Source organism: Miniopterus schreibersii, assembly GCF_964146895.1.
Source record: "Miniopterus schreibersii genome assembly, chromosome: 15".
In the NCBI taxonomy this organism is placed as follows: domain Eukaryota; kingdom Metazoa; phylum Chordata; class Mammalia; order Chiroptera; family Miniopteridae; genus Miniopterus; species Miniopterus schreibersii.
Window position 1 is genome coordinate 14,294,235 of NC_138115.1, and position 1,153,433 is coordinate 15,447,667.

The 1,153,433-nt window shown below is 42.8% G+C and overlaps 4 protein-coding genes and 2 long non-coding RNA genes across 20 annotated transcripts; 3 read left to right on the plus strand and 3 right to left on the minus strand.

Moving 5' to 3' along the window:
- Positions 1–593: 593 nt before the first annotated feature.
- TASOR (transcription activation suppressor) lies at positions 594–50,319 on the plus strand. Of its 4 annotated transcripts, none has more exons than XM_081159524.1 (24): positions 594–1,562; positions 9,736–9,881; positions 11,832–11,924; positions 12,554–12,626; positions 13,051–13,142; positions 13,626–13,787; positions 15,416–15,540; positions 17,491–17,522; positions 18,199–18,304; positions 20,334–20,437; positions 20,519–20,622; positions 29,222–29,294; positions 29,381–29,452; positions 30,351–31,049; positions 34,364–34,770; positions 36,002–36,143; positions 37,372–37,431; positions 40,841–41,772; positions 44,946–45,068; positions 45,831–45,990; positions 46,440–46,548; positions 48,204–48,382; positions 48,587–48,751; positions 49,344–50,319. In XM_081159524.1, the coding sequence occupies exons 1-24, from the start codon at positions 1,205–1,207 to the stop codon at positions 49,397–49,399; spliced, it is 4,572 nt and encodes a 1,523-aa protein (XP_081015650.1). In that variant the 5' UTR covers positions 594–1,204; the 3' UTR covers positions 49,400–50,319. The 4 variants fall into 4 exon arrangements, with proteins under 4 accessions (XP_081015650.1, XP_081015648.1, XP_081015651.1 ...); XM_081159522.1 differs by having other exon boundaries at positions 49,621–50,319; XM_081159525.1 differs by having other exon boundaries at positions 40,964–41,772.
- A 1,024-nt stretch (positions 50,320–51,343) lies between these two features.
- On the minus strand, positions 51,344–95,145 carry CCDC66 (coiled-coil domain containing 66). 9 transcript variants are annotated; one of them, XM_081159532.1, is made up of 18 exons: positions 95,064–95,145; positions 93,180–93,244; positions 92,506–92,531; positions 83,962–84,367; positions 82,103–82,268; positions 81,832–81,935; positions 79,820–79,978; positions 79,047–79,148; positions 75,643–75,893; positions 75,341–75,425; positions 74,528–74,689; positions 69,914–70,058; positions 69,299–69,436; positions 55,035–55,522; positions 54,381–54,421; positions 53,397–53,638; positions 53,025–53,149; positions 51,357–51,613 (listed from the first exon to the last, which is right to left on the minus strand). In XM_081159532.1, exons 6-18 carry the CDS (start codon positions 81,928–81,930, stop codon positions 51,527–51,529), a joined length of 2,124 nt encoding a protein of 707 aa, XP_081015658.1. In that variant the 5' UTR covers positions 81,931–81,935; positions 82,103–82,268; positions 83,962–84,367; positions 92,506–92,531; positions 93,180–93,244; positions 95,064–95,145; the 3' UTR covers positions 51,357–51,526. The 9 variants fall into 9 exon arrangements, 8 of the variants coding, with proteins under 8 accessions (XP_081015656.1, XP_081015654.1, XP_081015658.1 ...); XM_081159527.1 differs by having other exon boundaries at positions 75,643–75,830; positions 79,820–79,941; positions 95,064–95,139; XM_081159526.1 differs by having other exon boundaries at positions 79,820–79,941; positions 95,064–95,139.
- Positions 95,146–159,199: 64,054 nt separating this feature from the next.
- ERC2 (ELKS/RAB6-interacting/CAST family member 2) lies at positions 159,200–969,019 on the plus strand. The gene is made up of 20 exons (XM_081160189.1): positions 159,200–159,272; positions 192,603–193,399; positions 296,555–296,971; positions 379,366–379,440; positions 401,186–401,341; positions 412,705–412,872; positions 473,284–473,451; positions 515,953–516,090; positions 521,607–521,747; positions 524,665–524,805; positions 528,846–528,881; positions 539,518–539,711; positions 575,208–575,343; positions 631,483–631,643; positions 759,008–759,155; positions 760,601–760,729; positions 765,132–765,209; positions 793,060–793,194; positions 808,087–808,152; positions 967,787–969,019. The coding sequence occupies exons 2-19, from the start codon at positions 192,743–192,745 to the stop codon at positions 808,111–808,113; spliced, it is 3,105 nt and encodes a 1,034-aa protein (XP_081016315.1). The 5' UTR covers positions 159,200–159,272; positions 192,603–192,742; the 3' UTR covers positions 808,114–808,152; positions 967,787–969,019.
- On the minus strand, positions 915,600–959,793 carry LOC308567955. The gene is made up of 3 exons (XR_014000413.1): positions 959,331–959,793; positions 950,830–950,920; positions 915,600–915,835 (listed from the first exon to the last, which is right to left on the minus strand). It is a non-coding gene; the product is annotated as an uncharacterized lncRNA (long non-coding RNA).
- A 14,721-nt stretch (positions 969,020–983,740) lies between the features above and the next one.
- Positions 983,741–990,205, minus strand: LOC308567954. Its single transcript, XR_014000412.1, has 4 exons — positions 989,549–990,205; positions 985,834–985,895; positions 985,074–985,206; positions 983,741–984,000 (listed from the first exon to the last, which is right to left on the minus strand). It is a non-coding gene; the product is annotated as an uncharacterized lncRNA (long non-coding RNA).
- Positions 990,206–990,245: 40 nt separating this feature from the next.
- WNT5A (Wnt family member 5A) lies at positions 990,246–1,012,338 on the plus strand. Of its 4 annotated transcripts, none has more exons than XM_081160190.1 (5): positions 990,246–991,572; positions 997,581–997,714; positions 998,931–999,181; positions 1,003,727–1,004,019; positions 1,007,736–1,012,338. In XM_081160190.1, exons 1-5 carry the CDS (start codon positions 991,567–991,569, stop codon positions 1,008,192–1,008,194), a joined length of 1,143 nt encoding a protein of 380 aa, XP_081016316.1. In that variant the 5' UTR covers positions 990,246–991,566; the 3' UTR covers positions 1,008,195–1,012,338. The 4 variants fall into 4 exon arrangements, with proteins under 4 accessions (XP_081016316.1, XP_081016317.1, XP_081016319.1 ...); XM_081160191.1 differs by lacking the exon at positions 990,246–991,572 and adding an exon at positions 992,281–993,037; XM_081160193.1 differs by lacking the exon at positions 990,246–991,572 and adding an exon at positions 995,587–995,604.
- Positions 1,012,339–1,153,433: the final 141,095 nt, after the last annotated feature.

The window sequence follows — 1,153,433 nt, forward strand, 5'->3', positions numbered from 1 at the left end:
GCGAAGCACAATAAAACAAGGTATACCTGTGGTATCTCCCTGATAGTAGTTGTGACGATTAAATGGAGAGGATGCATGTAACTCATGTTGTCCAGGGCCTGGCATATAGAAAGCACCCAGCAAATACTGTCTGTGCTCATGATAACCGTGATAGTGGTTTCAACCTAGTCAGCATACACTAGGCAAAAGGCCTTCCATTTGACTATTTTCAAGTACCAATTGCTGTATATTTTTTAATGTGGCTGCAAACGAATTTCTTTTTCTTCAGTATCCACTCACTCTAGGGAACCAAAGAGAAAAAATTGCAGTCAGCAGCCCCCTCCCCTCAAGCTCACCAGAACCAAGTCCTGTAAACACCAGGCTGTCGAGTCATATCGAAGGACCCCAGATACCGACTGCTTGCGGGGCAGCGCACCACCGGCTCTAACTCTTGAACGTAAAAGAGGGGGGGCGGTGGGAGTCATCTATTGTAAAGATGCACGATCCAGTGGGAATGGCACCTGGAGGAAGTCCAGGGAGGCTTTGCGGGAGGCTTTCAGGCTCTTCCGCTGCAGCGCCTTCTCTTATCTCCTCTCCAGGCGAGTACTCCACCCGGCCGGGATCATCCCGCACCCGCTGCTCCAGTCCTGGTCTGGCCGGGGTAAGTCGTGCGCACACAGGGAAGGTAACCTTGCTCCGAATTAGGGGACGCCTGCTCTTTCCGGCCCTGGCCCGCAGAGCTGGCGGGCGTGATCTCGGAACTGGCAGCTCGCCTTGAGACCCAGGCGACCGGACCGGGCCGCGGCGTCGAGGTACTCGCGGGGCGTTGCCTTCGCCCCTTTTGGCGGGCTCGAGCACCCCGAGGCTCCGCCCCCCGGCGCCGTCGTATCCGCACCCGCGGAGGTGGGCGCCAAGCCCCCATTGGCGGAGCGGTCCCTGATGGCCCCGCCTCCTCCCGGCTCAGACGCGAGCACGTTGAGTGGCGGGGGGCCGGCCGAAGAACTGCACGAAAGAGGAGCGGCTCTTGGGGCCGGGTGCCACGGTTGGGGTGCCCGCTTTGGGGCCCTCGAGAGGCTCCTGGGTCGGGAGCGCGGCCCACGGCCACGGGGGGGAGGGTGTGGGTGGGCTGAGAGCAGCTAGGCAGCGAGGCTGGCCCGCCGCCCCTTCCCCCCACCCCCATCGACCTTGTTGGCAGAAGCTTCCCGGGGCTCCTCACGCCGGCGCGATGGCTACTGCTACGGAGACGGAAGCCTCTCCGCCGACGGACTCGAGCTGCGAAAGTGGCGGCGGCGGCGGCGGCGGCGAGATGAAGCAGGCGCTTCCGGAGCTTGAATCTTCCACACAAAATGGCGGCGGCGGCGGCGGCGGCGGCGGCGGTGGCGGCGGCCTCAGCATCGCGGAGCCCGGCGGCGGCGCCGCGCCTGAGGAGACCGCGGCTGCCGAGGCCACCGCGAGCGTCAGCCAAGAGCAGCCTCAGGACTCCACTGAGGCGGGCACGGCCGCTCTCCTCAAAGGCCCCGAAGAGCCCGAAAGACCCGTTAGGAGGATTTTTCAGATCCCCAGGAAGAGCAGAGAAAAGAAAGGTGGTGCTTCCCCCTCTTCCCCAACCCCTCTTTCTCTCTCCCCTTCCATCTTTTCATTAGAATCTCTCTGTCTCCTCTTCCCACACCCATCCGAGACACGTAAACACGCATGCAGCGCCAGCCGCCTCTCCCCTCACTGCCACGGCCGCCCAGCTGCTGCGCTTGGTGCGAGAGGAAAGCGGTGGAACCACGCTCCCCTGCTCCCCCTCTCCCCGTGGAAGTTGGAAGTAGCTCAGGTTTGAAGCTTGTCCGTAAGGCTGCAGCTCCCAGAGAGGAAAGATGGTGCTCGGCGCCCCTCCCTCCCAACCCCCGAAGGCAGAGAAGCTGATGTGTCCTCCTAAGGATGCTTCTGAGAAGTCTCACTGTGGAAATAGCCCGTGGCCATGGATTCTGGAGCTTTCTCCAAGGCCATTGTCCAGAGGATCACAAGTGCTTCTCCCTGTGGAAATTCTTCAGCTATATGTGTCTACTTGAAATTTGCTGGATGTCAGCGTCTTCCCCTGTCTAGAAATCTCCATTAGATGTGATCCATGCACACTGCTATTTTCCATCACACTTCATTTCCATGTAGATTTTTTTCTTGTTTTTGAAGCCTTTACTTAAATAGGTCTCTCTCTTTTTAAATCCAAACTTTAGTGTATTTTAAAATTGTATTTGAGAAGAATGGGAAGGTAGGTTCTTGGTGCAGTAACTTCCCTCTGGAAAAAAATAGGGAGAGGTTAGCTTATGCCCAAGAGTCACCAGTTTGATACTGCCTATGAGAACTTCAGATTTAAAAAAAAACCTAGTCTGATTTTTGGAGGCAATATGGGAACAGTTACGTGAACTACGTTTACCTTTTTTAAAAATGCCATATTTGTGACACCTTTTGATGGAGAGCAGAAGTATTACTGTTTTCTATTATAGCACTATTTTTGACTATCCAGTGATTTGGGATGTTCTGGATTTAGTCAATTTAAAGCATCTTTTTGATTTATTGCGTGGTTCAATTTGTCATGATTTACTTTGGAAAATAATGGACATTTTTTTTATTTACAGAAAACTTACTTGTAATTTGAATCTTAGTAAAGATTTAGGATCTGGAATGAAGCATGTGCTTCTTTCTGTGAATAACCAGCTCTATTTGCACAACTGAAATTGTTAGAGCCTTTTATCAGTTAGATACACATAAAGTCAAACCGTTAATTTGTTTGGATAACAAAGCCAAGGAGATCCTTGTGAGAAACAATCGTGACAAAGGTGAAGTTACCTTTTGTCCACCAGCATGAGAAATGTTTCTAGAAATATCTTTTAAATGAGAATATATATTGTAGGTTTCAAGAGGATGCTTGTAAAGGTCAAGGTTGTCAATTCTTTTGGTTTAGATGTATAGTATAGTCCATATGTGGAAAGTTAGATGCCCAGCCTAAATTATCAGTTAGTAGTAGGTTGGAAGTAAATTCAGATGGGCCCTGGTTAATATGGTTTATGGTACATCATAAACCATGATGTTCCTACCACCTTTTTACCTTTTGAGAAGGTCAGAAAATTGGCCTAGAGACTCACAGTTTGGTTTGAAATGAGGGAAGGCACTAGAATATGTGAGAGGGACTGTTTTAATAAGATAAATTGTGAGGCTGCTGTATTTCAACACACAAAAGGGGAATTACTGAGAAATTAGGAAATATGAAACTTGTTTTCTCTCCTGAGTCTGATGCCCCTTGGGGAAAATTTATATTTACCATTTTCACTTAGAGGCAAAAGGTGGTTACCTTTTTCTTGTCAGGGAGGTTGTGGATGAAGAAAACAACACAATGGACTTTTTTCATGTGTAGTGGAAATGAGTAATTTTTAACTTGTCTAAATATTTATACACTGAGCAGCCGCTATTCAAATAGTGCAATAACGATTTAAATAGAGCCTTTAAAAATTAAATAAACAGCTATTTTACCACCATGGACTTTATCCTGTCCAAGCTGAGAGCAGTTCTTGGTGATAGAATTTAGTAGAAAAATTCAACTTTTCATTATTTTTTTAAAAAATGCTTTATCAGAAACAGTTCAGCAGGTACAGCCAGTTTCACAATTCATTTCAAAATCATCTCTTGGAAGTCTTGAAAGATAGAAGATTTGGCTAGGTCTTAGTTGTGGACATCTAAGTCTACTAATCATGAATGGTAGATACCTCTGCTTGAACTTTTTAATATTAAAGGTTCTGTTGTATTCGTATTTTAATAGGGAAAACATTTTCTTGTGGCTATGCTTTTCCAGTGAAATTTGAGATTAGGACTTAAATGTTTTTGGTACCTTAAAGGTAAATACTATGTGAGTATAATACTATGTGACTTGGTTCTTTGTCTTGGCAATAAGGTAACATCCAAAATACTGCCATTCTTATTAAGTAATAGTGGCAAGTACTTTATAATGTTTAATAAATTGTAGGCATTATTCTAAGCAGTTTATATGTGTTAACTAAATCTCAACAGTACTTTGTGGTAGGTACTATTCCCATTTTATAGATGAGGAAAGAGAAGTACTGAGAGGTTAAATAACTTGCCCAAGGTCACACAGCAAGTAAATGGTGGAGTTGGAATTTTAACCTAGGTTTAGAGTACCTGTCACTGCTCAAACTGTAGCAAGACTTTTTTTTTTTTTTTTTATAAGAGGTTTATTTAGTTTTTGCTCTATTTAAAAAAGTGTTTTGGGTTTTTTTTTTTTTTTAATATATCTTTATTGATTTCAGAGAGAGGAAAGGAGGGAGAGAGAGAGATAGAAACATCAATGATGAGAGAGTCATTGATCGATCCCACAACCAGGCATGTGCCCTGACCGGGAATCGAACCCTGATCGCCTGGATCCTAGGTCGATGCTCAACCGCTGAGCCACGCCCGGCCGGGCTAAAAAAGTGTTTTTTAACCTAAATTTAGAAATGTTTAGCATGTCTTCATCCCTGGGGAATTGAGATTACATTCATTATAAAATTAGTACATTTAGTACTGACAGACTAAGTGTCCTACTTTTTTTTTAAATATATTTTTATTGATTTCAGAGAGAGGAAGGGAGAGAGATAGAAACATCAATGATGAGAGCGAGTCATTGATCGGCCGCCTCCATCACACCTCCTGCTGGGGATCAAGTTCCCAACCTGGCAGGCATGTTCCCTGACCAGGGATTGAACTGCTATCTCCTGGATCATAGGATGATGCTCAACTGCTGAGCCACTCCAGCCGGACTAAGTGACCTAAATATTGACTGGAAGAGTAAAATTTTACTCCAATGTTTGCTGTGTTCTTTATTGGCTGGGCTATTTTCTATAGTAATGTAAAGAGGCACTGGTCTACATTTAACTAAATTGTAGAATTGCTTTTTCAGTAGATGTTTTACTGTTGCCTTTCTAACATCTAATACTGTAAGTCATCAAAAGTAAGTTAAAATGGTAATTGTATTTGATATAGTTTTTCCCTCCAAAGTTCTTGGGAAGTCACTTTCTGTAAAATGTGTTTTGGGTAATCTTTTCTATAGGGCACAAGATTAACTGTTCATAGACCTGTTTCTCATACATGTGTGTCATCATGCACCTTCATCCATACTGGTCTAGTCTATGGCTAATTCTCCCCAACTCTTATCTTTCCCACAAACTTTGTAGTTGTCTTTTTGAAGACTTTGGAGCAAAGTCTCCTTCTTAAGGAAATGTGCATGGTGTTTCAGTGGTTACATGTGAATAGCTGGGTTCTAAGTACCGTAGATTTCCCTACATAGGAGTAAACCTGAGAACGAAGGTGTAGGCAAAATCTGGTCATCCACATAAAGTGTTTGATAGGTGCATGTAAATAGTGGAAGATAATGGAAGTAAAATTTTCTTTGACCTAGTCCCTCGTCCAAAAAAAAGTCAAATGTCATATTTGTACTTGTCTTTGTAGATCTCTGCCAGCATATTCATTGCTAATTCTGCAGTATGTTCAGCCTTGAGTTAGAGATGAAACACCATTCCTAAAGTATTACATCCGTAGCAATTTTATTAGACTGAAGAAAAGTGATTTTTAAAGCAACAGTTATTATAAGGAACAAAGTAATATTTATTGTGTTTTAATTATTAATACTAGTAGACTTCAGAGAGGTGGATTCAGAGAGAATTGCAGACCACATGTGATCCCCAGCCTCTTTATTTCCTTTCCTTCCATGAATTAATCACTTTAAATTGGAATGTATATTTCATATTATCCACTTACGTGTTTTGATAAGTGGTCCATCTTTTAAAAGTTTAGCTTGTTTTTATGTATATGTATATAATAATTTTTTTTTACATATATACAATCTTAATACACAGAGATCAGCATTGACACTAAATAAATTGGTAAAGGTAATTGAGGAAAAATGTTCCTTTGACTAACGAACTATTTGATGACCTAAATTTTATGTCTTTTTCCAACAGCTTAAATATAACATTAAATTCTTGAGTATGTTTTATATGCTACCAGTAATGAAAAATACTTAGTGATAATATGGACCAGGAGTCAGGAGACCTGGATTCTAATTCTGATTCTGAGATACAATGTTTCCTCATCTGGATTATAAATTTCCTAGTGCCTTTGCAAATCTGTCCTTCAATCCTATGAAACACATTTATAATCAGTTTTGTCAATAGGGAAACCTTGTGAATTATGATCAGAAATCCATTAGTCATCATTCTGACATGCATTTGATGAAAAGTCATGTAAATAAGTAAAATTGTATGTTTCTTAATGTGTGGAATAACTGTTGCTGCTGTTAACCTTTATAAACCAAAAAAGGGTGCATCGGTTTTGGCCCTGATAATTGCATTAAAATGAGAAAGATTTCAGAGAAAAAACATGAGAGGGTAGAAATAGCATAATCATAGGCATTGAATTCTTTTTATTTTACAGCTAATTTCCTATGTCTTAAGTGTTCTACATGATTTCCTGTTCTAAAATGGGGGGGGGGGGATACATATATATATATCTTGGAACTATCAGTTTGAGCTGTTATACACACTTTTTAAGATTTGGAGTTTGAATCCCAGCTGCCCTATTCATTAACTGTGTAACCTTGGACAAGTTAACTTTAGCTGTCTCAGTTTCATTTGTGAAATGGGCATAATGAACTAAATAGGGTGGTTTTGATAATTAGATGAGATAATGCATGTAAAGCTCTTAGTAAAGTCTGAGAAGTAGTAGTGACCCACTAATTATTAGACTCAATAATTGTCAGAATGCAGAGAACGATATATTGGATACTGACTTCTTAAGTGAAACGAATGATTAATACATAAAATTTTCTGTTCCCCTTTAGTCACAGGGTTTTTATTATTGCCTCAAAAAGTGGCCCATAATTAAGATTACAATGTATATATGTTTTTTGTAAAAGAAGTGACAGGATATGTTGATGAGGGTGTGTCTAGTATTGAGAGTATTATTAAGGACAAAATACAGACCACCAGGGAATGCACATTCACAACAGAACGGTTACATTTCTAAACTACCATTACCAGCACATTGACCTAAATCCTTAAAAGTAGATACAGCATAATTTTATTTTGGTAGTAGTTATAACTGGGAAGGAAATGTAGAAATTACACCTCTAGTTGAACTGAGGCATTTGAAATGTAAAATACCCAGGACATGGTTTACTCTTAGATTTAAAATCTTGCACCTTTTTCTGTATTTTCATTCACAATATTTTTTTTTCATTGGCAGTCTACTTAAATACATTTGAATCTTTAGGGATGAAACAGAAACAATACTTTGGGATGAAACAGAAATGTTAAATACTTTTTTGAGAATAACTTGAATGTTAATTACTATATAAATTGACATGATTTAACTCTTAATTTTTCACTTGTGATTAGATTGATGGTGGAAGTAGTGTGGGGGCAGCTTAACTAAGAAAATAATTTCATGTAGACTTACAAAATTTCCTAGAAATTTGAAGCCATATGATACTTTTTGGCATACTTTAGATATCAGAAGTCATTTTGTTGGTTTAGAAACATACAAACCAATCATGCCTAAACCCAAGGTTGGTGTTTTTTTTTTAATTTTTATTGAATTTATTGGGGTGACATTGGTTAATAAAATTACATAGACGTCTGGTGGTACAATTCTATAATATATCATCAGTATATTGTGTTGTGTGTTTACTACCCCAAGTCAAGTCTCCTTCAATCACCATTTATTCCCCCTTTCTCTCTGGTAATCACCATACTGTTTGTTGTCTATGTCTAGGAGTTTTGTCTTTTGCTTAATCCCTTCACTTTTTCACCCAGCTCCCCAACACCTCTCCTTTCTGACAACTGACAGTCTGTTCTCAATATCTGTAGTCTGTTTTTATTTTGTTTTATTTTTTTGTTTTGTTCATTAGATTCCTCATACAAATGAAATCATATGGTAGTTTTAAGTCATGCTTCGTCCATTTGGGATGTGAAAGCCTGTAAAGACTAGTCCACATGCTGTTTTCCTTGCCAAGTTTTTCTCTCTAGTTGGGACAGTCACAAAGAAAGACTTTTTTTCTACCATATTCTATAGTACAGATTTGAATTTAGAGAATGTATTTCTCCCTCTCTTTTGAGCTTTTTGTTTTGTATATTAGTGAATTGTTGAATTTGTGAGACCTAGTTTAAAATGACAGTCATTTTTTATGTTAAAAAATAGACAAAGTTCTCATTTCCTTTAGTCACTTAGTCATTCAACTTACTTAGGGCCAGTGCTTACAGTTCTGACTACTGCCATGGTACAGATAGAGTAATGAACAAGGTAGATACAGTTACTTCTCTCACGGAGCTTATAATCAATAGATTATTCATGTAGTACCAATTAGGGTGGTTTTCTTTTTTTACCCCTACTACTACTAGTCAGTGTCTTTATTGCATTATAACTATGTTGGTGTCACTCCTTTAAAAAAATTTTTTAGTGTGTGGTCCCACAGTAGTGGTAACTGTTTGATACTCATTCTGTAATTGAAAGCTACATTTTTCCAAACTTTTGTAAAAATATATATGGCTTGGTAAATGAATAGATGAATGGATATATCATTTGACATGTCCTTAATAACTATGTATAGAAAATACAGTAAAAATAGCTTATTAGCTGCTACTGTCTAGTACCTTTAAGAATATGTATATAAGAAAACACTGTTTTCGTAAGTATTTGTGATATTTATGGACTCTTTATAAGTAGTATATTGAAAGAATGGTAATAAAGTATAACAAATTATCTACAGTGAAAAATAAATGGTTCCTTTTTGGTTTGGGGAAAATTTATATGTATATATACTTGATATTTGAAATTTATGAGTAAAAGAAATTTGAGGTTATTAAACCAGTAATCCACTGATCGAAAAATGATATTTGACTTAAGTATTTTAGAAATTAAATGGCGTGTGGAATAGTTGGAGGAGTGGGGAATGAAAATCTTTATTTTCTTTGCGCCAAATGCTGTGCTTAGAGCTTTTTCCGTGTGTCGTCTCGTGTGGCATGTGGCATATAGTGGTTATACTAGGATAGCTAAATGTCTCTTCTACAGGTGAGAGAATTGAGCTTATGTTTGGTTTAGTAATTGATTTACCCAGGGTCTCCATAAAGCCAGAAAATGCTAAGTAGGATATTTGTGTTCAGGTTTGACTCTAAAACTTCACATCTTTTCACTAATTTTTTATAATAAATGTCCTGTCACTTATTGGTAATACAAGGTGCCAGTGGTTGCAGCGTATCTAACTTGAGTACTAAACACCAAATAGAATCATTTTATTTTATCGACACCTAAGAGTCTTCAGTGTTTTTATGCTATATCATTTAAGGTGTCAGCAGTTAGTTTAAGGTGAAATAAACGGTCCACTATTTCAGTATAACATAAAGTAGGAGTTGAAAAAGGTTAAGTATATGGGCAAGTTCTTATGATAGTCTTTAAGCAACTTAGGTTGCCTAATGTAGCATCCCTAAGGTTTGCAAAGTTGTAACATTGGTTGCATGTTTATTGTGAGGTGATCCTTGCTGAGGGAACTAGTCAATTTGGGCAACCGGTTTTAATTTTTCTCCAGTGAAATCAATAAGTATCTCTTCTGCATATCACAAAGTAAGATAATCTTGAAACCTTCTAAAAATTTATTTAAAAGCCCACAAAATATAAGAAACTACATTTAAGGTGGAATAATTTTTAAGTTAATAATATTTTTTATTTTAGCACTTTTTCAGCCATTAACTCCAGGATCTCGTGAATTTGAAGATGTTTTAAATATTCTCCATTCATCTTACCTTGAACCAACCTCAGTAACAAATTTTAACTACAAACGTGCTTGCTTGGTACATAATGAGCTTTTGGAAAAGGAGGTATGTTTTAAATTGTAATTTTCAGATTCTACAGAATCAAATAGTAGCCTAGAATTTATTTTATTTTTCTTTAAGTATGCTGAAGTTTTTCCCCTGCCTGAGTGGCTCAGTTGGTTGAGCGTCATCCTGTGCACCAAAAGGTTGCCCCCCGTTCTATTACTGGTCAGGCACATGCTTGGGTTGCGGGTCCAGTCCCCAGTTGGGGCATGTAAGAAGGCAGCCTATTAATGTTCCTCTCTCACATCGATGTTTTTCTCTCTCTGCCTTCCTCTGTCTAAGCATGTCCTCAGGTGAAGATTTTTAAAATAAAGTTTTTAGGGAAGCCAAATTATGGAAGGGGAAAACAAGTTTTAAATGACATCTTTTTTCCCCGAACATTTTTGATATATTGCTGCGTTGATCTGTTAATACGTGATTATGTAAAGTAACTTCTTTTACAAAAAATGAATCTTAAGCATAGGGATAGCTTACTGATAAGGGTTTAATTGTAAATTCATAACAAGGCTTTTTGCTCTTTAAAGTACATGTTAATTAAATGGAAACTCTAATCATATATTATGTCTAAATTGGAACATAATAAAATCAAGTGTGTATTTTTCTTTTAGGATATGCTTAATATTTTCCCCAGTTGTTGACTGATAGCTGAATTATCTTATTAGTTGAAATTCTTAGTGAAAAAGTACAACTGGGGGAAACAGTTAAGCATGTTTGTGCAATTACATTTCATGTATGTATCAAAATATTCTTGGAGTTTTGATTTAGGAAAAGCCAATGTGTAATTCTGAAGTAATACAAATGAGGTGTTTAGAAACATTTGATGCATTTTTTGCTTTCTAATGTACATGAAATACTTTTTTTTTTTTTTTTTTAGTATCTTTATTGATTTCAGAGAAAGGAAGGGAGAGGGGGAGAGAGAGAGAGAAACTTCAATGATGAAAGTCATTGATTGGCTGCCTCCTGCACGCCCCCTACTGGAGATTGAGCTGGCAACCTGGGCATGTGCCCTGACCGGGAATCGAAATTTGATCTCCTGGATCATAGGTCAGTGCTCAATTGCTGAGCCCCCCGGTCGGGCTACATGAAATACTATTAATTTTTATAAGTTGGTTAACCCAGTGCTACCAGAATTTAACTTTGAAAGGATCCTTATGTTACTGGCTCCTGGAGAAAATGAAAACAGTAGTCTGATTTGGCTTCATTTTATGATAGAAATGATTTGTTAATTTTATATAAAAATTTAGTCTGTAGATTCCCTGATTATATTATTGAAGCTCAATAATGGCCTGCATACTACATATAAAAAATTACATATGGGCTCCATAATTTGAATGTATATCTATCTTTTTGTATCTTTAGATACAAGCAAAAGCCAACAGTTTGGGGTGACTTAGAATTCAGATGTATTTAGACCAAGTCACTCTTTTTCCCTGGAAATATGTGTGGAACACATTTTATGTACTTAGCACTGAGAATACACTTAAAAAGAAATGAAACATTTTTCTTATCCTAAATGAGTTTATAGTTTAGAAGTGGGGTCATTCAACAGATTTATTAAACCACTTACTCTGCGCAGTACACCATGTTAAATGAGAGATCAAAAGATAACTAAAACATGAACTTAATGGTGGGGGGAGGGATGGGTCATTGGGGAGAAAAAGGGACATCTGTAATATTTTAAACAAAAAATTTTTTAAAAATATGGGAGAGTTGGAGTGGTAAAATTTTAATCGAAATTAAAATTGATAGATACTAGATGCTTATTTGACTATATTGTAAAGGTAAAGAACCAATTAAAACAGGAAAAAATGGGAGCACAGAAATTATAGGGAGAGAAAAGATAATTTCTACTTTGGTAGGTTTGGAATTTTTTAGAAGTAAAATTCCTGAAACTCTTAGTTTGAAATACGCAATTACATGCTACTGAGTTGTTATAGGTTTAATTCCATTTAGTTTACAGAAAAGCGAAGAGAACTGAAGTTTGATGGCCGTTCGGATAAAGAACTTTCAGAATCCTATGCATTTCTGATGGTTGATCGTTACCAGGTGAGTGATCCAATTTTATAAAAAGCAATTTGAGGATGTTCCCACTGTGAGTTACTAATTTTGCAGTTTCAGCAGTGTACTTGATAATTATAAATAACATTTTCTTGATGTACCAGTAGAAGAAATGATTTAGTGAGGGAAAGCTATTTCATTGTTTTGTGATTTGTTTTTCAAATGTGCTCATTTTTTTCCTGATGAAACCTATTTCCTTTCCCTAGAATGTGCTTGATAATGAATAATTTTCCCTTTATTAAAATAGATTATCTTCTGTATTGTATGTGCTAGGAAATATTTTTTCCTTTTAATTGAAGATTTTTAGGAGGAATTACTTCAAACATTTTGCTAGTTCTAATTCACTCTAAAATGGGATGCTTATATATGAGTGACATGAATTCTGAGTATCTGTCACACCTAGCATAAACAAATATGGATTCCAGCTATGGTTATGTTGGAAGCGTAAGCCAGTTTTACATTGATATGTAGTCATAAACTGGCATATATATAAAATTTCTATAATGTTGAATTTACATAGTTCAGAAGCTTAGGTTTTATTTAAAACAAGTTTATAAAATATCTTTTCACACTTTTAATGTATTATGATTGCAAGATTAAGTGTTTTGTTTATTTAGGTTCAAAGCATATGTGAAAAAGGATTACAGGTGGGCCAGTCCAAAATAACAATTCTTGGCAGTCCTTCCATGGGTAATCTTTTTTTCTTTTTTTCATTTATGTACTATTAAGTTGCCACTTAAAAATATATTATCTAATTTTGCTGCAGTCCTTATAATTAAATTTATGTGTATGTTGTCATGTTCCCAGAAAAGGAGACTAATTTTAGGTTCTGTGATATAAAGCCAGTTTTATTCTTTGTTTCTGATCTTTGCATGCTCCAAATTGATTTAAAAATATGTTATTATTTTTGGCCTTAGTTGAGTACTAGTGATTTTGAAAAATTTTATTAGTTTCATGTTTATTTTGGTTTTATTTTTGCTTTGGCTAAATATCTTTACTGTCACTACATTTTTTTTAAAGGTGTCAATCATATTGTTTATCTCATCATTAGATTAAATATTTAGATTTTTTTGTATTCATGTCCTTAATTAAAAAAATTTTTCTTCTTTATTAGGTATCTATCTTTCTAGGTATGCTGATTTATTACAAGCTAATCCTTTGGAAACTGGAACAGTGGGTGATGTTGTTATTTTTAAAATAATGAAGGTAATTTCAACTTCTATGTTTCATATATCAAAGACAACATTTGATTTGGATTTTAGTTGACCCTATTTTTAGGAATTTAAATTAAAAAACTGCTTCCTTGTGTTGGTATATAAAGAAACTTTTGAGAGTGGTTTGCCATCTTTGATGTAAGTTTGCTGTATTTTAGAGATTTCTTTTCCTTTCAAAGAATAGAATGAAGAAAGGAGGGTAATATGTTGGTAATGTCATTTAGGCTAGTGAAGAGTGTTGTAAATAAAATTTTTTCTTTGTTATAAAACAAATTCAAACAACTTTTTTTTTTCATGGTTAACTTTTTCTTCTTCAATATTGGCAAAATGTGTTGGATGTTACTTTATTACCAGATATTAAAGGAAAAAAACTGTTGTTATAGGTGATCTGTATTCAAAGAAGTATTCTATAATATTAGTTTTATATAGTCAATAATTAGATTTGGGTGGACTTAAAAGTTTTTTTCTATTTTAGGGTAAAATAAAAAGTATATACGACCCCATGGGTGTAAAAAGTTTGGAATCTATGTTAAATAAAAGTGCTTTGGACCCAACACCAAAGCATGAATGTCACGTGTCGAAGAATGCCAATAGAATTACATCACTTTTGGCTTACCGAGCCTATGAGCTTACTCAGGTAGGTACCTGAATTCATTTTAGTGTTATGACCTGATATCTATTTGTCACCAAATTCTTTAAAATGTCTCACTTTCTGTTCCCTCTACCACCACACCCATCTAGACTCTGGTTTCTATATATTACTGCCAGACTCCAGTGTCTCTCACTGCTGTTTGTTCAGTGTTTCCAAGACAACTCAGAAACATAGACTTAAAGATAATATTCAGATTCCTTAGGCTAGCTCACCCTGCTTGTTTGTAGACTGTTACTTCCATCTTGGTTTTTTTGTATGAGCTCTGCCTTCAACAGGCCTCATTTCATTTTGAAGCCCTGACTTTTCCTGGCCTAGAAAGATCTCTTGCCTAATACTACTCATCCTTTAAGGTAGAGTTGAAGCCCCTTGAAATACCTTAATTCATTTTATTTTGTACTATTGATTTGATAGATATTTTCTACTTTTATTAACATTTTTTAAGATGCAAATTTAGAATTTTTAAGCATTATTCAGATGTAACTGATACACAGTAAACTACACATACTTAAAAGTGTTGTATTTGATGAACTTTAGTCACTGTATTTTATATGATGTTGACTACAAAGTAATGTTACTGTTTTTAACAAATGTATAAAAAAATATATGTATCCAAATGGATTATATGTGAAAAGTGGTAATGCTAACTCCCTGGAAATGTCTTTTTTTTTTTAAATTTCTTTCTTTAGTTACATAAAATACAATTTATTGTTCTTTCTTTTTGAAGAATCTCAGTGGGCAAGATCTGTTGTTGGGGGCTTTTAGCAAAAATTATGTTAAACGAAGTCATCGGGACTGACTCATTTGATTACCTTCTGGACAGTGTAGTATTGGTAGATATGAGATATACTTTATAGTAATTATTGGCTTTTCCAGCAGAACTTGTAAACTGGCTTGATATTTCAAAAACATTTTCAGGTATTTTCAGAGCAATAACATTATTGAAATCAATATTATCCCAAGGGAATGGACTTTTGACAGACAAATGCCTTGTCTATAAACTGGGGCACTCTTTTTTTTTTTTTTTTTTTTTTTAATGAAAACTACTAGTCTGCAAGTCACAAAACCCTGATCTAATAAAGGTTGTGAATAGGTGAAGGGGAAATGCAGATGGGTAGTAGGAAGAGGGTCAGCTACCTTTGTTACCTATGTTTGTGATCCCTCTTGCCTCCCTTTTGCTGCTTTGTCTTCAGTTAAAGCCAAGAATATTTTTCTTTTGACATGATGAACAACATGGTAGGTTTGATTGAAGTTGTGTCTTTAGTATTTTACTTTTTGTATCAAATTGGCTTTTCTAGGCTGATGTGGGAGCCCCATTTGTAACATTTTAATGAGGAAATTTGTTGACCACATTTCCAGTGGTCAACTCTTCAGAAGTAAGCTTTTGGAATACCTGTTAGCATCCTGGCATCTGATATACATATAGAAGATTTTATATCATAAAATGAATATAAAGTACAAATTATTGTAGTTAACAAGCAGTGCTTAAAGATATTTCTTGGTAGAGGCACATTTAAATGTTATTTTTCTCAAAAACCAGGCAGATAAATGCAAGAATTCCACTCTGTACTTTTTGCCTTCTTAAAGAAGTTAATTTTGCATTTTCTTATTTTTAGTATTATTTTTATGAGTATGGCTTTGATGAGCTAAGGGGAAGACCAAGACACGTGTGTCCATATGCAGTCGTATCTTTTACTTACAAAGATGATATACAGCCTCTGAAGTTTGTACCTTCATCAAGGTAAGGTTTAGGAGTTTTGGACATCATCCAGAATGATCTTAAATTACGTGTCCTAGACTGCCTCATTAGAAGAAACACTTTGTTTTGTTCCCATTTTTTTTCTTCTCTTAAAATTAATTAGATACATAAATGTTTATGGTGATTTAAAATGTAAAGGACAGATATTTAAACTATGTGGAAATACAAACTAAAGTTTACTTGAACCTCACTAGTTAACCTCTTTTTCGTTGATATTGAAAATTTTTGTAGTTGAATAAATGTAGTTTTTAAAAGTGAAATTTTGTGGGAGCTTCTACTAAAATGGGGAGCTACTAAAGATGCACCAGCCTCACCTCAAAACAGTTAAACCAAATACTTAAGTAGCTTAGGCACTGGTAGTTTTTAAAAGCCTCCAGGTGATTGTGATTTTTAGTCAGAGTTGAGTACCATTGATGATTTCTTATAAGCTCTAATATGAGGTAACCAAATACAAAGCAGTTTTCCCTTTTTTGTTCCCATGTGGTTATTCCAGAATATGTTTTGGATATAGGTGAAATGGTCAAATGTCTACTTATTTTTACTTTGAGTACCCATATTCAAAATCATGAATGATATATATTAATTTAGAAGTACTGCTGTTTTTAAAAGCCACATTCTTAAAACATACTAGACATTTTTGAGGTTGACCTCTTTATCAGTTTCCAGATCAGATCGTCTTGTCTTCATTTTAGTTGTTTGAGATCTGACACTCTTTTTGTATCAGTGGTCCTGGAAACCATCCACAGCCACAAGTACAGCTTCACATAATATCTGGATAGTTTTGTTTTTCTGTGTGTGTGTGTATTTATGATCTCCATGATATATTTATTATAGTGCCTTTCAGCAGTGATCTTCAGAAGGTACTCAGCACTTAATAATTATGAGGTCATACTCCCAGGAATAACGACTGTCCATTAATTTTCTTTGCCTCCTGTTTGATTTCATCTTTTGACCTTCATACCATTTAAAACAAGCATTGATTGAACATTCTTGTTGTACCTTGAATGCCGTCATTAGTGCTCCTGCCGCAGGGCCTCTGCATTTGCTGTTCCCTCTCTTTCCCTAGTTAGCTGCATAATTTACACCTACACTTCTTTTAGATCTCTCTTTAAAGGTGACCTTATTGATAAGGTCTTCTGTGATTTTTTTAAAAAATATGTCTGTATTGATTTCAGAGAGAGGAAGGAAGAGGGAGAGAGAAATGAGAGATAGAAACATTAATGATGAGAGTCATTGATTGGCTGCCTCCTACATGCCCCCTCACTGGGGATCAAGCCTGCAACCCAGGCATGTGCCCTCACCTGGAATCAAACCTCGATCTCCTGGATCATACATTGATTCTCAACCACTGAGCACACCGGCTGGGCTGTGATCTTTTTTTTCACCGTGTGTACTCTTAGTGTCTTTTCCTTTTTACTCCTTAGAACTTAAAACCATTATCCTCTGGTAAATTATAGACTTACCTTTCTGATTGTTGTCTGTCTGCCTCAAGAGATTATAATCTCTATGAAGGCAGGGGGGCTTGTTCATCCCTATAACCCTGTTACTTAGAATATTAGTAAATATTTGTTGAATGATGAATAAATACATTTAAATATATACTGAGGCCATTTTTTTGAATTTTATCACCCAAATAAAGTAATTGACAGAGACTTTAAAATGGACTTCATTTCCTCCTGATGGATATTTTTGGGGAAAAGAGTCCCTTAATTTTGGGCAAATATGGTAATTAAAGTCAAGTAAGTAATTATTTTCACCAAGTGGACTTGGAATTAGTAAACGTTATAGTAAGTAAGTAACTGCTCCCTCCTACCCGGAGGGAGGACTTAGTTCTCTTGTGTAGTATGCTGTTAGAAATAGCACTTATTCAAGATCGTGCGTGTTAACTTTTGTATTAACAATTAGTAATTTTTTTTTTAAATTTATTTGTAGATCTAACAGCTTTAATGCAGATAGAAACACAGGTAAGATTCTTTCCTTTCGTTTTCTAAATTGAAAGAGTAAGTGCGCATAGTAAAAAATAATGTTAAGTGCTTTGTTTTATTTTTATAATGAATTAGAGTCTACAAAGTATGAAAAGGAGGGTGAGGCCATTTTATGATGTAGCATCAACATTTGGTCATCTAAGCATAAAGTCTCCTTTGAGAAGCTAGTTCTGCTGTAAATAGACCAAAAGGTTTTAGCACTTTGATAATAGTAAAAAATAAAACAAATTTCACAATTCAGCCTTTTAAAAGTACTAAATTTATCAGAGGTTTAGGTCAGGTTTCTCCACAATGAAAAGAGATTGAGTAGAAGATATGGGACATTGTAGGGATTTATGTAGTTAACCAGATTTAACATAGTCTCCTTTGGGGGAAATAAGAGAGCGGTAACTATATTGTCTTTGCTCCTCAGCTTTCTGATATGAAGACATTTAGACAAATAAAATGGTTAATTCTTTGCAGCTGGAATAATTTTGTAGGAGAAACAGTAGCTTAAACAAAAAATCCTAGTGTTCAAACTCTCCTGTAAATAGAAATGTCAAGTATTTTGCTTTTGTTCTACAAAACCTTGTTTCTAGATGTTTTTCCCTTTTTTTCTAGGAAACATGTATTTGCTTCTGGCTGCCAAAAATTGTCTTTTTTTTTTTTCTTTCAGATAAATTTTACTATACCTTGTGGAAAGGACAGCTTTTAAATAAAGGAAAGCTTTTGTGCTATATTTCTCTGAGGTCGGCCACTCGTGCTTTTTTGCCTATCAAACTGTAAGTATGCTATATTACAAGAAAATAGCAATTTACTGTTTTGTTATTTTTTTCTTATATTTAAGTTTTAGTTTGGTGCTTCTGTTTATAAGAACTTAGATAAACATTGGTTTGTTTTTAAAAAGATTGATTTAGCCCGGCCGGGTGTGGCTCAGCGGTTAAGCATCGACCTAGGATCCAGGCGATCAGGGTTCGATTCCCGGTCAGGGCACATGCCCGGGTTGCGGGCTGCAGCCGATCAATGACTCTCTCATCATTGATGTTTCTATCTCTCTCTCTCCCTCTCCTTTCCTCTCTCTGAAATCAATAAAGATATATTTAAAAAAATAGAATAAAAATAAAAAGATTGATTTAGCCCGGCCAGACGTGGCTCAGCGGTTGAGCGTCGACCTGGGATCCAGGCGATCGGGGTTCGATTCCTGGTCAGGGCACATGCCCGGGTTGTGGGCTCGATCAATGACTCTCTCATCATTGATGTTTCTGTCTCTCTCTCTCTCCCCCTCTCCTTTCTTCTCTCTGAAATCAATAAAGATATATTAAAAAATAATAATAATAAAATAAATAAAAAGATTGATTTAATATCTTTAGAAACTTAAATGGCAAAATGAGCCTTCTGCTTTTCTGTCTTGATTTCAGGATGGGCTAAAAAGTCATACGCATTTATGGCATAAAACTTTTTCTTAGTGAATTTAAATCTTTTTTTTTTTTTTTTTTAATATTTCTTTATTGATTTCAGAGAGAGGAAAGGAGAGGGAGAGAGAGAAAGAGATAGAAACATCAATGATGAGAGAGTCATTGATCGGCTGCCTCCTGCACGTCCCCGACTGGGGATTGCGCCCGCAACCTGAGCATGTACCCTGACTGGGAATCGAATCCCTATTGCCTGGATCCTAGGTCAACGCTCAGCTGCTGAGCCATGCCTGGCTAGGCGTGAGTAAATCTTAAAAGTGATTTTTAAAAGTTTTATCCTAGCCCTGCCAGTGTGGTGCAGTTGGTTGGAGTTTCATCCCATACACCGAAAGGTGGCAGGTTAAATTTTCAGTCAGGGTACATACCCAGGTCAGGGCACATACCCAGGTTGCAAGTTTGATCCCTGGTCAGGATGTGTTCAGGAGGCAACCGATCCATGTTTCTCACATCAGTGTTTCTCTCTTTCTTTCTCTTTCTTTCTCCTTCTCCCCTTTCTTCTCTCTAAAGTCAGTAAAAAAATTTTTTATCCCAATTAGATATATTTTCCATTAGCAATTTGAACATGATAGTCTTAAAATTTATCAGTTATTTATTGGAAACAGCTTTGCTGTGGTAAGTTAAAATTTATAGGCTGTTTTCAGTCTTGTGAACATGCTGGAATAGAAAGGTCTAAAATGATCTTATGCTGCCCTGGCTGATATGGCTTAGTTGGTTGGGCTTCATCCCATGCACCAAAAGGTTGCCTGTTTCATTTCCAGTCAGGGCATATGCCAGGTTGCAGGCTCGATCCCTGGTAGGAGGGTGTGTGAGAGGCAGCCAATCGATATTTTCCTCTCACATTAATGTTTCTCTGTCTCCCTCCCCCCTCCTTCTCTCTCTCTGCCCCTCTCTTCCTCTCTTTAAAAATAAATTAAAAAAATAAAATGATCTTTTGCTACCACCACAGGAAACATTATAAGCCTTCATAAATGTTTGAAGATTACGTTAGCAGTATATACTTGAATTGTGTTTAATAAAATGACAACCTTATATCCTTTGTCATTAGTAATATTGGCATATAGAAGTAGCTTCTTCCTTAAAGTTGGAAGGTTGGTAATATTGCCAAGCTATCTATTTACCTGTACATCTGAACTCCCTATATCAAATCTTCTTTAAATACAGTATTGATAAACATGCTCTTTGTTTTCCAGTAAGCTCTGTCTGTGTGTGTGTGTGTGCACGCGTATACACGTGCATATGCACGCTTGTAAAAGAGAGAAAGATACCATTGCTGGAATTAAAAATACAGGTAAAGAAATAAATACAGGTAAAGAAATCCCTTTTTTCAATTTTCTTTCAGTCCTGAGAAGTTAGATGTTGAAACAGTTATGAGTATTGATCATCTGAAACAGAAAATACCTCCAGCACTGTTTTACAAGGAAGCATACTTCAGTTCAAATGAAGGTAAAGTAATTTTTAATTTTACTGAAATATAAGAAGCAGACTTGAATTTGAATATTTACTATGTATTTTTTCCTATGTCAGTTTTGAAGAATGGAATGTATTGCAGTCTTTATGAAGTTGTAGAAAAGACAAGAATTGGAAGTAACATGGAGAGTTTACTGCAAAAACTAGAGAAAGAAAAACTTGTGAGTTAAATTTAAAATGTTCTTTCTCCCTTAGAAACTTGCATATTAGTAAGTGATCATATTAGTATTTCAGTTTATTACCTCTGAAAGTACCACAGCTGTCTTAGTTGCTACCATTTAGTTAACAGCATTTTATTATGGCCTTTGGTACTCTCCTATATAGCTATGACACTTACACTTTCTACAGACAAGTCTTTCCAGGAAGTAGCTTTGTTGTATTTTGTGATCGTGATTCTGATATTCAAAAAATACTTCTTGAATATTACTTATTTATGTAAGGTATATAGTTCAGTAAAAAATGAGGGAAAGAGACACTGTTTTCCTGGACTACACAGAGTGATAAATGGAATTACTCAGATAGATATGGTTCCAGTAGAGACAGTTTCCATATTTGAAGATTCAAAAAGAAGGTCCTTTGTGAGGTTGAAGAAATAAACGAATACTATAGTAGTTGGGAGAAAGTGGTAGAACATGATGCTGGACAAATGTGTAGGAGGCTATGTCCTGCAGCATCATGCAGGCAATGTTCAAACGTTTGGAAGTTTGGACTTGATCCTAAGAGTAATGGTTTTTAAAGGGAGTTGGATGAGGTTTTGATTCTGTATGCAGCATGGTCAGATCTATGTTTTGCACTTAACCTTGGTTACTATGTAGAGAATGAATTGAGGCCGGGGGAGATGAGGTAGGAAACTTACATTGGAGGGTGATGAAGGGTTGGATGAAAAAGGTAAGAATGATGATGTAAGAAGAGCCTGATTTTTACCAGCTGGTGTGGCTCAGTGGTTGAACATCGACCTATGAACCAGGAGGTCGAGGTTCGATTCCCAGTCAGGGCACATGCCCAGGTTGTGGGGCGTGATCCCCAGTAGGGGGCATGCAGGAAGCAGCAGTCACTGACTCTCTCATCACTGATGTTTCTATCTCTCCCTCTCCCTCCCTCTCCCTGAAATAAATAAAAACATTTTTTTTTTTTTAATTTAGAAAAAAAGAAGAAGAAAGACTGATTTAAGAAATATTTAGTAGGTCGTATCCAGGTTAATACATATTGAATATATGGAGTTTAGGTAGAGAGATTAGTTCAGGCATCAGATTGTGATGGTTTCAGGAGTGAATGGAAAATGAATTTGTGATGTCGGTATGTATGCTTTAGCTGAAGGTAAGTAGGTGGCTACAGAGAAGGATAGTGGCTATTCCAAAGTTTCTGTTAACATGAGATACAGGGAAGCTCATATTTAAATGCTGATCAGATGTTCCAATAGAGAGGAAGAGAAGGTTTTTTGCTCAGGTATGCCATTTAATACAGGTTATTCAGCAGTTGATTTCTTTTTACTCTTCACTTTATTGAGCCCTCAAATGGAAATTTGTGTCTCTGATTTTCAGAACCCACAACTTCATTTTTATTGTTTACATAGAATTTTCATTGTATGCCTATAGATTTGCTTAACAAATCCATTGTTTATAGATGGGAATGTCAAATTATATGCAGACTTATAGGCAGAATTTGTATACTTATGAATTGATGGACACCCAGCAATAACTCCTTGACCAAAAAGGTTAGAAACCTTTGGGCTAGGCGTCTTAGAACACTTATACACATACACGTGCACATACATGCATTTTCAGTACATATCATCATACTTTTTTATTTACCTTTCTTGTTTTCCTCGGAAAGCCTGTCTATAATACAAGTGTTCCTCATGATCAAAATCTTTTCAGTTACTGAGTTCAGAAAGTGAGAGTTTAGATAGTAAGTTTGGATGTGGTAGTTATCCAAATCATATAGTTTTTACATTTCAGAGGAATGAGTATTGAGAGTCTGGATAGTGAAGAGTTTATTAGAAAATTATAGTATCTGTTCAGTTCCTAATAGTGAGAGTCAGAATAGGAAGGATACTGACATTTTGTTCTTGATCTGAGCAAGGTATGTGGAGGACTGGTTCTTTCTAGAATCAAGAAGTAAAGTAAGATCCTAGATCTTAGAGGGCTGGACATTCCATAGGGATACACTACCTGAATCTAATGGACTCCTAGGTATTTTGTGTAGCATTCCTTTTCCTGCAAACCTCATTGGGAATTATCCTAATTATAGTTACTTTCTTCGTATTTCTCATATAATGAGAGATGCATTGGGACTGTTGGGTTGTTAATAATTTTATCTTGAATAACACGAGGTGTTCTGGATCAGAGACAAATTTAGTGAATACCTTACAGTAAGTAATAAATGTATTGGCCCTCCTTTGCCCTAGTCATTACTGTTAGGGCAATGCAACAAGAGACAGGTCAGTTATCTTATGGAGTAGCTATCTCATAGATAAGGGATGAGAAAAAAATATATTTTTCTTTGCTTATTAAGAGAAGGAGGCAGCTATCTCCCTCCCCTCCTGAAAAGGCCTCTGAAAATGTTAATGAATATTACTCCAACCCTTTGGTAAGTAAATAAAATCTTTACAGGAGTCAGTTAGCTCTCTTGGTTCTAATGACATCTCCAAGTTCCTAGGGTCATTCCTGCTTAAAATGTAGACAGGAGATAGCTCTCTGTCTTCCCCGCACCTTGGGACTTAAACTAGGAACTAATCTGTGCTGTCACCTCTGCCTTCTTGTGTACCCAGTTGAGTTGGCACTCTCAGGGGAACAAGAAATTTAATTATCCTTTGGATCAGAGCAGTTAACTAGATAATTGACTATAGATCTAATTCTTAAGGTATATAAAGAGCAAAATATTTCTGGGGAAAATGAAAGCAAACGTTCCCTATCTTTAATATACATTTCAGCATATCAGAAGGCGAGGGCTTTTTGCAGGAGCACTGAGAAGTCTGGGGAAGTTTTATTTTCCCACAGAGAGATTTATAAAATAAGTAAAATTATAGTAAGCTCTCTTTTGGTTTGAATATTGTTTCTGATGTGAATATTCTTCATAGATACCTTTATCACTTTAAAATTTTTTCTTTATTTTTTTACCCATAAGTGGGTTTTGAATTTAATGCTTCTTTCTTTTTTTTGCATTTATCGTCAAGATAGTTACATGATGTATTAGTCCGGGGTTTCTAGAGAAACTGAATCAATGGGATATATAGAGAGAGAGAGAAAGAGAGCAATTTATTATAAAGAATTGTCTCACACAGTTATGGAAGCTGAACAGTCCCAAAATTTGCATTTGGCAAGTTGGAGACCCAGGAGAGTTGATGGTGTAGTTCCAATCTGAGTCTGAGTGTCAGAGATCCAGGAGAGCTGATATTTCAGTTTGAGTCCAAAGACATGGGGGAAAGAACCTGATATCCTAACTCAGAGGCAGGCTGGTAGGTAGGAGGAATTTCCCCTTACTCCAGGAAGGGTCAGTCTTTTTTACTATTTAACCTTCAGTTGATTAGATGAGACTCACCCACATTTAGGAGGGCAATCTGCTTTACTCAGTCTATTGATGTATATGTTAAACTCATCCAAAAACACCCTCAGAAACATCCAGAGCAAAGTTTGACCACATCTTGACACCCTGTGGCCCAGTCAAGTTGACACATAGAATTAACCATCACACATAGTATAGGAAAAAAGAAAAAGCCAAACATATTACTGGACTGCTAGGATGGAAAAAAAATGTGTATGTATCTAAGAAATTTTATTTCAAAGCTAAGAAACTTTCTTTCATTAAGCAACATCCCCCAAGCCCCCCCCCAATATTTCTGTGTTGTACTTTTCCAATTATAAAATCAAAGGAATGTAAAAGGACAGGCAGTCCAATTAATAGGATAAAAGCTGAGCATATTTATTTTCACACATTAGTCTAAGCTACACAATTCAGAAATCCCATGTGTTAGAGCAGGAGTTGGCAAATATTTTCTGTGAAGGACCAGGTAGTAAATATTTTAGGCTTCATGGGCCATAGAGTCTCTGTTCCAACTCTGCCTTTATGGTGTGAAAGCAGCTATCTATACACGTAAATGAATAGTCATGACTATATTCCAGTACAACTTTCTTTAGAAAAACAGAAAGCAGGCTGGATTGGTTTTCAGGTTATAATCTGCAGACCACCGTTATAGAAGAAAGGACACCATGTGGCTATTTCGTACATGCAACAACAAAAAAAAGGCATTAACTAAAATTCAAAACCCACTTATGGTTAAAAAATTAAAGAAAAAATTTTGAACTGATAAAGGTATCTATGAAAAACCTACTGCAAACTTTCTACTTAATGGGTAATGTTACAAGTGTTCATTTGAAAATCAAGAAGACAGGAATAGCCCGGCCAGACATGGCTCAGTGGTTGAGCATAGACCTAGGATCCAGGAGATCAAGGTTCGATTCCCGGTCAGGGCACATGCCCAGGTTGCGGGCTCGATCCCCAGCAGGGGGTGTGCAGGAGGCAGCCGATCAATGAAGACACTCTCATCATTGATGTTTCTCTCTCTCTCCCTCTCTCCCTTCCTCTCTTTGAAATCAGTAAAGATATATTTAAAAATAAACTAAACCAGATGTTTAAAAAAAAAAACAGGAATACCTGTAATCACCACTTTTATTCAACATCGTGCTACAGATGCTAGATTGCATAGTAACACAAGGGGGAAAAAAAGCATGAAGACTACAGAGGAAATACCAAAACACTTGTTCCTAGATAATAAAATCTATATAGCAGTCCCAAAGAATGTACAAGAATAAACAAATCATTCAAATTTCATATATACATCTGACATAAAATCAATATATAGATATCAATTACATTTCTATATACTGAAATGAAAAATACTGTTTACAATAGGATCAAAAAATATAAGATGCCTGGTGATAGATAAATCTAACAAAAAAATAAGCAAGACTTGTATCCAGAAAACCGTAAAATTATCTTCCAAGAATACCTTATAGAAGTAAAGAGATAATCTTGTTCATGAAGACAGCATGATAAAGATGTTAATTCTCTCAAAATTTGATCTACAGATTTAATGCAATTCCAATTAAAAAAAATCCCAATAGAGTGTGTGTGTTTTTGACGGGGGGAGCATTCCACGTTTTAATATGTAGTATTTTCATTATTCAGTTCTAAGTATTTCTTAGTTTTTATTATGATTTGACACGTGATATATGGGCATGTTTTTAAATTTCCAAATTACGAGGATACATAGCTGTCTTTTTGTTTTTTCCTAATATAACTCCATTGTAATCAGAACAGGTGATGATGATTAGTTGAAATTTATTGAGATTTGATTTAAAACCTGCTCTGTGGTCAATTTTTGTACATGCCCTTGTATTTGAGAAAAATGCATATTCTTTCATTGTTGGGACCTGGGTACACAATTCAGGGTTGACAGCTGTATTCTTAGGACTTTGATTATATACTACAGTATCTTCTGGCTTCTATTTTTATTGAGAAGTCAACTCTTAGTGTAAATATTTTTCCTTTGCAGAACTTTTTTTCCCAGTTGCTTTCTCTTTGCTGTTTTGCAGTTAACATTAAATATATCTAGGTGTAGATTTCTTATTTATCCAGGTTGGTGTATCGTCTTCCGTATCTGTTGACTTATCTTTATTTTTGGAATATTAGTCATTATCTCTGATTATATGTCCCCTTCATTCCTTTAGACAGTCTTTCTAAGACTCTGAACCATCATATGTCAGACCTTTTCATTCTGTTCTTCATGTCTGTTAACTTCCCGTGTTTTTCATCTACTTATTTCTCTGTGTTGCATTCTGAATAATTTCATCATAGCTGTCTTCTAGTTTACACATTCTGTCTAGCTGTGTCTAATTTGCTGTTTATCCATTCATAGTTTCTAATTTCACGGAGAATATTTTTATTTCTAAAAGTTATATTTGATTCCTTTTGGAGATCTGCCTCACTTTTTTCAACAGATTCTTGTTAATTCTTTCAGAAATACTTACTGAGTAACTATTATGTGCTAGGCACTATTCTAGGAGGTGGAGATTATATTCTGATATCTCTTGCTATTGCTTTTATTGAAATAAGATTCATCATTTTAGTCATTTTTTAAAAATTTATTGTTGAGAATATTACAGATGCCCCTCTCCGCCTCTTTGCCCCCTCCATTTTAACCATTTTAAAGTGTACAAGTCAGTGATTTTTAGTAGATTCACAGTGTTGTGCAACCATCACCACTAATTCCAGAGTATTTTCACCCCAGAAAGAAATCACATACCCATTAAGTATTTACTCTGCATTCCTTCCTCTCTCTAGTCCCTGGCAACCATTAATCTACCTCTGTCTTTATGGATTTGTCTATTCTGGACATCTTATATGAGTGGAATCATGCGTTATGTGGCCTGTAGTGTAGTGCTTGGTTGCTTTCACTTAGCACAACACTTTTAAGGGTCATCCATGTTGTAGCATGTATCAATACTTCATTGCTTTTTATGGCTGAATCATATTTCATTGTATGGATAATGCCACATTTTGTCCATTCATCAGCTATTTCCATGCTTCAGCTATTAAGAATATTGCTGCTCTGAATATTTGTATACCAGTTTTTGTGTGAACATGTTTTCTATTATGCCAGTTATTTTGTTTATTTCTTGAACATTTCATATATGTTGTTTTATATATTGCATCTGATAATTCCAGTTTGAGCCCTTGGGTGTTTGAATCTGTTGTTTCTGCTAAATCTCGCTAAGCTCATTTCCTCCTAAACTTGGTCACTTAAGGTTGTGAGCTAAAATATTTTATATTTGAATGTATTTTTGTACCATATTAATTACCTGTTTTGTTATTGAAAAGTCAAAATAGTAGAATCAAGTAATAAAAATTCACAGACTGGGTTAATACTCTCTTCTAAGGAGGAAGGAAACAGTGACATGTAATAAATAGCGGCAGGGCAGCAGGAGCACGGAGTTCACAGATGTTTGTTTCCTCTTCTGAGGACTAAAACTGCTTCTTTGAGTTAAAGCCACCAATATTACTGCTAAGGCCTCTGTTTACCTCAGTGTTTTTTGGGTGTTTATGCCCCGAGGACAGTGGTTTTTATAAAGACCACTAAGCCAGTGGAATTTTAAAAGCCTACTATTTGGAGTAGGTGAAAAATTAAAAGAATCTAATTGTTTTTCCTCAGTGACCATAAAACATGAAAATTTTATTTTTGTTTTCCAACTTTCTGTTTTGACAGCCAGGAGTTGGGCAAAATGTTAGAAAGGATATGACATATGAAACATTTTAAATAAAAGTGTTTAAGTCTGAAACAGAATTTTTCCAGTACATTGTCTACCTTTTGAGTGTTCAAACAATGTTTTTATTAAATGTAAATTGGTAGCACAGTTGCTTTTTGGCCTTTAGATTATGGGTTCTTATATAAACTTTGTTTATTGGAATTATTTAATAGGGATTTGTAGCACAAGTTTTCTTTCACAACCCAGATAGCCTTTTGTGTTCAACTGCTATTCTCAGTTCTTCCTTTATTTACCCTTCATTAATCAAAAGAAATGCTGTGAACTATTGCAATTGTGGTAGTAGCCCCTGAACTGAGTTTGAGTTCTTACTACGTTGATTTCTTTACCCCTTCTCATAGTGTTGTCAAGATTTTTTTTTTTTAAGGGAATTTTTCCAGTTCAAAAGGGTTACTCTTCAGTGCATTCCTGGCTAACCTGGCATTCTTGTCTCTCTATAATCTATCCCAAGATCTTTCTTTGTAGACTTGTCTTACACATTTATCCTAGTTTGTCCTCACTCTTTTGCCAGTCATAGGTATTCTGTTGCTTGCAAACTGTCTATCATATTAAAACTCTGCCTTTGCTCATGACGTTGCCTTTATTGAAATGTCCTTCCCACAAACTCAGGCTCTTGACACTGTTCCCGTTCTTTAAAATACACCTCCAGTACACTTTCAGTATCTTTTCTGATCATAAATGAACTGTATTTTTCCCCTTCATGTCGCCTTGTAAATATTTTTGAGAATTTATCTGTCTTAATCTAATTATTGGTATTTCCTGTGTTGCTCTGTCCACCGAATTATAAACTCCTCTATGTGAAGAATTACATTATTGCAACACATTGCATTTTAGATTAGTCCGAACTCTTAAAGGCAGCATTTGTGTCATAATTGTTTTATATTTCCAATATCCAGCACATTGCCTTCTCAATTAATGTCTTTTTTTTTTTTAATATATGTATCTTTATTGATTTCAGAGAGAAGAAAGGAGAGGGAGAGAGAGAGATAGAAACATCAATGATGAGAGAGTCACTGATCGAGCCCGCAACCCGGGCATGTGCCCTGACCTGGAATCGAACCCCAATCTCCTGGATCCCAGGTCTACGCTCAACTGCTGAGCCATGCCCAGCCGGGCAGTGTGTCTTTTGAATTGCTGAGGAAAATATTTGAAGTCTTTAGTTTGGTCCTTGTATTTTAGCTTTAAGGAAAAATCAGCAAGTTGGTTTCACAGTAAATTAGGGGAATTTTCTCATTTAAGTTATGAAAACTAAGGAATTCTGTATTTTATTGGAATTCTGTTAATTAGCAGAGTTGGAAAAGTAACAGTAAAGGATTAATATTTTTTCTAAAGATCAAAAACTTTTTATTTTCTTTATAATTAGCAGATACTTCTGTGTCTGCCTTATCGTTAGCAATAATAAAGCAGATTAAACTTTTTCCCTCTTCTAAAACTGCAGGTTCTTGTTAAACCTTTGGGAGACCGAGGATACCTTTTTCTTCTCTCTCCTTATCAAATGGTTTCTCCATATGGTAGGTAGTGTCTTTAATTTTTATAATTCTTTTTTAACTTTTTAGTTAAAACACATTGCTAATGAATTTGGCTTCTGTTTTTTTAGAACATCAAACGGCCAGGTCTCGAATTCTACATGCTTTATTTCTATTTCAAGAACCTAGAGGCATAGTTACTTGTAAGTTCTTGGACTATCTAAATCCAATCTTATAGATTCCTACATTGAAAATTTCCACATAACTCCCTAAGCATTTTGTCTTTCTTACATCATGTTTTAGGAAATACACAGGGTATTAAGAGCTATTAGTGATATAAAACACAAATTATATGACTTGATTTTGGTTTTTTTACCATGAAAAATTATTTGGGTTTTAATCAAGTGTTCTCACTAAATAATGTTGATTGTAATTGTTATAATGGTTTCATTTTTCAGGGTTTTATAAATACTGTGTTTTAGCTTAGTTCACTTCTGCATTCAGATTTTAGCAACTATCAAAGCATTATGTGCTGGTTTAAATATTGGGCCATTCAAAACTAATAAGAATTTTCACACCAATATTAGAGAAAATTTGCTTTTCACCATTTCTAAGAACTAACTTTAATGCTATATTAAGGCAGAGTTCCCACTAATGGATTTCACTGTTAGATTAAGAATGAGATTCTCAATTGAAGTTGTTATAACAGGAAGGAATGCCATTGCTATCCTTGGTAGAACTATCTTGCTAGGAGCCTTATATCTTGCCCTGCTTCTTTATTTCCCCTTTTATTTTGCTGCCACAAGGTGAAAGGCCTAGTTAGAAAAGGAAATGAGATCTTCAATAAGTGGGTGTTTTCCCTTTTAAAAGTATGTTCTATAATTTCCCTTGTTTTAGTTTCTTACTGGCTTATTTTAGTCCTCTGGACTTAGAAACATGTGTTTCATATATTTCTGTATTACACATATGTAGCAGGGTACATACTCATTTGGTTCACCATTAATGTATGAATGTTGTTAACATTTCTTTGACAATAGGTAGATCTGTATTTGATTAATTTCTTGATTGCTAACATGGTTTACTCTTTTTGTTTGTTTACAGCACAAAAAAGTTCAACCAATGTAGCACCACAGGAGAGACATGAGAGCATGCCAGATGTATTAAAAATAACTCAATTTTTACAATTTGCTTTGATTCGGTGTCGAAAGGAATTCAAAAATATAAATACTATAAATTTTCATTCTGGTGTTGAAAAGTATGTAAGTGAATTTTTTAAGCGAGGTTTTGGTTCAGGTAAACGAGAGTTTATTATGTTTCCATATGATTCACGATTAGATGATAAAAAATTCTTATACCCAGCTCCAAAAAATAAATCCCATATTGACGATTGTTTGCGTACCTATATTTTTCGGCCTGAAATGTATCAGTTACCTATTTGTAAATTAAGAGAGCTATTTGAAGACAATAGAAAACTTCAACAGTTCGGTCAACTTTCAGATTATGACGGCCATGAAGAAATGAATGGTACAAAAAAGAAATTTGGGAAACGAAATAACTCAAGGGGTGAGACTATTAAACCTGGAAAGCAGAAGTCATCTCACTCTTTGGATTATGATAAGGATAGAGTCAAAGAATTGATTAATTTGATTCAGTGTAGGAAAAAAAATGTGGGTGGGGACTCAGACACAGAAGATATGAGAAGCAAAACTGTCTTGAAGAGGAAGCTTGAGGATCTACCTGAAAATATGAGAAAGCTCGCCAAAACCAGTAATTTATCTGAAAATTGCCATCTGTATGAAGGTAAAATATCAGATTGCTCTTATATAGTATAAAAGTAATAACCAAAAATATAGTAAAGTAGTTCTGTTCTTCTCGCATGGGGACCTGCAGATTACAACCTGAAAACCAGTCCAGCCTGCTTTCTGTTTTTGTAAAGAAAGTTGTACTGGAATATAGCCATGTCTATTCACTTATGTGTCTAGGTAGCAGCTTTCACACCGTGATGGCAGAGTTGGAACAGAGACTCTATGGCCCATGAAGCCTAAAATATTTACTACCTGGTCCTTCACAGAAAATATTTGCCAACTCCTGCTCTAACACATGGGATTTCTGAATTGTGTAGCTTAGACTAATGTGAAAAAATAAAGTATGCTCAGCTTTTATTCTGTTAATTGGACCTCCTGTCCTTTTATAGTCCTTTAATTTTAGAAATGGAAAAGTACAAATAGAATATTGCGGAGTTTGGGGATGTTGTTTAATGAAAGGAATCTTAGCTTTCAAATAAAATTTCTTAGATGCATATACTTTTTTTTCACCCTAGGAGTCCAGTAATATGCTTGCCCTTTTTTTCCTCTAGTTTTCTTTGCTTTTTTTGTTTTAGTTGACATAAAAAGAAATGGGAGGCCTTTGTCTTAAGTTTGTGTTTAAATATTGCAAGTACTTAAAAATATTTTTTCATCTAGATTTTTAAGATCTTCACACTGCTGGTCCATAAGCATGAAATGTTTCTTTATGTTCAGGGACCTTTGAGGTAACAGTCTACATTTTGTGCTGCTGTTACTCTTCTTATTAATTAGGCGTATCTTAAATAACCTGTGGCTAGTTGCTGCCTGATTGGATAGCACAGGAAGTTTAAATTAATAAAATAAAACAAAAATTCACTTCCTGTGTCACCAGCTACACCACTATATTGAATAGCACAGATAGAAAACACTTGCATCATTGCAGAAAGTTTTATTTGACGGTGCTATTTTCAGTAATTTTTAGTGCTTTTTCTTTCCAACATTTCATCTTTGTGTGTGTTCTTATCACCTGGGTGGCCTTCCTGCCTCCTAGCACTCACTTCACTGTCATGTTCCTCTCAACATTGCTTTGCTAATTTGCTACCAGTCTCAGCTTCTGTATTCATCTCTCAGGGCTCTTTTATAGACTGGCCTTGTCCATCCTGAGTAGCCATGTTTCCCTTTCTTCCTTCACGTGCTCCTTGGTTAAGGCTCATCTCTCTCAGAATATGTCATGATTAGCCCTTTACTTCTCTTTCTTTTTTCTTGAAGCATCTTTAATTTCTCAGGCATCTTATCTTTGCAGTTCAGATCCCCCCAGAATAGATTTCTGGCTGTTCTGTTCCTTGATGGTCTTCATCTCCTTTAGGTTATGCTGCATTTCTGCTGTGTGCTGAACCTGTTGACTCTGTCTGATCCATACTGTCTTATACTGTTGGCATGTATCTTGAGACTTAAGTACTTCCTATGTACTAGGTGCTTTACATATATATATACTCATTTAGTTCTTGAATGCTAGACAATGTTATCCTTATTTCACAGATGAGAAAGTTATCTGTAAAATATTAGAGATATTAAATAACTGTCATCAGTAAAATCATCAGAGAAGTTAAATAAAGTTATATAGTTCACTAATCCATGATTGAACTCAGTTCTGATGGACTCTACAGCATTGCTCTTAAACTTGGCTGTATTTCCTAGCACTGAACACATAATAGGCAAGATAATTAAATTTTGGTACCATTTTAGCTGATAATTGACTAATTTTATGAAATTACATTTAAACAAGTATTAGTTGTTGAAAATCAGGCTTTATTAATAATTAAAGTGATGGGGAAGCCATGCTAATTATAATAGACCAAAGAAGAAATGGAGAAGTGGTCAATAGGTTAAACTATAAGACTTGCATTTCTAGGTGTTCCTCACTTGTGTTTCTTTGTAGTCATTTTGCACACTTTTTTTTTTTTTTTTAATTTTTTTATATATCTATATTGACTTCAGAGAGAGGGCAGCAGAGGGAGAGAGAGATAGAAACACCAGTGATGAGAGAGTCATTGGGGATCGAGCCCGCAACCTGGGCATGTGCCCTGACCAGGAATCGAACCCTGATCTCCTGGATCCTAGGTCAATGCTCAACCGCTGAGCCACGTCCGGCTGGGCCATTTTGCACACTTTTAGAAAAGTAGAGATTTAAAGATTGTATTCTGACACCTAAAATACTCTGATTTTGATTTGGTGGTGAACCCACTCGTTTTATAAGAGGTAACTTTCTTCCCTGCCTCCTTTAATATCATTTTTTTTGAGATATGATTTATATACAGTGTACCCATTTTAATTACACAGTCATGAGTTTTTATAGCTATGTTACCACCACTCCAATACATAAAACATTTTTATTACACTGCCTTGTACTCCTTTGTAGCTAATCTTACCCACCAGTGATCTGCTTTCTGTCTGCTGATTAGTGTTGTCTGCTCTATAAGTACATGTAATTAGAATCATATAGTATGTATTCCATTCTTTGATGTTTTGTTTTTGCTGTGGTACATTATACCCTAACTAAATTGGAAATCCTCACATCTACCCAGGTTTTACCTTCTTTCAGCATTAAAAGCACGTGACTTTCTGAATGCCTACGCCCTTTGCAAGTTTTTAAATATGTTATTGTGCAGATTACCCAGATTTATACCTGCTTTGAGCCATGTCTTAATGTGTTTTCTCTTACATTTCTTTCTGTTCTTAGTGCAAGGTTAGTGTAGATTTCTTTAGGTAATCTAGTCAGTTGAAATAAGGCTTAGATGATAAGAACATCAGATGGTATTTTATGGACAAAACGTAATAGCTGTAAAGGAGATAGAACTCAAATGAAATCATGAGTCCTTTTTTCTTTTTAGTAGATTTTAGTGTAATCTGCATATCTTCCTAATAGTTTGCAAAATAGCAACAAATACTTTTATCAGTTGTCAAGCACCTGGTTAACTTAGGGATTTTGGAAATAGATTTTAAGGTAACTAGAGTACAGTTACTATATATATATTATACATGTTACCAACTTGATGTTTGAGCTCATTTCTCCATAAATAGATTTTTCAAATTATGTAAATAAATTTTTACTTAATGGGCATTTTGACCTATGTGTAAAAGTTTAGAACCAGTCATATTTGTAAAGTAAGGGATAGATGTAAATGTAAAATCTAAAACAGTGGTTTGATTGAGTTCCTTCCAATAAATGTCTATGATAATTAACTTTTAGGTATATTCAATTAAAAAATTTTTATGCTATCCTTCCAAACTCAACTTTAAGGGATGACTTTTCTTTCTCTTTTCCCTCAGAGTCTCCACAGCCTGTTGGCTCACTTGCTCATGATGCTGACTTGAGACTGCAGCAGCAGGATACCTCTAACTCTGGGGTTGCTGACATCCATAGGCTGTTTAATTGGCTATCAGAAACACTAGCAAATGCACGCCATTCTGATGCATCCCTGACAGACACAGTCAACAAAGCCTTAGGATTGAGCGCTGATGGTGCCTATGAAGAGATGAGGCAAAAGCATGAATATGAGTTGAATTCTAACCCAGATAAGAAAGAATATGAGCAGCTTACTTGTGCAAAAATTGAAAATGCACATTTTAAGGATACTCAGAGCCCATTGCTAGAAGCCGATATATCACCTGTAAAGTATCCTATTGCTGTTTCTACCAGTGAAGTAGGCACTGACCATAAACTACATTTGAAAGAAGTAAGCATATATCTTTCTACTGTTTGCTTTTGTGAATGTATGTGTGAAAGAGATAATGTGCTTCAATGAGCTTTTTTCCCCTTTTAAAAAGAAATAAAATACACATTTCAATAAAAGTGCCCAGGATAGTATTTATAAGTTACTCATTTTTACAAATAGGTAAGTGCAGAAGTAGTTGTTTTCCTTCCCTGCATATAGGTTTATGTATAGTCCAAGATTTACCTATTGTGATAAAGTTAAAGCTAGACTGTTTTTCAGACATGGCTTATTAGGAGTTGATTCCATATTGTTTCATAATAAAATCGAATTCTCAAAACATTGACTTCCTGCTAGAAGTACCATAACCCATAGGTGAAGGAGATGAGCTGACTAAAGTCAGTATGCTAGTGTTACAAGCAAGGTTAGGTACTTTTTATTTCTCATACAAACAGGAATGGAAAGTGAGTGGCCTTCAGGATTACCGCTGAAGTGTGAGACTCAGCCTTGCTTAACAGGGCGTCCAGTTTATTTATGATATGTGTTTAGAGTACTGTTCTCTGAGAAGTAGCCTTATCTTCCCCCAAGAAGTGGCTGCATCACTAGGGAACAATACTAGGATGGCATCATATTCCTAAGGGCTTATTTCTAATGTACTCTTTCCTTCATTTTCTCTTCCCTGCCTTTGAGTAAAAGTCATGCTTGTCCCCAGGCTTTGTCCATATAGTTTTTGGATATTTATTTTAGGGGGCGGTGATTGCAGGAGGCTCACTTAGGGAGATGTGTAAAGTAGGCACTGAGAAACTAGCTTATGTTGTTAACATTTTCTAACATATTTAATACTCTTAATTGGGTTGATGGGGGCATAGGCCAAACCCAGCCCACTGCCTATGTTTGTAACTAAAGTTCTATTGGAACACAGCCATGCCCATTTGTTTAGGTATTGTCTGTGGCTGCTTTTGCATTATAATGGCAGAGCTGAGTATCTTGAGTATATGGCCCACAGAACCTAGAATACTTGGTGCTTTACCGAAAAAGTTTACCAACCTCAGTCCTAAATCAACATCAAATTATGTTTTGAAGGAAAATGTGTTTTAATTTGAGGCTAGAGTATTATAAACTTACCATGTTGACTTGACTAATTGTCAGTGTTCAGATTGAAGGTTGTGAATTTGCTGTGAAAAAAATGCTTGTTTATTCTTGACATTAAAATTAATTGAAAAGAAAGCTATTGAATATGTCCTCTAATTTTTAGGATCCAAATTTAATCAGCATGAATAGTTTTGAAGATTGCAGTCTGTGTCCCACCATTCCCATGGAACATGGATTCCATAAACAGTCTAAGTCAAATAATGTTGAAGAGACTGAAATACATTGGAAGCTCATTCCAATTACAGGTAAGAACAAGTATATTGGGAATTCAGTTCGTTTGGTTTTACTTAGGGACCAGTTTGCTGAAGGGTTTCATCTTTTCTAGATTGCATTCTTGGGTGCTTCATCTTACTTGGCTCTAACATCTTCAGTGTCTTATTTTGAGCAACATAATGCTCATTGAGTGTTGCTGTTCTTGGTCAGCGTCAGCAAGTATCTGCAAAAAACCCTATTGGAAATAGGGATTTAAAACATATTATTCTCCGTATGGAGTTTAGCATGCACATTGTTGGCAGAAATTGAGTTTCTAATAAGGTGAGGTAGTTACAAAGATGACATGATGGCCTTTGAACAACCAGTAAATGCTATCTGCTCAAATTATAAGCTTCACTGTAACAAGCTATCATCAAAGAAGTGGTCATATTGAGGTTCATCTATTTAAAAGAAATTTGATTTCTTAATATTGGATTATCTTAGAGTAATTGGATCATAGTGGAGAATGTCCTGAAAGGGTCAAATGCTAATGTCCTAGAAAGCTTAATGAAGTGTGGGGTAAGAATAGTTTAGCAAATGTTGAAAGATCATTTTGCAGTATTCTAATTTCTTGGTGCAAACACACACACACACACACACATATACATACTCTAATATTCTAAGTTCTTATTCATCTTTGCTAGCTGTGCATTTTTTGAAATATTTCCAGGACACATCATTTCCATTCCTAGACCTTTATTTAACCTTTAAAAAGAAAAAAACCAGCTTTTTGCTAAAAAAGTAGACTGACTTGTGACCTAGAAGCTACTGATGCCTCCAAGGAAGGATTTCTAAAACTGATGAACTTCCATGGGCTTCAACACCATTCTCTAGTACCTTACCAAAGAGGGCAGGAGGCGTAGATGTGATGGTAGAGAGGCAACTGCTTCTCACTTAGGAGCTGGAGGTATCAGCTTGAGTCGGAGAAACAGGGTAAGGAAGTAATGGGTACAAGATGATTATCCTAATCATTCCTCTTTTAGACGCCATTACAGTTAATGTTTAGAGCCATTTGAAGGCACAACACCTAGATGTTGATAATCCGTCATCACCTGAATAGAAAGGGAAGCAACTTCCCATTTCTGAGTGACCCTTCAGGATTATTTTAGGCAAAAGAAGGAATACTTGGATTTGTTAGCATCTAGGCTATCTCAAAGGTGCTTAATAGGTATCACCAATATCTGAAGAGAATCTACAAATCTAATGGATGCTTTCTGTCAGGAGGGAATGCAAGAAGCCCAGAAGACCAGCTGGGGAAACATGGTGAAAAACAAACACCAGGTGAGAAGGCTTGCTTTGCTTTTCCTCCCACTGTGCCCTTCTTCAGACTTGCTACTTGCATTTTTGGTTTTCCATCAATAGGGTGTCAATTTAAGTTCTGTTAATTACAGGAAATTTGGATATTATCATTTATACTTACATCATTAATGTGTATCAAATATTCTTATATAAAGAATGTGTTCAAAGAAGTCTCTACATATTCATAGAGATTACATTTTCTTTACTTACAGTTAGTTCTATCTGAGATGATGATCTGGGAAGACGAGAATTTTTTTTTAATCCATTTCTGTAGGATATTCTATGAGAAGTAGTCTTTAACTTAAATATAAAAAAATATCTGGAGGTGAGGCCATTTATCTTTTAGGTACATTATTCCTAATCTTGATTATTTTTTTTACCTAATTCTTCCTCTTCTAATTGTAAAGCTAACTTCTGAAGATAATTTAAATCAGAAATTAGGAAACTTTTGGATTCCAGAAACATTTACAGATAGTAATGATTAGATAGTTTCAGTGGGTGCCTAAAAGAGTCTTCTGTCTGAGCTCAGTCATTTCACCATCCCTGTGTGGTCATAAGCATTGTTTTCTTGATTAGAGTTTGGTGGTGGGTCTTTTTTAATTGTTTTCATTTTGTTGATCTTACTCTTTCTAAAACCTGAAATGGTTTAATTGGGGGAGCGGAGGAAAGCTAAATGATTTTTGAGTAGGTCTTTAAGGTTATTCCTCTCTTTTGGAAATTAAAAAGACTTTTAGTTAAAGATCATCTTGAAGAAAGGTATTAATGTTTCCTAGGAAAAGCTGATTTAAAAAACAAAACAAAACAGGAGCAGTGAATATATGACATAGAGAAAAGTGCACAAATCTTTAGTATTTTACATACATATACACTTACATGATTCCACCCAGAGCAATGTGTAGAACACTTGCAGCACCTGAGGCAGTCTTCTGCATCTTCCTAGTCAGTACTCTCCCTGCCCCTAATAGTAACCACTAAATCTGACTTCTTTCACCATAAGTTAGTTTTACCTGTTCTTGAATTTAAGATAAATGGAACCTACACATCCTCTTGTTTTTGGGTCTTTCACTCAAGATTATGTCTGGGATTCACCTGTGTTTTGTGTCTCAGTAATTCTTTCTCATTAGGAGCAGGAGGCATCTTGTTTGTACTTAAAAATGCTCCATTAGTATCTACACTGTTATTTGGCATGCCATCTTCATATTTTGTGATTGAAAGTATAATTATCTGATGCGAACTTACTCCCTTTTCACTTCAAGTATTGAAATGCTTGAATAACAGTAGAAAACATGCATTATTATGGATATTGACATGTTTCTTTTAAATCACTCATTGATGACATTTTAAAAATAATAAAGTCAACCTACTAATTAAAATCATAGGGGAAATTTGATTGTGCAAAATAAAATTAGGTCGTGATCATTTGCATTTTTAAAATGGATTTGGTTTAGAGTTTTTTAATATGGAGAGTTCCCCAAGTAGATTTAAGTTTTATTTCATCTTTTAAAAAGTCCCTTTATTGATAACCCTTCAAGAATAAGTTTATTGGTCTGAACTATAGCTATAAATTTTGGGAGCAAGTATTTCACTTAAGATAATAAGTGACGCAGAAGTTTTTAAATTACAGGTGGTCCTACTCAACCCATTTGCTTTATGCAATACAATTTAAAAATTTTTATTTAAACAAATCAGACATTTGACATGGTACATAATTCAAGAAGTACAAAAAAATACTTCAAAAAGTAAGTCGTCTACTCCTAGCCCAAACATTTTATATGGCACTAGACCCCATATTGAAATTTAAGAAGACTATTCAGTATTACTGAGTTATTTTCTGAACTTGCATTTTCTGGTTTATTAGTTCATACATTTATAATTCTTACCATGGTATTGGATATTTTGCTCCCCTTCTCTTCTTCTACCTAAAAACCTGCTATGGTCTTCTTACCCTGCTGACTGGTACTTTTGCAGCAGTTAATGGTTACAGTGGTTCATGGTAACCGCTAGAGTTGACAGAGAAGTGTCACAAGCTGACTCTGCTAAGGTTGTTTAAATCTTTAGAAAAGTGTGATTGTAGGGAAAATTAAAACTGAATTTTGTATAAAGAGGGTATGCTGCTACACCTGGGTAAGTAGGGAATTCATCAGATCTTTAACTGTAGTTTTGAAAACTAGTATCTGGACTTTCTGAAATGGACTTTCCATTTCATGTACTAGAATAATAGCAATTTGTTATGGAATGTTGGCTAAAATTTAAGAAAAATTAGTAATTTTTTAAAAAATAAAATGGTGTAATATCGATCTTCTAGGCAAAGATCACAAATTTTTTCTTTTTCTAAAATATATTAAATGGTTGTTAAAGATATTTCCCCCTTGTTTTTTAAAAAGGGATTTAGGGTACCTGTTTTGAAATATAATTTCAAAAACATACCTGTGTTTGAATTTAGAATTTGTGGGCAGGGAGGGAATTAAGACCTTATGGATTGAGCTAGTTGCCAAGAGTCAAAAGTTAAATAGCCCAGTGGCATGGCACAATGGTTGAGCGTCGACCCATGAACCAGGAGGTCATGGTTTGATTCCTGGTCAGGGCATATGCTCCGGCTTCAGGCTGAATCCCCAGTAGGGGGCGTGCTGGAGGCAAGCTGATCAGTGACTCTCATCACTGATATTTCTCTCTCCCCCTCTCCTTTCCTCTCTCTCTGAAATCAATAAAAACATATATTTTTTTAAAAAGTTAAATAGTTCTATTTGCATCAACTAGCTGAATGACCTCTTTATCTCAAATGGGGTTTTAGCTGTTGTGATTTCTCTTGAAATTATTTTGAAACAAAAATACTTAGGAAAGCGCTATCAAAAATGTTACTCTTAATGCAGCTTTGAAATATATTATCTTCCTATATTATTGAGCATTTTTCCCCGATATATTGAAGTTCCCAACATTGTAGGAAATAAGCAATCCGATATGTGAGAGTAAATCTGAAAACAAAATTAATTATCCTATATTGTGAATGCAACTCTTAATTGAAAGTTATTCCCACATCATTTCAGTTTGCCATTCTTTCAGTTGCCTTACCCTCCAATTTTCATATCAAGACTATATTACTGCAGTAGACATTACTTGGTAAAGAATATAGGGGCTGAGCAAGCTGTTGCAACTGACCATCCTGGTTAAAACATGTCTATTAAAGTCAAAAGTAGGAGAGCAGAAATAAGCAAATGACTTAACTTGTATTGATGCCAAATTGGCTTTATTCACACCATTATTTGAGATCTTTTATTCTACCTTCCAATGCTTGATTAACTCTAATGACCTGACATTTTTTCTCATTTATAAGTTTGTTTTTTCAAACGATTTTTAAAAATTGCTCTTATAATAATAAACTCTTCCTATATAGGTATGAAATCACCAGAAGAACAACTGGTGTATCTGCCACCGCAGGAGGCCTTTCCTAACGACCCCCGGGTAATAAGTAGACAGAGAAGTTCTGATTACCAGTTTCCATCCTCTCCATTTACAGACACACTAAAGGGCACCACTGAGGATGACGTGTTGACAGGTCAGGTGGTGACTATGGAGGAGCAGTGTGTGCCAGCAGCAGAGCCGCCTGCAGTGAGTGAAACCACAGAGAGGACAGTGTTAGGAGAATACAATCTCTTTTCTAGGAAGATAGAAGAGATTTTGAAGCAAAAGAATGTTTCATATGTCAGTAGAATTTCCACACCTATCTTTTCAACACAAGAGAAGATGAAACGACTTTCTGAGTTCATATATTCTAAGACTTCCGAAGCTGGCGTACAGGAGTTTGTAGATGGCTTGCATGAGAAACTAAATACTATTATTATCCAAGCATCAGCCAAGGGTGGGAATTTGCCACCAGTCAGTCTTAATGGTTCTGGTACTAAAATAGCATTGACTCCTCTAGGAAGACGTGCCATACCAATTTCCTCAAGTGACTTCAACAATAAACACCTCCTTGAGCCACTTTGTAGTGATATTTTGAAAGACACCAACTCTAATGAGCAGCATTCCTCCTCAACTTTGGGTTTAACTGAAGAAGTAAACCAGCCACACTGTGCCATGGAGCTAATGGTGACTTCCGATCATACTGTACCTGATGATATTGCTCAGGAACCAGAAGAAAAAGACACAACAAAATCACCCAGTGATGTAAACATTTCTGCCCAACCAGCTCTTTCAAATTTTATAAGCAAGTTAGAACCTGAAGTATTTAACAGTTTGGTTAAAATCATGAAAGATGTCCAGAAAAATACTGTGAAATTTTATATTCATGAAGAAGAAGAGAGCGTGCTCTGTAAAGAAATAAAGGTAACTAAAAGAGAAGTTTATAGTCATGCCATGTGAAGTTGCTGTGCTGGGTCTGACTTCTATAAAAAATTTTCTTTTGTTTTTTTAAATATATTTTCATAATTTAATGCAGAGTGGAATAAAAGACTAAGTTCAACTAAACTAAAAACCTGTGATGTAAATATCTTAGATTTTAGAATCTTGTTTTATAGTGTTATTTTAAAGACCATTGTTACATACAGCAAATACCTTTAAACTGTTCATTCAAAGATTTTAAATGTTTCATACTTGGGTTTTTAATGAAGGAGAGGGAAAGATACAGAAGGGTAAAGGAAGCTGTCAGTGTTTCCCTCATGGAGTTTATCAATCAAACAGAAAAATGAAACTGTCCAGGCATAACCTAATGGTAATATATTTTGGTGTTTCTTAGTACCTGGTCATGTCTGGGATCCCTGCAGCCTTTATTGATCAAAAAATACTATGATCCTGAAAGACTCCCCAGTCATGAAATATTCTTCACTGCAAGATATATTTTTTTCTACTGAAGCTACAGATTAGATGAGCATCTTTGGTTTAAAAAAATACATGTATTTGTGTGGATATATAGGGTTAGACCTAGATCTGTAACATTTGTAATAAAAGGTATGTAAATTGTAATACATGGGTTTAATATTAACCAGTTAGTATTCAATAAACTATAGGATTTTAATTTCTTAAGGGCCTTAGGTTTTAAAATAAATGCCCTCTCCCATTTATGGAATTTACTTTATGAGTTTCTGATTGTTTTGTGAGAGGAAACAGAAGAAGCTTTAAATAAGTGGCTCGTAGGCCTAGAGTGGCTCGGAAACCATGCTACTGACATGTCCTGAGCCTTTGTCATTTTGTGGATCTCTTACTGATGTGAACATGTTTCATGTTTTACGCCCATGAGAACAGAAGAGCATGGGAATGAAGGAGGCAAGAGTGCTCAGTGTGTCTTCTGATTCCGTTGTTTCTTGGGAAGATGGAATCAGACTTACTAGGAATTCCTTGGTTACATTTTGCCTTGTGTGATTAAACGTAGAGCTTCTCGGCTTTTTTCCACCCCCAGCAACATGTGCCCAAGCATGGTACTCTTTGAGGCATAACTGCATATTGGTATGGGGCTAAATGAGAAAATAGGTTGGGCACAGGTCGTAGTGAACTCAGCATTACTCCATCTCCTCCTACCCCATTTTAAACTGATTATAACACACAGGAAATGTACTTAGTTATGAATAGTGCTTTTAATTCATTCTGGCATAGAATAAATCACATTTCTGTTGTTTAGGAAAAAAAATAATGCTCTGTTTTACAAATCTGATAGGAAATCAGATCGGAACTTTAATTCTTTTAATCAATACCCATTGGAAAATTTCCAGCAAAAATGTTACAAAGAAAACTGTGAATAAAATTTTAAGCTTTCTAAATATTTCTGGAGTCAAACTGATTTGTTATTGTACAGTAAAACCTTGATATAACGGACTAATTCGGGCAGGAGGGTGTCCATTAAAGCCAAAAGTCCATTATATAATAAAGGTTTTCTGAATGCATATGTTAAAAAATTGACAAATTAGGTTACCTATTTTTACTTACATAAACACGTTTGTGTAATTAAAATTAAGTATGTATGAAAAGTTTAATTTCACATAAGTTTTTTATATGTATTACAGTAGTTTTAAATTTATATTGGTCTAGTGAGTACGTGCATTCACCAGTCACCAAGAGTAAACAAATGCACATGATTGTGGCATGGTTTAGTGCATGTGGGAACATCGGCCTGCGTGCATTAAAACTGCTGCAGAAGGTCACGGCATGTGACAACAGATCATTTGCTGAACATTGTTTATGAACAGTGATTCATGGATTTAAATATGTAGACCATAGTTGTAGATATGTAATATTTGTGTCAGCAAAATTACTACAGTGTGTTCTGCCAACTTACTGCAGTGTGTTCTGCCAACATATGGCCTATTTGCTAAAATCTGTTAAAAATAAAAGTGAATTAATAATAATAAAAACCTGTTAATTTAATTATGAACGAATCTTGGTTAAAAGCATTTTAAAATTAATAGGGTGTTAATTTTCACATAGGACATACAGAATGGAAATTTTGTTCATTAAATCCAAAGTCCATTAAATTAAGTTCCGTGAAATCGAGGGTTTACTGTATGCATTGAACTGTCTTATCTAAAATGAACTCTCATTTAAAGTTCTTAACGTAAAATGATAGACCAAAAATTGTAAGTAGGCCTGACAGTAATTTATCTTTTCTTTACCTGACTGTAAGCTGCACTGAGACCTGCCCAGAAGCTTTACAGGTTAGATTAAAATCAAACAATGTAGTAAATACTGCTTTAGTTTGGGGCTCCACAGAAACATCCTCTTTGGGTGTGACACAAAGATCAGTAGATGGTTGTGATGGTAAGCTGGGTTTAGATTTACGCGTATCTAACTAGCCTGCCAACCTTGAGAAAAATAATTTGCTCCTGTGTCTGTGAAATGAGGATTGTGACCTCCAGGATCCTGCAGTTTGCTTCAGAGTTCAGGATTCCACCAGCAAGCAAAGGGAACTTTGCCTGGACTACTACCTTGTGTCCTTTGATAGGTAGAACCATGTCATCAGCCTGGAAGGAGGTATTAGATGGGAGTCTCTTTTGCTTGAAGGTGTAAACTGGACAAGCGTGGCTAATTATAGTATGTGAATACCACTGAACATCCCGAAGCTCCTAATGAATGGGTCTGGGGCTGTTGTGAATTAAATGAGCTACAGTGGTTGGAAGAGTGGTTTGTAATTCTGAAGGAGTATACTAGTAACATTGCTGCAAATAACCATGAGCCTGCTTTGAAAGAAAAGGAAATTTCTTAATGACTCTGGTCTAGGTTGACGAGAATAAGCAGTGGAGCTGGGCTGAGAACCTGGGCTAATCCATTGTTCTTATGGTTCTTTTAACCCCACACTGGCATTTACTTGGCTTTGATTGCATAGCATTGTAACACTGTGACTGACCATTCAAGCTCTCAGCTTTAGATTCAGTCGGAAGAGAAGACTTGATGATCCCTGAGGTCTCTAGATCTAGTTTAAGCTAATGTTTATCAGTTTATCTTGCATTTCTAATGTTAAATGGATGTTTGCAAAAAAGCTTTTTAATGTTAGTTTGTTTTTTTTTTAACAGGAATACCTTATCAAATTAGGCAATACAGAATGTCATCCAGAACAGTTTTTGGAAAGAAGATCAAAATTAGATAAACTATTAATTATTATTCAAAATGAAGACATTGCAGGTTTCATTCACAAGGTAGACTATTAAGTCAAATTTATTACTTATTTTGGTTATAAAAACACTCTTATTTGTAAAATCTTTGTCTTTGAGACTAAAGCTGTTTGTTTTTAAAATATCCTCATAAGCTTTAAAAGCGATAAAACTTCGAGATTTGGATGTTTAGGGTTTGAGACCTAAATGACCCTACTGTGAATCAGCTTGTGAGATTCAGGTTTATACCCTGCAAAATTTAAATGGCAGCACGTCACAGATCATCCACATCACTCAAATAGTCAAGACTAAGAATACTGACTCTTTGAATGTCAATGGGTCTACTGACTCTGTTTATATTGCTGTCATCTTCATTTGAATGTCCCAGGTAAAACCAACTTTTACCCCCTTTGCCAAATCGGTCCCACTCTCCCTTGGATTTGGAGGTACCCCATCTAGTCTTAGGAGCCTCTCTCAAGTCCTATTGCCCTTTGAAGCCTTTCCTGTCTGTTCAGTACATAGGTTCTTGCCATCATTTGAATTCTGACTGTACTCACAGGGCCAGACAGGTTAGCATTTTTAATTCTGTGTTTCCAGGTCTATTGTGCCTTTATTTCCTTAGAGTGCTCTCTATTCATGGTAGGTGCCCATTACATAAATGTTGGTTTTAAAATTGGAAATATTATTTTGTGGTTGGCTCAGGTTAGCCACAGTGCATTTCGTTAGACTTTTCTTGTAGGTTACTTCACACTAGAGTCAGTTCATACCCTTATCTGTTCTTATTTCTGCTTTTATTTTGGTAAATAGGTACCTGGCTTGGTGACTTTAAAGAAGCTCCCCTGTGTTAGTTTTGCGGGTGTCGATAGTCTGGATGATGTTAAAAATCATACATACAATGAATTATTTGTATCTGGAGGTTTTATTGTGTCTGATGAATCCATTCTAAATCCAGAAGTTATCACAATTGGTAAGATTTATGCATTCTTTTGAGCATGTAATGTCTGTTCTAGGTTTTTCTCAATCTTGATTCATACTTTTTAACGTATTGTCTGTTCAGCCAATCACAGATAACTAGTACATTTCCATCATTTTCTTGAGCTTTTTACCTCAGATTTCCCATTCTTAGTCTTTACAAATAATTTCCTCTAAATTTGATATAAAGCAAGGCTCTGTACACCTACTGCTCTTAGATTACTTCTGGTTTATTGTTATCCACATGTTCTTTTTTATAATGTGTAGGTATTCTTAGATCTAAAAGAGAATATATAGAGTTGTCTCATTTGGGCAGGGAGAGAAAGAAAATACTACATAGGAATGTAGGTGTTTCTACACAATATCACAATACACTTCTCCCATAATTAAGTTTGGGTGATTGTTATTTATTGAATTTAAAATGAACTTCATTATCTCTAACAGAGAACCTTAAAAATTTTTTGACATTCCTCGAAGAACTTAGTACTCCAGAAGGAAAATGGCAATGGAAAGTCCACTGTAAATTTCAGAAAAAATTAAAGGAACTGGGCAGGTAAGAGTTCAAAAATAACTATATAATGGTTGTTAATTTAACATTTTCGTGTGTGTATGCACAAAATTTCTTTCTGGATTTCTCTGTTTCTAGATTATGGATGCTGTTCAGTTTTCACAGATGTCCTTAGCCAGCCATAAGGGAATGTGATACTGAATTATTCCAGCCTATTTGCAAGTGATATTGTTTAGGTAGAAGTTTGCTGAAGTTCTAGATAGGTATATACGTAAAATTGGTTTACTCTTTGCTACTTGGGGATTTTGAATAATAAAGTGGAATAATCAATATTCTTTATATTTTTATGAACTGTGTATGTCAGCTAGATCAGGCTCCCTCCCATTTGAGGACTGTCTTTGGCAGCTAATTGAATACCATCACACTTACTGAGACAGGATTAATCTCAGCCTTATACGGGGATTTGTGATTAGGACATTCATTTATGTAAATAGGTGATTTCTGACATGCCCAGAAGTCACTTCTCAAAGTGTGAATCTTGGAGCAGTAATCACTTTGAGAGGCTCCACAAACAGTTATGTATTCACACATTTAAGAATCTGAGAAACTCTGTAGTTAAGAATTCTGTTTTAGCCCAGCCAGAGTGGCTCAGTGGTTGAGTGTCCTGACCAAGTGGCCACGGTTGATTCCTGGTCAGGGCTTCAGGCTCAATCCCCAGTAGGGGGCGTGCAGGAAGCAGCTGATCAATGACTCTCACCATTGATGTTTCTGTCCCTCTCCCTCTCTCTTCCTCTTTCTCTAAAAATCAATAAACATATTTTTTGTTTTATATTTTGTCAACCAGCATTTCTTAAACTTAGACCAAAAATATTTCTTCTAATACTTTATTGACATTCTATAGTACACACTTAGGAAAATTCATGCTTAAATAATTTTGAAGTATTTAACTTTGGTAGTAATTCACTTTTTAATCTTATTTTTTCTTTTAATCCTCATCCGAGGATATGTTTATTGATTTTTCGAGAGAGAGGAAGGGGGGGGGGGGAGAGAGAGAAGTATGGAGCAGTTGCCTCCTGTATGTGCTCTGACCAGGGATTTGAACCCTCAACCTGGGCATGTGTCTTGAACAGAAATTCAACCCACAACCTTTTTGGTGTAGGAGACGACGCTCCAAGCAACGGAACCACCCCAGTAATTCACTGTCTTAAAACAGATAATAGCACTGAGTTCCAAAGGTCTGACTGTACAAAGTTAATACCATCGTCTTCCTGACAGATTATTTGTACCCCTTGTTGCCTAGTGCCTGGAGGTATATAGAAATAGTTTAGAGCCATGTATTATTTGAAGGAAGGGTTTATATTCTTTTGTCCATTTAAGCTCTTCATTAAAGTTCTAAATTGGAACTAGAGAGAATTGTAATTTGTTAATTAGTAAGTAAATACTAGTTGAGATTTTAGTCTACACTGAATAGCTGGCCCTCAAGCTTTGCCTCTAGAAAAGCCCCCGGCCCTTACATATGGGTTGCACAATTCCTGCTAACCCTCTCTCCTAAGAAGTACCCCTATATCAGGCAGTGGGCTAAGCATCGCAGTTGTCATTAGTTGCCTCAAGTTAGAAATTATGGTTTTAATTTGAAGCAAATACTTCCATAGTAAATTTTAGAAATGCAGATCCACATACTGAACTACTTAATTTCACAGATTGAATGCTAAAGCTCTAAGTCTGTTGACGCTTCTGAATGTCTATCAGAAGAAACATCTGGTTGAGATTTTGTCTTACCATAATTGTGATTCACAAACTCGAAATGCTCCAGAATTGGATTGCCTTATCAGGCTTCAGGCTCAGAACATACAACAACGACACATAGTCTTTTTAACAGGTAAGCAGTGGTCTTCAGCTTTCTACTTTTAACATTGGAATGTGAATGGAAGGATTTTGTGGGGCTGTAGTGGGTATTGACTGTTAAACTATGATTCTGAAAAAGTGGCGGAAAGAATTCTATGAGGGCTGGGAGCAGGCGCCATCATTTGTCCACGTATATTTTCAAGTATTTTACTCTCAAAGCATTTTCTTTTTAATTTAGAAAAGAATATCCACATGCTCTCCAGTTATACAGATAATGGAATAGTAGTTGCATCTGCTGAAGCCTTTATGCAAAACTTCAAAAATCTTGTGGGCTATCACAACTCAGTCGCAGAAGAAAACCTTCCACTGCTTGGTGCTAATGAGAATCTTGAGTCGCAGTCAGGTAATGTTTTAGTAGTTTTCATTTTCTTTAAGGCAGTCAGAAAAAGAGGAATGGTTTCACTGTTTTCATATAGTGAAATGCCTATTTCGAAACCACTCACCTCGGTGTAAACAGCTTCAGGGGAAGTGTGTTAAGGAATTTATCATTCTTATACTTAGCATACATAAAATCTGCTCATTTATTATACAGTAGTCAATAAAAGCTGCTAGTTTCTGGGAACTGCATACTATAGAGTAGGCATTTTCTCTTTGAGGGTATTACAGCTTTATTGGCTGCCGTTGTCAGCAAAGGGGTTATGTTTTTAAAAAGGACACCAGATACGGGAATTTGGCATTGGGGTACTAAATCTCCCCGGATGTACAAAGTAATTTAATACCAAGTAACAGGGATATCCATAGCTTTAGTCTTTTGTGCGATGACCTCTGCTTTGGTTCCAGGTTTTACATAAAAGATGTACTTTTGATTTTGATGAAAAGCAGAGGTCAAATATTTGATACAGCTAACCAGTTTAGTAGTAGTTCAGTGAAGCTAGATGTCAGGATTTTTATTTTGTATTTGTCTTGTCAAATACTGAATTACCGTATAACTTTAGATGCTGTTTTGACATTAACCCCTTTGGAGCTGGGAGTTGGGATTTCCCAACATTAAACGTGAACACATTTCGCAGAAGCTTTTAGCATCGGATTATCTGGACATTCACACCTAGTGTGAGTGTTGTGAATAAGTGAACTTGTGGCAGAAGACCAAGCTTTAAGGGATTGTGGACTTGCAGACCCTGACGCATTATATTGTGTGAGTAGTGTATAATTTTAAAACTTAAACAAATTGTGTATTTCAATAGAGGAGGACTTTTTGTTTTTTAAATGTAGCTCTTTTAGAAAACGATGAAAAGGATGAAGAGGATATGTCTCTGGATTCAGGGGATGAAATCTCACAAATAGAAGTATACAGCAGTTTTCATTCAGAACTATTGGCGAGAGAGACCAAAGGATCACGTGGAACAGATCAAAAAAAGAATATTCAAATTGAGTTGCAATCGTCTCTTGACGTGCAAAAAAGTTTATTAGAAGACAAGACTTATGAAATTGATTCTGAAGAGAGAGCTTTTATTGATGTAAGCTCTGAAGGACAGAACAGCAATTCCGCTGAACAAGATTCATATAGCAACTTTCAGGTTTATCAAAGTCAGTTAAATATGTCCCATCAGTGTAGTCATTTTAATGTTCTCACTCACCAGACATTTTTGGGAACACCATATGCCCTTTCATCAAGTCAGTCTCAAGAAAGTGAAAATTACTTTTTATCTGCTTATTCTGAAAGCTTGGGGGAAAAATGATTTTCCAGGCCATATTCAAAAGAGAAATAATTATAGTAACTTTTTTTTTCTTTTACATAGGTCGTTAATGGACTTTTTCTGTTTCTTAAAAGTGAAATACAATTTATATTTTGTTCTTTAAACAAGAGGCATTTGTCCTTTCTCAAATGTTTTCCCCCCTCTTATTTAAATCATGATGGCCTGTAACAGTTAAAGCATATGAAAATTGAAATAAATATATATTTTTAACATATATTGTACTTGAATTATCTCATGTTGGCACTTTTTAAGTTTTATGTTTGTATGTCACCTGTACTTCGGCTTCAAATTGAAGTCTGTTTTATATATAAAACTAGATGTTTGCAGAAGGGTAGTAAATAGCAATGGCTTTACTTTTCTTCCTCTAATGTTAGATGATACCAACTACTTTTGCTGAAATGATGTATCAACTATTGTATTTATTTTCATTTAAGCTTTTGTATAGTGTTTTTACACAGGTATAAGCCAGTGATGATAATAAACACAGGATTTTGGCTCAGTACCTCAAGATTTATCTAACAATTCAGTTTCATTTAGATAATAAACTATGTACACAGAACTTAGGCCTTAATACCAGGCAGCATTATTTTTTTATCTTCAGGCATGTCGCTAAAATTCTGGTCAAACTTTTATTTTAGAGGACTTGATAATTATAATTTTCAGTGCTTGTGTGGCCCTTGACTTAACCAACTTCAATTTCATATTTCAAAAGATAGGTTTGTTAAAGACATTGGACAATTTGGAACAAACCCTTTGCTATAAATTTTTAAACTGGTAGTCTTAGAAAAGAAGTATCTTTCTGAGATGGTAAGTACTTAAATGCTAGACTAAAATAAATTCAGACATCTATTGCCAGTAACTGCCTCTCCATTACTAATGCAAACTTGTAAATGTTTTTGAGAAGAAACTCCAGTTCCTACAAAAAAACAGGATTTGGAGAAAAGAAAAATTACCATGTAAGCCTAAACTGATTGAATCTCAGTTATTTTAGTAAACGTTGGATTGTATTAAACCAGACTTTTCCTTTGACACCTCAAAAGAACTTGGAAGAGTTTCTACCATTTTAAATCTTTTTATAGAGAAAAATACCTAAGTGGTATTTCTATTTAGTAAGCTATATATAAAAAACAGGGAACACTGTTAACAGATTAGAAACTCCAGACTGTATTAAGGTAAGTAGGAATGTGTTTTTATAGGATTTAAACACCCAGATTGTGATAGAGCAAAAAGTTTTTTTACCACTAAACTTTTACAAAAGTATGTTTTATTGTTAAAAAATTATACATATACAGCATTTTACTACATAATGTACAAGTTTTAAATAAGCATTTAAAAAATAAATTAGGCTATTTGAAAAATTACAATTAACAAGGACATTTTATAATTTGGAAGACAAATGTGAAAGATTTGATTTTCTACACTTAAAATGAAGAACTAAAATTCTCTTCTTGATTGGCAGCTAAAGGCATGAGATTAGTTTCCAACTCCCTTTGCTTCTGGAGAAGGCCCTGAAATCACATTGATACATTAGTAAGGTGTGCAGCAGACTTGCAAATTATTCCTATTTTACATTTTTATCCTGTTAATCTGGAATTGTATTTACTTTGAAAACCTATAAGCTCAGATATTTGGCTACAGTTTAAGCTTTGTCATGTTAAATTTTAATCACTCAAAAAAACCCTCCAGTAATTTTCCCACTAGACTTTCACAGTTGGATATTTGTATAGCTATTACAATATTTGTAAGATGATATTTTTAGCACAGAAACCAATAGGGATGACTTTTCTTACAACATAATTATGGGGCTGAGATTCCCCCATCCGCCAAATGCTTTACTGTTTATCTTGCCTGCATTACATTAGTAGTTAATACAAGGCCCTGCTGAAATAATACGTGGATGAATGTGTACATCATATTCCTTCCTCGACCTTGTTGCCACAAAGAAGTTTTAGGTTAAAAAAAAAATCTTTAATGTGTGAATTACACCAGGCTTGAGTAACATCATTCAATCTATATGAAACCGAACATACCATTTAAAAAAACTAAGGACACTTGTCTTCATAATCCTGTGTTAGTGAGGATGACTTTCTAGGTCTACAGAAAGAAATGGTAAGCCACACTTGCATCACCAATTTGCGATGCAAGAGGCATTGTTGGTAAATGACTGAACATGGAAAAGACATTCCTAAAATGACACTGTATTTTCCCCAAATACAAAAAGTACACTGTGAATCAAAACTGCAGAAAAAATTTTGCAAGTCACTTTTTTTTTTAAGGCAGCTGATGGAGAAAAGTTTTATTTTTAAATAGTGAATTTTATTTTTATCTAAGAAAGATGAGAATTCACAATAATTGGTCTGGGATAAAAAGTCTGGTGAGTAAGGTTATACATACAATTTCATATTCAATTATATTATTATTTGGGACTTGGGTCAACAATGTTTGGTTCCAAACACTGCCAACACATTTCTAAAACGGGTGAACTGCATCACTAAGGATCTATTACAGCATAATTGTATATTTTCTGCCTTTGGTTTTAGGGCCTTGCTGGTCATGTTTTACCATTCAAATGTATGCATTTTTCACTCAATAAAACTGTCTTAATATTTGAACTGTCTCATGACTGCATGCTGGAAATTCTTAAAGATAGCAAGGTGAAAGTCCTGTTTTATTTCCATTCAGTAACAACATACACAGGGTGGGGCTAAAGATTTACAGTTCTTATGGAAAGTAATACAAGAATAAACTCACAACTGTAAACCTACTTTTCCCCCCACCCTGTAAATACTGATTTTTTTAAATTGGGATGCAGTCAAGTTACATAAATCATGTAACCAACCAGGCATTTAGTAAAACAGCCATTCCAACACAGCCATATACAAAAAGTCACATCCACACGTCATAAAAAAAGGTTCATACCTGTCTCAGTTCTGATAATCCCTTTAGGATTGCTTGCTGTCGATCCCTGTTTTTCACCAAGTTAGGATTTAGAAGTGGGTCCCTGACATAGTCAGAGTCAAATAGCTGTCGTTCTTGGTCACAATCTAAAGCCCAAAGAAAATGGCAAAAATCAAAAACATTCCTAATGATACAGCACTATGCTACAGTATATTCTAAGGATTCATTAATAAACTTACATCCTAGGAAAGCACTGAGCAATACTGAAGTAACATTCAATTAAAAATTTAATAATGGACCTCAAAAAATGGGCAAACCTTGTTTTCTAGAACTAGGACAGGAATACCAATTTTGAATTTACAGTTAGAGGGGAGAATACCTATATTTACTTACTATGTGGATTTTGGTACTGAGGATCCTGGGTTAGAGGCCTAGACAATGGTGCATCTGGATCAAGGTAATAGATTTCATTGGTTCGAACATAGGGAATAAAATGAGATGGTTCAGAAATCCTGGGTGATAACTCTGTTTCACTGCCTCCTGAGATCAGATTCTCTCTTTCATAATTACTCTTTTTTAGTGTCTGAGTTTGTTGCGTTCTGTTTTTCACCACAGGAACTGGTGGTGACTGAGACCTGTATTTTTCAAAAAAGCACAAATAGGGACTAATGTAAAATTGTGTATTTTAATCACATTTCAGTTTATCTTAAATGTACTTGTAACACCTTTAGAACAGAATGGGATTAATTTGAGTTTTTATTAGTGTACTTGCTAAAGATACATATACTCTATTGGTGGTGGAGATTAAACTACTAGATCCTGAGGATCAATGCTAGATAGGTTATTTAATTCTAATGTTTCTCAATTCATCATCAATTCATCATAAAGTAATGTATTTACCATCTCACCTAAACTTGCTGTTAGAGCCACATTCTGAGACAACTCTGAACCAGCTACTTCTTACACAAAGACATAAATAAAAAGTTCTAAATCTAATTGGTTAATTGAATTTTTCATTATCTGTACCAGTCATGATTCTCCCCTCCCCTTACAAAATCCAAGCAGAATGCTTTGGATTGACACTGTTGACATACCTGGAAAATCAAAATTGTTTAAGTCTGGAGATAACAAAGTATCACCCACATTCCTGCCTAGACTAATACCTAAGCCCAGTTCAACTCAGCCTTCAAAATCTAGGTAATTTTAAATGCCAACCATCCCTTCCCGTAAACCTCTATTCCTCACCTGGAAATCACACACTTTCCTGATTCTGTCTTTATACACATACATGCTTCACCACCTACATTTTGAGCAAATATTTTGTTACCTCTTTTGTACCACACACAAAGCTATGGAATCAATCTATCCATAACATACCTTTCTTTGCTGAAAGAATTAATTTTCAGAGGTTCTTCTTCCTAAAAAATGGATAGATAAATGCAGAAAGGAGTAATAGTATGTGCATATGTTCCCACAACACTTTTAGTGTTTATTTGTTGGAAAAAATGTGAGGATAATGTTTGAGTAAAAGATACTAGATAATGGGATAGAGTTTGTATTTTTCCAGGGTCAGAACCAGTCCATTAATTCCTTATCTTATAAATTCTCCTCTATCTATATGAATCATAAACAAGTTCTAAGTGGGTATTTGAATAAAGAATAGCATTTATCTATACAAAGTTTAAGGGTAAACTTTTTCTATAAACGACAAGATTATTTGTAAACATTGGGCTTTGTGGGCCATGTGGTCTCTGCTGCCACGATAAACTCAGCAGCTGTTGTGTAGCCAGCCAGATCATACAAAAAGGAATGCACATAGCTGTGTACTTACAAAACTTTTACAAAAGCAAGCAGCAGGACGGATTTGTCCATGGCCATAGTTTGCCATCCCCTAGTGTAAAGCGAATTTCTAGAACTACTCTTCAAACACCGAACAGCCACCTTGTGAAAACATGCATGTGGGGAACTGTTTTCAATCTAAAAAGATCAATATATGCTTTAATATATGTATTTAAGACAGAAGAGCTTTACCTTTTTGACTAGATGCCACCTAAACTTTGGCTCCATGTCTTGATGAGGTAAATGAAAAACTGGTGAAGTGCCTCTATTTTGAGAGAGGTTTCCAGGATTATTTCTTTCTACCAAATGAAGCAGTTCCATTTGCCTTCTTACTTTTTTTTCTTCTCTCTGCTTTTGCAGCTGTTTAGGGTACTTTTCTGATGCTGGAATATATCCTTTGAGTGGCTTATTTATATTCCATTCAGGTCTTTTAGAACATTTCTTCATGTGTTTTGTTTGTTTCTCTGTTCTTGTGAACTGATTACACTGCTCATTATACCAACTGTTTTCTTCTAAGTTGGCTCCTTTGTCCTGACTTCTTAGTTGTTTGTTTCTCTTAGTGTTAAACTGTTCATTAAATTCTGCAGGAATCTCAGGAGACGAACAATTTATAATTTCCCTCTCTATTACTGATCCACAATGTGATTCTGCATTGGTGAATACTGCAGTATTTAAGTCATCTAAAAAAAAAAAAAGTTTCAGATGATTCTTAAAATTGTGGTTAAAATATACCTAACATAAAATTTACCATTTTTCAAAGATAGTCGTTTTATTAGTTACTGTGCTGTAAAACTTTTTTCCTTAAAATTTTCAAAACACATTCTATACCCTTAAATATCTCCCCATTCCTCCCTCCCCCAGAGCCCCTGGCAACCACTATTCTACTTTGTTTCTATGAATTTGACTAAGTTGCCTCATGTAAGTAGTCACACATTATTTGTCTTTTTGTGACTGGCTATTTTCACTTAGCATAATGTCCTCAAAGTTCATTCGTGTTGTAGAATGTATCAGAATTTCTTCCCTTTTTAAGGCTCACTAATACACCATTGTATGTATACACCACATCTGTTCATCCATCTGTCAGGGGACACATGGATTGCTTCATCTTTGGGCTTTGTTAATGCTATAAACATGGATGTCCAAATACCGGTTCAGGATCCTTCCAGTTCTTTAAAGTATATGCCCAGGAGAATTCCTAGAGCACATGGTGACCACTGTTTTCTGTAGTGGCTGCACCACTTACATTCCCGCCTGTAGTGCACAGGGCTCTAGTTTCTCTAAACCCTCCCTGAAACCACTTGTGTGCAGCTCAGTGGCCTCAAGCAGAACGCCACGCAATTCTCGACCCATTCAGAAACCACGCACCCACTAAGCAGCATCCCCCATTCCACACTATGCCGACCCCAGCAACCTCCACTTTACTTTCTTTCACCTCTGAAATTGTTCACCATCTGAAATTGTGTGAGCTAGATCCCTCACACAAGTGGGTCGCCCATGCCATGTAGTACATATCAGAACTTCAGATGATTCATTCGTAGCATCAAATAATATAGGCCATTTTTTAAACAAAACTTCCCACAGGATTGTCTTGGCTTTCACTTGAATATATAAGCACCATATGTAATAACCATTTTGTGTATATAAGTTTACTTGTAAGAAAGTCTAATTTACATTTTTCCTATCAATGGTAAATGACAAACTTTTCGTCATAAGCAATGTAAAAAATCTGTCAGATGTGAAGTTTTCTGTTTGAAATTAACAAAGTACATAAATATAAAAAGGATCTGATAAATGTCCTTTAGTTGTTTTCATTCCAGAGGCACTGGGAAATGTCTTTTATATCTCCTCTTTTGGACCCAAAATTTCAGGGAAATGTTGCTGCTGATATAAAGTCAGGCTGCATTTCACGTTTTTTTCTCATAGCTGACATAACCATTAAGGTTTGCCTGCAGATCACCCCTGATGAATCACATACTGCCTTTCACTTTTCTCCATTCTAAAAAACAGGAAAAGTTTCACCACTCAAGAAAAAAGATACCCGAAATTTCCTTACTACATATATAATGTTCAGTGATGTGCTCAGCTAGCACAGCTGTGTAACCAGCTGAACAATGGCTTGCAAAGACTTTCACTTGTGGTTAAAATTTTAAATTTACAACTAACGAAAGGAGGAAGTCTGGGCTGCACATTAAAAGAAACAACGAACAGCCCTGGCCAGTGTGGCTCAGTTGGTTGAGCATCATCCTGTGCACTGGAAGGTCGCTGGTTTTATTCCTGGTCAGGGCACATGCCTGAGTTTCGGGCTCCATTCCCAGTAGGGGTGCATGCCTGAGGCAATCGATCAATGTTTCTCACATCGATGTTTGTTTCTCTTCCTTTCCCTCCCCCCCCCCAAAATCAAAAATTAAAAAAAACCCAGCCTCATTACTGCTGTGTTATCTTGGATACTTATTAGGTGTGTTATTCCAAGCTAGAGCTGCCCCAGGACTCATCCCTAGCGAGGCTGCCCAGCCTGCATCCTTCTCATAACGGGTATCTTTTTCCACTCTAGTTGCACTCGACACACCTTTCTCTATCCTGCCCTCTGCCCTGGCAGGTTGACTGGTATGAACCATATCAACAGGTTCCTGGGTCCTCTGGCTTCTGCTTCTGTCAAGAGGGTTCACAGGCAGATAAAAGGGAGGGAAAAGACTGAGGTCAAAATATTTATTCCATTGGCACATTCCCTGTGACTTCATCTCAGGCTGACTCTGTCCCTTTAGTAAGGGTCCCTTTCTAAATCAACCATCTTAAATTACTCAGTTTTGGGACCCCAACTGATTAAATTCTTACTTAGAGCTGCTCAGTGTTACATACACAACTTTACAGTCTTAACGACCTAGTTTCACTTTGCTTTAACTGGTGAGAATTTATGTGAACATGGGGAAGGGACTAAACCAGATTCTTCACGTTTAGGAGCCAACTATCAAAAAACACCAAGAGCTGCCCCAGTGAGGTAGCTCAGTTGGTTGGAGCATCGTCTGTTCACCCAAAAGGTGGTGGGTTCAATTTCTGGTCAGGGCACATATGGGAGGCAACCGATCGATGTTTCTCTCTCACGTCGAAGTTTCTCTCTCTCCCCCTTGCCCCCCTTCCTCCTTCCCTGTCTAAAATCAATGAACATATACTCAGGTTGAGGATTAAAAAACAATAAAAACGAGCTCAAAGCAGAATAATTTCAAATGAGCAGGCTGCACTGGCAAACTGCTTTACCCTACTTTCCTTTTTAAAGTTCCTTTAATTTGGTGGTGTTTTAAAGGTAGGTCTAAAATTAACTGACAGAAAATAGTGCTATTTTAGGGCATAGACGTCTTTGAGACATTTTGGGGTTTGGATTCTATATTACGCAACTCCAGAGTGGCTTTTTGATATTTCTAAAGGAATATAATTTCCTAACTTACGACCAGTCAAATTGATTTTAGTACTTTTTAAGAAAAGACGAGATCCCCAAAACCACAAATACTGATAGGAAGCTGCATTGGTAATGAATTTAAAAAGTGAAGCTTGCCTGGTAGTGCTTGGCTCAGAGGTTGAGCATCAACCTAGGATCCAGGAGATCACGGTTCAATTCTCGGTCAGGGCACATGCCCGGGTTGCAGGCTCAATCCCCAGTCAGGGCGTGCAGGAGGCAGCCGATCAATGACAACTCTCTCATCATTGATGTTTCTCTCTCTCCCTCTCCCTCTGAATAAAGATATATTTTTTTATTTTTTTTTAATTGAAGCTTTCCAGTTCAAGATGGTGACCTAGTAAGATCCTAAACTCACTTCCTCTCATGGACACACTGAGTCTACAGCTACATATGGACAATTTCCTTCGGAAAAACCCTAAAAACTGGCCCACTGACTCCTACACATCAGGCAAGTGAGAAAGACCACACTGAGGCCACTAGGAGAGGCTGAGACACAATCAAGCCAAAACCCTACCTCCAGCATGGCAATCCACCAGTCAGGAGGGAACTCAAAACACAGAGCTTTGAGTTCCCTGAGGAGCAAAGGGTTTGAACCCCACATCATACTTTTAAAACCTGCACTTGAGAGATGAACACCCAAAACATCTAGCTTTGAAAATCAACAGGACTTGCAAACATGAAACCACAAGGGCTCACACATGAATTCACTTGCCCCAGGGCCCAATGCATAGGCAGCCAAATGTGTCCAGACTCTATGTGAAAGAGGATCGTTAACTTTTATTCAAACATTGGCCAGAGAGGCAGGCACCTAACAACACACATCTAGGGGCCTTCTGGGATACCCTCCAGAGGACTGTGGCTAGCAGGTGACTTTAACTAGATGGGTCCCCACCACACCAGGCACGTGCCAAAATTGAGCACCCCCTCTGCCTCGTTCCAGCTGACATGTGACATCTTCATACTCTCTGTGACCCATTCCAGAGCACCAGTATCTCCTGGAGGTAAACTGTAACACGCATCTGGGGTCCCACTTTTTGTGACTGCTGCCAGGAGAATGCCCCTTTATGTCCCGGCTCTGGAGGCCATGAGGGCTTGCATTCCTGGGTCCTGTAACAATTGGAGAGACCGTTCTTGGCAGGCTACCACCCCCAGGGAACTGCATGCACAGCAGACTAAAACATACCACCAGATTTTCTAAGATTCCTATTTGCTTGTCCAGGTTTGGCAGGCTTCTAATTTGCAAACACAAGCCATTATATGCAATCTTCATGTTCTTCCTCTGCCTTGCTAGAACTAGTTGGCTTTCTTTTTTTAGAGATCTGTAGTGATTTCACTTTTATTTCCTTCACCTTACGTCAGTCATGAAATTTCAGTGATTCTGGGGTGGGGGAAGAAGTCAGGCAATGCTAAGAATCCTCAGGGTTGTGGTCCACATGGCCCAAGGAGGTGCAGGAAGGGCAGGCCTCCCTGGGTTAGCTGGAATAGCACCATCTGCCTGGCCAGCAGGTAGGCAGTGTTCCGAGAGTGAGAGACCCGGTACACGATGTCTGCTGTGGCTTCCAGCTTGTGCAGCCCAGTGAGGCCATCGCCAGTAGTATGAAGTGAGTTGGCGATCAGCTTGATGGCTTTGGAATCACCCTCAGCAGAGATGATGACTGCTTTCTTCTGCTGCTCAGTCTTTTCCACCAGAGGGCCTTATACACTCATCTGGAGCCGATTTTTGCAATGACAATGCACGGGACACGTACAGATTACCGAGCTCTTATGGCCAATAAGGCTAATGCTTCTGGTCAAATAGCACTGTATATATCTGCATACTGTACAAGCTGTTGCTTTAGGGGGTCTGATTTCCAATCAGCCTGAATCTAGGTGCTGACTGAGAACTTCCATTCTGGGACAATGACATGTTTTTGCATACTCTCAACGACTGGGAGTTATTAAAAATAAAGTAGGCTGCTTGTACAATCACACAGGTTTGAGAGAGAACCAAGAGCAAGGGTAGGGTTGAATGATAAGGTTCATGTCCTAAGGCTACACCAATACTCAGAGAAGTGGCTGTTAAATTTAATGCACAAAAACTAACACAAAGTCCAGCAAAATGAGGAAATAGAGGAATATGTTCCAAAGGAAAGAACAAGATAAAGGAAAAGAGCCTTAATGAACTGGAAATAAGCAGTTTACCTGATAAACAGTTCAAAGTACTGGTCATAAAGATACTCCAAACTGAGAAGAAGAATGGGTGAACATAATGAGAAGTTCCATGAAGAGGAAATATAAGAAAGTACTAAACAGAAGTCACAGAACTGAAAAATGCAATAACTGAAGTAAAAAATATACTAGATGGGTTCAAGAGCAGACTATAAGAATCAGAAGGAAGGATCAGTGAACCTGAAGACAGGGCAGAGGAACTCAATCAATCAGAGCAGGAAAAAGAAAAAAGAACACACAAAAAAAGGTGAAGATAGCTTAAGAGACTTATGGAAGACATCAAGCAGACCAACACATTATAAGGGGCCCAGAGCAGAAGGAAAAAAAGGCAGAATTATTATTTAAAGAAATAATGGCTGAATATGTCCCTAACCTGGGGAAAGAAACTGACTCCAGATCCGAAAAGCCCAGAGAGTTCCAAATAAGATGAACCCAAATAGACCACACCAAGATACATTATAATTAAAATGTCAGAAGTTAAAGACTAGGAGAAAAATCTTTAAAATAGCAAGAGAAAACAACTTGTTACATACAAGGAAATGCCCATAAGACTGAGCTGATTTTTCAACAGAAACTTTGCAGGCCAGAAGGGAGGAACACAATATATTCAGTGTGATGAAAGGGAAAAAATCTACAACCAAGAACACTCTGGTTGACAAGGTAATCATTCAGAATTAAAGGAGAGATAAAGAGTTCCCCAGAAAAGCAAAAGTTAAAGGAGTACATTGCCACTAAACTGACATTATAAGAAATGTTAAAGGGAATTCTTTAAGTGGAAGAGAAAAGACCAAAACTAGAAATAAGAAAATGTTAAAAAAAAAACAAAAAAAAAACAGATCTCCCTAGTAAAAGCAAACATATAGTAACGGTAGTAGACCAACCACTTATAAAGTTGGTATGAAAACAATTAAAATGACAGTAAGTACATACCTAGCAATAATTACTTTAAGTGTAAATGGACTAACTGCTCCATTCAAAAGACATATGGTGGCAGAATGGTATGACATCATAATAAAGGGATCCATCTAACAAGAGAATATAACACTTGTAAACATCTGTGCAACCAACTTAGGACCAGCAAAACACAGCAAATATTAACAGACATAAAGGGAGCGACTGACATTAATACAATAATAGCAGGGGACTTAAATACCCCACTTAAGTAAATGGAGAGATAATCCACACAAAATCAACAAGGAAATATTGGCCTTAAGTGACAAGTGACACATCAGACTAGATAGACTTAGTAGATATGCACAGAACATGCCATCTCCAAACAGTAGACTGCACATTATTTTTAAGTGCACACAAACATTTTCCAGAATAGGTCACATGTTAAGCCACAAAATAAGTCATTAAGTTTCAGATTAAAATTATGGCAGGCATCTTTTGGAACCACATGGTGTGAAACTAGAAAATAATTATAAGAGGGAAACTGGAAAGAATACACGTGGAGGCTGAACAACATGCTACCAAGCAATCAATGAGTCAATGAAGAAATCAAAGAGGAAATGAAAAAAAATACCGAGACAAATGAAAATGGAAACAATACAAAACATATGGGACACAGCAAAAGTTATTCTAAGGGGGGAAGTTATAATAATACAGGCCTACCTCAAGAACCAAAGAAATTTCAAATAATCTACACTTACGCCTAAAAGAAGTAGAAAAATAAACAAAGCCCAAAATTAATTAGAAGGAATAAAGACCAAAGCAGAGGTAAATGAAACTGAAGTTGGAACCTCAGTCTCCCTGATTTCAAACTATACTACAAAGCTACACAGTAATCAAAATAGTATGGTACTGGTACAAAAGCAGACACATAGGACAATGGAACAGAATAAAGTGCTCAGAAATAAATATCAGACCTGAAACCATAAAACTCCTAGAAGAAAACAGAGGCAATAAACTATGTGACATTTCTCATGGCAATATTTTTTTTCTGACATATCTCCTTGGGCAAGGGCAACAAAGTAAAAATTAGCAAATGGGATCACATTGCACAGTGAAGGAAACCACCAACAGAACAGAAAGGCAACCTACTGACAAGGATTTGATACCAAAATATATAAAGAACTTATAAAACTCAATAAAAAAAACAAATAATCCAATTAAAAGATGGACAGAAAACCTGAAGACACATCTCCCCACTGAAAAAATACAGATGGCAAAACACAAAAGATGCTCAACATCACTAACCATCAGGGAAATGCAAGTAAAAATGACAATGAAACATCATCTCACACCTGTCAGAATGGCTGTTATCAAAGACAAGAAACAACAGTGTTGGTGAGGATGTGGAGGAAAGGGAACCCTTGGGCACTGGTGATGGGACTGTAAACTGGCACAGCCACTATGGAAAACAAACAGTATAGAGGTTCCACAAAAAATTAAAAGTAGAACTACTATAATTCAGCAATTCAGTTTTGGGCATTTACCTGAAGAAAACAAAAACACTAATTTGAAAAGATATACGTACCCCTATGTTCCCTGCAGCATTATTTACAATAGCAATGATATGAAAGAGACTAGGTGTCCATGCACAGATAAAGGAATAAAAAAGATGCAGTATTTATATACAATGTAATATTACTCAGCCATAGAAAAGAATGAAATCTTGACACCTGTGACAACATGGATGGGCATAGAGGGCATTATGCTAAATAAAATAAGTTAGAGAAAAACAAATATGGTATAATTTCACTGATAAGTGGAATCTAAAACACTAAACACATGAACAAACAAAACAAAACAGACTCACATGGAGTACAAATTGACAGTTGCCAGATGGTTGGGTAATGGGGGATGGGCATAAAGGTGAAGGGGATTAGAGGTAAAACTTATAGTTATAAAATAAGTCACAGGGATGGTCCTGGCTGATGTGGCTCAGCTAGTTGAGTGTATTCCCATGCAATGAAAGGTAGCCAGTTGGATTCCCAGTCAAGGTGTGTGTGGGAGGCAATTCATCGATGTTTTTCTCTCAAATCAATAAAAACATACTAAAAAAAGTTACAGGGACGTAACATACAGCATAGGGAATACAGGCAATAATCACGTAATGACTTTATATGGTGATAGATACTTATTAGATTTCTCATGATGATCACTTTGTAAGGCAGGTAAATAAATCACTATGTTGTACAACTGAAACTAATATAATAGAGTATGTCAACTATACTTTAATCAAAAAGAACTTTGTATTTCAGAATAAAATTTTATTTAAAAATAAACATAAAATGTGGGGGCCAGAGAGTAAAAATGAAGCACTTTAGAATCCATTCAAACTCAAGTTGTTACCAACTTAAAATCAACAGTTATAAATATCAGTTGTTGCCCTGCCTGGTGTGGCTCAGTTGGTTGGGCAACGTCCTGTGCACCAAAGGGTTGCTGGTTTGATTTCCAGTCAGGGCACATGCCCAGACTGTGCCGTCAATCCCTCGTAGGGGGCATGTGGGAGACAGCCAATCAATGTTTCATTCTCACATCAATGTTTCTCTGTTTCTTTCCCTCTCCCTTTCTTTCTCTTTCAAAAAAAAAAAATCAATAAATATCAGTTGTTATATATAGGTCTCATGGTAACCACAAAGCAAAAACACAAAAGAGAAAAAGATTCTAAGTACACCGCTAAAGAAAACATAAAAACACAAAGGAAGAGAGTAAGAGAAGAAAGGAATGAGATAAACTACAAAACAGCCAGAAAACAATTAATAAAATGGCAGTAAGTACATACCTACCAACAGTTTAAAATAAACAGACTAAATTCGCTAAGCAAAATACATAGAGTGGCTAAATGGATATAAAGATTAAGACCCATCTACAGTAGTCCTCCATTACCTGTGAGGGATATGTTCCAAGATCCCCAGTGGATAACTGAAACCACAGATAGTACTGAACCCTATGTATGTTTTTTCCTATACATACATGCACTTTATGGCTTCTCTATGACACATCCCAACTGTGAGCATCACTATTCTTGTGTTTTGTGGCCATTATTAAGTAAAATGAGGATTACCTGAGCACAAGCACTGTGTTGCTATGACAGTTGATCTGATAACAAAGTGACTGATGGGAAGGTAGCACATACAGAGTGGATTTTCTGGACAAAAGAATGATTCGTGTCCTAGGTGGGACAGCACAAGATTTCATCACACCACTCGGAATGGCATGTGACTTAAAATTTGTTTCTTTCCGGAATTTTCCCTTTAAAATTTTTGAACCAGTCAATTGAAGTTAACTGAAACCACATAAAGTGAATCTGTGCATAAGGGAGGGCTATAAGAGACTCACTTCAGATGTAAGGACACACACAAACTAAAAGTGAAGGGATGTTAAAGAAGGGCATTATATAATGATAAAGAGGTCAATCCAATAAGAGGATATAACATGTGTAAATATTTATGCACCCAACATAGGAATGCCTAAATATATAAAGCAAGTATTAATAGACAAAGAAATAGCAATATAATAATAGATGTTAATATCCCATTTACATCAGAAAATCAATAAGAAAACATTGACCTTAAATGAAATGTTAGACCAGATATAATTTAGATATATACAAAACATTCCATCCAAAAGCAACAGAATGCACATTTTTCTCAAGTGCACACAGAACATTATCCAGGATACATCGTGTGTAAGGCCATAAAACAAATCTTAATAAATTTATGAAGACTGAAATCATACCAAACACTTTCCAACCACAATGGTATGTAACTAAAAATAAATTACAAGAAGCACGGAGAGCATGGTTCAGTGGTTGAGCACTGACCTATCATACAGGAGATCATGGTTCGATTCCTCGTTAGGGCACATGCCCAGGGTGCAGGCTTGATCCCCAGTAGGGGGCATGCAGGAGGCAGCAGATCAATGACTCTCTCATCATTGATGTTTCTCTCTCTCTCCCCACTCTGAAATAAAATATATTATAAAAAAAAAAATTACAAGAAAACTAAAAAATTCACAAATATGTGGATATGCTACTCAATAACCAATGGGTCAAAGAAGAAATCAAAAGAATTTCAAAAAATACCCTAAGACAAATTAAAATGGAAATACAACATACTGAAACTTATCAGATGCAGTGACAGCAGTTCCAAGAGAAAAGTTCATCACAATAAATGCCTACATCAAGAAACAAGAAAAATCTCAAATAACCTAAGTACACCTCAAGGAGCTAGAAAAAGGAGAATAAATAAAAACCAAAGTTAGTAGAAGTTAAGAAATAAAAAAAGCAGTGGAAATAAACAAAATAGAGACTTAAAAAACAACAGGAAAGATCAATGAAACTAAGAGCCGGTTCTTTGAAAAGATAAACAAAATTGACTGACCAACCTTCAGCTAGATTCACCAAGGAAAAAAGAGAAAGGACTCAAATGCAGACCTATTATCAGTAAGGAGAATGAGTAATTAAAAGCCTCCCAACAAACAAAAGTCTAGAACCAGATGGCTTCACTAGTAAATTCTACCAAACATTGAAAGAATTATTACCAATCCTTTTACAAAAAAATTAGAAGAGAAGGGAATGCTTCTATACTAATTTTATGAGACCAGCATTACACTGATACCAAACCTAGATGAGTATGCCACAAGAAAGTAAAATCACAACTCAATATCCCTGATGAACACACATGTAAGAATCCACAACAAAATATTAACACAATGAATTGAACAATATGTTAAAAAAGATTACACACCATGAGCAAGTTGGATTTATTTCAGGGATGAAAGGATGGTTCAATACACACAAATCAATCAATGAGAGACACCACATTAATAAAGAATACAGATCATATGATCATCTCAATAGATGCAGAAAATCATTTGACAAAACTGAAACACCCATTTAATTTATGATAAAAACTCCCAAACAGGGGGTATAGAGGAAACAAACCTCAACATAATAAAGGCCACATACGACAAGCCCACAGCTAACATACTCAAAGGTGAAAAGTTGAAAGCTTTAGGAACAAGACAAAGGATGCCCACTCTCACCGCTTTTATTCAAAACAGTAATGGAAGTCCTAGCCAGAGCAATTAGGCAAGAAAAAGAAATAAAAAGCATCCAAATTAGCAAGGAAAAAGTGAAACTGTCACTAAGACTTCTTAGAACAAACAAATTTAGTGAAGTTGCAGGATACAAAGTTAATATACAAAACTGTTGCAGTTCTAGACACCAATAAGAAACTATCAGAAGGAGAAGAAAATAATCCCATTTACAAATGCACCAAAAAGAATATTTAGGAATAAATTTAACCAAGGAGATGAAAGACCTGTACACTGAAATCTGTAAGACATTAATGAAAGTTCAAGAAGACACAAATGAATGAAAAACTACTTCATGTTCACAGATTGAAAGAATTAATGGTGTTAAAATATCCACACTACCCAGAAAACCACAGATTCAATGAAATTCCTATTAAAATCCCAGTGGTACCCGGATGGGCATGGCTCAGCGGTTGAGCATCCACCTAGGATCCATGCGATCATGGTTCAATTCCCTGTCAGGGCACATGCCCAGGTTGCAGTCTCAATCCCCAGTTGGGGGCGTGCAGGAGGCAGTCAATCAACGACTCCCTTTCATCATTGATGTTTCTCTCTCTCTCTCTCCCTCTCTCTTCCTCTCTCGGAAATCAATAAAGATATATTTAAATAAATAAATAAAAATCCCAGTGGCATTTTTCACAGAAATAGAAGAAATAATCCTAAAATTTGTATGGAGCCACAAAAGACCCTAAAAAGCCAAGGCAATCTTGAGAAAGAATAACAAAGCTGGAGGCAACACACTCCCTGATTTCAACCTATACTTCAAAGCAATCACAATCAAACAATATTGTAATAACATAAAAACAAAAACACAGATCAATAAAACAGAATAAGAGAGCCCACAAATAAACCCACACATATATGGTCAATTGATTTATAACAAAGGAACCAAGATTATACAGTTTCTTCAATAATTGGTGCTGAAAAACCAGAGAGCCAAATGCGAAAGAATGAAATTGGACCAATATTTTATACACAAAAATTAACTCTGGATTAAAGGCTCGATTATTAAGACCTAGAAACATAAAACTCCTACAGCATAGGTAGTACACTCCTTGACATCAGTTGTGGTGATCATTTTTTGGATCTAATACCAAAAGCAAAAGCAACAAAAGTAAAGTAAACAAGTGGGATTTCATCAAACTAGAAAGTTTCTGCACAGCAAAGAAAACCATCAAGAAAATGAAAAGGCATCCTACTGAGTGGAATATTTGCAAATCATATGTGATAAGGGTTAATATCCAAAATATGTAAAGACTTCATACAACACATGGCGAAAAAAAATCCACAAAGAATCCGATGAAAAAATGGGCAGAAAATTCAAACAGACAATTTTCCAAAGATGACATACAGATAGCAAATAGGTACATAAAAAGATGTTTAACATCACTAATCATCAGGGAAGTGCAAATAAACACCACAATGAGATATCACCACAAACCTCTTAGAATATCTATTATCAAAAAGACAAGAAATAAGTGTTGAAAAGGATGTGGAAAAAAGAGAACCCTTGTTCACTGTTGGTGGGAATGTAAATTGGCATTTTAATTAAGATGTGTCTTGCTGTGGGCCTCTTTGGGTTTCTCTTGTTTGGGACCCTCTGTTTCCTGGACTTGTAAGTCTATTTCTTTCCCCAGGTAGGGGAAGTTTTCTGTCATCATTTTTTTCAAATAGGTTTTCAATTTCTTGCTCTCTTTCTTCTCCACCTGGCATCCCAGTAATACAAATGTTGGGCCTCTTGAAGTTGTTCCAGAGACTCCTTACATTATCTTCATATTTCTGGACTCTTTTCTTTTTGCTCTTCTGGTTGGGTGTTTTTTGCTTCCTCATGTTCCAAATTGCTGATTTGATTCTCAGCGTCCTCTACTTTACTGGTGATTCCATGTAAATTATTCATTTCAGTTTGTGTAGGCTTCATTTCTGATTGGTACTTTATTATGTCATCAATTGTCTCACTTGTTTTCTTAATAGTCTTACTAATATCCTGCCTGCATGCTCTGTGGGGGGAGGGCTCGCCAAAGGAGCAATGGCCTCTACCAGCTCTTCTCTCTGGGAGAAAGCTGCCCCTCCACCTCTCACCCCAATCTCAGGCAAGTCAGTTCCTCCCCGAATGTCCCAGGTTCCTTTCAAGCTGCTGCCCAGCACTGGAGCTCAGAGGGAGCACATCTGAGTCCGTGCGCGGGCCCTTTAAGAGGAGCTGCCTGGGATTCCCGCAGCCTCCAAGTCCCTCAGCCTCAATTTCTGCTGGTTTTTACAGCCTGAAGTTGTGGGGACTTCTCTTCCCGGCCCTGGAACCCTGGGCTGGGAGCCTATTGTGGGGCTGGGACCCCTCGCTCCTCCGGGAAACCTCCACCACCGAGATGTCCCTCCCGGGTTTAAACCATGGCACCAGGTGTAGGCTCTCAGGCGAATCTCCGAGATTAGCCCAGATCAGCCCACGTCTCCGCCCCTCCTACCAGTCTCGATGCTTCTTCAGATCCCTCGTTGTAGGGCTTCTGTTCAGCTAGATTTCAGGAGGTTCTGAGTGATGGTTGCTCTGTATTTTAGTTGTAATTCTGATGTAGTTGTAGGAGGTGGCAGGTACAGCAGTTACCTACGCCGCCATTTTGTTGACTCTCTCCCTTTACTTTTTAACTTACTGAAAACCTTGAATTCCTTAAATTTTAAAACTTTAAATTAATTGAACTTAATTCCAATTGTGACTTTAATTTTAAGTAAATTTTAAACCAAATAACAATTTCTAAACAAATACCTGTTTGCACACCAGTATCCTTCTTAGGAGAGTTCATAGAATTGATACAGGTGTTCATTTTACTAACTTCATCCAAGCCATGTCTTGAGTTTGAAATGTTGTTAGTAGATTCACTAAACTCCACTTGTATAGTATCAACTGGCAAGAGAAATAAATTATCTGATAAAATGATAGTTCAGGAGTATTAAATTATGAGTAGCAACAACTAAATATGCACAAGACTGTTTAATCAATATTAAAAATGCAAAATAATTTAGAAGGGCTAGCCTAACGTTTCTTACAAAAAGTTATCTGTATTCTTATCCCTTACTGAATATAGGGAGACCACTTAATAGATGTCTCCATAAAAATGGGTACAGAATATTCATTTTACCTACTGTGATATAAACAAGAAAATATATGTGAAACGGTACTGAAAAGCGTAACATTCCTTAGTTGTACTCTTAAGACATTTCCCAAAAAATCCATGTTATAAAGGTATATTATATATAATTCCTTTAAATTCCTTTAAAAATATTTAGTTAATAGGTGTGTTAAAGGTATTAAAAATAGTCAATTATTTCAAAATCAACTTCAAACAAAATATTATAAATTAAATTCTAGTTAAGTGCTTACCACCAAGATTTTTAATCAATCTAGAAGTGTCATGTCCCTTTTGAGCCAATTCTCGGATTCTCTTTTCTTGTTTTAGTCTCTGTGCCAGCTCCTGTGCTCTCTGCATCGTTTGGAACAGTTCATTTGTCTTGAGAGTTATAATTTCCTATCAATGTTAAAGTGCAAAAATTTATTAAATAAATTATCAAACACATACAAACTTGACTATTCTCTTAGTAGGTATTTCTAAGCTCCTACTAAGTGCCAGGCTGTATTCAAAATACTGGGAGTAGAAGAGTCAACAGGGCAAATTTTTTCTCTTTGGAAGCTTACATTTTTAGTATCTTTTTTTTTTTTAAAGCAGTGTCAGTCTTTTTAATTTTAGCCACTCTAGTGGATATAAAATGGCATTTCATTGTGGTTCTAATTTACATTTCACTGATAACTAATGAGATTGAACTGCTTTTTAAATACTCACTGGCTGTTGTTCTTTTGTAAAGTTGTATAGTACCTGTTCCAGTCTTTTTGCTCATTCTTTTGTTGGGTTTCTGTCCTTTTGCTGTTGATTTACAGGATTTTAATTTTTTTTTTTTTTTTTTTTTTAAATACATCTTTATTGATTTCAGAGAGAGGAAAGGAGAGAGAGAGAGAGAATGATAGATCAATGATGAGAGAGTCATTGATCTGCAGCCTCCTGCACACCCCCAACTGGGGACCGGGCCTGCAACCCGGGCATGTGCCCTGACCAGGACTCGAACCCTGATCGCCTGGATCCTAGGTCAACGCTCAACCACTGAGCCACGCCCGGCTGGGCAGGATTTTAGTTTTTTAAATAATTTTTGTATTTTTCAATTAGAGTTGACACACAATATTATATTAGTTTCAGGGGCACAACATAGTGATTAGACATTTATATCTTACAAAGTGATCATCCCAGTAAGTCTAGTACCCATCTGACACCATACATAGTTATTACAATATTATTGACTCTATTCCCTATGCTGTACTTTACATCCCATGACTCATTTTATAATTGGTAATTTGCACATCTTATTCCCTTCCCCATTTTCAATCAACCCTCCCCTCCATCTGACAAACCATCAAAATGTTCTCTGTATGTATAAGTCTATTTATGTGTTGTTCATTTATTTTGGTTTTTAGATTCCATATGTAAGTGAAATCATATGGTATTTGTCTTCTTTTGACTCACTCATTTAGCACAATTCCCTCTAGGATCTATCTACGTTGTTGCAGATGACAAGATTCCATTCTTTATTTATGGCTTAGTAATATTCCATTGCATACATGTACCACCTCCTTTTTAGTAATATTCCATTGTACACATGTACCACGTCTATCAATGAACACTTAGTTTACTTTCATATCCTGGCTGTTGTAAATAATACTGCAGTGAACTTAAGGATGCATATCTCTTTTTGAATTAGTGTTTGGGGTTTCTTCAGATAAATACCCAGAAGTGGAACTGTTGGGTCCTTTGTCTCTTGGTATAGCCTTTGTTTTATGGTCTATTTTGTTTGATATAAGTATTGCTACCCTAGCATTTTTTGCTGTTTCCAGTGCATGAAATATCTTTTTACATCCCTTTACTTTCGGTCTGTGTCTTTCTATCTGAAGTGGGTCTCTTGTAGGTAGTCAGTGCATTCTTTACATCTGACTGGTTATTTTTTATATTTTCTATCTCCATTTTTATGTTTCCTATCTCCTTCTTGAAGTTTTCACTGACATCACCTATTCTTCCTTAATTTCACTGAGCATCCTTATAACCAGTGTTTTGAACTCTGCATCTGGTAGACTGCATGCCTCCATTTTGTTTAGTTCTTTTTTCTAGAGTTTTGTTCTGTTCTTTCATTTGGGACATGTTTTCTTTTTTCTTTTTTAACTGTATATTGATTTCAGAGAGAGGAAGAGAGAGGGAGAGAAAGGAAGGGAGAGGGAGAGAAATAGAAACATCAATGATGTTGTCATCATTGATCGGCTGCCTCCTGCACGCCCCTGGCTGGGGATTGAGCCCACAACCTGGGCATGTGCCCTGACCAGGAATCGAACCTCAATCTCCTGGATCCTAGATCAATGCTTAACCGCTGAGCCATGGCTGGGCTGGGACATGTTTCTTAGTCTCTTCATTTTGCTTACCTGTTTGTTTCTATGTATTACTCAGAGCTGCTACATCTCCCAGTCTTGGTAGAGTGGCCTTGTGTAGTAAGTGTCCTATGGGTCTGTGACTCAATCTACCTGATTACCTGAACCAGGTGCTAGAGGTATGTCCCTTGTGTGGGTTTTATGTGCCCTCTTGGTGTAGTTGAGCCTTTATCGTTGGTTAGCTCATCAATTGGTGGGACTAACCCTCAGGCTGATTAGTTGTGAGGGCTGGCCTTGTCTATAGCAGAGGAACTGTTGTGCAGGGGCTGACCCTATGGAGGGTTGACTTTAGTGGGGGCTCTGGTGCCTGCAGTCTGCCCTTTGGCTGTGCCATTTTTGGAAGTGGTTAGGTGGTGCTCTGGTGTGGTCTGAAGCTGGCCACTGGGTGTGTTGGTTCTGGAGCCTCCTGGGAGGTGCTCTGGTGCAGCCAAGGTCAGCTACTGCCTATGCCCTGACCAAGGAAACTTGGTATAAGATGCAAAATGATCTGAATATGGCTGCCATTTGTGTTGGGCTTGGCGGTGTGGGGAAGAAGCTAAACTGAGAACTGAGGCATACTACCATTAGTGCCAGGCTTGGGACTGCCTAGCAAGAGATACAGAACACACTGAGGCCCAGTGCTACTTGTCTGGAGTTTGTGAACCATTGAGATTTTAGAAAGGTCTGCAGCATGAGCTAAGACAGGCCATTTATATGGAAAAGCCACTGGAAGCAACTTGGTTGAGCCCAAAAGTTGGGTGAGGCAGGGTCTCAGGGAATCACCAGGCCGGGTGAATGCTGTTAGCCAGGTGGATGGATATTCAGATCTGGTATCCACTTAAGCCTTGTAGGCTGGGTGTGGGATGGGCACAACAAAGGAACAATGGCTTCTGCCAGCACTTCTGTAGGGGAGAAAGCTGCCATTGAAGCCTTTGTCCTGAAGCCAGACAATTCAGTTGTACCCCATATGTCTCAGGCGCTTTTCAAGCTGCTGCCCCCGTGATGGAGATCAGAGCAAGTGAGTGTTAGCAAGTAAGTAGGCATGGGCCCCAGGATGCCAGCAGACCTCCATCTTGCTCCATCTCAGACCACAATCTCTGCTGGTTAAGTTATGGGGACTTCTCAGCAATGGAACCCTGGGCAAGGGAGCCTGGCATGAGAATGGGACTCCTCGTTCCTCAAGGGGAACCTCTGCAGCCAAGATATCCCTCCCAATTTTTAACTACCACACATGGTTGTGGAAGCAGCCAGTTCTACATCTCTGTACTTCCTACCAGTCTCCACCTGGCTGCTTCTGTACATCCTTAGTTATAGGACTTCTGTCCAGCTAGACTTGAGGTGGTTATCAATGATGGTTGTTCTGCTTGTTCTGCTTATTTGTAATTTGGATGTTATCGTGGGAGGAAAGGAACACAGTATTTACCTACTCCAACATCTTGACCAGAAGTCTAATCTTTTTCTCCAGCTTTGTTAGACCACAAATATAAAAACTCTTTTACATTCAAGTTTATATTAATGAAGCTTTCAAAGTTTCTAAACGAATGGTCAATTCCATCAGAATTCTATTAAGATTAAAAATAGATTACAAAGAGGTAAAATGCAAGGTTTATGGCCATTTATTGCAAATCAAGCAAATGATACTTTGATTTTTTTTCATGTATATAAGTTATTTCATAGAAGTAGTTGACTTAGCCTATTCAACATAGTGGAATCAGAACCGAGACCATGTGTCCCTTCATCAGCTAATTTGGAGTGAAGGTTACAAGTGCAAAAGGCAAGAAAATGCAGGCTCTCAACCCCACCTCTCAACTCTAAGGGAAGTGCTCTATGTTCTACTTTGTAAACCTCAAGAATCTTTGGCAACTGATGTCAATATTATGAGTTGCTCTTTGTCAGTTCAGCTTGACATTACTGATACCTATACTGTCTGTACCACTTAATATAAGGATTCTTCTAGCCAACCAGATATCTACTCTTTACATATTTATTTATTTACTTATTTGGATATCTACTTTTTAAAAGACCCTTATTTAGCACAGAAGAAACCTCTAACATAGCAACAAACTGTATTATCAGTCCCAGCCAATCACTCCACAGATATATGCTCCTATATATAAGAGGATATAGTCAGAATGGCCAATCATTTTTCTTAACATTTCTGGAACATTTATTAATATATTAATAACTGCTTAGAAACATTTCAAAATCAAGCACATGGATAATTTTTGTTTTGTGCTGTAATAACTCATCTTGACTTCCTTCTTATCAGAGAAAAAAACCCAAGCAATATAGCATTTGCGAACTAATCATTTGAAATAGAACCTTTTCCAGATTCCTCCTTAACTTTCATAACCTTCTTTATGCAAAGTTTTAGTATTTCCACATAGAGATTCACAATATCAAAATACATGAAAATGTTTAACTGTTGGTTATTTTTACTTTAAGAACACATCCATTTTTACTCTAAAATGCTACAGTTAGAATATAAATACCTACTTCCTTTTGTTTTTGCTTAAGTATGTCTTCTTCATACTGTTTCTGCATCTTTTCTCGTTCCCGTGCTAAGCGAAGCTCCTCTTCTTGCTCTTCCTTCTTTCTTTGCTGTTCTTGCAACTGCTTCTTCCTACGCTTCTCTTCTACCTGGGCAGTGATGGCTTTCTAGATATAAACAATCACATAAATCATAGTCACAAATTAAAAAAAAAAACATGATGCATTTGTTTTAGTGTTTCTAAAATAAGTTTATCAGTATACAGATAGTAATTCTCATCCTGACAGATTTCAAGAGAACTAATGAAAAAAAAACCCAATGCTAACTTAAGATTTAGTGCCATTTCACATATACAGTCTATATATTAAAAATCTCTTCTTCTGCCTGGCCACTGTGGCTCAGTTGGTTGAGCATTGTCCCATGTACCAAGAGGTCACCAGTTTGATTCCTGGTCAGGGCACATGCCCGGGTTTCAGGCTCAATCCCCAGTAGAGGGTGTACAGAAAGCAGCCAATCAATGTTTCTCTCCAGTGGATGTTTCTATCTCTCTCTCTCTTCCTTCTCTCTAAAATCAATAAAAACATTTTTTTTTTTAAAAAATCTTCTCTTCTGGAAGGCGGGTAGCTATACTATATGATACTGTCTGATTCTCAGCATTAGTATAACCCTAATATAATGCCAGTTGGAGTAGGGATTAGATTCATCAAGCAATTTGGCAAGGACGATGTTCTAAGTTTATAATGAAATTTTACTTTCCATTTACTTAGGTATCTACTGGCCATAAATAAGGCAAAGAACAATACTTTACAATGCAATACCTGATGTTCTAACTGTTTTTGTCGCCACCTTTCTCGTTCCTCAATCTGAGCTGGGTCCAAGAGAGCAGTCATAGAACGGAGAAAGCTGGCAAGATAGATACATGAGCTATTTAAAACCACCAAAATATGTGTTTAACAAGATGCTAAATCATTTTTGTTTGGGATATATCTACTAATTATTTCTACTTTAAAGAAAAATATCAAACCTGAAATCAATTAAGATACACTATAAATATAATAACAGTCCTAAAAAAGCACACAGACATTTTTAAACATCAATAAATACTAAAGTATAAACTTACTTTGTTTTTTGACTGTTTGGCATTGCCACACCTCTAATAGGTTTTGCTATATGGTCCTCTTCTAAAGGTTCAATCTGGCTTCCAGTTGTAGGCGTATAAACACTGCTGATATCAGCCAGCTCCTGAGTGTCCGGAGAGACACAGAAGTACTCTGGTTGTTTGTTTGTTGATCGAGAGGACAGCTGAGACTGAGAACCAGGACAGCTCCTTAATGAATCAAAATGCACTGCCCATCTGTCATGTTCCTCACCCTAATCATGACAAATACGAATTGCTAAGAATTTTCTAATTGTTCTCACATATAAAATTTTAAATGACAATCAAACATGATTTCTAAGTCACCATACAGCAGAATAAGCATCATAAGAATGAACAAAACTGCATCCTGTATTGATTCCATATATACATTTATGTAACGAGCTTGGAGAATAAAAGAAATTCAAAGAATTGGGAAATTTCTAAACGTTACAAGAAACTACACAGAATCACACTTATTAAATGCATTCAATGAGAGGTTCATAGGAGTAAATGTGGAATAACTGGTATTCTCTAGTCTTGTCAAATAGTTTCAGAATACCTTTAGGATTAAAAACTTTGAAATTCACACCTGTCAGAATAGCTAGCATCAATAAATCAACAAACAACAAATGTTAGTCAGGATATGGGGAAAAGAGAACCCTTGTGTACTGTTGGTGGGAATGTAAATTGGTGCAGAAACTATGGAAAAGTATGGATGTTACTCAAAAAATTAAAAACAGAACTACCTTATGACCCTGCAATTCCACTTCTGGGTATTTATCCGATGAAATCCAAACCACTAATTTGAAAAGACACATGCACCCCTATGTTCATTGCTGCATTATTTACAAAATAGGCAAGACATGCAAACAACCTAAATGTCCATCAACAGACAACTGGATAAAGATGTGGTACATATCTACAATGGGATATTACTCGGCCGTAAAAAAATGAAATCTTATCATTTGCAACAATGTAGATGAACCTAGAGGATTATGCTAAGTAAAATAAGTCAGACTCACTTATATGTGGAATCTAAAAAACAAAATAGAAATGGACTCACAGATACAGAGAATTGACCATTGCCAGATGGGAGGGGGGGTTGGGTGAAAAAGGTAAAGGGATTAATAAGCACAAACTGACAGTTACAAAATAGTCACAGGGATGTAAAGTACAGTGGGGAAGAATCACTTTGTGAGTTATATAAATGTCTGAAACTAATGTAATATTGAATGTCAACTGTAATTGAAAAAAATTTTTTTTAATTTTGAAATTATTTTTTCCTTTTATATTCATACAATTTTTAAGATACCTTTGAAGATATAATTTTTTTTTCTATTTTTCTTTGCCTATCATCTTCTATTTGTTTGTTCAACTCTTCAATCCATTTTCTCTGCTATTCTTGTTTCACAGCACTGAAAGAGTGCTCTGACAGTACTGCTTCCTAATTAAGTCATCAATACCATTTAAAGTACAGTTGTCTTTTTCTAACCACTTTACATCTACAAATCTTGCCAAAAGTTACAGATTTAATACAGTAAGATATTTATTTCTAAGAGCAGAAATAATTTTAAACAAAAAACTCTAGTATACAAGAATTAAGTAGATATGCTGATTTTCAGAATCATATTTATAACATATACTAAAAGGATATAAGATAAATACAGGGTAGAGTGAAAGTAGGTCTACAGTTGTGAGTACAGAGTTATTCTTGTATTATTAATTATTGTATTATTTTCCATATGAACTGTAAACTTACTTTTGCCCCACCCTGTATAAGGAAAGGAAATTTTCTAATGAAAAATAGAAAATTCTTTCTCCAAAACGATGATAGGATTTCCAAAATTCTATCCTAAAATAGTCTCATTTAGATTTGGAAAGGAGTTATAGTGATAATTTAAAATAGATGAATACTGTTTTACATTTGGCTTCAAAATACAAAAAATATTGCCTTTGGACTCAGAGCCAGGAAGATAAGAGACCAACTTTCTCTACTAAATAATAATGTCACTTTCTAGGATACCCTTCTTCTTTTCCATTTCTGCTACTATAGCCCTATCACAATCTATGACGTTTCAATAGGAAAAAATACATTGAGCCCTCACTGATGTGGCTCAGTTGGTTGAGTGTCATCCCATGCACTGGAAAGTCGCCAGTTCAATTCCCAGTTAGGGCACATATCCAGGTTGCGGGCTCAATCCCCAGTCGGGAGTGTGCAGGAAGCAGCCGATCAATGACGACCCTCTCTCTCATCATTGATGTTTCTACCTCTCTCTCTCCCTCTCCTTTCCTCTGAAATCAATAAAGATATATTTAAAAAAATAAATGAATAAAAATAAAATAAAAAATCTACAGTGTTGCCTGACTGGTGTGGCTCAGTGGTTGGGTGTTGACCCATGAACCAAGAGGTCCCTGGTTCGACTCCTGGTCAGGGCACATGCTCAGGTTGCTGGCTTAATCCCCAGCACGGGGCATGCAGGAGGCAGCCAACTGATGTTTCTCTCTCATAGATGTTTCCAGCTCTCTATCCCTCTCCCTTCCTCTCTCTAAAATCAATTTTAAAATCGTATTTTTTTAAAAAATAAATAAAAATCTACAGTGTGCCCGGCTGGGTGTGGCTCAGTGGTTGAGCGTCGACCTAGGATCCAGGCGATCGGGGTTCGATTCCTGGTCAGGGCACATGCCCGGGTTAAGGGCTCGATCCCCAGTCAGGGGCGTGCAGGAGGCAGCTGATCAATGACTCTCTCATCATTGATGTTTCTATCTCTTTCTCTCCCTCTCCTTTCCTCTCTCTGAAATCAATAAAAATATATTTTTTTTAAAAAAAGAAGAAAAACAAAAAACTACAGTGCTGAATGAAAATGTCTACCACCAGAATCATCCATTTAGGTTACTGTATTATTTTCAGAATACATTTGTTAAAATGTAAATGTCCACTAGGAAGAAGGGATTATATGTCTAAAAGAGAAACAGTACATTTCAAAAAAATTTTTTTTCACGGTACAAAAAAAAGTTTAATTATTAGCATGAACTTTACCATTTCCCTTATGCTATAGGATGCCATTTTATTTTATTTATTCATTTATTCATTCATTCATTTTTGTAGGCTGGGAAGTAAATGAATAGAGCAGCTTTCTATCCAATCATCTCCCCTAGCCTGTGCTTCAATGTCCCAAAGTTTAAATAACAGAACAGGGAAGCTGCCCTGAACTGAACTCAACACTTTGGAATCATTTTTTAAATTTAAGGAGCGCATGTACTCAGTAAATATTAACTGGTAGTGAAAAATAAGAATATTTAGATTCACCCCTTCAAGGAAAACAGGTTACACAGTGATCAAGTACTAAAAAGCATATATATTCAAAGGAATGACACTTAGGACTTACCTCTAAAATCTGACTAGGTCTAGATGGTGAGTGACATTCAGTTTGGACCACTGCTCCCTGACTGGGAGACTGTGGCAGAATGCTGGAAACAGTGGCAGAAGTCTAAAAACAATTAGAAAAACAAGGGTACATTTTCTTTGTCTTATATAAAACACAGGCAAAATTTAAAGATTACCAAAGCAATACGTGAGGGACACCTGGTACATACCTATGTTTGATTTCATAACCTTATAGTGGATACCCCCTGGTCAGTGGTAGAATTTTGTAGTTACACAAAAAATTGCAGAGTTCTTTTACAGAAGCCTAAAGATGGTGCCTGGGGCTGCTACCCTCACTTACTAACAGAGCAAGACAATTTACAGAATGCAAACAGAGACTAGAAGAGATCACAATTAAATTCAAAATAACACTTTTCAAATATCATGTGAAAAGTAAGTTTTTAAAAAAATATGCTTTTTAAAATATTTAATATAAATATTTATTTTAAATAAGTATGTCGGGAGGAACTGGATGAAAGGGGGCAAAGGGATTAGCCAAAGAACATATATGCATAGCTCATGGACACAGATAGTGGTATGGTGATGGCCAGAGGCAAGGGGTGCAAAATGGGGACATCTTTAATAGTGTAAACAATAAAAATAAAGTGTACCTTCAGTAAATATAAATAAATGTGCTTTAAAAATAAGCTGTATGATATGAATATGGCTTAGCATTAAAAAAACTGCAATTGAGATGTTTTATAGTCCATAAATGCTTGATTTTGATACTCTTACCTTAGACTGGTCAAAAATTTGAAGTTTTTCCCATACTATTTTATCACTTTCAGATTTTTCCCAAGTATTATTCCATTTTTTAGGAGCTTCTTTTTCTTTCTTCTTTAAAGCAACCTGTTCATCTGTAAATAATGTCCTTTTTAAAAAAATGTACAATAACTGTAAAAAAAAATCATGTAAACAAATCATGACCTTCTTAAAGAGTGCAGATTCCAACACAAATTAAAATTGTTTTGTAGGGAGGAAATTAACTCACAAGACACAGAAGAATTTTAAGGGATATGGAATAAAATATTTAATCAGAACCAAATTTAAGTATGGCACAAATGAATGTATAATGTTTGTTTTATTACAATTATCAATAAAGAGAAATTTTTTTCAGAACAACATATTTTATATTATGCTAATTATTCTGAGGTTCTACTTTCCTGTAATGTTCATTCAACTATTACTAAGAGACTTAAAAGAACTCTGGATTCAGAGAACCATGGGGGTCAAATCCAAGTTCAACTACTTTCCAGCTATGTGACTATGGGCAAACTGCTGTTCACCTCTCTAAACATGTTTGTTCTGTAAGAACAGAGTGATAATAGTGCCTATTTCAGTACAGGGCCTAGCACAGAATAAATATTTAATAAATGCCATCCATTATTATTCATAACTATGGAAAAGTAAAAAATATAAAATCTTATGTCTAACAGACCAATATAAACAAACAAGGTCCCAAATCAATAGTTCTTAAAACTTCAGATATAAAAATTTAAATTCCAACAAAATTAATGAAAGCATAGCTTTAGCAAAGATGTCCTTTTCTAACAGTATCAAGTAAAAGAAAGTAAACTGTGGTTTTTAAGATAATAATTAAAGCATAAAATGCTTCAGTTACTTCCCAGTATTACTTCACAAGTTTTGTATTGTACTTTGATAAGCTAAATTTTATTGAAAGAAAATACTTTTAAAGCTGTAATTATGCTATAAACACATATCAGATCTCCAAATCTTCTGACTCTGCTACCATACATTTAATTACTTCATTCTTCTGTTACCTTCACTTCCAATATCAATTCATTCCCTATTTGTTCTGCTTTATCTCTTTTTCTAAATCTCATGTCCTGCCCCAGCGTGACTGCCTCACAGGAGGGTGAAGCCCATCTTCATGCTCTTAGTACAGCTATTCCTAAAAAGTACAACTGTTACTTCATGTATTTTCGAAACTCTGGACTCCAAGTCTAGTCCAAGAATTAACAGGAGTTTCATAGTTATCATCAATATTTTAAGACCCTAACAGAAATTAAAATTTTTTCTGTAATATGGTATCTACAGGCTGACAAAAAGCAATAAGCTTGTTTTTGTATGGAATATACTAATTGATATCATATTAGTAATTCTTCATTAGGACATTTTAATTATTTAAAAAAGTAAACTTGCTCGGCTGGTGTGGCTCAGCAGTTGAGCAATGACCTATGATCCAAGAGATCACAGTTTGATTTCCGGTCAGGGCACATGCCCAGGTTGAGGGCTCAATCCCGATAGGGGCCGTGCAGGAGGCAGCCGATCAATGACTCTCACTCATCATTGATGTTTTTCTCTCTCCCTCTCCCTTCCTCTCTCTGAAATCAATACAAATATATTTTTAAAAACAACTAAATAATTTTTAGGTAAAACCATCTTTACACCCATAGGATTTCTGTAATGGAAAAGTATGATAATGGATTCTCAAGAAATGAGAAAAGTTTAGGAATCTTTGAGATCCAGGAGCTCCGGAATGATACTGGTGACATTAATGCTAACCTCTGGCTTTTGGTACACACCACAGAGTGCCAAAAAAAAGTTACAACCTAAGCGAGTGTTGAAACCACAATCTTCTTACACATTTACAGAGAATTACTCTAAATGGCAAATATTATAAAACAAGACTTTCAATAACATTATACTGAAAGATGTATTTCATCCTTAATATATATTCCGTAAGCCAACCAAACTACAATAAAAAGTATTTAAGAATTACCTACCAAGCTCTTTCCTCCACTGGGCTTTTTTTGCTTCCAACAAACTTCTGTCACGTTCTCTTTCCCCCAGAGTACTGAATATGTCAGCTGGTTTCCATACATTCTCTCTGAGACAAACACAAAAAATAATAGAAACCTTATTATACATTTCTATACAACATACTCCACAAATATTAAGTAATAAACTTTTAACTAGCTCTTAGTCTTCAGAGTTAATATTTCACAAAAAGTCAAGGAAAAGAAAAACCATATTCGCAAGATATGTGTTACATACGTGGCAGTTTTCTGCTCAGACTGCTTAGATGTCTCCTGATTTTTATTTAAAACAGATTTATTTTCATCCTGGACATATGAAACAGCCTCAGCTTTATGGAGTAGTCCCATAATGTTCTCATCCTTTGGTTGATTAGGAATACTGTTTAAATGTAGACTGTACTGACCTAGGAGGTAAAATGCATGCTTTAAAATTAACACTAAAATTACGTCTATAACAATACCTTATTTGGATACTGCTATACAGTTTAAAAAACAATGCCTTACACATTGCCTAATTAATCACTTCTCACAGCAATCCTTGCAGTGGGTATTATGACTCCCTTTTAGTCCAAAAAGGAAACTGAGCCCCAGAGGTTAAATGGCCCAGAGGTATGGCCATAGCCATACAAATTCCTGTATCAAATAATGAGCAACAACAACAAAAATAAGCCTACATTTACTCCCACCAACAACGCTTTTACAAATAATACAAATGAAAACACAATTCACAACTTTATTGAAAATAAAAGCAAATAGCTTTATGAAAAACTCACTATCTTGTCCTAATTTTTCTCATTTAGCTGGGAAATCAGTGAAAAACTTTACCATGAGCCACTGTCTCTATGCCCCAGCTATATCTATTCCAAATATTGTATACAGGGCTCATATGCTTGGCTCAAAAATTATTCTAATTGCTCCTTAATGTGCTAGTTCTCCTAGTGAAGAAAAAAGCATATCTAATATGGAGGTCATTATAAGACTAGGCAAATTCTGCGTTTAACTTTGTTGATATTCTCTCTCATTATCTTTAATAAGTTATTATTTTTTGTTCTCTGAGCTAGAATTCTAATCTTAAAGACAAAATCTAGCTCCCTCATTTTACAAAGAATAATCTAGACCAAGAGAAGGTAAATGACTCCATCTCAGCACCTTGGGAGTATATATAAGCTACGTAGTCTCCAAACCAGTTGTGGAGCCTCTTCCTAGTGACAGTTCATTTTATTTTTATTTTTATTTATTTCACTATTGCCTCACAAAATGTTAATGATACTGCTACTCATATTCACAACTCCTTAGCTCAAAGCTGAAACAAGAATGCCTTTAAAAACATAATACAATTACAGAAGGCATGTAACATTCTACTGCTCCTTCCAAGTCTGTGTTTTAAGAATATAGTGCTGCCCGGCCGGGTGTGGCTCAGCGGTTGAGCGTCGATCTGGGATCCAGGAGATCAGGGTTCAATTCCCGGTCAGGGCACATGCCCAGGTTGTGGGCTCGATCAATGACTCTCTCATCATTGATGTTTCTATCTCTCTCTCTCTCCCTCTCCTTTCCTCTCTCTGAAATCAATAAAGATATATTATATATATATATATATATATATATATATATATATATATATATATATATATATATAGTGCTGCCAATCCTTAGCATGGATTGAGAGTTAGGAAAAGCAAAATGTGGTGGTCAAGAAAATCAACATTTTCAGAGAGCAAGTCAAATCTTCTTAGTACGGTTTCCTCAATTTTCACTAGACGTATAGTTTTTTTAGAACATTTAATATAATTATTTTTAATAGAAGTCAAGTCTCCTACATTCTAAAATAAGTACAATAATGTTTTGTATTAACATCTTTTCTAGAGTCCACAGAAAACAGGATTTCTTAAGGCTATGGTACATGAAAGTAATATTCTGGGCATTAATCTTAAAATATAGCATACTATAAAAGTATTTCTGTATATGAATTTTTTAAAAATTCTTATGTTAAAATAGAACTTAAGAGGCACAGTTACGTAAAATCCAATGAACCTGAAATTCTAAAACACTTGATATATCAATAAAATTAATATTAATTAAAACTTTAGAAAGTCTTACTTGTTTCTTCCTCCTTTCCTTGGTTTACAGTCATCAAAATCTGTTGTAGTTGGTCTTGTGTTAGACACACCAAACTACTCTTCGTATTTTCACCTGTGATGTTTTTTTTGCCAGGCTTCTGTTTAGCTACTACAGATGGATTTCTGATGTTTCTAGTCTTCTGTATAGTAGGGGTTGCAGGTGAAATCTTTTTCTGGATATGAAGACAGTCTTTATCAGCATACTGCTTGCATAAATCCTTAGCCATACTATTTTTTTCACCTTTTGCCAGTGAAGTTTCTGAACCAATTCTCTCTTTTTCCAAAAGTTTTTCACTCCTGATACAAGTATTTTGTGTTGATTTTAGAATGTATCCAGTTTGTTTTGTTCTTAAAGGACATTTTCCAATCTTGGCCTTATTTCCCATCTGTTAAGACACCAAAAATTTATAACAGCCCATGAAAAATCAGTAATTACCTTTATATAATCTGTGATAAATCAGGCCTCTTAACTTTTTCCCATTTTGCTTATATCCAAAAGAAACTAACATTTAACCTTTGCAGATCTTCACCTGAAAGCTTTATCAACAACTGGAAATTATTTTATTCAAGATACTGAAGAATACAGAACTTTTCATCTAGTTGTTAAAGGACATCTCCATTCTACTTCAGCACTGAATCTCATGTCATGATTACATCACCCACACTACCTCTCATCTTTAAAGGCAATTAGAGACACAGAGATTACTAGCCCTTATTCCTTTAATAATTTAGCCCATGGGTCATCATCCCTCTAACATAACTCCTGCCTCAATGATCAGTGCTTTCATATCCAGAGAGAGCATTCCCCCAATATCCTGGTCTCTCATTTCCTTGAACTCTGCTCCTGTACTCTTGTCCTTCGTGCTACCTCCCTTACTCATTCCCATACTGTTATCTTATACTGACTCTGTAACCACTCATAACTGCGATCCCCCATAATCTCAACTTCAAGTACTGCGCATGACCACCACCTCCCATCTTTTCCAGCTTAACTTTTCTGCATATCCCAACAATTCTCTAACTCTGCTGGGATCTATAATCTGTTGATCCTACCACCTTCCTCTTGTCTTCTCATCCCTCCTTACCAATCTTAAATTCCACAATTAAAAAACCGTAACTGTCTTCCATTCTCAACTCCTGCTCTATGTCACATACACTTGGCAAATCCCAAATCTGGTAAAAATCTAACTCTTCACCTACTCCGTGTGTCTGCATCCAAGGAGAAAAACACATAGTCACAACATCTGGTTTCATCTTAAATACATACCCAAGAACAAATGGGCTCTTCATGCTTCCTGGCAGTCTCATATTCCCAAAGTTCATTTACTCACATCACACCCTTTTAACAACAATTTCAACTTTCTCCTAGCCCCTAACACTTTCTTTCATACTCATTCTCAGCTGAAGACCTTGATTAACATTTCACTGAAAATTTTACAAGGAAGCATTTAGAAAACAACTTCAGGTTTCTACCACCAAATCTATACCAGCATCTGTACTCATACAAACTGCTTGCCCTCCTGTTACTTGTACATATTTCCATAACCCTCTCTTTCTCAAGGATCTCTATCAATCCTTTGCTTTGTCCTGAATCATCACCATTTCTTTTCCGCTAGTTCATATATTTTTTACCATCTTAAAAAACTCTTGCCCTGGCTGGTGTGGTTCAATTGGTTGGATGTCGTTCTGTGCACCAAAAAGTTGCCAGTTCAATTCCCAATCAGGGCACATGCCCAAGTTGTGGGCTCTGTGCAGGAGGTGGCCTATCAATGTTTCACTCTCACATTGATGCTTCTCTTTCTCTCCCTCTCCCTTCCTCTCTCTCTAAAATCCAATAAAAATATATAAAGTAAAAAAAAAAATTCTTGATCCCACTTTCTCCTCTCATCTCCTATAATCCCATTCCAACCAAGCTTTCACCCAACCACCCCACCAAAACTGTTCATTGAGGTCACTAATAATTTGTACATTGCTAAATTCAATGACCAATTCTCAAACTTACACCTTACTATACCTATTAGCAGCATCTGATAATGATTCCTTCCATTTTGAAACTCTTCCTCTACTTCACTTACAGGACTCAACAATCCTGGTTCTTCTTGCTGCTCCTTCTCAGTTTTCAGTGGCTCCTCCTTTTCTCCCAGTTCTCTTAAAGTTGGAATGCCTAGGGCTCAGTCCCAAGATCTCTTCTTTAAATTCTCTTTCACTTGGTAATTTCATTTAAGTCTTGTGGCTCTACATATTATCCATATGATGGTGACTCCCAAATTTATTGTCTACAGGATGGGTCTCTCCCCTAAATTCAAGTTCCATCTGCCTATCCAATACTTCCATTGGGTTTCTAATAGACACTTCAAACTGAGCATGTCCAAAACTAAACCCCTGATCTCCCTCTTGCCTCTAAATAACTTCCTCCCCTCAGTCTTTCCCATGTCAGTTACTCATGCCAAAAATTTTGGAATTATCCTTGAATCTTCTCTCATATACCTCATGCAACTTGTCATCAAACCTTGTTCTGCTCCATCTCCAAAATATATCCTGAATCTGACACTACTCTTGAACATCGCTTGCCACCCCTCCACTCTAAGCCACTACACCTCTTGTCTAAATTACTGAAAAGCCTTCTAACTGGTGTTCCTGCTCCACAGTCTACTCTCAACACAGCAGCCAGTGATTACCTTAATATGTTCTGTCAGAGCATGTCACTTTCTTCAAAAGCCTCCAATGGCTTCCCATGTCACTTGGAAGAAAAGCTGAACTTCTCACTCTTACCAAAAAAGACATAATGATGGGGCACACTCCCATATGTCCCCATGATATCACCTCTAATGTCTTTTTCTATCTCTTAGCCTCCAGCTACCTGGGCTTCTTGGTTATTCCTTATATTCAACAAGAACCTCCAGTCTTAGTGCTTTAGCGCTAGTCAGTCCCTCTAGCTGGGACATTCTTCCTTCAGATTCTGCACACCTCAATCACTCACCTCTTTCAAATATGTGCTCCAATATCACCAGCATAGTGAGGTCTTCTCTGACCACCCTATTTAAAACTGCAGGTTTCCTGCTCTACTTTCACTCCCACCTCCCTAGCTCCCTTTTCCCAGCAGGTATTCAATAAATTTTTATTGAATGACTATCCTCAACTATGCCATTTTAAAGACTGAATTCTTTCTCTCAGCTCTCCCCCAAATTAGCTCCCCTTTCCAAAATATCCCATTTCTTTGGCTCTGGAGTTATCTCTCAGAACAGTAACCATGGAGACATCTTTTGAGTCTTTATTCTCTTTTATAGTCTTCTTTAGCTTACCAGCAAGTATTGGTCGTTTCTTCCTTCCAAATCTTATTCTCACCATTTACACAGCAACAAGCCTAAATTCATTTCATTACTAGTTCACAGAGTGCCTATCTCAAATATATCCCATTTAATCCACCGTACATTTCTGCAAACCCAACTAATCTAAGATAACTCAACAGTCATTTAATCACCATTAATTGTTGCTTTTTATGTGCTCACCACTATGGGAAAAGTGTTGGAGGTGTAAAGTTGAATAAGACAATATTCTTGCCATCAAGGAGTGAAGTGGATGCCACATGGCTTTCGTCGAGCTTATCATATCCCAACTTTCCTTGTCTTTCAATAAATTACAAAATACACAACCACACTTTGACCAATTCACCAACCCCATTTTGCCCTACTTCTCAAAACATACCTGTAGAATCACCCACAAGATTCATTTATTACCCTAATCACCTCACTTACACCCTATTTGTTTTGGGCTTTAGGCTTTTGATACCAATATCACAATCTAAAATGCCTTTTTACCCTCCCATCCCTGTGGCTATTTTACTATAACTAATTCTATAAACTCAAACTCAAATACCTACTGTATTGTAGGCTGGGTGGGAACTAGTATAAACTGAAGAGCGCTTTTCCACCTACAGGAGAAAGACACTGCTAAGAACCAAACTACGCTGCAAAAAAGAAATGAGTCCATTTATTAGATTATCCAGTATTTCAAGAGAACGAAGAATGCCAGATTTTACTTTAAATTTTCCAATTTTTAGACATTGGCAACTCATTCTAGATTTTGAAAACCACCCTGTAGATTAAGCAGATTATCAGCAGACTGCACATAGCTTACAGCTCCTACTAATCTCACCCTTCTTTGATTTATTCTGGCCTTATTTTGAGTCATTAGTAGTTGAGCATTCTACTTCTCTAATTAGTGCCTCACTCCAACTGCTAAGAAATGTGATGCATTCCCTTAACATAACTTGAAAATCTTTCACTTCTGTCCCCTTCTTTCCATTCCACTAGCCACCATACAAGTACAGGGCCTCAAAAGACTCTCCCTGGACTACTACAATGATTTCCCTGTTATGATAACCTGTCCTTCACAGAGTCGCCAGAAGCCCTACAACAAAGATTAAATCATATCTAGCTCGCTTTTCAAAAATTATTTAATGTTCCCTACACAAAAATCAAATAAATTCAAACTGAGTATTCATTTAAACTCTTCATGACTATAACCCCACCCCTTCAAGCTTTATGTTCTCCATTTCTCCGAGGTACACACTATTCCCCAAATGCAAATTATGCTTTGTATCTAGGTATTTTCCCACCATTTTCTGTGAGCTTAGAATACACCTCTCTATTTCTTTGACTATAAATATCTCCCTCATCTTTTAAGTTCTAATTAAAATGTCACCTCATTTATGAGGTACTCCTGGTCTTTTCAAACCACAAAGAGCTGCTCTTCCAAATGTTTTCTCCTTTCTATAACCCTAATATACACCCAGTTTATCCTTCTTGTATTATATAGTTGTTTACCTGACTGATACCCCCACTTCCAGGAAACACAGACTAGGTTTTACTCTTTTCTCCCCACTCCCAAGTTACAGAACACACACACATATTGGAATTTTATAGTGCAGTAAATCCTTGTTAAACAGAAACTTACTAATTGGAGCTCTAATTTAACTAGAATTATTCTGCCACATTCCAATTACATCAGAAATACTATACACTCAAAAAAAGAAAGAAGAAACAAAACAACAAATGCAAAAAAAAAAAAAAAAAAGAAATATACAGAAAAGATCTTCAAAAATACTTATTTAATAAAGGGGGTGGGGAGTGGCAAATTACCTGGCACAAGGTCACTATACGTTCAACTCAACTCTGAATACTTTTTGTAGCTTAACACCAAAGAACGGAGAAAACAGGCAGCAAAAAATTGTAAACTACCAAATAAATATTCAATTCAATTATATTCAAGTTACTTAATAAGAAAAAAAAAAAAAAAACCGAGCCGAAATCATTTCCCCAGTGTTTACAGGATAAGATGAATAGCTCAAGATGAACAGCTCAACGAGGAGGGTCTTTAGGTCATAAATATTTTATGTAGCATGTTGCTCTTTTACCTAGTTTTAAGTCTACCAGTATTTTTCCTAATATACAGACAGTGTCCAATGCAGCTGTTTAATATTGGCTGATTCCACAATTTATGAGGCCAGGATCTCAAGGCCAGAAAGAATCAGAGAAAAGTAACATTTTAAAATATAAAATGCGCTCAGCCAGGCGTGGCTCAGTGATTGAGCTTCGACCTAGGATCCAGGAGATCGGGGTTCAATTCCCAGTCAGGGCACATGCCCAGGTTGTGAGCTGCAGATGACCAATGACTCTCTCATCACTGATGTTTCCATCTCTCTCTCTCCCTCTCCCTTCCTCTCTCTGAAATCAATAAAGATACGTATTTTTTAAAATTTTTTAAAAAATAAAAAATTTTAAAAAATAAAATGTGCTGCCCTGGCCAGTATTGCTCAGTGGTTAGAGCACTGGCCTACACACTGGAGGGTCTCAGGTTCCATTCCTGATCAAGGGCCCGTACCTGGGTTACAGGTCTGATCCCCAACCCCCTTCAGGTGCTTGTGGGAGGCAACCAATCAATATGTCTCTGTCACATTGATGCTTCTCTTTCTCTCTTTCTCACTCTTGCTCTCCCCTTCTCCCTCCCTTCCACTCTCTAAAAATCAATGGAAAAAATATAAAATGCGCTACCTAGTATTAGTATTGTATATATTCTTTAGTGTGTCACTATTGATTCTCATGTGTAGAAATACCTGTAAGAAAAATTTAATGTTTTATATTTCAAATCTGTGAGATAATTTTAAGAGTTTAGAATTCATAAGTTACTCATGACATTAAATCATTAATATTTCTTTCATTTCTCATTCTATAAACTTAAGAAATAAGGCTGGTAACCATCTTCACTTCATATTCATTAACACAGATTAAAAATGCAGGAGAGATTTTGAATAGAATTAAGCAAGTACTCTGACCACATGTGTTAAACTTGATGATGAGACAGATTTCAGTTGTGTTTAAAAAGCACACCATGAAGATGACAGTAACTCAACCTGTGAGGAAGGGGCAAAACAACTGTAGATAGGTATTGTAGAAGCGAATCCCACTGGGGAAAAAGAGAAGCACTATGAAGAGAGAATTCATGAATAAGTTATATATTTTTTTAAAAAAGAAAGAATTCAACATACAGCTGCAGAATTGTGAAATTTGAGAGGTTAAAAACTGATTAAAACAAAAAAAGGAAAACAAATACTACTGTTTGGGATTTTATCTTCTTCAAAGAAATGAGGATCTCAGTAAGCTCTGTAAATAAGAGAAGCTTCCTGAAATAAAACCAATATAGCAGGAAGACTTAGGCTGCATCAGTATTTCTTTTTCCAGCTTTACTGAGCTATAATTGACAGTTTAAAAATTGTACATATTTAAGGTATACAACTTGATGACTCGGTAAGTCTATAGTGTGAAATAATCAAGTTAATTAACATACCCATCACATCACGGTTACCATTTATCAGTACTTTGAAGTCCCAAAAGCAAAAGGGATAAATCCAAACAATTTCCTTTAAGACAGTAAATAATTTAAAATCAACATCATCTGAGACATATTTACTCTGGGGGAAAAATGCTAGAATAAAATATCTCTAGACCACTGATAGAATTTTATAATGACCCTACCAAAAGTCTATGACTAGTAACTTTGTTTTATAGGCATGAAAGGGTATCTCCAGATGTTCTAAATTGGTTTAAAAGACAATTAAATGTCTTCACAAAAGTGATGTAGTTAGCAAGTCCATTAAGGGCATCAATGAAAAAGGAATATGTGAAAGAGGGGAAGGTTGAAATCAATTGTTACAAGTAGCTTTTTGTCTAGGAGCTTAAAAAGGGGCACTATCCTTGTTAAATGTGACTCAAAAATAGTTGCAATATTTTAACAGGGCAGGGCCAGGAAAGAATATATAATCTGTGGCCTATCATTAAGGAACACACAAGGTATATAACTATATACCACATACAGAGAGAAATAATTTTTATTGATAGCTTGTGAAATTAACTGATCATCACCACCCATTTATCAAGTCATTGATATTCGGGGTACTTAAGAAACCTCTCCCCCTTGATTAAATCTGGAAGAAATAGCAAAAACATCAAGGGCTCAGAGCTGAAAAGTGCCACATCATACACAATGGGCTCTATTCACAGACATGAAAGAAAATCTTTAAGATACTGCAAAGATAAAAGAAAAGGGACTACAGTAAATTAAGGAAGAGCAGAGTAGAAATTTCTGCTGATGTTAATCTAAAACTGAAAAAAAAAAAAAAGGAGGGTACAAGAAAAGTAATGGTATCAAACATTTTTTTTATAGTGGTAATGTAATTTTATAGAAAAAGGCACTACGGGTTCCTGATAAAGAAAAACAATTTAGAAGAAAAATTATCATTAAGCTCAAGTGTGACTTCTCAAAAAAGAAAGCTAAATGCATACAAGAATTTGTGAATCAAATACAACCTTTCAGTGTGGAAAAATGGCATCATTTTGGAGATATAAAGTACAGCATAGGGAACATAGTTAATAACATTGTATTAGTCAATAATATTGTATCATCTGTGTATGGTGCCAGGTGTCTACACTTTGTAAAGTTTATGACTGTCTAATCACTATGCCGTACACCTGAAACTAATATAAAATACTGAATGTCAAATGTAATTGAAAAATAAAATGGAATGAGTATGAAAAGTATTTTTGTTTTCAAGTATGAATACCTATTTTTAAACATCTTGGGAACTGTACTGTCCAGTACAGTAGCTATTAAATTTAAAATTAAATAAAATAAAAAATTCACTTCCTTTGTCACACTAGCCACATTTTTAGTGCTCAATAACTACATAAGACTAGTGGCTGGCTACCATACTGGAAACACTAATTTTAGAACATTTCCATCATTATAGAAAGCTTTGAGAGAAAAGGGTTCTAAAGACTTTTACAAGAGAAAAGTTATGATTTCATTTCTGTGAAAGGACCAGCCTGAAGGCAAGGGAATAATAACTTCTCACCATCATTACTAACCCCTTATAATATTTTGACACACTTTATTTTCAAACCACTGTAAAGAAAACTGCATTTTACATTTGAAAACAGGTCAGGTGAAAGTCATTTGTTTGGCTTACCTTTATAGAAATTTTTGATTTACATTCTACAAAAGAAAAAAACAAATTACTAAACTATCAACTAAAAACATACTAAGGCAGTTACAAAATTTTTAAAAAATTTTAGCATTAAGATATTAAGCTGAAATATTAACCCCAAAAGCATTAACTTTAGGTCCTGAGTGTTGTTTTACAGTGTGGTTCAAGCATTTCTATTTCATTTTTATTTTCCGAGGTAAAACTATAAACAGGTCAGGCAAAAAGTAAATAATGTGAATGAGAAGACTACCAAAGTATACTCTGAGTTTTAAAACTAATATGAAAAATGACTTTAGCAACTGTGGTCTTACTATAAACTTAATTTTCTCAATTACGTTCTTTACATGCACAGAACATAAGTACATTTTCACCTAGATTATTCATTAGCCAACAAGAATGTTTGCTATATGCAAACATAATGAAGAAATATATAACACATGAACTATATTGGATCATTAAATTTCATGAATACTGACAGTGGTAAGCAGTGATATAATCTGACTTGGCTAAAAATAAATCTGAGGAAGTTAAGGTAAAGATTTTTTTTCAAAGTGTCATTTAAATATCACTCTATCACAAGCAAAAAGTCTCTTAAACGTATAAATATATAGAAATTTAAAAAGTTAACATTTTCAGATTCCAGTCACACAGCATACCATATGGAGACAATATTAGCTTGGGTTTTCCATCCAATAATTCAGTTTCAAGCTTTAAACCATCTCTGCAAAATAAAAGAAAGTTGTAAGAAACAGCAACATTTTAAATAACCAGAAATGCTCATTTGAACGTAGAAAGTAAATCTGTTCTTTTGAAATGATACAGGAATCTTATAAATACTAAACCATTCTTTTAATTAAAAACATTTTTCAATCCAAGATAAAACTGAAAACTACAGGGAGATCCACATTCTTGAAACTTTCTAATAAAGAATTTATCTTTAACCTGAAACTTGAAAATGAGGTGTAACACTGCCACCAAGGTTATTCACTGAGCATAGAGTTCCATTCTATTTTGATTATTTCAACTAATACATATTCACATTTATTGACTCGTTTGTTGTTATCACAACAATAATTCTACAGCGTGGGGCAAAAGTAGGGTTACAGTTGTTCATGAGGAAAATAAGAGAACAATTAATAAATAATAATACAAAAATAAACTATTTCTCGTACTCACAACTGTAACCCTACTTTTGCCCCACCCTGTATAATGAACTGTGGCTGCTGTCCTTTTTTTTTTTTTTTTTTTTAAAAGATTATTTTTTTTTTAGCGAGAGAGGAAGGGAGAGGCACAGAGAGAAACAATGATGTGAGAGCGGCTGCCTCCAACACCGCCCCCCCCACCCCACGTGAGATGGAGGGAAATGGAGCCCGCAACCGGGGCACGTGCCCTGACCCGGAACAGAACCGGCAACCCTTCGGTGCACGAGGCTGGACGACGCCCAACCAACTGAGCCACACCGGCCAGGGCCGGCTACTATTAATTTGTGCATGTCAAATCAAAGAGCACAAAGTATCAGTAGACACTGCCAATAAACATGTACATCTGTTAAGGTCCTAATAAAAACCACTGAAAAGAAAAATAGCAATCCGCAAAGTTAATTTAGTTTTAGTTAAAAAAAAAAAAAAGTGGGACAAAAGTGACCTCCAAGAGAAAATTAAAAATCCAGCGGGCCAAAGAAGAGAGAAGTTGGGAAAGGTCTGATTAGGAACACGAAATACAAGGTATTGCTAACGTAGGAGAAATCAAATTACCTAAACGTGTTTGAGATAAAACACTGGAAAAAAAAAATTGGTTTTAATGACTTCCCTGTTGCAGGTATACGAAGAGTTCGTGTTTACGCCGATGAAACAAACAAACAAAAAGACTTTGAAACAGCAAGCATGTCTGTTTAGCAGTACAGCACGGTGCACTCCTTCAGGGGCCGACTGCCCTATTTTTCCAACCCTAAATTCTAGAGCATAAAATTTGCTAAATGATGTGCAGTAGTCTGAGTTCGATGACTTTTCATCTTCTTAAAATATTCAACTTCTCAGTAATGAAAACCAGGCAACAGTCCTTTTTATTGACTCAACCCCTACTGAAGAGGATTTCTCATGTGCCTGGCGCTGGAAACACCGGGGCTCCGAGGGGCCTCGGTTCCCCGCGCGGCGGGCGTTCAACTCCCCCGGGCGCTCGGATAATCCGCAAACCGCACGGGCAGGGTGCAGAGACCCGGGGCCTGCGCCAGGCTTTCCCCCCGGGGGACCGCTAAGCTTTGTCTCCCCACCTGCCCGCCCCGCTCATCTCCACTCCTCCACGCCTCTCCTCCTCCAGGCCGAGGTCAGTGAGGGGCCGGAGGGGAGGGCCGGACGGCGTGAACTCGCGTTAGGAAGAGAAGCTAGGGCTGTGCGGGGTCGTGAAGGCCCACCGGACCCCCGCCCACTTCACCTCAGGGAGCCGGCGCTGCCACTTCGGGCGCCGCAGCCCCGGGAGGTTCTCCGCGCCGACCCAGTCTCACGCCCTCCCCAGTGACGCCCACCTTTCTCGCCCCAGCTTACCCCAAGTTCATGGCCCGACCTCGCGCTCTCTCCACCGGACGCCCGGGACCCTTGTGTACGTCGGTTGCCGCCGCGGATCAACAAGCTCTACGCCGATTGGATACAGAGATGCCGGCGAACTGGGAGAGAGAACCAATCAGAGTTGGGTTTGCTGGTGAGTTGGGTGTCGGGGCGAGACTGCGGGATGGCAGGCTTTCTTCGCCAGGCGCGGTCCTTCTGGGGTCCGGACACGTGGATGGCAGAGGCCTTTGTTCCTCGGAATTGTACCCCCCACCCCCACACCCCCGAGTTCAATCCCTCGGAGAAGTGCCTCCTCCCAGGTGGAGTGGGCAAAAACAGAGAGATACAAAAAGCATAATCTTCTTTTAGGAAATTAACATTTTCTGTTTTATATCCGGAAAAGAGGCTTATTTTAGCATAAAATAAGTTAGCGGGGTCCTGGGAGGAAACTACTAGGGCGGTTACAGGGCTTGTCTAGTTTCTCGCTGTGATCCCAGCACGAAGCCTAGCACATTGTAGCTCTTTTTAAGTAGCGGCGACAATGACAAGTGCTCAGTACATTTAGCTCTTACGTGCCAGACTTGGGTCTAAGCGCCTTAAGCGTATGATTTAAGCTTTGCAACATTCTCCTGGAGGCACAGAGAGGTTAAGCAATTTGTCCAAGGTCACCGACTATCAGGCCACTTAACCCCAGCGCCCACGGTCCAACCCGGCGTTGTATGAGTCTGGCTCCCGCTCAGCCCCCGGATCTGTTCCAGCTGCTCGGGAGCCGCGCTCTGAGCCGCGATCGCCGCCCTGTGCATCCGGGTCCTAATACATTTCAGCTCCGGGGGGCGGGCAGCGGGTGCCCTTCACCTGCATCGCCGCCGCACCTGGCGCCGAGCAGCAGAGACGGTAAATACTTCTTAAAAGAACGAACAGCAAAAATAAAAAAATGCCAACAACCCTATGAAATTCGGCTGAATTCTATTTCCTGATGAGGATGCCCCTAGATGACAAATGCAGTTGCTAAAAGTTCACAGCTTTTCCATCTCTCTTCTCTTCCGTGATTTTTTTTACAAACTGCAGCTGTGATAAATGAGGCACATTGTATTCTCTTGTTACATTCAGTGAAAATTCAAAGAGGCCTTTTAATATTCACTGTGTACCCGGCCTGTGGAAGATATACTTAAGGGATCATTTGTTAAGTTACTTGACTGAATGAAAAGGTACCAGTGTACGTTTGATCCCATGTTGGGAGGTGGTATTTGTTTTTGTTTGGTTGGTTGTTTTTGGGTTTTTTTGAAGGAATACTTATCTATGCATAGAAAAAAGGTTAAAAGGATTTAAAGCAACATGTTAACAGGAGTATTTCTGGGAGGTAGAGTGGTGTGACTTTAATTTTTTAATTTTGTTTCTAACTCATTGTTATGAAAATGTTTAAATAAAGAGTGACAGGATAGTACAATGAACACCTGTATATCCCCTGCTTAGATTTGACAGGTGTTAATGTTTTGCTACATTTGCTTTCTCTCTCAACCCCTCTCTCTCCACAGGAGCAGCAGACACACCCATCTCCCCCCCCCACACACACACACTTTGTTTTGCATCACTATTTGCAAGTAAGTTGCAGACGTTATAACACTTCATCCTTAAACATTAAAGCAGCATGTATCTCCTAAGAATAAGACCTCCTATATTACCGTAGTATTATTATTATTACACCAAAGAAAGTTAGCAATTTCATGATAACATCCAATGTTCTGTTCCTATTTATGTTCCATCCCTAGTTAACGTTCCCACTTGTCCTAAGAATATCTTACAGCTTTTTACTTAGAAAGCAAGAGCCAATCAAGGATTACACGTGGTGTTTGACTGTTAAGGATCCTTTCTCTCTCTCTCTCCAGAAAAACATATTTAGTAATAAATGGTTAATCTTTACATCTTTTATTGTTTACTATAGAAATATCTATAACAAAATTTTCCATTTAAACCGTTTTCAAGTGTACAATTCAGTAGCACAATGTTGTGCAACCATCACCAGTATCAGTTTCCAAAACTTTTTCATCACCCCAAGCAGAAACTATATACTCAGAAAGATGTGGCCTGCCACAAATATGTCTCAGATCCCTCTTTAGCAATAGCATCTAAAGAGATGAGTTTCTCCTTCTTGTAACCTAGACACCACAGCTCCTCTTGGGTGGTGGCTTCAGTGTTCCTTCTAGGCAGCCTGATATTCATCTAAATGAACTTGTTTTTACATAGAAGTGTTGAAGGAGGCGGGGGGGGGGGGGGGGGGGGATTGCAGATGGTGTGATGTCTCAGGGTCGATATCTTTCTTCCTGGGATTGCCTCTATTCAGGTTCGTTAGAAGAAGGACATTTATAAGCCAAAAAAAAAGAGGCTTCAGTTATGGCCAGCGACAGTGGTAGGTGCTGGGAAGAATTGCAGGAGTATTTTTAGCCATATTATGGTGTCCTGCGGTATTTCCTTACTGACCCCTCCAGTTTTATTTTCTAGCTCCCGTGGCCCTGCTCCTCTCCTAGGTCCTTTGACTGTCCCCTCTCTCTCACCTTTTGCACACTCTCACCTCTGTAAGGGTGGCCCTGAAACCGCCAGTTTCTACTTCTTTCCTTGACTACAGAATCCCCGGTTGCGGCTGCCAGTTCTTTCCTGGCTGTGGGGAATCACCCTGAATGTAAAAGGGGCTGTGCTGCATGTCCCCTTTCCCCAACGTGATGCTTGGTGGCCCAGTTGCCCTTCTTTTTGGTAAGGACACGCTGGCTTTCCCAGCCCCTGGTACTTGGTGCGCCAGTGGTAGGTTAGGTCCCTTTTATTTCCCCGATCTCCTTATGCTCCAGCTGTGGCAGTATTTGTTTTCCCCAATATGCTTTTTTCCCCTCTCTTATCTCTGTCTATTCTTTAGCTCTCCCTCTACCTAGAATGCCTTTCTCCCAACATGAACTGTAATGGGATAACCGCAGTTCATAATTTATATATTATCTTAGACGTACCAAGGAAAGGGAAGCACCATGATTGTATAAGAGAGAAACGATCAAGAAGTTATTGGGACAGCTCTGAGTCGTAAATTTGGGGGAAATACTTTTGGGAACAGGAACATAAGAATAGAGCTCTCTCCACAAATTCCCCAGGACGAAGCGTTGTTGGCCCGGAGAGATCCTCACTGGTAAATCTTGATAAAGCACACAGAAGAAGCAGGTGAACACACTTACCTGTTAAGTGTACGCATATGCCTGTTAAAACCTTCCCCAGGGATAAACACGACATTGGAGACTGATTTCCTTGGGATGGACATGAGAGGGGTAGAGAGCGGGACTGGGGGACAAACAGGGAGCATCAGTGGCGTTGATAATGCAGTAGTCCCCCCTTTATCCTTAGTTTTGCTTTTCACAGTTTCTGTTACACGTGGTCATCTGCAGTCCAAAAATATAAAGTGGGAAATTCGAGATAAACCATTCACAAGTTTTAAGTTGTGCACCATTCTGAGTAACAAGATGAAATCTCGTTGCGTCCAGTTCCATTCCTCCCCAGACGTGAATCATCCCTTGGTGCAGTGTATCCACACTGAACACACACTGTATATATTCCCCTCCCCTTCCCCTCCCCCTCCCCCCTTTCTTGTTAGCTAGTTAGTAGTCACTCCAGTTATCAGATAGACTGTTCTATTTTACAGTTAGTTATTGTTGCTAATCTCTTATTGTGCCTAATTGGTAAATTAAACTTTATCATAGGTATATATGTGTAGGAAAAAAACATAATTATATGTAGTATATATAAGGTTCAATATATACCACAATATCTGTCATCCACTGAGGGTTTTGGAACAGATTCTTCAAGGATATGTTTAAAAATGTATTCATTTTTTAAAATATAGGTGGTAGGGACACAAGTTTTGTTACATTAGTCTCTTATTTTTTTCACATCATGTGAAATACACACACACACAATCCCTCCTCTCATGCTTCCAATACTATTTGAAATCTATAACTGCAAGCATATATTTTCCCCTGCATTAATGGTCCATAAAGCAAAGCTATACAGGCTTTTCATATGCATATTTTGCATTCCTCAAGCCCAGTTTATGTGGGTGATTTTTCACCTAATTTTGACACAGCAGATGGCAGTGTAGGTCCAGTTTCTTATGCAATAATAATATACAGACACGTTCACAGATAAAATTTATTTTAGCTGAAAAATTGTGATTTTTAAATGGTTAACATAGACAATATAAAATTATAGTGTCATGACTTCTTGGGGATTTAGAGACATATCTTCTAATTATATTAAACTCATTAAAAATACTTATTAATAAAGTAAAAGCTACTTCGTAAGCAGAAATGAGTATCATCACCTCCTGAGACACACTGAGCAACACTCATTCTCACAAGATTTGAGTGACTGTCTGAACTAGTACTTCCACGATGACTTTGGCAAACAACCCCGTTACGTAAAAGTACTTAAGAACCTTCATGTTTTGTTACCATGATGTAAGATTACATTTTTTGCAAGACTTTTTTTAAAAAGTTAAACACAAAGAGAGTCAGATTAAATCGATTTTTGTTTAAGAACTGCAGATATGAAATTTTGCCAGTACATTTTGTTTGCATCTCCCCCATTTCCCAGATTCTTTTGACTCTGCTGCTTTCCTCCCATCAGCAAGAACTAGAGAGGGAGGCGGTGCAGCCAGATGGAGGAGTGTGAGCTCTGACTAAACACAATCAGATGCAAATTCCTGCTTTGCTGCTCACTGCCAGCGAGGAAGTTAACTGGCCTCCCTGAGTCTCGGTTTCTTTCCTTATAGAATGTAGCATTTAGGGTTATTGTGACAATATGTACACAATATTAGCACAGACGGGTGTTCTTGAGGATTGCCAGGCTCCACCCGCGCTCACTGTTACCCTCCTGTATAGACTGTCCTTCGTCTCCCCTCCCCTTTCTACAGAATGTGTAAAACCACCGTCACCAGACAGTGTTCCTTCCCCGCCTTTGGAGCCATAAGTCTCCCATCTGCTGCCCTTCACTAGGCCCCGGCTGTTTTTCTGTCCTTCTTACCATTCTCTCTCCTATTCTGAAACTCCACTTCTCTCTCTGATTTTGCTCACCAGTGTTCATCTTCATTTGTTCCTAATTTCCAAAGAAATTGGTGACAGACCTTGTTTACTCCTTCCCTGCCGGGGACACAGACTTCTCTTAGGGTCCACCCACCCTTCTCCAGGAGCGGCTTCGGAGGACTGAGAGCTGCCCACTTCAGCTAGAAGACTAACCAGATGGGCTTTTCTCCCGATGTTACAAATATTTGAAAATGGGCCACTTCGGAAAGATACTTGGAGGTATTAAGTCATTGTAGAATTTTCATTCTGTTGAAGAGATTTTTGCCATAGTTTAATTTTGTATTTTATTTTGTATATATTTTTGAAGGCTTCATTAATTTTTTCCAGAACATAAACCATGGATCACAGCAGGAATTACAGAGAATCACTGGACATGAACTAAAGTTTTAATCATGATATTCTTCTTGAACACAGAACAACAAAATAACAAATGGACTGATTGTATCAGTAGTGATACATTGAAATAAGCTCCCATTTATTGAATACTTACTATATATTAGACATAATACTAAGTACCTTAAGAGCATTACCTCAATTTCTTCTTAAAAAAGAAAAATTCAACTGTAGATATTAGAATTACCTCCATCTTACAGATGATAAAACTGAGGCTTAGAGAAATTACACGACTCAAGTAAGTTCAGAGACGAAATAAAGATAAAGCCAAATTAGTCTGACTCTGGAGTATAACCTTAATATTATTATTCTTTTTTATTATTGAGATGTAATTGATGTATAAAATTATATTCGTTTTGGGTTTACAACATAATGGTTCTATATATGTATATATTGTAAAGTGATCAGCACAATAAATCTAGTCCATGTCCATCACCACACATAGTTATAACTTTTTTAATGAGTAACTTTAAGATCTACTCTTCTGGCAACTTCCAAATATGCAATACAGTATTGTTAACTATAATCACTATGCCACATATTGCATCCCCAGGACCTATTTATTTTGTAACTGGAAGCTTGTACATGTTGACCACCTTCACCCATTTTGCTCAGTGTTGACTATCTTCTGGTCACTAGTCTGTATAAGGCAAATGTTCCTGGTAAAATTGGCCAGTCAGCTTCTGAACCAAATCCATCGGTTCATCTTCTTAAAACTCGTTTTCAACCATCAAGGAGCTTATTCACACATGAATTTATTAGGCATCTATCATATAAAAGTCACCCTTTTCTCCTTTATCCGTCTCACACCCAAGAAATCCACGCACAACCCCACTGACCTTATCTCAGAAATGTGTCTCGGAGGACCCAGTCCCTCCCCTTCTCCCTCACCCTACTCCAAGCTGATGCCACCTCTCTCCTCGGGCGACTCTAATAGCCTTCTAACCTCTGTTCTTTAAATGGACTATACTGCCTGGCCAGGCGTGGCTCAGTGGTTAAGCATAGACCTAGGATCCAGGCGATCAGGGTTCGATTCCCGGTCAGGGCACATGTCCGGGTTGTGGGCTGCAGCCAATCAATGACTCTCTCATCATTGATGTTTCTATCTCTCTCTCTTCCTCTCCTCTCTCTGAAATCAATAAAGATGTATTTAAAAAAAAATAAAAAAATAAATGTACTATACTTGTCTACATTTATTAACTGCCTCTTCCATCCCCATGCAAAATCCATAGGACAAGGCCCTTGGCTTGTCCAATGTTGTATCTCCAGGACATAGAAGGGCGCCTGGGCATGGTGCAAGAGCCCAGTAAATAGTTATCAGTTGGATACATTTAACCCTGGGCATGTAAAGAAAGTACATGCTTTCCCCTCTTAGAACGTTCTACATATTAGTGGAAACAGACACAAGCAAATATATATAATAAAGAGTGGTAAGTGCTATAAATGGGACATACACAGCATTGAGTTCATAGTGGTACAGTAAGGCAGGGGAGCAATTCCACGTGGTGGCAAAAGTTTACACACGCTCACAAAGATCTTCTAGGTTAAAGGAGAATTCACCAGGTGGAAGGTGAGAAAGAATATTCCAGGCAGAAGAAACAGTGTGTGCAAAGCCCAGGTGGCAGGTGCTGGTAAGTGCTGAGTAGCGGGGATGGAGAAGACTATAAATACCTGGGTCTGGTGAGAGCCAAGGGAACATATGGGGAAAGGGCAGGGGTGGGGGCGTCAGAGGGCGGGAAAGGGGCTCATCACGAAGGCATGAAATATGCCATGCTAAGCAGCTCCAGCTTTATTCTTAAAACAGTTGGGGTGCTGTAAAAGGGCTTGAAGCAGGGGAATAACAAGAGATTAATATTTTAGGGAAAAAATAAGGCTCTGGTGAAGTGAGTCGAATGGATTGCAAAAGGCTGAGATGAGCTGATTCATTAGATTTCACTGCAAGCTGTCCTTTTCTGGTCAGTGTGGGATAACAAGTCTGGCTTTACCCTCCCACCTGAAACAACCACCAACAATAGGTATATAAAATAATGGCTTGCAAAACACTGGACTTCGGGCAACAAAGGACAGAGATCCCTGTGAAACAGGAAACAAATGAGATGAGCCCTATGATTGATCGCCCCAGCTTACTGTCTTCGGAAAGTTTCCAGGCTGTGCTGCAGGGAGGGGAAACCAGGTTGGGCTCGGTGGTTTCCCTGATTGAGGAGACAGAGCTGAGAGTCTAAGAGTCTGGGGAGATTGGGACAGTGGAGTTCATAGGACAGAGAGGAGAAAGCTAACAGAGAGGCAGATCCTGGAGATCTGCAGAAACTCCCCCTCCAGCATTCAGCAGAGTACTGATCAGCACATGTGTGAGGCCAGGTCCTGTAGAGAGAACTGTACATGAGGCTCTTGCAGAGCCAGGAGCAGTACCTATTCCCACCAGCGGGACTAGAAAGACCAGTAATTTACGGCATTGGGCAGATCAAACAGGAAGGCTTTGTCTCAGTACTGGGGAGTAATTATCCCTGGACTGATCACTGCTCGGGACCTGCCTAACTAATCAAAAAAGCTATACCTGAAAGAATAAAACTGTTTCCGTGTTACCTAACTGCACGCCAGAACAAAGCTCAAGAAGATTTATAGAAATATAAAAATATTCAGTATGCAACAGGTAAAATTTACAGCGTCTGGCATCCAATTAAAGATCGCCAGGCATACAAAGAAGTAGGAAGCCACGGTCCACAATAAGAGGAACAGTCCATTGAACCTGACTGGGAACCCACACAGATGTTAGCATGAGCAGAGAATGGCATTAAAACAGTTATTATAACTATTGCATATATTTAAAAAGTGAAGTAGAGATACAGAAGATATAAAAAAAAGACCCAGCCCTGGCTGATGTTCAGTTGGTCAAGAGTGGTCCTGTGCACCGAAAGGTCGCTGGTTCGATTCCCAATCGGGGCACATACCCAGGTGCAGGTTTAGTCCGGGTTGGGGTGTGTATGGGAGGCAACCAATTGGTGTTTCTCTCTCACATCAGTGTCTCTCTCTCTCTCTCTCTCTCTCTCTCTCTTCCTTCCTTCCTCTCTAAAATCAAAAACTTAAAAAAAAAAAAACTCACATTAAACTTCTACAAAGGAAAAATACTATCAAGACTTTTTGACCATTGGGTGAGCGTGTGGGGGCAGAAAGGGAGAGGGAGGTTGGTTGACATACGCAGCTTCAGTGAGAATAAGGAATATGGGCAGAAAGATGTGAATGGGATGTGGGGTGAGTTTAGGGCTCATTGACTCTGAGGTACCCCATGATAAAGTTCTGAGGAATTCCAATGTTTAAGGGGTCGATAGAAAAAGAAGGAACTTATCAGAATCATTGAGAAGATGTGGTTCTGGAAGGAGAGAAAGAGCAGGTGCAAGAGGCTTCATAGAAACCAAGACAGCCCCAAATTTTAAGGAGGAAATGGTTGGCATAACTAGTACAGCAGAGATTAGGTAGGAGGAAAGCTGAGAAGTAGCCAAAGTGGCCCCTGGACCTGGCAGGTAGGAGGTGATTTCACTGCTGTATACCCAGCGCCTATTTCACAGTTTCTGGAGCAGAGTGGGTGCTTAAAACCATCTGGATGGATGGTTGAATGAGTTCAATGAAGGGTTATGAGGTACCCTGGGCCTGATCAGAATAGCAAGGACAAGAAGGATGGAAGCTAGACTACAGTGGAGTCAGTGAAGACTGGAAAGTAAAGAAAAAAGGCCACAGGAAGATGCAGGATAAAGAAAAAATTTTGTTTGGGGTTGGGGGCTGCTAATTTGAACAATATCGAGAAATTTTAAAAATACTGAGGCAGAAAAATATAGGTGTTTCAGAGCACATGCTCAGGAGTTAAATTGTCTTGGCCAAATGTTTTTGAACTTACTCAAGTTCATTAACTCCTCGAAGCCTTATTTCCCTGATTTGCAACAATACTCCCTACCTCACGGGGCTGTTGTCAGGATTTAAAGAGGTAATTCATACCAAGTGTTTGGAACTGTCCCTGGCTCACTGAAAATGTTAGCTGTGACAACCAGAAGGATGGGACCATGAGAGAACAGACAGGTGGGAGGTGGCATGTGGCCTTGATGAAAAAGGTGTCTGTTGTTCTGAGAGACAGGAGGGTGGGAGGAAGGGTGAGGTGGAGATTGGTAAGCTCGAGAGAAACGAGGGAGTTCATGGACTGGGATTTTATATTTTAGGAATGCGAGGCTTAAAAAGCTGTTTGAATTTTGATCAAGTGTCATTGGATGCAAAAAGAACCACACATCACAGATCAGACATGGAAAATAAAGGAGGATTCGGGAAGGTGAGCTAGAGATGCACTAGGGGGTGGCTAGAAAAGGGTATGGCCTGGGTCAGTTCAAAACAGTAGGTGGAAGCAACCATTTAGTTTGAGCATTTGTGTTGGTTAAATGTAGTATATTCCTTAGCTGCTATTCTCACACTTATAGCATTAATCCCTAGTCTTGAGAAGTACTGCAACGTAGAAGCCTTTACATCTAATTATAGTAAAAGAGGTGAAAAAATGTAACAGTTGGGGTTCTTTGGCGATGGACAAAAGAAATGAACTTGGGCTAAATTAAGCAAAAATCAAAATGTTTGGAGTAGCTCACAGGATTTAAAGGAAAGTTGGAGGCACTTATCTCAGAGAGCATAGACCCAAAAGCAAATCCAGGGCCCAATGGAACAAAAGCTGAGAGCACATCCCCGCAGGGCCTTAGACCTTCCAGATGATGACGACACCTCCAAGGGATTGACCCAGTGTAATCCCTGAAGATTTAAATTCCACAGCAGGTCTGATTGACTTGCCTTGAGGCACATGATCAAAATCAGGTGGCTTTCTGAATATGTAACTTTTAATTAATTAATTTATTTATTTATTTATTTATTTATTTATTTATTTATTTATTTTTAAATTTGTAGCCTTACTTAGTGTCCAACAGAAACCACTCCATCTGTTAAGCACTATCTCGATTGCAAAGCTTCTCTTACTGTTGGTAGATAGGTAATGACATGGGACAGTCATCACCGTGGCAACAGTACCCTGGAACTATCAGAGGAAAATTGCACGTGGAACGGATGACTCTCGAGCAGCCATGCCTCAGCTTCCTCTGGAGTAGCTTTTTCTGCAAGTCTAGAGTGCCCGAGGGTACTGAATATGTGACTTTCATCACCCCCATTGGCTTTCAGTAAAGTTGGCTGGACCTGAAGAAGGACGGCTCTAGGAAAATAATCTAGTGTGTTTTCTTTTTCTTCTCTCCTTCCTCAGTGAGTACTTCATGTGCCTGCTCTGTGCCAGGCGCTTCTTAGGAGACAGGGATATAGTCAATAAAGAGCAAAACCAGACACGGGCCCTGCTTCCCTGGAGGGTAGGGCTGAGGGTAGGCTTGAGATGACCTCTGAAAATGATTTACTATTCACTTGACCCAGAAAACCAGACACAGGCTCTGCTCTCCTGGAGGGTAGGCCTGTGGTTTGCAATTGTATAATCATTTAACTTAAAGATTATACAATTGCAAACCAAAGAAATGCTCTGAAGGAAATTAATGCCTTGAGGAGAGTGTGCAACAAAGGAGTTTGATCTGACTTGGGAGCTGAGGAAAGACTTTCTACAGGAAGAGATGCCAGAACTGAGATCTGAAGGATGAATGAAAAGCATGGCTAACAGTACAAACAGTGTGTGCAAAGGGCCTGTGGCTGGAGGGAGCCTGTGTTATACCCTAATAGCAAGTCATCCTGAAAATGGGACTTCTCTCTTAGCATCTGGCAAGTTTGACATAAACACAGGTTTACAGGTGACTGACTCCACCTGTTCCTATTTGTGATATCAGTGTACCTCAATTAAAAAAAGAAAATTTTAAATGTGGATTAATGAGGTCGTCTACTTTTCTGAGCACACAAATAATTACCTTTTCATTGTATTTTAGCTGATACATACCTAGAGGCTGAATATAAATTTTGCAGTAAAAATTAAGTCAAATTTTATTAAGTTGTAGCTTTCTATGGTATCATATTAAGGATCATGTTATATAATTCACAATAAGGAAAAGACATAATTTAAAGAAGGTTTTTGTTTTTTTAAGAGAGGAAGGGTGAGAGAGAGAGAGAGATGTGTTGTTCCATTTATTTATGCATCCACTGGTTGATTCTTGTATGTGCCCTGACCAGGGATCAAACATGAAACGTTGGCGTATCAAGACAACACCCTAACCTACTGAGCTACCCGGCCAGAGTTAAAGCAAGTTTAAAAATTTTATTTTCCTGTAAGCGGCCTGGTGGTTCGCTATTCACTTAACCCAGAAAAAAACCCACAAAATTGTGCAAATCAAGAGGTTTAAATCTTCGTGTTCACTTTAAGAACACCAGTGAAACTGTCTAGTCCATCAAGGGTGTGCATATCCAAAAAGCCACCAAGTATTTGAAGGATGTCACTTTAACAGAAGCAATGTGTGCCATTCAATCATTACAACGGTGGAGTTGGTAGGTGTGCCCAAGCCAAAAATTGGGGCTGGAGGCAGGGTCAGTGGCCCAAAAAGAGTGATGATTTTTTAATGCACATGCTTAAAAATGCAGAGAGTAATGCTGAATTTAAGGGTTTAGATGTAGCATCTCTGGATATTGAGTACATAGAGTGACCAAAGCCGCCAAGATGCAGCACAGAATTTACAGAGCTCATGGGTGGATTAACTCGTGCACGAGCTCCCCTTGCAACACTGAGATGATCCCACTGAAAAAGAGCAGATGGTTCCTAAACCAGGAGAGGAGGCACAGAAGAAAAAGATATCCCTGAGAAACTGAAGGAACAAAGACTACGACCTAGGAATAAATTCAGCATAAAATCAATGCAAATAAAAGTACAAAAAAAAAGAATTTTATTTTAAATGAGCTGTTCTCTGCAGAATAATTATATAAAATTTGCGTAAACTGCAAGAGCCAAAAGAGATGTTTTCATATCTGTGCCTATAATTATTAATCAAATATGACACCTTAAAATGCATCTACTAAATAGAATTAAATGTTTATCATAGACTTCATTATTTTGCTTGAGTTTTAAAAATTCTAGCAATATATTATTAACTGTAAGATAAAATAGTCACAAAAACATAGATAAAATTTTGTAATTGTTCTTTAGAAACATTTCTCATGCATAAATACCTATTTCACATAAACGTTGTTACACAGAAGTATTTTTAATATTACCATAAAGTTTCAATATGGCATTGGGCCCTATTTTTAAATTTATAGGATTTCGGGGGAAACCTTTTAAAAAGTCATTCATTGCCACCATCCAGTTTTTAGAACACTACCATGACTCCAAAAAGTTCTCTCTTAAATTTATGTTTTTCCTTTGAAACAACCATAGCCTGAAAAGAAAGAGCAATTATATGTAAATGACTAGACGATAAAATGTTTGTTGTTGATTAGGCAAGCCCATCAATCTAAAAAATCCAATTTCAAAAATAAATGACATCCAATTCACACTCCCTCCTCTGCCCCCAGGCAACCACTGATCTACTTTTTGTCCCTTCACGGACGTTTTTGACCTAGTTAAATTCAATTGAGCCAGAGAAAAATGTGGGAGAAATTGCATATGCTGTAGTTTAATATGTAGTCCATGGCACATAATAAGAGCTCACTAAATGGAGTCCCTGGTACATACCATGTATAAATGTCTGCTGAATGTATTGTAATTATTTTTTAATATTTCTTTCCTTCTTGTACCAGTGTGCAAAATAATATATCCTCAAGAGTTACAAAGAAGAGAAATACAATCCAGTTCTATCCTTCTAGGTGCTCTGTTCAAATCTTCTTGCATGTTCCCATTGTCAACGAGAGCCCTCTGTAATTGTCACTTTATCTACTGTCCCTTTCTGGAGGTATAAATACCATCACCTTACAAAGTATGAAAGTCCTGACATTATCTCTTCAAGTTCGCATTGGCCCATTTGGGTTTACTATTGCAACAACAATCAAAAGTCATTTCCTTTCATCATATAAATGTCCTTATTTCTCTTATCTTGATAATTTTTTTCTGAGTGTAAGAATTTGATGCTCTTTATTTTTGAGATTGGATTTTCAAGAGTGATTGGGTTTCCAATTCAAAAGAAAACATTGTATCTAGTTATTTACACATAATTACTTTTTTTCCTGAGTTATGGATGCTTTGAAAGTAACAAATGTGAATATTAGAATTTGTTGTCTAATTATAGTACAGTACAAATTGAACTTGAGGACCTACTATTATTCACCATTTTCTTTTCAGATATATTGTCTGAAACGAATTAGCTATGGAAATAGGAAAACCATAGCTTTAACCTGAAAAGTTCTTTATTTATAGATTTAAAAACACTGACAAGGTATACAAATTCATCCAGGATACTAATTTACTATTTCATTGTAAAACAATCCAAATAATTTAAATATGAATGACAATTTAACAAGGAAAAGTCTTCAGGAAAACCCAGCAAATGTTGTTCTCAAACCCAAAGGAACTTCTCTTTCTGTCCATGGGAGGAAGAAAGCCTGAGAGCAGAGTGTGAGCAAGTGAGGCGTCTGATGACATTTGAGGCCTAGGATCCACCCATTTTTAAAAATTTTATTTATTTTTCTTTATTATTGAAAGTGTTACAGATGTCCCCCCCTTTACCCCCCCCATTGAACCCCTCCACCAGGCATCCCCTTGCCCCTCCCCCTGGGTCTTCTCCACACTATTGTCTTGATTTCCAATATTCTCAGGTATTGAGCCAACACATTTTCTAAGCTAATTTGGTTAGGTTCCTGTTGCATGCTCCCCAAACTGTCCTGATATAAGTACCTTCTATTTTCTTTTTTTAAAAAGAAGTTTATTATTATGAGGTTTTCAAGCACACCAAAGAACATGCGTAATGGATACAATAAATGAACATCAGGGTACTCACTTAAGTAGAGCATCGCAAAGTCCATTGGAGTCTCCTGTGTGCTCTTTCCTGGGCTCATCCCTCACCCAGCTCCCAAGAAGACCCACTATTTTGATTTTAGTCATTTTTTTAATTTTTGCTTTTAATTATAGCTTTATAGCTAAATTGTGTTCCCTCAAGATTCATCGGTTGAAGCCCTAACCCCCCGTACCTCAGAATATGATTGTATTTGTATCTACTTAAAGATAATTAAGTAGAACGAGGTCATTAGGGTGGCCCTTAAATCCAATACGACTGGTCTCCTTATTAGAAGAGGAAATGTGGGAACAGTCATGTACACGGGTAAGAACATGTAAAGACACAGGGAGAAGGCAGCCATCTGCAAGCCAAGCAGAGAAGCCTCAAAAGAACCCATCCCAGCTTATACTTTTATCTTGGACTTCTAGCTTCCAGAATTATAAGAAAATAAATTCCTGTTATTTAATCCACCCAGTCTGTGGTGCTTTTTTATAGTGGTCCTAACCAATTATTATGGTATCCTTAACAGTACATTGTTTAGTTTGATTTGTTCTTGGACTTTGTGAAAATAGATTCATACTCCAAGTAGTCTTCTGCGACTTGCTTTTTTCACTCTATTTCCTTTTTCTAAGATCCATCCATACTGATGTTCACTCTTGCATTGCTCTATAGAACATAATTATTTGAATATGCCACTTAGAATCCATTTATCTATTAATGGACAATTAGATTGTTTACCTGATTTTTTGTCAGTTTGTTAGTTTTTGGTTTTTTCTCTCATAAGCAATGCTGCTATAAGTAATTTTATACCTGTTTCTGCTCATGCAAAGTCAACTTTGCCAGAGAGGGCCTAAGTGTTTTTAAATTGTTTCCAGTTATTCTCCCACCAGCACTGCACCAGCATTCCTGCCGTTCCAAATCCTCATCAACATTTGGTATTTCAGATGTGTTAATTTTTTCCAATCTGCAAGATAGGTAATGGTATCTCGTTGGTTTTAATTGGCATTTTCCTAATTATTAATGAGGTATTTAATATATTTCTGTGTTCATTAATTATTTGCATATGCTCTTCTGTGAAAAGTCATTTATATTTTGCTCTGTTCTGTATTAGATATGCATTCTCCTCTTACTGCTACTCCTTATATTGGGGTTGTCTTTTTCTTACTGAGATATTCTTATACATATTCTGAATACTAATCCTTTGTGGCTTACATGGATTGCACGAATATGTTCTCAGTTTGTTACCTGTCTTTTCACTTTCTTCATGGTGTATTTGTTAACAAAAATTCTTAATCTTAATGTAGTAAAATATGTAAATATTTTCTTTATTATTTACATACATTGTCTCTTATGTAAGAAAGATTTTCCTACCACAGAAAGTTCCCAAGTTGTGTGTTTTTAAAATTTAAAGATAATTTTTTGTTGATGTTAATTCCCACTGGAAGATATTTCCTCCATTGCTTTTCGGAGAAAGAGTGGAAGGGAGGGAGGGAAGGAGGAGAGAGAGAGAAACATTGATATGAAAGAGACACATCGATTGGTTGCCTCCTGCATGGGACCAGACTGGGGGCAGGGAACCTGAAACACAGGTACGAGCCCTTGATTGGGAATTGAACCCAAGACCCTTCGGTGCGTGGGCTGCCACTGAGCAACACTGGCCAGGCCTAAAGATAATTTTTTAGAGTAGTTTTAGGTTTACAGCAAAATTGAGAGGAAGGTATAGAGATTTCCCACATACATCCTGTCCCCACACATGCAAAGCCTCCCCCACTATCATCATATCCCACCAGAGTGACACATTTCTCACAATGGATGAACTTACATTCACACGTCATTATCACCGAAAGTCCATCGCTTACATTAGGTTTCACTCTTGGTGTTGTACATTCTATGGGTTTAGTCAAACGTATAATGACATTTAGCTATGGTTATAGTATCATACAGAGTATTTTCACTGACCTAAAAATCCTCTGTGCTCCACCTATTAATCTCTCCTTGCCCTCCAAGTTGTGTGTTTTTGCATTAAAGTCTTTGACCCACCTGTAATTGATTCTGTGTGTGTGAGATGATTTCGAGATCCTCCCTCCACCTTTCTATAATGCCACTTCTGTCACATCAAGGTTCCAGATGTGTGCGTGCCTTTTTGGGTCCACCTCCATCAGTATATTTGCTTATCCTGTGATAATACCTCATTGTCGTAATGACTAAAGCTTTTAAAATAAATCTTGATTTGCAGTATGGCAAATATTTCCACTTTGATTTTCATCTCGGAAGGCCTTTTCTCTTACACATGTATATTTTAATATTAGCTTGTTCAGTTCCTTGCTTGGAACCTCATTGAACCTATAGGTCAGTTTAGGAAGAACTGGAATATTTATGATATAGAGGCTTCCCATCCACAAACAGGGCATATCTTTTCATTTGAGTTATATTTATTTAATTATTTATTTTTAATTTTTTCCCCATTGTTTTTTAAGAGAGAGTGGAAGGGGGAGAGAGAGAGAAACATCAATGTGACAGAGACACACCGACTGGTTGCCTCCCTCATGAGCCCTAACAGGGGATGGAATCGAACCTGGGACCCTTCAGTCCGAGAACCGATGCTCTAGCCACTGAGCCAAACTGGCCGGGGCCATTTGAGTTATTTTTAAATGTCTTTCAAAAAATTTTATAATTCTCTTCAAAGAAGTCCTAAAATTTTTTTGCTAGATTTACTTTAAAGTACCTCACAGTTTTTGGCTTTGCAAATGGTATTTTTATAGTTGCTTTTGCTTCTGTAAGTAGTGTCTTTTTAAAAACAATATTGAGTGTTTATTACTCATGTTTCTTAAACTTATAAGTTATATCTCATAACTTTATTAATTCAGTAATCTGTAGATTTTTTTTTTACTCTTCTATGTAAACAGTGATATCATTTTCAAATAAACACAATTTATTTTTTTTCCTTTCCAATTTCAGCAAAATTTATTTCTTTTCATTTCTTTTCACTCTTCCTCTTCTGGTTAGGATCTTTGGAATGATGCTAAATAGGATTGGTGCTGGTGGGTAGACTTGTCTGTTCTTGTTTTCAACAAAAATATTTAAGATTTTGCCTTTATGAAGAAATTTGCTGTAGATATTTTGTAATTATCTTTTTACAGGTTGAGGAAGCTTACTTTCATTCTGAGGCTGATGAGAACTTTTGTTGTGTGTGTTAAATTTTATCACATACTTTTTCCTGGACCTATTGAGTTGATCTTATTTATGATTTTTTCTCCTTTAATCTATAAATGTCAGTAAGTACACTAAATTTTTTTTCTAATGTTAGGCCAACCTTACATTTCTGATCCCCCCTTCCTCACCCAGGCACCAACCAATCAGTGGAGACCATGACCCTGAAAGACCGCACCTGGAATGCTGATGAATATTCTATTGAGACCCTCCCCTGATGTTTCCACCTACAAGAAAGAAATAAATATGCTCAGAACAAAGGACCTAGGGTGCACTCTCCATCAGGGGAGCACTCCAGGGCCATCTCCATTCCCCTTCTTTCCTCTAAGGGGACCCCACGAGACTTGCAACCAGGGGAACAATGGGCAGCGGCTGCTCATCCTGGGCTAACCCCCTGAACCTGTCTCCAAGGCCCTGTTTTCTCTGACTTCTCAGTGAGCCAAAGCAGCCCAGCTAGGCTCTCCTGTTGCCTCTTCTATGCTCTTCCTTGTTTCACTGTCCCAAGTATATTTTTGCTGCCATCATGGACCAAATACCCTTTGACTCAGTGCTGTATAGCCCTTCCCTTTGGATATCCCACCCTCCAGCCCACTTTCTTTAAATAAATTCAATTTTCCTTTCTTCCCTGTCTGAGATGGCTGTTTAGCCTGCCCATGCACCACCAACCTTAGCCTTTCAATAGTGTATAATTCAGTTTACCAATATTTTCAGGATTCTTGTTTTGATGTATATGAATATAATTGGCATGGAATGTTATTTTCTTGTATATTTCTTATTTTGTTTTGATATCAGAGTTATATTAAGTTTAAGTTATTCTTTGTTCTTTTTTAATTCTCTGGGAGAATTTATGCAATTTTGGAATTATTTGTTCACTGAACATTTTAATATATGTACCTTTATCTTACCTATAACTTCAGAGTTCAGTGTAGAAACAGAGATATATGAAGAATGACATTTGCAAAGCTGAATAATAAATCAGGATTGAAATAATTAGTGTTAACAACTTAGCCTTGGTACAATATTCACAACATGTAACTAACAAGGGAGAAAAGAGAAACCAATTACCAATTGTGAGAATCTTCTCTAAGCCTGATACTTCCTTGATGAGCATTTATGTAGATAGGAAAGACAAAAAAGAAAAGCTTTGAACTTCCACTGAAAGAAAGGGAATCCTTATTTACAGAAGACAAATTGAAGCTGATTGCTACCTTCCCCCAGATACACATCTAGCTCCTCACTTTGCCCCCAGGTAGCACATATTGCAGTGCACTGCCTTCCTTAGAATGATGTGTTGCCATAGACACTGGACCAATTCTCAAATCCCCTTCACTTCACACATTTCTGTCACAAAGGAAGTACTGATTGAGTTCAAACAAATTTATGCCCAAAAAATGCATACATAGAGGGAAACGAAATTAGAATCTGGCTGAGATCCTTCCCTTTCTAACCCCCCCTCCCCCAGATTCTTTTCTTAGTTAATGGAAAAAGCAGCTTGCTTAATGGCAAAAAATATCTCTCACTACTCCTTCTAAACTCATTCAGTAATTCTTGATGTAAAACTAAGATGAAAAAGGAAAGGCCAGCCCAGCCGGTGTGGCTCAGAGGTTGAGCGTCGACCTAGGATCCAGGAGATCGTGGTTTGATTCCCGGTCAGGGCACATGCCCGGGTTGCGGGCTCGATCCCCCGTCGGGGGCATGCAGGAGGCAGCTGATCAATGACGACTCTCTCACCATTGATGTTTCTATCTCTCTCTCCCTCTCCCTTCCTGTCTCTGAAATCAATTTAAAAAAAAAGTAAAGACCACATAAAAATTAATCGAGAAGTTTTGTCACAGATTTCTTATTTAATTTGGCAGAAGAGAAATTCTGAGATGTCCTAAATTAAATTATGATGAGAGATACAAGTATTTAACCAGTTAATACCTGTGGGCCAACTAACAATAGACAGCTCACGTTTCTGAATGTATGTTACAGCTTTGAATGAACTTCTGTAGCCACCACAGATGCCACCACTTCCTGCATTTGCATGAACTTGCAGGACAATTGCCTGTAACCAATCAAAAGTAGTAAATATTTCTTTACTTACAGACTGAGCATTATCATAGAATATCCCTGGCTTCACTTTTTCCCACCCTTCTTATCTATAGCCAATGCAAATTCTTTTCAAACAACTTACATCTTTCTTTCACAAAACATAGTGTGTAAAGGTGCCTGTCAACTGTGGGGGCGCGGACCTGTTGGTTTTTTCACCTAGCCCTGCTACTGGTGGTACACACTGCATGCTCCAGAACCTGGTCCTTTTTTGGCTAGCATTTGGATCAATAAACCCTTTCTTTAAGAAAAGCTTTCAGTCATGAAAGTTCTTTGTTTAACCTATCACATCACCCACCATTTGTTACGCCGGATGGCATTATGAATAATTTCACCTTGCACTGGTGTTCCATTTCATAGATTAGAACTACTGTTGTTATTTATATATTATTCCTAATTTTTCCCAATACTATCTACTGATATAGACAAGATGGGTGTCACTCCTATTTTACAAATTGGGAATCAGGCTCAGAAAAATCATATATTCCCCAATGGGAACGAGTCTCTAAGTCTTCTAGTATTTGTTTAGTTAAATCTGTAACTCACCACGTACTTTAAAGTGGTATTAAAGTTATCCAGAACTTGATTAGGATTACTTAATTGATAACGAGGCCTGGCCTAGCAAAAAATTAGGTTCTTGGAAAGTAAAAGCATCTTTATGCTATTTAAAATAATTATTTTCTTTCTTTTGGCTACAGAAGCAAAATGAAAAAAATACCATGAAATGGCCTGTCGTTGCCAATGGTAAAGTTGAATCTACTTTAATATTGCACTATTATTTGAAATTTTTGTAATCTCTTGGGTCAGTTTAGGCACTGCCTGTTATGAGCTGAACTGTATTCCTCCCAAAGTCATAGGTTGAAGCCTTAATCCCCAGTACCTCAGTTTGTGACTACTATATTTGGAGACAGGGCCTTTGGAGAGGTGAATAAGTTAATATGAGGCTGTTGGGGTGGTCCCTAATCCAGTGTGACTGGTGTCCTTATAAGAAAAGGAAATTTGGACAAACAGAGAGACACCGGGGATGTGTGAACACAGGAAAAAGATCATATGGACACAATGAGAAGGTGCCATCTGCAAGCCAAGGAGAAAGACATCAAGGGAAACCAAACCTGCTGGCACCTTGATCTTAGACTTCTAGCCTCCAGAACTGTGAGAAAATTAATTTCTGTTGTGTTCTGTTATGGTCACCCTAGCAAAGTATTACATTGGCCTAAAAACTTAGGATCTGAGGAGGAGGAAGTATCAATCATCAATGAGAAACATCCTTAGGCTCCTTTAGTTACTCAAGTCACAACTTGGGGCTTTTAAAAAGGAGTCTTCCCATAAACTAAAAAACAAAGATTAGCATTTAACTATAAATACCCAAAGAATCATTTCATAAATAGCACCCTCTATTTTGGAAAAATGGCTCCAAATGAACTGCTCATTACCAAACACTTGACTGAACCACATTATGCAGCAGCATTTGCAAGTTAACAATGAGTTATAAACAGCTCTATATTCTTTTCCTGGGCCTTTCTCCAAAAAGAATTATTTAATTTGGAATTAATTTTTGTATTCAGATAATTGCTTAATAAAGTGTTGTTTTTTTAAAACAGCACATTCACAGGAAAAATATATTTGAGAGGCTATCTTTTTAAAAGAATAATTTATTGGCCCTGGCTGGGTGGTTCAGTTGGTTAGAGCATTGTCCTCATATGCTGAGGTTGCAGGTTCGATCCCTGGTCAGGGCACATACAATAATCAACCAATGAATGCATAAATAAGTGGAACAAGTCAATGTTTCTCTCTCTCTCTCCCTTCCTTTCTGTGTCTCTAAAATCAGTCAATCAAGCCTGGCCGGGTATGGCTCAGCGGTTGAGCATCAGCCTAGGATCCAGGAGATCGTGGTTCAATTCCCTGTCAGGGAACATGCCTGGGTTACAGGTTCGATCTCCAGCTGGGGGAGTGCAGGAGGCAGCCAATCAATGACAACTATCTCATCATTGATGTTCCTATCTCTCTCTCTCCCTCTTCCTTCCTCTCTCTGAAATCAATAAAGATATATTTTTTAAAAAAATAAAATAAAATCAATCAAGAAAACAATAATATTTTTGAGATAAAATTCACATAACATAAAATTAATCAGTTTAAAGTGAACAGTCCTTGGGAGTAACTCTGGGAACTTATAGAGGTTCTCAGTGTCTAGAAATCCCATTCCTAGTGATCTATCCTACAGGGAAATTGACAAACAAAATATTTTATCTCAAGGTATTTTATTTTTTGTTCTTTTGTTCATCCTCTTAGTTTCCCAAGGCATGTTAACCTCTTCAGAGCATGCCAGAAACATATGTAACAGGATTAGTAGTGTCTTCAGAGCATGCCAGAAACATAAGTAACAGGATTAGTAGTGTTGGATTTTTTAAAGAAAATAACTGACTTGTGATGCAATTTCCAATTTTGGTTTATCTGGCAGTCTTAAGAGGGGATGTGTCAGTGCTATCTGTGTCAGAGGTGCGGGAAATGTTTTAAGATGTTGCCACTTATTAAGTACAATTGCTGGGCTTTTATCCAAACTTAGAGGCAAAGTGAAGGGGGATATTCTGATCTTGGCTCACTTCTTAAAGATTTACACCCAGTCACCTTTTATACCCAGCTGTCTTTTCCAGACATTGGCGCTGCCATTCACTTGGTGTCCATTCCTCCAGCAGATATTTATCAATTACTGCAGGGTGCTGGGTACTTAGTGGTGGACAAGAGAGGTTTTTCCTGCTCTGGGCGAACTGACAGCCAATTAAACAAGCCATACTGTAACTATAAAGTGTACTAAGAACCTCCATGGTGGAAACACATGTCAGGAACACCCTACTCCACTAGGGGAGCAGAAGCCATTTTGCTTGTCATCTAGTTCACACCCCCTATTTTACAGGCATAGACACTGAGTGCAGAGAAGGCAAGTAATTCACTTTTTACTAGTAACTAAACCAGGACTAAAAGTCTTTTTTCTTATTTCTCAAATCAGCATTTAAAAAAGTCTCTACTGTACTTTCTTTCTGACTGAGTTGGAAAACCTGATCTTTGCTTGCAATTTTTTTTCCTCTAGGTTAGTTTCATTGTTCAAAAACCAGAAAAGAATACTGGCAATTGTATAGGCTGTTTGCCATGCCAGCTTCCCATGGCCCTCCCAGGGCATGTCAGCCTCCATTGGTTTGTCCTGTGGACAGGACTCTACTCATCTGAGCCAGCCCCTGGGATGAAGCCTGGAGTGGTTGGAAGATGCACAACGTTTCTAACAGGCCCTGGGGTGACTTTAGCTCCACTCTTTTCTTCTCAGACCAACCTTAAACCTGACACCTTCAGATTCACTTATGAACTCAGCCTCTTTCTAAACCACAACTTCCTTTAAAGTCTGGCAAATTGTTATTGCTTAACTGTTGGTTATGTGATGACATAAAAAAAGCCATATTTAGTTTTCATCATGCATTGGGTCCAGACCACATAGCAATGGGTAGTCCCTTGGATTTTTATTTCATGTGACATGAGTAGGGCAAGCAGAGGCATGATTGGTTCTACATGAAAACAAAATGGGTATCCACCAGCAGGTCAGGGCTTGAGGGATCTCGAAAGATCTTCCTTGGACGTCATCTGGAACCACACAGTTTCAGGGTTGCAATGAACCTGAAAAGGATCACTCAGTTAAACAAAATACCCTTTTAACTCTTGAATTTCCTTTACCATTTGTTTGTTGTATGCATATTCAGCTAGACTGTTGTCATCTTCAATTTTTCCATTAAAACTGCTCTCAGTTAGTTCACCAATGACTTTCATTTTAATCAACACCTCTTGGGCATTTCTAGTTGTTAATTACTATGACAACTTTGGCTTCTGTGACACAATTTGCTTCCAGTTTTCCTTCTACATCTTTGATCAGTGTTAGTCTTTTCCTGCAAGGACATTTGGGAATATTTGGAGACATTTCTGACTGTCACAAGGGGATGAGGGTGCTACTGGAAGGTAGTAGGTAGAGGCCAAGGATGTTGTTAAACAAATGCATAGGACAGCCCCCTGTGACAATGAATGACTGGACCCCAAATGTCTGTTGTGCTGAAGTGCAGAGATCTTGATCCTTGACCATTCTTTCTGTCTCCTTCATGGGACCTTTTCTTCTAATCACCCCTTAAATTTTGGAATTGCTCAGGTTTCCCTCCTTAGTCTTTTTGCTTGCTCTCCTCATGCATTCTCTCCAAGGCACACCATCCATTTCCATGGATTCTACACCTCCCTATACCATGTCTTCAGCTTTAATATTCCTCTGGAACACCAACCTATTAAGCACCTTTCAAGTAGATAGCTGTCTCTACATCCTGTAGCCACTGCAGATTCAGCAGTGCACCAAACAAATGCATCATCCTCCCCTCACAACTCTCTTTCCTCTGTCTAGGATTTCTTCTCCTAATAGATCTTTAGGTCCGAGATCTTTAGTGTTGGTTCTGAGGGTTCTCCCCTCATGTGTGGAATTCAGGTGTGCCTCTTGGAGGCTTGAGGACTATCCCAAGCCACTGCCCAGGATGCTGTTTGCCCCAGAATTTGCTGTTCCTTTCAGAACTGGAGACCTGGAATCATCTCCTGATAAGATCTGTACAGTTGGAAAAGATACACCTAAGTGGCCACATACACGTGCTCTTTATGACATGCTTACTCATACTACTACCACCAAAGCCAACACTTGATAAGGCTCTCTCCAATTGGAAGAGACATGGCTTGAAAAGAGCTGCTGGCCCTATTGGGTTTGGTTGCTGCAGATCCTAACCCAGGCCTCAAAATCTCCTCAAAAGAGGACATGTTTTCCATTTCGGGAGCAGGGTTATAGCTCTATAGATTCTCTCACACTGGCATTCCACCACTAAGAGAGATCTATAATGGGGCAGATTCTGGGTGGGCTGCCTCTTAGACCTACCTACCTTAAAGGTTTCTGTCCACCTGATTCCTGGTGCAGAGGTCAGCACACATGGTTCTTCCCATCTTCATGATATTTCCTCTTTTGAGTGTTGTTGTCCCATCTTCTTATCTCTATGGCCTTGATCAGGGCTATCCCTGTCCTAGGCCAGGCCATAAAATGTGGCCTGAACTTGGATCCTGGAGAGAAGAGTGACAGGAATTTGGTTTAAAATTGTCTTCTCTTTGTTGTACCACTGAGCCAACAAGTGCTCAGTGCAAAGGACACATATGCAAGACCCAGTGAGTGGACAGAGCTTCCCAATGCTTCTTCATCTCATAGGAGGTGCCCCTTAAAGGTGGGGGTCTTAACTTTTTGCACAGAGTGAGAAGTCTGTGGTGGGAAGGACCCTAAGATCTGGGTTCACTATCTTTTATCATTGGGCTCAGAATGGGGTCATGTCAACTCTGAAACGTCCACCCTTACCATACAGAGTGGGGCAAAAGTAGTTTACAGTTGTGAGTACACAAAACACAGAATTTATTCTTGGATTATTATTTATTAATTACTGTATTATTTTCCATATGAACAACTGTAAACCTACTTTCTCCTTACCTTGTATAAGGAAATCACTTTTGTATCAATTATATACTTCTCTGTCTTATTTCTTATTGTGCCAGTGGGCCCATAGTAGGTCTAACCATGCCCTCTTTTAACCCTAGTCTATCAGATAAGTTTCAATAACTTTGAACTCAAAAGGGTAGGGGTCTTAGTGCCAGGATTTTGGGGTTCCAAGTAGCAATACAACTGATTCTGGCCAACCTAAGCAAAGTACTCAACGAAACAAACCAGGACTTAGTGGAAAGATACTAGGGGGCTTGAAGGAAAGGAAACTAGACAGGTCCCAGAATGGAATCTAGGGATTAGGAACCAGTGAACATTAGGGGGAGCTGTAGAAATGATTATGCTTCAGCTTTTTTCTGTCCTGTTTTTCAGTTTATGCTTCAGATTCTAAAAAGATCATGGAACTGCGCTTGTCTGAGTCACTTGACCATACCTGGGCGAGGTGGAGCTGTGGTTGACTGTCTACCAAGCCTGCCTTCAGTGGGTTCCGCATATTCAAAGGAAAACCAGAGTGCTGCTACCTTACAGAGCAAGAATGCTCATCAGGCAGCAACACCAGAGGTCCACATGGTTTCTTTCTTCCCAGGAGGTCCTGAGTTAAGGATGAGCAAGTCAAAGGATTTGGTCCAGTTGGGCCTCAGTAGCTTTTTGCTCTGAAGACCAGCGTGTGGGACCAGGAGTGGCCAGAATCCATCTGTCTTCATGGCTGGAGCCCATGGCTTGGCCAAAATACCCTGCTCATCACATTCTTCTAGATCATGCCACATTTTGTCTTTTATTTGCAGTAGGCCTGAAATGTAAAACCAATATATTGACATTTATTTTCACAGTTACAGCACACTCCAAAGCTGCAGCTTTATTCCTTTCTTTCTCTCTTTCTTTCTTTGTTTATTATTATTATTATCATTATTATTATTAACTTGTAGTTCAAAGCAGTAGAATATGTCAGGGAGAAAATCACCTAAGCTCAGTAGTGCCCAGAGAAACGGTTATGCACAAGATGTATTAGAGAAAGCACTGGAGCAATGTGATTTTTAAATCAGATGCAGAGGTAAAAAGGAAATGGTAAGTATAGAAAGTAGACTCTAGTAATTATAATCCACCAGTCTCCTGATTGGTTGTCTGCTTACTCATTTATTTATTCCTTAATTATTTATCAAGTCTCTACTCTGTGCCAAGTGTAGAGCTGGGTGCTGGGTGCTGAGGATGGGGACAATCCCTGTCCGTGTGAAGTGTGCACTCTAGTGCGGATCACATTCTAGTGTTAGGTTACCTTAGAGGAAAGTGTATAGCTTGACTATTCAACTATTTCAAAGGTCCAAGTCACAAAACTAACTATGCAGAAGTCCACAGGAGAGCCCAAAATTCGTATTTCACATTTGGGGATTAATATACAGTATTTAGTTCCCTTTTTTCTACCTTAAACTTGTATGCCCATTTCCCATGACTTCATTTATTTCTCTTTAAAATAAAATGGAGAAATTAGGAAAAGAGTCTTCAAACACTTGGATATGGGTCTGTTATCCTCAAGTGGCAGTGAATAATTTCTTCAAGGAATGCACTGGCATTCTCCATGAAAAAAGGCAGTTTCCCCAATACTTGAAACACCGTATTTGGGCTTAGGGTTTTGTTTTTGTTTTTCTTGAGGATATGTTGGCTGTTAAATGCTCCATGTGTTTCAAAAAGAGGTATCAGGAAGCTTCTGGAGTTACGACAAGCGAGATCGGCGACTCGTAGGCCTCCTCCCTTCCCAGTGCCCCGGCCCCCTGAACTGCCCACGGGTGTAGCTGCTGCCGGGGAGCACAACCAGGAGGGCAGCTCCCCCAGCCTCGCTCTCATTTGCATCCCAGCACTGAGCCAGGCCTCTGGCAGAGTGGGCCCTCAGGAAATATGTGATATGCGAATGAAAAAATGCACGAAAAAGGTTCTTTGAATGTGAGAAGAGGAAATTTAATCCCCTTGCATTTCTAATCAGATTATTTTTACAGCTCCTTTGATTGATTGACTCGGAATTGCATTTGAAATGCTAAGGTCCCCAAGGCCCAATAAAAGCAGTCAAGGACTTTGGGTGTCCAGAGATCTGTTTTCTGGGAAGTAGCACCAGGCGCTTCTATGATTACATTGAAAATAAACATCAATGCCTATTTGGCCAGTGCTCGGATTTACTTACAAATTCTTGATTATGAGTTACATTTTGACTTACATAAGACAATTTGAATTTCAGATGTGTATACTTGGAAGTTATTGTTTTTCGGATAATTTTTGTTACTTCAGACATTTTACTAATTAAGAAAGGTTTCTGCATCTAATAAGCTTAAAGGAGGTGGTCCTATATCGATGATGGCAAGTGAATTTCATCTCTTGCCAATTTTAATTGATTAGTTTGCCTGAAATGTCAGCTTGAGAAGGATTGAGGCCAGCCCTGAACCCTGTCGGGGAGGCTACCACATGTATTTACCAATGTCTTCCTCAGCTGACAGAGGCAGGGGGGTAGCACATGTCCCATATAATTTCCATTTTTGTTCCATAAACTATAATGCAAGATCAGAATGACCTCTTCTGTGGCTACAGACTGAATGCAGCCAAGGTCTGCCAACCAAGGGAAGGATTAGTAAATACATCAACATCATTTCATTTTGAAAGGGAGTCATTTGTTATCTTGATGGCAAATGGCCTGAAATGAAATTATCGAGGGAGTCCGGTTCCTTGCTAGAAAGATGAAGACCTAAATAAACTCAAAGTTGTGAAGTCCAAGACATCACTGATGAGGCTGCTGAACCTAGAAAAAAGGTTAATAAACTTCCTGGGGGTAAAAAGAGCCCAGGAAGTGGTGGCAAATAGCCAGTGTGGGAGCTAGTTGTCAGCTGTGTGTCTTTGGGCAAGGCAGCCTCTTTCTCTGGGACTGTGTTCTCATTACTAACAAATGGGTAATAATATTTGCTCTGCAGGTGATAGGTATGTATATAAAAAAGGGCCTGTCACAGAGAACAGCTCAGACAATAGCTTTTTTAGGGGGGTCACAGATGTGTAAATTGCTCGATTTCTTAGAAAATTGTCCTTTAAACTACTTTAACATGTTTGTTGCAAGCGTGCTTCTGGGGAAGTTTCTATTCCAAATGATCAATGAGTGTGTCAGCTATTGATTGCTTTATGAATATCTGAGTAAAGCAACACAACTCCCATGCAATAGCTGGCACACATTTTACCTGGCAACCCTATGTAGGCTGGAGTTAAGATAAATTACCAATCAATCTGAATCTGCTTATTTTTATCCTGTATACTTGACACAAGCTGCCCATTGATGCTTGCACCACCCAGTTAAATCTCAAGTTTACCACCTCTTTAGCTGCCGTAGGAGTAGAGTACACAGAGCAGAAGAAAGTACTCAGAATAGATGTATAACTCAGAATAGACGTGTAACTCTGGATTCAAGGGAAAATGATGTTTTCAGAACTCTTTCACATGACTCCTACAATTTTGGCTACTCTTAGAAACAGATCTCTCTAAGTGGGAGTTGCTTTTATAAATCCAATTTAGGCTTAGACTTATCTCCGGAGAAGTCTTAACAAGGAGAAGTGTGCAAACATTGTTTATTGAATGGAACAGTTTTCTAGCTCCCTTTTGAATTTCAAAGATGAAAATTCAGGTAGAAAATGATCATTATCAAAATGGAATGTCTGCAAAGAGATTTCATCTGTATTTACTCACCTGTAGAAAGGCAGTCACTATACCTGCCTCTGACTAACATGAAGAGAGAAGGTTGGGCAGCAGGTGAAACTTTTATCATTTGCCCATAGTTTTAAAATATAAAAAAATTCCAGCAGGACCCAAAAAGTATAAACTTCTTTTTCAAAAATCCATTTGGATACAGAAAGATCTAAAAGACAGAACAGGCCTGTTGTATTTTGAGTTATTTAGAAAAACGTAAAAAGATTTATTACGGAGAAAGTAAGAAAACACACACGCACACCGCTGATCGATGAGAAATGGCGTACATGTACATCTGGGAAAAGAAAGTTACCTACAAACGTAAGATTTAAAAACTCCAAGAATCATTTAATAGCATTAGCAGGCGTGGGAGGCAGTGGAGCTCAGTGGTTACAAAGTTGGATCCTACAGGCTAACAGACCTGGGTACAAATCCTCGCGACCTCCCAGCTGTGTGACCTTGGAGAAGGTAGTTCACGCTCCGTGTCTCAGGTTCACCAAGTGTAAATCCATGATAATGCTCCCACCACCTCACTGCTGCTGTGAGAATTAAGTGAGACACTATTTATAAAGTGCTAGGTATGGGGCTTGGTACAAAAAAAGAGGGGTGAGTTATGTGTCCCCTTGGTTATTTTTAAAATTCCGAGGCTGGAGCCATTGACAGGAGACCCAGAGCTGTCACTAGGCAGAAATATCAACAGTTCCCAGGTGGCTCCTGCATTGGAGCGGGGTGGGGTGGGGTGGGGTGGGAGGGGGTGGGGGGGACATGTCATCCTTCTGATTGAAAGTTCCTTTTTCACAGGTAACTTCAAGGTACTGTTTGAGGAATACAGGTATTCTTTTATTCTTCTTAAACTGTATAAGTTACATATGGCCTTATATGTATCTTTTATAACTTTTCAAAGGGACGTCTTTTATTCATGTACTACATTTTAATACATTAATTGCTTTAATAGTGATGCATATACTCAGACGCTGACAGTTCATATTTATCTTTTGTAAATGAAATTCATAACAAAGTCAAATAATACTTCATATGATCTGTTTGGATAGTGAAGCTGTTCTATTTTTCTTGATAGTCATAGGAGACTAGTATTTGTCCCTTGTTTTTGTCACATCTGTCTTTCTGTGTTTACATTTAACTAGGTAAATTTTGAAATATCTGTATCAGTCTAACCTAAAAGACAATGATCAGATTGGGAAACATTTCCTCTAGTATTTATGTTATAAAGGGTTATGTAATCAAGAGACATCAAAGAACTCTAGAGCAATGAATGAATACTCTTGACATATGGTGATACAACTTTATAAATTTGGTAAAAATCATTGAATTATACATTACAATGGATGAATTTTATGATATAAAATATATTTTCAGAAAACTGGAAAAAAAAATACCTGATACACAAAGAACTACAAAACAATTGGAAAAAACAACAACTCGTTAGCAAAATGTGAAAGAGATATAAGTAGAAGATTCACAGAAAAATAAGGATGGCTGGCCAATAAAGATAAAAATAAGCTCGATTTCACCAGCAGTTAGGAAATGGCACTCTAAGGTAGCAACAAGAGCATTTTTCATCTGCCATTCGGAAAATATTTTATATTTTAGTTCAAATTGTATGAATTATTTGAGTAGGTAGCACATTTTAAGGGTTCAAAGATAAAAAGGAAAACGGCTCTAAAAACATACCAGGAAAGCTCCCTTTCCCCCGTCTTTTTCAGATCTCCAGGCTCTTTTCCCCCGTGCAGCCAATGTTATCAGTACCTTCTGCAATTTTCCAGAGACACTGGGCGCACACACAGGGAATGTGCACGTTACCGCCGCCGCTTTATACACAGGCCGTGGGCGCTGGGCACCGCCTGGCTCGCTCCTACCTCCAGGAGCCTCCCCGCGAGTACGAGGGGGCCCCCTCACTGTTCTTTATAGCTACATAGAATTCCATTGTGCTGACGCATCACAGTCTATTTTAATGCTTCCCTATCAGTGGAAATATTTTTTCAGTATTTTCCCATTAACACTGCACTGTAATGCATCACTTCACGTATGTGTGGGTACGTCTGCGGAGGAGATTCCTAGATTATAGCAAAACTCCTAACGATGCACAGAGCATCGGTGAGGGTCCGAGGAAATGGGCACCTCAGACGCTGTTTTGGGGAGCGCTCTTGCTGTATATCAAAATTAGAAATCTGCATATCTTTGACTTAGAAATTATATTTCTAAGAATCTCCCTTATAGGAATCCTTACAAATGAACATAAAATTGTATGTTCCAGCACTGTTTTAAATGGAAAAACATTGGAATCAACTTAAATATAGAGCATTCTTGGTTAAAAAAAAAAAAAAAAAAAGCATGGCATATCCACACTATGACATATTATGGATAGGTAAAAAGAGGTAGATCTTTATGAATTGACGTGGAAAGATGTATTAATAAGAAAAGCATGTTAGCCCTGCTGGGCGTGGCTCAACAGTTGAGCATCGACTTAGGATCCAGGAGATCGCAGTTCGATTCCCGGTCAGGGCACATGCCCAGGTTGTGGGCTCCATCCCCAGTTGGGGGTGTACAGCCGATCAATGACTGTCTCATCATTGATGTTTCTCTCTCTCTCCCTCTCCCTTCCTCTCTCTGAAATCAATAAAGATATATTTTAAAGTAAAAAAAAAGAAAAGAAAAAGAAACGCATGTTGCATGAGTGGTGTGGTCCCACACAGGACAGATGGATAGGATAGATCTTTAGATCCAGGTACCACATATCTCCCTCCCTCCCTCCCTCCCTCCCTCCCTCCCTCCCTCCCTCCCTCCCTCCCTCCCTCCCTCCCTCCCTCCCTCCCTCCCTCCCTCCCTCCCTCCCTCCCTCTCTCTCTGTAGGTGCACAGAGGAAGATCTGGGTGTATAGGACACATTAACATTTAGTATTAATTAACTAAGGATTGCAGAAGAATAAAAGAGGAATTTCTACTTTTATTTTTTTGTACTGTTGGACAGTTTTTACAATGAGCACATGTTCACATATAACTTCTGTAATTAAAAAAACACACGGAAAACCACAGCCCTGGCAGGCGTGGCTTGGTTGGTTGGTTGGTTGGTTAGAGCATGTGCACCAAAGGGCCACGGGTCTGATTTCCTGTCAGGGCACATGCTCCGGTTGCAGGTTTGATTCCCATTGGGACACTGCCCACTAGAGGCAACTGGTCGATGTTTCTCTCTCACATTGACGTTTCTCTCCCCCTCTCTCTCCCCCTCCCTCTCCCTTCCTCTCTCTCTCTAAAATCAATGAAAACTCGTCCTACGCTAAAGATTAAAACAAGAAAAGAAAAAAAAAGACATTTGTAAATAGCAATGAAAATGCTGACGAAAGGTGTCAACTCCAAGGCTTTCTCTTTCCCACTCTGTTTTTGTATTAATCGTGAAAAATTTCAAGCATACCTAAAGAACAGAAAATAATATAGCAGGCACCCAAGGACCTACCCTCCAAAATTAACAGATGTTAACATTTTACCAAATGTGCTTCGGATTTTGCTTTAGAATAGAAATAAAACGTTACTGCTATCGTTGCAGCTCTGTGCCATACACCCTCAAGGTGGAAATTTTCTTAATGTTATACACCATTTACAATTCTTCGGAATAGAAATAAGGTGCCCTTAGGTGACTTAAAAAAAAAAAAAAAGATTAAAACGTTAAAAAGCTAGGCTTCGTTTTCTCACATTTCGTAGAAAAGCTTCCTGTAGGAGGGATTACAGCTGCAGTCCTTTGCCTTGAACTGGTGGCGAGCTCGCCGGCCCCTGCTCATGGCCCTGCCTGGCCTCAGTCTTACCCCGGGGAATGGGCGTCTTCCCTGGCCCTTTGCTTCTGTCCTCTCCCCGGTTTCCTCTCGCCAGCTACCGCCAGACTGTCTTCCTAACCCGGCCTTTCTCGGCTCCAGCGTTACTGATGTTTGGGGCTGAATATTTCTTTGTAATGGGGGAGGTTGGTGCTGTCCTTTGTATTTTAAATGTTTAGCAGCATCCTGGCCTCTACCCACTAGATGACAGCAGCAGCTTCCCCAGCTATGGCAACCAAAAATGGCTCTGGGCTTTGCCACCTACCCCCTGGGGGGCAAAATCATCCTGGTTGAGAACCCCCGTCCTAGCTGTGGTGTTTGATACCATTTCCATGCTCAAATAGCCTCCCACTTGACTGTCAAACCCTCCCCTCCCCCTTTCCCACCCCTATTCAGTTTCAAGGTCCTGCTCATTTCTCAGGTCTTCCCATCAGTCAGGAAGATTCTCTCCGCTGGGCTTTTGCACAGTCCTTGCCTGCATCTTATGGCGTCTGATCTGTTCCTTTCTGCCCGTCCAACTCCTGTTTGTGCTTCAAGGTCAAACTTTAAGTCCCATTTCTTCACATAACATTTCCTGACTTTGACCTCAACTATGTTCTTCTTTGGAGACAGTGAACTCTAGTGGTTCACCGGATGGGCTTCAGAATCACATGAATGTGGGGACAGCTGTGATGCTCCCACATAAAAGCTGTGTGACTTGAGCCAATAGTTTAGCCTCTCTGGGCCTAGTGTCCTCATTAATATAATGGGGACAACAGTCTTCACCTTGCTGGGTGGTCGAGAGGGTTAAATTACATTTTGTAGACCTCATTCGGTGTCTGAGTCTATATGCTGCTTTGTGACTTTTTAATTGTTTCATGTGTGTTTGTCTTAACTATTCAAATAAAGAAGAAAGATATTAAGTGTTAAGCTTCTCTTCTGTCCCTCCAGGGACAGATCCTTTGTAGATGCCCCGTAGATATTGGCTGCATGGGGAAAATGCTACTGTACAAGCGTGCCAATTACAGCATCGCTACTGTGCTTACAGCCTGTCCACACAACCTGTTTCCTCAACCTTCTATTCATTTCACATGAATTTCAGAAGCATTAAGCTTATCACCTCCATTACTTTTAAAATCAATGTACACCACCAGTCAGTTGCTGCTCTGTTGAAATGGTGAAATGACGGAATGCTCCAATAATCAGTGAGGATGACGCGTGTCATGGTTCTCTTGGAAATACAGATGGAAACCATGGCACTTAAAAGATCCAGTTCTACGGCCTCTCTTTGGGATCATCCTCGGTTAAGGTGCTGGATATTGTCAGTAGTTTGAATTTCTTCTCCATAAGGTCATAGAGAAGAACACAAGTTTAGGTTTCAGGCCATGATTTAATTCCAAGTTGCTGCATACTAGCCGTTTTACTCAGGCAAAAATTTAAAACCTCTCTAAGCCTCAATTTCTTTATCTGTAAAATGGCATCTTCCTTACGGGGCTGCGATGAGAGAATGTTTATATAGCTCTTAGCACAGTGTCCGGCACATGTCAGCTGCACAGTAAATATTAGCTACTCAATCATTATTTTTTTCTCTCCACAACTATTCATCAAGCATCTCTATGCTGTAGGAGCTTACAGTCTCGCTTTGATTATTTTGAGTGTGGTAGATAGTGAGGAAGGGACATTTTGATTATGTGAAGGTAAAAGTCATGTTGGAAAAATTACTGACCAAATTCAAATAAGAGACTTGAAAAATTAACAAATGGTATTCTATGGTCATTTTCAATGCTTGGAAATAAGTCTGATATGGGTGTAAAGTCTTAACCTTGTAGGAAACCTCATATCAAATATCATTTTTATTATTGTGACAATTGAATACAGTCTGTGGGTTTGGCAGTGACACCCGAGGGAACCTGTGCACAGCACCGCAGAGCCAGGGCCAGAGACTTACATTACCCCATGCCCTGCCCTATGGACTTTCTACCCCACCCTGCTGCTCACGTTACATCCTGGGCCTGGGGGACGTTCAGAGGGGACCCGTGCATATTTCATTTTCTATTTTGACTTAGAAACCAACTTACAAAAGCATGGTGATGAAGTAATGCACTCTCTCTCTGCAATTTTCAGTTTTATTTCAGAGTGATAGATGGAGATTTCCAAAACATTTGTGTTTGTTGCTCATAACTATTGGGGGAATTTTATGACCGATCTGAGTAACATGAAACCCTTTGCTTCCTGACCTTTAAAATGTACATCTTTGTACATGTTTCCCCAAATTGATTATAACGAAAAACATGGAGTGAAAGAATTAATGACAGAGCATTCACTTTCTGGGAGCGAACAGAATCCTGTGGAGCAGAGAAGTGGCTCCCTGGGCCTTCTCGGCCTTCTCTGGGCTGTTTCTGTACTTCCCTGAGAAAGGTGACTTCTGGTGACAGGACAGCTGTAAGGCCCAGGGCTTCCTGACTCAGCATTTTAGGAAAGATTAACTGGGAAATTCCATTACTAGGAATTGATCTTTAACATTCTTTAAGATTATGAAAAGTTAAAAATTATAATTACTAACAATAACTGTATTAACAATTATATTAATTATTAATAGCGACATGTAAATGTAACATAATTACTTGTAAATTGTTCATACTGTCCTTAATAATGATAGGGATGCAACACAACCTAGCAATAAAGATGTTCACTGTAGTGTTATTTATAATGAAAAGTGGAAACCCTCTAAATACATAAACAACAGCACAAGATTCAGTAAGTAAACAGTGGTAAATCCATACAGCGTAATACTCTGTAGCTGTTAATACATGGAAAGGTTTTCAAGATATGGTAAGACAGAAAAAGCACACTGCAAAGCAGTAGGCACAGCACAATGCCATTTTAATAAAAAGAAAATATCTCCATGTTAGGTGCATATGCATAATAAATTACTGGAAGAAGATATAGAGTGGGTCCCTGAGGATAGTGTGATTATGTGTAATTTGGATTTCTTTCTTTTTGATTCTCTGTATGTTCTATAAATAAATAGTGGAAGTCGTTGTTGGGACCTGTTACGAACTGAATTGTGTCCCACCCAAAATTCTGTTGAAGTTCTAATTCCCAGTGCCTCAGAATGTAATTTCATTTGGAGATAGGGGTCTTTAAAAAGATAATTAAGTTAAAACGAGGTTGGTAGGGTTGGGCTTTTATCCCACAGGACTGGTGTCCTTATAAGAAGAGGAAACGTGAACACAGACATGTACAGAGGGAAGACCGTGTGATGACATAGGGAACAGATGGCCATCTACAAGCCAAGGAGAAAGGCCTCAGAAGAAAGTGACCCTAAAGACACCCTGATCTTGGACTTATAGCTTCCAGGACTGTGAGCAAATAAATTTGTGTTGTTTAAGCCACCCAGTCTGTGGTAATTTGTTATGGCAGCCCTAACAAAATAACCTAGTACCCAACCCCCAACAATCTTCACTCCCTTCCTCTTCTCTAATAGAACCCCAATTTGGTTTAGGTGTCCACCTTTCTCATGCCCATGCAAACAGTGATAGGTCCATTCCCTCACCAGTTATTGATTTAGACAGGCACAGGTGACTCAGTTCTGGCCAATCAGAAGTGAAAAGTCTGGAGGGTTTCCAAGTTTTCCTAGATGGTGAGACACACCCCAAGACACAGTTCCCTGCTTGGCTTATACTTTGGCTGGATATTGTCATATCTGCAATGATAACTAGCACTGTGGCAGCCGTTTTGGGATTGTGAGAGAAACTAATGTGAGGAACCATTCCGCCTTGATAGAAAAATAGAAAAATAGAAAGAATATGGATCCTTAATAGTGCTTTTTAACTGCCAAATAAATCGTCCTGGAGTCAACCACCTCTAGACTTGTTTAATGAGATTACACAGTTTATTTTTAAGGCAGTCAAAGTTTGGTTTTCTCTTACTTGCAGCCAAAAGTGTCCTAACTGGCACAATGGAAACCTAGAACAAAACACATTAGAGCAAAATAGGTTCTATAAACCTTTAGATACCTTTATGTCTGTACCTAAAAGCATGAACTCCTACATCTAATAGGCTGCTCCAGCACAAAGTAGCTTTCCTTTGGCTACAGCCCAAGGTTCTAGTGAAGGACGCATTTTGTTCAGAATATCAACACCCATAGAGTATACATTTGAATGCCTTCCCTTTCATGTTCCCACGTCACTGAATAGAGTGAGTACAAACGGCCCAGGCCTGTGTTGCATAGCAACCTCAAAGGACTACTTAACTGGAACAGTAGTCCCATCCCAGCCAGCTAATAGAGTGTCCATGAAATGCACAGCCCAGGCCCCTGTTCTGGTGGGAAGCTGGGGCGGCTCTGAAGCATCAGGAAGTAGGTCCTGCCTGCAAAATGATTAAGTTCATGGAAAGTTAAGACAGAAAGTGAAAACTGCTAGAAAATAAAGGCCATATATGGGTAAGTAAGAACGGTAGGCCATATATGGGTACAGGCTTTGCTTTCATAGGAGGAGGGGAGGAAAAGACCAGAAAGTCAAGATTGTTTCCGGTCCCACATATTTACAAACCATTTGCTATGTTTAGTCTTTTACTTCATTCAGGCCCCTTTTGCTAATTTCATCCTGTTTAGAGGGAGTAGTCTTTGCTAACTACCCCATCTAAAGTAGGGTGCTCTACCTATTTTTCCCCAGTCTCTCTACGCACTCTCACTGCTTTGTTTTTTTTCATAGCACTTGTCCCTACACTGACACGAATCTCTAGAAAGGAGTCTCTCTCTCTCTCTCTCTCTCTCTCCCCCTCCCTCCCTCCCTCTCTCAGCAGCACTGTGTAAGTCTACCAATGATGTGAAGTCTAGGAAACTTTTGAATTTAACTGAAAAGTTTCTCACTCTCTTACTGGGAATGCATTTTAAAGAATTACTTTTACATAGACATAAAGACATATATACTAGAGTATTCATTATAGCATTGTTTGCAATAGAGGAAAACCAGAAATCAACAGAAATGTCCATCGATAATGGAGCCACAATACATCTATACTATGGAATTCTATGTACCAGTTACTGTGTAATTAATAGTAATAAGAACAGCTAAGAGCTATTGAATTATCTATATTTTATTATTCATTCACCCTAAAAACCCTCTGAGGTATGAAATTTTATTATCCCTACCTCTTACCTCACAGATAAGTGAACTGAGAGGCAAACAGAGGTTGAGTGATTTGGCCAAGGTCAGACAATGAGGAAGTGGCAGAGTTAGGATTCACGACCTAACTGTTGCTAGCACACACACTTTCAGCCACTCCTCCACACTGTCTTCTTGGACTTAGGATATAACTGTGCTCGGATTAAAAAAAACTCCTAAGAATTTTATTAGCTGAAAATAAAAGCAAAATGGGTCTAGAATGAATCTGTTCACAAAACAAAAGATGTTGATAAGTACATATATGTGTGCTGTGTATTATCAGCGCTTACTTTTGAGGAGTGGGAGTGGAGAAGGTAATGGAGACTTTCATATTTACCATTTATAATCTTAAAATACTTGGGTCTTTTATAACAATAATGTATTTAGGTATTGCCCAAGTGATTAAAAGACAGTTGTGCCACAACTAAAGCTACCACTAGAGGGCTCAACAGCTGCTCACCACCGTCTCCCCCTGGAGTTGGTGCCCGGGGAGCTGTCCAGTGCTGAAGTGTGCAGGGCGGGGAGCTCACTGGGGGACCCGGAAAGCCTCTTGGAGCTTCCACTGCCAAGACTTGCAGATGAATCATTTGAAGTATGAGACTGAGCTGAATTCTTTCATCCTCTCTGTTATCCCAGCATGAATCAGCTCTAGCATGTCAGGGAAGGGTAGGCAAGTGAGGGGATTTCATTAGGCTCCTTACCCAAGAACAGAGAGAGCATTTTGCCATTAGGAATCTTGGTAATACTGGCAGCTTGGAGGAAACTTGGGGTGGAGGCTTCATCTAACAACAGAGAACAGAAATTTCTACCTCATTCTTAAATAATTGGGGGAGAATATGGCCTAGGAAGATAAGATATTTAAAATATATATATTTTATTGCCTTGAATTAACTTAAAGAACCCAAACTTTAAACTCCTTTGTAACAGAGTTTGTAAACAATGGCCAGGACTCTCACTTTACTATTTTATGAGATTGTAAATGCAGATGTGGAAATAAGAACTTTGTAAAAATGAAAACTGTCTACAGTGTTCAAAGTTGGTTAAGATAAGAGAAATAAGTATGGGTGTATACTGTTCCTGAGAGTTTACTTATTTATTTATTTTAAATATATTTTTATTGATTTCAGAGAGAGGACGGGAGAGGGAGAGAGAGAGAAACATCAATGATGACAGAGTCGTCATTGATCAGCTGCCTCCTGCATGCCCCTGACTGGGGATCGAGCCCACAACTCAGGCATGTGCCCTGCCCAGGAATTGAACCTCGATTTCCTGGATCCTAGATCGATGCTCAACCACTGAACCATGCTGGCTGGGCCTGTTTCTGAGAGTTTATATGGTCACAACCCTTTAGAGGGAAATTTGGCAGAATCTACCAAAGTATCAATAAGTATTCTTTTTGGCCCAGTAATTCCACATTAAGAAGTTAACCTAGAGAAATATTAATAAGTGTGAAGTATCTTTTTTTATTGCAATCATGCAGATATATGATTGTTTGTTGTGGTGAAAAACTGGAACCCACCTAAATATTGCTGTCAGTAGATGGGTTAAATTGTGGTTCAGCAATTAATATGCAGACAGTAAGAAGGTTGATTTATATGAATAGGCAAGGAAAGAAATCCGTACCATTTTGTTGGATTAAAAAAATACAGGGTAGAAAACAGTATGCATAGTATAATCTACCAAGGTAAAGAAATTTGCATATGTTTGGGTAGAAGAATCTAGGAGGCCAAACACTAAAATATTAACAGGAGGTTTTATTCAGAGAGTAGGGTGCCATGGGAGAGGTGAGGGACTTTTTACTCGCTGTTTGATACACTTTTGTATTATTATTTATACATACAATGATCACGCGCCATTTTATGCTTTTAAAAAAGTAAAATGGAATTATGTAAACTAAAATATTGAGGTAATATGTATTACTATTCCTTGTCTGAATCCTTTAAAAAATTTTATTCTTTTCTGTTAAGTAATTAATAGCACTAATAAATTTGATTTTCTTTATTTTTTTTCCATTTGGTCTCCAGCAAGGGGCTTTATGAGAAGCCTTTTTAAAAGGTGAGATGGGTATTACCCTAGAATCAAATCACAAAAGTTCCTTGGCAACTGAATATATCAGCTCACCTGTTCTTTCTGCAAAAGTTTTGGTAAAAGACAGCTGAGGAAGTATATGCCGCTCGCTAAGGCTTTTTGGCTGTGAGGTTTCAGGTGCTGCTCTGCTGAATCCAAGGATCTGAGAAACCATGGATTGCGCCTGTGCTAATTTATGAGTCATCGTTTTAAAATTTCCTTCTGCCAAGTTCAATTAATATTGATTAAACTATTGACTTCAGGAGGAGAAGTGAAGTTTTAGGGAGCGGGAAGTCTGTTTAACATGGGAAAGAATCCTGAACCAGCCACAGAGGGGATCCTTTGTAAGGAGTTTAAATTAAAGGGTGACTATTGCAACAGATTCCTTTAAAAATCACCTAAGGTGCCAGATTTGTCAGTGTTTGCAAATTGTGAAACTATGGGATAATTCCTCTGATCTGTCAGTGTATGTGTGTGTGCGGGGGGGAGGGGGTGTGTGTGAATCTCACAAAGGCTGAAATCCTGTGATAGGCCCCATCCCCTCTACATGTGGGGAATTAGAAGCTTTCTAATAAGATGTTAATATGCTTAAATTGTCTTTCTGTAGAATCTGTTCAGAATCATGTTTGCAACATCGACATTTTTTAAAAAGTTAAAGTGAAACCCAGGACTTTCACAGCCATGGGACTGGTAGTCCAACTTTCAACATTTCTTTACCCTTAGGCTTTATACGTTAGTAAATAGAGCACATTGTTATGCAAGCCTTGTTGGCTGCATCAAATTGTTATTTAAACTGAAATGTAACAACTAATAGGGCTGGAAAACGTTCCCGAGCCAGGCAGCATTCCATCCTGGAGGCCAGTGGGGAGGGAGAAGCAGATTCTGTCATTTATCTCCGCCAACCAGCAAAATTCTGTCTGGCTCATCTCAAAACAAGAACAAATGAAAGACAAGTTATATATATTTCTTTGTCCACTAGAAAGCTGAATCTGCAGTGATTTTGTGCCTTCTGGGTGAGATTATGTCCCTTTTAGCAGATGTGGCTTCAGAACAAAATAATAATGATAAAAGTTCTCTTCTGTTGGAGCACTTACTGTGTGCCAAACAGTTTTATCTCATTTAATCCTCACTATAAACTAAAATAAATTTTATTTAGGAGATAAAATCTTTCCCCCTTTTACAGATGTGAAAACTGAGGATTAATTTATCCAAAGTTATACAACTGGTAACGCAAGAGTAGCTTATTTAAGCTGTTTAGATTTATTGAATGTCCAGCGTCTACACCTTCCTTCCAGGCACTTCAGAATAAAAGACGCTTGCATGAACTAACTTTTCCTAGTTGATACTGTGCTTTGGGAGATGTCACATATTGATGAAGCATTGTATGAAGAAGGGAGCATTAAATAGAATAGACTTAAATCTGACACAAAGACTGAGAACAACACAGTGTAAACTACCGAAGAGGCAGGCTAGGTAAGCAGAAGGCCAAAGAACTCTAGAGGGAAGTGTCTTAGTCTGCTTAGGTTGCTACAACAAAATTCAAAAGATTGGGTAACTTAAACAACAGAAATTTGTTTTCTCACAGTTCCAGAGTCTGGGAGTCCAAGATCAAGGTGCTGGCTTCTCCTGAGACCTCTCTTCTTGGCTTATAGATAGATATCTTCTCTCTGTGTCCTTACGTGGCCTTTTCTCTGTGCACCATACTCCTGGTGTTTCTTCTTCTTAAAAGGACACTGGTCCTGTTGAATTAGGGCCCCATCCTTATGATCTCATTTAACTCTGTAAAGGTCCTGTCTCCAAATACAGTCACATTAGAGGTTAGAGGGTCAACATATGAATTTTAAGGGCAACACAATTCAGTCCATTACCATGTCAGTGTGAACTGGTGCAGTTGGTAAAGTCTTTATAGCAGAAGAGGGCTATGAAAGATCAATGAGGTATGGACAGAGACAATAATGAAGAAGGCATTTAGGGAATGGGCGATGAAACAAGTAAAGAGCTAGTGAGAGTTTGAAGTGCAGAGCAGAAGACAGAAAGAACCTATCTATGATGAAATAGTAGTAGCTTCCTTTTGGGGTGAATGTAATCTCCTTCTTACCTACTTTGAGTCACACCTTCAGGGGATACAAGAGAGAAGAGAGCAATCAAGGCAACAGGTGGCATCAATAGGAAGCTCTGTTGTTTCAGCCACATCCAGGGATCTTCATGCAGAGATGCTAATGCCAAGGATACAGGAGATATACCCCAAAGTTCTTGATGGGCACATCTTCTCCCCCTTTTATTCCCAGCCCCAAATCTTTTCCACATAAAGTCAGCCCACATCCTCTGCTTGAAACTCTATTATCAGTGCCTCCTTTTTCCTGTAGTCCCAAGATTATTAAAAAAAATTCTCTTTATTCATCATGCCTCTTCCTTGGCTGGGCTGAATTCTCATATTTATCTGCTTTTATTGACTTAATGTATTCTATTTCTACCAATAAACATAAAAACATTTCTAAACATGCCTGTTTATCTAATCACACCTTTCTGCATACAGAACCTCTTTCAAGTCTGAGTTTTCATCAATATCACTTGATTAAAGAATTTTAATCTACATTAATATACTTTGTTTCCTGATTATTAGCTCCCATCAGTGTGACACTAGAGGGCCAAAGGAAGTGATCTAGAATCAGGGTTTAAGGCTTTGGAGGAGCAGAGGTACAGGGAAATGACCTACTCGGCAAGTAATGCTTATGGAGACACTGTATGTGCTGGGCACATTGGTAGAAACTGGAGATCAGAAGACGAGTGACACCATATTGGTCTTCAAGAAGTTTACTATCAATGGAGAGGAAACAAATGAGTACAGAGTAATTCCAATATGACTTGTTAGCTGCCGTATAATAGAGAGGTGACATGGAGAGGGCAGTGGGAGTATAGGCTTGAGACCCCTAATACTTGACATGACTTTGACACTTTCTAGCTTTGTGACCTTGAACAAGTTACTGAAGAGTAAGTTTATCCCATTTCCTATCTGAAATATGGGAATGATCATATCTATTATATTAGATACTACAGTGCCTGGTGCATGGTAGGTGCTCAGTAAGTTGCAATTATTATTATGTTCATTACAGTGATAGCAATTGTGAGGTATAAAGCGTTGTTGGGGTAGCAGTGAATTCTGACCAAGGTCAGGGGAGCTTGCTAGGGGAGATAGTTCTAGAGTTAGTTCTGCATCTGCAAACCATCTGTCAGGAATGTCAGGGAGGAAGCTCTGCACTAAGAAAGTGTTTAATGAGTTGACCTCAAAAAGCCTGTTCACGTGTAAGTTTTTATGAATGCTAGCTCAGAGAATTCTCCAGCTGGCAGGGACCTTTCCCAGAGAGTGCTTGATAAACACGCTGGAGAATGAGGAATGAACTGGTGAGGCTAAATTGGTCCTCAATTGGCATGAATAAGGAATTCCCTTCCCCCTTTTATTCAGATAGTGTGGTACATATGCTTCTATCACTTTCTAGGATTTCTATAACCCAGAAGGTCAAGGGTATTGTTTTCTTAGATTAGTATATTTATACCTTCTTTAGAGGGGCACCCATTTTCAATTGGATCTGATTTTAAACTTCTTGTAACATTGGAACACAAGATATATGATAGGTGCTTAGCAATCTGATATGGGCTTAGCAAATACTAAGTTATCTACACTAACAACAACCATCCCCTTTCCCAAAACATTTCTTATTTTAGTAACTATAAAGAGTAAAAATGTAATAAATACTATGCCTCCTGGATGTCAAACATCAGATTTTTTTTTTAAGTAAAAAATTCAGATGTTTCTAAGCATGTTGAGTCTCCCTAAGATAAGCCCTCCAGCTGTGCAGGGAACTGTTCAGTGATTCTCAGGCATCTGGACTCCTGGGAACAAATATGGCCCTCATACAATCTCTGCCATTTCCTAGTCAATTCTAATTCCTACAGAGGCAGGTCTGGTAGAATGTTTTTCTTTGGCCTTGAACTAATGCCGAGGTAATGTGCATTAAAGTGAAAAGTCGATATCTGTAGTTCAAGGGCAAAAGAGACCATAAGGTACCGAGAAAATTAGAGTTCTGCAACCCAAGAAGGCTGCTGTGTAGTGCTGGCATATCAGGCCACAGCAGTGGAGTAAGCCAATTCTTGAGGCGAAAGCCACAGGGAGGGAATTAAAGCATTGCCAAAGCTCTTACTCAGCACGCGCTGTTATTCATGCAGAAGCGGGGATACCAGTAAGACTCAGCGTGCTGACTTAGCACCCGCCTACAGTTCATATTATGAATAGAGAAAACCTTGAAATGGCTCACTCCTAAGGGGTGAAACACCCAGATTAGTTTGGGTGAGCACACTCAGATATGATTTTTGCTGTGGGCCATGGAAAGGTGATGTGAGCAACCGAAGGCACAACTGGGATTGAGGGAAATACTTTCACTTGCAAATTGTACACAAAGGACTGATAACTAACACACTAGTTATCTATTGCTGTATAACAAATTATTCCAAAAAGTTGTGTCTTAAAACAACAAACGTTTGTGTTGAGTGAGGTATAGGCCTTCGGTGCAAAAGTCAAAGGGGTTCCAAAAAACTCAGCAACAAAAATAAATAATATTTAAAAAATAAAAACTAATGCAAAAAAAAAATAATAATAATAATCCGTGATGAGTAAAATGCCAAGATTTAAAATAAAGACAGATCAGTATTAGTCCTTTTGCCTCAGGCTCCAGTTTGGCTCTCCATGGCATTATTTAGTGATCTTGTCTTATTTGTTTCCTTACCTTTCAAATAACCACCTATTCTCGAAGCTTTAACTCCTAATCCCAAATTCGTCTGCTTATCTCCATCCCCAAAGCCGTTATGCTGGTCTCAGCTATCTCCCTTCACTCGTGCTGCTGACATAGTCGCCCTCCCCTAGCCCTCTGACCCCACCACCCCCTAGTGTCCTTCCCCTGTGCTCAGGTTTTCCAGGAAGCTCACTCTGAGATGGAGATTTGCATGTGAGCAATTTGTTGGCATGTTCTTGGGATCCATACAGAGGGGGACTGAGGAAAGCAGGATTGGGCGTATAGAGAAGTGAAACTGTGATCAGTCACATCAGCTGATCCCACAGAAAGTTCTGGAGTTATCCCGAATCGCTGTGGCAAGGAACTGGGTCATTATACCAACACTTGCCTCTCCTCCCACATACACAGGTAGACTTTTTAATTATTATTTGATTTATTTTTTCCAATTACAGTTGACATTCAATATTATATTCATTTCAGGTATACAGCAGAGTGGTAGGCATTTATATAATTTATGAACTGATCTCCCCGTAAGTCGAGCACCCACCTGGCGCTATACATAGCTGTTACAATATTATTGACTATATTCCCTATGCTGTACTTTGCATCCCTGCCACCATTTGCAACTACCAATTCGCACTTCTTCATCCCTTTACCTTTTTTACTTAGCCCCACACCCCCCCTCCCATTTGGCATGAAGACCTGTTACTGGAAGGCAGTTGCCCCCAAGGGAGGCCCCTGACCTTAGGCTAGGCAGCTCCCTTCAGCCGAAGTGAATTCCCAGAGAGGGACTGGCTGATCCTGTCAGTCATCACTGCCAGCACAAGCCAGGGGGTTCAGTGCCTCACTCTTGGAGGGGGCAGTATCTGGATGGCTTGTCACAGCACCCACAACGAGCTCCAGTCGACCGCCTCCTGCAGGGCCCTCCCTTCAGCCGTTGGAGAAGCTGAGCATTTCCCACCCTGAGCCAGGATTATCATTTTCGGCCTGGAATTCTCTCCCTACTCTGCCCTTTGCCTTCCCAACGCCTACTCATTTATCAGCCTCAATCACCTTTCTCCCAGATCTCTTGCATGATCCCCTATTGCTTTTGCTTTGCATCAAAGCAACACAAAACTCAGTGGCTTAAAACAAGTATTTTATCATTTCTCCTAAGTCTGGGATTGGCTGAATGGTTCTAGCCTTGCCTGGGCTCACTCAGGTGGGGGCAGTCACTGCAGGTTGACTTGAGGGATAGTGGGGATAGCGGGTCTCTCTCCCCCCGCATGGTTTTCACCCCAGTTTCTTCGTAGCAGGGTGGTTTCAGGGTTCCAAGAGAGTGCGAATGGAAGCTGAAGGCCTCTTGATGCCTAGGCTCTGGAACATGCATAATACCACTTCTGCCACATTCTACTGGACAAAGCCAGGCACACGGCAGCTCAGATTCATAGGGTAGGAAAGTAGACTCTATTGTTGGGAAGAGCTACGTGACTCAGTGGCCATATTTCATCTGTCAGACCAGCCTACGCTCAGTACCCATGCTAATCTCTCCCCATCCGTGCCCTGCTTTCCCACAATGTACAATTATCTTTGTCTTTTATTTTTCTCTCCTCTATATTGTGAGCTCTGAAAGCACAGATGCCCTTGTAGTGTTGTTCCACTTATCCAGACTTCCTACCTCGGTGCCTTGCAAATAGTTAGTGCTCAATAAATACTGGTTGAGTAAATGAATGCAAGTTCTGATTTAGATCTAACATTCTATGACTGATATGGATTCTTTAAATCCTCACCAGAGGATATGTTTATTGATTTTAGAGAAAGGGAGAGGGAAAGAGAGAGAAAGAGAGAGAGAGAGAGAAACATTGATCAGTTGCCTCCCACAGCTCCCCGACTGGGGACTGAACAGCAACCTAGGTATGTGCCCTGACCAGGAATTAAACCAGCAACCTTTTGGTGATGGGAGGACACTCCAACCAGCTGAGCCACCTGGGCAGGGCTGAAGATATGGATTTTGATAGCCCAGAGTTATTACCAAAACAGCCTGAAAGTTAGTAAAAAATGAGTCTAATTCTATAGATCTCAAAGTAGTGGTTTTCAAAGTACTGTTCCCAAATCAGCAACATCAGCAGCACCAAGAACTAGTTAGAAATGCAAATTCTTGGGTCCCACTCCAGACTTACTGGATCAGAAACTCTGGCGTTCTGGCTGAGAAATCTGTCTTATCAAGCTCTCCAAGGGATTGTAATGAACATGGAAGTTTGAGAACCATTGTTCCAAAGTATATTCCTTGGAACACTAGCTTCATGAGATTTAAACAAGCGTTTAAAGGACAAGAGGATTCCTTAGACCAAAAACTGGGAAACACCTAGTTAAATCCAGGTACATTTCTATACTGCAGTACTTAATTTGCTCAGAACCTTTAATTTGCCAGTTTGTATTGGGAACCTCTGAGAGAGGTTTCTGGTGTCCAGTTCCTCTTCTGGGAGCATCACATGGGACTAGCATTCCACGGGATGCATGTTAACTCTTGGGGGAAACATTGCTCTAAATTGGAAGCAGAGTGTATAAACTGGCAAAAAATTACAATAGAGAATTATCTATTTAAAAAAGAATTTTATAGCTGATCCAGGCCCCAAAGAACTTTTAGGTCTAAGTCACAGTGTTGTGTGACATTGTGCCAATTAGTTTGTTGTAGAACCTTATTGCAGTGTTATTTCCAAAGATATGTTATTTCTAAACTAAATCTGGGTTTTCTGTTACTATAACCAACTTACAGATGAGAAAATCCAGGCTCAGAAAGGGCAAGAACTTGCCAAGGTCATGCAGATAATGGGTGTGAAAATGGGATCTCGAACCCATACAAGATATATGACTACGGGGAAGTTAACATTCAAAAAATATGGATGTTCTGGGATGTAGGCATGCAGGATTTTTCTCCCTGGCTTTTTGAAGAGTATCAGTAAGTTCCGGGGGTTCAGGACACTTCCAATGGCACTGACAAGGAGCCAGTCAGCTGGAGTTGTTGCTGTTTTCCCCACATAGTGAGTGTACTCAGACACTTGGGCTGCTGCCCATTACTGATATTCCTCACCTTAAACAAGAAAGGCCATCCCCCGCACATAACTGGATACCAGTTGGTGGATGTTCCCATATCATTTTCGTCTCCTGCATGGTCCTCACCTGGTGCATCTGCATTGCTGGTTTTGCAGCAGGAGAAGAGCTAATAAATCACATCTTTCCACCTGCTGTTGCTGCTGTTCTGGCTTTTTGTTTTCCAAGCAGAAGCAATCATCACTGTATAATGACTCCAAAACCCTTCGCACCAAAGTCACAAATATAAGCTTCCAGAAAAAAACACACCAGCAAAGCACCCATCCATGAGAAAGGGTTATTAGCAAAGAAGAAAATAAAAAGTTATGATCTGAAGTCAGAATATTTTGCTTGTTACAATTACATCTTTCTTATGTATTATTAACCATATCACTATATTACCATGATGTTACAGCAGCCGTCTTTCATTGAGTGCCCACTATTTAACAAGAGCTGTGCTAAGTGCTTTATGTATTATAATCATTGAATTCTCACAACTGCTCTATGTGGTGGTATAATATTATCCCCATTTTTCTGGTGAGGAAACTGAAGCTTAGCAAGGTTTTCCTGCTTCAAGGCCAGCCTTGAAGCAGGAAAACCTTGCTAAGCTCACCATGCTACATATAGCATCACCTCACCATGCTACATATAGCAATGACAAGTGCAGAAATGATTGCAATGTCCTTAAACACTTGCCTGACTTTTCTTTTTGGCATGCAAAATCTTAAGCTTATATCTTTTATAGTTTAAACCACTGAATTACATTTAAGAAATGCCTTTCCTTCCCCTCCCCATCCCTTAATTACAGGGGGGGGCATGGTGTTTTAGTGAGCAGTAATAGCTTTGGTGTGAGAAATGCCCAGATTTGGGGAGAGTTACTTTGTGGGATATGGTATCTCATCTTGCAAATTAGGAATACTGCATCCCATCTCCCGGGACTGTGGTGAGTGCTGAATGAGGAAATATATGTACGTAAAGCTCTTGGCCCAGTGCCTGGCACACAGCAAGTGTTCAATGAGTAGTGGCTGGATCTATTACAGTTAAGTGAGCCCTTCAAGTTTAGCTCTAGAGTTCTCCCATGTTTAATCTTTGCCATCCTGGACTCCATAGCTGCATCTTCATTTATTACTCCTACTTTCAAAGACTGTTCAAGACAGAAGCCCTAAGTCAATCTCTGTACAAGCGTGGTTGGCTATGAATTTATTGGAGAGGTCAAAGGTCATAATTCTAGTCCCAGTCATGTAAGGCAAGCCCCATGCCTCAGTCTCCTTATTTGTCAATGGGGATAAAAATCAGCTCTCTGTTCCTCGAATAGTTGTTAGGAGGATGATAAATCCAACAAATAGAAAGCTAAAATGTGCTACCAGTAGCCATTAGTGTCAACTTCTAGTGGGTTGTAAATGACACAAAGGATATGTTCTACCACAGGGAGCACCCTCAGACCATAATGAAACCCAGTGACAGAATAAAGCCTTCTTTGTTTATCTTTGGATCTTCCTCTGTGGGTGACCACTGTGAGCCAGCCAGTTATTCTGTTTTCTGATTCCTCTAATGAACTCCCTGTGGTACAATTACTTACCTAAGGTCACAGGTCAAAAGGCAAGTCTTGAAGGCGTAGATGAGCCAGAAACTTCACTGTGCCCTCTGGTTGACTCCTGACCTGGAAGTCCTTCAGTCCCTCGAGGTGAAGGTGCTGGGAAGGGTGATGTTTATGCATTTTCTCAACTCAATAGATGGAGACAAAGAAGAACCATCAAGATACTGCAAATATCAACATGTTGCAATCATTGTTGATAACCTGGGAAAAGTTTCCAGTGTCCAAGAGTAGAGGTTCATTTGTCATTTTGTGTTCTAGGAGGGGTCTCAGGGAAGAAATGTGTTTTTTAATCTTCGCGCCCACTGGAGACTATACCTGCTCCCCAACCCCTGCTTTAAGTGTTTTGCAGCGTTTGCTTTGACAGGCTGCCAGCTGCGTGTTCTCAGACAAAGTGGATTGAATGGCCAGAACTACTTGGGCACTGCTTTTGACAATTAAAATTGGAACACCCAACCACAGCCCACTTTGAGGAGGCTGGTCCAAATTTATATCCTGCGGCAGCACCCTCTGAAGAGGCAGTTGCTTATTTGAAGGCTGAGATAGACATTCTGGAGCCTTCTCAAATGTGTCAGATGAGGAGAGTCTCAGTCGTCCTGTGGTTGGTCAGGAGCTTGGGCTTGGGAGGCAGATGACTCAGGGCCTGACCTTACTAGCTCTGTGAGTTTAGGCAAGTCACCTCACCTCCCTGAGCTTCCCTTTTCTCTTATAGTGTGGCTGGAATGGTAGCTATTTCAGAGGGCTGCTCTGAAGGTTAAATTAAATTAAGCCTGCAAAGCACTTAGACTAGTGTCTGGTAGGTAGTAAGCACTCAGTGGATATCAGCTATTGTTACTGATGCATGTAAATTGCTAGGCATGAGTATGTATATTAATGGTGGCTTTTGTTAGCATTATTATTGTGAGTGTTGTCCCTTGTTATTTAGACCTTGAATCAGCTCTGCTTGTGCTCCCTGGTCTCATAGGCCCTTACCCAGTGGAAGTGGTTCCATCACTTCTGGCTTAGAGGCTCCCTCAGCATGACTTCCTGGGCCAGAGGGTGGGGACTACGCCCAGTATCTGAAAGAGACTCCAAGCTGTCCTCACCCATCTCATTTTTTTCCCAAGACTAGTGTAACCCCCTTCCTCTTCTCAACAACCACCCATCAAATACCTCCAAACTGTCATGCAAATCAGGAAGTTCCTTAGGTAAAATTCATTCTTCCTCCTTCTGAAGCATGCAATTGATTTGTTACTAGAGCTTAGTTTCACATAGCAGGTGTCCTCTCTCAATCTTGGTCAGTGTTTGGATCAAAAGTGAATTAGCCCAGCTTGCATGGCTCAGTGGTTGAGCATCAAACTATGAACCAGGAGGTCACAGTTCAATTCCCATCAGGGCACATGTCTGGGTTGTGGGCACCATCCCCAGTTGGGGAGCATGCAGGAGGCAGCTGATCAATGACTCTCATCATTTATGTTTCTAGCTCTCTCTTCCTCTCCCTTCCTCTCTCTGAAATTAATAAAAAATATTTTAAAAGCACTGAATTAGGGGTTCCCCTTGTTGACTACACATGGTGGGGGGTTTCTGGAACATATAAACACTATTGAGGATTAAATCAGCTTGTGGGGTGGTCTTGGATATATACGTAGCTAACACTTTTGAGTATTTACCCTGAGCCAGGCACTGTGCTAAGGGCTTTCTATGAATTAGTTCATGGAATTCTCATAACAACCACAAGGGGTGTTATCCCCATTCTACTGGGTGGCTAAGTAAGCCGCCCAGGGTCATCTGGCTGAGTTAGAGGTAGAATCTGCATGGAATTCGGGGGGGGTGGGGGGTGTCTCTTGGTCTCCAAAGCCAAAGTCTCCTAAATGCCATGCTACTTGTGCCCAAAATCTGTTTCAAGAATGACTCACTATCTGAGCTTCTCTAATATTCTCACACACTTGTTGGAAAGAGCCTCCAGGGCCACAGATGTTAGTGGGCGCCTGATTTCAACTGTAAGGGAAGAGGAGGAGGTGGTGTGGAGACGATACCCACCATCTTCACACCTTCACCCACACGTCATCTGCAATGATCGCAAGGTGAGGCAAGTGCTAGTCATGTTCCCAGAGACCCAGGACACACTGGACATTTATTCTAATTAGAAGCAATTAAAGAATTACTCCTTATGGTGTATTTCCTTGCTCAAAGAAGAAGGGTTTTGAGCTTTGGCAAAAAAGACAAAACATTTACCTCCTTTTCATCTCTTGTCTTATATTAAAAATTATCTATGGGCTTAGTCTATAATTAACTTTACTTTATTTAAGTGTGTTGATTTTTAATGGCTTTGAGAATTAACCACAAGGGTTATAAAAATAACCCGGAATGGTGTAAACCCATTGCCATATGTTGATGTGACAAAACACAATTATATTTACATACACACACTTACACAGACACTTACACGTGCTTGCTCACAACTTACACACAGAATGGAGAACTTACAGGTTTGCCATATTTTAAAGTAGAGCAGTAAGCCTCATTTTGGCTTCAGAATTAGTAAATATTAATTTACTCACACAACCATTCCTTCTGGTTTGGATGAGTAGAATTAGAATTAGACCTGCTTTGGTCTTAATGTGTTAGGAAGAAACTACCTAACCCTTTTAACCATTTGAAAATAGAAGGGACTGCCTTGTGGTATAAGTGAGTCCTCTCTCACAGAGAGGATCTAAGCAGAGGCTTTGCTGGCTCTGGGAAGGGGAAGCTGTCTCAGAATTTTCTTCTATTCAATGTGGTGTTAAAACCTGATGTTGCAGGTGCTTTGAGAAGGCCAGCATCACCGAACCCTCACTTTCAAGTGTGCCTGTGAGGGAGGCAAACCTCTTTTTACCTCAGTCTCTTTCAATTCCTTTATGGATCTAGCCAGTTATATATCCAACTAGTGATAATTGTTGTAATTATCACTTTCTTTCCTGAAACCAATAACCAGTTAATTTCATAGGATATAGATGATATGACATCACATGGCTTTTTTTGTTACATGAATTAAAGATATTCTTCTGACCTTCATAGGGAAAGCTGCTTATTAGCAAATTAGCTACTCTTAGAGTTTCTACTCTTTGAGTTAAAATTCATAGAATAAAACCTTTTCTCAAAATTTTAAACAGATATTTATTACATCATAACAGTGGGCCTGACAGTGGGGTCAACATAATAGAAGTGGTCTTATTCCTAATGGAACTGGAGCATACAGGTGAGTGGAAAGCACTGAGACTATGAGTCAAACAGTTATCCCATTGTAGTTATGATAACGTTAGTGTAGGTGGCTAGATATTAATAAAGGAAGGGAGAAAAGGGAATCAGACATTAAGAAGCCTAATCTACTAGGAAGCTACAGCTTCACACACTCCCCAGGGGATTGCAACATTGCCCCGTTAAGGGGATTAACACCCCTCCCTCCCCCACGTAGGAAGAAAGGACCAGCTTTCCAATCTCTTCAGACAACTGCCTCATACGGATTATGGGGAGGAGGATTCCTCTGCTGGGTGCACTAGAAACCAATATGGCACAAAGCGAGGTGCTTCTACTATGAGGCATGCTCAGTAGAAACTAAGATGGCAACCATAGGGGCCCAGAAGTCTCACCTGGAAATAGGATCAGATTGGATAAGGGACACAAAACCCTGTAAGATCTGAGAAATGGGTTGGTTAGAGAAAGAACCCATCAGAAGCCCATGAAGGACTGAGAAGTTGATTGGTTGGTTTGAAAGGGCACCTGGTCCTTCCCAAGCCCAAGATAGTAAAATAAACCAAACGAAGGGGTCCTCTCTCTCCCTCCCCTTCTCTCACCAGGTAACATGTGCTTGCTGCGTTCATTCCCGTGTCCTCTCTCCACAGCAACCATGCGGCCCTAGCAGCCCCCTTGCGTCTGTGGCAGGCTCCTAGGGCTCCAAGCATGAGCTTGGGCACAGCGCCTGCTGGAGTGCAGCTGGAAACAGAGATTAAGTTAGCGTGATGGAGACAAAGACTGGACTGGGCTAAGCTTTAATATGGACTGAACCAATGGCACAGAATTTCTGGATCTTGGCTTTTGTTCTTGGCCTGAAGAAGATAAGGTTGGGCTTTTTTCACAGCAGGACAAAGCTGAACCGGGACAGTCCTTTGATTTTGCTCCTAAACTATATCTTAACACTATTCCTTATTTTCCCATATGTGGGTCCCCAGAATGCTTTCTTTGCAACTCCATGAAAGAACCTCATTTCTAGCAGCAACATCAAGAGACATGAAGGAAATGCAGGAGGCAATGAGATTCGATAGTGTGTGCACCTAACAGAAGGCTCAGGGAGAGCTTCTGGAGGAAATGCCATCTGAGCTAAGGCTGAAGCTAAATAGAAGTTAGCTAGGTGGAGAGGTGGGGGAGCAGCAGAAACCGCAAGGAGCTCATTTCTTGGAAAGTTGCAATATTTCCCCCTGTGGATTTTCTATGAATATTAGTCTGAATTCCTGAGGCCTCAAAGGCCCTCAAATTCTATTTCACAAACTATTTGCCTTAAGGATCTAGGAAATTACCCCTTTTCTACCTGTTTGTACTTTACAGAATATGATCCAGGGCAAGCCCGAGAGCTGTGAATGGTGCATTCAAACATAGGACCCTCTTCCCTCTTCAGCCCGAAACACCTGCTAGAAAAAAAATCCAGACGTGCAGCATATGTTCAGTATGTCCCGAGAAGGGCATATGCCACTCTAAACAACATCTGACATGCATCATGCTCCAATAGCCTTTATTATTAAACAAGGTCACAAAAGAATGAATTTTTATCTTTATTCACAGTATAATTTTGCTCTTAAAGAGACATCCAACATTTGAAAAGTCATGCATCCCTTTCTTATTTTAGAACTGTTTTGCTTTCAAATGTGTCTTGGCACCCAGCTTCTTATGTGTGCTCTGAAACTTTAGAAAGAACAGTTTTTGAAAGTCACACTGGTAGTTGGGAAACTTGGGAAATGGAAACAGCATACAGCCCTGACAACTGAATTTACTGTATATCATGAAGAAGATGATATTAGTTAGCCTCCATTTATTGAGCGTTTACTATGGCCCCAGGACAGTCTGAGGAAATTTTTATTCAATTTCTTATTTAATTCTCTCAAATTATCTATGTGGCAATTACTGCTAATCACTCCCATTTTTTTTCTGATGAGGAAATAGGCTTAGAAGTGATACGAGAGGGGAGTGCTCCTCATCTCCCCTGTTGCTAGTGGAGTGGGGTTCTTGGGGCACCACTGGAATAAGCATTTCTCGAGGCCCCCCTGGGAGGATGAGATATGGTAAAAAGCTTTATTTTCATGGAATTACATCCCTGGGTTTCCAAAGTCCTATTTCCCTTAGTCCAGTCATAGAAGTGTAGCTGGGGTTTCAGTAGAACTAAAATCAGAGCCAGGGTCCGGTTTCTGTTCCGTGTTGGAGGAGGGTCCAGTACAGTGTCAGGCTAGTTGAAGTCCATTAGCCCTTTGGTCTGTTGTGTGTGGGGGTCTGCATGGCTGTGGGCCACAAGGGAGAATGTAAGGAAGCAGGAGCAAAGGGGCCTACAAGCCGGGAGTTAAGTGCAACAGTCAAGAGAGCAAACTTTGTTTAGGTGATTATATATTCCCAAATGTTAGCACCCTTGCAGTGGCCATGTCCATTCTGGTGAATGACTTCTATTCCCAGGTGTGACTGACAGCAAACACCTTTCCTATGTCATCCCAACTTTACTGGGCATGTGTCTATCTTCCCTTTGTTGGATCCCTCCCCCAGTGTTTTGTAGGGAACATGCCTATAATGTTTGGCCTTCCCGTTGCTCTTTTCCTATTATTAACTAGCTAATTACAATGGTATCAGAGGGTTAAATGAATTGCCCAAGACCACACAGCTCATAAACGGAGGGACTGGGACTTGACTCCACTGATGTGTGACCACAAAGCCCAAGTACAAACTCTTTACTATGGCTGCTTCATGTCTTGGAAACTGCATGATAGAAGCATTGGATATCAGATCTATAGACAGATTCAGACTAGTAGTAATTGTTCTTATGGTTCCAGGCCTTAACTACTATTGCAAATGTAGTGTTCCTCTTGATTTCACTCAAAATCTTCCTCTGACAAACAGAGGTTTAAAGACCCTTTGAATGAAGGGATCACCTTAAGCTTAGTACTACTACATCTGGTGCAGAAACTGGGGTACATAAAGGCATTGTCCTTAGTCATCTAGTAGGGGTGATAATATATGCCACAAATTACTCTCTCTAAGGCAGCTATGATGAGAACTGCCTGGGTGGTTGGGAATTAAGTGCTTCTGAAACTTCATCAGCTTTGGCCTCTCATTTACATGACAATTATCACCACTCCTGTGTGGCTGCAGCTCTTCAATCTGAATATAACTTCCTGTGTTTATCTCTTTAAAACCTCCTACTGTTCCTGGCTCTGGAAAATGGCATAAACATTCATGCATACAATGGACTATTATTTCATCATGGAAAAGGAGAGGGAGATGGGCATTGACATGGAAACTGTCCACAATGTACACAAGTTTAGCTGAATAAAATCAAATAGTAGAAAAGTGTGTATATTAGGGCTTTATTGGCTGCAAGGGGCAGAAAACTATGGCGAATAGCTTCATTGAAAAAGAAAACTTACTATGGGTCTCAAAGTCATCCCCACTAGAAGGATGCTGGAGTGGCTCAGAGAACTGAAGACAGTGCTGCACAAAACAGCTTTGGGAATGACGAACATCAGGGTTCTCAGCAATGGAATCAGGAACCTGAATGTTCTCAGGGCCAAGATTCTTTCCCTCTTATCTCTGTTTTTCAGTGTTTGCAACTTTTCCATGAGAGTGAGTCATGGAAATCGCCAACTCTGTTATTGCATTTTTTGGGCTCCTGGACTAGAGGAGAATCGAGCTCCAGCTGAAAATTCCAGGAAGGATTCTGATTGGCCTGGCTGTGGTCGTGTGTCTAGCCCTTGGAGCAATCACTGTGGCCAAGGAGAGAAGGCAATGTGACAATTTCTGAAGCCTGAGGGGCAGGTCTAAAGCTGGAAGGAGAAGATAAGGTATAATAAAGTCAACCACCATAATTGGTCCCTATTTTTGTTAAAAATATACATTCAAAATATCCAAGGGAATATACACACCAGGCTGTTGAAAGTGATTGTTGTCTCTGAGGGTAGATTTTCACTTTTTTTTTCTGGAATATTTGAATTTTATTTTACAACCCACTCCTCATATTTTTGTAAGCAAAATTTAAAAAAAAAAAATTTTTATTAAAAGGTGAAGTGAAAAAAGGGCCTAACCCCAATACGCTCTTTGTTTGTTCAGTTGATAATGTATCTCATTAATCAAACCCAGGAGCAATCATTGTAAAGCTGTTGCCAACTCGGTACATATTTTTTATCATTTAAAATAACTTGTTTTCTTTCATTATTCTCCTTTGAGCAAGTTAATTTCTTTTCATTTAATTGTGTAGTTAAGGCTGTGGTTTTGGGGGGGAAAAACTGTTTCTCAGATCTGATCCAAAGCCCATTTCAAGAAATGGATAAATTTTTGGCAACATAAGTTATGAAGCTTTGTACTGTCTCTAAGAATTGCTTGAAGGTGGATCCTTCATCTGAGCCACTTTTGTAAGTGGTAGGATAAATACCTAAGCTTGAAAAGAAAACCAGCACCCTCTCCTGCTTTCCCATGCCCCATTCTACCTTTATCTAGCATTGGCCCTTGTACTCGGACAGGCTGATTAATGGGCCCATCACTTATATCTTTCCAGTACAACTGCAGATTCCACTCTTCAAATTACATTAACAATTCTCCTATTATTAAAAAAATGGCTCATATTTATGGAGTACTCAGAGAGTATTCAGACATTTATCTGAGTGATTTTTCAAATATGTTGCCTAAAGCTGGTATTTTGTGGACCTTGGGTCCTTGGTTAAGTTGGGTAAGCAAGTCTATTTGGGTTCCAGGAAACGTTTCCAGGTGGCTTGTTCCCCTTTCTCTCACAACAGGAACCCACCCTATGGGCAGGTGCTCTCCTGCCCGGAGAGACTCCAGGCTGTAAAGATAATAGATGAGCGGGGCATTCTCAGCAGCTTCCAGCGCATCATCAGGAAGCTGGCTGCCAGTAAGCAGCCCTGACATACAAAGTCTTGTTTAGAACTTCAGGGTGTAAAGTCCCTGTTGAAGCTCCAGCTCTTTTTCAATTTGTTTCCTTTGTTCCTCAGGAGCTCCTATACAACTTTATTTACAAAAATAAGCAGCTATCCTATGGGCTGTGGTTTGCTGATTTGTTTTTCAAAACTATTATACTAAGATATGATTACTGAGATTTTGGTTCCTCCTTAAATTTTGCACCCAAGTTTAGTGTCTTACCTGCCTAACCCCAGTCCTGGCAATTTTGCACAGAGTTTCATTGGATTCCCTGAAAACTCCTGACAATGTTACATGTAAATTTTCCTTAGCATAATCAGCATTTTGGGCACAGAAGCCACCATTCCTTGAGTGATCTAAGGATTATACCTCCATGGTTTTATTTTATTCTTATCACAACCACATTAAGAAGAAACTGCAAACTACTCTTATTTTCTAGATAAGGAAACTGTCTGAAGACACACAATTATCAAGTGGCAAACTTTTGCCACCAGAGGAAAACTGGAAAAAGATCAGTTGTGCTATGTTAATGATATTTCAAACATTTTTCAAGTTTCGACATCTTCTTCCCAATTTAATTTTTCTCTCAGGTAATGAGTCCCATTATTAGCTCGCTGAAAAGTTTTGCTAGGTCCTTTCACCATCTGCATAGAGGGAAATGTGGATGGATTCAAAGAAAGAGCTCTTCATAGGTTTCTAGAAGAGCCTAACTCCCCAATGCCTTTAGCTTTTTAGAGGGAAAACATGGCGGTGTTAGAATGTAACTGCTTTAGTAGCAAAAAACACCAGTCTAAAGGAGGCAGGATCTGGGTGAGGCCAAAAAAATACGGGAACCTGCAAAATTTTGATGTTTTTAAAACCTGCACCTGTAGTTTTCCTCTCCACGAGGGCTTCCAAGGGGCCTTTTCTGCCTTGAAGTTGTTCTTGAAAAATTGGCCTGGTAAAAAGTCCTTTTAATTTTACAGCTTTTAGCACAATTTAAAATGTGATAATGAACTACCTTTAAACAGCCAAGCCAGGAAACTGGAAGAAAGAGGAGACCCTAGGGATGGGCAGTAACTCATGGAAAATACCACATCGACACAGCCCAGGCTCAGGGCGCAACACGGCCATCTGCCGCATCTTTCCAGGAGCAGAGTGAGGAATCCCCAGTGACTGCAACGATACCTACTGATGAAGTCCCCCCCCCAGGTTATTTTTTTCCTCTTTGGGGGATCTGGTCACTGGGCCAGATTCAGCCACTGGATTCTAGTAGACTGAAGTGAAGGGCTTTGTCCAAACATAAGGAAGTCGCTTTTCCAATTCCTGGAGTGCTTATGGCTGTAAGGAAGAGAAACTCACTCAAGCTACCCAAGGCAGAAAAAAGAAAGGTATGTATCTATTGGAAGGACACACCAGGGCCTCTCATGGAACCCAAGGACAGCAAGAGCGGCCAGATTTCATAAGTGGCCAGAATCACAGAAATAGGAAATTATTAGAAACCAAGGAACTAAAGAAATTGATGTAATTTTAGGTTGTATAAACATTTAATCAACATTTTTGCATGCCCACGAAAGACTTGCATGTCTTAAGATTACAGATTTATAGAAAACTGTAAGTGGGGAATTAATAAATGTTTAATTGTCAATGTCTGCAAAATATGATACTAAGGTTTTTCATATTTATATACATTTTATCCCATTTGAAAACAACTGAGGGTTGAATTCTCTTCTCACAATAATTCTTGAGTATGCTTAATGATTATGAACAAATCGTAGCCACAAGTGAATAAAATGAATTAAATAATTTAAAGGGAATGTTAAAAAACTCTCTAAAATTTCCACAGAAAAGAAGATATATATTTTGATGATGCTGAATTTGACGTGCTTGCTATGATGCTTAGGGATACAAAGGTCTTAAAATATTCCTGGCAAAGAGAATTGGTTTAATTAACCAAATAGGTTGGTTTCCTAAGTGTAAGGTGATTATTTCTGTGGGGGAGGGGGTGGTGGTGCCTGTGGGCCAGTTATTTGGGCCTTTTTTCTTTTGTGGCAGCCCAATGATGTTTCTCTTGAACTAAAATCTACCCTGTTAAGAGACATGTACAAATGACCTCATGCCTAAGAAGAAGAGATAATTGGGAGTTGTTTAGGGATTTTGTTTCTCATCTAAATGTATTCTTTCCATGGCTAATGGCTACTCTGGGTTACTCAGCCATGCCCATGGTTCTAATTGCCAAATGTGATGACTCCCATACACTGTCTTCATCATATCTCTCTCATCTGACCTCAAAGCACAATGAGAGAATCACCTTCTGGATATCTTCATCATGAGATTCCTGGCATCTCAAATTTATAACCATCCAACTGAACCCATAAGTCGTTTATAAATTTTCCATAAACCTTCACCTTCTGCCCCCACCTTTATTTCCAGTATTGGTGAATGGCGCATTATCCATCCAGGTGCCCAAATCCTAGGAGCATTCTTGGCTCCTCCCTCATGTCCCACATCCAAGCACTCACCATGTCCAGTTAATTTTGCCCCGCTGATTATGGAGCCAGACTGCCTGGTGTTGGAGAAGGTAAATGAGAGGACAGTGACTGCCAGTTACCCAGGAGCTAGACTTGGGAAACTGAGGGCTCTTCACTCCCTTCTCTGTCCTTGGAATGTGTGTTCTGTCCATGGACATAACATTGAGAGAATCAGGCCTCTACATAAACTTTTTAGATTCTTGCGGGCTGATGTGGAGATCTACTGGTCTTTCGGTCACCCAAGACAAGCCTCGTATGTAAGTTCCTTGCTTGTTAAACCTGCCACCTACCAATCTGGAGGGGTCTGCCTCTTTTTTCAGTCCCTCCATGGAAGCGGGCCAGTTTGCGAACCAACTCCTTACCTTGGTTTGAATCTCAGTCCTGCAACTTTCTAGCTGTGTAGCCTAGTTAAATTTCTTTACTTCCCTGTGCACCATGGTCTTCATCTGTAAAATAGAAATAATAATGGTATCTCAAAGGGTGATTGTGAGGAATAAGTGAGGTAATACATACAAAATGCTTAGAACAGGCACTGGCACTAGTATGGGCTATATAAATATTTTTCTTTGCAATTACTGGATCAGAGATGAATAAAAAATACCCATAACTAACAAAATATAAAAAAAGAAAGAGAAAAAGCAAGACAGGTTGTTGTTGCTGTCTCTTTTATGACCCTGCATCATTGTCCAACAAAAACAGTTGTTTCCAACCAGTGCTCAGTTACAAGGCCACTTGGCAATTATGTCAACCCACTGGGCAAGTTTATGAGGGTTAACAGTGGTGAGGAAATTAATTGGGCAACATGGGGCCTTATATATAGTTATTTTATATATAGTTGTGTTTTGTAGAGCTTTCACTATTTGTTCTGCTTGGTTCAAATATATATATGAGTGCACAGTTTTCCTTTTTCTCCAGGCCCTGATATAGCACTTGGTAGAGCTGACAGAACTGGCTGATGGGATGGATGTGTGATATAAGCAAAAGGAGGAATCAGAGTTGCTCCTACGTTTACACCTGAAGAACTGGATCGATAGTGGTGTCATTAGTTTGATGGGCGACCCTGGGAGAGAAGCGACATGGTATGTAAAAATCCAGAGTCCTATAGGACAGCTCAAGTTTGAGATGCCAGTTGGATGCCCACTTTGGGCATACCAAGTAAGCAGTTAGATATCCAAGTCTTTTAGACTTTTAGGAATCTCAGTTTCTATCTACACGGCTGTCTATTCTCTCTGCAGACCAGCTTCCTTGGCAGAAGTCTTAGATCACTTTGGCATCATGGTTTTGGGTGCCATAGTTCTGATTTGGGCCACCATAGTCTACAAGCTCACCTTTCAGTATCCACTGGCTGACTCATTCTCATGGCCCATTCTCAAATACTATGGAGAGAGCCTGTGATAGCCCACCTAGGGGCAGGTGTACAAGAAATATCCAATCTCCTATGGCTGGATTCACAGAGAATGCAGGGCGCTTGCTGCTCTGGGCTGAATACAGGCAGGGCAGGAAAGTTGGATGTGGCAAGCAAATTTGATGACATTTCCTCAGGAAGCATTTTCTGAACCTCAGGGAAAAGACTGGCTGTTCTTCCTGTGTGCTCCTAGCGTTCCCAGAGCTTTCTTTGTCCCTTCATAAGAGGTTATTGTAATGGCCTGTTTTCTTGTCTCTTTCTTTTCCTGTACTGTACAGTCATTGAGGGTAAGGGCTCTGAACCTGTAGGACTGGCACAGAGTAGATGCTCAGTAAGTATTTGTTGAGTGAATGAATAAATAAATATATGAGAAAAAAATATCTACCACAAAAGTGTGCTTCCTCTGACTTGCTGGAGAAGGGATTGCCATGATGGAGAAAGATGTGAAAAACAAAGTAAACAGGTTTTATAAAACATGACATGTTTTACGATTTTCTGTCCTCAGGGGTGAGATCCTGCAGTAGCTACCTGTAAGCATTTTGAGCTCTGTGCATATGTACACACACACACACACACATACTTAAAGTTAGAGAATGTTGGCTCTGGAAGAGATCTTAAGATCCTTTAGTTCAGCTTTTTAATTTTTCAGATGAGAAAACTAAGTCCTAGAGAGGGTAAAGATGACTTAACAGCACTAAATTTTCTAACCCTTGTTCTACATAAAGTTTCTTTTTGTTTAAAGCGATTATTCTTAACTTTTTCAAGAACCCAATGTGAAAGAAATCTGTTGAGAACCATAGATCTTCTCTCTGAAGGAAAATGTATATAGGCATATAAACAAGAAATTATTACCATGAAGTACAAGGATTCCTGTTTAGAATCCACAGATCAAAAAGGTTAAGAGAATGGGCGGCTAAAAATAGTGGACCTTAGGCATAGGTTTATATACATTTTCTGCTGGGTATGTTACCTGGCTTTTCTGAAAGATAGTAAGCATCTTATAGAGTTTTTGTGAGCATCGTTGAGAAATGTAAGTGCTGCACAGAAGAGGTACTCAATAAACACTGGTCACATTTCAAAAGATCTGAGATTTCAGGACTGCTCAAAGGACCCTCCACTAGGCTTTAATATATAAGAAGGCTTTTCAGCCAAGGCTGTCAAGGATGTATATGGGAAACTAAACACAACAAGTGTAGCTTGGTTTTGCCCAGGGAGCATTCAGGCCAACAGAATGAGTGCCAATTTCTTGGTGACGGAGAGAAAGAAGAGGGTGAGGGCAGAGACGTCTGGGACCACGAATCAGTGAAAAACCTTAAATACCAGGAACGTAAAAGGCAGGCTTAAGGAACAGGGTATTTGGGCTGGCACAGGAAGGCATCCTCCTCTTCCAGCACCCACTTCCTTCATTTAATATTTGAATTCCATGGGGGAGAAAAGAGGAGCCAACCCTAGTCACCGCGCCGATTCCATACCTCTGCTCGCCCAGACGCCCCAGGGCTCAATTTGCTTCATTTGTCTTGAGTTCCCAGCAGGAGATATTTCTATCTGGCCACTGAAATTGCTGGAAGCAGGCTCATCAGGAATGGAAGGAAATGACTGCCCTAGTCCTGCAAAGGGACTCTCGGGGAGAGACCAAATCTGGAGATACGACGTTCCCAATCCCCTGATACAAAACCAGTGGGGTGGAAGCTTTTTCCAATGAAAAACGTGTCCAGCGGCTCCTGCGCTTCACCTTGAGGCTGTGTGTGTGTGTGAATGAACTCAGATACCACCTTTCTACCTTAAACGGGAGAACACACACTGCAGGGCAGAGAGGAGGCAGTCAATGAACGATGGCAACGCGGGTGGGATTTTTTCTTTCTTGCTCCCTTCCCTCATCTTCCATTCTCTCCTCTCCTTGGGGGACCAAGCGAGTCCGGTCCGATAAAATCCCTGCACCGTCCTAAAGGAGATTAAGCCCAGGGGAGGGTGCCAGGGTATGGAAGCCTCGAACCCCGACTCGAAAGCTTAAGCTGAAAGATAAGTTGCATTCCCTCCACCAAGTGCCATCCGTGCCCCAGTCGCCAAAGCCCGCTAGCTAGTCCGCGAGCGCACGGCAGCTCCGGAGTGGGGTGCCCGCGGAGGGGCGTCGCGCACGGGAGACCCGGACCGGGCGCTTCCAGACGCCGGCCTCCAGGGCGAGGCTCCGCGAAGACCCCGCGGCGCGCACCACGCCCGGCGCGGCGCCCCCTGCGCCCCCGCCGCCCCCCGCGGAGGCGCCCGCGCGCCGGCCCGCCCCCCAGCGGCTCCCGGGAATGCTGGGAATGCGAGTCGGGCAGCGAGCGAGCGGCCGAGCGGCGGGCGGGCGGCCGGCGGAGCGCGGCCCGGGCGGAGTCGCGCCAGCGCGCGTCTCGGGACTGCGGAGGGTCCGCCCCTCGGCCGTCAGCCCCGCCCGGCCCCGCGCGGGCCGCGGCCCCCGGCGCGGCGCCCTCCCTCCTCCCCTCCCTCCCTCCCTCCCGGCCCGCCCGGCTCCTCCTCCCTCTCCTCCTCCTCCTCCCGCTCCCGATCGCTCGCGCTCCGGCGCCGGCTCCGGCTCCGGCTCCGGCTCCGACTCCGGCTCCGGCTCCGGCTCCTCCCGGCCGCCCGGGGCCGAGGCGACGTGAGGTTGTAAAAATCCATGTGGGACAGCTCCGGGGCGAGCATCGGAAAGGTGAGACGTCGGCGCGCGGGCCGGGGCCGCGGGGCGCCCGGCTCCCTCGGGGCGCCGGTGCTGGGCACCCGGCATCTCCCGTGCTGGGTGCCCCTCACTCGTGGGGAGCTGCAATGCGTTATCGGGGGGAGCCGAGGGGCGAACCATCCTCCTCCCCCGGGGCTTTCTGGGGCGGGGGAAAGGATGGGGCGGCCTAAAGGCGGATTTGCCGTCATGTAGAAGCCCCCGGATTGACTGGAACAAGTGCACGGCTTCCTCGGGCGCGCGGGCGCCGCTCGCTCGTCCCGGCGGCCCGGCCGCCTCCCGCAGTCCCTCCGGCAGCCGCCCTCACTGCCGTCGCCTTCCTTCCCCCCAGCTCCCACTCTTTCGCCTGCCTTTCCCCCTCTTGCTTCGAGGGGTGGGGTGTTGGCGGGGACGAGGGTCTCGGGAAACCTCCAGCAGAACAAAGTGGAGAAAGGTGGAGCCCCAGCCCAGGGGGGTGGGGTCCCAGGCTGCCTCGATGGACTCCGAGGGGAGCGTGTTCAAAAGAAAGAAAGAAAAAAAATCCGTGTCAGGGAACATAAGCTGGATTAATTGGGGAAGGGTAGGGGGTGGTGGTGTATGAAAACGGACACGATGTGAAATTAAGCAGGACGACATTCCTTCCCTCCCCCTCACCTTCTTCGAATTATACAAGAAAAGGGGTACTTAGAGGGTTGTGTCCCCCTTTTTTCCCCACCCTTTTTTTTTTAAAAAAATTACTGTCCAAGCCATTGAAAGATCATCTTAGGACAGTGAAGATTAAGGGCTGCTCTGGTGCGGGATAATACACCGGCGCTCGTAAACTCTCTGATGGCCCTGCCTTATTTATTTTGTACTTGAGGGTCTGTGTTCTCCTTGCCGGAGGGGGAGGGTCCGCTCGGTGTGAGGATCGATTTTAGGCGGCTACCTGCCTTCGCTGGATGAAAGGCAATTTACTCCCGGAGCGGTGAATTGTCAGTTCCCCGAGTGATTGACAGCCACACCTGCCATTTATGTGGGCCGAACAGGGACCGGTGGAACCCCAAGAGCCAATCAATGCTCGGGAGAGGAGGGCAGTTCCCACTTGTCATGGTTAGTTTCCTGGTTGGCTTTTTAAAATCAGTGGTTTTCCTTAACCATTGGTGTCCACCAGGTATGAGGCTCCAGCTGCGAGAGGCAGACGACAGGGAAGAAAACTCTTCCAAAATGGGCTTAGGAGCAAGTATGTCTGACTTGTGTTTGTCTCTTTCCCCCCTCCCTTTATTAGTTGTAGTAGTTGGGGATGCTCAGGCCATTGATTTAAAAATGGAAATAAAATGGATCTGTGTAAAGAATGAAACGGGGGCGGGGGAAGGGTTATGGGGGTTAGAATTTTCCACCCATGCAGAATTGTGGGCTCCTTTATACGAGGCACCGTTTACCGTTTGATCTCTCTGGAAAAGGGTGTGGCACTTTGTCTCCTATGGTCTCTCTTGTCCTTGTAAAGTCACATTGTTTCTCAGTATACAGCGTTTGGCTCTTGGCTCTGTTGGATGCATTTATAAGATATTTTTGAAGCAGATGAGCATGCTTTATTAGGATTACCACGAACAGAAGGGGTTCTTTTAGTTTTTGACAGTGTAACTCAACTTCTGGAAGTGAGGGCTGCCTTCTTCAGTTCCAGTTTGAATGTCAGTTTGGAGGTGGCAGTGGGGTCAAGCCAGATCCTTTCTGGAGGGTAGAAGAGTTTGCCTTGAGGTGAGTTTGCTTCTAAGGTGAGCCATCTTGTCAGTGTGCTCCTGTGCTTTCATAAAAGCCTTGCACAGCTTGGAGGGGTGGTGTGTGGGTAATGATGGAAACATGGCTTTCACCAGTAAGACTTTTCATGCGTGGATGGATTGTGGGCGGGAGGACCAGATCCTTCTCAATTTTCTATTAGTGAAAAGCTTATTTTGCAACATTCTTCTTCCTGAATTCAGTAGTAAAATTACTGGTTGATCCAGAGCTGTCACTTCATAGAAGCTGTACTTGGATGTGAATACAAAACTGTGCATTCAGCATTTCGTGAGTAGATTATGAGCTAGAGTACACTGATTAGGACAGTCTTCATGTAGGAGCCAGGTTTGTCAAGGTAATGTTATTACTATTACTATTATCGTTACTATTGTTATTGCATGTGTTAGCACTTTGTTGAGTACTTTACATGCATTATCTTTTAAAAATCTGGCAGAGCCTCTATGAGGTAGGTACTATTATTATCCCCAAATTATAGATAGAAGAAACTAAAGGAATTAAGTATCTTGCTACAGATTAGTGTGAGAGTGAGAACTTGAGCCCAGGTTTCTCTGACCTAAAGCCTGTGACCTTGGCCATGGCCTTGAATTCGAATTTTGGCTGTGTGATCTGCATATGTCCAGTCTGAAGTGTGAACTCTCTCAGCATACATACAGCCTATTCTGTTAAGGGTCCACTCCGATGTTGATAGTCTTTGTACTGTCCTCTTTGCCATGCCACTTTGAAGGCTGTTGCTTCCACTAATAGGAAAATTTAATAACTTTGTGATTTGTATATTTCTAGTAGGTCAGCTTTGGCCCAATGGAAATTTGGTTCCCAAGTTAATGATGACCTAAAAGAAGATAAAACAAAACAAAATCTATACTTTTCCATTTTTCTTGATACCTTAAATTTCCAATTGGAATTTTTATTTCATTTCATTTTATTTTTAAATATGTCTTTATTGATTTCAGAGAGAGGAAGGGAGAGGGAGAGAGAGAGAGATAGAATCATCAATAATGAGACAGTCATTGATCGGCTGCCTCCTGCATACTCCATATTAGGGATGGAGCCTGCAACCCCATCATGTGCCCTGACCGGGACTCAAAGCACGATCATATGTCAGTGCTCAACTGCTGAGCCACGCTGGGCCAATTGGAATTTTTAATAGGTCTTGGCCGAATACTTGCTCTTAACATCATTCAACTGGCTCTTTTTTCTCTTTCTCCTAAGGGATTGGAATTTTATTTTCTCTTTCACTTACAAAGAGACTGTTTTTTATTAGTAATTAAATAAAATTGTATTTACAATTATTCTATTAAAATTATATGGTCATCTTGTTTTACTATGTTGGAAAAGTCACAAGACTTAAGCCTTATTAGTGTCTTCCTGCTGGTGAAATTCAGTGGTTATGATTTGCCAAAACAGGTATCCTGAAAAACATGCTTAGATGAATGGTGTTGGAGTCCACAGATTTACCTCAATAGTCTTTGACTTTGGTGATGATGATTTTGTACAAACTATATTTTCTTTTGTTTGTTTTACTAGGGCATCCTTTAACCCCTTTTGTCAGCTAAGAAGTTAACATTGTGGCTTTCCATACGAGAGACCTACTTGCCAGCCAACAGTTTAGTTTTAGCAATGTTTATTTTATTCCTCAGTACTTTATTGTAATTTTCCTTTCCCTCCGAAAGCTAGTAGAACAAATGGAAAGCAAAAAAGCACCCTCTTAAATGATAATGTAGTTCTCATAAATTTAAAACATTTGATCCAAAGATAGAAATCATTGGGTATACCAAAGGCAGAGATCCTTCAGCCTCTTCTTCCTTATGTGAAGAAAAAGAACGAAATGAATGAATATGTACCAAGTACTAAAGTACATCAAATGGTAAAGGATATGTTAGTCAATGTTTGGGGACAACAAAATCCCCTGACTTACAGCAACAGGTACATTTATTCCGACACTTGTAAGTCCTTCAGTTGAATGTGACTTGGCTGATTGAGGCTGGACTCCTTGGGGTGGCTCTGCTGTAGGCTGCAGGCTGGGTTCCAGTCTGCTCCACATGTGTTCTGGGGCCCAGGCTGAAGGGGTAGCAGCCACTTGGGGCATGGTCTTCTCATGGCAGATCACTGAATTCAAGAGGCAAGCCAAATTGCACATGCAAATGTCATTTCCATTAACAACCTTCTTGGACATAGCAAGTCACATGGGGAAGCCCCAATATGGATGAGTAAAAGTAGTTTCTGCCCATAGTAGAGAGGGAATATTTGATGAACTATAATCTGAACTCCCACAGTGTGCAAAAGATATGGTGTTATTAGAGAATTTGATAATTTTTTTCTTCTCATTCTTGGGGAATGCAGTCTTTATCCCCTCAGTCCCACCCCTAGCTTTATGAACCTAGTGTTTAACTTTTGCATTTCAGCACTATACCATGCTTGATTCTAGAGGACTGACTGTAAAAGCAGGTATGAGTATGTATATGAATTACTTAAATTATCAAGGCACTATTTATTAGAACCTACTGTGTTCCAAGGGATTATGCTCAATGGAGTGGTGAACATAGGAGTTTTTGTCTGATGTGGGTCCTGTCACCACAGGACCTCTTATTAGGAGTAGGGGTCAGGAAAGACTTCTTGGATGAAATGGCATTCTCCTGGACCTTGAAGCAGGGATAGTGTTGGATATATAGATAGAGCAGCAGATATAATAGGCATGTAAGGAACACATCTGGATATAATAAGTTATTCCATTTGGCCAGAGGGTAAGATGGGTGAATGATAATAACAACAATAATAATTATAATAGTAGCAGTAATTATAGTTTAATTTTTATTGAACAGTTAACTATGTGCAAGGTTACTGTGCTTAACACTTTACATAAAATGTCTAATTTAATATTGAGGTAGACATTGCTGATTGGCTAGTCAACATTTATTCTGTTCTTTCTAGCTAAAAGAACCCCAGTTTTGTTTGAGATGGGAATATATCCATCTCACTTTTCTAGACTCCCTTATAGCCTAGAGTGGCCATGAGGCTCAGGTCTTACAGTAATGTAAGTGGATGCTATTGAATGGGAGCTTAGTGAGGACACACTTGCCTGGTGAACACCAACAGCTTTTGGCCCCTTTCTGCTTCTTGCTGCTGGGAGCATAGGTGCCATGCCTGGAGGGACAGCAGCCAACAATAACAACAAAGATGAAACCATGTATTAAAAAAGAAAGCTGGAACCTGGAAGGATCTTGGTCTTGATGACATTGTTGAGCCATAGTACCAGCCTAGACTGCCTTCCCCTGTACTTATTGCCTAAAACAAATAAATTCCTTACTTGTAAACTATTCTTTGTTACTTGTAGTCAAACATAATCCTCACTGATGCACACCTTCTCAAGAGCCTATCAAAGTAGATGCCCTTATACCGATTTTACAGGTGAGAACATAAAAACTCAGATTAAGGAACTTACACAAGATCTAGGATTCATTGCTATGTATTTTTAATCTTCATTCTAGGACATGCTTAGATAGAAAGAGAGAAACATTGATGTAAGAGAGGAACATCAATTGGATGCCTTCCGTATGTGCCCTGACCGGGGATCGAGCCACAGCCTTTTGGTGCACAGGATGACACTCAACCAATTGAGCCACTCCAGCTGGGCATTGATATATCATTTTGACTTTCAGGCCCATCGTCCTGTCTTTGGTGGGACAGGATAAGTACCACAGCAGAGCTAATGTTGCAAATGTAGGCTGGGGGAAAACTGAGGATACAACTGAATTCCAGGTTGAAAAGTTTATGTTTTATTTCATGGGCTAGCAAGTACAAGATGATTTGAAAATGACAGAGACCCGAGATTGGGAGACTGTTGAAGCTTAAGTATGTGGCACCCAGTGCTTTCGTGTGGAGAAGGGTGGAGGAAAAGCTGGGTACAAAGCAAGGCTGGGAACGTAAGGAAATGGAATTGAGTGAACACGTATCATAGTTGGCTGTTAACCTGTGATCTGAGAACAAAATGAAAGTCTCCTGAAAGTTAGTACTAACTTCTACTAATGGCTTCACATTTGCCAGGAAGTAGGGAATGAGTACTGTAGAAACTGCTAATGGCATGTGAATCATTATTTAGTGCAGTAGGATGGGGATTTGTACTTATCACCCTTTCCATATATTGAACCCCTGATGAACCTCTATGACATGATTTTGGTCTAGGTCTGGCTCTGTTGTGCCAGTTCAAAGTAGCTGAGATAAAGGGTAAGGCCAGAGGGTGGTGCAACGGTACAACAAATTCTGTCCGTGGACTTACTTCTACATCTGGTAAGCATTCTGGAGCTTTCTTGGGGGTAAGGTGGGGTCACTTGAACTTCCTGGGTTTCCCTTTTTTCCCTTCTCTACTTTTTTAATCTGTAAAATAAAGGATTTGGTTTATATTCGTGGTTTTCAAATGTTTTTCAGCTGTAGAAGCTTTTTTTGTTCCCTGAATGAAAGCTTATCTGGACCCTCAGTGTATTTATAGAAAAAAGAGAGTTGCTCTCAAAACTCAAGGTCCAGATTGATGTTGTCTGAGATGTCTTTATGTTGAGGCCACTGCTCTAAAATGATCCCAACACACCCTCCCAGGTCCGGGATTATGTGAACCTTAGAGCTGTCCAGATGTTTTATTTGAGCATTCTCTGCAACAAATCCCCTTGTTATTCCACAGATTGTTGTGTCTTAGTATCGGTGGTAGGACTGTTAATGTTCCCCATAGCCACTTTTCCTCTCTTTCCAGGCATATGTTGGACGTGACTTGTGCCACTTCTATGCCAGGACACTCAATTTTCAGAGTGAGATCATCCAGCACTCTCTTCTACTGCTGTGATGATCATGGAAGCCCTTGTTGAAAATGGAGCCTCCATCTGCCTGGGTCCTTGAATCACTAAGTGAGCAAAGCTTTCAGTCAGCTGGCATTGGACATGTAATGTGACTGAGAAATAAACTTCTGTTGTTTGAAGCCGTTGAAATTTTATGATTGTTTATGCAGCACTTTTCTTTAGCTTATCCTTACTGATAGATCATCTTTTGGCATATCTGCTAAACTGTATTTAACTTACTTTTTAAGTGTCTTTGGGATCAACCTGAAGCCAAGCCAAATGGTCCTTACTTTGTGCTTAGGAAAGAAGTAGGCAGGCATCTACAATAGCTATCCATGCAGATTTTTGTACTGATAGAGTCTCTGAATTGGAATACTTATGCTCAATAACATTTGCTTTCATGTTTAAAAAGTCTGAAGATATATTGTGTAGTGTGTCTTGCTTTTTATTTATTTATTGCTTTTAGAGAGAGTGAGGAAGGGAGGGAGGGGGAGAGAGAGATAGAAACATCAATCTGTTATTCCACTTATTTATGCATTTATTGGTTGCTTCTTGTATGTCCCTTGACTGGGGATCGAACCCACAACCTTGGCATTTGGGGATGATGCTGTAACTGAGCTACCCAGCCAAGGCACATCTTGCTTTTCTTTAAAAAAAAAAGTCTGGCCCGGCTGGGCATGGCTCAGTGGTTGAGCATCAACCTAGGATCCAGGAGATCACGGTTCCATTCCAGTTCAGGGCACATGTCTGGATTGTGGGCTCCATCCCCAGTTGGGGGCGTGCAGGAGGCAGCCAATCAATGACTCTCTCATTGATGTTTTTATCTCTTCCTCTCCCTCTCCCTTCCTCTCTCTGAAATCAATAAAGATATATTAAAAATAAAAATTGAAAAAAAAAGTCTGTAATGCCCTGTTGCCTTTTTAGGTAATAGAACCTCAGTGGCTTGGGGAGGAATAATGATGATCAGTTACCATAATAATGGCTACTATTGATTGAATACTTATTTATCGATTTGTGAAATATTTATTGAGCATCTACTATAGGCACTGGGGGTATAGAAGTGAATTATAGATAGTTCCTTACTTGTAGCTTACACTCTAGTTGGGGGTCATGGATAGGTTTGCTCTGTTCTATGAAGGACACCATTTATTGAGCATTTACTATGTGCTAGGTGCTTTATGTCCCTTATTTCATACTGTCTATAAAGGTAGGTGTATTATCCACAGTTTATAGATAAGGAAACTAAAGCTCAAAGAATTTGATAAGCTCTATGAAGGCAAGAGCTTTTGCCTTTTGCTGAATCCCCAGTGTCCAGAAGAGTGTTTGACACATAATAGATGCTCAATAAATATTTGTTGAATGACTGAACAGAAGAATGTGCTGAAACTTAATGCCATAGCAGAGCCAGAATTTGAGTCCTGACTGACTTCAACTCTGCTAAATTATCACTGGACATAGTAGAAACAGTGTATGGCCCTATGATTACAACAGAAGCAACAGCTGAGCCCTACCAGTGTCGATGACAAAGCCACTGTCTCTCTTTCACAACTAGGGCCTACTTCTCTGTGTGCTTGACTACTCAAGGCCATTACCTCACTGACTTAGTTGCCGATATAATTGGTCAGCCTCTCTTGGCCAGTTCAAATTCTGTCCTAACTGCATTTCCTAGCACTTGGGTGGCCCTGTTTTCCAGGGCTGTGCCTCAAGTTCTGCTTTTAACCTTTTGGGCATTCCTTCTCCACTTGCATCTTCTGTTTTTTTTTTTTTTTTAATCCTCACCTGAGGACATTTTTTCCATTGCTTTTCAGAGAAAGTGGAAGGCAGGGGGTGGTTGGGGGGGAGAGAGAGAAACATCAATTGGAGAGAGACACACCGATTGGTTGCCTCCCACGTGTCCCTGTGGGATCGAGCCTGTGACCCAGGTATGTGCCCTTGGCCGGAATTGAATTGAACCCGAGACCCTTCACTCTGCTGGTTGACGCTCTAACCAATAAGCCAAATCAGCTAGGGCCCCACTTGCATCTTCTTGATTTGTTGCTTTGAAGTTCCAGGAAATCTCTAGTTGCTGGCACATATCAGGCACTTAACAAAATTAAAAAAAAAAAAGAGAGAATGAGAAGGAAAGGCAGCCAGCGCTTCCAGGAATTAACTAAGTGATTACCTTTTCCTGGAAGTCAATAGTGAGATTGTTGTTCCAGCGACGAGGACTGTGGGTTGGGTGAGAGGGCAAATGTGGGATACACATGCAGGGGGAAGGCCAGCGGCAGTGTTCATAGATACCTTATAACAGAAACTTGACTTTGTCATGGTTTGTTCTTCAGATTTTACATTTTGCTCACTTAATTCTCTTGTAAGTGTGTGGTATATGTGGGAGTGTCTGATAGTTTTCCTTCTCTTTTCCTGCCTTACAGCTTTCCACCTCTAAAGGTAGTTGTCATTCTGTGATTTCAGAGTATGAATGAGTTGCTGGCAACACAGTGCATTCCCCGTAAGTGTATTAAAGGCGAACTATTAATTCAAGGCAACTTCCTAGTGGCTTAGAAAACAAGAACTTGAATGGGAATTGAGTAATGCGACTGCTCTTTCAGAATACTCTCAGATCCTTATGCAAACTGTGAGAGACTTGCCACTAGAACAGTATGGCTAATTATAGCAAGCAAGGGCGGGGATTTATATGAGAAATTGAATTTAGTTGTGCACTGTAGTTACTAGTTCTTAGGTAGTGGATTTCTCTAAAACAAGGTGGGTGTGGTTGGGGTAGGAAGTTCATCCTCTGTGGGTGAAGGTGGGTTTGGGGTCTGGGAGCTGCTCCTGGGGGTGGAGAACTCTGCTCTGAAGGTAGAAGCTTGAGAGGCTTTGAAAGATATGAAGTTGGGCTGGTACCATGATCCTTGGTTATCTTCTTGGTGACACAAAATGGCTTTCTTGTGCCTCGTTTAAGGCAGATTAGTCATACTGCCTTCCTGCTAGCCAGCTTCAAGCTAATGTCATCACTTGGTGGGAGCAAGACTGTGGTTTAGAGGTCAGGGTCCTAGGGTAGCCGAGTTTCTGACTCTCACCTTGGGCTTTCAAGAGAGGGCTCTTGATGTGTTTTCTTTCCTTCTGGTGATGTGTTTTTTCTTTAAGGTAAAATTTCCTCCTACCCCTTCTTTGTCTCACATTTTGAGTCATTAGCCATCTGATTCCTGAAATGTCTCCATGGGGAGAAGTGAGAGGAAGGGTAGGGAATGGGGTGATAGCTTGGCACTATTTGGAGCTTGTTGAAAATAGGTCCTGTGTGATGCGGGGTGGATACAAAGGCCACTGAGTTTCAGTGACTGCTGTTCATCAGGCCGTGAGCATGGAGCACTTCACCAGGATACACAAGGGAAATTTTTCCCTTTTTTGTTTAGTCTGAGAAATAACTGTTTTTCATACACAGGCTTCGAATACATTGGCAGGGGCCACCTGGAATTCAGCAACATAAATAGTTGCTTAGAATAGCTTCAGCACTGGTTCTTTTGGATATAGAGATGTGAGCACTGACCTGCGAGTCGAGACCTAAGTTCCATTTCTGGCTTTGCTACTAGCTTTCTCCTTAATCGGAGGACCTTTGTTTCCTTTTTTCTTTTTTTAAATTTATCTTTATTGTTGAGAGTATTACAGGTGTCCCATTTTTCCCTGCCAATTGACCCCCTCCTCTTCGCTCCCACCCCCTCCCCAGGCCTTCACCCCGTTATTGACTGTGTCCATGGGTTATGCATATATGCATATAACTTCTTTGGTTAATCTCTTCCTACCCTCCACTCCCCTTTCCTCTTTCCTCTGAAATATGATCGTCTGTTGCATGTGTCAATGTCTCTGGATCTATTTAGTTTGTCAGATTCTTTTGTTCATTAGCTTCTTCTTAAAGAAGACCCTTCCACATTTCCTGTAGTGCTGGCCTGGTAGTGATGAACTCCTTTAGCTTTTTCTTATCTGTGAAGCTCTTTATCTGACCTTCAATTCTAAATGATAGCTTTGCTGGGTAGAGCAATCTTGGTTGTAGTTCCATGTTTTTCATCACTTTGAATATTTCTTGCCACTCCCTTCTGGGTGCAAGGTTTCTGTTGAGAAATCAGCTGACAGTCGTATGGGTGCTCCCTTGTAGGTAACTAATTGCTTTTCTCTTGCTGCTTTTAAGATTCTCTTTGTCTTTAACCTCTGGCATTTTAATTATGATGTATCTTGCTGTGGGCCTCTTTGGGTTTCTCTTGTTTGGGACCCTCTGTGCTTCCTCAACTTGTAAGTCTATTTCTTTCCCCAAGTAGGTGAAGTTTTCTGTAATTATTTTTTCAAATAGGTTTCAATTTCTTGCTCTCTTTCTTCCCTTTCTGGCACCCCAATAATACGAATGTTGGGCCTTGAAGTTGTCCCAGAGGCTCCTTATACTATCTTCATATTTCTAGATTCTTTTTTCTTTTTGCTCTTCTGGTTGGGTGTTTTTTGTTTCCTCATGTTCCAGATTGCTGATTTGATTCTCAGGGTCCTCTACTCTACTGTTGATTCCCTGTAAATTATTCTTCATTTCAGTTCATGTAGGCTTCATTTCTGATTGGTACTTTATTATGTCATCAATTGCCTCACTTGTTTTCTTAATAGTCTTCCTAATATCCTTGAGCATCCTTATAACCATAATTCTGAACTCTGTATCTAGTAGCTTGCTTGGTTCTATTTCATTTAGTTCCTTTTCTGGAGATTTCTTCTGTTCTTTCCTTTGTGGCATGTTTCTTTGCCTCCACATTTTGGCTGCTTCCAGGTGTTTGTTTCTGTGTATTAGGTAGAGCTGCTATGTCTCTTGGAATTTGTAGAGTGGCTTTGTGTAGTAGGTGTCCTGTAGGGTCCAGTGGCTCAACCTCCCTAGTCACCTGAGCTGGGCCTTCTAGGTGCTCCCCAGTGTGGGCTGTGTGCACTGCCCTGTTGTAGTTGACCCTTGGTTGCTGTTGGTGTCACTGGGAGGAATTGACCTCCAGGCCAATCAGCTGTGAGGACCAGCTGCAACTACAGCCAAAGAGCTGCTGTGCTGGAGACACCCCTATGGAACAGGATTTACTTCAGTGGGGCTTTGGTGTTCACCAAGTGCACCCCTTGAGTGTGCCACTTGTGGATGTGGTAGGGTTGTAATCCAGCATGGTCTAATCTAACCACCAGGTTCACTGTCTCTGGGGCCTCCCGGGAGGAGCAAAGTCAGCCTGTGCCAGTGCCTTGCCCAGGGCCACCCAGCATGAGCTACACAGCAAACTGTAGTTGGCTGTTACTTGTGCTGGGCTTGGAGGTGTCCAGGAGAGGCCAAGCCATGAACCAATGCAGGCTGCTGCTAGTGCCAGGCCTGGGGCCGCTTATCAAACCCTATGGGGCAGCTGCTGCTTATTTGAGAGATTTTAGGAAAGTCCTAAGCATGAGGCTTGAGAGGCCACTTGCACAGAAAAGCCACTGGAAAGGCTTGGATGAGCTGCAGGTGGGGAGGGCGGGGCCTCCGGGAATCACGGGGCGGGGCCAAAGGTGTGAGTCAGGTACCAGAAAGGCAAATATGGCGCCCGCCTGCCGGCTGTGTGCGGGGAGGACTCGCCACAGGAGCCATGGCCTCTGCCAGCTCTTCTGCCCGGGAAGAAGCCACCCCTCCAGCTCTTGCCCCGATTTCAGGCAGGTTAGTTCCTCCCCAGTGTCCCAGGTCCTTTCCGGCTGCTGCCTGGCGCTGGGCTCAGAGGGAGCGTCCGAGTGAGTCCGTGCGCGGCCCTTTAAGAGGAAAGCCTGGGGCTCCCGCAGCCTCCGCGACCCTCAGCCACAGTCCCCGCTGGTGTCACAGGCTGAAGTTGTGGGGCCGTCTCTTCCTGGCCCTGGAGCCCTGGGCGGGGGGCCTGCTGTGGGGCTGGGACCCGTCACTCCTCTGGGAAACCTCCCCCACCGAAATGTCCCTCCCAGGTTTCAACCGCGGCACCGGGTGTGGGCCCGCGGCCGCGTCTCCCCGATTTGGCCCCGATCCGCCCGCATCTCCGCCCCTCCTACCGCTCTTGGTGTTTCTTCAGTTCCCTGGTTGTGGGGCTTCTGTTCAGCTGGATCTCAGGAGGCTCTGAGCGCTGGTGGTTCTGTATTTTAGTTGTAATTTTGATGTGGTTGCGGGAGGCGGCAGCTGCTACCTACGCTGCCATCTTTGTTCTCCCCCCTCTTTGTTTCTTGATATGTTTCAAAATCATATGGCCCTTTTCCAGATATAAAATGATATATTTTTTACAACAATATTTTTCATGCGAAGAATCAGCTAAGTGTCATGTTGTTAGCTGTTTTATCCCGGAAAACAAGAATGGCTGGTGTGCTTTCATCATGGATTTTAGTGACAAAGACTTAAGCCTTTATATCACATATTTACTGTTTGTGCATGTGCCTGCTTCACACTGGGCATAGGGGATGCAACTATAAACAGAGCAGGTGGTTCTGGAAGGCTTGGGGATTGTAGCCAGACAGATCAGAAGGCTACTGTAATGGGAGCTCTTGGGGGGCGCACCCAGGCTATCATGGAGGTCTTAGGAGGGATGAAAGGAGGCTCCTTGAGAAGATGACAGCTAAGGTGAGGTGGAACGCTAAGTGGAGTTAGCTGGGGGGTGAACTTGATTTTGATGGTGCAAATAACAGAGGGAACAGTCCAGGTCCAAAGGTGAGCAAGAGAATAGGAGTTTTGGGGTCTGGGAAGGTGAAAGGAGACCTGTGGAACTGAAGATTAGCTTGGCTGGGGACGGGGGATGGCGCGAGAGTGACAGGCATGAAGACCCTGTGATCCACTGAGGAGATGAGGTTCAAGCTTCACCATCAAAGGGCTTCGGTAGGGGACTGACACTGCCAGAGATGCTGAATTCTCTTTATTCTCCTTTCATTCCTCTTTCATGGCAATAACTACCTGCTTTTGGTGTTGGTAGAACATGGGATTTGAAACTGGGGTGAGGGAGTGGTAGGATGACATGGAAAACAATAGATTGTGAATATGGCCTTGGGGATCCTCACAGTGCCCATTCTGATTTCATTAACCAAACACAATTTATTCAGCTTTAATGACCTTAAAAGACCATTTTCCAAGTGAATATACTCCTGATAAAAGAGTAGTGGGACTGTAGTGGGACTCCACACTGCTTGTTGGTTTTGAGACTCTCTGACTGTTATCTGGACCAAGTTCTTTTTAGTGAGTTTTGAGCAGAGCACAAGGAGTGTGGATCTTGTTTTAAAATCTTTGCAAATGTTTGCAGTTAATGGATGTAATTAAACTGACTTTGTTAGACTAATAGAATTGGAAATACTTGGAGTAATTCATAGTGTATAACTTCTGAAACTGGTGTGAAAAAGTTCATGAATGGAAATGGTTTAATTATTCCCCGAAATGTGCAAGATTGGGAGTTATGTACTGGAACTGGATTCAATGCCCCAAGCATACTAGGTGCCTCTGACTTTACTTTTGTATGACTGACACTTCTTTCTGGACATTAGTTGATAACATTGCTACACTGCCTTTCATACTTTAATCTTGACTTCTGTGCATTAATTTGTTTTGAATTACTGTATCATGACCTTATCTTACAAGTAGTTTCATTTCATTAGAGTCACCATATTTATATATCAGAGTGTGTGTGATCATTTGAATATTTCTTGAATCTTGTGATTATTTTATGAAATGTAAGTGGAAAATGGAAAAATGCAGGCAGTGATATTGAGAGAAGTATGAGCCTCGTAAATGTAATGTAATTAAGGCAAAGATGGAAACCATTAGACATGCCCAATATGGGCATGCTTGGGACTTAAGTTGGCCAACTGTATATAGTTGTAGGGATAATAACAAAGTTAAAGGCTGTGGATGTATGAAATGTTGGGAAAAAGCTTTGGAGATTATGATAAAGGGCAAGATGTAATTTAGGATTTTGTCATTCATTTGTTTTGGGGAAGAGAGCTTTCCTTTTTTTTAAAAAAATATTTTTTGATTTTTGTTAATCCTTACCTGAGGATATTTCCCCCCCACTGGTTTTTAGAGAGAGTGTAAAGAAGGGAGGGAGTTGGAGAGAGAGAGCAAAAAAGAGAGAGAAAAAGAGAGAAGAAACACCGGTGTGAGACACATCGATTGGTTGCCTCCGACTGGGGCTGGGAATTGAACCTGGACCCAGGCATGTGCCCTTGACCGAGAATCAAATCTGAGACCCGTCAGTGTGTGGGCTGACACTCTAACCACTGAGCCACGCCAGCCAGGGCAGAGCTTTCTTTTTAACATCTAAGTCTAGTCAACTTTTGTTTTTTCAACTTTCGAAAAAACACATATTCAGAAAGGTCTTTTCTGTAAAAGTAGGGAATAGAAATTGGATTTCTCATCAGCCTTATCTAGGAAAGTCCACCAGAGTCAGTAACCTGTTCCTTTGGTTTGCTAATTGGCATAGGTGATCATTGTGCTAACAAAATTATCTGTGTATTTTGGCAAACAAGTAAAGAGAAACCCAAGGAAGTAAAATGGTCCTTCACAAAGGGTACACCTGAATGGATTTTTATGATTCCATGGTTTCATTTGTTGCTCTGTGGAATAGGAAAGGAAGAGGCTTGTGTACAGTCAATCCCACAGCCCTCTAATTCCCCAGGTCAGGAGGCTGTGGTGGGGATCTATCTGCCTTGGAGGATCTGGTTGATATATGGGACCTTGGCTAACATCCTTGGTGGGCTCAGCCCACTTCTAAGGAAAGGATTGAGCTTGATGCAAAATTCCAGTTCCTTTTGATGCCCCTTGTGGTTAAATGGCGAATGTTAAATCATAGGAGATGTTAATCAGGTAGAAGATGGTAAACAATAGCTCTTGGATTTCAGATCTCTTACTGAAACTGAGAGACATAGTTTAGCTTCTATCAAAAAGGCAGATAAGTATTGGACCAGAAGCTCAAGAAACTCATATTAAGTCCCTACTATGTGTCAGGCATTGTGCTAAGCACATCAAGAATTATCTCATTTAATCTTAAAAATAACTCTATGATCCATGGAGCTATTTAGAGAAGGTAAGAAACTTGTGTCTTAGGTTAGTGTCTCCCAGATGCAGACCCCAAGACAAGTATTACAGTACAAGTAATTACTTGGGACATACAGGGAACACTAGTAGGTGAACAAGGAATATGAGACAGAGAGGAGAAGGCAGCCAATAGATGGGACATTATTCAGTAAGTTACTGCAGTAGCGAGTAGAGTTTAATCTCACAAGGAAACTGTGGAGGCAGATAAAACACCTGCCTTAGGATGATCTCACATGAAGGATGAGGAAGCAGCTCCTGTTGGTTGTTTTTTTCTTTGCTTTTTTAAAATTTATTTTTTATTATGTTTATTTTTTATTATGGTAAAATATACATAACACTTTAACTATTTTCAGTGTACAATTCTGTGGTATTGAGTACATTCACAATGTGCAACCATTACCAGTCTTCATCTCCAGAATTTTTGCATCACCCAAAACTGAAACTCTGTACCCATTAAACAATGACTCCCCAATCCCTCTTGCCCCAGCCCTTGGCTACCACTATTTTACTTTCTGTCTTTATGAATTTGCTATTTTAGTTACCTCATATTAAATAGAATCATATTATATCTGACCTTTTATGCCTGGCTTACTTCATTTAGCATAATATTTTCAAGGTTCGTCCATGATGTAGCATGAATTAGAATTTCATTTCTTTTTAAGGATGAATACTATTTCATTGTATTTATATACCATACTTTGTTTATCCAATCATCTGTCAATTGACATTTGGTTTGTTTCTACCTTTTGACTGTTGTGAACTGTGCTTCTGTGATCATTGGTGTATAAATATATATCTCTTTCAGTTGTTTTTTCTTTTCTTTTTTAAAATTTATCTTTATTTTGAAAGTATTACAGATGTCCCCTTTTTTCCCCATTGACCCCCTCCACTCTGCTCCCCCCTCCCCCGCCCAAGCCTTCACTGCACTATTGTCTGTGCCCATGGGTTATGCATATAAGCACATAAGTTCTTTGGTTAATCTCTTCCCACCTCTTCTCCCTACCTTCCCTCTGAAATTCTTTCTATTCCCTGGCACTTCTATCTTGCCTCCTGCAAGAGCAGAGTAGTTTCCCAAGATTCAAAAGAAGTCCTCAGCAGAAATGCTGATATTGGCATGGGAAATTCTTTGGGGAACTCTAAAATGTACAAGTCAGAGGGACATAAGTAGGGGACTTAATAGCATCTTCTCACAAGGTCCTTACCCAAGTAAGTGGAGAAATTGATATTTGAATCTTGGACTCTTGTCTCAAAGCCCATGTTTTTTACTGTTCTACACTGAGCTGCCTTTAATTATAAGTGTAATGGTAGTGAGATGCAAATGTGAATGAGACATGGTTATATTGCCTTCAGGGACCTATCAGGGTTGGATCATCTGTCTTGCAGAAAGCTCAAGGAAATACAGTGGCATCCCTGGTGCAATCTGGAACTCATGGAGCCTCTATAAGATGGGATCATAGGTGTATGGGTCCCCTTTTCTCTTGACAACCTGTGATGAGGCATGCTTGGGCCAGGCACAACTGCATGCTTCATGGGGCTGTGCTGATCATTGGAGTCATGAGTTCCAGCCCCCACTCATTGTTGCCTCTGGTGGTTCACTTGGGCTGTTTGCACAACTATATTATCAGCAGGATTTATCCTTCTTGGAGCCTTTCCAATGACTGCCTTCATCTTGAAGTCCAAGCATCAGGAACAGCTGTTTGTTAGGAAAGAAATCAGGGCCCAGGAATAATAAAGAAAATATACATTTGGAGGCAGTTAAAATGGTTGGTTATGTGTTTCTGTGCCTGAAAAGAATCATTTATAAGTGATTTGCATTTACCTAGAGACCTAAAATGAGATATTTCGTTCCTGAAAGGATGACATTGCCTAGACTGGATTTGTGGCAAAGGAGGAAAGAAATGAGATAAATCAGTGAGAAAATTCTGCCCTATATTTTTACCTAAGTGTTAAATATTTTGTTTTAGTACTGCATCCATGCGAGCTGGGTGTATCAGTCAGATATTGCTAGGTTATGCTGAGATAACCTCCAAGTCTCAGTGGCTTTCTAACTCATGGGTTGTTCATGGTTCTGCTCTACTTTATCTTTATTCTGGACTCAGGCTGAAGGAGTAGTCCTTTTCTTGGATGGGCCATTCTCAGGATAGAGAAGAACCCCCAATGGTTTACTCATAAGATGGCTCTTATAAAATCTGTTTGAATATGGCATGTCACTTCAACTCATGTTACATTTGACAAAACAAGTCACATGGCCAAGCCTGATATCAGTGGGGCAGGAAGGGTTCTTGTCCTATGGGAGGGAGATTGTAGGGAATGAGCCAACTAGAGAGGACAGTGAATAATTTGAACAAATGATGCAATTTAATGCACTGGCTAAAATTTTACTCTCATGTGCAAATTGCTTAGCAAATTTTTTAAACCAGGTAACCTTTGCAGCATGTTTAATATTGTTATTCTGCTTTAACTCATAGGAAGAGACATATTGTACGTAAGGGCCTAGTTGTCTTCCTGGGATCCATGTAAAATCAACCACATAGCTAGTATTATTTTTCTAATAATTCAATCAATTGTACTGTCTTTCAAGAATTGATCATTGAGATTGAAGGGAACATTAGGGCTCAGAGTTGAATGGCTTTCATAGTCATGTGAAATTAGAGAACAAAGAACGAATTATTAACAACCGGTTGATCACCTGTTAAGAAAACAACACAGGTGTTTGTAGTTAATATTGATGATGTTGAGAGTTGTTGCACTGAGTTATTTATTTACTAAGCCTCAAGCACTGTACTAAACACTTAGGCTTTCTCTGATTTAATCATGACTCACCTTATTTTTGTGCAGTATCCAATGCTATTCTTGAGTCCATTGTTACTTACTGAGTTACTTACCAGCCTGGGAGAGGTTTGTTAACTTTCTCAAGGCTAAACAGAAAATAAATGTGAGATTCAGGACTCAAACCCAGTATATGTTTAATCACTTAAGCAAGGATTTTCAAAGTTGGATGAAATCCCTTTTAAAGAAAATAATTTCTTATGGAACCCCAGGGTTGACTTAAATTATTATTTTAATGAATACTTTTAATTGTATAAACATAAAGCTGGTGAAGTTTTTTTTTCTTTCTTTCTTTTTTTTTTTTTTTTTTAGCTCCTACACCTTTTAAAAATTTATTTATTTATTGAGTCTTAGAGAGAGGGAGAGGGAGAGAGAGAGAGGGAGAGAGAGAGAAACATTGACTTGCTGTTCCACTTATTTATGCATTCATTGGTTGATTTTTATATGTGCCCTGACCAGGGATTGAACCAGCAAACTTGGTGCATCAGGACTATGCTCTAACCAATTTAGCTACCCAGCCAGGGCACTCCTACAGCTTTATAAAACCTAAATCAATTTAGAAATTAAGTACACTTAATATTACTAATTCAAATTAATAACATTAATTTAGCCATATTAAGTAAATTGCTACTTATAACTGAAATATGTTGCTGACTATTCTGGGCAGGTTCTGTGGCAGTCAACTGGCCTACCCTGCTGTGTGATGACTCAATGCTCTCATCATATTCACAGTATTCTACTTCTGAAAAACTTTTATTCATGCTGAGGAACTTGATTTCCTTCCCTTTCAACTGATGAGAACACATTATTTAGATTCCCAAGTTCACATTTTTTCCTTCTCATTGACCCATGGTGATTCTTTAGGGTATGGTTTATTGCGCAAACTCAATGCACATGGCTACTGTGTTGATCAAGAGCATCCTTACATTATTTGTTTTCAGATTATTGAAATAAAAGCAACCTTAACTGCTCACAATATTTGTAAATTCTTTAATATACACAACTATGGATCTCTCCTGTCTTCTTTGGTTCTTGCCCAGGTTGAAACACTGGATTTTCTCTCTCTGGTACACAGGACTCTCTCCATCTGAGACCACACTCTACACTCCCAGAAGAGCTCTCATCTGTTTCCAGTGTGCACATTCCCAGAAGCCTTGCACAGTCACTAGAGTTGCTCATGTAAACCTGAATAAGGGGGCTACGGCTCCCTTTTGAAATGGAGGGATTTGGGCCTCTGGAAGGTCAGAAACCATATTACTGATTCATTCTTGAGAAATATTTGTTGAATAGATTTGGATCCTGTCCCATAATTTCTCTTCTAATATATTTTTGTCTTAGTTAAACTTACCCTCTTCCGTACACTGTCTAAAAGATTTAACTCAGTTACTTGATGACTTAATGCAGTTATTGACTCTCATTAACTATAATTGCAGTTTTTAGAGGGGTTACTAAGTACCATTCAGCACCCTGAACATGGCCTTTGCTAAAGGTTCATGTGATTCCTCCATGGTGATCAGTCATCTTTAAGAGACCCCAGAGTGAGGATATAGCATTTATTCTTTATGTTCTTTCCAGAATATATAGCTAAATGCTTGTCTCTGAAATTTGCACATTTAAGCCATTTCCCATTCCTTGTTATTGATTGTTTTTTCCCCCTTTTGGAATAGGTTATAATCTTTGCTAAAATTTTTTCTTGTGTATGTGGTTATGTATATATTCTTTTCTAGTAAAAGGCTATTTAGATATAATCCTTACATGTTGATTTTAAAGGAAGAAAAATTTTGTGTAATTGTATTTTAGGGATAAGAGGTTGTTTTTCTCCTACCTTTTTATAATTTTCTCTGAAACATCTGTTAGTTGACAGATTGAGGATTTTTTGTGCAAGACCCAATAATTCCTGAATTTTTTTTCTAAGTACACTATAACTAAAAGCTTTGCCAATTGACATTTTACATTTGCAGATTAAAGGAAATGCACAGTTGTTTTAAAAATGAATCTAAAAACCTTATTTATTTCTTTAGTGTAACCAGCTTAATTTATTTATGAAACCATGAGCCAATGAATAATGTTATAATCAGCGTTTTATATAAATTATAATATTTTATAAGTTAATTTAGCGTCTCAAATTATTTTTTATTTTTACTGTTTATTGTTTGGGGTTTTGCTGTATATATTTTTAACTCATGTGTACTAGATAGTGGTCTGCTCCTTTAACAAACATTTTTAGGTGTTTTAGAATTTAAATGTAATCCTTTAGTAGAAATTGTTAGAGTTTGAAATTAAAACAATGGAAGTAGCTAATGGAAGGTGCAGTTAACTAATACTTGGTATACAGAGTCCTTACCTTGTAGTGTGGAATACAGTCAGCCTCTTCACTCAAGTACCTTACTGTCAAATACAGCCAATGCAGCTGAACATGTAATCACCCGAGATTTGCACATGGAAAACAGTAATTATAAAATGAGTTTGGAGGAACTGAAGGAGAGAGTAGTGGTGTGTGGATGAGTGTGTTTAAGTTGCAGACAGCTTCTTGGAGAATGATGGGAAAGCATTAAAAAAAAAAATCTCTGCTATGTCAAGCTGGACTTCCTCCACCCGTCCCCCAAATCATATCATGGAGGCATTTAAAGAAGAAATGGCTTATTATTGGGACTTTCACTTCCTATAGCTGCATAATATTGTAACCTGCAGGTGATGGGAAGATGTTCATTTTTCTTTCCAGTTTTAAAAAATGGTGGATATATTGAGCATTTTTGAATAGTAGGCTGAGTTTGACTCAGGAGTGTTGGACAAGGCAAGTTAGTGGAGTGAGGGAATTCTAACACAATTTGCAGATTCAAAACCACTGCACCCTGTTCTGGTAGCGTTGGAATGATCAAAGTTAGCTTTTATTGAGCATTAGCTGTGTGCTGGGTGTTGTGCTAATTACTTTTCTTCTGTCATTTTATTTAATCATTCCCAATCCCTATGAAAATATTGCTATTATCCCCATTTTATAGATGAGCAAAGTGAGGATCAGAGAAATGAAGTCATTTGCTCAAGGCTACACATCAAGAAATTAGAGATATTACTCCAACCAGATCTGATTTTGAGGTCCTCTCTTTCCTTTTATAAAAATACTATGTCTCACCTCTCTGGCTACAATTACAAAATTGCTGCATTCACTGCCATGATTTCAATGTTCTGATGAAAGTGTTATAATATTAAATATGTGTTTTCAAATATTCAAAAACTCTTGTGTACCTCCTGTGTTCCCTTAGATCTGGGCAGGAGGAGCCCTTGCCCAGGGCCTCAGACTTTAGAGGGCTGAATCTAGAGGGCCTCATTTGATTGCATAGGGCCAAGTGGAGGTGCCCACCTGGAACCTGTGCCTGGCATTCCAGGGTCCACTTTGGGTACCCACAGGCTTGGGACCTCCCTATTTAAATGACCCTGAATTGTCTTCCAGGGCCTGCTTGGGTTTCTTTACCAGGTCGGTTCCCCTGAGGACAAACCATGCTGCCAGTGTGCACACCTGTAAGCCTAGAATTGCTTTGGGGTACCTATTTATGAAAGTATGGACCAGATGCCAGCAAACTACTGCCTGGGGCTGAATCCATGGCTGTTTTATTTATTTTTATTTTTATTTTAAAAAAGATATCTTTATTGATTTCAGAGAGAGGAAAGGAGAGGGAGTGAGAGATAGAAACATCAATGATGAGAGAGTCACTGATCGGCTGCTTCCTGCATGCCCCGGACTGGGGATGGAGCCCGCAACCGGGGCATGTGCCCTGACCAGGAATCTGAACCTCGATCGCCTGGATCCTAGGTCAACGCTCAACCCCTGAGCCACGCCCAGCCGGGCCATGGCTGTTTTTTAAAATAAACTTTTCTTGAAATACAGGCACACTCATTTGGTTACAAATTGTGTGTGACTGCTTTTGTGCTGAAATGGCAGAGTTGAGTAGTTGTGATAGAGACCAAATGGCTCACAAAGCCTAAAGTGTTTGCTATCTGGTCTTTGTAGAAAAAGCTTGCTGGTCCCTGGCGTAGATGGAGCTAGCCTAGTGTGCAGGTTGCAGAGTTTGCAATGTTGAGCCAGGGTGGGGAGAGAAGGATGTTGGCTGGGGCAGGCCTCCCTCTTGCTACCATGTTTTGGCCAGAACTCTGAGGAGTTCAAAAATTCAAAATTCAAAATTCAAACCTCAATATCCACATCTTTACATTTTTCAAGGTAGAAGGATAGAATGTATTTTATCTACCAGTTTGTTAGCCTGATTTATAACTTTAAAATGTATAGACAGATGTTATTGGGGCCTTCATTTGTATTCTTGCCAGGGCCCCACAAATGTTAGAATGAATGTTAAACCCTGGAGTGCAGAGTAGGAGTTAAAGTAGGAGGGAAGAGAGACCTCAAGCAATGATGACACAAATTAATATCAAATTATAACATGTGGAAGGGCTTTTGGGGCATACATGAATTACTATTAAAAAACCTGGCTCCCAGTTTTATTCATCTAAATTAAATCAAGAATGCTGGAACCTGCCTTCCCACTTAGCTGGAAGTCCAATTCTTTTCACTAGGGCTCCTTCCCACCTCTCTCCACCTCTCCCTGTCTCCTCCCCCATCCTCTACCCTCAGATTACATTGCTCCTAGTGAGGGGATCCACCAGTCTGCCACATGATTGCATCTTTCTGCCACAAGGTGTCACTGTTAAGGCTGGTCTTCCTCAGACTGGAAGATGCAGGTGCCCTTCGTAGGCACCACTGTGTGGTCCTGCAAGGGAAGGCCCACCCAGTCTGTCAGTGACCAGGCTCAGCCACAGGTGTGCCGTGGTGTAGCACATACCACAATGCCCCACTCACATCTCTTTATCGGAACATGAGGGCTTTCTCCTGGCCCTCTCCAGCACAGGCTGGAGGTGCCAGGAGCAGTCCTCTGCCGGTGATGAATGGAGGTGTAACTCTGAGGCAGGCTTTACACTGTCTCTCAGAGCTCCTCCAGCAGGACTGAGCCCAATTTCACACAGCAGAAACCTCCCTAAAATACATCCCAGTCACCAACTTAGACTTCCTCTTATGTTGAAGTCCAGGCTGGTGATTGGCGCTCACCAGTCATTGCCATGTAGGGAAGTAGGCCTGACATTGTCAGATTTTCAGGCTCTTCAGAGCCAGAATCTGGATTTTAATGTGAAATATGTGTATCTCTCTATGTTGGCAACTAGATCAAAATTCTAAAGAGCACTGGGCTAGTCATATACAACACATCTGGCAGCATCTGGCTCCTGGTCAGCCACTTCTTGTCTGAGGTCTGTGCAATACCATGTCTTCCTCTAGAAAAGTTTTAGAATTAACTGGAGTCTGTGACCCAAAATTTTTAAAAAGTGAGGGATGCCAATAAGGAGAAAAAAAAAAAGAGGATATTTTAAGTTGGGCTAAATCTTGGGAGATACTGATGATCTCAGCTCACATGGCCTGTCAGCAGGGCTCAGGTGATGGGCTGAAGCTGAGATATGTGGAAATAAACTTAACCTAATTTAGAGCAGATAGCAGGAAATGCTTTTGTCTTAAAATAGACCATTCTAGACCATGATAGTCTGAGATGTTTGAGGTAGACAGGAATCAAGTCTCTCTCTACCTTCCTTCCCCCTAAGCTTACAGTTTGAGTCCTTAAACCTTTTAGGAGAATGAGTGGATGAGTGTATATTTTATTTATGAATTCATATTCAATTAGAGAAAGTATTCTTATAGGTTCGTAGAACGATCTTTGATTTTATTTTGCATTTGAGCCTTAAATGGAACTTATTCTTGGATTTCGAATTTTATTCATGAGGTGCTTTTAAAGTGAAAGGGGCGGTGCAGTTTAATTTCTTTGGTGTCATACTCAGCAACACATTTCTGTTTCTTTTCTTTTTCTTTTTTTTAATCCTGATGATATTTTTTCCATTGCTTTTCAGAGTGGAAGGGAGAGAGAGAGAAACATTGATGTGAGAGAGATACATCTATTGGTTGCCTCTCTCATGCATCCCTAACCACTGAGCCAAACCGGCTAGAGCACATTTCATTTTCTGTGTAGAGTTTGGTCTTATAATTTATCCTTATTAGGATTGTACATCACAACTACATAAAAAAGCAGGCATTTTTAAGAGTTTACAAGAAAGCTCAATGATTGAGCTTATCTTGGCTTCATAACAATATTTAAAGCAATAAGATCTTAACTGCTACCTTATTTCCTGTAGTGCAGGTGGGAAAAGCTCAGAAATGGTTTTCTTGAAGTCAGTAAAGGGAAATAGAAGACATTATTGCATTATTGATTGCTGAATAAAGTTGATCTTTTCGATCTTTCTCAGGGATTCGTTTTACAGAACTAACAAAAAAAATCAGGGTAGAGGAGAATTAGGAGATGACAACCAAAAAAAGCCTGAGTGTCAAAACAAGTACCTAAAAATATACCAGGCGACTAAAATCAGCTGGGGGGGGGGGGCGGGGCTTGGGGAGGCTGTGTGTGACTCAGTAGAACAAGTAGGGATCCTGAGACTTGGGACATGGCATCCATGGGAACTTGCCTTTGTCTTTATCTTGTCAACTGGCCTTTACCTCATCTGTGAAAACCATATCACTCTACGTGCTTTACGGGTGAAATTGTTCCAGTAAACCATCCCTGCTCTTTGTAAATCTGGTAGAAGAGACTACCTCTAATGCATAGTGTTGGGCTCAGGTTGCTAATTAAAATTTACTGTTAAGAAGCACATGTAGAGTGGTGAAGAAATTATTTTATTGTTTTAATGTTCTCTTAAGTTCTTACTCGATTAAAAAATTCTGTGGAATTGTACATAGTACCTCTTGTCTGGTGGGATGCTGGACTAAGTGACATCAACCTGTCTCCTCATTTCCCAGACACACAGACTGCCAATGACTCACTTGTGTTCCTTATGACATTCTGGCTTCTTTATGGGATGTTCGAAAAATAAAGACAAAATTATATTTATTTCTTAGTAGGGCCAAAATTCTAACCAGTCATCATTTTGGTCTTCTCTATTTCTCTCTTAGAGCTCAATTCTGATTTTTTGGGTCAATTTTATGTCCCTGCCCTTAAAACAATGCCTAGTTCCTGTGACCACCTTCCCTTCACACCATGTTAGATCTGTGATGAAGAAAACTCTGAGAAAGTCTATTCTCATGGGTAAACTTCCCATAGGCAGAAACTGTGTCTGTCTCAATCACTGCTTTATTCTCAGCATTCAACACTGGGAATTAAGCTGATGATTAAAAAAAATATTTATTAAATAAAGAAGCCCAAATGTTTAGTGAAACGTTATTGGGTATTCTGAAGGGAAAAGCGTTCTTTTGTTAAATAAATTTGGAAAAAGCTACATTGTATACTCAATTTTGGAATAATCACAGTACACATTAGTGTCTTAAAGTCCCTGAAACATCTTGGTGTAAAGTCAAAAACCTGTTAGCCTTGTTTATCTGAACATTGGCCAAACTATTGAGGAAACACTGGCCCAAAGCAGAGCTGGTGTTGCACAGTATTGGTACTCCTCGTTAAGGTGTATTTATTGAGTATGCAGAGCTGTGATCCTGAGTTGGGTCATTCAGGGACTTTTAGTAGCTTCAGAGGAAGCTGGTGGCTTCCAGGATTTGTTGAAAGTAATGAGTAAAGGCAGTGGAGGAAAAATAGCCAATGGTAAGGGTGTGAGTGTGAATTATTTCAACATTTCTGGGGGGAATTTTGATAGTGGGTATCAAGAACCTTTAAATTTACATTTTATAATTCTACTTCTAGAACTTTACCCTAGAGAAGTAATAAGAGATGTATATAGAGTATTATCAATCAGAATATTAATTATGATATTTCCATTAAAAATAACCTAAGTGTCCCGTAATAGGTGATTTGTCAATAAATGATTAGATAACCATTTAATGAAACATTAAGTGACTATTTCAGTTCTAACAACAATAAGCAAAAAGCCCCTAACTCAGGAGGCTTTAAGCAGTAATTTATTCTTTCCCATTACTCTGTGGGTTGATTGAGCAGTCCTTCAGTTACACACAGTGGTGGCTGTCCCTCAGGCAGCTGTTTTCAGTTAGACACTCCAAGTTGGCTTGTCCCACTTCTAGAACTTTACCCTAGAGAAGTAATAAGAGATGTATATAGAGTATTATCAATCAGAATATTAATTATGATATTTCCATTAAAAATAACCTAAGTGTCCCGTAATAACCTCTGTGTCTTGGTGCTGGGTGTTGGCTGGGATACTTTGATTTTCCTGCTCATGTCCTCTCTTTTCATGTGCTGTGTCTTCTTCTCGGGCCTTTCTGTGTGGCCTCTCTTTCTAGTAGAATAGCTTGGATCTTACATTTCTGGGTTTTAAGAGGACAGAAACAGAAGCTGCTGTGCTTCCTTAGGGCTAGGCCTAGAGCGAAACAGTGTCACTTCTGCAGCACCTGTTAGGCAAGGCAGCCATGAGCCTAGCCCAGATTGAAGTAGAAGGGAAATATAATCCATTTCTTGATGGAAGGAGAGACAGTGTGTACAGGAAGGGAAGGAATTTTGATGGCTACCTTTGGAGACTCATGGTGGCTATTAAAATCATGTTGTTTAAAAATATATTAATGTTAAGTGGAAAAAGGAGGTGATGTTAAGAATAAAACCATTGAGGAAAAAGGAGAGTACATGACATATAGAATATAAGACTAATATAATATAATTTAGAATTGTATATATTGTCCCTGGCCAGGTTGCTCGGTTGGAGCGTCCTCCCGCACACAAAATGGTTGCAAGTTCGATTTCCAGTGAGGGCACATGCCTAGGCTGTAGGTTTGACCCTTTGTCTGGGGTAGCATGGGAGGCAAATGATCAATGTTTCTCTCTCACATGGGGATGTTTCTTCCTCTTCCTCTTCCTCTTCCTCTTCCTCTTCCTCTTCCTCTTCCTCTTCCTCTTCCTCTTCCTCTTCCTCTTCCTCTTTCTCTTTCTCCTCTTTCTCTTTCTCTCCCCTTTTCTCTCTCTAGAACCAATAAAAATATATCCTCAGGTTAGGGTTACAAAAAATTACATACATATGTAAATATATACATACCCACCCCCACACACACACACTTAAAAGGAATTGGAAGCAACAACATCAACTTGTTAACAGAGGTTGTCTATGAGTGACAGGATTGAGAGTGTTTTCATTTTTTTCTGTATTTATATCTGTATTTAAAATTTTTTCTATAATCATCTTTTAGGTGTTGTTTTTAAATTTTTTTTGAGAGTACGTTTATTAAAGCTGGGGACAGTGAAACAAGGAAGGGCTTAGGACAGAAGAAGCAACAGGAGAGCCTAGGCGGGGCTGTGTAGACTCACTGAGAAGTAATAGTCACAGTGAAAGAAGTGAGCCAAGGCGGGGCTGCTGTCAGCTCACTGGAAAGTCAGAGAAAAAGGGGCCTTGGAGACAGGTTCAGGGTGTTAGTCCAGGATGAGCTGCCAATGCCCATTGCTCCCCTGGTTGCAAGTCCCCTGGGGTCCCTTAGAGTTTAGGAGATGCATGCCTGAGGGAGAAGAAAAGGGGGAAGGGAAGGGTGCCGGCATGCTCCCAGGAAGGAGAACACTCTATTAGTTGTTTTAACAATTAAGAAAACTGATCATTTATTAGGTCAATTAGAAAGTCTTGATAAATTTCAAAGCTTAGAAGATATATGTTATATTCTATGATCCCAATGCCATACAATCAAAACCACAAAGTTTTAGCCAAAAACTTCTATTGACATTTAAATATATCCATCTGAATAATTCCTGTGATAGAAAAAATTTTCAAAAGAAAAATAATCATTTACAAATGGCAAGAGTTCTATATGTTGAATCCTGGGATATTCAACCAATGTGTATAGTCTTACACATATTAATCAGATAATATTATTGAAGATAAGTGAGCATTTAATGCAAAAGTAAACACAAATGAAGTACAAATTATTATCAAGGATAAAGTAATAGTGATGAGGATATAACTGGAGGTGATTTAAAAAATTTTAAGGCCCTGGGTGGTGTGGTTCAGTGGTTAGAGCAGCCTGCATACCGAAGGGTAGTGGGTTCGATTCCTGGTCAAGGGTACATACTTGGGTTGTGGGTTTGCTAGGCAACCAGTCGATGTCTCTCTCTGTCCCCCTCCCTCCTTCCCTTTCACTCTTTCTGAAAAGCAATGGAAAAAATATCCTCAGGTGAGGATTAATAACAACAAAAAATTTAAGGAAAAGTTATACAAAGCAATACTGATAACACTGAAAAATCTAGATGGAACGGACTGTTTCTGAAGAAACGTTTTTGTGATCATTAACACAAATAGGTAGCAAGCCTGACTAGATTAGTAAACAAGGTAAAAAACAAAGAGATAATCAACAACTAAGCCCATTCAGTTTATGGCTGTGTCCTACCAAACATTTCACGAACAGAGAAGTCTCGTATTATGCCCACTGTTCCAGAACATGGGAAAAATTGAAAACTTCTCAATCCATAAACCTGATATTAAACGTAGAAAAGGAGAACCCAAGGGAACTGTGGGCCATCGTCAACATGTATTGTTCTTTAAATAAAGAAATATATTTCAAACAAGCTAATGTATCTATGTGTATCATATGTCATATGTGTGTTGTATGTATGTGTGTTTCCAAAAGGAGCAAATCCACTTTTTATTTGTTGGTTGTTGCAATTCTCCAAAACGTTTGCCAGCTGGCTTCCAGTCTTCTCTGTCTTCTTAGATAAGAAGACAACTTTATAAGTGGTGGCCCAGCTGGGACCTAGATTCTTAGAGTCTAAGCACAAAACAAATTCATTTGACGGTTAGAATTATAAAAGAAAAAAAAGTAGAAATCAGTCTTTTAAAGTTCATAGTGATAATCACCTACATTAAGAAAAAAGAAAGATTTCAAATAAACAATCTAACTTTATACCTCAAGGAAGAAGGGAAAGAAGAACAAACTAAACCCAAAGTTAGTAGAAGGAAGAAAATAACAAAGTTTGGAGCAACAGTAAATGAAATAGAGGGTAAAAGACAATAGAAAAGATCTATATGTATTATAGAAAATTTAGAACACGTAAATAGACAAAAGAAAAAAATGAAAGTCACTTGGACTCCCACCACTGTTAACATTTTGCCGTGTGTTTCAGTCTTCTGGAAGTTAGTGTGTGTGCATGTGTCTTACAAAAGTGTGAGTAACCATAGAGATGTTTTGTAGTCTGTTCTCTGCCCCCACCCTCCACTACTAGTATGCCATGAACATCTTTTCATCTCATTAAGTATTCATGTAATGGTCACATTATTTCACTGTCTGTCTCTCTCATCATTTATGTAAACTGATTTCCAGTGGTTAGAACTATTGATTTACCTTTTTTTATAAAACAGGTTATTCATGCAAAAATCTTGGATATAAAATGATTTTTGTGTATTATCAAGTAAAACAAAATTAAGCTCTGAGCAATATAAACATTTGAAACTAAGTTCCTTAGTTGGGAGACAGGTATATAATTCTTTGTAGGGACTTTCTAGCAAAAGGAGAAGCCTTTATGGAAAATATTTTTTCATACTCTGTGGTAGGACTTTTTGGATACAAGTGACAGATATCCCAACTGGAATTGAATGTCAGAAAAAAGGAAATTTATGGGTGAATATATCAGTTACCTGTTGCCCAGTAATGTTGCAAAACAGACAACCACAAAACATCAGTGACTACTAAGAAGTGTGTTTAGTTCAGGAGCGTATGGAGTTCGGCGGCCCTCAGCTGGATTTGCTCATGCGTCTGCGGTCAGCTGCTGGTTGGCTTGGCACCTCTGCTGATGTTAGCTGGGCTTGCTCAGAGGTCCTGGGGTTGGCTATTGGCTAGGACACCCTGACTCTGTTTTATGTTCTTATTTTCCAGCAAGCTAGACTGGGCATGTTCTAATTCCTACGGCAGAAGAAAATGAGCAGAAGAGTAAATATACGGGTGCTATTCCTGGCCTCCGCTTGCTTCACATTTGTTGTCTCTTTATTGGCCAAATAAGTCCCATAACAGAACCCAGGGTCAGATTGTGAGGACACTGCCAAGGAGCAGAGACAGGAAGGGGTAAAGGATTGGGGCCATTAATGCAGTCATTCTACTTGGCATATGTACCTAAAATGGCCTAGGGATAGATGTAGCTTCAGTGACTGCTGGATCCAGGGTATCAAGTGATGGCACCTAGTTTGATTTCATACTGTTAAAAGTTTGGCTCTGGTTTCTTTTGCATTAGCTTCATTCTCAGGGAGGCCCTTTTTACATGGTAGTACTCAGAAGCTCCATCTTGAAAGCAAGTAATTCCAGCTGAAAAAGAGCTTATCTTTCCTAGTTGTTTCATCTAAAGTCATGATACGGAGTTTTGTGGACTGCTATGGGTCACATGTCCATCCTAAACCAGCTGCCTTGTTTGGGAGGTGGACTATGACCACTGGCCAGGCCTGGGTTATATTCTCACCCCCAACACCATCCAGGATGGAGTAGAAGGAATCAGCCTTACCTAACCTAATGGCTGTGAGTAGAGGGTTGGGTACAATTTCTCGAAGGAAAATATTGATAGTTATTAGAAACTGTGTGTGTGCGGGGTGGTGGTGGTGGTGGTGGTGGTAGTGGTGGAAATAAATGATAGGTAAAAATAAAAGGTGCTCAGTATAATGCTATTAATGTACTTATTGACATTACCAACAAAAATTATTGCTAGGCACCAAACTAGATGTTTTATAAACATCATCTTTTTCCTTAGGATAATATGAGTTAGGTGGTATTACCCACATTTTATTGATTGGAGGAGGGAAGCTCATAACAGTTAAATAGTTTGCCTAAAGTCACTCAGCTAGTGAGTTATTAGAGTGGAGAGTTGAACCTCAGTTTGGCCCTTTCCAGAATCTGTGCTCTTACTATCTTATAGCTGAAGAAAAAGAGAGTACACCAAACACACCCTAAGAGGAAGAGCAGGAGGCCATGATGTGCCCCATTTGGATACTATCATTGATAGGATAATCACAGTTCTGTAGCCCTGGCTGCATGAAATCTGTACCAATGTACTTCTGTAATCATGACAGGGAACTTCTACTACTTTTCTCTAGGGGTTATGAGAGTAGGGACTCTAACTTGGTGCACTGCTGTCCTGTGGGTTTTCTGTACACGTGTGGAGTGGTTAATATGAATTATTTAGGTGAGCAGAAATGGAGAAGAGGTCCCAAAATGCCAGCTTGAAAGATGTACATGAAAGGGAAAAGAGACAGGATTGTCATCTTCTCTGATGATGGCATTTAGTATCCGGCTACATGTAGGGAGTCTCATTGGTTGAGCCACTTCTTTTTCTTTTAGCTCCAAGATGGCCAATCCATTCTAACTCATGTGTCAATGACAGTTGACTGATGGTAAACCATCTAGAGTGCTGTGTTGAGAAGAGTTCTGAACCTACTGGAAAAGATGACTGTGATGGATTAGTGATGTCTGTGATGGATTAGTGATGTCTGTAGTGGGTACAGGAGTGGGAGGTAACATGATTGACTATTATTTGACATCTTAGGAAGCAACAGCTTCTCAGAGTTACTGTCAAGCCACTTGTGTATGGGGGTGATGCCCCCAGGATGGAGTATTTTATAACTAAGGTCTCTGTGATGAGGAATCCTAGGGTAAATTTTCTGGAGTTTCCAACTGTCACTTAACACAACCCAAAATGCAGAGCTTCATTTTCCTAAGGAAAAAGGAATGTCTTTTTGCTCTGAGAAATTTTGACCTTGCTTGGGAGCAGGGTGGGGGGAATTTACAAAATGTTTAGATGTAGTAAGTAAAGCTTTGGGGTCACTTTTTAAAAAAAAATAAACATGGGTCTATCTATCATCTATCTATCATCTATATCTATCTATCTATCTATCTATCTATCTATCTATCTATCTATCTATCTATCTATCTGTCATCTATCTATCATCTATCTATCTATCTATCTATCTATCATCTATCATCTATCATCTTTCTATCATCTATCTATCATCTATCTATCTATCTATCTATCTATCTATCTATCTATCTATCTATCTATCTATCATCTATCTATCATCATCATCTATCTATCATCTATTTATCTATTGTTCACCTGTCTATCATCACCACTGATTATCTATCATCCATCTATCTGTCAGTCTGTCTGTCATCTATCTATTATGTATCTATCATGTATCATCTATCTATTTAATAGACTATTTTTTAGAGCAGTTTAAGGTTCATAGCAAAATTGAACATAGTTCCCATTGAGCCCCTGCCTCCACATATACGCAGTCTCCCCTGTCATCAATATCTTGCACCAGAGTGGTACATTTGATCACAAACAATGAACCTACATTGATACATCATAATCATCCAAAGCCCATGTTTTACATTAGGTTTCACTCTTGGTGTTGTACATTCTATGGATTTAGACAAATGTATAAAGACATATATCCACCACGATGGTATCAAACAGAGTGGTTTCACTGCCTTAAAAATCCTGTGTTCCAGCTATTCATCCCTCTCCCAGCAGTCACTCAATCCCTAGCAACCACTGATTCTTTGACTGTCTCTATAGTTTTGCCTTTTCCAGAATGTCATTTTGGTGGAATCATACATTATGTAGGCTTTTCATATTGGCTTCTTTCACTTAGCCATATGCATTTAAATCTCCTCCATGTCTTGCCTTGATTTGATAGCTCATTTCTTTTTAGCATTGAATACTATTTTATTGTCTGAATGCACCACAGTTTATTTATCCATTCACCTACTGGAGGACATCTTAGTTGTCTATCTATATATTTAAAAATATGATGCAGTTATAGTGAGAGTTCTGAAGGAGTTTGTTTTTGATTATCCTTTTTCTCATTTTTCAGATCTCTGATTGGAGTCATTTTCTGGTACCGATTATGAGTAGAAAGCAGTGAAAATTCTGGCCAACAGTGAAAATACTGGCTGAATCTTCAGCTTAGTATAGCATTCCTTCTCTTCAGTTGCACCTCATAATAGAAGAAAAATGTATGGAAGTGCAAGAACGATCACCAATCTGGAAGGGAGCCCTTCCAGATCTCCTCGTCTGCCAAGGTCTCCTCGTTTGGGCCACCGAAGAACAAGTAGTGGGGGAGGTGGAGGGACCGGCAAGACTCTGTCCATGGAGAATATCCAGTCCCTTAATGCTGCCTATGCTACATCTGGACCCATGTATCTGAGTGACCATGAGGGGGTGGCTTCGACAACTTACCCAAAGGGCACCATGACTCTGGGAAGGGCAACAAATAGAGCCGTATATGGAGGTCGTGTCACAGCCATGGGGAGTAGTCCCAATATTGCTTCTGCTGGACTTTCCCACACAGACGTCCTTTCATACACGGATCAACATGGTGGTCTGACCAGCTCATCCCATCATCACCACCATCAGGTCCCCTCCATGTTGAGGCAGGTGAGGGATAGCACAATGTTAGACCTTCAAGCCCAGCTCAAGGAACTTCAGAGAGAGAATGACTTCCTTCGGAAAGAGCTAGACATCAAGGACAGCAAGTTAGGATCTTCCATGAACAGTATCAAGACCTTCTGGAGTCCTGAGCTCAAGAAGGAGAGAGTCTTGAGGAAAGAAGAAGCAGCTCGAATGTCTGTCCTCAAGGAGCAGATGAGGGTTTCCCATGAAGAAAATCAGGTAGGTTTTGAGTCATCCAGTGTTTTTCAACCTTGGCTTCTCATTGAGTAGTTGAAGCTTTGCAAATGGTACCATGACCTGTGCTGAAGGAAGTTTGGCATCATCCAACAAGCTCAGACTTAGTATGCATTTGACTTGGAGACTGCAAGAGGGCATAGGAAATATGGGATTATAGCCTGTGATCTCCTGATTTTCTAATGACCTTTTCACATTGTTGCAGAAGAGGGAGGATCGCTTTTCATTGCCTAACTTTTACACTTGGTTAATTTTGTTTTCTTTTTCAGCAGTCACAACAGCAACTCAGATGTACTTCCCTTTGAATAGAAGAGGAAAATGGTAATTTTTGCAAGAGTAGACATTTTAACAGCAGCATTTAGAGGGCCACATTTGACCAGTGAATGGATTTTTCCGAAGTACCAGAAGCATTATTTCTTTCTAGAATGAGTGGAGTTTGTTTTCTAAATAGCAAACTGAACAATATTAAGTGGTGTGGGATGGAATGGGCTTGATATCATGCTAGAGAAACAATACATTTCTGCCTCATCCATTCAATATTTACTACATACTATGTGCAAGACACCTTCTTACTTTTCTTTGACCCATCTTCCATGTCATAACAAGATTAGTTTTCCCAGAGTCTACCTGCAGTTATGCCTTTCCCCTGCTTTAAAGCCCTCAGTAATTACTCATTGCCTCCAGAATGATGTCTACTTCTGTGGCTGAGCCTTCTACTGGAAAGCCTGAATCAGCCTTTCCAGCATTATCTTGCACCACCTCCCTCCACATCTCCTATGCTACCAGAACCACCACTTGGTAATTCCTGTACATACTCAGGGTTTCCATCTCCATACCTTTACTCTTTCCAGGATCTTCTACTTGAGGACTTCACAGCACCTCCTCTCCCTGCCTCTTCCCTTTTAATCCCAGCCAGTCTTGATTTTTACATTCTACCTGTTCTGTGAGGCTCATTTATATGATGCTATTTTCACAGGGGCTTTGGAGTCAGACATTCCTGGGCTTAAATCCCAGCTTCACCTCTTACTCGTAGTAAGATAAGTGCTCAGAGATGGGGAGTAGAGGGTGCTATGCCATCTGGCTAAAAAAATTACCAGATATTTGAGATCATTTAAACTTGGCTAAAGCAGTGATTCTCCAATAACTGATCTTTATCTTGACCTAATGAAGTTGTCTGCCTTTCTTAGGGTCATTTGATGACCCTCTCGTCTGTTCCTCTGGCTGCCACCCCTGTGGAGTCCAAGCACCCGTGGAAGCATTTCTGGTGTGTAGGAGAATCTGCTGTTTGTTCTAAGTGTGGAAAGCACTCACCTTATCCCTCTGGTTATCTGACAGAACCTGTGCTGGTTTTCAGATGTGGAAATGTGATTTTTAGTTGGAACAGGAAGCCTTGTCCTTTACTCCTAAATCAAATTAATGCTCTTCACTGTCACTTATGGTTTTTCCTGACTTTGCTGGTTCATGAAATCCTGTGAATCTCTTACAGCTATGTGTGTTTTCCAGTCCTATACTGGTTTTCTTCCTTTGTTCGCTGTTTTGGGAAATGGTTACAGCAGTTTAGGAGTAATGCAAGTAGTGAGAAAGTTGAAAGCTATTCTCTAAACTGTCAGCTCCAAAATTAATTTTATCTTATCTTACTCTTCAATCATTAAATGTTTTTTGAGCTTAGATTTCCCACTTAAATATACACTTACACATGTATACTTGTTTATACATTACATGGTGTGCTACTGTGTCAATATATTATGTCTTCTATGACATTAAATATGGAAGAGACAAAGTAAAATAAATAGTGTATTGAGGTAAATTTTAATGATACACAAAACCATTTGACTTCTAGTAAAAACATTTAAAACCCCTTGTTCATTTCATGAGGGTTAGTTCAGTTTAAACTAGGTAACATCCATAATTCTACTTAACTGTCCCATATCTCCTTAAGCTGGAAGCAAGTGAAGAGTTGAGGGTGCTTCCATTACCCCTTCCTTGTTCTGGAACCTACTATGATTGTAGACTTCCTTGGGTAATGTGGGTGACATATGACTGTGTAACATAGGACCCAGTGAAAGCCCCAGTATTAAATATAATAGTATTCTGTATATTAAATATAAGTAAAATGTAATTTTTTTTAGGTTAAAAATATAAAAGGAGGAAAAAGCATGGAGCGTTTGAAAAGTCAATTTACTTGCAATATGAAGTAATATTACAAAGTAAAGAATATTTAGATTGACAAAAAGCAAGTTTATTTTTTTTAAAAAAGGAAGTGCCCCTTCTTCCCCTCTTGGAAGTATGTCAGAATCCCTTTTAGGGGTTTATGAATACCTCTTGGTCAAGATAGGGTAGATCCTGATGCAGTAATAAACATACCTCACATCTCAGTGGCTTAACACGTCAGAGATTTATTTTGTATTCATCTGAAGTCTGAAGCAGGTCAAGTGACTCTCTAGGCTAGCTTTCCTCCAGGCAGTAACTCAGGATCCAGGCTTTCTGCATCTTGGTACATGGCTACAAAAGAGCGAGAGTGCCTAGAGATGGCACATTGGCTCCTCAATTCCTTGGATTGGAAGAGACACAATTGCAAGGGGCTGGGAGGTGTATAGTCTTCTCCTCTTGCCAGGAAGGAGAGTAGACTTAGATGTGAGGGAGCACTAGAAATTTCTACTAGTGGGGTTTTAATTTTTGTCAAAAAGTAGAGCTAGATGAAATAAAGTGTGGGGAGCAATGCAGACTTCTGGTGTTGCTCCTGTTTCTATTATCACTGCTGCTGCTACTAGTGGACGTCTACTGGGGGCATTGTGTTAGGCATTGTGCATACAGCTTTGTGTACCTTATCTTATTTAGTATTTCCATCAATCATCTGAGGTAGTGCTAGACTTTGTCTCATTTTACAGATGAAAAATAAATGTAGAGAAAATAAGCAGTTTGCCCAAGTTCATACAGCTGGGTAACTGACATAGCTGGAATTTCAAGCTTTGGTTTCTTTTGTGTCAATGTCTAAATCTTAACTTTGTTCACTACCTTCTTATAGAATCAATGAGCTGTGCATAGAATCTTAGTATAACAGGAAGATCATGCTTTATATATGTTAGATATAAAAAAATGACTGTAGAGTATCCCTGACTTACAGTGGTTCAACTTACGTTTTTTTGACTGTATGATGGAGCAAAAGCGATACGCATTCAGTAGAAGCTGTACTTTGAATTTTGATCTTTTCTTGGGCAAGCAATGTGAGGTATTATACTCTGTCATGATTCTGGGCAGTGGCAGGGTGCCGCAGCTCCCAGTCAGCCATACAGTCACAACTGATACCTTACAGTGTGCACGTTGTGCTAGATGATTTTGCTCAACTGTAAGTGTTCTGGGCATGTTTAAGATAGCCTGGGCTAAGCTATGATATTTGGTAGGTTAGGTATATTAGATGCATTTTCAGCTTATGATATTTTCAACTTATGGTGGGTTTATTGGGATGTAACCCCATTGTAAGTTGAGGGGCATGTGTAGTTTTGATAGAATGATTAAGAATGTGATTTAGTTTACTTAGTACTTTTATTCTTAGTTAGGAATTTATTTCTTTTTCCTAGAAATGGTTTTTGTGCTGTTTAGGGTTTCTACCATTTACTGTAATTTCCTTTATAGGAAAAATCATGGAAACATTTTCTATACGGAAGAAAAGAATGTAAAAGAGATAGGGGACATTTGATAATGGCTTCTTAATCATATTGACCAGAGACTGCATCTATAAATGTAGTTCTACCAGAGGGTATTTCGTATTTGGGTAATTAGAATTTCACTAACCTAAATTCAGATGATCTAAGACAATTTGAATTGTACTATGTAAACAGAAATGGGAGGCAGGTCCATTACAGAGTGAAGGTGAGAAAGCTAGAGTGCTCATGTTTATGATATTCATACTTCTGTGAATTTAATGCTCATTAGCATAGACCTTTTACCCTTATGTGCAGTGTTGTAGAGGGCTCCCACTCATCAATTCTTTTGCAATAGATTCTGAAGTCCTAGTGGTTCTGTCCGAAGGAGCTGAACCCAACTCCAGATCTAAGGGAGGATGTTGAATACCCTTCCTGTGTTACAAGGAGTACAGAACTGTTTGTACCTTGAAGCCAGTGGGTAGCATGGCCAAATTTCTCCTGTGCCGAGGGGTGATACTACTCAGGTTCCTGGATGAATATTATACCCCAGACTGCCTCCCATCCCAGGCTCTCTCCAAGGCCCTACTTCTCACCCATACCAATCTGCATGAATAGAAATACATTTGTGACTGTTAAGAGTTACAGTACTGCCACTTGGAATCATTGGCTTGTTTGCATAAAGCAGAGCACATGGATGCAGAGTTATCCTTATGCTGCTGCTTGAGCTTTCTCCTTCATGATGTACTTTCCTGCATGGAAGAAGATGGGGTAGAGTGGAGTATTATGGCAGCTAATTCTTTGGAATGGCATGAACACATAGTTTATGCTCTCAGTGTCACTCTGGTAAGTTGATTTGGGGAGCAGTGAGAAGAAAAGATTTAAAATAGATGTGTGACTGACACTTGAGGCAGCCCCCTTATTATTTTAATGGCCTGTGTGGTGTTGGGGTGGATATCGGGGGTAGAAGAATTTAACTACATGGATGTAAAGTGACCTAATTTTCCTAAAAGGTTATGTTTTCTTGACAGCTCTATTCTGTTTACTTGTTTGATGGAGATCAGAGAGAGAAAACATGGTAGAGAATAAATTTACAGAAAGTTCATAGGGACTTATATCTTACAGCTTGCTACATATAAGTTATTGGCTTTTCATATTCCTGGATATTTTGTGCAATTATTAACTTTGTATTTTTAATGGATTATTTTTTCCAAATTAGGTGTACCTAAAACAATTTTTAAACATTTTCCTAAGTTGTACATGGCTAACCAAGGATCTGCATGAATATAAATAGCATCAAACACTGGGAGATTGTACTAGATTTAATATTTACCCATCTCATGTGTGCAGAAGTGGGACAAGGTCATTGGGAAACGTAACCTAAGAAGTGTAAGTAAACCTGTCTGGGGAATGCTACGGCTTTTAAGCAATGGTTATGTGATAATTTCTATTTCTGGCTTAACACAATAGGGAATAATCTTCTCTAAATCAATATTAATATGGGTTTTTGATGAGTTTTTGAGCTACTTGCAATATGTGATTTGATTCTCATTTTGAGCTTGTAACTTGAAAAGGTCAAGATAGATCACATTTCTGTGTTTCCTTTATTATTTTTTTCTCTTTTATTGGTATAACTGCAGGGTTATTTCAATAGGGGTGATTCCACTCTGTTTTAAAATACTTATTTCATTGTGAGTTTCCAGATATGAAGAGTTGACCCAATTGCAGGTGGTTGATAGAATCCATTCTATCTCCCCTTGAGGAGGTGGTTGACGCAGCTGTATTGTGAAGGGCCCACCGATAGTTAAATGCAGCTGCAAGTCACCTTAAGCACTGAATGTTTGTGGAATCAACCCTGGAGCTCAGCCCTGGAGTGTCAGGTCCCTTCATCTTTGTAGGTAGGACTTAAGTACATTTACTACTCAAATAGACCTGTCTCATTCCTGTGCCTTCTTCCAGGCTCCAGTTCTGCTACTCTGTCTGAGATCCATGGATCCCTCAAAGCCAGTATTTTCAAAGTGTTTCTGAGGAAATAACATTTTCCAAAGGGTATTCTCTGGCCAAATAGACTTGAGACACAACATGCTAGATACTCCTATCCTGGAAAGTCATAATGCATATGTTATGGGTTGAATTATGTCCCCCAAAAAAGAGATGTTGGAGTCTTAACCCCCAGTAACTCAGAATGTGACTTTAGTTAGAGATAGGGTCTTTACAGAAGTAACCAAGTTAAAATGAAGTCATTAAGGTGGGCCCTAATTCAATATGCCCGTTGTTCTTATTAGGGGAATTAGGACACAAACATAGACATGCGCAGAGGGAAGACTGTGTGAAGAGACAGGTTGAAGACAGTCATCTACAAGCCAAGGAGAGAGGCCTAGAACAGAACCTTCCCTCAGTCCTCAGAAGGAATCAACTCTGCTGACATCTTGATCTTGAACTTCTAGCCTCTAGAACCTAGACAGTAAATTTTTGTTGTTTAAGCCACCCAGTTTGTGGTACTTCTTTATGGCAAAATGAATATATCACATCAGCATGTGAAATGCTCTAACTCTTGCAGTTAAAAAATATTTATTAAATTTTTTTCAATTCAGTAATTTCCCAAACTTACTTAACTATGAAACTTTATCTGAAACTGAGCACCTGTGTATTAGGCAGCTATTGCTGCAGTAATGCTGTGTAACCTGCTATCCCAAAATTAGTTGGCTCAGAAAGACAAGCATTTATCTCTCCCTCACATATTTGTAAGTTGGCTGCAACATAGCTGGGTAGGTCTAGATTCCAGGCACCAGGCTCTAGTCTGCAAGTTGGGTTCAGTTATAACACATGTCATATCTCCACATTCTTCTCACAACAGCAGCTACTTAGGGTTTCATGTTCTTATGGTGGATTGCAGACATCAAGTGTCCAACCAAACCCCACAAACACATTTAAGGCCTCTGTTTGCACTATATCCACTAACATTCTATTGCCTAAAGCATGTTATGTGGCCAAGGCCAGAGTCAGTGAGGTTAGGGAAATCTACTTCCTGCTGGGAGCTGTGGCATCCCTATGATATCCGTGGAAGAAAGACCAAGACGAGCACAAATACATGTGCCCTGCCACCTCTGAGCAGTTGTGCCACCACCAGCAGTTACCTGCCTCCAGACGCCTAGTCACATGAGAAAATAACCCCTACTTAGGATATTCTATTACTTGTAGCTCAATACCTTCCTAACTGATAAAACAAAGAAAATCATCAATAACTGCTATTCATAATAATTACTGGACATGAGAACCATAAAAATAGGTGCATTTCAAGAGGTGAAATGAGATCTTAAAGGACTTTACACATTAGAATGAAGAAATCTACTTACTGATTGTATTTGGCAATCCTCCAGAGTAGTGACACAAATGCTACTCAAAGCCTGAATAAGCAATGAAAGGAATTTATTAGTTCCTGTAACTAAATTACAGGAAGGCTCAAATGTGGAGCTTGGGGTTGACTGGACCCAGGGCTATGTGTCTCCCCATTGCTTCATCCCTGGTTCTCTGTATCGGCCTCTATGTGCAAGCCTCATTTCTCCTTCATGTGGTAGACTGTGTTGGCTGTCAGTACTGCAGCCGAAGGCTTAAGAGATACCTATGTCTTCACTTCCCACTTGGAAAATTTATGGAAGGATTTGGGCCTGCCTTAATTATGTCCTGCCTCCAGATTTGGTGAGGGTATGTGGCAGTGGTGGGGACAGGTATGTGAAAACGGGTTACTGTGACTGGTGACCATATTAGAACTAGGACAGAAGTCATTGGGAGAGGAGCAGTTTTCAAAGTTACTGAAATGAAGGTTGCTCTAGGACAAAAACAGATGTCTTCTGCACTGACTTGAGCTATCCTTGATCACTCTCTTTCTCCAAATGTTTTAGGGCTTGTAAGTCCTATCAAGAGACCTGAGAAATAAGAAGTCAATCATATGTCATATCTGTATATATGGTTTTCATTTTAACTCTGACTTGAAATGTGTGTGTCTGTGTGTATTTTCCCCAGTGTTGCATAGGCACATGGGTTTAGTACTGGATAATATGTACTGGTTTAGCACCATAACATAACTTGAAATGTTGTATCTTAGATGGACCAAAAAAAAAAGTGTCCATCTTCCTCATCTTGAAATATAGCCTTCCTCAGTTTTTCTGAGAACCGTAGCTTTTGTCTGTCTTTCCAGAAAGGTGGAAAAACTTTGGTCCAGATTTAGGCAATGATCTACTTAGACCGAAACCACAATTTTAATGCCTTTCATGGGTAGGTAGAAACTTCCTTTAGTTCTGAAGATAGATGAGATGGCACTGAGCCAACAGTTGATTTCTTTGTCTGCCAGCGTGTAGGAGAATGACTTGAAGTGAACTATACATCTTTGTCACAGATGTCAGCTGGTTTTTGCTTCAGTAATCTCTTGCAGTCAGCCCTAGGATCAGCCATGTGCATTGTATTAGTAGCCTTAGAGATTTTTATTCCCAGGTTTTCTTATGAAAGACTTGGCTAATGGGAGGAAAATAAACATTCTTGTATGTTGGACCTTGGGAGAGCTAAATGACTTCCATGTTCCATTTTCTCTCTGGATCACTTTATTTTGGCTATGGAAGAGCAACAGCTCACAACCAAAGAAAACATTTTGGAATATTTCAGTGAGGTTTTAGTCTCACTTGTGCCAAAGACACTTATTGAAACTAAGCTCCGGGAGGGGAAGGCAGAGGGAGTGGTCACCCCCAAAGCATTCACTGCCTGATACAATTCCCTACAGACAGCATCCTCAGAGGATTTTAAGAAGCAAGTCTATGTTGACAGGAGAAAAAGTAACAGAGTGATTTTATCGGCCAGAGCAGATGGGGTGGGTTCTGAACTGGCCTCTTCTGGCCAGAGTGCAATTTCAGTTTCTATAATTAGTTGCAGGTGGAGCTCTTGTGTTGTTGTTTTGGAGTCCACTGACATCTGTGCACAAATTCCCACCATCCCCAGTTGGCATTTGGACTCAATAAGTGGTTTGGCTTTGCAGGAATACAGAAAATTGTAAATCTATTTCACACACACACACATAAAGCTGCTCCAAAGGTCAGGTTCTGAAAGCTGTGGAAAGCCTTTTGAAAAGTTTGGGAAGTGGGCTTTAGGCAGAATGTGGGCATGCAGCCAAGAGCTGGGGCAGCTTGACAAACAGAATTCTGGCACATGCCATTTTCCCCGTTTCTCTGAGAAGCCAGCGATACACAGCCATTTTATTTTTTATTAGGAACATTCTGGAGACAAGAAGTAACGACTGAGGCAGCTACTTCCTATGTTATAAGCCCATGGTTGCGCTTGTACTGTCTGGTTTGACTATCTGTATATTGATCAAGTTAACTTAGTGGTTCTCAACTGGGACAGTTTTGCCTCCCAAGACCCAAAAGCCATTTGGCAATGTCTGGAGACAGTTTTGGTTGTTGAAACTGGGCGGAATATGCTCCCAGCATCTAGTGGGTAGAAGCCGGGGATGCTGCGGAACAGCCCTCCACACTGTTGGACTAGGATGGTAGAAGACTGAGACATTTTGAGTTACTTGAATGATAACTATATCTTCATTTTCTTGATAATTTGCCTACACTCAGTTCTTTCACTTTGTAAAGTGATTATCAAAATTATATATATGGTGGGTTGGGGGACTGGGGTTTTGAAAGATGGGAGAGGGGTTTGGGGGCTAGGTGAAAAAGGTGAAGGGATTAAGAAGTACAAATTCGCAGTTACAAAATAGTCACGGGAATGTAAAGTACAGCATAGGAATATAGTCCATAATATTGTAATAACTATGTACGGTCAGATGGGTACTAGATTTATCAGGGTTATCACTTAGTAAATTATATAATGTCCAATCACTAGGTTATACACCTGAAATTAATATAATATTGTATGTCAACAGTAATTGAAAAATAAAAATTATTAAACATTTATTTATTTATTTAAAAATAATGACATAAAAGATAAAACTTGATTTATCGTTTTGAGGGAAAGAATTAATTGTGAATGTCTTTTAAAAAATAAATAAATCTTGGCCTGGACTATTATGCATGAATCTTCAAACACCTTGAATTCTTATAGAAGTGGACATTTGGTAAATGGAGATCAATATTATAAGGAAATGAACAACACTTTAAGGAAATGAAACCTGCTTTTAAACCTGCCATTTCTTTATACTTTCACTTACTTTTTATGGTGTTTTTTGTCCATGTCTGATGTTGATTTTGAAAGGGAGGGAGAATAAGCATTTTATTTTATCTTATTTTATTTTTATTTATTGAATTCATTGGGGTGACATTGGTTAATCAAATTATATAGGTTCCCGGGTACAATTGTATAACACATCATCTGTATATTATATTGTGTTCACCACCCCAAGTCAAGTCTCCTTCCATCACTGTTTGCCCTCCCCATACCCTCTTCTACCTCCCCACTCCCCTTTCCATCTGGTAGTTGCCATACAGTTGTCTGGTATTTTTTTTTTTCCTCGAAGAGAATTCACATTTTTGAGCTTCTGCTATGTACCAGGGATTTACGAGTTGCTTTCTGTGAGAGCTCAACAGCCATGCAAGACACATGGCATCCCTATTTATCGATGAGACACAAGGCACAGAGAGATTAAGTGGCCTGCCTGAGGTCTCACCATTAGGTGTAGTTGGCATTTGAATCTCAGGTATGCTTAGCTCCAAAATTGTGTTCTTTCCACTGTCTTGAAGGGGAACACAACACATTTGCTTGAAAACCAGAGACTTTGGTGCTGAAGTGGAAGCCTCGTATAGAGTGGAAGTAGCAGTGCTGCTGACAGTATCTTAGATGCTGTTGAAGAGGCGTACAGAAAGGGTAGAAAGCAAAAATGAGGAAGGGAGCACATGGTTGGGAGCAGCAGAGGAGAGGGCAAGCAGGAAGGGGCGAATGTGTTCTTGTCAAGTCAATGAGCAGAGAATGTCAAAGGAACACTCCTGTCTTGGATGGGAGAAGCAACTTCATGACTGGCTGGAGAATTAAAACCACGGCAGAGAAATGAGAGCGATTATTGCTCAGGATGCTTCATTAAAGATCTAGCAGATTCTTTCAGGTAGTCATGACTTTGACAGATTCACTGGATCCACAGAGCAGAGCTTTAGGGATGGGGAAGCTCTTTATTATGGATTATTAGACTCCACTGAGGGTCTCATTAATGCAGTTAGAATTCTTCCTGACCTTGCCTCCATCTACAGGAACTCCAGGGTACATAAGTTGCCTCCTGGCCTAGGAGTCCCTCAACTGCCCCTCTCAGCTTCCTCTTTATGTCACACCTATTCAGAATTTGTCTTTAGGGTTGTTCCAAATCTTGTGTCTCAAAGTCAGATCTTCCCCTCTTGGGTGCCAGGGTTCCTGATTTCTTTCTCTCCTAGCAAGTTCCCTATGAAACCTCTTTGTCCTCTTTGAGAATCCAACTCATTTATTTACTGATTCATTCAATCACTTCTTGTTTAAGAGAGAATGTAACTGCATGTAGCAAAAATCCACTCAAGCATGTTGAAGGGAAAAAAGGGGATTTATTAGGAATGTAGAGGACTTCCTCCCAGAGCATAAGGGTAGTTGGGGCAGCCAGGTGTTTTGGGGGACTGGAATAAAATTATTTGGAAAGTAATCAGTAATAATGACAAAGTCAGTTCCTCACTGTGTTTTCTCTTTTGCTATGTTTTTATATGCGGTTTGTGAAAAAATGGCCCCTAAAGGAAAGTATACATGTCTTCTCTATTCCAGTGCTCATTGGAGTCCGCCTAGAGCTGCTGTTTCAGATTCAAATTCAGAGAAGCAAGAATCCGACTGGCCAGCTTGAATCCTGACTCTATTTTAGGTCTAGTTAGCTGTGGCCAAGGGAGTCATGGAATCCATACTCCCCAACAGAGCTATGGAAAGAGACTCTGAAAAAGAGGCAGGATGGGTAGATTCTATAGCAATGGAGCTTGTAGGTAGGTGGGTAGGAGGAAAGGACAGCCATTGCTAGGAAATAGGTTTCTGTAACAAGTAATTGGGAGCTTGCCTTGTTTCAGTTATTAGGAAGACCAAGATCAATCAAAGAAAGTTATCCACTCTCATCTGTCTATACCTAACTATTTCAACAGCGACTTCAGTAGCCTTCTAGAGTCTCTTGATCTTCACACCCACCTTGTCAACTCCTACCTCTGTGCCCACTGGAGAAATTCTGAAAGTGGTATTGACTGACACCAGGATCAATTCATGCTATCTCATCTTAGTGGGCCCATGTGGCTTCTTTATATAATGTCAGATTGTATCCTCCATAAAACTCTAAAAATCTCCACTTTTTATAAACTCCCTTAGACTTGGGTCTCCAGAATGGATGATATTATGGTGCTAGTTAGGATTTGCAACTTTTAGAACTAGGCATGTTTCTGAAATATTCACATAAAATATATAAAAGACCTCAAGGAATACTGAAACCAATAGGAATAAGTAAAAATGTGAGGTGGAAAGTTGAATAATGCACATGATGACCAAGTTTAGAAATTGTTCACATTTAGAAATGCAGCAAATAATACATGAAATTTGCTTTACCAAATTTAAAAAACCTCTGTCTGTGGGAGTCATGTGGTCTTTGAGAAGCCAATGAAAACTTTGTAATTTTCCGTAGAAAAATGTGCATAGCTGAATTGTCATTTCACTTCCTTACCCCCTGCTCCGAACCCCACGGACATCTAAGAATATTTAGGTATTGCATTAATATTGCACATGTGTTAGGAATGAGTAGTTCCTAGTACTTAATGAAATGAATGAGCTTTTGGTAATGTGAGACATGTCTTCAGCTCACTGCTATTCAATTTGTGCTGAGAAGTAGGGGACATGTGCCAGGGTTTGGGGATGGTTAAAAGGTGTGTACATCAGCAGAGTAGAAACTTGTGGAAGGACCATACCACATTCACTAAATGTACTCAGGTGGAATATACTAGAGGTGGTAGATGTTAGTCCACCTCCAGAATAAGTTACCTTAAAAGAGTCTGCATAGTGTTGGGTGTCGTAGTAAAGTTCATGTTTAAATATCATCATTAAGGATTTCTAGTTCATTATGTTTGTCTTGGACCCTTAAATTCCCAATTCACCTCTGATAATTCTATTTTGCTTCTTTGTAATTGCAAATAAAATCTGATACTGCAAATTAAATTATGCTGTAGGCATTTGTGATAGAGCAAGGAACAAAATATTTTGGGGAGTTATCAAGTAAGGGTTAATTGGCTACCTACTGTGTTCCCATTTTTATGATAAGGGCTGAAGAAGATTCTAAAGAAGTGTAAGGGGCCCTTTTGGTCCCCTTACTGTCCAGTGGCAATAATTAGAGACCCATTTCTTTTATCCATACAGAATGTGAATAAGGGGCACAGCAGTGATATACCTAGTTTTTGATGGACAATTGACTCTACCTTGAAACTTTACATGAGCATGAAGTTTGAGCTTCCCAAATTTACTTACCTTTCTGAGAATAGCCCTTGATGTGAGTTTTCTCTTCTGTAGAAGCCTAGCTAGAGTCCAGGAGAGTGGATAAAGCATCCTCCCAACACCCAGCCAGGGTAGGGCTTCTGGAAGGGATTGGAGAAGGTCAGGGCTCCTGCCTTTCTCAGGTAAGCATGTGAGGCTTTCCCCACACCATGTCACTACAGTATTTCCCTTGATAAGAATAAAAATGGTCAGTATAGCTCATGAAGAACTTCCTACATATACTCTAAATAAAATAATGATCTTTCAAATACTGTGCTGAAGGGCTTGTATATGGTATCTCATTTAATCCACATGATGACCGTGCAAAGTAGATTCTGTTAGTAATATCACTGTTTTATATGCAAACAAGGCAAGGCGAGGGAAAGTCACTTGTCCAAGGTTACAGTTAGCAAGTGGCACAGCTGGGGTTGAACTCAGACAGACTAACTCCAAAGCTGGTCTTCAAAGTCAGGGTTGACTATAGTATGGAGTGTCCCTGTGTAAGCCAATTTGAGTTGAGGTTTTGTTAGCAATAACCCAGTGCATCTTGACTGATTAATAGTCAGGGCTCTCTGTTTAGAAGCTTTGCGATTACAAATATGAGTAGGTCCCAGTTCCTGCCATAAGAATCTATTTTAGCAGGGAAGATGCTGTACCCATAAAAACCCATAGAAAAACAACCCATAAAAAGGGGAAGAAAGTTGTACCCATAATTAAAGATACAATTAAAATGCTTTAGGAGCACAGAGACGGATGAGATGAAGGGAGACTTCACATAAGGAAGGTAGCATTGGATGCAGTCCCTAAGTATTTAAATGTATGGAAGGTGGGAGCAGGGGTGGGCGGTGGGGAGTACAGGTTCTCAATAAAGAGAGTGACCAAGAGAAAATAGATGCCTGAAGACTTATTTCATGAAGCATAGTTGAAGGCAGGGCAAACTTAGTGGTCCAAGTACTGTATTTATGTTTAAAGAGAAGAAAGAGAAGTTGCTCCATGGAGGTCATTCCCCTTCCTCCCTGAGTCAAGAGAAGTTACACTACGACATATCACCTCACACCTCGCAGGATGGCTGTTGTCAAAAGACAAAAGATGAGTGTTGGCGAGGCTGTGGAGAAAGGAAACCGTCCTGCACTGTTGTTGGGACTGTAAATTGGTGCAGTCACTATGGAAAACAGTATGGAGGTTCCTCAAAAAATTAAAAATAGAACTGCCATATGATCCAGAAATTCTACTTCTGAGTATTTATTTGAAGAAAATGAAAACACTAATTCAGAGAGATATATGCTCCCCTATGTTCATTGTAGCGTTATTACAATAGCCAAGATATGAAAGTGATGTAAGCGTCCATTGATAGGTGAATGGATAACAAAGAAGTGGTGTAAATATGCCCACACACATACACACTGGAATATTACTGAGCCGTAAAAAGAATGAAATGTTGCCATTTGTGACAACATGGATGGACCTAGAGGGCATTGTGCTAAGTGAAGGAAATCAGAGATAGACAAATACCATTATGATTTTACTTTCTTGTGGAGACTAAAAAAATAAACAAAACACTCACAGATAAAGGAAACAAACTGGTGGTTACAAGAGGGAGGAGGGGATTAGAAGGTCGATGAAATAGGTAAAGAGGACAGAGATAAAAAATTCCAGTATAAAATAAGTAAGTTGTGAGATATAATGTACAGCATAGGGAATACAGTCAATAATATTGGAATAATTTTGTATGATGACAAATGGTAACTGGACTTATTGTGGTGATCATTTTGTAATGTGTATTAATATCAAATCACTATGAATGTAATAGGATATTTATGCCAACTATTCTGCAATAAAAAAAGAGAAGTTAGTATAGTTCTAAATTTATATGGAGGCATCTATTGTGACAAACTGTATTTTGCTTCTATGATTTTTCCTATGTGCTCCTGGCTCTGTGAACTCCCCTGGGACTGTCATGTTAACAGCAGAAGGATGAGTTTAAAAGCTCCTCTGTCAATATGCTGAGGTCAAAGGGAAAGGTTATTGTGAACTCAATAGAAACTCTTGTTCTGTTGAGTTGAGAGCAGCCTAGTTTCCCTTGGCTTAATTCTTTGATGTGCCTTTTCTGTTATTAATGTGTGCGTGAGAGAGAGAGGGGGAGAGAGAGAGAGAGAGAGGGAGATGTCATCTCCAAATTGTCATCTTGGATACACAAGTATTTTTGTGATCTTCCAAGGGGGTGCCATATCACAATCTTGGGAACAGTTTTCCTTGTCTTTTTGTTCTCTCTCCTTTTCAGAGCCAGTGGAGTTAGAATATCCTGCTCTTGAAACCAAATTTAGATGAGTTTCTTAGGGGTGGCTAGGAGAGTTTTCTTGACTGAACTATGGACTGCCTTAGTTGAATCTAAGCCAGTTCATGTTGATTCGCAAATGGTTGCTCTGGAGAACTTTGAACCATAGCCAGACCTTTCTCATGCTAAAAAAAGGGGAAGACTCATGTTGCATTTTCAGGTAGGCAGCATTAAAACATTTTCTGTGGCATGAGGTGAAAACTGTAAATTTTTGTGTCTCTATAGGGAGTAATAGAGAAAAAAGATGAGGGTGATTTTCCAGTAAACATTATCGTCTGATCCTTCAGGAAAGGCAAAGTCTCTCGTTGCCCAAAGAAGATCACATGGCTTCCAGGTCTAAATAGACTGACCCAACCAGCTAGTATCCTGAGTACTCAGAGGAAGTGATTGATTGATTTGTGTAAACTTTGGGCTCCTTTGCTCATCTCTGTCTATGGAATTAATCTCCTGCATCATCTCTGTCTAGCTAAAACTCTTATAATGACACTTTAGTAGTTTTTACCAAAAGAATGGTCTCCCAAATCAAGTCCTCTGACTCCAGTCTCTCCACTTGCCTTTAGATGTACCTCCCACTTTCCACGGGAGACATCACTGGTGCTCCCCAAGAGATTTAAACAAGATAATGACTAAATAGCTGAAATGGATTAAGTTAACAAACATTGAACTTCTCTGCGCTGGGCTAGGTGCTGAGGGTATAGTAATAGACAAAATTCCTGGAGCTTCCATTTCAGTGTGGGAAACAAAAGGAATCAATGGATTTGGGTTTGAGCCACTGGGGAGACTTAGGAAGGGGTTGATCAGAAGTTTGGTTCTTTGACCATGTTTTGTTGCACAGCCTCATTGATCTGGGTGGTGATGCAAAGTAGGGATGTGGGTTTGGTGGAATTGGCTTTCTCATGGCCTCTGCCAAACCTTATTGTTGAGTGGTAAGGGTAGATATTAGGCTGCAGTGGATTAGAAATGGTAATGTTGACTTTTATACTCTTCCTGCAAGGAGCTTAACTTGAAAGAGTGGTAACTGGAGGAGATGTGGAGTTTGGGGAAATCTCCTGCCACCAATGTGTGATGTACTTGGTCACATTTTTAACTCATAGGGAATGGATTGGTAGAGAGAGGAGTTATTGGTGGAACAAAGTCAAAGAGGAAGGAGAAGATAAGTCAGCCTTGGGGATAGGGGGAAGATTTTCTTCCTCAGACCCAGGGAGGAGGTGGACAGAAAAGGTCCAGATAAAGACACTTTCCTAGCTGTGGAGTAAAAGAAGTAACTTTTAACCTAGGGAGACTGTTCAGTTTAATAAAAGGAAAAATCCCAGACTAGGAATTAATGTAGACCTGACTTTGATGCAAAACAGGATGTGATTTTGGCCAAATTACCTCATTTCCCTGGACCTCAATTTTCCCTGCTGCGTTGCTATACCGAATAAAATTGTCTCAAAGTCTTCTGTTGGCTGAAACATGCCACAACTCTAAGCTCCTAAAACAATTTTAGGAAATTAAGAGTGCCCTGATGGCAAAAAGTGCCAGTGCTGTGGTATGACTCGTGAGTGCGATTTGATGGGGGGGTGGGGTAGCATGAGGCTGGTGTGGCTGGAGCAGGCAGAGGTTGGCTGCTGCCGTTTTGATGTGCTGGGGTTTTATTCAGGTGCTGCAGATGGGGTGATTTGCTTGCTGTGGGGTGACACAGTAAGCCCATTATTCTGTTTGGTGGAGACAGAAATCACCAGCATATCCCGGGAGAAATTTTACAAGTAAAAGCTAATTTTACTTTTGCTGTTGATGGCATTCCTCAGATGTACTAATTACCATCCTGATAGAAATACTGCAGAAATACACTCCATGCTCCCAAGAGTGCAGAGGGGGAAGAGGTTCTTAAGTAATCCAAGAATGGGTTTTACCTGTGGGTCACAGAACTACAGTGCTTCCGTAGTCATGGCTTTCTCAGTGGAAGATGCTCTGGCTTAAGTAGAATGCCTGTGTTTGCCTTACATTTAGTTTTCAGATGGTGTAATCTATTCTCTATTCAATGTCAGTTGAAAATAAAATTATTTTAAGAAGGAAGATGATAGTTATGGATTTAATGTTGTATCTCAGTTTTTTCAAGGTATTTTGTAAATTTGGGAATTACGTCTTGCTTTCTCCCTTAGTTACTTAATATCTGGCTGTCCATCTGTCCATCCATCCATCTATCCACTTATTAAAATTATATCCCTGAGTATAGCAGTTGTTTGGTAAATACTTATCAAATGAAATGCACAAGTACGTATAAAGCCAAGGCCTCTTGGGGTTCATGAGGCCAGGAGACCTAGATCTAATTCTCGCTCTGCCACAAGTTGGCTGTATGACCTTGGAAATTAGTTACCAACATTGAAAAATTGGGGGACTTCATGTAGAAACCTGGATTTCTGAACTTTCTCAAACACCAGGCAGATCTGGTAGCCCTGAACCCAGTGATCTAGAGCTAAGCAGTTGCTGCTTGTCTTAGGTGGGACATTGTCTCTCTGGGTTGCTCTAGTCAACCCCTCAGTTGACAGATGTTCATTCTTAGTTTGAAGGTTAACAAAGGGGAACAATTTCAAATTCCAGATGGCTAGAAAAATATGTGCATTTTTTGGCCCCAAAGTCTTGGGTGAGAATTCTGACTCTACTGGTGGGAGAGGGTTTTGGTGTCATCTTAATAATCCTCTTGGCTTCAAGAAATTTATGAGCCACTCACACAGGATTGGAAATGGGAAAGGACCTCCTTTTGGGTATTTGGGGAAAGAGAAATGGGTAAGGTATATCAGGCACTGGTTAATTCTTGAAAGTCAAAAACAATTGACATGATTATGGGTGATGCTAGAAGTATGGTGCTTGGCCTGGAGTTAAAGGGATCATGTTTCACAAATGAGTGGAACAAAAGGGAAGAGAGAACTATTAAAAATCACCTTAGATTAAGGTGCGGGGCCTCTGATGCTAAGAAGGCAGATGCTGAGGTCTTTTTAGGGCATTTTGCTTTGCTGGAAAGGAGATCCTTTGTTTGAGTTTTCTGATGACTTGGATTTCTACAGCTGCTCATGGTTCTTGAACTGCCTGGGAAAAGTACTGGCAAACAGAGAAACTATGTTTGTGATGAAATCAGCATCCCAGACCCACATTTCCTAAGGACACTGTTAATTTCAATAGTATTTAGCTTAATTCCAGCAGCTGGCTTGGATTTGATATTGGGAGAGATATGACAAGGGGTGTGGTGTGTATATATGTGTGTATATGTGTAGATCCAGTGCTGTAATTAGAGCAGGATAACCATTGCAGCAGATTGATGGTTATTTGGTTTGGGGAGAAATGGCTTTCATTTCCCCAAGTGTTTCAATTTTTTGGTATCCTTCAAGCCTGTACTATCACTCAGATGACTAATAGGAAGTTCAGTACATCAGAGGACACTTTATAATGAGCATTATTTTTTGAGATAGCAACATTGCTTATTGCACACATTTACCATCAGAAAATAATATGGATCTGTTAGGAATCTGGGTGGGGTTTTGGTGTTTGAGGCTAGTATTCTTTTTGCCTGTCTCTAGGGTCTGACCAAGGGGGTTATACATCCGAAGTCCAGCAGTCCAAAGGGGACCAGAGTATGCCTTTATTAATCCCTGAGGATGAGCTCAGTATCCCTCCATGCAGGGACTCTATGATTAGGGACAGAACTTGCTGTTCCCTCCCCACCAGATCTCAAGATGGCCATGCCTGCTGCCTGCTGCCTGCTGCCTGCTGCCTGCTGACCCCATGTAGCCACCAAGCTCTGGGGAAAATCAGGATTAGCAAGAGAAGGCTCTGGTGTGTTTACCACACGACTACCCAGAGTGAAAGAGTAAAGAGGGTGAGCAGGGTCCGGTCCTGTAAGGCAGGGAAAGGCCCTGCCTACCTTACTGGTCCCCAGGGCTGGGAAGCTGGGAGGATGGCAGAGCTGCTTGAGAAAGCAGTGTTTCCAAGGATGGTCATCATGGGGAGCAAGAAAAAGATGGGAAGCTCAGGGCCAGCTTGCCCTGTTGGGGCTGTACAAGTGGGAGAGAGGATGTTGGGCATTGTGCTTCTTTTGCATTACAGTGACTGTGTCCACTAGCATGACACCTTCCATTCAGTGTCCTGGTCACTGGCCAATCATATTAAGCCTTCCTTTTTGGGGGCAGGGCCATTAAAGACTGTCAGAGAGGTGCATGTCTAGGGTAATGGGCATTACATCTTGATATCCGACCCCCTCATAGTAAAATGGGGAATAAGGTTTCTCATAGATTTCCACACATAAAGATAAATGCTCCTAATATGTCTATCAGTTTTTCCCCCTAGGCACTGTGATAAATAACACTAACTTGGTGGCTTAAAACAACCTTTTATCAATAGCTAAATACATATTGGAGTAAAATAATAGAAGAGCTAACATTTGTTGAGAGGTCATATATCAGGCTTATATGTCGATTCATTTGCTCCTTAAAATAACACTGTACAGTAGGTGTCCTTTCTGTTCCCATTTTACAGATGGGAAAATGGAAGTTCACAGCTGGCAAATGATGGAATCAGGACACCAACCTTGGTGGTCAGGTTTTAAAGTGCATGTACGATTCTGTCTCTCGAAGAGGTGGATAAGAGATACCAAACAAGAGGCTGGCCTAGGGTTGGGAGACCGTAGTATGTAGCCTGGAGTCTGGCTTGGCTTTGCCACAAACCTGTTGTGCGACTGATAGCACATTGATGAATTCCTTACCCTGAGCCTTAGTTTCCTTATCTGTAAATGAGGATGTGATTTCTGTCCAAGGTCTTGGGCCCACTGTGTGACTCACTGTAGTAGCTTCCTGGGGCTACCATCATAAATAACACTAACTTGGTGGCTTAAAACAACAGAAATTTATTCTCTCACAGTGGTGGAAGCTGGAAGTCTGAAATTAAGGTGTCTGCAGGGTTGGTTCCTTCTGGAAGCTCTGAGGGAGAGTACATGCCACGCCTTTCTCCTGGCTTCTGGTGGCTGGCTGCCAGCAACACTTGGCATCCTTGGCTCTGCCTCTGTCTTCAGATCACTTTTTCCTTCGTACGTCTCTATGTCTTAAATCTCTCTCTGCTTTTCTCTTATGGGGACATTTGTCGTCTTGAGATCTTTATTTACATATGCAAAGACTCTTTTTCCAAATATGGTCACATTTACAGGTTCAGGGAGTTAGAATTTACACGTATCTTTTTTGAGTCCACTATTCAACCCACTACACTCACCCTCCAGCTTTTTTTATGCTGTAATATGAAAATGACCACAGGTATTGGAAAATAAAGGACTAAAGCTAGGTAGTGGCTAAAACCTCTTGGGCTGTTTGGGATAATGGCTGAAAACATAGAATCTGGAGCCAGAGTCCTGGTTTCAAGCATTGACTCTGTTACCATCAGCCCTGTGACCTTGAAAAAGTCGCTGAATGCCTCTGGGCCTCAGTTTTCTCATCTGTGAAATGGAGTTGGTAATAGTAACATTGCAGGATGAGTAAATGAATGGCTGTCTAAAGTGCTTAGAACAATGTATGTTAGTGTTAGCTGTTGTTGTTACTTCACTTAGAAGTTAAATTCATGCATATGATTTTGATAGAGAAATGAATTTTGTGAAGGATACATTTAAAATATGGCAAGAAGCAGCCCACAAATATGCTATTTTTCTATCATATTTTAAATTAGGGTGTCCAAATGTGTCTGAAATGTGAGGATTATACTTTGCAGCACGCTGAAACAATTTTTGGCATAATCTTTTTAGACATCAAATAAGCTGAAAACAGTGCGAGGCTGTGCTCATGTTGGAAGAGGCGGGCAAGCAGATGGAAGGTGGCTGAGGGAGCATTTTGATGTGCTCATGGAGGAGGCGTTAATATTTCAACATCATTCTCATTATTTACAGATACTTTTTATGAGAGGTTTTTAGAGATGCTCAGTTTTCCCTTTCAAAGAACCAGCTCTTAGTTTCATCAGTCTTTTCTATTGTTTTTCTAGTTTCTATTTCATTTATTTCTGCTCTGATCTTTATCATTTCCTTTCTTCTACTTTGGGTTTTGTTTGTTCCTTTTTCTAGTTCTCTTAGCTGTAAATTTAGATTATTTAAGATTTTTCCTGCTGCTTAGGTAGGCCTATATAGCTACAAACTTTCCTCTTAAAACTGCTTTTGCTGCATCTCATAATTTTTGTAAGGTTGTGTTTTCATTTTCATTCGTGTTAAGGTAGTTTTTGCTTTTCTGTTTGATTTTCTCTGTGGTCAATTGGTTGTTTAGAAGCATGTTGTTTAATCTTTACGTATTTGTGTTTTTCTTTCCAGTGTTTTTTCCCCTGTAGTTGATTTCTAGTTTATGCCATTGTGGCCAGAAAATATGCTTGATACAATTTCATTGTTCTTGATTTATCGAGGCTTATTTTGTGGCCTAGAATGTGATCTATCCTGGAAACTGTTCCATGTGCATTTGAGAAAAGTGTGTAATCTGCAGTTTTGGGATGAAATGTTCTATAGATGTCTATTAAGTCAAACTGCTCTAATGTGGCATTTAAGGCCATTATTTCCTTTTTAATTTTCTGTCTGGATGATCTATCCATTGAGGCAAATGGAGTATTAAGGTCTCCAACTATGATAATATCACTGTTAATTTCTGCCTTTATGCCCATTTATATTTGCTTCATACACTTGGGTGCTCAATGCTGGGTGCAGTTATTTACAGCTGTTATATCCTTTTGTTAGACTGGCCCCTTTAAAGTGATGTAATGTCTTCTTTTACATTTTTTGTTTTAAAGTCTATTTTGTCTGATAGGAGTTTTGCTATGCCAGCTTTCTTTTTGTTTCTGCTTGCATAGAATATCTTTTTTTATCCCTTCATTTTTAGTGTGTGTCTTTTGATCTAAAGCCAGTCTCCTGTAAGCCACATATAGATGGGTGATTTTTTTTTTTTTTTTTTTTTTTAGTCCATTCCACCCCCTATGTCTTTTGATTGGCGCATTTAGCCTATTTACATTTGAAAAAATTTTTGATAGGTATGTGCTTATTACCATTTGGTTAATTATTTTTTGGTGGTGGTGGTGGTTCTCTGTTCCTTATTTCTCTTGATCTCTTTCTTTTTGACTTGTTGGTTTTCATTGAATTTTTTTCTCTTCAATTTTTATGTATTTTTAAAAATTAACTTTAAAGAGAGGAAGGGAGAGGGAGAGGAGAGAGAGAGAGAGAGAGACATTGATATGAGAGAGAGACATTGATCAGTTGCCTCCCTTCCTCTCTTTCTGGAAATCAAAAAAAAAAAAAATATTTGAAAAGCTCCCCATGTGACTAGTTTGTAGCTGGGGTGGGAACTACTGCTCTCATCCTGTTAGAAATGTCCACTCTTAAACCCCCACCTAAACGTAGTGACTCAGAACATGCATTCTGACAGATCCCCAGTTGATGAGTATGCACAGTGAAGTGTGAGAAACTCTGGTTTTTGCGTTGGTTCACCAAATGTTGGTCAAAAGAATAGATTTCTGAGTCCTTAGAAATTTTATCCAGAACTATTGATTCAGAGGTCCAGCATGGGGCCCAGAAATCACCATTCTTAAGAAATAGTTTATGTAGTTCTGAAGCAATTTATCCGAGACCAGATTTAAGAAAACATTCTCAACCATGTCAGTATGGAATGTGAGAAGGATATGGACTTGGACTTGACTGAAAATGATTTTGGTCTGATGAAGTCTAGGGCCTCCCCTGAGAATCCATCTGCAGAATTCTAATACTCTTTTATCTTCTAAGCTTTAACTAAAACTTGAGAAAAGAGCAATGTTCACACTAGGACTACTAATAGTCTATTAAATTTTAGGGTTGGTGAGTGGTTGGGGGTAGCAAGATTAGCGGTCTGTGTTCCTCTGGAATAGTTTTTATTGGCTTCTGAGACCAATTGTATTATGTGGCTCAGAATAATAAAAAGACACTTATCCTGTCTGTCTTAATTTTCCAGATGGCCCTCAGGAAAATTTCCAAGCAGAAATCACATTTATTCAGTTCAAGAACCCACTGGGAAGATGATATAGTCTTGGAAAAAGCCAAATTCTTATTGACTTTGAACTTAGTGTTTATCTGAATTATTGTCTTTCTAGGTTTTAAAAAACTTTGCTTTTTTCTTTGCATGACTTCTTTGAATCTTTGTGACTTTGATTTAACTTAATTGTCCCCTTGATCTGTGTAACTAACAAAATTAAGCAGTAATTTGATGATGACTTTATTGAAAAAAATGCATACTCTTTAAAATTCATTTAATGTGGATTTAGTTTGATTTTCTTCTCCCCCTTTCCTATAAGTACAATAATATTGTTCTATTTGGGGGAAGTTCTGAATGTGTTTTATGTGAATCACACTCTCCTAGTTACTGTGGGGTGTGAGCAAGACTGTCTACAGAATTTCTGGGGCTCAGTGCAAAATGAAAATGCAGGACCCTTGCTCAGAAATTATTGATGACAGACATTGAGCCAAGCATGGGGCTTTTCTTAGCCTGGGGCTCTATGAAGCTACATAGGTCACAACCATGAAGGCAACCAAGATGTGAGATACTGGGATGCCCAGCGAGGAGCCAGTTTCGTGGAGAGGGTGAAATAGACTCTCCCGTGGGCCCTTTTTGCATTTCCCTAGGGCAGTAGACTCTCTCCTCTCTGACCTGGCTCCTCACATCATTGGGAGAGGAGTTAGAGTGTTCACAAGCCCACATTCTTTTGGTGGAATGGACACAGCCACCCAAATATAATGAGCAAAACCATATACTGCTTTTGGAGGTTTAAATGGGTACCTGTTTCCAGGAATGAAATTGGTTAATATGTGTCAAGACTTAAAATATTCTTTCCTTTGATCTAATAATTCCTCTTCTAGGAATTATATGCACACAAAGTAAAAAGATGTTCAGCATAGTTATTTTATTTTAAGTATTGACAAAACATGGAAACAAACCTAAATATCCAATAGTGTAGGATATTTATATTATCATATGATGAATACCATCCAGACATTTAAAAACTGAAGAATATTTAATGACGATGAAATTACTATATCATATGTTATACATTATAAATAATCACTGATATTTTGCTTCAGTCAGCCTTGATATTAGATGTTAAACAGGCTTTTTTTTTTTTTTTTAATTGTGTGGACATTAACTTTGCTCAGGGCCATTGCCCCTGTCTGGGTCCATCCATTTTTTTCTCATTTTTTACTAAGGCAAAGATTGGAGAAAACCTTAATAGCCAATTTAAAGGATTAGCTAAGTAAATTATGGTACATTTCTGCCATGGAATTCTGCAGCCATTTGCATGATAAGGTGGGCCTTGATATGTGGAGGAATGTTGATGAGAGAAATAAATATTGATCAGGTTACAGAATAGTAATTTAGGTTGAAAAATAGTTGTGCATGTGAGCATGTATTTACATTGTGGGGATGTGTGACTATTGGGAGTAGTTGTTGGGGGACTTGAGTTCAAGTCAGCTAATCCTTGACTGTCTCATTTGACAAATCTGTTAATTCAGAGCCTCAGTTTCTTCATTTGAGCAATTTGTTCACTTCACAAGATGCCTAGACCGAACTGATGCTTTACTTGCAAAGAGTAGGGCAGCTGATCAAAATTGTTTCATAGTAGGGGTTTTTAGTTTTCTTATTAGTAGCCAGTTTTTTAAAAAAAGTTTGGAGCATAGATTTCTTTGCTTCTATTAAAATTAGACTAAATTATCCTTCTCTTTTGGTATTTGATTGATGTTTCAATTATATATCAGACTGAAAACTGGACCACAGAGTAATGAACATAGTAAAGATAGGTATTAGCAAAATCATTCATTAGGATTTTGTTTATAATTTGTTGGTGGAAAATAGTAATTGGCTTTTAAGACAGAGGTCTTGATATTGCTGGCTTGTAGGAAAATGAAATGTTTTTTAATAACCTTAGCATGTAGTGTTTTCCTCATTTTGATTCATAACCAGGAAGTAAAATCTTTCTCTCTAAAAAATTTGAGACAAAGTATTTTACCTAAATTAATGCATTGCTCATAATAGGATCAGAAATAATGGGGTTGTCTAAGTTATTTTTTTCTGATGGAATATTACCGTATTTCAGATATTTATAACTATACTATAGGCTTTATTTTATTTTTATTTTTTTGGTATGTACTAGAAATTTAAAAAATTGTGGAGAATTTCAAACACGCAGAAATGTAAACAGAAAGTAGTGTAATACCTCCCTGTCTTCCCATGATCTTTCCCAATCAATCAACCTGTGACCACTCCTACCCTATCTACACCCCACCCACCTCCTCCTCCTCTGTTATTTTGAGGCAGAGCCCAGGCAGCCTATCAGTTCATCCGTAAATATTTTAGTCTCTATCTCTAAAAGATAAGGAACTTTTCAAAAGTTCTAAATATAATAATATTATCTCATGCACTGAAAAATTAGCTATACTTTTAAAATATCATCAAATATTCAGGCAGGGCTCAAATTTCCAACTGTCTCATGAGTGCAATAGTTTTTGTTGTTGTTTTTTGTTTTATAGCCATTTGTTTGAATCAGGATTTGAATAAGGACCACACATTGTGATTGGTCAATGTTTTTAAAATCTCGTTTACTTTTTCCCCTTTACTATTTAGTTATTAAAGAGACCAGATAGTTTGTCCTATAGAACTCCCTGCAGCCTAGATTCTGTTGATTACGGTCCTGCAGAGTTTAAAATGTTATTCTGTTCTTTCTGTTTCCTGGAAATTGGTAGTTGAATCCAGAGACTGGATTATAATCAGGTTCTTTTTTTTTTTGGCTTAGTGTGCTAAATTTTAGAAAGTTAAGGCTTAATTAAGGTAGTTCTCTTTTAGGGGAATGATGTTCATTACTTAGAATGAAAAACTTGCTTAGAACTAAGGTTTTTAATTTCTTTGATAAAATGTGTGTACCTATAAAATCTTGTCATGTGAAAATTCTGCAGAGCTCTTTATTTGTAATCACAAAGAAAGGGCACGAGAAGGTCCTAATTTGTTAGGTTTCAGTTGTTTAAGCAATATGGACAGCATGCAATGAAATATATTTATTGGCATAATTGAGATTTTTTAGCTTGGTTCCTCATCCTTAGATCATCACTACGGTGAAGGGACTGAATTTCAAAGGAGTTCTGAATGCTTTATCATATCTATATTGCATCCTTGTGTTCCTCCCTGCATGTGCGATAAACCAGAACTCTGGATGGTTTGCCCACTTCCAGCTCTGGGAGTCGGCTTTGATTTAAGGCTAATTTCATTTTGAAGAGTAGCACATGAGCTCTATTGGCTTTTGACTTGTAGCATTTATTATAACCCCTGTGGAGTGGTTGGTTTGTTACCCATGCATCTATGACGTAGAAAAATTCAATTAATTTAAACATATGGTATGGAGAACATGATGTCTGGGCCCTTATAAAAAGTAATCGTTGTTGGCAAGGTATTTTCTTTGTCTGTAGATTACTGGTGTGCTTTGTTGGTGCTACCTCATTTATTAACTGAGTGTCCACTTGACATGGCCAGGTTGTATGTAGGAAACACTGTGGGATAGAAAGTCAAGGCATTCAAATTCTAAACCTAGCTCTGCTGTAGAGTTGCCAGAATTAGCAAATAAAAACACAGGATGCTTAGTTAAATTTGAATTTCAGATAAACAAGGGATAATTATTTATTATAAATATGTCCCAAATATTACAGGTGATATTCTTATAATAAAAAGTTATTTGTTTACCTGAAATTCAGATTTTATTGTATGTCCTGTACTTTATCTAGCAACCTTACTATGCTGGGAGTGAGTTTTGTGCTTTTTGGTCCGTTATTACCCTCTTTAGGTGTCAGTCCTCACCTGTAAAATGAGGGAATTGGAGAAGGATCTCTAAGACCTCTCATATTCCTTTCATAATAATTTGTCCCAAAATACTCTTGTATGAGTGTACAAATGCACATACATAAGGATATCCTTTACTGCTTTTTTTGGACTTGCAAAAGATTGGAAGAAATCTGTGCTAGAGATGGTATTATTTTCAACCCTTTGTTTCTTCCCATATATTACTGTAAAAGTATTCTTAAATTATGATGGGCACATGGCTGCCCGGAGTAAAGGCTACATTTCCCAGCCTTCCTTGTAACAAAGTATGACCAGGTCACTAAGTTGTAAGTGTAGGTAGCATGTGCACCTTCTTGGAAGTGCACTTAAAGCAAGGGGCATGCTTTTCTCCTTTTCGCCTCTTTGTTGGCTGGAATATGCACATTGTAGCCAGGGTGGGAGCAGCTGTCTTGGACCACGAAGTGAACTTGGAATGAGGACATGGGTGTCTGACATTGCAGGGGACCAGAGCAGCCCTGTACTATCTACTTACATGCTTTTGTAATAAAGAGAGACATTGTTCTGTGAGTACAGCTAGACCTTCTCCTAAATAATACACAAACTAAATATGTCAGGGAGAGAGTGGCCAAACTAGTTATGGGATGGCCATAAAATGCAATATTGGGAAGCCTTTAACAAGATAAAGAAGGTATTATTAATTAGATCTATAGGTACCAATATGAAACATTTGCATAATTATGTAAGTGAAAAATGCAAGCTACAGAACAGAGCGTACGTTACCATTTGTGTAAGGAAAAGGGGCTATAGGAACACATGCACATGTGTAGACTGTCTGAGAATAGAGAAGACCCTGGTAACAGTCATTGTCAGGCACCGGGGAATGAGAAGCCAGACTGAAAGGAAGACATTTTTACCTTTTTGTCCTATTTGAATTGAACAACCAAAACCATTTAAAAAATTTAAAAAATGAATATAATATTTTAGAAGTTCTGACCTGCTTGCTGAAGCTCTCCTGAACCCTGTGTACAAAGCATTGGTCTTAGTGCCCTGGAGGGCCTAGAGGTGAGTTGAATTGAGTCCTTTGTCTTCTAGGAACTTGTGCTCCAATGGGAGCCTAAAGGATTGATTGATTGGCTTTCAGTAGTTTGAGGTAGAAAGTGGTTAAGTTTGAAAATAGAGAAAGGAAGAAAGGAAGGGCTGTGGAGATAAGAAAAGTGGAGGAGAGTGACTTTTCACAATGGAAGGTAGAAAGTTGCCACTGTTCCTAGTGTTGGCGACAGCTGTAATTGCCACCTCTTTCAGTGACCCCTCTCCCCCATTCTTCAGTGAGCCAAAGGAAAGGGAACAATTTAAAAATCTTTTACCTGGCCGGCGTGGTTCAGTGGTTGAGCATTGACCTAGGATCCAAGAGATTGCGGTTCAGTTCCCAGTTAGGGCACATGCCTGGTTTTCAGGCTCGATCCCCAGTAGGGGGCGTGCAGGAGGCAGCCGATCAATGACTCTCATCACTGATGTTTCTCTCTCTCTCTCTCTCCCTTCTTCTCTCTGAAATTAATAAAGATGTATTTTAAAAAATTAAAAATCTTTCATTTTTTTTTTTGCTTGCAAAAGCAATGCATTTCAAACTTGAATTGTAAAAAATTCAAACATGAAAGAAATATTTAACATAAAAAATGAAAATCCCATCACTCTATGATAACTACTATTAAATACAGAGTATATTCCTTTATATTTTTCCTATGCATATATTAACAATAAATTTTTAAAATTGATTTTAGGCATTCTTTGGTTGATTCTTACATGTGCCCTGACTGGTAATTGAACCCCCAACCTTGGCGTATTGGGCTGATGCTCTGACCAAATGAGTTCCCAGGCCAGGGCAAACCACCTCACTTTTTTAAACAATTGTTAAATATTGTATTGAGTGGACAGACTATATCTAGTTTTTCAGTATTACAGATAATTGCCCACCACAGCAAGTGCTTCTGAAGAATTAACTACTAGGAGAGACTGACATGAACATGTAAAATTTCAATAGCTAATGCCAAATTGCCCTACAAATGCTTGTGCAAATTTCTACTCCCACCAGCAGTTGAGTATGAATTCCTCTTTAATGACACATTTTCCAATCCTGAGCTTTTTATCAGTAGTATAAGCGAAAAATATGAAATCTCATTTTAATTTGCATTTCTATAACTCTTTTTCAGCATCTTAGTGTAGCACCCCTTTGGAATTCCTCTTTGGTGAGCTGTCTGTTCATGTGAAAGGAGAGATCCCAACTCACTGGTGAAAAGTATTCTTTCCCAAACATCTCACTCAAAATATAGCAGTTTCCATTTTGATAATTTCTTAAGCCACAAAAAACTTGTTTCTCTTTTAACAATAAAGACCAAATCCAAAGAGCTCAAATAATTTAAAGTTTGAAATAAAGTACTTTAAGACCTCAGGGCTTTGATTTTTGTATCTTTGAGTATGAAAATTTTAAAATAACAGCTTTAATAAGATATAACTCACATACCATACAATTCACCCATTTAACGTGTACAATTCCATAATTTCTAGTGTATTCAGAGAGTTGAGTAACCATCACCACAGTCAATTTTAGAACATTTTATTACCTGAAAAAGAAACTCCAATTGATGGCTCACTAAACTTTGTACTGTGATGCTTTTGCAGTCTTTTAATTTTTTTATTTTTTAAATATGTCTTTATTGATTTCAGAGAGAGATAGAAACATCTATGATGAGACCCATTGATCAGCTGCCTCCTGCACACCCCCTACTGGGGATTGAGCCCCAAAACTGGGCATATGCCCTGACTGGGAATTGGACCATGACCTCCTGGATCATAGGTCAATGCTCAACCACTGAGCCAAGCCAGCTTTTGCAGTCTTTACAGAGGTTTACGGTAGTGTAGCTGATGGTTTGCTGATCCTGGCTTTCAGTGATCTGGCCCATGTTTGATTTGGGAAAATAATTAAAGGGGAAAGTTTTGGTTAGAGAGCTTTATAGTTCAATTCAATTCATACATTCATTTATTCCATAAATATATTGAGCTCCCACTATATGCCAGAAACTGTCTTAACTATTAGAGATATAGGGGTGAAAAAGACAGATGTAATTCATGGTTTCAGGAGCTAATAGCCTAGCATGATATATCCTAAATAGACAGTTATACAAACAATAGATTGTGTTAAGTGTCATAGAAAGAACACATCACTGGGGGTCATAACTGAGACCTCACCTGTGTAGAACAGAAAAGGCTTCCTTGATGGATTGACATTTTAGCTATGATATGAAGGATGACTGGGGGAGGGTGGAAATACAGAATATTCCAGGCTAAGGGAATGGCAGGTGTGAAGACCTTTAAGGGGGAAGTGTCAAGTGGGAACTACTACGAGAATTGTTGCCAAGGAAGAGCTGGAGGGAGAGCAGTTTCAGGTGAGATTATGGAACTGGTGGTTGCTGTGTCAGGTAGGACTTCCTAGGCTGTGGCAACTTGTTTGGACTTTGCCACAGCGAGTGGCCCATGAGGAGAATGTAGAAGAAGGTTAGAAATAGCTCAGGTTGTTCACTGAGACCCTTTGATTATAACCACCATCATCTTTACTGGAAACCACTTTCTATGTTACCTGTATAAAAGTCCTTTTTCCAAGTGACACTTTAAGATAAATATTCAAGGATTTTCCCCCCTTTTTACTGTGATGGAAAGCTAGTTAAGCTTCCCCATTCTGATGGTTTGTCCTGAAAGAGGACTTTATGCTGTGATGAACCCTACTATAATGGTCAAAGAAGGGGGATAGACAGAAGTTAATGAGTGCCAGTACCTTTGGGCAAAATGAATCTCAGTAGGGGAGTCGATGTGACTCCTTTTCATCTCCCGAGAGAAATAAGAATTTTTGAGTCACTGTGCACATGCCCACTACTTTCAGATTGTCCTAGTACAAGCCTCACGAAGATAGATAGAGGATGCTTTTGTTGGTAGCAAGTATCATGATGAAATAATCATTCCCTGAAGTTAACTTGATTCAGGATGGAGAGCCAAAGATGTGAGATATTTTTACAGCTAAGGGCCAAAAAATATTGTAAAGGAAATAAAACTGTTGTGGAGGCATTAAATGTTATATGGACATTCATCTGTACATACATATATACATACCTTTGCTTGGATAAATCCACTTGCATCTTGATGATTTTATGTTTGAAACATTTAAAGAATTTAAAAAATAGTCTGTCTCTTTGAAGTGCCTCTTCGCCTTTATCTAGCAGAGGATAGTATCTTTGCTATTATTTTCACTACAGGATTCTAATATGTTTATTGAATACATTGCACAGCATGTCATCTGCTATACCGTGATTTGTACACAGTAGGCAACTGGTAAGTATTTGATTTGACTTAAAATTGAATAGTACCCATGGAATGGAAAAATTAATCTTTCATCAGATAATGATTTGGGATATTATGATGCCCAGGGGACAGGGAAGGTTATTTTCAATATTTTTTCCTAAAGCCCATAGGCCTATTTTAATTTGGCAAATAAAAAAATAATATCTGATCGCAGGCACATTTTTCTCCTCCCTGGAGAGATGTTCTACACAAATCTCATTAGTGTACCTGGTTGCCTTATCAGTACCCTCTCCCTTATATGAAATCTTAATTTCTGCCTCTATAATTGAAGCTCATTTCCTTCGCTCCCTTCCTATGTGATAACTGAGAATCTAGGGTCGTCATTCAGCTGTCATACTTTACCTACTTACTCAAGTTGATAGTACTTACCTTAAGCCCTAGACGGGCACGGTATTTAGAATCAGTGCTGCAGCCTTCTCCCAGTTCTCCACTTCCCATCCCTTCACTTTTTCTCTTTCTCTTTCTCCTGATTCCTAAAATGGGAATGATGCTAGTACCTCTAGTTGATATGAGCATCTTCTCGTGGTCAGTAATTGACAAACTCTGAAGTTCTAGACAGAAGTTAATCACTGACATTATGTTGTTCTCTTCCCCTCTCTGGTGAGGGGGGTGTAATCAGTGGTGCACACTGAAAGCTGTGACCAGGAGACTTAGGTGGCGTGACACTGTGGCCTCAAGCCAGGTGTCAGCAGGGAACTCAGCCTCCTGGTTCTTATGGCAATCTTCAATGGAGAATGATTTGCAATGCTGGTATTTGGGAACCCAAATTAGCTTTAATTTTGGAATGTCTGCTATGTATGAGATTGAACGGTGTTCAGGTATGTTGTAGTCTGAATGCTTTACTTAGTTTCCCATTTTAACCCCTAACCATCCTTTGAGCTGAATGCAAGAGCCATTATTCCCATTTAACTGATGTTGAAAGTAAAGCCCGGGGTCAGTCTGACGTAGTGTGAATCACATTTAGAAGCTCAAGCCGGTGCTCTAATTCATTGGTTTTCCTTCACAACACTTTGTTCACAGCTCTATTAGGCTGTCAGAATCCAACCTTAAGTGGGTGGTCTTCTCTAACCTGGGAGGGGTCCTTATGAACAGTGCTTCCTGTTAATCCTGATGGAACCCTAGCCCCAAAGCAGTAGCTTACATCCAGTGGCAGAAATCAAGAATCAACCATGAGACTTTCCCGCTAAAGCTAGTTTTGGCTTTAGAATCTGTCTAAACCCAATGCACCAGGCAACCAGCCACTACTGTTTGATGTCCTGGGTTGCTTTTCACTGTTAATGTAGTTTATAACAGTATCATTACTTAATCACTTAGGGGCAGGGTGAAATGACCTAGCGTTAGTTTAGTTGGAAAGGCAAGCTGTGTGAAGAAAGTCATGAAATTCTATTTTTGTTGTAGGAATAAGAACATTGTTAGAAACCCGTTGTAGAGTTCGTTGTAATTATTTTCCTTGAAACTCAGTGGGAAGATTTCCAAGAAGTTGAGCGATAGATCTTTTGTGGAGGGTAAAATATACTTGATTGGAAAGCTGATGGAAAAGCTAATTAACAAATAGTTACTAATCAGGGCATTTTGTCCTGTTGAGAGAGGTTTTGAGAAAAGAATTATTTTTTTCATTGTAAGAATACTTTATTCCATTTCTGAGTTCAACATGGTCATTTATTTTCTTGACTGTCACTGGTTTAGAATGCAAAAGGGAATTATTAACTGAGATGATTTCTCATTGTTAAAATTTCAGGCTATTTTAGGCTCCCTTTCAGAGTCAGCTGTAGATTTAACCACTAAAATTTAGCAACTTTTGTGAAGTTGGATTTTTAGAGCTGTTGTTAGTTGTTAACTTCCTGTTCTTGGCCCCCTTGTGATGGGTCTCGGCCTTTTAGGTCAAGGAATGACAGATTCCTGCAGGTTTCTTGAATGCTCTGAGTGAGATCTGTGGGTTCTCTGTTTGGGCTTCTTGATTTCTGGGACTTCCTTCTAAGCAGCAGAATCAAAGGGTAGACGGAGTGAGGTAATGGGACCAGACAATGACATGATTTATTACTTCTGCTGACTGTAGCCGAACTCAGCTGGAGAAGCAACAGGTCAGCTCCCTTGAGAACACGGGCTCCTCTTAATGTCTGGTCTTCCTTTCTGGGACATTGTTCTTTCTTGGCACAATCCCTGAGGTGGCACTAACAAGACCCGGTGTGGACCTCACCTGCCATTGTAGGTGAGATGTTTTCATTTCATGTGGAGGTGGCTTCTCTCATTTTCATGCCATTGTCATAGACTGGAGTAACCCTGTCAGGGTAACTGAATATTCTGTAGGTAACTGTGGAGATCATGAGCACTGCTCAGTCAACTTGCTTCTGTGTGTCTTACTCTTCTGGTTAAAAGGATGTAGCTCATTCCACGGTGAGACCTGCTTTTTCTCTGCATTTTGCTCTATTTCTCCATGGTTTCTCCTACATTTATTAACTGAACTCCTTGATGTATTTCCCTTTTCCCATGTAATAGCTTTCCCCTGTGACCAGTGCTTTCCACCTAACAGCTATTACTTAACTGGCTTATATTTTTTCATTTTCCCATTTATTTCGAGTGCGGTCAGTCTAGAAAGTGGGCTAGTACCTGTTCCTCCATACAAAAAGAGTTCTATAATATGTGCACTATAATTTTTGTACTCTTTGTTTTCTAATGCTGTGAATGTTCTACTGCCCCATAATTTTCATAAATTTCTCTTCCTCCTTAGACTCTGGAAATGTAATTAGTGCTAATTTTAAAGGTCGACACATTTATTTCTCCCTTGTGTTTTTTATTCAGTTTCTAATTTTGGGGGAGTGCCACCTATAAGCAAGGTATTGGGTGAGGTGCTATTGGGATTCAAAAATGAATGGACAGGGGAGATGATATATGTACACAATTGCCATACAAAGTGGAAAGTAATGCAGACCAGAAGTACAGGGAGGGTAGAGTACTGTGAGCATGTACAATAAAGAAAGGAATCATGGAAGGCCTTCTGGAGGAGGTGGCATTAAAATAGCCATGGGAAGGCTAGACTTGCAGTTCCAGGAAGGCAAGTCTGTGGATTCTCTTGGATACCATTGAATACCCAGGGCTGAGCATAGTTCTTAGCCCACAGTATGTGCTCCATAAATATTTATTATGAAAATGATTAGTTGGGATTTGGATATGTAAATATAACATTAAAAAGTCTAAAGGAAAGGAATGATCATGTAGAGGAAAAGAATGGAAAATGAAAACAGGAATCTTCTGTGAGAATCATATCTGTCTACAAATGTGTAGGAAAATTCCAGCTTTTCCTACACACCAAATTATTCTAGATGCAGGCAGAGAGCCTATGTTGAAAATGAGAGCTAGAGATAGGAGTGTGAGACTTCTCTGTCCCCTTATCCAATCACGCCTCTTTAGCATTGATGGCTGGGTCATACACTTCTTAGGAGGACACTTTTGGAAAAGAAAGAGGTGACAGAAGGGCAATAATCTTCTTTGAAATGGAATTTGATTAGCCTCTCCTCTGTTCAGGCGGTAGAAAGAGCCCAGCTAGAGAGGTTATAAAATCTCCTTGTCATTCTCGATGGCCTGGGCGCATTAGCAGAGGCAATGGTGTTGTCATGGTGAGAGAACATTAGCCCGTGCCCGCCGACCTAATCCCAGGTTTCACAGATGCAAAATGGCAGCCTCTCAATAGCCAGATAAACACGGGAGGAGCAGCAGGGCGGTAATCTTTAGCATGGTCCACTGCCCATTTTATTGGCGTATTCATTTTAGAGGATTTAAAAATCACTTTGCATCGCGCAGGTTAAAGAGAAACCAAGAACACCCGTGGTGTGATGAGAATCCTAGAGGCTTAGGCAAAATTCGGTGAAGGTCAAACTGTTGAATTTCCTAAAGGATTTTGTGTGTGTGTATGGGGCTCTATAGTAATAATAGGAAATTGTTAAATATGTTCACAGTAATTGAAAAGGATTTCAATTCATGTCATTTTTGCATTTTCAAAGTCGATTTGCCATTCCTTAATGTCTGCATTCCATTTATAATTTAGCTAAAATTTGAACATACTTTAATTTTAATATGTTTTAAATTCTTATAGGTTAGTAATAGATGCTATAAACAGATGCTATTTCAGTACAACACATTTTTGGTATCTTTTTAATAGTGTATATTTGTACATTTTAACATGCCTCAATTCTGGTTGTCTGTAGTCAAGCCTTATCTCCTGGGTTGATATAAGTTGCAATTGGGTAGGTTCCAGACAGAGCCATTTTCTGCTCCAGTTCTAGCCCCTGATGTGACCAGTATAATGGTCGGCCCATCATAGTTCTTCAAAAATTATGGGATTAAATGAAAGCAAGTCATGTCATTTCTTTTGTTCCTGTTACATTTATAAATTGAGGCAGAAAAGTTGTGGTAGACACTATTCATATCCAACAACTATTATTCACTTTCTTTCTTGTTAACAGAAACTGATTTTATTTGGATCAGCTGTATATCGAGGCCCAGAAGATGAACCATGATTGATATAAACTGGTCTGATCAAGATAATCCTATCTCCTTTGATAGATTTTTAATTTCCTAGCAACCCTTGTAGTTAGGGGTGGTCATGTACCATGTAACCCATGGACTTGGATGGCATCATTAAGTGGTACAACTGATGCCAGAAACCACCTAACTCCAGACTTCTTATTTTACAAAGAAAAACAAAGACCTTTTGGTTTTGATCACTGCCTTTGGATTTCTGTTGCTAGTGAATTGAAGTGGAGATGGTGTAGTGAGGGGAGAATGTTTATGGCAAATCATCTCTTTGTCTAAGGGTTATCTATGACAGGAGAACACTTGAAAGCCACCTGAATCCCTCTAACAGGTGGTTATAGGCAACTCCTCACTGTCAACAAAAGGTTTAGGTTCTGTCGTAAGCACCTTTCTGTGCTATGCTATTCATGTTGGAGGAAAGTGCTTCTGTTGTACCTATTATTTTACCTGGCCAAAATCTTAAATTACATACAGTGTTATATTTGGTATTTGCTCTATAATTAGCATTATATTTTATGCATGTCTCTACATGTCTAGGTGGTCTAGCAATTCATCATCTTTAATAGCAGTAGCTGTCTCCCAGTGATAGTGGTACTTTGTTTATTGGCAGAGACAATTAAATGCTGTATCTCCCTCATGGAAACCAGTAGAGTGAGGGTCTGAACCAAAGGTCCCAAGCCCTGCTTTTCAGAATCACCTGGAGGAAAATTTCAAAATAACCACAAAAACCAGGTAACAAATCCTAACTGTAGAGATTCTGATTTATAGTGTCTCGGGTGGACCCTGTATTTTTAAAAGCTCTCCTGAGGTTTGGAGGATTTCCTGGGTTGGAAAGCTTTGGGGATAATTCCATGATCCAGTTCTTTCTATCAAAATAAACTAGGAGAAAAAGTGTAATCAGAGCTGATCCTGATAAGCACTGTATCAGGAACAAGAGTTAATAAAACCTATGGTGTTTGACCTATGGTGTTTCACTTCGACTTAACTGTTATCTTTAGTATTTAATTTCATCCAGAATATTCTGAAGTTGACGTCTTGTTTTTTGCTGCTACTGAGTTTTGAGTCTCTCTTGATTTTCTATCTTTAGGCACTCCGCTACTAAGTGATCTGGGGCTTCAGGCTATAGATATAAGCCTTTGTTTAAGTGTTTTTCTAATCATTGCCACAGGATCTCTAATTTTTATGGAGCTCTGTTCACTCCTGAGAGGTAGTTTGGAGTCATTTGTTTATTCTTAATAAATAACCTTTTAGTTCTCTCTTTGCTTGTCCAAAATTGAGACAGCTTTGAGGCCATATATCTATCATTAGTTCGTGATGGTTTCCCTTCAGTAAAGATCCAAGTTTATAGTGGATGCCCCAGGAGGCAAGTTATCATACTCTAATCTGCAGCTCAGGCCATTTAGCTGCAAATAAAGCTCTTATTTCTTTTACAGTGGTCTCCTTCGTGGCGGGTAGTTCACTGGCCTTGGCACCTTTAGAGATCCTTCTTAAAGGGACCCAACTGAATGTAACAAACATTGCTGGAGAAAGCAAACCATTTAAAAATAATATGTATGTGTATGGATTTTCCTAAGAGCCAAAGCTTTAAAAAAATGGATTATAATTCCTTGAAAGCACTGAGTTTCCCATCAATGGAGGAGGTATTCAGACATGTGGAGAGTTTTTGTAGAGAGTTCAATATTGCAGAAATGATTGTGCATGTGACCTGTGAAGCCTTCATAAAGTGCGCATTATGTTGATTTTTTTACCCACTGGTTGCTCAGATATGATACATTTAGGTACATGTGATGGCTGGGAAATTATCCTTCACTAATGCTAGGTGGACTTCGGGTGTTGTGTAGAAGAATTTAGGCTGTGTTTTGCAGTCATGGATAACTATATAGTTAAGGACCTTACATATGCTCTAGCTAGATGGTGTCAGGTTTCAACTTGTGTGCTAACTCTGACTGCCTGCTAGGGAGTGCCTAGACTTCCTTGTCAAGGAGACTGATAATGTAACTGAATTTAGGAGAAAGGGTGCTGTGATTTGTTAGTGATATCTGCCCTGGGCAAGGGTTGGGGGATTGTGGCATATGTGATACATATCTACCATCCCTACTGGTAGAATCCTGTCCTTTCACATTTTTGGTCAGATTCTGGATGTATTTGATGTTTAAACTGAGTGGATTTGCCAATAGATTGGATGGGGATGGGAGAGAAAAAGAATTAAGAATGACTTTAAGGTTTGGGGCCTGGGCAGTTGGTAGAATGGAGTTGTCATTTACTGAGGTGAATGTTTTAGGGGAGCAAGTTTGGAAGGTAATATCACGGATTTGGTTTTGGCCATCTGAAACTTGGGATATCTGTTAGATATCAAAGTGGAGATGATTACTGAGTTGGCCCTGCAAGTTTGGAATTTAGGGGAGAGACATGGAGACTAAAGATTTAAATTTGGGATTGGTCAGCAGACTGGGTCAGATCATCAAGAGGGTAAGTATACTATAAAGTATATAGTATAAGTAGAGAAGAGATACTGGCCAAGGACTGAGTCCTGGGATATTCTACCATTAAGAGGTCAAGTAGATGAGGTGGAATGAAGCCAGAGAGTATGACATCCTTGAGGTCAAGTGAAAAAAAATATTCACAGGCAGGGCATGTTCAGTTGTTTCATATGCTTCAGATCGAACAGGTAATATGAGAACTGAAAATTGACCATTGGACTATAAAGGTCACTGATGACTTCAGTATGGTTAAGAACTTTTTGGGGGAAATGGTGGGGTGGAGGAAAACTTGATTCTAATTGGAGGCCATAGACTAGACAGCTTTTCCAAGAAGTTTTGCTGAAAGGAGAGAAATGGGACAGTAGGTGGGGGAGGAAGGAGGGGTCAAGAGAAGGCGTTTCTGAGATGAGAGACCTGATAATACATTTGCCTGTTGATGGATATGATGTTGTACAGAGGGCACTGCTAGAGGGTGTCCTTGAGTGGGAGAAAGGGAATGGCACCTGGTACATAACAGGAGGGGCATCCAGAGTTACAGGAGAGATGGTAGAGAACATGGGCATAGTTGCAAGTCCATAGGGTTTTTGAGGGTGCAGTAGGTCAAGGAAGTTCTCTCTGCAGCCTCCATTTTCCAGGCGAAATGGGTAGGAAGGCCATCAGCTGCAAGAGTGGATGCCAGAGGGACTTGCTGGAATCTTGAAGAAGGAGAAGGTATGAAGTATTTGCCACATAGAATGGAAAGGTGAGCACATTAAGTCAGGATAGGGGAGTATTGCCCTGGAAGAGGCCGAGGGTGTAAGTGCTCTTTGCCCTTGAGGACCCTGGATTCCAGAATGCACCGTGAAGGAATTCTGAGAGTTTGAGAAGGGAGACATATTCAACTGAGGGAGTATATAGAGCTGTGGGGAGATCAGTCTTACATAAGCCACAAGAAAATCACTTTGGCGGGTTATTTTGTTTCCTCCTTTTCTGTACTTTTAATTTTTTCCCTTTTCTCTCCCCTCCCCTCTACTGCCCTCCTTTTTTTTTTTTTTTTTTTTACCACTTCTCTCCCTTGCCCAGCTTGGCCTTTCTGGACACTAAGAAGAATCTGCTATTCAATCTATTTTCTGTAATTGAGCAACACATAAAAAAATTAGTATGACTACAGATGCTCTTTCCTTCTTTGGAATGGGGCAGAAGGCATTAAATGGAGCATATAATTTTTAAAAGATTGACAGTGAGGTGGTTAGAGAGACCCCTCCTTTTTTCCTTTAAAAAAATACAATTTCCCATTGGAATAATGGCTTGTTTTAAGAGTGAGAGTCACGGAATTTTCCTTGGCACAGTCTAATCAAATAATGTAAAACTTTCAGTGCTTGAAAAGTGCTTCCTTATTAATCAATTGTGTTAAGCTTTTCTGACTTTCTCTCTTTTTTAGCCTTGGGGAATGATGGTTAAGCAAAAGAAAGAAATTGACACACATGGAAGTGTTTTTCTTCTGCTGCTTTCCCAGATTTCAGAGGGATTGTAGGTGTAAATTGGCCTAGTTTGATAGTCAATTATCATTTAAAATAATTTTCAGTTGTTTAACTGGAAGATTATAAGTAATTTTCACATACTGAAATAGAACAAAATAATTAGCTTCTGTTTCCCATGTGTTTAATATTTCAAGAACAAATTCACAACTTGTAGCAGTTTAAACTTTAGCTCCATTTGTGAAATTTACATTTTTAGTCACATCTCACTTGATATCAAAGGCGATACGCTGATAGATTAATTTCCTTATAAAAACATATTTGTGGCTTTTAATTGCAGTTGATTAGATGTTTGTATTAAGAACATGAGGACACACTCTCTAAGTATGTATTCATGCTTTAAACATTTACTTGTTCATTCATACAATGCTGATTTCCGGAAAGGTGATGAACCATGAAAACATGGGTACAACCAGAGCTAAAAGAGCACAAGGCTAAAGGGGAAGCTAAAGATGGTTTTGGTAGGAGGAGGATTTCTCATCAGTGAGCTCTGTAGCTGATGTTTTGTTTTGGTTCTTCTTTGGGATCAGAAGATGTGGGGAAAGCGTGCAAATTTGTGCGTGACTCTGAGATGAGAGGGAAACTCGTACTGACCAGCAGTAAAAATACACTTGCCCGGCCGGGCGTGGCTCAGCGTTTGGGTGTCGACCTGGGATCCAGGCTATTGGGGTTCGATTCCCGGTCAGGACACGTGCCCGGGTTGCAGGTTCGATCAATGACTCTCTCATCATTGATGTTTCTCTCTCTCTCTCTCCCTCTCCTTTCCTCTCTCTGAAATCAATAAAGATATATTTAAAAAAACACACAAAACGCTTTAGAATCAGACAAACCTGTATTCTGGTCCTAGCTCTTTCATTTATTAGTGGTGGGACCTCAGGTCAGCTGCCCAAGCAGGCCCTCAGTTTTCTCACCTGTAAAACGAGGGCAATACAGTTGCTTCCCTGTAGGGCTGCTGTGAAGAATACATGAGATAATGTGAGCACTTAGTACAGGGGTTCTCAATTATGAAAAATTTTCCCTCCCAGGGGAACATATTGCAATGTCTAAAGGCATTTTTGATTTACACACCTGGTGTGTCACTGTCTTCTACTGGGTAGAGGCCACGGATGCTGCTAAAGGTCCTACGATGCACAGAACAACCCCTAGAACCATTATTTGGTCCCAAATGTCAACAATACTAGGGTTGAGAAACCCTGACTTTAGTTCAATGCCTGGCCTAGAGCAAAGGCTCCAAAAATGTAAGTTCTTATCATCATCACCACCATTATTGTCATCATCAGTTGTTGACACAAAAATGTTCAGTTGGTTGACAATTCCTTTTTTCCCCTTGAGCGTGTTTCTTGCTCTCTTCCCTTACTTACTTTGTAGTTGAATTTATTCACATACTTCCCTGAATCTTTTCTGATTTGCACACTCACATCAGACTAAGATTTCTTAACTATTTATTTCCTGTTCTTACTTTGAGTAAGTGCGGTGAGCAAGAGTGTATGTTTTAGAATCAGCCTGCTTGGGTTGAAATCCAAGCACTACAACCTGCTAGAAGTGTGTATTAGGCAGGTTTATTAATTTCTGTGTCTCAGTTTTCTTATCTATAAAATGGGAATTACGTTGTATCTTCTCATAAGGTTGTTGTAAGCATTACATGAAATAAGATGTTAAAAGCTCGTCATTCAATGCCTAGTACACAGAAGGTGCTCAGAATATATTATTTCATGGTAAATAGAAGCTGCATCAGGTTGTTTTGCTTTTCATCTCTATGTGGTTGGGCTTTAGTTGAAAGTCATGAGAGATGGGCTATCTTGATAAGTAGTAAAGAGTACAAAAAGGCCTCTACTGAGTAATCAGGTAGGTACATTAATCCTGTACGTCTCCAATACAACACAGTAGCCAGGAGCCACATCTGGTTGTTGAGCATTTGAAATGTGGGCTGTCCGAATTGAGATGTGTTTAAAGTGTGACATACACATGAAATTTAAATGAGTGATTACCAAAAAAAATTGTCAAGTATCTCAGCAGTTTTTAATATTTATTACAGGTTGAAATCATCTTATTTGTACGTTGGGTTAAGTGAAATGTATTATTGAAATTAATTTTACCTGTTTGTTTTTACATTTTAAAAATGTGGCTACTGGACAATGTAAAATTACACATATAACTTACATTACATTTCCATTGGGCTGTGCAGGGCTGACCTAAGAGTCAAGGCTTCTCGACTGGAAGTGTTCTGCCAGAACCAGAGGGCTTTGTTGCAGTGGACACGCCCCATCACTATTACTGGCACACCGTGGGCATAGTCATGACTAGCAGGCATGGCAGCCTGTCTCTGAGCCCAATTCATCTGGCTTGCTTGGTGAAGTTCTAAACTTGGGACATGTGGATGATACTGAGCTTTTTGGAACTTGGAATTATATGGAAGAAATGCTTTCTGTCTCTATAAATCTAGAGTACAATTGGAGAATAGTTTCAGGTGGCTGCCCTTTTTCCCCCAAAATAGGAGGTATTGAGCTTTTGGGAGAGTTGCCGTTCTCTGCTGGTTTTGTGATGTAGTCCAGTGATTCATGATAAAAATGTGAAGTTTACACACATGCATACAAAATCTCTTTCCACTTAATTGAATGCACTTGGGGGTAATCTTCTTTTGTAGGTTGGATGCTCCAATGCATTTTAAAGACTGGTTGGAGTTAACGTACAGCACAATCCAAAGATCCTCATGTGGTTATTTTTAATGCAATATGTTCTCTTACTTGATATCTTTTTTGGGGCCTAAGGTGTGAAATGGTTTATTCTATTTAAAGATGAAAGTGAATGGTAGCTGTTTGCATAATATTGCTCTGCAGGTGTTGATCTCTTAATTTATATTTGAAAGTTTCCACATGGCGCTTAAGAATTTAGTTGTCAGGTTCAAAATTGACAAGTGAGATGATACTCTATTATAAATAAGTCTTTGAATTTGGAAAGTTATGGTAGTAATCTCAAGATTATCAAATTGTAAAAATAAGCTACACAGGGCCCAGAAGTCTGTCTTACGGTAGTCTCTGGTATTTCTGTATCAAAGACATTCTGGAAAATACAGACAAATTAATCGAATAAAAAAAGGATTATACTCTTCCATTTAGTGGTCATCATCATCGATGTTTTGATGCATTACTTTCTACTCTTCTTTCTATGCATATTCCCTGTCACAGAAGCGGGATCATGTTTTGCTCATTTGGCAAATTCTTACCATGGGTCAGGCACTGTACTAGACACTGAGCACACAGTGGTGACTGAGACCAACATCATCCTGCCACCCTAATGGGAGAAACTAGACATTTATCTGTTCATTTGCAGTTCAGCATCTTAAATGATTTGATGCGGAGGAAACAGGGTGCTGTGGAGCCCTGTATAAGGAACCCTTATAACCATGTGTGCACCTTACCCTTGAACAAGTAAACCAATGGGAAGCGAGTTGACCTACTGCCTCCTGAATGATATTTTAGAAACAGCCTCCTGTTTATGGTGACCTCTTTATTTACTGACCTTTTGTGCCATTCTGGTTCTACTAGAATCCCCCTACTCTGCCCTACTCTTATATCCAGCACAGGGAAAAAGAGGGACTTTTTTCTTTCACATCATTTCCTTCCTGGGAGCCAGTGAGATTCTCTATCAAATAGTAGGAACCAGATCAGTCTCACCCATTGGGAGGGATGGTTTCCAGTTGTTATATTAATGTTACCCTATCAGAGCTTCTGGGCTTTGGCAGTGGATACCCTATGATCTGTTTCTTTTATGGGAAATAAGACAAGCTTGAAAAAAAGAAGTAGGCAGGTATTTTCTGAACATATTGGTTTGGTTTATCAATTAGTTTATCTATTGCTACCTAACAATTTTTCCCCAAACTTAGTGGCTTTAAAGAATGATATTTATTTTCTCATAGTTTCTGTGGGTTAGGTCTGGAGGCAACTTAGCTGATTCCTCTGGCTCAGGGTCTCTAACAAGTGGTAATCAATGTGCCAACTGGAGCTGCAGTGTCATCTGAAGGCTTGACCTTGGGGAGGAGAATATGTTTCCAAGCTCATCTATGAGTTGTTGGCAGGATTCCTTTCCTTGCAGGATTGGGACTGAGGGCCTCAGTTCCTCATGGGCTGTTGTTGGAGGCTGTCCTCTGTTCCTTGCCACTTGGGCTTCGCCATAGGGCAGTTCACACATGGCAGCTGGCTTCCCTCAGAGTGAATGTGTAAGAGAGAGCAAAAAAGAGAGAGGGCGCAAACAAGGCAGAAGCTGCTGTCTAATTTCAGAAGTGACATCCTATCCCTTTTGCTATACTTTATTCAATAGAAGCAAGTGGCTAGGTCCATCTTACACTCAAGGGGTGGGGGGAAGATTACACAAGGGCATGCATATTAGGAGGTGGGGATCACTGGGAACCGTTTAGAAGGCTGCCTATCATAGCTTCCTTAATGGTTCTGTCCCAACTGGTATTCCCATAGGATTCAGGATTTCCTCGTTGTAAGTTCCTCTACCTTTATTGTCATCACTGGATTGCCTTCCTACAATAGCCTGTAAACCCAGTGAGGGCAGGAAACATGACTGTCTTATCACAGCTGTGTCCCTAAGGCTTAGATCTGTGACATAAAGTGATGTTCAGTACATACTTGTTGCCAAGTTCTTGCTCCTGCTGGGTCTCCTGGACCCACTCTGTTTGCCTGACCCCAACCAAGGACCCTTACCTTAGACCTAATTCTTGCCTCTTCCCACCCTGCTAGACCCCATACTTTGGGAGCCTCTTTGGCACCAGAGCTCACTTCCCCTTACCTCCATTCTCTTTTCTGCCCCCTCCCTCACCTCGCTCTGCCTCCAGGGTATGGCCTTCTCATTCCAGGAAGTGTTTGGAGTCTTTTTCCCAGAGGGAGAAATTTGGGTGGGAGATTACTATGTAACTCTTCTTTGTTATGGGCAGGTACAACCTGTACACCCTGGGGGCATCCTGGGTCTTCTCCCTTGATGCAGGTACCGAGGAAGAACTTACAGGGCTGGCTGGTTTCATCCATTCCAGAAAAGGTGAAATATGAAGGTGACCCTCCTGGACACTGAATAGATGATGCCCAGTTAGATTTGGGGAGATGCCAGTTTTTCACACTCAGTGGTAAATATTATTACATTGAAGCTCACAGAGCTCAGCATTCAATAAAGAAGATAACCATGACTATTCATTTTCAAAGGGAATTAGAAATGGGAACTTTTCTTACTGTGTTGGTGCTTGTGAGTTTTGCTTTGTCAAGGTTACTCTTCATATTAGACTTCCTGGGTGACTTTAACTTTTCTCTCCTGCCCCCTGCCCCACAAAAGCCTTTTGAGGAAGGCACATAATAGGGAGATACTAATGACAGGGACTGTGGACTTGGTCTGCTTAGCTCTACCACTTTCCAGTTTCATGACTTAGCCTCTCTCTCAGTTTCCTCATCTGTGAAATGGAGATAATGGTGGAACCAACTTTTAAGGTTAAGGTGAGGAATAAATGAAATGATAGAACCAAAGCACTTCATACATGGCCTGGCATACAGTAAGCACTTAGTAAGTGTTAGCTGTATTTATTGCTTGAAAACAAATACTGGATGACATCTTTGCATGGAGGTGGGAATGCAGGATGTGAACTTGACTGAGGATGTGATTATAAAAAACAAACTGGGCAACTCTGCTTTAGACCACAGGTCAGCAAACTAGGACCCCAGGGCCAAGTCCATTCCACTCCTGTTTTTAGGTAACCCACGAGCAAGAGTGCATTTTCATTTTTAAATGGTTGAAAAAAATCCAAAGAAGAATATTTCAGAGCACAGGAAAAACAGATGTTCATGTTCATAAATAAAGTTTATAAAGTAAATTAAAAGGATACAATTTATAAATGCAAAATTATTTATTTATAAATAAAATAAAGTTCATACACTAACCAAACTCATTCATTTAAGCCTTGTCTCCAGCTGCTTTTGTGCTACAGTGCTAGCATTGGGTAGTTGTGACAGAGACTATCTGGTCAGCAAATACTATCTAGCCCTTTAAAGAAATTTGCCCTTGCTTTTTACAACCCATGATTTTCAACTGGTGTGCCATGCTGCACTGGTGTGCCACAGGAATTTTTGAAACATGCAGTATCTGATTATCCAGTGAGGGGCACAGACTTCTTTTCCCTTAGATTGTCAAATAAAAAACTGACAACAGCCAACACAATAGCCATTCGATGTGAATGAGTCAAAATTATACCTATTTTTTTTTGGTCAGATCTGCAAAAAAAGTATAAAATATTTCTTGGTGTGCTGCAGAATTTTAGTAATTAGTTTATCTGTGCATGAGATGAAAAAGGTTGAAAATTGCTACTTTAGACCAATATGCAGCTGTCTATTTCCAGCATAAAGTGGGGAGGGGGGTAGTGAGATGGGAAAACCAAAAGCTCTGCAGCTAATCCCCTGTTGAGTCTTAAGTATGCTTTCATGATATGGCGATGCCCCAGATTATTTATATCCTATACTCAAATTTAGGAAGTAACACATCCTGAGGTTGAATAAACTAAATGACTTTCAAATTCCCTTCTCTTTTTAGTTTATAGAAATTGACTCTATATAAATATAGTAAGTTACTGAATTTACTGTTTTTGAAATAACACAAATATTAGTATGATCTATAAATTGGTTAATTGCCTGCCTTCCATGTAATTTTACGAGATCGTTACTCTTAAAATATATTAAATTTCCATTAAAATTAGACTGAAATGCTGATGAAATGCTGGCCTGATGTATAAAATAGACTGTTACATACATTACATGAAATTACCTCAGTGGTTATCATCTCAAATAATTTGGAAGACAATTGCTAACACGAAGTCAATTTTAAAACCACGATAAAATGAAACACTAAAAGAAATTTATATTCTATATTTGTCAGAAGTGCTATACAAATATCTAATTGGAATTGTCATACTATTAATAGCTGAATTGATATAAATTAGAATTTCATTTTTAGTTGCTGAGTAATGACAATTCTTTTTCTTCCTTGTATACATTTGTTTTTCTTCATATTAAGTTATCACGCCTGAGCTGCTAACACGTGCTCAGTCAAGGATGGGATGTATGTAGCTCCATAAATTCGAGGTTAATATCTCAGGGTGTGAAGTCTAACAGATTGTAGCTAGGCTCTAGCTCCTGTTCTGCTCTGTGACCTTGCTCCAATTTTCTTAGCCTAAGTGTCCTTATCTCTACACAATGTTCATTAGTAGAACCTCATGAGATACATCTCATGTATCACCAAGCTATTGTGAGGCCTGAGAAAAAACATGTGAGATTCCTGGTAATAGTGCCTGGAATATAATGAAAGCTTATTGAGTGTTAGATATATTGCTATGATATAATTAGCTTTAGCAATATTATTTCATGTGAATCAATATAATTTAATGTCCTGCCATCGGTGGGATGTGAGAGTATTATGGGCCCCATCTGTTTGGAGCCATGCTGCAGCTTGTAGCTTGTGTAGTTCTCAGAATTTGAAAGCATGGAACACCCCCTAGCCAGAACTCTTCAGCTCGTTTCCTTGGGGGTGCCTCTCTTACCCATCAAAAGTATCATATTCATGTTCTTCTCGTTTGGGATATCATGCCAAAGCCCCATAGGCCCATACGAATTCCTCCCCAGGGCAAAGGCTGGCACACAGCATGAGAGATCCAAGGGTCAGGTGGCATGGGAACTCCTTAGTGCCTTTCCAGTTTTCTCAAGCCACAGCACACACAGAAAATGGTAATGTTTCCATGCCACTCTAGAGTGAGCAGATGTAGTTGCCCATGGCTGGAGATGCCTGACTCATGTGGTGGTATGGGAGCCAATGACTTCTCAGCATGCTAGTGACCCATTTTTGGTTGTGCCATGGCATATAGTTAAACAGCTCCATCTCTGAGCAGAGTCTGGGTGCAGTGGCAGAATGTCAGGCTACCCAAAGAAGCCAAATTTGCCTACCTGGGAGTGGCATATTTGTAGGTGGTAGCAATTGCACCTGAGCTCTTGGTGGGTAGGGTGGAGGTGAGAATGTGCTCCTACATTGAAGAGTAACCCTCCTTATATGCCTGCTGAGATTTCTAGGTCAAACACATGGCCCTGCCGTGTGTGTGTGTGTGTGTGTGTGTGTGTGTGTGTGTGCGCAGTTATATGTGGTATGGAAATAAAGATCCTCCAAATGAGAACAAACTGATACTATTTATTCAGAGCTTGCTATATAACAAGGAAGGCAGCCGCCATCACTTGCATTTGACAGAGACTCTTAGAGGCAGTTGGTCGAGTGGGAAAACTCTACAGTGAAAAGGTGGAGCCTTCAGTTATATGTGATTTGATCGGGGGGTATTGGCATGGGGAAACTAGAGGCAGGTTAACTAGAAGCAAGGCATCTTATGTGATTGGTTTTGGGGAGATTATTTGGCTCCTCTGGTTGACCCTGAGTTAGAAGCAAGGACAAAAAATAGGGAACATTGTGTTCATTGACCAAATCCTGACTGTTGCAGGCTGGTTGAAACAGAGGTTTTGGGTCAGAGTTCTCTTAGCCATGTCTGTTGCATATTCAGTTTGTCAGTCCTGTCTCTTCATCATTCTTTCACTTGTGAGTGGTTGACCAATTCAGGAAAGGCCAGAGATCCAGACCTTCACCTGGATAATAACAGATTATCCAGTTGTCTCCATAGTCAAGTATATTACAAGATTCTCTTGATTTTTTTTTTTTTTGGTATTATCAGGTCAGTCATTTGGCCACTAGGACAAAAATGAGAAAATGAATAGTCTCTAGAAGTTATTTCAGAAGCAGGAACACCAATTGTTCAACCCAGGCCAAGAGAACAAATTCTATAGTCCATGAGGATTAACCATAGAAAAGCCAAGTAACTGTTTCTTTAGGGCAATGTTTAGCCTGTTCTGCCTTTCCTGTCTCATTGATCCAAACACAGCAAGCAGTATTAGCAATGCCACAGACACCACCATGACTAGCCAGCCAGAAATCTAGAGCAATGCAGTGGTCCATCACTGCTCCTGCTAAGAGCTGAGCCTGATCTGAATTCATCTAGGGCAGAAGTGGTATTTTTAATAACTTTTTCCACAGTTGGCCATTAATTTCTTATAGATGTTTCTCTTTGTAAGACTGGGAACATTGCTCTGATGCTTGGCATGAACAGCGAGTCAGTCATGTCCCCAAGTAGGGTGCCTGAATAATCAAGGGTGGCCTCATTTTGGAGCCCACGCCTAGGCTTGGTGATTTATGGAATTAAGAGTGTCTGTGCATGGGCAGGTCTTGGACTATTATCTGTAAAGTGCATGAGGTATTAGTCTGAGAATAACAGAATCAGGCATTTCGACCACAGAATGAGTAGTATCCAGTATGTGCTCATGGAGATACAGGACAAAAGGAGCTGTTTATAACATGAGATCAGAATCAAAGCCTCAAATTATCTGGGTTACATATTTGAATCTCTAAGTCTCTTCAGGTGGCAAATATTTAGGCCATTACTCTAGGAAATTTGTTGCATTCAAATGTGAAATTATCTAGGATATGAGCAACAGATTGTAGTAATTAGTTCTTTTTTCCTGGGAGAGAAGGTCACTAGCAAAGTCACAGATTGACTTATTTAAGATCATTTGGCCACATAGATGTAAGTGGAAATGCCATTGACTAATTCCTTATGGTCTCATTTGGTAAGACTGGAATTGCCTGGAGGACTATATCATGGATATCCAGTGATGGATGGGATATACAGCAATCAGTAAGACTGAAGTAATGGCTACTGTTTGGGATAATATAAGAATGAATATTTTCTGACCTAACCATTATAAGAGGAAAGAAAAGAGAAAAAGGATTACTGTGGATGGACAACAATCAGGGGTCTATGGAAAATGAGAATGATTATAAGGATGCAGATGAAAACCAAACAGGAATTAGATAGGAGACTTGGCCCAATGCCTTGAGTGGAAACTGTCCCTTATCTGAGGTCATCAGCTTGTTCCAAAGGTCTTGGGTCAGCTGTCTACTTCTGAAAATTGACTACTTCTAGAGGATCTCAGAGAATCCTTCATTTGAGGTCCCCATATTGGAGTAGCCTTCCAGTTCTGTGGAATTCTGCTTCTCTAAATGTGACACATGAACACTGGAACTGACTGCTTGGAGCTTCACCGTTGTTTGTTGTTAAGAGTACTTGATAATGTCTCTTACAACAAGGTTCAAGAACAGTTTTTCTCTGATGTTTCTATCAATTGACAAATATCCAGAAGATCATGAAGAGGCCTTAACTTGTTGGTGACAGGGGTGGGCATAGTACCTGAGTCCTTTGCAGTGTTATGCCATGCCTATGTGCAGCAGAACAGAATCTAGCATTTGAAGTGAAATCCCTAAACATATAGGCCTTTCAGTTACTCATTCACAGGGGAATACTAATGTGTCCCCAAGGGAGGGGACCACATGGGCACAAGGGCTAGTGGGAGTACCTTTGGCCAAGATTAAAGAGCTGCTGTTAGATATGCACCTTCTTTAACTCCTGAATGTTGTTGAAAGTTATTTTTCAGCTTATCTGTGCTTGCACCAGCTTAGGTCTCCAGCTACCTTGGATAAGAAGCCCGCTGTACCTTTCCCCTCAATGTCCCATGGTATTTGGGGCCAGAGTCAGCAGTCATGAGTACTTGATTAATTGATTTGAAAACAGGGGCTTAAATTCTAAGGTTGAAATATTGTATGTTTATTTTTTATGCTGTGGATGGCTTCTTCAAATTGAAATTCAGCAAATCTATTTTTGTTTTTAAATTATGGCCATTTTTATTCTTCAGGAGTTTATTCCTAAGGTTTGATTACACATTTAATCTTTCTTATGATAGTCTTTTCTATTCTGCTCTATTGTTAGTCTGTTCTTTAATGTCTTGCCATCCACAGATTCAATTCTTTATTTGCCTCTGTCTCATAAAAGTATCATGAAGAAATTATGTTCATTAGACTGCCATATAGATGGACTACTGTTTGTTTCTGCATCCGACTGTCCTAAAAACTAATTGTAACTATCCTGTTTACTTCTCTCAAAGGAGGCCTGGCTATGAGGAGACAACATCCTCTATTAGACAGGCCTGACAATTGCTGGGCAGATTTTCAAGACGTCTAGGAAGCTCGAAAACTTCAAGACAGGCTACGCTGTGAGCAAGGAGGAGCTTCCTCCCAGCTGGTGGACAGGGCTTCCAGAGCAGGGTCCCTCTGATCCAATGGGACAAGCATTCTCCTGGGATGAGAACGGCACCAGTCAGGAAGAGTCCACTCTCACCCCCTTGCAGATGTAAAAAACCCCCACGAATTGTCCCTTCTGAATAGGCTCATATGCCATTGTTTCTGCATTTTCATAGAAAAAAAAGTAATTTGAGGCACATTGGAGATGCTCACAATACAGGAGCAGGTTGAGTGGAACTGAAAGAGACAAGCCACCCATCACCGAAACCAGTGATTCAGAGGGCTCCAGAACCAGGGTGTGACTGGTTTACCTGTGGTCTCTCTTTTATTCCCCAAGAGGGTTTTGAGCCCACTGGTGGGGCAAGTGACTGCTTTTTTTGACCTCTTAGGTTCTGGACCCTGGGAAAAGCAGCACCTTGGAATGGAAGGTATGAGAAGCCCTGGTTTCTCTCCTCTCACCTTCTTTCTCCCTTTCTCTCCATCTCTCTCCTCTCAATGTGCTATATGAGGCTGGGGTGTCTTTCTTATTTTGGTCTTTATTTTCCAAATCTATAAAGCAGGAAGTTGGACAAGATAGTCTCCAAGGAACTTGGTATTTCTAACACTTAAAATTCCTCCTTGATTTGCTGGCAGCTTGGTCTATGGACCTTTCTTCCTGTTTTGGTCGACCAGTGTCCTTCCTTTCATTTGGCAAGACATACAGTGTCTGGTCTTTTTCTTGTCTTATTGGGAACTCTTGAATCCTCCAGGTGGAGGATTGGCTGGGCTTTAAAGTTCTGCCTGCATCGGTAGAAATATATCACCTTCCTTCTGTAGAAGTAGTGTGTGTAATTGAAACAGCTTTTTCAGGAGAACCTTTAATTCCTGAGTGTGAGTCATGAGTTGCAGCCAGCATCATGGGAGCAATATTGAGGATGAGAAGGAAGTTGTACTGTCATTTCAGCTCTCTGTGTTTCCTGGGTTGTACCCTGCACCCACACCCCTCTTCTCTATATGCTTTTCTCTTAAGGGAAAATGCAGATCCCAGCCCCTATAGCAGTCTGTACCATCTCTACCACTCAGGCCTGTTAAGCTCCGCTCTGATGGTTCTTGGTGCTGGTTCACTGTTTTCTTTTCTCCTATTTATTGAATTGATTGGGGTGATATTGGTTAATAAAATTATATAGGTTTCAGGTGTACAACCCTATAACACATCATCTGCATATTGCTTTGTGTGTTCACCACAACAAGTTAAGTCTCCCTCCATCACCATTTATTCCCCCTTTACCCTCTTCTGCTAAATCCCATCACCTTTTCCACCCTGGTTCACTTCTTGATGTCGTTGTGAGTATGCCACAGTCCAGTGGTCTCATCTCCAAATCAAACTTATTGTGTTTATTTTTATTTTTTTATAATTTGGTTGCTTTCAATTTCTTATTTCTTTTAATTAAGTTCCTCTTAAAACAGAACATTGAGTCTTACCTTCAACATTTTGAGTTCTTGTTGGTTTCTGTTGGAAACCTTGTGCTAATCTCCATCACTTTCACGTTCGGGACTTTCTTTCTTTATTTCTTACTGGTCTAAATGAAATATGCTATTGGCTTGTTCTGTTTTCAATTATTTGTCTTAAATATCAAGGATCCAATACTTCCTTTATTTCTCTTGTGGGCTGTTTTGCCTGCTTGGACCCCCTGTGAGAAGGCATCATCTTTTCTTCTTTGTGTTTAACGCCAACCTTTGATATCCATGCCTCCCAGGACATCTCTACCCCATTAATTTGCCTTCAGTTCTCACCGTTGTGTTTCATCTTCTCTACTTTGTCGTGGTGCACCAGCTGTCTTGCTGGTCTTTTTCTGCCTGCAATTTGTCAGCAGAATCCACTCCACACTCTAGAGCATGGCCGATAAGACTTTTCTCTGTCAGCCTCTAGCCTTCTTCTTCAGCCGATCTCCGTTTCTCTGATAACTCAGTCATACACCTCTCGTCTTACTACCTCCAACATGCAAGGACCTCCCTATCTCTGCGCTACCATTTGCATGATTATCCCAAGCCGTTCGCCGATTTCCCTCTGTTCTGGCTGGCAAGCTGTTACTCATCCTTGAATGCCCAGCTCTTACATTACCACTTCACTCTGGATTGAGTTCCTTCCCCCTGGAGTTCCCATAACACATTATTTTTAGCCCTGGTGAGCATGTATTTTGCATTGTATCATCATTTTTTGCTTCTGTCTTTCCTTCCCATTAAACTACATGCTCCTGAGGGCAAGAGGTAACCTAAGTTTTTTTATACAGGGCCCCACACCTGTCACAGAACTTGGAAAAGTGTCAGGGGCTATTTGGAAGAGTTTTTGTTACCAGAGAGGGTAAGGTTCAAGTCCTGACTCACCACTTACCAGCTGTGTGGCCTTGAGCAAGTCACTTCTCCTTTAGAAGCCTTGATGTCCTGATCTATGAAATGGGAATAAGAATATGTACAGTGGACTCCTGAACAACATGGTTTTGAACTGTGCAGATCCACTTACACGTGGATTTTTTTCAATAAATATGCAGTTGGCTCACCATATCCCTGAGTTTCCTATCTGTGGATTCAACCAACCACAGATTGAAAATGGTATTTTTGATGCCATGGTTGGGGATTCCTAATGAGGAGGGCTGACTGTATGCATTTTTCTATGCCATTTTATGTAAGGGACTTGAGCATCCATAGATTTTGGTATCTGCAAGGTCCTTAAATCAGTCCCCCTTAGATACTGAGGGATGACTGTAATTAAGTTTTGGGGGAGTCAAAAGTTATACACAGGCCTGGCCGGGTAGCTCAGTTGGTTAGAGTGTCATCCTGATATGCCAAGGTTGTGGGTTTGATCTTCAGTCAGGGCACATACAAGAAGCAACCAATGAATGCACAAATAAGTGGAAAACAAGTCGATATCTCTCTCCTCAAATTAATTTAAAAAAAGTTATACACAGAATTTTGACTGCACAGGGTCGTCAGTGCCCCTCACCCCCACATTGTTCAGGGGCACCTGTGCTTTGCATGTTGGTTATAAGGGTTAGAGACAACAACACAACAGTTCATAGTGTCTGTGCAGGGCACTCACAGTGCTTACTGTGTGACTGATCAAATGGTGTTGCTCTTTGATTACTTTCTCTGACTCTCCTAGGTCTTTCTCTTTTAATTTTTTTCCTGATCTCAATTCTGAGTTGTATATTCTTGGCATGGGTAAGCAGGTTCATTTGTGGGAGGGTGTCAAGAAGTAGAGAGAGAAAAAAAGAAGTTGAGAAAGTATCTTCATTTGGACAGCGATGATCCAATTTTAACTTGACAGTTGTTCTGTGATAGACTCCCCAGTCTGGTTAGATACATGAGGCATGATGATAATGTGGTGGAGTTTTTAGCAAATATGCCAGGATTTGCACATATACACATCTTTTCAAATCCATGCACACATGCACACATGTTGAAATAAATTTCTTGTCAAGGTGTCACCTTAGATCATCCGCCCTTCCCGGTAATTTTATTGCTCAGCATCCTCTCTCAGCTCTTCTTTCAGAGCTACGTTTTCCATAGAATCTCCTCAATGAGAGTAATAAGCCAGCATTAATAAAATACTAATAATCATAACCTACGGGTATTGAATCCTTACAAGGAGTGAGGCAGCATATTAATTGCTTTACACTTAGTATGGATTTAATATGCATTTACATGGATTTTCTCATTTCACTGTCATAACAAGCTCACGCGGCAGGCACGGTCATTCCATATTGTAGGTGAGGATAACAAGTCTCAGGAAGGCTAAGGATTTGCCAGTGTCTGCAGCTACTAAATGTTAGAATTGAGATGTGAACCAAGGAGCCTGGCTGTAGTTCTTATGGCCTAAGCCACCAGCCTGAGTGGGTGTCTACTGCACATTTTGGATGTAGTTGCCTTTTGTAAACCAAACTATGTTTGGCCAGTTAGGTATTAGTAGTATTCTGTTACCTGCATCGTGGGTGTAACTGGATTGAAATATGGTTTTGATCTATTAACTAATTTTTACACTTCACTGTGGACCTAAAAAAAAATCTAGGAAGACCATCACTTTAGATAATTTCAATTTAAATGTATCACAGTGTCTCTTTTACCTAATGCTAATAACTATTTGGAAGTTTAAAATAACGTGTATAGAAGTAAAACAACAGACACTATGACAGTTATTCTATTTCGTGTGGTTTAAAAATAAAATCCTCACCTAAGAGGAAAGAGCAGAGGGTAGGATTAGTGTTTAGACCAGTTGCTTTAGAAATATTACTTTATCCTAGGCCCTGGTATATACCTGTGTTGTTTCCTGATGCTGTCTGGCATGTGCTCAGGGAGCTCAGAGAAAATGTTCACATTAGCCTAGGAAAATTGTATTTGAGGGTTAGATCTGTTGTTTCAAAGGACAACCTCCAGAGAATTCCAAATGTGACTATGAGTGACTTGGGGGTTCCCCACTGCTTTGAATCTCTCATGCTCCCATTAAAAATAATCTGCGACTGATTGTACAAAGCGGCCATTGTCTTTTAGCAGCCAGCTTGGATTTGATTCTTTGAGAGGTGGGACACAGCGGGAGCTAATGGCCTTGGTTTTGCAGCCCTGCTGCCTGTGCTGGGTTTTGAGGCTGTCTGAATCATTGGGCTTCTGTGTATAGCCTCGATAATTGGGTGTAATCATGATGCTCCCAAGGACCTTTAGAAACCGCCCCGTCCTGTGCAGTCTGATTCATCAGCTTCCCTTGGAAAGGACAGTGATGGAGCAGACAGAACGATGCTGGAGGTTCTCAGCACTGCGGGCGTGGTCCCAAAGGTTTTAGGTTGTTTTGGGATTCAGTGGATTTGTTTTTTGTTTACCTGCGAGGGAATGAGGAACCAGACTGTACCCTGAGAGCTGGTCACAGGGGCACGGGAATCCACAACAGATTTTTCCCTACTTGGTAGAAAATTGGTTGGGTTAGTCATCTGACTCATTGTCTGGCACACAGTCTAGATTTCTTTATGTTGAAAAGTGGACTAATAGCTCCTTCTTCTCCCTAGAATTATAAGGTGTTCTTGTCTTAATATATACACAGTGCGTACTTGTGCTAACAAATGGTGGGGCTCATTTATCATTTCAGCATACACATCTGACGTGCTTTAGAACAATGTTCTCTTCCTTCTCTTCCCTCGCAATGATTTGTGATTACAAAAATGAAAGGATAATTCTTGGAACTTAGTCTACTTGCATGTCCTTGGCTTTCTTAAGGGGTGAGTGGTTGCGTAAGGAAATAAACACTTTCCAGTCCTTGGCATTTGATGATGTTTCTGGGTCTCTCTATTTGTCTCAGTCTTGCATATTGTTTCATTTATCTGTTTTTCTAAACTGGGATTTGTTTGCTAATTCTGCTATACAGGTGCCAGAGGCTGCCCAGGGTAGGGCTGTATTAACTCCAGAAGTAAATTAGTCTTCAGTAAATTCAATGTAGAAGTTCTTAATTTGGAGGGACTGTGTTAACCATTGAATAAATAACTCTTGTAGAAATAAAACCTACTGTATGTTTGAAATAAATTTCAATTCCAAAGTACCTCTTGGACACTCACCATGTTTGGAACTCAGGCATAGGTTAGGAAAGGTGGGGTGATGAGGAACTCAGGACGTCCCTGCTCTGACTGCAGGCAGGTTTATCTCGGAGAGTTAGGACAAATATGTATGAAACGATTAGAGAATTTTATATTCACATACAGGTGTGTTTCTCAAGATCGACACTATTGACAGTTTGGGCTGGACAATTCCTTGTTGGGGCTGCGCTTTGCATTGTAAGTGGTTTAACAGCACCCCGGGCCTTTACCTACTAGATGCCAGTAGCACCGCCTCCCTAGTCATGACAATCAAACATGTCTCCAGACATTGCCCAATGTCCCCTGGAGGGCAAAATCACCCCTGGTTGAGAACTGTGCATGCTTAGACTGTAACCTAAGTACCAAAAGAACATGACAGGGCCCCTGGTCCCCAGCTGAGGAGCCATATGGGGAGGGCTGGGAGGCTCTGCAAGTGGTTGCCAATCTTGACTGTTTGTGGAGTGTTTGCACATGTATGTGTTTGCACATGTGTTTGCACACGTATGTGTTTGCACGTGTATGGACTATATTTTGCAAATACTTGTAGATTCTGTTGTGGGGAAAAGACTATAAAAGTATATAAAACTGTTACTGAACTCAAAGTACCTTTTGGCTATTTTTGTAATTTCTCATTCAGAAGATTCTAAAAATGCAACTGATGATGTTTAAGTGCCTGAACTGGCTTCGAGTGTGGGCTCTGGAATCAGACTGCCCAGTACCCACCACTTAATTAGCTATTTGACTTTAGGTAAGTATCTTAGTCTCTCTGTGTCTCAATTTTTCGATCTGTAAAATAGGAATAATATTACATTTAACGTAGTATCAATGTGAGGACTAAATGAAATATTGCCTAGATGGTTTCCAGTGTAGTGAGTGAGATATAGTGAGCATTTAATAAATGGTATAACGATTTCTTTAGGGGGTTATGTAATTTTTTTGATCCTCAAATTCTAGAAACCATTAGTTTAGATTTTAAGTGCTATGAGACCAGAATGGGGGAGGGGGAAAGGAGAGCCTACTTGGGAAGGTTTCATGAAAGAGATTGAATTGAGAGAGATAGATAGGTTGTGGCTCTATATTTGCATACCACTCAGTATCTAGTTGCTTAGGCTATGGGGCCACAGAAGGTAAGAAAGTGGGTCTAAGGGTTTTCAACCTTTGGAGACCAAATGAACATGAGTGTGGTGGATAGACTCTAAGGTGTCCCCAGATTGCTACTTCCTGGGGTCATGCCTTTGTGTGATCCCCTGCCCTTGATTAAGGTGGGGGGTGGGAATCTGTTGCTTGCTTCTAACCATAAATACAGCAAAGGCGATGGTGTGTATATAATTGTTTGTATGTGATTATATTACGTAAGATTGTAATGCGTGTCTTGCAAAGAGATGCTCATTCTTGGTAGCTTTAAGGAAGAGCTCTGCAATTTTACCTATGGAAAGGGCTACCTGACAAGGAGCCTAGGGCGGACTCCAATCAACAGCCCGTAAGAAACCGATGCCCTCAAGCTGGCAGTCTGCAATGAACTGAATGCTGCCAATAATCACATGAGCTAAGAAAGAGAAGTGGAGTCTTTCCCAGCTGAGCTTCAGATGAGAACCCAGCTCTGGTTGACCCGTTGATTGCAGCCTTGCAGAAGAACCGGCTTAGTCATACCTGGACTCCTGACCCTCAGAAACTATAAGATAAACGTGTGTTGCTTGAAGCTGCTAAATTTGTGCTAATACTGTTTTATAGCAATTGATAACTAAAACAGTGAGTGTGATATAGAGACTCATGACTAGGAGCTCTCATGAGGCAAAGGCACTTTAAACTCAGTGTGTGCAGGTATGAACTTTCTACTGTCTCCCAGTCTTATCCTGTGTCTCTTTCTTAGGGAATGTTTCCAGTATCCCAACCCCACCACAACCAAACCACAAATTTGAGGCCATGATTGACTCACTTTTCCTCTTCATAACCCCTATCCACATTGGTCCCAAATTCCTATTGATTTTTATCATTCTCCCATCCTTACCTTTGTTTAGGTTTCAGTAGTTCTAGCCTGAACAATTGCAGTAGTCTTTTGACTTACCACCTTCTTGTCTCCAGGGTACACTTCTTTCTAATCTGTTATCCACATTGTCTCCTGATTTTTATTTTTTAATGCCAAGCAAAGTATGTAATCCCCCTGATAATGAACCATTGAATGGCTTTCCATTCCCTTCAGGATAAAATATAAAACTCTTGATTTAGCATGCAAAGCCCTATCTCTGATAACCTCTCCAACCTTCCTTCCACTTCTTTCCTTTGTCACTTTTGAACCTCTCCTCCCCCAGGCTGAGTTCCTAGAGTCCCTGGGATATGCCCCATTATGGATAGTATTGACTTATTTCTTGCCTGAAATTTTCTAGCAGATTGTGAGCTTCTTAAGGGCAGGAACTATGTCTGGTACCCCAAAGTATCACCAGCTTCTGTTGATGAGCCAGGCTCATAGTAGAGGCTTGGTAAATGTTTGGTGCTGGTGCCTGCACACATGTATGCACGCACCAATGAATGAATGAATGAATGAATGAATGAATACACGTGCTGGAGCTACGTCTCTGCACTACTTCTCCAGGCACTCTGCCACCTCCTTTAACAAACCTCACCAAAATAGTTCTCCTGCCTTCTGGGTGTGAACCTTCTTCCTCTTCACATCTGTCACTTCAAGTGTGATTCTGCAGAATTTGGAAGAGAACATGGAATGAGCTGCCTAGTTTTCTGGGTTGTTAGTTTTCTCTCTCTCTCTCTCTCTCTCTCTCTTTATTTCAAGTGATGATGCCCTGCATCATTGTCATGGGTAAACTTTTCAAGGGTATGGCCTATAAATGAAATTTTGTTGCAAAGAGAGCTGTTTTCTTTGCGGATGTTATTGCAAGTTATGTTATCTCACATATCAAAGAAAAAGGAATAGTACCAGGTGTCTTACTTTATATCCCCTAGTAGTTCTGCCTCGTTTTCCTTCCCTGTATTCTGTCACTTGTTTGACAAGGGCAGTCATTTGGCCTGTTAAAACAACCCTTGGTTTTATGTTTCACCAGGAAAGTGTTTTTTTTTGTCTTTTTTTCTCTCTTAGACTGCTTTAAAAAATTGCTCTGTTAATTCAACTGTTCAGTGGGGATATCAATACCTACATTATAGGATCGCCCTATGGAAAGAATCAGGTACTCAGTCATCAGACAGAGAGAGCACAGGCTCTGTACCAGATGCTGCGCGAGAGAGGCGTGGTCCCTGCCCTCAGAGATCTTGGATGCGAAGTACAGAGCCAGGGGCATGGTGGGTGGTACTTTGCATCATTGAGTAGCATCTTGCTCTTTCTTTTCTCCCTTTGCCTCTCCCACTTCTCCTCCCCAGGGCAGGCTTTGGAGCTAGGCAGACCTGAAATTCAATTCTGGCTGTGCCCTTTCCCGGCCAGGTGACCTTGGGCTTGAACTCTCTAAGCCTCTGTAGCTTCATTTATAAGTTGGAAATAATACCCACCTTACAGGGATGTTGAGAGGATTGAATAGGCAGAAATCTGGTGAAGCACTTGGCATTGAGTCTGCATGCCTAAGTTCATTATAAACATCAGATGCTGCTTCAACAGCTCTGAGAATCATGATATTTTTGCCCCTTTGGGTATTTCAAATGGGTTCTTTTCCTATTGATGCCTGTTTCTGTCCTACCCTTCTTTACTTGGCTTCGGTCTCTTCCCACCTTTTAACAAGTCTCTTTAAGGCCCGCTTCGAGCAACGGGCTCATACATTCCTCTTCATTCCTTTAACACATCTCCTTCTCCTCAACATGTGGTGTCTCCACCGTGGGCATTGGCATTTCACGAAATATAATGTCCTTTTCTTTTCAAAGTGTCTTTGAAATTTCCTGAGTCTGATCTGTCAACTTTGAAATCAAAAGTAAGAGTCAATGGACTGAAGATACAGTAGGTCTCTGAAGAGTCTTCAAGGCATGGCCTCTGTGCCAACTGTATAAACTCTGCAGAGGCCTTTTATGACTCCTTGCTGGCCCTTGGAGGGTGAGGTTGTGGGTTTTAGGTAGGCTGGTTCTCATTATAGTTGGACAATAAGGACTTGTGGAGGTGGCCGTGGGAAGTTGTAATTTTTTTCTTCTGTATTAATACACAGGGGCATTTTGAAAGAAGGAAGCAGAAATTAATCCCTTCTTTCCACACCTACCCCCGACTTGAGCATTACTGACCTTGCTTTGTCCCCTAGCCAGTGGATTTCACGTTGTTCTGTGTTACTAGACATTCTAGGCATCATACTGCTCTGGAGTTTGCTCTGAGGCTGATAAAGTGTGGCTGGGAAGTGTAGCTTAGCTTTTAAAAGGGATTTTAAGTTCACATCTGGTAATTATAGAGTTAGTGTGTGTCTTTCTCTTACAGATTGGGGGGTTTGGGAGGTAAGTGGGTGTGTGCCCTTATGTGTACCCAAATGGTCTACTTATTCATATGATGCCTTCTTCATTTCAGAGCCTTAGGTGTTGGTGAGATGAGCAGAGGGTAATTTACCACCGGATCAAGCCCTAATTTCATTGTCACTATTTTGGTGTGTGTATACCAGGCCTACTCTATTTGTGTCATTTAGAACTCTGGAACAAACTGTTCTGTAAATATTGCTTTAAAAATTATGGTGCACCACCACCTTCTTCTAAAATAAACTAAAAGTGTTGCTTTAGAGAGCTATTTTCTTCTGTTAATATTTTAAAAGCTGAACCCCAGATTTTCTAAAGGCTTAAATTAAGTAGTATCTTCTGTTATTCAACTCTTTCTTGCTCTCTTTCCTTTTGGTGGTACTTGGAAAAGTGGCAGGAAAAGAATCCTGGTTTTGGTTTGCTGCTATAGTTTAGAGCCCTGTAGGTACTATTGAAAAATATAAAGTTTTTTAAAAAAAAACAACTTTTATTTTGAATATTTATTGATTTTAGAGAGAGAGGAAGGGAGAGAGAAACATCGATTTGTTGTTCCACTTATTTATGCATTCATTGGTTGATTCTTGTATGTGCCCTGCCCCAACTGAGTTACCTGGTCAGGGTGAAAAATAGTTTTGATAATCAAATCTTTGTCAATAAAATGGAATACATTGAATGGATTTAGGGCATTAGTGGCAAACAAGGCATATAGGTGGGATTGGGCAAATTTCATTTAACCTGCACAGAATATTAAAGAAGATTGAGCCAATGTTTAAAAACCTGGAAATTTCACATAACAATATTGATTTTTTTTTTGGCCTTCCCTGAAAAGCTGAAGCTCTGACATCTAGATGGACACTCACTTTGCAGTCCCCACAACTCCCTATTTCTCTCTGAGGCTGAGTGTAGTTGCAACACCCCCCTTTGAGTATGGTGACATTGGAGTCCCAGAGTCTCATGCCTGGACAACTTCTCTCCTGTGTTTCTCATTTCAGTTTGGGTGGGCATTTCAGTTTATAACCTCTGGCGGGAGGAAGGGAGCCCAAGTGCCCTGGATTCTGGATTCGGCTCTGCCACTCTCTGAGGCTCATCCTTTTTGGCAGACTGATCCTGGGGATTTTGTGATGGAGAATTAGGAGAAAAGGGGTTGGGGAGGATGACAGCAACCAGAGGAGAAGCAAAGGGTAGAAGGAATTTCAGGGGAAGAGGAGACTCTTGAAGAGTCAGGCTTGGGAGCAGCTGGAGTACTTGAGAGCAGCAGATGGATTTGAAGTAAAATACAGAATTGTGTGTTCACTTCATAGTGCTCAAGAAACACAAACGAGGTTTTTTGGAAATGGCTTATTTTGAAATTGCTGGACTGTATTTGTTTCAGTCTGGGTTGAGTCAGGAGACAGAAGCTATACCAATTATTTTAACAGAGAGAACTTAATATTAAAAATTATCAACTTGATATTGAAAAACTGAAAAGGCAATAAAAGAACACTAATGTATCATGGAAGTAGCAACCACAGAAGGCATTTCCACTCCTACTATTGGGATTATTAAAATTTAGAGGGTTGGAAGACGAGCCCTGTGGGGCTGGAACTCACATTTCCAAAATGATGGCTGGTGCTGAGGCCTTTGAGCTCAGCCCAGAACTCTGAGAGGTAGTACTGCCTGGCTACTGTTGTGGTCAGTGTAGGCGTCTCTGAGCTCAAGTGAGGGCAACGAGGCTGGGACCCAGACCTGAGAAGGTAGGCAGGCTGGGACTGTGGTCTCTGAGGAGGCACAAAGAGGCTGGTCCAGAAAAACTGTAGCTTGGATTCAATAGCTGCTACAGGAAAGAAATGCTGCTATGGGTAGCAGCATGGCTGGGCCATGCCCACAGGAGCAGGAAGCCATGAGAAGAAATAGGTTCCACCTCTATTCTTGTGATCTCTACGTTTCCATCTTGTACAACACTAGTTTACAACGTGATCTCTTTATAATATTCCCCAAAGTTACTGTATTGTTATTACTTGATTTTGTTCTTTGGTGAAGAGGTTGACAAACTACAACCCCTTGTGCCAGATGTGGTTGCTTGTCCGGTTTTTATTCATTAAATTTTAGTGGAAAATAGTCATGCCCATTTGTTTACTAGAAAATATTTGCAGACTTCACTAGAGTGTAAATTTCACTTTTTCTCCAATTCTGATTTTAAAACAGAGGACTGTGCACGTAAGTTTAGAAAAGTAACCATCACACAATAAAAACCAAATACACAGGACAGATCTTTATTTGAAAAAATAAAGGCATTGTCCAAATGTGAGTGAGTACCATGAAAATTTACCTTGGCTTTCTGAGACAATGGGAAAATATGGGAAATATTTTTTACTTGCTGATAGAATAAAATTATTCCATCTTTCTTGAACAGATAATAGCTGTTTGAACAGAATCTGTCCAAATAAGACATTCCACTAGAGCAGTGATTTTAAACTGGTGTGCTGCAGGAGTTTTAAAACATGCAATACCTGACTATTTAGTCAGGAGTGCTGCCCTCTTTTAAATTTCCAGATTAAAAAGCAATGTCAATGGCCAACACAACAATAGCCATCCAGTGTGAATGAATCAAAATTATACCCATTTTTTTTGACCGATCGTCAAAAAATATATTTTTTGGTGTGCCACAGAATTTTAGTAATTATGTGCTGTGAGATGCAAAAGGTTGAAAATCGCTGCTCTAGAGGCATCTGCAGGAGAGCAGGAAGAATGCCGAGTTTGGAGTCAGACTCCCAGAGGCCTGGCCTCACCACCTTCATGCTGCTCTGTGACTGTGGACAGTCAGGGAACCTCAAATGCATTTCACATAGATGCACCGAGGACTAGAATTTTCACATTTAGCCTGGAAGCTCCTCAGTCTGTACCTTCTACCCTACCTTCCCTGAGCTCTAGGCAGCCCATAAGATGGTCTTCTCGATGGCCCACTTTGGTTTCCTACAGGAACGTCAGACCTCACATGCCTTTGATGGATGTGATTGCTGACCACTGATGTTTAGCTCTCCTCTCTGGGCTATTTTTGGGTTACTTCTAAGAGGATTGCAGCTTCCCTGCCCCCTTGCAGTTAGACACAATCATGTCTGTTTCTGGCCAGTAGATTGTGAGCAGCAGTGATGTGTGCCACTTCTGCGCTGAAGTACTGAATGGTCAGGGTGTGGCTCTTTAGCCCTCCTTTCTCCCGCTTTTGCATTCAGCAGTGTTCCAGGTGATAGGCCCTCCATCAGCCTGGGCGCCAGAGGGAGGCCTGCTGAAGCCCAATAGATACAGCACGAGTGAGAAATCAATCTTTGTTACACCACTGAGATGTGGGGATGGCTTAGAAACCATAGTTTATCCTAATCTAACCTGACCCATACACTGTCCAACCAGAACTTATTATCTCCCTCCCCACGTCTGCAGCCTCTTTACTCCTTACGTCATAGGATGGCACAACTACGAATTTACTTGCCAGGAACCTGGGAATTGTCTTTTTCTTTTATATCCTCTCTGGCTCTCAATATCCAGCCACTGATCAGATCCCTTAGCTTCAGTTTTCCTAATACCACTTGTATTATATGTCTCTTTTAATTCTCACGACTATTGTCTTATTTCAGGGTGTATATAATCTCTCACCTGGACTGTTATTTCCTTACCACTCTTTTATAATCCCATCCCAGTCTACCTCATTTTCTATAGGAAGCCTAAATTGGACCATGTCCTTCATTTCTCATAAGTCTTCATGGGTTTCATGCCGTCCCTGAGAGAAGGTCCAACTCCTCTGCGTGGTGGGCAAACCTCCCTGTGATCTGCTCAGTCTCCTGCTATGCTCTCTGTGTGTGCTGTCCTTTCTGCACCACCTTTAGTGCCCTCTGCCAAGAAGGACCTTTCTGTCTGTCTGTCTATCTCTCTATGTCTTCAAGTTTCAGCTCAAGAGTTACCTCCTTTATGAAGCCCTTCCTGAATTTCCCAAATGTACTTTGTTCTTTGCACACACATCTTTACATTTATTAACATATTAAATATAATTGCTTGCATGACTGGTTCTCTTACTAGATTGTCATCTTGAGGGCAGGTTCTGAATTTTGTTTCCCCTTTGGCCCAAGTAATTAGCAAAATATATAGCACATAGGTAATTATAATTGTTGAATGAATGATTTACTGTTACTTTAAATGAGGAATAAATGTTTTAAAAAACAAAGATATGACAAAAACAATTTAAGTTCAATAACAAAAACCACTAAAGACTATAGTTACTCTTTTTGAGGGGAGGTTGGCCTGCATCTTAAGAATCAAAAGACCTTATATATTTCAAAAAAGGTCTAGGTGACTAAAATACTCTTCAATCAGTATCAGTGAAAAGTTGTTATTTTTTTTTGGTCATGGTCTTATAAAGTAAGTGATATTATTTAAAAAATCACATTAAATTGGTAAACATCAGTTTTTAAAATGTTCCAGTTAGCAAGCAGAAGTTTAAAAAAGACTGACACAGCCCATGGAGACCACATTTTCATCTCTAAAAAAATGTTAGCAAATTCAGAAAGGGCAGCTTTTTAAATATACACAGTAAATCATTTTCACTCAAAGCGTTCCACTGAATTGTGTTCCACAGAGATTTTTAAAAATGAAATGGACAAAATGTATCAAAAGCCTCAAGAATATTCATACAACCCAGTGATTCCTTCTCTGGGATGATGTCTCTTTGGGTGGTTTTGGCCTCTCTGTACGGGGTGAGGGGTGGGTCTCCAAATAATATAGAGAAAGTTGTGTGAGGTCACTTTCTCCCCTTGGCCTGGCACAGGCACCAGACAGGGTAGGAAGGGTGTCCAGCTTCCCAGAGGCCACTCAGGGCCTCCCACACCTAATATACCCTCCACTCCATGTTATATTCTTATACATCACACGCCTGTGTTTGCTCAAATATCTTATAATACTCCTGAATGTGGGCATGCATATGGGAGCAGGGTATCTAAGACAGTGGGAGTCTTAGTACTGCTCTGAAGCCCTCTGTACCACTCTCACACATGAGCTCGCGGCAGAACCTTCCAGCTGAGCCTTGCTGCTGGTTTCTGAACAATTTTCTTTACTATTATCATTGCTCTCTTTCACTCTCCATTCCTGTCTTCCTCTTTCTGAGTCACATTGCTTTGAGACAAGCCTCTCTCACCTCTGCAGCTCTCCCGTGCCAAAATATCTAATGATATTTTTTTTCCATAAACCAGTTGTTTCCATTTTTCTGCCTTTGTTGAACCAGAGCACTTGTGTTTTACTTTGATAGCCCCTGCAACTTTTATGGGTGATATTTGGCTGGATTGGGCGATGCCTCGCTTTCTTTACTGTTGGTGTCTCTAGGGGCTGGCATAGAGTAGATGTTCAATAAAAGTTATGAATAAATGATTGGACAAAACACATTAGAGGCAAACCTGTATTCAAACTTCATTGTTTTTGGAGGATGTAAACCGGATCCTTAGTGTGACTTGGTGCTGTAAGTGGCCTTGGTGAGAATGGACATGCACATCGGGACCTGGTACCTAGCTTTTCATTCACATGTCCCATTAGGTTCCATTGACACATCCCACAAGCATTGGTTGTACATCTCGTTCCTTTTTGTGTAACAGGCACTGTGCTTAGAACTGGGATACAGAGACCTATCATTAAAATACCTAACAGGAAGGTAAAGTGTACTAACTTTCGGCACCTAGTAGGCCCTCAGTTGTTGTTGAGTGAGTGACCCATCATCACCAGGGCACGACTGAATCAACTGATGTGCCATTCGTGAAAATGCTCCAGTCTGACTTCCTTTCATTTTTAAATTAAATTTATTGGGGTGACATTGGCCAATAACATTATATAAGTTCCAGGTGTACCACTTTATAGTACAAGGTCTGTAAAGTCCACTGAGTGTTCACACCCTAAGCCTAGTCTCCTTCCCTTCATATATTTGATCTCCTTCACCCTCCTCTTCCTCCCAGCCTCCCTCCCCTCCGGCAACCACCGTACTGATGGATCTAGGAGTTTGTCTGGTTTGTTTGCTGCTTTTTGTTTTATTTTTGTTTGGTGTTAATGATGTGGTGAGGTGGCTTGATAACAGGAAAAAAAAACTACTGAGGGGATAACTTAAATCCATTTTCATAGTAAATGCACTGCATATTGCATATTTCATTAGAGGATGATATTTTTCCCTTGTCACCTCTTGAGGTTTGGTGTGGAGGGGTGAGGTGGAGAGGGCAGCGGGGAGCAGCCCGTGGCTCTCCATTCCCAGCTGTGGGGCAGGCATTTATTGGAGGCAGGCCTTAGGGCGCTTGGTTAGAGTAACTGTGAGCTTTGTGCTCAACAGATCACACAAAGGCCGGTTGCTGTCAGGCTCTCTCAGTGTGCTAATGGGGAGGGTGGAGATGATGATGATGAAGAGGGTGGGGAGGAGGCGGGAAGGGAAGGGAAGGGCTCTTGTCTGGGCAGTGGAGCCCTGATTGTGCTCCAGGGCTCAAGTGGCCAGAGTAGCCTACACTGGTTGAAAATCGCTGACCTAGGTTATTAGACATTCTGAGAGGCCCTGGGTCATTTTATTATGTTTGTTTTCTTTGCTTTTTCTTTTTGCCACTTGATCCGGGAGATATGAGCAATGAAATCATATTTATTTTACGAATGTAAAAGGATGTTTTGTTTTACGTGATATTTGAAATATCCATCTGCCTATCTCTGCCTGTTTAATCTGATAAGTCCTAGTAACACAGGCGTAGCCGGGTTAGGAGCAGGGATCTTGTAGTGTGTTCTCAGGGGGAAAAGAATGTTAAATGTGAACAGATAAGGTTATTTAAATAAGTAATTCTCTGTTGTTATTGAATTCTTTAGTCTGGCATTATATTGTGGTTCTTGAATGCAAACAACAGAATTTGCAAAGCTAACAAGGAGGACAGGTCTTTGTGAAGGAAGGAAACTTGTGATTTAAAAACCCAACTTTACAATAAGGAACAATAATTTCATTCAGAAAAGTCTCTCTTGTGGCCTAATGTTTGCTGTTTATTTATCCAGTGAACGTTTCTGGACTCCAGACACTTTTGATCTTCTATGAGCTTAAAGTCTTGCGGGGAAGAAAGTCAAGTTATCTAAAATTTAAAATTCTATAACTTGACATTTATCAAGTGCTTATTGTGTTTCAGGCATTGGGGACACAATGATTAGCAGGACAAAGTCCCTGCCTAATGGGGAAACGTTGGCTGTGGAGCTTCTAAGTAACAGCCTGGTGTGTGTGTGTGTGTGTGTGTGTGTGTGAGAGAGAGAGAGAGAGAGAGAGAGAGAGAGAGAGAGAGAGAGAAAGGGGAGATCTAAGGGCTGTGCAAAGGAGGTAGTTCTTTAAGGACAATCAGAATGAGCCTGGTGTGGGGAGAAAGAACATATAGTATGAAGGGGAGAAGATTGGCATGGCCTGGCAAGGGCTTAGCTGTGGTCAAGTTCAACAGGAGGGGGTGGAGTCAGCCCTGGGCCTGATTGGGGCAAAGACAGGCTGAGGGGCTTGAACTTCGTCAGAATGAACACTCTTTTCTTAGAGAACTTACTTTTTCCTTGGTGTGCTAATGAGAATCCTGATGAGAGAGCATTTCCTCTTCGCACAGATGAGCATTTCTCAGATTCCTCCCGACGTCTCTCTATGCCACTCTATTCAACCTTGGATTTCATTTATTCTTCTTCAGTTAAGGATTGTTCTAATAACGGTGGGGTCTAGAATCCACGGGCAAGTCCTTGCTCCATTCTTGGTGGCACCTGGTACATACCTCGAAGGTGCCCTCTATGGCTCCCCTCCCCTCCCAGGGTGTAAGTCCTCTGAGAGCAGGGACCTGGCCCCTCATCTCTGTGCCCATAATGATGCTTGTCGCTGCCTGGTGGTAAGTGTATGTTGAATGCTACAGGAGGTCACATTCATGGATTTGCCGTAGGTCCTTTGGATGTTTGCAATTATGAAATAAATTTTTAAATGGAAGCTGACACATGCTTTGCACAGTAGCTGGCACACAGAAAATGTCTAGTGCAGTGATTTTTAACTGGTGTGCCACAAGGATTTTTTAAAACATGGAGCACTTGACTATTTAGTCAGGGACACTGACCGCTTTTCCCTTAGACTGTCAAATAAAAAATGACAACGGCCAACATAACAGTAGCCTTCTGGTCTGAAAGAATCAAAATTATACCAATTTTTTTTTTGTCAGATTGGCAAAAAATATATTTTTTGGTGTGCTACAGAATTTTAGGAGTTAGTTTATGTGTGCCATGAGATGAAAAAGGCTGAAACTCACTGGCCTAGTGAATAGTAGTTTCCTACCTATTTTTATCAAAGTCTGCATCACTAGGGGTATTTATCATGGATTTCAATGCTGAAGCTCCATCCATTCCCCTGTTACTGCCTCACACTTCTTACATTGCTTAGTGAATGAAGAGAAATGATACCTGCTTTTGTGATTGCAGTATTTTATTGTATGAATTTGTTTTCAGTTCTGTGATGTCAATAAGTAGTATTTTTGGTCTACAAATCAGGGTAAGAAAGGACTTCTGTAGCATTTTTTAGATGTCTGGGACATTTGAGGTGAAGTGTCTGCTAGGCTGCCCAAGCTTAGACGTCTGGAGGAGAGTTGCATTTTGAGAAGCTGGAGTTCTGTATTCCTCACCTGGAGGGAGAGGCTGGGCGGCAGGGGCTGCACTGCAGGTTTGCAGAATGCAGAGTGACAAGTGAGTGGGCTCCAAGAGCATTGGTCATGCAACCACATCCTTGCCTCCCCAGACAGCCTGTGGGAGTGTCTGCCCTGCTGAGCAGCATGGGCTACCCGAAGCACCTTTACAAGCCTCCCAGAATGTCTTGTCCCTGAGATCACAAACCACTTGCACACGTGGTCTTGGGAGGTGTGATGCCTTGCTTAGGAAACAGAAATAAGTGAACAGGAAGTTTACCTTATATTTTTAGGAATCACAAATATATAGAAGCCAAGGGGTTGCAATTAAGGGGATGTCCTCAGTGGAGCAATGATCTGGAAGCTGAACAAGCGACTCAGGGTTGCTAATAGGATTAGGGAACCTTCTCAGAGATGTCCAGTGGGATGATGCTTGGTAATAGGTAGCTTGGTGGTCTCAGAATGGGATTCATCTACCGAAGAGGTTGATGAGCTCATGACATAAGCCCTTCACAGATGGTCACTCTTATCTCCGGTGGGTGTCGAAAATGGGAACAAATAAACTTCTCTTCTTAACAGGTAGCTAGCTATCTCTTCATGCTGACACGAAGCTGGGCCTTTTGAGAATAATCTGTTGCTCTGCACAACCTCTGCCTTTTCAAAATGGAAGGCTTGGCTCCTAGGGGCTTGGGCCGGCACACTCTGTTTTTAATTGGCAGAAATATCCCCTAACCCAACAGCGATGCTTTGTGTCTGTTCCCAGAATACCTTTCATTATCGGTTCCCAGAGCTCTATGCCAGGCTAGACCAGTTCACCTTAGAAACAGCCTTTGTAAGATGGAAGAGAGTGGAGGGTGGTAGGAAGGAGAAGGTCTCCAATAATAGATCTCTTCCTTTTAAAATAACCATGACCTGTTACATTAAGTATTAATTGCAAATCTATTTCAATTTTTAAATAACATTCAGTTCTTTAAAGATTTACATGGGCTCCTCTAAGCTCAATTAAATAAAATTTAAAACAAGGAAAGAAGGACCAACTTCTGGATGTGATTCAGTGTGTTAAATTAGTTTCGGGAGTCTTTCCCCCCAAGAAATGGGACATTTATTTTTAGGACTTACATACTTTCTTTTTTCTGTTGAAAACTTTGCACAGAAGTAGAACAGTTCTATCTTGAGAGGAGGTATGTCTACTTTAAAAGTTTTCTTGTAGGCGGCAATAGGTTTTAACTTTTGTATCATATAAGGAGAAGGGAAGCTAATATCTATAAATCTGGCTCATTGTTGAGGGTAAGCTATAAAGGAAGCTGTCTGGTGAGTATTTGGACCGCCTGCTTTAGGATTTAAAAAAATTCCCTTAGTTGTCTTCTGTTGGCATGAGTTTGGTGCCACCTTGTGGGCAGTTGTCAGACTATTATGCATGCCAGTAGGAGAAAACTTGCACAAAGGCAATTAAAATGCTCAAAAAATATGCTCTGTTAGAAAAAAAAAAAAGCTCTGTAAATTAGTTAGATTAAAAAATCCCAAAACCTCAGTGGTTCTCCCACTAGGTTTGTGTAGCCTTATCTTAGAAGCAATATTGCTACCTAATTTCAGGAAATATTTTATTCTTTCTACAGGATTTTGATACCCTGCTGAGGTACCAGTGCTTTATTACCTGCAGAAAACTTTTTCTGGGTACCTGTGTTCTTTTATTAAGTTTTGTGTTTTCAACATATTTTAGTGTTTTTCTTTCTTTCATTTTGAGCTACACATTAGGTATCTATCAATACATATCTTCTTAGTGGTAGTATTTAATATTGTCTGTATTAGAGAGAAAATAACAAATTCAAAATAGATTACCCTAAAAATACACAATGGATTATCCCAAATATAATACTGGACATGTACAGGTATGAGAAATCCTTGTTAATTTATTTGAAATAAAACTTAGATATTTACCAAATGGTAGGATTAATATGGTTTTGATTAATAAGAGAATGTATGAAGTATGCTCTGTAATGCTATTTGACATCAGGATGCTACTTTTACCAAAGTCCTTCAGCAGATTCAAAGATTCTGGAGATGTGATTTTGGACCCACATTGTCATTCTCACAACAGCCCTTTGTGGCATGGAGAGCTGATACTGTTAATCCTCACTTTGCCCAGAGAGAAGATAGCGCCAAAGACATGGGTGGCTTGTCCCAGCTCACAAGGCCTAGTAGTGGTAGGGCAGTATTAGAGCCCAGCTCCAGGGCAACTGGCCTGCTGCTCTTGTCATTAGCTGCCCCTGTTGTTTACATTATAAAGGGTGCCAAATGCAGAAAATAAACTTTTAGGCTGATTTGAGTTTTTGGAGATTTAGGCTGTTGGAGTCAGAGGAGAGGAGAGAGAGAGAATGCCTTTCTTCTGTGAGACAATGGAAACATCTCCTTGATCTTTCTAACAGGGAAATTGGATCCTGTTTTCCCTGATTAAAGCTTTTCAAAGGCGGCTTCCTTTCCCTGCATGACGAAGTCCAGACTCCATTAATTGGCTCTGAGCTCCTTTATGATCCACCTTCCTGGTTCCTTCTGCCAGCCATACCTCACAGCAGTACCAACATGCTCTTAGTGTCCTACACATTCCTTTTCTTTCCTTACTCCCCACCTTTGTTCTAGCCCTCCCAGCCCCCATTGCCTTGTCCACCCTTCCTCCTCACTTTTTCCTGATGAATTCAAAGCATTCTATAGGGCTCACCGTGAGCTTACTTCCTCAAATCTTTCCCCAGCCCTTCCCTCTCCTTCTCTAGTCTGGTCAAGATGCGCTACCTCCGTATACTCTCATAATGCTGTTTGACTATCTGTTGATATGTCTGTTTTCCTAATTAGACTGTGATATCCTTAAGAGGAAGTTCTGCATGTTATTTACCTCTTTGTTATTAGAACTGAGCACAAAATCTGACCCATATTGTCTCACCATAGCTGGAACGGATGGAATTGAGGTTAGGTTGCAGAAATCAGGGCATCAGTGGTGGGATGGGCGCTCAAGGTTTGCCAGCCTTCTCTCTGCCTCAGCTGGCCTCTGTTCCTCTTGGCATTCTCAGCTCCTTCCCTTATGTCTCTGCAATTTTCAGTTCTTTCTCCCTCTTCTGTCAGCCTTGTTTTGTCCACTTGCAGATGTGACTTACTCCACATGGCTGGGGAAGGGGGCGTCCAGAAGCTCCTGAGTAATTTCTGCAGCTTGGCAGCCTCAGGGGAAAGGGCTTCTCTCCCCCACTGTCTCTACATAGATTTTAGGGAAGGACTTTGGCCCTGCTTGGGTCATGTGTCCATCCCTGGAACAGTCGGTGTGGCCTGGCACTCTGTATGTGTTGAATGAATAGTCCATGTGGCATTTTTCTCTTTGCTCTTTATTTCTCTCTGGTGCCTCTTCTTCATTCACTTTCCCTCTTTTTCTTTTTCTTTTCTTTTCTTTTTTAAAAAATATATCTTTATTGATTTCAGAGAGAGGAAAGGAGAGGGAGAAAGAGAGAGAGAAACATCAATGATGAGAGAGTCATTGATCGGCTGCCTCCTGCACGCCCCCGACCGGGGATCGAGCCCGCAACCCGGGCATGTGCCCTGACCGGGAATCGAACCCCGATCGCCTGGATCCTAGGTCGACGCTCAACCGCTGAGCCACGCCTGGCCAGGCACTTTTCTTCTTTTTCATGTCTCAGAAGTGACATAATACAAGACAAGGGCTGACCCCTGGAGTATCCCTGGAGACTGGGATAGAAAGGTTAGACAGTTCTGTCAAGACAGTTCTAGGTGGTGAGTCTACCTCCTCTCCTCTCCTGCATCCTCTCTGCCTGTCAACCTCCTAGGATTTTAGCTCGAGCAGACAGGGGTTCAGAAAGGTGCGAGCTGCACAGACCACATTCCCCACGCCTCTGACACTCCTAAAAAGAAGCACGGATTAGCTGGAGCACGCAGAATGATTAGTTTTTCAACTCTCATAGATTATTGCATACATCCAGGAAGCATACAAAACCTAAGTGTACAGCTTAATGAATCTACACAATACACATGTGACCATCGTCTAGGTCAAGAGGAAGAAGCCCACGGTCTCCATCCCAGTCACAACCCCACTCTTCCCCCCAGGCCGATCATTACCCTGACTTCATGGTAATCTCTTTCTTTCCTTCATTCTGTTACCACCTAAATATGCATTCTTAAACATGAGAGTTAATTTGCCTGCTTTAGAACTTTATGCAAATGGAATCATCTAGTATATTCTTTTGTGTCTGGCTTCTTTCATTCAGCGTTGGGCTTGAGAGCTATCCCTTTTGTTGAGTGTAGCCATGATTTCTTCATTTTTGGCACCATGTGGTATTTTATTATATAAATATACCATCATTTTATCTTTTAGTTTTCCGTCCCACTGTTGATGGATGTTTGGGTTATTTCCAGGTTTTTGCTGTTCTGCATGATATTCCTCTGAGCTTTCCCCTTTTCTCTGGCGCACCTGGCATGCACTTCAGGTGGGTGGACACTTAGGAGTAGAAATTCTAGGGCACAGAGTTGGCGTACCTCCACTATAAGTCGATATGTCAGTTTTCCAAAACAGGTGACCAGTTTACCAGCTGTGTTTTCTTTCTCTGACTCTACTAAACCCCGGCTTTGGTGGTGTCGCAGGAATGAAAGATGGATAATACTCACAGCTGCTTATTACGTGCTTACCCTGTATGAGAACCTGTGCAAAGTGCTTTATAAATAGTATATCAGGTCATGCTCGCACCAGCCCGTGGAGACCGGTTTAGTCGCTTTGCCCCTTTTTCAGATGAGGGTGCTGAAGAGTAGAGAGAGGTTCAGTAACCTACTCGGGATCACATAACCAGCATGTGCTAGAGCCAGGACCTACACCTGGGTCTGAGCCCCTTGACTCCAAAACCTGAGCTCTTACCTCTATGCTGAGCGGCTGGGGTTTACCTGGTTGTCAATGGGGGAATGTGGTTTGGCCTGGTGATGTGGGTCAAGCCTTTTGGCAGCCATTCATTTAAAGAAAGATTCTGTTTTCCAGAAGGGAAAAAAACATGAAGAAAATGGGTTGTTTGGGAGACTGAAGCATCTCTTTTGTGTCCTTTGGTTTATGCACCGTTAAGGCCAGGCTTAGCTGGTCCTGGTGCTGAGACTTTTCCTGAAGTATTCATCCATTCGAGTTTGTTTCTTTCAAAGTGTCACAAGACTATGCCTTGACTATACTGTCTCCTACGCCTCCACCAAAATTCCGAGGTTATAGAATATCCTTCTGTTCTTCTCATAGGAATCAGAGTAATGAATGATCAATGAGTCAGTATTTGGCTTTTCTTTTTAAGTTGTTTTTATTAGTGATAAAATCGAAATTTTAAATATATAGAGTAATGATGCCAGATGAACATTTTCCGTAGCCTCAGTACTGTTTACACGGACCTTTTCTTTCAGCCACATGCCACAGAAGTTTTCTCACGAGCAGCTGGTACATCTACATTCATCACCACATCCCCAACAGTTGTCATTACTACAGCCAATGGGATCTTTTAAAAAGGCCTTTTAAAAAGGCCTGCTTGTATGTCTTCTCACCAAGGCCCTGAGTGATTTGGCCCCGGCTACCCTCGCCCAGCCTCATGCTGGTTACTCTCCTCTTATCTCTGTGTTCCAACTGCAGTACTCAATAAACACTGCCACATGCCAGGCACTATTCCTATTTTAAATAGGGAGCACAGAGAGGTTCAGTAATTTGTTCAGGGCTACACAGCTAGGAAATGTCAGGCTGGGATTCAAACCCAGTTTCACTGGCTCCAGAGCCCATGCTTCCCCCAGCATGTGCTGTCTCTCCTTCCTAGGCCTCTCCAAGTACCTGTAACACACTTTCCTCCTCTCCTCAGGGGTTTTGCACTTGTGGTTCCTTCTGTCTGGGAGGCTCTTCTCTCACTTTTCCTCATCCAATTAGCATTTCTTCCCCCTCAGAACCAGCTTCAATGCACTTCTTGAACTGCCTACCAGCTAAAGTAGATACTTCTGTTACGTTTTTAAAGAAAATTGCTTGTGGACTGTTTCACTTTCCCCTGTAGACTGGAAGCTGCATGAGGTCAGGCCCACCCACCCTGTTTATTCCCAGGTCTTCCATGCTCGGCACACAGCTGCATACTTTATGTATTTGTTCATTTGGTGAATGAATGAATGTAAGCACGGCTCACAGTGGAGTACAGTTACACAGTTGTTTTTCTGTCCCCAGATATAGCTTTCAAGTAAGCCTGAACTTAAATGAACTCAGCTTCTAATTATCATTTAAATGGCTTTTTTGGTCGGGTGCCCTATTGATCTGCATTTTTAATATGTATTTTTAGTTCTCAATCTCTTTCTGTGAGCTGCTGCCTTCTAATTTACAAGGCTCCATTAGCTTAAGGTGTCCTGCTCATGGTATTGCATTTCATCTTATGATTTATGGGCCATCAATAATGCTTAGGCAAAATGTTTCAATCTATGTTCAGGGCATGCTGGAGGGGCTGCCTATCAGAATATTTCCCCACTTTCCTTTTTTAATTACAGCTTTCTCAGTTGATTCAAGACAGTCCTTTTAGTCATGTATCTGTGAAAATCGTGACCTCTTTTAGGTGAAATCATGGGAAAATTGGGTCTGACATCTATGTGCTCCATATGGGCCCTTTATATGCTAACTTGAGAGAAGGTGGGACCCTAAGATGAAATGATCTTTGAGTTGGTTCTTTAATTGGGAGCATGCTAAATAGTCTTCTTACATTATCTAATTGAATAGAGAATCTACCACCTTTTAGAAGTCACCCTTCAATAAATATACACATTTTTTATATTACAGTCCTATAAACTTTGCCTCACTTTCAAGTTTTTTATGAAAGATTTTTTTGGTCAACTTCATCAGTATAAATCAGCTTTGCAACTTTTCAAATGCTGTCAGCTAATTCTAATAAATAAGTTTATCAGACATGTATCACATGTTTATAGTTATTAGAGACACCAAGAAGTCAGGATACTTTTAGTTACAAATATAGACACCCAAACCAAATCAGCCTAGGATAAATGGGAATTTTTTGGCTCACTATAGCTGGGACGAACAGAATGGAAGCTAAATGGCAGGAATGAAACTGGTCACCAGGGCTGGAACTGGGGTCTCAAGGCTTACAGACTCTCTCTGCCTTCATTGGTCTATGCTCCTCTTGGGCTGCGGCATCATTCTCTAGCCCTTGCCTTGTCTCTCTTCATTCACGCCCTCCTTCCCTTTTCCTGTTGGTTTCCTTTTGTCATCCTGCAGACATGGGTTCCTCTGTGTGGCTGGAGAAAATGGTCTCCAGATGCTCTGTGCACCTTCTCACACTTGGCTTCTGTGGTGCAGTCAGAGGAAGTACTTCTTCCCCCAATATCCTCAAACTGAATTTTAGGGAAGGACCTTGACCCTGCTTGGCACGTATCCCCTCTCCCTGAATAGTCCCTCTGGTCGGGGGCCTGTGCATGACCAAAGCCCCAGCTGAGCCATGAGGATGGAACATGAGATAGCCAAAGCAAAGGGGGACTGTTGCTAGAAGATGGGGGACAGGGACATTTGAGGGTGTAATGAAACCGTGGCTTCCATACTCTGCTGGACAGTTTCTCTTGAGATTAAATAAACCTGTGCTGAGTGATTCCTGTGTCAGACACCATGCTACACCCTATGGATTTAAAGACAAATACAAGATTACAAAGCAAGTTAAATGGGCATAAATTACAGTGGGAGGGAATGGGTTAAATGCAAGGAAAAGCCTCCTGAAAGCCACTGGAGTTCTATTTTGGAATGTACTTCATCTTTAGAATTTTGTTGTGTTTTAATGAATTGTCACTTCCCTGGGATGATTTAAATATTATAGATATTACAAATCAATCTCCTATAAGGTGAATATAGATTTTTAAAATTCATTCATTGAAAAAATTGCTTTTCTTCTGATGAAAAAATATATGTTCATTTGGAAGTGATAGGGCATAAAGAAGAAAACAAAAAATAATTTTAACAGCCAGAGGTAGCATCTTGGCCAGTTAGCATTTTGGGGTATATCTTTATAGTCTTTGTATGCATATACGTAAAGATAAAATAATTTCTATAATTATTATATTTAGACAAGTTGGTTTAATACTGTTCACATAGTTTTGAATCTGGCTTTTTATTTAGTGTTTTATCATGAGCATTTTTCCTTGCAAAGAAATATATGTTAGAGGTAGGATTTTTTATTATCCTCTGCTTCAGAGTCGACCATTCCTCCAGCATTGCGTATTAAAGTTGTTTGCTAAACTTTGTTAACATGGGACATGCAAAGAATGTACTGACACCTAAATCCTGGTCTACCTTTCAGATGATTTCCTTGGGTTCCATTCCTAGGAGATCAAAGGGAAGACACACATTTAAGTCTCTGGATCCAGATGGCCATTCTGCCCTTTGAGGGGTTGTTTCAGTTTACATTCTCACCAGCAATAAAGGAGACAGAGCATAAGAATTTAACGAACCGTCACTGATAATTAGCTCATGTCCAGCTAACTGATTTTTTCTTATCTGTGAGGGGCTACTATGTGTGAACCAAGTGGGACCATGTGTTGGGTACTGGAAAAAGATCTGGCAGCATGAACTAAAAATTTTAACTTTTCAGTGAGAAATGAACACAGGACTTTCTCCAAAGGATTCATTTCTTGGTTCAAAAATGCCATATTGTTACTGTTACGGTCAAGTAAATGGAAAATGCAATGACGCAATGTCCATATTGGTATTTTTAAAATTTTATTTCTTTTCCTCTTCTTACTCCCCCTAACTCCTATCTCTCAAAATAAAAGAGGCTCTTTAATTATTCTCTTGGTTATGATTCCTAGGAGTGTAATTATAGTATCAAAGGGTATCTTGGTCAGTTCAGGCTGCTATAACAGAATACCGTAGCCTGGGTCTTTATTTATAAACAATAGAAAATTATTTCTCACAGTTACGGAGGCTGGAAATCCAAGATCTGGGTGTCAGCATGGTCACGTTCTAGGGACAGCTGTCTTCCAGGTTGCAGATGGCCATTTTCCTCTTGTGGCCTCATGTCGAAGAGAGAGCTCGAGAAAGCTCTCTGGGGTCTCTTTTATCAGGGCACTAATCCCATTAGTGGTTAGTCCGCCCTCGTGGCCTAGTTGTGTCCCAAAGGCCCTACCTCCTCTTTCCTGCCTGTCCCACAGGTTGGCAGGAAGTGAGAAAATAGACATGAACATACTTGGAAAACTAGAAAGGACTCTATTTAGCACCTAATCAAAATTTGTTAAAGTTGTTTCTTAATAATCAGCCTGTTAGTGAGCCTTTGCCCCTGGGCTGAGGCCTTTACTAGTACTTCTCAGTTTTGTTTTTTCTTCCCCCTCAGGAGAGAGAGGAAGGCGAGAGGGAGGTGGAGTCGGGTATTTTCCTTTCCTCAGTCAGTTAGGTCCCTTTAAAACGGTTTCCTTTGAGGGAAGACCTGTTAAGAAGAACAGAACGCTCTGGAAGTGTTTCAGAATGACTCCTTTCCCCAGCCCCCTGAGGGAAGGAACAAGGGATTTTCCCTCATCTTGACTGTAAGCACCTGGTAGGCCTCCTGGAGGGAAAACCCATGAACGTCTTGGAGCTTGCCAGGGCTGGGCTCCCTGGGGGTTTTATGATGTTGCTTCTTTAAAAATGAAGGAGTAAAATAGCATCTTTTTCTTGCTCCATTCCCATCAGCCTATAGATTGGACATAGGAAGAGGGTTAGCAACCATTTAAGGAACTTATTTAGAATAATAATACTAATAGCTGGCAGCAAAAGTATAACTCTTTTGTGGTTACAACCAGATTCGTGTAACACACGTGTGTGGTTTGAAAGAAAAGAGTAGTAGGTGAAAAGTATAAGCCTCCCGACTTCGGTTCCTGTGGAGCAAACCAGGTGAATTGTGTCCCCTACAATATGCTGCATCTTCAGAATCAACGAGAGCTAGACAGTCATGGAAGTCATTGGCTTATTTTGCTATCAGACAGTTATTTCAGCAGTCATTGCTTTCGAAGGCCCTTTGAACTATTTTTAAAAAGTACCACTGTGCTGAGTGATTTTAATTGTTGGCCATTTTGTATAACTGGATTTCTTCTGATCTCTGTTAGGTTAAAGAGTAAAAGAAAAGTTAAATTCTTAACCTTCCCCCAAAACAGAACTTATACTTTAGTTTGTTTATAACAAAATCTATTAAATATCAGAAGTCTACTTTCCGTTTTGTAATTTGCAAAGAGATTTTGCTTTTAATTATTTTTCAGGATCCACAAGTGTCCTTTTATTAGAAATAAAAGAAGGAGACCACGGAGGTGAGGCACAGTGAGGGAAACAGGGAAACATCCACACTTCTGTGTCTGTGGACTTGCTCCTTGCTCTGCTCTCCCGCCTTGTACTTGAATTACTTTAGGATGGGCTGCATCCTTCAGGAAGCCAGCTCTGAAGAGGAGATGCTTCTATACTTTTCCAGACACCAAGGCTGAGCTTCTTTCTGTCTCCTCACAAAGTCTACTTTTCTTTTCCAAATTTGGTGGCACATGGCGATGAAGCTTAGCTTCTGAGATCAGAGTCACTAGGTTCCAGTCTCACTTGTACTCTTCAGTGTATGACCTTGGATATGTGTGACCTTGGGTATGTATGAACTTGAGTGAGTACTAGACCTGCTTCTACTCCAGTTACATTGTCTGTCTAACAGGAGTAATAGTATTTGCCTCCTTCTGTGAGTGGTTGGTGGGACTAGATGGGAGAACCCACGTACGGAGCTCACTGTAAGGAGCTGGTAGACGCTGGCTGATGCTATTATTATGTTACCGTCTATCTTTGCCACTTCTCTCTTCTGCTCTTTTCTCTCTCCTGTGCCTTTGCATAGGCTATTCTGAAAATTCCCCTTTGCGCACTCTCCTTCTCTAGCATGGGTGTAGGTATCCCACTCATTTCCAGCCCAGTTCATTTCACACACACACACACACACACACACACACACACACACACACACACACATTTACTGAGCACCTGTAGTGTGGAAAGCACTCTGGTAGACACTGAGGATGAGCTTTTATGGAATTCACACCTAATGAGAAAAATGTGGGAGATAATGGGTCAGTTATGAATGTAAAAGAAAGACCAAGGTGCTGTGTAGGTGTACAGCCCAGGCACTGACCCAGACTGTGGGGTCATGGGAGCCTCTGCGACAAGGGAGCACTCAGCGGAGACTGGGAGCATGAATAGGGCCTTCAAGGATCAGCCGAATTCCATCTTTTCCTCGGAGCTCTTCCCAGTCACATTTACTCGTTTATGACCCTGGTTTAGCTATTCGTAGCACTTTATTTCTGTCTCAAATATAGCATGTGCAAATGCCTACTTATAAGTATGTGGGTCTGTCTCTCTCCCACTGAGTTATAAACACCTTGAAAAGGGAGACTAGACCTTACTGGTCTTTTAATGGTCACAGCTTCCTGCATAACCCTGCTCACACTGATCTTCAGTTGGTTCTGATAAACCACATTGTGCTTTGAGGAGGGGAGATCCTACAGAGGAATTCTCCTTTCTTACGCTTGGCTCATTTGGGCCTGAGGTTCCTGTTTGCCTTGCTATAACTCAGTTACCATGTGCAAATCGGAAGGATTGAATTGGGGTTCCTCTGGTTAGGGTTTCTGTGACTCCCTTGAGGAAATCTGGTGGGAGGTAAGTTGCATGGATAGCAGCATGAGTGGATGCGTATAGTAGTGATATGTAAATATGGGTTCACTGGCTTTCAGTGGTCTTCTAAGGGGATATTTTGACTGGGACTGAGTTGAAACTGTTCAGCAGGTGGAGTTAGGCAGCAGCACCCACTTTGTATACTCCTATGCCTCCTAGGTATCCTGGGACATTTCTGAAAAAAGAAATAATTTGATCTCTTAACCTAAGTGGAATCTAGACATGTGTAGCCCAAGCTTGATAGACTGAGGATCCCCAAAGAAAGCAGGGATAGAGATGATAGGACCCTAGAGAAAAGAAATCATTGCGAGTAAGGAGAGTTCACACAGAGCAAGAGAGCAGAGGACTGGTGGAGCAGGTGCCTAACCAGGGCCTCATGCAGCCTCTGGCCTGCTGTTCCCAGGAATGAGAAGGCTGTGGCATAAAGATAGAGGAATGAGTGAGTCACTAGGGGTCCATCAGCTTTGCTGAGCCTCCTTTTGAACAACTTGGCCATGTGGGGCCATAGGAGCTCTCCTTCTGGCCAGAAGGGGCTAAGAGCAGCAGAAGTTGGTGACCTTGAGAAGGTCACAATGGTAGAGAGAGAAAATCTGAAATCTGAAAGTATCCCCACTCTCACTCTTGCATGTCCAGGATTAGTATGTAATTCAAGGTAGTTCTGCAGGACAGTTCCAGAGAAGGTCCTATTGGACAAGCATGTCACCTCTCATCCTATACTTTGGTTTAGTGTGACCAATGTATTGCAATATGGTTGAATAGGTGGGTTGACACTGTTAGCTACCTCAAGAAAATGGAGCCAGGGATTCACTGGAACAGAAGCTGAATCACTATCGGGATCTAAGTCTGTTGCTCTCTTGGGCATTTCTATGGCTTTCCGGCTCTGTTCTGCCCACATCACCTCTACCTTTCATAGCCTTCTCTGTGTCCATTTTGCATCCTTATAACTTGGGCTTCTCTGGGGTTTTGGTTTGCCAAGGCCCCATATCTTCCAGGGGAATTCTTTATAACTCCACTTCCTCTACTGACTGGCTCATGCTCTCAGTTTCCAATTCTAATTTTCTTAGGCATCGGATGGCCCAGTCAGGCTATGGGTGAGAGGCCCAATCCTTGGTCCATTTAGCTACTGTAATAGGAAGAGCCAGGAGCAGGGCCATGTGATATGGAGCTTGGCTGTGGATGGACAGAATTATTTGGAATAGGCCATGACTAGAGCAACTCATGATGGATATCTCTAGTTCATAACCAGTCATCCATTCATCCCATTTCCTACCTGGCAGCATAACACTGGGTAAAGAGCTTGGGTTCCAGAATCAGACTCAAATCTTGGCTGTGGCCTTAGCAAGTGACTTCCTGTCCCTGAGCCTTACTTTCCTCATCTATAAAAAGGGGATGCTAATCGTACTTACTTCATAAAGTTGTTAGAAGATGTGAGAAAATGCATATAAAAAGCTTAGCATAGGGCTCAGTGCAGAGTAAGCATTTTATACATGTTAGTTATTTTTATATACAGTCTATAAGTCATTAATACAAAGATAGCACCTGTCTTTATAGAGCATGTGGTCTAAGAAGGAAATAATTTTCATGAGCCACTCCCTTAGAGCACTAGTGGTGATGCATTTACAATGTATAGAAGCTGTCTTATAGTTAGTAAATTAATTCACTGAACAAATATTTATTTTCCATCTACTAGGTGTGTGGCACTGTTGTCAGCACTGAGTCTACAGTTTTAAGCAAATAGTTAAGTCCCTGCCCTCATGAAGCTCCCATTATACTTAGACGGTAGACACACACTACAGATGATAGATAGATAGATTAGATAGATAGATAAATAGATACTGTCGATGCTGTGTGCTATGACGAAAAAAAAGCAGGGCAAGGGAATAGAGACTGCCAGGGCGTATGTGGGGGGCCTATTTAGATGGAGTAGACCAGGATGACCTCCTTAAGGAACTGACATTTGAGCAGAAAACTAAATAGCATGTGGTGCAAGAGCATTTTAGGCAGCAGGAAGAACAAAGGCAACAGCCCTGAGGCAGGTATATGCTTGGCGTGCTCAAGATACAATAAGGAGGCTGGGATCACTGGAGCCTTAGTGAGTGAAGGTGAGAAGAGTTGGAAATGAGGTCTCAGACGTAGCCAGGGGCTGGAAGTAATTTTAATTTTTAACCTTCCTACAGATTCTGGGCTTTTCAGATTGGCATGAACTCCTAGCCTTTCAGTGACCAAGGACAGCCAACAGATGCCCATTTTAAAGCAGATGGACTTCGTGAGATGCACAGAGGTTCATTCGAGTTTTAAACTATTTGTGGACTATTGGCTATTGAGACTACTTAGTATTTCTCCCCACCAGGATAGGCTGAGTCATTGGGATTGGGGGGGTTCCTGAAAAATTTAAAGCAAGCTCCTTCCGTCATCACTATCACAGAGCTGTTTCCTTAGCCAGCCTTTAATCCTGTCTCTGTTCTGACCTCTTTCTCTAGGATTGAAATAGCCCAGCTAGCTGTATCCAGGGTGGTTATTGTTTGGGGACAGGAACTGTGCTGAGTGACTCACCACAAGTAAGAGGTGAACTACTTAGATGTACCCCGCATCAACTGCTGCTGGGGATAGGAGGCTCACAGAATATGCTGACACAGGTGCCAAGGCAGGGCTGTCCTCAAGGCTCCATGGAAACAAGAGGAAAAAGTAGGTATTTCTATCGGCAGAATCTTGGGAGTGCTTCACCGTGGATGTGACACTAGAGCTCTGATATTTCAGGTTTCTTTGATTCAAAACGTGTTTCCAGAATGGTTTTAACTTCTTGCAAGTGAACAAGGCTGTTGCTCTTGCTGCAGTGGGGCTGGCTGCCCTTAGGTATTGGTTTATGCTGATGGGTAGCAGAGATGGGCCATTTACTGGACATTTATGTCTCATTTTTTTGTATATGCAACATTGCTTTAGACATCTTGTGTATCAGTTCTCTATCGCAGTGTAATAAATCAGCCCCAAGCTTGGAGACTTAAAACAACTCTTTTATTTGTCCAAAGTTCTGAGGGTCATTAGTTTTGGCTGGGCATGGCTGGGCTCAGCTGGGTGGTTCTGTTGCTGATCTCTTCAAGGGTCCATCATTCATCAGGTTGTAGTAATCTGGTAAGTTCATAGATTCTGGCCCAGCCGGCATGGCTCAGAGTTGGAGCATCGACCTATGATCCAGGAGATCATGGTTTGATTCCTGGGCAGGGCACGTGCCTGGGTTGCAGGCTCGATCCCCAGCTGGGGGCGTGCAGGAGGCAGCCAATCAGTGACTCTCTCATCATTGATATTTCTCTTTCTCTCCCTCTCCTTTCCTCTCTCTCAAATCAATAAAGATTAAAAAAAAAAAATCATAGATTCTGTTTGGTTTAAGATGGCCTGTCACATGTCTTGTGGTTGGTGTTGGCTTTTGGCTGGGTCTCTCTTCTTGTGGTCTCTTATCCTCAAATAGGATAGGCTGGGCTTTTTCACATCAAGTAGGCTAAAGTACAAACTCCAGGTATGATTTCCTCTGCCTTTTTGTGATTCTTTTCCTGGCCTCAGGCAGTTTCTTCACACTCATGTGAAGATTAATTGCTCAAGGGGGACCCTGTGCAGCTTCTTTGGTGCAAACTCTAGTTGACTTGATATTTCCAGGTTTCTCTCAAATCAGAAAGACCATAGGTCTTTTCCTGGGTTTCTCCTTGTGGTGCTGCAGCCTGGACACTGTCTCCATGCACTAGGCTGGGCCAGTTATAGCGCTCACCTCATTTGATTCCCATCGCTCAGGGATTACTGTTCTTGAAACCATTGTTTCATACATGTTTTCCAGTTTTTGAGTTGTTTTAGGCAAGAAGGTTATTCCATCTCTGTAACTCCATCTTGGCTGGAGATAGAAGTCTCAAGAAAATGAAAGGGGAGGTTGTAAGGTGTCTTTGTAGCAGAATGGTTGTTAGATAGAGGGCTTGAAGGAAGATTCTGTCATATCCTTAAAAAAATTCTTTCCAGGAAATAAAAAAAGCCTTCTATCTGATGAAGTAAGTAAATGTTACCCTGCCTGGAGTTCATTGAATAAGTTAAGCAACATTTAAAGATATTTTCCAGCATAAGTGTGGTTTTCACTATTAATACTAATTGTGACATTAAGAGAAGTTGTTTATTCTATTCATAGACTGTACTAAGCTATGTATAGGGTGTCCCCAAAAATGTATGCACACTTTAACAGCTGAGAACTCACTTAATTTTCACTCCTTTTCATGTTTAACTGATTTGAAATAATGAGTGAAGCCAGACTAAACTTTGAACAAGGGAGATTTATCCTAAAGTGCAACTAGATATTTTTTATGGGCATATGTGAAAGATAAAGTTTATGGTACAAAACCAGCAACAGTCGACGAACTGAGGGCACACAGATAGCGAAAGAACGAAATGATTCTTGATGTTTGCGATCCCATTGCTTCACATTATCAGCAGTGCCTGGGCCAGAACGGTCATCAGTTTGAAAACAGGCATTGACAGAAACAATTATCCATTTCTGTAGATTCTTCTAAATTTTGAAAGAAAACTATATGTTAATAAACACTGACTTTATAATAATTCAAAGTGCTTATACATTTTTGGGGACACTCTGTGTTTATATATATATATATATATATAAATTTACATATAAATAAATTTGCTCATCACTACAACTGTATCATTTTCATTTTACAGTGGAAGAAATTGAGGGCAAATAACTTTGCAGAGATGAAGTAGTATAGATATAAACAATAGAACCAGCTCTTGCTTGAGTCAGGACTCAGGCTCTTAACTTATTTCCTACACTGGATTTCAGTTATTGCTATAATAATAGAGTTTTCTTTGCCCTTTCAAAAGGTGATTTCAAAGCTTATTCAAAGAAATAAGTGAGGAGTCCTTTTGCAGACACTGTAAACTGTAAACTCATTCTATGTTTTTTCCACCTTAAAAACCACAAAGCCTACAATTCTTTCCACTCGTATTCCCTTTGCATTTTTAAACTAAATAAATGAAACTTTCAGAGATGCAGCAAAAGATCAATTTGGAAGCCCTTGTCTGCACTGGTTTTATAAACTTCTCCTAGTCCACAGTCAAGGATGGATGCACATGATGACTAGAGGGATAGTCATGCATTTTAAATAGTGCGCAGGTGAATGTATTCATGCTGCCGTTGGCCTCTGTGTAGCTTGCTGAGGGCTCTGGTATGTTGAAATTTATGTAACCAGGGCTAATAGTTCATCTTAGTTAGAAAAATGGCAGTAGGACCTGGAGTTAGTAAGGTATTACATTAAGGCTTGCTTCAACTTAAATTCTTCTTCTGTTCAATACTGCTTTTGTTCCGGGCACCAGCAGTGTCTGTGCTGCTAGATACTCTCTTTATATCCCTGTTGGACTTGATTGGTTAGCTCTGTTCCAGACTCAGTTTGAAAGCCATTTTTTCCCCTCCTTTCCCAACTTTAAAAGCCTCGAATGAATTATAAAACAAAATAAATATCCAAGGATGAGAAAAGCACTTTGCAGGTCCTTGTTTAAAAATACTTTTTGCCATCCTTTTGGGGAAAATTCTATTCTCTTTCACTGGTTTAAGATTTGAAAAAGAATCCTAAAGCACATGAAATGTATTGTTTATGCTCATGAATGTGTACATGGGTTTCTGAATCTTTGCTAAGGAAAACTTTTGTTATAAATAATGCACACAGCTCTAGCCGGTTTGGCTCAGTGGTTAGAGCGTCGGCCTTCAGACTGAAGGCTCTGGGTTCAATTCCAGCCAAGGGCATGTGCCTCGGCTGCAGGCTCGATCCCCCGCCCTGGTTGGGGCTCGTTAGGGAGGCAACGAATCGATATGTCTCTCCCACATCAGTGTTTCTCTCTCTCTCCCTTCCACTTTCTCTGAAAAGCAATGGAAAAATATCCTCAGGTGAGGATTAGGAAAAAACACACACAAAATTATCCAGATAAAATAAAAATAACCTCAAATTAATATCATTTAAGAGTGGTATTGAGGGATCTTATTTCTCAATGATATAACATATTCTTTCAGTGATATGATCGGTGAAAGAACCAGTCCTTTTTTTTTTTTTTTGCTTTGCTTTGGCTTACCCAACAATAGCATGGATATCCTGTGACTCGCCATTATCTTTTCTGGGCTCCTAAGTGGTCCCTTCATTTTTGACATTTATCCCACATATTTTTGTTGGGGAAAGACCCTCTAAACCCTTTTCAAAGTCTTTAAGCTCTCAGGTGGAAAAACCTTTCAAGAGTCCTTACAGGTGCTCTTTAAGAAGTCCTCCCTGAGAGGAGTCCCTTCCTGCTGGTGGGAACTGAGCATCTGCTCTAGCTTCTGAAGCCTTGAAGCTGCTGGCGCACTGAGCGTGGTTACAGCCGCTGCACCGTCTGGGGGACATGGTGGAAGGGATGTGTCTGGGCCCTAGATGTTTGACTCTGGTGTGGAAATCTGGCTCGTGGCAGCTGTTGCACTTGCCCTGATGCTAATTAGGTGGTAACGGGATCCTTTTGCAGTCCGGTGACAAATCAGACTGGTGCATGGAGCTAGGAGGGAAAGACCAGTGCCCTGGGCTTTGTAACTAGTGGTCTTGCCATCTCTGCTGTGACTTAAGGGACTTGGGCCTCAGTGTATACCCTTCTAAAAAGAAGCAGAGATGATTATCCTCTTGATCCCTGTCTTCACTGATATTCAGTGATATTGTTGTTAAATATTTGCCATCTCTTTAAAATGCATATGCTAGCTTATAGCAAAACCCAGGACTATTCTCTCAAAGTATTTTATTTGCTATGGAAAGGTTAGCATCAGAAGTGGCTGAGCCAGAAAGTTCTTCTGGGTTAAAGGTTTTATTTGTACATGACACAGCCAAACTTAATTTTACATTTCCCCTCACTCTACTTTCATCTCTTTCCATTGCATTTTGGGAAGGTTTGTCTACTAATAATAGAGGCTTTTAAAAATGATAGGTTCCTATGGGCTGGAGTGGTGTTTGCTTAGTATCTGATATGTGTTACCTGTTGAAACTTAGAACAGTTTTGTGAGATGTTTGTACTATTAGCAGCTTTAAAAAGAGTTGAAAACTGAAATCTAGCAAATAGAAATACCTGTTAGTGTCACGACAGCCCACCTGAGCCTGTGGGACTCTGCAGCTAGTGAGTGATCAGATTGACCCATAGCTAGTGAGTCACCAAGTTGGAGCTCAACCCAAGGCTGTCTGGCGTCAAAGACAGGGTTCTAATTGGAGGTATTATTCTCAATCAAATCTGTAGGACTCTCACTGTCAAATTAATTATTCCTTTATTTCCTCCTGGAAGTCTGTAATCCTCTTTAAGTTTTCCGTGTTCTCTTAACTTAATCATGTCTGTTGCCGGATGTCAGAAGCCTGAGCTGGCAGGGTTATGTCTCTGCCATCAAGATCCCCTGAGTCTTGTGTGTATTGTCCTTTAGGCATTCCTTTTCCTGAATAAGCATAACCATAGCGCTATTTTATTATTCATATTTTAAAAAACTCTTTAATTATAACAGCAATTGTATCAGTTTCTTCTTGGGGTCTCTGCCCACCTTTAAATGAATCTCCTTCCCCTTGTATCTCCAGGTGATCAGGGTCAGCTGATTGGTTCACGGTGGATGCAGGGCCCATGCCAGGACAATTCCATCTTCTGTCCTGGGTATTTACAGTGTGGAGCAAGGAGTTGTTGAAACCAAGTCACAAGCTTCTCTCAGTGATTCCTGCTGTTTCCAGCCTCCTTCTTTCCCTGGGTTTTGTTTTCACACTTGTTGCTTTGATTCAGGGAGAAACTCTGATATTTTTCCACACATTGCCTTCTTTGGCTTAAGTTAGGCCAAGTTGATTTTTGTTGCTTGCAAAGAATCTTAATTAACTTAGCCGTGATGAGTATGTGGCAGGTGTCTCAGTGCATTTAGGCTGCTATAACAAAATACCATTTCCTGGGTGGCTTATAAACAACAAACATTTATTTCTCACAGTTCTGGAGGCTGGGAGATTCAGGTGCTGGCAGATTCAGTATCTAATGGAGGCATACTTCTTGGTTAGAGGGCCGTTTTCTCACTATGTTGTCACACGGAGCAAGGGGCGAGGGAGCCCTCTAGGGCCTCTTTTATAAGGGCACCAATCCCTTTCATGAGGTCTCCACTCTCACGATCTAATTACCCCTCAAAGGCCCAACCTCCAAACACCATCACATTAGGGATTAGGTTTTAACATATGAATTTTGGGGGGACATAAATATTCAGTCCATAGCAGTAGACATTCAAACATTATTCTTGGAAAAAATATTTGAAAGAAAATGGGAAATAGAAAGGAAGGCATCCATAATGCTCCTACCTCCCATCACGTTTAATAGCTCTATAGAGATATAACTCATGTACCGTAAAATTCAGCAATTTTTCTTATATTCACAGAGTTGTACAACCATCGTGACTATTTAATTTTCAAACATTTTCATCACTTCCTCCAAAGCCCCATACCCTTATCATTTTCCATTCCCCACTCTCCCAGTAATTATCATCTTAATGTATTTTTCTAGTTTATTTGCATTCCTTTCCTTTCCTATGGGCTGATAGCCATATTTTTGTTTGTGTGGTATGTTTTATCTCCCCCTCTGTGTGTGTGTGTGTGTGTATACACACACACACACACACACACATATATATACATATATATATGTATTTATAAATATAAAGACTGTACCCTTGTGTGGATATAGTAATAGGTATCCTCGCTTCTCAGCAGAGAAGGCCGATTCTAGTTTATGAATAAAATGCATAAGCAGAGAATTTGAATGACTGGGCACCTTAGGGACCAGTATATTCAAGTTTTCCCTATACACTATTCAAGTTATAATTTGTAAAAGAAGTTTCATCTCAGACTATCCTCATGGTTTTCTCAGTCACTTAAAATTCCACCGGGAGCACAGGCATGCTTACAGAAATGGTGCTTAACCGTAGAAATGAGTAAAACAGTTGACTATAAAGCCTAGTACTGACATTATGGATGACTTTTTAAAGGTTTCCTCAGACTGTCTTTTTTTAAAAATAATTTTTATTGAATGATGTTCTAGAGAGAGAGAGAAAAGGAGGGAGAGAGAGAGATAGAGAGAGAGAGAGGGAAACATTAGTTTGTTGTTCCACTGGTTTATACATTCATTGGATGATTCTTGTATGTGCCCTGACCGGGGACAGACCTGCAACCTTGGAGTATCAGGATGATGCTCTAACCAACTAAGCTACCTATTCAGGGCTCCCTCAGACTGTCTTTTAAATAATGGTAATATTCAATAACAGTTAGGAATTCAAATTTAGATATTATGTATCCCTTAAAAATAAATAGCATATATGATAATATATAATTTACAATATTATTTATAATAATAATATATTTTACATGTAATGAAATTTGTTTATTTATATTTAACCTGTCAAGATTTTGTTTTTGACTTGGAGAGGAAACTTGGTATACATGTCTGTCAAATAGCACATAGCTCAGTAATTGTTGAACTAATGAACAAATGACCCTCTCTCTGCTTTATCTAGTAGTGTCTTGTATTGAGAGGTACTACTCATAGTTTACCCAGATTTTCTTATCCCGTAAACCAACTTTTCAGTGTGCTCCCTAGGACTATAGGATAGTACTACTTTCATGATGTTTTCCTTCCCCAACTTTCATTGACCAAATAATCATTTCTTAAACCAATAGCAAGCCTGAGGCTTTTAAAAAACAATTTTTAATTGTATTGACATACAATATTATCCTAGTTTTAAGTGTACAACATTTATGTACCTTATGAAGTGATTACCACGATAAGCCTACTAACCATCTGCCATCATATTCAGTTGTTATGATCTTAAGTGCATTCCCTATGCTGCACATTATGTCCCCCTGACTTATTTCATAACTGGAAGTTTGTACTTCTTAATCCACTTTCCTTTTTGTGCCCCCCCCAACCATAAATTTGTTCTCTGTATATACCAGTTTGTTTCTGTTTCATTTTATTTGTTTATTTGTTATGTTTTGTTTAGATTCCGCATGTAAGTGAAACTATATAGTATTTGTCTTTCTCTGTCTGACTTATTTCACTTAACATAATATTCTCTCTAGGTCCATTCATGTCACAAATGGCAAGATTTATTCACTGTTTTTCATGGCTGAGTAATATTCCAATATTTTGTTTTGTGTATGTGTGTGTATATATATGCACATATATATACACACACATATATACATATATATGTATACATATATGTATATGTGTGTGTGTGTATATATATAGATACACACACACACACACACACACACACACACACACACACATATATCTTCTTTATCCATTCATCTATTGATAGACACCTAGGTTGCTTCCATATCTTTCTTTATTGTGAAAGTTTTGCAATGAACATAGATAGGGTGCATGAATCTTTTTAAATTAGTGTTTTTGTTTTCTTTGGGTATATACCCATAAGTGCAATTGCTTGCTTATATGGTAGTTCTATTTTTAATTTTTAAAGGAATCTTCATGCTGTTTTCCATAGTGGCTGCACTAGTTTACAATCCCACCAACAGTACACGAGGGTTCCCTTTTATACTTGCCAACACTTGTTTTCGTTTGGCTTTTTTAAAAAAATATTTTTTATATGTTTTTATTGATTTTTTTTTAGAGAGAGAGGAAGGGAAAGGAAGAGAGAGATAGAAACATTGATCAGCTGCACGCTGGGCATGCGCCCTGACCAGGAATCGAGCCAGCGACCTCTTGGTGCATGGGATGACACTCAATTAACTGAACCACACTGGTGGGGCTTGGTTGGCTTTTTGATAACAGCCCATTCTGACTGGTGTGTGGTAGTATCTCATTGTGGTTTTGATTAGCATTTTCTTGATGATTAGTGATTTTGGGCATCTTTTCATGTGTCTGTTGGCCATCTGTATTTCTTCTTTGGAGAAATGTCTGTTTAGGTCCTCTGCCCATTTTTTAAATTGAATTTTTTAAATGTTGAGTTGTATGAGTTTTTTATATGTTTTGTATATTAACCCTTTATCAGATACATCATTTACGAATATTTTCTCCCATATAGTAGGTTGCCTTTTTGTTTTGTTGATAGTTTCCTTTACTGTGCAAAAGCATTTGTGTTTGATGTAGTCCCATTTGTTTATTTTTGTTTTTGTTGCCTTTGCCTGAAGAGGCATATCCAAAAAAATATCGCTAAGACTAATGTCAAAGAGCTTACTGCCTATGTTTGCATCTAGGAGTTTTATGGTTTCAGGTCTTACACTTAAGTCTTTTATCCAGTTTGAGTTTATTTTTGTATATGGTATGAAAAAGTTATCTAGTTTCTTTTTTTTTTTTTTTTGCTTGTATCTGTCCAGTTTTCCCAACACTGTGTATTGAAGAAACCATCTTTTCCCCATTGTGTATTCTTTCCTCTTTTGTCATAGATTAATTGACCATATAAGTATGCGTTTATTTCTGGACTCTCTATTCTTTTCCGTTGATCTTTGAGTCTGTTTTTGTGCCAGTACCATGCTGTTTTGATTTCTATACTTTATAGTATAGTTTGAAATCAGGGAGCATGATACCTCCAACTTTGTTCTTTTTTCTCAAGATTTCTTTGGCTATTCAGGTGTTTCCATATAAGTTTTAGTATTATTTGTTCTAGTTCTGTGAAAAATTCCATTAGTATCTTGATAGGGATTGCATTGAATCTGTAGTGAAACTCTTTTTGATGTCTAGAAAAGTGCCTCTCAAACCTTCATGTGCCTACACTTTACCTGGTGGTCTTATTAAAATGCATTATCTGATCCTGCAGGTCTGAGGTGAGACTGGAGATTCCACCTTTCTTAGGTGGATACTGATGCTGCTGGTCCAGTGACCATGCTCTGAGTAGAATGGAGGTCAGTTATCCTCTCTTCTCAGGGGGGGAGGATGTGATCCACAAAGCAGAGAGAAACAGGAGAGTACTTGGGAAAAACTACCCTTATGAAAACTTTGAATGGCAAGGACTAGAATTTGGCTAAGGAAACCATGTATCTCAGAGCTAGGAAAAATTAGTAGTTCAATGCCTGCCACCTAGCTATTTGAAGTGATACTAGTTTAGGTAGAGCCTCATACCTGTTTTAAAAATACTTAGATTATTAGCAGTTTTGTTTAATGACCATGTTGGAGAGGGAAGAGGAAGTGACAGGGAAGGAAATTGCAGTAAAGGTTTTAAAATATCATTTAAAGATTTGACAAGCAATTCAAATAAAGGAGCTGCTTCTTAACAACTGCTTGTGATTGTTAATAATGGGAAAGTTCCTATTTTAACCATATTTTCTGTGATTAAATGTTTTGGGTTGTTTCTGTGAACACATTTTAAAATATCAATACTTCTGAATTTTTTGTCTTTACCTGTACTAGGTTTAGCAGGTCGACAGAAGGAGAGGCTGCTATCCCTTAGTTGTTTCTGCATTACTGACTAATAGCAGGGAAAGAATCCTGACTTTCCAAATGGAAATGTTTGGTGTTCTCACAGCCCCTTGTAGGGTTATTTATAGACCAGTTAATGGGAAATCAATTTATCCATCTTTGAGTTGGTCTTCAAACAACTGTTTCTTGTTTTCCCTTATTTAAAAAATGCCAAAGTGCTTACCATTCAGTTTCCCACCATTGCATTTATTTGATGATCAAAAATTTATGTTAATTTGGTTTTCATGCTCAAATAGGAGAGACATTTTAATTCTGGGCCTCTAGCCACCACTTCTGTCTCAACAGTGGTAATTATGGTGGACATTTATTGAGCACTCAGTATGTGCCAGGCCCTGTGTTTTGTGCTTTATGGGAGCTTGTTCAGTTACTTGATGAGCATCTCATGTGGTCTTTGTGTGAACCCTGTAAATTAGTTATGTTATTATTTCCTGTTTAAGGATGAATAATTTGACATTCAAAGTACTTAAGTGATTTCTCCAACGTGACGTAGACTGTCACAGGTAGATGTAAGACTCAAAACCCATCTCTTCCCCACTGTTCTTGGAATCCCAGAGAACTTCAGTGATTTTCCCCAGATCGCATAATTGGTTAGTAGCAAAGCTGGAATTAGAACTTAAGTCCTTAACTCTCAGTTCAGTGCAATATTCTGATACTGTGCCACCTTATGGTATTGGTCTGTAATGAAAACCAGAACTCCTCCTTGCTTATGAAAGCAGCTGCCAAGAGGGCTTTCCCATGTATGCTGTTCTTAGTGTTATGAATCTTGGCAAAATGTCATATATTATCAACCCAAGTAGGTTCCACAGTTATCGCTGACAGTGCGTCTGCCTGAGGAACCCAGGGTCCCTGCCTTTGGTGCTTTAAAAAATCACCTAGTGTCCTTATTCTATTCTAAAGGAGAACACCTATGGCCATATGTCTAAATATTAATCTTTTATACCTTTCTCAGTAGAGCAACTCTTCCACAGGGGCCACATGTTTTTGGCCGACATCTGCTGTTCGTCTTTTCGCACACATGAAGATTTGGAGCCATGAGGAGTCCTGAACATCCTGCACACGGGGTTATGGAAAAAGGGATCAGAAAACCTGCCCTTAAAATTTGATTAGAGACAAACTGGAAAATGACAAATAGGAAAATAAAGTCACAGAAGAAGCAGAGCCTGCCAAGTTGTCTGCAGAGAGGTTCCGTTTTCTTTGAAAGAGTTATGTTAGGCCCTTGCTTGAGAAGCCGTATGGATTTATTAAAAAAAAGTTCAAGACTTTTGGGTATAAGCCAATTCATATTTTTATATAGCTCAGAGACGATTTTCATAGCAATGAAACCCTAAACTGCTTTATAGTACAAAACTTTATCATTGTTTTTCCCCTGTAGTGTGGAAAAGAGCTTAAGGTCACAGATTTTTTAAAAAATCTGCCAGGAACTCATATTTTCCATGTTTGGGGATAAGACACAGTAGAGTCTAAACATCTGGCTAGTTCCTATTCAAATAATTGTGTGTTCCATGCACATCATATATATGTGTGTGTGTGTGTGTGTGTGTGTGTATAGATATATACATACACATATACATGTATAATTATATTTTCATTCTGTTTACCTTTTTGTGCTTTAGACATTCTGAAATCTGGATTAGATTCTGTCTCTAGTAGCAATTGGAAGTCACTCTCCCAAATGTTGGCTAAGACAGAGTATATTCTCCACACCCCCTTTTTCATATAAACTCAACTGTGGCTTAGTTTCTTGTACTTTCATTATTTTCCTTTTCTCAAAATTAAGGGACTATGGGAGCTTATAAGAATTGTGCAAAATGAAGTTCTTAGAATTGACTGGAGGAAACCTCAATTGTAGACACTGGCCCGTATCAGTGAATGATGTGATTTAGTCAAATCCCTGAAGCCAGCCCAATTCATCCTCTTGTGAAGTGGACATAGTGCTGGCAGCTTTGGGGCAGTATTGTCAGACGAGCGAGCTGGTGGATGGGAGGCATTTTGAGTTTTGGAGGAGAGAACAGGGCAGAGTAATCTGAGGCCAAGGACAAGCTCCCCCTCCCCACCATTTTCCCACCCCCAAACTAACTACAACAAAGCAGAGAGGAATGGAAGCCCATCCTCTCTCACACTGTTCCCCTGTGCCAGCTGTCTGGTGAGACAATTCCCCTTTTGGTCCTTTCATCTTTCTGCCCATATTTCACTCACTATTTATCGAATACCTATTATGTGCTAGATTTGGGGGTATAATCCAATTTTGGCCCAGAACCTGCCCTTGAGAAGCTCACTTTCTCTCTCTTTCTAGGAGATTACTTTTTTTTGGTAAGCAGAGCAATGCTTTGAAAGATATATTTGCTGTTACCTAGCTGTTGTATGCTGGGAGGGCCTACTGGAAAATGTAGCCTGCTGTAATACCAGAAAGAGAAGTGGTTATGGCCTCCTGTACCGTCTAAGACTTGGAATCAATTGGACAGACTAATCTTTCCAGCTCCCATCCTGTTTACTTATGCTTAAAGGACAGACCAATGATTTTAACCTTTTTTCCTTCTGTGGACTGGAGAGGGGCTAGTCTTTACTATCCAGGACAGAGTTGAAAGCATGTGAATAAGTGTTGGGGGAGAAAGGTTAAAAAGAGCTGGGCCGAAGGTTAGGCATCATGATAAATGTGATGCATCCTGTTTGTATTCCTAGCAGAGTGACTGTAAGGAGTAGCCTGGATGCCTCTTGTCACACCTGCTTTGCTTCCCTCTGTGGTGTCCTCAGTGGCAGGCCGTGGAGCAGGGGGCTTGCTTTCTGAGCTTTGATTCTTTGAGCGCCACTGGAGAATGTTCCCAGAATCAGGGTAGGGAGTGAAAAGCTTTCTGAATACTCATCCAAGCGCAGACCCACCTTTGTACTTGAAGAGAATTAGCTGTTTTTGCCACCTGTTTCACCTCTGCCTTGAGTGCTAAGTTGACAGTAATTTGACTGGGACCGAGGTATGAGGTCGGATCCTGTAGTGATGTCCTATCCACATGCAGGTGGACATTGAAAGGGCTTCTGTCTCTAGTGCAGTGGAATGGAAGCCACAGAAAGAGTGATTGAGGCTTTGGGAAGTTGAGACCATGGTGATGACTGGGAGATTCCCAAGAGACCCCTAGAACACAGTCTTGCAGATTGCTGGTTTGTAGGTAGGTACCTGATGTAGGTAACAAGCCGAAATGAATACTCTCAATTATTGATCCAGTGGGCTTTGGGTGACTGCCTTCAAAGAAATATGCTTTCACAGTTGAGAAGGGGGAAGTGATTCAGTCTGAAGGAATTGGATAATCTGGGAAGAGGGAATTAAAAACTGTGCATCGTTTTTTTTTTTTTTTTTTAATTTTTGACCCTTAGAAAAGGTGCTTTGGCTTTGCTTGAGATTTCACTTGTATTGTATACTGATCTTTTAGAGGCAGCTTTTATTGCGCTTGTCTTCTAATAGCTAATTCTAATTAGCTAACAGTCTAAATCCAAGGACTTAGAAAGGAGGTCTCAATAAATTGTCCCTGTTGTGTCCCATGCTATTTAACTATTGGATAGGACCCAGTGATGTGTAAGGGAAACTATTTAGGTGATTGCTCATTCTGCCTCTAACACGATGGCTATTTTCTAAGTCATTAAAGTAGAAAACCACCTCCTTTTTGTCTACTCTTAAGGTTATTGGAATACACACCAGGATGGAGTCCAGGACCCCAGAAACCGAGATTCTGGCTTTGGCAGTGTTTGTGTGCCCTTGGGCCTGACATTTAACCCATGCGATCTGATTTTCTGATTTGTAAAATGAAGTCAACATCTGAATCTTTAAGGTCTTTTTGAGCTCTACAAATTCTGATTCCATGCCCTCAGTGTGCCGGGTGGATTATGTCTTTCAGAATGCGGGTTTCTATTGCAGTTGTCACAGCAGCATGTTCTACCCTATCCTGACTGATACAGTATGCATGATTACTCTGTACTTGGCACTTTCTACAGCTTTATATGTACTGTGTTACTCATTTAACTCTCACATCAACTCTATGTGGTAGGAATTGTCACTCTTTCCCTTTCACAAATGAGGAAACTGAGACACAGACACAGAGAGGATATTCTTTTCAGTGGATTATTTATTAAAAGTGCTGTTTTTATATTTTAATATTGAAATTGTGTTAAATATCTAACTAGAGATGGCTATCTGATAAGTGAATTTTGAGACATGATTGAATTGAATCTCTTAAAAGTAGAACATTGAGGGAAGAGAGAGAGTGATGGAGGGATGGACGGAGGGAGAGAGATTGCTTCCAATTCCCTCCCCATCCTCTAGTATATGATGCAGAAAGGTGGTCAGGACTCTATAAGGTAAATGCATTTTGCTCAGGAATCCCTTTTTAAGAATAGGAAGATTCCTGCTTAATTTTAAATATCTTAAAAGAATGTGAGAACTAAATGACATGGACTTGAGAAATTTTTGAACATTAAATTTTAGTTGGTTATCAGATTGCGTTTGGTCATGCTGGAGTCATTTAGTGACTAATAAAATGGCTACCTGGAACACAGATTTTGCGTATTAACAAGTGTACAATCTGGAAACATCCTCTGAATGAGGAACAGCCTGATTAGGATGGCTAATTTTGAATTTTAAGAATTGCTGTAACTGTCATTATTGCCTGCCTGCCTGTTCTCAGCACCACTCCTGCACCACCCCCCCCCCCCCCCCCCCAGCCATCCTGAAGTATTTGTGCCAACTCAGAAGCTAGATGGTATAGTGTGGGGTGTTGGGGTCAGACTGTCTGGAGGAACATCTGGCTCTGCCCCTTATCTAGCTGGGTGGCCTGAAGCAAGTTACTTTACCGCTTTGCATCTCCATTTTCTCATCCATTAAATGGAGATGGTGCCAGTGGCTCCCTCACAGGGTGCTTGTGAGGACTGAAAGAGCTTAGAACTATGTGTGTCGTGTGGTGAGCGCTGCCGAGATTTCTGCTCCTTACCAGGCCTGGTCTGTCTTTGCCTTTGGGCTTTTTTACTTTCTCTTCTCTCTACATCGTTTTTCACAGGGCTAACTCTCATTTGCTCTGCAAGATGCAGCTCAGTGGTGGCTCTCGTTTTGGGGGTGTTTCCCCACATGTCTCTTGCCCTGGTTGCATTCTCTCTGTGCCTTCATCCACCTATGGAGGACTTCCGTCAGAACCCTCATAACATAGTGTTTCTACGATCAGTTTACTTGTCCACATGGACTCTGAGCATGGAACATTTGTTTTCCTTTCTTTTTTAATATTTTTGAGGAGTATGAGGGAGATATTGGGTAAATGTATATTGAATTGATAAATAGACCACCTTCCTCCCTCCCTCCTTCCTTTCCTTTGTTCCTCCATCTCTCCCCATCATTGTTGTTTCCTGCTTTCCTGCCTTCTTTTCTACCTTTCTACCGAACTTCCTCCCTTCCTTTGCTTTTAAGCCTGGCGCTGGATGCAGCATCTTAGTTGTTCTCCACAGGAACTCTGTGGGGTAGGCATATGATTATTCCCATCTCACAGGCATGGAAACAAAGGATCAGGGCAGCAGGCAACTTGCCCATCCAAAGGGGCAGCCCCTTTACAGACTTGTCATCCAGTGTTGCTCTCTCTGCTGAAAGAATTTTGGCATTTTTTCTTTGGAATTCCCTTCTGGCTGTCTGAACCATGTAAGAAAATCAATCTTATTTTTGGTCACTCTCAGAAAAGATGATTTCCAGCCTGAACATCCTCATTCATCATATATGAAATTCAAATAAAATTGGATCTTATTAGAAATCCAAGCCACTTCCCAAGGACAAAGACTTGCCATCTTTAAGAATATTGAAGTGACTTGAACATGCACTCTCCACTCCCTAGAGGCTTGGCAGTGGCCACATTACGGGGCTGAAAGCTACTGATACTCCTGCAGACTTTTTCTGGATGTGATTTAGGGCTGGGGGGCTGGTGGAGGAAGGTCAATTTATTTTATCAACCCATTTCGTGTTCTTTGCAACAGCTTTATTGAGATGTTATTTATGTACCATACAATTCATTCATCTAACATGTAAAATTTAGTGGTTTTTAGTATATTCAAAAAGTTGTGCAACTAACACCACCATCTAATTCCCGAGCATTTGCATCACCCCAAGAGGAAACCCTGTGCCCTTTAGTAATTACCCTCCATTCCCCTCATTTCGACACTCCTGGCAACCATCAATTTACTTTCTGCCTGTGGATTTGCTGATTCTGGATATTTTGTATCAGTGGAATCATATAACACATGGTCTTTTGTGACTGGCTCTCTTCACATGGCATAATGTTTTCAAGGTTCATCCACATTGGGGTGTGTATTAGTACTTTGCTGCTTTGTATGGCTAACTCATATTCCATTGTATGGATATACCACATTTTATTTACTCATTTATAAGTTGATTGACACATAGGCTGTTTCCACTTTTTGTTTACTAGGAATAATGCTGCTGTTAATATTTGTTACGAATCAGCTTATGGATGGATAAGTACAATGTGATATGTCCCTGTAATGGAATAATATTCATCTATAAAAGAATGTACTACTGATACGTGCTGCAACATGAGTGAAACGTGCCAAGTGAAAGAAACAGTTGATTGCATGATTCCATTGATATTAAATGTCCAGAAGAGGCAGATACATGGAGACAGAAAATAAATTAGTGGTTGCCAGGGCCTGGGGATAGGGACAGGGATGGAGAGTTACTGCTGAACTGTATAGGACTTCTGCTCTGGATGATGAAGATGCTCTAAAGTTTATTGTGTTGATGGTTGTACAACCTTGGAAATATACTAAAAAACTACTGAATTTTATACTTTATAGGGGTGCCTCTATCTATCTATCTATCTCTATCTATCTATCTATCTATCTATCTATCTATCTATCTATCTATCTATCTATCATCTATCTATCTATCTATCTATCTATCTATCTATCTATCTATCATCTATCTATCTATCTATCATCTATCATCTATCTATCTATCATGTATCTCTCCTCACCCAAGGATATGTTTACTGATTTTGAGAGAGAGAGAGAGAGAGAGAGAGAGAGAGAATGAATGACAGAGATGTGTGAGAGAAACACCACTTGATTGCCTCCTGTATGTGCCCCTGGGGATTGAACCTGCAACCTAGGTATGTACCCTGACCCAGAATTGAACACCTTTTGGTGTATGGGACAACACTCCAACTAACTGAGCCATCTGGCCAGGGAAGGGGTGCATTATATTTTTAAAAAATAATTCATAGTGACCATCATTAAATACATGTCAATTGCTAACTCCCTGTCAGAACCCTGTGAGGCATTATGGCTCATGAGTGAGAAAGAGAGCATCTGATCCCTGTGCTCTAGGAATTTCAATGGAAATGTACAGATGAAGTGGGCATCCATAGTTTTATCAAGATGATGCATCGCTCAGTGCTAATTTCTGGGTATAGGTCACACTCAGAAAGATCTCAGCATCTCTGGGCATTAGCTATAGGTCTTCAGAAAGATTTTAAAATGCTGACTGCTCCAATATTTATGTGAATTAGACACGGTATTATCCATTCCTTATAATACAGTGAGTCCCCTGTGGGCAGGAGCTATGCCTTATGTTTTTCTGGGTTCCCTTGCTTAGTGTTGTGTCTGGTCCTCTCACAGGCAGGAGAATGTGTTTGGTGATTGAATGTCTAAGTGCTGTTTTGGAGGTCTCCTGATTTGTTGCTATGACAAAAATGCCTTCAGGCTTGTGGCTGCCTCTTCTGAACAGCCTGGGGCTTGACCCTGTGGGGAACCGTTGCTGAATTCACCAACTGTCTTCATGCAAGGGGTTCTTTTCTCACAACTGGCAACTATTTTGTTTCTCTGGTGCTTTCCCTGTGATTTTGGTTAAAATGATGACCTGCAATAATAAGCGAGTGTGTCTGGAGTATTGTGCTTTTCTCCCTGCGTCAGGGAGATTTAAGAAAACAAAAGGTGGAATAAACTGCACTTAAAAAAATTACGTCTATCAAGAGTCAATACTATAGATTCTGTGCAGCTTATGGGTCTTTGCTGTAATATAAATTATGTTTTTTTTCTTTTTCTCTTCTCTGTGAAGGTATTTTATGTTGATTAAGTTCTTTCTGTTAAATATCCTTTGCTTGCACTGGACTTTTCTTTGTGTTGATTTTTTGCTTCATTTTTTTCATTTCCCATGCTGTTCAGTTACTGGATGCCAGAAGAACCAAGGTTTGTCCACTCTTTGCAGCCCGCTCGTTTTGCTCTGCACAGCCTTACCTCCTCATGTGTTTGAGTGTCTGTCTCTGCGTTTGCTCCCTTTTGCTTGCAGATGCAGTAATCCTGTTTACTAAACCTGTTCACAGCTTTATTTGTAAAAATAAAGTCCTTGTTTTTGTCTGCCTGTAGTGGATGCTATTATTTTCATTTTTAAATGGACATGCATTTATCATGGAAAATAATGGATAGCAGAGTAAAGAACTTCTTTAGGAAACAAGGAATACTGGGTCTGGAGCACTGTGGGCATAAAGAAGGTGTGTTTGTGAGTTTCCCTCCAACCCTTTCCACTTCCTAAATTAAAACCGTAGATCTGTAATTTCCCTTGTGACTGACACTAATATACTGTTTCTGTGTATGTGTACATTTCTCTTCTCCTAAGACATTGAGAAAGCATCATTGAATTAACTTCCCCTCTCCATGTGCTGTCCCACACTTCTGAAGTCACCCTGGAGGACCTCACCCTGGCCCTGTGGGCCTCATGATTAACATTCCATCTTCATGGTGTGGCACCAGCAAACAGCACTTGGCGTTTCCATTGACTTTTCTCCTCTTTTCTCCTCTCCTGCTGTCTTTCTCATCACAGCACCTGCAGCTGACAATCCAGGCTCTTCAGGATGAGCTGCGAACCCAGAGAGACCTCAACCACCTCCTGCAGCAAGAGAGCGGCAACCGAGGCGCCGAGCACTTCACCATCGAGCTGACCGAGGAGAACTTCCGGCGGCTGCAAGCCGAGCATGACCGGCAGGCCAAGGAGCTGTTCCTGTTGAGGAAGACCTTGGAGGAGATGGAGCTGAGAATCGAAACGCAGAAACAGACCCTCAATGCCCGAGACGAGTCCATTAAAAAGCTGCTCGAGATGTTACAAAGTAAAGGTTTGCCGTCCAAAAGTCTGGAGGATGACAGTGAACGGACGCGGCGGGTGGCAGAGGCTGAGTCTCAAGTCAGCCACTTGGAGGTGATTTTAGACCAGAAAGAGAAGGAAAACATACATCTGAGAGAGGTAAGGACATTCACTTTATTGCCCCAAAGACATATTTTACAAGTGAAATATGTTACCAAGTTATTTTCACAGCTTGGAAGACATCTACAGCCTTAAAATTCCCTTTGTCACCTGCTTTATAACCTTCCTGTCTGCTTATCACCTTTAACATGGAATTTTGCATTAGATTTTTTTTCTCTGCTCACCACACATATGTTCCATTATTATTCAACACGTATTCAGGATCCTGGCGTGTGTAGCACATGTCAGCTCTCAGGTGGTTTACAACTGCTTTCCCACAGATGGTCGTTGTTTCAGGGCCTTTTGAGTACGGTACTGCGTAAGTTTTAGATGTCTATCAAATATCTCTATGCAAAATGAGCAAAATGAATAGGTGATCATCAAACCAATAAACTTAAGTATTTTTTATAGTTGAATTGAGGCAGAATTTGCAGAAAGTAAATTGTATGGGTAGTTCTGGAAAGTGTGGTAAAATGTGCAGAGCACCTTTGAACATTTAGATTTAAGATAATCTTTGTTTGCATTTACATTCATGTAGGACACAGTGTTCTAGGTTTTCTATGTGTTTTGCACTTAGTGGATTAAATTATTCGAAGTCTTTCAGAGGCTGCCTCTCTGGCCTGCCACCACCATTGAATGTTGGGATGCTCATATATCTGAGACTATGTGGTTGGATAGAGCTTAGATAGAAGGTAGGTGACAGCCAAGGACTGAAGTTTTTACAGCAGTTTTTTGCCACTATGGTGGGTCTGGATCTCGAAAGTACCATGTAATCAGTGTACTATGGGAGACACAGACTTCACAGAAAATAGTAAGCAATAAAATGGCATGAAGTGTATTTTCAAAATACGCTACAGCAATACATAAAAATTCCAAAACATATTTGCTTCCAGACCAAACTAGATTTCCTGGCATTCTCTACCTGCTCAGATGGACAGCCTTTCCTGTGAATCACTCGTTTTGTTGTTCAGAAAAATGGCTTCCATGTTGGGACTTTCTAATACAGATGCTCCCAGGGGTTTTCTCTGATGTAGATTGTATTTGCTTAGAACATTTGAACAGAATTTTGTGTTTTCAGACTTCATGTCTTTGGTGCTCCCTTGTTTTGTTTTGTATTTAGTGGACTAAAGAATAAGACCTTAGTTTGCTAAGTATGAGACCTCAGAAATATGCTTGGGAAACCACATGGCTTGGTTTCATATTGAGAAGCTTAAAGGGATGTTTTGTTGGGCCTGGTCTTCCTATTCATATTCCAAGAGGGTGATTGTGGTGGGCAGACTTCTAAGACGGCCCCAATGATCCCTACCTCTTGGAATTCATGCCCTTGTATAATCCCCTCCCCTTAAGTATAAGCTGAACCTAGTCACTTGCTTTTAAACAATGAAATATGGCATAGGTAATGGGATGCCAATGACACTGCCATGATTAGGTTACATAAGACTGTTACTTCGGTCTTGTTAGCAGACTCTATTGCCTTGTCAACTTGCATGCTTTTATGAAGCAAGCTGCCATGTGGGAGATGCCCATGTGGTGAGGAACTGAGGGCAGCCTTCAGCATACACCCAGTGAGGAACCAAGACCCTCACTCACACAGCCACAAAGAACTGAAAACTGCCAACAACCACTTAATGAGCTGGAAGCAGATCCTTCTCCAGTTGAGCCTTCAGATGAGATCATAGGCCCTGGGCTGGCACCTCAATTGCAGCTTTGTGAGAAACTGTGGAACAGAGTACCCAGCTAAGCTATGCCTGGCTTCCTGATCCACAGAGACTGTGAGATAATAAATGTGTGTTGTTTTAAGCTGCTGAATTTTGGGGTAATTTGTTACATAGCAATAGATAGCTGGTACAGTGAATCAGAAACTAATCTCTTTCTGCCTTATTCCATAGACTTTCCATTTACTTTACAGAAGAGAAGCAGCAATTACTGGCATGTTATCACTTGCATGCAGAATGACTGTGGATTTTGAATTTTGGTTGTGTTATCTCAAAATTTGGGTTGGTAGATTGCTGAACTTGAAAAAAGCTGATGCTTTGCTTTGGGTGCCAAGGGGTCATGTTGCATGTACGACAAGCCTGTGGTGCCAGAGAAACCTCCATCTGCAGTATTGACTTTCACTCTACATTGGAATCTTGTGGTCAGGAAAGAGTCACTTTTATTCCATTATTAGATTCTGCTCATTGGTGGCACTTAATAGATGATGCCTGATTCTGTTGTGTGGATGCCTCCATTTAAATGATTCTAAACACAATTATGAGATTAGTTGGTCCTCACAATGGTCTGGTGTGGATACAGATCATATTTAGAGCCTTAAACTTCAGCCCGAGACCCCACAGAGAGTGGTACAGGAAATGCAGCCCAACACATCCAACTAGTTTCCTTGAGCGTTAGACCACTCCTTGGATAGCCAAGAGGGGAGAATGTGGAAAAAGTGTCTCTAGATAAAAATCTTATTTTAAACTTGAACTCAACAAACAAGACTTGGAGGCGTGAAAGGACCCTTCCCAAGAGAAGAATTGTACTGTCTTGTGAGAACCATTTGTTATATTTTCAGGAATTTCTAGAACTTGCTTTTTAATCATTGATAGCTTGAAACTGGTCATGGTGGGAGTATTTACACCATGGAAATCAGTAAAATGCTATTCTCAGGGCCTACCTGTGCTCCCCCGACCTGCCCTATTTTTGGAAGCCCATTTACCCACACACCTCCAAGTAAATGCCACGAAATGTTTGCACAATACAGCAAGAAGAGGCAAGTTACAGAGTGTCAGAATTATGAGTCCATTACCCACATCATTCACCAGAAGCTTCCAGAACAGCATCTGGACTGATGCTTATGTGTCAGACATTATAAAGAATGCTTTATGTGATTCATGTTTAATTCTCACAGCTACCTCACTCATTCATTCATGCAGCCGTTGAATGACTACTTACTGGTGATTTAGTTTGGGCTAGCCAGTGATTCCTGATAAAATTTGACTTCGTGGTGCTTGTGTTCTATTGGGGTAAACTAGAATACAGATATCTATTTAACAGTCAAACAGGGAAGTATCAGGAAGAAAAGTAGGGGATGAAGAACTAGTGACCTGGGTGGGGCCAACTTCGTATCGGCAGTCAGGGAAGACCTCTTGGAGGGGGTGACACTGTGAAGTGAGATCTGGGTGACGAAAAGGAACCAGCCACGTAAGGCTCTCAGAAGACTATTGCAGTCATATGGGAACACCCATGCCTAAGAGGTAGGTGCTATTATTTTGCCCATGTTACCTGGGGAAACTGAGGGAGAAGCGACATTAAGAAGCTTGCCCGATGCCCCACAGCTAACCAGGGGTTACGCTGGTATTCCGATCCGGCAGGCTCCAGGGTCTCAGCTGTTGGATCATTTTATTATATCCCTTTTCTAAAGGAATCTTTCTCAAAGCGTGCCCTGCAGAACAGAAGCCATTTTGTGGGATGTTGGTATGTGTTATGAGATAAAAAGGACAGCAGGGCGAAACAGACTTGGGAAAAAGCCAGCTTCATAGAGTTGACTGCAGATATGCATCTGTCGTTTCCAAGGAGGGGGCTGGGGAGGGCAGAGCTCCTCACACTCACTATCTGGCTGCTTTTCTCTTGCTGCGTTGGTGTTCTTTGTGCAGCACTTTGGAAAAATGCTGTGTTAGAAAATAAAAACTGTGCTCTTAACTTGTGACCTGCAAGATATGTAATAATATACAAACAGTTGTTTCCCATGGCCCAGTCACTGAATAATTTTCTCCATTAGTTATTCTAATAATTTTCTCCACTAGTTATTCTAAAAGGCAAAGCTTATTGCAAGCTCTTTCCATATTCTCTTCTGAGTTTTAGAACCTTCTTCTGTCAGGGATTGATTTTTTTTTTTTTTTAGTGGAAAAATGTGGCTGATTTTGATATTAAACCAGTAAGAATAACCCAGCTCGAATAAAGAAGTTTCCTGACCTCAGTTAATTTAAATGAATCTGAAACAGGATTTAAAATATACTTGCAGTTTTAATTTCAGTGTGTTCCTGATTTCTTTTTTCTTTTGCACGGTTCCACCCTGTTGGGGCTAGATGGCGTAATGCTGGGGAGTAGAGAGCTGGTGGTTTTATGGTTCATTCTTAGGTAGAGGTGTTGGCCCTCGTATAAACCCCATCTCCTGGAGTCCTGGCCTTGCTTAGTCTGTTGTTTCGGGAGATTCCAAGTTGGCAGGAGTTGCGCATGGGGAGAGTCAGATTGCTTTAGTGTCTTGCGTTTCGGTGGTCTGGAAAAAGGCTGAGGGTGAAACCACGTCTATGCCTGGCAGGAAACAACAACAGAAAGATTATGACCTCAACTTATTTGGAAGACCAGAACGGTTGCCCAAGAACTACGACGGATGTGCTAATGTGAGCTGAAGTGTTGGCCGAAACACAACATTACTCACTAGGGCTGTCTGATGCTTTTGGATACAGGTTGATTTGATAAGACATTGTTTGATGTAGTAATAGTTTACCTTGCTCTCTAGCTTTTTCTGCAAAGAACATATTGTTCCATGTAAAGGTTTTAGTAATCAAGTGCCCAAAATACTACTGATCTCATTAAAGAAAAAGTGGGTTTATATACCAGGATCCTCCTATATTCACTCTCCTTAATATATTCTTGGCTGGTCCTTAGAGGAGAGCTAGGAGTCTTTGGACTCACTGCACTGTAAAATGTTTGAAAGGAAGGGATATATGTTCTGCTGCCATGCCTGTGGATCTCCTGTGCTAATCTCCTTGGGCAGCTGGCCTTTCTTTAGTAGCAGGGGCAGAAAAGCCCTCAAGTCATCAGTGGCCACAATTGCTGTTGACCTAGCACAAGTAAAATCCCCAGGAGACTGGGCCTGGGCTTCCCTCCAGGCTGTGTGTGTGTGTGGGAGGGGGGTGGGGGGTGGGGACGGGTGGGAAGCAGGGAGGCGGAGGGCCAGGCAATATGAATTCTTGATCTTCTGCTTTATTTATCCAGATTGTCCCCAGGCCAGTGGGAGACCCACCAAGGAAAGTTTGTGACCTAGAAGTTCTTGAGCTCATAAACCTTTTAGGGATAGCTCAAAACTCACCCACAAAATCTTTGTCCAAACTTCTAAACTCCACCCTCATCTCTCCTTTCTCAAAGCCATATGGCTTCTTCTCTTTAATACACACTTGTCTCCAGTTTTGCTGGGTGAGCCATGATTTTGCCCATGCAGGCATTTCTAATTCTGACTCCACAGATTCGATATATTCTATTTCTACCAACAAAGCTTATCACGGAAAACATTCCCAAACACAAGTGACTACCTAAATGTAACATTTTACACACTTTTTTTCCCAAGAGTTGTTTCCTATAAGTACATTATAAAACCTAACAATTTCTCCGTATTTTAATAAAGGCAGTTTCTTACCTGATCAGTACATTCCATCAATATTTCTGGACCTCAGTATTGCCTGCAGGTGCTCAATAAATATTTGAAAGAGTGAAAAAATAGTTAAACAATACCTTGAGAATTGCTCTGTGGTGTATCTTGGCAGTATTGGAAAAGTTTATAATGATTGTATAAGTGCCATGTTCTTTTCTGTTTTCTCTATCATTGCTCTATGTTGGGAGTAGAACAGTAACTATGAGGGTAACCTTAATTGGAAATTTTCCTTCATTTTTTTTTGAAGTGTGTTGGACAGCATTGGGCACATGCTGAATGTCCATGTGCAGGATGTGTGGGAGCACCCTTGACAAGTTTATGGTCTTGCTTAGGGATTCAGGTGGGCAACAGAGAAACAGCTGACACTTATTGTGGCTTATTCTGTACCAGGTTACTGTACTAAGTAAATATTGCCGTAGTCATCCTCATACACAGATAAGGAAACTGAGGCACAAAGAGGTAAGTAATTGTTCCCAGTTATATACAGCAGGTGCTGGAACCAAGAGTGGGACCTCGGAAGTCTGTCTCTAGAGAATACACTTGACACACTGCACGCTACTGCTTCTCAGCGTGGGCACCCAGAGGGCCTCAGATGGCACTGAAATGCTATACAGCTTAGAATACGAGAGCTGAGATGACAGAGCTGGTCCTCAAAGGCAGAAAGAATTTCATCACACATGGGTGGTAGGGAAGTACGATTGGAGAAGCGATGGCTGAGCCACGCCTGAGATGGGGGACTGTGGTGGGTTTGGGGCACAGTGAGTTTGGAGCAGCTGCAACTCCACCTGTTAGGAGAAAAGGAAGTAAAGGTGAGCTGGTGGTTTGAGGTCAGGTCACTGAGGACTCTGACCATGGGACACAGTGGATCGGCCTTTATTAGATAGGCTCTGGACAGCTTGTGAAGGAATTTTCCTTGGAGAATGGCATGATCAGAAAAGACTCTTAGTGCTAATTGATAATGGGTTGGCTAGGAAGGGACTAAAGGCATGGAGATAAGTTAGAGGGATACTGTGGTTGTTCAGGTGACCAAGAATCCGAATCTGGTTGGTGGCCGAAAAAGTTGAAGGGAAAGGTCATCTCCACCTGCAGGCAGGACCTGAGTGCTAGGAGCTGTACTATGCAGACAACTGTGTGGGCCTGGATGTGGGCTGATGGCAGGACAGTGGGCAGGTGAGTCATCAGCAGGAGGTGCTGGGATTGGATGTGTCGAGTTTGATGAAATACTGGTGGAGCTGTCCAGTCAGGCTGAGAATATTGGCTGAGGAAATGATCATGAAGTTGTGCCCAAGTGCATAAGGCATTTCTGACTATTGGTCACCTGTCTATTGTTGTTTTCACACACACACACACACACACACACACACACACACACACACACACACACACACGAAAATTTGTGACCACCAAGCCCCAAGTTTGTGTGATCCTTCTAAAGGCTGCCTTGTCACTTACTCCAACTGTTACTTCAGACAAGACCCAAGGAACTGCCTACTTCTCCTTCGTGCCTCTTTTTGAGTAAGCATTTAATTTTGAATATGATATATCTTTTGAGATTACATGGCATTTTCATTCACTGATGCCGACTTGGTACAGATTCCCTTTGTTCTCAGAGAGTTTCATTTTCCCCAGGTGCTCTGTGCAGGGTGGATGCCAATGCATCATCTCAACAGAAGAACACTCTCTGCACCCTGATTTAACCACGCCTTCCAAAGCAGGATTTCATAACTTTTACTCTCACATTTCTGATGACATAAGGAATATATTCATTTTCATTTAGCATCACTTAAATTTTAATACATTCTTTAAAGTTTGAACACTCTATGCTAATTTGAAATGGTTCAGGTTTTACCCCTTATTGATTTTAATGAGTGTAATTGGTTGCTTTTTACTGTAACAGAGGCTGGTGGAGCCCCAGGGAGCCATTAGGCACAAGGCATTTGGGAACCTGCTGCGAAAAATAAAGTGGCAGAGCAGAAGGGGAGGGGAGAATAGCGGGAGGTTAGGCAGGGAGAGACTGATCACTGTCTTCATTGCCCTGTCCTGCTGCTCTGCCTTGGGTTTGACTTCTCTTTGAAAAATATTCTTTTGTTAGCTGACCTAATTTATTATCATCATCGTTTGCTAAAACAGTGCACCACCAACAAAAAGAAAACAAAAAACCTCAGCAGTGAGAAGTCCCGCAGCACCAGTACTGTGGATTCTTCAGTGTGTTTCATAGGCTGCAGCAACGGGAACTTGAGACAGGCTCAGTTATGTCAAGACCCTGGTGTCTTGGGTGGGAACATTCATTAATACCTTACATATGGAGGAGGCTTTGTATTTTGCAGAACACATTCCATTTAAATGATTTCCTCTGATGCTCCCCATAACCTGTGAGGGGAATTAAGCAGTAATGACATGTAACATTTATTGGGTACTGTGGAACATCATTGCTAATCATCTTCCTGGGAGTGCCATTAATTCTTCCAATGATACTCTGTGGGGGGAAGTGGTTTTCTGCCCTTTAGGTGAGGATGCTGAGGCCCAGAGGGGTGATGTTTCTGATACAGGTTCTCAGGGTAAGTAGTCATGGATCTGGGGTTCAAATTTGGGTCTGTTGGTTCCAGGCACCTGTTCCTCACCACTCCTTGATACTGCCAGTGATTTCTATTTTCTTTTTTTTTTTGTAAGAGAAAATAACCAAATTTAATACATACATATATACGAGAACCTCGCATACATGAGAAAGTCAGAGATCCCACATGCAGGAGAGGTTCAGAGATAAAATGAAACATGGTTATATTAGACATCCTGAGCTAGGGATGAGGTAAGGTGTCTGGGGGGCTTCGAAGGGTCATTGCAGAAGGATAAGAGCAGATGTTTAATAAATAGAACTTTGCCCTGCTATATTGGTGGGTCAAAAAGAGATATCTGATAATCTCCTATTATGGGCCTCTAGCCACTAGAAGCAAGTAGCACCTTTTTCCTTCCCCCACAAATGTCTCTAGACATTGCACAGTATCCCCTGGGGGACAAAATGGGCCTAGGTTGTGAGCTGCTGGTGTAGAGTGAGTGACACGTCCTTTCTGTGACTGTGGCGAATAGAGTGATTCCCAGCCCCACGTGCGTGAAGCTTTGTCCTACTGAGGAAGGGCAGCCCGGACCACAGTGCTCCCTCACCCAAGGCTGACTGCAGGCGACTGAGCTAGGAAACAGACGTGCGGAGGAGAGGTGGGGCTTTGAGCCTGAAAAGAAAACAGAAGTGGGGAGTGTGTGTGTGTACACACGAGAGGGACGGAGAGAAACGGAGAGGGGGTGGGACTGAGAGAGACAGAGAGAAGCTGCCTTCAGCTACCCCCTCCCTTCCTCCTTTCCTCTCAGAAAACGGAGGCCTGGCCAGGAGGAAAGCCCTGGAAAAGAAACCTAAGGGAGGGGCTAGGGGGTAGTGTTTTGACCTGAGATACCACTTGGGAAGGTTGAGATTCTGTGAAAATAAAAGACTTCATTCTCAGGAGTATTTATGGAGGCAATAATTATGGATCCAAGTAGACACATAAACCTCACTTTTTGACTACCGGACTCTCGCTATTAATTGGCTGTTTTATTTTACAGCAAAGGTTGTTGCCCCTGCTTTTCCAAAACGGCCTTTGAGCCTCCCTTTCTGTTTTTTTAAAAAATAAACATTTCTCTACGTGAACTGCTACACTATGCCCCACCCTGCAGCACCACCAAACTTCAGAATAATTTTGGAGTGTGGTGGTTTTATCATGTGGAAATGTGGTACAGATGTTCTGAACTGCCTTTTCTTTCTCCCCTTTAAAACATCATGACCACACATGCTTTGCTCTAAGTACTATTAAATATTTTATTATTACTATTAAAAAATCCTGCCTCAGGCAGAGTCCCACTACATCTCAAGTAAAGGCAAATATTTGTGCGTATAAATAGCAGCAAGTATTTAGCATATCACACTGAAAATCTGAACTCACCATTTGGCTTTTTATGCAACTGAAACCTTTATTTTTTGACCCACTTAACCAAGTCCTCTAGTTTTACCCTGTTTTCTAGACTCTAAAACTTTAAGTTCAGACCATAGGATTTTGTTCACTTTTCTTCCCCCTTCCCCAAATTTCCCCTGGACTTGACTTCCTCTTTCTACCCTGCATAAATCTTTGAATTCAACCTGATCACCTAATGAAATTTGATGGATCTGAACTGCCAGCATGAGTTAGTTCACATTTTTAAAAGTTACTAATAGAGGAAAGTTCTCCTCTCTCAAAGAATCCGCGTCTCTGCGTCCTCCAGCACCGCACACTGGGGCCCGTGGTCCTATACCCAGCACCCACTTTATCATCGCTCAGCATATCCCCACTCAGAAACCTACTGATGGAGATCAGCTGCCACTCTAACCTTAATTTCTTTGGGGTTTATTAGTGCTACTCTCTTTTTATGTTTCTTGGCCAGACTTAAACATATTTTTCTAAATAGTTGCTAAAAAAACCCCACCTCTTTAAACTTAATCGCTTGATCCTGGAATCAAGAGCTCCCTCGCCACCTATGTGCATGTTTCAGTGTGCTGGAAGTAATCTTGATTTAGACAAACGACCTTCTTTAAAGCGTTGCTTTTCCCATCCACATCCAGCAGGAATGCACTGCAAGGTGATTTTCTTTGAAAGGGCCGGGGAGGTCTTTGTCCTGGCAGAGTTCAGACAGGAAGGAGGAGGCAAACCTGATTGCTCCTCAGACAGTAGAAATCACGCTTCATGTAGATATTCCACAGACCTTCGTGACACCCAGCGGCGCTCCTGCCAGAGGTCTCTGTTGTACTACCTTTACGATGCGTGCCAGGATTTAGACGATTTTAACGCTCAAGCTCTAGTCGCTTTAAAAGACAGAACAGAATGCTGTGCTTGCCAGTTCCACACTGGGAACTTCATGCACCTCAAAAACCTGCCAGGTGCAAACCTCAGTGGGTATCCTGAGGATGCCGCTTGAGCAGCTGTTACAGGTGGAGAGGTCGTGGGAGTTTAGTGGGGTCTTGAGGATGCTTGTGCTGCGTGGAGACTTCTGACACGCGATGACACAGGATTCTCTGGAGGATGTGGAATCTTTTTGAAGACCTCATTATCTCGTCCCCCTTTTCTGGGCTGGGGTTATCTTTGCCTGCTGGCCCCTTGCTCTGTTGCTTTCCAGACACAAATGTGCTCCTTCTTGCCCAGAGGACTCAAGGAGAATGGTCCAAAATGACCACATTTCCTGAAACCACAGCAGCCTCCCCAGCACTCTGTGTGGCAAGGTCTGTCTGAGGGTTATCGCACGGATAGAGGAAGGTTCATGGAACCGCAGCTTGGGAGGTCCTGGCAGGGTGCTGCTTTTAGCTTAAATCATCACTGTCCTCGCCACTGCTGTTAACGTGGAAGGCTCTGGTGCGGGCTCGGAGCTGAGTGCTGTACTCAGATGCCCCTAAGAGCAACTGTGTGAGGTGTAGTGCTGACGCTGTCCCATTACTTAATCACAGCGGCTCAGGAACTTGCCTAAGACCACACAGGGGACCTGCCCTCAGTGATGAGAGCCATTGTATCATCTGCTGTTCTGTAGAAAGTCAAAATAACTTCTAGCCATTTCCCCCCACCCAGTTCCTCTCCTCCCTGATTTGTTTTCTTCGAATCTTTCCTTTTCTGTTTAGCTGTCTCATCTGGTTTATATTAGGGCTTTATTTAAAATCTTCTTCCTCCTGATACGTCGATTCTTTTCTCTTTTATTTTGAACCTCATGCATTTTCCTACCCTGGTGTTTTCATCTGCATTGTTTAATGAGGTTAATTGTGTTTGCTGCTGTGTTCCAAATGGCATTTCTGAGGTTTTGCAAGAAACGTAAGAATGCTAGTGAAATTTATAGGGGACTTCTGGCCCAGTATCATTTTAATCAGCAGTTTTCTTTGCCTCCTACAAAACCTTTTCGTTCACCTGCATGAGTTTACTCTTTGGTCTCAAATGAAACAACCTATGCATAGCACTTTGCACAGGGCCTGGCTCAGCAAATGTCACTGATGTTTCTTTTGAAGGAAGGTGAGGAAGTGGTAAACAGTGGTTACCTTCACGTCAGTGGGTCTCCTTGTAAGGCAAGTCCATGTTTCCTCTACAAACCATTGATTTCTCCCTTCAGAATCAAACCTCTCCTGGTGGCATTGCACAGGTCACTTGTTGGGGCACAGGTATTTGTACTCAGTTATGTAAACTCAAGAGTGACCTCTCCATCACCCCAGTTTCACTTTAATTTCTTCAGAAGGTTATAAAGTGGATGAATCTCCCTCTGTTACAGATGAAGAATCTGGGTCACAGGGAAGTAGATTACACTGTCCAAAGCCTTACAGGGAGTCACAGTCCGGGTGGCCTCAGGGCCTGTGTCCTAACCATCAGGCTCCATTACCTTTTTTGCATGTGGGAGAGAGCTGGGGTGGGTCTAGAGCGGCATTTGGGGTCGTGAGGGCTTCTCATGGGGTAGTTACAACATATACTCTCTCTACAACCAGCTCCCATGCTGATTTCCTTAATCCTGTACCCATCAATTAGGGGCTAATGTTGAAGCCTAGGAGACCATTCATGTGGTGGAATTGAGGTATGACAGTGGGAACAGACTGGGGAAGGAATAGAAGAGGGTGCCTTGAAACAGGAATCATGTCGTATGGCAGCCAAGAATGTAAAAGATGAGGAGGGAGATATCGGAAGAAGCTGCAGTGTTCAGCTTGGGGGACAGGGCCATTGATAGTGCCTATGATAGTTATGAGGGAGGCAGGGTTTAGGAGGGGAAGATGAATTTAACATTGGAAAATACAGGTTTGCATTTCAGGGCAGAAAACTGGGCTAGAGCTGGAGGGTTGGGAATTGTTTGTCAAGGATATGGTTTAGTCCCCCAAGGGAGAAGGGCCCGAAGTGAGAGCTGGGGTATATCTGTGTTTAGGACAAAGAGGAGGAAGGGAAGCAGTGAAAAAAATTGAGAAGGAACTATCCAGAGAGGAGGGAGACTCCAGAAAGCTTAGTGATCAAGGGCAAGAGAGTTCATTCATTCATTCATTCATTCATTCACTGTCATTTTATGGGGATCCTTCAAATCTAAACTATGTTCTGAGGGGGACACTGAGATGTCAAAGACTCTGTCATGGGTGCTGTGTTAAGGTGGGACCTTTGGGCTGGGTCTTTAGGGATGAGAAGTCCATTGATAGATAAGGTAGGAAAGACAGAAGGACATGTATAGCCTGGGGGTCTGATACATGAGCACATATTATTTTTTTTAGACCCTCCCAAAAGCTATCTAATTTTAACCAAACCTTCATTTACCACCCAAATTATATTCAAATTAGTCTTCCTAAAGCCTGTGCGACAATGAAACAATATGACACCTGAAGATTCTATTAATGCTGTAATGCATGGTTACTTCAGTGAAAAATATTACATTTGAACTAGTGTTTTTGGTCCTGTGGACACTAAAGACTCAGATGAATGACTGGTTTCTTTACTGAGTTTTAGGAACTGAGTGGATGCTGGTGCGAGCCCTGTAATTTCCCAGCATGATATATATATTTATTGATTGATTTCAGAGAGAGGAAGGGAGCGGGAGATAGAAACATCAGTGATGAGAGAGTCATTGATCGGCTGCCTCCTACACGTCCCCTACTGGGGATCGAGCCCACAACCTGGGCGTGTGCCCAGACTGGGAATTGAACAGTGATCTCCTGGACCACAGGTTGATGCTAGCTGCTGAGCCACACTGGCTGGGCCCAGCATGATATTGATGGTGGCCGGCAATAGCCAATGCTGAGTAATAAAAGATGGTTTCATGTGATCCATGTCAATGGGGTAAATGTCTGAGCTGCCAAAACAGGAAATTATAAAATTTGCATCTAAAAATAATCTCATCCTTTGCCTTTTCAATTGTGACCTCCAGTATGAAGAAACAAAGACCTTATAGAAACTCGGGCAGTTTGTGAAACCCTTCTTTGTGATCAGCTGATTTGATTTTCTCCAGTATAATGGCAGAGTATTTGTGAGGAAATTAAATTTTATCACAATCTAGCCATTGGTTGCATGGCATCACGTTTTCTATTGGACTTTTAGGAGACTAGAACTACCTTTGATCCCAGTGCAAGTTTGCAAAATTACAGCAGCTTTGGAAGTTTAAACGAACTTGGGACCTTCAAAGCCAGGTTTTTTTACTGCATCACTGTTGACATTCTGGACTGGATAATTGTTTATTCGGGTTGGGGGCCTGCCTTGTGAGTTGTAGGATGTTTAGCAACATCACTGACCTCAGCCTGCAACATCCAGTAGCATCTCCACCTGTAGTTGTGGCAATAAAAAATGTCTCCAGCCCTGGCCAGTGTGGTTCAATGGTTGAGCATTGTCCCATGCTCCAAAAGTCACCGGTTCGATTCCCAGTTAGGGCACATACCCAGGTTGTGGATTCCATCCCTAGTCAAGGTGCGTACAGGAGGCAACCACTAGATATTTCTCTTACATCGATGTTTCTCTCTCTGTCTTTCCCTCTCCCTCCCTCTCTCTCTAAAAAAATCAATAAAAAACATACTTTAAAAAAGGCTGCGGGCATTGCCAGATGCCCCTGGGGGGCAAAATTCTCCCTATTTGAGAACCACTGGTGAAAAGCCTTACTACTCAGATTGTGGTCCAACAACCAGCAGGTCACCTGTATCTTCAGGAGCTTGTTAGAAGTGCAGCACCTCAGGCTCTGCCCCGACCTCCGGAACCAGAATCTTTACTGTAACAAGACCTGCAGACAACCTGTGGGCAGATAAAAGTTAGAGAAATACTGACCTAAAGCTCTGCCCAGGGCAGTGTGCTGTGGCAGAAGGGCAAGAGCTTTGGAGCCAAACAGGGCTTACCACTAATAGCTGTGTGACCTCAGCAAGTTGTTCAACGTCTCTGAGACTCAGCTTCCTCCTCTGTAAAATGGGACCAAGTAAACCTTCTGTGTTGTGAGATTAAAAGAGAGGGGAATCCAGCTGAAGCAGCGAAAAGGACACCTGGCCCTTATTAGAATCTCAAATGGGCTGGTTTGCTTTCCTCTCTTTGGAAAGCTGTTTTACTTGGCCCCGCTGCACTCACAGTTATTTGTAGTGATGATATAAGAGGTCGAGGAAAAACAATGTGTCTGAGTCAGTGCTCCGCAAGTACAGAGGGCCATGAAAAATCTGCTTGTTTACGAATTTTTATTTTTGAATTATCTACTTTCTTTGAGCTGTGGCTATTGTGGTCTGGCCTTCCCATTGCTTGGGAAACTGGGATCCCCTTTCTGGAAAACCCATTATCCTTGTGAACTCTTAATGGTCTCATTTAGAGGCCAGATTCTGAAGGTGGGAAGGGTGAAATTGACAGCAGCTAAATATAAAACTATTTAAGGAAGTTTACACTGGTAAACTTTATTTCTGTCCTATAGCAAGTGGATTTTGAAATGGGGCAATTATATTTATGACTGTTGCTAAAATTTCTGATTATGCAAGATAAGGAAGTTTTTGCCTTGTTCCAGGACTCCAAAATGCCCCCCTTTTCTCTTTCTCCCTCCACGACATTGCCCCCGAATAAAAGCATATATTTTTAAATTTTTCATCCTGACATATCAAGAGTAGCTGCTCTCATGGCTTTATGGCTTTGTGCCAGTAATCTAACACGACATAGACAGTTCTCTTTTTTTTTTTGCAAAGTTCATTTAAAAAATACTGTATAAATGGGTATGCGCACACATGCAATCACACACTCACACAAGCAGTATATGAATCTGACTTGTGATGACAATTTTTTGGCAAATCACAAGTAGTTTATCTAAAGTGTTGTGATGCTACGGAGATGAAGGGACATTGTCCAGAACCAACATTCAGTTGTGTCGATTGGGTGCTGAGCACCCCTGGGGCCACTGTGTGCATCGTGCACATCACAGATTTACATACATGTTATGGCAGTTTGTTAGAAGGTAGCAACACTATCCCTTGTTCTAACAAAATCACTATATAGTAATAGTTTTCTGGCAGATGGAGGTAAAGTGTCTTGAGGAAGGGGCTTCCTTTTCTAATTTGCACAAGGACACCGCCTGGGCCAGTTGTAGCCCCACCATCTTTCCTTTCTTTGGGAGCTTCTACTCTGGTATGAAAACAGTACAAATCACTATCCTTGAAGTCAGAATGTGGCCAAGAGCCACGATTTGGTACAGTTTGTTTAATTTCCATTTGATGAATATGGAAAAAAAAATCCTTCGTAAAAGGGGTGCAAGGATTCTCAACTACAAGCCTAAGTTATGAGATGTGGGTGAAACAATTTGTTTTTAATAGTACAGTCATGAAATTTGCAAATAGTGTGTTAAAACTGAATTAAATGATTATAATATAATGATGATAGAAATGATGGGTGCAAAATTAGATAGCTTATATAATAGAAAGCTTAGTTTGGGTCCATGATCTCACCTAATTCTGATATAATGTCCCAAGGAAGGTTCTGTTGTTATTTTTATCTCGTAGATGTAGAAACTGAGGCTTAGAGAGCTGAACGTTATTCTGCTGGGAAGTGAGGGGAATGGGATTTGAACCCAAGTCTGACTAACAGATTTCCACTCACAGTTATGTTTCCACGAGCTAACAAGACAAGGGGCTGTGCATAACCACATCTCTGGGCACTGTCCACAAGGTGTGAATGTCACTGTTCTGCGTAGGATGTCCGACTGTCCCAGTTGTCTGGCAGTAAGGGAGTCCCAGGATATAGGGCTTTCAGTTTAAAAACTGGAAAAGTGCCGGGCAGATCGGAGGAGTTTGCCATCCAACTGCTGCATGCTGTGGTAGGGACAAGGTAAGGGAGGATAAGGTGGGAACCCCTGGATGGCTTCTTCCTCTTGTATTGTTATGCGTACCCTGGACAGTTTGAATGCGTTTTCATTAAACCCTTTTAGGATATAAAGCAAATGTGTGAAGAAAATACTAGGCAGGTCTTTGAGGCAACTCACCAGGCAGGACCCTCAGGGTCTTTCTAGAAGCAGAAGCAGGCGAAGCAGTTATCAATAAAGACATAACTAGCCGGCCATCGTGGTGGGAACACACTGGCTTGACCACATTGGTTGCATTTCAGCCAGATGCCTTAGTCCTGTCTTTCTCTAAGGGGATGCATTTTAGTAATTCGCTGCCAGTGGGGTGGGGGTTCCTACTCTCACACGACCCCACCCTGAAACGTGGACTGTTTTCATGCATTACAGGAGTTGAGAAACTAGAATTTAATACTGAACAACTGTCCACACTATTGTGCTGAAGAAAATAGCAATAAATACACTTATTTTAAAATGGAAATTTGCTACTTGGAAGCGTCTATTCCCTCGAGGAAATGCTTTCATTTTGATTATCTCATGTTGGAAGACCTGCCTGTGGGCCTGGCAGTTATACAAGGGGACATTTATTTGATTACTTTTTTTGTAAAAATGAGAATGATTTGTCTTTAAAAAAAGATTTTTTAATTTTCTTTTAGGTGGCTCTTTTGTACTCTTTGGAAACTTAGAAATTTATTTTTTCAAATCATTTGCCTATCTGGTCACACGTTTTTTTTTTGTTTTTTTTTTGTTTTTCCTTCTCAAACACTTTGGGTGTGGGGAGGAGATATCTGCGCCTTTTCAGGACATCTGCTGTTTGTTGTGATAGCTGACTTTGGAATGCTGTCCTTGGAACAGCTTCCTGTGTGGACTGTCCGTGTTCAGAGCTTCATCAGCTGATGGTGTGGGAGAAAGGAGCTTTCCTCATAAGACAACTCCCCAAGTGACCAGAGCCTTGCTCTTTACATGTCAGCACTTGCAAAATGATTAACCACTTTGAGGAAAGTCTTTATAAATTACAGCATTTTGAATACTTCCTGGCTTTCTTACACAGACTGTGTCCTGAGCAGATTGGAATCCTTTCTTCATAGCTCAGGTTCAAGATTAGAAGTGGCTGTTATTCTTTCCAGTGTAGGGGTGGGTGCCTTTGGATGGTCTCGGGAAAGCAAGCTTAGTTGCCTCTCTCAGTCCAGAGTAGTCTCAGATGGTCTCCTCTGATGTCTACCTTTGGTGGGTTTTTTTGTTTGTTTTGTTTATGGTTTGTCCTATGATGCTAGAGACCACCTATCACTGTTGACCAAAATTGGTGTCTCTAGTACTTCTCTCACATTTCAACCTTTTACTGCTAATTTGCTGTAGCCTGGGCCTCAGGTTGCCAATCTCCTTAGAATTAACTAGGTTCTGAGCAGACTCATCTGTGAGTAAACTGAGTGTGTCTTACTGTGCAGAACCTGGGTTATCTAGGGTAGGCCTTCTAGATCATTGGAGCGAGTTGAGATGTCTCCTTTGGTGAAGTAAAGCTTGTAAGGGTTTGAGATCAGGAACAGGAAGGGTCTCATGTCTCAGAATGTTATTGTCTTTGCTTCTTTTTAGTCAAGATGGTGCTGGGAACTCTCCATTCTTTTCAGATACCCTTTATTTAAGCTGTTGGGATCTTGTCTGTTTATAATGTGAGCCAAAGTACTAGTATTTATGACATTTCCTTTCTTTTTTTCCTAATGATGGATTCTGAAATTTTAAAAGTCGTTTATTATTTAGTCTCCTGTTTATGTCTTTAACCTCAGCCAAGCCCTGTGTAACTAGAAAACAGGAAAGGCGTCACATTAAGTAACCGAAGTTAGAGAAGCCACACAGCAGGTTAAATTCATATTCCTTGATACTTGAGGATGTCAGCTGAGCACAGTGGGGGAAGCCTGGGAGAAGGCAGGTGAAAAATTAGAACTGTGGAAGCAACATGTTTCCCTCAGCCTGTGTTATTAGACCGTGAGAGTAAAGTTTGCTAAAAACTGCCAGCCTGTCTTTTCTGGTCTTTCAGTGTTTGATTGAAATTCAAAAGTAATTGGACTTGCTTTTGGATTAAGTGGGAAAGTCAAGTTACTTACACTAGTTAGGATTAATATATTATGACCAGTTGAAAGTTTGTGTGTTACAAACTAAGAATTCTGTATTATTCTTGCCTACTGAAAATTTCTCAAACTTTTACTTTCTATGAGTGTGCAGGGGGCTAGAACAAATATGTATATTAGAAATCTCTTATTGTATTTGTGAGCCAATCAAAAGCTGATTGAATAGACTAAAAATAAAAATCACTTTGAACTGGTTTGGTTACAACCTTGTGAATTATGTAACCTGAGAATGAAGGGCTCTTTCTGTCCTTTCAGCCTCTTCTACCTAAAAGGGCATAAAATGAATGGAAATGGGCTAGTATTGTTGTGTCTCTCTTGTTGCTACTGTGTAGCCTCTTGTTCTGAAAATGCCTTCTCTGGTCAGTCTTCATGTGTAAGAGGATAATTCTGTTTTAGGGGACTTAGTGGCTATTAGAGCGAAGGTTATAACTTCGGGAGGACAAATGTGAGACCATAGAAGTGACAGTCTTTGCAATGTTAATTTGTTAGAGGGAATTAAACTATCATCCATGCAGGAAGCCTTCCTTAAGTGAGGGTATTCATATTGGGATCAAATTAGGACCATAATTGGGGACCAAAATTTGTGTAGAAAATGAGAGTAAAGTTAGTAAGTTTAGATTGGATGTTCATCTTGAGAATGAAATTAAATGGCATGAAATAAGTTTTCAAATCTCACATTTAACAAAATGTAGGTGAGAAGTATAACTACTTGCTAATTTTTAAAAAGAATGCAGAATGAAACTCAAATATCAATTTTCATTTGGGCAAAATGTTCCTGATAAAATTGACAGCTGGGATGCCACTCAATGTCTGACCTTTGCACTACCATTTCTTAAAAAGTGTCATTTTGCCAGAAATCTGCTGGAGAGCTTCTTCAGGTTTCCCAGCAGCCTCGTTAATCTGTTGTTATTCAGATAATTTTCTTTTGAAGTTCCTGTCCTGCCATCATCCCATCCTCGTTAATTATCCCAACTCAATAGCCGGTCACTTGTTGATGGCTCTGAGATTCAGTGCTTCTCCACCAACTCACCGTCCCTGAGTGCAAGACGTGTGCCAGACACGGGGCCAGGTGCTGGGGTGACGTGGCCCCTGCTCTTCCAGGCATACAGCAGGGGTAGGAGGAAGAGACACGTGAAGGGTGGGATTGTCAAACTAGTCTATGAAAGGTGCAAAGAATGAACAATTTACATTAAGTGTTGGAAGCCCTGGAGGAAGTGGCATTTGAAAGGGGGCAGATTTTAAGAAGTCTTATCAACCACCCACCAGGCACTGTAGATAAAGCTGTTCATAGAATAGGGCTGGTTCTTATGGGAAACAACAGATTGTATAGAGTTAAATCATTTTAATTATTAAATATACCTTGGAGTGTTTAACGGAGTTACTTAACTTAATCACAGGGGACAAAAAAGGCTTCCTGGATCAGTGGTGTGTAAGCTGAGACTTGAAGGATCAAAAGAAATTCAAGGAGAGGCCTGGGAAGGGAAGGGTGGGGACACAGTGGAGGCAGAGGCTGGAGGCAATAAAGGGCCGGGTCCATAGTAAGAACCAAGGAAGGTCTAGAGTTGTGCTGTCCCATGTGGTGGCCATAGTCACATGGGACTTTGAGAACTTAAATGTGGCTGATGCAAACAAGAGACTGAATTAAGTAGCCACACCTGGCTGATGGCTACCATACTGGACAGCACAGGTCTAGTGTAGCTGTAACAGAGTAGACAACAGGCAGAGAGGTTTTCATGAGGCCGAAGAGGAGCGTTGGAGAGATACTTTATGAGATTTGGCAGACCTTGGTGAGCAGTCAAGACTTTATTCTAGAGCTTTAGGAAGCCACTAAAGAGTTTTATGAAGGAGTGGGACATAATTAAAATGGCATTCTGCAGTTGGCCTGGGAATAGGCTGCTGCCGCTATTTGAGTAAGAAAGTGGTAGTAATAAAGCTGTCCCTAAGGAAGAGTGGCCTTGAGTGGGGTGTGGGATGGACTGGACAGGGCTGGAGGGAGGTGAAGAGATCAGAGGTAGAAGAGGTAGACTCTACCGGTTAATGATGCAGGCTCAGGAGTCTGATGGCCAAAGCGAAATTCTGGGCCTGCCATCTTCTGTTTGCCCATGGAGAGGATGCTTCGACTCTGAGCAGTGCTGGGCCCAGCTCTGGCCTGGCTCACACAGCTGCAGGGCCGTGGCAGAGTGCTGCTCGAGGTTGTAGCCAGGCCTCTGAGAGCCACTGCAGGCTGTCCTTCTGGGGTGGGGCATGGGGGCAGTGTTCCCCTGTTTATTGTTTCACTTGGTGCAGAAATTAAGGGCCATTGGTGACATCTCATTCAATCATCTTTTACCTTATTTGGTAAGCTTTTCACTAAACTTTTATGGAAAGTCTGTTATTCTCATCTGCTTCCCATAAGAAAGTGTTTGGCAGTGGCACAGAGTCCCAGGACTTATGGGAGAGGAGCGGTTTCCTGAGGGTCCCCCCCAACATTCTCATAGAACTCATTTTCCCCAGTCGCAGACCAAACAGATGGATGGAACAAATTTGCTTTCTCTCTGGAGAAGACTGAGAGCCATGGGTAGGAGGGGAAATGAGAATTGGAGCAGAGCAGTGTATGTGGAAGTTAAGACTCTGGTTGCAGGAAACACTAGCTAGCCCAATTAGAAAGGGAGTCTTTACTGAAAGGGCAGCTTGTGGAATCCAAGTGCTGGATGCTGCTGGCCTTGAGGAAGGGTTGGAGGTGGGAACCCTGGGGCTGCCAGAATGTTCCAGCTTTTCTGAGCTCAGGCTTTTCCTGTGGGGCATCTCGGTCCATGTGATAAAATCAGCCAACCCAAAGCTCTTGAATTTCCCTTTTATAGATCCATCTGGAACCTGGGAGAGGCCTAGCTTGGGTCAGCTCTCATCCTTGCTCCAGCTAGGCCTCCTTGCTGGGAATGACCTCATGGATCAAATATAGCTTTGGGGCCCCCTGTTCCATGACCCCATAGGGCAGGGGTTATGCCTGGTTGTTGCTAGAATGGTGTATCATATCATATATCATATCAATCATATGTCATCATATCAATCACAAATGCATAATGTAAATATATAAATAGAATAGAATATACTAAACAGTGTCTAGGATATTATATAAAAAGATACTCTAAACCCCAAATTTCTCCCCCATACATGTTGTATCCCCAGCTATGCTGATACAAAGCTTATTATAATGACACTCTTTTGACTCCGCCCCGTGTTTCATAGTATCAGCGATTTACACACAAGAGGGGAAGGGCAAACCTAATTTTATGTGATACTTATGAAAAACAGTTTTTTGGAAGGAGGGGTTCAATCTGTAAAATTGCAGTGAACATGCATCTACCAAGAGTTAAAAATCAGCCCAGCCGGGCGTGGCTCAGCGGTTGAGCGTCGACCTAGGATCCAAGTGATCGGGGTTCAATTCCTGGTCAGGGCACATGCCTGGGTTGAGGGCTCGATCCCCAGTCGGGGGCGTGCAGGAGGCAGCCGATCAATGACTCTCTCATCATTGATGTTTCTATCTCTCTCTCCCTCTCCTTTCCTCTCTCTGAAATCAATAAAAATATATATTAAAAAAAAAAAGAATTAAAAATCATGTGTGTGAAAGATTACGTTTGGCATAATCATGATTTATAGAGTAAAATATAGTTTTAAGGTCCTAAACAACCACCTGGTAAATGAATGAGGTGTAATTTTCATGTTTTAACAACATTGGTAAATATTATGGGTAAAATGAAAATAAATCAAAGTTCGGGATGTACAGAGTAGAGTTTCTGGAGCTTACTATGATGTTCTGTTTCCCCATCTCGAGTATTGTGAACCAAGAGACAGTAAAAGGAAATGCCACCTAGTTAATTCAGGGCCAGCGAACTACAGTCCATGGACCAAGCCTAGCTGGTTACTTGTTTTATTAGATAAAGTTTTATTGGGGGACTGGCACAAACACTCCTTTACATATTGTCTCTGGCTACTTTCATGTTGCAACAGCAGAGCTGAGTAGTTGCAGCAGAGACCATATGGCCTGCAAAGCTGAAAATGCATATTATCTGGCTCTTTATGGAAAAGGTTTGCTGACCCCTGGTTTAGATCATCCGAGGCAGTGCTGAGGGACCCTTGAGTTCTGTGCGGCAGCCATGGGATGAGAGCTGGCAGGGCGAGTCACGGCATTTGAGCCCCTAGTTCTATTTCATCCAGAGTGGTTTGGCTGCCCTATTTGCTCTGCTGGGCTTCTGGATATGACTGGAAAAGAAGAATGAAAGGATTGTGCTATTTGAAAAGTGCTGTCAGAGCTACTGATCTGAAGCTCAGGAAGGCATTCAGAATAGAGAGGATCTCTCCAAGGATGTCTAAGTTACGCATCTTCATTGTGAGCTGAAGTGAGTGTTACCTTGACACAAAGTCTCCAACTTAAAAAAAAAAATCCTCAGTGGGAATTTGAAAGCTGAGCTGGACCTCAGTGATTACTGACTTACTGGAAGTTGCTTTTAGGTCTCTGGAAGCCTATTTTTTCTTTTTGTAGGCAAAGATGCTAAATTTCTTTCTGTGGTGCAATCAGATTTAATACTATAAAAAAAAAAATCTTTATTGATTTCAGGAAGATATGACCAGAGTTGCTGAAGGGGTGAAGTTCACACTCACAAGATAATGACTGAAAAATAATATGTGGCAAATTCTCTGTTTCTCCTAATTCTTTTTGTTTTTTTTAAAATATACCTTTATTGATTTCAGAGAGAGGAAGGGAGAGGGAGAGAGAGAAATAGAAACATCAGTGATGAGAGAGTCATTGATTGGCTGCAGCCCTCAAACCAGGCATGTGCCCTGACAGGGAATCAAACTCCGATCTCCTGGATCCTAGGTCAATGCTCAACCGCTGAGCCACGCCTGGCTGGCCTGTCCTAATTCTTAAAGCGTCAACACATTCATTTGCCCTTGAACTTGATGCCATGGAAAATGGCCTCTTACCCAGTTTCCTCAATGTTTTTGATTTTTGTAACTTAAGTGAAAATCTAAACGTGAGTTGCAAAAGTAACCCAGGGTGGGAAGTAAAGCCTTGGGGTTGGGCGTTAAGTGTGAGGCTATTTAGGTTAAGTCACCTGAACTGCAGATGGTTGTCAGGCTTGCCGTGCTTGATGGAGACTTTGAACCTTGATGCATTAAGGTATATTATATGCCAAAAGAATTGTGAGGTTTTGCCAACTTTTGTGGGCAGAAACTTGGGACACCTGTTTGCAAATGAATGTCCAGGGTGTTAGATCGAGGAGGCTGGAATTTATTATTGGAACAAGCACACTTTATACATATGAATGTAGTGACTGGGTCATCGGGAAGGGTGAACTAGAAGGGGTGGGGTTGGGTAGCACTTGCTTCATTCTAGAGGTTTTACATATGTTATCTCATTTAATCCTCATAGCGTCCCTCCGAGGTGGATAATTATTATCCCTATTATGCAGATAAAGAAACTGGTTAATTAAGCGCTTTAAAAGGTCACAACCAATAAGTACTTAAGCATATTGGCCCCTTTTTTCCCCGAAGGCAATGTGGTTGGAGTTGGAAACAAGTAGGTAGGTACCTGGGAAGAGACCTTCTGCACCCTGCCCCATTTCACATGAGGGAAGAGAGAATTAGAATTAGATATGATCTTCTCAGATCCAGGAATCTCCCAAGATAATTCAGGAGGAACCTAGAGCAGCGGGGGAACTGAGCTTGCTCCCCAGAGCAGCCCAGGGAGACCAGAAGATGCACATTCAGCTGGCCTCTGCGCAGTGGTGTCAGCTGAGGACAGCCATATAGGACCCAAACTCCACTGGGGGACAGGAACGGCAGCCGAGCGGTCCTGAGTCCTCGAGGGGAGCTCCGGCGGATGCTGAGAGGGTTGGAAAACTGGGGAGATCTGGGATGGCAGCAGAAGGACTCGGTGGACCTTGTTGTAGTCCATAGTGGGGCTACTGTCATCAGTAGTTGATGCCAGAAGTCAACATCCAAATCATCAGCTCTCTGATACTACCTGTGGATGGCAAGCATGGCCCAGAGGCTGCTCTCCCAGTGTCAGGAAGTCAGGGGTAGATGAGAAGATAGGGAAAATAAGAATCTTAAAAGACTGATGTTTAACTACTAGTCACTGAGTTACGTACTTCCAATTGCCAAGGTTCAGTCACCTGTACCTCTAATCTCCACTAGGGGTCGGAATTAGGAATTTGTAGGCTACGTCGATGCTCAGTTATAGAGATATAACATTCTATATTTGTACTCAAATATAAAGTTATACTTTTCACATTCTGTATTAATAATTGCTTTGATAATTTTTAACCAGAAGCAGCTAAATTAATTGTGCTTCTAATTTTATTCATATTAGTGACTAAGCTACACTTTTAAAATATATAACAGGTGTTAGAAACCATGCTTATTATGTATATTATTTCACTTATTAATTTGAGAGGTGTGTATAATTATTTAATATTTTAAGGCAGGTATCATTATTATCCCACATGTCACAGTTGAGGAAACAGGTTCAGAGAAATGAGTGTACTTGGCCACGGTCACACAACTGGTAAATGAGTGAGGCTGGAGTTATCGATTTAACATCCATTTTGGGTTCTCAGAACCTGGCATGCAACCTGTCACATAATAAGAGCACAGTGAATATTGGAATGAGTGAATCACTGCTCAATTGTGTGGCGGCGTGAGCTGACCACTTGGTATGTTGGGAATCCTGTTCTGAGCAAGGTAAGGAAAGAAAAGTAAACCAGAGCTGAGCCTCCTCTCAGTGAATTAGCTGTCCCCAACGTGCTGTGCATCTAACTCAGAGCCAAGCCTTTGAAAACATTTGTGGGTCCTGTCAGAAAATACTCAGAAAGCAAAAGAGTTTTAGAAGTGAAAAACACACACACATTGTGTGGTTTAGGGACTCCTGAGGAAAGTTAACTCTTGGGCTGAGTATAGTGGGAGTGAGGGATGTGGGAGGGACCAAGAAAGTCTTTCAGATCAGTTCAGGCCTCTTAGAGTCACTTTGCAACATTCTGTCATGTTGCTGGAATCCATGAGCAGAACAAGTGGGCACCTTCTAGGGCAGATGTAAAGAAATCCAGCTCTCCGGTACAAAGCAGTGCCAGCTTTAAACTTGGACACCAGCCTCCTCCTACCCCGTCCAACCTCACCCACAATACTTTTGTCTGGTTTCCATTTTTACTTGGATCTCTGTTAATCTGATTAAAATACGAATCCTACATGTGTTAATTCTCTTGTTAGCACTTTTAGGTTTAGGGTCCTAATTAAGAGCTTTTCTTTTCTTTTCTTTTCTTTTCTTTTCTTTTCTTTTCTTTTCTTTTCTTTTCTTTTCTTTTCTTTTCTTTTCTTTCTCTCTCTTCTCTCTTCTCTTCTCTTCTCTTCTCTTCTCTTCTCTTCTCTTCTCTTCTCTTTCTCTTCTCTTCTTTTCTTTTCTTTTCTTTCTTTTGAAAACTTATGGTTTTAGAGTTTGGGGAATCTCTAAAATTTGCATCTCACATGTGGGAGCCAGTTCTTGACATTCAAGTCTGAATGTGGGTGTGAACACCTGAGCGTCTCGAGTCTCTCAGTTGCTGTGCATGTCTGACCTGGACCACACCAAGCCTGGTCTGCACACCTACAGGTGTCTCTGAAGCCTCCCTTTTAGACTGAGAGATAAGAAATCTTACATTTGGTGTAAATTGGGTATAAATGAGTCTTAACCTTTGATTCTGTAATACTATTAGAATCTATTCTTTGGAGATAATTCTTACTACAGAAAAAGTTTTGTGTCCAAAGATACTGAGAAGCATTTCCCCCCATTTTTAAATAAGATAAAACTTAAGTTTTTTTTTAAAATAAGGGAAACTCTTTTAAATAAGATAAAACTTAAATATTTCTAAACCAGCAGTGACAGAATATTATATAACCATCAAAACAATTAAAAAAGTAACAAGGTACTTTATTACTTGCATTTATTCTTTAATCTTCATTAAAATTATTATTATCCAATTTTTCAGTGTTAAGAGAAGGGAGTGGGCTATGGAGCCAGCTCAAAAGGTACAGCAGTGACAAACAATGAATCAGGTGCCAGGAGACTTGGCTACGGCCAGGCCGCCCCTAGAAGATGTGGAGCCTGGGGCGACTTAGCCATCACCACCCGAACTAAGTTCTCCCAAAGGAACTGTGTGGCTGGCACTTCATAGGTTCCTCGGGATGCTCGTAAACACAACCAAATGAAAGTATATTTTAGTTTTTCAGGATAACTTGTAGCAATAGCTTTGGAGGCTGCTTTTGTAATTCCACTGCTAGTATCCTATGGAATATTTTCTGTAGTTGGAGTAGGTAGGGGAGGTATGTGAGACCCGCCTTTCTTCAAGCTTATCATTTTAGTGCTTGCCTCTTTGATTTTTGACTTGTATAATCACTATTAGGTATTGTGGTTGTCCTTTTGCTAACACTCAAATGGGACATGTGTGGGAGGCATCAGGCATAACTTTCACACACTTAAATGGTGTTTCTGCAAAAATATAACTTTAAAATTAACACATTTTATAGAGGTGGACTGCCACCCATGTTGAAATGTAACATTGAGTTCAATTTGTAGCCAGTTTAAAACAATAATAATCATCAGAACATTGAAAGAGGAATATTATCTTTAGTTTAAAATCAATATTTAATCTAAGTGCAATAGGATGTCCTTCTAGTTTACAAGCACAATACAATTTTAGCGCTACAGAAGAGGGACAAAGGAGAGTGTCCTGTAGAGGACCTTCCTCAGGTCACCTCCACTCACCCTCAGGTTACAAGACAGCCCGTCAATGGGGTTTGACAGTCCTGCAAACCACGGCAAGTTACTTACACTGCTGGAGACCTCCTGGGTAAATGTGGAGGCAGGAGCTGGATTAGATCAGCATTTCCTAAACATTGTTTGGAGAAGCTCCAGTACTCTTTGAGGAGTTCAGAGGCGTCCACAAGTAAAGAGTTGCGCTGATCAAATACACATGAGAAATGCCGAATCCCCCTTTGGAGATTCCCAATGTGTGTGAGCATATTCTAGGCTGTGAGATATTCTGTAGTAAAGATGTATTTTCCGCAGTGTTTCACCCAGCATGTCTTAAGTGTATTTGATGACAGAATCCTGTTAGCAAGGAACATATTTTGGGAAACACTGAACTAAGTTTTTTCCAAGTTCCAAGATTCTGGGGTTTTAAACATACCATCCAAATGTTGCTTAGCAACATTACAGCCACCCGATTTTCCCACTAGATGGCACCCTTGAATGAGATTTACTTTTTATTTTTGATTGGTTTCTTTTGGGACATTTTTGGACATTGCATTTTCCATGCACTGGGAGAGTGCAGATCAGTTATTAAATTGATTTTAAGGCCATTCTGGTAACATTTTATACGCCATTTAAAAATAAAACAGTTGTGTCAACTATAGGGATAAATATCAACCAAGATTGAAATAGTATATTAATTTTTTCTCACAAGAGCTAACTTTAAAAAACACACTATTTGAACAATACCAGTGTATCTTTTTAGAAAATGTTTTACATGAGATGTTAGCCATACAAAATTTAATTAGACATTTGGGTTGTTCTATTGATCAACTTGAAACGTCGAACTGTGAGACTTTGAGAGAAGCTGGTGATGCTTGGGAACCTTCTTTAGTTTCTGTGATGGGTAAGGAGTATCTTTGGCCATCAGCATGTGCATAAGTTTGTTAGGGATCACTGAAATATTGTTACAGCTTCAGAAGGTCTCCCTTTCCAGCAGGCTGTGTAAAGTGGTCTCTTAAACTCTCCTTCATGTTCTAGTAAACTTCTGATTGGCTCTTTATTAAAAATAATTTGCTATTACGCATTAAGACTTTGCTGTTTTGTGGCTTAGTCAGTTAGTCTGTCCTTCACTGGGTCTCGCTGTCCTGAGCCTAAGCACTTTAGCACCCCCTCACCTCCTGCCTGGAGTTCATGGAATTTCACACATTGGTTTAAGTGTGCCCAGGAGTTTTGGAAAATAAAGGCAACTTTACTTAGGAATAGTCGTGCTTCGAGTTTGTTCAACTGAAGGATGTTTACCTATTAGGAATGTGTGCCTTTTTAATGATGGAAAGGGAGCGTTTAAAAATATAATGAGGAGGCTTCCTGAACAGCTTCCTGAATTACCTGAAGTGTGTGTGTGTGTGTGCGTGTGTGTGTGTGTGTGTGTGTGTAAACTCTGTGGCTGGTGTCTCATCTTGCTCGTTCAATGCCATCTTTTGAAGGTAAAATCATTGGAAGGCCTCTTAAGTACTATTCCAGTAAAAGATCCTTTCTGAACCTCCACTAGCAGCCCACGGACATTAAAATTCTCATACTCCTTAAAGGTAGGTTGTCTGAATTGTGATTTTCTTAGCATGACTATCAGATCTGCTGCTCTCTCTTGCTTTACTTGTGCTTGTGTGTTTTCTTTCAGCTTTCTCTCTATAACATTCAGCATGGCATGGGCCCTAGTTTTTAGTTCATCTCGGGGCATTAGAGTTTTAGCATGGTAGAGTGTAAAACAATTTGCGTTAGAATGTCTGTTTGAGAAATTTGATGTAGATTTTGTGTGTGTGGTTTATAATGGAAATGTCAGATAAAACAGAGAATAATCACCATAGTTAATATGTATTGAGCACTTAGTTTTCCAAGCATTTTACATGTATTAGCTCATTTAACCTTCACATCAGTCTGTTGGCGATAGATGCTATTTCTTTCTTTTTCTTTTCCTTTTCTTTCCCCCCTAAACTATAAGCAAAAGTTTATTTAGAAAGTCACAGAGGTAGAAAAAGTGAGCTGTAGAAGAAATGGGTTCAGGAAACAAGTTACAGAGGCAAAAGAAGGGCCCTTGGAGCTTAGGGGAGAGAGAGAGAGAGAGAGAGAGAGAGAGAGAGAAAGGCAACAGTAACTTGGGGGTGGGGGGTGGGAAAGACGTGGGCATGTTTTCAAGAGGAAGCAAGAGGAAGATGCTATTTCTATGGCATTTTCAGATGAACAAACTGAGTGTTAGAAGGATTAAAGTTAAGTAATATCACATAGAGGCCCAGCACAGACTGCAGATCCAGTCTTTCATGACTTATGTTTTATCACTACGCGAGCGATTTGAAATATTCCATCCTAGATGTTTTGTGGAACATGCATTGAATCTTTGTAAGGTTGAATCAGGCTAGGCCAAGAGGCCACAAGGTAGCAAGAAATCTCCTGATAATGAGAACTCAACTGCCAATTCTGCTCTCAGCTCTAGACACCAAGGTTTCTTGGCCTGATGGCTTCATATTCAAATCTGTTTGGCCGTATTTCTCAAAACACTGAGTTACTATACTTTGCATTAACAGTGCTTGGCTTTGTCTTTTATGCAGAAAGCCCCTCCAGGCCTCTGTAATGTGCTAAAAAAGATCTTGTCTAAAACTTATGAAAATAAATAACATAAAACTGTTCTGAATAAATTTGAGTTAAGTGAAAGGAACCCTTTTCTGTGTATGCGTATTGCATACATACAGTTGTGTGTGCCTGTGAACACATGTTCTGTCGCAGGGCCCAGGACCAATATCCTTCATAGTGAAGGACATCTCAGAATTTCCATTATAAATTATTTTAGGGGTTTATAACTAATACTGTAAAAAATTCAGCTCCGCCTGGAATTTACTTTATTGTGTTTGCAGGATTAGTTATTGCAAGGAAGCATGTAGATGAAAACATATTTTCGCTTTAGCAGTTGAGGCTGGTGCAAACGTTTGTGTAATTGTTGAAAAGGGTAGGAGGGCTGTTAGAAATAGTTCAGGGACCTCAAAGATTCAAGTGGCAAAGAATAGCACATCAATCAGTTGGATTCTGGATGCCTGACAGGCAAAGGCAGCTTGTTCTTTAAGTTGCATGTCAGTTATAAACAGGAAGTCCACACAGCGTATCATTGAATTGTGTGACTCCCCACTTTTTAAAAAAGAAATTAATTGGTAGAATGAAAAAGTATTAGACAGAGGCACATGGGTTTATTTTTGCCATCAAGACCAAGACTCAACTCAAAAGTCATCTCTTCTGGAAAGCCTGTAGTAATTACTGAAATATACAGAACACTTTTATCAGTATGCTAAGCTTTGCATGACTTTCCTCATTTACTCCACTGAATGTCTTCATTTTACAGATCAAGAAGCCAAAGAGGAGAGAGAAGTCGCCTGCCTAAGGTTATGGAGTAGGAGCTGGTAGGAGACCTGATTGATTCTGGGGTGCAGGAGCCTGTAGTGTGAATGGAGGGTGCCCAAAGGTTCTTCAGTCATTTGATAACTGGGTGCTTTGGCCCCATGAGATTTCAAATTTCTTAAAAGCAAGGATCTCATCTCTTACTTTTTTTTAGTATCCATGTCCATTTTTGGTGCTCTGTGTCTTGTAGGTGCTCTATGAATGTATGCTTTTGACCAAGGCAGTGCCTGCTTGGGCAAAACAAAACTTCAGTTGAGGAAAATGCAGATCACCTTTAGCCTGCGGCATGAAATGGCTGGGCATACTCATACGTGTTGTTTATGACCATGGTTTGGTCTGTGCCCGAGCTACACCAGTTGTTAAATAGTTGAATTTTACTCCTGGAAAGATGTAAGAGCTCCTGCTGTGCGAATGATGATATGTCCTTAAATGTGTGTTGGTTCACAAAATAGGGAAGACAGGGAGGTACTGTACCTGGTCTACTGCTGTCAATTTTATGCCTTTCCAGAAACGCAAAAGGGTGCAGTAGTTAAGAGCCAAGGTTCTGACATCAGTGGACTCAGATTCAATAAATGGTTCTGTCTCAGACAAGACACTTATTTTCTCTGAGTATTTTTTCATGTTTAAAATGGGGTATTGTGAGGATTAAATGAGTTAACTTATTAACATGATTGGAATAGTGGATGGCGAATAGTAAAACTCAATGCCTGCTACCTTTTACAATTACCATAAAGGGGAACAAATGAGTTTAGATCAGTGGTTATTAAGGGGGGATGATTCTACCTCCCAGGGGACATTTAGCAATGACTAGAGACAATTTTGGTTGCCACAGTGTGGTGTGTTGTAGGTACTATTGGCATTTAGTGGGTAAGGGGCCAGGGATGCTGCTAATCATACAAAGCACAGGACAGCCCCGCAACAAAGAATTATTTGATCTCTAATGTCAGTGTGTCAAGGTTGAGAAGCCCCGGTTTAGAGCCTTATAAGCACATGTAAGTGAAGATAAATCAGCCATGAAAATATTTTTTTTTTATTTTGTAAAATATTTAAATAATGTTTAAATATTAAATTGCTGTAGTATGTCATGGAAAGGCAAGATATGAAGATAAGTATTTCACCTGGGGAGTAGACTTACTGTGATCACTAGGAAAGAAGTATCACTGAGGAAAGGCAAAGGAAGCTGACTTCTGAAAAATAGCCCACCTAGGCCATCACCTGGTGGAACATGCTTGAGAAAGCCATGGGGCTGCTGTTTGGGAATTAAGTTGCTACAAGTCATGTTTGTCGTGCTTCTTTTGAAGCTACCTTATAAAGAAGCATTCAGGTAGTAGAGGAACTTTTGTTGCTTTTTAAATAAAACTAAAGGTGTGTTTTCATTAACACACAAATACAGGTCTGGCCAACTGTGTAGAGCATGTATAAAGTGAGAGTCATTTGGAAATAACCTCTAATCCACAGCTAGTGGCACATTGGCTGCTGTACTGATATACACTGGGTCCCTTCTGTTGCTCAAAAGATCAAGTTTATGCACTTGAGAATGAGTAGTGGTACTTTTCATAGTGAGTTGAATTCATGTTTTGCTCTGTGCTTTGCTATAAAACCAACTGGTATTAGAATGATCTCCAGTGCTCCCAAATGTGAGCAGAACTTTCAATATATTAAATATATACATATTTAATTTATCATATAGATATTTAAAAAATTACAAATATTCTTTAGAATAGAATCTAACCTCTCTGGCCTGTGTGTTGGGTTAGATCCCAACCTGTGTGTTGAGCCTTGTCTCCCACCATATTTCTCACCCACACAGTGCTCTCCTTAGACCAGTGATTACAATATGAAGTCAAGGTTAGAGGCAGTTTTTCTGTCTTTTAGGAGAACTTGTCTTACTCCCAGATATATCGCCTGGCACAGAATAGGTACCTTTGGTGAATGTATAATAATAGCTTCCCCTGTTGAGCACGTACAGATGCACCAGGCACTGTGCCTCCCCACCTTTGTGCCTTTATTGCTCCCTCACTCAGAAAGGTTTTCTTCTTCTCTTTTAAAATGCACCCCAAAACCTCAAGAAGATCTTCATGAGATCTTCTTTTTCCTTCTTAAACGTCCAGTCCTTTCAAAATTAATCCCTCCTCTTCAGGAGCCGAAAGACCTGTGTTCTTCTTTGGTTTGCCTTTTGTTAGAGCTGGTCACACCAGTACCCTTGTCCCTGAATCGTATGCAGCTCAAGGTAAGGAGCCATGACTGTACATCCTTCCATCTGCCCCAGGAACTTTGCACAGTGTAAGTACCCAATTATCCCTATTGAATAACTTAGTGTATCTTCCCCTTGTCATCAGTTTGAGGTTTTGTTTACTATCATGCTATTTACTTTAAAGTGAGTCTAAGGAGATTAAGTCTTAGTGAGGGTGGGGGCTGTGTCTAATTCTCTTTGGTAGCTCCTCATCTAGAGTAGCGCAAAGAACCTGCCTAACTAGGAAATGATTGATGCCTTCACTTACTCTCAGGTGGCTAATGCTTCTTTGTATGTATTGTTTATTGTGTGAAGGACAATTGATGATCCTCAAAGCATCTATTCAGTGAGTGATGTAAAAAATAAATGTCTGAACATATGAATTCTTTATTGATTTCGGCATTTAACTCATAAAAATCTGTTTTTTAAAATATGTATTCAGTGCACTTAATCAGGAAGATAGATGGAGTTAGTCTCTGCATTAGTCATACAGCTAGGGTGGGACGATTTACATACTAAATCTTAATATATAAAAGGAAAGGTAAAATGGAGGGCAAAGAGATTCCTCTGGAAATGGAAATTAGCCTTAATAAAGATATGTGTGAAAAGGTATGCGTGTCAGGAGACCTTTCAACTTTACTCAGAGGTGTGGTGCTCTTAGTGTACTAAAATCTACCCCCAAGCACACATTAATTTGCTTTTTACTTGGCGCCATTACTGCTGGCAGAGTGAGTCCAGTTTCTAATGCGGTCCCTGCCCTTTAGGGCCTTATGCTCTAGTGCATGGTTTGGCAAACTTTTTCTTAAAGGGCGAGATAATAAATATATCAAGCTTTCTGGCCATTTCGTCTCTTGCAGTTACTCGGTTCTGCCATTGTAGCATGATAGAAGCGGCCGTAGACAATACATAAAACATGGCTCTGTTCAAGCGAAACTTTATTTATAACATTGGCAGCGGGGTTTAGTGCTCATCGTAGTTTGTTGACCCCTGCTCTAGAATGAGGCTGAGTGTGTCTATATGTGGATATGTATTTAAAACCAGTGTTGGAGTTGCTGCTTTTTACTGCAACATCGTAGAAACTCTGATTAGGAGAGAAAGCTGGGCCAGAATAGCAAGGGAGAGGCTTGCTGATGGAGAACGATCTGTCCCTATGACCACTTACAGAAATCGTATTCAGTCCACTTTTGTACCAAGACTTTAGTTGTTTATAAAGTCGTTCATTTTTTCACTTATTCTACAAGTATTTGCTAAGTGGCCATTATACACAAAAGTTCATTCTGGCTTTTTCAAGTCTCACAGTTGGATGTGTTTTTTCTATTTTAATGACTTACTTTACACATCTCAGCATCTCTGAAATTGGGATGCACCTCACACTTGATAGTGTTATTATTACAAGATTTTTCTTTCTCTACGGATATAAGTGAAGATGTGCCTTGCAATCAATGGTGGCTTAGATTCTGAAGAGCTATGGTAGATGTTTTAGTACCGCCTTCTGTATTTTCTAGAACAGTGTCATTTACTTTAGATACTTTAGTTTTTACATTTATATTTACTCAGCAACTTGCTAGACAGAAAGATTCTGAGAACATTTTAAATAAAGATTCAAACGCTTTTTTTAAAAAACTAATACCTTAAATCCTGACAGAGATTGGTTACTTTACACGTCTCAGTTAATGTTCTGTTAAATAAACTTCTCATGTCAAGCATGGCCTTTTCTGTGCTCTTTGATGCTTTTGGCTTGTTTCACAGATTTTCTTCATAAAGGTAAATTATGGACAGAAATTGCAGAAATACCATTTTGTGGCCCAGTGAGGAACCTGGTCACAGCCCTCTGTGTCTATTACCTATAACTTTCCCTTTGTTAGAAGCACAGAATTTGAGAACAGGTGTTGGAATATGTGTGTTTTCCCCAATTTATCTCATTTTAATTTCATTGCTCTCAGATTTTCTGAAACTATGAAGTTCTTTATGCAGGACTGGCCTAATTAGGAGAGCTTGGGAAGGTTTGTAAAAAGGTTTAATGTTCCCCCTTTTTCCTGTCTATATAAATCAATTAAAATGGGCTATGGAGAAACTCACACTCAAATCGTGTATGACTCCAGATTTCATTGCTATGTGCTTGTTTTCTTCATTCAAGAAGGAGGTTCTGCTTAACTGTATTTATGATTTACAGTAGCCAGAGATACGTTCCAACCATTTCCATGATGTATGGGAATACGACATAATATAGAAGCATTATTTATGCTTCCGATTGGAAGGGGAAAACTGTTTCTTATACTGTGCTTATGGCTTAAGCATGGTGAATAGTAAGCACATCTGTCTTTGTAATTAGTATAAAAAAATTAAAAAAATGAAAATTCAGATTTCACATCTCTAGGTATTTTTTAAGTTGATGCTTCTAAGTAATAATAGTAGATTCTCCTCAATGTGTGTAGTTTTGGGCTCCTTTTGGCATGGCTTTATTTGTTCTCTTTAAAGTTATCATTTGAATGCTGAGTCTTGAAATAGTTTTTGCCTCTTGTGTATTTTAGAAGAGGTCTTCAGTGCAAGGCGGTGGTTGAATATTAATTGCCAATTGATCACTAGAGAGCGATAAACTGTGATTCTTATGCCACATGGAGAATTTTACAGTGTGGTATTTGCGGTATTTTGTGTGTGTGTCCCTAAGCATTGCAAACCATAGTTTTACTTAATGACGTTCTTTTTATAGGGCATGCAACCTGAGAGGTAGGAAAGGGCAAGCCAGAAGCTGCAATTCACTCAAAGATTTCTTCTTGGAATAACTCTGGAAAAATAAATTTTATTTTATTTATTTTTTCCCTGACATCTTGAATTGTAATTTTTACCTCTCTTTACCTTAAGGTACTTAAGCAAAAAGTATAATGACATTTTAGACAAGGAACCAGAGGCAGGATGCCCCTCCCATTTCTGGGGCCAGCGCAAGTGCTAATGGAGACCCACAGACCAAATACCTTAATATGCTAAAGGCCTGTGTGATCAAGCTTTGCCTGCCTTCTCTCCTGGGGCTGCAGCCAGTGTCTGGAGCTGCAGGAGCCTCGGTCTCTTTAGCACCGGCGTGTGGCCTGTGAGCCTGCTTGGCAGCATGGTTCTACTAGAACAGGGCAGGCTGGGAGCCAACCCAAGCCCAGATCCCTGAGCCCCCCAATCCAAAATGGGCATGACCTACCCAGCTTCCCAGAGAGATAGGTTACGTAGGTTCTCTGCCTCTAGGCCATACATGTCTGACTCAGGCTTTCCAGAGGGTTCTTAGTTCCTCTCAGATACCTCCTCTGAGCTGGGGGGGGGGGGGGCGGCAGGGTTCCCTGGGGAATCTGGACACCTACAACCGGTTTTGTCCTTGGTAAGGGCAAAGGCTGTGGTCCATCTTCTCAGGGGCTCTCAGCTCAGGATCCTCTGCCCTGGGGGCCAAGTTCAGCTAAGGAGTCCCTCCCACTGGCTCAGGAGATTATCAAATAAAAACAAAACTTCACCTTAAAGATTGAAAAGAACAATTGCATTTTGAGGTTTGTCACGTGCGTGGCCCAGGACATGGCCCCTCTGGTCCAGGTCTAAGAGAGGTCCTGGGGCTTGGACATTACACAACTAACTAGGTGTGCAAGCATGATACTATCTCCTTCAGAAACTATACACTGGTTCCATCTACATTGTAATTTACAAACATGCTTGCTACTGATAAAATGCAAAAAGAGCAAAGAAATGAAAAGACAGAACTCATTTAAGTAACGTATTATTCACATTATCATGAACCCATCTTAGGTTTTCTTTCTTTGTTGGCTAAGGAACTCTTAAACTCACACGGACGTTGTGACTTTGAAAGAAAGAAAAACTATCAAAACATTCTCCAGCGGGGAATTTTCCATTTCTTGGGGAATTCAGGTGTGTGAATCACTTCCTTCTGTCCCATCGTAGGAAAAAAGAAACGCAACGTGACTTTCTAGTTCAGCCGAGGAGGCCGGGCTGGTGTTTTCCAGGAAACACTGCTTATCAGGGAGCAGAGCTCTGTTCTTAAGTGAATTTCTGCTTAGGCCCTACAGCAACAGTTTGCAGATGTGGACAGCATTCCCGAGAAGAGATTTTTACAGTGACTGACATCCCCAAAACCTTCCCAGAAAAAGGAAAATGTGTCCTTTCTTAATTTCACTAGGTCTTTTCCCTGATCAAAAGGCTGATTTATCTGTGGTGGCACCTGAAAAATAAAATTTTTAACAAGGTTGCCTCACAGTCAAGATGAAAGTACAAGCAACTAGTAGACAGGCCAACTGGAAGGGCTCGAGTGTGGAGGATTTTATATTTCTTCTTGTAGTAAACACATGTGGAGTCCAGGAAGGGTGATGCCGTCACCTGGTGGCGTGATGGAGATCCCCACTGACGCTGGAGAAGTTCCAGGCTAATGAAGCATAACATTTAGCTTTAGGTATGGGCAGATATTTGTGGATTTGGGAGTCTGTTGTGGGAATAAAATCTTAAGTCTTGTTGGTCTCAAGGATCTGTGAGAGGAAAGTGGGCAGAAGGGCTTAGGCTGGGAAGTGACAAGTTGGGTTTGTATTTGCCTCAAATGCTGCCCCTGGATCTCCTTTGAGAGGTCAGTGGAATACCTGCCTGAGAGATGGCTCCCCTCCCTGTAGTCTGCATATGTTGACTCCCTTGATGTTTTTACCAACACGTGTGTTGGTTGTTCATTTAATACCTGTAACATATGGCTATTTTTGCATTGATTGTAGGGATTACATGTCTTGCTTTACCCCTGAGCTGTGAGCGTTTTAGGTCGTCTGTTTTCCTCTCTGTTCCCAACAGAACTAATGACGCTTTCAGAAATAGTTGTCATTTGGTTGCCTAGACCGGAAAAGCAAGGTCTCCTTAGTGGAAAGATCAGAACCGCTTCCATATTTTTACTACTGAGGGTCCAAAAAAATGCATCAAATAATAAATAGGCCTCAGCACTTGAGAAGCTGTTCGCAAAAATGTGGCTTTCAGCAGCATCAGCTCTGAAACAACCCCCAAAGCACATCATTTTCACAGAGGATGCAAATTCTTAAAAATAAAAACACAAGAAAAAGAAAATTGTCTTCCTCCACAGAGCAGCCGCTGTCCTTTAGAAAGGAAAAATATTGAGTGGAACTCACTCAAGAAGAGCATTGGCCCCCAGGAAATGGCCTGCTTGGCAGATGGCCTTCATGTTTAGGGCCCTGATAGCCTCAGGAGTGGAAACTATCCTAAATTGGGGAGGAAGAAAAGTCTGTGCCCTTTGAATGGAGATGGCTTTTCAAGTGAAACTTGGGGGGAAAAATCTGGGCAGTGTTATCTAAAGATCTGAATTTCTACGTAGCTTTCTACTGCTTGGATATGCGCTAAACAAGGATGTGTTTTAGTAAGGAGATATGAAGTGAGCTAAGATAATCAGGAAAGATTTCTATGAGTATAAATCCCCACATTAGATCTCCTTATACCTTGTTCCCTCTGCCTGGATCCCTTTTCCTCCCACTACCTTCAATCGACAAACATTGGCATGTCTTCCATATCCCAGCTCCACGGTCACTTCCACAGGGGGCCTTCCTTGAACTTCCAGACCCAATTTGGTTTTCCTCTTTAAACAATTTCATATCATCCCATAGCAGGGCTTGCAAACTGGTATGCCCATGGGAGCCAAGTGTGTGATGTAGAGAATGAAATGGACTGTTGATAGCAAAACCTTCTGTGATGATGGACATGGTCTGTCTCGGCCTGGTCCATCATGGTAGCTATTGAGCTACTGTGGCTAGTGAAACTGAGGACCTGAACTTTTCCTTAATTAAAACTTAAATTTAAATAGTCTCATGTAGCTGGCGGCTACTCTCTTCGATAGCACAGGCCTGTAGGAAAAACAGTGTCATAAATATGATGACGAGTGGTTGAACTGTGGTGGCTCAGTGTCAGGGAGACGGAGTGCTGAGGACTGTGGAATCAGAAGCCATGTGTCCTATCTGAAACGGACAGCTATTATTCAATTCTAGTCATTTTTTTAAAAAAGAGGAGCAGAAATTCCTTATTTTATTTTATTATTATTATTTTTAAATATATCTTTATTGATTTCAGAGAGAGGAAAGGAGAGGGAGAGAGAGAGATAGAAACATCAATGATGAGAGAGTCATTGATCGAGCCCACAACCCGGGCATGTGCCCTGACTGGGAATTGAACCCCGATTGCCTGGATCCTAGGTCGACGCTCAACCGCTGAGCCACCCCCGGCCGGGCCTCCTTACTTTATTGTAAAATTTCCTTATTTAAAAAATATCAGCAACTATTTAAAATTCTTGGCCAGGTTTTACCCATGTGCAGCCATTTTGTGACTTATACTACAACTTAGCATGGCCAGTATCACTGTGACACTTGCTGGTATAATTATTTATTTAGTTTTGTCTTCCCAATAGAATGCAAGCTCCATGTGGACAGGGGCCATATCTGTCTTCTTCACTAATTTTTTAATCCCCCCTTTACCCTTTTCTGCCTCCCCCCTGTCTGGTTCACTATTACAGCTCAGTATTCAGCTTGGTACTGAGCAGGTATTCAGTGATATTTGTAGAATAATTGTTGGATGTATAAGGTAAAAATAAATTAAAAGAGGGAGAAGAAAAGCCAAACCTAAGAAATAAGAGACAGAAAATGTGGTCTTTGGATAAAACCCAACTTGCTTTTCTGCATAGATAAGCAGTTACCTGGAAGGGACAAACTCTTCTGGATAGAACTCAGTATATGGTGGTGGGTTTAAGGGAAGATACCAGGTTTTAGATGAATGTAGTATGTGGCCTTGAGCACACCTTGTTCCCTGAGAAGGGAAAGAGATGACATAGACCAAAGGATTCTGGGCAGGGGAGGCTCTTTGTGAAAGGCGTAAACTAAAGGAAACCAGGGAGAATGAATCGTTTCAAGCCTATAAAGAAAAATATTGCAGCTACTTGTCACAGTGTCTTCATCCCAACTGAAACCTTTCTGTTAAAATACTCCAAACCACCTGAATATCCTAGAAATTCCATGGTCCCAAAATTGTTAAGAACTGTGAGTCAAACCTTTTTTTTAAAAAAAAAAAATCTTTATTGATTTCAGAGAGAGGAAGAGAGAGGGAGAGAGAGAGACAGAAACATCAATGATGAGAGAGTCATTGATTGTCTGCCTCCTGCACAACCCCCACTGGGGACTGAGCCCGAAACCTGGGCATATGCCCTGACCGGGAATTGAACCACGATCTCCTGGATCATAGGTCAATGCTCAACCGCTGAGCCATGCCAGCCAGGCGAGTCAAAACTTTTGACATTAGTAATAGTCTGGCTCATGGAATTGCATTTTTGGGGTGTTGGTATAAAACACAGATTTTAATGGAGTTAAATTCTTTGTTCTCCAAATACCCAGTTGAGCTTATAAAAATAAAAAGGGGTTCACTCAACGGAAAGGTATTCTCTTCAGTTGTATATGCCGTTTTTCAACGACTCCACATTGGCTATTAAAGCAGTTGCTTTGAACTGAGAAAATCATCTGAGGTGTCTGGTACCTGAGAAATTGTCCCAAGAAGAGAGTGAATTGTGTTTATTTTCATGCTGCTACTCTTTGCCTTGTCTATAAACGAGTTTTCATAGTGATTCTCTAAGAGATAGAATTATAGTAGATTCTCATCCCTGTTATTGTTGTTAGTATTTATGTAAGGGGATAGGTGCATTAAAAGCAAATTAGGTTTTTAATATGCCCCTTCCCACAAAGATGTGGATTTCCTAATCCCTGAAACCTGTGATTATGTTAAAGTACATGGCAAAAGGTTTTGCAGATGTGATTAAATTAAGGATCTTGAGATGGATGATTACCGTGGATGATCTGGGTGAGCCCAATGTAATCTAATCACAAGGATTTTTGTCAGTGAAAAGGGAAGGCAGGAGAGTCAGAGCATATGTGGTGATCGAAGATGTCCAAGTAATGCAATTGCTGGCTTTGGAGATGAATGTGCCCACAAGCCAAGGAATTTGGGCAGCCTGTAGAAGCTGGAAAAAGCAAAGGATTCTCCCTAGAGCCTTCAGAACATGGTCCTGCTGACACCTTGCTAATAATATGAGAGATTCATTTCGGACTTTTTGTCTCTAGAAGTATAAGACAGAAAATTTGTGTTATTTTAAGCCATTAAGTTTGTGGTAATTTGTAACAGCAGCAATGGGAAATTTCTACACCAGTGAATGAAATGAAGTCTTTTATCAAATGTTGACTTTATTTTTTTACACCAAAAAATTGTAACGTGATCTAAGTGAATTAATTTATTCAGTAATACTAATTGAGCACCTACCATGTGGAGGACACTGTTCTAGACACTGGGGATTCAATGGTGAATAAACCCCATCATAATCTCTGTCCTCAGAGAGCTGTGTTCCATGGACATAGACATTAAACTACGAGACACACAAGCATTTAGTCACACTTGTGGTGTTATAAATAGAAGTGCATATGCATAGTCTGAGGAGGTGCTCAAGGAGGGCTCTCCTGAGCAAGTGATTTGTGGACTGAGTTTCAAATGCTGAGTGGGAATTAGCAGGGACAGATGATGGGGAAGAGCATTCCTAGTAGCAGGAACAGCATGTGTGAGGGCCCAGGGCAGAAATCTCTGGTGTCTTTGAGGAACTAAAGAATTCTGGTATGGATAGAAGGAAAGGTGCAAGAATGGCCTAGCAGGGTAGGCCTTTGGTGCCAACACAGTGGAAGTCAAGGAAAGATTTTAAGCTGGGAAGGAATCAGGGACTGTATTAATGTAATAAGTATAATTTTCCTATGATGTGGAGAAAGTATTAAAGTGAGGTGAGAATAAATGAGAAGTAGAGTGAGTATACGTCGTCCATATTGGGGCATTTCTGAGACTGAAAGAGGGTGCTGGGACAACAGAACTGGGTCTGTCCCAAGCAAACTGGACACTTGGAGGTTATTGTAATCCTAAGGTGAGCAAGAATAGCAGTGGCCTGGGCCATGTGGTGACCATGAAGGTGCCCCTTTAGGAGAACTTCATTAGAGTACACTCCCCCCCCCTTGGCTCTTTATACTCATTTTAATACTAGAATGATATCTGTAGATAAATAATTTCAGACAGGTCCAGTTACTTTGTACATTGGCCTCTGCAAAAAGGCTTGGTGGTTTCCAGCACCCCTGTCTCCTTTGTCCTGCTGCCACGGAATCCGTGGGTCTTTCCTCTGAAGAGATACCACGGACAAGCAGGTTTCACAAGTGAGAACAAAAGCACATGTCATGGAACTCAACACCCTGGTTTGTCTGCGTTTCAGCTGCAATTTCTTCAGCCTTTGCTTAAGTTTTCATTGCCATTTCTACTGATATTAGAGAACGGTGAATACAGTTTGCTGGATTGAGAAATGATTTCCAATAGATGGCGCTGTATTAGAATCCCTTGTGGTGCCTCAACTGGGGATCATCCTGCACTCCTGCCTGGTGCCTGATTATGGGGAAAGTGAGAATGTGTGCAGTCAAACCCTTGATCTCTGCCACTTCCTTTTCTACCATTTTGTGTGGACCTCAAGAAAGTTTTCATACTTGGCATCTAGTATTGCTACTGCTATATTTATGCCTGAATTCTGCGTTCTCACAGGGATACTCTTGTTTCTGTACAGGGTGTACCTTTCTTCACTTGCTGCCTGTTAAATGTGATGCAAGGCCAAACTCGGATGGGCTGTCTTTGGGGTCTCACACAATCCCACTTTAATAGCCTGACCCTTCACTATACTTCCAAGGGCATTTTCCACTTTGGTCACATTTCATAGCCTTCCCCCAACATGCCCTGAACTGCATCTGTTTTTATTAGTTGGTATTTGCTGTGCTCCCACCTGGGATGCCCTTCCATTCTTACAGCTTTGTCTCAGGACTGATTTCCCCAGGGTAATGGTCTGTTTCCTTCTGTGTTCAGTATATTTGTTTTCCTGTTAGGACACTCATCAGCTCATGCCATGGACATTCTTGAGTAGGGGATGAGGGGAGGAGTGCATTTCATTGAACAGTGCCTTGCCCAGAGTTTGCTTTTAATAAATATTTACTTCATTGCATTAGGAATGCAAATCTAGTTGAGTAGGCGTCATAATTCTGAATTTTTATTTGCGTTTTATAATGTAGAGCAAGTTAACTGAATTTTCCTCCTTTTTCTTATTTGTCATCAATTGTGGTAAAGTTTTTTAAAGACGTACTAAGATTTATTTATTTAAAAAATTTTTTTCCCACAGTTTGGCTAGGCCATCTTGCTTTTTTTGAATTACTTAGGTTTTGCTGTGTAGCTAGTTTCTAGTATATTTCATATGGCCTTTGGTTATGTCAAAGTTTGACAGTGTTGCTATGAAGTAATTGTTGAATTTATTTTTGAGTGTCTTTACTTCATATCCTCTGGGCTTCTCATAAGCTTTCCTTTTAGGGAAGGCTTTCAAAAGTGTGTGGTTTGGTGTCCACGAATTCCTGGAAGTTCTGCATGGCTGGGAAATGATTCATACAGTAACTATCTAGGGCTGGATTTGCAAATCATATGGTAAAATCTTGCAGGCATCATTGTCCATCAATCATTACCCTGCTGGAAGTAAATAAAAGAGATTAGTGTCCAGTCAAATCTTCTTAGCTGTGGCTTTGACATATTGGGAATTTTTTAGAGCAATGGTTATCAAAGCGTGGTCCTCAGACAAGCGGCCTCAGCATCACTTGAGAACTTGTTCGAAGTCCAAAGTTTCGGGACCCATCCCAGGCCTACTGAATTAGAAACTCTGAGGTTGGGTCCAGCAACATACGTTTTAACGAGCCCTCCAGGTGATTCGGATTCACACCAAAGCTTGATAACCAGTGTGTACAAAGATAGGGGGACATACTATTTGCAATCGCCCTACTTTCTGCATTTACTTGATATGTAAGATCTGGAATAAGCCTTGATTTTCTTTTTAGCTCCTTTCCTGATCTTGCTCTAAGAAGGTCATCGTCCTGGGATTGTGTTAATTTATTGGTTGTGAATCTGAAAATTGCAAACCTCAATGCTACATCTGAGAGGATGTTATTTTTTATTAGGAAGGCAGCTGGTAGAGGTTCAGGCATTTGAACACATTGTTATAAATGGTTGCTTGTGACATTAATTAATTCTCTAACGCCTCCATCCCTGACTGGAAGAGGATTGCTTGTTAGAAGCTTCATTTTTGTTCTGTCTTGGACAACATTGCAGCAAAACTGCAGCTGGTCAAAGATTTTGGGCTGGACAGTTTAGGGCTTCAGTGCATTAGAAGGACCCTGCTGTGCTGAGAAGCAGGCAGAGGCTCATGGAGGTAAGATGCTCATTTATGGTCTTGTAGCTAATAAGTGGCTGAGCTGGGGCACGCCCAGGCCCCCTTCCAAAATCTCTGCCCTTAACCACCACCAAATACTGCCTCACCAGTGTCATTGGGCCACAAGACAGCACCAACTAATCGCTGCTCTCTGCGCCTTTCTGCAGCCTGGAGATCCAAGCTCTCAAAGCCCTTAAACTTGTACCTCTTCTTCCTCTCCAAAGTATAAGCTTCCAGTCCAAAAAAAGAATGCCTTTCAGAAAAGCCTTTGAAAAACTACTAAAGATAGCAAAGGGAGCTGTAGATATTATTTATGGTTCTCAGAACTTTGGAGTAAAAAAAAACCCACACAAAACAAGATACAGTAAAATAGTAAGTATATGTGTATTTATTTATATGCATAACACTAAACCTTCGAAGATTGCTATAGGGTTGCCAGCTTTTAATTTTTCCAAATTAGGAAGTTGGAAAAAAAATCAGAGCTATCATCAACTACCTTCATCATTTTCAATCTCAGACTTTTTCTCTTCTCAACACTTAGTCTCTGGGTGATCTCATCCATTTTATGGCCTCAGATACCATCTGTTTATTGATGATTCTTAAATTTATATCTTTGGCCTCAACCTCACCTTTGTATTTTAGTATCATCTGTTCAATTGCTATTCCACCTCTCTGCTTGTATGCCTAATAGACATTGCAAATGCAATGAATCCAACAATCCAACCTAGATTCTCAATCTCCCCCCCCCCCCCCCCCCCATTCTCTTGCTCTTTTTTCAGTGTTTCCCATCTGATGCTCAGGACCAAAATCTTACTGTTATCTTTTGGCCTCTCTTTCTCTCACATCTCATAGCCAATTCATGAGCAAATCTTGTTGGTTCTATTTTCAGCATATACCTGGAATTCAACCCCTTTTTACCACCTCAGCTGCCACTATCCTAGCCTAAGCCAGCATGACCCTCTTTCCTCTGAATCATTCAATAACCTCCTGATCGCTCTCCATGCTTCTTGCCTCCTACAGACTGTTTTCAGAGTGATCCTTTTAAAAGTTGAGGCCATGTCTCTGCTCTGCTCAAAATTCTCCCATGGCTCCCACCCCTTCAGAATAAAAGCCAGATCCCTTCAGTGGTAATAAATCACATGGATATCATATTATCACCTGGTAGAATGTGACGACAAGGGCACATCAGCTCTGTGGTATTCTCCCCCAAACCCAAAACCCTGGGCTGAACAGGAGGAAGACATCAGAGAATCCGTATTGAGGGACAGTCTGCAAAATACCTGGTCAGTACTCTTTAAAACTGTAGAAGCTTGACAGTTAAGGACTGAGAAATTGTCTCAGAGCCCAGGGTTATGGGTTTGGAAGTGTTCTACAAATCTAAAACTATTCAAAAAACACAATTTTATCTTTTAAAACAGCCAAAGTTCTTACAGTGGCCTACCAGGTATTACGTGATCTGGTTCTGATAAGTGCTCTAACCTTATCTTCTATAACTCACGTGCCTTAGCCACAGTAAACTCTTGGATGTGCCAAGCCTGTTTTTGTTTCCAGGCCTTTGTACCTGCTGTGTCTTCTGCCATGAGTGCTCTTTCTTTAGTGCAGGGCTAGCTCTTTCACTTCACCTCCTTCAGACATTTGCTCCAGTGCCACAGTATGGGAGAGGGCTTCCTTAACCCCTTCCCTTCCCCTCTATTGCCTTATCCTGATTTTTTTTTTTTGTAGATGTGTGTGTTTGTTTATTGTCTTTCTCCCTCCACTAGAATGTAAGCTCCATGAAGCAGGAAAATGGTTTAATTACTCCATATCCATAGAAGAATGCCTGGCAAAGAGAGAGGACTTATAATAGACATTTGTTGAATGAATGAATACATTTCATGAAAATTTAGATCCAATCTCAGAAGGAGCAATAGTGCTTTAAATGGAATTGGTTCAGCTTTATGAAAAATTCATAAAAGTGAACATTTTGTTTTGTTTTGCTGGGGACTAATGAAAATGTGATGGCAGATTGGCACTGGTACCAATGGATTGTAGAGCCATTGGGCTAGGTCATTCCTCCTTCAAAGGAGAGTGGTATTTTAGTTCTTTTAAACGCATGCAATCCAATATAGTAGCCACTAACCACATGTAGCTGTTTACATTTAAATTAATTAAAGTAAAAATTTTAAAAAACCAGTTCTTCCATTGGATGAGCCATATTTCTCGTGCCTGATGGCCATGTGTGGCTGGTAACTACCATAGTGGACAACGCAGCTAGAAACATTTCCATCGTCACAAAGTGTGGTATTGGCAGCACGGCTTTAGACAACAAGTCTTTGTTTAATGCCTTCAGATAATAAAAATCAAGTGATAATAGCAGCAACTATAATCTATTGGCATTTGCTATGTGGCAGGCACTGTGGTGTCTGCTTACTAAGTGTTCTCTCAATCCCCAGGCCCCTGAGGCAGGTACTGTTTTTATTTTTTAGATGTGGGATTTGAAGGCCAAGGAGAGTAAGTTTCCCAAGGTCTCATAGCTGGTAATCCAGGTTTCAAACTCGAGACTGCTGCCAATGTCAGGCCTGTAAACATTACATTTCAGAGAAGCAGCATTCACAGTCACGAGGGATTACTCCGTCGTGGTTTGTCTTTCTTTGGATAACCATCTCTCATTGTCAGGCAGGAGCGTTGCCAAGCTGTTTGTTTCTTTCCCTTCTTTCCAAGTTCATCGATAAACTCCAGTTTTACTCTGCAGGGTAAACTTTATCCCAAATGCTTCCTTCCCTTTCTGATTTTGCAGGTGTCTGTCCCACATGTTTTCTGGTTCTCCAGTGTAGATGTTGGTTGCAGGCACCACTCATTCCAGACAGGTAGGGGTTTCCCTCATGATATGTGATAGAGACAGCAGTCACCTGTGGCCCGGCCACTCCAGTTTTCTCTTTGGGTTGCTAGGTGAGCGCATTATCTCTGCTTGTGCCCACGGGGACTGTGACTGTTACACAAGGGTGAGTCACAAACATTAATACAGGCCATAATTGCCCGGGGCTCTTCTGGAATGGAGATCACTGGACATGGGAGGATGTTTTCTGAAAGATTTAGAAGGGAGGAAATTCTAGATTGTTAGGAGAAAGCCTTCTGGGACAGAGAGAGACCCTGTTTGGCTTGGGAGTCTATCCGAAAACTAGTCTTTTTAATGTTCTGTATCTAAGTCAGAGAAGATTTTTGTTTGTTGTTTTGGGTTGTTTTGCTTTACAATTAAGAAATATGTCTGGATCTTATATTTTATAAAGAAATTTCTTTTAGTGTAAATTGTGTAATGTTTATTTTGTGTGGCCAAAGGGTATTTTTAGAGCAACTGAAGAGATGATTTATTTGGAATGATTTTCTTTTCTTATTTAAACATTCTATGAGGGAAATGGTCTGATAGGCGGTAACTAGGCCATGCGTCTGTTACTGAAGTCACTGTTGACAATTTGAATGATGCTGTTCTTGACGAGAACAGCTAATGGCAGTGATTGAATGCTAAAATTCCGCCTGTCGGGCCTGACCTGTTTTGCTGTGGCTGGAGAAGATAGAGAAATATGTTTAGTGCAGATAAATGTGTCATAACTGCAACCCTTGCATAATCGAGCACTTTAATTTATAGCGCATTGACAGTTATGTCACGGACTCTCAGGGAGCTCTGATTGGAATGTTCAAGCACAAGGCAGCCAGTCGAAGATGCTGTGCCATGTGCACAGCTGCTTGGGGAATGCTCCAAAGCTGGTGGTTCTGAGCCAGGTCTCGGGTAATGGGTTGGTTTTTGACTGGAAGGGATGAATTGGTGGGAGTAGGCATACAGGTGAAGGGTCTGGGCAGTCTGTTCAGTGATTAAAGTGTAAGGGACAGGTCTTAAAAGGGCACGAACAACTTTGAACGCTGAGCGAAATAATTTTTTCTTAATACAGAAGGAGCCACTCAAGGTATTGGAGCACCATGCTTTAGGGAGCTTAATTTGAATTCAGAACAGAAGCTGAGGTTTGTATATAGAATGATGCTGAAAGGCTGGAGCCCTGGAATCAGACTGTCCTGGTTTGAATTCCAAATAACTTAAGTGTGTGTAAGCCTCAGTTTCTGCCTTTATAAAATGGGAGTAAGAATAGTTCCTTCCCCTTAGGGTTGTTGTGAGGATTAAGAGAAGATAAAGCACGAGCCACTCACTGCGCTTTGTCCTAGTCAGCACCTGACATGTTGTTATCTTAATTTTGTTATCCCTTAGCTGAAATAAAAGCTATTGCAACATCTGTGTGAGAAGCAGCGCATGACAGATGCTGGGAGAAGTGGGAAAGGACATTTGAATGCCATTGGTACTATTTTAATTTTATGACACAGTCTTTAGTTTGCCTTTTTTCCCTACTGTACAATAAAATGTTTAAAAAACACAAATATTAATTCTATTTAGTCCTATAAAGAAGGTAATATATTCCGACATACATAATTATGGCATAAATAATTTATAAAGTGGGAATAGACAGAAAGTACCTCAACAGAATAAGTGGGTTTTTATCATAAATGGATGCTGGATTTTTTCAACTGATTCTCTTTTGCATTTATTCGTATGGCCATATGATTTTTATCTTTCATTTTGTTTATGTGGTGTATCACATTAATTGATTTGTGGATATTGAACCAATCTTGTATCCAGGAATAAGTCATCCTTGGTCATGGTGCGTGATCTTTTTAAAGTATTACTGAATTTGGTTTGCTAATATTTATCTGAGGATTTTGCATCTGTGTTCATCAGGGATATTGGCCTATAATTTTCTTTTTTTTGTAATGTTGTCTGGCTTTGGAATCAAGGCAATGCTGGCCTTGTGAAGTGAGCTGGAGAGTTTTCCTTGCTCTTGAGTTTTTTGGAATGCTTTGAGAAGAACAGGTGTTATGAGCAAAGCTGCTGTGAACACTCTTGTGACTGTCTTTCGGTAGATGCCCCCATTCATTTAACTTGGGTGGAGTTCCTGGGTCACAAGGGAGCTTAGTGGATACTTCCAAACGCTTTTCCAAAGTGGTTGTGCTGATTTACACTTACACTAACATTGTATGAGTGTTCCAATTGAGCTATCTCCACATCAGCCCTTGGTGTTGTTGGTCTCAGGAAACAGTGAAAAAGCACAAAAAGGAGTGGGATGGAACGGCTAGTGTTTGGGGGCTGAGGTGGTACAGGTGGAAATAGAGTCGAGTGGGGCTTTTGTTAAAGAGGGCACCGGGAGAAGTGCACCTTGCCACACCCAAGAGCCAGGTAAGGCTGGGATGTGACTCTGGGGAGGGAGCCCCGATGCAGGAGGTTTAAAAAAATTTTTTTTTAAATGGAGCTGAAATGGCTTCAGTTAAGCTGAGAGCTATTTCCTTTCTTTCCTGTTGGAGGCTGTACATTTATTGCTGTATTCTTACTACCCATTGCCTCAGAAAAATTGCTTATGCTAGTGCTTGGGCAGGCAGATGGCTAGACCTGAGGAGGTGAGGTTCTGGCCAGGGCCCTGTGAGTTGGGGGTGAGTAGCTGTCTGCCTGGGTATTGATGGGCTGGAAGCATCAATAGGTTGACATCCCATTCTCCTTCAGAACATAGAGCTTCATTTCCCTTGACATTAGTGTCCATCAGTGACCACCAAAAATGCACTTGTTGTACATGTTGCATTTATTACTTGTTGCAGTGAGAGAGAACACACACTATGGAGAAACTTGAGGTACCTCAGTAAAGAGGGTGTTATAACAAAACCTCTTATAGGATTTGGGGTTGGGTTGGCCGATTCAGGGAAGGGGGTTTTGCTCTAAATTGGATGCCGTGAGAAAGTGGGTGCAATTCTGTGACTGAATAGCTGAGAAATCTTACCTATAGGGAGGCCAGACCAGAGCAAAGATAGAATCGTCAATGGTAAATAAGCAGCAGTCACTCATTTTAGCCAGGAGAAGGGGGTGTTTGGTGTTTTGTTGATGGCACAGTGACTCTATTATTGTCTGTGCTTAGATGAAATTATGATGTGGTCTTGTCTTGTCTCACTTTGCCGTGGTCTCAGAGTAACCATGTCTGAAGTTGGTGTCCTGTGAGGTCATTTATGTCCAGCAGGTGAACATGATCTCGCAGTGATGCCAGGCCAGCTTCTGGGTGTCAGAAAGTACCTTTCTCTCTATGATGAGTGTGCTGACAGTTTCTGCTTCCTCTTGGAGCAGTTAACAAATGGGAGAAAAGAGGAGGCGTGAAGACAGAGGAGACCAAATCTTATGCGAGAAAATTTTTAAAGAAAATTTTTGAAGAGAGAGATTTACTAAATAAAGAACCTGGGTAGAGGGTGGAAGGCGGAAGTGAGGCTAGAAGACTGTGGAAGATGCTGGTTCATGAGGAAGGGGGTCCCTGAGGGAAGAGTAACAGGATAAACAAGGGACAGGCAGTGAAAATGAAAGGAGGGGGAGCGGATCCTCTCCCACCAGAGACCAAGAAATGAAGTGATGCTCGGTGGTACCTGCTGAGCGAGAGAGTTAATTCCCTGTGCGGCCTGCCAGTCATTGCCTCATGGCCATGCAAAGCCCTCAGCATGTGCCTGGCTCCTAGTGGGTGCACAGAGCCTCTTACTTTTATTCATATCTCTGGGTGTCCCAGGGAGTGGAAGAGAAAGGCGTGTGAGTGCGTTCCCCATTGTTCATGTGTAGAATGCGTGTGCTTGTGGAGTGAAAAGCGCTTGCAGCCTTGGGTGTGCTTGCATATTAAAACCCGTGTGTGGTTGTGGGTATATGTGTCTTTTGAGAGAACTTGGACCCCCATGGTCCAGTGTTTACGTGGTGTCTCTGTCCAGCACCCACAACAATCATTTCGAAGTAGCTCAAAGGTCTGTGTTAAACTTCTCAAAGACCGTGAAGAAGGCGGAACAGACCATGGCAGTACTTCCTCATAATAATAAACTAGCGCACTCCCCGCCGCCCTGTTTCTCCCACCCCGCTGGCTGAGCCCACTGCCGTCAGGAACCCCTCGCCCCAGCCAGGCTGCGCCTCCAAGAATTTCTGATACTTTTAATCCTTCTTGTTTCCTCTTGATTCTAGATTTGGACATTTGGGTGCTTTTTTTCCCCCTCTTCCTCTTGGTCATAAATAGAGCTGCCTTAGAATCAATTCATTGGTGAATCCCAAGCAGTAGGATTGGTGGGCCAGTCAGTTAACATTTTGCCACATGACCTGATAAATGGCTGTGCTGTTCAGAATCATTGATAGCGTTTGAGAGGGCTGGTTCTCCCCAACTCTGGCCAGCCTTGGCTGTGCTGAACCTGAGCATGTCTGCTGATCTGAATCTAAAGATAAGCTTCTGCTTATGGCCAACTCTGTGTGCACATGTGTATATATTACTTAGTAAATCTAATTGACAGAGTGATCCTACAAAAACTTTAAATCTATGTAGCACTTTCTGTTCTTCATGTTCTAAGTGGCTACGGACATCTCTTTACATATTATTGATTTAAAGTTATCTAACAATACAACAGAAAGATGTGAGTGAAATAACATGTATAGTTGGCAGCTTTTAACTGTCAGAGATGATGTGCTGTAGAATACTTAAAAAAATGTATTTGGTGGAGAGGAAATTGCAAATGCATTTTAACATGGAAATGGTCACTCAAGGAGTAAAGACCCTTTGGAAAAGTGTCCACCCTCTGGTTGACCACCAGGGCTGGCACATGATTAGTTACTATGGAGAGATACCAAAGAGAGCTTCAGTAGCTAAGGTGCAGGTGCCGAGAAGCAGTGAATTGAAAAAGGGGAGAGTTACATAAATTGCAGGGCTAAAATGTCAGCAGAAATAGTGTGATTATCCTGCCAAGTCAACTGTTGGTTGTCGTTCTTCAGGTACTTTTCTTTGGTAGCCCTTGAGTCTGTTGTTCCTCTATTAATTTGTCCCCTCTCTATTTGACAAACATGGTTGCCAGTTCCTAGCATATGTTGCCTTCAATTTGTATGCCGTCTTGGTTTTTGGGAAAATGCTTTTCCAAATAAGAGGCATAATTCAGTTGGTGTTGTGTGAAATGGGCACAGTGGTTAATAGGGGTCCCACCACAGTGCTGACAAGTCTCACCCTCCCAGCAAATGAATCTCCTCCAATGGGATCGTTCATGTTGACCTACTCAGATGCTCTATTCCTGGTGTCCAAAATTTTCATTTTAGACACACAGATTTTTTTGAAAAATGAAGAGGTGAGGACAGTCCAGATCCCACAGAGCCCCGTTTGTCGATGGACACAGACGGCTGCCTTCGATGTGGGAGGGAACTGGTTAAATTCCTTTCTCTGAGCTCAGTCTGTGACGGTGCAGTGTGTGTCCTCACTCCTGGCATGGCAGAAGGCACCCAACTGGGAGATGGGTGTGCATTGGGAAGATTTAGAGAGAGGAAAAGTTCGATAGTCTCCATCAGAAGCCAGCTTGTTCTGGGAACCAATTCCCAAGACTGAGGAAAGGTCTGGGCATTGCCTGAAGCTTGGTTGGGCTTGAATGAGTCTGTATATAGGTCTGTTATTTTTCCCTCCCATTTGACATGTTATGACCGGGGGCTTTTGTATGGTTATTTGAACCATAGAAATAATGTGACTGATGCATTTTGTATCTAGCAATAGGAGCTATTCATTCATTTATTCAGTCATTCAGTCAGTCAGTCAGTCACTCAGTCATTTATCTCTTAAATATTGTTGAGTCTTTACTATGAGTTAGGTGTAGAGAATTCATTGTTGAAGAAGATTGGCATGATGCCTGTCCTCTGACCTGTTCCAAGGGACCCAAAAACTAGGTAAGTAGCTAAAAGTGTTGTGATGGTTCAGAAAAGGGAGGGAGAGAGCATATGGGGAGTGTTATAAGAAGTACGTAACCTTCTTTTAAACAGTTGTTGCAGCTGAGAATTGAGGGAGAACTGCAGTTGGCCAATGGATGGTAGAGGGATCAGGTGGTGCCGCTGCTGATAGCATATTCGTGTTGTTCCATGCAGAGTGGCATCATCTGCAAAAAGTCAGGGAAAGAGAAAAATGTGATATGGCTGGTGCTAAGAGAGCTCAGGTCCCTGGATTCAAACTATATATTGTGACCATTTCTCACACATATGAAAACAGAGAATATAATCTATGACCATAATCTGCTATGCCCTAGGATACCTTTTGTATTATCTACCATTCTCAGCATAGAATTTTTTTTCAGCACCCTTCATATCTTTTTAGCCTCTGGAGTCCCATGATGGGTTGTTAGTAACATCATCTTTGATTACTAAAAACATTTTAATATACTCTTGACAGTAAATGACAGTCAAATGGCATCTCTCCTTAAACCAGTGAGTAATTTGTCTAAACCTTCTCCATGATTCATCATAACTTCTTGTGTCAGAGCTTCTCATTGTCCTGTTGTACAGATTGTTTTAGGAATTTTGAAATGCTTCTTAGATTTTGTGCAAAAATGGCAGGATTTTTCCGTGGAAGTAGGTAGCATGCCTTGGAATTGAGTGTGGCTTTGGACAAGACTTTACCTATATGGCCCTTGGTTTTCTCTTCTGTAGGAGGTTGCAAAACAGCTGAGCAGAACTCCATGCAAAGCACTCACTGTTTTCCAGGATATGCTGCGCAGTAGGTCCTCAATAAATAAGAGTCATCATTGTTGTTTTTTGATGAGCTGATAACATTTTTGTTGGGCTCTGAAATGACATCCCTTGACTTCTGTAACCAAAGCCAGCAGTATAACATTTTTAGAATTCACTTTCCAGTTCTGCAGAAGTGGGTGGCTCTGTGTTACTGACATTTACTTGCGAATGCTTAGTCAGCACCTAATGTTAGTCTGACAAAAATTAGAGAACAGAAGAGAATCTTAGTGACAGCTGCCAAATCGTCAAATTAAATTATGAAATTTGAAGTTTCTTTCTTCACTGTGTGTCTCTAACAGATATTTATGTGGATGACTTCCAACAGGTTGCTCCATCTAGCATAGTATTAGAATATTACATGTACTTAATTTATAAATCCATGTAGATATATTAAGAGTGCATGCTCAATTACTTTTGTTGATAAGAGTCCTGATAAAAAACGTTTAGAGCATGTTGTTATAGTAGATATTCATCTTTTTTTTCCTTGCTCTTAGCATCATAATCCTTTCTATATTAAGTGGAGGGAATTCTTTACCTTAGGAGTCTTGATAGGAAGCAGAACTTGACTCCTTCAAAGAAATGGAAAATATCAGATACTTACTTTCCAAATTCCCATGCAACCATCCCTCCAGCATGCAACCTTGACTCAGCCAGTCAGATGCATTAGTCCTAGAATTTGAACAGGAGCTAGTGATGTGATCTGTGACAGTGGTGAAGTCTGAAGGTCCAGGCTCTAGGGGCAATTGCAGTGGTCAGTGTGCAGTAGTGATGGTTGGGGCAGCCATGCCAAGTGCAGTGTTGGTGCTTTGGGTTGTGATCCTAGCTTTGAGGCTTCCCAGCCTGGTTCTTCAACCCTCCCAGTGATCCTGTGATCTGACCTCTGACTTCTTAATATGTTTCCCCCTCAATCAGGCAATTTCTGGCTTGCAACCCAACTCCACTCTCCTACATTGTAGACACTGTCTCCAAACCTATTTGTCCAGGCAACCTGTTTTTCATAGCACATTTCATGGAATTACTATGTTGGAAAATACAGAATGGCATGATATAGTAAGACCTGGGGAGAGTGCCTAATTAAGGAAATGACCATGATTAGAAAGTCCCTGTGTGTGTTTGTAGCTAGTCTTCTCTGCAGAAAGTTGCATAATCACAATTAAGGTACTGCAGGAGGTAGGATGTAAGTAACCTCTAGTACCTGCACACTGAGGCCTGGCACAGTTTTGTTCTTTGTGCCCTCCAGAGGAGTCTGCCTTTATTTGTTATATTAATAATAAATAATCATAATAGACAGCCAATATTTTATGCTTTTAGCTTATGTCAGGCACTTTTCATTTTAATCCTCATGTGTGGGCAATGGTATCCTTATTTTTCAATGGCCAGAATGGAGGCAAAAATGGTAAAATGAGTTGCCCAAGATTTCCAGCAGTGAAGTTCTGATTCGAACCTGGAGCCCACACTCTTTGACACCACTGAGCTATTTAAGTGCCTCAGATCAGGAAGCACAGCCTCTTTTACCTCCCTGTTCTCAAGGCATCATGGTCTTTCTGGCTGGTTCTCTAAGCCCAGCGCTGTTTCTTGCTGTTCTTTGCTGCACTTGAGCTTTCTTGCCCTTTAGGTCCAGCCTGAAGTCACTTCTGTAAAGAGATAGTTTTTGACCTTTCATGTTCACAGCGCCCCATTTTTCTATCAGAGCACTCTCCACGGTTTGGAATGGGAGATATAAATGGTATATGTGTGGCTCCCTGGTATATGTGTGGCTCCCTGGTATATGTGTATCTCCCTTAGGGCTGTAAGTATTGGGAACCTCAGTGTCCATGTCTGTTTTGTTCACCACTGTTTACCTAGCCCCTACACAATGCCTAGCCCATAGACATCCCCTAAATATCAGTAAATAAGTAAATGGATCCATCCTGTACTAGAGGTTAGGCCAGTGTTTCTCAACCTTATTTATTATTACCTCACCTAAGAAGAAAAATTTAATTTAAGTTCCCCCTAATGGGAGAAATTAAATGCTAGGCAATACGATTTTATAGGGGTAGGGTTGGGCTTTGAAGGACTACCAACCATTGTAGTATCTAAGGTTTTCTTATCACATCAGAATCAATTTCCCCTTTGGTGATGATTCCGGCCTGTTGAGAATACATAGGTTAAACTTTTGGTGTTTCAGTTCCAACTGCTGTAAGATGGAGCTAGGAATGCCTAATTCTTAGGGCTGCTGTGAGATGAAAGTATCAGTATGTAAAGTTCTTGTATTTTAGATGCCCAAATACGGGTACAAGATGTCTTCCATTAGATGCTAATTTAATATCAAGGATGACTTAAGTTGGCCAAATAATTTGCATGTTGATGTTACAGTTTTTATAACATGCAAATCTGAAAGATTAGCTATAAACAAAACACCATTTACTGAAAAGGCACAGAGGGTTATCCAAGATTTCTTCATTAATGGAGATCTCTGGCCTTGACAGTTTATTTAGTTTAATTCAGTTTTGAGTCTTCAGATGTGAAATTTCCTAAGGAATGCCTGATAGTGTAACTGAAGCTCAAGGTAAGGCCCACACCCACAGTGTGGATGGATTCTTCATTTTAGAGCATAGAACGTGATACTTAGCACGAAGCACACCTCTGCAGCATCCCTCACGAATGTGCCATGAGGCAGTAATTAAATCATGTAAAAACCATTGAGCCTTTTTATATATGCATTTTCCAGGCTTAAAAACAGATTTTGAATCATAAATATTAAAATGTACCATTTTTGGCATGTTCCCTTCCTTTCAATTAGATAGACTCAACAAATTATTTTTCCCATGGATAATAACTTTTATTAAAGGAAACACCACAATTGCACATCTCCATGGCAACTGACTAGAATCCCTTGCCAAGCTCTCTTCTTATATGTCTGATTTATCAGGCCCCAGGCAGTTCACTCTTGCACAAAAGAAAACCATTGTCAGGTAATTAGGAGAAAGATACAAGATCAGGAACTTTATTTGCAATTTAATTTACTACAGTAGTGTTTACAGATGTCCCACTGATAATATTGGGAAAATGTCTGTTGATTGTAAAAGTACTCTTAAAGTTAGTGCTTGGGATTTATTTGTGTTTAAAGTATATATTTTTAATGCTGTAGTATGTTGTCCAGAGTGAAGTAAGAAGGGAAGTATATTCCCCTTCAGCTCAGTGCTGCTCTGTCTGAATGTACCTAATGCCGTTCCTTTATGGAAATGTCAGTTGCATTTTTCATGGTCAGCTTTCTTGAGAATTCTCTGACGTCTAGAACTGGTGGTTGTGTATAGGTTAAAAATGAGGGAGAAAATACATGGGATTATTGACACCATTCAGTTACAGTAAGAGTCAGCAGCCAAGATGGGCCTGGGCCCCCAGATAAACCCTCATTTTGTCTCTGCCTATTAGAGGACTTTGGGGCTCCTGCATCAGGCAAGACGCAGCAGTCTTCCTTCTGAGTCCCTTTGAAAGTTTATTTGTTCACCTTTTTGATGAATATTTACTGAGTGCTGATTATGTGTGGCATACTCTGCTAGGAATTGGAAATAGAGCGATGAATCGGCAGAAGTGTTCTACGCCTTCATGGAATTGACTGTCTAAAAGGCACCTCAAAGGAAATTTCCAGAGTGAGGAGTGAAAGAGAGGAGAAGTGCACTGTATATGAGGAGACCACAACCAGTCTGGGAGGTTAAGCAAGGCATCTTGGGGACGTGAATAGAGCCCAGAAGCAGGCCAGGCAGAGGGAAGTGCATAGGAGGGATGCCAAGCAGGGGTGAAGATTGGAGACAGGGAAGGGGGTGAAAGCTGATCTCCAGGAGCCGAACTCAGTTGAGTTCTGAAGCTGGTGAGGGAGGGAGGCTGGGCAGAAAGGCAGAAGGCCTGGAATGCTGCCTTAAGGTGCTTGAATTTGACCCATTAGGCAATGAGGGGTTTAAGCAGAGGAAAGGAGTGATCAGATTTTATTTATTTATGTTTTTTAAATCCTCACTCGAGGATATTTTTTCCATTGCTTTTCAGAGAGAGTATAAGGGAGAGAGAGAGAGAAACATCGATGTGAGAGAGACACACCAATTGGTTGTCTCCTGCGTGGGCCTGCAACTGAGGTACCTGCCCTTGGCCAGAATCAAATCTGGGACCTTTAGTTCGTGGGCTGACGCTCTAACCACTGAGCAAAACCAGCTGGAGCAGGAGTGATGAGATTCGACCCCATGGCTGCTCTGTGGAAACTGGATGGAGGGTGAGAGTGGACTCTGGGACTCAGATCCATCACCATGCTCCCCATTTTCTGTGCCTGAATTCCTAAGGCAGTGGCCACCCTGCAGTTTTCTTGCGTGCCTGTTCTTACCCCTGGCTTCCCTGGCAGCTTCAGTTTTGCAGAGGGGCCCATTGTGTTTTTAACATCCAAGTTCTTTGTTTTATCTGATGGATGTGCACGTTACCTGTAGAGCAGCCCCTCACTCCATACCCCTAGCCCAGCTACACTTTCCTACACCTCACACTCTCTTTCCTGCTGGTGAGCTTAGAATCTACTATTGTCTGCTCATTCTGATGAGGCACTAAGGCATCCTTTGTCACTGAGTCAAATTCTGAAAAGTTGTCTAGGCCCTGGCCACAGCCTAGGGACAAGACAGAAATTAAGTATGAAGAACACAAATGCGCCTTCCTGGGGCATTGGTTGCTGTTTCTTGTGAGCTGCTCTGAGCGTTGGGGATTTATAACATCCTAGCACAGCTTGTTGTTACATCTAAAACATGATAAACTATAGTGCAGCAGTGCTTTAAAACTACAGTTGAAGACAAGTGTGGGTAAAATGAGGAGACGTCCTGAATTCCCGACCTGTTGACTGAAACAGGACTTGGTAGAATTATCTTTGTTTAAATCATGGGCAAAAGTCTCATTTTAAAATACTTGTTCAGAATCTCTCTATGAATTTTGGAATTACTGTCTTTTCAGTCAAAAAGAATGAACTTAGTATTCCTGGCAACAATTAATGATCCATTTGTGGCAGTTCCCCTGACATCTTTATGATTTGATAGGATGAATCATGGAAATTCTACCCTGCTCAAAAGTGATGTGCCTGAAGATGCGTCAGTTTATTCCCACATAGTGGGATCGCATAAACCCTTGTGCATTTTGGGGATGAAATTACCGCAATTGACTTGGCTGTGTTGTCAGCTAGTTTGCATGCTTGCAAAATGGAAGCAGTTTACACTTGGTAAAAATGCCATCTACGAGACAATAAAATACAATTATGTGTGCAAGCCCTTCACTTCTTCATCTCCATGGCATCTGGAGGAGCCTCACAGTCACTGAGGAACTGAGTGTTCTAGAAACCCCAAACTCGAATGCCCATCCCCTCCCTTGAAATAAATACTTATTGTGTCAGGGACTCTTTTAGGCCCTGAAGATATCATGGTGTGGATAAGACAGATATGTCCCTAAGTCTCATGGTGCCTGGGTTGTGATGTATCCTTTTGTTTGCTGTTTACCAAGTAACTGAACCCCATAAAAATAATTTTTAAAAGCTTTTTTGCTTTGAAAAAATTTACCTTCTCCCAACCCTATGTTCAAATTTCTAAATGTAAGTCAAAGGTATTTGTGATCTTTAACATCCTTTTAAGCCTATGAGGTGGAATATTTTTTAATATGTTTTAATTGATTTTTTTGGAGGGAGGAAGGGAGAGGAATAGAGAAATAGAAACATTGATTGGCTGCCTCCTGCACACCCCCTACTGGGGATCGAGCCTGAAACCTGGGCATGTGCCCTCACTGGGAATTGAACTGGTGACCTCTTGGTTCATGGGTTGACACTCAACCCCTGAGCCACACTGGCCAGGCCGAGATGGAATATTCTAATGCCATTACATATAATGTTTTCAAAGAATAGTTAATGGGAGATACCTTAGGGAATAATGCTAAATGAAAAAGACAGAATATAATATTAGCTTATAATTCAGTTTTACTTTATGAATAACTACAGAAATATAAACAGACCTATAAATAGTTTGAAAATAAATAAATACATAGATAAGAGGTTGGTGGAAGTACAGAAAAATGTTAATAGTTATTATGTGTGAATAGAGATATAGTGATTACCTTTTTTCTAAACTACTATGTACTCTTTTTATTTTAAAAAATAACATATATTACTCTTATAATTAGGGAAATCTTATTAAAATAATCCCTAGTGTTGAGTGTAATATACATTTTATTGTCATAGAGATGCCCATACCAAACAATTCAAGGTTTTCTGGTAATCTGGAGAGCAGCAGCTGATGATAATCCTATTTGCTATTTCTCACCTTCTAAATGCTTTACTTCCCTCCTTGAAGCTACCCTTCATTTTGTTTATCTCCATCCAACTTTTCTGATTGTTTAATTGAGTTACTATTGGTATAGGAGAGAAATTATTATATTTAAGGCTTTATAGGCTGACTTATCTAGCTATGTTGCATCTACTTGCATCCAGCCTAGGCAAACAATAAGATATGTTAAAAGTGGTGAAATTAAGTAAAGACATCATGATATGAAAGTCCATTTAGGGAGTCTTTGGAGGTAAAGAATACCTCCATGAATGGGAGGAAGAGGAACACTAGAGGATTCAGGTATACCACTCAGTGAAAAGTTGAGACCTCAAGAGGAGTTCTGAGTCTGGTGTGTGTGTGTGTGTGTACCTGTGCATATGTACATTTTTTTATGTTACACGATCTGCATATATATACGGGGTGGGGCAAAAGTAGGTTTACATTTGTGAGTAGGTGAAACAGTTTGATCTTGTATTAGTATTTATTAATTATTGTATTATTTTCCATATAAACAGTGTAAACCTACTTTTGCCACACCCTGTATGTGCTATTAAGTATTTTCTTATACTCAGTAAATCATATCATATTTATACAGGGTGTCCCAAAAAAATGTATACATACTTTGGCTTCCATTATTAATTCCAATGAGTTAAATCTGAAAAGAAAGAACCATCAATTGAGCTATCAACTTTTAAAGAATGTATACATTTTTTGCGACACCCTGTATATATTACAGTACTTTTTTTTTCAAATGAATGTGGATGCTGTTATAATGGATAGGAAATGAATGCATTCATTAGCATCATCATTGCTGTATCCTCAAAGTATAGTTACTATCCTGAGGTTCTTCATAACAGTGCTAATGATGATAACACATCTAATATTTCTTGGGTGTTTAGTATGTATCAGACTCTGTGCTAAGTTCCTCATTATGTGTTAACTTATGAATGTTGTTTTATCTTTGGAGAGGTCTCTTAATCCTTGGAAAAGTTGAAAACTTCTAGTTGAGAACATCTGGTATAAATTCTAAGAACCAAAGCTTTGGGGGTGGTATAGTGTCCTGGTTGAAAACCTGAATCTTGGTGACAGAGAGACTTGGGTTTCAACACTGATCTCCCTCTTTCTGGCTGTGTGACTTTTAGAGAGTTATTTAGTGTTTCTTGACCCTGTTCCCCATTTGTAAAACAGAAATTATTGTTACAAGATTAAATAATATAGGCAAAATCCTTAGCAGTGCCTGACAAGTAGAGAGAGCTCAACAGTGATGCCTATTCCAGAATGAGCTTATAGTCACAGGTTAAGTTAAAAGAACAGCAGTGAGTGGCAGTTGCTTTAAGAAACTCCATATGTGATTTCTGTAGAGTTGAGTCGTATGGCTGGAAAAAAAGGAGATAAAATTTGTCTAAGATTTAAAAATTTTAAACCTTTTTCAAGATAAAATTTGACAAGAAAGGAGATGAAATTTAAGAGATCAATTATAAATAGAGTTAGGCAAAGAACTTGGGGTACCACCATCTGTATTACCAGCTATAGATTCTCCATGCCCATGGGATTTGCTGTTCTCCGTTGGGCACACCAGTGGATTTGTTTTCTTCATTGGGTGTTCCCTCGCTCTTAATTTTGTTCCTGGCATCTGATGCATCTGGCCTTGTGACCTGATGGTAGTTTTGGTGACCATGCCCACAACTGGCAAAGCTGTTGTTCTTTTAATGCCTTTAAATAGTCTGTCTAAGCCACAGCCCTTGGATACCAAGAATCAACATTATAAAAGATAATGGGCCTTGATGATGTGAATTGTTAGGTGGTTAGCTGGGTTACCAAGGGTCTTGCTACTGGTCAAGAGTTTGGACAGACATTAATCAAATGCTGGAGTAGTTGGGGTCCTGTCAGAATGCAATGTACCCCAGTGACTCAAATTATAAAAAGATACTCGCCTTTCCTAAGGGAGTATCTTGGACTTGGGGACAACAATTTGGAGATGGGCTTTATGAGGACCATTTCTGTGGCAGTCTTAGGTATTGTCACCCACAATTGCGAGTACAGACTCCTGCATGCTCTAATCAAATATGCAGTTGTCTGTGGCCTGGAAAATAAAACCGGAGGGCAGACAAAACCTGGCTGGCACGTTCTCTGCTAATTCCTTTGGTGAAGGAGATGTTGATGCATAGGTGGTAGATTCTAAGGATGGGTCTGGGCATTTTTGTGTTTCTTTCAAAGAAATGGCGATTCTACATAGGACATGCAGCTCTGTTAAGAAAGGGCAGAGTTTTATGGAGTGTTAAAAGGGTTTATGTGAAAATACTTTTGAAGAAACAGAATTCAAAGACAACCTGAATCCAGCTTTGTGGCTTCATAATGAAACACACACACACACACACACAGCATTCTTCAGAAAACCCTTTCATGCTGAGTATAAGTGACTCTGTTGGGGGCAATGTTATGTCTTTATTGATGTGAAAGGAAGATTTTTCAATGCTTTCTAAATATGTATCTAATTAAATATATATGTCACATAAAAAACTTCAGGGAAACTAATTTCAAATGTTTGTGTGTATCTTTTTTAGTTAATGTATTGATTTTAGAGAGAGAGGGAGACAGAGAGACTGCCTCATAGATTTGTTGTTCCAATTATTCATGCATTCGTTGGTTGCTTCTGGTATGTGCCCTGACTGGGGATCAAACTCAAAACCGTGGCTTATCAGGACAATGCTCTAACCACCTGAGCTACCCAGCCAGGGCCTGTGTGTGTCTCTTAAAAAAATGAGAACTTAAATAGAGATAGCAGAGCAAAAGGAAAATTAAATCATGCATTCAGTCCACAAATACGTTTTGAGTACCTACTCTCTGCCAGGCCCATGCTGGGAGGTGGGGTAAGTGGTGTGAGCAAGGCAAACCACCCCGTCCTCATGGGACTTGGAGCAATCTGATTAGCACACTCAAGGCTGTATTGTGTTTCACCGGGGCATTAAAAATATCTCCCATTGGGTCATTTACACAAGATTGTTCTTTGGGTTAGTCTATGAGCTTATTAGGAGATGGCAATTACTTAGCACTTCCCAAGCTCACTGTAAGTATTATAACTCCTGTTCCCAAGGTTTCAGTTTGTCCTCTGTGTTTTGTGGTTTTAATATACTTCTTTTAGGAAGAATAGTCAAGAAGTAATTGGGATGATTCAGGGAGTGCTCAATCCATGATCTGTCATATGCACAATATAGGTAGGGGAATGTGCCTTTTCATCAGATCTGGAACATTTGCAGTTGATACTTTATTAAGTCATTTAAAAAAGGCTTGATGCAGATTTTAAAGAAAATAATGTAAAATTATATTTAATTAGTATACTATAGCTTGATAATTGGGTGTTTCTCAAGTAAGAAATAATTTTCCCTTTTGTCATAATTAGGATGGGTAGGACTTAATTGTACTCCTTTTCAGCCAGAGGTCAAAAACTACAAAAGTGACCAGAAAAAGCTGTCTCTTTCCAGCTTCCACAGATGACTCTTAGAGTTACTTTAGGGTCAGAGGCTGGCAGGCCTCTGTCTTTCTCTCAGGTACTTAATTATAGTTTAATCAAGCCAAGAAGGAGATGCTGGATGATCCCATTCTTGATGGGCTCTGATCAGCTGGTAATGGGCAGAAATATTTCCCCTAAAAGGTTTAGGTTTCACCTGCACAAAGAAACTTCTACACTGTCTTTCAGGAAATATGAGCCCAGGTGCAATACCAATTTGTCTTTTACCCAAAATCTGTCTTAGCTTGAAGACCCAAGGTTCTTTGGACCAAGGATATGTGATTTCAATGTCAGTGGTTGTGGAATGCAATTTGTTTTTCAAAAACAATTAATAGCATAGACTTGATTGTCTCTTAAGAGCTTGAGTTTGGAGACTCAGGAGTCTGTATTTATGGTTACCAACTGTCCTTTGCTCTAGATCACTGCAATTTCATGCAAGTTCCTCAATTAGGACATTTCAGGAGGCTTTATACAGACACAAAATCATAATCTGATTTTGTATATTTAATGTGTTTTGGATAATTAAGAGAAACCAGTTTTCATCCTCAATATGAGTCATTTTTATGCCCCTAAAATTCTCTGCAATTCATGGATAAGGTAACTTGAGGCTTTCAAAGTACAAATGGGGTTTTTGCCCTAGGATGTTCTTTGTTACATGTGGTTGTTAGGAATAGTGACTGCCAACGTCGGATATTGCCAGCAGGCTAAGACCCTCTGCCCCACTCAGATGGCCTGTGGTATTCTGCCTAATGGTGGAATACAAAGCTGGCCAAACCAACGTTCTGATAACTATTTTGATCCAGGCATTGGAAGAAGTTATGTTTCTGCAATTTGACTCTGAGTTAATGGCAACATTTGTTACTCGAGGAGTCAAGCATCTTAATAAAGCATCTTTTCTGAAAGTGGTCCAGAGAACAGGCTTCTGAAGAAAGGAGGAATTCTGTAGAAACATACTAAGACTTTGTGTTCCCAGTGGTGTAAAGAAGAAATTGTTCTATGAGAACTAATATATTGTGAATAGAGCATATTCTTAACCTTATATCTTTGCTGATAGCAAAATGTATGTACTTTGGTTAAATATTGTCTTAGTGGTTTTTAAAGAGGTCACAAATAATCTGGGTTTCTGCTGAGGGTGTAGCCTGTTGTAGCCACTGAAACACGTGGCTTTGATCAGCGCCCCCTGGTGGTTGGGCTGCACGTGTGTACACAGAGGACTATGGAGTGTGGAGAATGGCTCTCCATAGTGACATTTTACTGTCTCTCATGACCATGCCTGTCTCAGGCACAGGCATAGCCAACACCTAGGGCTTTCCTCACACCTGAAGTGGTTGGAGCTCAGTTTTCAGTTTTTTTTTTTTTTTTTTTTTATTGTTTTGAATCTGTTTTTATAAACATGATCTCTATGGACACTATGAAAATACTGTTGTGAAACATGACTCCGAAGCCTTCAAAGTGTCACGTTGGGGATTAGCAGTGTTATTCCAGGGATTCTAATGGGAGTCTGGCTGCCAAAAACCCTTCCACTGTTTTGGAAAGGACAAAGCGGGGTACAGTCCCAACTCAGAGGGGAGCAAGGGTAATTTCTGACATATGGCTCATGATTTACTATCTTGAAGAAACTTTTATCTGTGGCTCAGCAGCTAGGCCTTGTCAAGCCCAGATGATGAAAGTGTTTATGAGGAATGGACTTGCCAGTTCAATTATTATTTCAAGGGAATGGCCAACAGGAAAATTATACCATTACAGTTTTCAGAAGCTGAGCTCCAATCGTATCTTTGTGGACAGCTTGATTGTTTTGAGAGCACTTTATTTAATTTCCCTTATATCTTCTTAATAACTCATCTCAAGAAATTTTGGTCTTTGATATGTTTTTTTAAAAAAAAAGAAAGAAAAGAAAAGAAAAGGAAGTCATTTGCCCTGTTACTGAGCAGTGAGTTTAGAGGGGAACCGCCCGACTATGGGTATGGTTGTCTGGACTCTATTGAAGATGGGGCTATATTTTTCAGATACTTAAAATTTACCTTTTCTGGTACTTTTCCTTTTAAGATCACAGGAGATGTGGTGGGTATTGCCTCGTATGTTTTCTCAAGATCTCTGTGAGGAGGAAGCAGGGACGGTTTTCTTATTTCTCTAACACGATCATGGTGTGAAACTTCCATTGTGTCGCCCAGCCAGTGAGCTGTCCGTGTCTCTGAGACCCGCCCCCGTCTTCTGCCCCCACCCACCCAAGCACCATTTCCCTAGTGCCATTGCTTGCCAAAGCAGGCAGGACAGTAGACGTGACATTCTCCAGGCACAGATGACAACAGTATGGATTGTTTAGAAACAATAAGCTAGACAAAAATCGGTGCACTTTTATTCACAATACTCTCCTTTTCTAAACAATTCCAGTGATAAAATTCTCCTCCCCATGGGATGGACCACTCTTACTGCTCCCCTTGGACTCCTTCACCCACCATCACCCAGCTGATCAAGTTCACATACAGGACCAGATTATTATGATTTCATGTTAAGTGCATACAGCAGTATGTATAGCATTGTCTTAATTAAAGAGAACACACATATACACATATACCCCCCCATATACGCATGTGCACAAAGACATGGAGAAAAGATCTGGAAAGCATGTTTATGCCAGATTGCTGACAGCAGTTGTCTCTGATACAGGGATTACAGATAAATTTCACTTTTTTACAAGCACTATTTAAAAAAAAGAATAAAAACCGCCTGCCATTTTTAGTGGTGTCTCCTTTGATGAGCATTTTTTAAAATGTATGACCCTTCCACCCAAAACTGCTTACCAACTACTGTCTCTGTAGCCACACCTTGCAGTGGGACACATGGGCACCCAAGTCAGGTGTCAGTTCAACTCCGGCCTCCTCTGCTCCAAGCTGGGTGGCCTCAGGTGAGCTCCTTAATCTCCAGATTCACACTGTAAAATGGGAACAATGGTTACCTTGTGAGGATTAGAAGTACAGCATAGTAATGACCTTCAGCAGATGGCGAGGGGCCTGGCTGAGCGTAGGGGTTCATTAAACAGCAGCTGTTGTTATTTTCCTGGACACGTCAGTGTGGCCTGGTCATCCTTCAAGTGGCCCCTCTCCTGCTCGTGGTCATGGCCTCCCTTCTCTGCAACCCCCATGTCCTCAGTTATTGAAATAGTGCCCGATGATCTGCCTTGCCTGAACTCCCCAGCCTCCAGGTTGCCTTCTGATTCATCTTCAATGAGTGTATTTCTGATTTTGTGATTCCTGAGGCCCAGAAACTAAGCTCAAGTGACTCAGTCCAGCATTTAAAGCTCATGAGAATTGGCCACCCTTTTACCTCCACTGTGCCCCAACATTTATCTCTGTGCCTGGGGAAATCTAGTTACTTGTTCATTGTGCTGATCTGAAAATGTGGGTCAAGTCACCTTGCATTCCCCTGAGGTCAGGTAAAGAAATGTTGAGGAAAGTGCTATAAACTGTAAAGTGCAGTCCACACTTGTGTAACTCTTAGTAGTGCTGTGTATTAGTTTCCTGGGACCGTTGTAACAAATTCTCACAAACTTGGGGGCTTAAAAGAACAGAAATTTATTCTCTCGTGGTTCTGGAGGTCAGAAGTCTGCAATTAAGGTATTGGCAGGACCGTACTCCCTCCGGGGGCCTTAGGGGAGAATTTGTTCTTTGCTTCCTTGGCTTTGGTGGCATGCCTTGCAGTCTCTGCCAGCATCTCTGCATCACCGTCTCTGTGTGTCTGTCTGCCCCTCTTCTGTCTGTCTCAAATCTCCTGTCTTTCTCTTACAAGAACACTTTACATTGGATTTAGGATCCAGCTGAATAATCCAGAATGATGTCCCCTCAAGATCCTTACTTTTATTACATCTTCAAGGACTCCTTTTCCACACAAAGTGACATTTGCAGCTCCTGAGGAGACATACCTTTTTTGGGGGGGAATAGACACCATTTCACCTACTACATGCTATATTTTTTGAAATTTATTCTTTCATTCTTCAAACAAATCCTTTTTTTTGAGTGCCTGCTCTTTGTTGAGTAGCTACATGCTACAATGACCAAAACAGATGCTTCACTTGCTCTTAGGGACCTTATGGGCCTTGTAGACCCTAGGCAATGAATAATTTTACCAGAATGGATAGCTACCTTGTTGGGTGATCTTCTCAAGCTAGTTAAGTTCCCTGAGTCTCAGTTTATTCGTTTACATAGTTGGCATAAAGGTCATGGCTCTGTCTAATTCACAAGAAAATTATGAAGGTCCAGTAAGACCATAGGTATGGAATTGTCCTTGACCCAGCTATTTTATTACCATGACTCTCTTCATGCTGTCCTTCTGAGCCCCAGAGTTTGCAGGGTTTGGCTCAAATTCTGACTGCACCATCACAAGGTTTTGAGACCTGGGGCAAGTGACTTATCCTGTCTGAGGGTCAGTTTCCTAAACTACACGATGGGGGTAATAATAGTACCTCACTGGGTTCTTGTTGCAATTAAAATGAGCTCATGCATTAGCAGTTTAAAGAAAAGACAAGTCTGTGTGCATTTTTATGATTAATGCATGCTCCCTTTAGGCAATTTAGAAAGTGTAGATTTCCAAGAAAGAAACATGAAAATTACTCATGATCTTGCCTGTAACTAATCTCTGGTAGCATTTTGACATATATTTTTTCAATCATATTTTTTCCATATAGTGTATAATTTTTAAAAATTAAAACTGCTATGTAAACACCTTTGTAATTGTAACTATTTCCCTACATTAGTGAATTTCTTCCTCGACATCATTAATCTAGAGTGCCAATTTATCACATACTAGTTTTGTAAATTAAGTAAACAGTTATCCACAGAGAAGAATCAAAATGGGGTAGTTTTATAAATAAGCAGAGGCAGCTCAAAGGATGCTCCTGCCCTTGGGGCCCCTTCTGTTGGGAGGTGGCTGCTGGCCTTGGCTGTACTGCTTAGTGGGGAGACCTTATAGAACACCATCTGACACTCAATGTCAAACCGGTGTGTTTCTTGGAGTATAAGTTTAGGGTCTTCCTGTATCACAGCCTCCAGAGCTTTCTCACTGCCCACTGGGCCATTGCTGAGGCCAATGCATCACCTTCTTCAGGCTCAGCTTTACCCCAAGTTAAGACCCCATGTCCCCTTTCATTGGAGGGAATGCACCTGATTCAGGTAACACAGTATCAAGTCCACCTTGAAGTGATCTCCACTCCTGCCTGGTCCCAAGCCTGAACCCCATGTAATAGAAAAGCATGGTCTCTTGCATTCAGAGAGGCCTTAGTTCAAATAGTCTCAGCTGCTCCCTAGCTCGTTGACTTGAGCAAAGGTTCATGAATTCCCTGATCCTAAGCTTTCTCAGTTGTTAAATGGGCATAATAATATGCCCCTCAGAGCATTAGTATAGGGTAAAACATTGCCTTAAATCTCCTGGAACAACACTGAGTAGACAGAAAGGGACAGAAGATAAGTGAGATTATGTGCAGCATCTCTCACAAGTTTGTTTGTTTGTTTATATATTTATTTAGGCATATTATTTCATACTCACCATGTGCCAGGTCCTATTACAAATATTAACCTCATTTTAAACTCAGATGGAATTTAAGGAAGTCAAGCAGGCTTAGCAAGCGGTGGAGAGTGTCAACAGTGGGCAGGCACTGTGGAATATGTTAGGGATTGGATGCCACATCCTGCCCCACCCTCCAAGGGCCCCCATGGAAAATGTACACATAGACCTGCATGAATAATATTGGAAAGAGCTGGGTAATAATCGCTAAGCACACAGGCTAGCGATTAAATCTGAACTATATTATCTTAGGCCACTTAGTTCCTCAGTTTCCTTGCCTATGAAATGGAGAGAACTGTGAAGATTGAAGGACACAGACATGTATAATTTAGCATAGTACCTGGCACATGGACACTACTCTAAAATGCTGGCGATTGTTATCAGCATTCTAATGGAAATAAAGGCAAAGAGTAGGAGGAGAAGGAAGGGTGTATGTATGTGCATGTATGCCTGTGCCTGTGTGCAGCCTTCTGCAGCAGATGGAATTTGAACTGGGCCATTGAGAGACTGCAGTGAATGAAGGGAATGTACCAGAAGGGACAGCCTTGGGACTGTTGGGGAGTGTGGATGGATGAGTATGACTGCAGTGGGGGGCATTGGGGAAGTTCTGGTGGGGGAAAGATTGGAGGGTGATATGCAGCTTCTTCTTAGGAAATGCGTTCTGCCTTCAGTTTGAGACCATGATGTCAACTTATTCCATCCATCCATCCATCCATCCATCCATCCATCCATCCATCCATTTCACATAATCATTTCACTTCACTGTACCTCAGTCTCCTCATCTGTAAAATGAGGATAACCCTAGGACCTCAGGACGTTGTGAATGAGGGCTGTGAGAGAGCCCATGAGAGGTCCTAAACTGGCTCGGGCATAGAGAGGTACTTGGCAGTGGGTATTAGGCGCTCTTGTTTCAGCCTTGTGCTGGAGGGTGTGCCGTGTGCTGCGGGGCTAATAGCAACTCAGACAGCCCCTCCAGGTCTAGTACCTGGCTTCAGATTCCACTACTCTTGCTCCTACACTGGGACCTGGAGTTTAGGTTTCTTCATGACAAGTGGAGATAAGATTTGTGCTTGCCTCCCAAGTTTGGGGTGAGGATTAGATGAGATATTTCATGTCAAGTACTTAGCACAATGTTTTTAGGACATAGCAAGGCTTCAATGAATGGCCAGTGTGAGTGTTCTTATTTAATTCTGGGTAATGAAACAGCAGACCAACTGGAGGAGAGTTAGAGGGAGCAGATTTTGAGTCAAGGGGAGAACTTTCCAACTCTCAGCGTTGCTTCGTGGAGGTGTGACCCTCCAGATCTGAACTTGTTCAAGCTTCAGCTCTGTGCCCACATCAGGGATATGGAGGAGTTTCTGCTGTGAGTGAGACGCTGCACCAGCTTGTCCCTGTGGAGCTCTCCCCTTCTCTGAACCCTCAGTATTTTACTCTCTGAGGTTTTACTGCAGATGGTAAAAGACAGCAAAAGAAAGACCGTGCCCTTTTCGGTAAAAATGTCACCACACTACCAGAGTGTTTGTTCCCTCATGGTCTAAAGTGTGGTGTGTCTTCAGCCAGGGAAGTCGTCTGCGTAGGAGCCGCCCTCTGCTGCTGTGATGTGCAGCCATCTGGCCATGGGGGTGTGCTAGGAACACGCTGCTGATTCATATGCCACCCCCTGCTGGCACCTTCAAAGTGGGCCCTCTGGCTGGAGCTGTGAGATTTCGATGCCCTTTCTTTCCCACACCTTCTCCAAGGCTTCGAGAGAGAAAGGGTCGTGAGGAAAAGTGTGTAAAGATCCAGGAACATGGAATGATGGTTGAGTGGCCCTTGAGGGCAGCTGGGGAAGAAAATCCAGTCACTTTCTTTAATCCGGCTTTAGAGTCTGTAACTCTGTATGACTCCCAGAAAGATGGTTCTCATATGGTTTTCTGAGGACCCTGGAGGTACTTCAGGGGTCTCTGCAGTGGGCTGAGTGGTTGGTCTCCAGGCCTTCCCTCCCCCTCCTCCCCCATTAATCTTACCAGATCCATGCTTTCCCACTTCTTTGTTCCGTCTCCCTGGACCCCTCTCTCTGCCGTTGTTGGTATGGCCAGCTCCGCCTCATTATTTGGACCTTGGCTTGAATGTCATACTCTCTGGGAGGCCTTCCCCAACCACTAGATTAAAGTTAAAGGGTTAAGTGAAATAAGTCAGAGAAAGACAGATACTGTCTGATTTCACTTATATGGGGAACCTAGAAAAACAAAACGAACAAATAGAACAGAAATAGAACCAGACTCATAGATACAGAGAACAAACTGAGGGCTGCCAGAGGGGAGGGGGGTGGGGATAGTGAAAGCTCCCTCCCTGTCTGAAGGGGAATGAGAGGTACAAACCTCCAGTTATAATAATAAAAAACAAGTCACTGGGACGTAATGTACAGCATAGGGAAAATAGTCAATATTTTTGTAATAACCCTTTATGGTGACAGATGGTTACTAGACTTATTGTGGTGATCACATTTTAAGGAATATAAATGTCAGATCACTATGTTTTACATCTGAAACTAATATAATATTGTATGTCAAATATACTTTAATAAAAAATAAAGTTAAGGGGATGATAACAGGAAAAAATAAAGTCCCTTAATTGATACTGCAGTTCAGAACGGGAGAATTAGGCGTTTGCCCACATGCTCAGCAGGCTGTCCTTGCCCCTCCCCATTGCCTCCACCTCAGCATTCAGCATCCATTTATTGCTGTGGTTTGTACAGCATTTATCATATGTATACACTTGAAATTTTTAATTTCTTTTTTTACATATTCCTGATCCTTTCCTACCAGATAGCCTATGATGGCAGGGACCAATCTGTCTTATTTCCTCCTGCTCTAAAGGACCTATTACACGTCTGAGACATAGTAGATGTTCAGTTAATTTTATCAAGTAAGTGTGTGTATGTGATGTAGAATTTTGTTTGGGAATGAAACAGACTTCTGCTAAAATAGAAGTTTTAAAGCCACTTATCTAGAATAAGGGAAATGGAATCCAACCCAGCCCACTCCAGGGCTGTTCAGACCAAACCAGGAGTTCTGTGTACAAACCCTGAATCGTGAACTCTAGCAGATGCTAATTTTGCCTGGCTCAGACCCCCTGGCTTCTCACTACGGGGCCGGTAAGCCCACCTTCCAGTGGCTCTAGTTGCTGTTCCCAGTGACTCACACCTGTGATCTTGATGGAGGTGTGCCTTTGGGTAGTCAAGTGGTGAAAATGGGCAGTATAGCATGGTGGTTGGGAGCAGAGACCTTGGAACCAGACTGCTTGGGATAATGCCCAGCAGTGTAATTCAGTAGATTGGGCAAGTTACTAGCTTCATTATGCTATTTATATTTAATACTTATTAAGTGTTTAGAAGAGTGCTTACCACAACCTAGCAATATATAAGTAACCCTTAGCTATTATCACCCTTCATATCAGACTCCTTTTGGTCAAAAGGTATAGAAGTTTCAGGATTATAATTACAATGTCATTTGTACTGTATCATTCAATTAGTCAATATTTATTGAGCACTTATTCTTGGCAGGTACTATGTTGGTTACTGGTAATATAACGGACATACAGAGTCCCTGTGCTCATGAAGTTTACCACTCAATGGTAAATATGGACATGAATCTGTTAATTTTATAAATCATTGTAAAATTACAGCCAGACCCAACGATAGGAAGGAGAATACACAATGCTATGAGCATATATGAGGGTGTGGCATGTAGATTAGTCTGGGGGGTCAGCATAGCCTTTCTGTGACATATTTATAACCTACTGCTTCATAACCAAGTACCACAAATACTTCATAGCTTATTATTGCATAGATTCCATGGGTAAGGAAAGAGGGAGTCACTAATCTGGATGGTTCTGGACCAGAGTCCCTCATGAGGTTGCAGGGAAGCTGCTGGGCAGGGCTGCAGGTACCTGAAGGCTTAGCTGGATCTGGAAGATCCACTTCCCCGATGGCTCATTCACATGGCCGTTCATGGGAAGCCTCCAATTGCACGCCGTTGGGCCTCTCCAGAGGGCAGCCTGAGTGTCCTCATGGTGTGGCAGCCAGCTTCCCACAAGTAATCCCCAGAGCAAGTAATCCAAGGATGTGACCAAGAAGGAAGCCATAATGTTCTTCATGGCCAAACCTCAGAGGTCACACATGTCACTTCAACCATATTCTGTTTATTAGGAGTAAGTTACTAAGTCCAGGCCGCAGTTAAGGAGAAGATATTTAGGCTTCACTTTGTAAAGGGAATGTCAAAGAATGTGTGGAGAAAGTTCTGACTACCGCATTAGGAACTGGTGCTTTCTCTGAGATAACGAGGGTGAGTATTGGAGGCAGTCTCTACCACGGCTGACGGCTTTTTCTGTAAAAGATCATATGCGAAGACATGGTCTCCATCAGATTATTCAACTCTGCCATTGTGGCAGGAAAGCAGCCATAGACAAGTAAATGAATGGGCAAGCAGTATTTCAATAAAACTGTATTTACCAAAACAGATGGTAGCTGGATCTGGCCTGTGAGCTTAGTTTACTGACCTCTGTAGACAAAAGAGGGTAAGAGGGTAGAGGGTTGTTCCTCTATTCTTCTAAAAAGAGTAGAATTCTTGTGAATTTAAAAGTATAAAGATATCTAAAGCAGAGCGTGTGTTTTTCTGTGTCTGGGAGGTTTATTGTAACATGGCTTGTAGTGGAAATACGAAGAGTAGGAAACACTTATTTACACAGATAAATTCTAAAAACATAAATGTTGTTGAGGTAAAAACCAAAATGCAAAAGCTTAGTGTAATATGGGCCCCTGGCAGTTACGTAAAGTAAAAAACAATGCACTCTATTGTTAGATTTATACCATTTACGAGGACATACATATGTAAAAAGAGCACAAAAACATGCATGAGAAATGACACCAACTTTAAGAGGATGGTTTCTCTCTAACAGAATGGTGATGAAAAAAGTTGTGGAACTTGAACACTTTCTGTTAGGTTTACAGTTTTTTAAAAAAAATTAAATTGTGGTAAAATACACACAATATAACAGTTGCCAGCTTAACCATTTTTAAATGCAGCAGCTCAGTAATGTCACATATATTCACATTGTTGTGTAACCAATCTCTAGAGCTTTTTCATCTTGCTAAATGAAACTCTGTGCCCATTAAATAACTTGCCATCTCCCCCTAAGCCCCAGTCCCTGGCAATCACCATCCTACTTTCTGTTTCTATGAGTTTGCCTACTCAATATACCTCACATAAGTGAGATTATACACTAAGTGTGTTTTGTGAAACTGCTTTATTTCACTAAGCATAATGCCCTCAAAGTGCATTCACATTGTAGCAGGTGTTTGGATTTCCTTCCTTTTTAAGGCTAATATTCTTTTGTATTTATATACCACATTTTGTTTACCCACCCATCTGTTGGTGGACATTTCAGTGGCTTCCATCTTTTGGCTATTGTGATAATGCTATGAACGTGGGTATACAAATCTTACAGAGTTTTGATAAAAGAAATAATCAGTGAAATCTTCAGAAATATGGTAGCCTGAGGCTCTTTTCTCCTCCCCTCTCCCACAGCACATTCCAGTCAGACTTTCACTCACACTGTCCATCAAAACTGTAGTCAGGGTTACTATTGAGGTTACTAATGACCTGCATGTTGCTAAGTCCTGTGGTCAATCCTTTGGCCCTGTCCTATAACCTCTCAGCAGCAATCGATCAGGTGGTCACTCGTGGATCCTGGACTCATTGTCATCACCTGATTTCCATGACGCCACAATCCTGGCTCTCCTCCTACCTCAGTGGCCATTCCTTTTCAGTCTCCTTTGCTGCTCCCTCCCCACTTTTCCTACCCCTCATGTTGGCTTGCCCGGGGCTCAGTCCTCTGACTTCTCTTTATGCTCAGTCCCTAGTTGATCTTATCTAGACCCTCTGCTTTAAGTGCTATCTATTCACTGATGTCAGATTTGTAATTGCACCTCTTCTTCCCTCAATAGAGATTCATCTATTCAACCTCCTACTCAACAGCTCCACTTGGATGTCTAATAGCCTCACAAACTTAACACAGGCAAAACCAAACTCTTGGTTTCCACAACTCCTACGTCTCCTCCCCAGTCTTTCCTGTCTTTATATTCCACCTCCATTCTTCCTGTTTATACTAGAAGCCTTGAAGTCTTTGCTTTTCTCTTTCTTTAGTCTGTAGGCAATCTGTAGGAAGGGTCCTACACTTGGAATCCATTGTAAGAACACTGGTTTCACCCTGAGAAAAATGGGAAGCCACGGGAAGGTTGTGAGCAACAAAAAACGTGATATGATACACTTTCTTAAAAGATCATTCTAGTTGCTGGATTGCAATGTGGTTTGGGGGTGGGGCAATTTGTAGGAAGTCAAGCCAGTGTCACCTTCAACACATATCCAAACTCACCTCCTTCTCATTGCCTCCACTGTCACCCTGGTCCAAGGTTCTATCATACCTTGCTGGGGCTATTCCAGTTGCTTCCTCCTAGTCCCTGTGGTTCTGCCTTTACCACCTCTCTCCTTCTCCCACCCAGCCCACCCCCACCCCAAACCACATTGTAGTCCAGCAGCTGGGAGAATCATTTAAGAAAGTGTATCCTATCATTTTTTTGTTGCTCACAACCTTCCAGTGGCTTCCCATTTTTCTCAGGGTAAAACCAGCGTTCTTACAATGGACTCCAAGTGTAGGAACCCTCCTCCCACCACTCCCCACCACTGCACTTCTCTGACTTACTCCTTTCCCACCCCTTATGCAGTTCTAGCCAGGCACTTAAGCATTTGCTGTTCCCTCATTTCCTTTAGCTCCTTGCTCACCTTCCTCTGAAGCTTTCGCTAATCACCCTATTTAAAAATTGCAAATTATCACCCCCCCCACCCCCCCAACATGTCCTGTTCCATCTTCTTGGCTTATTTTTCTTTATAATACAATGACAAACCAGTTTGGTCTCCTTTTTAAAAGTATTGTGCCTTTCTCCCATTGGAATTTGAAATAAAAACCCAGGAGGGCTGGGATATTTTTCTGGTTCACGGCTGTATTTCCTGTACCCCTGCATCAAATTATTATCTGAATATGTGAATCTGCCATATCTTAAAACCGATGTGAGTTAATGTCTGGGATTATAGTGTTCCTTTCTTGTTGGTTTCTCCAACTGGTTTTGTTCCTTAGCAGTGGCAATTTTAATATATGGCTTCAAGTTGTTTGCCACTCTTCCCTGGAATCTGAGCAGGCCGATGATGGCTGCTTCAACCCACAGAGCACTGCAGAAGCGATGTCACGGGACTTCTGAGGTTGGGTCATAAAAGGCCACGCAGTCTCTGGCTTATTTTCTGGAACACTTGCTTTTGGAGTCTGTATATCTAAATGTAAGCCGTTGGATTATCCCTAGCCTGCCATGCTGTGAGACAGCCCAGACCACCAGGAGAGCCATATTTAGATGCTCATGTTGACAATTCTAGCTAATCCAAGCCTTCAAGCCATTTTCCAGCCAAGGCACCCAACAAATGAGTGAAGAAACCATCTTGGAAGTGGATCCACAAGTCCTAGGTATTCCAGCCTCCTGACAGCATGCTGTAGAGACAAACCATTCCTGACCCCGAATTCATGAGCTTAATAAAATGGAGGTGGTTTGACACCTCTACATTTGGGGGTGGTTTGTTACATGGTAGCAGATTACCAGAAAAGTAAGAGGGAAAGGCCAGGTACAAATAGTAAATTACCTTTGGAAAGAAAGTTAAATTTTGATTTTTTTTTTTTTTTTTGGTCTACTGAAGAAAGTGTACAGGGTGGGCAAATGTAGGTTTACAGTTGAGATTACACAAAACAGTGTATTCTTGTATTATTATTTATTAATTATTGTGTTATTTATTTGTATTATAACTGTAAATCTACGTTGGCCCACCTCTGTATGGCATGCTGCGAACATTATTCTGCCAGGGCTCATCTTGGAAGTGAGCGTCCATCCACATCAACTCACTAGACTCTAGATGCCATTAACTGCCAAGAAATGTCATCCGAGGAACCACCTGAGATTTCACGCTCAAAATTCTGGGTCCTGGGTATATTTCCATGTTGATCACCTGGAGGAGCTGGCAGTTTTAGACCAGCTGAGGCCAACCTCGTCATGAAATTATAGGAAAATATATAAACTGGGGATCAGGGTTAGAGTGAGATATTAAATCTTGTGATGCTGCCAATTTTCTTCTTTTATTTTTACTTTGCTTTTAAAACTGAGAATGGGTGTGACTAAAAATACCAGCCGGAGATCAGCGTTTCAGAATCAGCTGCCTGTTAAAAATCTGGATGTTCTCAGAGCTGGAAGGACCATAGCACCCACTCATAAAGTTCCTTCTTCTGCAGATCAGAGAGGGGTGTGTGTGCCCAAAGTCTCAGTCTGGAACCGTGGAGTCCTGATTTCCAGCTCTCTGTACAGTGCTCTTTCCTCTCAGTAAGTGGTTTTTAGCCTGCAGTCTGGTTCAAAGACCAATTTCTCAAGTGCTAGACCAGGCCCTGTGGACCAGCTAAAATGGTGAACACCATTTTGTTTGTGTCTGCTTTTGTGCCCATTACCGAAGAGAATCCACACCTTCCATCTGATTCTTACAGAGACCAGTGACCCAGAAAACCATAAGTACCACCGCTCTTGATGATTTAATAGTGTCATTTAAAAACTACCAGAGTAAGTTAAATGTTGTACATACCTCATACCTCCACCAGATGCCCTGGAAAAATTATTTAGTTGTTTAAGATCAGTACATAATGGGTGCATCTTTCAGATGGTTAGGGATAGTTGGAGCACCAACTATCTTACTGTTTCTTTAGAAAAATTTGGCCAGTACTCGCATATTAAAATCAATTTGTGATTCAAAAGCAATACAAAATGGAGGGCTAATTAGGCATTATTTCCCTTTGTAGCTATTGCAGTAGTTAAGGGAGAGAAGCTGGGATCTCTGCAGATAAATTGTGTAAATGCAGAGGCAAACTTAATAGAAGTTTATTTTTCATGTACCATCATCCAATGTGGGTGCTCAGCAGCTTTTTCAGATGGCGTTTCAGGAACCCAGGCTCCTTTATCTTGGGGCTCTGCCAACTTCTTGGGTCTTGAGTCCTTTACTTCTAGCCAGCAGACAGGAAAATGGGTGAGTTGAAGACAGGCTTTGAGGTTTTATGGAAATTGGGTTTCTCATTTCTACTCATACCTTCTACTGGCCAGAGTAAGTCACATGGCCCATCTCCATACAAGGGTGGTGGTGATGAAGCTTCCTAACATCCACTCTACACCAGCGATTTTCATCCGGTGTGCTTCAGAAATATTTAAAACATGCAATACCTGACTATTTAGTCAGGGGCATGGACCTCCTTTCCCTTAGATTGTCACATAAAAAAATGACAACAGCCAACTCAACAATAGCCTTCCAGTGTGAATGAATCAGAGTTATACCAATTTTTTTTGTCAGATTGGCAACAAATATATTTTTTGGTGTGCCGCAGAATTTTATAATTAGTTTATGAGTGCCATTAGATGGAAAAGGTTGAAAATTGTTGCTCTACATTAATGAAGAGGGACGTAAATCTTCCTTGGACAGTTGGTCCTCTCAGCTACAGTCAGAGTGAGCATTTTAAGGTTTCCAAATCTCAGAGATGGGTGAGATGTCTGAGGTGGGAATTTCAGACAGCACATGAAGTCTGCATGTGGATTACAGTCTTCGTTTACCTGACATCTTCGGAATTAGGACTGACTGAAAAGTAGTGTGGTTAAGAAAGAAATTATAATTCATTGGCAATTGGAGATGTTATTTTATTTTTTTATGGAGTGGCACAGAGGCTAAGGGCCCAATCTGGATTCTGAGCTGGTTTATATTACAGCAGAACTTGTGTAATTATAGCAAAGAGAATTCTGTTTCCAGTTTTACAAAACTGTTGCTACAAGTTTAGCTTTGTTAGTGCATATTTGCCCTTAAAGATGTTTTTGTGCTTGGCAGAAATTATAACAGCACATGCTTTTACCCGATGGGCTTTATTTTCTTTGTGTTGCTTTGTTGCTTCTTGGTTATTTTTATTTGTTTTATACAAGCTTAACCTCTCCTCAAATTATCTTATGATTTTTATTTTGGAACTGGGATTGGCTAGGGTATGAAATTATCATGAATTTCATTTTCATCTTTTTTTGTTAAGATGCTTTTGGTACCACATGGTATTGTTACCATTGTAATTAGCTAATTATTAATAATAGGAAATGAGCAAAAGGGAGGCCAGACATTATAAGCATGGCCATCTGGGCATCTTCACCAGGAAGCTGCAACTTCACACTCCTCAGGGAACCACTGTTCCAGCCTCTGAAAATCATTGGGGGAAGGGGTCCGACAAAGGGGAGATGGATGCATGTGCTGTAAAGTTGGGATGATGTCGGGAGGGTGGCTGTCATTCTAACCTAGAACAGAGATCATTGTTCAAAGGGGGTGGGGCCACTGCAAGCTCATGAAAATTTGGGAACACATAATCTCCCAGATGAAGGAGCTTGCTTTCTTGGCACTCTTGTTCCTCTGGCTTTGCTTCTGCCTGTGTTCTCTCTGTAGCTATGTGGGCCTGTGGACCCCATAGGCAATGGACTGATGGACTGCAGCTGGGAATACTAAATTAGCCTGATGCTGGATTGGACCATGAAAATGTGGAACGGAAACTCTGGGCAACAGCTTTAATCCTAGCTCTGCTGAAAGCAAAATGGGACTTTTTCCTTGGTGGGATGCAGGGACATGGGACCTTGGAAACTTAGGCCAATAAATGCCACTCATTCTCCCATATGAGTCTCAGAACATTCCTTTTCTCGTGACAGTGCAAGAAGCCCACCTCCACTGGCATTCAGTGGGGGGCATGGAGAGCTCCCCACTCACAGCAGTATCAGAACTGGTGACTGGTGAAATATATTTCTTCTACCACTTTACTATGGAACAATTCTCACAAGTGATTTACTTTCTGTTTTCTCATCTATGAGATTTTATTGGTTTAGTGATCTCTTGCTATCTTGGAATTAATGTTTAGGGCTAGGTAGCTTTTTCTGGAGGTTTGAAGCACTATTGATTCACCCAGTGGTGTGCTGGAACTGGATTGTACTAGCCCATGACAGCTGAATATTAGAAACTTGTTTTAACAACCTATGCTACAAATTAAATATCTAAACTCATGAATAAAGGACTTGTATTAAGTACTCACATTTTCTTAATTTTTGTTATATTTTACTATTATTTATGCTCTTGAGTTTCTTATATCTATTGTGTCCATATGCTGGAAATACTATGCAATGGGGTGTTATAGCACCACTCCTTCAAACTCTGCATTCAATGACACCACTTGGGTCGCTTGAAGCTGGCCCTGGTGGGTGCTGTTTGTTAAATGTTTACCAGCAGCCGACAGGACTCACCACACAGACTATATTCCTAATACGGTAGTGTTGAGGCTTGAAGGAGACAAGTATTGCCAGGGACATTGTAGATGCACAATAAAGGACAGCGGCTTTTAAGGCCATTCCTTCAGAAAATCTCAGCCATCACCATGGAGCCTAAAAATGACCTGTGCTACCAGATCATTGCAGTCCAGGGACTCCAAAAGGATACAGAATCTTTCTGTTTATCTGTTCATAAAATGGATTCAGTAATACTTCATCCATCTCTTTCAGGGATATGTTAGAGGAAAAAATGTCCTAATTGATGTGAGACCATTTTGAATCATTAAGAAAGATGAATTCTATTCCAATTCTTCTCAGATTGGAGGTTGAGAAGTAGTTCTGCACAGGTTTGCTAATTTGTGCTAGTGATGACTTTGAGAAGAAAATGTGCCCCCCCTTTCCCCCCACGGCTATAGTTCAGAGCCATAACTGTGATTCCGCAGCTCTGGTCCCCGGACACGTGCACGATGGTCCATAACCAGGTCTTCTTGGGCCCCTGGCAACTAAGAACAGTGTCATAGGATATGGGCGAAAGGTCACCCGTTTTCTTATCCTGGGAACGACTATCTTTTATTGTGGAATTCGGTTCTTCTGACAATTTTTACATCAATCTATTCTATCTTTATGAAATGACAATGGTAATAGACGGTAGCGGTGCAGGTAGAGTTAATTTCAATGTTTGTACTTGTAAAAAGCTAGAAATTATGCTGATCTTCTTTCTTCAATGTCCAAGTTTTTTTGTGGTTGCTGTTTCTTTTTTTTAATGTTTGTGGTCCAATGGAATATAAAGGCCTAAAACTGCTCCATGTTGACTTTAAATGATTTTTCTGGAAGAAGATAAGTCTTATGGAATTACTCCACAGGTGACTTACAAGTCAAATAATTCTTAATGGAATTTACTTCTTAGATAACTTGTATCAGCAGCATAACCATGTGTGGGCACTTTTGGTTACTCCTGTCATTGGCTCCTTTCACAAAACTGTTGATAATTATTAAGAAAATCAAAGCACGAACTGAAAAAACCTTGCTATCTCTTCTGCCAAGACAATCTTTTAAAGTCTTAATAGAATTGTCCTTTTGAGAAGAGGTGTGCAAAAAGTGAGCCTTCAAGCTTACAATTGCAATTATATTGTTTGCTCTTTACCTAATGCAATGGTAAATTGCAATTCCGGAAGTTCTTGAGTCTACATCTGGCTTTAACCATTTCTGCCTCCCCTCTAGCACTGTTGATATTAATGCCGATTTTAATTTCTTGGCATCACGGGTGCGTAAACACATCACACACATGTGTGATTTTGAACAAGTACCGAAACTGTAAATTAGGAAGCAAGAGATTCACAGGGTTTCATCAGATCATTTCACTCCAAAAAGTGACACAGTTGTACTGAAAAGGTTTTAAATTGCTCATTTCAAACTTACCTCAGTAGCAAAATGCCATGCGCGCACCAGATTTGCAAACACGTTAGTCATTTTCTTTCCGCCGTCTCCTTGCTGTGTTTGTGTCGGGAGCGCAGAGCAATGTAATTGAGTAAATTATGATCTGATGGCTGGGCAACAGCCCCAGTGTTGAACAGTATTTGGACTATAATTACTTGCTGGCTTTGTCACAGTTGACATTAATTATTGATGGAAGTCTCAGAAATAGCGCGCGTGCCAGGAGCCTCTCCCCGGAGCTCGGGCTCCAGGCAGGAGGGATGCTGAGGGGGGGTGGCACCTGTGGCTGGCGCGGTTGTGCCTGTGCGCAGCGGCCCTGCGCCCGGTGGGTGGGGTGGCACCGTGTGACGGCCATGGTGTGGCAGGAAGATGAACCGGCGAGCTTATTTCTATCGTGTTCCTCCCCAGGAATTGCACCGGAGGAGCCAACTTCAGCCGGAGCCAGCCAAGACGAAGGCTCTCCAGACTGTCATTGAGATGAAGGTAGGGGCTGTTCACATTTGTCAGAAACAGCTTGTGTGTGACTCCGGAGTTTGTTCTAACTTGATGGTGCCTAACAGACACGTGAAATGGATGTTGTGTTTTTCTCCAGGCACCCTGGCGACTGCTTTTATTCTGGATCCTTTTGCCCTCCCGGGTGCATTTAATTTCTGGGCCCTTTAATTAGGATTCTTTCTCCGAGCAAAGGGAGAAAGGGCTCAGGTAGCCCTTGGATGAAAGGAGCTGGCTTCCCTTCGGAGCATGGCCAGTGCTTTCACCCTTAAAGAGAGGTTTTGTGTGGGCTTTAAATTTCCGAACCTGGAAAAATTCTGTTTTCCTCCCACTCACATTACCATGAAAAGACACCTCAAGAAACTAAGATTTGGCAAAGGGAAGGTGTTTTATATGCAGCGGAGTCATTAAATAATTTAAATGATGCTATTAGCAAAATTTACTTATCAAAGAGTAATACCTTCTCTCGACTCCAGTATTTTCTCCTAACGAAGCCTGGAAAGTAGTGATTTTTAAAATACTCCCCAGGTATCCTCTTTAGCTGTGGAAGCCCAGAGATATGCTATTTCAAAGAATCAAAGATCCTCCTGGATGGATTTAGGGCAGTTAAAGAATAATGAAGTAAATGATGATGCCTAAGTCATGATCTGGGATTAAGAAATAGATCTAAATGAAAACCATTTGTTCTGTCAGTATCTAGACATCCGAAGTCTTGTTACTTCCGGTTTTAGCCAGAAGGAAACAAGCAGTAGAGTATTTGTCTTAAGAATAAATAATTCTTGATTTAAATTGCTCCATGAATAAAAAGAATAATCCATAACAATGATGTTTGAAATTCAGTAATTTCACACATGAGTTTAACACTCAAGAGTTTGCTGGTCACCATCAGCCTACAGGAGAATTGTGAGGCTTGCTGATAGGATAATGGTTTTTCTTTCTGTCTTATAGCACATGATTTTGAACTGTCTGCCAAAAAATCCCCATGTCCTGGGGAAAAATAAATTAATATGAACTCTTGAGTTCTTGGCATGTATGATTCTGACTTGGGATTTTTTTTTCTAGTAAATGATAGAAATTGCTTCATCCAAGTAGATTTTTGTGGAAATAATGTAGAACATTTGCTTTCAAACTGTATGCCTCCTGAAGGTTAAGTGAATCAAGGCACTCATAATGCATTTGCAGCACATTGGTTTGAAAATTATGCTCAAAGGGACCAACTGCCAGGAAGATTAAAAAATAATTGCTAATTTTGGCTCATCAATTTGTTTTGAATTTATGTAGTTTTAGCTTATTATGAAAAGAAACTTTATTCTGCACCTGAGGGGGTGTGGTTCGTAACTGGGATTTCATCCTTACTTCACATCAGAACCAAACTTGAAACTTAGTTGAGGCTTAAAAGGAAGGAAGGAAGGAAGGAAGGAAGGAAGGAAGGAAGGAAGGAAGGAAAAGAAAAAAGAGACAAAAATATTTATTTTAAAGATTTTTAAAACAGTCATTCAGTCCCCTTTCTACCCACCTCCACACATACATCCTCACAATTAGTGATGGAAAAGAGGGTGTGTGTGTGTGTGTGTGTGTGTGTGTTAAAGAATGAGTATGTTCTAAAAACCTTTGGAGAAACCAGGAATGACATCTCTCCCAGTGCTGTGGGCATTTTCCTAGTAGATATCACTATAAAGACAGTTAGTACTTACTTGTGACTTTCATAAGTAGAAAATCTATTGGATTCTAACCCACTGTTTTTAGCATCGTATGTTTTGTTAGAAAACAATAAATAAAAACACTCATTTAGGCTATCTATGTGGATAGTCATAAAAACATAATTTTTACGGCACATTTACAGCCATGTATCACCTGTAAATTGAGTCTGGAGTTTTCCTCTATGATGCCAATGGTGCTGATCTGTAGAGCACATTTTTACAACAATTGATGATCAAGGTATTGTCAGAGAATTGAACCTGGAGTTTTTCTGTTGTCCTTTGGATGCCTGCTTATTTACAAAGCACTGCCTTCTGTCTTGTCAGTGGAAAACTCTGGGTCCCATTAGCATCTACTCAACATACATAAATTGAATTACGGAGGCAGCTGGCAGAGGGTCATTTACCCAGCCATGTGTGTAGCTTGTGATAGAGGCTGTGATCTCATCTGATTTTGTATATTACATCCCTTTTAAGTTGGAGGGAATATTGGAAACCAATATTTTCCAAGCTGTAGGGTTGACTACCAAATAGAATTGACCTTTAATCCTGGTGGGTAGAATTTGAGACCCTGCTGTTTTTACCTCAAACACCTTTGGGTGAACGTCGGTGTCATCTGAAGCGCCTTGGCAGAATCTGGAGGTGAAGGGAGCTTTCCTGGAGTAAATTGGATCTGTAGTTTCAGGGAGATGACATGAATTAAGGGCTTAGAAGTTACCCCTACTTATCCCTGGCTTCTTAGTGAATCTGAGGGTGACCTTTTGAACCTTCATTTTCTCCACACACATACTTGGCACCAACTTGAGAAAGGTATTTATTTTGAAAAATCTGTGAAATCCTGCCCAAACTCAAGCGCTTTAGTACCACGATCTCATACTTGTAGTGACTCTCTGTACCCTTCAGCACTTTTGGTGCTGTGAAGATATATCCCAGTGGGGCAGGCCTTGGGGAGGGGCGTTTGTCACCATCACATCTACTGCCAGCCAGCTGAGCCAGGGGAGCGGAAGCCACCTGAAGGAAAACGAAGGGAAGCAAAGTGAACTGAAGTTATTTGTGATTTATCTTCTTGCAGGGAGCTCCAAGTTTTAATTTTGACCCCGATTTGGTCTGGCAGGTATGTTCCAAGTTTGCACTGTTAGAACACTGTGTGTGCTTCTCAGAAAAATTAGTTTTCTTGTGGATATTGCAGTGCTTTTCTCTTTCTTGCCTTTGGGTCTAAGAATTCTTTACTAAGCTCCTCTTTCTGCTCTTATGGAGAACTGTCAATAAAAACGGCAGTTAAAAGGCTTTTACCCTCTTTTTTCTTTCTTTAATGCTAAGTCCTTTGAAAGAATGTGTTTTTAATCTACTTTTATTATAAATTTGACATGGCATAAACATGATGTCCAAAAGTTGCACTTTCTTGGGTTCATTCCTTAAGCTGTATTCAGTGTGGTTTTTTTTTTTTTTTTTGTGTGTGTGTGTTTTTTAAGGGAAATGAATTACAGTAATGACAGAACTTGTCAGATAATCTCAAAATTTTTTTCTTTGTTAGTCAGAAATTCTAATGAATGAAAATCTAATTCAAAGTGACTTAAGCCAAAAGAAAATTTATTGGCTCATATAAATGGAAAAATACAACAACAACCCACCCAAAACAGAAGTATTGCTTCAAGCACAGCTTGATCCAGGGACTCAAAAGATATTGACAGATCCCATTTTCTCTCATTCCATGTCTTATTTTGGCTTCCTTCATGTGAGCTCTATTTTCAGACAGCCTCTTTCTGCCTGTCTTTGTGCTCAGGCAGGTGATTATCTTTCTTCTCCATGAGGCTGAGCTGACCTGCAGTTGGGTTAAGTTTCCACTGAAAGATATCTTGGTGTTTGGTCAGATTCAGCCAATTCAGTTCTACCGGGCATGTGCTGGAACATGGAGAAGGCAAGAGCCACTACTTGCCAGCTTCTCCCAAGGTCACACAAGCTAGGAAGGGAGAGATTTCCAATCCAAACCTAGGCTGCTGAATGCATCCCAATTTCCAGTGTGAACTTAATTCACATCCTAGGATCTAATCAGGAAAACCTTGTGCTGGCTGAAATGGTTTTTTGGTTTTTTTTGGCTGTAGGTTTATTTCATCCATCTTTTGAACTGTTACTTGTCTGAGTCTAAACACTGAACTCTACTTAGAATTATTTCTTCTCTTAGGATGATGTGTTCATATAAAATTTGTGTCAAGCCTAGTTTTTCTAGTCAAGCCATTATGATGACTTTTAGGCTTCAAAATATGCCCTGGGTCCTTTTGTGGCTATAAAAAAAAATAATAGCAATAATAACAACGATACCACCTGCACCACCAGTGACAACCCACAGCTCGATCACCACTGACCACACATGGGTAACCAGGCGCAGGGTACCTGACATATAAAAACTTGTGAATAGGCATATTTAGCAATTTTGCAGATGAGAGAGCCATGGTTGAGAGAGTATAAGCAACCTGCTCAAGGCTCTACAGCTAGTCTATTGAACACAGGTTTCTCCTCCAAAGTTCTCACACTCGGTAATGCTCCAGTCTGCTTTTAACGAAGATGGCCCATGCGTTCAACTGTTTTTCCTTTTGACACTTACTTTGAAAATTGTGTGCTGAGGTTTGCATCATAGAACAGGTTGAGGCAGCTCATGAGAACTGGAGAGGCCTATTTGGTATTTTTGAAAAGGCCCCGTGTTGTATTTTGTGCTATAAAGCAAGGTTCACCCTTTTATACATATATGTTATCAGCCCTCCAAATAGGCTCCAAATGTGTACCCTACAGCCAACGTATGCCCTGTTTTCTCTCCCTGGGCTTTAAGTCTTGCCCTGAAGTCTTTATAACAGTGTGGAGTATAACTCATTCAAACTTGGAAAGCCCTGTGTTTTTGATGTGCACTATCCATTTACAAATACCAAAAATTATCCTTTAGCTTATTTTTTTTCCTTGAGAAATTTCTTCATCTTCTCATCTTTCAACTTAAAAAACCCCAACTTTGTCTTATTTAACTATTTTCTTTAAATAAGGGGGAAAATGTGGGTTTTAAGTGATAGCCAGGAAAAGCAAAATGTCAAGTTAAATGTTAGCTCTGTATGATATATAGTTGTCATTTAGAGGCAAAGAGGACTTTAAAAAAATGAGACTTCTTTTCTTCTTTGCCCAAATGCTTTTTACGATGTGTTTGAGTCTAAATGAGTTGCCAGTTGATGATTTCTGCAATAAACAGGTTTGGTCGGTGTGAATTTAACTCCTGAAGTTGAGTCACAGATGCCAGTGTTTGTTGAGCATCTATTTTGTGCATAGCACCATGGAAAGCCTTTCAGAAAAATTGAGTGCTCAGACTTTAAGGCACTAATGGAAGGAAGTACATAAACCAGGGTCTAAACAATGACCTATAAATGGCAAAATGGGCTTCAGGGGCACAAAGGATAAAAAATGAGAGAGGGGCAGGGGGTACTTCTTGAAGGACGTAGCCCTTGAGGAAGGCCTTGAAAGATTGGCATGATCTTGATAAAGAGTGGAGGAATGGTTTATTAACAGTGGGAGGTATGTGAGCAAAGGCAAGGAGGCTGGAAACTGTGAGGAGTGTCTGGGGAAGAGCAAGTGATTCAGTTTGGTTGAGAGAAGACTTTTTAAGTTTAAAAAAACAATGGAAGATCAAATTAAGCCATAAGAAAGTGAGAGAAAAAGAAATAAGAAATAATAAAGATATCCAGTCATCTATTGATGGGCATTTTGGTTTGTTTCCGTATCTTGACTATTATAAATAAAGCTACAGTGAACATAAGGGTACATATATCTTTTTGAATTAGTGTCTTCGATTTCTTCGGGTAAATACCCACAAGTGAAATTGCTGAGTAATAAGGTAGTTCTGTTTTTGGTTTTGTGAGGAAGCTCCATACTACTTTCCATAGTGGCCGCACCAATTTGCAATCCTACCAACAGTGCACGAGGTCTCCCTTTTCTCCACACCCTTGCCAGCACTTGCAGTTTGTTGATTTATTGGTAGCCATTCTGAAAGGTGTGAGTTGATAACTCATTGTGGTTTTAACTTGCATTTCTCTGATGATTAGTGACGTTGAGCATCTTTTCATATGTCTCTTGGCCATCTGTATGTCCTCTTTGGAGAAGTGTCAGGTCCTTTGCCCATTTTTAATTGGATTGTTTGTTTTGGTGTTAAGTTGTATGAGTTCTTTATAAATTTTGGATATTAACGTCCTATTCAATGTATCTTTGGCAAATATCTTCTTCCTTTCCTTAGGTTATCTTTTTGTTTTGTTGATGTGGTACATATATACTTTGGAATATTACCCGTCCATAAAAAAGAATGAAAATCTTACCATTTGCAATAGCATGGGTGGATCTAGAGGTTATTATTCTAAGTGAAATAATTTGGACAGAGAAAGACAAATACAATATTATTTCATTTATGTGTGGAATCTAAAGAACAAAATAAATGAACAAACAACAGAAACAGACTCATAGATACAGAAAACAAACTGAGGGTTGCTAGATGGGAGGGAATTTGGGGGCCTGAGTGAAAAAGGTGAAGGGATTAAGAAGAACCAATTGGCAGTTACAAAATAGTCATGAGGAGGTAAAGTACAGCCTAGGGAATATAGTCAATAATATTATAATAACTTTATGTGGTGCCAAGTGGGTACTAGACTTACAGGGGGGATCACTTTGTGAATTGTATAGATGTCCAATCACTACGTTTTACACCTGACACTATTATAAAATAATATTGAATGTCAACTGTGGTTGAAATATTCAAAACAAGAAATAAAGATAAAAGCTGAAGTTAATGAAATAAAAACCAAACATATACTAGAGGAGAACAACTAAACCAAATGCTGCTTTTTAAAAGAGGTTAACAAAAATGCAAATTCTGGTTAGAATAAAAAAAAAGAGAGATAGCACTGAAAGGGGGGCATTGCTATCAATCTTATTGACATTAAAAATCTGAGAGGATTTTATTAACAACATTATGATAATAAAGTTGAAATCTTAAATAAATTCTTTAAAAACACAACTTGTCAAAACTGCATGTGAAGAAATAGAATATCTGAATATTTGCATATACCTGTATTAAAAATGATTCTAGAGTTTAAAATCTTACCACAACCAACAAAAGCCCCTGATAATTCAAAAAGCAAACCAAACAAAATAAATGCAGGCCCAGATGGCTTCTTCAGTGAATTTTGCGAAACATCTGAAGAAAAAAATTACATCAATCATACAGAAACTATTCTAGGGAATAGAAAAAGGGGAGCACCTCCTATCTTATTTATGAGGCCAATACAACCTTGATATTAATACCCAACAAAGCGATTACAAGAAAGGAGATTTATAAGCAATCATTTTCAAACCTGTTGTAAAATATCCTGGTGAACTGACTTCAGTGACAATTAAATCACATGACTAAATTATGCTTATTACAGGAATACAAGGACTAACTTTTGGATATCAATTAATGCTGTTTACCAAATATCAAATGTTATTTAATGGGATAAAGGAGTAAAATTAATAAAATTTCAATAAAAAAGAAGCTTTTAGCAAACTCAGATTAGAGAGAGAGGATTTTTTTAATCTAATAAGAGGTAGCTACAAGAAAGCTACAGACAATATATTTAATTATTAAATGTTGAAAGCTTTTCCTATGAGATGAGGAACAAGACAAGAATGCCTATTGCTATCAATTCTATTCAACAATATTCTGGACGTCATGGTATAAGAATTAGAAATAAATAAATAAAACCACTGTTATTCACAGGCACCATAATTTGTGTGTAAAAAGTCTCAATGAATCCGTGTATAAACTATTAGATTAATAAATGAACTTAGCCAGATAGGTTGTCAGTATTTTTAAATGAATCATATGTCTGCATACTAGTAACAATTACAAAGTGAAATTTAGAAAACAGTATCATTTCCGATCTCATTAAAAACCCTAAAATATCTAGGAGCAAATCTAGCAATGGTGGTACAAGATCTAATTTAAAAAGAAGATAGAAAACATAATTATATACAGACTAAACAAAATCTCGAAACAGATGAAATAGCTATTAACAAGTAAGTGGAAAAACAGTGGATATTCATACAATGAAATGCTATTATATGGCAATCAGAAGGACCGAGCTATTGCTCCATGTAATAACATAATTGACTAGCCCCAAAACAGTGTTGAAGTAAACCAAACAGAAACCTATATAATATGATAGTGTTTATATGTGTTTCAAAAACAGACAAAAGTAATCAATGGTTAGATATGTGGATAGCGGCTAATCTGGAGGAGAGAGGTTGTGGAGGTTGAGAGGGGGCATGAAGAAAGCTTCTGGAGTACAAGTAATAATAGTATGTTTCATGATCTGGTTGCACGTTCCCAGATGTAGTCGCTTCGTCATAATTCATCATGCTGAAAATCTATGACTTGGCCACCTTCTTGTGTATAATATACTTTAATTTAAAGGTTCATTTAAAAATAAAGAAAGAACAACTCCACAATAAAAAGACAAATAATCCTCTTAAAATTGGGCAAAGGATTTGAATAGACACGTCTTCCAAAGAAAACATACAAGTGGCCAATAAGGACACAAAAGGATATCCAGCATGATTTCTCATTAGGGAAATGCAAATTCAAAACCACATTTAGATACAGTTTAAACCCAACTAGGATGGCTAATGTAAAAAAGACAACAAATGTTGGGGAAGATGTGGAAAAACCTCGTATGTTGATGTTGGGAATATGAAATGGTTCAGTCCGTTTTGGAAAACTGTTTGGCCACTCCTCAAAATGTTAAGCGGAGTTACCATGTGACCCAGCAATTCTACTCTTAGGTGTACACCTTACTTGAATTGAAAACATATGTACAAATAAAAACCTATACACAAATGCTCATATCACCCTTATTAATAATAGCCCCAAAGCTAAAACAACCCAGAAGTTCATTATCTTGTATGAATAAGCAAAATATGGTATGTCCACATTTTACAGCGGAATATTACTCAGCAGTCAAAAGAAATGAAGTGGATAGACCTTGAAAACATTATGCTAAGTGAAAGAAGCCAGCTGTGAAAGACGCCGTAGTATTTAATTCCATTTATATGAAATGTCTAATAAAGGCATATCCATGGAGACAGACAGATTAGTGGTTTCTAGAAACTAGTGGGAGGGTAGAAAAGGCAGTGACTGCTAAGGGGTACAGGGGTTTGGGGTGATGAAAATATTCTGGAATTAGACAGTGGTGATGGTTGCACAGGCCACTGAATTCTACACTTTAAAAGGGTGAATTTTCTGGTATGAGTATTATATATCGATAAAGCTGTTAGTAAAAATAAAGATATTACTAAGGAAAGGATAATAACTTTGATTACTTAAAAGTTAAAAAATAAAAATAGAACTATAAAATAGCAACTAAGAGATGTATATCAACATTTATAGTAGTTGGAGACTTAATATTCTCAATATATAAAGAGAATATATTTATCAATGTAGAATAAAAACTTGGAAAAATATACTAAAATGTTGGCACTGATTCTGGATGGGGAGATAATAAAGGATTTTTTCCCTTTTCTTTTTCCATCTAAAGTTTTATGTTTTCAATAATGGGCATTCATTGTATAGGAAAGATTAGGAGTTATTATTTAGGAAAAACAACAATTAGGTGGTTAGAAGAAAAATCATTTTTAAAAAACTTAAAGATGTACAATTTCTTCTATTCTTGTTTTCTTTTGTTGAATTGAGAAGTCTCCAAAAGGGAGAAAGTTAAATTATCTGAGAAAACTAGAATTGGCTCTGTTGCTTAACTGCTTCTCTCAGCTCCAGCATTCCCATCCGTGAAATGGGACCATGATACCAGCTTGCATAGGGCTATGGTGGGGATTGAAATGGATTTAGGCATAGGAAAACCCTGGCACATAATAGATGCTCAAGGAATCCTTCTCATCCCTTCCCTTTCAGCCTGAACTTGAGTTTTACCTGTAACAAAGAGGTAATACATTTGAGCAAGGACCACCGGAGAGAAGGAATTTCACAAACTTACTTCAGGCAGAGTCTTAGCTCTGAACACACATACAGTTTGCTTGTGGAAAGACTTTAAAAGCATCTTTGAAAGGAGAAAGCAGTGGAAAAAACATAGCAGCCCCCAGTGGGCCTGTGGCGTAATAAATGGCCCAGGGACTAAGCTTTCTGGCTGTTGGGCTTTTGGCAAGTCACTTGTCCCCTCTGGCTCTCACTGTTCTCATTTGGCATATGAAGGGATTGGACTTAGTGTCTTGCTTTCAAAATTCTTCCAAGTCTGGAGGCTTGGTGACTGACTATTTGGACTCCCAAAGGACCTGTCTAGGGTGTCCGAATTGACATGACATTCGTGCAGAGTTTAAATCTTTGCTTTGTTTGCTCCAGCTTGGCCAGCCCAGCTCAGACCAGCAGCCCAGACCCTCCCTCCCGCTGGTGCTCGGGTTCCCAGCCTATTGTTTATTTAGGGATTGCAATTTCCTCGTTGGCGTGCGCCCCCGCCAGCATGGTTTAGAGTCTACCACAGGCCTCATGTGAACTTCCCCTTTCAAGTCTCAGTAATGACAGTGTGCCGGCTGTCACATGTCTCATCCCTGAGGCATGGTCCAGTTTCCACATCCATCAGGCCGCACTGGTGACTTGGGGTGGCCTGAATTCCTCTGCCGCCTGTTGCTTTTTCCATGAGACAAACTGGTTGAACGTAGAAGGATTTGCGGTATGTTTTTGAAATCCTGAGAATGAGGCCCCAAACCAGGGCAGTTGGGGACTTTGGGGCAGTAGGTTCAAAGGAATGGGGAGAGCAAGTTCAGGTTGCTGGGCGGCCAGGAGGGAGAGCTCCTTCACCCGTCTTTTCCTAAAGAGCACTGGGAGAGAATCGAGCGGTCGGATGACCATCTTTTTATGACTCCCGAACCTGTGGGAATCCAACCCTCGCTGTGTTCAGATAAATGTGGATGCGATGTCCATCCAGCCCGAGGGAGGGCGGGGCTGCCCACCCTGAGCACTGCGCTCATCTGGAAGCAGTTTCTGAAATTTCTTCCTCCCTCTCCTCTGGCCCCAGGCTCTTCACTATTTTCTTTCGACCTGGCTCTGTGATCTTTAAGGGCTAAAAGTACTGTGTGGAAGAAAGGACCCAAATGGCCCAGCCTCTAGGTGCGCACAGTCGCCGCAGCCGGTCTCTCCTGAGGCTGGCCTGGGGACAGACGGACAGCAGGGTCCGGTACGTGGCCTCCTCTCTCCTGTTCAAGGGAACCGTCCCAGGTTTTTAAGGGTGTGAAAAATGAGGAAAGACGACAGCTTAGGTGATACCAACAAATTTTATTTAACGCGTCATGAAGCGGGCAGTCTCCATTTGGAGAACTGCAAAATTGGGCCAACGGCAGGAAGTTTTCTAGGATAAAGAGAAAAAAGAGAAAAAAAGGAAAATGTCGTATTGGCTGGGGCCACAGTCAAGCTCGTTGGGGGTGAGAAGGGACAAGGAAATAGGTGCAGAGCCCCGGGCCAGCTTGGCACGTGGGGGCTTGGTGGCTGGATACAACGGGGCGTTTGCAGGGACCTGAAGGAAGTTTCGGTTTGCTGCTGTGGCATCCTGAGTGGGAGCAGCTTCATCTTGGGCCTAGGAGGTCATTTCAACAAAGGGAAAACCCTAGGCAAGTTACCTAACCTTCCGTAGATCTCCTGATCTTAAAATGGGTAAAACAAGTACTTAATTCATAGGGTTAGGGGGAAGATTAATGAGATTTTTCTAGCATAGTGCTTGCATAAGTAATCAATACCCATTAGCTGTTGTTTTAACTGTATTTTTAATACTGAATGGAGAACCATTGTTTGCTCCTGTCCCATGTGGTGCAAATTTATTTATATTATTAACATAAACAGGAAAGATATATAAAAAGAAAATTTTTTGTTTTATTTTTCCAACCTGAGGAACTTACAAGTAAATACAGGTTTTTGTGCCACCCCTCACCCCTGGAATGGAATATTGTGGGGTGGGACCAAGTCATCACTAGTTTTCACTCCCTCCCTAGGTGACTCTGGTCTACCCGGCGTGCACACTGGCCCCGGCAAGCCTCTGCGTCCGTGTGGGTTACAGGCACGTGGAAATGGAAATGATTTGGATTAGTCAGTGCTCCTTTCATGCACCGGGGATGAAGAAAGCTGGCAGTACTCATTGAAGCAGCTTTCGATGTAGGGCTGATATCAGCCTAGAGGCACAGGTACAGCTACATTGGTTGTTAAAATATTGATGTACTTCTCCGGTCACCCCAGAGCACGTCCTCACTGGAGTCTTTATCGTGGATTCCCCAAACCCAGCAACCAACCAGTTAAACCCTGGCCCTGCAGGGACTTCCCAGACCTGGTTCCAGGGCTCCAGGTGGTGTCCGACCCTGTTGGTTCTTACCCTGTGCTGCACCGATTGTTGAAAGACTCGGCAGTCACCTCCCACACTGGGGCTCAGTTTCCAATTACGATAACACAACTCCATCGAAACTGCCCTCACGTCACCAAGTGATATCCTATTTTTTTCCTTAGTCTTTAGTCTCTACAAACATTTCTTCGACTTCTCTTCCTTCTTGAAACTCCAGTCTCTTGTTTTCTGTGACTCTTTCATGATTTCCATTAGATTTAGCCCATTTGTTTTGGTGACCCCTGCGCTGATTTCTCTGTCCGTGATTCTCAACCGTGTCTAGGAACTCTTTCACCTCTAGGCTGGTGATCCGTCATCTCTGTTGTCTCAACTTCCGTTTTGGCTTCTGTTTTTATTATTAACTTCCCAAAGGCCACCCTATTGCCTTCTTTCTCCCCCCCTTTTACCAGTTATAAAGGACTCCCAGTCGGACCCAAGTACAAACTCCTGGCTCCATTCTGAAGACTGGTTCCCATTCAGCCTTACCTTTCTTTCATTTCCAACTCTGCACCCCAAAGTGACCCCTACCTTTTAATCCGCGTTGTCGTCTTACCCCTCCTTGATACACACTCTAATCTTTTCTCTTATTCTTTCCAAGTATATTCATTAAATAGTGTGTGCTGGACACCATGCTAAGTGCGCCTGAATTTGTACTATTACTTCCAGCTGGAAAGAATTTCATCTTCTCTATTACAGTCTTAGCCTTACCCATCTCCAAACCCCATCGTAGGCTTCTGTGCTTTCTCTAGATTTCTTGACTCTACTGTGGTGGTCTTAACCCCTTTTGGACGTCTCTATCTGTAGGCTTACAGAATATTATATCTAATTATATGTTGCTTTTTTATCTTTTTCACTATCACTTGTGTATTATATTCTTCTGGTTACAAATGACCCTGCTATTGTATTTTGTATGCTGGGAACTGGATGATTCAGACGTAGCTGTATCTAGCTATTCACATGACGTTTTAAGGGCCCAATAATTCAGGTGGATTCTTAATTCATAAATCAACGAAGTTCACAACCAGCCCCAGGCCTGTATTTTCCTTATCGTTTGTAATCTCGGGAAAGGAAAAGCATAAACTTAGAAAAGGAGAGGCCCCTCATTTATGTCAGTCCCTTAATCAGACTCTTTATTGGCCTGATGGCATCATGCGCTCATTCCTGGATCTATCATTGTGTCCAGAGGGTCCGCAGAACTCACCACAGGGCAGAGTCACATATCAAAACCCCATGGAAACCACAGGGAATTGGGGAAATGTAGTTCTCAACAGGAAAAGAAGCTGAGCAGACTTACAGAGAAGTAATAGGTACATGCTACTGTGGGAACTAGGAAGAAAGGTAATCTTTAGAGAGCACCTACTGTATGTTCACTCTGATTCCGGAAGGTTTACATGTCACTCACTTAATTCTCGTAATGACCTCAGGTTATAGGGTTAGCAAGGTTAGGAACATGTTCACAGAGTTAAACAGGGTGGACTAAAGCTAGTGGCTGCTGTTTTCTACGTGTGTACCTCACAGAACTGGCGGATGTGCTTGTGATGACAGTGGTAACCCTTCCCCCTCCAGGGGAGGCTTCATGACAGGTCCTTTTCATGCATTATATTTCACTTGTAACTCTATTGACATAACTCTATTAACATGCCTGTGAGCTTGGTCCTATTTCAGAGAGGCATAGTGTCTTTCTCCCTAAGACGTAAAAGCCTGAACCAGGATTTGCGTCCAGGTTTGCGCCTCTAAGGGTTGGCAGGATTGTTTTATCTCTAGCTCTTTTTGTTAGATTTGAGTCCACTAACAACAAGAAGAAATTTGTAGGTGGAGACTGAAACCTCAGAGTTCACGTCCTGTCCAGGAAGAATCACTAGAGACACATCCTCTGCCCCTGGGTCCTTGGTAATGTTCACAGAGACAGCAGACAGGAAGGATGCCCCCAGGGCATGGACTCCTGAGAATGAGTCAGCAGGAGGAAAACCAGACCATGAAAAGACATCAAAGCACCCTAATTGCTTTTCATTTGAATTAGTCCATCCTGATACTGTGCTTGAATATTTTGCTATAAAGAATTAGCTACCATCAGAACAAACAAACACAAAAAGCACCACCGCCACCAAGCAGCATGTCCCCTGTCATTCTCTAATGTAGGTTGTCATCTTTTCACAGTTTGGTAAGACCCAAGAAGACAAGTTTTTGATTTTTTTGTTTTTTCTCCTAACATGGCTGAGGCCCAAGTCGACTTTTTCTTTCTTTTCTTTTTTCTGGAGTGCTTAACGTGGGCTCACATAACCGTGGTTAATCCCACACAGTAAATCCTTCCAAAGGGAGGGCATTACTCAGATAGCCTAAGACCAAGGGCTGTTCAGCTATGTTTGCAACTACAAGTAGATGATTTTTAAAACTTAAGCCTTCAAGAGCCTCTGTGGTATCCAGTAATAATAGTCTAGAACTTTATTCTAAATAAAGTGTAATATAATTATGTAGGGACGTTTCCTGAGCATTAGATCACGTCTTCTTTAAACCAGATTGGCCCTAAGTTTGTTGAACAATGTCCATAGACTGATATGTGATCACGGTGAGTTCCATGCTTTGTAAAAACTGCTTGTATTTTCTTTTTTGGCCTGATATTAAAGTGAAACCAGTAATTCTTACTGTATTTGAAAGGAAAGCACATTGTGACACTCAGCAATAACATAATTACTTTTTGTGACTAAATGATGTTGCTTTTTTGATGTTCCACCTACTTACCCTTTCAGTGTTCACAGTTCCTAGAGAGGAATTGCAATCTGTTTCTTGCTGTTTAAGCAGAACATGATGTTTGACAAATACAGGCATCCTGACTGGCAAAGATGCTCCAGAAAGTTTACTCCCAGGATTTCTATACACTTATGCCAAGTGGGATAGCTTTTGAGAGTAGGTTCATATTTTTCTAAATATACTTGGGCAGTAAAGTTGTCCTGGTCTCTTCTGCTTTGGTCTGTCTTGTCCCTTGGATATGCTGGACACCTGCAGTCATTTAGAATACCCTGTTCACCTGAGGACCTGGTGAAAATACAGATTTATATAGTAAGCAGTTCTTTATTGAGGCCTGATATTCTGCATTTCTCAAAATCTCTCAGGTGATGTCAGTGGTGCTGGTCTGTGGACAACACTGAGTAACAAGGATCTGGACTGAATTCCATGTTAGAGAGAGAGGGGTGCCCATGAATCTCACTGAGATCTACCAGGTAACTCATACACCTGGCAAAATGACTGGTACCCAGTAGATTCTTAATATATATTTGTGAATTAAAGAGAGAACTCCCTGTGTTTAAGTTTACTATCAACTCTAGCAGACGTGTCCTAGAGAAATCCAGAGATTATTTTTGAAAAGATAAAGTGGAGAGAAACTTATTTCAGCTTTTCCTCCTGACTTTCATCCTCACTGTTATAGATCCTGCACTTATGGGCTGTTGCTAATATTCATGGCTGGTTTAAGAATCAGCAGTGTGGGCCCATTGGGTAGTTTGCTACTAGGGGTTCAGTTCCAGTAGTTTATTTATTTTTTTAAACCCTTACCCAAGGATATTTTTTCCATTGCTTTTCAGAGAGAGTCGAAGGGGGGGAGGGAGAGAGAGAGAGAGACATCGATGTCAGAGAGACACCTTGACTGGTTGCCTCCCCAGTGCACCCCGACCAGGGCCAGGGATCGAGCCTGCAACCGAGGTACATTCCCTTGGCCAGAATCAAACCCGGGACCCTTTAGTCCTTGGGCCGATGCTCTAACCACTGAGCAAAACTGCCAGGGCTCCAGTAGTTTATTAGTTTTCCATCAAATACCTAGTTTTCATCTTTTGAATGATAGATGTAAAATAGTCCTGGGTATGAATCTTTAAGTAGGAGTTATGATCTGCAATTTGTGTACCAAATTCTTACAGGTATTATTTGATGAATATGTGGGAAGAAATTACTTGAAAGAGACATTCAGTTCAGATATTTTCTTCTAACTAATGGGGAATGAAGCAAACACATTTCAGCTGTTTTTGTTTTTTTTTTCTCCTTAAACTTTTCTCCCCACATTCTTACAGTCTTTAACCATAAAATAGTACAAGAGCAAAACAATTTCATGGTTGTCCTCTCTCAGGACTATTAGAAAAATGCCACCGGAGACAGGAAGCGAAGCGGCGAGTTCCAGGAGCTTGCGAGTCCGAGTGGTCCCTCACTGCTCGGGCTCAGGGCAGGGCGCAGGAAACCACTTTTGAGTGACAGGAGCTGACAAGGTGATCTGCATATTTAAACCCCCAGTTATTTTAAATTGGGTGTAATCATGGCTTGTTTTCCCTTGAAGAATCCAAATTATTGTTTTGACGCTTCACTTTTGTATGTGACCGTGAGCGTAACGCCCTCATATTTTCCCTAAAGAATTGACTTCTGTAGGAATAATCCCAGGAAAAATTAAATAGAGTACTTTGCTGCAGGACTTCCCAGAGCCTTTCATGCCGATGTGCGCTGGGAACCCTCAGCAAGCATTTCTCAAACTTGGCTGATCCTCTCCACCCCTTTTCGCAGAGCATTTGGGTTTTGTGGCAGAAAAGCTGTTCTGTGTTGTGTTCCACTTTCCCCATTTCTGAGGAAGCCCACAGTTAGCTGCTTGGAGGGCTTGCCTATTTGTGAAACATAGTCAAGATGAGTGTTGGAAAATCACTACACATATTATTTTAAAATATCAGCTACAAATAATATTTAAAGGTGCTCAGAGGATGAAATCTCTGGTAACTGGGAGTGCAGTGTTGCTCTGCCTCCAGCACGCACTCCTCAGGATGCTGCAGCACTTGCCCCTATTTCTTTACTTTCTCTCTCTTCTAGATCAGCGGGAGAGTTGTCGAGCATGTGCACGTGGGGTCTGTTCTGAAAGGAGGGCCCCACTCATGTGCCACATTGGCCCATCGGAACTTGTGAAGCAGTTTCAACCTTTCATAGTCCTACTTAAATATAGATACGTTTTTAGTCATTTATCTAGTTTTAGAGATTTTTTTAAAAAAAGAAAAAAAATGCTGCTCCCTGAATTCCTCAAAGGGAGTCAGTCGAAAAGCTGACATTTCCTTTGCTTCTATTTTTCATGCTTGTAGCACCTCACATCTCTCTCTGGTTCGGCCTTTTGAACATGGTCTTGGGCACAAGCACTACGCAGTCGGATATATCTGTGCATCTCGTATCTGTCTTCCTCTCTAGATCTTAATGACGTGTTCCTATCTCCTTTTCTGTGTCCTCATGACTTCAGGTGTGAGTTCTGTCGCCCTGGAAATTGACTTCCTATGTAAGAACAGAAATATTAATCAGAACAGGAAAAAAAGTAGACCCTATTAAAGTGACTTCTGCCATACCCATTTCTCTGTTCTGTTTCCTTCCCTTCCCTTCCCCCCAACCCATGCTCCTCCTGTTTTGGGGACACCTGTGGTTAAAGGGGAAAAGAAGTTTGTGAAGAAAAGGAAAATCGTTGGGTAACAAGAAAATTAGTAACAGTGAAAGATAGTATTTTCAAAATGTGATTCACCATTTGATGAAAACTTAACTTGGATGTTGATAGGCCAATAGGATTTTCTATGTTAAGATATTTTCTATCTTAACTCAGTTCTGATCTTTCCTTAGCAGTGTGTGATTTTTTAAAGTCCGGCAAAAAGCTTCTTCTAACTCACTTAGAAACTGGCAGTTGTGGTCCTTGCTGATTAAAGCCTCAGGTGTTGACACAGAGGAAGCTGAGGGGTTCTTCTTCCATTGCCTACACGATCTGATTGAGACCTGAAATTCTACCATGTGCTTTCCAAAAAGTAAGGTGTAAGATGTGAGGACTACAAAGTGTATTGTAGTACACACACACGCACAAACACGCACACACATACACATTTATACATGCATATAAATATGGTCACTTTAGACTTGGGTCTGAATTTCTAGGAGATTTTATATATGAAAAGCAGAGATGCTGACCCTTTCTTTCAACACTTAACTTATAGTAAACTCATAAATATTCTACTTATATATTTATAAGTCTCATCAGTAGTCAACTTACATCTCAATAAGGGGAAGACATCTATATCATGTTAATATATATTTTTTCTGTGTTTTAAAGTAAAAATATGATCTGAATGCTTTCATGGATATACATAAAAAGGTTACTGGGTATATCTGGATGATTTGATTGTGGACAATCATAATTGTCTAGCTTTTTGAGTTTTTTATAATGAGCATGTCTCAATTTTATAGCTATAAAAATATTGATTTAAAATGACTCTGAACTTTCAGAAGTTCTTTCTTAATGGCCTTTTTATTATTGCTGCGCTTTTTCTATATGGAGTTCTCATAGCTCAGAGCTCAAGTGAGCACCAAAGATGACTGCCTGCCTTTGTCAGCTTGGACTGCTATAACAAAATACCACAGACCGGTGGCATTAAACCATAAATTAAAAAAAAATAATTTTAAAGTTGTAGTTGATGTATAATATTATATTAGTTTCAGGTGTACAATCCAATGATTAGACATTTATATAACTTACAAAGTAGGCTGCTACTTGTGCTGGGTTTGGAGGTGCCCAGGAAAGGTCAAGGTGTGGGCCAAGTCCAGCTGCCACTGTGCCAAGCCTGGGGCTTCTGAGCAAGAGGTGTGTGGCACACTGAGGCCAGATGCTGCTTGTTTGGGTTTTGTGAATCCTTGAGAGGTTATAGGAAAGTCTGCAGGCTGAACCAAGACAGATAATTTGTATGGAAAAGCCATTGAAGTGGCTTGGGTGGGCCTGTAAGTTGAGTGGGGTGGGGGTCTGAGGGAACCACCAGGGTGGGGCAAATAGTGTGAGCCAGGTTGATGGGACTCAGATATGGCTCCCACCTGCACCTGAAGGGGGTGGGTTCAGCAAAGCATCAATAGTTCTTGCCAGCACTTCCGTCTGGAAGAAAGCTGCCCCTCCAGCCCTCGACTTGAAGCAGGACAATTCAGTTCCTCCCCTTATGTCCCTGCTGCCTTTTGAGCTTTGGTCTAGTGCTGGAGCTCAGCGTGAGTGAGTCCATCAGCAAGTAAGTCCATGAGTGGGCCCTTTAGGAGGAACACTGGGACTCTAGAAGCCCTCCATCTCACTCAGCCACAATCTGCTTTCTTTCACAGCCAGAAATTATGGGGACCTCTCTTTCCAGTACTGTAACTCCGGGCAGCGGAGCCTATTGTGGGGCCAGGACCCCTTACTCCTGAGGGGGGAATTCCACCTCTGAGCTATCCCTCCTGATTTTTTATCATCACCGGAGGATATGTTTATTGACTTTTGGGAGTAAGGAGGGAGGGAGGGAAGGAGAGAGAAAGAGAGAGAAAAAAAACATCAATCGGTTGCTTCCCATATTCAGCCCTGTCTAGGGATCAAACCCACAACTCAGGTATGTGCTCTTACCAGGAATCTACCCTGCAACCCTGTGGTGTATGGGATGGTGCTCCAGCCAACGGAGCCACCCTGCGAGGCATCCCTCTTGAGTTTTACTGTCACACTTGGGTGTGGGACCAGCCCATTCTGCCTCTCTGACCCTCCTACCAGTTCAGCGTGGCTTCTTCTGCATATCCTTAGTTACAGGACTTTTTTTCAGCCACATATCAAGCAGTTCTCATTGACGGCTGTTCTGTAGTTTAGTTGTAATTTTGATGTGCTCATGGGAGGATGTCAGTAACACATTTTCCTATCCCAGCTTCTTGACTGGAAGCTTTAGAAATTTATTTTCTCAAGAGTTCTGGAGGTGGAAAGTCTAAGACCAAGGTGCCAGCACAGTAGGATTCTGGTGAGAGCTCACTTCCCTGCTGGCCGACGGCCACATTCTTGCTGTGTTCTCCCAGGGCAGAGAGAGCGAGAGCACAAGCTTTTTAGTGTGTCTTGTTCTGAGGACATTAATCCCATCATAAGGGCCTCATTCTAATGACCCCATCTAACCTTGATTACCTTCCAAATACCATCATATTAAGGGGTAGGGTTTTAACATGAGGTTTGGAGGCACACAAACCATCTGCCCATAACACTCCCCTCACTCAAACTGGAAGTACACTACACTTCCAGAAATTGCATCTAAAATACAAACAGCCTGGAAGGCTGTACATAAAGACATTAATGATGGTTACCTTTGGATGGTGGGATTAGGAGGGATTTTCTTCATTTTCAATCAGTTTAGAGTGTAGTACCTTTATAGCTGGAAAAAAATGTGGTAAATACTGTTTTAAAGGAAAATGGAATACTGCAGAGTGTACCATCCTGTCATAATCTTGCAAATTTCAGAATCTCTTTGTTTCATCTTCTTGATTTTTTTCTGAGAATTAATAAAAGTTTCTCCAGCATTTCGAGCACTTGGATCTTGGCGCATGCATAGTGGAGCTCAATAAGTAGCTGTGGCTGTTCCTTGTTTTCCTTTCACTACGATGACAATTTTAACGATAGTAATAATTACTATATTGCCACATGAGACATGTTTCAGGCATGTAATATAGGGAAATAAAATAGAAAATAGTCACAAAGTTAGGATGGACACATTTGGGATTAAGTATTTTTAATGAATTAGTTATGAATTGAATAGCTTATTCATTGTCTTTACTTTTGGAACTCTTAGTTTTTTAGATTTTAGAAAAATGAATTGTTAAAAAATGAGCTGGTGGTTTGTTTTAAATTAATATTCAGTTATAAATGTATACAAGCTCCTGGAATCTGTACAATTAAATGGCAGGTAGATGGTGATAGTGAGAAAAAGTGAAACTTTTCACATGTTTCATTCACAAGATTGATTTGAGTCTAATAATCAACTTTGGGGAGTGTCTTCTTTCCCCTATAAGAGCTCTCTCTTCTCTACTTTCTAATGCATCATTTGTTATTATGCTCTATCTGTGTATAGAGTCTATAATTTCCTTAAAAGAATTCTTTATGGTTGTTTTTTCTCAGTTAATCTCACATTCTAGTTTTTTGACTGTGAATCAATAGGTTAGAAATATCCTTTAAGGTAGTAATGTTTTTGTCACACAGGGAGCTGACTGCTTGCCAAATAAATCATGATGTTGTGATATATTATTTCCAGTTGCTATAAATTTTTAATATTTAGTGTATCAGTCATACTAAGTCAAGTTTCAGTTATTTAATTTCACTTATGTCTGCATTTTAGATGAGAATCCTTTTTCCCATTAGTAGATTTTAATTTCCTTTCCTCTCACAGTCAAATTCCAAGCATGCCTTATAAAACCAGCCACAGAATATACACATTTTTGTGTTTACAAGTAGACTCAAGAAAATACAGTGGTAAACTATATCTTAAATTAGAAATTTTCCCACTAAATGGTGTTTTATTTTTTAACACTTTTGATCACTTTTATCACTATTGCTTTGGTAATTTGATTCCCAGGAATTAGACAAACATATCTAGGTAACTCTGTATTGTATTGAGACATGACCTTTATTGGGAGCTTAAAAAATAATCTCCTAAACGATCCTCAGAAATAAAAAAAATGGTCTGAATTCTGGGGTATGTCTATGTCATAGTTAATGTATTACTATCAGAATTCCTCTCTGAAATTCTGTTTTGACGATACTGAAAACAATTTTCTTTCTCTTTCCTTTTTTTATTTAACCAACAGGACACAAAAATTGCTTCGCTGGAGCGGAACATAAGGGATCTTGAGGATGAGATCCAGATGTTAAAAGCCAGTGGCGTGCTGAACACCGAGGACCGTGAGGAAGAGATGAAACAAATAGAGGTTTACAAAAGTCACTCCAAGTTCATGAAAACCAAGGTGCAGTCCAGAGTTATAAACTTTTATACTCATGGTGTGACTGGAAAGTTACAGTTTACATACATACTTTCCCCAAATACCCACATAATCTGCTTTATATGATATCATGAAGTATATGGACAGTAAAGAGGAATGCAAAGATTTTAGTTCAGATGCTTAGATTCCAAAAAGAAATGAGGGAAAACGTTTGGTAAAATTTCTACTTACAAAGGGGTTCAGGGTTTTCTAATGAGTTCGTTTGGTGTCGCTCTGTCTTGTGAATTAACATTTACTTTTAATAGTCCCTTCACTTCCAAATTTTCTGAGTTTTCATGTTTGCTATTTTTTTTTTTTTTTTTTTAAGTTTCCGTCATTGCCACATTTTGGGTCCATCTCTAGATGATTTTCTCAAAAGGTAATGATCTTAGAAGCCAATTTAATTGATTTGAATGATAGGAAGATATTTGGATTTGAGCATAGTGGTTAAGAAAAAAGTGATTTTGAATCCCAATGCTGCTATTTGTACAGATTATTCAACTTCTCTAAGCCTCAGTTTTCTCATCCATGAAATAGGGACAAGAAAAAGAAAAGTACCTCTATCATTGGATTCTTTGACAATACCAAGGGATTATGCATTTAAATCACTTAGTCCCTGGCCTAATCCCTACAAAGCAGTCAATAAATGTCAGGCATTGTTGTTGACAGTGATTATTATTATTATTGTTATCTGTTGCTATGGAATATTTATATGATATTATAGTAACGTGTTTCATTAATTTCTTATTGCCAGTTTTGAAGAATTTGTCTTATATTTTTCAAAATTGAACTGGGCTACAAATGGACCATGCACCCAAATATCTACTATTTTACGTAAGCATAATTATTGAATTTATGAATATCCCAAATAGGTCTTATGAGACTTTGAGGTGCTTTTATCTATTCTTGTCTTTAAATCATTTGCTTCTGAAAATAACCATACAAATTAAAGAATTTTTTTCTACTACTTGCTCTTAAATACTCCCATTCTTGTTATTGATTTTACTCTTGTTTATTGCCTTACAAAATGCAGCAGACTTAAGAGCAATGCAGATTTCTGTGAGAAAGCAGTGGGAGTAGGGAGAAAAAATATTTAGATGATGGTTATGATTTTTATAAGTTGTAAAATAATTGCATACTCATTGCAGAAAATTTGCAAATTATACAGAGGAAATAATAACATCTAGCATCTGCTTCACCCCATATGTATATGTGCGTACATATGTGTGTTTTTTTCCCCTGGAAAAAAACCAAAAACTGTACTTACTTCTGCCAACTTCTCATCTGTAAGCTGACGTTGAGATTATGAATAAAAATTTGGATGAAGTTGTGGAGCTATGAGAAGGAGAATGCCCGGTGGATTAGAATCTAACCCTTCCTTTCAGGGACTGCCACAAAGTGCAGCATGGGTTTTTCTGCTCAGCCCTGCCTCCTGGTTTCGTTTTCGTAGCCCTTCCTTCCCAGAGGGTTGAGTCGAGGTGCAGCAAGCACAGTAGTAGAGTGGCCTGCAGATCATGAGGGATCTTTTCTTCCTCCTGCTATGGTGGCGATGAGGTGTCACTGCCTGTCCAAGATGCAAGGTGTGTCTCCTCTTGTTGGGGTCAGTTGGTCTACAGCACATGAGAGTTCTTTCTTCCACTCTCCTGATTCCATTTTAAATGAGGTTTTTGTTTATTTTCATATAGTTAATAATTATACCTGTTTTCACTGAAGTATAACCAAACACTAATAATAATAAAGTTGTATTTAATATGACTAATGGGGAAATGGACTTCTAAGAAATAAAATAAAAATGAGTTCTTATCATATCCCTTACCTTTTTATATTTCCTCAATTGCAAGGCTGTTTTTATTGAATGGAAGCATGACATTTATTGCTCATGCTTTGTATCATTACTTCAGTTACTTTGAGAAGGGTGTTTGATTCCTTGTTTAAGCCTAGGAATGGCTGAACAGGTCTGTTAGGACGGCTATTGCTAAGCATTTAGTCCTGAGTGCTTGTGTCTTGTGCTTTGTTGGGATCCCTTAGGCTGTGTGAACTGATTCCAGTGGGTAAAGCATTTATCATGGAACTTGCTAAATTGTAGAGGCATGGACTGATACCCTCTAAAATTGGATCACTAACATATTTCATGGTTCATTGTCGCCTATTTGAAAATTTTTTCACAAAGTTTACATGACTATATTGCTTGTCAAATCATCACAGATATGCGAGGAGTTAATTTTTGCAACAGTTGGTTACACACATTGACAGAACAATCTAGAGTCACCATTGGGGTCTCTTGAACTCTTTAATCTTGCAGAGTTAATGGATAAAGCTGCCATTGCTGGAGTTTGAGTAATGCAGCCCCCCATAGACCCGCTAAACATTGCTTCTAGCACATGGCACTGAGCTGGCTGGCTACTGAGGGACACTAAAAATAGTGCATGCTCAAAGTATTTTCCATTCCCTCATACTGACCACTTAGTTGGGAATGTAAGAAATATACTCACAAAACTACCCTGAAATTTGCTGGGAGGAGAGTTCACTTCCAGTTGGAGCAATGCAGGTCTTAGGTTTCGAGGTGGTGGTATTTCTTTTCTTTTTGGTCTAAATATTCAGATTGGTCCAGCAGCAGTGACAGGTCTGGTGATGAAGGCAAACTCAGATTGATGCCAGAGCAATCCTAGAAGGATAAGTAAAAATACCCACCCACCCCAGCTTCACACAGGCAAGGAAGCAGGACAAGCTCAAGTCGATGTGAAACGACACATTTCCCCCCGCAAAAAGAAAAGGGATATTAGATTTAAACTGCAAAAACCTAGAGACTCTGAAACTCACTTGGGAAATGGAAAAGTGATTGTTAAAGTCATTGGTTTACTGAGGCAGTGATTGAAACGGAAATCATAAAAAGACTGGATCCCAACTAACAGAAAATGCTAGATTTGAGGCTGGAGAGTCGACACTACAAACTTTCGTTTTAGTGGCTTATAAAGACCCCAAGAGTCAGAAATTTTTATGAAATGATGCATAAGGAGGGGAGTTGAACTTTATTGGAAACCCAGCCTAAAATTACAGCTAAACATTGTTACTTCTCATTTGCTGTTTGTAATGAATATGAAAACTTTCAAAAGTGGCCCAGGAAGCTTCTCCTTCCCCAGTGGCTTTTGGAGAGGCACCTCAGAATGACCACCGTGTGCAAAGACTAGGTTCAGAGGCGCTGATTGACCTGAGTATTTCTTTAACAGAGGTCAAAGCATGTTTTATCATGTTTACTTGGAAGTTTACTATTTTTTAGGTAAGAATGCTAAGATAAAAACAACCAAATTATGAAACAGTAGCCCCTAAAATTGTTTACATATCCATGTTCTCATTTGCTTATATTTTTCAAATATTTATTTAGCTGAAAATTGTTTTTATGATCCATTGGTGATAAAATCAACTCAACATTTGACCCCTCTTCGTTAACAGTTCATCATCTCAAATCAGTCTCCATCTGAATCTGTAATGATTTGCTCCAAGTAGATAGTAAAGGCAGCTAAGAACAATTCTTATGTACAAACTCATTTTCAGATATAGAAGTATCTTGAAATACATACATTTTCAGTGAAAATGTGACAGAAAGAATGTATCAGTGCTATGGTATGACAAGAAATTGCTGCTAGCATTAATGACTAAGGTGGGTAAAGCATGTAGGTTGGAGGGAAAGGAAGTATTTTTAACAGCTTTGGAAAGGGCACCTCCATTTGGATGCTGAGCAGCTGGCTGGGACTGGTGGGGACTCCTGAAAGCTATGTGATTAAACTATGTAGCAGTGAAGACCTAAATTGCTTTCATAAACATGACATCATAGAAAAACTATGATGCAGCAGTTTTGGGAAGCTGGAAGGTGAAGAGCAGAAATGTAAAAGCAGAGCGCAGTGTCTCAGCTTCTGCAGGGATGCTAGACAGTCGGCCTGGGGGAAGCCCCGGCGCCTTGCAAGCCCTTCGCACGTGCACGTTCCCCTGAGTGCCGAGGCTCTGGGAGCCCTCCTGGGCCGTGCGATGCTCCCCTGCTCCAAACTGCAATTTCTACCCCAACTCAGAGGGCTTAGAGGGATCAGACTGTGAGAGCAGAATGAAGAGGCTGTGAAAAGCAGGAATTACTTTCAGGAGCACCGTTAAGCCTTTAAGAGTGGAATGTAACATTATAAATAATTGTTTTTGTGGTAGGGAAAGAATGATGGCATCTGCTGTTCTGTAGGAGGCTTTGTTCCTCATCTGACACATTTTTCATCCACCGATGATCCCAGTACTTCTGTGTTGGCCACTCCCTCTGTCTTCAGAGTTGGCCAAAGACGCCACTCTGCTGTCTTCGATCTCCCCCTTTATTCTGAATTTGTAGCACATTTTCTTATTGATCTCTGACGGATTACAATCCTCATGACCCAACCTGCATGATAATACACGTATCTTTTGCTGCACATGAGGCCCTATCTGCAGTGCAAGAGAAGCTGTGCTCCTTGGCAGGGTCATTTTTTCAGGGTGTTGGTGTGTCACAGACATTAAATGGTGGAAGAGCTTTCAGACGAGATGAAGTGTGCCTGATGTCCACATGGACTTCATAGAAAGCATGTGATGTCATTCCAGTCGGCTTTTCTTCTTGCCATCACGGAGACAGACCCTCCCCTGGCCCCAGTTCTCATGTATGTTCGATTGCATCACTTTCCATTTTTATTGAGTTTATGGCTATAAAAGAAACCAAAGGCATATTTTTATGGAAGAATATGATTTTCTTTAACCTGGGAACTATATTCCCCTTAGAAAAGCCTTTATTTTTTGTTATTGTCTGCACGAAATATTTATTTAAAATTCATCTCATGGCAGTGATAGTCTGAAAGCTATTTAAAGCAACTGCTTTTTAATATTTATAGACTGAAAGAGTTTTATCATTATCAATCTATTTTTATTGAGTAAAGTAGGTGTATGTAGAACCTGCCATCTTTTTCCTTTATATTAAATACCATTTTGTTGATCAAGTTATTGTCATTCAAATTTCTTTCTCAGTACCCCGCTCTCACAGTAGATTTCTACTCCGGTATTTGCAGAAGTTAGCATAAATCAGTTTTTTCACAGTAAACATCTTCTTTGCTTGGGCATGTGGAGTTAAATTTTTTTTAACATTATTTTCACAAAAATCGGTTTCATATGTGGAATCAACTATATGCTGTGCTGTCAGGTACAACTGCATATGACTTGGAGCCCTATCCCCCGAGAAGAGTGCTGATCACAACAGATTTAATTTCATTTAGAATTTTAGGTAATCCTAATACTGATTTCCCCTCTATTTACACTCTGTTTGCTGTGTGTATGTATGTGAGAGAGAAAACTCTTACTTTTATTCCAGATAAAAATGATCACAGGCTCACAAATGGTTAAATTATAACAATAATAATGTATTTCATGAATTGCACATGCCAGAGCAGTGCCACCACCTGCTTGCACATACCAGGGCATGTTGATAATTAATCATGTCTCTCTCTCAGTGAACTTGTAAGCAAACACAGAATTGTTCTCAAGACTACCTCTTGTCCAGCCACTACCAAACTTTTAGATACGGCAAGAAAGATGAAACCTGTTTGTCCCCTGATCAATCTGACTTGTCCTTGAGAATGGGATTTCCCTCCATATAAACCTTTCTAGTAAATTGTGCAATTTGGAAACTTTGGGATGTGGAAGTCTCACTTCTTTTTAAGCATCTCACTCTGGTCCATGCTCAGCAGTTATTGTCAGTAGCTTGGTTCTTGTTTATGCCAGTTTTAGTTGCCAAAAACAACCAAAAATGATGGGTGAAATATATTTTAGAAATATACATTTAAAAATGTACTTGTGAACTTTCAAGGTAGAAAGACTCTCAAGGGCCAAAACTAAGCCAAAGCAGGGAGCTGGAGTGATAGGTACAGCACTGATTATATCTTCCTGTTAGCACTTGCTAGACAGGTGAACTTGGGCTTTGATTTTCAGTCACAGGGACGTTTCAAAAAAGAGACAGAACCTGGGCCTGCTCAAGATGAAGAGTCCAATAGGAATTCTGCTACCAGTGCCACATAAAGCTGGGACCCCAGACAGCTTCACTCATTAGTGCAAGGTTAAACTAAAAAGAATCTCCCCACTCTACTCTCCTCCCACTCAGTCTAGGGCCTTCAGGGAAAATTATATATTTTAAAACTTTGAGCCAAGTGGAAGATGAAAAAACTAGCTTTGAGAGTCTAACACTACAACTGGCTCTTGCTTGGATGTGCAGCATGAAGTGGTCCAAAATCTTCAAGTAGAGAATGTAGTTTGAAGGGGTCCTTGCATGGTAGTGTCCCAGGCACCGTACCGGCAGAGGGAAGTGCTCTGGAAGGCCTCATGTTAACTTAGGCCTCAAAGTAGTTCTGTAGATAAGGTTATAAAAAACCATGAACAATATATATATATTTTAATTACAAAACCTTCAAGAAAACAAGCCACCATAAGTGATAGCCAGTAGAAAGAACAAACAGCAGAACCAGATGGCAAGAGCTTCAGAAGTTGGGCTTTTAAGACAAACACTATGATATGAGTATGTTTAAGATGTTTAAATAAGTGAAAGATGGTATTGGAATACAAATAAAAGGCAAGAAACTATAAAAATACCAAGCAAGTTTAAAGAGAACCAAATAAAACTTCTAGAAATGGGAAAATATAAACACAAATTTCAAAGCTCAATGAATAAATACAGAGTGGTCACAGAGGAGGGTCACAGAAGAAATAAACTAAATAAACTAGAAAACAGAGCAGAAGAAATTAAATAAAAGATGCAATATGTGAAAGATGAGTTCAGATACATAGAAGATGGGAAAAGAAGGTCAAGTAAAGTATAACCAGAGTTCCAGAGGGAAGGGTGAGTAGAGTCACTATTCAGAAGCCATATTTGAAGAAATAAAAGCTGAGAGTTTTCCAAAACTGATGACAGGTGCCAATTCACAAATTCAGGAGGCTCAAAGCACCCCAAACGGGATAAGTAAAAACAAACCTATCCATTTGTGTCAAATAAAGCCATAACATCTCAGAGGTAAGACTTTTTGTTTAAAAAGTCTTAGGAAGCAGTTAGAACATTTGTCCAAAAGAGATACATGAATGGCTAATAAGTATGTGAAAATATGCTTAATGTCATTAGTTATTAGAGGAATGCAAGTCAAAACCACAGTGAGATACCACTTTATACCCCTTGTAATGACTATAATTAAAAAGACATAATAACAGGTTCTGGTAAGAGTGTGAAGAAATTAGAACCCTCATATATTGCTGGTGGAAATGCTAAATGTACAGTTGCCGTATGCCCTAGCAATTTTATAGCTATGCACATACCCAAGAGAAATGAAAACCTATGTCCACACAGACTTGTACATGAATATTCTTAGTAGCATCATTCATCATAGCCAAAATATGGATACAACATAAGTGCCCAGCAAGTGGTGAACTGGTAGACAAAATGTGGTATATTCATTCAGGGGAATATTATTCAGCAATAAAAAGGAATGAAGTACTATATGCTCCAACATGGAAGAACCTTGGAACATTGTGCTACATGAAACAAGCTAGTCACAAAGTACATATATTGTATGATTCCATTTGTATGAAATGCCCAGAATAGGCCAATACATAGAGAGAGAAAGTAGATTAGTGGTTGTCTACAGCTGGGGGTAGAGGGTGGGAAATGGAGAGTGACATCTAATGGTTACAAGGTTTCATTCTGAGATGATGAGACTGTTCTAAAATTTTGTTGTACATTGTGAATATACTAACAACTATCAACTGCACACTTTAGTTAGGTGAATTTTATGGTATGTAAATTTTAAATCAATGAAGCTATTAAAAATGCAGCTAATGGAAAATTTCATGACCTATAAAGAATGAATTTGTTGTAGACTTTAAGACAAGTAAACCATTTTGAGAGCTAAAAAACTGGCAGAACTATAAGGAAGAATTTATTATCCCACCATTAAGTGGATATTTTTATCCCACCCTTAGGTAATTAACAGATGAAACAGATTAAAAGATCAAAATATGGAAGAGTGAAACTACTCGATTAAAAGCATTATCAAAGGCCATACACATATACAGAATATTGCACCCAGCAATTCATGATATATATTCTTCTCAAGCACACAGTATACAAAGTACATTTATGAAAACTGACCACATACTGTGTCAGTACACCAAATTTTAAATTAGTATCAAACATACCATGTTCTCTATTCATGAAGAAAATAAAAAATCAAAAGCACAAAGATAACTAGGAAACATGCATGTATTTGGAGATTAAGACACATACTTCTGAATTATTCAGGGGACTAAAGAATAAATAATAATGGAGATTAGAAACTATTGATGACTAGACAATCATATCAATATTGCATATCAATCTAGTGGACTTGAGTGAAAATTATACTGATAGAGAAATTTATAGTCTTCAGGCTTTTTTCAGGAAAGAAAAAAGACGGAACATTAGTGAGATAAGCATCCAGCTCTGAAAGTTAGGGAAAAAGAAAAGTTAGGAAAAGAAAATAGAATAAATCTGCCCTCCCCCCCAAAAAAAATTGTAGGAAGAAAATAATTTAAAAATAAGAGCAGACATTAATGAAATAGAAAAAATGTTGGATGACCAAGACAGCCAAAATTGGAGAATTGAACATGACATGCCTCTGCTGAGTTCATCAAGAAAAAGAGTAAAAATAAAGAATATTAGGAATGACAAAGAAGACATAATCATAAACACTATAGTCAAAGATAAATGGGCTTTATGAAAATTTCTTGCTAATAAAGGTAAATATTTAGATAAAATGCAAAAATTCTTAGGAGGGGAAACTTATCAAAATTGACTGAAATAATTAGAAACGTGAATATTCTATCAGCAGCAAAGGTGGATGAAATAAGTAATGGTCTTTGGAAAGAGAATGCCAACTCTAGATGGTTTTGCTGGTGATTTGTAATGAACAGTAATGGGAAAAAATTTCAATTTTATAAAAATCACTTTAGAACACATTAAAAGAAGGAACACTTGAGGGCTAAATTAATGCTAAAACCTGACAAAGACAGCTTAAGATAAGAAAATGATAAACCAATCTTACTCGTAAACATAGATAAAAGTTCCTGAAAAATATTAGCAACTGAACCCAGTGAAATATAAAAAATATAACACATATTGCATAGAACACTCAGTGGAGTTTTTTATGGTAATGCAAGGAGAGGTTAATATTTTAAAAATCCATTAATGTAACTCATTACAATAACATAGAAAGTGAAAAATGTGATAAATCATGAGATGCAGAAAAATGTTGGATAATAGTAAATGTTCCATAATGAATTAAAAAACAAACAAACCACAGAAACTCTTGCCCCGGCTGAGTGGCTCAGTTGGTTGGAGCATCGCCCCTTACACCGTACACCAAAAGATTGCCAGTCGATTCCTGGTCAGGGCACATACCTAGGTTGTGGGTTCGATTCCCAGTTGGGGCTCGGAGAGGAGGCAGCTCATCAATATCCATGTTTCTCTCTCACATCGATGGTTCCCTCCCTCCCACCCCCTTTCTCTCTCTCAAGTCAATAAACATATCCTCGGATGAGATTTAAAAAAACCACATAAACAAAACAAAAAAACCCTGTCTTGCCAAAGTTGTAATAAAAGGGAACTTTCTGAAACCTAAGAGTGCCTATAAAAAGCTAAAACAAACATGAAAGTTAATGGTGAAACACTGAAACCCTTCCCTTTAAGACCAGGAACAAGACAAAGGGGTCACCATGTCCACCAACCTCTGTGTGGCTGGTCTGGGCTCCCTCAGCACAGCGGGTGGACAGTGACCCGACTTCCAGCACGGTGGCCGGAGCTGCCATTCCCTCTGCAGGCCGGGGCCGGGACAGGCATGCCCGACACTTTTTCTTCATGTAGCTGGGAGAAGCAAGTCACAGTCAGTCTAGCCAGGTTAAGAGGAGGGAACAAGGACCTCACCCCTAGTGTAAGGAGCAGCATGTGTGTACAAACAGGAAGAAACGGGTGGCAATTGTCTTTAGAGATCATCTGCCATTGCTCCTATCAGACTGGCAAAAGTGTGGAATGCCGGTGACAGGAGATATTGGCAAAGATGCGGAATGATTGCAGAGTGATTAACACACTTACACAGTGCTGGTGACCATGGAAATTAATATAACTGCTTTGGAAAACATGTGCTTACCTAGTGAAGTTGAAGATGTACATACTATGTGGCCCAGCGATTTAACTCTTAGATTATTTTTGCTATGTGTACCAGGTGATATGTATAAGAATGTTCAGAATAGCACTTTTTGTAATAGCAAAAAATGACACATACACAAAAAACACACCTTGGAAACAAACCCAAATGTCTGTCCGCAGCAGAATAGACAAATAAATTGTGGTGAGGTCTTACCATGGAATGCTGCTCTTAAATGAAAACAAACAAACTGCATGTACAATAACGCGATTTAATCTCCAGGACCCATGTGTCATACATTGAGTAGAGAAAGGCAAACAAAGTTCAAAACCTAAATAGTATGCAAAACGAAATGGCATGTCATTTACAGATGCAAAAATTATATGGGAAACCTAAAAGACAAGCAAGAAAATGACAGGCACAAAATGTAGAGTGGGAATTATTGCCGAAGGGGGGAAGAAGGAGATGGAAATGGGTTGGAACACGTAATTCTAATAATCTTTTCTTGGTGAATTGAATGGTGGCTATTCCTTGTATTATTTTCCCTTATACTTTATTTTTTATTTCTTTTGTGTTTTCTCAGTATTTAATATAACCCAATACTTATTTTGGGGAGATGGGAATTCTCTTTTGTCAAATAATGCCCTTGAACGATCATTTCCACTGGGGGGCAGTAGAGAAGGCCCAGGGTATGCCTTGGGTTAAGTTCCTTTCTTAGCTCCCTGTTTACCTTCTGAGGATCTTGGTGACTAGGCTTTGTGGTTTCTTTGGTGAACAGCAGATTGGCCAGGAAGCCTTCATTCTGCTGTGAACCTTGGTTCTCAGTGGGGTGGACGGTGGAAGGTGGAAGGCAGTCTGCTGACCTTACCTTTCCTGTTTTCTACACTGTCAGCCTCCTTGACAGAGCCACCCCAGATCCCAAAGACTGTTTGATTCTCAGGGCCATCTTTTTCAGCAAACTCACGGCCTGCCTTTTTGGAATAATGATAAGTGGCTATTCAAAAATAAAAAAGAAATAATAAGTCATTTAAAGAACACACAAATACACACACACAAGAAGGAAATAGAAATCAGGAGTTCCCAAATCTAGAGTAGTATCTGTGGCTTCTAATTTCTTGCAATTTTGTTGTTTTACAGATTGATCAGCTGAAACAGGAACTTTCAAAGAAGGAGTCAGAACTTCTTGCCTTACAAACAAAGCTTGAAACCCTTAGCAATCAGAATTCAGATTGCAAGCAACACATCGAAGTGCTTAAAGAGTCGCTTACTGCCAAAGAACAGAGGGCTGCCATTCTCCAGACTGAGGTAAGGCACTGTCTCAGGACTCGGGCAGCAGGCACTGAGTCCATAGAAAATGCCCTGTCTGAATAGCTTGCTTTAGAAGATTCCTTATCCAGACCCTTGGAGCCAGAGGTGTCTTGGATATCAGCTATTTGGGGGATTTTGGAAAGGTAAGAGCCGTTGCCTGTATCGTAGACTGTATAACACTCCCAGTGGGGTTGCTGGGTGTGTCATACAAACACATGGATATTCCTGCAGAAAAAAATTTATCACCAAATAAAGACTACATAAGGAGCCTCCTGTCAGTTCCTGTCAGGTTGTGCCACCAAAGGAGTTTGCTTCACACTTGGGAATTTTTTTTCCATTTGTCAGAGCTTTTCGGATTTGGGAACCAAATTGGATCTGGAATGGCTTTATTTTATCAAAAATCATTTTTAAAAATCAGAATGTCATTTACCTTCCCTTGTTGTGTATCAGTATAGGTTCCCCTTCTGGCACCCGTGGTCCCAGAGGTTTCTTACTTCCTAAGGAGTATCCTCAATTTTCAATATTCTTTTACCTATTGAAGAAAGTTGGTATTGTGTGAGTTTCTTAAAGGAAATGTTGGTTTGTTATTTCTTTTTTTAAAAAAATATTCTTGTTGATTTTTAAAGAGAGAGGGAGAGAGAGAATCATCAATGTGAGAGCCTAACATAGATCGGCTGCCTCCTGCGCGCCCCCTTCTGGGTATCAAGGTGCAACCCAGTGTGCGCCTGCCCGGGAATCCAACCAGCCACCTTTTGGCGCACAGGGCGACGCCCAGCCAACTGAGCCACGCAGGCCAGGGCAGTGTGTTATTTCTTATTCACACTTGGAAAAAAACCAAATATATGTTACTATCCTATTTCCTTGCTTCTTTCCATTGGATTATATCTTTGGGGCAGCTAAGGAATGCAAAACACAAGCTAGTTATTGTGTAAATAAAACAACTGACAGAAAATAAATGATTACGTGTGGGCAGCAGTGAAGGACGTGGTGAACGTCCGGTTGTGTAGAGGCGGCATATGCTGTGATCACTGGAGGAGAAGGCAGCCTGACTGAGACGCATGCTCCCTCTGTGCTCTTTGGGCCCTGCCTTTGAACGTATATATTTTTGGGTCTTTGGGGAGATTTGAACTTTCCTTAGGAGTTAATGGGGCCGTTCAGTAGGTCTGTGCCCTCAGCGGCGGTCAGGACAGTGTTGAGAGGAGAAAAGAAACAGGTTCCAGACTGGATAAGTCTTGGCAGGGACCTGACTTAGCCCCCATGCACTTGACATTGGCTAATAGGCAATTATTCTGTTGATTCAAACCAAATGATCATGTTGGCGTCCATGACGTGATATTCCACATTTAAGAAATATAATTTTCAGTTCTATACAGTTCCATTCTGAATGTGGGAGCATGGATATTTTCTCTGTTAAGGCAAAAATGCGCTATGCCGTACGTTGGAAGGTGGTTTGTATCTCCTTTGAAAAGGAGCACTGGATGGTATGTACAGCTGTGCTATCTACTACTGTAGCCACTAGCCCGTGTCTAGTCAATGTTAAATCAGTAACATTTAAAATGCAGTTCCTTAGTCACACTAGTCACATGGCAAGCAATTAATGGTCACTTGTGGCTAATGACTGCTGTATTGGATATAGCACAGCTATAGAACGTTTCTACCATCTACCTCTAGTCTAGAATAGGGGTTGAGAACTTTGGCTTGTGGGACAAATCCCACCCTCTGCCTGTTTTTGTAAATAAAGTTTTATTAGAACACAGCCACACTCATTCATCTATGTGTTGTTTTTCGCTATAACTGCAGAATTTAGTAGCAATGGAGATTGTACGGCCCGCAAAGCTGAACATATTTACTCTTTGCCCCTTTATAGAAAACGTTTGCCGACTCACGGCCTTGTGACTTTGTGGGAAGAGGGCCTAGTGGGACTTGGAAAGCCTGGCTTGACCTCTCTCTAGCAGTCTCACTCTGAACAGGGCCAGACAGTTTGCTGACCCTCGCTCTAGAGCACAAGTTTTTCTTCACACCAGTTACTCACAAAGCAACCCACAGTTGCCTTAAGCTGGCAACAATGCCAGCATTACTGATAAAGTGAGTGTGGTTGCGTTGCTGTGTGTTGGGTAGGAGGAAATCTGAGAAGCAAGGCGGTCAGTTGAGGTATTGCCCAAATAGGCAGCCAGCTGCTGCTGCTTTTTTTTGGTTGTTGAGAGTATTTAGGCAGCTCCTTGATGGTTTCTCTCCAAAAGGAAGGAATGAGAAAGTCTGCTCCGAAAGGCTAGCCTCCTTTCTCTTACTGCCTGTGCTGGCGACGCTGGCCTCCCCGCCCGTTTCCCTTCTCTTAGTCCCTCTTTTGTGCCTTCGCTCTCTCGAGTTAGTGGAGTCCAAATTAGACCTATGTATATTTCATGAAAAAGTCAGTGGTGACATTGTGCGAATAGCTTCCATCCCACTTTCAATAATTAAAATGACCCAATAAAAAGACGGGTGCTTTGAAGTAGAAAAAATTATTTTCCATGTGCAGGGAAAGTGAGGTGATTTTCTAGTCTTCTGCTTTGAAGTTGGGAGTGTGTGATTAATGATTTTATCAGCTGGATACATCCGAGGAATTTTCTTTTGGCCTTTTTTCTTCTTTTAAGATCTTTGTAAGTGAAAATGGAGACAGTTACCCAATGATGTCCATCTCTTTGAGGAAGCAGTTTCGGGTATTTGCTCTAATTGTTGCATCACAGGCAAAGGATTTTTGGCAACAGGGTAAAATGTATTAAAGTGATTCTCCCACCTCTAACTCCCTACCTTAGTGGGTAAGTCTTTAGTAGGTGAGATATGTTATGTTTGGTTATTCCTGGCAATAAAGACCCAAGTTTAAATTCATAAGAAGATAGGCCACTCATCCTTGGAGGAAGTTCCTTGTGATAGTTCCTTCCAATTTGATTTCTGAGTCATTCCTTAAAAGCTTTTGCCAAAACAGAAGAGGTCTCTCTCTAGAGTTAGAAGAAACTTGCTGGTTTCTCTGGAAAATCTGTGCTATTAACTGGTCTTAGCCACTCTTTAGAATTTGGAGTAAGTGACAGATGTCACTGGCTTAACAGTTCATCTCTGCCAGGAGGATTCTTGCTATCAGGGAATTTGCGTTTGAGGGGTGGACAAGGGGTGGGAGGCAAGTTGTCTGGGTTTGTGGCTATGTGGCTTGGCTCTCGGGTTGGTTTGTTTTAACTTGTATAAATGCCCAGACACTCTTTGACATGTGTGCAATAAATCAGTGGAATAATAATTACACACACACAGGGATATACCACATAGCTCTTAACATAATATTTTATTTTTTAAAATAGCTTCAAAGGACTCCAAGGCCAAGTTTCTTATTTTGCTACTTTCCTTGATATTTTTTTATGTACCGACTTATCCCCACCTACCAACACATTAATTACGTGGCAGCAGAGATAATACATTAGCTTTCTTGAGCACCTTTATTTTTCTGGATTTCACCAAATAATTACCAACATATCCAGAAATTAAGAAGAGAGGCCTAGACAGTATTCCATGGTCTGAAGTAAGATGCTGTGCGAAGAACACAGCATTCAGGGGTGGGAGGTGTGCGCACATCTCCTCTGCCTCCTCACTGACTAGCTGTGGCATGAAGAAGACAGGAACTTCCCTGAGCCCCCATGTCATCGAGCCAGCCTGACGCATCTACATGGAAGCGCGTTAACTCTGGTAGAGGGTTTTGGCCTATAAATTGTGTTGAATCATCCTTGCTGTTACTATTATTTTTATTGTACATCAGGGCTGTTTGGGGAATACTCTGCCTCATTCCTCCTGCATCATCCTGTGCGTTCTGCCTTTGTGGGTCTCCTTTGAGTGTTTGGTGTCCGCATTTACCAAGCTCAGACTTTTATAGTTCAGTGGAGTCACTTTTTATGAGGATGCTATGCCAGTGCCATGTATTTGGTTCTATACCCAAATTAAGAGATTTCTTTTGGTTGTCTGGCAAGTATACTTTTCCCCAGCCCAGCATGATTTTTAAATGGCCAGATGTGACAACTCATTGCCATGTTTGCTGGAAGATGTGTTATATGACTGTGGCATGTAATGCTTGCTTTTATCTTCATTGCTGTTGCAGTAGGTCAGGGAAGAGTTCTACTTGTCTGAGGCTGAACACTAGAGAACCTGCTAAGTGGGACAGAATGTAGGGGGTTCATGTTCAAAAGGCAAGAGCAACACGGTTAGGTTAGTGGCAGCTCCAAAACAAGGGTCCATAACATTTTTTGCTTTTGTTTTTTAGATGAAATCCAGATAGAAGAGAATATCGTGCAGTTTATAGGCTTATTCCCTAGAACATTCACCTCAGCAAATACACACTCATATTCGCATGCAATAATGTATATAATTTCAGGCAGGTTATAGATACCCTGAAGCATTTCCAAGAATCTCACATTAAAGATTCCCGCCCTATAGATGTCATAAATTTTTTCATTTAACACATAGTTTCTGAATTACTGCTGTGTACCAGATATGGTTCCTGCCCTCATCCAGCCACCGTTCTATTGGCTATATGGATATATGATAGAGAACAGATTTATAGTACCATAAATGTTCAGTAATTACTGGTTATTAATAATTTCACACAAAATCTTAATGATATGCTCTTTCTTCTGTTGTTTAAAAGTCAGTAAGTAAAAGAAAGAGAGAAAATAAAAAGATACAAATGTTTAGCTCCTGTGAAAACTAAAGTATGCAAGTTGCATGAAATAGCCATTCATATCTCTTATACTGGAAGCCTCATATTGCTAAGGTGGTTACTCTGATGTTGTTTTTGTGTTTTGATCAGAGCCGATCTTTTCTGAGTCCACATTCAAGCAACTTGGCTCTCTCTGAGGAAGGAGATGCTATTTATGGGTTTGCAGACACTATGCTGGCTTGATTATTTCAGGAGTTAGCTCATCTACTTAAAAATGCTTCAGTAGGCTGTGCTTCAGGAAGAGCCTTCCCTCTTCTTATCTAAATGAGTGAGGTATCATTTGATAATATTTTATTGAGCATGGTGCTGAATGAGGTGGGACCCATAATCTCAGGAGCTATTGGTCTTAGACTTTTTAATTTAATTGTATTTCCCAAATGTCTACCGAATGTCTTGTGGCTGCCATACTGAGTTCCAGGAACTGTGGCTAAGTATTTTCCATACAGTGCTTTATTTTAAATTTGACTTACAACTTGTGAAGTTAGTATTGTTTACCCCTTTTTTAAGATGAGAAAATAGAAGTTCAGAGAGGATGTGTAACTTGCTCAAGGTTACAGGGCCTGGGTTCCCAAACCCTGAACTCGTAACCTTAAATCTAGGGCCTTCCACATGTCCCAGTGGATTGAGGGCTTCCTTTGTGTCAAGGAACTGACATACATTATCACATTTAATTTTCATGGCAAAGTTTATCGTAAGTTTTATAATTATGTCTTAATAGGTTAGTTCATTGGAATTGCAAGGATGCTTAGTAGGTATAGCCCTGTACTGGCTATGAAGAGGGAGAAGTGAATAACTCTGGGATTTGAGTCCTCATGGTAACATATGGTTCTACTGACATTAACACTGTGCCCATAATATTGAAGGATATTGGCCAAACTCTAGAGACGCTAACCTTTTTCATGAAGTCTAGAATCCTAGTACATTAAGAAGAATTCATTGTATACTATTTAGTTGTTATTTCTTTTAAGATGTTTATGATTTTATACACACAGACACATACACACACATATTCACACATGCATGCACACTTAGTAAAAAAAGTAAAAGAATGGAAAACGGTATCTTACCATGTTTTGTCCTTGTGTTGGAGACTGAGGCAATCTTTAAGTTGTCTATTATACACACATTATACAACTGTGATGTAAAAATTTAAGTGCGTTTTTAACAGAAGTGGTGATGATCATTTCTTGAGGGAAGTTGTGCAAGGTGCTGGTTACGAGGTGGTGGCAGCAAATTTTGGTCTCTGAGTCATGGATAATTCAGTGTGAAAACACTGCCAGAGAGCAGACTTGAACCGTCAGTTTTGAAGCTGAATCATAAAAACCAAGCTTTTGACAATGGCAATGTTGTTATTACATGGAGAAAATAAGTGTTATGAGTCTTTGTGCCCTGGTTCACTCATATTGAGATGAGCCCTCAGCCTCACTTTATGGTGAGGCTGGACTCTGGGGCGTAAAGGTCACCGTGACAAGGAGTCTGAATGCTGTGGTCTCCTGGGACCACTGGGCTAGATGCATTCACACAGGGCTTTGCAAACTATTCCAGATACTAAGGAGCTTCTCTTCTGAATTCACATGTTTTGAGCAAAAGGTTTTATTTTAAATGAATGGAAATAATATTTGCCACAATATGTAAGGTGGGATTTACAAGGAATGTCCCTTTACTTTTACTCAGTCAGTTCAGTTTTCCTGTTTACCTCCTGCCTTGGTTGACTAGTAAGCAGTAAAGTCATTTTTATTTATTATTAAAACATTTTAAAAAATGTTTTTATTTATTTCAGAGAGAGGAAGGGAGAGGGAGAGAGAGAAACATCAGTGATGAAAGACATTGATCGGATGCCTCCTGCACGCCCCCTACTGGAGATTGAGCCCAAAACCCGGGCAGGTGCCCTGACGGGGAATCTAACCATGACCTCCTAGTTCAGAGGTCAACACTCAACCATTGAGCCACACTGCCCAAGCAGTAAAGTCATTTTCAATCACTTTGGTCCAGCCTTCAAAGAATAATATGTTAGCCCAGCCGGGAGTGGCTCAGCGGTTGAGCATCGACCTAGGATCCAGGAGATCGGGGTTCGATTCCCGGTCAGGGCACAGGCCCGGGTTGTGGGCTGCAGCCGATCAATGACTCTCTCATCATTGATGTTTCTATCCCTCTCTCTCCTTCTCTCTTCCTCTCCCTGAAATCAATAAAGATATATTAAAAAAAAAAAAAAAGAAGAATATGTTAAATGTCCTTTCTGAGATAGACTTTTGCTTAATGCTCTTCATAATCATGGCATTTAAAAGGTTAGTAGCATCCGAGAAAACCAACTTTTCAGACTGTCAGCTCACCCCAGTGCTGTATCAGGGCATGTTGTCTCACTTTTGAGACTCGCGAGGAATGTCTTTAAAATTAATAAATTAAGGGACTTGGTAGAAAAATATACAAAACAATATCCTGGTGTCACTAGTATTTTTCCATCCTAATCCCGTCATCAGCTTCACATTTTAATGTGTTTTTATTTGACTGGGAAAGGCATCATTTGAAATTTTTATTGATAACACTCTTAACTGCAAGAAAAAGACATAAACCTTCGAGCTGTAACTATCATGGTGGCCACAATCGGGAGGTCTGCAGAATGGTTTATTACCAGGAGAGGAAAAAACGCTGGGAACCACAGTCGTTACAGGGGTCACCACCTCTGCTACGTGCGTTTTACTTCTCTCCCCTTTCATTCTGGGGGTATGTATGGTGGCAGTGCCAAACTACACACGTTCCCCTCCCCTGATGTCTCTGGGCTTTGTTTTGATTCTCTCTTTATTAATGATGTGAAAACTTTGGGGTCACATAAAAATGAGCCAGGGTCAGGCGTGGTGGGCCCCAGAATGCTGAAAATGTCCTTGTATGTAGCTGGTGAAGACATTGTTTAAAGGGGCCACGTTGCACTTCCTGACGTTTCTAGCTGTTTTGCAGATTTTAGATATCCTGGTGAACTTTGCAAGGCAGGCCCATGCTCTTGCTTTTTTAAGGTAAAACATGGAAGACTTCTGGTTGGAGGGATTCAAGTGTGCTGTGCTGGTCACCTGCGGTTCATGGTGACACTTTGCCTTTTAAAGGAGGATTCGGGTGCAACAGGGGTCGTTCTGTTGCGCAGGCCGGGAGTCGAGTCCTTTCTCGGTGGCGGTTGTTGTTCAGGCTCCGGAGAATGCCTTCTTTAACACCTTCTGAGTACGAAATTGCTTTTGACTTCATAAACACAGGTGTTCGGTTTGGATCTTAATGAACTGTGAAATAGGTAGATGTCTAAAAGGAAATTCTATAAATTGTGAACATGGCTCTGTCAGCACACTAAATGGATTAGGAAAATTCATTGTCTGCCCTGTAACTGAACACCAGTGCGATGCGTGGACCAGAATTAGTCCTGAGAAGCCAATAAAATGCAGGGGAAAAGTTGAGCCTCGGAGATGTTGATTGTGTGGGTTCCCCCTGGCCCCCGCCCCCGCCCCAAATGAATGCTGGTGCAGAAGGACTGGGAAATCAGAATGGCCATTCAGAAGACAGCCAAGAAGAAATACATATGAGGAGACAACACAGAATTTATAGAGTAAAACCACAAACACCTTATTTCCCATTGTACTAAAATAATGATATTTCACAGTACTCGTTTGTATGTAATGCTGCTTTCAATTTTATATTGTTACTGTAGCTCAAATCTCATTATAAGGGTTCCAACAAAAATCCCTTTTTAATCAAAAACTTTCCAATCCTTAGCTTATTGTCAATTTATTTTGAGCAAATTATTTTTCTAGTGAAACAAAAGAATTTGGCCCTTCTTTTTTAGCTCCTTGGGATGTTATTTGACCCGTGTAGCTAAACATGTAATTAAGATAACTGCGTCATTTTAAATCCCGTCATAATCTGCATCCATTGTTCTGGTGTGGGGAGATGGATTCAGAGCCCTTTATGGAAAATAAATAGATCATTAGTATTTTTATTTGGTTTTACTTCTCTTTGAAAAAGGCATTGTCTATACTACATTAAGCCGAAACTAGGAGTGACAGTATCCAATTAGCAAACTGTCCATGAGAAAGGACACGTCCACTGGTTAGTGTTACTTACTGGCGAATGGTTTGCAGGAAAAGAAAGAATGTATTTCTGTCATATCTGTGGGAAGCTGAATTTCCAGTTTAAAAGGGAGATGACAGAATTTAGAAGGAGGGAAAGCCAACAAAACTCTCACTGACCTCAGAGCTCACATTCTTTCTTCTTTTGGAGGGGGGGGTATGAATTTAATGGAAAACAGAATTTATTAAGTACTTCCATTCATTTTTTTCCTCCTTCTGGGGGGCACCATTTGGAAATAACCAGTTTACATTGTGATTATGTTCTCCTGACACTGGACCCACAGTTGTAACACTTGCCTCCATTCGTCTGGAAAAAGGCTCACATTTGCTGTGGTTGGGTTTCTTTATGTGTCTGTTTACATACCAAACCAGAGTCTAAAGAGTGAAGTTAAATTGCAGGGCTTCTGCAAGAATCTTTCAGCCATTTTCATCGAACTTTATTCCTTTTAAAATTAAATACAGATATTTATCCCATACAGACATATATTTTCCCTCTCTTATTGCATTAAAAAAAGAGAATATAACTTGAGGTAATAAGTTGTGTAGAGGAAGATCATTTTAACCCCACAAGTTTGTTTTTCTTGCAAGTATTTCTATCTTGAAGTGTGTGAAATTTTTCTTGCGTTATTTATTTATTTTATTTTCAAATGTAAATGATTTCTTAAATCTTTATAATTATAGTAGAATGGCGTTTGGCCTCTGAACTACTACTTGGCAGTTGTTAATTTGAAACTGGACAGATCGTAAGTTGTGTCATTAAGATCTGGCCAAAGGTGAAGGGCAGAGAAGGTCCAACTCCTCATTCCTGAGTGCAGCTCCTCAGCCTCGTGCCAGCAAAGCTGGCTGGAAGGATCAGCTCTGCCCACGGTGAACCCCCGCCCTTGGCTGCTGGTCTGGGAGCAGCCAGGAAGAGGGACTGCTCGGGACGGCCAGAGATCTAGAGCTCAGGATTGGTCAGCTCTTCAACATCAGTCCCATCCAAAGTAAAAAAGTACATTTTTAGAAAGATGTACATGGATTTTAAAGATTTAATTTGGAAAATGTAATCCTTTTTGCACTTGTCTGTGCATGTGGGTGTGTGTATGTGTGAAGAGCGAAGAGACAGAGCACTAAGATATGGACAGGAGGTATACAGTATCAGTTTGGTAACCTTCTTTGTTGGATCTACTGTAGGTTATTTACAAAATTTATACTGTGTGTTAGGCATGGTTCTAGGTGCCAGGAATACGGAAGTAAACAAGAGATAAATGTTGCCAACGTTATCATCTGTAATATGATTATTGAAAAATGTTTAAGAATTGCTTGTAGTTCTTTTTATCTTTTATCTTTGAGTTGCCACTGGGACTGATTCATGAAAGGTTCAATCTAGTAGACTGTTGGTTGCTTGACAGAGCAACCCCATGAAGACCTTGGGTATATAACCGGGCCTCTGAGCAAGCATATGAAAGTACCTAACCAAAGGACAATTTATTTAAATGCTTGGAGCTCTTTTAATTTACAAATCCCGAAATTTTTAAGAGACTTGATAACTTCCTTGGATGAAAAGTCTCTTTTATTATGGGACACAAAAATATAAAATCTCATTTCCCAGGGACATTGTGGTCTCACTGGGGTTTTCATTACTGTAGGGTGCTTGAGTATTTATTTTAACCCTTATTTTAACCTAATGTTTATGTAGGAGAAAACTTCATCACAATATAAGCTTCTTAAAGAAAATGACCTTTTGGCTTTTTCACTGGGGTATATGAGCTCTGAGAGCAGTGCCTAGCACAATATAGGAACTCCAAAAATACCTATTGCGCCTACTGTTGCTCTCCTGTATCACTGGAGGTGTAGTGAGAGAATTAGATGAGATATCACATCATGGTAGCAATGGAAATAGCCAGTCTTAGGTGATGCTTTAATAGTAGTATTAGGAGAATACATGGATTAACTCCTTTGTAACTTAGGTATGGGGAAAACTTTCCTAACTATGAATCAACATCTGGTAGCAATAATGTATAAGATTGATAAATGTAATGTCATAAAATCAAGAATTTTTGCATAGCAAAAATTATTATAGGCAGAGTAAAAGACAAATAACTTGGGCGATATACTTTAAGTTTGCTGCAAATAGAGTTCATATCCTCAATATATAGTTTTTAACCAAAGGGCCGACAACCCTACAGAATAATGGGCCTGGTATATAGGTAGTATACAGAAAAATATATATAAAGGTGCTTAATTTATGATGCTCAACTTAACACATGATAAGAGAAATGCATACTAAAATTACATTGAAAAATAATTTTCACTTATTAGATTGGCAAAAATTCAAAGATTTGAAATGTACTCTATTTAATGGTAAGACTGGGATGGGGGGAACTAGGCCTCTAATAACATTGCTGGTAGGAATGCAAAATGGTATATCCCCTTTCACAAGGGAATTTGGCAACATCTGGCAGGTTGTATATGTTTACCTTTGACTCAGCAACCCCAATTCTAGGAACAGATCCTGAAGATACGCTGGCAGAAATACAGAATATCCAAGACTGTTCATTGCAACAGTGTCTGTAATAGTAAAAGACTGGAAACAACCCAGATGTTTACCAGGAGGGGACTGACTGAATAAATCACTGTGATCCACAAAATGGATTAATATGTGGCTGTGTGAAAGATGAAGAATATCTCTATATACTGATGTGGAGTGACCTCTAGGGCATATTGTTAAGTGGAAAAAAAAGAGGAGATGGTGAAAGTGTGTAGGGTATGCTACCCAAGAGATTTGCATATATTTTTAAAAAAATTGATGGATAAACTATAATATTTTTTAAAAAGTTACTTGTTTTGCAGTAGAATGAATGGACAGGGAGAGAAGGACCTAGACTTCTTAGAATATTGTATTTTGTTGATTTGACTTTGGAACCACAAAAATATTTACGTGGTTATAAAGTAAAATTAAATCCAAAAAGGCAAGCCCTAAAAAGTTAAAAGGGAAATTAACCTATCTGTGTACCTGAGTGGTGGTATAACCACACAGAGAGGTTCTGTTCCAAGTTACCTTAAAACACAGTCCTTTGAAAAGTGTACATTTCTAGTGGGATATAATCCAGGACAAAAAATTTGCAAAGATTCTGAAATTTTCTTCAGTATTTATATTATTGGTTGTAGTGTATTACTATTCTAAGACATAATAGAAGAGTGTGTGTGAAGACTGGGATAAAACAAATGAGTGTTTCTATTGGTGTCAGTAAGAGCTTGGATTTTCAGCGCTGGGAGAAAGGACATACTGATGTAAGACTGATGAAGTTAAATAAAATTACTATAGTCCTGGGATGTATATGGAATACATCCCAGGACTATAGCAATTTTACTGTATTTTATATATATATATATATGTGTATATATATAATCTTGTCATGCCAGATAGCAGGGAAGCTAAAGACTAATAAGGCATTTCAGAAAGACTCAGGAGCAAAAAAAAAAAAAAAAAAAAAAAAAATGCTCACTGTACAAAGAATTTGCGTATCAATAACACATAAAATGTGCTTACACCCATAAGTTCAGAATTATAACTAAAATAACCCAGAAACCTCTTTTGTAGATTCTAGGGAACCAACGCATTACTTTTAAAACTGATAAACAAGGGAAAGAAATGAGTAGTCATTGTAACTCTTTTATATAAATTGTACCTCAGGGTAGTCAAGAGTTGACGAAGAGAAGTTTCCCTCTTTAGAAGTATCGCAGCTAACCAATGAAGAAAGGATGCTAGACTCTCATCATTTTGTAACTTCTAATAATTTAATGGGTTTGGAGACAGAGCTATGATGGCTGTCACATCAAATATTACGTGCCTCCAGATAGAAGTACGCTCTGTTGCCAACGAAGCAGTCTTGCCAGGAAAATAAAACCAGAATCTTACTAGAAAAACAGAAGACAAAGAGAAAACTGGCAAACAGCTCCAAAGGGTGCGGCGAGCAAGCTCCCCACCATGGGAAACTCGTACGGCACAGACGACTCTGTGTTGTTTTCTTTTTAAACAACAACACAGGCTATCAAGGAAAAAGAGAGACAAGTAGAAGGGAAACTGACAATTAAAAAACTGAAAGAGACATAGTAACCAAACGTAACGTATGAACCCTCTGTGGATCCCGATTCAAATAAGCGAAATAGTAAAATTGTGGGCCAGCTGGGGAAATTTGAAGGTTGGACTGATGACAGTAAGGAAACTGGTCAGTTTTTCAAAGGTGTGATGATGGAATTTTTTTTCTCTTTAATATAGAGTCCTTATCTTTTAAAGATACATACTAAAATATTTATAGATGAGATGATATAATATCTGGGTTTTGATTTAAAATAATTAGGGAGCCAGGAAAGGGGAGTGATTGGGGTCATAGAAAAGATAAGAGTCGCCATAGGTAGATACTTGTTGAAGAAGGGGAATGGGTACATGAAGATGTATTATATTATTTTCTGTACTTTTTAAAATGTATTTGATGTTTACACAGGAAAACATAAAACACGAAATAAAAGTAAATGGCTCAGTGGCTTGCATGCGCTCTTTGCATTTCTTTACCAGTGACAGCAAGGATATGCCACGAGATGTCTCCCCCTTACCTTTGGAATTTATGTCCTCACTTTTGCAGATGCTGTTGCTGCTAAATTATTCTAATCTTGATGGTTGACCATGAAAATAATTTCAGACCTTTTATCAGTTAAAGTACACTTTTCAGAAGGAAAAGGTGCTGTTTTAACTTTCTGTAGTTTTTCTAAGTCTTCGTTTTTATGAGGGGGCAATTTGGATATAAATGACCTAGAAGAAAGCACTGGGAAATCTGATAGGGAAGCTGAATCAGTTGGGCTTTTTATGTTGAAGCTTTGGGAAATCTTTTTTCAATCCAGCCGGTCACTGTAAGACTTGGCAGCTGGCTGATGTCAGGGACGTGCCGATGATTCACTCCACTTAGGCAGGGTCGGTCCTCGATAACTTCCCTGGAAGCGGCTTGGGCTGCCAGGCACAGACACTGGCCATATGATTTTCGCTTGACATCATTTCTTTTACCCACATTGGTTGGTATCAGTCATCAGAGTATCTAATTTCCATTTTACTCTCAGCCTAGAAGCTTAGGAAACTTAATTTTGCCTGCTTGGAATCTTCTATTAATCTTACAATCTGGGTGTTTTCTGATTAGTAGAACATAAGTTTGACTCAAGGAATCCTAAATATTTGTCTTACATATTTTAGAAAGAGAAAGTATATAAAAGATGAAATACAGGTAGTAAAATCTTGTTAATTTTATTCTTCCTCCATGCTGTTTTTTTTGAAGCCTCTTAAATACCATAAAAGGTGAAGCCTATTGGATGTGGACTTGTTAGAATGTGTCAATGTGTGTTTTGTAAATTGAGTTCATTTAAAGCCCGGTCTAGAAGTAAGCCAGTTTTCTCTAGTCTTTCTCTAGACTGTGAATTTCAAGGTAATGCCACATACTGGATGAAATACAATAGAACTAAGGGCATTATCAAAATATCTGAATGCACTGTAGAGTGTATTTGCAAACATAAAAAGGAAAGGTATGTTCATTAACTTAAGTGAGCTTTGAGAGAGAATTAAGATGTGGGTGATTTGAAAATACTTTTGTGCAGGTGTAGAACTTGTATAGGTAAGTTTTTGGCAAGCCTATTTCCAATTCTTCCTTTGCTTTGGATATATTTTTTGTTCATTTCTCCACATATCTTTAGGTCCTGGTAGGCGTTGGTGCTCATAATCCCAGGACCATGTGGCCTTGATCATTTTTCTGCTCTCTCTCAGTGTAGGACTTAACATTGAGTTTTCAGAATTGATCTCTAACTTGACTGTAAGTTTCTTGAGGATGGAGCCATCTTGTCTTATGTTTCTTCCTACTTCTGCAGTGTCTAGTGCTGCTCAGTGTATTCTTTTTAGCTACTGTGAATGTGGGTTTATATCCAGGAATCTTTTTTTCTTTTTATTGAATTTATTGGGGTGACATTGGTTCATAAAATTATATTGGATTCAGGTGTACAATTCTACAATACATCATCTGTATATTGTATTGTGTGTTCACCACCCTGAGTTAAGTCTCCTTCCATCACCATTTATCTTTTGGGAATGTTTTAGAGCCCAGGATGATGCCACATTGACCTATGGGAAAGTGGATGTAGTTTTGTTTATTTTTATTTTTATCATACTTTGCTGTAATGCCAGTCTTTAAGAGAGAAATTATTATATAAAACCTTATCTTGGCCATTGCATTATCTACAAGATGAAATTTGTAATTTAAGTTAGGAGCATTTCTAAAGCTCATAGTCATTTATTTAGGCAAACCAATACTTTATTACTGATGATTGACACAATTGAAGTGTTTTTTCCCCCCCTTAGGTACTTGCAATTGAAAAAAATCAGTGGAATGAAGTTACTGATGGCATCAATGCCATTTAACACATTTTGCCAACAGAAGTCTTATATCTCATCACTGAACACAATGGTGGCACATCATGTTTTATTAAACATTTACCTGGTGCCAAGCCCATTTGTTATATCAAATAATCCTCATATCAACCCTATAAGGTTGTTACTACCTGATTCTGATGCACTTTCTTATTTTACAAAACTTGTACATGTGCAAAGTGGCAGAGTTAAAATAGATTTTTATTTGTTTTTAAATTATAAAGTAATGCAAGAATACATTTGTATCGCCAACTTTTATAAAATTCTTAGAACAAAAATTTAAAAGTCTACAACACATTTCTCTTTTATCTCTCTAAACACACTGAAGTTTTGTCCCCTCCCCAGGGATAACCACCCTTGCCATTTGGGGGTGTGTGTGTCCTTTCATGTCGTTTTCTGTGTGTTTGCATACTTATCAAGTATATACATATATTATTGTGGGGATTTTCCAAACATAAATGAGATCTTATTGGGTATGAAAAACAATAACTTCCTTTTTTTGCTTATTGTTTCTTAGAAATCCTTCTGTGGCGGCACACACAGACCTGCCTCGCTGCCGGCAGCTACCCGTTACTCCGCTCACCATGCTTTAGTCAGTCATTCCCCTGGAGATGAACAGTTAGGTTGTTTCCAATGTTTCTATTACAGTCTTATTTTAAAGAGCTGGGCTGTGCTGCTGTGTGGCTTTCACCCGTTTGGGCAAAACCAGAGTAGCCCTGGTGCAGTCCTTGGTCGCCTGGCAGCGGGGCAGTGCGGCGGCCCGGGCTGGCCGAGCTGCGGGGCGTCCGCGCAGCTGTGTGGGCTGCAGGCCGGGCACATGTGGTAGTAATTTCCCCGCGTCCTGTTGCTGCGGGGAGGAGTCGGAGCCCCTGGGCAGGGGGGGCCGCGAACGTTGCGGTCTCCTCTAGAAAAACCTGAAGTAAACTACCCTGTTTATATTAACACCTAGTAAAAGAAAATATTAACGTTCCTAAAATAATCTTCTGAAGAGACAGGTTTAATGAGAATTTCTGAGTTAAATTTAAGAGTTTTAATTACCCACGCAGGGGATAAACAGTATCTTCAAAGTTCAGCCTTAAGAAGCAATAACTATTTCTTGAGAAGGGAAAGCATTCAACCATACTGAATGCCTGGGCGCTTGGTCTTTGAAAGTTGGAGCATTTGTGTTTTTGAAAACCTATAGAAAAACCTGAAGTAACTTAAGTCATAAAGGCACTCATAATCCGCATGCTTTCTATAGGTGGGTTTGCGCAAGGCGCGGGTATCTCTGAAGTAGTACACCTTTGTTTTAGAGAAAGCCGTTGCACTTGCTGAAAATCCGTGTGTGTGCTCACTGTCCCTATCATATCACAGCCATACGCTTGCTAATACCCCCGAGTAAAGACACTAAGACTTGATGTCAATGGTTAACCTTTCTGTTCCAGGGAGACGGGAGGGCTGGAAAAACAACGTGTGTGTGCTACACACTTGACAAACCTTATTTTAGGAAACTGTGATTAGCAATCCTGCAATTCTGTAAAAACCTATTTTATAGGTGAGAAGACCGAGGCCTAGAGAAGTAAAGTAAATATCTGGAAGACATAGCTACAGAGGGGCAGTGCAGGATTTCAACCTCAGGCTGGCCTGTCCTCGCTGCTCTTTCAACTGAGTGATTCTGGCGCATTTATGTTTGTTTTCCTTTTTGATTTATCATACGTTTACTACCAGGAACTGAAACAACCTTCCTTCCTTATGGTAGATAAAGTATCATGATTAATATTATTAAACTTACTGGCCAACTGTGACTCTAAAACAAATCTTAAGATTCTGGAGGTTCATTCTTAAGGTTGTCAGAGGTCTGGGCAAGCAAAACAGTGGGCTTTTTGCTGAGCAGCCTGCTGAGCCCTGCTCTCCAACACAGCTCCCAGATGTGGAGGGTTTGGGTGAAATCACTGCTAAAGATTTTTGCACATGGATAACTCTCCTCAAGCATGCAGAACCCCTTGCAGCGTATGATACGAAATCAGGTCATTCTCCCAGGAACCACTGTGGGTGTCCCCTCCACCCCTGCCACATTCTCCGGGATCTGCTTCCTCTTCCCACCCCAGTTCTTTATTTAAACAATTACAAAATTATGACCAAGGCGAAAACTTTTCACCTCCCCAATATTTCTATTTCAACGCTGCAATTTCTCTCCTTTCTCCCTCTCTTCCTCCCTCCTTTCCTCTCTCCATTCTTTCCATCTTTCCTTTTGATACCCTTTCCAGAGGAAACTAAACAGTCACTCTCTCTCCTGTCTTTCTACTCAGCTTATAGCCTGCTTCCCCTGAATTGCCTCCAGTGAGCCTCCATAGAACGCAGGGTTCCTGTATCAATGTGACAAGGCCCAGGCAGGTTTCTTAACTCAGAGAAGCCGGCTGAGTGGAGACTGTTGTAATTGGAGAGCAGATGCTCAATCTGAGGCTGATTCTTGCCCTCAGGAACTGGGGGTCCAGTGTTGCCAGATATCCTGACTTTAAGAGAAGCAGGAAATCTAGACTTTTGGTGGGGGGGAATCTCTATTTTTTTAATGCTGGCAACTAATTAAAAAATTATTTTGCAATACTGTGCAGCCAAACAAGAGGCAGCCAAAAGACATCTGTTAGATATCACTTGGAATCTCTTTGTAAACCAAATAAAAAAAAAAAAAAAGAGCTTTCTTATTGTGAAGGTAATTGCTCAACTCCCTCCATACTTTTCTACCTTTTGGCTCAAGCAGTCTTTTCTTTGGTACTTTTATTTCCCACAGATATTATCCCTAGATCCCTGGAAGGCAGTGGGGTATTCTGCTTGAGATCAAGGCTTGAGCATCTGCCAAATCTGGGTTGAATTATAGCTCTGCTGTGTAATACTTTTGTTACCTTGGATGAGTCATTGCAGCCCTAGTCACCAGTAAAAGGTGACTTCTGATGATCTGTCTTAATTGCTTTATGGCACAACAAATATTTATTTAGTACCAACTATATACCAGGCACTGGGTTAAGTATTGGGGATGACACAGTTAATAAAAGCAGACATGGCTCCGGCATTTCTGGAGTTCACCATCCAGTGGGAGAGAAAGATATTAATCAAATAATCTCAGTAATATAATTATAAAGAGAAAAGGAGGTTAAGTGTTCTGCCCAAACTAAAGGTGGTTCTAGGCTGGGTTTCCTGGAGGAAGAAATACAGGACCTGAGACCTGAAAGATGATTGGGAGTAAACCCCGTGAGAAAAAAGATAGAATAGCATTTCTGGCCAAAGGTCCGGTGTATGCTTTCTTCCTGAGGCAATGAAATCACAATGATATTATTCAACCTGATTAAATCATGATAGGAATCTGGGTCAGTTTTACATGGTCCCATTGTGATGAATACTGTATTCTCATAGAGAAACACAAAAGTGCTATTGCTTCTCTGCAGCTCTCTATCAGGATTCGTTTGTCAAGTGCAGTAGCAATTACATCAGATAGTATGGTCTAGATTATGCTGCGGTAACAACCTCAACATTTCAATGGTTTCAAGTAGAGGGCAGCAAACTCTGACCCACAGGCCATATCCCGCTGCTGCCTGCTTTTGTAAATAAATTTTTATTGGAGCACAGCCATGCCCATTCACTTACATATTGTCTAGGGCTGCTTTCCTATTACAATAGCAGGATGGATTAGTTGTGACAGAGACTATACAGCCCGCAAAGCCAAAACTGTTTACTTACCTGGCTCTTAACCAAAAAATCTGCCAATCCCTGCTTAATAGTATTGGTAGGAGCTTCGTCAGTGAAAAACTGGAAATTATATGACCTGCACATGGGGCTGTGTAAAGGAACAAATTAGTGCGTGGAAAACGCCTAGCTTGGTACCTGGCATATAATATGCTGCTGCTATTTAATATTATTCCTAGTATTATCTTCTTTCTTTTTGTTCTCTTCTTCGAAACCCGTTTTCTAATTGCTGAACCATATATGTGCTATATCAATATTATTACTGCCGCTACTAACAATGATGCTTTGCATTTGTTGCTTACCTATGGTGCTTTAGACACTATGCTGGGAGCTTTGTGTGTCATCTCCTTGAACACTTACAGCTGTCCTTGGAAGTAGAAGTATCCCCATCTGATAGGCCCTGCTCATATTATAACAAACGCTGCATTCCATTGGCTGAGCATTTACAGCATATACTCTTTGCCCAAGCATGGGGCTCACCTAAGTAATAGGTCCTTATAAAACGATTTCATTTTATAGGCCAGGAAGCTGAGACCAAGAGAGGTGAGTAACTTGCTCTGGGCCCACGCTCTGAAGTGGTAGAGCTGAGATTCTAACTCCAGCCTTTCTAACAACAGAGCCCTTGTGCATGCTTTCGACCACTGTGCCACACCATGTCCCATGGGTAATCCAGGTCGAGCGGGTAAAGGGACTGCTTCAGCCACCCCGGCGGCCAGACTAGCCCATTTCTTTTTTCGGGGACAGCATCTCTGTTGCATTTTTTTCTGCTCAGGGCAGTCTTGACTTTTCCTTCCCACTGTTTAAAATCTGATTGCCTCTAAACCTCTGTATCTTAGAGAAGCTGGTTCTCATTGCCATGGCGACCTGCCCCAGCCTGCGTTGAGCCTTTGGATGCTGAATGACAGTACGGTGTAGACTAGGATGAGCTCCTTGCACAGGGCAGACACTCATTTAGTGTGCTTTTTCCTGTGTATTTAGTGAGCTGCAACTGTGACTTCTCTTCTTCCCCCTTCCTTTTGAATATCTTGCTGAGCACTTTATATGCAGCTGGCCTTATGCCACATGCATCTTGCCATTTTCACAGGACCCCTTTGAAAGGATCCTCTTATGATCCTGATTTTCAGATGCAGAAACTGAGGCTGGCCAAGGTCACTGGACTAGGGAGGGTATAGTGGGTGTGAAGTGCAGGACATCCATTAAGGGCAAAGATGTCCATGGGGCCAACTGTCTTTGCCTTAGCAGCTACTTAAATGGAATGGAGACCAGAGGGTTTCATTCTAAGGATTATATCAAATTCCCATTGACATGGAGAATCCAGGCAACGACCCAGCTACCAAATAAGCCACAAAACACAATGGATGAACAGTTGCAATTTATAATTTTCAAACAGAACCAGAATTATTAATTCAGTTTAACCACTTGAAGCACCCACTATCTACTGTGAGCAAGCACTGAGCTGAGCACAGTGAGGGCAAATGCCTGAGGCAATCTTTCCTTCCGAGGCAGTCCCCTGCCCAGGAAGAGGCATCACCCCCTATTAAGAGCACAGGCTTTGCGTGAGGGATGCGGGTTCTACTCCAGGCTCTGTCACTAGACTAATGTGATCTTTGTCAATTTGCCTGGCTTTTCATAACCTTAGTTTTCTCGACTGGGAATCATGGATGGTAGGAATAAATACCTGCCTCCAAGGTTAGCATCAGCATTCGGTCATAGAATGCAGGCAAAACATTGAGCACAGTGCCCCTCGCATACAGAACACTGTGAAGTCTCAGCTATTAATAGAGCTTGAATGCTGGGCCCTGTCAAGTACTATCGTTTAATCTCAAAACGGATATTAGCGCCCCCATCTATAAGATGAAGTGTGTACTTGGAGTTGCTTCATAACTGGCCCCGGGTTTTATACCAAGAGAGGCAGAGACGCTTTTACTGATTTTCCATAGTGCCTCTTGGGGACCACTTCCCTGATAAACGGAATGGTTTGCCTATTTTTCCTGCCCAGGTAGCTAATATCTCTGCTGATGGGTTTTTATAAGATACTGCTCAGGTTTAATTGTTTGGTCACGTTTTCAGGCTTCTTGGAATTCTGCAGTCAGGGGGAATGGGGTGTTGACCTGGCAGTGGAAATGGTAAATTTAGGCTCTCTCCTCCCCTCCCCACCGCACATGTTAAATATGTATTATCTTCATCATGGTAAGGTACTTTGTAACCATTCCTACCGGTTTTCTCATAATGTATGAAGTTGGCTAAACGCACGAACTCTACTTTTCAGTTTATCCCTGAACTTACATATTTTAAATTGTGATTTTAAAGCTCCAGATCATCTTTTAATAATGACAGCCAGCCAGAACTAAATTGTTTAACATGATACTCCCCTTAGAGATTAAAGAGAAATTGATAGCCTCTCGAACAGCAGTTTTGTACTGTGTGTGTGCATGTGTGTGTGTGCGTGTGTGTGTGTGTGTGTTATACTCTCATTCAAGGCTTATTACTCTCTACCAACACGCTGTTGGCCAGGATTACTTAATTAAACATGACTTAAAATTTTGCCTTATGCTGTAACCTAGTGACAGAAATTGCTTAGCATGATTTCTTGGCTATAGCTGCTTTCGGAATGGCGAGAAAGCAGAGTCAGGGAAATGCATTCACTCTGTTAAATCTTTATTTATTTTCTAAGGAGTGAGAGAGCATTTCTATCCAAGTGATGAGAACCTCCTGGCATTGATTGACTTAAATTAGCTTGATTGCTTTTTATCAATCACAGCTGCACTGTTTAGCATAAAAATGCAAAACATCTAAAAAGCATTTGCCTTGCAGCATACTCGAAAGATGTTTTTAGTTAGTTTTAAGATGTTTCAAATTTTTATTCTGCACAGATTCTCTGAGAATGTATCCAGAACATATCTAGTTACAGAGAATTAGTACAGATATTGTAAACTTTGAGAAAATGAATTAAAGAAAATATGCTGTTTTATGAATTACATATTTAGAATTTGGGCTTTTTAGCTTTTAAATGTCTCTCGTTAAGTTAAACAGTTCAGCAATATTTGTTGCAGTGGCCGAGCCAAGCAAACCGCTGCTAAACATTAAAAAACAGTCGTCGGAACTTTTCACATAATGAGCCATTTGGCCTTTCTTGTGGAGCCGGGACCTGGTTCAGTGGAATCTGGCTGTTGTAAAGTTAGGTAAAACCGCTTTGTCTTGAAATCCTGTGAATGGATTTCAGACCGTCGTCTTCGTTTTCTCCCTGGCTTACATAGTTTAACCATGAGTATGGACGACTAACTACATGCCTTCTTGTGCGGGTAGTGGTCAGATCGGTAAAGCACTCGGGTTCTCTTTCTGAACAAGCACTGTTTTTTTGATTTCCCCTTATTTGGCAGATTTTGCCCTTTGGTTTTTTTCTCGGACATCAGGAGCACCAAAACAAAAGGCACATTTTCGGAGTTGATGAGAGATGGGGGGGGGGGAGAAAAAGAGAGTGAGCTGGTTGCTTGTGTTCTTGTTTTTGTCAAAACCACCTACTGGTCTAGGCGGATAGACAGTGAATCTCCTGCAGACACCAGAACTGAAGCGCAAGACTCCGGTTCATACAACAGAACCTCGCCTTGCCGACCCCCAGGGGCAAGTTCCTTCAGCATAAGCTCTGGGTTGCAATTGTTGCTGGAGAAACAGATTTTCCCTTTAAACATGTTTTTCAAATGGAGTACCAACATTTCTTCTTTGGGCATTTTGAAGTGTCTCTGTGTTAGAATGGCACCTGGCTACCTTCACTCTGCTGATTTTTCTCCGTCTTTAAAGGGTGTGAAGGGTTATGCTCCTGGGTCTCTAATGAGGAGGTAAAGGTCCCTGTGCCCTCAACTGGACAGCGAGTTGGAGTCCTTGAGTCACTGTCAGGCTGTGGGCTGCCCCCCACCTCTGTGAACGCATCTGGTGGGGAGCGATCAGTTCAGTAATCAAAAGAGGCAGGGGTATTCCACATGAACAGGTGGGGACCCTAATAAGAGCAGATGTGTGTCCTGGACTCCAGAGGTGACCTTGGCACGTAGGAGATTAATGAGTTCAAAGGCTTTCCATAGCTTTAAATTCTGGATAAGTCTCTGATTATCCATTTAGATTTGTAGAATCAAATAAGGCTGCATTTGATGTCAATCATTCTGCATGCTAACCTGTTTCATGCTGCCTACAGGCCACGTTTCAAAAATCCTCATTCTTCCCACTTTTAATGTATTAATGTGCTCTAATGACATTATTAATGTTTAAATCAATCACAATTTTAACATTGTGACAGAATTTTCAAAATTGTTTCCATATTTCCTTCTCATCTTCGTTACGCTGTGTTGACATTATTTTGACATAATTACTTTTATAATGTACCTACAATTTAGGGTTTTGAGATTTTTAATTTAACATATTGTCATTAAAGGTGTGCTCATTTGGTTATAAGCATCCTGACTTTTATTCTTAATTGGGTGATTTCCTTAGCCACCTTCCTACTTTTGGTTGTTGCAGTTGCTTCTACAAATTTTCCTTGATGTAGACAAAATTTAATGTAGATGTGTTTGAACATGTGGATCACTGGATCAAATAATATAATCATATTTCTAAATTGCTTTTTTAAACATACTCATATACCAAATATAATGCCTCAGCCAAAGACTGATACCAAAATCCCCACAATCTTGCTAGCACTGGGTCTTTTCATGATAAAATGTTTAGCATAACATTATTGTGCTTTGTTACTACTTTAATTATTTTACAGGATTAAATATATTTTCATGCTGTGTTTACTGTGTGTATTTTCTCCTTGATTTACCTATGTGGTGGATTCTTACATAGTATAATTGTACATTAGAGATATTAACTCTTTGTCTTAGTTGATGCAAATATTTACCCCATATTATTGTTTGCCCTTTGAATTTTGGTTTTGTAGGTTTTCATTAAGTTTTTGGCTATAAATGTAGCTGGATCTGTCTTCACTTTTTCGGTTCTTCCAAATGTCAGAGAAGTACACTGCTCTAACTTCAGCTTGTTGTCCTATATTTGACCAGTTTTAAATACAGGGTGAGGCAAAAGTAGATTTACAGTTGTTTATATGGAAAATAATACAATAATTAATAAGTAATAATACAACAACAAACTCTGCGTTTCGAGTACTCACAACTGTAAACCTACTTTTACCGCATCCGGTATGTTTGTTTATAATTCGTTTGTTCTTTTTGAAAACATGATACACGTCCAAGGTTAAAATAATTTAAACATTGAAGTTTAAGCGTCCCATGTCCATGGTTATGTCCCTTCATGTTTTTCAGTTAGCAGTATGCCTCAGGTCTCATTCCACCCAAAAGAGATAGCTGACTTGTGCCGCCACTCCTGCATTGTGTTCCACTAGGTGCGTGGAGCATAATTACATAGCCAGCTACATTTTATTTGAGAGACCTTACGCTTTAGCATCTATCCAGAGTCTGTTTTTAGCATATGTTGCCAAGTATAAATCCAAGTTAAATCTTTCCACTTGACTAACTTATCCTAATGCAATTTATTTAATTGTTTTTCTTTCTTTTTAATATATCTTTATTGATTTCAGAGAGAGGGAGAGAGAGAGAGAGAAACATCAATGATGAGAGAGTCATTGATCAGCTGCCTCCTGCACGCCCCCTCCTGGGAGTCAAGCCCACAACCCAGGCATGTGCCCTGACGGGGAATCGAACCTCGATCTCCTGGATCCTAGGTCGATGCTCAACCGCCGAGCCATGCCTGGCTTGGCTATTTAATTGTTTTTCTTGTTTTTGAATCAGTCTTTATCCATTTCCTATAAATAATCGGCTGTTTGGGGCGCTCTCTTTTGTCAGTCAAAACAATCAAATATTCATGCTGTACCTGCATCAGGCTTTCCTGCTCGGTGCCTCTAGATAGGAAGGTAGACTGCTTCCTTCAACCCGACATTTCTTTTTCCAGAATTATATTTGATATGCTTATCTGATTATTCCTCAGTTTCTTTCTAGAACCCTTTTTCTTTTATTCATTTCTAAAAATAATTACCTGTGGGTACATTTGATCTGCACATTAACTTGGGGAGAATCGGTTAATTTAAAAGAAATAATTAAATTAAATAAATAATATATTCTGAAAGAGAAGTGGAGGGGGAGATGGCAGCGGAGTAAGTGGATCTTTCTCCCGCCTCCTCCCAGAATCTAACTGGAGTTAGAACTAAACTGGGGAATATTCTCCCTGAAATACCAGCTGAAGAGGAGACTTTTAAACAAGGAAGGACAGAAACCACCTCAAGATGGTAGGAAGGGCTGGGATGTGCTGGATGAGCTCTTAGGAGCCACAGGCCAAGGGCGAGGAGGGATGCAGAGGGGGAGAGAGAGGCCAGGATCCCAGCCAGGGCACCCCGCCTGGGACAGCCAGAGTTGGCAATAGCTGCCCATGCAGCAACCAGCAGCAGCCAGAGAGCTGAGCCGCCTGGAGGCAAAGCCACTTTTTTGAAGGACTAGTGCACAGGATTTTCATTCCCAGACACTCACTCTAGGTTTCCAGGGAGGGCGGGCAGTGGGGACTGGAGTCCTCTGAAGAGAGTCAGAGGTGGAAGGATTTGGGAAGAGTGGTGGGGAGGATGGCTACCAGGACCTGTGTTGAGTTGCTCCCCCACCCTTTACCCCAACCCCTACCACCACCACCTGGAGTTTGCAGTGGCCAATTTTCCTGAGAGACACTAGCCCTTCCCAACAGCTGAAGCCTGGTGAAAGGCCAATACCCCACCTCCTGGGACCTGGGATCCAGCTTGCCCCACCCTAAAGAATCCTGCTCCCCCCACCCTCTGGAAAATAGCTCTCCCCACCCTGGACCACAAACCCATCTGAAGAGACAGGAGCCTCAGGGAAGAGCAGTCTCAGGGAGTGTCAGTGGCTGGCTATGGGGCAGAGACACCCCCCCCCCCCCCACATTCCTGGGAACCTGGCTGGCACTTCCCTCTCATGGGAGAGCTGATAGAAACTTGTGGCTTCCAGCAGAACCAACCTGCCCACCTAAGAGGGACTCTGCCAGGAGGAGGACAGGGAAATAGTCAGGGTACACACCCTCCACCTGCCTGAGGGCCCTGTGCTGCTAAAAAGCCAACCTAGAAGCTCATCTTGGCCCATCCTGTGGGCAGACAAGCCCAGGGAAAGCAGCTGCAAGCAGTGAATCACTTAAAGCTTCAAACAGGACACCAAGAGCCAAACTTGGACAGCTTCTGACATTGGCTGGCACAAAAGTACCTCCCAGGAGGCCCTTAAGCAGCATACAAAGCAGTTAGATTCAGAAAACATAAGAGCAAGATCCAAAAGGAAATCCTAGCAGGCACTAAAATATGCTGAGACAAACTTCATTTGGTTGATTGTTTTTTTCCCCAATATTTTCTTTTTCCTCTCTTGTTTTTTTCATATCTCTTATTTGCCTCCTTCCATTTTTTACTCTATTTTAAAAAATTCTTTCTTTTGCTTTATCTTTTTACCTTTCATAATTTTTTCCTATTTCTTCCTGTGGGTTTTTTTTTTTTTTTTTACCACTTCCTTTTCCTACTCTTTACTCTTATTTTATTCTCTCCCTTCTTTCCTTTAAGAGTCTTTTTTCTACCCTTTTTCTCTTCTAATAGTCCTTTAATTTTTTTTTACTAGTATTATTATCTTTTTCTTTTTTTTTTGGTTATTATTATTTTTCTATTTTCTCTTTTGTAATTCTCTTTTCTTTTGTGGTTGTTTCTGCTGTTGTTGTCAGGATCTTTTTTATGTTTTTGTTTGTTTCCTGCTTGCTTTGTCTTGTTTTGCCCTGTCAGCACCTTGCATGACCTGCTTGGGGCTGACATTCACAGTTAGCCAGCCTGAGAGGAGATCACACTCATGAATGGGACAACAACAGTCAAGACCCACTTACAATAGGGTGCCCAAATAACCCACAAAAGGGTCACCCCTAGAGAATCCAGCTCAGGAGTTCAAGGCAACCACACTACTGGGTCCCACAGGACATTTACTACAAAAGGCCACCCCACAAAGATTGGGAGTCATAGCAGGTATATCTAATACATAGAAACAAACACAAAGAGACAACTAAAATGGGGAGACAAAGAAACGGCCCCTAAATTAAAGAAAAGAAGGAATCTCCAGAAAAAGACCTAAATGAGATGGAGGTAAGCAATTTATATGATATAGAGTTCAGAGTAATAGTTATAAAGATGCTCATGGAACTTAGTGAGAACTTAAAGGAACTTAATGGGAACTACAAGAAACTTAGTGAGAACTACATCAGCATTAAAAAGGACATAGAAACTATGAATAAGAACCAGGCAGAAATGAAGAATATTATATTTGACATCAAGAATACACTGGAAGGAATTAAAAACAGGCTTGCTGACTCTGAGAATCGAATCAGTGATTTGGAAGACAAGGTAGAAAAAAACATTCATTTGGAGCAGCAAAAAGAAAATCACTTAAAAAACATGAAGAGACTTTAAGGGAACTCTGGGACAACATGAAATGGAACAACATCACATCATAGGAATGCCAGAGAGAGAAGAAAGTGAGCAAGGGATAGAGAAAACTGAAGAAATGATGACAGAAAACTTCCCTAACCTGTTGAAGGAAAAAGTCACACAAGTTCAGGAAGCACAGAGAGTTTCAAGCAAGGGGAACACAAAGAGACCCACACCAAGGCACATCATAATTAAAATGGCAAATGTTAAAGACAAAGAGAGAATCTTAAGGGCAGTAAGAGAGAGACAGTCAGTTACCTACAAGGGAACTCCCATAAGGCTGTCATACACTTTCTCAATAGAAACACTACAGCCCAGAAGCGATTGGCATGTAGTTAGTATTCAACTTAATGAAAATCAAGGATCTGAAACCTAGACTACTCTGTCCAGCAAGGCTGTCATTCAAAATTGAGGTGAAATAAAGAGCTTCCCAGACAAATAAAGGCTAAAGGAGTTTATCCCCACCAAACCAGCATTGCAAGAAATGCTAAAGGAATGGTTATAAGAAGGACAGGAACATAGGCATAAAGAAAAAAAATGGCAATAAATAAGTACCTATCAATAATAACCTTAAAAGAAAATGGATTAAATGTTCCAATAAGAAGACATGGGGTAGCTGAATGGATAAGAAAACATGACCCATATATATGCTGTTTACAAGAGACCCTCCTCAGAACAAAAGACCCACACAGACTGAAAGTGAAGGGATGGAAAAAAATTTTTCAAGCAAATGGAAACAAAAAGAAAGTGGGGATAGCAATACTTATATCTGACAAAATAGACTTCAAAACAAAGCTATAAAAGAGACAAAGAAGGTCACTACATAATTCTAAAGGGTCATTCCAATAAGAGGATATAATGCTAGAAAACATGTGCACCCAATATAGGAGCAACTGGATATATTTCAAAACTCCTGAAGGACTTTAAGGGAGAGATAGACAGCAACGTCGTTATAGTATGAGACTTTAACACCCCACTGACATCACTGGATAGATGTTCCAGACAGAAATTCAACAAGAAAATGACCTTAAACCACACACTAGGTGAGAAGGATTTAATTCATATTTACAGAACATTTCAGCCCAAAGCTGCAGAATATACATTCTTCTTAATTTGCACATGGAACATTTTTAAAGATAGACCACGTTAGGACACAAAACAAGTGTCTACAAGTTCAAGAAGACTGAAAGCATCTTCTCAGATCACAATGTTATGAAGCTAGAAATCAACTACAATAAAAAAACCCCTCAAAAACCTTCCAACACATGGAGGCTAAATAGTATGTTATTAAACAATTTAATTGGGTACAAATGAGATCGAGAAAGAAATAAAAAAAACCTTCATGACAACAAATGAAAGGGAACACACAACAATGCAAAATCTATGGGACATAGTGAAGGCAGCCCTAAGAGGGAAATTCATAGCTTTACAGGTCTACCTGAAGAAACAAGGGAAAGCTCAAATAAAATAACTGCACAGCTAAAAGAATTAGAAAGAAAACAACAAGAAAAGCCCAGAGTAAGTAGAAGGAAGGAAATAATAAATATCAGAGCAGAAATAAATGATATAGATACTAAAAAAACCCCCCAATTTAACAGATCAATGAAACTAACAGCAGTCAGACAAGAAGTAAAAATAAAAGGCATCCAAATTGGAAAGGAGAGCGTAAAATTGCTATTATTCGAAGATGACAGGATATTGTACATAGAGAACCCTAAAGACTCAATCAAAATCTCCTAGATTTAATAAATGAATTTGGCAAAGTAGCAGGCTTGCATTGACTTTAGGCATAGCTGAATCTAGGACTCAAACATTATCATTGCACTTTTTTCATTTTTCTCTTCAACTCTTCAACTTCCTGGCCTTTTCTCTTCTTTTCAGGGGCCAGTGTAATTTTCCTGTGCATCGGGAGGTGTTGCCAGGCTGAGCTCGGCTGTGTTCATTGTGATTCCTCCTTAGGGACCTTCCATCTCGAGAACAGGCCATTCTCACGGGTCCCACTCTCTCCTAGTGCAAAAGAGACCCTACTTGCTTAAGAAACTAAATGTGCATAGAGATTGTAGTAAAAATTAATATATAGTTTGGAATTTCATAAACGAATTTTGAAAAATTCTCTTAGTGAACTGAAATCATGCCTTGTACGTTTCTTTATCATTAACACCCAGTTCTGAGTTGTGCATTCTTTCTAAAATCACATGCTGGCTTTGGATCATTTCCCCATTTCTCTTGTACTTTGAGGTTGTATTTTAAGAACAAGGACTGCATGCGTCTGGCTGACCCTGACGGTCTGGCAGTCATGTCAAAATGCCTGCTGAGCTTGGGTCTGGATGGCTGTTTTGCAAGTACATCTCTCAGCCCACCTGTCAGAGCATCCTCTTGGCTCCTCGGTATTGGCCCACTGTTCCTCATAGTCACTAAGGACTGCAGGCGCTGTCATCTCCTGTCTGGATTGTTGTAGTTGCTTCCTAACTAGTCTCCCTGCTTTTCCCAGTGCCTCCCCACAGTGAGCTTGTTAACATACAAGTCCAGTCCTGTCTCTCCTCTGTTCAAAATACTCCAGGGACTCCTCATTTCAGCCAAAGTCCTCACAGTGACATCAGGCTGATATGGTCTCATCACCCCTACCCTCACCCCATTACCTCATGACTTTGCTTCCTGACCCTTGTCCCCTTGGCTCACTCCAGCCACACTGGCCTCCTGGCTGTTGTTCCAATGTGCTAGGCATGTGCCTACCCTTGGTTCTTTGTACCGGTTCTCTCTACCAGGAACACTTTTCCTCTGGCTTGCTGCATTGTTAACTCTCTTCACCCACTTTACCTTCTCAGCGAGGCCTGAGATCTTTGTCCCCTCCCCTCCTATTAGACAGAAAGCTGTTTCATTCACTGATATTCCTAAGATACAGAAAAGAGTAGAACACGGTAGGTACCCTATGAATATTTTAAAATAATCGAAGTTCTGTGGGGATATTTTAAGATATTGTGCATAAGGTACTTTTAACTTTAGTTCAAAATCCCAGACAGATCCTAAAATATAACTCAAAAAAATCTAGGATCTCATGTACAGTCTTGTCACATTCAAAGACACATAGCCGAATAACTAAAGTAATTAAAAAGTAGCTCCATTCTGTTGAACTTCCCAAAATATCACCAGCTAAATTTATCACAACTTATTTTTCTGAGGGAGCGCACTACCTTGACAAATCCTTCCCAGTTTCTCAGAAGGTGAAATGAGAAGTGGAATATTTATAGGGCTTTGAGGTTTGGGCTCACGTGATTTAAGATGGGCCTTTCACACAGAACTAGTTGGAACTGGCCAGAGTTTGTGATACAATAATTTAGGCTTGGCAGACACAGCAAAGAGAGGGTCTTTGAAGAAAGTCATGATAAATAACTGGTTGATAAGTGAATGGTTTGACCAGATGAATAGATTATTGTCACCAATAAAGCAATCAATGAGAATTTCCTGAAGCTAATAGTAAATTTATTTATTGGTTTACAGCCTTGTGTTTTTCTGGGCAAAGATTTCCTGGAACAGAGAACTAAGAGGTTGCCTGGGGGGTAAACAGTTACATTGAAGTCATAGTCACAAAGATGGTCTCAATTCTCAGTTCTTCACTTGTGACTCACTGAAGGAGATCCAGTTCATTCATTCATCTGAAAAATGCTTATTGGTTTTCTGCAGTGAATCGACACCAGGCTGATCTTGCAGAAGAGCTTCCTGTCAACCATTCTTTCCTTTTAGCTCAGGTTCCTTCTTTAACACTCAGTTACTGTACATCATCTCATCTCTTAAATCCCTTCAAGCTCTTTTTAATCCCAAATTCTGGCAGCTTTTTGGAATCTCTCCCCCTTTCCTCTCCTGCTCCCTTTAAAAAATATATAGAGTGGCTTTTAGTTTTTCTTAGCTTATTTTAGGGTTTCTAAACCTTGGGCTGGATAACCTTTATTGTTGGAAGGGGGCTTCTCCGGATTCTATCTACTTCTCTGGATCCTACTCTATCTCAGTCGTACCCCCTTGTGTACCAATTGTGACCATCCAAAATGTCTCCAGATGTTGTCATATGTCACCCTGGGTGGCAAGATCTCCCTGGTTGAGAACCACTAGCGTAGCCCATTGCTTGGATTTTGTACAACAAAGAGGAGCCTGAGAGCTGACCCAGCAAGTGAGAAATTCTCTCTCCGAAAAGGAAGGGAAGGGTGTGTCTGTGATTTAGTGACACTTCTGGCCTCAGCACGTCCTTCTCAAGGGCACATCTGATCACGTCACTTCCCATTGCCATCAGGATAAAACCCAGAATTCACAACCTCTTTCTCATTTCTCCATTGCCGCCCACCCGACCCTGTCAATTGAAGTCTGCAGGTGCATCGGACTGTCGGTTCCCTACAGAGCACTGTCTCTCGCCTCCGGAATTGAGGTCCTAAGTATTCTCTCTTGCACTGAACTCTGTCTCTTCCATCTCAGTTTCAGTATGTTCTCCTCCAGGCAGTTCTCCCTAGTTCGTCCTGGACTAACCCAGGCGTCTCGCCGCACTCTCTACCTTCCCTGTCGTAGCAGGTAGCCAGGCCTCACTGGCATCGCTTCTTCCATTGCCTGCCTTTCTTGCTAGGTTATCAGTCCAGTGAGAAAGACGGGATTATGTCACTCACTGTTTCCTCAGAATTTAGCACAAAGCCTGGAACTTGGTCAATAGTTACACACACACACAAAGTAAAATAAAATTCTGAAAATAGTGTTAATGTACCAATTTGGTGAATAATGCATATGTTTTTTGACAGGTTTTCAAAATTCTCCCCCTGATATCCCCCCTTCCAAAAATACCTACTACTTATCAGTATGAATGGGTTCATTGGAAGACAGTCAACTTATCTTTACCCCCTCAACCTTTTAATTTCAGAATATCAAAATGTCAATAGAAAGGACACAGAATTGCGTATTTCTTCTGCCTTATTGTAAATTCAAAGAAAATCCTTTCTTAGGAAAATATAAAACTATTAAGAAGCTCTATCTGCTGTTCTTTTAAATGAAGTTATCTTAACTTACTTTGTATTCTTTAACTGTCTTATGTTTAGGAGAAGTTTCACAAGCTGGAAACCCGCAAGGTGAATCCAGTCCACAGACTTAGTCTTCTGTGCTCACCCAATTTTTTGTTTGGGCCTAATTTTTTTCTTAAATAAAAAAAAAATGTTGCTAGAAATGAAAAAAATCCCAACGTGTCACATAATAATGTAGATTTCTAACTTGAGTAGGCGAAGGCCTGTAGGGCTGCCATGGTTTCCTCTGGCAACCTTGGGTGGGGGAGGGCATGGCTGGCTGCCGAGTGGGATGACATTCGTGCCCCCAGGTTGCCCAGTCCCCACCCAGCCAGAGTTACTCTTTATTGTCACTGGCCTGACCTCCTTGGCACTTAATTTGTGACTCCAGTGTTCAGTCCGCTTTGTAAATGAAGTTAAGGAAGGGAAAGGTTAGTCAGGGAACATCTGAATAAAATATGAGTGTAAGAACATCCAGGTGACAGGGATCCAGTAACAATTGTTATAGAAAGTGCCCTGTTTTACTGGACTTAAAATTTAATTCTGAAAAAAACAAAAAAACAAAAAACAACCACACAAAACACCTCAATCAAAATCCACTGTTATGCTCCCAACACCCACCCAGGTTGCAGAGGATGAGGGGAAGCTGTGATGCTTCTCGGACCAGACACCTATAGCCTTCCTTCCTCAGAACAGCAGGTCTGAGCATGCACACTTCCACTCTCTCTTCTGAGGCTGAAGCAACCCCATTTCCTCTGGCTGGGTGCAGTGTTTCTGTCCCAGTACATTTTCTTCTCTAATGAATGACTTCCTCTCTTACATTATTGGGACACTAAAAGTGTAGTGGCTTCTCTGGGCTTTGATTTGGGAGGCAGAAAAGCTGAGTGGATCTCGTTTGTCTCTCACCTATATCTTCAGGTCCCCTGTGCCCAGGCTATTCTGATGGGCAGATGAGGCTCAGTCCTGACTTTTAGTGGATGTGGGTTCATGGGCTAAGTTCTTCATCCTCCTCACGCTCACCTTCCTTCTCTGAAAACAGGAGGAAACATTCTCGCTACTATATCATCATAAACCTAAGGCTGGCATGCGGTACTTCAAGCATTCACTCAATAGCAGTAGGTTTTATTATTATTAATTACAATGTTGTTTTTAAACAGAGACAACAATAAAGCCCCTCAAAAAACATATAGGAATAGTGAAGGCATGTGTATGAATAACGTGAACTCTTGAAGGAAAAGAGTGTCTCTTTTTACAGTTATAACGTTGTTGCCGTCCACCTTGGAAGTGCTCTTACCGTCATTGATGTCAGCAGCTCCGTGTGTCTGTGTCCTAAGGTGTGGAGGGGATTATGGAGGCTCAGGCTGGAGGTCCACAGGCCCACGTGCCCGCAGCTCGGAGAGCAGGTCCTGCCCACTCGCCTCGGTCATGTCAGATTAGGCTGCTTTTCAGAGCAGGCCTCATCCTCTCCGATGAAATGGATCTTTACTTTCAGAGTCTTCACAGACATTAGAAAGAGCAGAATTTCTTTCCTCTTTGCCTGGAAAATAACTTTGCATTTAGAACTGTACCAAGAAGAGAAAAACAGAGAGAGAAAGCATTTTTTTTTTTATCTTAATTTGATTTATCCTGAAATTTCTGTGTTGAGGACAGTTGTCAGAGGTAAGAGAATGAGTTTTTAGGCTCCTTTCCTTGTAATTCCATCTTCCTTGTAATTTTTATAGCATGTGTAGTCATGAAATAAGCAAGAGTTTATTTTTATAGCTTTTACTGTACTGTGGTACAACCATAAATATATTGTAACTTCATGTTAATAAAATAACTAGTGATGAACTGGAAAGGAATGGCATGGAAGTATACCTTATCCCTGATCTTCTGAGGGATGGTATTTCATTAAATGCTTTTGTTTCTGCGAAGTTTATGGGGATGCTTATGAGTCTGGCAAAATTTGGCATTTGAAAAAAGTAAAATTTTTTTAGATATTTTGCTCCTTTGCATAAACCAGTGATTTCCAACCAGTGTGCCATGGCACACGGGCGTGCCACAAGAATTGACTATTTTCCCTTAGATTGTCAAATAAAAACAGTGACAACAGCCAACACAACAATAGCTGTATGGAGTGAATGAATCACAATTTTACCTATTTTTTTTTTTTTTTGGTCAGATCTGCAAAAAATATATTTTTTGATGTGCTGCAGAAGTTTAGTAATTAGTTTATGTGTGTCATGAGATGAAAAAATTTAAAAATCACTCGCGTAAATAATACTTAGAATTGTTAGCAATCAAAATGAAAAAATCTCCATTTTTTTGTATGTGGCCATTTTGTCGAGTGTAGAATGAAATCATACTGCACCACGTGTAGCCAGATAAGCTCCTGGGGGCGAGTACACTGTTGGCATAAGAAACGACTAGACCTGTAAGAATCCTTATGAGTTTATTTGAGCCAAACTGACAACAATTGCCGGGAACCAAAATCTCAATGGATCGAGACAATGCTCCAGAGCCTGGCAGTCTTGCACCTTGTTTATACATTACAGTCCGAGGAGGAGGAGGCGTAAGGAGGACTACACGGGATTCACTGGTGATAGATTAGGGGGGCGGAGAGAGCGAAGCAGGGAAATCTCTGGGGTTGGATAAAAACTAAAATGCAGGGACACATACTTCTTTTATGCTGGTGGGTTCAGGATAGTTAGCAATGAACATTTACAGCACATAAGACGGTATTCCGAGGCTTGGGGAGAAGATGACATTGAAGGTTTCCGGGGTCTGGAGCTCCGGTGGGAGATTGTGCCCTGAGGGGTCTGGAAAAAAGGGATCACTCAGGCATTCCAAAGGCGTGTTATCTTAGATGCAAATAAGACAATAGAAAGGCTCAGTTAAGGTAAAGACTGACCTTTGTCAGGGAAGATACTGGCCTAGGACGGGACTACCTGACATGATTTGCTTTTAGGTAGGAAATTTTAATTTTAGACCCTCCTATATGGTTACTTTTGTCTCTGAGCTTGTAAGGCCACCATGCGGTCCTCATCTGAGCTTGTCAGGTATAGTGTGTGGCCCCTTTTCATCCATACTCCCCCCTTTTGGTCATCAGTGAATCCGGAAGGATGCATCGATGACCAACCTTTGCTTTGAAAACGTGGTCCCATGGTGCTAGGAAGGCCCATTCCTAAGAAGTCTTAGTGTCAGCGTTTTTCTTGCTGAAAGATGGACCACTGAGGATGGGGTAAGACCATAACCTTGGACAGAAGTCAAGGCTGAATTTTTTCTCAGAAGTGAAAAGCAGGTGACTGGGAGGCAGCCAGGTCTTACAGGCCTTCCTTAAGAAAAACACTGTATTATTTCTAACCTATAAGCTATCATGATCCAAGTTTTGCTGTCTGTCTCACTTCTTTGTATTTTGCATCGCGTATAGCATTTACTTATAGTTTGAGAGCACACGATACACCTCTTTGCTTTTCACCATCTGACCATGAGATGGGTTCCCATTTATTATGGCTCATCTGCTTCCCATTGGAAGTACTCCAGTGCCATTCATTATTAATCTGAGTCCCGCTAGTTGTGTAATTGGATGCTGTAACCTTAGGGTTTATTCAGGGACAAGGCTGTAAGAGCACAGTGTTGTTGTAAATGACAGTTACCATCTAAAATTCCAAGGCCAGGAGGACAGTAAGGATTCCATAAGTAAATGTCCTGTGCCTCAGCAGTAGTTCTAGAGGGCCCTATCTTTATAGCCACTGCCCCTTCCATCTGAAGTAATACAGTTAGTAGTTCTTGTTGGGTTAGGGGGTAAGCACATTCCCATAACGGGGGTCTAGCATTTATACATAAAATTTCTTTCTCAATATGTTTTCCCCACTTAATCACCTATAACTTCCCTTGTTCTTCTTAGTTTGTCTCTTTTTACCCATTCAGAAACAATCAACTTATTGGGACAAGCTATTTACTTTCAACCTCTCTTAAAAACACACATATTCCTAAAAACAAAAACAAATAAATAAAATAAAATTTAAAGCATCACAGGCATCCCCTTCCTTTTGCAATAACCTTCCTTCTAAATTTCAATAGAGAAATAATAAAAAGAGTATAATTGATGATATAAAAGTTATCCACCTTCAGCGCTGATTAACAGTTGGGCTGTATATAACACAGGGTTTGAGAAAAGCCCAAAGAACAAGTATAATTATTATTATGACTAATATTATCAGCAGACAGGTAAAGACAACCAAACAAATGTTTTTTTAAGTTCATCATCAATTTGTAGGTATACAGGCCTTGTCGATGTTTTTGCGTAGCTGTCTATTTCTGATGTCTGCAGCCTCTCATCCTCGAAAAGTCTTTGTTGTAGGCAGAGGTGAGTGCCAGAGACAATGGCAGATGTCCATTCATGGTTAGGCACCTGATAAGGTTCCTTCCAACAGTGTTGGCGAGAGTCTTTAATTAATGTCTTTTCCAGTTGACACAATCTCCTGGTTGTAAGTTGTGGTCTTTGAAGTCTTCCTCTCCTGGGAGCACATTGTGAAATGAATCAGCTAATTTAACTATTTATTTAAGCTGGTTAATAAGTCCCTGATAATAATGCAGAATGTCTCCTTTTACTGAGGTTGGTTGATGTATATCCAGATGCATAGGGTGACCAGTGAGTATTTAATGCAGAGGAAAGCTATGTGTTTATCAAAAGAAGTCGATTTCCAGTTGAGGAGCACTATAGGGAGATTGTTTGGCCAAGGGAGATTAAAAGCTTCTGAGAATTTACCTAGTTGAGTTTTAATTTGTACCATTTGTATGTTTCATCAATCCAGAGGACTGATAGGCACAATGAAAATGCGGTAAAATAGACCAAATATTACGAATGGATTGTGTTATTTGCCCAGTGAAATGAGTCCCTAAGTCACTGGAACTCAGAGGGAATTCCCTAATTGGAAATTAATTTTTTCCAGTAATAATTTACCCACCATCAAGGCTGTTGCTCTCCTGCAAAGGAATGCTTCAACCCGTACAAATCATGACTAACACATATTTGCATTCTTGAGATGGTGGCATTTGGATAAAATCCAATTACTATACCTCAAATGAATCTAAAGGAAGTGTGAAATATCTTTGGGACCTGTGAAGTGATTTTCCAGGGTAATATTTTGGACAGATAGAACATCTGCTATACACTTTAAGAGCTACAGCAGGAGAAGAGCTTTAGCACCAGTAATATTGTTACTCCATGAAATCATCTTTTTAGGACCCCTAATATGTTAGCTCATGTACATGTTTAAGTCTAGGTAACTGAGCCCCTATAGGTAAGATTGGTTTCTGATTGGGTCCAAATCATACCTGTTTGTCTGGGTCAGAGGTTCCCCCCTTTTGTTGCCATGCCTTCTTTCCTTCTTCTGCAGCTGTCTGTTGGAACTGTGAAAGAGTCTTCCATAAATTTAATAGGAAGCAAGGGGCATTCTTGGGTCTGGATAATTTGGCTGTTTAATGCTGCCTGTCTAGCTGCAGCATCGGTTATATGACTTCCTTTTGTTTTCATGGTGGCAGCTTTAGCATGTTCTGAAATTCTGATGATTCCCCATTGTTTCCATTTTTGTTTGACATCTAATAATTCTGCAACCTGTATTCTGTTCTTTATGGGCTGCCCTGAGAAAGTGAAGAAGCCTCACGGCTTCCGCAACACCCTAAAGTTGTGAGCTACACCACAGGCATAGCTACTATTAGTGCCAATATTGGCTTATTTGATTTTTGGTCAATTGACAAGCCCGAGTTAGAAAAATGAATTCAGCATATCGGGCAGATCTCATTCGGGTAGATAAGGACCTTTGATTGTGTCCTCCGTGGAAGTTACTGCATATCCAGCTCCGTAACATTCCTGTTCACCTTCCGAAGATCCGTCTGTGAACCAAATGAAGCCAGCATTGTAACAGTTTTCTGTACACCGTCCCTAGGAGCATGAAGGTGGTCAGTAGGCCAAATGGAATCATGGGTGTCTTCATCCTGCAAAGAAGGTACAAAGTTGCTGAGTTAAGAGTGTGATGAGAATTCAGTGGAGATTCAACAGAGGAGCAGAGACAAAGGAGAGCCCACAACTATCTTTTCTGTTTGTTTGCAGAACATGTCTGTAGCACAGATGGCTGTCATGCTGGGAGGGAGCCCTTTGGCTTCAGAAACTAAATGCTGAGTGTAATAGCCTATAGGCCTGGCTCTCCCTCCTGGGAATCTGCCGGAGTCTTCCCCTCCCCTCCCCCCTCCCCCTTGCCTTCCCCTTCCCCTTCCCCTGCCCTCCCCAGGCCTGTTAGCATTAGCATTAGCATTAGTATTAGCATTATCTCCCTCACTCCCAAGCTCCAAGGCCCTTCCTTTGCCTCTATGACTTGTTTTCTAAGCCCATTTCTTCTAGGAATTACTTTTTCTACCTCTGTGATTAACCAAATAAACGTTTTCTTATAGTCTGGGACTTGGCTCTGAATTCTTTCCTAGCCAGAACCCAAGTACCGAGGTTGTTGAACCCAGGTCCAGTGTGAACCCATGGGTCTAACCCCCGGTGGCGTTCCCTCCGCCAACAACATAATGGTGCCGTCACTCGGATTGTAACTACAGTTGTTCCATCGCTGGTGAGCCAGTCGTCCTGGCCACCTGGGCTTGAAGGACAGGACTAGCTCTTCTCTGTCTTCCCTGCATCTTTCCCTCTGGCCACGGGGTTCTCTCTCTCTCTCTCTCTCTCTCTCTCTCTCTCTCTCTGTGTGGATTGACAGACGAATGCTTCATTTTTATCCCATCCTTTGCCTTGAAGTTAATGTGAACTAAAATGTTTTTCCTTCCATTGGACCATTTGTCATAATTTTTGCTGTTCTAACTTTTGCCCCAATAATACTAAAATTTATAACACAATTTGTCTCCACCAGGTTACAAGCCCTACTCACACGCAAGGAATACCACCACCTCTAGACACCATCACCACTTCCTTCTGGGCCCAGGCCTCATCGCACCTCCGACAGGATCTCTTAGCTCTGAAGGAAAGCAGCACCCCCTTTCGGCAAGAAGCAGCTATAGAAGAGACCCTGCGCCCCTTTTCTCTGAAAGAATTCAGAGCCAAGATCCTTGATGGGGGCACGTGATAGGCAGTTAGACAGACATGAGCAGAGCAAGGTCATCAGGGTGGAAAACCCCAGGTGCAAAGCCTTAGATGCCTAGCTAGGGACAACTATAGGGTGGGACCTTGCCTCCAGGGTGGCTTTTCCTCCCCTAGCAGCATATCACTGGTCATGTGTTTTGGAGCCTCTGACCTTTAACATCTAGGCCTCAGTTATATTTCAGCTCCAGGCCCAGAAGAGCAACAAAATCACCCATGGCTGACCTTAGGACCAGCTGCATGGATAATGAATGACACCCCATCGTGGTGCCAACCCAGTCAATTAGTGGAGATCACAGCCCTGAAAGGACACACCTGGAAAACTACTGAATATTCTATTAAGATCTTCCCTTGGGACTCCCCTAAAATCTCCTCCCTTAAAACCTTTAGGATGGAGGACCCAGTGCGCTCCTGCGCCTTCCCCTTTCCCTTTCCCCCTTCCCCTCCCTCCCCAGGCACGTTAGCATTAGCTTCCTAGCTCCTAAGCTCCAAGGACTCTTTCTTTGCCTTTATAACTTGTTTCCTAAGCCCATTTCTTCTAGGAACTACTTTTTTCTACCTCTGTGATTAACCAAATAAATGTCCTCTTATATAACAAAAAATCCTATAGGCCTATGATGATCTCTATGTTTTTGAGTTAAACTTTTAAAGTATTTTCTTTATTTTCATGTATAAAAACTTAGAAAGTTTATTATTAAGGTGTCCCAGAGCGGGAGCTTTAGGTAGTTCTTTCTTTAGAGTTTTTACAGCTTGCTTCCCTTCTGGGTTCCAGTGGATTGGATCAGGTCAGTTTGATTTTAATAAGGCATATAGAGGATGGGCCATTAATAAATATTTGGAATCCAATTGTGACAGTAACCAGTTAGACCCAGGAACCCTCTAAAGCTGGTTTTTGTTTGTTTTTAGAAAAGGAAAGGATATTATTTATTTTAGTCTTCCAGAGTTAATTAGTAACCCATCTTTAGATATTAGATAACCAAGGTATTTTAGCTGGGATAAACAGAATAGAAGCTTCTCTTTTGATATCCCATCTGGCTGGCTGTTGTCATAGGTTAATCGTGTCCTCTTGGGAGTCTAATGTGTTCTAGAGCATAAAAATAAAGCACTTATTTATTGGATTGGAGTGAAATCTCTGGAAAATTTAACACCATTCAAATCAGCTTTTAGTATCTAAGAGGAATAGGTGGGACTATCTATATATCCCTGGGGCATCACTGTCCAAGTAAACTTGTGATCTTCCCAGGGGAAAGCAAAGAGGTATTTCTGTCTTTTTTTTTTTTTTTTTTTACAGGAATGCTGAAAAAGGCACTACATAAATCTATCACTGAAAAACATTGGCAGTCCACAGGAATAGCTGATAATAGGTTATGTGGATTTGGAACCACAGGATGTCTGGGAATAACTATTTTATTTATAGCTATGAGATTCTGTAGAAATCTCCATCCTTACCCATTGGGTTTCTTTACTGGAAAGTTAGGAGAATTACAGGGACTTGTACATGGAATTATAAGCCCCCTTTTAAAGTAATCTAGTATAGGGGCTTAATTCCAGTTCATGCATAAAGGATATTGGTGACTGGAAAAAAACCAGAAGTGCGTTGGAATGTCCTGTAACAAACATTCAGTCAGTCTCAATTGGTTTCCCCTTGGAGAGGTTCCTTTAAAATCAGTTAGTTCAGTATCTGACTTATTTAGTTATAAATAAATTTCACCCTTCTAGAAAAGGGATATGTGGGTGTCATTGGTTTCAAGATCTCACCCTATCAGGTGAATTGGGACAGATTTGATTAGCAAAAATATGTATTGCCCTGTAACATTCCCTAGCTGGAAGGGAACAGGTGCTGATATAAAAACAGACATTGGCCCTGGCCGGTGTGGCTCAGTTGGTTGGAGCACTGTCCCACGCACCGAAGGGATGTGGGTTCCATTCCCAGCCTGGGTATGTATCTAGGCTGCAGTTTCAGTGCCCAGTTGGGGACTCGGGGACTGTATGGGAGGCAACCGATCAGTGTTTCTCTCCCTCTCTCTGTCAGTCTTTGTCTGTCTCTGTCTCTGTCTCTCTGTCTCTCTCTCTGTCTCTGCCTCTCTGTCTCTGTCTCTCTGTCTTTCTCTGTCTCTCTGTCTTTCTCTGTCTCTGTCTCTCTGTCTCTGTCTCTCTGTCTCTGTCTCTCTCCCTCTCTCTTTCTGTCTCTCTCTCTGTCTTTCTCTGTCTCTGTCTCTCTGTCTCTGTCTCTGTCTCTCTCAAATCAATAAAAACATATCCTTGGGTGAGGATCAAAAATTTTTTAAAAAATCAGCAGACATTGGTTGATTAGACACCCCTACCACTTGTGCAGAAGCTTCACCCCAAGGGAGAAGGCGCCTTAGTTTGGTGTGGTTAGGAGCAGATAAGGTATCCCTAGTACCTCCTAGGGCCTTAGTAATCCCCCCACCTCTGTTTTTGGTTAATCCTCACCTGAGGATATTTTTTCCATTGATTTTTTTCTTTTTCTTTAGAGAGAGTGTAAGGGAGGGGAAGAGACAGGGAGAGAGAAGCATCGATGTGAGAGAGACGTCGGTTGGTTGCCCTAGACTGGTACATGCCCTTGACCTGAACTGAGCCCGAGTTACTTCAGCCTGCAGACCGATGCTCTAACCCCTGCGCCAAACCTGCTAGGGCTTAATTTCCCTGTTTATGATAATTTCAGTTTCTCCTAAAGTATTGGTAAGGAGAAGGGGAAATTCCCTCTCATTGTCCACAGAGCAACCCTATGCTTGTTACTGTTTCTCTTCTCTTCCTAAATCCCATTTTAGTTTCGTATAACCCTTATTAATTAAGGTGACCTGGTTTTCTACAACAGAAACAGGCGCCTCTATAGGAGTCTCCCAGCCAACCCTAGTTCATAATTCTGTTGTTTTGCTCCCAGAAACCAGTAGGTATATTAATTGGAATAGGTTAAAATAGCCAGGGTCACACATTTTAACAGTTAAATTCAATCCCTTTGCTAACCCGACAGGGTCCTGGAGAAAGTCGGGGAAATCTTTACATAGATTCCTTATTTGTTCTCTCCAAGGAACATATACAATTACTGGTTCCTCTCTACCTGAGACCAGCTTTCCTCCAGAGGAAGCTACCAGAATTTCTGGATTTTTCCCCTAGTCTATCCTGGTTTGGTTTTTTCATTTTGACTGTCCCCTAGGTCAGTAGGGAGCTGCGGTGGAGGCGGTGTAGGAGAGAGAGAGAGAAGGGGGCGGAGGAAAGGAGAGCAAGTCCGACAGCGAAGTAAAGGGTGCAGCAGGGCAGCCGGGGAAGGGCAAAGAGTGGGGAGTTGGCACAGAGCAGCTCCAGAAGCCGACCTCAGGAGGGAAGAAATGCCCTCCTCAGGCTCCACTTCTAAATCAACAGAAGATATTGGGACAACTCTGGCCGATATGACAGCTTCTAACAGACTCAAATGCGGCCATAAAGGAGTCTGGCAATGTTTGTCCTGCCACCATCCTTACTCATCTTGTCTTTTGTGAAAACTTGCTGTATTTGAAATGCAATAGAGCGACACACTCATAAGCATCCCCAGTAGGGCTTGCTTGGTGCATTTGGTTTCTTCATCATCACAGTGTTGTAGTCTCTAGACATATTTTCCTCCTCTCGCTCAGACAGTACTTCCTTTTTGATTACTTCTCTCATTTCTGGGTATTTCTTGTGTTTTCAGCTAGATAGGACGCTGTCAGCACATTTCCCCCTTCTCTGTAAAATTGGTAATTGGAAAAGGTGGGGCTATGATTTCTAGTTATTTTCTATCCAAGACACCAGGTTTGTAAGACTAAATGGGTTGCAAAGTGCCGTCTGTGTCTCCCCTTGGATTGTACTGAAAATGCTTACTATTTAAATGGGTAAATGCGTAGTGCCCAGGGTTCCTTTTAGGATATCAGGCTTTTCAGAAACAACAGCCCCTTAGATTGCAGGTGGCTTGATGGGTTCAGTGTTGTAGAATATGAAGTAAAAAAATGAAATCATAAAGTCGCAGAATGTCAGAGCTGGAACTGGATCAGTGAATTCAACCTGTTCATTTTACAGATGTGAAAACAGTGGGAACTCTCAATCACCAGTTGTTACTCTTTGAGCAGCTCACTTGTGATTTCTCTCATAAAATTGTAGGACTCCAAACAAAGAAATCACTGCTGCAGGAATAACACGTAAGAATATCGTTGACTCATTGCTTACACACAATTTGCAAGATGAAACAGATTTTCCATACCAAAATGTTCTGTGCCATAACAGTTCTGTGATCACAGTAAATATTGTCAGGAGCAATGATGGTGAACCAGAAAGGGATGACTGTTCATTTTTCTTTAAGGCAAAAAAATAGGACCAAAGAATGTATGTAGCATTAGTTTAATATTTTAAACTTTATAGCAGCTCTTGCTTTTAGCTTATTTGGTTTTCACTCCTGGAACTTAGTTTATTTTCAGCTCCATGTTTGTTCCTTCAGTGACAAAATGCTTCCAAGTTGGAAGGCTCTGTATCAAGTCCCAACAAGAGAAACAATCGCTTGCTTTGGCCAAGGCACATTTGCACGGGGTTTGGTGTTATCACCCCTTTCAGAATCACTTATGCTCTTCCTAAAAGCCAGTGATGTGAAGACTCAACTTGGCTTAAAACCAAAAGCATGTTCCTAAATCCAACACAAACGCTAGTGGGATGTGTTACAGTGGAACTTCAGTAGCAAACCTTTCTTTCCTTCAGCTACTTGTATGTGTAAAAGATGTTTCTGAATATCTTAGGATAGGAGGAGGAGTATTTTTCATTGTTTTTAAAATCAAATCTGTAAAAACCATTTGATTAGTAAATACTTGGCCAAAGATTTTGAAACATCATAGTGTAAGACTATAGAGAGGGAATGGTACATATCTGGAGGCAGAATTCTGCAGGATGTTCTCGTTGATAACTTTTTGTTCAGGGTATTTTAGACATGGATGGAGAATAGAGCTAATATTCGCGGTCACATATTACAGATGGTTGACTCCATGAGGGGCACTGACTCCCTGTGGAGTTGAAAATCTGCGTGTAGCTTTTGGCTCCTCAAAAACTTTAAAAAAAAAAAGAAATCTTTATTGATTTCAGAGAAAGGAAAGGAGAGCGAGAGAGAGAGATAGAAACATCAATGATGAGAGAGTCATTGATCAGCTGCCTAGCCCGCAACCCAGGCATGTGCCCTGACCGGGAATCGAACCCCGATCGCCTGGATCCTAGGTTGATGCTCAACCACTGAGCCACGCCCGGCTGGGCTCAAAAACTTAACTTAGTAGCCTACTATTAATCAGAAGCCTTACCAATAACAAACAACCAGTTAACACATATTTTGTATGTTACATGTATTATATACTGTATTATTACAATAAGGTAGCTCGTGAAAAGACAGTGTTATTAAGGAGAGTATCAAGATGGTGGTGGAGTAGGTGGATCTTTCTCGCACCTCCTCCCAGAACCAAACTGGAAATAAAACTAAATTGGGAAACATTCATTCTGAATTACCAACTGAAGATTAGCTGAAGAGGAGACTTTTAAACAAGGAAATGCAAAAACCACCTCCAGACTGGTAGGATGGGCGGGGTCATGAGAGGGCTTGGCCCTACTCCCACTCCCACGGGTGGCAGGCCGAGGTTGCAGAGGGATATCTCTGCCGAAGGGGGTGGATATTCCCCCTGAGAGGAGTGAGGCCTGGACCAGAGGCTGGGCTTCCCAGCCCAGAGGGCCAGAGCCGGGATCAGCCACCTGTGTTGCATCCAGCAGTGAAAGGCAGTGGGGCTTCTGTCTGCCCGGGAGAGACAGAGCCTGACAGAGCCAAAGCCACTTTTTTTTTTAAAGGGCCAGAGCACAGGATTTTCTTTCACAGCCACTTACCCTGAGCTTCGGTGGAGGGAGGCTGGTGCAGACTGCAGTTGCCTGAGAAGAGTCTGGGATGGGAGGCATTGGAAAGAGAGTTGGGAGAGTGGCTGCCAGGATTCCTGTGGTTGGTCATACCCCCTCCGGCCCCCATACCACAGCAGCCGTTTTTCCTGAGAGGCGCAAGCTCCTCCCAGCATCAGCAGCCTGGGGAAAGGCAATTACCCCCCCTCTAAGATGCAGTTTGCCCCACTCTGTAGAGTCCCACTCACCCGACCCTCTGGAATCCTGCTCTCCCTACCCTGGTGAAGGAAAAAGTTATACAAGTTCTGGAAGCACAGAGAGTCACAATCAAGACGAACCCTAAGAGAGCCACACCAAGACACATCATAATTAAAAAGGCAGAGTTTAAAGACAAAGAGATAATTTCAAAGGCAGCAAGAGAAAAATAGTTGGTTACCTACAAAGGAGTTCCCATAATGCTGTAAGTTGATTTTTCAACAGAAACACCTCATACCAGAAGGGATTGGCATGAAGTATTCAAAGTAATGAAAAGCAAGGACCTGAAACCAAGACTGCTCTAGCTACCAAGGCTATCATTCAAACTTGAGGTGAAATAAAGAGCTTCCAAGACAATAAAAAGACCAGTGGAGTTCATTACCACCAAAACGTCATTGCAAGAAATATTAAAAGGACTCTTGAAGAAGAAAAAAAATATATAGGGAGAGGAACATAGGTATAAAGAAAACAAATGGCAGCCCTGGCCGGTGTGGCTCGGTTGGGTGTCATCCTGTGCACTGTAAGGTTGCTGGTTCCATCCCAGTCAGGGAACATGCCTGGGTAGTATGCTCAATTCCTGGTGGAGGGCATGCAGGAGGTAGCTGATCGATGTTCTGCTCTCAGATAAATGTTTCTCCCTCTCTCTCACCCCCTCCTTTAGTCTCTGAAGATCAATAAAAAATATTTTAAAAAGAAAAGGCAATAAATAAGTACCGATCAATAACCTTTATGTAAATGTATTAAATGCTCCAATCAAAAGACATAGCATAGGTGAATGGATAAGAGAACATGACCCATTCATATGCCGTCTACAAGAGACCCATCTCAGAACAAAAGATTCACAAAGACTGAAAGTGTAGGGATGGAAAAAAATATTCCATGCTGCAAGTGGAAATGAAAAAAAGAGCTGGGGTAGGAGTGCTCATATCTGACAAAATAGACTTCAAAACAAAGGCCATAAAAGAGACAAAGAAGGTCACTATGTAATACTAAAGGGATTTATCCAACAAGAAGACATAACCCTTGTAAACATACATGCACCTGATATAGGAGCACCTAAATATATTAGAGAAACTCTTGGTGGACTTTAAGGGAGAGATCAACAGCAATACATTCATAGTAGGAGACTTTAGCACCCCACTACATCACTGGATAGATCTTCTAGACAAAATAATCAACAAGGAAACAGCGACCTTAAACAACACACTAGATCAGATGGATTTAATTGATATTTACACAACATTTCACCCTAAAGCAGCAGAATCTGCATTCTTCTCAAGTGCACAAGGAACATTCTCAAAGACAGCTCATATGTTAGGACACAAAATAAGTCTTAACAAATTCAGGAAGATTGAAATCATGTCAAGCATCTTCTTGGATCACAAAGGCCTGAAACTAGAAATAGAAATAAACAACAATTAAAAAAACCTCAATAGCATTCAAAGATATGGAGGCTAAACAGCATGTTACAAAAACAATGAACGGGTTACCAAGGAAATCAAGGAAGAAATCAGATATTACCTGAAAATAAATGAAGATGAACACACAACAACACAGAATCTATGGGACATAGTGACAGCAGTCCTGAGAGGGACGTTCATAGCATTACAGGCCTGCCTCAAGAAGCACGAAAAATCTCAAATAAATAATCTAACCTAACACGTAAAAGAACTAGAAAAATAAAAACAAGAAAAGCTCAGAATAAGCAGAAGTAAGGATATAATAAAGATCACAGAGGAAATAAATGACATAGAGTCTAAAAAAACGATACAAAAGATCAATGAAACCAAGAGTTGATTCTTTGAAAAGTTAAACAAGATTGATGAACCATTAGCCAGACTCATCAACAAACAGAGAGAGAGGACCCAATTAAATAACGTCAGGAGAGAAGGAGACAAAGTAATGACTGACATCAGACAAGAAGAGACATAAGGCATCCAAATAGGAAAGGAGGAAGTAAAGCTGTCATTATTCGCAGATGACATGATATTGATCATAGAACACCCAAAAGATTCCACAAAAAACTACTAGATCTAATAAATTTGCAAAATAATTTTATATCTGGCAAAGCAGCAGGATACAAAATTAATATCTGGAAGTTGGTGGCACTTTTATACACCAATAATAAATTCTCAGAAAGAGAAACTGAAAAAACAATCCCATTCCTGATTGCAACAAAAATAATGATACCTAGGAATAAACTTAACCAAGGAGGTAAAAGACCTGTACTTGGAAAGCTATAAGGCACTGAATAATTAAATAGAGGAAGATGCAAACAGGTGGAAGCATATACTATGTTCATGGATTGGAAGAATTAACATCATTAGAATGTCTATACTACCCAGAGCAATCTATAGATTCAATGCAATTCCTATTGAAATACCAATGGCATATTTCACAGATCTAGAACAAATATTCCAGAAATTTATATGGAACCAAAAGAGATCCCAAATAGCCTCAGCAATCTGGAGAATGAAGAACAAAATTGGAGCTATCACACTCCCTGATATCAAACTATACTACAAGGCCATAGTAGTCTAAACAGCGTGGTACTGGCATAAGAACAGGCATACATATCAGTGGAACAGAATAGAGAGCCCAGAAATAAACTCACACCTTTATGGTCAATTAATATTTGACAAAGGAGGCAAGAGCATACAATGGGGGTAAAAATAGACATATAGATCAATGGAACGGAACAGAGAGCCTAGAAATCAACCCCTTCCTTTATGGTGAGTTAATATGTGACAAAGGAGGCAACAGCCTACAATGGAGTAATAACAGTCTATTCAATAAATGGTGCTGGGAAAATTAGGTACATGAAAAAAATGCAACTAGACCACCAAATTACACCATACAGAAGAAGAAACTCAAAATGGATAAAATCCTAGAAGAAAACATAGGCAGTAAAATCTCAGACAGCTCTCAAAGCAATATTTTTGCCGATATGTCTCTGAAGGCAAGGGAAACACAGGAAAAAATGAAGAAATGGGACTACATCAAACTGAAAAGCTTCTACACAGCAAAAGAAACCATCAACAAAGTGAAAAGGGAACCCACTGTATGGGGGCACATATTTGCCGTTTAGTTACCTGATAATGGGTTAATCTGCAAAACATATAAAGAAATCATACAACTCAACACCAGGAAGACAATCCAATCAAAAAATGGGCAAAAGACCTGGACAGACACTTCTCCAAAGAGGACATTCAGATGGCCAATAGACTTATGGAAGAATGCTCAATGTCACTAGTCATCATCAGGGAGATGCAAATCAAAACCACAATGACTTATCACCTCATAGCTATCAGAATGTTTACTGTCAATAAATCAACAAACAAGTGCTGGTGAGCATGTGGAGAAAGGGAGCACTAATTGGTGAGAATGCAGACTGGGGCAGTCACTGTGGAAAACAGTATGGCAGGTAATCAATTCATTTTCTGGGAACGCTGGGTCTGACTGGATTTATCTTGCTCTTGGCTTCCCATAGCAGTTGTTGTGATGCCTTAGGTAGCTTACAAGTGGAAATTGACTCAAGAGTGTTAATTTAATTCTTGTTTTTATCACTTATCAACTGAGCATGTAGTGGGCATTTAATAAACTCATTTACTTGCCTATTTGTTGTGTTGTTCCAGAAATATTCTTTGCACACACAGGCCAATAGTTCTTTTCTTATTCCCAATTAGAAACATATTATACATAGTGGAACATACATTGCATTTTACATTTGGCTTTTGCAAAAATTTTCTGCAATTTGCTTTTGTCTTTTTTCATGAAGATTATTTTAATTTATATTTAATTTTATTTGTCTCTCTTTTCCTTTATGGTTTCCAAGCCATTTCTCTTGGTTAGGAAGGATTCTGTGTTTCAAAAATAAAAAGGACTCCCTATTTTCTTTTACAATTAGGTTTAATTTTTTTTACATTTCTTTATAAGGAACTTATTTTTGTCATAAGGAATTAAGTAAGGTTTTACCTTTATTATTTTCTAAATGGGTAGTCAGTGTTCAGCCATTATTAACTGAATAATTCATATTTTCTCTACTGAATCTAAATGCCATTTTTATCACACACTAAATTTCCATAAGTATGTGAATCTATTTTGGACTCCACTGTCTTTTTCTTTCTGCATTGATACCAAACTGTTTTAATTATCAAAGCTTTAAAAATATGGTTTAATATCTGGATCACTGACCTCCTGACATCATGAAAGTTTGGAGTAGGTGATGACTTTAGAGGTTGATGAACAAAATTTTGTTGGTTTATAGAGGAGATAGCTGAGTCCCTATGAAGCAAGTGACTTCCCCTAAGATCTCAACCCTAGGTATCGACAGAGTCATGAGTGACCTGGGATGTAGGCTGGTGGAGTGGATCTTGAACTAGATAGAAGATGTAGCTTTAGCACAGTCTACCACATTAGCCCGGTAAACCCTCAGAGCTTTAATGTTTTTACTTGTAAACAATACCTACCTCACTGGTGGCCCTGAGAAACTCACAAGACACGCTGGCACAATGCCTACCACGCTGTTGGCCACAGAGGACAGCTTGCATAGATGTAGTTTACTTTGAGCCAAGGACTTCTGAGTCGAACCCGGTGGTGTGTCCGCATCGCGCCGTGCTCAAACATTCCATCTCTCCGCTATGCCTTACACATCTGATGACTAAAAGATACTTGAGAAGGATCTTTCATAAGAACCTCTGAAGGATATTATTATGTGTTCTTAAAAATGTGGAGTCTGTGGTTAAATAGATGTGGGAAAAGGTGAGTTGAATCAAGTTGAGTAAGATCTTTGCTTTAGGAGGTTAATGTCTACCGTAAATCAGGAGAGCAAACTGCATTTCCCAAGTTGGCTTGATCACGGGACACACCTTCACCCTCTCATTTCACTTTTGCACAACACTAAGGAAGATTTCAAAAAACAAATACTGGTTATTTTAGGGCAGTATGTCTCACACTTGGGAAGAAATTCCTTTTAGAAGAAAAAAATAAAAAGAACATTGTAGACGCCCAGTATTGCTTTATGTAATAATTGCTACTTGCGTTACTTAATTAGGTACAAAGATAAGACGAGGCATGCTTATAGCTCTTACAGAACCATGAAACCAAATAAAAATTACACACTAAATGAAAATATAATGTCAAAGCCTATAAAATTTAAATTAGTGATATTAACTTTATATGGAAAAGGACTGTGTTTGCTGGATGTAAATTTACGCTTGATATGACTATGGTGCCAACCGCTGCGCTCAGGCCCTGTTCAGGAGGCCTGCACAGTGCTGTGTGGTAACCTGGTCTCCTCACTGACTGCGGTTTCCACGGTGCTGTTGAACCCCTGGTTTGCATGGTCACCATGATGTCCCATGGCCAATATTTGGAGGGAATATATCCGAGAAATAAAAAGTCCTTCTGTGCTTTCCCCATTTCACCCGAAAGGAATCATAAGTGCAAACACAAAGGTGGATATTGAAATCTCTTAACAACCTTTGGTTCTAAGGAGTTATTTACATCATCCAGGATAAGTTCATTTTAATTTTGGGGTCATCCTCAAACAGTAAAGACAACATAACACAATGCTTGTAGCAGACAAGATCCTTGAACACTGGTCCCCATCCTCCAGGAGTACGGGCCCTGATTTGAGAGACATGACTTTAAAATATGGGTTTAATTCTCTTTTAAATAAAATGACTAGAGTTCCTAACTTGTTAGTCATTTACACATATGTCAAGCATACCTGGATAGAGGTCACTTATTTGGATTTGCTAAAAACACTGACCTTGAGATCACAAGATTATTACTTAATCTGGGTACTAAATTATCAGTGATTTAAGCCCTTTGGCCTTCAGTGATAGTTTAAAAAGTTCATATCTAACCAGGACCAATATTTTAAACTTTTATGTTAAAATGAGTTTTCATGTTTAAACTTAATGTACTTACTTGAAGTGAAAGTGCAATATGAATGATACATAGTGTTTTCTTAAACTTGTTTTTTTTGGTAATAGTAAATGTCTTGAAGATGGGCTTTTCAATGTTAGGAGGTACTAAGATTGATAGCTTTGCAAATTGGTTTTAAGTATTTTGAATTTATAACTATCATCATGTTGCAAAATAACATTGACTTTGGAATGGCTTACTTCCTTTTGTAGTAACTCAAAAATATTATGACAGCTATAGTTTTATAGTAAGCATAAAAACCAGTGAGGTAAGTTCAATGAGGTAAGGTTAGTGTTGGAAGTTTTATTAACAAAAACTTTAAGTATTAACACATGAGTTACAATTCCCATGTGTTTTCAGAAATTTGCTGGAACTGAACTGAACATTAAATTTTGAACTTTGGACTAGTCACTTAAAACCACCTAATTTTAGTGTAAGAAGTAGCCAAAAACTTAAGTATGAAAACAGGCTTTATAAAGTTGGCTGGATTATTAACCCACATATGATATGAATTCTTCCATGTAGGTGATATGAAGCACTCTTAACCCAGCATTGTTTTCTTCAAGTAGGTGGCATGTGGGACATGGGTATAGTTTTTTGACAGGTAGGTAAGACAAAATGAATCTTTACAACCTGAAAATCTCAACTGTGTTATTAACAAGCTGGTGATTGTAACGTAACTTTTATAAGCACAGCGTGTGGCTATACAATACTAAATATCCGTGACTTACTTTTTGAATTGAAATTGTTTAAGAGAACAGATTTATAATTTAACAGAAAGGTATATTGTAAATTAGGAATCACTCTATAATACAGGCATTATTGTTTCTATTTGTGCTATCTAAATTTTATATATTAAAAATATAATTTAGGTTTTTCCCCTGGTCAAATGTATAAGCTTTTGGTTGCTAGATGAAAGCCAATGCCCAGGGGTGGGATCACATAGTCCTATTTCTCCCCCGTCAGTATCGCTATCCTGACTGCCCCGATCCCCAGGCGGGTAAACACATAGCTGACATTCACTAGCTGCCTTGAAGAGCTTAAGGGAGTGATTGAACTCACCAGCCCTCTTGTTTCTCAGGCCTGTGAGGGGAGAGACCTTATAACTAAAGACTGAAAATCAGGGACCCTTTTAGGAAAGGGATTTCTCTTCATATTCAACTCTCATAGATTTCCTCTGCTTACAAGGTTTGTTAACTTGATCTCAGACGGCTGCATCTGCGTGGGAATCAGTCTGTAAATGTGGAGATGTCCTGATGTGATTACAGGACTGCTCATTCACACGTAGGTTAGTCTCTAGCCCAGGTTCTGTTGTCTCAGGAGATTCCAAGTCACGTAGCAGTTTACCCTTTGGATGTTTCCCAGCATCTCAAACTGTATGTACCTGACACTGAACTCTTGATTTCCTGCCACCAAGTCTGAGTCGCCCTGCTCTTCCCCAGCACAGGCAATAACGCCCCTACCTGTGGAGCTGCTGCAGCCAGTAACCCAGGAGTCACCTTTGATTCCTCCCGTCCCGTTACCCCCGTACATACAAACTCTCTGTCCTGCCACCTGCCTCCTGACTGTACCTCAAAATGTGTCTCAGACATAGCCATGTTCTCCCTCTGCGCCAGCTGCACCCTAGTTGTGGCCTCCCCTTTGGTTGGCTGTAGTAGCTCACTGCCTGTCCCAGCCTGTTTCCTGCCCCCCGTGTTCATAGAACAGCACCAAATTCTCTGGTCCGTGGCCACTAAGACTTGGTCCTTAATATCTCCTTGCTTTCTGGTTCGATGAGATATTCTATACTCATTTCTATGTTTCTTGCCACAGACCTAAAATTTGGTGTTTGGCATGGGTGCTCATTTCTACTATTCCCTTTTTTCTAAGCCTTTTAAATGGGCGTCACTAGAAAATAATTTTTTAAAAGAGAAAATACATCATGTATTTATACTTATTAGTATTACAAGGCTTTTTTTAAAGACCCAACGGTATTAAAATCCAAAATTATATTGAATGCAGTGGAGCAGGTATAAAGCACACTTATAAAGATCAATAAAGACATTTACTATTCCAAGATCACACAGTAAAGAGCACCCATCAGTTACATAAAACATTTTGTTGGATACCAAAGTCTTGGCCCAGGTTAAATTTATAATAGCTGATAGATACTTGTTAAGTCGTGAGTTTTATTATTTTATATGCACACAAACATATACATATACGTTTTCACTAATAAGCACAGATATCCACAAATTAGCCTTTTGTCCAGATTTTTACAAGGATTTTACCTAAGTTCTTAGATTTCATATTTGTATTACTTCCATCTTATCCTAAAAATCTTGTTTAGCAAAGATATGGACATAATAATAATTTGCTGTACACCACCCTCAACTTCACAAATGTGAGGTTCAATAAATCATAGACCTGACGGTCCTGTTAAAAGGCTGTATCTCTAACCTGGAACAATGCCTGACACAAAATCAATTCTTTGTATTTGTTGAATGAATAAGTAAATAATTCTAGTTACTGGAGATAAGAATACCTACAGAGAAGAGAAATCTGAAATCAAAACAGCTGCAGATGCCAAAGAACAGGACATAACCCAAGCATAAGATAAAGGATGGAAACACCCTCATCTATATAGCAGTTTTTGGTGGTATGGCTACTGAAGGACATTTTTTTTTTCCCTGAAAGGCAACTTTTGCTGTAATTAGAGATTAGTGTGAAAGAACTTTTAGAAAGCAATGATTGTCCTGAATTATTCTTTCCAGAAAGACCATGCTAGCTGAATCATCAAGCTAATTAGGTCATTGACACTTATATGGTTTTCTTTGGTAGAGATCAGTAGCCTGTGATGGTTAGAGAGGGGGAGGCTATGGGACTCCTGCCCCATGACCTCACCTCCAAGTATTACACCACAGTTGTTCAGCTGTGGTCCTTGAAGCTCCAGCTCTCTGTCCTTTTGAGGCCACACAAGGTTCACATTAGGCCAGTGTAATGATATTTCCTGTGGCAGGGCTCAGATAATGTTGAGCATTTATATGCAGAGGAGATAGAAATCTAAGGATTCAAACTTTTGAGCTTTCTAGCAATGGACCTGCACTGTCTAACATGGAAGCCATGAGCCACATGTGGCCGTTGAGTATCTGAACTGTGATTAGTTCTAATTGAGATAGCTGAAAGTGTAAAATAAATGCTGGATTTTGAAGACAATACAAAATTAAATATGTCATTAATTTTTTCATATTCATTACATCTTAACCTATTGGATATAGTAGTTTAAATTAAATATATTATTAAAATTAATTTCACCTTGTTTTAACTTTTCTAACATGGCCTTTAGAAAATTTAAAATTGCGGATGTGGCTCACATCATATTTCCATTGGACACACCATCTGAAATCTGGTTCCTGGAAGAGTGGGAGCTCCTGTGCAACATTTCTAAGCAAGCCACACATCTCAAACACCACTCGCTTCACCAAGGAAAAATCACTCCTCACATCAATTACGTTAATTGACCAAATTTCAGGTGTTCATCAATATAAAGCATATCGAGGCACTTTTGGTAGCTGACTCTGGCATGTCAGCTTTTAATTAAAGTCTTTCCTAAGCTAATTAACTGCCCTGGAGGACTTATTCCCTGTTGGGAAATGCACCCACCCACCCAGACACCCCTCCACACAGACATACATATCATATAGGGTATGCTGAAATAATTTAAAGCAAATGACAGACAGTATAACACCCTGCTACATGTTAGAGCACAAAACCTTATTTGCTGGTTCTCCACTTTTCCTGAGGGCTGTTGATTAGCAGCCTTTATTGCATTCCTACAGTATATAAATCACTGGCGTGGAGGCTGTGGAAAGTGGAATAATAAAATATAATAACAATAGCAAAAATTTATTGAGTGTTTCTGGGTGCCAGGCACTGTGTTAAGTGCATTACATGTTATTCAATTTAATCCCCAAAATAACTTGATGAAGGAGGTATTGTTATGATCCTCATTTCGCTTATAACACCTTAGTTTTGTTCCCAACATTTGGAAGGCCTGTGGTAAGTCCATGGTCATTGCCATGAGTTACTTGAACACATGGATTTGCAATGCACAGCCTTTTGCAAAACAGAGCTGTCCACGTGAGCCACTTGCCCACACAAGCTGAAGGTTAAGCCGATGAGTTTCAGTGGACTCTTCCTCCTCGGTCTCTTTCTCTCTTTTCCCCAAGGTCTTCATCTTTAACCTCTGAGTCCGTTCCCCAGGGTTCTGCTACCTGTTCCTGTTAGCTCTACCCTTGGCTCCATGCCATTTCCGCTCTTTGGATTTGGGGTGAAAATATAGGCGAAAATAGGCATTGAGATCCTACACATAGAAGGAGTAGAGGGAGGTACAATGGCCCCATTTCTTTCAGGTTTGTGGTAATCTCAAAGAAAAATGAATCCAGTTTTAAGGTGCCAACATCTTAGCAAAAACAGGGGACATTATTATAATTAAAGTTCTGAGTAGCTTAATACATCATACTGCAAGTCCAACCCAGGTCAGGAGTTGGGGATCGGAGGGCGGGCGGGAGGTAGGGGATGCTACTTCTTGTGGCCCCTTGAGGATCCAGCTTTACGGAGGTTCTGCCATCTTATAGCTCCACCATCCTGAAAATGTAGCCCCAAGATCTCCGAGGAAGGGGAAGAGTGGGGAGGGGAGTGGCGTGGAGAAGTGACACATGTCGCTTCTGTGTATATTTCATGAATAAAACAGATGGCCCCCTCTTCCTTCAAGGGAGATCTTCCCCCTGTCCAGGAGGGAAAGGAGACTTGCATATGCGGAGAAGGCCTGGTTGCCACCGCAGCAAGTGTTACAGTTCAGGGGATTTTTCGCCTGTGTGACTTGGGCGGCTGTGTACACGGAGCGTGTACTCCCAACTCTGAAACCGTCTCCCGTTTGAGCGACTGCAAGTGAAATCAAATTCAAATATACCCTGAACCCAAGTCTCCTACTAGGAAAAACAAACACGCAGAGCTTTGAATGTGAAATAAAACCATACTGGGAGCTTTGGTGAGCGCTCCAGTTTCATTTGCCTTTAAAGTTGTTCTTTGCGATACCATGTTTGTTCAATTCCCGAGGCGTTGTCAAGTAAGTAGTATTTAATCTGCGAAAAATTTCAAGTGGCCCCTTTTTCTCTCTCAAGCGTTTCTTTTCTTTCTCAAGTGTTGCTGTAGTCATTTTAACATTGAAATGAACCGTTTGATTTCAGAAACTTATTTATGGCACATCGAGTAGCACTTAGTGTTTTGTCACAACATTAAAGGCGCTTCTGAAGCCCGTGTAAAATATGGCAGCAAGGTCGGGGGGCTGATGTATAGGACTTCTACAAACATACCTCAGCATTGGAGCTGGTTATAATTCCTGGGTGCTGACATGAAGATTAATAATGTTTAACTCCGATTTTGGCAATTTTTGCCAATTTCATTGCCATGGTCCTTTTCTTTCAAGTTATTACCTGGAACTGAAGTGGTAACAAATGTTTCGTGCTTTATACTGCCAGATAAAAGGTTAAATTTTCATGTGTTAGATGCTCTTAAACACACACACACACACACACGCACACAAAAATACACACATACCCTAATCAGAAGGAAATGAGTAATTCTCCTAAAATGAAAGGATTGTCCTAATTTTAACATTAGGTGACTAATTCCCATGTGGTTGAGTCATATGTAAAAGTTGGAAACTCAACCTATGGGTCTTTATGCACCGACTATATCATATAGTTCTAATTTTCTTTTGTTTTTCTGGGAAATGATGGTGCTTTTTGCTTTGCCAAGTTTTATTATTGAGTCAACTGCCAAAGTTTAAGAGAGAGAGTCAAGGGCCCTTAAAATTATTTGGTGTTGAGTGAAGAGGCAAAGAAAAGTATTTCATATTCTCAAACATTTTAACTTTTATGTCTCTACCTGATGTTGGACTATAGTCTAAACTTCAAGGCTTTTCTGATTCTCTTTTGACTGATATACACTGTTGAGTGAAGTCCAAATATTAGTGAGGGGAACTTTAATCCTATCCATTGACACCCAGTTTGAAACTACACATTCTAATTTTTAATAGACTCTGTCCTTTCTTGCTTGATCTTCCCTGCGTTTAAACTTCTGTGCATCAGAAGGCCTGTGCGCCTGCTTGTGGTTTTGCACCATCTGGAAGTTAAAATTTGACTTTAGAAATGATGTCATACTTGCTTACTGCAAACTGGGCTAATGTTGGTTGAGAATTGGATGCAGTTCAGGTCAAAGTTTTGTCTTTTTTTTTTTTTTTTTTTTAAAAAAAGGCCCTTAAGCTTTGTTTCTTGATTGTAGGAGACCGTGCAAAGCTGTAAAGATAGAGGGAAGGTGATTGAAGGGCACGGCTCAGATTTCTTTGAAGCTAAGTACATGCTTGTGGGCGCATGGAAAAGAAACTCCTAAGCAGAAGACCTCAGCTGGCACAGACTCCTCCTGCCATGTAGAATTTGGGTGTTACGAGTAGGTGTTGATCACGGCCATCCTTGCTCTGTTTTATTCCTGGGGAAGTATTCTTACAGCTGGGGTTGCTTTTTATCTCTCTGGGCTCAGGGAGATGCAGCTGGGCCCTGATAGATCGAGCATGGCTAGAAGGCACTGCAAATATTAACTCTATTCTTCATCAATACCGTTTTGTTTTCTAAACCCTCTTTAGCACCACTCACTACCTCCCATAATATAGTTTATTTATATCACAGTTTTGGATACTGGATATTTCTTTTAGTTCAGATAGAGACCATCCGTCTTTGATAGCGGGAATGTGGGGCTAAAGGGACCACAATTTCCTCTCAGGTTCACAGAGTCCTGGTCAGCTTATGTGCAAATCTTCACACTCGAGTGGAACCCTTTGTAATCACTTCTCTAATTTGGAGTGCTCAGCATGTCCTGCCCATGTACAAGGAACCCACAAATGCCATTCTTTGTGTATAAACAAAGATAGTTCTTTTTTCCCTGATACGATGACAATCCAAAGACAAGTATTGATGGGGTTCCAGATTGGTAGATGGAGATAACTAAACAAAGATAGGCCACTTGAGAATCTCTATGTTTAAACTTTAGTGCAACTGGAATCAATTTTCATTTAGGGGAGGGAAGATCCCCAGACACAAGCATCCCCTCCGCCTTCCCAGCGCCTCCATCTCCACGGTCATTATGCGAGAAGAGGCCCAGGCAGCAGATGTTTAGAGTCTGCAGGTCCCACCGTCTGCAGGCACGGGTGCCCACCCTCTCCCGTAATGCAGCCAGGGTCATTCAGCCACCTGGGCTTCAAGCACTTGCTGTCACCCCTTCCCTTGCTGGGACCTCCCAGCTTCATCTTCCTCTCGGGGACAGAAACGGGGAAAACTCTACTCGCCCACCTCCTCAGCACCTCTCACCTTTAGAAACACAGCTTTGTAAGAGAAGGAGATTCATCCCCAATAACTGTTGTATCGCTCATATTATCCTCTGCACTGTGTAGTCTACCTATGACTGATTCCTGTCTTTAAAACCATAAAACCTCAGGCCCTCTGTCCCACCCTCTTCGTTTTACGATGGAAGAAACTGAGGCTGGGGCCCAAAGCCTGGGCGGGGAAGTGAGCTGCTCGTCCTGAGCCTCAGCTGGAGCGCAGAGAACCCAGCCTAGGGCCTCATGCTCTCTTCTCGCTGCTCCAGGCTAAGCCTCTGCCTCTGTGCCCTCATAGTACTTGCATATCCATTTATTGTGGCATTCCTGCTTCCTTCTTTATAATTTCTGTCTCCCCCCACCCTTTTCATTAACTTTTACTTGCTCTTAGTATAACGAGCGCACTTTGCTGTGAGTTGCAGCAGCCCTTGTTATCTCTGTCCCATTTCTCCTTCCCAGAGACAAACCGTGCCTTCTTTTTGCCTGGTTATTTTGATTCTTTCTCTAAATAAGGTGTTCGTATCGTTGCTTCCTGATTATCAATGTCGCTGCCACCTATCGAATTCCTGGGATGGAGGCTGAGGATTGGTCTTCCATCGCCCCAGCCCCACGTCACCCATGTAATTCCTTTTACATGTGGTCTTTGGAAAAAAAAAAATAGAGCTTACGTGTCCTCATTTTATTGCTGACATTTGAAAAGCTATTTCTACCTTTTGGGGTTAAGGTAGAAATAGGCATTTTTCGTATGCCTTGTCTTTGTTTACCTTGTTCTTGGGAAAGCAGCCTTTAATAACGCTGGAGAGTGGGCATCATTTCCACATTTTCTTGCTCTAGCAGCACTGTCTTCCCCTTGGCAACAGGTCTTTCTCTAGCTTAGGAGTGTCTCTCTCCATGTCAACCTTTCCTTCCAGGTGCCTGTGGCTGGCTCACCGTGTTCTCCGTGTTCCTGGAGGATGCTGCGGAGCGAGCGCGGTGCCTCCCTTGGCATCGGAGGCACGAGGATCGGTGCTCTCGTTTCCCAGCGTAGACACACCACCGTTTCATAAAAAACCTACATGAAAAAATGAATCACTGTTCAGATACACCCGCAGTGGGACTTTAAGGTAGAGGCAGGCTGTTCAGATGCGTGGCGCCCAGGTGCCCCTGAGCAGTGGTGTGATCACTCTGTGCTCAGAAGGCCTCCTGCGGCCCCCTCTCCCCCTCCTGGGGCTTGACTGATGGCCACTGGTGACCTGGGTATCAAACCAGCGCCTTCTTTCTTCTTCCTGATTTCAGGTAGATGCACTGAGATTACGTCTGGAAGAGAAAGAATCTTTCCTCAATAAAAAAACCAAACAGCTGCAGGACCTTACGGAAGAGAAGGGGACACTGGCGGGAGAGATCCGAGACATGAAGGATATGTTAGAAGTGAAGGAAAGAAAAATCAATGTTCTTCAGAAGAAGGTGAGTAGCTGGCAGAGCCCTTCCGGCTGGGAGCTGGCCTCATCCGTGCTTTGTCACCTCAGAGACATTTTTGAGCATGTCGAAAAGAAGAAATTATTTTTAAAGCATTTTATGTTAGGAAGTATAAACTTGTAACATACCCTTACCTTTCCTACAGCCCATTCTTAAAACAGAAGCTAGAGCCATCCTTTTAACATAAAACCTTTCACATCTCTCTAATCAATACTCTCCAGTCACAGCCAGCTACATGATTTTTGGGACCCATGCAAAATGAAAATGTGGGACACCCCCTTTTAAAACTTTATTGTGAATTTCTGGATGGGGTAATAGTAGATCCTTAAACCAAGGAAGGGGCCCTACTGAGTGTGGGGCCCTGTGCGGCCTCACAAGTCGCATGCCCACGAAGCTGTCCCCATCCCCAGCGGCTTCCATCCTCACTCTCAGGGTGTTGGTGATCAGGTGGATCATATTATTAATTCATTTCTGACAAGATCTTTGCAGACGAGGCCCTGGTCATTGGATCTCTCCTTTGAAGTTCCAACTAGTTGTAACATACCCATGCTGATAACTAGGAGAGAGTCGGGAAGAGACCACCGAGGACCCTTGAATCAAAGGGGCTGTCTAGGGCAGGCAGGACTAATAGAGAAACAGTTTAAATGGAAGTTCTTGGAACATGTACTGAGGATTCAAAAGAAGTCTTTTCATTAAAAATACCAAGCAGAGAATGCAGACAAAACTGACATTTATTGCACTTATGTTGAATGCTTTATGCTGTACACTCTGCTATGTGTCACATGCATGATTCACTTAGTCTTGACCATGACCCTGTGAGGCAGGTACAATTATTAACCCTGAAAAACTGAGGGATACTGAGACTTAGGGTAGGCTTGCCCAAGGTAATACAATCTAGATACAAGTTTTATTGTCTTTGGGAAAATAGAATAAAATGGTTATTGCAAATTAAGAGAATAAGCCTCATGTCTGTAGTTTTCTGAAGATGACACCATGTGTGGGAGCGAATCCAGGATGAACAATCACAGTTGTTTGTTTTAACAGGAGGTGAGATAAGCACTCTCATGCTTGAGAAGTAGGTGGCAAAAATAATCTCAGTAAAGATTTTGGGAAGGCACTTTTCATGCCTAAGTGATAAATGACTACATCTGCTGATGTGCATATTTTGTAAAATTTTAAACTTTTCTTTATAGGCAGACCCGAAGGTTTGGGAACCAGTTTGAAAGTTCTAGAACAAAGCCGGTTATATACCATGGCTCCTTTGGGCAACACGATCACAATTCTACTTATTTAAACCATGTAGATAATGAACATGGAAATATCTCGCGTATATTTGGAGAAGTCGTTCCGCTTCGAGTGTTTTTCACTGAATGGTTACCAGTACACTTGGGGAGGAAATAAAATGACTGGCAACATAGCGAAGGGGCAGGAGTTGTACTATACCTGTGATGCGAGAGAGAAACAATCCCCAAAGTGATACACACAGTTCAGAACCCAACTCAGAATGGGGAAGTGATATCGAAGCTACTGGGCCTATGAAACATTGTCTTTGGGACTGAATACTCCTTAATGGTTTGACCAAATTCAGCATAATTGGCTGTTTCAGGGCAGGCCTGGGTTGGGACAGCATACGCTTTGAATTGGGGTGGGTTGGCAGGGAAGATTAATAAACTCATGTCAACGTCAGAGGTGGAGTATTACTTAATATTTCTTTCTCATAGACTCTTTGGCAACCAGTACTGTGTTTTGATGCCAGTAGAACTGGGTATGCTCCTTTCATAGCCATGTTGAATCCGGTGAGGCTGGACTTGCACCTCCTATCTGTCAGCTTTGTCTTTAGAGCCCTGGGTCTTAGAAGTCTTGTGTACTGCATGAGCACGTGGACAAGTCACATGTTTGGGCAGCATACACGGACCCAGTGCTCTAACCATTTTGCTACTGGAAGAAGGAAGTAAAGATACAGAGCCCTAGCTGGTTTCGCTCAGTGATTAGAGCATCGGCCCATGGACTGAAGGGTCCCAGGTTCAATTCCAGCCAAGGGCACGAACCTCGGTTGCAGGCTCAATCCTTGGCCTTGGAAGGGGCACGTTTGGGAGGCAACCAATCGATGTGTCTCACATCAATGTCTCTCTCTCTTTCTCTCTTTCTATCTCTGTCTCTCTCCCTTCCACTCTCTCTAAAAAAGCAATGGAAAAAACATCCTCTGGTGAGGCTTAAAAAAAAGATAGATAGAGAGTCCCCTTCCCCACGTGGCAGAATGTCTCTAATTAAGCTTTTGTAGGAAAACAGAAGTCATCTAGAATGGATTTTTGGTCCTACCACCATATTTTTGGCTTTACTCCGTAATCCAAGATATGGAATTCTTTTATGAGGGGACAGAAATGCTCACGGATGAAAATTGTAGTGGAATATCCCCTTGTGGCTGAGATACTGAAGTCAGGGGAGCGGCACAGTTTTCCTGCTGCATTCTGTTCCGATACCTGAATGCAAACTGCAGCTGATGAAGTGCTACCTGACTATTGAGTCGTTTTTGTAGGAAATGTCATAAAACTTTGACGACATTGTACATTTGGAAAGTGTATAATGCCCAGGGTTTTAGGACATGGTAGTATTATTTGAACCAGATAAAATTCTGTTATGCGGCCCATAGATTCTTGCAGCATAAACTTACTACCCAAGATATTTTTTAAAGAGCCATTAAAGTGGACAAAAATTCTATCTCCATTTTCATTCTAGGTCACAGTTCCACAAGGACTGTGAATTTATGGAGCAGAGGCACTTTATTTATTAGGGGTAGAAAAACAGATGGTGATTTCTCTGGAAGCCAAGTTCACTAGCTGTCTACTGGGCTTCATGGATTACTCTGAGGGTTGGAAAAAGCAGGGAGAGGTGAGTGGAGTTGGCTCCTGGGAGTGGTGTTATGAACCTGCCCATTTCAGGAGCCTTATCTACTCATTTGGAATTGTGGTGGTAGAAATTCTGAATGACAGTAAATTCAGAGGCAAGGATGTTATAGGAACATAGTTATTAGCATACTGGGTTTCTTTATGAATTTTTAAAAAAAGTAATATGTGAGAAGATGACTACAGAACATAAAAGATTTCCACGTTAGTGTGAAATCGATGTGTAAGGTATGGAGGACTTTTTGACTCAGCCTAGCTCTTTCTCAGTGTTTAAACATCCAGTTGAGCTTTTTCATTTATTATTGGCAAACATCCTAATTTTCTGAACATGTGCAATATCATATCCATTTCCCATTTGCTGAGTGTTTCCTATGTGTCAGTCAGTCACTTCTCTGGATCCTGGAGGTTCAAAGAGAAGGAAGACATTGTCCAGTCCTCAAGAAGCTGACAGTCTGGTTGGAGAGGTAGCCATGCATAATCCTAAATGTAAGTGCGGTGGAGAGCAATGTGGCATGTAACCAGAAGCAAACAACCTGATGGATGCAAACAGCAGACACTAATTCTGGCTCCCTGAAGCAAAAGGGAATTTATTGCAAGAATATCCAGAGCCCCACATTAGGGGGATGATCAGGAACCAGGACAGCCTGGTCTGCGTGGGTCCGTGGTTGAGTGTTGACCTATGAACCAGGAGGTCACGGTTCCATTCCCAGTCAGGGCACATGCCCGGGTGGTGGCCTCATTCCCCAGGAGGGGATGTGCAGGAAGCAACCGGTGAATGACTCATCATTGGTGTTTCTATCTCTCTCTCCCTCTCCCTTTCCCTCTCTAAAATTAATAAAAACATTAAAAACAACACACAAAAAAACAGGGCAGCTCTTGGAGACCAATAAAAGGCAGACCATGCCATGACCTTATAACCAGGAGTATCTGGCCAGGTGTCTTATCTGCTGAAGCTGCCCTCTTCCCCACTTCTCTCTGCCTTTACATCATGCTCTTGGTCAAGACTGGAAGCCCTGAGACAGAGCTCCAGATTTCACACAAGAGCCTCTCCAGCAGGATCTAACCAGCCCCTTTCTAAAAAGAATCTGGGAAATGTGGTTCCAAGCTTTCTGCCTGAGCTTTCCACTCAGTTCTTGTGTCACTTATTCAGGGAAGTCTTTGCGGACACTTCAGGCCGAGAGAGGCTTTACACTCTTGAGAACCACTTCCTGGCTCAGTTTGAAATTATTCATCCCTTTTGCGAATGTTGGCTTCCCTCCCAGGGCTAAGTTCCTCGAGTGCCCCAACTGTGATCCTCAAGATACCTCCAGCTCCTTGCAAAATTCTTGGCAGGTGATGGTCCTCAACCAATTTGCATTGGGTGAATAAATTATATCAGCAAATTCTGAATGAAAGAGAACTTGGAAGAAGGGAAATCACTTTGAGATCCACTTTTGGCCCAAGAATATTGTTAGCTAGGAGAAGAGCCATTTGCCCCAGTGAAACGTCAAATCGACTTCTTGTTTCCAGGACAGTATGTTCTGTGTAGGTTGCAAGAGGGAACCATCCAATGAGTAATAAAACCCAGATGAGGAAATGACTGTTGCTCTACCCACATCTGTACCAGCCCCCTTTCCATTACACTGGGCAGGTCAAAAGAGATGAAGCCTTGAGCGAGGGCAGTGGCCACTCTCCCTTCATTTTCCTTTTTAATAAAAAGTCAATGTAGCATTTATTGAGAACACTGTCTTGTTCTGCAAAGAGAATGCTTCCTCCTCCGGTTCTCACTTCTAAGAGTGATGCAGGGAAATTGCAGATTACCCACGGCCAATACGAACGAGCAAATGATAATTTTTATAACAAAAGGATTATCTACTGTTGAGTGAGCCCCTACTGTGTACCAGACTCTGTGCTCAGGGCTTTGCAGCCGTAGGCTATGGGTCCTTATAACAAACTGTGGGGCACGTAGGTACTATCCTGATTTCTGTTTTTAAAATTGGAGGCTGTGATTTAGAGAGGAACTTGCCCAGAGTCACAAGGCAGGGACGACTGGATGGAGCTCTTCTGAACCATGCACTGTTCCGGTGTTTTTGTACTTTATGACCCTGCCTCCCTCAGGAGACAAGTGGGGTCATTAGCTTTTAGGGATTAACTAAACTATAATTTGAGCAACATTCCTGAGGTTGATATAAAGGCTGCCTGTTTTTAATACCAAGCAAGCAGAGATGCCTTTGCTAAATAATGTGATAAAAAACAATAGGAAAGCAGTTAAATTGATAAAGTACATCAGGTCTGAACCCTAAAGAACATATGTAGAGCCGTATTTAGAAAAAATAAAGGTCTGGTGACCTTCAGCTTGTTTATTCTCCCCCCACGACGTGCTGCTTGTACTTTCCTCAGCCGTTCGATTGGTTTGCTGCCTTGTTTTCAAAGGATTGCACCATTTTTGTCGTCATAGCCGTTTCGGCTTGTTTTGATTGTTGGCTTAAAGGATGGAGACCTCAGAAGATGAGCTGAGAAATCTAAGTAGCTTTTCTGGACTAGTAGCAGATGAGCTTCGATTCGGGAGACTCCTCGCCTCGCCTGGGCAGCTGCTCCGCGGTGCAGCGAGCTGGCCGCCTGGGGCCTGACTCGGTGGGGCCGCTCCCTCTGCACCTGAAGGCAGGACCGGGAACGGCACCTGGGGGCTGGAGCACAAGCAGGGTGGCTGTGGGTCCTCCACCAGGGGACACTTTACAACCCACCACCTCCTCCCAGGAACATTGGACAATGTCTGTAGTTTTAATCGTCACAGCTGAGGATTGCTACAAGCACCCGGTGGGTAGACTGCAGGGGTGCTGCTAAACAGCCTACAATGTACAAGAGACCCCCCCTCCCCAAGCAAATAATTATCCAGACTGAAACCTTGTCTGAAGGAGTCCTTTGTTCCCATGTATGGACTGCCCCACTCATCTCGGCTCTTTCTGCTCCCTGCCTTTAGATAGTATCTCTGAAAATACTATCTAAAAGCTCACTTACTATATTATCTAATAAGTCCTCTATACGTATTTCAGGTAGCAGTATGTCATCAGTCTAAGCCAATGGGTCTTTGCTCTGGCATCATTTAACCCTTTGCGGTCGTTTGTCTACTCTCAGCCACCACAGCAAGGAACCGTACGAATCTTAACTCTATTCATTCATGTATCAGTTCATAATTTCTCTGAAAGCTCTTAATTCCGACCAGTACGACACCATGTCCAAATTTAATACGACCGCAAAGGGTTAATACCTTTTGTCTTTATCATGACATGAAGTTGGTGCCAAGCGTTCTAGTGCTAATTAACTTCCACAGGACAAATAATCACCAAGCCTGGAATGATCGCTCTTGGCTGGAATTATTTGCCCAAGGCTAGTAAGAGCCTCAGGGAAAAACAGCTTGGTGATTTCACCAGTTGATCCTATTGGCCAGAAGTCTATTTTGCACCATTAAAGTGGTATTTCGAAGGAGGTCACTTTGTGTCTCTTGAGGAGAGGTTGTGGCTTCCTTGGCAAACTTAAGTTTCTTTGTAAGGCAGTGAATTCACCATCCTCCTTTGTGTATACTGCTTTTCTTTCACGGTATTTGAAGTTGGCTTTCTTTCAGAGATGGCATTGAAGAAATGAAATTTTATTATCCCAAGAATCAAAGCTAAAAAATTCCCCTCCTGACAGAGCAGTGAAAGAGGTTCGGGGAAGCCTGTTCATTCATGCATTCATTCAGCATCCTCAGGCACTGTCCTCAGCCAGCTGCTTCCTTCAACCCCTTGGCGCTGTTGAATGCCACCCAATATTACTTGACTTTAAAAGACATGTTAAATTGGGTGTGCTGATGAAGCATGGACAGCCCTGAAGACAGAAAGATATGAGAGAACAGTGTACCCGGAGGAGACTTGATGGACCCTCTTACTCCAACGTTTTCATTTTCCCCACTCGGGACACAGAGGTGAAATGACTTGTTTAGAGCCACAAAGATGATTAGTGACAGAACATGGGCTCTGACTATACTTTTCCTTTCTCTTCTCTCCCTGCCCCTGTGGCATCTGAGGCCTGGAGAACCATTTCCCTACTCTGGTCAGCACGACTTTCATCCTTTCTTTCTCCCACCCAGTCACCCAACCGCACATCTCAAGCATCTGTAATGATCTGGGCGCTCTTCGGGCACTAGGGGATACATAGGCCATTGAGGAGGGTATAGCTTCTGCCCTCTGGGGGCTCATGCTCATGGAAGAAAGCACTAAACAGGCAATTACAGGGCAGTGTGTGGTGTGTGCTATGCCAGCCAGGCTCGTGGTGCACGTAGGAGGGGCATCTCACCTATGGAGAGTGGGACTTCTGGAAAAGCTGATGACTAAACCAAGATCTCAGGGACTGGGACAAAGCAGTGAGAATAGCATTTGCAAAGGTTTGGCTGGAAGAGGCAGCACAGTGCATTTGGTGGATTTAGAAGTAATTTCATATGGGTGGACCATGCTCCCCTGCCCCGTTTAGGAAATAAATTTTGCAGTTAGAAGTTTTTGTGTTCTTTATGTCTTCTAGCAACCAGCTGTGTTTTATAATTAAGATTTGAGAGCCATTTTGACTCCCATATTATGAATACTCTCTTCCAGCCCCTTGTGGCTTGCCAGGGGCAGTGGTGACTATCTGTGTTATTTCAGAATACAGTTCAGGGCTGCGTCCTTCTGAGAAATGATTCTCGTTCAGAGGCAACTGATTCCAAGCCAGGGGAGGCAAAATCTCTTTTAAATAAGTAGTTGCTTCTGGGTTAAGATCTTTGATTCTGTACTCAATTTCAGCATGATGGATTTTTAAAAAGGTTTGTTTATAATTACCTGCAAATCCCTTGAAGATTTAAAATATAAATGGCCAGAGTGCACTGGCCATAGCTGCTACCCTAATGGGCACAGGCATCTTGACACACCTGTTAGTCCCAGCTGCCAGAGGGTGTTGTTTTGTGATACGGGATTAGAGGTGGTTGAGCCTTCACATATTTCAGTCCTGAGACGATCCATTTTCATTCCCACATACTCCCCAGGCTATTTGATTTAAATCAACCTTATTTATGTGGGAAGGAACTTTTCTGTCTTTTTTACTTACCCTGTGTTTGGCAATATCAGCGTTTACACTTAATCTGTATTAGCATTTATCATGTTGTATTGTACAGAGAAGTCCACAATTCAAAACTTTGATAATATGTGTCTAAGTTTCCCATAAGAATAAGTGTGAATTAGGGGTAATATGCTATTGGGGCGTATAACCCACAGGTACTGTGGCTAAGGGGCCCCTTCATAATGTTTCGATACTGCGATCTCATTGCCATTTCCCCCTTTATACTCACCTGATTAAACCATACCCTTTGCAAAGTAAAAGATGTCATTGCTTTAAACAGCTATTTTCATAGAAGCCAAACTCTAAATCATTGGTACAGAGTATACAGTGCCTGTATTGTAGCATTTTATCACACTTGCCTCCTTTTCAGACTGCTGATTTTTGAGCACCAGCAATAGCACCCACATGTCATCAGCCCTTGGATACATAATTATAGTTTGTAAAAGTAATTTACAATTCTAACAAAAATGTTATGGTAGGTCCAAGATTTCCCACTTCTCTGGTATGCGTTCCCTGAATAAGGCCCAGGACTGTGACTGTGATGTGCTTAACACCCATGATTAGATTATGCCTATGGCACAGCTGACTTTAAGAAAGGGAGACCATCTCTGTTGCTTTGACCTAATCACATGATTCCTTTAAATCTGAATCCTAAGGTCAGAAACAGGGAAGAAACATTGGAGGGTTTGCTGCATGAGAAATTCTCCACTGTTGACTTGAAGAGGGAGAGGGCCGCATGGCAAGGAATTCGGGCAGCCCAGGGGGCTGAAAGTGGCTCCCGCTTTCATATATAATGTGAAATATTATATAACATGTAATATATAATATATAACATATAATAACCTTCATGGAAAGTTTGAGATTTTTTATGTACTCCAAATATTTGATAGAGTTGAACCTGGTGTACTTCTTTTGAGGCGGCCTGTGCTGTATTTACTGTTTGCCTCAGGCATTTCTCCTGGTGTAATGGGAAGTAAGTCACTTTCTCCCATGGGTGAGGTGTTCCCAAGTTTCTGTTGCATTCTGTAGCTTTCTTGGGAATAAAGTCTGAATGGAGCAAAACTAAGCAAACAGGAAATGCTCCAATAAATAGCACCGATTGACTTGGGGTGCAGATATTACTTTCCTTAGTATTGAAATATGAAGTTAAATTCTTTAGGTTATAGATGATGCTTTGACTTATAAAACCGTATGAAGGGTAGCATATGTATTCTGAGGCCTCTCCAAGTTATGAACGTTTGTGAACTCGTGAACAGCTAGAGGCACAGACAAGGGTGACAGGTGGGAAGGTAAGAGTGGATGCAAGGGTCCTTTGCTGCGGTTTCATGTAAACAGCGCCTCATTAGGCCTCGAACGGGAGCGTACTTTAAGAGGGATAGATGGGAGGTATAAAATGTCAGGTAGCTGGGTGGAAGACAAGTGGGGGCTGTCAACCAAAGCTGCTTTGTCTACCGATTGTTCATCAAGGAACTCATCCTAAGAAACAATTAGGTTCGTAGGCATAGATTCAGTCCCAGCCTGTTCCTCCGTGGAAATTCAGCCAATGGAAATTATGTTATAGAAGAATATTGAATGACAGAAAGGCATTCATATTATTTCATTCATTGAAATAAACTCTTTATAATCTGTATGTACAGAAAATAGTCAGGGGATGCGTTTCTCATACTCTCACCACCATAGCCTGACCCTCTTTTGGTTTCAAAGAGCATATGCAAACACACATGTACATCCCTGTATGCTTGTATCAGTATAATTAGTTTCTTAAGAACAGGGGCTGTGGCAGGCCTGGCTTTGAATCTCACATTATGGGCTTTTACCCGTAGGCAAGTTCCCTACATTTTTCCTGCCTCATTTTCTCTACCTTTAGACTGAGGATAAGCTCACATCTCACTTTCAGCCTCAATTCTTCTCAACGTCATAGGTGTTCAAGATTCAAGAAGTCTTTGTTGAATGAGCAAAGTGTCCATCACTGTTGGTGCATAACAAATTATATTAAAAATCAATTTTTATGTACTAGACCTGTTGGCTCCAAGAACTTGGAAAGAAAATGGAATTACTTTGCAAAGAACATTTGAAATTGATTTTTAAATTTATATGCAGTAAAGTTCAGTCTTTGTGTTGTACAGTTCTGCAGGTTTTGACAGGAGCATAGACTGTGTAACTGGCTCCACAGTCATGATACAGGACAGCTCCAGCACCCTCTTACTGCCTCCTGTGTGGTCAGTCCCTCGCCCCAGCCCCCACTCCTGGCAACCACCTATTTGTTTCCCTTCCCTATGGTTTTGCCTTTTCCAGAATGTCACGGAAATGGAATTATACAATATATAGTCTTTGCATCTGGCTTCTTTCACTTAGCATAATGCATTTGAAATTCATCCATGTTACAGTCTTTATCAATAGTTCATTCTGAAGATAATACTTTTAAAGATAACTCCTGATATATGAAATGTTCCCTATCATAACCATACGGTTCTTTTACCCTTGAAGTTGTGATGAAGCCAGAGTTGTTACAGTGTAGAGCGTTAGTGCTGAAGAAGCTTTGAGAAAAGCCTCGTTTAACTCAGCCTGTGGAGAAGGTGAGGGGTTTCAGAGCCAGAAATCAAATGCATTACCCCAGGTGAGCTCAAGTCGGAGTTGAAACCAGAATCCACAGCCTTGATGCTACACTAGCCTCAAGGTCACACTGGAAGTCAGATAGGGTGAAGCATTCTGGTGATGGACCAGCGGGAAAGTCCCTGAGGGCAGGGAGAGCGTGGTGTGTGTGTGTGTGTGTGATGTGTTAAAATGATGACATTAAATTATTTTTAGAAAGATAACAAACCAGAACTTTGTGTTTAGAATGAGCAGAAAGGACCTTCTATCATCATTATTATTATTTTGCAATAGGGATCAGTTTATATAAATCTACCATCATTTCCTAGCATTCATAGTGAGTGCTGGTTTGGAGAGTGGCCAGCAGGTATCCTGGATGTTGCTTTTGCCCCTGGAGCAGGTATATGGTAACTGGACAAGCCTTTTAGACATGTCAGGTTGGTCCCATGTGCACCAGCTTCCCCACAGCAGAGCTCATGGCAGACTCTGAGGCACACAGCGGTGTGTAACCTCGCTCTGAAGCCTGAATTAGAAAGTGTCCTTTCATTGTTTATTATTTATTGTGTTTATCTTTTACTTCTAAAGGCATAGTACTACTTTATTTTAAAATAATTAGTTTACATGTGAGCACCATATTTTATCTTCTTTTTAAAAAAGAAATAATAAAATAGCTTTTTCTTTTTTAAAAATCAAATTAGGATTTTAAAAATGGAATCTCTTATATTGGAATATTTATCCATTTTTATTATATAATATAATCAACAAAATAGATATTTAACCTTAAGGACAGTTCAGACTTATGGTTTATGATATGAAAAGAAAACCTGCTATAACTAACATGAGACATTTGTTCACTCATTTAAGTTGGTCACAGTGATGCATGTTTATACCCTTGTGTGTATCAGCTCAGCTTCCTCTGCCTATTTCAAAGTCCCCTTTTAAAATATTTTTATATCGAGTTGACTAAATGTCTTAGATACAGCCTTAGTTAAGCATCCCAGGTAATTTTCATATTACTGTTTATAATAACTAACTTAAATCTCTGATAAGCATGGCAATTGCCATAAGGAAACATGTTACTTGCCATGTTCAAATCTAAACCCTCAGACAGTTCTTACGGGACTTGAGGAGCTCTAATCTCACCTTTGGTTTGGTATTTCATTTCCATTTATAGTTCCTATATTGTTGTACATTTCTGTGCGGTTTATATGTTTTTGACTTCAGTGCCGCATGACCTTTACCTACAGTCTTAAGCTAAAAGGTGTTTTCTTTGAGTAATCCGCCCCTCGCGTCCCCTTGCTGCTTCCGTAGGATGCTGCGGGGGGCCTGGGACCAAGCGGAGGCTGTGCTGAGCGCCCTGGCAGCCTCACGCCCGCTCTGCTGGATAAGCCTCCCAGCTGCGGTGTCAGCGCTCTCAGCCTCGCCCGTGGAGGGAAGGGGAAGCTGGAAAATAATGTCCAAAATGCTTACAAAAGCAATGAGCTGTGACAAGGGAGAGGCCCGGAGACACCGGCCCCGCGTCGAATTGAAGGAAAAGTCAAGAGCGTCAGTTGTAGCTATTGAGTTGCCTCGAGTGCGCGGGAGGCGCTGATTTGCTCCGACGTCTCTTGGCAAACCTGCATGTGGGCTCCCCCCAGGCCTGTTGTTATTTATGTGCAGCGATGCCTGCAGCCAGAGAGCCATCTTTCTGGGCTTGCCTCTTTCGAACTGAGAGTAAAGGCTTGAGGAATATAGGAGATGTCAGTAGCAACAAGCAACTTGAATTCCTCAAGATAAAGACCATGGCTGGGAAGAATTGAGCAGGCAAGTGAAGGTTACGGACTCCACATTAATAATAAATTTACGAGAGTACAGAACAAATCATGCCAGGCCATCTTTATTGTTTTCTAGGTGGACGTGCAAGATTAAAGAAAGGAATTCAATAGCTGTAATATCTGGAATTGAGTAAATCATCTAATTCAGTGTCTCCACAAATCTTTGGGGGCAGTGGGGGTGGGGCGGGGGATGGGGAGAACCTCAATGAGAATTGGCCCTGAGCACTGTCATGTGGATTCAATTTGGCTCTTGTAATAAATTACAATGGAACAAGGTCCATTGGGACGATGTTGGGATCAATAGAAGGTCAGGCTGTAACATCTCCGGCAGTGGTCTGGAAGAATGGATGACACACTTTATTAAGCTTGGCAGGCCAGGACGTTTGGTACTGTTGTGGTCACCACCACTGTCATTAGCCTTTATAAAGCACCTGTTGGGTACGGGCCACTCTGGGGGATGCTTGAAGAAGAGTAGAATATGTACGATTGCCCAAATGGTCAGCCTGTTTAAAAATGATGATAATAGGTACAATTTATTGAATACTTTCAGGGCTGCATGCATGGTGCTTAACCTTTTTCATGGATCATTTCTTATAATCCTATTGACCCCACTTGAGGGGGGTTTTTATGTCCACTTTTCAGATGGGAAATGTGAGGAAAAGGGAATTACTGTGCATAACGCTGCTGGCAAGTAGCAGCGATAGGTTATTTATGAACTGAGGTAGTCTGATTTTTACTCTAACCTCTCTGTGCACAGTATCCCTATGTGCTCATGGAGAGAGAGCTGGTTCATTTGTTAGCTGGTTCATTCATTTGTTCATTGTTTGTAAATGTACAAACATCTTGAGATGTTCCTTGGATGGCAGAGGAAACAGAGCTGTTAAAGGTAACTTTCATAAAATGGCAAAGTCACGACTCTGATACACATAAAATGAACATGAGTTAAAGATTTTAGTTAACTCATTAATTTCATGAAGGAACCAGGCAGGTGTTAGAATTGGATAGACAACCTATAGAGAAACTTTTATACGTCGGAATATTGCATGTGCAAATTGCAGCAAAACTGTTTTTTTTTTTCCCCCCAAGAGCAGAGAGGAGTCAGTATAACCTCCACTGAACACATCAGAATTTGTATGTTTATAGACAAGAATTATTTTTATTACTATGAGTTATCTGCAATTTACCTAGTTGTAAAATAGCTCAAAGGCAATGAAAGACTAGACTGCGATGACCTGAAAGAGTGTGATTAAATAATAGTTTTCTACTGAAGCACAGCTTTTTCCTACAAGACAAAAGAGAGAATTGTGATGTAACACAATAGGGTATGATTTGGGACAAAAGACGTACATACAGAGAATAAGTCCAGTGCTCCTAAAGTGTTCAGAGAGGACTTCTAGGCAAAGGGGAGCCCAAAGGCCTCTGATTTTTCAGAGGGGGAATCTGAGGCCTTCAGAGCTGAAGGAAGTTGCCCAAAGTTGCTTACTTCTTTAGCCATAAATACATGAAGTATACAATGCATGTGCGTGTTTGTATGTTTGTGTGTGTGCATGTGTGTGCATATGTGTGCTTCTATGTGTGTGTTTATGTGTATGAGGAGATTCACTGTAAGGAGTCCAACATCCAGTGGAGGAAGCAGCAGGATGGAGACTCAGTGAGGAGTAGCTCCCTCCTGTAGCTTTATCGGACCTTCTGAGGGCGAGATCCAGAGGGTATTTACGATTGCTGTCATCATTGTAATTATTATTTTATTTTATAATAGCAGCTAGTATTTACTGAGCAGTTCCTGCGCGCCACATGCTATTTCAGGCACTTTACATGATTTTAGGGTAACTTCCTCCCCAACTCTAGGTCTGTCCTCTGCTGTCACCTTCTCAGTGAGCCTCCCCTGACCCCCGACCCTGACTGTCACGCAGTCTGCAGCCTGCTTGCCTCTACCCCAGCAGTCTTTATTCTTCTTACCTTGCTGTTTGTTCTTTTCCCCATAATATTTTACCTTTCAGTACACTCTGTCCTTTCCTTATTGTGCTTATTGTCTTTCACCTGCCTCCCTTTGCTGGAATCTAAGGTTCACAGCGGCAGGGATTATTGTCTGTTTTGTGCACAGATCAGCCTTTGCCATGTCATAGGAGCTGAATAAAGATGTGAGGAATATTGGCTGAGCAGCTCACTTGATCCTCATGACACCTGCAGGCAGTTAGGTATGTCCTGTACTTATCCCAGCCGAACAGAAGAAACCAAGGTTTTGGAAGTTCCTTTGGCGCTGCATCGCAGGCACATCTCAGGCTGAGGAACCGCAGCTGAGTCAGAGCCCCCTCCAGCGGGGCCCGGCCGGGCTTGCGGCTCAGGACCCCGCAGCGCTGCGGGTCCCACAGGCGCAGGCGAAGCCCAGGAGCGCCCACGGAGCGGGCCGCACGAGGCTGACAAATAAAAGGGAAAAAGATGGGGAATTATTCTTTAGTAGGCACAGAACTTTAGTTTTGTAAGATGAGAGGAGTACTAGGGATGGGTCATGGTGACGATCACACAACATCGTGAATGTCCTTAATGCCACAGCACCGTTCACCTAAAAATGGTTAAGGGTATAAATTTTGTTACGTATGTTTTATCACAATTAAAATTAAAACATAAAGGTTTATAAATAAATAACTGTTAAGAGTTATTAGCCATTTTTTATGGTGTGTATATGTGAGAAGGAAGGAGGGGAAGGTGGGAAGTGAAAATATTTTTATTGGGGCAATGGGAAGCAACAAGCACCTGGGGTTGCATCTTGGCTTCTTGCTTTTCTGATTCTGTGGCTTAGATCACTTCTGAAGCCTCTCTCAGCCTCGGTTTCCCCAGTCTCAGCAATGAACAGGGTTGTAGTCCCAGCCTTGTAGAGAAGTTGTGATGGTTCACGAGTGAATGAGTGATGGGGGCGCACCACAGCGCCCGGCTCCTGGGGAACCCTTCTGTTAGGAGAGCCCCTAATCAATCAATCAGGGGAGACACTTTTATTCTTGCCAAACTTTTACTATATTTATTGATTCTTTTAGTGAGGCAGTGAGTGCAGGATTGAGAGCTCTCAAAACCAACGCCAGAAAGTGCTTTCCACCTGGTCCTTTATTTTCGACTCAGATGACGTTAAATAATGAGCAGGGGTGACCAACACTGATTGCTCAGCTCTTGAAAGTTGAGGCCTTGCTGTGTGAGGTCTTCCTATGTCTAGGCATTGCTTGTGGAGCTTAACCCTCTGACGAGTCCCAGACTAGAAGCACATTTATTCCAGGCTGGCTTCAAGGACATGGCCAGTCAGTGTGGCTGATTTGCATCTTTCTTTTCTATATGAGCGTTGACAGTGGGGCCGCTGAGTTGTTACTCTTCCTTTCTTATTTGGGGCTTTAAGAGGTAGGTGTCTCCTGTTTCCCAAGAGGAACATCACAAAGTCATAGCAAGTGTGTGAACATCTTTTGACATTGAGAAAGCTATGAAGACCCAATGACATTACATGTCTTCCTTCCCTTCCATTGTGGGGACCGATGTGAATTATCTCTTAGGAATAGAAAAGACCAAATCTTGTGTCCTCTAAGGACAAGTTTTCAGAAGTATTTGTCTCCAGGTGAAGGAAGGTTTGTCACATGGCAAATGGTGAAGGCCTTGGCCTGGCAAGGCAGGATATCTGAGGATTTTCTGGACATTGCTTAATGAGCACTCATTATTACTGATCCAAGATGAGTTTACTGGGAAGCTAATGATGCTCAAGTTTATACCCCTCCCATGTGCTCTTCCGAAGCCCTGGCGGCGTGTTCTCATGTTTATGTGTCTTTGTAAATTTTGCAAAATTAATATATATCTGTATTTTTAAAAGAACCTCCCCCACTCACTCACCCCCAATTCAAACTCTGCAAAATCTGGATCCACTACTGTTGTTATTGTTGTTGAAATATGGTCAGACGGCACTAGTCACAACATGGCAACTCAACACAGGACAAGTGCAGGTACGAAGAGGAGAGACTCAGCGGGGGTTAGACCAAGAGGTGGAGATGGAAGGAATTCACTGAAAATAAGAAAAGTCTCTGCAGCCGAGTTGTGCTAATGGTGGGGCTGATGGGTCTCGGGAGAGCGGCCGATCTGGAAGCCAGCCTCCATTCTCTGCAGTCTATTTGTCTAGCCTCGTATACAGGACAGTCTAGTAGAAAAAGTACTGCTTGAACTCTTCGGGGCAGACTTGATGACTAATGTCTTTTAAGTCAAATTTCCTCTGAACAATAGATGCTAAGGTTGTATATCAGAACCAGACATAAATATATTTGGCCATGGATTACAATAAAATTTACTGGTGCTAAAGACAATCAAATCATTTCACTTTCCATGAATTTTATTGTCTGAAAAAAGTGATATCATCCCTTGGAAGGGAGGGAAATGACTTGCTTCATTTGCTATTCTGCTGGGAGAGAAAATCCCTGAAACTTGAAGGCAACCGATGCCTGTCTTTCCTCCCCAAGTCTGCCCTCCCCATCAGGGAGCACTGCCCTCCCATCCAAAATGCACCCGCCCAGGTAGTTCCCTGGGCCTGCCCAGGCTTTATAGCAGGAAGACTGTATCACATTCTTTCTGCTGGCTGGTGGAAAGAGGCAAACTGTTGAGCAGATGTTGATTAAAGGGGCCCAGGTCGCAGTGTTCGGCATTTCAGTTCAAGTTTAGTGGGGCTTTGATAGCTTATACACAGCGGACCTGTGTCTCGCCTGACGTCACCAGGGCTGCAACCCAACACTAGCATTGTCTTTTGGAGCCCCTGTGTTGGGATATTGGATTACATCTCACTGCCATGGAGGCCGTGACCCTCGGAAGGCCAACATTTGGCCTATGTCAGATCTTAATTGCTTTTTGATATAAAAGTACACATACTGAACATGAAGGCAATTTTGAATGGCTTAATAAAAATTGAAGCATTTTGAAAACAAGTTTTTGATTATGTTACTGCCCCAGGTTTTCCAACTTGCTTGAGTATTGGCAAAACCACTTGATTTTAACCATTGTTTTAAAAGAGGTGACCCGTGCCCTGGCTGGTGTGGCTCAGTTGGTTGGGCATCGACCTGTGCACTGAAGGGTTGCTGGTTCAATTCCCAGTCAGGGCACATGCCCATGTTGTGGGCTTGATCCACAGTGGGGGGTGTGCAAGAGGCAGCCGATCCATGTTTTGCTCTCACATCGATGTTTCTCTCTTGCTCTCCCTTCCTCTCTCTCGCTCTAAAAAAAAAAAAAAATCAATAAACTATTCTTTAAAAAAATAAATAAAGAGGTGACCTGTGTTTTTATCAAAAAACAGTATCTTGAGTGACCTACTAACTGTGTGGACTTAGTCAAGTTATTTTACCCCCTTGAACCCTCAGTTTCCTCATCAATAAAACAAGATCACAGAATGTCTTTGCCATAGGATAGTTGTGAGAGTGAAATGGGGTGATGGATGTTCAAAGTGCCCCGCAAAGCACATGGACATAATCAACATTGAATACGTAGCTGATCATATTTACATCTACTATTACTTATACAAATGGCATTTGTTCAGTCATTTACTCAGCAATGTTGTGCACCCATTGTGTTCCATGCCCACGCTTCACTCCTATGTTATCTCGCAGTAAAATTGGCTGTAGTGGTTTGAAATGGAGTTTCTCCAGAGTTTTCAGTCTGAAACCCCTGACCCTGCTTCCCTCGGCTCGGCGGTGTTTGCTTTTCCCCATTCCAGTTCAGAGCAGATGCATCCCCCGGGCCATGTGTGGGCACAGTCCTGCTCTTTCTCTTTAAGCACCACCTGACATCCCCTAAAGAAACAGCCCTGTTTATAGCCCTCGGTCAGGATGCAGGTATGGTACACAGTTTATTAAAAGGATGCTTTATATTGTTCTCATCTGTTTTCCCAGGGGTATGGCCTTAATCCTAAAACCAAGTGGATATAATGATTGCCATACAATTGAACGCTGTGAGCAAAGTTTAACTCAGTAGGAACTGGAAGGAGGAGTCTGCAGATGGTTCAAAGGTGCACTTTTGAATAAATGGTCTCAGCCTATCCAAGAGGAGACCGTGTGCTGCAAACGGCCGGTCTCCGCTCTGTTATCTCCTAGCGCAACTTTGAAGAGGTTACCAGTTTTATTGCCTGGAATTACGAGGGGAAAATGCAGTCCGTTTCAAGACCTTTGAAGTGTTGGTTTTAAGGGGTTAGACTGGTTAATGTTTTACCAGAAAAGTCAACTATTCCTTAATGATGCAACGTGACGTTGGCATGGGGCTCTGCCATTTTCATAGGGCACAGGCTGTGCCATCTGATTCTCTCCATAACCTGTGGGGTCAGCAGGGCAGCTGTTGTGATTCCCATTTTTAGAGATGAGGAAGCTGGGGTCCAGAAGTGGTTAAATGGTTTTATTGAGATCACGAGATAGAAAAGCAATGGGAATCAAGTTTTCTGACTCCCAGCAAATAATAATAATTATAATGGCAAGTCCATATGAAAGATCAGGGCAGTGTTGTGTCAGATTCCAAGCTAGGTTCCTGATGCGTGTAACTAAGTGCCAGTGAGGTCACCTGTCCTTGGAGATGAGTAAATACAGCCTGCTCATCCTATTCCACATCCAATAAGAAGCCCACCCCTTCCCAGGGGCCCTCACCGCCCTCAGAGCCTGTCCTCAGATGCCCTTCAGTTGTGAATTTCCACTCCTGCCACTCTGTTGAGCTTGTCTACACCTCCTTCCCCCAGTGGGTCTGGTGGTTCTACTTACCCAGTCACAAACAGCCCCATTCCCTTCCTGCCCACTCTTGCCACTCACACAGGCATGTGGGGGCGAGGAGCCCCTCCTGAAACGTTGATGGGGAGATGGGGTCACGCTAGGGCAGACCTGAGAGTGGGGAGCCTCAGGATACCTGCCTCTTCACGAGGCTTGTGCTGCCTCCCCATGTGGAGCTTCTCTTGGGTCACCCACATCTGCTTGCGTCAGCAGCTGGCCAAGCTGCTCAGCCCCGTCTCTTGCCTGCTTCTCCCCCTAGCCCACCTGTCTGCCTTCGCCCCGCAGCCCTACCCCGCCTGAGTATAATGGACTTCAGGTCTCTGTACGCTCCCCTGCCTCCTGCAGACCACACCCCAGCCCTCATCCTTCCACGTGAAAAGGGCTATGCAGCATTTCATATTTCCCCAAGCAAGGGCAATTTTATCCCCAAATGAAATTCAGGTGCCAGCTTTTAAAATCCCGTTTCCCCCTAGCTTTCTGCAGATGTATTAACTCCTGTAGCCACCACAATTACCCCATGGGATAGGTATTATTATATTTAGATCCCATTTTATTGATGAACCGGAGGCTCAAAGAGATTCGCTAGCCTGCCTAAGGTCACACAGAGGTCTGATCTCTTCATATCCACTGCACCAGAGATCACCAAATAGCCTTTTAAAGGGCCAGATGGTCTCTATGGCAGTCCTCAACTCCGCCACTTGTAGCACTAAATCAGGTGTACACAGGGGGACATGGCTGGGTCTCCGTCAATTCTGTTTACAAAAACGGGGTGGGCTAGAAACTGGACCATGGGCCAGAGTTTGCCGACCTTGCACTTGGCGTGGCTGCCTTTTCCCATATTGCTGGCTCTCTTTAATGTCTCTAATTTAAAGCCTAACGTGGATTGAGAGCAGAATCCACGTGGCCACATCATTTCAGACTCCTCTTTTTCTTGCTGAAAGCGATCCGTAGCTTTGCACAGAGCAAACGAGTGTGTAATGACTGTTAAACTACCCACAGGGCAGGCCTGATGGCGCTGCCTCTGAACTTGGCTGGAGACACGCTGGGGTTTTACAGTCTGGGCCAAGGGCACGTTGTTGGGATTGTGTGACTGTTATTTATACTTTCTTTTAAGCAAAATGGACAGTGAGTGCACTGCCAGCATTTCTCAAAGTCTCGTTTTCTCTCTGGGGCTATAAGGGACCTAAGACAGCATAGTTTATGCTCAATTTATTGTGTCTAGAGAACAGCAGGAGTTGCTGCTTCCTACATCTTGGGACACTAACTTTGACAAATAAATGTGACCAAGTTAAATTTGTGGGTTTTTTAATGGCTACCCGGTGTGCCATGCTGATGGCAGCTATTCTGTTTTGCCTAAGTCAACTTTCCCATGAACACAGATCTCACATTTGTGCACTGGTCTCTTCCCTATCACTGGTTCTCAAGATTAGTGTTGAAAACAAAGATATTTTCCCTCTACAAGGTTTATTTAAAGAAACACTGAAAACGGCTTTTCAGTTTCTCTCTTTTGACAATCCAGTAACTTACAAATGGCCAAAGTTGGATCTCTCTCCCTCTTTCTCTCTAAAAAATAAAAAAAATTCATGAAGATAGTCCATCATTATTTGACAAGTCTCAGTTTAGAATTAAGTTTTACGGCTGGCTTATCATATAATTCTCTGAAAATAGGGGCTTATAATGGAAATGTTGAAACCACCTTAATCCGTTGGTAAATGTTTTTATTCTAGCACTTATCTGAGTTCCAAGAGGCCTTGGAAAAAGATTCCCAGGTCTCTTATTGAATCTATGAATCACGAATTGCATTCATTCTAGAACAAGGAGAGCAAAGTTCTCATGAAGCCTTAAGCCTAGGGAGGGTCCCATTCTGAACTCTAAATAGGTCCTGGCTGGTAAGTCTTATCTTGAATACTTTAGGGGCAGGCTGCAGGGAAATGAGTGGGGAAGGGGGTTTCTTCTCCCTGCAAAAGCTTTGTAAGAGTTTTTTACCTGCTTTCCCCCAGAACTACTAATTTACTAGATTCAAGAAGATTTTTCAGAGCGTTTACAGACCTAATATTTTTAATGAGCAACTTGTTGAAATTCATTTAATGCATATGTATATGTCTATGAGGGCCTACTATGTGCTAGGGGCTGGAAAACAGCAGGAGATGAGACAGAAGGAGTCCCTGCCCCCCTGGGATCCTCACTGGAAAATAACAGTTGAAACAAAAGTCAGGCCACACAGACAGGGTGGTGAAGGCCTGGGGTGGGGTGGGATCTGGGTGGAGGGGGGCAGTCGTCAGGGGGAAAAAAGGGAGGGGGTATCTATAATACTTTCAACAATAAAGATTAAAGACAAAAGTCAAGCTACAATTGTGATTATGGAGCTAATGACCTGACTAATTGCAGGGCGTGTTTTGAAGAAGTAGGTGCTGAGAGCAGAGAGGGCAGAGGGCTCCCTCCCTTGTCAGGACCTGAAGGTCTTGGGGAGACCTGTGGCATTTCGGGGAATGAGGGAAAGACAAGGTGTTTGAGAAGCCAGAGAAGGTGGAGTTGGGGGAGTTTAGCATTTCAAGGACTTCAGTGTGGGGCAGGGCTGAGAGAGGCTGGGGACTTCAGAAGGGCCAGTTTGGTGGGGAGTCCTGTAAGCATGCAGGGATTTCACACTGGACCCCGACACTCCCTCCTCTTTTTTCATGTGAAGCGGAGACAATTCACCAACAACCCACTCAAGCTCTCTGAAGATTCCCAACCCTACTGTTGAGTGTTCCAGGCTGGGGGAGTGGTGTAGGAATAGCTCCTGGAGCCCATAGGCTATTTCTCTCCCTTGAGTCTCAGTGGTACAACCCTCAGCCCTATAAGCCCTTTTACCAGTCCAGTCACTTAAAAAATATGAGATATGGTTTATATACAGTAAAATCCGCCCTCTGTGGTTTACAATTATGTATTTTTAAAAAATGCATCCAGTGAAAAATGAGAAGACCAGAGGCTGCCAAGATGAACAGGCAGAGCACAGGAGATGTTCAGGGCAGGAAAACACTATGTATGTTACTGCAACGGTAGATCTCACACATTTGGCCAAAGTCATGCTGTGCACACCACCAAGAGTGAGCCGTGGTGTGCAGTCTGGACTTCGGGTGCTTCTGATGACCCGTGCAGGTTCAGTTGTAACAAACGTACTGGTGTTGATACTTGGGGAGGCTGTGCCTGTGTGAGGGCAGACAGTACATGGGAAACCTCTGTACCTCCTCTCAATTCTGCTGTGAACCGAAAACTTCTCTAAAAAGCGTCTTAAAAATAAACTACAGTTTCATCATTCTGCAGATTTTCCTGCACACCCTTTGCAGCGAGCGAGCTTACCTTCGGCAACCACTGGTCTGTTCCGTCCTGTCTTTGTCCTGCGCGGAACATTGCGTCGGGGGACTCATACATTCGTAGACCTTGGGTCCGGCTTCTTTCACTTGACATAATGCGTTTGAGCGTCACCCACGCAGTTGCGGGGATCAGTCATCTATTCCTTTTATTGCCGAGTAGGATTCCATTGCGCGGATGAACCGCAGTTGTTGGTCCACTCGCCTGTGAAGTTGTCCCCTCACTGCCGCAGGGCCCCCTTTATAGGAATCCTGTCCTCATGGCTGTGGGGCTACCTGCCCTTCCTCCCGTCTGTCCCCCCATCTATTCCCCACAGCAGCCAGCACTATCTTTTAAAAAAATACATATATTTTTATCGATCTTTTAATTTTTAAAATTTTATTGGTTTCAGAGAGAGGAAGGGAGAGGGAGAGAGAGAGAAACATCAGTGATGAGAGAGTCATTGATTGGCTGCCCCCTGCATGCTCCCTACTGGGAACTGAGCCCGAAACCCTGGGCTTGTGCCCTGATTGGGAATCGAACTGTGACCTCTTGGTTCATGGGTCAACTCTCAACCACTGAGCCACGCCAGCAGGCGCACCAGCACCAAACACAAGTGGAGTCATGCCATCTCCATGCTCCGAACTTTAAAGATTCCTGTTACCCTGAGGATAAAGGTCCTCGGCACCCTCACAACACCCTTCATAATCTGGGTCTCATCTGTGCCCCCGCCCACTCTCTCCTCCAGCCATTTGGAACGACTTCCAGACCCCAGAACAAATCATTGCTCTTTTCTGCTCTGACCTTTTGCACATGTTGCTCCCTCAGACTAGGACATTCTCCGCTCCCGCTCCCTCATTTCCCACCTTGCTAACTCCTACTTGTCCCTTGGCTGTCAGCTTGGTTGTCACCTTTTTCCTGTACATCTTCCTCGGCCCTACAGAATGAGGTCGGTACTTTTTCCAGATGCCACAAAAACTCTGTGCCTATTATAATTCCCTGTTTATTTCTGGGTCCTCTCCCCTTAGACTTGAAGGTCCTGCAGGACGGGAGCTGTGTGCTCACTGCTATGTCCCAGTACCTAGTGGGTGCCCAGTGCTCAGCTAGTATCCATCGAGTAAATGACTGATGGGGAAACATTATTATTATTCCAGTTACACAGGTCAGAGCCGGGCCTTCCAGAGAGTTGCTTTGTGCTGCTCAGCTCGCTGGGAGCATTCCCGCTTCTTAGGGCCTTCGTGTCTGTCATCGGTGACATGACACTGGAGTGTCAGGAGCCTCACCCAGTTTCTGCTTCACAAAATATCTTGGTGTTACACATTCTTTCCCTCTTACAACCTTGACTGAAATAGGCCCCTCGAAATAGAATTCTAGCTTCTTGGAGATCAAGCATGTATCCCTGCCTCCCACCCAGGAGATCTGAGACGGAGCACCACTCAGTCTGCTTGGCCTCGGGGGTTGCCGGTCTAACCTGAGCTCACTTTGGGGCGCTCTAGATTTCAGCAGGGGTTCCATTTAGGTCTCCAGGCATCAGAATTTGCTCCTGTCCTGTCTCTGGGGTGAACTGACCCTTAGGTTAGGAGTCCCACCATAGGGAACATATCTCTGTAAATCACCTAAATAGACAGCCCTCACATGGTAGATTTTCGACAACGATCTTTTAAATTAATGAGTGAACAAGTAAATAACAATGGGTGGCTGCCTCTGCTTTTGCAGAGAAATCACTCTCATCTCTTTGGAGATGAAAAGCTTTGTTACCAGGTGATAGGATGTTGTCTGTCGGCCTGTGTGTTTGAAGCCCTCTTGCTGTTCTGAACGCCCCCATTTCCTTTTACCCCAGGGACTTTGCATTACCACGCTCCCCAGTTGGTTCTTCATAGCATCCCTGTCTCTGCTCAGATGTCACCGCCTCCAAGAAGTCCTCTTGAGCACCCCATCCGACATAACTCTGTTCCAGCTCCATCATTCTCTATTCCCTGATTTATTTTCTTCGTAGACTTTGTACTTATCACTGTCTAAAGTTACTATGTTTTATGAACAGTTGTTGACTTGTTTATTAACTTTGTCCCCTAATATACATAAGCTGCATGGGGACCAGGAGCTTGTCTGGCTTTTGCAGGTCTTCAAAGATAGCTGACATTCAAATCTTAGCTCAATACTGAATATATATATATATATATATATATATATATATATATATATATACACACACACACACACACACACACACACACACATATATATATTCAACAAATTGGGGAAAAAGATGCCTTGATTTTCTTATTAATGAGCAATTTGCGGTGCACTGTCTTGTAACTGTTTGCTCTTTACTGAGACCGAGGGGCAAAGGGGCGTGTTAACAGTGTGCTGTCAGACCAGACTAAAGTAAATGCTTGTAGAAGAACTGTTCTCAGTCATTCTGTGTTCAATCCACATTAAATATTACAAAATAAATATTAAATAGTGTGTTTTTTTTTTAAAAAAGGTTAGTGTTTCGAAATCTGATAGACCTGGGTTCAAGTCCCACTCTTTCATCTAGCGCATATTAGGGGACCAGAGTGCATTGACAAAGGATAGAAGTTGATGGCCACATTGAAACATCGACCCATGAGATTCAGAAATCACAGGTAGGGAAGCTGCTTTGGGCAATAAAAGCATAGGACACATTCTAGATCTTAATAGGAAACAAAAGTGCATAAACAAAAGCAGACCGCGTCTTTAAATACCCGATTTCAGAGCGAGACTAACCTCCCAGGAAAGCCTAAGGAATTTAATTGGGGGGGAAAAGCGGGTTTCTGTTTTCTTCAGCGTCGGGCTAACAGACGAGATTGAATTTTTGACACTTTGCAGAAGACAGACTCCTTCCCATTAGCCGAGTGAATCTGGAGACTGTGTTCTCATTTCATTTTGTAAATTCTGTGTGTGCTGTAATCAGACCTCTCAAAGGCAGATGGTTCCCACTGGAAGGAATGAACGATGTTAAACTGTGAGCGGGAGAAAATGAAAGGCCTGTTTAACTATTTCAGCTCATCTGGCCAGCCCCAGGGTTTACATCAGAGGCCTGCGGGCTTGCCGTTCGTAATCTTTATTTTATTTTATTTCTTTTTAAAATATATCTTTATTGATCTCAGAAAGAGGGAGGGAGAGACAGAAACATCAATGATGAGGGTCACTGATCTCTGCCTCCTGCACGCCCCCTAGTGGGGATCGAGCCCGCAACCCGGGCATGTGCCCTGACCGGGAATCGAACCGCAACCTCCTGGATCCTAGGTCAATGCTCAACCGCTGAGCCACACCGGCCGGGCTGTAATCTTTTTTGTGCTTCTTTTCTTCCGGTCCATATACGATTCCATGAAGTTCTTTTACTGGGAGCTTGAGAGGCAGGGAATATAGAAAATCTGTTTCATTTATGTTGCAGCTCTATCCGCCGGGTTTGTCAGGTCCTGCTCTTTTCCTTCGTGTTCTACCTTCAGCCTCTTTGTTATATCTTAGGCCTCTGACGGTTTTGGCTATGGATACAGGATTTGTCCTAAGTAACTGGTGACTGCCTCCAGCAGAGCTTTTCGGGGAGATCGGACCTTCTCGGGCTGGCCCTTGCTTTCCCCTAGAAGAGGCTCCTGCCGAGCGCGAACCCCCTGCTGTGCATGCTGTTCGCGAGACTGACGGTGCAGGGGCGAGGAACCGGCTGGCCCGGCCTCGGCCTGCATCCGTGTTCTGGGGGTGCTCTTTGAATTCTCAGACCTTTGAAAAATGACTTTAGTTGTGAGAGACTAAGGAAGAATACTGCTGACTTTTCTGGAAGATGATGACTGAGGGAAACATGGGTAGTCACTATTATTTTCCAGACTCAGGTTGATGTAAAAATGTTTCCATTCCAGTGTTTTGTTTTGTTTTGAACTGATTCATGGATCATTATATCAAAATCACCTGTAGCACTTGTTAAATTTGCAGATTACCAAACCTGCCCCTGGACCTAATGAGCCAGAGCCTGCGGTCCTGGGGCCCAGGAACCTGCATTATTAGGTACCCAGATAATTCTTCTATGTGGTCAAGTTGGAAGCCACACGATTTTGGATAATTTTCATATTTTAATAATTGAATATATTGCAGATGTGTGATTCATCACAGCACAGTGAGTGATAGAAGTAGATGATCCCTGTGGGGTCTCTGACTGTAGTTAGTTGTGCAAATCATTTGGATGCTAGAGTCTCTCAGAGTTGCTGAATGACATTCTTGTGGGCTTTTTGCCTACTTGCCCCTTTGTTCCAATGAAGAACGTAACTCATTGTGTCACAAAAACTCTTGAGAAGGGATTCGGCCCTAACCTCATAAAAACTCTTCATATCCAGAGATCCTTTCATGCTTAGTTTCCAAAATATTTAGAGAAACGTTAAATACGCTCAGAATTACTGTATAACATCTGTGAAGCTCAGACACGACACCATGGCTTTAGTTAGAATGACACTGAGATTAGATGTCCCTAAGGAAGCCCATCTGAAGAGAAGAGGAGTTGGGGCACAGGTAGGGTCTGTCTTTGAGGTCCTGTCAGAGCCATTCTGGACTGGGCTCTGGAAGGTTCGGGCTGGGGCAAGTCTTGCTAAGTATAGACAAAGCATATTGTTTGAAGAATCCAGTGTAAACATTAAAGGGAAAAACACTAAGTTATGGAATGATCTTCCAACAGGTTATGCTAATGTACCTAAACGAAGAAATGCTACAGTTTATTCACACTTCTTGTTTCTAAAATGAAAATAAAAGGTGCATTTGCAAATATTGCCTTTAACACTTACATGTAGCAGAGCCTCCTATTTATTATACACAGCCTGACGGCGGTAAAATACACTTTAAGCTCAGTTTCACCGAGCTTTCTTATCCCAGCTGAAAGAGAATTCTGATATACAGCATTTAACTTTGTTATTTCCCAATGATACTGATGGTGAAATTCATATCTCCTGAGCTTCAGGAATCATGTGTGTTTAAAAATCTACCACGAGTACATTCTGTAGTCACCAGAACTGTTGCTTTGGTGGTTTCTGCTTCCAGCACATGTTACTATGTTTTTGAAATGGAACATTTGCTGCAGGGGACAGAACATTTAGCATGAAGGATACTAACCAATAACAAAATAAATTGTCTGCAAATAATGATGTAGGGTGCTTTGACATACTGTTTCTGTTTTTCAGTCTAGTAGTTCATCTCCCTGGCCTTCCTCTGGGTTTGTATTTGATTTGGGGAGAAAGGGCCAGGATTTGTTTATTTAGGAAGTAGATGCAAGAGTCTAAAAATGAACCACGTCCTAATCCTGCCCCCAGTGGCTCTTATAACAACACGGTGGGGGACCTTATTGAAATGCTATCTCTTCTTAGGAGGAAATTTTCTGCAATGTGAGTATTTTATCCTATTAAGTATTTCTTAAATTAAATTAAAGAGCATAGGCAGAATACTCTAAGTTGGAAAATAGTTTCTTTTCCTTCTTTCTTTTACAACTCGGTGGAAAATAGTTAATTGAATACTAGTTAAAGTGCTGTCATTTAAAAATTGCATACACACTTTTAATCCCACATTCAGTTTCTTAAATTATTTCTCGTTTGAACTCAAGAGAAATAAATTTTTAATTTTTATTCCCTCCACGAGTTTTAAACATTTAGTTCATAAAATGATATAATCTCTTAGAAAACCAAAACAGCAGAAGCCAAATATATAATTCAAAACAAAGATGATAAATAATTCTTTAAAAAAAACCCTCTTAAAACCTCAAGAAGACAGTCGAAATTGTGAAAAGACATCAACTTGAAGTAATTAAATGGCACAGTTTTATGGCTGTCTCAGAATGACCTTGAGAAAATATTTCCCAGAACGGATCCTCTCCTAAAGAAGTCCTTTAGACAGGGTCTTGAGGAATAAACGCTCTCGAAGTGAATTGTTTCTTTGATGCTGCTATTTCCCTGCAAATTCCAGAGGACAGCATCTTTGGATTGAACTGAAGATAATGAAAGTAATTTTCCTCTGAGAACTAGGTTTTTGGCGGAATTGTAAAGCCTGTCTGCAGGTGAGATTTAATTTAATCCTTTGAGTACTTAAGAAGCATTCCTGAGACAGTGGTCAAAAAACTGACAAGATTAGCGCTTTGTTTATTGACAGTGTGTGGATAAGAAAAGGCTTTTATCCAGAAGAGTTTAATGATTTTTTTTTTTTTAGTGATCTTAATGACAATGTCTTAATTTCTAAAATATACATTATTTAAATGGTCAAAGATTAGTTGATATACTTAAAATTTTATGTTAGTTGCAATTGAATTGCAGTTTATGAATTAAATAGCAACAAAGCAAGCATGAAAGGCAGGTAGTATCTTGCTAACTAAATTTCAAGTTTAGAATAGAATCAGGGAGTGGAAAATAAATGTATAAATATTAAAAGAAAACACATAAACAAAAATCTGCAGAAGATCAGTTGTATCTGAGATTCAGAAACATCTTTATGTGATTTTCATGAGATTTTGAAGTTGTTATAAGACTTTTCTATTTGTCTTATCATTTCTTTTTAAATTCTTTTCTATAGTGTTTTCTGTGTTCTAATAAGCAAACCAATTTTTCTGATGTCAGATACTATTTGAATAAGTAAAGAAGCCTATAATAATGAAAGGTGTATGCATGCTTGAAATTTTTTATTGAATTTATTGGGGTGACATTGGTTCATAAAATTATATTGGTTTCAGGTGTACAGTTCTATAATACATCATCTGTGTATTGTATTGTGTGCTCACCACCCCGAGTCAAGTCTCCTTCCTTCACCATTTACCCCCGCTTACCCTCTCCAAACCCCCCCCCCCCCGTCCCCGTCCCCGTCCCTCTGGAAATCACCATCCTGTGGTCTGGGTCTATAATTTTTGTTTTGTTTTGTTTTTGCTTAATCCCTTCACCTTTTTCACTCAGCCCCCCAACCCCTGCGTGGTTGCAACTTGATACAAAAGCTATGTAATGTATCTGATATCTGAAAGCTATGACTTTCAGATAAAATTAGCGTCATAAAAAATTCTTAATTATTTTCTGTTCAGTGTGTGCACAAGTGTACATTTGCCGCATATAGGGATTTCCTTGCGTATAAGCTGCCTTTTGGGGAGCTCAAAATATGAAAAATTAGGATGTTTTTCATTTACATATTTGATGGGTTTTCAGTTTTTTTATGTGGAAAATAAAAGTAAAATCAACTTTCTGACCATCGTCACAGTCAGCAGAAGTGGGTTTGTATGATGTCAGGAGTTATTCCTTTTTAGGAGGTTCTAGATCTCTTAACCACCCTGCCATCCTGTCTGTGTGTTTATCCGTAGTTAGCAAACCATGAAGATCTTGTCTGCAGCAATCACTTATTAATGTTTCTGCATCACGAGAACCCTAGGAGCTCCCTTGGATCTCGCCTGTCATGTCATCACTGGCCGTTTTCAGGATATTCCATTTTATAACAATTTGGGGATGTTTTAAGTTTGCTGCCTGTTCATTTTATGTCTAAAGGAAAAGTTACACAAAATTCCATACTATTTGGGAACATGCCGTCTTGGTTAGGGCTTGGATCACAATTTAAAATTAGTTTTAAAAGAAAGGAAATCATATAAATGTTCTGGAATTCAGATAAGCGCCACGCTTGGGAAGCAGGCCCTTTTATTTCAGAGTGCTTATCCATGGGGTCAGACTGCTGATGATAAAAGAGCATTCTAGACTTTTAAGTATTGATTATGCACTTTGGGGGCTGTTTTGTTTCCTGCCTTCCCCCGTGTCCGTTTGAATTCGGGCTTTGGTGTGACTTGCAGGGTGCAGTGGCTCAGATACTCCACAGGGTGTCACGATGTGGTTGTTTGTTCCCTGGAAGACCGTCCTGGTGGAATGTAATTTGAGCCAGGGCTCCTGCAGTATTTCAAAGGGTTATTTCATTTTGGTTACAGTCAAGGAATACTTAGTGAAGGCCTACTGGGTGCCGGCCTCATGACAGGAAATGTAGGGCTTAGTGGTGCCGTGCAAGTCCCGTCTATTTTGCCTTCGGCCTTTGGGTGGAGACCATATTTACCAACGCAGGGTTTGCTCGAGTTTGTTAGAATTTGTTTGCCATATAGCTTCAGGCCACTCGGGAGTGACTCTCCCATGGAGGAGTTTGGCTTGGAAGCTACTCAACCGGCCGGCTAGACCCCGGTTCTCTTCCCTCCATCACCTGGTGGGAACAGGTCCCCGGGTGTGTGGGTGCAGGGGGGCTCCTGGGTAGCGGGGGGCAGGCCGAAGTGCGGGGCTGGGGTCTCTGACGCTGAACCCTCCCTTCACCACTAGTTGTCGGGGTCACTTTAAAAAACGTTACTTTGATTCTTTTCATTTTAAGTCAGCATGCGATTTTGAAAACAAAGTAAACAAGCCATTTCTAAGAAGCATTAAGTGGTCCCCAAATACCCTCCACTTGTCCTTGCTCCTCTCTAAATGCTGCAGTTTAATTCAGATTTTCTAGAGCGAACTCAACAGATGATCATAAGAGGACTCCGGAGGGTGGGAAGGAGGAAAGAGGGCTCCCGAGGGGCCTCGGGAATTGAGCTCCAGGGTGAGCCTCCTGGGTGTTCTTCGTATCTCCGGGACCCATGATTGGGGCTGGGGAGCTCCGCGGCCCTGAGCTGCCCGCAGAGATGGGCAGAAAAAGGAAAGAAGGGAGAGAAAGGGGAGACAAAGGGGGGAGGAAAGAAGGGAGTCGGGAGACAAAGGGGGGAGGAAAGAAGAGATGCCTGCTGAGGACTGGGCAAAGGGAAAGGCCCGCGAGGACTTAGACGTGGCCCAGCCTGCTCAGGACAGAATTGCTGGCAGAGGTCCTTTAGACAACCCATCCCCACGACACCCTCCAGCAGCGAGGGCCCAGGACCCACAGCCGTCAGCAGCAGGGCCAGGGCCACCCGCCCCTCGGCAGCCCCGGGCCCTGGAGCAGCCAGCCTGCTGCGCCCCGCGGCTCTGTCCTCCCCGGGCTCTGTCCTCCCCGTGGCTCTGTCCTTCCCGGGCTCTGTCCTCCCTTGGCTCTGTCCTCCCCGGGCTCTGTCCTCCCCGGGCTCTGTCCTCCCTGCGGCTCTGTCCTCCCCGGGCTCTGTCCTCCCTGCGGCTCTGTCCTCCCTGGGCTCTGTCCTCCCCGGGCTCTGTCCTCCCCGCGGCTCTGTCCTCCCCGGGCTCTGTCCTCCCCGGGCTCTGTCCTCCCCGCGGCTCTGTCCTCCCCAGGCTCTGTCCTCCCCGTGGCTCTGTCCTCCCCGGGCTCTGTCCTCCCCGGGCTCTGTCCTCCCCGCGGCTCTGTCCTCCCCGGGCTCTGTCCTCCCCGGGCTCTGTCCTCCCCGCGGCTCTGTCCTCCCCGGGCTCTGTCCTCCCTTGGCTCTGTCCTCCCCGCGGCTCTGTCCTCCCCGGGCTCTGTCCTCCCCGCGGCTCTGTCCTCCCCGGGCTCTGTCCTCCCTGGGCTCTGTCCTCCCCGGGCTCTGTTCTCCCCGCGGCTCTGTCCTCCCCGGGCTCTGTCCTCCCCGCGGCTCTGTCCTCCCTGCGGCTCTGTCCTCCCCGGGCTCTGTCCTCCCCGCAGCTCTGTCCACAGGCCAGGGACCTCAGCCAGGACTCGCACAACGCGCTGCAGCAGGGCGACTGCCTGCCGAAATAGATAGAGATATAAATGAGAAAACAAAAGGAAACAAACCTTCTAACGTACATCCCAAGTGTCCGGGACGTAATTGGAAACACTTGTCATACCATGAACCAGAAAAATCACAATTTGAATGAGAAAAGACAACTAATGCCCACACCAAGAGGAATCAGATATGAGTCTTCTGGCAAAAAAGTTTAAAGCGGTTATTATAAAATTGATTGAACAAGAAATTACAAGTTCCCTTGAAAAAATAGGAAACCTCACTGGAAGAATTCAGTAGTAGGGTGGAAAGGACAGAAGATAGAATCAGTGAACTGAGGACAGATCAACAGAACTTACTCAGCCTGAGCAGCAGAGGGAAAGTAGACTGGAAAATAAACGAGCAGAGTTCAAGGGCCTGTGGGACAATAACAAAATACCTAACGTATCATCAGAGCTCCAGAAGGAGAGGCGCAAGAAGAAAGGGCTGAAAAGTATTTGAAGAAGTAATGGCTGTAAACTTCCCAAATTGGCAAGCGATACAAAGCTGCAGATTCAAAAGGATGAGTGAGTCCCAGCTAGGATAAACCCGAAGAAATCTCTGCCAAGACACATCATAATCAAACCTCTAGAAACAAAAAACGAAAATAAAATGTGAAGGCAACGAGAGAAAAACGCCTCAGCGTTTATAGAAGAGTGAACACCAGTTCAGAGAACAGTGGATTGTTCATCTGAAACCATGGCGGCCGGAAAGATCTGGCACATTTTTCAAATGCAGAAAAAAACAACAAAAACAACTGTCAGCCGCAAGTTATCTGGTGAAACTGTCCCTCAGGAATTAAGAGGAAAATAAAGACATTTTCAGACAAAGGGAAACCAAGAGTATTTGTCACAAGGAGGTCTACTCTTAAGGAAGGACTAAAGGAAGTTCTCTAAACAGAAAGGAAATTATAGCAGAAGAAGAATGGGAACTCCAGGAAAGAAAGAAGAGCGGATGGGAAAAGATAGGGGTCACTCTAATAATATTCTACCCTTATTCTTGGAAGTTTTAAAAATCGTAGTTGGTGACTGAGGCAAAAACCGTAACAGTGTGTGTTGTGGTGCTCAATGCATGTAGAGGAAATGCTGGGCACTTGTATTGAAAAAGGGGGAAAGGTAGGAGGACCTTGAAGGGAGTTCCATTTCGATACTCCATGTGGATTGGTAAGACATTTATATCAGCAGGCTGTGACATGTTGCATATGTAAATTGTATCACATACAGCAATTGCTAAGAAAATACACAAAACTCAATAAATAAATGACGATGAAATCCTAAAAATATTTTATGTAACCCTCAGGAATTTAAGAGAAATGGAGGAATGAACAACAGAGGAAATGAACAGAAAACAATAAAATAAAATAGCAGAGTTAAGCCTCGACACATCAATGGTCAAAATATACTAAGTAAATTACAAACATTGTCAGAGTGGAGTTTTTTTAAAGCACGTGACACGGCTATATGAGGTCTATACGAAGTTCACTTCAAACACAATGACATAGGTTGAAAGTAAAAGAATAAAAAGACATATCATGTTTACATTAATTTAAAAAAGGAGGAATGGTTATATGAATGTCAAATAAGGTAGACTTCATAGCAAAGAAAATTACTAGAGACAATGGGTGACATAATTATATCATAAAAGACGCAATCCACCAGGAAAACACAGCAATCCTAAGTGTGTATGCAGCCAATAAAAGAGCTTCAAAATATATGAAGTAAAAATTGATAGAATGGAAAGGAGAAATAGACAAACAATTATAGTTGAGGACTTCACCACACCACAATCAACGATTGATATAACTAATTACAGAAAATTAGCAAAAATATAGAAGAACTGAAGTCTTATCAACTAACAAGAGCTAATTGACCTTCATAGAATGTTGCACCTACCAACTGTAGACTATACATTCTTTCCAAGTGCACATGTAACATTTCTTTACCAAGATAGATCATACTATGGGATGTAAAACAAACCTCAACATATTTAAAAGAATTGAATTCATAGAATATGTCCTATGACCATAATGGAATCAAACTAGAAATCAATAATAGAAAGACAAAAGAAACCTACAAATAACCCATGGTTCAAAGAAGCTAAATAAATAATAATCCTTGTTTTAAACATGCAGTCTTAAAGGAAAAATATACATGTAACGGAATGAAAATGAAAATACGATGTATCGAAATTTGTGGGATGCAGCTATAGCAGTGGTGACAGGAAATTTTGTAGCATTAATAGTTTCCATTAGGAAAGAGGAAAGATCACAGATGAATAATCAAAGTTCTTACCTAAATAAACCACAAAATGAAGAACAAAATAAATCCAAAGCAAGTATAAGGAAGGAAATAATAAAAATAGAGCAGAAATCAATAAAATTGAAAACAGAAACAATAGAGAAACTCAATAAAATCAAAAGTGGCTTTTTGGGAAAAAAAAAATCAGTAAAATTGATAAACCTCCAGCAACACTGACAAAGATTAAAAAAAGAAGATACAAGTCACTAATATCAGAAGTTAAATAAGAGATATTATGATTCTGTAGTCATTAAAAAGTAGGAGAATATTATAGACAACTTTATACTCATAAATTTGACAGCTTAGTAGAAATGGGCTAATTTCTCAGAAATCACACTATCAAAATTCAATCAAGATTAGAGATATAACCTCAATACTTTTATACTCATTAAATGAATTGAATTTGTAATTTAAAGATTTATGAAAAAGAAATATCTAGACCCAGATAGCTTAACTGGAGATTATTACCAAACAGAGAATTAACACTAATTTTACTCAATCTTATACTGAAAAGGGAAGAGGGAATATTTTCCAACTAATTTTTGAGGCCAGGATTACCTCAACACTCAAAACAGAAAGAGAGAGCACAAAAAACCAACAACCCATGAAGCCCCCAAACCCGAAAGTACTGACCACTCTCTCTCATGAACTGAGATGCGGAAATTTTCAACAAAGTATTTCAAAATCAAGGCAAACATTTTTAAGAATAATAATATATACTATGATCAAGTGAGATTTACCCCAGGTATGCAAGGATGGTGCAACATTCAAAAATCAATCATTGTAATCCAACATATGAACAGGCTAAAGAAAAAATACATGGTCATATTAACTAACATAGAAAAAGCGTTTTACAAAATTCGACACCTATTCATGACAAAAACTCTTAGTAAGTTAGGAACAGAGGGAAACCACATCAACTTGATAAAGGATATCTGCAAAAAACATGCAGCTAATATCTACCTTTTATCATTAAGACTAAATATGTTCCCCCTAAATTTATTTATTTATTTATTTATTTATTTATTTATTTATTTATTTATTTATTTATTTATTATTTTTAAAAATATATCTTTATTGAGAGAGGAAAGGAGAGGGAGAGAGAGAGATAGAAACATCAATGATGAGAGAGTCACTGATCGAGCCCACAACCCAGGCATGTGCCCTGACCGGGAATCGAACCCTGATCGCCTGGATCCTAGGTTGACGCTCAACCGCTGAGGCACGTCCGGCCGGGCTCCCCCTAAATTTAGGACAAAGGCAAAGATGTCTACTCCATCCCTTTTATGCAGGACAGTACTCCAAAGTTCTCTCCTTTTTTGCAGATGACATGATTGTCTACATTGAAAATCCCAAGGTATCATTGAAAAGAAAAAAACAAAACCAAACACCTCCTACTACTAATAAGTGAGTTCAGTAAAGCCTCAGGACATAAAATCAACCCATGCAAGTTAATTATATTTCTACAATGAATATGTTGAGGCTAAAATTAAAAATATAATATCATTTATAAGAACGCCAAAGAAAATGAAATGCTTAGACGTGAACTTACCAAAACATGTACAGGATCTTTATTCTGAGATGTACAAAATGTTAATGGAAGAAATCAGAAAAGACTTAAGCAAATCGAGATGTACTGTACTCATGGTTTGGAAGACGCAACATAGTAAACGTGTCAATTCTCCAGAAATTGAATAGGTTTGATGAAATTCCAGTAAAAATTTCACCAAGGGTTTTTATTGACATAGACAAGCTTACTATAATTTTTTTTTTTTTTTTGAAAGGCACAGACCCTAGATTAACTAAAACAATCTTTAAAACCAGGAAAATAAAGTGGGGAGTACCACTCTACTCGTATTAACCTTTATTATATATTTCTGCCATAAGCAAGACAGTGTGGTATGGTTGGAAAGACAGAAACAGAGATCAAGAGAACAAAACAGAGACTACGGGAACACATCCATGCAAACATGTCTAACTGATTATTTTACAAAAGTGCAAAAACATTTCACTGGAGGAAATAAATGGCACTGAGTCGTTTGGACATCCATAGGCAACAAAAATGAATATTGGCCTAAACCTCACACCTTATGCAAATTAACTCAAAAGTAGATCCTAGACTTAAATATCAAATGGAAAACTATACATTTGGTGTAAAAACCATAAGGTAACAGCTTCAGAACCTAGGGCTTGATAATGATTTCACAGAATCGACATTGAAAGCATGATGGTCCCTGAAAGGAAAGGATGATACACTGGACTTCCTTTTTTTAAAAAAAAATATATCTTTATTGATTTCAGAGAGAGGAAGGGAGAGAGATAGAAACATCAGTGATGAGAGAGTCATTGATCGGCTGCCTCCTGCACGCTCCTGACTGGGGATCGAGCCCGCAACCCGGGCATGTGCCCCGACCTGGAATCGAACCCCGATCTCCTGGATCCTAGGTCGATGCTCAACCACTGAGCCACCCCCGGCCGGGTGATACACTGGACTTTCTGCGCTGTGAAGGATCATGTTAGAAGGATGAAAAGACAAGCTGCAGACTGGGAAATAATACAGAAAATAATTGCCAGTCATATATCTGACAAGGAGTTGGTATCTGGAATGTATAAAGAACTGTCAAAAGTCAGCAGTAAAAACATCCAATTAAAATGCACGAAAGACGTGAACACATTGACTGAAGAGAATTTACAGATGGCAACTAAGTGTATGAAAAGATGCTCATAATGATTCATCATTAGAGAAGTTCAAGAAAACTACAGTGAGATGTCACGGCATGCCTCTGAGAGTCACTGGAATAAAAAGTGGTGACAACACCAGAAGCTGGCGAGAACGTAGGGAGACCAGCGCATTCACACACGGCGAGTGGGGACGGAAAAGGGGGCAGCTACTCCGGAGAAATCTGGCAGTTTCTTATACAACTAAACTTGCTCAAATCCCACGTGGCCTGGCAGTGGCACTCAGGCAGCACTTATCCCAGAGAAATGAAGACTTAGGTTCATAGAAAACACTTGTACGTGAGTGTTCATAGCAGCCTATTTGTAATAGCCCCAAACTGGAAACAACCCAGTATCCTTGACTAGGTGAATCCTTCAACAAGCTGGTATGTCCATGTCATGGGATACTACTTAGCCATAGAAAGGAACAAATTATTGGCAAACATAGCAGCTTGGATGGATCTCCAGAGAATCATGCTGAGTGAAAAAAAGCCAGTTACAAAGGTTATACAGTGTATGGCTATCTTTATGCAACGTTTGTGGGATAACAACATTATAGAAATGGAGAGCAGATTCATGCTTGCTAAGGGTTAGGGACAGGAGCAGAGGTAGGAGATGGGTGGGCACAGTTATAAAGGGCAACAGGGATCTCTGTGGTGATGGAGTGTCCTGTAGCTTGACTTTGGTGGTGGTCACTTGAATCTACTCATGGGATACAATTGTGTAGGACCAAATGCAGACACATGCAGATGGATGGTGGTGATGGTTGCACAACATGAAGGTGTTTAATATTACTGACCTGTGCATTTAAAATTGTCAAAATGGTGAATTTTGTTATGTGTATTTTACCATAATAAAAAAAAGGAAAAGAAAGGTATTTCTTTTTAAAAAAAAAATCTTTATTGATTTCAGAGAGAGGAAGGGAGAGGGGGAGAGAAAGAGAGAAACATCAATGATGAGAGAGTTGTCGTTGATCGGGTGCTTCCTGCACTCCCCCGACTGGGGATCGAGCCTACAACCCAGGCATGTGCCCTGACTGGGAATCAAATTGCAATCTCATGGATCCTAGGTTGATGCTCAACCTCTGAACCACGCCCAGCCGGGCTCTTTTATTCTTTTTAATCCTCGCTTGAGGATATTTTTTTCATTGCTTTTCAGAGAGAGTGGAAAGAAGAGACAGAGAGAGAGAGAGAAACATCGATATGAGAGAGACACATCGATTGGTTGTCTCCTGCATGTGCCCCAACTGGGGCCAGAGATCAAGCCTGCAACTGAGTGAGGTACCTGCCCTTGGCGGGAATCAAACCTGGGGCCCTTCCTCAAACCTGGGGCCCTTCCTCAAACCTGGGGCCCTTCATCAAACCTGGGTCCTTCATCAAACCTGGGTCCTTCATCAAACCTGGGGCCCTTCATCAAACCTGGGACACTTCAGTCCACGGGCTGATGCTCTAACCACTGAGCGAAACCAGCCAGGATAAGAAAGGTATTTGTGAAGCACTGAGAGATTAGCAGGCCTATAAATTTGTGCTTACCAAGCAACCTCTTTCTTTTTTAAAATTTCCAACCCGTCCTGTAACAATATGTGGTCCTACTGTGTACGATGGATCACTGTGTGGTTCTGGCCTTGTCTATTTACTGCTCAAGGTGAGAAGTCCATCAGTCATGTTCTTTTTTTAAAAAAATATATCTTTGTTGATTTCAGAGAGAGGAAGGGAGAGGAGGAGAGAGAGATAGAAACATCAATGATGGCAGAGTCATTGATCGGCAGCCTAGCCCGCAACCCGGGCATGTGCCCTGACCTGGAATCGAACCTGGATCTCCTGGATCCTAGGTTGATGCTCAACCGCTGAGCCACGCCCGGCCAGGCCATCAGTCATGTTCTTGAATGTTGCAGTGATACACAGACTCTCCATGCCTGTAGTTTTATCACAGACGGGTAACAAGGAGTTGCATGAACCACATTTGGACAAGTGTCTGAATCAAAGCTTCGATGTATAGCCCTGTAAGAACTTCACAGAGAGGTAGTTTAGAAAAAGTGTGGCAGGGCGGTGTCGTTTGTGGCTTCAGGAGCTAACACCAGGACCCTTCATTGGTGTTGTGGGTGCGTATCCTTTATTGGCTGCCCGTAATCTGATTTTCTGCTGAGCTTCTGGAGGAGCTCTCATGCTGCAAGGGGAAAGTGTCAGCACTTGGCCTCTCAGGTTCCTTTGCAGGTGGGCTGGGTGCCTTACCTCCATTCTACTCTCACATCCATCTGCCCCGGAGTCCTTGGGATGCTGGGAGTGTGAGGGACTCTCTCTGCTGCAGCGACGGCAAGGTCAAGGCTAGGGGGCCGCATGACGGCAGGGCTCCTGGTGGGGCCCAGCGGTCAGTTACAGCTGGGTTTGTGCTCAGTTTCCAGTATCCAGCAGCCAGGGCAACAGTGTCTGCACTACCATTTGCATCAAAACTTTGGGCATCTTTCCGGGCTATTTTTCCCTCACCCTGGTTCCCCCAGCCTTCTGCTTGTTATGTTCAAGGAAAACAAGTTGGCAGATGTAGAAAAGTTTAAGGAAGAAAAGTAAAATCACTAGTCATACCATTGCCAAGAAATAATGTTTTAGTGGGTTTCTTTTATAAATATTTTTGTTCTATGTAAATACGTTTTTTAACAAATATTATTTTACATTCTTTTTTTCCCCCCTTCACATTCTACTATTTCCATTTAGTGGCAATTGTATGCAAACATGATTTTAAATATTTGCATAATGGGTTAAATGTACCAACGATCTGTAATTGTTAGCGACTTGGACAATTTAGTCTTAAGTAGGCATTTGTTTATTTATAGAATTATTTATTATTTACTTATGTACATAATATTATTTTTATATACAAATATAAACTAAAAATGACCCATAATCTCACCATGTAATCCGGGTTGGCATTAAATTATTAATAAAATCCACATGGTTAGAAAATTGAAGCCGAAAAACTACAGGAATTTACAAAAATGAAAAACAGAAGCTCCTTTCTACCTTCTGCACCTTAGATCTTTTCCCCCAAAGTTAAGCACTGTAAAAATTTCTTGTGTTTTTCCCCAGAAAATGTTTTAATTTCAGTAGCTACATAACTGTGCGCACTTACAGATTTATTTTTTATTTACACGAGAGACTGTATTTCCCACACTGTCCTGCACCTTGTGTTTCTCTGTTAAGAATCTTTCTTGGACAGCTTTGGGCAGCATTTCTTAAAACGGTGCATCCCTTGCTCTGTAAATGTGTCTCCAATTCCGGATCTGTTACTCAGTCCTGCCTGCGATATCATCGCTCCTCTGCTGGGTTCTTAGATGTGAGATAATAGATATGCCACTTGTATGTCCCTGGGTCTCACCAGCCCACATTTTTTTCAGCTCTTAGCTCCTACCTACATACTTATAGGACCTCTAACCCTCAACCTCCTTGGTCTTCCTGGTAATTTGGGGGAGGCCCCAGAGTTCTCACACAGGCTCACAGCCAGACTTCTTTAGCCTCTATTTCCAGCGCCGAAGTCCCTTGAAATCTGTGCCTACCACTGCTCCAGGACAGATACCCGAGAGAAGGTCCCCTCTTCCCTGCCCAGGTCACCGTCTTCCAGGTTGGACGAGGTGTGTCTAATCGGTTTGCTTGGAACCAGGATGGATTTGCACACAGAGGTGCATGCAAATGTATCTGTGGGTGTGGGTGTACTCGCAACAATAACATGCCCTGTGTGAAGTCAGTCCTCTTGGTTGGTGGCTTCTTCTATATAACAACCATCATTTTGACGCGTAACCGTCCATATTCTTGCTCCCTCATATATTTGCTTACGGTGCTGTGTAATTTCGAATAACTATGAACACTTGTCTGGAGTGGGGGAAGCCTTGCTTTGGCTGCAGATGCTTGTGTTTTTCCCGTTTTCCACCGAGGGACTGGATTCTCACGGTGCTGGCTGGAGAGGAACTCACTGCATTTGGATGCGGGAGAAGGTCAATTATTTGATCTGTAACCTGAGTTCCAAGGCAGAATGTGTGCCTCAAGGCAGGAAACAGGTCTTATCAAAAAGATACACTGGGGGGGAAAAAGGGAAGGGAAGAAAGAGGCAGGAGGGAGGGAAGGAAGGAAGGAAGGAAGGAAGGAAGGAAGGAAGGAAGGAAGGAAGGAAGGAAGGAGACAAAGTTCATCTCTGCTCTCCCACGGCCTCTGGAAAAATTCGCCAAGTCTCACCCTGCAGCCTGAGGGTCAGCAGCGTCACTGTCTATTCAGAACTCTTCATGCTGCTACTGCTGCCACCTTGGCGGTCACCCTCTCCTCCTCATTATTGCTGCGACTCCTGTCATTATTTGTAGTGCCACCCCAGATTCATGCTAAATGAATCGAGTAATCCAAAAATTTGTTTGAGTCACACATTGTGAAACATGCCTCTGGAATGATTTCCTGAGAAAGCCTGGGTGCAGAATACAAATATTTTGAATGGACTTATCTTAGAGTTGTACTGCTATTTTTCCCTGTCATTTTAAAACCCTTAATACGAATAAATTGTTTGTACAGTGGAGCTTTTTTTTAATCCTTAGATAAGAAATACGGGGTTTGAAAGCCGAGAATAAAAACATGAATGATAGTGCGCAGTGCCCGCTGGAAGGTCCTGGCTGCTGCTCCCGGGCAGGCGTTATAATCGGCTACTCGGCGTGTTTATTTCAGGCCGCAGATAGGGGATGAAAGTGCCTGGTGGGTTGCCAGCGCATGACTTACTTGCCAAATGGAGTGTTTAGTACTTGTTACATTTGATTTATATCACAAGTTCTTCCCATTAACAGTCTACTGGTGATAACCTACTTGGCTTTTCATGTGGTTACTTTGAAACAGCCACTTGACAACATTTGGCGTCTCGCAAAGTTGCACACTGAGCACAGGAGCGAGTGAGTGACGACACGGGCTCTGCTGTGGCCCGAGGGTGCTCCGTGCGCCCCGAGAGACTACATCCTGGGTGCGTGGCCCCGACTCACTGCGCCACGGGAGGTCTGTGGACCTGGGACTTGCAGGGCTGGTGAAAGGGCAGAAACAGAAGGAAATGGCAGTGCTTACATGTCGAAGGGCTTGATGCATGTGGAGGTAGATGCTCTGCTCACCTGTAGTACCGTTTACAGGCAGGTTTGAATTGTGTCTCCAAACAGCTTCCTTCTAAGGCAGCGTGTAACCTCCTAACGCTGACAGCTTCCGTAACCTCAAATCTATTTTTTTTTTTTTTTTTTAACAAGTTCACTTCAGGGATCTTGGCCCTAGGATGTGTGATAACATGTGCATTAAATCTGGTGATCTTTACTTTCAGATCGAAAACTTGCAAGAGCAACTTAGGGATAAAGACAAGCAACTGACCAACCTGAAGGACAGAGTGAAGTCCCTGCAGACAGACTCCAGTAACACAGACACTGCCCTGGCGACGCTCGAGGAGGCTTTGTCGGAGAAGGTGAGCGTGGACTGAAGAGCGGGCACCAGGGTGTAGGGAACCGTGGCTGGGAGGAGATGCTCCCGATGCACTTAAAGGGGCCTGCTTTCCTCCAGGCACTCACACCGCCCTCGGTGCCCGCGGGCTGCCCACCCCTGCGCGAGCCCTCTTCAGCAGCCTTGGCACACCGACGCCCAGGGTGTCGTTTGGAAGTGTAAACCCGAGCACCTCACCCTTGGCCCTGCTTAAAAACCTTCGCTCGCTCATCACTGTTCTTAGGGCGATAAAAAGGAAAACCCTTAACCCGGCCCATAGGGTCCATCCCTTCATCTGAGCTGGCTCTTATCTGACAAGCCACCTCTCTGCTCGTCTTACTCCACTTTCTCTACCACCCTCCTCCCCTTCCCTCCTCCCTCTAATTCTTGCCCACTCCCTCCCCTCCTTCCTTCTGTCTTCCTTCTCGCCTTCCTTTCCAGCCTCCCCCCATCTCTCCTCCCTTGTTCTCTGTGTGCTAGCTACACTGGCCTTCTAGATGCTCAAGTGTACCGTGCTCCATCCTGCCTCAGGCCCTTTGCACATGCTATTCCTGAACCTAGGGTGTTCTTTGCTCTCTGCAGACTTAATTTCTCCTCTTCTGAGAGCTCAGTTTCCTGAGAAGCTCTCTTGCCCAGTAGTTAAGAATGTGGACATTGGAGTCACACTGCCTGGCTTCAGATCCCAGGCGGGACATTCACTACCTTGGACAAGTTACTTTACCTTTTACTGACTCAGTTTCTTCCTCAGTTCTTGTTTAGAAAAATAGGTATAAATAAATTATAGCTGTTGCTATTATTATTATTATTTTACTGGTCATCTTCTCAGGGAAGCCTCTTAGGTAAAATCCTTCATTACATTCCCATGAATGCGTGAACTTCCCAGAGCTCACGTCGCAATCTTAAATGTGCTTTTGTCTGTTTTTATGTAATGAGTTGGTCATCTCTGCTAGACTCCAAACCCAAGAAGTATACCCATATTTGTGTGTGTGTTTTTAAATTAAAAAAAAAAAAGAAGCTAAATAATATAGGAGATAAAAAAAGAGTCATATTCTATGGCTAGATAGTCTTCATGTTCCTATTAAAAGTTATAAGATTATAACTTTAGGATTAAATGATAAGATAAACAATTTTAGTTGAAGATTTATAAGAAGAGTAAATAGAATGATTTTTCAGTGAAAGATATCCTTCTGGTTTTAGTTTTCAAGATTCTACTACCAATGCTCTCTGCAGTGATTTTGTTTGTAAAATCTGAATGAGGGAATGTTGGTTCAAAACTATTAGTAATTATGTATCCTTTTTGCAATTTTTGAGTGATAGGATATCAGCCTATTTGTTTTCTTTCTCCAAGTTTACAGAAGTGAACCTACACCCTCTGATTTTCCATATCGTGCATTCTTGGCAGGATCTTATCCTGTTTTCCCCCGGCCCTATTATGGTTTGATTTATGCTAGTTTAAATCCCAAAGAATTCCCAAATCTGAAACTACTCCCTTCCTCCAGCACTTCCTCTGAGGCCGAGGGGGTAACTGGGAAGGAAGCTGAGGTCTGTGGAGGCTGGCCCCTCAAGCTGCCTCCACTACTTGATAATAGCATTAAGTGGGCCGGCTTCCTCGGTCGGCATCTCTCAGTACCTTGTGTTCAAAATGCATGTTTCAACGAGCTGATCTCTGAGTTCCACTCTTCTTTGGAACTGCCTTGACCGTAATTGTTCAGTCTGCGGATCCTCAGGCTCAGGCCCATGAACTCTGAATTGGACCATAGATGAGCTGAGAGCTCAGGTGCCTCAAAGGGCCCGGCAGGGAGCAAGCGGGAGGGAAGTGGGTTTGCTGTGATGCATCAGAGACTGTTGGCGACCTTGGCGAGCTGGAGAGTCCTTGACCTGTCTCAAAACATTCAAGTTCAGATTTTTAAAAATTACGATGCTCAAGCCAAACAAAATAGCTCTGCGGGCCAGCTTTGACCTGTGAGCTGCTCGCTTGCCAACCCTATTTGCATCTACTTTTTTGCCTTTCACAGTAATGAAGAGTGAAAGCAAACAGAGCAATTTATTTAGAGGAAGTTTGCAAATGGTGCCATAACCACAATGCTAGAGTATCTGAAGAGCACAGACAAAAACACTGGGTAGGAAAAGGCAAGGTCTTCTATCATGGGACAAAGAATACTAGATTTAAGTATTTATTCCAATGGGTATCAAACTTCTGTGTGCATCCAGATAATCTTATCCTTTATGGAGGTTCTTAAAATATAGTTTCCTGGGTTCCATTTCCTGGTGATTCTGGCTCAGTTGCCATGCTGTGGGGCCCGGGAACCTGTGGTTTTTAACAAGCATGCCCAGTGATTCTGATGCATGTGGTCAGGAGACCACACTTTGAGAAACACAAAATCTATGCTTTTTCATCTTAAAGATTGGCAGAGGGCTCAGTGAGGTAAAATGACTTGCCCAGAAATAAAGATTTTGGACATGTGCAACACCATTTGCCCTTTCTGAGCCCTGGGCAGATCATTAATCGGCTGTGGCACAAGCTACCTTCTCACCTAGCACTCTGGGAGGTCCCTTAGGCTCTAAGTGGGCCCTTGGTTGGGACTTTGTGGCCGGGTCTTTGTTCCCTACCCCGTGTTATGCTAAGGCTGCCCAGCTCACAGGTGATGGAATAGGACCGACTCTCAAACCTTCTGATCTTTGTGCTTTTGACATCACCGTGTCCTTAATGGCCTTTCCCTCACAAGTTCTAATTTTATCCACATAGAACTGAGTAGATCCTCTGGAACAAGACATGGTGCAGAAAAGAAAATGATTGATTGAAAATTATGGAGTTATAAGAACATTGAACTGTTTGCTGCCTTTTGGCTAGTGACTAGAACCTGTTAGGCATACTCACCATTTCACTTGGATCATCATATCCCAGGGAGTGTGTGATTCCTTTTAACTTCCAGGAACTTACTCAAATATTCAGAGTGTGCAAAAAATAATGCCACTTAACAAGTTAAGATTGAGTATGACTTAGTCCTAGGATTGACACACAGAAGCCCAGCAGACAGAACCCCTGGTGTTTATAGAGCTGGTCTCCCAAGCCTTGCTGTAGCCACATGGCAGATAAGCAGTGGAGAAAGCCAGATAGCGGAGCCGGAGGCCACTGTAGTTCAGTTCCACCCAGTGATAAAGCACAAATAGATTAGACTGCGCAGAGCCAGATGAGTGCACAAGGAACACTTGCCAATGCAAATAAGACTAAAACAAGAACACATTGTTGGAATTTCTACAAGTTAGCTGTTAATCAAGTAGATCATGGCATATTAGGGCTTTTTAACACATGTTTTTGACATCTGGCCCTGTGCGGCTGACAGTTAAATTAGTTTTGTGATTGACGGAGAAATATTTTGGAGGATTGAATCATCAATAACACTTAAAAACGTTATACTGCTTGCTGATTTTTTTTGTCATCAATGCCCAGTCAATAGTACAAGTGCTTAGAGCAAATCAACCTACTCTCCAAACGCCTCGGACACCTTCTGGATGTTAACACACATACTTAGTTTTATTTCCCTTCCTTTGAAGACAAGATGATCCCTAACTTGATTTCTTATTTCTTCCGTCAGCCTTTTTAATTGCCTGTTGTATGCCAGACAGTTTGCCCAGCCCTTTGGATCTGAGCGCTGCCCTTTGAAAGGCTGGCCTGGGAGGATGGGCATGCAGCCAGCCACGTGAAGGATGCTGAGTGGGAATAAATGCCACATGATCGGGCCAGAGTGATTCTTGGGAAGGTTTCCAAATAGTGAGGTGACACAGTCAGTTTGGGGCTTTAAAAATGTCACTCCAACAGCCATGCGGTGGAAGTGATGAGATGGAGAGGGCCTGGTGGCCAGGTGACCAGCTCTGAGGCTTTTGTGGTAAGTGTAGGCTAAAGGCAGCGAGGGCTCGGTTGCTGAAGTCGTTATAAGCCCTTGAGAGACTTACCATGCTCTGAGGCCATTTCCTTCTTCTGTAGATCACATAATCATCCCCTCACCAGTGTCACAGACAGAGTAAAATAGCCCTGAAACCGGAATTGAGAAGAAAGAAATACAGGCGATTAATGACTCATTTGTTCTATTTCCACCCCCACTGTTGTAACAATATACTTCATTTTAAAGTATTTTTAAATAATTGCAAAACAATAATGGTACTTTTTTCCCCCTTGAAAGCATTAGATACATAAATTATTGTCATTGAGGTAGAACCGTTGCTTCCCTGGGGGATCTTAAATCACAGACTAAGTGTTCCAACCAACTTCCCTCTGCATTAAACACTATTTTACAGTTGTCTTATGTATCAGGAATTGTCTTGTACTATGTTCTTATTAGAACAGAAAAGATAACATCAGGATATTTAAGCGTCATTGCTGCACTAATATGTTTTAACGATGCTATTGAAAAGGAAGTTCAGATATGTGTTGGGTAATTTGAAACAAATTTTAGAAATCTAACTCAGACTTGTCCCAAGTGGAATTTTCCTTAAAAGAAAAAGAAAGCTCTTATTTTGATATCACTTAAGGTTGCACAGTTTGGGAAATGTGTCTACCAGAGTAGTATTTTTATTTCAGTATGAAAGTCATGGGCAGACAGGTCTTCCGATCTCGTTGAGTGGCTCCAGGCGTATGGTGGTGTCAGTGTGGTCTCATGGGTTCGGCTAAGACTAAGAGAGCACTGGGTGACAGCCTGGGCCTTCTGGTTGTGAGCTGGGTCGCCTTGGATGAGTCGGCTGGCCTTTCTGGGCCTGGGTTTCCTCACCTCCCCCGGGCCCAGTGGCGGTGGTTCAGACCTCACTGGCTGGATGAGGGCTGGGGCCTGTCCCAGTGCCACACACAGTAAGTTCTCGGCAAAGGGAAGCTGTGATGGGAACTTGGTTCAAGCTTGAGCAGTGTCAGAGTCTCTGCGGATTGCCAGTAAGTCACTGAAAAAACCTGGAAGTAAATAAACGTCTCCAGACTCATTGGAAAATCACTTACACAATTAGCTTGTTCTTTGTTTCAAGTTCTCACTGTGAGCCAGTCCTAAGTCCTGCCCCACTTCCACCCACTTTCTCGTCAGAGAAGAATTCTTCAGAAACCAAGGAAAGCTCTTTGACGTGAGGTGGGAAAGCCGAGCAAAGAGGGCTGAGCCTCAAGGGTGCTTCTGCTTCCTTTGCCGCCTCGACAAGGCCTCGGCAGGTCCAGAGTCTTGGCGCCCGAATTTCCCTCTCCTGGAATTGCTCTTGAAGTTTTCTAAGCACCACCACGAACCAAAAACAGCCTCCGAGCTTGACCGCGAATATCCCTTGAGACACTATGACGCTAACTTTTATTGACAAGCTAAAAGCTGTATCGATCATCTGTTACGTCTCTCTTCACAAACCAATTTTTCATCCTGTGTATTGATTCTTGTAGAGGATTTCTTACATGTACTGTCTCATTTCTTTCTGTAGCATGCCTTGGCATACATACCGATGGGTTCTCACCTCTTCTTTTTTTTGACAATTGCCTCGCAGGAAAGAATAATTGAGCGTTTGAAAGAACAGCGGGAGAGAGATGATCGGGAAAGACTAGAAGAAATAGAATCTTTCCGAAAAGAGAACAAAGACCTGAAAGAGAAGGTCAATGCTTTACAAGCTGAGCTGACTGAAAAAGAGGTGAGTCTGGAGAAACAAACGAACCCATATTCATGGCAGCCCCAAGAGACCAGAGTCTTAGCTGGAGGGCCTGTGTGAAGGCCTGGGGAACATAGTTACCCTTCTTTTGCTAAGGTGTCTGAATTCAAAGGAAAATATTTACCGTAACCCTCTTCCTCGGTGATGCTCAACGCAGATCTTCTCTGCTAACTGCATATGATGTCACTCCCTGAAACTCTTCTCGATGTCTTATCACATTTGACTGGCCTAGAGGATTCTATCTTTTCTCAATGTCCCATGATTTTTGGTTTGAGATAACAACAAAAGCATTAATAGTAATAATAACAGCTCCACTTTATTGAAGTCCTTTTATGTGCTTGTCTCTGGGTTGGGTGATTTACGTTCATCTTTGATTCTCAGCTGGATCACTCAATACCCCAGGTTAAGAGATGTGGTGCTGGGCTGGACACAAAGGCATAGGTTCAACGTGAATGCTCTTCTAGGACATCATTTTCAGATTATGGTTAATAATTTAAAACGATATTTTCATGTTAGAGCAAACATGGAAACAGAAAACAGATCTCACCTACATTTTTATATTAAAACAATATACTTTTAAGGAAATTTCTCCTTGGGGGTTATGGAGAGAATGCCTTGGGCTATAGCCCTATACTCTGAGGGACACCTATAACCCTTTAGTCACTTAGGACGCTTTGGTGAGGAGGTTTGAAAAGCAGCAATGTACATTATTTTATTCAATCTCCAAAACTCTGAGATATGTGCCATTGTCTACAACTGGTCCCTTCACCCTTATCTTTGTCGGCAGGAAATGCCCATCTCCTTTAGGGCTGTCCCAGATCCTTGCGCTCTGCTGGGCTGTGTCACTGTTGAGACATCCATTTCCCAGCTGCAAAGTGTTACCTCAACCAATGGGCTTTGATAATTCTATATGCATTAAAGTACAGTCTAAATTAGGAATTTAAGATGGGAAGAATAAATGGACGAGTAATAGAAGTTTTGAGGAAACTCAGAAGCAAAATTTATACTCCCTAAAATTAGAATTTAAGTGTTTAGAGAACAGATTACTGTTTCAATATGAAAATAAAGAATGTAAGTCTTCTTCCTACTGTTTCCCTGATAATCCAACTCGGGGATCTGCAATTACTGTAGTTGACATGTGACAGAGGCACAGAGCTTTGACCCATTTGTAGCATTCTTCGCTGATAACAAGTGTTCTTCGTGGGTTTACACCTTGAAGCACACACACATGCACACATGCACGCACAACCCTAATTGAAAGGAGATCTTGATGACATGGCAGAGCATGAGTGCTAAATGAAAATAATTTTGTAAACAATGCCCACACTGTACGGATTTCAGACAGGCATTTCAGCAAACATTTATTGTTCCTGTATAATAATATGCCTGCCACCGGGCCGGGTGTGCCAGTCAAGCTTGCACCAGAGAAACAGAACTGTATTAAGAAATATAACCATATTAAGAAATTTATTGCAGGGAATTGGCTTACATAGTTAAGGGGCTGGCTAGGCAAGTCCAGAAGTCACAGGGCGGGCCATTGGGAAAGGCAGGCTGGGGACTGCAGATGGTGGCTCACGCTGCAGGCCACAGGTGGAATTCCTTCTGTCGCAGGGAAACCTCAGCTCTGCTCATAAGGCCTGAGATCCACTGATAGGATCAGACCCACCCAGATGATGGGGAATATCCTTTACTTAAAGTCAACTGACTGTAGATGTTAGTCATATCCACAAAAGCCCTTCACAGCAACACCCAGATTGGTGTCTGATTGAATAACTGAGGACAACCGTCTAGGCAAGTTGACACGCAAAGCTAACACGGCCAGCAGTTTAAAAGTTATCAGGGAAACAACATATAATTGTTGTCAGCGGGGAGCGTATAATTTAGATGGGGTGATAATAATCTGCACCATGAGGGTTATTTGGAGCCGGGCTGTTTGCCAGGGGATGGTGCTGTAGTATCTTCATCAACAGGGTTATTTCAGTGCCCGGGAAGCAGCCCAGAAGTACAGTGTTGGGCAACGCCATTAATGAGAGGGCGCCGTGTGCTTAGTGTCTTCCTATGCGCTGCAAATGGATGTGTAGGAAATGCACAGTGTCTGATTTGGGGTGAAACCTGAGCATTTTAGTCACCTAGTGAGATGTTGCTAATGATTTCATGTTTAGCGATGGACATTGCGCTCCTAGCTAGCAACATTATATTCTGTGATATAGGCAAATATTTTTTTCTTCAGTTTTTAGAATTCAGACTGTACAGGGCAGCCCTTGGTTTCCGGGTGAATGAGGAATGATGAATGGAACGATTTAGGTGACCCCGCGTCTGACTTGGGGAGATTCATTATATCTGCTAAATCTGGATTTACAAAGGACTGGAACAGAACGTCTACTCTAAAATTTTAAATCATTTTATCTTCGATTATACAGAAGATGTTTGAAAAACCATGGGCCATTTTTCTGCTAAAGAAATGGAACGTTATCAAAGCTTAATAGGGTGTTTCTTTTATACTTGATTTTCCCTGAGAAAGAGGGTGGGAAAGCATTAAAGTCAGTATTTTCCTTCATATTTGTCTTAGCGTCTGCACGACCTGACAGCAATAAATGTAAATGGAGGTTCAGGGTGTCTGTTTTACCGTGACACGTAAAGACCGCCTGGGGACTTACATCATTAGCAGGACCTCGAGACGTGAAACATGCGTTTACTGACCACGCCGTTTGGTCGCATTGACTCCGCTGCAATTAGACCCTGCTCGGGGCTCTGAGCTGGCCAGCTTTAATTTCCGGGCCGGCCGGCTATTGTCACCTCGGGAAGACCATGTGACTCCTGCCGTGGGCTCGGCGCTCAGCGGAGGACGTCGCCGGCACGAGTGGCACTGTTTTCCTGACCCGTCTTCCTTTCCTTCCAGTCTAGTTTGATCGACCTCAAGGAGCACGCGTCGTCACTAGCCTCGGCAGGCCTGAAAAGGGACTCTAAGTTAAAGTCTCTAGAAATAGCCATCGAGCAAAAGAAAGAAGAATGTAGCAAACTGGAAGCACAGTTAAAAAAGGTAAGTGACGCCTAAGAAAAAGCACGTTCATGTTGTAGTGAATTTGTAAAATGGGAAAGGAAAAGAAACCAACCCCTTATCTTCAGCTGTCTGCTGATAAAAGATTTAATTAAACACGCTTAACGTTATTCCTAAGAAAGTCTGCATCAAATCTGTCTGTGAACCTGAAAAATTATCTTAGGTTTCCTGTCTGAAAAAAAAAACAAACACACACACAAAAAAAGTTTGAAAAATACATGAAAATAGTAGTGGAGGTAAAAAAAATATAAAAGCCAGCCATTACTCTCTGGGCGAATCTCAACTATCAAGAGAGATACATGGAAATATTTGCAACAAATCCAAGAATCCCGGGGCCGGGGAAATAGATCAGGTTTTCTAGTGGAACTTTGCAGAGTTTACCTGACAACATAAAATTTCTAGAAGTTCCCTTAAATAGACAAGCCCCCGGAATATCTGTGGGATGACTGTTTATGTTTGACCCAGAATGGCCCTAATTTCTAAGAAAGCCTGTTTCATGCGGAGGGCTTTGGAAGGGAAGGCAGGGCCTTGGTGCTGCAGCATTGGCGTGTTTTCTCGGAGCTGGCGTTTCTGTGGGTACATTCCCAGTCCTGCATCGTTCCTTTGACTCCTTCCCTGTGTTGTTCGGTGCGTCTGCATTCATCGTTCACATAAAACTCATAACACTATGAGTTTAAGCATTTTGTTTCCCTTTGACAACTTATAAACTTATTCAAAGGAGATGATAAGAATCTAAACAATGAAACAAAGCATGCAATGCAAATTGACTATGTATAATTCCCAGCACACTGGAATGGGGATTTATTTGCTAAAGTTATGAAAATATACAATATGAATGATAAGGATGTGAAAGCATTATATAGCTGCAGATAAAGTGTTCTGGATATCTTAAAATTTAATAGACTACTTTGTAGGATGCACTATATAACAGAAATATGATTGTACTGTGTTCACTTTACCATGGGATTGTAGGAAATTGTCGTGAGAAATTCCACACTCATAAAGTCTCCTTACCAATATAGAAAAGATAAATATACAGATCAAATCCCTTTGCAACAAAACAGCAAGAAAATCTCTATATTGCAAAATCTATTTCCCAATCTACTCAACATCTCACTCTTTTCGGGTAATATCTAGTTAAGCAGAAATCTTGAACAATAAATAGAAGAATTTAAATTGCCCATTTGAGGGTGTTTAAACGGAGATTGACTTGGCTATTTATGCAGTGGGTGTAGATATACATTCTTGACACATATGTAAATGCGTTCTGCAATAGGCTATACATGCACACGCATATCAAGAGATGGGATTTTTATTTACCAAACAGTTCTGCGATCACGAAGCAGGCTCTAAGGTAACTCTGTGAAAGAGGGGACGCCCTTGGCTCCCTTTGGTGGTCCTTTGTGTTATCTTACCCCTGCTGTATTGTGCTGAGCCCTGAGGAAGGAGGCCTCAAACAGACCTGGGCATGGAAGGTTCCCTTCGTCGACTCTCAGGAGCCTTTATGGAGATGAGGCGCTCCCTATATTACTTCTGCAGATTATTTTTCTAGACACCCTCCTTTTTAGTGTAAGCCATCTATGGGATTTGAAATCCTATAGTAATTAGAAGGAAGAGGTTCATATATTGATGCTCATGGTTTCCATGTATATGACTTGACTAGTTTAATAAATCAACATCTGTGCAATTCAATTTAGTTTCTTTCAACATAGCTATGATTCGGCTGAGAAATCATTTCGAGCGTGTGGTTTCCTTTAACCCACAGGTAGACGCCATGTACTGAAATTCACAAATCAAATTCTGTAAACATTTTAGCATTATTCCTGACAACATTTTAATATTCTGCCACATCACTAGAATTAAAGTAACAAATATGCTTGTCTTGCTGTAAAGGACCTATTTAATTTATGAAAAGATAACTTATTTCTAAGTATATAAATAATCTTTGCTTATACTATCTCCTGAATGCATAGTACAGTAAGATTAAATAAGGTAATTATAATTTAAATATTTTCATACCTCACCTGCAGATGCTATTTTGTTATTTTTGGCTCTCTAGCATCAACTAAATTCAAAAGTTTAAAATACTTTTTCTAGTAGTCTTTAATTTCTGCTAATAAATAGTTCCGTAAAAACCTCAAGTACCCATCACCTTAAAAAGAATTGAGATCTACATGAAATATTTGAAAATATAAGCCAACAGTATGTGAATATACATATAAACACATCATTTACTCATGGAAAAGTAAGCAGCTATAAAAGCTTAAGGAGTGTCTGGGCCTCCCTTTAAATAAAAGGGTATGTGACTTGTGAATAAAATATAAAGGGTTACTAAATGAAAGCTGAAAACATAATAGTTTTATTATGTCATAAATAAACCATGAATTCCCAATGGAATTTTGCTCACGATTTGTGAGCGTCCAGGTATTTTTGCCATAAAATCTACACAATGTAGATGTGTTTAGCTGAACAGAAACCTTGTCTGCCAGTGACAATGGAATCCAAATGGTGATTTAAATTTGTTTTTTGTCTTGTAAACAATTCTTGAAATTGGTAAGGTGAGTGATTATATAAAAGTTTGTGGAAAACATTCCACATACATAGTTGCTTTTAACCCTTTACTATACTGTGTTAATTTAAGACATTTCTAAATACTTTGTGATGGAAAATGGTTATAGGCAGAAAAGGAACTGTTTCTTACACATTCCATCCCACCTCTTAAAAACAATGTGATCAAATGCTCACCTGTGAGGAAATCTTTACTGATAGGTTGATAAAATGGTACAAACCAAATAATGCATAGCTACTAGTTCTGCGTGTGCTTTGTAAATTAGTGCATTCATTCATCTTAAATAGACACCTAGGGATTGAGAAGAACTGATCAGTGATACATGGATCGATTTGTCTTTCAGAAGAATACTTGGTGTTCAATATGTGGAAGTAAATATACCTTATATGACTAGAAATCAATTGAGAAGCAACAGCAATGTGAAATGTTATGATTTATGCTCTTTGTTGATTTCTAATTAATATTATCTTGGAGGAGAGATATTTTAAAATCATGGTAAAATTATCATTTACTTCATTAAATTTGAAGAAACAAAAAAATTCAGGGTCTTCAAACGCACATGTCTTAGCATAAAGCAAAGTAAAAATTTCCTACAGTATTTTACCTTCTGCACCTTGCTGTTGAGCCCCAACTTAATGGTACAAGTATTTGGGAAATATAACTTGATAGTGCTATTTAAAATAATGTTTAGAACATTTAAATCCTCAAACATTTAACTCTCTACACAACAGACAGGAGAGCATTGCAGATTCTTAAGCACTTAGAACATAGTAGGATGGTCACTAAAAATAAGATTTTTTTATTATGAATTAGCAGTAGAAACTGGTAATGAGTGATGGATAATACTGTATTTTCATTCCTTTTGTTCTTCCTGCTGACTTAAATTTTTACTTCTCCCATTTACTGTTAATCCTGTAATGTCTTGCTTACTGATATTTTGCTATTGCTAACCTGCTGTTTGCTGATCTATGTTTTTCTAAAGTTAGACTGAATAGAAAATTCAGGCTTGTGTTAATATAAAAGAAGAGCTATAAATTCAATGATAAGATTTAATTAATCTTTTATTATTACCATCTTTGAAGTTCAGGTAATAAATTGCAAGCTTGGCCAAAAGTACTTCTTCTGATTCATTGCTAGAGGCCAGCACTTCATGTATCATCAAAAGTGGACAGCTTTCTTTATTTCATGGGTTATTTAACTTGAGAAAGGGAAAGTAACACAAACCTTAAATTTCTTATTCCAGCTATTCTTTTCTAGGAGCCAAAGTCAACATTTCTATTTCCCCAGAGCCTCTCACTTTCACTGTGGAATGTTTAGAAACTGAAATTTCTTCTTTTTTAACGACCAGTTCGTCTGTGCAAATGCACTGGATTTGTTGAGCTAATGCTGTTTTTCTGGATCTTTCCTTCTTTCCCTGTCTGTGCTTCAATGCCTCCCCACCTTTGCAATGTAGCAAGCTGAGCAGTTGTTCAATCAGATGTACAACCCAGTAAGTCATTTCTGAAAGTTCCCGCTGTAACATATCAAAGCATGAGGATCACTGATCACATGTCACAATGTGCCATACCGAGGAGGCTTCCAAAACATTTATGAGTCTCTTCCCCATTTCCGTTTTGTCAGAAGAAATGACCTGTGCCTAGCCCACTGCCATTTCTTCTGAATGTGAAATATAAAAACTGAGAACTTAGGGCAATATTGCCACTTTTAATATTACCTCCTTCTCAACGTCAGGTCTAAGGCTACAGCCGAGCGGAGGTGAGCTGCAGACCTAGGCTCATGGACTCCTTTCTTAGACCCTTAAATGCATCCTCACCTAGCAAACAACTCAGTGTACGCTCCGTTCAAATGCCAGAAGTTAAAATAGGTTTAGATTTAAACGTAGGGATATGCTCTCTGAGATTGGTAAATGCCTAACATGATTGTGGGCTTTATAAGAGTTAAAAACATGTCATTTGGCTGAAGACAAACTAAAATATAGCTTCCTAATAACAACAGATAGTAACAGTTCTGATTATAGCTTAGTGGTACCAAAACCAGGTAACTAGTAAAAATATGGATAAAATGGTCAAGATACCATCGCTGATGTTTTAATCCTAATGACAGGCATGCATTTATGTGAAGCAGTTTGTTTCTTTAACATATTGAAGGACTTTTTTGCTTTGCCAACTCAAGTTGCTTACTGGGAGAAATATCACCTAAAGGTGACCGGGCTCTGTCATTTGGCAGGTGTGACCTGTGCCACCATGCATTCTAATGACCTCCTGTGTATGAATTCCCATCGCAGGGAAAAGGAGTAGCATGGATAAAGGAGACCTCTCAGCTCACCACTTTTTGTTAAGTTGCTGCGCCAGGAACTACAGCCAGAAACTTAGGATGCTAGGGCTGGGGTCGGGGGTGTCGTATCTAATTAAATTCAGGCTCCACCCTCCACTCTTTTAGTTTTGCAAACTGAATTCCTCACGCCCTTTTGGAGCATCTTTATTGACCTCTTTCCGCAAATGTGATTGTTAGCAGGGCAGCAAAAATCATCCAAATTTTCTTTCCCCCAACATTTGAATGGAAGTGTTAATGAGCAGGCTGAAGACATTGGGGGGGGGGACGGGCGAAGAAGGAAAAGTAAGATTGGAATATCTTCCAGCCTGAAGACTGACCCTGGGGAAAATGAGTGGTTTTTTAGATCATATAAGAAAGGTATAAGGTAATCCCACTGACCTTGTTTCATGCTTGCTGGTTAAGGACAGGAAGAAAGCCTACATATATCACCTTTTGGGTGTGCAGGACACGTGGGGAGGACTTTCTCTCCGAAGGAGCCCAGGTTTACCAGGACCAGGGTAGGAGTTCACCGTCCCCGTCAGGATGGGGGTGCCAAAGAAGTAGCTCTGTTACCTTTGAGGCATTTCTGGGAATGTCGATGACATGGCACTCACTGGACTTGGCCTTTATTTCGGCCCAGTGATGGGCCTCCAGGATGCAAAAGCGAACTTCTCAGTCCTTGAGGTGACTAATTGAAAAGTCATTGACTGCCGTTTCTCTCGGAGTTAATTAAGCTGGCCCGATGTTTTGGCATCCTGGGAATATAGCCAAACTCTCATTATTTTTAACTCCCTGTCTGCACATATTCTTGGGGTCCAGTTGTTTTTTAGACTGATAGGGATGCAGCATGATGGATTTTCTATCCTTAATAGTCTTTTAAAAAATGACTATGTTTTTCTGGTTATAAAAATAATATATGGTCACAGTGGAGAATTTGCACAAGTATGGAAGGACCTAGGGGGGAAAGAAAAATAAGAAGACATCTCGCCCACAGAGATACTCTCAAGGGACGTTTGGTGTGTTCTCAACACGGACAGCCTTTCCTTGTTACGGTTCTCCCCTCCCCCCTTCCCCCTCCCTCCCCTTCCCTTCCCCTCCCCCTTCCCCCCCTCCCCCTCCCTCCCCGTCCCTCCCCCTCCCCTCCCCTCCCCCTCCCCTCCCCCTCCCCCTCTCCCTCCCCCTCCCCTCCCCCTCCCCCTCCCCTCCCCCTCCCCCTCTCCCTCCCCCTCCCCTCCCCCTCTCCCTCTCCCTCTCCCTCTCCCTCCCCCTCTCCCTCCCCCTCCCCCTCCCCCTCCCCCTCCCCCTCCCCCTCTCCCTCTCCCTCTCCCTCTCCCTCTCCCTCTCCCTCTCCCTCTCCCTCTCCCTCTCCCTCTCCCTCTCCCTCTCCCTCTCTCCTCCCTTCCCCTCCCCTCTCCCTCTCCTTCTCTCTCCTCCCTTCCCTCCCTTCTCCCTTCCCCTCTCTCCCCCTCCCTTCCCCCTCCTTCCCTTCCTCCTTCCTTCCTCCCCTCTTCCTTCCTCCCCTTCCTCCTTCCCTCTATCCTTTCATCTCTTTTTAAATCGAATGCTCGATTTCATGAAATTGTCTCATAGCATTTATGGAGTTTGTATCTATTTTAAAATATCATATCAGAATTTTCTCATATAATTAACTCTTCCTCCAAAACACTTTTAATGGCTATTCCACTCTGTTTCCTCATTTGCCAACATTGCTCATTTCTTCCCTCTTTCGTGTGTGTGTTTGCCAGTAGAAACAATGTCCTGAAGAACATCTTTCCACATTAATTTTTCCACATTTCCGTTTTTTCGTAGACCAAGTTCCTGGCTAGTGATTTTAAAAGGCTCCCAGTAGCCCCGCTAGTTGCGCTTCAGAGGCGCTCCCAGGGCGCTTCCCCAGCGCCCAGGAGGCGGCCCTCCACCCCTCCCGCCACCCTCCACCCGAAGGCCCAGCGTGCACACAACTCACAAATGCATATGTGCATTTCTTTTTCATTATTACTTTCCGTTTTAAAATTACTAGTGTGGTTGAGGTTTTTTACACATTTAGTAGCTGTTTGTATTTTTTTCTGTAAACCGTTTCTTTAAATGATTGAAGCACTTGTTTTTGAGTTCACCGTTTTGTTCATTTTTTGTCTGAGTTATCCTATGGTTTGGATAGAACCTTTGTCAGATTTGTGGCAAAGTTTCATTTGACTTAAACGTTTTTACAGAGAACTATTTTTAGGTTCTTGACCTGTGTTTCCCTTTTAGATTTATTTCCTCATTGCCTTTATACTTAGAAGAAATTTCTGATTTCATGAATTGATACTCAGTTATATTTATAATATTTTTACATTATTTTTTACATCAGTTTAACCACTTTACCTACCTTTATTTTATTTTGATACATGTTGAGTGGTGCGGTTTCAACTTTATATTTTTCTCAGTGGCTCAACTAATTATCTCAGTGCCCTTCAACAACAAAATTCTTCCTTCATCTACTGACCGTGACCCTATTTTATTGCATAGTAAGTTTTCATATGGACAAAGATCTTAGTTTCTGAGCTCCTGCTCATTTTCATCAATGTCCATTGCTTATTGGGTCAGAGTTTTAATTACTGTGTCTTTATAATATTTTTAAACATTTAGTGAAACAAATTCCACCTTAATCCTTTCTGCCTTTTCGTTCTGCCTTGTTTTGTTCTAATATCCGCAGCTTTAAGTTTGCTAGTGTTCCAAGCAGACTTCAGGGTCACCCTGTCAATTAAAATGCACCAGTGTTGGCGATTTTCATTTGAGTGCTACTCCACCTATGAAAAGACTTTAGAGCACTGGGTATCTTTCCAATATTATCTCTCCCCTTCATGAACTTGATACAACTTTTGTGTATTTGGGTGATCTTTTACAGTACCCTTCTGATATTTTTCTACTATAGGCCTGTGACATTTCTTTGTAAGTTTAGTCCTAAGCATTTCTATATGTGTAATTTTTTAAGTTACTTTCTTAATGCTATATTTTTCTTTTTATTTTCTAACCAGTTATTGGTACCAATAGAATTTATTTTATCCTTGTATGTTTGTTTTGAATACGGCCACCTACAAAATTTGGTGAATTATAACTTAGTTGTTTTTGTTAAAGGACTAATTTTACAGCCAGTCCTATGTCCATCAATCTAAACTAAATCAGAGTAAATAAGCTTTGAAGTCCTCCTGGGAGTAATGTTTTCTTAGAGTAGCAATAAACCTACATTTAAAAACCTTTGTACCAAGTGATACACTAATGCCACTTCTTAGGAACCTAAAATTTTGCCTTTGTATCATTATTTCTTATAATGATAACCTTTCTGTGGCTTAACTAGCAGTCTCTACTCCTGAGGAGTTTTGTCTTGTCATTATAAACACCGCAGGTTATCTTCAGTTGAGTTATTTTCTTCACTTAGTTCTTAATTCTAGACAAATAATATGTTTTTTTTTTTTTTTTAATCAGTCTCAAATACCTTCTTTGCTGTAGTCCTAGAGGCTATTGTGCCCAGAGATGGTATCCAGAGTTCTCTTATACTTTTTTAATAGATCTTTAGGCCTCTGAGTCCTAAGTTTAGTGCTTGTGTAATACCCTTGTTGCTACAAGGCAAATGGCCGATCTGGAGACACTGGGGCGACCTTGCCACTGGCCAGGGCACACTTGAGATGCCTCTGATGTTCCCACACACATATGAGTCCCCCACCCGGTCACTATCCATTGAAGTCCTATCCCTTCTGCAAATCTATCTTTTGCAGGGCTCCCATTTTACATAAGGATTTACAAGAAAAAGGTCAAGCATTTTTCCAGTCCAGCAGGAGGAAAATCTTGTTAGTGTTCATTGAGGTCTTTCTGATTTATATGTCATTACAGGACTCTGTAACCCCAGGAACATGATGGGCTGAATTACATATACTTTCACCGTCTTTGTCTAGATACAGCAGTTGCTTTTCATGACTTTTTAGCCTATTTTTTAAATTTAGTTGATTTACTCATAGACTGGCAAGTCACAACTATTTAAGAGATAATTCAGGACATACACATAGCATGTACACACAGACACACGCACACACACTTCACACTTGGTCCGGGCATTCAGCATCTAAAGAACTCAAGTAATATTTGAAATGACACTTAAGATTTCAAGTTACATATTTTGTTTCAGAATATCTAGGTAATGACCTCAGTTCTCTATATTGCTAATTTTAAGTGATTCCATAGTTAAAAGGTATTACCATAATACTTATTTTTGTTTGTTTGAAGGGTCTTAGAAAGTGTTAAGCATACAGTAGATTCTTTTTATTTTGTGATTGTGACATTAGAAAAACTACTTTGAACATTTGTTTGTTTGTTTATACATATCCTATTTGTTCCATCTGTAACAAGAAATTTTTTAGGAATAGTTATAGCATGCAAATTGTGAACCTGCTGGATGTAGTTAGCTGGATTTATGAAAGAACACTTTCCTACAGAAGTAGACAGTGTAAGATCAAAGACTCATAGCTATTACTTTCCAAATGTATTATTTAGTCTCAGCTATTTGCTATTAACTAATTGGATTTAAAAAATTTAAAATTGATAATATGTTAGAGTTGTATAATAACCTTTAAAAACTTTATTTAAAAAAAGTAATATTCTGTTCATACCTCAGAATTATGTGATGATTATAACTTCTTTTAGAATATTGAAATCCAATATGTTTGAAGTAGTTTATATGCCCTGATCCGCTGTTAAGAGATGACCGGAGTGTTAAAGTGCAGTTCCAGACACTAACCCCTGTAGGTGCCGCAGTGGAGAATCTTATTTTCACAGTGCATATGTTTAGTAAATTATTGCTAAAACCCATAAGCCACAGGGAAGACTCGTCATCAGATTCACTAGTTAATGTTCTGCTTGTACTTCATGGTCAGGACTAATCATTTGTTTGAGAGAAACAATTTTTTATGAAAATTGTTAGGGCTCATTTCAAAGAGAGACTGTCATATAATATTATAATTGAATATCCCCTGCCTAGTTTCAAAGCAGGTTTCTGGACCAAAGTGAATGCTTTCTTCTCCAAGCACTTGGAATGATGAACTACCATCTTATTGAAAACAATCAATGACCAGCCTTCACATGAGGAGTGTAAATAAACTTGCAATTTGTAGTATTGATACTATCAATCCTCGGCTTGGCTTTAGCCACTTTTTGCTCTTAACTTTGATTTAGATACAGTATTTACCTGAAATTTGCCTTATTTCCTGAAATAATTCTAAATTCTTTCATGAAAATAACCACTGGTTATGTACCACTTGTTCTAAGTCATGACCAGATTTCTCCTTTGTGCTCAATTCAAACTTTCAGGATCAGCTCACATCAAAATGCCAGGGCTTGTCCCTACCCTTGACACTCCAGACTTTATTTTGATTATTCCCATTTATGGGGAATTTCCTTACATGTGGAAATTCCAGAAACATAATTGGGGGACCCTCACAGCTTACGGCTCTAATATGTTATATAGACATTTCTCAAGTGTTCTTTTCCCAGGTATCAGAAATATTCTGAAGTAGAACCAGGCACTTGGATTTGCTCTTAACCTGAACTGTGTCTTCAGCAAAATTAAATCTCTACAGTTAGAAAAGAATGCTCACTGATATTCCTTTGTGGTTTTTTTTTGTTTGTTTGTTTTTTTAAATATATATCTTTATTGATTTCAGAGAGAGGAAAGGAGAGGGGGAGAGAGAGATAGAAACATCAATGATGAGAGAGTCATTGATCGAACCCGCAACCTGGGCATGTGCCCTGACCAGGAATTGAACCCCGATACCTGGATCCTAGGTCGACGCTCAAGCGCTGAGCCACGCCCGGCCGGGCCCTTTGTTTTTTTAAAAAAATATGTTTTTATTGATTTCAAAGAGAGGAAGGAAAGGGGAGAGAGAGAGGGAAACATCAGTGATGAGAGAGTCACTGATCGGCTGCCTCCTGCACACCCCCGACTGGGGATCGAGCCCGCAACCCCCGCCTGTATCCTGACCGGGAATCGAACCATGATCTCCTGGATCATGGGTTGACCTCAACCACTGTGCCTCCCTGGCCGGGTAATATTCCTTTGGTTTTAATGACTGTCAGATATCTTTGAAAGTGCCAGTGTGCTTGGTTATATTTATGATAAGTAAGTTCTGAAGTCATGAAAGGAAAAGCCACACAAATCTGCATTTTCAAGAGCTAGATTCCTGACTAATAGACAAAGTTAATACACCTTAGAAGAGTGGAATGGGCAATAGTTTCCTGACCTTTTGGGGGAGCTAATCTCAAACCAACAGGCTCATAAGGGAAATAATTACTGTACATTTTCAGTCTAAACCTTTGAATGGGTCAGAGTGCCATGGTAGGAATTGTTCAGGTAATGCTTTATTCAAATATATATATATATATATATTTTTTTCCCCCCTGAAGTGTCTAAAGTACATTAGGTCCAAATCTGGTATCTACTCTAGATCCCCACCAGGAGCTGCCAGTCCAGATTAAACAACCCATGCTATAATTTGAAAAGGCAAGAGTATTACCTAAATGCAAATAAACTGCTTTCTTCACTCCATTTTTAGGTGAAGCCTCTGGCCCTACAACTTTGAAGGGATCATTGGCTTTATAAACTCAGTTTCCTCCTGTATTTATTTAGTATAATATCACCCCCATGTCTGTAGATCACAGCATAACATACTCGTGCTATCCTGGTTAACAATCCCAGCCCATGCTCTAAGAAACTGATTCAGGCTGAGTAGAGCTGATGATCTGCAGTAGCTTTTATAAATTCCATGGAGACTTTGGCTCCAACACTTGGGGTGGATCGGGGACTCACCAGCCTTCAGTCACGTGAAACTCTCTCTTCCCTTTTGTCGTTACATGGACCCTGGAGCAGGTGATGACCCAGTTCCTCTCCCATCTCTATAGGAGTCTTACTTACAACCTTCTACTGACTTAAATAATTTTTAATGCTCTCTGTTTACACCATTTTTTAATAACCCGTCCCAAAATTCTGGCACCAGTATTGAGGATGGTTTAACATAAATTCTTTTGCCCAGAAATCAGTAGATATTGATACAGAGATGGATAGATATATTTAACTCAAATATATTGGCAATGGTCTTCATTTTAATAACATGATCTAACTTTAGCACCACATGGTCAACAGTGGTCTAGATTTAGGGATGTTTTCCCCTCGGCTTTCTGTACTTCTAGACAGCCCATGAGTCCTTTAACAATACCCACTTTTTGGGTTGAAAAGACCACCAACCCATCTAATTTCACTCCCATGTTGAAAGCTAGCCTTGGATTATTTTCTCTTCTTCAAGTTGCTAAAATAAGGAATGTGCTCATATGCCTATTACCAGCAGCTTTCTCTGTAAACCTGGCAGGGAGGCTTCTCTAAGGCTTATGTAAATTAAGTAAACCTACTAATCTAGCTGTATAACAAGCCCCATTGATGGGATACATATCATAAAATAATCATCATAATAAGGACAAATGAATAATGCCTTCCCCACGTTTGTCATTTAGTAGTTTTTGCTGTCCTGTCCTGAGAGAGGCTAATTCACTGGCCTACAGTCATACGACACAGGGCCAGATTTAGAATCTAGGTCTTGCAACTAGTAATCCTGTACCCACTTATTAAAAATTGTGATAATAATAATCTTACGAATAAAAACAACCAAAATAAACCACAGTGGCTGACTTCTAGCTCTTTGTGAATCTTTAAAATCTGAGTCAAGAAAGGAATTTTAACTTGTCAGAAATAAGCAATCAAAACATATTTATTCACTTATTTGAGTGTTTCTAGCTGCTCATTACTCAGTTTATTAATAATTTTTAAAAGATCTTAATGTTATCGTTTTGGTAGTTTGAGAAAAATGTCACAAAATGGTTTTTAACTGCCATAAAATAATGGTAAGATAGTGTACAAGTGGAAGGGAATTAACATCACTTTTTTTAGCAATTTAAAAATGGTATTAATTTTTTTTGTTACAAGATTAATGAGTTTATTCTTGTTATCACAAATGAAGTAGTTATTGGAGTATTTTCTTTTAAAATAGACTATCTACTCTGCATTTTAATGGGGAGATTAACAAGTGAAAATATTCATTACTTCAATTTAAAATAAAATTATGAGATGAATAAACTCCTAAAGACATATTAGCTTAGTATCATTTTTCAGATTATTTTAATTATATTGAAACTGTTTACTCATCTATTATAAAGAAACTCAGTGTACATACTAAAAAAATAAAAAAAAAATAAACATTTTCTGAGAAATGTTAGTAAAAGGGGGTAAACTAGTATCTGATAATATGTTGAATTGTTATATTTTCCCAAGATCTTTTACATAGTTGAGTTTTTTCTTGAATAAGGAAATCTTGCAGCAAGAGAAAACAAATTATTCCCCTTCTATCCTCATGCTTAAATAATATGTTACATGCAGAATATTATTCTAAAATTGATTATTTTGTCATAAATAAGAAATTTATTTTTATTTATACTAATTTTTGAATTTTTTTCTACTAAATCATTGCAAAGACTGTGAACCCTTTAACAGTAGTTTTAGTATTAATTTTTCTAACCATGCATGATTCATTTGACCCCACGGTAGTTTTAGCTTGCTTGCCTTGTTTTTTCCCTGAAATTAAAACCAAAAAGAAAAAAAAAAAAAGCTGTACAAAAAAAAAATGAGCATTTGCTCTCCATAGCAAGACAGCAGAACAACTTTAGTCCTAATAAATTGTTAACATTTTATTTCACACGTGGATGCTGGAGATACATACACAGATGACTTCTCTGAACTTTCTATGTTGAATGTGCACTGTTGTTAAACTACTTGCTTTCTCCCTGCCTGCTCTTTGAAGAAGCCAATTAGGAGTAATGGGAAACAAGGGGTAGGCAAAACATTGCAGTGCAGTGTTATTTCCATCTGTCCGGGAATATTTCAGCCAAAAGTTTATTTTGGGAAAAAAAAAAGCCATAACACAGTCTCTCACACACACAAAACCACAAATACTTTGGCTGCAAATGATTCTGCAGTGTTGTTGCTGTGTCGTTGCCCGTGTCTGCTCTCGTGTGTAAAGCTGCCACCCCCCCATGCATGTGTTTGCAGATTCTCACCCCCGTGCTTGTTCATGAGCGAGCTCCTCCTGCTCCTGGTTCAGGTTAAGCTTAATCAATAGAGCAAGAATTTATGGGTATGGCTGTTCGCTAGGAAGCCCTGCCTCGCTCCCAAGTCTTCCTTTCAACCGCATCTTCTGCTGAAACTTCTCAGTGGGATGAAATGTTCAGCGACCGGTCAGCCAGCCTCTTCTAAGTTCCCTGGCTTGACGTATGCTCCTGATGGTCCTTGGAAAAATAATTTAATATTGTTTCTCCCGGTTCCTCTGTATTGGAAAAGGAAGCTATTGGCATGAATCACCCTGAACTGTGAGATGATTTGTCTTAGTTCGCTTGACAAATGACCAGGTAGACACCAGAGTCTCTACCCCCACTATCCCTGCGTTGTTGGTGGGAAAAAAGCAAACAGGAGAAACATTTAATGGAACAAAATATCAACAATAAAAGAAACTCTCCAGTGAAACCGTAATAGAATTTAATTTAATATCAGCATTGCTCTAAGGTAGCTGAAATGCGGGTGCGATTTTTCCGGTTTGCCTTTTAACTGACAGCATACCCATAATTCTTGGTGACTGTTATTTTTTTTTTTTTCCCTCCAAAGTTAATTTCTGGGCCATTGGTGACTGCACTATCCCTTGTTCTAAATTATTGTCTTAACTACATTCTTTAAAAATATAATGTTGAAGGCGCATAATATTGAAGATGACTCCAGGATGAACCCCGAGTTTGCAGACCGCATAAAGCAGCTTGATAAGGAGGCGTCTTACTACCGTGACGAGTGTGGCAAGGCCCAGGCGGAGGTTGACCGGCTGCTGGAAATCCTCAAGGAGGTGGAGACCGAAAAGAACGACAAGGACAAGAAGATCGCAGAGCTCGAGAGGTAAATTGTGCAGCCGTGCGGGGAGCGGCCACGGCGAGGGCAGCCGCCTGCCTCTTTCCCGTCTCAGGGCCCAGTGGGCTGGGGACACGCGTCCCTATTTCAAGTTGCAAGCAAGTTACGCACGAGGAACATGGCCTGTTGGCGATGATGCTGTGCTCCTGTGGATACTCAAGAGGCAACTGGCTTCTCTTTTGATGGCTTATGTACTTTTTTTTTTTTAATAAGTCTTTATTGATTTTAGAGAGAGGAAGGGAGAGGGAGAGGGAGAGAGAGAGAAACATCAATGATGAGAGTCATTGATCCGCCGCCTCCTGCACGCCCCTGACTAGAGATAGAGCTGTTACCCGGGCATGTGCCCTGACCGGGAATCGAACCGTGATCTCCTGGATTCTAGGTCGATGCTCAACCGCTGAACCATGCCGGCGGGGCAGCTTATATTCTTTTTAAGTGTTTAAGAAAATAGTGGTTTGGCATTGGTACCAGCGAAGTGTGTAAGAAATTAAGACTTGGACGACCTGAAACCCCAGTTTTTTCCCATGGAAGACAAACATGTATGGTTTAGGTTTGTCACAAGCACAGAATATGAAAGATTATAGTAGTTGGGAATTTATTCAAGATTGGGGGAAAGAAAAGGAGTTCATATCTTTCCAGTGTTTCTTGGCACATCACAATAAATCCACCTTGGGATTTATCTTTTAAGAAGACCTTATGGCATTTGGTAAATAAATATGTTTGAACAGGGTTTAAGGCAGGCCTACCTGATAGCAAATTCTGTCTAAAAACAAAGGAGGTTATATCGGGGCTCCAGACCACTTAGATTTTTAGATAAATCACATCCATATTGTACTTACGTACAGTAAGGACTCTAAAAATAAGCTTTCTATCAGTGCTTTCTCCTGTATTTCATATAAGGAAAGAATTTCTGAATAATTTTACGTAACTCCGTAACCTTTCAGGATTCCTTATTGGTTCAGTAATAAGGAAGAATTTGTCTTTCCTAGATTCAGTGCATATGGAAGAGATCAGCCAATTTTGAATAAATCAGTGAATGTTTGCCAGCTCTGACCAAGACACTTGTGAGGGCCTAAAGGACTTCAGGATACATGCAGAATAGCTCTCCAAGGTGCTGTGGAAAGATCAGAATGACCTGCATTCTGGTTTTGCCCCTGCTTCATGCCAGCTGTGTGAACGTGAATCTTGTTAGGAGTGAATCTCTAACAACCTATTAAAATGTATCATACTTTGCTGGTACCAATTCCCAGGGTAAGGAGGGATGGTTATATCATTGTGAAAAGTTGAATGTTAAAACAAATTCTCAATATTAAGTGGCTCTATATTAAATGGATAGATTAGTTCTCAATAAAATTTTGATATTTTCAAATATAGTATTTAATATAGTCAAACTCCAGATCAGTTAATAACCATTTAAAAATCTTAGCATTATTTGGATAATAATCTGATTTTTATTGCGTGTGACAAATTTTAGCAATTAAACCAATACTTTTTTCCTGAGTTAAGTGTACAAATTAAAAACAATTTTAAAAATATTTTTATTGATTTTTAGAGAGAGAGGAAGGGAGAGGGAGAGAGAGAAACATCTATGTGAGAGAAACATCAATTGACTTCCTCTCACATGCAGTTGAGCCTGCAACCTGGGCATGTGTCCTGATGGGGAATGGAACCAGCAACATTTCGGTGCTCAGGATAACACTCAACCAACTGAGCCACACTCGCCAGGGCACAAGTTAAACATTTTTAAGGGCTTCATTTTAATTTTAAAATATGGGAATGTTCTGCCAGTCTACCAGTTCTTAAAGACACTGTTAATTTTAGATAAATCTACATGGCTATTTTGGAACTATATTTTAGGACCAAAATTTTCCCTAAGAAGTTAGTATGAGATCACAGAGAAGTTATGGTCATGGCTCTTTTATTGGTGAAAAAACCGAGATCCTGAAAAGTTGACCAGCCTTCTGGATTGGCCCTGTGGTCAGAGAGAGACAAAATTGTAATGTAGGTTTCCTGACTCCTAGTCCACTGCTCTGTGAAGCAGTGAGCCATTGAGAAGATACCTTAGATAGCAATACTGATGATATTAATAATAGTAATTAAAATCACTATAATAACTTATGTGTAGTTTATGCTAATAGTGTGTCTGCTACTCTGCTAAGCACTTGGCCTGTAATACTGTATACCATTTAATCTTACCACAATGCATCCCCATTTACCAGATGAGAAAACTTTATACAAATGAAGTAACTTCCTCAAATGGCAGAGTTTATGAGAATCAAAGTCTGGATTTGAACCCAGGTCTGACACACGAGCCACTGTGTACAACACCGAATAGTCACTTAGCCAGCAGAGAGGCGCTGCAGCTGGGACCCGGGAGGTCTGCCTCATCTTTATTAGCTTTCAAGGGGGAAAGTGATGTGCCCCACATTTAGAAAGTATTTTTCTGCACCAAACTAGCTCTCTAGAACTGTAATTGAAAATCAGGATCAGCTACTATAAATATTTGCATAAAAAAGCATAATTGTGTAGTTGGACAGACAGGTCTTAACTGGACGCTTTTGCCATTAAATCATCAGGAATATTCACATTTTTATTTCCTCAATATGGAATGCATTAAAACAACAGTGATTTTACAGGCATTTATCTTTATGTACTTTCTGCACATTTTCTTTATCTCTGCCTTTGCCTCTCCTTAAAGCTGATGCCTCCCAGGCACTGTAATTCATAAAACGTGTGCTGGGACTTGACTCTGTCCCAGCTTTCTGCCTGCCTGTGTCTTGGGTCCAGCAGCAGAGCACAGTCTGGGAAATGTCTGAGCCCCAGCCCCAGCCCTGGCCCCTAAGGAGTTGGGGGTAGAAATCAAGAGGGGAAATTTCTTGGGAAAAGGAGAGCACAGCCTTGGCCTGCCTTTCTGAAGCCTTATCTGCTGGACTCCATGTATATTCTGACCAAGCATCTTCCTCGACTCGTCAGGCAGCCCTTTTCAAACTGGGCAGTATCTCCATTTGCTGGCTTACACTGCAAAATTCATACCTCATAATGTTGGGAACTAAAGATTTCTTAGCAATGTGACATATATCTCCATTTTGGAGTCACGGAGGAGTGTTTGCAATTAAGTTTGTGATTTTGAAAACCCCAAAATTGAACTTGAAATAAATTTGTGGTCTCTGGTCTGTAATGTGACCTACCAGAGTGAAAAGACCTCTTTTTCAAAGCAGCCAGTATTCTAAAATATCCCAGAACTGCAGTCGTGTGCAACAAGAGGCATGGGGTTAGGAATAACTCAGCGCCTGTGACACTGGCCTGCTTCTCTCTCCGAGGGCAAACGTGTTTGCTTTCTAGTCCCTTAATCTTCTCATTTTTTATTTTCTCCATAATGTATACATTCCAAATAGCACATGCCCTGCACTTACATGGATGCATTCACCTCTTAAATTCCATGTGAATGATGTTTTTCATCAGCCATTAGAGATTCTGCTTTTCAAAGTGTATGCTGCTCCAGTGTGGTCCCCGCATGCAGTCCTGCCTTAAACCCGGGCACTTGATCCTGGCGGGGCGGGGAGCCTCTGCCTGGGACTGCAGGCCGCTTTGGGGGAGTGTGACCAAGGCGGGTGGGGGGACCTTGAGCAAGCTCCTGAGAATTGGTCCAAACCAAGCTGAGGTCCTTATGCAATCATCAGTGCTGGAGATGACGTAGGCTACACAATCAAGTAGCTAATTGAACATTAGAGAGTGTGAAATATGCCGTCTTTCTGTATCAGTGCCCGTCCAGGTCTCTGAGTTTTGCTTAGAGTTTTAGATGAATCCTTTGGTGCCTCGGGAAAGAGTGAGGTGAATAGTCTGTCAAACAGGGATGCAGCCAGGTGACTTCTGGCATGTAACCCATGGGAAGGTATCAGGCAGGTGACCTTCCATGTAAGTATCTTAAATATGTTAGGAGGTTTGTAGGCATTTGTCTGAAGGACAGGAAATGCCCCACTCAAGCCCTCAATCCCATCCCTCCCCACGGTGGGGAGGAGGGCGGCTCCCTCGGGCTGCTTCTGCAGCATAACATCCGAACAAAACACGAGGCAGTGCTGCATTACCTGGGTGGCCACTAATGCCACCAGACGTGGACATCGAGGAATCAGTTTAGATGCCTGCAAGTGCCTTACCTAAGGTTGAGAAGCAGGCTATTATTTTTTCTTCTGAATTTGTTTACTAACGTGCTGACATAATTTCTTTGATGCCTCTCAGAACACTAAGTGTAAACTTAGACTTTATTTTTTTTTTTTAAACTGTGATAGTGTGTTCTAGAAGTCTCATGGTACGTGGAAGAAACTTGATACCAGTTCTATTTGTTTTGATATGAAGTCGTCTTGCTAAGTAATTTCCATTTATGTTTGTTAATATATTTGAAGGAATGTCTTTAAAATAAGTGGCAGGTGGTTTTACACCATCCCTAGCAACCTTCGTGGAAGGTCGTGGATGTCATGGATCCTTTGATGAAAACTAGGAGCCCTCAGAAAAGAAACGAAATCTTAAATGTTTGCTTGCTGTTTCAGTTTAGCATTCCCTAAAGCGTGGCCATGAATCTCAGCTCGATGCACCTCCGATCCAGAAGGACTTGACGCAGCAGCTGGGGCCAGCGTCCCCAGCGTCCCCAGTGACCATGGCCCTACCCAACTCTTATTTTTGATCCGTTGTGTGTTCATAATTACAAAACGCTCTGCAGGGGGATTTCAGTTACAGGCCTTATTGGATCAATGCTTTCACCATGTGCTTAATCTTGAATTTTTTCTTTGTTTTTTCCCACGATCAGTGCTGTTTTCATTAGAAAGTTCTTGTTTAGGCTTTCTTCTGAGGATTTGTTTTGTCTTTCCTTCCCATGTGAAATGCTTAAAGCCACTTCTTAATAGTATAGAATGGTGGGGTCCCACTGAGTGGATAGCTGGTAAAGCATTTGTTTATCCACTTTGTTTTTTGCCAATGGTATGTTATAGGTTAACAAAACGAATGCCCACTGTGTGCTCCTAAGGTAGCCCGAAGGGGATCATGATGGTTTTTCTTTTAATTTTTGCTTGGCTTTAGAGATTTTGTTGTTTTGGCCAATTAGAAGGGCTTGTTAAATATTTTTGTACAAATAAGTTATCAGGTGTCTGAATATATATTTTCAGTGATGAAGTACAATTCTCATTTTCACAACTGAAAAAAATTACTTTCAGCTTTGGAAGTAAGTGACTCTGTCCCTTCTCGGGAGGCTGACGGGCAGGCGGCCCCTCACCAGAAGCCCTGCCCATGGCGTCTTTGATCATTTCGAGGTGCAGTGCTCTCTGAGCATCTCAAATGGAAACCTTTGAACAGAAAGCCAAATTGCTCGGCTCCTTTTGGTTTTCAGGGAAGAAGGAAAAATATCTCATAGGATATAACCATCCAACTTACTGGTTCAAATAAAATCTTTCTGACATCAGTGCTTACCGCCAGCTCTAATGCCTCAGTCATTTCCATTTCATTTTATTAAATAATAAAATTTTATGTGCACACAGATAGGAACTTTATAAATATTTCTCCAGAAAGGGGCAAATTCTGCTTATGGGTTGCCAAAGCCTACCTGTGGTCTACAGCAGTGCCTGTTGTGACTGTGGGTGTGAGAGCAGGTACCAGGGTCTTATGTACAATATTTAATACAACAGCTTATGGTGCATGCCCAGGACTTTTTTTTGGGGTAATATCTGAAAAAAGTTGCTATCTCGTCCTTCATTTAGTTATAAAACCTGCTAATATAACATTTGTTGGCTGTATGTTGAAAACTAATGCGTTTCCTTCCTTTTATTCCCTTTTGCTACCCCTTTTCTTTCTGCTTACCCTCCAAACTGCTGCTTGCACCCCTGCTCCAATCAGCTTGACTTTCAGGTTAGTATTTTCAGTGTTTCTTGTAACCGCCATTCCCTCCTAAGCTCAATTTGCACTTGTTTAACAAACACATTTCTGAAATGATTTACTTCTGGCCACCACTTTTTTTTTTTAAATTTCATCCCATGCCTAGGGAAGGCTTATTTTATGAGACCGCTACATAAGTGGGAAAAAGCAAAGAAGAAGATGGAAATAAATCACTGTTGGGCTATTTGATACATTCTGTTCCTGAATTATAAAATCGATGAGAAATCATCGGGAAAACTCCCTAGTGCAAAATTGACTGTGTGGTGATAAAACGTGGAGCAGTGGAAAAAACAAAACGCAGGATGCTAAATTAAACCTAGAGGAATGAAAGATCTGCCCGAGACACAGCAACTTAAAAGCTAAATTTAATAGTGCAAACCATTAGGCTTCTCGCTTAATAAATCACTGTGTTTTGAAAGATTTATAATACTTTTTTAAAAAGTCACTTTTGAAAATTATCAGTGTGCTAGTAACATCTTGTACACACATGTTATTTCCTGTCATTGTTTTGGTTTTTAACTTTTTAACTTTATTTTTATTAGCCATAAGACATACTTTAATTATCTAGGGAATAGCATATGGACCCAAATGTAAAACTAGATTCAGGGTGGACTGTGTGCACCCCAATATTAAGCAGCAAAGTGGGCCTTTTGTTTGAAAACACATCCCAGGTTTGATTCCTCTAAGACAGAGGGTCCAAGTCAGTAACTGATTCTCCTTTAAGCGAAGCAAGACTTCTCTTTTCGATAATATATTTAAATATATTATCGAAAAGTCTAGTGGTTTCTTTATTATTGAGTTAATGAGTTTACGAAAAGATACTCATTGTATGATTTGGGCTACCTAGACTTAAAAGACTCACATTAAATTGGCAGCCACTGTAGCTGCTCTTTTGAGAGGCAAGCTGCATTACTTCCTTCGCTTTCTTCACGGTCTGCACCTCTGTATCCTGTCCACTGCTCATCACCAAAGCCACCAGACCAATGCATTTACACCAGCAGCAAACAATTTCCAAATGAAGCCTCCTGCCCACACACCAATTTTGTCCCACTGCCTGCCCCCAACCCTGTCCCTCGTAGTTCTGGCGCATGAAACCCCTCCTCTGCTTTTCCTGCAGACCACATGGGGTGGGTCACAGAAATTGCCTTGAACTTCCTCACACTGAAGGAAGCCCGTTCTCCATAGTGCCCCAAACAGAGATCTAAACAGAGGCTAAAAGCACAGCCCTGCAGAGCTGCTCTTACCCAGAACCTAATGACTGTTAGTTCACTTTCTGGTGCCTCTCTGTGCAGAAACAGACTTCAAATGTGGGTGGGGGAGGAGGGGCCTGGCCACGTGGCATCCAAACCTTTCCTCCAAGCTTTGGATCCGCTCATTTAATGAAACTTTAAGCTTTTCTCCTTGCCTGCCTTTTTTGTTTTCTTTCTCGTTTGCACTCCCTTTGCTACCCCTAACCTGCACCTGTTGGTACCGAAGCCCTTGAGACCAGGGACCCCTTTTGCTCTAACATATCAGGCTTCCTGCCTGGGCCTTCAGATGCTGTCCACAGGCACTCCGCTGTGTGTTTTGGTTTTCGTGCCCAACAACTATATTGTGTGGTATTTAGCTTTTTCTTATTTCATTGTGAATGAACTCTGACTCTCAGAAGACAGGATGCAGGGTTAGGGAGGGGAGAGGTTGTAGGTTACAGGGAAGTCTCTGGACAAGGGGCTGGTGTGCTGAGTGGGTTTGGTAAGACGTTCATGCCAAGCCTCATTGGGTGACTGTGGTCAAATCAAGATCCAGATAATTTCAATATCATTTAACCTCCTGCCCCCAAATGAACACGGTGGAGAAAATGTACAGTCCTTGTAAACAGTCTCTAGTTTTATTTTTAGTGTAGGGAGAGTTGAACAGTCCCCCTCTCCTGGAAATAAAAGGTCTGTGGAGTCTTGGAAGCTTTCTTGAGCTTTGACAAGTTTCCAGAGTTAGCTGTGCTTTCTTTCCAACCACTTCCAGGTTTACCAGTTAAAATAAAACGAAGTGTAACAATGGATGAGTGCAGGATCTCTAGCCCATGTGCTTTCTTTACGTGGCTCACAACTGAGATCCATGTATTTGTGTGTGCATACCTACAGATATGTCTGTGTATATATGTATATGTGTGTATACATTCATCATGTATTTAAACATAATGTCTGATCTTTCTTACGGTAGAGGTCTGTAGTCTGCCCGTGCCTCCCTGTCGCCCAATCTGGAGTTTGAAAACTTCACTAACTCTTGGGTCTTTTCTATGTGCAGTGGACTCCATGGGAAACTCCCCTCCAACTCTGCTTTTTAAGTGGCCTCATTTCCTTTTCAAATTCTATGTAGACTATCACACTTAAATGAGGGTGGACAGATATTAAGTATTGGGCTTGGGGAGATGCAAATGTCATTTTCTAAACCTGTTCGGGGTCTCACTGCGGAAAACTACACTTCGGTCCAGAATCTTTGCACACTGAGCGGGTGGGAAACCAGAGAGAGGAACCGGATCCCTGCACTGCACTCAGGGGAGGCTGCATGTGAAATGTGCTCATTTCTAGGAACTCTTTGTGAGATTAGTGTGTGGCTTATGACAAATGAAGTTATCTAGATAAATGTGTGCAGCACTTGACCAAAAAAAGAAAAAGTATCCTTTGGGAATCAGTTCAAAATGCTGTCAGAGAATCAACCAAGTAAAACCAGAAGGCTCGGGCCTCTCCCGGGCTCTCTCATCCTTCAGTGTGCTTTGGATCCTGGGTCAGCTGCTTCCTCGTTTGTGCCTCAGTATCCCCTCTTGGAGAGGAAGGAGCTGTCTCTGGAGAAGGCCTTCTGGGGTCCGCTCTGCACATGTCTGATGGGGGGTGGGAGGGGGATTGGTGACGGGCCTGGCCCATGCCCCCGGCGAGCAGGCTCCGGCTGACGGCTGGCACCTGGCAGCAGGCATGAGCTCATTGTTACAGAGTCACTTCAAACACTTCTACCAAAATAAACTCTTTGTGATGCTTCCTTAAAGCTGAGCCCTGCGCTCTCAATCCCTCATTCTTCTAGCAAAAGATGAAGTCACTCCTCCCGGACCTCAGAGGCCTGCTGCCCAAAGAAGTAATGAAAAACATCTTGATCAGAACGCCCCCTTGCTGTCCTGCAATATGCTCTCTATACGGCTTGTTCTTGGCCCCATTTGCCCCACAAATACGTAGTGAGCACCTACTGTGTGCTAGGCTGAGCGCTACCTGCTGGCCTGCCATTTCCAAAAACTAGCTGATGAAAAACTGATCAAACTGTTGGAGAAATGCTGCATATTACATCCCCTTTTGTATTTACGGCACACGCGGATGCTACTGCTAATAGAAATAGCAGAAGTAGCAGCCGCAGTCATTACAGTGAGCGCTAGCTGAGGGCCAGCACTGAATTCCTCACTTTTTATGTAGCATTTGCTTCTCATGACAGCTGTATGAGGTTGGGATGTCATTTCTTCCACGTTAGAGAAGAGGAAGCTGGAGTTCATAAAAGTGAAATATTTTGTTCAAGTTAGTACAGTGTGTAAGTGAAGGTTTTCCCCCCAAAGCCAATCCTTCCTGATTTACAGATTGAATCTTTTAAAAAATATATTTTTATTGATTTTTAGAAAGAGGGAAAGAGAGAGAGAGAGAAACATCGATGTGAGAGTGCAACATTGATGGGCTGCCTCCTGCATGAGCCCTCAACCTGGCCGTGTACCTTGGCCAGGAGTCAAACCAGTAATCTTTAGGTGCCGATGCCCAACCAGCTGAGCCACACCAGCCAGGGCCCCATGAAATCTCTTGCCATTTCAGCGCCAGTTGCATAGTAAAGACTCTGACAAGGCCTATGCATCTGTGGCCAGTCTGGGTTTCTCCAGTACGATGCTCATAGAATAGATTCCATGAAGCACTTTGAAGAGATACCGTGAGATTCATGCCTGTCCCTGCCCCCCTCCCCGGCTTCCCAGCCTGAGCTGGTCTCTTGTACACAGATCCTGCCCCTCCAGGGCCACCTCAGGTGTCACTTGGATCCCATGCCTTCTCTGAAGCCCTAGGGCAGAAGCAGTCTCTCCTTTCCTCAGCATCTTCAGCGCTCTCTCTGACCCCTCTTCCTGGGTGTCCTCCACTCCCTCAAACGGAGGTAGTTAGTGTGCCAGGTCTCCTAGCGGACGGCCACCTCCTCGAGTTTGGACGGGTCTCTCACTGCATGCAGTGTGTACCACGCACAAAGGTGCCAGCCATACTCCTGAATGCTGTGAATGAATGACTCCTGGAGAAAGGTGCCTGCGTTAGCTCCTCTCCCCCGGCCACTATCCCCCCGAGATTTGTCGGTGGGCTCTTTCTGGGGACTGAGTTGACTCCACCGGATATCTTATCTAGCTCCATGTGGGTAGCCTTAAGTAAAGATAGGATTGGTTTTCTATCATACTGGATGCTTGAAAATTCAAGAAAAATAACAACACAGATAAAAGGAAAGGACAAAAGACCTCTTCCTGAAGTTGCCTCCTTTCTCCCTACCGCGCCCCCCCTTCCTTCCCTCCGCCTTTCCTCTCCCCTTCCCGCTTCCCTGCTTACTCCCCCCTTCCCCCTTTGCTCCCTTCTTCTTTCCCTCCGTCTCTCCCTCCCACCCCTTCCCTCCTTTCTTGACTGTGCTTTGAAATGCTTCTCCATGCCAGGGCCTGTGCCGGGTGCTGGGAATATCGCAGGAAAAAGACACGGGCTCTCCCCTCACTGAATTCAAAGACCAACACTTCCTATAAGGAAGGATTTGGCCACTAAGAAAAACAGTCTTTCCATTTATACTAATAACTGGAAAAACTGGGTTTCAGGTGTTTCTGAAAACTCCTTTTCCTGTTGGGGTTGAGGGGTTATCCATAGGTCAGACAACCATTTCCCCCTTTAAAGCTGCCTTATACTAATGCTGACATTTCTGGTGAAGTGTCAGAAAATTTTATGCCCAAGCAGAACTGGTAGAAAGCCAGAAATCAGTTGATTTTGCTTTGGGTGCAAATATTTTATTGGGGATGGAAAAAAAGTTGTTTTCCCTGATTTACAGCTCCTGCAAACATAAAGTAGGTTCTATATTTAGAAATGGTTTTGAACCTTTGAGGTGTAGCCAGGGGTTGGTTCTTGCACCTTTCCGACCTGGCCGTGGTGGGACTTGCCATGGCTAACGTTTTGCTGAGGCAGCTCCAGTTTGTAGAACTAGGGCTTTATGCTTTGTATTATTTTTACTTTGTAGTCTTTGCTTGGGTTGCTGCTCTGGAGCTCTATCTGCACCCTCTAGGAGGGCGAGGAAGATGGAAGGAACACAATTGACATTGTAGTTGAAATGGTTTGTGGTGCAGTATGTTTCGGAGGTTCCTTAGAGATGAGTAAAACCATTGTCAACCTGCAAATCTGTTAAAACGATGACAACCGTAAGAGTGACAGTGGCACAGTCAAGAGATAGTTGCAGGTTGGCCTCATAAGTCCCGGCTCCCACGTAAGAGATACAAGGTTGGTGGAATGAACTATTCATTTGTAGTTTTTCACCTCCCTCCCCCTTTACCTTCTCTACGCCTGACTTTTGGTTGGTACTACCATATGGATGAATATCAGCAAATAGTAAATCTCTCAAGATTTGTTAGCCTTTTCTGTAAATGTTGAGAAGGGGAAGGAATTTGAAAAAATAGTTTCTCAGTATTATTATAAATCACTTTCTAGAAAAATAATATCTTATTTCCTTTATATGGCTTTTCTTATGAAATGTGAATTCTATCACTTCATTATCCACAATACCAGCTCAAGTTGTAGGGAAACCTATCCATCTAGTGACTGGGACTTTCTTCCCTGTTGGGTAAAGGGGTGCAGAATTTTCACACTGCGAAACGTCGCATTTTTGCAAAGCCTACATTTTGGGGACCTACTTAAAAATGGTGGGTACTCTGTGAGTGTCTTTAAAGAAAAGGCTGTGTTGTTAGTATACCTAATAAAGGCTTTGGAGATTTTCTTTGTAAGTAATCCTGATGATTTTAATATTTGCCACCCTTTCTTAATGTACTCGAGACTCAGTGAATACTAATGGATGAAAGACAGAATAAAGTACTAAGGCAGAAAATGACTGGTTTTGCTTTGGGTGCAACTATTTTATTGGGGATGCAAATGTTGTTTTTCCTAAGTTATAGCTTCTGCAAAAACAAAGGAGGTCGTGCAGAATTATTTTTGTAGAAAATCTTTAATTCCAGAGCTATAGAGTAGGTGGGGAATGAAAACAAGTTTCCCCTTGAAGAACCTCTTCTTGCTCCTCCTTGCGTCCAAGAGCAGCGACTCGTATGTTAACTGCAGCTTCCCATTGCCCTTGTCTTCTAATTGGGGACATTGCTCACGTAAGCATTCTTCTTGCGGGTGCACACAGGGCTGAGTGTACAGCAACTTATGCTTCACTGTAACTTCTTCAATGAAAGTGTGAGTCTCAGTGTGTTGAACAAATACCCTATTTCTCGTGAGGCCACTCACATAATTGTGAAGATAAAGAACATAAGCAGCACTTAAGATATTTTAATGTGGGGCGAGGGCAGAACTTCATACAGGGAATTGTTTTGCAAAATTTTACTTCAGTTCCTGGCAAAATGTCTTTAGAAAGTTTTGAGACCATAACCAGCACCTTTCTCCGATGGGAAGGTGAGGTCATGGAGTAGCCTCTCCCTGGCCTTCGGTGTTGATCGACTGGAATATTCCCATGGCTGGACAGATCTTGATGTGATGTGTGAGTTGAAGTGTAAGAGAGTGGTTTTAAATTTAACTTCAGGGCCCTCTGTTATTTAATCATATGTCAGTTTGATGGTTCCAAGGACAGCAGGATATGTTGCTCACAGATAATTGCCGTGGAGAGAATGAGTTGGTTATAATAATGAATAGCCGGGAATCTTCTGATAACCTGCGATGAGTGGGCCGTGGTGAGAAACACTCACTGGGCAATTGGCACATAGGTGTCCTATCACTTTGGTGAGTGTGGGTGCTCTTCTGCCACCTCGACATGTGAAGCAGGGGCTTTTTAGGGATTCCTGAGCAGATAAAGAGGCACTGCTCTTGGATTTTGCATGTGTCATCTATCCTAGATCTGTTACTACTTTTAATTAGTATTTCACTTGTAATCCAGGTTATGCAAACAGCTGTCTACTGTCAGAACGTTATATGTAGAAAATGAAATAAACTCCATCCTAAGAAACAGTGTCATCATAGCTGCGGCATGTTGGTCACAATCCCACACATCTTTAAGCCTATCCCTGTATTCGTAAAATGGAGACAATTGTGTTATAGCTCATTTCTCATGAACTTGTGACCAGAATGCATGTTGAGTGTGGAGCACAATCTGGCACATAGTAGATGTTCACTGAGTGGTGATGGTTGTGGTTGTCATGGTGATGGTTGTGATGAAGGTTTTCATGCCAAGAGTAACAGGTGAGTAGGGATTTCATGCAAAAGGGAAGTAGGAGGTGATCTGTCAAGGCAATCTCCTTTGCTTTCCTTGTTGCAGAAAACTCAGTGGCTAGAATCAAGACTTTAGATATCTTCCCCTGAAGCCATGGAGAGATTTTGAGGGGAAGGTTGAAAATAACATCACTCTTCTGAATGCTTTTTTCTCTTCTGAGCAATATGAATAAGTGAGCCTAGAAAATTCATAGTACGTATATTGAAAATTAGTCTGTAATCTGATCCCTTTAATACAAGGCTGTCTTATATAAAGACATATTTTAGATGTTTTTGGAACTAAAGAGCCAGGATTCAGCCACAGCCCTTTTGTATCCATGCATAAAACGACTTGATATGGAGCTTAGAGGACAGGCCAAGTGTGTTCCTTCATCCATTTATTTCCTTTATTCATCAATGTATTTACTTTCACCAAATAGTAGTTGTATGTCTGCCCTGTAGTAGGCGCTGTGATGTAACTAGAACTATCCCCAGAAGCAGCTTCTAGAGAGATGAAAGCCAAACAATAGGATTTATAGTATGGTATTTATGCGAGTGGTATAATGTAACACACACTGTTCTGCACCTTGATTTTCTTTTTTAAAATAAAACATCTTTGGGATTCTTCCATATCCATACATGAAAGCTTCCCATTCCTTTTTACCTCTGCATACTCTTCCACTTGCCAGTATTCCCCTGAAGGAGGTTTATGTTGTTTCATGTCTTTCAACTTTGTATATGTATGTGATTATGTCTGTAGGATAAATTTCTAGATATGGAGTTGCTAGAACAATGCATTTCTAATTTTGCTAGAGTTTCCTAGTTGCCTCCTACAGAGACTAAACCATTTACAGTCCTATCAGCAGTATGGAAAAGTGTCTTTTTTCTTATTAACTCTGTCAATGCAGTATGATCTTTGTCAGTATGAAAAGTGAGGAATGGCATTTAAGTGTAGTTTTCATTTGCTTTTATCTTATTTTAAGTGAAGATGGGCATCTTTAAGTACATATATAATTTATCATATATTTTGTTGATATTTTTCTTATTTATTTGCAGAGGCTCTTTATATATTAGGAAAATTACCCATTTGTCTTTGATTTTAGTTTGAAATACTCCCCCTGCCAGGTTGTCTTTTTTGTTGTTGATATACAGTAATTTTTAAAAATTATTTTTATGTAGTCAATTGTATTCAGTCTTTCGTGTCTTCTGAATTTTGTGTCATAGTTAGAAACCTCTCTATTCTACAAGAGTATGAGAACAATTGTCCTGGGATTTATTTTTTGCATTTTTATGGTTTGATTTTCTGCATTTAGTCTTTGAACCATCTGGAATTTATCTGTGAGGTATGAAGTATGGATATAACTTTATTTTTTTCTAGGTCAAGTGAAGTTTAAATGTCACTTCCTTCATTTGCCTTTCACTGGAGCTAGCCCAGCCCAGATTAGGTCTGTCTGTTATAAATTCACGTAATTTCCCACTAGAACATGAAGCACCATCTTAATTCTTGTTCAACATCTGTCTTTTGGCCTAGAGTGGGACTTCCATCTGGAAAGGACCTGTCCTATCCCCCCCAGTGCCTGTAAAATAGTAGACACTTAACATTTATAGAATGAATTAATGACGTGAATTCTAAAGAACTGAAGTTATGAGGCAGTAGAAATTATGAGTAACCAGAAGCTATGGAAAAGGCGTGCAGAGTGGAATGTGAGCCACCGAGGCTCACATGGGGGGAACCAAGTCAACTGGGTGGACATGGTGGAAGATTCGCCAGCTATTGCTATACAGGACAATAGAACAACCCTGTGCCTAGAGTCCCTTGCTCCTCTTGATAGCTTTCCCATCCAGAGACCCAGTAGGAATCTCATTTTTGTTTTTTCTTGGGAAGCCTAATGTCTCAGCTTTCCCCGGGTTCAGTGACTCCTACCTACACAATTGAGATTCCTGCCTACCTGTTGCAGGATGTAGGAAGGGGTGCGGAAGACAAGGTAGGAGCTCAGAAGAGAGAGGTTTTGTCCAGGCTGTTTGGGATGTTTTGGGATAACCAGGTGCCCCTGTCTAGTAGGCAGATTGGAATGAAAATCTGGAACTGGACAAAGAGGCATTATCCATGGCAGAGCGTGACAAACTCTGTATGAATGCCATGGGCATTCAGAGGAGGGAGGGGTTGGGGCAGTTTCTGTGAATGTGATGGTATTTCCAGTGCAGCAGAAAAAAATGGGAAAGATTTTATCAGATGTAGAACGAGGTGGGGATCATGAGCAAAGGCAATAGAGGTGGGAAGGTACAAGGCATGCTCAGAAGAGAGGGCGGGGTCCTGCAGCTTAGGCTCTGGCGTAGGGGGAAGAGTGAGCACTAAGGGTTTGCCCTGGACAGGGAAGGTCTCGAGTGCTTAGCTAAAGGTTTGGAAGTTTTTGAGTCTGGGAAGAGCACAGTCAGGAGTGCTGTCTAGAAGATTTAACTATGTAGCTGGAGGGGTTGAGAGCAGCGCAAGCTAGAAGGAACAGTGGTGCTGAAATCAGGTAGTGGCAGTAAAGGTGAAGAGACACAAGGATAATTAACAAGCAAACAGACAAAACACAAAAATCAGCACCCTGTATTATGTATCCTTTAGTTTGAAACTAAAGGACCATGTTTTAACAAGAGCCAGCAAGACAGAAAAAAACGCAGAAATAAAACCTAGCGACTATAATAGCAGGAAGAAAATAGAGGTATGGCGACAGATCATTTGCTCAGGTCCTCTGTAGTTGTTACTATTGCTGTTATTTATAGCAGCAGAAACAAGACAAGACTTAGCTGAGGTCTGACTTGCTGCTAGGCATGGTGCTGTACATTCTTCAAGGGTTATCTCAGATTTTCTTTGTAGTAACTCCAAGTAGATGCTATGATTAGTCTCATTTGTGAGATGAGGACAGCAAGGGTCAGAGAAGTTAAGGAACTTTCCCACTATCACACAGCTATTAATTAATGGAGCCAGGATTCAAACCGAGCTGCTCTGACTCCAGAACCCAGAATCAACCACTGTATCCTATTGCACAGCGAGAATTTCTGTGCTAGGATAAATTGGTTTGGCCCAAGAACTCCTGATACCATAGGGACCACTCTTTAATGTGCTTCTCTTGGGGTGGGAAGCTATTTCTATAATACAAAGGATTCCAAGTGTTGATGAAAACCTCTTATAATGGAAGTTGAGAAGCTGTTTGTGTTGGCAGTTCCAGCAGCCTTTTCTGAGCTGCTGGTCTGAGTCTGCGCCCTCTCTTGACTGGGACTGTGGAGTTTCTCTTTGCAAAGAGAGTTGGAGTGGGCCCGTGAGTGGGCCCCTGCGGACGCAGCAGTGGCTTTGTAGACTGGAGACAGTCATCAGCTCTGGACGGGCTTCAAGAAACATCGACGGCAGAGATGGGGGAAGACCTCAGGCCATCCATCCTCCTGCCTGCCTGACACAGCTCCCAATGGGGAATTCTGGGGAAGTAGCCAAGAGAAAAGATGTATTTCCAGGAGGGTTTTTCTACTTCTTCCAGGAATCATTCTTGGGACTGCTCCTCATGGCCCCACACAGTGTGATCAGAGAATTCCAGCAGCATAAAAGTTGAAAAGAAAGAAGGTCTTTGTTGTGATATATGATGATTTGCCTTTTGAAAAAAAACCCAAAAAAACCAGCCCCAAACAAAACAACGGACTGATAGAGAGATGATCTTCCCTGCAGCATAATATCCTCATGTCCTTGATCTTGCCTGAGACGGATGCGGGGAGGGCTGGCAGCAGTAACGGGCCGAGAAGCCAGCCGCGTGCTAGTGCCCCGTGGAGGCAGCAGCCACACGGCCCCGTCGGCCCTTTGCCATCATCACGTTAGGGCAAAGGGCAGGGATCATGCCCTCAAAATGCAGGGTCTTCCTCCTACAGAGCTTTTTTTCCCTTAACTTTTAAACTTTCAACGTTTAAGCTTCAGTGAGTTCGTCCGAATGCCTGATAGGAAGGATCGGAGTTGGCTTCCCAGCTCTCGTAGCTGCTGAACAGAGTGGGGTTTCTTTTCTGTTTGTTTATCAGTTTGTTTGGTTTCCCTTCTCATCTCCCATAGATATTTTACTTTTGTCCAGTCCTCTAAAATGAAGATGTTTCTTCAGCTTTTTCACATTTTAAGTATTAATTTGTAGGTGTTTTTTGAAATATAATACCATCAACTAAGTTTTGTGACGTTTAAAAGCACACAGGATCTTTCAAAAGACCTATATTTTTAGCATCACTGTGGGGGAAAGTAATCCTAAGCGCCTTTCTTTGAAAACTTTGCTCCTATGCGTGAAGCGCATTCCGTGGGCCAGCTTCCGTGCAGGCCACCGAGGTGCACTGGTTTCCTTCCTGATCCTCACAAGGATCGGCTAGATCGGCAGCAGAGGGACCAGACAGAAGCTATGTCAGTGTCTGGACAAAGAAGACAAAGGCCTGCGCCAAGATGGCAGCAAGAAGAATAGAAAGGTAACTGTATTCGTAGCTATTTTAAATTCAGTTTCAGCGGTGGCTCGTGGTGGCCCCTTGGTGTGCAGAAGTGTTGGGAGGAAGGACCTTCTCCCTGGCTCCCCATCTCGGGTGGCTTTGCTAGAGAAGGGGCTGCAGTGCAGCAGGTGATCCTTGCCCTGGAGAGGAGACAGCTGAGAAATTAGTTTTGGACATATCGAGCCGTATGTGGGACATTCGGGCGGAGTTGCTCAGTAGATATTTGCAGATTAGAGACTTGCAGGGCCTCGCTCGCCTGGAGCGGGAGTTCAGGCTCCGCTTGGCCTCCCCTCCGACGGCTGCACGTCCCTCGCCAGCCCCTTTATCCACACTCCAGTTACATGTTCCTGACATGGAAGGATGTCCAAGACATGTTATAAAATGTATAGCATTTTCCATTGTGTTTTCAGAGGGACGTGTTGTGTCTGTTTATGCATTACGAGTAAAAATTCCTGGGAAGGTTGACAAAAAAACAGTAACAGTGGGAGTGGTTATTGGGGGAGGTGGAAGGGAAGTATGACTTCTTTTTATAAACTTTTCGTATCACTTAATTTTTTATTATTAGCACATACAATTTTTTATTAAGATATAATTTAAATACCATAAAATTCACCCGTAGAATTCAGTGATTCCAGGTATGTTCACAGAGTTGTGTAACCACCACCGCTATCTAATTCCAGGATTAAATTTTATCACCCAGAAAGACACCCTATCACACTCATTTTTGCAGTCATTTCTCTCTTTCTGTCAGCCCTTAATCTACTTTCTGTCTCTATGGATTTGCATGTTTGCAATATTTCATATAAATTGGTTAGTATAACGTGTTTTGTGACTGGCCTCTTTCGTTTAGCGTAATGTGCTGGGTTCATTCACACTGGAGCTTGTATCTGTACTTCATTCCTGTCTGTGCTGCATAATATTCCATTGCATGGGCATACCACATTTTGCTTACCTATTCATTAGTTGGTCAGCTTTTGGGCTCTTTCTACTTCTGAGCTATTATAAATAATGCTTATATGAAAATTCATGTGCCAGTTGTTGCTTAAACATAAGTTTTAATTTTTCTTCAGTATATACCTAGGAGTGGAATTGTATCATGTGGTAACTCTATGTTTAACTTCTTGAGGAAGTGCCAGTTGTTGTCCACTGTGACTGTGCTATTTTACATTTCCACCAGCATCATATATTTGCTCTAATTCTTTACATTCTCACCAAAACACTTTTTATTGTTTTTCCTTTTGAGCATAGCAATCCTAGTAGCATGAAGTGGTATGTTTTGGGGGGTTTGATTTTCATTTCCTTAGTAACTAGTAATGTTGAGCATCTTTTCACGTGATTGTTGGCCATCTATATATCTTCTTTGGAGTAATTTCTATTTAGATCCGTTGCCACTTTTTATTGTGTTATTTGTTTTTTTATTGTCGAGTTGTATGAGTTATTTGTATATTCTGGATACTAGACACTTATTAGGTATATGACTTCTTATATTCTCTTTTGTGCTAGTAATTTTACACTTATATTTGTTGTGTTCCGTTTTAAAAATGCTATCTAATACGCAATAATTAACATTTTTAAAGTAAGTTGAAAGGGTGATAGCTTTAAAAAATGATGCCCTTAGGGAAAGTAGGTGCATTTATACTATTATATTTATAATTAAATATGTTGCTTACCAATAAATTACCAGATAAAAGTTTTATACTGGCATTGCTGTTTTGAGGGTGCTGTGAGTAGGATTAAGAACAGTTTAGGAAATATTAAGAACTTTTTCAAAATGTAATTCTGACCCCAAACACATACGTGGTCACTTATATTAAATAGATACTTACCCTGTTTTGGTGCTGTCTTAGCTACCTATGAAATGGACTTTACCTTGAATATTCACTTAGCTTTTGTCTATTGATATGACTCAATTTCCAAATTTGAGCCCCTTCCAACCAAATAATTTGCCCATTTACATGCTCAGGGCATGGCCTCATTTTATAGTGCCATAAAATGAAATTTAAAAAGGCTCTCCAGAGAGCTGCGATTACCATTTTTCTTTAGTTGTTAGCCAAGCTAATAAATATTCTTAGCAGCTCTGTCATCATATGTCACATAAAACTAGATCTAATGATCAAATCTAAGAGAGGATCCCAAGCACCACGGCCTTCTATGCAGCTCCAGAGGAAGAAATGACCCACCTGATCATTACAGCCTTGGGTTCCTAGAGGCGAAATTCAGCGTACATCCTGAGAAGGGCAGGTGAAGGGCCCATTGAAAAGGGTTTGGCTTGCTGGGGATGGGCTGACTGGGGCTCAGGGAGTTATAACTGCATGGCCCTATGTGCTGTATGTGCCCAGTTCTCATCGAGGAGACACTTAGCTGTGACTGGAGATGTCACATGAGCCTCTTCCACTATTTATAGGTAGAGGTCTCATTCCTGACCAGTGGCTTTCCAGTCTTCCAGATTTCCTGGCTCCCCGGCATACCTTGGGTTCTCCAGCACATGGTCTCTCTTTCCAAAGGTCTCCATTAAAGCCTGGGACCTTCTCAAATTCTTGACAGTCAGTAATTCATAAAGGAAAGATGAATTAACTCCATTTTAGTATAGCTGTAGGGCAAGAGAGTAGTTTGGAAGTGATCGCTGCAGGCTGTTAAGACAGCTACTTAGCTTTCAGGGCTGGCAGGGGAAGGCCTAAAAGTAATGAGTTAACCTGCTAAGAATCTGGCCGTTTTAATCATTCGGGTCTGGGTATACTTTGTCTCCATTTATACTGAGTGGGAAACAGTTATCTTGATAAGCAGGGATTTATCTCACCCCACCTCTCAGTGGCTGCCTGGAGTCAGAGCAGAATAGACTCCTTTATGTAGCAAGGGGAACCGGCATGCTTTGTATGAGTAAGAAAAAAAACACAAAAAAAGCCATTGGTATTTTTTCAAAGTTCTTATCAGCAAAGAGCATTACCGAGAAATCCAAGAGGGTAGTGATGACATTCAATTTTATTCGTACCAGGAATGCACAGATGGCTGGAGTTAGCAGCTTTTCATTTTTAGCACATACCTCTCATTAATGTTAGTGGGAAGTACACGGGCCCATCAAAGGGGAAGGGAGAGGAGGGCCTGTAGTGTCAAGTAAACGTGCATCATTTTTGTGCAAAGGTCACACGCATTGAATGATTCCTTTCTGTAATTGTGACTTCCTGTAGTTAGTTTATTCTTCTTGCTGCATTTGTATGTTGTCATGGTATTTTTAATGGCCTGAAGAAAAGCATTTCAGCAAACTGCCCGGGTCTGAGACTTATAATTAGTCATTGCAGCCTGCGGGATCGTTTCTGAATAGCTCAATGGAGATGTGTTTCTACATAAAAGTTCCCCTTGATTAATTGCCCAGGAAATGTTTCCAGTTCATAGAAATTTGCAAATCTGTATCATAAAATACTCCATTCCCAACAATTCAGTCAGTGAGAAACTTCTGATTTTTTAACCATCACGTGTTCAGGTGTTGCCAGGATTTTTTCCTTTAATCAATTTTCACCTGTAGAAAGTAAATGCCAACAGCTAGGGAAGCTACAGCTCCTTTATATTTCACATCTACATTTAGGATGTAAACAAATGGCTAGTTTTCTTGAAGATCCAAATTAAATGTATTATTTTTTTTTTAAAGAAAAGGAAGATCGAATGGAAAGAATATCAATTAATTAAAAATATAAGCAACATAGGACTTGAATTCACTATGGCAGAAAAATTTAGTATTAACTGGACACATTATTTTTAATAGAATGTTGCTTTTTTCATGGGCTGGACTTTGGCTGTGTTAAATTTATAGAGGTTTTAAGTTTCTTCAGTTGGAAAGGGGAAAATCTTTCTTGCTTCTGATGTCTTCTTTGGTAGAAGAATAATTCTGATCTTACAAGCTGTAACAAGAAAGAATTTAGGATTTTTACCAGCAAATGGGTTTCATAATAATAAGAATCACTGGATAGGGTAAAAAATATGAGGTTGAGACACTTAGCAGAGCAAAACACCCACTTTTTTGCAAGTGAATTCCTTTTTTTCTGCTTTATCTTGAATCTTAAATATTTTCCATATTCACCTAATTAATATTGATGATGTTTTTCTCATAGAAGTAAAAAAAATTAATATGACTTATTACCTACTGGTATAGAAAAATCAGTCTATACAATGTGACTTTAAGTTATTTCTCATTTCTAAATTATGCTACAGCTACATTTAATAGACTCATTTATCATTATTCCATAGGAATTTTGTAAAACTTCAGTTATTCCCCAAACATCAGCTATTCATTGGGTAAATGGTTTCCTTGGATGCTGTATGAGGAATTTAGAGCAGGCTTCCTCCTGTCTGTCCATCTGTCTTCACAGAGTCTCAGATGGTTTTCAGTCTCCCGTGGTGTCTGTTTTATATAATGGATAGAGCCTTTGCCTAAAAGAGAGATGCCCTCCCAGGCACAGCTCAGGTATATGTGTGTGTCGGAGGGAGGGAGGGAGGGAGGGAGAGAGATGTAAATATATGTGTGTATGTTTGTGTGAGATAAATATAATAGTAAGTGTGTGTGAACTAGTGTGTGTGTGTGTGTGTGTGCGCGCGCGCGCGCATCTCCTGATGTAAGAATATTCTGCTGAGTTTTCTGTGGTGGGAATGAGATGGTGCTTGGAACTGCTGATGGGGAGTGGTGGTGGCACAGCTTTGGGAAAACAATCTTACAGCCAGGTAATGGTGGGTTTTTAGCGGAAGGATTATTCTGGTTAGCTCTGATAGGAAATTAGCAAGTGAGGTAAATCCAAGAATAGCAATGAGCGGTTAGGAAAATGACGTGAGATTTGGAGTCGAGCAGATTGGAAGGGAACCCAGCCCTCTGTCCTAACTGGAAGAGCCTTCTAAGCAAGTTGCTTCCCTGCTCACCTGGTCTGTAGTGGGGATAACAGTATCTCCATCCCAAAGTGGTCCCAAGGATTTAACCTGTGCATTGCCTCGTCCAGAGACATGCTGATCGAGCTCTACCTTCTGTAGCATGCATGCTTATGAACCTGAGTCCTGGTTGCCACTCTGTTAATTTTAGATGGAACGACATTCCTAAAAGTTGGACTACTCTGGACCTGGGAGCTCCAGAAGCATTGCCTTCCAGGTGGAAACTAGAAAGGATGTGAAAAACTGTGGATGCTCAGGGTTTTCCTATATCCTTCCAGGTAAAGATCCTATCATGACTCTAGGGTGGAGGATTGTGCCTCTTGAGGAAATAGACTGGGTCAGGAAGAGGTGAGTGTGAAAGGGACCGTTAATGTTCTTGGGGTCAGGGATCTGCGGATAGGCTCTGGAGGAAGCCTGAGAGGTCACTGTGTTTTTTAGAATATTCCTGATGTAGACACAGGTCTAGGCTGGCTCTTGGCATTCTCTGATCGTTGTGGTTTGAGTAACCATTGTCAAGTAGAAAACTTTTCTATAGGGGCAGTTGAGAGAACAGGAGTGCACTGATCCCAGGAAGGACAGATGAAATAAGAGCTGCCCAAGTATATCTATGGCTTGGAAGTATCTGGGAATTGTCATAACTTATATAGCAGAGCTGAATCCTGCTCCACAAAATAAGGGGGATAGGAAATGCCACAAATTTATGTTTTTATTGATTTTAAAGTGAATTAGATCAGACCCCAGACTTGAGGCCACACAACCAACAAAGGCAGAGGCAGACATGTGACCCAGACACCGCGTCCAGAGCACCCAATAGCCCTGTCACACTGCCTACTGAGATCCGAGCTTTTAACTGTGGAGGTGAGATAAGCCAGCACTCCAGATAGGTGCCATCTTCACGGTGCTTGGGGCGTCCCAGTGGGTGGGGTTGAGGGCATGGGAGTCTTCTTTCCAATAGCTCAGTCCAGCACAGTGTCCTGTAACAGCTGTCACTGAGCAGGGTAGCTGTCTGTCCCTCACAGTAAGCCAGCCTGGATGCATGGGGGGAAGAAGCCACTGTCATTATTATTCTTCTCTTTATTATTGAAATTATTGTTAGGTGGCATTATAGATCCCTTACTGTATGCCAGGCACTCTTCCTGCATTCTTTCATTTATTTCTCCTTTGAGTATTATTTTAATGTTCAAATCTGGTTTAAAGATGATGAAACTGTTATAAGAAAATTAATTCACCTGTCCCAGGCTCTTCAGAGAAGAAATGGTTGATCTGAGATTTGAACCCATGCAATCAGGCTCCAAGTCACAGCTCTCAAGCTCACCCTGTCCCATTGTCACTTTTGACCTGTCTCTAGTCTGAAGTTACTAGAGTTGATCCAGGGTCCCCCTGATTCAGCCTGGATGGCCCATTGGTGTTGCTTTTGAAAAGCAAAGAAAAGGTGTTGTTCTGTTTCTAAGCAGAATCCTCAGGCCAGTCAGGGCTAGAATGTCTTAAGGGGAGAGTGCAGGTCAGCAGTCTCCACCTGCTTTGGAATAATGAAGACGCTGAGAGGGTCACTTACTCAGTGCCAAATGAAAAGGAGATTTGACTACTCGAACTGGGGATACCTCGGGACCAGCTCAGTAGAAACCAGAGATAACTGTTTGTACCTTACAGCTCACTTGACAATTCCCAGGGATGCTGAGGGTCTCACTGTCAACCAAGTGAGTGCTCTGAGCAATCATCTCATCAGCCGTATGTGGAAGGTGGGAGCTCAGCTCCTGCTCCCCCGCGTTCTTAAATGCTGTCTCCATCGTTTCTAGCCCTGGCCTCAGTGGTACCCGGGAATCTCTGTTGACATTAGTTACACGTGTTTAAAAATTAGGACACCTTTAGCTGGTACAGATGAACATTTATGCATTTCATTAGCTATGCCTTTTTGTACTGGAACATCCATAAACTTGCAGGGCAAACATATGATTTCACTAATTCTTGCGTGGAAAGAATCTAAGACTAAAAGATATGTGAGGTGAAAATATTTAAAGAAAAATGTCAAGTGGCACAGGTAGTTATGGTGTCACAAAAACCATTGCGATGATACCCTGATGCCTAAAGATTGGGAAACCCGGATTAACGCTATTATTCCTCAGACTTTATCCATCAGAGCAGTGATTCAGTAGGATGGTGCTGGGGGGAAAGGGATTTGGGTCACATCAGTCCAGTAAGCACCCTCTACCTTGTGCCTTTTTGGAGACTCACAGTGTACTTTGCAATAGTAAAGGCTCGGAAAACTCCTGCAGTGTAAGCAACCTGTCCACATTTATTTTTCCTGTGCTCTCAGAACTTATTTGAGCCTGACCCTTCTTTTTGTTTTGGTAACAGTGATTGTATCCCCGGAGCTAGCGCTGCCAGGTCACTGTTTGTAAACCGCCGGGTTAAGAAAACCGTCGTCCAGTGAAACTGGAGCAGGTGGTCCAGCGCTGGGGCTGGGAAGGGGTCGCTGCGCTGAGGCAGCCGTGTGGGAAGTGGCTGGCTCTGTCCCCTCATGTAACTGGGGGAAGTGGTTTATGCGCTTTCTGCCGATAATTCTGCAATTTTGTTTTCCTTCATTGATTTTCATTTTGTCAACCACCCACCACTGATTCTGTTTTACTCATTGACATTAGACTACGAGTTAGAAGAGGTCTGAGTTATGAAAAGAGTGGAAAGGACAGGCCTTTATTTTTCGGTGCGTTGCCATGGAGATGAGGACTTGGGGAAGCGTAAGGATGCGTACATTTCCATAACCCCTCACTGGCCGTAAGTTCCAGGTGCCTGAGGTTGCATTGGTGCAAATGGTTTGGAAGAAGTTTGGAAAATGGAAAAATGAAGTCTGGTAGGTAGATACTGAAGTGAATAGTCCCCAAGAAATGTTTGAAATTGACAGTAAGATGATTGTGAAATATTTTGAAAGATTGACACAAAATAAAATAAAAGTTTAAAAAGTTTTAAAACCTAATTAGTATATAATTTGGATTTTGGTTAAAGTCCACACCCTGTTCAATAAGGTAGCCACTAGCCGCATGTAACTATTGAAATTTAAATTGACTAAGATTAAGTAATATCGAAAACGATGGCCCACAGTTGCACTAGCTGCGCATCAGATGCTCAGGAGCCACATGCGGCCGGTGGCTGCTGTATTGGGCAGCACAGAAGTGGAGCGTGGCCACTGCAACAAGTTCTGTTGGACGGCACATGTGATGGACAGAAGTCCAGCACGGCCCCCTCTTCTCACACCCTTGCATAACCCCCTCCACTTGAGTGTGGGCAGGACCCGTGATTTGTATCCAGCTAATAGAACATGGCAAGGGCGCTGGGAGTCAGTCCCATGACTACTTTGCATTATCCAAGAAGTCGTCTTAGCAGACCGGAGAGAGGCTCTCCTGCTGGCCTGGAGTGGACTGCCTGTGGGGGGGCCCCAAAGCAAGGCCTCCTGAGCGACGTGGGGCAGCCTCCACTTCAGCCCACAGCCAGTGAGAAACAGAACCTCATCCACACAGCTGCGAGGAAGGGAGCCTTCTAACAACCCTAGTGAGCTGGAAGTTCATTCTCCCCTGGTTAAGCCTGCACATGAGAAATGCAGTCCACGGACATCTTGATTTCTGCCTGGTAACCCGGGAGCAGAGGGACCAGCCAGCTGTGCCTGGACTTCTGACTCACAGAAAGTGTGAGATAATAAATGAGTGCTGTTTGGGGCTGCTAAATTTGTGGTAATTTGTTATGCAGCAGTGGAAAAGGGATTCAGTGTTGGTCTCTCTCTGGGATGCTCTGGTAAGCCATACCTCAGGTGGACCAGACCCTGAATGAGTGTAACTTGCTTACTGAGGCTAGTGCTTTGCCTCCCTCATAGAGAAGAGAGACTGTAACTCTCAAAAAGGAATGTCCAGGCCCGGCTAGAATGTTTCATTCATTTTTGTGGCAAAGAGCTCATAATAATGTATGGTAATATTTTATTATTTTTATATAGCGCAATAGATAATACCATGAGCCTTGGCATCATAGAAACGATGGTTTAAATTCTGGATCCACTACTTAATAGCCATAGGATGTTGGCAAATTACTTAACCTCTCTAAGCCTCAGTTTCTTTATCTGTAAAATAGGGATAAAATACTCTCTATGTAAGGATGTTGTTTTGTTTACCTGAGATTATATTTTCACAGTGCTTAGCGCAGTGCCTGACACATAATATGACATCCAAAAACAGAGGGTGTTTTTTATTATTTAGCAACATTTTAGCATTGATTTCTGGTAGGAAGTAATATAAACTCTGACATTCTTTCTGTACTCTAATTTGGAAAATCAGCATATAAGATTTTTATCTTCTTTTGCCTCTGCTTTATTTTATGTCCGGGCTGCTGCAGCCTAATTCCAGATTGGATGCCATAAAAATAGGTCTTGCATGTACGAAGTGCCCCTGTGCTCAGAGGCTGCTGTGGCTGTATATTGTCTGGGCAAATCGCCCCCAACCTCTGGCCAGACTGTGGAATGTTGGTTTCCTCCAACATTAGCCCCCCAGGGGTCAATTTTCACAGTTTCCATCTGTTTTTATATTACCCCAAACTGTAAATACAACCGACACCCTACCAAATTGGCCCTAATGTGCCCGTGTCTAACAGCGCGTCGTAGGCTTTCAGGATAATACAATACTCTGTGGAATTGTGGCAATTACACAAATGTTTGGTTTTTAAAGTGCTCGGGTTCCTTTTTTTTAAAAAAATTTTTATTTGAAAAGAAGTAAATGATGTGCAGGGAGGAGATATGAGGTGGGAGCAGGGCAGGAGCTTGAATCCTACCTCTCGGCTCTGTCTTGGCTTTGCCCCCGGGGTCCCAGGAGTCCTATGCTAGGTTCTGTGGCCTGTTATCTGCTATTGTCCTTTGTTTATCTCTTACTTCCCCAGTTTTGCTGAGCTCTGACTTTTATCTTCACTTATTGTATCATCTTCAGACGCCCTATCTCTGATGAACCCTGTTTGTACGGGAAGACCAAATTCATTAAGATGCATTCCCGGTTCAGGGTCCGAAATCCACCAAACGCGTCTACGCACGGTGGCAGATTCATCCATAGAACCTAATGGTTTGTTCGAAAGGTGTCCTATCGAGGTTAACGGGCTCAGAGAATGAAGTTCATGGGGAAACTGCTCTGTAGCCGGGCCTTCATTTCGGTGAGTGCTGCCACCGCGAAGGCTGAAGCCCTTAAGCTGCCGTCTTCCCTTCCAGACTCTGGCAGGTGCTAATGTTCTCGGGCAGCTTCCTCGCTGGCGTCTAGCTCACAAACAGTCAGGGTGCCCTGTGAAGTTTGGAGCCGTGCACCTGAACACGGCTGGGCTATGGAGCAGAGACTGCGTCCTGAGGTCTGCTGTTCCGACTCTAGAACTTTCTGGGCTGCGTGGGAAAGGAGAAAGGGTGATGGGTGTAAGGAACTCGGCAGCCTTCTTCCACAGCACAGAGGGTGAGGGATGGGGTGGCCTCTGGTGCCAGACCCACTGAGAATCCCGCCTCCGCCACTCGCTTGCTCAGTGCGTTTGGGCAGGTTCCTCATCCGTACGAGGAGTCATCAGGGTTGCTGTGCGGACTAAGCAAGCTAATGGGTTATTAGCTGTAAAACACTAGAGCACATCATGTGATGTGATGTGATGCTCGCGACTACACGGCAGCGTTACAACTTGTCTAGACCCCGGTTCTGACACTAATGCCTCTGGTGGTGGAATAGTCAATAATCAATTAAAATACAAATAAATGAGTAACTACAAATGATGGTGTGTGCAATGAAAGAAGCGCAGTCTTAGACATTTTCGGTGAGGAGAGGGGGCACTCTTAGATTTGGTGCCCAGAAAAGGCCCCGAAGGGTGGAGTCAGCCGTGAGGAGCGCGGCTGTGGAGGGAAGGGACGCACCCCCGGAGAGGAGGGGGCAGAGCTGGCAGAGCTGGGGCAGAGCTGGCAGAGCTGGCGCAGAGGAGGGGACAGAGCTGGCGCGCTGGGCGCTGAAGGAAGACAGGGCCCTGGGGCGGGGGGGAAGGTGAGGATGGGGTGGGGCGAGGCTGGTGAGGTCCAAGGCGTGCGACTTTATTCTTCGGGAAATTGGGAACCCTTGGAGGATCGCTTGCCAACAAGTGAGTAATCTGACTTGCTTTGAGATGCTCACCCTTGCTGCTGGCTGGAGAATGAATTAACAGGGGCCCCAGAGTGGAATCGGGGAGACCAGTGAGGAGAGTGCCGTGGTCCAGGCAGGAGGTGACGGCGACGGCGAAGGGAGCTGTGGTGGCAGCAGGGGTGAGGGAGAGAAGGCGCCTGCCCCTCAGCAGGGCAGCGAGGCCTGCGGGCCGCGTGGGGCGGCGACGGGAGGAAGCGGAGGGTAGGTGTGGGCCGGTGAAGGTGGCGGGAGCTCTGCTTGGGCTTTCCTGGAGGAAGCCCACTGAGCACACAGACCAAGGAGCCTGAATTTGTAGCCCAGTCTATGCTGAGAGGGTGTAGAACATGGCGGCACGTTTACTGTTTGAACGAGAAACATAATCACTCCAGGGCTGCCATTCTCAGGTGCACAGGACCAGCCCGTGCTGTCTGGGTCACCCGCTTACCTGGGAGGCGATAAATCCATTTGGTGACTAGTAAGCAGGGCCAGGCCTGTCAGTTGGTCCTGGCTGCTTGCCAAGAGGGGGACCTTATTTTAGATGCCCCTGGATTGATCACTGAGTCCGGAGGAGGGTGCGCACAGGCTTACCTCTCCCCTGCGAGTGCCCTGTGGGTGCTGCCAGGCCTGCCAGGTGCGTCTGGAGGAGGGGGAGCCTCGTGAGGAAGGGCCTGGCCCTCTCTGCTTTCTAGCCCTGGGGTCTTCCTACCAGGCCCTGCCATTTGCTCTCCTTAGCGTAGGCTCCCCATCATTGGGTCCCTTCGCATTTGGGATGGCACTGCACTAATATTTGCGAAGAGGAGGTTCATCGGGGCCAGAACGAGGGAGGAAGGAAGTCAGCCCTTCAGAACCTTCCGGAGTGGAAAATCTACGAGAAAAGCAAGGCCTTCTCTTGTGAACTGTGCCGACCTTCTGCTGTGTGACTGCTCCCTGGGTTTTGCTACTTGAGTGAGAGGTCAATGGTGGGGGAGGGAGACTAGACATGCCCTCCAGAAGAGAGTTTCGGGCAGCGGGAGCAGGCTGCCATGTAGAAAGCACTCACTGTGTGCTGGTTATGGTTTTCAGAGCCTTAGGTTTATTAAATCATTTCATTCCCCCACCCCCTTCCAGGAGATAACTTGCCCAGGGTCACACACTTTGTAAGGGATGCTTCTGCGATGACAAGGTGGCCAATCTAGCAACAAATTCCCCTCTTGGTCTCAAATGACTTAACCATTTTATTAGGTTGAGTGGGGGACAGCCTGGTGGAATCATTGCCCCCAAAGAGACTTCTGTTGTTGGAACCTGAGACCAAAAGGTGGAAGGCTGAGCCTCTCTTTGCCTCCTAGAAGGTCATTTCTCAAATTTTTTTTATCTGAACACTCCCTCCCCTTTAACACCTTCTTTCTTTAGCTATGTTAAAAGGTTCTGGGATGTTCTGCTGGCCATCCCAGATAAATATATGTCTGGGATGATAAATGGTATCTTTTTGAGGTGTGTTGTCATTGTGTGCTTTAACCGAGGGTGGCCCTGTCTCTGGGTTCTTGTGTAGCCTCACACACCATAGAGGAGGTAGGAATAGAGGAGACAGGAGATGGGAGAGTATCACCTCCAGGGAGTGAGAGGACCAAGGACCATAGGTAAGGAGGGGAGGAGGAATCCACTGAGGAGGAAAGCCAAGATGGAAAGCTTGGGGAGATAAGTGGGCACCTGCTCAAGGGTTTTGACAAGGACTTAGGCAGTCATCAGTGCTGGGAGCCAAACAGGTGGCTGCTTGAGAGGCTGTGGCAAATGCAAAGTCCAAGAGGCCTGGTTCATTCTGGAGCTAGTCTGGAGACCTTGGCCTGACTTATGACTCTTTGCGGGAGGAGGGCTGGATTCAAGTAGCCACAGTGGCCAGATACTTCCTCTCCCAGGAAGGAATATCATGCTCCTGACATTTAGCACATTTGTATGTGCTGTAAAAATACCTTTAGAATATTTATGATAGCTTGCTGAAATTTATAGCTATGCTGGAGTACTGAATGGTATTTACAAGCTTTACAAAACTGGGATCATCTCAGTGGTTAAAAGTAAGAGCTTTTATTATTGGAAATTCTGCATGCAATACTCATTGTCAGCTCCCATTGTGTGTGTGTGGCCCGTCTACTTGTGCAGTCGCCTCAGGATCCCAGCTCACTTACCACGCTTGTCGTGACCTTCCGGCAACACTTCCATTAGGATAACCTTCCAGGAATGCAACTCATCTTATTATTAAGAAAAGTACAAGTGGAAGTGAAATGTCTGACAAAAAGCGCTTAATAATGCATTCCAAAGCTCATTGTTTGAGGCATTTAGAATACCTGCTGTTCCGGTGTGGGAAGCAAGACGCTAAATATGTGTTTGCAACATTGCGCAAGACACGATTACATGCATGCTGTGAGCTAACGTGAAACAGAGGGGCCGTGCTGGAGTCTGTCCTAAGCATTTTACTTGTACTAGCTCATCAACTCTTCATAATAACCCTAGGAGGTTATTACTATTCCCATTTTATTTGTGAAGCTGAGGAACACAGAGGCTAGGAAACCTGCCCATGGTTGCACAGCTAGAAGGAGGTGGTTTCTGATGGGAGCCCGGCAGCTTGGCCCCACAGCTTATACTACCAGCTCCTGCTGCAGCTGCTGCTCCTGGAAGGCTCATGCAACCCAGAAATTGTCTTCCACGGAGGTTGTACCATTTAACACTGCTGGTTAAACCTCCATCTAGTTATGTATCCGAGAGAGAAGAAAACGTGTACACACACACACACACACACACACACAAAAAAAAAAAAACTGGTACAAGAATGTTCAATGTAACTTTATTCTTAACAAATTGGAAACAGCCCAAATATCCATTTAGAAAGGGAATAGCTAACCCAACGGTAGCATTTTCCTAGGGTGGAATGCCGCTCAGCGGTAAGACGGACCTGACACACGACGACACGGACGGATCTCAGAAACCTTGCGCCGAGTCAGGGGAGTCAGACCGGCAAGAGCACACGCAGTCTGCTTCCCTGTATACACAGGGCAAGAGCAGTCAAAAAGAATTCACAGAAATAAAGGTTAGAACAGTGGTCACTTCTGGGCAGGGGGAGGGGACACTAGGCTGGGTGACGGCAATGCTCTGTATTTCAATTGATCAAAAATCATTGACTTGCACACTTGATATCTACGCATTTTCTTTTGTGTGATTATAACCCCCCCCCCCCCCATGCACACACACACACGAGTAAGCTTCTCCTTTTTGCCCAAACCCGTTCCCTTCCTCACGGGCAGCCATCGTTTACAGGCCGGTGTGGGGTTTCTAGGAGTTTCCGTTTCCATGCATGCTTGTATATATCCATCCAAACAGGCTTTTATATGTTACGATAAACAAGATCCGACTACATATATCATTCTGCTACCTGCTTTCTTTTTCAATTAGCAGTATGTCTTGAAGGTTTCTCCGTCTCCATACTTTGGTTTTGCCTTAATCCTGTTAGCTGGCTTAGGGACCCGAATGCACATGGACTTGGTCTCAGCCATTTGCCTTGTGTGTGATGAGGCAGTTTTCAAATTTTCACTTTTGCAGCACTGTAATGAAGATTTTTGTACATATATATTTGTGCAAGAATTTTTGTAGGCTGCTTTCCTAGAAGTGGTTTCGCTTGGGCAAGATGTATGTGCACTTTGGTGGATTCTGCCAAATTGGTTTCCAAAAATGCCTTTGTCAGTGACACTCCTCCCGGCCACATATGAGAGTGCTGGATTCCTGCTTCCTCTCTAACAATGGATTTTTCCATCTTTTTAAGTTTTTGAGAGCAGATGGGTAAAGAATGGCATCTTGTTTCTGCTGAGATTTTAAAGGAAGAGAAAGTTTTGTTTTCTCTTTTATATACAAATATACATAAGCCCTTGGAGAAACATAGGCATCTCCTGGCCTGTACTTGGGGCCATGTGACTCTAGAGGCCTCAAAGCCTGATGAGCTCTTACCAGCAAGTTATGCCTCCATCACAGCATCTGAACTTCAGTTTTCCATTTTTCGTTCTTTTATTTTAAAAAAAATATTCATAGCAGTTTTAGTTTAATAGCTATAAACCTGGAAAAACCCCAAATATTGATCAACATATGAATGGTTACTGCATTGTTTATCGATAATAATGAAAACAATAATAATGAAAGAAAGCAGATACAAAATGGTACATACTGTGTGATTCCATTAATCTATAGTAACAGAGAGCAGATCAGTGGTTGCCAAGCCTGGGGTGGAGGCAGGGGATTAATTGTAAAAAGGGCACAAGAAAACTCCTGGGGAAAGTAAAGGTTCTGTATCTTGATTATAGTGGTAATTACACAGGCAAAAAAACTCATTGAACTGTTCATCTAAAATCATGTATTTTCTTATATTAAACTCTGTAGCATGAGTTGATTGCTGCTTACTCTTAAGTCAGGAAAGTTTTAAGGGATGCACTGATTTGGAGTTTGATTTTGCTTTTTAGATCGAAAAAACCCTGCAGTATCCCAGAGAGTAAGGTCTGCTCAGGAACTTTGTGGGAGTTCTTTAACTGTACAAATGATTGCAATTATAATCTGTTCTATTTATCACTGGTACTTGGGGGGAAAACATTTAGCAGTTAGTTCTATTTAAGGGTATGCTTCAAAGTAATAAAAAAGTATTTCTTTATAAATCATGTCTTCTAATTAAACAATCTCCCTAGTAACACTGGACACTCTATCACCTCCTATTCCTGTGCACTGACCTTATCTTCCAGGACCTAGAACATGTGCTTGCCCTGGGTTAGTGTGAGCTTTGGAACTACTGTACCTCTGTTCAATTAAGAAGCAAGAGGTCATTCTTAACATCTTTGTAGTAACCAAAAGATGCTTTCCTAAAAGTAGATTAGCACGTAGCCTTTGCTGGTAGTTTCACACATGTGCATTACTGTATCTGGTAAAAGCAAGGAAATATCAGACCGAAATAAACAAACTCAATAACGATTAAGGGGATGGTTAGTCTTCTTACCTTATATCCTCTTAATGAGTGTCACCAGGAATATTTAAATCACTGCATCAGTTGGTTCTATAAATATTCTGAACCAACTGAACCAAATATTCAGTTGGTTCAGGATATTTTCATTAGAAGGGTTCCTAACAGAAGGTTTTCAGCTCAATAAACAATTCTCTTGACCTTTTTCTTGGAATGGGAGGGAGAAGACACGTATATAAATTAATGAGCACTAGAAATAAGAGTTTCTTGTTGAGAATGCTTCCATTTGGTTCTCGGTTGTTTCATTTTGGCATGTTTGTTGTCTATCACCCAGGTCTCACCTCATTCATACTTTCATGAGAGCAGTGATTCTCAATATGCTTGTTTGGGGCCGGGGCTCAGGGCTCAGTAACAGTGGCGGACTTTGCAATGCTGGGGAGAGTGGGCGAAGTGATAGAAAGGACCCCAGATGATTCTGCTCCGTGGCCCTCCACTCTTGGAATCACTGCTCCTGAGCCCTCGGTACTGCCCTCCTGCCTCCCCACGTGTTGGATTAGATTTATAGCAGCTGCCGTGGACACGGTCGCCTAAATCTGTGGAATGTTTTGCTAAATGCTGCTGGTGAACTAGTCCACGTGAGGCCAGTGCCTCCCCCTCCCCTGCTCTGCTTTAACCTGTGCTTCATCCTTAGTCTTTTACCTACTCGATCACTTTATGATTTTGCACTTTGACATCCCATAGATTCATTAAGAACTTCTAGCTCAAGCACTGGGGCTTTATTTAACATGATCATTAGCCAAAGCATTATTCTGTTTGAGCTAAGCGATGACAATGTATTTGATTGGAGCCTTGTAATTGTTATTTTAAAATCAAAGTAATGGATTATGATCTCAGAATAGAACAGGATCCAAAAGAATAGTAATAATTAGAATAGCAAGCACTTAGAAGAAAATAAAACGTCCCGTCACAGTCACAGACCACAGGGCCCTGTGCATCCTGAGTCCTGCCGACCTTTGCAGTTCCACCTCCTACCCTAGCCCACCCTGCCCCTCCCTTTGGGGTATCGTCACTGCAGCCTTCCAGTTCCCAGAAGTAGCTGGGTTCTTTCCTGCCTTGGGAATTATATTTGCTGTCCTCCCTACCTGGAGGCTCCTTCGCTGGTGTTTTCCTTGGCTGGTTCTTCCGTCACCCACAGTCTTGTTTCCTTAGGGAGTTGCCCCTGGACACAGTGAGTGAAGTCAGCTGCTCCACCCTGTGGCCCGTCCACACTTGCTGCACAGCACATCACCTCTCACAGCATCTGCTTGTCTCCTTAACATTGGGGGGCCTAAGCTGTGCCCTCTTGGTGCTTGTCTGTCTCTGCTGGACTCCAAGCTCCACGCGGAGGGTGGAGACTGTCCCTGCCTTATTCGCCACTGCAGCCCCAGTGCCATCCTGGTCCCTGGCGGGAAGTAGGTGCCCAGCACACGTGTGCGGCTGGGTGAACAGTGTTCCAAAGCCCCAACTTTCCCGCCTCGTAGCAGCACAGCCGCACTTAGCACCCCGGGGCACTGTGATACCGCGTGGCCTCCGCTGGCTGAGTGTAACCAGCTCTGCTGACTTTCCTCAGGCACATGAAGGATCAGAGTAAGAAGGTGGCCAACCTCAAGCACAATCAGCAGCTGGAGAAGAAGAAGAACGCCCAGCTCCTGGAGGAAGTCCGCAGGCGAGAAGATAGCCTGGCCGACGCCTCCCAGCACCTGCAGGTGAGTCCGGGCCCCTCCGTTCCCGAACAGCCGGCCACTCCCTGTCGCTGGCGCGGGTGACCCCTGTGGGGAAACGGGCGCAGAAATGGGGGGCAGGCCTTCGCTCTGCATCTAGCCCTAACCGCCTGCGCCCGGGGCACCCGGGGCTTCGTAGCGAGGAGGGTCGTTGCAAAATGCTGTCCGAGGAAAGCTGGCTCTGGGGGAGCCTGCCGATGCGCCCCACATCCTCCTGTCCCTGTGCCTAACCTTGAAAGCCAAGGGCTGCACTTACATAGTTGGCAAGAAGCTTAAACCATAGAAATGTCTTCCTTTTAGAATTACGGATGTTGTTTTGGTTTTAGTAGGAGGGAAATGTGTGCATATCATCACAGGTATTTGGGAAAGGATGCGTTAGGTTGATCTCAGTTTACAAAACTGGTTTTGTTTTGCTTAAAACTCTGAGGCTCTGAGACAGATCATTATTCTGTCTGCTCTGTGGAGCACAGTTATCTCTGGATGGATGGCTCTCAGAAACCAGTGGACCAACTGAAAACACCAGTTTTTCCTCATTAACCATTCCTATTTTTGGCAAAGGAGCTCTCTCCATGTGCTCAATAAAACATTCAAGCTGAAACAGGGCGTTTGCTTTGAAGTTCCTTTATTTATTCCAGTGTGCCTTTAAGCAGAGCAGTTCAAGTTCAAGTTGGCTGGAGTTCATTTTAAATTTTGCTTATTAATTAGTGTCTTTCTCCAGTTATATATTAGGTTTCCTCCTTGGAGATAGAAGAAGTTAGATAATTTCAATATGTACTCATAGTTCATCTTTTTAATTGAGCCAAAGAGAAATAAATTATCCCAGGGTAGGACATGCCTTGCACAGAGCATGGCACATGGAGCTTACTTAGTAGTAGTTTCTCTTTTCTCCATGTCCTGGAGGTGCCTTAGCCTTGGCAGTCAGGCCTCTCTGCACTGATGCCTGATTTAGATAGCACAGTATTAGAATCAGCTCCTCCGCTCAGTCCTGGGACTACCTTGGTCAGCATGGACTGGTAGCTTGTTTGAATCAACAGCTTCCCCAATGTTCTTGGCAAATTACACTGCAGGGTTTGGGGTCTTAGTTTCCCCATGAGTAACATAAGATGTCAGATTGAAGCCTATAGACTGAGGTTCACTTAAATTTGTAGAACATTTAATTGCCTTGCTAGGCATATATTCTCATTTATTCCTCACAAAAATGTTGGTGATTTTACATATAGTAAAACTAGTCTCAGAAACTCAATGAAAGGACATCCTAGTATGGGGTAGAGATAAACCTGACTCCAGGTCTTCCACTTTCAAGAAACTAATGTAGAGAAGTAGTAACAGTGGTAGGTACCATTTATTAAACTTTTCCATATGCTGGGTATTATGCTATTTACTTTATAGCAGCTATTTAATTCTTATGTCAACTAGGTTAGTCAGACTCATAGTTGCAAGTGACAGGAACACAACTCAATGTGAACTAAGCAAAAAAGGCAACCTGTTTGTTGGCTCAGGTAAATGAAAAGGGTAGAGGTGGTCTTCAGACATGACTACATTTAGATATGCCAACTATGGCAGCAGGCATCTGTCTTTATTCTACTCAACAGTGTGCTTTCCTCTTTGTTGCCTCGATTCTCAGGAAGGCTGTCCACAGTGATGCCAGTAATGGCCACCAGCAGCCAATGTAGAGTCCGTGAGCGCAGTCAGCCCTGGGGAAGGAGAAAAGACCTTTCTTAGTAGTTCTAGACAAAGGTCAAAGCCTGATAGAATGCATGAACTGACCAGGCCAGATTCAGGTCATGTGATTACCTGGAACCTCGAGGACAGGGTTTATTTAACCTTACCCAAAGCCCATGGGCTGAGAGTGGGGACAGGTGATTTCCTATAAGAAAGAGAGTTCTGTTACCAGAAGGGTGCTGAGCAGGTAAAACTACCTCTGGTTTGTTTTTTTTTCCACAACAGTGTCATATGGGGAAGATTATGGATATGGTGAGAGTTCTGGAGAATTAAGAGGGGGGAGGCAAGAAAACTTTGGGTGGCAGAGTCTTCATGGAACAAGTGGGTTTGGAGCTGAATGAGTTTGACATGGGAGGGAGAGAGCAGTAGGGAAGGCCCTCCAGGCAGGAGGACTATCACCAAAGGTACTGAGGTTGTACAGAGCAAGATACAGTCGGCGCACAAAACATAACAGGCCAACCGATCATTGTGACAATGAGGTAAGTATTGTTACTATATTTCTTTAACCGATTGTGGAGGTAGAATGCCTAGGATTTGTTCCAAGTTTCAAAATTTACTGGCCGAATGTCTTTGGTCAGGTTACTCAACTTCCCTAAGTCTATAAAATGGGAATAATAATTGCATCTACTCCAGAGTTGTTGTGAGGATTAAAGTGTCAGTGCAGCCCAGGCCAGTGTGGCTCAGTTGGTTGGAGTATCCTCCCGTACACTGAAAGGTTGCAGGTTCGATTCCCGGTCAGGGCACATACGTAGGTTGCTGGTTTGATCCCCGGTCGGGGCACATGTGAAAGGCAACCATTAGATGAGTATATCCTTGGGTAAGGTTTAAAAAAAATAAATAATAAGTAAAAATAAAGTGCCAATGCATATAAAAAATTTAAGATTGTACTTGATACAAGCTATGCTCAAAGTAAGTGTTGATGATTAATTGTTATTATAATAATAAGGAAAAGGTAAAAGAAACATTTAAAAAATTGTCCATGATACACATGAGTATTTATATAGTTCTCTGATATGCAATGAACATCAAAGTTTCTGTCTTTTCTATATATAGTCATTTTTTTTCCTTTCTAAGAACACATCCAGTTATGGAAATTAATGTCTTGTTTTGACCCCTGAACTTTTGTATAGCAATATTTTCATAAGGGGCCTTGGTAACTACCTCATAGACCTATTCATAAAAGATAGCATGGTCTGGAATTGCTTAGTTGCATTCCTGACCACCCCAAATAATGGATAGCATTTGAAATGCAATAAAAAGTAATCACGATTAATTTTGATGAAAATGTCTCTGGTTAAGGTTAATAGAGAGTGAAACTCCCCCTTTCCTGCATTGTTAAGCAGATGGACTCGGATGCAGCAATTACTGCCTCTAAAGGCAGAACTTTCCTTTCTGGGGGCAGTTGGTTTTTTATGCTGCTGTTGTTTTAAGTGCTTCCTGTTTATAAGTTAGCCTGTTAAGCCCTTTAAGTTTCAGTCACCTGGGATCTGGTTTAGTTGGTTGGTTGGTCGATTGGTTGATTAGTTGGTGGTTATACGACTGGCTCTTACAAAACTTATTTTTCTCTACATCAGTGTTTTGTAATGGTTGGATGCCCTGGCTTCATGATTCCAAACAACCAAATAGGCATTACATCCAGAAAACTCTAAGGTTGAGTATTGCCTGAAATAATCATGGCTTTTGGATAATCTTCCAAGATTATCCAAAGATTCAACCAGTTGGTCTGAGAAATGGAGACAAAGGATTAGGGAAATGCACTCTACTCACAGAGAGAACATAGAAAAGGGGCAGTGCAGTCATTCAGCCTGTCAAAAGGGACAAGGTTTGAAGAAATGGTTCTCTTTTATAAGAAAAACAGTAACATAAACATAATGAAATTCACAACTGCAGTGGCCCGAATGTATGAATGTAATAGAGAGTGGTGGGGACCATGGGGAATCAAGAGTCCATTCTTCATCAAAAGGTGTAGGGACCACCAAATGTTGGATGACTGTTGCCGTAAAGGTGGGCCTCGGTCAAGAGATCTTCTGATTGCTGTAACATGTGAATCTCTTTATGTGAAATCTGTGGATTTTGGAAAGCTTGTCCAATGGTTTTAAACACTTTGTGGGTCCAGTGAAGCACATGTGCAGGTGAATTGACCACTGGTTTGTAGCCTCTGTTGCACAGCCTGACCTCTGTTCCTACTGGGTTCACATGCTGTAAACAAAGAGCCTAAGAATGCACCCCAGCTAGCTCAACTTCACCCATCGGAGAGAGATGGCAATTTAGTGCCTGTGTCCTGAGTTCTTTTTTTGTCCGAAATACCTTGAATTATGTTTTTCAAAGGAAATACCCACAATCTATAGGAATAGAGAATGTTCTTGGTTTAACTTAAATCATTTTTTGGAGAACTGGCAAGGAGAGCAGGAAGGGAAAGATAAACAGCCGTAGAGCTGAACTGTCCAGAGTTCAAATACTGGCCCTTGTTATTGTTAATTCAGGATTAATTACTTGAGCAAGGCAGGGAACCTCTCTGACCCTCACCTTTTTCATCTGTCAGTGGGGATTATGATTTGTACCTTCCTGGGTGGGTCAAATAAGATGAAGTATATGAAAGAGCCTAGCACAGTACCTGACCTACATGGGGTTCAGTTACTAGAGTTTTCTCCCAAAAAGACTGCTAATGAACTTCTAAACATAGAAGACAGAGTCCATTGGAAGTATTGCCCAACAAATATGTTGTAATGATTTTATACTGATGAGTAATACAGATTTAGAGCACACACCAGTAAATGAAAGTTTCCAATAAAGTATTAAAAAACATTTTGGGCAATAAGCAGGAAAAATTAAAACATTTTTCCAGTTTATGTTGAATTATGTGTGAAAGTAGATGTGAAAGGCTGATTTTCTTGTGTAATTTCGTAGAACCCTTCCCCAGGACAGGGATGATGGAGTGTGATATTTACATCTGTCCTTGGGGCTTTGGGCTTCCGTGTGTACCCTTAGAGTCCACATGGAGATTTTTCAACAAGGTGTCTTTCCGGAGATTCACACTAAATCGTCGTTACCAGAACGGGATGCATATTTCCCCCTCCAACCTCTAGCTATTTCTTGCTGAGTAAATATGCCAATGTGAAATCCCAATGGACATCTTTGTAGATTTTGGCTGCATTTTTCCCTGTGCAGCTTATCAAGTTAATGAACTAACATTCTAAGAAGTGCACAAGCCAATATTTTATGCTCCTTTTCTGTTGTATGTCTGCAGAATTCTCTTCAATTTATTGCCTGAAAACTAAAGTCTGTTCTTGTGTGCTTCCGTTTCCAAATTATAGGTTCCCAGGGAACTGTAAAGTTTCTTCCCTGCTAGTGGTTAAACCCAAGTGTGATCGGTTTAAAAAGCAAATGAATGTTCCCATTTATTCTTGTCCTTTTAGTAATGTTCTAAAAAAAGATAAAAGCTAAAAAGACAATTTTATTTTTCAGTTTGTGCAACTCTGGACATCCGTATCTTTTTTCCAAGGGGGCTCCCTTTCCTCTGCCCCTCCAATTAGGGTTGGAATCAGCTAGCAGAGGAAATATAACAAGCAACATAAACCTTACAAATATGTAGCCTTGGGCAAAACGTTATGGGGTTTGCTAAGTTGTTTTTTGCAGAGGGGACACTGATGTTTTAAGTAGCAATTTTTAAGCCTTAATATCTGTATGTTCATTTCTCCAAGTCACTGAGTTCATTTCTCTTCCAATTCCCTGAGCTTAAAACGGTTTCTCTAGCGGTGATCTATGCTCGTGTGTCATGGTGCACTTCTGAGGAGTGCCATTAGAGGAAACCCGACCAGCAGAGGCAGGGGATTCATCATTGTCAAAACACGTTTACTTAGTTCTGAGTCTTCATGGCTGTTCAGTAGGCACAGTGTGGAGTGATTTAGGGAGGCTCCACTTCAGCCATCTCATTCACATATGGAAAGATGAGAAAAGCTGTCTTAACACCAGTTTAAAAGAAAAATCCACATTTGTTTAAATTTTCATTCTAATTCAGTGGGATCTTTTTAACACAGTAAGTTGGTTTCGCTTGTCTTGTGATTTTTCTGCCTCTCTGGGTAGAGATTGGGACCTTCCATTAAGCTGTGGATAAATTCCATGATGGTGTTGAAACGTGGACTGAGAAGCATCCGATATGTCCAGACTCTGTTCATAGTTTCAGATGACAAAAAATACTCGAGTATTTATTTGCAAGTCTGCAGAGCCCGCCAAAACACTGGCGAGTTGGACTGAGGGTTGATACAGAAGGGCTTTCTATCCTTGGGGGTTTATTTTCACATTTGCTTTTCTTTCACACTATCATCCCCCATGAGCCCAAAATGACTTTGGTTGCAGCAGGTCTCTATAGGCAGTCCCAGAAAATCTTATTTGACAATCAGCTTCTAGTAGCCTCGGGTTGGCGTCCTTACCGTTTGTAGTAACTCATGGACTGCCAGGGGCGAGAAGGCATCTGTGCACTGTATTTGGGAACTAACCATTTCTTCGAAATGTTCCAAGAAGCCAGGTAAAATCAGGTAAATAGAACCGTTGTATGTGGAGTTTTGCTCCTTTCCTCTCAATACAGCATCGCTTGTTTTTCCAAATGGGCAGTAACTTGCATATTTCTTCTGAGAAAAGTCTTCTGCTTTTTCCTTAGGATTTGTGACTAATCCTCCACTTCATACAGCCCCTCTGTACAAACACAATATATTTCTATGGAAAAGAGAGCTTTACCCTTAATCAAGTGTTGCCTAATCTACCTACTAAATTACCCCCTGGAGACAGAGCGGGGCTCACTCTTCTTTTCTGAAGGGTTTTCAGGTTTCACTCCATTAGTGGCTCTTCAGCAGCCCTCAGCAAAGTGAGTGTTTGTTTGTCAAAGGCTGAAGACCCTGCAGGATGAAATGCAACATATTTATCAAATGAAATCACTGTTATTATGGGAGTAGAGTTGTAAATGCTCTGGAATGACAGAGCCTGAGGGGCTGGGGGCTGGAAAAGAAGCCTTGGTAGAATGATGGTGATCTCGGATTCATTTTGAGAGAGGTGACTACGGAGATGGGACTCTTTTCTAAATGTTAGCCCGCTTGGTGCCCGTTGGCCCCTGAAATGTCAGTTGATAAGGGGAGGCAGCATGCGTCCTCCTGTGATCTCCACTGGGACCCAGAAGCAGTCAGCCGTCTGCTACAGGAAAGGGTGGGCTGTGGCTCTGGGGAGGGAGGAGGGAGGGCTTGCTTTGTAGCGTCTGCTTTTCCTCAGTTTACCTTTAACTCTGACTTCTGGGCTTATTTTGAGGGAGCTTTAGGCTATAAACTGGAAACATCATTTTTACATGTGTATTAAAATCACCGCTGATGGTCAGTTTAGTCAATGGTAACAATAATAGCACATCTCAGCCAGAGCCCTGTGTGCTCCACAAAGTGCCTGGTTGGGGGGGGGGGGGTTAGCTTCCTGCAGGATCCCCCCGTTAACCTTCAGGGTTGGGTGGTTAAGTTTGTATATCTTCATTTATAGGTGAGGAAATAGCCTCAGAGTTGTTCAGCGACTCATCTGCAGTCATGGGTCTCATTAAAGGCACAGCTCCGAGGAGGCACCACGGCCTAAGAGGTTTTCTTACGAAGGTCAGACTAAGGCTCAGTCAGCTTTCGGACCCTGAGGAAAAGGCTTCCCCAGGCTTTAAAAGTTTCTGGACTCGGTGTCATTGTTTGAACGCCACTGAGGAACGAGACCTTGGAGGTGTGTGCTTGGGAGCATCTATATGCCCTTGCATTCTCCTTGAATCCGTAGCACGTGCAGTATAATCTTCAGAGTGGATACGATAAAGGCATTACTGAAGGACCCACACGTTGAAGGCAAGCAGACTGAAAGGAGAAAACATTTCTGACAGCACACCTTATAAGTTTTTCAAAGGTAGAATTTACCTAATAACTCGCACACATGAGACTCAGTAATCCCTAGGGGGCAGTTGTGTTCCACATGCATCAAAAGAGCCAGTCCACTTACATCGGCTGTTTCTGGCCACGGTGATCACAGCAGGTTTACCCTGAGATATGGCTACTGGAGGTTAGTTGGGGGCCACCTGCAAATCACAGTGCCTGTCACCCTGACGTCATAGATGCTGGTGTTTCAGCACATTGCTGCCAACGCGGAGACCTGGGCATGGTTAATTTTTAAAAATGTTCACTTTGACTTATGGCTTGTCCAAAGCATTGCTAAGCTGTGGATTCAGACACTCCAGATTTAAGGAAATGACAATCAATGACATGGGCAATGATTTAGATAGCAATCTTGTGAAAGGAAAATACAACTATGAAATCTGTTTCTAGTCACTTAGCAATCTCTTCTGTAATACACACTTGGGAAGTTGGTAATCTGAATTTATGATACTTTTAATTTCTTCTCTGCTATTACACTTTCCCTCTGCATTTTACTTCTTTATATTGCCTGGAAAAACTCTGCAAGTTTAAGCAATCATACGTTTTTCTTATTAGAAAAGACCTTAGACTTTATTTAATATAAGACCCTTGTTTTGCTGATGAGGAAAGTAGGGCCTGACAAAGGCAAATAACCTGCCCAAGGTCCAGAGAGGGCTACTGGCAGAGGGGAGACCAGGTCCTGGGCCTTTCACAGCCTTGCTCAGTGCTGTGTGTGCAGCCCACTGGTTCCAAAAGATGTGTCTGCCTTCAGGAAGATTTGAACCTTGAACCTTTGAGCCCAGAAGTTGAGTGTGTGCTCCTCAGGGCTGGATATTAAATTGACCCTTTAAGAAGACATAGAATTGTGCCTTCACAATAAGCTAAGCTTTATGCATATTTTATAAACATGATATTATATTATCTCCTATACCTCTTTTTAAAATTAGTGTAACTAAAGAAGTGGCAAATTAGTGGTGGAGAAAATTGCTGTGAGAACAGACTATGGAGTTGAGGACTTTTTAGATGACAAATAAAAATTGGTTTAAGTTATTTATAACTTTTCCACTCTTTCTCATCCATAAAGGGATGTCACCCATAAAGAGATGCAGGAAGTCTCTTGTCATGGAAAACAAGTATGGATTGCTTAGATAATTCAACAATAAGAATCATAGCTGCTACTTTTTACTGGGCAATGAACTAGGCCAAGGATAATGTCTTTGGTTGAGTTCCCAGGGAAACTGAGAGTCTAGGATTAACATGCAGGAGGTTATTGGGAGTGCTCTCAGGAAGGGAGAGATGCAGGATGGGGCCTGGGAGAAGCTGAACTGTGATGTTCCAACAAAGGCCTCAGCAGTTCCCATCAGTTGCTCTGGAGTTGGGGGTGACCATTTGGAAGGAGTTGACCACAAATGACACGTGAGGGCTAGGCCTCTGTAGCCCCCCATGAATAAGTCAGTGGATGTGGGCAACCCCTGGGGAGGGTGTAACCTTGGGCAGGGCAGCTCTCAAGGAAGGCACATTCCTGGCATCTGAGAATGAGTGTCTCAGTCCAGGAGAGGGATCTGGGCAGTGCACCACCGTGTCCACAGCAAGCACCCAATGTGTTGCATTATCCCCTTTGACACCCACGGCAGACACACACAGCTAATCTCAGGACTCTAGCCCATCCACCTTCAAATTTCTTTTCAATACAAGCGGCTATTAAGAAACCAATCCTGGTTGGCCAAGTTGCTCTGTACACACATGGACTTTTTTAATCTTCCCAACAAACTGATGAGGTTGCTACTATCTCTGAAACCATTTCATAAATGAGAAGACTGAGACTTGGTGATGTTAGACAGGAAAAAGAGCTGGGATTCTTGTCAGATCTCAGTCACGAGTGGGACACTCCTTTCTCTCCCGTGCAGAACTGTTTCTTTATGTACTTTAGATGGCCCACAGTTACTATGGCAACAGTGAAGATCATGGTCAGGCCACTTCAAAAACAAACAGAAACATTAGATGGCGTAAACCTGGGCAAGGAGGCTTTGTGTGGGTCTTGTGGGGTAGCCAATAAGCTTCTTTTTACTAATGGGATAGAATGAAATGCTTCTTAAAGGCTTGTAAGGTTCTGCCTTCAGTTCAGCAAATAGTCTCACTGAGGTTTTTTGAGGACCCCTGTGTGCTGGACACTGTGCTATCTGCTGGGGCTTACAATCAGTAAGACAAGATTCTTTACCCTCGAATATCTCAGGGTCTTTCTTTCTGACTAAGGTGCCCTCCCCAGGCATCTGCTATGCAACAGCTTCTGTAAGTTAACTGGAACGTGCTGTCCTGGGCTGCTGCTGGCTCTGGGGTGAAGCCCTTTGAGGTCACAAGGAGATGTGTCTGCAGCTGGAGCCTTGGCCCCAGTGAGCCAGAGCAGAAGCTTCCAGAAGGCCTCCTGAAAACCACAGCTCTACTGTAGAGCTAAAAGTATCTGAGTGGGTGAGGGATAAGGGCACCCAGGGACTTGGGGATCTGGGTTCTAGTTTAGGCTCTATCTGGGTTCTATGTTAGGCTCAGTCACTGATTAGCTGTGTGACTTTGAATGATTTTTTTTTTCTCTTTGAGCCTGTTTTCTTACATACAAAGTGGTGGGCTTGGATGGGGTAAGGCTCCTTACAACTCTCAATTCCTGGGGTCCTGGGACTCACTGAAGGATGCACCTGTGTGATGATTTTTAAAAAGCATCTGAGCCCTAGCCAGTCTGACTCAGTGGTTAGAGCGTTGGCTTGAGGACTGGAGGGTCCCGGGTTCGATTCTGGCCCAGGGCATGCACCTCGGTTGCAGGCTCGATCCCTGGCCCTGGTCGGGGCACGTGCAGGAGGCAACCAATTGATTTATCTCTCACATCAACGTTTCTCTCTCTCTTCCACTTTCTCTCTGAAAAGCAATGGAAAAAATATTCTTGGGCGAAGATTAAAAAATAATAATAATAAAGTAAAAAGCACCTGAGAGGGCAGCTAATGGGCCAGTTGGGGATGCTGCAGCCCAAATAGGGCATTCATATTAGTGGTGGGGATGTCCTCTAGCTGGGAACCCAGGAAACCGGGAGAAGCTGTTCTCCTTAAGGACCAGCCCTGTAATATGTTATCTGGCTTAAAATATAATATATTCTAGGAACTCTTTCTGTTCTCCATTTAAAGTGCAAAGTCTACCATTTTGAGAAGTTTGCACTGTGCGCTAAAACATTGTATTTTCTTTCTTTAGTCGGTTATAATAATACATCCACCAATTGTTATGTTTTTGGTATAAGATAACGATTAGAACTGTGGCAGTCTGGACACAAGGGATATACAATACAGGAGCTCCTCAGAATTGAACCACCTGGGTTCCAGACTTTTTTCTCAAGCGCTGGAGCTGTGTGGCTTTCAAATGTAATTGTTTGTGATGAAGACTCTTGTTTTAATAAGCCACTATGTCAATAGGAGCTATTTTTCGCCCCAGGACTCTGTGGGTCATAGTGAGCTGTGGGAAAATAGAAAAGAGACTAATTTGACAAAAACCGGGTTGATATTATCTAGGCTCCATTTCCCAAAGCATGTTTATCGAAGTGAAGTCCTGTAAAATACTATTAGGAAAAAGGGTTCCATTTGTCAAATGCCTTTGGAAAACAATACATACTCTGTTCTTCTCTTAGAGAATCACCATGCATATTATTAGCATGTTAAAGACACTGAGAAGTCCTGCAGTCAAGAGAACTGTTTAATATCCTTTAATCCAAATTTCTCCAAATTATTTGACAAAAGAAGTCTTTTCTTTCTTTCTTTCTTTCTTTCTTTCTTTCTTTCTTTCTTTCTTTCTTTCTTTCTTTCTTTCTTTCTTTCTTTCTTTCTTTCTTTCTTTCTTTCTTTCTTCCTTCCTTCCTTCCTTCCTTCCTTCCTTCCTTCCTTCCTTCCTTCCTTCCCTCCCTCCCTCCCTCCCTCCCTCCCTCCCTCCCTCCCTCCCCCCCCCCCCCCCCCTCCCTCCCTCCCTCCCTCCCTCCCTCCCTCCCTCCCTCCCTCCCTCTTTCTTTCTTCTTCTCTGAACCATCTAGTAACATTGCAGAGAATTCGTGTTTTATGGAACTCGGGTTAATGTTGATCTAAGCAAGTCACGGTGCTGATAACTGAGATGTGCAGCCAGCTCTTTGATTATAGCTTGAGGTCTAACAAACTCTGCAGTGATGCTTTTGACGAAGCATCATATTATCGTTGCTGAATCAGAATTCACCTGGGCATCTTGTGATGGCTTTGTGCCTGCCACTTGATTAAAAAACAGTTCTGTGGGAACGATGGCCAAGAAAATTCTCCTTCCGATATCCTTCTTAAAAACTGCACCTCATTAAAAAGACTTCATGTGAAGCAAAGTTGAAAAATGTTTGTGACAGGCATCGTGATATTTCCATCTATCACTCCTGCCTCTGGATCCGCATCGACTTCTGATTATAAGCTCACATTATGCTATGCCCCGGATCCAACTGGATGATGAATGTTTAGGAGGAAGATGTGGAAATTATTCCAGGCTTAAAATATAAAATTTGACTTTTTTAAGGTACCCATTGTTAATTCTCAGTGGGGTGCACTTGGGACCCCTTCCTGCTGAAGCAGCCCATTGGCAGGGTAGAATATAGTGCTCTAGGGTCCTGGTTGGCTGTCAGAACCAATTCTACGGGCTGAAAATGAAGTACAGAGCGTCCCTGTGTCATTACCAGCAGGCTTGTTTTTATTTTGGTTGTACTTTTTTGGCTGTGAAAGGATCTTTATGAGAAATTAGAAAACCGCAAATTTGAAAATGTTAACAGTTAAACAATAAAACCTTGAATGTATGTCTCCTGGATGCCTGAGTCTGATCATAAAAGGGCCTGTAATTTCTGAATGAACTGCGCCTCTCTTAACCTGGCTCAATGATGGCTTTACCCTCTTATTCATCTTACAAGGCTGTTTTCCCCCTTCCTCTCAATGGGCGATTAAGGCCATACGAGACTGCGGCTTGGTCCACCCGGATAAAGTGTCACTTCACAGGAGCTGCCGCATGTGCACTAGAGCCCACCGTTCGAGACCAGGGTAGTGGGTAAATTCCATCCCCGGGGACTGTGAGTCCTGGGGGTACATTACAGGTGGTGGGGAGCCCTTTTCAGTTTCAACAGTTTCTGTGACGTTTCAGTGCTTAAGGTTTATTTTTCCCCCCATGGAAACATAAGGTCCACATCTCTATACTTTAAATGCTTATGAAATATATATTCATTCGTTCCCCGGCCATTCGTGTCGGGCTCTGCACTGACCTCTTGGGTTTCTGAGACGAAATCCTTGCTTCTCTGCACCCTTTCTGATGGACAGACCAAACCACGAGACGTAATCATAATATAAGACATAGTAGGAGATGGGGGAGTGCGGACCAAAGAAAAGAAAATTTTGTAGGTTGTAAGTTCAGAAGATGGACCTTCTAAGCAAAGGCAGCCTGGCTTTTCCACCCAGGCGGCTCCTGCAGCTTTGTCTGTCGGGGTTTCTTGTAAATGTTCCCAGGGTGAGGCCGGGCCCATCTCTGGTTCCGATGAGCGCTTTCTCCCATCGTTTATGAGTTTGCAAATACCATTGTATATACCCAACTGTAAGCTACCTTGATTCTAAAGCCACCTGCTATTTCTCAGAGACATTTCAACACTTTAAGTTTCAATATATAATCTTACTAAGAGTACAGATAAAGTAGTCAAGATGTCTACTTACAATGTTTGTCAATTTAGTTACATCTAAGATCACATTACTTTTTTGCCACTCTTATATTTATTGGTACAAGCTCAGTCAGACTCTCCACAGGCACCCCCTACCTGAGAGTCAGGGACCCCCCCTCCCCCAGAGGGCCTTTCCCATCATCGGGTGCAATCTTCCCAGTCTAGTTGCCTTCACCTCTGAGTGGGTTGAGGTCAGAATTTTTGGAATCTCTGTGTAAGCCACTCACTGGAGTCTTACACTAGGCCCCTGACATCCATTCACACAATATGAAAAGGGCTTGTTTTAGAATTTTTTGGGGGCTGCAAATATTTTTTCTCTCTTAATTATGCATAGTTGTAACTGCTTTTTGTAAGGTGTGTTTCTACCACACTAGTTAGGATCACAGGCTCCTGGGTTGACCCCTGATGTTGGTACTTGCTAGCTGTGTGACGTGTGACAGGTTGTTAAGTTCCTGGATCTCAGGGGATGCTAGTACCCACCTCCTAGTGCTGTGTTCATTCAGAAAACAGCATCCGGCACTGAGCAAGTGTTGGCTGGTGCGGGGATGGTGCTGATGAGGGTGTTGATGATGTCGGGTTGTTGTTTAACATTAGTACCTGTGAGGTTCCTCAGAGACCTGCCCAGAGCCTGCGGCACCCTCTGTGACTGGCCCTGATTTTCTTCGAGAAGCCCCTCTCCTCCCACTGTCCCCACTATGGACTGCTCGGCACAGCAGCCTCCAAGCCTGTCCTGCCCTCGGATCCTGCAGCTTGCTCTTCCCTTGACTGGAACGTGCTTTCTTCAGATACATGTGTAACTGACTCCCTCACTTTGTGCAGATCTATGCTCAAATCTTTCTCTGAGAGCTCTAATTAATTATTCTTGTCATTTTTCATGTCCCAACCTTACTTTATTTTTCTTTGTCCTGCATATCCAGCCTAAAAATAATAATAATGCGCAGGTACCTGTGCCTGTTTCCCAGCTGTCGTTCCCTTGAGCACATGGGACTTGTCCACCATGGAGGACTCTCCCTTGTATCCGGAACAGGCTTGGCCTGTGGTAGGCGTTCAGTAAATATTTTTGACTAACTGAATAAATAAATTATTATAAGTAAGCAGAATGGAAAACAAGCTCTCATAGCACTTCTGTGGATTGGGAGCAGCAGCCTGGCACAGCGTGGGGAAGAACCGGCAGCTGTGTCCTGGAGGAGAGGGAAGGAAAGAGGGCTTATGCTGGGCAGCAGGGCCGCTGGGGCCAGGAGAGAGCGGGGGTGGTGGTGTGCAGGGTGACCCGGGGCCAGGAGGAGCAGTGGGGTGTGTGCAGGGTGACCCGGGGCCAGGAGGAGCAGTGGGGTGTGTGCAGGGTAACCCGGGGCCAGGAGGAGCAGTGGGGTGTGTGCAGGGTGACCCGGGGCCAGGAGGAGCAGTGGGGTGTGTGCAGGGTGACCCGGGGCCAGGAGGAGCAGTGGGGTGTGTGCAGGGTGACCCGGGGCCAGGAGGAACAGTGGGGTGTGTGCAGGGTGACCCGGGGCCAGGAGGAGCAGTGGGGTGTGTGCAGGGTGATCCGGGGCCAGGAGGAGCAGTGGGGGGGATGCAGGGTGACCTGGGGCCAGGAGGAGCAGTGGGGTGTGTGCAGGGTGACCCGGGGCCAGGAGGAGCAGTGGGGTGTGTGCAGGGTGACCCGGGGCCAGGAGGAGCAGTGGGGTGACCCGGGGCCAGGAGGAGCAGTGGGGTGTGTGCAGGTGACCCGGGCCAGGAGGAGCAGTGGGGGGGATGCAGGGTGACCTGGGGCCAGGAGGAGCAATGGGGTGTGTGCAGGGTGACCCGGGGCCAGGAGGAGCAGTGGGGGTGTGCAGGTGACCCGGGGCCAGGAGGAGCAGTGGGGTGTGTGCAGGGTGACCTGGGGCCAGGGGAGAGCAGTGGGGGGTGTTCTGACTGACACTCCATGGCAACCTCCTTGGAAGTGAGGGCCTGTGTCTTACTCAACTCTGTCATTTCACTGCCAATAGGCAATAAGATAATAATTTATTATTAACAAATGTAGGAATAGATGAGTGGCTGAATAATCCGATAGACTAACCATAAATAGAGGAAGCACCATCTAGATTTTGTCACGAGGTTTGTTTGAACAGGGTTTTCCTGCAAGGCACTTGAAGATGTCCATCTCTAGGGGTCTGCCCTGGTTGCTTTTCCTGTCTTGTTTGAGCTGCAGGGGGCACTGTCCTCACTGGCAGCTGCCTGCAGTGGCTGTCAGGAGAGCGGGGAGGGGCCCCATATAAGGGGCAGAGGAGACTTCATTCCCACCTGCCCTCGAAGTGACCGCCTTGTGTGGCAGGCACCGTGTGTGCACACATCTAGGAAACACGGTCCGCAGACTGGAAACGTCTGGAGAGAGGTGGCAAAATGAGTGGCAGACCCTCAGGGCAGGGTTTTCTTCGTATTTCAGTTCTCCGTCAAGGCCATGCTTCTATGCGTGTTTAGGTCTCTGACCTGGTAACTGTTGTATGAGCAGAGAATTTCCTTATTAGCAAAGAGCCTGTTTGCTTAATTGGCAGATGGGTGGACTCATGGAGTCACTTACAGCCGTGCAGTGGGCACCTGCTGTGCGCCGTGTGCGGGCACCGGGCAGGAGCGCCAAGCCTGGTGAGCACGATGACTCCGTAGCTGCCGACGTCTCAAACAGTCTAGCGTTTGACACTCATATTTCCAAATGAGTGTTTCCCTTCTTATCCATCGCCCAGGGGCCGTGTGCACGTTTCCCAGCTTGGCGACTGTCACTCAACTTCCTGGCACTCCCCTGGCCCCACAAAGCCACACAAAAGACCTTACTCTTGTCATCACAGCATGTTCTTTCCTAAAACCAGAGCTCCCTATTTTGATCAGCAGCCTTCTGCCCAGACTCGGTTCTAGAATACGTGTGACTGTAAGATCATGCTGCTGGCATGATGCTGTGTCACAAAAATGTGCCAGGCTCTGGAGACGGTTCCAGAGGCAGGCTTCCCAGGATGCCTTGGAGGAAAGGCTGCCTCTTTGGAAGGAGTAACAGCCTCCAAGGTGACTGCTTAGAATGAGGGCGATGTGCACAGTGGTGGGAATGCTATGGCGTATTTTATAAATTTATTTATTTTCCTTCAGAACGTACTATTTCATTTTGAAATGAAGCACGCCAGATTTTAGGCTTCATATAAATGATGCACTGATTGGGTTTCCAACTTTTCAAATGACTGCTTCTATAGCATGAGAGACTCAGACTCATTTATAGCCACACAAAACGTTACATTGCCAAAATTATGTTGACTTCATGGATGACATTGACTCCTTGGAGGCCTAAGTTATCCAGAAAATTCCCTGAGTTTTTCATAATTTTCTTTCTTTATCTAGATTTGGTTTGGTTTATTTCCCATTTCCCATTTCCTAGGGGAGGCTGCTTATCAATGGTTGTCACTTTTAATTCTTTAATCTAGAGTTGCATAGGCCTGGAGTCCATTCCCTCTCCTTCCAGTTTACAGCTGCTTGATGTTGAGATTTCTTAATCTTGGCGTGCCTCAGTTTTCTCATTTTTGAAATGGGGATAAGAAGACTCCCTACCTCATAGGTTTGTATGAATCATTGATGCCTCAATGTCAAGGCATCACATGGTGCTTTGGGCATGGATATGCTCAGGAAACAATGGACACAATTACTCTGCCATCATCGCCAATACTGTAGTTGGCATTGACCAAATAATCAGTCATTTTCTCATATGATGGTTGAGGCCATTGTCAATTTTAGGTTTTCTCTCAATTTTAGGGTAAACTCTCAATTTGGGGGGTTATACTATTTTAAAGATTTGCATACCTGTTCTGATACTTTAACAATGATTGGGAGAAAAATCTAAGATTTACGTCTTTGTATACTTTTTCCCAGCATTGTAAATTTTTAGAGCTTTTTTTAATGTTTGGCAGCAAGCCATCCCCTCACGGTTTGAGCATACATACACATACGGTATATATGGCTGTACATACATGCATATATGGTATATATGGATGTACATACATGCACATTTGGTATATATGGATATATATACACGCACGTGTATATATGGATGTATATACATGTATATGCACACATATGTATATCCATTCCCAAATTGTTTTATTTTCTTGCCTTGAAACATCATAGCTTCCTTATTTGCTTGCTGGCATTAGATGACTATATTTTCTGTCTCTAAATTAAACACCTAAAGCATTTGGTCCGTAGGCACCAAAGTGGCAGCCTTGAAAAAGCCACTGGCTTCACACAGACAGACACTTGACACAGAAGCCTTTTCTTCTCTGTGCTCACTCGGTGTCTGGCTTCACCTGGTCTGGCGAAGTGAAGTATGAGTTGGTTGAGCTAAATATGGTCCTGTGTAGCCACACGCAGGCGGTGGGCAGGGGGTTCCCGTAAACTGGGGGACTGGACACCGTCTCCGGGCTGGAGGCCACAGGATCGAGGAGACTGGGGAGGAAATGGCGGGGCTCCTGTGGCCAAGCGGTTTGCCTACCGTTGGATTGGGCCACAGAGCCCCCTCCAAAAGGCTACTTGGTTAATTTGATTGATGCTACAGGGTGTGGGAGGGAGACAGGACCCCTGCAGAGGCAGCCACAAAACCAAGCTAAACATAAATTTTAGCTACGAAGTAAATTTTAGAAACACCCTGTGTACTCCCCTATTGGATGAAGAGCATGCGGCTATTATTATTCGTTCTTCTAATGGCTGAAGGATTTTGTTTGCCATCTTGATTGTTGCTGGAAGTCTGCAATTAAAATTTGACCTAACCAAACCCATGCATAACTATTTTGCTGAGAAATTAAGATTCTTTTCCTTGGCTTTATCTTTGTAAAGAGGGCAGGTTTTCTCCCTTCCCGGCCTGAAGACTGGCGATGGTGATTTCATTCTGAATAGTAATTAACAAGAACGTTTTTGCTGGCTAGGCCCATGCTCTTACCGGCTTGCTTTCTCATGGCTCTGTCAAAAGGTATGTGTGTCTCAAGATGCATGGCCTCAATCCAGCGGATATGTATTGGAAAGAGCTCCAGGGCGGCTCTGCCATTAGGATGGCCTGTTCCTTCGGGAAGATTTCACCACAGTCGTGAGCAGGGAATGAGGAACTGGACAGTTGCTCTTCTGAGTGCTGGGAGTGCTGGGAATGTATCGTGATGGGTACCAGAATGGGAAAGGAGGCTAACTGGGAGTGAGGGGTGCGTGACATGTAAGCTGCAGCCTGCAGGAGGAGCAGGGGCCAGGCACACAGGGTTGGGGGAAAGAGCACTGCAGGTAGAGGCACAGAGCGTGCAAAGGTCCAGGGTGAGAGCAGGATTGGCTTGTCTGAGGAGTAACAATGCACAGTGTGTAGAAGTATTAATATATCCTATGGTTGCTGTAAAGATTAAATGTGATAAAGCCCATTCAATACTTAGTCACAGGCCCAGGGTGACGAGATGTCATAGTAACATCATTATTGCTTCCATCTGCTTTAAAGTTCTTCCCTGAACACGGTCATTCTTAAAAGCACTTTAACAGACGTAAAAGGAAAGGGGTAGGATATCTTTAGTGACTGCTCAGGCTTTTTATCCCTCAGGTTGTCCATCACCCAGAGTTTTCTCGGGTCTAGCTTCCCTTACACGTACGCTCCGTCTTCCAACAGATCTGCTTTGATTCATGAAAGGAGACAAGCAAATGGAAGTTGGATATGAAATATTTATTGCAGTGATGAGAGCTTGCAGAAACATGAGAAGAAACTTGTTTCTCTGTTTACAGAAATCCAGTTGACTGTTATTTCTTAGTTAAATTGTAGAGTCAGAGGACGAGAGCTTAAAAAAATAAAAAAAATATATTGTTAAGTATAATATAAATACAGAAAACAGCTAAAACACATGTACAGTTAATGAATTTATGACATCTTTGAATGTGCCGCCCATTCAAGGGCCTAGAACTCTCCAGTTACCTCAGGAGCTCTCCGAGGGATCTGCTCAAACCGCCTTCTGTCCTTCCCCGCAAAGTAACAGCTTCCCTGATGTCTGCGGTCATCCCTGTCATCCTTCCCTCTGTAAATTTTCTTACTCTTCAAATGATGTATATTAGCTCTGTCTACCTTTTGGGCTTTCTGTTTGAGCTTTCCCAAGGAGGAACTGGAATGACGTGAAAGTGCCATGTAGGCAAAAGTCTACAGAAAAGTAATGTGTAAAACCTGACCTCAGCCTGGGTTAGTGGCAAGAGGTAGATTCTAGAAGAAATTGAGGGAGGGGAGGGGCCTGGGAGGGGCGTGGCTGGCCCCTGGTTCCTTTGCAGGAGGGTCCCTCCTGCCTCGGAGGCCACCGAGCCTGGGCACAGCAGGGCTGCAGCCCTGAGCCCGGGGTTTTAGAGTGACTTGCTTGTTTACAGGAGCCTGGGGTTCCTTTGAAGAAGCCACAAGCGTTTCCCCAGGGCCCAAGGCTCAGGGGAGGGAGATCAACAGCCAGTGGAGAGAAATACTGCCCTTCCTCAGTGTCTCGTGTCCTGGGGGATTGGTTCCAGGGCCCCCGGGGATACCAGAATTCGAGGATGTTGATGTCCTTATGTAAAATGGAGTAGTGTCTGCCAACAACTCGCGCACACCCTCCTGCCTCCTGTGTACTTTATAGCGTCTCTAGATTACTTATAATTCGCAATACAAGGCAAATGCTATGTAAGAGATATTATAGTATATTGTTTAGGGAAAAATGACAGGAAAAAATTGTCTGTAATCAGAACAGATGCAGCTATAGTAGGCTTAGCTACTAAGTACGTGTCAGCAAGACGTAACATTTCTTCCTTTTGAATCTTCTGGTGCAGTTTGTTGAATCCGTGGATGTGGATCCTGAGGCCCGACTGTAGTGAGCGAGGGGAGCCTCCGGGTGGGGAGGAAGCCCGAGGCTGACTCTCCCCCAGGACAGAGGGGTGGAGGAGCTCCCTGGGCTAGGTCATTCCCTCTGACTTTTAAGAAGGGAAAGGAACTGGGTGAGACAAAGCTTCATTCTAAGAAGTTACTTTGGAGATCATACTTACCTTTTTAACTTCCCTATTTTAAAAAAATAACATGCTCAGTCTCTTTATAGTTATCAAGGTAAAACCTGAAGCAAATCTAAATGGAGTTTTTGTTTCCCTTTAGAAGAAGCAGGACTCTCTGGGGAACAGTTAGGGAGCGTGGCTCTCTAGGGCCTGGGGGAGGACCCAGGGGCTGGGAAAGGTTCTGGTGCGGGATCCCCAGCGACCTGACAGCAGAGGAGGGAGGGACAGGGATCCGACTTGGAGCTGAGTGGCCCTCCAGTCCCTGGGGGCGTATTGGGAGATGCAGGTTTCAATTCTGACATTGTTAGTAACCACATCAAAAAAGTTTTATACACCCGAAACTAACACGTTATATGTCCCTTGTACCTCAATTTAGACATAAAAAAAAAAAAAGAAAGCATTGGGAACTTCCCTGGAGGCTGTTTACTGCTTGAAACCATTTACCGAGCTTCTGCGCTAAGCGCTGGGTGTACAGAAATCAACCAGGTGATGGGACCCCCCCAGAGCTGCCCCCGGGCGGGAAGACCGGGGATCACCAGGGAGCTCGCCATAGGCTTGCTGAGCGCCACGGAGAAGTGCGGGGACTCGCCTTGCGCAGCTGGAGGCCTGCCCGGCAAGGCCCGCGGGGATCTCGTCTAACCTATGTCAGTGGGACACTGGCATGTTTCACAGGGTAAAACTGGGAGATCAGGGTCTGTTTGTGAGACTAACTTATTTTAATCCTTGATAAATTACATGAGATCCTTGGGTGTCCTTCAGCTCGTAGCGCCTTTTCAATCGTAGTTTTTATAAAAGATTCCATTAGGTCAGCAGTTGGAATGTAGAAACCAGAATCCTGCATCTTGGTTTTGAGCCCCTGAAACTGCCATTGCTCATTTTATCTTACCTTAGGAGACCTTTCTGAATTTAGTTACCCAAGACTTGAGGTGCTTCCAGTGTCCAGCAATTCGGTATCATTTTTCTGTAAGAATTTGACATCTGCTTAATGATGTGTACACTGTTTAAGGCAACTTGAAAATATTTAAAAAGTTGTAGGAATAACAATAATTGATAAACCTAAATAGTAAGTGGATGCCCACCCACTCAAATCTTTTTTTCTGGGTGAATAATTTGAAATATATACTTACTAAAATTTCCTCCATTGTTTAAAAATGTTCTAATGAAATACTACAGGTCAGAAAGTGTTCATCTGAGGCATGGGTGGCTGTAAAACACCCAGACATACATGGGATATACATTTTATAGCTTTGTGTATTTTGCAGGCGAGACATTGAAACGTTGTAGAAATACTACCTCGCTGAGTGAAAACTGTTTTAATAGTAGCGGCTTATAGCTGTTCATCTCGGCTGGCCTTTTATTTATACATGTGTAATTATGATTTTCAGTACTTGTTCCTGGGATATTTCCAAACTTGGTTTTGTCTTTGCATCTTCCCATCTTGGGAACTTTTCCCAGTCACTCTGGGAGAGTGAATCTCTCTGTAGTTGTAAAGATTATATTGGGGTGTGGGCTTGTCTGGTCTCCCAGGGATACAGCCTGGCCATTTGCCCAGCTGTCCAGGCCAGAAATCGGAGAGTCACCCTTAGTCCTTCCTGTCCCTTGCATCCCTCTACCCCTCATCTAATGGCTCAGCAGGTCCTGCTGACTTCAGCCTATAAATAGTTCTTGGATCAACACCCTCTTCTCCATCCCTTTTGTCACCTGCCTTTATTCTGATCTTTTTTGCTGGGATTAGACCTTGGCTTCTTGACTGGCCCCTCTGCTTCCAGCTTGATTCTGTTCTGTTTAACTCTACATTTCCTCATCACTGCCCCATCTAATACCTTCAACATCTCTGCCATCAGGCAGCAGAAACTCTGTGGTCTTTCTTGGGACACTTAAGGCCTTCCATTGTCCTGCCCTGGCCTAACCCTCAGCCTCATTTTGCACCAGAACCCACCTCCAGCTTTAGAGTCTGGTAACACTGAGCAGAGCCACGCCTTACACACACTGTCCCTCCCTGGGCCTTGGTCCCCGCGGTTCTTCATGTCCATCTGTGGGAAGTGGCATCGCATTGTAGTTTTGATTTACATTTTCCTAAATGGCTAGTGATGAGCATCTGTCCATGCACCTATGTATATCTCCTTTGGAGAAATGTCTGTCAAAACGGAATCAACTCTTCTAGTAGTTCACGCTGCAAGTTTCTTTAAAGGGAATGAAACAGGGTTAGTTCCAGCCAGGAATTTCCCTGTGCGGGGAAAGTTCTCAGAGATGGTCTTGGAGACGCTCCCTTTGATTGTAATTACAAGCCAGGGAAATCTGCAGAAGCGAAGACAACAGACAGAAGGGGTCGGGGAGAAGTGCTGCTTGGGTTCTCAGCTTGTGTCTTCTTCCCGAGAGTGAGAGAAAGGGGAGGAGAGACAGAGAGACCCAGAGTGTACCGCTTCCTCTTGACTTCTGTTTAAAATAGGTCCCTTTCAAGGCTCCCAACCCTCAGAACCCACAAGTGACATTTTTAGGACATTTTTTTTTTCTGCGTGTAGAGGCCTTTGATTACTTTACCATAATTACTATGTTTATGGTGTTTTTCCCCTCTGTTGGCTATATTTTAGTGAGGCAAGTTTGAGTTGGTTTTGTTAGAAACATCACTCGGGGAGCATTGAATTTACTTTGACTCCGGTAATAGAAATAATTTAAATTAAGCTTTAATCTACTTAAAGTCACTCATTTGAACTCTATGGATCAGAAACATTCTGGGGCAGTTGTCAGAAGATTCTAGCCCTCTTATTTTAAAGAATAAATGACTGCAGGAGGTATGTTTGGGAAGACTTCTGATTAAATGTTCTCTGTATGAGCTACTGTGTAGGATGAGACAGCATCTCTGGATTGATACTATACAAGTGCTAGAATTTATCAGAGATAGAGAGAGATGCATGTCTCTGATCTTATTTAACAAACCTGTGCTTAAATGAGGGGGAAAATTAAGTATATTAGCAATAGAGATTATCTGAAAGAAGTGATTAGTTAACAGCGAATTTGTTTCTTAGATGGGCCACGGCAGACTTTTTGATGTTCATTGCTGCACCTAATTCCTAGCAAACATGACTTTTCACTTTTAAGGATTGTTTTCTCCTTATATGGATTGCATACCTATTTAATCTCCTGTTATTAAACAAAAGCTGGGAGAAAGGTGATATGCTAGTTCTTTTTCATTTTTGTGGCTAAAGGTGAGATAAGATTATTTACATTTTTTAGCTTTGGTTTTTGGTGACCTCAGATGCCTTTGCATTGCATTCATTTGGTCTTAAGACCTCTCTTTTCTTAGAGCCATATTTAGTTTCGATCATTTCGTTTGTGAGGGGAGTGAATTTTGGCCTGCCGTGATGAGACTGCCCAGGTGGGAAGCAGCCCCCAAACTTTGCTCTGTATGACTCTGTGGGACTGATGTATGGGGGAATATAGCCTTTAGGGAGAGGAGTATGGTTTCAGTGAGAATCAGGAGGCATTTCTCGGAGCTAAATTGGCCCTCGCTCCCTTTCTCCAAATACCAATACCATCTTAAGGATGATCGTGTTTATAAGAGTTGACTTTGGGTGGCAAACACACCATACAATATACAAATGATGTGTTATAGAAAATTGTAAACTTGAAACCTCTATCATTTTATTAACCAGTGTCACTCCAATAAATTCAGTAAGTTTTTTCAAAAATAATAAATAAGTAAAATAATATGCAAAAAAATAATAAAACATTAAAAAGAGAGCTTAAAGAGTTTTAATTATTTTGGATGCAATTTTATTTCTATATTTTTATTTATAAAAGTCAGCAAAATTTCAAATTTATGTTGGTGGGCAATGAAGGTTCACATTGACTCAACTGAAGCCTATAATCCCATGAGCTGATGCAAACAGGAACCATATAGCTAATTATTTATTGCCCAGTCACACAAACATGCCCACAGTTGGTTTTAACTTTAGCATGCGAGTGGTGAACTCTGGGAGCAGTGCAGGGTGTGCTCAGAGGTTTCTGCGTTCCCGGCAGAACTTAGTGGTTTAAGTTCAGCCAGCTTCTGCCATCAGACAGGTTGCTGGGATTGAAGGCTGACCAGGCACTTCCCAGCGGTGTGAACTCGGGCAGGTCACTCACCTCTCTGAGCCTCTGTCCTTCATTGGTCCAGTGTGGGTAAGGACAGTGCCTACCTCATAGTACTGTTAGGAAGATCAAATGACCTAACATACAAAATGGGAACCTGGAAAAGGGACTGGCAAACACTGAGCTCTCAATAAATGTCAGTGCTATTATTGTCATTATCATCATTATAATGAACTCCCTTCCTGTCCAGTTTTACAGAAGCACACACTCTCCTATTTTCATTGTAATTTTACATACAAACATTGCTTTGAAATTATATTAGAAGCAGATAGAGAGACACTAAAGGGTTAAAGTACAACCGATAATGATGTCTGCCTTCATCAAAATAGAATTATGCTAACTATCTATGGACTAAAGCCTACATAATACGATGTGTGAAATGTGGTGGCTGTCACTTCTTGTGAGAGATGGTGCCCTTCTTAATGTGGCGCGACCCAGATGCCTGTTGAGTTTTTGGACAATTAGTAAACACCCTTCTTACTCTATGTGTGTCTGTGTGTGTTCCAACTGTACGTCTCCTCATTTAAACAATTGCTGACTATTGATTAACTATTTACTACTTTATTCCCTTTTAAAACCAGTTATGAAATGTTTCAAAAGTGCTAGAAAATACAGAGAATATTAAATAAGTAAATAAATAAAATTTGCCATATTTGCTTGATACTTTTTAAAGAGATAAACTATTATATGCCATCTCGATCCCATTACCTCCATTTTCCCCAATGGGAATCCCATCCTGAAATTAATGTGTACCATTCCATGCTTATTTTTATACTTATTTGACATGTTGTATGCATTCTTAACCAATATGAGCGTTTAAAAATAATTTTACTAGATATTTATGAATTCATAAATAATGGGTTCTATTCGTCTGTACATTCTTAGATGCACAGGGCATGCTTTCATACTTAGTCAGCTGCTCCTTGGCCTCCTCCCTGTTCCTTGAAAACACCAGCAGCCCTTCCGATTCAGGGCACTTTGCACTTGCAGGTCCCTTTGCCTAGAATGTTCTGCCCCTGATACCCACATGGCTAGCTTCCTCCTTTCCTCCAGCCTCTATTTAAAAGACTCTGCCTGGGCCTCCCTGGGCTGCCCCACCTGAAACCGCAAGTCCCCCCACCCCTTTCCCTCCTTCCCCTTCTTTATTCTGCTAGTGATTCTCACCGTCCAGGCGACTGAACCCTGACTCCATTCTTTCCCCTGCCACCGAATGCAGGTTCAGTGAGGACCCGGCTTTGGTCTGTTTGCTTTTCTTTCTGTGGTCTGTTTTCATAAATGCTTTCTCCCAGACACCTACTCGTGTTCAATAAATATCTGATGACTGATTGTGTATCATTGGGAAATTCACTTTCTTTTCTTAAGAGTATGCTTTTGAAGTTGAAAGTTGAAACCTGTAGCTTTTGTGTGTTTGTTTGTTAATTCTCACCCGAGGATATTTTTTCCATTGATTTTGAGAGACAGCGGAAAAGAGGGAGGGGAAGAGAGGGAGAGAGAAACATTGATGTGAAAGAGACACATTGATCAGCTGCCTCCCACACATGCCCTGACTGGGACCAGGGATCAAACCTGCAACCCAGGGACGTGCCCGTGGCCAGCATCGAACCCACAACCTTCTGTGTGTGGGCCAACACTCTAACCACTGAGTCACACGGGCTAGGGCCCTGTAGCTTTGTTTAATTTTTCACTGCTGTATAGTGTTCCATTGGCTCTCTAAATCATACATGAAATATCCATTTTTATTGTAATGGTTGACGTATTAGCTTAGTTTTTCATGTTTTTCCTTGTACAAAGAAATGTTCTCTTTGGGCTGAAGTCTGAGTTTTCCTGTGTGCATACTCAGAGGTCAGATTCCTGTCCCAGTCATCTGCTGCTGTGTCACGCTGCGGGCTTCCTGGCCTACGGTGGTGAGGTACACAGCGCCATGGTGGGCAGTGCGCTTGGAGCAGCCAGTGTGGCCTCACTTACATGTCTGACCACTGGGACCGTCGGCTGTCTAGGGTACCTCAGATCTTTTCCGTATGGCTTCTCATGTTCCTATACCATAGATACACTTCCTCACAGCCTGACGTTCTTGAGGCATCATTTCAAGCCAAAGCTGCAAGGCCTGTTAAGGCCTGGGCTCCGAAATTCACATGGCATCACCTCCTCCGTATTTGATCGCTCAAACAAGTCACAAGGCCAGCCCAGATCGAAGGGATAAGAGAAACTGCAAAATACCGTGGCCAGGTTTTCTAACCTACCATATCTTCAACTTTATTAGCTGCTGCCAAATTAATCTGTAAAAACTAGTTTTACCAACTTATTCTCCAGTTGGTACCAACTACTTGTTCAGAGGGACTGTCTTTGGAGCAACTGTGTGTGTGACAAATAGATGCTCATGGGTCCCTTCTGAATCTGTCTTTCCTTTAGGCAGCTAACCCTGCTAAGTCTCTGCTGTATATTTAACAAAACCCAATTCGTCGTCCTTCCCACAAGCAGAGTATATTTCCCAGATTCTGTTGTAGTTAGGGTCTGAGTTTTGGTCAATGGAAGTGATTTTTGCCATTTTTGACTTGGCATATAAATTACCTTGGTAATGTAGTACCAAAGTGTAATTTACTTAACTCTCTTGTCCCTGTCTACTGGCCAAATACAGAAGATCCCCTGGAACTGGGAGGCTCAGACTAAAGAACGGTGGAACCATTAGACGGGAAGAACGGAAAGGACTGTTCAGAGTGAACATCACCCCCCCACACACACACACAATCATGCTGTTGATTGGAATTTATCTGAGCTAGAAATAAACTTATAATAAACCATTAAGATTTCAGAGTTTATCTGTTAGAGCAGCTGACATTTTCTGAAAACAGTGTAACCCTGGATGAACAGATACTGTTTTTATTTGTAAACTTTAGGTTTAGATGAGAATTAATCATCCAGTTTAATCTCCAAAGATATAATTGATATCTGCATGCCATTCAAAAATATATGTACATGACACTTTTATTGTGATATAACTCATGTACCACCCAATTCACCCATTTAAAGTGTACCATTCACTGCTTTTTTAGTGTATTTATATAGCTGAGACTCCATCACTGCAATCGATTTTAGAACATTTTCCTCACCCCCAAAGGAAACTCTGTACCCATTAGGCAGTTACTCCCCATTTCTGCTTGACCCTCTGCTGCCTCAATTCCTAGACACTGGTAACCAGTAATCTGCTTTCTATCTATGAGGATCAACCTCGTCTGTACATTTTATATAACTGGAGTTATAGAATACGTGGCCTTTTGTGCCTGGCTTCTTTTATTTAGGATATTGTTTCCAAGCCTCCCTCATGTTATAACACGTCTCAGTACTTTTTTGTTTTTATGAATGGATGATATTCCATTGTATGGATATTTGGATATGCCACATTTTATTTATCCATTTATTAGGTGATGCCATTTGGATTGTTTCCACTTGCAGGCTATCATGAGTAATACTGCTGTGAACATTTGATGTACACTTTTTCCCCATATGCCATTTTTTATCTTTCAAAAATCCTGATAGAGCCCAGCCGGGTGTGGCTCAGCGGGTGAGTGTTGACCTGGGATCCGGGCGATTGGGGTTCGATTCCCGGTCAGGGCACATGCCCAGGTTGCAGGCTCGATCAATGACTCTCTCATCATTGATGTTTCTATCTCTCTCTCTCTCCCTCTCCTTTCCTCTCTCTGAAATCAATAAAGATATATTTAAAAAATTAAATAAATAAAAATAAAAAATCCTGATAGAGAGTGCATAAGGGGCCTTGCCAGCCTGACTCAGCAGTTGAGCATTGGCCTGTGATCCAGGAGATCCCGGTTCAATTCCTGGTCAGAGCACATGGCCTGGTTGGGGACTTCATCCCTAGCAGGGGCCTTGCAGGAGGCAGCTGATCAATAACTCTCTCATCATTGATGTTTTCTATCTCCCTCTCCTTCTCCCTTTCTCTCTCTCTGAAATCAATAAAAATATATTTTTTAAAATAGAAAGTGCATAAGGGTATCTTGCCAATTTAAAAAGCAAACTATTTTAAAACATTGGCATCATGGAAGAAAAAAAATACAACAGGGTATCTTCAACATGGAATTTTGGGAAGTAGTAAGTTAATAGAATCCCTTTCATTCTGTAGATCATGAACCTGATCTTAATATGTCTCATCTGGAACATACCTTGTTTTTATAGTAATGGAGTAATTGGAATACAAGGCAAGTCATACCTAGTAGCTTTGCACAATAGTTTAATGCGGAATCCCAGGACCTTGGATTAATTAAAATTTTTACTTACTTATTTAGCATACAGTACTGAGTTCCTTCTCTGTCCTAGCTATTGTTCCAGGCACTAGGGATGCAACTGTGACCAAGAAAGACAGGCCCAGCCTCAGTAACAAGAGATACATTTAAAATATGAACAAGATAATTAGAGACTGCAATATGTGCTTTGAAGGAAATTGCCCGGCCACCTTATATACCATGTGGCTCAGAGAGGCAGGAGGGCTCCTTTTAAAGCTGAACAATGGATGAGCAGGAGCCAACTTCGCAAAGCCCTGGGATGAATGGACTCCATGTGTCAGGAACAACAAGTGTGAGTCCGCAGAGGCAGGAACAAGCTCAGTGTCTGAGGAACAGAAAATACCAGTAGGCGTGAGCCTGATACAGTGAGGGTGAGCGGGAGGAGGGACGTATAACTTTCGATGATGCTATATATATACTATCTCACATTATGATCATTAATGTGAGAACTGTCTTTACTTCGCTTGCGCGGTGTCTAGAACTTGTGTGATTTTGTATCACCTGGAGCCTTAGAGACCCTTTTTGCTCAGTGTTCCGGAGTCACGTTCTGGGTTCCTTGTGGTGGGAGAAATTCCCTGTTACATGTATTGATCTAAAAATCTGCCAGCGAGGCTATCAACATTTGGAAACCCTAGAGCAAATCTTTTGAAAAACCTGGATTTTTGTGTAAACTGAGCCCAAAGTCAACGGGCATGGCAAGCATTTTATGGGAATAAATTGGGCGCTTTGTGAGGGACGCCCATTCTTTCAGGTCCCAGCGACCGACATGCTCATCACGCTGTTCCTACTGTGAGTCGGAGGGGGTGGCGGTGGCCAGAGGATTTAACCCTCTTTTCAGAATCACCTGGCTTCACCTCAAGGTGAAGTCCATGCTCCGGGTCAGCGGAGGCTTTGTGCGGGTTGGGTTGCTCTTACACAAACACTGTGGATATGTATATCCTATTTGGAAGACATAAACTATAAACTACCTGGAACAGTTTTAGTGACACTTTATTTCTGTCTTACAATCTAAAAATGTCATGATTTTTTTAAATAGTCAAATAATTTTTGAAGTAATCTATAACTCTTACCTTTTTAGGACCTTACTTATCTAGTATTCATTTACAGAAATGAGTAAAGTAAACCCCAAGCCTCTGGACAGGCCCAATAAATAAAACATCTGTTCTCCCCAATAACTTCATTGCAGCCTATTGTCTTTCTGTTTACACATATTTCTAATGAGGGTGGTTATCTTGCTTCCAACCCCTCAGCCAATCAGGAGACAGGAAAGATATTACTTGTAAAGAGATCTATTGACATCAGTAAGAACAATGGGATCTTATTGCACAGCCCTGTTGGCTCAAACATTAGGTGTCTCTTATGAATCCAAACCGTCTCAGCTTTTCTCACAATCAAAATTACAATTGTCGAATGGCAGACTTTTATCAAAAGGCCTAAAATATTAAAAACACAGCAATTTATTTCCTGAAACCAAGGCATGTTATAAATAAATATAAGTGGTTCTTTTTTGTGTGTTGGATTTTATATCCTACATACCTCGGCAATGGCCTTTGTGTACCGCATTCAGGCCTTTTCTTTGAAATCAGATAAATGATCCTTTCTGTCTGTTCTGTGAGAATGTTTTTTGTAAGCCAACAACAGCATCGCGGTCTTAGTTGATACACAAGCGACTGTGTCCTTGTGACTGTGTTGAAACGACTGGCTGCCCAAGCCTGCTGATCGCTGCATTCTCCACCTGTAGGTGACCAGGTGTGGGAAGGGAGCGCGATGGCCATGAGCAAGGGGAGTGACTGAGCGAGTTTCATGTGTCCCCATCTGCTTTCTGGGCAAGACCTGTTCCATAGATTAGAATCCTCTATCGGAAAAGTTCCGCCTGCAGTTGTTCTTTTTCTTTCCCTATAAACTACCTGTAAGTTTTTCATTTACATAAGCAATTTTTAAGCAAAAAGTAAGTTAGAGAAAATATGCCCGGAAAATACGGAGAAACCAGAAGAAGAACATAAGCTGTGCCCCTCGCTCTGGATTTGTATCACCCTTCAGGAGCCCTGTTTGTTGATGTGTGTTCTATACCTTAAAGATACGTGTGTCCTTTGACCCGGAAACTGCCTTTCCAGGATCTTAGCTTAAGTAATAACTGGATCGTGAGCAGAGAAAATGTTCAGAGATCATTTTTGTACAGTTATTTATAAAATTTGAAAACTTAGAAACAACCGCAAGGACTGTTGGGAGAGGATTATTATAGATTACACTCTGCCCATTAAAGAATGAACAAGATCAATGTTTATTGACAGGGAAGACATCAATCGTCAATGGGGCTCTGTTAAGTTAAGAGGAAGGCCACGAGCAGTGTGTGTAGTGTGAGGGACCCGTGAGAGCAGTGGGCATGGATGGAAGGGAGTCTGGAAGGCTATACGAATGGTCAAAGGTGGTTCTCTGGGTCCTGGGCTTGGGTTTTCATTTTTCATTTGTGTTTCTTTCTCTCCCGCATACTTTCCCGTATTTTCAGAATCAAAAATATGTAAGCGTGTATTATTTTTACAATTGGGATCAAGGTATCAATAACGTTATTTTGGGTTCGGATAATGAGAGCTAGGAAAAAAGCTCATGATTCACAACTAAGGAAAATCACTTTTAGTTCCCTGATATGTTTCATTCTAAACAACCTTCTTTGCTGTGTGTATAAACATTTATATGTGTTAATATTATTTTGTTTTAGAAAACCAGAATGTCTCTTTATTAATTTAGAATGATAAATATGACCATCAAGAGTGTTGGGTTCTCATATAAAAATAATATACACTTGGCAAATGGCAAGATTTCATTCTTTTTTTATGGCTGAGTAATATCCCGCTGTATATATGTGCCCGTGAAGGACCTTATACAATCTTCCAGATTAACTGGTTTCTCCAGTAGGTCATTCCCATATATGGGGGTCCATTTGGACTCTATTGCTTTCTTTGAATATCTGTGTGTCTCTTTAAATCCTGTGTCCTTGCTGGTAGAAGGGCCATTCTTTCTCTGTCCATGGCCTATATAGAGCACCCACAATCAAATTGCTCCTTTGACCTTTCATGTTTGAGGGGAACAAGGCAGCCCATTCAGCTAGAATTACCTGAAAATTGGGTTGTATCTACATGAATGTGGCATTATGACTTAGGGCATTTTCTGCTTTCAGTTCCTACTGGTGATTTTATTTTGTGGAGGTGTTAGCAAAGACATTCACCTCATTGAAGAAAAGGAATTTTAGTGTCTTAAATTTTCCCCTCCACATATGGGAACCTGAAATCTCATTCATGTGCTGTGAAATTGAAGAAATTGGATATTTTGGAATGAAATTGGTGGTCCTCCAAGCAATATGGGATCTAAAAGTGTTAAATCCTTTCATAAATAAACTGGAATGTCTTGGCTTGATCTTAAAGGTGATATTATAGGAGACGTATAGCCGTTGACTGGCCTTAGAGATAATTATCTGCATATTCCAGTCCTCTCTGCCATCAGCAGGGCCTGCCTTGCGATGAAGTCAACACTCTTTTCCTTACGTACAAGGATATTACATTTAAATGGGCCTCCAACCCCAGGATGTTTATGAGCCACATTCAACTCTTCAACTATGAACACAAAAGAAATCTCTTAATAGTGGCAAATGTCATTTTCCAAGCCTTCTAGATTTCCATGCTTACATGTCTTGGCAATTTGGGGTTATTTCTAATTGGACTATGTCCTGCTATCTTTGGGTAGTGAGATCAATATTTGTGATTTGCATTTAAAAATATTTTAAATTTAACTTTTAAAAAATTATATATTTTTTATACCTGTCGTGTATTGGACTTACCTACACCACCAAGGTATGTGCAAGTGAGCTTTTGGATGAAGTTGTGAAATGAATTCTGTCCACCTGAGTAATTTCCTTGGGAGAGAGGGAGTGAGAGAAAGAGTGAGAGAGGAAGGAGGGAATTAAGAGCAAGTTCCTTGCTAGACGGTGAGTACCGTGAGTGCAGGGACTGACAGAATCCCGCATACCTGGCATAGTGCTACAATAAATTTTGTTGAATTAATGAATAAATTTACAGAAAGCGTTGAAACATGCTAAATGTGCCACCTTCAATCCTTACAGCAGGTGCTAGGAAGTGAAGTATGCTAGTGGTCATCAAAGGCTGGAGCCTCACAGCCTGGGTTCAGATCCCACCTCTGCCCCTTACTAGCTGTGTGACTGTGGGCAAATTAGTTAACCTTTCCCCATCTATAAAATGGGAATGATAACTCCAAAGAGTGTTGTAAGAAATAAATGGGACTGTAACAATTATTCACACTCAGATCAATGGCTGGCACACAGTAAATGCCATATAATTGTTAATTAGTATTAATACTTATTACTTAATTAATATGTGTTGATAGTAGAGCTTAGGAAAACCCTTAAATGGTGCCTTGTCTCTCATTTCAAGTGGGGATAGATACAGATATTTTATGTGTCTACATATAGATATGTGCATTAATTTTTAGTTTTATATTTAACTTGCAGACCAATCATTGATTCAACATAAAAATAGAGAATTTAAAGAGAAAACAATTAGAATACTTAGTGCACATGTACATAAGAGAGAGAAGGTTTTCCATAATCAGATGGATGAAATTCCTCAAATATATGAAGCCTTCTCAATATAGATATTTTTCCATGCAAATAATTATAATTGGTTAAATTAACTCCATAATATTTGGGTGCCAAAACAGAATGTTTTACTTTATCTAAGTCAAATTAAATGTTAGATCACACCCTTCTCCACATCAGCCATGTATGGCAGAAAAACAAATCTCAGACATTATGAGGGTCCTTCTCTCTCTCTCTCTCTCTCTCTCTCTCTCTTTTGGGGTTTTTATAAGAACCCCAAGGCTTATTCAACCAGAGTGCTTGAGACAATACCTCTGGTCTTTGGTCCAGGTGGCTACCTCTGGGATGCTTGGGGTCCATGCCAAACGTAGTTACTAACACACTTCTTCCCATTGCTGCCTGAACCCTTGCCCTTAGCTCTGGGTGCTGGGTTCCTTGTCTCCTCACTCTCTAGGGAGCTGCTGGGTGTGGGATGCAGGACCCTGACACTCATGAAATCCACCACCTCTTCAGCCACCCAGGTAGAATCCAAATCTCTTACGACCAGCCATTCCCCACTCATCCAGACTCATTCTAACAATTTGACCCTTCAGACTAAAAATCCAGGTTTTTGGACAAAAAGGCCTTTTACCTCTCCTCTATGTATGTCAAGAGGAGTACAAAACTCCCCAGAACTCAACCCCTGGGCCACCCTCTGGAGCAGGAGAGGGAACCCCAGTCCTTAGCCTTTCTCAGATGCATGGCCAAAGGATGTTCCCTGTTGGGTTGTCCTGCCACATAATTTTGGCAGCACTGTGAAAGGAACAGAGAACCAAAACACAGATTTGAAAGACACTGGACAGGAGGCAGTGTGACCGAGTGGCTGGGATCGAGGTGCTGGATCAGAATGAAAACCTGGCCTGACTGCGGTCCTGCAGTTTCTAGCTGTTTGCCTTTGGGCCTGTTCTGTGCGTGGTCCTGAATGGGAGGACCTGCCTCATTCGATGCAATAATTCTGTCCGGTAAATAGACCAGAGTCGGGCCCAAAGCAGGTATTCAGTGAAGGTGATTGTTATTATTTCAGCTGCTGCTTCATCGAGGGATCTAATCTACTCGTAAGGCCTCCAGTTCCCGTATATTACTCAGGTTGGCTTGTCCTCTGTGACTGGTAAAGGTGGCCCTTGGGACAGAATTTGGCTTCTTTCCCTCTGAAGGGTGAGCTAGAGTCACATCCCCACAGACTTGAGCACAGAAGCTGTATATGATGTCCTCGGGTGAGGAAATGACTGTGGTGCCCTGAGTGGTGCAGAAGGGGCTGGGAGGGAGCTTAGAGCTCATCTAGTTCCAGAGTTCACTTTACAGAAGGAAAAACAGAGGCCCAAGGAGGGGGAGAGTGACCTGGTAGGCCTGCTGTTCCTCGGGCATTTCTAAGCCTTTCCTTCTCCAGGTCAGCATTCCTAGACCTACGAGTCACCCCAGCCTGAGCCTCTCCCCAAAAGCCTTCTCCAGCTGCTTGCTATTTCCTGGCCTTTCCTGCCCCCACCGTGGCCTTAGCCCATACAGTTTCTTTGCTAGAATGCTCTCCCCACCAGCTCTGCTTGACAAAATTCTACCTGTCCTTTAAAACAGGAGGTCAAAACTGGGAGCCAGTGACTCAAATGTGGCCCACAAATGTGTTTTATAAATTCAGGGTTTTTTTCTTTTTAATTAAGGCATCATTTTTTAAAAAAAATCAGATTTCACAGGAAAAATTCAGATCTTTTTTCTTCTTTTGATAAGAGGATCTGCCCACCTGTGACCTGCATTTTGGCCTGGTAGAAATTAGTGGCAAGTAAGGAGCACTTTCTCTGCTTGGCCAGCCTCACTCCTTGATGATACCTACTTCGTCCTGCCAAGGTTTGGGTTTGTGACCCCTATTTTAAGACATTGTTTCAATGCTGTCACTTCTGAGCAGCTTCCCCTCCCCTTGTCTTGCTTTTCGAATGTACCACCTCCTCTTTGTTTATGCCTCTAACCCTCCCTGTGCCTCTTCTGCGGCAGAGAGGGAATTCTGTCCTGCTTATTGTTGCTTTTAGCCAATAATACTTATGGTCTATCAAGTGCTCACTAAGGGCAGGGCACAGGGCTGAGTGTTTCATAGACAGTTTAATCTCCAGGCCTCTCTGCGACCCGGTGTGAAGTGTATTATTATCTCCAGTCTACAAATGCAGAAGCCCAGAGAGTGTAAGGGGCTCCCTCAAGGTCACACAGCTGGTAAGTGGCGGAGAAGGAGCTCGAGCCATCAACTACGTAACTTCAGTGCCTGTGTTTCCTCCTGTTTTATACTTTCCCATCCCATTGAAAGCTGTGGGATGGGCAGGAATATAAGTCTCTAACTTTCTCACATTAAATGTTTCCAGAATACACACTCTATTGGAGGCACAGAACTCTGATCCATTTTCCCCAGTTAAACAATTAAGTGATAATTACAGTAGTTGTGACAGTGTCTTGAGCACTCACCACGTGCCTGTTCTGTGCTGCACATTTACCTGCAGGTTGCCCTGCAGCCTCATGCAATCCCCACAACTGCCATGTGTGGCAGGGCATGTTAATTCCGTGTCGAGTTGAGGAATCGAGGCTCAATGAGGTCGGGTACCTTGGCCAAAGACTCGTATCTGCAAGCAGTCAGGATCTGAACCTGGATCCTCTTGACTATGTTCTGTGCACCAGCAGCTCTCTCCTGTTTTGATGCCCTTTTCTCATATTAAAGCCTCTTAATATACCCGGCAAACAAAGCCCCCTTGCTTGTCTCTCCCCAGCTGTACCTGGAACATGATGGCTACCTCAGCCAATGGTTCTGCAGACACGTTCTGAGTGACTGCTTTGTGCAGGTTTTGGTCCAGGCCAGGGTGAAAAGATGGCACAAGGTCCATGTCCTGACAAACCTTACCATCAAGGTAGGAATGTGGAGGCAAGGTCCCTATCAACCCAGGGTCCTTTCTGGGCCATTCCTGTGGATGGGGCAGGAGTCCCCTGTCAATGGTCTGGCTGCAGCAAGTCCAAACCAGCCTGATCGCTCTGCCCGCGGGAGCAGAAATGAGCCAGGATATGCTGTGCATACATTTCCTTTCTCCAGACACAGGCGTATCTGTGAATTGAGGGTCTTTTCTGGGCTGAATGGTCACAGTTCCTTTGCTTGCAAAGATGAATCCCCTATGAGAAAGTGCTCGCTCTTCCTTTCCCAAATAGAGGCAGGTCGATGGCACCTGTGCTTGAATGCCCTTTGGAAAGTGGTCAATATTGTGTAAACCAGTAGTTCTCAAACTTGAACATGCATCAGAGGCAACCTGAAGGGTTGTTAAAATAGAGCTCACTGGGCCGGGCCTCCTGAGTTTCTCACTCAAGAGGTGGAGGCTTAGGGGCAGGAGAATCGATGCTGAGCAGGTACATTCATTGTTTGGTTGATTCTAGTTGTGAGTTAGGTGAGTATTTACTAAGTGTCAGCCATGTGCCAGGCCCCAGCTGGGAATTACAGATAACTGGAGGGGTAGGTTGGACATGGAGGAAAGGGCCCAGTGAAGGAAATAAGAAGTCAATACAAAGAAATTGTTAGGTAAAGTAATTTAAAATTGTGATACATGCTAAGGAAACAAGCTTGGAGCTGAGATGAAGAATACCAGGGAGTGGTGGAGGCAGGAAGCTACTTTAAGAGGTTTCAGAAGGGCCTTTTGGAGGTGGTGGCATTTATGCTGAGGCCTGACAGGTGAGAAGATCCTTATTGCTTAGAGTTTGGAAGGGTGACTGAGAAACAGGGCCGGGTAAAGGAGAAAGAACAGGTCCTTCGAGGCCCAGGGGAAGAGCGGTGTGGCGTGGGATGTAGCTGAGGAGGCAGGCAGGGCCGGGTAACGCGGGGCTCATGTCGGCAGTGGAAAGGAGTCGGGCTTTTATTTTCAAGGCAGTAAGAACCATACTACCTCCTTTAAAACTACGCTTTGGTTTTGTAAGTCAGTGCTTATAGGTGTGAAAAGTTCTAAGTCTGCTCAGTTGTAGGGTTTTGGCTCCTTCCGCCCAGAGTACAAAAAAAAAGAAACACTAATTCACCCTCAGTTATCACGGGGAGTAGGAGCATGTGTGTGGGGGCAGGTGGGAGGGGCAGAAGGGGTGCTGTACACACACACACACACACACACACGCACACACCCCACGTGCTGCTTCAAACTCTGAGTGGTGAGGTTGGTGATTCGCCACCTTCTTTCACAATTGGTCACTAGAGCTGGGTTGTTAGACAGAGTGTACCTGGGTGGAAATGCTCTCTCCATGCTCACCTTTGCCTTTGAAGAGGTCAGCATGTCGCCAGATGTGAGTTAAATCTTAGCCAGAATCACTGTAAACCCAGACGGAATCACAGACTAAACAGAAACTTGCATTATTAGCTGTCATGCTTTTCTCTCTCTCTGAACCGGAGCAGAAGGTGCCGGTGGGCCGGCTGTCCCTGTCCCCACCACGGTGGCCACGCGTGTCAGGCTCACGGAGCCCTCTTGTTCAGAACTGTGTCCCCGCCCCAACGATCTCTTTCTCCCTCGTAAGGTGGGGTGAGTTGTACTTGCTAGAATCATTCAGATGAGAATATGCTCATGATGGTTTCTACAGCATTGGGAATTCCTGCCTTTTTTTTTTTCGGTCGGGTCTGCTAGAGTTGTAAAAGGAAGCTTTCTGGACATTAACTTTGTGACAAAAAGGGGGAGAATGAGGTTGGCAAGGGAAGAAACAATTTTGATGTAATAAAAATAAGATTGTTCAGAGCTGAGAGAGGAGCGCTTTCTTACTGTTTGATATTCAGATGAAATTTAGTTTGGAAGTCACATCAGCCAATATTATATTTCTTCCCAACCTCTGCTGTGTTTTCGATCAGGGGGCATCTCTGTTTCTCTTAGCTTGTGCAGCAAGCAGAAAAATCATAGATATTTTCAACGTTGGTGTTGTTTTTTTTAACCTGTAGGTCCTCCGGCTATTAAAATATGTTTTTAGTATCTATTTTGGAACCTTAAAGAAATGATTTTGGACAAGGGCAAACATTTCGTGCCACCTCCTCCACACAGTTCCTTTCTTTTCAGGGCTTACTTGCATTGGCACTTAATTTGTTACCGTATATTAGAACATTTCCCTGTCGCCTCTGAAACTGTCTCAAAGGCAAGGCTTTTAGAACCTGAATTTTTTAAACACAAAACAGGATTATGAATTAATCTCAGGCAGGGAAGTCCCTGGGGGCAGCGTAACCTGACAAGTAAGACTCTGCGCTTGGCAAGCCCCTTTCGGGGTCGCCCTCTGTTCCTGCCGGTGACCCAGTGGACGAAAGAGTGGATGTGTGTGTGAGTCTAGGCATGACTTCTCCAAAGATCAACATTTGTACACACTGGAGTCACCTTTTATACATAGTGCTACTGACATTAACCAGAGAAGTGGTCCTGACAGCCCCGGCCTTCAAGCCAGCGCGAGAGTGGCCTGGCTGTGTGCGCTCAGTTTATCTGAAGGGATTCAGCACATTACACAGCCTAATTGTTTTCCGTCCAAAAGGAACTATTGCCCAGATAGAGGCGCCTCTAAGGTTACTGAGTGGGACCCATCAGAATGGGGTATTCATTTCCATATATGTAGAGCTGTTAGTTATGTTAAATATCAAGGCTGCTTCTCCTGTTGAGGTTTGGCTACCATGATTTCCTTATAGCTGCTTATAGCAGGATTAATTCTTGAAGAAAAGAGGGGAGAAATAATGAGAAGTATCTTTAAACAAAGTGATTTAAAGATTTGAGAAGTCGTAAAAGGGAGGGAAAAAACCCCAACTGGAGAAATCAGATCTTTAACTGAGTAGTTGGCATTAAAGCCAGAAATCCAGTGTGTTCACTGATGTTTGTCTTGAGACTATTTGACAACGAGGGTTATATTTGATTCAGATTATGTTTAATCACTTTATCTGGGACTAGACTATAATCTCATATTGGTAATGAAGACTATATATATATACACACATACATATATATATATATATATATGGAAAAAAAGTCACTTTCAAAAGAGTTCAAAGGCATAAATTGTAGAAAATGTCCTTTGGGGAACACATAGACATGTACTTCTAAATCATGATACAAGTATTTGATACAAGTATTTGGTGAAGCCTCACATTTAATGTGTGAGTAATTTACATCATCTGACAGAGTACTTTTCATCACAATTGTGGCGTTTTGAAGAACAAAGTATAGCACATTAAAATATGAGGTTTGAGTGGTTTTTGTGTCTGTTCAGATTAACAGTGAATGCTTCCGTGTGTTAGGGTGATGGGGGGAAATAAAAATTGAAAAGTTGTTTTTAAGCATGAAAATGATGCTGGGTGGGATGTGTACTGGGTTGTTTTTATAGAAGTGGGCTGGGTTTGACCCTGTCACCCACCCCCTGTCCGCCAGGCTCCTTTAGGGACCACTGTTCCGCCCCCTGCGGCAGTCGGGGCACCACGTCCTGGGCAGAGGCGGGCGAGCGCAGGGTAGCTGGTCCCGGGAGCCGGTGTCATAAGCCCTTGCTCGGCGCGGCCTCGTTCCCTGCAGTACAAGGAGGGTGCTGAGCAGCACGCGGCTCAGGCTTGGGAGGGAGGCAGAGCCCAGCAGGTCGCTGCCGGGAGCAGTGTCGCTGAGTGCTGCTTATTCCATTCGGGGTGGCGGGGCGCCGGCTAACCCTCTGCTCAGCTGGACGGGGCCCCAGGTTCCGCCTGTCCCCTCGCTTCTGAGGCGCCTCATGCTCCTCACCGGCGGCTTTGTTCTGAGTTTCTATGAAGCGACTTTCTCAAGTTAACCAATGAAGCAGTGTTTTTTCTTTTTTTCATATATCTTTATTGATTTCAGAGAGAGGAAAGGAGAGGGGGAGAGAGACAGAAACATCAATGATGAGAGAGTCATTGATGGAGCCCGCAACCCCCGGCATGTGCCCTGACCGGGAATCGAACCCCGATCGCCTGGATCCTAGGTCGACGCTCAACCGCGGAGCCACGCCCGGCCGGGCAAGCATTGTTTTTCCTATGTGACAGTAGTCTCCTGAGAGGAGGGAGCCAAGTCACTGGAGGGTGTGTGTGTGTGTGTGTGTGTGTGTGTGTGTGTGTGTGTGTGTGTGTCCTGTGCCCTGGGGTGCATTTAGGAGGATTTCTTTCTCCTGAAGCCACAGGGTCAACATTAAAGCCCTAGAAAATATTTTAAATACAGGAGAAATTAAAGAATTTCTTCCTTCTCTGGTTTTTGCTTTTCTCCCACCGAGGAGCTAACAAGCCAGCAGTCTAAGGGGTGCGTTTAGTTTGACGGTACTGAAGCTTTACTGTGATTTTCTTACTTACCTGGATTATAATGATGCGGAAACCAGTACCTGCTGGTGGCCTTCATGGGTGAACTTATGACGCACTAGTGTCTGTTGTTGAACATGGCGCTTAAAAATGTGTCATTGTTTGTGTGTGCAGTGGGTTTTTTTGTTTTATAAAAAGAGGACCACAGTTACGACATTTTTATCACTTTACTCTTTTATCACTAATTAGGATGGCACATCCTGATTTAATAGCCGTTGATTTGAATGCTGAAGGTATTGCATGGGGATGTAGTTGTCCTTGGGAATGGAAGGCATTACAACATGAAACTTCTCTGCTGAAATCCCCCTAGCTATGACATTTTGGGGCGGGTTCCTCGTCAAGAGGATGGGAATGGCCTCAGTGACCTTACGCGAGCATCTGCCGTCTTCTCCCACGGCACTTGCCCTGGCTCTTCTTTCCCTTGCAGAAAATACATGTGCATGTGCTTTTTTTTTTTTTTTAAATTAAAACCCTTATTTTTAGATAATTGTCGCTTTTATGCAGTTTTAAGAAATAAAAGAGAGCGATCTTATATATCCTTTACCCAGTTTCCCACAATGGTAACATGTTGAAAAATTGAATTACAGGATCACAACTAGAATATTGACATTAATACGGTCAAGATGCAGAGCATCCCATCACCACAGGGATCCCTCATGTTGCCCTTTTTTAACTGCACCCAACCCCTCCCCCATGCCCATCCCTTACTCCTGGCAACCACTAATTTGTTCTTCATTTCTACAGTTTTGTCATTTCAAGAACATTATATAAATGGATGCAACCATTTTGTCATTTCAAGAACATTATAGGATGCAACCTTTACAGATTGGCTTTTTTCAGTTAGTATAATTCACTGACAATTCCTCCAAGTTTGTCTGCATCAATGCTTCCTTCCTTTTGGTTGCTGAGTAGTGTTCCTTGGTATGGATATAGCACAGTTTGTTAAACCATTCATGAGTTAAAGGACATCCAGGTCATTCCCATTGTCTTTCTGTTACTAATAAAGCTGCTATGAACATTCATGTACAGGTTTTTGTGTGAACCTAAGTTTTTCCTCAGAGATAAATGATAAAAAGTGTACAATTGCTGGGTTAGATGGTAGTGCATGCTAAGTTTTACAAGAAACTCTCATATTGTTTTCCAGAGTGGTTGTACCATTTAACACTCCCACCAGCAATGTTTGTGAGATCTAGTTTTCCTGCAACTTCATTTGCATTTGTTATTGTCATTACTTTTAATTTTAGCTACTCAGACAGGTACATTTTTAATTTTGGTTTTCACATGTTAATTGTCCCAAAAATGTATACACACTTTGGCTTCCATTATTAATTCCAATGGATTAAACCTGAAGAGAAAGAAACATCAATTGAAATATCAGCTGTTAAAGTGTGTATACATTTTTTTGGGACACCTGGTATATAGAAGAAAATTATATCATCTGCAAATAGGAGCGGTTTTATTATTTCCTTTCCATATTTATGCCTTTTGTTTATTTTTCTTGCCTTATTACAGTAGCTAGAACTCCAAGCATTGCTGAGTAAAGAGAGTGAGAGCAGACATGCTGTCCTTGCTCCTGATCTTAGAGGAAAAGCATTCAGTCTTTCACCATTGATATCTGTAAATTTTTTGGGGGGGTGTGGGTGTGTTTGTGTGTAAATGCTCTTTATCAAGTTAAGGAAGTTCCCCTATATTTGGCATATGCATTTTGAAATGCAATTTTATATCTTTAAAGTAAAATGGAACTAAACAGTGAAAAGTATCTTGTGATCCTATCCATTTTGGTTTCTGTGACCAATAATGTAAAGAAGGCTGTGGTTGGCAGAATTATAAGACAGTCATCAAGATTCCCTGTCAATAGAGTACATGCCCTGTATAATCCCTAGATATTTGATATCACTCACATGATTATGAGCATGATCCCATCATCCCCAAGACTGGATATGATAGCTGTATGTATAATACCCAGGACTGTGGATATGATGGGACATCACACACATGATTAGGTAAGTTTTATGGCACAGTTCACTTTAAGAATGGTAGACTATCCTTGGTGGGCCTGATCTAATCAGTGGGCTGTTCCTGAAGAAAGGGAGTTAAAGCATGGGGAAGATCTGATGCAAGGGATACTTGTCATTGCCGGCTTTAAAGATCCAAGGGAGCCATGTAACAAGAATGCAAATGGTCTCCAGGAGCTAGGCGTGGCAAGGAAACAGGGACCTCAGACTTGTGCCTGCAAGGAACTGAATTCTACTCCAGTCACAAACTTTTTAGAAGAGGACCCTTGAGCTCCAGGTGAGAATGAAGTCTGCCAATATCTTGATTTCAGCTTGTGAGAAACCTAGTCATATTGCGCTTCCTGCCCAGTCTTTTGACCTACAGAACTGTGAGCTGCCAAGTTTATGGGAATTTGTTACATAGTAATAGAAAATAATAGAAAATAGAAAAGTCAACTAAGATAGCTTGGAACATTGCTGGAGTCAAAGCACATAGTGAATATCCTACTCCAGTGACTCAAATGGGACCCAAGGCCCATTCACTACATTACGTTCATCCATGCATTTGTGAGTGCTGGTTGTATGTTAGATGTTTTGTGCAGGGCCGGGGACACTGGAGAGTGAGCCAAAGTCTTTCATTGCTGTGGAGGGAATCACATTCCAGAGTTTCCTCCCAGGTTCTCTCAGTATAGTCCCCTCTAGCAATTGTTTCATTATATTTGTACTCAACAATCAGACTCACATCCTCCTCAAGAGTAGGCCATCTGCAATTCTTGGGTAAATACCTTACCCTTTCTGACCTTGAGTTACCCATCAATTAAACGCCCTGTTTCTTTAGGAATATATGAAGGTCAAATGGGATATAGGAAACCATATTATTTAAATCAGAGGTAAGATTACCTTTCCACGGTATAGCTCCTTCTCATCTTTTCTCCCTCCTCACCCCTCCACTATTATCTATGGACCATCTACTGCGTGTTTGAGATGCTGGGCCCGGTGGAAAGATACAAAAGTGCATTAGGCTTCATATACTCAAGGAGCAGGATGACATCTGGGAGGCCACTACCTGCTGCTTAAGGTGGAGAGAACTGTGATGCAGGGATCCTGAGGGGATCAGGAAAGGTTTGGAGCCAGGTTTGATTTGGGCTGACTGACATTTTTCATCATCAGCAGGTATCTCCTGCAGAGCCAAGCCAGCAGGAGAATGCAGAGTAAAAGAAACCCCCCTGTGTCATTCCCCCTTGGAATTGCCTCAGAACTGACCTTCGCATTGCAAAAACATAGGTGTTTGACAACACACCTGATTTGTTGAATGAAAACGAATAGACCTTCCTAATAGAGGTGGCCATGTGGCATAGACAAATAGTTTTGATTTTCTAGGGCCTGACAACTTATTTTGTGTGCTTCAGAAACAAAATGATCATAACAACAAAATCGGAAAATACTGAACAAGCACAAAACAAGCAAACAACCGTACTTGAACTTCCAAACCCCTAGGAACTTCAGCAGGGAACCAGGTGAAATGAGCAACGTTCAAGCACATTGTGGGGCAGGGTGCAGGTGGCAGGAACGGCTGTTGACAGCTCTGGAGTCACTAACACTCAGGCACTCCCTGCTGAACCCAGATTATAATCAGCATAAATCTAAGTGACTGTCAGGGCCAAAGCAGCCATGCCTGAAAGTGTGGCTTGTCTTGAGGTCATTTTGGCTGAGGGTAGCTGCCACCATAACTGCCACCAGGGGGCCCCGCCCTGCTGTCCAGTTCTGCTTTGGAAGCTATGGTTTACCAGCAACTAATTTTTTTCATGGGAGCAGAAGTACTTTCTATGCAGATTTTCCTTGGTCGCAATTTTTAAAAAATTACTTTTATACATTAATGATTCATATTTGCAGCAGTAAGTACCAAGAAGAATATAAGAGATTGCCTGGAATCTCTAAGCCTAGAGATAAACCTGCCATGAATATTTTGGCACATTTCCTTCTAGTCTTTTTTCCTATGAATGTTCATTTAAAAATTCACACATTTTTGGATTGTATTGTGTTTATTGTTTACTTAACTGCTTTTCTCACTTAGGATTTTGTGAACATCTTTCCTTTACATTAAATCTTTCTACCTAGTCTTTAGTGTCTGACCAACATGTCAACAACTGGATGCCTGTGATTTAGTATCCAGTTTCTTCACACACTTATACACACGCACATGTACACACATACTTAATTTTTATTCTGATTTTTACAAGAAATAAATATAAACTGTAATGAACATATTTATTATATCCTTAGAATAAATTCCTGTGGGTCCATCCCTTATTATGTTCATAGAATTAATTCTTAAAGTGGACACTAGGATAATTCATGAGTTATACTGAATTTAAAAGTTTATCTTATATGTTCAAAAAAGGTAAACTTTCCACAAAGATTGAAATAATTTCTAAACATCACCATTGGACAATAAAGTTGTAAAACTTGAATGCTCTGGCTTTTTCCAATATAGTAACCCCTAGACATAAGGCTATTTACATTTAAATTTTAGTAGTTCATTAAAATGAAATAAAATTAAAAATCAGTTCCTCGGTAGCGCCAGTCACATTTCCAGTGCTCTGTGACCAGCCACAGGGAGTTAATGGCACGTGTATTGTGCAGCTCACATGAGAACCTGCTATCACTGCAGGAGGCTCTGTGGGACATTACAGCTCTCGTATCTTCATGAGTCCCTGCATGGTTGTGTTTGGAATTTAGCTTAGTAAGACTAAAATATGAACCCATATTTTGCAAGTGATTAATTTGATTTGTTATAAATAGATTTCGTAGTAAAAAATTTCACCGTTCCACTTTAGATGAAAAATACCGTATCATTCTGAAAATGTAAGAAAATGCTACCCATTGTCCTGCTTGCTCACCTCTAATGGACTGAAAACGAAACGCCGGTGTTTAGACTATCACTGTGGGTAATGATTGCGGGTTACTGCGTGCTTACTACCTGCCAAGCACACAACTAGTGTAACTAGTGTCACGTCACGAGGCTGTTAGGAGTACAGGTACTTCCCACATTTTACAGAGAAAGACACTGATGTTCACAGAGGGCAAGTCTCTCCGAGGGTGACAGGCAGCAGGTGCCTATTCCCGGTTGGGACCTACGCCCCCTGGCCTCAGGGTCCCCATTCTCAACCCGCCACCCCCTGTTCTGCTTTTCAAGAATGTTTGAGACTCTGCCAGAGGAAAGACCAGCTCTGCCATGCGGCGGACTGTGCACACATAAGTCGAGGACCTCCCAGTTGCTCGCGGAGTGCCTTGGGCAAGCACGCCCAGAAGCATCCCCGCACGGCCCGCTCGGCCGGCTGCACGGGGCTCTCCGCTCCGCTGCGGAGCCAGCCCGCGCCAGGCGCCCTGCGGACGCTGCCCCCGCTGCTCCCCCATCCGACGCTGTTTCATTCAACCGAGCCTGTTACATCAGACGCACACATTTCCCACATTTCTTCTCCATCCGTCTTTTATTTCGGCGTGAAGTTTTGTTAATGAGCCTGGGAAGAGAAGGGGGAAAGGGGGAATTTTAAAATGTAGTCAGGATAAATTAAAAAAAGGAAAGGAAACTTGGGACCTTATATACCGAGCTAATGCCAGGTCTAGCAAACATAATGCTAGTCCTAGATTACTTATTGATTTAAAAACAAAAACAAAAACAAATAGTAAAATATAAAAACAAATGAATGTTTTATAGATCCTGGGAAAAAGAATTTTCAGCAAAGTACAAAAATTTAAAGCATTCCTTTCTTTAATTTTGTAATTCTTCACTGTGGAACAGCGCAGAATGTCACTTCTGTTTTAAATAAACAGAATTGATAACTGAGCAAGGAAACGTAATTTGGATTAAAAAATTCTTGCTTTAACAAAAATTCCTTAAACAGTGCAAAAAAAAAATGTAGTCAGAATCTAAGAGCTTGAGCTCAAACACTTGATGTGGGTATTAAACCTTAGTGAGGGGAAACCTTAGTGAGGGGAAAACCTTAGTGAGGGGAAAACAAACCTTAGTGAGGGGAAAACAAATCCCAAACACAGTCTTGAGGATGGTGGTCAGGTCCAGGCAAAAAGCAGTCTGGGCATTTTCAGTTTCAACCTTTTCCAAAAGGTGTCACTCTAAGGCAGCCGTGGGGAGGTGGGAAGGAGGTGGAGATAGAAAAGTCAGATAAGAGTAATTGGAAAAATAAGATTAGTGGTCCTTGTTTTCACAGATCCTCGGCCCACAGCAGCTCTGCCCGAGAAGTTGGTGCTATCCAGGAGGGAGGGTTTCAGCGTTTACCTTCACCTTCTGATCTCGGGTGACCTCCTCTGTGCCCAGAGCAGAGTGAGCCAAATCCCAGCTACTCCCAGGGGGCCAATTCACATTCCGGTTGGGCTGTAACCTGGGGTGCAGGGATCGCATTGGCTCTGTGCTCTGGTGCACACTGGCTGCCATCCTCTAGCACTCGGGGTGGAGCGAAGCCCCAAAACCAGGGTGGATGGTGAAGGCTGAGGTGGAAGAGCCCATCTGTTTTTAAAATAGAGTTTTAAAAGCTGTTTAAAAAGTCCAAATTATTAACAAAAAATAGATACTAACTCAATACTGACATATAATTTAAGAAAAATAAATTTATTTTATCCAAATATTTGAAGATCAGCTCCTGCCAAGCGAGCCTCCTGAAAAGCCCTGGCCGTCGCCACGTGCCAGGAAGAGACACACAGAACCTGGAGCGTGGCTCTTGGCAGATAACTGAGAGAGAAGCTGGTTTTCAAATATTTGGTTAAACAACACAAATGTGTGCGTAAGTTTAAGTCGACACATGTTAATGATTTAAGGTCTTAAACAGGTTTTTTATTTTATTGTTTTAAGGCTCCGCCGCTCACTTTAAAAGTTCCGACAGTTTCTGCAGAGCCGGAGAGAAGCACTAGACACTTTAGAAGTTCATTTGATGGCCTCCTGATTCCTAGAGTACAGAGTTATGCATTATTCAGATACAACTGAATAGTCCTGGGAGCTTAACCATTTTATACGAGAACTTTATGATCTGCCACATAGAATGACACACAGTTATTCAAAGGGTTGCTTTCTTTTTTTAGTCGGTGAAACTAAATAGACATCTAGCTCGAAGAAGCCTTTAATTATTATGTTCTAGATATGTAACACCAAGCCAATATATTTTACAATGTAATCTTAGCTTTATAGACATAGGATTATTCTAATATACTAGTCTTGTCATATCTGGGCCCTTTTAGGAAATTATTATTGTTATTATTAGGGAATTATTTAAAATGGAACATCTCGGGTATATAGAATTCTTCCGAGGTTGCTGTGAATTCTTCCATTTTCATCGAGGACGGTGTTTTAGGAATGAAACAGCCATTCTACAGTTTGTTTTTTTTTCGCACAGGGACTATTGTCTGGTGAATTAGCAATAGATGTGCTTCTAAAAGAAGCAAATGCTGTGTCAAATCCACACAAACGGGTTGCTTTGCTGCTGGACGTGATGTCTCGGAAGCCTCTGTGGGCTCGTGATCATGGTGATCCCCCAGCAGCAGCTCCCCAGTGAGCAGGACCTCGGCCCTGGCCTCCGCGTCTGGGTCACTCGCTGGTGTTTCTCACCTTCCTCCTCAGCAGGCCACTGCCGCTTGCCTGCTCCCGGAGGCGGCCTGAGGCCTAGGGCAGGACTGGCTCCTGTTCCACTCTTGCTGGCCACTCAGACCTTTAATCATTCTTAAAATCTCAGCTGTGATTAAATAGTTGTTTGATTTAAGCTCGCCTGCCAAACCGGACAGCTTCTGAGGACAGGTCTGTCACTAGTGTCGGGCACATAGGAAACACCCATTGAGGTGGCGGGGGCAAGGGGGAAGGAAGGTACCCCTCCCAGGCCCCGGAGGCCGTGCGGAATGCAGAGCAGGACTAAAAGCTACTTGCAGATTCTGCTCCAGCTCAACTGGAACCTTTACACTGCGTCAACCTGGAACTCGCAGGCTCCTGGGTACGCTTGGCAGCTGCTGGCGTGGCGCTGGGCCTAGGCCCCCCACCCGGCCAGGACTGAGTACCCGAGCCCCCTCGCCTCCGCAGAAACGAGAAGGCACCCGAGGCAGACAGAGAGCAAGAACCAGTAGGATGTTTGGTAAGGATGGCAAGGGGGCCACTGACTTACAGGGTAGGAAAGTATGGAGTTCAGGCGACACTTCATCCGTCAGGGCGCTAAGTGGGTCAAGGAGGGTGTTTCGGAATCACGATTTCGCATCCCTCTTCCTGCCATTCCACAGGTATTTACTGAGTGTGGACACTGGTGCTGTGTCAGGTGCTGGTGGGGCTTCCAAAGAGACAGAGCTGTGGCCCTTGCCCTCCAGGGGTTTACAATCCAGTTGTAGCAACTAAGCACGCACATGAAACAGTTGTGCAGAAACGGGGGCTGGAATTTGATTAGGTGGTAGCAAGTCGGGTGCAGACAGTAAGAACTGACGGCACGTGGGTTGGGTGGAGGTAGCCTGTCTAGAAACGCATACGAGGGACAATGGTAACTGCCACATGCTAGACACTTCCAGGGTGTCCTGCAGAGAGGGCTGGATGCTTTATGTCTATTATCTCCCTTTATGCTTTTGCCAATCCTGTGCTATAGCTTCTGTTTCCTCCCCATTTTAGAGGGAGAACCTGCAGGCTTTGAGAGAGGTCAGTACCGTCCAGGGTTCCCAGACGTGGCTGTACTTTGCAATGACACTGGAATCATCAGTTTTTTTTTAATAAAACGCTGATGCCTAACTCCCACTCTCACACATTTTTATTTCATTGGTGTGACCATGGCATCAGGATTTTTAAAATCTCCCCAAAGGATTCTAATGTGCAACAAAGTTTAGGAAGCATTGGCTTAAGATTGGCTTAAGGTCACAGAGATTTTCTTGAAGGAGCCAAAACTTGACCCAGGTCTATCTACTTTCAGAGCTCTGACTTTTAATCACCGCACCCTGTGAAAGAGGCCAGGGCTCTGAGACAGCCTTGACAGATGGGGTCAGCATAGGGCAGGCCAGGGGTGTGTCTGCATGTGTCTGTGGTTGGCTTAGAGTAGGTGACAGCAAGCACAAAATCTTGAATTCAGTAATAAACAAACGTAAAATGGTTGAATACGTACCAGGCGCTGTATTAGTAAGAGCTGACACCAAGTACTAGGCACCAAGTGCGAGGCATTGTTCTCAGGGGGTCACACATGTTAACCCATTGTATCGTCACAAGTACCCTTTGAACTAAGTTCTGCTTTTACCTCCACTTCACCAGTGAGGTGCCTGAGGCTCAGAAAGCTTTGATAACTCACTGAGGGCGACCCAGCCAGCACGCAGTACAATAGCTCCTGAGTTTCGTTTCCAACCACTGTGCTGCGCTACCTCTTTTGAAAAGGTATTGGGTGTTTTCGTATTTGCCAGGCCTTGCACTAAGAGCTTTGCTTTCACTGCTTCTGCTTCTTTTAACACTTGCATGTAATTGTGTACTTGTTATGAGAAGTACTGTTGTTACAGATGAGGAGACTAAGACATTTCCCCGAGGTTCTATAATTAATAAGTGTTAACGGCAGCGTCTTTGTCCGGTTTCAGCATCAGGGTAATGCTGGCCTTGTGGAATGAGTTTGGAAACTTCCCCTCCTCTTCAATTTTTTGGAATAGTTTCAGAAGAATAGGTTTTACTTCTTCATGAATGTTCCGTAGAATTCACCTGTGAAGCCGTCTGGTCCTGGATTTTTGTTTTTGGGGAGTTTTTTGATTACTGATTCAGTTTTGTTCCTAGTGATTGGTCTGTTCCGATTTTCAGTTTCTTCCTGATTAAGTCTTGGAAGATTATATGTTTCTAGGAATTGATCCATGTCTTCTGGGTTTTCCAGTCTGTTGGTGTGTAATTTGTCATAGTATTTTCTATAGTCTTTGTATTTCTGTGGTATCAGTTGCCATCTCTCCTCTTCATTTCTGGTTGGGTTTATCTGGGCCCTCCCTTTTCTTTCTTGATGAGTCTGCCTAAAGTTTTATCCATTTTGATTCTTTATGAAGAAACAGCTGTTAGTTTCATTGATATTTTATACACACTTGTGTCTCTGTTTCATTTATTTCTGCTCTAATCTTTATTGTTTGTTTTCTTCCACTCACGTTGGGCTTTGCTTGTTCTTTTTGTTATTCCGTTAGGTGTAACGTTAGGCCGCCTGGATTGTTCTGGTTTCTTGAGGTAGGCCCGTATGGCTATGAGTTAGAACTGCTTCTGCCGTGTCCCGTAGATTTTATGTCGTTATATTTTCATTCGTCTTAATAATTTATTTATTTCCTGCTTGATTTCTTTATTAACCGTTTATTGTTTGGTAGCATGTTGTTTAAGCCTCCCCTGTGTTTGTGCATTTTAGGGTTTTTTTGGTAATTGATTTCTAGTTTCATACCACTGTGACTACAGAAGATGCCTGATGTGATTTCAACCCTCTTAAATGTACTGAGATTTGTTTTGTCACCTACTGAGGTCTATCCTGGAGAATGTGCACTTGAAAAAGAAATGTGCATTCTGCTGTTTTGGGGTGAAATGTTCTGTAAATATCTATCAAGGCCTTTTGATCAAATGTGTCATTCATTCGAGGTCATTGTTTCCTGGTTGATTTTCTGTCTGGAAGATCTGTCCATTGGTGTGAGTGGAGTGTTGGCGTTGCCTGCTATCACTGTAGTGCTTCCGATCGCTCCCTTATTTCTGTTATTATTTCTTTCTTTCTTTAGGTTCCCCTCCCTGTGGTGCATAGATGTTTACAAGGGTTATATCCTCTTGTTGGATTGATCCCTTTTTCAATATGTAATGCACTTCTTTGTTTTTTATGTCTATTTTTTTGTCTCAGTCTTTTTTTTTTTAATGTTTATTTTGTCTGAAATAAGTATAGCCACCCCAGATTTCTTTTCATTTCAATTTTCATAAAATATCTTTTTCTAATCTTTACTTTCAGTCTGTGTGTCTTTCAACGTGAAGTGAGTCTCTTGTAGGCAGTATATGCAAGGGTTTTGTTCTTTTGTTTTTTTAATTCATTCAGCCACCCTATATCTATGATTGTAATATTTAGTCCATTTATATTTAAAGTGTTCATTGATAGGTATGCAGTTATTGCAATTTTATTAATTGTTTTGTAGTTCTTTTCTGTTCCTTTCTTTTTTTCTTGCTCTCTTCTCTTGTAACTTGACTTTATTTAATAATTTGAGTTTCTTCCCCTTTATTTTTTTGTATATCTATTATAGGTTTTTGGTTGGTGGTTACCATGAGATTCATATATAACAAGCTGTGTTTATGGCAGTCTATTTTAAGTTGATGGTCACTGAGATCAAAAGCATTCTAAAAGTACTACATTTTTTACTCACCCCCCACATTTACGTTTTTTGGCATTATATTTCACACCATGTGTTTGTGTGTGTATCCTTTAATTTATTATTGTAGTTACACATGATCTTATTACTTTTGCCTTTTAACTTTAATAGCAGCTTCATAATTGGTTCATCTACTACTTTTAGTAAATGTTTGCCTTAATGAGTGAGATTTTTTTTCTTATATTTTCTTACTTTTAGTTTTAGCTTTTTTTTTTTTCCCCACTTAAAGAAGTCCCTTTAGCATTTCTTAGTGTCAGTTTAGTGGTGATGAACCCTTTTAGCTTTGCTTGTCTGGGAAACAATTTTGCCTTCAATTCTGAAACATAGCTTTTCTGGGAAGAGCATTTTTGGTTTTAGGTTTTTCCTTTCATTCCTGTGAATATATTGTGCCATTCCCTTCTGTTCTGAAAAGTTTCTGCTGAAAATTTAGCAGATAGTCTTCAGGGTTTTCCCTATGTGTAACAAACTGATTTTCTCTTGCCACTTTTAAGATTCTCTCTTTAACTTTTGGCATTTTAAAAAATTTTATTTATTGATTCTTTTTAGAGAGGGGAGTATACATCGATTTGTTGTTCCGCTTGTTTATGCATTCATTGGTTGCTTCTTGTATATGTGCCCTGACCAGAGATCGAACCTGCAACCTTGGTGTGTCAGGACTATGTTCTAACCAACTAAGTTACCCTGTGAGGGAAACTTTTGATATTTTAATTACGATGTGTCTCCGTGTGGGCCTCTTTGGGTTTATCACATATGGGACTCTGTGCCTCCTGGAACTGGATGTCTGTTTCCTTCACCAGGTTAGGGAAGTTTTCAAACATTATTTCTTCAAATAGGTTCTCTGCCCTTTTCTCTCTTCTCCTTCTGAGACCACTGCAATACATATGTTGGTATGTTTAGTGTTTTCTCAGAGGTTCCTTAAACTATTCTCATTTTTTTTTCTTTTTGTTGCTACCATTCTGTGATTTCCACTACTTGTCTTTCAGGTTAGTGATTCAGCCTTCTGTATCATCTAATCTTCTGTTGATTTAATCTAATATATTTTTCATTTTAGTTATTGTATTCATCAGTTCTGACTCTTTCTTTGTTTTATATATATTTATATTTTTGTTGATTATTTTTAGAGAGAGAGAGGAAGGGAAAGGGAAAGAGAGAGAAACATCAATGTGAGAGCGGAAAACATCAATCGTCTGCCTCCTGCATATCCCCTACCTGGAATTAGGCCCACAACTCTGGGCATGTGCCCTGACCTGGAATCCAACCAGCAACCTTTTGGTGCATGGGATGAAGCCCAACCAACTGAGCCACACCGGCCAGGGCGTGATTGGTTCTTTTTTATACTTTCTGTTCTTTTCTTGACATTCTCACTAAGTTCATTTATTCTTCTCCTGAGTTTGTTTAACATCTTTATAATCAATGTTTTGAATTTGTTATCTGGTAGATACTTGTCTCTCATTTAGTGTTTTATTTTTTTTCTGAGATTTTGTTCTGTTCTTGTGTTAGAAACATATTCCTATGTCTCCTCATTTTGGTTATTTCTCTGAGTTTTAATCTATGAATTAGGTGAAAATAGCAGCCTTTCTTGGTCTTGAAGGAGTGGCCTTGTGTAGGAGCTTCCCCTTTGGCTGGCTCCATAGCTGGTGTGGGCAGGGGCCATGTGTCCAGGGGCAAGCTGTGGTTGGGCTGTAACTGTAGCTGAAGGAGCTCACGCCAACAGCAGTTCCTGGGACAAACTGCCCCAGGGCCTGAAACTATAGTTGGAACAGGTGTGAGCCACAAGGAGTCCCAGGGGTAAGTGACACCAGAGACGATCTTGGCAGGTTGAGGTGGAAGCTATAGTTGGAACAGGCTCCGTGGAGTCCTGAGGGTAAGCAGCACTGGCCAGGAGCTGTAGCTGAAGCTGGCAGGGGCTCTGGGTGGCGCCAGGAGCTATGGCTGGAGCAGGTGCAAGCTGCTTGGAGTCCTAGGGCAAGTGGTGGAGCTGGTGCGGGCCTCGGAGCTGGGGCCTCCAGACTGGGGTGCACTAGGATGGCTTGGTCAGCAAGCTAGAGCTCCTTGGTTAACCTCCTGCTTGTGCACTCAAGGTGGTGGAGTAACACGACAAATGACGCTCTCCGGAGCCTCCAGTTCCAGAGAGTTCCCCTCAACCCCAATTTGGCAGGTGCTCTAGAGTCAGACAGTTGATTTATTTCCCATTTAGTGTAGGTGCCCTTTAAATGACTGCCTTTGTGCTGAACCCCAGGGCTGGTGTGTCTGCACCAGGCTCCTCAGTGCTCCACCCCTACTGCAGGCCCACTTGTGGGAGGAGGGTTCCCCACAGAACCTCGACTCCATCTCTCCTGCCCGTTTCTGTGCGGCCTCTCTGTCATTTCTTGTGCAGAAGCTGCTCGGTCGGCCCTCAGTTCTTCTTCAGGTGGAATTGCTCTGCCTGTATTTGTGGGAGGAGGTGAGTTCAGGGCCTTCCTGTGCGTTATTTGGACCCCTCCTGATCTCTTTACATGCTATTGAGTGTATCAAAAGCAGGGGCAAAGGAGGAAGAATAAAATCTCTGCTTCAGCCTCACCAAGTATTGCTTTGTAGAAGGGCTTCTGGAAATGTCGTATTTATGATAGTCTATGAACTTGTGTGAGAAACTAAAGAGTTTGTGACTCTATTTTAATTTTTGTATATTTGTAAAGTTAAAGAATAATACTATTTATTCTCCAATTAAGCAGGTGTGGTTCTGTGACTTTCATAAGTTAACTTTCATATTCTTTGCTTTTTAAACTGTTTTTGGCTTTGGCTTTGAGTCACATTATATGGTCATCGAGTTTCCTCTTTTTATCAGGGCAGAATGGAGGGTTTTATGAATCTTAAAAGCCTGTAATTTACCTTGGATGTGAACTATAAGGCTTATTCTGAGTAAATTCCACGCAAAGCTGCAGAAATTGTGTAGAAAGTCTTTATGAATTGGAACTTAACATGTCACTGACACATTTTGAAGTGTGTTCCTTTGCCTCTGGTGATGGATGATCCCATTCTGCCAAGTTTAGCTGAAAGGGGTGGCTTAGAAACCCAAACATCAACGCTGGAATCTAGAAACTTCCTGGAACTTCCATAGTTTTAAATCAGCAGGGTGGACGCAGCCTGCATCTGCGCGAGGGGATGGCGTGCCACCAGCTCGCTCCACGGAAGTCTCTGGAACAGAACCTACGAGCACCAGCCCTCTTTGTCGTGTGTTGGTTTTTTAAAAGCCCCCAGTGGTTTGGGGAGGACAAGGCCTTGCCTTGGGGCTTCTTGGTCCAATTTTTTGGGACCTGGCTGAAAACCCTGGATATCTGATAGTCTGGCTTATTTCTATGGTGTATTAGCACCCTATAAAAGTTACATGTCATTTATTTCAAGTTTAGAACCCTCTCAGACTTCAGGGGCAAACCAAACTTGAATCTTTTGTGGCTGGGATTCTGTTTACCTTTGGCCAAATCTCCCTTCCTGACTGAGGCTGGGAGGTGAGGTGAAAGGGGGCTCGCGAGGCCCCTTGGACATCAAATCACTTCTGCCAAACAAGGCTTTGATAGGTTAAAACGTGAATACATCTGAAACACGTAGATTAACTTCCTGTCGGGATACCCTGGGGCTGCATACAAAAGTATATTGTGCTGGGCAAAGTGCATTTTGAATGTCGCCTTCTACCAACCGGGAGGCAATAGCTTAGATTTTTGCCAAACACAGTTGAAATCGGGTCAAGTCACTCACCCTCCACCTCTAATAAATATATCAAATAGTTCCTACGAAGGTTATTTGACAATGCAGTTGAATGAGGATCTTGGAGAAATTTGGACATTTCCTGTGTTTGGAACATTTGTTTTTCACGAGGGACAAAGACAAAATGGACTTGGGGATCCAGTGCCCGGTTCAAGGATGGCTCTGATGCCTGTGTCTGCTTCAGAGCCCCGGCTGACAAGCAAGGCCTCGCGCCTGAACGAGGGACCTAACCGCGTTGCATGTGCCTTTCAGATAGAGGAGCTGATGAGCGCGCTGGAGAAGACCCGACAGGAGCTGGATGCCACCAAGGCGCGCCTGGCGTCCACGCAGCAGTCCCTGGCGGAGAAGGAGGCGCACCTGGCCAACCTCCGCATGGAAAGGAGGAAGCAGCTGGAGGAGATCCTGGAGATGAAGTGAGTCCCCGTTTTTGTTTCCTAGTCTCTCTTGTCTGGCCTCTCTTTAGGGATGGGGAAGGGAAGGCTAGAGGAGATGAACAAGGGGCTTGGAGAAAGAATAATTTCGCTAACACCTGACTTGTCATTTCTGGGACTACCCTGCTTTTTTTATTTTTATTTTTTAAATTATAGCTTCCATGTTCCCATTTGCACATTTTCAGATCCGATATTAAAAAGAACATCCAGCGTTAGATTTTGTATGTCTGTGTTTTGCGGATGGCGCTGGCATTCTGAGGTCTGTCGCGAGGTCTGGACGGGCCCAGAGACAGAGGCCTCGTTAAGCACAATGGTAATTTGAGCACTGCTCCGAGTTACGTGGAAACTTTTCTGTGGAGGTATTTCCTAATTGTGACTATAACTTTGCTAATTATATTCTTTTCACTTGTGTACAATGCCTGGCTTGTGCTGGCTTTCACAGGGTCTCAAGGTTGGCACCTCTTTGTTTGGAAAGCAGGACTCTGATTTGCTGAGCTGATAAAAACAGCCTTGGAAATGCTCCCACCCCCTCCCCTTCCTGGGGAAGGGCAGGTAAACCAGGAGACTCGATCCAATCTCTTTGATTTCATCAATAAAGTGCGGCCACATGCTGGGCAGTGGTCATTCCTGTGGGCCTGGGACACACCCACCTCCGCCTAGGTCTTGTTTCGCTCTCACAATGAAATAATATCATTATCATTATGGATAGCAAAGAGAATTACTCAGAGATTTTAGAAATAATCGATTGCTATGGACCTGTTTCTAAAGAGATAGACATCTCTCTGTATAAGCTTTAAAATGAAATAAGCACTAAGATATAATTTCAATCCAACTTCCTTCCAAAGTAAGGGGAAATGCACATAACTTTGTCATCTTAAGCCTGTAACATAGACTTGGAAATTGGTGGCTAAGTATGGAAGAGTGACCTTCCCCTGACCCCGCAAGTCTTACACATGGTTAACATTAAACCCAGAGAGCTTAGATCATGGAAAATATGGAATGAAATATTTTGAAAGATTTAATAATGAGAACAAAACTTTTATTTCTCTTCAACTACCTCAGTTTCTCTAAGACCAAAGAATAAGTAGTTTTCTTTTCACATATAAACTCAAATTTTTCCTAATAAAAGATGATATAATAAAAACATATTTTTATCCTCAGTTTAGAGGTGGAGGAACCGAGACTCAGAAAGATTTCAAGTAATTTGCTTAAGGCCATCTGGCCAGGATTAAAACCCAAATCCTCTACCTCAAGCTCCCTTTCTGTGATGTCATTTTCTCGAGAAGGCCCCGTGAGCGCCCCCAAGCCCGGAACGCCTGTTGAGCCAGTGTGGTGACCATACTGCCTAGAACAGCGCCTGGCATATGGTCGGTGATCCAGAATTGTTTGTTGAATAAGGGAGTAGATTCAGTGTGGAGACTGGGTTTCATGTAACTACGAAGCTAGGCATTTCAAGCATTTTTCACATTGTCGCCTTGATCAATAATAATCTATTTACAATAGCGGCACATTGATTTAATCAGCCTTTATTCTTTTCGGCCCCCCTGTTCCGCTCCTGCCTCCTGGTGTGCTGTTGTATGTCAGGTGCAGCCTAGTTTCTCTCAGTGTTTCCAAGTTAACCCTCTGTCTCCTGGAGAGATTTATTATGCCATTTTAAGGAAATGTTCATTCCTTCCTTTTCATAAAAAGAGCATATTCTTTTGACGTTTTGAGAGAACAAATAACGGTGAAGCATGCTGGTTTGGGAGTCATCAGACCTGGGTTGAAATCCTCTTGCTTCTACTCGGTGGTTGGGTGGCTTGAGGGAAATGACCTGACTGTTACTGACCCTCCAGTTCCCTCCTATCATGACTTTCCTGGGGTGGTTCTGAGCAGAGGTCCTCAGAGGAGGGCTTGGCACGTGGAAAGTAATATATGAGTGTAAATGGCGCCATCAGCCAATGAAAATATATCATTTGTTTAGTATACTTTGAGAAGAGTATCATTTATCTAAAATTTGGATTTATTTTTCTAAAACATATAAACCTTTTCCATGTGTATGTTTCCCCACTTAATTTCATGATTTCAGATAGCACCTAACTAAGACCTCTTTTGGTGAATTGCCACATTATTGCTGAAGTGCTTAATCTGCTACCACTACAAAATAAATACAAAATTCCTCTGTTAATTCCTTTGGTAAAAGGAACAAAGCCCCGCTTCATCAAGCCCAATATGAACCCCATTCACTATTTAACTGGCCCAGAAGCCCCACTTATGACTCCTTCTTGGGACTATGGGGACACAAGTATGGGGCAGTTATCCTGACTGAGATCACCAACTAGATTCATCAGCCTCCTGGGCTGTTCAAGTCATCCAGCTGGTTTGATGGATCTTGATTTTTAAGATGAGTTGACATATTGGTTACTTGACATTCACCCAGCCAATGTAAGTACGTGGGGACAGTCAGATGGGTATGTCATTGGCAGTACTTACTATCACTCTGTGCAAAGCATTGTTGGTTTTTTTCCAACTGGCAGGCAACGCGCAAGCAGCTTTCGGCCAAGTCTACCCAGTTTCCAATCCCCGGTGGGAAGGGAGAGGCGGTGTGGTGTTAGAGGAGGGGGCTAGAGCCCTAAGTCAGACTCAGGAGATGTGATCTCATTCAGCCTTAACAGATCACCGTCAGGTTGCCTCTATTTTCTCTTCAGTAACATGGAGGTGATAATACTTGCCCTGCCTACTCCATAGAATTGTCGTAGGAAAGCTGTTTTAAAAGTACTAAACTGAAATTAATATAAACCGGCATATGTGAAAATGCTTTGAAATGTAAAGGGAGCGGCTTTTGGAATGAAAGGTGGTGTCTGTTAAATGCATTGCAAACTCAAACGGCAGAGAGCTTTAGAATTGGAAAGCAGCTGGGCCACCACCCCAGGCTGCATAGACAGGCTCCCATCACACAATTACCGATAAGGGATCCCCGGGTCCCGGGAGCGGCTTCACACTGGCAGCCTGGGCTCATGAGGTGAGGTTCGTGCCCACGACCCCTGCAGGTAGCTCATCCGTCCTGACGTGGAGCTAATGCGGCTTTCCATGCCATCTTCCCGGCTGTCTTGGTTTCTGTCCCAGAGCTACACAGGCTTTACCTGAGCCCCACTCAGAGGACAGAAAGCCTTTTAGATATTTGCTTGAGTAATAGTGTTTATTTTAGGAAATAAAAAGATCTATGAAGAAGCAAAATTAAGATAGACGCTGCTGGCATTTTGGTATATAACTTTACAAATGCTCTTGACTTTTTAACAAAATTAGACCGTATTTTGTAAATCCTGCTTCTTTTGTTTGCTGAATGGGGGATACCTTCCATGTCACAAACATAATTACATTATTTGTCATTACGCAATATATTGTCGTATAGGTTCAGCTCCTTTATTGGATATCTATCTTGGTGCCAATGTTTTGCTAATACACAGAATTTTTTGATAAGCATCCTGCTATTTAACTCTGGTAACTTTTAAAAAATTATTATAGGTTGATATGCAGTTACAAGAAATAGGAGAGAGAGGCCTCCCGCATGCTCCTCTCGTTTCCCTCAGCGCCGGCCTCCTGCATAGTCATGGCACAGTATCACACCAGGAAATTGGTACTGATACAGTTCATCAGCTTTAATTCAGATTTATTTGGGTTTACGTGCACTCATTTCTGTGCGAGTGTGTGTGTGCGCTTAGCCATATCCATGTTGACACGTGTGTGGATTTGTGTAACCACCGTCGCAGTCACGATACAACACTGCCCGTCATTACAAAGACCCCTCGTGCCACCTTCCGATAGCTACACCCACAACCAGCTGTTTCCCTTTTACCCAGAGTTTGGTTTTGTATTATATCATTCTGGGACAAGTGCCATATAGTGTACATTTCCCTGCCATTCTTCTTTGGCAGGGCAGGGAATTAGCCTCTTAGTTTAAATTTAGGCTGAACGTCAAGTGAGAAGATACGACTTTAACTTAAAGATTTCTCATGAGTTGGTTTTATTTTATTTACAGTGGAATTTCTCTTTAATATCGACCTCTAGAACTCGTTATGTGGTAAGCACTGAATAAATATTTGAGGAATAAAAGGACAAAGTAGTTCAAAAACTCATAAATATTCATCAAGCTCCTGCCCGTGGTAGGCACTGTTTAGGGAACAAAACCAAAAGCCCCTGACCTCAGCTGGTTTGCATTTTAGTAAAATGAGTGAAGGAAGTGAACGGACAAGTAAATAAGAAAACAAATGAGTAGATAGAGGAGTGAAGTAGTTTCTCGTGTAACCAAAGGAGTTTGGAATCCCGCTTAGAAAGCTCTTTCCGAAGGTAAGGACCCTCGTGGCTGTTTGGGGGAAAGAGGAAAGGCAGGTGCCCTCCGATGGCCTGGGAACCCTCCTCGGAGCTGAAGACAGGGAGGGCCTCTGACTGTGTTTCCTGAAGGATCCGGCCCCCAGCACCCCTCTCTTCCCTGTCATCTTTACCCGCTGGTATTCTAACTGCCAGCCGTGTTCCCACACTGGAGGGACCAACCGTTCCCAACCACATGTTTTCATAGAAGAACATAACATTCGCTTTCCCTTATGTATAAGATTATTTTTTTACTTAAAAAATATCCAAAACCTACATAATTATTCGCTTTCCCTTTGTATAAGATTATTCTTTTACTTAAAAAATATCTAAAACCTCTTGCTAAAACATTTCATAATGATTCCTCTTTGTTACATTTGCTCCTATTGAAAAAAGATTTTATTAAAATAATATTAAGAACATCATTCTATATGTTTGGTTTTATTAATGCCAGTTAATAAGCTTACATTCCAGTAACCAAAGCTCAATTATTTAATTTCTGGCAGGTGAATTTGATATCTGGAACTAAAAGGAACTGAAGGCCATGAGATACAGTACTTAAAATCTGTGTGCATTTGCTCGGACAGTTTAAACTTGCACAGTAATTTAATAGGCAGACAGGCAGGCTAACTGATATGTTCCATTTACTGTTGAATACTGAATGAATAAGGGTTTTGAGAGATGGTTAATAGTTACATAATTCAAAGTGTGTATTTTAGATTTTTTTTGGTGGTTTCTTGTGTTTACGTTGTGTAAAGATTTTAAGGGAACCTCTACATTTTTAATTCATCTGATGATGTTGTGAGATTCATCTTAATTTACTGGGTATTGTTGCATTTCCGACGTCTTCTCCAGATAGCCTCAAAAGCCTTTGTATACATTGAGCTATTTTAAGAAGTTTATAGTTAGGTAAGTCAGCAACTTATTCTAAAGCATTATCCTGTTGGCCTCTTTGATCTAAGGCTCTTTTCGAGAGACCCACTCATTAGGTAAGTCCCCTTCAAAGGAGAGGCCGGGTACAGAAAGTGATATAATCAATTTATTCTTTACTTCATGCCAACATGAGAAAAGACAAATCACATTTCTTCAGGGAGGAATTCTAAGTGCCTGGCAATTTAGACAGGATAAATGGAGCCTGGGAGAAGAGTTCTGAAGGCATTTGTTACTTAACATTGATAAACTCAGTTCTAGAGGAATATACCAACTTACAGAGATGTAATGGGGACTGAATGAAATTATACATTTATGAGAAAGTTATTTGTAAGTAGTAAAACTATATATATATATTTATGCTACATGTTAATATATGTTAGGCAAATCCAACACAGTTAGCGTACACTGATTCTGTCTTCAAATTCTGATTGGCCTATGCTTTCCACAATTTTTTTTTTCTATGATGCAGTTTTTTCCCTCTAATCAATGGTTTGTTTAGAAAAACTTCAGCATGTCCAATTTAAAAAAATATTAAATATTATGGCAATGTGTCCTAGGATGTCCCAGTGTGTCTGTGACTATGTACCACCTGCTCAGCTGTGAAAGTGAGTTGAGTCAGCCAGAACCCTGATGAAGCTTGTTGCAGCTTTCTCAGTTACCCGCAGTGAGGGAGGACAAGTGGCAGAGAGAAAGGGAAAAAAGGACATGAAGAGCTGCTCATCCAACATCTGTGTGGTTTGAGCTGCAGGGTCACACACATGCATGGCTGCTTACCACTCATGATTTTTGTTTCTCTCTTGTAACCCTGAAGTTGGTGGTTTAGAGCCTTTAGTGGGAGAGAAAAGACTTACTTTACACAAACCTTATAGTGGGTAAGTCGAACTTTACTACAAGAACAACACTTTAAAGTAGTGGAATGGTCTAATGAGCTTCAAATGCCGAGAACAGAAAACCCTACATTCTGGAAGCTCAAGTACACAGCTGTTTAGTCATCAGGAACCCACGCTCCTGTCCTGAGGCTTTGCCTCCGAGTCAGCCATCCTGCCCAAGTTCCAGCCCGAAGAAAGGGGAGAGAAGAAAGGAACCCCTGTGTCCTTTAGGTGGCATGTCCTATCCATTGACATCGGCGTCATCGAACTGTTCACTCATTAGATAGTTGTTGAGCATCCACGCCTTGGGCACTGATCTAAGCACTGTCCTAAGTGCACAGAAAGGACAGAAAGCCCTTTATTCCTGGAGCTTACATTCTAAGTAGGTGTAAGAACCAGGGCAGGGAAAGGGGCTCTTTGGCCATCATTTAAGTCACAAAGTCCCACTTGGGTGCAAGACAAGCAGGGAAATGCAGCCTTTAACTGGGTGACTCTGTGTCCAGTTAACATTCAGGGAACCCAGTACCGAGGAATAGAAGGGGCAAAAGGGTATTGGGAGCAATTAGCAGTCTTTGCTGAAATAAAGTATGAAAAAATATGTGCCAACTGATACGATATCTCACTGAGCATTTAAAAACAACTCTGCAAACGACACCTTTAGAGATAATATTTCTAACAGACATCTACTCATACGCATGTGTGTTCAGTATATATTGAGTTCATTTCTGGGTACCAGGGTTGGCCAGCTATGGGCAAGTCATGTGGTGAGTGAACAGGCGGAACACCTCGCCATGCGTGGGACAGCTGATGGGTGAGAGGTGTCAGGTCTACAGAAGGCAGAGGCTGATGCTTCCATCAACTATTAAAGGGCTGACATGTAAGAAAAGAAGTGGACTTGATTTATGCTGTTTTGGAAGATTATGCGAGAGCCAGGGTCTAGGATTTAAGAGGGGAAGACCGCCCTTCAAAGCTTTGTGGAACTCTGTAGCCTTTCGAGGTAGCTCCTGAAGTTTGTCAGCAGATCCTGTGGGAGAGAAGATCTCCTCTTCTGGGTGCTATAGAGGGAATTCGCATATCTGGGGAGGAGGTGGCAGGGTGGTCTTCACAATTCCCTCCAATGTGGGATTTTATTCATTATTCCACTAAATAAATGACCTGAAACATGGGTGATATTTAGAAGATGTTGGAATCTTCTTTTCCTTGCCCTTGAGGACTGCTATTTGAAATCAGAAACTTTTTCCAAAAGCCAAAAATGACGCTTGGTCTAGTACTGTGCCCTCTCTAATAGGATCAAATAAAATTTCTCTGTATCTTGCACATTGCATTTGTTTTCCACAAAACTCATTAGATGTAAAGAGTTTGTATGAGCCAAGCAGAGATGTGTTTCACAAAATGATAGGGAATCAGTGGTTACATTTCATGTCAGGTAGAATCAAAGGCCCTTCACTCTCTCTGCCTTAAGGTATACACTCTCTCTGATGAAAATGCCTGCAGAGAATTAAGCTAGCCCAGGCATATATGCTATTCAATGCATGGAGATTTGGATGATGGGGTTAATATTATCAGTGAACATTTCCTAATGTTTATTACTTGTCAGACAGGGGCTAAGTCCTTCACCCGCATATCGCTGCCACCTGCTGTGAATGGAAAGTATTGTTACCCCCACTGCATAGATGCAGAAACTGAGGCTCAGATACCTAGAACTCAAAAACATGTCTGTTTGATACGATAGTTGGTGATCTTAACCACTGAGTACACTGTCTTTGTGAAGAACTCAGATGTCATTGTAAGATTTTAAGTCTTGGGAACAGCAGAGCCAGTTTTGATTAAATACTTCAAGGCAGTAGGCCCATAGGTGGTTCTTCCAATTTGCCTCTGGGATCAGGACAATGGGCTGGGGTGGGGGTAGGAGGGAGGGGGCAGGAAGAGAGTTAGCTGGAGGCGGCCTTTGAAGTCTGCTTTCTTATCTTAAAACAAAATAAGGGACACACTGTCTTCTGGCCAAAAACATGCACTGTATGTATAGTTTTAATAGTGGAAAGTGTCAGTCAAAAGGGCCCTTGGCTTGGTGGTTTTTAATGGAAATACAAACATTTTCTGAGCTAGAGCAGTATAATCTTTCAGCTTAAATAATCATGATCAGTAGTTAAATAATCTAAATGCCTGTGAATCATAAAGCTTAAATAATTCCAAGCACCATACTTCATGTTATCTCCACCCTCACAGCAGCTCCATAGGAGTAGGGAAGGTCAACCACTAAAAAAGAGAAAGAGAAATGTATGGCCTTCCAACCTCCTAACACGGAGAAAGGCAAAGGGGGCAGTTGCGGTCCTTTCTTCTAATCCAAGAGCAACATCCTCTTGAGGAATTTCGTCAAGTACTTGCTCTTACGCTGTGGGGGTGCTGTCAGGTTTAGCCCCAGGAGGCAAGGAATGGGGCAGCTACATCACACAAAGAGAAACCAAGGAGCAGACAGCATAACCAGGGTCATCCATCAAGTCCTGGAACAGAAATTCTCTGGTGCAGTGAGCAGGGCCCTCGGGACTCGAGTTCACAGCCTGAATCTGGCAGTTATAGTTGAGTGAGCCGAGGCCAGCCTGACCTGGAATTTCTAATTGTGAACAGGGCTCTGGACTCAGATGACCATGTTAATAGTCTATGATTCTCTAACGCAGCGGTTCTTACCCCAGAGAGGTGAGGTGGATTTTGCCTCCTAGGGACATTTGGCAAAGTCTGGAGATATTTTTGGTTGTCATACTGGAGGGGAGATGCCACTGGCATCTAGGGATAGAGGCCAGGAATGCTGCTAAGCACCCTACAATGCACAAGACAGCCCTCCCCAACAACCAACAGCCCCAAATGCCAATAGTGTCAGGGTTGAAAAGCCCATAACTAGCCTTCCTCTTTAAAGACTTGTGCTTATTTAACTGGGGAAGAGAGAAAAGCTTTGTTGGATCTCATCTCTAATGTAACTTGACCTATTTTCAGAGAGGACTTTCACACTGGATATGTTTTTCACATTCAGGATCTGATCCCAGAGGGTGTCGTGGCCTGGGACTTGCATTTTGTGTAGATGATTTTGACCTCTTGACTCTGGCTTGCTTTCTTGGGACCATTGTCCAGCTCACCATGTAGCTCCCCAGTGGAATTGACACAGGTCTCAGATCCAAATTTCCAGGAGGCTGTACTCCAAATAAGATGTAAATTCTGGCGAAGATTCAGAAGATCTGACCCATTAATGCCTACTGCTTAACAGACCACGCACCCCTCTCCAGTTCCAATATTCCATTGTTCGTTAACCTGTGCTTCTCTGTGGTCCTCAGTTTGCACAACTATAAATTAAGGGAATGAAACTGGGATAGTCCTCAACTGGCCAGTCCTCTAGCCAGCCCTATACATTTTACTCTCCACTTTGTCCCTCCCTCCCGTATGTTCCTTCCTTCACCACATCCCTGTGGGGAGCTCAGTGTTTACTTAGGGAACCACTTTTTGCAATGATTGGTTAAAGCAGAAAGGATAGAAGAAAACTGAAGACTTTGCAGAGGTGGGAGCAGGGGCCAGGGACACGAGTGGGAAACAGGCTGTGCCCAGATGCCAGCTGCCTGCCGGAACTGCGAAGGGCGGGACTTGGGGCAAATCCCGGTCTCCCTGTAGTATCTTCTTTGCTTAGGTAAAATATAGTCCAGATATTATCAGGGGACACCTGAGAGTGGAGAGGGTAGGTAAACACCACGATCTGCGTCCTCACTGGAAGGGGGCATCACGCTGGTCTCCAGGTCGGTTAGACTTCTAGGGCTACAGGGTGAGGCATAGCGTCGGCGTGGGGAGGGCTCTGGATGCTCCGGCTCCCTGGGAAGAATTTACTCAAAGTTCATGGAAGGAGAGAATGAATGCTGATGAAAAGGATGCTCTGGCCCTTGCTACTGCCTCTTCTCCCCTCCCCCTGCCTTCTTCCCCCCCATCCTCTCTCCCCTCCAATCCCCCCCCTTCCTTTACTTTACCCCCCTCCCTCTTTACCCTTCTTTTCCTGCCCGCATGCCACTGGGATTCCAAATATTTTCTGTATTTTCTCAACATAATGGTGGTTTTGCTAGATTCTAATTTTGAGTATTGGGCAGGAGGCAAACCTAGCACCTGGGAAGGAGTGTGTGTGTGTGTGTGTGTGTGTGTGTGTGCGCGCACACGCCTGTGCTCATGTGTTTCATGTGTTTGGGTGCATGGCTCTGGCTCTTGCCTGGAGAAGGAGGTGTTGAAGGGGAGCCCCCTCAGCTCCCCGGGAGCAAAGTGATTGTGAACTATCATCGGAAGCCAAGCCGCCAGCCAGGTATGGCCAAAGTCTTGTTTTCCAGTCACGGAATTTGGGAACCGACAGGTTGTGAAAATTGAAATGCAGCATTTGACTCTATCTTTGGGTTAAGCCGATATCCCTGGGATCTTAATTTGAACCCGCAGGAAGCTGTGGCCAACACTGAGAATCTGTGATTTCTCACCCCTGATGCTTTGCTTACTTGAAGAGATTTGCAGAGAGCCCCGAGGCTGGTTCCAGCGTGCAGTTAGGATGAAGTGAAACTGCTGTCTCTCGGTTGGGTTTTGAAAGTGGTGATTGTGTGTTCACTTCATTAGCCCTGGGCTTGGAGCTTCTTTCTCCTCCTGGCTCTATCTCTGGAAGTTTTCTTGGAAAACAATCTCCCTTTAATGTATTTCTAAGACTCCTGTCAGCTAAGGCTTTATTCTAAGGCAGGGTGGGGTTGGGAAGGCCCAGCGGTTATTTTCTGCTCCCTCCTACCCCCGGCCATTCTTGGGGAGGTGAGACCCTGCCCTGGAAACTGCCCCCATGGGCTGCATTCCTGGTGTTCCCTCAGTGGCTGACTCCGAGTCGAGTCCAGGGCCAGTAGGAGGCACCGTAGGAGGTAGGAGGCTGTGATGAGAAAAAGGTTAGAGAATTTCCTCCCGGTCCATTCTTGCTTTGGGGCAGTAGGGACTCCTCTCCATGGCCACGGCTCCTCCACGGTGCCCTACCCATGCTCCCGTGGCGCTGACATTAACTCCTGTTTCCTTCTGCGCCTTGGGCCTGAGGTGCCGTAGCAAATGCCCACTGTTTCCATTCCTAGGCGCCTCCACCTGTCTTGTTTGCTTCGTGAACCCTGCCCGCCCCGCCTGTGCGGTGCCTTCACTGACCTCTCCTCACCCGGCCTTCTGTGCTGGACTCTGCTCCTTGCCAGCCCCAGACCAGAAGAGTGGGGAGGCCGTGGTGCCAGGGTCACGTGCCTGAAAGTTAATAGGATTATTTGAGCAAGTGTTGTTAGAGAGTGTTTACATTTCCCATATTAAGTAATTTTGGAAAAATAAGCAGATTGCTTGATGCTAAAGCCAAAACACTAACACAAAACTGCCATTCTGTGGTTTTCTAAAAACAGTTGGCTTCCAAATGACCCTTCAACATGAATGACTGCTGCGGCCCGACCCCAGAAAGTTGTGCGGCTAATGTTCCTAGAATGAGCCTCAGCTTTAGGATTAGGATTAGTGAAGACAGCCTCCTGCCCCCGCCACCTACGAGGGAAAAAATCCCTCCCTGTCTTCAGGCTGGGGAAGTTGGTTTGACTGAGCAAGGAAGTCATTCTTGAGATGGAAGAAAAGAGCGTTTTTAGGGGCCCTGGCTGGAGTATACAAGTCAGCTGTCACCAGGCTGTGGAGCATCCTTTCAGCCAAGCCCTGAGCATTGGGTGTTCCCATAAAGCTAAAGGCATTGCAGCTTTGAGCAGCAGCTGCTCCTGAGCAGCATTCTAGACTGAGGTGCAGGCTAAGCACTCCTCATCAATTCAGTCATCGGTTCAGTCACTGACTCATTCACTCATCAAACAAATCATTCTGGGCAGTCAAAGCTATTTATTAGAGAATGGGTGAACAATCTGATGTCCAATTAAAGGATTAGAAATCTGAATGCAGAATTATAGCTGGGATAAGTGTGCCCAAAATAAAGGCTTGAGGAGCAATGGGAACATCATGAAGGTGGTAGAAGGGCTCTCTGGGGATATGGCTGTGAGCCATGATGTGTTGGGTGAGTGGAAGTTCATTAGGTGAAGAGGTGGGGCTGGTGAGTGGGGCCAGTTAGGGGCCATATTTCAAGAGGAAGGGGGCTGCCTGTGCAAAGGTCCTGTGGCAGAAGGGAATTACATGCCTTCCATTGGCTCACAGGAGACCTGTGTAGCTGGAGCACAGAGATAAAACGGATTGGTTGAGGCTGGAGAGGTGGACAGACCACCCAGGACCTTGGGGCCCATGGTCAGATTGTTGATATTTATTCTAAGAAGAACAGAAACCCACTGAAAGGGAGTGACATGATGGGATTATGATTTGAAAATAATAAAAAGCAGTTGCGGTGTACATATCCTGTGCAAGAAACTTTTAAAGTGCTTTGTAAACATTGACTTACTGAATCTTCACAATCCTCTGAGTATTGTTATAATTTCCATTTTACATTTGAGGAAACAGGGGTAAAAAGGGGTTAAGTTACTAGCCCAAGGTTACATAGCAAGGGTGAGATTTGAACCACTGGACTGTCATGTGGTCTGGCCACATGCCTGACCACTGTACCATACGGCCTCTGGCTTTTGTGCAGAGGATAGTTGGATGTGGGCATACTAGTTAGAAAGCTGCTGCCGTCTTCCAGGTACAGCTTGTGCTGGGATTTTCACAGCGGAGATGGAAAGCAGTGGAAGATTTTGAGACCCGTAGGAAGTTGAACTTACAGGACTGGGATTAGATTGGCCATGGGAGTGGTGGAGATGGGTGCCCCTCCCTTTCCCTTCTTGCCAGCTCTGTGTTTGCTCTCCTTAGCACTTTCATGCGTGGGGGCTGTGAGGAAATCGTTGTGGAAACTATTGCTCCAGTCTGGGGTTTTCAATAGCGACCCTGCTAACACTGGGGTGGACAATTCTTTGTTGGGGGGACTATTCTAGTTTCAGTTGCATTCTTGCCCTTTATCTACTAGATGCCAGTAGCAATCCCCTCCTCCAGTTCTAACCATAAAAAATGCCTCCAGATATTGCCAGAAGTCCCCTAGAAGGCAAGCTCACCCCTGATTGTAGAGGCCTGGGCTACACCTAGCCTGTGTTTGTGATTTCTCACTTTGCACCGGCAGCCCAGCTCCTTCTGGAAGGCTATGGGTCTGAGCCAGAGTGTTAGTGGCACCAGTAGAGATTTCACACTGGCGAATGCCTAGCTCGTAGGCCTTCAGTCAGGCGGCAGGTCCATTCAGAAAGCTTAGAAAGAAGCCTCTTCCACATTCAGTAATGTCAGCCATGTAACAGTCTTCAGTGGGGTGGCATGGACACTTAATTTCTATCCAACTGATTTCAATGTGAACTTTCTGAAATCTACTCTTATGTTTGAGCATTTCCTGTGTCTCATGTTTCTGGAACAACTATTTTATAAACAGCTCCAAAGTTTTTCTACGCGGACCTTTATTGATTTGGAAGGCCTTTCAGTGAAGAATATTTTAAAGGTGAATTTATCAAATGCCTATATTAAGAGGAGAGGATAATTTTAAAGAATTTTGGTCAATTGAAAATTCCCTACTGAGTCATATTTTTTATAAATTACCTTGAGAAGCTGGCCCTTTAATTGTGGGATCCATGCAGATATCTGGGGAGAAACGCACAAGCACCCAAATGAGATATGACTGCAAGTCTGGTATTGATGAGTGGTGGTTTCTCTTCTTTCAAAAGCGCGGGTACCTCCATGGAACAGAGAGAAGATTCCTATGAGAATCATCTCTTTCCTAACTGGTGCCCCAGTGGGACTGGATAAATTACAGTGGAATCTTTTTTTAAAAATTTTATGTCAGTTATGTACAAAAGTGAAATGAACTCCCACATACCCTTCACCCAACTTCAGTAATTATTCAACTCATTGCCAATCTTGTTTCCTTTCTATACCCCGCCCCTATTCCTATTCCCGGATTATTCTGAAGCAAATCCCAGACATTATATCATTTCATCCTCAAATACTTCAATATAAACATTTTTTTTCCAGATAAACATTTTGACAGCAAATTACAAACACTTTAAGGTGGAGGAGAATTCTAAGGAAGGCCTTTCCCCATAAAGTCAAAACTCCCTGGGAGAGGCTTAGATTTTGATTTAAAAAAAAATCTTGTTATAAAACAGCAAAATGGAGCATTTAGTGATATTATACGAGGCAGTCAGAAGGATGCACACTACTAGACACATTCCTTAGCTGATCTTCAGCTCGCTTCCCCCTGGCTTACACTTAAGTCTCAATGTCCCCGGGACTGACGTAATTGCATCTTGGGTAGAGTTTTCATTACCTCTCGGTGACCGTTGACATTTCTACACATACCTGGAAGGGAAGGCCTTTTCTTGATGGGTTTCTTTTCTACTTCTTGACCGAACAGTAACTCTTTTGGATTTTGAAGAAATAAAACAAACAACCACTTTCAAACTGTGATCTTGAACTGGTGAGCCAGTCAAATCCTCTATACCTAAGGGTTTGGGAACTTGATTACGCGTAGCTTTTCTGCACAGAATGAAGCTGAGATTAAGCTCTCTTTGTAATGAGATTAGTCTCCTGAATATCTGTGAAGCCTGAACATATCCATTCAGCTTTTTTTTTAAAAAAATATATCTTTATTGATTTCAGAGAGAGAACAGGAGAGGGAGAGAGAGAGATAAAAACATCAATGATGAGAGAGTCGTTGATCGGCTGCCTCCTGCACGCCCCTGACTGGGGATCTACCCCCCAACCCAGGCATGTGCCCTGACTGGGAATCGAACCCTGATCGCCTGGGTCCTAGGCTGACGCTCAACCGCTGAGCCACGCCTGGCTGGGCTCATTTAGCTTCTTGTGCTGTTTTTGTTAATGATCACATCTGCTGTTCCAGAAACACTCATTTCATTGGGAAAATAAAATTAATTGGTGCAGGGTTGCTTTAGAGCGTTTGCCCCTTGATTAATTCAGCCACTGTTTGTTGATCCAAAGCTGGGGACCTCCCATTGCCCTAGATGCTGATACAGTCATGGCTCAGACATAGTCCCGGCTTTCCCCAAGCTCACTCTAGTCTTGATGTTTTGATTGTCCGGTGTACATCCAAACTTGGTGATTTGGGGGAGCAGTGGGATGATTTTCATATCCAAATATCCTCTGTGCCCTTCTCTCCCTCAACTAGGTAACCATGGAATTAGTTGGGTTGAGCCAAGTTATTGCCTTGGGCTTGGCTTTCAAATCTAGGTGCTCTAAAAGGCAAAGACTCAAGAAGCTGTGACAGCTGGGCCAGGACTGGGGGCAGCGTCCTAGCCCTGACTGCAGTAGAAGGTGGGGAGAGAAGATATCTCAGCGGGTGGGGGAATATGAAGGCTAGAGTCCCACACCAAAGTGGACTTCATGTCCGTTATATTTCAGTTGACAGTTGCCCTGGGCCAAGCAAGACTGAGTAGTGACAATTAAGGGTCACAATGGAAACTAAGTTTTTCATATCGTCTAGCCTGCGCTCTCCTTTGGTGGTGCTCCTAACTCCCTGATGGCATCTCTGGGAAAGGGTCCCCTAGCCTCTGCCTGGCACTGAGGGTGAAGGAAAGCACTTAGCACCAGGGTCAAGCACCTGGGCTCTGAGGGGTCAGGCGGCTTGGGTTTGAATATCGGTCCTACCACGTATTCTACTTGCGCTGTGACCTTGGCCAAGTGTGTACATGATGTTACCTTCCCTGTGGAGATCCTTCTGAGGATTAAATGAGTTAATACATATAAAGCACTTAGCCCTGATCTGCTGCTTAGTAAGTCTTCATAAATTCACTCATCAGCATTCTGGGGGAGCTCATTTTCAGAGAACCCTCTCTTAACGTATTTTCCTTTCGTTATTACTATCACACTTTTCTTTATCACTTCACCCTCTCAGCCTTTGGTTCTTTTCAGTTTTGCTTTTTTGAGGCTCCTTAAGCATTTGGCCGTCTTTTAGAACCCTTGAGTATTTAAGACCGCTCTCCTGTCTTCTCCCCTGTACCCCCCACACTGCAAAACCCCCTCATCTTCATTTGAAAGAGCCCACTTCTTTCTTTTCTTCTTGTGACAGGTTTAGAAGACTCTCACTATTTCAACCCATCTCCTTTGGGTATTTGTGTTTTCTTTTTCTGCACAAACAGTCGCTGGGCATTTCGATGGTCGGGGCACTGAGTCTGGCCCTGGTGACACGGTGTCTGCCTAGTGGAGCTCAGGCACTAATGAGGCACTAATAAGGGGTAAGAGCTCTGATAAGCGAAGTCCTCGGGGTATTAGGACATCTGATCCAGAATGGAAAGAAGCCTCCCAGTTGAGGGGCGCTTCCAGGAGGAAGAGGCGGCTGCTGTGAGACCGAAGGGGTGAGAGAAGTGGGCCAGGTACAGAAGGGGGGAAGGGGTAGTATTTTATACGGGACTCACAATCAAATACAAAATTCAGATGGCCCATAAAAGAATTCAGTGATTGAATAACAAATTGGGTCCTGCTAAAATGCTAAAACAGGTCTGGAAGATTCTGCTGAAAAGTGGCCATTTATTTGGGGGAGGGGTTAAAGTATGTCACCCTCATAATTATCCAATAATAGCTAACCTTCTACCACAACATCCTTGGCTCCTAACCTTATCTTTGCCTTAAAACAAATAATTGTCCTCCAAGCAGGGCTAGAACCCCCTTTTTACTCCATTCTCATGTTCTTCTTGACATGTGGCCATTGAAAGTCAGTGACTAACCCAAATCCTTCTTCCCATTAGAGATGTTATCTCCACAGCATCTAGTAACACTGTTTACATTCACATTGGTCAACTGTAATTGGATATGAAATGTTCAGCATTACCTTTCCTTCATGATGGTATTAGAAATAATTTAGGTGCTTATTTTAAGAAAGAATTTTTTTTTTAAAAAAAGTAAGATACACAATGAAAGAGGCTCCCAGAACTGGTCTGGAATTATTCAAGGAGATATTGAGCTTGGAAAATATGTAAAACTCCAGCTTGGAGTTTAGCTTTTTAATGCAACTAAAAGTACGCCTATGAAAACCTGTGGCAGCAAACTTGAACCACTTTCCATTGCATAACCTAATGTTTTATTATTTTAATTTTTAAAATAATACAACAATTTTACCAAAAGAATATAAAACCTCAGGAAAAAAAGTGTTGACTCCTGCCAAGGCTGACCTCAGCCAGAATGGGCCTCTGCCCCTTAGCATCTCTTGAAAACATGCTTTCTTTAAGTTTTATTAACTGAGGAAATAATAATGATGAAAATGATGGAACGGGATGGTGTTTTTATTGAGCAGCAGCCAGTGGAAGAGCAGGAGAGCCTTGGCCTCTGATGTTGAAGTCCGCAGAACAAGGGCTCTCCAAAATCAACCGGGAGAGAAGAGCGGAATTCTGTTGCCAGGGATGGATCCCCGCCCTTTTTTATAAGCTGACTGAATTATGCCCCTGTCTCCTGAAACTCTCTCAGCATCATTCTCTTGGGCCTGGCACCCAGAGCAGAACTGATCAACTACATGCTCCAGGGTTCTTACATCCAGCCAACCGACTGATTGGAGATTACAGGAATCCGGCAGATGTTCCTGCCTCTTAGACACAGGTGATGTTCTGACCAGCTTGCCCCGCCTGCAGGAGCGAAGCCTGCCTGGTGGAGGTGCGGGCTTACCTGTGACTGTGTTTGTGCATCTGCCCCCGCCCCCTGCCCCCGGAGCACACACACTCATGTGCTTCCTGATGACCCCAGAGGTGTAGAGGTTACTTCATTTAAAGATTAAGGAACCAGTCAATTCATCTTTAATATGTAGGAATGGATCTTTAACATGTACTGACACATGAGGGCTGTGTTATCATCATGACAGGGCCAAGTGGATATAGACAGTTACCTGCATTAGGTGATCAGAATTTCTGAGTGCTAGATATTTTAATAGTATAATGGACTGGATGCTATTGATTCATTGTGTTATTGCTGTCCAGAATAAGAGTAGTAAGTCATATTTTTATGGGAAAGAAGAAAGCGTTTACCCAAGAAAAAGACTTGGCACTTTGAATTCTTTTTTCTAGTCTTTTTCCCCATACATGGCACCTTGTGGTTGCACTGTTGCTATTTTTTCTCTTGATATTTTTCATCTATATGGAGTTTGTTTTCCAGTTACTATCCAATAAGTGTTTTTGATTGACTATGGATGGAATAGTGCATGTGCAGTCACCGTGGGAGGAGGGAATCCTTAGAGCTTAGGCTGGGGCTCGAGGACAGAGGGTGACGATCCGCAGTGAACCCCGAGACGCTTGCTGCCCCCCCACCTCCCGGGCCCATCCCAGGTGCTGTGTGTGGCGGGGCAGTGGGTGGCGGCCTCCCAGTATCCAGACCCGCAGAGGCTTTCAGCCAGTCACGCTTTAGTTAGAAGGAGAGCTGAGGAAAGAAGTGAAGAAGCAAGGAAGGGAGGAAGGAAAGGAAGGAGGGAGCTTAGGAAGAAAGGGAGGGAAGGAGGAAGGGGGGCTGGTGGAGGGATAGAGGGGGGGAAGAAGAAAGGACACCAAAACCTAAGCCACCATCAACACTTACTGAATTTTCAATGTTCAGAATACAGACAGCATGTAAGGCAGTGAAAGATTTCACAGAATAATATAAAGTCACCTCGTGAGGATTTTTTCCGACGCCGGGCCCTCCCCGAGGCGCTCAGGAGCAGGCGCGCGGGAGCACTGCTGCCACCGAAGACGAAGCTGTTGGCAATGTGACATGAGTCACACAAAAACCTGTGGGCTGTTTATTTCTGAAAACCCTCAGCTATGTAAAGGACTCTCTCGCACTATATACAAGAGTTAAATCAAAATGGATCACAGGCCTAAATGTGAGACTTAAAACTATGACACTCAGACAGTAAAACAAAGGTATAAATCATTGTGGCCTTGGGTTGGATAAAGCCTTTTTAGATATAAAACCAAAAGCACAAGCAACTAAAGAAAAAAGTTGGATTTCATCAAAATTAAAAACTTTTGGCTTCAGAAGACACCGTCAAGAAAAGGCAACCCACAAAATGGGAGAAAATATTTGCAGTCATATCTGATAAGCACCCGGAATATATAAAGAAATCTTATAGCATAATAACAAAAATTCAAAAACCCAATTATAAAAAGACAAACTATTTGAATAGACATTTCTCCAAAGAAGATATATAAATGGCCAATAAGTGCATGAAAATGTGTTTAGCATCAGCAGTCTTTAGAGAAATATAAATCAAAACCGCAATGAGATACCACTTCACACCCCCGAGGATGGCTGTAATCAGACAGACAGACAGTGACAGGGTGAGAAACTGGAACTTTCATACGCTGCTGATGGGAATATAATGTGGTACAGCGACTTTGGCAAACAGTTTGGTAGTTCCTCAAAATGTAAAGCACAGAGCTCCCATACGATATAGCAATTCTACTCCTAGGTACATACCCAAAAGAAATGAAAACGTGTATCTACCTAAAAGTTTATACATGAATGTTCACAGATACATTATGATTAATAGCCCAGAGTGGGAACAACCCAGATGGCTCAGTCGATGATGAATGGATACATAAAATGAGATCTATTCATACATGAAATGTTATTCGACATTAAAGAGAAATGAAGTACTGATAGATGGTTCAACATGGAAAACCTTGGAAACATCATGCTAAGTTGAAGAGGCCAGTCATAAAAGACCACATATTGTAGGACCCAGCTTATATGCAAATAGGCAAATATACAGAGACAGAAAATAGATTAGTGGTTGCCTAGGGCTAGGGGGAGAAAGTGGGGGAAGGTGACTGGTGGTATGGAGTTTTGTTGGGGTAATTATAATTTTCTAAAATTCAATTGTGGTGATGGTTTTACAACTGAACATACAAACCCCCATTTAATTGTACACTTTAAATGGGTGAATTGTATGATATGTGAATTATATCTCTATAAAGCTATTAAAAGGGAGGCTCTGCACAGTGCTGTGTAATCTACAGAGATATACAAGTTGTGGTCCATGTTCGTATTTATTTACAATCTGTTTGAAGGCACAATATATAAAAATGATTAGAACAATCAGATAGCCTCAAGATCACTTTTTAGCTCAGCATCCAAGGAATGTATACCCAGTTAATGCACTTGAAATGAAACCCAGTCATTTGAATTCAACTAATTGATATTTATTTTGAGTCCTACAATAGGTGCCTGTCCGAGTGCTAGGAGCTGAAAGTAGGGAGAGAAGATTGCATAATTGGGTCATTGCTATGACCTAGACTTGTACAAAGGACCGTTATGGTGGTTCCACAGATGTGAGATAGTCGTTTATTTGGTCTGTGAAGTGGGAAGAACTTTGAGAGGTGATATTTAAACTAGGTCTTAAAGATTGAATGGGAGCTCAGTGGATGAAGGAGTGAAATGTCTTAGGGACTTGGGTAAAAGAAACTAAGTAAGAACTTCCTCAATAGGAGGTGTGGTGATGATGGTGATAACGGTGTTGGTAGTGATGATGGGTGATGATGCTGACAATAGTGATGATGCTAAAGGTGGTGGTGGTGATGACCCAGTGATGATGGTCATGGTAAAGACGTTTCTCATGTTCAATGCAATGATGGCACCAATGATGGTGATAATAACGATAACGATGGTGGTAATGGTGGTTTTGGAGGTGATGGATTTGCAAAGATTGAGTCTGAGGAGCTTCTGAGGCTTCTAAGTGCTGTGCTTTCAGGCATCTGCAGCCATAGGCCTTGGGCTGTGGAGCCCGAACAGAGGCCTGGAGCACCTGTCATTGGCCACTGCCTTGCCTTTTCATCAAATTCTACCCTTCAGCCAGGCTTGTAGAAACTGTGTATTGGCCTATAAAAGAGGAGACAGACACTTTAGCAGTTAATGAATTGCTGCACTTGGACCCGAACTATAGTGGCCCATACCCTTGCGATCAGCAACCACTCATGTCAGTGATTTTTTTGGAGACCTACTACTGTGGGCCTAAGTTCTGGATCTTGCCATGAGCCCTCTCATAAAAACTTAAGGTAAGATATTAGGTTGAAGCACATGAAATTACCATTTTTGTAGGTGAAAAATAGTTGACTGTCAGCAATTTTATCTAGATTAAGCTATGAAATACCTGATGCTTTGGGATGGGTAGAAGGGGTCAAAAAAAGAGATACATGTTATTCCGCTATTGACATCCTTTATGCCATTGACTCGTGTGTGTGTGTGTGTGTGTGTGTGTGTGTGTGTGTGTGTACAGGCTAGGTACAGTGCTATAGACCAGTGCTGTGCTGTGCAGTAGCCATGAACCTTATGCGGCTATTGAGCATTAGAATTGGGGCTAGTCCAAATAGAGGTGAGCTGTGAGTGTAAAAACATATGCCTGATTTCAAAACCTTAGTATAAAAAAAGAATATAAATTATCTTGTATGAAAAATACATATATAAACAGTAAAATAATTTTTATATTAACTATGTGTTAAAATAGTATTTTGGATATATCAGGTTAAATAAAAACATTAATTTTGCCTGTTTCTTTTTATATTTTTAATGTGGCCACTAGAAAATTTAGCTTATATTATGTTCCTATGTGACAGCGTTGCTGCAGGCAGGGTCTTAAAGTCCTTTTCAGTGTACTTTTTGGCAGATTTAGGAGGAAGACAATTCAAAGTGGCTTTTAGAAATTGCCCTTGAATATTCTGAACCCAAATCTGCTTCAGGAAGGAAAGCCAATCTGGCTTCCAAAATCTACATTTTGAAAATGGCGTTATGGACATATTATTTGCTCTCTAATATACAAAATAAATTCTAGCGGCTCATAGCTTTTCCATGTACTTATAGTATTTTCGTTGCTTTTACTTTTTGTTCTCTGTGTTCTTCTTGTCATCACTTTATCAAAATATTGAGGCCCTGGCATCAAGCAAGTAGAGATATTCAAGATACATAAATGCCTCACTTATTCAGCACTGAGTTTATCTGAAGCACTTGGGGATTGGCTAAGTGCATAAGCATTTGGATTTCTTCGAAATTGAGACCATGCCACGCAGCGCGGGATTAGTGGGGAGAAGTGTCAGTCTCCTGGCGCTGACAATTTGAACTGTCAGGGTCAGGGCCCTGTGGTCTCCTTTTGCTCCCCTAATCCCAACTAAGAAGGTAATTTAAGTAGAATCCTGGGGTGCTAAATTAAGGAGGCTCTAATGGGAAAATGGGAAGTGGAGGGTTTAAAGGACACCCATTAATGTGCTCACTTCAAGATGTACTCTTGTCAGTGCTTCTTAGGAAGGCACACGCTCGCCAGTAATGTCTTTTCTTTTTGGACCACGACCAAGGGCAAGTATGGAGATTTTTAAACATAATATTTTGGAACCCAGGGGAAGCCAAAATATCACAGACAGTGATAAAACCACGATTTAGTAATTGTGCCGTGTGATCCTGCAGCATGTGGTGGGGCTGCCAGAGGGGAAGTGTGATGGGTTTGGGCAGCAGACATTCTGCGTCTCAAGTTGCCATCTAATCCTTCCCTGAATAGGCCCAGGCAGACCTGCAGCGTGTCCAGAAATGCTCTTTTCCCTGTAGCCATCTCCTCTAAGTGAAAGTGGAATCCGCGTAGGTATCAGTTAGGGACGTACTTGCCAGCCCCAACAGAAAACCCCCACACTGAATAATATGTTTTCTCACACAACAGCAAGTCTGCAGGTGGACAGTGCTAGCGTGTAGGGTATTTTACTCTTGCCACCCTATTTCATCCTTTGTCCTGGCCGGCTCTTGTGTTTATTTTGCAAAATTGCTGCTGCAGTTTTCAGCCATCACATCTGAGTTCCAGCAGAAGGAAGGGTAAATCCCAAACAACTTTACCTGAGGGAAAGGACATCTCTTTTAAGTTTTTTATATGTGAGAGCTCAGTTGACTGACTGATTTGTTGCTCCACTTATTTCTGCATTTATTTGTTGATTCTTATGTGTGCCCTGGCCGGGGATTGAACCTGCAACCTTGGAGTATCTGGTCCACACTCTAGCTCTAACCAACTAAGCTACCAACTGAGCTCCCCAGCCAGGGCCAGGCCATCCTTTTTGATTTGGGAAGGGAAACTTCTTCCAAGGACTTTTGCCGTCTCTTTTGCCTGATGTGGGTGACATGACTTCTCCCACATGCATGCCGGGGACTCTGAGTAGGTGAAGGATTGGCTAGAATATGGAGCCCATAGAGCTTGCCACTCTGAGGAAGGAAAATATGCGCTATGTAAATAGCTCCTAGTTCAGTTCTTGGCACCTAGTGTTAAAAAAAATCTTAAAAATTTTACCTTTGTACATAAAAGGTCAGCCCAGGCAACACTACAACTGTGTCCTCCAGAAGCGCGGGTGGTTCCTTTGGTTAGAGGAGCGTCTAGCACTCCTCAGTGCCCTTCGGGCAACATCAGCCTGTGGGACAGGGCCGCAGGCTCGGCGCCTCCATCCTGCTCCTGATGGGGGAGCTGTTCCTCGCAGGCTGCAGAGATGAAACAGGCCGAGAGCACTCGCCTGAGGTACACAGCCAATGTGGAGGAGGCCTGGGGTGCTAACCCTTGCTTTCTGCCTGTGCCTTTGTGACCTCTAAGCTCTCCTATGAGTAGAAGGCTCGCCATGGAGAGTTGGTTTGCCTAGTAATTTGCTAACCCAGCTCAAAGTCTAGAACCAACGACCTCAGAGTGCATTAAAAAGGGCCAAAAAAGTTAGGCTAACTTTGGAGCGATTGAAATAGGTCTCCATATCCTAGACTGTTAAAGGCCTAAAGGATGCTAAATTCTGGAATCTCTCAATCTTAGAATATACAGGGTGGGGCAAGAGGAGGTTTACAGTTTTGAGTCTGCAAAACACAGAGTTTGTTCTTGTATTATTACTTATTAATTATTGTATTATTTTCCACATGAACAACTGTAAACCTCCTTTGGCCCCACCGTGTATTCATGGGTTCCCAGGTCCGGGGAACTGTGCGTGATTCCACGTGGGAATGGTTTGTTTGGGGCTCTCTAGGGGTGTCTCAGGACAGCCAGGCCGCTGTGCTGGGGCTGCTCCGGGGGAGTGAGAGGCGCTGTGTGCGCGCCCTGGATGCAGCCCCCCGCCAGAGTGGCCCTGGCTGCGCGAGGCCCGGTAGCGTGGAAGGAGAGGTGGATGGGAATTGCCTCTAAGGAATGGAGGTTCCCCAAGAATGATGGATCTGCCTTTGATGTCTAGCAGCTTCCAAAGAGCACAGAAATGATACAGATACATGCCAAAAGGGGGAAAAACAACTTTTGATCTAGTTAGAACTAATTAAATTTTCAATGCGCATGAAAGAAACTTGAGTGCTAGCCAGTTGTTTGCTATGGATGGATTTTGTCAAAGAGCATAATTGAAAATAATGTAACTAAAGCAAACCCCTGCCTGGCTTTCTACTTGGGGGGAATTAATTTTTTGGTTTTTGCTTCTAAAATGGTAGGGATTTCCCCTTTCGCAGGCTGAAATTACCTGCAGCCTCTTTTCACCCTTTTTACGGTGATATTAAGAGTGATGTTTCTCTTTAATGTTTTCTCAGAAGGCTCTCTCTTCAGCCCTTCCTTGTTGTCATATCTTGTTTAGTCTAATGTATGTTTTTTGTTAGTGTGTGGATGAAGAAAGGTAATCTAATTAACAGTAGAAGGTAAGAAGCCCTGCAGGATTTTGGCAACAGGAAAACGTGGGCTCTGGTATTTGATCAACGACTCCTGCTTAGGGCTCGCCACCCCTGCCCCTTAGCCCGGGAGTTTTCTGCCCTTCCCAAGCAGGCTTCAACAGGGTAGAAAGTGTGGACTTGACAGGACAACAGTCAGGTCTGAGAGTGGCTTTCGGAAACCTCAGCTGCCTTTATTCAGAGCGACTGGCTTGGTAAATGTTTAGAGGGCCCTAATTACGCTTTGGGGTGATTAAAACACTGTGGATTTATGCAGCTTCAGTAAGGAGAACGGCCTACTCCACATACCAAGAGAGAGAAAAAAAACGAAAAGGGAGGAAGGAAAGAAAAAGGGGGGGCGGGTGGCAGTGGGGGTGGGGGCGAGCGCGCCACCCCAGTTTGGAGAGAGGCGGCCCCTTGGTGGAGCATATGAATCCACTTACATGTAAATTGCTTGTCGCTATGAATTAAGGGAAGGCTATGAAAGAACTGCTTTGCCGTGTTTACTATAGGATTTTTGACAGACTCTTTCCTCTTTCAAGTAAATTTGGCTTAAGTCCATAGTCAGTCCAGTTTTAAGTAAACTCCTCTTTTGTTACATTAACAAGGTTATAACATCACTGGGGCAGATTTCCAGCTGCAGGAACCGGGGCCTAAGTACGGGGCTGAGGTATAATTAAAACCTTCGGGTGGGAGAATTAAATTCTCAAGTAAAATTGGATAAAAGGCTAATTGTCCATAGCAACATAATACATGCTTTAAATATCTGTGAAATGAAGATGAATAGTAGGAGGCTTGGAAAAAGACCTTTTCTTCTCCGTGAATCAAGATCTGAGTTTTTGGTTCTATGATAAAGGGCCTTCCCCTCCCCCACCCCACCCCTAAATCAATGTTGAAAGCACAGTGCCATCCCCTGTAGCCCTGTGCCTTGTCTGCTCACCATGCTAGAGATGTGGCATCTTGTGCAGAACTTCTCTTACAAAACGGGGGGGCATGTATGGCTGATAAGCAGGAGTGGGGTCCTCGATTTTCTAAACGAAGGTGTTGAGTGCTTTATCCGTGTTTGCTATACCTTCCTCTAAAGGAGGGGTGGTGATGGGGGTGTGGGCGGCTGGGGGGGGAGCCTAGGGGAAGGGCGCACATACCTTTGGTGACCTTCTCAGAGATGACATCCAGCTAAGCAAGATGATACATTACCACAAGGCTAAGAAAACAAAACGGCTTGTAATGGCAGCTTGTCCTGAGCAAATGCATCGGGAAGGCCCATTTGTTATTCATTAGGAGCCGCCTGGCTGGGCTGGCGTGGTAGGGAGCCTGGAGACTTCAGGTCATTCTACACCCCTGCCCCAGTGGCAGGGACAGCAGCGAAGACAGCTCTAGCAGCCCCCGTTTGCAGCCCTGCAGGAATGAAGGTGTTCGGAAGAGTTTAGAGTCACTCCGAGGGTGGGAGAGGGGTGGGGTGGCAAAAACCAGAAGAGGGGAAAAAAAGAAAAAAAGGAATGATTTCACGGGCAAAGTGATTCCAAGGAGCTAAGCATAGTGTGCCCACAGCCGAGAGGTCTCATAGACCGCCTCCAGCAGCCCAGGGAGTACACCTCCAAAGAAAGAAGGGGATGGTCGGGAGAGAGGCTGTGTGAGGAGCCCGCGGTTGCTGGAGAGGGGTCAGTGTCTGAGGGCTGCTGAGCAAGGGCTTGGCCATGCCAGCTCAGAGAGCTGCCGAGCGTCATGTGAGTCACTGAGGGTACCTGGAGCTGCTAGAGGAGCGGGCCAGTGCCTTGAGAGTAGCCATGCGGTGCTGCGGTCGGAGGGGAGCTGGGCTGGGCAGAGGCAATCAAGGGCAGTGGGAGGCTGGCTGTGTGGACCTCAGCAAGCCAAGTGGGTAGATTGAGAGCGTAGGCCCCGCATCCCAGGAAAACAGGACCCAGCCTCCCGGCTCGGAAGCCCAGAGTGGTGGCCTAGCTTCTCCCTGGCCCGTCAGCTATCTGATGTTGGTTTCAGCGAGAACATGCAGGAATTGCATTTTCGGTATTTTCAGTCCAGTTGTGTCGCAGAGGATTTTTGTCTTGCTGCATATCATGGAGACTTGTGTGTTAAATCAAAAAGTTCCTTCTCACTTTGGAATCAGAGTGCTCTCAGATTGGACACGCCTACTGCTGGAGCTGGGGTGCTTTTCAGCAGGGCCGGGACGCCTCGCTTCCGTTGCACTGTGAGCATCGGCGTGCTTTTACGACCTGCGTCGGAGCCTCCTTTCAGTATTTGTGTTCAAGGAGTTGTTTAGGTCACACATTTGCCTCATGGCAGCTTACTATCAGTAGTGTTTTAAGTATGTTTAAGTATGTTGAATAAAGGCTTATATTTTAGAGTGTATAAATCTATTTCTCTTGCCAGAATTGTAAATTTAAAGTCCTTCTTACAAATACCAAAGACATGTCATATATAAACCAGGTTGTAGCCAGAATCAGAATGACATTATGAGAAAATAAAGCTGAGAATGCTGTGATTAACAGGAACCAACTCTTACTATTTCAAACCAATAAAATTTTAGCCACCTTTACATTTCTCTGTCTGTAAGTGGTGTACGTTTTCTTTTTAAAGCAGAGATTCAGTTACCATGTGTGTGTCTACACACGTACATATATTACAAGTCAGAGTGAAAAAAGCACTGCTCTTTCTGTGAATTATTAAGGTTTGATGCCAAGATGTGGAAAAATACTTCTGTTATATGTTTTGAAGTTTTGTACTGTTCAGGGACCAGAAGTTGGGATTTTTAGACCCGGATTTGGTTGGATAGCTGTCCAGTCTGTAGAGTACGTGGATGTGGGGAGGTGCCTAGTGTTTCACACTCTCCCCAGGAGTCAAAAACTATTTAAAAAACAAATGTTTCATGATGAGGGAAGGAACTTTTCTCACTAAAAGGCTAATCTTGCCAGACTCCTCTTTCTCCCTCCCTCCCCTCCTTACTGTCTCTCAGCACAGAGGCCAAGCAGCCTGTGTAACACAATCATGGCCATTGTCACCCTCAGCCTTTTACTGAACAAGAGAGAACATAAGAGCGATATAAGTACGCTCCCCACTTGCCTCTTCTCTTATAAATTGTCATTTTTTTCTTGTTTTGTTTTCTGTATTAATGACCTAATTGTAGCATTAAAAGAGGGATAGAAGTTTTCTGTTTAAAGAATGAAAAAGTTTTGGAATAGATGGTGGTAATAGTTATACAATATTGTAAATAAAAATGGTTAAAATGACCAATTTTGTCATAATAAAAAGATGATGATGATGATTTGGGCAGCTGTGATGATATGGGGGAAGGGGGAGAGAGAGAGAGACTGGTTACCTCCACACACTCCCTCACAGGGGCCGTGGATCAAACCTGCAACCCAGGTATATGCTCTTGACCAGGAATCGAACCCATGACCTTTCGGTATGCAGGCCAATGCTCTAACCACCAACACCAGCCAGAGTGCATTTCTTTTTATCGCCAAATAATATTCCATTGAGTTGATATACCACATTTTGTTTATCCATTCATCAGTTAAAAGGTATTTGGGCTATTTCCATTCTTTGGCTATTGTGAATAGTGGTGCTATAAATATTTGTGTACAAGTTTTTATGTGGATATAGATTTACATTTCTCTTGGGTATAGATTTTTTTTGTAGCACTCAGCACCAGTGTCTGTGTGTGTGTGTTTAGTTTATTTATTCATTGTCCGTAGTCCCCACTTTAAACTGTAATCTCTGGGAGAGCCTAGATTTTATCTTAGTCTTTGCTGTCTCTCCAACGCTGAGAACAGTGCCAATGGAATGAATTAGGGGGTGAAGAATGAATGGTGTTCTGTACTGGATGAGCCTCAAAATTCTTCCTGAGCCCCAGAGTGTGTCCTTTGGGCTTTCTTTTAAGCCATCTTTTTGGAGGACTATGGCGGAGAGGATCACTCCAAAAAGAGAGCCATCACTCCCTGCCACAGTGGCGTTGGTAGACCCAACCAGCCTGCAGCATGCCAGGGACGTCCGAAGCCACAAAACTGGGTTGTCTGAACCAATCGCAGCCCCAAGGTTAGTTTTGATGGCAATAACCGGTATCTGGAGAATCAGTTCTGCCTGTGACAGACATCCTCTGGGCTTTGTAATAAAAGCAAAGATACAGTTCTTGTTTAGCAAAGATACAGATCATGCCAAGAAGAGCATGGTCTCCATCATTCTCAGAGGCAGGATGTTCGTCTCTTCTTTGACAGACATGCCAGAGAGGAAAGAACAGGACATTGCAGTCTGGGGGGTAGTGGCCTAGTATATTATTAGTCACCAGTTGCATTTAAGGGGCCAGAGGTATCTCTTCACACAAAGCCAAAGCAAAATTTAAATGACTGCAGAACTTTTGTATATTTTAACAAGGAAAGTGTCAGTCCCAGGGGAAGGGAAAGAAGGTGTTTTATCATTTGCCTTCAAATCCCCGATGAATCCTGGTAGGTATTATTCTGGCTTTTAGGAATTCTGCTGGCTTCATTTTTGTTCTAATTATCTACATGTTTCCTTTCGAAATATTCTTCATGGATTCTACAGAACTTTCATTCTGCTTGATTCATATTTTTTTTATAGTTAATCTGCCTTTAGGATTTGGAGGAAATAGTTCCATTTTTTAAAAACTTCTACAGGATGTGATATGTACAGTTTAAATGATAAATCTTTCTCCCCTAAAGAAATGTCACAGCACGAAAGCAGACATAGCTGTCACACTGTTTATTATTTGACTTGGCCAAAGGCCTAGATTTGGGTTCTAGTTTTAATATTCTAGGATGTACTTTTCTTGAAGGTTTTCATATAAATATATCTGTTTGCTGAATAAGTGAGCAGCAGGGCAAGTTGCAATTATACTTAACTTAATTGTTTTCATCACGTTTGGTAGTTATTTCTTTGATCAGTGAATGCCTTTCTCAGCTTGTGTGTTATAGGTAAGTGCATTTCCATCCAAGATGGTCTGTGATAGGGTGGCTCAGGACAGTAGATTCTGGTTTTATTGGGAGTAGTTTATGTTCTGAGATGCCTTTCAGTCATGGTGGACAGTTCATCTGCTGTTGCAATTTGGTGGAAACGGGGCAGTTGTCTTCCTCGTGGGTATTTCCTTGGCTGAATTCTTACTCTTTTTTTTAAAAAAATGGAAATAAAAGTTATTAAGAGAGAATCTTAAAGGAATTCAAGGTTCTGGGCTCTCATGGATAATGTGGCTCTTGTTTGGGCACTTGAAGAAAACAGTGAGACCCACATCAAACAAGGAAAGAAGGCCCCATTGTCGGCTGAGCTTCGGAGGGGGGCCCTCTGTTAAAACAAGGGTGCGAGAGCCAGCCCACCACCGCACCAGCCTCCCCCTGCAGTTTACAGTACGCCAGCCCATAGGAATGTGAATCCTACTTCGGAGCCCATTGTGAATGTGTTTCTGAGTTGTTTAACGTGTTTCTCACAAACAGGACATGACATGTATGGTTTAAATGAAAATAATGGCCTTGCCGCTTAGTGCCAGACCGTCTTTTGTCAAGAGCATCCTGGCAATTGGAAGGGCTCTGGGCTGACGTGGCCCACAGGCCGGGTCCTGAGGGGATCTGGACTTGCTGTGTTTCACACGGGGAAGACTCTTAAATCAGGGGGCCCCCCTGAGGGCCTGCACCCTGGTGCGTGCCTGCGCTCTGCAGAGACACCACAGCTCTTCTCGCTGCTGCTGCTGGCCACAAAGGCCCGGCCGGGAATTAGCAGGGAGATTTTCCTAGTCTTTGGATTCCTTAGCTATGGAGTTTATTTTCAAAACAGAACAAACCGAAAAATAAATAAATGAAACAGCAACAAAAACCCCAGGTTCTTTGTATGGGAGTTTTAAAGCACATGTAGGTACTTTCGCTTTGTGGAATTAGGCCTTGCTTGTAATGACAAAAAATAAATAAACATTTAAAAAAATCGTAGTAAGATATATCCGTAACATAAAATTTATCGTTGTAAGCATTTTAAGTGTACAGTCTGTGGCATGAAGTACATTCGCATTGTCTTGTACCCATCACCACCACCCATCTTTAGAAATCCTTCATCTTCCCGAACTGAAACTCTGTAATTAAATGATACTCCCCATTTCCCTCCTCCCCGAGCCCTGCAAACACCATTCTGCTCTCCGTCTCTATGAATTTGAATACTCTAGGTACCTCATATAAGTGGACCCATACAGTGTTTGTCCTTTTGTGATGGGCTTATTTCACTCAGCAGAGTGTCTCCAAGGGTGATGAAGTTTTATGCAAGCAGATTAAAGTATATCAAGCCAGTTTGCATCGCCTGAGTACTTCCTACGTGTGTTTTCTAATGTGCAGCTGGTTGAGTCATCAAGTTGTTGTTTCCTATGAATGTGTGGGGGTCTGCTGTCTCCATAGATCAGTTGTCCACAGCCAGGGGCTGCTGGGCACCCCAGGGAACATTTGATAATAACTAGAGGCATTGTTTTTGCTTCTCACACTGAGGCAGGGTCGGGGAGGAGGGTATGGTGCTGGCATCTCTAGAGCCCAGGCAGGCATGCTTCTAAACATCCTACAGTGCCCAGGGAAGCCCCACGATTAAGAATTATCTGGCCCAAATGTCAAAGTGCCAAGTATGAGAAATCTAGTCAAGAGTTAATGAATTTGCCAGTCACCTATGAAAAAAAATCTGGAGAAAAATCAAGACATATTTTATTGAGTAATTTTGAAATAAATTTCTACACTGTCACCCATTTATTGCTATTTTAGTGAAACATGAAATATTGGGGCTTCAATACAAACAAATGCAGACCGAGTTCCTGTCTTCATGGAGCGACTTCAGTCATGAAAGGGGGGGATTCAAAAGCAACTGTTCGCTTTTCTCTTCGTTCATTCTGCCATCGGTTCTTTTAGAGCTTTCTACATCTCTGTGCAGATCACCTGGTAGTGGCCTTGGGTGGCTACACAGAGGTCATGAGGGACAGAGCTGGAGCTAGGAGACCTAGCTCTCATCCCTGTTCTGTTACTAAGTAGTTGTGTGACATTTAACAGTTCTGATGATCTCTCTGGGCTTTCTTTCCCTCATCTGTAAAATGAAGGAATTGAATTACCATGAACAATCCATGTCTTGGGCATGAGTAAAACAGAAAATTCTTAGCAAATGACCTTTCTTGTGCTGTAATTATTTTAAAGCACATCCTGCTCCATCACTTATTTTTTAAGGAAAAACCAAACATTGCTTTTGTAATGAATGAGTAAGTTAGGCCTGAGGCTGATTGCCAGTACCGATTCCACGTCCTCTGCAAGGGGCCTGAGACCCTGGACTCTTTTTGCTCTCATGTCCTCTCTTTAGTAGGTCAGACTCACCTGTGTGATCCCATGGAGTCATTTTTTAAAATGCAGTTTTGCTGTGGTCCACTCCAATGAGAGCGGGTGGCTTACCTAGAATTTTAAAAAGTTAGGTGGGCAGGAAAAGCAAAAAATACTATTATAAAAGCTATTTTTAAACCTCTGGACAAGAGAGATAAGAGACAAGCATCGAAAACTAAAGCTCTGGAGTCCAGTTATTGACATGCCTCATGTAATGACAGCCTGAGCCAAACTAAATAGAACTCTGGTGAGCCTCAAGTTTGTGGGTTGTGCACAAAACCCAGGGAAGTCTTGTTACTTCCTTGGAATGTGTTGTGTGCCTTTTTACAGTGTACTCCCTCTAATTGTGCCCGTGTTTGTGTGTGTTTGCCATTTAAACACTCATGTTTTCACGTCTGCCAGTTGTTTCTTCATGGTTTCTGGTCTTTAGCTCATGCTTAAAAAGGGCTTCTATTACCTCCGCAAAGGGTAGATAGATGTCGGAATCAGTGGGTCTGGCACTTGCTTAGTTGCTGTGCATTTACCCCACAAACTGCACGAGCTTTGTGCTGAGTTTCCCAGTGGCAGGTCAGGCAAAGATGTCATTGTGAGCTCCGACTGTCTTGGAAAAATGGAAGCCTGCCATCTCTCTGAAATCCCTCCTAACAAAACACGTCATACAAACATAACCCCAAATCACAATCAGATAGGTAGGTAGATAGACAGATAGCTAAATCTGTACAAAAATCATTTGCAGTTCAGAGGCTACCCTTCTTCCTGAGGCATTCCCTCAGTCCTTTCTATCCACAAAGGTGGTTGGTGTTGGCTGACATTTCTTTGCCAAATTTATTCGCGTTAGACATCACAAAGGCAGCCTGAACTTCACCAGCTGCTTGCTCTACTTGCACACCTTTTAGTGCAGGTGGCTGCTGTATTGAAAAATTAAGTTGGGTTCCTGGGAACTGAGTTATGTTCACTTCTGTACACACAACCAACCTTTTTGAATCCAATGTTCTGGGCATTATAAGTTCAGTAGACTCCGGTTTTCCATGGATAGTCTAGATTTAAAAATTATAACGTGATCCTTTGATCTCCATTGCAAATGATAGATTCTTAATAATTCAAATGTTGAGGTATGCTGCTATTGCTACTAGTAAGAAAAACAATTGGTGTTGATGTTATATATTGTTAGCATTAACACCCAGTGTGTTAGCAGATTTTCCTACCAGGCTGTCCTTTCTGCTTTCCCATTTTTGCCTATTCTCTAAAATGTTGTGGTTTGTTTTTTTTGTCCTTTGATGTAACATCCATTTTTAATAGCTATGCTCACAGTATTCTTTAGTGAGTACTGTTTTAGATGGAGGGTAGCAACAATCTTATCACTTTCCTTTGCTTTTGGTATTATAACAAATCTGATAATTTGGATTCAGCTACTCCTTTTTACATCTTTTTAAAGTTGATATATAGCATGCATGCATGAAAGTGCACAAATCGCATGACTTGGTAAATTTTCACCACGTGGACACATGCATGTATCCAGCACCCAGTTGGGAAACAGAAAATCTGTGCGCTCTAGAAGTCTTCCGTAACCCTCCCAGTCATTCCTCCCAAGAGTTAGAAGTTATTCTGATTTCTAACACTGTAGGTTAATTTTGCTTGGTTATGAACGTATGTTTTTGGACTTATAATGTATGGTTTCTGCCTTTTCTTCCTGGATTCTTTTGTGTCACATTTTATTTGTGAAATTCACCCATAGAGTCTGTGCACTTGTAGTCAATTCATTCTCATTCCAGCTGAGTATGCCCTTGCTCAAGTATACTATTTTTTTTTTTTTTATTCATGGATGTGTGGGCTGTTTTCACGTGGAGACTACCGTGAATAGTGCTGCTGTGGCATTCTACTGATTGTGTTTTAGTGGGCATTCACACACATTTCTGTTGTTTATATATACTTGGGTAGAAATTCGGGTAGGAAGCAAATACCAGTTGCCTATGTTCAGCCTTTCCAAAGTGGTGGTAAGAGTTCATACTGCATTTTGCATGGAAGTGGACTATGCTGCTATGAATTTTTATATTTCTGGAGGAAAATATCAGTATTTAATATTTGAAAGGAACTGAAAAATGTTCATTTACTTTGGCATGGTTTCCATTATTTGCTTTTATCTGAGAACTCACAAGTTATTCTATAGGTAATATGGTCTGAAGTAAATTGGGTGTAAATGCACAATCCTTGCCCCATTCCAATTTACCAAGCCCAGAGGAAAACATTTGTTACCCTATATTTTTACAATACTTCATTGTGATATGATGAGGCTTCTAGTTTTAAGAAAAGGAAATTGGGAGGAGAGAACTAATATGATCCAGTGTGATTTTAAGGTAACAACTAGAGTCTTTGCAAAGGAAGGAGCCAACAGGTCTGACATAAAGCATTGGGGCCACACATTTCTGCAGTGGGATTAAGGGGACAGAAGAATTGTGCTTTTCAGCATCATAGAGTCCTCCCCCAACAATCCACATTGAAAGGGTAATATTCCAAGCCTTTGGAAAGAAGCTGCAAGGGAAAATTGAGCTGGCTTTACAACTTGACTACACTTTCTAGACTCTAAGTCCATGACCATAAACCACACTTTTGATCTCTTCTTGAACTTATACCCTCTGGGAGTTGGAGGATGTGTGTCCAGAAGAGTTCATTGCAATGAAATTAAATCATTATTTCCATCAAAATAATTTGATATCATTATCCTAACTATCATTCTTGAATGATCTGATATATTAGTTAGGAACCAGATTAGGCTGCTATGACAAAAGGATCCCCAAATGCAGTGACTTATATAAGAGAAGTTTACTTCTTCCTGAAATCAATCTGTGTAGCTCACCCAGGATTGTCTTGGTGGATTGACAGTGAAAGGGACCCAGGCCCCTTCGATTGTGTTGCTCTGCCATCCTCAACACATGACAGTTCCCAGCTCTTGGTTCAGGATGGCTGCTCTAGCTCCCTCTATACAGTCAGTGCTCTAAACCACCAAAGGAGTAATAAATGACAGGGGAATAGCATACTCCTTTTCTTTAAGGGCACAGTCTAGATGCTGTGTACGTACATCACTGGTCACGCTCATCCTTTGGCCAAAACTTAGTCCCATGGCCACATCCACTGGTAGGGAGGCTGGAAAATGTAGTCCTTAACTGAGGGCTACAGGCCAGCTAAAATGCCATAGCTATAGAAAGGGGTAATGGATAGTGGAAACAACTATCAATTTTATGTGTCATATATTTTTTTTTCATGGACTCTGATCTCTTCTTCTCTCTCTCACTCCTTGTCTTTCATGCTTGTTTTTTCTTTTTGCATAGAACTCATCTCTTTAAGCTCCTCAACTCACTTCTGACCTCTGGAAGGTCCCTGTTAACCAGGAAAAAGGACAGCAAATCCTGTGATCCTACCTGTCCTTTCCCAGACCTTAATCTGAGAAAACAGAAATTTTTCTTTGTATTACTCAGTTCACATGTTAATTTCTCTGAGGTAATTGTGATAGTTCTAGAAACCTGAGTCCAAATGCCCTTGGTAAAGTTGAGCTAAAAAAAAAATAGTCGATTCCTATACCTAGCAACCTATATTTAACCAGAGCACTTGTAAGTATGTGTTAGACAGGGAAATAATAGTTATCAGTCTCCAGTGAATTATAAAGGAAAATAATTAGTTAACCTTGAGATAATAGGGGTGCTGGACAGCTGAATAGTAGAGCCCCTCCACTCGGAGCTTGGAATGCATTGTCTTCAGAGACCAGAAGAGCCAGCATTCATTGTGTGTCCCTGGGACAGGACAGCCACATTCCTTTGTAAGCTTGTCTCAGCTCATCTGCAGCCCTTCAACACCTCTGAGTCACTTGTGGTTGTCTTAGAGGCTGTAATTTTCTGGTGGGTGGATTTTTAGCATCTCTTTCAGAGAGTCAGAAGCCATCTAGCTCTGGAGTTAGCCAACCCGAGTTTGACTTCTAGTTTTACCATTACTTTTTTGTTGTGCGGCTTTCGGCGAGTTTCCCACCTTCCGAGCTTCAATTTCTTCCAGTTTATAACATGAGAAAAATTTGCTAGTAAGCCTTCATTCATGCAAGAGTTGTTAGTTATATGAACACTGAGAGAGGATGAGTGTGGGTCCCATCTATGCTGACTATGGAGGCCAGAAAGCACACTTTTCATTAGTATAAGTTTGGTCAGTCTAGGGTGACTCTTATGTCTCTGTCAGGATGTTTCCAACAAGGAGTATAGTATAATGAAGCAATGAATAGCTTGGGCTCTGAAGTCACACAGATCTAGGAAGGATCCCCAGCTCTATGTGGTCTGCTCTGGGTCTCAATTTCCTCATAGTATTATCGCTAAGATTATTGACTTTGGAACAAATCCCAGCTGTACTCCTTTCTAACTATGTGACCTTAGGCAAATATATTCTCTCTGTATCTCTGACTCCCTTTAATAGTATATGCCTTAGGGTTTCCAAAAGAATTAGGTGATGTAACCTATTAAAAGCATTTAGTATAGCACCTGGAACATAGTAAGTGCCCAGTAAAATGTAGCTGCTATATTGTTTTGGTTGCTGCCAGGTGTTTTTTTTTTTAAATTTTATTTAAGAATTTATTAGTTGAAATTTTAACAGCTTTATTTAGGTATGATTGGCTTACAATAAACCGCATGTATTTAGTGTGTAAAACTTGATAGATTTTGTCATGTAGGGACGCATGTAAACAGCGAAGATAATGAACATATAAGCGTCTTTCCTTGTGCTTATTTGTCACCGGTGTAGATTCTTTGGTGAAGTGTTCTTAATATACATTTTGCCCGTTTTGTATTAGGTTGTTTGTTTCTTTGTTTTTGAGTTTTGAGAGTTCTTTATTTATTCTGTATTTGAATGCTTTGCTACAGGTATGGAGAAAATATTTACAAATATTTTCTTCTGGTGTGAGTATTGTCTTTTTATTTTCTTAACTGTCTTTTGAAATGCAGATATTCTCAATTTTTAAGAAGTCTAATTATTAATTTTTTTCTTTTATTAATTGCAGTATGGCTAAGAAATTGTTGCCCAATTTGAGTACACACAGATTTTTTCCCCCCTAAATTTTCTTCTAGAAATTTTATAGTTTTAGGTTTCACATATGGGCCTAGTATTCATTTTGGGATAATTCTGTATATGGTGTGAGGTGTGGATAAAAAATTAGGGCGTTTTTTCTTTATATATATATATATATATACCAAATTGTTCCAGGACTACTTTTTGAAAAGATTATCCTTTCGCCACTGAATTGCCTTTGCACTTGTTGAATATCAATTGACCATAAATGTGTAGATCTGTTTGGGTCCCTGTGTTCTCTTCTTTTCCATTGAGCTGCTTGTCTGTGTTGATACCAGTACCACACTGTCTCAATTACTATAACTTTTAGTTAACTGTTGAAATCAGATAGTATAAGTTCTCCATCTTTTTCAAAGTTGTTTGTCTATTCTTGGTCCTTTGTATTATCCTATGAATTTTTAAACCAACTTATCAAGCCCAGTCGGTGTAGCTCAGTAGTTGAGCATCGATCCAGGAACCAATCAGTCGTTGGTTCGATTCCTGGTCAGGGCACATGCCTGGACTGAAGGCTCAATCCCCAGTGGGGGTGTACAAGAAGCAGCCAATCAATTGATGTTTCTCTCTCATCCATGTTTCTATCTCTATATCCCTCCCCCTTGCTCTCTCTCTAAAAATCAATAAAAACATATTTTAAAAAATTTAAAACCAACTTATCAATTTCTATAAATATATCTCTCAGAATTTTTATTGGGATTGGGTTGAACCTAGAGATCAATTTGGGGAGAATTGACATCTTTGTAATATTGAGCCTTTGATCCATAAACACAGTCTACTTCACAATCCATTTAGATCTTTGATTTCTTTTAGCAACATTTTATACTTTTCGTTATAAGGTATTGTACATTTCTTTGTTAGATTTATCCCTATTTCACTTTGTTATAAATTTTTTTATAAAAATTTACATATAAATGCACTTTGTTTTTGTATGTTTTATATATTGACCTTCTCTCTGTATACTTGCTAAACTCACTGAAGTCCTAGTAGCTTTTTTTTTTACGTTCTCTAGGATTTTTAATGGAAATGATCATGTTGTCTGCAAAACTGATTATTTCACTTCTTCCTTTAAATTTAGATGTTTTAAAATTTCTTTTTTCCCCTTTGTACTGACTAAAACCTACAGTGTCGTGTTGAAGTGCTCAGTGCAGACCTCTTTGTCTTGTTCGTGATTTGGACGCTTCCTGTGTCTACTGAAGTGATCGTGTTATTTTCTTGTCAGGACTTTAAAGAACTCCTGCCACTGTCTCCTGGCCTCCATGACTTCTAATGAGAGACACACAGTCAGTCCATTCATTGTTCTTGTCCATGCACCACGTGATTTTTCTCTAGCTCTTTTCAAGAATTAAAAAGTCTGGTTTTTAGTGGTTGGTTTTGATGTAGCTGTTCGTGGTTTGTCTTTGAGTTAATATGTTTGAAGTTTGCTGTGCTTCTTGAAGTGGTAAATTTATATATTTTACCAAATTTCAGAAGTTTCTGCCATTTAAAAAAAAAAATTTTTTTTTCCAGCATTGGACTCTATCTCTTCTCCTTGGACTCCACTGTTATAAACTTAACACAATTTGATATCATTTCCACAGACCCTCTGTTTATATTTTGTTAAATTTTTTTCCTCCCCTTTTTTTAGATTGGATGATTTCTATTGCTTTATCTTCAAGTTTCCTGACTTTTTTCTTGGTTACTTTTATTCTGCCATTGAGACATTTAATGCTTTTAAAATATATATATATATCTTTATTGATTTTAGAGAGAGGGAGAGAGAGAGATAGAAACATCAATGATAAGAGGGTCATTGATCGGCTGCCTCCTGCAACCCCCCTGCTGGGGATCGAGCCCCAAACCCGGGCATGTGCCCTGACCGGGAATCTCCTGGATCATAGGTGGATGCTCAATCACTGAACCGCTCTGGCCAGGCCATTTAATGCTTCCTAATTTCAGATATTTTGTTTTTGTAGTTTGTATATGTGCTGAGAATTTCTATTTTTTCTACTCATTTTAAGTATATTAACCTTGATCTTATGGAGCATGGTTATAATATTTGCTTTAAAGTTTTTGTCTGATAATCTCGATCATGTTGGTGTTGGCAAAATTGATTATCTTTTTCTTTACAAATTGGTCACATTTTCCTGTTTTTTGTATGTCAACTATCCTGAACATTTTAAATTTTATGTAGTTCTGACTTTGGGTCCTGCTAAAATGCTCTGGAGAATATTGAGGTCTTTTTTGCTTAGCAGGCAGTCAACCTAGTCAGGTTCACACTGCAGGTTCTATTTTATCTTCTGTGAACGGTGGTTCCAATGCCAGTTCACTTGTCAAAACCTGTAGATCTACGAGACACATGCATAGCTTGGGGACAGGCCTGGTACTTTTCCTGATTCACACACAGAATTACAAGGTTTTCTCCAGCTCTCTCCTCTCCAGATTCCCTCCGCATTCGGCAGTGTACAGGGAGGGCCCCATTTCTCAGCCTGCTGGGTAGAAGGGTGGTATTTCTCCTGGTGCCTCCCCTTGTCCACTGCCCCGGCTGTTGCAGCCCAGCTCTGCAATGAGCATCCACCTTGGGGCAAAACTGGGAGAGAAAAAAGGGGGGGGGGATGGGGATTTCTCCTGCACTCTGATCTTTTTCCCCAATTCTGTGGGGGAAAGACAGGAATACTCTTGGAGTCACAGTTGCGTAGGCCGCTATTGAGCATCGCTTTGGGGCTCTTCAGGAAGTTGCATTATGTTTTGTCCAGGGGTCAGCTGCCATCGGTGAGAGAGGTGCTGTGGTGGCTGCTCCATCGGGGTGGCAGAAGTTTCGGGGCATCACTCAAAGGGTTAAATTTTGCCTGCCATTATTCAGTGTTCTCCCATGTTCTTTAAAAGTTAAGTTCGGAATTTATTCCTTCATGCCTCTTAGTGCTTAAGTGATTTTTCTAAATAGTCACAGTTGGTAGCGCAACTGTAATCCAAGCTGAGTGTTTAAAATGCTCACAGCTCTCCAGCTGGTTCCAATCGCCTCGGCCACAGTGATGGATGCGCTGAGTGCGGGCCACGTTGCGTGGCTCCCACCACTGCTCCTGCGTGGAACAGGTTTGTAAACCTCACACATGACGCTTTGTCACGAGGGGCTCAGCATTTATCATGGATTCTGGAGCTTTCTGCTAGTGAGAGTTTTTATTCTTGGTCCGTGATGCTATAGCTCCCAGGGTTTCCTGGCATTTCCCACAGTCTTCAGCCCAGGTTTTATCAGTATGGGGGTGAAGACATATAGAATTTATAGGGACCCATGTACCATGGGAGGGGTAGGATTGTGTTTTCAGAGGCGGTTTCTGCTCATTTTATGGATATGGATGTATTAAAAGAACAACTGGATTTATATTATGCTCACGATTTTTCCATAGCAGATTGACTGATTAAATGTGTGTAGTGATTGTGCAGTCCCTGTCTTTACCCCCATGTGCATTGGCTCTTATGAATTATCAGACATAGCATTGGCGGAAGCAGCTTAGGGGTTAATTATGACCATGTGCCTTTATCATTTCTTGCTTTCTTTTTTTAACACACTGAGGGAATAAATAAATATATTGGAATAAGGCCAGGAATGCTCCTTACCCAAGAGGGAATTGTTGCAGAGCAATCCAGAACAATTAGACCGTGTTACTTCCTTTTGTTAAGGCAGTCATCTGGGGTCACCGCTAATGTAAAGGAGGGCATTGTCAGTAACAAGTAAAGTGAGGCTGTTGTTAAAATGAAACAGGCTGTGCTTTTCTCTGTGACCTCTCACTACAGCCAGGTCTTCCATGATAGCCACTGGCGCCAAGGAAAATCGGGCAGAAGAGTTGGAACCCTTCCCAGGCCAGAATATACCTTACCAACCCTTCCATTGGAAAGCTATTTTAAATCTTTTTGAAACTATCTAAGAAGTTAGAGATAAAATAGGAAGATATACATTACTAATAGACAAATAAGTTTAATATAATCTTTCTACATAATGAACACAGAGAGAGACAACCAAAATGGAAATCAGGAATCCTGGGCTTATTAACTTGACACAGTCTAAGACACTCTGTGGGCCTCAGTTTCAGCCTTTTGTATAATGGGGGAGGAATGTTTATTAATAGAGCAAACAATTAATGAAAATTATTAAATAGCCCTGGCTGGTGTGGCTTAGATGGTTGGGTCCACCAGGAGTTTGCCAATTCAATTCCTGGTCAAGGGCACATGCCCAGGTTGCAGGCTCGATGCCCTGTAGGGGCCGTGTAGGAGGCAGCCGATCAGTGTTGCACTCTCACATTGATGTTTCTCTCTCTCTCCCTTTCTCTTCCCCTCTCTCTAAGAAATCAATAAACTATTCTTTAAAAAAAATAAAATTATTAAATAATGGTAGTTGTCAGGCTTTTCTTTGTGTGCACTACAAGGACTATCTCACTTAATTTCATAGCAACTCTAATATACATACTGTTAATATTTTCTTTTCCCAGGTGAGGGAACTGAGGCTTAGGGAAGTTTTATTTGACTTGCTAAAGTCAAATAGATAGTCTTAAAATTAATGCATTCTGACTCTAGACTCTGGTAGACTCTTGAAAATTGTAACTACTCAGTAGTAGAGGTCAACTGGAGCCATGTTCTGCTTGCTTTGCAGTGGCTTCCTGGAGCCCTGTGTTCATAGTCATTTTGAGGCCCAACTGGCTAAGTGCACTAGCACAGTGCCCGGTTGGTTATCCACGCCTGCCCTGGCACGGGAGGGCAACACGAAGGCACATCTGCCCGGTGCTTGCCACCCACACCAGGTGGTTACCAAGGGCCCTTTCAACAGAAACACTGGACACAGCAGTTAATGATACTAACCCTAGCAGATATAGCCGTTTTCCAGTTCACATCATTTTACATTCATTTTAAGACTTTGTAATATCACCACAGACACATATTAGTTTTCTAGAGGTGAGCTCTTCTCTTTAAAATATCCTGTGAGAGATAGCCTAAATTATCACAGGACTGAAAGAACAGTCCTGTGACTGTTCTTAATATAAAAAAAATTTAGAAGTAACTATGTGAGTCAAACAATCAGCATGATATAACCTCAGAGAATAATTATTAGGGATTTCTGAGATGGACGTTTGTGCTCTGAAGAACAGTCATATTGTAAGTTGTTGCACAGATACACAAACACTTGGTGGCAAATCAAGTCTGGGAAATTTCTAGAGTATATCCTACTCTTAGACATTTATTATTTATTTATTTGTTTGTTTATTTATTTATATTTTAATCCTCACTCAAGGATATTTTTCCCATTGCTCTTCAGAGAGAGTGGAAGGGAGAGAGGGAGAGGGAAAGAGAGAGAGAGGAACATCGATGTGAGAGAGACACATTGATTGGTTGCATCCCAAATGCACCTCAACCAGGGCCAGAGAGGAGCCTGCAACTGAAGCACATGCCCTTGGCCGGAGTCAAACCCGGGACCCTTTAGTCCCCAGGCCTATGCTCTAACCATTGAGCCAAACTGGCCAGGGCACTCCTCTTGGGCACTGAAAGGTTCAGAATATAATCATTAAATAAAGAAATGTGATAAATTTTTATGTTCCATTTCCTAATATCTTTGACCATGGAGCCATTTTATTTGCTAACAACTGTTAAAATCCCGAAGAGCTGTTGTCACACTTTGGGAAATGCCATCCTAAGGCTCACATGTATAAAATGGAGTAAGAATATCTTTCAGGGTGACTCATTTCTTCTCTGACTCAGGATGAAACTGATGTTGAGAGTTAAGCAGCCCTGCTCACAGCTTGAAATCAGGACATAAGGAAGAACTCTTGGGTGAAGTTCATTGCAGACTGTAAATGTAACTTCAATGGAAAGTTACTAAGATAAGTCGTAATAATAAACAAATGGTAGTTCTAGCCGCAGCTTCAATCCAGTGATAAATCATCATAAAGTAGTGTTGATTAAAAGGAAGAAAGAATTATTTGTTTTACCTAGAACAGAGAAGAAATAGAAATGAACATATTTGATAATTCCATGGAGAAAACCTAAAACCTTATCTCAAAATCTAACCACATTTAGGCAAAATCAGCTTTCCTATACCCACTCAATGTTCATTTAAAATTAGAAGAAGCCCACCAGGTAAGGCATTGCTTCCCAAATTTTAATGTTCATTGGAGTGACATATAGGCTTATTAAAATGCAGGGCTCCCAGATGCACTGAGATTTTGATTAGCAGGTGTGGGTTGAGGCCCAGGATACTATACTTTTACAACATGTTGAGAAACACTGAAGTAAACCATGTGATAATGCTAGAAATGATAAAGTATTGTGGGAGCCCTCAGAACGCTCAACATAAATAATCGTTCCACTCTGGCTGATTTTTGGCAAAATGTCAAAAAATGCATTGCCTTTTATATTATTGTAACCAGCTAATACTTTAACACATGGACTGAACATATAAATCCTCAAACATATAGGAGTTTGTTTCTTGCTTATGCAGAAGGGTTTTTTTGGGTGTGTTTTTTAACTCATGTAAATAGTTCAAGTTGAGTCCAAATTAACAGGGTCCTCCTCCAACATAATCATTATGGGACCCAGGAAGATGGAGGGTGGCCAACTTCACCTTAAGGCTTCTAACATCATTTGGATGCTGACAGCCAGCTGGTGGAAGGTGAGAGAGCCTGGAGAATCATGAATAGTGTTATGGGCTGAATTGTGTACCTCCCTCTACCCCCACTTCAATATTGAAGCTCTAACCACCAGTACCTCAGAATATGACCTGTTTGGAGATAGGGCCTTTAAAGAGGTTATTAAATTAAAATGAGGCCCTTAGGGTGGGCCCTAATCCAACATACTGGTACTGGTGCCTTTAAAAGAATAGGAACTTTGGATGCACAGAGAGACATTAGGTATGTGTGTGCACAGAGAAAAGACCATCTGAGAGCACAGCAAGAATGTGCCAAGGAGCCTGGCCGGTGTGGCTCAGCAGTTAAGCATCAACCTGTGATCCAAGAGATCGAGGTTCGATTCCCGGATCGAAGTTCAATTCCCGGTCAGGGCACATGCCCGGGTTGCAGGCTCGATCCCCAGCGGGAGGCCTGTAGGAGGCAGCCAATCAATGACTCTCTCATCAGTAATGTTTCTCTCTCTCTCCCTCTCCCTTTTTCTTTTTTGAACTCAATAAAAATATATTTAAAAAAAAAAAAAAAAAAAAAAGAATGTGCCAAGGAGAGAGGTCTGTGGAGAAACTAAACCTGCCAACATCTTGATCTTGGACTTCTAGCCTCCAGAACTATAAGCAAATAAATTTCTGTTGTTTAAACCCCACAGGCTGTGGTATTTTTTTTTTAGTATTTTGTTATGGCAACCCTAGCAAACTAATATTTTCACGTGATTTTCACTCATAGTTCATTAACTAGAAGTTAGTCAGATGGCTCCCTAAGTGCAGTGGGGTCTGGAAAGTGCAACCTGGCAATGTGCCAGGGAGAAGATAAAATGAATTCCGTAAACAGTGTCTGCCATACCTTTTGCCTCATCTTTTGCATTTGGACTACACATCTGTGGGACTCAAGAAAGCTTATTAATTCCAGTAGACCACATTATCAGCTCCCTTCTCTAGCCCTAATAAAGCTCCTCCTTTGTGGGAGCTGAGTGGATGGGTAACAGCAAAGACAATGGGAAGACTTATTCTGGCTCATATGCCCTCAACCTGACATACCTGAAGCATTCAATGCCTGGTTGTTGGAAGTGAGGAAAGGCAAAAAGAAGAGAGCAAGACAGATGGAACCGAGAAGGCCAAGAGTAGCACCCATTTACACTGTCCAAAACCCCAACTGGAAGGATTGTTTTACTAGCAAGTCCATTAGCTGCAACATTGTGAAGTAAGGGAGTTTTTCTGGTTTTTAATTTAAGTTGAACATACGTGCAAAAATAATACACATCTTAAGTGTACAGCATGAAGAATTTTACACAAACTCAACTTACCCATGAAACCAGCATCAAGATCGTGAAATACCAGATTATCACTGCAGCAGCCTCTTCTACTCTTCCAGTCACTACACTGCCAAGGGTAACCCCTATCCAGACTTTCACTCCCACGGTTTAGTTTCACATATTGAACTTTACATAAATGGGACCATACAGTCTGTACTGCTTTGTGTCTATTTCTTTGACTCAACATTACAGTCAAAGTTTGTTTCTCAAAAGCGTCCCACCTGGAACAATTCGATTCTTGACCAAGTTGTGCACAGAAAAAATGTCTAGGTTGTTGACCAAAATTACAGTTTTCTACCTGACAACCCTTTCAAGCTGATATCTTAGCATGACAAAAAACACCTCTCAGGCAACAAACAAAGGAGAGAATGCTTTTGTTGCTAGCAAAGTCTATGATTAGCACAATTTTAAAACATAAAGAGGCCATCAAGAATGCTATGTTTCTAAGGGAGTGAAAGAGCTCACAAAACAACAATCACAGGCAGTTTTTTAGGTAGAAAAGCTGTTGTTTTGGATAAAGGAAAAGCAGTTAACAGGTGATAGCATTTTGGAGTCAGTGATATATGAAAAATTCCTTTAAGGTTAGTAGGGCGTGGTTCGATAAATTTAAGAAAAGAAATGTTTACTTGTAGATTAAACAGTACATAAGAAAGTTTAAAACAGAGAATCTTTTGGGGGTCTGGAACGGATTAATTCCATTTACATTATTTCTAACGGGGAAAAAATGATTCGGTTTTCGAACAAGTAGCTTCTCAAACAGCCCTCGGAAAGAATTAAGTTTGAGAACCAAGGTTCCACTGTATATTTGAGATTCATTCATGTTGTGTGTATCCAGTTTAATGGTTTATTTATTCTTATTGTTGTGCAGTATTTCATGGCATGACTATATTATAACTCATTTATTTATTCTTTTCTTGATGGGCATTGAGGCTGTTTCCAGTATAAGGCAATAACAAATAGTGCTGCTATTTGTAATGTTTCCTTTGTGAGCATATATGTATATTTCTCTTGGGGATTGCTTGGTTATAGATATATTTATTTTCAGCTTTAGCAGGTATTGCAAAACAATTTTTCAAAGTGGTTGTACTCTCCCCTTTCTGTCCTCGAGACCTGAATCTGTCGACTAGCCTGGGAGAGGCCCCATGTAGGCCTGCCAAGTGCCTCCCTTGTCAACATTTGCCTGTTTGCATTCACTTGAGTCCATTTTAACTTTAAATAAAATCCATTCCAAAGTAGTTATGAAGCATTTTACTAGTTAACACACTGCCATTGACAGAAACTCAATGAAAAGTCACTTAAGCCAGAAAGCTATTAGTTGGTCCTCATAACTGTGCACAACTGGAGAGATGCAGAGCTCAGACGTAGTCATCAGGGCCCTGTCCCTGCTGATGGACCTCAGCCATCTCCTCCCTATATGGCAGCCTTCTTCTTTCCTGTTAGGGCTGGCTTTTCTGCATGTAACAGATGACAAGAGTCTCAGATGACAAGAGTCTCCAGGTCCCTTCATCTCTGTTGGGCCCCACTGGGTTTCAGACAAACCTCTGAACCTGTCCTTTGCTGTGGGGGTGAGGAGCCGGGACATGCACTGTGGCCAAGACTGGGTAAAATACCAGTGGGAAGGGGTAGGACCCGTGCTTGAGATACTCACCAGGACAACAGGGCATGACAAGGAGGCTGTCCGCCAAACTGGGAAGGGTGCTGGGCCAACAAAGACAAGAGTTGTCCACTAGGAGGTCAGCCTGTGCTTCCTCTGGGAGTATATTGGCCATTTTCAAAGAGCATCACATGTGGTCCACTTGAATGAAGGCTCTGGGACAGGTGAATTCTCCAGGGTCACTTCCAATCACTCAGATGGGTGACTGCCCATGACCAGCTTTCTGAGTACAGCTCTGTTACAATGGGCATAAAATGTCTCATTAGAGTGGACCCAGTTTGGGTCTGCTAACTCAGCACAAAGAGGCCCAGTGAGTTCTTCACATTTTTAAAAATGGAAATGAAAGAACTACACAGCACCTGACCTCAGCAGTTTGGCCGAGAGCGTGCTGGCAAAGCCATGTCTGATTGGTGAATGAAGGGAGGGGTTTACCACGCAGACTCTGGGCAGCGCTATTAACAGTTCCTGCGAGTCAAGAACAGCCTGGTGGTGACAGAGTCAGTGATGAGGAGAGGAAAACAATCCAACAGGCTGCCTGAGAGGCTCTCTCTGTCCTGTTGCTGTGCACTTCATAGTAAGACAGGCTAATTGAACTAAAGGGATGTAATAGGTCTTGACCCTAATGGAGTGACTTGAAGATCATGTTGTAACAGCATAGATTTCAGGAACAGGCCCCACGTGTTAGTTGTTTTTAAATTCTTTGTGGAATAAGTGAGGATCTTAAAGGAAATTATTTTAGATGACTATCTCCATGCCAAGTTCAAAATCTCCTGAGGGACTGTACTATACCAAGTTCATATCTCAGGGCAATTTAGAAAGGACAGATAAACTATACTCTTGCTTGGCTTTATAGAAAGCCACCGGGATAAATGTCCAGCTATGTAAGGAAACCAGGAAAGCAAAATGGAATTTTACAGTGGAAATGTCCTTAACCACGTCTCAGAAAAAAAGAAAATATTTTGGAAGTTTGAAGTCAGGCCCTAAAAACATGAAAGGAAAGATCATTTTCAAACCACCTCCCTGTGCATGCTCGCAGCAAAGTGAACGCATCCAAGCGCACGACTCGCTCTCTGTCCCCCCACCGGCCCTGTGACCTTGGCGAGGCGCTGGGCTTCCTTACGCCCCAGCTGACGGCATTGACTCAGAGGATTAGTGTGAAATACTCCATCGTCCGATAGTCTCCGTAAGGAGCTTCTCACGGTGCAGGGCACAGGGGAGCTCGCAGTATATATTAGCTGTTAGGAGGTTTATAGATTCATAGCTGTTCCTGCTTTTGTCATGAGGATTGAACGATGGTCCCAGAGGAAGAATTTAGCATGTGCCTGGGGTCAGCCCTTGCTGTGACCATCAGCCTCCTCAGGAGACCATGGTTAGGTCTCTGCTGCTTCTGGGGCTCCGTCAAGTGCTGGTCACCCTTTAGGGAACGCTGCTGACCTGTTTCAGTCTAAGAGACTCACCCCAACAATAGGTTAACATGTAACTGTGCTGTTAAAATGTGCTTCCATAAAGACGGCCGAGTACAGTTGGTCCATCAATGAGGGAATGGGTCAGTGGAACTGGGCTCAGCAGCACTTGGCCCCATCACGTCTGGGGATTCTTCAAGCTCCTTGCCATGTGTTGGGTCAGCTGCGCAGCACGCAGACACTCAGAGCTAACCCCTTCCACAGCCCACAGGCCGGGGAGCCTGGGCCCGTCTCGGCGCCCCGGTTTCGGTGGGGGGGTAATTTTTGGCAGCCTCGTAGAACACCTGCTCCAGCAGTTAAACGAGAAATACGCATCTGGAGGTCCGGCAGGGTGTCTCTTCAATGTTCCCCAGTACAGTCGCACTGGTTGGTTAATGTGGCTTCTCTCCCTCCCTCATGAAGGGATTCATTTTCAGAAGACAAATTAATTCAAAAGATTCCTTTCTCCCCTTTCTCCATTCCCTCTAGCTCTTGCCCTCCTTCTCTCTCTCTCTCCCTTCCTCTCTCCCTCCTTTGCTCATTTGATTTCCTTTTTTCTTTCTTACTCTCTCCCAGTTGTTCTTCCCCACATTAAACAAGCAGCCAGGGAAACTTCTAGATGATAAGACATTTATTTACCTGACATTTGTGTCAAGAAGGCTGATTCCCTCCCTCAGACGTTGGTGCCTCGCAGAGTGGCTGGACCACAGCACTCACTAAGTGTCCCTTGAATTGTTAAATGGACGAATAAATGGATGAATGAATGAATGAATGAACAAATGAATGATCTTGTATCCTGCAGAGTATATCCTTAACTACCTAATTCCATCTTCTCATTCGAAAGATTTTTCATCTTTAATGGCAAGTGAGCTGGCGGCCTGGAGCTGCCTGGCTTTAAAATCTGGTTCTAGCCTTTACTAGCCTTGTGACCTTGGGCCTGTCACTTCATCTCCCTGTGCCTCAATTTATCTTCTGTAAAATGGGTATAATAATTTTTAAAGTGGTCTGCGAAGAGCATTACTTGAGTATACACACACACACGCAAACACACTCTTAGTATGACATCTCACGCAGTAAGCACTCTATTACTTTAAAATTTTGAATATTTTAACTTTATATGAGCTCACATGAGATGATTTATGTGAAAACACTTTAAGCGTAAAGTTTACTGCAAAGTGAATAGAGACTTCTTTTTCTTGCAGAGTTACTTTTCTATTTCTTTGAAAGGTTAATTCTGTAGTTCTGGTCCACTCCTCTCTCGGAGCTGGTTTTTTTTAAGGACCACAGAATGTCGTCAGCCCAGAGCTTTTACTTCCATGTGCCTCAGAGAACCTACCTGTGGTCCTTGTTCCTTATGCTGTTTGTGGCTCCATGTCCTCTCATGGACGTGAGGAACCAGAGCACCCCTAACCTGCCCTCCACGCAGCCTCTCCACTCTGCTTCTGACCCCCAGGTGCACACCCACCGCCTGCTCCTCGGTGCCCAGCGAACCCTCTCACGGAGCTGGGCACTCCGCTGGCAGCCGGCAGTGGAGCCTTCTGCTCAACCTGGTCAGGGACCGTTACCACCTCATGGGCACAATTATCCACTTGCCCCCTCAAGGTGAGGGGGAAATTGCTAATTACACCTGCAAGAGCCTAATTGGGAACTCAGTCCATTGCATGCAGCAGAAATGCATCTGCAAATAATTAACTGCAGACGCCCAAATTGTGCCCACCAGAAAGGAAATGAAGCCCAAGTGGAGGCTCCAGCTCCTCTGAAAAGGCTTGTGTTTCCCAGCGTTGCAGTGGGACCCTTTCAGCATCAGAGGGGCAGAGAAGGAGCTCTCTGTGCGGGTCCGGAGGCTGGAGCAGCGTTCCAGAGCGGCACGTGTCTATGCAGCCCGACTATCATCATTATCCAATAGATGCTTCCCCACAAGTGGCAAAACAAAAATGGGCTCCAGAGCCTCCCCTTTCTCCTCTCTCCGTGTGTGGTGGAGAATTTCCACTCACCGCATGTCCCTCTATTATATCTACATGATATCTGCCAAAATAAATATTGTAGTCCCTTTATTTGTAGTTGGTATTGCACAGGTCCTTCTCAGATTAAACAGTCAGAGGTCAGGAAAGTTGAGATGAACCATAGTTTTGAAACCATTGTGCTGCGTGGAGTTATTTACATAGAGGTTTTTCATATAGAGACTTGATTAAAAGCCGAGGATATTTGCTCAGCAGGGAGAGGAAAAACCATCATTATCTGATTTTACAAGGAATTCAGTGGCTGCATCTGGTTAAGACACACTTGGCACTGGCTTGTCACAAGTAGAGGTTTTGCCGTGTCAAGGGGATCTTTCACTCAAAGCGGTGACCCGTATTGGACTGAAAAAACACATGAGTTTTTAATCGAGAACAATAGTTTAACAAACCACTTCCCGGGACTATCGGAGGAAAAGTATGTGCCCAGGGCAGTCCTGGCACCAAAAGATGTTTAGTTGAATGCATTTACATCAGACCACAGCCGCAAATGCCCAGCCGAGGACCACTGAAAGCTAAGGCGGAAAACGGAGCTTGCATGGGGCGACCCACATTAGCCGGCACCAGTGACAGCCTTGAAGTATGCCCTGGGCCCTGCGGAAATGGACCCCTCCCCAGGTGCCCGCGTATACCTGGGGACACTTACGGACTTGCAGAGACAATTACATGCTTTAACTTTGAAATGCTTTACATTAGAAAGTATAAACCTATTATTCCTTTTCTAACCCCGTTAGTAGTTTCTTTGCTGAATGTTTGCAGGTGAATCTGTGTAACGTATTTTGAGGCCCTTTATTTAATAAGAAGACGCATTTCCAATAATTTTTGAATATCAGGTGCTGTGCTAACCGTTTTAACTGCCTTATCATACTTCACACAGACAGCAACCCTCTGAGGCGGGTGATCTTGACATTGTCGCCTTGCAGATGGGGAGAATGATTAGGTCACCTGCTAGCACATTCGGTAGCCAGGCAGCGTTTAAACCTGGATCTATCTGAGCCAAAGATCAGCTTCTGTGTTTCTGTCTTTTTCTTTGAAAGAAGAACGGTTATTATGCTGTTGTACTGTGTGTTTTATAGAAATCTTATCAGTGTAATAACACTTGACAATTGGTCAATATTTAATCCAGAAGGAGACTTATGCTGACAGCATTCATCTAGACATGAAAGTTGATAGCGCTGTTTTTTAATTCTGGTTTTGAGGGTTTGTTTGCTCTGTAGAGGTCCTGCTCTACGCTGGCGGGATGAAAGGCACTTCACCATGCTTTCCTCCAGGGCACGGACCAGGTTGATTCGTCTGGGGGGCCCCAGCGATGAGTGTGGAGCTGGGCACACAGAGTGTGCATTTCACGAATGTCACTGTAATGAATTGAAACATTCAGCCTATGGTCTCCTTCCAGAGCAGGTCTGCAAGGTCTTGGCAGTTTTGCCAAAAGAAAAAAGAATTCCACTCAACAGTCCCATCGGGCAGATTTAAAATTTTATTTATGATCCCCCAGAAGTGTGATGTCCCAGGAAAGAGGCGGTAACAAGCAATCCATGGAAGGATCGTAATGTCAGCAAGGAGAGGCCAGGCCTGGGGCTCTGTCCATTTAGAAAACTGGAGGGCAGTTCTCGTGACTTCCCTGGAGTTGCTGTGTCCTCATAGTCTGGAGGTTTGCCACTAATAACAGAGAACTGGAAAACAATAAGTTGACAACGGTGATTATGAGACTAACATTTATTGAGGGCTGGTTATGTTCCAGGCAGAGTGCAAAGCTTTTTACATGCACGATTTCATTAGATCCTCACAACAGCCCCATGAGCACATGCTGTACACATTGGACCACTTGACAGATGGGGAAACTGAGACTCAGAACTTAATTGCTTTGCCCTGCAAGCCACTTGGCTGGTAATTGGTGGAATGGAGTAGGTGAACTCAGAAGGGTTTTTGGCTTCCAAGCCCAAGGACTTAACCTCTACACAATAGTGCCTCAACGAAGGTTCGGGAATAGTTGACTTTTCCCTAAATATATGAGATTGGATTCAAGGAACATAAGTCTCTCTTATTTGTCAACTGAAGTGCTTTCTTAAATGAAAAGGGTGAGGTTAGATTTGATAAGCTGAGGGCTGCCCATTCTTAGGGTGAGCTCCAGAAGTGTCGAGGTGTGGATGCTGTGGCTCAGTGAGGGCTGGTGTGATGGGGAGGACTGGTCACCTCACGGCCAGACAGGCTGCATCGCTTGGTACCGTGCATGTTCCATGTGAACACTGGAAGCTGGAGAATGTTTGAAGCAGGGATCAGAGTAGCAGGGCAGACACGGGTACAAATCTTAGCTCTGTGTGACCTTAGTTAGGCAAGTGACCTAATCTCTTGAAGCCTTACTCTCCTCATATGTAAAATGGGCTTAATAATAAGAGCAGAAGACGGTTATGAGTATTACCTGGAGGATGCCTAGCCCAGGGTCTAGAAAATAGAAAAAAACATGCATGTACTGGGCATGGGTGGGAACTGGCTGGAAACCCCTCATGTCCTGCAAAACTTATCTCTGAGAAGTAGGACTGGAAGCATATGCCAAGTGGTATATGAGGCTTTAGCCCCGATATTAATATTCTGAGGAATCCTGCCATATCTGAGAAGCGGTGTGTCACCCAGGACTTTCTTTGCACTGCCACACACACTAGACACCAGAAAACGTTTTCAGGTCCCTTTCACAGTTTGCATGAGGAATTTTCACCTGGCCAGCTCTGCTTGCCTGCGGCAACGTAGCACATGTCTCCCCTAGGTCTTCTCTGCTTGCTCCACGCACTGTTTCCTCATACGGTATGTTCTGTAGAACAATTCAGTTTATTCTCACTGTAAAAGGCTCCTGTTTTGCAACCTTACCCTTATCAGAGGAATGGTGAGATCTGAATTGTCTTGAGACAATGGAATTGTGTGGGAATGAGATTGTATCCGTGGGTCTCCCACAGCCTCAGAATGTCCCCAAACAGTAGGTTTTGGTCCTGTCCTTTAGATTTATTATCATCATTACTGGTGAACAAGAGTAATGCTTTTTATTTATAATGTGGCTTTCATTTGGGAAGCCCCGAGTGGCTGAAGATGCTCACAGCGGTGTGGAGAGAGGCCACCCAGAGTACAGTGTGGGTAGGACTCACACCTGTCCACACAAGGCTGTCACTGGGAAAGGCTCACTTGCAGAAAGGGCTCAGGTCAAGTCTTGGAGCAGATGTACAAGGGCACAGAGATGGAGACGAGGCAGCAGGGAGGCTGGGGAAGCCTCTTCCATCAGGATAATCCTAAATTCCTCCATTTGAGGTTTGCTGTTGAAAAGGTTAAACATTTCCCATACCTTGTAAGTCATGTTTTAAGTGCATAGCCAACCGAAGGAGTAATATTTTAGTCTGCTGCTTTCCAAGGGATTAATTTATCAGATCGCTTCCCTTTCCCAGAGGAGAGACTGACTGCAAGGGCTGGAGAGGGGATGCCCCTGGGAGCGGGCCCCACCAATGCCAAGTGAGAGCAGGCGGATCAGTGCCCTCACTTTCTACCTTCAGAGACGACAACCGAGGCAAGTTCTCTAGGTTTCCCAGGGGTCCCCAGAGGGATTGAGCCTCCATTCCCCACAGTGGTAACCTGCCCAGGTAGTGCATTTTCTATTGACTTTCTTTTCTTACTGGCTCACTCTCTCCTTCTTTCGCCAATTCCTGGGGATTACTTCCCCAGTTAGAAGCTTTGAGTCAAACTCTGTCTCAGGCTCTGCTGCTTCTGGAGAAAGTCCCTGTATTAGTTTTCTGTTGTTAACAAATTCCACAAATGTAGCAGCTCAAAGCATTGCACCTTTATTATCCCGGTTTCTATAGGTTAGGACTCTGGCACAGCATCTGTTCAGGGTGACACCAGGCTAAAATCAAGGTATTGGTCCAAGTTGCAGTTCTTACCCAGCAGAGCCCCTCCTCCCAGCTCACTGGGTTTTATCAGAATTAACTTCCTTCGCATGCTTTTCATATGGCCCCTTCATCTTCATACCTGCAATGGCAGGTCGAGTTCTTATGTTTTTACTCTCTGACTTCCTTTTCTGACTTCCTTTACTGCTTTTAAGGACCCAGGTGATTACATTGGTCCCACCTCAGTATCCTAGGATGCTCTGACTATTTTATGGTCAGTTCACCAGTGACCTTAATTATGTCTGCAAAGTCTTTTTACCAGGTAATATAAATACACATGTTGTGATACCAGGGAGCAAAGGTGATAGGAGCCAAAATTCTGCTTACCACACCCCACTAAAAGAACAGTATCTAAGCAAATATCTAAGTGAACATCTCCCTTATATCTTAGCCCTAATTAGAGCTCAGACCGCTTGTTCGAGTATTTGTTCATGTCACAGATACGCGAACAAACAAATATTACTTGGACTAATAGTTGTTCAACACACATTACTGGTGACTGCTCTGTGTTAGACCCTGGTCTGGTATTTGAAGGATCTGCCTGCCAGGAGCTCATAGTCTGGTGGCAAAGACAGAATACACAGGAGATTAGGACAGAGAGGACCCTCCCAGTGAGATGGAACCGGCAGCTCCTATAGAAAGAGTCAGGAGTCCTGAGGAGTTAAGCAAGGCTTCTGGATGGATAGCACCTCCTGACCGAACGTAGACCTAAAAGACAAGAAGGATTTAACCAGACAAAGGAGCAAAGGACAGAGCAGCCCTCTTGGCAAACAGCTCCCCTATTTTAGATGGCTTGCTGCCATAGGGTCCATTGAGCTCCAGGATGACTATGTTTGTGAGTTTGATGGGAAGGAGAGGGCCAGGAAAAGTGCTCTCATGTGGGGACTCAGAGAAAGGTGAGTAGAGCTGAATATTCCCCTGGCTCTCACGCAGGCTCGTGGGGAAGTGGCCCACCCCTACTGGCCATGTGTGTCTTAGGGCTTGCCATCTGCTACGTAAGTACTTTGATAGAACGACGGACCACATCAGCCAGTTTTTCTGTTTTCTTAGTTATTTCATGCCCAAGCTGTAGATTTTGAAGACTTTCCCTCCTGAAGCCTGGCCACTGTCGGTTTAGGTTGAAAGGGGAGGGCAGAGAATCTGACTCATGCTTCAGCATGCGACAGTAAAGCAGAATGCAGCCTTATACAGCGAAAACTTCAGCATCCGTAGCAGGAAACCTTGGTTTGATATTATATCTCTGGCGATTTGCAAGTTTGACCTGTCATAGTTTTCTTACCTGAGAGATGAGCATACTAGTACTGGTTTTGTGTTCTTTGCAGGGCTGTCAAGAGAATCAAAATGAGAAAATGAACATGAAGTGATCTTGAGGTTGGATTATGCATGTCTAACAACCTGTGAGCATTTTTCCAACTTAGGTCTTTGTGAAATTTAGGACACTTGAATAGATAGGTTCCGGGAAAGCACATTTGATTGGGATGCCAGGGATGCAATTTTATTTTTGTGGTTTTTTAAAAATTCTTTTTCATCTTCAATTTGTTGGTGCTCATGCATTTGCAGAGATGTCCTAAGTACGCTTTTATCTTCTCCAAAATTCATATCTTATCCCATCCCTGGGATCTTTGCTTCCCGGCCTTGTAGATCCTGTTCCCGCCTCTCGCCTGCTTTGAAGTGGGTTTTGTAGGTTCACAGTAGCCAAGAGGGTTACATGAGAAGTGGAAAAGCGTGTGCTGCCCAAGGCTAGGAGAGCCGTTGACTAAACGAGCAAACGTGGCTTTGATGGAGGCACTCGCATCTAATAGGGGAAATGATTTTGAAGGAATGAGAAAAATTTGGCATTTATAGGGCCAGTTCTTTGAAGGTGTTGTAGCAAGTTTTTATTTTCTCTTATGTAACTATTTACACATGCTGAATATTTCTGTGTCCCACAAGTTTTAGTTTCTCATTTGTTAAGAAAAATGGTCAGTGTAGAGCAAAAGGCTAGCATCGAAAGCTGGCCAGGTGGTCAGACGGACCTAGGTCCCCGGTGCCCTTTCAGCTCAGTGCAAGGCAGTGTCAAAGGACCTTCTGAGCTGCTGAGATTCTGTAAGGGGCTTCGGCCCCAGGGGCCTGTGTCCTGGAAGCAGTGTGGACTAGTGGGACGGAACCGGAGGATAAAGCAACTTGAGCTGTGCTCCTGGTTCTGTAGCCATCTAAGGCAGGCTGTCCGATAGCACAGCCTGGGATGATGATTTCTCCAACTGCATGCTCCAGGATGGTAGCCACTAGCTCTGTGTGCTCCTGAGTGCTTCAAATGTGGCGACTGTAACTGGGAAACTGAATTTCAAATTCTATTTCATTTTTATTTAAACAGCTATATGTGGCTAGTAGAAACCATGCAGATAACCAGGGTAGCCTAAGAAGGGTATGGCATGATGATTTAGAAGGTTGTGACTCCAGAGTCAAACTGCCTTGGTGCAAATCCTGACACTTGCTTGCCAAAGGGTCTTGGCAAGGTACTTGTTTTGTCTATGCCTTAGTTTCTTAATCTGTTGAATGGGGATAGAGAAAGTACTTACCTCATTGGGCTTTTGTGAGAATTGAAATGAAAAATTGTAAGGTGCTTAATGTGGTACCTGGCAGTCATTCATTTTTGGACTTCAGATTATAGAATTGATTTAACATGATACTTGGTTTATGACATTCTATTGTCATTGGTCCATGCAGCATGCAACACACACACAAAACCACACACACAAACATGCACCCACTTACCACTTACACCGAAAATCAGATCAGTAATTATAACTTCACTTTTGCATGGGTTTTCTTCCTTCTTAACCTGTGGCCTTGCCCTAATGTGTACCCATGACCCTGAGTTTTGTGTTTACTATTACCATCCTTTTTATAAAAAACAATCACATATATATGAATACTTAATCTGTGTGTAATTTGGATTTGTCTGTTTAATATTATGAGAAGGATAGCATGCTGTGTTCAGTCTTCTGGGACTTGATTTTCCCCACCCAATATGGCATTGCTCAAAACCATTTATTTTATTATATACAGCATTAGTTTATTAATGTTGCTGCTGTATAACATTTTATTGTGTGAGCTGACTACAGTTTTTTCCCCATTATCCTGTCAATAGCCTTTGAAGCCACTTCCAGTTTTTCCCCCCAATAGCATTCTCATATTTTTTATTTTTTTATTTTATTTTATTTTTAAAAAAATATATCTTTATTGATTTCAGAGAGAGGAAAGGAGAGGGAGAGAGAGAGAGAGAAAAATCAATGATGAGAGAGTCATTGATCGGCTGCAGCCCGCAACCCAGGCATGTGCCCTGACCGGGAATCGAACCCTGATCGCCTGGATCCTAGGTCGACGCTCAACCGCTGAGCCACGGCCGGCCGGGCGAGCATTTTCATATTTGTCTACTCACATACATGTACACGAATTTCCCTTGGTTCTGTGCTTAGTGTGGTCACTGAATCACAGGGCATATGACAAATTCTCAGTTGTTTTTAGAAGTCACTGCAACAGTTTATATTCCCCCCAGCCATGGGTGAGGTCCTGTGGAGGTTCAGGTAGTTGCCAACATTTGGAGTGGTACAGCTTCTTAATTTGTCCAGTTAGAATAGTGCAACATGGTATCTTATTTTCCTGATCTGAGGTTGAGCATCTCTTCATCTGTTAATTGGCCATGCATATTTCCATTTCTATGAAAACTTGTTCATACCTTTTGCCCATTTTTCTATCAGGGTGTTTGTCTGTTTCTTACTGACTTATAGGAGATCTTTTGTATTCTTGATACTAATGCTTTGTCAGTTAAAGGGGTTGCAGATGATATTCATTCAATAATGCAAATATTTGCTTTGTGCCTGGTATGCATACTGACTCATAAATATTATCATCATTCTCATGCTTATTTATTTTAATCTTTTAACTGTTTTCGGCCTCTGTGGATCTGTTTCCTAGTCTACATAAGAAGTTTGGAGGAGGTCGGCAAGGTAAAAACTGTAGGATTTAATATTTTAGAAAGGTATTTGCCTGTAATACATAGTTGGGAAAGTGAGGCCTGAAGCCAAGACGGACTGAGGCAAGCCCATGGTGAGAAAGGCATCCTTTTGTGTCTATAACAACAAGTGTGGCCTTCATTTTTTAAAATGTGCCATATCAATTACTATACCCCTTGGTCTGAAGACCGGGTGGTAAAGAGGCACTTCCTGTCCCCATAGTGGAGGTGGCCTGTGGGAACAGAGGGCTAATGTTGCTCAGAGGGAGTCAAGGAGGAAGACAGGATCTCAGCCTCCAGGGAGGCACCTGTGAAGATGCGGATGAAGGAAACACCCAAATACATAGCATGGTTGGTGGGAATGGGGCAGGGCTGCAGGGAGGAAGCGTGGAGGAAATATTGTTTACTGTCACTGGGCCAGGAACATCCTGAACCAAACTGACAATATCCACGGGGGTTTGTGGAGGCCAAGGGCAAAGGGTGAGGGGAAAGAATAGAGGAGGGATTGAGGGGAAGGGGGTGAGCGCGAGTGAGAGCGGAAGCAATGATGCTGGCTAGAATGAGAAGTGAGCCTGGCTCCTTTCTTGGTCTCACCCAGTGGCCTGCATTGCCCCCTCTGGTGACTCCAGCCTCATGAGTTTGCCTCCTGGAGTCTGTCTGCACCTGGAGAGCACAGAACACCCTCCCACCTTTATCTTTGCTTCCTGTGTTGATTTCATGAGGCCAAATAAGTGGTGAGCTTCTAAGGCAGAGATGCCCACCAGATCTGGACCCCAGGTTCTACACGTTTTGTATTCTCCTAAATCCTCACAATAATCCCAGGAGATATCCATTTTATTTCCATTTTATGGGTAAAGAATTCAGAGAGGTTACAGAACTTATAGGTATTTGGGAACCTGATATTTGATGGTGACACCACAAAGCAGTGGAGAGAAGACAGCCAGCCATTTTGCAATAGTTGGGAAAATAGGATCACTATATGGAAAAAAAGTGTTATGCCTGGGGTGAGGAAAGAATACTGTAGGAGCTGAGGAATGGGGCACATAACCCAGGCCTTGGGATGCATGCAGGGAAGGGTTCCTGGAGGAAATGTGGTGATCTCAGCTGAGCTGATTTCTGCAAGACTAAATGTAGACGCAGAGGAAAGAACTAGACCAGAGTCCCAGGCAATGCAAACAGCACAGGCAAAGGCTGTGGTTTGGCAGAACTCCGTGTGTGTGAGGTTCAGGTGACACCAGCCAATTCTATAAGCAAAGAACACTGGAAGAAGAGTGGAAAACATGAATTCGGGCCCCATTTTCCTCTCTTAACTTCCTGTGGGTGAATCATTTTACCTCCCTCAAGTTCAGTTTATATCATGTATGAAATAGGGAAAAAAATAATGCTTGCCCCTTTTTTCTCTCAGAAGATATTGTGAAGATCACTTGAGAGGTTGAACATATAAGCTCTGTGAAAGGAAAGGTTTGTTCTTTAATGTCAAGATGGTATATGGGATTCCTTTAGAAGAGACATGATTGATATGGCAAATTCCCTTTGAAAAGTTTAAGTATTATTAAGTTGATCTAACATCTGTGCGGTCAGTAGGGTGGTGGTTTAACTTAAAATTTAAGAAAATGAGAATCGGTTCCTCAGTTGCCCTTGTCACATTTCAAATGCTCAGTAGCCGCATGTGGCGAGAGGCTACTGCATCAGATAGTACAGATCCAGAACCGCTTCTCTACATCACAGAGCTCTGTTGAACTGCTGTGAGCAACGCTTACTCGAATGCAGGAATTGTGGGCTTCTGAAGACTTAAAATATTTATATTTTTTTTGGTGTGACCATTCTTTTAGGAATTCAGCCTATGGAAACAATTGGACAAATACACAGGGATCTGAGTACATGGATGCCCACATCTATTAAAGAATCCTTTCTAAAGATGAGGGAGGGAAGGGAGACATTCCATTTGTCCGGTAGTGGGGTGCTGTGCTCATGCATATGTTACACATACCCCTGATGGAATACCATAGAGCCATTCAAAGGGGTAATACAGATATGCATTTATTTTCATTAAGACATATCGTTCACATGTCACTGAGCTAAAAAGCCAGGTCAGTGGTATAGTGTATGTTCATTTTAGGATGTGTGTGGCCGTATGTTGTGTTTGTGGAGGAGAGGGGAGGGGAAAAGAGTGCGTGAGAGAAACAAATATTTGGAGGATTATTTACAAGGGTCTGAAAATTGTTGACTTGCAGTTGATGGGATCATAGTTTGCTGTTTTCCTTTTGAGTTTTTTTAGGATGTGAACTGTGTGTGTAATGAAACAAGAAAGAAAAAGAAGCAGAAATGCTTGCACATGTCAGAATATGAAACTGGATGCGCGAACAGACTGTGAGGACAGATTTCCCAAACCTACCGCTGTTGCCTTATGATTTGCAGACATGCGAGTGAGTTACACGTATTTTGTGAGGACATGGATTTGTCTCCTTACCGTCTTGTCATCATGGATTATTCAGTGCGAAAACCACCTCTGCTCTAGAAACCTTCCCAGTCCCTTTGGCACTGGCCTTGAAAACCGGCAAAAGTGATCTCTACCTGAGATGCCCTCAGTTGGAGCATATTTGGTGTATCTGAAATTGTGTTGAAAAGGTTTGTAGGCACATTTCCCCTGAAGTTTGGGGGATCAAAAATTTGGCCAGCAGTAGTTCCAGCTAATATCTTACCACAAAACCCCTGTGATTTGAGGCATGGATGCCAACCAATTTGTAGGATAGCTGAGTGGGGACTTTCATGCTTTGGTTGTGTCGAGAGACAAATGGTCCTGGTGTGAGCTCCCAGGTATTGGATTGCTACCCCAGAACCTCACAGTCAACCAGATTTTTGGAATACCAGGCTCCCGAATTTAACTTTTATACATAGTTGACTAAGTACTATAAAACATCTGGCTTAAGTATATGTCAGCAGCATGGTCCTCATGTTCTAAACATTTTTATGGCTAGTTCTCTCTTTTGAGATACATGATGGCTTATTGAATTTAGGAGCCAGGGTCTTCCTGACTTCCTGAGTGTCTGTGCCACTCTATGGAAGACGGAATAACTGCTCCCGAGACTTACAACTCCATGAATGGGAACCTAGTCCAGGGACCCTGCCATGTGTAGCTGTGTTGCAATGTTTATCTTTCTAAATTTAGGATGTGGAGTGAGATGCTTCCTAAAACAGAGAAGAACGTACACAAAGATACAGGGAAATTGTGAACAGAAAGGTGAATTTTGCTCAGGATGCCCTGTTAGCATCTCAATTCAGACATAATTAGCAGTCCCCTCCCCACATCTTATTTCCCAAAGCCACAGAATCCAGTAGAGAAAAGGCCATATTAAGGGACACAGCTGCCATTATTTGACAGGAACGTGTAAAAATCTTCCACATACCACTTTTTCTCTAGAAAACGGAATAAATTTAAGAAATCAGTCAAAATTCTGGAAATTTTATGAGCTCCAAGTTTCATAGGAGTTTGTGATTTAATTATAAAAATTGATTTAAAAATTGAAATGCACATTTACCTCTAGACATATCTGCTGAATGAAGGAGCAACTGTTGTGAGGTAAGTACTCCAGGCATTTCCCATTTAACAGATGAACACACTGAGGCCCAGGGAGGATAAGTCATTTACCTCTTGGCTACTTGGAGCAGAGCCCCGGTCTGCTTGCCTCTGAGCTCATGCTCTTTACTCGAAGCCAAGCTTTCTCAGTCTTGCCACTGTTGGCATTTTAGACTGGAGAATTCTTTGTTGGGGGGGGAGGGGCGCTGTACTGTGCGTTGCAATATGTTTATAGCCTCCCTGGCTTCTACCCACTGAATGTCAGTAGCATCCCCCTAGTTGTAACAAATGTCTGTAGACATTTGTCAAATGTCCCCTGTGGGCCCAACTTACCCCTTATTTAGGCCAGATGGAAACCACTGGGCTGGGTTCTACTGCCTCTCAGTTTGGGTTAGTGCTCCAGGAATCCGTGTTCCCTCTGCTTCAGCTTGGCAATGACTGTGGGATTCTTCTTTCCTTGGGATAGTGACCCTCTTCTCAGGCCAGGTCACATGCCCCCTACTCCTTGAAGCCGTCCTTGGGGCAGCCTTCAGATGGCCAGCCTCTCCTTCTGTGTATACTCCTACGTGTGCTGCTTTTATCACTGTCATGATGCTTCATATTAAACCTAGGCGTGTCACTGCCTTTCTCCTCCTAGACTCTGAGTTACTTAGGAACAGGGACGCCTCTTCCCCAGGTACGGCCTGTGGGTGATACGGGGCAGCCCTCAGGCAGCGTTTGCTGAGTTGAATAGCAGCCATCGGCCCAGCCAGGGGCTGGAGACTAGGAGGGAAGTGGCGCAGGGGAGCTGTGGGTAGAGCCTCCTGCCGGTGTAACCCCATCAGGACCACTTGTGTTAGGGTTTCCTGAACCTGGGGATAAAGCTGCCATCTCTGGACTAAAACTTCCTTCCTTCCTTCCTCCTTCCCTCCCTGGTTCGTTCTTTCTTCCTCCCTCTCCCTCCCTCTCCTTCCCTCTCCCTCTCCCTCTCCCTCTCCCTCTCCCTCTCCCTCTCCTTCCCTCTCCCTCTCCCTCTCCCTCTCCCTCTCCCTCTCCCTCTCCCTCTCCCTCTCCCTCTCCCTCTCCCTCTCCCTCTCCCTCTCCCTCTCCCTCTCCCTCTCCCTCTCCCTCTCCCTCTCCCTCTCCCTCTCCCTCTCCCTCTCCCTCTCCCTCTCCCTCTCCCTCTCTCTTTCTCTTTCTCTTTCCCTTTCTCTCTCCCTCCCTCCCTCCTGTGAAGAAGCAATCATTTCAGGACCCCCCTGGTCAGAGGGTGCCGTCATTCCCTGTGAAATGCACCCCCGAGCGACCCTTACTGTACGACCCCCCAGCCCTTTGCCTGCTGCGGAGCCTCTTCAATTGTTCTGCTAGCCCGGAGCCTAGGGCTGGGGGTGTTCGTGTGGTGCCTGGGTACAGGTGACAGGGCTCAGTTCCAAGCTGTGTGGCCTCAGACAAGTTCCTGAATCTTGCTGAGCCTCCATTCGGTTACTCAGCCAATATTTACTGCACATCTGCTGTGTGCCTTGTGCTATTGTGGACATAGCCGTAAATGAAACAGACTGAAGTCTGACTCCCTTAAGGTTTGGAGAATCTAACCGGGTGGGCATGACAAAGATAAAGGGCAAATTAAATATGTTAAATATATAGTAGATGGCATGGTAATAAAAATTACCCCCGAGAATTAAAATACATATATTGGTATCTGTTGTGAAGATTAAATGGGCTCATGTATGTCACCGTCTAGAATAGCATTGACGTGCAAGTGCTTAATTAAGGTTTGTAGGGTCCTTCTTTTCTTTCCTGAATTCTTTCACCTGTCACGTGAGAATAAAAATATTGCTCTTGTGTGAGGTGGGGATTAAATGTAAGCAATCCTGATACTAAGTCCCACTGTGTAGCACTGTGGCCTTTAGCATTCGGGAAGCTCTAGCATCCACCTAATTTCCACCAAGTTATCACACGACAGGGGGAAGACCTCCCGGAGGAGGCAGGAGGAAATGATGCTTCCAGACCCTGGGCCCGCACAGGCGGTGGGTGCCGCCCTGAATAGAACAGACTGACTGATGCAGTGGAAAGAAGGACGGCGGCTGCTGCATGTTGCCAGGTGCTGCTGTTGATATTTAAGATCCACTCCTGCTGCAGAAGGTGGCTGGATTCTGTTAGTCACTAGAAGGCAGGGTGGTAGAGAAGCTAAGCCACAGACTCGGAAGTCAGCCTATCTCCTGGCTGGGGTGGGCCTCTGTCAGTTCTTTGCTCTGGGTTGTGGGGCAAGGAGCTAATCCTGAGCCTCAGTTTTCTCCTGGGATGCTGAGAGGATTGAAAGAGAGGAGACAAATAAACCAGGTAGACTATCTGTGTTCACCTGGCAAACCCAGTAGACTCCTATCCATTCTCTCTGCCTCTTGGGTAAAGGCTAATGGACAGCATCACACCCCATTGTCTTGATAGCAGAGTTTGTTCTTCCAAGTAGAGTTCCAGGGGGGCCTCAAGGAACATGACACATTTAGTGGGTGCGGAGAGCTTTACTCTAGGAGTAGAACCGAAGCTGTGGACAGTTACCCTCAAAGGGTAACCTGGGTACAAAGTGAATAACTGGGTAATGGTGGCTGCTTCTCTAGACACCGTGAGGCAGGGACAGGTTAGATTATTGTTGTTGAAACTTATTTATAGTTGTTTCAATCTTTTAATCTCTTTGAGTGTGTACTAACTTTCTAATATTTGAAAATATGCTACACATAAAAATATTTGAGAACAGTGGCAGAATACTACAATTAAACCCTGGAGAAAATAGTTTGATCTTGTGTTACTTATCGGAGAGCTGTGCCAAGGCTAGTCTGAGCGCCGAAGAGTTCTAGGAGCGTTTAATAATGCCTGCCCCTGTGGCAGAAATGGGGAGTAGGGCAAGTTCAAGTTTTGCTTTCCCTAGATTTACTTGTGTGTTTTAAAAGTTGCTAGAGAGAAAGAGACTAAATCATTACTGTGTCTCCTTCAATCAGCCCCATCATGGTGATGGCCCAACATCTGTTCTCAGAATGAACCAATATTCCATGACTGTGTTTACAGTTTGACACACCACTACAGTTCACAGTTGTTAACTGTATAGATAAATATTTATAAATTGAGCTCTGTGCAGTTTCATTGTGAATTAAAAAATATTGGCAGTTAAACAGATATAAATCAACAGGGGACCAGATACAAAATATTCTTTGCTCTGTGCTTAAAAAAAAAATGATGCCCTTGCAAAAAACATTACCAGGATCTCACAGTACATATTCATTGTTGAAAATGCTTTGATTTGAGGATTTTTATTGAAAACTGGAGTTTCCCATATTTATTATTATGTTTTGGAAGTCAGCATAAAGTTTTCTTAGCATTCTTTATTAACTTCCTTCCTGGTGAACTTGAAATGTGGAGCATAAATTTTAATCTTTATGTTTCAGTGGGAGATGGGAAAATTGGGGGGGGGGGATCACTTACTTTATTTTCTCACTGTCATTAAAAATTTTTTACAAAAATTATTTAATTTTACTAAAATTACAATAGAAAGGCAGTTAATTCAGCTTAGAATAATAGGCAGTTAATTATCAGCGCTTCAGGCCTAGAGAGAATACACTGGAAATTGTAGACTATTGTGCAGTCGGTTGCTGATCCTTCTTTGAAGCCAGACATGACCTTATCAGATTTGTTTAGTATCGCCAGAGTTCTCATATTTTCCCCTGGCTCCAGAACAATGGAGTTCAGAGGTCAAGAATACCTACATTCCACATGGGCAGACTCTTCATCCTTTGAAATCATAATGATGAATAGTGAACAGCCAGCCACACGGTATGTCCAGGAGGAGAAACCAGAACCCTGAAGCTGATGTGGGCTCCTACAGGCTGTGATGCAGGGGATGTTTGTGAAAATAAATTGTCTGTGGCTTTGTGAGACTGTGACAATGGCGAGGTTAATCTTCTTCGTAGAAGGTGTCTGACATTTTGTTAATTTGTCAGGAAAAAATTCATTCTAGACTCACTGACTTTTTCAACTAATAGCTTGTTTTTTCCAAGTGAAGTATTTAAAAATTTCTAAAAGTTTTGTTTATAGACTGGGGTATTTCAACATAAGATAAGATGTATACTTCTTAGTAAACTTTTATAGGTCACCACGAAAAGCTAATATCTTAATCTTACATGAAATGAGACATTCTCTACTTTTAAAAAATCACTCAGCTATGATGCTTTTTCTATATCATGTATTAAGTGTATCAAAACCAAGATGATTTTGATAAGCTGTATTTTCTCAATGAGCATATAATATATGTATACTTATAAAAATGATACAGGTTTCCCACATTCTAATTTTCCTACCTGGGGGATCTCACTCATCCCAACTCTGGTCTCCCCTCCCCCACCCTTGAGATCACTATTCTAAATAATATCCTCACTTATTTAGGATCTATTCATAAATAACTCATGAGCAAGCATAGCATCCTGGCATACAGTTGGCACTATTGCATTTGTCAAGAATTTGTTGAGAAAGCATTTGTTGAGAAAAGGAATATTTAAATTTGTAGGCAGTTTATATTAGTTGTGATATTAAATTTGTATCTATAAATTAAGAAGTGAGTAAATTTACCTTTTAGTACATTGTAGACATATACTATGATATCCAATACAAAACTCGTTTAGACTCAGTTTGGGCTCAAGTTATATTGGTTATGTGTTCATTTCACTCGGAGACTTCTTTTCCCTTTCATATTCTCTGGGGTAGCGGTTCTCAGAGTGTGGTCCCTGGACCAGCAGGATCAGCATTACCCTGAACCTTGTTAGGAATACAATTCTTGGGCCTTACTCCAGACCTACTGAATCAGAAGCTCTGTCTGTGTTGTGACAAGCTTTCCAAGCACTGCCAGCTTCATGGCCATGTGACGTGTGCTGTCCCACCAGATTCTGCATTTAGAAGAGCCCGGTGCTTGGTTCAGTGGTTCTGCTATTACTCTCTTGGAATTCTTAAGAATTTCTTGGCAACAGGCCCACATTTTCATTTTGCCCTGAACACTCCCAGGTTATATCCAGGCCCGATTCAAGGTAATATACACACACAGAGTTTGAGAACCTGTGTCTTTGAGAAATATTCAGGTATCTAGTATCTTGTAGTTGTTCATTTGATTATAAATTAAAGCCTATTAAAATTGCTCTAAGGAAATTGGTCTTGAGAGAAATTAGTACTAAGTTGTGCTATTATTTTTCTTAACTTAGTAACCTGGGTTTTAGAAAGAACTTTTTGCTCTTTCCTGGCTTTGCATAGCAGTTGCCCAATAGTTACAGGCAGAAGTAGAGTGCCCCCGAGTTTCCATGTTCATTTTGAACTACCTTCTTCCTGGTTACCCAGAAGCTGTTATTACAGCAACTTTTTCTGAGCCTGTAAGTTGCTGCCAAACAGTTTACCAGTTTTGTTTCCACAGTGAATTACCAAGGACTCTGGGTTCATGGGTGTCTTGAGAAAATCTCTTCATGTGGGGGTTGGTGCACAGACATTGTGTTGTATAACAGAATCACAGTGAGTGCGTCAATCAGAGCCCCAATAGAAACAGATATTTCAAATTAAGATAAATTCAAACAACATTTATTTTATAAGGGATTAATTCCAAAGGTGTGGATATGGTGTAGAGGAACCTTTAGGGTTTGTACAGGAACCCAGGGCTAAAGTAGCAAGGCTATCACCACTTCTAGGACCAAATGGACAAGAGAAGGAGAGGTTCCCAGAATCTGGAAGAAGAGAGTGTTGGATAAAGCTGCTTTGAGAGGGTAGTAACCTTCTGTCAGGGGACACAGCCAGTCTGAAGTGAACTCACAGGGTGGGAACCAAAGGGATAAATGTGCTTTTTACATCCATTTCTTGCAACTAGCTTAATTCTGCTGGAAGCCTGAGGGCACAGAGCACATTGATATGACCTGTATGCATGAGCCTGTGGGGAAGAAAGCAAAGGGAGAAGAGTAGAGATGGATCTAGAGGGACAGCTGGACAAAATCTAGCATGGTTTACTCCATTCGCCTTATAGCATCTACTCTCATCCTTTCTTCCAGTGTAAAGTTAATGTCCCCAAAACAGGAGAGGTGTGAAGTCACCACATCTCCTGTATCACTGTGAGGCGATATCAGTTTAGTCATATTCTATCTAAAACTTGAGCTACCACCAGTCTTGTAAGGTAGCAGAGGGTAAAGTGTTAAAAAGAAATAGTAAAAGTAGTTCCCATCTCTATAGCTGGCCATGATTTCCTTCTCCCATCACCTCTTCTATGATCCTCTTACCTCTGCTGGCACTTCAACTGGATAGGGTTCTTCACTCGATAGGGTGATCCACACCTTCATTCCTATAAGACCTAAGTCCTTTATGACCTTGACTTTATTGAGTTGTCACAGTTTTATACTTTCATATAAGGGAAACCCAGTGAATCTTTGGGTTCCACATATCTCCTTTCTTATACCCTTTGCATACCTGTAATGGGGAACCCTTCCCCTGACTGTTGGCTCAATGGAATTAGGAGCCTAAAATAGCCAAGGGATGATCTCAGCTTCTAATTCATCACATCATGATAATGTTCTTTTGTGGAAGCAAATGTTCTTCTAGTGAGTTATTAGGTGTTTTAATGAGAGGGGAGACTCCTATCTTCTCCTTTCAGATTCCTGATCTGTGTATCCTTACTGTGTGGGAGATGGCATTATATGTTGGCCTGTGACTTAAGATATATACTGCACTTTTATAAGACAGTATCACAACCTCTTTAGGCGTTATCCCTCGGCTGGTACTGGAACAGAAATTCTAGGTATTAGGCCCATAGATATACTTTCTTTGCGGTGAAATGTGGCCCATGGTTGGAGATGATGTTGGGTAGGATATCGTGAAAGATAAGGCATTTTTGTATGTCCAAGAATTGTGATCCTGGCAGAAGTGCTGAAGAAGAGAAGGAAAATCCATAAATAGAAAGTTTCTGTTATTTTAAATCAAGACACTGACCCCGTCAAAGTCAGAGAAGTCCATTGTCTTCAGTCTGTCCTAGGTAGCTAATACCTAGGTCTTAGTATTGGCCTTTACTGTGGGAAGATTTGGTACTTGGCTGTGGTGGTAGCCTTGGTGAGAAGAAGGCTGTGTGACTGAGCTGTGCATGGCCCCTATCCTTGCCAGTGTGGCCAATGAATTCTCTTTTCTAGACAATATAAAGATGATAAAACATGTTAAATCTCTTCATCACCCTCCTACATACATGTTTTTGTCCAGTATTTTAATTATTTTTTTTGATCAACAAATTAGACATTATTTTAGGCAATTCTAAACAACCTTGTATATAAAATTATTTTTTTTAAAATAATGTCCTTTGGCTACCATTTCTCCTTACAGCTCAAACTTTCCTTCTCAACTTAATAATCCTTAATGCTCTTACAACTTCTCTGGTGTAGATCTATTGGTGATAAACTTGTTAAAATTTTGTTTCTCTAAACGTGTATTTATTTTGCCTTCATTCTTGAATCACCCAGTTTTAGATTGATAGTTATTTTCTGTCAGCAACGCATTATTCCACTAACTTCTTCCTTTCATAGTTGCTGTGGAAAAGTCTGTTGTATGGCTAATTATAACTGACCAGCTTTCCTCTGTGACTGTTTTAAATATTTTTCCCCCTTAACCTGTAGTCTTACTCCAGTGTATAGGTGTGAGTTTTATTTACTTATTCTGCTTCCTATATGGATGAATTCATATCTTTCACCACTTCTGTATAATTCTTAGCCATTAGCTCTTCAAATATCACCTCCCTCTGTGTCTCTTGTTTCACTTTATGGGACTCCAACTACATGTGAGTTAGATGTTCCCTTTCTGTCCTCGATATTACTTAACATCTCATTCTAATTTTTTTTCTCTTGGGCTCTCTGAGCTGCATTCTGGGTAATTTCTCTATATTGTCCAGTTCACTCATTCTCTCTTCAACTCTCTCTAACCTATAGCTAAAGTCATTCATTGAGTTTTTTAGATTAACAACCATATTTTTTCATCCTCCAAAGTTTAATTTGGATTTTTCAAATCTTTCTAGGCATCTTTGATAGTCTCTCATTGCATAGTCATTTTTACTTAATTATTTCAATTATCTCTTTAAGCGTTTCTTTAATATTTATTTTATATTCTGTAGTTAATAATTCCAATATCTGAACACGCTGGGGATGTATAATAAACCTGCACTTATTCTTGTTTATTCTATTGTCTTTCTGTCATTGACAATTGGTCTCCTTAAATGCTTGGTAATCTTTGGGAATTTATATTTGGCATTTCTTAATGGGAACCCTGAGTGACTAAAATAGAGGTGCTTTTCTCCAGAGAGGATTTATTTTTGCTTCTTCTGGTAGCAAGGGGCTACTGCTAACCTAGCACCACTTAGTTTTTTCAAGAATCCTGGTTTAATCAGGGCATCCACATTAAGCTCCTTCAGCTTGCCACTGACTTAATCTCCCAGTTGTACAAATTACCTTGGTATTTGCTCTCAGAGCAACTTCTTCTATTTATGTGGGCTTTCAGCACACTATTCTGTTTTAAGCTCATTTCTGGAGTTTTGTTTGCTTATTTTGTTCCTTTAGAGGTTTATCATAGTTCCCATGAGCCCAACAATGCAACAGAAATTACTTTTGAAAGAGCCCTCTATGTCATCGAGTCAGCCATGATGCTGGGAGCAGAAGTTTGGTTTGTGTGTGTGTGTGTGTGTGTGTGTGTGTGTGTTTTATTTCATATGCTCAATGTATTAATAGAAGTAATTCCTGAAAAATCTTTAAGTATTTTAAGTTTGTACATTTTAATTTTACCATATCCCTGCATTCTAAATTATCCAGCATTTTCAGTTTAATCCATCATGCAAAAATTTTCAAGTTAAATCCCATCCCTTACTAATGATTCCTATGGATATAGAAGATGGTTTACCTTTTTTTAACTTAAAAATTACTTTTATCCCAATTTTGTTAAGAACACAGGTATCTTGAAATCTAGGGGAGACTTCAGTTTGAGTTGCTGTATTTTATGTGGAATCCAGGCAAAAGCAGGTCTGGGGCCTGAATTACAGAGAAGTTTACCTCAATTCTCCACCTACCCTCCCCACCCACCAATTTTTTTTTCTTTTTAAATGTATCTTTATTGATTTCATAGAGGAAGGGAGAGAGAGAGAGAGAGAGAGAGAAACATCAATGAGAGTCATTGATCGGCTGCCTCCTGCACGCCCCCAACTGGGGATCGAGCCCTCAACCTGGGCATGTGCCGTGACTGGGAACCGAACCTCGATCTCCTGGATCATAGGTTGATGTTCAACCAGTGAGCCATGCCCGGCCGGGTTCACCCACCAATTTTAAGCTGCAATTAAGCACTACTTTTGTTTTAATAAGATAGATTTTATTTTTTAGAGTAGTTTTAGGTTCACAGCAAAATTGAGTGGATGGTACAGAGGTTTTCCATATACTCCCTGCCCTCACACATGCATGGCCTACCCTACTATCAACATCCCCCACCAGAGTGGTCAAGTTACTACAATTGATGACTCTACATTGACACATTATTATCACCCTGAGTCCATAGTTTACATTAGGGCTCATTTTTGGTGTACACACTTTGGATTTGGACAAATTTGTAATGACATGTATCCACCATTGTAGTATCATACAGAATAGTTTCATGGACTTAAAAATTATGTGCTCATCTTTTTTATTCCTTTTTCATCCAAACTCTGGCACCACTGATCTTTTTAGTCTCCATAGTTTTCCCTTTTCCAGAATGTCATATAGGTGGAATCATACAGTATTAGATTACATTTTATGTTGTTTTATTTAAACATTTATGGAGGGTTGCTCTGTTTCAGAGTTGTCAAACTTTTTCTTAAAGAGCCAGGTAGTAAATATTTTAGATTTTCAGGTCTGTTGCAGCTACTCAGTTCTGCTGTGTAGTGTGAAAGTAGCCATAGACAGTACACAAACGAATGTGGCTGTGTTTCAATAAAACTTTTATGCAGAAATAGGCAGTGGACCCATGAGGTGTAGTTTCCTGACACCTGATCTATTCTAAACTCTAGATCTTTTTTTTTTTTTTTTTTTTTTGCATGTTGAATCTACATTGTTATCCCTCCTCACACAATCTACTGAAGAAAGACTCTTTCTCAAAAAACTAGGCTTTGCCTTCTTAGAGTTTTTGCACATTCTGTTCCTCTTCCTGGAATGCCCTTCCACATATTCTGTGTCTTATTCTTCCACTGTAGCCTTCAGATCATAACCTAAATACTTTCCACTTCAGATGCCTTCCCTGATTTCCCTTCATAAAAGCCTTTCCCTCCACAAGTAACTTCTCATTGTTACTTGCCAAAGAGTTCTGTCATTTCATTTTGAGCACTTATCAAAGTCTTAACAGAGTCTCATTTGTTTATTTAGTACCTAACTCCTCAATTAGACTGAAAGTTCCATGAGGGCAGGATCCATGTGTATTCTGACTGTACTGAGAGCTTAACACAGTTCCTGCCCAATAGTAGGTACTCTGAATAATTGTTTGACTAATGAGTGAAGCAACTCTAGGAGGCAGGTACTATTATTCGTATCCATCTTTTCCAGATGAGTCGTCTTAGGTTCCACAGAATTAAGTAACTTACCCAAAGTTGTATAGCTAGTAAGTAGCAGACCCAGATTGAATCTGAGGTGGGTCTGTCTGATTCCAGACCCTGTGCTGATATTCAGCCCCTCTGTGGCCTCTCAGTTTCTTGGTTGTGTGCAGAGTTGAAGAACAAAGCCACCAACTATTCTTGGAGACCTGTCAAGGGAGTGAGAGGTAGGGGGTGGAGAGGTGGGGTTACAGAAGCATGGTGTTAGTATCAAATGAACTGACTCAAGTTAAATAGGAAAGGGATCAGTTACTTAATTGCAAACAATCCCACTGTTAAGGTACAGCTTTATGATTCAGGGGTCAAAACAGTTTTTTGCCAGCGGGATTCCAGTGCTCTTACGGTGGTGAAGGGGAAAGTAAGTAGGAAGGCTCCATTCTCAATGGAGATCCGGGGCAAAGCCAAGTGCCCCAGCTTATCCAGGAGGTCTGGCAACCATTAAAGAGAAATGACTTCCTAAATTCTTACTGACAGGAGGACTGAGTGCACTGTACCATCCAGGAGGCAGAGCCCCCACGCTCAGGGAAATGAACATGGTTTTAAAACTCATGGGATCTTTCCGGTTTGTCCCAAGCTTGGGAATTCAATGGGGAACTTTTTTTTTTTTTTAACAACAATTTGAAAGAAAGTTAATGTACTTTTTCTTAGGATTTTGGAAAGCAGTGTTTGGCTTATTAGTGGAAAATCTATGACTAAAATATGTTTAAATGTAAGCTGGCTAATAGAACAGGCTCAGGGCAGGAAAATAGACCATTTGAAGCAAGTCAGCCATTAATTTTATATGTATTACTGAAGAAAAAAGGAAACTTTGAAGAAAAGGGGAAATGACATGATGGGCCGTTTCAGACATTTGGTGAACGCAACATAAATGAATTCTGTGCAGTGATTCTGTAGGTTCAGCCAAACCAGCAGAGCCAACGTTAAGGGCTTCATGAAAACCGTGAGCTTAACAAAGTTTTGCAGAATTACGGTGTTAATTTTCTGAAAGGCATCAACTATACATAAAGATATATTATTTTGTCAAAGAAATAATCCATAAACAGGATAAAACTTGTCTGAGTATAATAACACTGACTCACACTTAACTTGTAGTAAGGCGGTTATTCCCTATGAGAAAGACAAGATATATACTCTCACATACTTGTGTGTGAAAACTATTTGTACCAAGAAAAGCACATTTTGACCTTTCTGAATCTTTTACTTCTATGCAGTAAACATAATCCATAGTTTTCCAAAGAGGAATTGAAGTACAATAAAGGCTATGTTTGCAAATCTACACACACACACACACACACACACACACGCATACGCACATGCATACGCACATAAACACGCACACACACACACACACACGCACATAAACACGCACACACACACACACACCGTGATTAATAAAAACAAAAATTGAAAATAAAGCCTTGAAAACCTGGAGGAAGTAACTCTGCTAACCACAGAATCCGTTTTAATTACTATGATTGATCATCAAGTTTGGCCCTGAACTCCCTGGCAGCCAGGGCAAAAAGGGAAACAGGATAAATTGTACCATTTTTGTTATTAGAAAGGAGGAAACAGACTAGTTCCTGGAGATAGAGATTTTCCTGGCACCAGATATTAAAAGGAGTTTCTTGTGTGTGATTTTCTATAGGAATATTGAACCACATAATGGATAATGCCCTCCACAGCCCTTTCCAGCGAATGCAGATGTGGTTTTTACAGAGCTGTCTCCTGTAACAACCCCCAATAAAAGCTGGTGCCATAACACTGAGTGCAGCTTAGAGAGGGCACATTTTGTGAGAGTACTGGATTTTTTTTCATATTGTGAAAGGTACATGGTTTTGCTTTCAATACATATTTTAAAGGTCCAAAGAAAAATTCTAATTTGTGTGCCTGTGTTGCAGAGATCTGGCACTGTTTCTATATCTAGACATTTTCCAAGGGAAAATGCATATATCACACATTAAAAAAGTTTCACTCACCACCATCTTCTAAATGTTTTGAAAGTTCTGAGCTAACACTCAAGTTTTCCTATTGGTCTGCCTCTCTCTTTATTCATTAACAAGGTAGTAAGGTTTTCGGTAATTTGGTTAAGTGTAGACAGATGTGCTGAATTACATGCTCATTCATAGGAAGGATAATGTTATCCCTTTAAAAAGGGTCAGTATGAATTACTTCTGCTTCATTGAGGTTTTTCTACTTGTTTTTAATATTAATGTTTATATTATTTTATTATTATTGTGTTTATATAGTCCATATATCAAACTAACATGACTTGTGTAATAATCAAAATACATTTTTTTGTCTTCTGCCACCCCTTGAAACATTTCAGCTGTGGAGGAGCCCCCTCACGGGACTGAATAAACTCTTAGCAGGCCCAGTGTCTTTTCTGCTCTCTGGACGCCTACTGTGTGTGGACTGAGCGCAGGAAGGGTGATGCAGTGCAGGGAAGGAGGTTGGTCAGCTCTCTGAGGTAAAAACAGTCCTGCAGACACTGTCTGCCACAGACATTCTGTAATTGGAATGTTCACCTGGGTTTCTGATCAGCAACCAACCACAACGTACTCAAAAGAAGATGCTGACAATTGGTTGAATCTATTAGCTCAGAGAGGCTCAACTAGTAGTTCTCACCTTTTTTTGTTCTCAACGTTCTTTTAAACTCCATTATTATAAATATTTGCAGAGTTCCCTGAAGGAATTAAATTTCATCCACAGTTAACTCAGCACCAATACGACTGTTTGGACAGATCCAAGGCCCAGGCTTGTAGCACCACCAGGCAGCTTGTCCCATGTATCCAGAAGCACGTGAACTTTCTGCTGGTGATGACTTGACATTTGTCTTCTCTCTCAGTTCTTAGTTGCCAAAAAAAAAAAAAAAAAAAAAAGACACTGCAGTCTACACTGTATCCCACAACCCACTCAGCTTCCTAGTCTCTGGAAGATATGGTGCTTATTAGTGGCACAGAGCCTCATTTGTGGCCACTGGGCAGCTGCCAAGAACTTGGTTTTGCCTTGTCAGCTTTGAGAAAGTCATGTACAACATGTTAGCTCATCCTACAATTTGGGAAATTATAAATATAAAATATTGTCTACGATTCCGATCTGTACGAAGAGGTTGAATTTTATTCAGGTTTTCGTTACTATTGGTATTAGGCATCGTATATTCACGTGTGCACGTCATTGCTGCATCCAGTAGACAAGTGGAGAGCAAAAGGAACTTCCTTCAGGGACTGTTTCTTGGGCACCTACTGTGACCTGAGCAGGGGTGGGCAGTGGGGTGTGGGGAAGGCGGTGGGTCAGCACTCTTCATTTTAGTAGCACAGTAGCCTGAAGAAGGTAGAGACATTTGTCAACAGTAAAATGACCTACTAATAAGGTAGCCTTGTACACAGCACCTTTTTAAATGTCTCACTTCAAGAGCTAAATAACACCCTCTCCACCCTCTGCCTTCTTTCCTACTCCCCGTATTGGAAAAGATGGGTTTCTCTTTTGATTGTTTAGAGTTTTGCTGAGTTAGCAAAGGCAGTGCAGCTTACCCAGCCTTAACCTCAAAGGCTGCAAGGGGAGGCTGGTGAAATATTGCACACGCCCAGCCTTGAGTTAGCCATGAATTATGCATTGTGTATTTAGACTATTCTACTGTTATAGTCTGTTTATCTGTTGACTTCCACCAAGATTTAGGGTTTCGTTGTACTTAATAACTTGCTTTATTTTGTTTGACATGCATTTTATGTCCTCCATGTGCATGGACACATAAGATACACAGTCGTGGGTGAGGGTCTGGGGAGAAAGCCCAGCTCTGGAAACACTAACTTTGAGAACTTTGGGGTAAAAGTTTTCACATACATTTCACTCTTATAGAGTGTTAATCAATATGATGATAGATCAGAGTTTTCCACTTTCCTCCCACCCCCAGGACAGTCATTAAACAAAGGGAAGGAAAATGATTTTACTTTACCTTCTAAATTTTGGTTCTTTTTAAAAAGTTGGTCCTTAAATTAAAAAAGATGTCCAAGAATTTTTAATTAATTTCATATTAATGTTCAGTATTGGCCACAACTAAGAACTTCACTGTTTTAGACTAGATTCTAATCTTTCATTCTTATTCTTTTATTTAGTCCCATATTTTATTTAGTCCTATATATGGTTTGGTGGGTTAATATAGGTTTTGGCAAATTTCTAAAAATAAAAGCAGTATTATGAAGATACTTGATATGACGTATGGAGATGACGCTTGAGTTTTAGCTTGAGCTGGGAAATTCTCAGCGTGTATGTGTCTGTGTTTTGGAATTTTGAAGGTGTTGAAGGAGGGAAAACAAAGTGAAAAGGGGGAAGGGATTAAGGTGTACAAATTGCCCATAATAAAAACTGGTCACTGGGATGTAAAGTACAGTCTAGAGAGTAGAGTCAATAATATTGTCATAACTGTGGCGTCAGTTGGGTACTAGACTTTATCAGGGTGATCACTTCCTAAGTTATATAAATGCCTAGTCACTATGCTGTAAACTAATATAATATTATATGTCAACAGTGATTCAAGAAAAGACACTGAGATTGTTCATATTTAACATGGTTCATTACAAGTCTGCTGTCATATATATGAAAGAGAGAGATACAGACATACCTTTTATGCCCATTAATATTTCGCAATTATTTCTAGACTTTTTAAAGCCTATTTTACTGTCTTATGTTAATCCATTTTTTGGAATTGAAATGATCTTTTTCCAAAAAGTAGTGTAAGCCTCTACAGACTCTCCAAATGAAATGAGCTGTTTGCCCAGCCCCACCTTTATCAGCTTTCTCTCCCCACGCAAGTGTGATGGCACTAGGATGGTATCACTTCTTCCATATTCAGTCACAAAGAATTACATGAACGCCTAAAATAAGGACTATTTGCACTTGTGTAACTCCCCTCACTTTTATACAGCTCTCCTTGAGTCCTGTAAAGACCCCCGATTGGACAGAAGACGATACTAAGGCTCAGGAGTCTTAACCCCCATGCCGCCCTGCCCAAGGTCACACCAATCAGAAGCGAAGGAGTTCATTTTTAAAAATCGATCCCAGGCCTTTTGACTCCAGAGTTGGTGCTTTTTGCTGGGCTCCATATTGCCTTTAAATAGAAAGTCAACAATAAAATACATGTTCATTGAGTGTCACACCCCTTTTTCCATAAACATTGATTTACTCTGTGCCAGGCATGTGGTCAGCGCTGGTGATGCTCACTGATATCTGAGATACTCCAGTCCCCCGTTTTCCTGAGCTCTCAGTCTGACTGGGTGATGGACCTGTTGGGTTTCCCCAGAATCAGCCTTTGGGACAGGAGTTGAGTACAAGCAGCTTATCTGGAGGGGGAGACACCTGAGATAACCTCCACCTTCACATACCATTAGCTGAGGGTGTGCCCAGAAGTGTTACCTGCTGGCGCTCCCGGCCTGTATGTGCAGAGAGCCGCAGGTGGAGTTGCAGGTGCCCACAGTAGGACTGGTTCTTTTGGCAAGTCCTGTGAGTGCTGAGGGGTGAGGGTGCCGAGCTGGCCAGGGCGGCTTCAGCAGGGAGCCAGCCGGGCAGTGGCCTATGATCAGGGTGCTGTGAGGCTGCAGGGGCATTGAGGGGCCATCATGAGAAACTGAGAGCTCCCCGAGGCCTGTGCAGCAGCACAATTAGCCCGGCGAAGGCGGGGAAAAGAGTCCTGGCCCAGGGGACTATAAGGAGTTCATAGGGCTGGAGTGTCGATGAGAGGTGAGCAAGGCAAGTAGGCGGAGGTGAAGTCCCGAGAGCACTGAAATCCAGTGGGGAATTTGGACTTTGTCCTGTGGTCAAGAGAAAATCATGGAAGGATCTTAAATGGAGGCGTAGCATGATTAGGCTTGTGCTTGGGGACCATCCTTCAGGCTTCAGTTCAGAGGATGCAGTGAAGGAGTCACAGTTGGAGACTAGAAGCCCCGTTAAGATTATGCTGCAATAATCCAGGCCTGTGGGGTTAAGTCATTGCCCTAAATCTGGCTAATAGAACAGCCTCCCTTCAGGCTGACGCGTCCCAACAGTGTCAGCGCTGGCTGCCAAATGAAATCATACCGGTGCCAAGGTCTCCTGGCCTTGTCAGAGGGCGTGGATGATGGCTCTGGAACTTCTCTAGCCTTTCAGCATCGCCAGTAAGATCACTACCCTTTATGTTTGATCATTTGATTAAATGGGAAGGCTTTTATTTCCTTTTTCAAAAACGTGGCTAATTTTTTAAACTCTATCCAGTTCATTTTCCCCAGATTACAACAACACGGTGCCTTTTCTTCGTGTTCCTTATGCGTTCTTCTCAGATTAATTGTTTGGAAAAACAATAGCAATTTTTTTACCTCTTATAACCCCACAAAATGCCTCTATCTTTATTCTTGCACATAAATTATTTTCTTCCATTTATACTGAAAGTGTTTTCCCTAAACTAGATTGTGTATCGGGTTTCCTGTCTGTGTCCATAATCTCTCTATGCATCAGTGTTGTCTTTTTAGCTTGGAAACGTTTTAGCCTAAGGGGCCTGGGGTTTTGTCTGTATAAGTCTCATGGGATAGTAGCAAGTACAAAAGGTGCTGCTCTGATAAGTCTGGTGCTGTTGACACTTTGCTTTCAGCTTCTCTGGGCATAGGCCCCTGAGGACCTAGAAGGAACACAGCACCCATGGCCCCAAGAGTGGTCATAGGATGTTCCAAGCTGGTTCCTCTGCTTTCCTGATCCTGGTCGCAGGATAATCACAGAAGGTTGTGAGTTAGGACAAAATTGGGGCATCTAGTAGTAACCACAGATGTTAAACCTTCTGCTGCTGGTATTATTCTTGCATGGAATACTGTAGAGCAATGACACTGAGCTACTGTGACACCCTTCCACAACAAGGATGAATCTCACCAGCATGTTGGGTGAAAGACACCAGGCACAAAGGAAAACAGAGTGTAAAAGCCCATAAAGTCCAAATGAGCTAACTATGGTGCTAGAACTCACATCAGTGGTTACCCCTGTTGGGAGGGACAGAGAGAGCACAAGAAGGCTTAGGTGCTGGCTGTGTTCTCTTTCTGGAGGTGGGCACTATTGCACACGTACGATCCTTTTGTGAAATATGTGGAGCTGTACATTTTTGACATGTGGAATTTTCTGTGTGCATGTTATTATTCAATAAATAAATTTATTTGACAATAAAACAAAAATTAGAATGGAAACTTTAGATCTCAGAACTGAACAGAGCTAACCCTAGGCCATCCACTCCAGCCTGTATATGTTGACAAGGCCAGGGAAGAGGTAGGGAGTGTTTGAGGTCTCCAGACATCCACCCAGCTCCAGAATTGATGTGACACCCAAAGGAATCCTCTCCTGTCTCTGTATATCATCCTAATTACATGATAGACTCAGTGCATCCAGAGAAGAATTGAGGAACAAGCTTGAATTCTTAAGGAAAATAATTTCTAAGACAAAAATCCATAAGACAAGAGGATCAGGGTACTTTTGTGTTGCTTTCGTTGTTGTTTTGAATTGCCTCCTGTCCTCCCATTGTAGCTAATGATCCTGCTGGGGAAAACCAGAAATTTCACGAGCCTTCACCCAGCACACGGCCAGGACTCAAGGTACTGTTTGAGGAGTGGCTTCTGCTGCCTGGTGTTTAAGGAACTCTGAGATTGTGAGGGGAGATTCTGGACCGTATTTTAAGGCAGACACATGGCTCTTCATCCCTAGAGTTGGTCCAACCCCTGGTACTTTCTCCTTGGCTTTCAGATGAGAGAAGGCAGCTGGTGGAACTTGGCCTAAATAATATTTGAGGTAAGTGGGTTTCACTGGGTTATGAAGGATTAGCTAAGAACCCTCTCCTCTCTCTTCTTCTAGTAAGTCTAATGTGGAAGGTTCTGGAAGCACTAGGTCATTTTATGTGGTTCACATAATGAAAGGATTGCAAGAATGGATGTGGTCTTGCTTCTTAGTCAGTAATACTCGGGACTGGGGGCTGGGTGCATGTCAAAAATCTCAAGGTTGGAGAGATGTGTCCCGGACATGGATTTCTTTTCATAGGTACAAAATGTCCATAACTAAGAAGCCTCTGTGTTTTAGAAACTTCCATGAGACTTCTTTGGGCTTGAGCTCTGGTAACTTGAATATCTGGCCTCAAGACTCTTTTGAGCTGCAGAGGTAGTATTGTCAGATGTGGAGAGGTAAATTTTCTCCACTGAGTTCTTATGATGAATGTAGATCTGTTTTGGGTCTTTGTAGACTTAGTGGAGAGATTAATGCTTCTTATTTCCCTTGTTCCTATTTTCCATTTAAAATAAAATTAAATATTAGTAACTAAAAGATCTTATATGAGGTAAAATGCATTAAAAGTTAATAGTGAAATATTTTGCCACATAAGAAATAATTAAGATGCCAAATCAAGCCCTCTGTTGGATGGTTGAGCATCGCTAACAACAATAAAAATAGAAATAATTTCGTAGCAATCAGGCATTGGGCTTTATCTAACAGATTTCTCCTAACAACTACTAGGTATTAATGGACACATACTATTCATATCCCCATTTTACAGATAAGGAAATTGATGCTCATGGACACTAAGTACCTCACCTAAGGTCCTAAAGATAGTAATTGGGGGAGTTTATATTAAAACCAGGTTTTATCTAACCCCAGGATGCATGTTGCATCCATATGTATTCCATCCTGGGAGCGGCATCTCTAAGGACTGGGGCATTAGCTGAGTAGACATTTCCTTTTGGATACGGGCCAGGGGCATTTTTCATTATTCACAGTCTTCAGGGAGATCCTACCATTGTCCTTGGGTAGGATTCATTCAACTGGCCCTCTATTCCAGCCACAGTCAAAACTTGACTTAGCTACATACATTCAGAAGTGCAATGCAGGTATTGTTTAAGAACCCAAACTTTGGAGTGGATAGAATTTGGTTCATGTGATATTTACCTTTCCAAGCCTCAGTTTATTTATCTGTAAACTGAGGATAATAATAGTACTTATCCAATATAACTGACTTACTGGGAAGGCGAAATGAGACGTTTACACGAAATACTTGACATAGTGCCTGGCTCATGGTATCAAAAATTGTGGATATGGTTATATATAATCAGCAATGTCAACAGGAGAGCCTCATGCACACACCCACATTCACAACCTCATACATGGAATTAAGTGTGAGGCCTGATTCTAACATGCAAAGCCAGAGGCTAGACTCTCTTGTCCCTCTGGAATGAACTCAATGGGCATGGGCCCTGGCACCCAGAGAGCATCTGAATAATTACGATGGCTTTAGATTCAGTGTGTAGAGGGCTCTGTAATCCCTTCCAAAATATTTGGTAAACCAGACTTTGGCTTTCTCCAAAGACCTCCCTTACCCCTCCACCCTACTACCTATTCATACACATTCCACAGAAGGACAGGACTTGGCTCCTTTTCCATCAGATTTGCAAAAGAAAAGATAATTGTTCCACTGTATATTGGCATATTGCAAGCCGTGTGTGACATGCTATGGAGAGTTTAACTCAAATGATGAAGGAATTTAAAAAAATTCCCACATTTAAAACAGATGTACAGCAGGATCCATAAGTGGTAGTCAATTCATGAATTAAGAAAATAAGTGAAAGGATAAATGCACGTTTCAAGATCTAAGTCTTTGTTCAATATTTTAAACACATGGCTGATTTCAAAGTCCCTGTAACCACTGAGTTGGAACGCAACCCACTCAGAAGTAGCTGGCACCTTGGAGGAAAGGATTAGAATTCCTTGTGTCCTTGATACATTAAAGACGTGATCAGAAACAATCAGGCTGAACTCAGTAGGGCGGGAGGAGAACAAGCTGTGAGCGGAAGGTGGTGCGGAGCTGGCTTTGTGTAGACCCAGTCAAAGGAACCAACCCCAAGCAGAGGCGTTGCTGAGAGTCAGGAGCATTTCTAGGCAACATAAATAAGATGTGGACTGCACAGGTCTCACCACCTTCACACTGAAACAAGGCAGAGCGGCCTTCAATGCCTGAGGTCCACAGGGTAGGACGCAGTTGAGGTTGAGGAATGCCGGGCATTAGGGACTTGGGACGGGAGGAAGGGCTGTTGCTGTAAAGACCATGGAAAGTCACAACTGCCCATGGAGACAGGAAGAAGACAGGCCCAGGATTACAGCAAAGGGACGCAAGTGAGCTAAAAGAAGAAACAGAAAAAGTGGTGTCTGAAACCTTAAAACTTTACAAGTTTGATAGCATCTCTTTTTTAGAATGATTTGCAGTGAGACTTGGTGAGAAGGCAAAGGATGGTGGCGGTTAATTTAGGAAGCCCCTCTCTGTCTTCTAAACACTCAAAGGTTATGCAGAAATTTTAGAAAGTCTTCTGATCAGGACTTATTTTAAGGTTCTCCACGTGTACCCTGAATGATCCTGCCTCCAGGCAGTTCTTGCCCTCATTCTGTTTGGGCCAAATGCCCTTTTTTCTATTCCTGTGTAACAATCCTACCTTCCCTTCAAGGTCTTAATCAAATGACACCTTTTCCAAGAAGTCCTTCCTGAAGCGGGATGAAACCTTTCCCCTTTCTGAACCCCTCCTAGCGTGGCACTCTGATTCCCCACCTTGTGATGCCTCTGGCATAGAACTTTTGCCCTATCTAGAATATCCTTCTAATCCAGAGTTATCCACATGTATTAAATGCTCAGTAATATATAATGAAAGCCTATGTGAGCAACTCTTTCCTTTGTTGGCAGCAACTCTCCCCCAGCCACATACAAAGAACTAACTCCTGATAAATACCGAAGACAAAGGGATGTTTTCCAGTTGGCTTCATGTGGATGATGATTGAAGCATAATTTGAAAATCAAGGAAGACTTCACCCCCGTTATTGTGATTTGTATAGACTTACTTTGAGTAGAATCTACAAAACCTCAAAGAACGTGGGAGGGAAAGGGGGTAGTAGCATGGTAAAATGTAAAAGGGGTGAAGGAATCTCTCCAAATCATGCATCCATGTGAGAAGAAGGACTTGAAACAGTGAACAGACCATGGGAGGCTTTACCTCTGGACGTAATTTATGAGTTCCTATGAAGGATTTCAGAGTCTCGCCGAGTCCTGTTGTTGATATGACTGGTTTGGGCCCTATGACCTCACCAGGCAGCCTTTTTTACACAGTTCCATAAATTGGTAACCGAAATGAAGAATCTTGACAAGCTCTATAGAAACTCTCTTGAAACTCTTTGTTTTTCAGCAAAGATGAAAATGATGAACTTCTGTGACATATCTATAAATTTTAAATCTCCTGTAAAACGAATCACAGTTTCCTCTCAACCGTCATTGCATTCCTGTTTGAAGATAAAGGGAAAATCACAAAGACAGAGAGACAAATCTGAGTTCCTTAAAGCAGAACGTACACAGGAGTCCAGAAGACAAAGGGTTTGGCCTCTTTTCCATAACCTATGAGAAATTACTCCCAAAAGGCCAGGCTCCTTTTTTGTCTGTTCAAAATGAATTTTATCTGCTATAACCAATACTTTCCCCCTCTGGAATGAAAATGTTCAGTTTAAGATAATATCTTAATCCCATGAAATTAATTTTTAAAAAAATCTTTGTATTTAAAGATATGAAATGTGGTAACCTATAGTGGTCGGGGTGAAAATGATAGAGATTTCATGGAAGCCAAACCACTTTGGATATTTGATAGATAACCCTAGTTTCCTCATTATTAACCTATGTTCCCTTTTGTTATTGTTAATCTTCACCCGAGGATATTTTTTCCATTGATTTTTAGAGAGAGTGGAAGGGAGGGAGAGGGAAGGGGGGAGAGAGAGAGAGAGAGAGAGAGAGAGAGAGAGAGAGATATCAATGTGAGAGAAACAAATCGACCAGTTGCCTCCTGCACCTGCCCTGACCAGGACCTGGGATCGAGCCTGCAACCCAACTATGTGCCCTTGACAAGAAATCAAACCCATGACCTTTCGGTGCACAAGCCGACACTCTAACCACTGAGCAACACCAGCCAAGGCTATTATCCTATGTTCTAATGGCCATCTGTGGCTTGCACTGTTGGGACTCTGCCTTGGGACTGTGTGTTTGGTGACCTTCATGTTATCACCTGTAGGGGCAAGCTGTGATGCTTTGTCACCCAAGGCAGATTGCTATTTTTCCTGTATTCTGAAGGATGGGCATGCTCAACCTTGGTAACCCTAAGTGACAGGCACTTTGACAGTATGCTATCAATCTACCTCTGAATTTAGCTTGCCGACACTACTAATATTTTTAAATGGAGTCAGCAGAAATATTTTTCTTTAGGGTTGACATTCGAGGGGAAAGATAAAAAATATTTCAAAAGGTAGGAGTTACATTTCTCCTTACTTGAGATTGAACCAGTTCAGCGCTAGTAAATGTAACAGTGATAGGGGGACTGTTGGATTAAGAAAGTGGCATTTGTGCCTGGCCCTTGTGGCTCAGTGGTTGAGCATCGACCCATGAACCATGAGGTGGCCGATTCGATGCCCGGGTTGTGGGCTCCATCCCCAGAAGGGGGCTTGCAGGAGGCAGCTGATCGATGTTTCCCTCTCATCAATGTTTCTGTGTCTCTCCCTCTCCCTTCTTCTCTCTAAAATCAATAAAAACATATTGAAAAGAAAGAAAGAAGAAAGAAAGAAGGAGACATTTGTTTATAAAATAGTTTTTAAAATAACAGTTAATTCAGGCACCATGCTAAGGTACCTATTGGTGCCAGAAATATTTACTCTTTTTCAACTGTGGGGAAACTAAAGCCCAGACTGGTTACCCAGCCAGGGAGTGGCCACCCTGGCATTTGAACTCATGCAGAACCGTTGCTCCTTGCTATTGGGCAGATATTTGTAAAGTGAAGTGCAGGTATTTGTAAAAACATAAATCCTTCATTCCAGACTTTGGCAAGTATTCACTGCATCCCTGTCAGTGCTACTGGGTGAGCACTGATGTAAGTGAAAGCTGTGGCCCTCTATGTGGGACACTTTAGGGTACAGCTGGAAAGCGCCCTGTTTTGTGGCCTCTGGTGTGGCAGCCACACTAGCTGTTTCTGGCCATGGAGTCTGACATGCGGGTTTTCTGGTTCTGCCATTTACTGTCCGTTGAACCTCAGTTTACTTTTTAGTAAAATGGGAACAAAGCAGCCACCACCTCATAGGGTGGAGTGAATCAGTACCGATTAAATGAGAAAACATGAAGAAAACAGCTAATTCAGTGCTCAGTAAATGGTAGTATTTATCGTTGTTGGTATCGTTGTCATAATGATATAAATATGGGATATTTTACCTGCCTCGGCAGCAAACATCCTGTCAAGCTAACACACACGTTAGTCCGCTCATTATGTTTATTGAGTACCCACTGTATATAAAACAGCACAAGAATAGCTGCGGGAAGATTTGAAGCCTGAGAGAGAGCTTGCGGGAAGGCAGAGGTCAAGAGTAAAGTGGCCTTGCTTGGGTTTTGCCAGCAGGCTCCTGGTGCACAGTGAGTGCTTAAGAAATAGTTGCTTCAGTAACTGGATTGTAGGCCCTGGAGGAGCGAAGTGTGCCTTACAGATTCCTTCAGTTTTTTGCAATCGAGGTAGCAGAGGGAGTGCCAAGCATGCACTAGGCACAGAGTAAATATTCACCGGGATGGTAAAACTATTTATTTGTCAAGTACTCATTTGATGCCTCTTACTTACAGTGCTAAAAAATGATGGGGGGTGGGATGGGGTGATGGACATTATTCCAAATGTCAGGGGGTGTTTCCAAGTAGAAAGGTGACTCAGTGATTTGCATCCTGAAAAGATGGTTCTGGCTGGGGGGGGGGGTCTGGTAGAGGTGGGCGCGGAGAGCCTCTATGCCATCTTACCGGAGGCGTACCGTGTTAACAGTAATGCAGTATTCCTCACTCCCACCCCATGTCCCCTGATGGTTTCGTTCTGCTGGGTTTGTTTTTGTTTTTCTACTGCTGTGTTCTCAGGACCTAGAATAGTTTCTGGAACATAGTAGAGACTCAACATTTGTTGAATAAATGGATAAAAGCGGGACAGTCAGTAAGGAGCTTATTGGGGTTGTGACATGTGACATGGTGGCAGTCTCCTCTATGGAAATGGAGAGAAAAGTACTGATTCAGGATGAGTAAATGGAGTGAAGCTGGTAGTAAGAAAGAGAGGACAAGGATACCTGGTCTGATTAAACATCCAGATGATGGTGCCTTTTGCTGAAATGCCAAAAGATGCAGTGGGAAGTGGTAAGGATGTAAGATTTGGGGACAGGCGGAAAAACCAATGGGACTGAGCGACCAAGGCACCCAGAAAAATGCTGGCATTACTCCTTAGCTAAGACTCCCGTGGTCTTTGATAGACTTTTCTCAGTGAGCTATCTCTCCTGGAGAGGTGGGAAGAAAAGGAATTCCAGTTGAGGTGTGAGAAAGCCTTAAAATTATAAGACTGTCTCAGATACACAGTGGGAGCCAATATAGGATGTCCCTGCCTGATAGTCCAGGGATATCTGTGTAGGAGCCTGAGCGGAGAGGAGCAGTGAGATGTCCCCTCAAGTCCCTTTTCCTTATAGCTCAACCATTCCCATTTTATAGAGAAGTAACTGGAATGAAGGAAGGTACCCACAGGCTGCATTACCAGTACAGTCTTTTACCCTTTCTACGTCTCTTCATTTAAAAAAATATATATATAAGGGCTAATTCTCTCAGACTTTTTGAGAGAAGATAAGGGAGCCAGGAGCTGAGGCATGACAAAAGGTATTTAAAAAATTCAATGAATGCATTATCTGAACTGAAAATTTACAGATAACAATGACTTTCCCAGGCCTCCATTATGATCATATGAAGAAGTCTGGGAATTTTTTCTATACCTACCCTGGAGAACAGGGCTGGCATGAGGGCCTGTGGTTTTAGGGATCTAGGATGTCACTCCCTTCCCAGTGCTTTTCCTGCCAGCAGTTCAAGTGTTGCTTTCAGTCTCACATGAAGGACTCTGGAAGAGGTCCTAAGGGCAGGAAGAACTCGAAACGCAGTGATGAATATGGGATGTCCTCCACAAAATGTCCCAGCTTTGGACATCCCTTCCTGGGCTGTGCTATAGCTGTCTCAGTTTTATTTTGAATGTTGACAAAGTACTCAGCTTAGCAAAGGCAAACTTCCTTGTCTAAAGTCTTAAACAAAATCTTGGTCAAGAGCCCAAAACAACAGTCATGACAGAGTGTCCATATGTATTTGGGTGACATACCATAAGCCGAGTCCCTGTACTCCACCAATAGTTTCCTTCAAAGCCCTTTATTGCTATTCCGCACTTAGGAAGTTTTATTAAATAGTGATGTGGAAAGATTTTGACTCTTATGAGCTCTTCTTGCATATCATTTATAAACACGCAACCCAGTAGTACTGAACAAGATGCTCCCAATCCCTTGGGAGGAGATATTTGCCATAGAGCTTATAGTCAGGAGCATGGTAGATTTGGCTGGCTTTGCCACCTACTAGCTTTGTGACTTGGGCAAAAGGTGCAATGGTAAAATTAGTATACTATTGGCATGTCCCAACTAAGAATGAATTCTGAGCCAGAAATGAAATAATGCATGTAAAACACTTATTACTACACAATTACTGTCACATATTACATATTCAATAAGTAGTAGTTGTTATGATTGAGATTTTCTTAAATGTTTTGTTATGTTATTTTTATTCACTTATTGTAAGGGTTTAATTCTAGGATGAAAAAAAAATTCTGTTTTGATATTTTTAAGTCACTTTAAAAATATCACTTTAATTGTGATATTAATTGATTTTTTTTGTTTATTTATTGGTGTTTTGCATAGCTATTGGCTATAATGAATGGAAACTATTCCCAATGTCTTTTTCAACTGGCATTTCAAGTTATAGGAGAGCTTAGTGAATTTTTTAGCCTGTTGGCTTTCTGAATTATTTTATTAGTTCAAGTAGTCTTTTATACGACTCTGGCACTTTCTGAATAGATAATCATATGGACTCTAAATGACCACAATTGGATTTCTCTTTTATAATACCTACATTTTAATATCCTTTTCTTGTCTTATTGCTTAGTTAGACTATCTGGAACAATCAGTACTAAGTATTAGTGACTATAGTGCACATCCTTGTCTTGTAACTGGTTTTCATGTGACTGCTGCCAGTAGTTCACCATTATTATGTTTACTCTTCAGATGACATCATTCTTATGAATAGATGTACTGTTATTCTTAGTTTCCTATGATTTTATATTAGGAATTGTTCCATTTTTATCACATGCCTGAAGCATTTTTCTAAATCAGTGGTTCTCAAAAGATATATAAGAATTTCCAGAGAGCATTTAAAAAAAATAAAAAGACCAGGACTTGCTCCAAATATACTGAAGGATAATTTGCCATGGTTAAAATCAGACCCATGATTCTGAGGTATACCACTGATTAAGAAGCATTGATTCGGATGATTACATATATATTTGTCTCTCTTGACTTATTAATGTGATGACTTATGTTATAGAACTTCTAAGATTAGACCATCCTTGCTTTTCTTGAATTTACTCCACGTGGCCATGTTTATATTATTCTTTTAATGTGCTGCTGGGTTTTCTTTGCAAGTATTATGACTTATGGTTTTTACATCATAGTCACAAATGGAATTGGCCCATAGTTTCTTCTGTTACTTATCTAAGCTATGGCAGCTTTGAAAATTAAATTGTGAAGCAATCTATATTTCCAGAGCTCTGTAAGCAGTCAAAAAATTGGTTTGTTCTGGAAAGCATAAAATTATTCTGTTAAGTGACCCAAACCCAGGGCTATTATTGGAGATGATTATTTGACAACATTTTCCATTTATTTTGTGAATTTTTTTAGGGTGTTAGTCCATTTAGATTATCTTCCCTTTTCCCAATACAGTTTACTATTTTTACTTTACCACTGTATTATCACTTTTATTCACATATATCTCCATTGCCCTTTTCTCAATCCCTTCTTTATCTGTTATATTCTCTTATCTTTTGTTCATTCTATAATTATTTATTTGTCTCTCCCCCCTTTTTTCGTGATTAGCCTTTCCAAGAAGGAGGTCTCTTGTTGTTTTTATTTTTTGTTTTCCTAATTATTGGTGTGTGTGAGCATCCTTTCATCGACAAGTCACTTGCTTGTCGCTCTTCAGTGATTTGTCTATCCTTTGTCCATATTTCTGCTGGGATATTTATTGGACGTGTTCCTTAGTCATATTGTGAATACAGATTCTTCATCTGAAATATACTCTTCTAATTGTCATTTATCTTACGCCTTTGCTTGTTGAGGTATTTTGCTGCTATTTGTTTTGGGTTCTTGCTGTGGTGTTTCATTTTTTGCTCCACAGAACTTTTATAAATATATGAATTTCAGTCTTCTTTTTATAGTGTCTGGATTTCATGCCTTTTTAAAAGTGCTCCCAATGCCAAGATTTTGAAAATAAAATTGGGAAATAAAATAACTGGGCAATATGTTGGGCTAGGTACATGACACACAGTAGACTCTCAACAAATGCTCTTCCTCAGCCTTCCTGTCATCATCTTTTTCCTCCTGCTCATCACATCACCCTGAATGGAGAGTAAAAGTGCCAAAGTGGAGTTTTAGCAACAGCCAGCCAGACCAAACCACGCTTCCAGAGGACCTGATTTTCTCCTCAGTTACTACCAGCAGCAGCACTGAAGGAACAGCTGCACTTGTCTCATCCTCTGTGCACGTACATATATACATGCTTCATGTAGGCAGTTAGTTTTGCATAAGCACATGTGTGTTTACACGTGAGTGTAGTGTACCAAGACCCCTTTTTAAAAATTATAAAACATATTTGTCCTCATGGGTATTTGGATTTATTTATTCCATTGAAAAAGGGTCACATTGGCCATTAGTGAGCATTAATAATCTTACCTAATGGGCTGTAAAACATCATCAAGGAAATTTCCAATGTCCTGAAATTTTTGTTTCCTTCAAAAAATATAAATAAAGAAACGCCACAAAGCTGATTTTTCAAAAATCTCCTCAAATAGGAAATAGTCAATTATGTCGCATTTCACCATGATAAACAGTACACTAAATGGGCGCAGTATTCTGAAATTCACATGTAGAAGAGAAGCACACAGTGCGAGAAGTAAAATTTATATAAAGGATTAAGGGTAGAAGTGTATGTTACAGCATGTTTGCCTGATAGTGTATAATTGCTGAGCATTATTTGTCGGTTAGGGGGATCAGCTAAGCCTGGTGTATAAAAATTCATGCCAGTAGGAAATTTACTATAAATCAACATCTAGATTACTCCATAACATTACGTCTTCGAGTTGTAAATTCACTTGCACACATTTGGCTTTCTGGGTAATGAGCCACATTTCCAGTGGAGCTGGAAGCCTGTCATAAATAAATTCAGATTAGACACAAAGCTTTGTTTCCTCTTCTTTCTGCCGTTCTGGGGAGTAGGGGGGTATCCTTGCCTGATCCTGTTGCTGGACTTCCACCCAGAGGTGGCCTGCAGGGTGTGTCCTTGGGTGGAGGTTAAGGACACCCACGTTTAGCCCTGTCAGTAGCTCACCACAGGGAATTTCATTCTCACTGGAACAAAGCTGCAGCTGTTCACTGCTCCAGCTGGGTGCAGTCCTGCCTTCCTGCAGGGTATCTCCCCCGAGCCTGGTGATGCATGGGCCTTCAGATGCCCCCCGAAACCCTCACTGCTCCAGCTGGGTGCAGTCCTGCCTTCCTGCAGGGTATTTCCCCCGAGCTTGGTGATGCATGGGCCTTCAGATGCCCCCCGAAACCCTCGCAGCTCTAGCTGGGTGCAGTCCTGCCTTCCTGCAGGGTATGTCCTCCGAGCCTGGTGATGCATGGGCCTTCAGATGCCCCCCGAAATCCTCGCAGCTCCTACTGGGTGCAGTCCTGCTTTCCTGCAGGGTATTTCCCCCGAGCCTGGTGATGCACGAGCCTTCAGATGCCCCCCAAAACCCATGCCCCTGGCACTGGAACACTGACACCAGATGTGAACCACAGACTGCCACGTGCTTCTGCCTGGCAAGGCCATTTGTTTTGGGGGAGAAATCACATTTTTTGTAGTGAGAGGGGAAAGGAGGGAAGGAAGGCACTTAGGTCTGTAAACAAGAGGTAAATCTTTGCAAGAGATTTCAGAAAAGATGTGACTGGGGAGTTATAGATGTCTGCAGTGTTTCTTCCTGACCCAGTCGCCAAACGGAATCATGTCGATCAGAAAAGCTACTATTAGCAGTAATACTAACACGGATACTGATGGTAATTCTAACCGTGGTGCTGGTGCTTATTTGTGTATATTTGCTCTGTGGCAGGTACGGTGTTACTGCCCTGCATGTGCTTTCTCATTTCCTTCTCCCAGCACCCCTGTGGGATGGGCACCATTTACGAGGAGGAACCAAGGGTTGGAGAGGTCTGGGCGGGACGTCTGGGCCACTAGCCCCAGCTCATTTCTCCTGGAATACTTTGGAACCAGCATTCACACTCAGGTCTGGCTGGCTCACAGCTTGCCCCTTAACCGGCCCCTCCTGTCCCCCCAGGACGTGCAGCAGGGATTCACGCCATTTCTCTGTGTAGGACTTGACCGATTGCTCCAGGTTCCTCGGGCCTGGGTTTCAAGAATCCCAAGCTGATGTGCCCAGTGAGTTCCTGGACCATCTGCTCTTGGATCCTGTTATAGCCTCTCAGACGCATCCCTCCTCCATCGCTGAGAAGGTGTCTGCCTCCTCTCCCACTTGGACCCGGTCCCCTCAGTCACATTTTATGCCTGAGGAATTAAATCAACAGTATGTTCATATCTTTAGGCCTCTTCGTGACAAACTCTCCTTTGATTTCCACTCTGTCCTCTCTCCATGGGGCACAGACAGGGCTGCTTCTGACATATCCAGGGCCTAAGACAGGAGGACAATTGGGGACCCAGTTGGGCTTATGTCTCCTTCTTTGTAATTTCAGTTTCCTCAGTCAGCTACTCAACTTTCAACAAGAAAAAACTTTCTTAAGAGCCAGAAAAGAAAAATAAATCGCCGGGGGGGGGGGGGGGTGTCGATCTTAGAATATATGCAGGTCCTCAGAGGAGGAGCCTGGGCCAGGGGACCCTCTTGCCCAGTCTCAGGGTAGAACAAGGCCTGTCCCAGCTCAGTGAGACTAGGCTGGAGTCATCACCAAGCTGCCTTCCTAGCCCTTTTCCCCTCTGGTGCACAGGCTCATGTGTCCTCAGTCCTTTAAAACTGAAAGGCAGATGGATTATCTGAATCAATGACACAGGCTTCCCCTGAGGGAGCCAACTGGGACTGCCCCTACGTCACACAGAACAAAGCGAATTATCTGGAAACTGGCAAAGATTGTCAGAAAAATGTTAGTTTGGGCTTGTAACTAATATTCTGCTACTATGATGATCAGAAGGTCAAGAAGGGAAAGTGTTTATCTGATCAGATGTTTCTAGTCAAGCTTGAGGAGGGCATTCCCATTATATAGGGTGTCCCAAAAAAATGTATACGCACTTTGAATGATTATTACTTCCAAAGGGTTAAATCTGAAAAGAAAGAAACATTAATTGAGCTATCAGGAAAAAAGTGTGTATGCATTTTTTTGAGACACCCTGTATTTTCTCTCCCTGTCTTGTCCTCTCCACTGATTTATATTTCTCTCTCTCTTTCTCTGTCTCTCTCTTTCTCTCAACTTTATCATCAGTGAGAGGAAAGAAGATAGGAAGGAAGGAAGGAAGGAAGGAAGGAAGGAAGGAAGGAAGGAAGGAAGGAAGGAAGGAAGGAAGGAAGGAAGGAAGGAAGGAAGGGGGGGAGGGAGGGAGGGAGGGAGGGAGGGAGGGAGGGAGGGAGGGAGGGAGGGAGGGAGGGAGGGAATAGTAAATTAAAGACAGAGAAGATATGTCCCCTGAAGTTTGGTAGATTGAAAGCTGTGTAATGAGATTAAAAGCAGAGGACAAATGTGGGAACTGTTGAGACAAGACGAACTCCTGCTTCAGCTGTGTAAAGGCCCCTCAAGGATGGTGACTTTCCTAAAATGTTCACTGAATTAAAATATTTTCTCTGTTAAAGCAGGAGTTAGAATTAGTGTTGGTGCTAAGCAGTGACCTATAACAATTTTAAATTTAATGAGGCGAGAACCAAGTTGAGCTTGTGTTTTATGTCTCTAAAACTTATGAAACATGCCATTCTCTTAACCACGTTAAAATAAATATTAGTAATTAGTTAATATTAATGTCTTGATGTTTTGATGAAGGTCTTTCTTTTAAAATGGAAAATAAAGCAAATTGACTGGAAAAACATATTATGTTCCTCCTGGCTGAGCCAGACCATGCTGTCTACCTGGTGGAGGGTCCGGGGGAGATGAGCGCCTCCCAAGGCCTGGCCTGGCAAAGCCAAGCCTGCAGAGGGAGGACCGACGTCACCATCTGTCAACCAGGTCTGCGAGAAACCCCTGGGGCACCTAGGGAGCAGGACTGCGACAACTAACACAGGAGCAGGAGAGCCAAGGACAGGGGGGTACCGCAGCATCATAAAACTGACAAAAGACCATGGTGTTTTGACAAAAGACCCCGAACGCTTGGTTGTCCTGCTCCAGGCCACAGCTCCGGAATTTCACTTCCTCAGTGTCTAAGTGCACACTTGGCCCTGCGCTTGGGTTGTGGAATTCACATGAACTTGCTAGAAGAACCGATGTTGACATAAGCCTCCCTGCATGAGGTCTCTTCCCAGCCCGTCTAGGTGGTTCTTGGATTACTGGGGACTTTGTGGTTATGTCCCATTGTCTCCTCTTTCCTTAAAGTAAGGACCACGCTTCACGCAGCCTGGTTTGAGACTGCATGTATCCTATTAAAAGTGTGTTAAGAGAGGGTGCTCCATGCCTCAGAAGGCTGTGGGGTTAATTGCTGCTTTGAACTGAGGCAGGGCAGCCAGAAGGATGTTTTTTAAAAAGATTATGATTATGGGGCTTCTGGTTAGAGTCCTTTGGGCATCAGGCAGGGGTAGCAGCCCAAATTTGGGGGAGAGGAGAATAAAATGACAAGAATCTCAAATTGGATAAGTATATATCCAAAGGCCGCCTTCTTCCCCTCTGTAATCTCTGTTCCTTGCAGTGTATCCTGAGTGTTTAGCGAACCAAAAAATACCCTCAGAGCTTTTCCCGGTGCGCTTTCAAGAAGCCCAGGATTCTTTTAACCAAAATTGCCTCTCCCAAAACACCTGTCAGCAGTCTGATTTTTTTTTTTTAATTTTTATTTTTTTACTGAAACTGAAGCACCAAGCCATACTGTTTATAGTGAATGTTGACTGGGGCCAACTGTGTGCTAAGCATTCCTCTAAGGTTCTGGGGATATAGTGAGCAAAACATCCCTGCTCTCATGGAGCTGGTGTTCTAGAGAGGGAGAGAAACAATCAACAAGATAAGTAAACTAAACATTAGCTTGACCCATGTGATGTTGCCATTTGTATAGATCAAAAACTTTAAGAATTAGCAATTTCATAATGTTGGACTTATATGGTATTTTGATGGTGGTATGTGCTAGGGAGAAAAAAAATTAAATTAAGAACGGGAATATGAAATGTTGATGTTAGGGATTTCTAGTTAAGGAAAGCCTTCACAGAGGAGGTAAGATTTGAGCAAAGGTTGAAGAGGGTAAGGGGCCAGCCAAATGCATATCTGGGAGAAAGAACATTCCAGGAAGAATGAACAGTATACACAAAGGCCCTGAGGTAGAACCAGCAAGGAGGCCTGCATGGTAAAAATAGAGTTAGTGGGTGAAGGGTGAGTAGAAACTTCAAGATGGCTTCAGCTTGACTCCGAGTGAAAGGGGACCCTTTGTGAAGAGTTTGAACAGAGGGATGACTTGCTCCAGCATAATATAGCAAGAGGATTCTGGCTAGTGGGTTGAGCAAAGGCTGCAGGTGCAAGAGCAGAAGGAGGGGGGCAATCAGTAGCCATCACAATAATCTGAGCAAGAGATAATGGGGAGCCAGACCAGGTGATGGCAGCGGGGGTTGCATGGGGGTCCGCTTCTGGATTTATTCAGAGAGTAGAGCCAACAGAAATGCTGAAGCGTCAGAAGTTGGGTATGAGAGAGGAAGGGTATTAAAGTAGACACTATGGTTTAGGGGCTGATCGGGGGGAGAGAATGGGGTTGCTTGTAACAAGAATGAAAGTGACTGGAGCAAGAGCTGGTTCAGGCCAAGGAACTTTCCATCTTGGCAGATTTTACAATTCCAGTGGGCTGGGCTCAGTTTTGATGAGTGGAGATGCATAGGTGGGAGAAAGGAAGGGAAATAGTCTTAAGTAGCCTTTTCAATAATAAAAATAAATGATAATTCTCAGAATCGGCATTGACCCTGTACAGTGCACCTGGAGCACCTTGCTAACCCTTGGGCATGAATTTTCTTATCTAATAAGCATGGCAGCCCCTTAATGGGGGAGAAGCCCACAGACATGAGGACTTGGAGTCCAAAGCCTTTCTGAATTGCTCCTGAGTTGCTTATGGATTATTTCACCCCTTAAAGTGAGTGGCTATTTGTGAGGCTCACCACTGGGTAAGATCAAAAGACTAGATATGATTGGGACGTCTGAGAAAACCGGTAACTATGGACATGCTAGGGGCTCTGCTCAAGGGTGAATTCCCACAGCAGGTGCAGATCCTGCCTTATAGGGCATGAAGTGGAGCTGGGTGGGAACTGCAGAAGACACAGTCTCATCAGATGTGCAGGTTAATCATCTAGCCCAGCCCGGTGGCAGTGAGAAACATTGCTGCCTGCACAGGGTCCCGGGAGAGGACCGTGGTTAACTGGAAGCCCACTTTGATTACATTGCTCAAGCTCTGTACCTGCTCACACAGCCAGCCCAGGAGGGCTGTGCCCCAGCATCCAGGGGGGTGAAGACGGGCACCTGGGGACAAAGGTCTGCTGTCCAGACACCAGCTGAGTAGGATCCAGTGGCAGGGACTGGTGATCAAGTCATCTCAATGAATCAATTATTTTCTTAGAATTTGCTCCAGTCATTCCTACAGCCACCCCCAGTTAATAGAAACACTCAGGATAAGGGTGTCACATCACGTGAATTGTTGAGGACACAAAGGCACATTTAAATTTTAGGAAAGGTCGTTAAGTGGGGGAAAAAGCACACACGGGTATTAGACTCTAGGAAAAAACACATCATAACTTTCTGGTAGGTTGTGAGTGTTTTTTCTGTCATTCTTTTCACTTATTTTCATCTTTTAACTTTTCTACCATGAACAAGTAATAAGGGAAGGATTCGGAGACAGAACTGGGTTCAAGTCCTAGCCTCCCTTTCTACTGATTGTCTAACTCTTAGCAGCTGTCAGTCTTTTCAAGCCTCAGTTTCCACATCTGTACAGTAGAAGCAGGCTTGATATGAAGACTCAGTGAGATTATCCATGGAAAGTACCTAGCAGGATGGGTGTCACTAATGTCATTCTTCATTTCATCTTTAAGGCAAATAATCAAGATTAATTGCAATCTGGGTAATCCATATTGGGCTGAGTATAAGAAAAACACACACAGTTGAATGGTTGTGATAAATAGCGACCTACTCAGTGATTCAAAATTAGAGAGACACTAGGGAATGGTGAGGACTGGAGAGCGTCCGTCCCACGGAGGAGACAGTCACTGCTCAGTTCCGTGTGATTTCTGTCATGCAGGAACTCAGCCTTGGTGCTACTAATTCTTTCAGTTGTTAAAGAAAGACCCACATTGGGATTTTCATATAATGACAACTAATTAAAGAAACAGTTTCAATTCCATGCAAATCAAACAAAATGTTCCTGTGGGTCAGGTGGGCCTGCAGGCTGTTAGTGTATAAACTGTATTAGTCAGCTTTGCTCTGTAACAAATGACCCCCCCCACAGCTCAGTAGTTGCATGTCAGTCATGGGTCAGCAGGGGTTATGCTCTGTCACCTTCACTTGAGGATCCAGGAGGAAGCAGCAGCCTCTGTTTGGGTCATGCTGTTCTCATGGTAGAGAGAAGAGAGTTGCAGGAAGCACATAAGGACTCACAGAGCATCTGCTTAGAACTGACATGTGCCACTTCCTCTTGCATCTTATTGGCCAACAGATCACATGGCCAAGCCTGACAGTGAGGGTGGGGAGGGCAGTCTTCCTACAGGAAGGCCCTGCCAATCACCTGCCAACAGGAAGGGATGCTGACTGCTCTTACAGGGAAGTGGGGAGCAAATAATAAGAAATGGTAAAATAATCTACCATTGTAGAGAATGGTAAAATAAGAACCTTCTGCCCGGTCATCCCCCTTCCATTCACTTGCTTTTCCAGTTTTGTTCAGTTGTTGCCAGTTATCATCTAAATCCAGATCAGAATGTATAAAGATTTCCTTAGAACCAAGTATATTCTTTGTGGCTTGTGGGATGAACACCTAGTTTTTCAACTTGGCACTCAGGCTGTCTATAATTTGGGTCCTATACATTAGGTTGAACTGACTGAAAATGCTGATAGTTAATTTTTAATCTGAAAAATGATGATTTCACCTCCTTCAGCCCAGCATGTTTGTCACTTCCTATCCTCTGCAAGCTGAAAGCTGGGCTCTCCAACATTCTCTAACACTATCCTGTAATTTCCGCCTGCGGACCTTTGTTCTTGCTGCTCTCTCTGCGTGTATGTACCTTCTCCACCTTCTGCATTGCCCGCCCCCTGGGGGGGGGCAGAGACTCTGTGGTTTTGCCCCTAAAATGAGCTCAGGAATAGGATCATGAAGGAGGGAAAGGAGGCCACCCCTAAAGATAAAAAATACTAGAGAGGAGCCTCGTGTCCCACAGAGCTCCTAACTCAAGCCAGGCTGACTCTCAGACCCCCAACCCAGCCCCAAGTAAATGTTGAATGACTTGACCTTGTCAGCGGCACCGGTGACCTCCTTCCATGGCAAGAGGACAGGTCTTATGTACGTGGAAAGCGGGTACTAGTTCAGTATATATTTACTGACCGTCTCTGTGCGCCTGGCCCTAGGCAGGGCTCCAGGGAGGGTAACAGTGACCAAGTTAGCCTGGCTAACGCCTGCCTTCTCCCCTGTAACTCTTTATCACTCTATTCTTTTACAGTATCTTTACCTGAAATTATATTTATTTGCTTACTTGTTCAGTTTTCTTCTCTCCTACAGACTTTGAATTTCAGGAAAGCATAACCCAGCCCTTTGTATTCACCACTGTGTCCCCAGCAGTGTGTCTGCCTGTTACAGAATTGGTGACCGTTCACTGACTGAATGAATGAGTGAATGAATGAGTGAGAGAGTGAGGGAGTGAGGGAAGGAGTAGGGTGAAGAGGCTGGCTTATGGAACCCAGGTGCTGCTTCTCTCCAGGAGCGGTGTTCCCATTTGTAAATCAGCTTTTTTTTTTGGCCATTCTTCTGCATGTGGTACATAGTAGGCACACAGGTATCTGTTGAATGAACGCTGAGGGTGTTCATAGGCTGACTGTCACAGGGAGGACATTTCATTTTCACGTCTACAGCGTACATCCTTAATCACTCAAAGCAACCCTTTCTTGCTCAGCTTGGAAACCCTGTTTGACCTAGTATTCCTGGTGGGCATCACCCACAGATCAGAGCAGGACTACTTGCCACCCCTGGTTTAAGCCGCGTCTTCGTGGATCCGGGCATGTCTGATTAGGCAGGCTCCTTAGAGGTCTAACCCGTGAAGGACCACCTTGTCTCCTGGGAGCTTAAAGCATCATAAGGAAAGCTGGGCTGGGGGGGGGGGGGGGCGGGTAACTTTGAGTGGAGCCGGGCACCTGTCACACAGGGAGTTTTCTGTTTTACTTCCCTCGCACTTGTGCCTGAAGTGCAGGGCAGCCAGCAAAAACTGAACAGACTGCCTTGCGGAAGCCTCGGGGCCTTTGACAGCCCCTGGAGCCAGCCACTCTGGAGCTGGCAGATGAAGTGAGCAATGGAAGAAGCTGCCAGTGAATTGGAAGCTAGTGCCCCTGGCCAAAAACCAAAGCCCTCTGAGCAATTTACATTTCATAAACACCACATGCTAATTGATTATGCCGCTGGAGCTCCAAAGTTCAACGTTTTATTTATATGACTATTTCATTAGCACTTCCCCACTTGTGAATGCCCCTCATTAAATCATCACTCCCTGAATGCAGCAGGACCCTGGCCTGGTTTTCTCACTACTTTATCCCTGATGCCCAGCAGAGTCCTGGCGCAGTGGGTGCTCAGTAAATATTTGCTGCCTGAATGAATGAGGGAATAAATGAAGCCTTTCTAACCCCCAAGCGGATGTGACCTATGGAGGGAACATAGATGTTGAGAAGAGCATGGTAGGAGGAGCAGGTAAACGGGGCTGAGACTTGGGGGTCAGGCAGGTGACCTATGCACAGGTCTCCTGGTCTAGGAAGTGGTGGTGGGAAGGCAAAGGAGGAATGCAGTGTGCTTTTTGGCAGCCCTTTCTCCCTATATGTTGGGCTTTCAGAGAAGGTGAGTTCTGATTATAGTCCCAGAGTTCTGCACAAAACCAAATCCCAGCATGCCTGGGGTCCCCAAGAGGATCATTAAGCCTTCCCATCCTGTGCCAGACATAAGAGGTGGGGCCAGAGAGTGATACCCTCCCTTCAGGGCGGTCAGCCTTTGCACCAAGCTCTGCTCATTGCGCTCTGCCCTCATTGTTCCTGGGTGAGCATCGGTCTGCTTCCCTCCACATCCACTTGAAATGCCAGCCCTACCGGGCCACCTTGGGTTACCTCCAAGGCCAAACAGGGAGAGCTCTCATACTGTTGTTGATTCAATTAAAGTCATCCACCCAAACACTACATCCATTCCTCTTGTATTTTGTTTGGGTCTTTGTTCCCCTTCCTTGTGGAGAGAGCCAGGAGGCATGTTCTGACTTTAAGTGGAGCAGATGCCCTTCTCCAATCCCATAGCTTTGCTGTTGCTGGCCTTCGGCGACAGCAGGGATCTTGGTGACAGCTGGGGTTCAGTGCTGCTGTGAATGGACTGGACTTGGAAGTCAGCCTGTCCCCCTGACAGGCATGGGCAGTATTTCCCATAGTCCCCTTCGTGTTCAGGGATGCAGAGCCTGGGCACACCCTGTGGGGCCTGAGCCCCTGAGCAGATTCCTCCCCCAGCTTGGAGTCATTCAAAGACCGCATCCGACCCTACTGCCATCTCACTCATTCTATGAAAAAAAAAAAAAAATCTGAGGTTAATGAAAAATAAAACAGAGACAGTGGGGTCACTCAATCATTTTATTTAGCAAAATACACTAAAACCAAACTCACTTGAGCAGGCAAGAAATAGCAGCTGTACTGGCGTGGGCAAGATTTCCTGAGGCTTTGGGCCTAGACCGCCGCCCCCTCTATGAGCAAGCGTGTGCAGTGTTTTGCATTAATACACTATCTGCATGAGGTAATAGTGCCAGTGACAGCTGCTCCCTAAACCTCGGGAAAAACCTCAAGGAACAACCCGCTCGCTGATGCGTGTTCCCTCTGTTGAGGATGCCTCTGCCAGTAGATTGTCTAAAAATGTTCATTTTGAGTCATTAGGGCAGAGAGCCACAACAATAGCTGCACGTGCTACGTCATGGAGGAGACTACAATAGCTCTCTTAGATCCTGTGAAAGATTGATTACTGCGTTTATCTCTAGATTAAATATGAATCTGGGACCTTTTGGGATCAGCCTTTGCAGAACCATTACACCAGCTGGAACAAGTACCAATGGCTGGAGATGGATGGGCGACTTAATGTGCCAAGAAAAGTAGATTTCAGATCGTTCTTGTGTCTTGGGAGGAAAAAAAAAAGTCCTTTTCTATTCAAGCAGGTAATGTGGGCAATTGCACGTGTTTTGCATAATTTGATTTGTGAGGCTACTCCAGTCACATGTGTGCCCTGGTCTGAATTTTCTATCTTAGGGATTTCAGCTCATTCGGTCAAAAAAAAAAAAAGAGAAAGAAATAGATCATGTGGCCCTGCAGGGAGACTTGATTATGACTTGCTTTTACGGCCACTGGAAGAACCAGTAGTACGTTGACAACTTCTAAGAAGCTATTTTGAGTTGGATTAAAACCCATCTCCTAGAAATTGCTCTGATCGGTAATTCTTGAAATTGACAGTTTGGCACAGAGTTGAAGGGCTCTAGAATTTGGCAGCCGCGTCCTAACCCTACGTGTTGCCAAAAAGGAGAAAAGGCCCACCAAAAATGGGCCCGGCTGGCTTGTGTTCCGTTGCTCATAGTCACATTCAGCTACGTAACTGCTCCCTTCGCGTGAGAGACGGGGAAAGGAGGCCCCACATCTCTAGTTTTTATTGGGTGTTAGTGGTCTGCAGATGAATCCTCTGGAGATACATGAATAAATACAAGTGGGGATTCATTCAACAGCTGCCAGAAAGTCTTAGGGGCGCTCGAGACACTATCAGAAAAGCTTATTAGTTTAGAATCCACTAATTCAGATGTTCAGATCCTCTGACCTGAGCAGAACTTTGCCTTCACTCTGTCTAGGAAACTTAGACGAGCAAAATAACAGCATGACTAGAGCTGTGAGGCATCCGTTCATTCCTGTAGTCATTCGGCCAGCACTTGTTGTGGGTTTAGCGTCTGCCAGGTCCTGGGCTAGATATTGGAGGCTGTGAGCACAGGCCCTGTGGACACAGTCCAGGGCAGAGGAGTCCAGGAACATGCAAACTCAATGCAAGGTCACAGCAGCCCGGCAGAGGTCAGGTGGAGGCCTGGTGGAGGCAGGAAGTGGTCTGTGCTCACCTGGAAGTGAGAACTGCCAAGAAGAAAAGGAAATTGCTTGCAAATGAGGCCAAGAATTATAAGTGTGATTCCTGTTCTGTTGTGAGGCTGTTGCCGAGACACCATTTCAGTTAAAACTGTCTTCAGAGAGGTAAACACTTTTTCTAAATTTGAGGAGTAATGCAGGGCTCAAAAGTAAGATTCACAAAACCATATTCTGAACTAGATAGGATAAAGGACTCAGGACAGTGTTTCTGAGAAGGTTAACATTTAGAACTTGTTTTGATGGCTCAAGGATTGAAAGGGGCAGGTCTCATGGGTAAGTTAGGGAACTCACTAAAATAATTTTCATAAAATTGTATCATGAGAAATCCCACATTTCAAAAGAGAGGTTTAAAATAACTGTAATATTATTCTTTATTTTATTAAATGCTGTTATATAGGAAAATGTTCTTATTTTTTAGAAACACATACTGACGTACTTAAGGGTGAAATGTCTTGATATCCAAGTTTAAAATATTTCAGAAATAAAAGATAAGAAAAAATACGGCATATCTATTAAGTCTTGGTGATGGGCTTGTGTTTATTACACTTTACTCCTTTTCTGAATGTTTGAAAATGTCCATAATTTACAGTCAGAAAATCTATATTACTGACAAACCACCTTCTATGTGTCAGACAGTTATGCTTGGTACTGAGTATCCATCACTTCTAAATTTCACAACATCCCGGCAGGGACAGTAAAACCACCCCCCTTTAAAAATGGCAGAACTGAATCCCAGGGTCATCCATTTGGTAGGAGGCAGAGTCCAACGTGAATCTGGTTTGTTTATTGCCAGACACACCCAATATATCTTCATCATGAGTGCGGTCCCCAGCCCGGAGCAGGAGCTCTCTCCCCAGTCTCTGTCAAGAGGTCTACTCTCCCCTTTCTCGGAGAATTCGATGGGTGGGCAGCCTTCCATCAATGGTAACTGTCCCTTTCTTAAGTTGACCCACATTCCACCTCTGTAACATGAATACTTACCCACTAATTAAACTCTTCAGTGTCTCATCAGCATCCCTGGGAGACAGTTAATTCTCCAACTGGTCCCCCACCCCACTCCCTAGACACACTGAACTGCTTGTTCCTTCTATATGCCAAGTTGCCTCTGTGCCTTTAGCACATGCCAGTGCTTTCCCATCTGCCCGCAGACTGCCTCCCACCTCTTTCTTCTGGTCAAATCCTGGTCATTACTGAAATCCCTGATATTGCCATTTTCTCAGCAATCCCTTCTCTGATGCCCTGTTTAATTATGTATTGACCTCTATCTTCTAGATAGACTGTAACCTACTTGTGGCCAGGTCCCAGCTGGGTGACTTAGTATGTGTTCAGTAGAGAATTATTATGTCGAACCGAACTGGCTGGCCTCTGGCTCTGCCATCTCAAGCTACACAAAATAATTCAAGTACCTTGGAACCTATATGGAATAAACTGGGTCTCTCCCCCACACAATAGCCCTTTAAATATTCAGCCACGCTTCCCAGCTTCTCTTTATTGTAGCCTTTTCTTCTTTGACTAAATATCCCAGTTTGATTATATTTTTCTGCCACACTTAGGTGAACGACCTGAGTGCATGCCATCTGTCACCAATACCAGGCCACATTGCCTTCTCAGGTTTGAGCCAGCTGAGGTCCCTTAGTCAGCTCCTCCTAACAACCTTGGCCAAGGGTTGCTTGACCCAACTAGCTTACAATATTTATTATCTTTAATGTTACTTTTTTAAAAAAGAATGGGCTCTCATGATCTGGGCCCATTTTTAAAAAAGAATGGGCTCTTCATGTTCCTTGAAGTCAGGAACAAGGTCTCATTCATTCATGTATCTATTATAGTTGATAGATGTTGGACCACGTATGTGTGTCAAACATTGGTTTTCAATAGTTGTGTCCTCAGGTGCATTGCAATGTTAGAAATGTTTTCCCGGGCAAAGTAGCAGATGGAGAGACCTGGGAATTGTATCCAGGCAGTGGCAAAGGCTTATACTGTTATACAAATAAAAATAAGTTCCATTCACCATGTTTAGACTAGACCCTCCTTTTATTAAATTTGATTATTTCACTAAGTGTAGGTTCAATTTTGAGCTGTGATATAGGTTGGCAAATTATTTCTCATGGGCCATCTGCTTTTGTAAATAAAGTTTTATTAGAACCCAGCCACACCCATTTGTTTATGTATTGTCATGGCTGCTTTCACACCACAGCAGCAGAACCCAGAAGTTGCAGTGGAGAACCTGTGGCCTGTAAATAAGGTTGCCGGGTAAAATAAGAAGCCTCAGTTAAATTTAAAAATCAGATAAACTGTGAATACATTTTTGGTAGAAGCATGTCTCAGATATCACAGGAGACATGCTTATTCTAAAAAAGTATTTACTCTTTATCTGAAATTAAAATTTAACTGACTCTTGTGTTTTTATTTGCCAAACCTGACACTCCTACTTGTAAAACCTAAAACATTTACTAAGCTTTACGGAATAAGTTTGCTGACCCCTCAGCTATAGTAGTAACAGTAATGAGAACAAAGGAATAGCTGGAATAAGAACAACAGCAATGATAACAGCAGCAAGGCCTCTTATTGGCATCGTCAGCACCGGGGCGCTATCTGTGTGACCCTCACAGCACCTGCCTTAGTGCTGGCAGAGCCTCTGGACCACCTGTCTCCTCCTTGGCACGTCCCGGTCCGCCCTGGGCCTACCTCCTTTTTTCCGAGGGCAGGTTTGTGTGTTATCATTGTTCTCCCACAGACTCACATCCCCCTCTAGGCTCTGCTCTTCCAGAAACAAGTCGAGGCACCCCCAAACCACTATCATTGGCTATACTTCATTCCTTGGTTAACTGATGCCATTTGCTTATTACATGTGTGAGATCATTGTGGTGTTATTTCTGGACTGTTTTATCTGAGAGCTGTTCTTACATGGCACATTTTCACGCACTGAAGCACCTCGCCCGTGCAGACCAGCAGGGACACTCTGTGAAGCCGGGTTTGGTGCGAACGAGCATTTAGTGAGGGTGTTCTCAGGGCAGTCTCCCCAGCCTTATCTGCTATTGTGATCCAGTCCCCTAACTGCGAAGCAGTGTATTAGTTGTGCATCACAGCTCACTCACTTATCTTCCCGACATATATGTGAAAATACTTTAATAATGTATTGAATAGCAGCTAAGTTTTGCTACTCAGTCTATGTCAAGTGTTTCTGAGCTAAGTGAAAGACTAAATGTTTTCTTAAAAGTAAAGAAAGTCAGTATTTCTGCAGCTATATGCAGAATTCTCAAAGAGCTGATTCTTGTAACTATTATTAAAAACACTGGGCTGGGGTCTCCAAAGTGCCCCGAAATCAATTTTTTACAACCTGAGGTATTTGCTTACATTACAGACAGTAGACTATTGCCTTCAGGGAAGAAGGTGATTGGAAGATAAAACGGCTTTAGAATGTGTTTCTGAAGAGTCCAGTCTGCTCTTTGACTCCGGGCAGTGGGAGGCACATCCATCCGTTCCCCTGTGATATCACAGGCCCTCTGAGGTCAGTGTGTGACTCTGTGGTCCTGTGAATTTGCCTTTATCAGCCATCAGAAAACGATGAGACTGAAGCCCACGGTCTGTTTTCATGTGATAACCTTGACACTAGACTACTGTTTGGTAGGGACTGATGTCAGGGAAGGGTGCTGACACTGTCAGTAAAGAAGCTGAGGCCAACAGCAAAGTCTGCACTGTGGAAAGTCACCGTGTGGGAATTTACTAACTTTTAAAGAACCTTCCACCGAAATGCTAAAACTTCAGAGATGAACTCATTAAAGTAAAGCACCATTTCCTTACTCTTCTATTCGTGTGTGTAAAAATATTCTTTATGTAAGTTTAAGTGCACTGCTCTTCAGAACCAACTGTAAAACTTGAAAGTGTCAGTCACTCAGATAATTGGAAACATAAATTTAAGGAATGTGGGCTGTAAAATTAACTATTGGAGTCATTTAAAAGACGAGATTTACTGAAGGTGAAGCCTGCTGTTTTCCCAAACCCTCTCTCCCTTCACGATGCCGTTGCAAGGGAAGAAAAAACAATCTTCGTCACACACTTAGTGAATTTTAATGTTACAATTTTTTGGTTGTTTAGTCTTTCTTCCTTGAGTATTGAGAGTAGAAACTACCGTGTTTATCATACTTATTTTGACCTTCGCCTTCTTTTTTTTAATGAAAGAGACTTAAAATGTCCCAGCTGGTCCGACTCCCTGTGCGGGGAGGAGACGGTGGCGAACCTGTTTCCTGTGGGAATGTCCAGAAGGCAGAGTGGGCCCTGGGTGACCTGGGAGACCTGCGGAAGGAGGCGTCTTGCATTCATGAAGAAGTTTAGAAAGCTGTTTTTTAAAATTGTAGCATGATCCTAATTCTCAAAATGAGAAGGAGAAATGGCACAACAGTGCACCAGCTAGGGGACTGTTTCTTTTAGACTACTGCTCACAATTTGCTTTAATTTATGCTTTGTTGGATTGGTATAAAAGGAGGAATTCCACAGATAGGTAACTGGGGGAGCCTGAAGTGTCGTAAAACAGAGTTGCTTTTAAGGTTTGGCTTAATTGTTAGGGAGTAAAATCGGATTCCAAATTGAAATTCCACTGCAAAGAACTAAAAATATCAAGAATTAGTCAGAGTCTATAATCTAAAAAGAAAAATATAAAACCACCTTATCTGGTGGAATTTGGTGGTTAGCCCTCGCCTTGGCAAGCCGAGTGTTTTCAGTTTCCAAAATGGACTCTCTTTAATATATATAAACCTATTTGTTGGTAGCAACCCTACTGAAGAATATATTTCATCCATTCACCTTCATTGACATAAACCCACTGTAACCTTCTTGGAAAATGTTATGTAGTTTGAGCTCTTTGCAAGGGAGTTGGTTTGCCTTTTAATGTATAATACGAAGAGTAGAAAGGTCCAATATCCACAATTTCTTAGATTAAATGGCGGGATTTCTTTTGGCAAAGGACATGGCCCACCTTGTCTAAGTGCCAGCCCGCGGAGTGCAGCTGGCGATGTCCTGGGAGACAAGGGAATCGAACTCAGAAGGTTGTAAGATGGGGGCAGGGGTCTTAAAAGCCCAAGGATTCCTAAAGGTCATTTCGCCACCGAAGGGTTCTGAACAGCGGCAGGAAGCCCTCCGCATTAGTTGGCCCTCACCTGTCTCAAGACCAGTCAAAGAAGAGGTGGTTTCCAGAATGCTGGATCTCTCGGAGAAGCATGAAATGAGAGGACAGAGGTTTCTGTGACTTTCCTGGGTGTGATGGAGTGGCTGTGGTGTACGTCGTTTGGAACTGGGGAGTCCAATTCACGTGATCTGGCTCAACCCGTTTCAGAGCCCTAGTCCTAGTCTCAGCCATAGGTTCCAATCCCTTCATTTTTCAGAAGTGCGATGTAGTTTTAGTGTGATGTAGTTTTGTGCATGGAAAGTTGAAGATGAAACTTAACATACGGAGCTCTGTCTCTTCTTCGTGAATTTAGAACAATCCATGTTAGTTTGGGGCAAAATAGCAGGTGACTACAGTCACCTGGCACAGTTCAGGGACTTGCTGGGGAATATTGGCTAGCCAAGAAATTGGAAAAGAGTTAATATTTTAGCCACTCTGATAGTGATCCAATCTAATTCTCTCTAGATGAAAAAAAAATGGTCCCTATTTTTATCTGATTACAGAAAATAAAAAACGACAAAGTGATATATAAATATATAAATATAATGTAGATGTAGATATATTTACCTTGATTTAATAGAATTGCCTTTTACAAAAAAGAAATGTTACCTGAACTTAAAATAAAGTTGACTTTTAAAGATATTAGACTAACTAAAAACACTTAGTTAATATTGACTAAGAGGAGTGGTTACATTTCTTAAATTGTAACTATTTTATAAGAAGCTCTTGCTTATGTAAGGGGCAATAGCCTAAAACTATTAGAATGTTTACAATGAAGACTGTTTATAGTTTATAATTCCTCCTCCTACTCTTACTTTCATTTACTGAATGTGTACCATGTGCCAGGCACTGTGTTAAGTCCTTGGTTTACAGTGTTCATTGACTTCCCACATCCATTCTGTGAGATCATTATTATTAGACTCATTTCACAGGTAAAGAAAGTAAGGCACTTGGTTATTAGGTTGAATAATCCTTTGATAGTGTCATTTTTTGGGGGTGAACATACCAGGACACTAGGAATTTTATGGAGATCCCCCTAATATAATTTTATTATACTAGTCTCATATCCATAATTGTAATTAGCCCACAAACTTGGATTTATCACTCCTCTAATCACACTGCTGGTATGAACTGCCTCACCTCAGAGCCTGGGATAGAGCTCAGTCTGCAAGGCAGGTCCTCTGCTACCTCTTGAATTTCTTTAAAAATCCAATTTGCTTTGTGCTCAGTAACATCGCAGTTCTCTTTTGTAGAATAAGTTCTCTAGAGCAACTTGCATATGATAGAATTGCAGTAATTAAAGCTGGGGAAAGTGTCACAAAATAAAGAGAAGCCCTTCTGCTGGAAATGGCAATAATTCAGCATGCTGTACACTAATATCATTCGATGCTGTTTCCCAATTGCCAAGATTCACTTTCTTTACAAGGGGAGTCGTTTTAGTACAGAGTGGAACACGTCACCCAAAGAGTATTAAATTTGGTATGTTCACATATAAACAAAGTGGGTTTAAGCTAAAATTTGAAAAGGTAGAAGCACGTTTTAACATAGATTTGAGTATGCATTTTTTTCTGTCTTCTTTGTGTCTTATTTTAAAAACAATCATAGTTACAAGTAGGTACACTTGCCTCGAGCGGGGTTCGGAACTGAGGGAGCAGCGGGGTGCAGTGTGGTGCTGGGCAAGAGAGATTCAAGGAGGCGACAGGACTGGACCCTTTCTAAGATGAGTGATCTTCCAGGCGTTTTAATGGCTTGGAAACAAACAGTTGCTGGTGCCACTTTGTTTTCAAGCTGATCTGATTTTTCGTGGCCTGGGCCAGTGTTTGGAAATAATTCATCAGAAGGAGATGTCAGGATGAACAACAGACACATTAAAGTCAAACAGCCTTTGACATGTCGTACCCCTGGTGCTTTGAGACTTTTAATTTTGAAATTTTAGAAAGATAAGCTAACCGGAAAAACAGTGATCCACAGCCTCAAAAATCCTTACTGTCAAGTCCAATTTCCCATTCCTCGTGTCCCATCGGACGCGTATGGGAAGCGCTGCTCCACCTTTCAGGCGAGGCTAGCCTTGAATATTTTGATGTCAAACGGCATAAACTGAATTCACCAATATTACAGTCACCTAAGATTATGTTAGCATCAAAAGGCCTCCCGCTGCCCCAGTTTTAATAATTATCAGTGCCTGCTATTATATAGGCGAAAAAACACTTGAAGATGGTGATAAAAAGTATGTTTAAAAGTCTGAGGGTAATGAAATTATGTCAAGGTGGCTTTTTAGCTTAGTGATTGTGTTTCAATTTGTAAATGTTATAACTGTTTTATAAAAAAAAATTTTTTTTTCTCTAGCAAGCTGCAAACTTTTAAAGACATTAAGCCTGCCAAATTATAGCCACTTATTTCTGCCTGACGTATTTTTCAGCTTAGAACCACAGAGGGACTGCCAAGCTGTTCCTTTTCATTACCTGTTCTGTGTCTGGCCCAGAGTTTAGATTTTCGAAAATGGAAAAAAGCTGTTTGCAAAATCACAAGGCTCCTGAGCTCTTAGTTTCTTCTTAGTATCAACGTTTATTTATTTAGGTTTGGGCTGGGTTTCAAAAGATTGAAATTGGAAACAGAGAAGGTGACTCTGAACACCATTTATCTGTATATAAGCGAACGTTCGATGTACGTTTAATTTAAAAAATTGCTGTTTCCTACAAGAGGGAGCTATTTTTCACATTGTTACAACATTTTTAGAGGTCACTAGGTGGTCATGTCACCAGCGGGGAGTTTTTGTTTGGCAGGCGGCATTGGCGGTTCCTTACAAATGCCTCCCGTGATTCAGTGTTCAAAGGGGGCTGCTTTGCAAGTAACAAATACTTACAACCTGAGAACTGAAGTATAAAAAGTAGTGACAGGGGAAAATGTTTGGAAATGTAAAACAGCATCTTTAGTGGCCAAATTGGGGTGTTTGGGGAGTTGAAGATTACATGTCTACTTTATACTTGAGTTTAGCGTTTACAGAAGCAATAATATCTTAACTACCGCAGTTGGCCGTCACCTTGCTTCTAGTTAGCAAGTGCTCTTAATTTGTGACTCGCTGGTTACCGTGATTTGCAGTAACGCTCGGGGTCCTGCCGATGATCTTTATTCGCCTCGTCTCCTGCATTTGCCATCCTGGTGGCTTCTCAGCCTGCGCCCCTCGCTCATTCCTCATTGTGAACGCTGGTAATTTAAGCAAGATGAAGTGGGCGCCTAAAAGCACCAATTACCGGGCCTTCTTCTGGGCGCTTCCATATTTACAGACAAACCAGGATTTGAAATTTGGGTTAAGCGAATTATAAGCCGTCTTCAGGTGGAAATAAATAAATGAAGTGCAGATTGATCTTTGAGGAAATAGTTAAGTCGGGGGAAAAAAAAAGATTAATAGCCAATTATTAGCTGAGCATTTTATTCTTAATTAGTTTTATAAAGTATCAAAGTGGAGATGGAGTTTTGTCTTCGTAGCAGAACAATTGCTGTGTCTCCTTCACCCTCCCTTCTAAAGCTAAGGAATGACTTGAAGAATGCAGTTATCACTTAAAAATACAACAATTATTTGGCTATAATATTACAATTTGTGGGCTATAGACACTTTACATATATTTTAAGCTAGCAGTTAAATTAATTTGACTTGGGCAAAGAATTGTCGTGGCTTAGGTTGAGTGGTTTAGGATAGAAAAGCCTAAGAATTTCAGGCTTCTTTTACAGGACAGAGAGAGACATTTAGCACCTGTGTCTATCTGAGGTTCAAAGAGAAACTGCAAATAAATGGATGGGGCTTTCGTTTATTTGACTATAGCAGTTTGTTAATATTTTCCCTGTTATAATTTTGTGGGTTTAAAAAAATTCTTTACATAAAAACTGGGAACTGTCATAGCCACAACTTTTATTTTTCCTTCAAGGGAATCAAATTCATGTTCTTCATGACACTTTGCTACTCCTTTAATCCTTTGCAGAAAGCTTTTTGGCTCTGGAGAGCCATTGAAATATTGGATTTGGATATTCTAAAGAGCCTTGCGAAGTGATTAAAAAAAGGGAGCCAGAATGTAGAGTGGAAATGTTGTCTGGAGCACACTGTCCATTTTAGAACGCAGCTCTTTTTCTTGCACTTATCAGAACAATTCATTTCCACTTTCCAATTTACATTTGCTTAAGTGTGTGGAAGTGGAATTGTGAGACCCTGGTAAACACTAGGGACGTATTGAATCTTTAGATACAAATACAGAAAACTGAGACTATCGTTACTCAACATTCCTTTTTTTTTTGGAAAAAAAAAAAAGCTTTCTCTTCTTGTCTCTAGCAGCTGGGAATACTCATATTACTCCCTTGGCAATTGGTGATTTGAACATATTTATCTTGTAGCTAATAATAATAGTAAATTAATGAAGTAAATGAATAATAATAGTAATAATAACTACAGCTTGCATTTATAATAATAACTGCTGTATCCAACTAAATGTATTAAGTGGTTTACATATTTTATCTCATATAATTGCCCATGAGAGTGAGGGTTATTATTCTCATTTTATGGATGATGAAACTAGATTCACAGAGACGCCTGACTTCTCAGAATCGCACAGCTGATAGTGCTGCGGAAGCACATCCACTCACTCAATGAATATTCAGTGACTTTTTAGTGAATATGCTCATTTTATGGGAATAAGAATTAATAATTTTAAAGCCTACTTAGAAACAGTGATTGTCTTTCCTGTCAATGGGTTATGGTGACTCCTCTCAAGGAATCGCTGGGCAAGAAAAGCTGTTTGTGTGCCCTTCAGACAGGCATTTTCCCTTCAGGAACTTACGTGTGTCCCGGCTGAAACGCCCATCAGCTGTTTGGACAGATGACTTGAACATCAGCTTGAGTAGCTTGGCTTAACTGATGGAAGCAGTGCCTAGCTTGCATTGGATTCATATCAGATACCATTTGAGAGGAAGGAAATTGCACTGTCGCAGCCTGGGCTTTGGGGCCCACTGCCACATGAGTAAGGGTCCTGCTGACGGTAATGCTCACCACTTTTGTGAGATCGTGCAGTTTACCAGGTGCTTCTTCTCATTTGAACCTCTCAGCGACCTTAGGGGTAGGTAACATAGTTTTCATTTTACAAGTCCCACAGCTAAGTTGCATAAAGTCAAGGGACTTGTGCAAGTGATGGTCTTTCTATTAGGCCCCTGCTTGCTGTTCTCCATGTTTACCTCCCAGCAGGACTAGTGGGAGAGGCAGGTTGAAAGTTCAGCCTTTTCTGCCCTTTCTCACTGGAGTGGCGACATCATGGCCCACTCGGGAACACTGATGGGCTATGCATTTCCTACCGAGTCCTGAAATGCTGCCGTCACTCACATGAGGCATTCTAGCTCTGTACACCATGAACCACTTCCTCCCCTGTGGATTTGTAGTAGCTTTTGGATTTGGATACAGGCTATCAGCATCCCAGGTAATGAAAGGAGTGAACATCCGAGCACTGATTGTAGAGCTATCCCCGGCTGCTCTCACTGACATCAGCATTGGGACTGAGGGATGGTCTTCTTCTTAGAATCCATCCGAGTCCTCCCTGGGCTCAAAGTGCTTGAATTGTTTGTATTTTCCTGTGTCATAGGCATCACAACTCAGAACAATAGCTACACGTTGTCTATTTTATTTTTTTGCCTGGGTTCAAACCTCTACTTCAAGTCAATTTACTCCATTGTGCCTCTATTTCCTTATCTGTCAAGTGGGGAAATAATAGCACCGACCTCTTTCGATTTTTGTGCAGACTGAATGAGTTAACACACATAAAGGAGTTAGAGCAGTATAGTGTATAGTATAGTGTTATAACGCTATAGTGCTATAGAATAGCCTAGTGTTTGGCATAGAAAATTGCTGGTGAGTGTTAGCTATATATTCCCTATTGTGGGATCTGTGGCATGTCCTCTGGGGTGTATAACAGTCTTGGAAAGACTGTCCAATTTTGAAATAGGCCAGTGGTGTGCTGATAAACCAGGTCAATGGAAAAAAAAAAACCTGATTGGTAGTGTTTGCCAATTTCTATGGTATAAATACTTCTACAATGGCCAAGGTACAGACTGCCCTGGAGTTGGAAAGAGATCCATATAATTGACTTTCACTAGCCAGTAAAAACCAATTCCAGCACACCACTGAAACAGACCCTTCAGGCTATAAGACCATTAGAGTAATTGCCACTTAGGATGTCTCTCAAATCATAGCTATCCCCTTTTCTTTAAATGTGACCTCATTATTTAGGGTGGATTCCCAGTGATGGGGACCCCAGGCCATAGCTGAGTGACCTGGATTGGACCAATCTGTTTCTTTCCAGGAAGGTCAGACATCATTCTTTTTACATTAAGCCTGAAGGTTGTAGCCGTTATTACATAAATGGTATGTCTTCCCATGAAAGATGTGGGATTTCCTGCTCTGAGGGTCCTGGAGCAACTTACTTACTGACCTTCCTAAAGTTCACTTGTTAGCTCTTTTTTCCCTCTGATCTATCCAAGTATCCTTCTAATACTTCCTCTCTTTGCTAAGTTAGCCAGAATCCGTTTCTGTTACTTACAGTTCAAAGAAACCTAACCAAAACACGAGTTTAGTTGCATCACCTATTGTTAGAATTCTTTTTCTGGGAATTGCTTGACATGGCCCTCTGTTGTCTGCACCAATACCTTCAGAGATGGGAACAAGGCAGCCCATTCTATTGACCGACAGCTGTGACTTAGCTAATGTTCTTCCTGTGATCGAACTGGCATTTGCCTTATGTCTACCTGTGGCTTCCATCCTTAGGTCCTAGTTCAAATCTCATCTATATTCACTCTAGCACATAGTTAAAGAAGTAACTACCATGTCCCCAAGTTTTCCCAAATACTGATTATTCCCACATTCATAGGTTCTATCCATATAAATATTGCGTTAAAAACCCAACAGAAGGGACAATGGAAGGAGAGCAGAGCATGTCATATTTCACACTGGACCCTCTGGTCACCATTAGATGTGGTTTTCCTAAGGATGCATGTTTACCAACTCAGCTTTCTTTCCTTCTCTGGTCACCAAAGGCCCCCAGAAAGACCTAACAAGGCCTGTTTGTGAAATTAAAGATTGCTCTCCGCCTATATCCTAAGGATATATGATATCTCATACAGACACCAAAGGAATGGTCACTTCCCAAGAACATCTGGGGTTTAGCATGACACTTGTAAGGCAGACTGCCTGGGAGCCTCCGCAGTATTTAGGGAAATATCAAGCGCTTTTCAAAATAAAAGACAAGTCCCCATCTAAGCAGAGTAAAGGGGGACCAAAGGCAATGCCCCAGATGTTCCTCAAACACACCTTAATTACAATAATATTTGTCAGTCAAATGAGTGCTTTCTAGACTTTGGATATAATGGTCCAATAATAGGGGAAAAAATAGTTCTGAAAACAACAGAAAGCTTGATAACCTAAGCTATTAAATTAAATAAGGCTATTTAATTACTATTACCTAGAAAGAGTGTTGGCAATCTTAGTCCCACAATATTTGTCCATGTCTTCATGTATGTGCATGTGTAAACGAGTGTGTATGTGCATGAGGACATGGGTGAGTGTATAAAGACTTCGGCACAAGCTGGTACCAGCCTTCGGGTTGGCACTTCGCAATTACTTAATTGGGCCACACTTTTTCCTTGGTGGTGCTCTTAACTAATCCAGCCAGCTGGAAATAGGTGTGTGTAAGGAAGAGATAAGTAATTTTAAATGACCTAATCTTCTTAGCTTTTCCTCACACTCTTACCCACATCTGGAAGTCCCCCTCTTCCTTCCAGAACCCTACCTATCCAGCCCTGCCTCCCACCCAGCCATCACTCTGTCCTCTGTGAAGCCCACCCCTGTCATCGCGGACCAAACTGATGTCTCTTCCTTTCTCCAACCAAGCATGTTAGTGAAATTACCAATCCACACAGACTTGGATCTGAATTCCAGTTCTGCCATTTAAGAGCACGGTGACTTTGGTCAATCTGCTTAAATCTCATAGCTTCAGTTTACTCAACTCCACAGTAGGAGTAGTAACAGCTTTCTCCTTAGAGGCTAATTTGAGAGGACTGAATGAAACAGTGTGCTTTTCTCACACCTCACATATGCATAAAACAAGCAAAGAATAACTATTAATAATTGTCCTCCATTCTAACAATGGAGTCATTAATCAACAATTATTTTTGTTTTGTGATTAAAGTTTCCATACACATTTGTTTCTTTACCAGAAAAGTTTGTTATCCTTCATAACTCCTAGCATAGCATTTTGTCCATAGTAAATTCTATTTAGATATGGGTGGCTATTAAGACACAGGTTGGCATTAGACTGCTCTTTTAGGCTGCCCCATGAGTGTGTTGCCATCCTCAAGGGTGCTTTTTATTGGGCCTCTCATCATGAGACTTTGGAAAAAACCCTTTAAGAGTTCTGCAGCCCCATTCTTTGACTTCTGCCTTATGTCCTGTGACTTGAAGTTCAAATCTAAAGGAAGGTGCTCTATTGCTGCTCAGTGGGGCTGGGCAGCCTCAAGGCTGTCCTGGGAGATAGATGATCTGATCTCAAAGCAATCAGTCAACAGGTCAGTATCTTGGGGAGTGGTAATCAGTGTCAGGTTGGAGTCTGGTCACCAGGAAGTTTCTCACTAAGTGCTTTTCCAGGACTGGGGGCCCCTGCTAAGGGAATGAGCTCTGCTCCCTCTCTGGGCTTCTAGTACCCCCCCCCCCTTCTTCTTTGATTTGTGTAGCAGGCTCTCTCCTACAGGCTGGGTTAATTGCCTCTAGTGATTAGTCTTGGGTGCGTGGGGGATAATAGTTGGATATTGTGGAGAGGAAATTGCCTCAACCTGTTAAATCTTTGTGGGTAGAAGTGATAAATAATTAAAATAATCTATGGGCATATATTATAAACAAGCAAAGAAACCAATAAAGCTGCTATTATTACGGAAGGTTAAACTATATGAAATCACTGATATTCAGCTGCTTCTGATCCACAAAAAGGTGCACTTATCCTTCAGCCTAATAGCTGTGAATATGAGGTTTCATGTTTCCGTGTGTTTGTTGGTTTTTGAGCTTCTGGGTTGCAGCTGGACGTTCAGAAGAAAGAAGACTGGATGGGAGGGAGCTTGCGAATTGGTTATCCCAGTATTTGACACATGTCAGTGGAAATGCCATGTGGATTCTTATGCCAAGCCTTTGGATTGGTAAATGGGATTCATGAAGATCTTTATATGCTATTGCTGATGATCTAATATTTGTTCCCGGTGGAAATAGAAGGGTATTTCGTGTGTGTGTGTGTGTGTGTGTGTGTGTGTGTGTGTGTGGCATCATTGCAGGGTCAGCCCAGCTCATGACTGTGGAGAGGCCCTGGAGTCTGCTCTGTGATAAGCTCCTTAGAAGCAAGAGTTGTGCCTGCCTGGTTTGTGCTTTTGTCCCTGGTACCTGGTACACAGTGGACACTTAGCAAATCTGTGTTGAAGGAATTGAACATCCGGACTCTGCTCATCTGGTTGATTTGCTTGTATGGCCAGTAAACAGGCACCCAAAGGAACACATTCAGTTCAGTCGGTTCAGGTTGGACTTTATAATTTCACTCCAGAAATGTTCTAGCGATTGCTCCTCCCGGAATGGAAATTACACTTCCATGAGCCACAAGGCCACCCATACTGTAAATCTGAGACTGCTTTCTATACCATTGTGTCTTGGGCTGGTTCCCCCACGATTCTTTCCAGATGTGGAGTGCTTTCAGGTAGTTTACCAGACTCTTTCATTCCGCATCCGCTGTCTGGTTTCACGTTCCCTCACCCTCTGAGAAGGAACACGCTGGTAGTGTCCCACAAACTGTCTTCATGGGTCCAGAAATTTCAGATAACTAACAGATATAACTTGTTATTTCTGGATTCAGTAGTTGATTTTTGCAGCTATATGTCTTTTGAATCAGTTGCTTAGCAATGCAGTATTTTAAGTGTGTGTATGTGTGTAAGTGCATAGTTCTATACTTCTGTAACCTGGGACCTGAAATTAATTTGTGGTCATTAAATCTGCTCGAGCACCTCCTGTTAACCTAGGGGTTATGATACATTGCGAAGCCTTGCTGAGAAGATGGCCACATGCAGTTGACATTCAATAAGTGGTTGCCGGGTGTGCTTTAGACAGGCTCGGTGTAATTTTCTGGGGGCATTTTAGCAATTTCTTTCTAATATAGATCTGTGAAAAAATTGGTCTTGCTTGTTTTCCTCACAATGTTGAAGAATGTATTTCTAACCTCTGTCTTTTGGACTTAAAGTTATTTCCAGGAAAACATACCCTTCCAGTTTTTAGGCAGTGAACCCCTTTGCATTTACCACCTGTTTTATTCTGCACATTCTCTTAGCAAGTCTATGGTGAGCACAAAAATACAGAGACTTTCACTCATTTGAAGACAGCTATGTGTCCACTAAATTGCCTCTTTAAAAAAAATAGGCACCTACATCATGCCTATTACCTCTTAACCGATTTCTTAGCTGGCCCAACCCTGTACCAAAGGATTATTTGGTAATTTGATAAATGATCATTTGAACCGAGGCTCTCATCAAGGAATGGAAAATGTGAGCAGAAGGGCGGTTGGAATGTGAAATGCCCTAGCTCTCTCTGCCTTATAGAGCTCTCCTGTGGCCAAAGCCCATTTTTAAAATAAGCACCCTTTGTGGTACCTTTTTAGAATATAGATTATAGAGGTGTAACTACTTTGGAAAAAATAGCAAAGGGCAGTATTTATGGCAATGGCCACGAGATGGCAGACCTAAAATCTAGATTTCTCAAAGTAGCTAAGACAGTGATGTGAGGAATTACATGGCTGAGGATTCTCTAAAAGCCACCAGCTTCCCAAAGGAAGACTCCTATCGGATTCCCTGAGCTGTTGCTCAGCTCTGTGGCAGGCACAGCGAGGAAGAACAGCTTCGAGCTGATGGGAATCTGGTTGGTGGCATCATGCTTTCCTGCCCCTCCTAGAAGCCTGCCTTTTGCCTGCTCACCACGGTCACCAGCAGAACATGCAGACGCGCCACTCTCCCCAGGGCAGGGGCACAGCCACCTTCTCCCTTCCCGTGAATAGGAAGTCTCTCAGAGGAGCTGCTCCAACAAACACGTGTGTGTTTTTTTTTATTATTTCTTTCTACAGAGATCTGCTTCACAGAACCCTAATTTGATTTTCTTCAAATGTTGCCTCAACAAAATCCTGGAATGTGCCCCCTTCTGCTCCGTAGCCTCTCACAGCAATGACATGACAATCTGTTTTGTTTTTCATTATAATTTAGCCTATGGCAATATTCTATTTCATGTAAACATAAACAAAGGGAGGTTTGATTTAGCACAAAAATTTCAAATTAAGAAGGGGAATATTTAGTTCAAGATACAGGAGGGCAATTTGCTGTTCTGTGCAAAGACTTGCTAGCAAATCTTAGTAGCCTCAATATATAGTAGAAGGGGAATGAAAATATACTATCTTTTGGAAACTTAAACACACACACACGCACACACACATACATACATACACATACATCTCACCAATGAGGGGAAAAAAATTGATCAGATGCCTTGTGGGCTAAACCTTGAGGTCGGTGACCTATTTTCTGAGAGCTGTTTGTTTCCAATGAAAAATTTAATGTGATGCAAGTGTCTTGATCCTAACTGGTCATCCATGGACAGTAGGTTTAGTGAGGGGAATGCTGGGCAAGGCTCTGGCTCTCAGGGAAGCACAGATGTACTTGGCCTCTTATTATCAGTCATCAGTTACCCTCCCAGGCAGTCTGGCTCGGTGGGTTTTGCGTAGACAGCTACCTTGGCAGAGTTAAATGGTCAACAGAGCAGCCCTCTTGTCACTGAACAGGAATTGACAGGAATGAGCTCGCATCCCGCATCACACACCGCAGCCGGGGTGCTGGCGGGTTGCGAAGTCCCTTCACTTCACTTGCCCTCCCTGCCTTCCAAACCCACCAGTTTTTTTAAAAAAGTTTTTGTTTTTAATGGAAGAATTTTTGTTTTTAAGTTGTTTGACTTTGGTTAGATTTTGCACTTGACCTTAACTTTTAAAAGGTCACTTTTTAGGACACGGTTCCATTTCTCATACTGCTTGAAGTCATGCCTTGCCCACTTCTGTGTGGCCTTTCTTAACAGTTTGGATGGAGTGACATTGAACAGTTTTTGACCAGCATGGGCCTGGCTGCTCACAGATTCTTTCGTCTTCACACTCAAACTCTGCTTTCTCCATAAGTTTGTGTGCAGAACAGACATCAGCGTATGGAAGTCAAATGAGCAGCTCAACAGAAACCAATTTCAGAGGCTTCTCTGAGAGTCTGTCGTGAAAATAAGGGACCCACTGGCACATGGACATTTACAGAGGGAAGCCCTGCAGAAAATAGTGCAAAACATTTGAATCTTTATATTTGGTGGTGCCCATGTTATGAAACAGCAATTGCTAACCTTAGTAGAGTGATGCCAGGCACTGAACCAAATCTTTGCATGCAGTAGCACATTTAAATCTCACAACAATCTGAGAGAGAGTTTACTATTATTATTCTTAGTCCATTTAAGAGCAAATCTATGTTTCAGAGACATTAAGGAACTCGCTGAGGTTCTTAGAAACAAAAGGTATTGGGGAGATGCAAGCCCAAGTATATTCAAGTCCAAAGCTGAGACACTAAACCAGGACCTTTTCCTCTTAAGAATTTGAGTGATATTTTATTTGTGTGGTTAATTTAAACAAAAGTCATAATAGACTAAAGTAATCTAAAGAAGTATTTTATCTTTCTCTATTTCTAAAATTAGTAATTTTTCTTGGTGCTCAGGCACACAGTAACAGTACTGCCTGGCATATGTCCTCTGCCAGGACCTGGACAGAGGTCCCTTTCATCCCTCATTGCTTTCTTATCAGGTCACCCAAAGAATGGGGATAGAGAGAGCACTTTAGAATGGGGCAGTAGCTTTTCCTGGCACTGGTCTTCCTCTGGCCTTGGGCCTTTCCATATGGGCCTCACTGTCACCAATAGCCCTTTGTAGCAGAATGCCAAGTGGTGCCAGCCTTTGCATCTTCGTGCTTTGAAGCATCCCTGCCTTTTCGAGCTTCCTGGTCCAGTTGCACTTAGAGGAACCCGAGGGTGGGCCAGCTGCTTCCCTGAGTCACACCCTGGGTGAGTGGTGGAGCAGAAGCCAGTGCAAGGAGCAGAGAACTTCCACAGGACTCCGTGGCCCCTGTGTGAGGAAATTCCAGTCATGTGCTATTAGGTTTCAAAGACAAAATTCTGCGTAATTGGAGTAAACTATTTCTTGAGGTCAGTTTTAGGTGGGCGACAGAGAGCAAACCGCATTAAGGAGTCTGGGCTGCCAAAGCGCGGCCTTTACAAATCTGGTCTGTTCTTTGTCCTTGCTGAAGCTCACGGTTGTTCAAGTAGATCTCACCCTGTGGGCCCCACCTTGGGCCAGCTACCTCGCTTTCTGCATGGCCCCTTCTGCATGCACAATACATCATTTTACTGGTGGGGAGTGTTGATATTAATTGATATCAAAAGCCTTTTGGTTCTCGTGATGCCATTTGAAAACCCAGCTTTGAAAATGTAAGCAAATGAGCATCTTTCTCCAGGGTCGATCCCAGCGAACCTTCACCTACCCTCACCCCAGGGGTGAGACAGAGGCTGTTTTGAACAGGATCTTTCGTCACCGGCTGTCTCAAGTCACCTCCTACTGAACTTACGGTTGAAGATTCAGGGTCACGAGGGAAAGAAAACAGTAATTAACTGGCAAAGTTGATTGAGCGGAATTTTTTTTCCCCACAGTATGATTAGAACATGACTGTGGGCTGAGCACCATACATAATGTAGGTTCTCCCTTGCATGTCATTATCCAAACATTTCTTAATGGAATGCACTTTTTTAAGCATCTGCTTTTGTAATTGAATGTGTTCCTAAAGATGAGTCAGCTAACTAAAACAAAATCCCACCAGAAAAAAGTGCACTAAGGCTTCTCCCCTCGACCAATTTTTTAACAGGTCCTAATTGGCCTGCCTCATTTACAACTCTGAAAATTAATTTTAGAAAACCCCACCCCCCCTAAAACTCGAGTCATCATTAACAGGAAGACAGCAACAGGGAGTGAAATAGAAATGTTTATAAAGCTCCCTTTTAAACTGACTGTGATAAGTGAAGTAGCGATGTATTACCAGGGGTTGATTCCGGAGTTCCCTTTGTGAAGGTTAGCCACAGGCAACACTCAAAAGAAAGCATTTATCTTGGTGGGAGACGCCCTTCAGCCCTCTTTAGTTTTATTCCATAGAGCATTTTTTTTCAGGGTGGCTAAAACCATTTTTTTGGTGTTTTATGAGCTGTATCTTGACTACCTCCTACAAACTGAATGACAGTTTAGGGTTATTAAATGTGTTCTTGCACACAGTTTTACCCACCCATTGTTAACCCTGACTAAATGCATGCCAGGGCACAGAATTGCCCCCTGTTTTACTCCATTGTTGCCCATATTTGTTAAAGAAATTATTCCCCTTGACATTTGTTTAGGCTGCACTTTGATAAAATGCTGCTTACGGGCCACTTTCTTCTCTTGGCATTCAGCAGGCGGTTACAGATTTATTTCTCTTTGCAGTATCTTATCTTCTTTCCTAGCATATTTGGGCTTCCTTTTTATATTTTAAGCTGCCTTGGGGGCACAGACAGATCACCTTAGTAATTTTACATTGGAGCATTGCAGTTTCCGAAGAGAATTTTGCAAGCCTTTGGCATATACTTAACCCCACTGTCCAGAGATGAGTATATACATTCTGTTCGTACTGCCTGTGAGTCAGCAAAGGGGCAGATTAAGTGCTGAAAGTGATTTCAGGCTTATGGAAACTTTCTTCAGGTTGACGGGACAGTGACCATTTCTGAAGCAATGGAAATCTGGCCTCAGATCTAGAAGGTGATTCCCTTGATGGGGAAAATTATGAAGATTTATCTTTGTATTTCCAATTGATATCCAAGTGTCTTGTCACCGGTATACTCTTTGCCTTTTTAAAAAGATGTAGATATAAGGGGGCATCGGGACTGCAAATATTTTAGTTTTCCCAGTATGAAAGGCTGGATAAAAATTTTAAAAATTGGCTTATGGGACTTGTAAAGGGGTAGAATCTGATGTAGAATCTTATGTTCAGAAAGACCCTGACTTTTAAAGCAGAGAGTGAAAGCCCATAACTGCAGAATAAGCTCACAGTGATTGAAATTGTTATTTAAAATGTATCAGCTAAATAGATATTTAAAATTCATTTTATAAAGCCTATTGCTTAAAAAAAAATAATGTAATGATTCTGCCTTCCTAGAATGAAGAATCTCCTTTACCTGCAATTCCAAATAGGTAATGGCCAGTTATAGCCTTAAAATATTCAGAACATGTTTCTAAGTATCTTAAAATGGGAAATGTTCATCTCTTTCTAGTTTTATATACTTTTATTATCTTCTGGCAGTTACTCTTTGATTTAAATAGACTGAAATTATTGAACGTAGCTTTCGCTCAAGGTATTTTAGGAGAAATTACCATTAATTATGGTCAGTATTTAAGTGAGGGATTCAAAATACATATATAAACCTTCTTATACTAATTTTATTCAAAGTCCTATAATTCTATAATACTGGTTCATATAAAATAGATGTGTTAGTCCAAAGCAGATAAAATAACACAAAACAAAAAATATGAGGCAAAGGTTATGAAGAACAAAGTTGGTTATTTTGTATTTATGTTAATATTGATGAGTGTTTTTAAGTGTACTTTTATAAAAATTATTTAAATGTAATTAGATCTGAGGCTGTATTTAGTGATAAAGAATTAGGAATTGATATATGTTTTTCTATGATCAACAGAAAACTGATATTAGAAATTAATGTATTGGGACTTCTGATGGTATTATAGCAGGGGAAATACTTGTTAAATTCTGAAGGACTAAATTATAGAATTATAGGGGAAAAGGAGTTTAGAAAGGTCACTCTTCAGGTTGGTGATAATTTTAACTATTATTTAAGTTATACAATTCTGAACTTTGACCTGAGAGAGGAAAAAGGGTTAAAAAGGGGCCAAAGGACATAGGAATATAAAAGTAGACATAGGGAGCCTAGCTAAGAGATTATTGCAATTGTCTCAGTGGGAGATAATAGAGACTGTACGAGACGTGTGTGTATGAAAGTATGTGTGTGGGCACTTACCTGTGCATAAAGCACGAGAGGGGCAGAGAGAATATAAATACCTTGATGGGAACCAAAGTAAATTCCACGTGTACCAAGTGTTTGAAGCATATTCCTGTAGTTTATTTGGTGGCTGAAAAGTTTCATTTACAGTTTTTTTTTTTTGGTCTTTACTCTTATGATACTTTGTGGAAGAAAACAATAATGCAGAAACGTATATGCAGAAAAAAACAAAAACTAGCCTATCTGTTCTACCACGATGAGATAATTAATGACTATTAGCATTTTGGTGTATTTCCTTCCTGTTTTTGTTTTTTCTAGGAATATAATTTTATGTGTTGGGATCTTATTGTACATACATTTGCATGTCAGGAACTGTGAGATTCTCCCTATGGCCTGCTAACAGGTTAACCTGAGTTAGTGTCATGGATGCAGATATCAGACCAGAGACTTTTAGGTCAGAGACAAAGGACTTTATTGCTCAAGGTGCAGACAGCAGCATCAGCATAGTTATGTCAATTCTCCTTTCTCCAAGTTCCATAAAAGCAAGGAAGATGGGCCAGATAGATAGCTATGCCTGCAGTGGGTAGCATTAAAGTATTGCAACCCTGAGCTTAGGGAGCCCAAATGTTTTATAATGGGCAGTAACACACTTGCCTTTTGCTCTGGACGTAGACACTGTTATACAGGGCAGTAAGCATGACTATTCTTTGATCCTAAGGGAAACACTACCTCTATCTTCCAAGGCTATTTATTAAACAAACATCCTTGAAAAATTCTGAGAAAAGAAGATAGTGCTTATGCTCAAAAAGAGTATGCAAAAATACAAGATTCATGAATAATTGTCTCTCAACAAACATTACTGTTTTCACATATTATTAAGTTATTTTTCATCAGCATTTTACATAGTTGCATGTGGCTGTAAAAAGTGAACCATAAGGATGTAGCATAATTTACTATCAACTCCCAGTTTTCCTAATAATGATGTTTTAGGTTCTTTCCATTGAAAAATTTCACTTGGACATTTTAATTTGGGGCAGAGTGGGGTAAAATATTGCCATCACCTTGGGTGTGTTGTAGCTAAGTTTGAATAAAGATTGAAGTCCATGCAGCCTCTTCAGCTTGGCCTTATGTACAAACATGCATTGGCTATGAACAACAAGCATGCCTATTGTCTCAGGATGTTATCCAGAAAGAGACCAGCTCTGTGAAGCTGGATATTAATGCTACAGTTGCGAGTCCAGCCTGCACTGGTTTTCTTCTGGAAAGTGGAGATATTTCCTGACATTTCTGCTGCTCACACGTCTGACTGGGCTTCAGTCAGCAGCTTCTACTACCTGGCATTCGCAGAGCCCAGAAAAGTCCATACAAATCCCTGCAGTGAAAGGGGAAAAATCTGAGATCCAAATAATGACCATATTGTCCAAACATCTGGAGAGGGGCTGGCCTGGGTGGGGGGTGGGGATTAAAGAAAGGCAAAACAGGATCATGACTAGGTTTTTGTTCTGGGACTTGTGTGCAAAAAATGTACCCAATACTGAGGCTTTCCTGGGACTGTGGGGTCTTCTCAATGATCTAGACTATTGCCGAAGTGAAAAATGGGACAAGACTTCCCTCAGTGGAAAGAAGGGCTAAATGAAACACACCAGGACCAGGAGAGCCATTTCATAGTTAATAATGGCCCCAGAAAGTTCCAGATTAAAATATGCAACAGGTGTTGCCAGAAAATTGGACCGTAAAATGGGAGGAGGCAACTTTAACACTTCTCTGAGTAAGCAGTGATCAGAGAGTAGTCAGAAGTCAAAGCATTGTAATTTTTTTAAGCGAGAAGGAGAGTTTTACAGTGGTGTCTTCAAAGTTCTTGAAGAGTATGAAGTGAACTTCTGTGTTCCTTGAGCAAACATTTTTGACACCCGCTATGTGCTCAGTGTTCCTCCAGAAGCTGGGGGATTGGTGCACAAGACAAATGAGCTTCTAATTTCACGAAGCATCAAGGAGAGAAAAATCATGAATATCTAAGGCCCTTTCAAATAGTGAAGACTTGTTTGAAAAAAATAAAACGGTGTAATGTAGCAGGCCAGTGGCTTGGCACAAGGTGCCCGGTGGAGAGACAGTGCCAGGGAGAGCAGCTGGAGATGGCTTTTCTGAGGTGGGTATGTTGGAGCTGGGGCCTGAAGGATAAGGCGCTGGGAGGTGAAGCCATTCCAGCCAGAGGGGATGGCAGGACAAAGCTTATGAGGTGAGAACAAGTGTAACGTTTTCAAGGACTAGAAAAGAGGGACAAAATGTGCTGGAGTCTAATGATTGAGGAGGGAAGAATGGAAAAAGATGACCTCACAGAGGTGGTTAGGGCCAGTTGGTATAACGAGTTGCAGGCATCAGGAAAGGGTCTGGATTTGAAGTCTAATGAGTGATGCAATGGATTTTTCATGCAACAGGGCGGTGGAATCTGGACTTACAATGTTTTTAAAGATTACTCTGGGCTCTGTACCAGGGAGACCAGGGAGACCAGGGAGTGAGCTCTGTGAGTAGATGCTGGCGGTTGGGAAACATTTCCTAGTAGTAGATTAGTTTAGATAAGGGATGTATTTTGGAGTAAAAGCTCCTGACATTGTTGACTGGCTCTGGGTGGAGAAGGAAAGGGAAGGAATCAGGGACGGCATTAAGTTTGGGGGCTTAGGCTACTTGGTGGATGGTGCTATAGTTTCCGATATGGAATACTGAGGAAGGAATGATTCTTGGTGGAATGGCAAGCGAGCATCACTAATTGCATTGAAAGTGAAAAGGGAACCCTAGTAAATATATCTGCCTGCCTTCAAAAGGAAATCTTGCAGGAAAAAATTATACTTGATATTGAAGTTGCTGCCCAATTTTGTCGGGTTGTCTTGGAGTACATAGAACCTTCCATGGCAAATGGATGGATGGATGGATGGATGGATGGATGGATGGATGGATGGATGGATGGATGGATAGATGGATGGGTGGATGGGTGGATGGAGAGATGGATGGACAGAAGGAAGGAAGGAAGGAAGGAAGGAAGGAAGGAAGGAAGGAAGGAAGGAAGGAAGGAAGGAAGGAAGGGAAGGAGAGATGGATGGATGGATGGATGGATGGATGGATGGATGGATGGATGGATGGATGGATGGAGAGATGGATGGAGAGATGGATGGAGAGATGGATGGAGAGATGGATGGATGGATGGATGGATGGATGGATGGATGGAGAGATGGATGAATGGAATGGAATGGAAGGAAGGAAGGAAGGAAGGAAGGAAGGAAGGAAGGAAGGAAGGAAGGGAGGGAGGGAGGGAGGGAGGGAGGGAGGGAGGGAGGAAGGAAGGAAGGAAGGAAGGAAGGAAGGAAGGAAGGAAGGAAGGAAGGAGAGATGGATGGAAGGAAGGAAAGATGGGTGGAAAGAAGGGAGGGAGGGAGGGAGGGAGGGAGGGAGGGAGGGAGGGAGGGAGGGAGGGAGGGAGGGAGGGAGGATGGATGGGCATATGTATGAATGACTGGATGGATAGATGGGTAGATGGATGAAAGTGTTTTAGAAGTGAATGTTCACAAGGACTCCCTCCATTTCTCATGGGCAGCTATATCTGTGAAGCCATCGAAAGATGCGCCGCTTAGAGGCCTCTGCGTGGGTCTCAGGGATTCTGACCCACACGGCTTTGTCCACTCTGAGAATCGAGGAGGTAGTTTGCCTTAAACATTGTCCCTAACCCCTTCCATTGAGACGGTGCTCCTGGCTCGTTTCAATGGTCCATGCTGGATGTGGTGTTCTCCCCCACGTTATGGAAATCATCGCCGTGACCTTTCTCTTACCAGACAGGAGGCGCTGCTGGCGGCCATCAGCGAGAAGGACGCGAACATCGCCCTGCTGGAGCTGTCCGCCTCCAAGAAGAAAAAGACGCAGGAAGAAGTCATGGCCCTCAAGCGGGAGAAGGACCGGCTGGTGCACCAGTTAAAGCAGCAGGTGGGGCCTCCTGCGGAAGGTGTGTTTTGCTGGGTTTGGGTCCCCGCGTGCTTCCTCTGGGTGTTGCGACCCTTCATGTTCCCATGTCCATCCTGCAGGCTCAAGCGGCTGACCGCAGGTAGGAGCGAAACGCCGAGATGTCACTAGAGCTCCATTTCCCTGCTTCTCCGTGTGGACGTGCATGTGCCTGGGCTTGTGTGGTTTGCAGCCAGCGCTGTTTTCCTTTCTTTTGTGTTAGCATCATCTCCCCCGAACTAGCTCTCCGCTCTCTTCCTTCCAGTGGACTTTGTGTGACTCTGACCAAGTCCTAGAAACTACTAATGAAATCCTGGGCACATTCTCTCCCGCTGGACCGGGTATCTTCTGTCTTGCTCTCTCTCTGGGCCCTGTAAATAGCTGCCCTCATCCAGTTCTTTACATTTCTTTCTCACCGTACTTCCAGCTTTGGCTCTTTAACTATTTCCTCCTGGACCTTTTGGCCGAGGAACATCTCCCAGCCCCTGGCGCCGCCAGACTGTGCTTGGAGACCTCCCCCGCCAGTATTTTTTATCACCTGTTTTCCCCACTGTCCTGTATTTTCCTCCTCACTAGGCCACTGTGTTTCTTCTCAGGGAAAGGGAAGGAGGGACAAAGTCCTAATTTGCACAGAAAGTTCTTTGCTTTCTGGAGGGTTTTCTGGAAGTGACTTAAATGGAAATAATTGTACCTGAAGCATACTATCAAATCATCCCTAAGATCTTCAGACATTATTTCTCCTCTGTGTAGAACTCAGGGGCTTTTGGAAGTAATGGTTAAAGATGTTCACTCAGATTCTAGCTTCATTATGAAACCCGGCAAATATTATGGCTCAATGCTCTGTGGGCTCACAAGGTGGCTGCCACATCTTAGCCCGGGCCCCATGTGGCTCTGAAACTCTCTGGATGCCACATGGCACCATGCGGAGTGTGTCCACATTGATTTCGGCCCCCAGGACTGGACCGCTGGCTGCCAGGCTGATCTGGGCTGAGCACAGGGTGCCAGGCGAGTGGGAGGGAAGCCCAAAGGCATAAGCCCCTTCTCCTCACTAGTGGGCTGGCCCTTCCTCTCAGGAAGGGAAAGGCATCCCTTGGCCCCGCACCAGGGTCCCTTCCTCACGGGGCTGCCTTGCTGAGAGAGAGGCCACCACCATGCCTGGGCGCCTTCTCCTGCAGCGCCAGGGCCCCAGCCACTGCCAGACATGGGGGTCATCCCACAGAGCGGCATGCCTTGCTAGCGCTGGCCCCGGGGCTCGGGGCCGCTTCCATCTGACCTCTTGTCTCGGGCTGTGCATCTTCTACACTGGGGTTTTCACCCACTTGGCCACAGAAAGTCAAGAAGAGCCGCCTTCTTTAATTTCTCCTGATTCTTTCCGCGTGCGCCCTGCGCCCTCCCCTCCTGCACCTAACCATTGTAGCTTTCTCCCACAGGTTTATAGGCCTAGGAAACAGCCCCTGAGCTCGAATATACCATGCACTTGTGATGCTTGCTACAGCCCAGATATTACGGCCAAGTACCACGGGTCCAGCTACGATGCACACATGATCCAAAGGTCTCAGGTCAGTCAGCTGCTCAGGAGACACTTGCCCCCACCATGGGGGGTGGGGGTGCATAAGAGCTACATCCTATCTTACCTTCACCTCTTCTGATGACGCCCAGGACTTGGTAGCCATAAAGTCTGGGACCACAAGTGATAGCATTATATTTTGATTTGCAATGTAATTTCATTTATTATATATTTGCCAAGGGTTTGGACTTGGTGGCCACCCGTAGGGCCGGCTCTTCTGAAATGGCCTGGCGCTGCTGAGAGCCAAGGCGGCCAAAGGCCACTGTCCGGCATAGCGGGTGATACTTTCCTTCCTGTCTCTTAGGTACTTTGCTCCCCACAGATCCCCATACTTTTTAAGGCCGCTCTTTTTCTTGCTCGATATCATGGAAATGCACTCCTGGATTCCAGGAAGGGTTGAGCGTAGCCCTTCAACATGCTTCTGGGAGACCGCAAAAAGCCTGCATTATTCATGGCAGGTTTGGTTTGAGGTGTCGTGGGGCATATTTGGGAACTCCAGCCACGCAGAAGTAGGCTCCTGCCTGGACTGAGGTGGGGTCTGAAGGACTGCTGTGGGAAAAGAGGCAGCAAAGGAAGAGGGCGTGCTCCTTGGTGGCCTAGGTTTGCGATCCTTCCCACACCCTACTCGTCAGAGCAGGGAGAGCACATCGATGCATGTATTCTTCTCGTAAATGATGATGACCTAAGAATAACGATTGATTTGCTTATAAAAGCACCCTCTTTTTGTTGAGTGTTTACTCTCTGCCAGGATGTGTATCCAGTATCTGGAGGATTTTGTCCTACAGTCCTCACAGTGGCCCTGTGATGTGGGTACCAGGGTCACCCACCTCCATTTTCTAGGGACATAACTGAGACTCAGTGTGGAAGAACCAGCCCAAGACACACAGCTTGTGAGCAGTAGAGCTTGGGTTTGGGGTAGCCCACCTGAGTCCACACATGCACCACCAGGTTCAGGAAAGAATTCAGAGTGACGAGCAGAAGGGTTTTCCAGAAAGTGTGAGGTCCCCTTACCTTTGTAAACCTGAAGCTTAGGTGCCCAGATCCCCATTTAAGAATGTTCTCCAGCCATTCACAGAGTGAATTCTGCCTGAGCTCTTAGACTTAGGCCCTTTAATCACTTCAGCAACTCCTAATACTTCTGGTTCTCACCATGTGCCAGGTATGGGTCTGAGGGCTTTACGTATATAAACTCATGAACTCCCAGCATGACTGGAGGACTGATGCTCTTATAGAGAAGGAACCAGACGTCCAGAGAGTGTGGGTGCCTTCCTTAGGCTTCACCACTGGACACACCATGATGCTTGAAAAAACCCTTTGCCGCACAACCATAAAAGGATCTTGCAGATACCATCTGGAGTTGGACTGCTTAGGGTGAATCTTGCTTCTAGCTCTCTTGTTACCTGAGCAATCAGGGCAAGATACTAAACCTCCCTGAGCCTCAGTTTTCTCATCTGTAAAATGAGCTAATGACTTAATTCAGTGGGCTTTTGTGAGATGTAACCAATGCAGAAGTGTTTTGTGTGTGACTAGCACATAACAGGTACTGAATATATGTGAGGTTGCTATACTAATAATACCAATAATAATTGGTAGTGACCAACTCTCAGAGACAGTTTGAATTTGATTTCATCATTGCTGGTTTTTACAGGCCTGGGAGTCACAACTCATTGAGCACAGTTAGGAGAATACACTGTTGAACTGTGGGAAAAAGAGCAGACAGATGTCCTCCTTACCCTAAAATCGAGGCACTTGGGGGGCAGTGAGCAGACATGTCAGGAACTCTAGACCTCAGCTCCCAGCCTGCAATGAACAGGTTGATTATTAAATGTACTTGGTTTGTGTATCCAGCCCACATAGACGGCAATAAGAGAGGATGTCCCGGGGAGGGCAAGTCCCGGACCTCAGTTATCATCGCCTGCATGGCTGACTTGGGAGAGCAGAGCTGTTTTAGGCACGCAGGCCAGTGGGAGAGAAAGGCCATGGGTCTCGGTATTTTTCTGTCTGATGTTCTGCAAGGATGCTGAGGCAGACTGGGTCATGAGAGGTGCCACCCCCTTTAGACTGCCTTTTGAGCTTGTTTCACCTCATGCGGAAGGTCTCTCCACTGCCATGGCCTTCCCAGTGACTGGACATGAATGGCTCATACAACAATCCCCACAGTTATTGCACTTTGCCAAGCACATAGTAGGCACTCAATAAATGTTGCTGCATGGATGAATGCATGATTCCCACATGCCAGGCTCTATGCCAAGTGCTTTGTATACATAAGTTTACAAACATTATATCACATTTTCATAGTCGGTGTTTCATACCTACTATGTGGCAGGCTCGGTGCCAGCTGCTGGGGATTCATCCCCAAAGATATTTTACCTGCCTCATCCTCACCTTTGAGTTGATCAAACCAAGGCTCTGAGAGACCAGATGACTCAACTACCATCATGCCACTCACCTGGCAGGGCAGGGTTCACCCCTTTGCTGTAGGAGTGCCGGCACTTTGCCCTTAGCTGGACTAACACTACCTCCTTAAGGCAACACTGTGAGCCACGGATTAGCCCCCTCACAGAAATCATCAGAGGAGCCCAGTTCCAATGCATCAGCCTGTGGCCCCCAAGCTGCCCAGGGGCATGGGGATGAGAAGAGATGGGTAGCTTGGCGAGACCACATGCCACATTGGACTTGGGCTCAACAGCTGTTCATTAAGGGATTTTTCTGTGTTAGAATGCTAAGCATTTTTGGAATACATCAGTGACAAAATAGATAAAGTCCCCTTTCTCATGGAGTTTACTTTTTAATTGAGGGGGAAGCAATAAATTATGAACATAATTAATAAGTAAATTATATGATAAAAAAAGAAAGGTATACAACAGTATAAGGGAGAACAGCTGTGCCAGGACAGGACCATGGGCTTGTGACACTGTAAAATAGGGTAGGAAGCATGGGTCTCCTTGAGAAGGAGACATTTGAGCAAAGACTTGAAGGGGGTGAGAGAGCCCTGTGGATATCTAGGGGAAGAGTGTTCTGGCAAAGGGAACAGCCAGTGCAAAATCTTCTGAGAGTGGTATATTTTGGAGCAGGCATTTGCAGCCTTAGAACAAGGAGGTCTCCCTTGACTGCCACTCAGAGCACCCTGTTTAATGCTGTCCAACTGAACCCACTCTCCAAATCCCCTGGCTCCGACCTCCAAGGAACCCCAGTAGTTAGCTTACATTTTAAAAAGCATTGCCACACCCCGGCTGGCGTGGCTCAGTTGGTTGGAGCACCATCCCACCACCGAAAGGTAGTGGAGTCAGTTTCTGATCAGGGCACATATCCAGGTCACGGGCTTGATCCCAGGTCAGAGTGCATGCAGAAGGCAGCCGGTCAATGTTTCTCTCTCTCCCTCTCCCTTTCTCTCTCTCAAATCAATAAAAAAGGCATATCCTCGGGTGGGGATTAAGTAATAATAATAATAATGATGAGAATAATGATAAATTAAATATAATAAAAAGCATTGCCACTTTCGTTGGAGGCACGGAGAACTAAGGCCAGAGTTTGCTTGTCACACTCATGAGGTTTTCAAATGGAGTAGGAACAGGGCCCCAGGGTAAAACTCCCTCCCTGACTTTCTGGCAGCCTCAACAACATACCACTGGAGTCCGCAAGCCCGCGCTCCGCATGCGGTAAGGAGGCAGGCAGGTGGGCTGTAGTGCCTCCACCATGCCATTCGTCTGCCTTGGAGAAATGCAACCGGCCTCCAGGACGAGCCGGAGGTTCTCAGGCCTCACTGGACAGAAGAACGATCTTTTCTAAAGATAAATGTTATAATGCTCATCACTTTCTAGCCCTCCCTTCTGAAAAACCTTCCTGGGCTTGCCTCACTGTTGGGATAAAGACAGATTCAGACCAGTGTGCTCTCTGGTTGGTACATGTGATTCCCTCTGCCTGGAACACTTTTCCTTTGTTTCCTCTCCTAGTTAATACCCGCTCATCCTCTCAATCTCAGCTCAACCACTTTTTCAGGGAAGCCTTCTGGGACTTTCTCAGTTGGGTCAAATCCCCAACTTGGCACTCCTGTAGCATGTGTACATTGCTTAATTACACTGTAACAGATACAATTGGCATTTGTTTTTGTGATTCTTAAATAGTAACTATCTGCCCTGCTAGTTTATGAATTTCGTGAGGACTGAGAATGTGGCTTCATGACTTTCTCTGCTGACCATTTATCTGCAGGCCAAGCACAATTGCTAGCAGACAGTGGGCATTCAGCAAGTATTTGTTAAATGTATAAACGAATGAATGAATGAATGAATGAATGAATGAATGAATTTCCAAGGTAGCTTATTTTTTAAAAGGAGACATTATTGATCAATTATGACTTTAATCAAGGGTTAACCTCATCCTTCTTCTTGCCCCAGTATTCCAGGCAGACACCACCAACCTATAGGAGTCGTAGGAGAAATGAGACCTGTTTGCCCAATGATGACCACAAAATGGTGCGTGTCCTTTCTTGCCATGTCGCAAGACACTTTACTGCAGCTCCTTCTCTCATACTTGAATTATTTGCATTGTGACCATTTCGAACCTTTCTCTGAATTTCTTCATCATATTCTAGTTCAGATCCCCTCCAGTTTGGGGGGTTAGTCTCAACTAAAATGCCCATGAGTTTCCGGATGTGACAGAGGTTTCTTGTCGAGAAGGGAGCCCTTCATCTTATCCCTGAAAACTGAGCGTCTCATAAATCAATTTGCCTAGAAATACTTCAACTCACTTAAACATCTGTCAGGAGAGCCAGAGAAGGTGATATGAAATGAGTTCAGAAATTCCAACTATGCTCAACAACAAAAGAATCTTTATGACACTCTTCAGGTGTTGACGCCAACCTTGGTTGTAGGCTGAGCACAGTGGGAAGGTGAGAGAGCATACAGATGAACTTTCTGTTATGTGTTGCATTAAAAAGATAAAGCATTAATCATAGTTTGGTAGTAGACAGATAAGCCTGTCCAGCTCTTGTATTCCTCCCAATTCCACTCCTTCACAAGCACACACCTCTGATGCTTTTACTCTACCTTTTCCTTTAAAAATCTGGCTTCCAGATTTTTGCAGTTTTGGGAGAGGGTCTCAACTGGGAGTGAGTTAAGTTTTTTTGTTTGTTTTTGTTCTTTCTCTAGGAAGAGTAGTTCTAAAAATATTATTAAAAATTACCATCTTTCCTTCTTTTCTGTCTTGGATCCAATCCCTCCAACTCTTCTTCCACCCTTGAAGAAAGGACTGACATCAAAATAATTAATTCTGAAATCATTGCATTTTCCTGCTGCTAAAGGGTTTTTGAAGAAAGCTTAAAACTAAGTCTTACCCCCTAAGCCTTATTCCCAAATGCTCCCCTGTGTGTGGAAGGAGTGATATGCACATCCTTGATGAAAATGCCTTTTTAAAATGAGGGCCAGACACTATTGTTTAGTTCAAATTAGAACCAGCTTATTTCTCAGAACTGGTTAGAATACTTTTGTGATCAGAGATAAATTGTGCTTGGTTTTCTTTCCCCTTTCCTGCCAGTTCTGGGGATTGCTTTTGGCTACCAGGAAACACAATGGTCAGTTGGTAGCAGGAATGTGTTAAGACCAGGAGACTAGTCCACTGGTTCTCTGTGTTTTTCCCAGAGTTTGCAAAGAAAAGTCCTATGCCCAGGTCAACATTCTGGAGGCTAACCCAGTTCTGCATAGTGTAATCTATGTGGGTAGAGTCTCCCTCCCCTGTGTTGTCCAGAGGTCATAGGACTGTCTCCAAGAAGTACCCAGACAGGTGTGGCCAAGAATGGGAGAAGGCAGAGCTGACCCTGAGAGTGTTTGGGAGAGCTGTTTGCTAAGGATGGGATCCTAGTCAAAATTGGATCTTGGCAGATGTAGAACCATCCTGTGAGGGAAAGTGGGAAGCTCCCGAGTGGGATTGTTGGTCAGGCATTTCTTTCCCCCTCTCCTGGAGGCCACACTAGGTCATGCTTCCTATTTACAGGTCCATCGCATTGTATGCAGATGACTTTGAATTTCCCTCTATGGTTCAGGAGGTGAGCACAATTAAACAGCAGTGGAAGAACTCTGTGCAGTAGGGTTCCCATAGCCTCATGTTGTGGTTGGATGAGCTCCAGAAAAGTTTGATTTGATCCCAGCATTGTAATGCATCACAGACTTGCCCAGATCAAATTGCTGAAATGCAAATGCATTGGTTTTCACCTCAGACTCACTTTGGGTTAAGCTTTTCATGTCCCACTGGTAGAATCTAGCCACATCTCTATTTATCATTGACTTCAATGCCAGGGATATTTACAGTATGTTGTAGAGAGCCCCCTTTGAAAACAGAAATTCTCAGATCTCTCCTCGACAGGCCTGGGGCAGGGCATTCTCATGGAGGTAAACATGCTCTGTGCTACTGAAAACAGTGTCCTCTTAGTGTCTACGTCATTGATCAAGACACTTGTCTGCTCTCTTAGCCTGGAGACATTCCCTCCTGTAGGCTGCTCCTGCCTCAACCCCATTACTCAGGGAATCCATTCAGTCGGCCAGTTGCTACACAAAATCATACTCAGAGATCGCGGAGGCAGAGTATTTTCTCTGCGATCGCATGTTTCTCAAATCCCTTTAGGAGTGCATCTTCCCAAAGCATCAAGCTGACCTTGATGGGCTACTTTCTGACTCTTTCATTTGAACGAAGCCATGTTTTAAAAACTGCTTTCTTTCCCTTTCCTAAACATTTTTGGAGAACCTTTGGTGGGACTGTGTTGGGCGCTCTTGGGCTATAGAAGGAGGTATTGACTTTGTTTTCGAGCCTTGGGTTTTTATAATTTCTCCCGCCAGTAAAAGACAGTTTCACGAAACAGGTAACAGGGCAGACTGCTATTTGGGGAGGCAGAGGTGTTACCAACGTTCAAAAATCTTTGCATTGCAGAGGTCCGGGAATACTTCCCACAGAGGTGGGTATTCTTATGCATTTTATGATTGACAATCCATAGCCTGTCTTTTGTGACAAATGCCTGTTGAACCATGATACTTTCTCTTAAGTGTTCAGGAACCCTAGTATAAAGAGTGCTAGCTCTGGAAGAGCTTACTCTTTGCTTTCCAGGTATACCATTTTAAGGGAAAAAATGAAAAGACCAACTTTGCCATTGTGTTGTCCCGCTTTTAGAGCTACAAGAAAAGGAGAGCTGGGTCTGACTTTTAAGTTACAGCACAAGTTGCCAACTTGGCTTCACTGATTCGAAGCGCCCCCCCGGTGTCCAGCAGTTGGCAGAGCACATCAGACCAGCAGGCCGAGCTGAAGGTGACCAAAACAGAGACGAGCGTACAAGTGCCAAGAGGATCTCTCTCACGCGCTGTCTCTCTCTCTCTTTTTTTTATTCAAATTTCACATCTGTGCTCTATTTTTAAACATTTATTCTTTAAGTGATAACGCATGTTTTACCAAGCCTCTTATTGGATTAGACATGTTTGAAATCCCCTCGACTTTAACCTGTTCGTGACTGCCTCCAAGAACATTCGGATCCACCACCAAAGCAGAGAATGTATATGGGGGAGGTTCCCAAGGTGTCCGCCACCAGAGCCGTCGGTCCTACTTTGGGAAGAGAGGGACCCCCTGCTGCATGGGGTAGATTGGGGGGATCTTAGATTGACATCACTTCACAAGGACAAGTGTGGGTGTAGTGGGCCCATTGTTTTTGCTCTTCGTGATAGTTTAGCTAATCACATTTTATTTATTTAATTTTATTTTTAAATTTATCTTTATTGTGTAAATATTACAGATGTCCCTCTTTTTTCCCCATTGACCCCCTCCACCCTGCATCCACCCCGCCCCAGGCCTTCACCGCACTATTGTCTGTGTCCGTGGGCTACGCACATATGCATGTAAATTCTTTGGTTGATCTCTCCCCACCCGCCTGCCCCCTTCCCTCTGAGAGTCACCAGCCTGTTCCACGCTTCCATGTCTCTACACCTATTTTGTTACATGGAAACTGCTCACATTTTAAAGTGGGAGGAACTAACAATTTTTGGACTCTTGCTGCATACCTGACCACAGGTAGGGATTTTGAATATATTATCTCAATCCTCACAACTCTGAGAACCAGGTGTTATTAATCCCATTTCAGAGATGAGAAAGCTGAGGCCCAGGAACTGGGTAAAGATGCCACAGCCACTGAAGGGTCTCACTCCAAAGCTCTTCCATGCTCTTCCCAGCAGATGCCCCCAAGTTGGGGCAATACCTTGTTCAGGCCACAGTCCCCATGACATGGGGCCAAAAGGTAGCATAAGAAGAAGGCTTTGTTCTGTGACCCCGAGCGCCACTCCCAGCCACCCCCCAGGGCCTCGGGGCCCCTGCCATGACCTGAGGTCACATGTGCAAGCTGGGGAGAGAGACTTATCTCTTCCTGCATCGCCAGGCACCAGGCTGCCAAGGGGACAAGGGCTGGGGCCGGTCAGCCTGCTGCATTTCCTGTCTGCCCGAGTGAAATGCTCGCACTTGCCCCTTGGAGCCTTTGTATTTTATTCTTGAGATATCTGTTTAAAAGCCACTTTCCTTTAGTTTTCCATCTTCCTCTTCATCATAAAAACAGGTAAAAAACAGGTTTCTCGTGGTCCCTTTCTCTCTCTCCCTCTTTTCCTTCCTCTCATCATATAATTAAAAGTCCTTTCAGGCTGTCTTCACCTTATCATTTCAAATGAATTGAAAAAAGATCCAACTTCCTGCCCTTGTGTCTTCCTGATGCTGAATTTCAAAATGAAAGAAAAGGCCTTTTCCCTCCCTTTTCGCTTCATGCTGCCCCTTAAATAGCTGTGTTCAATCAGACTGATTTTGTCGTTGATCAGCAGATTGGCCCTTTCCGGCTCCGCGATTCCCTCTCTCCCTCCCTCCCTCTCTCTCTCAAGTAATATTTTAACAGGAAAAAGATTTCTCACCCTCCTTTCTCATGATTACAGGGGGACAGTTCTCAAACACAGAATTTAACATTTCCAACAGTTTGTCTTTACTCTTACTCAGCTCCATTCTCTTTATGGGAAGATGCTGCTTTCTTTTTTCGTTCCCTGAGACACGCTAATGGCAGAAAGTTCCAGAATCTCCCATGTTTACTGTGTTTTTTAAAATTTAACCCATCATAATGAACTATATTAAAAAGTAAGAAAAACTTAATTTTAACTAGCATCCTTATTATGTAAATGATACTTTTTCATAGTTGAAAGCATATAAGTAATGCTTTATCATAAAAATAATACATGTTCATTAAAGAAACTTAGAAAAACATAAATAAAAACCTAAAATCACCCATATTCCCGCCACTCAGAAATAACTGTCACTAAGATTTATGGGCTCCTACATTCCGTTGTCTATATACATATTTGCACAAAGACATGACATACTACATAATAAAGTCTTTTTAGCCCTATAAACATTTAATGTGGTGTGCATTTTCCCATGTCCTCAAAAGTCTTAAAAATATATATCTTGGTTGTGTGATGTCCGTCGTTGCCATAATTAATTTTATCATCTTCTGTTGTGACTTCAGTTTGTTTCTAGGTTTCCACTTTTATAATCACACTTGATGAACGTCTCAGTACATAAATATTATTTTTTTCCCCATTATTTTTCTTAGGATTAATGCCCCAGAGTTGAAATATTGGAGTTATGGGCATTTTAAGGATTTCAGAGAACCTAAAAAATAGCTCTCTCCTACAAAGTACTTGACATTTGTAAGTTTCTACCTAAACGCCATCTGTTTGTGTTAAGTTTGTCAAAGCTGCCGTCTGATAACATGCCACTCAGATTTGGGGCAGAGTATTTACTGTAGGTGATGCGAATGGTCAGGAAGCTGAGAGAGCCAGAGGCAGAGGGAGCTTTTTAAAACTTCTTAGGGGAGTAAGCATGGGCAAAAATGGGCAGTCCATGCTGCAAATCTTTATTGAGCATGTACTATGTGCCACATACCGTCTGTACTCTGGGGACACTGCAGTGAACCAAACACAAAAATCCCTGCCCCAAGGGAGCTTGTGTTCTATGAGGGACAAGTGAGAAACAGAGACTTCAAGTACATGGCGTAATGGATGGCAGTCAATTGTATGGGGGAAAATAAAGGTGATCTGTGAGGTGTCTGGGAGGTGATTTTGAGTAGGGGGTTGCTGGGACACCTCCCTCAGAAAGACTTGCAAGGGGGTGGAGTGTGAGCCTTGTAGAGCACTGTGCAGGGAGGGAGTCCTTGGTGGGGACAAACTATAGCCAGGAAGGAGAGTTGGAATCTGTTCTTCTCAGGTCCCAGTCCCAAGTGCAGTTGCTGAGTTGACAAGGTGGGGGAGCCAGAACCCCACAACACCAATGTTTAGATGAGATTATTTTTTAAAAAAATACACACACAACGACCAAAATCCCACTCTCTTATCTCTGCCCTGATAGGCTGTTGGGAAATGCCTGTTGGACACAGCTAGCAAATCTATATTCAGATGATCTTTGACAGTCTGGGAACAGAATTGTGCAAAGAGGTTATAAGTTCAGATTGGACAGAGAGGCTGTCATTTCAGAAAACAATGAAAATCGAAAGAACAAGAATGGCAACTCAGAAGGTTTCAATCCAGGGTGGTTCTTCTGCCCAGAAGCCTCTGATTCGCTGATTGTCTTGAGGCTGGTTTATTTCCTCTCTCCTGGTCCAGGACTCGTAAAATTACAAACACAGCTCAGAAGCTAACCAGACGCCCTACTGCTTTGGGCTACATTGGGTGTGCCAAAGCCCCTTGGGGTGCTAGGGTAGGAAGTAGGTGTGTGGGTCACCAGGCCGGGCAGAGTTTCTGTTGTCAGTTGTCTCTGAGATGCCTGATGCAGGCAGCCATGTAAAAAGTAGGATGTTAAATGTTTAAAGAAAACAAGGCAGCCCACCTCACCAGGGAAGCCCTGGCAGGTAGTAGAGGGTGCAGGACCTGAGAATGGATCTGGGGATCAGAGTTCTAGCTCAGCCCTGACCCCAACACACTGAGAAACCTTGGGCGCCTCATTTTGTTTCTCTCTCACAGGCTCAGTTTCCCTATTTGTAAAGTGAAGGAAGTGAACAAAGACACCTCTAAGCTCCTGTAGTTCTCATAGTCACAGACTATCCCAGCACATTCACACTTAGTATGTTGAGTACTTGCTCTACCCTAAGGACTTTGAGGGTGCTCAGGCAAATTGGGCCTGCATCCCCTCTCATGGGGGGTGCATTCAATAGGACATCAGCACAGCTATCATTTCTTGAAGAAATGATATTCTAGGCACAGTTTTGTAATTTTTATTGTTTTATTACAATCCTCACAAAAACTTGAATAGTGCTATTATTATCCCCACTTTACAGACAGGAAAACCAAGTCCCAGAGATGGTGAGTGGTCAAGAAAGATGCTCAGTGAATCTGCCTGTAGGGGTCGCACTCTGAGCGCCTTTGTTTTGCCATTGCAATGGAGTTGCCATCTTTCCCACCCTGGGGTGAATTTTAGATTTCAAAGGTGACAGGGAAGAAGGGAGGCTCTGAAGTGTGCTCACTTGGCTTAACTAATGAATCCTGACTCATCTCCACTTATTAGTATATGATGGTGAGGGAGCCAACATACCTTCCTGTGAAACGGGTATGTTGTTTCCTACTAACTCATAGAGGAGCATTATCATGAAGCATGTAGCCCGAGGGCTGCACAAATGTGCAGGATGCAGATCTCAGTTCTGAGGTGCAAAGACAGGGCTGTCTCGTCCTTCCCCACAGGGTAGCACTGTGCTCTGAGGAGTGATGGTCCCAAACTGTCTCTGGTGACAATCCATTGACACAAACCTGCTGCACATGACTTGTTGCCCTGACCAAAGAAGAAAGCACTTGAGTGGCAATGTTCATAAACAGGCCCCCTCTGCTGCTGCTCTGGGAGCCAGGCCCTGATTTATCCTCGGAGAAAATAAATAGTGTAGAAGGTACAAACATTGCCTTGAAAGAGCCCAGGTTCAGAGTGGGCTCAGAAACCTTCCTTCCAGGGAAGGAGCGTCCAGACCTCCCAGCCCCAGTCTTGCTTGTCCAGACTCCTGGGGGGTCTGCTGGGGCCAGGGTCTTCTGAGGCTTCCCAGATGAGGCCGGGCTTCCAGGGAAAGCTCTGTGTTCCTGAGCTTTCTCGTGATGCAATCCTTGGTGAGGCAGGGGAACGAAAAGCTGATATTTTGGAGGGGGAAGAGCCATCTCCAGGGGACTATTTTTTATGAACCAAAGACACTTAAGTGTTGCTGATTTATCTTAATAGCAGATACTATGAGCAGAAGTCCCAGTTGCCTCTTTGTGCTTTTGGCAAGAATGGATGAGAAATGGAGTGGAGGAGACCCAATCAGAGCTGGCCAGCCCAAAGTTCAGGAGTCTTAATCTTCTTCACTCCAAATATGTAATGTAGACTTGTTTCCAAAATTTTTCAAGTTGCAGGTGGACACCCAGCTTTGGCCAGAGGCAAAGCGGCTTCCATCACCAGGTCTTCTGCTTCCAGAAAACTTATCCTGGGCTGGAGGGGAGAAACGCCTGTGTCTCCCCTGCGCAGTTAGTTCTTTAAGCTGGTACCACATTCTGGTTGTGACAGTGCTGTTACTATATCCAAAAACCTTCTTTTGTCAGGAGATGAGCCCTCCTGCTTGTCACACACATGATCTGGACTCTCTGAGGACACCACAGGGCCACTGCTCTACATCTCCCACTATGTCAGGGCTGGAATGAGACCACGCTGGACCCAGCACCTTAGGAGTTGGATATAAATAATGTCAAGGCCATGTTCAGTGTTGTAACGTTTGCTAATCCCTATTAGATATGGATAAATTCGCATGGCTTAATTTGGCATGTCTAGCCAGTTCTTCAGATTGTCTTTGGGGACCGGAACGGAAATGCACAACTTTACTGTAATTTTTCTTTTATTTCTTGAGAATGGGACATCATTTTTTATTGTTAGCTGAGGTGGAAACTTTGGTGAATCGCGGCCAACTGTGGCTCACCCCCAGGGGAAGAAAGCAGCAGACTTGAGCTGAGAACATGGTCTTTGAAACAAACCAGAATATTTGATTTTGGAAATATCTTCCCCGTTAAAAAAAAACAGGCTGTCCAACAAATTATTAATGTTCTGAACAAAACCAAGAGGACTGAGGAAGTCGAAAGCTAGAATTTCTCTCTGAGGAGAATTTTAGAGTGACGTGCGATGCTTTAGTTTAATAATAACTCCGCTGAGCATGAAAGAGCCTGTGAGGACGCGGGTGCAGCCCCAGGGAGTCGCAGAGCATCGCTCTCAATCTTGGTCCTTCCTCCGAGCGGAAGGAGCGAGGTGTTGGCTGGAAGGCAGCAGGCACTCCCCATTCCTTTACCAGGTCACCCGCATGCCATGGCCTTGGCACATCCTGCCAGTTTACTTCCATTTCTGGAACTTGGTCCAAAAATATACTTGACATTCTCCCTTCTTGCTGCCAGTTTTATGTTGAAGACCGTGGTCAAGTATTTTAAATTGCTTGGGTTGAAAGCTCCTGTCCCGGTCATTCTTTCCTCAGCATCCCACACAGTTGGGTTGTCAGTCACGCATGCTCAGGAGTCACCTTTAGGGCACCCGAGTCTTGTCAAGTTTGACAAGTCCGATCAGGTTAGGGGGTTACTCATCAGTTGGTATTATAGCCACACAATTATTTAAGTGAGATTCTTGTTCTGTTCGTAATTGCAGGTCTGCGTTAACAGGTCTGTTTTGCAGTTTTATGAGCCGGAATCCTCTTGGGCAGATCCACCACTACTTCTCGGTGAGGTTAGGGCAGGCGATTTTTCATCTCCCGGGTGGTTTTTCAGAAGAGTGGTCACATAAAACAGCCCAGTTCTACCCTCTTAGCCACACCCAATGCTCAGCTCCTGCTGAGAGCGGGACCCAAAATTACCCCCACATCTCCTTATGAAATTCTGTTGAAAAACGTTAGTCCCTGGGCACCGCACACAAAAGCCAAATTACTTTTGGAATGTTCCGTGGAACTCTGGGAATCCAGATAGGGATCAAGGGAACAGCACAACATCCCCCCCCGCCCCGCCCCCGCTCAGCCTGTTGATTGATTTATAGATTATTCTTACCTTGAACCAACTGAAGCTAGTCTTGGGCGTAACTCCTGATGTTTGTTTGTTGATTTCATTTGTTAGGTTTTTTTTAAATTATTGTATTTTGTTCTCAGTCGATCTCAGAGAATGCGAAGGAAAGTTCTGGTAAAGCAGTGTCCCGTCCCCGTGTCCCCCCCCCCCCCCCCCCCCCCCCCCCGGTCATTTGCCAGGGCGTGAGGGTGTTTCTCAGACCTTCCACCCTGCTGAAGTCTCAGGCAGAGGAAGAGCTTTGGGAACAAACCAACCCCAGATGGCACCTTTGGCACCCTCGGCCGGGGCAGAGCTGGCATCTGCTCATGCTGGTTCCACACCCAGCAATGCCAGGATCTTTACTGGGCATGAAAGGTGCCCGGTGCTAAGGGGAAGTGAGAAAACATGGAAAGGGGGAAGGAGTCCTGTCCTGATGGGCCTGCAGCGGTGGGAGGTGAGAAACACTCGCCCTTTCCTAAGCGCTCCTGATCCCCAGCTCGGAACTCAGAAGGCTTGGGGCTGTGCCCCGTCCATTCATAGGTGAAGAAGGGAGGTCACAAAGTAGAGGGGAAAATAAAGGAAGAATTAGAAAAACGAGAGAGATTATTGTTTTAACTTCCAGTTCTCTGTAATGTTTCTGGCTATCTTAAGGCAAAATTCTCCCACACAATTTACACCCGCCTTAATTTCCAAAACAGTTACATTAACTGCAGCTAGGCCTGGCTCTGTTTTGAATGAATGGCCTGGTGAGCTTCTTCCTGACCTTCCTTAAACACCAACTCCACGGCCAGCCTTCCCAGCTGCATATTCAGGGGAGAGATGCCAAAAGTCGATGGATCTGATTGACAGACCAGAATTCTGGAGGCATTGATCTGATGAAGGAGGTGAGCAACCCCCACAGGTGGAAATCTTGTGTCCCAGAATGCCTGCTCTCTCCGTGCAGACAGCCTTGCAAATGCAGGGACCGTAAACTTAAAATAAATAGCAAGATTTGGGATGGCTTTGGGCTGCAATTGTGACCAGAAGAGGTGTAACTGGGGGCTGGCACAGGACCATATAGCAGGAGTGAGGGTGGGGAGTAGAGATAAGCCTGTCGGCACAGGGCACACAGTGGTAAGTGTCACAAAGAGGATCTGAGCCCTGGTCCAGACATTCCAGGGCTATAAAAAGGAATCAGAAGCCACAGACTGTGCTCAGGTACCTGGAGCATCTCCCTTGATAGCCAACAGTCTGCTGATGCCCTTTGCACAGAACAGAGGTTGAATAACTTTTTGCTGGTAGTTAAACGTCTATTAAGTGGCCTAGCTTTGACCATTTGACCCAGGCCCTCTGATCCCACTTCTAGTTTTCTTCACTCTCCAGGACACTTTCAGGTATGGAAATTATCTTGAGGGAGTGCATTTTGAGCCCAGCTCTGATGGGGGCTGTAGGACCTGGTTTTGTAGGGAGGGATCATTTCCGGCAACGATAGAGATGAATCTGTGTGTACATGGGATTACAGACAGACCCTGTTCGGGGAGAATTTTTATAGAGGAAGCTGGAAGGAGGTAGATCGTTTAAAAGGAAAGGGAGAGGTTAGCCTTGCCTGGTGACTGAACTGTTTCTAATGCACAGTATGATAGGGAGCCACTGTGAATTTAGGGAGAGTATGATATGAAAACTGTCTACACTAAACAAGTTGGAACCAGCATGTTTTATGAATGATAAAATGGCTTCTGAGATTAGACGGCTAGGTCATTTCTGCCCATGGAGCTTGCCTTGGGTTGGCTGAATCATGAGCACCTCCCAAGGCATGTTCTTGTTTTCTGCATACTTGAGTAGCTAGCTGGTCACGAATGATTTGGGTCTTTCATTAATGCACCCCTACCCCTGCCATACCAAGGATAAAATAACAGCTTCCTTCAATTATACAGTCTATGAGACATGGAAATTTGACGTTTTTCCTCTTAGCCTAAACTTCAAATAGTATTCTCTAAAGCTTCAAGACCCGAGAAGTCCTTGGGCCATTAACATGAAAATCCCAGAACTAAAGGCCTTATTTGCTACCAGTTTCCAACTCATGTCTATTCCTAAATAATCATTATGGTGCATTATTCCTTTAATGGGTTATTTCCCAAAATGAGAGGGAGAGAGCGAGAGAGAGAGAGAGCGAGAGAGCAGATTACCATTTCATTTTGGGTGCTATTTTCTATTTTCTTATTTTGTAGAGTAGGCCTGAAATGTCCCCAGGCACATGCTGTTTCTGAGCCATAATTATGCTTTTTAACCCACTCCTTTATGTCTGGGTCCTTAATGTCCAAACTCCTATATAATTACCAAGTTCAGTGTGTGGGAATGAGACAAATATTTTTTGCATGACTTGAGCCTATACATTACTGCAAACGCTGTATTATTACAAAATATTTCCTGAACTTGAAGCTGTACTATTAACTCTCTCAACTTGAAAAGACCCAGCAAAGAGATACTCCCAGTCTTTGGCCCATGATACAAAACTCCGATGGACAGTGACTTGATCCAGCCGAGGGCCCCGGGGCTCCTGGGGGAGGACTGGAATTTGGCACTTGAGCATTGGTTCAGAGCCTGACAGGGACTTGGGAGCCTTTCCTTCTGCATCCAGCTGTAGCGCACAGCCAGGGCCATGGCTCTCGTTGCGGCTGCGAAGTACTTGCATTTTTTTGTCAGTATTTGAAAGGAGCCGGGTTTGGTAACTGCCTCTCCTGGAGGAAGAAGCTACTGCCTTAGCTTGCTAGACTAGAGGGATGTTGTTGATGCTGATTGTTAAGAGTAATCAGAATTTTAAAGGATCAAGCTGAAAGGAGAAGAGCTGTGGCCAGTAAGACAGGGCTTCATTGAATCCTGGCCTGCTGAAGTTCAAAATGAAAGGCAGCAGGAGTCCAAGTACCCCAAGGTCAGTCTCAGGAGTCTCTTCCCTGAACTAAAATGATTTCAACACCATTTCCTTCTAATTTGAGAAATAATCTGTATCTCAGCATTTTTGTATATGGAGCCAAGAACATTTTTATGGTTTTGTTATTATTTTCTTTTATTGACTATTCAAGAAATACGGAAAGGAATAAATGAGAACAAAAACTCCATGAAATCCAAGCGCCCAGCAATAGCCATCAACTTTTTGTGTTTATCTTTCTGGACCTTTCTCATATATTCATGTATGTATGTATACATGTATGTGTGTATCCACACATATTTATACACACATACATATATATGTTTATATGTAGATATTTATGTTATTTTATATGAACATATTGTTTTACTATCATCTGCTACTTCCAAGAATTCACCTACATGTATGATATACTCTTTCCTTCTAATAAATATGATTATCTATCAGTCTTTTTATTTTTAAAGATTTTTATACTGATTTTCTTTTTATTTCTTTTTTTAGAGAGGGTGGGGGAGAGAGAGAGAAACATCGATGTTGGAGTGAAACATTGATCCATCGGCTGCCTCCAGCACGCCTCCTCCTGGGGATCTAGCTCACAACCCGGGCGTGTGCCCTGACCCCGAATCACACCAGCAGCCTTTCAGCACATGGGACATGGGACGAACCCCAACCACCTGAGCCACACTGGCAAGGACAGAATATCCATCACTCTCGAATGGCTTCTGAGGATTCTGTTATATGAATAATGGATATTTAGTAACTTGTTAAACAAAATCCAGACATATGGACTTTTATTTCTCATTAATTGCGACTGTGATGGGCATCCCAGTGAATATCTTTTATCTTTTTCACCCTATGCACCTGTCCGGCTTTCTTTTCAGGAGGAGATTGTTGGACCCCAGGGCATGCATAGTTTGAATTTTAGTACATAGTGCCAAATTGCCCTTGAGAAAATTTATTCCAGCTTTAATCCTGCCAACAGGATGAATTAAAATTTAATCCTGCCAACAGGATGAAAGCACCTAAAGAATAGGGAAATTAACTTTCCATTTTCTTAGCTTTACTGAATTTTACCTGCCTCCGGAACTTTACCTCTAAATGTCTAAAAGACAAATGCATTTATGAAGTTTGCAATAACACCAGTAATTACCAAGATTCTTTATTTGTTCACTAAAATGAAGTAATGCTGAACTCACTTTTATTTTTGATAAGATTAATGTAGGGCAGGGCAGGGAGTGGCATAGACACAGGGCACTGGGGTTTCAGCTAGGCATCGGACACAACAAATTCACACACACTTATTTTTAATTCCTTTTTTTTGTTGGTTTTACCAGATAGAGAACTTAGGACTGAAGATGGATTTATAGTTGATTGAACACCTCTATCCTAGGCAAGTTGATTAGGGAATCCTGTCACGCCTCTACAGGGAGGTTGCCAGAAGAGCTGTGCTCTGCCCTTCCAGAATAAGCACAGACGTATTCACAGTTAGACAACGCAGTGCTTAGGGGTGCCGACCCCAGGGCAGTCAAAAATTTGTGTGGAATGTTTGGCTCCCAAAAAACTTAGCCACAATTGTCCCTCAGTATCCACAGAAAATTGGTTCTAGGAACCCCCACATATACCAAGGCCCGAGGATGCTGAAGCCAACCCTCTGCATGCTGACATTCCCAGCCAGGAGCAGAATACTGTTTTCAGTTGGTTGAATCCATGGATTCAAAACCCGGGGATATAGAGGAATGCCTGTGTATTTATTGAAAAAAACTAGCATATAAGTGAACTCATGCAGTGCAAACCCATGTTGTTCAAAGGTCAACTATATACAGCCTTTGAAAGCACACTTTTTGAAAGTGTGATGCTTCAAAGCTGAGAAAGTTATAAAACAATGGAAGACATAATTAGAACTGAGAACTCTCTCAGCAGGATGGAACTATAGACCCAAATTTAGTTAAGATAAGTCTAAAGCAAATATTCAGTAAGGAAAAGAATGAAGCTTATCCTTAAAATTAAAATTCTGGTATGTGTGTGTGTGAGAGGGAGAAAGAGAATGGCTGGGAAACTGGCCACTAGATATGTGTTTAATTAACTGAAAATCATCATGGCACAGCAGATGCTAAGAAATCAATGTGATGTAGGAGTGTATTAATTATTTTAAAATAGTGTTTAGTGCAGGTAAGGACACATGTAAAGAATTGCATTCAGACCCTGTTCAGGGAATTATTCTCGAAGAGAAGCCCTGACATTTTGCCATGATCCCGTATGTGATGGGTACAGAGAGGGGACTAGGAGAAGCGGAGAATGGCCAGTGAAGGGGACACACAGACAGCTTAGGCTAGATAAGCTAAACATCATGGGCATGACTGTGCTTTAATGTCTAAAAACCTGGGCGCCCTCCAAAAAGGCAGAATTGAGACAAGTAGACTGAAACTGCAGCCAAAAGCTCAAAACATGCCAGGCAGGGGGCCACCCATTTAAGCCATTTAATGCATTGTCTCCTAAGCGATCGAGTTTCCCACCTCCAGTGATGACGTCAGGACAGCTGCACAGGAATTCTTGTTCGGGTGAGAAAGTTGTACTAGATTTTTTCCACCAACACATGCGTGATGAGTGGTATTTACATGTCCAACACATCTCCTGGATGGTCCAGACTTAGAAAAAACCTGAAAATCTTTTGCAGGGAAGTCAAGCATCATGTTAACTGCTAACACTAAGAGTCCTGCTAATGGTTCACCTGCAAGCACCACCTGCTAAGGCCGTGACACAAAAGGAAGGGGCTGGCTCTGTCTGCACCCCAGCACACCCACTAGCTCCTGCTTCCCCCACCCTCTCCCCCTCAGGTGAACATTTCACATGTTAATGTGTTCCATTGATCGCGGCCCCCTCAGATCTGTCCTGTCTGTGCAAGTTTCCCCGTCCCCACACAGCCTGCTTTTACTTGCTTTCTTCCCACTTGTATTTAGGTTCTTCTCTTCCTGAAAGCAGCTCCCACTACTCTCTTCATATATACAATTAATCTCACAAACCGTAAGAAGAACATTCCCCAAACTTTCTCCCTCCCAGAATGGGCGAAAGGACGTAAAAGGAGACTCACAGATAGTGGAATAGAAATGGCCAATAAATGAATGAAAAGATGCTCAGCCTCAAATTGTAACTGGGGAAATGTGAATGGGATGTGGTTGTCCGTGTATTGGATTTTTGAAGATTAGAGAATTTGAATAGACTCTGTGTTGGCACAGTTTAAGGAACGAAGCATGGACTGGAAGTTGGCCAACATTTTTTAAAGGAAATTTGGTGATATCTTTCAAAGTTTAAAATATGTATACTCTATTCCAGGGATCTCTCCCAAATCTCTTTATTTTAGAAACAACTATTATAGAAACAACTATATATGTTTAAGCATCCATCCTTGTTGAAAACAAGTGCTGTACATGAGGACAGGCAAAGCTGTTCCTTTGGAAAAGTGTTCTTTGAAGTATTGTTGGAATAATGAAAAATTGAAAATGACCTAAGTGTCCGTCATTTATTCACTCTTTCATTCAGCAGACATAAACTATGTGCCAGACAATGTTTTATGTGCTTGGGATACATCTTTGAACAAAATAAGTAAAGAGGCCCTGGCTGGGTAGCTCAGCTGGTTAGAAGTTAGAGCATCGTATCTATATGCCAAGGTTGCGGGTTCTATCTCCGGTCAAAGCACATACAAGAATCAACCAATGAATGCATAAATAAGTGGAACAACAAATCGATGTCTTTCTCTCTCTCCCTTCCTCTCTCTTTCTCAAGTCAATAAATAAAAAAAATAAATAAAGATTTCTGCCTACTATTTTAGTATATCAGAAGACTTGTAAATAAAGAGAATATATTCATAGAATGGAATAATATGTATCCATTAAGAGTGAGGTAGCCAAACATGATCTTGACATGGAAAGATGGCCAAGACATATTAGACTTCATTTTTAAAGGGTATGTGCATGAGTCTGTGCTTGCATTATGCATAAAAATTTTCTGGAAAGACTGGCAGAAAACCTTAACAGTCGGAGTGGATATTGGGGTAGGGGAAAGGGAATATTACTTTTCTTTTTATAAAGTCTTTTGTACTATTTAATATTTCATAGCTAGCATGTGTGCTTTATATAATAAAAAACGTATAGGTGTTATAAAAAAAAAGAAACATAAAGCTAAATCAGTAGTTCTGCTAGAGAACTAAGGTTCCTATCTCAAAGAAAATGGAAAATTCCATAACCTATCTGTAGGCATTGAGACCAAAATGATTAGGTGCTGTTCAGACTGCAAGAATGGAAATTAATACCACAGTGCTTTGGAATGCAACACGAAAGACATGAGGTGGGCTGTGCTGTTCCTGGTCGTGGGCAGGTGGACTTGTCTGCACATGCCAATCATGTGGGAAGACAGCGGGGCAGGGGAGGGCCTGGCCTCACTGGCAGTCAGGTATTCTGGGGCTTTCTCGTGGGTTTGTGACTAACCTTTAGCGCCTTGGAGCCCCAGTCTCTCTTTCTGTAAAATAGTGAGCTTGGATTCATTGATGGAAGGTGTGGCCTAGAACTAGCATTACATGAATCCGGGTCATTCTGTCCAATCCTCATTTGTAGGAGAGAGATCTGAGATAGCCCCTGAAATTCTTGGGAGTCTTGATAAAATCATCTCAGCTTCTCCCGGTGCTGTGAAGAAACCTTATATACTTTCATATCTGTTTTTGAGTAGATTCACATTTAAATACATTTGGATGTTTTGTACTTAATGCTGTTTCATCTGAAGGGTCATAGAAAATGAGGCTTTTTGGATTCTACCTTAAATAGGAAGCCAAGAGAAGTTGATTTTCAGTATATATCCATGGGTGAATTTAATCTGATGTGTTGAGAAGGGAAAAAAAGGCAGTGTGAATCAACACACCCGGCCTTTCCAGGTGAAATTAGAATGTGATTACCTCCTTTTGACAATTGGATTTCTGTCAGATCCCCAAACCCAGAAGTTCTGCTTTGCCTCTTCTTTGGGGGTGAGTTTTTACAGGAGAAGAGGTGTGGTAAATGATATGTCTGTCTTGTTTGTGTGTCTCTGGGAGACTCCATGGAGACCTCTATCCAGAGTGGAATATGTGACTCAGACCCTCCTGCCCTGTAGAACTAAAGTGGTCCTAGGTGGGTGGGTTCAGATTGTCCCAGGTAAAGCTGGTAAGGGCACAGAGGTCCAAACAGAGGGAGAACAGCCAGCAAGCCCAATGAGCAAAGAAAAGCTGGGGGGAATGTTTCATAGATTTGGTATTTGGGACACTCCACTGCCATTTCTCCCTTCCATTTGTTTTTCAACTGATTGGAAAACTACTAATGAGGTTGTTTACATTTTCTCCAGTTGTTTTACCCAAGTGTGAAAGCAGCTGGGAGAGGGGCTTGTTCTCTGTCCAAGGCCCTCGCCGTCTCTCCTGTCTGCCGCTCACTCCCCCAGCTGCCAGGCCCCTGCACCGGCCAAACCTCTCCTCATTGTCTCACCACCCGGCTCCCTGGGGTTCCTGTGCTCGGCAGCCAGCAGCCCCACCACATGTTTTGCATTGCTCACACCCTCCTTTCTCTCCCCCCTTTGTTGTCATTTGTTTTGTTTTGAAGGAGGTGAGGTGCAGAGGAGGCCTTGGGTGTCTGCCCTTCCACTCAGCTTCAGAACTGGGAGCAGGCCCAGATTTCATTGGCTCCCATTTCTGTGCGGAGCTCAAAGGCCCCAGGGAGAGGGGAGAGCGTCCTCCTGTCCCCTCACAGTTCTTGGGGCCGCATTCATCCTCTCTGGGCTGCTCTGAATCCCTGGTCTCTGCTGTTTGCAAGGCAGTTGCTTAGCTCTTTCCTTAGCTGTTTCCTTGCCGTTTGCAAGGCAGTTCACTCTCAGTTGCTTAGCTCTTTCCTGCCGTCATTCTGAGAACCACCTTCACAAAGCTTTCCATGCCCTTCGACATGCTTTCTACGAATTCTCATTCTAATTTACTCAAATACATTGCAGAGTCAATCCGTGACTATTCACAGTCCTTCACTCCCTGTGAATCACCTTGTGCATCCCGGGGGTGCGGGCACTTCCCTTCCTAGCCCTGGCTGTGCAGGACTCTCTGTTCCTTTCCGAGGTGCTGCTGGGTTACCAACCACTTGAGTTCTCCTTAGAAGAGTCATCCACCCCGTCAGTTTCCAGTATATTGGCCTGTGCTGTTAGGCCATACCCTGGGGTGGGTTTTGTTTTTGTTTTGTTTTTAATTTATTAGTTGAGGAGATGGTGTGGTGATGCCAGCTCTGCTTAGGCCGATGGTAATAAATATTTGTTGAATGTATGGATGGAATGAATAAGGAACTTTATTTCCCTTGTCAACAAGGGCAGTTTTAGAGCCTAAATTGCAATGCCTACAAATAGCCTTCGATTTTTCTTTCATACCTCCTCTCTCTTCTTTTCTCTTTTTTTCCCTCCCTCCCTCCCTCCCTTCTTTTCTCCCTCCCTTCCTATTTTCTTGGCCTCCCCTTTTTGCTTTCAGTTAAAAAATTAGGATTTGATTTTGAAGCTCACTTTCTAAAGCAGCTCATCATAAACCATGCTCAGAATGCACCCTCAGTTATTAGGAGAGTCCGGGATTTTTTCAGAGACCCTCTATTGACTCTCCGAGTTGAAACAGTTTAGACTCCACATAAAATATGTGTTGTTTACCCAGGCTCTTCATGCTCTGCATACTGTTACAGTCCTTGAAGAGCTTGTCAGTGACAAGTAAGATAAATGAATGAAGAGGACTTTACAAGTGTTTAAAAGCTAAGTATAGCATGCGCTGCCCACTACTTAATTAAACAGACCTGTGCTTAACTGAGTAACTTTGTGGTGGGAATTTATAGGGCCTTCCCCTTCCCCCAGACCCTACCACCTCCAAGAGAGGTGCTCAGGAAGTTAGAAATCCCTGGTTGTCTGTAGTTGCTAATGTGTTAGCCTAGGTTCAGAGCTGTCTCATTGGTTGAAGCATTAAAAGTTAATGTGGATGGTGGATAATGACTTTTGAGTTTATATCAGGATAGGTCACCAGCATCGACTCCCTCGGGGCTTGATCAAGACCTTATAATGTGTCTGAGTTCTACCTTTTTCACATAGAACCTCAAAATCAAAGTGAGCTGCTTCTCTTCTTAGCTCTGATTGGGGTCAATGTCTAGAGATTTGGGGTCCATTTCTAGATCAATCTTAATTTTTGTTAAAGTATGTTTTTATTGATATTTAGACAGAGGAAGGGAGAGGGAGAGCTAGAAACACCAATGAGAGAGAAACATCGATCGGCGGCCTCCTACAAATCCCCTACTAGGGGACTGAGCCCACAACCTGGGCTTGTTCCCTGACCGAGAATCAAACCAGCAACCTCTTGGTGCATGGGTTGACACTCAACCACTGAGCCACACCAGCGCAGCTTGATTTTATTTTTAATAAAGGGGTCAGTTTTCATAGATCTGAGCATTAGGGTGCAGCAGTTGTGTAGGAAGCTTTGGAATGATAGTCCCAAATCTGCTAGTAGTGTGATCTTTAGTAAGTTTCCTAGTCTTTCCAAGCCTTAGTTTCTTCATCTCTACAGTGGGGGTAATAACAGCCTCTGCCAGGGCTGATATTCAGGTCATATATTCGAGTTACTCTTGGTTCTTAGGAGTTTCTGCTCCTGTCATAGCAGCTATTAAGGATTTTGAATACACTCTCTCCAGCCTATTTCACAGAGTTGGTGGGACTCACTCAGTGAGATGACAGGGCAAAATGCTGCCCTTGGCACACAGTGAGAGCTAGGGGAGCACTGGTTATTATCATTGACGTTTGCAGGTCGCTCCCCCTCACAGTGCCAGTCTTTTTCTGCCACCATTCGGGATCCTAATCCCCACACTAATCAGCAGAATACATAGACTCTCTCTGTAAATAATTCTCCTCCCACGGTTTGCACTGGCTGGTAGCACAGCAGAAGTGATGATGAGATGCTCCTGGGGACAGTCGTTGTCCAAAACCCTCTGTGGACTTCCTCAGTTTCTAAAGTGGCAGAATAATTCCTCTCCCCTGACTTTATCAGCAGAAAAAGAAAGAAAAACTGCACAAAATGTGAAATAAAGAATAAGATAGTAGACCGGCATCTATCCATGTGGAGTTCAGTTCATGCTGAAGACACTCTGCCCCACCTCTCCCGCTTACCTCTGTTCCAGGCTCAAGGAAAAGCGGTTCATTCTGAGTCTCAGGGTGAATATTTGGGAGAAAGAGAATTGGTGCCAGGCCTGTGTTATTTCCCCGAGGAAGGCGGGAGACCTACCTCCCTGATGGGAAATCTCAGGAGCTGAGCTGGAAAGGCCTGGTAGTCACGGGAATGTTAGTCCTACGCAGAATTCAAACCATTCAACAAAGGTCTGAGCTGGAATTCCCACAAAAACAGACCTGGAGGCAATGATTTGGAGCAGGTGATTTATTTGGGATATGAGCCCAAGAAGCCTGGTGAAAAAATGGAGAAGTGAGACAGGGGAAGGAAGAGGTGAATAAAGGAACATTATGGGCAGTTTTCTGTTACAGTCAACAGGGCTGCACCCTCCTGAAGACCTACTGGGACATTCTGGAACACACCATAGTGTTGTCCCTCTAAGCACGAGGATGCTGGGTATTTATTCCTTACCTCCCTCCCTCATTGATTGCGAGTTGTTCTAAGGGCATGACCTCCCCAGCATCTCTGGTCTGCCCTGTTCCCTGGCCAAGCCTGCACCTTGGCCAGAGGAAGACCTTGGACAGGGAGAGATGCAGGGTCTCGAGGTGGGAAGACAGCAGCAGGTCTAAGATTCTCCATTCAAGCTGCAGAGGGCCTCCAGGGTGGAACAAGAGGATATGGAGAGGCCCTGACATTCTCTGTAACAATTAAATAAAATAAGGCTACTTAAAGAGTAGGTACAAAAATAGCAGCCGAACCCTCCATGGTGACCTACTAATTTTCTGTCTATAAATAAGGGCTAAGGGAGGGGCCTTCAACAACGTTGGGCGGCAGAGTTTCATCAATGTTCTGTTTGGCTGCAGGGCTGATCAGCTGAATGAGTTGGGAGAGGTCAGATGAGTTTTCGAGGCAGGACTGATGCAAAAGCAGTGGATTGTGTAGATATCGGTGAAAACATAAATGTCAAGAGACTGGCACACTTTCCCAGAAATGTCATAGCTTGACAAGTATGAGTATATGGCTATGGCTGTCTTAAATCCCTTCCAAAATGACCCAAGTTGACAAGTAAATTATCTCAAATATGTTTTCTGGTCTTTCCACATCCAATAAAGCAATGAAGAAAGTAGCACACACGCGCGCACACACACACACACACCCCCCTCACATCTTGGGTTTCAGTTCCCCACATTGATCTATGTTTCCTCTCAAGGTGCTTAGAGGGTGAGTTTACCATGGATTCTCCCCATCCCACTTTTCCTTATACCCATATCCACCCCAACTTTCAAATCTTAGCTCAAGGGGCATGTGACCCATGGAGCCTTATTTGATGCCCCTGCCTTCAGCTAGAGGGGGTTTCTCCTGCCTCTGGATTTATATAAACCAATTTATTCTCTCTTGCTTTCCTTCCCATATTGTGTTATAGTCAGTCCTCTGAATATTCATGTTTTATTGGTCTTTGCTTTGTCCCCTAGCATCTAGCCTGGGACCATACCATTCACGTCACACTCTAGGACTGTGGAGTCAGAAACCTGGGTTTAAGTCCTGTTTTTTAACTCTCTAGCTGGGCATTCATGGGCTTGGTTTCCTCAGGAGAATGGCTACCTCAAAAGCAAGGCTTCGATGAAAGCATACTGGTCAAGCACACAGCCTGGCACCCATCCTACTTGTCTTTGTGATTGCAGAAGTTCAGTGAGTGATGAATGAATTTCTGTGCAGTGTCTGCAGGAGAAACCTTTCCATCACTGGTTCTTACTTGCTCCCATAAAGTTCCCAAGTGCAGCATATTCTCCTAATAGCTTCTTTATCTTCCCGCTTCATTGTGTCCTCCAAGAGTCACCCGAGCATTGGAACCCAGACCCGTTCCGTTATGATTCATTGCCCTGTGCGACGGGTGGATGCTCAGGAAATCCCTCCCTTCCTCACTGTCGCTTGTGATCTGGTTTCTCCATCTTTTACTCAGAGACAAGAACTGTTGACCTTGCTCTGATTTAGCAAAAATAAGATCAGAAGAATAGTTCTGGACTATTTTGGATTTTCCTGGAAGGAAACAGGGAGAAAAGAAAACCTGATAGAATAAAGCGTAATTGCTATTGTATGGTATTATCTCCATATCCCTTAGCAACAAATCTTATTATAGTTTTTTTTCTTATTTAAACCATATTCATGAAGGTTTTACTGTTAACTTGATCCAGATGACTGATCAAAGCATAGTTTGTTATTGCCACCTTGCTAAAATATTTTTAAAAGCAGTTTTAATATTACACTTTTATAGCTACATATTGCCATTAAGCTATTGACTCCATTACTAGTCAATCAAGGATTTTCATTTTGTTTCAAGAGCTCCTTGGATAAACTCTTCAGAAATGTCAAGAGAGATGGAATATATGACACCTTTTCACAGATGGAGTTCATCAGGGATTTTAGTTAATGGAGAAAGTTTCAGTTTTCCATGGTTGACTTTTGGTGCTAACAGATGCATTCTAAAGGCCACTGCTCTTCCAAAGGCTAGGGGGTAGTAAGGAAATGAACCCCTTAACACCCCAATACCCTTCATTACTAACGAGGCAAGTGACTGGGGACATGATGGAGCGTCTCACTGGATCCATTTTACTAAAGAATGGACTATTTCTTGAAGAAGACCAATTTTACTTTTCCAGCATACCAAAGCTATACACTTATCCTGCTTTCCCACTTTCAAGTATTACAACAGCCAAAAACAAATATACAGCAGGGAAACTTAGACTATCATGTGGAGAATTACTCAAATGGCCCATCATAGACGCTAATCGTGTATTTTCCCTTCCATTTGTTCCAAAGTAGCCTATACCCTTTCCATTCACTCCTTCATACATTCCTACGTATAGTCCACACACATTTATTACTTCTCGGTCACCTGCCTCTGTGCTGGGATGTGACATAGTGTTTCCCTCAAGAGATTTTCAAACTAGCCGTGGGGGAAGCCAAGAAAGCGCATGATTATTTGCCATTTGTTGAGGCAAGTGCTGTGATGGGGGGCTGGAGGCGGGCACAGGGTTCCAGGGAAGGCGGTGGGAGAGCACTCCTCCCCTCTGAGGCTGCTCAGGGAAGGCCTTGTGGGAGTGATGGTGCCGAAGCTAAGACGAGGAGAACTAATGGGCCTAACTCGGGTGGAGACAGAAAATGAGGAGAATGACAGGCACAGAGACAACTTGTCCCAGGGTCAGGGAGGGTGGGGGGTGAGGGGTGCGGCTGGGAAGTGAACAGCAGTTACCTCCCAAGAGCATCCTAAGCTGTGGAGGAGCTGGGGCTCTTTTCTTGAGGGCCGTGGGGAGCCTCTGAGGAACCTGAAGCCAGAGAGTGACTGGGTCTGATGTCACTGGCCGCAGACTGTGTTCAATGGAAGGCAAGAGAGCAGCAGAGCTCTTAGGATCCCATTGCCCTGGAGAAATAAGGTGGCGCCTGGAAGAAAAAGGAAGTAGAAAATGAACTCTGATTAGATTTGTCTCAGCAGTCATGACATAATATAGTAAAACTAATAAAACACAGCCAAAAGCGAAAGTGTCAGGTGGGCCATTCGGTAGACACTGAAAAGGAAATAAAAACGGGCTTCGGTGAATTGCTAAATGAGTCCATGAGTTAGCTCCCCAGCGCAGGGCAGCGGGGAGCGATCCCTGTCCGATGCTATGTTAGTTTTCCTGGAGATTTGGTTATGACCGCCCAGGTTTGCTGTTTAAGGCTTTGTGGGAGGCGCCTCGTGTTATCCGATGGCTACAGGGATATGAACTATTGTGCATGGAATCAACCGGTAAATGTGTCTGAAGTTATTTGAACAAGTGGTATCCTTGGTCCAAAGCTTGTTACAATTTTCTGCAATGTTTTTCTTTTCCATCCACCTTTAGGGAGTCTTATTCGTGGCTTCCTATCTTCCCCAACCGTTCTTGGTGTGTTAGGAAACCAGTACAGTTGTGTAGTGATGAGGCTAGGTAATGTAGATTAAAAAAAAAAAATTAACGGAGATTCATTTTTGATCTGACAATTAGGCAAGCAGGATTGGCCAAACTTTCTGACAGAAGGGAAAACTAGCAACCAGCCTGTAAGAAATCGGTCACAGTTTAGGGGATATGTTACAAGCAAGATAAATAAAAGTAGTCTCGAGTATCAGGCCAAACTCTCATTTCTCATCCCCGTTTCACACTCTTCCCTTCCAGCCCAGACTAATCAAAAGAAGCCTCTTCCGCTCACAATTGCTCTGTGTACATTTCCCCCAGATCTGGTATTCACATGAACAACGTGGTTTATTTATATTTCAGCACCAAATTGGAAAGATGACATCATTCATTTACAGTCTTTATCCCATGACATGCCTACTCTCCAACACCTCATTTCAGCAGACACATTTAGGACTGCGTATAGCATCTTGTTTAGCTTGTACATTCTTTTATGGGATACAGTTCAAAGGTAGGGAACTTTAGGCTTGTCACTGGTAAGAAAATAATCCCATAAAATCACAGGAGCTTCCCCAAAGGATAAGAACATTATGATATTTACAATAGCCATTATTATTTGTTCATTTAGGCTCCATCGTTCATTCTTGGACAAGTCCTTTCCTTATTGACCATAACAGATCTTACAGCTCCCTTTAGGCCCTCAGAATTCTATTAGAAGACACAATTCCAGATTTATTAGTTCACAAGTTCAAAAGTACAGGCTCCTGGCAATACTGGAATTTTAGGTGTGAGATTCTGAATTTCAGAATCTCCTGTACAAAGGTAGGCCAAATAAGGGAGACCTCAGGGCTTGGTCAGCAATAGCCCCACTGACCTTCTGTTTCTCACAAGATGTAACTTGTCCATGGGGTCTTCTGATACTTTAAGCGGACGAGTGAAGGATAGAAATGCTATCAGCTGCCAAAGGTTGCCTGGGATTTTTAATTTAATTGTTAGGTGGATCTTTCCCTCTAATTTTATTGATTTCATCCACATAATGCATTTTTTTACATCTACTCTGGGGCCGTTCAAATATTGTACACATTTTAAAAAATGAAATGAGTGGATCATGAGACATTCTTTGGCAGGTAGAATTGGGATGTGAGGTGTTTCCAAAACTTAGCAGAATCAAAGCATTTATGGGAAAGCTGTTTCTACCTGTCCAGCTGTTTGCCATTTTGGCTAGCAGCATGGCAAAGAGAAAGGCCTGCTGATTAAAAACTGGGAGACCCAGAAAACCTCCATGTTCCATGTCAAGAAAGAGGCTCTGGGGACTGAAATCTATGCCTTGATTTTCTAGCCGCAAATGGAGACAGTAATGATTCGTCCCGGGAAAGTTTTGAGGGTGAGTTAGGTTGTGCTTGAAAAATAACTACAAGAATACACTGTGTGAGGTCCAGAATTATTATCAGAGTATTATTTATATCACATAATAAAATTCCGACTGGTTGGAGGTTCTGCCAGCCTCTGACTTCCAGCTCTCTCAAAGTGCTGATGGCTCGTTGTCATCTCAAGCTACCAGGGAGATTGTTATGGCGATTCACGAGAGAGCCTCAACTCTCAGTGACCTTCTCTGGCTGAAAACACACATGCAGCTGGCCTCTAGAAGGGCAGCCTCCGTCAGGATCGTCGCCCCTTCTTTCCTTCAGCCCCTCATCGTGGAAACACGCATAGCGTATCTACATTGGGTAGGCCCTGTGCTGGATTCTGGGGAGAGGCGGGTGAAAGGAACACCCCGAGTCCACCCAGAGAGGGACAGATAAATCCGTGGTTACAGAGTGGCGGTAAGTCCGAGGCACACAGCACCTGGCCTCAAGCGTGGGGTCTGGAAAAGGCTGTGAGCTAGGCAGACTCCCAAGTTAGAGGTGAGGGAAGGCGACGGGGGGAGGCGTCTCAGACAACGGAAACTAGGGTCAAGAAGGAGAAGTGGTGCCCTGGCCAGTGTGGCTCAGTTGGTTGGAGCATGGCCCCATGCACCCAAAGGCCACTGGTTCGATTCCCAGTCGGGACACGTGCCCAGGTTATGGGCTCAATCCCTGGTAAGGGGCGTGCGGGAGGCAGCCGATCGATGTTTCCCTTCCACATCTATGTTTCTCTCTCTCTCCCTCTTCCTTCCTCTCTCTCTAAAAATCAATTTTAAAAAATCTTAATTAAAAAAAGAAGTGTCTTACAGGAAACAACAGTAATAGTAATAATAACATTTGACTTTTATTGAGAGCCCGTTATGTGCTAGGTTCATCATAGGCAGGGAGGCACTATTACTCCCATTTTAGAGTTGAGGAAATTGAGGCTTAGAAATAGTTGATTCAAATAACTAGCCAAGAGGTGGAGCAGGACTTGAATCCAGTCATTCTTATCTCTAAACTCACCTTTCTAGGCTTCTGTGCTGGGTATTTTTATCTGCCTTTTCCAAGGACTTCAGGCATTTTTCTAGATCCTGTGACCCTGTTAGGTCAGTTCATGGCTGGTATGTTATTGCCCTGCATAGTAAAACAATACAATAAAACAATTCTATGGCCCTGGGGGTTTAACAAGGACACCTGGTTGCCTCCTGTGACTCATATAGTGGGGAGTAAATTAGAGTGGCAGCTATTCTCCATCGCCTCTGCTCCTTTTGCTGAATTTCCCCCGCAAAACTCTATCAGTTAAAATGTCCATAGAGTGCTCTCTCGCCAGAAGTCATCATAACAACGAGCCATCTTTATGAGTATTTTTCCGTTTGGTACCTCTCAAGTGGACTTCTCTGCCTTGTCTCGCAAGACCATTGTTTGTCTGTGGCTCTGTGTCTCCACCCAGTCCTCTCCCATCTTTTCACCCAGGGCTTCCTTCTCTTGCTTGCTCTAGAGCGTAGGATGTGATTGTCGGCAGTCTGTGATGGCAAGCTTACTCTGGATCTCTGTGATTGCTTGATAACATAAAACAAAGCACCTTCGGACGTGTCCACTCTTCCCCCCTTTTAAATCACGTGGGAAAAGAACACTTACATCTACAAATCCACATCCAGAGACAAGGCAGCTTCAAGGGTGTGGTGAAGCCCAGAGCAAGGTGCATTCCTTTTTAAATTTCAACCTGACTAAACATGAAAACTTGTGGATTAGGAACAAAGGGAGCCCTCTAGGTGCTATAATGATGCCCTGAGTGTCTCTGGCTGGTCCTCTAGCTCCTGATGGCACCTTCCCTGGCTTTTGTTCTGCACAGACCCAGAACAGAATGAAGCTGATGGCGGACAACTACGATGAGGACCACCACTACCACCACCACCACCACCACCACCACCACCACCGATCTCCTGGGAGGTCGCAGCATTCCAATCACAGGCCCTCTCCCGACCAGGTCAGTTCCATCGCCGCTTACCTCCAGGACCCCTTTTACCCTCTGGATATTTTAAGATAAAATAAATAATCCTCGAGAAATAATAAACAGCATAAAGTGATACGTTCTTTGAACTGAAACTAATAGCTTTGGTATTTATTTCCATCACTCAAGGAATCTAAATGTTTTCCTTTCTCCTTCCCCTTTAAGGTTTTGTCTGTTCTTGTTTATGTTATGCATTTTCTTTCCTCCCCTCCTTTCTTCCTTTCGCAGATACGTGGGCCGTTGCTGGCTCGGTATCTCATGGTGGTTACTTTGGAATGCCTTTTTCAGAGTTTTAAGAGAAGGCACTTTGCTTCCATGAGCTTGGCAACCAGAGAGGCCTTGAGTTTGCTGAGCACTTTCCTAGAAAATCCCTTAGTGATGCAAACTAACAGGAGGGTCAGACAACCTGAAGAGACATCTGTTTTGCTTGCTTGTCACCCAGTGAAGTCAAGGGGTCTGGTTTCTTTGATTTGGGCCCTGTCTTGTCCCTTGACTAAGTAAAGCAAGTGAGAAGATGGACTGACGGAAACAAAATTCTCTTGTGACGTTTAGCTGTTTTGCGTTCGTTCGCCAAATGCAAAAACTCCTTACAGCATTTAGTATTAAAACTCTCAAAGGTGAGTTTCATGGAAATTATTAAGTTCAATGCTAACTAGCAGCGTGATATTGTCAATATTAGCAGTATTGGGGCCTTGATTGTGCTGTGACCTTTCCTTTATGATCCTGGTGTAACTTAGTGCATTTCGAGAGGGATGGGGCATCACAGAATCATCTGGATAAGTGTAAATGCCTTTGTTATGCACTTGTGACTATGCCAGGAGGGGGACTTGCTGGAGTGATCTGTGTGGAGAGGGTTTTACTTGTTTGTTGGAGGAAGGGGTGCTTACTATGCTGCTAAAGCTTTTTTTTTTCAGATGGCTCTGTTTCCTTCTCACTTCATATCACTAGCATCCCGAAGGAGAAGTTAAGATTCCAGGTCTCCGAGACGTTTTACTGGGCGTACCACTCCAGGGGGAGCCATATGTATCGTATACAACATAAAAAGGGCCCCTGGAGCTTGCAGGAGGTGGCTCCAAGCAGGAGGCCCCTGCCCCCAGCCCCAGCTTGGCCCCACCCAGTGCTGGGAAACATTTGCCCTCAGACACCTCAGCGCTGCAGAAGGTGTTCACGCACAGGACACGGCAGTTTCTGAGGCCAAGTACAGAAAGGCCCCAGTGCATGTCATTCGCTAAAACTGGCTCTCAGTTTGGAGATCAGCAAAGCGGAGAGAGATTCTATTTCTATGTCATTATCTTTTATGACTGTAGTTTTAGTTTGATTTAGTTTTACTCATTAAATTCTAATCCCTCACAGCTGCCCCCACCCCCCACCCCGACCCCCTGCCCCCGTCACCTGCCCCAGTGTAACTGGAATCCTGCTAACCAGGTCTCTTCATTGTCACCCTTGGTCCTTACCCTCGGCGCCTCCACCTTCTCCCATGGGGATGAGCGTGAGGTTTTATTGGTACTAGAAGGCCACCCTGGGCTTCCCCTCAGAGAGACAGGAACAGAGAGCGCCGTAGAGGCAGAAGGAAGGATTTGGAGCCAGACTGGGGGAGTGGATCGCACAGGACCTGCTGAGACAGCAAACAGGCTTGTTTCATCACAGAGACACATATGCTAGTATGTCCTGTTCCCTGCAGGGCACCAGAGCAGATTTATCTGCCTTGCGAATGATATTTCTTACAAAAGCTTATCTCTTGCTACTTTTCCAGAGGCCTTTAATCATAAAGTAGAGTACTTGCCCGCTTAGTTCACCCTCTTATGTTTGTGCCCTGACACGACAGGTTGTCACAGGGTAGAAATCATGGCTCAGGGGTGGTGCCCTCTCCAGAAGAGTTAGCATTGCTTGAGGAGTGTGTGGCTGAGATGTCAGCAGGACCTCGGGTACACCTTTCCCCTCGCTACTGTTAGGGGGATGGAGGCACTCTTCCACTTTCGCACCTTTCATGTCAGTGACCACTCCAAGCAACCCATGGACACAGGCAGACAGTCCCACCCTCTAGAGATGAGAAATCCAGGCCCTGAGAGGAGAGGATGAACCTGATGGGGAGTCCTGCTACTGGTTGTTTGCTCATTCAGCTAATACTTGGAGCACATGTCCCATTCCAGCTGTTGTGCTGGGCTTGGGGAAGTTCAAGATGGACAAGACAGAACCCCTGTCTTCAAGGAGTTTGCTGTCTAGTCCTAGGGCAAAAATTCAGGTCATCCGATATCTCATTTAATTCTTGTCTGGATCATGTTAATCAGAACAGGACAGATAAAAGGTAGTTATAACTTAATTAGGGGCCCATGACTTAGGAAGTTACTCTGCAGTGGATTCACCATGGAAGTGACATACCTGTGGCCAGAAGGATAATTCTGTGGTTGCAAATTGGAGTCAGCAAAGCTATAAGGCTCCTTTGTTAAGCTCTTTCTGTTAGAGGAGAGTTAAGCAAGGACCTGGTATGAGGACGCTGACTCCAGCGATAGTGATGCCTTTTTCATTAGCTGTCCTAGGTCTAAGGAAATGAGGCTGTCCCTGTACTGGGGATTTGAGACTCATAATCATCAACAACTCATATATCAATTGTTATGCATCAATATATGCATTGTTATAAATCCAAGTCCCAGAGTTTAACAGTCTTGCAAGGCTGGGAAGTCTCTCCCAATTGATTACAAACTCTACACATACTTGTGTAAGCATAGATACTAGTATGTAAGGAGTAGAGTTACTTCTCAGGAGAAAGTGACATCCTTATGTCAGTGTGTGACAACACTGGAGTCTAAATAATGGATGATCTGAATGGGATTTGAACTAAATATCCATAAAGTACCCATGTTAACTGAAGCGCCTCAAAGGGGAGACGTCGCTGCCAGGATTCCCGATTCCCTTCCCGTCAGTCTTGCAGCCCCGACTTCCCTGTGCCCTGAGGGTTGACCAGCAGTGTCTTCTGGAAGAGGGCTTTCAAACATTGACATTTTCTTCTGAGATTTATAGAGAGATCAGAACATGAAAATGAAGAAATATAAAAAGTCAGTCACTTTGCTACTTTTCCAGAGAAACTCATTTTACCTTGTGAAATTCAATTTAAGTGTTGCCAGGTTTACAGAATTAGATTCTTTTTCCATTTCTCCCCTGTCCCTCTCTCCTTCACTATGATTTTGCTTTCTCCTCAGGAGAAACTGAATCCAAGGGTTATAAGTCTAGACTAGCATTTCCCAAAGTAACTTTTGGAACATTAGTCCCCCGAGGAAAGTCTTGAAGCAGAGATTCAGTGGGCAGAGAATTTTGGGAAAGTGCTGCATATTATAACTCAATCTTGGAGAGTCTTGGTGCAATTAGCAGATCAAAGGATCGAAAAAGTCATATAAGAAAGAAAGCTCTCCAATTTTATTTAATCCAGCATTTCCCAGATTTATTTGATCATAGAATCTTTTTTTTCTTTTCTTTTCTGGTAACATCTGTGCTCTGAGAAGTACTGTTCTCAGAGTATCAGGTGAAGGAGACTATCCAGTTTAAAACAGGGCTGATCTAGTTTCCAGTCGTGTTTTTCATCTTGAGGTGGAGTTTTGAAGCAAGTCCCCCTATGCTTTGCATGGCAGAAGATGAGAGTGCCCCTTTCATTTATTTCCTGGGATACCTTTTTAAAAGGTATAACGTCTGAGAATGCATTATCCCACCCAAAACCCAATAGGTCTGAATTAAGGGGGCCATTAGGAGGGTGAGGACCCAGGAAGGCAAGGAAAATCGTCAATATGCAGCCCCTCAGGGACTGGAGATGAGTGGGATGAGAGGAAGAGCGGATTCGGGGGATGTGGCAGTCCAGCGGCCTAGGAAGAACCATTGGTGCCCTGGGACCTCGGGATGGCCATAGCCATTGAATCTGTCCAAGTAGAACATCAGGCGAATCCCAGTAGTGCCTGTAGGAAATCCTTCAAACCAAGAAGGGAGCACAAGGGCAGACAACAGATATTTCCCATGACAAGCTGCTGGTGAGCTTTGAGAAACAAAGAATCAGTGGGGCTTGCTGGGGACACATTAGCAGTGTTATTCTTAGTGAAGTCACCAAGGCTGATTTTAGAAAAGCTAAGTGGAAGCTCAACTTCTCCTAAACGCCTGTGTACCTGTCTTCATCAGTATCGTCTGTTATTTCTTTGAAGTAGTATCTTTCCTTGCCTTATGATGTCAAGACATCTTTCCTTTTTCCAAGCATCATATGATTTTTATTGTTCCAGAAGAAGTCATATTTTATTAATCTCCTTCCAGTGGCTCCCAGGCTTGAACTCACCCACGGATAAAAAAGCAAACCCTCAGAGTGAGCCCACACTCCAGCCAGCTCACAGTGCCAGGCCCTGTTCAGCTGCCGTTGGTGTCCAGGACTCAACATTTCTCTGCCTGGGTCTGGCGTTGGGTGTTAGGCCTTTAAGGGCCTGGATTTCAGTGCTTTTTTTGTGTGTGAAAAACTCACTTCCATTTATTAAAGCATCTGCCACCCTGATTCTAGTGTGTAGAGGCCTAAGTGGCAAAGAACCTAAACATTTTTGGCTGGATGCCCCAGAATAAATACGTGGCCACTTCCCAAGCCCAGAGCTCACCTCTCCCCTTACCTCCTTCCTTTGAATGAAATGCTCCCTCACGGGAGTTGGGAAGCTCGTGACATTTTCACTACCTTGAAGACTTTGGGATCCCACTTTACTTATAGAAATCCTGCTTCTGAAGAAGAACTCCAGGAGCATGGAGGCATAACATTTATTAAATTGAAAATGGAAAAATTTGGTCGAAGTTTATATGTTATCGATACTCTCTCTTTCATATTGCAAAACACATTCACACCCGTCCGGCCTGTAACAGGCCCGTAAGTGTCTGTTGAGCGAGTTGTTCCCATAGCACCTCTGGGAGGTAGGAAGGGCAGATGGAGGTATCTCCATGGTAAAGAAGATGATCTCCAGCTAAAGAAGCTGGAGCTCAGAGAGGTGGTTAATGATCCAGAGTCACACCCTGAAAAGCAAAGGCCCCTGATGAGGACCTGAGCCTCCAAGGGCCACTCGCTGGTGGCCAAGCCCCCTGGGTGTTAGCATGAATGTGTTTGTGCAGCCAAATGTATTGGGCATGGCTGCGTGGCTATGATGGCAAGTCTACTCTAACGCAAACGTGCTGTTCCCTTTCCCACCAAATCGTAGTAAATTTTATCCCCTTTGGTGGGGTTTTTTCAAAGTTGAATTAAAATGTTTTCTCCTCGGTTCTCTTTCCATGTGCCTCAGCTTTCATTCTCTTTATTCCTGTTCTTCTGTGTTGTGACTTTTTTCCTCTCACGCTCCCCCCACTTCCCCTGTTCCCCTTTATTCGTCTCTGTTCCTATTTTCTTTGTGCCAAACACGACGTGGCTTCCCGCACGCCTCCCACTGCCACGTCATCACCAGAGTGGGGAACATGGCACAGAGGCGGAGGGCTTGCTCTGGGTTTCAGAGGGACCCACGTGCCTTGGTTCACTCACCCTTGAGCTTCTGCACACACAGGGCCAGGGAGAAGCCAGCCCCCCGAGCAGAATACAGGGTACTGCCCTCGACCTGGAGCTGCCCTCAGGTCGGCTAGGCCTTTGGGAGCGCTTCCAGGCAATGCCCTTCCTGCTGCAGAAACTGGGTATTCCATTTTGAACCCTTCACTTTAGGATGTCCGTGCTGCTCTTTTATTCCCAGAAAATCGATTGCCCTGGTCCTCAATATTACCCACTCCGCCTGGCAATTTCCCAAACCTGGCTGTGGATGTGAATAGTGGTCTGTGGTCCCTTCCCTGCTGCTCCCAGCTGCTGTGGGTCCCGGCACACGTTGGCTTTCAGCTGAGCCGTGAGTTTGTGCCCTGGACAGCTTTGTGCCCCAAATGTCCACTGCCATTTTCAGTTGAAAGTTCCCATAGAATTCTGCTTGGGATTCATGTCATTTTGCCATAAGCCCATCAAGTAAGTTGGTCACTGCGGAACTCAGGTCTAGATCTGGCCTTCCTTCCAAGCTGGAGAACACGGGCCAAATTTGCAGATTTTATTTTAAGATCCCAGCGAGCCCACTCCTGCTGACTGCACCTATGCTCGCTTCAGAGAGGCCCCATCTCTCTCTGCCTTGGTCTTGAGACATGTCCCCTCTCCCTTCTTCCTACAGGCAAAGGAGCCATAGGGTAGAGTTAGCTCAGAAAATAAACACGAGGTTCTTGCTGTCCCTGCCTCCCACCCTTGTAGGCACTGCACACACCTGAGCTTGGTCCCTGCTCTCGGGTGGAACGGTCAGTGTCCTGCAGAGCTTTCCCATAGGAGGGGGATTTCCAGCCATCCCGCAATCAAGGCTCGGTGAGCTGGTAGCTGGAGGCGGGTGACAGTGTCAGTGAGCCACAGGTATTTTTTGGCCCCAGGCCAGTGTGGTAAACCACCTCCCTGCTTTGTTCCTCCCCCTCCCAGGGGCCTGCATTTTATGTTTGGTCAACAAAGAGTTGGTGGAGCCTGCTGTCCGCCTGGAGAGGGAAAGAGTCACAGGAGCCCCTCCCCATGCCCCTTTACTTCTTCCTGCCCTGTAAGCGGGCTCCAGGCCCTGGGGTTCGAGCCCACCCTCGGCCCCTCTGCGGAGTGCTGGGCGGGGCTTTGATGGATGCCCTGCTTTCCATGCACGTCCACCAGCAGATTAGCCAAAGTGCAGCCCTTTGAATTCTAACAAACAGACGAGGGGTTTCACTTGCTCCATTGCCCCCAGAAGATGGATTCTGTATATAGAGTTGTTATTCCTAGCTTTTGCTTAGGGAGGAAAAAAAATTTATTTTATGTTTTGAGGTTAAATGAACGTGGGATAAATGTATACACAGTGTCCTGAGTGTATATATGTATGTATCGCTATATGTCAGATGAACTGAGGGCTTTTCCACATATGGAAGAATTTCTCAAGATCGTGTTTAACTAGAAATTTCTCTCCCTAACTTCCCCTGAGTGCATGTTTGAATATACATTATATATACATATATATGTGTGTGTGTGTAAATACATTTTCACGTTTCCTGCGTAAAAGAAAACTTACCACGTATCAGAGCTTACTAAAGTACCGTTACAGAACAACTGAAAAAAACAGAGAATTTTAGCTCTCCAGTCACCTGATAAGAAAAATTACGTGTGTTGGGCTTTTAATATACGTTTCCCATCCAAGCTAGTGTGTCCGAAGCTTGCCCGAATCAGAGACAGCAGAGTTTTAGGGGGGGTTTGCATTGCAAATCTAATTTCCTGACCTACTCTTGGAAGAAGCCTTGGGTTTTAGCTTCCTGTGAGAATGAAACCTTCAAATCCCCAAACCCATGAAGGAACCTCTTGTTGAGCTGATGTTCATTGGACAGGAGGAGGGTTCAGAGATGTCAACCTTTCCCACTCTTGGGCAAGTCCTGTCACAATCAGAGCCCAAGATATGCTGGGGTACATTTTGAAATAAATCTTGTGAGCCACTTGCCTGTTTTCTTTCCTTTTTTAAAAATCAATTAATTAATTTTTAAAAGTCTAATTATAATTGGCATTTAGCATTTAATTGGTTTCAGGTTTGTTTGTTTTTAATTTATCTTTATTGTTGAAAGTATTACAACTTTTTCCCCCATTGATCCCTTCCACCTTGCACCCCCCACCCCAGGCCTTCACCACCCTATTGTCTGTGTCCATGGGTTATGCATAGATGCATATAAATTCTTTGGTTAATCTCTCCCCACCCACCCATCCCCACCTTCCCTCTGAGATTCATCAGTCTGTTCCATGCTTCTATGTCTCTGGATCTATTTTGATTGGATATATGTATATACTGTGAAATGATCCCCAGAGTAAGTTTAATTAACATCCATCACCACACACTGTTACAAATTATTTTTTGGTGTGTGTGTTACTTGCCTCTTTTCTGATGCTTCTTTTATCGTGGAGTTGATTGGATGCTGTATTTCAAACTCAACAGACCTTAAGTCCTTGAAATAGATAACTCAAACGTTACTTTTTTCTTTATCCCTCAAAGACTGCTAAAAATCCCCAAAGCTACTCAAACATGCGCCGGAAGGCACAGGTGATTTCTGAGCCCTGGGAAACAGAGGTGGCAGTCACTTGTTTGCTTGTGTTTAAGGCAGGATCTCTGGAATGAGCCTGCCTGGCTCTCTGTGAGGCCACAGGTAAAGCAGGAAACGGGACAAATGTCTGACCTGCTGTGGGAGGTACTTAACTGCTCCTTCCTCTGCAGCACTTACATGCTCACCCAACCATTACAAGCCACAGCCGAGGGTGGGGTGACAGACTTTGGGAGGCTGGCCGTGCCGAGGAGCAGGCTATTGCCAAAGCCCTTTAATCTGGGTGTGATGTTAATTCCTTACATGTAAGCACAGGCGGGCAGGATTCAGTAAACCCTGCCAGGTAGGGTCGTCATGGATGGGAGAAAGGCAGAGCTGCTTAATGCACAGGATCCTCCTGTTAATAAAGGATTTTCCCTTAAAGGAGATTTGAGCCTGTTGAAAATTCCAGACTTACTCTATTTGGGGTAAAATTTTCCCCCCTTTTACTGATTCCTGTTCGTTTCCAACTTTGCTTGCAGCATTAGGGTCTCATTAAGAGATTTGTTGCCGTATCTTTTGAGTCAGCGGGTTTGCAGACACGGCCTGCGCTCCCTGGCTTGTCGATGTAAGTCGTCTTGGAAACAGTGGAGGCTCGATTCCCTGTCAACCTGCCGCTCTAATCCACTCGCATCTGTCCTCGAGGCAGCCCTGTGGCTCCCCACTGCAAGGGGGCGGCCAGCCCTGAAACACCGCAAAGCAGGGAAACGCCTTTTCTATCGCTAAACACCGTTGCCTCTCTTTTCTGGAACTGATGTAATAAGGATCATGTTTGACTCACGCTCCAGGCACTCGCCCCCTCCGAAGACCACAGAACAGCAGAGGAAGGAGAGCTGGAAACATCCTTCGATGTGCACCACACGTACTCAGATTTGGAGAACTGCCCTACTCATAGACAACAAACTGCGGTCTAAAAATTGCTTCAGTTTCTAAATAAGGCTCCAAACACCCCGTAGCTCTGAACAGCCCAGAGATGCTAAAATGCCTCAGGATGGTTTTAGACAGTACTGGAGTCTCCGCACACACCCCTTTGCTGTTGACCGTAGTGCAAAGTCAAATAATTTGTTATGATAGTAACAAGCTATCAGATGGTACCAACAGGGGTGGTGTGTCCATTCATTTTCGTATGCGCTTGTAACATCTACAGGGTGGTTTAATTTACAGTCTGCGGTTTAATTCCTGCGGCAGCCTTATGACCCGTCAGGGTCAGGATGTGATTCGGTGTTCTTTTTGAGGCCACCGAGGGAGTAAAGAGCCCAAGGGCCTGAGGATTTGGTTGCCCACTGGCCAGGAAATGGTGGAACCAGATTCACGTTGGAAACACAATTTTCACTGTGTTTAAACAAGCCAAGTGTTAATGACTGATGAACGAGGGAGGGAAAATAAAGCCTGTCTCCACCACTACCCCCTCTTCATGGCTACCTGGCAATGGCTCAGCGTTCAGCAGATGTTGACTTTGGGCTCCGAGACAGCATCGTTGGCCAACGGAGAGCCGTCCAGCATTTCCACCCTCAGCTGGGTGTCTTATATCTTTCAGCTGGGGGAGCTGGCACCGTGCACCAAACACTGGTTTGTCAGAATCACTTTGCTTGAAGGAAATAGAAAACTCATTTCTATAAGTCTCCCCACAGTGATGGTCCAAAAATCGAGAAGGCACCCAACGATGCTTCGCTTGTGGACTTGGAGTAGAAAGCCCCCGAGCCTCTCTGGTGCTCTCGGTGGCTCGGCAGCAAGACTGGACTTAGACGGCTAAACCAGGCATGTGGTTACTGCAGTGACAAGGAGAAGGAGCCGTTCTGGGGAGAAACGAGGAGACACAGTCTTGGCAGCCCTGAGGCTCTGGGATCCAGGCAGCATTCCTTCGGAGAAGTGGAGTCAGACGGAAGGCAAGAGTCGGGCCTATATTGTCCCTCACTGGGAAAGTTTTGTTAAGTCCCCAGACCTGAGACATTCCGAGGCAGTGGGCAGGGACGGCAGGTGCTGTCTTTTTCCTCAGGGACCTTGAGATTTGCTTGGGTGCTGATGACATGCCCATTTAAGGGACACGTACTCTTTTTTCCAAGAGTCAAGGGGACCCACCCTAAGTTGTACCACCCAGCTCCTACCAGAACCTTCAGCAGCTTGGAGAGAGGCCTGCGGAGTCCAAAGTGCTTCAGAGCTGAGCTCAGCAGAACCAACAAATGCCTTCTGAGGTCAAAATGAGCTCTTCTTGCTGGGGCTTCACAGCTCCTGTATCAGAGAGGGTAGGCTTTTGTGGTCAGACACACTGGAATATGACCCTGGCTCCACACTACCGGCCAGGTGTCCTGTGGCGAGCTACCAGAACTTTCTGCCTGAGCCTTCCTTTCCACATCTGCAAGGAGCGCCTGCAGACACCTGAGTCATGGGGCTGTGATGACACTTGGTGAAGGACCAGAAAGCTGTCACACTGTCTCTAACCTGGGACAGGTGCTAATACCTCCTGGCTCACTTCTAGCCCAGATAAGAAATAAGCTAACATTAATATTTAAACAGGAGCACACTGGGTATTCGAACCTGGACAGGACTTTCCTATTATTTGGGGAAACTTGTCTGCAAATGGGCCCCACAGGCTGCAATAAATACAAATCCTGTAAGAGTTCATGGCCATTCCTGACCTCATCACCTGAACAGAGACATCCATCCAAGGGCTGAGCATTCCAGGAGGCAGGAGAGGTGAAAGACATGAATGGGAGGTCTTTACAGGGCAGGTTTGGACTTGGCCCTGAAGAGGCGCAGGGCCCCTGCTTCCCAGGCTCACACCCACTGTTTTTCTCTAATAAGCACCTGTCTCCCCAGCTCTGGCCAAACCTTCAGTTGGATATGCCAAGAGGGGTAGGTCCCACCCAGGTGCAGGGCTCATTATAAATCCCACAGTCCTGGGGTTCGAAGTTTTCAGAAAGTGTCAGAGAAGCCCTGAACTAAAGGTGGGGCAGGGCTGGGTCTGGTGAAGGTCCCTGTTGTAACCAGGACACTCTCCTTGCATCTCTTTCCATCTCCTCCTGAAAGAGGTAGTGGCTAACTTCTCACAGAGGCAGTGGGCTGATGTGAGGATGACACTTCTATAATGTCACTCTCATTCCCAGGTAGAACAGACATGACAATAAGGTCCCCATCAGGGACCTCATCCTCTGAGTTCAAGAAAAAAAAAAGCTGGCCATCAAATCAAAGAGAATTGCCAGGTTTTGTTTTGGGGTTTTGAATGTTTTTTAAAAATATCCAGTGATGGGCTAGGGCTTGCCTGCTGGTTGTACCTAAAGCTGCAAAATAGAGGCCAATTAAAGGTTTACACCGGCCATTCATCAAGTCAGATTACAGAGTTCCTGCCCAGAGCTTTTGTGCCGGGGCCAATAAATGCCCCCCACACGGTGAGTCTCCAGTCCTGCAGCGATGACTCAGTCCTTTGCCCTTAGATCTTGTCATCAGCATGGCCCCGTTAGTGGCCCATCTGGTGAGGAATTTTGTTTTATCTCAGAATTTAGAGAATCCCATTAGGGCCCAGCATCTGGGATGCAGGATTGCCATCATGGCCTCATATCATCTCTCGAGCCATAGATACATCCTGAGCTTATTTGAGAGTTAAGGCTCCTCTGTCTTCAGAATTTGCTGTATGTTGTGGTCACGGCGCTCTGGGCTTCAGCCCACCTTGGATGCTCCCATCCCCAGATGCTGTGGACGAAAGCCCTTGGATGACTGATGGACTAGAGGTTCTCTTTCCATCCGGCTATTTTGGCAGCTCCTGGCATAGCCATCACTCACGAAGGACACACGAGGGAGCCGACTCAGGCAGCATCCGGAACAGCCAGTGCAAAGTGGATTTGGAAACAGACTGTCCCGGCCGGATAGATACACTTTAAAACTCCAAATATTTCTAAATAACGTGGCATAAAGCTAGTGATCAAGCAATATCTATCTGTTTCTTATTTTTGGTCCCCGAATTTACATTTCTGTGTGGTAAGATTGCTGAATAAATTAATATCTGCATCCGAGATGCAGGCAGTGCAGGAGTCGAACAGCTGCGAACGTTTGGCACTGCTCGGAGCTCCCTCTCTGATTAGCCCCTGCATTTTTGTTTTTCATTCCCCAAGCAGACACTCACGCTGACCCAGATCACTTGGTGATTAGGGTCAATTCACGTTGAGGCTTTGAAGATGAGAGAGAGCAGAAATGGCCACCACTTCCCTTTCTATTTTCTTTTAAGAAAACTTTAAACTTTAGAAACTAAAAACTTGAAAAAAAAATGCATAATATTACAAGTTCACTAGAGGAATTTATCCACATTTCTGCCATGTTAAATGTTAGCAAAGTTTATATTGGACTGTCATATTTCTTTACTTTATTCACCGGCATACAAGACGTCGATCTCAACATCTGGTTTTTAATAACCCTCGACATCTGGGAGCTCCTTTTTATCCCTATGGTGGACGAGGCACAGTAGTGATATTGGCAGTGTATATTTTCAAGCTACAACTCCTGTCTCATTCAATCATAATTAATTACCGCTTTTTAATGTATTTAATTTGCTAAAAGAGATTTGCATTAGACCACATTTCACTGTTAAGAAAATAGCAGTGGATTTTGGTGGCAGTGGCTTTCCTCTTTTCTTTCTTTCTTCTTATTTAAAATTTAAAACCCCGTGGGAATGGATTTGAAACAAACTGAATGTATACATGCTTTTGGCTTTTAAATGCAAAATGAAATAAACTGCTCTGCAAGGAGGGTGATTTTGTAGTCTTTCAGAAGCGGTCAGGAGGGGCTGCAGGCTGCGTGGTAGGAAAAGCATTGTTTTGTTTTGTGACTGTGGCAAACCTTAGCATCTCTCTGTGCCCGGAGTTTCCCTGCAGCAGTAACTTGGGGGTCAGGAACCTTATGATGAAAGCCTCCATCCAGAGAAACACACTTACACACCCCCCCCCCAAGGTTCTGCGTTGAATTTCAAGGGGTGGCTAGACCCTTGTAACCCATTTGTGGGTGCCCAGGGTCCCATGCTGTAGACTTTTCCTTATTAGCATAAAAAGGGACACCAACTTTGCTTTTCTCCAGAAACTGAAAGGAAGTTTAATGAATGTAAAAATAAATGTTTCTCAAGTTATAGAGGAAAAGAAGTGGTTTTTTTTTTCGGTCAAGAGCAATTGCTAGACTGCGCAGTGACAAACACAGGTCAGTTTTACATGAGAAGACCCAGCCAAAATGATCACTGTACCTTATTTCTGTATTTATTTTTGCCAGTATATTCCTATCTAAACTGTCCAGTGCATAGTCACACCAAGTTGTACAGTTCAGACTGCGTGCAAGTCTCCTAATGGACTCCTATCAGTTGGGGATTCTTAACCCTTTGTGGTCCATGGCCATTTTGGCAGTCTGGTGAACTCTCTGAACCTCTTCTCCAAATAACATTTTTAAATGCAAAATATAAAATATGAAGAGATAGAAAGGAAACAAATTATATGAAAATTCAGTTCAAGACCACAGATCTAAACCTTTGAGCAGATGGAAATTACCTTTGCCTATTGGCAAAATTAGAATGAACTCTCTGAAACTGCTGTTTTTAAAGATAAAAAATGATCACATATTGGCGTTTTCATATGATTCAACCTGATATTGCAACAACTTAAGCAGTAAGGATCCAAATAGTGAGAAAATGTTCCAAGATTTTTGTTGTTTTTTTCCTAGCCCTGGTTTTGAAAACAAAGAAGCATGTCAAGGCAAAACCTGGTTTCATTGGGGATCTATTAAAAGACACAGCCCCCAAATTACGTGTGAGGCCACGAGTTGAACCCCTCAGTCTTCTACACTTTGTCTATCCTCGCAGTAAACAGTGAGAATTCTTGTTCAGAATAGGCCTCGTGATGGTGGTCTTCTTTTGAAGACACGTCTGTCTTCAAATATTGAATTCCCTTGCCTATCTGCCGCTTCACTAAGTGGGGAAAATGGCCAGAGCCATTCTGGAAATGTTTTCAGCAACAAGAATTCAGACCAAATACGTTTCAGTTTACCCACAGTTGAATACAATTTTAAGTTAAACAAAATTTCCTTTCTACAAGCATTCTACTGAATTGAAAGTTTACTCTCTCCTTTGAAACTTATTTGATTGCAAATGTATAATCATTCCATGCAAATGTATAATCATTCCAGGGCATGCACATCCTCTCTTGGCCTGAGAGCAAAACAGAACCTGACAACTGGGGATCCCAGCCTGTTTGAGCCTTTGTGAAATAACCAGGGTGAAGTTACTGAAGTTACTGAAGTTTGTTCCACCCAAGCAGAGCTTTTTTTTTCCTTTTTTTTTTTAATTCTTCTTCAGCCTTTATTGATACTTTAAGCTTAAGAGAAATTAAGGGTATTTGATTACTATAATTACTTCGCTGCTTACTTAAAAGGTTTAATCTACTCCTTAGGCATATGCAATTCCGATTGCACGCCTTCCAAAAAAATAATCGTCTGCTAATGTAGACTAATTTTAATCTTCTAATCCAATTTTGACACAGAGTCAGAGCCGGGTGGGCGGAATGTTTTTGCGTGCGGGTTGCCATAGAGAAGAAACTCAGTTATGTATTTGACAAGTCGGTGATGTGGAACTGAAGTTACTATGGATTCTTCCTCTAGCGCTTGAAGATTCCAAGCAAAGTGAAGATCAGTGTGCCCGAGCGGTGCGTCGCGGTGTCACTAACCTTCTGTTCTTTCATTCCGTGTCCCCCCCTCTCCGTGCACCTCTCCGGGCGGCCACAGGATGACGAAGAAGGCATATGGGCATAGCCGGGCCTGGAAACCAAAGTTCCAGTTTTGTTTCGAGGGGTGAGAAACCATCTTTTATATCACTTTTCTTGAAAAGATTGCATTCTGCTGCTGTGTTGTGTCGTGTGCGTGATCGATCGTGTTTGCTGATGGTTGTGACTGTGCCCCGTGTTCGCTTCTGTGTTCTGCGACCATCCCCGAGAGCCCTCTCCTTCCTACCCACCCCCCTGCCACTCCCCTGCCACCCTGAAACCGTATTATTGCTCTGCCTTGTTGGGCCTGGGGAGAGCACGATTCAGAAGTTTCTGTGTTATTTAAGATGTAAACTGTGCCCTTGCTGGAATTTACACACAGTTTAAAGGCATGGCTGTGGACTCAGACACTGTCACAATTCTCCAGTCGTGGTTTCCAGCCCACTGTTTGCTTTTGCCAGATATGCTAGTGCGATGTGACTCTCGCATCTCCCTGGTTGTGTCAAATGTTTGGCAAGAAATAAGGAGAATAAAACTGTAGATTTTTATGGAGCTGGAATTGTCATCTCTAAGAAGCCCATTTAATGGATTGGACTACCTCTTCTATGGCAGTTCTGAAGAAAACACAAGGATCAAGGCAGAGTGGTGGAGAATGGATAACTGTGCCTCTCTAATGAATTAGAATAGAAATCTTAATATTGGCAGGTCTCACCAGCGGCCATATCTGTTGCATTTTTTACAGTTGCTCTTCTACGGAGCTTTGCACTATAAATGTCATGCATTGCATTTTTTAGAATGTTTTGCTCTTCTAAAGGTTGGTTTTTAGCTTTGAAGAACCCACCCGTTATTTCTGCCCTATGTGCATTATAATGGAATAGCGGTGCTTGCAGTTGCCACAGTTATAAACGGAACGTTGGACTCTAGAGACTTTTGCTGCTGGGACTCACATCTCTCCAGGATACTGCAGGCTGTTTGACACCAGGTCACAGCTCCCTGGCGTTGAATGTACCTATGGTGACATGGAATGAGGTAGGAATGTGGTAGATTGTGTGCCATGGTGATTTTTTATGGTCAAAAAGTACTGTATACGTAGTTCTTTTTCTGGGACAAACATGAGATGTCACAGGACTGCAGAATCACCAGGTCTGTGATTAGAGAGGCAGTTTTCTGGGATAACTTAACAGGTGTGCCATCCTCAAGCCTCGCCTTCATATTTCATGGCAGTGGGGCTTTGGGTGAATTTTAAAACAATCACTAGTACGTTATCCCAATGGGTGACAGTTCCATTGGTGTGTTTCATTGCTTGGTTTGAATCTGTCGTAGTCCCACCAATGAGTCAGATTGCTTCCTCTGGTCCTGCAGGTATTACCCAGGGGGTAATTTTCAGGTACAATTTCTTTCTGTGTAGTAAAGTCGTAACACCTCCTGGATCCGTATGCTGCCAACAGAACCTTGTTCCTGGTCACATCAGAGCATCTCCTCCCGTCTGTCTTTCCTGGGTAAAGGGGGGAATGGCACTGGAATTGTGTCTTCCAGAAGTGAAGTGGCTCCAAAGGGGAGCTTGTCAGGATGAGGATGTGGGGAAAGCAGGTCAATTCTTTAGGTTCTGTCTGAAAGACTGTCCCTGTGTCTAGGGAAAACTTTAAGAGAAATATCACATTTACTCACCTAGAAAAGCTAATAAAAGAATAAATTGACCTAAAACGCTATTCAATGAGAAGAAAAGGTTTCATAATGTTAAAAAGCAAACGTGTCCAATCTGCCTACCACATGCATGGAGGAAGGCTCTAATAGTTTGGGGGTTGTCCTGAGAAGTGTGGTCCTATTTGGGGCTTTTCTATGAAGCTGCTGCATCTGTATCATGAAGGTTAGGGTGTGAGGCTGCATTTCTGTCTCTTCCTGAACCATAACGATTTTTATTGCTCTTTCGTAAGATTCATGACATCCACCCTGCCATCCCCCGAGATAGGAACCGTGCTATCGTCCTCAGGATGGAACTGGTGCCAGAGCCCACAGAAGACCTTGCTTTGCTCATGAATTTCCCCAAACGCCATGTACCCCCAAAAACAAATGTCTCCTGAAAATTAGTCAATATATAATTCCACTTTAATATGTTGTAATAAACTTTATAGGCTTCTGAGGAAACTACTTATCTTTCTTTATGACTCCTTTAAACAAGTTTACTCAGATATCTTCAGGCTTTTAAAACCGTATCTTAGGGACTTAAATAATGAGATGCTGGGGAACCTTCTATTTTGAACAGCCGCTGCATGTTCTGCGTCACATTACAATCTGTGGGGCCCAAGGAGACGTTAAATTTATAACTGAGGATGGATAATAGTGGCACGTTAAAAATTAACTGTTTTGAATATTGTGATTTATTACCCTTATAAAAGAAACATTACAAGAAGTTACTTTACTCAGCATCGGCAATACGTGTATAAGAGTATCTAAAGGCCCTGGCTCGAATCTGGTGTTTTTGGTGCTAAAATGAATCATAATTTGGGAAAAGTTGTTCCAAAAATGACAAAGAATTGGGATTCGCGTAACAACCCTGACAGCTCCTCCCTTTTTCGCCACTTCTGGCCCAGGCACAATTTATTTCTCTCACTGTGACCATTCAAGGGTGGTGCTTTCCGAGAGCAAAGTGGGCCGGGGAAAGTTTGCTTTTCTAAAGAGCTTTGACAGCCCCCAGAGCTAGCCTTCCTCCCCAAGCCAGGCCTCACGCCCCAGCCCAACATGATCCGTGTGTGACCCGTGTAGTCACAGGACCCTGAGCCTAGAGGCGCCACTCTCGGTTTAATGCGCTGCTGTCACCGATATGAATTTCTTAGTAATTTTTGAACAAGGGGGCCCACAAGTTCATCTTGCACTGGGCACTGCAAATTACGTAGCGGTGCTGCCTGGATGCACCATATACCCTGCTCCCAGATTCTCTCTGTTCCCCTCCCTATTGGCTCATCCTTACTCCTGTTTTCTCAAGGCTAGAACTCCCCTTTGTCCTGCCTCACTGTCACGATTTTCCTGAAGAGGGTCCATGGGGTCATGTTTCCAGCATGTTGTTGCCCTCATGGGCCTCCCTGAGATGCATATTCAAACACTGTCCTCTGCCCCCCACTTTCCAACGTGAAAATGTCCTCCTGGAACCCTAACTGCATTTTCTGTCTTGCTTTCCAAGATACAGGAAAGCAGCTACTTAATTCACCATCATTTTCTTTTGGGAAAACCCACTGGATGTGGCAATCATTCGTGTCAGCAAATAACTTCATTTCCATTGAATGGAGGGGCTTTCCTTGGACCCCCAAGAGGCGCTGTGGATGTGAACATTTAATGAGGTGGGGCAGTGAGGGACCAAATCGAGCCACCGTGTGAGACCTAGTGCCACGTCGGCCTTGACGCTTGAATGCTCCAGCTTTTCCTGTGAACTCTCCTAGTTGGGCAGACATAGAGCACAAGATCATTTTTATTTCTTAAACCACTAGAAAAGAATACGTCTTATTAGATTGAAAACACATGCAAATTTTTCGGACCTGATTCATAAGAATACAGATGTGGGCATTAACCAGCTTTGGCAGGGGGCTGTGATGCCAGCAGATGCATCCTGTTCAAAATGAAAAACCGTAGCTCTGCGCCACCAGCGCACGGACCACGTTGCAGAGTGAGAGCGCGGCACCAAGCACTGGGCCCCAGGAAGGGTTTGTCACACTAGAAGCAGAGCCCGAGGCTGGGGGACTCTCCCGCCTCCCCTCAGGCAGAGTGGGGACAGAGTGTTCTTGGCTGTGGCAGAGAGTTTACCCTCCTTTGCCTTCTCCTCGTAGACAGGGCCCAGCCACCAGCCTGCGCTTGCCCTGCGGCAGGAAGGGTCCTGTGGCTGGGAAGGAAGCCCTGGAAGGAGCCCTGGTTTCTCAACTGAAGTCCTGGTTTCTCTGCAAAGTGGAGGTTTGCTTTTATACCCCCTGAATGAGCTGCCAAGGAGGGTTTTTAGTTCAGTCTAAATCTCCCGTGGCTGAGGACCTGATGCATCAGCTCTGCGTGCCGTTGGCTACAGAGACTTCTCTTTCATTTACTTACCCATTCATTTGATTGCTTTTACTGACTCATCCATGCTTTCCTCAGGTGGTTAAATTCTTGGTTAGATGCTGAGGAAACAATGCTGAGTAAGTTGTGATTGCTACTCCATGAATCTTACCATCTAGTTGAGGAAAACATATCATATAGAATTAAAAATATGAATGGAAACCTTATATATTTTGATCATTGCTTTGATGGAAAACAGGAAGATATTGAGATTAATAAAAAGAACCTACTTCCAAATGGATGTTCATTGAGCATCTTTCCAAGGAAATGAGTGTTAGGCCCAGCCTTGAAAGGAGGAGAGTCAGGAGGTATCTATGCCAGGATGTGGACCACCCGGGAGGTGGTCCCAGGCAGGTGTGCAAAGGGCTGGAGGTGGGAAAGGGCGTTATGGGCTGAGGGAGCTTGAAGACCACAACTCTGGGTAAAGAATAAGACTTTAGAGGAAGAGGAAGAAGTGGGAAGGGGTCGGATCATGTTGACCAAGGTAGAGAGTTTGGGTTTTAGCCTAAGAAAAATTAAAAAATGAAAAGAAAATCATTGGCTTTTAAGTAGGGACATGACATGATTTGATTTATGTTGCAGAACAAACCTGGCCGCTTTGGAGAAGATGAATTGCCATGGCAGGAAGAGCAGATGTAGGGGCCGCTCCATCATTTGTGAGAGAACTGATGGTGCTGACCTGGGTATCAGTGGTGGGGAATACGGACAAATGGACAAACTGGAGATGAGGCTAGGAAGTGAAGCCAGGAGGACTCGGGTGGGGAGGTAAGAGAAAGACTAAATTGAACATGCCTCTAGGTTTCTTCCCTGTGTGTCACAGCCGGGGCAGGCCATTGCTGGAGGGAGGGGACCTGGAGAGGAATTTAGAGGCCTGTTTCCCCTCTGTGTCTGGTTGGACTGGCCAAGGGAGGGGCAGACTTTGACTCGCCCTGTTTTGCATTTGCCTGTATACCAACCAACGGGGGCGTCTCTGGCCTCTCACTGCAGTGACATGAGCATAGTTGAAGTCTAACTTCAAGAGTTAGACTTCCTCTGACTCTCAAAGAAAAGGAGAGAACTTGAATATCAAAGATTGCAAAGAAAAATCAGCAGCCATAGATCACAGAGATGTGTGGGGCATAGTGTTCTAGAAAAAAATCCTGTTCCTGAAATCATAGAACATTGAAAAGGACCCAGAGAGAGAAGGAAGGTGCCATTGGCTCTTGCACCCCTGAACGCTCTAAGAATCAAGAATTCTGTCATCTGAGGGGTGGCCTCATGAGATTTCGGCTGCTTACCAATGAATGATGACCCGTCTTGAAATTCTGAGCACTGTATGGCTGGGTGGCCTTGTGTGAGTGTCCCCAATCTGCTTCTCCATTTTCTCATCTGTGGAAGGTTGTGCACACCTCCCAGGGACATGGTGAGGATGAGATGATGAGATGAGATGAGATGAGATGAGATGAGATGAGATGAGATGAGATGAGATGAGATGAGATGATGAAATGAGGTGAGGTGAGCCTGCTGCAGGGTGAGGGACTCAATAGAACATCATTATTGTTGTTACTACTGGGCTTGGAAGAGCTGACTGTATACGGTAACTGAAGAAAGTGGTTGATAACTCTGGAGCGGGTGAATTTGGGATTCGGGGTGGTAAAAGAAAAGACAAAAGGAAGAAAAATCAAAAGGGGAAATTTATTCCTATGACCATAGCCACACAAGCCGGCTACACAATTTCTAGCAAGTCTTAAACCATGTGTGCCCTAAAAGCACACCCTCTTCAGTCACCTTCATTTTAATGATACCTGGGAATAGCAAAGGCAGGTTTGATGGCTGGAGACCTTGGATCAGTCTGTGTTTCTAGCAGAGGGTTTCTTTCTGCCGAAAGAAAAATCTAGTGAGTAATGTGAAAAGCCAATGAATTTTTGATAAACAATTGTGAACTGGTGAATTGGAAGAGAGAAAAGAATAATATATTTTTAAAAATATATTTTTATTGATTTTAGAGATGAAAGGAAAGGGAGAGAGAGAGATAGAAACTCAATGATGAGAGAGCCATTGATCGGCTGCCTCCTGCATGCCCCCAACTGGGGATCGAGCCTGCAACCCGGGCATGTGTCCCAGCCGGGAATCGAGCCACTATCTCCTGGATCCTAGGTCGATGCTCAGCCTCTGAGCCACACCAGCTGGGAAAAAGAGTAATATTAATGATGTCTTAATCCACTGCTTTCTGCTCTGGAATATGACTGACTCAGGCGCTGGGGCAGAAGATTTTAAGCTGAATAAAGGGCAGTAAATAAGTTCTGGTGGATTTTTTCTGGAGCTTGTGAGTTACCTGGCAAAGCAAGGCTCGTTGGCTTGGATATGCCCACACTCCCAGGCCCCTCGATCTGGCCGTGAACTCATAAACAAACAGCGGTGAGACATGAGCATGGGCGTTGTCGCATTACATTGCACATTCCCTGTGCCGGCGCTGGCGCTCGGGGGAGGCCAGCCTCTCCCACCCCTTTGTCATTTGCTCTGGACTGCGGTGCTGGCCTGGTCCTGTTTAGCCTCTTTATTAATGATCTGTAAAGGGGAGAAAAGAACATGTGAAAGAAAGTCGCAGATGACACTAATTTGGGAGGCGCTGGAAACACTAGAGAGGTCAGAAAAATCACACAAGTGGCCCGAAGAAGGTTAGGAACATGGAGGGGAAATAACAAATCTTGGAGAAGACCAGACGCTCACATCTGGTGAGAATTAATCAGATATCAATGGGTGGGAGGAGTATGGAAAACTGAACTCTGAAAGAAAAATAATAAGCTGAGTGGACTTGGGGACATCCAGCCACGGGTGAGAGCAGGGAGAAGAGAGCGCCGATGGCAGGTAGCTCTGTCCGCGTGCTAACAGGTGCCGGAGAGACATGCATCGCCCTTTGTGACAATCCTGCTCATAAACTGTCTTACACCTGGGACATCACGATGTTATACACTCTCGTTTCCAGAGGGTCACCCAGGTTACCAGGAAGATGGAAGGGTTTTTAAAGAACACAACCACTCAGTGATGTGAGGACACCATTCAGTGTCAGATGTTGATTCATGACTCCTAATACAGGGGTGGGCAAAAGTAGGTTTACAGCTGTGAGTACATGAAACACAGAGTGTATTTATTCTTGTATTATTTATTAACTATTGTATTATTTCCATATGAAAAGCTGTAAACCTACTTTTGCCTACTCCTGTAAGTGAGCATTAAACATATGGCCAGAACGGCACTTCCAGGGAGTTGAGAGGTTCCTCTTGTGGGTGAATGTGGATTGGAGAAGGCGCAGAGTTCTTCCTAAATCGGTAGGCCAAGAGTAGACACTCCTCAAGGCTGGCTTTGGGAAGCCACCCATTGGTGGGCAATGTTAACAAGCTGAGCCAGAACTTTCCTGGTGTTTCAGAGAGAGGAAGTCCAGCTCTCTCTCTTTCCAACCATCTCCATGGTCCCAACAAAATGGAAAACCAGGCAACAACGTCCAAAATAAGAGTGTATATTTATGGCCACCACCAGCTAGAATGGCTATATTCCTCTCTGCCACTGAGGCGTCGACTGGCTGGAGGCCACTTGTCACGCCCAGATGTGTCTTAACTCTATCTCGGGCCTTTCCCACAAAGGCCTTCCCAGAGTGACATGAGCTCTGCAGGGAGACTGCTGCCCACTTGCTACCAGATGATCCCGTGAAATAGGTGCTATAATCTCCATTTTCCCTGGGTGGCCACGGGGACCTTTTCCAGGAACATGCCTGTCAGAGACTCTAGGATAGGAATGTACACTCTTATGTGTACCTTCTAGCTAGGTTTTCCAGAAAATAGAATGCAAATGCTGGGAATCCCAGCATACAACCGAGAACAACTGTCCTGCGGAGTCCTTCCCTACGCCCCCTCATCTGTCCCATGCAGATCCTACTGTGGGTCACACTTGCCTTGGGGCTCACAGGGCTGCTCCCATGGTGATGGAATCTCTGGGATGTTTCTCTGCATCCTGCCTGTTGTTTCTTTCAGTCTCCAGGAGCTTTCCAGAGCCTGAGGGTCAGCCAGGCTCCTTTGTGACCCCACTGTGTGTCCTAGTAGGTTCAGCTCCTCCTGTGATGTCTGTGTCTGTACTCTCAGGGCTTGGGCAGCTGAGAATCCTGTCCATCTCCAAGCATGTCCTTAGCGCCTTGTCGCTGTGCAGGTGCAAGGCGGTGGAAGCAGAACTTCTGGGTGATACAGAAGAAAGCTTATCATCTCTTTGAGAGGAGATCATTTCTCAGTGAAGCCTGTTAGACCCAGAATGAAAAGGCGAAAGCCCATGTGCGGCTAAAGAGCCCTCCGTGTATATTGTACCTCTCACCTGCAGAGGAAAACATAGGATGAGGCTCTGAAATAAAAATCACAAAGACCACTTTCTCCAGGAAACCTGAAATCCTCCAGTGGCCCCTTCATTTCCCCCATTTATTACTTTTCGGTTCACTGTAGAAAACTTAGAGGGTTTGATGAGGCATCAGGAAAAAGCATTTCTTATAATCCTCATTCGGAGAAAGTGCCACTTTAAAGTCCATTTTCCTACACGGAGATGGTCATGTCAGTGTATACTTGATGGGACAGAGTTAGACTTTGCACGGTCTCTGGTGCTGAGCGGGTGGTGAGCACGCAGGCCCTGGAGTCACACAGACCCAGGTCAGGTATGGGTTCCACCACCCTTCCGTGCTGGCTTAAGCCTTTAAAGACTGTATTATTTACTCAGTGTCCCATGATTGCCTTTCCATGTTGACATATTGACATCTGTGCATAATTTTGATGTCTGCTCTGCACCAGGCCGTCGGAGAGCCTCGCCACGCTGGGGTGGGCACAGGGCAGCCCTCGGGGAGGGTGGGAGTGGCGAAGGTTGCCCAGAGCAATTGTTCTTGGCAGCGCTGTGAGGCTTCTTTGTTCCACACTCAGGTGTCAGCAAGGAAGCAGGATGCCTGTGGCTGCCCTGAGTCAGCGGCGGTGGAATTAGCAGCCTGCTGATCCCCAGCATCGCTCTTCTTTCAGTGCCCTTTGATCTCTGATGTAACTGCATTATTTGAAACGAGTTTCCGCATAAATTCCTGTACAAAAACATAAAACCCTCCATGGTTGAAAACGGGGTGTCCCGTTGCCCACGGTGTTGGGTTCTGACTGGGTGCTGCAGGTAGGGCTCTTTGCTGCCCTTGGTCGCATTTACCATTTACTTCTGTTTATACTGTAACCCCTGGCGCCAGGACTAGCTTGGGGATATGATGAAATCACATTAGAGGGAACCCTTCGCGCCCCTTTGTCTGGAGACAGGTGACACATTGGGAAATGAAAGCTTTCCTTTTGAGAGAGGAATGACTGGCCCGGCCAACAGCATCTCCACCAGCAGGTTCCACACTCAGCTCAGCCTCGCAGGCCTTCACGAGGACAGGCGACAGAAGAGAATTGTCCTTGCCTCCCAGGGAAGGTGGAGAGCAGAGACGGAGAACAAGCAAGTGCTCAGAGCCGCAGAGACTCCGTCCCTCCTACTCAGCAGGCTGGTGGCAGATAAGGAGGTGACTGTGGGTGAGGGCGCAAGCCGAGGCGCGCCGGAGGAATTTTCTCCGTGTTGTTATTTTGAAGATTGCGGATGCACCAACGCATTCGCAGAGGCCAGACTGCTAAGCCGGTTCCAGACTTCGTGGGTGAGGGCGACACCTGGGTGGAGGCGCGGGACTCCCACCCTTGGAGGCCCTCGGGGAGCTTTATGTACCTGAGTGGCTCTCCTTGGTGGGCCTCTCGCCTTGGGCAGGGACCGGGTGCAGGGAAGGATGGGCTCTCTCCACCCCCCCTCGGCTGGTCACTGCCATTCCAGCAAACACTGAGGGCAGGGACAGCTGGGGGAGCCTTCAGCCCAGTCCATGCATCATTGGGAATGTCCTCCAAGTGCTGAGGGCTGACTGCTGCTCCTCCCACTTCTGTCTCACGCACACGGCTCCCTCACCAGTGTAGAGAAAACACCATGTCCATCCCTGATTTTCAACTGATCCCCGTCAGCTCTATCAGGGTGGCAGGCAGGTAGCACCATGCCTGTTCAGAAAGTAAAAAAGTGAGGTTCCACCCTGGCCCGTATGTCTCAGCTGATTGGAGTGTCGTCCTGTGCACTGAAAGGTGGCGAGTTTGATTCCCAGCCAGGGCACATGCCCAGGTTGCAGGTTCCATCCCTGGTCCCTGAAGAGAGGCAACCGATCAATGTTTCTAACATTGATGTTTCTCTCTCCCTCTCTGTTTCTCTCTCTCTCCCTTCGTCTCTCTAAAATCAATGAAAAACATATCCTCAGGTGAGTATTAAAAAAAACCAGTGAGGTTCCAACAGTTGAGATTTTTCCAAAGATGCAGAGATGAACATGGGAGGTCGGACATGAACTTGAAATGACTGACTCTTGGTCAACTGCTCCTTCCCCTGCAGTAGTAATTCCCTAAAGTTGTTCCTCAGAGAACTGACAGTATTGGATAAGACACCTTTTTTTTTTAAGTTATAATAAAAGCATTCTGTGTTCAAATAAGTTTGAGCAAAACTGGATTAAACAGAATTAAAAAGGTTTCTTCATTGCAGGCCTTCTCAGAGCCTTTGGTAGGCCAGTGCCCTCAGGCTAGTTATCACACTCAGAGAGAAAGACAGGGTTGGCTAGGTTGGCTGCTCTTATTGCTCCTGGGTTTCCTCCCAGACCCTCAAATAGAATTAGTGCCCACGACTATATTTGGAGAGAGCTTTGCTGCAACCTGCCTTCTCTTTGGTCTTCAACATGGGCTATTTGCCCTAGCAGGTGGAGCTACCACCACTGTTTGGAGTAGTTAACTAGGAGCCCACAGGGCCCTATGCCTTTAAAAGGGATGAATGGTCCTGAAAAGGAGAAGGCAAGTAGCTCAGCACCACCATTAAGCTTCATTTCCCTTCCTATATTGGGCAGCTATGTTTTGCCCAGTATTTACCTAGAACTTGTGGGTATATATATGCAGTATCTAATAAAACATACAAAGGGGAATTGGGACCTTTAGCCAAGTTGCCTTCATGAGGAAAATGGTGCAGGGGCTAGGATGCCAGGAAAGATGAGAGCTGGCATTTCCTTTCCTGCGTTATCTACCACATGCCGGCCACTGTCCTAAATCAAGTTTCAGCAAGTTTTTTTTGTAATAGCCAGATAGTAAATATTTTAAGTTTTGTGGAATAAAAAACAAAATCAAGAATATTATATAAGTATTTGTATAACAAGAAAGAAAACACGTTTCACAGTGTTTTTTGTTGATAAAATTAAAAATATAATGAGCACATTTTATTTATTTATTTTTTGCAATACATGTCTACTAATGAGAAGGATAGTGCTCTTTTGGGGGGGAAACATTTAACTTAATTGGGGTTCAAAGTTATTGTTCTTTGTCATCAAAATCTATTGCAAATGCCCTGGCTGGTGTGGCTCAGCTGGTTGGGCATGTGGAGGAGTTTATGGAGTGGGAGTGGGAGCTCTGCCTCCCAGATCTGTCCCTTAGTAGCTGTGTGACTTTGGGCACATTATTTAATCTCTCTAAGCCTCAGTGTCCTCATCTGCAAGATGGGGGCTTTTAGGAAGCTCAAAAAGATAATGATTTAAAATGCTAGCCCAGTGCAGGTACATAGCAAGCACTCAGTAAATACTGGCCCTTGTCTTATTTTCCCGCCACCATCACCTCCTTTCAAAGCCTCTTCACTGACCACCTCTTACAGGCTTGCAGCATCAGTACTTCTGTAACTATTTACCAAGAATCTGCTGTGCATTATAAAGATCTAAATGTTTACTCAGTGGCTGTCTCCTGAACCAGGTTGGAGCACTGAGCACCAGTCTGACCACTGTCACCGCTTTACATGGACTCACATCCTCAAAGACACAAATGAAATCATTCTCTATGGGGATCTTCGTGCTTTGGACCAAAAGCCCCCTTCAGGAACGATAACTTTCCTAGGAGCCAGCAAACGGCCTAAGTAACAAAAAATATATGCCTACACATTCAAAAGCCCTCAATAAACTAGTACAGTTAATAGCCAGCTGGAATTAGGTATATGAAGAAGTTTAAAACTTCTCAGGGGCTACCAGAACTATCACCATGATGTGAAGTCAGGAGAAACTCCACAGAGGCCATAAAGCAAGTGGCATTACAAAGAAAATGCTAAGGCTGCCTGCCTTTTTTCTGCCATGTTTATACACTCTTATCTCGTCTGATCTGGAATAGATAAAGGAAATGATAGAAGCAGCTTATTGAGAAAGGCAAGGTTGCATCTTTTTTGCTTGCAGAAAAGCATGTAGACACTTGCAGACCTTGGCATATTCTTGGAGAGGTTTGCAGAGAACTGTGCAGGCAGTGCTGTTCCAGGAGATTACGAGCCCTTTGTGTTTCACGTTTCATGGTTGCCGGCAGCTGGCATCTTTCAGAAACCCCATGAAAAGTGGGCAGAGCTCCTTGTGAAAACCTTTGAGTAGAGGGTTAAGGGAACTTTGTGTGGGACTCTTAATCTTGTTGGGAAATTTTAGGGTGAAAAATGTAATTACATCTGAAATGCCAACAACCGAGGCCAAAGGAATGTCTCCTCTTTGGAAGGTTCTTTGTTGATGAGATTAAAAGCTAAGCTCTCGTGCTCCTGCCTACAAATTATTTCGATTATTTGAAAAGAAATGAAAGAAGACACTAGGGGGGAAACATACCACATACCTCATTATGTGGCACTTAACTAATGCTCACCTGTTTAGCAATTAGTTCAACAAATATTTATCGAGCACCTACTATGTACAATTCAACAGAAACTAGACAGAAATGGTCCCTGCTCTCCTTGAGTCATTTTACCCAAATAAGGTATATTAATTATCTGTCAATATAAGGTTATAAAAAGAATCCAAGGGCTCTGCACTTCAGCCCAGGGCAACTTTATATTGCATGACCATTATTGCCATTGATTCGGGATAGCAGTAGATTAGCGGGGTCAATTCACTTGGCTGACATAGAGAGTGTGTGATGTGGCCTGAACACAGGGGTCAGGGCCAAAGAGGGGTCACTCACGAAGGAACTAAAAGAAGACAGGAAAGTGACACAGTGACACTTAAATGTGAGGTCGTGGTCAGTTCACAAACCCCAGTGGAGTCTCATATGCCCTGTGGCCGTGGAATCCAAGCCCATGACAAGAAGCAGAGCTCCTTAGAGACAGCAGCCATTACCGAATGCCTCCTTTTTCATGTAACTCTGGTTAGTCTTGTGCTCCCCCAGCATGTGGGTCTCAGGTGTCCCATTTTACAAAGAGGCTAAGTCACACCTCTGAGGTCACATGCTAGGAGGTAGGGAGCCCAGGCTGAACCTGCTTCTGTCCTTCCCCACCACGCCCCTGCTCTTGTTTTAATGTCATGTGGCCACCACGTAGCAAGGGGTTCTTCAGACCCAGCCCCTTAGACCACAGACAGAATCTCTCCCCAAGTGGGTTAAGTTCCAAGAATTTGTGGGTCAGCTGACTCGGGGCTGGGAAACCAAAGAGTGATTATATATCTGATTGATTATGTATTGTGCATGTTATATAATGCATATTGTCCATGTTAAACCATTCATCAGGTGCCCCACTGACCCACAAAGCCTATCATGTTGCTAAAGTAACCCTGCTCCTGAAGAGGGTTGGGGAACCCACTGGAAGGTGATCGCTGCAACGCAACAGGAAAAACAGTAATAGTGAATGAAAACCTAACGGCATTGCTTGATCTTACGTCCCAATACTTCGGGAGAATTGGTTTTGTTTAAAAAGGACCAGGGAAGGCAGTGCCCATCCCACAAGGCTGTTTAGAGGATTAATTCCATTAAAGCATGCAGTGTCTGGCCTGTTGTAAAGACCTCGGGAAAGGTCCCCAAAAGAATTTCTGAGTACTTTGAAAATGATTTTAGAGACGGGTGGCCCAAATTATTTCTTCTGCATGATTTTACTTTGAAACAAAAGAGTTTCCTTGTACATTGCGCCTTGCTTTTTGTGCCTAAGGGAAGTGCCTAAGTCAGCCATTCATAAATCTGAGAATGCCCACCTCAGCTAAAACTGCCGACTGGTACAACCGAGCAGCAGCTACTGGCACCCGTGGCCAGGTGCCTAGCTCCCAGCTCTGGAAATAATAAGGGTGACTATCCTGAGTGCTGACACTGTGCCAGGCACAGTGTGGGGACTATTATTAGTCTCATTTTGGAGATAAGAACACTGTACCCTGGGGAGTTTAAAAAAATTACTGCAGGTTGTGGAACTAGTGAGCCATAGAGCTGGAATTTGTACGTGGGCAGTTTGCCTCTGCTGGGCACACTCGGTGTCAGGATTTCTCAACCTCAACATTATTGATTTTGAGGGGCTGGACACTTTTGTGTAGTGCAAACGTACATTGCAAGGTGTTTGTAGCATCTCAGGCTCTACCTTCTAGAGGCCAGTAGTGTCCCTGCACCCCAGTTGTGACAAACAGAATTGACTCCAGAGATTGTGAAGGTCCCCTGGGGGACAAAATTCCCCCGGTGGAGAACCAGTGTTCTACACTCAGATGTGCTCTAATGTGTTTCCCAGGAGAATTCCTGGAACTGACTTAGAACATTATCAGAGTTTCACCCACAGACTGAAGCAATTTCACAGGCTTTGCAGCATGAATCCACCTTCTGCACCACTTGGAAGGAGCAGAGCTTTCTTGCAGAGAGAGGGAGGAAAGGAACTTTCTGAAAATGTTCGTGTGTGCATTTGGATATGGAAAGAGGGGCGCGCGTGGTGGGTAGAGATGCAGAAAGATAATGCCTGCATGGTGACACAGAGGGGGACACTGATCTGGAAAGGGACACACACCTATCACTGAGAACCCTGTAAATCTGAGCTCGGAACTCTGCTAGAGTTCACAGACCTGGTTCAAACCTCAGTTCCACCACCAACGGGCCGTGTGACCTTGGGCCAGTCTTTTAACCTCATTGCTTCTGCTTCTTCCTCTATAGAATATATATGTTTTGCAGCATATAGGTGTTTGTTTGTTTCTGCCTCATGGTTGTGTTATGAGTTCCTAAAAGTGCCCGGCATATTTACAAAAAGGCTCAGCAGATGATAGTCGGTTGTCCTGGCCACTTCACCTGAGGCTGTGAGGTTTTGTGGTTAAGACAGGATCTGGAGTGACTGCCCCAATGTCACTCCAGCTTGGCCACCTGTCAGCTGTCATCTTGATTGAGCACCTCAGCCTCTGGGAGCCTCAGCTTTCTCATTTCTCATTCCTACCTCCCAGATTCAAAGAGAGGGGGCTACGAGATGAGGAACACAAAGTGCCCGGGGTCAGCATTACTGACAGGATGGGACTTCCCGCCTTAAGAGTTGTATTAGTTTGTTAGGGCTGCTGCAGCAAAGTACCGCCAACGGGGTGGTTTACACAACAGAAATTGATTGTCCCACAGCTCCCGAGGCTAAAAAGGGGCCCAGAGGGTTGGTCCCTTTTTTGGGCTGTGACAGAGAATCTGGTCTGTGCCTCTCCCCAGCACCTGTTGGTTGGCTGGAAATTGTGGCATTCCTTGGCTTGTGGATTCAAGACCCCAACTTCTGCCTTCATCTTCACATGGGGATTAGGACCTCAACATGACATTTGAGGAGACACAATTGAACTTATAACAGGATTCTGTGAATGTTTTTAAGGTTTCTTCCTTTCCTGAAGTCCCATGAGGGGTTCTGAGGTCTGAGTAGTTAGGGTCACCAATGCATGAACCTCTATGAGCAGGGAAAAGAGCACTGTTTTAGGAGTCAGGGAATGTGCTACTCCAATGACCTGTCTTGATTTTATTTTACTTTTAAAATGTGTCTACTTGGTTGGATCTTCTCTATAACGATCACCTTCTGCACCTTCACCCCCACCTAAGATAACTGTTCTGCGGACTGAAGAAGAATGTAGTTGTAAAGACACTGAAACTCTCGCGGTTCTGTCTGGGTGCATTATCGTTAACCTTATTATTTATAAGGAATTAAAGGAAATGTCGATTCCCACGTGGCGATTTGGGCTGTTAGCAGGGCCTCGCTTCTCCATCCCTGATCACCTCTCCCCATCAAACACAGACCTGCTGCTGTGTTTTCAAAAGCTCCCTGTGTTGTGAGATCTGAGCAAACTTGATCTTTCAGGTTTAGCTTAAATATTGTTTCCATTTTGAAGCCTGTCATGTGGGTGTACCACAAAGAGCATTTGGTTCCCCGCCCCCCAGGCTCCGGGCTGCAGTATGTAGGCAGTAATAGATCCTAGGAAGAAAGCGAGCCTGAAATGGATCCTGGGGCTCTGGGCCTGTGCGGAGACAAAGCAGGATGTAAGTAAAACCATTACTTCTCCCTCCTGATCAAAGGCGAGATGGTAACCCCGCCCCTCCTGCCCACCACCCAGCAAGCAATTAACAGCCTGGCGTCCCCTCCCAGCGACGGGATTCAGCTCACAGGACCAGCTCACCGGTGGCCAGTGGTGGAAAGCGGGAGGCCCAGGCTAAGTAATGCACCCGTTTGCACATACAGTACATTATGAAACTCTCCGATGAGGGAGACACACAAGCCAACATCCTTGTTGATGGATTACTTTTCTCATCTGCATTTGGTGGAGATGTGAGATCAGAATTTGCCTCAAAGTGAAAGGTTAAAATCGTAGGAGTCCAGGAGACTAGTGCCTCTTGGATTTTACAACCACCGGGAATCTTATTAAACGCAGATTCTGAGTCCTCAGGTCTGGGTGGAGCATGAGGTTCTGCATTTCTGACAGGCTCCCAGGTAGGGTTGCCAGATTGAGAGAGAGAGAGAAAAGAGCTGGATTGCCCAGTTAACTTTGAATTTCCTATGTTTTATCTGGCAAGCCCGCTCCCAGGCGATGTTAGTGCTGCTGGTGTGTGGACCACACTTTGAGCGGCAAGAGTGTACATCATCAAAACATAAAAATTGGATGAAAACACAAGCCTGAGTTCGTGGATGCACATCTGGTACAATTTAAAAACAAGCTCGTGGTTCTCAGGATAGTCACACTACAAACTGTTTCTTGGTTATTGGCAGGAACAAACCAATGGCAGCAGAGTGAACATGCAGCTCTGGAAATGGGGTCCCCTGCATTCCCAGACCTAGAGTCCTCGTGTTTGCTTTATGTATTTATTTGCTTAGTCACTTATTTAATATTGGCAAATCCAAAGTGAAGTTATGGCTTTAAGAGTAAAAAGGGCCTGAAAGAGCTAAAAACAATGCAGAGTTTTATACTGACCTTGGGATGGCATGTTGCCACTTTCTGCCTCCCTTCCCAACCCGCCCTTCAAAATGAAGGGGCCACCATGACTCTTGCAGCTCACGCCCTGACAGGTGATCTGCAGAGGAGGTGGGGCCATGGCTTAATTTTACTCTGACATTTGACATGCAAGCCCAAGGCTCTCTGTTCCTTTGAAGCTAAAGAACTGGTTCCAGCTCCTTTGAGGCCACTGAGCCACCTGAGCAAGCCACTCACAGATTGCCGGAAGGTTGGCGCTGGAAGGCAGCTTAGCAATCATTTATTCCAGGCCCTGAATTCCCCTGATGGAGGGGTAGGGCTGTGGAGAACAACCCCCCCCCCCCCCCCCGAGCCCCTTTCTTCTTTGCTGGTTACTCTGGTCTGTACCTTATAAGAGCTTTATCCCAGGGGGCTGCATAGGGTTAGAATCAGGTTCTTAAGATCTGTTTTTTCAGGGGTTTCTTTGTTTGTTTTGTTCTATTTTAAAGTACAGCAGTATTGCCTATATTCCAAATCTTCCTTGCCTGTATTCTGTAATGGAAACCACGTCCTTTCTGTCCATTCATTCCTCACACTGGGTTGAATCTTGTATATGTATCTACCACGATTTTAATATGTTTGATTTAATTGATCAAAGGCAGGCACCATACTTCCCCAAATTAAATAGTGCCAGTAGTTTTATTCTACAAGTATTTATTGAATGCCTACTATGTGCCAGGTCTATGGAAAGCCACAGTCGTCCATAAACTAGAGGAGAAATAGCCCTCTCCTGTCTAGCTTGTTTCATGCTTTGTTCTACTACGGCAGTGAATAAACGTGGGATTTTCAGATGAAATGTTCACAAGTTATTCACTGTAGCACACTGGCAGGCGTTAATTTCTGAAACGCTTCAAATAAAACCATTTCTCAAGTCCTGTCTCTAGAAATACTACATGCCCCTGGCCCCCAGTGGTATGTGAAACCTGGAATATTTTACACATTTTTTCTTAGCCTACAGTTAATTCATGATTCAATTCTCATTGCAAAAGAATTAAGCTTTACCGAAGTAAACAACTTAAAACCCAAATGTCCCTTTCCCTCTGCCCCCAGCTCCTCACTTCTCCCCAGCAGTATAGATGTGCCCTTCATGTGCATTAACAAATATATGTGCATTTACAAGTTTCATTTGTAGCGCAGATCGGATCTTATTATACACTGCTTCTGTGTTTTGCATTTTTCACTTAACAGTGTATCTTGGTAAACCTTGCATTTTAGTATATATGAATCTACCTCGCCTTTTTCCAGTAGCTAGAGGAGCATCCTATGGAGTTCCCCTGCCAAGGTTTATTTAACTACTCACAGTTGGTGCGTATTTAGCTATTTTGCCATTTTTTGCTATGACAAATAAGACTGCAGTAAACAATTTTGTGTATATGTCTTTGGGCATATGTGCCAGTATTTCTGTAGACTAGAGACTCAGAATTTTCATTTTCTGCATCAGATGGATTTGATAAACTGATGAGAACAGGATTCGTTGCCAGTTGGCCAATGCATTCCAACCTGCGTCTCAAGTTTCTCAGCCCAGTGCACGCTGTCCTGTTAGAATAACTCAGGATTGCTGGAGAGCCTTCCACAGTTGGACACTGCTGGCTGAGATTTTGAAAGCTGGAGTTGAGCCTCATAGATAAAAACCTTAGAGTTATTATATTTAAATGCCTTAAAATGGTATGGATGTCACTGAGAAAAACGTGGAAAAGAGAAGAATCTAGGGAGTTTCCCTGATAAATGGATTAACACTTCCATGTTGAACAGAACGTGAAAGGAAAGGAGGTGGGCCGTTGTTTTTGAAAATAGCTTTTTCATTATTTTTCTTCCCAGGTAAGCCAAATCCACAAAACAGTCAAAACTCAGAATCTAGTGAGTATGCTGTGTTGACATGAATTTTGCTGCAACTTTTAAAGGGTAACTAACAGGGTGTGGTGGGCAGATTTTCAAAGACTGCCATCCCTGGTTAGTCAAACACTGATCCAGGCCTGGGGGAAGGCACTGTGCAGGTGGAATTAAGGTTAGAGAGTGTCTCCTGGATTACACAGGTAGACCCAGTGGAATGAACTGGGCTCCTAGGAGGGGAACAGGAGAGCAGAGGGCTCAGAGACCTGTGGAAGAATAGGAAAGAGGGATGAGCGATGAGGCGGAAGGAGAGGTCAGAGGGATGCTACATGTGGGGAGAGGCTTTTGAAGGTGGAGGAAGGGTCCATGAGCCAGAGGAGGTGAGAGACCTGTAGATGCTGAGATTGACTCCAAGCCAACAGTCAACAGTGAAAGTCCTACAGGTACATGGAGCTGAATACTGCCAATGGCTTCAGTGAGTTTGGACGTAGATTCATCCCCAGAGATCCAGAAAAGACTGCAGCCTGCGAACACATTGATTTTGGTCTTGAGAGACCCAGGGCAGAGAGATCATAAATGGATTTTTTAATTGCTAAATATGTGGTAATTTTTCATGACAACAATAGAAAACTAACATCTGTGAACCAACATCTATGTGCTGGACAGCAGAAATGTACCCATAGGGCAGGCTGGTACATTGCTTACTTCCCAGCACCTGAAGTGGGGTAAGACCAATATTATTACTGAAGACAAGCTCATGCTTCCTAATTGCTTACCACATGACAGGTGCTGTGCTAGGTGCTTTATGTGCATCCCCTTCCTTACTTCTTACAATAGCCCACAAGGATTGGCACTTTATTGTCATCTACACTGTAGAGATGAGAGACTAAGCTTAAAAGAGGTTAGGTACATGGGCAGGGGTCACATGCCTTACAGATGGCAGGGCCGGGACTCAAACCTGTATCTTTGGGACACATGCCCAAGTCTATGCACATCAACACTATTTCACAGGGCACCACTGTGACCGCTCCCCCCCCAATAAAATATGAAACTAAATCACTGATATTTAAACTCTTGCTAAACAGTCGCATCCAGGAATGCCTATGTCACATAAAGGCCCTTGACCTTGTCTCAGTGCTCTTGGAATCCTATCCCATCAGATGCTGAGCACGAAGGGGGGGGAAAAAATCAAAGTTTGATGGTCAAAGAAATAAGAGACTCCTCTCCCTGCCCCCAGGCTCTTCAAGCCAAAGCATAGTGCACGCTCTTATATTTCTTTTCAAATCCTTGGAGATCCCACTTGCTCTAGATCGTGTCAAAGATTGCTCTCTCTTCCCTGCACCAGGCACTCAATTCCAGAGGTGTAAGTTGTGATGGAGACATTTTTATACCTTGAACATAAACATAAGGAGCCAAAAGGAGTATCAAGTGGAATGAGTGTGGTGCATAACTGACAATTTATCTGGGAAGGGCAATGTGCTGATTTGATCTCAGTTGTCTGTACAGAAAGTGTGGCTTCAGACTCAGCCAATGGAAAGCCTGAGCTTGCAACAAGTTTTTCTGCATTTATTCACTCACACATGCAAACAAACAAATATGAACTGAGCTTCTCGTGGGCCAGAGTTTGCATTGGAAGCTGAGGATATAGCGATGGGTAAGATGACTTCCATGTTCATGAATCTTCCAGGCTAGAGAAAGAAGAATGGGTAAGCAAGCAATTGCAGGCTGGCATGATAAATGCTGTGGTGGAGAAGGTCCTGGATGCCGTGAAAACATGGGTAGGAGAAATGTCAACCCCAGATTCAGAAACCAGAAGTGGTGGCCCCTAAACTGGTGCCTAAAGGAGAAGGAGGAGTTAGCCAGATAAATACGAGGTAGAGGAGACTGTCCCAGGTGGAGGGAATGTTGTAATGTAGGTTTGCTTTGGAAACATACATATGTCCATGCATTTATTTGGTGTATAGAAAGCAAAGTGGCAAAATGACAAAGGATTAGGCTGAAGAGGTCAGAAAAGCTTTCCAGTATTTTAAGGGGACTGAATTGTCTTATAAGTGAACTTAGAAAGCGTTGGGGGCGGGGGGCTGAGCAGGAGCATGATCAGAGGTGGGTGCTTTAGGAGGATCTCTCTGGTGGAAGAGTTATAAATGGACGAGGGAGACCACTGGGAGGCTAGGAATGTGGAATGTGTAAAGGAAGGGTGGGATTAGGGCTGGAGAAAGGCAGCTGGAGTCCGTGGATCTCTGGGACAGAGTCAAAGGGATTCGGTGGTGGGGTGGAGGGAAAAGGGAGTCTAGGATGACAGCCAGGCCGCCTTGGCTGAATCATCATCCAAATATCATTCTGGCTGACAGGCCGAGCTGTGGTCTGCAGAGGTGTGATGGGATTAAAGTCTGTCATTTGTGGAAGTTCTGAGAAGTAGGGGATCAGCCAGGGAGCCCATGCTCCTCCACTGCCTGGGGCAGCCAAGAGCGCCTGTGTGGATGGGTGGCGGGCGTTTGGAGCAGATGACGCCTCTTGATTGTTTGGAATATGCTGACAGAAGAATAAAAGCTTTCAGGAAAACCAAGTCCCAACCCCTTAACAAAACAGGAAATGACACGCAGTTTCAAACGCACTCTTTCTGTCCCGGGCCCTTGTTTTCTGCAGAGCCGAATGCCTTTCCTATTGAAGGTGGGGTGCAGGTTGCTCTGTGGGCCCAGGGAGGGGTCAGTGCAGCCATAATTGGCCCACCCCATGTGCCCTGAGGCTCTGTGATGTCTTAACAGGTGTCTTGACTCTTGGCCTTAGCATATCATGTCAGGGCTGCCCGTCAGCTGGGACTGGGCTCTGAGAAGAGCTGGGGAGCCTGGGGCTTAGTAGCATCTGCTTGGTTGAACACCTGTGGCTGCTATGACCCCATGGCTGAGCCCTGACGCAGGCTGACAGGTCAGGACCACTCAGATCCACTTACACAGTGGTGATGGTCCGTCCATCTTCTTATCACTACAGTTCTGCAGCAAGGAAGATTTTCATGAGCAAATATGTGAAATGCATTCAATGCCTGATAGTGCTGTCCAGCTACCATCTCCTGTTTTGCTCTGCACAAAATCTGTCTTCCTCTTTTCTGATATCAGTAGCCAGATTTTCTTTTGTGAATTGCTTTTAGTTTTTGCAGTTCTGGGCAGTTTACCTGTTTGCCCAGCACTGTGGCAGGTATGGACACTTGACTCAAGCGAGCCAATCAGAATCCTCTACCCTGCCCCAGACTTGATCACTCAGAGGGAGCTATCCCTTGGGCCACAGCGATTGGTTCAGGGATGGGCACGTGACCCAGCTAGGCCAATGAGTCTCAGCTCTGAGACTGGGTTAGGACCATGTGGGAAAGAAATGCTTGTTCTGTGGAATTGGGAGCTGGCAAGGTGATGTTTCGGGTGCCCTGAGCCATAGCATGAGGAGAGGCCTGCCTGAGAAGGAAGTAAAAGGAAGGGGAAAGCAGATGAGAGAGAGAGAGAGAGAGGCAGGGACAGATCCCTGGGATAGTTGTTTGATCTGAATCGTTCTGTGCCTAAAACCAGCCTAGTCCCGAATAATTTAGTTACAAGAACTAATAAATGCCTTTTTCAGTAAGCCAATTTGAGGCCTGATAGATAGAAATTGCGTTCATTATCGAGTCCTGGTTCAAGTCAATTTACCCATTATTTGAGATCTATGGTGGGAGCTATGCCTCAGAGCCGCAGGGAAAGCACAAGGCATGATATAATCACAGGCATAATTGTTATAATTATTGTTCCATTTATTGGACATTTCCCATTATCAGACACTCCTCAGCACTTCACACACATTACTTTATTTGATCCTTTGAACAGACCTTTGAATTACTTGCATTTTACAGAGGAGGAAACCTAGGCCCAGAAAGGTTAGGAAATATATCCAGGATAGTAAGAGTCACTGAAAAGGTAGGCTATGAGTTGTGGTCTATATGGCTCCAAAGCCTGTGTTCTCTCCACCCTGCTTTCTTGCCTTCTTCCAACTTGGTGCTCACACTATGGTCAGAGAGACATAAAGGAACCACACTGCAGAGCAGGAAGGTGACTCCCTTCCATCCCCAAGGACTTGGAAATAAGGGAAATAGATTGCACAACCCATGAAATAGGTTGAATAGGTCAGAGCAGAGTTTACCAAGTTGCCCGAAAGATCCAGAATGGTTCCCAGCCAACCAACTAGATCTAGCTTCCTGAATGTATTGACAGCCAAGAAGGAATGGGTGTGTCAGAAAGGGAGTCAGCCAACCCCAGAAACCAAGAAGAGGGCTGGAGAGGAAGATCTGGGATGCCCATCCCAGCACTCTCAGCATGGGAGTCCTGCCCATGGGGCTTTCCCGTGGCCAGACGATCCCTCTGGAAAGCTCAGTGAGGAGGTGGTGGCCACGGAACCCCGGAGCCTCTCTTCTCATGAAAGCCGCCCTCTCCACTGTGGGTTAGCACACTGGGCCTCTCAGCCTGATGTCCTTAAATACCCGCTTAAGCCAACACCCCCAGCTCTGGGGACACTGTGCTCTCTTCATCGTGACGCTCACTAGTCTCTTTAACTGTTTTAAACCACTGCCTCTCTCTAGGGAGAAGACTACTTGCCACACATAGACATTCCAGGTTCTGCAGAGACGGCCTAATGTCACTGTAAATGAACAAACTGGCGCTCAGAGCCTGGTTTGGCTTCCCTTGTGAGTGTGCCCCTGAGAGACGGGGCTGGTCAAGAGCTGGCACGCCGTTGGTTGGGTCCATGCGTCTCTCAGAGTTCCTGTGTAAAACAATCACAGAGTGCGGGAGCTGGCGCCTTCAGAAGCTCCTCCTTTGGAGATGAATTTCCACTGTGTGCTGACAAGGAGGGTTTCAGGCCTGGTCAGCACAGACGGGAGACCAGGCCTGGACAATGACAATGGCCATTTGAAGCACATTTTCCCATGCACACACCTATGCCCTGGACAAGAGGGGCCGAGCAGACAGAAGATCATGTACTTTGGAGTTAAATGCACTTGAACTTGAGTCTCAGTTTTACCATTACTAAGCTGTGTGGACAAGTTTTCCAACTCTCTAAGTCTTAGTTTCCTCAGGTAAAATGTGAGGATAATAGCAGGATCTACCTCGGAGTGGCTATGAAGACTAAAATGGAAAAAAGAAAAAAAAAGGAATGGAAAAGGTTTAGCAGGCACCTGACATGGCTGCACTCATTAGCTGCCCGCAGCTCTCTCACTGCTGACGTGATCGCATCCTCTGGCAGAGCACGCCCCTCTGTTCGAATGTTCCTCTTTATACAGCCCATGGACAGTGACATGGGCCCTCAGGAAAACGGGGAGGCTTGGAGAAAGAGAGCACCTGGCCTTACAGATAGGCTGGCCGCCCAGCTGGCCACAGGGTCCAGACTAAAATTATCAATGAGGGAAATGGGCCAAGTGAGACCAACCGGACTGAAGAGTCAGCCTGGCTACCGAGGCATCACAAGTCAGCTCCAGAGACAGGTGTCATAGGGGAATGCGACCCAGCCTGGCTATATCTGTGTATTTTTTCAAGAAAAGCCAAGACTCTAGATTTCTTTATGAAATATCCCATTTTTACATGAGAGCAACTAATTTGAATTCTTTTAAAGCCTCTGCAGGCCAAACAACCAGCCCATGTAACAGGAACTGTCTTGGGGCTTTGATTTACCATCTCTACCTTAAAGGATGGGCAGGATTGGGGGTTGGGGGGATGAGCTTGGATTCTTCTAGGAGCAGATCCCACAAGGATGCAGTATGAGCAGTTTATTTGGGATGGGATCCCAGAGCACATCAGTAGAGCTGTGGGGAGTGGACAGGGGTGGGAAGGCCAACAAAGGGGGTGTTTTCAAGTCATCACTGAGTGTGGCTGGTGACTGGAGCTTACTCCTTCAGGGGGCCACCCATGTCAGACACATGCGCCAGAGTCACCTGCTTGAGGGCAAGGGCCTGGGGTATGTATACACACCCTCCTGTCAGTCACTGGCTGGGGCTGCTCCAGGAGCACCAGTACGGTCACACTCCTCACCTGCCACAGCCTTGGGTGGGCCTTGGAGGCCAACAAGCCCTCAAGCAATGGCAGGCCATGGCCAGCAGTTGGAGGTGGGTGGGACATGGGGTGTCAGAGTGACAGGGGCAGGACGAAGCAGCCAGTGCCGGCCACTGCACTACCAAACATTCAAGAGATCCTTCAAAACATCCCGTCTCCCCCGGTGATCAGGGGCGGATGGCGAAGACCTTCACATTGGCTTCATTTGTCCCATCAGATGAGGCTTCCAGCACATGGCTCTGGTCTCCTGCTTGTGCCAAAGCAGGAGTTGAGGCTGGAAAGAGATGTGAGCTCCTGACAGGAATGCCTGCTCACCGCGCTTGCCTCTCGAGGATCTGCCTGTCAATTACGGAAAGATCTACGAGATTCCGCTCTCCTCCAGTATCTTCCACCGGGGTCTCCAGTGGCAACTCTGCAACCGTTTTCTGCAGAGTGGTTCAAATTGTTTTATATCTCCTTAGCTGCCAAGTACAATGTCATAAGCAATAAATAAATAAATTGTTGGCCTATATGGAAAGCATATTTTGTCCAGATGCGTCCTTGAAACTTCAGCCCTGAAACATGAAAGTCAGATTGAAAACCACATTCTCAAAGTTGGGGGGAAAGGAGGCTCACACGGAAAGCCGTTTGATTGGCAGGTGCTGCCACCCAGCACCCGACGTGTGTCCTGCAGCTAGGCCAGGCAGTGCGTCCCCTGCAGAACCAGGCATGCAAACTTTCCATCCCAGCCCGTGAGCTTAGTGTGGCTGGCAAGCCGGACAGGCCAGCAGCAAAGGCAGAAGCGAGCTTGGAGGGTTGCTCGGCGGAGGAGCTGAGACCTGTGCGCTGCTCTTGGCCAGCTGGCTTGTAGCAAGCCTTCCTCCTCAAGACGGCTAAGTCCAGCACCCCCGTCTGGGGTTCAGACAGTTCCCAGCTACTTTGTCCTTGCTGCGCGCAGAGGCTGAGGCCATGGGGATATGTAGCCAGGAAAAGGAGGGAGACATGGATGACTTAAAATCTCACAGAAAGATGTTCCGTGTGTTTCAGCTGCTTAGGCAGCCCTGAGACCCGAGACGGAGCCTGCATTCCAGGATAGAGCTGCAGCTTGGGTAGGTGATCCAGGAAAGCAGATAGGGCCTCACTGGCAGGAGTCACCACCAAGAGCTCGCCAATGGAAACGGGCTGCCAGGTCAGCTGGCTGGGAGTGCGTTTAAAAGTCATCTTTACTGCTTTCTAAAGTAAAAATATATGCTCATAGAGAGACGGACTGGAGATGCATGATGTGAAAATTGAAAGGTCCTTCTTCAACCCCCCAACCCCTCTTTGTCCTTCCAGAGACTCTTCTAGACTTATGCACATGTGCATACACACACACACGCACACACGTGCACACCTTTACAAGAAATGAGCTTGTGGCTGGGCCGGGTGGCTAGCTGGTTGGAGTGTTCATTTCCCAGGCAAGGTGCATACCTAGGTTGTATGTTCAATCCCCAAGTCGGAGTGCTTGCTGGAGGCAACGAATTGATGTTCCTGTCTCACATGAAAGTCTCTCTTTCTCCTTGTCTCACTCTCACCCCCTTCCTCTCTCTAAAACCAATAAAAGCATCCTTGGGTAAGGATTTAAAAAAAAGAAAGAAATGAGCTTAGACTATATAAATTACCCTCCTTTCATACTTCATGGATGTTGGACATCTTTCTGCATCAGTATGATTTTTCTCATTGCTTTGTGGTGCTCTTTTGACAGATTACAATAACTTGTTACAGTTTTCAAGGTGACTTCTCAGGCACTTCCCAAATTGCCAGCCCATGGTAAGCAAACAAAAACGTTACCTGCTTATGGCTATTATTATTATTTCCAGTAGGAGTAATGTGTTATTATCTTACCTCTTGAATTCAATAGAATTAAAGTAGAGAATTGGGGAAGTCATAAAAATGACTATGGGAGGAATGATTTAGGATATATGTGCGTATATGTAGGATTTAGGATATATGTATGCATGGATATATATATATATATATATATATATATATATATATATATATACATATATATGAAACGTGTGTGTGTGTAAAGTGTAATAAAATTCAAGAGAGATAACTGGCAGTCTAAGTAAAACTAGATGCCCTTCTATACCTGAGTTACTTTTCTTGAATGAATTCCTTCACCCACCAGCCAAGATTTAATTTTAGGCTTATGCGCATTCCTTGACTGGCAGCCCAGCTCAGCAGCTAGGTGTGAGGCTCCTGCAAGTTGCTGCAGATGATTAAGAACTTAGGCTGTGGGCTCAGATACCAACCTAGATGTTTACAGTCTTAGCCCGTGTGCTTAACTCTCTGTAGCTCAGTTTCCTCGTTTCTCAGAGCAAATGATGACATGTGCATCCTAGTATCGTTGAGAGGACTGAGGAGAGAAGACATGTGAGGCCTTTGCCTGGCACTAAGTACGTGCCCAGCAAACGGGTTGCTAGTGGTAGAAAGAGGAGGGTCCTCACCGGCAGACAGCTGACATCTGTCAGGTGTGTCTACCTTACGGGATATATGAGATCCACACACTGTAAATACCCCCCTTTACACATGCCCATTGTCTTCTCCCAGCTAGGTAGTCGAGAAAGAATCATGGAAAATAAAATGAGTGTAAAATTATTTTTAAAGTCAATAGTCAACTAAAGCTATTCCAAAATGCCTCCGAGGTTGTCGCAAACCATAATCTATACTAGACCAGAAACAGAACCCGATTTCCAGCTATAGATGATAAATAAACACAGTACACTGCCCTTTACAACCAGTGACTATTTTTTTAACCCATGCAGATGTGTCCTATTTACATTGAAGCTGTCATACAAATTAGCAAAGGCCCGCAGACTCTGAGAGAAGGCAGGCTCCGAGCCCTGAAATGCTCACAGGAGTGGAAAACGGCTTACCCCGCTGCTCATAGCTGTGGTCTTAAAGGCCTGGTAGGTATTGATTGGGAAAAACCGAAGAGCTTTTCCAGGCCAGCAGAAATGTTTGCCGACCAAGCAGGCTTTGAAGCTCATCTGCAAGGCTGGGTAAAATGAAATGCAATAGGTTTGGGAGCTGCTGCCATTTAGACATTGCAATCTGTGAAAAGTCTTAAATCTTTAACAGATATGAAAATCACGTCACTTGGTCCATGGCCGATTGAGTCTGTATTAAAACACCAATTAGAGTGCAACGGATGATGTCCTGTTTCTCCTAGGATAAGATTTTCTTGGCCAAATACTTGCTGGGCTACACTTATCAGACATAGCCCGTATCACAATTTATGTGTGGGCTGTGAGAGGGAAAATACGGAGGACTGAGTCACAAAGTCAAAACAGGTAAGGCCTGGAGGGTAGTCAGATTCCATATTTTTAAATCCATTCCATATGATACAGAGATAACGAAGGTCCAGGGTGGTGAAAGGGCCAGCTCGAGATCCCCCAGCGAGGCCTGAGACTAGAACCCAGGATTCAAAGCTTCCCCTAAATGCTTCTTCCACGGACCACATGGCTTCCAGGTGATCTTTCTCGTGGGGCACACACATGGACACAAAGATGTAAATAGTTTAAATGTAACCTTTAAAACTCCCATGGCTGATCTTTTTTGGAGAGGCAGCAAATCCCTGATTATGTGAATAGAAAGCGACATTTGGGTTCTAGAAGAGCAATTCATTAATTCTCCAAGCACTGGACCTACAGAGGGCCAGCCTCCAGCGAGGGCCTGAGACTTAGAGAATGGCACGCATAGGTCCCTGCCCTCAAAGCGATGAGGGCGGAGTCGGATTCGATGTCCTCTGAGAGGCACGACAAAGGGTTTGGGAATATAAAGAGGGTGGCTTTTCAGTTCTACCTAGATCATTCAAAGAGCTTTCTTTGACCTGGGCCTTGAAGGGGTAAGCAGGCTTTTTCTTGGCACAGCATTCATTCATTCATTTGTTCAACTGAAATGTACTTCTTGCCTGTCTTTGTGGCAGATAAACAAGCAGTAAAACTAGAGCAGTAAACATTCTCTGCCGCAGGGCTTTTACATTTTCTTGGGAGGGATCAGAAAATAAACAATATTGAAATCAGATGACTTTAGATAGTAATAAGTACAAAGAAGCAAATGAGGTGACATGGTGGACAAGCCTAAGGGTGAGGCTGCTGCCTCAGATAAAATGGTCTGGAAGCTGATGTGGGAATGTGGCCCTGGGCTGAGAAGAGCCAGCCCAAAGAGGGCCAGGTGGAGGAGGGAGGTGGTGGGAGAGGTTGGACAGGTGGGCAGCAGCCTGTTTGAGCAAGGCCAGTTGTCCAGAGTAAGCAGATTGAATGTCCTCCTGGAAGAACTAGGGAGCCTTGGAAGGATGTTGAGCAGGGCAGTGCCGTGCTGCATGAGTGAGGAGGCAGGAAAGCATAAAAATCACCAAGGCAGGGATGGAGTAGCAATGGTAGATCGACCGCCAGAATGCCAGGCAGTCAACCTGGATCCCACCAGGCCTTTCTTCAGGGATAAACAGGCAGAACTAAAGACAACACAATCCTTTTTTTCTACAGTGAGGCTCAGAGTCAACACTTGGGCCAGCCTGGGCAGTGGAAGGGCTGGGCCCGGACTCAGGAGCTGGGACTCCAAATCCTGTGCTTTTCCCCTGCCTCCTTTCTCTGCCTTCTTACCCACAAGCATATCTTCCCACGACTTGGATTTCAAATCTGTTCCCCATCAGGCATTTCAGAGAGGGCTTTTATGATTTGTTTTTAGTAGTGTGTTAAAAGGCAGTCACCTTGAATGACTTCTGCTTGACAGAAGTGTCAGTATTGTCACCACCTACTCCGAGGAGCAGCAGCACGTGCCCAAGGTGCCCTGGTTCCATGAGGAAGTGAGGAAGACAAAGAGCTGCTCACCAGAACTAGAACTTAGTTTGGGGGTGTCCTGACTGTGACCCTGAGAAAGTTCCTCCTTCACTCAACCTATTCTCTTTTAGGTATAAAATGAGAAGATTGGGACATAGGCATTATTAAAAACTTATTTTGAATAATCATGAACCGAACTAAGTCAAACAGATTATTTGCTGCAGGACTTCTCAGAGCCTTTACTGTGCTAATGAGCACTGCCAGACTCCTAGAGGGAAATACAGTCTGATGCATGTCACAAATGTATTTATGTACACGGCCCTGCAACGCTTCTGAGGGGGACACCTCACAGAACCTATGCTCCCCAGGACACTCTCAGGGTACTGGTCTCAGAGATAAGCCTAAGGTTCTGAGACATTGAGACCAAGGGGAGCCTCCATTCATGTCTTTGCTCTGCTTTAGTCACTGATGGCACAGAGTGACACACGTTCAGTGTCTCTGTTGTGTGTGTCCCCTCCCCCGCCCCACTTCATCCCTCTGTGCTGCTCCCGTCCCGCCACCAAGGCTGTCTTCCGAAGGAGCAAGAGGACAAACAGCTTCTCTGCATCGGGGCCACTGAAGCCCTTTGTGTGCTCCAGCCTCTTCCTGGTGCCTGGACCACAGCAGCCACGTCTCTGACACCTGAGAGTGGGACACTGATGTCCTCTTTGGTAGACAAGCTCTGGGTCCAGTGGTCTCTCTCTCTCCTTAGGAACTTTCCCTAGAGACTTTTTCAAGGTGACCTAGGAGGCAAGAGCAGGGGTGGTGCATCTCTCTGCCTTCCACGTGACTGTCACCATCACGCTAATGTGTCCTATTCATTGAGCACTTGCTATGAGCCAGGGAGCACATAAAGAAATTGGCTTACACTAACTCACACTGCCCTCAGCAGCCCTATGACGGGCGGAATCTGTGTCATCCCTACTATACAGGCGAGGGGACTGAAGTAACTTTCCCGAAGTGTCACGGCCGGTTCCTGGGGAGGCCGGAAGCCCCACTCAAGCCTCTCCCCCAGGCCTGTGCATTGGATCACTGTACTTCATTGCCCGATTGATATTGAAACGAATGGATGAACGAGTGAATTAATGAACAAATGACCGTGTGAAGGAAGGGTAACCCCCATCTTGCCCCCAGCTTCCAGAAGCTTGCTTGGCCCTGGGGAAAGCTGCCATGCCCCTTTTGAGCCACCACCTCTGAGGGCCTCATTATCTCCCTCGGTGGGCCGCCCCCTCCCTCAGGGTCCCAGGGGGCGCAGTGTAATTGTGGGCCACAGCTACCTGCCGGCAGCCCCTGGGACTTCCTTCCCCGGGGGCCCACATCCCCCCTCGCGCCCCGCAGGCCGAGGCAGCCTCAGCTGGATCTGAGCCTGGGCGCTCCGCCTGCTGCGTTTTATGTGCCACCGCTGAGCTCCTCACCAAGCCCAGGGCAGCTGCTCTGGGATTGAAACATGAAGAAAGATGGGCTGAGATCAGATAAGCATCCCTTCCCAAGCAGACGTACCTCCCAATTTGCAGGCCTTTGTTATATTACTAGCAGTAAAGGAATGTTGAAATGGAGCTCTAGCCTTGATCTGAATTATAATCTCCGAAGCCGTGTTTAAGTCTACCTAAAGATATTTCAATTTGTTCTTTCTTCCCCCCCCTCCTTGGCTCCGAGCGCGCTGCATCCCTGCAGAACGCAGAAAGCCGGGACGTATTTCTTAATGTTCTGCATTACAGTTGTAAGTCCCTCTTATCCTTGATAATCATATTTTAACTTGTAGTCAGCGGACTTGTGGGTGTGCCCGTGTCTGTGTCGTGTAGAAGTTCACATTTATACGAACAGCATTAGCTCCTTTTATCTTTTTTTCCCTCCCAAAGCCGTACTTGTAAGACTACATTCAGCAGCGGATTAATCCCCAAATAACTTAGTTCAGCTTTCGCAGCTGCTGCCAAACAGCCTCTCTCCGGGGTGGGTGTAGACTGTGTGGTGGTTATAATTAACAAGTCTTTGGGGGGCAGGGGGTGTAGCATGGGGGATGAGAACTGGGCACGGAGGGCTTTTGTTGGAGGACAAGGGGGGCTGGGGAGGGGGTCCTGCAGCAAGGGCCCAGTGCTGAGCAGAAGCAGATGCGCTGGGGCGGCCTCTGCGTGTGTTGCTCTGGGTGTGTGTGTGTGCCTTGGATGGGAGGGAGCCTATCTTTCAAGACTGTAGGTTTTAGTGTTAGATTTTGTTTGAAATATCATTTGTCACTTATTACCTCTTTGACCTTAGGCACATGCTTATAATTGGCCTTGCAGTGCCTCGGCTTCCCTTTCTGAAAATGGGGATTCTCATTCATTGTTCAGCAGATATTGGTTGGGCGTCTGCTCTCTTCCAGGTACTATTCTAGGCACCAGGGACGCAGCAATAAGTAAAAAGACAAAAATACCTGCCCTCATGAAATTTCCATTCTACTGGAGGAAAACAAAACTCACAGTGGGGGGTTATTATAAGGATTACAATAGATTGTGCATATAAAATGCCTAGCACATTATCTGGCATATAAGATTTTGGCTAAAAAGAGCAGATACTCATATTATTATGTTTATATTTATAAAATAATAACACCCCAAATAAAACACCAAGTCACTAGTCCAACTTCTGCCATTTTATTTTAAAAATTGATTTTCTTTGGGAAGTAACACGAGAGAGCTTGGGGAAAAGATGGTCTGTGTGTGTTTTGCTAGATCAGTCAAAACAGTCCATCTTTGCCCCAGACACCTCAAAGTATAAAGATGCTTCTTGAATGGACGTTAGCAAAGGAAGATCGGCTCTCAGGTGACAGCTCAGACACGACAAACTGGAACAACACAGAAAGGAATGCGTGAAGGGGTTGGATTAAGGATTGCAGGGCAATTACTTTCTGCAAACTGATATGCAAGAGAGAGACACAGGCACACCTTGTTACCCAGAAGCACAAAAAGCAAAACTTCACTCTTGCAGAATTGCAGCTTAGGAAGCCTACCCCCCCCCCCCCCCCCCCCCGTCGTAAAAACGAGTCATTAGAATAAAGGGCTTGTGAAGTTGGTGTGGAATGTGGGCTTCATTTTCCACTAAACTAGAGTTCGTGGTCTGATCCTCAAGTGTACTTAACACACACTGGCCTGAACTGTATTCTTTCCCCTCACCAGCCTCTACCTGCAACTATGGGAGAGTGCATTGAGGGGGCGGCTTGTCCCCGTACCGACCCGGTACCAGTCTGTACTGATTTTATAGGGGTTCCCCTTATCCGAAAATTCACTATCAGAGGCTGGCGGTTCAAAGACTGCAGGAAAGCCAAAGCTGTCATAACATTAAAACATTCACAAATTAACTGACCACCTATCCAACGAGTCTCACTGGGACGTCTTCCCAACTTGATGCTGGGCCTCCCACTGTACGGAGAGTCAGCTCTGTGGATCTGTCTTTTCCAGATTACCCAGCATCCAGAAATACAGGGAAATTGTACTAGACGTTATTTCCAAAATAAAGCAGCAAATTACTCGAAAGATGCAGTTTTCATCAAGTTGATGTTGGAAATCGAGTTTGTGTCACATGCAGATTCATTAACAAATGAAGATAACTTGTTATCCGTTAAAAAGAGATGGGGCTTCAAAGTGAATGACTGGATATTAGAAGCTATGACAGATCCTCGGGGAAAATGGTACACGTCCCCAGTGCTTTTGTGAATGTCATGCTCTTAATGACCGTGCCGATGAAAGTGAAGGATGTCGTATCATGCACTCCTACACCCTGGTTAAGAAAAAAATAAGCCAAATAAATCAACACTTATTTTATAAAAACTAATGACTTGTTGAAATTGTGACCTACGTCTTATTAAAAATAACACACACACACACACACACACACGCATGCACACACACACATATATATATCTGAATTTCCAAAAGTCTTAGTCTCATTTTTAAAAATAAAGCCCCAAATCTCTCCCCCCCTATTTACTATGATATTTTGGACCTTGGCAAAGGGGTGCACTTTTCCAGGTCCCAGTTTTCCTCCAGTGAGGAGAAACTGGTACATTTGCATTGGGAAGGGTCTTACTCTAGATGACCACTATTCATGCATTCTGATTAGGAGGAGCAGGCAACGTTGGAACAAAGCATCTCCCAGTGCAACTGCCTCCTGTCTACACGGCTGATACAGAATCTTCCCAAGGTCACAGACCCCTTGGATTGCGAACATGATAACTGGGGAGTCTCTCTTTAGAAAAAGCACAGGCACAAAATAAATTTCAAGGGGTTCGTCTACCCTCTTGATGTCTGTGCATGGGTCATAGATACTAGATCATAGATATAAACAACCTTTGATGTGTACCCCTGACTCCCAATTCTATCATTTATTTCACACCCATGCACACACACACACACGTACCTACTAAGTGCCAGAGCAGCTTACATCTTTTCTTTTTTTGTTGCTGATAGTGATCCTATGGGGTATGTGATATCGTCCTAATTTTAATATATGGAAAAACTCAGCATTGGGAAAAGGTAGGAAACTCACTTAAGGTCATAGTAAGTGCCTACTCTTGCATTTCAAACGCTGGGGTTTCCCAAGGCCTAACCCCTCACTGTTTCCGTAACATTAGGTCAGCTCTATATGTTCACATACTATACTAACTTTTTTTTTTCTTAATAAGTAATTGTTACAAAGTCTTTCCTTATTACACAAGAAATGCATGTTTGTTGTAAAACAATTATACATGTTAACTCTTAATTTTTGCAGTGCTCCCCAGTCTTTATTTTTTTCATTTTAGATTAAAGAAAGAGGAGGTATTATTACTCGTCTCATTTTATAGATGGTAAATGGAGGTACTGTGACTTAAATGACTTGCCAAGATCAACCAACCTGCTGGCAACCCACTGATGCTCTATCTCGGGTAGCCGGGCCTGGGCCTTGAGCCTGCGCGTGGGGCCACGCTGCCCCCTCACACCCCGCCCTACTTTTGGCATGGCTTTGACCCCCTTCATCCTGTCCACAAAGGCCCCTTTATCATTATGTGTCCACAGTCCCTTTTTAGCTTACCTTAGCATCCCAGAGTCTGGAGGGCATTAGTGAGTTTGGCTCTCATTATTATTTTCACATATCTTGAAACCCAGAGACCTAATATTTATAGTAAAAACTGCTTTGCATTTCTAATTCAGAGTCCAATTTTATTTAAAATTTAACACTCATTTTTCTCTAAATATTTTATTTTCAATATTAGATGCTGACTGAAATCTGATTTTACTACGAATGGGAGCCACACGTTTCTACAAAGCTATGCCTGTCCTGCAATATGTTGAAAATTAATGATAAAATAATCATAGCAATAAAGTTCACCCTGTGCCAAATACTCTATTAAGCATCTTCTGAGTATTAACTTGTGTAATCTTCCCAACAACCATGAGAGGCAGGAATTATTGTTATTCGCATTTAACAGATAAAGATGCTGAAACACAGAGAGGTTGAGTCACTTGCCCAAGACTGTAGCACTAATAAAGAATATATCTGCAAAGTCCTCCAAGCTCAGTAAAATTCAAGTTGGTGATACAGTTGCAAGTACCTTGGAGGCTTTAGAGACCCTCTTTTATCTAACATTGTATTTACCAGAATTTTGAATCCACATAATGATTGATGCTCGTAATGGTTACCTCAAGGCAGGATAAGATTTTGAAAAACTGTCTCCATCATGAAGGAAATAACAGCATCAAGGAAGTAGGGCTGTGTTAGCCCCGCTTTTTATTGCAAGTGTTTAAAAAGTCGCATTGTAAGTCTGATTGCTAATCCCATGATTTACCTTGATAAAACGTTGTCTGATAATGTCCCTTTAAACAAACACCTTGATCCTATTGAAAAAAATAGTTTATTGTATCAATATACATATAATTTTGATCTCCGTGTTGACCTAAAAAAAATTTAGGGAGAAATTAAAAATTTAACTTTACAAGAAGATAATCCTTTAAAAAATAGGGTTCACTTTGAGGGAGAAAGTATTATTAAATAAAAAGAAAAAGCTTAAAGGCTTAATCTTCGACTAAAAAACACCTAAAGATGGGAGGGAAAAGCAAAAAAACCCTTTGTCAGTTAGACCTGCCTGGTACAAAAACAACCTCTTGCTTAGCTCATGTGCTTGCTGACCGACCCTAACAGTGTCCGCAGCACGTGTGTGCAGGGCCCTGCCCACGGGCACGGGCGGACCAGCACTCAGGAAAGTTCCTCTACAATTTCCAAGAGTAAATTTCTATGCCATATTTTATCATGAAAATAGAAACCCAGGTAAACCAGGTGGAAACAAGATTCCATCATGATTTCCTTTTTAAGCAAATAGAGGCAAACGTGCACCTGTGTGTATGTGACTTTCAGTGTAAAAAATATCTTTTTTCCCCCAGTCAAGGAAAATATTGACTATCATCTATTTCTGAACTGCTGGGTCCTGAGAGTCAGACACCCCTAAATCCATATGTGATGTGAATGTAATAAGCAGACTCCCCTCTCCTTTCTTTTCTATACCACCCCCCCCCCCCCAGCCAGACAGACTCTGACACACTTTGGGATGTTATAGGGTTGGTGTAATATAATTATGTACAGAGCACAAATCGGAGTAGAAACAAAATTAATTTATGAAACTTTGGCTCTGCAGAAGGTCTGAGGTAGAGAGATGGGACTTGCCAGGCTCCTCTGGGGAGAGAAGGTGCTCCCCTGTGAGAGCCAGTGGGAAAGGGCTTCTCGGCGTCCCTGCGCTTTCCTCTGCCTGATGGTGAGGAAGGGGGCTCGGAACCAGCCACAGACCCGGCCCCACGTACTCGGCACTCTTCACTCATCCCACGCGGTGAGCGCCCGCTGTGGGCCGCCGGCTTCAGTGTGGCCAGCGCCGTTCCTCCTTCCTGGGCTAAGGGAAGACCCCGTTTCTCCAACGTGCAGCTTGGTTCTGGCCAGCGGGGCTTGGGTGGAGGGGATGGGCAGCACTTCCATTTGGCACCCTAAAACATCCCTCGGGATCCTTTTATGCTCTCGGGGACATAACACTACTTGAATCGAACTGAGAAACGTAATGAGATAGCCAGATGGGTGGAAAAGATGGCTGGATAGGGCGTATGGAGCTTACAGAGGCACCGAGGTAGCTGAAGGTAGAAATGTCTGCTCTTCTTTTAACACCTTTTTCCTGACAAGGTACATAGAGGAAAAGAAAAGGGGACAGGATTGAGAGGGAAGGTTTCTGTGCTGCCAGGAACAGTGACCTATCTAGGCTCTCTGCATCCAAGAGGAATATGATGTAGCCAGGACTCTGGTATCAACTCAAACCAGTGTTTAAAGGCGAGAAGAAGAACATATTGCCTCTTCTATCTGAAAAGTCAAGGTGTGATGGCATCAGGTATGGCTAGATCCAGGAGATTAAAAAATATTATTAGGACCCTGTCTTTCACCATCTTTTGGCTTTGCTTTCCCCTAAAGATATTTTATTCTTTATCAGAATTCTACCAAGAGATTCACCATAAGATAGAAAAGCAGCTGCTGACATCCCCAAATATTTATGTAATCATATAGATACCCCAAAAGCATGGGAGCCTGCTCCCTAATCGTTTCAGCAAAAGTCCCCCAGTGAAACTCATTGCACTGACTTTTGCCACATTCCCACTCACAAACCAATCACTGTGTAGCTAAGAAGTAGGATGTTTGGATTAATTGAGCCTGTGTCATATAATTGGGCCTGACAATGGCAAAGTCTGATTCTCTGCAGGAAAAAAGTCAAGATACTGCTACAGAAATAAACCCTACTGAAGGATGAGCTGGCACAAAGGAGCATCTCCTGCAGGGGATTTGTTAAACACCTTCCGAGAGTTGGAGGCCGGGTGTGTAGCTGAGCTGCACAGGATGGGGCCTGGGGGGTGGGAAACCAGGGTGTCTGTCTTGTTTATCACCCAACTCCCTCTACCTTCATTATACTCTTGCCATAGCCTGCATGTCCCCACCACCTTTTCATGGGCTGATTCAGTCTTTTGGAATCCCCCTTTCTCAGTCCCTAGAGGAGCAAGCTCCTTGGTCAGTGTCAGAGCTGGGCCACAAGCTACAGGTCACTGGCCAGACTTCTAGATTTACCTAAAGCAGGAGACCTCACCGGGTGCAGTCAACTCTAGCAAGGTAGGGCAGATGGGGCTGTTGGTGAGGTTACTTGTTCCAGGGCTCCATATACAAGGCTCTCTAGAAAGGTATGTCAGAGAAAGCAATAATGTGTGTCAGGAACACGCAGAAACTTGGGCAGAATCGGGCTGCAAGGCCATGTCTGGAATGGGAGGGAGCCTTGCTGAAAACCTGGAATCTCATTTCCGACAAAGACGGATGGACAGGACTGGGCTGTGAAGGAAGCGGGGAGGTTAAGTTGGTCACGAAGGACACGGCCAGGGAATCAAGGTGGGGCTTGGCTGCTCCATCACAGCCATGAGTTTCTGCTCCCGGGGAGGTGAAACGCAGCCGGGGGATTTTCCCTGTGAATCCTGGCATCTTTTACTATCAGCTTTCCTGGGAAGCCCTCCCAAAGCTGCTTCCTCCGGTTTGGCATAGCCGTCCTCGGGGCTCCGCCTGCTGTGGCTGGGCCTTGCCCTCTCAGCCGGGACACAAGGGCCAGAGCCCCTCTTCCTGCCCTGGTGAACTCATAAGCAGCCTAGCAGGCTAAGTACCTAATTGTATTAGAAACAAAGATTAAACACCACGCCCCCCCCCCCCCCCCCCCAGGAACAAAAGTACCATAAATGTATGCACTTTGGCTTGGGTTTGGTTGGGTTAAAAGCAAAGGAGAATATTCTTGAATGTGTTGAAATTAGCCTAAGTGCTGCACACAGAACATCTTTCTTGGCTCCTGCTGGTTTAAGTTGAGAGCTTTCAGGCCAAGCAGGATGTTAGGGCTCTTCCAGTCCTTCATTCATTTGTTCATTAGTCCAACAAACGTGTATGTGCTTTTTATAGACCAGACATTGTATTCCAGCGACTTCTTCCTTTTCAGCACCAGCTTGTGCTTCCTCTCCCTTTGGGGGGCACCCTAAGGTTCCCTGCTCTCCTGGGTATGATTTACCATCTTTCCTCGCCACAGAGATTCCTCGGGTGAAATTCTGCACCTGGATCCCCAATATTTGTCCCCATGTTCTTTTTAAATTTAAATATATCCTTATTGATTTCAGAGAGAGGAAGGGAGAGGGAGAGAGAGAGAGAAACATGAACGACGACAGTCATCATTGATCGGCTGCCTCCTGCAGGCCTCCCACTGGAGATCGAGCCCGCAACCTGGGCATCTGCCCTGACCGGGAATCGAACCGCGTTCTCCTGGATCCTAGGCCGGTGCTCAGCCACTGAACCACGCCCGGACGGGCCATCCCCGTGTTCTTGAGATGGCTCTCTTCTCTGTCCATTTGGGCTGGGGGAATGCTAACACTACTGAAGGTAAAGGGAGCGTTCCTGTCCTAGCGCCTAGACCTAGTCTCCCCAGATCCGGGTGACATATGTCCATGCTGTCTGAGCACCAGATTCTAGGCACAGCCAAAGCCTTCTTTTGACCTCACGTACATGTTCCAGCTTTTTTGTTGAGAACAACCTCCAGTTCTAAGCTCATTTGCAGAGTCAGATAAACTCACTGATCCTGAATCCAATGAACAACTCACCTGGCTGCGGAGGCCTTTCCCCGGGCCTTGGGTAGTGTCCAAGGAGATGCAATAGGCAGTGCTTTCACCAGGCGCCATTCATCGTATTGTCTTTGAAACCAACCCCTGTGCTTCCCTGTCTCCAGCAAGATAAGAGGTGGGCCATTCTGTGAAGGCTGCAGCTGCACTGTTAATATACTCTCATGTCGTTTGGTGAGTAAAAATGAAAAATAAAATTAAAGTTTTCCTGATTTCCTTTTAGTTTTCAAAACAAAGTGGTAGTGATTAGCCAGCCTTATCCACCTTTAAGGAAGTCAATTTAAAACCTGGTAACCAGCCAAAATCATAAAATATTTGAATGCTGTGCATTTATTAATTAATGTATTTACTGGGGGGATGGGCTAGGACTCTGGTGCCTGTTCTTATGGAGCCCTTTGGCAAAAAGACAGCAAAAGCTAGCATGATTCTTTGGGGAATCTCTCTGAAGTAGTAAGTCATTCATGGGCAACCTTTTAATTGAAGGTAATAATAATTCCAATAATATTATTAAGAACCACCATTAGCAAGGGAAGGACTGAACTCATTGACATCATGCCAAAGCTATGCCCAGTGATGACTGCCTTGCTGAGCCCCTGGGGGAACAACTTTCATAATCCATTGAAAAGTTATGAGCTCCTTGTGTTTGCACCAAGAAAGAAATCAGCATTAACCATTTGGGAAGCCATGTAAAAATGGAGAAAAAGCTACTTACGCTTTTAACAACTTAATTAATAGCTGCAAGTGGAGTTAATTCTCACAAAAACCCCATGGAGGAGGTTGGGATGTGTGTTGACAATGGAAAATTATCCTGATTTTATAGGTGAGGGCAATTTCCAGACACTCGAAACAAACATGGTCAAGGAGAAAGGGAAAAGATGACTTTTTGTTGTGGAAGAAACAGGGCCCTGGGCCAATGGGCTCACTGTCTGGGTTGGGACAAGGGAGATCATTGTGTTGGGGAAACTGAATGGAGTAAGGGGGATTTGGGTTAAGAGCCCCACAGAACTGGGTTGTTATTGCTTCTGCCATTTGTTAGCTTTCTGACCTTGAGCTAGAAGGGTTAACCTTTCAGAACCTTAATGTTCTCATCAATAGAATGGGAAAAATAACTTGTGCACTTGGAGGGTTTGTTGAGCTAATTTGTCAAATTCTTAGCCCGGTGCCTGGCCCTGAGATCCCTTCCATGAAATTCTAATAGCATTAACTACTGTCTAATATTCTCATTATTATTCTGTCTTAACTAATTCTACGAACATGTAGTAAACAATGTTCCAGGGACTATGCTGATTATACAGATCGGTTTCTTTTGAATTTATAGTCTACTGGGGGTGATGGCAAAAAAACAAGTGAAGATATCAGTAAGTAAAATGCTTACAAATTACACTAACTTTGAAAGCCTGGTTGCAGTGGGAACTGAATGGATTAGAGCTGCCACTATGCCTTGAGCAGAGAGTGGCTTTTCATAACTTGGGTTTTAAATTGGTCAACCCGGGTCAGAACAGCTTGGGTGCCAGTCCCTGCTCTCAGCCTGTGTCCTTGGGTAATCCCTCCATGCTTTCTGAGCTCCAAGGGTCAGTGGGTGGGTGGTGGGGGACCCTCAGCAGTGACTGGAACACAGTAGGTGCTCAGCACGTAGAAATGTTACCTTAACAAGGCTCCAGCCGTTCTTTCAGCATCTTGCCTCTGTGGCCCATCCCTTCCAATTCTTTGCCTGGGTGTGAACAAGAAAGTTCCCATCTCCAGCTCTGAGGAGTTTGGACAAAAACCGGTCATCACTGGTTTGAGTACGAAAAGAAGGGGTGCATTCCAGGAGGGCCTGTGACCTGCCAGGGCCTTGCCACAGGCCTGGTCTCCAGGAGGAACTGGGTGAAACAAGCTGGTTTACAGGACGGTGAGCCTCCAGATGGCTGGAAGGACCCCAGCATACCTGTGGGACCCCAAAGGGTCCTGACCATGGGGAGGGAGAGTGTGACAGGATCCGGCAAATTGTTGGAATGAAGCTGGGAGGGGTTGGCTTCTCATTGCTGCCTGGTTTCGAAACCTTTGAATGACTCGATCTAGCACTGGGCTTGTAAGTCCTGACTGAGCCCTTACCTTGAGAGTTAGTCTGGTGTGTCATTAGCGGGCTAGGCCTTTAGAACATGGGTCTGCAAACTGGGGCGTGCAGGCCAAATCCAGTCCCCTGCCTGCCTTTGCTAATCAAGTTTCATTGGCACACAGCCACGCCCGTTTGTTTATTGTCTCTGGCTGGTTTCATGCTACATCCCAGAGTTGGGTAATTGTGACAGAGACCATATGGTCTGCAAAGCCTAAAATATTTATTCTCTGGCCCTTTGCAGGAAAAGTTTGCCAGCCCCTGATTTAGAACATTATAGTTTTGGTAGGAATAGATTCATTCATCGATACATTCATGAAACAAATAATTATGCATCTAAGGTGCTCTATGCATTGTGCTAAGCCCACAAAGTGTCCCAGGTGCTATGCCCAGCCTTTGTAACAGCTGTGCGAGTTGATGATGGCATCATCCCATTTAACAGGTGGTGAAGTGGAAGTTGGGGGGAGGTTGCGTGACTTTCCCAAGGTCAGTCAGCCAGCAAGTGGCAGAACCAGGACTAGAATCACATTGGTTCTTATCGCCCTCCGTTAGTATGGATCACGGTGAGAAGGGAAGAAAGATAGACATGTTGAAAACAATTTATTTTATCAATCTCGGATGGAAACTCTTGCTATTTAATGTGATGGGTGCATGGAGTCACTCCTTACTTGGCAAAGCCTTAGCTGAGATGGTTCTTCATTGTGCGTCGCCCTGAACTCACACACTAATTGCTTTAGACGGTATCAAAAAATCATCTGAAAATGTTTTCCCTTGTAATGACATGATTTCACCGCTAATGTTGATAAACATTAAAATGACATAAAGCATTTCCTGTTCCAACCTGAAAGAGATCTTGGAGGATTTGTCTAAATATTAGCATACCTTTAAAATAATCAGTGGGTGATTATCTGGATAAGAGGTCAAAAAAAGGATGTTTTAAAAAAAAAAAAAAAGGAAATAATAAAGTGAGGCCAGTTTTCCTTTTCAGAACTCTCCGAACTGCCGTGGGAGAGAGAAGAGCTGCCATCCTGCAGGTTAATAATGAACCATTATTTGTGAGCAAAAGTAAGATTTTGTTTTTGATGTTCATTCTAGAAGTGGCTTTTGCCAGCCTCCCCATCTGAGAAATGCAAACCAGAGTTTCTAACTGGAAATAAGAGAAGAGCATCTTAGCTGAATGGACCACGCTTCCCGCTAATGACAATTTATGGAGATGGTTTAATCTTACAGTCTAAGTAGAGGTTCTACTGACAAGTTCTCATGTGAACTGATTAGGCTTCCCCTGTAGACATTTTTATCAGACTGATTCATTCCTCTGAAAGAATGCTGGCTTTTACTTTTTTTTTTTTTTTTTTAGAAGAGATTCCAAATGGCTTGTCAAGATTACATCTTGCATGTGAATCTCAGCCAGGATTATGTTACAGCCGGGACTGACAATATTTAATAGGTAGATTCAGACAGGATTGTAGAAATGGAGCAAGCTGGTCCCAATAAATAGTAAGAACGTGGATGGATGGTGTACATACATCCCAAGTAGCTTCAAGGCAGTCTGCGGATTGGATAGCCTGGGAGAAAAAACATGGCTACATAAAATGTAATATTTAAAGAAAATAAATTACCTCAACTGTTGCCTGTTACTTACGGCATGAGCAGATTCTTATATACCATCTTCATGTCTGGGGCATTCCACGACCTGAATTCCTAAGCACCCGTTCAGGTCCCCTGTAAACCCACCTACCTGGGAAGAGGAGGGGACAGACCCTTTTGTGCTGAGCTGGCCTGACGCAGAAATCCCAGTTGCACTTGATAAGTGCTGACAAACTCACCACATCTGAAGGGGCTCCTTTGGAGTGTCCCTGGTCTCAGAACACAAATGAAGCATCTAACAAGCTGTGCGGGAGGCAGACAGAGCACATGGCCTTTCCCACCTGAGCCCCTTGACCCCAGGTATGGTATATTTCATGGTGAGGCCTGTAGCCAGAAAGGAAAGGGCACTGGAAAGATGCATATCTAAATCATCTTTATTTTGATTAAAAAGAATCAAGGACAAAATCATTTAAGGTTTAGTTTTGTTTTTGCATGAAGGGTCAAAGGAGAAATGTATTAATTCTTTGTGGCATTAGTAGAATGTAAGCTCCAAAAGGGCAGAAACTTCACCCATTTTTCCATTGCTGCAGTCTCAGGTTCTAGATCAGTGCTTGGCACACAGTAGGCACTCAATAAATATTTGTTGAATGAATGAAAGGCCACTGAGTGTCCACATGTGTATCTGCTCCATCAACACATGTTAAATTAAACACCAATTATATGCTAGGCACTGAAGTAAGGAGCAGCCCCTAAGGAGCTCACAGCCCAGCAGAGGGAGACACACACGCCAGCCAGTGGTTTCTGCATTTTCAGAACCTGTGGGCAAGGGATATGGAGTTATTTTATAAAATCCCCAAATGTGCCAGTCTGTCCACTGGACTGATAAATAAATAATATAGTAGACTGTTTTTCAAATATATGTAGATTTGGTATGGCTGATAAAATATGAAATAATTTTGAAAGGTTAATGTGTTCCTGATCTTTTTTTGTCATTGTATAATTTCTAAAAGTATTATCTGAGAGAGTCAAGGGGCCGAGTGCTATCCAAAGGGCAGGCAGAACTGTGTAGTGGAAGGGGCCACCTGGCCGTGTGCTGTACTCCCCGCAGGACCGCTGGTTAACCATGGGCAAGGCAGGCAAGGCCCTCCCTTGAAAGTCTCACAATTCTTTTTACCCTCAAACCTGTGTGTGTACTCACTCTTTCCGTTGCCTGGATCATTCCAGGCAGTGCCGCCTGCACCCCCACCCTTTGGTCCACTTCATTCCAACCCATGCCCCCCTCTGCTTCCCCTGGGGAAATTTTCCCCGGACCCAGCCTGGGCTGGTCCCCTTACTCTATGCTCTCATAGCCCATGGCCTCTCCTTCCTACTCCTCATATCCTTTATCATGTTACCACTATTTGTGGAATTGAGTTAATTAACCTCCGTGAAAACAGGAGGTTGGTTTTGCTTGTCTGCATAGCCCCAGTGCCTGGCACAGTCCTGGCATGTCACAGTGCTGGACAGATGGATAGATAGAGAGTAAAGGAAACTCTCTATATAGTTTTAAAATGTGGACAGTAACACCTAACTCACGGGGTTGTTAGAAGATTAAATGAGATAACATGTGAAATTTCTGGCTTATTGTGCTAAAATTTAAAGACCATTATTTGTATTATTACTATAAATATGATTATGATGATAAAGAATTAGAGTGTATAGGAAAGAATTCAGAAGATGACACCTGAGGCAGTGACCGAGCCTTCCAAGGTGAGAAATGCCACCGGAGTTTTCTGGACATCTTGTGCCTTCCCTGGCACCACATCAAGGCTCCAGGCCAACCCAGCTGTGTCGTGTTTGGGAAGCCACCTCGGCGCAAGCTGGACGGAGGTGGTGCGTCTGGTCGCCGGGGTCCTGGTGTCGCTGAACTGTCACTCCTCTGCCTTGCCATCTCACATGACCATTTTGAAGACCACACTTAAAGAAAGTACAAGGTACTAATCTCTTGAAACTGACCGTCCCTGAGTTTTGAATCATGGAGGAATAGTGGTGAAAAGACCGTTCGTGTTTTCAGGGGACAGGAAGCGAGCCTCTTTCCACTGTTGGCAAGTGGCACATCATGGTGACCATGTGCATGGACTCTGGGGCCAGGCTGCTTGCTTCCCTGGGGACCCTAGCTCGGCCACTTTCCATCCGTGTGACTTTGCCAAGCCATTTATTCTCTTTGCTCCTTGTTTTCCTAGTCTGTAAAATGAGAGATAATAGTAGCTGACTCATAGGGTTGTTATGAGGACTGAGTGTGTTTGTATTTCTAGAGTGTGGAGATAATGCCAGGAAAATCGGAAGTGCTGATAGGCCAGTGAGCGGATGGACGGATGGATGAAATAGAGAAGCTTTTAGTTGAGACCGATAGGAACTCCTGGCAGGAGTTGCTTGTATTTCTTGAGCATTTTACTTTACCAAGTTCTAGTCTTCCCAGCAGCCTAACAAGGAAAGTTCTCTCAGTTTGCCCACTTACAGAACAAGAGTCACAGAGAACAAAATACTGACTTGTCCAAGGAAATAGGACATGTAAATGGCAGAGAAGGATTCAAATATGAGTCTTCTGATTCCAGAGTCCTGAGATCTTTGCTCCTGAACGAACACAAGAGCCCCTAGGAAAGGTGATGTGAGGGAATAACTCCTCCACAGACCCTGTTGCCTAGTGTCCTTAAAGCCCAGCAGTACAGATTATGTTGGACTCACACTTCTGTTTTTGTTCATTGATTAATTGATTGATTCATTGATTCATTCATTCAACAAATGCTATGGAGCACCTTCTCTGCAGCAAACATTGACCGAGGGCTTCTCTAGGCCAGGCACAGTACAAGAATTGGTTACTTTTCTTACAGCCCACAAAAGAGGGGAGTTACTCATCTTTGCACTTTCCAGTGCCTAGCAGATAGAAGGCAATAAGGATTCCTTTACTGGATAGACAGATGGACATATGGTCAACTTGTAGATTTTCAAGAGGATACAATGGGAAGACCGCATACTGGGAATTTGGATACTGGTGCTCTTGTCCTGCTTTTGCCACTAATCTGGTGACCTTCATAGGTCACTTAACCTCTTAGGAACTTGGGTAGCTAACCAACTTCCCTTCTTCTATTCCTTCCTTCCACAGAGTGGTATTGAGGATCTTGGCTATAGGTTGGTGGTCATTAGGAGGAAGAAGATATTGGTCTAAATTATCCCCGAGAGTCCCAGCTCTAAATTGTATAATGTAATGATAGTTTGGATGAGCTACATCTTCTGAGTAGTCTGAAAGTCCTAGGTTGACTGCAATCACCTCAGGCTACTAAAGGTCCTATAGGATAGGGTGATGGTGGGAGATAATTAACACATGGCCAAACCAGACGTCTTTGGGTCACCCCTTGGACTGCCACTGAAACTGACTTAAGAGAAAGGAGAGATGGGAATTTGGGTCATAACCCTTGCCTCCTTAACTCCATCTCCCCCTGTCTCCCAGAGTCTGACAGCCTTCCAGCAGTGGATTAAGAGTGAACAGGACTACATTCCAGGAAAAAAACAACTTTAGCCTCACATGCTTCTCTTCTCCAGCCAGGTAATTTTCTTGTCCAACTTGACTAAGATGGGAAGCCATTGTTCTGTGGATCCATTGGTAGTTCTCACCACTTGCCAGCTCTGCAAGTTGGTATGTACATGGGCACACAGCACACATTTGCTCTTTGGCTTAAACATCAAGCCTTCCTCTGCTGGTGTGCATGGAGAAAGCCAGCTGTTTGGCAATCCCTCTAGCTCATCCACCCAGTGGGAGTTCACTTAATGAATAACTTAGCCCAGTATCAGGCGTGAGCAAGAGCTAGTGCAGGCTCCAGGATCAAGCATCCTTGGTTGCAATCCCAGTTCCTCCATTTACTAACTACGAGATCTTGGGCAAAGGCCTTAATATCTCAAAGCTTCAGCATCCACATGTGTTCCATAGGGGATGACAAGGACTCTGGCCTCTCAACCTTGTTGCAAAAGTTAAGTGAGATAATCTGCATGGAGCAGCACCCGCGGGGCTAATGCACAGTAGATACACAGTAAACAGAGCGCTTTTTAATGTTGTTCTTGTTGTTCTTTGTGGAATTCTCTCAGGAGCCAGTAGTGTGGATTCAGTAGTGATAAAAATCCCCACACGGTTGTCCAGCTGCCAGTTGATAGTTAGTGGCCCAAAGCGGTCCACTTGGTCACAGTATCCTGGAAGGAGCCTTCCAACTATGCTTCCTACTGCCTACATTTTCTCAAACCTTCTTTCTGCTGCCAAGAGCTCCTAACTCAAAAACGGGAAGAAACCAAGTGAGAGTGTAGTTGAGCGTGCACTGTAAAGATGGTCCATTTAGCTGGCAGAGCCGGAGCTTTGGAGAAGGTGTTTGAAAGACTAGCTTGTAACTTTCGGTGCCAACCCAGAGGCGTGAGGCAATATTTTTCCTTTTCTCCTGGAAGGTCCACTGCCTCTTTCTAGGGCAATCTCTTGGGTTTCATGGAATTGGCTGTTAGGTCTGGAAACCAACTTGTGCATCTGAGCATTTGGGGAAAAGCTGTTGACAACCCTTGCTCTCTTTCCGCCCGTCTCCCTTTTTCCAATATTTAGGAGCCTTGACCAAAACAAAGAGCCCATTGTGTCCCTGGTACAAGCACCAGAACTAAATTAAACATTCATTGAGTCTTAATTAATTGTATTAAGGTTGGGCAATTCCCATTGCTTGGGGAAAAAAAAACCCAAATACTTAATTTACTCGAGATGTGGTGTGTGTCCCCTAGTATTGAACTAAACCACCACGAGACAATCACTCACTTAACAGAAACTGGGGCCTCGGCCCAGGAACTAATTAGCCCCTCTTTCTCTATATATAGCTATCTTCACCACCAGGACCATCTGGAAGTTGTTACCTTCCAAATTCTTTCCATCTCTCTCTCTCTCTTTTTTTTTTTTCCCAAACCAATCATTACTGCCACGATTCTTTCTTGCTTTCTTATTTTTATGTTACGTGACTTCCCACTCTCAGATTCTCCGGTGTTATCTAGATCACAGCCCAGCTGCCCTGGAGACTTATTCTTTGTTTAATTTTCAAGTGGCACACCTATTTTTATGTACTTTTCCCAGTGGCAGAGGGGGAAAAAAATCTTTGTGTAAAACCCAGAGGCGGAAGCAGGGGTGATTGCCAAGGGGCTTGGGCCTCCCCGAGTTGACCGTGAGCCCACCAGGGAGGCCCCTGAGCTCTGTGAAGCCCCGATAGTAGTGTCTTTGATGGTCAGAGACACATGGGGAGTTCTTGGAAGAACTTGGTTTCTTGCCCAACTAATTGAGTGAAAAGCACCAATGTGATCTGCCCTTTCTTTGAGGAAAACTTGCCCGGATCAAGTTCTATTATATGCTTTGAGAGTCACTAAGGAAGGGTAAAAACTGCCTTAGCTGAACAGTATATGTTAGGAGAATGGCCTTAAACATTTCATGAGCCCTGATTAATCCATAGCCCTTACTCTGACTCTTGAGAGTCCCTCTGGTCTGGCCTCGGTATCTCTTCTTTTTCCTCTCCTGGCCGTGCCCTTGTTCACTGCATTCCTGGAACCCTGTCTCTCTTTCTGTCCCCCAACATCCCAAGTTTATTTCCACCCCAGAACTTTTGAGCCTTCTGTCTCTTGTGCCTGGAACCTATCCCCCTCTCTCTTTGTAAGACTAACGCCTCACCAGGTAGGTCTCAGCTTAGATGTTACTGTTGGAAGTGTCCCTATCTGACCACACCATCTGAAGTTCCCCGCTGCCCTCCAGACCCTCCCTATCACATGCCTCTGTTTTGTACTCTTGATAGCACTTGTCACCATGTGAATTATGCTATTTATTTGCGAACATGTCTGCCTGTCTTCAGTACAATATCCATTCATGAGAAGTACCTTTATCTATATGGGTTACCATTGTGAGCCCAGCCCCTGGCACAGCGCCTGGAACTGTAATTGGTTGTTTAATAAGATAAATTATCATGGAACAGCTAATACCTGAGTCTGTAGCTTTCTGGGTATAATTACATAATGTAAGTTTTTAGGATTCTTTGGCCATTTGGAGTACAATCCAAAAGTAGCAAGAGGCAAGGAATATTCTAAGAAGTCTTGAATTACTGTAGTAAAATCACCAGAAAAACTCAAAATCGTGGACCTACTTTACTTTAAGTGCTCTCCAAGTCACCATAAGTTTCATTGTTTCAGGTTCCTTCCCTTTATCTCTGGCATTTTAGAGTCCCTTTGGAATAAGCCTCTCCCTTCCTCCCATCCCCAGGCATCAAAGCAAAAACGGCCTCGGCCCTCCAGAGTTCATCGCTCAGTGGCTTCTGATGGGCTCTGGTTGCCGCGGCCTCCCGGTCACCCCACTGCCCTGGCATCCCTTCTGATACCGAGCTTCACAATATATATTGCATGTTGGCTCAAGATCTAGTGAGGCCTGGGGGACTGGAAGTGTAATGAATTCTTGCTTTATGGAGGGTGGTTCTCATCTTCAAGCCTGGAGACCGACTCCCTCCAGGCAGAAGGAGATTTCTTCTTGTCCGTTTACAGTAGTTCATCTGCTTCTTTTTCCTGTTGCTTCTATCCCCACTTCTTCGTCCCAAATGGCAGAAATCCCTGGATAGCTCAGTTCCTGGTTCTCAACTCCATTTATATTAAAAAATTCCCCATATAAAAAGGCCCATGGTGTCCAGATTTCAACAGGGCTGGCAGGACCCTCTCTACAAAGGATCATGTGTCGGAGCCGTAAGTCCCAAGGAGGAATCCAGTTACATGGGAGTTCAAGTCCACAACCTGCTCTTCAAGCATTTTGATTTTCCTTTCAGTGTCACATTGGATTCAACTAATTCATTTTTCTGAAGGGAGAAAATATTCTTAACAGCCAGGTTTCTGGCTTGGCTTTCATCTGGGAGGCCTCTAGCTTTTCATCTTCTGTCTTCAATCACCTTTTCACAGACCTTTCCTACCAAGCCTTTGGGACTCAAATCCAAGGAAGAAGGAATTCAGGCCTTGAAAGAACCCTGCACAGGACTGTTTCTTGACTAATGACTGGTCCTCATAAAAAACAGAGTAAACAAAGTAAAAAGAAGGAAATCTTTTGTAAAAGTCAATTGCATAAATAAATAAAATTGAAAACAACAATGATAACAAGAAATGATCCACACAAAAAAGCTGAATATTTGAAAAGATCCAATATGGTAACCACATGTCACTATTTAAATTTAAGTTAACTAAAATTAAATTTTAAATCCAGTTGCTCCGTCACGAGTCATATTTGAAAGGTTCAATATCACATTGAGCCAATGGCCAGTGGACAGTGCAGGCCTATTCATATCGTACAAAGCAGATAATGGGAGATTTCCATTGTGGCAGAAAGTTCTGTTGGGCGTCTCTTCTATAGTCTAACCTTCTTCTAGGTTCAATAAAACAGAGAAAGTAGAGAAGATACAAAATGCCTTATTAGGAAGAAAATTAGGGTCAGAACTACGGATGTAATATAGACTTTTTTACTATATAAGGCATTATGAATAACTTTGTGCCAATACATTTTAAAAACCAAATACAGTGAGCAATGTTCTGAAAAGATGAACGTTTCCAAAACTGACTCAAAACAAAATAGAAAGCCAACTTGAATATATTAGTAACCATTGAAGGAACTGAATCAGTAGCTAAAATATAACCCCTCGATCTTCCTCTCTACCAAAAAAATGACACTAAGTCAAGATGATTCTTCAGTCAATTCCTACTAAACCTCTGAGGAACATCTAATCTCTTAATTAAAAATAGCAATGGCCAGAAAGTCCTGGATGGAAGATTTTAGACCTTCCTCTGTCCCTTTCCTGACCTGCATCCGAAGGCAAAACACTTTCCCTCTTGTTGTCTCTGATATGAAGCAGTTACACTGAAAGGTTTTCAAAGGCCTGGGCAGTTCCTTGGTCCCAGGGTTCCGAGCTTTAAGTCAGTTGTCTTCCCTCTACTCTTGTCTACATATTTATAGTTTCCAAGTACTGAAGTGACAATACTGGATCACCTACATGGCCTAGCTGACCTGCTGTGCTAAAGGTGATTGTTAAACAGACCTGGAGAAAAGACAAATTTCTAGAGAAACAGTTGACCCAACATTATGATGGAGCTGAGGCCAAATTTTGATTTGCCCCTGTCTTGTTCAGGGAAGATTTCTCCACTGGAAAGAACTCACTGCCAGGCCTAAATAACAATGCTGTCCAGGGAGTAGGCTGTGCTTTTCTGGATTTTACATTAATAGCAATAGCTACTGTTCTAGAATGATTCTCACATCAAGCATAACCTAAATGTTTCCTGGGCATTAGTTCGCTTGGCCTGTATGATGTCCCGTGAGGCAGGTAGATACTGGCTCCACTTCAAAGGCTAGGAACTGAAACTCAGAGATGTTGTTACTTGCCCAAGGGCACATGGGTCTTACATGTTGAACAGAACCTCGGGTCCAAGACATCCTGCAACCTGTGACCTTATGCACAGATGACATGTTGTGAGTAGTATTTGCGGAGCTTCCGTGGCAGCTAAAGGTATTTCTCTGGGTTTTCTGTCTTTGGCAAGCAGTAGCAATTCGTCTGTACAGTGCATCTGAGAGGCTCCTTTTCCAATGCCACCTTACCCAGAGGACCTTGAGAAGCCATTTATTTCCTTCTGCAAACAAAGCAATCACTGGCTTGAGCTATATTCATTAAGGAAGCAGGGCTGGCTTGTAAAAGCTCATTTATGTCATAATATTACTCAGTCGCATGTATTAAGGATGGAAAAAATAATTGCTCAGGCATGCCCTAGTTCAGGAGAGTCTGTGGACTGGAGGGGCCCTTCCTTGGGGAACATGCTGTAGCAGATTTAGGGACATTACTCCATCATTTCTCTCCTGCTGGTTCCTTGAAGGGTCAGAAGTCCTTTCACTGGTGACCACCAGAGCTGATGATCAGCACTAATCAGCAGCAGGTCATCTTGCCCGGTCTTCTTTGATTTTGTGGCTTTTCTCAATACTCTGTTTTCAAATCCCTCACAGCTTAACAGGGACTCGAAGGCCGGCACACGCAGGGCCATCAAGAACACTCCTGCAAGGGTCAAAAGGGCACGTGCTGACGCAGAATCTCACTGTTACCCTCTTCCTCGGCTTTTCATTCCAGGCCGATTAGGCCAAGCACGACCCACCTCTCCAACCTGCATTGTGCAAGACGGACTTCGGGAAACTCAGGTAGATGAGAAACGTTTCTCAGGAGCTAAAACAAAAGAACATTCAGTTTAGGCTCTCCAGAACACACCTACCTGAGATAATAGGGCGCTTCTTTAAAAGTGTTCTGAACCCACCACGAACCTCCTGCAGAAACGCAGACAAGCCTTCCAGTCCCTGGAGTTAACACCGGGGCTTAGCGGGATAATGCGCCCTGGATTTAGCTTTGGTTTAAGTCTTTGTGTTGCTGACAGGGCTTAAAATGGGCAGGTAATCACTGGTACAATGTGTCATCTCTTTTCCTCCCTCTTCTTATGAAATAAAGTGCAAAGTACTTACCTTTTTTAATCTTAAGCTATTTCTTTTAAATGAAGCGAAGTTATCCCCATGTTCCTTTGGTCTGATATTTTTGGAAAGGCTCAGTCTCCATGTTGAGATGGACATGAGTGTGAGTTTGTTATGTGATGGAGGGGCAACAATGAATGAGTCTCCATTCACACTGACACCTCTGTCTGTCTCTGAGGCACTAAATGGCTGATATTAAAATTAATGAGGTCCCCAGGAAAAGGCCAGGCCTGGATCTTGGTCAGTGGCTTAGGGACCAGGTACAGGAGAACCTCTGTTTTCTAGTTTCTTGGTTTTTTTTCTTTCTCTTTCTTTATACCAACACCAAAGAAACGGTTACCACATTTTGACCACTTGGGATGAGCCAGGAGTCATTCATGTGACGTCAAGCACTCTTGCTTCTATTTTGCAAAGGAGGGAGCTGCGCTTACTCTGAGTGGGTGCCGTGAGCTCAGGCCTGCTGAGCGGCGGTGCTGGGCCTCAGACCCCTCACCTGGAACCCCAGATCCTGTGCATTTACTGCCCAGGGCTAGATGTCTGATCACGGAGCAAGGCAGCCGGTTCTCCCGCCCTCCACCCTCCACTTTCGGCCTCTTGGCGGTTTCCCTGACCCAGAGCTTTCCCAGCTCACCTAACCTGCGCGCCTCACCGGGCTCACCTTCCTGAACCCCACTTCCTCTGAGTCCCTCCCCCGAGGCCAGATCGCCAGGGCCTCCTATTTTCAACCACGTTGGGTTCGGTACCTCTGCCCTGTCCTTTTATTCCTCCCTAAGGTTTCCTGGGCAGTTTTTATGAGTTTTCCACCATTCACAGATAATGAGATGTTTTCCCCCCTCTAAAAATATATAGCGTTTATTCTTTTTCCATGTCTTCGTGACTATTGTTTGCCATTATCTGAAATGCCCTATTTCTGTCTAAATCCTGCCTATTGGATCCAGCCCCTTGTAAAATTTTGACAATGTCATTACCTCCCCCTCTCCTGACCTCCTGAGGCTCTTAGAGTCCTAACTTAATTTACCCCAGCATTTCCTTTTCTTGAGCACAATGGTTTCCTCTATGACCATTTTGTTTCCAGCTGGACTATAAGTTCCTTATGACAAAGCAGTGGTCTCGAAATTAGTCATTAGAGCTAACATTTATTGAGCACTTAATGTGCACCAGGCACTGTTTACATGTATTAACTCTTGTGCTCTTCACAGTAATCCCCTGATGTGAACACTGCTATTCCTACATGTGCAGAAAGATCGGGTGACGTGCCCAAATGCTGAAACTGAAATGCCAGCCGGGCAGTAAAGCCAGCGCCCCCACACTGCACTGTGCTGCCTGACACTGTCCTGTGGGTCAGATAAATACCCATCTGAGCAAAGAGAATTAACGAACACACTTGGATTCTTTATCTGAGTTTTCTTTTTTTTTTTAATCCTTACCTGAGGATATTTTTTCCATTGCTTTGGGGGCGGGGGGGGGAGACAGCAATGCAAGAGAGACACATCGGTTGGTTGCCTCCCATACCCACCCCCATCAGGGCTGGGGATTGAACCTGCAACTGAGGCACATGCCCTTGACTGGGAATTGAACCCATGACCCTTCAGTCCACAGGCCAACACTCCAACCACTGAGCCAAGCCAGCCAAGGCTTTATCTGAGATTTTTATGCAATTGATGAAGCTCGTGGTTCCCAGGCTTCCTCTTGCAATGGGTCCTCAGCTCCTCAGCCCTGTCGTCTAGCAGCTGCAGAACTGCTTTAAATCAGGATATTCTATTTTGGAAAAACGTTATAAGTTTCATCAGCACTATCCAAGTCCCACTTGGAACCAACTTGACCTTTGCTTGGTGGGTGTGACTCAAGCCCTCACTCCTCCTTTCTCCAGAAATAAGAGCCTCTTCTCTTTGGTATTAGGTGCTTTAATCCTTTTTTGGAACAAGGTAGAATATGCAAAAACAAGCAAAGCCAAGTTTTTAAAATTTTTAGCAGCAGCAAAAACTTCTACTCTTGAGAATGAACTCCAGTGTGATTGTTTTGAGAAACTCGTGACTGCCTGGGTCAACACTGTCACTTTCTGACCCTGGATCCCTGCAGTACATTTAGCAGCTAATTTCGGGAAATTGCTGGTAGCTTGCACTTTCCAAGCTGCAAACTTTCAAATGCTATTGCTGGAGCACAATTTTCACACTGGTACCCTCCTTTTGCCTAGTAGATGTTGTATTTTTTGGGTGTTTTTGGCCAAATCCAACCAGATTATCATCATCAGTAATGCAAGAAAAAATCCAATTGATAAAAAAGCCCTTTAAATGTTAAGACCCAGGGTGTGTCACTGTGCACCTCAAAATCACACTGCATGCTGAGGTCATGCTTCCTCCACCACATTTCTGACTCATCTGACCACAGCACCTTGTATGGAGTCAGCACTTAGTAAATGTTTGCCAGGTAGAATTTGAGATGTTTTACCTGGCTTCTGCAAAGAGTGCTGGTTTGGTCATCAAAAGCAAAGTGTCCTCTACCAAGGGAGGTGTGACTGGAGGTTCAAAGAGTTATGTTTGTCGAGTTAGACTGGTGGATTTTACGGTGCTAGCTGTTAATGGAGGCATGGAGCAAGTAGGTTTGGGTGAGAAAAAAAAGTTCCCACTCAACTACCTCCAGTTGGTTTTGTGAAAAGGGTGCCATTATATTAGGTCTCCTTTGAATAAGAAAGGTAATAGCTTATGTAACACGAATGCAAAGTCCTACCAGTCTAGCCCTGGTTTTCCATTCCAGCTTCGGCTCTCACCCCGGCCCATCCGGCACGTGATGCTCCAGAACACCCCCTGCTTGCATTCCCACGCGTCCCATGCCCCCCTCAGGCCCACGCCTTTGCTCTTGCTCTCCTTGCTGGCAATGCTTCTCCTCCCAGTGGGCCCAGCTGTCTCATGCATGGAACTCAGACTAGGAATCCTTTTCCCAAGGGACCTTCTGTGACCACCTCCCTCCCATCCAAATGTAGCAATGCCACTTCTCGGGGCTTTCAGAATTTGCTATGCAGGACTCTCCTGTTGCTTATTAACACTTTGGATTTTAATTATTCATGTGTCCCTGTGTCTACAGACAGCCTGAGAATTCCTTGATCTCTGTATCCCCACCTAGCACGGTGCCTGGACTATAGAGGGTGTCCAGGGGCCTTGTTGAAAGAAACAGCTTGAGGAAAACGGTGGTAAATAAGTGATATTCCTCAAGGGAAAAGAAGCTGCAACCTGTCTATTTGAAATCCCCAAATGTATTCCATCTTTCTTTGTTGTGCCCCTATTCTGCTTGTCATGAGGGACCAGTTTGCCCCAGGTGAAAGTAAAACCCACTTGTCTCAGGGGACATATGCACTTGGGAAGGTCTGGCGTTTCCCAGCTGGGTATTTGGCCAGCCCGCCACTGGGGAATTTTATCTTGGAGTCTCAGGAGGTGTTATCTCCCCTCTTGGGTTTCTGGAGGAGAAAAGGTGATCAAAGAAACCAAGTCTAAGGGAAACTTTTAGAGTCAAGCAGCATTTTTTATGGATAAGTAAGGGGTCTGAGCTTCCAGGGATAGACAGACTGGAAATGGGCATAGCTGAGCATCGTATGGGGAAACTGCTCCAGGAGTCTCATGACTATTTTCGCTTGCAGCCATCTTTCATATCCCTGTAAGATAAAATCACCCTAGGGGTCATAAACCACTGTCAGAGTATTGGACAAGACCCATAGGTAGTTGTTCAGAGCCAGTAAAAGCATCTTAATTGACCTAAATGACAACAGTTATGTTATAAATATCGAGAATTTACGACCTGAGAAGGCATAATCACATCTTCCATCAGTGCAGTTTGCATAGGAGAAGCTTGGGGATTTAAGGTAGGGCTGCAAGTTGGGGGAAATCTGATTAGCCTTAACTTTATGGCAGACCCAGAGCTGAGTGAATCAGAGTGCTTTCAAGTCCCTGATCCCTGGGAGTTAAAGGCAGTGGTGTTTCAGAGCCGGTAAAAGCCACCTAGACCCCTCTACGCAGCTGTCATTTTATTGGTCTTGTAAAGTCTCGCGCCCACCGTGACAAATCCAAGACCATATACCTGTGAAGAGGAGATGTTTTAGATTACGGGGTGCGCAGGAAGCAGGCGGCGGGGTGAGAGGGTGGAAGCTGAGGCTGGTGTGTGTATATGCCGAGGCCTCTTTGGAATGTGCAGAGTCATTGTGAAAAGCAAGTAAATGCAGCTCTGAAGAGCCGACCAGGGCCTGATGAGACACCTCGGCCTCTGCGGCCTTTGAGTAGGGAGTTTATGCATCTATTTTATGCATCTAATAATCTCACGTACCTCTCAAGGCAGTTGAAAATTAAAATTGGGTTTTTAAAACGTGGTATGTTTCCCGAAGTCTTTTACTGAGGGAAGGCATTAATATCAAGCGGGACTACTACATCTAAAGCAAAAATGCTAACAAAGCCGACCCACAAAAGGAAGTGCATTTTGAAAGAGACACGTTATAGCAATAAATTTGATATAATTGGTCAACCCGGTGATTGCCCGGGACCCAGTGATCAATAGAAGGAGTCATCTTTGGGGTAAAAGGCAAACAACCAGTTTAATCCCAATTTGCAGAGCTTCAAAGGTGAACGGTCATTTTGCAGGGCAATGAAGAGCTCAGGTTATCTATTTAATGCCAAAGCCTGTGAAGTCAGAGAAGTTTCTTTATTGAATTTGAGAACAATCCTTCAAAGAAACCTCCAGTGGAAACCCAGAGAGAGGCCAGTTGTCTTTGAACTCTTGAGGTGCTTTATCCTAGATTAACGTGTTCTGTTTACCAGGGACAGAGTTCTGAATTTTGAGAGTAGCAATACAGGGCTTTGGCAGACAGACCTATCACTGATGTAGCAGAGCACGCAGGAGCGCTTTTAGCTTCCCACAGCTCCACTCATGGGTAAGGAGTCCCAAACAAAGGGCTGTCTTACACGAGAAAGCCTTACACATGTGTCCGGGTTCTAATATTCACACATGTGTCCATGTCCTAACGGCTTTACACATGAAATTCTTGCACTTGTCCATGTTCTAACAGTTTTACACATGAAATTCTTGCACTTGTCCATGTTCTAATATTTGCACATGTGTCCATGCTTTGACAGTTTTACACATGAAATTCACACGTGTCCATGTCCTAACAGTTTTACACATGAAATTCTTGCACATGTGTCCGTGTTCTAATATTTGCATAAGTGTCCATGTTCTAACAGTTTTACACATGAAGTTCTTGCACATGTCCATGTTCTAATATTTGCACGTGTCCATGCTTTGACAGTTTTACACATGAAATTCACATGTGTCCATGTCCTAACAGTTTTACACATGAAATTCTTGCACATGTGTCCATGTTCTAATATTTGCACATGTGCCCATGTTCTAACAATTTTACACATGAAATTCTTGCACGTGTCCATGTTCTAATATTTGCACATGTCCATGTTCTAACAGTTTTACACATGAAATTCTTGCACATGTGTCCATGTTCTAACATGTATCCAACATTCTCACAGTTTCCAGTGGGTCCCGAGGTGTGCATTCAATTTGTTGCTTCTCAGCGGGTATCATGCAAAACTTCAATTTTTGTTTTATTTTTATCATACTTTCCATTGTACTTATATACTCTTAAACCTTGCATCTCCCAAATCCAGAATTCTGTGCCTTGCGATGGGAGAGAAATAGAAAATCTGGAACTGATTATGAAATTATGAAAGGGAGATGCAGAAACGCATGGGGATAAGTGTACAGACGCATAAGCCCCAATGCGCACTAAGCCTGTGCGAAGGACACACTCTGCCTTCGCGGGTCATTCTGGGTTTGAACCCCTGCTTTTACATCTCATCGTAATGCAATCTAGCATTTGCTTTGTGTAGTGCTTGGGGAGCTTTTGGTGTTAACAGAATACTTTTCTAAAGAAATTCCTTTGGATTCCTTCAGAATTTGTCCAGTTTCCAGGTTCCAATAGGAAAAACATGGACGAGATTTTAATAGAAAAATAGTGCTTCAGATTTTTCATTTGGCAAGCACCCTACTCTAGAGCTGCTCTTGTTTTATTAAGTGGAACAAGTTGGCTTAATAGAGGAGCTCTGGATGTTTGTATCCTGATTTGAGGGGAGAGAGAAACATGGGCCACCTGGGAAATACACCTTTGGGATTTTGAGCCCACTTATAATTTTACCATTCATTCTCATCTCATCAGACAATACACTTGAACAACAATTATATGTGCTGATAAATCAAGACCAAATTTTTTAATGTTATTTGAGAAAGGAAAGCTGGATCTTTCTTTCTATAAGTTATTTTAGTTGTGATTCTCTTCCTGTTGATCAAGAGAGTGGTGATGGTGATGATGCAGATGGTGGTGATGGTGATGATAGTGATGGTGGAGATGGTGATGATGGTGCTGGTGGTGCTGGTGATGGTGCTGGCGGTGCTGGTGGTGCTGGTGGTGGTGGTGATGGCAGTGATGGTGGTGGTGGTGATGATGGAAATGGTGGTGGTGGTGATGGTGGTGGTCGTGCTGGTGGTGGTGATGGTGATGATGGAGATAGTGGTGGTGGTGGTGGTGGTGATGGAGATGGCGGTGGTGGTAATGGTGGTGGTGGTGATGATGGAGATAGTGGTGATGGTGGTGATGGTGGTGGTGGTGGTGGTGATGGAGATGGTGGTGGTGGTGATGGTGGTGGTGGTGATGATGGAGATAGTGGTGATGGTGGTGATGGAGATGGTGGTGGTGGTGGTGGTGGTGGTGATGGAGATGGTGGTGGTGGTGATGGTGGTGGTGGTGATGATGGAGATAGTGGTGATGGTGGTGATGGTGGTGGTGATGGTGATGATGGATATGGTGATGGTGGTGGTGGTGGTGATGGTGGTGGTGATGATGGAGATAGTGGTGATGGTGGTGGTGGTGATGGTGGCGGTGGGAGCGGTGCTGGTGATGATGGAGATGGTGGTGGTGGTGATGGTGGTGGTGGTGATGGTGGTGTTGATGGTGTTGAGATGTTTTCTTTTTTAGGTTTAGTGCTTTCACTGATGTTAAAGGAAATACATTTTCATTACTAAAAATTTTAAATACCTCAAAAGTCTTTGCAGAAGTCCACCATCTAGAAATACTGACATTTGGATGAGTTCATGTGTCTTCCCAGTCTTTTACTTATATCTAGCCTCTTTATAAAAGTGAAACCATGTTATAAATACTTTATAACTTGCTCTTTGAACTTAACATAGTATGTTGGACACCTTCCCACACTGATTGATATGTATCTATAGCATCATTTTTATAACTGCAGAGCATAAAAATTTTGCATCATTCAACCAGTCCTTAATGCGAGGCATTTAGTTCTTTGTAAATGTTTTTGTTCGAATGCTGCTGCTCCTTGGGCTACACCTTTATGCACTTTACCAACAATTTCTTTAGAATAAACCCCCCCAGAGGAAGCTGCACATGTATGTTGATAAGTTTAGTGAAGTGGCCCCAGAGAGGTTACGCCCATTCACCCTCATGCTTACGTCTTGAATGGCACCACCTTGCTGTGCTACCCCCAAGTCTTTTAGTTTTGTTTTACTTTGCTTTTTCAGGTTAACTGCAATTGGTACAGAGTCCTCAGGCTTTTTCTTCTGGGTGGTAGGATACAAACCAACAAAAACAACTAAAATGCTGAATATGAAAGTCAGTTCAGGGAGGGAGAGATGAAAAATGTCCTTCAGAAGTGAGCACAATGCTCATCACCACCAATGCCCATATTCCATTCTTCCACCACCAAGACCCATATGGCTTCTCTCTGGTCAGCGCAGTCCCCTGACTTGAATTTTAGAGGTTTCTGGATGACTTGCTTTTCCCAGTTTTCTTGTGAGAACAATTTCGTTTATTGTAGGTGAAGATTTGTAAGCCGTGGTCAATAAACAGGAAATGGCGGGTGCTAGAAATGGGCAAGCAGAATTCGGTTAGTGGGTTGACTTTTGAGGGCCATACGTCTTGAATCTGGGGCTTTTGGGCCATCGAGGGGCCTGAGGTTCGGGGCCTTTTATCCTTTTATTGGTGAATTCACTGAAGTGTAGGCAGACAGAAAATGTTCAAGTGGCAGGCAGATAAACTTGTTAAATCCCTGGGAGTCTTTCCTTCCTTGCTCTGGGAGTTTATCATCTTGGTGGAGTTAAAAGGCAATTAGGCCTGCAGGTCTTTGCCGGCTTGTTTATTGGCGTTTTACACATGGGTGTTGAAGACACAGGGCTGTATTAAACATTCCAATCCTGCTGGCTGGAGGGGAATGAGACCTCAGCCCAACCCTAAGTCTCCTTGAGAGGGAGTCTTGCCAAAAAGCTGGAGGAAAATCGTTTAAATATAGTACCTGTGCCCCACGATGCTCATTGTTGGTGGAAAATTGCAGTCGGCTAGCTCCATGCTGTGTTACATTTCCTGGGAAATGGTTTTATGGAAGGGCGTTTGATGAAAAAGTTCATTCCTTTTGTAATTGTTAGCTGCCCCCACGGTGTTAGTTAAGGTAGAGGCACACTGGAAATGTTTCTGGCCTCAAATCTCCAGGGCAATTCCATTCATGAGAAGGGAAGGCTGTCAGTCTGAAATTGGATGGGGGACAGGTTTCCACTAAGCCCCCTGGTTCTTGGAGTGTCCCCAGGCAGGCTAGTCCTGGGCGAAATTGTGAAGGAAGTGGGTCTTGGGTTTCTGCAACAACTTCTCCCTTTTCTCACCCCCGCAAAGCCTTGGAGGCAGAACTCTCACACTCATGTGTTAGTGAAGTAATATGCCTGTCATCCCTACCCCCCAGGAAATTTACATCTTTCAGAGACACCTTGGGCACTCATCTCAGTGGAACTGCTGAGGATGTCCAGGGCTCAGAGTGCCGCAGTGGTCACAAACACGGCTCAGGAGTCAGCGCCCCTGGGTCCAACTGATGGCTTTATGGCTAACTTTGTGGCGAATCGAAAGGGGTTTTTTCATATGTAAAATAGGAGCAACAATAGTCTCTGCCATGCTAGTCAGTTGAGATCATAAATGAAATAATGCATGGGAAGTGTTTAGCATAGTGCCTGTCATAACAAATGGTAGCTGTTATTGTTATTATTATTGAAATATGCTTTATTTATCTAACACACATATGCATTGATATATATGTGTGTATGTGTTTTTATATATATATGTATACATACACACACACACACACACTTAGTTGACAACTATAGTTTTTGACTAAACTTGTAAATACCTTAGCTATCTTTCATTTCACCAATCTAGGGAGCTACTGAAATATAGAAACCTTCTGGGTAAAATGAGAAAATCCTCGCTCAGGTCCAGAATACCTGGAACGGGAAGTCTCAGCTTCCACAACTGACCACTGCGCTCCAGCACTCAGTGGCCTTCCTTCCCAAGTGGCCGCCACTTCCCCAGATCTTTGTTTCTCAAGAGCTAGGCACCCCGCCTTAATTGTCTCAACTAAAGAAAACACAATAGATAACTGCAGCTTTTATTCCCAGCCTGACCTTCCAGGTTCTGAAACTAATTTGCCCCGGTGTCCTGCCAGCGTCTGGGTGAGGACTTCCTCTAGCCCAGTCATGTGGTTCTGATTAAGGACATCCTATAAGACCCAGGAGGGTCGCCTGGGAAGGAAACCGGTCCGCGCCGCCGGTGAGTTTCCCTACTCCAGTCCGATATATGATATTGAAGACCAGAAGATGTAGGGGGTTTATCATTGGGGAGACTGGAGAGGGAATTAAAGCAAATGGCTGACAAATTGGCTGTCTTTTATGCAAAGTTGACAGGCAGGGGGGCCCGGGCCCAGCGAGGTTATGCAGAGCCCTCGGGCCAAATGGCTGGGCCTCAGCAGGCTTTTGAAGTCTGCTCCCTGCCACCCCTTCCAACAGGCCTCTGCCCAACCGCCTCCTGAGCAGAAGTGAAGACTTAATTTTTGCCTAAAATAACTTAGCAACTAGGACAATTCGTCCTCTCCGTGGTGCATGGATGTTAGGGTCCAATGTGGGGGTCACGGGCCAGCAGGGTGTGCGTTTTTCTCCCTGCGCCCTTAGGAATGGGTCCCAAGGGCTAAACCTCGCTTTGTCCCACCACTAGCCCTTCCCTGGAGCCCATCAGGCCCCGGCTGGCGCTGAGACAGGCAGGAGGGGACTGGGGACCCTGGAGGCTCCCATTTGCTGTCCCGGGGTTCAGGGGAGCTCTGCGGGGGGGAGGAAAGGTGACCCTGGTGAGCGGCGGGCAGTGGAGTTTGGAGAGCTTGGAGTTTCTTTACCAAATATCTAAGAATCTACTAATAGTTGTAACTCTAATATGATTTTCTTGTTAATCTCCGTCAAACCGTGAAATCTGATATGTTAGCCATGACTAAGCCATGAAATTTGTCAACTCGGCCTGCGATTTAACAAGCTCTGTTTGAAAAAGAAAAGTCTTAACGCAAAGTGCTTCCCAGCATGCTTTGCCCTGCGTGCCGCTGGTGTCTGGTGACTACAAGGAACAGAGCGTGCGCATTCTAGTGCCGTTTGTGTCAAGGACCACGGGAGGATAAGATAAAACCCCAAAGCTTAAATACTGTATTTTCCTTCGAGGTGAAAAGTACCCACATGGTAGATCTGCTTAAAGTGATAGATTATTTGTTTTCAAGAGAAAATTAATGAGTCAAACCTGCCTGTCTCTTTAAAATCATAGTTGTATAAATAATCTCTTCAACATAGTAGAGTGGCTGTGAGTGTGGACATTAGGACTTGGAACCCCTTTTTGTCATTGGCTAGCTGGGTGAGTTGTATAAGTGGCCTAACTTTTCCCCCTGTTTTCTCCTCTGAAAAATGGGCATGATACTACTGGGACTGACTTTATAGGTGCTCTAAGGCACAAAAAAGATCCTATTTCTAAAGCACAGAGCTGGGCACCCATGTCCTTTATCCATTTGGAGTATTCTTGAAGCTGCTATGTTATTATATAATGGTATAATAGATCATTGGGTATCTTTATTACCCAATGGAAATTAAGTTCATGGAATTGGAAAAATGATTTTTATTTTACCAAAGGAACACTGGGCAGTTTTTGAGTTTTCCATATGAAGGAAGGAAGAGCAGCACAGAGGAGGAAAGACCCAAGAACTGAACTGAAGAGCAGCAAGGACCAGGGTGCCGATCTCTGTCCCTGCCAAATGCCTTTTCCCCTTGGACTCCAGGAAAAAGAATTCCCAGCTCTTCCCCAGCGTCTCCGGACCTCTGTTCTGTAGAACCTGCAATCAGAAAATCAGATGACTTAGAACCTTGATGACTTTGATGACCACAGAGTCCAGTGGTTTTGAAGCTGATTTTGATACTAAATCTCGGGCAGTGCTCCAGGATCTAAAAGAGCTCTTCTCAGGTACCTGCCGGCTAGATTCCTGCGACATAACTTGTGAAAACAGAGTAGGGCAGACCTGTTCATTTTACAGATGATGAACCTCGAGCCCGTGGAGTTCAGCGAGTTGCTCCAGTTCTCACCCCTGACGTCTGAAATGGCCTTTCCTTACCCAGTTCCTTTCCCATCACCCTGATTTCTCCTTTGCCATTCAGATGGAAGGAAAAGCAAAGTAAAGCATAAGACTCAGTGTGGCTTTAGTCAACTTGCCCAGGCCCTTCTGGAGTTCTTAGACCCTAGAAAGGTCCATTGCCACAGAATATTTGACAAACACCCCGCCCCCCCCCCCCCATTAAATTTCTATGTAAAATGTTGAGAATGTGTATACCTGCATTATTCTGTGGAGAAAGTTCTTAACTTTTATCCTATTTTCTCAAAGGGGTTTGTGATCCTTCAAAGGGAGGTTTCCTTATCATATGTGCCCCTAAAGTCACATCCCTAGTTCTGATTGTGAGCTTCAAGGTTAACAATTACACCCACTTTTCTAACTTTTCAAGGCAGATGTAGCACATAGCCCGTGAGTGCTTGAGGTCCCAGGCTTGCTGTAAAACAGCAGTTGGGTCCTGCATCATTCAGGTTGTTTCTGCAGCTCTAGTTCTAACCTGATTCTAACTGGAACTAGGTTCTAATCATCTTTGAACCTTAAAGGCTTAAAGTTGATGCAATAATGCATGTCTTGTGCCCCAGAAAAGTGCATTTATTTCTAGATAGAAATATCGATTTGCTTGCTTAATTTTGCTGTGGTCTTGGATTAGGGTTGCCAGATTTCACAAATAAAAGTGCAGCACACCTAGTTTATTTGAATTTCAGGTCAACAGGTAATTTTTTGTAGTGCTCTTGAGAAGGGAAAAGTGGATCAGCTCTGCAGATACACAAAGAGCCTTCTTTCCACCCTAGAACTTTTATTGCAAAAATTAAAGGAAATTTACTATAAACAAGCACAGCATCTTTCTGAGGTGCTAGAAATGTTCTAAAACTGGTTTGTGGTGGTGGATACACAATTTTATAAATTTACTCCAAATTGTTGAACTTTACCCTGAAAATGAATGAACTTGATGGTATGTAAATTATAGCTCAGAAAATTGTTTTTAAAAATTAAGGGATAGCTTTATAACAACGATTGCTCAATTTTTTTATTCTAAGTTTCAGACTAATTTGAGAAGATGATAAAAGCCATAAATCCACTCAGAATAAAGCATAAACGTGCTTGCACCAAATTATGCATAAAATTTCGAATCTCCTGAAGGTCATCTCTAGATGCCACCTCCTACTTTAACGGGATTCCGACACTGTTAAAATCCTTTGCTGGACCTTGGGGGTGAGGCCTACCCTTGGCTAAAGCAAGGAGTTGCTGCTCTTGGAAGCTTTGTTCAGCCACCAACTATGAGGCTGACCTGTGGTGACACCTGCCACCCTGATAAGACTGCCTCTCCCACACTTCATGCTGAGAAGGACATGGGAGGACAGTCCTTGTCTTAAGGTGTATATGGAGCCTGGGTTTTGTGTTTTTTTAGGAAACAGTGGTACATATCGGCCCAAGCAGACCCATATTCCCGTCTTGACTAATGTCTTTGGTACAAACAAAACGTTTGGGTGCCAGTGGGTAGACTCAGTCAGGAGGCACCTCAGTCAAAACGCACAGAACTCACCCTGTGGCTTTAGTGCCAGCTGGAAGTGGGAAGTTGGCTTCTTTTCTCTTTTATCTCAAGAGGAATCGCCAATGGAGGGGGGTGGACTGTAGCTGCTCATCCGCAGGAAGATGCCCTGGGAAAGTCATTCTTTATGTATCAAGAGTTGAGGACTAGCTCTTCCAGGTTCACTTACTAAATTCTCCAAAGGCCAGCTCTTTATTCCACTCATTAGAGTCCCTGTTGACCTCTACAGAGCCTCCAGACGAATGCTTCTATTTTTCTGTTATTGCTAGTTTTAAACATTACCTCTTCACCAAAACAAAAAACAGTAAGCCTGAAATTACGATGGGAAGAGAGCGAAGTCTCCTAGGAGACTCCTTTATTCTTGTTCTTTCTCCATTTGAGACATAGTCACACCTCAGCAGCCAGATTTCACTGGTTGCAGGAGAAGTGAAGGCAGTTGGAGACTGAGGGCCAGAAGGGTGGGGCCGCTGGACAGGGTGCTGGCTGCAGGGGGAGCTGCCTGGGAACCGAGGAAGCAGCAGCGACCCAGCTCTGGTAATCCCAGCTCCCCTAATCCAGTCTCCAAACCCTACTGAGGGAAATTGCTAGAATCCAAACATTGTCCAGGGAAGCCCCAGCTAAGACCGGGCTTCACAGACAAACCAACCTGCTTCCTCTGACTGACTTGATCAGAAGTCAGTACTCCGAGGGGTGCAGAAGTCTGTGCCCTGAGGCAGAGCCTCAGCAGAACCCCTCCTGTGGAATTCCTGGCTGGCCTCCGCTAGCTGTTTGGATGATATAACTAATTAGCTCACTTGAGAGGAAAAACCAATTCAAAGGCCTTCCTGAAGGCTTACCAGTGCATATGCTAATTAAATGTGTTCTATCTTAACTTGTCATTCAAAGGAAGCAGCTCTGCCCGCCCACTCTTAGTTACTGCTGGCCTTTGAAAGAAAGTAAATGCTTTTCCTTGAAAAAAATTGTCTATAAATCCTTCAATTTTGCTTATTTTAAATGTCTTTGCCCACATTTGTCCAAATAAGTGAGGCTTTACCATTTTTGGCTTTTTCTCCGCAGAGGGAGTTTTAGGTCTTTGCTGGAGGGATCCTTTCTGTTTGACGCCAGCCCCTTCCACCTTTTTGGCTGAACCTGAGTCCAGGAAACCCAGCAGCAAAACTCAGGTTTCCTTGTCTTTCCTGTGAAAGTGAGAAAGCAAATACCCACTTTGGAACTCTCTCCCTAGAGATGCCTGTTCTTCATTTCTACTCTCACACATCTTTTTCTACTCTCTGGTCTTTAGGTAAAATTATTTCTATTTGGTACCATTTTCCCCACAGTGGTCCTTAATGGGTCATTGTAAAGACCCAGTAGAAGGCAGTTCCGCTGCATTGGATGTTCCTGCCCCGTCAGCTCTCCTCCCCGGGTATCTTACACGGCTCTTGGAAAGTTCTAATGAGTGTGTGGCTCCCTCACATCCCGGACTTTAAGTGGAAGGCACCACAGTGCTGTGGGACAAATCCAGTAAATACCTCAAATGTTCCCTTAAAGCAGCGGGTCTCAGCCAGACGTGATCTGGGCAGGAGCCCTAGACTTGACAGTGTTGAGAGACATTTCTGGTTGTCCCAACCTAGGAAGAGGGGTGCCACTGGCATCTGCTGTGTAGAGGCCAGGGGACTCTACTGCACATCCTGTAATGCGTAAGGCAGTCTCAACGACAAGCTTCAGTAGTGCCGAGGTTGCAGATCCTGCATTAGACGGTTTCTTGTTATTTTTTTCTGTTTCTTCAAGGCCTGGGAAAAAACAAAAAAGAAAGAAAATGCTCCACGTTGATGAGTGCATGTGCCCTGGTGTCTTACATCCCACATGGATCCAGGAGTTGGAGAGCACGAGAGTGCCACTGAGCAGGGCAAAGTACAAGGCCTTCTCCGCACCAACAGCTGTCTCGGCTCCAAGGAGAGACAACTTTGACCAAAGCAGAGGACCAAAAAGTTACAAGGATGTTTAGTTTGTGATAAAAATCATTTTGCAGATTAAAGTGCTTCCTCCTGCCCATAAAATGGTATGTTCTTTAAATAATTCAAAAAAAGGAGGCACGTAACTGTGCAGCGAGCAGGAGGCAGGACTGCCACTCAGAGCGCAGTCAGTTAATCCCACCCCGGCACTGGAGCCGGCAGGGGTGACGGGGCTGTAGGTGGAGGTGCTGTCCCTGTTGTGTCGCGTGCTCTTCAACTACCCATGTTCTAAATGCCACTGCTGTCCACACGAAGCCAGGTGGCTGCTCAACCGGCAGATCTTCCCTCCTCTCACATGCACGCCCCGAGAAGAGGGAGGCCCTTTCCCAGGATCCTCAGCCAAGTCACAGTGTCTCTCCTTGGCGTCGGTTGGGCCGCATGCTCGTCCCTGCACCCATGCTGTGGCCAGGGGGATGCCGCGAGCTCACTGGCTGAGGCCCAGGTGATAGCACACCCCTGAGCCTCTTGCGACCCATGTGCGCTGAAAGTGGGGCAGATGTGCTGTTTTAAAGGAAAATTGGGGTAAGATAATAAAAATAGGAGGACTGTATGCCCAGGAAAATAAACACACACCACACAGACACTGCCCCCCCCCACCTTCTCCACCCCCCGCACATACACTACTTGCTATTAAGAGGCTTTGGATTCTGCCATGGAAGACTCTGGTCCTTGCCCTGGCTTTGTCTTTCCTTAATGCCCTGGCTTTGCTGTTAACTAGTTGCATAATTTGAGATAACTCTACAGCTCTCTCTCTCTGCCTCCTTTTTATAATTTGCATCATGGAAGTAGTAATGCTATTAGTGTGGTTATGAAAGTCAAGCAGGTATCTTGGGATATTGGAAGCATTGTGCACCCAAGTAGTTATTCAGGAGCCAATGAATTCACTTGAGCTCCCAGAGTCCAGAAGAATCTAGACCAGCTACAACCCACCCAGCTCGTCCGCAGCGTGTCACTTCGGAAGCCAGTGTCTAAATTTATCCCAATCCTCATTGTTGCAGGTCAGTGTGGGAAATCTTCTGAGGTCAATGACTGAAGTAATTGGCTTGCTGTGGATCTTGAAAAAGTCTCTGTTAAATGACATAATTGGTTTTAATTATATAATTACGGCACTTAAAGTGTGGAGGTGAAAGGTTACTATTATATTTAGAAGTGAGATCCCCAAATGAAGCCAGGGTGTTTGAGCCAGCCTTTCTTTGAGTTTCTCCTTGTATTTTTGCAGAGGGAAGTCAGAGTGGGCTGGCCTTGGCCCTGGCCATTTTGGGATGATTATCTTGCATGAGGTAGTGCGGGGACTGCTCCCGGCATCACAGGGACCTTTGTAAAGAGCCGGGAAAGGGCTTCCGTAAAGACCTCATTGCGATCTGCAGTTAATGAGCAGTGGGAACTCGACTGTCAGCAATTGAATCTGATTGGGCAGGGTAATTATATGATTGCCTCTGGTGTTTGCACATGCACGGGGATATTTTTATTGGAAAAAACCTAATTGCTTACTTACTTAGTGGAGGGAAAACCTAAACAAATTTGTGTTGTCATAGGTTAAAAAGACATCCTTTCTTTGTCTCTAAAATAGCTGCCTGCTCTGCTTTTCAGAAGTGAGGGTTTTGTTTCTCCCCGTGTTCAGTCAGGAGTGTTGTTTGCAGGACGTGAATTATATGATAATATGAAAATGTAAAGGTGAGCTACTCTGGACTGTGCCTTTTGGTAGAATGACCACATGCTTATTGCCATGTCTTAAACCATCCCCTTCAATTGTCTCATTCATGCAAAGAACCCTGGGCAACGTGCAGGCTACTGGGACTTTCACAGGTTTTTTGTTTGTTTTGTCTTTCTACGTGGAGGCCCCTGACAGGACTGGCTTCATAAGCTCTTTAGTTTTTCTTCTTGCATCAGGCCAGTGGGAGGTATCGTGTGTGTGGTAGCCTTTTAGACGTAAAAACAACAAGGGGAAGAGCGGCAAAGTGCTCCCTCTGTGATTTCCCAGGGCCCTGGAGGAAAGGGAAGGGCCAAGTGAGAACCAAAGGGAAGAAGCCAAGTTGCAGTCCAGGTCCTTTCGACTGTCCTGAATGAGCATGGCATGTCACTTACCTGTGACGCTGTGCAGAAAACAGACTGCTGCAGTTGGGTCCATTGTAGAGTGTTCAGCTCCACATTGTTGGTTGTTTTTCTGTCTTCTTATAGAACAATCTATTTTCCAAGTTCTTTCCTTTCCTGAGATCCCACCCAAGAGGTCGAAACACGACTGGATTGTGGGGATTGGAGGAGCACCTTGTGCTGAGAGTTGCAGACTTCAGACCTGGTGCTCTGGTTGGGGGAAGGATCACAAGCTGGGGGACAGTTGAGAACAAAGGGCTTTCAGCCCCTCACATTAGCCATGCTTTCTCAGCTCAGAATCTTTCACCTTCTCAGACTCTTGTGCACACCCCAATCTTGTCTGGCTAACTCAATGGGTCCTCCGGGTTCAGTGTTAAATGTCGCTTCTTCCGAGAAGCCTTCCCTGACCACCGACCACCAGCCACCAGTCTGGGCTGGCTGCCCTTGCTTTGTGCTCCATGGCATCCCCTAAGTTCCTTTACCTATTGCCCTTTTACTGCTTGTTTCATTGTTCAAAACAGCCCGTAAGCTTTATGAGGGCCAGGCTCGTGTTTATATTTGTGACTACTATATCCCCGGAGCCTGGCACAGTGCTTGATGAGTGTGCTTGGAATGACTGAGTCAGGAGAGGAATGGCTGCTGGGTGTCGTAGGGAATCGTGGTGTGTGCTGCGTGCGCTTCCCTACCCTTGCTGTTAATACCGCTTTCTTGTTGCTTATAATTTTCATTGCCCCAGATGATCCAGCTCTGTTGGAGGCACGGAGGCACAGTCAAATCTCATGCTGTACATTGATCACCTGTCCAACCTTTGCCTAGAGTGGGAGCCCCCAGTTCCTTCAAGAGATCCAACTTTACCTGTCTGTAAAGAAGAAGAGGAGGAGGGAGACAGCGGGAGGATCCGGTGGCAGTGTGACACCAGAGCAGGTCCAATGTTTACTCTTACCCTTTTGGAGGTGGGTAACTGCAAATGCCATGGGGAGCGGGCTTCCAGAGAGAACCTGCCCGTGACCTTGGATTCGGGGGTCACATGTACTTTAGTTTTTGCTAGAGTGCAGGGATCGCTGTTTTTGCATTTAATTCATAGTCAGACTGTTCCATGTTTCCCACCGGCACAGAACAAAAATCCAGGCTCATCACCCACGTGAGGTAAATTGTCACGTTGAACCTGTATTGCTTATGTCTTGCTTTGTGGACAGAGTACGGTTCATTCATTGGTTCCTGTTTCTTGACTATTATATTTGTTATTTGCTCTTTAATATCTACAGTTTTCAATGGCGTTTCTTGTTTTGATTCTCTGGCTTTTGATTGTTTTGAAAACCCCCCCTGCTCGGTCAACCTCTTAGACCCTGAGATCCTGAATAACTACTAAATAGATGAGATTTCATTTTGGACCACCCCTCGGTGTTTAATTATAGCCTACACAACTCTGGAGGCCCACCTAGGACCACTTAGGCCTCAGGCAAGGGGGCTTCCTAATGAACCCCCCAACCCCCAACCGTCCCTAAGTTTGGACTGCCCAACGTTGTCAGTTGGGCCGAAATAACCATTTCTGGGTGATGGGCATGTGCAGGTGGCAGCCACAGCCTCACTGCGGCGGGCAGAGGGAGCTCTCAGAGTCCTGGGTGCTTCTCGCAGAGTCTCTCCCGGGTCTGAGGCATATTCCTCCTCCCTGGGTTCTGAGTCTGTTTACTTTACAGTCATCAGTTGCCTTTCTGCTTTGGCTTAATAAAACACCTAGGGTGGAATCTTCGGGGGTTCCTTCAAGAAAGAGAGTTTGTACAACCCCTTCTTTTTTTATTTTCCTATGGCATTTATTTATTTTTCAATTACAATTTACTTTCAATATTATTTTGTTTTGGTTTTGGGTGTACAACAGAGTGGGTAGACAAACATAGTCTTTACAAAGTGCTCCCCGGATGTTTCCAGTACCCACCTGGCGCCATCCATAGTTACAGCAACGTTATGGGACACCCCTTTCTAAAGCACACGTGCTCGCCAGCTCTATGCGCTTTCACCCAGACAGGATGGGCCATGGTGGGCTTGGCCATGAATTCCAGGCAAAGTTTAGTCCAATTTTCAGGTTGGAACAGCACCAGTGGATGCCTCTCCACCTCATATCCTTTCTGGACGGAGGCAAGTGATCACTGCCTACACAGATCACATACTTTTGGCCAAAGAACAAGAAGAGAAAACTTTGCATGGCATTTGATTTATAATTAAACTTGGTGATCAGTGTCTGAAGCATCTCATCTTGTCTAATCACAGTCTCTTTCCTCTCGGAGTACTTCTGCATGCAGGCTCAGTCCTCCTGTCACTTGGTGAGGGGAATCATTTAAGAAAAGAAAAAGAAAAATCAGAATAAATGATTGCTATCTTAGGTCCAACTCAGACCACTGGTTGTTTCTATTGTTTTGTTTGAGAAAACACTTGCATGTCCCTTCATTGACTGATTTATTCAGCAAACAAATTTGAACACTGGCTCTCTAAGTGCCTGGACCAGCAGCCTGCCTCGCAGCATCACCCGAGACCTTGTTAGAAATGCAAATTCTCAGGCCCCACCCAGACCTTCTGAAGCAGAAACTCTGCAGGTGGGGTCCAGCAAGCTCGGTTTGAACAAGCTTCCTGGTGATTCTGCCGCACACAACAGTGTGAGAACTATTGGTTTACCTCTGCGAGTGCGAGAGGCGAGGCCAGGAGCGGGAGTGCACCCATAGCCCCATCATCCAGGAGCTTGTGATTCAGTCACGGGCACACAGCATAAACCCATCAGTTAGGCAGAGTGATCTTTATTAAATGTGAATTACTTTATACTCTCACTTCCTAAGTCCCTCCAGGCACTTCCCTTTGTACTGGAATAAATACAAATGCTTGGTTTAGGCTTACAAGACCTGGCATGCTCCGTCCCCTCACCTGGTGCTATTCCTTCCCTGCCAGGGCACTCTGCCACTCTACACTGGCCTTCTTTCTGATCCCCAGACACCCCCATTGACTGCAGTGTCCGAAGGAATCCTATGTGGAGGAAGGCGAAAGAAAAGTGAGAATTGCAAAGGTTAAATAATAGGCTTGGTCACTGAAGTATTTTTTCATACGGTGCAATATTTCTAAACCAATGTCCCTATTGGTTAATATGTTAATATATTGATATATATATTGTGATCATATATTAATGTGATAATCAATATTAGTGGCCTCATCTTATAGTGTAGCCATCTGAAAAGACTTACCCAGTCATTAACGAATATTCAGTGGAGTTTAGTTCAGTGTTAGCATCATGCCATTGCGTTGATTTGTCACTCTGAGAGTTGGTCCTGCAGGCGTGGTGCTCAGCCACACACTGTAACTGAGTCAGGTGGTTGGAGGTACAAGATGCTGAGCGTGCGACCACCTGCGAGGCACCAGGACATCCATGGAGCTGCTGCATGAGTCTTGCTGTCTTCACTTACTGTCAGGAAAGATAGTAACTACGTTTGTTAGGTTTCAGCTCTATAAAAACCTATCTATGAATGCCCGTTTTGATCTTTGGGATAGTAAATGTGCTATGTGATTTGGGAACAGAGCACATTTTTTTATTAAATATGAAAAAATGGTCCCTAAGGATTCTCTTTACAATCACAAAGGGGAAACACATATTTAAAATATGATTTGTTTAAAAAAACAACAACCACAAAACTTGAAATAGAGGCAAAGGGGTTCTTAAAGACTTAGAACTAGTAGAGCCAAGAACAGGGGCAATGGTTTTGGTTTTGGTTTTGGTTTTGGTTTGGATTTTGTTTTGACTATGCACAGCTTTCTCAGTAACTGACGGTCTTTTTTATGAATGTCGTGTATGCAGTTTGGGGTGCTATTTGCTGTTTAGGAGGCCTCTCATTTGAGATCTTCAGCAGAGGAGGGACAGGCCCGTGTGGAGGAGCCATCCAGGAGGGTAGGCACTGGGGAAGAGCTGGCTCCCAGTGGCCTCGCAGCTGCACCTCCCTTGTGACATTCTTCCAGGAAACCAGGGAAATCTCCTCACCACATGAGCCCCCTGAGTTGCCAGGAAGCCCTTCCTGTTGGAAGGAGAAGCTGGTTTGCCCTGAGTGGTTGTGAACAAGACAGCCCAGAGGCCAGGGACTTCAGCAAACCACTACAAAGTGCATTTTCACACTTTGAAGGATAAGAGATCGGGGAGAGGAGAGAAGAGGGAAGCAGGCTCTCTCTAGGGCTGTCAGGCTCTCTCTGTGGATTCAAGGTTGAGAACTGGAGGATGACCAGGTGTTCATTTGGGTATGTGTCTAGGTTGGTGGCATAGTGGGGGGTATGGGAGAATTTCCTCGGGGAGCTGGCACCACCTCCCTTACTAGCTGGACTCTTCCCATAGAAGCTTCCACAGCAGAAAGTCTGGAGTGAAAACACCCAGAGTCCCCCTGCAGAATGAGCCCCAGGGAAGGGCCCTTCTCCACAGAGACCCAGGTTTCCCCATGTCCGCTAGCAGCAGGTGCACCGTGCCCGAGTGTGACATCAGCCCCTGGGCATGTATTTGTCTTCCTTTTGTTGGTCCCTCTCTGAGATCCCTCCTTTTGGGGGCAGCCTCTGCTAGTCTCCTTCTTGAGAACAAAGCTTACTATGGGGGTCATTTATTATTCCCTGGAGGATTCTTACGTGGCATTTGGGCATCTTCAGAGAACCCTCCTGGGTGTGGCCAGCAGCTCCTAGGAGGGAGGAACAGCCTCTGCCCACTGCCTCCTTGGCCCGCAGTCATCGCTACACGTCGAAGCTGTCCGAGCCAGAAAACAGTTTGAGGGAAGGTGCTCTGTCTGTTCTTGGTGCCTGGCACACTGACTGTGCACAAATCTGACACTCAGAAATAATCGACAAATGAAAGAAGAGATTCTGCAAATCCAAATGCCCTCGCAATGCAGAGGCTTGATTTCAGGAATGGGAAATAGAATCGACGCCGATTCATTTGTCTATCCATCGCCCATGCGAAGGCCATTCCTGAGCGCTGACGTTTAACTGTGCAGCTGAAGAGCCATGCCTGGCGCATGGTAGGTTCACAAGCGATCGTAGAGGAAGCGAGAAAGCAGCTCTGGCTTCTAAATCCCTCATGTTCTAGTCCCACTGAGTTTTTCTGGGGCCCCAGCTGGTCCCCCCTCTCCTGCCATTCAGAAGTGACAGTCCAGGGCACCAGGCCCTGAGTGTGTCTGCTTCCTCTCAGAGAGGCGCAGCTCTTCTGTAGGAGGGAAGGGGTGGTGTGAGCTCTGAGTTTCCCAAGGACCACTTGCTGGCTGGCTGGGGTGGACTCCACTGCAGGGAGTAGTTCAGCCTCAGGGTGTTCTGACTGGCTCTCGGAAAGATTAACAAATTAATGACCATAGTCATTTGGAGCTTCTAGGTTCCTACTTGCTGTTTCTGAGAAGACAGAGGATTTCTTTGATTAAAGCAAATGGACCATTTCTGCAGACCTGAACATTTTGAGCCTGTGATACAAAACAGAACCTACAAGTCAATTGTGCCCAGGTGCCAGTTTGGCTGGCCCACAAAGGATCCCTGAATCCTGCAAATATCCCATTAATTGCAGCTTTCTGGATTTGGGGGGGAAATTAGGTGATCCAGCTACACAAGGCCATATTCCCAAAGAGTCCCGCAGCAATCCCCTTCGTTCCAGCCTGCCCGCTCCAGTCTACTGGTCACTAATGTCTACCTTGCTTATGCCAGGCTGATGCCCTCATGTTTCCGCCCTGGTCCAGGCGGCACAGTGTGCAACCCTGATTGGGACCCGCAGAAGGGGGCCTGGTGGTGGGCTGGCTGTGGTCAACAGCAGCATGCATGAGGTCTAGGTTTGCCTCCCCAGGTGCCCGTCCAGATGCCACATGCCAGGGCCTGAGGGGTCAATGTCAACTGATCTCCACCCAACTCAAGCTTCTCATGAGTACCAAGTGGGCACCCACCCGGACCCCACCTCAGGGATTCAGACGCAGTTGCTCCGGGGTGGGCCACCTGTGCTTCAGAAAGCCTTCAGTGGCTTGTGCCCAGCTCACCTGACCTCGGGACAGGTGTCCTGCTGGCATCGGCACTTTTCTTGGCTACATCCTCTTGCCGAATTGGTCTTGAACATCACAAACCACGGTCATAAACAGGGATTCAGAGAAGGACACGCGTGTCAAGAGTGGCTCTTAAAGGGATATAATGCAAAAAACAAAAATGTTTTAGTTTGCAGTCCCAACTATATAAACAAAAAGTGGGACTTGCTTGGCGAAGACGCTTGCCGCGTCTCCCGCAGCGGAGTGGGAGGTGCTGCTTGCATCTGCGGGTTCCTGAGGCCGCCAGACTTTTGCTTCTTACAGGCAGCTGCTATTTTCTTACTAGATGCTCGTGAATTGTGTTTTTCTTTATGCGGACAAGTCAATACTTTTGCCAGACGCTATCTAGTATTTGCCTCCCTTAAATTTTCCTGGTGTTCACTAAGCCCTTTTAACCTGCTACAAATGTTTCCCATCTACATGAATTTATTGCTTCTCTTCATAGTTTTAGTCTTTTCTTCTGGTGCATCTGTTATCCTCAGGTTCTTCTCTATCTAATGCCTGGATCCATCATCTTGCCCTTCACACATTACATCTCTATATTCTGGGATAACTCGCAACTGTGTGCTTTATGTCACGGCTGGTATTTTCGGTGGTGGTGACTGAGCCCTTAGCTGCTCCCGATGTCCACTGTGAGTCCATCACTGCATTTCTAATGGGTGGTGCATGGTGGATGTCCCCTTCCATTTTCCATCTTCTGCCTCAGTGCCCCATATGAGCTTTTAGATCGATGGGGAAACTGAAGCCCAGAGGAGGGAGTAATTTGCCAAAGGCCGCATAGTTGGCTCCTGGTGGAGGTAGGTATGAAACTCTGGTCTTCTACAGTCCAGGGCCATCCTTTTTATCCTCAAAACTTCACTTGCAAGATCAACTCTAAGGTACAAAATAAATAATTAGATATTATCAACCCAGTAAAAATCTCACACCTATTAAGTGTGAATATTCCATCTGAGCCTTGCTTGCCCCAAAGTCACCCCTCTTCTAGCATAGTTTGCCCAATAAACAGCTTTCATTGGCACAAGCTAGAATGTGCCATCGAGAAAGTGGGACTTGGTGATTTTCAGTTGGGGGCAGTTTCCCGCCTCCTCCAGAGATATTTGGACGCTCCAGAGACATTGTTGCTTTCACAGCCAGGTCATGTGTGAGGAAGGTGTTACTGGCATCTGATGGGTGAAGGCCAGGGACCGTGCTAAACATCTCACAATGCACAGGACAGCCCCATAACAAAGAGTATCCAGCCCCAAATTTCAGTAGCGCTGATGTTTAAAAACCCTGGCTCAGTGGGAACAAATTCTACATTTTAAATCAGTGAACTACATTCTACCCGTGGACTAAAACCCCTTGGGAAATCTCGAATCTCCCCCTCACAGACACACACAATGCCTCATAAATACATGTGTGACAATTTCTGATATGTGTATAGATAGTATTGTGACTTTTAAATTAATAATATGTTTAAAAATATTACTGAATTCTTAGTAGCTTTTCATCATCAGGTGTTTTTTCTGAATCAAATGATAAGAGAAACAATATTACTTAGGTGGAGGAATATGCAAAGTTGTTTGACTTTTGAAAGGAGTCCCCATCAGAATTGTGCTGCTCCTGTCATTCATGATAAATCTGCAGTTCGGCTGTGCCTTTGTCAAGTAGCTCCCAATCCAAAGGAAAATCCTTAATGCCTGATGGCTCTCACCAGTGGCTACAGTGTCGGGCAGATCTGGCACGCAGATGTTTCTGGTGGAAACTTTCCACTCTAGACTAGTTTCTTCTGAGGCAGGAGGAGGGTTAGGTCAGAGCAGAATGTGCCAGACAATATGCCCCTTTTGTTAATCAATGCTGTCATCTTGGCTGCCCCTCCAGCAGCCTCATCTTCCTGAGATCTTCAGTAAAAAGACCATTCAACAAATACATCTGGCATTGGCCAGGATTTTTCTAGCTCAGCTCTAACAACAAGGAATGGATTTAATCAGATTCAAAGGAACTTTAAGACTCATTCCATAACAGTGTTACATCTCCGGAAGAGCTCCGGAAGGCAGATTATCAAAAACCAGTTTCTCGAGCAAAACTTGCAAACAACTAGTGCAAAGTAATCGAGTTGGTTATGCACAAGTCTGAAATCTTAGAGACATTTATCAGGCTCATTGGGACACATTCTATATTCAGTACTTTGTTGGATTAATCTAATTAGTCTTTATAGCAACCTATGAAGTAAGTACAGATCTTATTGACTGTTTCAGAGATAACCGAGGCTTAGGCTCACCGGGCAACTTGTCACAGTGTGATTCCTCCTTTAACCATTGGGCTGATAATACAGTCACACTGCTGATTTTAGTTAACAAGCTATTATTTTAAGCTCTATCCCTTGTTTCTTTAATTGGAAGATGCATTTATTAGAAGAAATGATTGCCCTGGCCAGTGTGCTCAGTGGTTAGAGCACCAGCCCGCGCACCAAAGGGTCACGGGCGTGATTCCCAGTGAAGGGCGTGTACCTGGGTTGTGGGTTCTCTCCCTGTCCCGGTCGGGTCTCTCTCTCTGCCTCCCCCTCCCTCCCTCCCTGTCCCTCTCTCTGAAAACAATGGGAAAAATATCCTCAGGTGAAGATTAACAAAAAATAAAAAAATGATTATTTCAGCTAATTTTAATTGATTTGGCAAAGGCTAGTATATATATAATAGTAACAGAAACACTACGTTTGATGAGAAAAGTATTTCCAAGTTGTCTTCTCATTTGTAGCCTCCGTGCATGATAAGATGTGACACAGAAGTCACTTGGAGGGGATCAGAGTGATCCTCCAGTCAAGAATCAGGCTCTGTCCTTAACAAGATGTGGCTTTTAGATGATCACATGGCTTCTTAAGGTTTCCGACTTCTGGCACACGGGAGGTCATAGTTTATTTAACAACCATTTTTTTGGTGTCTGTTAGATATGCAGTTATGATGACAGTTTCTTACTGAGACTGTCACACGAATAATCCTAAAGTAATGTGATCTGTTCTAAAAGAGAGATCTGTACTTCTCTGAGGGGCTCTGAGCACTGCAGGCTGCCAAGTCAGGCTGACACCAGCAAATGTTTATTGGGTGCCTATTATGTGTCAGGCTCCATTCCAGGAGTGAGAGATTATAGATGAATTTCATTTGGGGGGGCAAGGAAAAATAATAAACCAGTAAACAGACAAATAAGGTGATTTCAGAGACCACTAACTGCATGAAGAAAATACAACAGAGGGATATGCACCTTGCCAGCCACATTCTGCCATAGGAGGAACCCATCGTATTTGGCCCCCCCCACCAGCAGACTTTGAGGCAGGTGGACATGGGAAGATCCTGCGCCCCTGGGCACCCCTCCAGCTTGTCCCTTGAGCCAGAGCCTCTCCCTCAATCAGAGAAGGCTTCTCTGAGGAGGTGACACCAAAAAAAAAAAAAAGAAAAGAAAAAAAGCCTTGGAAATGGGGACAATTTTCTAGGCAAGGAACTGGTGGAATAACCTGAAAGCATAAGGTTCTAAAATTTCATTATCCTTTCAACAGAGAAGTTCAGGAGATTTGTTGAGATTTTATAATGTCCAAGGACATGTTTACATTTCTTATAAACATTCCATGTACTTGAGGAGAATGTCTATTCTCTCTTTGCATATTCTTTGTTTTTTAGATGAAGCTTATAAATTATATAACTTAGGTCTTCTATATCTCCATTAATGTTTTAGCTGTTAACTGCTCAGTTTCTGAGTCATAATCATTCAGATACTCATGATGATGATGGATTTGGACATTTAATTATCAATTTTTGTTTATTTATTTCTAGGCTATGATCTTAACCATATTAAATTTCTTTATCTACTATTATAGCTTCCTGGTGGGTTGTTCTTGTTATTAATTAATACCCCCTTTTATCCCTATTAATGTTTTACCTATAATTTTTATTTTGTCTGATAATATTGCTATAGCAACATCTTTTTGGTTAATGTGTGTGAGCATGCTTTTTCCATTTATTTTTCAGCATTTGTGTGTCACTGGTCCATTTTATAAATAACATAAAGCTTTTTAAAAAATCTTGTGTCTCTGCCTTTTGATGAGTGAATTTAAGCTGTTTATATTTATTGTAATTAATCTATCTAGACTTTATCTTCTTATTTTGCATGTTCTATTACCATGGGTGTTTTCTCCCCCCTTCCTTTTCTCTCCTTTAACTGCCCTGTTTGAATTGACTGTGCTTTCTTTATTTCTTTTTATTTTCTCTTCTACCTATTTGGAAGTTGCATATTCTATTTCTCTCCTCTTCATTGTTTGGATATTACCTAATGTTGATTTTGGAAAACACTCAGGGGCTCTTAATGCATCACCTTCAGTTGGTTTAATGGCTTTCTCTAGTGTCCCAACCCCCAGAGGTTTGGGACTTTAACGGGCAGGGGTGTAAATGAAAGTGCAAAGCACGGTCACTGTGGCAATTCTATCTTGGAGTATGGATTTCCAACTTGCCTTTGCCAAGACCTGTGCCCTGTTACCTGAGGGTTCTGATAATCGACAAACTGTAAAACCCTCATGGGTTATGGGTACCATAGTGACTTCCTAGCAAAGAGTCTCTTGGTTTCTTCTGTTGCCCTTTTCCTTGTCTGCGTTTCAGCTCTTGTAAGTGATGATAAACGTTAAATGACTCCTGTAAAACTGTTGAATTGTCAGTTTTTAAACCGCATAAAGTACTGACATTTTCATTAGATCCTGGCCCTGAGGAGTGTCCGGCTTTCATCGTAATGGATTTGTTTACTTCTGCAGAGAGTCTTAATGTGCTGCCTATGAGAGAGATCTTACTGTCACCTGCTCTTAAATGGGAAAGTCTTTGTTCAGCCAAAGATTTTTGGAAAAGGATTTGAAGAGGTTTTTTTCACTGCCCCCTCTCTTCCCCCTGCCATCTCCCAAAAGGGTAGGGGATGAGCATAGTCTTTGAAGAACTTTGGTCTTGGGCAGAAAAAATTTCAATGTAAAATATCCTGCAAAGTCCATTAAGAGACAAAATGTTGGAAAGATGCTGTTAAACCTCTATTTAGTTTCAATGTATCCTGTTAAAGATAAGCAAGTTATATCTATGTCTTTGTGACCTGAATCTTTTGGTCTACATTTAAACAAATATCTTGATTTTGGATTAATAAACTTTCTTGTGTATATTAGCAGAGAAAACATTTTAAACTGCTAGGTCCTTCTAAGCAAATAAGAAAAGAGAGGACTTTTATCTTCTGGTTATTGCACTTTATTTTCAACATTTTTTCAGAAGATACCAAACTCTTCATGAACAAATGCAGAGTCATCTCAATTTAACAAGCTGGAAAATGTGTGAGCTGAAAGACAGACTTGTCTTAATACAACAGGCTGGGAATGCTAACTTTCCTGGAATCAACAAGTTTGCAATTTATGGCAAGACTTCTTGCTTATTTTTAAAGGAACTTCCTCTTCTCTACTAGCTTGTTGAATATGTCATTGGCAGGTTTGTCTACTTTTGCATTTCAAGAGAGGCGGCCTAGCACGGGAGGCAAAGTCTCTGAGTGAGACAGATCAGCATCTGAGCTCTGCTTCTAGGACATAACTGTGTAATAGTGGATGAGTTAACGAACCTTTCTGAGCTCTGTTTTTCTCAGCCTTAAAATTAAAATAATAAATCAACTTTTCAGAGTTGATATGAACATTAAGTAAAATAATATATGTGAAGGGCTCAGCACAGAACCTAGTACATAGTAGGGGACCATTTAATGACATTTGCTGCTGCTGCTGCTGCTCCCTCTCTCCCTAAAAAATCAATGAAGATGTCCCCGGGTGAGAATACAATAGAGAGAGAAGGCAAGGTCTCTGATGATCGTGAGAGATGTTTGGAGACATAAATAGCTTGGGAGAGATTCTAACAAGAACCACTGTCTGAAATGGGAGAAAAAGTCAAGCAGTGATGATAGAAGGCTGGCCAAGGACTACCCCTGTGAAGGAGAGAAGGTGTGGGTTTCTGGATCTTCCCATACTATTTATCCCTAAAGATCTTCTGTGCACTGTAAACACCCTGCAGTCCCACAGATGGCCTTTTACTGCTCCCACTTCACCCCTGGGCCCCCCCTTTCCTCTTCCCCATACCCAGCCCAGCTCTCAGATGGTTATCATGTAGAAATGAACCAATGGATGATTTGCACCAAGGTGAGGAAGATTGCAAAGATGTAATGTTTCATCCCACACAGGCATTAGTGTGACAGGGAGTTGAGTGGAAGGAGCACAGAATAAGGAGTCCAGGGTATGGAGTGTAGCCCCAGGCCTATCTAGGTGGCTAACCTGTTGTCGTGTCCTTCTTTAGCACAGGGTGCCCTGTCTTTCTTGCCATTCTGTCATTAACCTGTTATCTAGTGCGTGGTATACAGTAGGTGCTCATAGAATTTATCTGAATGGGTTAATGGAGAGAGAGAATTAAAGATCTTCCAACACCCTATTATTCTGCGCAAATGTGGGGGGCTGTTACTCTGATGTGCATGTTAGCAGGCACAATAGCATTCCAAGGAATGACTCTCTAATAGTAGAACATCAGCTGCCAGTGGTGGGCTGGTGAAAGGAGATACTTTTTAGCAGAGCTACACGAAGGCTTTACAGAAGTGCTTAGATTTAACCACCTAATGTCTACATCTCTTGGCTTGGCTTACAGTTAAATTAGCTCCTACTTCTTCAGGAATCTGACCCAAGGTGATTTAGTCATTTCTAATTCTCGATGTTAAAAATATATTCTAGATGCTACATCTGTCATTATAGACAGGAAGCTACAGCCCGGGCAAGGCAGAGAGAGATGAAAATAGGTCTAAATAAAGAAGTAGCTTCCTTCTCATCACTCTGCACGCTCCACCCCTCCATCCGTCCTAAATAAGATCTTTCTCTACCTTTCCCCACAACTCCACCAGCGTGGAGAAATCGATTGTGGGCCAAATCCCAAAAGAAGAAAAGAAAAATGCGTCTTCTGAAGGAGAGGGCAGAGGGGAGACGTGGAAGCACCAATAAAGGCTAAAGGGACTGTCCTAGAGTGTGGGGAATCCTAGAGGGTGTTTATTTTCTAAACAAAAGCTTACAGATCAGGTGCTTTTCAACTGATGAGAAAAATGGATTGAGCAGAGCTTGTGCTCGGGCTTGGGGACATGCCCACAGTGGCCCGAGACGCTGAGTCAGCAAGAGTGGCTTTTGTTCCCCTTGCTCTGGCGGCAGCTTCTGAGGGTGCGGGACTCACCAGTGAGCGAGTCGCCCTCTCGGGGAAGGCTGTGGCTGCCCGGCCACCTTCCAATTTTGCTGGGTCACTTAGAATCCCAACTTCCTGCCCTGCCCACACTGGAACAGCCCAGGGAAGCCTCACCAGGCATTCACTGGCAGTCAGCCTGGCCTGATTGAAGAGACATCCCTCACCAGGCCCGCTCTGGGCTGGCATCTTTTCGGGCACTGCTCTTTTCCACAAATATTTCTTACGAAAGGCCTTTGAGACAGGAAAGCCATCTTTCCTTTAGAACCTATGAGTCAGAGGACTAGGCAGACACAACTAGACTTAAACTCCTCCTTGGTCACTTACGTGCTGTGTGGCCTTAAGCAACCGGGGAACCTTGTCTGATTGTTGGTAAAATGGGATAAACTGAACCTGTGCCATCAGCTGCGGTTAGGATGGGGTAGTGAAGATGAGGTGTTTGACAGGTGGTCTGGCAAAGGGAAGGTCAGTGTTAGCAGGAAACCTGGCTGGAGAGACCCCCAGGACCCAGGCACAGCTTGTGCTTGTTTATCCTTGTTGGGGATGTTTGGTTTGGGCCGTAGTCAGCGGCTGCTTCGATCAGAACCACATGCACGCTCGTGTTTTGAGTGGCCATTCGCTTTGTAAACAGCTTCTAGCCTGCATGAGGAACAGCATCCTCCAGGCCCTGCCTGGGCCCCGGGTCTCAGGTCTGTATCTGGGAAACAAAGGGTATAAGCTCGATGTTGATTCATTTGAACCACCTCTGGGTGCCACTCAGCCCCGGTGTCTGAGGACTCTCCTCCAGACTTTCCAAATCTGAGACCTCCCTCCTGATCTCAGTGCTGGGTCCAGGGTGTCATCCCAGCCCTGATGTTGGAGGACCCTCTGCACCTGAGACCTCCCCTCCTGATCCCAGTGCTGGGTCCCGCAGAGGTGGCAACGGGAGGCCATGTGTGGCAGAACGCAATCCTGAGTAAGAGAAGAGACAAAACACAAAGTGAAATGAAACACGGCTCTAAAAGAGCATGTGTTTTTAAAAATTTGTTTACATGATGCCAAAAACACAAGTGAAAATCAACCACAATTCTACTCCTCCAAGATATATGTAGAAATATAAAACAGGAAGCCAGTTTTCTGCACCCCACCCCCATTTTGGCAGTTCGGTGTATGTCCTTTCCATTTTTCCCCCAGTTTAAAACACATATCCCTATCGACATGTATACGTACATATATACATAAGTTTTACAGGATTGTGACCTGAAATTTGCATTTTTGGGTCATTGCAGCTCACTGATACTATGTTGAGTTCATCGCTTCGGGTCAGTGTACATAGATCTCCCTCCTGTGTTTAATGCAGCGTCCTGTTTCATGCTGTGGGAAAGCCGTATTTATCCGCTTGTGCCCTTTTGATGGGCAGGAGGTTGTTTCTGGTCTTTTTGTTGGTACCAAGGAGGCTGCAGCAAATGTACATTTATGCTTTGCTGTATATTATGGTGGTTTTGCTTCTGTGGAATCAACTCCTAGAAATATGGCTCCTGAGTCAGAGGATATAGTCTCTTTAAATTTCAGCAGAGACTTCCAAATTGGTTCCCACAACGTTTGAAAGCACCTATGCACCCACCAATAGGGTGGGGGAGCACCCATTTTCCCATAACATTACCAGCTTTGGAGATCATCAGTCTTCATTTTCCCCCCCAGTTTGATGAATGCAAAGTTGTCTCACTCTGTTTCTATTTTTATTTCTCTTTCTTAGATTTAACTTATTTTCATTTGTTCATTGGGCATTTTTTGGTCCTAAAAATTGTCCATTTGTATCCTTTTGAGTGAAATTGCCTTTAAAAAATATTGTCTTGTTTTATAATAAGTAAAACAATAAATGAAGTGGTTTTTAATAGGTGCTTTGAGAATGCAAGACCTCCCAAGGCTTTTGGGAAGACAGGGTTTCTTAGAGGGGAGGTGGGTGAGTGAAAGGTAGTAATAACTCCCTCAGTGTGCCGTTGGTTCACGGGCATTTTCTTTTACATGTCTTATTGCCCCCATATGCTCCTCAGTGCAGTCCTGGGAGGCAGGCTGAGCTCCAGATGACCTCCTAGCTGTCAGACCTTCAACTTGCCCCTGACTGATGAGGCTTGCCTCTTGGGCTTGACCTGAGAATTCTGAATCCTCTGCTTGCCCGTCTCCTGCTGGGACTATTGCCTGACAACCGTTCGTTGTCTTCCCCACACCACCCCTCCCAAATCCCACATGAGCTCTGCAAACTTCTTAGAGTCCCGGGAATCCTTTATAACCTCCTTCAGGAATGTAGTGCCATCTGAAAGACTCGTGAAGTCCTTGCTTGATGATAGTTTTTATTCTGACGAATAAAAATCAGTTACTGTTTGTTGAGTATTCACTACCTGCAAGTTCAACGCTATGGTTCTTCAAGTTGTCTGTTGCACAACTTCAGAGGCCACCGTTCACTGCATGGCCATTGTAGATTTGCAGAAATATTTCTGCCAGATGAAGAAGGGTGCCTTTAAAGAAAAAATTATACAGAATCATCAGAATAGCGGGCAGCAGAGTTAACGATGTGCCAGGCTCCATGCTATGTGCTCTAAACACATTCATTTTTTTAATCATTCCAATAGCCTGCTGAGGTTGGTGACATTACCTCCTTCTCTAAAACGGAAGAAACAGCCTCAGAGAGGCTGAATTACTTTCTCAAGACACACAGCTTTTAAATGAATTCAAACTCAGGTCCAGCTGACCCCAAAGTCTGTGCTCAGTTCTGGGCCTGCCCTTCCTCTGTATTGGGATCCTGTTACCCCCAAAAGTCCTCTGCAGTACCCCAAGCCATGGTTATGGTACAAGCACTGGGTTCAGTCCTCCACTCTCTTCCTACAACCCTCTCGAAGGGCGGTGTGGCCAGTGGGCAGTACTGCTACAGCCAGGGTGTACCCGAAACTATCTAAGGGACCCTCATGACCCAAGAGTGCCTTTTTGTAAATAATACTGAAGCATTAGGACCCAGCTCCTGCCCACAGCAATCTCACCAGGAGGCCAGAGCCTCTGGATCTCATGTGGGAAGGAGAAGCCCCACTTTTTGCTGTGCACTCTCCTGAGCCAGGGTTTCCTGCTGTCTGTCGCAGCACCAGTTTTCTTGGACCACACTCAGAGTGTGGGTAACAGTAACTCAGAGGTGCTAAGAGGGAGAGCCAACATTTCCCATCCTCTGACTATGGTGCTGATGGATGGGGACCGGACCTGGCGAAAGGGTTTTTCTGGAATTGATTCATCAGGCCGAGGGGATTTCCCTCTCGCTCTCTGCTTTCACTTCTGAAGTTCATGTGTCTTTTTAACATTCCCTGAGCTTACTGGGGCCGAAATTGAAAGTCGTCTTTAGGATCCATTTGTTCTGACTCAATTGCCAAGGCTTTATGATGTTGTTCCGTCTCTTGGAAAAATGCTCCAAATGGTTTGCGTGACTGATGCGCTGCATGGCTCCTTGATTAACGGTGGGGAGGCCCTGGCTGGAGGACCGGTCCTGGAGGAGGGGCTGGGGTCTGTGAATGCCATCATAGCCGGGCTCCCAAGCAAGGATGGCTCCCTTAGCACCATTCAGATTGGAGCTCCGTGCTGGTTCCTTGGGGAAACCATCGAGGAAACAACCTTGATGTTTGCGCTGGACTCAAGTTGGGAGCAAGGAGCCGGGAGCTCTGGGTTCAGCCTAGGAACGCATACCATGTTCCTAGTCACGTGGGTAACTTTATTTTCTCTGTGGCTTCGAATCACGTGTCTGGTCAATGAAAAAGGAAGTTTGGGCAGTTCCTAAGGCAATACTATTTACTTTGTAAGAGTTCTGAAGCCAGACGCAGCTGGTTGCTATTACCTACCAGCCAGCACTCCCTGTCATGTTGACCCTGCGTGAGTGGCTCCCTGCTCCGATTCCTGTCTGTGAAATGGGATTGAGAAGACCTGTTTTATGAGGTCATTGCTAGGATTACATGGGATAATCAATGGGATAACATGTGTGAAGAGCTTAGCTCAGGGCCTGGCACACAGAAACCACCAAGCAGTGTTATTAGCAGCTCAGCAGACAAGTTACCATGCACCACAGGGGAATCGGGCGGCCCCGACTCTGCTGTGGATTTGACAGCCACTTTGGAGCGCAACTGGGCAAAATCTAGTCAGGCTGAAAATAGACGTGTGCCATCACATAGCAATTCTCCTTTTAGGCAGGTACCCTAGGGAACTGCTTGAATCTGTGTACAATGGGGCATGTGCAATTGGTGACTCTGAAGCTTTGGCAAACAGTTGGATACAATCCAAATATTCACAGTAAGAATTCTGGTATATCTATGCAGTAGGAGACATCTCTGCATTAAAATGCACTTGAACCAACTGCACTAACACGGATAAATTGCACAAACATAATGTTGAATGAATGAACCAAGTTTAGTAATGATACAGTGCAATAACATTTACTTAAAATTTCAAAACTTGCAGATTTATGCTACATCTATTAATGAATGGATATGTAGAGAACAACAGTATTAAATGTATAACATTCAATAAAAAATGTATAGCAAACATGCATCGGAATAACACTCTCTAGTTTAGTGTTTACTTTGGGATTAGGGGAGGGCAGAGAAGGAAATCAAGGCTGTGGGGGGCTTAAATTATATTTGTATGTTTTGTTCCTAGAAAAAAGATTTAAAGGCAGTATGGCAAAATGTTAAGATTTATTTATTCCACTGGATGGTGGGGATATAAGTGTTTTAAATACTTTCTTCAATTTTATTCTGCATGTTTAAAATATTCTGCAGTAAAAATTGTAATAAATACAATTAAGTTGTCTATTGGAAGAGACAACATTTCTCCTCTCAGGAGTTTCTCTCTCTCCTACAGTAAAAGGAGAGGGGGTTAAGGAACTTCATTTTGTGTCACTAACGTTTGAAGCATTAGGAGAGTTAAAAAAAATAGTTTAAAAACCATGGCTGTGTTTCTGCCTGTGAACGCAGATGGGGAACTATATCAATAAGTTTGCTTTGGTACTAGTTGCATTTCAGATACAGTAACATGAAGTCACACTTTAATTGTAAAATCTTTCCCAGAGTAGCGTGGGATCTATGCCTAGCGTTCTCTGAGCACTGTGGCTGGCACCCTCCTTGGTGCTGGCCGGGGATGGTTTGGAATTAGCCCTGAAAATGCTGGGAGAGACGCACAGTCCAAGAGCCACTCTGCACATCTTCCCAGGACTTGTCTGGGGCATTTAACGCCAGGGTCCTGCGCCTGCATCTCAGGAGAGCTTGCGGGCACCTGCTTGCGCCTCCCACAATCACACTGTTTTTGGAATACGGTCCCATCCAGCCATTCCTCTCCCTTTTTGGGAAATACCAACCCCCCCCCCCCTTGGTTTCCTCTGGGTTCTTCCTCTACCCCCCATAATCACTGTTTCTTCTTCGGCTCAGGGTCACCTCGGGTGCACCAGCGTCCAGGATGTCAGGCCAGCAGTGGGGGGGCCTCTGCATGACCCAGGACACAGCCCAGGGGCTCCCCGACTCCCCTCTGGGAAGCTCTGCTCTCAGACGCTGCTCTTTCCGAAGCTTCCTCGAGCCTTGCCTCCCACAACTGCAGGCCGAGGGGAAAGGATTTGCTTGTCTTGTTTTCAGTCTGGTTTTTTATTTCGTTCTGCGGTTCTGCTCTGCCTCGCTTTGTTTATCGGCATCAAAGCTGAAGCCAGCTGTGTTTGTTTGTGGATCTTTCATTTCCATGAAACCTGGGGAGTTTTCTAGGTCACTCTGTGTTCTTAATAATCAAGAAGGTGGTTCCCATGGCCACAAAGGAAGGACTGGGGTCAGAGAAACCTCAAACCCACAGAGGCCCCTCGGTAGCCCTGCCCTTGGCCTGGATGACTGGGAAAAACAATTAAACATACTGATATGACTTGGGGTTTGGTTATTTTCCAGGGTGAAGTCCCCCAAAGGCTCTCTAACGAGGGTGTTTGGGTAGAAGTCGTGCTTACACTTTTCCAGCAACACCCCATGACAAAGCTCTCGTTGTGAAAGTCTAGAACCCGGGCAGTTGCGGGGGGGCGGGATATGCTGGGAATTTTCTTCATATCTTAATAACTGCACCCCTAGTTGGGTTACTAAGGGCCTGGCAGCCACCTGAGGTAGTTGTCGAGTTGCTTGTTGGAAGAGCACATGACTGAATGGAGCCCCAGGACCCTAGCCATGGAACGGGCCACCAGGACAGGTACTGGTGCAGAAACCCTGAGCTCTGACACAGGAGAAACAGTAAACCGGATGGAAGCTCCTTCTAGAAATTTCGTCCTAAGACTGTCACCCCACCCTGCTAAATGCCGCTCAGCACAAACAGCTGTGGAGACCGTACCGGGTGCCATATTTCTTAGAACAAGCCAGAGAGTCTGGACTGAATAGATGACACCACTTGAATTTTACAGTAAACGGGGGAGCTCAAATAACCGAACCTCGGGGACCGCAGCAGCCAGCTCCAAAGAGCCCCGTGTCTGCCTGTGCGCCCCTCCGCCAACGGACTGACGTGCCTCAGGCTCCCGAAACAGCAAAGAAGACCGTATTTGGATTTGTAACTCCCCGGGCGTTTGCAGGCAAGTCTGCTTCTCGTAGTCCATTGACTTGGCGATAAAATCAGAGGCCTGCTCAGCTTGAAAGGAGCCATTTGTTTGGACCCCTCCTCTTCGGATGGGAATGTCAGAGTGCTGCCTGGGTGCTTCCACTCTGCAGGTGGCGTCCCCTGTCAACCTGCCCGGTTCAGTGAGGAATTGCTGCTCTCTCTGTTTTTCTGCTCTCTCTGTTGTCCTTCCCAAACATGTCCTTCTAGTCCCACTTTGGGGACTCTTGAAAAAGGCAGCCGAGCTGTGGACTGTGGCTGCTCCTCAGCAGTCAAGAGCAAGGTCATAAATAACTCATTTAAGTGACCTGCGGGTGAGAGAGTGGAGAGTCTCTACAAAGTTCGCCCTGTACCTCAAGGTCTCTGCATTGAATGGAGTGAGTGGGAAGGTAGGAGAGGTGTGGTTTTGAAACTTCCTCTAAATGAGGGCAATTGCTTTTCCTCTGAGTCTCAGCTACACAGGGGTAGAGCCAGGAACTGAGCCCAGATGACCTGGCACGAAGAGCTAATAGTAAGAGCAGCTGTCTTTTGTGCACACTGATATAAAGCAGGCATGGCTCTGAGCATTTCGTGCCTGTTAACTCACTGAGTCCTCATGAGAGCTGCAGGAAGTGGGTCCTGCTATTGATCCCATTTTGCAGACGGAGAAGCTGAGTCTGCAAGAGGTTAAACACCTTGTTCCAGGGGGCACACAACTAGGAAGCTGCAGGCCTGGGCTTCAAACCTAGGTCATCTGGTTCCAGCGTGAGCTCTTAGCTGGTAGGCTACACTGTGGGGTCTCCGAGGCTGCCATGATTGCCAACAATAATAATGGCTGTCTACTGAGTGCTTTCCCTGGGCCTGGCACTATTAAAGAAACACTTTCCCTGCATTATCTCTTTTACTCCTTGCAGTCACTCTCTGACGTGGATACAGTGCTTATTACTCTTTTACACATAAAAAAAACCCTAAGGCTTTGAGAAGTTGAGTGACTTACTCAGAATTGCTTAACTAATATGTGGAAGAGCCAAGATTCTAGCCCAGGCAGTCTTGGGAACTTGGACTCCTAACCCCTGTGCCTACTTTGGGATAGGAGGCTAGAGAGCAGGGGTGGAGTGGACTTGCTGACAAAGACTCTTATTAGGCCCCCTGCTGCTCTTTGAGGGCCACAAGGGAGAAGCAATTCAAGGAGCCCTTGCATATGTAGAAGAGCCAGGACTTTGCCATCATATACCCGGCTGGTCCTGTCACCTGTGCTGAGCAGGTCCCCCAGCTTCCACTAGCGCAGAGCATAGTAGCTGACAGAATTGCACTCACTAAATTGTTAGGGATGCTGATAACACCCAGTGCATCCTTGCCTTCTTTCCAGAATGAATGAATGAATGAATGAACAAATGAATGCATACTTCTGCATTGGAAACTAGCCAATAGCTAACAGATACTTATTCACATATAAATTCTCTAGATTCATACTCACTAATGCAAAGAGACAAAAGGTCAGCTTTTGGTAGGTAAGAAGGTGACATTTTGCTTTGACTCTGAAGACTCTGGGTAATTCTGAGTAAAGGAATATCTGTCTCATTATGTTCTGGTTTATGTAGCATAACAATTACCATGGGGATAATACAATAACTAGTTAGTACTTACTATGTTCTGTCTCTGGGCGAAGCAACTCCACAGGATAACTCCCCGGGCGTTTGCAGTGTGTCCCCTTCTCCAATCCCATCACTCCCCTCCACAGCTGGCCTTAGAGAGGTTCCTCAAACAAACCAGACTTCCCACTCCCACGGGCCTTTGCACTGCCGGCGCTCTCTGCCTATAAGTCTCCTCTCCCAGGTAACCACTCATCGCATTCAAGCCCTTGTTCAAATATCACCTACTCAATGAGAACTCATCCAACCACCCTATTTAAAAATAAAGCCCACCCTCTTCCTTGGTTTATTTGACCCTGATCATCATATAACATACTGTTGTATTTCACTATTGATTTTATTTAGAAGTCCCTTGCAGGCTAGCCTAAAACAATGCATGGAACATACTAGGCGGATCCGATCTGTATTTAATGAATTAATGGACCAGTAATGTTCCTGGGTGCATTTGAGGAAGACAAGCATCGCAGGGATTAGAGTATGTATGTAGTCAACCTAGAGGCTTGTCTTCCAAAACTTCAGCACCGCTCAGGCCCAGGGAAATGAGAATGTCACACTAGCCGTGCATGTTCTCGGGTTCCGCTCCAGCCAGCGCCCTATGAAAGCAATTAGCACCTTGGATTTGGAAAAGTGAGTGCAAGGCTCTCCTGGTAATAGGTAGCAATCCGAGGACCCCCGATCCAGACAGTGATTTCCAAAGGAAATGAACTTGGCCTCTTTGGGTCTCCTTCCTCTGTCTTTTCTTGCAGATTTCCCTGACCCTGAAAGGCCCTGCTACTTGCTGTGGCTGAGGCAGGGTTCTCGCCTCAGGTTTTCAGCTTAGTGATATCTCTATTCTTCGGGCCCCAGCAGCACCGCCTCTCAGAAACAGGGCTCTGCACAGTTCAAGCTTCCCTGGGAGAAAAGCCGACCCCGGGGTTGCTATGAAGTGCCATTTACATTCACTTTTGACAGTTGTGGCAAAAACCCTTCTTGCTTTCAGGCCTTTTTGCCTGTCTCATGTACAGCCATCCCAAACTATTATATCGCCTTTTGAGTTCCCTTCCCGTGTCCCTGAGGCTGGGGGCTCTGTTGTTTGAAACCCTCGGCACTGCTGTGGAGATATTAAATTAAGCATTGCAGCTTAGCGTGGAATGTGTAGGTACTTGAAGCAGGATTTGCAAGACATTCCGATTTCCTAGAAATGTAACAGTATATTGCCTTGGAAGAGAGAGCGCTTCAGGAAGGAGCCTCCCTTTCCAGCACGATCTGCCGAGTCCGCCTCTTTGCAGCTCAGAGGAGGTTAAATCATGAGCCGAACGCAGAGCATGTGAAAAGCTGAGGATGTGTTCTGTTTGGGAGCCCCTGTAAACGGACTTGTTTTGCTGGCGGAGGAATGAATCATCTCAGCCGCGCACACCAGCTGCAGCCTGTGGAAGGAAACCGAGGGCTTTCCCACAGCATGCGCTGTATATTTCATTGTTAGAGCTTTGCGTTTTGACAGGTAGCTCTTACCCTTCTGGAGAGAGAGGGCTGAAGCCAGCAGCTGGAGGAAGACCTGGCAGGCCCCGCTGTCTAAATTGAGAGCAAGCATGTGCAGCGAAACCTCATTATAACATGACCTGTTATTACGTGGATTTTGATATCCCATGGGGCAAATACGTCTCCCAGCGCAGCACAGCTCCATACGGCAGATGCCTGTTGTAACTTGTCTCACCCGGAACACAGCCTCGCCCCAGATCCAGTGTTGTAAAAGGGTTCGTGCCATTTTTTAAGAAATTGACAAACACGCCAAACACGGATCGTGAGTTGTGTATACTGTGTAAGAGACGGTTAAAGCCGTGTGTGGTGCATGGCAAGTGCTCGCTGAGGCCTCCCCGCTTGTGGAACTGACATTTCGGGAGAATGCGGTAGATTGACTGTAAAAATGTCCCAATTCTTCAGGATCCATATGTCCACACCCTCCACAATGTGGTTTTTTAGCTTCTCCTGTAAGGAGGTGGAATTCTGTTTCACATCCTCTGGAATCTGGACTAGTCTTGAGAGTTTCTTTGGCCATCAAAATTCAGTGGAAATGACAGTATGGCAGTTCTGAGCCCAAGCCTTGTGAACTCCTGTGCATTCTCTATCCCTCTCTCCCCCCTCTCAGTTCTGGCCACATGAAAACAAGTCTTCACTAGCCTGCTGGTAGATAAGGGGCCATGCACAGCAAAGCTGAGCTGTCCCAGCCAAGACATCCTAGACCAGGTGACAGCCAGCCAACCTCCAGCCATGTGAGAGTGCCCAGCCAAGATCAGCAGAGCCACCTGACTAGCCCGTATGGACACACATACACTGAAGACCAATAATCATCCAGTTTGTCTGTAGACTCATGAAAGATAATACATTGTTGCTATTTTAAACCACTGGCTATGGGGTAGTTTGTTACTCAGTAGTGGCTAACTAATACAGGAAGACTGGCAATATGTCAGTGAACAAATTCAGGGAGAGAAAATAGTTCTGATAGGAACAACTGCCGTGAAGGGGATAAAACAGGATCACATGATAGAGAGGGAGTTGCACAGGCTATATAAGAAGCTGAGCGAAGGCCTTTCTGAGGAGACAGGTTAACTAAGATCTGAGCTATTAGAGGATGCCGACTGTGGGAACAATTGAGGCAACGGTTTTCCTGGAGCAGAGAAAGCCTGTGTGAAGGCCCCAGGACAGGGTTTGGGGAATAATAATCTAGGAAGGGGATGGTAGGAGAAGTCTGGGAGAGGGGCAGGGGCAGACTCCGCAGAGCCTGCAGGCTGCAGTGAAGAGTTTGAATTTTGGTGCACGTGCTGAGAGGTCTTGGAGGACTTTTATAGAGTCCAGGGACACTGTACTTTTTTTCACTCTCTGACTATTGTGTGGTGGCAAGAGGGGCTGCAGGAAACCAGTTGGTTCCCACCGCAGAAGTCAGATGAGAGATGCTGGCGACTCAGCCGAGGACCCCTTGCATACCTGCTGCAGCACTCAGTACACACGTCCTTGTTTAGAGCTCCCTGAGGGAGGACCATGGCTCCTTTGTCTCCCCGTTTCCCCTGCTTCAGAAAGCTCTTCTCAGAATTTTTGATCCCTAACTCGTGCTGTCCAATCTCTTCCCTTTCCTTTCACTCCAGTGGCTTAGGAGGGGCATTCATCCTCTTACACAGGACTGTGGAAGCCACGTGAATCTCCAGGACATGGTCTTCGTTGTTACAGAGCATCTCTGAATGGCCTGTGGCCACTGCCCAGTGAGTTCCTCTCCAAGGCCTGGAGTGCCATGCGAGCCTGGGCTCGACTTGAGGTCCAGCCTGACTCATCAGGTGATGCTGAGGAAGTCTTTCGGGTTTTGGCGCCTCTTTCCTGCTTTAAAATTCCTCTAGTTCACACTTCCCACCAACCCTCCTCGAAGGCCCTCGCCCATGGGATCCAGCTTTTATGGAGCACCCTGAGCGACGGAGGCAACCACTGGGAGCAGATGCTCTGGTTGGGACCCTGCCCTGATGAGCTGACATTCCCTAATGCCTCGGGAATCACAAACGACGGAGCTTTATGGAGATATAACCTTATTATTTTTACCCTGTCTCTCACTGCCCTTTTATTAGGGGCTGGTAGAATTATTTGGGGCTGGCTTTCTCCTTTCAACTGGCAAAATTTTTCTTTGACTCAGCTTGACATTTTTTTCTTTTTTTCCTAGGGAGGGTGGGTGGAATTTAGAATTAAAAAGTAGCAATGCAGTGGGAATGCAGACTTGTCTTAAATTTCACAGCAGTTCATGAACTTCAGGAAATCTGAACACACAGCATGCAATTAAGAGCAGGAGGGGATTTTTTAAATCATTTGTGAAGAGAAGGTGGCCGGTGGAGAGGGGCCGCTCTGGGCCTCTGAGGCCTGGAAGGGGCTCTGGGGAGGGCAGACAATAGCTTGTTGGCAGGCCAGGAGCCGGAGCTCCCCTTTGATCTTTTATCACCGACCTGTCTAGGGCCAAGTGTGGCAAGTCCCTCCTCTGGAGAGAGAGACCAGAGCCATAGCACTCCGACCAGGACTCAGGGAAGGCCAGGGGGCCCTGAAGGTGTGACATCACCGCCCCTCCTCCCCAGGAGATGCTCCCCTGAGCCTCTCCTGACGCTGTGTTGAGAACATTTATTGCCACTTTGGAGCTGCAGTTTGCCACATGGTTTGGTAGGACAGGAGCCTAGGGCTAAGAACTGAGAAGAGGCCCACAGCCCAGGCTATAAAGAGGCTGACAGGGCCCTCGGCCAGTGGGAAGACCTCAGGATTGTAGGCGTCCTTCGAAGCTGGTTCTCTACCTGCCACCTTGGCTCAGAGTTGAAAAAGGAAGCCCAGCTCCTGATTTTGCGCTGGACGTGGGGTGAAGCCCCAGGCTGGTGACACACATCATGCCTCAGGGCCAGCGCTTGGAAGCTTGCACCCTTGGGTTTGGGTGCTGTTGTATCACTGCCCTTGGGCAAGTCCCTTCACCTCTCTGAGCCTCAGTTTCCTCATCTGTAAAATTATATATATCTCCCTTGAAGGGTGTTAAGTATACTAATTTTTGAAAGATAAATGAGTATATTCCCTCAATTTTAAAATGCCCCTTTGATTTATTAACAGCAATTTGGCGATGAGGAAAAATGCTACATCGAAGGCACTCATTTGGGGCATTAAATATGCTAACAGATATAAATAACCAGCAGTTCCTGGTGCATGGCAGGGACTCTATAAATGTCTTTACTTTGGAGTAGGACTCTACAGAGGTGAAAGGTATGGCCCTCAGATTCCCACAGATCTGGGCCTGAATTTTAGCTGTTATTAACTAGCCATGTGACCTTAAGCAGACCACTCAGCAGCCTCTCTGAGTCTCAGTTTGCTCCTCTGTCAAATGGGCACAGAATAAGTACAGGCGTGAGTGTTTATGGTAAGGATTAAATGCAATCAGATATGTCTAATGCACAGCCCGGGGCTGAGCACAGTTCCTGCAGAGCTTGGCTGCTCTTGCTATTCTGATTGTCCTCTAAAGCTAGACCTTTTCAACTAAGGGCCTTGGGGGGTAGACTTTCATCTGGTAATGTTCTCATGGTGCCCATGTTCCTTCTCCTTGCTTGTATTCAGCTTCTTGTGGGGCTAGAGAAGCTCTTGAGCCAAAGCATGGTGATGGTTTGGGGAGGGAGGCCTCTGGAGTCAGGAATCAGGTGTGGCATCCAGGTTGGCGAACATCAGAATCATGTTGACATCCATGTGCTACTTAGTTTATATACATCGTCTCCAGAGAATTCCCATAGCAGCCCTGCTGAGTGGTTTTCTTTCCATCACCCCTTTTTCAGATGTGGTAACTGCGAGGTTACAGGGTTTCCAGTGGTCACATAGGCTGGTCAGAGCAAGGCAGTGGAGATCTGCACCCAGCACAGAACCCCAGTTAGTCTGCTGTTCTTTGTCTGCCAGAAAAACCCTAGGCTGCCCAGACCAGGAAAGGAATAGGGAAATAGACACCCTGTGAGCCAGTAGTTCACAAGAGGGACCCCAAAGTTGCCACTCCTGTCATGTGTGGTTTCTCTATGATGGACAAGTGGGCACTTGTGTGGTAGTGGGGTCCAGCTAGGGTCTTAAAACTGGCCCCAGGAAAACAGGGGTCCCACTGTGACTTGTGTCTGGGGAGATCGGGGATAGTTAATCTGGGCTCTGACTCTCTGAGGAGAAGTTATGAAACTTTGAAGCTTGAAGGGACAGCCATGGCGATCAAATCAACTCACGTCTTCACAGTCATGGTAACAGAATCAGCATCATTTGAGTTCTCCTGTGAGGGTCACCCTGCAAACATCTTGAATCCTCCAATGGTCCTAGGAGACTCTTGTCCTCATGGCACACTTGCAGAATACAGAGCCAGTGGAGGCTCAGAGAGGCCCAGTGATTCACTCCAAGAACCACAACTGGTGGGTGACAGACCCAAGGCCACAGGAGCATGTTGGCATCTCATCAGGGAGCATCTCTCTCCTCTCAGACATTATCGAGTGGCAGAGGGCTTCTCATGCATGGACCCATTTGTTCTCTGCATCCTTTTATTTAGGTTCACTCATTGGTCAGATTACTTGGGAAATAAATGCTTGTTTTATTGCAATGTTCCCTCAAGGAACTTTGGCAAAGGAAGATCCTATCAAAGATTTCCTGAAGGATTTGGGAGACAAATAGTACCTACCAAATGGTCTAGGTGAAACAGGAGGAATCTGGGAGCCAAGTGGGCCTAAGTTCAAATCCAGGCCCTTTGTGCGTACAGTTATGGAGCCAGGGGTAAGCCACTTCACCTCTATGGACCACAGTTTCCTCATTAGTCACATGCAATAACAGAGCCTACTCTTCAGAGCTCTATTTATGGGGATTAAAAGTAGCACATGCAAGGCTCTGGGCCCCTGTAAGAACTCAACATGAAGTAGCTGCTAAGAATAGTAATAATAATTATTATTACTACTGCCAACCCTAGCAGGACAATATTTAATCTATGCACAAAATGCAATGACAAATATATTCCCTCAATTCTAAATGCCCCTCCCATTTATTAACAACTTTTGGTAATAAGGAGAAACCCCACATCAAGTGCACACATCAAATGTAAACTATATTCTCATTTCAAAGAAATTTAAAAGTAGGAAAATAATGCATTTCAGGACTATGGAAATTCCTGGCTCACCCCTCTCTCCAAAAGAGTTTGTAGACAGAATGGATTTTACTTAGGTTCGTGGCCTATGGCAGGCTTTGTCGGCTCCTGAAGTGTGTGCCTGAGGGTGAAGATGAGACAGGGACACGTGGGCTCAGGAAGGGCCAGGCAGTGGACTCTGGCAAGCAGATGACCAAGAAACAGACAGATGTTGGCTGAGCAAATAGAGGAAGAAGTGATAACAATTGTGAGGGACTGAGTGGGTGGGGAGCCCAGGGGGTCACCCACCTTAGCTACAAGTCTTCCCTTCTACAGCCTGCATCCAACTAGCCATGCCACTGACCCTTGTCACTGCCTTCCAGCTCACTGGCAGATGGCTGCCGTGGACCCCGCCGTGCTCCCTGCCCTTGCATTTGTTGCTCTTCACGTCATCATTCTCGACGTAGGAGGCAAAGAATAGAGTAATCAAGAAGTCCAATCATAAAGATCATATTAATGGCTAATGTTTATGGAGTGCTTGCTGTTGCCCAGCTCCCTGCAAAATGCATTGTCTCAGGCCATTCTCAGATAACTCTATGGAACACTGACCATCACCAGTGCCTGTTTTACAGATGAGAGAATTGAGGTACAGAGAAAGCTAAATATTTCCTAGCAAGTACTGGGTGTAAGATTCGGTCTGTCCAACATCAAAGCCCATTTCTTACGCACACCTCTATGTGCCATGTCCTATAATTCCCTAACATTCCAGAAATAGTTTGAGATAGGAATACTGGTGAGGAGGGAGGTGGTACAGGTGGAGAATACTTGGAAAGAGATTGGGGTTTGGGAGTCACATCTTCTTGAGGACTATTTTGTTTCCTTTTGTGTGTCTCAGAGAAGTTAAGTAACTTGCTCAAGGTCACACAGATTGTAAACGGGGCTTCAAACACCCCTCAGCTTCCTCAGCTAGGAAACCCTGCAGTGTGTGAACATGCCACTAGTTAAGTCAGAATAATTGAGCATAAAAAACCTATTGGTGTTATCATGGGGGCAACAGTAGAGAGAGGGAAACTGAGGCTCTGAGAAGTCACCCACTTTGGCTGTTTGAAGGAGGTCTTATGGGGCAGTGGAAAGACTTTAAAGTTAGATATCTCTAGTTTAAAGTTGGCCCCTCACTGTGTGACCTTGGGCAAGTCCCTTTACCCCAGTTAAAGTCCAAGTTCCCATCCAAAAATGGGGACAGTGAGACCCCTTTGAAGGTTATTGTGAGGTTTGCCTGTCACCCATACAGAGCGCTCAGAATGGTGCCTGGCATGCAGCAACTGCTCAATTAAGATGGCCTATTATTGTGTAGAAGATTCCAACTATCCCCCGGGGGTGAAAAATGGTCACTGGTGTTACCTGAGCATAGAATTGCTTCACTCCTTTCTTTCTGATGCCACACAGATATGTAATTGTGGAAGATGACTGGGGATGAGCGTAAGGAAAGCTAATTGCTGGGAGTCGTGTCCCCTCAACAATCACATTCTCACTTTCAGATCCCCGTGCCTCTTGCTGCGGTGAGTGGTTTTCTAGCTGGAGACCAGTGGCCAAGGTGCACATAAGTGGGTGACAAAGACTGCCTGGCCCCCAGTCCACTTTCTGGCTGCTCCTGAAGTGCTGCCAGGATAGGGCCGTAAAAGGCAAGGCTCCCTGGCCACTGTCCCTATTTTCCTTGCTGGCTGGAATGTCTCAAAATGACAGGCAGCCCTTCAGTGTCCCAACAGTGTCTCCCTTCAGCAACACCACCAGGCTTGCCTTCTTGGGCCACACAAGCCTGCAGATGGCCAGAAGAACTGCACTCCCTGTGTTGGGAGGGACTTCCTGAATTTTGGCCAAGGTGGGTGGCCTGGTGTTGATATTACCTTGTAAGGAAGTCCAAGGAAACAATAGACAGGAATTTTTGTAGACTTTAAAGTTTGGAAGGAGGACTGGAAGAGTCATCTACTTACTTATGTAGTCAGTCTCCTGCAAGTATTAATTGAGCACCTACTATGTGTCAGGTACGGCGCTAGAGTTTTAAAAAGCAAGTTTTATTATTATTTAGGCCTGGCAAGGCCAACAGATAAGGAAACAACTGTCATTACAAAAAAAAAAAAAAAAATTGGCAACTCACAGTTCCCAAGAAGAGGAGGCATGCCTTGTCACGCAGGGCCACACAGGGAAGCACCAGGGTCAGTCAGGAGGCAAAGGGAGTGGTAGAGGGAGGGAGGAAGCAAGAGGTTTTATTGTGGTTTCTACAGGAAAGGAAAGGAAGGGAAAGGCAGAGTAAACAGGCTTAGGACTGGCTGGTTTGAATAATTTTGGCAGGCTCTGGGAGGGTAGAGGCTGTCCAGAGTTGTCTGGTGTCTGGCCCTGGGGCGATTAGGCTTGGAGTGTAAGAGCCCTGTGAATGCCCCTATAAAGGAGGCCTTTGGGGGGTCTGGGCTTTGGTTGATTGGCTGCATTTGCTATCCCTAAGAATCGGCTAACTGTGGGATGAGCAGTCTCCCTAGGGTCATAAGGACCCAATGTCAAGACATCAGAATAAAAGGTCATGTTTAATACAGTTCAGTCTGGGGGGGAGGGGCATGATGCACAAAACAGACCTGATCCCTGTCCTTATGGAATTTTCCATCCAGCGAGGAAGAAGACATCACATTACTGATCATGATGAAATGCACTGAGCGATGAAAGAGGGAAAAGCAGGCTTCTGTGGGATTTTCCACAAGCAATTACCACTGATGGCCTGACAGAGCCTCTGCACTGACAGTGGGTGTGGAGACGGGAGCGTTATTCTCTTTAGTGGCCTTGGTCAAAACTGACTGCGCTGACTGAGAACCGGAGCAGGTCAGGAGGGAGAAGGGGAAGAGTGACTTGAGCAAGGGGAAGGCCAGACGTGAGGGGAGGGCCGCGGAGAAAAGGGAAGCTGCAGGGCTTCAGAGTTTCCCTTGAATTTCCTTATCACGTCCCAGCCTTGATGGCTTATCAGGCCATCGACCATCTGTTCCTGCCCGGGTTTGTCAGCGGTGCGTTAGAGAAGATCGTCAGAGCTCTTTGAACTCCTGGGAGAGATGTCCTGCGGAATTAGCCACCTCTTCCAATTCATGCGTCATCTGGCCGCCGCAGCTCCACCTGGCCCTCCATCCGCACTCACCTTCCAATCCCAGACCATTTGGAACCAGCCTGGAAATCATTATCTTGTCAAGTTACATTGTCACATCAGCAACTGGGAAACCATAACCCTGGAGATAAGACCTGGAATTTGCTTTTCCTCTGGCTGGGGTTCCTATTCTGACCACGCTGTGAGCATGCTCCTTTCCAGTGTCCATTCGCCTTCTGCCTGTGATGGAGCTGGGACCCAGAGCACCGGGTAGGAACCGCTGTGGAGCATGAAACTGGAAGGGGGTGACTCAGGGCACTGTTAATCTTTGGGAGGGAAGGAGAGGCAATGAATGCAAGTAATGACACCATCTTAGAAGGCACCCAGGAGAAACGTATTGGTTGTGTTTCTTTCTACCCCAAAACGTCAGGCGCCACATACTGATAATCAAGCCCAATTAATTACCTGTCATGTCATTTTGAAAATGAGATGAATAGTGAAATGTTTTTAAAATTTTTCACTTAATTGAAATCAGTGTTTATACGACTTGCCAAAGTTTTTCAAATGTGTGCGACAGGCTGGAAATGTTAGTGTTAAGAAGAGTTTCAGGCACATCAGATGCAAAAACATTGAAAACCATTCGTCTAATTTAATTGTCAAGTTGTGCCAAAAACGCTAACGTGATATCTTTGAAGAGTAATTGGTACAAAGGATATCCTCAAAGAGAAATATTTCCACACGTCTGGCTCTTATCTTGCCCTCGTTAAAATGTTTGCCTCCCCACTGGCAGAGGGAGCGCGTGCTCCTTGCCCGCCCCTTCCACGCCGGGACCCAACTTGTTCCGCAGATTTTTCAGCCACTGAACTTGAACAGGTTATTGGAATGAGTGCAGATCCCTTCTTCAGATTTGGCCTCATCGTCACAGAGGGATTTTTAATCCTTTGTTGAGGCCAAATGTGGTCTTCTTGTGTATTTGTTTAATCAGATAGGTTGGAAAGTCGCTGCCTGCCTGGCTCCTTGGAGACAAGGGCACCTGCTCACTGAAGTGAGATGAATTCTGGGGTTTCGGAGGCATTTCCTTGAAGTGTGTCCAGAGGCAACTTTTAGCCCCTCTCCCTCAATCACATAACCCAGAAGTTCCTGGAATGGGCCCAATGAGAGATGAGTGAAAGGTGAGGAAAATGGAGAACCCATTCCAATTTCATCACTCTAAAGAGAAGGGGATAAGATGCAGAAGTGGTCCCTGGGGGAGGGGGTGATGAGGGCCACCCACAGCGTCCCTGGGACACAGCTTTCCGTTCTGCGCGCGTGGGCTGCAGGTGACCCTACGGTTTGCCATAATCTTGCTGCACGCTCGTGTTGGCCATGGCCTGGAACAGCAGGTCACCTCCCGCCACATGCCAGAGCCCCCTTCCTGGTTCACCTCTACTTCTGCCACGTCACTGACCCCTTCCAGCACCATAGCACCTGCTCACTTGTCTTGTTCACTGTCTGTCACCTCTGATAGAATTTCATCTCCTTGAAGGCAGGACCCTTGTCCTCCTCACTATGTACCTGACCCATGGTTGTTACTCAATAGAAATTTGTTCAAATGATGAATGGAGATTTAAGAAATCACAAAATTATTGACATAGTAACATCTCTATTACAAGTAATAGTGGGGGAAATGGGTGTTTCTGCTGGCCAAATAGTCTGGTTAGCCAGCACAGGTTTCATGCATTTAAAAAAATTATATCCCCCCCATATATATATATGTATATATATATATGTACACACGTACAAATATTTTAAGGCACAGAATGCCAAAAGTCTGGATCTTCCTCTGATCCCTTTAAGATCTTGGTGTCAGCCATGTGGAAATCAGCCAGCACTATGCTCTGACTAGTGGGCAGGATGCCATGCGCCCGTGCTACTGGACAAAGCTTAACACCTTGTGAACTTTTCCAGACCTGCCCTTCAGCCAGCCTCCCGAAAAGGACTGGCTCTGCCAGCTGAGATACCCTCACTGGGCTCACCTTCTGGGGAGACCAGCCCTGCTGAATCCAGCCCTTGGCTTCTGTGATGCAAAATCTGGGGAATGATATGTGTGTGTGTCCAGGGGAAGAGTTAGGGCTGGAAAAGGGTGTCCTTGAAGAAAAAAGGAGAGTTGTGTGTTGGAGGAGCTTTGAGGCATGAGGTAGGAGGAACTAGGAATGCTGGAGGGAATGGGGGAGGTAGATGCAGAAGGGGATTTTACTGTGATCTTCTGGACTAGGGTGGTCATTTGGGTCCTTACCCAATCTTACTCTGGGTATGAGGCAGGATTCCACCTCCTCTCCTCCTGAAGTCAGACTTGAGCTTACGTCTTGCTCTGACTAATGGAGTATGAACAGAGGTAATATGTGTCACTTCTGGGCAGGAACTTAGAGCCTCGTGTAATTCATCTTGCTCCTTTCCTCTCTGCCTTCTGACTGTGGGAGCATGTGTCAAAATAGAGCCCAAGTAACCACCACAAGCAGGACCCCATGATGGCCCACGGTAGACACATAGCAAGAACAAAGAATAGATTTTGCCCTGTAAAGCCACTGAGATTTCAGATTATTACCGCAGCACAACTTGGTATGTCCTGGCTTGTATGTGACTGGTGCCCTTCCTAGTGATAAAGACAATCCAATAAAAAACTTGAATTTTTAAAGAGTCTTTTAATTAATCAATTTATTCAACAAATATTGTTTTGAGCACCTACTGTATGCCAGGCCCTGGAGGTACAGCAATGAACAAAACAAAAACCCATGCCCTCAGTGAGCTTATATCCCAGTTCAGGGAGCCGGACCATTTGAAAAAGATAAATATCTGAAATATTTGTTGATGATAAGTGCTTCTGTTTCATATTGTTAAGAAGAATAGAGCCATAAAGCCACAAAAGAAGCTAGGAAAAGTGCAGGATGGGTGCAATTTTAGATAAGGATACTTAGGAAGGCCTCAGCAAGAATGTCAAATTTGAGTGACAGGAAGGAGGTAAGGGAGTGAGCCTTGCTTATATCCGGGGGAAGAGCGTTGCTGCTGGGAACAGTGCATGCAAAGGCCCTGATATTGGTGTGTGTCTGACATGCTCGTGACTCTCGGTATGAGCATGGTGAGCACTGGCAGAGCATTTATCAGGAGGATGAATCAGAGAGGAAGGAAAGCCAGACTGTGTAAGTCCTCATGGGCCACAATAAGGACTCTTGCCTTTACTGTGAGCAAGAAGGCAAGTCATTGGAAGGGTTAGGGCAGTTGTTTGTCATGATCGGACTTCATTTTGATGGAAATTCTCTGGCTGACTTGAGAAGAGATGGGATGAGGGCAGGGGCAGGAAGGTTATTTTTAAAATCCAGAAAAAAAATGTTGAGGATTTGGACTAAAGTGGTGGCAGTGAAGGCAAAGGGAAATGGTTAGATTTTTGATGGGTTTTGAAGACAGAAATGACAGTATCTGCTGAAAGATTTGATGTGGAGTGTGAAAGACAGAAGTCCATGATGGCTCCAAAGTTTTGGCCTGAGCTGCTGGAGAAGTAGAGTTGCCACCATCTAGAACAGAGAAGATTACGGGAGGGGATGCATTGATGATCAGGAGCTAAATTTGGGAAATGTCCATTTTGAGATGCTTACTCACCATTGGTTGCTGGGTGATTCTTCTCTCACCTTTTCGACACTCTGAGCTGAGACCAGCTTTATAAGCTTGGCCAAGTTGAACCAGGACAATGGCTTCACTAGAACTGACCCAAACTGCGGGTCTCTTGTGCCCACACGAGATTCATCACAATTTAGGGGGCAGCCTTCTGGGAGATACCAAGAGAACACGAGATTTCCTTCTCAATAAGAGCTCACCGCTATGAAATGTACTTGGCTAGTGGGGCCCATAGACTTGTAATGAGCTGAATATAGATTCAACTGGGCTATAAAATAAAATAATAACTATTTTAATATACAGCATCTCCCTGCCAAGGCAGCTGAAGAGAAGGCTATGAGCAATAAAATTAGTCCAGAGAAAGAAATGAGAAACCACTGAAAACAGCCACCTTCTATTAGAAGGGCCCAACGAGGGAAGCCGTCACCAAGAGTGAACTCACCAGATAGAGATAAAACAGTTGTGAGAGAAAAGGCCGGAAGGAAAGTTTCCAGGCTGCTGTCTGTTGATCCACTAATCACCAGAGTGACCTCATCCATCCCCCTGGCTTCATCTTCCATCCATGGGTGATGACTCTAAAGTCCATAGCAGGCCTCCAGAACCCTGTTTCCATCCCCACTGGGCAATCTCCATCTCAGTGTCTTCTCACCCTCGCTCCGGATCTGGTCCTCCTGGAAAACCTTGGAATTGTCATTATCTCTTCCTTTTCTTTCACCTCCTGCACCCAGTATGCCCATTTCTTACCATCTCACCATTTCCATCATCTCCCAGCTGGACCATAGCAGCCTCCCAGCTGGTCATCCTGTTCCTACCCCAGTCTCTATACCTTCATAAAGACCATGTTTTTAAGAGAAAATCAAATTAAAATCCTCTAATGGGATAAAATCCAAAACACTTATCAGGGCTTCACAGTCCCACATAATGGGGGACTTGCCCACCTCTTAAATTGCACTTCTAAGCACTTTTCCTTTGCTTAATTAGTCTTTTGCCTGTTCCTCACACACAGCAAGCCCTTTCTGGCCTCAGGGCCTTTGCACAGGCTCAGTCCACTGCCTGGAGTGCTCTCTCCCAGATGTGCACCTGATGGTTCAAGCTGTCTTCCCCTAAGCCCCCTGCCCAAACCATCGATTACTCTCCATCATATAACCACAACTAGTTGTCTTCATGGCCATTATAACCATAGGAAAGGATCTTGTTTATTTGCATATATATGTGTACATATATATACATGTAAACACACATACATGTATATATGTATACATATATATAATTATATATATACATATATATAATTATTATTGTTTTTTGTTTTTTATTTTATTTTTAAATATATCTTTATTGATTTCAGAGAGAGAGAGAGAGAGAAACATCAATGATGAAAAAGTCATTGATCGAGGCCACAACCCAGGCATGTGCCCTGACCGGGAATCGAACCCCAATCACCTGGATCCTAGGTTGACGCTCAACCACTGAGCCACGCCCAGCCGGGCTATTATTGATTTTTAGAGAGAGAAGAAGGGAGAGGGAGAGAGAGAGAAACATCGATGTGAGAAGGAAACATAGATTGACTGCCTCTTACATGCCCCCTACCACAGATCGAGCCCACAACCCGGGCGTGTGCCCTGATCAGGAATTGAATGGGCAACCTTTCAGAGCACTGAACAATGCCTAACCAACTGAGCCACACTGGCCAAGGCTATGTGCTTATATATTCCCTGCCTTCCCCACACATATACAAGCACTATGAGAAAAAGGACTTTTTTCATTTCTCTCTGGATTTCTAGCACCTAGAATGTGGTCTAATATACATACATGCACATTTTTATATGAATGAATGATCAGCATATAATGGCAAGCCTTAATTGAATAATTTACTACTTTGCATAATACACACATGCATTTGTCTACTTTGTTCCTGGCACATCTAACAGTACCTGATACATAGTAGGTGCTCAAAATTGTTTTTCACAATGAATGTATTTACTTCTTCATGTCACCCATTTTGCAGATGAGAAGTTACATGTTTGCCCAAAGTCTCCCAGTTGGTAAACGGTGTAGCCAGGATTTGGACTCACACAGTCAGAATGGAGCAGATGCTCTTGACACAGAGTAGGAAGTTCATTTTCTAGAACAAAAGTCAATCCTACTTAAACCCAGAGCCAGAAAACTCGACACCCAGGACATTTCCCCCCAGGCTTAGAGACCTCTGCCTCCCCACCGGATGTAATAATCTCATCTGAGGCATAAACAAGAAGAAATTTGGAATTTGAAAGAAGTCTAGTTTTGGATTTGCAACTTGACAGCGGTCTTTGACTGGCCCCGATTTCAGTTGCCATTGAACGTGCCTGTAAAGACTGAGCATTTACATCCAGCTCAGTGCAGCCCGCGGTTCAGAGTCTGAAATCCAATGATTATTTCTGAAAGGATTTTATTTTAAAAGCCTTTGAGTGACAAATGATTTAGCAAGTTTTCAACACTGTGCTTCATGTGGTTTCAGTTGCCAGAGGGTGACTTACGGCCAAGCTTGGGCGCTCTAACCCAGTGAGCTTACACGGGCCTAAGCAGTCACATCTTTTTTATTATGTTTAATCAAGTTGAGCACTTTTTCTTGTCTGAGTGGTTTATTGTCGTCCTGATGGCAGCATCTCAGCGGGCTGGGAAGGAACACCAGCGGATAGAGCTGAGGAGAGCATAGTCTCTGACCCTGCAGAAAAGAGAGCACAGCCGGGGCAGAAAGGGTTAATCCCCGCACAGTGCCTGTGGCCCACACTCGTTCCCTCTCTTCCCACAAGGTCCTTGACTTGGAGGTGAGTTAAAGCTCTTCGGGATAGAGCTATCTGGTTATTATTATGAAATACCCATTTTATTCAATATCCACTTGTCTTTTAATGTTTATTCTGGATATTTTACATGCACCATTTATTCATTCCTTAAACAACTATTTTAGTTAGAATTAGGTTTGGCTTAGAATGACAGAAATCCTAAAACAATCGTGAAATTTATTTTTTTCTCATATAAAGTAAGTCTGGTAAGAGGCAGCGCATGTCCAGGTAAGGGGTGTCATGATGTCATCAGGGACCCTGGTTTCTTTAACTTGCTGCTCTTTCATCCCAGCAAACTGGCCTGCAGCCCACCGCCTGTTTTTGTAAATAAAGTGTTATTGGAACCCGGCCATGCTCATTTATTTACGTATTGTCTATGGCTGCATTCTCACTACAACAGAGTTGAGTAGCTGCCACAGAGAACATATGGCCCGCAAAGCCCCAAATACTTACTATCTGACCCCGAAAGGAAAACAGTTGCTGATCCCTGTCCCAGGACATGGTTTTTGCCTTCGGATTAAAAATGGCCACTCAAGCCCACCCTTCATGGCTCCATTCTGGGCAACTGGAGTGAGGAGGGGTGAACGAAGGGCCCTTCCCCTCCCTCTAGGCCGCAGACACGTCCTAGGCACCGCATGTAAATAACCCGTCTGCTTATATTCCACCGGTGGCAATTTAGACCAGTGGTGCCACAGCTGCAAGGGAGGCTGGGAAATACATTCATTATTCTAGCGGCCACGTGACTAAGAGTCAGAGATCCTATGACTTAGAAGAATGTCTAACACGAACTAGGTGGACAACTAGCAGTGTCTCTGTCACAAGAATCCTGTACGTGGATATTGTTATTCCCACATGACGGTTGGGGAAGCTGAAACTCAAGCACTGAAGAGATTTATAAGACACACCCCAGTTTCAGAACTGGTTAAAATGTGGGGGGAAATAGGCCACATGCAGTTGGAGGATTAGAAGCTATAAAGGAAGCATCCTTCCTTAGTATTTTCCCACTGTCCTAAAATGCTCTACTCCACCCCCCCCCCCCCAGCTTTCCTTGCTCCCCTAGACTCGACCCACCTTCTTCAAGGGCAGAATGGTGCCTTCCTGGTTCCAAATAGCCACAGGTCTGTCCACCTTCAAAACCCCGAGAAGAAAGGCAGCTCTTGGCTCAGCAGGGAGATCCTTTAGGATGAGGCCTGTGTCGTATGCATCTTAGGATGACCCAGCACCTCACACAGGCCTTGGAACAGAATAGATGCTTAGCAAACCATTACCAAGCTGAGCACAATTAGATCGCGAGTTCCTTTGAAGTAAGAACCGTGTCATCTTCTCCTGTATCCAACTTTTTTATGGTCTTGATCATGCTGCAAATATTGTGGGTAACTGTATCAGTCAAAATTAGTTCAGTTCCAAGTGGCAGAAGCCCAGCTCAAACTGGCTGAAGCTGAAAAGAATATTTATTGGCTAACGTTACCGAGAAGTCCAAGTGGGGGTGATTCTGTGTGCCTGCACAGCTGGATCTCAGATTCCCTCTCTCTCTCTCTTCACTTATCAGATATATATCCCACCCCTGTTGCATTTATCTCCCTTCTTTGCTTCTCTCGGCATGTTGGCCTCATCTCCTTCTACAGAAGGCTGAGGGAAAGGGAGCAATTTCCTCACATCTCCTGGTCCTTTCTGCTCTGGATCCTGGAGGAAGACTCAGCTGGGGCACTTGCCACCCTAGAACCGATCACCATGACCTGGGGTTGAATAATCTGATTGGCCAGGTCCCAGTCAAGAATCCATCCTGGGGCTGGGAAAGAGAGTGGATAAGCCTCTCCAGGTACATACGAGGTAGAGAGGGTCCAGATACCAGGTATACAAGAGCAATCTATTGTACTCTTTTTACAGACATGGTCCTTGGAGTAAAAATATAAAGGCTATAAGGGTGCAACTCAGCAGTCCACTAGCAAAATTCCCTCTGACGAGCAGAACTCAGATGGCCATTTAGGGGAAAACAGTCCACCCTACTTACTGCTAAGAAGTCGTTATTATTTCTTTCTAAACATTGATGAAGGTTGTAGAAACTCAGCCTTCCAAACAGACTTCATCTCCTTCACATGTGTGCATTCTCTCTGGTATCCAGGACTGAGATTCGGGCCTTTTCCTCGTACATCAGTTACTGTTTATTTGGGATTCATATGTTTCTTTGACCTTCCGTGCAAGGTTGATGGATGGATTTTTAAGCATCTTTAAATGAATTACAATATATGCCAAACTTATATTTTTGTAATATTTCTGCCAAACTGGACTACAGTAGATGGCTTATTTCCACATTCCTTTGGAATGTGCATGTTCATAAAATTTTACGCCTGTCAGTTGGTAATTTGCCAACATTCATTTGCTATCACATCACGATCATTTTTTTTTTTTTTAAACACAACAAAAAATTTTAAATGCAGGTATTAGCATGGACAGAAATGTCTTTCAATAGCATGTCATTTTGGATGTCTTGGCTGGAGAAAGATGAGCTCAGTAAGTGAAGGTGCAGCTGGAAAGAAATGGAAAAAAGAGATGAAGGGCAACTGGGCTGGTGATCTTGGTGTTGGTCCGTGTTGCATAAACTCTCATCACCAACCTGGGAGGCCGCTTTCTCTGCAGGCAGGGCACGCAAAACATTTGTGCTTTTCTCATGTGACATCCGCAGGCTCAGTTAAGCTGTATATAGTTATTCTGGTAGTTGAGACTCTTGGTTTCAAGAGACAAATACCCAATTCTAATGGGCTTCATTTAAAAAGAAGGGGGAGAGGGAGGATTTTTCATCTTAAATAACCATAAAGCCCAGGAGCCGATTGACTTCAAGTATAGCTGGATCCAGAAGCACATATGAGGTTATCGAGATGCTGTTTCTCTCTATCTGTTGGCTCTGCTCTGCTCTCTCTGGGTTGAATGTCTTCTTAGATTGAGGTGGCAGGATGGCTGCTATCAGTGTCAGGCTGACATCCAAAAACACTATGAAGAGACAGCTACTTTACTAACAGTTCCAGGGAAAGTCCAGGGCAAACTCTCATTGGGCTGGTTTGGGACATGTGTCCATCTATTGCTGAAAAATCTGCCATGGCCAAGAGGATGCTGCATTTTGATTGATCATGTCTGACCCCATGCTTCCTCTTAGATGGGGCATAGACTGAGGATGGAGGATGGGTGGTTTCCCTCCCAAATTTGGGGTGCCATTATTAGAAGAAGGCGGCGGATACTGGCAGGAAAAAAGAAGAGTGGCCCTCTATGCCTACCTTTTTGAAAGGTGCAGTGTGGCCACAACCACAGCCCCTCAAAATTAGGAACCGAGGATTTCAGGATGGGGATTCTGGAAGGACTCTCACAAATCATGAAGATTGCTGAGATTCAGGAATGTTTTTAGCCTTTATTTTCAAATTAACTATTTTGCCAAATGCCAGTAAATTCTTTTGGTTGAAGTAAAGCTGAAGGACCCCGACCCAATTTGCTGAATCCTCCTTATGACCTCTCTCAACCCGCATAAACACAGCCAGTCTCTGAGGGTCTCCCGTGATCTTCTAAGAACTACATACAATAATCTGTGAACTCATACAAAACCATAATGGACACATGGAAAAATGAAAAATCAGGGATGGAAAAAAATTTGCACAAGAACAAAAGCTTGTCACCTTCCAAGGTGACAGAGCTGGTTCTAAACTGCAGGATTGCAGGATGTCTGATTTCTAACCCAAAGTTGTTCTCTCTCTCTCGCTAAGAAAAGAAGCAATAATTTGGCGTACTTTCTACTGGGAACATGCTTACATCACCTAATCGATCTGCCTGAACTGATGAAGCCGTATTTCCTTTAGCCATTGATATATTGATGAGCCAATCTTTCAAGTTTGCATCCTAAGCTATAGGGAAGAGCCCTCCATCCTTTGGTTCCCTGTGTCTTGCTGGGAGAAAAGGTTCAGTGTACTCAGGGGATGTTAGGGCTTAAAGGGCCGACAGTCTGCCAAGGCAATGACCTAAGCACCTGCCACAGCAGTGGGTTTCTGATCATTCGGTTCCCCTTTGATCATATTTCTAACCTATGTTGGTCTAAGACTTGACCATATAATAGCTTTTTCTCAGTCTTCCCTGAAATTTTTCTAGTTCTCTCTCATTGCATAACAAACTACCCCAAAACTTAGTGACTTAAATAGCCATTTTCTTATATCTCACAATCATGTGGCTCAGAAATACCATCAGGGCTCAGCTGGGCAGTTCAGCTCCAGGTGGTGTGGACTGAGGTCACACCGAATGATACTCAGCTGGTGGCTGGGCTGGAGAGTCCAAGAATACTCCAGTCGCATACTTGGTGCCTTGGTGGGGCCAGCTGGAGCCTGAACTCAGCTGGGCCCCTCTTCTCCATGTCCTTGCAGAGCCTTCCCTGCGGCTCTCTCTCTGGGTAGTCTGGGTCCTTACGTGAAGCTTCGGGCACCAGGAAACCAAGGCAGACGCTGCTGGTCCTTGTGGAGACTGGCCCACAACATCACTTTCACCATACTCGGCTGGTCAAAGCAGACACAGACCAGAGCAGGTTCAAAGGGGGGCAAACGAACTCCACTTCAGTCCACACAGAGCTGTACCGTGGACACTGTCTCCTGTTGCAGTTTACAGAAACCTGTGCATTTTCAAAGAATTTCGTAACTGCAGTTTTGGATTGACTTCGTCGAAGCAGCTTCCCTTGTCCAGTGAAGGAGCTCCCAGGAGGGTCAACAATGTGAATTTCTGTGTCAGAGGACCCTGGAGCAGAGCTGCCCAACTTCCCTGGCGTGTGCTTCTCAGGGGGACCTTGTGGAAATGCAGATTCTGAGACAGCAGGTCTGGAGTGAGGCCTGACATTCTGCATATCTGACGATCTCCCGTGTGGGCCTTGATGACATGTTCTGGTTCAAGGCCCACACTTAGAGAACAACGCCCTAGGGTGATGGTCCTTAGCTCTATATAGCAGCTGAGGCCATTTTACAAAAGACTTCACAAGTTGAGACTCTGTGCAGAAGAACTCTGGGTGAAGGGACTAACACATGGGGACCTAGATCTGGCTAACTGCCACCCTCTAAAGGGTCTCAAGAGAACCTCAGAGAAGGACTTAGGGATCCCAGAATCCAAGATAAAAAAATACAGACTTAGAAGGAAGCTAGGGAGGGAGCCATCCATAAGTAGTGGCGGGCCGCCCAATAGAAAGAAACTGGCAGCCCAGTGACAGTAAAGGCACTGATGTTTCCATAGCCATCTCTTTGGGCCTCCAGCAGCCTTTGGAGGGCAGTGCTATTATCTCATTCCTATATCATTGAATAGGAGCCCGAGGCTGCAGCGAGGCCAGAGCCAGTGTGGGCTCTGGAGGAGCGCAGCTCAGAGGCACCTAGCTTTGCTCTGATGTGGGGCGAAAGCAGTGCCCATGGCATAGATAGGGTCAGTGTGATGACACGTGCAGAACATGCAGCACCGAGCACAGCTCCAGGGATGTGCTCAGCGAGCAGGCTCTGTGGCACCCCTTCAGGTATTTCAGTTCCACATGGAGTGGGTGTTCCCAGTGAGAGTGTCAAGCATCACGTATCCCTCTGCCTCCAGGTAGCAAACTTAGGCTACGTAACCCTGGGCAGGGATAACAGTTGGAAGGACTCATATGCTAGGATCTCTAAGTTCCCTCCAACTCAGTAGTTCTCAACTGCTGAGCAATTCTGCTCCCCAGAGGGAGCTATTGGCAGCTAATGGCTGGAGGCCAGGTTGTTGTTAAACAGTGCACAGCAATTATGGGGCCCAAATGTCAGTGGTACTGAGTTTGAGATCCAGTCTGACATTCTACGCTAATTACTTGACCCAGAACTCTATCTCTGTCATACTTTATGCTAAGACAGAGGGCGGCAAACTGTTCTGTGAGCCAAACAGAGTCTGTTTTTGTAAATAAAGTTTTATTGGAACACAGCCATGCCCATTCATTTACCTGTGGCTGCTTTGGAGGCACGAGTTTGTCACCACCATGCTGACCGCCTGCCCGAGAGGAGCTGGGCTGCTGAGGGTTTGCCTGGAGCTGAGGAGGGATGGCGTGGGCATCGCTCCTGGTACTTCATGACTCGAGCGGGCGCCTCACCTCTGGGCTAACATTTCTTCAGCAGCCCAGCCGAGATAAGGCTCCTGGCCCCCACCTTGCTCCAGAGGGTGGGGACGGATGAGATCATGTCTGAGCAGCCCCCGTGGGCTCCTGTGAGATAGGATGGCCATCCGTACCCCATGGGGTGAGTGTCTTGTTCCCCTAGAAACTGATGATTCAGCATGAAATATGGCCTTGCCCGGGACGGAGCTGAAACAGGCCAAAGCCTGGGGTCAGGCCCTTGCTGGAAGGGAAGGATTAAAAAGAAATTAATCTCTCTTGTTCTCTCTTTGTTCGCCATCTCCAGTGGAGAGAGGCCAAAGGCAAGGAGGACATTGATGGATGGACTGAGGGTGTTGTCCTCTGAGGCCTCTCTGGGTGGAGTTGGGAGGAATCTAGGCTGCACCCTGAGCACCTCGCCCACCAGTGCTCAGGCCCCATCCATCAGGGATCTTCATCGGCCTTGTTTCACCAGCCAGGTCTCTCGGGACACATGCACGTGTTGTCTGACATGGCTAATTTAAATTTCTAGCATTGATTTCCAACAACTTCATTGCTAAACATGTAGCTATTGAGACGTAAAATGAGCTACTGAGGTAGGACCCCCCTGAGAGGCGGGAGTTCAGGTTGGTAAGATATGAGGGCGCCAGATTTTACGGGCACCCGGAGCTATGGCTTCAGTCCCAGGGTTGAGGTGTGTGTGGGCATTGGGCGTATGCATGCATTTCACTTTGTCCCCCCAGCGAGAGGCCACTGTGAGGGGGGATTGTGGCTCAGAACCGTACTCCACGGATGCTGCCTGGAATCGGAACCTCAGAGTTGGAGAAACATGTCTTTCAGGGAAGGAAGAAAGATGTAGAAAAACTTGCAGAAGGCTGAACAATCCAGGAAGGAAAACATTTCTGTGGTTCAGACCTACAGAGAGTTGCGTGGAGTGAGCACAGCTGGGCTGGCTCAGGCTCTAGGGACGAGGGGAAGCGGGCCCGGGAGCCCCGCTGCAGGGGAACCCGTGCCAGACAGAGCTGCGTGCCTTGGGCGATCCAGAGGTGAGGTCCAGCCTCCCTCCGCCCCTGCTGCCTCCATGTGCGGGTGCTCACTGGGCATCTGCCTCTGCAGCCCTCGCTGTGGGACTAATGCGAGGAGTTCTGCGGGGGAGGTGGTCCTGTCCCCCGTGCAATCCATGCCCGCTTTTGGTCATTCCGATCTGAGCCGCCCTTTTGGAGGACCACAGAGCAAGGATGGATCAAAAGTTTGGCATGCGAACCACTGTTTACCCCTCTATCTCTAACACATTCCATACTTCAGAGATTCAGCGTGGATCTCGGAGCAGAATTTGGCCCATTCCATGGTATGAGGCGCATATTAAAAACATACCCCAAACATGTAAACTCTCAGACAATAGCATTGCAGAGCAAAGCATAATATTATTTAAAATCTGGGCCAGAGGTCGCAAACACAGAGACTTCTCTGGAACTGTTAGGGATACTAGCGGAGGAATTATAGCCATTTGACGCACAGCAGACGGACTTCTGCTAACTTCAGTGGTGCATCTGTTTGGCTGGCCACGGTTACTCCGGGCCTTGTATCCATTGTTAAGGAGGAAATGAATTGCTAAAGGGGAATTCAGTGGCTGGAGCATCTTCTGGAACCTGTTTTCTTCATCTTTTGTAACCACAGATGTTTGCAACTTTAAGACATCACTCCTGAGTTACTTGGAGGGACTTCTTGAAATTAGGGTTTCTGCAAATGATAAGAATAGTTGGGATCTCACTTTTTTTCCCACTTGAATTCTTTCATTCGTACCCGCATTCCTGAGATATTTACTGAGCATCTACTATGTGCCAGGCTGTCTACTAAGTGTTTGAGGTGTAACAGTGGGCAAAGTCAGACATTACCCCTGCCTCATTGGGCGTTCAGTCAGTTGGCAAAGACAGATGTGAATCAAAGGATTACACACATAGTAAGCACTGGAGTTGGAATTAAAATTGAGGCATTTTAACTCTGAAATCCTGGTCATTAACCCATACAGTAGGAGGAGTTGAGCTCTGGAGGTCCAGGGGGGCTTCCCTGAAGAAGTAGCAATTAAGTCATGATCTGAAGGATAAGTTGGAGTTGATTAGGTAAAGAGACAGTGTTCCAGGCAGAGGGAACAGCTCGTGCAAAGGCCCTGTGGCTGGAGGCCATAGGGAATGCAGAAAGCAAAGAGGATGGTGGGGGAGCAGTTGGCAGTGGCCAGACCATGCCAGGCGTTGACTGGAGTGTTCTTCCCAGGCTTCTTCCAAATGGATTTCCTGCCCACATTGCATGGCTTTATGCTGGAAGCAACCCTTGGGGCGTGCAGAGTGAGCTGTTTAACTTTCAGAGATAGCAGAACTCAAGCAGCAACTACTCAATGCATGAAGTATTCCCTCCAGCGGTGGCCAGAATAAGCGAAAGCTAGCTTTGCAGGCTGCCATCTGTTGTAGAAACCTTTGCCCTCAGCTGCCTCAGAAAGCAGAGCTTTAGCCAGAATTGCTACAGGATGGAGATAAAGACATTAAAGATGCACTGAGAGGGAGGCAGACCCTGGCTGGGCCCACAGAATATCCATTGTTCACCTGCTGTTTTCCCTGCTGCTTCTTTGTCAGGTGTGGACTCCTGCCATTCCAGAACGTGCCTCCCTCAGCTTTCCTCACACTGTCCCCTCCACCAGGGGCGCCACCTGTTACTTCCCACCCCAAATTCTGCAGGTCAAATTCCAACTTTCTTTACATTGGTGCTACAGTGCCGTCTCCATGCAGCCATCTCAGGCCCTTCACCAGAAGAAGGTTCTCACTCCTTGTGTGTGAGCAAAACTTTTTATCTCCCTCTCGCAGCATTTGTCACATGTTTTCTTGTATTTCTGTCACTCACGTTCCTGTCTCATTTCTCCTAAAAGACTGTAAACTCTAGGTGTGTGTGTGTGTTTATATCCTGGAATCACACAGTGTGCCTGGCACAGGGCTAGGCACAGAGTAGGCTTTCAGTAAATAACTGCTGGATGTTGCTGATAGGCTTTGCCTCTCCATCACACAGTCAGCTCTTCTCTTTTCAACTCCCTCAGTTGTGAGTGAAAGAAAAAACAGCTCCAAAATCACATATGCAAACAAAAGAATGTATTTGCATATGGAATTGGAAGATCACGAGCCACCTTCAGGCCTGGTGGGATCCAGGGGCTCAAATGATGTGGTCAGGACCTGACTTCTCTCCACCCTAGGCCTTACTTTCCTATGTGTTGGTTACCACCCCAGGCTCCACCTGGCAGCAAGGTGGCAACCAGTCACCATACTTTCAGGTTCAGGTCCATTGGCAAAGAGAAGTCTTCTCTCTTCCAGTAGTCCAGCAAACCTCTCAAAACACCTCACTGGACCTGAATGAGACACTGTGGGCCAGGGTATGTGATACTGTGATTGGTCAGGCTGAGTCACATGCTCTGGGGCTGGGGCTGGGGGAGAGTGTGTGGACAGAGGTGAGGAGGTGAGAATTTGGGCTACCTTCCTGGAGGTGAGGTCACTGGGTGCTACGGGGTGGAAACCCATGCCTCTACCTGCCTACAGGGCAGTAAGGTGACCCCATTTTGGACTCCCTGCTTTTGAAAGGTCGCTGCTGACATCCTTAGAGTGGGAATGTCCAGGGTGAGAGAAAGGATGATTCAGCCCTAGATTTTAGGTCCCAGCCCTTCCTCTCAGAGACCTGCAAAGGAAACCCCGCAATTTTTAAGGCTGGCGAAGAGTTAGGAAGGGCTGTTGAGTGAGTCCTTTGGGCTCTTCCTTGCTCTGTCTTTCTCTGTCAAAGTGAAATGTTTGTCTCCAAGGGAGGACTGGAGTCCTCTGATTAAGGAGACAGAGGTTCTTCCTGCTTCAGGAAGTTCTGCAGCCCCTTGGGGTATCAATGTGACAGTTTCTGGGTGCTGTGACCCTCCAGAGTAGGATCGGGGGGAGGCTTTTGAGGTTTCAGGGTTCCCAGGCACAGTATGTTGGAATTACTCTCTCCTGCTCAGACCTTTCTTCTCTGACCCGCTCTCTCCGGGAGGGGGAACCTTCGGCAGCTCTAAGGGTATGTCCTGACAAGGTGCCGAGGGCTGCCAGGAGGCACCGCGGGGCTGGGCCCGAGTGCCCATTCATGCAGCTTTTCTGCCTCCCGAGGGCAGGGACCAGGCTCGGTTTGCTGGCTGCTGTGCTGAGGGCTTCCTCCCAGTCATCATACTGATTCCTGAAGAACCTGAGACTTGGAAACTTGACTGACCTGGCCCAGGGTCACCCAGGTGGTCAGAAGTTGACTCGTGTTGTCTGATCCTAGAACGTCCACTCCCAGCCATTTTGCTGATCAGCCTAACCCGGTTCTGAGGCATCCACGACCCTCCCCTCAAAATGTTAGCACCTCTGGTGCTCATTCCTCCTTCTGGAAGATGCTCTGGCTCTTGCCTGAGACACACGCGAGGGCCTGGCGGTGGTGGGGAGACACAGCTTCCTCACTCGGGCCCTGCCCAGGGCCTGCCTCTGCTCGGAGGCCTGCTTCTTTCTTAATTTAAAGCTCAGATGTGCTCAAGCTGGAGCTGATAGGGTTTCTGCACCGGGCGAGACAATGAAAACGCATTGCTGGCATGGTTTGAATTAAAGGAGAATTTCCCGTTTTTCATAAACATTTACAGTAGTTGTGGATGCAGAGTTGAAAGGTTTAGGGTTTTGGTGTTTAATTAGAAACAAATGCCCTTTACGGTCCTGTTAGCGAGGGCGGCAGGTCCCCGATTATTAGGATTATTCCTATTATTTGTGCCTGCATTGTGATTTTTTTCCGTGGCGCCTGGTACCGACTTGCCCAAGGTGGCTGGGTGTGGCGGTGGGGAATGGGACCCGCAGGGTCGCTGGTGAAGTTTCTGTTCAGGAGCCAGGCTTTGGGTCGGCTTGGGGCCCCGCCTCGCAGGCTCCCTTCCTTCCTTTGCAGGGCCCGTGTGAGCTCAGGGCAGCTGCAGCCTCCCCTGGAGCCCGGGCAGAGAGAGGTTTGCCGGCCTTGAGAACCCAGGCTCCCGACGTGAGGCCCCTGGGCCCGTGGCTCAGCCCTGACTTGGTTGAAAACAAGGGCAGCCTGCAGCGTGAGCACATGCGTGGAAACCCAGCTCCCTGGGAAGCAGCAGAGAAAAATCACAGCCATGCAGTTTGCAAGTGACTTTATTTTGCATTGATGGAGATCCAAGGCTGTCCCAGGCAGGAGCAGGAGAAAAAAGAGCCCATCATAGGAGCCTGAGACGCTTCCTACTGCAGGAGAGGGTGTCATCCATTTAGTGTCATCCTGAAAATAAACCTGCGTCTGCTGCTACAGTCCCCATTCGGCCCTCTCTGAACTTCTGTCTTAAAAACCATAATAAAAGGATGGAAAATGCCTGAAAGTCCTTTCTACTTGTTAAGGGTATCACGAGCTCCCATAAAGCAGTGTTTTTGAATATTTGGTGATAAAGTGGCCATCTCAGTTATTTCATAAGCAATTAAAGAGGTCAAAAAAGTTTACAGCCAGAGGGTCTTAGAAGCACTTCAAAAGATCAGTCCCATTTTTCAGATGAGATGACTGAGGAGGAAAAGGGAGGATCACGGGGGAGGAGGGGAGGGCCGGCGCAGCCAGGTCCTCTGCGCCCCGGGACACTGCATCTAGCCCGGTACAGAGTCAGGTGTGTTTTGTGTTATCTCCTCTCAGATGGATTGAGACACTTTTTGGAAGACGTTCAGCCTTCCCTGTAAAAGACGAGGCTGGATTACATGATTCCCCCCACAAAACAGTGATAAAAACACTATTCCATGATTTGTTATAGAAAATGTTAGTAATTTTAAAGTAGAAACTAAAAATCACCCCCATTCCTACCTCCTAAAAAGACAATTCCATGACGGTTAGTGTGTCCTGGTCTCCTGTCCTTTTTTTTTAACTTAGGAAATCAGACTTTAAATGATGCAGAGGGTGGCTGTGGGGTTTGAGCCTTAGCACCGCCATTTCCTAGCTGTGACCTGGAGCCAGCTACTTAACCCGAACAGCCCCCGTGTCCTCATCAGGCTCTCATGAGGATGAAACAGAATTATTAATGTAGGGCATTCAGCTCCGTGTTCACTGCATCTTAATAACTTGCCATTGTTATCATCATAAGAAAAATAGAAAAATCTGGGAGCCCCACAATCATAACAACACAGAATTATCAAGCTACAAAAGCCAAACAAAATGACACTAACATAGAAGAATGTCATTCAGTGGGTCGGCTTTTCATCTTAGTTCCTAAATTCATTTGAACAATAAAAAAAATAATTTTTAAGGAACAGATTATTAGAAAGCAACAAAGAACAAGCCCCTGTATCTCCTGCCCAGAGGAAACCTCCACTCAACTGTTTCTACACGGTCAAAAACGTGACTGTGGATGTGCAATTACAGGACATACGCCAATGAGGCGTCGCCAGCGGTCCCTTTCCTCGCCTCTCTTTCTCTCTCCCTCCAAATTCCCTGGTGGGGTTACACCAGCCAATTTTAATAGAACAAAGTCATATAATGAACTTTTTCACATAAAATGCATTTTTCCATGATTCACTCACTGTACCTTGTTTACAAAGCTTGTAAATACAGTAGATTAAATGGGTCCCTTTCTCTAGTGTGCAAAAGTCCAGACTCCTCCAAGCCAGAAACAGAGGCTGGGGGGAGGAAGAGGGAGAGGAAAGCAATAAACGGACTGGCGGCAGCAGGACAGAGAGACGAGAGTGACAATGGTGTGGCCGTGGAACACCGGAGGGTGACTTCTGTGCATTCCTGCTAAGGCCACGCACACTGTGCCACGCTCGGGCTGGGCGGGCTTGAGTTCAGAGGCAGATTGGGGTATAAAGATGCAGGACCGGGGTATGTTTCAAAACGCTTCACCCCCAGGAAGGAAGAAGAGGAGATGGAGGGGGAGGAGGGAGAGGAAGGGCCTCGGGAAGCAAATGTAGTGACGGCTTGGTGACTCTGGAGTCTCAGTGATGGGCCCATGGAGGTTGTGATGCTTAAGTTTATGTGTCGACTTGACTGGGGCATGGTGCCCAGGTACTTTCAAGCATTATTCTGGATGTTTCTGTGATGGTGGTGTTTTTTATTGTTGCTATTTTCTTTTCTTTCTTTTTCTTTTTTTTGGATGGGATTAACATTTAAATCAGTGGACTTTGAGTAAAGCAGATTACCCTCCACAACATGGGTGGGCCTCATCCAATCCGTTGAAGGCCTTTACAGGACACAGACTGGCCTCCCCCGAGCAAGAAGCAATTCTGCCAGCAGACTGCCTTTGGACTTGAACTGCAACACTTCCCTGAGTCTCTAGCCTACTGGCCTCTACCATCAGATTTTAAATATTCCAAGCCTCCATAAAAGAGGTTTGAAATAAGAATAGAAAATTCTTTAAAATACATCTTTCTGTCCATCTACCTACCTATCTTTATATCTAGACACACACAAATACACACACACACACACACACACACACACACACACCCCTTGTTGGTCTTTTCCCCTCTGGAGAGCCTTGACTAATAGAGAGGTTCACTATATTATTTTCTTAAGTAGTGTATGTTTGAGAATTTGGAAATCAGGCAGGCCTATGGCCAAATTCTGCCCTCATCTCACTAGATGTGTTACTTTGGGGGAGTGACTGACCTTTCAGGCTCCCAAGCTCCCCACCTGTAACACAGGACAATTCATAGTATCTATTTCATGGAGTTTGTAGAGAATTACATGAGACAGTGAGTATAACTTAATTCACATATTTATTTATGCACTGATTTAACAAATATTTACTGTATACCATCCCTGGTATTGGAGTTATGACATTGAATACAAAAAGATGAGACCCCTGCCTCGAACAGCTTAGATTTCAGCGGAGGAGATGGAACTAAATGAGACCATCGCACTCCCAAACATACAGTCAGAACGTGGAATAAGGACTTTGAAGTTAAGGACCATGATTCTATGAGAGTTCAGAGCAAAGAAATATGACCAAGAACGGAGTCTTCTGGGAGGGGCCCTGGAGGCAGCAAGGCTTGAGCTGAAGGGGAATGGGTGGCACAAAGGCCCTGAAGAGACAAGGAAGGAAGAAGGCCCGGGAAAGGGAGGGAGCACAAGGCCAGTGAGATCTCAGAGGCCAGAGGTGCACAGGGACCAGGCTGGGCCAGGCTGGAAGTCCTGTTGAAAGTATGTGAAAAGTGTGGTCCAGACCTTAAAGGACAGTAAAAAGCCATGGAAATGTTTTCCTACTAACATCGTGCGTGTGTGTGTGTGTGTGTGTGTGTGTGTGTGTGTGTGTGAGAGAGAGAGATTGAGAGAGAGAGAATTCTTCAGGCAAGGGTGATTCCAAGCAAGGGTGATAGTGGCTACAAGTAGCTGCTGCTCTTTCATCGTTCTTACTGCACCAAAAATAGTATTTATCAAGATTCTTCAGCAGTCCTGATGCTTGCTGAGGGCAGGGCCCTGTGCATTAAGCCTGTATTTAGAAAAGTGCATGGTCTGTCAGGAGCTGGCCACCCAGAAAGAATTGCCAGCAGGCAACAGCCCTCACGATCTCCACCTCATGCCACTTACTTTCTCTGGGACCTCGGCCCCGTCATTCTCATCTCTGAGCCTCAGTTTCCCCATCTGGAATGTAATAGTACCTGACCTAGCAGCCTTGCAGGGCAGCTGTGAGTTTAGTGATATCAGAGCTCATGAATGTGGAATGACTTTGAAAAGTTACAAAAGCACTGGAAAAAAAAAAAAAAAGGTAAGGCGGTGTTTGCTGCGCATCTGGTTTCCATATTGTGTCAGGCATTCTGCTTCGGGGGCGCAGCCTCCGAGACGACTGCTGAGTTCCAGGTTTAGGCCTCGGGGTCCCCAGTGGTAAGGAGAATTTTAGATAATGAGGATAACCAGGGCATGACACCCTACCCTTCACTGAGTCCTTCTGCAAAATGGGCCCCACGTAATCGTCAGGCCACACTGGCTGAGCAGTAGGTAGGCCAGGCATTGCAGTCCCTTTGTGTAGACAGAGATCAAACCCTGGAGGCGACTGGTTCTCTGAGTGAGTGGTGAGCCCAGGACTCCAGGTCCTGTCTTGTGCAGCCAAATTCAGATCTGTTTTGCAACAAAATAAGTATGGATCATAGAGTTTTAAACCTGGGGTTACTTTAGAGATCAACAAATGGATTTTTTTTTTTTTGATTTTTTTTTTTGCCTGCATGCACTGTGTCTTAAACATGTGATCTTATTGCCAAGATTTAAGAATGTGGTTGTTCATATAAAAATTGAGGCTTTTAGTTTCTCTTGAGAAATGGACAACCTGGCCACTGAGAATGTCCATTTCTGAGAAGCAGCACTGGGCAGAACAGAGAGGTGGCTGCTACCTGCTGGCAATCCTTTTGGGTGGCCAGCTCCTGACAGACCCTTGCCCTCTAGTAGATGAGGAACTCTCCCAGGTTACCACTGTCCTTTCCACTCCCTTGGCAGGACCCAAGTAAACACTGTACCTTTTTGACCCCTAATCTAAACCGGTTTTCTCACTTAGAAATGGGGACACTGATTCCAGAGAGTCCAGGGGACATATCAAAGGACACACAGCTTTTGGATGCGAGGATAGGAACACAGAGAGAATTTGGTGCCTCCACTCCCAGCTTGGCCCCACAGCACATCCTTGCTGGCCCACGTCCTTCGGGTCCACAGGAAAGGCTCCCGTGGCCACTCCCTTGCTGCTCTTAGTTTTTCTGCCCAGAAGAAAAGGGCCCAAATGAGAGCAAATGTGGCAGATGGAGTGACGGGCAAATTAGGAGTAAGTGTGCAGACACAGTTAGGGGAAAAAGGTCCATAACATTTATGCAAAGAGCCCAAATCAACCACGGATATTTAACCCCTTTTTCTCCTGCAACAATTGACAAAGCCATCAATTGGTAGAGTAGTTACAAAGGTAACCGAAAAAAGGAAAATCACCGAATCTCCAGGAGAGCATTGCTGTGCTGTGTAGGACCTTCCCATGTGGCCTGTTTGCAGAAGACCAGGTCTCCCCCAGGGGTGTTCACATCAGCTGGTAGCCAGAGTGCCTGGGTGGTCGGGCACATGCATCTGAAATCCTGGGTTTTGTACTCAGACTGGGCTTCCTGCTGTCTATGAAATTGGCTACGAGCTGCTTCCCCAGCCGGCCCCCGTTGCAGATCCATCAGTTCCTCATCGGGCATCCCCGAGCCTGGCCAAGGCCTGACAGCCTGAAGGAGGTCCCCTGGTCTTGTCTCACAGAGCCCCCCAGAACAGAAAGCTCTGGATGGGGACCCAGGAGGACTGGCTTCTATTTCCAGCTCCATCTCAACTAACCCAGCTCTGCATGCGACCCTCGGTCTTTCACATCTCTAGGCCTCAAGTGTTTGTTGAGGGGCTTATAGAAGACCTCCTTCCATAGCAGAAATTCTTCACTTTAACAATTCCTTTGGTTTGACAAGGACCCAAGCTCCATGCCCAGCGTCTGCAGCATCCAGACTCCTGGCCTCCTCCCTGGCAGAGATTACACTAGCTGGTTTATCTCCTTTGGTCTCAAGAAGTTGCTGGGGACTGGGCAAGGCTCTCCTGCCACTGAGGGGTTTGTGTGCTAGCCACGGAGGGAGAGTTCATCTTCATTATTTCCAAAGAGGAGCTGCCGGGGCAACAATGAGACATTTTATGAGAAAGAAGACCTTAAACTGGTTTTCATTAAATGTGGCTTGATGGAGGCGAACCGGAAACATCCATTGGAGCAATGGCAGCCTTTCAAAGCCCCCCTGCAGAAACGATAAGCTATAAAAACAAATGGCCCAGCAACGGAACAAAAAACAAGGCTCCAGGAACATTTGCCGGCTGCAAACACAGCCGCTGGGCCCTGCCCCGCCTCTTGGAGACTGAACCTGGCAGATCTAGAAGGTAGCAGAGCCTGGTGCTCCTCCACTCAGGAGAGGTGGGGCTGAGTGAGTGGGGAACGAGTCCCCAGCGGCAGCAGAATGACCGTGATAATAACAGCTGGTGTTCACTTGGTGCCAGGCACTGAGAGAGCCTTTTACCTGCATCCCAACCATCTCCCTGACTCTCCCATAGACCCGCACTGTTATCACTCCCCCTTGCAGTAGAAAGAACAGAGGCTCAGAGATGCTGAGAAATGTCCCAAGGTCCCATTGCTGAGTGGGAAAAACAGACTCCAGCTCTCATTCCAGAGAGTTTGCCCCAAACCTTACCTATGTGTCCACCTCAAATGATTATGGACTTAAACTGGCTTTTAGACCTCAGGAGAGAGAACCTCAGAGATCTTTGAGCCCAAAGCTGGAGGTGACAGAGCTGGGGTGGGGAGGACACCGCTCTAAGGTTTCAGAGGGACCTGGGCACAGACACATTGTCCTCTCTCACCACTCACTGGCTGGCTGTGCTTAGCTGGTTCCTCACCCTCACTGAGCCTCAGTTTCATCTAGGAAATGGGAAGAGCCACAACTCCTGGTCTTGATGAGTGTCATTGTGATGATTAAGAAAGATTCACCCTACAAATGTTTATCGAGAAACTTCTGTGCACCAAATGTAGCAGTGAACAAAACAGACCAACATCCCTGCCCTCATGGGGTCTGGATTCTTGTGGAAGAGACAGACAATAAACATGATAAATAAGGAAATGATATTGAGTGTCAGAAGACGATGTAAGTGACAGAGAAATGCAGCCCAGAAGAAGGGGGGGTAAGGAATGGGGTTAACAGTGTGATCCTGAGGGTCTCATTGAAATGTGATTTAGAGCGGAGACTGGGCAGAGGTGAGGAAAGAGTGCTTCTGACAGAGGACACAGGGAGGGCAAAGGCCCTGAGAGGAGCCAGCCTGGTCTGGGAAGGAGCAGCCCTGAGGCCAGGGTGTCTAGACTGAGGACAGCGGAAAGCCCCCTGAGCAGCACCTGGCCCCCTTGCTTTCGTTGCAGTAATTAACAGTGGAGCCAGGTGTCTGGACCCCCCACACCCAGCTGAAGCTTTCCCTGCTCTTCCTTCCCTAGTAGACCTTAGGCTAGGCCCCATGCTGCCTGGCCCCAGCCCACCTTTCCTCACTTCCAGCTCTACCTTCCTTCCTTCTATTCCCTTCTGAAAGAATCATGCGGGCCGCTGTGTGTGCTGTGAGCCAGTAAATGCTCAGAGACCCTAAAGAAGGCACCGAAAATTGGGTGAGGAGACTCAGGGCCCGCTAAATAGGGTTTCTAGCTCCCCTGCCCCATTCCTCCAGAAGCAGTGGGGGCTCCCAGCTTCTCAGCCGCGCTCTGAAGCACAGCCCAGAACTCCGGGCTACGCTTCTTCCAAGGATGGCAGGAGGGCCCGCCCAGTGGGTCAGACCTGGGCACTGCAGGCCTGAACCCAGCTCCCACCCTGTGTTCCCCCATCCTTTTGATCCCCTTTTTTGTACCGTTTCTGCTGCATATGACACACGCAGAAGCTCTTGCCTGGAGGGCAGTGGTTTGCTGACACTGAGTGTTCCTGGAGGAAGAAAGCTGCCGGTGGGAGAAGATTATCCTTGGCTGTCCTGCTGACAGGATGCCTGCTCCTCAGGTACTCAGGCCTGATGGTCCCTGGGACCCGTACACCTGATCCCAGTAACAGCAGCCTGAGCCCTCACAGCTCTGCGGAAATTCAGGAGGACATCCGTGCCCAGGGCCTGTCCTCGGGGCTCCCTGATTCTCACCACTCCTTCCTTCTAGTCCCCCCCAGCGGTCACAGAATGGGATCTGGAGTTTGGAGTGTAGATGGGGAAGGTGCCGAGGCTGGAGGAGAGGCAGTCCTGTGAGGAGCCCACGTGGGAGTCTCGGAGAGCGACGTGGCAGCCGTGACAGTGAGGGTGAAAAATAGGCACCACTGCCCAGAGACCTTCTGCAGGGGAAAGCAGCAGGGCTGGTGACTGGTGGGGTGGGCGAGGAGTCTTTTGGAGAAAGCACCCATATAGCCATAAAAATGATAACCAGCAATACAAACGAAGGTGCAATACAGCAGATTATAAAAGCAGGAGCTAGTCTAGGCTCCGTGGCACTTAAATTAGGACGGCCATAGAAGTATGTACCTGTAGTAGACCAACATGGATGTCAGAGCTAACGTCTGGAAGTATCACGGGCCGTGGGCGAGGGAGTTCAGCGTCCTGAGACGCACTCCATTTGCTTGATAGAGATAATGAGTCTTGTGCCCCGGAGTTGTTTGGGGATCCCATGCCGGGCATAACCATAGCACAATGGCTGACACACTATGACAGCTTGTGCATTGCGTTAAATGATCGCCAGTATTATATTGTCCCTCCCCCCCCTCCCTGCCCCCGTGAGGGTCTCGAAAGTGGCTCCTTGACTTTAAAATGTCTTCTTTAACAAATTCAAGGAGCCAGCATTTGGCAAACATTTTGGAATTCAGATGTATCCTGAGTGACTCTGATCGTGAAAGGAAAACAAATAACCCCCCAGGGGACAATTCATAGAAGGATTGATATGGGGGTGGGGGCAGAGGGGGACCTCATAGGTGGGGAAGGACTGGCCTCTTCACAGGGAGAAGCAAAGGGCGGACTGGTAGAACTGAGCAGGGGGAGGGGAACAAATGGCACATCAGTCACTGATAAAAGGCTGTCGTTGAGGCCCAATAAACCCAGTAGCCAGTCACCAAACCAGATGTGTGAGTGGGAAGGTTGCCTTTTTTTCCATCTGCTGAGCACTAGCCCAGCCCAAGCCAGAACACCTTGCGCTCAGGAGGGGCCTAGATCTAATGGGGAGGCTGAAACGTGGGGCTTGCAGGACGGAAGGTCCTAGGCGGGTCAGTATCCAGGGGCCCACATCACTTGCTAGAGAAACCACCTCCCTAACCATAGTTCCTGCTGTGTAGACAGCCATGTGTAGACCCCACCGCCCAGCCCTGCCCTAACCATCGCTGACTGGATAAGTGTTGGGCACCTGAACCAACAGTAGCCCACCTTATCACCTGGACAGTGACCTGCGAACCGGCCTTCTGGGGACTGATGAAATGGGCCAGTCAGGTTCTTTCCTTGGGAATTTGAATTGAGGAGAGAGAGAGTTGATTCCCCATTAGAAGTAAGGCTGCAAGCCTGGTGAGGTGAGAGATGCCAGGGCAGCTATGACATGCAAGCTGAGATTATGAGAATGCAGAATGTGTGAGGGACCAGAACAGGGTCAGCAGGGAGAATCAAATGGCACACAGAGACACACAGCAGTAGAGAAGGGTTTCGTGCTAAACTGGTTCCTGACGCTTCTCCAGGCCCTCTGGACCAGCAGCATCCTTCCCCATACTTCTCAGTTCCCAGTGCTTCTCCAGGCCGTCTAAATCAGCAGCATTCATCCCCAAACTCGTCAGTTCCCAATGTTTCTCCAGGCCCTCTGAACCAGCAGATTCCTTCCCCATACTCCTCAGTTCCCGATGCTTCTCCAGGCCCTCTGAACCAGCAGATTCCTTCCCCATACTCCTCAGTTCCCGATGCTTCTCCAGGCCCTCTGGACCAGCAACATCCATTCCCAAACTCCTCAGTGCCCCGATGCTTCTCCAGACCCTCTGGACCAACAGCATCCTTCCCCAAACTCCTGTTTTTCTTGATTTAGCTGAAGTGCCTCCTTGACTCTTCCAACCAAAATTGACCTCAGGCTGCATCATCTACATGCCCCACTTCCGTGGTCTTCTCCAAGGGAAGGGGACCTGGAAGGAGGCCAGCCTCCAACCCGCCGAGGCAGGGAGGCCTTGTTTATAACAGCGCTGGAGCCGAGTTGGGGGAGCGCAGCAGTGACCTGGCCACTCACTCATCTTTATGAGAACGTCCCCCACATGGGAGCCTTCCCTTTTCATCAGGATGTTTTTCTTGATGTCCAGCCGAAGCATTCCCATTTTTTATTTCTTCCTATTAGTCTAAGCTCTGGCCCTCGATGTGACTGGCTGATATAAACGCTGTCTCCCTGCAGCTCTCCCTCGGAGTTCAGATACTTGACTGCTTACGCGTGGACAGCCCTTTGCTGTTTCTCTTCTCCCAAACAACTGCTCAACAGCCTCTGTTGTTTTCTCAGCCTTGCTGCCCTGTTCCTCCCAGAGACGGAGGTCTGATGAAGTTCAGGGACAGATGGAAGGACAGATTAGACACAGCAGGCGCAGGAAGTCTGGAAGGCAGGCCAGGAGAAGGGATACTCTTGGGCCTGCAAAGTAATACTGGGGATATGGAAGCTTTGAGCAGATGTGGGACCTAGGATACCACACAGTGGCCAAAGCCCAGGAGGAACCCCTAGAGAGGGTTTCCTTCCCTCAGGGACAGAAGCCGAGAGTGACTGTATATGATTGCGTAGGAGGACCAGATGCCTTTCTGGATGGAAATAGGATGGAAAAGGAAGACAAGTAATGGCCACAGTGGAATCCATTAGAAGACTTGGAGAAGTCTTTGAACATTCCTTTTGGTGTCAGGAAAGAGATATGTGGTCTGCTGTTAGGCAAGCTGTAGGTCACCTTGAAGTTGACAAAAATTTGAATGAGAAAGGTGGCCCATGGCTGCTATCAATGGGAAGGGGGAAAAGAGGAAATGATTTGGGAGGCACCCAGGGCTCTTCATTTTTCCATGAAAGGAGATCTGCACCATCTTCTCCCCACCCCCACCTCCATCTCCACCCTGTTCTTGGCTATGTCACTGCTAAAGTAAGTCCCTGGGGAAATAAAGTTTGGTGGCATGTCATGGAGTTGCTGAGTGTCACCTTTTCAAGGGATGAGAGAGAGAGAGATGAATTTTGGTCCTGACAGTATCCTGTAGTTAGGAGTCAGAAAATATATGGTACAAATGCCATTACTGTCCTCTCCATGGCTGGTGTCACTGACACCTCCCAGCTCTTTTCACTGAGCCATGGTGAATCGAGTTCTCCAGGCAGCCAGGGCCAGCTCTTCTCAATTAGCACTCTCGATGAGAAACACTTGCCATCTTGGGCAAAATCCTCTTTTTGGTCACTCTTCCATAACCTTTGATTTTAGCAGTAAAGGGGCAAAGAAAGTGGTGATCCCTGTTTAGCTGTACTGAAAAGAACCATGATTGATGCCTCCTGCGGGCTCTAGGGGAGAGAACCTAGCTTTGCACACTTGGGTTCTAATCCTGGCTTCATCATGTGCGAGCCCCGCGATCTTGGATAAATTGGGTTTTCTGACTCTCAACTTCCCCAGCTATCAAATGGGCTTTAAAACATTGACTTATGCAGGATTGCTGTGAGGATTCTAGATGGTATGTGCCGTTGCTTTTCACAGTGCCTAGGAAATGGTAGGTGCTCAGCAAAGTGTAGCTTGGTACAAAAATTGAGGAAACCTTTAAAACTACAGTCTACCCACTCGACTTGGTGTGCTTGGGACTGAATTGATTCAAACAGCAGTGACTTGGCACGTCAGCACCCTGACTTGTCTCTTTTCAATGTTTGTGAAACTAATCAGGGCAGAAACATTCCTGCTCGGATTATTATCTGGAATCTAATGACAGTCCTTGTCTGGCTTTCGAGACAACCCATTTTGTGTAGACACTTCGCGGTACAATTCGTGCATTCTGTCTATGGTATGTGCTGAGAAATGGCCAATTTTCATGCTGAAAAGGCACCATAAAGATGCAAAAGCTCCTCTTGATGAATCATTAAACTGTCTTGTGAATGTTTCTTCCTAGAGATAATCAGATGCACAAGCCAGATAAGAGCCAAGGGTGGGAATGACCATTCCTACCTTTATTTACAATGCAAAGTCGTGACTTATCTTTTCGAATCCCCACCACCAGGGTTCTTGTCAGCTGGGCTGCGCTGGGATCCAGACCCCAGCCAGCACCTGGCATGACTCGCCAATCTGACCTCTCCTCAAAGCTGCGGTTTTGCTGGGACCTGAGGGGGAGCCGAACTATTTTTGGCTGGCTGAAGGCCTGTAAAAGTACATTGTTTGTCATCTTAATTTTTAAAAGCATGGAATTTGAAGTCCTGGCCAAAAAAATTAGCAACCTTGTACACTGCATGGAGCTTGCTTAACAGATGGTGGTCTGAGAGGTTGATGTTTTTCAAAAGTTGATGACTTCACTGCTTGATGTCCGAAATGAAATTGTTTTCTCTCAGATAGCATTTCAGGAATGGGGACTTTTGATTGGGAGGGAGACCTGAGCTGAACCCAAACTTAGGACCTAACTTATCTGGGTTTCTGAAATTCCCTTCCAAAGAAAACTTCAGATATATCATTATATATATATTTATTGGCTTCTGCATATCTGCACCTCTTGCTTTCTTCACAGGGAGTGGGAGCCAGACTATAAGAAGAGAAGCTGTTATCTGAAGGTCTCACAGTCCCTGGGGAGTAAGGAACAGCCAACCCCTACAGGACGGCCCTAGGTGCTGCCCAGAAACAGCATAAGCTTTGCATAAGCATTAGGTCTGTGGGGTGCTGGTCTGAACTGACCTTGCTCTTTAAAGGAACAAAGAGGATTCTTTCCCAGAGAAGAGGATTTTGACTTTAAAAGCAGCTATTCATTGGTACAGCCTTTGTGTGACTGTGGCTTTGAGTGTCACTCCCAGGAGAGTAGGATAAAGAATGTTAAAGCTGGGAGGCACCTTCAAGATACTGGGCTTCACCTCCCTGGTTTTACAGATGGGAAATCTAAGACCTCAGATAAGAAGGCACGTCCTGAGCTCAAACAGCACGTCCGAGACCAAGCTTTCTTCAACTTTTATATTTTCTACTCCCCAGTGGCTACCTCTTACCCCAAGCCCCCAGCCACTTGAGTGTTCATATTTTGTAGCAAGGATAAACCTTAAATAGCACCAGCCGAGTCCCCTAGCTCTCTTCTGGAGCATTCCTACTACACGAAGCTATCATCAGCCAAAGCAGAAAAGTGAGCAGTGGTTCACATGAGCGCTCAGTGGGCACCTCCTCTGATGGATGGCACCCAGTCTCCCAAGTGCACATCACCCCAATTCCCCAGATGCATTCTGCCTTCTCACTGAAAAAGTGTAATCTTTGAAAGGTGTCGCTGAAAGGCACATTAAGTTGTTCTGATCATGGACGTGAAGACCATCCAGCCTATGTCTCGATGCTGTATTCTCACATCTCAGGTAGGGCATCAGTGAGATCTAATCCGCGGGGCACTGGCTGGGAAGGCAGCCATGCACCACCCTCTTCCTCCAAGACCCCCTAAGATGCCCTTGGGACCTAAGCAAACCCTTTCCCCTTTCTGGGACTCAGTATCTTTGTTTATAAGGTATGGGTTTCCATCAACATTTCCTAAAGTGTATTCTGAGAAATACAGGTCCCACAGAATCATAAAAAGTTTACTTAAAAAACAAAACCTACTAAAAACAATTCCCAGTGGATGTATTAAGTCAGTGTTATTTATTTAAAATAAGTATTTTTAAGTATCTTTAGTTTATCTCAATAAACATTTCTTAAATACATATTCTTTTTAGAAAAATCACAAATTTGGCCAATTCTGAAAGAAATAAAATATGCTATTTCATTGCAGGACTTACCAGAGCCTTAAATATAGAAATGTGCCTTGGAAAATCTCCAAGTGCAGATAAAATACACACTATTTCTCAAATGTATTTGGCCGCAAGCCTTGTTAAACCAAGGGTCCTGCCTCAACTTGACCAACGTGAGACAGCTAATCTCCCCAGCCCCTCGGAGTTCTAGCATTGTGCTTCTTCTGTTAACTCTTCCTTGATATGTCTGGTAGCTCTACTTTCTAAAATAATAGATGGACCTACTTCCAGGTTTTTCTCTCTCATTATCAGTGTAATTCTGTTTGCGTTTTCTCAGCTTATGTTTTTTCAGATGCAGAAAATTATGTAATTAGCTGTGAGGTCTCAGGCCATAATTTGGGAAACATTTCCCACTTAAATTAAAGGCTTTGCACGCCCACCCAATCCGTAATTGTGTGGATCTTTCAAAACTCTCCGTTGGCTTCATTTAATTGTTAAACATTAATTTAGTGGGGGAAATCTTCAAAGAAGAGGTAGAGGGATAGAGGAAGCGTGGCTGGTAGGACAAAATATTAATAGGCGGTTAAAAGCAAAACAGTAATTCTTCCGTCTAAGCTTGCAGCCTTTGGTCGGTGGAAAAGAAACAATCGGTTATTCCGGGATTATATAGGTTTCATTGACTTAAAGTGACCTAAAAGCAGCTAGAGGGGGATTTACTTTGTCTTTATTTTTTGCCTGAGGAGACAGAAAGAAAAACAGGGTTTTGTTTTTTTAAATCTGAAAATGCCCTTTTCCGTGAAGGTTTCCAAAAGTGTTTTTTAACTCGATGCTGTTTGACAGAGACCAAAAATTAAAACAGAAAAATCCCATTTTGCCAGCAGAGTTGCTCATATCGCCGTTTAGCTCAGCAAACGCCAGCCCAGGCCCCCGTGTAACGCAGGACTCCGCACCTTCTTGGGCATCTGAGTTGAGGCTGGAGATGTGTGGAGTTGCCATGGTGATTGCTGTCAACAAAGGTTACCCCTGGTGGAACCTCTTTGGCCCCGTGACCCACACACAGAGCTGGAATAATAGACTGTGTAAGTGGCTCCTGCTCTGCAAATAGAGACAGGGCTGGAAATCAATTATTAATGAGCTGGGTGACATTGACATTCATCCACATTTAATAAGCTCAGCCCAGCAACCGTAGGAGAGCTAGGTTTTGCCCAGCAGAGTCCCACGGGTTGGTAGGGAATTCAGAAGAAAAAAAAAAAGCTAGGGACAGAAACCCAAAGATAAAGAGATGATGGTCTATAGTCACTAAACAGACTTTAATTAGTATTTAGATTTCTCTGCTTGACATTCCTTTTGATACCAGTTTTTATCCTAAATGAACCCAAAGGATTTGACAGGCGGGTCACACACAGCATCTCCTCCTTACTGCCTCCTACACACCTACCAGAGACGAATAGAAGGTGTTGGGACTCATGCACATTTTAAGGGGGGTTCTAAAGCCCACTGGTTCATTGTTGGACTCCTGTGCAGAAAAACAAAATGCCAATGAAACATAACGACAATGAAGTATGTGTCACCACACTCTGTGCTCTCCATTCAGAGTGCGCAGGACTTTGGTTTCTAAGGCTTTCTGGGGAAATTACTCTGGTTTGTCTTTCTAATTCCCTCCCCAGGCAGCCTGCGATTTCTTTATATCTGAACTAGTGCAAAGGGGCATTCGTACTGAACTAGAGCCTTACCCAACTACATGCACAGCCTATATGAAAAGAAGGGTCCTTGTTTTATTTAAAAAGATGCCTCTGCTCTAAAATGGGAGTGGGGGGGAGAGACCAGTTGTTTTCTAGAGCCACGTCACAGATTGGTAAGCCAGGACCTGCAGGAATGAGCTGACTAGAAAGTTTGCTCAACTGACCTTTGACAAACGCCAGCCCCTGCCTCCCTTTGGCCCAGGCTTCGTCAGGAATCAGGACTGGCATTTCACCCTCTGATATTCTAGAGGCTTTTCTGGAGCCTGTCACTTCCGAGAGGGAACTATCCTCCACCTCTATGCTCCAAACCTGTCCCAGCTTCTAAGGCTGTTCTTTCAGCAGGCTTGTCATTCTATAAGTTGATTGTTTGTGGCACCAGCATGGCAGTGAGGGGAGATTCCTTGGGGACATGTGGCTGCTGGCCCCACTGGTCTGCAGCGAGTTTCCCGTGTCCATGGAGCCAGTCCCACCTCCCAGCATGCTGACAAAGGAGGCCAAGGTGCTCGGCAGAGACTGGAGTCAATTAAAGGCTCTGGCTTGGGAAAAGCCCTCCTAGCATCTCCCTTTTTAATCTGGACCTTTCTTTACCTTTTGATATTCTAGACGCTTTTCTTTTGCCCTCTGTCAGCGCAGAATTTTTGAAGGTGACTGATGTCTCAGGTCAATAATTACATGTGGCAAAAGTTCTTAAGCTACAGGTTTAGATGCCTCTAATTTCAAGGCAAAAGCTTGAGGTTTCACAGTCCCTTCCGGTAGGGCTGAGCACTGGGCAGAGGGGGAGGGAGCCATCAGCTCGCTGCCAGAGCAATCTAGGGCCTGCCTCCACTGCCAGCGGGGTCTCTTGACATCTGAGTCGGAGAGTAGGGGGCTGCCCACACCCCTGTGTTATGTGTGGCCCCTCCATAGGAGGCAGGAGGCTTGGATTCATTACTACAAAGTTTTTCCCATTTCAGTTTTTAGATTTCACAATATGTCAGTTTATGACTTCAGCTCCTTAGACAAAGACTGATAAATTTGGATGCTGTAAGACCTTACCCTAAGCCCTTCATCAAGTCAGCTTAGTCAATCAACAAATATTTATTGGGCACAGAGGGAGGGCACAGTGCTAGATTGTGTAGGCAGGGTCCCCATCTTCATGGAGCTCTCAGTGGGGCTGGGAAGACCAGGCAGACACACGTGAGAAGTGCCAGGAAGGGGTAGGTGGTGACGGGGGGGCCTTGGGAGTGGGGGTGAGGCATCTGACTCAGCCCAGGGACTCAGGGGGAGGAGCTACTGTCTAACATGAGATCTGAAGGGTGGGTTTTAGTTTGTCAGGTGATAAGGAAAGGAGAGAGCTAGATCAGAGCAGGGTCAGCTGGGATATGAAAGAAGTGGGGGGATTGGCCTGATGCCTTTCTCTGCAGAACAATGGGGAGCTACTACAGGGTCTTAACAAGAGAGGGGCTTACTGGCTTTTATATTTTAATAAGTCCACTCTGGTCACACTGGGGACAATAGACTGGAATTAGGGACTTTAATAACAAGGGATGGAAAAGACTGTGAGGTGGGGGAGATGGTCCCACCCCTTTCCCAGGTCATGGGGCCTGGAGAGGGTATGGTCAGCCCCATTCAGGTGCTAATATCACACATGCTAGAACTACATTCAGGATCCACTGGGGGTGAGTTACAACCACATGTCCCCCAGGCCATTTCAGAGGCTAGACTGTGGCCACTGGATTCCTTGAAGACACGCACCTTTTCAGCCTTATGTCTTCTGCTGACCATGATGTTTAACTGTTTTCACTGCCAACTTGTCTTACCGCCTCTCGTTTTCTGTTCCCTTCTTTGCAATCTTCTTTGGCACCTTTGCCTCCTCTTGATAATAGGCATACAGAGTGAGATCGGACTTGGCATGGGAATATGGTCACCTACCATATAGGGTGGTGGTGAGGGTTACATATCAAATGCATAGCATGTGCTCAGCCTGATGTCTGGCCTAGGCACTGGGCCATTGGCAGTTCCTAACATGATTCACATGAATATTGCCATTGTCAGTAAGGACACAGAATGGGGATGGAGATGAGGGAACATTCGAGGAGTCCTTCCCCCTGGTTACAGTCTTCAGTCCCCTGCTTCTCCCTCTGCCCCGCCCATCACCTCTGCCTGCAGAATCCCTGGAGTGTGCTGCGTGGACTCTGCCTGCTGCCCAGGAGGCCGTGTCTCAGCCTGGCCACTCCTGTCTGTGACCCCCCTGCCAGACTTCACCGTGTCCCCTGATGAACACATCTTTTGCTGACCAAGAAAATTCCTGTTAGGTGAGAAATGTACTTTGGGAAAACAAGGCCTTACTCCAAGTTCCTCCCAGCATTGACCAGGTTGCCCAGTCCTATCTGCTGGGGAGACATTTCCTAACTCACGTGCCCAGGTTCTAGGGATTAAGGGTCTTTACCAGCAAAGAAAGGTTTCAGGGGCTGGGGGTGGGGTCTTTCCTGCTCCACTGTGGGGCCTGGAACCCTGTCTTTCTCCACGGCTGCCATAATCTCAGCACCTAGCACCCGTGAGGGGTTTAGTGAATGTTCTGGAATAAGTGAAAAGATGAACTGGTGAACTGAGAGGCCGGCACAGGTGAGGAGGGCACCCGGGCCACCTCTGTGTCTTTCGGGAGGGAGTGCAGCTTGAGAGGGACCCACAGTCAGGCCGAGTTTGGTTCTGGCTCCATCACTCAATACCTGTGTGACCCTGTGTCTGGACCTGTTAGGTCCTTGGTCTAATGGCTCATAGTACGATCTTTGAAAGAAGAGCAAGTACTTAAAAGGAACTTGGGGAGAAGTGATGAGTTTATAGAAACTCTACTTGGTGCCTGGTGTGTGCTCAGTAAGTATCATATCATGATCACACACTTAAGACATTAGATAGAGAAGTTTGTTTGAGGGCAGGGATGACTCTTGCTGAGTTTTAAACCCAGTATTAGCTCATGTCTAGGATGTAATAGGAACCCCTATAGCTGGTGACTTTTGTAATGTTAAAGGGAAAGTAATCATATTGTGTTGGTCCTTAGGGCTCAGGGAGAGACCTGGACAGCTCAAGGGGCCCTGAGAAAAACATTAAAAAGTTGAGCAGTTTAACCCAGGTCATCCTGTGTGTTCACGTTGAAGCTGGGACAGGGACACAGGTCCAAGAAGGATTGGACATTAGCCCTGTGGTCCTTCCATTCATGTGGCAGCTTCTCCAAGTCACAGTTACTTTGAAATGGCCCTTGCTGTCGCTGTCTTTAAACCTCAAATTGACCAGGAGCTGCTGTGGAGGGGGTGATGTGGCTCACACAATGGTCTGGCATGGCCCAGGAGTCTCGGGACCAGGCAGCTTTATACACGGAACACAGCATGCAGAAACTGAAGCCTGCAGGACGGGTCCCCGGGTTTTATTTGCCAATCTTTTTACAAGCATGTTTAATGACTGTGAAATTTCCAAGCCTCTCATTCAACAAGCGAGAGGAGCCCTGCAGGTTTGCTTTGTGCCTTAAAACTCTTCAAATACATTGAAGCTGGGAAAAGAGAGAAGAGGGGAATTGTGTCCTGTCATCATGGCTGGTGGCGGCTCAGGGAAAGTCAGGCTTTCTAGGAAAGGCGGCCAGGCAGGGGAAGCGGTTTCTATCGCTGAGCCGGAGTCTGGGCCTGGCTGAGAGTTCCCGTCAGCAGGTTGAAATCAGGGGGAGAATTACCTCCTTTCCTGCCTAGATCATGAGCATGGGTGATTTGTGCGTGTGGTTATACGCCAAGCCACCCTTTATCATCGTTTTAAAGGGAACCGAGAATCTTTGGGGACCTCTCTGTGCTCTGACATTCTGCTCGCAGGAAGTCGAGAGTCATTACTATGAAAAATGGCAGCAGCGACGCAAATGCACATCAGGGGCAGACAGTGGGCTGAGCAAACACATTCATGTTCAAGGGGCAAGGGAGGGGTGGCTTGTCATGTGGAGGGATCGGCTTCCTTTGCCTAGAAGCTACTCCCAGTGACTGCTTTACAAGATGGGAAACATTGTGCTTGCTTTGGCAGGGGTTCCTGCTTGCAACTCGAGGGTTGCATCAATTAATTCCAAATTGTGTTGGTAAGCGATGGGAGTCTTGCCTTCTGGAGAATTAGTGCTCCTTAAAGACATCCTGGCCAGCAAGCCCAGCCCGAGGAGTAGCAAGCCAAGGCCCCCAGGGTGGATTATTCACTTATAATCAGGCCTTTCCTCCTGGTTCCTTCCACGGCTCCCCTCCCCTCGCCGGTGCCTCTCTATCGAGGCAAAAAATCTAGTCAAAGGAATGCAAGGGCAAAGAGACTTGGAAAAACTCAGAGAAGGGATCGACTCAGAAATGCGACATAATGAGGTTCCCTGAGCAGACTTCAAAAGGTCACTTGGGCTCTGGAGCCCCACGCGATGACCTCACGATCAAACTATTTCTTCGCGGTCCTGTTAGAATCCAAACTGAGCTCGTGTGTGAGCCGGAAAGGTGCTCTGGTGGGAGCAGAGCCCACCCCCACCTGCAACTGCTGTTTGTGATAATCGGGCATCGTAACTCTTTTAACGCTGGGATTTGATTTTCCAGGGAAGATAAGCCAAGTTCCCATGCGTGGGTGCTCCTTTTTTCTCTCCATCCTTTCCACCTCATTTCCCTGCTCTTGAGGCCCCAGCCTAATGCAGGGAGACAGTGTGGCTTTTGGTGCCAATAACCTTGGGCTCCTGCAAGGAGATTTTGGGAGGCTCTGGGTGCAGGAAGATGAGCGGAAGCAGACATGGGGCTGTTATTATTGCGGATATTTCAGGAAGTGGTTGCCCTGCTGTCCACTCCCAGAGCACCCGGGGCTGAGCGAGATGGAGAGGACACATGTCAGATCTTTGGCCACACACGGGGCTCAGTGGACTACAGCCCACGGCCAAACCCAGCCTGCCACCTATTTTTGTTTTATTGGACCACAGCCACACCCATTCATTTACTTACTGTCTAGGGCTGCCTTCATGCCACAATTGCAGAACTGAGTAGTTGTGACAGAGACCATAAGACCCACAAAGCCTAAAGTATATACTCTCTGACCCTTTACTAACTTGCCAACCCCTGGTCCACACGACGGTTTTCACAGACCTGTAAATCCTTATGTCCCAGAGCAAGTTACCCTTGGGTTGGGATCAAATAAAATGGTGGAGGCAGCTCTGTTCTTAAATTGCAGGGAAATCGCTCCCACACTCATTCGCTGAGTCATTCATTCAAGGGGTGCTGGCCGGGAGATATTATTATCAATGTCATCATCTCCATAGTCCTTCCCCTGAGGAACTCCCAGGCTCTAGGCCACGACTACTACCGAGGAGAGGGCACTTCTGGCCAATCGCTGAGAAATGGTTAAAGGATTAAAGCGAGACAAATCTTTTGTTCTCAGCTAGTCCAATGACCTCATTTTACATGAGGAAATTGAGGCTCAGTGAAGGGAAAAGTCTTGCTGCAGGTGACACGATGCGTTCATGGCAAAGCTGAAACTAGAATTTTACTCTCCCAGGCCAGGGGAATTAGATCTCAATAGATGACTGTATTACTTCTTCCGTGTCCTCTAAATTGGGTCAGTAGTAACCAGTGGCCTTGGGAGCATTTTGGAGAGCAGCAGTCGACTGCATGACTCAGCAGTTCCTCTCTCTGGAGATGAGTCCGTGGTTGCTTCTTAAGTGAGGCTGATTGCAGTGAATATTCACATAAATTGCACCTGTCACTCCTCTGCACAATGCCAGGCCAGGGGTAATGTGAGCTCCTTGTAAAAGGAACCCGTTTTTTCCAGGGAGATTATAAATTAGATATGAATGGAGGCTTAGGATCCTGGCAGACATTCTCCCAGGGAATGCTTAACTTGCATATATTTGCAGAGTAACCTCTGCAGAGGTTAGGCTACTCTTGGAACCGAGACACACCTTTGAAGTCTAAAACTTCTCTGAGACTTTCTGTACACCCCCACTGGGTTACTGTTTAAGGAATCAAACATGAACTGTGCTCCAAAGGGCCATCCACGGGCCCACTGGAGAGCTGATCTCTGTTCGTAGCAATACTCAAGGATGTCTTGGTTGGAGAATGTAGGTTACCTAGAGTTTTCTCCAACTTCAGAGAATCAAATGTTTGTGACTGATACGATCTGGCAGATTGGGAGAGAAAAAGCCAGTGAATGCAAAGAGAGAGTTGAAAGGTGGATGTGCACTGATAGTAAAGGAGGCAGGATCACAGTGGCTCTGGCCTGGGAACTCCCACCTCCAAATCTCAACATGCAGAAACAAAGTCATGTCTGTGCCAAAACCAGCTCTGCAACCTTGGACATTGCCTCCCTGAGATTCACTTGCCTTATCTTTTTACTTAAGGCAGTGGTTCTCAGCTAACAGCAACCCTCTGGTTCCCACCCCCGGGGCATGGTCAGGTCTGGAGGCATTTTTGGATTTTTGGTTGTCAAACTAGAGTGCTACTGGAATCAATGTGGGCAGAGGCCAGGGATACTGCTAAACCTCCTACAGTTCATAGCACACTCCTCACCATGACAAAGTATTATCAAACAAAGAAGTTTTGGCCCCAAAAGTCAGAAGTGCTGACGTTGACAAATCCTGACCCTCAGAAAGGGACTAGGCCTTGTTCATCACTGTATTTATTCCAAATAGTACCATATCCAGCACATAATTAAAATGCAAGAAATAGCTATTCAACAAACTTATAAAAATAGATGAATATATGTGTGACTGACTATTTTGCCTGCCTGTAAGATTGCTAAAATGATTTACCAAATATAGTATCTATGCACAGTTCCTGGCAAAGTGCCCAGCACATAGTAGGTATTCAGTAAATGGTAGCTCATAGTGATGCGATACCATTTACCTGAATTTGCTCCATGCTTGTGTTAAATAAGAATTCACTTGTTTTCATCCCTTGCCAAGATAATAGGCAGTCTGTGCAGGCAAAAAGCCCAGTGGGGCTTTTACAAATATTGGTTTACAAAGAATCTTTTTTATCTTGTGTTTTCCAGATAGGTAAGCCAAGGGCCACTTGGTTGTGCCTTCATTTCCGCTCCCTCTGGCAGACTCTCCCTAGGCTGGGTTTTGTTTCTCTAAAATTATTGTTTCATTGCTTTGCTGTTCTGAAGAAACCTGTTGGTTAATATTAATGCATTTTTATCTTGGGCCATTTCCTTCTGATTCCCTTTTCCAATCTGCCATCATATCTCGCTTCATCCTTTTAATAGCAGCTCGACTGGCAGAGCAGAGCCCTTTCATGCACATATCAGGTCTGAGCCGCAGGGCAAGCCTGTGTGCTCATCCTTGGGCAGGCGGGGAAACTGAGGCTCCGGAAATTAAACGACTGCAGGTCGGTAACTTCTGGTTCCTCTTTATCACCTGCTCCTAGGGTTTGAGAACCACACAAGATTCAGGGACAGAGGTTCAGGGAAGGGAGCTGACTTGCTCGAACCCACACAGGAACTGGTGCCCAGGCAGGTCTCCAGGTGCTTCCATCTTAACTTCTTAAGCCCTCATTTCCCTGCCTGTTCCTGAAGATCATTTTGAAATTGGTCTCATTCATTCATTCATTCATTCATTCATTCATTCATTCATGGAAGAGTCATTGAGTGCCTCTGTGCTCTGTCTGTCGTGGGGCAATGGGAAAACTTCTGTGTTTGGGTCTTGTTCTGTCTCATCACTAGGAAGCATTAGCCTGAGTTACTTAATTGCTGTGAACTTCAGATTGTCCTCCAGGAACTGGAGATGACGAGCCTTGACCTACGTCATGGAGTTGACATGACAGCCAATAGTGGTCAAGACAATAGAGGGAGTTTGCAAAGTGAGTTCTTATGAGGATTTCTCCACCCTCTCTCCTCTTTCGCAGCCCCTCCCTTGAAGCAAATGCTAGTACTTCTGTTACTATGGCACATGATTCCGTGAAGAAAAATCATGATAATTGTGACATCTGTTGAACCCTGATTTCTCTCAGGCACTCCGCTACGCACGTATATGTATGATCTTGTTTAATTCTCCCGGCAGCTCTATCTTTCTAGTATCTCCATCTCACAAATGAGGCAGTGGAGGCCCAGAAAAGTACAGTCCCTTGTTCAGGGTTACACAGCTACCCATGAGCCAGGCCAGGATGGAACTCAAATTCCGCTGGATTAAACAGCCTGTGTTCTTCCCTTACTTACTCATTTATTGAGCACCTCCTAGTGCCAGGCACTGTGCTAGGCACTGAGTGGCCCTGCAGGTGCTTCCCGAATCCCCCGCCCCACTCAGGCAGAACCAGGGTGTCAGGGCATCTCCTCCTCCTGCAGGAGGTGTGGGGACGTGTGTGCCTCTGCTGGCCTTCAGTTCCGTCAGCTGTGTCAGCTGGTGTCCCTGGGAAGCGGATGATGTTAGCCCTTCCAGCTGGGAACAGCCGATCAGCACGGGGGTGGGTGGGAGGCTCAGCTGAGCACAGGAGGAAGCCCAGTCCACCGGTGGCACAAGCAGAGTGATTGTCTGCAGGGGCCCCCGAAGCCCCTGGCCCTGGGACCAGTCCCCTCACACTTCCTGAGCTGTGCCTGCCAGAACCTACTTACTGTTTGGGACTTTCATCCCTCCTGGCTCATTTTCAGGGTCTCTTCAGGACAAGGTTACTCCATGGCTTGAAGACCACACGGATTGAAGTCTCTGGAAAATAAAAATGACCTGTTGTGGCTTCCATAGTGCAAACACAACTGTTGCCTGTGGACAAATATTGACTTTGGTACTAAATCTCATGGATGGCCACCCTTGGGAGAGGCCAGTGTCAGGCCACTGAGCAGTAGTTGCTCAACCATGTCACAAGGAGCCTGAGTCAAAGGGCGATACTCCTTAGATCTCAGAGGACCCTGTCTGCCATGGGCCCCAGCAGTGTCAGTGAACAGGCAGCTTGGAGTTGGCATTGTTGGGAGAGCGTCCAGAGCGTTAATACAGCAGTCCATTGTGACTCCTGTGTTAGTTTGCTGGGGTTACTGTAACGAAGTGCCATCGACTGGGGGCTTAAAACAACAGTAATGTATTCTCTTACAGTTCTGGCGTCCAGAAGTCCAAAATCAAGGCATCGGAAGTGCTGTGCTCTGTTTGAAGGCTCTAGCGGAGGACCCTCCTTGCCTGTTTCTAGTGTCTAGCGCTTGCCCGTAATCCCTGGTGTTTCTTGACTTGTAGATATGTCACCCAAATCTGTGCCTCCATTGTCATGTGGCTTTCTCCCTGTGTCCAAACGTCCCTCTTAGTATGTGGACACCGGTCGTTAGATTAAGGCCCACCCTAATCCAGTATAACCTCATCTTAATTTAATTACATCTGCAAAAACCCTATTTCCAAATAAGGTCACATTCGCAGGGTCTAGGGGTTAGGGCTTGAACATATCTTTTTAGGGGACACATTTCGGCCTACATTCAACCCATGGGCTTGTTTGTCCTTAAGGAGAGGTTATGTATCTCCCCACAGCCTCATCAGCTGCCTCCATTCGGCCTCTACGTTTCCCCAAAAGGACCCTCCCAAATCACACAAGTGGCCCGATCACTCCCTTGGTGGTATCCCACTGCCCTCAGGGAAAAGTCGCCTCCTCCAAGCAGCCAGGAGGCCTGCTGTGCTCGCCCCATCGCCCTGTGGCTGCCTTTCCCTTTCAGCCCAGCATTCAGCCCAGCATTCAGCCCTGCATTCAGCCCAGCATTCAGCCCAGCATTCAGCCGTCCCTCCCCTGGCAGCTCCCTGAGTAGGCCTTGCTCGGGCTCTGAGGGTTTCAGGCCTTGCTCCTCTAGTCAGAAAGCTCCTTCCTCCCCTCTTCCCCTGGCTGACTCCTCCTGATTATGCCTCGCTTCTCGACCTGGACGGCACCTCTTGTGAGGAGTTTTTGCTGAGCCTCCCAGGCACTGGATCAGGCGCCCCCGGGCTCCCTGTTCTGCCCCCCCCCCCACCCGCATTAGCTCTCACATCGCTTTGTGTTGCAATTGTCTCTCTGCTCATCTCTGGCCCTGACTTGGCTGCAAGACTTCAAGATCAGTGTCTACATCCCACCCTCTTACAGTCCCAGCAAAAACAAATGCTTCTTGAACTGACTAATTGATTGAATGAAAGAAAAAGTAGGCAGAAAGCAAAAGAATAACAGCTCAGCTGCCTTCCTAATTTTGTGAAAATTAAAGACTTTTCTGGCAATGACCACCTGCCACCAGATTCAACCAGAAAGCAATGCTCAGAGAAGTGTGCTCAGAGAAACAGCAGTCATGCCAGGGCTCGGTCAGGGCCGAAGATAAACCAGGCGGGCAGTCTGAAGCCGTCTGGGTTTGCTGTTTGGAAGTCCAGCCCTGGCCGCGCTGAAGGTGACTGTTGTACCTGTGGCCTCCTTTGGGGTTTTCAGCCCCAGTTCTCTTCTCAGTAAAGGTGGATGGCAATGGAAAAAGTGGGTGAACTGAGCTAGCCCCTTCTGCGTTGGCACATGGGTGCTGCGGCTCTTTTGCATGATTGAACATTTTGGCCCCTGAAGAATAAAAACGGTAATCCCCCCCCCTTTTTTCATTGTTTTGCCAAAACAAGCTGTGAAAGAATGTAAAATATATCATTTTGCTGGCACCGTTCACAAGTGAGTCAGTGAGCTCGCTCGCATTTACAACTAAAATTGGATTCTAACCTCCCAAAAATTTATGACAACTGCTCCTTCTTGTGGCTTAAATGTTGACATATAATTAATTTAGGATTTCTTCCTGAGGCTTCCTGTCCAGGTTTGTACCTGCCACAGAAATATCCTTGAAAGTTTATCTAACAGCTGGAGCCATGAAAAACCCCCAGTGGAGCTTTGTAAAGCGGGTGGGCTGTGCCAACAGGAAGGGCCCAAAGAGAAAGGGGAGGCTGCCAGTGTGGCTGCCGGAGGTGCCGCAGGTCGGACGCATTTGGAATTTGCAGTTTGGGGGAAGGCGTGGGTTCCTTCTGCATCTGTTCCTTCCGGGCCCCTGTGATGTGCTCCCTCAAGAACTTAGGCTGGTGTTTTCTGCACCCTCGATCAAGCTGGTCCTGACGCCCAGCTCTCTGCTCTGCCTGGGCTAGTACAGAGAAAGTTGCAATAAGAACTTCTGGTAACTGAATACCTATTACATGTCGCTGTGCTCCTGCTGCTCTGCTTTATAGGCAGAGTTCATTTTATTTTATCTTGTCAGTCTCCTGGGGAAGCTGGAATTATTATTTTCACTGTGTAGATGAACAGAACTAAGGCTCAGAGAGGTTAAATGATTTACCTGAACTCACCCAAACTAGAAAGGGGAGGAGTGGCAGGTAAGGGTGTTTCATATGTGCAGAGCTCCTGTTAGGTCCTGTCTCATGGTAACCCTCTCAGGTGGGCAGCGTCTTCCCTCCCATCCATCCTTGCGAGATAGACTGAGGGTCCACGAATGGAGTCATTTGAGCAGGTGCAGAAAGTTAGATGGTGCCTGAACTTGGACGGCCACCCAGCTTCGCTGAAATGCAGGCTGGAGCTTGCTCCCCCCCATGGTGAGGTATAGAAAGGCCTGGGTCTGAGTCCCAGCTGCCTTATCACATTCCAGCAGGCCTCCCCCATGCCTAGGAGTAAGGTGCCCTTGACCTCACCTTGCTGGTTCCTGATAGCCTTGCTCCCAGAGGGTGTGGGCAGCACTGGCCACTGATCCAGGGGAAGAGAAGCAGTGGAAAGAAGATAGGCAGTTACTTCCAATCCATGGGGGGTTCTTCCAGAAACCCAGCCCAGCCCCAATGAGGGCTCTGGTTTGGGAGAGTCTGGAAATGCAGCCCAGGGCCATGGCCAGGAAGCTTGCCGGGTGAAGGTAAGGAAGGCAGGGTCCCAGTTCACACTGGTCTCCTCTTAACTGGGTGAACTTGGGCCAGCCCTTTCTCATTCCAACACTTCTTTAAATGGAGAAACTGAACTGCCTCTGGCCTGGTTCAACTTCTGCTAGTACAGATGTGTATTTGCTCAGATTACTTAACCACACTGGGCCTCCGTTTTCTTAACTCTAACAGGAGGAAATAATATGCCCATTTCATGGGGTGATTGTGGAGATTAAATGAGTTAATATGTGCATATCAGTGGCTCTTAACAGGGAATGTGGAGTGGGGTTGCCGTCCCAGGAGGTATTTGGGAGTGTCTGCAGACACTTTTGATTGTCATGACTTGGGAGGGGGTGAGGAGTGCTACTAGCATCTGGCTGGTACCCCGGCCAGCGATGCTGCTAAGCCTCCTACAAAGCACAGGGCAGAAAAGAATTCTGCAGTCCAATATGTCAGTAGTACCAATGTGGAAAATCACCACTGTAAAGCATTGGATGAATGCTTGTTCTCGTCAATGGACTCACTTCTCCCCTTAATCCATTTAAATATTCACTGAGACCCCACTATGTGACAGGCACATAAGAAATACTGTCTAGAGCAAGACATGCACTGCCTGGCCCCCCGAGGGTAGCCAAGGCTGCAATCAGGCATTAACCAAATACTAACACAAATGCATGGTGCCAGCTTGCTCGAAGGCAGGAGCATGTGGGGGAAGGTGGGAGGGAGTGCTAAGGGAGTGTTGGCAAAGGAGTTGACCTGGAACAATGGTCAGGAAGGCCCTTCTGAAGAAGTGGCATGTTAGCTGACCTCTAAGGATAAGCAGACAGCAGTCAGGTAAAGGGTGATGGGAAAGGTGCTCCAGGAAGAAGAAACTGCATGTTTCAGAGGTCCAGAAGGTGGACCCAGCTGTGTGCCTCCTCCCACATGAGAAATCTGAATTCATAGATTGGTGCTGCCCATCAGGAGTTGCATGTGCTTTTGCAGGGGTTGCAACATCAGGTGGGTCCGGATCCTAAGGAAGTCCTTTGCAGCAAAGCGGAGACTGCTGGTGCATCCTGGGTCACAAAGGGACTGCTAGAGAAATAGGGAGTCCTCCTGAATTGGGCTTTGGAAGTGGCTCCCAGGGAGCCCCCGGAACCTACTGATGTCATGCCTCGGGTGTCCACTTTGTCACGTCCTAGTTCCATTGTTACTCTCTCAGTCACATGGAGCCCATCATTCCCCAGGAAGACTGCTGAGTTCACTCATCTCCCTAAGCAGGAGCTGGAGATGGAATGGGGGGCCTTGTGCTTCGTGTAGACCTAAAAGTACAGACTTTAGCATGGAATTTAAGTGTAAACTGTGCAAATGTGACTGGCCTTAGACTCCCTCAGAAATAATCTCTGCTTTTCTCAAACTCCTCATTCTTTGAAGGGGACATCATTGTGTCCCTTTGAGGTGGCTCGTTGGCCAGTGGGCTTCCTGGAAAATCTCTAGGCATGTTTGCAGAGATTGATTGAAGATGGGAGGCATCTTGTTCCGTGTGTGTTTCTTAAAACCTAACCTTGTAAAACACAGCCTAGGTTCTTAGTTGGGATCTGCCATTATGGAACACATACTTGGATTTGAGGACCATGTTTTGTTTCCTGCTCCCAACCACCTGTCTATCACAAGATCAGTGGAATCGTAGGCACGCCAACAATCTTGTTCTGTAGGGTTCTGGCCAATTTTGCTGCTGACCAAGCAACCCTACCCAACAAGAAGAGATTATAACGATAACCTCTATGGAACCCAAAATGGCAGCTACAACGCCAATGGCCTGGCCCAGGTGTCCCAGAAAGGTGTCATTTTGTTTATATTGCAGTAAAAATTTCGTTTTGACAAAACAGCTTTAGGTTAATTGGAAATCTCCCAGATGAAAAGCCAAGTAGATTTCATGTCAAGCCTTTTCCCCAGGCCTTTCCAGGTTACCTAAGAAAGGATAGGGCAGAATTGCAAGATTCCATGTGCAGGGATGAAGGAGCCGGGGGGCGGGGGGGGGGGTAACTCAGCAGCAGACATCCTGGTCATCACTGGGGGAGGCTCTGATTTTGAGCAAGTCAAGCATTGGAGTTACACTTTTCAGGTAAAAGCAGACCCCCCCCCAATAATCTTTTTAGCATCCCACTCTTTCAATGACAACTTAGACCCCAAAGGCCTCATGCAGCCAGAAGACATGTGAATATCCCATCAGTTGGAGAGAAGCAATAGATTGGAATCCTCCAGATAGTTCACTCAATCTCAGAATGATATGTGATCAATCACTGCATTCCTCCTAAATGAAATTAAGATGTTAAGATATATTGCTTGGGGCTTCTGGATGGGATTTCTGCAGTTGAATTTTCAACAGAAAATGTATTGCTTTGGAATCACTGGGAAAAGGAGACATTCTGGACCTATGTTAAAGCGAAACATTTGACAGTGGAGAAGATGCTTCAGACATGTTAATTTTTTTCATATTTAAAAGTGATTAATCATCCCAAATACCATGAAGCTGGACGACCACGATGCAAACTCTTGGAGGGGAAGGAGGACCCATGTGCCTTGATACTCTGAAGTGGAGGCTTTTGAAGGAGGCTGTAGGTGAGCTCATGATGAAAGACACAAAGCACAGACTAAAAATCCATTTGAAAGGAGAGAGTCTGGACGAAACTCTAGGAATGCACAGAAATCCTCAGACCTAGTCTTCAATTAGCACTGTGCAAGAAGATGGGGGGAGGGGAGGTCCTCTTCCTGGAGGCATATGTACACCATCAGAGATACCACTTCCTTGGAAACTCTTTCCAACCCTCTTGTCAGACCAGGTCAGCGTCCTGATGTGTTACTGTGGGCTGGAGATTTGATATCTCAGTGTGTGGGGATCACACCCTGGCCCCACCACGTACTAGCCGTGTGACTCTGAGTGTGTAACTTGACCTCTCTGTGCCTGGTTCTGGAGTGGAATAATGGGTTAATAATAGCAACCTCTTCAGAGTGTAAGGACTGGATGCCATGAGACAAAAGAGCCTGTGCTCAGTGAATGCTGACGGGTCTTTCTTCTCCTTGGTACTTACCACAATTCTAATGAATTAATCACATGGGCAGTTTAATTATTTGCTGAATGTAATGTCCTACATGCTCACTGGACATGTATTCCGTGAGGTCAGGGCCAGTGTCCGTCTCATTCAACCACGTCCCCAGTACTTATTATGGTTCCTGGAAGATGCTTTAAAAATTGTGGGTGGGGCAGAGGAAGAGAGGGAGGGAGGAAAGGAGGGAGGGAGGGAGGGAAGAAGGATTGATTCTGTTTGCAAAAACATAGCTTGAGACAATATAAACCCCAAACTGAATTTGCCTTTGTGTCCCTTTTAAGAACCCATTTCACATCCAGCTCTACAGACCAAAATGAGGTAGCTTTTTTCATTTTTCTTATTTTCGGGTGAGTGTGAATTGGGGCTCACAGGGCTCAGAGACCCTGAATATCTCTAAGAAGCCTGACGTCACTGAGCTGGTTGCTCGCCTGTATTTATACATTTTCCTTTCACCTTTCCATCTACCGAAGGAGTCTCCTCCTCCGAGCGGGCTAGCTCCTTCTGTTGCAGGAAACTGATTTGGTGGTTGCTTAGAAAACACAAAAAAGTTTGAAGCATGTTGAAATTAAAGCACAGTTAATCAAATGCAAAACTCCATTCAGCCCCTATCTGCCAAAAATAAATAGTTTAAAAAATGATTTTCAGATTGCTGACAATGATGACTGTGTTTATGGCAGTGAGGTTGCCTGCCTTCAGCGGCCATCATTGCCGGCGCGCACCCAGCATTTAGAAATTAAACAAAAACACATTGAACTTGCTGCATTAGCTGTTGCCACATCGGAACGCTAATGGGTTTAGTGACCACAACCGACCCAGGCCAGAGTGTGTCAACAACCGAAGGACCAACCTCGCTGGCTGTTTGTACTTTGCCCAAGTTGTTACAACTTTAATTCTTTGCAGCTTACTTTTCCTGCTGTTTTGGCCTCTCCCCCACCATGCCTTAAAGAGCAGAGCAGCCAGCCCAGCCTCCTACAGCAAGGCCACGGGGCCCTGACGAGAGGTCCACGGAGGCCGCCACCTGAGCCTCTTGGTCTGATGACAGGTAGATTAGGGCTCAGGAAGGTGCACTTGACTGTCCCCCACTCTGCCTGCAGCTGGCTTTAGCTACTCACTCTTAAAGATTGTTCTGGAAATGGCCCAAGGCGAAGCAAACGCAAAGAGCCCCTTGACTTGCCACTGGTCTGGAAGCGTGGAGGCTTCCTGCTGCTCTTCCCTTAGGAGAAAGCAGCTGCCTGGCGTTTGCACCTTGACGGTGGCTTCTTTGCATTTCTCCCAGGCCTTCAGCCCTGCCTGAGAGACCAGGCGAACTGCCTCCATGTCTAGGCAGCCAAGTCAAGCACCGGGTTTCGGGATGTTGGTGGTGAAGGGGTTAAATTGCTCACCCGCCTGGATGTGTGCTTTCCTGCCCACACTTGCTCCTGGCCTAAGGCAGTGCCTGTTGTTTGGGGAGGGGGAAAGGGAGGTCTCGCCTGGACCCAGGTGGCCGACAGGCAAACCATGTTATTAAGAAGCAGGGATCGCAAAACCTTGATCTTCAAAAGAGACCCCTAATTAGTCCCTGGCCCAAGAGTAAATGGCATTCCACCCCAGCAAGGCGGGAAGGGAGCCTTCGGATCATGCGGACTAATTGCCATTATTGGCTCTATGAAGATCCTGTTGTAAACACTTGTCATCTGAGTCACTTCTGGTGGGCAAACTTGAGATATCAAATTGTCCCTCCGTGTTTCATGTTCTCCAAAATGCCTGGCCAGCCCCTTTTTCCAGGAGGGGAATCTCCTTCTTGCACAGGACAGCTTTCTTAGCGCCCAGGCCAGAGAGGCGTCTCTGCTCCTTTGGCAAGCTCACCCTAACATTGAATTGTTTCCAGTAAGGGAATTAAAAAAAGGTTTTACTTTTTTCTCATTTGAACTTGAAAGTGCTGTCTCAAAAATCAGCTTTAATTTCAGGCAGACAGGGTTTATCATGAAGCTAATGGGGCTGAAACTCCAAGCCCCTCAAGTATACAGACCTTTTCCAAGACCGGGGCAGAGACCCAGTGATGTGTTCAAGTGGTCGTATGCTTTGGCAAGTTTGAAACAGTCAACTATCTGTGTATTACTTTTCTAAAAGAGGACCCACTGTGCTTTTAGTATAGAACCAAGATGTGCTCTGTAATACTCAGGTGTGTTTCTTACCTTTGTATCATGTTGCTTCTGGAGATAAGTCTTTTCTCCCTGTTCTCCGACTTCTTGCTTCTTGGTTCTGTCTGGTGTTTGTGAAGGGAAAGGTGAACTTCTCCAGGCCACATGCAGGATGCTAGGTTTGGTCTAAGTTTGACTAGAGAATGCTTCTACCCTTGAACTAGAGAATGTTTCAGGAGCTTGGGACCCAGAAATCCTGGATCCACCCCCTTCATGGGCAGCCTGGGTAATACCAACCTCAGATAGCAAAGGAGGCCAACCTAAAGAGAGGTTCAGGGGTCATGGGAATTTGGGCTTGTGACACTCTCAGGGCAATAAGTGTGTCTGAATTGGATGGGAGGGGTAGGAAGAAAGATGTGAGTTAATTTCCGTGTAGTCTTGTGAAGTGTGAGTTTTCTGCTCACCTTGAGGATCAGCTCTTAGCAAGCATTTAGGGGCCCTGAGATGACACAGTCCACGTTAAACATCAATAGGAAGCTATGTTGCCGGGCAAAATGTCCTAGAATGTCAAATAGCCCCTCTCTCCCGAAGAGGGGCGGAATCGTTGGGTCAGGGAGCCGAGGAGTCACCATTACTCAGCAGTAATTCCTCTGTGTGGACAGTTCAGGGTGGGCCCAGGAGGTGGAAGTTCTATGCACCGGGCTTGGGGTGTTGGCTCATAGGATCCATTGTCTGCATGATGAAAGCAGGTGGTTTTCCCTCTGCAGGTAACCAAATAACCTGAGACAACAGATGAGGGCGCGGAGGTAAGGGCCCCCCTGGGTGGGGTTCTCCGGGGGTTCTCCCTGATGACTTGGGCTTTTTCCCCTTTCTGGGGCGAGGGTGTTCTGTTTGTTGAATCAGCCCTGTCTCCCATGTCATTCGCAGCACCCCCAAAGATTCCCAAAGCATTATTTTAACCTACACGTTTCACTGATTTGAGATGTTAGAAATTGTATGCCAAACTTTTGGTTATTTTAACTAGTTCAGAAAAGAAAGACTAACATCGGTTTTGACAACAAACAAAACCAGTTTTTGTTCTATCAGTTATGTTTAAAAGATTCCAATTTCAAACCAAACACAATGTGTGGTTATTCTGTCAGCGATTTATATAGCCACGAGGGCGCCACAGTTACACACTGCATACATCATTGTATTTTTAAAATGTACTTAATGAACATTTTTTTTCTTTTCTAGTAACTACTTCATTGCCTTAAATGAATGCATTCCAATAGAATTTGTAACAAATGACCACTTTGTGTTTGCATTAATGCCAAACACGTTTAACAAATTTTTAACAAGGAACCCTGGCAAAATGCCAAACTCCTGGAGGGACACTGAAGGAATGCTATAAATTTAAACTAGATTTTACCTTTTCACTTAGCTCAGCAAGTGTCTTAGGTGTCTTGCTATCTCAGGATTGTGGCATTTCTATTTTATGTTAGATACGTTGTACATTTTTATTATTTTTATTGCTTAGGTTGTACCTATTTCCACAGGACGTTTAAATCTCTGCAGCCGTGTCTGAAATAATATGATGGCAGCCGAGAAATCGAGCTTTATGTCTGCAAATTATTTATATCTTGTATAGGTTGGTAGATGCATGTATGCAAATACATCTTATTAAAACATGATTATATTTAAAACAGCACAGTCAACCAATTAAATACAAAAAAAAAAATTAGAACAATGGCTCTCAATTGGGTGTGATTTTGTCCCCGAGGGGATATTTGGCAATATTTGGGGACATTTTTTGTCATGATTGGGCGAGGGGGTGGTGCTACGGGCATCTAATGGGCAGAGACCAGGGATGCTGGTAACCATCCTATAATGCCCAGGACAGCACCCACAGCAAAGACTATCCAGCCCCAAATGCCCACAAGACCAAGACAGAGAAACCCAGGAGAAGAGTGACAAAGACCTTTGGCTTATGGGCAGCCTCTCAGGCTAAAGAAGGTGTGATTTTAAGAAAAAATTACAACTAAAAGTACATTTCATCTCAACCAATGTTTTAAAAGTTGCATAGAATACCTAACCCTGATGTTGAGTGGCAGGCTTCTGATTTTTACTTCTGTGCCGTCTGTCCTGGAAAAGATGAGCCTGGCCCCTATCGCTGAGCCTGAAACGTCTCCTGAGGTGGTGCTGGTGGTGGCTGGCGGCCCGAGTATGGATTCTGTGCAAGCCCAGCTGACTCGGGCGCTGCCTGCTGGAGAGGGGGACGGTCTCCGAGGCAGGGCCAGGGGCTGGCAGGGTGCTGCCGGTCCACAGCGGGTAGTTTGAGGTGTGAGGTGGGCAAGCACTTTCATTTCAATAGCTATGCAATTATTAGAATGTCTAGTCGGCAAATACTGGCACCATTATGGTATTAAGTAAATCTTTCTTACAAGGGAAATTTCAGTTTTTAGAAAAGATTTTTTTTTAAGTAAAAATATTAATTAAAGGTGTTATGAAGAGCTTCTAAAATTAGGACAATGGAACACAAAAGACCGAGGCTTAGGGAAGGAACCCTGAGCGCCGCGGCAGAGAGCATACACCAAACGTTAGCCATGAATAATTCTGACCGCAGTATTAATGGCAAAAATAAATCCTAAGAGCACTCAGCAGTGTGTGCCATATTTATGGACACATCTGAATCCATCTGATTTAAAATACTGTGGCTCTGGCAGTGTGGGTTAGAGCATCGTCCCAATATGCCAGTTATGGGTTCGATCTCCAGTCGGGAACAACAAATTCTCTCTGTCTCTCTCTCTCTCTCCCCCCATCCCCCTTCCTCTCCCTCTAGAATCAATCAATAAAATTTAAATAAATAAAATAAATACTGTGGGTAGTTGCACCAGCAGACAGAAATCAAAGATGAAGCCTGGAGTCGCTCAGTTGCCGGCCCTCAAGCTCTCATCCCAAACAGCAGTTTGCAATTCCGAGCCTGGCTTTGCTGGGCCGCCCGCCCCCAAACCTTTGGGCTCTGAAGTGTTACATTTTATTGCCCCGTGGAGCTGTAGGAGGCCACTCACAAGGTAAAATGTTGCTCTCCACTCATATTTTTGAATTATGGCTTCAAGGTGGTTGCTCCTATCAAGAAAATTAAATGATTTAACATAATTTGTTGCCACTTTGATCACAACAATAATAAATAAATCTTCATGAGGAAAATGGGAAACCCATTCCGGCCCGTTTTAAAAGATGTTAAGTAATAACACAGATGTAGTTATAGAATTTTTTCTCTTTTTTTTTTTTTTTGGAGCAGAAACGACTCTATTGGGTTTTCCTGTGAGTGGAGTCACTTAGTGGAGTTGTTCTGCACAGGGCCCGCTGCCCCCAGAAGGAGGGCTCGCCTCTTCGGACCCCGTTAATTAGCCTATCAGGGGCTCGCTTTTATGTGGGCACCATGTGCAGCGTCGGGGCATCCAAAGCCGTGGTGAATGGGTGTCTGTTTTTGTACCTGGGGGCACGCTGCACACATTTGGAAAGCACATGGAGCGTAATGGACATTAACCCAGATGTCAAAAATAGCCTGCGTTTTACTACTGTTATTAAACAGTTTCCCCTTTAACCCCTCCGTGTTTACCAAAGACCCCTTTCTCCCAGCCTGTTTCTGCAAATCACTACTGAAAGGCCAGGAGAAGAAAGCCGTAATCGGGCAGGTGTCTTTATTCCAAAGAAAAACAGTCTGAAGGCATATTTGTGAGACACCACACATTTATAGCCTGCTCTCCTGGGGGCGCTGGTCCTGGGGCGGAATCTCGCTGCTGTGCTCGGCCCGCCCCCCACCCCCACAAGCCCCCCACCCCCCACACCAACTGCAGGGTTCCCTTCCCAAGAACTGAGTCAAGAACTTTCACAATGGAAATAGCTTTCTATTTTATTGTGACACCAGTTACACATTCTTTGGTTTAAAATAGCCAAACGGTGCAACAACAACAAAATTCTAAAGAAAATTTTAAAACACCACCAGAGATAATTATTAACAATATCCTGGTACATACTCTTGCAAGTGTTTATGTTTACATGTGTGTTGATGCAAAAACGAGATCGAGTTACACATGTAGAATTATAATCTGCACTTTTCACTGAAAAAATTGTGGATATCTTTCCATGTAATAAAATAGGTATCTACCTTGTAATTGTCATGTAGTCATTAACTAAATCCTAAGCATCCTTAGTCGTTCTTTTATTTATTTGTGAATCTGTTTGTTGTCTGTCTTCTTCCTGAAAATACTCATTCCATGAGGGCATAGATTTTGTCTTTCTTTGTTACCATTATATCCCTGGCACCATGCCCGTTACCTGACACAGAGAGGAGCTATGTTAAGTTTTCACTGCTGCACACACAACAAATCACCACAAAATTGTTGGCTTAAAACAACACCCATTGATTATCTGACAGTCTGTAGGTCAGAAAACCAGTCAGGCTCCCTGGGTTGTCTCCGTCGTCTCATAAGGTAAAAGTCAAGGTGTCAGCCAGGTGAACTTTAACCTGGAGGCTACAGGAAGCACCCAGCCCCAAACTCATTCACACTGTTGGCAGAACTCAGTTCCTTGTGGTGGTGGGACTGAGGTGCTGTTTCCTCGCTGGCTGCCAGCTGAGAGCTGCCCTCCGACCCCACAGTACACGCTCTGGTCCTTGCCCCGTGGCTCCCTCCGTCTCAGCATAGCATGTCCTTCTAGTGTTTCAAATAATTTAGTCAAGTGATTATAGCCTTACTTACATGTGTCAGGTGGCATGATTGTGGTATGAGATGTTCACAGTCCAGATGCCAGAGATAAGAGCAGGAAATCTGCGGGGGGGAGGGTGACTTTAGGATTCTGCCTAGTCTAGGTGCTCTCTAATACCTGGGGAGTGAAGGAGGGAATCAATTTGTTCCGTTTCATGAACTGTGCAAGGCCCAGGGGATGCTAACTGAGCAAGTGACCCTAGACCAGTGTTGCTCAATAGAAATATAATGCAAGTCACATCTGTAGTTTTGAGCTACAAAACTACAGCCACATTAAAAAGAGTAATAAGAAAGAGGTAAAATTAATTATAATCATATATTTAATTTGATCCAGTACATCCAAAATGGCATTTTAACATGAAATCCACGTAAAAATTATATTCATACTAATCTAAAATTTGACATATTGATTTATATTCATTCAAAATCAGTATAAAAACTTATTTCATATTAAATCTTTAAAATCTGACTTGTATTTTACATTTACAGTACATCTCAATTTGGACTAGCCAGATTCCAAGTGCTGAGTAGCTGCATGTGGCCAGTGGCTGTCCTATTGGACAATACAAGTCTAGACAAGTCATTAGAAGGGGACAGTGCAGTATGTGAGACTTCCTGTGCCACATCCTAAGCTCAGGAGGGTTGGCAAAGGCTTCTAGGGGAGATGTGACATCTAAACCGAGACTGACACTGACGAATAAGTCAGACTCAGTCGGGTGAGGGTTGGTGTAAGTGCACCTCAGACAGAAAGGAAAGATTGTGAAGTGAGGAGAAAAGGAAGAGTTAGGACCGCAGAGCAAGATCAGCAGGGGTGGAGCTGGAGAGAGAGGGGCCAGGTGGGGCCCGTCCCGCTTGCTCAGGAGTCCATCCTTCATCCCGAGGGCCATGGGACTGTAAGTGAGGGCTGTAAATGTGGAATGCAAGATGAAGTAGGTGTCATTATTGAAACAGCCCTGCTGGCTGGGTGCGGTAAGAGAAGATACGTGGGGACAGGCTGGGCCTGCTGGGACTGTTCAGGTGAGGAAGGTCTGGCCGGAGATCATCTCATGGTGGGTGGCTGCCCAGATCGCCTCATTGTGGAAAACCAGGATTCCTTTTTTAATTTTTCTAAAGCATATGCATGTTTGCCCCTCGACAAGGGATCAACTGCATGTCCAACTGCTGGCGATGCCACTGGAGCTTTTTCTCTCAAATCCGTTTAGGCCTCCTGGCCAAGGGATTGTCTGGTGGAAGGAGCGGCAACACTCTTTGAGACTTCTCTTTCCCGCAGCACAAACCTGACCCCAGAACAGTGCACTGCAGTTGTTGCTGCATCCTGCCTTGTGACCTGTTTCCCAGCTGGACACCTTTCTCTCAACTGAATAAATGATTGTTCTTTGCTACTTTATCTTGGAAAAACATCAAGGACATGGGACATTTGCAGTAATTATTTTTCACTCGTTTCCCTGTCTGCAAAATAGGACCAGTGCATTTTAGTACTACTTTGGGTTTCCCTTTACCTTTTAATCATGTGCCCTTTTAATATATCGGTCAGCCTTTTAAAAGGATAGTTAAGAAATGCTTAATGCACAAAAGAATTAGAGCTATGCACAGCTCACGGAGCAGAAGGCGTGCTCTGACTTACAATTTTCATACGGGGTTTGCAGAGACTTTATGTGCCAGAATGAGTAATATGATCTGCTCTAGGAACTCCCTCCCTTTCTGGCTCTGCAAAAGTCATTTTTTTTTTTTTTTTTTTTTTTTTAGCCCCGATTCAAGTTTCTTAACCAGAAGGGTTACACCAAACTCCTCAGAGTCTGAATTAGCAGAGTTCATCCAAGCCGCATACTTCATTAGCACCGTTTAACGATGGCTGGGGGTAACGGCCTACCTGGGCGGACCCCGGGATCCTTGGCGCGCTCATTAGTCTTTGTGGCCTGAGAAGTGCTGCGCATCCACCAGCAAATCAGACAGCTCAGGCCGCCTATAAAAAATGGCTCACACGTGTGTGAGTGTGTGCGTGTGTTTGATCTTTCCCCTCCCCGCCATATTCCCCAGATAGCTGCACTATTGCCATATGCCCGGAAACTCCCGAAGCATTCAAAGGCCATATGTGAATGATAATGATGCAGGCACACAAAGCTGAGCATCGGCGGGGAAGAAAGCCGTCCTCCGAAGGGTGCATGTGGGATGGTCCTCTCTGCTTCCCCGCACCGTCTCTTCCCGGGCTGCACTTGTGTTCCACGCTCTGGGCCTCTCCCGGGGACAGTGAGAAAAGAGAGGCTCTCCAGATACCTGCGCCCGGGGCATGAACTGTCACTTGCACGGAGGCGGCATTTAGGGTTAGGTTTAAGCTTATGCACAGGCCTTCGGATGGGGGATGAAAGCCAGCTTTGTTTCATTCTGCTCTATTTAGGGGGATGCCAGTATTCTTTTCTAAAATATGCTTTTATTGTGGTATAATACACATTAAAATGACAATTTTAACCAATTTAAAGTGTACAAGTCAATAGCATAAAGTATATATGCAGATTTGTACAACCAACACTGCTATCCATTTCCAGTGTATCTTTATTACCCCAAAGAGAAATTCTGTACCCACTCAGCAATAACTCCTCATTCCCCCTCCACTGGAGCCCCTGGGGACCTCTCATCTATTTTCTGCATCTATGACTTTTTGGATATTTCATGAAAGTAGAATCATGCAATCTTTGTCCTTTGGTGCCCGGTATATTTCATTCTAGCGTGTCTTCAAGGTTCATGCGTGTTATAGCATGTGTCAGAACTCCACTTCCTCTTAGGGCTGAACAGTATTCGGTGGCGTGTATATTCCACTTTCGGTTTATCCATCCGTCTGTGATGGACACTTGGAAGTTGTTCTTCCCTTTCGGTTATTGCGAATGATGCTGCTCTGAACATTGGTGTACCTGCTCGTGTCCCTGTTTTCCATTCTCCTGGGTATATGCTTAGATGCAGAGCTACTGGGCCCAGTATTCTTTCAAATTGTTGCACGTGGTTTGTAAGCAAATGTGAGTTTTCTGGTGTCTTGACCATCTTTTTAAATTTTTTTTTAAAGGATTATTCTTACTTATTACATAAGCATTGTTTTTTATTTCTTTATTTTTAAAATATATCTTTATTGATTTCAGAGAGAGGAAGGGAGAGGGAGAGAAAGAGAGAGAAACATCAATGATGAGAGTCATTGATCGGCTGCCTCCTGCACTCCCCCGCCTGGGGACAGAGCCTGCAACCCGGGCATGTGCCCCGAACGGGAGTCGAACCGAGGTCTCCTGGATCCTAGGTTGACCCTCAACCGCCAAGCCACGCCTGGCTGGGCTTGACCCTTTAACTCTCTAATCTCTATAAAGTCAAGTTAAATAAAAATAGCTGAAAAACCATACTCATTGTAGAAAAGTGTGGAGAGAGAGAAATCGACACATAATTTGATCCCATTGAAATAATCCCTGGAACATTTTGGCATATTTCCTTTCAATTTCTTTTGCATCTCAGGAGACATCCGAGACCTATATGTGACATATGTCGAAAGAGGCTCCTTCCCAGATGTGTTTGCAGGACATAATTTAACTTTCTGTTCACTTTATCCCTCCTGCATATTTCCTCCTCATTGCAACCTTCTCCCTTCGCCAGTCCCGAAGAACCCCAACCATAGAGAGTGGCAGGGAGCCGGGCCGGGGTGGGGGGTGGGGAGCCTCCGTGAGGACTGTCCCCAACATCACTGCCAGTCCCAGGGATGCTAAACGGCGTGCTTTCTTGTTGCAGCTACCAGAAGGGCTGACTAAAGGGAAAACGCAGCTCTGCAGCAATATCCTGATAATCTATTGCCTCGCGGCTCAAGTCACCGTCCGTCACCACCCGGAAGGCTCATCAGGGCTGAAGAGGAGTCTCACTCCCATCATGAGCACGATTCTGTTCTACCTGGTATTTTCTCCATCATCTCATGTCATCTCATACGCTGGAAAGGAAGTTGTGCATCAGGACAGAAAGGATAGTCCTCCTTTGTTTTTTGGTGTTTTTTTTTTTTTTGGTCAGAATTTGGGCATTTAAAATTTTTATCATCTCTCCTGAATGTTGTTATTTGATAACATTTTACTTATGTTCCTTCAACTTCATTGGATACATTTGAACTCTATGGGATTTTAACTATGGATTCAGCTTCTGTTGGACAACGAGCTTCATCTCCAGTTTTCCTGCCAGTTCAGTCTACGTGGTCATTCCTAATGCATTAGATTATCAAAAAGTGTGAATTCTGTGAGTGAGTGAGTGGTGTTGGCAGTGTTTGTGCGAGAAGCGTTTGACAAAGAAACCAAAACACCAAAAATGGCGAGCCTTTACCCTCCTCTGTTTCTTTAACCTGCTGTTCGAAGAACCACATTCTGATGGTGTAACCAGTAGTTACCTCTGGGCCAGGTTGGAACTGAAATCAATTTTTTAAACCACTAATACTTGCCAAGAAATCGCCTTATGAGAACGTAGTGTGTGTCTCTGACAATGCGTGGCACATCTAAATTGATCACTCATAGTTTTCCCTACCCTGTTTCTGTGCTGGAGAGTGGCAAAAGCCTGAGGCGCCTGCATATTCCTAGTCCCCGCATTCCCTGCATCCCCGCGCCTGGGGTGTGGCTGGGCCTCAGACTCTTACTGTTCCCGTACGCGCAGGTCTCCATGAAGAAGCTGGGACTCATTCGCATTTCAAGGTCCAAATGCTGTGCAAACAGTGTGAGCGTAGATCTTCTGTAAACGAAGGGTCATTTCTCAATTTTTAAAAAAATGTCTCCAACATGGATTCCAAAGCATTTTCAGCATCAAACATGAAAACATTGACGAGTGAGAAAGAATCACAAAAGCTGTGTATCTGTATATAGCTCTACACAACATGTTTGTGGGTACAGAGTCCTTATTTAAAGCACATGCCAGGGAAAGAGACCAAATTTTGAGGTCTTTTACATATAGTGACATGGTACTAAGGAGAATTAAACTCCTACTGCTTCCTCTGAAGATGAAAAAAAAAAAATTAAAGTGTTATAACTTCATAAAACTCATGACCAAGTCTGGCAAACATGTGCAGCTCTTGTATTGATCCATTGTTTCCGTCCATGGAAGAAACTCTTCCACGTGTATGCAAGTGAGAGATAAAAATCTGCATTTTTAAAGGACAAACAGTGAATTTAAGCATGAGTGGCCTTAATAAATATAGTCGTCTTTCTTTGCTGCTGTGGAAAGGATTCTAAACAGATGTTCCTGAATCTTGCATTGAATTTAGTCATTGTTATTACTTTTCAAAATGTTGGTGCAATTAGCTGGACCTCTCCCGTGAGCCGTAGAGATATTCAAAAGACAGACACCTTATTTGTCGGGAAAGATGAAACTGTCTGAGTTGCACCGTTCACTCCTGGTGCATTTAGAACTAATAGATTCAAGCAGGTCTCTTGCTTCTGGCTTTGTTCTTGTGAGTATAGCGAGCTCTGTAAAGCTTATGTGTTGCATAAACACTCCAAATACGTTCATGTTTAAAACGTTTGTCCTTTAACTATCAAAAGTCTTGATTGGGAAAGTGAGCAGAGTTCTTTGCGAGCGTATTTAGCACATTTTAACACAGGATTGCACTGAAAGCCCAGGCCGCAAACCTGCCCCCACGAGCGGTTTGGATGTCTTCACCTAGGAGGTCCTCATGGCCTCTTACAGCCAAGTTCTGGCCTGAACTCTGCAACTGAATACTTGAAGTAGGAAGTAGGAAATCCACTAGGGAAAATAGGGTCCTTGAAATAGAAAAGCAACCAAACATGTATATTAGCTATTTCTAAGTATGTGCCAATTTTGTCTCAGCTATTGTTTGGGGGATCATTTTTTTGCCCCGCTTTTGTTGATTAAAAATATTACTGATCTTACATTTATGGGGGCATATTGTTTAGTCCCTGAAAAAATTTAATTCTGTGTAACATAGCATCTTTTCCCATTTCATGTAATATTCCTGATATTTGGGGGTTGCAAAAAAATTCCCCTTTCACATATTAGTCTCTGGGTTTACAACAAACACTGTGATGTTGGGAAGACGTTTCCTTTGTGCAAACTTTAGCAGGTCCCCCTCTAATCATAATGAAGTTGGGAAAAAAAAAAAGAAGTCGAGGCTAACATTTGGGAGAAGTTGGTCTTCTTGCTTCTTGCAAAAGCGGGCTTGTCCTTTCTGCCCGATTTGATTTCCATGTACAGTCTCGATTTTGTACTTAATGATTTTTGTGTATCCAGTATGCACGTTAACAGCGTGTCAACTTTCATTTGAAAGTGGGTTTCAATTTACTTTTTAAACAGTGTTTATGACGAGACCTCAAATGTGTTGACATAAGTTCTATCTGAGATGTTTTTTGTGTCGAGTGGCTTTTGAATGCTGCCAGGGGTCAGTGTATCTAATTCCCGGAGACCCTCGTTTGATAGTGCTTCTTGTAATATTTCTTCAAGTGAGTGGCATGTGGGTTGTGATATTGACCATGTGATTATGGACTTCGATATGAAAAATAAATAAATAAAACTAAGGAACCCTCAGAAACTACCAGTGGGCATGTACTAGCCAGTCATTGTAACCTCGTGTCTAGTAGTGCAACGTACAAGGTATGTACAGTTCACAAATTTGTTACCATGTGTATGAGAAGTACTTTGTGCTGATCGCCTTATTTATATTCATCAAATAAACTTTGTTTCTTTCGGAAGCCAGTCCACTCCATCTCTAATAAATGCTCCAGCTGTGGTGGTTTCTGATCTCTTTTGGGTCATGGGTCCCCATTTGAAGAAAAAAAAAAAAAATGGAAACGGGAAGTTATGGACTAACTTCACCGAACGCAGCTGGACCTAGAGGCTCATACTGAGAAGCTGACTCATTGAGGCATCTCCGCTCTTCCTTCCCTCCCTCCTCCCTCTGCTTCTCTCTCTCTCTCTCTCTCTCTCTCTCTCTCTCAGTGCTTCCCTCTTTATCGCTTTACCTCCATCCCTCTTTTGCTCCATCCCTCCCTTCCTCCTTGTCTCTTCTGCACTTTCCATGGGGTTGATGTCAACCTCTGCTAGGTTCTCTTCGCTTGGTGGCGAAGTTGACTCCCAATAGCTCTGAGGACTCCTGGCTTTTAAAGAAGGGCCCCTCTCTCCCCAACATCCCTATCAGCCCCCTAAAGGGACACTCATTGGTTCATTTTGGATCACGCTTCCAGTCACCTTATTCAAGGGAGTTGGGAGGGTGAGGCCCAGTGATTGGCAGGCCTAGCGGCTGTGGGAGGGGCAGTTTCCTAAGAGGGAAAATGGGCTGTCTTCTAGAAGAAGACAAGAATGCTGGGCAGGCAGAAATAATAGCCAGCCCCGCTATTACTTGGATACACACACACACACACACACACACAGAATCATCCAGAAAAATACTGAAAATCGTCCACAAAAGGGCTCACCCACCTGTGGATCACAATGGGGAGCCAGCTGCTGTTGTCTTTAAAGGTTTAAATTATACTGCAGGAGATGGGTTACCAAGTCTTTCCTTCATTGAAATCAGAGAGTAATTGATGACCAGAGCTAGAACGTATGTTAGATGTCATGGAATCCTATAGCCTCATTTTACAGGTAGGGAAAACTGAGGCCCAGTCAGAAGTGACTGATCTATGCATACATGGTAAGTTCACTGCAATCCAAGACTGTCCCCAGAGTCCTGAAACAGGAGTATGTGTCCCCGAGGACTCTCTGTGGAAGAGAGGATGGGACCAAAGCTCTCCCCACTTGGCCCCAACAACTCAGGGAAAATATCATTTGGTTTCTGTGCTTTATGGACTCAAAGCCACCGGGTGTTAAGTTCTCTTAAAGTCAGGCACATTTTAGGGTGACCTGCAAAATTGTTTGCCCATTTCATTACATTGCCTTTTTGTAGTAAAATAACTTTTGTTGGACAAGAATTCCTTACCTCGTAGAACTTCCTGAAGCAGCCTGCTTGCTTTCGAGGAGCCTGATTCTGCAAACCCAGCTGGCAGATGGAGCCTCTCCTGCCTTGTCCACACTAGTCCTTCTGGTAAGAAAAGCACTGGCCCACCCTGCTTGACTTTACTACACGTAGCCCAGGCCTTTTGCTCTGACACAGACTTACTTTGGTACACCCGAGGTTCTGACCTTGCAAGTCTTCCTTGACTGTTCCTACTATCTGAACTGCTATTGCAAAAGACTAGAGAGACATTCTGATTCTTGGAATTGCTAATCCATATTAATAATCATGCTACGAATCAGTAAATACAGATAAACATAATTGAGCGTTGAGCAGTTGCTAGGAGCCAGGCCACAGCACTGAGTGCTAATGTGCATCAGCTCCTTTATTCCTGACAACAGTGTCATGAGGTGGGCACTGCAATGACCCACATTTGACAGTGAGGGAAGTGGGGCTGCAGAGGTGACCAGCAACAGAACACATGTATAGCGCACTCACTTGGTACCAGTGTTGTGCCAAGTGCTATGCTTACGTGAATGCACTCATTTACCCTCACAGTAATCCCATGAGGCAGGAGCTATTATTAGTCTCACTTCACAGACTAGGAAGAGGGGGTCCAGTGCGTTTACATAGCTCACCAAGGGCCCCTAAGTGGTCTGAGGTGGAGTCAGGCTTTGAACCTAGTGCTCAGCAAGTTCCTCTGCTCCAGGGACGCATCCGAACCTAGGTCAGATGGGAGGGACATATGGACCTGGGATTCAGATCCCACTGCTCCTCACCCAACAGGGCTTCCCTGTTGCAGGTTTTGTCCCTAACACACCTACAGCTCACAGGGACCAAAAGGAATCATTGGCTTCAATACCACAGTTGACCAGTATTGTGAGAGAAGGGCCATGGATCCCAATGGAATCAAGCCACATGTGAAAAGAGAGTCCAGAGAAAACTGTGTATGGATTTAAACTATCCATAGGTCTCTCTAATTTCTTCTGAGCCCTGGACAGGAGCACCTCTGGCCTCCTAGGCATCCTTGGGTTTGCAGGGTGGAGCATCTGGGACAAGAGACTAGACAGGTGTCCCAGGTGGGAGAGGGCTGAGTGCCATGCTGAGGGGTGTGGACATAAGGTTGTTGGCCACTGGTTCTCAACTTCAGTCCTTAGAGTATCACTTTCCTGGGTTTTGATATATCTGAAGACAATATGTCACCGTAGTCAAGTAATTTTAAAAAATTCAACAGGTTCGCATTTTTATTTAAATAAATTTACTTTAAGTAAAGAAATACCACTATCATAAATGAGAAAGTCAGATCATTTTCAGTACACAGACATCACCAAATAGAAGACCAATAAAAATAATGAAAACAAAGTTCTGAGCCTGAAGCTTTCTCTTTCTTTGTTAAAAAAGGAAGCTGGCAAAGGTTAGAGGAGTTTTCCAGGGCTAAACTGGAAGTCCCTCTTTGTTACTGAATCAGGACTGAGAAGCGATCGATGAAGGAACATCTAATGACATGGTCCAGAGTTATTTAAGACTTTGTATGTGAACCATCTAAAATCATTTCGAGGATCCAGTTTGGTTGCTGAATTTTAGGAAAGCCTCCTGTAGCAACAGAAATCCTGTGATAAATGTTTAAGTAAACTTTATTTTTAAGAGACTTTATTTTATTGTTGACAGTATTACAGATTTCCCAAAATCCCCCCCCCCTTTTATTCCAGTCCTCCCAGCCCCTGCCCCACCCCAGGCCTTCACCACACTATTATCTGTGTCCACTGCTTATACATATATGTATATGAGTATTTTGGTCAACCTCTTCCCTTCTCCCCCACCCTTCCATCTGAGATCTGTCAGTCTGTTCCATGCCTCCATGTCTCTGGACCTATTTTGCTCACCAGTTTATTATGTTCTTTTCTTCAGAACAGTCTTAGATTTTCAAAAAATTGAGCAGGTAGTGCAGAGAGTTCCCATATAAGCTCCCCTCCTGCGCATGTACTGTTTCCTGTTATTTAGATCTTTCATTAGTAAGGGAACAGTTGTCACCAATTAAAGTCCCATTGATACATCGTTATTAACTAAAGTCCATATTCACTCAGGCTCCCTTAGTTTCACCTAGTGTCTTTTTTCTGTTCGGGGACCCCATCCAGGTGCCACATCACATCAAGCTGACGTGTCTCCTTCGGCTCCTCTTGGCTCTGAGTTTCTCACCAGCCTTGTTCTGAAGACTTTGACAGTTTTGAGGAGTGAGGGTCAGGTTTATCGTAGGTTGCTGATCTTCTGGGATTTGTCTGATCTTTTCCTCATGGTTAGGCTGGGGGGTTGATTTACGGGAGGAAGACCACAGAGGTAAAGAACCGTTCTCACCACATCACGTCAAGCGTCGGTACTCTCAGCATGGCTTCTGGCCTGATCACCTGGTTGAGGTAGTGCTGTCAGGTTTTCCCTCTTTGGGATGGATTTTTAAAGTGCGGAGGTGAATGAATAAATCTCTATCTCGGAAAGAATGTTGTGCAGCCAGTGTAGATGACACACTGGCTGCAGACGAAAAAATTCCAAAAGCCTTTGGACAGAAGTTGTTTGAATCAACAGCTCTGTCGTTTGGACCCGTTTTCCCTGCCACTTGAAAATCTCTTTGCCTCGCTTAGCCTTGCCTTCCCGTTAGGTTACATGAGCATCCAGGGCAGGAATGATCGATATGGGTGGTATAGACCGTTTCCCAAGTGCAGGGCAAAGCCAGCATTTCTATGGTTTAAAAACAGATGTTGTCTGTGTCAACATAGTGACTTCACTTGGGGAGAACTCTGGAGAGAAACTTTGCATAAATTCAAGACAAAACCTCCATGTCTACATAACTGCCACTCACTGGATCAGGACAGGACGCTATGACTCTTTGAATTTGAGAGAAGAAATATGAGGGTTTATTTAAATAAATGCATCTTTTAGGATTTTTTCTTTGTAAGTATCCCCTCCAAAGAAGAAAAGAAACTAACACAAGATACTTTGAGCAAAAATAAATACAGACGTCCAGCACTTCATGCAATACGTATTTAGAGGTGGTAGGTTTCAGGTGCGGCTTGTGCCAGAAACTGGAATGACGTCTTGCCCTTCTTTCTTGGTTTTGCATCCTTTGTGTTAATGCTTCCCCGAGCACCCTCAAGGTTGCACGTGAGACCCCAGAACCCACATTTCTCTCCCAAGGGGAGGAGTCATGTGCCTTCCTAAGAATGGAGCCCCCCTCAATCTTGCGATCAAGCACAGGGAGAGGGTGGATCCCCTTATAAGAAAGGAAAATGAATTCTACGAAGGCAGACATCAAAGGCACACAGCAGGAGGACGTGCTCACAGCAACACAACCTTGGGGACTGGCTTAGTTTTCCTTTGAATGGACTTTGACCCAGAGAGGAGCCACAGGATGTGTGTTCAGCATCAGCCTGGCAATCAAGACGCCTCAGCTGCTCCTAGGGTAGCATGCGATCACATAAGGGGTGCACCCCCTCTTTCGAAGTCCGATGGGAATCGCAGGTCTCCTAACTACCTGACGTGGGCTATGAGGGGATGAAATGTTTAGAAAAAATGTTTTAACAACAAAATTTCTCCATAACTGTAACAAAGTCCTATTTGTTTCAATTCCCAGACCCTGTCTTCAGAGAAGGAAGTCTTCCTCCTTAGTTGCTCAGGTATAAAGTATCGAGGCAAGTATATCAAACAACAGATTTGAGAATTGAAGCTGTTGAGAAGGAACTGTTGCCACATGCCACAACACAGATGAGCCTCCCGTGATATTAGGTGAAAGCAGGTGGACACAAGAGAACATACTATATAATTCTACTCATACGAGGCTCAGAAACAGACAGAACTCATCGATGGGGTTAGAAGTCAGGACAGTGGCTAACCTTTGGGGTGTTAATAACTGGTAAAGGCACAGAGTTTCTGGGATGCTGGTGATACTGTGATTCTTGACCTGGGAAGTTGGTTACATGGTTATGTTCAGTTTGGGACAATTCATCAAGTGATATTCTTAAAATTTGTTGACTTTTCTTTCTTGTGTGCTCATTTAAAAAGTTTATCTTAAGATTTTTAATGTTAAGCATTAGTCAAGTTTCAAAGTACAGAAGCTGGAAGATAAGGGCTTGTGGGATGAATTCAGGCTTCAGCTATATCTGGCCAGCACTATGTCTCAGGCTTCTTTGGCAGGACGGTAGTGGTGAGCGAGGGGTCTGGGAGCCTGGGAAGCGTGCGGTACACCTGCCATTTCTCCCTTCTTCTGGTTGTTCTCTAAAAGGCCACCCCTGGCCACCTCACCCTAGTATGTTACCTGCCTGACCCTGGAACATATCTGGGTTCAAAGCCTCTGGAATTGTTAAAATCCTGACTCCACCACATCCCACACAAATGACCCTGGGCTGGCTACTTAGCCTCCCCGTGTTTATTTCTTCTTCCTAAAATTATAATACATTCCCTGGAGATTATTTAAAAAAACAAAACAAAAAAAACAAGGATCACATGGGCACTTAATGCAATGCCAGCCACATAATATATTCTAAACAAATGGAAACGAGAACTGCCAGTAGTAGTAATATTGTCATAAAGAGTAAAAACGTTCAATGAAATAAAGCCGATGGTCGCTTCTGACTCGAGAACTGCTGCCGACTGGGCTTGTTCCGATGCCGGTTGCCATGCCAGGGTTTCCCTCGGCCACGTTTAATAACCAGTTTCCAGATCGGGATATTGGGGGCTGTAAATTTCCCTGGTGACTGTTGCCAATGACAGGGAAGGAAAGACTTGTGTAATTACCACTTGTACTTCCACAAAACACATGCACTCAAGTCAAGAGCAAGGGTTTTGGACAATAAAGCACCGGGGTTTTTAAAATGCAGGAAAGACCTGCTCCACTTGTGTGATAAGAAATGTGTGCCTGGTGAGGAAAACAGCAAAAGGACTAATGCCAGCGTGGCAAGGCACCGGGGGAAGACTCTGCGTTGGGCAGGACCCTTTGCCCTTTCCGTCCTCAATGCTGCACACCCTTGGAAGAAGAACTAAGGCCTTAGAATTAGCCAGGGGTTCGTTGGGAATCAACGCCTTTGCCTGTGGCCAAAATCCACGGCCTTGGTCTTTAGTGTTCCTTTGCTAAGCCAGTCGCCTTTCTTAGTTTATTTTACAGCATGGTTGTTTGCAAATGATGCCATGCTATTCACTATCCTTCAAACAGGGCGCTTAATGGGCTCCATGGAAATATCCCAAGACAGCAATAAGCTAGGACTTTGGGAAATATTAAGACACCATAACTTCATTTGGAAATGCTCAAGATAGTTCTTTGCAAGATGTTGGACTTGGACTCCACACTCTAGTTGAAGATGCTTTGGTTTCTGAGCATCATGTTTTCTGCTTATGAGAAAGGAGGTGGAAGCGGGCTACAGAGAAGGAACTGTCTTGCCTTTGGATTTCCCCCAAAGTGCTGATTTTTGGAAAGGAGAAAATGTATAAGCTTTACACCCCCGCCCCCCCCGGTTCCCCCACAGTGTCTGTGTATTAGCAGATAACCTTCCTGTGGTAGGCTTGAGTTGAGCTGGTTTCTGGAAGGAGCTGTCCACATCAGCACAGGACCCAGGCAGCTGAGAAAAGGTTGAGCAGGTTAAGCAGTGTTAGGGGACAGAGTTGGAATTTCTTAGAATGGCCAGTCCCAAATCTCCTGGACTTGCAGAAATTAGGAAGTCATGGGAGGAGAACTTCTCTAAGAGTCCAATTTGACTAGTCAAAGAAACCAAAATCCAACAAATCCCAAAGTGACCCCTGTGAATTCTTATAGGACAAGCCCAGAGCATGGCTCATGGCACTTCGGAAAGGGCAGATGCTCTACTACCAAGCTCATGAAATAGACCTTATTTTCCTCCCAACATTTATATCTCATGTTGCCCCAAACCGGTCAAAATTAATAACAGAGTCGTTGACTTTAAATTATCAAAGACTCGACTGGGAAGAAAGAAATAAAAATTTGCTCCAAGTGTTTGGAGGGGCAGGGCCGTTGCAAAATTGGAGAAGAGGAATCATTAGTAGCACTTTGTCCAGTACACACAGATTTTTCTGTGCATATGCCCTCGGAATGTTAGCTCAAAGCATGGATTCCTCCCAGCGAGCCAGGAAGTCTTCCCAACTTTGGTTCATACAATTCACCTTGTGCCAAAACCATACAGCTAAGAGGAGTCAGGGGTATTTGACTGAAGAGTGACGGTAAGCTCAAAGGCGAGTAATTGAATTCCAGATTTTGTACAGTTCAGATATAGTTTATGGTCATCTTTCCTTAGTCTCACCCTCAGAGTAGATGACAGGATGCCCCTAAAGCTCTTTATGTGCCACAGGTTATCTCTGAAGAAAAGAAAGCAGAAGCGGGAGGTTTTCTGTAGAACAATTCGGCCTTTATCTTCCTGAACTGTGCTCGTAGGTACGATGAAATGTAAAAGAGCGAGGTAAAACGGGTACCACATTAGGAGCAAGGACCTGTATTTTCCTCCAGCCAGTAGTTTGGAAAAACCTGATGTCAGTTTGAACATTGGTATTAAAACACTCCCAACAAATTCAGCCCAGTGCAGCTGCGGAAATCTCATTTAAAAGCCAGTCATTTTGCAGGGATAGCACCTAACTGGATAGCAGCACATGGTGGTAACTGGCCAATCAGTTTGTGCATTTCAGTCGAATTTCACCAGATAATCGTTTCATTTCCAGGTCTGTCTCTAGCTCACCATTTGACCTTGGACTAATTGCTTAATCTCTCGTGGCTTCAGGTTTTCTATCTTGAAAGTGGCAATAATAATAACTTCCAACTACCTATCTCATCCGGGTATTGAGTGGATTAATGGGGTCATGTTTGTAAGGTCCTAGAAAATCCTCAAGAGGGAAAAAGTTCTACCACTTTTGCAATTCTGGCTGGCAACGCTTTAGAACCGTAGGAAAGAAGGGCTGCATTCAATGGGCTCACTATTGAGATGGATGTTCTTTGCTCCCTTATTACTAAGGAATGGAAACCTTTTGTAAGCAGACCCTTTCATGACTGTGAAATCTCGGATCCTCTTTTGTTGGTGTAATAATCTGAAAGAAAGGTAAACCAATCTTTCGCCTCTAAACAGTCCTCTGACGAAGGCCCCATGGTTTTGTGGCCACAGGAAATGAAATGTTACCCGGAATTTTCTGATTCAGTAGAATATAGATTGACTTTTGGGGTCAAACAAACTTGCATTGAGTTCTATCTCTGCCGATTTCTGGCTGGGTGACCCTGAGCAAACCTCTCAACCGTCCTGGGCTTCAGGGCCCTTGGGAGCACAACCTTCAAGTGAAATGCTTAGCACACACTCAGCATGTCATAGGCTCTCAGGAAACATTACCTCTGTTAACAGTGTAACAGTAACTGCATGTGCTCCAGTACCTTGAGGAATTACCATGAGTATAGTCCTTCACTAACCAACCCCTAACTCATCAGAGCTTGTGTTTTCCCAGAACCTGGCTAACTAGGGCCATCAGTTAACAAAGCCCTCATTTTGTGAGCACTTCGGATTTCGGAAAATGGCAAATTGAAAGGAAACAACTCAGTGTCAGGGATTTGTGCAAATCCTTACTGGATGGTTTTCTGTTGTTACTGGTCTAGCCCAGTCTCCTGACTTTCCAGGTGCGCCTCGCAGGGTGGCTCTGATTAGCTGGCATTTACTCAGAAGGAACTGCGTGCCAAGCGTGGTGCTGAGCACTGCAAATGCATGTCCTCATTTAGTGGTCACAACAACCCAATGAGGCAGGTGCTATTAGTAGCCCCCTTCCAGGGAGGCCAGGGAACCAGGGTTTGTGAGGCTAAGTACCCAGTGCCATACAGTTAAGAAATAGAGAAGCCAGAGTTCAGTCCTCACGCTGATGTCAGAGCCCTGTTCTAACCCAGTGCTGACCCACAGAAGATGCTATAATTTCAACATAATCAATATAGAAATTATTAATGAGATATTTTAGAATCTTTTTTGTTTTTCATCCTCAGGCTTTGAAGTTCAGTTTATATTCTGCACTTCTGGCCCATCTTAACTAGGACCAGCCACATTTCGAGTGCTCAACAGCCACGTGAGCTCGTGACCACGGTACTGGACAGTGTTACTCTGGCCACTGTTACTCTGACCACTGTACTGCTGTACCCAAGTCTTTGAAGTTTGTGTCAATCAGGTTTACAGCTTTCTTTACTGAAGAAGAAACGAATCGATTTTCCATTTTTAATGATGGCAATAAAGGGGGAGTTTTAGAAGTGTAGCAGGGGTTTCACATGTTAATTTTTACATTCTCCATTTACCAAACAATGAATTTACCCTCAAAGGATAGCTTTTTCCTGGAACATTCTACAATCTGAGCTTTTACTTTGTTATATATAATATGTATATTTATACAAGTTGATGCAAATAAATAACCATGGAATGAATGACTAAATGAATGAATATATTCACTGCCAGGGAAGAGAAAGATCTCTCAGGCAGGGAAGATGTGTTAGCATCACCAGGGCAAGAGCTTTATCTAAGTTTTGCCCACCTCTGCAGCCCTTCCTGGCCAGGCACACAGGCTTGCAAGAAGTACTTTTTTGTGGAATAAATTGATGAATCCACATGGGAAATCTAGTTATTTAAAATTACTTTCCTAATAGGCATAGTGAATCTAAGGTCCTTTTTTTCTCCCCCCTGAGTATTTGGATTTTAAGATCCAAAGTCAACCCCTAATGGATTTAATATATTTAAATTATTTAATGGTGTTTCCCAATGAAACAGTATCTGAGAGACCACAGCGTTCAACATCTACTTTTAAAAGGTAGTTGCTGACTTTCCCACTGATAGTCTCCAATATGTCGAAGCCAGATGTCCCATAGATATAGGTGTAGGTCATGGGCTGCATCATTCATCGCCCAGCTTAAGAGTTTTGTCTCTAAGAGAAACCCCTCCCGTGCTCTCTTCCTGGCTTGGACCTCACCGGCTTATGGTCCAAGTGCTCCCAACATCCCGGCTTGATTCACACATGGCTTCTCCTCCCACTGCACAGCACTCATACATTAGTGTTCACCCCCCTGGTCTCTTGCTGACCTGGCAAGAAGCTCTGTCTTAAGGAAACTGAGCATGGTCTCAGATCAAACCTCTGTTAGTCTCTGGGGGCTGCTCCAACCCAGCAGGGAACAAGTTATCTGCCATTTACCCCGACACCCGGCTTTGCTTCTTTTACTTAAATGTTAATTTTCCCAAAACAACCAAATGTGTATTGTCAAAACTCTTTGAATTGAAAATGATAAAACCCAATCCAAACTGACTTCATGGAAGACAGGCAAGAAGGGTTAATACGAGCCTCATCCAAGGGCTCCAACAACGTCAGAAGGCCAATGTCTCATTTTTCCCCTCCATTTCTGAGCTCTGCCTATTTTTACGTTGCCTTCATTTTTAACACTGCTTATGTCATGTGGTCCTCGGCAATCCCTCACCCAGAAGCTCCACCTTTACAGTCAACCAGGTTAGTAACCTCAAAGGAAAATTGGTTCCTCTGTCCTACTATTGCCAAAACAAAATCTCGAGACCATCTTTCATTGTCTAATCAGTGTCACAGGACTCTTCTCTGACTGCCCAGGCCTGAGTCACATGCTCATTCTTTGAATCATGGGGGGAAGCCGGCCCTGCCAAGTCACCTGGCCTGTTAGAGAGCAGAGGTGAATCCTCCAAGGACAATCCAATGGGGTGCTCCTCCCAGAGGAAGGGGGCAACTGTGCTGGCCAGGCAACAGCTCTGAGTGTCCGGATGAGGTGCCCTGTCTCCAGAGATGACATAGTCCTTTCTCTTCTTTCTTTAATAGCAGGTCTGCTTTTCCTCTGTTGTTGTGACTCCACATACCTCATTGTGTAAGGTTAATAAGCATTACACTGCGCATCATTACTGCATGTGCCTGGATATCCTGCTCCATTGCTAGCCCTTGAGAGCAGGAGCCACAGCTCACTCATTTCTGCACCTCCATTGCTGCACAGCTCCTGGCACGTAGTAGGGAATTGAGGAACGGCTAACATTAAAAAAGGTAGAAACAGATGAACCACCTGTGAAACAAACTCCCGGGGACACAGTTCAAAACTATGTTCACCGTTTTATTGCCCAAATGAAAACTCTCCGTCACGAACAGTGATGTTTGGAAGCGAACTGAAGAATGTACCGTTATGAGAATGCACAGCTGGGTTCAAAACAAAAAATAAATAAAAAGAAGCAATTGAATTTTGGCCATGTGACCACTGCATTAGGTATATGACAATATGCAAATGACTCTTCTGATGGTGACCCACTGGGTGGGAGTCAACCCTTTTCTCTTGCTGAACCCCCTTGGGGATTCTAAGGTGGCCAGTCAGCACAGGAGAAATCCCTATTGTTGAACTTGATTCTTAAGCCCTTTAAGCCCTGTTCCAAACCCACTGAGCTGAGAGGCCACAGGCCCAGTGACCTCGCCCCAGCAGCAGGATATATTTACAAACACGTTTCGGGGGCTTCCATCTCGCCCACGCATTTGGGACTTTCTTATGAAGCCTGTTCAGGTTTAGCACCTAGTAAGTGCACAATAATTGTCGACTAAGATGGACAAGCCGACATGATCTGGCATATACAATACGAATTTTAGGAATGAATGAATGGGTGTACCATAAATGTTTATTAAATGAGTGGTTGATGATCCACAGTAGATGATCTGTGGATATTTGTTGAGTGAACAGACAAAACAATGAATGAATGAATGAATGAATGAATGAATGGGTGGCCTTTCAGTCAAGCTTACAGCTATGACTTTTCATGTGCTTTTCCTCCATGTGTGTTAAACTGCTCTTTATTTCCTTTAGCTATAATTCAGTCCCAATCAACGGACTCTCGAAATTTATGATTTGTTTCTATTTTCTGTTGTTGAATGTTGAAGTAGATGCGGTTATCATACGGATTGAGTCCCATTTTAAATAGCAAGAAGATATATTCAAACATCCTTGAATTGAGCACACAGAACAAGGAAAGGATGGCGCTTATGTACCGACTAATCTCTGTTATGACATATCTGCATGACTGAGAGGATCATGCTCCTGGGTTGAGGAGAAGAGGGCTGTCCACAAATGACACGTGAGTGGAGCCATCGTGTTCCTGTATATACTCAGTAGATATATGTACCGGCTGCAATAGGTAAATTTAATCCTTTGCAATCACTCATTTCACTTTCCTGAATTCTGTGGTATTTCCAAGGAGTGGCTGCTTTTCTTCTGGGTTAAGTAGAAATCTTTGCTTAAGTCAAAACCACTTACTTTAAATACGTTCAGCGACATTGGGATCTTTTACCCTGGGAGTGTTTCTCATGTTTTTCAAAGTCAATGAATTGTCACTTGACCTTAATGGACACTTACAGAAGAGTGAATCAAGGATTAAACGGGGTGGAGAAAAAAAGCTTTTATCCAAAATTCACTGATTTATTGAGACAGGTTTGGGAAATCATAACAGTGTCACTTTACTGAGCATTGGTAATTATAGCGGCAAAGTACACAAAATTAAAAAGACTTGGGATTTAATTCTGCTATCTAGAATTATTTGTGGTCCCTTTCAAATAGGTTGAGAATATTTGCATAGAAGTAAGATATTGTATTAGAGCCACTCCAGTTAAAATTCTATAAGATGTGAAATTGTTATGATGTCAGAACATTCTTGAAAAGTTAAAAAATGCCATCAGCTTCTTAGATGTTTGGTGCGCAGTTTGTTGTCAGGAAGACCAAGTAATTGACTAGATAGTTAAATTCTGGCCTTTTTATTTAGATATTTGGCTGTTATGCATCTCTCTTAAAATTTTTCTCATTTACTGGTTTGTTATTACAAATTCAGAGTCATGCGGCTGCAACTGACAAGAAGAGATGTTCACAGTCTTAATCAGCCTTGAGATGCCAGGATGCTCTTTTTCTCCTAGGGCAAGTCCATCGTAGCACTCATCTGAATGTGTCCTCCTGGCTGGCTTTCCAGGTCATGCACGGGGGGCTGTTCTTGCTTCTTACCTTGAAGGGACAGATCTGATCTATATTAGAATCTAGTTAGAACCGAATCTGAGCATTATTTAATGGCTTTCTAATGAGAATGTAGTATTCTGCCAGCCGCAGAATACTAAGTATTCTTAGTATTCACAGCATGTTTAAGTCCAAAATTTTGGAAAACAATTACAGTTTTCTAGAAACTCCTTTTAAATAACAGAACAGAACTAAAGAGTTTCAAAAACCTGCTCTTATGTACCCAAAGGAGTATGGCTGTGTAATGGGTTGTTTGGGAACAACAGTAATTATTGAGAATCCTTGCAGATTTAAGCAGACCCTATTGATAATTGAAAACAATAAATAAAATAGGAAAAATAAAAATTCCAGCATTTTCTTCTCTTTCTCAGATAATAAATTTTCTTTCATGTCAGTAAAGGGACTTGTGTTCCCCAGAAATGGTGAATCTATGTTCTAACTCCAGTATCTAGATGCCCAGTGGCTCACATAAAATATGGAATAGATAAGACTGACCATTTTATAAGAAAAGACCAGTGAAGAGAAAACAACTTTTCAGAAAAAAATAGTATGACGGGAGGGAGAGTAGTGGAATACAGTCTGTCTTCAGAGGAAAACTATGTCTGTTATCAGATTCCGTCCACTTCAGGTAAGTCTTGCACGCCAGAGGCGAGGGGGAAAGTGTGCACGCATTTTGGGAACCAGGGAAACACCTTTTTAAAAAGTTCTGTCTTTATTTATAGGTGAATAAAGCATGGTGGTTAAGCCTCTGTTCTTTAGAGTCAAATTACCAAAGTTCAAACCCTTGCTTAGCCCTTGCCTGCCTATGGGCATGATCATTCATTCATTTATCCTGAGCTTTTTCTCTGTGCCAGTCACTGGAGGTTATAGTTTTGAACAAGAAAAGTGAAACCCCTTCCCCCCTGGAGCTTGCATTCTAGTGAGGGGGAAAGAAAACCAACAAGCAAACATGCGTGCAGAAATAAGATGATTCTAGATCAGGGTGGAAGAGAGGAACCACACAAAGAATCACTGGCAGGGAAAGTAGGGGTTGCATTAAGGTCATGTGAACACGGAACACTGACCTGATGGAGTGAGGGTGCCCAGGCCAGAGGAACAGCATTTCAGGCAGAGGGAACAGCAGAAGCAGGGGCGCACCGTGATGAGCCGTCCAGGCAGGTTGACTTGCTGAGGCTTCATCTGGTGAACGGGGAGTCCCTGAAGGATATTAAGCAGAGGCATGCTGTGACCTGAGCTGCACGGGGGAGAGAGAGCCCTGTCCTCATCACAGGAGGAGTGCCAGCCCAGCCCTGTTCAGAGAGCAGGGAATTCAAAGGACACTGCCCAGGCAAGGTCAGGATTCAAGGCCGAGCGCCCAGTATGGCTGCTGTGGTTCCTGATGGTGGTGGTGGAATGAGGCAGGCAAGTCACAGCTTCGTAGTAAGTCAGTTAATGAAATAAGGACACATCTTTGACAGAGCCACTGAATCGGACTTGAACCCGGCTTTCCTGGTGCGGCTGGTTCTGGTGGGAGTTATGTTTGGTGTCGGTGGAGTAAATCAGAGCTTTCAAGAAAGACTCTTCCCACTTAAGGTAAAGCTCACACGTAGGAGAGGCCAAGGGGAAAGTGTGGGCACATTTGGAAACCAGGGAAACACCTTTCAAAAGATAGTTTTGTCTTTATAGGTAGATAAAGTATGGGGGTTAAGCCTCTGTTATTTAGAGTCAGAGGAGCAGGGTTCCAACTCTAGGGTTTAAACACTAAAATGCCTCGGGCTTATGGAAATTGTGCCCTCTCTGAACCTTTCCTTTTCTCCACATCGTGTGAATAATATGCGGGTTTACCTTATGAAGCAGCAAGGATGAAACACAGCAATGGCATGAAGAGTCCACACATTGGCCGGCATCTGGCGTATAGTAAGAGCTCAGTAAATGTTACCAGCAATTATTATTACACAATATTCATTATCATCTCAGCACTTATTGGCCTCACCCTTATTGAATTCCGTCAGGCAGCCATGGCAGATAATCTTATAACTGCCTCCCACATCTCTCTCCATTTTTCCAGGACCTCTGCCTCCTCCCTCCTAAGGCAACTCATCTGTCTCAGGATTTTACCCAAGACCTGGGGACAGACATTCCTAGTGTTGAAATAACCACAGCAGCTTCTGCCAGGGGCAGATGCTGGACCAAGACCTTCTGTGCATGACCTCAATTGTTAGAACATCCCTAATGTAGGGTGTGCCCCAAAAGTGTATACATATACTTTGAATAATTATAAAGGCAGCGTTTATTAAAATACATTTCATTTTCAAAATTGAGCTATCAGCTGTTAAAGTGTGTATACATTTTTTTAAGGACACCCTGTATAATCTACTTCACAGGTGAGGAGATCAAGGTTCCGAAGGGTAAGTGACCCCTGTAGGGTCACTCAGTCAGTAAGAGGCTGAGCTGGGATTCAGACTCAGGTCTCTTTGACCCTAATATCACTTAAAGCTCAAAAAATCCAAGCATCCATGCAGGCCGCACTAAAAGCACTGGACCATAAAAATAATGAGGGCTTTAAGTTAGGAAGTCACTGTGATTAGGCCCAGTGCGAGGAGAGTTTTAGACTTTCAAGGAGCCTCCTTGAGTCAGCTCAGTGTCCAAAAATGCCCTCTAACCTCAAGGGAGCCTTTGTCCCCCCTAGGCCAGTGGCCAGTGACAACTCAATGTGACGATATTACTTTGACTGTGGCCATGTGGTGGTGAGGAAGCCCCTGACCCCCTTCCGGCCCCTTTGTCCCGTTTAGTGCTCCATCTGGGAGCCCCTCCCGGGCAGCCCAGCTGGTCTTGACTCTGAGGGGAAGGGGTAAACACTTTGGGACTGTCGATTAGTTTATTTCAGAAGAAGGAGCCTGTTTGTCCCTGGAGCCCATCCCTCTTTTATGGCCTCCAGCCCTTCTTGACAAATTCTAGTGACTGGAGAGAAAACCGCTTTCTACAGTGGATCATTAAAACACCACCATAAACCCAGGGCCATAAAATATTATTTGCCTGGCATAAAAGGGGGGTAGATTTTCCCAGAATGTCAACCCAGGCCCTGTTTTCTCCCAGTGGGAATGGCCGCACAAAGATGCGATCGTTCATAAATTCCTTATCTTGCACTCTGTTTTATGAAATAACCCTGTTGGGAGAGCAGCCAAAAATATTGATTTATTTGTTCCACAGACTCAAAAGCATATTTAATGAGTGGAGCACGGTGATGCCTTGCCAGTGTGTCTGCAGATGACTCAATCTGCGTACGTACACTCAAATGCACACGTGGCTTGTAAGAGGGAAAGGTGGAGTTCCACAACCTGGAGTTCCTTGGAAGAGGGCCTTTGAAGATGGAAAGAGAGAGGAATGGATTCCCCTCCTTCCCACTGTTCATTGCCCATGCAAATCATTAAATACTCATCTTGGGACTAGCTCTTGGGACTGAGCCTGGTTTTCCAGAGCAGCACCCCCTGACTGAAGGGTCAAAGTGGGTTTCCAGTTGGTCTCCCTTGACATTTTTCTCTGGAAATAATCTTTTCATCCATGCATGCATTCACTTGGTCATTCAACAAATATTATTGTGTACCTATTAAGTGCCAGGCACTGGGTTTACAGCCATGAAAACACTGTCACAGAGGTTATTGCATCCTCACGGGGTGTAATCTCAGCACACCCATTATTCATATCATCAGATAAAATTCACTCCTTCATCTGAAGTCCTTGGGGTTAGATAGGTTTGTCGGAAATTTTGGAATTTTTTTGAAAGATAAAATAGGGCATATGATTATTTATTTTGCAAACAGCCCCCGTGAGGTCTGGGGAAGTACCCAGTAATCCAACACTGTTCATATTTCTTCTGTGAACAGTATGAACATTCACTCCAACTGGGATAAATTAAGACTATAAATGGCCTTGTCATGTGAGGTCTAGTTTTGCCACCAAAGGAGTTTAAAACCTGTTTTCAAAGCTGCTTTTTGTAGAAGAGCAGGTATTGAGTGCCCACTGAGTGCCTGACCCACCCTAAGTGTGCCATGATCATTACTGTTCATTCTCCCTGCATCCCTGATTTTCAGGGTCATTCTTAGCATTTTCACTGCATCTTTATCAGGCAGGTCATTACATTTCTCTTTACATTTCTGTTGTGTCATTATATTTCTGTTTTTGTTTGTTTGTTGTTGTTGTGTGCATGTTTAAGAGGATTCTGAGGCACTCAGAGGCCAAATGATTTGTCCAAGGTTTCATACCTAGAAAGTGACAGAGAGGGGATTGGAACTCTAGATGTCAATCATACCCTTTACTACTACCTAACACCACCTTCCACTAGAGGAAAGACAGCAAAGCAGGAAATAAAACTGTTTGGGGTTGTGTCTACACAAACAGGCAAAGGCAATTGAAAAGAAACAGAAAATTATTCAGATAATTCAAAACACAGCAGTTAAAAAACAGTTTGTGGTTTGGTAGTAGCCAGTGCTTCTGGAATGACTTGCTTGAATGGAGCAAATTCTCACATTAAGGGACAGGACCATCTAAGTGTATTGCCTCCAGGCACTCAGGTGCCCAGTGGCTTCAGCACCCTCTGGGAGCTGCATTCTTAGCCAGCTCATTTCATGCCACCTCTCAGTGCCTCCGCCTATGAACTGGGTCCAAGGACTAGATGTGAGGGGCATCCTCTGAGTTGCCCGCACAGAGGCACCGTGCTTCCCCAGCCAGGAGAATGCCATGCAGTGGCTGGGCACAACAGAGTGGAGAGAGGAACTGGGGGAAGACGGTTTCACCAGACAGAGACCCCTCTTGTTTAGATCATTGTCTCCCATGGGCAGATCTCAGGCTAGGCTGGAAAAGTAGAAAATTCCCATGAGATCCTTAAGTGGTGAAGGCTTAGAGAGCATGAAGGGAAAGTGGACTCAGGAGGTGAAGGAGAGATGTCCCAGGGGGATCTCTGATAACTTTGATCTCCCCTTCCTTAAAGCTGTGTGTGCCCCTCGAGAAAGAAAGCCAGCCCTGCAGAAGCAAGGGCATCTCTTGCAATTTGTGGAAAGCCCACACTTGACATTTCTGCACTGAGGAGGGGTCCACTCAGCTGAGAGAAGTAAGGACCAGGAAGGGCCTGTGAAGGGTGTTACAGAGTCACCAGAGCCTCCCCCTCATAGACTGGGATGATCAGCCAGGGGTGGGATTGGGGTAGAAAAGTAGAAAAACAAAACAGCCACCACCTCAAGTACCTTGGCTATGGATTTTGCCCCTAGGTCAAGTGCATGCCACATGGATGACTGAAACTGAGGGGTGTGTGTGTGTGTGTGTGTGTGTGTGCGCGCTGATCTTCCACCAGGGATGTCTGGAGAATGGGGGGGATTGAGAACAAGAACTGCGCTCCAGTGTAAGGCATCGTTTGGGGGCCTGAAGGTGGAGGCCACTCATCCACCCACCCTGCCCGGCCTGGGTCCCAACAATCACAGGTGTCTGGAAGCGTCAAGAAATTCCAGTGTCAGGAACTGGGTTTTGCTGAACTTCGCAAGCTTCTTTCTCACCTGAGGGCACTCACCAAGATCCACTGGGCAAGACCACGCGTTGCATCTGGATGCGCCAGGGTCCCAGTCAGATGCTCAATCTTGCACCCAGGTACCCAAATCTACTACACCGGGGTGCTGCAGGCTGTGTGAGCCTACCCTATTCTCCAGCACCCCCCTCCCCCCAGTCTTAGGGACCCCAGGGGTAAGAATGCAGAGGAGGTTCTCCAAGAGGTTCCTTGCCAGCGCAGCAGCCCCAGTGCAAGCGGCCTGGGACAGGCAAGCCAGAGAGTCCAGCCCGGGAAGTTGGGGTTCAGCCTCCTGCAGGTCTTTGGTTTTGGAAGGAGCGAAGAGAGCTGCGGCTGGCAGGCGGCGGCTGCGGAGGGGACCTCTCTCTTTCGGCAGATGCTGGGGGGATGGGGAGCCCAGAGAAGGGGGCTCGAGCAGGGATTGCATCCCGCCCCCTGCACCCCAGCCCGTGGTACGGCTTTAAAATCCTGTGGAGTTTGTCATAGGCCGGCCTCATCACGCATGCGCATAGGCAAAGTGGAGTTTTTTTCTTTCTTTTTTTCCCCCCCTTCCCTCTCTCTTTTCAGCAGCCCTTGGTTCTGCAACTTAAAAAAAATTTTTTTTTTTTTCTTCTCTGAGAACACCAGGGGAAAGAGGAGTCCGGAGAGAGGGAGGGAGAGAGAGCGGCAGTTGGCCAGAAGGGCCGGGGGTGGGTGGGGGGGACGCGGTCGCTGCGGTCGGTCGGCGCGCCCGCGGGGCACAGACTCGCGTGGAAGGCTGCTGCGAGCTCCACGCCGCCGCCGCCTCCAGAGTCCGGCTCCGCGCGGCCGCCGCCGAGCGAGTGCCTCCCGCCGCCGCCGCCGTGCCCTCGACCGCCCGCCGCCCGCCCGCCCGCCCCTCGGGCCCGGGCGCCGAGCGAGGAGGCGGCAGCCCCGCCGGCCATGGACCTCCGGAGCTGAGCCGCCGCGGAGCCCCTCGCCCCTCCCCAGCCCCGCGCACTCGGTGCCCTCGCCGCGCGTCGCCCTGCGCCCTGGAAAGGCGGGGAAAAGAGGGGCATTAACCCGAAGAGAGAAAGAAGGGGGTGGGGAGGGGGGGAGCCCGTGTCTCCCCTGGGGCAATCGCCCCCCGAAATCACCGCACGGCAGAACGTCCAGGGACGACTACCCATCGTGCGCCCCCTTTTTGCCAAACCCTAAAAATGAAAGGACAAAAGTTGGCGCTGACTCTTACAGCTCGGATGTCGACTTGTGCGTTTTCAGCGGCATCTCCCGGAGAAAAAACCATGCGCGCCTGATTGTTCTGTGGCCCCAAAGCTGCAGAGAGTGTGTGTGTGTGCGTGCGTGCGTGTGTGTGTGTTTGGGTGTGTGTCTGTGTGTACACAGACGTCCACACACTCGCGGCCGCAGGATCAGCGCCTGGAAGCAGACGTTTCGGCCACAGACTTGGAGAGGAGGAGCTGGAGATCAGGAGGGCGTGAGCCGCCGGGAGTTTGCAGAATCCGTGGTGTGAATGAACTGGGGGCACCTGGGCGCACGGATCACCCCCCCTTTCGCCCCAGGCCATAGTTGAGCAGTGGGGCATTTTTTTCACCCTCTTGTGAAGAATTTTTTTTTTTTATTATTTGTTGTAAAGTCTTTTGCACAATCACGCCCACATTTGGGGTTGGAAAGCCCTAATTACCGCCGTCGCTGATGGACGTTGGAGAGGGAGCGCCTCGCCGCGGAACAGTCGCCTGCGCGCCCTCGCCGGACCCGCGGCTCCCTTGTTGCGCCCCGGCCAGGCCCAGTCTCTGCTGCGGGCCGGCGGGCTTCCGCGCCCCCTCGGTTCCCGGGCGCATCCCAGCGCTGCTCCGCCTCGGGCCCCCAGACTCGGGCTCCAGTAACCGCTTCGGCTCCGAGTCCCAGCGCCTGCCGGACGCGCCCAGCAGGAGCCCGCAGCTCCGTGCCGGATTGTCCCCCCAGGCTTAACCCGGCCGCTCCGCTTGGATTCCTCCGCTGCCCTCGCTCTGGTGGCGACTTCCTCTTCGGGCCCCCTCCCCCTCGCCATGAAGGTAGGTGTTCTGTGCGCCGCCGACTTTTTTTTTTTTTTTTTTTACCTTTACTTTTTTTTCTTATGGAAGTTAACTGAACCTTCTCACCCCCACCCCCTATACCTCTTCGTATCCCTCCATTTCTCCTATCGCCTGGAGAGAATGAAACTACCGCGGGGCTGGCAGGGGCCCCTACCCTTCGCCCCCCACCCCCTGCGCACTGCCTCTGCCTCCCCGAGACCGCTTCTCGTCCTACCAAATGTTCTGTAAACCTTTTCGACTTGGGAGAAAAAGTCGGTAAGAGCCAAGGCAGAAAACAGTGCGGTTCGCGGAAGACTTCCCTTTGGCCCTGAGAAACTCGAGTGTACTTACTATGTATATTTCAATAACAGGATAATGATGGAATTCAACAAATATTTACCAAGTGCCCACTGCGCGGGCCCCGAGAAGGTGTGTGGCCAGAGCTTGGAAAGAGGACATGGACTCCTTGGTTGGGAGACCGGGCAGCTGGACTAGGGGCCGACTGCCCCAGAGAAGCGCACCCCTCGCCCTCTGCAGCCAGAGAGGCCAGGTTGCAGGCTCGTCGTGGCCGGGGAACCCTAGTGCTGCAGGCCCTGTACCTTTAAGAGTGCCTGGCGGGGGGCCAGCGCGCACCCAGGCGCGGGGAGCAGGGTCGCGTTATTAGCATTATTAGCCGCCACTGGGTGAGCTCCGGCACTTAGCAGCGGTGATGGGGGCGGGGAGAGCTGGCGGTGGTGGCTCTAATCCTGTCCGCTGGGAAATCGCGCCCAGGCCCTCTGCGAGGAATCCGACTAGTCCTTTGGAAACATTTGGGCCTCCGCCTTGGGAGAGCGGGCGGGGGGCAGTTTGTGAACTCTTGTTTGTTTTAATTGTCAGTTGTATGTTAAAGCCGAGTCACACACTCCGAGGGTCACCGAGAGTTCACTTTTACGAAAAGTTAACATTTTTTCCAGCAATATAGCTTGCTGTTTTCAAAATAACTTTTCCTCTCTCTGTTCTCCAAACTTCTATCCTTCCATTTTTGTTAACTTCTCCCATTTTCAGTTTTTTAGAAAATGAGGTTGAAATTGGAATTAGGATGTTTCCTAAAAGCAAACAAATCCCCCCCCCCCTTCCAAAGTTTAAAAAACCCCGAAAAACCTGGAGACCCCCGCGGCCTTGTTTTACTTTCTAAACCCGGTCTGGCACTGGGGCCCCATCTCCTCTCGTCTTTCTTGAAATGGACAACTCGCTGTTTGGAAGTCACTTGTAGCCAGCGGCGCGATTGCACCTCCTCAGTCCCTGCCCTACCGCCAACGTTCGCTGCGGCTTCAGCCAGATGCGGAGATGTAGCTGCTACACAGCCTCTGCCAGGGGAGTTCCGAGAGGGTAACGCTGAGAGCGCGCAGGCGACGCAGAGGCGGTGGAATTGTGTGTGTCCGAGTGTGTGGACTTGCGCCCTCCGTGTGTGGGGGAGAAATAAAAGGTTAGTTGCTCTTGGGTCTTGGGTATACTAGCCTTAGTCCCGCACGACCCTACAAAGGAGAACCCCCCTCCCGTCCGGAAGCCCGATCCGAGACTTTTTTTTTTTTTTTTGCCATTTCCCTCCCGTTATTGGAGCGCTCCAGTGCACAAGGGGTTAGTTCGGTGCGCGCGGAGCTCCGCTTTTCCCGCAGTCTTTTCTTCCCTTCAGTGCGGTGCCGGCTGCCCCCTGTTGGCTGCCTTGAGGTAGGACGCCTCGGACTCGGTTCCTTGGGGCAAGTGGGTAGCTGTTCCCCTCTAGCTCCCACCTCTGGCTGCGCACAGCCCTCGGGACCACCGCACCCCTCTCTCTCTGGGGAGGGACGCTCAGAGGCCCCCAGAGGACCAGCTGCGCTGCGCCGTCACTGCAATACGGAAGAGGCCAAGGGTCCGACCCAGCAAATGGGGCTCGGGCGAGTGGAGCAATAGTTGGTACCTCTTATCCAAGGCGTAGGAGCGAGAGCGTCGCTCTCTAGGAGGCCTCGGGTCTGGTCTTGGCGCTCTCACCCATTTTCTCTGTAATCTGTAATCGAGGACAAGTGTTGCTTTCTCTCGCCCTCAGTTTCTTCGTCTATTAAAAAATGGAGTTGAAACTGCTCCTGAAGCGGGGGGGGGGGGGGGGGGGGAACTTGAACTGATGTTTAATTTTCTTTCTCCTTCCACCGGACACTGCTCTTCCTCTGGACAAAGTTGAGAGAGCTTGTGCTGAGAGAGAGAGGTAGATATTTCGTGTGAGAAGGTGTGTGTGTGTTTGTGTGTGTGAGCGTGGGGGCAGGGATTGCGGTCTGGAGAGCTTTGTGCCGGGAATGGACGGGGGAAGGCAGGGAACAGAAAGAACTAGATTTCGCTACTATTCCTCCCTTGGAGGCTCCCTGTTTCTAGACCTGTTGTTGGTTCTCGGTCGGGGCCATCTGAGGCTGCTCACGTTCCTTGCACTGATTTGGGCTCTGGGAGCTCCCTCCACCTTCTCTACCCCCACCCTACCCCACCACAGCGCTGTGGCTACATCCCGGCGGCGTGGGGCGGCCGCGGCCCCCCTGCACCCAGGCTGAAGGCGTGGGGGAGCGCTGGCTCCTTGTCTGCGCCCCTAAAGCGGACCTCCTATCAGCCTTGGCCAGCTCATCCTCTGCATCCCCTCCCACTTGTCTTGGCGTTCCCGAGGCAGGACGGCCCAACCTTGTGGCTGCAACCAAGTTTTCCTCCCGCAGTTTTCTCCATCTTTCCTGGCTTTGGGGAGAGATCACAGTGGGAAAAACAAAAGTTTATTTCCTACCACGAGCTGCAATGCTCTGAGTTTCCTACCCTTTTCGACACCGACAGTCCGGGTTAAATTCACTTCCTCCAAGGTCTCCCTCCTCATTTCCACACCCAGAAGCTTGCGGGGTGGGGGGTGGGGGGTGGCTTGAACGCAAAGAGCCTGGTGGAACGGGATGCCCGAACCCAGTGCGGTAGCACCAGCGGCCGAGGGTCAAGGATATTCGCCCTGCCTTTGTGGAATTTCTTTTCAGGGGCGGCGCGCGGAGGGCTTGCACGGCTTTGCGCGTGCGTTCCGATGCCTTCGGTCGCACGCGAACGTCTTCCAACCAGCTTGAAGGTTTCCCCTCTCAGCCCTCATCCCTCCCTGCCCGCACCCCAGTAGATAAAAAGGGTTAGGAACACCTTTAATCCGGTGCGAAAGCTTTGGAGGAGAGACAGAATAAGCAGCCACTACAATGAGCTGCTCCGGGCTGGAAACCAGGGCGCGCGCCGGCGTTCAGCCCCCGCACCCCCCCACCCCTCGCCTCAACCCTCCCTTGCGCTTGAAACTCTCAAATGCACCCTCCTTTCCATCCCACACTAGGAACAGGTTCCGAGGGTCCTTCCAAGGTCGGCTTTCCCGGGCCCCGAAAGCGTTCGAAAACGTTTAGTCCATCCCGTGGTAAACTCAGCTTCTGCCTAGAAGCTTGGATTTACCCGGTCTCCGGAGAGGTCTCCTTTCGTACTGTCTTTTCGGATCAGATCTCTTGGTAAACAAGGAAGGGATGTTTACCCAACAGAGTCGATGTATTTATTAGTGAGTTCACTGCGGGTTTCTTCAATATTTCTAAATCGTGGGGCCTTTTCGGGGTTGCGCGGGGTTTGGAGCGGGAAGAGGGCCAAGGTGTTTCCGGGCAAGCGCGCGGGGTTAAGTGGAGACGCGACTAGCCGGGCTCTCCTGCGGATCCCCTTGGGGATACCTTTGGCTAACCCCCAGCCTGGAGCTGGGGAGACCCGAGTCGCAGAGACCCAGTGGCCCACTACCAGTTGGCCCCAGCTCTGGGAACCGGTGGACTTTCCTCGGGGTCGTCGGCAGAGAGTGGGTTCGGTTTGTGTGGCTTCCCCTCTAACAAAGAGATCCGCTGTAATCCGCCGAATCTGTTATCAATTTCTCCGCCGCCCGAGCCCCGCCCCGTGCGCCCCGCCCGTCGGGAAGCTCGGAAAGTGCGCGCGGCCAGCGGCGATCTGCACCGCCGCCTCGCAAGCACATCGGAGCGTGTGTATCCGTGCACGCGTGTGAGTGTGTGAAAGGGCATGAGTGTGTTTGTGCATGAGTGTATGAGCGCACGGTCTCGGCCGCCTATGGGGAGAGTCGACTTTGAAGCTTGGGCCGCGCGCGAAGGCAGACCTAGCAGCCCACCCCCTCCCCTGGAGGAAACTTGACACTTCGGGCGGGGGTGGGGGAGGGAGACGAAGTCTTCTCTGCATGGCTGGGGAAACCCCAAGTTTCTAGTCTCAGGGATGCGCCCCCAGCTTAGAGGCGTTTCGAGGACGAGCGGACCAGGGGCGCCGGAGCCGTGGTTAGCGGGCACTGGGGACCACATAAGCATTTCCTCTCGAAGAAGCCCCGAGGTGTCTGTGCCAAAGGGGCGGCTGGCCAGGAAAAGCCGTGGCAAGCTCCTGAGCCCCTTCGTGTTCCCAAGGCTGCCTAGGTCCCTTCAGGCCCGTTTACGGCACAGGTTCTAGGCCAGGTCCTTCCGCCACCTGGAAGAGGCTCACCTATCCTTTCCTGAGGAAGGGGTCCCTTGGGAGCGGCGGGAGACGCAGCGCGTCGGGGTTACACTTATCAGAGATGTAAAAGGGGATTTTGGAAACCTGCTCCTCCCACCCGCAGCCGCCACCGCTTTGCTCCGCCGCCGCCTACAGGTGGAGAAGTCACCAGTGGGGAGGAAGGGCCGCGGAAGCCTCCGAGGCCGCCCCTGCCCCGAAATTCTTGACGACTGGAACCATCACCGCCCGGCCCTCTGCGCCCTGGAATCCGGGGACTCGGCGGCGGCGCCGCAGCCAGCGCATCTCTGGCCCCGTCGGGGGCTCGCTGGGACCATCTTTGGCCGTAATCTGCACCCTCACCGTTCGGATCTGACCGAACCGAGTCTTAATTGGGCTGGAGGGTGAGGTGGCCGCGTTTCAAGGCCATGTTCACAGTGCCGCGACGGCGAAGTGGCGGACAACTCCAGACCGGGACCAAAGGAAACTGCAGTACCCCTTGGCTTCCTTTCCCCTTTCTCCACGGCTGCTGCCAGGAGTGGGGACAAGCGGGGCGGGAGGGAGAGTGAAAAAGAATTTGGAGGATTGTGGGGAGAGCAGGGAAGGGAACCGAGTACAGCGGGACCCAGATCCCCTTCTTTCCTCTGGGGTGCCATCCTTTCTCTGGAGCACTCAGAGCCCGAGGGAGTGCCCCGTTTTCTGGATTCCTTGGTGGGGAGAGCAGATCTCTCTCCTCGTGGACTCCAGTGCCCCCATCTCCTTTCCCCCGCTCCAATCTGGCTGAAGAGCGTCCTAAGGAAACTCAGGCGGCCCTTCCCCCTCTGGAAGTGGCTTCGCCCAAAGCGGCCCGTAAACTGATTAAGAAACATACGATGTTAATTCAGAGCTGCATTTCCCAGCTGGGCACTTTCTCGCGCGCTGCTCCCCCGGGCCTCGCCCCCCACCCCCTGCCCTTCCCTCCCGCGTCCTGCCCCCACCCCCCACCCCCGCGCCGGCCACCCCGCCTCCTCTGTAGCCGGCGGCGGCGCGCTCCACTCTCCTTCGCGCTCCTCTCGCCCTTGGAATTAATTCCGGCTCCACTTGTTGCTCGGCCCAGGTCGGGGAGAGGACGAGGGTGGCGGCGGGTTTTCCCAAGTGAATTCCCGTGGAGGGACCGAGCGCAGCGTGGACTAGCGGGGAGCGAGGGGGTGCGGGACGCGCGCGAGCAGGAAGGAGGCAGCGCCTGGCACCGGGGCTTTGACTCGACAGCATTGAGACATGTTTGTAATCGCTGGCGTGCCCCGCGCGCAGGATCCCAGCGAAATCAGATTTCCTGGTGAGGTTGCGTGGGTGGATTAATTTGGAAAAAGAAACTGCCTATATCTTCCCATCAAAAAACTCACCGAGGAGAAGCGCAGTCAATCAACAGTAAACTTAAGAGACCCGGATGCTTCCGTTGTTTAAACTTGTATGCTTGAAAATTATCTGAGAGGCAATAAACATCTGCTCCTTTCTTCCCTCTCCAGAAGTCGATTGGAATATTAAGCCCAGGAGTTGCTTTGGGGACGGCTGGAAGTGCAATGTCTTCCAAGTTCTTCCTAATGGCTTTGGCCATATTTTTCTCCTTCGCCCAGGTTGTAATAGAAGCCAATTCTTGGTGGTAAGTTCATTCTATGTGCATATTTTATTTTTAAAAAAGGTTCATTTGTACGATGCTGCAATATTGAAACCTGAAGCATGAGCTTGGGTGCATTTATCTAATACACATATGATACATTTTATTTACATGTATTTTTAAATGAGAATTTTCTTTTAACTTGCTAATATTGTAAAGCTTATCTGTAGCTCCATAGGGAATCAGAGCCTATAAATCTAGACCTTTTTCTATGAGGCCCTTGTTCAGATGTATGCTTGTAGTACATATAATAAAAGGGAACCCAAATTCACTTCCCTGATATTTGAAAGCCTATCTATAAAATTTACTTTTTGCCACCTCTAGGTAGTAAAAGTGAGTTCCAACTTTTATTTTTCTGTCACTTGAGGTTATTAACCTTCAGGGTCTAATGTAGGGAGAGCTCTAGGAAGACAGCTCAAAAACTCCAAGTCGAGAAGTGTTGGGGCTCAAAATTCCGTCAAGAAAAGGTGAACTTGAAGTAGTCAAATGTCCCTGAAGGAGAGGGGTTCTTTCTGGCAGGGCCCTTGCAGATAGGCTGCAATATATCCAGAGGATTATTTTTGACGGCGTTCTGGATACTTTTCCCTGTAAATGAGCAGTGTTTTTCTGACTGTCAAACATGACTTCTGTTCACTGGATACCCTGTCTTGGGTCCTTCACAATCATATAGAAGGAGCCCTTTTAAAATGTCCAGAGCATGGTGAATTTTCCTCAGTCTGTATACTTGTCCCACTGTTCTTCCATCAGCCAAAAGGAACTGCCATCTCCCACCCGTGTCTAATTGTGTCTGCTTTCGGCATTCATACATTTTTCAAGGGAGATCACTCCAATTGGTGGGGCAAAGTGAGTCCCTTTCTCTAAGGTCAGAGACTTGTTCCGAAACCGCCGTTTACCTCTTTTCTGAGTGGATTTCGGAAATACTGGTTCAGGTATATAGCAGGGGTGGGGGGCAAGGAAGGGAGTAAAAACTCTTAACTGAGGGGCCAGATGGCGGGATGGGAACTACACAATACCTCCGTTTTCTGAGTGGAGCTGAAACAGAGGAGTTTTATGAAGCCCTTCTCATACTTTGTCATGAGGACAAGCAGGAGAGAAAAGCATCTGTGTGCTTAGAACTATGTCTTGCTGACATGCTTTCTGGGGGCCCACCTCGAGAGTTCACGTAAATCTTGAACACACATCTCCCCCCACCCCTTTTCAGGTCGCTAGGTATGAATAACCCTGTTCAGATGTCAGAAGTATATATCATAGGAGCGCAGCCTCTCTGCAGCCAACTGGCAGGACTTTCTCAAGGACAGAAGAAACTGTGCCACTTGTACCAGGACCACATGCAGTACATCGGAGAAGGCGCGAAGACAGGCATCAAGGAATGCCAGTATCAGTTCCGACATCGGCGATGGAACTGCAGCACTGTGGATAACACCTCCGTGTTTGGCAGGGTGATGCAGATAGGTAGGAGACCATTTAACTTATTTTTAACTATATATAAACTTTTTTCCTAGAAAAAGTCTTTAGTGTTTACTGACCAGCTTGATCAGCAGGGAACCTTCCAGCAGAGTGGTGGCTTGGGGATTTGTGTCACGATTGCTACCTGTGTTAATTCCTGTTCCCACACTTTTTTTTTTTTTTTTTTTTTTACCTTTTGGACTTCTTTAACCCAATCAGGAGGGGAGCATCATAAGACACCTTGTTTTTTTTCTGAATACTTAATTTTTCTAAGAAATGTTTTGGTTACAATAGAAGCAGCACACTTACTTGGGTTTCTCAAAAGTAGATGAGGAAAGCTGAGTCATTTATATCCTTTTAAGCTTCAAAACTCTTTTAACTGTAAGCGGTTTCTTAACTTAAGCCACAATTCAAATGGCCCAAGCAGCAAAATAAAAATTGTCATCTTTCAGAATACTGGGCATGTTGGAAGTGAATCAGGTTCTAATTTTCCTAATATAGATAGCCCCCGAGGCTATATATGTATATATATATGTGTATATATATATACACATATATATATACACACACATATAATATATATAATGTTAAAAGCTTTCTTTTTAGTCCCTGAAAGAATTTTAATTAGAAGTGGTCCAATTTACATTTGCGATTTTGGTCATTGATATAAAAGCACATACTTCAGACCTCAACCCAGAAGCTTAAAAAAACACACCTTTAATTTTATCAGTCACAATCTGATTCTGTATTTTACATGTGTTGTGCAACTTGTTATTCCATTCAGGGAGGAGATGACATTAAAACTGGACAAAAGGCAAAGAATTTGAAAACACAGTTTGCCTCTGGTTTGGTTTAATAGCTTAGGATAGCATCTGACAGATGAGGTCGTGTGTGTGTTTTCTAGTGTGAATATTTTAGGTCTCTTTACTTTTATGCAAACAAGCCCTTATAATTAATATGACTGCAGTGACTCCAAAAATAAGAAGCAATTTATCAAAGCAATTAACTGTTTATACTGACTGAAGATAAAAAGTTGGCTTAATATCCGTCACAGATGGATAAAATGCTTTTTTAAAAAACCCTGAAAAGTGCATTCATTGAGAACAAAAAAGAGTTGTCAGTGGATGTTTGAGCCAATCGCCTTCATAAACTAAAATAATACAGGACTGGAAGCCGGTCCTCTAATTGAATGGGAAAATGGTCTGAAGCCTCAGCCTGCAAAGTTTCCTAGGGCTTTGTCCTTCCTGTTAATGATTAAAATGTGCTAATGTATATACTGGATCAGGAGCTCGGAGTTCAGCTTCAGGAACACAGGAGTTTTCCCTGAATATAGGCTGCCTTATGTAGTTAACTGGGGTGTGGTGGAGACTGAATTCTCCTGCATTTTGATATTGTGAGTGAACTAAACACTTTTTAAAGAAGTTATATCAGAATGGCAAGTTGTCAGCCTTCCCTCCTCACATTTGCTTGTGTAGTGCCCCTAAACTGCCTTCCTCTCAAACTATGGGGCCGCTTTTTCACGAGTATATGAGCTAGCAAAAATCATACACCTCTGATGGTAACCAGAAAGGAAAACAGCAATTGGAACTGTTTTTCTGTGTAGTCACTGGAACACAGCTTTGATTTAAGATTCTCTTCTCGTCTTTATTCGTAGCCTGTTTTGGGCCAAAATGTTCAGAATAAGCTATCATTTGCTAAGTGGATTTGAGTTCTGCTGGAGATTTATTTAAAATGTGGTCCAAGATTCAAAGAGCCTGCTTCCTAAGGGAACAAGCAGAACCCTTGGTACAAAGACCTATATTTAATTGTCCCTTGCAAGTATGCTCTCTGGTCCTCGGCTGTGTGGTACTGCCGTCTGGGTTGATGGGAAGTGGGTGGGACAGCCTCTGAGGGAGTCCTCCTGGATGTGATCACCAAGTCAGCTGCTGTCCTGGGAAGGTGCCGCATCTCCCTTGCCAAAAGCGCCCCAAGTGCCTGGGATCTCAGGGCAGAAAGCTGCTGCGGGGTGGCTTGTGTTGGAACACCGACAGGGCCTTCTCTCTCTCTCTCTTTTTAATTTAAAATAGATTTGGAGAGAAGAAAAACCAGAATAGCTTTTGGTGGAAGAGGAACATGGACCCAACCACAATAGTGGGAAAGTTACTTAGCTTTCATTTTTCTATTTAAGGTTGTACCTTGGAAGAGAATGGGCTAAGGGAAAGTTCAGAACACCTTTAAGAGTGAAAGGTGTATGCGTGTGTCTGCTCCAAAGCACTTAGTACACCAGGGACATCGAGAGCAATTCTTGTTCGTGAGAATCTGACCCTGTGATGGGGCCAGTGTCTGAGAAACTCAGGGCTGCCCCTTCCAACCCCTCCTCAACTCATTTTTCTAGGGTGCCAATTGCCTTGGAGGCACTGTACACAATCGCCTCGTGAAGGGGCCCACTCTTCATTTTGGAAACTTTCTCATTTTTCATCGTGCTCCCCTTTCTTCCAGCTTTTGTCTCCGTCTCTTCTTTGTTTCCATGCTGTGAAAAGATATGTCAGGAAGGTGCCATTTTTAAGGCGTGTGAGGATGGGAGAGGGTGTAGATTCAAAGGGAGGGAGGCCTACGCCAAGCAGCCTCATTCCATCCAGGGCGACGGTGTCCACAGCCTGTTAGCTCAAGAGTACTTTTCAAATGAACGTTTCCCCTGCAGCGACCAGTTAGCTTAGAGACTTCTACCAGGTTTGTATTCTGGGGCAAAAAAGGAAATGCCCAAGATAGACTTCTGAAACAAGCAGCATTATTGTGTTTTGTATAAAAGACCTTTTATGCTTTGTATACTCACAGGACAGTGTCTTATTTTCCTGTATCTCTGAAGGGTTATCTCCTCTTTCTCTAGCTACCTCTTTATTCTACAAGCCTCCCTTCCAGGGCCACAGCATTTTCTGTATTATGTGTTAATCCTTAAGTAACTCCCTAGAATCTGTCTTTCCTCCTCATTTCTCTCCACTCCCTTCCATGTTCTCTGCCTCGCTAATTCCAGCAAGATAGATGTCGCACCCCACAGGAACTTTCTGGATCCTCCTGCCAACCCCCAGCACATGCCTCAAGTTATTCATTTTTTTTTTTTTAATGTGGGAGGGAAGGTCTGTGGTAAATGGGAACCATCGCCATTCCTGGAAGTGGGGGGTCAGAAATGGCTGTGGATTGAAGTTGGAGCAGAAGTCCAAGGAAAGGATGGGTCCCTGCATTGGCATAGTCACCCTCCTGCAGAACGACCTGTCTGGTTGGGGCTGAGTTCTGTTGTCCAGCTGTACTTGTGTTTCCACCCCTGTCTGCTCCCCCAAAAGACTGTTAGCAAGGTCTTTAAGTGCAGGAGAAAATGATTCTGGTACAGGAAATTTAGCGCCAGAAAGGGCCTTTTTCCTCCTAAGCATCTAGTTCAATACTCTGATTTTATAGTTGAGGCAAGTTAGGCCTCCTCATTGCACCCCCAGGCCCAGCTTCAGCTGGCCTGGTGTTAACCCTTTCTCTCTCATAGTGCAACATTTTTATTAAGTGGCTGCTGGGATGTGTAGAAACATATTCCCATAAGGTGATGTGTGATCATCTCCATTTCCTCCTTACCAATAGGGCTCCTGTGTAACTTGCACAGGGGCATGGTCTGTAAGTCTTAGGGAAGGGGAATCCTGTTTTTCCCCTAGGTTTGTATATTCTTTATAAGTCTGGGGAAGGAAGAAGCTTTTTTTGTCTTTTCCCTTCAGATTGTGCTTTTTGCCTCCTTGCTGTCATTCTCACACTGAGGCACGGCTGTCAGGGAGCTGCAGAAGTGGCATTGAAGGCCAGCAGGCTGGTTAAAAGTAGACAACTCGGCTAGAATGAGAAAGATCAGTCCATTCAGCTTGGGATTCAGAAAGAAGCGGTTCATTTATAACTGTCTAGGGATGGGTTTAGGAAATGTCCACTGGGAAAGTCTAGAGCCTTGTCCTGAGATACACTGCATGATGCAGGAGGGAGAGGTTGCCGGCAGGCGGAGGAGGGGAAGTGAGCTAGAACCAGTGTGGCCGCAAGTGTGGCTGCTGCAGCGTCTGGGGCCTCAGACTTTCCAAGGCTCTAAGCCTGGCAAATTCTGTGCTCCTGCCCTGTGTAATTCAAAAGGAAAATAATACAAACATTAAAATAAATGTAAGGAAGTCTACCCCAATTCTGGGTTTCCCCTCAATGACTTCTTTCTTGTGCATTTTTGGAAATAAGAAGTTTCCAGTATTTTCAAGAGTTGTAGAGAAAATCAGCCCAGCGCGGCCTAGATTCCCGCCTTTGGCTGTGAAAGGCCGGGGTAGAGACAGCAGGGATGTGGCACTCCTTTGTCATGGGTCGCTTCTGCATGTCCGCGGGAAATCATCTTGGCTTCCCCTGGGGGGGGGGGGCGCAGGGAGGGGTGTGTGTTGGGGACCGGGCGGTGCGCGGACCTCGTCCAGGTGCAGCACGTGCGAGCGCGGGCTCTCCGCCCCGTCTGCGTCCGCGCCGTCCCGGGCCGGGGCTGCCCCCCCCGCAGCGGCCGGTGACCCGCGTCCTCGCCCGCAGGCAGCCGCGAGACGGCCTTCACGTACGCGGTGAGCGCCGCGGGGGTGGTCAACGCCATGAGCCGCGCGTGCCGCGAGGGCGAGCTGTCCACCTGCGGCTGCAGCCGCGCCGCGCGCCCCAAGGACCTGCCCAGGGACTGGCTGTGGGGCGGCTGCGGCGACAACATCGACTACGGCTATCGCTTCGCCAAGGAGTTCGTGGACGCGCGCGAGCGGGAGCGCATCCACGCCAAGGGCTCCTACGAGAGCGCGCGCATCCTCATGAACCTGCACAACAACGAGGCGGGCCGCAGGGTGAGTGCCCCGTCGCCCCGTCGCCCCCGGCGCCCGCTCCTTGTCGCCCCCCCCCCCACCAAGCCGCCTCTCCGGCCTCTTCACCCCTCCCTCCGCCTCTCTCTCTAGGCTCCTGTCTTTGTCTCTGTGCGTCTCAGTCTCCTCTCTTTTCTGTCTCCAAGCCCCTCTATCTTTTCTGGTCTCTTTCCCTCTCTCCCTGTTTGTCTTTTTCTCTCTCTCCCTCTCCTTCCCTTCCTCCTTCTGCCCCCACCCCCAGCCCTGCCCCCCACCCGCACACACTCATGGGTCACATTCCTCTTTGGAGAGGGGCACCCCCCCCCCAGGCCTCCTGGGGGTGAACCCTGCCTGGGCCCCCTCCAGCCAAGGTGCTTCTGCAGTAGCCTAACAAAGATCTTTCTCTGCCTTTTTAATTACTCCCAGTGCAATTGGCCAGCCCAGCTCAGAAGTAAAAATGTTACATTTACCCTCCTCCCTGGAACAGGGCTGTGGTTGGGCTTAAATTTGGGAGAGCCCCTTCTTTATCCCAGTACGTCCCAGCTGAGAAACCCTCACCCAGCTTCCAGGACTTACCTTTCTTTCTCTTCCCTGTGTCATTAGATAGCAGGCTTGATGGGCTGAGGGCTTTTCTGAAAAAGAGCTTAGAATTTCCAGGAATACTGCAGCATTTTTCACAGTTTGACCATCAGGCCAATGGTGGGTGGCTCTGGAGGGATCAGAGAGCCACTCAGAAGTGCCCAGAAGGGACTGACCCTGCAGGTCCCCAGTGAGTGTCCCCATTCTGCTCCTTCCTTCCCCAGATGGGGACATGAAATGCTTCACGCTAGTTAAAAAGACCCCCTTTCCCCTGTGGTTAAGCACATGGCACTTTATGGCTGCTTTAAAATGAAGGGGTGAAAACTTCTCTTAACTTTGGCAGCATTGAAAACTAGGGCCATTATTTTTTCACAGATCCCAAGGTAGGTGCCAGGAACATTCTGGTCAGAGATTTCACCCTTCTGTATTTTGGGGTGAGGAGAGAGGAAGATTATCACAAAGTAAAATATCCAGGACTGAAAGGAGCCTTAGAACCCTCTGGCTGCACACCCTAATTTGAAAGATTGGGAAACTGAGGCCTAGAGAAACACTTCATGGCTGTGGAAGAAAATTAATGGAGTGAGATATAAGCCAGGCGCCCTAAAAAAAATTAAACTCATCATGCCTCACAGTTTAGGGATGAAGGGCTGTAGGTTCTGGAATTAGGCTAAAATCCAGTTCTGTCTGTACCTTTCTGTTTCTGAGCCTCAGTTTCCACATTTCCACATCTGTTAAGTGGCCGTGGCATTAACTATCTCTTGAAGTTATCTTGAGCACTAACGGGGATCAGATAGTAGGTTGAACCATATGAAATACCAATACATGACTATTTCTTACCTACAAAATAACAGTTTCCTATGGTTCAATCGAAGGCCTTTGTTTAGTGTTGGCCAGTAGCAGTAAAGTGCTTGATAAATGATAATTACTAAACATTAGGAACTAAAAGACATAGAGAAGTCAAAGATTTTCTAGACAATTCCAGCTAAACTATCTCCTCAGATTTGATACCAAACATTTGATGGTGTCAGGGAAGGACTGGACTCTGCAGATTTTTGCCTGTGCTGCCCTGTGGGGTCTCATAATTGCTCCAGAGGGAGTGTGGCCTCTCCTTTCTCAGGTCACCCATTGCTGTGGTTTCCGAAGTGTGGCTGGGCTCTCTCTCCCCACAGTGGCCCACCCAAGGCCATGCGATGGGCATGTCAACCCTGCTCTCTCTGGGAGCCCAGAAGTCCTTGATCCTGTCCTCATCAGAGCACACACCTTTACTCTCTGCATATAGTGGCTCAGTGCCTCAAACCGGACATGCCTCCAGGACAGAGTGGCTGCCGCTCTGGGCCCCATTCTGCCCTTATTTGGTGGTTTCACCCATCTTTGGAGATTCCTTACACTTCTCTCACGTAGAGAAGTCATCAGGGGCTTAGCAGCCAGGAGAACAGGTCAAGGGATTTCCAAGTGGAGAGATGGAATTTTGCAGAGCTGGAAAATCACCTTTAATATTATAATTTCACTTAACATCTGCATTTTTAAATATTGAGAGCCCCCCTGCCCCATAAGTTTTATAATTCAAGCAGTGAGCTGAGCTTGTATCCTGGAGGATGAAGTTACATAGAAGACGGTTTTTCTCCAGGATAGTGGAGGTGGGGAAGGAAGTTGGACACTGTGCCAGGAAATCATATTAGCATCTCCTCAGGACATAGCTTTTTATTTTTCTCGTAGGGGAGTGGAGGTTAAATATGTTTGCAAAACCCTTCCTCACACCAGCTGAGTGCCTGAAACTCTTTATGCCAAGGGAATACACCTTGGCTCCCTTTTTGAGAAAGCCCCTTATGAATCCCTGAAGGAAGAACGTGGCTGTTCTGGGTGGAAGCAGCCTTCTAACTCACTCCAGCCTCCCAGGTTCCTGCCAACAGCACTCGGACTCTGGAGGGTCACTGGTACAGGAACTGTGGGCCCTCAGGACTATAAATAGGCAACCGCCACCTCCCAGACTGCTGGGCATAGTGCTGTTGGGCCACACCTGAGGTCAAGGTGATTGGGAAGGGCCCAGACACCATGCCCTTGTCACCCTGGAGAAAGACCAGATTTACTGATTACATACTGCGTGCTAAGTACTTTCCATGCATCCTCTAATTGAAATTATCTTTCCAACAGTTCTGGGAGGTTGGTGCTGTCACAGTCCCCTACACAGATGGAGAATGGAGGTTCAGAAAGGGGAAGCCAGTTGCCTGAATTCAGGGAAAGAGTCAGGACGGAGTCCATGTCCGCCTGGGTCCAGGGTGGGTGCTCTTAGCCAGGGCGGTGGAGGTAGAGCGTAGGGATTGTTCAGGAAGCAGGAGGGAGAAGACCTGAGATCCAGACCCAGTTCTCCCACATTCTAGCTGTGTGACCTGTGCAGGCCACTTGCCTTCCCTGTGCCACCATGCCACCGTGCCACCATCTAGTTCAGCCCATGTTATAACGCTGCTGGGAGGGTTAAATGAAATAAAAGAACGTAAAGGTCCTTAATACAGTGCCTGGCACACAGCAGTAATAGCCATAGTGAGTAAAGATCTGAACCCTGATCCTACCTGAGCTGGACCCCTTCCAGCCCTGCGACTTACCAGCAGGGTTCCCATAGGCAAGTCACTGAACGTGAGCTTGGAGCCCAACTGCCTGGGTTCAAATCCTGGTACCCCTGCTTCCCAGTAGTTGGGTAAGTAACTCCCCTCTCTGGGCCTCAGTTTTCTTCTCTGTGAAATGGGAATAACAACAGCACTTCCCCCATAAGCTGGTCGTGAGGGTTCATCCAGGTGGTGCAGGTAAGGAGAGGTGCACAACCTCTGCGATGAGTGTTCAAGCCGCCTTAGTTGCTGCTGCTGTTTCCCTGCAAAACAGAAGCAACCGGAACATTTTTTTCCCCTGTTCCTATTAAAACACTGTGGTTGTTTATTATGATGATGTGTAATAATGAGGGGCTAAGAACGTATTTATTTTGTAGACTTTTGAAAGAAAGCAACACAGACGTTGGTAGTGGAGCCCAGCCCCCGGTGTAGCTGGGGAACAGGGCTCCTTCCGGAAGGCGGAGGGGAGCTTTGCTCACCTAGCCCAGCCCGAGCCTGGGCCCCTCCACGAGCGTGCAAACTGACTGTCCCCTCTCCCCACAGACAGTGTACAACCTGGCCGACGTGGCCTGCAAGTGCCACGGGGTGTCGGGCTCGTGCAGCCTGAAGACGTGCTGGCTGCAGCTGGCCGACTTCCGCAAGGTTGGCGACGCCCTGAAGGAGAAGTACGACAGCGCGGCGGCCATGCGGCTCAACGGGCGCGGCAAGCTGGTGCAGGTCAACAGCCGCTTCAACTCGCCCACCACGCAGGACCTGGTCTACATCGACCCCAGCCCCGACTACTGCGTGCGCAACGAGAGCACGGGCTCGCTGGGCACGCAGGGCCGCCTGTGCAACAAGACGTCCGAGGGCATGGACGGCTGCGAGCTCATGTGCTGCGGCCGCGGCTACGACCAGTTCAAGACCGTGCAGACGGAGCGCTGCCACTGCAAGTTCCACTGGTGCTGCTACGTCAAGTGCAAGAAGTGCACGGAGATCGTGGACCAGTTCGTGTGCAAATAGTGGGCGCCCAGCCGCCCGCCTGTCACCCAGCCCCGTTCCCAGGACCCACTTATTTATAGAAAGTACAGTGATTCTGTTTTTTGTTTTTTGTTTTTTTAATGTGTTATGTTCCCCCAAGAATTGCAGCCGGAACCATTTTTTTTTTTTTTCTGTTCCCATCTAAGAACTCTGTGGTTTATTATTAATATTATAATTATTATTTGGCAATAATGGGGGGTGGGAACCAAGAAAATATTTATTTTGTGGATCTTTGAAAAGGTAAGACAAGACTTCTTTTGATGGTATAGGATGAGGGGGAATAGCACATACCCTGACTTAGCTGTGTGCACATCTAGAGGGTTTTCTTTTTCTCAGTGTGGGGTCACATAAGACAGGTAGCATCCAGCTGGAAGAGGGTGGTCCAAATCTACGCTCCATTCAGCCTCCGCGACCAAAATGCATTGCAAATGCTCTGGTGAAAGGTCTTGAGAAACAAACAGACAAAAATGAGACCCCGTCCCCCCCCTTTTCCAGGGGCTACCAGTCTGAAACATTTTCAGAATGGTAATTTAAAATGTAAGAGGGAGAATCCTGTATCTCTCAGAAAGTTATTTCATGTGTCTCGTGATTCTCAAACATTCCATGTGCAGATGGTCCTACTCTAACAGCTACTGAAACTTGAGGAGCAGGGAGCAAAGTCTCAGAAGTTAAAAAAACGTAAAAACTACCATATTAAGACTGATTGGAAGCTGTTACAGGAATTAGGTTATCAGATTGGGGAAAGCATCTCCGAATGACTCTGGGTTGTAGACTTTTTGTTTGGAGAGGGGCGGGAGAGGTTGGCTTGGATATAAAGGAAAATATACTGTAATTTTCTTAGGGATACTTGGTTAATAAATGATAATAATCGAAATAATAAATGGATTCCATTCACAGACCCTCCGCCCAAACAACAAGGTAATTGCATGCAGCTCAGCTCTGCAACGGAGCAGAAAACCTGTTTGCAGGGAAGGCGTGAAACCTGCCCTCCCGCTTGACCCCAAACCCTGTCTGATTCCTCCTGGTCCTGTCCCACTGAGGAGGTGAGGCTGGCCACCTCCACTGGGAGGGCCACTGGGTCCCCTTTGATTGCAGGAGAGGAAATGAACCTTTAGGAGCTCCCCTTGGAAAACAGATACTTAGGGATTTTTTCCCCCTAGAACTTTTATTCTGAGGAGTTGTAGTTTTTATATGTTTTAATGACATTACTTGGCTAATGGAGTTCACAGAGGTGTTGCAGCATTTCATCATATGATCCTGTGTTTAGACTCTCCACTCAAGCTTTTCCTATTATACTGCAGGTGAACCCTAAAACTGTTCCTAGTGTACTTGAACAGTTGCATTTATAAGGGGGGGGAATGTGGTTGAATGGTGCCTGATATCTCAAAGTCTTTTGTACATAACATATATATATATACATATATATATAAATATAAATATTATTATATCTCAGTGCAGTCAGTGATCTAGAATTACATTTTACTCTGGGGTTATTTCTTGGTCTAGAGCGTTGTCCTTCATTGAGATCCATTGGGATTTTTCCAAAGGGTTTTCGAGTTGAGCTTGGGCTATGGCCCTGATGTGATGCTCCCTTGAGCATCAGAAAACAGCCTCGTTTTTGAGGAATCTGGAAGGTCTTCCTCCCTGAGATGCATGTTGGTTTGAAGATTTCTTTTATCTTTTCCACCCCACCCCCTTTTCTCCAGCCTCCATTTCTGTACATTTTTCCTGAGAGGGCATTACTTGTTGGTAATAGACTTGGAAATGAAGAGAGATTCAAAACTCAGAAGCATGGTCAATGCTTCTCTCTCCTTAGTTCCTTGTGCAGAGTGAAAACTGGTGCCTAGTAGATCTAGTAGTACCCGAAGGAAAATCCAGTTCATGACATAGACAGCTAGTTTTTAAATTTTTTAAAACAGGACACCTCTTTCCAAAAAGTGCCATCAAACATCTTCTTATCTCAGACTTACATGATTTTAGAAGTTTGGAAAGATACACACCTTCTGCAACCTTCATAGGCTTGGTGGCCTTCCCATCACCTCAGCCATCTGTGGCTCTTAATTTATTGCACAAGGATACTCACTTCCCCTCAGTTGCAGTGAGTTGCAAGCAAAAGATCTTGAAATTAAAAAGCACTAATTAGTTTAAAATGTCACTTTTTTGGTTTTTATTATACAAAAACCATGAAGTAAGTTTTTATTTGCTAAATCAGATTTTTGTTCCTTTTTAGTGATTCATGTTTATGAAGAGAGTTGAGTTTAACAATCCTAGTTTTAAAAAGAAACTATTTAATGTAAAATATTCTACTTGTCATTCAGATATTATGTATATCTTCTATGGCCTTTATTCTTTACTTTTAATGTACATATTTCTGTCTTGCCTGATTTGTATATTTCACTGGTTTAAAAAACAAACATCAGAAGGCTTATGCCAAATGGAAGATAGAATATAAAATAAAACGCTACTTGTATATTGGTAAGTGATTTCAATTGTCGTTCAGATAATTCATGTGGAGATTTTTGGAGAAACCGTGAGGGAGAGTGTAGGGTGACTACATGTCAGAATAACAGAAGAGTGGAGAATTTTTACCAAAATACCAAACTATTCGGAAGTTTCGAAAGATTTCTATATGTAACAGAACAAAAGGGAGATTCTCTCTTCCTATATATGTTCCTTAAAAACCCAAGCAGATGGCTCAAAGCTGGTTATAGGATCGCTCGCATTTTTTCAGCATTATGCATGTAACTTAATTGTTTTAGAGCGTGTTGCTGTTGTAACATCTCAGAGAAGAACTGAAAAGGCACATGCTTGTATCCATGACCAGAGTTTTAGCCCAAAAAAGTGTGTGTGTGTTTACCACTGCAACTCTTGCACCTCTGTTTGAAGTTACTGTGGACTTGAGTGTCTCTGTTCCCCTTTGAAAGTCATTTCGTGAAAAGCAAGCTTCTATCTGCAGAGAATGAAAACTCATTGGAAACTGAAGGCTCGTTGTGTTAAGTGCAATTAATACGGGTTCTCGTGCTTTCCGAAAGTGTACACCGAAATCTGGCCAGCGCTGCCCAGATTGATACGTTAGCCCTTTGCTTTTTTTTTTCTTTCTGGATAACCTTGTAACATATTGAAACCTTTTAAGGATGCCAAGAATGCATTATTCCACAAAAAAACAGTAGACCAACATATAGGGTGTTTAAAATAGCATTTCTGGGCAAATTCAAACGCTTGTGGTTCTAGGACTCACATCTGTTTCAGTTTTTCCTCAGTTGTATATTGACCAGTGTTCTTTATTGCAAAAACATATACTTGATTTAGGAGTGTCAGCATATTTTTTCCTTTGCATCCTGGAATGCATTCAAGATCTTCCCAATACAGGAAAATTAACAAAAAAATTTATACATAGGAAACGGCAGTCAGAGCCATGTTCAAAATAGTAATTACGGATTCGAGTGAAAGGAAGACTGTTTTAAGTTTTAGTTCAGTTTATCTGCTTAGCTGCTGAACTCCTGACTATATGTTTAGTAGCCTGCCCAAACCCTTTGCTCAGATGATGCCAATACCAAGTTTCAATGTGTTTTTGCAAAACATTAGGCAAGCCACTGGAATGATCAAATATGACACTCTAGCAGGATAAGTGCTCCAAATGAGAGATTGGCACTGGCCGACTCCAAGAGATCATGAGCAAAAAACAGTCCCCGAAGGCTGAGTGGTTCGAATATAAGTAGAGAGGGACAGATAGAAAAGGTACTTGGAACTTGAAGCATGTATGTGATGCAAACCCACACCAAGGCATAGGTCTGAAATACTGCATTGTCACTGTAAACGGTACTTTAAGCATATTTATTTTTTTTTAGAAAGTCATTTTTAGTCTCTCCTCTCTCTGTGGAATGGTGAAAAACAGATGCCGTGTTTTGAAAGTAAGACGATGAAATGAGTTTTTAAAACAGGAAACATTCAGCAACATAGGAGTTACAACTTAGTAAAGGAATCTTCTAATGTACCTGTTCGTACAAACTTTACACTTCAACCTGATGATTGGATAAGATTCTATTTTAGTGAAACATCATCTTGTTAGACAACTTTAAAAAATGGATGTAGAAATGATTAAAACTTGCTTTGGTTTTTTTTTTTTTTTTTTAAAACAAAAATGTATCAAACTGAATGGAGAAGATTTAATTAAAATGCTGTCTCAGTATTTCAAAAGCTAAAAAGGGGTGAGGAAAATTGCATCTCAGACCAGTTTTATATGCAGTGTACAATTTGCTGGGCTAGAAATGAGATAAAGATTATTTATTTTTGTTCATATCTTGTACTTTTCTATTAAAATCATTTTATGAAATCGGCAGTCATGTGTGTGTTTAGCAGAGACGGTGCCCCTGGCAATCGGAGTTTGATGCATGCGGGCACAGCGCACAATTATGGCTTAGGGCATCCAGAAGGGAACAGTCACATTTCAGGCATGTAGTTGATAATTATGGTCGAATCTCAAGGATTTATTTGTATTTAAGTGCTCATTTTCCTTTTGGCTATTGCTAATCTTTCCATTTCTTACTTGTTCTGCTGCTGCTAACGTTATTATGAGTTGTGTTCGGAGATGATTATTCAGTGTAGGCATTTAGCACAGTGACACGGGATGACTAGATTCGAGGGCAAGAGAAAAAAATGATTTTAGGGGAGAAATAAAAGAATGTTTTAGATAAACAGGCCTGGAACATTCTGCTGGTGGTTCTTTCCATGTTGTCACGATTGCCAGCCAGGTGTTAGGATGAGCTTCTTAGCCTCAGCACTGTTGACATTTGGGGCGGGTAATTCTTTGTTGTGGGGGTTTTTCCTGTGCGATTTTTAGCAGCATCGCTAGTCTCTACCCACTAGATGCCAGTAGTACCAAAAATGTTTCCAGACATTGCAGAATGTGCCCAGAGTTGAGAACCGCAGCTCTGGGTGGAGGGACTGAGGTCTGTGCACTTGGGGAACAGGCTGACCACGGTGGTGGACTGTCACCTGCCTAGGTGGGCTAATAAGCCAGGGGCGTCCCTTGCAAGCTTCCCTGCGCGGGATATGGAGATGCAGCATCTTCCGCAGGGCAGGCTGGCTGAGCAATCAATAACATGGGCCCTGGAGCCAGACCGCCTGGGGTCAAATCCTGGCACTGCCACCTGCTGTGTCACCTTGGGAAAATTGTGTAGCCTCTCTGAGCATTTGTCTTTAAAACAGGAGAGAATACGACACCTACCTCCTGGGTTGTTGTAAAGATAAAATGAGTTAACATGTTTTAAGTGCTTAGAAGAGGTTCTGGTCCATAGTAAGAGCTCACTAAATGTTAGCTGGGAAGGGTAGAATCGGTCTGAAGACTGAACCCAGGAAGTGTGGGCCAGTGTTGTTTAACGTACTCAACAGTGGTTAGCTCAAGGCTAGGAGGGCACCCTGATTGTTCAGGGAGGTTGCAAACTTGTGTCCTGTCTACACCACCTTTCCAGAAGAATTTTGTTTGACCGGCAAATTATTAAAAATACTCATATTCGTTGCCAGCATTGAAAAGATCAGACTTTTACTTTCAAATTTGGGTTTCTGGCTTGAAAACTGGAAAGAGCTTGCCACTGGGATGCATGGCACCATGGGTCCCCTGTAGTGACAATCAGCCAGTCCAGGCAGAATTGACCCTTTGAGACAGGGCCGGGTATGTCTGATTAGAGAGCCATTTATGTCACCAAGCTAACCCCCAGGCTCATGCACTTATGATGGTTATTAAAGATGATTTTCCTCTAAGAGTTTTGTAGCCTCACCGTTATTGACATTTTGGACGAGATAATTTGTTGTTGTGAGGCGCTGTCATGTGCATCATGGAATGTTTAGCAATAGCGCAGGCTTCTACCCACTAGATGCCAATAGCACCCTCCCATTTGTGACAACGAAATAGGTCTCCAGACATTGCCGAATGTCCCCTGGAGGGCAGAATCACCCTGGTTCAAAACTATTAGTCTAAACTAAGTGTTCTGAATTCACAATCTAGCCAATGAGATTAAAACAAATAAATAAAAAAGATTAGCCTCTAGGTGTAAAGAAATGTCACATCACAGGAGCTTGATAAATATTTAACGAGTGAATAAAAAACATCCATTTCCCTCAGCCCCACCTTCATTCTTGAATCTTATATAACCTGAAAGGGGCTCTGAAGCCTAACAACAGTAGCAACTTAAGAGGAGGAATTAGTATTAAAAATAAATATAATAAATTCTTGGCTCTATTTCCCTAGCTAGTCTGTTCCCAGATAGCTAAATGAATATTTACACTGTTATTGAGCTGCAATTCCTAAAGAGCATCCCATCACTCACAGACCCAGGAGATGCTCAACAGAAAGGGTTTCACTGCCAAACCAGTCTGGGAAATGACAAGGGTGGGTCATCAGCGCACTGGCCGTGCTAAAGTCAAAGAGGGGCAGGAAAGAAGGCTGCTGCTTAACTCAAGAGCTCGTCGAAATGCTTTGACTCCCTGGGCATTTAACACCTGATCCTGTGCTCTGGGGAAATCGGGGAGCCCTGGCATGGAGCTCCCCTCTCTCTGGCAGGTTTGTGGGGATGTGTTCTTCTGAGGTCAGGAGCTGCTTGGCTTGCCTTTTGTGGCTGCAGAGGGGACGGAGTGCTCCTTGGTGACTTGTCCTGTCTAGAGAGTTGGCCCAGCTCCTCTTGCTAATGAAGGGCTGCCCCTGAGTGGCAGTTAGTCCACTTTGCGGCCTGGGGGACTGGGATGGGAAAGGAGGTGCTCACCGAGGCAAGCAGGGGAGGCCTGAGATCTAAAGATGCCACAACGGAGGGAAAGAGGGAGAAAGGAAGGAAAGCCAGAAAAGGGTAGGGAGGAAAAGAGGAAAGTGTGAAGAGCAGAGACGATTAAAGGCAGAGGAATATCTAGATGACCTCTGACCATCACTTTTAGACATATCTCATTTCTACTAGTTAAAAAAAAGTGGGGTAGGCAGGTAATATTTGACAAGCATTTATTCTGTATCTGGTACTTGCCAAGGGTTTTATCTTTCACCCATTTGAGTAAGCTTTCCAAGAAGCTTCTGAGGTAATAGTGTTATCTTCAATATTATAGATGAAGAAATGGAAATTTGGAGAGCATAAGCCTCACTCAAGAGCCCATTTGTCCACCCATAATTCAGGATGTCCCCTTATCAATGTGGAATTCATACTAGAAGATGACTGCCTACCAAAGGCTGCCTGACCCAGCTCCCTTGCATCCAGGCATGGTCCCCTGACTAGTTTCTGTCACTGGGAGGTGACCGGAAGTGATGTCAGTTTTGGAGCTCGGCTTCCTGAGGGGCTGGGGTGAGTCTTTCCCTTTCACCAGTTGGCAGCAGAGGACCCTGAAGTGTTAGGGGTTGATGGAGCCACAACACAGAAGGAACATGAGTCCTGGACCTCCCACGTGCAGGAAAGCCATGAGCTGACCAGAAACTCCTCCTCTGACTGTTGTGTGACTAACTTATGAACTTCTACTGGGTCAAACCACTGACATTTTGGAGTTTGATACAGCACTTAGTTATCCTACTCAACACACTGCCTGTCCTGGCTCTTCAGTCCACTTGCCATGCTCCCATAGTCACACCCAGGGTGGTCACTGAGTTTTCACACACAATGGGGGGCCCTTGGCATAGGATGAACAGATCGGAAGGTCCCTTATAAGTCTCTTCCTCTCTGAGCCTCTAATTTTCTTTCTGTTGTTGTTGCCTTTTCTCTAGGGACCCATCCAACTCATTTATTGATTTACCATTTTTATATAGTAGGAAGAGTAGGTAACGACCACCTACTGTATTCTGGGCACTGATTTAGGTGTTGGAGTTACAGAGGTGAGCAAAGCAAACTGGATCCCTGCCTTCTGGAGTAACCAGCAGTCACGGTGATGTAGCGTCGGGGATGGATGGGGTGCCATGGGGACCCTAGAGAGGAGAGCCCAACCTGCACTTGGGGAATCATGGATACTCCCCAGAGAAAGTGATGTTTTAGCTGAACTTTTAAAGACAAGTAGAGGTTATTCAGGTTAAGTGGTGGAGGGGTGGGCAATAGCATTTAAGAAAGAGGGCACAGCTTGTGCAAAGGCCCAGAGGTAGGAGAGAATGTGGTCCATCCCCAGGAACCATGAATCTAGAGGTCTGCTGGAAGGTGAAGATGAAGCGGAATAGTGGGGCTGAGATGGGGTGCATTGCAGTCCAGGCTGCACTCAAGAAGGGCCTAGTCACCCCCTTTACGGGGATGGGGAGCCATTGGGAAGGTATTCAGCAGAGGTGAGACATGTTCAGGACCAACATTTAATGATATTGTAGAGACACTTGCCTCCTCAATTCCTTAGTTCCTAAACCCTGAAGGCCTCCATGATCTTGAGGACATTTTGGTGTTTCTTTGCTTTGGCTGAAACCCCTACAGTCATGGGCTTCCCCCTAACTCAGGACAGCTTAAGGTCCCTGAAGCTGAGACAATTCTAGCTAGATGCCCACCTCTGCTCTACCAGCACGACTTGCTCTAAATTCTACCTCACACTCTTGTCCCAGGGCTTCATTGTATATACGCTGTCCCCAACCCACTGAAGGGCTCACCTCATGTCACTTGCTTCAGAGCCCCTAACCAGAGCTGCCAATGGTGAACCTTGATGCCAGACCTACTGCTCCATGACTCACAAGCTTCATCTCCTTTACTCTTCCTAACAAACATCAACAAGAATGTGAGCATTGTTTCCAGATGAGGACACCAAGGCTGGGAGAAATTAGGTCACTTACTTTATCAGTTGTCTATTGCTGAATAATACACCATACCCATACAGAAACCAAGCAGCTTAAAACAATAACTTTTGTAATTGCTCTGATCCTATGGGTCAACAATTTGGGCTGAGGTAGCTGAGTGGGTGGGCGGAGAGTTCTTCTGATGCTATTACTTGGGGCCTGGTAGATAGGCTAGGGCTGGGTGATCCTACATGGCCTCACTCAAAAGTCAATGATTGGTTCTGGCTATTGGCTGGGCCTTTCTCTTGATGAGGTCTCTTATCTTTCCGGACTCCTCAGTCCATGAAGGTGAGACTGGAAGCTTCAAGGCCTCTTGAGGCCTAAAGTCAGAATTTTTACTATATCACTCCCACTGCAGATTCAAAGAGATAGAAAGGTAGGCCACCTCTCAATGAGAGGAAAGACAGTCACATTGCAAAGAGGACCTGTAAAGGGTGGGGGAAGTTGCTGCAGTATTTTTGCAAACAGCCTCTCCCATGGGTCAGGATCCCACAGGTCTGCACCTCTCCTCTCTCCTGAGACGTACGTACCTCCAGGAGGAAACCCTTCTCCCACTCCTCAAAACCCACCGTCAGCATGGTTCATAGGGCAGGACAAAGAATGTGGAGTTAAGAAAACCTGGCTCCAAGCATTGTATGAGTCTTTGGGCCAGTTACTTACCTCTCTGGGCCCATTCAGTATTTTTTTGTTATCATGAGGATTTGATAATGTTGTAGGGTGATGGTGAGGACTGCTAACCATGTAAGTCAAGGGCCTGGCACAGAGTAGGCTACTCAAGCAGCAGTAGATGATGGTGGTGGTGCTGATTGCTGGCCTGGGAGAAACCAGTCATATTTCTGTCACCAGCTTTCAATGACTCATGAGCCTCCCTGTTCAGCAAATTGCAGGGTGCTCCCTTGGAGGCACTGGGAGGGGGGTTCCTGAAGGTTCTTGGTCAGGTTTAGGCTAAGGAAGCAGAGGATAGGGAATCAGAGGATGGGTTTAGCCTAAGCTCAGATATGCTAAGTCGCCCCCCGTCCCTGGGAAACTCTGTGGAAAGCCTTTCCATGTCTTAGGAGAGGCCTATGACACCAGCAGGGTGGGGACTCACCTCCTTTTTATGGAGTAAGTTTCTGAGACTGAGAAGAGCATCCCTGGGCTCCTGAATTCTAGGCACACCTGTCACCCCACTTTGCTTCCTCTGGGTTGCAAGCTGTGCCTTTTGGGCAAGCAAACAAGCTTCATTTGGGACTCAGTTTCCTCCTGACTCAGATTTTATTTCTTAGGTACTTTAAATCATATTATTTTGTTTGATCTCATGACATCCAACATAACGAGGGGTTACTCTTTCCATTTTGCAGAAGAAAGAGAAGCTCCAGAAGATCAAATATCTTCTTGGGGCCCCAACTACAGAGCTGGTAAGAAGTGAAGCCAGGTGTCTGGTTAGAGAGCCCTTGTTTTTACCCATTGGGTGACAGTGCCTCAGGCTTGCTGGGAAGAGAAAGGTGGAAGGCTGGGAACAGCAGAAACCTAACATTCCATTTCTCACCCAGAGTCACTTGTCCTAGTTTTCAAGTCGAGGCCACCTCAGAGCTCCTCCTCTAAGTTCTCAAACTCTTGCCATGGGAGAGCCCTGTTGGGTGTCAGGCAAGACTCGCCTCTGCCATGAACCAGAGCTGGGAGACTCTTGGGCCTGGATTTTCGACCAGCCCAACAGGACACCCTCTGTCTGGATTCTGGCCCTACTTTGGCCACCACTTTGTTGTGTGATTTCGGGAAAATCCCTTCCCTCTTTTCTCTGGGCCTCATCCTGAACACGTGCACATGGTTTAGGCAGGTCACAAGAATGAGTTTGATTTCCTGTCCAGCAATATCATGTCCTAAGGAATGGATGTTGTATTGAGGTGCAGAATAGGACCTTGAGTCCTGATATTTGGGGATAAAAGGAATGCAAATAAAATCCGGCCTGTGTTGCTTTGGGCCAGCAATTTGGTGATGTAGGAAAACTCCTCGCTGGGCGACCTGTACACATCCACACACCCACCACTTCCTGTCCAGGTTCCCCATCCAGGAGGGGGGCTTGGGGAAGAGTATGAGCTTTGGAATCAGAAACACCAGCACGATCTCAGGCAAGTTTCTCGACCCTCCTGAGCTTTCATTTCCTCAATCTATAAAAGGGGCGAACCCCGTCCACTGTGTTTGGTGAGGATTACACAGGAAAGTGTGCAGTGTAAGAACATGGCAACTGCTCAAGAGATGGAAGCTATTATATTATTACCCTAATCCACAAGCCTGCGTGTCTGCCAGGACCCCTCTGCCCTGGAGAGAGGGGCCTGACAAATTATTTAGGGGCAGATAATTCATTAGTTAATCCACCAGGGCATTCAGCACTTTGTCTCATGAGTGTGTTTTCCGGAGGAGAACTGAAAGGGGCAATTCTTACTGCCCCTCCCTGCCCCCAACAGTCCTTTATGGAGGGATTTCTGGCATCTGGGGGGTGGATTTCCTTTCCCAGGGCCCCTCTGACTCTCCTGATTCAGGCTGCGCGTGGGGGCTGCCAGCTTTCACTCTTCGCTCCCACATTTCCCAAATGGCTCTGAGTGCCAGGCCTTTCGCGAGGTGGCGTGATGAGGAAGATGCTCTCCCGCCTTGAGGAGCCCCATGAGGTCAGCTGCGCAGTGCAGTCAGGGGCAACGCAGGAAAGGAGACAACCGTGAATTCCCAGGGAGCCTCCGTGCGCTGGCAGGAAAACCGCACTCCCAGCACGTTCCCAGCGAGCAGTGGAAACCGCTTGAATTCGGGTCTCGAAAACCAAGAAACCAGTTCTAAGTGTTTTCACCTCTCCCACTGCTTCCTCCTAAATTTCATTAAGGCTGACAATTTGTATATCCACTTACAGGGTAATGTGATTTAAATGGCTGACCGTAACTGTTAGAAACGGAGTCTCCCGGGGAGGCTGGGGACGCTCCCCGGGCCTGTGGGGACCGCAGCGCAGCGGTGCGGTGTCAGACAGGCCTGGACGGGTTGGAAGATGTGCTGTCCACCCTAGGAGACCGGGGGCACAGCCTCCGGGCCCCCTTCCCTCTTCACCCCACAATCACTTCGGTTCCTGCAGGCTGAGGTACCTTCAGTTTCAGGCCTGCAATAAAAGCCACGCGACCACAAGGCCCGCGCTGAGCCAGGAGGCTGGAGGAGCCAGCCAAGGCCTGGCCGGCGTCTGCGCACGTGGTTAGGCAGAACCGACAGTGCGCGTCCTGCGTCGTGGCTTTCCTTTTTGTTTTGGCTTTGTAACTAAAACAGAGCCGATGTCTCAGAGATGGGAAGCTCAGTTTTTTAATATTTTACCCCCTATCAATGTTCTACACACACTGTGTATGTGTCGAAGGGGAGGTGGGTGTGTGAGGCAAGAAGTTCCATCTCGGATTGAGTATGGGTTTGAATCCTGGCCCTTCTCACTCGGGGACCTCAGACATGTCATTTTTCCCATTTGTAAAACTGAGCTGGCGTTTCTGGCCTTGCGTAACGAATTAGTGAAGTATCTAGAACGGCACTGTCAAATCCAGGAGCCACTGGCCACGTGGGACTATTGAAACCTCGAGGACATTAAGATAAGATAAAGGATTCCACTCCTCAGTTGCACTAGCCACATATCAGAAATGACAGCGAAGCTACAGGACTTTCCAACTTTGAAGGAGGTTCTCCCAGAAGCTCTGGCCTAGCACCACGCCTGCACCCACTAGATGCTCAATGTGTATCTAACAGAAATTGGGGCCTCCACTCCTTTAACTGGCATAGCACCCGTGGTCAACAAAGGGTCGAAGTCAGTCAGAAATGTATCTTACCTAGGGCACTTTCCCCAGAGTTTAAATTTGAAACTCACAGATCGGCTGTCTTTTTCTCTGGACTGCTTCTCTTGTGTGGAATGTCCAAACGTGGCAAAATTGTCCACAGAGAGGCAGGTATGACACGAGAACAGCAAAGATCACAAAATATGCAGATGGACAGCTGCAATGTGGCAGGCGCTCCTTGTGCCCACGGTCTGGACCGTATTAGTCAAGGTTCTGTTTAACTGCAGTCACAGAGTCCAGCTCCAGCTGCAGTAAACCACACGCAAACTTGTTGGAAGATGTTGCGATGTCTCCTGGAATCCAAGGACGACTGGAACCATCAGGGTGGCTCTGGGGATCTCAGGTCAGAAATGCACAAATTTGCCCTCTGATGAGCTTTCCAAATTTGACAGAGCTGTAGAATCAATTGGGATATTCATAAAGTACAGATTCTAGGGGCTCCCTCGGATTTTCAGATTCATTGTGCTTGGCGTGAGTCCTGGGAATCCTTATGTTTCTGGGCTCCTTGGGTGAGACAGAAGCAGCCATCTGGAAATCTGAGTTCCCGACCTGTGCTCTCAGCTCTCCTGATCTGTGTTCCTGGTAATCTTGCTGTCAGATTGAACGCCGTGATCCAGAGGGACAGGATCTGATTCACACACCTGTCTGTCCATTGTAGAGTCAGCACAATTGGGGAGCAGGGAGGAAGAGGAGTGGAGTTTCTTGGCTTAAGCCTGACTCCTGGGGTCTAGTTTCCTAGAATTACCATATGACCCAGCAATATGACTTCTGGATATAGTCAAAAGAATTGAAATCCAGATTAGGAAGAGATCTCTGTTCTCCCATGTTCATTGCAGCATTGTTTACAAGAGTCAAGATATGGGAAAAGCCTAGAATGTTCATCAACAGATGAATAAAGTAAATGTGGTATATACATACAAGGGAATATTATTCAGCCTTAAATTAAAAAGAAGACCCTGTCAGATGTGACAACATGGATGACACCGGAGGACCTTAGGCTAAGTGAAATAAGCCATGAAGAATCCATAAGAGTCAAACTTATAGAAACAGAGTAGAGTGGTGGTTGTTGGGGGACTGGAGGGAGGGGGAAGCGGGGAGTTGCTGTTCAATGGGTATAAAGTTTCAGTCATGCGGGACTAAGAAATTCTAGAGACCCGCTGCACAACATTGTGACTACAGTTAACAATATACTGGATTGTACACCTGAAGTTTGTTAAGAGGGTCGATTTCATGTTAAGTGTTCTTACCAGAACTGAAAAAAAGAGGAGAGAATTCTGAGGAAGTGTTCAGAGAGCTCAGACACATCTCCTGTGGGGGTACAATGCCATTCTCATTGCTTTAGTTTGTGACATCTATGGGGTGGTGAGGCCATTTGTCGTGCAGTAATAGATAACCGATACAAAGAGCTATATTTTCTTTTCTGTTGGGGAAAACCATTTGAAAGCATTTTCTCTAACTATTCAGGGTCCTGTTGGTTTTGCAACTTTTCAGTGAAACATTGATAGGTAATCCTTGGAACATGTGATTTTTAAGGGGTACTTGTTGATATCCAAGGATCCTGATCTTTTTTGCCCTCAGACTAAATATTCCATTTCATAATGGAAGTGAATGGGTAAAACCATTCATGTATGTGTGTGTATATGGAAAAAAAATCTGAACAGCAGTACACAGAAGTGTTCACAGTAACTCTCTCTAAGTGGCAGAGAGAGTTAATTTTATTAATTTTTATGTTCTAATTTTTCTATGATGTGCATGAATTTCTTTTGCAATAGTTAAAGGTCATTTTTACATATAAAAATGGATGCATTTGCCTCTGGTGAGAACTGTAGGAAAGGTTCTCTAACTGAGGGCTATCTTCACACTTGAGGCTGGGAGATGTTTCAGTTTCCAAGGGTGGAGGATTGTTCAGCAGTTTGGCAATTGGTGTCACACACCGCCCTTCCCAGGAGGTGATAGAAGCAGGACAGTCTAGGCTAGCTCCTGAGACCCACACTGGGACCTCTCTGGAGTTTTTCCTGTGTACCTGTGTTAAAGAAATGAATGAAGAATTTAAGTCAGACTCACACAGTGAGGCTTGGGGAAGAGGGAGAATAGAAAGATGTTTATTTGACACAGAGCATTTGTGTTTCTTTAGGTTTCTGACCTGGGGCTGGAAAAGCAAGGGACCACTGACATGTGGGTAAGCCATGTGGCATTAGGGGGGCGGGGGCGCTTGAGGAACTGGGCCAAACAGTAGTTTAGAAGTCAGTCTACTTGGCCAGCGGTCAAGGGAAATGAAGCCCTGGTGAGCTCGGGGAGATCTTCCTGTTTGAGGCAGGTGGTAAAGGCTTCCTGGGCTCCTAGCGAGGTGATACATGCTTCCCCAATGGGTGAGCTCCCACTTGATTTTGAGGGTGCTGTTCCCTTTCTATGGATGTGTTTTCCCAATGACTTTAAGGTGCAAAATAAACTGATGACATCTTACTCATTTCCTCACTTGATCTCTTCCTTGCAAATGGAAACTTATTATTATTACATAGTGTTTCTAACAATGTTTTGCACCTCAAAATCTATTGGACTTGGCATTAATATGGCTACTGTCCTCTCCTTTTGGTTGGTATTTATCTCTTTCAATCCTTTTATTCAACTATTCCGAGTCCTTAGGCTTTGAGTGTTTGTTTTAAACATCCAAAGGTGGATTTTTTTGGTCTGACAATCTTTCTCTTTTAACGGAAAAGTTTAGTTCCATGGATATATTTTTGAGTTTTGTGTTTGTCCTACTTTTTATTTCTCTTGTTCACCTCCCTTTCTTGTTCTTTGGATGATGTTTTCTTTTTTCTTTTTTGTCTCCCTCATTGTATTTTCCTTCTTTTTTTTGAAGCCACATTTCCGTGTAATTTTAAAAAAGTGGGTACCCTAGGTTACCTAAACATTTATGCTTATAAAGTCTAATGTGAATTAGTATCTTGATTCTCTGTTCAAACAATGTGAGGTCCTGAGATCATTTCAATTCCAATTTTCCTCCTTCTAGTGTATATGCTCTTATTTGACTTACTATAGACTTCGTAGTTATTTTATAAAGTCAATGTTAGTTTAGATTTTCTAACATATTTGCCAGCATCTTGTCTCGTAGACCTTCTGTGATTTCAATTCATTCTCCTCAGTGCCTAGAAGCATAGCCTTTGGAAGTCCCTTTAGTGAACTGGTGGGAATTGTCTCCGTTTTTATTTTCCTGAAAATGTCTTTATTTGACCATCAATCTCGAATGGAAGTTTTTCTGGATACAAATCGGACAATTATTCATCCACTCTTTTAAGAACTTTCAAATTATGTTGAAGACTTTTGGCTTTATACCTAAATGCTATATTTCTATTTGTAATTCACAGTACAGAAGTTGAGGAAGGAGAGAAGGAAGGAGGAAAGGCAGACAGACAGACAGACCTGATTGCCAAAAGAAAAGTCCCGCTCACACTAGCCAGGATTATATCTAAGTTCCCTGCCTGAGGCATTCACTTTATGAAACGGGGAGAAAATGCATAGTCAACATTTTTCTTGACCAATTTCTCAAAAGAGTCAGTAGAAAGCATTAAAGTCGGTGTCGGAGACCTCCTGTTCCATCCGCACTCTGGTCCCTTCTGGGCCCCTCTCTAAGTAACTACCAGCCTGCCCCCCTCCCAGCACGGGAGCCAGGGGTTTCCATCTTCTTAATGGAACTTCAGAGAACACGACTGAGCTCTGATTTGTGGTAGCAAATTATTTCAGAGAAATTGATTTTTATTTTCTACAAGCCAGTGTTTTGTATACTTTGGTACATTGTAAATAATCTTGTTCATGTCGTGTCGCAACCAGAGGTTTCATAAACCACTTACAACTCTGTGAATGGAATTCCTCATTAATGCACATTCATCCTTTGTTGGACTTTTTAATTTAATTTTAACTTACTTTTAATCATCACCTGAGAACATGTTTATTGATTTGAGAGAGAAAAAGAGAGAGGGAGGGGAGAGGGAGAGAAAGACATCCATATGAGAGAATCATCGATCAGTTGCCTCCCACCGTTTGCCCCCGACTGGGGTTAGAACCCACAACCTAGGTATGTGCCCTGACTGGGAATCGAACCCCAAACCTTTTGGTGTACAGGATGATGCTCCAACCAACTGAGCCATCCGGCCAGGGCTCTTTTTTTTTTTTAAACATTTAATTTACATATACATTTTGAGGGATACCATGCGTGCAAATGTGTTAGGTTTACTTATGATTCATTTCTGTCTTCAATAGAAGATAGTTTAGGCGACCGCTAAATGAGGTTTTCTATCCTATGGGAAAAAGTTTGCTGGTGAATCTAGTAAAATAAGAAGATAGTGTGGGGGCTATTTTGTCCTATGTAAGATCGCTGAAGTTCAGGCTAAGCCACCTTTATTTCCAACTCAAGCAAACAGACGAGGTTTGAATCCTGGCTGCACAGCTACTGCTTGAGTGACCTGGGTCACTTACAAACCCGCTCTGCGTCTCAGTCTCCCTGTCTACAGAACTTGGAATGAGAATGCTTTGTGGGATTTAAGGTGGAATATGGCATTGCAGGTTAAGAACAGGTTACTTGGAACCACTCAAATACCGATATTGCCTCCCCTCTTGCTTACCTGTTCCATAAAGCTGGGCTGCTCAAGCGCCGCACTATTTATTTCGTTGGCCACAGGTTAGAATCACAAGCCGCAGGTTAAACATAATCATACTGCATTTCTTGAAAACAAATATCTAAGTTCTGCTGGTGTCAAATTCGGTAGAACTTCTCTGCTACTTGTTTTTTCAGAGCCAGATGCTCTACACCTGAGCTGATTATTTCTCCCTGGTATTTAAAGTAACGTGCAAAGGAGTATTATATTATGGAACAATTAAAAAGAAGTAATTCTCAATGCTGGTGAGGATGTGGTGTGACAGGTATTCCCATCTATATGCCAGTCAGTGCGGCTCATGAATCATAAAAGGGCTCAGGTAGTCGATCTCCATAATCCTGCCTCTGGGAATCCATCATAAGGAAATACTCGGGGCCAGGTAGGGAATAGAAATGTGCGTAGCAGCAGGTTCATTGCAGCATTACTTACGGTAGCGTGCTATTAGAAATGGCCTAAATTTCAACAATAGGGGAATTATTAAATATATTATGATACAACCAGATGATGAAATATGATTCCACCCTTAACCCTTAAAATGTGGTTTACTAAAAACTGTCAATGACAAGAGAAAAGAATTCTGATGGGACACTGACAGGGAAAGGCAGGCCTGGAAGAGTATCTTGAACTCAGCTATGGGAGAATCTTAAAGAAGGGCTCGCTCTTCATAGAGGCCTTGAGAAGAGGCAAACAATGGGGGCTTCTTCTGCACCCCTGGTAAGTGCTTTTGGAGCTCCTAAGAGCAGAAGTGTGGATTCATCGAGCTGATGGGGTGGTGGGAGAGGGCTCCCACAGGAGGCGGAGCCTGAATTCTTGGAGGAAGGGTAGGCAGGGAGATCATTGCCAGCAAGGAGCTCCTGGGAGAAGTCATGGGAACAGGGAGCATCCAGTCCCTGTCACTTCGGCTCTGCTGGAGTGTCAGTGCCTGACAGGTAAGCAGCTCAAGGTGAGAGCCTGGGATCAGTGGGCCCACACCTGTTGGGCATGAACGCAGGTGAGGTAGGTGTGGCAGGGCAGCGAACAGCTCCAGTCGAAGGGCAAGTCTGGGCCCATGGTCCCTGCACCCTGGGAGCCAGGAGCTCATTAAAGAGGAGGGGAAGGAGCAATTATGTGCAGACTTCTTAAGTTAATGACCACGAGGAGGAAGGGAGTGCTTCACCTGGGGCCCCCTGGCTGTGCCAAGAAGGCAGAGGGATAAAAGGAGGCTGGAGATGGCCTCCAGGGTCACCAGCTAAGGTTAGGACAGGGCCAGTGGATCAACCAGGGCAGCCTGAAAGGCTGAGGAGAGTGGCGTAGGGTTGATACGGCCTGTAATGGGGAGCCCTGGGGAGCACCGGAGCAAGGAAGAGGAGCTTCAAACGGGAGGAAGGGGAGGCTGGTGACTGAGCCAGTGGGCCTTAGCGGGAGAAAGCAGCCCCCGGGTGGCTGTGTCCCAGACTGGACTCTGGGGGTGACAACACCTTCTATCCAGGGCCGAGCTTTGAAAAGAAACAATGCTAACCACCTGTGTAATTTAAAATCGTCAAATAGCCCATTAAAAACAGCAAAAAGAAATGAAATTGATTTTGACGACGTAGTTAACCCGATACATCAAAAATATTTATCATTGCAACATGAATCAACATGAACATCATTACTGAGATAATTCATAATTTTCTTGTGCTAAGTCTTTGAGATCCAGAGTGTATTTCACATGGGACTTCTAGGGTCAGACCAACCATTTTCTAGTAGTCGCAGTTGGCTTGTGGCTGCTGTGTGGAACAGTGCAGGTCTAGAAGGAGAAAAAGGTTGTGCGACGTTGATAGCAGTTGTGTCCGTTCCCTAGGTTTCCATTTTGACTGTCACTGGAGGGTTAGAGGGCTGTGCCGTCCTCTGGCCCAGAGCCATGAGCAGGGAAGCGCCCTGGTCGGCCTCCCTTCTCTCTGCTCTGCTGAGCCTGTGGGCTGGGCCGGCCTCCGCACCCAGAATTAAACATTAACCCTGGCTTTCTCAGGGACAGTGCAAGTGAGAGAACTTAGTTTTAGAAAATGAACTTCTCTCTATTCTGAAGTATTCTTGTCTTCTGGGGAGTGGGGTGGGCTGAGGAAGTGGGTTCTTGAGTCCGTTGTAGCTGCTCAGGTCCTGGTAATTCATGGGGGTAGTGTTGGCAACTTAATTGGAAAAGCACAATTGATTTGGGAGCTACAGCTGAGGGTGGCGGGGGCTGAGTGTCAGACAGGAGCTGGTCGGCTCAGGTGACCGGGTACCTCGTAGGAATTTCCCTCGGCTCTCGGGCTCTCAGCTGCTCGGCAGCTCCTGCGTTCAGGAGAGAGGAGGCAGCTTCTGGACGGATCCCTTCTGTTCCTGGGGCCTTGGTGTGCGGTGGAGGTTATGAAACAGGCCTCGGGGCTGGATAATTCTGGGTTTGAGTTTCAGCTTTACTACCATGGGAAAGTTAGGCCCCTTTCTGCCCTGCAGTTTCCTGATCTGTGAAGTGGGGACAAGACTACTTGATTTGAGGGTTTAGTCAAAGGATAAAAAGAGTGAATGTGTGTGAAGCTCTTTACCTGGGCCACTCGGGCTCAATAGATGGGAAATAATTTATGGGTTACAATTGCTGTCATGGCCGTTATTACTCATGGAGCAGGGCCTGGCTGAGTTTGTGGTAAGATCAGGAGGGGCAATGGGAGAATAGCGGGGGGAGGGAAGGGCTGTCTCCTTACAAAGCCATCTGAAGGGGTCTCTGAGGGTTGAAGGTGGAGCCAGAGGCGTCCTGAAGGATAGGGCAAAAGTGAGAGAGGCCCAGAGGGAGGCCCAGGGAGCTGCCCTGGCCGGCGGGCAGCAGCAATCAGCCTTAACCGTGAACTCTGTCGGGGAGTCATGCTCTTCCCCACAGGTTTCCAGCTCCACCTCCCATGTCCAGCGTTACCCAAACATTTCCAAACCAGTCTGACCCCTTTCTAATGTGTTCCAGATGCATTTGCAAGAAACTGGAAAAATGCAAAGCCAAATGGGAAGTCGCACATTTATAGCGCCGTGTTGGGCCTGAAGGTTTTGCCAGTGGGCACCCTGTTCCAGGGGAGGAGTGGCCTCTGCTCCTTCCCCTCCCCTTCTTTCTTCAAGGAGGAGCCGCCACAGCTCCTGCCCACGTGTGGCATTTACCGCTGCCCTTGACGAGATGGGGTTTGTCTCCGGCACACACGTTGACCATCGGGCCCATCAGTAAGGCTTTGTTTCATTCATTTCCTGAATGTTTATGGAGCGCCTATTATGATTTGTGTTTTGTTTTTTTGTTGAGATATAATTGACATACTACGCTATTTTAGTTTCAGCTGTACTGTATTTTCTTAATGATTAGTGGTTTATAAAAGTATTTTTGATCTTGTGGACTCCCTGAAAGGGTGTTGGGGACCTCTCAGGGGTCCAGGGGTCATACTTTGGGAACTAATGCTTTATAGAAAAAGTACATGGGGCTATGAGAGCTTAAAAGAAGGCAACCTGAGCCAGTCTTAGGGATAGGAGACAGTATAAAAAAGAACATTGGAAAGTGTTTAAGACATGGGCAAAGCATGTCCAAAGGCACTGTGGTGAGAGAGCGCTGAAACCCTAGAGGAGCTGAAAGGAGACCTCATGAGTCCTGTGCCTGAGCCTCACTGGGAAAGCTGCAAGCTCCACACACCTCTTAAATTCCTGCCACTAAAAACTTACTGAGATGCTGTTGTGTGTCAAGTGAAGACATCAGCTCTTTCTCTTGGAGTTGACAGTCTGCCAGGGGGACAGCCATGCCATCCCCATCCAGCATTACATGCAGAAGTGGGGGATCTGGGTTTGATATGTGTTCACATAAGAGGAACACACAAGTCAGGTTTGGAAAGGAAGGTTGAAGTTTAGTATTGAATGATGAGCGGCAGTGATCTGGGCACAGGGGAAAGTGTGTACACCAGGCTGAAGCCTGGGAGGTTTGCAGGTCTGCAAGCAAGAGGCAGCATGGCTTTGGGGGAATGGGAAGTGTGCACTTGGGCAGTTGGGAGGCTGGGAAGGGCATTGGCCATCCAGTGCAGAGATGGACCACACCAGTTGACCCTGAGCTCTAACCCATTGTGGTTTGTTGTTAAGATCATAGGCTGGATTCTAAGCCATGACTCTGTATCTTGTGGGCAGGTCACTTCATCTCTTTGAACCATTGTAGAGATGGTACACTGCCTAGTGTTTAAAAAACACAGATTCTGGAGCCTGTCTGCTTGGGCTCAGGTCTCAATCTGCTATGAACTACTGTGTGACCTTCGATCAGTTACTCAGTCTCTCTGTGACTTAGTTCCTTCATCCCTATAATAGAAATAATCCTTGGACCTACCACATAAGATTGTTTAGGAATTCAGTGAGTCACATATGCAGTTATTGGGCTTAACTATTATTGCTGACACATGCCTCACTCACAAGAGGGATGCTGATCCCATCCCACGCACTTCAGATGATGCTGTGGGAAGCACTGCACCTTAGCATTGGCAGCAGGCCTAGGGGTTCATCTGGATTAAAGTCCCAGTGATTCAGAAGATGTCCACTGTCCCATCCAGCCTCCTGTCCTTCAGCCTAATACACACACCTTCCCCTGAACCCGGATCACCCCTATTCCGTGTGTGGCCTGTGCTCATACAAGCCCTGTGATGGTGAAAGTGGAGTTGCAAGAACAGTTCCCCAAATGATTGTCCTTCACTCTTGGTAAGGATACCGGAAGGGAAAAATAAAGTTAGAAAAGTACATATCTAATGTCAGCACCCCTTTCTTCCACTTTAGGAAAGTGTGATGTGCTTATGTTTCAGCAAAAAAGAGAAGACCTGCCTGCCATTCTCTGCTGTTGGTTCTCTAAAGTGCACAGACGAGCACAGGGAATGAGCTAGAGGAACGGCCACAGCATAGCCTGTCTCGAAAGAAGGGAAGAGCCACTGGAAAGAAGACCGATAACACAAGATGTGGTAGGCAAGGCCGGTTGCTCTGAAGGATGCTGTTCCTGTAGTTTCGCACAGCAGTCGCTCACTGCGAAGACAACAGAGCTCTGCTGCTGGGCTGAGGAGGGCCGGGCTGGGCACAGCTCTTCCAGTGCAGGAAAACTCGCTTCCGCAGAATCTGCAAAGGAGGGGCTCTCCCCAGACACTGGCCACACCACAAAGGCCACCCAACTCGCTTTTCCCCCAGTGAGTTCACCTGAGGATGGATTGTGAGAATGGGGATCCGGGCCTTGTCTCACTGGCCTTCTGGGCTGGGCTGCGTTCAGTGCTCTGTCAGCCTGGACATGACTGCCTCCCGCCTCCCTGCACAGAATGACCCGCCCACCATGGCATCTTTCCTTGCTCATCCCCACAGCTTTGTTTCCAAGGACACCTTGCTGTGTGGTGGAAGGAGTGCCAGCTGTGCCCGCGGGTGTTGGTTCTACTACAGCACCGAAACCAGGTGCAGACAGGAGCGGGGCTCAGCGAGGAAGAGCTCAGGCACCTGGAGCTGGACTGCGCAGGGTGGAATCCTGGCTTCACCAGTTAACAGCTGAGCAGTCAGGGTGAGTGACTGACCACAATTTGCTAGTCTGAAAAGTGGGATAATAGCACCAACCAATAGGTTGCTAAGAAGGGTCAAAGCACTTGGACTTGTACCTGGCACACAGGAGTTGCTCAATAAATACTTGAGAGGGTTGCTCTTTGCCAGGCACTGTGGCCAACCCTTTGTGTGTGGTCTCACTCATCCTCACAACAGCCACCGATAGTATTGAGCCTGTGCTATTTCCATGGCAGGGCACGAGACCTTACATTTTGTCAAGACGGTTGCTTGAAAGTTTTACTTGTCCTTGAGATGTCTTTACTTAGGGCCATGGGGTGGGCATGGAGATTGAGCTCCCGGGGTCTGCACTGGGCCTTCAGCACCGGGAGCTGGTAACCACCTCTGTCAGACTGACTTGGGGAGGTCCTCGCAGCCTGGAAGAGCTCAGAGGGGATCTCTGGGGTACAAATTGAGTAATTTTATGCTTGCACACTTACAAGACAGGGCTTTCCAAGAAGATGGGAGCTGGTGCCAGTGTTGCCTGAGTGCTGACCTTGCTGATGGTTTTGTGGTGACCCCAATGAGTGGAAATGCTCGCAGAAGTGCACAGAGCCCTCTTGTCTACCTAACTGCCCTGGTGTTTCCAAGCTGAGCTCCCCTGAAAGCAGGAGGTAGGTTTTCACAGGCCCAGAGTTACTCCGAGTTGAGCAGGCCACGTTTTTTCATGGGCCCTGTCTAATGAGGTGTGGCCACCTCTTGTAATGAAAACTTCTCCCTCCAGGAAGCTTGCTTCATGCCCAACCATGGCAGGCAGTGATTGACATGTGTGACTTGAGATAAAGAGATTAAAACACTCTCATAAATGTTTGTCACATCGCCAAACAGATGTGCACAGAGCACTCCTCTGGTTGGGGTGGGGGTGGTCTTAGAGCATCTGTCTACTGGTGGCCACTGAAGCCCCATGGCCTGTGGACAGGGAATGGCCAATTCATGAGTGGGAACTTCAGGATAAGTCTCTTTAGACATACAGCTTCAGATTGTGGGCTTGTCAGATTTTCTGTCTCTATCCCTAACATTTCCTGAGTTGCAGACTCTTAGATCCAACCCCTATTTGACATCTTTCCTTGAGCAGCTTAAAGACAAGATCTGCTTTTCTCCCCCTACTCATGCAAACTGTCACCCCCCAGTCCTCCACATCCTAGCAATGTTGCCATCCACTGCCTCGTTTGAGCTGGACATCCGGCCCCCACCTGACTCTTCCCTTTCCCCACATCCGATCCAGCACTGAGCTTTGTGGGCTTCACGTCCAAAATACACGGGTGGGAAAAAGTAGGTTAATAATAATAATAATAATAAATAATACAATAATTAATGAATAAATAATACTCGAATAAGCTCTGTTTCATGTACTCACAACTGTAAGACTACTTTTGCCCACCCCTGTACTTAACTCTATCCAGTATCTGCTTTTCCACACCGCCGCTCTGGTCTGAGCTGCCTTCATTTCTCTCCGGCGCTACTGGAATAGTCAGCTACCCTCTGCTTCTAGTCTTTCTCCTGTGATCAGAGTGATCAGGTCCTGCCTGACTCTCATCTCATCTCATCTCATCTCATCTCATCTCATCTCATCTCATCTCATCTCATCTCATCTCATCTCATCTCATCTCATCTCATCTCATCTCATCCCATCCCATCCCATCCCATCCCATCCCATCCCATCCCATCCCATCTCATCTCATCTCATCTCATCTCATCTCATCTCATCATCTCATGACCCCATCCCATCCCATCCCATCCCATCCCATCCCATCCCATCCCATCCCATCCCATCCCATCCCATCCCATCCCATCCCATCCCATGATCTCATCCCATCTCATCCCGTCCCTGAACCTCCCTGCCTCCCATTCCCACTTGCCCAGCACATGCTGCTTTTGACTCTTTCTGTCTCAATGGCTCTTTACTTGCTACTTCAGCTGCCTGGAATTTTTTCCCCATGGCCCTTCACAAGCTCATTTTTTGTCTCCTTGGGGATGTCAGTTCAAATCATGTCTCCCCAGCAATGCCTTCCCTGATGTCCTGGGACCAGTGCCTCCCTGCCTCTCACCCCAATGATGTCCTCTTGAGTGTCTCCCTCAGCCTGTAATCATCTTATTTTCCTGTTTAGTCTGCCTTCTAAAGAGTGCACTTTTTCAGGAAGGGCCCGATAGAAAATATTTTAAGCTTCGTGGCCATACAGTCTCTGTTACAATGATTCAACCCTCTTGTTTGAGTGTGAAAGAGCCCAGTTAGACAAGATGTGAATGAATGGATGTGGCTGTATTCCAATGCTTTATTTGTGGATGCTGAAATTTGAAATCCATGTAATTTTTATGCATAATCAAATATTCTCCTTTTGATTAAAAATATATTTAATAATGTAAAAATCACTTTTAGCTTTTGGAACTTACAGAAATATTCAGTGGGGTGGATTTGGCCTGCAGACTTTAGATGGCCAAACCCTGTTCTAGAATGTGAGCCCCGTGAGGCCAGGCAAGTCTGTCTGTCTTGTCTGTCACAGTATCCCAACTGTATAACAGCTCTTGCCATGTAGAAAATGCTTATTAAACATTTGAGGAATAAAAGAAGGCAGGGGAGGCTATATCTGGAGCAAATTTGACATATCTAGAACATTGGACCGTCATGTTTCTGAAAACAAGGAATAAACAAAGGAAGGGCAGTCTTAGAGATGGGCATCTGAAGACCTGGCAACAGGACGCTCTGGACCTTAGGTCCACCCTTCTGCCTCCCACCAGAAAAGCAACTGACCACCCATGATCTGTGTTTCCTAGGCCCAGGATGCTTCCAAATCAAGGAAGAAGCCATAGATCCCTGTGCACAATCCTCCAACCTGGCAACTTGGCCAGGCTGTCAGAACTCCAACCCATGGAAAGGTCATGGACATCTTGTCCTGGCACAGAGAGTGACCATCTGAATAAATTAAAATTTATGTATTTTTATGAGAAAAATTGTTCTTGATCTTTAAAAACAAGAATCAACTGTTCAGTTTCACCTAGCACTTGTATCATTTGTGTCCCTTTTAGTTTTCACTTTTCTTGACCACTAGATCAGGATAAATCTTTCTCTGATTTTTTCTAATAGCATTTGTCCCCCCTGCTATAGCTTTGAGACAAAATATATTTTAAAAAAATAATACTCTCAGAGGGAAAATATTTGGCTCTCTCCTCGATAATTTCTGATGGAACCTGTTTATTGCCTTGTGGTCATTCCACTGGCGGTCATTTGATGCTTTGGACTGCTGCATGAGGCCCCATTTGGGCTGTGTGTCCCGACACCAGTAGAAACATTTGGCAAGTTTAAAGAAAACTCAGGCAACTGTTTGAATTTGGAGAAAAATATAACTAGATTCTATCTCATATCAAAATCCTGGCTGAGTTAAAGATTTAAACAAGGAGAGAAGATAAACACTTAAAGCTCATAATTTGGGGGATGTGAGTATCTCAACATGTTACTGAGACAGGCGCAAATATAAAGACGATTATGTAAGAGTTAAAAACTCTTCAGTGTAGCCAAAATCTCTTAAAGAAAATTATGAGAAATCAGACCTTATAGAGTTACTTGGTGACAAAAGGGTTAATTTATTTTTTAAAATTTTATCTTTTTTTGGTGTGAGAATATTTAAATTGTGCTCTTTTATTATATTTCAATTACACAAAACAATGTCATCTACTATAGTAACCACGTGATACATTACATCCTCAGACCCTATCATCTTATAACTGAGTTTGTGCCCTTTAGGAATCTCCCCTTGTTTCCCCCGCACCCCAGCCCCTGACAACCACTTTTCTGTTCTCTGTTTCTATAAGTTTGACTTTTTTTAAAAAAAGATTCCACATATAAATGATATCATGCAGTATTTGTCTTTGGCTTAGCTCACTTAGCACAATGCCCTCCAGGTTAGCGCACGTTGTTGCAAATGACAGGATTTCCTTCCTTTGGAAAGGCTGAGTAGTACCCATATCTGCATCTCCACCCGCGTGTACATGCACGATGTATTTTCTTGATCCATGCATCCACTGATGAGCACTTAGGGTTTTCCATACGTCAGCTACTGTGAACGACGCTGCAGTGAACGTTAGGGTACATGTATCTCTTCAAGACGATGGTTTCATTTCCTTTGGCTATATACCCAGAAGTGGGATTGCTGGACCATATGACAGTTCTATTTTAATTCCTAGATCTATTTGATTTATTTATTTAATTGATCTTTATTGTTGGAAGTAGTACAGATGGCCCCCTTTTCCCCGATTGGCCCCCTCCACCCCCCGCCCCCCAGGCCTTCACTGCACCGTTGCCTGCGTCCAAGGGCCATGAAGCATATGCTCTTTGGTTCACCTCCTACCCCCCTCTGCAGCCCCGCCTTCCCTCGGAGGTTCCTCAGAGTTTCCCTGATTTTTATCACATAAGGACGGCAGCCTTACCTGGCTTGGTCACCTTTGTGTGCTCCTACTGGGTGCTGGATAAGAACCGGTAGGAGGGATGGATGACTGAGAGGATGTGAGGCGATATGTACCAAGGATGCGAGAGTGTGTTGAGTGGCAAAATAATGGAGGTATTCTCCACGTTCACCAGGGGTATAATCCTTAAATATACCAATAGTCAAGGTAGCCACATGCCCAGTAGTTTCACCAATTACCTACCAGTTGTTGGACTAAGTTGACATTAATTCGGCCAAAGCGATGCCTTGAGGGAGCGGCATGTGCCGTGTTTCTGTTCCATCAGGTTTTCATACCAGGTACATTATTATTGCTTCCAGGTTGAACTGGAGCCTAAGCCTGTGAAACACCGTCTGTGTTAGAGAGTTAAATATATTTACGGTCACCAACTGCTGGCTTTTTCAGGGCCTATTAGACCAAGTGTGAGTGTGCCTTTCCTCCAGCCTCCTCTGGTGTCTGGTTTTCGTAGGCAATCCCAGCTTCTACTTCAGCAGGCACCGCATACACACGTGAGTGGGACTTCAGTCCTGGAGTTCACGCCAGTGTCAGGAACCTCGCAGGCTGGCATTCCCGCTCGAGGCCATCTAATTAAACTCCCCCTGCCAGCTTGACGTGGCCCCCAGTGGACAGATCTAACCTATTTTTAGGTTGCAAGTGTTATAAGAAGAAATATTTAATTAGAATGGGGGATGTTTAAAATAGCTTTCTCTCTTAACATCGGTGCCTGCTGGCTTGTTTTCCCCGATGTCATTAATCACCAGTGAGCAGATGTCAGAATTCACAGTCAGCTGCAGCTCCCGTGGAAATCTGCCTTCTGCAGGTAGTTTGTCCTATAACTCAAAATGCCAAGTGTCTCCAGGCTTGGGCACTTTCTTGCAAGCAAATAGCACCCAGAGCTTTAGACAATTGAATTTAGAGCATTTCTTCAAAATAAGGGCCCCACGCAGGGTGTTTCTCTCCTGGAGCTCTGTGGTTTTTGGTGTGAATGGAACGATTGTTGTGCTCCGACTGAGGGGACAGAGAATGTTCTCTGGTCATGGGACCAACAAGGGCTTTTGCTGCCTCAGGACCTACATGAATAATGGAGAAGGGAGATGGAAGCTCAAGCCCCATTAGGCTTCAAATCTAATTTTTGATGTGCCTTTATAATTTTTCTATCAACAAGTTAAAATCTTCTTTGGAAATTGGAGAACTAGATTCACTTTGCTTTGCCTAATAGTTGTGCTCTAAGAGGTTGTATAGATTAGACTTTACTTAAAAAAATCATGTAATTAGCACTTAGCACATGCCAGGCGCTGCTCAAGGTTTTGTGTGTTTTTACTCATCTGATCACCACTACAGCCCTGTGAGGCGGGCGTTAGCTTTCTCACTTCACAGGGGAGGAAACCGAGGCACGCTCTCGTGTTTGTAAAGCACGGCCAGCCTGGCTCCGGAGATGAGCGTAGCCACACATTTCGCTTGATTACTCCTTGATAAAGTTTTTCCTTTGCTTGTCCCTGGTAGATTTTAGGCAGTGCGCCCATCCTATAACATCGGTTAGAACTTCAGGCTTCCTACCAATTATTGCCCTTCTCCCAAGCTCGAAACCTGTTAGAATGTCATTATTTGTGCAAGAGAAGGCACTTTTACACTACACTTGTGGGAAGATAACTTAAATCTGGATGACACGTTTGTCCAATGTTTCTACTTCTAGAAATCTATTCTAAGGAAATGACCTAAGATGCATGTAGAGAAATCTGTTTCAAGTGAACAGAGACCTTTGTCTGTCTTGTTTTCTTATCAGACCTATAATAGTTTCTGGCACATGGTGGACATTCTGCGGAGAGTTATGAAATGAACTGACTGCAAATTACGCACAAGTAACAAAGATACACACAAAACTCCATGTCCACCCACAGGATGAAATAATTTTATATCCATTAATGATATGGTAGAATTCATTTAAAAACTTCACTAGTAGTTAGACGTGGTTGGCAAGTTGTGCTTGAATTTGATTCTAGCTTTTGGATTTGGAAAGTTTCTCAGCTTTTGCACAATAAACATATGTACTTTTGTATTCAGGAGAAATACATATTTGAAATGGTATCTCCCATGGGTCACAAGTGCATAAGGGAGGAATACAGATAGAAATAATGTTGATAGGAAAACACCAAGAAGTTAATAGTGCTTGTATTTTCCTGGTGGGACTGAGATGCACATTTCGCTTCTTTTAATTTATGTATGTTTCCCAATTTTTAAATAATAAAAATATACTATTTAAACAATAAAATATTTACTTGTTAAATGGAAAAAGTAGAGTCTCTGTGGGGAAGTTTTCAAGCTGGCTACAGCATCTGCCACTGGTCAGGGAGTTTCACTCTGGTCCCTGCGTGTCCCATTTGCTTCTACCCCCCTTGTCCTCATGATCCTGGCCATCTTGCTGACCAGTTGGGTACCACCATGTGTCCTGTGGCTGGCACATAGTAGGCTTTCAAATGTTTCTTTAATGATAGAACTAAATAGCTGTGGAGTATGGAAGGTAAAGGGGAGATAAATGGTGACAAGCAGAGACTTGATGGGGTGGTGAGCACACAATGCACTGGACAGATAATGTATTGTGGAATTGTGCACCTGAAACTTGTATAATTTCATTAACCAGTGTCACCCCAATAAATTCAATAGAAAGGAAAATTTTTAACTATGTTGTGTTTGCTTTGTAGGGCTTGGATTTTTTACAGTGTCACTCACCTCTAACCATCGCTGTCCCCAGGTCAGACATCCACTTCCTGGCGGACTTCAGGTTGTGGTGCCTTATGTCCCCTTGATGCTTTGAGGGTGTCAGAAGCATCAGCAACCCTGTTCACCTGGGAGCCTCTGAACCACCCAGAGGAGAAAGTACTTGCCTAGGAGACACCACCTTTAGGCCAAGACTTCTACCTTCTGATGGCCTAGCCATCTATGCTGGAGTTTTGTGGTGGCTTTGGGGGTGACAGTTAAGGCTTGAGAATACTCACAAGGCTCAGAATGGCCACTGGGGGTCAGTCTTATGCATGGGAGGTGTGGTGGCCCCAGCATCCCTCCTCCCCCAGTATCTTCCCAGCAAACAAACTGGTAACTGAGATTCTGCCACCAGAGACATGCATTTCTAGTTTAAGATTTCTGGTAGGTTAATACTCAAACATTATCAAACATTTACAGTTCAGTGTGCCTGAAGGTTATGAAAGCACATTGGGTTGGAATGGCCTGTTGCCTATTTTTGCCAGGTTTTGTGTTAGAAGCTTCGTATATAGGGCAACCACAGAATTTACCCTAGGATGCTTTTGAGAGTGAAAGGAGGTGCCAGTTGGATGGGGTGCCAGGGCAATGGGCAAAAACTGGGTGTGGAGTGCACCAACAGGGTTTCACGTCTCCCCGTGTATGGATATGCCTTGTTTAGGTTTGTAACAACGATAAGCTAAGTATCCTCTCCATTTGAGAGATGAAGACACTTATGCTCAAAGAAGTTAGGAAACATTCCCAAAGTTCCTGCTCTCAACATTTATGCTTTGATATCCCTTCAAGGCAGAAAGTCAGTGGACTACTGAAGTCAACAGGAAAGGAATGTCACTGAGGGGAGAGTGGGAGAAGCCTTGAATGGGGGTAGAACAAGGAACAACCCAATGGGACTTTGTTAATGTAATGACTTTGCCAGGAACATCTCTGGCTACAGCCTCGAAGGTGTCTGGGTAAAGCTCATGGCTGAAAAAGCCCACTGACCCGTTGCTGGTTTGCTTCATACGTGCCTCATCACCAGCTGTCAGATCACATCTGTGGGTGTAACATGTCCCACCCTTGAGCAGTGTGTGATTTGCCAGGAGACCAGAGCTCTGGTTTGGTTTGCATTCTTTTATGTCCATGAAGGTGCCTTTCTGTCTCACAGGTCAAGGGATGAACATCTCTGTTTCTCACATCGCTCATATGGTACTTTAGGGTTTCTCTCATGTCATCAGGTTTTGAAAATTTTCCTGGACTTTGCTTCATAAACAAGGGAAAGAGAAAGACTTGTTTCATGTCCTAGAAAGGGTATTGTCACAGGCCGCCAAGGAGGGTTGGAGGTACCATGCTCCATTTCAGGGCCTGGGACTCCAGAGGAGAAACAAGGGTCCTCAGCATACATCCTCTAAGTCAGGTAGATATTTTCCTGAAGGGGAACATACTTCCTCCCATGACTCCCATGTAGGGAGTCACCTCACTACATTCCCATACTAGGACTCCATCCCGCATCAGCCCTACCAACATAGCCATTTTCACCTCTTGGGGTTCACTTCCAAGTAGTAAGGCCCATCCTTTTCAACTCCCATTTTTTCATGTCTGTTCGCATGTCATTGGTCCTCATGCATTGGCCTCCTACCTATGGAGTGGTCATGAGAGCTGAGTCTGAACTCTTACCAGAAGATTTTGGAACATCCCAAGAAGAAATTCTCAACCCTACCACTCATCACCAAGGGTGATGACTCAGAGCTTCTACCTGGACTAGAACAGATGACTTCTCCCAGGGCACCTTTTGAGAAAGTCCAAAGCTCTCACAAACACCTGTGTTTTATCTCGGGTCTACCCTCCTCACGGTCACTTCTAGGCCTGAGCTGTTTCTTCTTTTGAATTTACTTTTAAAAGTGTATTGCCTTACTATCCTGTATTTTCTTATTACCCTATTCTGTTCAAACCAGATGTGGAGCTCACCCATTTTATTTTTTAATTTTACTATTATTATTATTAATTTTACCAAAAAGGAAAACAAAACCCAATTCTAGGTTCTGGAAAAATGGCAGTGAATGCATCTTTTTTAATCTCTCCAAATTCCTACATACAAAAAGCTGGGCAGCAAAGCCATAAGCAAATGGTCAAAACTAAACTAGCAAACTCCCAAATGGAAAGAGTAAAGATAAGCCATTATGAGCTGCAAGACCTCCGTGGTATCAGTACCCACGTAGCAGAGAGGAGAGGGTAGCAACAGGGCTTCTGATGGGCTTGGGAACAGAAGAATCAAAAACATCCAACAGGTGTTCACTGGGCCACATGCTTGGCCAGGTCAGGTATTGGAAACTGGGGGTAGGACTTGGTCTCGCTCATTGCAGGCGATCGTGAGAGCCCTCGGTAAGGTTAGAAAGGGGCAGGAGCCCCTGTGAACTCTAAACCGATCCGCTGGAAAATTTCAATGGCCCCCTATTGTTCAGAGTGTTAATTCTAGACTCTTTAAATATTTTAGCTTGACCCTCAAACCTTTCACAGTTTCACCCTAACATACCTTTCCAGTATAATTTCCAACCACATTTTTAAATTTGCCCCGTGTGCCAACTACACTGTCCTCAATGGTTCCATTTGCATTCCCCAACTTCTTGTTTCTAACATTTCATCCAGCCCTTATGACACGGTTTGGGTCCACTCTGGACAATATCGCTGAAATAGGTAGGCTCAAGACACCATTGATGGCTCTCAGTTAACTTTTGGCACAAAATTTTTAAATATTAATTCCTTTTGTAAGAGAATACTGCATCTGCCAGATGAAATTCATTCCACACCACAAAGGACAGCTGGACTCCTACCACTGTAGTTCTTGAGTCAACACTTGACTTTTTACTAATTAAAAATAACTAATAATATTTTTATTAAAATGTCCATCCTATGTCTGGAAAAAGGCTAAAAGGCATTTGCTTGATTTTTGAAATGGTAGAACATTTTCTTTTGCCCAGAGAGTGTCAGCCAAGGTCAAGCTCCACACAGGTGCTATGGAGACATCTCCCGTGATGCTAAGGCTCAGGTGCTCACCATGCTGAAGATCTCTCATGGAAGTGAGGGCCCGTACAGGAAGCTCGAGACAGTAAATGTGACGCCGAGGGTCCTCCTGGGGACCCAGGCTGTGCCCTGTCCTATGTCCCCTTGGAATGTGAACAAGACTCCCCTTTTCCAGAGAGGACATGGATGCCACGTTTTCCTTCCCTTCCACCGAAGGCGAGTGTGTGGATTTGGGGATGGGAGGAAGATTGTGATATGCAGAATCCCACCGTGTTCTCAGTCAGAGAAACAGATGTACCATATGACTCTGAGTGTGGTACCCAGGATTTGGGTCTAGTTCAAGCACACAGCTCATAAAAGCCCAGACAATAAAAAGTGGAGATGCAAAAGATAAAAGGGTGGCTTTCACATGCCACAAACTATCGTTTAAAATCATTCTTAACCATAGGATTGTAACCTTTACATTTCCATTTTTATGCATGGAAAAAAGGACTGTTCAGTATACTAACCAAGCCTCGGGGAATGAACATCTTCTAGCCATTAAAAGCAGGTTCTACTGGTGCAGTAACGGCGTCTGAGTCACTCCCTTTGCCACACCGGCTTGCCATCAGAAGTTGCAATGCATTCGTTTCCTCGTGCTCAGGGCCCCTGCTAATGCTTTAATTCTTGTACATAAATTCTGTGGCAAAAAGCAGTGCTCCATCTGAAATTTCTGACAAAAAGACATTTAAGATTTTTACTACTTCCGAGAGGTTTTCTGTAACCGATGTAAGACAGCCGCAATTGTGGAGAACCCTTGAATGTAACTAGGGTTAGACTTGAACCTCTAAACATTTAGCTAATGTTCTTTGTCAGGTATCATTTAAATTAGGAGTAAAATAATAATGATAGAAATAATAGCTTACATGTATTACACGTTTTCTAGGGAGTAAACCCTGTGGTTTTTAAGTCTCCCCAACATGTCCGGGGTAGGTGCTGATGGGCAGCTCCATTTTATAGGTAAGCCTTAGAGGTGAAAATAACTTGTCCAAGGTCAAACAGTGCCTGATTTTATTCCAAGTCTGTCTTGCTCAAAAGCCCAATTTCTAATCACGCTTGATGTACTGTATTTTGCCCATTTAAACTCTTTATGAAAGGCAAAATAAAGTTCCTAAGACTAGAAACTGTGCTTAAAATGTAAAACTGTCTCCCTTTTGATCCTACAGTTGGGGGACCACACTGTTCCCTGTATAAGGCAGTATAGACATAGTAAGTAGTTTAATCTGCCTGGGTTTTAGTTTTCTCATTTGCAAAATGGAAGAATGAAGGTAAACACCTTCCAAGAGCACTTTTTCTTCTGTCATTCATTCATTTGTCTATTCAACAAATGTTTATTTGAATTTCTACTAGAAGGAAAGTACTGAGTGATCTAATCATAATAATGGAATAATGAGCTGTAATCCCTGAGTTTAAAGAGCTCACAGGCTTATGGAAGAGAAAAATTTACCAAACAAATCATTAGAGTGCAGTTAGTATGTACTGTAAAGGGCGTGTGTGTCCTTGCACACCTGTATGTATATACATGCCTATACATACACATATACATATATACACAATCATACATATACATACCTACACGCACACATGCTGTGGGAACAGAGCAGGGGCAGGGACTTAGAAGTTGGGTAATTTCACACAAGAGTGACAGTAAGAGTGATATTAAGAGTGACAGCGAGCCTGGCTGACGTTGCTCAGTGGTTGAGCATCAACCTATGATCCAGGAGATCGAGGTTCGATTCCCGGTCAGGGCACATGCCCCTGTTGTGGGCTTGATCTCCAGTGGGGGGCATGCAGGAGGCAGCCGATCAATGACTCTCATCATTGATGTTTCTCTCTCTCTCTCCCTCTCCCTTCCACTCTCTGAAATCAATAAAGATACACTTAAAAAAAAAAAAAAGAGTGACAGCGAGCTGTGTGAGGAGAAGGGGTTGAGACCATTCTCAGTCCCCATGCATTCTGGGCCTGGAGCCCAGTAGTGAAATGAGCACAGGCATGGAAGTGAGATGCAGCCCAGGTGACAAAGGATCAATGGGAGTTTCCAGGTGGAAAAGAGCAGGTAGGACATTTACTCAGGCAGCAGGAATAGCACGTGCAGAAGAAGGGAGAACATATTACATGGGGTTGTGGAAGACATCGGGAGCTTGGTCCCAGAAGGAGGGAGCAGGTGGACTAGTAGCTGGGAACAAAGTTACAAAACGTAAGTTTTGGCCAGGTTCCTGGTGGGTCCAAAGCCATAGGGTTGAGTTATGTGTGACTGTAGAGTTTCATTTTTTTCATTTTTTTAAAAATTTTTTAGCAGGGGGTTTGACATGGGAAGAACCGGTGTCCAACTTGTTTAGCAGAGCTCTGGATGCCTTATTTATTCACAGCTATTAGACCCCAAGTTATTTAATATGGCTACTGAACAAATAAAAGGTAACAATGGAACTCCGCTAGGAAAAGATATTGCAGGTGGGCCTCCATTTTAAGGAAAAAAACCCTAAATGAGAGGATTAATGCAACCCCAGTGCCAATTATTGCATCTGAAAGAGGGTTGAATAGCCCTTCACCTCAGCTGTGAAAGGAGGAAACCTTGCCAGAGGCGAAAACGTGGGCGGACCTGGGGCATTTTGCTAAGTGAAAAAAGCCCGACAGAGAAGGACAAGCGCTGTGTGATGTCACTCACTTCGGGAATCTAAAAAACAAACAAGTGAACGAACAAACACACCGAACCCTCACAGTCTTAGAAAAAGAGATCAGATGTGGGTAACAGGGGCGGGGGCTGGAGTGGGGGACCTGGGCCAAGGCGGTGGAGGGGCGCGAACTTCCAGTTATAACCGACGGGTCCACGCGATGTCAGTGCTCCGTGCGCTGCATTTAAGACAGATGCTCACCAGGAGGAAAGGACAGCTTCTGTATCGGTGTGAGATGATGGATGGTAACGAACGATTGTGGTAATAATTTGTAATACACGCAGGTCAGGTCATTATTACACTGTACACCTTAAACATACATAGTTCTGTAAGTCAATTAAATATCCACAAAACCGAAAGTCGAAAAGTAACACCTATACTCCTCACTCTCTTGAGGATTCAATGAGCTAACTTATGCCAAGGGCCTGCTCCAGCTGCTGCACGTCCCAGTGCCCAGCAGTGAGTAGCTGCCACTGTCATTGCCACCTGTGAATTTAAACAAGGCATACACTTCGGGGGGAAATTTTTAGCAGAGGTTCTCGACCTGTTTCCAGTCTGCACCCTGCTGACCTCGCGCATGGCACATCCACTCCGTGGGCATTCCCAGGCTCCTGTTTCATTTCTGTGCCTTATTTTCTGTTAGGGAACATATCGGAGCATGAAAGCAACGTCATAGGCACCGCATTCAAACCACTCTCAATTATAAATAGAAGCTAAAATAGCAAATTTGAATAATTATCACCTACAAATTCCTGGCAGCAGCCCGCCATCTGTCGGGACCCGGCAGGATGCTGTATGTCATGCCTCTGGGTTTAATCGGGTGCTGCGAGAACCGCTCTCTCCTCTGCTTTCTGGACTGCGAGCTTCCCTTGGGCAAAGGCTGTGCCAGGTTTTTCTGTTCTTGGCATGTAGCTCATTGTCTGGTGCATAAATAGTAATTGATAAATATTTGCTGAATGAACAACTGTACTCCCCCCAGCCCGAGGGAGTGACAGAGCGAAGGATTTCTCCTCCCAGTAAATCAGGAAGCCCTCCAGAATTAGAAGGGAGGAACTGGCCAGAATGTCATGGTTTGAAAGGTAAACAGCAGCTTCCTGTCAGCAGTTTGACGATCCTTCTGGCTTTATCAGCCCAAAAAAGAATGAGAGAAAGGGGCTTTGTTACCCAAATGGACCATTCCCAATGGCTCAGCTCCTGCTCTAAAGCTAGGAGGGGGGTTAGTGTCTTTTCAAGTTCTTGTCTAAACTATCTCTTGACTTTCAATTCCCAGAGTCTGATTTCCTTATTGCAAAGTTTCCTGGTGTAAAGAGTTGGCACAACAAGCTCTAAATCAGGTTAGCAGACAAATACATAGAATGTTAGATGGTGATGGATATATGAGGCAACAAATAAAGCAGGGACCAGGGGTTGGGTGTATTGAGGGGGAGTGTAATTTTGCATAAAAGGTCAGAGAAGGATTCATTAATAGGGTAGACTTTGAGTAAAGATCTGAAGTGGGCAAGGGAGTGAGCCAGGGGCTACCTAATGCAGTGTCCCAGGCAGAGGGAACAGCAGGTGCCACGGCCCTGAGGTGAGAGCATGATTAGCATGGCCGAAGATCATCACAGATTCCTGTGGCTGGGTCAGGGTGAGCTGGGCAAGACCAACGGGGGGTGGCCTCAGGGAGGTGATGGGTTGTAGGTCATGGAGGGCCTGGTGGGCCACCACAAGGATATCTTCTTTCGCTCTGTATGAGATGGGAGGGATTTGAACAGAGGCGTGCTAAGGTCTCACTTGGAGTTTGACAGAAATTGAAGAAAGACAAAGGTAAGAATGGAGGGACAGGAGGCCACCAGGTGAGGGAGGATGGTGACTTGGAGGAAGGATGAGAAGCAGTTGGATTCCAGATGTACTTTGAAAGTAGAGCCGACAGCTTAGCCGATAGCTCAGATATGGGGCAGGAGAGGGGACCCCTTAGAATGGGGCTCCCTCTTTCAAGGTTAGACCTGTGGTATGCGGAGGGATGGCAATATCATGGCGGGTACCGATAGATACACGCCCATTTTAATAAATCCTATAACCAATGGACTTGACTTGATTTTCCTTGTGAAACCATTTCCAAATTTAAACTCTTTGTAGCTTTCATTGAATGTGCAGCTTTCTATCAGCAAGTCACAGATGGTCAGCTAGAAGGGAAATTTCAGATCAAATAAGCCAGCGTGTCCCACAGTGTGGGGAGGTCCCTGGTGCTTAGCCAAGAGATTTCAGGTGATACATAGTAGTGGATGTTATTACATTTTGAGAAAGCAATTTCTTTTTCAGTCCTATTTTCATTATATACCAAGAAGCAATCTCAGCTTGGTGGTAAATCTTAAGGGCTTCGTGAACACTTTCTTATTTACCATTTTAACCAAGAGTGATCAGGCTCAGAGATGTAGCAGGCAACAAGACCTTGCTAGAACTTAATGACATGGTTTTAAATTCACTAAGTGTATTTATTATTTCTAAAAGCATATTTATTTGTGGACTCACAGTTATTTTTTGCATTCATATTAATATAGAATACCAAATGCCTCTAACATTTGATTAAAATAATTCCTAAAAGCATTAAGATGATTGCAGATATTCTCTTGTGTGTTTGACCTAAAAAACTTGTTTATTGATGTATAAATTCATACAGAAAAGTGCACATAAGTATACAGCCTGGTGATTTTCACAAAGCACCTATCTGTTCTCTTTATCTATAAGCTTAGCTTTTTTTTTTTTTTTTTAATTTAAGGTTCCACATATAAGTGAGATCATTTGCTATTTGACCTACCTTATTTCACTTAGCATAATATGCTCTCAGCATCAATCCATGTTGTTGCAAATGGCAAGATTTCCTTCATTTTCATGGCTGAATAATATTCCATTGTGTATATATCTATTCACCCAGGAGTGGACATTTAGGTTGCTTTCCTCTGTTGGCTATTTCCCTGCATATTCTGTGTCAGCATGGCACCTATTTTAGTTCCACATGTACTTTACATGGCACAAGAAATCACTGTTATTATTTTGTGCAGTCAATATTTATTTGGCTTCCCCCACATATTTATACTTTCCATTGTCTTCTTTAGTTTCTGCATTCCTGTGCTTCCACTTGACCTCATTCTGTTCTGCTCTGAAGAATGCTCTTTAGCATTTCTCTTAGTGCATTTCTGTTGGATATGAACTCTCTCAGGTTCTGCTTGTTTGGAAATGTTTTAATTCCATGTACACTTTGAAGACTATTTTCACTGAGCATAGAGTTCCAAGTTGACAGTTATTTGCTTTCAACACATTGAAGATGCCATTTCATTGTTCCTTGGCTTCCATCGTTTTTGTTTAAAAATCAGCTTTCATCATTACTGTTGCTCTTTTGAAGGTAATGTTTCTTTTCTTTGGCTGATTTCAAGATTTTTTGTTTTTCCCTTTAAGTAGTTTTTACTATGATATGCCTAGTTGTGGTTTTCTTTATTCTGTTTGGAATTGTAAAAGATTTAAAAGTCTTTAACTTGATGTCTTTGGTAAGTTTGGGGAAAAAAAATTATCTAATATCTTTTCAAGTATCCCATCTGCTCAATTCTCTCTTGTTTCTCCTTCAGGATTTCCAAACACATACCTGTTAGAACTCTTCCCCAAGTCCCACATTCTTATGCTCTTTTGTGCAATAACTATACCTTCGTTTTTGCTTTTCACGCTTAATCTGGATATTTCCTCGTGAACTAGTTCAGTTTACAGATCCTCTTTTTTTGCATTGTCTATTCTGCCAAAATCCCCTATTGTGTTCTTATTTTTGGTTATTGTGTATTTCAATTCTAGGGATGCATTTTTCATTTTGTAAAGATTATAGTTCTTGATCTTGTAATCTACTTTCTTAAACTTATTAATCATAGATATTTTGAAGTCTGTATCTGATAACTCCAATATCTGACTCACATCTGGGTCTGATGTTTTTTCTTGGTTTTTGGTTATGTCTCCTGGCATGCCTTATAAATTTCAGTAAATGCTGGAAATAATATATAACAAATTGTAGAGCCAATTTGAAGCTCTGGATTATGTTATCTTCTTCCAGAGAAATTACTTTTTTTAAATGCTTTTGTCAGGTGTTTCCAGTACTGGTAGATGATCTTGTTTCATCTGGGTTTGAGCTGGCCTGAAATTAGGTTTTAGTCTTTCTGAGGGTTACGCTATTTCTGTTACACTCTTCTAATGTGTAGCCCTTTCATGGTCCTAGGGGAAGTTTGAAATGTTTGCCAGGGTCCCTCCCTTTGGTGGACCCCGACTTCCATTTTTGTTATCATGAGACTGACTGTTGACTTCCGAGCATCTGGGTCCTGTGAAGTTTTACAAATCAGCAAGAGCCTGCAGGAAAACAGTGCTTGAAATACTGGACTTATTTCAGTGTGCTTTCTTTCTCTTTGCTCTTGTCTTCAGTCCTAGCTGCCTTTGTATCTCCCCAGTGTCTTCAAACAGAAGGTCTTTGTTTTTATTTTTATACTTTATATACCGTATCCAGATTTTAGAGTTGTTCTTGGCAAGGGGATTGGTCTGAAGTAATCTAGTCTACCATGACTGAAAGCAGGAGTCCATTGCCCTTATTTTTGTCATTGCCTTCTATTTAAGACCAGTGATTCTAACTTTCCTTTCATATTAGTGAAATAGTTTCCTTTCTAAGTAAACATATTTACAGATGCTCCTTGACTTACGATGAGGTTAGTCCCAATAAACACATTGTAAGTTGAAAATACCGTTAAGTTAAAAATGCATTTAGTGCACCTAATGTATCAGACATCATAGCTTGGCCTGGCTGGTTTCTACTGAATGTCCATTGCTTTCCCACCATTGTAAAGTCAAAAAATCCTAAGCCAAACTATCGTAAGTTGTCTTTATTATGACAAATGTAGAAAGTGTAGCAAGATGCAACAAATAATATAATAAATACTTATTTCTTCTCCAGTGTGTAATCATTCAAATAAAGAAGAGTTGACTTAAATGACAGTAGTAAGTAAATAGCAGTATGGGAGGTGCTTGGGGTGATGAAAATGGTGGTGATGATATTCAAACAACTTGTTTTATATAGCGAGAACTAGAAACCCATAAAAGTCAACGTCTTGCCTAAACTTACGCAGAATATGCATTGTAGAGCCGATATCATGATGCGATTCCCTTGGTTCCCAGTTCAGTCCTTCATCTGCTCCAACACAGAGCTCTGCTACTAGACACCCTTCTCCCTGCCTGTCTCTAGATAGATTTAATTTCTGTAATTTTTCCCCATTTTGTCCTGGATTCTTCCATGTGTGTTCTAAGACTATTTTTATAATTGTCTTTGGGTTATTTGATCATAAAAAAAAAGACAAAGTAATGCCTAGGCCTAACCCATGAGTGTGTCTCTGTGGTGTGTGTGTGCGTGTGTGTGTGAACGTATGAGTGTAAACTTCAAATCCCCATCAGTTTTTACTAGTAGTTTATATATAATGTTTGAGCCCGTAAGATGCAGGGTGAGTGATCCTTGTAAATGCTCGGCTCCTTTTAAAACTGCAGGCAAAAGAATGACCAGATCTGTGTAATTTATTGTTGCTCAGTCTCCTCTCCTTTTGCTTAATTGTGTTACTTGCCTGGGGGATGCTGTAGAAATGCGAAGCCAAGTCGGCTAAATGAAACATGATCCCGGTACAAGAAAATAATGATGTGTCTCTTTTGCTAAATAACAGCCTCCCCCTCAACTCCAGATGCTTGGAACCACACCCTCATTTTTGGGGAAGCAAGTGAGGGTGGTGCCTGGCTTGGCCTTGGCTCTCAAGGGCATGGGACAAGGAGTGGGCAGACCAATGCAAGGGGAATGGGGAGCTTGGATCTGGGGCGTGAGCAGACACTGAGGATGCTGTGAGCGCCTGAGAGGCAGAGTCCCCGGCCTTCCCTCTGCTCTTGGATTTAGGCAATGTACCACCCCAGCCCAACCACGCAGCTGAAACCCAAAGCCATAGGTTACTCATCTGGTTTTGAAAATTGTCAAGGTCAGAAGGGCCTTTGAGGGGATCATCTATTTCCTTCTTATCTTAAAAGATCACTGAGACTCAGTGCTTAAAATTTCTAGACTAGTGTTTTTTAAACCACGTAGTTATGCAACCCTCCACAAACGACCTTTCATCCATTTGACCTCTTTTGGGGCCCTCTGAGGTCAAATGAGAACATGGGGTGCAGCAAAGACCATTCTGCTAGTACTTACTGAGTGCCCACTGTGTGCCAGGCACTGGTCGAGGCACTGGGGTTGTAGCAGTGCACAAAACAATCAGCCTGCCCTTGTGATGCTGGCATTCAGGATGGGGTAGGGTAAGACAAGACTCACAAGTAAAACATGTAAATGGCATGAGGAATGGAAAGTTTTATGGAAAAAATAAAATGGGGGAGGGAGACAGGGAGGGCTGGGGAGGTAGGGCTGCTGTGTTAAATAGGGTGTCCAGGGAAGGCCTCCCTGAGGAGGTGAAAGGGATGGACCTGTGGTTCGGGGTGTATGGAGAGGTAAGAAGTGCCTGCTAACCTGGGGTCTTGAATGCTAGCGGATGTCAGAATTGTGGCACTACAACCTTCCAGGCTGTATCCGCAGAGATTGTGGTTCATTAGCCCCAAGGCAGGGCCTGGCAATCTGCATTCTTAGAAAGCTCCCTATGCATGCATGTGTCAAAACAACTTAAAAAAAAATATTATTTTCGACATCCTATCCTTTGAAAGCCTGGAAAAGAATTATTCCAAGGACAAGCGATTTTCACATTCCAGAGAGGAAAGGTTCTCTTGTGGACTTCTGTCTTGCTGGCAATTGCAGGCCCAGTGCCTGAAGGAGGGAAATCAGCAACTTTGGAGCATCTACCGTGCTGGGTACATTCCCCCATTTGCTGCCTCACTTGACCCTCTCGATGCTCCCCAGGGCTGAGTGTGCGATGCGTGTGCGAGCAGCTCACTGCTGTGAAGGAAGGGACCCCACGTTCCCTCTGTCTGACCCCAGATTTACTGAGGAGAGCTGGGCTCTTGGAGAAAAGCTTCCTCAATAAAACTTTCTGAAACGATGCTGGGTGTCAGGCATTTTGAAAAACGACTGACTTTCTGAATGAAAACGGGCCTCCAAGATCATGTACCTGCCCAGGAGTAGGAAAAACTTGCACCTGACATCTTTTCCTTTGCCTTCCGTGTCCATGGGAAACATCAGGAATTGATGGCGACTTCCTTTCTCTATTTTTTTTAAAAAAATATATCTTTATTGATTTCAGAGAGAGGAAAGCAGGGGAGAGAGAGAGATAGAAACATCAATGATGAGTCATTGATCAAGCCTGCAACTGGGCATGTGCCCTGACTGGGAATCGAACCCTGATTGCCTGGATCCTAGGTCGATGCTCAACCGCTGAGCCACGCCCGGCTGGGCACGACTTCCTTTCTCGAAGAACCCAGATGCAACCCAGAACCCTCTTCCACTCAACGAGCTAGTTAATAGGTACTGATTTATCCAACGTGGCTCGCAAAGAAAAAACCTATTAGCTATCCATTATCTGGACAATTCCTTCTTTAACACATCAGACGACCAGGGCTCTGTGGGGTCACAGTTTATCACAGACGGAGCTGGATCTTATGTCTGACCATTGCTCTTTTTTCTTTAACAGCCACTTTAGTGGTTAGGAATCTCACGCCTCAAACGCAAGTAAGTAAGATGTAAAGCTGGAAACAACCGCCAACCACACTCAGGTTCTGAATCAAGCCACTGGTGACAGCAACAAAGCCCTGGCTTCTCTGTCTGGAGCTGTGCAAATTCTGAGAGCCAGCAGAGGGGCAGGGCACGGGTCGTCCTGTATAGTCCCTTTTCGATCACGTCTCTCTGTGCTGGCATTGACTGGTATCACCCATCCTCTGGTCTTTCCTCATTACCCTCCTGCTGGTGCCCAAGGCCATGCCTCTCGTCTCATCTGATCATTGGTGTGGATCCTTAGACCTTGCTGCGAAGTTATCCCCTATCGCTCTTTGTCAGGTCCCTTCACATCTGACTCCCTCTCTTTCAGCCACTGGCCCTGTGTCCTTGCTTCTCTCCAAGGATATGGGATCTTTCTGCTCTTGTGTCCTTCTGGGACAGAAGGTATTTGGTGAGGTTGTCTTAAGCTTGATTTGTCCAGCCCACTGAGAAGTCACCTTTTCTCTGGGGTTCTGTGATTTTCCTGGGCCTACACTCAGCACCTAGGGCCATATGTTCATCTATTCTCAGATCCCATACATCAGCCAGGGGATCTGAGGTCTCTTCAACCTGGGATGGTTGGAGAACTGGAGGTGGGTCCCCTTCCTGACAATGTTCCTATATGCACATAGCCACGGATCTTACCCAGCCCCCAGCATCCACCTGCCGAGGTCTTTCCTCGGGTTTCAGGAGAGAAGCTTTGACAGTGCAGACCCATCACCTCCTCTCCCACATCCTTTGTTATACGGGAGTCTTCTCCTCTTTCATCTTCCCATGTTGGAGAGACTAAAGATTTTCAGATGCCAAAAGCTGGGAAGAGATTCTTGTTTCTTTCTCTGTTGACTTGTCTTGTCCTGAGGCAATGAGCTCAGGGAGGCCTTCCTTGAAGAAGAGGCCAAGAGCGCAGTGGGGGAGGAAAGACTACAGCAAGGCACTATTTCAGCTTGCCTCAGAAGTCTAGATTTCAGATTGAGATTGGCCAGCTATGGCACGCACGCCAGCCTGGCCTGCTGCCTGTTTTTGTGTGGCCTGCAAACTAAGAATGGTTTCTACGTTTCAAATGGTTACATTTAAAATCGTTGTGAGCTAACTATAGAATATCTTCTATTTGCTTCCTGGTCCATAAATTCTAAATTACTCATTACCCAACCTTCCAAGAAAAAGCTTGCTGACCCTGGTGTAGAGCAGGGGGTGGAAGGGGCTGTAGAGGGATGGACACTGGTTTACCTTTGCTCACCCACATTCCAGCTCCTTAGAATCAAACATCAGTGACTGCTCTGCCCTCACCGGTTGCTGTCAGTTCCAGGTGAACTGAAAACGATAAAACTTTAGGCTAGTTGGTGAGGGAGAATCTTCCTAGTAAAAATCCCCTTCAGCATCACTGTTGCCCTCGGTGATCCCCAGGAGCAGATGCTCCCCCTTTGGGGAGCTGCTTTCCACTAGCAGTGTCGTGTGGAAAATTCACTATAGACGGGACGTTTCCTGCCCTTAAGCTTGCATTTTGGCTTAGCACCATGGAATACATCGGGAAACAAACGTAATTCTCACAATATGGTTCACCCAACAGGAAAATATGTTGCCTGAGTCAATGAATAATATACATTTTTAAATAAAATGAACACATTGTTTCTGAGTATTTGGAAGACTTAATTTTTCCTTCTCTAGTTCATTTTGAAGCCATGACAGTCCTGTGTATTACTCCATACAAAGACATGAAAGTAACCGTCATAATTTCTCCTGCGGTCTAAAAGTTGAACAAGTTTATGTTTCACCCAAATTAGCTTCTTTCCCTTCACATTTGCTCTATCATTAACCTTTCCTATTTGAGCCTGCAATAAAATATTACATCATGATCAAATTCAAGGAAAGGTTTTGTGCAAGCCATGCCTGACACAGATATTTATTACTGAGTGTGAAGGGCAGGAGTCAGATTTATTTGGATAATTTGTTCACAATTTATGCTGTGACTATTTTAGACTCTTGAACACACAAATGCGCGCTCTCATGTCAACCCATTGCCATGGTGATGGATACATCAACTACACCCTTCGAGTTGGGTTTTGCTGACATCTGTAAACTGAGATCTTTGAGCAAATCTTTTTGGCATGGCCAATCTTTGCTATGAAGTGAGAAAATTCATCTTCTTAGTTTTGGTTAGGCCACTGGCTATACTAATTTGATTATTTCTACTTTTTTGAGTAGCATTCGTGGCAATGATAATAGAAATTAAATTTTATAGTACACACAATATATGTAAAGGTCAAGCCTTTTCATGTATTGTCTTTTGATTCTTGGAAACTCTGTGGACTAAGAACATAACTAAGAACAAAAACACTATTTCTATTTTAAAGAAAGGAACGCCAAGGCCCAGAGAGGAGAAATGGATCAGTGGAGGTCACACAGCTGGTAGGTGGCCAGTCCCTCTGTCTTCTAGCTTTAACTTCCCTTTTCAGATGATGCTATTTTCTCTGACAGTCAACATTTGAGGGGTCCGGATAACCCCACTGTGGTCAGATAGCCTGAGTGTGTTTAAGGTGCCTGAGAGAAGAGTGTTTATGGAATTTAGAAAGGGCTTAAGCATCTTTGGTTCTGAATTTAGAAGCAATTTTACTTTTTTTGAGGTTTTGGTCAAATTACTTGAGGCAAATAGAACTTTTTTGTTCAAGGGAAATTGATGTTTTTAAAGTCTTATAAAATAGATCCATAGTGCCTTTTGGGACTCAAATAACCCTGTCCCAAAACATTTTAATAAATTAAACATAAGTGGATTTGAAACACACAAATTATCTTTCCATGAAATACACCCAGGCCAGACCCAGAGGAGAAGCACTCAGAGACATGTGCTTAGGGATTTCATGGAGTCTGGCACTCACACATCTTGACCTCTCTTCCCTTTCTGATAACAGAATAGAGATGAAATCTGGTCTTATTCCTGAGACTATTTCTTTCTAGTCCTGAGGCTATGCCAGAGATGCCTTTCTAATAAGCATCTCTGAATGTGACCGTGTTTAATGAGGCATGGTGGGGCAATGGTGTTTGACTTGGCCATGCCCATTATCTTTGACACTTGAACCTAAAGGATGTACATCTAACATCAGTAATAGAAACTTATGGGGAAGTTTGGGTGGGTTGTAAGTCCAGCGGCTGAGAATGTGGGATTTATAGTCAGATGGTGGGGGTTAATCCCAACCCTCCTGCTCACCTGTATTACGTAAGCAAGCATGTAACCTTTTGAGACCTCAGTTTTCTCAGCTGTCAAGTGAGAATAATCGTGGAGGCAACCTATTATTATTAAATGGGACAATTTATGTCAAGTGTGTATTTAGCTGTGTGTATAGCATTTAGTAGCTGATCGCTACTGAGTGTCTTCATTATGGTGGACATTGGTGGCTTTCCGTCCTTGCCTCATGGCCCTTTCCTTTACTAATAGCACCTGATTTTCCTTTGGGGAGCTCCTTTTCTTCTACCACATGGAGCCACGCTGGCATTGTCAGTGAAGATGACCTTTCCTCAACAGACGAGGGAGTGGGCAGGTGCCCTGAGATAGATCAATACATTGTCCCTTTTTAGATTTGATGCTGGAACCTAGACACTCAGAACTGAAAGTGGCTGAAGTTTTAAGTGATTTCTGCTGCCTGGATCCCCAAAAGGCCCCAATCCCTGGCTTTTCTTTTTTAAAATTGATTTTTAGAGAGAGAAGAAGGGAGAGAGAGAGAGAGAGACATAAATGTGGGAGCAAAACATTGATCTGCTGTCTCTTGCATGCCCCCTACCAGAGATAAAGCCTATAAGCCAGGCATGTGCCCTGACCAGGAGTCGAACCGGCAACCCCTTGGTGCACACAATGACCAGCCAATTGAGCCACAATGGTCAGGGCTCCCCGGCCTTTCTAAGGCCTTGTTTATCAGCTTTCCCTTAGACCCCATGAGCTGAGATATATATGTGTATGTGTGTGTGTGTATCAGTCTCAGTGTACTTTTAAAATCAAGGTCTGATTAATTGTATTGCTGCATGTTTCCTAACTGATAAATTAAATTTCATCATCATTGTTAGCAGTTCATGCCTTAAGAAAAGAACTTATTTATAAATTACACATGTGAAATATAGTCTAAAGGAAAAAAATAAAGCATCATAAAGAAAAGAAAAATTACAATTTTTAACTTGGAGATATCCCCTCTTAACATTTTTATAAATGTGCTTGTCTTTTCCACATATGTGAGGTTTATGTGTTTTCGTATGTTTCTGTGAAATGATTTTTATAAACCCCCATACACATTTGAAGTTGCTTTCAGAGAAAACCATGTGTGGGAAAGTATTTAGGGTCACTGTAGAAATTTTTTGGTGGAATTTTTGGGTGATCCAGTGACAGAATTCTTATATCAGACCTTTGTGTAGACACTGAATCTTAGACCCTTGAGTATGGCTGTGATGGTCACCTGTCCTATCTGCCCAAGAATCCTACTCCTTTTCAATCCGTGGGCCAAGTAGTGGTTGGCCCTCTCCAGTTCTGGGGAACTCTCTGTGATCCCTTCCATTTTTTGAAGCACTCTCCCCTCTAGATGGATAGTTCTGAGGGCAGAGCAGGTGGACGGTTAAGGGGTGAGGTGCTGAACACACTGAGAGCTGGAAGATGGTGGGCTGTCACAGGAGCCAGCTCCTCTTTTCTGAATATTGGACATGCCTTTTATATAACCCATATAGCTGACACAGGAGTTAGGTCCTAAGGGAAGCATGTAGGCAGAAATCAAAAATTGTCCTCATTACCTTCAATGTTAGACAGATGACTACTTCTTTGGTGGAGCCCTGAATGCATATTTGGCTTGCCTCTAGAGAACAGTCTTTATGAAACATACATTCAAATGCTAGAATTATCCTCACTTTGATGATTGCCTCCCACTCCTCTTTCCCCCCTCTCCTTTCTACCCTCCCAGGTGCAAGGCCGAGACCAGACATGCATACAGCAACCTCGCGCCTTTCATCTTGCACTCACTCCAGGGCACTGGCATGCCAGCAGAAACCATCAAGTAGCTCTTTTTTTTTGGTTTAAAATAAATGGTAAAAACAAAACAAAAAAAAACACACATGTTCTTCTGGGCAATCATAGCTGGAGTCTCTGAAGCTGAGTGTTTATGCGTACAACTCCCCTGAGCTAAGCTTGGAGATGTGGAATTGTAAATCTAAACCACAGACTCAGAGCCCTTAGCCTCAGGGCCGTAACCATGACAAGGCCCGGGTGCTGAGTGGTCCGCACCAGTAGGGGGACATCAGCTCGCAAACCTGGCCTCAGTGATCACAGTCACTTGGCCAGTGCTGACTCCATCCCATTGTCCATAAGGGGGTTCTTCAGTTCCTGCACAATCTCTGGGCTCATCTCTGCAGTGGCCATTAAGCTCGGTTTTATCCGATATTTAGTTGGTTGTATTAAAAAAGACAACTGTGTCATAAAGGAGGCTTCTTGTTTTTATCTCTTGGACCACAGATTTAACATGCTTCCTGTGCAGGGCTTGTAAAAGTGATGGATATGACATTAGCACAGTGGCCATTCACTTATTAATGCAGCCCTTTAAAAGAAATTGCTTTTAAATTATACTAACTCTCTATAATTTTGAAGTATTTGAAAAGATAATTTTATCTAACTGATAAAAATTATTGTGGTATCATACCTAGCAATTATAAACTATTTACATGAAAAGCATTTAGAGAGGTACATTGACCGTGACTCCTTGGCAGGCAATTTCAGCGCACATTAGTGGGGAGGCCGGGAGTGTTGCAGGCAAGTCCGGCATGGTCATGGCAAGCGCCTTGGAGCCAGGCTGCCTGGGTTCAGATCCTGGCTCTGCTGCTGGTTCACCTTGTGACCTCCCACAAGTCACTTCATGTCTCTGAGCCTTGGTTTTCTCATTTATAAAGTGGGGTTAATAATGGGGTAAGCTCATGAGTTTGTGGTGAAGTTGAAATAAAATATTCTGAAAAAGCCCTTGATGCTATAATCACTCAAAAAATAGTACCTGTTTATTACAGTTGGCACTTGCCGTGGGGGTGGCTCTTGTTACAAACGATGAAGGATGTGGACTCTGCAATAGAAGCTGATTGCTCTGATCTTCTCGATTTGTGTAATAAGAAAATATTTCTTTTTACTAAACCTCATTCTCTGGGTTCCAGAACTTATTTTTATCAACTTTATCAGTTAGCTAAATACTGTCTGAAACCACATATGTATAAGGAACTGAGCTGGGCTCTGGGAGAGCTTCTCAGGCCTTTGACATGCTTCCAGGATCATTAGGGATAACGGGTGAGTATACAGCCGGTCCCCTGCTGTGTCATGTTGTGGGCTGATGGCTCCAACAGTCAACACTGGCAGCCAGAGGAGGGAGCCTTGGCCAGGACTGGAGTGGTCAGAGGAGGCTGCTGAGCGAGGAATCTTGGTCTTGAAGGATATTTGGATTTTAGGCAGGTGGGGAGAAATAATGAAGGCATTCAAGATAGGAAACTCTAGGGCCAATCAAGGTTTGGGTAACAGCAAGAAGCAAGTTTAATGGCACGTGTAAGTGTGATCTATGAGAATATAAGCTGCAGGCGTGGGTAGATCTACACATGCTTAAGATGCCACGAGGATCCAGGTTCTCGCCTCTCTTCATCTTCGCCCCTGTTCTCTGACTCAAGTGAGTTCTCCGAAGGCCTTGCCTCTCCCAGTGGCAAAATAGCTGCCAGCAAGGCTGACCTAGGTCTCATTGCACCTCGCTGGCGTTGGATGGATCTTGTGTCCATCCCAGAGCCAATCACTCTGGCCAGGGGAATGAGACATAACTGGCCATGTCCCGGGTAACAGCTGACTGGTGGAGGTGGGGGAGGATGGGTCCCCAAATGCAAATGGAAACAGGTGCTGACAGTAGCAAGTAGTGCAGGATTCACACACAGGGCAGTGTTCTTCACCAGGGGTGATGTTTTATGTTTAGGCCTTTCCTCTTGCATCTGATACCGGATTTACAACAACCTGGAAACAGAAATCTGTTACATGCCTGGGATATACTGAGTTTAATTCTCTGCACCCTTTTACATTAAAAATGTACAATTGGGAGCAGTTGTCTTGGTCAAAATAAGGAATATTGGATTTATTTCATGGCAAACCATAACCCCTTTCACCTAAGAGTACTTTGCTTTTTATAATACAAGGGACAGGGTAAGGCCGACCAGGCCATAATTGCTGCTTTTTAAGTTTTTTCGAGACTGCAGCTAACTTATTTTTTCCGATTCCCTTGGTTGTTTGAGTCACTGGGAACTGGCTCTCTCTGGTTTGGTGGCACTTGGTTCCCTCTCAGTTGAGGAAATAGTCAGGGTTTTCAGAAGACAAGTGCTCATGGAAAGAATTGGCCTGCGTTTTAAAGCCAGTGTTTTTACATCAGTGAGAATCCTCCTATTTCCTTCTTATTGGAGGGCTCATGCAGTTTTCTCTCCCTCCTCCTTGGAAAGGCTTTATCCAGTTTCTCGTTGCGTGGAAAGCTACAATCACCGCCCCTGCAAAATGGGCTGATTCCTCTTTCACGGCATCCATCTCTTTTAACTGCAGACGGAATGATGGTGATGGTGATGAATGTGACCAAAGCAAAGGCTGTCATCCATTAAGCACTCATATCTTAAGAGTTTTACAGTTATTATTTTATTTAATCATTACAACAGCCCTGCTAGGTTCACCCCATTACCTGAGTTTCAGAGATGAGGCAATGAGGCTTGGGGACACTAGGTCATTTGCCCAAGGTGACACAGTTATGAAGAGATGTGGCCAAGATACAAAGGCGTACCCACTGCCTTCCCAACATACCTATCGGCCTGAGCCTGTACCTTTGCAGATTCTGTGAAACGCTGCTCTGTGGTGACAAGTGTCGCTTGCCAGTCATATTAATATTACTCATCATGTGATTTGGGTTTAGTACCTGGACACGCAGGATTGGGTTGTCAGGAGCGTCAGCCATGTTAGCCCAGAGCCGGCCCGTTTTTAAAGTTTTCTGTAAATGCTGGTGTTTGTCCTGCACAGCCTGGCTGCAGGCACCTCTTCTACATCTGGCGCCGCTGCTGGAGAGGAGCCCCGCGCCGTCTGACTAAGGTCCTCCCGCGGCTTTGCGGTACTTTTGCTGGTCTACATCCGACTGCAGCGGGGTCCTTGGGAGATGCGGGCATCAGCCACCTGCTGAGCTAAACAAACCAGCAGTCCTCCCAGGGGACTTTAGGTAATAACCTAGTCCCAATTCCTAGTTCCCAGTAAGACAGTAATTGGTCTTTCTGCCATTTGAGACAAATAGCAGCCACAGCACAGTGTTATAGTAGCTGATGTGCTAAGGTGTGAAAAGGAGACACGCAGAACCACCACATGAATCAACGAGTGGATAAATTATTCCTTACATGAAATAATCTCTGGGGGAGGCTATAGACACAGGGGTAAAGAACTCTAGCATTGCATTCCCGCCGACGTGGTTCAAATCTTGTCTTCACCACTTATAGCATGAATAATTGGGGACAAATATTTTAATTTCTGAGCCCCAGGATTCCTCCTTTGTAAATAGTAACCTTTTTGAGTTGGTTGTGATGCTTGACTAAGAAAATTTGCATAAGTGTTCACAAAGTTCTCAGTAAATGATAACCATTATTAACTAGTTCCTTTGTGCTCTGGGCTAGACTTCTATTTAGTCAGTTCTGCTATGATGCTTGTTTTACAAATTTACATTTGTCCCAGCGGGATTGCTATATTAGGAAACAATTTTAGCATAACACAAATTTTACATTTGGGTATGCTGAGTTTTGTCCAGGATAAACACTTTGTGAACTCCAGGAACTGCACTCAGCTGAACAAAGATATGTAGGGATACATAAAATGCACATACCTTAGACACCCACCATCCCCCTCAGGCCATCATGGATGTCACGATCCACACCATCAATGTGATGGATGCTACAGCTTTCTGTCGATCTCAGATAACTTCCTTCCACTATGGCATAGAATAGCTACAAGCGACAACCCTGTCCATGCCCACTTCCACAAGCAAGTGCCAGATCTTTTTCAAGGTAAACTGCCATATTTATTGTAGTCCTATGTATTTCTCAAATGTTTACCATGTGCAAAAATGTGTTACCATTTTTATGAGGTTCCTATCTTTTTGAGAAATGTGTCACTGATGAAGATTTTGAGTGTTGTGTTCCAGCACCTTTTTGCCCACATGTCCTGTGGTTTTTATTGTGTAATTTTGCACATGATGATGATTTTTAGGAATGCAAGACTGATGGTACTGGCCATTCATCTGTAAAATACTGCCCCTGTTCTCAAAGGGGGCTTGCAGTTATGTGGGGTGACCAGTGCCATGCAGGTTTGACTCAGATCACTGGTGCTCAATACAAATGCTCATATGGTTTAACTGCAGAATGGATGTGCTATGCTGAGCATGGCCAAGGCTCTTGCCCATTAGACCTGTGTTTGGTTTGTCAGAGAAGCTAAATGAAAGCCATGGTTGGCATAGCCTGGTATGTGCTGCCCTTTCTTCACTGGAAATTGCTGTAAGTAAAGCTTGCCAGCACTTTCATTTCTCTCTTTTCATCTCTCGGGTTCTTGAATCCCTGGAGATGGGCATGTGATACCATCTTTCTGCCTGAATTGGCAGCTACTTCTGGTAGTAATGATGCCTCCAACTGGCATAGTGTTTTAAAACTTTTTTCAATGTACTTTTACAATTAATTAGTATACTTTGTTATCTTAAATATCTGGGGAGATTGGTAAGATGTGTGGAAATAGCACCTAAATATGTATGACCCTTTTCCATGTCATGCCATGGTAGATGTTACTGGTCAATCCTAAATTTCTTTGCTTGCTGAGCTTGAATCCTTGAGACCATGCTCCACATAGCTCCTACCAATGGGCTGGCAATAGGAAATGACATTTATTTGCCTTCTAAGATCTAAACTTTTGAGCTCCTTAGGGCAGAATGTATATCTAGTCTTTATCACAGTAGGCATGAACAAATGTTTAACGAAGTGGACTGAATGACTGAGGAAACAGGTAAGGCAGGCAATGTGATCCTGATGGTGGGGATGTTGATATTTTATGATACGTGTAAGGCAGTGGGATGTTTAAAATGTGCTGTTAGCTGTAACAACCCCAGGCAGCCAAGTCCCTAGCCAGGAAGTCATACCCAGGTTAGGAAGCCAACATTGTCCACCACGAGCTCTGGGGATTTGCAGAAGGAATGCTAGAGATGAGTTTCCCTTGGTGAGATGAGGGGCTTGTCCATTAGCATGAGGAATATTAGAAATGGGCTCTTCCTGGTGAAACTACTGCGGTCGATATATGTAACTTGGTTGAAATATACTAGGGACAACTTATTTTCATATTAAACAGGTTGTGTAAAGCCACCTGGAGCTTATTCATTTAGGGCCCAACCCTGAGGCGTGACCTTAAATGAGACTGTACTCGGCCATGGTTGCAAAGGCTTCTGTTCACCTGAGGCTGACTCTATGGGTGACACAACCTTGACTCTAGATGATTGGAACATCTACTTTACTTCAAGTCAACCTCGCATGAAGGCTACGGTCAGCTTGCCTGAGAAGTTGCAGAGCTGGGATCTCATCAACATTATAGTTCAGACTTGGGGAACCGTTTTGTGGATCCTTGCCAATTAGTGCTTGTTTATAAAAGGGCAGATTTGGGCTGAAACTTGTCTTCAGTAGGAAGGTTGTGGGGTGGGGCTGACCCTCACTCACATGTAGTCATTGGCTGTTATCTACTCCCCCAAAACAATACTTCAGCATGATTCACTTAGAAGCCAGTTTAGAAATCCAAGGTCAGATCTGGAACCATTACCCACATCAGTGCTTTTCCCCTAAAACTGCACAATCTTTCTCAAAGGACCACCTTTCAGAGATACCACTTATATGAAAATTTCTGTTTGGATATTTATTATGTCCATTTGGATATTTATTATGTCCATTTTCTGGCAAATATCAATCAGTGCTATGTTATAAAAAAGTAGTGATTATGACGAGAGTTTTGAGGGGAGAATTGCCTTCCTTTAATATTCACTAATGGAGTGCTAGTAGGTTGGTTTTTTAGCATTTCATTTCATTTTTCCCTCAGGTGAAGCAGCAGGAGGGTTCGTGTCCCCTCATACCTGGCACCTAATGGAGGCTCTATGATTTGAGTAAATGAGCCATTAAAAGAGCTAGAAATTCATGTTCTTAAACACTGATAAAAGGCTGCTCTCTAAGCAAAGAACTAAGACACAGGAATATAAAGCTCTTGGGAGCTGGAGTTCTAGGCTGTGAAGTTGGGAAAATGGGGATAAAAGAGGAGGTGGAAGCATGAAGCACATACTGTGCTTGAACCAAGAGGATCTTCTACCCCCCCTTCCCAGCTTCTCTGGCTAAGGGGTTGTCCCTCGGCCAAGTCCCACTAAATCCCTTCACCGCGTTTCCATCTCTGCATTCCTCACGATCTGAAGCTGTTGTGCTCATTTGTTCTTTCACTGGAAAGTACACTCCGCGAGACCAGGGACTTCTTAATGGCTGTGTTCGTGCACCTAGAAGAGTGTCCAGCCCTTAAGAAATATTTGTGAAATAAGGGAATGCACGCTGAAGATTAGTCAAAAGTGTGCATCAAAAGACTGGAGATAAGAAAGGAAACTCCGGACCGTCCCGTCTGCTGTGGTCTCCAGTTACTTCACTCTTTCTGTTGGTCCCTAACAGAGCTGCTTCTAGGCTTTGACTTCCTTGAGCAAAGCCTCTTGGTGAATTTGTGAACATAACTTTGGTGGATTTGTTTTCATTTCTCTCAGGCAACTGTTTAGGAGTAGAATGTCTAGGCCATAGGATAAAGGGGTGCCCACCTTTATAAGCAACTACCGAACTGTTTGGCTAAGTCGTTTCATTGTTTTACATTGCCATCAGCACTTCAGTTTTTCCGCATTGTTGCCAAAAGTGGGTATTGTCAGTTTTTAAAATGTGAGCCATTCTGGCCCTGGCCAGTGTGGCTCAGTTGGTTGGGCACCTTCCTGTGCACCAAAGGGTTGTCCGTTCGATTCCCGGTCAGGGCACGTGCCCAGGTTGGAGTGTGCAGGAGGCGGCAATCAGTGTTGCTCTCTCAAGTCGATGTTTCTCTCCCTTCCTCTCTCTCTAAAAACCAATAAACTATTGAAAAAAAATCATGCTGAATGAACTGAATTCCTTTCCTAGTCTTAAATTTTTTTTTTTTTAGCCATTCTGGAGTAGGTAGTGGTATTTCATTGTGCTTTTAATTTGAACTTCTTTAGTGACTAAGAATATTGATTTATGTTCTCATTGGCCATTTGTGAATTATGTGTTTAAATTTTTTACTCTTTTTTTTATTGAATTGTTAATCTTATTATTGAATTTTATGTGTTCTCTGTATGTTTTGGATACAAATACGTTGATAGATATATATGTTGTGAATATTTCTCCCCAGTATGTAGTGTATCTTTTACTTTCCTTACTGATAACTTTTAAAGAGCAGATGTTTTTAATTTTTATGAACTTCATTTTATCAGTTTTTCCCATGATTCATACTTCTTTTATCCAGTCAAGAAATCTTTACCTACCCCAAACTTGCAAAAATTGTTTCCTAACTGAAGTTTTATAGGTTTAGTTCTTACATTTAGGTCTATGAGGCATTTTGAATTAATTTTTGTTGATGGTATGATGGTAGGGTTAGATGCTCATTTTTAAAAATAAACATGTGTTGTGATTTCAGCACCGTTTGTTGGTAACATCTTTACTAACTCATTCACTTTGACTCTTTTGTTGTAAATCAATTGTCCATATATATATATATATTTGTGTCTATTTCTGTTCTATTTGCATGTCTATACTTATGCCCTTATCACACTGTCTTATTATTTTCACTTACTATTAAGCCTTGAAACCAGGCAGTATAAGCTCCCCAACTTTATTCCTCTTTATCAAAGTTGTTTAGGCTATTCTTCTAAGTTTTGGAATCAGCCCATTAATTCTTATAAAAAGCACGCTGGGATTTAGATATGGATTACCCTGAATCAATTAATCTACTTGGGGGAGAAATGATGCCTTCACAATATTAAGACTTTCAATCCTTGAACATGGCATATCCCTCCATTTAATTAGGTGGGTTTTTATTTTATTTTATTTTTTACCTTTTTGTGAACTATATTTTTTAGTTTTCAGTATGTTAGTTTTATTCATAAATGGTTTGCACTTTGTAAATGGGCGTATTTTTTTCTTTAGAAAATAACTTTTTAATTTTAGAATGATTTTAGATTTACAGAAACATTGGGCCAGTTTTCCCATTTATTAACCTTTGACATTCCCATTATGCCTTTGTCACAACTTAAGAAACCGACTTTGGAACACCACTATTAACTAATCCCCGACTCTGTTCAGATGTCACCATTTTCCCAATCATGTCTTTTTACAGGATCCCTTGCAGGCCACCACATCGCATTTAGTCATCACATCTCCCTGTCCCCTCCGGCCTGTGGCAGATTCTCAGACTTTCCTCGTTGCCATGACCCTGACAATGTGAGGAGTCCTGCTCAGGCATTTTGTAGAATATCCCTCCTTCGGGACCTGGTCGAATTTGAATTTGGGGGAGAAAAAGCTCAGACGTAAAGTGTCAGTCTCATTCCATCCACCAGTCCCTTTTTGATTTTGTTAGCTTTAGAGCTAGAAGGAAGTTGGGCTGTACTTTCAAGTATTTCTGTTTTACCTTTGAATTCAACTGCGGCAGGCCCCTTGAACCCTGTTTGCTCGCCCCTCCTGTGTTGATGCTTCTTGGCAAACTTGGAGGGCATGGAGGGGGGGGTGAGGCTTGTGGGGAGGAGTCGTTTGCTTGCATTTGGATTCAGTCCGGCCAGTCCGCCCTTTCATCGAAGGTTTGAACGATTCCTGACCTGCACAAATGACCTCTGTTCACTGCTAAGGCCCACGAAGGTTCATCTGCACCCCAACTGACGCTGAGGCTCTTCTCACACACGAAAGCCCCTTTTCTCCCTGTCATTCCGTCATTCAAGGCTTCTAACTGCTCCTTACAAGCTCCTTAGGACACTATACTTTCAAAATTTTGTCTGGCTTTTTCTTGTCATTAACACAAGAGAAATGCTTCACCCTATCTTTCTACACCTTAAAAAGAGCAAAAATCACACACGTTCGGGCATTTTCTTTTTTTCTTTCTTTTTAAAATCATTTTACGTTTGAATTTCCTTATTATGAGTGGGATTTCACATTATAAGTAGTTTGTTTTAGCCTTTATGAATCAACTTTTCATTTTTAACCCATTTTTCTACTAGAGTCTTCTGCTTCTTCTTCCTGATTTGTCTAAATTCTTGGTATATTAAGGTCATTAGCACTTTATGATGATGATGATGATTTTAGATTTATCTTTATTATTGAGAGTATTACAGATGTCTCCCCTTTCATTTGAGCAGTTTCTTGACCTTAGTCTTTATTTTTCCCCTCTGTCCTTCCTTTGTTGGATTGCTTGATATGTTTTCTTTACAATTCTTCTTTCGTCTCTTCACTGGTTTCAAGTTATGTATTCCTCTTATGCTTTTTCGAGTCCACAAAATATTCATAACATGATTGCTTAACTTAAAAGCTAAGTATATGTCATGTTTTGACTCTCCTTACCCCAACTTTAATTATATGTTATTGTAATCTTGTTTTTGTCTCACCCATTTTATCCTAAAAAATTAACGATTATTATTTATATACCCAGCTCTTGCCTTAGGTTTCCCCAGCTTGCCCATCACTGTCCCTGTCACCCCACTGTCTCAGCGGAGGCTCGGTCCCTTCTCTCTGAGACCCGGCCTTCGACAGCTCTGTTGGCGAGGGACTCAGGTGGCGAGTTCTTGCAGACTGTGTAAAGCTGTATTTATTTCCCCCTTTGCTCTAACTCTTTTTTTTTTTTTTTTTTTAAATATATCTTTATTGATTTCACAGAGAGGAATGGAGAGGGAGAGAGAGATAGAAACATCAATGATGACAGCGTCATTGATTGAGCCCGTGACCCGGGCATGTGCCCTGACCGGGAATTGAACCCCGATCGCCTGGATCCTAGGTCGACGCTCAACTGCTGAGCCAGGCCCGGCCGGGCTGCTCTCACTCTTGATTGATAATTTAGCGGAGGGGGGAATTCTAGGCTTATTGCTTATTTTTGCTCACTATTTTTAGTATATTACTCAATTTTCTTCCGACCTATACTGTTGTGTTTGAGAATTTTCCTGCCCGTTAAAGCTCCATCTCTTGGTTCATAATATAGCCTCCTGCCTACCTGCTTTTAAGATGCTCGCATTGTCTTTTGGTGTCCTGTAGATTTAATGTGAGGCATTTAGATGGGGATCCACTTTAATGTAAATTTTTAACGCCTGTATAATATTTCTAATACTTTTACTGTTTCTGTAATGTGAGGATAATGATATCACTACTATTATTTAACATTCTTTACGAAATAGCCAATCTGGCTTTAATTACGGCATTTCTTCCCAGGACACAGTGCTGCTGGTTGATACAAGACATTTAAAACACACATTAAAAATATCCTGTTTTTTTAAAAAAAAGTCTGTAATTTTATTAAACGCTCTTTTAATTGTAAAATATATCATTATACAAAATTTTGTAAAATGCGTTAGCAGAGTTTGAAGAATAATGTCATGAACCCCAAGTACCAACTACCCACATTAAACACACGCGTACACACACACACACACACACACACACACACACACACTTTCCACCACCTTCCAAGCTTTCTCTTCATATTTCCCTGTTGCAGCTCCTCCCTCCCTTCCCCTTTGGTAACCAATATTCAGAATATTGAATTTCTTATTCCCTTGCTTTTCTTTGTGGTTGTGTCACCATTTACAGAGCCCTAACCAACGCAGTTGCTGATTTGCCTGAACTTGAACGCGATGTAAGTGGGTCACGTTGCCGCCTCGTCCTGTAGCCTGCTGTCTCCTTGCCTGTCTGAGACCCACCGGTGCGGGTGCGGACGCACCGGGCCCGCGGTCTCCCGGCAGCCGCTAGGCCACCCCTGCGGGAGCGCACCGCGGCGTGCCTGCCCTCCGGCTGTCGAGGGGCGCCTGGGCGGCTTCCAGTTTTTCACGTTTATGAGCAATCTTGCCATGTCATTTTTGTATATGTTCCCTTGCACGCATTTTAAGAGTTTTCTGAGGGAGCATTTCTTGCAAGTGTTTTCCAACCAGTAGTTAGAACTGCTGGGTCTTGGTGCCTGAGCGTGGTCAGCTTTACTGAGTAATGCCAACATTTATATATGTGTGTGTGTGTGTATATATACACATATATATGTACATCTGTATATGTATATATATATTTTAATCCTCACATGAGAATATTTTTTCCATTGACTTTCAGAGAGAGTGGAAAGGGGAGAGAGAAAGAGAGAGAGAGAGAAACATCTATGTGAGACAGAGACACCGATTGGTTGCCTCCCCCATGTGCCCCAGCCAGGGCCAGGAATGGAGCCCACAACCGAGGCATGTGCCCTGGAATCGAACCCTGGACCCTTCGGTCCGTGGTCTGACACTAACCCCTGAGCCAAACCGGCTAGGGCGCCAGCATACGTTTTAAAGGTGCTCTTCTGACCCACATCGCATTAACAGTGCATCCGTCTCCATAGCTCCGCATCCTTGCCGACATCTAGCACTGTCAGGCTTTTTCATTAGTATTCCCAGTCCAAAATTATATAATCGATACGGCTTTAGTGCACACTTATCTAATTACCAATTGAGGTTGGTCGGCGTTTAGGATGTATGTGCTGTCTATTCCCGCTCTCTTAAATACCTGTTCAAGATTTGTTTCTACTGAGTTATGACTTTTTAACACTGGTTTACAGAAATCCTTTATTCGTGATACTAATCCTCTGTTGATCGTGGGTTGCCGAAATGTTCTCCCAGTTTGTTGTTTTTCATGAAAAATTCTCAAAAATGTCAATCTTTTCTTATATGATTTTTTAATGGTGCTTAGTATGTCTTATTTAAAAATTGCCTTTCTTATTGAAGTAATAAAGTTATCGCTTATATTGATTTCTAAAAATATTTATAGATGGAATTCTTTCAACTTTTATCTCTAAGGATCTTATTTGTGGTAGTTTTATTATAGGTTTGCTTCATTGGGATGAATTTTATGGAAAACCCTTTTTTAAATGTTTTTATTTACTAAGATAACAATACGGGATTTTTTTCTAATTTGTTAATATGACAAATTGCATTAATCTATTTTCTATATTAAATCCAGGTTATATTTCTTGACCAAACCAGAATTGGTAATGGTGTTTTAGTGTTTTTATGTATTTTTGAATTTGGTTTCCCAATATTTTATTTACAATTTTTCATATATGCTCATGAATAAAATTGGCTCGTTACGCTATCCCTGTCTTGTTCACAACCAAGGTTAGGTTGGCCTAATAGAAATAATTCTCTGGAACTGACTGTGAAAATTGAAAACCATCTGTTCCTGCCTGTTTGACAGAACATGCCTATGAAGTTACCTGGCTCCATTGTTTTCTTTGTGTAACATTTTTTAAAAAAATATATCTTTATCGATTTCAGAGAGAGGAAAGGAGGGAGAGAGAAAGATAAAAACGTCAATGATGAGAGAGTCATTGATAGGCTGCCTAACCCGCAACCCAAACCAGGCATGTGCCCTGACCAGGAATCGAACCCAGGACCGTTCAGTCCATGGGCCGATGCTCTAACCACTGAGCCAAACCGGCCAGGGCGGTTGTGGAGATTTTCTTACTTTCTAAGGGAGCATTGAAAATAAAATCACCTGTAACATACTGTCTTAGATGCTTCCCACAAGTTAGTATTTTCTGACTTCCATTATTATTTTTTTGACACATTAGTTTTTTGTTTTTTTAAATTTCTAAATACAGTTTTTCTATTTGTTCCCTCCTGCCCCATTTTATCAGTTAAGTGATTGTTGGTCAGGGGATGTAGCGCTGCTGACTTCAATTTTCAAACTTTCCGGAGCCAACTTTAGGGCATAATGCGTGGCCAGATTTTGTGCTTGAAAAGAGCGTGTGTTCTCCAATTGCTGGGCTCGGTGTTCTACGTCATCCATTAAATCAGGGTTGCTAATTGTCTTTCTCAATTTGTAATGATTTCTTGGGCGGCTTGATCTGTCAATTACTGAGAGAGGTGTGTTAAACACACTTTGTTATACGGGTGGGTTTTCCCAGTTCTTGCTGGTCTGCTACTTTTTTATTTTAGATAGAGCATATAATTGAATTTTTAGAATTCCAGCTCTGCCTAGCAGTTTTGTCTTTGACCTGCAGACATCCATCCATTTATATTCATTGTAAATGCTGATACGTTTACACTTATGTTTTCTATCTTGTTATGTGTCTTTGGTTTGTTCTAGTCCTGATTCTTCCCCTTTTTTTGCCTCCCTTTGGATTTTGTTTTCTTACCCCATTTTCCTCTGCTGTTTCTTTGGTGGACGTATGTTCCATGCTTATTCTTTCAGTAGTTATACCAGCAGTTTTAATAAGCGTGCTTAGCTTAACAAAGTCCAGATTTAATTAACACACTTCCCATCCTTCTGAAAAATCCACAAGATTTAGGACAATTTCACTCTCAGGTCACCCTCCTTTTGACTCTTGCTAGCCACTATTTTTGTTCCACCTGGCGTCCCTTTACTGTTATAAGGCCAGTGTTTTTGTTTGTTATTATTTTTGCTTTGCCCCATTCCATTTGCTATATTTTTATTATTACTTTACACAAACATAGGATTAGTTCACATATTTATTTATGTCTTTGCTTATTCTTTGTACTTGCATCAGATTTTCATCTGGAATAATTTTTCTTTTATCTAACACATCCTTTAGAATTTACGTTTTAAGGACAATTTATAGGTTACTGTTTTGTGGATAAACACTCTGTTTCTTTTTGTCTTTATTTCATCATCATTATTAAAAGAGAGTTTCACAGGGTGTGGATCTCCAGGCTAGCAGTACTTTTCTCAGCCCGCTGAAGGTATTCCACTTTTTTGAGCTCTCTTGTGAGTGAGAAGTCAGCAGTCATTCTAATGGCGGTCTCTTTGTAGGCAATCTGTGTTTAATCATTGCCTGATATTAAGATTGCTTTGTTTTCTTTGCTTTGTGGCAGTTTCACTAAGATACATCTAGGCAAATCCTAAATCTGAAGATTGGTAACATTATCTCCTTGGTAGTTAACCTCCCCCCTATTCTGTCTTTTATCATCTTTCAAAACTTGAATTAGAGTCGTGTTAAACCTTTTCATTCCGTCTTCTGTCTCTTAATTTCTTGTGTTTACCACCCAGCTTTTGAACTTTGGACTATATTTGGAGTACTTTCCTGTCTTCCATTTTATAAATTCCTTCCTTAGCTCCAAGGCTCTGGTTCAAATGTGGCCGCATGTTTCCCCCTTTAATTGTTGAGTAACGTGCCTCCATTGGTAGAAATCATAGGCCTGGCCACACAGAGCAGTGTCATTCTCTGGATGAATTTCAGGTTTTCCAGTTTTAGATCTAGAGACAATGGCTTTACAGAGAGAAATACAGACTCTGCTGGGTAATACAATTACAGCATCGATGGATCACATAGCACCCCATTTCATGCACACCCTACATTCCCAATAGACACGCGAGCATTTCTAGCCAACTCTTTGTTAGGTAACGCCAAGAGCCTTGCCGAGTGACTACAATATATGTGTCCATAATTGGCCACATCAGAGGATGAAATCAACAATTACAGGCTTCATGCTTGCAGCAAAGAATATAATTTTATCGTATTATTGATAACAGTTCCACACTCCACCCGATTTGACCACTAGAAAATGATTTTCCTCCCTGGGGAAAAGACAAGCCTCCTGGCCCAGTGGGATGCTAGCCTCCTGCCCTTCTCTCTGCCCATCTTTGTCAGACGTTGGAGGACTTCTTCAGGCTGCTCTCCTTGGCACACTTCTCTTTTGGTGTTAAAGGGTATTAATCTGGACCTACTCAAACGAGCGGTTTGTGCTACCATGAAATTTGTAAACCGAGTAGATTATCTGAAGTGATTTGGTGGTTTGTTTTGTAACTGCCAGAAAAGACATAAAGCTGCAGTAACGTTCTGCTGACCTTGTCCCATTTTTCTTCTTTTGCTGCGTTGCATGGAGCATTTGGACTCTAACTGAAGAACTGGCTTGGAGTAGATATTTTCAAGCAGCTGTTGAAGGCATCCATGGGGGAAAACATTCTGAACTGCATAGAACTTTGAGGTCTTTAGAGAGGACAGGTTCCCTGCTCAGGGTCACTCAAGTCAGGGCCAGACTTATCGCTCCCAGTGAGCACTCCTGGAATGTTCTAGATTCTTCAGGCTCAAGCGTTTGTTGAGTGGGCAACACTGATTTTGCTCTTAAATGGTCATTGTAGTTTTGGCTGGCATGATTCCCCTTCCTCTGCCCATCACCCCTTCCAGCAGCAGTGATGCAGCCCTGGCCAGTGTGTTCTCATCTTCCTGTGACCTCAGTGATTGGAATGGCCTTATGGCTCAGTTAAAAACACACTGAGACTTTTGTTGGGAATGTTAAAGGAAAGGCACACCCTCCTTCCCATTGGACTAGAACCTACAGTGATGCAGGCAGGAGCTGTAGTGGGCATCTTGGTGCCATGAGGTAAAGTCTTTGTGAGAGTGGAGCCACCACAGAAGGAGTAGTGCAAATAAATAGAGAGGTAACAGACCCTGGTGGTATTTTCTGAGCACCCGGAACCAGCCATGCCTGAAGTCATCCCTTCTCTGGTCTTTTTAATTTCATAACTCAGTCAAATTATGACTTAGAGAGCCCTGGTACATTTTGATCAAACCATCCTTAGATTATAATTAAGGGACCATGTGACTCCAGTTATTAGGAATTTTGTTAAGGTTTATTATTGTGATAGTAAATTTTATGTGTCAACCTGACTGGGCTAAGGGATGCCCAGAGATCTGGCAAACATTATTTCTGGGTGTGTCTGTGAGGGTGTTTCTGGAAGAGATTAGCATCTGAATGGGTAAACTGAAAAAGATCACCCCCATCAAAGCAGGTGGGCATCATTCAATTCCTTGAGGACCTCAATAGAACAAAAACGTAGGGGAGAGGCCAACTTGCCTTTTTAGTTTGAGCTAGAACAGCCATTTTCTCCTGTCCTTGGAGATCTCTGTCTCTGTGCCTTCAGACTCAGACTGGGACTTAAACCGTCAGCCTGGATTCTCAGGCCTTTGGTTTGGACAATTACAGGTATCACCAGCTTTCCTGGGCCTCCAGCTGGCAGAAAGCAGATCCTGGGACTTCTCAGCCTCCACAATCATGTGAGCCTATTCCTATACTAAATCTCCTCTTATCTCTCTCCTCACTTGGGAGGGAGGAGTCGGCACCTTCGTTAGCTGCTCACTGGGAAATGCTGAGTAGCCACCGATGGGACTAAGCTCTGGCAGGCTGCCCGGCAGCTTTGGCAGGGGTTTGTGCTCCAGCCTCAAGATGTACCTTGAACCTGTGGAGGTTCTGCAGCTGCCTGACTTTCCCCAGAGTCCCTGATGACTGGTCCCTCCCTCCCAAATCCTTGGGATTTATTTTATGTTTTCCTCAAAGGATCTAGGGTGAGTGTGGCACCAGAACATACATCTCAAAGTTGGAGGGCTGGTGGGAGCTCTAGTCAGGCTGGGAAAGCCCAAGGGGAAGGGTGGCCAAAGCGTCAGCCCCTCCCAGCTGCCCAGGGCCAAGGAGGCCACCCCAGAGGCCACTCCCCAGCCCAGGGCTCCAGGGACAGCCAGGCTCCTGCTCTGACACTGGCAGCATCTCCAGCTGCTGATTTTTTTGTTTTGTTTTGTTTTAAATAAGAAAATTCTTGCCAGGTGCTGCTGAAGCTTATGCATTTGTCAGAATCCTTTAGCGTGGACTCAGTTTCCTAGACATCTAGGGCACCAACTCCCCAGCAGGGCAGTGTTCAGACAAACTGTGAGGTCGGCACGTCTCCCACCAGCACGACTCCTCAGCTTCCCGCTGCCAAGGCCTGACAGCTCCCCACTCCTCACCACCCTAAACACTTAAAACAGGCAAAAAATGAAAGAAATGTAGTTGAACTTGGTCTGTGCATAGATACAGCCCTGAATTATCCACAAATACTGGCAGCTGGAAGCAGAGGAAGTGGTTCAGAAGTTTGAGAACCTGGTTAATCATTTTAATGAACTGGTCACAGGAGCGCTGACTTTCTGCGTGGGTCGCTCCTCGCCTTCTTCAAGTTAGAGTTCAATGTTCCATTGCCAGGTAGGCCACCTGGGCCACCCTGTGTAGGAGGCTAAAACGGAGCCATCGACTGCTCTTAACCTGCTCCACTTTTTCCCATTGTACTTGTCACCCTCTGTTCCACATAATTTTCTTCACCATGCTTACTGCTTATTGACGCTCTTCTGTTTCTAGAATGTAAGCACTATGAGTCAGGGCCTTTATCTGTTTTGTTTACTCATGTTTCCCGAGTACCTGGAGCCTGGACCCGTGCCTGACACATGGAAACCACTGAAAATATTTACTGAATGTATGAAGAAATGAACTGAGGAAATGAACAAGTGAGCAATTAAGTGGGCCAACAGTGCTTGCTGGAGAGTGTGGCTCAGAACGTAGATGAGCTCTCCCCTCTCTCCCAAACAGTTAGTACTGAAGACTTGAATAATCAGAGGTAACAGATTTGGAAACTGTTTTTCTGGAAGGTGGTGAGCATCCCAGGACTGGGGACTTTCATGTGGCAAGAAGGGTAAAGAGAAAGTCCAGGCCCCAGATGCCTGGGTGCCCTCTAGGCCCTATAAGGCTCTATCTACCTCTGTGGTGCCAAGACTTTTGTTGTATTAGCCGGTGTGTTTCCTGGTTCCAGAGGACAAGTGGCAGCCCTCAACCGGGTCAAGGCAAGGTTGGCAAAGTGGTGGGCCTTCAAAGTCTCTTCCGGAGAGTCATTACACTGAAGGGTTGGAGAGATACATCAGGACGTGTTGCTTTAAATCATATTCTCTGGGTTGCTAGGAGCAGAACACTCAATCAGACCAGTTTAGGTAAAATAAAGAGAGGAATTTTTTCTTATAACCATGAAATCCAGGAGTATCTGACTTCAGTATGCTTGGATCCAGGGGCTTAAATGCTATCCCCAGGAATTAGGTTCTTTCCATCTCTCTACTCTGCTTACTGCCATATTGGTTTCATTCTCAGTCTCCTCTTTGTTTGCCCGGCTACTCTAAGCTCCTATGATTATAACAAGTTGAGAGCGAGAGTCAGCTTTCCCACCAGCTCAACAAAAGCCCAAGAATGTTGGCTCTGAGTGGCTTGACTTATACAACCCCTGAAGCAGTCTCTGTGGCCAGGGAAATGGAGTGAGCCAACGGGTTGTGTGCTCTACCCTGGATCCAGGTTTTGAGTCAATGTCCCTGGCTGCCAGTAAATTAGGAGTAGGAAAGAAGTGGGTCCTCCAATGAAAGTTAGACTGTCATAAGAAGGAAGAGTAGATGCTGGGGAGGAAAAAATAACAAATGACTATTACCATGATGTAAAAGGAAACCAGTGTGGAGCAGACACAGAATGGGTCCACCTCGAAGGCCAACTCCGGTTGCTTGTCAGTGGCTCTCCGGAATGCTATGTTGAGAAATAATCTGAGACTGAGCCGTGGAAAAAAATAGTGTTGTGATTGATTAGAAATATCTGCTCCGTGCTCAGAAAACAGTCGGGTGCCAGATATGTGTTCTCCTTTATTTAGGCATTAGCCAGTGGAAATGATTACAGTGAAAACATGCAGGGAATGACAATTATTCTAGGTCACGGTCAGTTTTGAGGCTTACAGTGAGTTTATTTATTAAAGTCCATGTTGCTTTATTATTCGCATACCCAGTCAGGACAAAGAGTAGGACTCTAATTAACAAGGCAACTCATTGCTGTCAATGTCAACCTGCGATGCCCAGGTGAGGTGACATTAACCTTGCCTTTTTCACTGGTGGCATTGCCAAGACTATCCATAGCGTGGCCCTGACTGGTCCTGCCAACTGGCATTGAGTCAGTGATCACTCATGTGTTCTTTTCCCCCTTTGCTCAACAAATCTTGACTCAGCTCTATTTGTGATAGGCACTGTGCCAGGTGCCACATGAGCAAAACAGATCTGGCCCCTGTCCTCACTGAGTTTATGGCCCATTGAGAGCAGCCCTGATGTCTTGAACTTCCTTACAATGTCTCTTTTTATTCCTGATTTGCCATCTTCAGCTAAACCATGTTCAGGTATATTCCATTCCAGCCCAATGAAAATGCCACCAGATCTTCTGCCTGGAAATGTCCTTACTCTTAAACTTGGTACAGAAGCCCCAGTGGTTAAGCCAAACTTGTTCTCCCCAATGTCCACAGGGGCATCAGTTCCAAGAATGTGTTTCTCAACAGAGCCACCATGGAAACTGAATGGTAAGGCTGGTATTTCATAGGCATTATCTCACATAACGATGTCATTAAAATCCTAAAGACGGGGGCCATTAATAAGAACGCCACTGTCTTGCCAATAGAAAGCCAAGGCTCAGCAAAGTTAAGTGATTTTCTAAATACCACACAGGTAACAAATTGTAGAGCTAGGAATCCAATCTTCGTTCTTATTCTTAAGACTGGCCTCCTAACCATGAGGCAGTACTGCCAAGCCATGAGCTTTGGGGAACAGAGGTGGTAAGATTTGATTATACATGTGACCCCAATGAGCTTCAGTGGAGGTGGAAGAGGGACTTAAGTGTGGAGTCATTAATGATTTTATTTATGTGTCCTCTCCTTGTAATTATCTGCTTAGGCTGCTATAACAAAATACCAGATTGGGTGGCTTAAAGGACAGAAATGGCACATTTAGTTTCTGGTGAGAGCTCTCTTCCTGGTTTGTAGACTGCTATCTTCTCACTGAGTCCTCACATGCTCACACAGCCTTGCACACCACACACACACACACACACACACACACACACACACACACACGGGGGGGGGGAGTGCACACCAGAGTCCTGGTATCTTTTCTTGTAAGGACACTGATCCTATGAGATAAGGGTCCTACACTTATGACCTCATTTAACCTTAATTACTTTCTTAGAGGTCCCACCTCTAAATATGGCCACTGGGGATGAAGGCTTCAACAATTTCTGTAAAGGGCCAGATGGTACTTTTGGCTTGGATCATGAGGTCCCTTTCACAGCTACTCAACTAGGTCATCAAAGTGCCAAAGCAGCCACAGATAATATGTAAATAATGGGTATGGCTGTGTGCCAATAAAACTTTATTTACAAAAAAACAGGCTGGAGGGCCAGCTTTGGCCCCAGAGCTTCCAGGCTAAACTCAACCTGCAAACTAAATGGGGAGAGAGGTTGACCCAAACCTTGCTCCCTCTATATCCACTCACCTTATTACTCCTCTCATATCAACATAAGAATTTTGGGGAACACAAATATTCAGTACATGATACTCTTTTTCCTGGGATAAAAGTTATCTTGTAGGTTATTAAGAGATCATTATGCACACTGGGTATTTCCAGTGATGGACATTAACTTTGCCAATAACCTTATAGAAGGTCAAGATACTTTTGTGGCCTAAATCATTGATTGAGTGTTAATGAATTATAGGGAGTTAAGAATCTAATGGTGTTTGCATTTCATTTAATTGGCTAGGACCCAAACTTTGGCTTCATTTTTATGTCTTCCTTGTTTTTCATGTTGGAAGCAACACCCAGGAATAATAACCATTCATATATCCCAAGACCTCCTTGGACAGTCCCAATTTCATGTAATTTTCTTCCTTTTAGTAAAGATAGCTCCTGACGAGAAAGGATAGTTTAACTGATTGAGATTTAACTTTTTATCTTTGTAAGAACTTTGGTAAAAGTAACCAGACCAGAGAAGCTCATTTTGCCATTTTCTGCTCTTTGCTTGAAGGCTTCCCTCTCCCTCTCCCTCTCCCTCTCCCTCTCCCTCCCCCTCTCCCTCCCCCTCCCCCTCCCCCTCCCCCTCCCCCTCCCCCTCCCCCTCTCCCTCTCCCCCCCCCCAGTGTATACAAAAGTGTTTCACTATATTTATGAGGCCCTTTTGGATTGAGCTAGGTTTTCATAGGTTTAGCAGACTATTGGAAAGTTTTCCTTTTCTAATTTCTCATGTAGGTGTCCTTCTGCCAAGTAGATCGTTGTGGGTCTGTGGAATTAGGGGTGTGGTTATTTCCTTACTGAGTTTTATAATCTTTTCCCAGAGCTTCCCATCCAAGTACAACATCCATGGTTTTAACGGAGGCAGCAACCTTACCTGGAGGTGCCTAAGCTCTTATGGATGGGTCAGCACTGGCCACAAGGCATCACCCTAGTGGGTCTGCATCATAGACATTCAGGAATTTGAGGGTGAAATTAAAATTTGGTAAGCATTATGTTTCAGAACTGAAAGAATGTAAAAGCCCTGTAGGAAAGAGATTCTCTGGTTCCCTCCCTGACCAGGAATGTCTGGCAAAGTAGATTGTGTGATTTTGAAGGGGCCGCCTGTAAATGTTTCTTCATAGCGGAGTTGATGATCACTATCCTGATGCACAGTCATGAGTTCTGGGAGAGGACAGCCCTTCTTTCTGGGTGAGTCCATGTTTTCCATACTTCTGAGGCCCTGATGTCACAAGAGGAGAGACTACCTGATGGTGAAGTTTCTTCGGAAATGGGGTATCATGGGTCTAGATACCAAGTGATCAGTTTCCATCTGGTTGTACAGGGAAGGCGCAATGGCTGGGGAGGGGTCTAGGAAGGACCCCTTCACTGGGGACCTATTCCTGACCCCCCCCATACACTTCATATAATGGAATAAAGCCATGTGAGAGGCAATTTCAAGGGATAAAAATCCAAGTCTAGCCCTAGTCGGTTTGTCTCAGTGGTCAGAGCTTCGGCTCACGCACTGAAAGGTCCCAGGTTGAATTTCGATTCCAGCCAAGGGCATGTACCTTGGTTGCAGGCTCGATCCCCAGCCCTGGTAGGTGCGCATTCGGGGAGCAAACAATCAATGTGTCTAGATGCATCGATGTTTCTTTCTCTCTCTTCCACTATCTCTGAAAAGCAATGGAAAAAATATTCTCAGGTAAGGTTTAAAAAAAAAAACATGAAAAAAAATCCAAGTCTAACTGAACTAAACAAATTGGATTTTATAACTAAATGTTATAAAAGTTGTTATAAAAAGACCAAGTTCAAGGGTAGTATTGCTTTGATAACTCTGGACTAACATGCTGAAACAGACTCGCTGTCAATCTGTCTCTCTCCGCCTCTTGGCTCTGCCTTTCTGTGCGCCTTCTTTATGCTCAGGTAGGCTCTTCCCACCTGGAAGCAAGGTGGATATTAACCACTCTGGGCCTCGTTCTACCAACTCAGCAACCCCGACAGAAAGATAAACTGCTTTTTCCAGTAATCCCAGCAAAAATATCAAGACTCACTTTCATTAACTTGTCTTGGGTCTTCTTTCCACTCATGGAAGCTAGGGGTGGAATCAACCTTCTTTAATCCACATGCTCTGAGGACAGGGAAAGTGATTTCATAAATGGAAATTTGGGGTGCAGTGTCCAGAAGACGAGGGAATGCGTAGATGGCATTTAAGTCAAATCAATGGAAAAACATCTTAGGTACATCAAGTATTGCCATCTTGGAGAAACAAGACTTTAAAATCTTTTAACTCCACTCGACTGTTTCATTTATGTGCTTTCATATATTGATTCATTCAGAAACTTTATTGAATGCCTACTATGCTAAAAATCCAGTGGTGAGCAAGCAAAACATGGTCTTTGTCTTCTTGGATGTTCCAACCTGGCAGGGAAGACTGGGAAACAGTCATCGATAATTGGTGTGTAAGGTGCTGATGTGGGGGTTACATGGTGCTAAGAAAGTACATGGGAAAGGACCCATCTCCATTTTAGAGGGAGTGGTAATTTATTTGAGGCCAGAAGGCTGAGCAGGAAATTGCCAGGTTCCACTGGGCCTGGGGTGTATGTGGGAGGATCAGGAGGGAAAAGAGCATTTCTAACAGAGGGAACAGAATGTGAAAAAGCCTGGAGGTTAGGGAATGAGGAGTGTTATTTGTCTGGGGAACTGAAAGAAACTCAGTATCTTCTGAGACTGAAGACTTTCTGTTTTTCCAGAGAAGCATTGGGTAAGTGGTAAGTGAAAGAAGCAGGAAAAACTCTGAAGAAATTGATTTAACTCAATCCATCGGCCCATCTCGCTACGTTGTGAACTGAGAGCTCTCCTTGGTATTGTAGAACCAGAAAGTGTGGTTCTGAACTCAAATGCAGTGCCCCATAATTAAATACTTACAGGTATATCATGGCATAGAGGAAGGATTCATTTTGTTATATTATATTGCGTGGAAATGTTCCTGATAAGAACATTGAGGATACCAAGCCCAGCAGTCTGGCTCAGAGAGCGTGAGTTCTACGAAGCTGATTTCCTGGGCAGATATATTCTTGCTCACATTTAGCCTTCACACACCCTTCAACCTCCCCTTCACTCATCTCTCTCTCTCTGACACACAAACACGTACACACACACTGGCTAAAAGAGCAGAAACACCAAAATACTGGCGGGCAGAGACATGCTACAGGATACAGGGAGGCCAGATCAGAAGCCCAGGCTGCAGCAGCCGGGAGCCATAGTCCATTACGGGAAGCCATCAGGCGTTTCCGAGCCTTTAGGAGTCAGAGGAGGCTGAAGCAGATGCACGTAAAGAAAGAAAAAGAAAAACTGAGAATATAAGCTAGTATGAGGAGTATAATCACAGCTACATTAAAGTAATGCAACGAAAAACACAGTTTACGCCTTAACCAAAGGACAGGAACGAAGGGCACAGAAATGTTAATAACTGTCAGTGGGTGATGGGTTTCAGTGTCAGTTTTTAATTTTTTATTCGTACTTACTATCCACAGTTTCCATGGGTAAATAGGTTTCAAAGGGGGGAGACCAAGATAAAAGGCACCAGTTAAACCCCAAATGTTTTCATTCAGTCAGGAGGGAGGAGCCTTGAAGGAGACAAGCACCCAGTCCCTAGTCTCAAGGACTTATCACGGGGCCTCCCGAGAGCATTGGGAGTTACAGACGCTCCCCGAGGAAGGAGCTTAAGCACTGAGAGGAAACCAGGAGCAGCTGGGTCAGGGGGGACGGGGGGGGGCAGTTTTCTCTGCAGCAGATACTTTTGAATCAGTCATTAGAGGGCATGATGCCACCCCCCGTGAGGCTGTGGGATGACAGGAACAGGAAAGAGCATTCTCCAGAACAAGACTTCTTATCTCCCCTCCCCCACATTTCTCCAGGGGGTTGACCTTATTTCTTCCTGGAGAGGACCTTGGTAGACATGATAGAGTTGGAGTGATGGAACCAATCAGGAGCAGGCGGTCCAAACACTCATCTTTTCTTGTCTGGGAGACTTGACACAACTGTCACGACAATGCAATGGGCAGTTGACAAATGCAGACTCAAAAAGTAAAATGTAACCTATAAAACAGGGAAACACCACAAAGAATGACCTACACGTGCTCACGCCACTCTGGAGGAGAGAAAGAATCGTGCTCTAATTCACACGTACAAAGACCGAATGCTCTAAAACGGGATCTCACGATGAAAGTAGAATCTTAAGCAACCTCAAGACATGGAGATTAACACTGGTAAAATATTATGTCTGGAGTGAGTGAGCAATTCCTCATTCTTAAGTAGAATTGCCTCTGGCAGAACAATAGTGTCTGCTTAGAGATCAATAAACTTTGTGGACAAAAAAGGGCCACACACTAAACCTGAGAAGCTCAGGGGAGACCTGCGTGGCGGCCTTGCAGACTCAGAGACCGAAAGCAACCCCAGAGGCTGGTCTGGAATGAAAACTTCTTAACTAAACGCGGGTCCTGGCAGGTAGTCATGTCCTAGGCCCGTATCTTTCTTGACGAAGGTCAGTCTTCACCTTAACAGAGCCTGTCTGTTATCTTTTTGCATCTAAGATAACATACCTGGTGACATGCCTTTGAAAGGTCGGAGTAATGTCCTTCCTCAGACCCCCCAGGGCACATCCCCCACCAGGCCGGGAGACCCTGTACCCCTCATTGTTACCTTGTCCCCCAACACCATCTCTCTCTGCTGCAAGTGCTAATTGCTAACTATCCTGTATCCACCTATGGACGCATACGTCCATAATTTTAGTTTTGATTGTAATGTCTAAAATAAGGTGCAAAACTGCCAGTCTCTAGAGCATTTTCTCAATCCGCTGAGATTTTGGTTCCTGGCAATTGTCATCAGTTTGGCTCAAATAAACTCACACAAATTCTTACAGGTTTGGACATTCCTTACAGTAACAACTTCAAGGTTATAGTTGATGAGGGTATGAAAAGTAAAGCTAAAGCATTAAAAGAAATTTAAATAAGTGTGTGAGAATACAAAATGTGCTCTAGTAAACTAGGGTCAAGTTTACGTGCATTAAAAAAAAATCCCCCCTTGAGACCTCAACAATTTTTATAATTGTAGTACCAAAGCTAAATGTTTTAGCTGAGGGGCTAAAATGAGTTGAGTTTTCCATCAGCATGTCTGCTCTGCTAGTCAGGGACAGTAGGCGAGGGGGTTGATAAAAGTACAAATCAGCAAAAGCAGTGTTATCTTTCAGGCCTGGGAGGCTACTGGTGGCTGGTTGGATGGTTACATTTATGATGATCTATCTAGAGTAGCATTAGAGAAGGGCAGACTGACAGTTTCCCTTCACCACTCTTGCCCTGGGAGAGTATCGTGTGAACGGCACACATCTGAAATCAGGACCTGAACAACACTTGGGGGATGAGATTGTTTCATTTCACTATCTTTGAAATTGTCACCAGAAATCCAAACATATGATACTGGAGATTTTTTTTTAAGCTGAAAGAATTGATTCCTGGACGTTGGCTAGCTCTTCCTTCATGGGGCTTGAGGTTGCTAGCCAACGCAATATAAGAGTGTGATTGATGGCAATGGTATCATATATTATAATAATAAAAGATGTTACTGATACCATGAGAGCTATTTTTATCTTGTTCTACCCCTTATTTTTCATCTGTATCAGTGTGGTTTATGTAAACCTGACACATTTGTGTATGTGAGACAGATGCAGGGTAAAGCACAGTTGTGTCTATTCGAACCATATTTTTTTAATCATAGACATGATTTATGAAAATGTTCTTTGCGTACGAGTTTTTTCTTTCTCTCTCAAACAAAACACTGTAATTATAAATCTAACATTCAATTTTTCTGGTACGTTGTAGAGAGCTAGAAAAAGTAAAAAAAAAAAAAAATTTTTTTTTAGTTGCTTTGCCTAATCTGTCTTCATTAGGTGTTGTAAGAAAAACAGTATGCGGTTTTTCTGCAAATGCAAATTAGAATTTTAGAAAAGAACTTCCTACTCAAATGCATGGTATGGAAATGGCCCTTTCAACCACACACAGCCACATCCTCTAAAAATCCCTCCTCCTGAGGTCCTGGCTGCTGCTTCCTCTGCAGTCTCATTGTCAGTGGCACAAAGAAATGCAGGGTCTTCCTCAACCTCCATCCCCAGTGGCATAATTCTCAAAGTGAGTTTCCATGAGAGTATTGAATCCAAGTGCTCTTATAACTGCAAATGGCCCATTACCCATCAGATTTCTCTGACCTACAACCTACGAGTTCTCCATCACCCTCACATTTGATCCATGACCATGGGTTGCACAGAGTTTATCTTCTTAATGTTTTCAAAATCTATCTGCTTCTTCTGCCCGGCAGGTGTGGCTCAGCGGTTGTGCATTGACTATGATCCAGGAGATTGCAGTTCGATTCTCGGTCAGGGCACATGCCCGGTTGTGGGCTTGATACCCAGCAGGGGGCATGTAGGAGGCAGCTGATCAATGACTATCATCATTGATGTTTCTATTTCTCTCCCTCTCCCTTCTCTCTGAAATGGATAAAGACAAATTTTTAAAAAATCTATCTACTTCTCTACACTGTATACACTAGACCAAATCATCACTGTCTCCTTTCTGGACATAGAATAGTCCTTACCTAACCTCCTGAAATCTACTCTTGCTTTCCTTAAGCCCCTTTTCTTCTGCAGCCAGTAGCGTGCGAAGGGGCAAGTAGAGGGAGCGGTTGCCAGACCCTGGCAAGACCTGTGGTTGTGGGAAAGAGCCACCTGCCAGGAGCTGTGGCCTTCGGTAGAATGAATAAATGAGTAATGAATGGATAACTCTATTTCTCTCTCTTCTGCTGTTTCCATATCCTCCTGTCACCTTCCATTGACTGAACCCAAATCAAATGTAGACAATAAGAAGGCCCAGGGCATGAACAGTGTAGAGGTCATCTCCTGGGGTACAGAATAGGATGGAGAAAGGTAGAGAGTGCACCTGGGAGAGCACAGAGAATGTCCCACTCACAACTCCTCCGCTTATCGCTCCTCCAGGGGCACCCCATTGCACTTGGGCCTGATGCCTACTGTCTCTTAAATAGTGAGACGTCAAAGTGCTAGAATTAAATTAAAAAATTGTACTTTTCTTACTTGTCCTAGGTATAGTAAGAAGTTGATGCCAAGACCTGCTTTTATGAGATTTTCTGAGATTAGCACATTGTTCAAATGGATGCTGTTAAATTAATGTTAAAGAGCTGGGAGGTGGTCTCCGCAATCCTGTTTATGTAGCTACTTTCAACTTCCCCGTATCTCCTTCACGATGGCTTGTGCAAGATACAAATGCCACACCGGCCCCATCTGAAAGCTCCTGATTCTGAGTTCCTTCCCATCAAAAGAGCTGGCCTGTCCTGCGCTGGATTTATGCAAAGATGAACCAGCCTGTTCACCCAAACACGGTTAATAGTTGGCTCTAGCATACCTCTTACCCTTTGCAAAAAGGTGGATGTTGGCAATACTGGTTCTAAATGTGTGCACTCACCATGCAAAAGTGGACATCACTTTTAAAGCACACTTTAAAGAAGCAACGATCTCTGTCCTGTCCTCTTGGCTCTTTTTCCCCCTTTACCCTCGTTTCCGGCCCTCTCTCCCTGCCCCTCTCCTCCCTTCTGGCTTTTCTGTTCTTTCATATTTTCTCCCCTTTTCTAGAAGTTTTCATCTTTTGCTAAGAATAATATCTTACTTTCCTTTTTTTTGTTTTTAAACCTGACCTGAGGATATTTTTTCCATTGCTTTTTCAGAGAGAGTAAGTAGAAGGGAAGGAGGGAGGGAGAGAGAGAAACATTGATGTGAGAGAGACGAAGCGCCTGGTTGCCTCCTGCACGCACCCCGACCTGGGGTGGGGAGCGAACCTGCAACAGAGTTACTTGCCCTTGACAGGGAATGGAACCCTCGACCCTTTGGTGAGCAGGCCAATGCTCTAACCACTTAGTCACACTGGCCAGAGCTCTTACTTTCTTTTCTAAAAAATACAATAGTTCTAGCCCTTGAAATGAACCAATATTAATACACAGCATATCTGCTTCTCTTCTTTTTCTACTGTTGACGAAAGAGCATCCAGCCTAAGAGAAAGTCTTATAAGAGTTTATTTGAACCAAACTGAGGACAATTGCCAAGAAGCAAAATCTCAACAGATTGAGAAAATGTTCTGGAGAATGGCAGTTTTACTGCTTATTTTATACATTAGAATCAAAGGAAAAGATGTAAGGACGGGGTTGTTTCATGAAATCCACTGATTAAGGGGGCAGGAGAAAATCCTGGGGTTGGATAAAAAGTAAAATGGAGGGACACAAACTTCTTTTACGCTGGTGGGTTCAGGATAGTTAGCAATGAACATTTACAGCACATAAGACGGTATTCCGAGGTTTGGGGAGAAGATGACATTGAAGGGTTCCCCGGTCTGGAGCTCCAGTAGGAGATTGTGCCCTGAGGGGTCTGGGAAAAAGGGATCACTCAGGCATTCCAAAGGCGTGTTGTCTTAGATGCAAAGACAATAGAAAGGCTCAGTTAAGGTAAAGACTGACCTTAGTCAAGGAAGATGCTGGCCTTATGACATGACTACCTGCCATGACTCATTTTCAGTTAAGAAGTTTTAATTTCAGACCCTCCTATGTGGTTACTTTGTTCTCTGAGTTTGTAAGGCCACCATGTGGTCCTCATCTGAGCTTGTCAGATTTGGTATGTGGCCCCTTTTCATCCACACTTCCATAGGATATTATAAGAAAACCCTTTTAGTCAGGTTTAGCAAATAATGCAATATTATTTGATGCCTGTTGTCTTGGGGCCACTGCATTTTAATATCATATAGAATTTTTTTTTTTTTTTTAATTTATAGGTCATCCATGTGGGACTAGGTAGGTGAGAATGGGCTTTTGCAATCTTTGACCACTCACTGGAGGGTATAAAAGTGTTAGACAATTGAAAAGCTGAAAGGAAAAGTCTAAAGAGGCTGAGAGGTGGAAATAGGGAGCCTGTTAGCAGGCTGTGATTGTCACCTTCTCAATCCCCATCCCACGGTATGTGGGTGGTGCTTCTGCTTAACCCCGTGGCACAAGAGCTCGTTTTCAAGCTCACCCTCCACAAGGGTTTGCATGGATCGCCTGGAGACTTTTGGGAGATGGAGGCCTGGAGAACGTGGCTCTGGTGGCTGCTGCTCTAGTGGGCCTGGGAAGAGGAGACTGCTCTGAGCACAGCCTGCGCTACCAGACTTGCTTTCCTTTGGACCAGATGCAGCCATACAAGGAGATTCTCATCTGTGAGGGATATTAGGACTCCAACAGAGAGACTCTGCATGGGGTGAACCCTACCAGCGGCCCAGGAAAAGTGAGGAACAGCCAGCGGGGAGACCCTGGCCTGTATAAAAGAACTGGAGAGGAGAGAACTCCAGTGATGGAAGACACGCCAAACAAACTGGCTCCTCCCAAAGAGCTGGCTTTAAACAGCTGCATGGCCAGAGAAAGCCAACATCAGGCTAAACTCCTGTTGACCCAGAAGGACCTTTCCTGAAGTTATCTCTCCTTACTGCCCCCTAGGCCTGCAAGAGTCAGGACCCAGTGACTGGGGCAGGTATGAGCAGGGCAGGGAAATCATGAGGGATCAGCATGTCTCCTCCCCTATAAGAGGACCCAACCTGAGACAGCCTGAGTGGGGAGGGGTGAAGCTTTAACTGTAAGTGGAATTTTGGCTGTCATATGGACCTGCCCATTACTTATCAAAATGACACAATTTCTGAAACTGTACATGACAAAAGAACATTTTGTGGTCTCAGAGAGACCAGAAAATATATAGGCCCATCTCTGGAATTTTTCCAAGAGGTGGGAAAGAATTGGTCCTACAAAGTGGTTTGAGTCGTCAAAAGGGCAAAATAATAGATGTGTGTGTTGGCATCTAATTGAGCTGCAACTCTTTATGAATGTACTGATTTGTATATATATTACATGTGTACATGCCTTTAAAAATACAGAGATTATATGTGAATTCGCCACCCCAAAACAATTGAAGTATTGTTCTTAAGTCAAAGTCCCTTTTAATTTCTGCCCTTTTCTTCACCCCCACCCCAACACACACCTGTGCTGTGAAATTATACCCCAGATTCCTTTAGAGCGTTTAACTATGTAAAGTTTTCTATTTTCTTTTTCTCCCATCTCCTACTATTTGATCCTCATGGCAATTCCTGGTAGTTACTAGGAGCAAAACGGAGTGTGAACCCCAATTTACAGAGGTGAAGGATGAGGCTCATGGATGTCATAGATGTGTCCATGTGCTCACATCTGCTTAGTGGCATCAAGTGCTCTTGCCTTGGGCCACATTGCAATCATAAGGATGGATTTTTTTAAGCAGCCCATTCCCCAAGGACATCAAGGCTTATCTTCTCCCCTTTCCTCCCCTCCTTCTTATATTCATCTTCTAGAGAGGAATCTTTGTTTGCGTCCTTGGTACGCTGACCCTCTCTGCTGCCCCCGCATGCCTTCCCTGTTAATGGAAGGGCTGGCATCCCCGCACCTTAGTCATGGCCAATTCATCTTAGTGGACCGGGTCAGCCAAGCCAACATTTACTCAGGCCCAAAGCCATTGGGCAGAGCCTTTTACAACATCAATGGCAGCAGCCAATGAGGAGGCTTGTTTAGTTCAAGTTCATTGCCTTTTGGCATTGGTGCCCGAGGTCTTTGGGATGGGTCCATGGCATTCCTTTGTAAGGTACAATGTCCACCTCTTGGGCAGCTTGGGAGTCCCACAATTCAAATGAGGCAAATTGGTGTCATTTTATTTGGCACTTAAGGCTGGAAGCCACCCCTAGGCTTCTCTCAGGATTTGGAATTGACACCTTGTGGCTCAGAGTGGGAAATTCCTCATTAAACAGCCAATTCCACATGGCTTTTTAAAGGAGAGAGGCTTAAAATGCACACTGGGAGTATTCAGGGAAAATTTATTCAGGTTTTACCTTCCTTTCTTGCCTTTTAAAATTCAATTCAAAATTTTAGCCAGTGGAGGAACTATAGAATCCATAGTTAGGGTCACCATAAAACATTTCATCTAAACTAAACATATCATCTGGGACTGTCTAGGGGGAAAGCAGAACAGGGGTCACCCCTGCTTCAGTGTACCAACCAAGCTACCCTTTGGATTCTTCCATACACCCAATTTATTAAAAACAAACAAACAAACCCAAAATATGAATTTCCCCTTCACTGAACAGCCGAGCTGTTTAATTAATGGATTTGTGGTTGGGGTATCCTAGGGCTGTCAGAATGTTATTGTTTTTACCAGCAAAGCTTTGGAGTCAGAACTGAGTCTGAATTCTGGATTTAACACACTCTGTAAGTGAGAACTTGGCCAGATATTAATTTCTTTTTCAGGATAGCCAGTTGAGAGTATGGTTAAAAGAAAGCACTCTGGAAACAGAACTGCTGGGTTATAACCTCACCTCTCCAACTTACTAAATGAGTGATTTAGGCAAACTACTTAAATTGTCTGTGCCCCAGTTTTCCTACCTGCACAATGGGATAAGATAGCACTTAACTTCAGCAAAGTTGCAGGATATAAAAGCCAACACACAAAAATCTGTTGCATTTTTATACATTAACAATAAGCAATCTGGAAAGAAAATTGGGAAAATAATCCATTTATAACAGCGTAAAAACATTTAGGAATAAACTTAATCAGAGAAGCCAAACACTTATATACTGAAAATTAGAAGATGTTGCTGAAAGAAACACAAATAAAGGACATATTCCATCATAGATTAGAGGACTTAATATTGTTAAGATGTTAATACTACCCAAAGTGATCTATAGATTTGATGCAATCCCTATCAAGATCCCAATGATGTTTTTCGTAAAAATTAAAAAATCCACCTTAAGGTTCATATGGAATCTCAGGGATCCCCAAATAGCCAAAACAACCATGAGGAAAAAGTTGGAGGTCTCGCATTTCTTGATTTCAAAACTTACTACAAAGCTACAGTAACTAACACAGTGTGGTACTGGCTAAACACAGAAACCAACTTAATAGATTAGAGAGCCCCCAAATAATTCTTTGCATATATGGTCAAATGATTTTCAGCGCAGGTCCTGAGATCATTCAACAGGGAAAGGACAGTTTTTTCCACGAAAGATGTGGTGAAAACTGGATATTTACATGCAGAAGTATGCAGTTGGATCCTTACCTTACACCACGTGCAAAAATTAACTCAAAATGGATCAAAGACCCAAACATGGAAGGTAGAACTACAAAACTCTCAGAAGGAAACATAGAAGAAAAAGTTCACGACATTGAATTTGGCAATGATTTCTCAGGTATGACACAAAAAACACAAGCAATAACAACAACAAAAAGAGATAAACTCGCAATAGCCAAAGGTGGAAATAACCCAAGTGTCCATCAACAGATAAACGGATAAATTAAATGTGTATATGTACATATAATATTTTCCACCCTTAAAAATGAATGAAATTATGATATATGCTACAAAACGAATAAACCTTGAAGAGATTATACCAAGTAAAAACAGCCAAACACAAAAGGAAACTACTGTATGGGTACACTTATAGGAAGAGCCTAGAGGGCTCAGATTTACAGGGACAGAGAAAGTAGAAGGACGTGGGCTCGGGGTGTGGGGGCATAGGGGTAATTGTTTAGTGTGGAATTTCAGTTTGGGAAGATGAAAAACAGTTCTGAAGATAGATGGGGGTGATCTTTGCACATCAATGTGAATATGTTTAAGGCCACTGAACTGTATGTATACTTAAAAGGGCTAAATGGTAAATTTATGGATATTTACCACAATAAAAGAAATAGCACTTACAGGCAGTGTTGTTAAGAGGATTAAGTTAATAGATTTAAAGCAAGCCTAAAGCAAACTTTGCCTGTAAAGGGCTAAAGAGAATATATTGCAGATTTTGTGGGATATATAGTCTCTGTTACAACTATTCAGTTCCACTCTTTTAGCAGAAAATCACTCACAGACAATACTTAGGAAGATGCGCATGGCTGTGTTCTAATAAGGCTTTTAAAAAAAACATGTTTTTATTGATTTTAGAGAGAGGAAGGGAGAGAGAGATAGAAACATCAGTGATGAGAATCATTGATCGACTGCCTCCTGCATGCTCCCCAATAGGTATCAAGCCTGAAACCTGGGCATGTGCCCTGACTGGGAATCAAACTGTGACCTCCAGGTTCATGGGCTGACACTCAACCACTGAGCAACACCAGCTGGGCCAAATAAAACTTTACCAAAGCAGGTGGTGGACCAGATTTGGTCCATGGGTGGTAGTTTGCTGACCCCTGATTTAAAGCAATTAAAAGAGTTCCTGGCACAGAATTAGTGCTATTTAAATATTATATAATGTTACTGCTACACAGGTTTGCTGTGATTAAATAAAATAATGCATAAAAGCTAATTTATAGCTTTTAAATCAAGACACAGTGCGGATATTTCACACCAGGTTTGAAACTTAGATGCAAATTAGCACCCAGATATGACCTAACAAAAGTAAGGTGGGGCACAAGCATTCTGAATGAAGTGTGAACCTCCCTTAGATGGAGTAGGTGCCCTGCAGCCTTGATGGATACTGGCTTTGAACCTGTGATGTTCTTTACATGGACCGTGCTCCACTTCATCAACTAGTGATACATTGGCCCGTCACTGGCTGCTGCTGGGCCTCAGTGTTTTACCTGAATAGTGGTTCTCCTGTGACCCTGGACCAGGAGCTTCCGTATCACTGGGGGAGTTGTTAGAAATGCACGTTTTTCAGCACCCCCACCCCCTCCCTCCACTGAATCAAGAATTCCAGGGGTAGGGCCAGCGTGTTGGAGCACAACCCCTGTCCCAGGCGATTCTGATCCTGCCAAAGTTCAAGACCCACTTCTCTTCATAGAGTGAGGCTCTCTCCTCTGGCCCCGACAGGCCTGATGCTTATGACTTGACAACGGGACAGCTGCTTTTCACCCCCCTGCCCTGACACCTCCCCCAGCACAAGGCTCACTGCACAGAAGATGCTGGAAACATGTCAAAGGAAGAGCACATCAAAGTGAAGGCTGCTTTATCTACATCTTTAGGGTTGTCGAGGATTGACATCTACAGAAGGGACAAAAATAGTCTCTCTGGTCCTACGGGAGCCCTTACGGCAAAAGGCAGCCACTGAAAGGATGCTCAGTGACCATGGAAAGGTGCTTGGTGAGGTGGAGTCCCTTGAGGGAGGGCCACAGGCAGGCACCGAAGCAAGCCTTCAAGTTTGCACTCCGGTCTTAAAATAAACCTAACCTTGGCGTGGATTAGGCTGAGGCTTCGGGACCCTCACAGCCTGCTCATCTTGCCAACATCTGGGGGGAACATCCTGCTTTCTTTGTTCTTTCTCTCTGAACTTGGTTTGGTGGTGCTGTTGGCAGGGTCTTCTCATTAGGAGAGCGTTAGCATGGAGAATTCTCCCGCTGGCCACAATTCCCGATGTGTGTCAAACACACCAAGAGACATTTCCCTTCTCCGCCATCCAGGACCACTCCGGGCCATACGCACATAGTTTCGGCATGACCACAGCCCTCCCCAACAGCAGATGACCCCTCCAGTCATCCGGAGCGCAGGCCTTTGGGTTCCTTTGCAGGGGCACATCCCTGGGAGGGCAGGGGAGCTTGGAAATGTCTGCTGAAATTAGTGGCACTCAGACTTGACAGAGCTGGAGTGGGGGCCCCCCAGCTGGCCGTGGAACCCGTGGCCTCCCAGGTAAACTGAGAGCGCGGAGGTAGGAAGGACAGCAAGCGGCCTGCCAGGCGCTGCGGCTCAGCCCCGACTCTGTGATTAGAGGCAGCCTCCTGGCCAGCCTGCGGTAAACATCAGATCTCTGCTCCACTCCGGGATCAAAAACAAGTCGTGAGGAGCAGTGCCTTTCCACTGGAGTCATCTTCTGCTTCGTCCAAACACTTCACATTCGGAAAAAGAAAACATACACTTCCAAGACCTTCCCCTGACCCCCATCAAGATCCAAAACGCAGAGCGAGCAAAGAAAGGGGGCCGTTTGGACACTGACATTTGGACAGATTTCCCTTTAGGAGAGCTAACGATTGCTGAAGGGGACAGCAGATACAAACACGCACAACGCGTCACACGCCAGCGATAAAACCAGCGGCTGTCGCTTATTTCCCCCTCGCATTGTTTCTTAAAACTGGTTTCACGTGGGTTCCTAAAGGGTCTTCCAGATGTCCCTTTGTATTGGGATTCAATTGTGTTTGGTTTTCTTGTGTGGTTATTGATAATTTGTGGCTTTCTCTATTATTATGGATATTTTGGGGGGGTTAATAATGATGGTCATCTTTAAAGGAACATTCCCAAGGCAGGTGTGGATTCATTAAGGCTCAGCTGGCACAGTGTCCGTTTTACTTTGGAGACCCGGGGAGGCAGGAGCAGGAGACAGAGAGAGGTACTTCAGTTTCAAAGCAAATGGGATCCAAACATGTGGGCGAGGAGGGAGCGCTTGCCGCGGTTAAGGAGGCGCAGTGCCAGCCGCTCATTCCACCGGGGTGAGCGCGATGGCCCTGGTGGCGGAGAAGCAGCATAGCTACCGCTGGTCTGAAAGGAGTGAAGGGTCCCCTCCCTGCGTCCAAGGACCTTCTGATTCCCTAGACCTCCCTGTCTCCTGCTGGCTTGTGCTCCCGACTGGGGAGCACGATGTCTTTCATTTTTCTAATGGACAGTAATAAATAGCACAAAGTTTAACTACAAATGGGACAGCATGGCCAGAGCAATTCATGCGTATTTCACCAATAGAGTGTCTTCCCCCAGGGACTCTGAGTAACGAACAAACCGAGACCTGCAGGCAAAGGGAAGGGCACCCGAGCGCTCAGGATTGTAGCCTCACATCTCAGGCGTTACTGATCTGTCACACCCCCTGGTACTGGTATTAAATGCTCACCTCTGTGTGGAGTGTTCCGAGGACTTCAGACTCACACACTGTGGTCGCTGGTCTCTGTTGGTCTTGGAGAGAGACTTTCACAGTGAAGTCGCGTGAAGTCTGGACGCAGGAGCATGGTGGGCGCACACACAGAGCACAGGGTAGGGCTTGGGCCACAGGATAGGAAGACAAGCCCTCCAGGCAAAGGTTTGGAGGTGGGAGTGGGCTGGAGGTGCTTGGTGAGGAGAGATGAGACCAGTGTGGATGGAGGGAAGGACATCAGGAGGCACGCAGTGAGCAAACATAAGTTGGGGAGGAGGGATTTTATAGCCTTTGAAATGGGGAGCCTTAGAGGGTTCCTGAGCATGAGAATAGTAAGATCAGATCTGTGTTTTGAGGATAAAAACCAGTGTAAAGTGTGGGGGGTGAACTGAGCCAGGGAAGGGCTGGCAGTGGGCTGGCATTTGGAGTGCCTGGATTATTTTAAGCAAAAATATACTGACAGCCCTGGAGGCAGTAATGGATTGCACAGCTGACGGGGGGGTCATTGGAGGGCAGGAGATTTGGTGGTGGTGGGAACCCGTGGCTGAGGGCCATGCCACAGTTGAGGGCCTCTTTTTGTCCATCTTAGCCCATGATTTGTGAGGAACGGCTCCTCAGGGCATCTGGAGCCCTACCAGGCCTTCCCTGTAACCTCCCCCGAAGGACGTGGGTGGCTGAGACATCTGAGGCATGAGGCAGGATTGCATAATTGGATTTTTCACTTGGGCCCAATCGAGGTCTGGTATCTTCAGTGGGAGGGTGGTACTGAAAACTTTGGAGGTTTAGCTTCTAATTCCACCAAGGAGGAGATTTCTGAGCTGTTATGGTTCATCCTTGGAGTCCTGGGCCCATCCCAAAGGAGAAAAGACTGTTTTGGGAGCTATGTCCAAACCAAGGTGGATTTTGATCAGTAACTGGAGAGGCTCCCCATTCATTGCATTGCTGAACACTTCCTATATTTCTTGGCCCTCCATAAACATAATTACCTTTAATCTATACTTTAGCATTTTATCACTGACTTACTGGTGATGAAACTGGGACTCAGAGAGCTTCTGAAACTTCTTTTTCCTGATTTTACTTCCTAGTTTTAGTAAAAACAAACCCATTGCTATTCTATTCTATTAGTATTTGCCATTCTGTTTTTCTCTCTTTGTAAATGAACTATTTTTTTCTCTCACTCTGACAGCTCCTAGGACGTTAACTTAGTGTGAATCTCTTTTTCAATCATTGTTTTGGACATTCGGTGGACCCTTTTATGGAAACTCATGTCACTCAGTTCTGGTGACCCCTCTTGTTTGCCTCAGTCAGATATCTTTTTCCTGTGATCCTGCAGGGTTCTGGCTCCTTTATCCTGACTGCATTTTGGGAGGGTTTACTTGGGAGGGAGAACATGGAAATAAATGTATGAGTGCTCAGGTCCTCGTGTTTAACAGGAATTCCTTTCAGCTATTTTCAATATTTTTCTTAAACTATCAGAAAGTGTTCGTTGTCCAAGCTAATGCCAAATAGGCTCATTAGAAATAATAGACTAATTAGAAAACATTATCCAGTGCCTAGAATAACACCTGGAACCTAGTAAGTGCGGAATGAATACTTGGGGAATAGATATTACACAAACTTGATGCTGTTCTTGCATTGCTCTAATGAGGTCTTGCTCTTTTCTCTCCCTCCCCCCCTCTCTCCCTCCCTGTGTGTGTGTGTATCAGTCAGCATGGTAAGAAAGTGTGGATCTGCAATACAAGAAGACCTGGGTTCCAATCTTGTCCCTACCATAAACCAAACAGGTACGGTGACCTCCCTGAAGCTCAATATTCTCCTCGGGAAGTAAGAGTAACGCCACCTGCACAGCTGCTGTGAAGGTTAGACCTGATAACGAGAAGGTTAATGCTAATTAACAGCTACTAGTTCTCACATAGTGTCATGGGTTTCACATGCATTTTGTTAATTATTTCATACAGCAGCCCTCACATCTCATCTTGCAGGTGAGGAGAGGAGGCTTAGAGAGGTGAAGTGACTTTGCCTAAAGTCACCCACTACAAGGCAGGCCAGATTCACATCCAAGCCTGTGGCACTTAGCACAGAGCCATATAAATGACAGCTGCTGTCCTTATAATTCAACACAACTGGGAAGTGATTCCCTTATTGATTAACAGTATACGTGGTTGTTTTTTAGTAGACATAATCTTCAAAACAAAAGAACAAATAGAGAAAGATTAATCAAAACAAACCATTGGTGTTAAAAAGTGAAGGGGCCTCTTGAAGAGATTCTGCACACAGTGTCTTCTAGCCATAGCGTCGTGTGAGTCAGAGGTCCTTCCAGTCCCCAGCAGTTTCTAAGCTGTGTAGAAACTCAACTCATACTGATTCATGCCAAAAAGGGAATGTACCGGCTCATGCAACTAAAAAAATCCCTGAGTTTCTAACTTCAGGAGTTCAGGCATACCTGGATCCAGGTGCTCAAAAGCTATCCTTAGGACTTGGGCTTTCCTCAGCTCTGTTTCGCTCCATGCTGAGTTTATTCTAAGGTAAGAAGGGCGCCTGAAGCTGTAGGCTTACATCACCTCTTCTCGAAACTCCTGTGGAAACAATGCCTCTTTTCAGCTGTTCTCACAAACGTTTTGGAGTTGAGTCTCTCATTGGCTCTGATGGTCTCTCACTCCTAGCCCCTTGGTTGAAAGTCTTTCCACATTAAATCCCATAAAATTGAAAGAGAAAGCAAGGTGGTTTCCCCAAGGACAAAGTGCTAAATATAGCAGGTGGGAAAATGGATGCTGAGCAGCCCGAAAAGAAAGATATTTCCTCAAAGAGCTCTGGGGAGTCCCCCACAGGGCTCTGAAAGGTGGCGATGGGGGTTGGAAGGACTGACGCAGGGTGGATACCCCCAAGTTAAGAACCAATGGCTCGCACAATTCCAAGAGGCCACTGTTCACGTTGTAGAGTTTGTGTGAATTTGTCCAAGCCCCATTTTAACTGCAGCAAGTCAGTCCTTACAAGTTTTACGCGGGCCACCATGGCAGGTTTCAGTTAAATAAAGGTTGTAAAACATTGTATTAACCTAAAGGGATTTAATCGTGCGGAGGCCGGGATCCTGGGAAGTTGGCAGTGTGAGATCAGGGAGTAATAGAAGGGAGCATTCATCTTACATTCCAAGTGGGCAGACGGTTTATAAAAGGAAAAACAGAGGAGCTGGGAAAGGGAGAGATTGCTGGTGGAAGTGAAGATAAAGTGGGGAGCTGGGTGCGGGCTGTCCTGGGGTACTGATTCTGGGTGTCAGCAGCTAGCTCAGGTGGGAGTCCCTGCCCAGGCATGAACTCCCTGGATGGCTCTGCCAACAACCCAGGGTGGCCGTGTCAGCATCAAATTAGGAGAGACCTGGACGAGGACCTTAGAGTAGTTTTGTGTCCCCTCATCGTCCCAGGAAAATTAAAGACGAATTAAAGGGTATCACTTGCAAGAGAAACATCAGGGATGGTTTGAAGACACCAGAAAGAATCAGGGAGATGTACGGTGCCCTGACTTGCCTTTTTCGGCCCCTTCCTGAGCTCTTGAGTATCTGCTGTGTTCCTGGCCCCTGCTCAGCACTAAGGGGGAAGATCTGAAATCTCCACGAATGTGTCAACAGTTGTGGCCGAGGCCCCCTCCACGGGACTCGCCCTTGGTCCAGGGGGGTGCCAGTAAATGCTTAACGACCAGCTCTGGGGGGGTGGGGGGGGGGGAGGAAAGACCTGATTTGTAGCATTTGCTAATATCTGTAGTGTAAATACTCCCATAATGACTGGTTTCAGGCTACCAACACGGAGTTGGGAAGGGGTGCTCAGTAGCATACCATTGTTTGTATTTTCACTGTATAGATTCCAAAGATATAAGTAATCGCAGAGTATAGATAATAGTAAAAGGTAATAAAATAATGAGAAAGTAATGGATCTTGAGTATGTATTATCTTTGTTTTTAATGTAAATTAAGTATAAATGTATGCAATTTAATATTTATTCATTTATTTATTTATTTACTTATTTATTGTTTTGTTAATCCCCACTCAAGGATATTTTTTCCATTGATTTTTAGAGAGAAAATGGGAGGGAGGGAAGAGAGACAGAGATGTGAGAGAGACACATCTATTGGTTGCCTCCCACATGTTCCCTAACCGGGATGGAACCTATAACCCAGGTACATGCCCTTGCCCGGGAATCCAACCTTTAACCCTTTGGTGGTCAGGCCCATGCTCTAACCATTGAACCACACTGACCAGGGCTATAATTTAATTTTTAATAACAACTGCATTTAACAATTGGTTCACAGAATTCCAGAAAAATTTACATGTGACTCTCGTGAGTCATTTGGGCCCAGCTCTAGCACAAGCCTGCGTTGCTCTACTCATTCTCCTAGGTTCAGGCTATTTCTCGCTCTTTTTTGAGAAGCTTCACCCCAGGGCAAATCTATTGTCTAGACTTATTATTGGTCAGTTTCTTGGATGTGTTTTCTGTAACTGAGGCAGGAGATCTAGTTGCTCATCTCCATCTCCTTAGCATAGTCCAGACAGGCGCAGGGAGCATCTGATGAGTGAAAAGTGAATGTCTGAGTGAGCGAGTGAGCGAGCATGTACTGGGTAAAAGGGAATTGTGGAGTCTACAGAGATGAACCCTAGGTTCCCTGTTCCACGTTTCTGTCACTCATGATGCCTCTTGGTTCTGGCACCATCACATCGTGCCCATCTGTTTAATGGCTGTTTATGTGGCTGGACCATCCTTCCATTAGGACAGGGATCATATCTGACTTTTCACTATTGCAATCATAGTACCTGGCACATAGTAAATGTCCGATTAATACTTGCTGATCTTAGCTGACTTTACAAAGTTAATGCTTTTTTAAGTTTCACAAAAATACATAAATGCATATCAGTTAGAAAAACATTCAAACCATACAGATAAGGCTAAGCATCCTGTGACTAATCCTTTATCCCAAATACTCCCCTTCCAGCAAAGTGACCGCAGCAATCACTATGGTATATATTCTTTTAGTTTTTAGTTTGTTTTCATTTACTTACAAATATATCTATGGAAATATATGGTATTATTTCGAGACTTGTAGCTTTCACCTAGTTTCCTCCAGCAGTTACAACCTATATAACTATATTATAATATCAAAATCAGGAAATGACATTGGTAAAAAGTGTGCATATAATCACATGTATGTTTATATAACCACCATCACAATCAAGATACAAAATTACCCATATAAAGAAACCCATATGGAAATTACCCTAATTATTCCGTCACCTGCCCCTTGTAGTTACACCTCCCTGCCAACAGCTAGTCTTTTCTCTATCTCTATAATTCTGTCATTTGGGAAAGTTATATAAACAGAATCATACCGTATTTGACCCTTTGAAATTGTTTTTCACTCAGCACAGTGCCTTTGAGATTGAGGCAATACAATTTCTTATTGATTGTTGGCTGTGAGTTCTTTGCTCTCCTCTCAAGAGGCTGCTCACAGGGGGCTACCTTTCCCAAGCTCCTTCACACAGAGGCCTTTATCTGGGAGTTTTGTTTAGCCACAGCCTGGAAAGCAGAAGGAATGGCACTGGGGAGAGTGTGCCTCCCCAAATCCACAGGAGAGTCTCAGATCTTGAAGAAGGCACATGAACAAGTTTTCATGGCTCTCAAATCCCTTCTGCTTCACTCCTTTGCTAGAAGGTAACTTGTCTTCCCACCACCCAGAAACATGAATGAAACCAGAGGTCAGGGGAAGTGGGAGGAAAATAAATAAGTGTCTTTCCAATTGCTCCCTGTGGTCAGTGGGTAAGTCCCATGGCAGTGATTTCTGCCCCCGGTGCTCCTAAAAGACCCCTAAACACACAGACACATCAAGGGACATAGGAACAGGTGTCAGAATGCCATTCAACCTCTTCTCCCCTCTCTGTAGGCACTCAGACCATCTCCTATGTGATGAGTGGAAAGCGTATCACAAGCCCCCAATGGGAAGCTGATCTGAGGGGCCTGGGGTGTAAGGTAAGAGGGTGAAGTGAATCTCTGAGGAGCCTCCCTCGAGCGCCATTGAGCCAAAATGAGTTATAAGCTCTCAGCTCTGTCCTGAAGGAACCCTATCATAGTTTCCAGGCCAGAAAGCTTTGGCAGGACCCAAACCCAAACCCCGGCACCCAGCAAGCCTGGTTTGTGAGCACTGTGGGCCTGGGCCTCCCACAAATTCCTTCTCTGTCTCCCCACCCTTCTCTTGCCACGCTTCGAGGCTTTTGAACAAAATTTTGGGCCTGTTACCCATGTCTGGGAGGCTCAGAATTTTATTTAGAGTTTTCTTCTTCTTTGGGAGACTAAAACGGGACTCATTTTAATAGACTAAACCAGGAATCTAAACTGAAAGCAGAGGCCATGTAAACAAAACCCTTTTATGTGGTGCCTCCAAATGAGTTTACTTTAACAAAAACAGGACAAGTAAATAAGTGAGGTTTACAAATATAAACTGCAAAGTTGCTTAAGTGTGAGATAAATTGTCTAAGGCCCTTCTGTTTAAATTCTATGGCCTGGCATTTCTCCTTTTGAGTTTCTATCAGAGGGAATCTGGGGAGGAGAGAATGTTCTGTACAGAGAAAAGAATGTCCCATAGTGGGGCCAACCAATGATCTGATTAGGGGACCTCCTGCAGGAGCTTGTCAGGGTTGGCCCTCCCTCCCAGGGAGCAGGGAGATACCTGGCTGGTGATATCACCTAAATGTCCCCACCCCCTGGAAGGGGCCCTTAGAAACAGCCTGTCCTGCCATCGTGACCCAAGAACACAATGCAGTGATGGGGAGGGGGGGTGGACCTTCCGGGGGATGACAAGAAAAATTCCATCAGATGGCATTGTTACTTGAGGGCAAATTTCCCTCCTTTACCCACCCAGAAGCATGGGGTGTGCCCAGTAGGTGGAATTCATTATGAAGACGACCATCCTTGCCAGCGGGGTTGGTGACCTGGCATTCAACCACTCTCCCAGGGAAAAAATCTAAACGTGGCATGAGACTTCATCTGGGGGGTTCTGAGATACTCAGTCGGATCTGGAGGTGGGGGCAGGGGTCAAGCCAGTACAAGTGCTGTGCGAAGAAGGCAAAGAGCAGAGCAGGGGTGTTAAGACGACCTGTGTGCCATGGTGAGCTAGTCAATGTCTAACAACCGGCTGTGGGGATACGGGGAGAGCCCTGATCTGTGGCATTTCTGGATTTCCATGGTGTAAATACTTCCAGCAAGAAGTATTTAATTGCAAGTTATCAACGGGAAGTCATTTGGCTCACAGAATACTTGAAAATTTAACAACCGGCTCTCCCTGGCTGGTGTGAGCTGGCTCCAACGTACCACTGACTACGTGGTTCAGGAAGTGGGCCTTTAAAGGTTGGGATAGGAAGCGATGGGTGGAAGTCAATGCTAAACCACTTTCTCAGTGATTTAGAGTGTCCTTCCTTCCTCCCTCCCTCCCTCCCTCCCTCCCTCCCTCCCTCCCTCCCTCCCTCCCTCCCTCCCTCCCTTCCTTCCTTCCTTCCTTCCTTCCTTCCTTCCTTCCTTCCTTCCTTCTTTCCTTCCCTCCTTCCTTCAACTTCCTTCCTTCTTTTTAAATACTTAGAATATTTGTACAATGTCTGTTTGCCCTTCTAGACTTGATGGCAAGACTGCATGTCTCTGGGTTACTGATGTTTTCTAACATCTACCACAGTGCCTAGCACATAAGAGGGGCTCAAAACGTTTTTTTTTTATTGGTCCAAAGATCTGTTGAATGCTCTAATAGGAAGAGCCCTTACCATGTGCCAGGTACTGGACTAAGTCCTTGACAAGAAGTATTTAATATCATCTTCAGAGCAGGCTTATAAAATTATGATGGGTATATCACATGGAGGGTTGATTACAAAGAAGGCTATTTAGGCTCTATCCTAGATCTTGCCCTAAATCTTCACTTAAATAAGCTTCCCAGATGGATTTTACACAAACTAAAATTTATTATTACTCTTTTATGGGTGAGGAAACTGAGGCTAATGAGTTTCATTAACTTCCCCAAGGATGTACATTAGATAACTGGTGGGTTCAGGACACCAAGCTAGGTCTACCAGATGCCAAAACTCACCAGTAGGCTAGATGGGTTCCCATAGAACAAAACTGAAAAATAGGAAGGAAGGAAGGAAGGAAGGAAGGAAGGAAGGAAGGAAGGAAGGAAGGAAGGAAGGAAGGAAGGAAGGAGGGAGGAAGGGAGGAGGGAGGGAGGGAGGGAGGGAGGGAGGGAGGGAAGGAAGGAAGGAAGGAAGGAAGGAAGGAAGGAAGGAAGGAAGGAAGGAAGGAAGGAAGGAAGGAAGGAAGGGAGAGATGGTTCCACTGGGTGTTCACTGTGGGATTCAAGAGGTGGCAGTGGAGATGGGGAAGCCAATAGGAGTCAATGACGCCAGTTTGGGGATGAGCTATGAACGGGCTTAGGGAAGAGGCTGTGGACATACAGAGTAAGAAGATGTGATGATTCAGGGCTTTGCTATGTACTGTGTGAGCTCTGCATCGCAACCTCTTTTAATATGCATAACAACTCATCAGGAGAAAAGCTGTCAACCATGTTTCACACAGCTCAGGAAGAATAACTCACTGAGTTCACCATCCAGAAGCAGAACAGCTGGGCTAGACCTCTGACTTCTTGGCCCTGATAATAAACTGGGGTTCAAAGGGGCAGTAAAAGCCACCGTGGGGGAGGGTATAGGCCAGTCCTGCTAGACACAGTGAGGGGAGCTTTGGCAATGGTTGGAAGAAACACAGCGGCCAAGCAACACAGCTGCCACAACCCCTGGAAGGCACTGGAAAATATCACTGTGGTTGGGCCATCCCCATGGCTGGTGTAGACACATGCTATCTGATGGTGAAATGACTTTCTTATAGCTCTTCAGTGACCTAGAGCCTGCATTTTGTCTTATCTCATGGCCATGTGCAGGTCAGCTGAAGCTGGGAGCATTTCTTCTCGGAATTGAGGTAGTTTCCTTGGAGATAAAAGTCATCAGTGGTGATGAAAACCGCAGAATAAAAAGTAAGTGACTTTGACGAATGTTCTCTGCATCATCTTTTCCTCCTTCTTCTTCATCTTTCCCACTCACAAATTTGCCCAGAGCTAATAACAAAGCTATGAAAACAAAAGTCCTGCTGGTCAGAAGAGGCACATATTTGCGCTGCGGGGAGGATGGTGGTGGAGAGTCGGCATTCTTCCAGGAAGCCAGCCTTCTTGAATCCAAGGGTTTGGAGTGAACAAGACACAGTATAATCAACAAACAGATCTGTGTCTGCACAGAATGTCTGGGATTCTTTGGGTGGGAAGGAGATAGGGACAGGAGGCTGAGGGTAAGGGAGAGGGGCCGTCACCCAAATGACTCTGTGACTCTGTTAAGGCCATGCGTTTTATTGACCTGCTCCATGATGTTCTTTCCTAAAGTGTAGGAATGTGGGGGGAAATGGCCAGTTTTTCTATATTACCACCGGGATTATAAATTGGTGTAATCTCTCTGGAGGACAGATTGGTAAATGTCACCATCTTTGATGGTTGCCTACTATTGATTAGTATAAACCACTAGGGTTTTGGAGTCCATTGTTACTGCAATATAATTTAGCCCCATCCTGACTGAAACAGTAAATACCAATTCACATTTAGGCAAAAGGTATTGGCACCCTACAGTAGAACCCTATGCAGCTCTAAAATAAGAAGATAGCTTCACATTTATTGGTACATAAGGCTCTCCAAAATACATTTTCATATGGAAAAGGTATGACACCAAATAGCATGCATAGCACGATCCCACTTTGGTAAAGCTAGACATGTAAACTGTAGGTGGCCATTGGCATCCAAACATTGGACTACATAGGTCACCTTCCCTCCTCTGGCACCTCTAAGAGGTGTTGTCTCCGTCTGCTCTCAGGCTTCTGATTCTCAGGTGCACTGCTTCACAGTTTTAGTTTCTCAGCGGCTCTCATTTGTACAACACCATAAACACTCAGAAAGCCAAAACCTGTAAAAGCCCAATCTTTACTCCTGCCTCATGTCATACATCATATGTGCTGTTCCCGGCATCATAAAGAGCTCACCAGGTGCCGAGAGGTGAGGAAAGTGCTTTATGTGGATGAATTTGGGGAGACAACTCCCCCAGCTGCCCGTGTGGCTTCTTTTTATCCTGCCCAGGGTTTGTGAAAAGACATATTCCATGCTTTAGCAGTTCACACAACTCTATCTCGCATTGTGCCATGGGGATTATAAATTAGTATAATACCACTGCTGCCAGTTAAAAAGTGAAAGCTTAACTCAACCCTTGGCACCCTCACTCCCTCTTAATGGTATTGTTTGCTGATGTGACTGTGTGTGGCTTTACAGTGGCATTTCCAGCTCTCTTGGCATCATATAGGCAGTGTGTGGTGGTTGACATCAGTGGTTGCTTGTGCAGCCAAACGATCTATTTATTAGTATATGTGGGTCTTTCAAGCCTTGGGAAGTCTTGACTTAATACTAATTTAATACTAAAACTGCTACTACTAAAATCACAATCACTGTAGTTATCATATATTGAGTGCTGACTGTGCTGGGCCCCACACTCAGCACTTCATGTGCATTATCAAATTCAACCCTTGCCATATGTATCTCCTCCAAGGAGTAGAATGATCATCTACACCTCACAGAGGAGGATGCTGACTATGAAAATGTACAGTAAGTGAGCCAGGGTCACCTCGTTTGGAAGGGGTAGTGCTGAGATTGCAACCCAGATATCTTGGGCTCCAGATTTTGAGCTAGAACTTCTCACTTTTGATCCGCTGCTCATTAATGATGAAGCACACGCTTTGAGGCAGCCCTCATTCCCCACTGTGATCTCCCACTAAATCAATAAGGCCCAGACACGAGTCTGTAGACGGAATGGAGAGAAGGGGCCAAGAAATCTACCATCGAAGCATACACATATCTCAGCATCGCTCCCTCTTGGTACCTCCCAAAGTGAGATTGAACAGAACATGCCTGACTGCCTGTGAGCTACCAATCCAATCAATCAATCAGTCAATCAATCAATCAATCAATCACATCTTCAGCTCATGCCTACCAGGTACTCCACATTATTACATAAGATGCCTTTCCACGGAATGCCCAGGGACCCAGTCTTCCCCTCCAGCATGAGTCCCTTCTTCCTCCCACCTGCTATCAAAAATGAAATGGGGAAAAAGTGCTAGTAACCTAAGACCCCTGCAGGCAATTGATCTGTTTCTCTCTGGCCTGAAATTTCTCTCTCAAGAGCCAATGTGGAATGAGTAGATGAGGCCATGATTTTAGATAATTTCACCTTCCCTCTAGTTCTGTGACCTCCTCTACAAGGCCACTAATGCAGCCCAGCTGGAACACCCCCAGTCTCCATCTTACCAGTGCAGTCAGGAAAGTAGTTTCCTTCTCGTAGGACCAGGTCTAAACACCTTAGGATGGCTGTCAGCCCTTTACAACCTGGCCTGTGTTCAGCTCTCACCATTGCCACCAACTCATACCTATTCTCTCTGTTGAGCATCTTTCGGTGTTGTCAGCAAGCCATATTCTGCCCAATCTCTGAGCCTTCGGCTGCATAATTTCCCCTCCAGCTGGCACAGTTTCTTCCCATGGCAAACCTGTACCCCACCCCTTTGCTGGGCAGAACAAACTCATCCTTTATGGCTGAGGTGCATCGCACTGCCCGTGGGGAGCCTTGGCTGGCTACCACTCTCAACACTCCGGAGCAAATGCACCCTCATCCCGTCTTCCCGATTCCTCTATACTTTTTACTAAAATATAGGGCTTATCACACTTTTTGAAGATTTGACCCTTTTCTGGTGCCCCTTGGCCTTTTAATTTTGATAAGTATATCTCTACATATTTGTTTGTGAAAAAAGTCTCTACTGGAGAGGAATTCTTTCCTATAATGCCACTGACTATTTGATTAGCTGGACTTTCCCCAAATGTACTTGGATTGAGAGCAAACTGGTGGATTCCATTGTAGGTTGCGAATGCGTTGGAGAAATACTTTAAAATAAACGTTTATTTGATGCAGATTGATAGTGCTACAGAAGGCATAACTTGAGATTCTGGGCTGGGACTTGCTTTTTTTGTTTTCTACTCCCTGAAATGTATGTGTGCTTCAATAAAGCTTTCCCACTTGTCAGAGAGAGAGAGAGAGGAGATCACAGATTCCAAGTCCACCTTATCCACAGAGTATCCCCAGCGCCTTCAGTGACCAGTGGGTGATAGACAGTTTGTGCAGACGGGAGGAGCGGCCATCTGCAGCGTCATGCATGGACATTAATCTGTGGTCTTAGCTCTAATACCTCCCTCCTCTGCAGGGAATACTTCTGTTCCCACCAGCCATGGCAGAAACTCAAAAGGCGAGCTGTCACTAGGCTTGTATTTTTCAATGCTAGGTTTTCCTCCCCATTCCTGCTGGTGGAAACTTTTGCTTTTCTCCTGTCTCTCTACTCCCACACCAGCTCTGCCCAGTGCCCACACCCCTCTGCCTCCCTCCTGGCCACCTTTCTTACTTTAAAAAAAAAAAGCATCACTTTTGGCAAAAGCGATGCTCTTCTGGCATCCTCGCATTTCCATCAGCCCGAAGCTTGCCCTGCATGTGTTACAGACACAGTGTCATCACACACACCCCTGTCCCTGCCCCAGTCTTTCATAAGCCCAGGCCTCTGATGGACTGGTGGACCACCCCAGAACCCTCTTGGATGGTCTTGTTGTCCCTGTTCCCTTGGAAAAGATGACACAAAGAAGGCATTATGCCAATCTTTGTCTGAGCAGGGCCCTCCCACCATATTGCTGCTGTTGCCATAAGGACCAGCTAAGAAATGTTTATATTAATTCAAATGCTCATTGGGGGTGGGGGTGCAAAACCAAACAGCACAGGCTGTGGAACAGTTGCAGGTGTGCTGAAGAAGAGTATTAACTGCTGTGTACAGCCCGTTTCCATGGCGACCACATGTGCTGCTCTCCTTGGAAACGCCTGCATTTGGTTTGAATCGCTGAGCTGGGTTTGTCCGACTGTGGGCCACTTCTGCAAAAGGTCAGTGTGGTCAGTGACTGTCCCCGGTCTGTCTCCGGCCTCCGTTTCCTCCCTCTCTCTTTCTCTCTCACACACACACACACACACACACATACTTATTTTTAAGAACAGTCTCAGCCTCTCAGGGGAAGCACAAAGCACCCCATACACTGAGGAGGCTGCGTCTGAAAGAGCCGGCTGGGCATCCCGTGCTGCACCAGAGAATTAATTGAGTCCAAGTGGACAAATATTTGAGCTCAATTACTGGCTGAGGCGTTTTGGCAGAGTAACTCGGAGAGCTCACGGGTCCTTCTGTGGGTGCAGGACAGCCGGAGTGCGGGCACCGGGGAAGCAGGGCCACCTCTGGCCGGCCTGCTCGCTCCTCAGGTTGCTGCACCCATGCCACACGGAGGCTCGGGCCCTGCCGGGTGAGCCCGCGTCCACCTCATCCCACCCATCAGCATCAGTCTCACTGAGGAGGCTGCGTCTGCCCTGTCTGCTTGCCTCGGTGGAGCTGGTGGGGCCGGGCAGGGAGCCCCTGGAGAGCACCGAGTGGGAGGGTGCCTGGTGTGGGTGCGCCCACATGCCAGGGTGCCACGGGAGTGCGCTGGCTCCGACAGCTCTGCCATGTGGCAAGTTCTACCCGAGACAGGGGTAAACATTTGTCCTTGACTGTGCCCACAAAATGTTTCTTCTTTAAACTGGGATGTTCCCTCCCAACTTGGTGAGACTCAGAAAAGAGCTCCAATGCCCCAAGGGCAGGGGTGAGGGGCTGGAGGTCCTACTTCTTCCTTCTTCAGGGAGGGACCTTGCCCTGCCACCATCAGCCCTCCACCTCTTGTGGAGGGGACTTCAAAGGGCTGCCGCCTGGGGGGCCTCTTCACTGGCCTGAAGTGCCCATGGGCTGGAGCCTAACAGTCTCGGCCTCCGGGCCGGGGGGCCGTGGGCGCGCCCCCGCAGGGGCTCCCTCTTCCACTGCCAGCCCCCCGGAAGGCAGGCAGGAGCAGAGCAGAGCAGAAGCAGCCCTCAGTAGGAAGATGAAAGCCCTCCCGGTCCCCCCACTGCGCCTCCTGCCTTCCCACCACTGTCGCATGGTGGGGGCTCGGTCCTTTGATGAAGTCAGTGGCACAAAAGACATTGTACAGGGCTCACAGAGACAGATTTAGGGCCAAGACCCCTCTAACATGAGAGCCTGGGAATAGGAAAGGGCCGGAACTGGGGAGGCCCTTTCAGTGGTTTGTCCTTCTAAGAATGCATCCTGGGGACCCCAGAAAACATTCGGGCTTCTCCTCCCGAGAAAGAAAGCTGTGTTATTTCATCTACACTATGATGGATTAAGCCCTCCGTGGTCATAGGGGAATATAAGAGGAGGCCCGCGGGGTCCCTGCCTGGTCTCAGTTCCTCCATCTCCTGCTCCCAGAAGCTAAACTCTGTTGCGTTTGAGACCTTAGGTCTGAATAGTCTGTGTCTTCTGCCCTCATCTGTACTCACCTCCTTTCTAACCTCCTTCCCAACTTCCATTGAGGAAGCCAGGTCTTGGGGGGGGGGGCAGGAGGAACAGCTCACATGTATCCTGGTCTCCCCAGAAGAACAGCCATTAGCATTCTTGTATAAATGGGGTCCTTTCAGCACCCTCCAAAGGTAGGTCTCTTCCCTCTTTTCCTCTGGAAGGTCTGATTTTTTTGTTCTTTACCAACCCTGCTTATCTCAATCTCCTAGATTCTGAGGAGCCCCTCACCTCCCTCTGTTCTAGCCAACTCAGTCTCCTCACTGCTGGTTCTTGAACCAGAGTGTGTTTAAAAATCATCCAAGGAGCTTTTGAAATGCAGATCTCCATGCTCCACACACGGATTTGGATTCCATAGTCTGGCAGGGACTGGAAATCTGCATTCCATTAGGTCCTTCAGTGATTCCTGTGTCGGTCACCAGATTCTGCTATGGGGTCACTGGTCTGCTGTAACCCCAAAGCCAGGTGGTCTGGGTCTGGATATGTCAGTGCTGTTCAGTAGCTGTGTAATCTTGGGAGCATTAAAACTATATGAAAGTCAGTTTCCCTTCTAGAAGAATCATGAAAATCATACCTCTCTTCAAAACTTGACATGAACATTAAATAATTTAATGTATACCTAGTACCTAATAAATGCTAAACAAATGTCACAGGCTACTATTATTAATATTACTGCTACTATATCGATGCGTACATCCTTTGATTACTGCTTCTCAGCCCTAGATCACCCTCATTTGAAAACCCACTCCCTCCTGTTCCTAGCATTCCTTCACTTTTCCTCTGCTTCTGTAGGTACCTTAGCACCTCCCCCTTCATAAAATAACCTAGCTACCTGTTCTCTTCAGTGGGTTCCTCGTAAATCTCTCTGCTGCATCTCTAAAATGTTGATCACAGCTGGATCTTCATTGAGCCTTTTCTAAACTGTAGCTTGCCTTGCAAAGACTTGTGCAATACACACAGAAGTATGAGCCAAACAACCCCTCAGCCTCCTTCACCTGAGGCCAGACCTATGCCCCTAACTCAAGCCAGAAATTCATTTTCTCATTTCCTAGGCATCTACTGCTTTGCTCCAACCCCCCTCCCCCGCAGCCTATGACTATGTCTTTAGTCACCTAAATTAAGATGCAAACTGGAATAGTCTAAGAGACTTGATAACAGCCCCAAGTTCCAAAGCTTACCACATGCCAGCACCCTCCTCCCGGGATCTATCTGTTGGCTTCTAGGGGGAGCTATTGGCTTCTCCTTAGGAAGGTGCCAGACAGCTGCTGTGGGTGGCCCACTATCCAGGCCTGCAGCTGGTTGGAAGGGCACTCTCCTACCCTCCAGCAGCTTCCACAAGTGGGAGCCCAGTTTATTCGGACAATCACACCCACACCCCCTCACCTCCTTCCTCTGTCCTTGTTCCTGGCCCGTGGGCTCACACTCTCCTCACACTGAAACACCAACCTCAGTCTCTGGGTTTAGCCTTTCCAGTAGGATGTCATTTGCTCATTCAGATGGGCCCTGTTTAGAGAAAGCGGTTTTTCTCAGAGCTCAGATCTACTCTCCAGGGCTCTGTATTGGGTTTGGAGACCAGAGATTCCAAAGAGAAAGGCTGATTTTCCTTCCTCTGCTGCCTGGTTATAAGTAAACCTCCCCCCACTTCCCATCCTTCTACCTCTGCCTTTCACTCTGGATTCCATCATTGTCTTCATAACCTTGCTACTGTCTTGATGATCATGTTCATATATTTATGTACATGTTTACTGTATTGTATTTTACTTCTCCCCTCACTACGCTGTGAGCTCCATAAGACCTTTCCCCATCTGTCTTTTTATTTTCTGGCTGCTATTTTATTATACAGAATGGGGCAGGCACTAATTAATATTGAGTAAATGAATGAAAGAAGAAAGCAAGCAGGATTAGAAATCTACGAATTCCCGGGCCAAGTGCCATGTATAATAGCTTCACTAATATCCATTTCCTACAGGGATTTTGTGCTCACAACACCCCAGAATGAGCTGTGAGTATGTCAGAGTCTTCTCAGGTAGATAAACCAATTTCACCCTAACACTTGAACTTCCACTGAGGGACAATGTTGGAGAGCAGGGCTGGGAGTGAGTCGTCTTGGAGAGCCAGACTTTCCGTGCTCCTGAAGGGATGAAAAGCCCGCGGGCCGCTAGGAGGTGGCAGCTGGAAAGGCCCGCAGCGAGAGATGTCTCCCAGCACTTGCTGTGCAGCCCTGGGACAGAAATGTCTAGTGCACTAGTCTGCTGACTAAAGTTTGCATTCACATCGCAGGCGAGCAAGAGGTCCAGAATCAGACTCTGGCTTGGGTCCAGAAGCCAGTTTGGGTACAGGTCTGACTATGGGAAGTGAGGCAAAGGGGACTCTTGGACATTGATCGTCCTGGAGCCCCCGAGAGGGACGGTGCTGGGATAAGTTCCTGGGATGGGTGAGGGCACAGGAACAACCTAGACACATAAGGTTCCGCCATGGAGGTGTGGGCTCCATCCTCGGAGATGGAGCCGAAGGGTGGGGAAGGCAGGGAGGAGGCGTTCTCCGGGGGCCATGGATGGAGGGGTCAGTTTATGGGGCGCCTGTGGCTTCGCCTGTGGGCAGAGAGGGAGCTGTTAAAGGCACTGGGCTGATCTGGACAAATAAAGATTTCTTTCTGAGGCTCCTTGTGTGTTCTTCCTCCCCAGCAAGACCACCTCCCCGGTGCGCCCCTCCCTCCCCCGCAGTGACCAGTGCGTAATTCTGGGCGCACAAGGCACTTGGTGTAGACGTGGACACCCCACGGGCTCCGGGGTTCTCCCCAGCTTTCCCCTCAGCCTGGGGTCCACCCTGGGACGCTTTGCGGGGTGCTGAGCCAGGCCGCCCGAGAGCCCCTGGCTGAGCGCAGCGGGCGCAGGGCAGGAGGCGGAGGCGCGTTCCCAGCCGTGCCCGGTGCGCCCAGGCCCCAGGCCGCGCTAACAGGACGCCGGGCAGAGCCGAGGGGCCTCCGTGCTTCTCATACTTCGCCTCTCCCACACCCGCGGCCTGGTGGGCGGCTTTCACTTTAAAGTCAGAAAACATTCCAGCCCTCGCCCGTTAGTGTGACTCCTGATACGCCTCATAAACTATTCATAAAACAAAACGATTCCAGCCCGGGTTGCTTCCCAGTCTTCCTACTCCTCCAGGTTTACTTTTCCCGGCCGGCTCTGCCCCTCCACCTTCCTGCTTAACCCTTGGGGGCCTCCTTTAACGAGGCATTGCAGCCTGGACCAGCTCGGCGCGCCCCCGCGGAAACCTCAGGCCTCCTCTCCACCCCGGGCCTCCCCCTGTGTGACCTGGTCCTTCCATCCTAGCTCTGGCTGTGCCCTTCCCTCCCATCCTTCAGCATCGAGGGCATTGGAAATGCTTTCCAGCCAGGTTGCCCCTCTGCTGTGCCCCTGTCCCAAATGTGTGGGGCATGAGAAGGCGGTCGCCACCAGGTGTCCCAGGTCCTTCCTCTGCCACAGACACTGGGTGTGACTTTTAGAGAAAGGCCACTGGTGGTCACTCAGGGGACTAGACATGAAGATTGAAGTTGGTGTAGTCTCCCTTTGACCAACCATAAGTTCGGTGAATGGGAGGTTTGCTGCAGACCTTGGGTTCAAATCCTGGCTTGGGCTCTTCCTTGCTGGATGAGCTCCCTAAGCCTTAGCTTTCCATCCATCCATCCATCCATCCATCCATCCATCCATCCATCCATCCATCCAATAATTAATGAGCACCTACTAAGTGGCAGGCCCTGTTTCAGGCACTGAGGACTTAGAGGTGATTAAGCTTATGAGTGTCTGTCCTCAAGGAGCTGGCATCCTAAATGAACTAGGAAAAATAAAATTACCTACCTCACAGGTAGAAAGTGTAAAGAATTTGTTAGCTTGAGCCATATGAAACTGCCACTTTAAGTAGGTCAAAGCCGTTTGGGTGGCAATCATTTCTTATGAGTCAAGCCAACAGTAAAGTGCCCAGCACAGAGTGGGTCCTCAGCGAAGAGGCAGGAAATGAGCATCTTACGCACTAAGGGTTTATGTACTCCTCAACAAGAAAAGAACTGTCTTCCAAACGTCTAGTTCTTTTAATGAAAACTGCAGTTGCAATCAGGTATTATTTGCAGCTCATGCTTTTTTATTAAGTGTTATAAACCCATGAAGTCTTGAGAAGCAGCTGACAGGAAGTAGCTTGTTGAGTTTTACCCTGCGTTTTAATGCTCCCGTCCGCCAGACCGTATGACCGATATTTCAAAACATGCTGATCCTTTTCTTGACTCAATCAGCAGGGCTTAAAACAGACTTTGCATTTTTCAAAGCATCCGTAGGGGAAGGGGGGTGCGGAGGAAGACCCTGTGTTAAACATTTATGTCTCACCGCCGAGTCGCAAACCTAACCCATCTTTACTCAAACTTCTCCAAACGGTTGAAATAAATTTCATACAATGAGTCTATTTTACCCCCTCCAGAAAATATACAAAAGCAGGTGTCTAGACTTCCTGGTGTGTGTGTAAAAAAAAACCGCTCAGTTTTTAATGTTTACTTGTTTTCAGGTGCAGTTAGGGTTGTTAAGAAAACATTGACGCAGCTTCCCAGGGATTCTCATTGCAGAGGAATTTGGCTCCCCAGGACTTTAAGGCGCTCACCCGCTGCTAGCCTATGACTCAGAATCCGAGAGCATGGGCCCTACAGCCCCAGGACCTGGCTTTGAATCTTGACTGCTGGTGCTTTCTAGGAGTGTGATCGTGGGCAAGTTCTTTTTATCTGAGCCCCAGTTTCTTCATTTGCGAACTGAGCATAATGAAGGTAGCTACCCCTGGAGTGGTTTTGAAGAACACGAGGCAGAGAGCTTGTAAAGCACTTATGAAAGCGCTGGGCATACACGGAGCAATTAATGATTATTGTTGCTCATAATGACAGTGTGATCAGTGATACCAACGTTATTATTTGGGGAGCATTTTCGATATCAAGACTGAAAAGGTGTGCAATCTCCGTGTGATGGTTATTAAGGTGTTTTGCCAAGGTTCACTTTCTGCCCTTCTCTGTTTAGCTCAATTCCCTTGGATGGGGCTCCCCAAACTTCCCTTCCTTCTGGGCTCCAGTTAACTTAGGACAGTGAGATACATCATGTATGAAACACCAGTCCACAAGACTCTGAAAGCCTCTCTAGGTGGGACTAGATTTGATTAGAAAAACATCTCGTGCTTGAGACTTCTGTTACATGGCTTAAAAAGACTTTTGATATACACTTGGAAAGACTTCTCTCTAGCTTTTATATTTGTAGAAGACACAAAGAGGAGAAATTATTTATATAAAAAAATTCAGCCTTCAACCTGCCTTCTTGAGAGATGGCCATTACTTATTAAGAGGTCTTACAAACAACAGTAATTGTTTTTAAAGCAATTTTAAAAATATTTATTGGGCATTTTTTTTTTTTAAACCAACACTTTGAACTCATATCTCAGGATCAGTAGAAATGGAAAGTTTTTTCTAAAAAGCCAATAACATCTTTTGTCAGGAAAAATGGGTTGTACATATGTCGGCACACTTCAGTCTCCTTTCTTTTGTGTTGCATGAATTAGGGACTGAGTTGCTTATGTGGCCCTTTGGCCTCCTGTGAAATTGAGAGTTCTATGCTAGAAACTTGCCTCTCCTCTCTCCTTCCCCCCCCCCCCACTACACCCTTGAACTTGATGGCTGCCACATTCCCCAGAGGCATCTGCTGTAGCATTCCCATCACCGACAAGGCTCAGGCAGGTGCCTTTATGACAGTCTAAGTTTCTGCATGTATTTGAGCTGTACTTAACTTACCATCCTGGTTCCCCCTGCTGCTTGGGCCTCCTGGATCCAACCAGAAGTCTGTTTGTCAGAGGAGAGAAACAAGTGGTAGGAGTAACTGGATTTCCATGTCTGTCAAGGATGTTTCCAGAAAGTCACCGGCCAATAGAAGTGCTGAATCTTGGGGATTTTGAGGTGTTGTGACCAGGAGAATTCTGTTCTCCAGGAAGACTGCTTCTGGGTTATGGCTCATGGTGTTTATACAAATTGGCGATATCTAAGATTATTCACCCATTAGATCTGAAGAAGCTGCTTATCAAGCAGTGAGAAATTCCTAAGGGAATCAGAGAATTTATAAAGATTTATTAACCAGCTTCTCTTACATTGAATATATGACAATGAACAAAATGGATTCAATTTTTACTTTTAAGGAGTTAGACATTAGAGCTATGCTATCCAATATAGTAGCCACTAACAACAGGTAAGCTATTTAAATTTAAATGAATCCAGATTAAATAAAATTTAAAGTTCTGTAACTTAGTCACACTAGCCCTACTTCAAGTACTCAACCGCCACGTGTACTAGTGGCCACCACATGGACAATGCAGAGATAGGACATTTTCATCACAGAAAATGTTCTGTTGGACAGTGCTGGTCTGGAGCAATATACAGCTCAGTAGAAACCAATTACTTTTTGTTCATTAGATTCCACATATAAGTGAGATCATGTAATGTTTGTCTTTCTCTGCCTGGCTTATTTTGCTTAGCATAATAATCTCCAGGCCCCTCCCTGTTGTCTCAAAGGGTAACAGATCCTTTTTCTTTTACAGCTGCATAGTATTCCATAGTGTAAATGTACCACAGCTTTTTTATCAAAATAAACTGACAAACAAAATAGATCCAGAGGCATGGAAGCATGCAACAGACTGACAAATCTCAGAGGGAAGGTGGGGAGAGACAGGAAGAGATTAACCAAAGAACTTATGTGCATGTATGCATAACCCTTGGACACAGATAATAGTTAGGTGAAGGCCTTGGGAGAGGGCAGGGGCGGTGACTAAGGGGTCAATGGGGAGAAAAAGGGGAGCCTCTGTAATACTTTCAACAACAAAGATAATTAAAAAAAACCCAGTTACTAAAAAAGTATGCTAAATGCTATCATGAGGAAAATTCAGGCAATTGTGGGAGCCTAGGAGGCTACTATTTTTGGACTCCTTGGAGTGATGGTGTAAAATGACTGGCTCAGCCTGGTTCATGACCCCACCTCTTTGGCTAAGGAGCTAGATTTTGTTCCCAGAGGAACAGGCACTGGACAGGCTGAAGGGATAGCCATTGGTAGAGCTTCCAAGAAACAGAAGCCCAGTCCAGCCATTGAAATGCTGAGCTATCCCGTTATATTTTTAATTGACCAATGACAGGATTCTGAGTACACTCTTAGATTTCCCTTGGATGACAATCCATCCCTCCATCTGTCCATCTATCCATTCAGTTATACCCTGGTTGGTTCTTTAAATTATTTATGGCTTACGACTAAACACATACAAGGTAATAAAAAACACCATAGAAGCCAAAATAGGGATCGGGCCCAGGAATAATATGAGGAGACATGTCATGGTGATGGTTAGTTGCATAGGACACTGTGCATTCCTCATGGACAAGGAGGTATCTTTTCATCTTAATTCCTACGCAGAGCTTGGTGTCATGTGGGAACTATAATTTATTTCTAAATGAAAAATTTTAAATAACTACAATCTATCAAATGCTTCCTCTAGCCTAGGTATTTTACATATATCACTTTTCTTAATATTGTTTCCAATATTTCATTAAGGGAAATTTTTGAATGTGTGGAAATGCTGAAAACATAATATAGGGATTGTCATGCACTCACTGCCTAGGATTAATAACTGGTAAGAGTGGCCAAGTTCAGCTTTATGTTACACGTCATTTTAAATCATTGCAGTAATTGCTTGTGAGGTAGGGACCATTATTCCCATTTTACACATGGGGAAATAGAGACTCAGCGAGAAAGTCATGCTGCTGGAAACTGCATAAGAGGGATCTGAACCCAGCTTTCTTCAACTCCTAATCCCTGCATTCTTCATGTGCAATATTGTCTCTCACTGAATGGGTAAACACGGGTTCCACGACTGGCTAGTGGCCCTTTCGCACATCTGTCACCTGGTTCTGAGACACAATTAAATTTTCATCCCGCCTCTGGGACTCTATGCCAACCCTTAGTGGCTTCGTCTGAAGTCTGGGTTAATTGGCACCCACTCCGTGTGCCAGCCTTAGAGGAATCAGCATTAGAAGGAGCTGAAGGTGTTGAGAGGAGGGGGATGCACATGGGGAAGTTTGTTGTTTTAACTGGAGTTGATGTGTTAGTGGGGGGGAAGCAAGGCGGGCAGGGCCTGGGAGCTCTTGGCCACGGCAGGTAAGTCCTCAGCTGCTTTGAGACCTCACGGGACCTGTCACGATGGGAAGGGTGCTGGTAATGGGCCTGAGAGCCACGGAGCATCGGATGAGGGCAGTGGCTTCAATTTTGCGATCACCGGTGGAACCAGTGGGTTCTGCTGGCCTTCGGTCATCTCTGGTCTGGCCAGGCTCAGTCTGGTCGGACAGGCAAGTGACAGATGCGCCTTTGGGCAAATTCCGACAGAGCTTCTCATTGGGAGGATGCCGCAGAGCACAGCCGGCACCGATGGGGCAGGATTTTCCTTTACTGTCCGGTGTGCCTCATGTTCAAAATAATAATTGAAATGTATGCTGTTTATTACACTCGCATATGTTTGTAATCAAGGTACAACTCTAGTGTATGAGAAGCGAAAAGCTATAATTTGCCGCTTAGCATCATAGCTGTCGGACATTCATTTCAATAGCTTTATTTATCTTCTTCTCTGTAAAGGAACGTCCATATTGCAAATTTATTGAATGGTTAATGGCCTAAAAGTATGGGGTTCATTATAGAACGATGTATTTATTGCAGTGTTGATTAAATAAAAGCATTGTAATCTTTCCAAATTGAACAATTATGTTCATTTAAAAATTTTAAACAGAAAAATCTTTTATACACTAATTGAGTTGCGTAATGAAAAGCATGTGTAATGGAAATTTAAACAAAACAAATACTGAAATAATTTGAACAATTTTTTTTTTTTCTTTCACAATATAAAATGTCTACCTCCATCTTTATTGGAGATACTCTGAAGGGCCACCTTGCTTTCAGAACTGGCGACCTGGGAGCAGAGTGGATGGTCTCAGAGCTCAGTGGCCACCCTCATGTACCATCTGGCCAACCCCTAGACATCAAAGCTCTGGTTGGCTACCAGCCGCAGTCCCTGCCACGCTGGCTGGTAGCCTGGATCCTGACAGGCTGGCTGGAGGCCTGGAGGCCGAGCCGACAGCCTGTTCTGCAGGGTCTGATGAATGGCTTCTGGCACCCGACGGCTGTGTTCTGACTGCCTTCGAGGGCAGTGCCCCATCGAGAGCATGCACACCGTCCCTCCCAGCCCGCCTGGGGGTGGGGCTTCAGGGGTGCCCTCTGCTGCTGACTTTTCACACCCAAGAGGGGTCTTTATTTGCTCTTGGGAGCCCCACTCCGTCCCCATCTCTGTCAGGCTGTGAGGGGTTGGTGACAGCAGTGCCATCGTCAGCATTAAGGGGATTTGCTTTATTGGTGCGGTGCAGTGAAGCTATTTCGCCGCCTGTATTTTGTGGCTCTACCCCATGCTTCAGTCATTTGGGGCTAAGTCTTAATGTTGCACTGAGATGGTCGGAAGGGTGTGGAGAGAGAAAAGCAGGCGCGTTCTTCAACTAGATGCTCATTTCCTGGTTCCACAGAGGATTTATGTGGCATCCTTGGTTTGCCCACGTCTGGTCCTCCTGGTTTGGAATGGTCTTTAGTCTCTAGCTAGACTCTGTTAGCACTGTGTCATGGGTGCATGGCAAAATGCAGGAGAGCTGCCTTCCAGCTTCTGAGACCTAGAGTTTGCTGGGATTATCGAGAGGCTTAAGGATAAATCACCGCTAAAACCTTCAATTATTTAAAGGTAGCAACAGTAAGTTGCTTTGGAAGCAAATTCCTGCTTGTCTTATCCTTAGGATGAAGTTTTAGAAACATGAGTATCTAATAATAATCCTCGTACTGGCTAAATATATTAATAAAAAAGGCTTATAGCAGCATACTCTAAAAAAATATATACTCTAATTAGGTATGTGGTTCAGGCACATTTTCCTCTGACCCATTCATGAAAACTTGCCCAAAGTGTCACTCAAACTGAAGGGATTTAAGTGGATCCCCAAAGAATGGAGAAAAATTCACAAGCTCAGTCCACTCTGCCCAGGGTTATGTAGTGATGTTGGTTGACGACAGGTGAATACTCAATGTGGCAGGTGCATCTCTGGCTCAGAGAAAACTTAGAGATCCTCAAACCTGGATTCTGTTCCCTAAGAGTCTAGTCCTTGGCCTTGACTTATAGTTAGAAAGAAAGAGGTCATTCGAAGAAGAGCTATGTTTGCTCGGCTAGTGTGTGGCTCAGTTGGCTGGACGTTGCCCCATGCACCGGGAGGTCACCAGTTCCATTCCCAGTCAGGACACATGCCCAGGTTTCAGGCTTGATCCCCGGTAGGAAGCATGCAGAGGGCAAGTGACTGATGTTTCTTTCTCATTGATGTTTCTCTCTCTCTCTCTCCCTCTCCTTTCCTTTCTCCAAAATCAATAACAAAAATTAAAAAAAAGAAGAGTCACATTTGCATGCCTCCTAATGATGTTCCCAAGGAAGGCTCAGCCAGGTTCCAACTTCCAGTATAATCTTAGGAGACGGCATGGGTTCTGTGCCACTGACTTGTGGGGACACTGGCACTTTAATAAAAGGTTCTACCCCTTGACTACCTTTTCTATGCCTTTCATAGACCAATCGCTAATGCTTTAAGCTCATTTTGCACTTCACTTCTTTTCATATATTTTGGCCATAGTCCTAACTATTATTGAAAGGAGCCATTTTGCAGAAGGTGATAGAGAACCAGCGCCAGGTCAAGATGGTTTAGAGAGAAGATCCTGAGATGTTGACTAGGGGTCTGACCCTTATTTTATTCCCAGGAGCATCCTAATTTTAGCTATGAGGTTATGCTTGAAATTTGCAGAGAAAACTCTCGGGGGCCTGATGAATTTTTGAGGAGTAAAACTATAACAATAACAACTTACCTAAGATCAGATAGCTAGTAAATGGCAGAACTGGAGTTTGTGCCTTGGTAGTTTAGCTCTTAAGTACTTTTTTACACTAGTTCTATATCATACTGGTTCTTTGAACACTAACTCTGTTCTGAAGTTATTATTATCGATGCTGCTATTGATATGAAAAGCTCCTTATGGGCCTACACAGTGCATAATACTCTACCATTTCTGACACACATCATCTCAAAACAATCCAGGAAGGTTGATATTTGTGTCTTTGCTTAATGAATGGACACTCTGAGGCCTGGGGGAATTACTGAATTTATTCCCAGGTTACATAACCAATAAATGGTAGATTCAAGCCTGGACCTAAGATTTATAATATTTGTAACACTTTCTCTCCTTACCTTTTCATTTGTAAAAATGAAATCCCCACTGGGGAAGTTCATTGGTCATAGGTACACAAGGGGAGGTCTTTTTCATCCAAACAGGATCAGAGCCTGGACCATTGGTATTCAGGATTTCCAGAACCAGGGCACCCCTCTGGAACATGATCATGTAGTACTGAGAAACAATACATATGCTGGTTCCTCATGATTGCGGTCATGTTCCACATGTATTTCGCTGTCCATCCAGCTCTGTGGCAGTCAGGAACACCGCCCTCTAAGGCTAAGAATATCCATTCACTCATTTGCTCAGTCATTCAACACATTTATTGAGCACTTACTAAGTGTCAGACACTGTTCACGATGCTGCTGACACCATGGTGAACAAGCTCGCCTCTTTGAGCTCCCATTCCAGTTGGAGGAACAGATTCTAAACCAACCAATATAGATGAGAGCCATAAAGAAAACTAAAGCAAAAGGAATAATTGCCCAACTCCAATGAGAAGCCCCCCAGCACAGATACATTTCCTCTCATTCTCACTCAACATTTCCACCTTGAAAATAGGAACCGTAATCTCTTGCTTAGTTTTCGCATTGTGTGCAGTCTCCGTGCCAGGCAATGTGCTGGGGGTTGGGGATAACACAGATAAGACCCTACATACCTGGAACTACAGTTTTGAGTGGAGATAATCATAAACAAGTAGAGAGAAAATAATTACAGAATGTGTTAAACCTACGGAATGGGTGGGGGTCAGCAAACTTTTTCTGTAAAGGGCCAGCTAGTAAGTATCTTTGGCTTTGCAGGCCATATGGTCTCTATCACAACTACTCAGCCCTACTATTATCGCACAAAGGCAGCCCCAGACTGTGTGAAAACGAAAGGGCATGGCTATGTTCCAACAAAATGTTATTTACAAAAGCAGGTGGACTAGCAGATTTAACCCGCAGCCATAATCTGACGACTCTGTTCCAGAAGATAACAGGATGGGAACTACTCAAGAGTCTCCGGGGAAGTGTTCCTTGTGGAGGTTCACTTTTAAATGCTTGCCCTGGCTGGGTGGCTCAGCTGGTTGGAGCATTGATCTAAACACCAAAAGGTTGTGGGTTCAATTCCTGGTTAGGGCACAGACCTAGGTTGTGGGTTTGATCCCAGTTCGGGGAGTACGCAGGAGGTAACCGATCAATGTTTCTCTTTCACATCTATGAGTCTCTCTCTCCCCTTCTCTCTCTCTAAAAATCAATAAAAACATATCCTTGGGTGAGGATTAATAAATAAATAAATAAATATAGAGCCAAGAGAAGAGGAGCTGGTGATGGGAGACAGCATTCCAGGCAGAGAAACAGCAAACACAGGACACGCAGCAGTAGAGAGAGGCCGAGGGAGTGGCTGAAGGCTGAGAGAAAGGCAGATGGGGCCACGAGAGGAGGGTGACACACGGCCGGAGAGACAAGCAGGGGCCCCAGGGCTGGCAGCCAGCAGGCCCTGCATCGAAGACAGAGTCTCCCAACTATCTGCTTAGGCTGGGAGGTGGGATGTGAGCCTCTCCTTTCTGATCATGGATCCAAGTTGACCCAAAGAAGCCAATCTGTCTGTTGGTACTTGGAGGGAGCACCTCTTTTGCTTCCTTTCTTTCTTCTTCGTCTTTTTATCTTTTTTCTTTTTTTTTTTGAGAGGGTGATGATAGAGAAGAATATGTCCAGGGTCAACTGTATGAAGCTGGCTGATTTCACCCATAAATCCTTGCAAAACCCCAATCAGTATTTCAGCTCAGGTTCCTTTCAACGATAGTTGTTATTTAGAGCTGATAATTGTGCACAGCTATTATTAACCAGGCTGGAGAAAGCTCAGCAGTTCACAAGTTCAGCTCAGATAAACAGTTTAATATTTGGTTGCTTAACCTGTCCTCATGAGTCAACATGATTCTTCTACCTTCCGGTCTTCCCTAGAGGCCAAGTCCCGAGCTGCAAATCCCCCAGCCTCTAGAACTTTCTGTGGCCAGTCTAGTTCCACCACACAACTGCAGATGCTTTCCACGGCATTGCTCACTTTGACTGTTTCTCTGAGACCCCACATGGTTTGATCCGCCCCCTGCCACCTCCACACACACTCTTCCCTCTGGCCTTGCTTCTCTGCAGACCACTTTCCACCATGGACAATCATTTCTAATGGTAGGATCACTGGGAGGGAAGTTGTGGGAGCAACAAAGAAAGTTTCAGAGCCCCTGTGCACCACCAAGATCTTGCTTTCCTGCCCTTTATGGGGCTTCAGGGCACAGTGAAGATGTACTCAGCAAACATTTTTCAACTCCCATGTCCCATGTCCATGACATCTGTCTTCTGTTGCCTGGGTATATTTTTTCTGGATTGGGTGAAATTTTGAATAAAGATTCCTGCTTTTATATCCGGAAATTTTGTGCGTCATTGTAAATCATATGTAATTATGTGTATAAGAACCAAAAAAAGAAATATTTGGGTTGGAACTCTGAAGCTTTGATTTGGCTACTTCAACCAGTTAGATCCAATTGAATGGAGTCATTTTCAATATCCCCCTAAAGGTAGTTAAGTAATAGTACTGGGGCTTTCCCCAGCGCGTTGAGGGAGAGAGTCAGGTTCATTAAGGAAACAAACTAATTATCTTTAGTGAATGGATTGGTCCATGACAACATGGTGCAAAAAACCTTCTCTTTGATAAAACAGAAGAAGTAGCTTCTATCGCTGCTGCTGCTGCTGTGTGTGTGTGTATGTGTGTGTGTAGAATATTTTCATTTGAGCCCAGTCTTTAAACTCTCTGCAAGGGGAGACCCCATCATATAGGCAAGTGATACTGAGGGACAGCTAAATTCAGGCTGGCAGGAGGATATGTATCCCCAGAAGGCACAACCCCTCACCTGCAAAAGTTGTTTTTTTGCTACTGACAAGGCCAGTCATCGGCTCAGTGCTCTTGCCTGTAGCAGCTGAAACTATCTCAGTGCATGTGGAGTCAGAGCATGTAAAAACCATTTCTTTTGGAAGCGCCTCTTGGTTAGAAGTATTGGTTGCTAGCCATGGGAACTGATTTGGCTAATTGAAGCCTTGCAGAATGTATTTGGAGGCTCTTGGGGAGCTCGCAGTAAGGAATGAGAAGGTAGAAAGGTGGCAGGTGCTGTTGGGAAGGTCAGGAAGATGGGAGCAGACAGGGAAGCAAAGCTTCAGGCAGGGATCCTGCTCTGGGCATGACCTCTTGCCATTGAGTGCTGAGATCAAGGTTCAGCGTCCCAGGAGAGAGCCTGCCTTGTCTATGCTGAATCTGTGAAAGGTGGGTCTGGCTCTGGCCCTTTGACTCCCATGAAGGAAGGTGGTACTGGAATTATACTCCCTCCAAGGACCACAGTGGGGCCATGGGAAGTAGTTACTCCCTGGTAGGATATTAGGGTAATTAGGAAATTAGGGAGAGAAAATAGTGAGCAAGGAGGGAGAGAAAAAGAGAGAGGCTTCCTGTAGAGTCTTTTAAGAGAAAAGCTCATAAGTAGATGCTGTCTGGACTCAACAGCTCCCATCTCTACCAGGATAGATTCCAGATTTCAAGTTTCAAAATGCCTTTGTCATTCAGTGGTTTTCTATCCTACCATTTTGATAGTGGCAGTTGGGATTGGGGCATTGGGAGGAGAGACTGGGGACACAGACAATACTGGTCTGGTCACATTGAATCCTCAGAAGGTAAAGCATTTCATGCCAATATAGCTAGTGTTTTCACACAATTCATTTTTTTCTCATGATCTCTCTGTTCCTCACACATAAATGAAATCACTCACTCATTCAACCACTTACTATTTTATTTTCTATGAAAAATTTATCAAACATTGACTATGTAAAAGGCAGCTCTTTAATATTCTTAGAAAAGGGGTCACTGAGGATCTATGAGCTCACTTCCTAGATAGGATGTCAGATCTCCAACCTACCTATAATAGAAGGCAGAGTGGAGGACATGGCAAGGACAGATGGAGACGGAAGGAGAGATCATGGCCAGTGGGAGAGAAGCAAGGGAGGCTGTCCAGAGGAGGCAGTGTTTGAGCCAGACTTTGAGGATAAATAAAGTACCCTTAAAGCTAGGGAGTCCCAGACATAATGCTTACCTTGTGGTGTTGGAAATGTAAGTATGTGTAGGTGTGTGCGTGTGTGCAGGTCCATGTGTATAGAATCACAAGTGCGTTCAGAGAGGGCGATAGTCAAAACTTTAAACTGCCACAGCAGGGCACTTTGGCACTGACCAATTAATTAGAACTGTCACTGGCCAGTCCAGCACACCAGTGTGTAATTAAGCACCCGCCGTGCCTATGAGGATCTCAGTGGAATCCCTCTTGTATATGCTAAACTCAGTCAAATGGTACTGTGCCCACTCAGATAAATTCTGGGTATCATTCCCTCCAGATGGGCGATGCCTTGGGTGATAGTTGGGATGTTTCCTTTTTCTATCCTGGTTCTCTAGTGTACCTTCTAGTGTAGGCATCTGCTTATGTTGAGGGCAATTCTGCTATTTAAAAATCTATATTGTTTGAGCAATATGACCCTTAAATTTAAGCCAACTATCTTCTGGGTTGCACCACTGAAGGAACAGAAGTCTGTCTCCATACTGGTGGACAGATTGGCTTCCTTGCCCCCATGGACACAGGTATGCCTGTGTATTCTACTTCACTCACAGTTGCAGGGATGCACAGGGAAGGGCCAACTCTCGCCAAGATTTACCTTGTTGTGTTTAGAACCGAGCTCCTGTTGTAAACCTTACTGTATACAGTCTGATACAGGCATGCAGGTAGCAAAACCATAGGCCATGAGACTGTAAACAGCAACAGTCCCCAACTGTCCCCCAGTAGACAGTAGTCATTGGTTGTGAGCCATTCTAGGCTTCAGAGCTGAGGATGACACCCTAACTCCAAACAATATAGATTGTACAGCTGAGTGGAATCACATGGCTCCTCCCTCCTTATCTTCTGCAACCATCCCTTCGCCTCTTCCCAGAACCGCCTTCTCTGGCACCCATAGCACCCTGCTGTTGGTGGTGAGCAAAGAGGAGAAGCTGACCTTCTGTGCCTTGCTTTGTGGCTGAGCCCACAGCTGCTTCCTTCTCAAACTGACTGGGGTATCTCCAATCTTCTCAGTTGCGTATTCACATCAGAAAAAGACATAAAAATGTTGGTCAAGACCCTAATAGGTAAATGTTTGTTTATTTATAAGTGTGTGTATTTTCTTTTCTATTGCTAAGTGGAGTCAAATGGTCAGAGCTGGGACTCAGAGCTGGGGTTTGAGTCTAACCTTTACTGGCCGTGATCATGAGAAACTAAAAAATAAACAGACAAACAAGCAAACAAACAAAAACACAGCTCAGTGTCTCAGGTTCCTCAACGGTAGAAATTGTGAAATAATACTGCCTATCTAGTAGGATCATTGTGAGGATTAAATAAATCAATACTTGTGAAGTGCCTGTTTTTCTTAATTCATGATGGGGTTCATTGTCAGTGATGAGGAGACAATGATCGGGAGAGGTTTGAGGCAGCTTATTTCTGGTATTACCGTGGCAGGAAAGATTTACCCCCAAGGAGCCAGAGTGAATTTTCTCATGGAGACCTCGTGATGTGTGGAGGAGAGAAACAGCACTATTTCCACCAGGTGTTGTGGAAATATAGACTGGGAACCTAAAAAGCTCTGGCCTTTTCCTCCTGGAAAAGTGTACCCCACATTCTGAACTTTCAGCCTACCAAGCAAGACATAGTATAACCTTACCTACGATCCTAGATCCTACCTGGGGAGGTGATGCTAGCACCAGAGTCAGGCTGGAGGGAGTAAAGTAAGACCTTCTGGACTCGTTGGCAGTGGTCAGCTCTGGGTTCTCAGGCCTGGCCTGAGAGGTAAGCCTGGCCTGGGCCTGCGGAAGAAGATGCTCAGGGGACTGTTATTTGGATCCGGTCAGAGTGTGTAGATGAAAGGGCTAGGTGCAGAGCTGGGGATGGTAACCTGACTTCAAAACCCCACACAGTGTCTGGCAATGGGCATTGCTAAGGCCCATGGACCCACTGTTGCGCAAGAGGTAATAAAGGGAAGAGCTGAGGATGGTGACGTGACTTCATAGCCTTGTCCAGCATCTGAGAATGGGCATTAGACAATCCATGGACTCACTGACACTGTATGCAGTTATTTGTATGCTTGGGTTGTGTATCTCACAAATGATTCAGATCCACTGTTGCAAAGAAATGTGCAAATTTAAAGTAGGGCTCTCTTTCAAGGCATGCTTTTGAACCATGGAGAATAGATTTCTTTGTTTGTGTTTAAATTATAAAATAACCATGTACAATTCTCACCAAGCAGTGGGCTTGTAATTAAAACTTGAGCCAAAAAGTAATACAAACAAAAAAATTTAATAGAGCATCATCCCAATGTTGTTCATATGCCCCTCTCCAATCTGGGGGCGAGATAGTGTGTTTTTCTGGCGCACAAAAAAATGTAGTGTCAGCTCCTGTGTTGCAATTCCTTCTGGAATTCATTTTCAGAGACAAGCATTTATCTTATTGAACTATTAACACCATTTATCTCCAATTTATAAAATGTCTTCCTTTATCTACCTCCCTTCAACAGCCATAGTTATCACTCCCACAAACACATGCGTATCACAAGCTGAACTGTTAAATAAACTTATACAGAAATGACCGGGAGTTATAGTGTATTTTATCTTAAAGCTTTTCCTGTTGCTGTTGAGCATTTCTTACTGTCTGGTTATTATATGTAGTGGTCATTTTAAATGACGGACAGATCCCTAGAATTGTAGTAATTGCTGATGCAAGAAAAGAATCAGAAATCATTAAGGTTTCAAAGTTCATTCATAGCCAGGTAATTGAGTGAAGTCGAACAAAAACAGGTCTACCCTTGGCCCCTCAGTGCTAACATAGCTCTGGTTTCCAAACAGAAAATTCTTGCTTCAGGAATCAGTCAATGGTTTGATAACTATTTAATTCAGAAGCTCAGTTTGAACCTCAAGGGATGGGGCTCCCAGAATCATCTTGATTTATCCCATCTGCCTCCAGGTCATCCCAGGGACAAGCGGTGTGTCCCTCCCGGGGGAGGCTGACCACCAGGCTTTCCAAGCGCAGCTCTCATTTCTCTTTGTGAAAAACCTGGCCTGACTGTGTTTTCCAAATAGTATTCCCTTTCCGAAATGCAAATTCACACTCTTATTTCAAATCCAGGTGAAGACTCAGCACATCCAATCGCTTGTTTCAAGGCCAGGCAAAGAGTAGCGACCTATCAAGTGATGACATTTTTTAGATATATTGGGCCCTGAAAAGGTGTTTGAAACAAGAATCAAATTAAAAAGTGAGTGGTTACATATGTGTAACTGACTCTGTTGCAAGCCATTAAAGTGGAATGTGTCGAGGCCGCCATTTGCTTCAACCCAGGGACCCTTTCTCTGCGAGCTGGGTGCAGGCCGGGCCGCTTGCTCCGTGGGTCTGGGGTATGGTGTCGCCCGTGCTGTTTCAACGAGGGGCGGGCTCACCTTGGGATCCCAGTTCAGGGTTCCCATTTGTGAGAAACGTGATCGCAGAGGTAATTATTTGACTGCTGAAATATTGCTTTTCAAACCTGGACCCTCCCTTTTTTTTTTTTTTTTTTTTTTTTAACAAGGGCTGTATCTATTTTATCTGAACCAGTAGTAGTCATAACAGCCATGTCTCTTCTGAGGGAAAAGTGAGCTATCAGTTTTTCTCAGGCTGAGCATTCTCCCACCTGTCCTCAATTTAATGCACAAATGAAAGCACATAAATCTTTGTGACATTTTGGCATAAAGCACCTACTTCAGATGACTCCTTTAGGAAACTCTGAACCCAGGTGTTTGGTTTTTGCATAAACTTTGCAAAATGAGAATTGTAACTCGACGGTGTCTACACGCACACGCATGCACATGCACATGCACCTCCCCCGAAAGATGGTCGCGTATGAAATGTGCAGAGCTGAAGGGATGGGGGTGGGGGTGGGGGAGTAACATGTGTGCAAACTTAATATATCTTTTCCTCACCTTAAGTTGGACCCAGACAGTTAAATTATAATCACAGCCCCATCTGGAGGGGGGGAAAGTACAGTGCTCCAGTGCTTCCAGCCTTCCAGCCATGGGTACTTGGTCAGGTAAAATAAACACATCCCATTTTCAGCCTGGGGTCAAACTCAACAAAAGCCATGAAAGATGGGACCCTCATCAAGAACCAGATTGTGACATGGTGAGAATGACAGCAACAGCAGGAAGGAAGAAGGAAATGGTTAGTTACTGCTCTTAAGCCAGATGGCTCAGGGAGATTGCCCCAGGCTTACCATAAAGTGACATAAATCCTCAGCAAGACCCCCGGTCTATTGGTGCCACTGCACGTCTGGTGTGCGCCATGGGAAGAGGCCTTCCCTGGCCAGGGAAACTGGTCCTGAGAAGCACAGCGACCCAGGCTGGTCCATGGCCATTCTTGGAGCGTTTTAATCAGATCATCTTCTCTGGTCACTAAATGGTGAGGCTGTAAAACTGGAAACACACGGTAACCGTGTTCCCTGCCCTGTGAAAGAAGCCAGTCTTGTTGCCCAAGAGAATGAAGGTGATTCAGAGAGAAGCAGAGAGGAGAGAGGGTCCTGGTTACAGTCATCCCTGAGGCCAACTCATGCCACCATTCACACAGCCCAGTAAATTCTCTCTTTTTGCCTAATCTAGCTTTGTTTCTGTCGCTTGTTATCAAAAGGGCTCAGTCTGATACATCCATCATAAAGTGAAATTTATGAAAAGATTACGTTTGTTTGATCTAATAGTGTCAATGCTAGTAATAATAATTGCTAACATTTATTAAGGACTTACTATGTGCCAAGTCTTATCCTAAGAATGTTATACATATATTTTCTTTCACTTTTTACACAACCACTTGAGATAAGAGCAATTATTGTTCTTGTGTTACAGATAAGGAAATCGAGGCACAGAAAGGTTAAGAGACTTGAGGAAAGTCTCACTGTTAATTGGGGGGGGGGGGAGTTAACTTCAAACCCAGGCCTCAGAGCCCCGTCGCGTAACCATCCCCTATTTACCTGTAGGCAAGTCACGATGGTGGATTGCACCATCACTCCCACCAACTTGCAGTTCTAAGTGTTCCCGAGTAAATCAAGAGTAGAGTTAAAGCCAATGTGTCCAGAGAGCACGCCTACATCTATAAACCATTCTATCTATGCCACAGCCAGAAGGAGTGACAAGTACTGATCTTCTATCAATAGTTAGAGACTTCAAATTATTGTAGCCTTTTATTTCCCCCTCATGTTTCCCTTGAAAGCTGTGTCTTAGGGGAAGCTGTTGTATATGTGAGCACCAAATGGCATATGTGTTGCAAGGATAGGGTGAGTGAATGAATTTGCTAACCCTTGGATACTCAGTGGTTCTCTCAGTGGTCCTCGGACTTGAAGGGAGATTGGAACCACCTGGAGAGGCTCGCTAAACCCAGACTGCTGTGTTTCTGATTTGGTCTCTGATGTCATGGGCCTGAGCTGAGTTAGAGAACTTGCATTTCTAACAAGTTCCCAGGCGACGCTCATGTTGCTGGTCTGGGAACCACACTCTGAGAACCATTGCCCCGTGGCAACTGCAGACGGCTGGTCTGCAAGAACATATGAAACATCAGGTCCGTTCAATAAAATGCATCAGGCAATCTGATTATTTAGGTGCATTGCTGATAGTTTAGCCTAGCTGGTCCCTCTTCCGAAACGGCCAAATCAAAGTGAGCCTGTTTCAGGGGTACTGAGATGAATGAAATGGCACACAAAGATATTTAAAACTTTTATAAGCAAGAAAATATTAAACTACTATTTTTTTATGATCGTAATAATTACAGGTTATGATATAAAATCGCTTGAGGCGGTGTATTGCTCTTTGTTGTTGAAAAATCACATCTTTTTATCACTGTGATTGGTGCCAAGTGGTTACAAGCCTTTCTAGTATTTGAGCGTTTCCGGTACGTGATTGTGTGCCTGCTTTCACCTGCAACTCATCAGAACGCGGTGGGGAATGAGCTCACCGTTACCATCCTTTCTGTTCGCAGATATTTGTTATGCAAATGATCTGGGTGAGCGGAGCTGATGTCATTTTATTATCTTAATTTAAATTGTTTTCTGTAAATGGACCAAAAAATGGGTTGGATCCATATAGAGGAATTATGATTAATTTTGTCCTCAGGAGACAAATATAGTCTTTGGGGGATACCAGGCAAAACACAGGCATCTACTTTTTAATGCAAGATTCCACTTTGAAAAACTTCCTCTCCTGAAAACTTTCTTTGAGCCTTAAAGGTGTCTCCACTGTAAAGTTACACAAGCTGAACAAAATAGACATGAAGCAAAGGGATATCTTCAGAGAGCCGTGTTTTTCCCAAGAAATCATTTTTATTACTTTTTGTTTATGAGAGAGATGGGCCTGTAATTTTCTTTTCTTGTAATGGCTTTGTCATGTTTTAGTGTCAGGGTTATGCTGACCTCATAAAATGAATATAAAAATGTTCCCTTTCTTTAAACTTTGAAAGAGTTTATATGAAATGGCTATTAATTCTCCTTAAATGTTTGGAAAACTTCACCCATGAAAACCATCTGAATCTGGAGTTTTCTTTGTGAGAAGATTTTTAAAGATTTAATTTCTTTAACAGATTTCTTGTTTCTTTTTGTGTTAGTTTTAACAAGTTCTGTTTTACAAGGGATTTATCCATTTCATGAAATTGTTTAATTTATTGGCATAAAGTTATTCAACATAACCCATTATGATTCTTTTAATGTCTATGTAATCTGCAATGACGTGGCTTTTAAAAATCTTGATATTAGTAATTTGTGTTCTCTCTCTCTCTTTTCTTGATTAGCTTTGCCCCGGGTTTATTTATCAATTTATTTATCTTTTCAAAGAATCAACTTTTGACTTTGTTAGGTTTCCTCATTATACATTGATTGTCTATTTCTTTGCTTTTTGTTCTAATTTGTATACTTTTTAAAATTACTTTCTTTGAGTTTAATTTGCTAATACGTTTATTAAATGGAAGCCTATATAATTTATTTTCACTCTTCTTTTCTTTTCCTTTTTTTAAATCCTCATCCAAGGGTATTTCTTCCATTGCTTTTCAGACAGAGTAGAAGGGAGGGGGAGAGAGAGAAAAGCATCAATGTGAGAGAGACTCATCCAGTGGTTGCCTCCCAAATACACCCCAACTGGAGCCAGGGATTGAGCCTGCAACCGAGGTACCTGCCCTTGGCTGGAATCGAACCCAGGACCACCTTTCACTCCATGGGCTGATGCTCTAACAACTGAGCCAAACTGGCTAGGTCCACTCGTCTTTTCTAATGAATGTATTTAAAGCTAAAACTTTGCCTTTAGACACTGCTTGAGCTACATCCCACATATTTTGATATGTCATGTTTTATTATTGTTTAGTTCAAAATAATTTTTCATTTCCATTTTCAAGTTTTTTAAAAATGTATCGGCATCATTTCCAAGCATTGGTGATTTTCTAGTTACCTTCCTGTTACTGATTTCTAGTTTAATTCCACTGAGATGAAGAACATACTCCTTTGAAATTTGTTGAGATTTGCTTCTTGCTCCAGGATATGGTCTATTTTAGTAAAAGTCCCATATGTACTTAAAAAAGAATCTGGATTCAGTGAGTATGGAGTATAGAATTTTAGATAAATTCAATTAGTCAAGTTAGTAAGAAGTTACTTCCTGAGAGAGAGAGAGAGAGGTATTTTCTAAAGTTGAAGGGGTAAGAGCACCGCAGGGGCCGAGCGCTGCTCCTGGAACCCGATGCATCGCTGTCTCCCCGCATCTGCCGCTCAGCATCTCTATCTGGACGCGTAAGCAGCATTTCCATTAATGCGCCCCAAAGGCCCTCCTGATCCCCTTCCCGTCTCCCGTCCTAGTTAATGCACCCAGTGCTCAGGCGGAAAACATTAGAAGCTGCCCCGATTTCTCCCTTTTCCTCACACCCACATCTCCTCCGGGAAGCTTCTGTTTCCCTCCTTTAAACACTGATTGCTTCTCGCTACGTCCTACTGCTGGCCCCGCCGAAGTTCCTTCTCCATCTCCAGACCCTGCCGCATCCTGCGACGGGCACACAGATTTTGTTTCTCCCATACAATCGGTCATTTTCAAAAAGAAAATCAGATGAAATCACTTCCTTAGTAGAAAACAAACAAACATATAACATTCCAAGGCTTTCCCTCACACTTGGAATAAATTAGAAAATCCTTACCATGGCCTCTGAGGCCCTTGGTGATCTGGCCCTGCCTCCCTCTCCGCCTGTCCCCGGTTCCCGCCACAGTGGCCCTCTGGCTGTGCTTGGAAAAAGCCCAGCTCATTTTCCCTCAGACCCCTGGCACTTGCTATCCCCCCTGCCTAGAATGTTCTTCCCCCAGGTCTTCACACACTCACTCTTCCATTTCATCTGTCTTGACTCACACGTCACCACCCTGCTAATACCCCATCCCGCCTCCCCTGTACGGTCACTGGTCTCCACTTCTCCTGAGTAAAATCTCTTCCTAGCACTTATCAATACCTCATATTACTCATAAAACCGTTTGTAGCTCTGTTTATCTGTCGTCTGCCCTGGAATATACATTCCATGAGGTCAGCATCAAATCGGTCCGCTTTATCACTGAAACCCAACCATGTAAACCAGTGCCTGGCACATAGCAAACCCGCAGTAGATATCTCTGGGTTGGATGAATGTATAAATGGATGCGTGGAGGGTGAATGTTTAACTGAAAGAAATTAAGTTCAATTAAGTTCATCCTCTAGGTAGCACTGGGTTGTTCTCGTTCCAATTAGAAGGTTGATTTACACACTGTAACAGGTTAAACTTGTTAAAATAATCTGTGGCTTCTAATGTCACTAATTCAGGTTGGACTTGACGCCAATTATTTTGAGTTGGTTTCCTTTGAGACTGAGGAAGCTCCACAGTTTCAAAAGATTACACGCTTATATGCATAGCCCACGGACAAGGACAGTGCTGTGGGAAAGGCCTGGGGGGCTGCAGGGTGGAGGGGGCCAATGGGGGAAGGGGGGCATCTGTAACACTTTCAACAATAAAGATAAATTTTAAAAAGATTGTGTGCACAGACATTCACGTCTGAAACAGAAGTATATATACTTAGTGTGTGTGTGCACGTGTGTGCGTGTGTGCCTAAAAGCAGCTGGATCGTATCTACCTAATCCACAAGGGACTGGGTTGTGAGCATTGGTGCTGATGGATCAGAATTTAAGGACAGTGGAAGGGTGAAGGAAATTGTTCCTTTGGTGCTATTTTTTGGCTTTTAGGGGAAGTATTTTTTCTTTCTGATTTTCTGTATAAGGTGGTAAACAACACTCTCTGACCACCACCATCAGCTGGACAGGCTAGGCCTCTATAAACATTATCATTAATAATAATTCTCACCACAACCCTACAAACCCAGCGTGGCTATTTCCATTTTCCAAATGTGGAAACTGACTCACAGAGACAACATATGCACAATGACATGGCTGAGGACTTGCAGAACCAAGACTTTGCCTGTTCGTGTCTCCGTCCCCAAGGTTGGTGCTCTTTCTGCTGAAAAATATATTGCGTTTCTTTTTATGTTGAGTATCACAAATAATGCAAAAATTAATATTCAGGAGTTAAGAGTAAAGACTTCTTGTAAATATACATGTACTTGGGTCTCATATAGTAATGTATCCATAGCTTTTTATTATGACTAGGCAGACATAGACATTTTAGAATATTCCTTACTTATATGTCCTTATGTCATCTCCTTTTCTGTGTATCTCTCTGAATTTCTGCCATCCCACTGGAAGAAATGAGAGGTCGCCAGTGATTTTCAGCATTCGAGTATGGTTGTGCCATGTACTGTTCTCATCTGACTGTTTTTATGTTGTTGTGTGATGTTGCTTCAGACCTAAAAGCCCTTTGGGGTCTTGGCAGATGGCAGTGGCCCTTACTATCATCTAGTGTGTGCTTTCCTTAATACAAGTGTTTGTTCAACTGTTCCCTCCCCGGAGAAGCCCACCCAAATACAGTATCATAAATACCTCCCCCTGCATCTACTTTCCTTCATCGCCCCCATCACTTTCTATTATACTTTTTAAAAACTGTCTTTCTCTACCACAAGAATAAAATAATCTCCATGACAGCAGAAACTTGATCTTATCCAGTGCCCAGGACAGTACCTGGCATATAAGAAGGCCCTGAGCTACTACTATTAAATGAATAAATGATGCCCCAACCCCTAAGCGCAAGGCTACACTGAGCCCCATGTGGACGTGTAGACTGGACATCCCTGGCTTTGAGGCATTGCACAGCTATGTGGAATCGCTTCATGCAGGACTTGTATCCTGTGGCCATTAATTGTCATTAGGCAGCCAAGCTGAGGATCAAGTCTCCTAATCTGAGTTGATTTCTATACACAGGTTCTCAGCAATGCCAAGACATGTGAGGCCAATGATGCACAAACTTTGCTTCTCCAATTGCTAGCGTTCAATAGAGGTGGCCCAAGAAATGCTTGAGAAATGACCACCACTAAAATGTTATAATAGTGGTCTTCTCCCAACACAGAGATTGAGACAACATTGTTGAATAGACTGTTCAACTGCTGAGTGTGCTCCTCTTTCTTAATTTTCTTTAAAAATCTACAGTGCTCCCTATTTCACTAATAGGTTCAATAGCAGCAAATGAATTTTCTGGAAGAACTTTGGGACCAGGCACATGCATTTTCACCACACATTGCTTCTGAGGATGCTTTTTCAGGCCCTAGGAAGACAGCAGTGGATGAGATTAAGTCCCTGCCATGGTAGAGATGGTTTCAATCCTGTTGGCGAGAAAGACGGTTAAATTAAAAGTACAATATTTAAGGCTGAGTTGTTAAATTGCATATCAATAACACAGCCGTAGTTTTAGCTAGAAAAATTGTTTCTAGGTCATGTACTGGAAAAAACGGTATCAGTGTTTCCTGGGGTTCTCCAGAGAGAACATAACTTCCAGATGTTCTTTCCCTGAGCGTGTTAGGGAGTGCTCGGGTAAGAACACGGGTCCCTCAGCCCTGGGCTCTGGCGCTTGGGGTCCACGATGTCCACCCCGCTGTGGGTATTTTAGCTACAAATCCCACCAGCCCCCTGTTGCATATATTTGTTTGCTTAGCCAGTAATAAATAGCTACATGTACAGAGATTCCATCTGAACACAAACAGTCCCAGCCTTTAGAAACCTCTCCAGCAAAGCTCCGGGCGTGCATGTGTGTTTAGGGGTAATCATCTCCAGGAAACGCTGGTCGTCCTAGAAGTTGTCATTGCTGTCATCTTCCTATGAAATTCCTCATCCTTTTCAATGCTCATAAATGGGCATTTTCATGCAGAGTCCATCATTTTGAATCGAATTTCAAGAACTCCGGTGGCCGCCTGCCAGCGTGACAGTGTCCGTCTTGTGAAACGGGCCTTGGAGAGTCTGTTTGGAAGCGCGCTGGCTTTGGTTTTAGCAACAGACGAGGCTGAGTCCAGAAAATATTTTGTGATATTTATTTTCATAGCATGAATAAGCAAAACAGTCAAGAAAGTGCTGATGGGTCTCCAATTCTCAAATCCAGGCTTAGAAAATAGAAATTCAGATTTTCTTTCCCACCTCCCAGCCCCACCTTAGCTCCCTCTTTTTCCAATGGGGGCTGATCTTGCCGACTTTGGCAGGAGTGGGGATGTGTTGAAATGCTGTAAATTACAGTTAATGTGATATGGTTCTGTTTACCCTTGTCCAACACTATTGAACCTACCAATTTTTCCCTTCTTGGCTGCCCATGAATTAAGGCAACCAGAGAATAGCCAGTTGGAAGACTGGACCGTTTGCTTTGTCGGTGAGAGGAAAAGACAGGCTTAACTGACGAATGCTGGCCCGAAAGGAGAGGTTTTTTTGCTTAGACAAGACATTGAGAAAAAGCCCCAGACGCAGCCCTATTTACTTCAGAGGAAAAAGGATTATGCTCGGGGATGTAAGGAATTGAAAGCATGATTCAATTTCCTACAGGAGATTCACACCAATCAGGTTTAAATGAAAAATGTCAATGACGTCATAACTAGGAACCAAATAAAGACACAGCTGCCGCCTTTGAGTTTCTCATTCACCACTGAAAGGATCCCCCCAAACTGATAGGCACCGATAAGGTCTCACTGACTCACTCATGACTCATTCAAGAGTGTTGTTCCCTCAGGAGCAAGCCTCTGGGATGCAAGTGACTCAGGCACTCTGGCCACCATGGTGCCAAGTGACCACTGAGTAAGTTGTTCAACTGCCAATCACTGGATTTGTTGGGAAGACGTGGCATTCCCTGGATTTTTATTAGAAGTCAGAGAATTGGTAGAGCTTTGTTTTCATGTAGAATAAGGCTTTGAGAAGGGGCGAGATTATGGCCTGGGAGTTCTTTTATGGAGGAAGCAAGAAAAATCCACATATGGTCAGAACTACTAATCGTAAATAATTGGGAAATGGCTTCAAATCTGGCATGCTGTCAATATTGTAAATCCAGTTTAGGTCTGATTAAGTAAACAAGGCTGAATAACAATGACTTTAAAGAACGGTGGGTTGAAATTTAAGAAAAAATCTATTCTACCCCTCAGTTAATGATTGGCTTTAAATATCTATATAAGGGGTGGTCAGAAAAATGTGATGTGAGCTTAGGAGGTTGATGATGGGCACTTTAGAGTTTTCTAAAACAGAGACAGACACTGTCTCGTGTGTGTGAAGAGAGAAGTGTCCCCTTCACAAGCTCCCCTCGACCCCACACACAACTTTTTTGTGATGGACCTGTCAACTCAAAGTCCTTACATTTGTCTGGTGCATTGCATATTTGTATAAATTTATTTAATAAACAGAACTTTTGATACTGTTTTAAGCATTTGCAAATATCAATTCCAGCTAAACCCTCATGACTAACTCATGAGTTAGGTTAGGTACTCATAATTTCTTCTTTTCAGATGGAGGAATAAAAGCACCTGGAGGTTAAATAACTTCATTAATTTAACCTCTCATTGACTCACTGTGCACTTATGGAGTCCTTTCTAAGCACAGACACTGTACCTGGTGCTGGAGCCACAGCAAGACTCTGTCGTGGTTTCCACTGTCAAGGTATTTTCAGAATGGTAGAGACATCTAAATTAGAACTCACAATAGAAAATTGCAAGTAGAATGATAAAAACTAAGTATAAAAATCCTTCCCTTAGCCATGGCCAGGTTGCTCAGTTAGTTGGAGCATCGTCCTGTGCACCAAAAACATTGCTGGTTAGAGTCCCAGTCAGAGCGCGTACCTAGATTATGGGTTCGATCCCCAGTTGGGCTTGTATAGGAGGCAACCAATTGATGTTTCTCTCTCACATTGATATTTCTCTCTCTGTCTCTAAAAATCAATATAAAAACTTATCCTTGGGTGAGGAATAAAAGAAATCCCTCCCTTACACAGCAACATCTCAATGAACCACTAGCACTGAGTACTTTTTGCATGTGTCTTACTGTGCTTGGTCATATCATGTGCCATCTCACTTCGCTCCAATGCCAACCCTATGGATTAGTCATTCTTTCAACTAATACCCACTGATTTTCAGTCCCAGGAGAGGCACAGTGCTCACTGTCATGAGATTAGATTCTAGTCAGGGAAACTGACACTCACCAAAAATACCACAAAATATAAATGAGATGGTACAATTACGGTAAATGCTGCCAAAAAAGTGACATGGAGCTGCATAGGAGTGCTAGGCGGGGGGATTTGAGCTCATTGGGGAAGTCTGAAGAGGCCTCTCTGAGGACATAACCCATATGAAAGAAGAAGAGGAATTAAGCAGAGATGGGGAAAGTATCCCAGCAAAAGGGAGCAGGACAATGTATGGAGAACTGAATGAGCTCACTGAGGGCAAGTCAGGAGAACTCAGTGTGATATGAGCAAGGAGAGGTCAGACCCAGAAGCCACGTGGGGAGGGAGGCCATGCTCTTCACGGCACTGAGAAGCCACAGGAGTGCGTAGCGCTTGGTGAGTAATGGTGCTGATGGGTGTTTCTAAGGAGAGCTTTGGCTGTGTTGTAGAGAATGCATCATAATGGGACCAAAGCTAGATAAGAGATTCGATAACCGGGGGAGAAATACTATAGAGATGTCCAGAAGCACAGAAATCTGAGAGATACTTTGGGAGTTAAACTGACAGGATTGCAGGTGGTGAACATGCGAATGGCTTGAGGGTGACCCATTCTACAGATGGGAAAACAACGGGCAGAGAGAGAAGTTGATTAACTCTCCTAAGGACGCATAGCTGGGAAGAGAACCCATCTTTGGTAGAGCTCTTGACTGCTGAGCAAGCACTTTTACCCTCTGTTCTATGGGAACAAAGAAAGAGCTTTGACTGAGAAAGCTGAACAAAATTTAAGAAGGAAAGAATAATTGACCTGGGAGACAGGAAGTGGGAGCGTTTTGGACAGAGGGAGTTATATAATAGCGGCAAGATAAGGGGACTTTGAGGGTGAATCAATGCCAGGCCTTGATTGTGGTGGTGGTTAGAAGAGTTCATAGATTTGTCAAAACTCACCAAACTCACTTAAAATGGTCCATTTTAATGGACCACTAAGCATCCTTGGTGCCCAGATCTTGGTTTCTAACACCTTTGCCCACCTAAGGGAACCAGGAATTCTGAAGAAAATGGCTGCTTTTGAGGCCGGAGCAGGTTTTTACAAGATGAACCTGGAACATTTTGTTGTTCCAGAAAGTAAAGAAGTGATTTGTTAAAAAGGCAGGTGTATGGCAAGGAAATAATAGCCAACTTGAAAGGGTTCCACAGGCAAAATCTGGGAAAATTTGGGCACAGAAGTAATTAATAACAGTAATAAATTATAAAACATGAGAAAAACAGGAAACCATGAGTTCATACTAATAATAAATACATAAGTGGGTAGGAGGGGAGATATGATCTACAAAAGAAGGCTGACTGAGGACTGGTAAATGTGGAGGGAGTGCTGGAGTTGGAAAATCATCATTTTGCCTTAATAAAGTTTTGTTCATGCAAGAATCATCAAAGGACACAAAATCCACAGGGATATTTTAATGAGGAGCAGGATATTAGAACGATCGCTAAGAATCTTCCCATAAATTTCTTATTAGTTACAAGGGACAAAGTAGTAACTACACAGTGGAGAAATTGGATAACACTTTGGGTGATTAACATCAGCATCACCACTGAGGCAGATGGCCACTGTGTGTCTCCAGATGCAAGATTCATATTCATGGCTCCAGCTGTTGAATTGAAATAGGATTAAAGCAAAGGATATCCAGAGGTATGTCTCAGTTGAAGAAGAGGGAAATAACTGCTAATGTATTTATAAAGAAAGGTGCCCACCCTGACTATTAATCGGAAAATGCCATCAAAACAATGCAGCATTGATTTTCTCAGACTGAAATGATCAATGACTTGGCAAGATCCTAAGAGAAGTAAGAACATTCATATTGTTTGCATGAGTGTAACTTGCTAAATATTTTTAGAGGTTAATTTACTGGTATTTATCTATGTGAAATATCCTCACCCTTAGCCTGAGCAATCTCAGGTCTAGGACTTGTTCCTAGAATCCACCACTAATTACATGCAGAAGAACATTTGTTCCAGGGCTGTTTGTGGTAGAAAGCAATTAGCAACTGTACCAGTTATCTATTGCCGCATATCAAATTACCGCAAATTTAGCAGCTTAAAACAACACACATTTTGTGTCTCAATTTCTGTGGATCTGGAATCCAGGCACAGCTTAGCTAGGCCTCTGCTCCAGTCTCTCGCAGGCTGCAATTAAGGTGTTGGCCAGAGCTGGAGACTCATCTGGGACTCCAATGGGAAAGGATCCGCTTCCAAACTGACATGGTTGTTGGCAGGATTCCGTTACTTGTGGGCTGTTGGCCAGAGGCTGCCCTTAGTTCCTTGCTATGTGGGCCCTTCTATAAGCCAGAAAGAGAGTCTGCTAGCAAGAGGCAAGTTCCAGCCTCTTGTCTCCTGATCACAGAAGGGCTATCTCACCCCCTTCACTTTATTCTATTAATTCCCTAGGGGCACAGATACCGGGAGGTAGGGATCATTGGGGATCACCCGAGTCCATCAAGAAGGTCAAGGTTTAATACTTTCCGGTAGCCACACCTCGGGAAACACTTCAGCAGTTAATAAATGTGTGATGCCAATGTGTGTGTGCACAGACGTGGAGAGGTTTCCCAAACCCATTGTTAAATTAATACAGCGAACAAAGCTATTTTGCAAACAAATGTGACACCATTTGTGTAGAAACAAAATATTTTTCCAAAACAAAACGTATTTATGTGCCCAAATATACACATGCATTCAAATACAAAGGAGGAAGCTTGGGTGGAGACAGAGCCAACTATTGATGGTGGCTGCCACATACCCAGGGCGGAGGTGGGAAATAATGAGCGACTTTCTCATTTTATTCACCATACTTATTGTTTGGGTCTTTTTTTATATATATAGTGGGAATATATTTGTGTATTATATATTTGTTTCCAAAAAAAAAAAAAAAAGCCTTGAACTGGGAAACTGGGGCTTACGTCCAAGAGTGTTAACTTTTGAAAGCGTAGCATGCGATGCATAAACGTGTCCCAACAGTGCCTTTTCATTGTGCACATTTTAAAGGTCTGCTTGGTTTTCCATTCCAGCTTTTTCTCAGATGTTTGCGACTATGCCTGGAACAAGGAGACTAATAAGGCCTCTGTTGTCCGGGCCCCAGGAGCTGCTCTGGAAATCCACGAGCCGGGCTGCAGCGAGCTGGCAGCTGGATCCCATCGAACACTCTTCTGTCTCAGACACAAAGGAGGAACCACAGCAACCACCCAGAGCGGAGCCTGGTGCTGTGGGGCACTTCTGGGAGGCCACAGGAAGGGAAGAGAGACAAATTGTCGCTTTTGCGGTGTGTCTTTTTGTCAGTTCCATGACCCACTTTATCATCAAAAGATGAGCCCAGGCACCCATGGTGGAGGCGCAGTTCAAGAGCCACCGCTCCCTGCTGACCTTGGGCCGGCTGCCTCCTCGCTCTGCACCCAGTGGCCTCGTCTGTAAAATGGTCGTGGGGATCCTAGTGTTGTCGGAGGTTTGCTGCGGGGATTAAATGAGCTGATGCGTCTGAGGCACTTGGCTTAGTGCCCAGCACATATTAGGCATTCCAGGGAGGCTAGTATCTGGGCTGTTGTTGATGTTATTTATTGTTATCAACGAAAGTTGGCACTTGCTAAACCCTTTCCAGATTCCTGATCCCAGCTCCGTGATAAGCGTTTTACGTGTTTTATCTCATTGAATTTGCCCAACCTTCCTGAGGTTCAGAAAGGCTAAGTTAGCTTCTCAAGTTCATAAACTGGAAAGCAATGGCGCTGAGATTTGAACTCAGGTTTGTGTGTCTCCGAAGCTTCCGCTCCTAACAATATTCTGCTGCTTCCCAGGCCTTAACACCCCATTATTTGGCTCTCGGGCTGTGGGAAAGCATTAGAGGACTTGGGAGTGAACCAGAACACTTAGGAGAGGACTAGACGGGAATCTCTGTTGTAAAAACATAATAGAAACACGAGGAGAAGTGGAGGAATGAACAGCTGGTGTGGGAAACTGTCCACAGCTTCCTCAGAAACCAACCAATCAAGGAGATCAAGAAGTGAACAAAGACAAACTGGATTGGACTTGCACATTTAACATGCTTGATGTATGTGTATACAAAATCTTTGTACTCAGCAGAGAACACCCACTCTTGTCACACACACAGAGTATTTACAAAAATTGACCAAGATTTCCCTTTCATCTGGTGGTGGACCTGCCACAAAACTACACAACTTTGGGGAGAGCCATTCAAAAAAAGCTTTCTAGATTGCCTCATGCATTTCATGTGAGCTTCCAGATATGTTCACACACACATCGGGTTTCATTCTGATGAACAATGGATAGACCACCTTCATTTTACCTGTGAGGCCACCAGGGGCTGGGGGATAATCTAGTAAAGGTGCATTGTTTGCAAATCCTGGCACTGAGAAGGTGACCAAAAGGGCCTCCTTTGTTCTCAGGTGCAGCCCCTTCTCTCTTCCATAGAGTTTTGCCTGCTCAGGAATTGGAGGTTTAGTGAGAGTTTTCCAGCAATTTCTTGAGTTAAGTTTTCTGGATACCCGTCTTTTTCTCAAACTTTCTTTCTGAAATAAAGCGTTAGACAAAAGGTGCAAACCTGACAATTGAAAAGACAATGACAAGTATTGGTGAGAATATGCAGAAACCGAAGCCCTTGTACATTGCTGGTGGGAATGTAAGTGGTTCAACTACTTTGGAAAACAGTTGGCAGTTCCTAAAAATGTTAAAAACAGAGTTTAGCATATGATCCAGAAATTTTACTCCTAGGTATCTACCCGAGAGAAATGAAAACATATATTCACACAGCTTGTATACAGTGTTCATAGCAGCATTTTTCTTAACCGCCAGAAAGTGGAAACAACCCAAATGTCCATCAACTGATGAATATACAAAAGGAGGTCTACCCATGCAATGGATAAAAAGGGGTGCTACAGGATGGATGGACTTCAAAATATGATGCTAAGTAAAAGAAGCCAGTAACAAAAGGCCACATATTGTACAATTAAATTTATACGAAATGTCCAGAATAGGCAAATCCTTGGAGATTGAAAGTAGATTTGCGGTTGCCTAGGGTCTGGTCATGGGTGGGATGGGCATGACTGCTTATGTGTTCTCTGCATGGGTTAGGTTCCTTTGCTGGGTAATGGGAATCTTCTAAAGTTAGGTGATGATGATGGTTGGACACCTGTGACTGCACTAAAAGCTACTGAATTGTTCACTTTAAAATGGCAAATTTTATGGTACAGTGGTACCTCAGTTTTCAAACGTCTCCGTTGATGAATGTTTCGGTTTACGAACACAATAAACTAGGGAGTAAATGCTTCGGTTTTCGAACACACCTCAGAAGTTGAACATCCCCGCGGCTTCCGCTGAGGGCAAGGTCCTGAGGCCCAGCTTTCGTCTGTTGATCCCTCGGTTCTCAAACGTTTCAGAACTTGAACGGTCTTCCGGAACAGGTTACATTCGAAAACCGAGGTACCACTGTATGTGATAAAAACCAGTTTCAATAAAACTGGTTTTTAAAAAAACAGCCTGACTGCCAAGATGCCCTGCTTTTGAAAACTGAGTGAACCAACACCTGAAACTTATTCTTTCTTATTTGAAAATGTGGAGAAGTGGGGGGAGATGACTTCTAGTAGAGAAATCAGGAAAGACTAGAAAACAAGACATTTGAACCTTACAGCTTGTGAGCCTTTAAATGTGCCTGAAAGAATGAAATGGGGCCCTGGTTGGGGAGTTCAGTTGGTTGGAGTGTTGTCTCAATACACCAAAGGGTTGCGGGTTTGATTCCAGGTCAGGGCACAGACCTAGGCTTCGAGTTCAGTCCCAAGTCGGGGTGAGTACAGGAGGCAGCTGATCGATGTTTCTCTCTCTCACTCTCTCAAATCAATAAACATATCCTCGGGTAAGGATTAAAAAAAGAATGAAATAGGTTTGGGCATATGCAGGAAGGATATTCTCAATGAAAGGACAACGTGAGCCGAGCTCCAGAGTGAAAAGGCAGGAATGAAAAACACTGAATGACATTGAGTTAAACAAAAAAAGACATACTGCATTTTAAAGTCATACTTACAAATACTCACAGATATGAATGGCTTTTGGATAACCTTTATGTTAGAAGTCAAAGGAAAAATATAAAAAAACTTAACCTAAGTTCACCTTGTAAGAAGTATCTGTAGGCAACCTTTGTTCTGAGCAAATGTATCTATAATGGCTTTACTGAAAAATTAAATATTGATCTGAAGTTGCTAGGAACATTTTTTAAAACACTAACTGTGAAAAACAATTTAATCCTAGTGCATCCACTTTCCGTAGTCATCTGGTCTCACTCTTTGGTTGGATAGCTGATTCAGGGAGGTCACACGCAAGCCAAACTTAGACTTGATAAAATGGCCTATGGCATTACTCATAGCAGACATTTGCCCTCCCAGAGAATAAACGTTCCAGGGCAGGTAGCCAGAGCGACAACTGTCTCAGAGCCTTCAGTGGAGATGATTCATTCCAAGTCCAGGGCAGACCAGAAGTCCTTTCATAGGAAGTGGACTGAACAGCTTTCTAGATCCTCTCCCCTCCATAGACATGTCTCAACAAGCTTAATATTCATTATGTCTTCTGCTCTTGGTTCTCTGCTGTTCTCTGCTCAAAAATCCTATGATTCTCCACTTTGATCCACTAAAGGCAGCAAGGAGAAATGGAATACCTCAATTTCTCATTAAATTCCTACCTGCATATATTATAGGTGGGGAGAGCACCACATCTCCATCTGTTGCTAGTGGGAGCGGACTTCTTGTGATATCCTAAGAAAAGGAATTTTCTGAGACTTGCATGGAAGATACTGTAGAAAGCTTTATTTCTGTGGAATTAAACCCCTGAGTTTCTAAGGTCCCCTCTCCCTTCATTCCTTCATAGAAGAAATGTAGCTGTGGCTTCAGCAGAGCTAGGATCAAGACCAGTGTCCAGAGTTTCCTCTCCATATTAGGCCAGTGTCTAGTCCAGCATCAGGCCTGCTTAGTTTGTATTTCCTCAGTCCATTGTGTGTGAGGTCTGCATGGCCTTGCAGTTATGGAAGGAACACGGGCAGGAGCAAAGCCAGAGAAACAAGAGAGCCAAGAGAGAGCCAGGAGCCAAAAAGAGAGAAAACTCCTTTGTTTGCAGAATTATGTGTTCCCCAAATTTCATGGGATTGCAATGGCTCTGCCTACTCTAGCCAATGGTTCGCCAGCCGAGATTGACAGGCAAGCACTATCTCTATACCATCCTAATTTTACTGTGCATGTGTCCATTCTCCCCTTTGTCCAATCCCTTCCCCCAGTGGTCTGAAGGGAATGGGCCAGTGGTTTCATGGGGAGTATGAAATTGCATCTTCCTGGTGAAGTTGCCCAAATGGCCATGCTTATAATGTCTGGCCTCTCTTTTGCTCTTTTCCTATTATTAACTAGCTAATTACAATGGTATCATATGTAGAAATGGAATAAAGCTCATTAAGAAGTATGAGTCCTGCTCTTTCAGAGACTGAATCCAGAGGGAGAATGCAGATGCAGATACAACCACCAGTTAAAAAGAAATCAGTGGGTGACTAAGAGATAATAGATGGTGATAAACCTCTAACTTGCTCCAGGTCTGTAGGCAAGGCAGTCGAATAAGTAGACTGAGGACGAGAACAAAAAATAAGGCCTTACAATCAGTCTTTGTGGGAGCCGAGGCTTGGGCTTCTCTTACCAGCACAGAGAGAAGTGATCTTAGCTGGTCTGAAGGCAGGTAGTAGAAAGGTGTTTCAGAATGAAGGTCTGTGGAGAATCCAGGCAGAGGGAGTAGATGTGACATCTAGTAGGACGGGATGTCCCACCAGGCACCAGCCAAGAAGGGATCAGTCTCCTGTTCTCCTTCCTCCAAGAAAGAGAAAAGGTCAGTTTTACATGCTTATCCAGAATTTTGACATCAGAAAACGTGTTTAAATTTCAGTATAACATAGGTTTGGGGACTATAAATTTGTTTCGTGTGATGTATATGTGTACACATGTGTGTGAGGGTGTCTGTGACCATGGGTGGGAGGAGAGTGTGGGTGAGTTATGCATGTAGGCTGTGTGTGTGGGTGTATGTGGGCATGTGTGTGTGCACATGTGTGAGTGGTGGGTGTGGTTGCCCAGGTATATGTGGGATTTGTGTGTAGGTGTATGTGTAGCAGCTGTGCATAAAGGGATGGCAAATGTACGTTTACAGTTGTTTGTATGGAAAATAATACAAAAAATAATAACACAAGAATAAACTGTGTTTCACATACTCACAACTATAAACGTATTTTTGCAAACCCCTGTGTGTGTGTGCTTGTGTATGTCTGTGTCTGTGTGTCTGTGTATAAGGGATAACAGAACACCAGAGACTTTTTATTGCCAACGGTTCCTAAAAGTCACAATCTGGCTTGAGGTTCTGCGGCCGGTGCTGTACCTGTGACCAACATCAGGACTGCCGCCACCACCACCACCAGCTAAATTCACTTATGGGAACCTACCTGAGCCAGGTGCTTTCCACACATCATTTCTGAAAGTCCTCATAGCCACCAGGTGACATTTGCTGTAAAATCCCAATTCACAGCTAAGGAGCAGGAGATTCCGTGGTCCCTGGAGCCTTGGGCTGAAATTCACACCCAGTGTCGCCGGACACCAAGCTCTGCTCCCTCCAAGGCCCCAGCCCTCAAGGACAGTGGGTTTACTGGGTTCTTTGATGGGGAAGAAGTGAAGAGGACCCTCATCTGGGGAGGGTTTAAGGTGGGGGGATACTGCATTGGGAAACTGGTGATAAAGCAATCTCGTTTGATTAATTTGTACTTGAGTTCCACAGTTGGGCCAGTCAGTTTGAGAATTCCTTCTTCAACAGTAGCTGAACTGCCTGAAGTGCAGAGTAGGAAAAGAGGAAAGGGGGAGGCAAGTGCTCTTCAACATCTCAAAAGAGAGAAATATGGTTTTCTGGACTCACACAGACAGGTTCCTGGGGCTATCTAAGGATGGGGCCTCCAAGCGGGCTGATTTGAAATGCTTCCAAACAGATATCATGCTTCAAAGAGTCAGCCCCTGTGGGCCAGAAGCTGGACTGAGTGTGGGAAGGGGACAGAGGGCTGGAATTCAGGCTGCCGCCCCTCCCCTGGGCCCTGGAGGGTTTGTTTAACCCCTCAGGGGTGCTGTGTGCCTTCCTTGTCGAGGTGGTTTGTGGCTTAGTGAAGCAATATTTATAGAGTGCTCTGTGATTCTTGGGCGAACATTCGTTTTATAAATGAATGATCAAATTTATTAGCAATGAGTAACTAACCCGTCTACATTTATTTTGTTGATAATACAAATTTACAAGGTTTTAATTGCCAGTTTTAAAACCCCAAAAACCCATACATAAATACATGGGTAATAAAATATCTTCTCACTGTGCCCTTGACTTCTGTAGTTACATTGGGGCGTATAGGAGGGTCTGAGGGAGGTTTCAGATGTAATCACAAAACTTGCCTAGAAGAACTCAGGGCCAGAAACAGTCTAATTCAAACCTGGCTTGTGGTAATTGTATGTTTCAACCAAAATGCTCCTACGGATAATTATTAATAATTTTCTTTATAATGCTTATTAATGTTAATAATAATCTCCTTTTATTTCTATTATTATCTCATACAGTGCCCTATGGCCTTGCTGCTCCGTGTGTGATCCCCAGACAGCAGCACTGGTATCACCCGGTAGCTTGTTAGACATGCAGGGACTCGGGCCTCCTCCTAGACTTACTGAGTCTGAACCGCCATCGTAACAATTTCCTGGGCAATTTCTATGCACATCAAAGTTTACAGTCTTATGCATTGTGAGGTAGTTGTAATCTCTCCCATTTCACAGTAAAAAAAACTGAGCATCAAAGAAGTTCAATACACTGCCCACAGTCCCAAGGTCAAGCTGGATTTGAGCCTCATCAGTTGTAGTCAAAGTTCTCAGTCATAAGCCGGGCGCTGCAGGTGTGCAGAGTCCACAAAGAGTCCATAAGCATGGACTTGCAAGGACAGTGATGACAGTCCTGGGCCCTAGAAGTAGTGACTTCACTGGGCTCTGGTCCACGGGCTGTATACTCAGCTGTTTGTACATTCCTCCTTTAGACCTAGTTTGGGGAAGCTTGTGATGGCCAACCTCTGCACACGATCCATCTCAGAGAGACCAAGGGACATCCTGAGATTATGACCAACGATGGTCTCATGGAAAATTTTCCTTCAATGGTAAAAATGACAGTAGGTTAACTTATTTCTTAAGGAAAATAAGCTATTTTAGAACAGTGATATGAATCCCAGAAAGTCAGAGAATGTCTGAGGCCAAAGTGAAGTAGTAAATCAATTGTATTCATTAATAGCAATTTAACAAATATTTAATGAGTGTTTACTATGTAAGACAATATTCTGAATGTTGAGAATAGAGAGGGGGTATAAAATTAAGTCCCGGACCACAAAGAGAAAGAAAGTTTAATAAGTAAGATGATTGGAGCCATTCCTATATCTCTTTACCAGACTCAAAAGGAAGTGAAATCAGTGATCTGCCTTAAACATTGAATTGATTGATGCAAATGTCAGCTAAAGCAGGATTCATGGAAATTATCCAAAGTACTTGAGCTCCCCATGTCCCTCTTTTATGGTGGCCTTAACTTGATCTGCTCTCATCCTGAATTCATGTCCTTTATCTAAGACAAGAGGTCTCCATTTGGTGCATTGAGCACTTTTGATGTCAGGGTCAGATTCTAATCATGAAGAGAAAGAAAGGATATTGGGGTACATAGAGCCTGCCCTACTGGGCATCTTCCCTACAAGGTATTCTTTAGCATTGTATTCAGCAGCCCCCAGACTCAGTTTCCCTACCTGTCAAGTGGGTAAGTAAATACCTTCTTTATTGATGCAAAAAAGATGTGTAACTTGGGTGACCAGAAAATGTGTGTGGATGTTCTAAGAAGTACATTGGCCTGTATTTCTGCACAGACCTCTCCTTTCTGAACTGTCTGGCAGGATAGTTTTAAAACAACACTCTCCTCTGCACTGTATTGAAATCATTCAGAGTGCCTTCTGAGACCAGGACCTTCTAAATTTATGACCTGTCGTCTGGAACTCTTCCCTTAGGGCAAAGTTCTTCTGCAAGGAACGCCCTTCATTGACTGCCATTTTCAAAGAATTTATGGAGGCTGGGGAAAGAGAGACTCACTCTTCCAATGGAACCACAAACAATGGGACCTACATGGGCCAAACCTCATCCAAACATCTGAAAACTACCCCTGGAGGCTCTCTGAGGAGGGGGACAGACAGACAAAGGCCCTTCACAATTGCCCTTTGTTTCTGATTTTGTTATAAATTATTTTAGGATTATTGAATGAATAGGCATTTAGGGATCTAGTTTCATCTTTCTGGGTGTCCCCTTATTAGATTCCTGAAGCCTAAACCAAACACAGGCCACCCAATAAACAAAACCCGGATGCCTGGGTCACTGGCACAATAGGTAAGAGAAGTGGCATAAAAACAGAAAATAATATAACATTGTGAAATGTAGTGATTACTAGAAAACAACCATGGTACTGTTTTCATGGATGTTTCCTTTTTTTACTGAAAGTTGCAACTTCTATGTATGTAAAACTCCCAGTAAGTCCAAGTGTTGAGAGAAAGTATAAGGTCAGAGAATAAGGGCATTGGTTGATGTGTTTGAGTGAGTGATCCAGGAAGACCTCTCTGAGGAGGTAGAAGAATCGGGTCTTAGTAATGAGGGTCAGGAGCTGCAGACTTACAGGTAGACAGCAAAGCATGTGTGAAGGCTTTAAGTTGGACCAAGAGATAGCCATCTCCCAAGAACTGAAAGGTCAATCAAGCTGCAATTGCATTGCAGTGATGGAAGGGAGAGTGAGCTGAGCTGATATTGGAAAGGAAGGGAAGAGCCAGATCACAGAGGTTATGTTGTCCATCAGTGAGCCATTGACCTGATCTCTTTTAAGTTTGAATAGCAGCCCTCTAGCAGCTATTTGGGTAACAGAGCTGAGGGTGTTGGCACGAAAGCAAGAGTGTACTTAAAATCTGTTGAAATAGTTGAGATCAAAGATGACCAGGGTCCATAATGATGGAGCTGAAGGGAAGCAATTTAAGATTTATTTTAGGCATCAGAATTCATAAGATTCGTTGATAGATTAGATATTGATGGATTTTTTCAAGGAGCTTGAGAAGATGTGTGGATCAGTTTACTAGGGTTGCAGGAGGACCTGGTTAGGGGAGAGGAAAAGTGCTAACAGAGGGACAATCATCCTGAAGATGCAGAAATTCAGAAAAGCTGCCCTGGCCAAGGTGTTACTGGTGCTCCATTTTGGTTCATCAGGAAAGAGACATTCTGAGTGAGCATTGATGCCTGATGTGAGCACAAGTGAAGGAGTTAACCGCACATTTGTTGGTCATTTACAATCTCTGCCTTATCAGCTATAGACAATGTCAAGCTCATAAGGCCTGGTCTGTTGGGAAGTGTGTTGAGCACTTGCCAGGGATTGTGCTAGACACTGTCAGGGCAGGTTGAATGAAGTTGACAAGAACCAACTACAATGCTTTCCTTTGAGTTTTAATGCAGGCATCATCACTGAAGCTCCAATGCACTTTGTTTCTTTTAGAGTGGTGAATGTGCACTGTTCTTAGATGCCATACAATTGTCCATGATGGGAAAACCCGCGCTTACTTTGGAATCTGGAATCTGGCAACTTCCAGTTGAATGGAACAGCCATGAAAATTTGCAACAACGGGATAAATATTCCAGCCACAAATCTTTTCCAACACTTTAATACTTGACTAAAAGGAGCCTTTCTTTTTGCACTTTGAAGGTCTTAGCTGGGGACTGCTAAGGGTAATACTCTTTTGATGGAAATAGGACCTTCACTCCAGAGCTCATGTCAAATAACATTGGGTCCAAGGCCAAGTGCCTTGTGTCATTGGCCGGTCAAACCATACTGAGAATGCCCATTACAAAAAGATCTTTATTGCATTTTATCTCTCTAAAGCAGCAACCCTTTTTGGCAGCTGGAGCTGCCTTCTCTGGATTCAGTTAGTGGCTGTAAAGGAGGCTCAGGTTTCTGGCAGTCAATCAGAACACAGGTGGAGCTGGCCTGTGGACCCCAGCAGCCTCCTGGCCTAGGCTAAATGGGGATTTAGTGGACCTCCCTGGGATTTGTCAGAGAAAAAAATCACGTTTCAAGTGGGAAGAGAGTAAATCTAGAATTCAGGAAGGGAGAGGCAGCTTATAATAATAGTCTCTTACCTCTGTACTGGGCTTTACATTTCACGAAATATATACATTATTCTATTTGGTTCTCCCTCCAAAAAATCCTTTGAGTTATATATTGTTTTTCTCATTTTACACAAGGCTCACAAAGAGATTTGGAGACCAAGGCTCTCAAAGAGAAAATGACCTGACCAGAACCACAGACTAAAAAGTGGAACTCAGCCTGACCGGCATGTTTCAGCAGTTGAGCATTGACCTATGATCCCGGAGGTCACAGTTCGATTACCAGTCAGGGCACATGCCTGGGTTGCAGGATCCATCCCCAGTAGGGGGCATGCAAGAGGCAGCTGATCAATGACTCCCATTATTGATGTTTCTATCTTTCTCTCCCTTTCCCTTCCTCTCTCTGAAATCAATAAAAATTAAAAAAAGAAAAAAAAGAAATGAGACTCAGATTCAGGTCTGAGTTCAAGTCTAAACTTCAAAGTCAAGCTGTATGGAAAGCAGAAAGGAACTAAACTTTGTTGCATTTTACCTTGTGTCAGGGACAGTGTGGTGCTGGGGAGAGACGAATTAAATACCGTTTACAGCTTCGTTTATCATAGCTGATACTACTCACGGCATGATAAACAAACAAATAAATAAATATAAGCCAATATCTCAGGGATCAGAATTAATACTGGAATTTACATGTGGCCTCCATCATATTTAGTGAAAATGTGAGAATGATTTAGAGCAGGTCAGCAAACGACAGCCCAGGGGCCAAATCTGGCTGTTCTTGCACATCGCAGCTTGTTGGAACTCAGCCACGCCCATTCATTTGTGTGTGGTCCAGGCTGCTTGTGTGCTGCAATGACGGGACTAAGTAGTTGAGACAGAGACCCACACAGCCTAAAATGTTTACTCTCTGGCCCTTTACAGAAAAAAAAATGCTGATCCCTGATTTAGAAGATTTTTCTCATCTTGACTTGAATCAAGGACTCAATCTCGAAGGCCTTTTAAAATAGGAATTGTGGTGAAGGGTAGATTACAAACTGGCTAAAAATATAAATTTAGGGTTTAAGTACTTAGATAAGATCTCTGGAATGTTTCCTGAATGTGAAGTTATCGATGTCTGGGACATGGTATGAAAGTTTGAGAATAGTGTAAGAGATAACTTATCTACAAGGCATCGGTTATGTCACCTGCCATGGATTGAACAATGGAGCAAAAGGGTTGTTGTAGAATGAATGTTTGTGTCCCTCTTCAAATTTTTATATTGAGCCCAGCCAGTGTGGCTCAGTGGGTTGAGCATTGTCTCATGCACCAAGAGGTCACCAGTTCCATTCCCTGTCAGGGCACAGTGGGTTGAGCATTGTCTCATGCACCAAGAGGTCACCAGTTCCATTCCCTGTCAGGGCTTGTACCCAGTAGGGTGTGTGCAGGAGGTAGCTAATCAATGATGTTTCTCTCTCATCAATGTTTCTATCTCTCCCTCTCCCTTCCTCTCTCTCTAAAAAAATCGATAAAAGCATATTTTTAAAAAATGTATATGTTGAACCCTAATTCCCAATGTGATGGTCTTTGGAGGTGGAGTTTTGGGGGACGATTAGGTCATGGGAGCAGAGCCCTCACGAATAGGAATAGATCCCTTATAGAAGAGACCCAGAGAGCTGCCTCACCTCCTTTGCCATGCGAGGGCACAGAAAGCTCATGGCCATTGATGAGCCCGTCAGTAAGAGGGCTCTCACCAGACACCAAATCTGCCAGCACCTTGATCTTAGACTTCCGAGCCTCCAGAACCGTGAGAAATAGATGTTTGTTGTTTAAGCCACCTGGTCTATGGTATTTTGTTACAGCAGCCCGTCTGTATAGAAATAGCCCTCATAGCTGATGTCTCCCTTTCTCTCTCAGGTTACAGATCAGTGGGGCCTGAGTGGGGGGGGGCATTGTGCTCCAGGCCATCATTCAGTGACCCAGGCGCCTTCGCCGTGTGGCTCTACCATCTTCTAGGGTCTCAGGGACCTCCACTGGACCCTTTGCATGTAGCCAGTAGGAGAGAGAAGAACAAACATGGGGAACAGAGCAGGAGATTTTACGGGTCGTTCCTAGAAGTGGAACACATGCCTTCTGCCCACATTCTGTGGGGAATTTGTCACATGTCCTTATGCAAATTGGAAAATGCATTTTAGAAGCAGCTAAAGATGAAGGAAACAGGGATGTTGGTGAAGAATGAATGATATTCTGCTTCAGTGATCTGTGGGGGTCAGATAGTGTTTTGCATTTACATGCCCCTTGGCTGAGAAGTCTCCTTTCTCCTCTCCTCTCCCTCCTTCCTTATTGGTTAGTAGTCTGATATGTTTAACTGGTCCGTGGTCATGATAACTATGAAATAAATGTTAGGAACTAGTCCTGCCCTGTGAACTGTGTTTCTAATTTCACCTAAATTGATAGAGGGGGAAAAATAGAAACAAACAGATGCAAGGATCCTATCCCCGTCACAGCGACAGTGGCGGGAGCAGGAGCTTGGACACCAGGCTCCCAAGCAGAATGGATTGGCTGCGTTTGGCTTATGCATGTGTGAGTTTAAAGTGGTATTTAATTAAAAAGTTGTAAAGTCGTGAAGCAAAGGGTTTTGTTCGGCTCTCCCTTGTGTAACCCCAGTTTCTAGGAAACGATAACTTATGATTTAGGGGTTCCCTTTTCACAGAAGTATGGAAGTTATATGCAGCTCGTGTTCAAGTGGGAAAAAGAAAATTCCTGATGGAAACTCTTCTACCTGGCTAACAAAGGACAAATCCTGGGACATCTTTCTTGGCCATCTCATATTTATGACACAGCCTGTTGGTAAAACGGATTCTCAAGGCCAGCTCTGGAGTTTATTACATTTCGTCTTCTGAGTCTTCGTGACTGCAGCATTTATTTATTTATTTATTTATTTATTTATTTATTTATTATTTATTTATTTATTTATTTATTTATTTATTTATTTATTTTTAATGCCAGGCTTGATGGAAACCTTCTTCTTTGGGGTCAGGGGTGGAAAAGAGACTGTATGAAGCCTTGGATGACGAATCCTTCAGCATGTGACCCCCTTTTAAGAGGAAAATGGTGATATCTCTTCACAATTTGTTGGCTTTGCATGGTCTTATTAGGGTTTATTCTAAGGACTGCTCCTGTCTGGGGTGTAAACTGTGGAGGTCCTCTGAGCTCCTCTGACAGTCACTTTCTACGCCTCGCATTTTACTGTCTGAAATGATTTTTAGTGATGTTGGTCAGTGTGTATTGTCTGTCCATCTTCTTCAAAGAACCTGTGAACTCTGAGAAGGCAGGAGCCTTTTAGCGACTATCCAGCACTGTGTCCCCGGTGCCTAAAGCAGCACGTGGCATATCATATGCTCCCTGTAACATTAAGAGAGAGACGGAAGGAAGGAATGAGTGAGTGAGCACATAGTGGTAGGGAATAGATGACAGGCACTCTTATGTCCCCACACTGCTGTGTCTAGAGGAGAAGAGATGTGTGCTCATGACTTTGTGCCTTTCTTGCCTGAGACCAATCACCTCCCATTGATTGGGATCCATGAATTTGTCTTTGTTAATCACTCTGAATAATTCCCACCAGAACACTAGTGACAAGTCTTGTTCTATGGACTGCAGCACTGATG

What these genes read in the sequence shown, in the direction of transcription:
- CCDC66 (XM_081159526.1), bottom strand. An exon ending in GCTAATATTGTCTCCATATG is followed by an intron (nt 92,532 to 93,179) that starts GTATGCTGTGTG and finishes TTTCTTTTGTAG; the next exon opens with AATGTAAATCAAAAATTTCT. An exon ending in CCAAACAGTCAAAAAACAAA is followed by an intron (nt 75,426 to 75,642) that starts GTAAGTTTATAC and finishes CTATCTTGCCAG; the next exon opens with CTTTCTCCGTTCTATGACTG.
- WNT5A (XM_081160190.1), top strand. An exon ending in ATAGAAGCCAATTCTTGGTG is followed by an intron (nt 997,715 to 998,930) that starts GTAAGTTCATTC and finishes ACCCCTTTTCAG; the next exon opens with GTCGCTAGGTATGAATAACC. An exon ending in TGGCAGGGTGATGCAGATAG is followed by an intron (nt 999,182 to 1,003,726) that starts GTAGGAGACCAT and finishes CCTCGCCCGCAG; the next exon opens with GCAGCCGCGAGACGGCCTTC.
- TASOR (XM_081159522.1), top strand. Translation starts at nt 1,205, where the DNA reads ATGGCTACTGCTACGGAGACGGAAGCCTCTCCGCCGACGGACTCGAGC. An exon ending in TAATGCAGATAGAAACACAG is followed by an intron (nt 17,523 to 18,198) that starts GTAAGATTCTTT and finishes TTTTTCTTTCAG; the next exon opens with ATAAATTTTACTATACCTTG. An exon ending in AAATTGCCATCTGTATGAAG is followed by an intron (nt 31,050 to 34,363) that starts GTAAAATATCAG and finishes CTTTTCCCTCAG; the next exon opens with AGTCTCCACAGCCTGTTGGC.
- ERC2 (XM_081160189.1), top strand. Translation starts at nt 192,743, where the DNA reads ATGTATGGAAGTGCAAGAACGATCACCAATCTGGAAGGGAGCCCTTCC. An exon ending in CCAAGTTCATGAAAACCAAG is followed by an intron (nt 401,342 to 412,704) that starts GTGCAGTCCAGA and finishes GTTGTTTTACAG; the next exon opens with ATTGATCAGCTGAAACAGGA. An exon ending in AAGATCGCAGAGCTCGAGAG is followed by an intron (nt 539,712 to 575,207) that starts GTAAATTGTGCA and finishes GACTTTCCTCAG; the next exon opens with GCACATGAAGGATCAGAGTA.